The 1,058,476-nt window shown below is 40.7% G+C and overlaps 4 protein-coding genes, 4 non-coding genes and 1 pseudogene across 11 annotated transcripts; 6 read left to right on the forward strand and 3 right to left on the reverse strand.

Moving 5' to 3' along the window:
- The first annotated feature begins 54,064 nt into the window (after positions 1 to 54,064).
- Positions 54,065 to 55,652, forward strand: LOC128582047 (suppressor of cytokine signaling 5-like; annotated as a pseudogene).
- A 140,525-nt stretch (positions 55,653 to 196,177) lies between these two features.
- On the forward strand, positions 196,178 to 228,589 carry TSPAN8 (tetraspanin 8). The gene is made up of 8 exons (XM_053585550.1): positions 196,178 to 196,492; positions 209,560 to 209,622; positions 215,037 to 215,174; positions 216,557 to 216,631; positions 216,732 to 216,839; positions 220,929 to 221,063; positions 224,129 to 224,212; positions 228,298 to 228,589. Exons 1-8 carry the CDS (start codon positions 196,433 to 196,435, stop codon positions 228,349 to 228,351), a joined length of 717 nt encoding a protein of 238 aa, XP_053441525.1. The 5' UTR covers positions 196,178 to 196,432; the 3' UTR covers positions 228,352 to 228,589.
- Positions 228,590 to 471,056: 242,467 nt separating this feature from the next.
- Positions 471,057 to 806,365, forward strand: PTPRR (protein tyrosine phosphatase receptor type R). Of its 3 annotated transcripts, none has more exons than XM_053583630.1 (14): positions 471,057 to 471,360; positions 511,326 to 511,621; positions 642,028 to 642,141; positions 645,037 to 645,192; positions 652,896 to 653,006; positions 675,463 to 675,731; positions 737,965 to 738,151; positions 741,767 to 741,851; positions 757,954 to 758,033; positions 758,480 to 758,617; positions 777,996 to 778,106; positions 780,000 to 780,157; positions 787,735 to 787,848; positions 805,213 to 806,365. In XM_053583630.1, exons 1-14 carry the CDS (start codon positions 471,303 to 471,305, stop codon positions 805,307 to 805,309), a joined length of 1,974 nt encoding a protein of 657 aa, XP_053439605.1. In that variant the 5' UTR covers positions 471,057 to 471,302; the 3' UTR covers positions 805,310 to 806,365. The 3 variants fall into 3 exon arrangements, with proteins under 3 accessions (XP_053439605.1, XP_053439604.1, XP_053439606.1); XM_053583629.1 differs by lacking the exon at positions 805,213 to 806,365 and adding an exon at positions 799,855 to 800,060; XM_053583631.1 differs by lacking the exons at positions 471,057 to 471,360; positions 511,326 to 511,621; positions 805,213 to 806,365 and adding exons at positions 625,239 to 625,275; positions 799,855 to 800,060.
- A 529-nt stretch (positions 806,366 to 806,894) lies between these two features.
- PTPRB (protein tyrosine phosphatase receptor type B) lies at positions 806,895 to 940,467 on the forward strand. 2 transcript variants are annotated; one of them, XM_053583627.1, is made up of 34 exons: positions 806,895 to 807,088; positions 808,307 to 808,702; positions 827,929 to 828,185; positions 851,130 to 851,403; positions 865,465 to 865,743; positions 866,998 to 867,255; positions 869,486 to 869,749; positions 872,262 to 872,528; positions 874,855 to 875,115; positions 881,451 to 881,717; positions 884,726 to 884,989; positions 890,109 to 890,372; positions 890,916 to 891,179; positions 891,942 to 892,205; positions 894,339 to 894,608; positions 897,298 to 897,561; positions 899,397 to 899,660; positions 901,386 to 901,667; positions 902,376 to 902,654; positions 903,370 to 903,519; positions 906,183 to 906,426; positions 914,637 to 914,743; positions 918,099 to 918,198; positions 919,291 to 919,374; positions 919,470 to 919,487; positions 919,593 to 919,674; positions 920,456 to 920,546; positions 921,708 to 921,784; positions 923,951 to 924,085; positions 925,343 to 925,465; positions 925,646 to 925,809; positions 927,709 to 927,844; positions 937,265 to 937,385; positions 940,140 to 940,467. In XM_053583627.1, exons 1-34 carry the CDS (start codon positions 807,034 to 807,036, stop codon positions 940,160 to 940,162), a joined length of 6,648 nt encoding a protein of 2,215 aa, XP_053439602.1. In that variant the 5' UTR covers positions 806,895 to 807,033; the 3' UTR covers positions 940,163 to 940,467. The 2 variants fall into 2 exon arrangements, with proteins under 2 accessions (XP_053439602.1, XP_053439603.1); XM_053583628.1 differs by lacking the exons at positions 806,895 to 807,088; positions 808,307 to 808,702; positions 827,929 to 828,185 and adding an exon at positions 850,224 to 850,725.
- Positions 856,567 to 856,701, reverse strand: LOC128582842 (small nucleolar RNA SNORA70). Its single transcript, XR_008379270.1, has one exon. It is a non-coding gene; the product is annotated as a small nucleolar RNA SNORA70 (small nucleolar RNA).
- On the forward strand, positions 926,992 to 927,053 carry LOC128582821 (U7 small nuclear RNA). Its single transcript, XR_008379251.1, has one exon. It is a non-coding gene; the product is annotated as a U7 small nuclear RNA (small nuclear RNA).
- Positions 940,468 to 947,166: 6,699 nt separating the features above from the next.
- On the reverse strand, positions 947,167 to 947,299 carry LOC128582933 (small nucleolar RNA SNORA11). The gene has a single exon (XR_008379343.1). It is a non-coding gene; the product is annotated as a small nucleolar RNA SNORA11 (small nucleolar RNA).
- A 15,673-nt stretch (positions 947,300 to 962,972) lies between these two features.
- Positions 962,973 to 963,110, forward strand: LOC128582652 (U4 spliceosomal RNA). Its single transcript, XR_008379099.1, has one exon. It is a non-coding gene; the product is annotated as a U4 spliceosomal RNA (small nuclear RNA).
- A 10,544-nt stretch (positions 963,111 to 973,654) lies between these two features.
- Positions 973,655 to 1,046,230, reverse strand: KCNMB4 (potassium calcium-activated channel subfamily M regulatory beta subunit 4). The gene is made up of 3 exons (XM_053584497.1): positions 1,045,656 to 1,046,230; positions 1,018,657 to 1,018,784; positions 973,655 to 974,185 (listed from the first exon to the last, which is right to left on the reverse strand). Exons 1-3 carry the CDS (start codon positions 1,045,989 to 1,045,991, stop codon positions 974,017 to 974,019), a joined length of 633 nt encoding a protein of 210 aa, XP_053440472.1. The 5' UTR covers positions 1,045,992 to 1,046,230; the 3' UTR covers positions 973,655 to 974,016.
- Positions 1,046,231 to 1,058,476: the final 12,246 nt, after the last annotated feature.

Genomic DNA, 1,058,476 nt, shown 5'->3' on the forward strand with positions numbered 1-1,058,476 from the left:
TCAAGCCAGAAGAGGGTGGTCATCAACTTTTAATCTCCTAAAGCAAAAAAACTTTCAACCCAGGATCTTGTATCCAGCCAAACTGAGTTTCATCTATGATGGAGAAATTAAATACTCAATGATATTCATATGTTGAAAAAATTTGCCATAAGTAAACCAGCTCTTCAGGATGGTCTCAGACCTATCCTCCACAATGACCAACCCAATCCTAAACCACAAAAGTAAACTCATTCAGAAACTTCGGATAAAACTCCAACTTCCACACTGGTGAAAGGATTAAAAATGTCCACTAGACCTTTGAAAAACTTGATACCCAAAATTCCACCAGACGTATCAATACTCTCCATCAATGTGAATGGCTTAAACTGTCCTCTAAAGAGGCATAGGTTAGCTGACTGGATACAAAAACTCAAGCCAGATATTTGTTGCATACAAGAGTCACATCTCAACTTTAAAGACAAATACAGACTCAGGGTGAAAGGATGGTCATCCATATTTCAGGCAAATGGTAATCAGAAAAAAGCAGGTGTTGCAATTTTATTTGCAGATACAGTAGGCTTTAAACCATCAAAAGTAAGGAAGGACAAGAATGGTCACTTCATATTTGTTAAGGGTAATACTCAATATGATCAGATCTCAATTATTAATATCTATGTGCCCAATCAGAATGCACTTCAATTTGTTAGAAACTCTAACAGACATGAGTAACTTGATTTCCTCCAGCTCCATAATTGTCGGAGATTTCAACACTCCTTTGGCAGTGTTGGATCGATCCTCCAGCAAGAAGCTGAGCAAAGAAATCTTAGATTTAAACCTAACCAACCAATATTTAGATTTAGCAGACATCTACAGAACATTTCATCCCAACAAAACTGAATACACATACTTCTCACCAGCCCATGGAACTTACTCCAAAATTGACCACATTTTAGGTCACAAGTCTAACCTCAGTAAATTTAAAGGAATAGAAATTATTCCATGCATCTTCTCGGACCATCATGGAATAAAACTTGAATTGAGTAACAACAGGAATCTGCATGCTCATACAAAAACATGGAAGTTAAATAACCTTATGCTGAATGATAGCTGGGTCAGAGAAGAGATTAAGAAAGAAATCGCCAATTTTTTGGAACAAAACGACAATGAAGACACAAACTATCAGAACCTCTGGGACACCGCAAAGGCAGTTCTAAGAGGGAAATTTATAGCACTGCAAGCCTTCCTCAAGAGAACGGAAAGAGAGGAAGTTAACAACTTAATGGGACATCTCAAGCAACTGGAAAAGGAAGAACATTCCACCCCAAAACCCAGTAGAAGAAAAGAAATAACCAAAATTAGAGCAGAATTAAATGAAATTGAAAACAAAAGAATAATACAACAGATCAATAAATCAAAAAGTTGGTTTTTTGAAAAGGTCAATAAAATAGATAAACCTCTGGCCAACCTAATCAGGAAAAAAAGAGTAAAATCTCTAATCTCATCAATCTGAAACAACAAAGATGAAATAACAACAGACTCATCAGAAATCCAAAAAATCCTTAATGAATATTACAAGAAACTTTATTCTCAGAAATATGAAAATCTGAAGGAAATAGAATGATACTTGGAAGCACACCACCTTCCAAGACTTAACCAGAATCAAGTGGAAATGTTGAACAGACCCATATCAAGTTCAGAAATAGCATCAACTATACAAATCCTCCCTAAAAAGAAAAGCCTGGGACCAGATGGTTTCACGTCAGAATTCTACCAAACCTTTAAAGAGGAATTAGTACCTATATTACTCAACCTGTTCCAAAATGTAGAAAAAGATGGAAGACTACCCAACACGTTCTATGAAGCAAACATCACCCTGATGCCCAAACCAGGAAAAGACCCAACAAGAAAAGAAAATTATAGACCAATATCACTAATGAATATAGATGCAAAAATTATCAACAAGATCCTAACAAAAAGAGTCCAGCAACACATCAAACAAATTATACATCACGACCAAGTTGGTTTTATCCCAGGGCGTCAAGGCTGGTTAAATATACGTAAATCTATAAATGTAATTCAGCACATAAACAAATTAAAAAACAAAGACCATATGATTCTCTCAATTGATGAAGAAAAAGCTTTTGATAATATCCAGCATCCCTTCATGATCAGAACACTCAAGAAAATTGGTCTAGAAGGGACTTTCCTTAAACTGATAGAGGCCATCTACAGCTAACCCACAGCCAATATCATATTGAATGGAGTTAAATTGGAATCATTTCCACTCAGATCAGGAACCAGACAAGGATGCCCATTGTCTCCATTGCTTTTCAACATTGTAATGGAAGTTTTAGCCACCGCAATTAGGGAAGAAAAGGCAATCAAGGGTATCCATATAGGGTCAGAAGAGATCAAACTTTCACTCTTTGCAGATGATATGATTGTGTAACTGGATAACACTAGGGACTCTACTACAAAACTCCTAGAAGTGATCAAGGAATACAGCAGCGTCTCAGGTTACAAAATCAACATTCATAAATCGGTAGCCTTTATATACACCAACAACAGTCAAGTTGAAAAAGCAGTTAAGGACTCTATCCCATTCACAGTAGTGCCAAAGAAGATGAAATATTTGGGAATTTACCTAACAAAAGACGTGAAAGATCTCTATAAAGAGAACTATGAAACTCTAAGAAAAGAAATAGCTGAAAATGTTAACAAATGGAAAAACATACCATGCTCATGGCTGGGAAGAATCAACATTATCAAAATGTCCATACTACCCAAAGCAATATATAATTTTAACGCACTCCCTATTAAAGCTCCACTGTCATATTTTAAAGATCTTGAAAAAACATTACTTCGTTTTCTATGGAATCAGAAAAAACCTCGAATAGCTAAGACATTACTCAGAAATAAAAACAAAGCAGGAGGAATCACACTACCAGACCTCAGACTTTACTACAAATCGATAGTGATCAAAACAGCATGGTATTGGCACAAAAACAGAGAAGTAGATATCTGGAACAGAATAGAGAACCAAGAGATGAATCCAGCTACTTACTGCTATTTGATTTTTGACAAGCCAATTAAAAACATTCAGTGGGGAAAAGATTCCCTATTTAACAAATGGTGCTGGGTGAACTGGCTGGCAACCTGCAGAAGACGGAAATTGGACCCACACCTTTCACCATTAACTAAGATAGACTCTCATTGGATTAAAGATTTAAACTTAAAACATGAAACTATAAAAATACTAGAGGAGAATGCAGGGAAAACCCTTGAAGAAATTGGTCTGGGTGAGTATTTCATGAGGAGAACCCCCCGGGCAATTGAAGCAGCTTCAAAAATACACTACTGGGACTTGATCAAACTAAAAAGCTTCTGCACAGCTAAGAACACAGTAAGCAGAGCAAGCAGACAGCCCTCAGAATGGGAGAAGATATTTGCGGGGTATATCTCTGACAAAGGTTTAATAACCAGAATCCACAGAGAACTCAAACGCATCAGCAAGAAAAAAACAAGGGATCCCATCGCAGGCTGGGCAAGGGATTTGAAGAGAAACTTCTCTGAAGAAGACAGGCGCACGGCCTTCAGACATATGAAAAAATGCTCATCATCTTTAATCATCAGAGAAATGCAAATCAAAACTACTTTGAGATATCATCTAACTCCAATGAGACTAGCCTATATCACAAAATCTCAAGACCAGAGATGTTGGCGTGGATGCGGAGAAAAGGGAACACTTCTGCACTGCTGGTGGGAATGCAAATTAATACATTCCTTTTGGAAAGATATATGGAGAACACTCAGAGATCTAAAAATAGATCTGCCATTCAATCCTGTAATTCCTCTGCTGGGCATATACCCAGAAGACCAAAAATCACAACATAACAAAGATATTTGTACCAGAATGTTTATTGCAGCCCAATTCATAATTGCTAAGTCATGGAAAAAGCCCAAGTGCCCATCGATCCACGAATGGATTAATAAATTGTGGTATATGTATACCATGGAATACTATGCAGCCTTAAAGAAAGATGGAGACTTTACCTCTTTCATGTTTACATGGATGGAGCTGGAACATATTCTTCTTAGTAAAGTATCTCAAGAATGGAAGAAAATGTACCCAATGTACTCAGCCCTACTATGAAGCTAATTTGGGGCTCTCACATGAAAGCTATAACCCAGTTACAACTGAACAATAGGGGGAAGTGGGAAAGGGTGGGATGGGTAGAGGGAGGGGGATCGGTGGGATCACACCTGTGGTGCATCTTACAGGGGTATTTGCGAAACTTGGTAGATGTAGAATGTAAATGTTTTGGCACAGTAACTGAGATAACGCCGAAAAGGCTATGTTAACCACTGTGATAAAAATGTGTCAAATGGTCTATGAAGCGAGTGTATGATGCCCCATGATCATATCAATGTATACAGTTATCATTTAATAATAATAAAAAAAAAACATTGAACCCCACACAAAGACATGGAAATTAAACAATCTTCTGTTGAATAACAGATGGGTGCAGGAAGGAATAAAACAGGAAATTATTATCTTCCTTGAGCATAACAACAATGAAGAAACAAGCTACTAAAACCAATGGGATACTGCAAAAGCAGTTTTGAAAGGAAAATTTATCACTTTAGATGCCTACATTCGAAGAACAGAAAGAGAGCACATCAACAAACTCACAAGCCATCTTATGGAGCTGCAAAAAGAAGAACAATCTAAGCCTAATGTCAGCAGAAGAAAAGAAATCTCCAAAATCAAATCAGAGATCAACGAAATTGAAAACAAAAGAATCATTCAGAAAATTAATGAAACAAGGAGTTGGTTTTTTGAAAAAAATTAATAAAATAGATAAACCATTGGCCACACTAATGAGAAATAGAAAAGTAAAATCTCTAGTAACCTCAATCAGAAATGATAAAGGGAAATAACAACTGATCCCACAGAGATACAAGAGATCATCTCTGAATACTTCCAGAAACTCTATGCCCAGAAATTTGACAATATGAAGGAAATGGATCAATATTTGGAATCACACCCTCTTCCTAGACTCAGCCAGGAAGAAATAGAGCTCCTGAACAGACCAATTTCAAGCACTGAGTTCAAAGAAACAATAAAAAATCTTCCAAACAAAAAATGCCCTGGTCCAGATGGCTTCACACCAGAATTCTATCAAATCTTCAAGGAAGAGCTTATTCCTGTACTGCAGAAATCATTCCAAAAAAATCGAGGAAGAAGGAATCTTCCCCAACGCATTTTATGAAGCAAACATCACCCTGATACCAAAACCAGGAAAAGACCCAACCAAAAAGGAGAATTTCAGACCAATCTCACTCATGAATATAGATGCAAAAATTCTCAATAAAATCCTAGCCAATAGATTACAGCTTATCATCAAAAAAGTCATACACCATGATCAAATAGGTTTCATCCAAGGGATGCAAGGCTGGTTTAACATACGCAAGTCCATAAACATTATCCACCATATTAACAGAGGCAAAAATAAAGATCATATGATCCTCTCAATAGATGCAGAAAAAGCATTTGATAAAATCCAGCATCCTTTTCTAATTAGAACACTGAAGAGTATAGGCATAGGTGGCACATTTCTAAAACTGATTGAAGCTATCTATGACAAACCCACAGCTAATATTACTGAATGGAGAAAAACTGAAAGCTTTTCCTCTTAGAACTGGAACCAGACAAGTTTGTCCTCTTTCACCTTTACTATTAAACATAGTGCTGGAAGTTCTAGCAAATACAATTAGGAAAGTATTAGATTTTCAAAGATTTTCTGTCGGTCTAATATTTCCCTATTCAGTCTGAGGGTTGTGGATGGGTTGGCCCAGTTCTACGTGAATATAGTGATCCAGCCTCTTTCCCTCATGTCGCACTGCCATCCTCAGCTCATGCTTCCCCAGTGCACCTTGGGACAGTCTCCAGTTTCATAGATCATGGGTGGCCTCCCCTCCCCCACTACAACTGACGCTCTACCCTGGTTGCTGGGCACTTGTTTGTGTTAGCAACAGAAGAATCCACAGGGAATTCTGAAGTCAGTTGTGGCCCTCAAGGGAAGACAGAGCTGTGGAGTCCTTCAGAGCCTTGGAGGGCCTGCTGCCCTCACCTGAAATGTCTCCACAGCTGTTTCCGGGCCAGCTGTGGGTGTTCTGATGATGTTTTTCAAACACCTGGGGCAAATGCTGGGAGCCTTCAGGATCTCTTGGCAGGTCCTTGTGTACACTGTTCTGGTGGCCTTTATAATGAGGAGAGGCAGATCAGGAAGAAGAGGGGAAGAGCCAGCCAAAAGGGCCTCAACCAGGACTGTGGGGGAACCAAAATCCCAAGTTAATTCTGGGCCAATGCCAAGGGCTAATGCTGGCCCTACATGGCCTCCAGTGGAGGCCACTCCTCTAAGGCTCCAAACCCTCTGCTTGGCAGTTCTCAATGGAACGAAGACATATTCCTTACAGGACATGGTTGACTTGCTTAAAGAAAGAGAGAAAAGCCAGCCTCCTGAAATTCCCCAGGTGCTGGAAACCCAACAGGTCTCACTCACCTCAAAACAGGATGGAGATCTTCAGAGGAAGACCATAGCAGCTTTGGGTGACATCAGTGACCTTCAGCATTTTGAGAAAAGATTTCAACAAGTTCTTGCCAGTTGGAAGCAAAGATTTCAGGATGAAAACGAGAAGGGGAGGCTGAAGAGGGTGAAGACAGGAATGAACCAGGATGAGAGAGGTCCAGTGAAGCAATTGTCATCCCTATCCCATAACCTACTCCGCCCCCAGCAGCTTCCGAGCCTCATTATGGAGGATGAGAACGTGGTGGAGGAAAAGAAGGAAGCAAGACAGGATAATCACACAGTGTCCATGCCTGACATCCCTCTGAATAGTGTCAATGACAATGATGACCTAACTGTATCCATGGAAAGATCTGAGGAAGAAATGGGAGAAGTAGCTGGGCAAGTGTTCAAAGAAATCCAAAGAAGGGAATTGCTACAAGAGCAAATCGAAGCCCTGCAATGCCAGGTGTCATCTCTGCAGGAAGACAAAGCACAGCTTGACAGGGAGATCCAGGAGTTGGAGCTGAGACTGCAGATGCCTCTGGGTTTGGAGCAACATAATGTGATGGGAGCTGAGAGGAAAGTCATGGAGGAGGAAGCCCACTGCTTGGATACAGAGAAGAGATTCGCCACCGTGTCAGAGATGGTAAAGCGCGCTTGGCAGACAAGAGACATCTACAAGGAGATGGCTGAGGACCTGGCCCAGGAATTGGAGCGAACCACTAGCTTTTATCAGGAGGGAATCCTCTTCCATAAGGGGCAAGCTGAAGACAGATGGAGGGCTGCCATGTCCACTGAGTTTGATACCATGTTGCTCAGGAGAGAAAACTACTACAACAGGCAGAAGCTGGCAGCCCTTGGCAATGCCTTCCAGCCTTTCCTGAGTGGCCCTTTTGCTCCTGGGGCTCCGTCCATAGCCTACAGGGGCCTGGAGGTGGCAGGCGGACCTTGGGCCGTCAGATCCCCAAGAACGGAGGAAGGTTACTTCTGTGAGGACTCAGAGGTCCAGGGCGACCTGCTTGTTTAATTGTGCAGCCCCCGCAGTGGAGTCTTGAAGGCTACAGCCTCGGTGAGCATCAACTGCTGCTTCTCCCTCTGAGGAAGACTTTGATTGAATTCTTTTTAGTTAAGCTCTCTCATTCATATTAAAATTACTCTTAATAAAGTTTGATAGACAGCAAAAAATGAATTTCTAAGAATATTTCTTGCAAGTCAAATGTATTGGTGACAAATTCTCTCAATTTTTGTTTGTCAAAGTAAATCTCTGTTTCTTCTGTCCTTCTGAGGAAAGTTGTGCAAGGTATAAAATTTTGTGCTGGTGGTTTATTCCTTACAAAACTGTTCCACTCAGCTGTCCTTGCTTGCATGGCTTCTGAGGTGACGTTAGATGTAATTTTTATCATCCACCTTGTAAAAGTGAGATGGTTTCTTTCCTTGGCTTCTTTCAGGATATTTTTTTTTTTACATTTCTATTGTTTTTCCTATTTAATCTCTGTTTTCATTCAATGTTTTGATGTATACATGGATACTAACATGCAGTTATCTGAAAAGAAGAAAAATTCTGAAATGAATCTTAATACAGTGAAAAGTATTTATATAGATGAGTTTTTGCTGTTGTTTTAAATCAAGTTTATGGATATATAATTTATGTACAATTGTACATAGTGTGAGTGTACCTTCTATGAATCACACCAGTGTATACTACTATGTAACCATCATCCCCAATAAGATATACAACATGTTTTATCACCACATAAAGTTCCTTCATGGTTACTGTTGGTCAATTCAACTCTTCCTTCAGCATGAAAATATCGTATCATTTATGGTATTTATCCTGGTTGGCATTCTCTCTGCTTTCAGGATCTGAGGTTCAACAAAAAAATTCAATAAAATGTAAAGTTGATTTTTTGAAAAGACCAACAAAATTGATAAAAAACAAACATTGATTAGACTATATAAAGTAAAAAAGAGATAAGATTCATACAAAATCATAAATTAAAGAAGCGATATTACAAATGATGTCACAGAAATAAATCAAATTATAGGAAACTATTATGAACAACAAATTGGATAACCTAGAAGAAATACACAAATTCCCAGAAATTTATAACCTACCAAGTATAAATCCTGAAGAAATAGAAAATTGAAATAGATGAATAATTAATAAGGAGATTGAATCAGTAATCAAATACTTACCCAGAAATGAATGCCCAGAACCAGGTGACTTCACAAGTGACTTTTGCCAAACTTTTAAAGAAGAAATAAAATCAATTATTCCTAAACTCTTTCAAAAAGACTTTTCATTTTATAAAGTCAGTATTACCTTGACACCAAAGCCAGAAAAAGATACTATGAGAAAAGAAAACTATAAGGCTGATACCCTTGATGAATATAGATGTAAAAACACTCAAAAAAGTCTTAGCAAACGAAATTCAGCAGCACATCATACACCATCACAGGTGGGATTTATCCCTGGTATGTAAGAATAGTATAACATAGCCTAATCAATTAATGTGATACACCACGTTAACAGATAAGGTTTAAAAAATCACAAAAATCTCAATAGTTGTAAGACACTCATTTGAAAAAACTTTCAACACCCTTGTATGACTAAAACTTCTGACTGACTAAGTGTAGAAGGAATGTACCTAATATAATACAAGCAATATATAACAAGCTCATCATTAATATTATACATAGTACAGAAAACTGAAAGCTTTACTTCTAAGATCAGCATCCAGGCAAGGATATCCACTCTTGCCAATTTTATTTAACACACTGGTAGACATTAAGGGAAGCAGCAAGACGGGTGGCTAGAGACAGATCTTGCAAGAAGTTCCTGTCCAGAAGGAGAAAAGTTAGACTGAAATGAACTTAGACAAGTCAGAATTGGGGAGCTGAGCACAAGGAAAAGAAATCAAGGTGCACATCATCCCCACTGAGACAAGCTGTGAGGGCGAGAAAGAGAAAGATAACAGAGATCAGGTATGGAGTGAATAAACTGAAGGTACCTGGTGCCAAGGAGATGCGAGACCCTCACCCCAACCAGGACGCTTTCCCCAAGTGGACAGAAAACAAAGGAACTCTCTCCTCACCCCATGGGAGGGAGCCTGGAGGTCCCGGTTCTCCTGCACCTGGGAATTTCTACTTCTAAGTCCCCATCCTACCCAGCACAAAAGCGAACAAATTTTCACCCTGCAGTCCTGAGTCCACAGCCCACCTTTCACACTTGCATGAGGAACTGTCTGCAGAGAGGCTGGTGTGCTTGGCCAGTTCTCTGAGAGGTCTGTGCATTGTGTGGGATACTGAACAGAGTAGCGCCCTGCCCCTGTCAGAGAGGAAACAGGGGCTCTGCAGTTCTAACTTTGGAGTGGGGAGGTGCAGTCTCTCCTGGCTCTCACTCTTGCTAGGGGAGACGTTTCCCCTGCCCTCTGGAGAACCTCTGCTTGGTGTCTGTGCCTGGTGACCACCCAGAATACCCTTGCCTCCCTCTTGCATCTTGGAGAGAGAAAGGCCTAGCCTGGCAACAGCACAGGGAAGGTCCAGGAACTAGATGACCTCCAGAGCCATGGGTGATGGCTGAATTTTAGCCAAGACTCTGGGGTGGTGGTGGGGAGGACCATGGCTTCTCTGAACTTGTGTGCAAAGCAACATTCATTGGAACTCTCAGCCAGAGTGTCCTACCACAGATTTGTATTTTCCAGCCGCTACTGGCTGGGGCTGCAGGTGAGCCCCTCACTTGAATTTGTTTGCACAAGGTGGGGGTTGGTGCCCTGAGTGGCAGGAACAGTGGGTACATCTGAGAATGCCCCTCCTTCAGGTGTCACTGGCAGTGGCAGGGCTTCAGCTGTTCAAATCTTTATATACCAGAAACTCCAGTGAAATACTGCATCTCCTTCAAACTGGGTGGTGTCCAGGCCAACACCAGGGCAGGTCTAAGCAAGGCCAGCCCACAGAGACTCTCTCTGCAACCCTAAAAGGGAGCTTTGGGGGCTGTGTGAGGGCAGGGCCACAGGCACAAGCTCCAGATCATTGGTAAAGGTATAGTTAACTCCACTTCCTGGGGCTTCAGATTGTTCTCACCCCACCAGATTTAGTTGCCAAATAGGGCTGTACAGTGCTCCCTAAGGGTCCCCAGTTAGATTATTTCCCAATAACTATTCAGGGATAATCTAACATTCCAAGTAAAGAAGTATAATTAACATAAAAGAAGAAAAGCTGAAAATATTCATTGGAGGAGCCAGCAGCAGAATTCTGGCAACATGAAAAATCGGAGTAGATCACCTCTCCCAAGAGATTACAAAGGAGGTATAGCCAAAAATATCATCCCTAGAGAATTGTGGAAATGTCAGAAATAGAACTGAGAATACGGATGTCAAATAAGCTGAATGGATTTGTGGAGAAGTTGGAAATATAAAACCAAAAGCTAGTCCGAAAGTTGTCTCAGTTTCTACCTCCCACAACTCTTTGTATTAGTTACCCACTGCTGTGTAGAGAATTACCTGCAGACTTTGCAGCTTGAAACACCACTACTGGTTGTACCATAGCTTTGCTATCAGGACTTCAGGAGCAGCTCAGCTAGATCTCCTGGGCTCCAGTTCTCTGAAAAGCCAGCCATTGCAAGACTCATGGAGGGCAGGATCAACCTCCAGGCTCGCTGTCTTGGTGGCTGTAGGACAGTGGCCTCTTTCCACATCGTGGGAGACTCTCCCTGAGCTGATATTCACACCATGACAGATTGTATCATAAGAGCAAGTAAGTAAAAGGCACGGACCAGTGTGAGCAGGATGAAAGGCACCATCTTCAGCCTGAACTTGGAAGGGACATGCCACCATTCATTGTTTGTGCCAAATTCTATTCAGTAGAAGCACTTGCTGGTAGGTGCCCACCCTGGGAAAGTTTTTTTTTTTTTTTTTAAGCAGCCCTGCTGTGAATGAGCCCCTTGAGGTTGGCCCGGTAAGACATGCACTACCTGCATAACTAGTGGAGTTAACGGACAGACTCCTCCGCCTTTGCTAAGTCTTTGCAGAGAGTGTCACAGTTTCTTCCTGTGAGTAAGGGTGGGCCCATTGGCCTCTGGAGTCATGTTGGCAGATTATGCTTGGGATCCACATGAGCTTAAAGCGACCTCTAAGTCAAGCTCACATAAAAGAAAAAGGGATTCTACAATAGTGTGAATACCAGTAAGAGGGATGATGGGAGCCACTCTGAGCAGCTGCTTTGCCTCAGTAGTCAGCCAGAGGTGAGCAGGGAGAAGCTCACTCAGCCTTGCTCACCATTTTCTGCCATGCTTAGAGAACAAACAAGCTTGGTTTTCATTGAACATGAAGCCAATAAGTGTGGGGTAACAGCAGATACAAACAGAGAAAATAGAATTAAATGTTTAAGAAGATGGTCTTGGGAGATTTTTGGAAGATGGTTGACTAGAGGCTGTTTTTGCCAGAGGATACTGTCTACAGGGACAGAAGTTGGACTAAAGTGGACTCAAGCAAGCTGAAGGTGGAGCTGAGTGCAAGAAGAAAGTGAGGTGCCTATCATCCCCATTGAGACAGTCTGTGAGGCAAGAAAGAAGAAGAAAGACAAGAGTGATCAGGTACAGTCACTAGTCCAGAGGTGCTACCAGGACAGGTGACACTTCCCACAACAGGGAGGCTTCAGGGTGGGTTTTCTGCTTGCAAGTAGGGAACAAAAGACCTCTCACCTCAACTCATGGGAGAGATGCATGAGGTCCCAGTTTTCCTGTACCTGAGAATGTCCAGGTTGAGTACAGTCCCCATCCTGCCTAGTACAAAAGTGAATAAATATTCTTTCAGTGGTTCTGAATCCACAGCTCACCCTTCCCCAAATCTGGTTGCCCGACAGACTGCTACCTCTAGGGGCCAGAGCATTTGGAAAATTCTCTGAGAGGCTCATGAATTATACAGGTGGCTAGGTGGTGGGAGCTGAGGGGTAGGAGCAACAGCATAGAATCAATGGCACTGAAGCTCTGACTTTGGTATAGGGAGGTGTGATTACTCCTGACTTACTTTCTTTCCCCATAGAAGAGACCATTCCCAAGTTACCTGGGAATTCTCAGACAGATCTGCCTATAGATAATTCTTCGGCACCTGGAAACCCTCTGAACTTTCTTGCATGGGTTTGCTGGTGCTGCTGGAGTGAATTTAACAGGAACTCTCAGCCAGAGGTATCCTCAGATTTTGATTTTCCAGCTTCCACTTTTAGGGACAGCAGATTGAACACTTATTTGACTTTTTTGAGTGGCAGTGAGGGGGAGAAATGGAGCAGTGAGGGGTGAATTCAGTGGGTCTGCCTGTATATCTTCCTCCTCCGGCTACTGCTAGTGGTGGCTGGGACCTCAGGTGTTCATATCTTGTCCAGGAGAGAGTCCAGTGAAATACTGTGACTCCTTAGGATTATGTAGAGGGCAAGCTGACACTAGGACAGAGACAGGTTGCACTGTCTCACCCTTCTGTCCCTCAGATACTCTGGCTGTAGCCCTGAGGAAGAGCTTTGTGAGGCTGTAGATCAAAGGCCATAAGCACAAGCTTCAGCTCATTGGGGAAGTGGTGGTTAGCCCCAGTTCTGGGAGCCTTCTGATCCAATCTCACCCTGTCAGTTTTAGTTGCCAGATAGGTTGATATAGCATTTCCTAAGGGTCCCCAATATGATTATCTCTCAATAACTATTCAGGACAACCTGTCATTTCAATGAAAAAAGTATTATTAGTATATTAAAAAGAAAAGGTGATTATACTCAGGAGGAGGAGCCAGCAGAAGAATTCATTCAACATAAAAAACCAATTTCCCCAAGAGAGTGTAAGGGAAATACTGCAGAAAATACTGTCTATAGTCAAATTACTGAAATGTCAGAAATAGAGTTCAGAATATGGATGGCAAATAAGATGATTGGAATTGAGGAGAACATAGAAATAGAAAACCATAAATGGTGTACAAGTTGTTTGAAGAAATTAATGAATTTATTGATAAAGTCACCGAAAATATGGACCTAATGATCAAAGCTATGGCAGAGATTAAGGAATTGAGTAGCTTTGAAACATAGCAGAGATCCTCAGTAATATAGTTGAATAGGGAGAAGAATTTCAGAAAATGAAGACAAGACGTTTGTACTCTCCCAAGTATTTAAAGTGACAAAACAAAGGAGAAAAAAGACAGAGTATTCCCTGAGAGAGTTATGGAATCATTCCAAAAGATTAAATATCTCAATTATAGGGATTCCTGAAGGAGAAGAGGATGGTCTTAAAGGCCCTGATGCTTGGGAATATCCCAAGCATTCCAAGACATAAAGAAATTCAGATAGTAGGCAGTTATAGAAACCTAACATGACTCAATCCAAACCCTAGACACATTGTAATTAACTTTGCCAATGTTGATATGAAGGAAAAAATCCTCTAAGTGGTCAGGAGTACAAGAAGTCTTACCTACAAAGGGAAAAATATCTGAATGACCTGAGAACTTTTAACTGAAACTTTTCAAGCCAGAAGAAGATGGTCATTGTTCTTTAACCTTCTTAAACAAAACAATTTTCAGCCCAGGATCCTGTATCCTGCTAAACTGAGTTTCATTTGTGATAGAGAAATTAAATATTTTACTGTCAGGCATATGTTGAAGAAATTTGCCTTAAAATTAGACCAGCTCTACATGAAGTACTCAGACCCATTCTTTATAATGACCAGCATGAAGGTTCCACAACAGAGTAAACACACATAGAAATTAAAGAAGAAAGCCTAGTTTCCACAATGACAATGGATTAAAAATAAGCTCTGGACCTCTGAAAAACAAGTTGACAAAAACTCCACCATACCTATCAATTCTCTCAGTAAATGTGGAAGGCTTGAATTCCCTTTGAAGGAGGTACCAACTGGCTGATTAGATACAGAAGCTCAGGGCCCATATTTATTGTATACAAGAAACACACCTAACCTCTAAGGATAAAAGTAGATTCGGGGTGAAGGGATGGAAAACAATAATTGAGGAAAATGGAAATCAGAAAAATACAAGGGTTGCAATCTTATTTGCAGATATAATTGGATTACACCAACAAAAATAAGGAAAGACAAGGATGGACACTACATACATGCCATGGGGAGAACACAACATGAAGAGATTTCAGTGATTAACATTTACGCATCCTGCCTGAACACTCCTCATTTATAAAACAAACCCTAAATGATGTAAAGTATATGATATCTTCCTGCACTTTAACTGCTAGAGCTTTTAATATCCTTTTTACAGTTCTGGACAGATCCTTCAAGCAGGAACTAAACAAAGAAGTAATGGACTTAATCAGAACCCTAGAACACATCGACTTAACAGACATCTACAAAATATTTCATCATAACACAACTGAGTATACATTCTTCTTATCAGCACATGGATTATCCTCTAAAATTGATCATATCTTAGGACACAAATCTAACTTCAACAAATTCTAAAGAATAGAAATTTGTCCTTGTATCTTCTAGGACCATCATGGAATGAAAGTTAGACTCAACTAAAACAGAAATCTTCATACCCAAATAAAATCATGGAAACTAAATAACATTATCCCGAGTCAAAGACAAGATCAAGAATGAAATCATTGTTTTTTTGAACAAAATGATAATGAAGCCACGAACTATAAAAATCTGTGGGATACTGCAAAGGCAGTCCTAAGAGGAAAATTTATGGCATTAGATGCCTTCATTAAGAAAACAGAAAGAGAGCATGTCAGCAACGTAATGGGCCATCTCAAGCAACTGGAAAACGATGAACAATCCAACCCCAAATCCAGCAGAAGAAAAGAAATAACCAAAATTAGAGCAGAGTTAAACAAAAGTGAAAATATAAGAGTCACTCTGAAGATTTGCGAAACAAAACATTGAGTCTTTGAAAAGAAAATTGATAAACCCTTGACCGGACTAACCAGAAACAGAAAAGTAAGATCACTAATAACTTCAATCAGAAACAATAAAGGGGGAATAACAACAGATACCAGAGAAATACAAAATATTCTCAGAAATTACTATAAAAAACTCTGTTCTCAGAAATTTGAAAATGTGGAGGAAATGGGTCAATGTCAGGAAGCATGCCACCTTCCTAAACTCAGCCAGAAAAGAATTAGAAATTTCGAATAGCCCTATATCAATCATTGAAATAACATCAGCTACACAAAATCTCCCCCAAAAGAGAAGCTCTGGGTCAGATGGTTTCACATCAGAATTCTAACAAACCTTCAAAGAGGAACTAGTACCTATATTACATTATCAATAACAAAATATAGAGAGGAAAGAAATCCTCCCCAACATGTTACATGACGCAAATAGCACCCTGATTCCAAAACCAGGAAAGGACTCAACAAAAAAAGAAAACTATAGGCCATGATTATTAATGAATGTCAATGCAAATACATTTTATAAGGTCTAAGCAAGCAGAATACAGTGACACATTAAAAAAGTTGTATATCATGGTTAAGTAGGTTATATCACAAATGCAAAGTTGGTTCAACATACATTAATCTATAAGAGTAATTTACCACATAAATAAAATCAAGAAACAAAGACCATATCATTCTCTCAATTGATGCAGAAAAGGCTTTTGATAATATCCAGCATCCCTTTTTGACCAGAAAACTTTAAAAAATAGGCTTAGTTAGGATATTTCTTGAACTGATAGAGGCCATCTATAACAAACCCATGGCCAACATCATATTGCATAGGGTAAAACTGAAAGCATTTCCAGTCAGAACTGGAACTAGACAAGAATATCCATTATTGCTAATGCTAATGCTATTCAACATAGGGCAGTAAGTTCTAGCCAGTGCAAGTAATCAATAGAAGGAGAACAAGGGTATCCAAATGGGGAGAGAGGAGGTGAAATTCTTGCTCTTTGTGGATGACAAGATCTTATACCTGGAAAATTCCAGGGACTCAACTACAAAGCTCTTAGAAGTGATCAAGGAATATAGTAACATCTCAGGATACAAAATCAATCAGTCCATAAATCACTAGCCTTAATTTATGCCAATAATAGTCAAGCTGAGACTAAAATCAAAGACAATACTTTTTACAGTAGCTCCAGAGGAGATGAAATACCTGGGAATATATATAACAAAGGATGTGAAGGACCTTTATAAAGAGAACTACGAAGGTCTGAGAACAGAAAGATCAGAAGATGTTAAGAAGTGAAAGAACATACCATGCTCATGCCTCGGAAGAATCAACATCATAAAATGCCCATAATACCCATGTGATCTATAGATTTAATGCAATCCCCAGCAGAGCACCAGCATCATACTTTGAAGAACTTGAAAAAATAGTACCTTGTTTCATGTGGAATCAGAAAAAAGCCCTGAATAGCTAATACAATTTTTAGAAATAAAAACAAATCTGGAAGCATCATGTTATCAGACTTCAGATTACACTACAAATGTATAGTGATCAAAATAGCATGGTACTGGCACAAAAATAGACATAAAGGCCTATGAAATAGAATAGAGAATCTAAAGATAAACCCAGCCACATATTGCCATTTGATTTTTGATAATACAAACAAAAGAAAGCACTAGGGAAAAGAATCCCTATTTAATAAATGGTGCTGAGATAACTGGTTAGACACATGTAGAAGACTGAACTGGACCCGCAACTCTCACCATTGAAAAAATTGACTCTCACTAGATAAAAGATTTAAATTTTAGACATGAAACAATAAAAATGCTAGAAGAGACCATGGGGAACATGCTTGAAAAAACTTGCCTTAAAAAAGATTTTATGAAGAAGACTCTCTTGGCAACACCAAAAATAAGGAAATGGGATGACCAAACTAAAAACTTCTGCATAGCTAAAGGCACTGCAACTAAAGCAAACAGATAGCCTTTGAAATGGGAGAAGATATTTGAATGTTATGAATCTGAGAAAGGAGAGATAATTAGAATCTACAGAGATCTCAAATTAATCAACAGGAAAAGAGCAAACAACCCCATTTATAAGTAGGAAAGAGACTTGAATCAAAAGTTCTCTAAAGAGGACAGATGCAAACACATGAAAAAATGCCCATTTCCCTAATCATGAGGGAAATGTAAACCAAAACCACTCTGAGATATCACCTAACTCCAGTGAGGTTAGCCCACATCACATATTCTCAAAACTACAGATGCTAGCATGGATGTGGATAGAAGGGAACACTTTTGCTCTGCTGGTGGGATTGCAAGCTAATGCAACCTTTATGGAGAGAAGTAGGGAAAATTCTCAAAGAACTAAAAGTCAATTATCCATTTGATCCTGCAATCCCATTACTAGGTATCTAGCCAGAAGAACAAAAATCATTTTACTACAAGGACATTTGCACCATAATGTTTACTGCAGCTCAATTCACAATTGCCAAGATGTGGAAGCAACCCAAGTGCACATTTACCCATGAATGGATCAACAAACTGTGGCATATGTGTATCATGGAGTATTATTCAGCCATGAGAAAACATGGAGACTATGCCATCAGACGGAGGCTGGTGTTACTTACCATTCTCTGATAGGTTCTGGTATGGGTCTGGAAGCAGTTGGTTTATTATGGTCTCTGTGCAGTCAGCCCTCTCTGCTGCTGATGATCTGTATTTGCAGCTGCTCCCTAGTGCTAGCATCACTGCCTCAGCAACCCCTCAGATCATCATGCATTAGTCTCATAACAGCACACAATCTAGGTCCCTTACATGCACAGTGTACAGTAGGGTTTGTGCTCCTATGAGAATCTAATGCTGCTGCTGATCTGACAGGAAGTGGAGCTCAGATGGTGATTCCAGTGATTGGGAGTGCCTATAATTGCAGATGAAACTTTGCTCAATCACCCACCACTCACATTCTGCTCTGCACCCCAGTTTTAACAGGCCATGACCTGGTATCACTCTGTGGCCCAAGTGCTGGGGACAGCAGTTCTATAGTGTTTTAGTATTTAATGATACAAACCCCATTATTGTTTTCAACATTGAAATACTATAATTTCAAAAATTAAGATCTTTATTGTATCCATGCTTTTCTTCATACTACTATATTTCCTTGTCAAGTTACATTTTGCAGTAGTGGAAACTAGCAAATCACAGTCAATTTCTTTTTAAAGCTAATCTCTGAATAGAAGAAGCCCTGGATATGTTTTATTTTCTACTATTCTTATCTTCACTTATGACCTCAAATGTGTTAATCTACTCAAAGTGCTTACAAGGGCACCTGGCATACAGGTGCTAACAGGTGTTACCCAGCAGCAGGAGGGTGCTGGGCACAGGAGCACAGACTATGGAGCTTGACCTTCTGGGTTGGAATCTCAACTCTGCTACTTACTACCTGTGTGACTTTGGGCAAGCTATTCAGCCTTTCTTTGCTCCAATTCCCTTATCTGTAAAATAGAATATAATAATAATCCTTACCTCACAGAGTTGGGAGGATTAAATGAACAAATGAATATATTATATGCAAAGAACATAAAACATAGAACATACCCAGTCAGTGGTAGTGATTGCTATTTCCAGTTTCTTGTGCCCATTACTCTAGGCCTTGTGCTTTCTGAACACTTTCCTCTCTGCTGTCTTGGAACTTGGACACGTCACTTCCTTTTAAGGTCCTAGCGAGTTGCAAGTCACTCCTCTGAAGGTGAGCTTAAGTAGCACTGTCCTTCTATTTGCAATCTTGGCCAGAAAAGATTTGCATCCCTTCATCTCCCCCCACAAGTGTTAAGACATGGAGTTTTTCAATACATGTTGTTTTCCTTTTTACATGAGTCTACATTGTTATTTAAAAGGCTGCTAGAAGTTGAATTGGTGACTAGAATTTGTGTTACCTTTATCAGATACTTATCTTGAAAATATTCTCTCCCATTCTGTAGATTGTCTATTTACTTTTTGATTTTTTTTTGTTTTTTTTAAGTCTTTTGTACATAGATCATAAACACATTTATGCCATTTTCAATGTGTTGATTATTTGTACTAGTTGGAGTGCTTACATCATACTAATCAACATAGTTTTCACCTCATTTACCCAATTATAGCATTAGGACATTTGTGTTCTGCATGAGATAGATTCAACTTGTACTTGCAATGCACTTCATACGTGTGGTCCCCCTGCTATTCCCTACTATCCATCCCACTCCCACCCCTCCCCTCTCCTTCCCCTTGCCTCCTTCATCCTAGGATAAAGTTGTGTTTCATTTTTCATATGCAAGTGTGAGTGAAGCAAATTGGTTTCACAGTAGCACTGAGTACATTGGACACTTTTTTTCCCATTCCTGAGATACTTTACTAAGAAGAATATTTTCCATCTCCATCCATGCAAACATAAAAGAGGTAAAGTCTCCATTTTTTTTACTGCTGCATAGTATTCCAAAAATTGATAGTGATCAAACAGCATGGTACTGACACAAAAATAGAGAGGTAGATGTACAGAACAGAATTGAAGACCAAGAGGTGAACCCAGACACTTATGGTCATTTTATTTCTGTTGATTATTTTCTTTGCTGTGCAGAAGCATTGTCATTTAATCAATTCCCATTTATTTATTTTTGCTGTTGCTGTAATTGACTTTGGGGTCTTAGTCACAAATTATTTGCCTGAAAAACTTTTAGAAAACTTTTTCCTACATTTTCTTCTAGAATTTTTATGGTTTTATGCTTTACACTTAAGTCTTTTAACCATCTTGAAATAATTTTTGTATATGGTGAGTAATAAGGGCCCTGTTTCATTCTTCCACATGTGGCTATCCGGTTTTTTAGCACCATGTATTGAATAGGGTGTCCGTCCTATTGAACATCCTCAGAGTGTGTTGTTGTCTGCTTTGTTGGAGATCAGTTGGTTGTAAGTAGGTGGTTTTAAATCTGGGTTTTCTATCTTGTTCTATTGGTCTATGTCTCTACTAGCACCATGCTGTTTTGGTTCTTACAGCCTTGTGGTATAGTTTGAAATCTGGTGATGTAATGCCTTCAGATTTGTTCTTTTTGCTTAAGATTTCCTTGGCTCTTCATGTTCTTTTTGGTTCCAAATGAGGTGTAAAATTAGTTTTCCAAGTCTGTGAAATATGACATTGGTATTTTGTTGGGGATTGTGTTGAATCTGTAAATCACTTTGGGTAGTAAGGACATGTAAACAATGTTTATTCTACCAATCATGAGCATGAAATATTTTTTTCCTGTGTTAATATCCAATATCCAGAATCTAGAAAGAACTCAAACAAATCAGGAAGAAGAAAACAAACAGCCCCACTAAAAAGTGGGCAAATGACATGAGCAGAAGTTTTTCAAAAGAAGGTTGATGAATGGCCAACAAACATATGAAGATATACTCATCATCACTAATTATCAGGGAAATGTAAATTAAAACCGCAATGAGATACTACCTTATCTCTGTAAGAATAGATGTTATTAAAAAGTCAAAAAATGGGGAAGTGCCTATGGCTCAAGGAGTAGGGAACCAGCTCCATATACAGAAGGTGGTGGGTTCAAACCCAGCCCTGGTCAAAAAACTGCAAAAAAACCCCAAAACAAACAAACAAACAACAACAACAACAACAACAAAATAAACAATAGATGCTGGCAAGGATGCAAAGAGAAAGGAATCCGGGCAGCGCCTGTGGCTCAGTGAGTAGGGCGCCGGCCCCATATACCGAGGGTGGCGGGTTCAAACCCAGCCCCAGCCAAACTGTAACAACAACAAAAAAATAGCCAGGCATTGTGGTGGGCGCCTGTAGTCCCAGCTGCTCAGGAGGCTGAGGCAAGAGAATCACGGAAGCCCAAGAGTTAGAGGTTGCTGTGAGCCATGTGACACCACAGCACTCTACAGGAGGGCGGTACAGTGAGACTCTGTCTCTACAAAAAAAAAAAAAAAGAAAGAAAGGAATCCTTATACACTGTTGATGGGACTGCAAATTAGAACATCCTGTATGGAAAACTGTCTGGAGATTCCTCAAAGAAATAAATATAAACTTACCGTTTCAACCTAGCAATCCCACTACTGGTATCTACTCAAGAAAAAAAGTTGTTTTATCCAAAAGGCATTTGCACTTGAATGATTATTGTTGCGTGATTGGAGATGTGAGAGAGTCAGCAGCTTTAGCACAGGTGTGAGCTCACTCCTGCAACGTTGATGGGCCCAGGAAAAAATGACTACACACACAAAAGATGGCATGTAGCAAAGAAACTTTATTTTGTGCCACCTTATATACATTGCGAGGCTGAGACAAGAGAATTGCCTAAGAGCTGGAGGTGTGAGCTATGACGCCACAGCATTCTACCGAGGGTGACAGAGTGAGACGTTGTCTCAAAAAAAAAAAAGAAAGAAAGAAATAATGTCTTTTGCAGCAACTTGGGTGGTATTGGAGAACATTATTGTAAGTGAAATAACTCAGGAATAGAAAAAAAAACCACATAAACTAATAATTGGGAGTTTATCAGTGAGCACACATGGGCACAAAAATGTAAAGGTCATTGGAAACCAAGTAGCCAGGAGACGAGCAGAGGGGTGAAAACCTACCATTTGGGCACAATGAACACTATTTAGGTGATAGACACACTAAAATCTCCAACTTAAGCATCATAAAAGGTATCCATGTAGCAAAAACATTTGTACCCCTTTAATATTTTAAAATTGTGTTCCTTTCCTTTCCACTTAATGCTACTACTTACTCATACAACTTTTATTTCCTCTAGCTGGAGGTGGATTGGAGGTGGGAACCAGGGCTCTTTTCACGGTCTCATTGGAAATTCAGTCTTTCTCCTTACATTAAGTTTCCACCAGGTAGAAGCCCATGCATAATTAGAGTAACTCTGCTCCTCTAACTGCTGGTCCGTGAATTGTTTTTCCCTTGGGGAGTACCAATAACTGCTACCATCCTCACTGCCTGATCACTGTTGGTCCTCAGGACCTCTGTTCCCCTTTTCCCAACCTTAGCCCCAGGGTCTGACTCAGTCCTGGTAGGCGACTTCTCATGCTGCCCAAGTGGCCAGACTGGCTTCCCCTTGGTCAATGTCCTACTGTCTCTTCCTCTAATCTGGTCTTTTCAAGGAATCCTAGTTCCATAGAATTGGCACAGATCCAAATATCAGTTGTTGACAAGGGTTAAATTCTTTTCTGCAGAGCTCTTGAGCGCTGCATAAATCAGGGTTTGTAGACGTCCATTGTTAAGAAACAGCATGGGGCGGCGCCTGTGGCTCAGTCGGTAAGGCGCCAGCCCCATATACTGAGGGTGGCAGGTTCAAACCCTGCCCTGGCTGAACTGCAACAAAAAAATAGCCGGGTGCTGTGGTGGGTGCCTGTACTCCCAGCTACTTGGGAGGCTGAGGCAAGAGAATTGCTTAAGCCCAGGAGTTGGAGATTGCTGTGAGCTGTGTGATGCCATGGCACTCTACTGAGGGCCATAAGTGAAACTCTGTCTCTACCAAAAAAAAAAAAGAAAAGAAACAGCATGGACTGCTCAGAGCACTCAGGAAACCTCGAAGCCATGGTGTGGCCCGACTCTTCAAGTCATCCTAAGGGATGTGTAGCATGATGCCAGCCCAGAATAATCTGTTATACCCCTGTTAGCAGCAGCTGCTCAGCTTTCCAACTGGGAATAGCAATAACATTGGAAGCAGAAAGCTCAGAACCTGTAAACCTTTAAAGAATGATGACTATTTGCATATTCAAATATGAATGTTTCCTGTAAAACAGTGGTTCTCGGGCGGCGCCTGTGGCTCAGTGAGTAGGGCGCCGGCCCCATATGCTGACGGTGGCGGGTTCAAACCCAGCCCTGGCCAAACTGCAACAAAACAAACAAATAAACAAACAAACAAAAAAAACAGTGGTTCTCAACCAGTGGGTCGTGACCCACAGGAACTGTATTAAAGGGCTGTGGCTTTAGGAAGGTTGAGAACCACTGCTATAAAACCACCATGAACGAAAAATTTAAAAAATCACTACCATATAAAAATCTTAGACTGGTTTGTCTCTAAGACTGGAAAGGAATGTTGTAGCCTTTACAAATATCTAAAAAGTCCACATAACATTGTTCCTGTCACAATGTCACATATTAACAAAGTAGGGTCATCCTTCAGTATCCATGGGGGATTGGCTCCAGGACCATCCTCACATACCAAAATCTGTGGATGCTCAAGTTCATGACACAAAATGGCCTACTATTTCCTATCACCTATGCGCATCCTTTTGTATACTTTACCTCTAGGTTATTTATAGTACCTAGTACAATGTAAATGCTAAGTTTATTTACAACATAATTTCTTATACTGTATTGTTTAGGGTAGCAATCCCTAACCTTTTTGCACCAGGGAACAGTTTCATGGAAGATAGTTTTTCCACAGGCTGGGGGAGAGGAGGTAGTTTTGAGATAATTCAAGCACATTACATTTATTGTACACTTTATTTCTGTTCTTAATACATTGTAATACATAATGAAATGATTATATAACTCACCACAGTGCAGAATCAGTGAGAGCCCTCCACTTGTTTTCCTGCAAGTAGGCAGTCCCAGCACCAGCATTACCACCTCAGCTCCACCTCAGATCATCAGTCATTAGATTCTCTTAAGGAGGGTGCAACCCAGATCCCTCGCATGAGAAGTTCACAGTAGGGTGCGCTCTGCTATGAGAATGTAATGCAGCCACTGATCTGACAGGAAGTGGTAGGAAGCTCAGACCAGGATCCAAGCAATGAGACCAGCTGTAAACACCAAAGAGGTGAACTGTGGTTCACTTCCTATGGTCCTCGGTGGTAGGAGGGGGAGGGACTGGTTCCTCACAGGCTAGGGACAAATACCAGTTAAGACCTGGGGTTGGGGGCCATTGGTTGAGGAAATAATCATAAAAAATCTGTACATGGGAGGCTGAGCAAGATGGCGGCCGAGTAACAGCTTCCTTGCATCTGGGCACCGTGAGTCTGGGGAGATAGGACTCCAGGCATCTCTGGCTGGTGGATCTGCCTATCATCACTCCTATGAGGATACAGGGAGTCAGCGAGAGACTTCTGGACCCCAAGAGGAGAACTAAAACAGTGGAAAACTGGCAAGTGGTCGCGTGTGTTCAATCCGTCTAAACCCGCCCACAACTGTAAGTTCAGTAGCAGCGAGACTGCAAACCGGAAAGGCCTTACCTGTGAACTGTTTTGGTGTCCTTGGACTTGGCACTGAGTTGAACTGCCCTGGGGAAGGCCTGAGCGGGAGTGCGGAGAACTTTGGCCGTTGTCTAGGGCCCCAGTCTGAGCCACTGAGCCAGAGGGAGCTAATAGTGTTTGGCGGTGGGTCACACAGAACCATTGTCAGTGATCTGCCCCGGCAAGCTCCGCCCTCAGGGTCACAGAACTAGAAACGCGTGGGAGCTGGTAACCCAGCGACCAAGTAGCCTAAGGGTGGGGTCTGAGCCGCCTTGCAGCCCTAACCCTCAGGGGCAGAGTGAGACCGGTTTTGGCACACTGGGGAAGTAGATAGCCACTTCAGCAGTGATTCCAGCGAGAAAGCTGGGAAAGCTTCTGTTCAGAAAGTTTACAAGTTCAAAGTGACTTTTAAGTGGGCTGAAGAGAGATTTAGGGTGTCTACCTGCTGGGGTTTGAGAAATCAGCAGCCTCCAGTTGTATCAGAACTGTGATTAACATCGCATACCCCAGAAGACCACATGTTGCCCAGACAACATTCAAAAACATATACAAACTGCTTTGTTTTTGGTTGTGTATTTTTTTCTTTTTATTTGTTTGGTTGTTTTATTTTTTTGTTTATTTTGACGTTGTTGATGTTCTTTTGTTTTTTAATTTCAATCTTTTCCATACAGATCCCTTTTTCTTTCTCAATTTTTCTAGTTTAATTATAATTTCCCATTGCTGGCTTTTTTGATAACTAGAATTTCATTTTTGCTAGTGTTTCTACTGCTATCATTTGGTTTTTCACCCAATTTTATCCCCTTAAAGTTTTCTGTTTGCTTGTTTTGGTTTGATTATAGCATTTTTGTCTTTCCTCTCTACTTGGTGGAGGTGGGGTACTGTGTCTGATCAGGTTAGCAAAGAGCTGCTGACCTCAAGGGAACCACCCAACTAGGCACCCCCAGAAGGTGGGGTTTTTAAGGTTGTATCAAAGTACCCTACTGTACACCTATATTGCCCTGTCTCCCTCTTTCTGTGCCTCTCTTCTTTTTGTCAATATTCCTTATACCCACCGCCTCTCCTTCCTCTATCCTTCTTTTTTTTCTTATCACTCGGTCCTCCTTTCTTTCATCCCTTTTATGATCTTCAACCTTCTCACCCTTCTGGTCCTGTAACCCATTGTCCACAGGCACGAGAACTTAAAGAGCAAGAGGAAGTGAAAGGAAAATTAGGGCAAGGAAACAGATAAAAGAAATCACCCATGAGGAAGAATCAGCAGAAAACTCCAGGCAACATGAAGAACCAGTCCAGAGCAACCCTGCCAAGGGACCATGAGGTAGCTACTGCAGAGGATTCCACCTATACAGAAATGTCAGGAATGACAGAAAGGGAATTTAGAATACACATGTTGAAAACAATGAAAGAAATGATGGAAACAATGAAGGAAACTGCTAATAAAGTGGAAAATAACCAAATGGAAATCCAAAAACAGAATCAAATAAGAGATGAACGATATGAAGAATATAAAAAGGATATAGCAGAGCTGAAGGAACTGAAACAGTCAATTAGGGAACTTAAAGATGCAATGGAAAGTATCAGCAACAGGTTAGACCATGCAGAAGAAAGAATTTCAGAGGTGGAAGACAAATTTCTTGAGATAACTCAGACAGTAAAAGAGGCAGAAAAGAAGACAGAGAAAGCAGAACGTTCACTGTCAGAATTATGGGACTTTATGAAGCGTTCCAACATACGAGTTATAGGAATTCCAGAAGGGGAAGAAGAATGCCCCAGAGGAATCGAAGCTATACTAGAGGATATGGTAAAAGAAAATTTCCCAAACATCACCAAAGATTCTGACACACTGCTTTCAGAGGGATATTGGACCCCAGGTCGCCTCAACTCTAACCGAGCTTCTCCAAGACACATTGTGATGAACCTGTCCAAAGTCAAGACAAAAGAAAAGATCCTGCAAGCTGCCAGGAGTAAGCGCCAGTTGACCTACAGGGGCAAATCCATCAGAGTGACCGCAGACTTCTCTAATGAAACTTTCCAAGCAAGAAGACAATGGTCATCTACCTTTAATTTACTTAAACAGAACAATTTCCAGCCCAGAATTCTGTACCCTGCTAAGCTAAGCTTAAAAATTGACGGAGAAATCAAATCATTTACGGATATACAAACATTGAGGAAATTCGCCACAACAAGACCAGCTCTACAGGAAATACTTCAACCTGTTCTGCACATTGACCACCACAATGGATCAGCAGCAAAGTAAGAACTCAGAAATCAAAGGACAGAACCTAACCTCCACACTGATGCAAAAGATAAAACTAAGCAATGGACTCTCACCAAATAAGATGAATAGAATACTACCACACTTATCAATTATCTCAATAAATGTGAATGGCTTGAATTCCCCACTGAAGAGACATAGATTAGCTGACTGGATTAAAAAACACAAGCCATCCATTTGCTGTCTGCAAGAAACACACCTGGCTTCAAAAGACAAATTAAAGCTCCAAGTCAAGGGTTGGAAGACAATTTTTCAGGCAAATGGAATTCAGAAGAAAAGAGGAGTTGCAATCTTCTTTTCAGATACATGTGGATTTAAAGCAACTAAAGTCAAAAAAGACAAAGATGGTCACTTTATATTGGTCAAGGGAAAAATACAACAAGAAGACATTTCAATTCTAAATATTTATGCACCCAATTTAAATGCTCCCAGATTCTTGAAGCAGACCTTACTCAGTCTGAGGAATATGATATCTGATAATACCATAATAACAGGGGACTTTAACACTCCTCTTACAGAGTGGACTGATCCTCTAAACAGAAATTAAACAAAGATATAAGAGATTTAAATGAGACCCTAGAACAACAATGCTTGATAGACGCATATAGAACACTCCACCCCAAAGATAAAGAATATACATTTTTCTCATCACCCAATGGAACATTCTCCAAAATTGATCATATCCTGGGACATAAAACAAATATCAACAGAATCAAAAATATTGAAATTTTACCTTGTATCTTTTCAGACCATAAGGCACTAAAGGTGGAACTCAACTCTAACAAAAATGCTCAACCCCACCCAAAGGCATGGAAATTAAACAATCTTCTGTTGAATAACAAATGGGTGCAGGAAGAAATAAAACAGGAAATCATTAACTTCCTTGAGCATAACAACAATGAAGACACAAGCTACCAAAACCTGTGGGATACTGCAAAAGCAGTTTTGAGAGGAAAATGCATCGCTTTAGATGCCTACATTCGAAAAACAGAAAGAGAGCACATCAACAATCTCACAAGAGATTTTATGGAATTGGAAAAAGAAGAACAATCTAAGCCTAAACTCAGTAGAAGAAAAGAAATCTCCAAAATCAAATCAGAGATCAATGAAATTGAAAACAAAAGAATCATTCAGAAAATTAATGAAACAAGGCGTTGGTTTTTTGAAAAAATAAATAAAATGGATAAACCATTGGCCAGACTAACTAGAAATAGAATAGTAAAATGTCTAGTAACCTCAATCAGAAACGATAAAGGGGAAATAACAACTGATCCCACAGAGATACAAGAGATCATCTCTTAAAACTACCAGAAACTCTATGCCCAGAAATTTGACAATGTGAAAGAAATGGATCAATATTTGGAATCACACCCTCTCCCTAGACTTAGCCAGGAAGAAATAGACCTCCTGAACAGACCAATTTCAAGCATTGAGATCAAAGAAACAATAAAAAAGCTTCCAACTGAAAAATGCCCTGGTCCAGATGGCTTCACTCCAGAATTCTATCAAACCTTCAAGGAAGAGCTTATTCCTGTACTGCAGAAATTATTCCAAAAAATTGAGGAAGAAGGAATCTTCCCCAACACGTTCTATGAAGCAAACATCACCCTGATACCAGAACCAGGAGAAGACCCAAACAAAAAGGAGAATTTCAGACCAATCTCACTCATGAATATAGATGGAAAAATTCTCAACAAAATCCTAGCCAATAGATTACAGCTTATCATCAAAAAAGTCATTCATCATGATCAACTAGGCTTCATCCCAGGGATGCTAGGCTGGTTTAACATACACAAGTCTATAAATGTTATCCACCATATTAACAGAGGCAAAAATAAAGATCACATGATCCTCTCAATAGATGCAGAAAAAGCATTTGATAAAATCCAGCATCCTTTTCTAATTAGAACACTGAAGAGTATAGGCATAGGTGGCACATTTCTAAAACTGATTGAAGCTATCTATGACAAACCCACAGCCAATATTTTACTGAATGGAGTAAAACTCAAAGCTTTTCCTCTTAGAACTGGAACCAGATAAGGTTGTCCTCTGTCACCTTTACTATTCAACATAGTTCTGGAAGTTCTAGCCAATACAATTAGGCAAGACAAGGAAATAAAGGGAATCCAAATGGGAGCAGAGGAGGTCAAACTCTCCTTCTTTGCTGATAACATGATCTTATACTTAGAGAACCCCAAAGACTCAACCACAAGACTCCTAGAAGTCATCAAAAAATACAGTAATGTTTCAGGATATAAAATCAATGTCCACAAGTCAGTAGCCTTTGTGTACACCAATAACAGTCAAGATGAGAAGCTAATTAAGGACACAACTCCCTTCACCATAGTTTCCAAAAAATGAAATACCTAGGAATATACCTAACGAAGGAGGTGAAGGACCTCTATAAAGAAAACTATGAAATCTCAGAAAGGAAATAGCAGAGGATATTAACAAATGGAAGAACATACCATGCTCATGGATGGGAAGAATCAACATTGTTAAATTGTCTATACTTCCCAAAGCAATCTACCTATTCAATGCCATTCGTATCAAAGTACCTACATCGTAATTTCAAGATTTGGAAAAAAATGATTCTGCTTTTTGTATGGAACCGGAATAAAACCCCATGTAGCTAAGGCAGTTCTTAGTAATAAAAATAAAGCTGGGGGCATCAGCATACCAGATTTTCGTCTGTACTACAAAGCCATAGTGGTCAAGACAGCATGGTACTGGCACAAAAACAGAGACATAGACACTTGGAATCAAATTGAAAACCAAGAAATGAAACTAACATCTTACAACCACCTAATCTTCGATAAACCAAACAAGAACTTACCTTGGGGGAAAGACTCCCTATTAATAAATGGTGTTGGGAGAACTGGATGTCTACATGTAAAAGACTGAAACTGGACCCACACATTTCCCCATTCACAAAAATTGATTCAAGATGGATAAAGGACTTAAATTTAAGGCATGAAACAATAAAAATCCTCAAAGAAAGCATAGGAAAAACACTGGAAGATATTGGCCTGGGGGAAGACTTCATGAAGAAGACTGCCATGGAATTGCAACAGCAACAAAAATAAACAAATTGGACTTCATTAACCTGAAAAGCTTCTGTACAGCTAAGGAGACAATAACCAAAGCAAAGAGACAACCTACACAATGGGAAAGGATATTTGCATATTTTGAATCAGACAAAAGCTTGATAACTAGGATCTATAGAGAACTCAAATTAATCCACATGAAAACAGCCAACAATTCCATGTATCAATGGGCAAGAGACATGAATAGAACTTTCTCTAAAGATGACAGACGAATGGCTAACAAACACATGAAAAAATGTTCATCATCTCTATATATTAGAGAAATGTAAATCAAAACCACCCTGAGGTATCATCTAACCCCAGTGAGAATGGCCCACATCACAAAATCTCAAAACTGCAGATGCTGGCGTGGATGTGGAGAGAAGGGAACACTTTTACACTGCTGGTGGGACTGCAAACTAGTACAACCTTTCTGGAAGGAAGTATGGAGAAACCTCAAAGCACTCAAGCTAGACCTCCCATTTGATCCTGTAATCCCATTACTGGGCATCTACCCAGAAGGAAAAAAATCCTTTTATCATAAGGACACTTGTACTAGACTGTTTATTGCAGCTCAATTTACAATCGCCAAAATGTGGAAACAGCCTAAATGCCCACCAACCCAGGAATGGATTAACAAGTTGTGGTATATGTATACCATGGAATACTATTCAGCCATTAAAAAAAATGGAGACTTTACATCCTTCATATTAAACTGGATGGAAGTGGAAGACATTATTCTTAGTAAAGCATCACAAGAATGGAGAAGCATCAATCCTATGTACTCAATCTTGATATGAGGACAATTAATGATAATTAAGTTTATGGGGGGCGAAGCAGAAAGAGCGATGGAGGGAGCGGGGTGGGGCCTTAGTGTGTGTCACACTTTATGGGGGCAAGACATGATTGCAAGAGGGACTTTACCTAACAATTGCAATCAGTGTAACTGGCTTATTGTACCCTCAATGAATCCCCAACAATAAAAAAAAAAAAGGAAAAAAAAAATCTGTACATGTTCAGTACAGACACAATTACTTTTGATCTGTGATTGGTTGAATCTGTAGGTGTAGAACTCATGGACATGAAGGGCCAACTGTACTTTTTTGTGCCACGAGCATTATTGAGACTAGTGCTGACTCTTGACAGGTTCTAGATGAACTGGGATGTGATGATGACCAAATAAAGAAGCTCCTTACTCTCAGAGAGCTGATTTTATAGTAGTTTGAGGTCTGATTAGAATACATTTTATGGGATTTGGGAATCTAGTCATTTCACATTCATCACAGGTGAATCTTCTTTGTGTGAAAGCGTATTTTAGGAGACACAACTGTCTGTTTAGGATAAAGGACAAGTCTTGTTTTTTTTATTGGATAAAGGACAAAAAGAATGATCAGTATCAGGACAAACGTGATGGTTCATGCTTGTAATCCTAGCACTGTAGGAGGCCAAAGTGGATGGATTGCTGGGGTTCAGGAGTTCGAGACCAGTCTGAGCAAGAGAGACCCCCATCTCTATTAAAAATAGAAAAAAACTAGCTGGGCATCGTGGTCGGCACCTGTTGTTGTAGCTATTCAGGAGGCTGAGGCAAGAGGATCTGTCACTGGGTTATAGCTTTCATGTGAAGGTCCTAGATTAGTTTCATAATAAGGGTGAGTACATTGGGTACTTTTTCTTCCATTCTTGAGACACTTTACTGAGAAGAATATGTTCCAGCTCCATCCATGTAAACATGAAAGAGGCAAAGTCTCCATCTTTCTTTAAGGCTGCATAGTATTCCATGGTGTACATATACCAAAATTTATTGATCTATTCGTGGATCGATGGGCATTTGGGCTTATTCCATGACTTAGCAATTATGAATAGAGCTGCAATAAACATTCTGGTACAAATATCTTTATTATGATTTGATTTTTGGTCTTCTGGGGAGAAGGGTGAAAGGGAGGGGAGGGAGGGGGGAGGTAGGTGGAGGGAGAGGGATTAATGGGATTACATCTGTGGTGCATCTTACAAGGGTATATGTGAATCTTAGTAAATGTGGAATGTAAATGTCTTAGCAAAATAACCAAGAAAATGCCAGGAAGGCTATGTTAACTAGTGTGATGAAAATGTGTCAAATGGTCTATGAACCAAGTGTATGGTGCCCCATGATCATACTAATGTACACAGCTATGATTTAATAAAATAAATAAATAAATAAATAAAAGAGGATCTGTCAATCCCAAGAGACTGAAGTTGCTCTGAGCAATAAGGAAGCCATGGCATACTACCCAGAATGACAGAGTGAGACTCTGTCTCAAAAAAAAAAAAAAAAAAAAATCATTAAAAAAAAGAATGTTCAGAATGTAATGGACAAGTAAGATGCAGGTATAGCTAAAATATAATATTGAAAATGCTATGATAACTTATAAGCAAAGTACAGCTTAGAACAATGGGCATTAATCAGATTTCACGAGAAGCTTCAATGACAAGCTTATGAGATTCAGAAGACAGTACAAGGCCCAAACAAAGTAGAAGCTTTCAGGGCTGAGAACCAAGGAGGTATCTAGGAGGTAACTATAGAATAGTTCAGGACCTGGGACGTGCAAGAGAGGAATCTCAGACACCAATTATGATACAACTTTCCTTCCTGTGGATCAGAGGTGAGGGCAGGCCATCTGGGGGTCATAATATTGAAAGAAACATATTAAATGAGGAGCCCTCTTGTAATTTGAGATTTCTGCTTTCTGGTTGAGCTTTGCTTCATCAAAGATGCAAAATAGAAAGAACAAATGGCGAAAATAATTCAAATTCTTACTAAAAGTTAACATTATCAATGATGGAAATATCTTACAATTCAAAGTTTGTTATATAAAAATTATTCAATGGGATAATAGGATTTTGAGGGATAATTTGTGTTTCCTTTCCTAATTGGCACTTAAGAAAATCTTTATAGTCAGTTCGGGTGGGATCAGAATAGAGTAGGCAAACTCTATTCCATGCCAGAGTAAGTTCGATTTAGTTGTAATGGTGACATAGTCAACATGAAGATAAAAAAATTGAATGATCATTAGGAGGAATTTCTGAGAATTCCCCTAACTATCCACTCACAGGTGGACACCCTGCTGTCATCTGGTCACTGGATACAAATATAAAACAGTGTGCAAGGTATTGGGAATAGAGTCATAAGATGTGGTGTGTGGTCACAACCGTTATAGAACTTTAAATCTTGAAAGGAGGATATTAGTCAGAAGGAGCAATACTAGTTAGGATAGGTAAGTTACAGACTAAGGGCAGGGATCAGCTATGGTGCCCGTACACAAACCCAGAACCCTGATAGAAGAAATTTGTGTAAACAGCTAGGCCAGATGCTTCTCCAAATTGGTAACAGAACAAATCACTGAAAATCAATGTTTTTTTAAAGTCATTTTGCCAGCATTGGTGAGCGATGGAAGACTTTTCAGAAGTTTCAATTTCCACATAGCCTTTTTACCTCAGCCATTTTGCTAGCAATTTATTTGTTCAATTTATCTGGATGCTAATATCATCCACACTTTATAGTTTGAACACCTCCTATTCCTCAAATGCTTAAGGCTTTATTAGTGAACAGTTGGTATTTTTCTTAAATGCAGTTTATAGCCTTCTCTATTTTGGTGGGCCTGTATTCCATCCTTGACTCTACCCTCAAATTATTGAAAAAAAGGTTCCTATAGCTGTAGGATGTTCTTTGAGTGGATTTGGTGTGTGGTGAAACAGTGTGATTAAGTGATTTTCAGCAAATTAACCCAAAGCACATACCATTAATTTAGACCACTCCAAAGTAATTCTTAACTTCCTATCCCTTTTATCAAAGCCATCATATCTCTTAATTATAAAATTAGAAAGCCATTAGATTATTTTTACTAACATTTATCAGCTTTTCAATTATTTATCCTCCCAAAGGTGATGATTGGTAGCAATAAAATAATCCTTAACATTTTTTTTAAAGCTTACCTTTTAATATCCTCAAGGAAAAGAATCTTAGGTCTAGTATAGTCCAAGCAAACATGGAGTTGGTATCAATAGCTTAGATTCCCGTGTCAAATCACTTATGCAATTTTTTAAATTTCCTATTACTCATTTTTTAAAATGAAATAGAGATAAGACGTCAGCCTCTAACTTCTTTGTAAATAACAAAATAAATTTGAGAGGAATAAAGTAATGACAATGATAATTTAGGAAGGAAAGAGCAGATTAACTGAGCTTCATTAGTGAAAGTTGTCAATTTAGGATGTCCCAGTTTAACGTTAAGCTCGCACGGCAGACCAGGAAACGGATGCTGTGCATTATGCGAAATAAAAAAGGGGGCTGAGATGCAGCTCTGACCATCAAAGAACAATCACTTTTGTCAGATGACTAAAATAAATACATAAAACTGCAGAACAGAGTACAATAAATGCTGAAAGATAATAGATAAAATACAGGGCTGATTCTAAGAAGATGAACTAACATTGGCGGCATGTCTTCAAGAATCAAAAGGCTTGAGCACATGGAAAGTAGAAGGCCGTGAGAGGAACTGCTGGAGGCTGGGCCCGGAGTCCGGAAACCCAACCACCCATCTTTAGACAATGTGCTCAGGGGACCAGTGGGGACTGACGATGGGGATCCATATGGGGCAACATCATGCAGGCCTCCTGCTATATTTGGTAGGTGACCAAACACTGAAGATCTTAAAGCAGAGATCATCTCAGAAAGAAGGTACAAGAGTACAGATAGTCTGGCAGTGGTATTTGCGATAATCCTGACAGGCAGTGTGTGAGATTGAAGATATATCCTAGAATCTGAGGAGTTCCAAGTATTGGAAAGCAGGAGTCTGAGAAGCACACAAACCCTGGAACTACTTTCCAGGGCCTACAGTCATAGACAAGCACTGGCCTGGACAAAGGGCAAAACATTGGACTCGCCACACAAGGTCCCTGATCTGGTTCTTGCTGTCTTCCTAGCCGGGCCTCCCACCATTCCTCCAACTTCTTTTTCTGCAGCTGCGTGGAGGCACATGCTTGGCCCCAGCCAGTCCAGTATCCCCTTCTTTGTTTTGCCTGGAGTACTTGGTTCCTCTTCTCTTCTGCTGATTTCAGTTCTACTGGTCTTTCTTTTTCCTTTTCCACTCTTTTCACATTGATTTAGGAGTTCTTCTTTTATAATTCCATGTCTTCTTGAAGATGTTGCATTCTATGTTGTAACTATCTACTTTCTTGTTTTTCTTTTCTCTTCAGACTATGAGTGATTGGGAGTTGATGGATGACTTGGATCAATCAAGTTAGGGCCACTTGATGGATCCATGTATACCAGCAGCCAGTGCAGTGAGCGACCCTGAATAGATGCTCAACAAATGTTTGATGAGTGGATAAGCAACTGATGCATATTTAAATATTTATTCAGTAATAGGTGTATTGTCAGCATTTGTATAGGTAGTAAGCAAGATGTAAAAGAAGAACCAGTCCGTCAGCTGATAAGCCGGAATGATCATCGTTGCACACACAGATCTAGCAATATTGTTACGGGAAATACACAGCAGCGTGGTCCATACTGTAAGTGGAAATGCTATTCTTTTCTTTGTTCTCTTTTTAAGCATTAATTGTTCCTCTCCTGGATTGTTCTAGCTGATGTGTAATATCAAAGCAGAGGCCTGGCTTATGGTAGCATTAGTCAGGAAAGAATTCACATTAGCTAGAACAATGCAGGAGAGGAACAATTAATGCTCAAAAAAGAGAACAAAGGAAAGAATAAAGTCAAAGGAAAGATGGGCAAAGAGAACTAGTTAAGGTTGATTTGTGAGTGGGGCATGAGGGCTTATTTTCCTTCAGACCCCTTCTCATATGTTCTGAGACCTAAGTAAAGAAAGGGAAGACCAATGTGGGAGAGAGCAAACCCGTTCAAAGCTGTGAAACCCAGACATCAGAGTTTCTTCTGCGATGTTTTACTGTCAGAAAAAGATTCAAAAGATAAATTAGCCTGGGCTGCCCGAGGATGTGCTATGGGGATTTTAATTATCAAATAACTAAGAATTACACTAGTCAGGTATTTCTAAATATTCTTTCTAGGGATGTGAGAGGATGGTTTAAACTTCAATAGTAAAGAAATGTGGATATATTTAGGAAGAAATAACTGGAAATAAAAATAGCAAGAACTTCTGGACTGATGTTCCAGGAATACAGTTGAGCAGGCCAAGATTTTATGAAAAGAGAAAAAGGTGCATATTACAGAAATGAGGAGCTATGTTGCCTGGGTAAAGAGGTGCTGTGATGTTTCAAGCCAGCTGTATTAAAATAGAGTACGGCAATGGGAATGTGAGTAAGAGGCACAGAAAAGGGAGCTAGAGAAAAGCAGATGCGCATACAAGTTAATGGTGATAAATGCAGGCACTGTGAATGTGCCCTTGTAAGTGAAATCATGAATATTGACCAGTTGGTTGGCTTGTGCTCACATGGTTAGAACGTTGGGAAAATTGTTTCTAATGCAGAAATAAAAATCTTAATCTTGAATAAGAACATGTTTGCTGTAGGCTTTTACCATATTGAAATGGAAAATAAAAGATAAACAAAGATGGAAAAATCAGAGATAATCAAATTTGATCCTACACATATTTTACAGAGCAGATAAAGGGCTTCTTAACTGAAAAAATTAAATATTTTTATTAATTAAAGAGGCAACAATTATTCAGAGGTTTTGATAAATATAAGGTATGAAACACATTTCAATCTGATTCTCATTTTGTAACCACTAACCTGCTAGAAGGTAATGTTTTAATACACTCTTAAATTCTTATTTTGTTTTTAGCAATTAGGAGAACTAAAAGGACATTGCTGTAACTCAATTCTGCTGGCAGTGTTATGTTGGGACATAGATTCCAAGAATTGTATTATATCTAACAAAGGTAAGATACCATGAGATTTGAAAAGAAGAAAGAAATAACTAATGAAAATGGACAACATAACTACACACAGAAAAGAGCAGGGAAAGGCAAGTGGAAAACACTTTGGCTGGGGCCTGACCTATCACAGAAGAGGCTTTAGAAAACTGGAAATAATAGGTCAAGTCCTGTCTGATATTCTGACATATCATATTCAGTGGATAGTAGAGTTTAAACTCTACTAAAGTTTAAACAACTTTATATTTAGAATTTTCTCTTATTAGCAGTAGGAAACCGTTTCTTGGGGCTGAATTGGCATGAGTTAACTAAGTACAATAGGCAAATTTTCTACTCTTTTAAGTGTTTGGCGTATTTTATGTCCCATGGTTAATATTGACTTCCATGTAATATAAAAGTAAAATACGCTTGTTTGATTTGCTTATATTTGCATATTCATCGTATCTGTATTAAGAGCTAAAGTATATAAGTGTGTCTTCTATGTCAGCCACCATGGGAAATACTTTCTATATAACAAGTGATTTAATCCTCATGACAACTCTGTGTGGGTGGATCCAATAACATTCATCATTTTACAGAAGAGAAAAGAAGCAGAGAAAAAAAGCAACTTGCTGAAGTTGCCCATATGGTTAGTAATGAAGGCAGTTTCATTTACAGCTTAAGCTGTATAAGAAAGGTATATTATCTTTGCTTTTTGAATTGTCAATCTTTGATGTATTAATGTTCTGAGAAATTCTATTCTGATAACCAAGAAATATTGCTCTACTAGACCCCATGATCATGTGCCCATTGCCTCACTTCCTTTGTTTGTAAGTGGGTCCTTTTGTCCTCTGTAATCCTATGTTGGATCCCAAGTCCAAAAACCAAACATTCTATAAGCAATTGGAAATAGTCCTGGCTAAGATCCTGTAAGCAAGAAAGGGAATCTCAATGAGAATGTGTATTGATTCTAATTAAGGTAAGTTATTAAACTTTCCTGGATGAAAGGACTAGAGTATAATCAACTTTCCACAAGGTTGGTCTCCCTAAGAGGTGGTGCTGTATTGGGGTCTCAGTGTTTGATCTCTGTGTTTGGAAGGTTTGATTGCTAGGCAGAAACAGTATCTAGATTAGTTAAGTTTCTGTAGTTGGGTCTCTGTTTTTAGCAGCTGAATACAATTTCTAAGTGACGCAAAAACTTGACATCTAACAACATAGTACTCAAACTGTGCTGTGTAAACCATTGTTAGTTTGCAAACTTTGTTACTGGTTGCAATTAAATCAGGAACTAGCACCAATATGTAGATCAATTTCTTCATTAAATACACCATTTAATGCAATGGGCTTCAAAAAAATTGGTAGCAAGGTGTTATCAGTAAAGGAAGCAATATGTAGGCTTGCATTGTCTGAAGTTCATTATCTTTTTACTGATGAGCAGCACACAGTTTTCACACTGACACCTTGAATAACTCTGATTTAAGGTACATAACCCCCAAAGCGCAATTTTTGAGAGAGATAGTGTTGAGGAATATGCAAAAATTCCTTTAATTGCTAATTCCATTTTGAAACTTAAACTGATTGACTGATGCTGTCAAGAAGTCTCCTTTTAAGAAATTCCTCACCATATTCTTAGGTTATAACTGGGTATAGCTTTCATATTAAAGCCATAAATTAGTTTCACAGTAGGGCTGAGTACATTGGATACTTTTTCTTCCATTCTTGAGATACTTTACTAAGAAGAATATGTTCCAGCTCCATCCATGTAAACATGAAAGAGGTAAAGTCTCCATCTTTCTTTAAGGTTGCATAATATTCCATGGTGTACATATTGATTAATGGGATTACACCTATGGTGCATCTTACAAGGGTACACGTGAAACTTAGTAAATGTAGAATATAAATGTCTTAACACAATGACTAAGAAAATGCCAGGAAGGCTATGTTAACCAGTGTGATGAAAATATGTCAAATGGTCTATAAAACCAGTGTATGGTGCCCCATGATCACATTAATGTACACAACTATGATTTAATAATAAAATAAAATAAAAAAAATCAATTCCTCACCTAACTCAATATCTTAGTCTTGGAAGTATAATATCTTGAGGCACAAACTAAGACCATTCATGAGAAAAGATATCACATGTGATTTGGTTTTGCAGGTTTTATAATCCTAACAGTGATTGATGTTTTGTTTACTTCAAATTTTTGTACTCAAAAATTTTTCAAAATATGCTTCTTCTTATGTCAATAGTCTGACATTAAATTTTCCTAAACCACAAACCAATTGTGCACATAGGTTCTGCTTAAGTTTCAGAGGGAATATTCGATTAAATGGTTGACCAATATATGTAGTAAGTGTTGAATATGGTAACTATTATTATTATTTATTCTTGAGTTTGTTGATGAATATTCAACTCTTTCCAGATTTCATTGTGTTTTTCAAAAGATTTTTTCCATGGGTGCCAATAAATAGACAAAAGATGAGCAAACCTTCAAAGACAGTATTTATTAAGGTAAAAATTACGCTGTGAAGCCCCAATCTGAACTATTCTAACTCTGTATTTATCTGAAGGAAATAGTAGATGAAACGCTGATAAGGACTCACTAATCCCTGGCTCCAGATTTGAGATTCTAATTCTGTAACTTTCCTGGAGAAGGACAAAAACAAACAAACAAGCAAACCACAAAAAATTCTCCTTGGCAGGCACTTTATCCTTAATGTATGCACAGATTTTCTTACCATGAAAATTCAGTTGGCATTAATTCTATTAAATATTCTTTGGCAGAACTCTGCTCTCTTCACCAAATAAGTGTATGATACAATTTTCATTATCCTTTAGGTCTAAGAAGAATAGTCATATGGATATGGCCAGGATAATTCTTTTTTTTTTTTATTTTTATTAAACCATAGCTGTGTACATTAGTATGATCGTGGGGCACCATACACTTAGTTCATAGATTGTTTGACAAATTTTCATCACATTAGTTAATATAGCTTTTGTAGCATTTTCTTAGTTATTTTGCTAAGACCTTTACATTCTGCATTTACTAGGATTCACATATACCCTTGTAAGATGCACCGAAGGTGTAATCCCATTAATCCCCCTCCTTCCCCCTCCCTCCCTAACCCAGTTATAACCTAAGAATAGGATAATTCTTAACTACAGAACTTGATTTTCTTGGCTTGTCTTTTGAGGAAATGTATTCTTTGAGGGAAGTCTATGCCTGCTTAGGTAGGAGACATTTCTTTCTAAATCATCTGCAAATCAGTGGAGGATGCTCTTGTAAAGAGAGGACAACAGCTAGAGTTTCTATCTTTGAACAGAAAATGTGTGTGGCAATTTCACCTGACTAGGTTAGTACCTTAAGTTCCTGTGGGGTTAGAAAGGGAAGAAGAGTAAGGAAAAAAATTCTCTATAGTGACTTAATCTGAAAAAAAAAAAAAGGAGAAAGAAACAGTACAGACGGGAGAAAGGGATATTGAGGAAAGATCACCAGTGAGTGTTAGAATGGCCCAGATCTTTCTCCTCTTTCCAGGTCATTCCCCAGAGGGAGATGTAGGCTCTGTTTTATCTTTTTTTATTTTATTTATTATTTTTTTTATTAAGTCATATACACATAGATCATGAATACATTTATGCATATGTGGTGTACAATGTGTTGATTTTTTTTATACAATCTACGTGCTTTGGCTTGCAACTTGTAGAAGATTGAAACTGGACCCACACACTTTTCACCTCTAACAAAAATTAACTCTCAGTGGATAAAAGACTTAACCAAAGACATGAAACCATAAAGATTCTTGGAAAGAGTGCAGGGAAACACTTGAAGAAATTGGCCTGGGAGAAAACTTTATGAGGAGGACCCCCAGGGCAATTGAAGCAATACTAAAAATACATTACTGGGATCTGATCAAACTAAAAAGCTTCTGCACTGCCAAGAACACAGTAAGTAAAGCAAATAGACTGCCCTCAGAATAGGAGAGGATATTTTAAGGTTATGTTTCTGAGAAAGGTCTGATAACCAGAATCCACACGGAACTCAAACTTATTAATAAGAAAAAAACAAGTGATTCTGTTTCATTATGGGAAAGAGATCTGAACAGAAGCTTCTCTGAAGAAGACAGGCACATTGTCTAAAGGCTCTGTTTTATCTTGTCCTGCTCACTTTTCTTATTCTAAGAACTTAACGTATTTAAATTTAATTCAGTTTATAGGAAAAGAAATAATGCCACCTTTCTAAGCCTCAATTACCTCAAAGGCATATATAATGTTAAAAATATTTAACAATTGGTATTGCATGGGTACTGACCAAGAAGAAAAATAATACTATGGCCAATCAGAATAAACATATGCCACAAATAGAGTGGTCATATCATTAATTGTTCATACCAGGACATGTTTGACAGGAAAAGAGGCTACCATTACTATGTAAGCAGAATGCCACAAGGAAAGGCATAAACTGAGACCATCTCAAGCAAACCAGAATGTATCATTACTCCAGCCATAGATAAATAGTAAGAAAGTACTGATGTGTATTAGTTGAATAAAAGAAAAAGTTAAAACATTTAGCTTGAGGACATATTTTGGTCTATGACTTTTTTTTTTTTTAAATCAATCTCACTCTAGAGTGCTATAGTGTCATAGTTCACAGCAACCACAAACTACTGAGCTCAAATTTTCCTCTTGCCTCAGACTCCTGAGTAGCTTGGACTACAGGCATCTGCCATAATGCCTGGCCCATTTTTGTATTTTCAGTAGGAGATGGAGTCTTGCTCTTGTTCTGATTGGTCTCGAACTCCTGAGTTCAAGCAATTCACCTGTCTCACCTCCCAGAGTGTTAGGATTACATATGTGAGCCACCACACCCAGAAGTCTGTGATGTTTTATACACTTTTTTTTTTTTTTGGTAGGAGGGTGCTGAAATTCAGTGCCTGTCTTATCATAAAGACAAATTCATACAATCAGATTTTTAGAGCTTGAGTATTTTAGAAAAAGATTTTCTACTCTGATCTTTTCACTTTACAGACAAAATAGCTGAAAAAAGAAAATGTAATTGAAATAGTATAAACCTAAAAAAAATCCTCTCAAATGTATTATTAAGTATGAAATTTTTACCAAAACTACATTTTCATGTCCTGGATGTTAAGGTTGATGCATTAGAAAGTAGCTCTCAATTAAAAATATGTGTAAATTCTAGATACAAGAACATATCCTCAGCAAAAAGCAATAGTTTGACTTACTCTTTCCCTATTTGAATACCCTTAATTTTTTTCTCTTTCCTGATTGCTCCAGCTAAGACTTCCAGTACTATGTTGAACAGAAGTGATGACAGTAGACTCATTTGTCTTGTTCCAGTTCCTAGGGGGAAATGCTTTCAGCTTTTTTCCATTCAGTATGATGTTGGCTGTGGGGTTCTAGAAAATCCTAACAACTCCAAGAGATTCCTTGAATTGATAAATAAATTCAGCAAAGTCTCAGGTTACAAAATCAATATTCATGAATTGGTAACATTTCAATATGGTAATAACAGTCAAGCTAAGAGTCAAATCAAAGACTGAATACCATTCACAATAGCTTCAAAGAAAATAAAATACTTAGGAATATACTTAACCAAGGAAGTGAAAGATCTCTACAAGGAGAGCTACAAAACACTGAAGGAAGAAATTGCAAATGATAGAAACAAATGGAGAAACACCACTTGCTCTTGGGTTGGTAGAATCAGCATTAGCAAAATATTCATATTGCCCAAAATGACTTACAGATTCAATACAATTCCCATGAAAATACCAACATCTTATTTGACAGATCTAGAAAAAATAATTTCATACCTCATTTGGAGCCAAAAGAGCCCAAATAGCCAAAGCTATCTGAAGCAAAAAGAATAAATTGGGAGGTATCACATTACCGGACTTCAAATTATACTACAAGGGTGTTGTAACCAAAACATCATGGTGCTGGTATAAAAGTAGAGACAAAGACCAATAGAATAAAATAGAAAACCCAGACTTGAAACAATCTCCTTATAGCCAACTGGTCTTCAAGAAAGCAGACAACAATATGCACTGGGGATATTAAATAGAACAGATACCCTATCCAATATATAGTGCTGAAAAAGCTGCCAGCCACCTGCCAAAGAATGAAACAGGGACCCTTTCCTTTTACCATATACTAAAATTAATTCAAGATGGATAAAGGAGTTAACTGTAAGGTATGAAATCACAAAATTCTAGAAGGAAATATAGGAATACCTCACATAGACATTGGCATAGGCAAAGAATTTGTGACTGAGATCACAATAGCAATTATAGCAACAACAAAAATCAATAAATGGAACTTGATTAAATTAAAAAAATTCTTCACAACAAAGGAAATAATCAACAGAGTAAATAGACAAATCACAGATTGAGAAAAAATATTCACAAAGCATACATCCAAAAAAGGGCTAATATTCAGAACATATAAAGAACTCAAACAAATTAGCAAGAAGAAAAAACTAACCCCATTAAAAACTGGGCAAAAGACATGAACAGAAGTTTTTCTTTTTTGTGTGTGTGCGCTTTTTTTTTTTTTTTTTATTGTTGGGGATTCATTGAGGGTTCAATAAGCCAGGTTACACTGATTGCAATTGTTAGGTAACGTCCCTCTAGCAATCATGTCTTGCCCCCATAAACTGTGACGCACACCAAGGCCCCACCCCCCTCCCTCCGTCCCTCTTTCTGCTTTTCCTCCCCCCCATAACCTTAATTGTCATTAATTGTCCTATATCAAAATTGAGTACATAGGATTCATGCTTCTCCATTCTTGTGATGCTTTACTAAGAATAATGTCTTCCACTTCCATCCAGGTTAATACAAAGGATGTAAAGTCTACATTTTTTTTAATAGCTGAATAGTATTCCATGGTACACATATACCACAACTTGTTAATCCATTCCTGGGTTGGTGGGCATTTAGGCTGTTTCCACATTTTGGCAACTATAAATTGAGCTGCAATAAACAGTCTAGTACAAGTGTCCTTATGATAAAAAAAATTTTTTTCCTTCTGGGTAGATGCCCAGTAGTGGGATTGCAGGATCAAATGCGGGGTCTAGCTTGAGTGCTTTGAGGTTTCTCCATACTTCCTTCCAGAAAGGTTGTGCTAGTTTGCAGGCCCACCAGCAGTGTAAAAGTGTTCCCTTCTCTCCACATCCATGCCAGCATCTGCAGTTTTGAGATTTTGTGATGTGGGCCATTCTCAATGGGGTTAGATGAAATCTCAGCGTTGTTTTGATTTGCGTTTCTCTAATATATAGAGATGATGAACATTTTTTCATGTGTTTGTTAGCCATTCGTCTGTCATCTTTAGAGAAGGTTCTATTCATGTCTCTTGCCCATTGATATATGGGATTGTTGGCTTTTTTCATGTGGATTAATTTGAGTTCTCTATAGATCTTAGTTATCAGGCTTTTGTCTGATTGAAAATATGCAAATATCCTTTCCCATTGTGTAGGTTGTCTCTTTGCTTTGGTTATTGTCTCCTTAGCTGTACAGAAGCTTTTCAGTTTAATGAAGTCCCATTTGTTTATTTTTGTTGTTGTTGCAATTGCCATGGCAGTCTTCTTCATGAAGTCTTTCCCCAGGCCAATATCTTCCAGTGTTTTTCCTATGCTTTCTTTGAGGATTTTTATTGTTTCATGCCTTAAATTTAAGTCCTTTACCTATTTTGAATCATTTTTTGTGAGTGGGGAAAGGTGTGGGTCCAGTTTCAGTCTTTTACATGTGGATATCCAGTTCTCCCAACACCATTTATTGAATAGGGAGTCTTTCCCCCAAGGTATGTTCTTGTTTGGTTTATCAAAGATTAGGTGGTTGTAAGATGTTAGTTTCATTTCTTGGTTTTCAATTCGATTCCAAGTGTCTATGTCTCTGTTTTTGTGCCAGTACCATGCTGTCTTGACCACTATGGCTTTGTAGTACAGACAAAAATCTGGTATGCTGATGCCCCCAGCTTTATTTTTATTACTAAGAACTGCCTTAGCTATATGGGTTTTTTTCCGGTTCCATACAAAATGCAGAATCATTTTTTCCAAATCTTGAAAGTACGATGTTGGTATTTTGATAGGAATGGCATTGAATAGGTAGATTGCTTTGGGAAGTACAGACATTTTAACAATGTTGATTCTTCCCATCCATGATCATGGTATGTTCTTCCATTTGTTAATATCCTCTGCTATTTCCTTTCTGAGAATTTCATAGTTTTCTTTATAGAGGTCCTTCACCTCCTTTGTTAGGTATATTCCTAGGTATTTCATTTTCTTTGAGACTATGGTGAAGGGAGTTGTGTCCTTAATTTGCTTCTCATCTTGACTGTTATTGGTGTATACAAAGGCTACTGACTTGAGGACATTGATTTTATATCCTGAAACATTACTGTATTTTTTTGATGACTTCTAGGAGTCTTGTGGTTGAGTCTTTGTTGTTCTCTAAGTATAAGATCATGTCGTCAGCCAAGAGGGAGAGTTTGACCTCCTCTGCTCCCATTTGGATTCCCTTTATTTCCTTGTCTTGCCTAATTGTATTGGCTAGAACTTCCAGCACTATTTTGAATAGTAAAGGTGACAGAGGACAACCTTGTCTGGTTCCAGTTCTAAGAGAAAAGCTTTGAGTTTTACTCCCTTCAGTAAAATATTGGCTGTGGGTTTGTCATAGATAGCTTCAATCAGTTTTAGAAATGTGCCACCTATGCCTATAATCTTCAGTGTTCTGATTAGAAAAGGATGCTGGATTTTATCAAATGCTTTTTCTGCATCTATTGAGAGGATCATGTGATTTTTATTTTTGCCTCTGTTAATATGGTGGGTAACGTTTATGGACTTGTGTATGTTAAATCAGCCTTGCATCCCTTGGATGAAACCTACTTGATCATGGTGTATGACTTTTTTGATGATAAGCTGTAATCTATTGGCTAGGATTTTGTTGAGAATTTTTGCATCTATATTCATCAGTGAGATTGGTCTGAAATTCTCCTTTTTGGTTGGGTCTTTTCCTGGTTTTGGTATCAGGGTGATGTTTGCCTCATAGAATGTGTTGGGGAAGATTCCTTCTTCCTCAATTTTTTGGAATAATTTCTGCAGTACAGGAATAAGCTCTTCCTTGACGGTTTGATAGAATTCTGGTGTGAAGCCATCTGGACTAGGGCATTTTTTGTTTGGAAGATTTTTTATTGTTTCTTTGATCTCAGTGCTTGAAATTGGTCTGTTCAGGAGCTCTATTTCTTCCCGGCTAAGTCTATGGAGAGGGTGTGATTCCAAATATTGATCCATCTCCTTCATATAGTCAAATTTCTGGGCATAGGGTTTCTGGTAGTATCGGAGATGATCTCTTGTATCTCTGTGGGATCAGTTGTTATTTCCCCTTTATCATTTCTGATTGAGGTTACTAGAGATTTTACTTTTCTATTTCTCGTTAGTCTAGCCAATGGTTTATCTATTTTATTTATTTTTTGAAAAAACCAACTCCTTGTTTCATTAATTTTCTGAATGATTCTTTTGTTTTCAATTTCATTGATCTCTGATTTGATTTTGGATATTTCTTTTCCTCTACTGAGTTTATGCTTAGATTGTTCTTCTTTTTCGAATTTCATAAGATGTCTTGTGAGATTGTTGATGTGCTCTCTTTCTGTTTTCCTAATGTAGGCATCTAAAGCGATGAATTTTCCTCTCAAAACTACTTTTGCAGTATCCCACAGGTTTTGGTAGCTTGTGTCTTCATTGTTGATATGCTCAAGGAAGTTAATGATTTCCTGTTTTATTTCTTCCTGCACCCATCTGTTATTCAATAGAAGATTGTTTAATTTCCATGCCTTTGGGTGGGGTCGAGCGTTTTTGTTAGAGTTGAGTTCCACCTTTAGTGCCTTATGGTCTGAAAAGATATAAGGTAAAATTTCAATTCTTTTTTATTCTGGTGATATTTGTTTTGTGTCCCAGGATATGATCAATTTTGGAGAATGTTCTATGGGGTGATGAGAAGAATGTATATTCTTTATGTTTGGGATGGAGTGTTCTATATGCATCTATCAAGCACAGTTGTTCTAGGGTCTCATTTAAATCTCTTATAGCTTTGTTTAATTGCTGTTTAGAGGATCTGTCCAGGTCTGTAAGGGGAGTGTTAAAGTCCCCTGTTATTATGGTATTATCAGATATCATATTGCTCAGACTGAGTAAGGTCTGTTTCAACAATCTGGGAGCATTTAAATTGGGTGTATAAATATTTAGAATTGAAACATCTTCTTGTTGTATTTTTCCCTTGACCAAAATAAAGTGACCATCTTTGTCTTTTTTGACTTTAGTTACTTTAAATCCACATGTATCTGAAAATAAGATTGCAACTCCTCTTTTTTTTTAATTCCATTTGCCTGAAAAATTGTTTTCCAAACCTTGACTCGGAGCTTTAATTTGTGTTTTGAAGCAAGGTGTGTTTCTTGCAGACAGGAAATGGATGGCTTTTGTTTTTTAATCCAGTCAGCCAATCTATGTCTCTTCAGTGGGGAATTCAAGCCATTAACATTTCTTGAGATAATTGATAAGTGTGGTAGTATTCTATTCATCTTATTTTGTGAGAGTCCATTGCTTAGTTTTATCTTTTGCATCCGTGTGGAGGTTAGGTTCTGTCCTTTAATTTCTGAGTTCTTACGTTGCTGCTGATCCATTGTGGTGGTCAGTGAGTAGAACAGGTTGAAGTATTTCCTGCAGAGCTGGTGTTGTTGTGGCGAATTTCCTCAATGTTTGTATATCCGTAAATGATTTGATTTCTCCGTCAATTTTGAAGCTTAGCTTAGCAGGGTACAGAATTCTGGGCTGGAAATTGTTCTGTTTAAGTAGATTAAAGGTAGATGACCATTGTCTTCTTGCTTGGAAAGTTTCATTAGAGAAGTCCGCGGTCACTCTGATGGATTTGCCCCTGTAGGTCAACTGGCGCTTACTCCTGGCAGCTTGCAGAATCTTTTCTTTGGTCTTGACTTTGGACAGGTTCATCACAATGTGTCTTGGAGAAGCTCAGTTAGAGCTGAGGCGACCTGGGGTCCGATAGCCCTCTGAAAGCAGTGTGTCAGAATCTTTGGTGATATTTTGGGAAATTTTCTTTTATAATATTGTCTAGTATGGCTTCCATTCCTCTGGGGCATTCTTCTTCCCCTTCTGGGAATCCTATAACTGGTATGTTGGAACGCTTCATAAAGTCCCATAATTGTGACAGTGAACGTTCTGCTTTCTCTCTCTTCTTTTCTGCCTCTTTTACTATCTGAGTTATCTCAAGAACTTTGTCTTCTACCTCTGAAATTCTTTCTTCTGTATGGTCTAACCTGTTGCTGATACTTTCCATTGCATCTTTAAGTTCCCTAATTGACTGTTTCAGTTCCTTCAGCTCTGCTATATTCTTTTTATAGTCTTCATGTCGTTCATCTCTTATTTGATTCTGTTTTTGGATTTCCTTTTGGTTATTTTCCACTTTATTAGCAGTTTCCTTCATTGTTTCCATCATTTCTTTCATTGTTTTCATCACGTGTATTCTAAATTCCCTTTCTGTCGTTCCTAACATTTCTTTATAGGTAGAATCCTCTGCAGTAGCTACCTCATGGTCCCTTGACGGGGTTGTTCAGGAGTGGTTCTTTATGTTGCCTGGAGTTTTCTGCTGATTTCTCCTTATGAGTGATTTCTTTTATCTGTTTCCTTGACCTAATTTTCCTTTCACTTCCTCTTGCTCTTTAAGTTCTCGAGCCTGTGGACTAAGGGTTAGATTTGTCCTTTAGATACAGGACCAGAATGGTGGGAAGGTTGAGGAGCAAGAAAGGGATGAAAGAAAGGAGGATCGAGTGAAAAGAAAAAAAAATAGAGAAAGGAGAGGGGGTGGGTAAAAGGAATATTGACAAAAAAGAAGAGAGGCACAGAAAGAGGGAGACAGAGCAATATAGGTGTACAGTAGGGTACTTTGACACAACCTTAAAAGAAACCAACCTTCTGGGGGTGCCTAGTTGGGTGGTTCCCTTGAGGTCAGCAGCTCTTTGCTAACCTGATCAGACACAGTACCCCACCTCCACCAAGCAGAGAGGAAAGACAAAAATGCTATAAATCAAACCAAAACAAGCAAACAGAAAACTGTACAGGATAAAATTGTGTGAAAAACCAAATAATAGTGGTAGAAACATAGCAAAAATGAAGTTCTAGTTATTGAAAAAGGCAGCAATGGGAAATTATAATTAAACTAGAAAAAATGAGAAAGAAAAAAGATCTGTATGGAAAAGGTTGAAATTCAAAAACAAAACAACATCAACAACATCAAAATAAACAAAGAAACAACCATACAAACAAAAACAAAAACAAAAACACAACCAAAAACAAAGCAGTATGTATATGTTGTTGAATACTGTCTGGGCAATATTCAACCTGGTCTTCTGGGGCATGAGATTTTAATCACAGTTCTGATACGACTGGAGGCTGCTGATTTCTCAAACCCCAGCAGGTAGACACCCTAAATCTCTCTTCAGCCCACTTAAAAGGCATTTTGAACTTGTGAACTTGCTGAACAGAAGCTTTCCCAGGAAAGTGCTTGTCACTGGAATCACTGCTGAAGTGGCTCTCCACTTACCCAGTGTGCCAAAACTGGTCTCACTCTGCCCCTGATGGTTAGGTCTGCAAGGTAGCTCAGACTCCACCCTTAGGCTACTCAGTCGCCAGGTTACTAGCTCCCACCCGATTCTATCTCTGCTACCCTGATGGCGGAGCTTGCTGGGGCAGATCGCTCACAATGGCTCCCTGTGGCCCACAGCCAAACACTATTAGCTCTGTCTGGCTCAGGGGCTCAGACTGGGGCCCTAGACAATGGCCAAAGTTCTCTGCACTCCCCCTCAGGCTCTCCCCAAGGCAGTTCAACTGAGTGCCAAGTCCAAAGACACCAGAACAGTTCATAGGTAAGGCCTTTCCAGTTTGCAGTCTCGCTGCTACTGAACATACTGTTGTGGGTGGTTTAGACTGATGGAATACACGTGACCACTTGCCAGTTTTCCACTGTTTTAGTCCTCCTCTTGGGGTCCAGAAGTCTCTCGCTGACTCCCTGTATCCTCACAGGGGTGATGATAGGCAGATCCCACCAGCCGGAGATGCCTGGAGTCCTGTCTCCCAAGACTCACAGTGCCCAGATGCAAGGAAGCTGTTACTCGGCCACCATCTTTGGTATTAAGCCATATTTCTGAACAGAAGTTTTTCAGAAGAAGATAGATGATTGGCCAGCAAACATGTGAAGAAATGCTCATCACTAATCATCCGGGAAATGCAAATTGAAACTACAATGAAACATTACTTTACCTTGTTGGGATGGCCTTTACTGAAATGTCAGAAAACAATAGATGCCAGTATGGATGGAGAGGAAAGGGACACTTATACACTGTTGTTGGGACTGTAAATTAGTAGGACTTCTGTGGAAAAGAACAAGGAGATTTCTCAAAGAAATAACTGTAGACTTACCATTCAGTCTGGGAATCCATCAACTGGGTGTCTAAAGGAGAAAAAAAATTACTGAAAAGACACTTGCAAATGTTTATCACAGCACAATTAACAATTGCAAAGGTGTGGAATCAATGTAGGTGTCCACAAGTGGATCACAGTGGATGTCAAAAATGTGGTGTGTGTGTGTGTGTGTATATATATCAACAGACATAAAAAAGAATGAGATAATGTTTTTTGCAGGAACTTGAATGGAAAAGAGACCATTATTCTAAGTGAAGTATCTTAGGAATGTAAAAACAAACACCACATGTATTCCCTAATAATTGGGAACTAACTGATGGGCACTCACTGGCACAAAGAAATGTAAAGTTCATTAGAAATGAATAACGGGGCAGAAAAGAGGGGGAATGGGCAAAACTTAACCTATCTGGTACAATGTACTCTATTCTGGATTGGCACACTAAATTCCCTGAAGCATTATAAAAGGCATCCATGTAACAAAATGTTTGTAGACTATAATATGTTGAAATAAAAAAGTGTAACTTGCAAAGGTTTGTTGTTGTCTTCGACACAATTTTTCAATTGTATTTCAATGGTATTTATGAGTCTGGCAATTAAGTTAGTGAACTCATCATCCTAGAAAAAGTGCTAACTTCATTGCTGAATATCACTATGGTCACCTTCAAAGTACTCCTCTTGGGAATCTGTGCACTGACACCAGTGCCTTGTTCACCCTTTAAAACAATTTTGGAACTCTTTTTCTGGAATAACCATCAAGCTGTCATAATATGGCACACAAAAAAACACAAAACAATAGTAATGAATGCCACTCAGCAAGAGACTGCCACACATTGACACAAACACAGCTATGAGACACTGATATATCAAGGTTATGAAACCTTACCCAGTTGTTTGTATGGTGCTGCCAATGTAAGAGGACAGTGGCAAGTTCATGTACTTGTGAATCCTCTGATGGACAGTCCAAAAAAAGAATTCCACATTGCTTTGAAGTGTGGACTAGGCACTGGCATTGGTGCATACCTTCCCAAAGCATGTACTTAGAAGGTGACTAGGGATATTCAGCAATGAAGTATGTAGCACTTTTTCTAGGATGACTTCACAAACTTAATAGTCAGATTTTTGTGTGTCAAAACTATTTTCTGTAGGGACACATTTGTATAAATATTGGGTAAATCTGTAAGAAAACAGAATTTATAAATAATTTACACTGTCCTTTTTAGGAATACTCTGACAGTAATAAAGCAGAACTAGAGAGGATGTTGAGGGGAAATTAAAAAATGAAAACATGAACTATGATGGAAATAAACAAAAGAGAGAAAGGGAATGAACAATAAAGAAAGAAGAGGGGGAAATAGTAAGACTTCAGAAAGTTATCAGGAAACAGCAGCTTTAAGTGTGCATTTGTATCTTTGTTTTTCTAATGGTGAGATTAGAACCATTCCATGTGGTCTAATTTATTCTACGAATAATGTATGATGACATAAGACATTAGAAATAAGGAGTAGAAAAATTTTTATTTGCTCAGCCAAATCAAACCCACCTCCTTACTCTTATTTTCTGAGCTGGGTGCCCTAATTTACACTACTTTTGCCACCTGCCAGTGTCATAGAAACCACCAAAACCTCAGGTGAGAGGGAGACCTAAATATTTTAAATTAAGGCAACTTCAAATTTGAAAGCTTATATCTTTTAAACTTATTATATGGGTACAGAATACTTATATTTCCAGCCTTTCCTCTTAACTATATTTAGGATAACATTTATGGGACCAAAACAAAATCTATTTGTGTTGGAAAGATTGATCAAGGCAAAGATTCTTAAAAAAAAAAAAATCAGAAAATAAGCATAGCTCTTCATCTAATTTTTGAACCTAAAATATTCCAACATAAGGTATGAGATATTTGTTTATGCCTGACTCAAAAATTTTTTTCTGCAACAATCTGCTAAGGAATAGAAATATTCATGAAACAGCTCATGCAAGGACCATATGACTAACCGATGAACAATTCGGTTCCATTTAGGCATTTAGATGGTAAATATTATTTGCTTTTATATATTTAAAGTTCTCAGCCAAAAAAATTTAATCATCTAACTTTACAGCATTCAGAGAAAAATACACATAAAAGTGAAAAATGTGTTTTGCAGGGAGTCTGTCACCAATAGGATATGAGTGTGCAATGAAATGGGCCATGCTGGAAAAGGGAAGATTGGCTACTGGGTGATTGCCAGTGATAATCCTTTGACGGTTTCTGACCTCATGTGTTACTGATCAGGCAGCCAGAGCTCTGGCAAACCCAAGTTGGGAGGGGAAAAAATGTAAGAGATCTTGCTCCAGTTACAGGATTTGGAGGGAGTTGGACACAGAGCACATACTTGACCTGCTGTCCAATATTTCACCTCAAAGCCGAACACTAAATCATAGCATAGAATTGGGTTACTTTTAAAGAATTTTTTTCATATTTGCTTATTGTAAACTTCACAGTGACATTTTATGATCCTGTAATGTAAGAAGTATTGAATTTAAAGACAAAAAATATCTGAACAAGTGTCACTATCTATGTGACCATAGTCACTCAACCTCTCTAGGTTCTGTTTCTTTATCCAGAAAATAAAATGGCCTAGAAGATTGTAGATTGTACTGAGTGATCCTTGAGTAAATCTAGATTATAGATGTATTTTTGACCTTTATAATATCACAAGATGTTTTAATTAGTAACCAATTCAAAAAATCAGGTGATTTCACTGTAATATAGATTTCTGGCTTCTCTTGGAAAACTGGAATGTTTGGTGAGTCTGGGCCTAGAGTTGTGCAAAGCACCAATAGACTGGCACCAAATCCAGCAGACCACAGTAGATCCAACTGGGAACATTGTCATCAGGTGGTCTCCTGCCAGCCACATGTCCCACCCAACTTGCCTCATTTATTTACTTTATCTCTTAGACATTTCAGTTTTCCACCCATGTGGTTTCTAATTTTTATTGCTAGAGTGTTAGTCATTAGAGGAACCTCATGGATAATGAAGGAAGAATCATTAAGAATCAGAAAGACTGGATGGCAGTCCAGTCTTTTACCATAACCCCTCTTCAATCAAAGAGTTTGATTTTTATTATTTTATGTATCATTAAAAATTTTTTTTTAGATTTTCCATTCTGGTGGGGGTGAAGAGGGGGAGGCGGCCGGGGAAGGGTGGGGGCCTGACAGGGGCATCCTGAGGAGCTGGGGTCCCCGGGCTCGGTCCAGAGGAAGAGAGGCTGCGCTCGCTGGCAGTCGGAGGGGACGGGTCGCACCAGAAGGAGGGAGGACTCGCCCTGTCCGTAACTGCGCCGTCCTGGCTGTCCCAACTGGCCGCAGGTGCCTTGGATGAGGCCGCCCTGTGCGCTGGAACAAGGCCCACTATGTCACCCTTGGTAGAGTGCGGTGGCATCACAGCTCACGGCAACCTCAAACTCTTGGGCTTAAGCGATTCTCTTGTCTCAGCCTCCCAAGAAGCTGGAACTACAGGCACCTGCCACAGCGCCCAGGAATGGAGTCTCCCTGTGTTGTCTCAATCTCGTAGGCTTAAGTGATTCCCACCTCAACCTCCCAAAGTGCTGTGATTATAGAGTGAGCCATGATGCCAGCCAGGACTTGGAATCTTTTAAGTATTCAGTAATTAACTTGATTAGTAGATCTTATAATCAATGGAGAAAGTGAGAAAAATGTGGAATAACTTCAAATGCAGATGTCAGAATCTCTTCCTCATGAGGGAGGAAGCCGTAGTGAAAATGTGGACATGAACTCCAAAAGATGTTTGTCTGTCAAAGAGAAAAACATCAGAATAGGAGACTCGGCTCCTCAGCAGCAAAGCAGTCCCTTAAGAGAAAATGTTGTCTTGCAATTAGGATTAAGCTCTTCGAAGAATTCTTCAAGGAGAAACCAAAATTGTGCCACTGAAATCCCTCAAATTGTTGAAATAAGCATGGAAAAGGATAATGTTCTTGTGTTACCCCAGGAACAAGACTCGCAGGAAGAGATTCCTACTCTGGACATGCTGCATGGGGTGGAAAGAAAAAACATTCCTCTTCTACAAAGACCCAAAGTTCATTGGATACTGATAAAAAGTTTGGTAGAACACGAAGTGGACTTCAAAGGAGAGAGAGGTGCTATGGTATAAGCTCTGTACACGAGATGGACAATGTTAGAGCAGAACCGTAGGAAGTCGCTGAGACAGAGGTTGCAGGATACTGTGGGTTTGTGTTTTCCCATGAGAACTTAGAACAAGCAGTCAAAGCCTCTCTTTTCCAATAGAAGAAAAATACATCTTTCTGAATTAATGCTTGAGAAATGCCCTTTTCCTGCTGGCTCAGATTTAGCCCCAAAATGGCATTTGATTAAACGCATACAGCTCCTGTGAGCCCACCTTCAACATTTTTTGATACTTTTGATCCATCTTTGGTATCTACAGAAGATGAGGAAGATAGGCTTAGAGAGAGAAGACGGCTTAGTATTGAAGGAAGGGGTTGATCCCCCTCCCAATGCACAAATACATACATTCGAAACTACTGCACAGGTTAATCCATTATACAAACTGGGACCAAAGTTAGCTCCTGGAATGACTGAAATAAGTGGGGACAGTTCTGCACTTCCACAAGCTAACTGTGACTGGGAAAAGGATACAATCACGCTGTGTTTGCAGTCACGGAGGCAGAAGCAGCGTCAGGTATCCGCAGACAGCCATGACCATATTAGCAGACAGGGAGCTTGGAAAGTCCACACCCAGATTGATTACATACACTGCCTTGTGCCAGATTTGCTTCAGATTACAGGGAATCCCTGTTACTGGGGAGTGATGGACCCTTCTCGAAGGGAAGCCTGAAGGCACATTTTTGCTCAGGGACTCTTCGCAGGAGGACTACCTCTTCTCTGTGAGCTTCCGCCGCTCAACAGACCCCTGCATGCCCGCATCCAACGGTGGAACCACCACTTCAGTTTTGATGCACATGATCCATGTGTATTTCTCTCCTCCACTGTAACAGGACTTTTAGAACATTATAAAGATCCCAGTTCTTGCATGTTTTTTGAACTGTTGCTTACTATATCACTCAATAGGACTTTTCCATTTAGCCTGCAGTGTATCTGTCGTGCAGTAATCTGCAGGTGCAGTATGTATGATGGCATTGATGGGCTTCCTTTACCATCAATGTTACAGGATTTTTTTTAAAAGAGTATCATTATAAGCAAAAAGTTAGTGTTCGCTGGTTAGGAAGAGAACCAGTCAAGGCAAAGTAAATAATGCTCCTGTCCCCAGTGGGTATTAACGGAGTCTGCTTTCATGTGCATCAGACAGCACACACCTATAGAAGCAGCGTGCAGTGCTAGGTTTTCATACAGTGTGTAAGCTTAGTGTTAGTATCTGTCAGATGCAGCCTGCTGTCACTATTCAGATAAACATGGTGCCTATGGGACAACTAGAGGTTAGAGATACAGGTGTTCAGCAAGACTACAAAAACATTTTGCCAATTTAGCTAACAGTTTGGTTTTTAATGGCTGTAGTAACTGAATGAGGGAACTCTGGGGCATTTGCTACGAAGAATTGTATTTCTTACTGAAGAACAAATTATTAATATTGGATGAGTATTTCTTTTTTTTATTGTTGGGGATTCATTGAGGGTACAATAAGCCAGGTTACACTGATTGCAATTGTTAGGTAAAGTCCGTCTTGCAATCATGTCTTGCCCCCATAAAGTGTGACACACACCAAGGCCCCACCCCCTCCCTCCGTCCCTCTTTCTGCTCCCCCCCCATAACCTTAATTGTCATTAATTGTCCTCATATCAAAATTGAGTACATAGGATTCATGCTTCTCCATTCTTGTGATGCTTTACTAAGAATAATGTCTTCCACTTCCATCCAGGTTAATACGAAGGATGTAAAGTCTCCATTTTTTTTAATGGCTGAATAGTATTCCATGGTATACATATACCACAGCTTGTTAATCCATTCCTGGGTTGGTGGGCATTTAGGCTGTTTCCACATTTTGGCGATTGTAAATTGAGCTGCAATAAACAGTCTAGTACAAGTGTCCTTATGAAAAAAGGATTTTTTTTCTTCTGGGTAGATTCCCAGTAATGGGATTGCAGGATCAAATGGGAGGTCTAGCTTGAGTGCTTTGAGGTTTCTCCATACTTCCTTCCAGAAGGGTTATACTAGTTTGCAGGCCCACCAGCAGTGTAAAAGTGATCCCTTCTTTCCACATCCACGCCACCATCTGCAGTTTTGAGATTTTGTGATGTGGGCCATTCTCACTGGGGTTAGATGATATCTCAGGGTTGTTTTGATTTGCATTTCTCTAATATATAGAGATGATGAACATTTTTTCATGTGTTTGTTAGCCATTCATCTGTCATCTTTAGAGAAAGTTCTATTCATGTCTCTTGCCCATTGATATATGGGATTGTTGGCTTTTTTCATGTGGATTAATTTGAGTTCTCTATAGATCTTAGTTATCAAGCTTTTGTCTGATTGAAAATATGCAAATATCCTTTCCCATTGTGTAGGTTGTCTCTTTGCTTTGGTTATTGTCTCCTTAGCTGTACAGAAGCTTTTCAGTTTAATGAAGTCCCATTTGTTTATTTTTGTTGCTGTTGCAATTGCCATGGCAGTCTTCTTCATGAAGTCTTTCCCCAGGCCAATATCTTCCAGTGTTTTTCCTATGGTTTCTTTGAGGATTTTTATTGTTTCATGCCTTAAATTTAAGTCCTTTATCCATTTTGAATCATTTTTTGCGAGTGGGGAAAGGTGTGGGTCCAGTTTCAGTCTTTTACATGTAGACATCCAGTTCTCCCAACACCATTTATAGAATAGGGAGACTTTCGCCCATGTGTGTTCTTGTTTGGTTTATTGAAGATTAGGTAGTTGTAAGATGTTAGTTTCATTTCTTGGTTTTCAATTCGATTCCAAGTGTCTATGTCTCTGTTTTTGTGCCAGTACCATGCTGTCTTGACCACTATGGCTTTGTAGTACAGACTAAAATCTGGTATGCTGATGCCCCCAGCTTTATTTTTATTACTAAGAACTGCCTTAGCTATATGGGTTTTATTCCGGTTCCATACAAAACGCAGAATCATTTTTTCCAAATGTTGGTATTTTGATAGGAATGGCATTGAAGAGGTAGATTGCTTTGGATAGTATAGACATTTTAACAATGTTGATTCTTCCCATCCATGAGCATGGTATGTTCTTCCATTTGTTAATATCCTCTGCTATTTCCTTTCTGAGGATTTCATAGTTTTCTTTATAGAGGTCCTTCACCTCCTTCGTTAGGTATATTCCTAGGTATTTCATTTTCTTTGAAACTATGGTGAAGGGAGTTGTGTCCTTAATTAGCTTCTCATCTTGACTGTTATTGGTGTATGCAAAGGCTACTGACTTGTGGACATTGATTTTATATCCTGAAACATTACTGTATTTTTTGATGACTTCTCGGAGTATTGTGGTTGAGTCCTTGGAGTTCTCTAAGTATAAGATCATGTCGTCAGCCAAGAGGGAGAGTTTGACCTCCTCTGCTCCCATGTGGATTCCCTTTATTTCCTTGTCCTGCCTAATTGTATTGGCTAGAACTTCCAGCACTATGTTGAATAGTAAAGGTGACAGAGGACAACCTTGTCTGGTTCCAGTTCTAAGAGAAAAGCTTTGAGTTTTACTCCCTTCAGTAAAATATTGGCTGTGGGTTTGTCATAGATAGCTTCAATCAGTTTTAGAAATGTGCCACCTATGCCTATACTCTTCAGTGTTCTAATTAGAAAAGGATGCTGGATATTATCAAATGCTTTTTCTGCATCTATTGAGAGGATCATGTGATCTTTATTTTTGCCTCTGTTAATATGGTGGATAACGTTTATGGACTTGTGTATGTTAAACCAGCCTTGCATCCCTGGAATGAAGCCTACTTGATCATGATGAATGACTTTTTTGATGATAAGCTGTAATCTATTGGCTAGGATTTTGTTGAGAATTTTTCCATCTATATTCATGAGTGAGATTTGTCTGAAATTCTCCTTTTTGTTTAGGTCTTTTCCTGGTTTTGGTATCAGGGTGATGTTTGCTTCATAGAATGTGTTGGGGAAGATTCTTTCTTCCTCAATTTTTTGGAATAATTTCTGCAGTACAGGAATAAGCTCTTCCTTGAAGGTTTGATAGAATTGTGGTGTGAAGCCATCTGGACCAGGGCATTTCTTGGTTGGAAGATTTTTTATTCTTTCTTTGATCTCAGTGCTTGAAATTGGTCTGTTCAGGAGCTCTATTTTGTCCTGGCTGAGTCTAGGGAGAGGGTGTGATTCCAAATATTCATCCATTTCCTTCACATTGTCAAATTTCTGGGCATAGAGTTTCTGGTAGTATTTAGAGATGATCTCTTGGATCTCTGTAGGATCAGTTGTTATTTCCCCTTTATCATTTCTGATTGAGGTTACTAGAGATTTTACTTTTCTATTTCTCGTTAGTCTAGCCAATGGTTTATCTATTTTATTTATTTTTTGAAAAAACCAACTCCTTGTTTCATTAATTTTCTGAATGATTCTTTTGTTTTCAATTTCATTGATCTCTGATTTGATTTTGGATATTTCTTTTCCTCTACTGTTTATGCTTAGATTGTTCTTCTTTTTCCAATTTCATAAGATATCTTGTGAGATTGTTGAGGTGCTCTCTTTCTGTTTTCCAAATGTAGGCATCTAAAGCGATGAATTTTCCTCTCAAAACTGCTTTTGCAGTATCCCACAGGTTTTGGTAGCTTGTGTCTTCATTGTTGTTATGCTCAAGGAAGTTAATGATTTCCTGTTTTATTTCTTCCTGCACCCATCTGTTATTCAAGAGAAGATTGTTTTATTTCTATGCCTTTGGGTGGGGTCAAGCATTTTTGTTAGAGTTGAGTTCCACCTCTAGTGCTTTATGGTCTGAGAAGATACAAGGTAAAATTTCATTCTTTTGATTCTATTGATATTTGTTTTGTGTCCCAGGATATGATTAATTTTGGAGAATGTTCTATGGGGTGATGAAAAGAATGTATATTCTTTATGTTTGGGATGGAGTGTTCTATATGCGTCTATCAAGCACAGTTGTTCTAGGGTCTCGTTGAAAACTCTTATATCCCTGTTTAATTTCTGTTTAGAGGATTTGTCCAGCTCTGGAAGAGGAGTGTTAAGGTCCCCTGTTATTATGGTATTATCAGATATCATATTGCTCAGACTGAGTAAGGTCTGTTTCAAGAATCTGGGAGCATTTAAATTGGGTGCATAAATATTTAGAATTGAAATGTCTTCTTGTTGTATTTTTCCCTTGACCAATATAAAGTGACCATCTTTGTCTTTTTTGACTTTAGTTACTTTAAATCCACATGTATCTGAAAATAAGATTGGAACTCCTCTTTTCTTCTGAATTCCTTTTGCCTGAAAAATTGTCTTCCAACCCTTGACTCGGAGCTTTAATTTGTCTTTTGAAGCCAGGTGTGTTTCTTGCAGACAGGAAATGGATGGCTTTTGTTTTTTAATCCAGTCAGCCAATCTATGTCTCTTCAGTGGGGAATTCAAGCCATTAACATTTCTTGAGATAATTGATAAGTGTGGTAGTATTCTATTCATCTTATTTTGTGAGAGTCCATTGCTTAGTTTTATCTTTTGCATCCGTGTGGAGGTTAGGTTCTGTCCTTTAATTTCTGAGTTCTTACGTTGCTGCTGATCCATTGTGGTGGTCAGTGTGTAGAACAGGTTGAAGTATTTCCTGTAGAGCTGCTGTTGTTGTGGCGAATTTCCTCAATGTTTGTATATCCGTGAATGATTTGATTTCTCCGACAATTTTGAAGCTTAGCTTAGCAGGGTACAGAATTCTGGGCTGGAAATTGTTCTGTTTAAGCAGATTAAAGGTAGATGACCATTGTCTTCTTGCTTGGAAAGTTTCATTAGAGAAGTCTGCGGTCACTCTGATGGATTTGCCCCTGTAGGTCAACTGGCACTTACTCCTGGCAGCTTGCAGAATCTTTTCTTTTGTCTTGACTTTGGACAGGTTCATCACAATGTGTCTTGGAGAAGCTCGGTTAGAGTTGGGGTGACCTGGTGTCCGATATCCCTCTGAAAGCAGTGTGTCAGAATCTTTGGTGATATTTGGGAAATTTTCTTTTATAATACTCTCTAGTATGGCTTCCATTCCTCTGGGGCATTCTTCTTCCCCTTCTGGAATATCTATAACTCGTATGTTGGAACGCTTCATAAAGTCCCATAATTCTGACAGTGAACGTTCTGCTTTCTCTCTCTTCTTTTCTGCCTCTTTTACTGTCTGAGTTATCTCAAGAAATTTGTCTTCTACTTCTGAAATTCTTTCTTCTGCATGGTCTAACGTGTTGCTGATACTTTCCATTGCATCTTTAAGTTCCCTAATTGACTGTTTCAGTTCCTTCAGCTCTGCTATATCCTTTTTATATTCTTCATATCGTTCATCTCTTATTTGATTCTGTTTTTGGATTTCCTTTTGGTTATTTTCCACTTCATTAGGAGTTTCCTTCATTGTTTCCATCATTTCTTTCATTGTTTTCAACATGTGTATTCTAAATTCCCTTTCTGTCGTTCCTAACATTTCTTTATAGGTAGAATCCTCTGCAGTATCTACCTCATGGTCCCTTGGCGGGGTTGTTCTGGACTGGTTCTTCATGTTACCTGGAGTTTTCTGCTGATTCTTCCTCATGAGTGATTTCTTTTATCTGTTTCCTTGCCCTAATTTTCCTTTCACTTCCTCTTGCTCTTTAAGTTCTCATGCCTGTGGACTAAGGGTTACAGGACCAGACGGGTGAGAAGGTTGAAGAGCAAAAAAGGGATGAAAGAAAGAAGGACCGAGTGATAAGAAAAAAATAGAAAAATAGAGAAAGGAGAGGGGGTGGGTAAAAGGAATATTGACAAAAAGAAGAGAGGCACGGAAGTAGGGAGACAGAGCAATATAGGTGTACAGTAGGGTACTTTGACACAACCTTAAAAAAAACCCACCTTCTGGGGGTGCCCAGTTGGGTGGTTCCCTTGAGGTCAGCAGCTCTTTGCTAACCTGATCAGACACAGTACCCCACCTCCACCAAGCAGAGAGGAAAGACAAAAATGCTATAAATCAAACAAAAACAAGCAAACAGAAAACTTTACGGGATAAAATTGGGTGAAAAACCAAATAATTGCAGTAGAAACACTAGCAAAAACGAAGTTCTAGTTATTGAAAATGGCAGCAATGGGAAATTATAATTAAACTAGAAAATTGAGAAAGAAAAAGGATCTGTATGGAAAAAGTTGAAATTAAAAAACAAAACAATATCAACAACATCAAAATAAACAAAAAAACCAACGAAACCAAAAGAAAAAAGAAAAAAACAACACAACCAAAAACAGCAGTATGTATATGTTGTTGAATATTGTCTGGGCAACACGTGGTCTTCTGGGGTATGAGATGTTAATCAGAGTTCTGATATGACTGGAGGCTGCTGATTTCTCAAACCCCAGCAGGTAGACACCCTAAATCTCTCTTCAGCTCACTTAAAAGGCACTTTGAACTTGTTCACTTGCTGAGCAGAAGCTTTCCCAGGAAGGTGCTTGTCGCTGGAATCACTGCTGAAGTGGCTCTCCACTTACCCAGTGTGCCAAAACTGGTCTCACTCTGCCCCTGATGGTTAGGTCTGCAAGGTAGCTCAGACTCCACCCTTAGTCTACTTGGTTGCTGGGTTACCAGCTCCCACTGAATTCTAGCTCTGCGACCCAGAGGGCGGAGCTTGCTGGGCAGATCGCTCACAATGGCTGCCTGTGACCCAGAGCCAAACACTATTAGCTCCGTCTGGCTCAGCGGCTCAGACTGGGGCCCTAGACAATGGCCAAAGTTCTCCGCACTCCCGCTCAGGCTCTCCCCAAGGCAGTTCAACTGAGTGCCAAGTCCAAAGACACCAAAACAGTTCACAGGTAAGGCCTTTCTGGTTTGCAGTCTCTCTGCTACTGAACTTACAGTTTGGGTGGATTTAGACGGATTGTACACACACGACCACTTGCCGTTTTTCCACTGTTTTAGTCCTCCTCTTGGGGTCCAGAAGTCTCTCGCTGACTCCCTGTATCCTCACAGGGGTGATGATAGGCAGATCCCACCAGCCAGAGGTGCCTGGAGTCCTATCTCCCCAGACTCATGGTGCCCAGATGCAAGGAAGCTGTTACTCGGCCGCCATCTTGCTCCGCCTCACCCATTTCTTTCTTCTTCTATAAATGCTTCTAATACTTGAAAAATTGCTGACACTTTATGATGACAGTGGCGGAAGCAGTGTATCCAGGCGGCAGTGCCAGGGCTGGCCTTAGGAACTAGGGAATTTACTTCTTAGCAACAAAGTCCTTTTAAATTTCATCAAGTTTTTTAGCCAGATACAGATACAGGTTTGGCATTTCAGCCACTTTGCCCAAAGTAAATCTACCCAAGAGCTGCGGCTGGATGTTGGCGGGAAGGGCCAGGAGTCTGTGGACCGAATCCTTGGATGAGTATTTCAACAGTGTAACTAATGTTTGAAATTATTTTTTTCTAAGAGTTTTTCTATAACCTTCCAAAGGTAGAGATGCTTGTAGTTACTGTAAATCAAGCTTTAGAAGTCCAAAAAAATTATTAAAGACTGCCTTCCTTTTAGGAAAAAAATGCCATTTTTCCAGCCATAAGGGCATAGTGCAGTTCACGTAAGTGTCGATGTAGTTTATAGCCAGACTCCTTTTCTCTTCTACCCAAAAGGTACTGTTAAGTAAAACAGGTTTTCTAAATAGTTGTTCTTAAAAATCTCGGACTTACACAGTTAGTAGTAGAATTTTATTTAAAGGCCCTAGGTATTCATTTTTTAATAAGTGCTTTAACTTAAAACAGATATGTGAATAGCTGCTGCACCATTGTGTCTTGTGTGTGATTTTTTCAGTTGACGTGTGCAGTCTGATCATTTCATAAAAGCTGGATCTTTTTCTGTGCCCATCATGAGTTTGTGAACCATGAAGAAAATGAGACTAGAAGATGCCCAAACAAGTCAGATAGTAGTAACTACCATGGTTGCTAATGTTGAGACTGTTGTTAAACTGTAATTAATAATTTGGATGGCAGTATTTATCTCTCTGTTGTAAACTCTTTGTAGCTGAATTGCTTGAGTATAATTTATAGAATTTCAGTGCAGTTAATTCTTAATGGAAAATCTGAAACCTAAATTGCAGATTTAAAAGGTACTGTACAACCATTGTATCTGTAAATAACTTTAATTAGCACCTTTTTGTCACTTGGAATAATATGTAATACTCCTTGAGTGAGTTCTTTTGGAAGTTATATCAAGTTCTAGTGTTTGCTTCTTAGTATTTGAACTGAATCTCCAGTTCTGTCTTAGACATTTTGCACTAAAGTAGCCAAATCCATTCTCGTGTCTTTTTGTTAATGTGCTCTGTACCACTGGTGAGTGCTCCATAGTTTCCTTACCTGCTGCTACAGAATGTTATTTTACATCCCTATTGCTATTGCCAAGACTACAAAAAAGGAAAACTATATTTGCATGCAACACTAACCCTTTGACTGCTAGTGTATGTTTCTGCTTGCTGTGCCTTGTTATAGCTGATTTTTTTTGTGCTAATAAAGTATGTTTGGTGTTCTCCTGGTACAAAAAAAATTTTTTTTCTAGTCTAAAATGACATCTAGGGTACAGACTCTTAGATATCCTTTAAAATCCTTTGTGCCCTTCTTCCATAGTAATTATATAATTTTGACTAGGTACATGAGTATTTAGAATAAATACTGTGACTCCTATCCTTTGTTGCATGTAAGTATGACCATGGGTTATGCGCAGAAGTGAATATGCAGTACGTACAATATGCATAATACAGGGGTGAAAAGAGCAATTTCAGATCTTATGGACAGAGGCATTACTAGTGATGGGAGAACAACATGATAGGATCCTGGGGCCCTGGACAACCTTGTGGATGATCTTGTGGGCCTTTTTACCAGTAATGCTTACCAACTTAAGTGTTTGCATGAGAAAAAAAACTAATTTCCATTTTGCTTAGGACAATGTTAATTTGGGTCTTTATTACACACATCTGAAATATATCTGAATTAAGACAGCCTCGTAGGTTCTCTGATTGTTTTATCCCTGTTTGACTTTGAATTTGAATATGTTTGTATAACTTTGATTGAAAAAGGAAGAAATCACTGTTTTAAACTTTTTGAATTGCTTCCTTGAGTGCTTTTTTACAGAGTGAAACTTAAATAAATTTTCAGTCATGCACATGGCTATATTTTTATGAAAGCATTACACAAAAATGCCAGTGACCTAATGTATATTGAACATGGAGTGTATGTTTTGTTTCCTTTTAAATGATCAAGTGTCTGAGACACCCACTGAAGTTCCATTTCATTCAGAGAATAAATTTGCCCCAAGGGAGTGGAGTCAAAAGAAATGATGTGCGTTTGTTCTGCTTTACTATGTAGATGGCCTGTGAAGAAAAAAAAATAAATTTACTAAGCCATTCAAGAGAAGTCTTTGAGGCAAGCTGCTTCAGGTTCAATTTAAAGTATGGCTATGATGGTCCCTAAAGTTTGAGCTGCTATAAATGTTGCTATACATAAAGGATTTAATTTTCCTAAGTCTGTGAAAATAACAACTTTCTATGGTGACAAATTTTATTTCATGTAAAGAAAACAATTTGCCTGCATGAACAGTGCTACTGTAGCTCATCATTTGGAAAACATGTAGCTGGATAACAAAATTCATGGACTGTTCAAAATAATAATAATAATAATAAATCCAAGGCAAGCTAAACTTGGACATCATTCAAGGGATGCCTTGGGAACTTTTTGGGAAGTTTAATATCCACTCACTTTTTCCCCAAGGTGCATTCACAAGATCCTAGGAGATTTTCAAATCCTGACGTCACCACTGGTAGAAATGACATGGTTCAAGTTGGTTCTAATGGGTCTTATATTGGGACAGACATGTGCTCTATCTTTGTCAAATAAAATTCTTTCTTCATATTCCACATGGGATATATTTAAAATGATAAAAGAGCACAACTGCAGCCCAAGATGAAGGAGGGAAGAGGAAGGAGAGGGAAGGGGGGAGGATGGTGGAGGGAGGGTAATTGGTGGTATCACACCCATGGTGCATTTTGCAATAGTATATGGCAAATCTATTATATAGAGAGTATAAATGTCTTAACACAATAATTAAGAAAGTGAGGTGAAGGCTATGTTAACCAGTTTGATGTAAGCATTCCAAATTGTATATAAAACCAGCACATTGTACCCCATAAATGCATTCATGTATACAGCTATGATTTAATAAAAAAAAAAAAGACAAGCATCTCACAACCATAATCTACTTCTTGAGTAGAAACAAATTATTTTAGACCAATAGACCTTTATAAAGTTACAGCTATTTGCATAAATAACAATTCAGCTTTCAAATGTCAAAAATTTGCTTCCTTCAAAATTTGGCTTAATTAAGTACATGGCAGTATTCTCACAATCATTGGGCAGACCAAAGCATTCATTTTTAAGGTATAAATTAACTGTGCAGTCTTCTCTTATAAAATGTAAATGTGATCTAGATCATCATTTGGTCATGGATATTTGCATTATATCTATGTTCATGTCCTGAAATTTAAATTATGTTTTATGTTTATGAATATAAAAGAGAAGGATTTTTTTGATGATGAAACAGCAGTGATTTGGGTTCTGGCCTCAGGCACTTATTGATAACTTTGGCAATTCCTTTAGCTTCTCTATTGAGAAGGAGCAGCAAACTCCTCTTAGGGAACTTCTGGACTCTGTGACAAGCATGAAAATAAAGGAAAATTTGTTTATTTAAGGGAAATTGCAGGTACCTAGCTAGCCCTGCTGCCGGCAATTAGGGGAGTCATTGCTGCTCCCTTTCCTTGTTACTCTGCAGTAAACACCTTCCTTCCTTACACTACAAGTCCCATTGTCTGTGCTTGGCTTTGCTGCCTCACTGGTGAGTAGGCTCAGGCTCAGCTTGGTCACACTAGGCCTCAGTTTCCCCCCAAAACAATGGAAATGTAAATTTCCTAGTTAATGCCTGGGGATGTTGTCCTGAGATTTTATCTCACATCCTGGTCTACATTAGTGAGGAGTGACAAATACCTCTTCAAGTTTGAAAAAACAAAATTCCATCAAATAACAGTGACTACTTGGAGCAACTATCGATACAGTTTTTGTATTGTAATATAAGATGCTTTAATCTGAAGGGAGTTAACCTTTGATGCTGGTGACAACAATGAGAAAGCCTCATAGGGCTCCTATTGCAACTGACAGTCTCAGCTGCCAAACTCCGAGTGAGCGTGGCCTTCATGCTGACCATGAACCATTGCAGGTCTGTGACCGAACATGGTAGGAAGACCAAGCCAGCACCATTCTGGGAAAGATAGAATTCCTTGGGTTGGTGATCTTGCTTGGCTCAAGAACTCAGCAATCTCACTGAACTTCCTTGGAATTGTGCTACAGTCTAAGAGGCTTATTACCTACTATCCATTCTTCTTTCCCTTCATATGGGTCAGACCTACTTTTCCAAGACTCTGTCTTTATTTCCTCTCCCAGGTGCTTCCCTTATTAAATCTCTTGCACGATTAATCCTCTCTTCTATGGTCAGTGAAAAGTGTAAACCATGGGGGCCCAGAGATGAGGCCACAGAGGAGATGTTCAGGCCAGGATTACTTGAAAGGGGAGGGTGACCTGCCTGGGCAGTGTAAAAATGGTGTCTGTTCCTGGGGACAGTTAGAGACCCTTTTGATATGGGGCCTTAGTGGGTGAGCAAATGCCACAGCTTGTCCTGAAGGTTAGGGTCCTTTGGCTGAACTTCTAGGCATGAGGCTAAGCAGATCCTTTGTGTCTTTGATTTAGGAGGGGAGGAGGAGAGGAAAGAGTTCATGTGTGGCTACATTAGGCCCCCCAACAGTCAATTCCTTTGAAATTGACTTGTGAGATTTTTCTATGATTTCATAATTTGGCAGCTAAGTTTCTTACTAATCTGTAGTATCCATTTACTTGGGGATAAGCAATAACCTCTTGGATACTCTGTAACAACACAGATATTTCCAACTATTAAACTTTTTCTTTATGAATTATAGAGATGTAGAAATGGTTTATATGACTTCATGCTTTTTATGATACTGACTATTCCAAAAAAATGTTGAGTTAGTATCCTTTTAAGAATAGTAAGGTTAAGATGCAAACAAAGGAAACATTCTTGCGTGGCACAGATTTGAGGCATTGTGACTATTCCTTGCTCTAATTCCTCCCCAAACACCTATCAAAATAGCAAAAGAAAAGTTAGTGGCAAGTATTTTTATTTCTTTATAATGAAGTATAATGATTAGGCCAATTCAAATATCATAAAGTAGAAAGTTAAAGATAATTTAGGCACAAGTTCTGTTTTCACTGAATTAAGGTGAATAATGTGACTGCTGAGCAAAAATATTTTCAGCCCTTCTCTCAATTCATACCTTTTTTTTTTTAGACAGAGTCTCATTTTATCATCCTTGGTAGAGTGCCTTGGCATCATAGCTCACAGCAACCTCAAACTCTTGGGCTCAAGCGATTCTCTTGGGTAAGCCTCCCAAGTAACTGGGGTTATAGGTGCCTGACACAATGCTGGCTTTTTTCTTTTTCTTTTCTTTTTTTTTAGAGACAAGGTCTCACTCTGACTCAGGCTGGTCTTGAACTCCTGAGCTCAGGCAATTCACCTGCCTCAGCCTCCCAGAGTGCTAGGATTACATGTGTGAGCCACCACACCCGGCCAATTCATAGCTTTTTATATACTTAATCATACTATCCTTAACATTTTATTTCTTATTTTTCACTTTTATTATAAGCAAACGTTTCTTTGCTTCTTAATCATCTTCATAAAAATTATATTATTACGTAACTTGTCCTTTGTTCATTTTTAAATAGTTTTTCAATTAGTACTGAGTGGTAAAACTTCTCTCTATATATATGTGTGTGGAAGTTAATATATATATGATATGTAGGATAATATTTAGAAATAAACTTGTCCTACATCAAGCACACAAAGTAAATTCAGTGTGAGTTTAAAATGACATGCTTTTCTTCCAGAGGCTTAAGACGCTTGGACCCCCCTGGGTTACTCACAGAGTTAGGCTTTTTTGGAATTGTAAAAATTCCTTAGGCCTTTTCTCTGAAGCAGTACACCCCGTGAAGCCTGAGATCCAAGGGCATGCCACCCTTCCTCAGAGATATGGGCCAGAGGGTTGACATATGTTAACAACATATTGTCAGAGGTCTATAGGTGCTCTGCCTTGAAGGAAGGTCACAGTCGTTACTTCATACTGAGTAAACTGAGTGAATGCTTGAAGATATTCTTCTATTAACTCTGTTCCCCTATAGCTGCTTTTGTCTTTGTGTCCTGCTCGGAAACTAGTCACTGTTTAGAGGAAGGGATTTACTACACAAGTGGTTACATTGATATGATAAATATTTCCTTTCAAGTTAAAATTCAGCTAATAGATAATGGATTAGGTGTGTACGTGACTGGAAGAGTATAAAACTTAAACTTGGAATAAAGAACTTTGCTATATGCCATCCCACGGTGTATAGTCTGTTTCTTGACTTAATAATTACAGGAGCGAGTTTACACCTACAGCAAAGCTGCTGCTCGTTCGCATCTCGGTACACGCAACAATGATATTAACCTCTTATCATATATAAAGTTTCCAAATATTTATCCCATGCCATAAGTTGCCTTTCATTCTCTTGATTGCTAGTTTTTCTATGCAGAAGCTTTACAGTTTGATGTAATTCCACTTTATTTATGCTTTTGTTGCCCATGCTTTAACATCCATGAATTATTTCTAACACCAGTGCCATGAATATCTTCCTCTAGTTTTCTTCTAGGAGTTTTACAGGTCTTACATTTAAGTATTTAGTAGTTTTGAGTTGGTGTTGTGTATGTTATAAAATAAAAGTCCAATTCATTTTATTCTTTTGCATGTGGATCCAGTTTTCTCAGCATCAGTTGTTAAGAGACTATCCTTCCCATTATGTATTCCTGGTACTTCTTTTTTTTTTTAAATTAAATCATAGCTGTGCACATTGATATGATCATGGGGCATCATACACTAGGTTCATAGACCGTTTGACACATTTTCATCACACTGGTCAACACAGCCTTCCTGGCATTCTCCCAGTTACTGTGCCAAGACATCTACATTCCACATCTACTAAGTTTCACATATACCCTGAAAACTATGACTCAGTTACAACCTAAGAATAAGGGGAAGGGAGCATACACCTGGTACTCATTTTGAAGATCAGTTACCCCACTGAAATGTGGATTTATTTCTGGGCTTTCTGTTCATTCCATTGGTTTATATGACTGTTGTTTGTTCTAGTACAAACATAAAACAGTAAAACACTGTTTTATTTACTATGGCTTTGTGGTACCTTTTGAAATTAGGAAGTGTGAAACCTCCAGCTTTGTTCTTCTAAGGATTGAATTGACTATTGATGGTCTTGTTTCCATATAAATTTTAAAATCTTTTTTTTTTATTTCTCTAAAAAATGTCACTGGCATTTTGATAGGAATTCTCTTGATCCGTGGGTTATTGCAGATAGCATGGACACTTTAACAATATTAAATCTTGCAGTCCATGAACACTACATGTCTTTCTATTTGCTTGTGTCTTAATTTTCTTCCAACAATGTTTTTATACTTTTCGGTATATGTCTTTCAGTTCCTTGTTTAAGTTTATTCCCAAGTATTTTTTTGTGTGTGTGCCATCCTAGAAGGGATTGTTTTCCTAATTTTATTTTCAGATAGTTTGTTATTGATGTATAGAAACACAACTGATTTTTGCATGTTAATATTGTATCCTGAAACTTTACCAAATTCATTTATTAGTTCTAACAAAAGACTACTATGATCTGAATGCTTGTGGCTCCCCCAAATTTGTACGTTGAAATCCTAACTCCTAAGGTGAGGGCCTTTTAGAGGAGATTAGATCACAAAAGTAGAGCCCTTAACTATGAGGTTAGTACCCTCATAGAAAAGACCAGAGAAAACTTATTTGCCCTTCCACTTTGTAAGGACAAAGAGAGAAGGTGTTGTCTATGAAAAAGCAGGATTTTACCAGACACTGATTTTCCTGGTACCTTGATCTTGGATTCCCAGTCTTCAGAGCTTTGAGAAATAAACTTCTGCCGTGTATAAGCCACTCAGCTTCTGGTATTTTGTTACAGTAGCCTGACCAGACTAAGACAAAAATTATGTCATCTGTAAACAAGGACATTTTACTTCTTCCATTCTGGTCTTGATGCCTTTTATTTCTTCTTCTGGACTAATTGCTCTGGCAAGGACTCCAGTACTACAGTGAATGGAGGTAGTGAGAGTGGACAGCCTTGCCTTGTTTCTAGTCTTAAATGAAAGACTAAGCTTCTTTAACATTGAACATAATGTTTTCTGTGGCCTTTTCATATATAGCCTTTATTACGTTTAGATGATTTCCTTTTATTCTTGTTTTGATGAGAGTTTTTATCATTAAAGTTTTTTGAATGTTGTCAAATGCTTTTTCTGCATCTGTTGAGACAATTGCAATTTTTAAAATTCTTTTTTCAGTTAACACGGGATGTCTTATTAATTGACCTTCATGTTGACACATCTTTGAACTCCAGGGATAAATTCCACTTAGTTATGATTTATGGTCCTATTAATGTGCTGCTGAATTTCATTTGCAAGTATTTTGTGGGGTATTTTTGCATCCATATTCATTAGGGATACTGTCCTGTAATTTTCTGTGCCTGTAGTGTCTTTGGCCTCATAAAATGAGTTTGGAAGTGCTTGCTCTCTTTCAATTTTTTGGAAGAATTTGAAAAGAACTGGCATTAATTCTGCCTTGAATGTTTGCTAGAATTCATCAGTAAAGCCATCTGGTCCAGGAATTTATTTGTTGGAAGATTTTTGATTACTTGGTTCAGCCTCTGTGCTAGTTACAGCTCTCTTCAGACTTTCTATTTCTTCTTGATTTAATGTTAGTTTGTTATGTGTTTTTTTAACAATTTATCAATTTCTTCTAGGTAATCCATTTTATTCTCAAATAATTGTTCATAGTAGTTTCTTTTTATTCTTTTTATCTTTGTGACATCATTTGTAATATATTTCATTTTATCTGATTTTATTTATTTAAGTGTTCTATTTTCCTTAGTATAGCTAAGGGTTTGTCAATTTTGTTTGTTTTTTCAAAAATCAAATTTTCTATTGTGTTTGTGCTCTAATATTTGTTATTTCCTTTCTTCTGCTAATTTTGGGCTACCTTTTTTCTTCTTTTTCTAGTTCATTGAGCTATAAAATTAGGTCAGTTATTTGAGTTTTTTTTAATTTTAGGCATTTATTTCTATTAATTTCCTCTCACTAGCACATTTGCTATATAGGGTTTGGTATGCTGTGCTTTCATTTTTATTTGTCTTGAGATATATTCTACCTTAATTTTTTTTTCTTTTACCAAATGTTTGCTCAAGAGCATATTATTTAAATATCACACATTTGAGATTTTTCCTGTTTTCCTTTTGCTATTGATTTCTAATTTCATTTGATTGGGGTCAGACAAGAGACATGATATGATTTTAATCTTCTTAAATTTATTGAGATTTGTTCTATGACCCAACATGTGCTCTGTCTTGCAGAAAGAAGCGTGTGTGCTTGAAAACAATACGTATTCTCCTCTTGTTGGGTGGAAGATTCTGTATATATCTATTTGTTAGATTCACCCAGGGGTGTCCAACCTGTGGCTCACAGACCACATGTAGATTATGTGAGAACTTTTTTGCTTATGGTCGCAGATATCATAAAAATGATGCACAGACCTCCTTTTTTCTTATTAGCTGTCTTTAGTGTTTGTGTATGTAATGTGTGGCCCAAGACAACTCTTCTTCCAACTTGGTGCAGGAAAGCCAAAAGTTTGGACACCCTTAGTTGTTGCCATATTGATCTTCTGTCTAGATGTTCTGTTCATTATTAAATATGTGGGGTATTAAAATCTCCTATTGTTATTATTATATTGCTTGTATTTCTCTTTTAGTTATTTCAATATTTGCTTTATATATTTAGGTGCTCCGATATAATATGCATATATAATTGTTATAGCTTTCTGGAAAATTGACCATTTTATCATTATATGATGACCTTGTTTGTCACTTATGACCATTTTTTATTAAAGTTTATTTTCTTTGACATATGTAAAGTCACCTGTGCTCTCGTTTGATTACCATTTGCATGGAATATCTTTTTCTATTCCTTCATTTTTAGCATGAAACTCACTAAAGTGAGTTTCTTAAAGACTGCATATAGTTGGATTTATTTTTACTTGTTCAACCACTCTATGATTTTTTTTTCTTTTTAATTATTACCAGTATGGAATACTTGTATATCTTTATAGGGTTCATGTGATGTTTGGATAAAAGCATGTCATGTGCACATTGTCACTCCTATGTGGGAACTAGGTATTAAAAACATTTGATTTCATGGAGACAGAGAGTAGAATGATGGTTACGGGTGGCTGAGAAGTATAGTGTGGAGGGGGATAAAGTAGGGATGGTTAATGTGTGCAAAAATGTAGTTAGATAGAATGTTATCAATATCTGATAACACTACTCTGTGTCTTTAGGTTGGGGTATTTAATCCATTTACATATAAATTACAATAGAAGCTCCATAGTTGACCACCTGTCTACATTGACCACCTTCTTAAGTTAACCTGAGTTTCATATACTGGACATGCACCACATGTACTTAATGGAAAGAAGACTGACCTCTATACATTGACCACCTCTGTAAGTTATATCTTGACCACTTGGACTGTGACACATGATATTAATTTACCCTCTATGACTTGACCACTTGAGTCCACTCTACACCAATAGGTAGAAGGTATGGGCTTTGCCTGTTAGTTGTATTATTTTATCTTTAGTATAAGTTCTTTTATCATATTTTATTATTATTATGTGTTAGATTAGGCCTAATGTCCTATTGTTTATCATGTGCTCCAGAAAATATTTTCTACATGAAGGGTCGGTCTGAATTGTAAGTACATCCTACAATTACTAAAAAATTTTACAGTTAACCAAGATACAATGGCCCAAAGGGAAGAACTTAAAGAGTTGACACTGAAGGAAAAGACTGGTCTACATTTTCTGGAAAGCAGCAGCCATAGAAAGAGGGCAGAACATTTTGTTGTGAGCAGGACCACAGTTAGCAACATCCAAAAATGTAAACATGAGCACTTGGAGAAATATGGTAAGTGAAGTACAGACCGACAGTGGAAAAGGAAGAAAACTTCCCTTAATAAAATGAATAAATCTTGTTTAACTGGTTTTAACAAGTTAGCAAAGTTAATGCCTGAATTTCAGGGTGAATGATTCAGGAAGTCACTAAAAGATTTGCACAAGAAGTCAGGGTGGCAGATGTCCAAGCATTGGGTGATTGGCTTGAGAAGTTTAAATTGCAATCCGAGATCTGCCAGGAAGTGTCGTTTGGTGAATCCAATGAAGTTCCAGTAGAAACTGAGAAAAAGTTCACCAAAAAGCTCCCAGACTTCTCTGGAGGCTTCAATGATGATGACATCTTTTATGCTGAAAAATGCAGACTCTTTTACAAGGTGATGCCAACAGGAGCTTTGTCATGAAGAGTGACAAATGTAAGAACAGAAAACTTTCCAAAAAATGTTTCACAGATGCATTTTGTGCAAGTTCAACTCTAGAGAAAACAGAAAAATCTATCATACAAAAATCAATACATTTACCGTTTTATCATGGTTTAATCATTCTTTCTGAAAAAGTCAATCTTGGTCTGTTTCTTATTCTTATTACAAATATAAATGGAGAAACACTCTCAATGCTGACTACCACTCAGCATCCTTGCGCATTTTTCCACAGCAAATGATTTCAACTGTGTTATCAGATGCCTGACATCCTTTTCTTATGGAGTCCCTACAGTGTATGATTTCATGAGATTCTCCAATAAAAGCTGAACAAGAAAGTAAAGTATATGTATGTATCTGTACCATAGGCTTAGTTCCTTATGTTGACCAGTTTATTACAGTCCCTTGGGTGGTCAAGTTACAGAGGTTGCACTATAATTATTGATAGGGAAAGACTATGTCCATTTTGCTAAGTGTTTTGTTGGTTCTTTTCTTTGTTTTTTTCCTCTGTTTTTCTTTGTGGTTTATTTTACTGAGTGATTTGATTTATTTCTTGTTTTCTTTGTGAAACTTATAGATTTTTATCTGGTTACCATGAGGCTTACATAAATTATCTCATATTCATAATAATCTATTTTAAACTGATAAGTTCAATAGCACATAAAAATTCCATACTTCAACTTCTCCCCCTCCAATATATGTTGCGGTTGTCAATTTTACATCTGTTTATATTGTGTATTTAAAAAATATTTTTTTAGTAATAGTTATAGTGATAATGTGATATAATATCAAATTTATAGTTTGGTCTTTGTCCATAGTCTCTGGGTCATAGGTTTTAGAACTTTTATAGTTTCCTAAGTGAGTAGAGCAATGGGATTATCTTTTATCTGGGCTATGACCTTGGTTCTAGAAATAGCTTCAGAGTGAGAAAGATTTAGGAAGTACTTTTTAAAATTCAAAACATGGCCTTTCAGGCACACTTAAATTTATATTAATCAGATGCATTTTGACAAGTCTTTATATGGCTACAACATGGGTGTTGGTTACCAGAGGAACCAACCATGTGAATAGAGGGCAGGAGCTTTCATCTCCACCCCAGTCTCTGAAAGGAGAGGAAGGACTACAGATTGACTTGATCATTAGTGACCAATAGTTTCATTAGTCATACCTACAAATTGTAGCCTCCAATAATAACCCAAATGGATGGGGTTCAGAGAGCTTCCAGGCTGGTGAGAAGGAACACATTCACGTATCAGAGGGTGGCAGGCCTGAAACCTCCACAGAAATAGAAGAGCATGTGCTTGGGACCCTTTCAGGCATCACCCTATGTATCTCTGCATCTGGCTGATGATTTGTATACTTTCATAATAAGCCAGTAATTTAGTAAGTAAATTATTTTTCTGGGTTCTGTGAGCTGTTTTAGCAAATGATAAAACTTTTGGAGGGAGTTATGGGAACCTTCAATTTGTAGAGAGAAGTGATGGGTTATCAGGGTGGGTGACAGGCAGTCTTTGTGTAGGGTCTGTGCTAATCAGAATTATTTGGTGTGGGAAACCCACATCTGTTGTCAAAAGTATCCTATGTAAAAGTAGAGAGAAACAAGAGTTTTCCCTTCAACCAACCACTCCCCCCACCTTGGGCGAAGCTGAGAGGTAAAAGTTCTCCTTCTAATCACATGACCTTGTGGGATCAGTGGGCAGGGACTGTGGTGAGAGGGTGTCCCAAATCTCTCTGCTGGCTTCAGTAAGTCTGTTTTTGCATTTTCTAAGGTGCAAGAGCCTTTTAATTCTTGTCTGGATTTCTCATAAAGAGAATTTATTCTTGAATTGTTATTGAATTAGTGTATTTGTGGGGGATGAAGGGGAGAAGGATCCCAGGCTTTATCCTCTGCCTTCTCACTGACATCCAACTGTTAGTGCTTTTTATAGGCCATCCAGCCTAACTTGGAGGGATCAAGGAAATGCAGTTGGATAAAGAGGTGGAAATGAGAGGACTGAGTGAAGGGATAAGGCTGGAGTGGGTGGAAGGAGGCGGGATGAGAGAGACTTGAGCCAGTTACTGGATTCGGCATTTATCAAGAGGAAAACAGGAAGCCTTTCAATGGTTATTTAGCAAGAAGAGATGTGATGAGACTTATTTTAGAAAGATTCTTTGTAGCTAATATGTAGAGAATGACTGAAAGGAGACAAAAAACCTAGAGACAGAGCAAGCCAGAGGATTAGCCCTGGTGAGCGTCAGTGATGGCCTGGATGGCGTGGTGTCAGTAGTACTGAGGGGATAGAATACTTCACATGTATTTAGGAGATAGAAAGCATAGGATCTGGGTGTGGGATGTGGGCGGTGGAGCGAAGGCAGATTCCCAGGTTCTGAATTGAGTAACAGGCATTGGGGGGTGGCATTTGCTGAAACAGAAAATATAGAACATGCAAGTTGTCAGTAAGATGTTAGCTTTAGATTTGTAAAAACCATTTTGCATATACTAACATATTTTGCCATTTGCTATAATTTGTAAGATTGTAAGTGAATAATTTTTGGCTTTACTTAAAAACTTGTGATTTGCTCCAGGAATTTTTAGTCATTCTAAATGATAAAAAGTAGCTTATTCATTGGGATTCCCCAGATGGTCAAATTTGGGTTAAATTATGAAATTCGAAAAGCTCCAAAGTTCTGTTCAAGGTTTAGTTGATTATACAGACAAAGAATATTCCATTTCTATTTACCTCCAAGGAATCCCCATAAATAAATGATGCAGAGACGATTTAAAATGTTGCTTCTTTGAAATGTCTTTAATATCTTTTACACATAGTGATCCCAATGGTAAGTAAATTTTTGCTTTATTTCTACTTTATGGTTTATTCTTATAAATAAGTAAATCCTGATGAAAGGAATATATGGATGCATAAGATGTTTCCTCCTTCCTGGAGAGAAGCAAATAAATCCACAAAGCAAAATCTGAATAATCCTCAAAAGTGTGGTTAAAAAGATATAAATGAGGTGGAGCCTGTGGCTCAAAGGAGTAGGGCACTGGCCCTATATGCCGGAGATGGCAGATTCAAACCCAGCCCCGGCCAGAAACTGAAAAAAAGAAAAAAAAAAGATATAAATGACCTTAGCCAACAGTCTTGGGACACAAAACTTTTATTGCAATTATATGCTAGTATCTTTTAGGCTCACCTACAAGTACCAAAATATTTGTTTGCTAAATAGTAATTGGGAACATTTCTAGTACTTTATTACTTTCTTAATGGATCATTTGGAATAAATAAATTTCTGTTTGGAGTATCATGTTCTCAGGTATACTAGACTCTTAAGCATAATGTGTACTTCTGAAACTGACTGTGATAATCCCAAATCTCAACCTTATTAAAATATGCACCCATTTGTGGAGGGTATGTAATAATGTGTTACTATAGCATACTGATGAGATTTAATTATATGCCCTGCAAATAATATTAGATAATACTAGAATAATGATATTCTAGTGTTACTTGGGTTTAATATTCAGTCTGTGCTTTCATAAAAGCAAGCAAATGGCTTTGAAAAGGCCACAGGGCATGCCTGTGAATGCAGGTGAGCGCCAGGGTCCCACTGCCTAACTAGCTCCCACAATAAAACATTTCTCAGAAAAAATTATTTGGTCTATCTTGTCAAAACTAAAGAAGACTCACATACAAAGCATTTGTTTTCCATCACTAGGACAGTCCAAATGGCCGGCTGGCTAAGAGAATTATGTGACTTGCACATCCAGTTTGAAGGCTGCTCGGTCAAACCAGAAATGATCTCTACGATAGGGAATTCAGAGTTGTATTTGCTAATCTGATTGCATAATTTAAAAATGTATATCTACAGTCCTGTGCTACATAAAGTTTTGGTCAATGATGGACCACATATACGGTTGTGGTCCTATAAGATTATAATATCATATTTTTACTTTTTCTATATTTACATATGTTTAGACACACAAATACTTACCATTGTGTTACATTCGCCTATGGTATTCAGTACAGTAACATGTTGTACAGGTTTGTAGCCAAGCAGCAATGTAACTACGTGTGTAGGAGGCTGTGCCATCTAGCTTTGTTTAAGTACACTCTATGATGTTCGCACAACCATGAAATCACCTAACAACACATTACTCAGAACATATCCCTGTCAGTAAGCAGCAAATGACTGTATTTATTATATTTCATACTTTATATATACACTATATATATACACATACAAAAATCTATACACATTTTTGTATGTGTATATATTATACAATATGTTAATGGGGAAAATAGGGTCAGCTGCCCTAAGCTAGTTTTATTTTCCAATGTTTTTTCTCCACCTTTGCCCTATAAGGTATTTAAGAGCTCTAATTTTTTTCTCACAATGGCTCCCAAACAATAGGAGTAGGGGATTCTGGTTCAGAAGATACAGTGGGATAGTCATTTGGGTGCACAGGGTAGGTTACATGGTCAGTGTTTTTTAAGTATGAAAGCTGTTTAAGGGTGGTGCCTGTGGCTCAAGGAGTAGGGCGCCCGTCCTATATGCCGGAGGTGGCGGGTTCAAACCTAGCCCCGGCCAAAAACAAAAAAAAAAAAGAAAGCTATTTAATTAAAATTGAGTAAAGAAAGAAGCTGTTTACCCAGTCAGAAATCTCCACAAAGAGATTGAGGGTTAATTTAATTTTTACACAGTTTGTTTGTATACTACAACATGCTGATAAAATAGTAAAGTGTGATCTCTAGGTGTGGAGCACGGACATGACAGCCACCTCCGTACAATGCTGCGTGTGACTCCCACGACGTGCAGTGGAGCAGGAGCTGCTGACTCTCTACCCTCTGCTCCCTTGTCTGCTCTTTTCTAAGCAGGATCACATTTGGTCATTGTTTAGTTACTTTGAGAGACCCAGACAGAATGTCTTGCCACATCACGAGATTTTCACATTAGTAAATATTACCTTAAGATGAAAAGATCAGTTTAATAAGAATGGAGCAAACTGACCTGATACCAACTTCAGTTTATTGGATAATTCCCGCTGGGCCTGGTAGTGGCCAAGTGAACCCAAAACCCAACATCATGCACATAAACGGTGTGCTAGGAGAAAGACTGGAAACAAAAAACGGTGACAGCGGGTTATAGAAGAATTGACTAGATACCACATTTCTCTCCATAAAACCTCCCACTATAAACAGCTTTTCCCTGGCTTAGAGGAGACTCTGCATGCAGGACATCTAGTGCATTTTGATAGTGATCATGGGAAAATCATGAGGTCAGTTCTACTTTATTTTTAAAGGGTTCTGGAGGTGGTTAAGGTTGCTAACAGTTTTTGCTCTGAAAACACATGAAAAACATAAAAAACCCTAAATGAATGTGTATAGCGTTCCCTCTGAACTAGCTTCATTCATAGGCAATGCAGTAAGTTAAATGTCTTTCACCAAGAATATTTTTTTTTCTGACTTCTTTGGGTCCTAAAAGTCCACTATTAAAGACTTGTAGTTTGGGGTTAATCTTTTTGGTTGTGCTTTGTTGTCTTCTTTCAAAGGCTAAATGCATTTAAGAGGGAAAACTTATGAAGAGTCAAGGCTTCAAGGATCACATCTGACGTTTATTCATTAAGTCAGCAGAAAGCTATTGCGTACCTGCTGTGTCAGGCATTTCACTAGCAGTGAGGGTGAAAAGTGAGCATGTAAGGTTCCTGCCCTCAAGATGCTCTCAGTCTTTTAATTCTGAGCTTTACCTACTCTAGGAACATGCATTTCCAGCTATCAGTGGTATGGACTTTGAGGGCCTATAAAACGTATCCTCTTTTCTTACAAATTTGCCATACCTTACCCCTTTCTCAGGTCCATCCGTGGCACCACCACAAGGCAATGGAACTTCTCCTGACAACTTGACTCCACATCCATCTTTCTCTTCTCAAAAGGGAAAGTCGAGGTCACACAGAGTATACGCAATTATTCTCTAGTCATGTGTGATAATTTGCTTCCCATTATACTATCCAATACTTAAGGACCAAGATCACTTTTGGCTTTTTTATATCCTTCTAGACCAGAGGTTCTTCAACTGCAGACTCCTAACAACTCCCCCAAGGTGAATGAATCTGATTAAGTTCAAGTTTGAGAACCACTGCTCTAGACCACTGTGTCTCAAATTTTAATGTGTTTACAAGCTACACAGGAATTATGTTCATGTGAGAACTCCAGTGCAGTTGGTCTGAGACTCTGCACTTTGAACAAGTTTGCCAGTATTTTGGGTGACAGTCTGAAGGCCAACAAAAGCAATCCTGTAGTCCCCGTTACAGGGCCATAGACATACAATGAATATTTAGTAATTTCAATAAAAGCACCCTAATGTGAATTAGTTTATACAAGTATGCCCACAACTGAGAGAAAATGATATTAGAAAAGATGAGGAGAGCAAAGAATTTACCTATGTAACAGTTTTAAACAAGGCCTATCTAAATCCCCAATTTGAAACATTTTAAAAGTCTTATATTCCAATTTCTTTTATATATCTTTTCCTAAATATCCTTGTAAGCATAAACTAATAGGCTAATCTTATCTTTGGAAAAAGTACATCCGTGGGATTTATCATAATGCTAGTTACTTATTTAACATATGCTCGTTAAATTGAGTTCCCTTAAGCAGACCCTTTCTTTTGTTCTTAGGTACAGAAAAAAAAGTTACTTGTCACTTAAGACTTTTAAAGTATGGTACTAAAAATTATAGAAAAGTTTACATTTTTAAAACAATTTTAAAATGTCTTTGTAAATAATGTCTTCAGTAAAATGTAATTGAGTGGCGAATGAAAGAGAAGAAAAATATATATTCTAAAAACCCCAACTGGTACATAGAAGTTCATGATTAATCAGAAACCTTTTCAGGGATACATGAATGAGATCATGAATATCAGCGTCCTTGTCCTGACAAGTTCTATATTAAACTGACAATAGTTTCTCTATTGTTTCAGAACTACACTTCCCACGAAACACTGTCACATCCAGTACTTGGTGTACCAACCAAGAAGTCAAAAGCAATTAAATGAGTGGTTTGGACAAAGTCAGTTTTTATACACACAATACACATTGGAAAACCAGTTCAAATAAACCTCAAATAAGACTTAAATTTAATAGTGAAGGGGTTTTGTATTTCATGAGACTCTTAAGTACATAGACAAGTAACGCCTACAGCATGGTACTCTACAGCTGTCTCAAAATTGGAATAAATAGTTACTTTCATGATGCACTTTTGCCAAGATCTATAAATTATACAAATTGCTTGAATTTATGATAAAAACAATGCTTTTATTACAACTTTTTTAAATCATGAAGAGGTGGAAAGGACAAAAGTGACATGATTTCCCTGCAGTGACTCAGATGTGTGGAAACCTCTCCAGTAACTTTGCCTCTAACTACAGGGGAACTTGTTCACAAGGGCATGGTTGGACATTCAGTTCAGGAACCAGCCTTATAATTCAGAGAATAAAGTAAGTGGATGAATTTATACCCTAGGTTTCAAAAGAATGTAACGCATCCTAGGATTTTAAAGCATCTGAAAAACCTCTTTAATACAAATATTGTTCCCTCTTTTGGTACCAATTTTTTTTCACTCATTTCTACCAAAGATGGGAGTGGGGGAAAGGGCTGAAATGTCATGAGAAAGTTAAATGCAGCTGTAGTTTATGTACGAACCATTGCTTTTCCTACTCAACTGCCATGCCAATGTCGCACACTCAATGGCTAGTCTCCTAAGGGTGCCAGCATTCCCCATACCAAAATAAGCAAACATCCATGGACTCTGAATTCTCTTCCTTAAAATTATGATTCACTGCCCTGTGATCTTGACAAAATAAAGAACCCTGCTAAAATTCTAAAAGGTTTTCACATTTATCTGGATATGCAATATCAGTGGAGAAATGTATCCATTGAATTAACCTTTCTATGTGAATCCCACCCTGCAGAATTCCCCCCAAAATCTGAATTTTTCTACATATAAAGAGGAGAAGGCAATCAAAGCTTTCTTCTATCCTCCCAGAGAACCCCAATCCACAGCCTAGGCTAGTAGCTTAATAAAGGAAGTCAAGGAAGTTCTAATCAAGCTTAGTCAAGGAAGTTCTGCTACAAGACATTGTCCCCACTGACAACATCACTGTGATGGGAATGGCTTTGCATGAAGCCAACAAAGCCTCGTATGGGACACGTTTCCTGCTATTGTATGTGAGATAACCAAATGACTCGGGACCTGAGAGTTTCCCATTGTGGCTTTTGCAAGTGCTTCTACCACCATCCTCATCCCACAGCTGTTCTTCCTCATCCCCTCTTGCATATGACTGTACCTCCTAATTCTTCCTATTCACACCTTTCAATAAAATCCAGACTGCTAAAGCAATGGCTCTTACTGCACAAGAACAATCCCTCTATTTCCATTTCTGGAACCAGCTGGCCCTCAGCCAATCCCACTTTTTCTGAGTCCCGCTGGACTTTGGCCACCGGTCTGCCCTCCACTGACAATGCTATGCAGAGCTTCCCACCACCTTTTTCCAAGTTAGCATTCTCCTTTGGAGCCTTCCACTGGAGCCTTGTGCTGATATACCTCATGGTGGTTTTCTCCCACACTCGTGGTGCTAAAACTCAGCAGGATCAGCCCCTCTGCCATGCAGCCTGGGCCACTTCAAAAAGGAGCAGGCCCTTCTATGGCCAGATCAGTGCCTGGCTCTCCTAGCCATGAAACACCTCCTGAACCTTTATTCTTCCTCTTCATTGTTCTTGGTTGGATTTGTTCTATTCATTAAAATGCTCGTAGTGAAGCTGGGGCCACAGTGTCCAGGAGAGTGTGTTGGTTTGTCAGGTCACTTGAATATAGGTTAAATGTTACAGAGACAATAGCACTAATTATTGAAAGCTCTGGCAGGATTTTTACCAAGAATGGTTTTGAACTTTAGTGGCTACTTTGAAGAAATTGAGACATCAAAAAAGATAATTTATTTACATGTCGCCACAGAATCAAAAGATTCAAAGATCCTAAATGTTCAATGGTCAACATGATAAAGTGGTATGAAGAGATCTCCTAAAGACAAAAACCTTTAAAAGACAGCAAAATTATAAAATTATTTCTCTTAAGGGCTTCTTAGGAAAAGCTTAGAGAAATGGGGAGAAGCTAAACTCCAAACATAAACTTTTATTTTTTATTTTCTGATCCTCGTTTGAATTGGCTTTCCTCCTGGCCCCTTGTTATATCCCCTTTCTCATTCCCCTGTACCTTCTTTCAACCCCTTCCCTACCCTCCACTGCTCCTTCTTAAACATAGCCCTTTCACCAGAGGATGTCCCTTGTAAAATATTTTAATGTAAATGTAAATGGGCTTTCAGCTTTAAACTTTGGTCGATATTTCCGTAATGGAAGGACTTTCTAATCTCTCCCAAGGAAAGACAGAACTTGAGTATTGGTTTAGGGGTTTATAGTCTGGGACTTCCTGATCTCTATCAATTAGTTCATATCTTCTGTGAGAACCAGAGATACTCGACCCTTTTTACAAAGTACGTAGAATTGGTTGATTATCTGTCGTTAAACTTTGTTCCATTTTTATATCAGTTTAATAATGCTTCTCTCCTTGTAAAAATAAGACAAGATATTTAGCAGCAATTTCTGAGGCTTTTCCTATCAAAATTGAATAGTCAAAAATCCATTTATGTAAGGAGAACAAAAATGGATTCATTCCTGATTTCAGAGACAGCTTAACTACCACTTTCCAGAATACTATATTCTCAAGAGTAGTGGAGATGTCACAACTGCTCTAACCACCTTCATTGCTGATGGTCTGAAATATGAGGGGGGAGATTTAGTTAGAAAACAGAAAGTATGATGGCAGACGCAGACTGCCACCACTCTAAATTACCAGAGCTTGATGAGCACTTTGAAAATACTTTGACTCAGAGAAAAAAATACGGACTAAATTAATAGCTCTTCAGATTAAGCTATTAGAGAAACCCAAGAACAAGAACATTTCTGTGTTTAGTCTAGACAAAGATACTATGTATGTTATAAAGAAAAGAGCATTGGGGAAACATTTGCTTCACCTTAATTTGAAAGACAGAATCTAAAAAGATGAAGAATTGCCAGTGTAGTGGCTCATGTCTATAATCCTAGCTCTGTGGGAGGCTGAGGCAGGAGGATTCCCCTGAACTCAAGAGTTTAGAACCAGCTTGAGCAAGAACAAGAGACAATATCTGATAAATATAGAAAAATTAGCTGGGCATGGTGGCACACACCTGTAGTCCCAGCTACTTAGGAGGATAAGGCAGGAGGATCTCTTGAGTCAGGAGTTTGAGGTTGCTGTGAGCTAGGTTGACTCCATTGCAACCTGGGCAACAAAGTGAGACTTCATCTCAAACAAACAAACAGATAAAAGAAAAATATAACAAAAAGATAAAGAATAAATTCTATGTGACAGAAAGAATTCCTTTTGAGTAAGTAGATTCTTAGGTTTATCCATAATTGCCTTTAAAACAAAAGGAAGAAAGGGGGAAGGAGGGAGGGGGGTAGGGCCTTGGTGTGTGTCACACTTTACGGGGGCAAGACATGATTGCAAGAGGGACTTTACCTAACAATTGCAATCAGTGTAACCTGGCTTATTGTACCCTCAATGAATCCCCAACAATAAAAAAAAAAAGGAAGAAATTGAAAAATCCCTACTATCGGGCGGCGCCTGTGGCTCAAGGAGTAGGGCGCCGGTCCCATATGCTGGAGGTGGTGGGTTCAAACCTAGCTCCAGCCAAAAACCACAAAAAAAAAAAAAAAAAAAAGAAAAGAAAAATCCCTACTATCTACCTTTTTTTGATACCAGGACTACACAGTCTACCATGACACCTTTTTATCATTCCTTCCTTAGAGTAACCAACTCTAAGGAAATAACCAATTCTTACCAATTTTGGTAAGAATCTCAAATATTTCTTTCACTACTCAACATACTTCTCTGTGTAATGATTCTACTCTGGTGACTCTATTGGAGATCTATTTTATAAATAGGGTGCCACTCTTTTTCTTTTTTAGACAGAGTCTCACTTTGTCACCCTCAGAGAGAATGCCATGGCATCATAGTTTACAGCAACCTCAAACTCTTGGGCTCAAGCGATCCTCTTGCCTCAGCCTCCCAAGTAGCTGGGACTACAGGTGCCCATCTCAACACCTGGCTATTTTTAGAGATGGGGTTTCACTCTTGCTCAGGCTTGTCTTCGCTCTTGCTCATTGCCTGGCCTGAGCTCAAGAAATCCATTCGCCTCAGCTTCCCAGATTGTTTGGATTCAATCATGAGCCACGGCACCCAACCACCAAGGTATCACTCTTAAAGGTGGGTTGGAAAGCCTTTTTCTGGAGCTTTATGGAAGTGAAGAATTATTTGATGTTGGTATAGATTGATTTCTCAGTACTTGAGCCCTTGCCTGGGACAGACTCTCCAGAGCCTTCCAAAATGTAAAAAATGTCCTTCAAAATAAATAAATGGGCCTTCATTAAGCCAAAAAGCTTCTGCACTGCTAAAGACACAACAAGGAAAGCAAACAGACGACCTTCAGAAGGGGAAAAGATATTTGCATGTTACAAATCTGACAAAGGGCTGATAACTAGAATTTGTAGAGAATTCAAATTAATCAACAGAAAAGAATAAACAATTCCATCTATCACTGGGCAAGAGATATGAACAGAACCTTAAGAAGACAGATGAATGCCCAACTAACACATGAAAAAATGCTCATTGGCCCTACTCACTGGAGAAATGCAAATCAAAACCAGCCTGAGATATCAGTGAGAACAGCTCATATCACAAAGTCCCAAAGCTGCAAATGGAAAGAAGAGAACACTTACACTGTTGGTGGGATTGCAAACTCATACAGCCTCTTTGGAAAGATGTATGGAGAATCCTCAAAGAACTCAAATAGGCCTTTAATTTGAACCTGCAATCCCATTATTAGGTATCTACCCTGAAGAAAAAAATCATTTTATTATAAGGACGTATGCACTAGAATGTTTATTAGTGCTCAATTCACAACTGGCAAGATGTGGAATCAACCCAAGTGCCCACCAACCCACGAATGGATCAACAAGCTGTGGTATGTGTATACCTTGGAATACTATTCAGTCATAAAAAGATGGAGACTTTACATTTTTTGAATGAATGTTGCTGAAATTGAAACATTCTTCTTAGTAAAGTATCATAAGAATGAAAAATCAAGTATCCCATGCACTCAACACTAATAGTAGATGAACAGATACACCCACACACAAGAAAAACACAAACTCAGGTGGGAGGAAGAAGGGAGAGACAAGAGGGGAAGATGGAGGGGATTGCTGTGCTCTCACCTAACAGGCACAAGGTAGGGGTATCAGCACACCTCCTGGGTGAGGGATACAACTACAATTTAGACTCTGCCTAACAAATGCAAACAATGTAACATAATCATCTGTATCCTCACATTAATCTGAAATTTAAAAAAAATATGTCGGGGTTAGGTGATATCTCGGAGTAGTTTTGATTTGCATTTCTCTGATGATTAAGGATGATGAGCTTTTTTTCATGTGTTTGTAGATCTTGCATCAGTCTTCTTTATTTTTTCTTTTTTATTAAACCATAACTGTATACATTGATATGATCATGGGGCATCATACACTCGCTTCATAAACCATTTGACACATTTTTATCACAGTGGTTAACATAGCCTTTCTGGCGTTATCTCAGTTACTGTGCCAAAACATTTACATTCTACATTTACCAAGTTTCGCAAATACCCCTGTAAGATGCACCACAGGTGTGATCCCACTGATCCCCCTCCCTCTACCCCCCCCTTTCCCACTTCCCCCTATTGTTAAGTTGTAGCTGGGTTATAGCTTTCATGTGAGAGTCCCAAATTAGTTTCATAGTAGGGCTGTGTACATTGGGTACTTTTTCTTCCATTCTTGGGATACTTTACTAAGAAGAATATGTTCCAGCTCCATCCATGTAAACATGAAAGAGGTAAAGTCTCCATCTTTCTTTAAGGCTGCATAGTATTCCATGGTATACATATACCACAATTTATTAATCCATTCGTGGATCGATGGGCACTTGGCCTTTTTCCATGACTTAGCTATTATGAATTGGGCTGCAATAAACATTCTGGTACAAATATCTTTGTTATGTTGTGATTTTTGGTCTTCTGGGTATATGCCCAGCAGAGGAATTACAGGATTGAATGGCAGATCTATTTTTAGACCTCTGAGTGTTCTCCATATATCTTTCCAAAAGGAATGTATTAATTTGCATTCCCACCAGCAGTGCAGAAGTGTTCCCTTTTCTCCGCATCCACGCCAACATCTCTGGTCTTGAGATTTTGTGATATAGGCTAGTCTCATTGGAGTTAGATGATATCTCAAAGTAGTTTTGATTTGCATTTCTCTGATGATTAAAGATGATGAGCATTTTTTCATATGTCTGAAGGCCGTGCGCCTGTCTTCTTCAGAGAAGTTTCTCTTCAAATCTCTTGCCCAGCCTGCGATGGGATCCCTTGTTTTTTTCTTGCTGATGCGTTTGAGTTCTCTGTGGATTCTGGTTATTAAACCTTTGTCAGAGATATACCCCGCAAATATCTTCTCCCATTCTGAGGGCTGTCTGCTTGCTCTGCTTACTGTGTTCTTAGCTGTGCAGAAGTTTTTAGTTTGATCAAGTTCCAGTAGTGTATTTTTGAAGCTGCTTCAATTGCCCGGGGGGTTCTCCTCATGAAATACTCACCCAGACCAATTTCTTCAAGGGTTTTCCCTGCATTCTCCTTTAGTATTTTTATAGCTTCATGTTTTAAGTTTAAATCTTTAATCCAACGAGAGTCTATCTTAGTTAATGGTGAAAGGTGTGGGTCCAATTTCAGTCTTCTGCAGGTTGCCAGCCAGTTCACCCAGCACCATTTGTTAAATAGGGAATCTTTTCCCCACTGAATGTTTTTAATTGGCTTGTCAAAAATCAAATAGCGGTAAGTAGCTGGATTCATCTCTTGGTTCTCTATTCTGTTCCAGATATCTACTTCTCTGTTTTTGTGCCAATACCATGCTGTTTTGATCACTATCGATTTGTAGTAAAGTCTGATGTCTTGTAGTGTGATTCCTCCTGTTTTGTTTTTATTTCTGAGTAATGTCTTGGCTATTCGAGGTTTTTTCTGATTCCATAGAAAACGAAGTATTGTTTTTTCAAGATCTTTAAAATATGACAGTGGAGCTTTAATAGGGAGTGCGTTGAAATATATATTGCTTTGGGTAGTATGGACATTTTGATAATGTTGATTCTTCCTAGCCATGAGCATGGTATGTTTTTCCCATTTGTTAACATTTTCAGCTATTTCTTTTCTTAGAGTTTCATAGTTCTCTTTATAGAGATCTTTCACGTCTTTTGTTAGGTAAATTCCCACATATTTCATCTTCCTTGGCACTACTGTGAATGGGAGAGAGTCCTTAACTGCTTTTTCAATTTGACTGTTGTTGGTGTATATAAAGGCTACCGATTTATGAATGTTGATTTTGTAACCTGAGACGCTGCTGTATTCCTTGATCACTTCTAGGAGTTTTGTAGTAGAGTCCCTAGTGTTTTCCAGATACACAATCATATCATCTGCGAAGAGCGAGAGTTTGATCTCTTCTGACCCTATATGGATACCCTTGATCGCCTTTTCTTCCCTAATTGCGGTGGCTAAAACTTTCATTACAATGTTGAAAAGCAATGGAGACAATGGGCAGCCTTGTCTGGTTCCTGATCTGAGTGGAAATGATTCCAATTTAACTCCATTCAATATGATATTGGCTGTGGGTTTGCTGTAGATGGTTTCTATCAGTTTAAGAAAAGTCCCTTCTAGACCAATTTTCTTGAGTGTTCTGATCATGAAGGGATGCTGGATATTATCAAAAGCTTTTTCTGCATCAATTGAGAGAATCATATGGTCTTTGTTTTTTAATTTGTTTATGTGCTGAATTACATTTATAGATTTACGTATATTGAACCAGCCTTGAGACCCTGGGATAAAACCAACTTGGTCATGATCTATAATTTGTTTGATGTGTTGCTGGATTCTGTTTGTTAGGATCTTGTTGAATATTTTTGCATCTATATTCATTAGTGATATTGTTCTATAATTTTCTTTTCTTGTTGGGTCTTTTCCTGGTTTAGGGATCAGGGTGATGTTTGCTTCATAGAATGTGTTGCGTAGTCTTCCTTCTTTTTCTACATTTTGGAACAGGTTGAGTAATATAGGTACTAATTCCTCTTTAAAGGTTTGGTAGAATTCTGATGTGAAACCATCTGGTCCCGGGCTTTTCTTTTTAGGGAGGTTTTGTATAGTTGATGCTATTTCTGAACTTGATATGGGTCTGTTCAACATTTCCACTTGATTCTGGTTAGGTCGTGGAAGGTGGCGTGCTTCCAAGTTTCGGTCTATTTCCTTCAGATTTTTATATTTCTGAGAATAAAGTTTCTTGTAATATTCATTAAGGATTTTTTGGATTTCTGATGAGTCTGTTGTTATTTCGTCTTTGTTATTTCTGATTGATGATATTAGAGATTTTACTCTTTTTTTCCTGATTAGGTTGGCCAGAGGTTCATCTATTTTATTGACCTTTTCAAAAAAACAGCTTTTTGATTTATTGATCTGTTGTATTATTCTTTTGTTTTCAATTTCATTTAATTCTGCTCTAATTTTGGTTATTTCTTTTCTTCTACTGGGTTTGGGGTTGGAATGTTCTTCCTTTTCCAGTTGCGTGAGATGTCCCATTAAGTTGTTAACTTCCTCTCTTTCCGTTCTCTTGAGGAAGGCTTGCAGTGCTATAAATTTCCCTCTTAGAACTGCCTTTGCAGTGTCCCAGAGGTTCTCATAGTTTGTGTCTTTGTTGTCATTTTGTTCCAAAAAATTGGTGATTTCTTTCTTAATCTCATCTCTGACCCAGCTATCATTCAGCATAAGGTTATTTAACTTCCATGTTTTTGTATGGGTATGCAGATTCCTGTTGTTACTGAATTCAAGTTTTATTCCATGATGGTCCGAGAAGATGCATGGAATAATTTCTATTCCTTTAAATTTACTGAGGTTAGACTTGTGACCTAAAATGTGGTCAATTTTGGAGTAAGTTCCGTGGGCTGATGAGAAGTATGTGTACTCAGTTTGTTGGGATGAAATGTTCTGTAGATGTCTGCTAAATCTAAATATTGGATGGTTAGGTTTAAATCTAAGATTTCTTTGCTCAGCTTCTTTCTGGAGGATCAATCCAACACTGCCAAGGGAGTGTTGAAATCTCCGACAATTATGGAGCTGGAGGAAATCAAGTTACTTATGTCTGTTAGAGTTTCTCTTATAAATTGAGGTGCATTCTGGTTGGGTGCATAGATATTAATAATTGAGATCTCGTCATATTGAGTATTACCCTTAACAAATATGAAGTGACCATTCTTGTCCTTCCTTACTTTTGATGGTTTAAAGCCTATTGTATCTGCAAATAAAATTGCAACACCTGCTTTTTTTCTGATTACCATTTGCCTGAAATATGGATGACCATCCTTTCACCCTGAGTCTGTATTTGTCTTTTAAGTTGAGATGTGACTCTTGTATGCAACAAATATCTGGCTTGAGTTTTTGTATCCAGTCAGCTAACCTATGCCTCTTTAGAGGACAGTTTAAGCCATTCACATTGATGGAGAGTATTGATAAGTCTGGTGGAATTTTGGGTATCGAGTTTTTCAAAGGTCCAGTGGACATTTTTAATCCTTTCGCCAGTGTGGAAGTTGGAGTTTGATCCGAAGTTTCTGAGTCAGTATACTTTTGTGGTGTAGGATTGGGTTGGTCATTGTGGAGGATAGGTCTGAGAACATCCTGAAGAGCTGGTTTACTTATGGCAATTTTTTTCAACATATGAATGTCATTGAAGTATTTAATTTCTCCATCATAGATGAAACTCAGTTTAGCTGGATACAAGATCCTGGGTTGAAAGTTTTTTTGCTTTAGGAGATTAAAAGTTGATGACCAGCCTCTTCTGGCTTGAAAAGTTTCAGCAGAGAGATCTGCAGTTATTCTAATATTCTTACCTTTGTACGTTATAGTTTTCTTTCGCCGGGCTGCTTTGAGAATCTTCTCTTTCATGTTAACTTTAGTGAAGCTAATTATGATATGTCTGGGGGATGACTTATTGGGGTTGAATCGTGCTGGGGTTCTGAAGCTGTCTGCTATCTGAATTTCAGATTCTCTAGGCATGTCTGGAAAATTTTCTTTCATAATTTCATGCAGAAGGGCCTCTGTGCCCTCAGAGGCCACTTCATCGTTCTCAGAAATTCCTATAATCCTTATGTTGCTTTTTTTCAAATTATCTGAGAGTTCTCTGAGTGAGTGATCCATTTTTGCTCTCCATTTCTCTTCCTCTTTGAGAGATTGGGAGCGTTCGAAGACTTTATCTTCAATGTCAGAAATCCTTTCTTCTGCTTGCTCCATTCTGTTACTGAGGGATTCTACTGTATTTTTCATATCTTTGAGGGCTGTAAGTTCTTGCTTCAGTGTGTCTAAGTCTTTGGTGGTTTTGTCTTTAAATTCGTTAAATTCTTGAGACAATTTTTGAATTTCTCCTCGAATTCCTAATTCCATTTTATTAATCTTGTCTGCAATCCAAATTCTGAATTCGATTTCTGACATCTCAGCCAGTTGTTTATGAATGGGATCTTCAATCACATCTGCCGTATCTTTTCTTGGGGGGGTTGATCTATTCTGGTTAGTCATGTTACCAGAGTTTTTCCGCTGATTCCACCCCATGGTTATTTTACTCCCTTTGGTTTTTCCCCTGGGGTTTTATGGAGGGCCCGTACAGTGTTGTGGCCTGAGAAACTGGGGCCCTGTCTGGTGTGGTGGAGCAAAGTGGTTCTATCTTGCTTTCAGCTGGTTTCTGTTCGATTCTATTGCAACTTCTACTCGGGCTTGAAGTCTCAGCTTTGTGGAAAAATCAGCAATTAAGTCACCCCGCCTGCCCACCTCTGGCCCCAGTTGGAAAAGGAGAATCAAACCTTCCTACAATCGCACACCCAGGGCACCGCCTGAAAAGTCCTCAGTCTATTAGCCCAGTTCAAGAGGTCCAAATCAACTGTCTCAATCGGCACTTGTCTCGGGTGGGAGAGTTCAAGAGGTCTCTGGGAACTGGATCACAGGGGCCTGGTGACTTCTCTGACACAGCTCAGCCCAATGCAGCGTGGAGTCAGGAGGAGCCATCCAGCAAACAGAGCAGTCTAGGAAGGTTGACGTCTCCTTCCCCACTTTGCCCCTCCGTCGGACCCAGTCACTGGTATCTCTGCAGATGGCTAACCCAGTTGCCTGCAGTGAACAGACACTCCAGGGGTTTGCACCTGCCTGAATCACAAGGAAGTCTGCCAGGCCCCCGCAGACTGCCGCTATCTAGCAGGAGGAGATGGGGCCTGACATCTTTGAGTGTTTGATGCAGGTGATGGGAAGGAGGTGTTCACTCAGGCTTAGCCCGGTTTTTGATGGATGCTGCTAACAGAACAGAACAGAACAGAACAGACAACTTTGCGGGGTTCTGTCTCTGTTCCTGTCGAAATCGCCTACAGAAGACGGGCTGTTTTGAGTTCAAACGTCTTTGCTGCTGGAGATTTGTGTCCGAACACCTCTGTGGGTCGGCCCCGCCCTGGAAGCTTCCCGGGTTTGTGAGCCGTGTCAGGAAATCCCCCGCTCACCGGTGGCCTCCTCTGGTTGCCCAGGGAGACAGGGGGTGTGGCCTCAGAATATCCAGAAGTGAGCGTTCTGCCGTTAAAGAAAAAACGGCTGTTGATCTACCTCCAGGGAACTGCTGCTCTGGTGTGGGCACTCAGCCGACCCTTTTCTCCTCTGTCCTGCGCCCCAGAGTCAGCACTGAGCGGCCGCAGTTTGTGCTGGGTCCACACCCCTCAAGAGATCCTCCAAGAATCAGAACTGTTGGGGGATGGGCCCCCAGACCCCGATTGGTAGTGGGGGGGGGGAAGCTAGAGTTTCATTCAGTTTTACACAACACTACGGCCCGGGGAGGGCTCCTGCACTGCACCGCAGGGAAGTGCCGCCAAGGCTTGATTTCCCCTCAGCAGAGTGCCCTCTCCTCGCTCAAGTGTCCCAGAGTCAGCGCTGACCTGACGCAGCTCAGGCACTGTGCACTCCCCTTGAGAAATCACCCAAGGATCCGAACTCCTGGGGGATAGGCCCTCAGACCCCGAGTGAGAGTAGGGGCTCTCAGTTCTCAGCGGAGAAGCTAGAGTCTTATTCATTCTTGTGCCCCGTAATGTTGTCCGGGGAGGGTTGCTGCACTGCACCACAGGGAAGTGCCGCCAAGGCGTGACTCCCCTTCAGCCCGGTGCCCTCTCCTCACTCGCATGCCTCAGAGTCAATGCTGACCAGTCGCAACTCGGGGACTGTCCACTCCCCTTGAGAAATCACCTAAGGATCCGAACTCCTGGGGGACAGGCCTCCAGACCTCAGTGGGCGGGAGGGGAGCGCCGGGGATTCAGGGTTGCCGGCAAAGGATTCCCAAAGTTTTATTCAGTTTTATGCCCGGCAGGAGAACGCCACGGCACCCCAGTAGGGGAGGTAGGTCCAGTTTTTAGAAGGTCTCTCCCTGGAGTGTAGTGGGAGGGCCTTTAATTTCTGCCCGCTTGTTCAATTGTGGGGCTCTTGAGCCGGTCTCATGGGGGAGGGGGACTCCCGTCCGCTTGGTGGTGGATTTTGTACCTTTTGTTTGCGTCCTTGTGATCACAGCTTGCCTCAGCGGTGTTGATGTGCGTTCTTCAACCTTCTCTCTTGGTGAGGCTCAAGTCCACCAGGATACTTACTAAATTCCTGTCCCTTAACTCTCCTTCTGGACGGGAGCCTCTGTTGAAAGCTGGCTTCAGTCCACCATCTTGTCTCCTTCGTCATCAGTCTTCTTTAGAGAAGTTTCTCTTCAAGTCCCTTGCCCACTCTGAGACAGGATCACGTGTTCTTTTCTTGTTAATACGTTTGAGTTCTCTGTGGATTCTGGTTATTAGACCTTTATCGGAGGTATAACCTGCAAATATTTTCTCCCATTCTGAGGGCTGTCTGCTTGCTTTACTCACTATGTTCTTGGCTGTGCAGAAGCTTTTTAGTTTGATCAGGTCCCAGTAGTGTATTTTTGATACTGCTTCAATTGCCTGGAGAGTCCTCCTCATAAAATATTCACCCAGGCCGATTCCTTCAAGAGTTTTCCCTGCACTTTCTTCAAGTATTTTTATAGTTTCATGTCTTAAGTTTAAATCTTTATCACCTAACCCCAGTAAGAGTAGCCCACATAACAAAATCCCAAAACCAGAAATGTTGGCGTGGATGTGGAGGAAAGGGCACACTTCTACACTGCTGGTGGGAATGCCCACTAATACATTCCTTCTGTAAGGATGTTTGGAGAATCATCCTTTTTAGAGACCTAAAAATAGACCTGCCATTCGATCCTATAATTCCTTTACTAGGTTTATACCCAGAAGACCAAAAGTCACAATATAACAAAGACATCTGTACCAGAATGTTTATTGCAGCCCAATTCATAATTGCTAAGTCATGGAAGAAGCCCAAGTGCCCATCAACCCACGAATGGACTAGCAAATTGTGGTACATGTATACCATGGAATACTATGCAGCCTTAAAGAAAGATGGAGACTTTACCTCTTTTATGTTTACATGGATGGAGCTGGAACATATTCTTCTTAGCAAAGTATCTCAGGAACGGAAGAAAAAGTATCCAATATACTCAGCCCTACTATGAAGCTAAATTATAGCTTTCACATGAAGACTATAACCCAACTATAGCACAAGACAATGGGGAAAGGGCCAAGGAAGGGGAAGGGAGGGGGGAGGTTTTGGTGGAGGGAGGGTAATGGGTGGGGCCACATCTATGGTGCATCTTAGAATGGGTACAGGTGATTGCACTAATGTACATAGCTATGATTTAACAATAAAAAAACAGAAAAAAAATAGGCCTTCATAAGTACCTGTGCCTAGACTCCCCAGTTACCATAGACCTTTCTTTCTATTTGCATATGAGAGACTCAGAAAGCTTTAAGGGGGTTCTAATTTAAGAGCACAGTGAATATTAGACACTCACTCAACACTTACAACAACCTCTCCTTTTACCCCATAGCAAAGGCCTACCCTCTTTGTGTGCAGTGGCAATAATAGCGAGGTTAATTGAGGCATCTGTGGACATAGTTTTAAGATTTCCATTTAATCTTTTCGTATCTCATGTCATTCAGAGCTTTATTCATACTCTTTACTGAAAATAACCAGTGACTTTCTGCTTCCAGGCAAACTATGAAATCCTTCTCTTCTCTTTCATATGATTTCTAGCCATCTCTGGAACCTCTGAAATCCCCCAACTTTCTTCCTCTACCAAAGGAGAGAAAAACTCATGACTGTTATGTCCTTTAAGAATATTTTCTGATCTTACTTTTATCACCTTGCAACTCCTCGGACAATCCAGATTTAGAGCTGGTTAGGGACCAGTCCTATTTGAGAACTGAGCAAGAACCCTCTCAAGCTTGTGATTAGCACCCACTCAGACTTACTTATTTTTTCCCAGAAGCCAAATCTGTACAAGTTGCTGAAACTGCAGCACATACTACAGCCTGCCTGTTAGGTAGAAATAAGAAAGCAATACCTTTACAGATAGCAAATATGCTTTTGGGGTGATTCATGAATTTTTGGTGTGCTTTGGGATCAAAGTAGTTTCTTAACTGCATGTGGTGTTTCAAATAAACATAGCAGTCGCATAAAAGTCCTATTAGATGTCTCATTTCTTCCAAAAGAATTGGCTATATTAAGACTGAGCCTGAAAGTAAAAAGCAAACTTTTGAAACAAAGGGCCATGCTTTAGCAGATTACTGCATGGCACTAAATAAGCTTCTTTAACACCTGCAGGCTGTCCAGCAAGTCCAAGAGTCAGAGCCAAAACCAACTCCTGACTATTGGCATCTGGTCTTGAATTAACTCCAGTATCAAACACTTGATTCTGAAGAAGTATATTAAAAAAGACCAAATTGTTTTCTTGTCCCAGTTTAACTAACTATAGGGGCATAAGATGGTCTCTTGGCCTGCTCCAGATGCTGAAATGGGCTGTTCAAAAGCATTACAGGCTGTGACCCATCATGAAAAGGAAAATTTAAAAACCATAATGGAGACACTTCAGAGGATTGCTCTGGTGCATTTTCCATCTGTTAAACTCACTATTTGGGAAAATTGTAAAGTAGAACATGGATCCAAGCCAAAACCTTGAGGCCCCTTTGAACAAGCATATGCAAGTGGATGTCATTAAGTTATCACCTTATGGGGTTTGAATCTGTCCTTACTCTCCTGTTTCTGCTTTTGGTTGGTCAGAAGCCTTTATAAAGGAACTGCTGTGATAGCAGCAAAGAAAGTTTTCGACTTTGTATCTTCCACTTGGCAATACCCAGTAGTGATATGGGTACCGACTCCAACTTGTAAACCTAACTGAGGAATGTTAGCTGCCATTGCCAAAGGCTTTATCCTTAGCCTTCTTGGCCATTAGGTCCACTCTCAAAGGAGCTGGAGCTCATAGCCTGTCTGCATATGAACGGGTCATACGATGCCCAGTGCATCTAACAATCTCACTGCTTATCTGCGCACTTTTACAGTCCAATATGGCAACCTATTGTGGGAGGTTAATATAATATGCGAACTGCATTATTATTTATATGTAAGGTATAATAATATCATTTATAATAGTAAAAATTACTTACAATTAACAGGTCCAGACAGCTTTTCCCAATGATAACTCACAAGAAGTCCTGCATGACTTTCAGCTAAAGTCTTGGTTTACAGTAAATGACACCAACATAAAATTATTTCCAAACTTCGTTGGAAAGAATGATAATGTGTTATTATTGTTACATGAACACTGCAGTAGAAACTCCAGGGAATCAACCTTTAGAGCTCTGTGTCCCATTTGAAAAGACCGCATACATTCTATATCAACAGATCCAAAACTGAGAATCCCCTGGAATCCTCCAGAAGATGCCATCATGCCATCATGATGCCATTATCATCATGAGAAAAGTTGCCATCATGGCAACTTTCCCCAGATTTTTGGATGAAGCAGCAGGCTACTAGCTGTGGATAACCTCTGTGCTTCAGCTTAAGACACCCGACTCCTAAGAGCTGCTGACCACCATAGCTTTCCTCGTCTCTTTCCTTTTGTCTTTTATAGCCTAAATTAAAATTTAGTTTCTTTTTTATAGTTTTGTTCCTCTGTGTACATCAAGAGGATAAACAATACTGCACAAGCTCACTGATGTCAAATCTCCCTTCCCTACAGACGAGAGAGATGAGATTTGTTTTGTGGGATAGATTCAGATGGCACAGGGTCTGGGCCAAGAGGCACTTTCTAGGGCATTTCAATTATTCTCACATTAATTCTTGTCTCCCCAGTCATTTGTTGTATTGTTAAAGGCTTCTTCATAGTTTCTCACTTGATAAATAATTAAAATTCAATTACAAATGTAAAATTCATCAGGAATATGGGAAATAGAGGTATATATGTATACATTTTTAAAAACCCTATGGCTGTCATCACCAAAGAGTCCAAGACTATATTGTGTGAGTGGTGCCAATCTGGAGAACTGAACAAACCGAGATTTGGTTAAATGACGATACTTGGTCTTCCCATTGACCTAGAGGAGGGATAGTGAAAATTTTCCACTATGACCTTCAGATGTCCTGGGCTCCTTCAGAGATTTCCTGTCTCCCTCTTGCACATGACTTTAGTTCCTAATTGTTTACCTTCATCCTTCTGATAAAACCCGGCCTGCCCAAGTAATGGTGCTAATCCACAATAATAGTCTCTCTATTTCTATCTGAGCTTTATGGAGTAGGGTAGGAGGGATAGAACCAATGCTAAGAGAGGAGAGTAAAGTTCTGGGAAAATGGGTAATAATCAAGCATACATGAGAGGCAAGAATTTAACCACTGACTTTGTGGCACCTGGTTCAGTATCATGATTCCACCCAGACACAGCTCTGCAAGGGCAGGTAGCATCCTGGAGAGTCATACACGGCACAGAAACTGTATTAGGAAAGACAAAGGATGGATTGAAGAGACGCTAAACAGTGGTAAGAGGAAGTTCTCCTCTCTTTCCCATAACAGTATTGGGTTTAGCAGTTCAGGTTTGGGGAGGTCTTTAACCCATAAGGACATCTAGAGATATGCTGTCTTGTTGGTTCGTTATTCCTTAGTGCATAGAGGAGCTGTTGCAGAAATCGGCTTTTAGACTATAAAAAAGGAGGAAGACATCCAAAACACACGTTCATGTCCAGTGTGTAAAACCCTAGGCCCAAGGGGAACAACACATCGCATCACTTACATCTGTTGGTGAGAAGATGATCAAATAGTTACAAAGAGCTGGAAGAAAGTCTGAGATATGTGGACTAGCTGCACAGTGGTGTGGTCAACTCTGTGTCTGTGTTCTATGTACCTAGAGATACTGTAAGTCTTTTTCTGGATTTGATTTCCAAAAACCTAAGTTATGGGAAAAGAAAGGATTTCTGGTATAGGTAAAACAGTTAGGTATGCAGGTCTTGATAGATGCCTACCTAATATCTCTCTGTCTTCCAGCCTTTTGAAGAAAATTCCAGTTCACCCAGGTAAAGATACTTGTAGGACACATTAGCTCCTGTTCCTGGGTTGTTGTGTGACACGATCTTGTGTTTAAGTCAATACATGGTGGATACTCTAGTATCTGCACTTGAATGGTTCTTTCAAATGGATGAGAGAGATAGACAGAGAATTTCCTCCTTGACCCTACCATCAGCTTCTTGTCCAAGTGTGCGTGTGTGCATGTGTATGTGTGTGCACATTTTCTTAGGCTGAGGAGAGAAAAGAAGAGAAGAAAGGGAGAAGGATGAATGCAGGGGTGTCCCACCTGTGGCCGTGGGCCACATGTGGATGATTTGAGGACTGTTTTGTTTATTGTGGTGTTGGATATGATGAAACATGTGCCTGGTCCAATTTTTATGCACATCAGCTTTCGTTAATGTATTTATTTAATGTGCAGCCCAAGACAACTCTTCTCCCACTGTACAGCAGAGAAGAGAAAAGGTTGGACACCAACTTAGAAAGATAGATATTGCAAGCCTGGGGTGGACATTATCCATTTCACCCCTTCTCAAAATCACTACCCATCCTTCATTTTACTTGGGACCCCAGGGGCTGACTGACATGTGCTGTGTTAACAACGCCCTGCCCTCCCTCCTTCCACTGGGTTTAGTCAGTAGAAGGCATTTATCAAGGAATCTGGAGAGCAGAGAAAAGTAAAGTCAGGATATTTCTTCCCAGCCCTGCACTCTCTACACGTGGTCCCTGGAAACACATCCTGTCTTCAGCTACCCAAGCTGGGTTGGCATGCAGCATGGTGATGGGGTTCCCCATCTCATCCTTCGTTGCTTTTCCTAAACTCTTTCCATATTTTTATAAACAGTTTCTTTATGAAATCTCCTTAAGTTACTCAATTCAAGAGTGCCACGTGATTTGTGGCAGAATCCTGGCTGATCTTTTCAGGAGAGTAGGCCCCTGAGCCCTGCTTTCAGAATTAGAGTCCCATGGGAGTAGGAAGCCCCAGAGGCAGAGACAGGCTTGGAGGATACCCATGCACTGACAATTACATTATATAGTGACAGGGTGTGAAGGGCCAGGAGGGAACTAAAGAGTGGTATGATGCAGTCGTTGGGGTGGAGGGTATTGAACTGGACCACCTGAGTTGGAATCTTGGCCCTACCTCTCACTGGCTGGGAGCAGAGCTTTTACTTCTATGCCACACTTTCCTTTTCTATAAAGTGGGATAATAATATTACATGTCTTATAAAATTGCACTCAAGATTAAATGAAATATACACATAAAGCACAATAGTTCTTGGGACTTCATAATTATTCCACAAATACAACCGTAATAATAGTTACTATTAACTATCAAGGATCAGACAGGTTGCTGCCTTCTTCAGAGGATTTCTGTCGGACAAATGTAATGAAGAGTATGACTGCACATTTTGGAATCCAGCTGCTCACAGCTTTAAAGACTTACATCGCCCTCTTTTCCTTTCTTCTCCTGTGGTTTTGGTGCTGGCCAAACCACACTTTCCTGCCCCATAGACTCTCCCCCCAGCCCCACTCACTAACCACCATGAAAATCCAAGCTTCTGCTGTTTCCTTTCAGACTTGCTTGAGAGGCCTGCCCTGTTCTCCTCAAACATCTTAATTATGTAAGTAATAAATATTTTCATTCCCTTTTGATGTCAACATCCAAACCAAACTCTGGATGGGTTATGCCACCCGCTTCTGTAGTTGACATAACAGCCCTCCCCTCGAAATGCCTTGACACTAAAGCTGCTTTTCTGGTACCCTGCTTCAGACCCATGCTGGGGCAAAGGAAGGAAGCTCAAACTGAATGGACTTACTCTATTGTGGGCAAGGATCTCAAAAATAGAAAATAAGTTGAATCATAGAAAGTAAAGTTCTGAGGGAGACAAGATGGCGGACTGAAGCCAGCTTTCAACAAAGGCTCCCGTCCAGAAGGAGAGTTAAGGGACAGGAATTTAGTAAGTATCCTGGTGGACTTGAGCCTCACCAAGAGAGAAGGCTGAAGAACGCACATCAACACCGCTGAGGCAAGTTGTGATCACAAGGACGCAAACAAAAGGTACAAAATCCACCACCAAGCGGACGGGAGTCCCCCTCCCCCATGAGACCGGCTCTGGAGCCCCACAATTTAACAAGCGGGCAGAAATTAAAGGCCCTCCCACTACACTCCACGGGAAAGACCTTCTAAAAACTGGACCTACCTCCCCTACTGGGGTGCCGTGGCGTTCTCCTGCCGGACATAGGGCTGAATAAAACTTTGGGAATCCTTTGCCGGCAACCCTGAATCCCCGGCGCTCCCCCTCCCCCCCACTGAGGTCTGGAGGCCTGTCCCCCAGGACTTCGGATCCTTGGGTGATTTCTCAAGGGGAGTGGACAGTCCCCGAGTTGCGACTGGTAGCATTGACTCTGAGGCCCGCGAGTAAGGAGAGGGCACCGGGCTGAGGGGGAGTCACGCCTCGCGGCACTTCCCTGCGGTGCAGTGCACCAACTCTCCCCGGGCATACGGGGCCCAAGACTGAATAAGACTCTGGCCTCCCCGCTGAGAGCTGAGAACCCCTACTCTCACTCGGGGTCTGAGGGCCTATCCCCCAGGAGTTCGGCTCCTTGGGTGATTTCTCGAGGGGAGTGCACAGTGCCTGAGCTGCGTCAGGTCAGCGCTGACTCTGGGATACGTGAGCGAGGAGAGGGCACTCCGCTGAGGGGAAATCAAGCCTGGCGGCACTTCCCTGCGGTGCAGTGCAGGAGCCCTCCCCGGGCACAAGACTGAATAAGACTCTGGCCTCCCCGCTGAGAGCTGAGAGCCCCTACTCTCACTCGGGGTCTGAGGGCCTATCCCTCCGGAGTTCGGCTCCTTGGGTGATTTCTCGAGGGGAGTGCACAGTGCCTGAGCTGCGTCAGGTCAGCGCTGACTCTGGGACACGTGAGCAAGGAGAGGGCACTCCGCTGAGGGGAAATCAAGCCTTGGCGGCACTTCCCTGCGGTGCAGTGCAGGAGCCCTCCCCGGACCGTAGTATTGCGTGAAACTGAATGAAACTCTAGCTTCCCCCCGCCCCACTCCCAATCCGGGTCTGGGGGCCCATCCCCCAAGAGTTCTGATTCTTGGGGGATCTCTTAAGGGGTGTGGACCCAGCACAAACTGCAGCCGCTCAGTGCTGACTCTGGTGCGCGGGACAGAGGAGAAAAGGGTCGCCTGAGTGCCCACACCAGAGCAGCAGTTCCCTGGAGGTAGATCAACAGCCGTTTTTTCTTTAACGGCAGAACGCTCACTTCTGGATATTCTGAGGCCACACCCCCTGTCTCCCTGGGCAACCAGAGGAGGCCACCGGTGTCACGGCTCACAAACCCAGAAGCCTCCAGGGCGGGGCCGACCCAGAGAGGTGTTCAGACGCAATTCTCCAGCAGCAAAGACGTTTGAACTCAAAACAGCCCGTCTCCTGTAGGCGATGACAGGAACAGAGACAGAACCTCACAAAGTTGTCTGTTCTGTTCTGTTCTGTTAGCAGCATCCATCAGGGACGGGGCTAAGCCTGAGTGAACACCTCCTTCCCAACACCTGCATCAAACACTCAAAGATGTCAGGCCCCATCTCCTCCTGCTAGATAGCGGCAGTCTGCGGGGGCCTGGCAGACTTCCTCGCGATTCAGGCAGGTGCAAACCCCTGGAGTGTCTGTTCACTGCAGGCAACTGGGTTAGCCATCTGCAGAGATACCAGTGACTGGGTCCGACGGAGGGGCAAAGTGGGGAAGGAGACGTCAACCTTCCCAGACTGCTCTGTTTGCGGGGTGGCTCCTCCTGACTCCACGCTGCACTGGGGTGAGCTGTCTCAGAGGAGTCACCAGGCCCCTGTGATCCAGTTCCCAGAGACCTCTTGAACCCTTCCACCCGAGACAAGTGCCGATTGAGACAGTTGATTCGGACCTTTTGAACTGGGCTAATAGACTGAGGACTTTTCAGGTGGTGCCCTGGGTGTGCGATTGTAGGAAGGTTTGATTCTCCTTTTCCAACTGGGGCCAGAGGTGGGCAGGCGGGGTGACTTAATTGCTGATTTTTTCACACAGCTGAGACTTCAAGCCAGAGTAGAAGTTGCAATAGGATCGAACAGAAACCAGCTGAAAACAAGACAGAACCACTTTGCTCCACCACACCAGACAGGGCCCCAGTTTCTCAGGCCACAACACTGTACGGGCCCTCGATAAAACCCCAGGGGAAAAACCAAAGGGAGTAAACCATGGGGCGGAATCAGCGGAAAAACTCTGGTAACATGAATAACCAGAATAGATCAACCCCCCCAAGAAAAGATACGGCAGATGTGATTGAAGATCCCATTCATAAACAACTGGCTGAGATGTCAGAAGTCGAATTCAGAATTTGGTTTGCAGACAAGATTAATAAAATGGAATTAGGAATTCGAGGAGAAATTCAAAAGTTGTCTCAAGAATTTAACGAATTTAAAGACAAAACCACCAAAGACTTAGACACACTGAAACAAGAACTTACAGCCCTCAAAGATATGAAAAATACAGTAGAATCCCTCAGTAACAGAATGGAGCAAGCAGAAGAAAGGATTTCTGACATTGAAGATAAAGTCTTCGAACGCTCCCAATCTCTCAAAGAGGAAGAGAAATGGAGAGCAAAAACGGATCACTCACTCAGAGAGCTCTCAGATAATTCGAAAAAACATAACATAAGGGTTATAGGAATTTCGGAGGCTGATGATGTGGCAGCCAAGGGCACAGAGGCCCTTCTACATGAAATTATGAAAGAAAATTTTCCAGACATGCCTAGAGAATCTGAAATTCAGATAGCAGACAGCTTCAGAACCCCAGCACGATTCAACCCCAAAAAGCCATCTCCCAGACATATCATAATTAGCTTCACTAAAGTTAACATGAAAGAGAAGATTCTCAAAGCAGCCCGGCGAAAGAAAACTATAACGTACAAAGGTAAGAATATTAGAATAACTGCAGATCTCTCTGCTGAAACTTTTCAAGCAAGAAGAGGCTGGTCATCAACTTTTAATCTCCTAAAGCAAAAAAACTTTCAACCCAGGATCTTGTATCCAGCTAAACTGAGTTTCATCTATGATGGAGAAATTAAATACTTCAATGACATTCATATGTTGAAAAAATTTGCCATAAGTAAACCAGCTCTTCAGGATGTTCTCAGACCTATCCTCCACAATGACCAACCCAATCCTATACCACAAAAGTAAACTCACTCAGAAACTTCGGATCAAACTCCAACTTCCACACTGGCGAAAGGATTAAAAATGTCCACTGGACCTTTGAAAAACTCGATACCCAAAATTCCACCAGACTTATCCTTACTCTCCATCAATGTGAATGGCTTAAACTGTCCTCTAAAGAGGCATAGGTTAGCTGACTGGATACAAAAACTTAAGCCAGATATTTGTTGCATACAAGAGTCACATCTCAACTTAAAAGACAAATACAGACTCAGGGTGAAAGGATGGTCATCCATATTTCAGGCAAATGGTAATCAGAAAAAAGCAGGTGTTGCAATTTTATTTGCAGATACAGTAGGCTTTAAACCATCAAAAGTAAGGAAGGACAAGAATGGTCACTTCATATTTGTTAAGGGTAATACTCAATATGACGAGATCTCAATTATTAATATCTATGCACCCAACCAGAATGCACCTCAATTTATAAGAGAAACTCTAACAGACATGAGTAACTTGATTTCCTCCAGCTCCATAATCGTTGGAGATTTCAACACTCCCTTGGCAGTGTTGGATCGATCCTCCAGAAAGAAGCTGAGCAAAGAAATCTTAGATTTAAACCTAACCATCCAGTATTTAGATTTAGCAGACATCTACAGAACATTTCATCCCAACAAAACTGAATACACATACTTCTCATCAGCCCACGGAACTTACTCCAAAATTGATCACATTTTAGGTCACAAGTCTAACCTCAGTAAATTTAAAGGAATAGAAATTATTCCATGCATCTTCTCGGACCATCATGGAATAAAACTTGAATTGAGTAACAACAGGAATCTGCATACCCATACAAAAACATGGAAGTTAAATAACCTTATGCTGAATGATAGCTGGGTCAGAGATGAGATTAAGAAAGAAATCACCAATTTTTTGGAACAAAATGACAATGAAGACACAAGCTATCAGAACCTCTGGGACACTGCAAAGGCAGTTCTAAGAGGGAAATTTATAGCACTGCAAGCCTTCCTCAAGAGAACGGAAAGAGAGGAAGTTAACAACTTAATGGGACATCTCACGCAACTGGAAAAGGAAGAACATTCCAACCCCAAACCCAGTAGAAGAAAAGAAATAACCAAAATTAGAGCAGAATTAAATGAAATTGAAAACAAAAGAATAATACAACAGATCAATAAATCAAAAAGCTGGTTTTTTGAAAAGGTCAATAAAATAGATAAACCTCTGGCCAACCTAATCAGGAAAAAAAGAGTAAAATCTCTAATATCATCAATCAGAAACAACAAAGACAAAATAACCACAGACTCATCAGAAATCCAAAAAATCCTTAATGAATATTACAAGAAACTTTATTCTCAGAAATATGAAAATCTGAAGGAAATAGACCGATACTTGGAAGCACGCCACCTTCCAAGACTTAACCAGAATCAAGTGGAAATGTTGAACAGACCCATAACAAGTTCAGAAATAGCATCAACTATACAAAACCTCCCTAAAAAGAAAAGCCCGGGACCAGATGGTTTCACGTCAGAATTCTACCAAACCTTTAAAGAGGAATTAGTACCTATATTACTCAACCTGTTCCAAAATGTAGAAAAAGAAGGAAGACTACCCAACACGTTCTATGAAGCAAATATCACCCTGATCCCCAAACCAGGAAAAGACCCAACAAGAAAAGAAAATTATAGACCAATATCACTAATGAATATAGATGCAAAAATATTCAACAAGATCCTAACAAACAGAATCCAGCAACACATCAAACAAATTATACATCATGACCAAGTTGGTTTTATCCCAGGGTCTCAAGGCTGGTTCAATATACGTAAATCTATAAATGTAATTCAGCACATAAACAAATTAAAAAACAAAGACCATATGATTCTCTCAATTGATGCAGAAAAAGCTTTTGATAATATCCAGCATCCCTTCATGATCAGAACACTCAAGAAAATTGGTCTAGAAGGGACTTTTCTTAAACTGATAGAGGCTATCTACAGCAAACCCACAGCCAATATCATATTGAATGGAGTTAAATTGGAATCATTTCCACTCAGATCAGGAACCAGACAAGGCTGCCCATTGTCTCCATTGCTTTTCAACATTGTAATGGAAGTTTTAGCCACCGCAATTAGGGAAGAAAAGGCGATCAAGGGTATCCATATAGGGTCAGAAGAGATCAAACTCTCGCTCTTCGCAGATGATATGATTGTGTATCTGGAAAACACTAGGGACTCTACTACAAAACTCCTAGAAGTGATCAAGGAATACAGCAGCGTCTCAGGTTACAAAATCAACATTCATAAATCGGTAGCCTTTATATACACCAACAACAGTCAAATTGAAAAAGCAGTTAAGGACTCTATCCCATTCACAGTAGTGCCAAAGAAGATGAAATATTTGGGAATTTACCTAACAAAAGACGTGAAAGATCTCTATAAAGAGAACTATGAAACTCTAAGAAAAGAAATAGCTGAAAATGTTAACAAATGGAAAAACATACCATGCTCATGGCTAGGAAGAATCAACATTATCAAAATGTCCATACTACCCAAAGCAATATATACTTTCAATGCACTCCCTATTAAAGCTCCACTGTCATATTTTAAAGATCTTGAAAAAACATTACTTCGTTTTATATGGAATCAGAAAAAACCTCGAATAGCCAAGACATTACTCAGAAATAAAAACAAAACAGGAGGAATCACACTACCAGACCTCAGACTTTACTACAAATCGATAGTGATCAAAACAGCATGGTATTGGCACAAAAACAGAGAAGTAGATATCTGGAATAGAATAGAGAACCAAGAGATGAATCCAGCTACTTACCGCTATTTGATTTTTGACAAGCCAATTAAAAACATTCAGTGGGGAAAAGATTCCCTATTTAACAAATGGTGCTGGGTGAACTGGCTGGCAACCTGCAGAAGACTGAAATTGGACCCACACCTTTCACCATTAACTAAGATAGACTCTCATTGGATTAAAGATTTAAACTTAAGACATGAAACTATAAAAATACTAGAGGAGAATGCAGGGAAAACCCTTGAAGAAATTGGTCTGGGTGAGTATTTCATGAGGAGAACCCCCCGGGCAATTGAAGCAGCTTCAAAAATACACTACTGGGACTTGATCAAACTAAAAAGCTTCTGCACAGCTAAGAACACAGTAAGCAGAGCAAGCAGACAGCCCTCAGAATGGGAGAAAATATTTGCAGGGTATAACTCTGACAAAGGTTTAATAACCAGAATCCACAGAGAACTCAAACGCATCAGCAAGAAAAAAACAAGGGATCCCATCGCAGGCTGGGCAAGGGATTTGAAGAGAAACTTCTCTGAAGAAGACAGGCGCACGGCCTTCAGACATATGAAAAAATGCTCATCATCTTTAATCATCAGAGAAATGCAAATCAAAACTACTTTGAGATATCATCTAACTCCAATGAGACTAGCCTATATCACAAAATCTCAAGACCAGAGATGTTGGCGTGGATGCGGAGAAAAGGGAACACTTCTGCACTGCTGGTGGGAATGCAAATTAATACATTCCTTTTGGAGGGATATATGGAGAACACTCAGAGATCTAAAAATAGATCTGCCATTCAATCCTGTAATTCCTCTGCTGGGCATATACCCAGAAGACCAAAAATCACAACATAACAAAGATATTTGTACCAGAATGTTTATTGCAGCCCAATTCATAATTGCTAAGTCATGGAAAAAGCCGAAGTGCCCATCGATCCACGAATGGATTAATAAATTGTGGTATATGTATACCATGGAATACTATGCAGCCTTAAAGAAAGATGGAGACTTTACCTCTTTCATGTTTACATGGATGGAGCTGGAACATATTCTTCTTAGTAAAGTATCCCAAGAATGGAAGAAAAAATATCCAATGTACACAGCCCTACTATGAAACTAATTTGGGACTCTCACATGAAAGCTATAACCCAACTACAACTTAACAATAGGGGGAAGTGGGAAAGGGGGGGTGGGTAGAGGGAGGGGAATCGGTGGGATCACACCTGTGGTGCATATTACAGGGGTATTTGCGAAACTTGGTAAATGTAGAATATAAATGTTTTGGCACAGTAACTGAGACAACGCCGGAAAGGCTATGTTAACCACTGTGATAAAAATGTGTCAAATGGTTTATGAAGTGAGTGTATGATGCCCCATAATCATATCATTGTATACACTTATGATTTAATAAAAAAATTAAAAAAAAAAAAAAAAAAAAAAAAAAAAAAAAGAAAGTAAAGTTCTATGTCTTTCTCATCTTGAAGTATAGACTGAAATTTATTCCTGCTTCATCAGTTTGTAAGATTTTGCAGTCATCATGCATGACCTATGTGAACAGCCCCCTGCTGGAATGCCTTAACCATGGAGGATCCCTAACCTTTTTTTTCTTCTTTTAACTTTATTCAAATTAATACGAGGGTATAATATTTGGATTACATTGTTCTCACTTCCAGGTTAAAGTTCCATTTGTAGAAGAGCCCCTCACCCATGGGGCGTGTTATATACCCTCACGATGTGCACATTGCATGACATCCCTCATCATGCCCTCCCTCCTGCCACATGTCTTCCCCTCTTCCACCTCCTGCTTCCCTCTATCCCTGAACTGGACTATATCAGTGTTTTATTGTTCTTATGAGCATGTAATTGTTTATATATTTATTTCATATTAGTATGGAGTATATTGGGCATTTGTTTTTCCATTCTTGAGATACTTTACTAAGAAGAATATATTCAACTTCATCCAGGAAAATGTAAAAGATGTAAAGTTTCCATCTTTTTTAGTGGCTTAATAGTATTCCCTGGTATACATATACTACAGTTTGTTGATCCATTCACAAGTTGATGGGCACTTAGGTTGCTTCCACAACTTGGCAATTATTAATTGAGCTGCAATAAACAATCTAGTGCAAATGTCTTTGTGGGAAAATGTTTTTTGTTCTTCTGGGTAGATACCTAGTAATAGGATTGCAGGGTCAAATGGAAGGTCTACATTTAGCACTTCAAGGATTCTTCAGATTTCTCTCCAAAAGGGCTGTATCAGTTTGCAATCCTACCAGCAGTGTAAAAGTGTTCTCTTCTTTCCACATCCATGTTGGAATTTGGTGTTTTGGGGACTTTGTAATATAGGCTAATCTTGCTGGGATTAGGTGATATCTTAGAGTGGTTCTGTCTTGCATTTCTCTGATGATTAAAGATGATGGAGGCTCTGATGTCTTTGGGACATCAGAATCATTGGAAAACTTAAAAAAAAAAATGCAGTTCCTGGGAACCTATCCCAGACCTATGAAGTTGTAGTTTGCTGGCCAGGAACAGACGGATATGTGGGAAGGGGAAGGTTAGGAATTTGTGTGTTTAAAAGAAGTTCCTCAGCTGATTCCAATGGATATTAGCTAGGTATGGAACATATTGACCATGTTATTTTGGTAATACTGTATTATTTTATATTATTTGGGAATACTGTATTATTTTAATGCCTAGAGTATCTTGACCCAAGAACATTTGACCCCAAGTATAGTCTTTATATTTTATGGTCAAATTCTAAAATTTATTAGAATTAGATCTTCAACTTTCCATTTTTTATGACAAAATGTTAAAATTTATTAGAAGTAGGTTCTTAACTTCCCATTTTTTAATGGCCAAATGCTGAAATTTATGAGAATTGGGTTCTCAACTTTCTATTTAAAAATTTTTTTAGATCCCATCATTTTCTCTTTGCTCTGATGTCAGCAGGGGAGAGGGGGTGTTAGTACCAAATAAATAAGTCTAATGGAAATATGTTGAAGACTTAGGTCATTAATACAGAGAAATTCTGGACAGAAGAATAATCTTGACATAGCTGAGGGAAACTGCTCAGTTTTCTCATAAATTAGCTAAAAAAAAAAAAAATCAGTGATTAGTTCTTTATTCTAGTTCCTACCATGTATATTTGGAAGGAATGGTTAGCACAAAAGAAAATTACAATAGTTAAAAGAGCACATGTTAAATTTTCTAAATGTGAAAAAAATCTGACTAAAAAAATTATGTCTTGACGCTGACATTGAAACATGCAAATATTGAGTTGGGAAAAATTGGACTTGGCAGAGGCAATCAACACTACATAAAACTGCCAACAGCTAAATTGGTACTTGTTAAATTTTACTATTGCCTAAAAATTGGCAGAAGAGTCCAATGTTTTTTACTAAGTATAGTATGCATAATTTGACCCAAGACAATTGAATTTGGTAATAAAAATGTGCAATTATAGAAACTATCATCAGTAAAAATTTTATACAAATATCACCAAAACAAATCCCCAGATGGAATAACATTTTCATTTAAATCTTATATGTAAAATAGATAATTCCAATGAAAAGAATTTCAGTAAATTAAAAATCAGAATATAAAATAGAAATATCTTAACGTCCTGGAATAAAGTTTTTATAAAAGAATTCAAGTAGTTTAAATGAAATTATCTTTAAAAATACTTGCAAAATGAGTATTTATCTATGGAAGTATAATTTTGATGTAATAGTTTCTACTAAACAGAGGAGTCAAAAGATTATCAAATCATAAACTACCCAGGATCAAAATGACTGGGTCAAAACAAAGGGTGCAAAGCTTCTTGCACCCAAATATTTATAGCAGAGTATCAAGGAAAGAATTATCAGGAAAAATCTGGGACACAGGTAACATAAAGTATGATAAGCATTTATGGGCCCCTGTGACTTCAAGAGCCTTGGCAACCAGGAGACAGATTAGAGCAGTGTGTTTGTATCTGGGAGAAAGTACACAAGAGACAAATTTCATCCTTTACATTTTTCTCAGGCATTTTCTAGTTTCTTACTGAGGGAACTGAACCATAATTCTGAGACTTGAGTTTTCCAGAGACATAGTCATCTTTCAAAAAATGCAAATTCCTCTATAATAAAAGGAGCAGATAATAACAAATATGGGAGAGGATGTGGAGAAATGGGAACCCTCTATCCACTGTTGGTGGAATTGTAAAATGGTGCAGTCACTTTTTCACAAATGTCCCTAGAAGCATTCATTACAATGGCCCCAAATGGAAACGATCCATCTGATGAAATTTTAGTGGGAAATAGGAAGAAACTAAAGGCTGATACCTGCTGCATCAAATTAACTACACATGGAAAATTGTACAGAGGCCTGAGACTAGAGAAAGAGCACAGTGGAGGATGCAGGAGCTAAGATCAAAAAGAATTGCTGCTGCTATTGGATGCCAGCAGAATGCCTATGGATGGATGCACATACGGGTACTTAAGGGAAGGGTCATATCTTGATGTGCTTGCATTGCTAGAAATAATGATTTAATAACCTTACAACCAATATTCAATTGTTTGTTGTAAGTAGGTTAGGAATTGAATTAAGAAAATGATTGCAGATGATGGGCAAAAGGGAACAGAGACAGTTGAGCAGTGGATCAGAGAAACCCAAAATCTGGTGCAAAATGCACTGCCTAGAAGTCAGGCCCCTTAAGACCAGGAGGCTATCTTCCTGAGACTTCACTCTCCCCCAGCATGGCTGGGCTTCAAGGTCACTGAGCAGGCAAGGCTCACCCCAAATGGGGAGTTAGAGAATGCAGAACATCTAAACTTCATTAAAAAGATAGTCTCTCAGGACAAGATAAGGAGAAAAATATCTCCTTTCTTCTGCCACCTCAGTATGGTCAGAAGCATCAGTCCATCTGAGCCCAAGGCTTCTTGAGTGTTAATTGCCACCCCTGTGATTTGTGTGTGTGGCCTAATTGGGATCTGCTTTGACATCCTGCTCCTGGACTGTGTTCCCTGTCCCATGCTCTGCATTAAGATCATAAATAACTTAGAGCAATAACAGGAAAAAGTAAATCAGTGTAATTAACGTATTTAAAGAAATAGTTCGGTTAGAAAATGCAAGTCCAGCAAGAACCATGACATAACGGTTAGCCTTCCTCCATAAGATTGATGATTAAAATAATGGTGTGTGTAATAAAAATGGAGCTAGCTCAGAGCTAGGGCTGTTCCACTGGTCTTCGTGCTGTGAAGGTGGTCAGCCACCATGATCAGCTGCTCTTTAAAACACTTTCTTCCTGTGTCTTGACTCTGCATTTTCCCTCATCCTCTCATCTCCACCAGGCACTGGGAAAGAACTCACTGTGTAGTTTGGGGCTGGTCCCCAACAAAAGCCCCAAAGACAGACAGGTCCAGTTTTACCTTAGCAGATATCATTTTAGGAACTAGATAGTAAGTCCAAATCAGGAACCAGCCAGAACTCAGATGATGTGTGGCATACATCATTCATTTTCTTTCCATCAAATTAAGATGATATTATTCTGGGAATGTGTCTATCTAAAACTGTACAAGTTACTCAGATTAAAATTTGCATCTTGTGTATTTCATGGCATCTACTTTATTTTAGATATGAACTGAAAATCTTATTTATTAACTTTAAAGGAAAACTTCTCAACATTTGAGTTAATTTTAAACACTTGGCATAAAATTTCAGCCTTTCAATACTGTATAATAAATCTATGCCAAAATTTTCTTACAGTAAATCAAAGAATAGTAAATAATGGTCATATTGTAGTTTTAAGGATAGCTTGGTGACTTTACATTATGACAGCAAATGCTTCAAAAGACACATGTTCTTTAAGGGCATATTTACATGTTTTTGTACATGAGTAGAATACACCAATTTTAAAATTCTGTTTTTTTTTAATAAACCGCTAAACATTATACACTGAAATTCACACTCTTGGCTTATTTTTCAGACATTTGTAATTTCCAATTATGTGAGCTTAATAGAAAACAATCATTGATAGTCATCAGACCATGTTTCCAGCTAGTATTTAAATTTCCATTAACAGGAGTTGATGACTGCTTCTATAATAAAACAGTTTGAATTTTCTTGCTCTGTTCTTGAAATCCCTGGTGGAAATGGTACAGGTAGCCGGATTGTTAAAGATAGAGATCAGTGAGAAGAGAAGCTAGCGAAAACTAAAAGTTAGGCCCTGAATAATTGTGAACTAGAATTCCCAGGTGACTGGTCAAAGTAGAAAGTTTTATAAAACATTGTTTACTAACTTTTAGTGAGGAAAGGGAAAAAAATGGAAATAGGACTTCACTTTGAATTATCTATGGCATTCAAAGCCCATATAGATGTTCAACTCATTTCTTGAGCTCTCTTACATGTTTTTTATTTATTTAGCATCTCAGTATTCTATAAGAAGAGACAAACTTTTACTGGGAACTTTGCTTTTTTTATTGTTTGGGATTCATTGAGGGTACAAAGAATTAGGCTGCACTGGTTGCATTTGTTAGATAAAGTCCCTCTTATAATTGTGTCCCTCCCCCAAGAGGTGTGCCATACACCATAACCCCCCATTCCCATCCTCCTCCCCTCTACCTGCTCCCTCATTCGCCCACCCCCACCTTGTATTAGCTCATCTACTGCCTTCATATTCGAATTGAGTACATTGGATTCCTGCTTCTCCATTCTTGTGGAGCAGATGCCTTACTAAGAAGAATGTTTTCCACCTCCATCCAGGTTAATACAAAAGATGTAAAGTCTCCACCTTTTTAATGGCTGAATGGTATTCCGGGGTATACATGTACCATAGCTTGTTAATCTATTCCTGGGTTGATGGGCATTTAGTCTGTTTTCACATTTCGGCAATTGTAAATTGAGGTGCAATAAACAGTCTAGTGCAAGTGTCCTTATGATAAAAGGATTTTTTTTTTCTTCTGGGTAGATGCCCAGTAATTGTATTGTAGAAGCAAATGGGAGATCTAGTTTGAGTTCTTTGAGGATTTTCCATACTTCCTTCCAAAAAGGTTGTGTTAGTTTGCAAGGGAACTTTGCTTTGTGATTGGGTTGTTAAAGTGAAAAAGCCTCCAGCTCTGTCCATGTGGGAGAGAGAAGGAGAAGTAGACCCACAATCACACTTAGCACTGTGAGGTCTGTAGTGAAATCACAACTGCTGTCCCCACTGGCATAGGTTGAGTGTATGGGTACCAAGTCTCAAGGTGCACAGAAAGGAGGGAGTCTGTGAAGATGGGTGAGCAAATGACATTCATGTGGATCTCCATGGATGAAGAAGAGTCCATAGACTAAGTGGAATGGCTGAGGCTGTAGTATTACCCACATTTGACAGAAAATAGGATCTATGGGAGGGAGGTGGAGTGGGAAGCCCATGAATGAGATAAATTGGGAAGGGCTCTGCTTATGATGTTACACAGTTAGGATTTTGCGAGAAGTGAAGCACAGAGGGTTTAAGAAGAGGAAAGCTGGGCTAAAGTTGGTGCTTTAGACAAATAATTTTTGCATGGAAGATGGGGTGCTAGTGGGACTGGTGGTGAGGAGTGAGTTAGCGCTGACTTCAGCAGTGATGGAGCCTGGCTGCCACTAAGTTCCTGCGGTCTTTCCCTGGCTGCAATTCTCAGCAGCTTTTGGTATTAGTGACCACTCTCTCCATGAAATGCTCACGTGTTTTGGCCTCTGTGTGGCCTCAAACTCACACTTGTTGGGTTTTCTTTTTCTCTGGATGCTCCTTTAGGAGTTGCCTTCAGTGTTAATTCTAACACAGGCCCCTTTGTCTTCTTGCTCTGCGTTTGCCTTCAGTTAGACGCCAGTGATGCCCAACTCCACACCGCTAGTCCAGACTGTCCTCCTAAGCCTCAGACATGTGTATGCTCGAATATCTAACTGAAGCCTAAAATGTCAAAACATCCAAAATGAATTCAAGATTTTGCAATATGCCTTTGGAAGGCGTGGTGCTGAGCTATTTTAACAGATACAGTTGTCATTAATTCTGTGGTGGGAATAAAAGAGTGATGGCTATAACTTTATTGACTTTATTTGTTTCTTTGCTTGACACATATTTATAAAGGGTACATGGCAATATAAAGATGCCTGAAACAGGTTTGCTGAGTATACACACGTACACACACAGGTGGATTCTATTGGCTCTGTTAACTTTGGAACAAAAGGAAATTAGGCTATGTTTATCAAGGATTTGTGGTATGCCAGGAACTATCGCATAGTGCATCATTTAATCCTCACAATTCTTTAGTTGGGCATTTTTGGTGTCAATGTTCAAATGAGGACATGAGGTCAGAGGTACTTCCCATAGCATACAGTGAGCAATGTCAGAATACAATTCACCTGCAGTTTAGGCTCTCACTAAAATCCATGGTCTTTCTTCCACAACACATGACTCTGAATTTAGGGATAACTAAGGATACTCATAGAGGGCATTCCAATCCTTTTCAATCTCTAATTTCCAACTATAAGGATTCTACACTTAGACTACTTTGCAAGTGTCTTTAAGTATCCATTATCACTTCAAAGAAAGTAAAGTTGAAAATTGTATATTTTATGGGGAAAATGAGAAAATTAAAAAAAAGAAAAAAGGGAAAAAACATCTAAAGCAGGGTATTCATTTTGCCCCCACCAGACACTTTTTAATTCCTCCCTCCTCCATGACCTACTACCCAGAATCTGGAGCCAATTTCCACCTCTTTCCTCCCTCTACTGGAAGGAGCCATAAAATGATTTATTTTGTCTTTCAAAGATCAAAAAAAAGTTAAACTGACATGCAAGATTGCATGTATTTATCATTTACAACATAATGTTCAGGAGTATGTATACATAGTAGAATGGGTTTATTTGGTGATTTCAGTGGGTTGAAGCTTATTTGTTGAATTATTTATTGTAATAATCCAGGTTCTCCAGAGAAAGAGAACCAATAGGATGCATATGTGTGTGTATATATTTCAATGTATGCATACATAAGTTTATATGCACGTATTTCCTATATAGAAAGAAACTATAAGAAATTGGGTTACATGATTATGGAGACTGGCAAGTCCAGGGTCTGCAGAATTCATCAGCAGGCTGGATATCCATAAGAGCTGACATATTGTTTCCAGTCCAAGTTTGAAGGCCTGAGAACCAGGAGAGCAGATGGTTCCAACTCAAAGACTGGCAGGCTCGAGACCCAGGAAGACCCAATGCTTCAGCTTGAGTCCAAAGACAGGAATAAAAGCCATTGCCCCAGATCAAAGGCCAGCAAGCAAAAGGATTTCTCCCTTGGTTGGGGGAGGTCCAGCCTTTTTGTTCTATACAGGCCTTCAACCGATGGGATGAAGCCCACTTACATTAATTTCATCCAAAAATGCCTCACAGAAACACCTAGAATAATATTAGACCAAATATCCAAGTATCCCACGGCCTAGTCAAGTTGGGGTATAAAATTAACCATCACATTTGTATCTGGAGGTAACTAGGTGCCATAATCCCTTTAGAGAAGGTTAATAAAACCCTAGTGACTGCATCTTTTCAATGTGTTCCTTAAGTATCTGTTGAATATGCTGAGTACATTATGATCCCAGCCCTGGACAGAAAGAGTACTTTATGATTTTGGTGATGATGATGATGAAGTGCAAGTCATTTAAATACTCTGCAGTTTTATTTATGGAGCGAGACATTTCCTTTAATGCTATTTTATAGTCAAGAGGGGAAAATCTGCAAACACATTTTGGATAATATACAAGTCTGTCAGGGTCTTGAGTTACCCCATGCTCAGAACACAAGACAACCTTATGCTAACATGGAACATTTACATTATATGCAAGCAGGGCTGGGGCAAGTTGCAGAATATCTGGAAAGCAGACTTTGAATGAAGATGTTCACATCACAGTAGCGAGTATATCACAATTTCCCCCACAAACTGTTTAGTATATAAGGATGATTCAGAGGCAGCCTATGACCTAGTGAAAATATTTCAAGTTGGAGTCTACTGTGGTAGGAGTGTGGGGCAGTAAGATCAAGGGTGGACAACATCTGTGTTCTTATCAAAATCACTCCTTCCAGGGCCAGACCAGGGAACAAAGCCTGGACCTGAGAAGGGAACTGTGAACAGAAATGCTAATCAACTTTGCTTTGAGGAAAGTTACTCATCCTGGAGCAGCACAGAGCACCTGGAAACTTTGTCCTGGACCATTGTGGTTGGCAAATTTAGGGTCAAGTGGTGTGACCTTAGTTCTTTGCCAGTTAATCTCTCACCCTCTTCTAATCCACATCATAGAATCATATTTTACAATTAAAGCACAGTTAGAGATTGGTTAGTTTCTCTGTCCTTCGCAATTCAGAATTTGGGAGCTCATTAGATCTGGCTGGACCACAGATCTTCCCATGTAGAGCCAACTTCAAGAGTGTATCCTCAGGAATGTTTCTTACTGATCTTTCTAGTAGTGCAAGTCTATTTTCAGTTACACATATGCTGTTGGTACAAATGGTTTGATTCTTTCTTCTACAACAGTGATTTAAAGATGTAGATGATTCACTCATTTCATTTACTTTTTCATTTAACAAATGTCTGTTGCTATCTAGGCAGGATACAGGCATTGGGGATAGAAGGTGTTCAAACATGAACAAAGCCCAAGTCCAAATGGAGCTCACACAGTAGGTTTTATCAGTAATTTCTATAACAATTTAATCATTACTTAGAACTTTTATGTTATATGATTTATCAATTAAAGAGAAAACTACAAATTGATTTATAAATTTCCCTTCTGCTATATTGTTTTGACTTTTTTTTATTAAAAATAATTCTTTCAAATGAACTAAATTCCCCACTGAAGAGGTACAGGTTGGCTGATTGTATAGAAAAACACAAGCCATCCATTTGCTGTCTCCAGGAGACACACCTTGCCTTGAAATACAAATCAAGACTCAGGGTGAAGGGATGGAAAACAGTGTTTCAAGCAAATGGAAATCAGAAGAAAGGAGGGGTTGTAATCTTATTCTCAGACACAAGTAGATTCAAAGCAACATTAGTTAAGAAAGACAAAGATGGACACTTCATACTGATCAAAGGAACAATACAACAAGAAGACATCTCAATTTTAAACATTTATGCACCTAACTTAAATGCTCCCAGACTTATGAAACAGACCTTGAGGGGTCTGAGCAATACGATATCCCATAACACCTTAATAGTCAGCAACTTCAATACCCCTCTGACAGAACTGAACAGATCCTCTAAACAGATCCTCTAAACAAGGATACAAAGGACTTAAATGTGACCCTAGAACAAATGGGATTAATAGACATATATAGAACACACCAGCCACAACCAAAGAATATCAGCTCATGGCACACACTCCAAAATAGATCACATCCTAGGATACAAATCAAACATCAGCAAAATTAAAGGAATAGAAATTATTCCATGTCTCTTCTGAGACCACAAGACTATATTGGTGAAGCTCAACTCCAACAATAATGTTCATCCCCACACAAAGTCTTAGAAACTAAACATTATGCTGAATGATAGTTGGGTTCAGGAAGAGATAAAAGAGGAGTTTGTTATTTTCCTCAAACATAACAACAATGAAGACACAATTTACCAAAACCTCTGGGATACAGCAAAAGCAGTCCTGAGAGGAAAATTTATAGCACTAGATGCCTACCTTCAAAAAACAGAAAGAAAGCACATCAGCACACTTACAAACCATCTTAAGGATTTGGAAGAAGAAGGTCAACCTAACTCTAAGCCCAGCAGAAGAAAGGAAATAGCCAAAATTAAATCAGAGATTAATGAAATTGAAAACAAAAAAAAAAATCATTCAAAAAATTAATGAAACAAAAAGTTGGTTTTTTGAAAACAGGGAGATGAAGCTAACATCTTACAGCCACTAATCTTCGATAAACCAATCAAGGACATACACTGGAGGAAAGAACCCCTATTCAATAAATGGTGCTGGGAGAACCAGTTATCCACATGTAAGAGACTGAAATTGGACCTGCACCTTTCCCCACTCACAAAAATTGATTCAAGATGGATAAAAGACCTAAATCTAAGGCACAAAACAATAAAAATCCTCAAAGAAAGTGTAGGGAAAAACTTGAAGCTATTGGCTGGGGAAAGATTTTATGAGGAAGTCTCCCATGGCAATTGCAGCAACAACAAAAATAAACAAATGGGACTTAATGAAACTGAAAAGCTTCTGTACAGCTAAGGAGACAACAACCAAAGGAAATAGACAACTACACAATGGGGAAATATTTTGAATCAGACAAAAGCTTAATAACTAGGATCTACAGAGAACTCAAATTAATAGACTTAGAAAGAGTCAACAATCCTTTATACCACTAGGTAAGAGAGATGAATAGAACCATCTCTAAAGAAGACAGATGAATGGCTAACATACAAAAAAATCCTCATCATCCCTAATTATTAGAGAAATGCAAATCAAAACCACCCTGAGATAGCATCTAACCCCAGTGAGAAGGGCTCACATCACAAAGTCTCAAAGCTGCCAATGCTGGTGTGGATGTGGAGAGAAGGGAACACTTTTACACTGCTGATGGGACTGCAAACTAATACAACCTTTTTTGGAAGGGTATATGGAGAACCCTCAAAGAACTCAATCTAGACCTCTCATTTGATTCTGCAATCCCATTACTGGGCATCTACCCAGAAGGAAAAAAATCCTTTTACTATAAGGACACTTGCACTAGACTGTAAATCACAGCTCAATTTACAATTGCCAAAATGTGGAAACATCCTAAATGCCCACCAACCCAGGAATGAATTAACAAGCTGTGATATATGTATACCATGGAATACTATTCAGCCACTAAAAAAGACAGAGACTTTACATCTTTTGTATTAACCTGGATGGAAGTGGAACACATTATTCTTAGCAAAGCATCACAAGAATGAAGAAACAAGAATCCTATGTACTCGATTCTAATAATATGAGAACAATTAATGACTTAGCACATGGTGGAGAGTGGAGCATGGCGTGAGCAGAGAAAGGAAAGGAGGGAGAGGTGGTACACCTTTTGGGGGCAGAACACTATTATGAGAGGGTCTTTATCTGACACAAGCAAGCAATGTAACCTGGTTCTTTTTACCCTCAATGAATCCCCAACGATAAAACAAATAAAAAAATAATAATTCTTTCATACCATTGTAGCATGCCTGTCTTCTTACCTTAGTGTTAATTGTGGTGTACACCTGAGTTCAGCTTTTCGTCATCTTTGCAAACTCTTCTCCATGAATGTCACATTTTCCCTATTGCTATCTACAAAATCATCACTTTTATTAATATAAGTACAGGTGGCTTGTCACATAATTTGATTATATTTAGTCAGGAGCGCTTAATAGTATATAGTTCATCAATAATAACATTGGAGTTAGTTTCTTCTTTTCTTCCTCTGTGTCTTTCAGAGACTAAATAATTGGAATTATATAAGTGGGAGTGCTTTCCTTCTGTTTTGAACAAGATGAGAGATTTGAATAACATATTTTTTGGTCACTCAGACCCAAATTCTGGCTTACTAGAAGAATCAGTATGAAGCACAAAAGTAAACCGAGCACATTCTGTAACTGAATGCATAATGTAAAGATATCTTTCTCTTCTTTTGATTGAAAATAAAAGAGAAAATAGAAGTATCTATATACAAGATGGCCATAAAGTTCATTACTATTGAAACTGCACGCGAACTTTATGGCCCCCTGCAAATACACATAGAATTACATATATACGAAAAATAAAATCATTGAGTTTTTAAAATGTATTTTTCCAAGTTTAAATTATATGTAAGTTATCTTTTCTTTTTTATTTATTTTTTTATTTTTGAGACAAGATCTCACTCCGTGGCCTGGGCTGGAGTGCAGTGATGTCATCAGAGCCCTCTGCAGCCTCAAACTGAGATCAAGCAACCTTCCTGCCTCAGCCTCCAGAGCAGCTAAAGCTCCAGGTGTATGCCACCATACCTGGCTAGTTTTTAAAATTTCTTATAAAGATGGGTCTCTCTCAGTTGCCCAGGCTGTTGTTAAATTCCTAGACTCAAGCAATTCTTTGGCCTCAGCCTCCCAGAGTTTTGGGATAATTACAGGTGTGAGCTGCCGGGCCCTGCCAAGTAGTCACATTTTTATGTTGGTCTACTGGAATTCTAAAATGTAAGTTCATCATTAAAATGATCATAATCTCTTGTAATATAGAGAGAAGAAGTATTTTTGGCCAATTATGTGATAGTTCCAAGCGGGTTAATATTCCTTCTCTTGCTAACCATAGGCAGAATTCTGCCCTTGTGTAAAAATAGGTACAGACTTACTGGAAGAGTCTGTGCTATTTTACCTCTCTTGGGTTGCTTCTTTAAAGCATTAGGCATGGGGTGATGGGGGTGGATATGGTGGTCATCGTGTGGCTGAAGGACCAGAGCATCTAATGAAGAGCAGGTGACAGTAACACAGTTTGGTGCAGCCCTGCCTGCTTCTTCCAGATTTCAGTTACTCCGCACCGCCTACAGAGTCTGAATTATCAGCAGCTGCTCACTTGTTCGCTCTCTTGTCTGCCACAGCTGCCGGCAGCTGTTCTCTTTCTTACCCCCAACCAGATGCAGCTGTTCTCTCTTCCTTTACAATTGTCAGCAGAGGTTCATTTTTTGCCACAAACACATGGACACCTGCAGCACTAGGCATTTCCTTTTTTAGTTATTGAGGACAGCTTCAGGAAGTTTGAATGGCATGAGGGGAGAAGGAATGAGAGGTGATTAGATGTAGAAGGACCCTGTGTGGTGGTTTGGAAGGAGGCTGGGATGCTGCTAGTTGTTTTACAAGGGCTGCCTCAGTCTGTGATAACAGAGATTCAAACTTCTTTCTTACTGTAACCTTCACCTTGAAAAGCAAGGAGTCATCACTAACAAATAAACCTCAGGAAACTGAGTGTTTAGGAAAAAATTATGATGGTTCTCTAAAGACTTGGTTTTCATTTATTTATATAAATAATATTTATGGATATTATTATACATCAGGCACTATTTTAGACACGTAATAGGCACCAAATAAATGAGGACGCATTATGTCTTTGTTACGGACATCACAAACTAACAAAAAATGAATTTTCTGTATTGAATTCAGCCTTTTTACCTGTTACCTTTAGGATAGGGAACTTTTGAACTATGTCCTTGACCAGGAAATGTTCCTGGTTCTCATGTCTATCTCTTTTTCCAGGGACGAGGGAGAGGAAAGTGGAAGCATGTAGGGAGGGAACTTAAATTCGTCAACAACTTACTGTATCTCAGGCACTACACATTCTCTCTTCTCATAGATGGTCTCGTTTCATTTCATCAGAAACCGGAGGTCAGTGTAACTACTGCCATGTAGCTGGTGAGGAAACCGGAGTTGAAACTGCCTCCCTGAGGTCATATGGCCAGGGAATGAGGGAGTCAGGATTAGACACGGACTCGCTCAAAGCACGAGTTCTTGTCAGTAAACCCAGCCTCCTTACCTGCTTTCCCTCCTGTGATTCTGGCAGCAGAGAATGCTGCCGAGGGATAATTGGGTTTAATCCCTTGATTGTGGAAGCAGATGTATAACTGCTCCAGGCTTCATCATCAACTGGAAATTGGTCCAAGCTTTAGTTCATCATTTTAAGCTGCAGGACACTATCCTAAAAGGCGAAATAAAGAGAGATGCTGGGGGCCTATAGCTAACGTTGTTATCACAAAATCTCCACACCCCTAACTCTTCTCTGTTCATGGAGGATTTTGTAGGAGTATTTGACCAAAGCATGGGAAGACATGACACCCTCATTTCACACCCTAACTCCATCCATTAGCATTCAAACAATGTTAGGGGGTTACCCTTTGGGACACTAGTCGGAAAGAACTGGCTGAAGCTGTAAGGAAACTTCCTGTGGTTCAGGGAGCCATCAGGAAAAACCTCCTTATTCTTGTAAAAATTTCCCAAACATTCGGGGCCAGGTTTCTATGGCTGGCTGAGAGTCAACCTCAGTTAGAATCTTGCCAAATTGAGCATCAACAGCTCATTTGGCTTGGAAGAAAAAGAAATGAGAAACAACTGACGTTTGTATACTCGAAATTATAAGCTGTTTCTCTAACAAAGAGACCAAACACTTTCGGCTTGTTTTACAGTAAACATACACATTGAACAGTCTGGCTGGCTAGCATCTGGCTGTGCATGTGTAGGGCATCTGTGAACACATATGGATGCATAAAACTCACATATGCTCACTTAAAAGGACACTGTCAAGTCATTTTATGGCTTTTTTTGTTCTCTGGGCTCTATTGTTTATAAAATCTTCTTAGAAGCTTAAAAATACAATTTCTTTCCCTACTGATTTTTGTTATTTTTTTTTTCTTTTTTAAAGGAAATATTTTGAGTGGCACTCAAATGAATGGGACTGGTTTTATTCAATACCTAATCCTACTTAAACATATACAGCAAAGCACCCTGCCCAATCAGGAGGAAAGCCCCAAGAGAGAGATAGTTCCTCCCGAAGAGAAAAACAGCCATATCCTGCCTGTGAAGTGGACGTGTCAGAATTGAACGGTACTGATCTGGCATCCTAGGACTTTTAGTTTATGTCAGATAGCACATTTTAGACATTGGTGACTATGGTAAATCCTGTTTGCTACTCTCTAAAATATAATTTAGCAATATTCTTCTAGCTTCTTTACTAAGTAGAAATCCTCTTACAAACTTTGTTTTGAGCAAAGGCTGTGAAGACTCAAATCAAAATGGCCAAAAAACCTAAGATGATGCTCAAAAATCACAACGAGTCAGGAAAACAAAGACAGAAATGATGACAAGGTATCACTTTAGACTCACAGGGCTGCAACAACAAAAAGTAAAACCACACGTAATTCCTGAATATGCGAAGAAAGGGTTCTTTCATACATTCCTGGTAAAAACAAGAATTTGAAACAGAGTTGTGGAAATGAATCTGGCAGCATTTCTTAAAATTAAAAGTACATATTCACCCTTCATTCCAGCATCTCCCACGTGGGTATCTGACACATAGAAACCACAGCCGTCAGTATGTGGGGACTGGAGACGCAGTGATTCCACAGCAGTCTTGAGTTGATTCCACACAATACCTGAGCTATTGTGCCAAAAAGAAAAGAAAACCAGTACACGTCCTTCAGCAGGGACTGTTGTTGAATAAATTAAGGTAGTACACCGCGGAATATTATGTGACCCCTGAAAAGATTTAAGTGGAGCAATACCAGTTGACCTAAGAGGATTATTACCTGGCGGTGTTCAGAGAGAAAGTAAGATGTATAGAAAAGCTTATAATGTGAGCCCACTTTCTAAATCAGCTACTAGAAAAATTTTATATGTATTCATTTGCCTTTCTATAATTTATCTATTTCTGTACTCATTTGTCTAAGGTTATATGATTGAAAAATATGGATGAATATATACTAGATGGTTAAGATGGGTCTTCTGGAAGGGTGGGGGAACTGTGGTGGCAGGTCTAACATAGGAAAAAATGCATGATGAAATAGTCATATTTATGCTAAATTATATATGCCTATATATGCAGAGGAATTTTTGAAATAAGAGATCATTAAAATAAAACCTTCTCATCTTCTGCCAGAATCCCCATGGGTGGACATATGGGAGGGTGTGCCAGTCATGGAGGAAGTCAGATAACTGTGGGAACCTGAGTATGAGGTTGGCTGGAGATCTGTGTGAGTTTCCCGTGTATGTGTAAGATTGGGAAGTGCAGAGTGCATTCAACCATTTCAGGGTACTGGTGCCACCAAGTGGTGTCTGGAGCAATTGTTGGTGGCATTTTATTACCCCACCAGTGACAGAACTTGGTGGCTTACCTGTGCCTTCCATAACATCAAGCAGAACTCAGATGGCTCTGGTTCTCCCTGGATGCAGCATAGTCCTGAGATCCTGGCACTCACGTGAGCAAGAAGCATGAAAACGGGTAGGGAGCAAACAGCTTTTGCCTGGAATCTGAGCGCACCTTGGTCTCAGGCCCTCTGCCAGGCCTGACCTTTACCTGGCAAGTCCCTTGAGGTGTGTGCAGTAATTGCTAACTACTGAGAGTCGTTTTACAACTTGTATGATTTCTTTAATCTCTTTTATGGCCACCATCCTCACTTGCTCTCTCATTCTTTCTTTCCTGGTGTGATAAGAATGTTCTTGGGCTTTGCCGGCCTTAGTCCCTCTCTGCTGTAATCCTGCCATAACCCCCATCCACGCTAAGTTTCCTGCAGTCCCGGGCATTTCACGACTCAGCTCAGAAGCCTTCACTGTTTCTCCCTGCCCTCTAGTGAGGTCCGAACACAGAGCACAGGCTTTTTAAAGAGGGCCCACCATGTTTCAGTTTCCTTCGCTTGTCTCAGTGTATTGCAGTGCCTTTCTTTACTCACTCTCAAAAGTGCTCTGGTTTATGGAATGCACTATTTGGGGTACCTGAGCTCTTGGTCCTCCTTCCAATAATAATACATCTACAGAGGAAGCTCTCAGAAGAGTGTATAAAGTTTGTGGTGGATAGAGAAATGAGACCCAGGTTGGGACCTTTCTCCACACCGGGGGAGGTGTGTGTGTTCAATCATTTTCTCTGAATAGTCAAAAGCTAAATATAAATTATTTGGGATTTATCCCTCTATTTGAAATTTATTTTCTTCTGTCTTTTAAATTGTAAGTGGAATTTTAAAATTCTAGTAGGAAAATTTCCCTTTGTGTTTTTCTAAATTGTTTTCATTTTTATAGATAACAATAGATAATTTTTTTTTCTTTTTAGTTTTAAGAGCAGCAGAGATTTGGGAGGTGGTACACCCTTCATCATGAGGCTTCCAGTATGCCGCCTCAACTATCAGGCTAGCTCTGTACTTATTTCATACATCAGTGTTACAATTATAAATCTCATGAAGGCAAGGCAAAGAATCCCATCATGGTTCTTGCTGTGCTTGCATTTCTATTAACTAGACTAAGTCTACAACTGATTACATTAATTGTATGGTTTTACTTACTACTTTTTTTTTTTATTGTTGGGGATTCATTGAGGGTACAATAAGCCAGGTTACACTGATTGCAATTGTTAGGTAAAGTCCCTCTTGCAATCATGTCTTGCATGTGTGACACACACCAAGGCCCCACCCCCTCCCTCCATCCCTCTTTCTGCTTTCCCTCCCTCCATAACCATAATTGTCATTAATTGTCCTCATATCAAAATTGAGTACATAGGATTCATGCTTCTCCATTCTTGTGATGCTTTACTAAGAATAATGTCTTGCACGTCCATCCAGGTTAATACGAAGAATGTAAAGTCTCCATTTTTTTTAATGGCTGAATAGTATTCCATGGTATACATATACCACAGCTTGTTAATCCATTCCTGGGTCGGTGGGCATTTAGGCTGTTTCCACATTTTGGCGATTGTAAATTGAGCTTCAATAAACAGTCTAGTACAAGTGTCCTTATGATAAAAGGATTTTTTTCCTTCTGGGTAGATGCCCAGTAATGGGATTGCAGGATCAAATGGGAGGTCTAGCTTGAGTGCTTTGAGGTTTCTCCATACTTCCTTCCAGAAAGGTTGTACTAGTTTGCAGTCCCACCAGCAGTGTAAAAGTGTTCCCTTCTCTCCACATCCACACCAGCATCTGCAGTTTTGAGATTTTGTGATGTGGGCCATTCTCACTGGGGTTAGATGATTTCTCAGGGTTGTTTTGATTTGCATTTCTCTAATATATAGATATGATGAACATTTTTTCATGTTTTTGTTAGCCATTCGTCTGTCATGTTTAGAGAAAGTTCTATTCATGTCTCTTGCCCATTGATATATGGGATTGTTGGCTTTTTTCATGTGGATTAATTTGACTTCCCTATAGATCCTAGTTATCAAGCTTTTGTCTGATTGAAAATATGCAAATATCCTTTCCCATTGTGTAGGTTGTCTCTTTGCTTTGGTTATTGTCTCCTTAGCTGTACAGAAGCTTTTCAGTTTAATGAAGTCCCATTTGTTTATTTTTGTTGTTGTTGCAATGGCCATGGCAGTCTTCTTCATGAAGTCTTTCCCCAGGCCAGTATCTTCCCGTGTTTTTCCTATGCTTTCTTGGAGGATTTTTATTGTTTCATGCCTTAAATTTAAGTCCTTTATCCATCTTGAATCAATTTTTTTGAGTGGGGAAAGGTGTGGGTCCAGTTTCAGTCTTTTACATGTAGACATCCAGTTCTCCCAATACCATTTGTTGAATAGGGAGTCTTTCCCCCAACATATGTTCTTGTTTGGTTTATCGAAGATTAGGTGGTTGTAAAGTGTTAGTTTCATTTCTTGGTTTTCAATTCAATTCCAAGTGTCTATGTCTGTTTTTGTGCCAGTACCATGCTGTCTTGAGCACTATGGCTTTGTAGTACAGATTAAAATCTGGTATGCTGATGCCCCCAGCTTTATTTTTGTTACAGAGAACTGCCTTAGCTATACGGGTTTTTTTCTGGTTCCATACAAAACGCAGAATCATTTTTTCCAAATATTGAAAGTACGATGTTGGTATTTTGATAGGAATGGCATTGAATAGGTAGATTGCTTTGGGAAGTATAGACATTTTAACAATGTTGATTCTTCCCATCCATGAGCATGGTATGTTCTTCCATTTGTTAATATCCTCTGCTATTTCCTTTCTGAGGATTTCATAGTTTTCTTTATAGAGGTCCTTCACCTCCTTCGTTAGGTATTTCATTTTCTTTGAGACTACGGTGAAGGGAGTTGTGTCCTTAATTAGCTTCTCATATTGACTGTTAATGGTGTACACAAAGGCTACTGACTTGTGGACATTGATTTTGTATCCTGAAACATTACTGTATTTTTTGATGACTTCTAGGAGTCTTGTGATTGAGTCTTTGGGGTTCTCTAAGTATAAGATCATGTCGTCAGCCAAGAGGGAGAGTTTGACCTCCTCTGCTCCTATTGGGATTCCCTTTATTTCCTTGTCTTGCCTAATTGTATTGGCTACAACTTCCAGCACTACGTTGAATAGTAAAGGTGACAGAGGACAACCTTGTCTGGTTCCAGTTCTAAGAGGAAAAGCTTTCAGTTTTACTCTATTCAGTAAAATATTAGCTGTGGGTTTGTCATAGATAGCTTCAATCAGTTTTAGAAATGTGCCACCTATGCCTATACTCTTCAGTGTTCTAATTAGAAAAGGATGCTGGATTTTATCAAATGCTTTTTCTGCATCTATTGAGAGGATCATGTGATCTTTATTTTTGCCTCTGTTAATATGGTGGATAACGTTTATAGACTTGCGTATGTTAAACCAGCCTTGCATCCCTGGGATGAAGCCTACTTGATCATGATGAATGACTTTTTTGATGATAAGCTGTAATCTATTGGCTAGGATTTTGTTGAGAATTTTTGCATCTATGTTTATGAGTGAGATTGGTCTGAAATTCTCCTTTTTGTTTGGGTCTTTTCCTGGTTTTGGTATCAGGGTAATGTTTGCTTCATAGAATGTGTTGGGGAAGATTCCTTCTTCCTCAATTTTTTGGAATAATTTCTGCAGTACAGGAATAAGCTCTTCCTTGAAGGTTTGATAGAATTCTGGAGTGAAGCCATCTGGACCAGGACATTTTTTGGTTGGAAGCTTGTTTATTGTTTCTTTGATGTCAGTGCTTGAAATTGGTCTGTTCAGGAGCTCTATTTCTTCCTGGCTGAGTCTAGGGAGAGGGTGTGATTCTAAATATCGATCCATTTCTTTCACATTGTCAAATTTCTGGGCAAAGAGTTTCTGGTAGTATTCAGAGTTGATCTCTTGTATCTCTGTGGGATCAGTTGTTATTTCCCCTTTATCGTTTCTGATTGAGGTTACTAGAGATTTTACTTTTCTATTCCTTGTTAGTCTGGCCAATGGTTTATCTATTTTATTTATTTTTTCAAAAAACCAACTCCTTGTTTCATTAATTTTCTGAATGATTCTTTTGTTTTCAATTTCATTGATCTCCGATTGGATTTTGGATATTTCTTTTCTTCTACTGAGTTTAGGCTTAGATTGTTCTCCTTTTTCCAATTCCATAAGATCTCTTGTGAGATTGTTGATGTGCTCTCTTTCTGTTTTTGGAATGTAGCATCTAAAGTGATGAATTTTCCTCTCAAAACTGCTTTTGCAGTATCCCACAGGTTTTGGTAGCTTGAGTCTTCATTGTTCTTATGCTCAAGGAAGTTAATGATTTCCTGTTTTATTTCTTCCTGCACCCATCTGTTATTCAACAGAAGATTGTTTAATTTCCATGCCTTTGGGTGGGGTCGAGCATTTTTGTTAGAGTTGAGTTCCACCTTTAGTGCCTTATGGTCTGAGAAGATACAAGGTAAAATTTCAATTCTTTTGATTCTGTTGATATTTGTTTTGTGTCCCAGGATATGATCAATTTTGGAGAATGTCCCCTGGGGTGATAATAAGAATGTATATTCTTTATCTTTGGGATGGAGTGTTCTATATGCGTCCATCAAGCACAGTTGTTCTAGGGTCTCATTTAAATCTCTTATATCCTTGTTTAATTTCTGTTTAGAGGATCTGTCCAGCTCTGTAAGAGGAGTGTTAAGGTCCCCTGTTATTATGGTATTATCAGATATCATATTGCTCAGACTGAGTAAGGTCTGTTTCAAGAATCTGGGAGCATTTAAATTGGGTGCATAAATATTTAGAATTGAAATGTCTTCTTGTTGTATTTTTCCCTTGACCAATATAAAGTGACAATCTTTGTCTTTTTTGACTTTAGTTACTTTAAATCGACATGTATCTGAAAATAAGATTGCAACTCCTCTTTTCTTCTGAATTCCATTTGCCTGAAAAATTGTCTTCCAAGCCTTGACTCGGAGCTTTAATTTGTCTTTTGAAGCCAGGTGTGTTTCTTGCAGACAGCAAATGGAAGGCTTGTGTTTTTAAATCCAGTCAACCAATCTATGTCTCTTCAGTGGGGAATTCAAGCCATTAACATTTATTGAGGTAATTGATAAGTGTGGTAGTATTCTATTCGTCTTATTTTGTGAGAGTCCATTGCTTAGTTTTATCTTTTGCATCAGTGTGGAGGTTAGGTTCTGTCCTTTAATTTCTGAGTTCTTACTTTGCTGCTTATCCATTGTCGTGGTCATTGTGTAGAACAGGTCGAAGTATTTCCTGTAGAGCTGGTGTTGTTGTGGCGAATATCCTCAATGTTTTTATATCCGTAAATGATTTGATTTCTCTGTCAATTTTGAAGCTTAGCTTAGCAGGGTACAGAATTCTGGGCTGGAAATTGTTCTGTTTAAGTAGATTAAAGGTAGATGACCATTGTCTTCTTGCTTGGAAAGTTTCATTAGAGAAGTCTGCGGTCACTCTGATGGATTTGCCCCTGTAGGTCAACTGGAGCTTACTCCTGGCAGCTTGCAGAATCTTTTCTTTTGTCTTGACTTTGGACAGGTTCATCACAATGTGTCTTGGAAAAGCTCGGTTAGAGTTGAGGCGACCTGCGGTCTGATAACCCTCTGAAAGCAGTGTGTCAGAATCTTTGGTGATATTTGGGAAATTTTCTTTTATAATATTCTCTAGTATGGCTTCCATTCCTCTGGGGCATTCTTCTTCCCCTTCTGGAATTCCTATAACTCGTATGTTGGAACGCTTCATAAAGTCCCATAATTCTGACAGTGAACATTCTGCTTTCTCTCTCTTCTTTTCTGCCTCTTTTACTATCTGAGTTATCTCAAATACTTTGTCTTCTACCTCTGAAATTCTTTCTTCTGCATGGTCTAACCTGTTGCTGATACTTTCCATTGCATCTTTAAGTTCCCTAATTGACTGTTTCAGTTCCTTCAGCTCTGCTATATCCTTTTTATATTCTTCATATCGTTCATCTCTTATTTGATTCTGTTTTTGAATTTCCTTTTGGTTATTTTCCACTTTATTAGCAGTTTCCTTCATTGTTTCCATCATTTCTTTCATTGTTTTCAACATGTGTATTCTAAATTCCCTTTCTGTCATTCCTAACATTTCTTTATAGGTGGAATCCTCTGCAGTAGCTACCTCATGGTCCCTTGGCGGGGTTGTTCTGGACTGGTTCTTCATGTTGCCTGGAGTTTTCTGCTGATTCTTCCTCATGAGTGATTTCTTTTATCTGTTTCCTTGCTCTAATTTTCCTTTCACTTCCTCTTGCTCTTTAAGTTCTCGTGCCTGTGGACTAAGGGTTACAGGACCAGAAGGGTGAGAAGGTTGAAGAGCAAAAAAGGGATGAAAGAAAGGAGGACCGAGTGATATGAAAAACAAAGAAAAATAGAGAAAGGAGAGGGGGTGGGTAAAATGAATATTGACAAAAAGAAGAGAGGCACAGAAAGAGGGAGACAGAGCAATATAGGTTTACAGTAGGGTACTTTGATACAACCTTAAAAAAACCCCACCTCCTGGGGGTGCCCAGTTGGGTGGTTCCCTTGAGGTCAGCAGCTCTTTGCTAACCTGATCAGACACAGTACCCCACCTCCACCAATTTGACCGGAAAGACAAAAATGCTATAAATCAAACCAAAACAAACAAACAGAAAACTTTACGGGATAAAATTGGGTGGAAAACCAAATAATAGCGGTAGAAACACGAACAAAAATGAAGTTCTAATTATTGAAATAGGCAGCAATGGGAAATTATAATTAAACTAGAAAAATTGAGAAAGAAAAAGAATCTGTATGGAAAAGGTTGAACTTAAAAAACAAAACAACAATCAACAACATCAAAATAAACAAAAAAACAACCAAACCAAAAAAAAAAAAAAAAACACAACCAAAAACAAAGCAGTATGTATATGTTATTGAATATTGTCTGGGCAACACGTGGTCTTCTGGGGTATGAGATGTTAATCACAGTTCTGATACGACTGGAGGCTGCTAGTTTCTCAAACCCCAGCAGATAGACACCCTAAATCTCTCTTCAGCCCACTTAAAAGGCACTTTGAACTTGTTCACTTGCTGAGCAGAAGCTTTCCCAGGGAAGTGCTTGTCGCTGGAATCACTGCTATCCACTTACCCTGTTTGCCAAAACTGGTCTCCCTCTGCCCCCGAGGGTTAGGGCTGCAAGGCGGCTCAGACCCCGCCCTTAGGCTACTTGGTCGCTGGGTTACCAGCTCCCACCCAATTCTAGCTCTGCGACCCTGAGGGCAGAGCTTGCTGGGGCAGATCGCTCACAATGGCTGCCTGTGACCAGAGCCAAACACTATTAGCTCCGTCTGTCTGGCTCAGCGGCTCAGACTGGGGTCCTAGACAAAGGCTAAAGTTCTCCGCACTCCTGCTCAGGCTCTCCCCAAGGCAGTTCAGCTGAGTGCCAAGTCCAAAGACACCAAAACAGTTCACAGGTAAGGCCTTTCTGGTTTGCAGTCTCGCTGCTACTGAACTTACAGTTGTGGGCGGGTTTAGACGGATTGAACACACACGACCACTTGTCGGTTTTCCACTGTTTTAGTCCTCCTCTTGGGGTCCAGAAGTCTCTCGCTGACTCCCCGTATCCTCTCAGGGGTGATGATAGGCAGATCCCACCAGCCAGAGATGCCTGGAGTCCTATCTCCCCAGACTCATGGTGCCCAGATGCAGGAAGCTGTTACTCGGCTGCCATCTTGCTCCGCCCCCAACAATAGATAATTTTTATAGATAAAAGTATACATAAAGGTTGTATAGATTTTTGGAGTACATGTGATATTTTGATACAGGCATACAGTGTGTTATGATTAAATCTAGGTAATTGGGATCTCCATTGCCTAAAACATTTATCATTGCTGTCTGCTGGGAACATTCTAAATCTACTATTTTAGTATTTTGAAATGTAAAAGAAGCTATATTTGCTGTGTTTTGCTACTGAACACGAGCTAAATCTTATTCCTTCTATCTAACTGTATTTTTGTGCCCATTAACCAACTGTCTTTACCCCTCCTCCCCACTGCCTTCCCTGGCCTGTAGTAACTGCCACTGTATTCACTGCCTCCCAAGATCAGAATCTTTAGTTCCCACATATGTGTGAGAACATGCCACATTTGTTTTACTGAGCTTGGCTTACTTCTGATAACACAATTTCCTCCTGTTCCATCCATGTTGTTGTTGCAAATGACAGGGCATCATTCTTTTTTAAGGAAGAATAATATTCCTCTGTGCCTCACTTTCTTATCCATTCATCTGTCGCTGGATCTGGAGGTTGATTCCACATCTTGCTGCTACCTTTACATATTTTTATGTAGTTCTTTTAGTTCGTCACAAACGATATGAGCCCTGTTTGGGACTTAGCAAATACCACACTCATAAGTCATTACCAAGTGAGAAGAATATTCAACTAGATAGTAGTATAGAAATGCTAAAAGTCTTGTGGAGGGAGAAGCTCTCAAATTCCGAGGCCCTTCAGCACCAAAGGTCCTGTTTTACTTATCCAGCAGTGCTTGGTGCATCAGTGCTGCTGAGCAGAACTTGGAGCAGACTTTGCCAGTTTGAAGGACTAAAATGTGGGTACTATATTCCAGTGAAAGTCATTTGTCATTTCTACGTGGTACATTTTCGTGTTAACAACCTATCGATGGTTGAGTACGCATTTTTAAGGAAATTCTTTGCCTTTAGCTCACCATCAGTAGGAGTGCATGTGAGGTTTTTCCCTAGAGTGGACAGGAATGTGAACTCAGCCCTCATTTTCTCTTACTTAGTTAATTTCATCACCATGTAAGTACATTTTCAAGGTAACTCTAGTCTGTGTTCTCAAAAAGGGTTTTATGTAAGAGCAGGTGACCTCTACAGATAGGCTTGGAGCTGTGGCCTCATTAATAAGTGCTCGCCAAATGACCAGATCATCATAGGGCAGCTCTTTATCTCTCTTTTATGGTCCGGTCTTGGGCCAATCTAAAGTGCAGAAAGGTGGAATTCAGCTACTTTTGGGCTTGTAGAGAGCCACTCACTCAGAGCCCTCTGTTATCTCCAGTGGTTCCTCCAGGCGCTGGACAGGACCATCCCTCTGACTACACATATCTGTACACTCAGGCACACACAGGGCCAGCTTTGCCTTGTCATGTCAGTGGCTGAGTAAATCACTCTCTCTACCTTCTTGTCCAAGACAACTCATGAAGTATTTTCCTGATCACACCAACATCATCGGGGCAGCATCGGGCCTTGGACATAACGGCGCCTGTACACATAGTTGGTACTTTGCTCTCCATTGTCTTCCCTTTATGTTCTTCTCCTTTGCCTTCAACTGTGTGTTTAACAAATCTTCATACTTTAAACATGGGGAAATGTTTGTTCATATTTGTAAGGATGCCCCAAATTTTGAGTTCTTTCAGGCCAGGCCTGTGTAAAATTTGAGTCTGACTGCCTGGACTGGAATCCCAGCTCTGTCACTCACTAGCTTTGTTAATTTGATCAAAAATGATGTAAACTCTGTGGTTTTCTCTGCATTGTGGGGATAATAATTTATCTCGTGGGTTTAAATATTATTTTTAAACAGCTTTTAAACATAATTCACGTAGCACAAAATTCATCCATTGTAAGTGTTCGAGTCAGTGTTCCTAGTCTGTTTCCAGGTTTTGTGCCTCCAACCCCACAATATAATTTTAGAACATGTCACCATTCCCCAAAGAAGAAAACCCATCAGCCATCATTCCCTATCCCTGCTCACAGCTTTTACATGAGGATTAAAGGAATTAATTTATGAAAAGCATTTAAAATACTGTCTGGCACCTAGGAAGTGATATAAGTGTTTTTCTATTATTGTTGTTGATAATATTATTATCAATATTATTACTATTATCTTTGTACCGTTGGTCAATGTAGTTCCTGATATGAAGTTCTTGCTGAATAAATGAAACGATAAAAGAGAGTGAAAAACAACGTATTTCTTCAGCATTCCAAGTAATAGTGAAGAGAAGTGCCCAACATGAGGCATCCTGCAGACACAACCAAGTCACGATCATATCTCTGTTTTAGAGCACAGTGTTTTACTGAAGAAAGACACTTACAGGGGCTTTTACTGCAATGGCTTGATCTGATGGTGCTGTACAAGAAGAGAGGAAAATTAGCCCCAAGTCCTGAGTGCCATTAAGTCGACTTGTGACTTAGGAAAAACCACAGATGCTGAACCTCTGTTCAGTTACCTACAAAATGACATTGGATTCACTACATGATTTATGAAGTTCTTCCTCTTTCTCATATCCAGGATATTGCCCACCAATAAATGTCATGAGAATTTTATTTATTATTTATATTTTAATGTTTTATAATAGATTTGTGTTTATTTTATGGTAGGAAACGACAAAATAAACTAGTATGTACATACATCTTATGCATTCACGACATACCTTTTTGTTAATTTTAAAAATATTTCAAGCTACCTAGTTTGTCTTTTTTTAAATTGTCACAAATCTCCAAAGCATTTCCTATATACTGTATTTATTTTTTTAATATGGAAATAAGTGGACCTGGGCAGTTTAAACCTGGCAGTTCAGGACTCACCTTGTACTTTATTTTCTCACTCTAAGATACACATTCAAAAAAATTTTTCGGAAATTGGGAAATACCTTACAAATGATACATAAATTGAATGGGGTGGCTCCCTCCTCCTCTCCCCTTCTCCTGAAAAGGGGATAATTAAAGTGGTGCAACCCATAATCGATGGCAAAGTAGAATCAAAAAAGTACGAGGATTGTTTTATTTACACTTGTTGCCAAAAAGTGGCAATTTAGAGCTCCTTGTTGGTGTCTTTCTTCTGAAACATCATCTGATCCATCCAAAGCTCACTCTTACTGATGACATGTTGCTCCCATTTCTGTAAGTGGGCCTGGTGTCTTTCTCCTACCCCAAAGCAGGGCTGTGACCACGGATGGATAGCTGTTTGTGACCCTGTTAAATTAATATGCCCTTGAAAGAGATCATGACAGTTTCAGATACTGTAACAGTGAGTTAGGGACAGTGCTGAGTTGGGGTGAGGACTAGGCATTGGTTGGTGAGGGGCCAGGCTTTGACGTCCCCTCCACCTGCCTCAAAGGTGACCGCAGAATGTGTCAGTCACGTTACTTTCTATCCTCTCTGTTCATTGCAATTTACCCTCCCTCGACAACAAGCCATTTGGGGAGAACAGACATAGGAAGGCCAATCATTCTTCTCCCTCCCAGGTCTAGGACTGAGTGATAGGATCAGTGAGGTTTTCATCACCTGCCACTCCCTTTCCTGTCCACCTGACCTCCATTAGAATTACAACCGCACACTGTAGGATTTGTTCTTAAATGTCTCTTGCATCTGTTTTGATTTTTTTTCTATTCTGGAAAAATTGCTGTCCTTGCTCTCTGCCACCTGCTACTTTTTTTAGCCCATTCTCTCCACCAGATCTGACTATTGGCCATGGCGAAACCAGCCCCACCTCCTTGCCCGCTTTCCCATTTAATAAGATGCGTGTGCTGCCTCTCACTACCTTCCAGGTGACTCCTCCGTCCCTCACACACAGGCAGATACTCCAGATCTGGTTTCTGTTTGGACTTAAGGGAAAGACGCTATACTGAATTTCCTCAGTGTTAGGACATCACGGATATTGTTACCTTATTGACATGACACAAATTCTTTAAGGAAAAACAAAAAAGGAAAAGCCTGGCTTGAAACAGCAGTGGTCAAGGGCACTATGAGCCCTTTGCAGTCAGATCTTGTCAGAGTTTCCCCAAGGCGGCTTCTTCCTGATTAGCTGGAGCAGAGGCCCCCTGTAGTTGTCAGGAACAAAGGTCTAACCAGAACGGGCTTCTCCAGAGATGACTTTTTTCTTTTTCTCAGAGATGAACATTTAATTGGTTTATCGTACATAAGTGTGGAAAAAGTAGGATTGTTTTCCTCATGGAAGGGTGTAATTAGCTCCTTGATGTGTTGACAGCTCCAAACCATAATCCAAGAGGCTTCTACTAACCTGCGGGCTGGGGGAGTGGTGCAGGCAGGGTCTTGGCTGTCTGATGTGTTGAAGGACAGGGCCGGTCCTCTCCAATGTGGTCGTGCAGGTCACCATAAAGTGAGCACCTGTGATCTAGGAGAGCCGGACACTCTCCTACAGCCACCACCACAGGACCAGTGAGGATGCAGGGTCTTTCAGCAGTGGAAGTTTAGGGCAGGTGACTCTCAAAGTTCCTGGAGCCTCACATTGACAGAAGTGCAATCCAGAGAGTTCTATCAGTAGGAAATCAAGAGGCATCTCAGCCCTCAATGTCAGTTTTTCTATTTCCCTTTCTGTTAGACATCTTTGGTAAAAAGAGATATTTTAAATCCTAAGTGCTGATTTTAATCAAATATTATAAGTCCCCCTCACCTTTCCCAACCATGAAACCAATAACAGTAACAGCTTCTTTAAAGAGTTTAGCTGCTGTCCAGTATGCAGTGGGGCTTGCCCTCTTAGTGTTCTGAGTCTGCCATGGTAAGTTAGGTTTGGGGTTTCTAAGAGTTATTTCAGTTTCCCTTGTCCCACAGCTACAGCTTGCCTTGAAGAGAACTTTAGGATCCTTCACGGAAGATGCCTTAAGTGCAGTTTCCGAGTGCAGCGACTCCTTTAACAGGCTGCATCCTACACAACACAGTGACCTCCATCCAGAATCCAAGATGGGACTTGAAAGGTGAAAGGACATCACAGAACCAACCCAACCAACACATCTGTGATGGGACCACACCTGGGAAAAAATCCCAGAGGACCAAATTGTTTTTCTCTGCCTTTGGATTGTAGAGGCAAATGAATAAAGTATACCTTTACAGCAGAGTTACAAACATCCAACTTACATACAATGTACAATTCACACTTATGAACAGAAGCTGTTATAGTAAGTTCCCGAGTTGTGAGCATCTGACGACTTTCTGACTTGTACTTATGAACAGAGGCTATTACAGATAATAGGTAAATGTAGCCATTCCAACTTACAAATTCAGCTTAGAACAAATCTACGGAGCCTATTTTGTTCATAACCTGGGACCACCTGTAAATAGTTTTAAAGCTTTATGTTATGTGTGTCCGCCCTCGCCTAGAATGGGAGACATATCTAATAACTATAAGAAGAACAGTGCCTGGAACATTATCAAATTTAATGATGATTTCTTAAGTGAATAAATATTGCTCCCTTTAGAACACCAAAGAAATACAGGGTGTCCATATTTTAAATTGCACATGAACTATATGGGCACCCTGTGTGTGTATTATATGTATTTCTCTCTATATAGATAGATAGATATAGACTATGCCTAAAATATATACACATTTTACAAAAGGAAAAATAACTGTATTAAAATGGTAATACTCAATATATACTGACAATAAAAGATGAACATGAGTCACGTTTAACTTCTTCAATTACAAGAGGTTCTCAAAGTGGTCACCAACAGCTTCCACACACCATTACAGTGAACCCGTGCTTGAGTGCTGCTGACCAAAGTGTCCACTCATATCACTGCATACGTATTTTCAATCTTCCCCCAAAGGACCACCCATGTAGCTGGTTTTCTACAGTACACCACATCCTCTGAGGTCCCCCCTTAGGTAGGCATCAAGGCAGGGGGATTTCAAGTACCACTTCAAAATGGTCTGTGCTCTTCTGTGACACCTGTGCTTCTGCCATTTTCTTTGAATGTCCTGCCTGTCGCAGGGTGACACTAGCACTCATTTGATAAACACCATCTTTTCAGTGGATGTAACACTACACTTTGCTATGGAAATTCAATTCAATTTTGAAAGGTAATGCACAGATAACATCTCTTAAAATATGCACACATTTTTGGCACTCCAGTAGATAGATGCATAGATAAATATAGATATATAGTGTAAATATTTCCACATAATAACTTTAAGAATCTGAGTTAGGTGCTATTATCATCCTGGTTTTAAAGACAGGACTGAAAGGGTTAAAAAAAACTTGCAAGTTCATGTAGCTAGTAAGTGACAGCATTCAAATATGGACAGTTGCTAGGAAGTCTTCAGTTACTAAGGAAAATCTCCTACATTTGGTTCCCTAGGGTTGCTAACCTGAAGCAGAAAAAACAGGATAGTTGTATAACCTTAGCCAATGATGAGGAGTTCTGTTCCTACTTCACTTGGGTTTTGCATAAAAAAAAAAAAAATGTTATATTCCCTTAAGAGGGATTGGCAGTGATTGGCAGCCTGCTCTGGGCCAGACACTGTCTGGAGTTCACTTCTAAACAGCAAGTCATGAAGAATTCCTAGCCTCGATTTACAGATGAATGAATTGAGGCTTGGAGAGTGGGCATGACTTGCCTGAGGTCACACTTTTGGTCCTTGGCTGAGGTGGGACTCAGATCTGGGCCCATTTGACTCAGAAGTTTATTTCATCCTTGGTGAAACCTCACATTTTTTCAGGCATTTCTGGTTGATCTGTCTTTTCAGCATTGTTGGGAGGCAACATGGTCAGGAATATGTATTTAAAGAGGTGAATGTTCCAAAAAGAATTTCTTAAGCTTTGTTCTTGCCACAAAATATTAGTGAAGCAAATAGAAGTTCTTGCCAAACTCAAGTAGGGATTTTTCCTCTTCTGTATTTTCCTTGCACACATTGATTTCCCATTACAATCACATTTTAATGTTAAATAACCATGGTATTCTGGTTACAAATGTAAAAGGAAATATATGCAAAAGAATCTGCTAGGCATCCAGTTCAGTATATCATTATACTACAGATTTCACTGTGGATTATTTTGAGTGAAAATACTTTTACAATTCTCAATTAATCTTGACCTTTCTTACTAGAATAGAGTTGACCTTCTTATTTAATGTTAGTGATTATTAACACAGAAAGGAAGTATTAATGATGTTTCTGTGTTTCTAAGCATCATGAAGGTAAAAGCTGTGGTTGCAAACACTTTGAATTGAGCAGTTATGTAATGAATGCTGTGGAATGAACAGCAGGGATTGACTTAGCTTGAACTATGGAACGGGCAGGGTTTGGGTGCTTCCTTGCTGTTCTTGACCTTCTTTCTCCTCCTTAAGTTCTTGATCCTCTTCTTCTCCCACCTGCTGTTCCAGTTTGCTATGAGCACTAAGTAAGATAATCTGGGTCAAAACCAATGTTTGTGACTTACCAAGTTATTTCTTGGGGAAATATTCATGATTTCCAAATGGAACTAGATATGTCTGTTAAGTCCATTTGTTCTAGGGTCATGTTTAAGTCCATTACTTCTTTGTTTAGTTTCTGTTTGGAGGATCTGTCCAGTACTGTCAAAAGGTGTTAAAATCTCCAACAATTATGGTGCTGGGAAGATGTCATATTGCTCATATTATTTAGGGTTTGTTTTATGTATTGAGGAGTGTTTAGGTTGGGTGCATAAATGTTAATTAATGAAATCTCTTCATGTTGTATGCTTTCCTTGACCACTATGTAGTGTCCATTCTTGCCTTTCCTTATTTTTTGTTGGTTTAAATCCAATTGTATCTGAAAATAAGATTGCAACTCCTGCTTTTTTCTGATTTCCATTTTCCTGGATTATGGTTTTCCATCCCTTCACCCTGAGTCTCATTTAATCCTTAGAGGTTAGACCTATTTCTTGGAGACAGCAGATATTAGGCTTGAGTTTTTGTATTCAGTTAGCCAGTTTGTGCCTCTTTAGTGAGGAATTTAAGCCATTTACTTTTATTGAGAGAATCGATAGGCATGGTGGAGTTTTGATCATCTTCTTTTCCACAGGTCTAGAGCTTATTTTTTCCCTTGTGCCATTGCAGAAGCTAGGCTTTTTTCCTTAATTTCTGGGTGTGTTTACTTTGGTGATGGACCATGATGCTGGTCATTATGAAGAATGGGTCTGAGTACTTCCTGTAGAGATGGTCTAGTTATGGCAAATTTTCTCAACATTTGCATGTCAGTAAAATACTTGATTTCTCCATCAGAAATGAAACTCAGTTTGGCTATAAACAGGATCCTGAAGTGGGGCTAGAGATAAGAATGAATGTCCATGTTAGAATTTTACCATCCACAATAGGCCTGTCAGCCAGTTTGGGCAGAGCTGACTGTTGATGCTTTACATACACTCTGTAAAACAGGAGAATGTTTCACTTCATTTGCAGACAGTGTGGCATTATCTTTACTGTGTCTGTGCTCCTGCCTTCATCTTTCCTCTAAATTCATGGTGCCAAGTGTTGGGCCAGTGGTCAGAGCACCTGCCATCTGGTTTAGTATTCAATGCACTCACTGCTCGTCTCTGTCAGTGCCACGTGGGAATTTTCCTTTCCTCTGTGTGTATCTACTTTGTGTGGTGTCTCTGATCCATAGATTCTGTTGCCATACAGTACAAAGGGTAAACAGTGCTAAGCACACCAATAATTACACAATATAACTCAAGCAGTAATCTTGACAGAACCCTCAGGAGTAATTTCTGTAATTTCCTAATATTCATCTAAGGGATCGACAAACTAAGGTCCTCAAGCTAACCCCTAGCCAATGTTGTGTGCCCAACAGTTTTTACGTATTTTAAAGTTAAAAAAAGAAAAAAAAGGTGAATATTTTGTTGCATTTGGGAAGTATATGAAATTCAAACGTCAGTGACCATAAATGAAGTTTGATGAGAACACAGCCTTGCTTATTGATTTGCACATTTTCTCTGGCTGCTGTTGTACTACAATGGCAGAGTGAATAAAGTAGCTGCAACAAAGACCTGCAGAGATTAAAATATATGTTATCTGGTCTTTCACAGAAAAGTTTGCTGAACTCTGAATTAGTCACTCATCTGGAATGAAGTAAGAGAGCTTCCTGGAAATCACTGTCAAGCAGATCCACTTTCCCCTCGTCTGTGTTTGTTTTCCCAGGAAGCTCTGCAAGCTTGATTAATTGTATCAGGGGTATTCATACTGGACAAACTCCTATTTGCCTTTGTTCCTGCCAAGCTATGTTGCCTAGTAATGATTGTGTGTCACCAGTGACCCTAAGGAAATAACAAAATAGAAACAGAAAGATGTGGAACTGGAAGTTGATAACATTACTAGTTTTATAATATAATTTTTCTGCCCTTTGTGCATTTCAGTAACTGAGTTTAAAAACCATTATGAGTAAAGCAAGACAATAAAGTATAACAAACAGACACAGTTCCCATCCATTAGCAAAATGGGAACAAATGAAGGTCCAGAGAAATTAAACAACCTTCCTAACATCATGTAGCTACTGAAAGGAAAACCCGTGACTAGAAACTATGTATTTCAACACCTCATTTCATTATTCTGCTTCTTGGTGATGAAACAGCCATGTGTATGACATTCTGAAGAATGAATACACTAATAGATTTTATGGTGGGGCTCTTTTGTAAAAAATCATTTCTACGTAAAAGCTATGTAAAGGCATTTAGCTAATTAAATTCAGTCTAATCTATTCACTTAGTTCATCAGCAGATAATGAAATTAACAGGATCTTAAGGAAACTTTTCCTTCTTTTTCACTCAAAAGAATAGGGTTGTTATTAGAAGAAGTTTGGGATTAATATTGACTGTCTCTATTGCCCCTAGATTCTCATCCACAATTAGTGGATCACAGATGCATACACTTGTCTTTTATGCAGACTTTTATTCCCCAGAGACAAGACTCTTTGCATGGATGTGCTTAGGTGGTAACACACCTCTGATGGAGAGTGCCATGCATGTAGACTTTGCTACCAGTGATTTGGCAGTATGAGTTAATGGTTTTGGACACTAATGTTTCTGCGCTGTTAAGTTTTTATAACCAGATCTCCTGGGGGTGATGAGTTTCTAGGCTTCTGAACATGTTGCCCCAACACAGAGGCAAGTGTTTTGCAAAGATGCATCCTAGGAGCTCCAAAGGGGCCACATTGCTTTAGAGAACAAGGCAAAGCTTATGCCGTTAGTATTTATTTATACATGAAAATCCACAGTGGGGGAAAGCACCAGATGTGTAGAATCAAAGAGAATTAAAGGATTAATGCTATACATCAAAATGTGTGTGAATTTAGTGTCAGCATCTCCTTTAATTGATTTCCAGGATTCAGTCCTGGCAGTTTGCTTTATTGATGGTGATTCTGTCTGCAATATAGGGATAAGCATCTGATTAGTTATTAATACAGAGTATATTTATATTCACCTTAATAGCTTAAATCTGTTATTTAATTGTTCTTTGAATTTTGTCAACACATCTTTGTTTCTTGCAAAAAAGAGTTTGTTGGATTGTAACCAGTTTAAAACAAAGTATAGTGTAGTCAGATTATTAAAATAATGGCAGTTGGTGTGTGTGGGGGAGTGGGGTTGTGTGTGTGTGGGGGGGTTGGTTTACCTCCTCCAGCTTGGGGAGTGTGTACTCATTGGTCAAATGATCGAATGATCTCAGGATAGATAACATGTGTCCCATTTACCACTGTATTTCATATACTGAAGCCAGGAAAATGAATGGATATTTACTGCCTGCCTTGACTCCTGCCCCAGGGTAACTGATTTATGCTAATGACAATATAACTCTTATGTTTATTATTATGTTGATGAGTTGAGGAAAAAACCCAACAAAGCCTCATAAATTTTTTTCCCTCTCTTCTGCCTTCTTTTCTTCCTTCTTTCCTTCCTTCCTTCCCTCCCTCTTTCTTTCCTTCCCTCCTTCTTTCCTATAGTTTGTTTTTTCTTCCTATAAAAAGTACACAATGGTTGTTAATCTACTCTTCTACTCACCTGGGATAAGCAACATTAGCTGGAGACATGGAGACAGGTGGCTGAGCAGACTCTTTGCATATGTGGTTAATCAAGTCTAGGGTGGAAACAGAAAAAGAAAAAACAGTAGTATCAATGTGAGGGGAGAGACTTTCATTGCAGGGATTCTCACTAAGCTTACTGAAGAGATTTCAGATGAAACAAACTGTTTGCCTTGCTGCAACAGTAATACATGATGTAACGTGAAAGAAGAGTGTGTGTCTCACAAAGTCACACAAGTGATAACATTTTTTCTATTTTGTGTATTTCCCTTGTATGTAACAGCACCTTGTTTGTGATGTTTTGCAATTGCAAATGTGGGACACTTTTGTATTTAAATTCTGCTGTGGATTTAGCTGGCATCTGTCTGCAAATACATTATTCTCTAACACAATAAGCTTAGTTTCTAGAATATTCCTTGTAGAAAGAAAAAAATCCATTAAAGTAGGCGGAGCTCTGGGAAGATGGTGCAGATAGTGAACACCTACCCACTGGAGTTGTGGGGTCCCTCAATGACATACATGTGGGTTCCTTATAAGGAATATACAACTTCATATGTTTTTAAAAAGAAATAAATAAGAATGAGCAGGTAGAGCAGAGAGGACTTTTTTGGGCACCAAAATGACTCTGTATGATACTAGAATGGTGGATACATGTTATTCTTCATTTGTCCAAATCCATACAACGCACAATGCCAAGAGTCACCCCCAAGGTAAACTATGGTCTTGGGGTGAAAATGATGTGTCAGTGGAGGTTCTTCAGTTGTCACAAATGTGCCTCTCTGGTGGGGATGTTGACAATGAAGGTTACACACACATGAGGGAGGGGGATGTGGGAAATCTTAGTACCTTCCTATAAAATTTTGCTTTGAAACTAAAACTTTTTTTTTCTTTTGCAGTTTTTGGGCCAGGGCCAGGTTTGAACCCACCACCTCTGGTATATGGGGCCAGTGCCCTACTATTTTGAGCCACAGGTGCTGCCCTGAAACTAAAACTTAAAAAAAAAAAGTCTTAAGGTGGTGCCTGTGGCTCAAAGGAGTAGGGCGCTGGCCCTATATGCCAGAGGTGGTGGGTTTAAACCCAGCCCTGGCCAAAAACTGCAAAAAAAAAAAAAATAATAATCATAATCATAATAATAAATAAATAATTTTTAAAAGTCTTAAAAAAATAAGAAATGAATTATCCTTTCTCACTCCTGTGTACGTGGTTTATTACTAAAATGGCCCTGTGCTGTGTCAATCTTCCTGTTTGCTCCAGCTGAAACAAATGGACAAAAACCTTTTCCTTAGCCAAAGAATAAGCTGAGAGGAAAGGAAAAGTCATGATTAAACCACTCAGGTAGTGGAAATTTCTCAGGAAACTTTTTGGTGGGGGTACAGTTTTCTCTCTGATTCTACTTTAAAAACATCTCAAGGTCAGGATAATTTTCTGAGGTGAATTTTCCATGAAAAATAGAATATTGTTTCCGGATTCATTGTGATAAAAGACTGTCTTTTGGATATTGCAAGGTAGAGGAACTCATGATTAGCATGGTTGCTTGGCAGGAAAGAAATGAAGTCGTTCAGGGAAATGCCTTTGTCTTTTGAAAAGACCAGGCACAGCTCTCTGTAGCATCCATATAGGATTGTTAAACCTTGAGTTGTACAACATTAAGCCTCTGAAGGAATAATTATTGCATGATATTTTATTTGTATGCAATAACATTCTTGGTCTTTTCCCGAATCACAAAAACTAGCTTTCTGGGTTTAAATCTATCAGTTGCTACATTTAAGCCACATGAAAACTATGATGCACATGACCTAGCTCCAGTCCCACTCAGCCACGTTTCTGGAAGCAGTCACATTGATGTGGAGACCAGGCAGGAGAAACAGCACTTGCCAAAACAGTCTTTAAAGACAAGAAGACATATTTGCTTCTTAAAAATGCAGAAATATCAATGCAAAGTCACATGGATCCCCAAAATCAGGCAAACAGGATGCCACCAAAGGAATCTTTGGAGTTAAAAGTTGATTAAGGTTAGGATTACTGCCACAGTGTTCCATTAATGTAGGGAGGTAGGCCTGGAGTGAGTCATATGCTGCCAGATACACAGTGGAGTCCACTTTTGCCAGGTCTGTTACTGGGGGCCTAGGCAGGCAAGGCCCCCGTCAGGTGCCAGGTGGATGGAATGACACCCAGCACCATGGAAGAGCAGGACTAGAGCACGTCAAATAAACTTGGATGGTGTCATGTTAGCCTGCTGTGGGGGATCTGTGTAGCTTTGGATTTACCTGAGTACCTCAAGAAATGGAAATCTGTGAATTACCAAAGAGTTCAAAAGTACAAGTGACCCTTGACAACATGGGGGTTAGGGGCTCTGATCCTCCACACAGTCAAAAATTCACATGTAACTTTGATTACCCTGAACTTAACTACTAATTACCTACTGTTGACTGTAAGCCTTACCAATAACATAAACAGTAAATTAACACATATTTTGTATGTTATATAGATTGTATAGAATATTCTCACAATAAAATAAACTAGAGAGAGAGTACAGCTATACATTAAAAAAATTATACATCATGATCAAGCCTTCATCCCAGGGATGCAAGGCTGGTTTAACATACACAAATCCACAAATGCAATTCACCATATCAATAAAAGCAAAAATAAAAACCATACGACCATCTCAATATATGCAGAAAAAGCATTTGATAAAATTCAGTATCCTTTCCTAATAAGAACACTTAAGAATACAGGCAGAGGTGGCACTTTTCTAAATCTGATTGAAGCCATTTATGACAAAACCATAGCTAATACCCTACTAACTGGAGTAAAACTGAAAACTTTTCCACGTAGAACTGGAATCAGACCAGGATGTCCTCTACTGCTATTCAACATAGTTCTGTAAGTTCTAGCCAATGTAATCAGGCAAGAGAAGGATATAACGGGCATCTAGATGGGGGCAGAGGAGGTCAAACTCTCTCTTTGCCAATGATATGATCTTATGTTTAGAGAATCTCAGAGATTCAACCACAAAACTCCTGGAAGTGATCAAGAAATACAGTCATGTTTAAGTTTCAGATGTCCCCAAATCAGTAACCTTTATATACACCAGTAACAAGCAAGTTGAGAGGCTAATCAAAGATGGAATTCCCTTCACAGTAGCTTCAAAGAAAATGAAATACTTAGGAATATACCTTAAAAAAGAGGTGAAGGACCTTGACAAAGAGAATTATGAAACCCTAAGAAAAGAAATAGTAGAAAACATAAACAAATGGAAGAACATACCATGCTCTTGACTGGAAAGGATCAACACTGTGAAAAAGTCTATTCCACCCAAAGTAATCTACAGATTCAATGCAATCTCCATTAAAATATCAATATCATACTTTGAAGAACTGGAAAAAACAGTTCTTTGTTTCATATGGAACCATAAAAATACCTGTATAGCCAAGTCAATTTTTAGTAATAAAACAAAAAGCCAGAGGAATCATTCTACTGAACTTCAGGCTATCTTACAAGTCACCATGATCAAAACAGCATGGTATTGGCACAAAAATAGAGACAGAGATATGTGGAACTGAATAGAAAACCAAGAGATGAAACCAATCTCTTTTAGCCATCTGATCTTTGATAAACCAAACAAAAGCATACTGTGGGAGAAAGAATCCCTGTTTAATAAATGGTGCTGGAAGAACTGGACAACCATATGTAAAAGACAGAAACAGGACTCACACCTTTTCCCGCTTACAAAAATTGACTCAAGATGGATAAAAGATTTAAATCCAAGACATGAAAGTATAAAAATCCTAAAAGAAAGTGTGGGGAAAATACTTGACGATATCAGCTTGGGGAAAGATTTTATGAAGAAGACTTCAGCAGCAATTGCAACAACAAAAATAAACAAATGGGACTTAATTAAACTGAAAAGCTTCTGCACAGCTAAGAACACAACACTTAAAGCAAATAGACAATCTTCAGAATGGGAGAAGAATTTTCATTTTACAAATCTGACAAAGGCTTGATAACTAGGATCTACAGAGAACTCATATTAATCAACAACAACAAAAAATAACTAACAATTCCATCTATTACTGGGGAAGAGACATGAGCAGAACCTTCTCTGAGGAAGACAGACAAATAGATAACAAACATGAAAAATGATCATCATCCTTAATTATCAGAGAAATTAGAATCAAAGCCAACCTGGGATATCACCTAACCTCAGTAGGACTAGACCACATCACAAAGTCCCAAAGTTGCAGACGCTGGTGTGAATGTGGAGAGAGGGGATCACTTTTTCACTGTTGGTGGGACTGCAAACTCATATAGCCTCTTGGGAAAGAAGTATGGAGAATCCTCAAAGAACTCAAATGAGACTTACCAATTGACCCAGCCATCCCACTACTAGGCATCTACTCAGAAGAAAAAAAATCATTTTATCATAAAGGCATTTGCACTAGATTGTTTATCACTGCTCAATTTACAATCACCAAGATGTGGAAACAACCTAAATGCCCATCAACCCAGGAATGGATTAACAAACTGTAGAATATATATACCATGAAATACTACTCAGCTATAAAAAGATGGAGATTTTACATCTTTTGTATTAACCTAGATGGAGTTGATGCACATTCTTCTTAGTAAAATATCACAAGAAGGGAAAAGCAAATATCCAATGTACTCAATGCTAATATGAAGCCAGTAAATGATCTAATACACACTCACATAGTAGTAAAACTCAATTCAATTCAAGTTGAGGGGAGGGGGAACAGGGAAGGAGAAATAAGGGAGGAGGGGAATGGATTGGTGTGGACACGATATAGGGGTACATGTCACATCTTTTTATATGGGACACAAATACAAGATGGACTCTATCTAACTAATTTAAATACTGTGATTTGGTTGGTTGTATCTTCACATTAAACTGAAATAAAAAGAAATAAACTAGAGAAAGGAAATATTAAGAATGTCACAAGGAAGAACAGCATTAATCTTTATCCTTGTCATCTTCATGTTGAGTAGCTGAAGAGGAGAGGAGAAGGAGGGGTGAGTCCTTCCTCGTCATTGGTGCATGGGCAGAAGACAATTCACATGTAAGGGGCCCACAGAGTTCAGACCTGTGTGTAGAATAATATTTAGGAATAAAGATATCCTACATCAAGCACACAAAGTGAAATCAGTGTGAGTTTAAGATGACTTTCTATTCTTTCAGAGGCTTAAGGGACCTGGGCCCCCCTGGAACACATGTAGAGTTAGCTTGCTTGGAGGTAAAATTCCGCAAGCCAATTCTCTGAAGCTGTGCGCCCGTGAAGCCTGAGGCCAAAGGGCATGCCACCCCTCCTCAGAGATACGGGCCAGAGGGATGACATATGTTAACAACATATTGTCATAGGTCTATAGGTGCTCTACCCTGAGGAAAAACACAGTCGTTACTTCATACTGAGTAAACTGAGTGAATGCTTGAAGATACTCTTCCATTAACTCTGTTCCCGTGCGGCTACTTTCTTCTTTGTGGTCTTTATTTAGATACCTGCCCAGAGATTAGTCAGTGTCTAGAAGAAGATGTTTACTGCAGAAGTGATTGTGTTGATATGGTAACAGGATATTTCCTTACAAGTTAATTTCAGATAGATAAAATGAGGTAATACTGAAACTAACAGATAATAGATTAAGTGTGTATGTGACTAGAAAGGTATAAAATCAAAACCCTGAATAAAGAACTTTTCTACACGCCATCCCATACTATGTAGTCTGTTTCTTGACTTAATAATTACAGGAGCGAGTTTATACCCACGGCAAAGGGGCTGTTCTTTCATGTCTCTGGTCACGCAACACCTGTGCAACAGCTGTGCGAGGTTCAGCTGTACTGGTTTTAAGGAAGCTCAGTATTCTTCAAGACAGCATAGATAGATGACCCAACCGAAAAACAAACAAACAAACAAACAAACACAACTAACACATAGCAAAAACAACATGGATATAAAAAGCATAGAAAAGAAACAAATAGAGATCCTGGAGCTGAAGAATACATTGAAGAAAATAAAAAATGAAACAGATCTTTAACCACAGACTCAAGCAGAAGTCTGTGGACTCAATAATGGGTCATATGAAAAAAAAACTAGATAACTGTATTCAATAGTACTATAAAAGTAACATACAACATGACCAAGTGTTTGCCTCTGAGAAGCAAGGTTGGTTTAACATATCCAGATCAATCACTGCAATACACCTTATTAACAAAATACAAGGAAAAATTTATATAATAATCTCAACAGATAAGAAATGACATTTCACAAAACTCAACATCCATTCATGATTAAAGCTCTTGACAAAACGAGTATAGAAGGAAATTGTATAAATATAATGAAGCATATATATGAAAAGCCCATTGATAACCTCATAATCAATGGGGAAAAACTGAAAGCTTTCCCTTTATGTTCTGATATGAGGCAGGAAGGCCTACTCTTGTGACTTCTATTTAAGTAGCAGTCAGAACAAGTAGGCAACAAAAAGAAAAACAACCTGTCCAAACAGAAAAAGAAGAAGTAAAATTATCTTTGTTGGTGACATGCTCATACTAAATGTAGAATACCCTAAAAGGTTGGAAAAAAACAAAAACTTGAACTGAAAATACTAATTCAGTGAAGTTTCAGGATACAAAATCAGCATATAAAAATCAATTGTGTTTCTATGTACAAATTATAAACTATCTGAAAAGGAAATTAAGAAATCAATTCCCTTCATAATAGCAACAAAAAGAATAAAATACTCAAGAATAAACAACCAAGGAGGTGAAACACTTGTATCGTGAAGATTATAAATGGTGGTAAAAGAAATTAAAGGAGACAAATAAATGGGAAAACATCCTGTGTTCATAAATTGGAAGAATTAGTATTGGTAAAATGTCCACACTTCCCAAAGTGATCTATAGATCTAGAGCGATCCTTATCAACATCTCGATGGCGTTCTTTCCAGAAATAGAAAGAACAATCCTAAAATTGACATGGAATCACAAAAGACCACAAATAGCTAAATTGATCTTGAGAAAGAACAAAGCTGGAGGCGCCACACTCCCGATTTCCAAACAGACTTAAAGGTTACAGTAATTAAAACAGTATGCTACTGGCATAAAAGCAGACCAGCAGACCAATGGAGCAGGATAGAGAGCTCAGAAATAAGTCTGCACATCCATGGGCAACTGGCCCTTGACAAGGTGCTAAAGAACACACAATGGGGAAAGGACAATTTCTTCAATAAATAGTGTTGGGAAAACTGGATATCCATATACAGACAAATAAAATTGGAACCTTATCTTCAATTTTGAAAAATCAACTCAAAATGGATTAAATATTTAAATGTAAGACATGAACGTGTAACTAGAAGAAACATAAGGACAAAGTTTCATGTCGTTTTGAATAATGGATTTTTGATTTTTGTGTATGACACCAAAAGCACAAGCATAAAGGGCAAAAATACACAAAGGAAATTGTATTTCTGTATAGTAAATGTTTCTGTACATGGAAGGGAGTAACAGATCAAAAAACTCAACCCATAGAATGGGAGAAAATATTTGCAAACTGTATACTGAATAAGGCATTAATACACAAAATATATAAGAAACTCAACAGCAAGAAAAAAATGACTCAATTAAAAAGTGGGCAAAGGATCTCAAAAGACATTTCACCAAAGAATACACATAAATGGACAACAGGTGTATGAAAAGATGCTCACTGTGATAATGGAAATACAAATCAAAACCGTGATGAAACACCATCTCACTCCTCTTAGAATGGCTACTATAACAAAGACAAAAGTCTTTATGAGGACATGGAGAAAAGGGACCCCTGTAAACTGTTGGTAAGAATGTAAATTGGTACAGCCAGTATGAAAAACCGTATAGAAGTTCCTTAAAAAGTTGAAAACAAGACCACCATGTGATCTAACAGTGCTACTTAGGATATGTATCCAAAGGATAAGAAATCAATGTATCAAAGAGATATCTACACTCTCACATTAATTGCGGCATTTTATTTATTTACTTTTATTTTTATTTTTTTGCAGTTTTTGGCTGGGGCTGGGTTTGAAGCCACCACCTCCGGTATATGGGGCCATGGCCCTACTCCTTTCAGCCACAGGTGCCGCCCAATTGTGGCATTTTATTATACACAATAGTGAAGATATGGCAGTGCCTGTTGATGGATAGATGTATGAAGAACAGAAAATGTGGTGTGTTTATACATATTGGAATGTAATATTGGAGTGGGATGTTATTCAGCCTCAGAAAAGAAGAAAGCCCTGTCATTTGAGACTGCATGGATGTACCCAGAGAACATTATGATAAGTGAAATAAGACAGACGCAGCAAGAAAAATACTGCACGATCTTATTTATATGTGGAATCTTTTTAAAAATTTATTTATTTTATTTCAGATTAGTATAAGATTCATACTACTACTGGGTTACATTGTTTGCTTTTGTAGGTAGAATCCAAGTTATAGTTAAGTCCTTCACCCAGCAGGTGTGCAATATATTCCTACATTCCTACATCACATTCCTCAGGTGGAAGCTGATGGAGCTCCCTCCCCCTACTTGAAATGAGCTGTCTTTTTCCTTCCTGTGGGCCTGTAGTGGTTTATTTCCCAGTTTAAAATTAGTGCTGATTCCATAGGGTGTTTGTGTTTCCATTCTTGAGACACTTTACTAAGGGGAACGTTCTTTAACTCTACTCAGGTAAACTCAAAAGATGTAAAGTTTTCATTCTTTTTATGGATGAATAGTATTCCTTGATATATATTCATATATGTATACACATATCTCACAATTACTAATCCATCCATGGGCTGATGGACACTTGGGTTGCTTCCACATCTTTGTGATTGTATACTGAGCTGCTGTAGACATTTGAGTGCAAATGTCCTTATGAGAAAATGATTTCTTTTCTTCTGGGTAGAGACCTAGTAATGAGATTGTGGGATCAATACAGAAGGTCTACCTTTAGCACTCTGAGGATTCTCCGTACTTCTTTCCTAGGCAGTGTGTAAGTGTTCCCTTATCCCCACACCCATGTCAGCACTTGCTGTTTTGGAACTTTTTGATAACAGCCATTCTCACTGGAGTGAGGTAACATCTTATTGTGGTTTTGATTTGCATTTCCCTGATGATTAGAGATGTTGAACATGTTTTCATGTGTTTGTTGGCCATTAGACTATCTTCACTTGAAAAGTTTCTGCATATGTCTTTTTCTCACTTTTGGATGGGTTGTTTGATCTTTTTCTTGCTGATTGCTTGGCTTCTTTGTTCGTTCCTTTTGTCAACCCTTTAATGGATGCATAGCACACAAATATTTTCTCCCATTCTGTAGGCTATTTGCTATATTACTCAGTTTACTGTTACTCTATTTACTATGCTAGTCTGTTTACTATGTTACTCTATTTACTATGTTATTCTTTTTACTGTGTTACTCTATTTACTATGTTACTCCATTTACTATATTACTCTATTTACTATGTTATTGTTTACCATTACTCTATTTACTAAGTTACTCTGTTTACTATGTTACTCTATTTACCATGTTATTCTTTTTACTGTGTTACTCTGTTTACTATGTTACTCCGTTTAGTATATTACTCTATTTACTATGTTATTGTTTACTGTTACTCTGTTTACTATGTTACTCTGTTTATGATATTCCTCTATTTACTATGTTACTGTATTTAGTATATTACTTTATTTACTCTATTGTTCAATGTCTTTATCTGTGCAGAAACTTTTCAATTTGATCAGGTCCCATTTATTTATTTTTGTTTCTGTGATTGCTTGGGGGTTTTCTTCATAAATTCTTTCCCTGGGCTGATATTTCTAAGAGTTTTTACAATATTTTCTTATAGAATTCCTAGTTTCATGCTTTAGTTGTAAGTCTTTCATCCATCGTTAATTAATTTTTGTGAGGGGTGAGACACGTGAATCCTGTTTTAGTCTTTTATATATAATTAACCAGTTTTCCCAGCACCATTTATTGACTAGGACTTCTTTTCCCAGTGTATGTTTTTTTAAGATGGGACTATGAAGATGTTTTCAATACTGGGTTCTCTGTTGTGATCCATAGGTCCATGTCTCTGTTTTTGTGCCAGTACCACTCTGTTTTGATTTGTACAGCCTTGTAGTACTACAGCTTGAAGTCTGATAAAGTGATGCCTCCCAATTTTTTTTGGTAGAGACAGTCTCACTTTATCACCCTTGGTAGAGTGTCGTGGTGTCACAGCTCACACAACCTCCAACTCCTGGGTATAGGTGATTCTCTTGCCTCAGCCTGAGGGAGTAGCTGGGACTACAGATGCCCTCCACAATGCCTGGTTATTTTTTTGTTGCAGTTTGGCCAGGGCCAGGTTGGAACCGCCACCCTCTGTATATGGGACTGGTTCCCAACCCACTGAGCCACAGGCGCCGCCCCCTATTTGTTCTTATTGCGTAAGGTTGCATTGGCTATTTTGGGTCATTTCTGGTTCCATATGAATTATAGAACTATTTTTTTTTCTAGATCTGCAAAAAAATGACATTGTTATTTTAATGAGACTTACACTGACTCTGTAAATCACTTGGATCACATAGTCATTTTTGAGTCTGCTGATCCCTAAGCATAATACATTTTCCCATCTTTATGTCCTCTGCAGTTTCTCTCCTCAATATTTCATAAAGCCCTTTCACCTCCTTAGCTAAATATATTCCTAGGTATTTTATTTTCTTTGTTGCCAACTCATTTTATGAAGCCAATATCACCTTGATATCAAAGCCAGGAAAGGAAACAATTAAAAAAGAAAACTACAGGCCAAGTTTTCTTGTAAATATAGATGCAAAAATTCTTCATAAAATCCTAGCAAACCAAATTCAGCTGCACATCAAAAAAAAAAAAAAAATTCATCATTACTAAGTGGGCTTCATCCAGGAGATGCAAGGATAGTTCAACATGCACAAATCTATCATTGCAATTTACTGCATAAATAGATGCAAAACCAAAGACCATATGATCCTTTAAATAGATACAGAAGAAGCATTTGACAAATTCAGGACCATTTTTTGATAAAGACACTTAGCAAAATTGGAATAGATAGGACGTACCTCAAAATTATAAAGGCCATACATGATAAACACACAGCCAACATCATATGGAATGGGGAAAAATTGAAAGCATTTTCACTTAGAACTAGAATACCAAGCAAGGTTGCTCACTTTAACCACTTCTATTCAACGTTGTGCTGAAAGTCCTACCTAGGACAATCAGGCAAGAGAAGTCAATCAAATCTTCTATCCAAAGGGGGAAAGAAAAGATCAAACTATTACTCTTTGCTGATGATATGATCTTATATCTAGAAAACCCCAAATATTCAACCAAGACACTCCTGGAATTGATAGATAAATTCAGCGAAGTCTCAGGTTACAAAACCAATGTACACAAAGCAGGGCTTTTATATATGCCAACAGAAGTCAAGCTGAGCATCAAATCAGAGACGCAAGACCTTTCACAGTGGGTCATTTTTCTTGGTCTACACTTTTATTCTTGGTGTGTCCCAATGTTTTTCTCTCTTTCTTTTCTCTTTTGAATTTTCTGTCTACCTGGGGTAATTTAATTTCTTTTCATGGTTTCAATTAGTACATTGCTATACAAAATTCCTAAGTCTTCATCATAGTTTAGACTTTTCCCCTGTGCTCCCGTCCTTGGAATCCAATTTTCTTCTGGATATTTTCACCTCAAACTCACCATTGTCCATACCAAGATCTTCTTTTCAAACATTCTGTTCCTTTTCACTTTTGCCCTGTCCTGGTGAATGACATCACAGCTCTCCAATAACTTGTAATAGAAACTTTATTATATGTCATCTTAAAATCACTGTCCTCTGATAGCCCTGTCGCTGAGTTCTATCACAGACACTCCTTTCATGTGGTCTGTGTTATATCTGTATTTTTCCATTGCTTCTTTAAGATTACTGCTTGGTTTAGGTCTTTATTATCTCTTGCCTGTGCTACTCCCATAGTTTCTTTCTTTCTTTCTTTTTTTTTTTTTTGCAGTTATGGCCGGGACTGGGTTTGAACCCACCACCTCTGGCATATGGGGCCAGCATCCTACTCATTTGAGCCACAGGTGCCACCCAAGTTTCTTAATATCTATCCTAGTCTCTAATCTGTCTTCCATAATGCCATCAAAAGGGTAAAGGCCATAGTTCTTTTAAAAAAGCAAAATGGATCGTAGTTTTCTCCAGTTTTAAATTCTTTGTCAGTTCTTACATTCACCATAAACATTTGTAGTTTGACCTAAACCACAGGAGTATCCAACCTTTTTTTTTTTTCTCAGCTGTACATTGGATGAAGAAGAGTTGCCTTGGGCTACCCATTAAATAAACAAGGACGTGTGAAAGCTTATTACCAAAGAAATGGTCCATGCACACTTTTCATGACATCTGACTCCGCAGATAAGCAAAAAATGTCCTTGTGAAATCAGCATGCAGCCCATGGGCAATAAGGTGGATGCCCCTAAGAGATGCTACTGACCTGGCCTCTTCCTCCCAACACAAGTCTTGGTGCCCTGGCTCACGTGGACCCCGTTCTTACTGGAAAGTGCCTGCTCCCACTGGCAGAGGCACCAAGTCATCTTTTAAACTTCAGTGCAGCCATCTCCCCCAGTTACCCAGCCCCATCCCTGGCCCCACATAGAATTCAATCCTCTCCCTTTTGTGCAGTAATACAGGATACTACTGTCTTTTGTACAGAGGATAGTACAGTATAGGGGGTGGAATCACACTTAGATCTAAATTCTGGGTCTACTTTATGACCAGTGGAATCTTGCATATACAGGGTGGCCATAAAGTTCATGTGCACACTGTTTTAAATTTCACATGAGCTTTATAGCCCCCTATATTTTTTAATTCCTTTCTGCCTTCATTTTCTCATCTCTAAAACAGGGTTAGTAGTTGAACTCACCAAATAGAGCTGTAAGACTTAAAGGAAACGACTTTGTGAAAAGCATTTGAAACAGTCACAGGCACAAAAGCCCTCACTGAAGCTTACTTATTATTTCTGTCCCCACCGTGCTCTGTACAAGCCTTGATCATACCACTTGGACACTTTCTGCCCTCATTTGTTTGCACACATGGCTCTCACTGTGAAATTTTAGGCTTTGTGAGGACAAGGCCTACGTAATTTGGTGCACTTCTGGGCCCCCAACGTCGAGCTTTCTGTCTGGCCTGCAGGAATATTTCAATAAACACATGTGGATGAATGAAGTGAGGAATAACGGTGACACACATAAAATTTGTGCTTCGGTGAAAAACTCCGGCATTTTTTAAAAAACTCCAACATTTCGGGTTACAGCAATCCCTTCTGGGTTGTCTGATTCTAATTTTACTGAGGCGCTGGGCTTTTGTTGACTTTGAGCTATTTTACAACTCTGTAAGTTGTAGATAATTGATAGCAATCTATAACAATGACTGTTTTGGAAACACAAATAGATTCATCTCCGTGGATTTCTCTCCCATGGACAAGTAACAGAGTTTTGCTTCTATTCCTACCTTCATTTCAGTGTCCTCGACCTGCAAATTGTCTTTGAATTTTCTTCTAAACTGCAGAACGTAACCTCTTATGGACCCCTTCATTACCAACAAGTTAAATGAAATCTTAATACATGCTCACTTGATAGCTGTATGAGAGTCTTGATGCTATTTTTTTTTTAAAAAAGGTATCTCCTTACTCCCTGAAACTTGCCTAATGATGATCTTGATCATTTTTAAATATTTTATGAGATGGTCTGAAAGGCATACACTCTAGAAATGACCTGAGACTGTCCTCCCTAGGACATCAAGATTGTTATTCAACATTTAATAAAATATGTTTAAAGCCTGGTTGGGGACCGTTAGTCCAATGGGAGGCCTGAATTCTGGGACTCTGCTAAACCTTGCACAACTCTTGTAACAACTCATCTCCTCCCATGAGGCAGAGAACAAAGACCAGATTTTGTTTTAAGTACGTACAGAATCATATGGGGCCCGTATGGGGCTCTCCAGGCATATGGAATCAGAGATGTGGGAATAGTCTTGAGGATTATGGAAAGGAAGATCTGGCAGAATAATAAAGGAAGGAAAATTACATCTTGAACACCCTTTCAATCTTTATCAAATTATAACTATTACAGAGATCATTTAACCATAAAAGTGTCCACCTTAATTGTATCCACTTCCTTCTGGAAAATGAGAAAGCGTAAATTGTAAAAAAAAAAAAACATCCACTAAAGCAGTTCAGCTTAGGGACTGGCCACACGGAAAACTCTAATTTGGACTAACTGAAGAAAAGAGTCAGTCTCAGTCAGCGGCATAACTTAATTATTGCAAACTTTGTCAAGAAATACAAGTTTGCAAAGGTCAAGAGTTACAGAGCAAAATCTTTCTTGCCTTGCTTTAATGAGAAAATTCAAGTCATTTGTAATCAACACATTAATTGTATGCAAATGCATGTGGTTAAAGTTGCTCAGAAACAAAGAGTTTACTTAATTAAATTAAGCATCAGGACTGCTTATGTTTTGATTATATTTTTCGCTTGCTTCACAGAACAAATGTAAAATTCCTAATTTCCAGCATATGAATTAGGGAGGATGTTGAGAGGCATGTGAGACTTTCTCTATGTCACATATAATGTTCTATGTGCTTACCTCTTCTTTAAAGATGCTCTGTTGATGCTCAATACATAATTGCCTGTTAGGGTTTAAAGGAGTTTTCAGTGATTAGTTGGCTTTTATAGAGTGGTTGCAAAGTAAAAAGGTCAACAGCCATAGAATTAACAGGACCCATTACATGCTGAGCATTTATGATGCGTTGGTCCCGTGTCAAACAATTTACAGGTGAACTTTCATTAAGAACATTTCTTTTGCAGATGAAGTAGAATGCCTTTCCTTTCCCTGATTAATTGTTCCACCCACAATCATTTTCTGGCTGGCACCTTATTTTTCCTAGCAGGTAAAACATTATCTCCCGACACAAGGCCTTCTAGAATCTAGCCAGCGGTCCTCAAACTGCGGCCCACAGGCCACATGAGGCGGTGTGATTGTATTTGTTCCTGTTTTGTTTTTTTACTTCAAAATAAGACATGTGCAGTGTGCATAGGAATTTATTCATAGTTTTTTTTTTTTTTTACTATAGTCCGGCCCTCCAATGGTCTGAGGGACAGTGAACTGGCCCCCTGTTTAAAAAGTTTGAGGACACCTGACCAAACAGGCAATCAAACTAGGTTCCTATAATCATTGACTGTTTCCAACACCTTGTATTTTTCCTTCATGGCACTAATCATAACTTGTAAGCATAAATTGATTTGTTGGTTTATTTGCTTTTTTTCTAGGCCCTGCTAGACTTCAAAATCTACTGGAGCTGAGATTACATTTGGCCTATTGACTATTACACACCGAGCACTTACTAGGCACTTAAAACAGATACTTGTTACAGAGACAAAAAAACAAAGTTCTCCAGGGCAGCATCTGTGGCTCAAAGGAGTAGGGTGCCGGCCCCATATGCTGGAGGTGGCGGGTTCAAACCTAGTCCTGGCCAAAAACTGCAAAAGAAACCCAAAGTTCTCTGAGCTGGTAAGAAGCAGTTTCTCACTTTCAAATCCACAGTCTTTGTGGAGACAAAGCCCATGCTTTTGCCAGTGCCTCTCGCTGGCCCTGTCTTTGGAGAGCTGCTGTCTTTCACTTTGCCCTCTACCTGACCAGCTCTTGGATGGAGACCTCTTGTCTCAATTGCAAACTGAGCTGCCTCGCCTGTTAGTTTCTGGGGAAAAGTTGTGAACCTTTCATTCTTGAAAATATTATGTTATTTTGATCTCAGTGGACACTTTTTTCATCCTGCTGTCTGTCAGCTTAATCGGAACCTGCTTTCCTCTTGGGAGGCCCGAATTGGGCCAGGTGACTCCAAGAGGAGCAAGGCTAACAGGAAAGTTCTCAAAGGATGTCAAACAGTTAGGCAAGTTGGAGAAGGATCTTAGTCGAGATAAAAGGGATGAACAGAGAGTTGCTGACAAGCCACAATGCACTTTTTGTTTTGATTTGCTATTTTCACATTAGGTTGAAACATTACAGCAGGTTTAATAAAAGGAAGCATTGGGGGTTTTGTCAAAATGCTAAGGAGATCTAAAAACTATCTCTAAATTTGGTAATGGTGAAAAAAAATTTGTAAGGTGAGGAACAATTGTTTTACTGATAAAAGATGGTTGTTTTCAAAATTTTACCCTCTTCCTTATCTCAAAAATTTTTCAGAAAATACAAAAATCACAATATTTATTTATTCTTAATATGTATTTATTCATAAATATTATTAATGTGAGAATATTTTCTGCACATAGTTCTTGGTATGAGAAACACACAGGATAGACCCTAGTTCAGTGGTTCTCAACCTTCCTAATGCCACAACCCTTTAAAACAGTTCCTGTAGGTCATGACCCACAGGGTGAGAACTGCTGCCCTAGTTGTTGGCTAGTAGAGAGAAAATGCAAATAGACAACTAAATATACATATAATCGAGAGTGCTTAAACTGAGTTATGTGGAAAGTGCTAGGAGAGTTCAGGAGAAAGAAGAGACTCATTTTAAAAATGTCTTACACTCACACATATTACCATTTTACTTAATGCTTGAAGAAAATGATCTGACTATATCAATGAAATTCTTGAATAGCTTTAAAGGCAAGGAGAATGAATGAATGAAAGAATTGTGCTGTTTTGAAAAAAGGCAACATTTTGTAATGGCTGCATGTGCCATACATACTGGGAAGTTTCAAAAATTAAGATTAGAAAGGGTAATTAGAAAACTTTTATTAAGTGGCATTGATGCTTTGCTAAGGAGATTATGCTTTGTTTAGGCAATAAAGAACTATTATTGGTATTTTTACTAAACATAAGGAACATTTTAAAATGGAATACTTCATTTGGCAATTTGCCATGACCTGGAGAGATGAAATACTATGCTGGGAGAAACCTCTCCCTGGGTATCTGACATTTCTGCAGGCTTATGAGCAGAGGAATTGACAGATTTTGTTCCAGACTGTCTTTCCAAGAATGTCTATATAGCAAATAGTCCTGGAATGTAGAGATAATGTCTGCCTTATGAGAGAGGGGAGGATACCCCTGTGAAAGCTTACTGAGCTCAGAGTCCCTCAGCGTGCTGCACACTTCCTATATATTCACTGTCCACTTGGGCTGCTGAGCGTCTGCCCCACGGGACTCGGGGAACAACGAGGACCCTTCAGACCTGGAGTTTGTAGAACTTGCTGACTGTGAGTCACAAAGTCATTGAGTTTAATCCAGAAGCCTCATGTTTTCTGAGGGCAGCTATCAAACTGTGGCAGGATAACTTGTTTGTCTGGAAACAGGGTAAAATCTCAGAGCCTTCATGGTTCTTATAGACTATCCCCAAGTCCAAGTGCGTAGTTTTTATAGTAATTCAATGAGGCACAGTAAGGCATTGGCAGTGGATATGAGGCTAGCATTTTTCCAGAGGTAGCAAAGTATGTCAGTAAATGGAGAAAATAATCAGTCAAGAATAACGGTTTTGAGCCTCAGTTTCACATGGGATTATGTTTGTCTTGTTAAAAATAATTAGGATTTAGGGAATGAAAAGACAAGTCACAGAATGGGAGAAAACATATATCTGGTAAAGGACTGATCTGTAAAATATACAAAAAAACTCTTGAAACTCAACAGTGAATAAAAAAAAAAAAATCAAAAACCAGGCAAGCAATCTGAAAAACACTTCAAAAAAGAAGACATAAATAAATAGATTAAAAGGTGTTCAATGTTACATATTATTGTAAATTAAAACAGCAATGATATTCCCCTACATATTAGAATAGCTAAAATCCAAAACACAACCCCAAATGTTGACAAGGATATGGATCAATAAGAAATCTTATTCATTGGATGTAAAATGGTACATACAGTTGCTTTAGTAGACAGTTTCTTACAAAACCAAACATACTCTTAACATACAATACAGAAATTGTATTCTTTGGTATTCACCTAAATTAATGGAAAACTATGTCCACACAAAAATTTCTTTAATTCGCCAAAACTTGGAAACAACCAAGATGGCCTTCAATAGGTAAATATACAAACAAACTGTGGTATGTCTATGTCTAATGAGCTATTATTCAAGCATTAAAATAAAATATCTGATGAGAGATGTTATTCCACATTAAAAGGAAATAAGGGATTCGATACATGTATGATTCCAACTTTAAGACATTCTGGAAAAGGCAAAACTGTGAAAATGTAATGAGATCAGTGGTTCAAAGATAGGAGACTAGAAGCAGCCTGCACACACTGTCACAGAGAAAATTGCAGGTAGCAAGTAGGTATTCACGCTGGGATTGAGAAAGAGCTTTGGAAATCAATAGAGAGGTAATAGGAAGCTCCCAAAGTGAAGGAGAGGAAAGCAAGGTGACCCTATTTACAGGATTGGAAGTACACAGGGAAGGCACATGTGTGTGAGGACGGGGCTGAGGAGGAAAACTTGGAGCCCCATGCTTTCCCTGTGAACAGTGCAATCAGAGCTGTGGTAGGGTCCCAGCACAGCACCAGGACGCTGGACTGCCATGGGGGGTGGCCCAGATGCTGCATAGTGGATTACTTCAGAGAGAAGGCACAGCAGGAGCCCGCTGGCTTACAAACCCTGGGAGCTGTAGTGGTGCCTTTTTGAGGTCTCAGCTTCAGAGACAGGGAAGAGTGAAAAAAATACAAAGATCGGGGACTGCGTTTGCGCTTTCCCCTAAAAAAAAAAAAAGAAAAAAAAAATACAAAGATCAGTAACTGCTGGGGGTGGCGAGTGGGAGAGAGAAGAGGAGTTGATGGAGCCCAGGGATTTTTAGGGCAGCGGACTTGCTCTGTGTGACACTGACTTGGGGTCAGATCCATTGCTGCTACCTCCTCACCACCTGTGCTGGGCCAGGGAGGGAGCAGAGAAGCCAGGCCCTCTTGTGTGTCTCTGGGGTGGGTGCTGTGTGCCCTCACTGACCCCAAGGGAGCTGGGAAAAGCAGGCATCCATGGATCCAGCACCCTTTGCCACCACCTGTGAAGCCCATTTGGCCACAGCTGCCATGGGATCCAGACAGAGGGAGCATCTGGGGCCCCAGGCGCAAACTGCTGCCACCTAAGTGCGCAGAAGCCACAACTGTCACCTTGATAATGCCACCACTGACAGTCCTGAGTGTGGCCGGTACTCATGCCACACAGGCCAGCCACCCAGGACAACAGCAGGGGACAGGGAGACGCAGAAGAATTGTTAAAGGCCCAAAATGCACCTGCCCCCTGCCCGGCCAGTCTTCCAGAGGAGGATTCGACTGCACCAGCCGGAGACCTCTCTCTCTCTGTACTGAGCAGTAGAGTTCCCAGAGGAGCAAACAAGTGTAGCACAGAGGAAACCAGCTGTCCCACAAAACTGTCTTGAGCTGAGCAAATACACCTCAATGAAAAGGAAGCACATAAGTATTCTGGCAATAAAAAAAAAAAAAAAAACCCACAGGCTGTTTTAACACCCACAAAGGATAACAATTGTTCTCCAGCAGTGAATTTTAATCGTAAGGAAATTGTTGAATTATCAGATATGGAATTTGGAATAAGATCAGTGGGATTGGTAAGAAAGTTGAAAAGAAACCAAAACAAATTTCAGTACTGAATGAAAAAATTCACTAAAGAGACAGATAATAGAAGGAAAAATATAACAGAATTTCTAGAAATGAAATAGTCATTTAGAGATTTTCAAAATCCAGCAGAACATTTTAATGACAGACTACATCAAGCAGAAGAAAGAATTCCAGAGCTTGAAGACAAGCCTTTCACATTAACCTAGTTAGTAATAAATATAGAAAAAAGAATCAAGAAGAATGAACAATCTCTTTGTGAAATATGGGACCATGTCAAGTGAATGAGTATAAGAATCATACATATCCTTAAGGGAGGAGAAGAAAAAGCAAAAAACATGAAAAATCTATTTGAGGGAAGAATTGAGGAAATTTCCCTGTTATCGCTAGAGGTTTAGCCATCTAGATAACAGGAAAGTCATCAAATGCCTGGAAGATTCATGCCAAATAGAACATCATCAAAGCACACCTTGGTCGTCAGCCAAGGTCAAAGTGAGGGAGAAAATCCTCATCTGTGAGATGAAAGCATCACATAATTAACAACAAGAATTCATCAGACTAATGGCAGATTTTTCAGCAGAAACCTTATAAGCCAGAAGAGTTTGGGGGGTCTCGTTTTTATTTTTCGTAAACAGGATAACTTTTAGCTAAGAATTTTATATTCTTCCTGCAAAAATAAGTTCATAAATAAAGGAGAAATAAATTCTTTCCCAGACAAGCAAAACTAAGAGAATTTGTCACCACTATACCTGCCCTACCAAAAAAAAAAAAAGCTTAAAAATGCTTGATGCATGGAATGGAATAACCAAAACCCACCAAGTAAAAATACCCCAAAGTAAAAACTCACCAGTCTTGTAAAACAGTAGCATAAGAGAGAAAACAAAGCAACTAAGTAACAACCAAACAGAACAGCATCTCACATATTAACTCTAATTTAAAAAAAAAAAAATAGTCTTAATGCTCTACTTAAAAGGTATAGATTGGGGCGGCACCTGTGGCTCAGTGAGCAGGGCGCCGGCTCCATATGCCAAGGGTGGCAGGTTCAAACCCAGCCCCTGCCAAACTGCAACAACAAAAAAAATAGCCGGGCGCTGTGGTGGGCGCCTGTAGTCCCAGCTACTCGGGAGGCTGAGGCAGGAGAATCGCCTAGGCCCAGGAGTTGGAGGTTGCTGTGAGCTGTGTGAAGCCACGGCACTCTACCGAGGGTGATAAAGTGAAACTCTGTCTCTACAAAAAAAAAAAAAAAAGGTATAGATTGGCTGAATGGATACATATATATATATATATATATATGTGTGTATATATATATACACATATATATATATATATATATATATATATATATAATCTTGTGTCCAAAAAACTCTCAAAAGATTCTCATAGACTCAAGGTACAAAAGTGGAAAGAAAAAATTCCATGAAAATGGAAACCAAAACAGAGCAGGAAGGTCTATGTTATTTCAAATAAAATAGAGTTTAAATCAAAAGGCAAAGATGATTATTATATAATGATCAAGGGAGAAATTCAACAAGAAGATATAATGATTGTAAATATATGTGCACCTAATACAGGCGCTCTCAGATTCATAAAACAAATTCTACTAGATTCAAGCAAATAGCCAGGGTCTTCAACACTCCACTGTCAGAACTGGACAGGTCAAACAACAACAAAAAAAACCCCACTGGAATTAAATGAGATTCTAGAACAAATGGACATAACAAACATTTACAGAACAGTTTTACCCCAAAGTACAGAATATACCATCTCCTCATCAGCACATGGGACATTCTCCAAGATGGATCACATGTTAAGCCACAAAACAAGTCTCAGCAAATTCAGAAAATTTGAAACCTTACTATATATCTTCTCAGACCACAGTGGAATAAAAGTAGAAATCAGTTTCAAGAGAAACTTTCAAATGCGCACACAGTCATGAAAAGTAAACAACCTGCTGGTGAATTATTATTGGGTCAATGATACAATTAAGAAGGAAATAAAAAGATTCCTGAACTGAACAATGAAAGGGTCACAAGCTCCCCAAATCTATGAGAGGACAGCATGTTGTTGTGGGCACTTGTAGTCCCAGCTACTCGGGAGGCTGAGGGCAGGGCTAAGGGGGACGTCCAGTCTTCAATGCTTCAAATTGAACAACTAATGTCATATCTCAAGGAATGACAAAATTAACAACTAATGTCATATCTCAAGGAATGACAAAAAGAAGGACAAACCAGAGCCAAAGCCAGCAGAAGAAAAGCTCAGAGCAGAACTAAGCAAAATGGAAACAAAAATAACACGCAAGATCAATGAAGCAAGAAGTCGATTCTTGGAAAAGATAAAATTGATGGACCAGTAGCTGGATTAACCAGACATGGAAGGGAAAGATGTCAAATAAGCTCAACTAGAAATGGAAAAGGTGACACTACAACCATTTCAAAATATCATCTGTGGCTGCTTATGAAAGCCTCTATGCACAGAAACTAGAAAATCTAGAGGAAATGGATGAAGTTTGGGAAACACCATGTGCAGAGTCACTAAACCCACTAACTAGCTTGCTTACATTTCTACTTGTTAGAGCAGATCAGAGGTCCATTACGCCAAAACAACTGAACATGTGAAGCCCCTTGCCAGTGGGCCTGCATCACCTTGGGCAGGCCTCTGGGGGGTGGACCCCCAATCACGCTGGTCACTGTCATTCATTTGCAATTATTTAACATCTGCTTTATGCCAGGTTCTCTAACACAGCTTGAAGACCCGGAGGAGATGTCTGGAGCCTCAACAATGTGGGAGAGAGAGAAGCATGGAAGAGGACTACAATCAACATAGGGAGAGACGGAGAAGAGTGAAAAAAATACATAGATCAGTAACTACTGGGTGTGGGGAGTGGGAGAGAGAGAGGAAGAGTGGGTGGAGCCCAGGGATTTTTAGGGCAGTGGACCTGCTCTGTGTGACACTGATGGGGAAGGCACATGTTCAATGCATAGATTAAACAACACAAAGGGTGAATTCTGAGATAAATATAGACTTAAAAAATAATAATAATGTATCAGTACTGACTCATTAATTGTAATAAATGTACCACAGTCATGCATGCTGCTAATAATTCGGGAAACTGTGGTGGTTGTGGGAGAGGGAGTCTAGGGGGAACGCTGTACTTTTCACTCAATTTCTTAATTTCTTCCTTTCTTCCTTTCCTTCTTTCCTTCCTCTCCTTCCTTTCCTTCTTTCCTTCCTTCCTTCCTTTCCTCCTTTCTTTCTGTCCTTCCTTCCTTTCTTCCTTCTTTTCCTTCTTTCCTTCCTTCCTTTCCTTCTTTTCTTTTTCTTTCTTTCTTTCTTTCCTTCCTTCCTTTCCTTCCTTCTTTTCTTTCTTTCTTCCTTTCCTTCTTTCTTTCTTTCTTTCCTTCCTTCTTCTTCTTTTTTTTTTTTTTTGAGACAGAATCTCCCTCTGTCACACAGGCTAGTGTACCATGCCGTGGTGTCACAGCTCACAGCAACCCCGAACTCCTGGTCCTAAGAGATCCTCCTGCCTCAGCCTCCCGAGTAGCTGGGACTATAGGCACTCACAACAACATGTTATTTTTAGTAGAGATGGGGTCTCACTCTTGCTCAGGCTGGTCTTGAACTCCTAAGCTCAGGCAATCCACTCACCTGGGCCTCCACCTGCTGTAAAAACTGAAGTCCGGTAATAATAATAATAATAATAAAAAAAGGTAAAGAGAGGAGATGATGATTGCTTATTTGGAGGAACAAATCAGTTTAATGTGATAGTGTCAGGTTTGAGATTTTGAGAGATATGGAAGTTCTAGAGCAGGTGTCCTCAAACTTTTTAAACAGAAGGCCAGTTCACTGTCCCTCAGACCGTTGGAGGGCTGGACTATAGTTTAAAAAAACAAAACAAAACAAAAACTATGAACAAATTCCAATGCACACTGCACATATCTTATTTTGAAGTAAAAAAAAAAAAAAATGGGAACAAATACAATCATACCACTTCATGTGGCCCAGGGGCCACAGTTTGAGGACCCCTGTTCTAGAGTGTCAGATAAAGAAATTAAACTGCTGGGGGAAAAGTGGCTCTTTAGGAAGATCAACAAAACACTGTGCAAAATAGCCTCAAATTGAGAACAGTTAAGTAACTCAATGCCCTGTTGGGAATCAAGGGACCACCCCATTCAAAATACAGCTTATGTCAAGAAAGATGGAAACTGGGCTCTGGAACCTGAGTATCCTTAAGAGGAGTGGCCTTCTCTCCTTGTTGTCCTCACTAGCTTCCAGATTCACTAGAACTTGCTTTTTTCCCCTTCCTTCTGGGGAATGGTCTAACACATACCAAACTGGTCTTTTTACTCTGAGTAAAAATTTAAAATCAAAGCATGGAGCAAAAACCAAAACAAATCTAAACAAAGATGCTGATAGCACACTGCTCTTGAATACGAGTCTGCCTGTTTCTATCACATCCGTGACAACTGTGCTCAATTCTCCATCCTGAATTTTTTTTACATATTTGACTCAGTCCTGGTCCCTGGCTTCCCCTACAGATACAGGCTCTGCCTCCAGCCAGCCAGTGTAGAGCTCATACCTTGTGGTTTCTCCTCAAATATGAGGAGATTTCTCTCTCAAAGCAGATCTAAAGCACCATCCCAGCCAGACTCCTAGACCTAGTCAGTTCAGTCATTTGTTTCCTCAGCATTGGCTTGAACCTCTGGATCATTAAAACAATTTTCAGTATAGCTAATACATTTGCATAGTTCAAAAATCAAATACCCTGTAGAGTCTTTCCTCTGCCCAGTCTGATTTGTTTCTTCACCTTACATTTCCTTGTTTATTTATGTATTTTGTAACTATGCGTATATTTGTGTAATCTGTGTAAGATTCTTTCTGGAATGTGACATAATTAGATAATTCTCATCATAGGTTTCCCTGATTGTCCCTTTAATATTTTTAATGTTTAAATAAATGTATTAATTCGTTTAAACGTACCATGCTCATGGCTGGGAAGAATCACCATTGTTAAAATGTCTATACTTCCCAGAGCAATCTACTGATTCAACACCATTCCTATTATAATACCAACATCCTATTTTCAAGACTTGGAAAAAATGATTCTGCATTTCGTATGGAACCAGAAAAAAACCGTATAGCTAAGGCAGTTCTTAGTAATAAAAACAAAGCTTGGGGCATCACCATACCATATTTTAGGCTATACTACAAGGCCATAGTGGTCAAGACAGCATGGTACTGGCACAAAAATAGAGACATAGACATTTGGAATCAAATAGAAAATGAGGAAATGAAACTAACAACTTTCAACCACCCAATCCTTGATAAACCAAATAAGAACATTCACTGGGGGAAAGACTCCCTATTCAATAAATGGTGCTGGGAGAATTGGATATCCACGTGTAAAAGACTGAAACTGGACCTGCACCTTTCTCCACTCACAAAACTTGATTCAAGATGGATAAGGACTTAAATTTAAGGCATGAAACAATAAAAATCCTCAAAGAAAGCATAGGAAAAACAGTGGAAGATATTGGCCTGGGGAAAGACTTTATGAAGAAGACTTCAGTGGCAATTACAACAACAACAAAAATAAACAAATGGGATTTAATTAAACTGAAAAGCTTGGCTGGAGGAGACAAGATGGCTGACTGAAGCTAGTTTTCCACAGAGGCTCCTGTCCAGTAGGAGAGTTGGAGGACAAAAATTCAGCAAGTAACCTGGTGGATTTGAGCTGCACAAAGAGAAAAGGTTGAAGAACGCACATCAACCCCGCTGAGGTGAGCTGCGACCACAAGGATACAAACAAAAGGTACAAAATCCATCACCAAGCGGACGGGAGTCCCCTCCCCCATGACAATGGCTCAGAGTGCCCCACAAACAATCGGGCAGAGTACAAAGGTCCTCCCACTACACTCCACGGGAGAGACCCTCTAAAAACTGGACCTACCTCCCCTACTAGGGTGCCACGGTGTCCTCCTGCCAGGCATAAAACTGTATAAACTGTATATAGTCTCTACCCGGAATTCTGAGCTCCCAGTGCTCCCCTTTACTCACACTGAAGTCTGGAGGCCAGTCCTGGTTGGCGGAGAGGGGACCGCACTGGAGTGGCAGTTCCCTGAGGCACAGTGTGACAGCCATCTTTTGGTGACAATACGGCCAGGCATGAAACTGTGTAAAGCTGTGTGTGTTTTCTGCCCGCAACCCCAGGCTCCCAGTGCTCCCCGCACTCCCCTCCGCTCTCACTCCAAGGTCTGGAGGACTGTCCCCCAGAGGTCCAGACTCTTGGGCGATTGCTCCAGGGGTATAGACAGTGCTGTGCTGCAGCCAGTCGGTGCAGACTCTGGGGTATGGGAGCGGAAAGAGGACGGTTGGCCGGAAGGGAGCTACATGGGAGCAGCGGTTGCCTGAGCCATAAAACAGCAGCCCTCTTTTGCTAGCAATACGGCTTACTACGGAATATTCTGAAGCCACACCCCCTGTCTCCCTGGGCAACCAGAGACTCTGAGTATAGGATTTGCCTGAGGCTACGCCAACTTGCAAACCAAGGAAACTCCCAGGGCGGGGCTGACCCAGAGGTCCGCATTACTAAACCTAAGACGCACCTGGCCCTCAGGGGATTGTCAGCCTATAGACAATACAAGAGCAAAGACAAGCTGATTTGGAACTCAATTCAGCTTCTCTTCTGCAGGGGAACCGCAGAGGTGTTCTGTTCTGTTCTGTCAGTAATATTAATCAGGGGCAAGACTGGACCTGAGTGAAAACCTCCCAACCTTCATCAAGCACCCGAGGTTGTCAGGCCTCACCTCCTCCTGCTAGAGAGAGGCAGAGCGCAGTGGCCTGGCAGACTTCCCTGTGATTCAAGCAGGTGCAAACACCTGGAGTACTGATTCACTACAGGCATCTGGGTCAGCCAACTGCAGGGCTATCAGTGACTGGGTGTGACAGTGGTGTAAAGGTGGGGAAGGAGGCATCAACCTTCCCAGACAGATCTACTGGCTGGGTGGCCCCTCCTGACTCCATACAGCACTGGAGCAAGCCACACCAGAGCAATCACCAGACCCCTGTGATCCAGTTCCCAGAGACCTCTTAAACTCTCTCACCTGAGACAGGTACAGACAGACAATTGATTTGGACTTTTTGAACGAACCAATTGCCTGAGGACAAATCAGGTGGTGTCCTGGGTGCATGGTGGTAGGAATGTATGATTTTTCTTTTCTAATTGTTTCCCGGTGGGGGGTGGGGTGACTTAATTGCTGATATTTCTCCACAGCTGAGAATTCCATCCAGAGTATCTGTTTCACTAGGGTGGAACAGAAACCAGCTGAAAACAAGACAGAACCACTTAGCCCCACCGCACCAGACAGGGCCCCAGTTTCTAAGGCCACAACACTGTACAGGCCCTCGACAAAGCCCCAGGGGAAAAAAATCAGAGGGAGTAAAACAACCATGGGGCGGAATCAGTGGAAAAACTCTGGTAACATGCATAACAAGAATAGATCAACCCCCCCGAAGGAAAGATATGGCAGATGCAATTGAAGATCCCATGCATAAACAACTGGCTGAAATCGAATTCAGAATTGGATGCAGACAAGATTAATAAAGTGGAATGAGAAATTCAAGGAGAACTTCAAAACTGGTCTCAAGAATTAAACGAATTTAAAGACAAAACCACCAAAGACTTAGACACACTGAAGCAAGAATTTGCAGCCCTCAAAGATATGAAAAATACAGTAGAACCCCTCAGCAACAGAATGGAGCAAGCAGAAGAAAGGATTTCTGACATCGAAGATAAAGCCTTTGAACGCTCCCAAACTCTCAAAGAGGAAGAGAAATGGAGAGCAAAAATGGATCATTCTCTCCGGGAGCTCTGGGATAATTCGAAGAAAGTCAATATCTGAATCACTGGAGTTCCAGAAACAGATGAAGTGGCCTAGCTGGGCACAGAGGCCCTTCTGCCTGAAATTATGAAAGAGAATTTTCCAGACATGCCTAGAGATTCTGAAATTCAGATAGCGGACAGCTTCAGAACCCCAGCATGACTCAACCCCAATAAGACATCCCCCAGGCATATCATAATTAACTTCACTAAAGTTAATATGAAGGAGAAAATCCTCAAAGCTGCCAGGAGAAAGAAAACCATGACCTTCAAAGGCAAGAATATTAGAATGACTGCAGATCTCTCTGCTGAAACTTTTCAAGCCAGAAGAGGGTGGTCACCGACTTTTAATCTCCTCAAGCAAAATAACTTTCAACCCCGGATCTTGTATCCAGCTAAACTGAGTTTCATTTATGATGGAGAAATTAAATACTTTAATGACATTCATATGTTGAAGAAATTTGCCATAACCAAACCAGCTCTTCAGGATATTCTCAGACCTATCCTCCATAATGACCAACCCAATCCTATACCACAAAAGTAAACTCACTCAGAAACTTCGGATCAAACTCCAATTTCCACACTGGCAAAAGGATTAAAAATGGCCACTGGACTTTTGAAAAACTCGATACCCAAAACTTCACCAAACTTATCAATATTCTCCATTAATGTGAATGGCTTAAATTGTCCTCTAAACAGGCATAGGTTAGCTGACTGGATACAAAAACTCAGGCCAGATATCTATTGCATACAAGAGTCACATCTTAACTTAAAAGACAAATACAGACTCAGGGTAAAAGGATGGTCATCCATATTTCAGGCAAATGGTAATCACAAAAAAGCAGGTGTTGCAATTTTATTTGCAGATACAATAGGCTTTAAACCAACAAAAGTAAGGAAGGACAAGAATGGTCACTTCATATTTGTTAAGTGTAATACTCAATATGATGAGATCTCAATTATTAATATCTATGTACCCAACCAGAATGCACCTCAATTTATAAGAGAAACTCTAACAGACATGAGCAACTTGATTTCCTCCAGCTCCATAATAGTTGGAGATTTCAACACTCCTTTGGTAGTGTTGGATCGATCCTCCAACAAGAAGCTGAACAAATAAATCTTAGATTTAAACCTAACCATCCAACATTACGATTTAGCAAACATGTACAGAACATTTCATCCCAAAAAAGCTGAACACACATACTTCTCATCAGCCCATGGAACTTACTCCAAAATCGATCACATCTTAGGTTACAAGTCTAACCTCAGTCAATTTAAAGGAATAGAAATTATTCCATGTATCTTCTCGGACCACCATGGAATAAAACTTGAGCTGGGTAACAACAGGAATCTGCATAATCATACAAAAACATGGAAGTTAAATAACCTTATGCTGAATGACAGCTGGGTAAGAGATGAGATTAACAAAGAAATTGCCAAATTTTTGGAACAAAACAACAATGAAGACACGAACTATCAGAACCTCTGGGACACCGCAAAGGCAATTCTAAGAGGGAAATTTATAGCACTGCAAGCCTTCCTCAAGAGAATGGAAAGAGAGGAAGTTAACAACTTAATGGGACACCTCAAGCAACTGGAAAAGGAAGAACATTCCAACCCCAAACCCAGTAGAAGAAAAGAAATAACCAAAATTAGAGCAGAATTAAATGAAATTGAAAACAAAGGAATATTACAACAGATCAATAAATCTAAAAGCTGGTTTTTCAAAAAGGTCAATAAAATAGATAAACCTTTGGCCAACTTAATCAGAAAAAAAAGAGTAAAATCTCTAATCTCATCAATCAGAAACAACAAAGATGAAATAACAACAGACTCCTCAGAAATCCAAAAAATCCTTAATGAATATTACAAGAAACTGTATTCTCAGAAATATGAAAATCTGAAGGAAATTGACCAATACTTGGAAGCACGTCACCTTCGAAGACTTAACCAGAATCAAGTGAAAATGTTGAACAGGCCCATATCAAGTTCGGAAATACAATCAACCATACAAAACCTCCCTAAAAAGAAAAGCCCGGAACCAGATGGTTTCACATCAGAATTCTCCTAAACTTTTAAAGAGGAATTAGTACCTATATTACTCAGCCTGTTCCAAAAGGTAGAAAATGAAGGAAGACTATCTAACACGTTCTATGAAGCAAACATCACCCTGATCCCCAAAGCAGGAAAAGACCCAACAAGAAAAGAAAATTATAGACCGATATCACTAATGAATATAGATGCAAAAATATTCAACAAGATCCTAACAAACAGAATCCAGCAACACATCAAACAAATTATACATCACAACCAAGTTGGTTTTATCCCAGGATCTCAAGGCTGGTTCAATATACATAAATCTATAAATGTAATCCAGCACATAAACAAATGAAAAAACAAAGACCATATGATTCTCTCAATTGATGCAGAAAAAGCTTTTGATAATATCCAGCATCCCTTCATGATCAGAACACTTAAGAAAATCGGTAGAGAAGGGACATTTCTTAAACTGATAGAGAACATCTACAGCAAACCCACAGCCAATATCCCACATTGTATGGAGTTAAATTGGAATCATTTCCACTCAGATCAGGAACCAGACAAGGCTGTCCATTGTCTCCATTGCTTTTTAACATTGTAATGGAAGTTTTAGCCATTGCAATTAGGGAAGAAAAGGTGATCGAGGGTATCCATATAGGGTCAGAAGAGATCAAACTTTCGCTCTTCACAGATGATATGATTGTATATCTGGAAAACACTAGCGACTCTACTACAAAACTCTTAGAACTGACCAAGGAATACAGCAGCGTCTCAGATTACAAAATCAACATTCATAAATCGGTAGCCTTTATATATACCACCAATAGTCAAGTTGAAAAAACAGTTAAGGACTCTATCCCATTCACAGTAGTGCCAAAAAAGATGAAATATTTGGGAGTTTATCTAACAAAGGACGTGAAAGATCTCTATAAAGAGAACTATGAAACTCTATGAAAAGAAATAGCTGAAAATACTAACAAATGGAAAAACATACCATGCTCATGGCTGGGAAGAATCAACATTGTTAAAATGTCTATACTACCCAAAGCAATATATAATTTCAATGCAATCCCTATTAAAGCTCCACTGTCATACTTTAAAGATCTTGAAAAAATAATACTTCATTTTATATGGAATCAGAAAAAACCTCAAATAGCCAAGACATTACTCAGAAATAAAAACAAAGCAGGAGGAATTACACTATCAGACCTCACAGTATACTACAAATCGATAGTCATCAAAACAGCATGGTATTGGCACAAAAACAGAGAGGTAGATGTCTGGAACAGAATAGAGAACCAAGAGATGAACCCAGCTACTTACCATTATTTAATCTTTGACAAGCCAATTAAAAACATTCAGTGGGGAAAAGATTCCCTATTTAACAAATGGTGCTGGGTGAACTGGCTGGCAACCTGTAGAAGACTGAAACTGGATCCGCACCTTTCACCATTAACTAAAATAGACTCTCACTGGATCAAAGATTTAAACTTAAGACATGAAACTATAAAGATACTAGAGGAGAGTGCAGGGAAAACCCTTACAGAAATGCGTCTGGGCGAGTATTTTATGAGGAGGACCCCCTGGGCAATTGAAGCAGCTTCAAAAATATACTACTGGGACTTGATCAAACTAAAAAGCTTCTGCACAGCCAAGAACACAGTAAGTAAAGCAAGCAAACAGCCCTCAGAATGGGAGAAGATATTTGCAGGTTATGTCTCCGACAAAGGTTTAATAACCAGAATCCACAGAGAACTCAAACGCATTAGCAAGAATAGAACAAGGGATCCCATCGCAAGCTGGGCAAGCGATTTGAAGAGAAACTTCTCTGAAGAAGACAGGCACACGGCCTTCAGACATATGAAAAAATGCTCATCGTCTTTAATCATCAGAGAAATGCAAATCAAAACTACTTTGAGATACCATCTAACTCCAGTGAGACTAGCCTATATCACAAAATCCCAAGACCAGAGATGTTGGCGCGGATGTGGAGAAAAGGGAACACTTTTGCACTGCTGGTGGGAATGCAAATTAATACATTCCTTTTGGAAAGAGATATGGAGAACACGTAGAGATCTAAAAATAGATCTGCCGTTCAATCCTGTAATCCCTCTACTGGGCATATACACAGAAGACCAAAAATCACATCATAACAAAGATATCTGTACCAGAATGTTTATTGCAGCCCAATTCATAATTGCTAAGTCATGGAAGAAGCCCAGGTGCCCATCAATCCACGAATGGATTAATAAATTGTGGTATATGTACACCATGGAATATTATGTAGCCTTAAAGAAAGATGGAGACTTGACCTCTTTCATGTTTACATGGATGAAGCTGGAACATATTCTTCTTAGTAAAGTATCTCAAGAATGGAAGAAAAAGTACCCAATGTACTCAGCCCTACTATGAAACTAATTTAGGGTTTTCACATGAAAGCTATAACCCAGTTACAGCCTAAGAATAGGGGGAAGGGGGAAAGGGAGGGGAGGGAAGGGGGGATTGGTGGGATTACACCAGTGATGCATCTTACAAGGGTATATGTGAAACTTGGTAAATGGTCTGTGAAGCTAGTGAATGAATCCCCATGAATATATCAATGTACACAGCTATGATTTAATAAAAATAAATAAATAAATAAAAATAAAGTGAAAAGCTTCTGTACAGCTAAGGAGACAACAATCAAAGGAAACAGACAACCATCAGAATGGGAAAGGATATTTGCATATTTTGAATCAGACAAAAGCTTAATAACTAGGTTCTATACAAAACTTAAATTAACCCACATGAAAAAAGCCAACAATCCCATATAGCAATGGGGAAGAGAGATGAACAGAACCTTCTCTAAAGAAGATAGATGAATGGCTAGCAAACATATGAAAAAATGCTCATCATCCCCAATTATTAGAGAAATGCAAATCAAAACCACCCTGAGATATCATCTAATCCCAGTAAGAATGGCCCATGTCACAAAATGTCAAAACTGCAGATGCTGGCATGGATGTGGAGAGAAGAACACTTTTACACTGCTGGTGGGACTGCAAACTAATACAACCTTTTCGGAAGGATGTATGGAGAAACCTCAAAGAACTCAAGCTACACCTCCCATTTCATCCTGCAATCCCACTACTGGGCATCTACCCATAAGGGAAAAAAACCTTTTTTTTTTTTTTTTATTAAATCATAGCTGTGTACATTGATATGATCATGGGGCATCATTCACTAGCTTCACAGACCATTTACCAAGTTTCACATATACCCTTGTAAGATGCACCGCTGGTGTAATCCCACCAATCCCTTTCTCTCCACCCCCCTCCTCCCTCCCTTCCCTCCCTTTCCCCCTTCCTCCTATTCTTAGGTTGTAACTGGGTTATAGCATTCATGTAAAAACCCTAAATTAGTTTCATAGTAGGGCTGAGTACATTGGGTACTTTCTCTTCCATTCTTGAGATACTTTACTAAGAAGAATATGTTCCAGCCCCATCCATGTAAACATGAAAGAGGTAAATTCTTCATCTTTCTTTAAGGCTACATAATATTCCATGGTGTACATATACCACAATTTATTAATCCATTCGTGGATTGATGGGCACCTGGGCTTCTTCCATGACTTAGCAATTATGAATTGGTCTGCAATAAACATTCTGGTACAATATCTTTGTTATGATTTGATTTTTGGTCTTCTGTGTATATGCCCAGTAGAGGGATTACAGGATTGAATGGCAGATTTATTTTTAGATCTCTACGTGTTCTCCATATCTCTTTCCAAAAGGAATGTATTAATTTGCATTCCCACCAGCAGTGCAAAAGTGTTCCCTTTTCTCCACATCCGCACCAACATCACTGGTCTTGGGATTTTGTGATATAGGCTAGTCTCACTGGAATTAGATGGTATCTCAAAGTAGTTTTGATTTGCATTTCTCTGATGATTGAAGATGATAAGCATTTTTTCATATGTCTGAAGGCCACATGCCTGTCTTCTTCAGAGAAGTTTCTCTTCAAATGCCTTGCCCAGCCTGTGATAGGATCCCTTGTTCTATTCCTGCTAATGCATTTGAGTTCTCTGTGGATTCTGGTTATTAAACCTTTGTCGGAGACATAACCTGCAAATATCTTCTCCCATTCTGAGGGCTGTCTGCTTGCTTTACTTACTGTGTTCTTGGCTGTGCAGAAGCTTTTTAGTTTGATCAAGTCCCAGTAGTGTAGTTTTGAAGCTGCTTCAATTGCCCGGGGGGTCCTCCTCATAAAATACTCGCCCATCCCGATTTCTTCAAGGGTTTTCCCTGCACTCTCCTATAGTATTTTTATAATTTCATGTCTTAAGTTTAAATCTTTGATCCAGTGAGATTCTATCTTAGTTAATGGTGAAAGGTGTGGGTCCACTTTCACTCTTCTACAGGTTACCAGCCAGTTCACCCAGCACCATTTGTTAAATAGGGAATCTTTTCCCCCACTGAATGTTTTTAATTGGCTTGTCAAAGATCAAATAACGGTAAGTCGCTGGATTCATCTCTTGATTCTCTATTCTATTCCAGACATCTACCTCTCTGTTTTTGTGCCAATACCATGCTGTTTTGATCACTATCGATTTGTAGTATAGTCTGAGTTCTGGTAGCGTAATTCCTCCTGCTTTGTTTTTATTTCTGCGTAATGTCTTGGCTATTCGAGGTTTTTTCTGATTCCATATAAAACGAAGTATTGTTTTTTCCTGATCTTTAAAGTATGACAGTGGAGCTTTAATAGGGATTGCATTGAAATTATGTATTGCTTTGGGTAGTATAGACATTTTAACAATGTTGATTCTTCCCAGCCATGAGCATGGTATGTTTTTCCATTTGTTAATATTTTCAGCCATTTCTTTTCATAGAGTTTCATAGTTCTCTTTATAGAGATCTTTCACGTCCTTTTTTAGATAAATTCCCAAATATTTCATCTTTTTTGGCACTACTGTGAATGGGATAGAGTCCTTGACTGTTTTTTCAACTTGACTGTTATTGGTATATATAAAGGCACCGATTTATGAATGTTGATTTGTAACCTGAGATGCTGCTGTATTCCTTGATCACTTCTAAGAGTTTTGTAGTAGAGTCCCTAGTGTTTTCCAGATATACTATCATATCATTCGCAAAGAGTGAAAGTTTGATCTCTTCTGACCCTATATGGATACCCTTGATCGCCTTTTCTTCCCTAATTGCAGTGGCTAAAACTTCCATTACAATGTTAAAAAGCAATGGAGACAATGGACAGCCTTGTCTGGTTCCTGATCTGAGTGGAAATGATTCCAATTTAACTCCATAAAATGTGGGATATTGGCTGTGGGTTTGCTGTAGATGGTCTCTATCAGTTTAAGAAATGTCCCTTCTCTACCGATTTTCTTAAGTGTTCTGATCATGAAGGGATGCTGGATATTATCAAAAGCTTTTTCTGCATCAATTGAGAGAATCATATGGTCTTTGTTTTTTCATTTGTTTATATGCTGGATTACATTTATAGATTTACATATATTGAACGAGCCTTGAGACCCTGGGATAAAACCGACTTGGTCATGATGTATAATTTGTTTGATGTGTTGCTGGATTCTGTTTGTTAGGATCTTGTTCAATATTTTTGCATCTATATTCATTAGTGATATCGGTCTATAATTTTCTTTTCTTGTTGGGTCTTTTCCTGCTTTGGGGATCAGGGTGATGTTTGCTTCATAGAAGGTGTTGGGTAGTCTTCCTTCTTTTTCTACCTTTTGGAACAGGTTAAGTAATATAGGTACTAATTCCTCTTTAAAGGTTTTGTAGAATTCAGACGTGAAACCATCTGGTCCCGGGCTTTTCTTTTTAGGGAGGTTTTGCATGGTTGATTCTATTTCCGAACTTGATATGGGTCTGTTCAACATTTCCACTTGATTCTGTCTAAGTCTTGGAAGGTGACGTGCTTCCAAGTATTGGTCAATTTCCTTCAGATTTTCATATTTCTGAGAATACAGTTTCTTGTAATATTCATTAAGGATTTTTTGGATTTCTGAGGAGTCTGTTGTTATTTCGTCTTTGTTGTTTCTGATTGATGAGATCAGAGATTTTACTCTTTTTTTTCTAATTAAGTTGGCCAAAGGTTTATCTATTTTATTGACCTTTTCAAAAAACCAGCTTTTTGATTTATTGATCTGTTGTAATATTCTTTTGTTTTCAAATTCATTTAATTCTGCTCTAATTTTCGTTATTTCTTTTCTTCTACTGGGTTTGGGGTTGGAATATTTTTCCATTTCCAGTTGCTTGAGATGTCCCATTAAGTTGTTAACTTCTTCTCTTTCTTTTCTCTTGAGGAAGGCTTGCAGTGCTATAAATTTCCCTCTTAGAACTGCCTTTGCGGTGTCCCAGAGGTTCTGATAGTTCGTGTCTTCATTGTTGTTTTGCTCCAAAAAATTGGCAATTTCTTTGTTAATCTCATCTCTGACCCAGCTATCATTTAGCATAAGGTTATTTAACTTCCATGTTTTTGTATGAGTATGCAGATTCCAGTTGTTACTCAGCTCAAGTTTTATTCCATGGTGGTCCGAGAAGACATGGAATAATTTCTATTCCTTTAAATTGTCTGTGGTTAGACTTGTGACCTAAGATGTGATCGATTTTGGAGTAAGTTCCATGGGCTGATGAGAAGTACGCATATTCAGTTTTGTTGGGATGAAATGTTCTGTAGATGTCTGCTAAATCCAAATGTTGGATGGTTAGGTTTAAATCTAAGATTTCTTTGCTCAGCTTCTTGTTGGAGGATCGATCCAACACTGCCAAAGGAGTGTTGAAATCTCCGACGATTATGGAGCTGGAGGAAATCAAGTTTCTCATGTCTGTTAGAGTTTCTCTTATAAACTGAGGTGCATTCTGGTTGGGTGCATAGATATTAATAATTGAGATCTCAGCATAGTGAGTATTACCCTTAACTAATATGAAGTGACCATTCTTGTCCTTCCTTACTTTTGTTGATTTAAAGCCTATCATATCTGCAATTGAAACTGCAACACCTGCTTTTTTCTGATTACCATTTGCCTGAAATATGGATGACCATCCTTTCACCCTGAGTCTGTATTTGTCTTTTAGGTTAAGATGTGACTCTTGTAGGCAACATATATCTGGCCTGAGTTTTTGTATCCAGTCAGCTAACCTATGCCTGTTTAGAGGACAATTTAAGCCATTCACATTAATGGAGAATATTGATAAGTTTGGTGAAGTTTTGGGTATCGAGTTTTTCAAAAGTCCAGTGGCCATTTTTAATCCTTTTGCCAGTGTGGAAATTGGAGTTTGATCCGAAGTTTCTGAGTGAGTTTACTTTTGTGGTATAGGATTGGGTTGGTCATTATGGAGGATAGGTCTGAGAATATCCTGAAGAGCTGGTTTGGTTATGGCAAATTTCTTCAACATATGAATGTCATTAAAGTATTTAATTTCTCCATCATAAATGAAACTCAGTTTAGCTGGATACAAGATCCGGGGTTGAAAGTTATTTTGCTTGAGGAGATTAAAAGTCGGTGACCACCCTCTTCTGGCTTGAAAAGTTTCAGCAGAGAGATCTGCAGTCATTCTAATATTCTTGCCTTTGAAGGTCATGGTTTTCTTTCTCCTGGCAGCTTTGAGGATTTTCTCCTTCATATTAACTTTAGTGAAGTTAATTATGATATGCCTGGGGGATGTCTTATTGGGGTTGAGTCATGCTGGGGTTCTGAAGCTGTCCGCTATCTGAATTTCAGAATCTCTAGGCATGTCTGGAAAATTCTCTTTCATAATTTCAGGCATAAGGGTTCTGTGCCCAGCTAGGCCACTTCATCTGTTTCTGGAACTCCTATGATTCGGATATTCGCCTTCTTCGAATTATCCCAGAGCTCTCTGAGTGAGTGATCCGTTTTTGCTCTCCATTTCTCTTCCTCTTTGAGAGTTTGTGAGCGTTCAAAGGCTTTATCTTTGATGTCAGAAATCCTTTCTTCTGCTTGCTCCATTCTGTTACTGAGGGATTCTACTGTATTTTTCATATCTTTGAGGGCTGCAAATTCTTGCTTCAGTGTGTCTGTCTTTGGTGGTTTTGTCTTTAAATTTGTTAAATTCTTGAGACAACTTTTGAATTTCTCCTCGAATTCCTAATTCCACTTTGTTAATCTTGTCTGCAATCCAAATTCTGAATTCGATTTCTGACATCTCAGCCAGTTGTTTATGAATGGGATCTTCAATTGCATGTGCCATATCTTTCCTTGGGGGGGTAGATCTATTCTGGTTATTCATGTTACCAGAGTTTTTCCGCTGATTCCGCCCCATGGTTGTTTTACTCCCTCTGATTTTTTCCCCTGGGGCTTTCTCGAGGGCCCATACATTGTTGTGGCCTGAGAAACTGGGGCCCTGTCTGGTGTGGTGGGGCTAAATTGTTCTGCCTTGTTTTCAGCTGGTTTCTGTTCCACCCTAGTGAAACCGATACTTTGGATTGAAGTCTCAGCTGTGGAGAAATATCAGCAATTAAATCACCCCGCCCCCCAACGGCAAACAATTGGAAAAAAAAAATCAAATCTTCCTACCACCGTGCACCTAGGGCACCACCCAATTTGTCCTCAGGTGATTGGTTCAGTTCAAAAATGCCCAAATCAATTGTGTCAGTCTGTACCTGTCTCAGGTGAGAGAGTTTAAGAGGTCTCTGGGAACTGGATCACAGGGGTCTCGTGACTACTCTGGTGTGGCTTGCTCCAGTGCTGTGTGGAGTCAGGAGAAGCCACCCAGCCTATAAATCAGTCTGGGAAGGTTGCTTCCTCCTTCCCCACCTTGCACCACTTCACACCCAGTCACTGATAGCCCTGCAGTTGGCTGACCCAGTTGCCTGTAGTGAATCGGTACTCCAGGAGTTTGTACCTGCCTGAATCACAAGGAAGTCTGCCAGGCCGCTGCGGTCTGCCTCTCTCCAGCAGGAGGAGGTGAGGCCTGACAACCTCGGGCACTAGATGAAGGTTGAGGGGTTTTCACTCAGGTCCAGTCTCACCCCTGTTTAATGTTACTGACAGAACAGAACAGAACAACTCTGCATTTCCCCTGAAGAAGAGAAGCTGAATTGAGTTCCAAATCAGCTTGTCTTTGCTCTTGTATTGTCTATAGGCTGACGATCCCCTGAGGGCCAGGTGCATCTTAGGTTTAGTAAAGCGGACCTCTGGGTCAGCCCCGCCCTGGGAGTTTCCCTGGTTTGCAAGTTTATGTTGCCTCAGGCAAACTCAGAGTCTCTGGTTGCCCAGGGAGACAGGGGGTGTGGCTTCAGAATATTCTGTAGTGAGTCGTATTGCTAGCAAAAGAGGACTGCTGCTTTATGGCTCAGGCAACCGCCAATCGTCCTCTCTCTGCTCCACACCCCAGAGTCTGCACCGACAGGCTGCAGCCCAGCACTGTCTACACCCCTCGAGCAATCGCCCAAGAGTCTGGACCCCTGGGGGACAGGCCTCCAGACCTTGGAGTGAGAGCAGAGGGGAGCACGGGGAGCGCTGGATGCCTGGGGCTGTGGGCAGAGAACACACACAGCTTTACACAGTTTCATGCCTGGCCGTATTATCACCAAAAGACGGCTGTCGCACTGTGCCTCAGGGAACCCCCACTCTGGTGCAGTCCCCTCTCCACTGACCAACCGGGACTGGCCTCCAGACCCCAGCGTGAGCGAAGGAGAGTGCTGGGAGCTCAGAACTCCATGTAGAGACCATATACAGTCTACACAGTTTTATGCCTGGCAGGAGGACGCCGTGGCACCCCAGTAGTGGAGGTAGGTCCAGTTTTTAGAGGGTCTCTCCCGTGGAGTGTAGTGGGAGGACCTTTGAACTCTGCCTGGTTATTTGTGGGGCACTCTGAGCCGTTCTCATGGGGGAGGGGACTCCCGTCTGCTTGGTGATGGATTTTGTACCTTTTGTTTGTATCCTTGTGGTCGCAGCTCTCCTCAGCGGGGTTGACGTGCGTTCTACAACCTTCTCTCTTAGTGCAGCTCAAATCCACCAGGTTACTTGCTGAATTTTTGTCCTTTAACTCTCCTTCTGAACAGGAGCCTCTGTGGAAAGCTGGCTTCAGTCAGCCATCTTGTCTCCTCCCCCTAGAACTCCAGAAAAAACCCTTTTATTATGAAGACACTTGTACTAGACTGTTTATTGCAGTTTAATTTACAATTGCCAAAATGTGGAAACAGCCTAAATGCCCCTCAACCCAGGAATGGATTGGCAAGCTGTGGTATATGTATACCATGGAATACTATGCAGCTATTAAAAAATGGAGGTTGTGCAGCATTTTTATTAACCTGGATGGAAGCAGAACACATTATTCTTAGTGAAGCATCATTGGAATGGAGAAGCATGAATCCTATGTATTCACCTTTGATATGAGGACAATTCATGACAATTAATGACATGGTGGGAGGAGGAGATACCAGACAGAGAGAGAAGGAGGAAGGGGGTGGGAGAAAGGAAGAGAGAGAGAAAAAAAAAAAAGAAAATAGTGATTAATTCTCATATAAATTGGATTTAATTTTGACCAAAGTACATTACCTGAACATTAATTTTTAATTCAACTTGTTAATATGTTGTTTAGCATATTGCATCTTCATTTATATGTGAAATTTGTTTGTAATTTCCCTTTATTATAATATATTTTTTCCAATTTTAGTATCACCTATATCCACATGAAGTAGAATGAATTTGAAGTACATCTTCTTTTTCTATGGTCTATAAGATTTGGTATGATCTGTTTTTTGAAGTTATCTTCTATTTTTATTAATGAATATTAGTTGTCTATTTTTTGAGACTTTGGGAAAAAAAGAAAAAAGAAAAGAAAAGAAGCACCATCAGATTTCGGAGGAACCACTGATTATTAGAACATGGGACTAAGCTCTGTGTCTTAGTTTCACCTTAGTAAGAAAGAGATGGGAATTGAGTTGAGACTTGAGGGGTTAGAAAAATTAGATGAATGGTAATAAATCAGAATGCATATGGCGGCCCCAAGAGGAGAGATACTGTAGAGCTTTGCCCACATGCCTGCTGGGAGGAGCACTCAGGGCAGGTGGACCCCCACCAACCCTGATTTAAATCTCAGTTCAATCACTTGTGTGGATGTATAATTTTGGGTTAATTCATTAAATTCTCTGATCTCCAGTTTCCTAATCTATAAAATGAGGATATCAAGACCTACATCGTGGGTTTTCATGAAGATTACAAGAGTACAAAGTCTATAAATGTAGATGGAGCACAACTAAGATTGCCTGGAATATAATTCGTGCTCAAAAACTGATCAATATTGCCAGTTGGAGTAGGTGACACATGCAGGGTGAAGGAAGGATTCATTTTGTATTGTTTTTTTTTTTTTTTTTTTTTTTTTTTCGGAGTTTACCTATTGCTGTTGAGTGGGTGAAAATGACTGGGGAATACTCTGTGCTTTGTTTCCTACAAGGGGCAAGAAAAACATCAGGCAGAGCAAAGGGAAAAAAAGATATATAATGTTTCTTATTAACATCCATTAGGTAAGGTACAATTCCTAGGTGCTATAGCATTTGAGAGATTTTCAACTGAAAAGCTGTAGGAAGTTATTATCCAAGAAACTTTATATTTCTATATATTACAATTTACTTAGCTGTGACCTGAATGTATCATTTTTCTATAGGCTTTCATTGAATCAATGGAGAGTTTAATTCCACATCATACCTCATAACCCTCATTTTCAACGCAGTAAGAAACTTGTAAATTCATTCTATATTAGAATGAACTTCCATGCCCCTGAAAGTCCCACTGAGCAGGGGAGCTATATAAACCCATGTTATCCCTTCCATCTATTGAGTACATTCTTTTATAGCAAAACTTGAAATAATTGTCTAAAATAAATCATTTCACTGTCATACTTCTCATTCCTTCAACTCTTTCCATCTGGGCTCTGTCCCCAGTGTGTGACTAACACAGGCCTCTCTCCAAGGCAGCAGCCATCCCAAGCTGCCAACACCAGCGGGACTGGGAGTTTCATCTTACCAGGCTTCTCCGCAGCACTTGGCAGGGCTTCTGTCCCCCTGAGACACTTTCTTTTTCTGGCTTTCTGGATACCACCCTGCTAGTTTTTCTCTTAACTCGCTGTTAGCTGCTTCTCAGCACTGTGTATTTACTCTTCTTTTTTCCAGCTTTAAATTCTGGTGTGCTCTGGGCACGGGGTCAGCATTCTTAGGTTACCCATCCACGCCTTGTCCTTAGGTGATTTTATCCAGTACCTTGCTTTTAAATATCCTTCGTATCGCAAGAATGCCCAAATCTCTATCTTTAGCCCTGCTATTTTTCTTGAATTCCATTTTCATGTATTGAACTTACCACCTGACATCTGCACAGGGGTATCTAATAGGCATCCCAGATCTAGGATGCTCGAAACAGAACCTTTCTTCCCTCCTAGTTATCTTCTGTCTTGGTGATATCACACCCAAGCCAAGTTAAAATCCGTGTCTCCTTCCCTTCCCCTCAGTGCTGATTTCACCTCTATGGCAAGACCTGCGTCTAGTCGCTTCTCCTTTTCCATACCACCAGCACCCTAGAGTAGCTACCATCATCCCTGCCTGCAACACTGGTCCTGCTGCTCCATCGCTTTAAACCTGCACCTGTTTTTAAACACCATTTGTGTGAACCTCTTTCTCTTCTCCCACCCTTACAGCTCCTCATGAGACCTGGCCTGAAGAGCCTCCTCTCTGAACTCGAACCATGTGACGCTCTCCTGATTCTTAATGCTCCCTTCTCTCCCCAGCATGCGGAGTAGCTGCTGCCCTGAGAGCCTTTGTGTGCTCCATTGCCTCTGTCTGTCTGGACACCCTTATCCCAGCTCTCAGCATGACTATGCCTTATCAGTCAGGACTCAGCTAGAATGTCACCTGGTCAGAGTTTTGTCTAATGTGGAGCATCATACTCCCCTCACTTACTTTTTGACACAGGATTTTGCTATTTTCCTCTTCTTAGTGTTTCCTTGTGTATTGATTTGTGTATTTGCTATCTCAAGTCCATAAAATATTAAGTCCTATATGCGCACTGTGGACTTTTAATAATCCTTTGCAATGCCATATCCCAGCACACAATATGGCTATAATCTACTAATCTGTTACTTTGCTAGGGAATAGGAATGCAAAAATAAATCATTCTATTAGGATAACTTGCTATCCATGTAGTCAAGCGACTTTTTCTGAGCACCTACTATATTCCAGGCAGTGGGGATACAGCACAGAACTCAGAAACTGCCCCTGATCTCCTGAACCTGACATTCCAGAAAGGAAGTAGAAAAGCCAACAACATATAAACAGACATGAAATGCAATGAGTGGAGAGGCTGAGTCATCCTGCTCTGCAGATGAAGAGCATCTGGAGGGGGAAGAAGACCGGGAAGGCCCCGCGTGAGGAACACACTCAGCAAGTCCAATGAGCGGGAAGCATCCGCTGTGGCTGGCATGGCCTGAGTGAGGGAGAAGGGGCTGGGGCGGTGTGGAGGGCAATCAGGCAGCTGAGGGCCCATCTTGTGTGGTTTTGGGCTCTTTCCTGAATGTGATGGAAATCCATTAGAGGGTTTGAAGCCTGGGAGTGACATAATCTTTTATTGTGCTGGGAATTCTTTATGGAGTGCTTCCTTCTCAGAAATCTCCTGAGGGGGTTGGCTGAGAATACAGCGTTTCTCCAGAAGCTTGAAATGTCTGGCTGATACTTATACATCAGGTTCTGTGCTGGTAGCTAGAAATCCTGGAATGTGTTCCTGGAGCTGCACATTCCTTTCTGAAGGGCCTTGGCTGGGCCACCCTCTCTGGCTTGATGCTGCCTCTTCACGCTCACGTACCCGGGAAAGCAGGGAGAGCAGAGAGGAGGGAGGCCAGAGCCTTGTCGGGAATCCCCTGGCTCCCTGACGCCTCAAGTGGGAATATGGTGGAAACAGATTAGTATGGACAAAGAGCTGGAGTTCTTTCCATGATATGAAAAACAACTCCAACCCGTAAGATGGCCTTTGGAATATTTTCTGAAGGTTTAATGATTAGTGTAGGCAAAATTAAAGGTCAACATGCCTCAGTTGACCCTCAGGCTTTTTATAACCAATAGGCACTTGAGTGACCCCTAACGGTAGAATATTTTTAAAAATTCTGACTTCCTCACAGGGTCAGCCTGTGAATGAAGAAAATCAATCTGGGTGTTAGTAACTAAGAGAATTACTAGAGCAGTCAGGGAAGAACTCTTTAAATGCAGGATCACCCAATCTGCGGCCTACTGGGGCCAGAGTGCTGATTTTGTGAGGCCTTCATTTGCTTATCTGTGGTGTCAGAGATCAGGAAAAGTATGCCCTGACATTTTTCTTTTTCTCTAATCAGCTTTCCTTAGCATTTGTGTATTAAGCATGGCTATCTTATTCTTCCAATGTGCAGCAGAGAAGAAAAGGTTGGACTCCCCTGATTAATACCTGACCATAAATTGAAAAAGGAATTAAAAGAATTCTAGGAGATATACTGTATGTAGTCCATGTCTGGTTTCCAGAAGGACTGCATTTGAATACTGTGTTCTTAAAGACTTACACTTTTATTTGGTAATTGTCGAAATTGGGGTGGTCTGTTTACGGTGAGAGCAATGTAGTCCGACCACTGTGCTCTCGTTTGGGGAACGATGGTTAGGCGCTGAGCCACGGATTTCCTGTGATATCTGTTTCTTTCGTTTTTCTTCTCACATGAAGGGCAAACCAGGTCTTCCAAGTACTCAAGGAAAACCTAAATGAGATTGCTCTGTGGTTAAAGAAAAGGTTCATTCAAACCAGAGTGTGAGTTATTTTCTACCTGAGTATATTTGAGACATGTTTTGTTACTTCTTACAAAGGTGTGAATGGGAGCTTTGGGAAATCCTCATAAATGACCTTTTCCAAAGACTTGCTATTACTTTATTTTTCTCTGAGAACCAGAATAGCCATTCAATACATTCCCACTGTGTGAGGTTGAATAAATCGTTTTAATTAGGAATTAGTCACTTGTGAGATTCTAATTAGCATTATGAATGAAATGTCTGTTTACTTCTGACCAGTCTTGGGACAAGCCTGTGTTAAATCCATGTTCAGTGTAACATTTTTTTGGCTCCTGCCATCGGAGAAGCTGGTGTCTGATACAGACGTTAAACATCTCTACTCTATTCTATTTTTTTAATATTTTACTTTTTTTTCTTCTGTACCAGTGGCCTCCACTCACTTCCCTACCTCTTACTCATTGTTAGCCTGGAGCCTAATCATGTCAAGCAGTTAATATGTACCCTGGAAGGTGACAAAACAAAGGGCTGATTCAGGGGACTGACAGGAAAACAGGTTTATGTTTAAACTTTAAACTTGAAAAGCAAACCACCAGGGAAGTACTAGGCACAAAAGTCTTGGGCTGGTGATTACAAAGCCCTTTTGTAGTCTTCATTTGTCTTGTGAAGTAGTCTGTATTTGGGCACAAGGCTTGATTTAGAGAGAAGTAAAATAAGATTAACCTCTGAGAAGTCAACTGATAAAATCTACAGGAATGGACCAGGAGATCAAGTACGGGAGAGGATTTTCTGATCAGCTACTACTACCTTATGCTGGATGATTTGACAGGTGCATTTCTTGTGGTAAACTAAGAAATTGACATTGTTTCCTATGAGAGCATTTAAAGTGAATCCTTCCTAAGAAAATGACCCCAGGAAAGCCTGGCAAAGCTGAGCTTCAGGAGTTCCCAAAAGGACCTGATTCTGAAGCCTGCCCAGCTGCTGCCTCTTTCTCAATCTGCAGTAAGGACAAAAGGAATATAAACACCGTAATGAGGTACAATAAAAATATATAGGCATCTCCAATCTGCCATGAGCATAAATTCCGTTGTTAATCACGGAACCATTTTGCCTCCATCTTTACCTGCACACATAAAATAGATGATGATGATCTTTCTAAAGTCTGATTTTTCTCATGCACATTTTTTATACTTTTCTTTATGTGACCAATGTGACTAGTATCTTTATGTCCAGGTGCAAATCATGAATAGTTTGGAATAAAAGTATTTATAGAAGAAGAAGAATGAACAGCATATTGCTACTTCACGGGGACACTTCTAAGAAAGTCACACTTTATTTCTGAATTGATACTACAAGTAGAGATTGTTGTTTTTCTTTGTCTTGCAAAGAAAGGAGAGAGGCCACCCTCAGACGAGATGCTTCCCATCTCCAGTGGGAATACACAAAAGGTTTTGAGAGGTCAAAGACTGAAATAAAAATCATTCCCAGACTCAAAATGAAAGGAAAATGGAATACAGGTTCTGTGTGGGCAATATCAGCTTTTATTTCCACTCTAGTAAGGGTGAGCTGAGTTCGAGAAGGAAACCAGCATGTGGGTAATGGTGAATGGGGGTTTTAAAGGTCAGAAGGGTGGGGTTGGTACATTCCTTTTCCTGGGTGGGACATCTGATTTGAGGGGGTCTGCTCTATTTGACTCTGTCATCTCCATCTTTTTAATCTACTATAAAAAGGTGGACTGATGGGCATGGTATCTCTTTGACTGCTTCCTGCAGGAAGAGAGACGGCATGGGCTCCCTGTAAGGGAAAGGAAAATGAGGAGGAGGAAAGGAGTAATGTTTACAGGAGCACTCTCGGGCCCTCAGCCTGAGCTGGTTGATATCCATGTAGGGCATGGATATGAGCAGTTGTTTTCCAGGTGACTGCCTGCTCAATAAATCAGGAGATGAGATGGAGAACTACTGATTCAAAACTGAGAATGAGAAAAATCATTAGTGGCCTTAACAGGAAATAGCCAAGGAGGCCATGATTCCAGCACCACAAGTGTGGAGTACCCTGAGGGTGCAGTAAATTACCATTAATTCCCACCACTGAGATCTCTGTTTGTTTTAGAGGACCTTCATAAGATGGCAGTGTGGAAAAAGTTGGTCCCATGTTTAGTAGAAAAGAGATTGGCTTACCTTCCACTAGGAAAAATACTCAGTTTAGTTTTCCAGGACAGCATCCAGGGGGAATCCTGATTTTCTGGGGATCATTGGTTTTTCTCAGCTAGGCTCAGGAGGTTGGGAAGGTCTTGCGAGTGACTGCACAACCAGATCTTCAGAAAGACCTGGGCAGCCAGACTTCCTGTGAGGACTTCCACAGGCTGAACATGGCTTGTGGGGAAGATTTGAATTTGAGCACTGCTTTGCTCAGTGTCTCAGCCTACTGCATTTAAACACGGCCCTGGGGGAGATTTCTTTTTTTGGACTGTCTAGAGGAGTTTCAAGAAGTAGCCATGTTTTATCTAATGGCAGAAGCCAATATCTGGATCTCTGTGAGGTGCTGCTGCACCTTGAAGGCCAGATCAATAAGATCTCGCTGGGGGGTGTCTGAGGGCCCTGAGGGAAGTTTTGGAGTTCTACCATGTTTCTTTTCTCTCCTGGTTTTGCTATTGTTTTTCTCTACCACATGTGGTGGAGAGCGGATGGGGGGTGGTGGAGAGAGGGGATGGGGTGGAATTCTGCAGGTAGGAAAGCTGCCGGTAGGAATGAGGCTGGGGGAGGAGGAGAAAGGCCTGGATGTAGGAATCTCTGATTATTTTCCTGATATCTGACAGTAATTATTGAGATCAGTGAGGCCTGAGATGTCAAATGTGCCATTTTCAGGCCATGGAGAACCATTGTCTAGTCCATACATAGGCCAGGCAGGATTACAGAAGAAGACGAGGCATTTAGGTTTAAAGGTCAGGATGGAGCTTTAAAGGTTTGAGGTGTGTTAAAAGGCAGCATAAAGGTGAAGAAGGGGGAATCCGTGACTGTGTGGTTCTTCCAGAAACTGGAAGTAAAAAAATAAATGACGTTAAAGCGGGAATGTAAAGAGAACCCATAGGTGGTCAGGGCTGGGATCTGGGAGGTAGTAGGCCTTCCCCGCGTGAAACAGCCCAAAAAAGTGAGACTGGGGTTAACCTGCTGGAGGAGTGGCCCAGGTCCACAGAATGGCATCCCCAAACACGAGCCACTGGATAGGTGAGTCTGGCTCTCAGCGGTTAGGCACAGACCACCAGAATTAAAAAGAAAAAAATGAGAGAGGGGCTATATATGACTGCTTAAGAGCCCCAGAGATGGAGGGAGAGGGGAAGAGGAGTTGGAATGGGAAAATGTAAAGAGAAGTAAAATGGTTCAGAAAAGGGTTCTAGACAAACGCTCATCTCACCAATGAATGGATGAATTTGGGGTGGGGGTTGGAGGGGTTCTTCTGTTATCCTTAGTCTTGTTAGAATAAGAGTCCATCTAGTTGGATCCAAAGGGTTATATTTTGGCTCCCCAAGGGGGCTTCTTCCAGATCCGAGACACGGCGCCAAAATGAGAGGTCAAAGACAGAAATAAAAATCATTCTGAGACGCATAACAAGAGGAAAATGGAATCTAAGTTCTGTGTGGGCAACATCAGCTTTTATTTCCACCCTGGTGAGGGCCAACTGAGTTCCATAAGGAAATCAGCACATGGGTAATAGTGAATGAGGGTTTTAAAGGTGGAAAGGGTAGGGGTTGATACATTCCTTTTCCTGGGTGGGGCATGTGTGGGAAGGGTGGGGTTTGGCCCCGTTCATCTTTCCTAGGTGGGATGTCCGATTTGGGCAGGTCGACTCTTTTTGACTCTCTCAGGTTTCTGTGAACCAGGGTCCATATGTGCACAGGGCAAGAGGCATGGAGCCCTGGGCTTACACAAAAGCAGGAGAAGGAAGTGGTTTGGGGAAGGTGAGAGTTGGGCTAGAGCACAGCATGAGCCAAGGCTCTGCTCCTGTGAAAGAGACCATGAGACCTACAAGTGAGCAAGTGCAGCTTTCCAAAAATAAGAAAAAAGAGTTTTTCAAAATAGGATGTGCTAATAAAGAATACCAGAACATTCTCTTTAATTGCTTAGAGTGCATTTTCTCACGCCCTTATATACCCAACCTTATGTAGAGCCATAAGGAAGATCAATCCTAGCAATGTTTTTTATTGCTGCTACTAGCCTTTGAGAAAATGAATTGAATTTTCACAATGTCGTTAAAATAAAGCATATTTATAGAGTGGCAGCAGTAATGGGATAAAAGAAGAGAGAAAATAACCTTTGCTCTAAATCACATGGTTTCCTTTTTTCACCACCTGCCCTACTGACAAGTATATTGGGTTACTCGATTTTGGAAACAAGAACGCAAAGCAGGGGTGATCTGTTTATTAATTACACTGTCAGCTCCTGAAGGCAGAGATTGGATTTTGTTTTGTAAACTTCAGAGTCTCCAGCATCTAGAGCAGGCCTGGAATATAGTAGGCATCTAATATATTTGTTAAATACGTTTTGAGTAACTTATGAAAGGAAAGATGTTACTGTGATGGAAATATGAACAATTTAGGCCTGTCTTCTGGTTCAAGTCCCAAATGTAGTCCTGATTTCCTCAATGACCTAGAGAAAATGCCATTATTTTATTTAGGGCACCTGAGGGTTCTATTCATGCGCTTTCCTCTACCCTGAGCATCAAGAATCTCTTTTTCTCTCATTTCCCTGTCAGTGTTCCCATACTCTGATCAAAATCAAGTTTCAATGATGACTAGCTCATGGCGGGTTTTCATGATTAGTCAGATTTATCCTGACTAATCTTATCCTGCTTTACCTTGGGCATTGCTGTGAGTAATAGTAATCAGCTTGATGGCCTCATTAGGGAGACTAAGTAAATTCATTAAGACTCTCTTCTCTTTCCCTCAGGTGTCATTCCTTATAATGATATCCCACTCTCCACTGTCTCCTCTTCCTGGCTTGGCCTTTCACGGGTCTAAGATTTATTACTGACCTTCTCCAACCCTTCTCCCCCACTGTTAAAATATCTATTCTACAACATCTCAGGGTCTAAGATGGTAAAGGGCTCGTGCTCATGCTGCATAACTCAAGAGATTATTGATGCCAGTAGACAGAATACTGATCTGATAAATGTGACCTCATTTCTAGAAGGAGATGGGCCACCAGCCAGTTTTGTGGACCTGGGCTGCTCAAGCTCCCTGGGCTGTACTTTTTTCATGTATAAAATGTGGATTTTTGTGTAGATCAGTGATTTCTGTAAGCAGCCAGGTATCCCTGGTTCTGAATATGTTCTGGGATCATACGCATTTAGGAATTGCTGTCTATCACCTTTTTCAATATCATAAAGTTAAAGGCTATGACAAGTCTTTGAAATACAGAAACTTAAAAAATTTTTAATAATTGACCCCTTGGTGGGGAGGGTAGCAGGTTGGTAGTTTCTTAGAGAACTCTATGGAAATCACTAGTCAAACTTTCTGGAAAGCTCGGCTATAATTGTACATAATTTATCTCCAATGGCAGCTGCTGTGGGTTCAGGGAAGAATAGGCCAGGATCTCTGCCTTTCAGGCATAAAGGATCCAATAGAGGAGAAATAGAAATACACGTGGAATGGGATGATAACTGCAGACTGAAAGTGTGTTCACATGGTGATGGGCAGGAGGACTGAGAAGGAAGTGATTCACCCAATGAGGAGAGGAAGGCTTCATTGGAGTGTTTGCAATAATTTACCAGGTGGAGAAGGTGGGCAAGGACAGTCTAGGTGGAAGGAACAACATAGCCCAGAGATATAAAATCCCAAGGTACATTCTATACCTATGAAATAATTCTGTGATTATAGAGCTTAGGAGTGAAGGCTGCCTCGGGAAAGAGGGGAGGAGCAAAGTTCTGGAAGACGAGTAAAGGCTGCCTCCAAATGCTTAAAGTGCCATTCTAAGAAGCCTGAAATTTATCCTGTAATTAAGGCAACAGGAAACCATCCTTAGCTTGGTTTTTAATCAGGAGAATTACCTGATCAATAAGAATTTGGAAAGAGAACTCTGGAGTGTTAAGGCAGAGAGAAGGAGGAAGAGACTGGCAGGAACTAATTATGATTCCGTTGAAATGGCTCAAGTGAGAAATGACAAAAGGCTGAATAATGACAGTGGCAAAAGGATGAGATGGAGGAAACAGCTTTGGTGGAAATGTAGGAGCTCCACAGACCATGGTAAACGAGCGATTAGAGGCAAGAAAGAAAGAGGAATACAAAATAACCCTACCATATGAGGTGGGCCAGGGTTACGTACATGGTACAGCTTACAGCATTCACTGGGATGAGAACACAAAAGGTTGAACTGACTCACAGGCTTTGGACTGGACTGGGAGGTTCTTTTATACACAGATGTTTTCCTGTAAAAATATATTCCATTGATTTTTGTGTTTCAGAGCTCAAGAATGATTTAACTAACGACTATAAAGTATTCTTTTTTTTTTTTTTTAGACAGAGTCTCACTATGTTGCCCAGGCTAGAGTGCTGTGGCATCTTCATAGCTCACAGCAACCTCAAACTCCTGAGCTCAAGGGATCCTTCTGCCACAGCTGTGCGAGTACCTGGGACTACTGGCACTACCACAGTGCCCAGCTAGTTTTCCTATTTTTAGTAGAGATGGGGTCTCGCTCTCATTCAGGCTGGTCTTGAACTCCTGAGCTCAAGCGATTCTCCAGCCTCAGCCTCCCAGAGTGTTGGGATTATAGGCGTGAGCATTCTTTTTAGGGAATTTTGGCATCCACCAAAATATCTACTTCAAAGTGAACTTTTTTATTTATTTATTTTTTTTTTTGTAGAGACAGAGGGTCACTTTATCGCTTGGTAGAGAGCCATGGCGTCACAGCTCACAGCAACCTCCAGTTCCTGAGCTTAGGTGAGTCTCTTACCTCAGCCTCCCAAGTAGCTGGGACTACAGGTGCCCGCTGCAATGCCCAGCTATTTTTTTCTTGTAGTTCAGCCAGGGCCTGGTTTGAACCCGCCACCCTCAGTATATGGGGCTGGCACCCTATTCACTGAGCCACAGTGTCAATAAAGCAGCATTTAAATCTGCAGATTTCTTCTGATTTTACCACTAAATGATAAATAATCATTTATGGGAGTATAAACCCATTTGGTTTTTCATTCAGTCTAAAACTCTTCTTTTAGCCGTGCATTATTTTATATACACTAATATTTCAGTAAACATTTGTGAAATTATTTTCATTTTCTAGGAGGAAACAGCATAGGACAGTGACGATTTTAGTGATGATTTACATATCAAACCATTATTTTTGAAACTAATCCTAAATTTGGGGCCGTCCTGATAATGCATTAAAAATATACTGTGTCTATAGTCAGGTAATGAGGTTTTTTCCAAAATCATCTTTGTAAAAATCAGGAAAATATTTTTCTTTTGGAAGAAGTCCACGTTTATGTATTGTATAGAGGAGGACAAAGATTTTAAAGATGTATTTTCCCAACAACCTTTTGAAGTAAAAGCTTCTTTTATTTATGGGGAGAACTCCCTTTGAGAGTCAGGGTGTGGAAACTGTAACAGCATGGCACAGGCTATTTACACAAAACAGTCCATGCTTCCCTGAGTCCGTCAGAGAGCTTTGCCCTTACCTGGACAGTCGGTTTCTATTAGCACTAGAAACAAAGTGTGCAGCCCCTGGTCACTGATCCAGGCCCACCGTTCCATTTTGAATTTTTTGTCCAAGAGGACCCAGAATCCAGAAACTCAGTGGTGGAAAGGAGCTGTTCCTAGATATAATTTATCAGAGGAAGGAAAGCAGTGTCCACCTTAAAAGCAAACCAAGCTATCAAAATGACTGCACATTATAAAAAGAGCACAATAGGGGCAGTCAGAGATCGACTTCTGAGAATTTTTTCCTTCTACGTCATAAAGAAAGAAAGATAAAAAATGAATGGTCTGGTCTTATCACGGTAAGCAAGGCTGCCGCTCCTTCTGCTCCTTTCTGCAATTGTGGAGCATTTGAGGCAGCTCCGGAATTGTTATGAAATACACTTAGAAGTTTGAAAAGGCAGGCACATGGAAAGGTTGTCTCACTCTTCTGAGGTTAATGATAATGGATGCTAATGTCTAAGCCTTGAGATTTCTAAGTGCATTTTATTGCATTTGGAAGAAATTTTGTATTGAGAAAATGCAACACAAACCTGAGTTGAGACACGGTGCCCCTTTACCTTAGAGCACAACAGCCTTATTTCTGTGTAGTCGAAGTGGAGGGCAGGGAAGTCAGGCTGTGCTTCCTGAAATTCACCAACGTAGTATCTCTGCCATTCTCTCCTGTGATCCAGAGCCACTCCCTACACTTGATATCTGTTTACTTTAGAGGAGGCAGTTTTAGAGAAGGATCATAAATATCCTGGCCCAGAGCCCCAGGAGCCATGACAAGCAAAAGAACATGCTCATTTGGAGATAGCCTTTGTGATATTTAAATGTGTGGGTTAATTTTTATCCACTTTAATAACTGGGATTTTTTTTCGCCCTCTCTACTTCTTTGCTCTCTGTTGCTGCTCTGAAGCTGTGGGCACAGAAATCCCAGCAGGCAAATTACTCCCAAACATATTGCAGGACAAGCCTATAAGAACAGTTGAATTCACGGCATCTGGACCCCTAATCCTTTTTGGAGATGGCAGGTGTGAGTGGCTGTATAAAATATTCTATGTTTATCTTCAACTTCTTGTTCTGGGTAAGTGTTTTTCTTTAAATTATCAATTTTATGCGAGAAAGGGGATCTTGATATAAATATCATAAACAAGAGCAGACTCTGCTCTAGAGGAGGGAGGAGAGAAAACGTATTTTCCATTTACTTGTTTGGATTTGTCTGTTCTTTCTGTGCTTATTTCAGGGATTGAAAATGAGCCAATGCCTCAGAAAAGTACACTTTAGAATCTGTGAAGATAAACATTTCATAAATGTTTTGATATTGCTGCAAGAACAATCACAGAGGAAAACATATCCCTTAATTAGAGAACAATTATTCTTAGTTGTATATCAAGCAGGTTTTCCCAGCCCAAGGACCCTGTGGGAGAAACCTAGGCTGATCCCTCCCACCCCCAACCCAGAGCCCGGGCCCTTCCCAGTTCCCACCCTTCATATCTGGGATGGAAACAGGTGAATGGAGGGGTGTGGGATGACAGAGACCTGAGGATCGTTTTCAAAGCCTAACTAAAAAACAATGAGTCATGAAAAACTTGAGGAGCAAACAATAAAATTACTTGATCATACAAAGAAGATTAAACTAGGTCCAGGGATTTGTAGCAATTTAAAGTCAGTATTTTGAGGTGTCATCACCACACCTTTTAACCTTCAGGGTTTCTATTTTAGCAAGTTATGTTTCTCTTGTAAGTCCCCTGACACAGACATAACCAACAAATTGATTGTAACAATTAGCATTGGGAAATAGGAAGAGGAGGTGTGAGAGGGCAGGCTGGAATGTTGGGAAATGACCTTATCATTTTTCATGCATATGGTGCAATTAAAGACTGCTTGTAAGTAAATCCAAGAAATAACTCCAAGTGCTTAGGTGAAAAGAAAGACATTATGTATACTGGATTTTAAAAAATACCTTATTCAGGATAAGGAGGAAAGAATTCTGGTTTAGTTTTTGTACCTGGTTGCCTTTAGTAAACAGAAAGCTGATATCCAATCCATGTTTTAGTAAATTTCTGTTTTATGAAAATAATAATGGACTTAAACTTAATTACCTGAATACAGTTTTATTATATAGAATGACTTTCCATTCAATGGTCAGCATCTCTAATGAATGCAGATAATATGTGGGTGAATAAATAAGTGCGTATATAAATAAATAAAATAAAGAGTTGTTCTTTGCACTTTTCCTTAGAAAAATGGTCTGCTTTTGCAAATATTAAATAAAGCTCATGCAGATAAGCCAGTGTTTCAAGTTAGTCTTGATAAATGTCTTCTCCTGAATTATTTGGATTTGATTAAACATTATGAGGAGACTATAAAGAAAGAAAAGCCTCTGTTCTTTGGTTTTGTTTTGGTTTTAGCGTTTCATTGGGGCGTGAATCAAACATCCACCAAAGAACACAGAATGGGTAACTGACCTAGTCGTCCAGCCCCAGCAGCCACGAAAACACGGTCGATGTTCTTCAGCTGGACCCTTGTTCACTTCTTCTGCCCCACGTCACTTTGAAGCATATCCCAGATCTATCATTTCATCTGTTGATATTTTAGTATATACTTCTGAAAGATAATTATTCTTCGACAATATGTAATCACTGTATCATTATCACACTTAAGAACGTAAGAATTTCTTCATCAATTATCAAAGATCCAACCTGGGTTCAAAATTCCAATATTACCTTAAAAAGGTCCCTGTTTGAATCAAGATCCAAATAAGGTCCACATTCAGTGATGGATTAATATATCTTTTATGTCAGTTTTAATCTGTGGTTTTTCCCTCCATCTTCGTTTCTTTTTCTCCATTAAATTTTTATGTAGTGGTGTTTATTGTTTTATCACAATTCTCAGGGTATGGCTTTTGCAATTTGCATACCCAGGGTAAAGTTTAACGTGTTTCCCCAATGCCTTTATTATCTGTAAGTTAGTAGTTGTACCTGGCAGCTTGATAAGTTTCAGGTTTTTTTTTTTTTTTGACACAGCTACTTCTTAAATGGAATTGTATTCTTTCATAAGGAAGCACATGAAGTCTGATGGTGTAACTACCTGGGATGTTAGTAGCCATTGATGCTTAAGCACCTGTATTTATTATTCATTATTATTAGCTCATTAAGAAGTTCGAAGTGAAATTCTAGTTCTCTCAACTTTTTCATTTATTAGCTGGAATACTTTCAGTAAGAAAAAGGTGCTCATTTAGTGTTTGGTTACCATGCTCCTTTGCTTTTGTTGTTATTTTTTCTAAAGTAGCATAGATATTTCTTTTTCATGGTTTGCTTACCAGATTTCAAAATAATGAGCTAACTTTCTAGTGTTATCCAACAGTGATAGACTAGTCTGTAAGTATCATTATAAAATGCTAGATACGCTCCACCGCAGTTTTTGCCCTTATTGATTTGCAATTTATTTCATCTTAGGCTAGTAGGAGATTCAAACTGGTACCTGATTCCTTTGGACATGATCCTACTGCCTCTGAGAAACTCTTCACTATTTGCTAAGAAAAGGCGTTCCAGGCTCACTTGTCCAAGAAGTCCTATCAACCTGCCTTTAAAGAACTGCACCCATTGCCTTTACAGACGTAGAATATATGTGTGTGTACATACGGCCCATCTACACAAACCAAAATGTCAACGTGCTAATAGTTGCTATGTCTTTTTATAGTATAAAAACACCGTAATAAGTGCTAATAACTTCGTGAGTACATCAGAGATCTGTGTTTCATTAACTAGCTAATCAGGAATCTGTAATACTTCTGAATTTTAAACCAAAATGATAAAGATAGTCTCAGAAAGAGGTTATAGATTCAGAATTACACTCTATATTTAAGATATAAATATCGAGGTGGGTGGTAGCACTCTGTACTGGCCTATACCCAGACGTTATCACTGCTGTCCTGGGAGGCTCTGTTTCATGGTTACTGTTCTCTGTTTTCCTGATAACCTAGATTTCTAACTTCCCTCAGAGATATCTCCCATTGGCACATGTGTTGAGACCTGCAGTCTCTATATAAGAGATCTGAAATGGACTTTCAGTGAGAGCAATAGTTGTAAAGACCACCGATCACTTAGCCAACAGGTGACATTAATATTTTAAATCAAAATCCAGGTGACACCGTCTCTGGGGTTAGGGAATATAGCTATTTCTTACTCTCCCATTTACCTTAACCCAGAGCTCTCATTTGGAATTTTACAATCCTTCATAGGAAATTTGCAATTTGTCACATTTCAAATGTTTACGTAAGCAAAGATTTTAACAGCCCCACTGATGTGGTTTTCTTGTAGATGTCCAAGGCCTTATGTTTCCAAATGTATTCTTTTTGGTGTAACTTGTGGAACTAAGCCTTTGCAAAGTAGGGCCAGATGTCGGAATATATCTGAGGTATGCATATAGTCATTTAATCTAAACATACCGGTTTCTTCTGTGGGAGAACTTGAGATATGCCACATAAATATGAAGTAATTTCCATTTGTTTGAAATATCACTTTAAGAAAAACACGTGAAAGTGGAAATGATTCCTAATCACTCCTGCTAGAGTTTAATATAAGTTAGAAAATGATAATAGATACATTGTAGGTTCAAAGCCTATTCCCCCTGGGTGAAAAGCAGATGAATTTCCCTGATTTTCTTATGCTAAGTTACGTCAAGACTGGGAGGATTACAGATGCTTTGGGTGTCTTAGGGGTCTGAGAAAGCAGAGAACAGGGCCTTTGGCCAGTGACGTAGAAAATAATCCCTAGAGGCAGACAGCTGTGGAGTGGGAGGCCAAAGGTGAGATGTAAGAGCCATATTGCACGTCCAAATCCGAATATATCAGTAACTAGAGAAAGGCAATCTTTTGAGGAGATTTGAGGAGAGCAGAAGGAAGTCAGAACTTGGAAGGTGTCCAGGACACAGTCTCGGCATCTGCCGTCATGTTTTACTTGGTGCCCAGGCCTCTAGACTGGATGTGCTGAGAGCAATTAAAAGATTGGAGACAAAGCAAATGTGACACTGAGATAGGAGTCCATTAAAAAGACTAGGCAGTTACGTCTTACTTTGTCAGTTGATGAAATTCCCCAAGCTGGAGTTAACAATGGCTGAAATGTTTGAACTCTGTAAATATGGTGGTTGCCTGAAACTATTCAATCAATACAGAATTGTCACAGTGACAACAGGCACCAGTGCTCAGGCTGGACACGAGTTTCTTCTTCATGGTCTGTGCTTGCCGGGGAAGTTAGTTAATCTCCCTGTGCTTGATTAGCCTTCACTGCAGCAATACCTACCTCGTGGGCTTGTTGTGATGACTAAGTGAGCCGGTCCTGTAAAGAACTGAGAAGGACACAAAATAGATGCTCAGGAAAGAAAGGTTTCAACTAACATCATAGAGGCATTTTTATGAGATAGAAATGTGAAACTATTCTGCATAGAGGTGACTAAATTTCAGTGTTGGATTTTAAAACAGAGGGGGAAATAAGACGGCAAGAATTATTATGATAAGGCAAAAATTCTGCTTTCATCAAGTAAAGGAATGGAGGGAAAAGGAGGTTTTTGTAAACAGACACTGAGATTCAAATCCTGAATTTTATTCCTTATTTCTTTGTGACCTGGAGCTTGTTCTTGGCTTTTCTGCACTCCGGTCTCTGCACTTGTACAGTGAAGATGATAATTTTTCTGGCAGGGTTAATTGTAAAGATTAGCTCAGACACTTGTTGAAGCTCGTGACCAAGCACTGGCACACGACAACATTGAAGGATCCTGATTCCAGTCATCACGATGCTTTTTCATTTTAAAGATTAGAATCTTCTGTGACAGTACTTTATACTTAACAGACTTTTAAAAATTGAATGTGATTTTAGCCCTACTGTGACCCTCCTTTCCCACCCACAAGAAATCTACAGGGTTAATTGATACGCCAACCCTGAGTCTGGCCTCCACTTTGTATATATGGGACCCAAATTTCTCTGTCCAAATGTCCTGAGAATTCTAAATCAAACCATTTTTTTTTTTTCAGATAATTAGGTGGGCCATTTGTTCAGATAGGAAGATAGGACCCTTTTTCTGTGCATCTTAACTTGAGTTATAACTGCTGGTACAGATACCTGCAGTCTGTGGGCTGTGGGCTGTATTCCTGCCCTGGGCTCTTCCCGTGTGTGAACAGGTCTACTGGTGTTATGTTACTGATATGGAAGTTGTATTCTTGTAAACTGTGATAAAATCATTCCTGAATTTGCAACAGGTTATGATCCAGAAATATCAGGATACAGATCAAATGCTGAACATGGATCTCTTTTTACATGTTTTAAAGTTGTATGAATTTTAGTGTTTTAGTGGTTATTCAGGCCCTATTTGGGTGAGAAAAAAATATAATTTATTTCTTTTCCCCAAATGTAGAGTTATTAAAAATCAGAATTTGCTGCAGTAGTGACGAGTGCTTGGTTTACTTAATAGATTTAGAAGATATGCAGGGCTGTAACCATGGAGACACATGCAGTGCAGGGCTGTAACCATGGAGATTTAGAAGATGTGCAGGGCTGCAACCATGGAGACACACTCAGTGCAGGGCTATAACCATGGAGACACCCTCAGTGCAGGGCTGTAACCATGGGGACACATGCAGTGCAGGGCTGTAACCATGGAGATTTAGAAGATGTGCAGGGCTATAACCATGGAGACACACGGTGCAGGGCTGTAACCATGGAGACACATGCAGTGCAGGGCTGTAACCATGGAGACACATGCAGTACAGGGCTGTAACCATGGAGACACATGCAGTGCAGGGCTGTAACCATGGAGATTTAGAAGATGTGCAGGGCTGTAACCATGGAGATTTAGAAGATGTGCAGGGCTGTAACCATGGAGACACACTCAGTGCAGGGCTGTAACCATGGAGACACATGCAGTGAGCACCTTGTGCTCCTCGATAAAGTCGACATCACTCATTTGGGGCTGGAGATGAAAAAGAAATCATGACAGCAGAGTCCACTAAAAAGTAAAGATTTTAATTTACTCTACTGGTTTAGAGCATGAGAAAATCTGATATTTCTGAAGGGTGGGAGGCCAGCTGGATAGGCAAGAGCTGTGTTAAGCCACGCCTTAGAAGGAATTCCAGCAACTGATGCACTGGCTGGAGCTCTGACAACCACCATGGCCCATGACATTAGAGAGTGGCCAAAATACCCATGCTACATTTTTTTTTGCTTTATTGGTATCATAGATATTTTATTTTGATATTTAATGTCACCATCTTGCCAAAGAAGAGTATTAAAAGTACATTAAATATAATGAAAGCACATTTACATTTACTATAACATGCAAAGTAGACATAGTTTAAGGTTTGTTTGGGGGTTTGCTATTAGAAGGGAGAGGACCATATTTAATTTTGTGGAATCATTGATTAAAAGTATGCAGCAAATAAAGAATTGTTTTTGACAAGAAAATAGGTAATTGAATAACTCCTCACAGGATATTTTTCTTGTCATGGAAGACTTTTTTCCCCCAGAACTTTAAAGAACATTAATCTCTTTTTATGTGTTTTAAAGTTACATGAATTTTAGTGTTTTAGTGGTTATTCAGGCCCTATTTGGGTGAGGAAAAAATGTGATTGATTTCTTTTCCCTAAATGTAGAGTTATTTAAAATCAGAATTTTCTGCAGTAGTGATGAGTGCTTACTTAATAGATTTAGAAGATGTGCAGGGCTGTAACCATGGAGACACACTCAGTGCAGGGCTGTAATCATGGAGACACACGCAGTGCAGGGCTGTAATCATGGAGACACACTCAGTGCAGGGCTGTAACCATGGAGACACATGCAGAGACTGGAGCACAGAAAAGCCAAAGAACATGCTCCAGGTCACAAAGAAATAAGGGATAAAATACAAGATTTGAATCTCAGTGTCTGTTTATAAAAATCTTTTGTAAGATTAACAAAATTTGTGAGTTTTTAAAATTTCAGGTTAACATGAAGGTACAAATGATTAGGTTACATTGTTTGCATTTGTTAGGCAAAGTTCAAGTTGTAGTTGAGTCCTTTACCCAGGGGATGTCTGTGTACTCTTACATTATGCACCTTAGATGACAGTACACTAATCTCCCTCACTCCTCCTTATCCCCCTCTCACTTCTCTCTCCTCCTTCACATTTGAAATTAATTATATTTTTATTTCATGTTGGCATATAGTTGTTTATTTGTTGGTTTCATATTAGTACTGATTAAATGATAAATCAGAATAAGTCTCATCTTATTCAAGGGTAAGTAAAGGAAAATAGAGCATAAGGCTTAAAAAAAATACTGCTGAGCAAGTGAAAGATATTTTCATCCTGACCACTTGGAGCATAAGCACACATCCCTGAAAGAAATACTCCAAATCCTAAAAAATGTATCTGGAAATTGGTATTCACAATGTGGTACCAGAAAATAACTTGCCATGAAACAGTGGCTGGAGGCCATAAGAAAAGACAATTGGTTGGATTATTGTAGGATGAAGTGAAAATGGAAATGGATAAAATAAATAAGGACTTCAGTAAATTATAAACATAATAGCAAAGTTAAAATTCACTGTAGATATCACTGTAGATATCACACTAAAGATATCACACTGTAGATATCACACAATGACATAGAATCTCAAACTGAGAAGTTCTGCAGGAGAAAAAATTTTGAAAAGTAACAATGATGTGAAAGAAGATGATAGATCCAGACACAAAGAACAAAACCCAAAATAAGTTGTATTCCTAAATGAGAGGAAAAGATAAATGAGCCCTGATAAAATTAACATATGGAAAATTTTTTAGAGTTAAAAATAGAGATGGAAAGTGCCTGTTTCACCTCAATGAAAGAAGACATCTATGCTTAGATAAGTATTAAGAAAACTGCTAAATTCGTTAAAAGATAGATAAAATTTTACAAATGTCTGGATACAACAACAACAGAAAACCAAGCAAACAATGCATAAATGAAAATGAGGCCGACCACAGACTTCTCCTATGGTAACACTGAATGTCAGAAGACGATGGAATGATGTCTGTTGAGCGTGATGTTCACATGTGAACAAGAGAGAAAGATGCCTTCAGATACTTACATTGTAAAATTTACTTGAACATATTCCAAAGACTAAGGTCTGAAGTAAGAATGGATAGTCTCAGCATGGGAAAATCATGGTAACAATGATCTGGATGTAAAGAAGTCATGTGTCTAAATAGTTGTTAATCATCAGAGAAATGCAAATCAAAACTACTTTGAGATATCATCTAACTCCAGTAAGACTAGCCTACATCACAAAATCCCAAAACCAGAGATGTTGGCGTGGATGTGGAGAAAAGGGAACACTTTTGCACTGCTGGTGGGAATGCAAATTAATACATTCCTTTTGGAAAGAGATATGGAGAACACTTAAAGATCTAAAAATAGATCTGCCATTTAATCCTGTAATCCCTCTACTGGGCATATACCCAGAAGACCAAAAATCACATCATAACAAAGATATTTCTATCAGAATATTTATTGCAGCCCAATTCATAATTGCTAAGTCATGGAAAAAGCCCAAGTGCCCATCAATCCACGAATGGATTAATAAATTGTGGTATATGTACACCATGGAATATTATGCAGCCTTAAAAAAAGATGGAGACTTTACCTCTTTCATGTTTACATGGATGAAGCTGGAACATATTCTTCTTAGTAAAGTGTCTCAAGAATGGAAGAAAAAGTACCCAATGTACTCACCCTTATTATGAAACTAATGTAGGACCTCCACATGAAAGCTATAACCCAGTTACAACCTAAGAATAGGGAGAAGGGGGAAAGGGAGGGGAGGGAGGGGGGAGGTAGGTGGAGGGAGGGGGATTAATGGGATTACACCTGCGGTGCATCTTACAAGGGTATATGTGAATCCTAGTAAATGTAGAATGTAAAGGTCTTAGCAAAATAACTAAGAAAATGCCACGAAAGCTATGTTAACTAGTGTGATGAAAATGTGTCAAACGGTCTATGAACCAAGTGTATGGTGCTCCATGATCATACTAATGTACACAACTATGATTTAATTAAAAAATAAATAAATAAAAATAATAAAAATAAACATATTTGAGTTATTAAAAATATATAAAAAATAAATATAAGCCTAAGATGTCAAGCAAAAAATATTTTTTAATATAAAGTAGATGCAAATCTAGAAAATATTTTTGAAAGAGAACAAACATACAGAAAATAATAATTTACTCTGAGCTAAAACCCAGAATACACCACTAAATGGCATATGTTGGATTATATGGAGTAAACACTATATATGTGTGTGTGTGTGTATATATATATATATATATTTTTTTTTTTTTTTTTTGCAGTTTTTGGCTGGGTTGGGTTTGAACCCACCACCTCCGGTATATGGGGCCAGCACCCTACTCCTTTGAGCCACAGGTGCTGCCCCGGAATAAACACTATTAGAAATGCAGATTAGTAAATGCAATGAGCATTGATTCAATTTAACACATCTCTTAGTTTTTGTTAACTCAATAAGGAAAATAAAAACAGATACAGAAGATAAAATGATTATATTACAAACTAAGTGTATTTGATAGATTTCTAATAAACTTTGTGCTATCTTTAGACTTTGTTGTGTTTTCCACTATCTCTGAATCTTTAGAGGTGAAGGAAATCTTTAAGTGAAGGGAATGCAGAAAGTTCTTACATGCAGCAATTGTACCACCTGTGTTCTCCTACCTCAATGCAGTTGAATTAAACTTTTTTTTTTTTATTGTTGGGGATTCATTGAGGGTACAATAAGCTGGGTTACACTGATTGCATTTGTTAGGTAAAGTCCCTCTTGCAATCATGTCTTGCCCCCAGAATGTGTCCATTTTGGACCAATAATGGTATAGGTCACAATGAACTCTTCCTCTTAGCATAGCAAAAAGCACTCTCCAAACATGCTTCAAAAAAGACTCAAAGCAAAGGACAGAATTGAGAGGGAGGAAGCAGGGATGACAGGAGGAGGTATTACCAGAGAGGAGGACAAATCCACACTACACCCTTTGTCTTTGTCTACATCCTCCCAGATGAGGGTTTTCCATTTTCTTTCTGGCATATCATGGCTTTTAGCTTCTGTCCAGTCTTAGTCTGTTCAGGCTAAGTCTGTTCACCATAACAAAATACCATCAACTTAAGTGGGCTTACACAACAGAAATTTATTTTTTTACATTTTCGAAGGATAGAAAGTCCAAGATCCCGATGCAAACCAGGTCGGTTTCTGGGAAAGGCCTGGTCCTGCCACCTGCTCACTGTGTTCTCATTGTGGCCTTTCCCTGGATGAGGCAGTGGAGAAAGTTCTTTCTTAAAGTATCACCTGTTCTGTCAGATCAGGACTTCATTTTCATGACCTTATTTAACTTTAATTATCTCCCAGAAGCCTTATCCTGAAATACCATTACAGTGGAGATTAGGGCTTCCATACATGGATTTGGTAGGGACACGATTCAATTTATCACATATCCAAAAGCAAATATTAAAGTTGTCTAATGTCTTAGAATGCTAGCTGCATCTTCTTTTTTAATTAAACCGTAACTGTGTATATTTATGGGGTATGATGTGCTGATTTGATATACAATGTGGATTGCTTAAATCAAACCAACTGCATCTTAATTGTATGAAAAGAAAGGTGTCCTGTGAGAGCTGAGTGAAAACCACAGTGATTCCTTCCAGGAGAAACCAGAGTGGGGGAAAGTGAGCCTACTCTGCTCTGCAGAATCCACTGAAGGCAGGCCTGGGGGGCAGCACATCAACCCATTTCCTTTTAAAACCTTGCCAATAGAAAGGCCAGGGCTAAGGCCAGGGCCACCTTTAATTGTTTAAAAGAGCATGGAGTGTATATTTTCTTAAAGCCAAACTTGAAATAGTTTACCATTAATCATGACTCGAGAATGATCATTATGAATAGAAAATAAATTTACTTTTAAAGTAATTCAGCAGATTTATGAATAATTTCATGATATTCAGACTCTGATCTTTGCATGAGAATTTCTCCAGGCAGATAAGAAGGAGAACTCTTAACATTTGTTTTATTTTTTAAATAAATTTAGAAGAAAAGACAAGGATGGAAAGATAGTTTCATCAGCTTTAAAGTTCCAAAGCAATTCTATCTAATCATGAAGATTAAAGTAGGGCAAAATATTCTTGAATTGTGAAATAATTGGGTATTTTAAATGTTAGTTGAAGAAAACTTTCAGTGGCTGAGATTAATAGTTGTTGTTGACGATTGAAAGTTGCCCTTGATTCCATGATTTCATAAGATTATAAATGACCTGATATCTACATGCATTGAAAAAGTGAAGAAAACAGTAACACATGAACAAGAAGTTCAAGTGTTAAAAAAAAAACATATTCTTATTATGACTTCTTACTAACTTCTCCCTAAGAATTCTTAAATATTTCTCATTTATAATAGTTTAACAAATATCGAGAGAGTGATAATCATAATAGTTCCTAGAATCGTTACTATTATTCTTCGTTAAAGATAAAGGCCAAAGTGATAGCTTAAGAAAATAATTATAAACCTTCTTGTGAAAGGAGAAGAAAAAGAAATAAAATACTAGAGAAAAAAATCAAATAAAAAACAAAATACTCAATTGATATGAAATTATTGAAAATCCCAAAGGGTCTTTATCATTTGATGCATAATTCTTGCTCACAGACTTAACAAAGAACTGCTGAATTGAACATTTATCTCCATTTGCAGAGGAAATTAGGGTTTAGTGGAAGGAAGCTATAAAAACATAGGGTTGAAGAAGTAAGCAGAGTTTTCAAGCTGTAAACTTTTTTTTAATGGTTTGTATTTTACGGGATGGGTGTGTGTGCCTGTATGAGATAATTAAAATCCATGGAATATTTGATGGTTTCATAAAGAGATTTGGATTTTCATTGCATCAGTTATTTTGTGGTTGAGTTGACGTACATAGCAGAGGCAAATTGTTAGGAGTGGCCCTAGATTTCCATCAAGTGACTATTTTCTCTCGAGATTTTGATTTCTTCATCTGAAATGAAGGATTTGGACCTAGAAGATTTCCAGGGGTTCCAGGGAGCACAAATTACATGGTGATTAGCTGCTCACTGTACTTCCTGACAAAGCCCTGGACCCTCCGGCCTCTGCAGAATCAGTGAGACACCCTTCACAGTGCTGTCTGGGGTTCCAGGCATCTGGCTCCACCGGGGAAAGCAAGGAGAGTCCAAGGATGCTGTTTTTGGAGGACTCAGACATTCTTTGTCAGAGCACAGAAAGCCCAGAATTGTCTAGAAAGTCCTGTAGAGCCTGCTGTGTCTGGTATGTGACCAGGCCTGCTCTTTACATCTCTATCTAAGAATAGATCTTTGATTTTTTTTTTTTTTTGAGGCCACAATATATATATTCTTTTTTTAAAAAACCTGAAAGACAAGAGTTTTCCTTACACCAAAGTAAAATGTGTTTTAAATTTTATGTGATGGCATTGTTCCAAATTAAATAATCTGGTAAAATCATTAAAGGGATTGAAGACTTTAAGTTCTGTTCTTCATTGTCCCGTCTTTCTGGGTAAACTTCCCCGCCTAAGAGAGCTTGTATATAAAAGAGTTTATTTGAGTTCAGAAAGTACCAATTAATATATATGTTTGTTGCTTAATGGCAAATTTTGTCAAATGTCCTGCTATTCCCTGTCTATCCCAACGTCTCCCTCCACCTTCTTGAATGAATGTTTGGTGATTACTTAATTCTTCTCTTTTTTCCTTGGTCAAACGTGGCTTCTAAGCGACAAACCCAGGTCTTAATAAGGGATGTCTTTTGAATGTTACAATCTAGGAAAAAACAGAGTTGGAGTCACAACATGGAAAATAATCTTTCCCAGTCTAATGGGTGGATGACCTCTTGTCTATAGATCTGTGAATGGATTATGGATGAGAAATAGAATTATTCTCATCAAACTTATAAATTATAGTAGAACATTTTAGGATTTTCTGCCCCTGAATATGCTTTATTTATGTCTCGCAGGTTCTGTGGGTTAGTCCTAGTGATAAATTATTATAACCAGATGAATGGGGATGTGTGGAATTAAGTTTCATTTGATCTTAATTGTACTCTAACATCCTTTTTTTTTTTTTTTCTCTCTCTGCAGGTATGTGGTATCTTGATCCTGGCAATAGGGATATGGGTACGAGTAAGCAAAGATGGCCAAGAGGTAAATACATAAATACAACCTGCCCTGTTCCAAGAGTAGTAATAATAATAATGAAAATAATGAATGAAATTTTTGACAGTAATGACAATAATAACAATAATTCTTTTTGACATAGAGTCTCACTTTGTCACCCTGGGTAGAGTGCCGTGGGGACCATCATTATAGGTCCCAGAAACCTCAAAATCTTGGGCCTGCTCTGCCTCCTGAGTGGCTGGGACTATAGGTGCCTGTGGTAACACCTGACTAGTTTTTCTATTTTTTAGAGACAGGGGTCTCACTCTGAATCAGGCTGGTCTTCAACTCCTGGGCTCAAGCAATCCACCTGCTTCCACCTCCCAGATTACTGGGATTACAGGCATGAGCCAACATGTCCAGCCATAATCATAAAATTTCTAAAACATTTTTCATGTAGTAATTTGTGCTGACATGTGATTTTATAATTCAGTTCAGTCAATAAGAATAACTTATTATCGGTCTGGCACTGTGCCAGTCACAGGACAACCCTGGTAAAGAATGGAAGAGGTATATTCCAAAATTTAGAAAGATTTCAATGACAGTGGAGGTGGGAAGGGGCCAAAGTGGAAATTGACCTCCTTTACTGTTTGTTCAAGGTCAGCCTGTAGTTGAGCTTGAGGATACATAGGCCACCCCTCCTTCCAGCCAAGAAGAACAATCTTTGTAGTAGAAGGTATTGACAGTAATTTAGAGGATTTCAAGGCAGTTGTCCAAAAGGAAAGAAGGTGAGAAAACACAAGAAATTGAATCTGTGTTTTAAAGGCGATAAGGTCAAGGGACGTTTGTAATTACCTACGACAACCGGCAATGAAGATGGGCTCTTGCAACCAGGGGCTGGTCATTCTGGTGTCCCTCAGTGGCTGGCTGGGGATGCTGTGTCTCTGGAAGATGGACAGTAACACCTGCCTAGTTTCTGTGTTTTAGAGACAGGGGTCTCACTCTGAATCAGGACCCGTTTCCCTGCACCACACACCGTTCTGTGCTCAGTGTCAAGATACACAGGCCTGCGGGAAATTTATTTCATATGGTTAATTCTGGCTCCAGCCTTTGGACTCCCAGGTGTTGTTTCCCTTCTTGACCACAATATCACAAATGTGTAACGAGTGAAGGGGGTTGAGGGGCAGAGGGGAATACGAGAGTGTAGGGAGGGTTATCCTGCCAGTTCTGCACAACCTGATGCTACCTGGTGCCATTTCCTGGCTCCCCTGGCTCCACTATTCTCTCCCCTCTCTTCTTCTCAGGGGTACCCCATCCTCAGCCAGAGCAGGTTCCTTGTTCTTTGCTGTCTGGACTCTTGCCTCTTACTCTGAGTCACATCTTATACTGCCAGAGCCTTTTCAGGGTATTTGCCCACATAAAGAGTTTCCTTTGCTAGAAGAATTCTGATGCCTAGTTGATAATTATTAAGAGATTATTAAGCCAGCAATCAAGACAATGCATTTTCTGTGAAAACTTATTACACTATGATGCACATAAATGCCTTTGGGCATAGCCTGGTGGAAAGAAAGATTAGTACATTAACGGGTGGTGCCTGTGGCTCAAAGGAGTAGGGTGCCGGCCCCATATGCCGGAGGTGGTGGGTTCAAACCCAGCCCCAGCCAAAAACTGCAAAAAAAAAAAAAAAAAGGACATTAACATCTGTTCCCTTTTCTACAGTGAGTGACTATTTTTTCTGGAAACTTCTTTCCTTCTATCTCTCTCTGTGTCTTTCTCTCTCTTCTTTTTCTTTTTCTTCTTCTTCTATGAATCACTTTCTACTGTAGAGACCCAGAGAGTCATGGTGACAATGAGCTGTATCCTCATTCTGAGGCTCAGAAACTGGTGGGAGGCAGGTGCGGCAGCTGGACAGTAACATCTAAGTGCATCAGGATTTAGTCTGTTGTTTTAAACTAATAAATGTAGCGTGGACTTCTTGATGTCCTGGGGCTCTGGTGTTTGAGCCCAAGAAGGATTTTAAGGTGTGCAGACTTTCTGTTGTGTACAATCTGATGCCCAGCTTTGGGACTCATAATGAAGCCCAGAGATGACAACCACCTAATTACAATGTAAGTGGCCTTTTTGAGATATATGTGAGGCCTGCACTGTAATTTATTTTATTATTTTATTTCCTGTTGATAATTTCTTTTCTTCCAAGTGCTTCTGGTAAACAAATTTAGTGTTTAGTCTGTTAAGAAGTTACACATGTTGAATGTATTAGAGGAAAACTGTCATCCTTCAGAGGGTGTCTTCCTCATCTGGGGTTGAGAGTGAATTGAGCCAGCTAGACAGCAGTGTTAGCTGCATTTGGACTCTTGCCCTGTCAGCCTCTTACCCTGCACAAAAGCTGGTATCTGCCAGGACAGCACAAAGCAGCTTGCCCTACACTATAATACTGATCAGGGCAGCATCAACCAGCTTGTCTTATGTAATACTGACCAGGCAGCATTGACCAGCTTGCCTTATATAATATTGACCAGGGCAGCATTGACCAGCTTGCCTTATATGATACTGACCAGGACAGCATTGACCAGCTTGCCTTATATGATACTGACCAGGAAAGCATCAACCAGCTTGCCTTCTATAATACTGACCAGGACAGCATCAATCAGCTTGCCTTATATAATACTGACCAGAACCGCATAGACCAGCTTGCCTTATATAATACTGAGCAGGACAGCAGCTTGCCTTATACTATAATATTGACCACATAACGCCAGCTAGCTTGCCTTATATAATATTGACCTGGACAGCATCAACCAGCTTGCCTTATATAATATTGACCAGGACAGCAGCTTGCCGTATACTATAATATTGACCACACAACACCAGCCAGCTTGCCTTATATAATATTTGCCAGGGCAGCATCAACCAGCTTGCCTTATATAATATTGACCAGGACAGCAGCTTGCCATATACGATAATATTGACCACACAACACCAGCCAGCTTGCCTTATATAATATTTGCCAGGGCAGCGTCGACCAGCTTGCCTTATATGATATTGGCTTCATTTGCATTTATCTGAAGTCAGTAACAAAGAACAACACAGAGCAAAGAGCTTAATTTTATCAGTGTAAAAAGAAAGCGGTTTTAGAAGGGAAAACATAAGCAGAAACACAGAAGAGAAGTATGTCTGTGAGGTGCCATGTCTTTCTGCTAAAGTATCTCCTAGGAACGTAGGAACGCTTTACTCCTGGCTCAGAATAAACTCAGCACCATGCGCAAAGCATATGTGCTGCTGTCCTCATCCCAGGAGGTCTCTTTTAATCCAAAGGAGGAGAAATTCTCTCTTAGTCCTAATACATACCTAGACAGTGTTTATTCAGGACAGCGTTTTCAATCCCTGCTGTATCTCTCCTGGAGCAAACATCTGAACTCAGATTTCCACTTAAATCTTGAATAAGAACCGCCACTTGTTGGGTTGGATTTGGAACAGTGACCACCAGACAGTCAGCTCACTGCTTTCTGGCCGGTCCCTGGCAGTGGTCACCTGGTCGGGTTGGCCTCATGGAAGTGCCTCCCTCCCTGCTGGCCCACACTATCCAGGCCACATGTGGAGATGTCTGATCCATCATTTCTATGTCTGGCCTAGGAATCCTGAGTTCTCATAAACCCAGCTAGGAAGACTTCAGCCCTTGCAGTTGTCTAGGGTGTGCAGGATTTAGTGGTGAGTGAGTGGATAGTGGTGAGTGGTGAGTGCATAGAACAGGTTTCCTAATGCTGCTTTTTTGGTCATGTTTATCTTGACTGAGAAGTCATGATGCCATACTTGTTTATTAATAAAACTGACTTCCTAGCTCCAATCTTAACAAGAAGACGAGCATACACAAGCAAAAAACTCTAACACAAACAAAAATCTTTAGGCTATAACCAAGCTTTCAAAGTACGTGAATTGAAACATTATCTGTGAGCACATTCTTTTGGACACAAAAAAGGCCTTAGATCTTAGATACTACAGAAGCAGACACAATTCCCTTTTAAAAATCGGAAACTGGAACCAATGGGTTTGAGTGACTATTGCAGGATTAAAAAGTTAGTTACTTATTGGGACCCTAACTGGAATATAGATCGTCATTTTAAGACTTTTATAACTGTTGCACATTCCTTCCCACTGATTGTTAAATAAATGTTTCCTCTGGGCTATGATTGTATTTAAAAAGCCTTTAAAAACAAAAATACTATCATTAACAGGAGCAGTCTTTTTGTATTGATTGCTAAAGGAGTGGTATAAAGGATTCCAGCAGGCCAAGTCTTTTAGTTTAGGAACTGACACTCCACCTAGCTGAGTAGGTCGTTGCTACACAAGATGGATGGGCTGCACTCATGTGCCACACAGGCACAGGGGTCACTTTTTAATATTATGATTTAATTCTGCACATTTATGGAGGACAAATGCTTGGTGAAGTGCAATGTTATGAGGGTGCGGGAAAAGAACTGAATTATGCTGATGGTCAGCCCACCCACCAGAAAGGGCTTGGGGATTTTTTTCTCAATATCCTATTCCTTTGTGGTCAGACAAAATAAAGAATTTCTAGAAGATTAACTTTCCAGGAATGAGGAGACAGAATTGACATACAATGTCAGGAACTAGACTTATTTTTCATCAAGATGTAAAGCATTTTTGATAAAACACTAGTATAGTCTAGCAAGTGGGAGAAGAGAGGAGAGATGGGTTCTGGAGGGAAAGGAGGGAGGGTCATGGCAGGATCTTACCTAATGTGCACAATGTCAGAGCATGACCCCTGGGTGATGGGCTCAGCAACAACTTGAACTTCACCTTAGGATCGAAAACAATGTAACCTAAAAATCTGTCTTCTTTGGCTCAACATAAAAGTTTTAAGATTTAGTCATATTATTTCATTTATCAATAGGTTGAAGAACTTGGGCTTTCCCATTTAAAGACTTAGATTACCATAAAAATGCATAGTTTATAATTCTACTTTATGTACAAATCATACAATATGTGGATCAAAAATCACATCAAAAAGTTTTGAAGTTGGGCAGTACCTGTAGCTCAAGGAGTAGGGTGCTGGCCTCATATACCAGAGGTGGTGGGTTCAAACCTGGCCTGGCCAAAAACTGGGAAAAAAAAAAAAGTGTTGAAGTACTTGTCCTTCTAAGATTTTTTAAATATTGTTTCAGAAAAACCTATTACTTGTCCTCTGTCCAGCTTCCAACATAACATTTTAGGAAAGTGTGAGGCTGGAAACGTTATTCAGGCCAGGGCCATCCCAGCTGAACACAAGCTCCGGGAGGGCAGGAGTTTCCTTCTTGCCAGGATCACTGAAGTCTGTCGGGCTTCTAGAATAAGGCCTGGTATATGTTACAGTAGATACTCAGTGGTCATTTGCTGAATGAGCAAAATAAAATTTGAGGAAAGGAATTTTCTGCCATTAATGTCTTTTTACTTTTTACTTCCAGATTCTCAATTCTGCAGACTCTAGCTTTAACCCCTATGTTGCTGTGAACATCTTGATTGCTGTGGGCTCCATCATCATGGTCCTGGGCTTCCTGGGCTGCTGTGGGGCTGTCAAGGAAAGTCGCTGCATGCTTCTGCTGGTGCGTTACCTGGACGAACGCCAGTGTCCGGCCTTCACACTCCTGCAGATTATGTCCTGTCCCCATGGTCTGTCCAAAATCATGCCAAGACAGATGAAACTCTAGCCACTGTTTGGAAGGTTTGATTAGGGAAGTTAATATGGTTTAGAGTTGGTGTAGTTTGACTTAGATTGGAGGATACTCTGAAGGGGACAGGTTCCAATCATTTATTCATCCATCCCTTCATTTATACGCTCATTCATTTATTCAGCTTGACTGTGTATCCCTGTATGCCAGATACTGTTCTAAATGACACAGATGACCTTCAAACAATTGGATCCCATTAGGAAAAATTAGTAAGTAAACAAATAGCTAAGGTGAGAGTGGCCTCAGAAAAAAAGGCAAGGATGGAGGAGGAACTTTGAAGTCAAGGGCAGGAGTGAATAAGGTGCTGCACAGGGGAGGTTATGGAGAGCAAGAGAGCCTGGCACCACAGCGCCAGCGTGTTTGCAGAACTGAGTAGCCTTGGCTACCAGCCAAGACTGTCAGAGGCTATTTTCTGTAAATGATAGGCCATGAGTCTGTAAGTCACAAGGTGACGTGTTCTGTAGCCCTCCCTAAGAAGGTTGCCAGGGAGTGATATCATCAGATTTGCCAGGAGGAGGGTGGATGGGGTGGGGCTGACCCATAGGCATTGGGTATCCACTTTTAGTAAATAGGTATAGTAAAAATATTAGAAAGAAATCAAGTGTTGATCAGATATAAATGACATAAGAGTTTATGAGAATGAATCTAAACTTATTTCCCTAGTAAAAAAAAGTATCACATCAGTCTCTGAAAACGATTGTTTTGTTTATTTTTTACAAAGGAAGATATAGTCAATTTTAATGGGACTCCAATAGTTGTTTTTTGATTAGTAAGGCCTCATTTGCAATTGGGAAATTTAATTATTTGAGGAAGTTGTTTAAAAAAGTAAGCTGTGGGCTACATCCTCCAGGATAATAATTCAGGGGATCTGAGGCAGACTTTAGAAATCTGTGAACAGAACAAGATGCCAGGTGGTGCTGAGAGTGGTGGAAACGTGGCTTTCCAGCCAATTCTGAATTTCTGTGGTTGGTGTTTGATGAAAGCAAGGGAAGGAGCAAGAGAAATTCATCTGGATTTTCAGGGTTTTCTTCATTCAATATCACACAGATACCAATAGTCCTATTAAAAATATTTCATCTGAACTCCTTCTCTTGCTCAGTCTTTGAACTAAATGTTTGCTGGTGATGGGCCCAATATTCGCAGTTTGAAGGGAAAGGTGGAGTCAGGAAGAGTGCAATTGCCACTCCCACTGTGACAGATCCCGCTGTGGACGGAAGGACAGGATGACAGACGCATGTCCCCCCCGCTCTTTTCAGTTCTTCATCGGCTTGCTCCTGATCCTGCTCCTGCAGGTGGTGGCCGGCATCCTGGGAGCCACTTTCAAAACTGAGGTGTGTACACACAGGGATGTCTGGCAATTTTGGAAAAGTCTAAAAAATAGAAATACTACCTCCTGGCACAAATAACATGGCAATACTTTTCACTTTTCAGTCTGACCACCTTCTCAACGAAACTCTCTATGAAAATGTGAAGCTTCTGAGTGCAACGGATGAGAACGCAAAGGCCTTCCAGCAAGCCCTGGCTGAATTCCAAGAGGAGGTGATTAGAAATTGCAGATCATTTCGGGAGGCAGACATTGTTTTTCACTGTTTACTTAATTTTTAACTGATGTAGTCCTTAAAGATAGGAAACAGTCTTCATCTTGCCGACACTGACTGCCATCACTGTACAATAAGAAAAATCCAAGAGTATTTGTAAGGTATTCTAGCTTTGTACAAAGTTCTCAAGCAGTTTGGAAGGACAGACATTAAGAAGATATGTTTATGACAGGTTAGGGCTCAATTGTCTCAGATCAATAGTTTAATGTTCACTTTTTAAAAAGGAAATGAAATGTGTTTGGGGATCTCTCTCTCTCTTCCTTTCTCTTTCTGACTCTCTCTGCTTCCTCCGCCTCACTCTCGTAATCATACCTGACTTCTCTTTGTACTTTACTATCTAACTACCCGGCTTTACAGTCAGTACCTCACTTGACACTCACAGAACCCCCTGAGGTGGGTAATTCTGTGCACCACTCCTCTCAATGACCCTACTCCACAGATAAGGAGGCTGGGATTTAGACAGCTCCTACCCTAACCCCTCCTCTTTTTTTCTTTTTTCTTTAGGGTAAAGTCAAAACATGGGTAGGCATTGAAGGTATTCGACTATCTGATTTCTCCCCTTACTCAACACTGTTTCATAAATAAAACGCTCTAGTCCACCCAGATCTGTCTGCTCAGGGCCGCTGGAACAAGTCTGCCTTCCAGCTTTTGCATCATTCTCCATCCTTGCTAAGCTCTTGCTGCTTTTCATTTTCTTTCCAAATACATATACTTTAAAAACATGACTAAAATATTACTTTGTGAAGCTCCTCCTCACACTCCTTCTTTATTCAGAATTCCCGTTACGTGGACTACATGTAACATTAATTTCAGGCATGTCATGGAAATTCTCAGAATCTTAGGGGAGGGCTATGTTTTATAGGTCATTTAATCCCACTTCTTGTTGATTAAAGTATTTTATATTTATTGATAACCCACCCTCAAATTAAATATAAAAGATCCAAAAGTTTGCCAATTTTTACCCATCCTATGTATATACAAGTCCATAGTGTGTTCTTACTTAATTTGAAACAAAATTTTCCTCCCTAGAATTTAGTCCTAGTTTTTTTAGAGTTTCAGAGGAAAAATAAAAAATCTGTTGATGCTTCTTTTCTATGAAATGGCTGTTGTTTGACTCCTAAAAGCTTTGCTTTTCAAGTTGAAACATGCCTTGGTTTCTTCAGTGATTTATCGGATGACATTTTTTTCCAGAGCATTCACCAGTTTCTATTTGGATAGACTCCAGCTTGTAAAAATTCTGCTTGAAGCATTGTTTCAAGAGCGGAAACCTGATATGTCTGGGTCTGTCCCTGCTTAGCTTTGTCCATGATGTGCTTTTCCTAGTTCCCCGCTCCCAACGCTGCAGCCTTTGATTATCTCCTCTCCTGGATCAGCCTGTCCAGGAGCCCAGATAAAACAGGCTTAAAGCAGGCCGAATCCGGGCAGCCCCAGCTCCTCCCCTTGGTGCGGCTGGGTATCCTTGACCCTCCTTAGTGTACTGACGTAGGACAGAATAACTAGAGGAAACCACAGGGCATGCGGCTTGGGTCACACCTGCTACCCACCCTCCCCTCCGGGGATCCTCGGTTGGTGCTGTTGTGGGTGTCTGTGTGCTGGGCTGGCCGAGGTGCTCTGCCTAGGCGCTCCCCATCTTGTGCAGAAATCCTGTTCCTGAATGTCCTTGTGTTCCTAGGACTGTTTTTCTTTTTATTGTCCTTTTCCCCCTGTCTTCTTCTATGTCTGCACACCATTGCTTTCTTTTTTAAGTTAAACTTCTTTGAGGAAAGAGTCCTAACCCCGGCTGGTTAATCTGGGGCCCTGCTGCCCAGGGACAGAATGTGTAGACTCCAAGAGGCTTTCTCTTTGGATTTTGGGGAATTCCCACACAAATTCCCGATTAACACACTAATGGGAGAGGCCCCCTGGGGTTCTTGGTGACGACTGTGTGTCTAGAGGGGCCGTATCAGTCGCTGCCCAGTGTCTGTTTCATCCAGCTGCTGTACTACTTTCAACAAGTCCTGACCAACTTTCTCCCTAACTTGCTCCCACCTGCAATCTAGTGACCAGTTATCATGACAAGTTGACCTCGTTTTCAGTGAGTACACTGTCTCTATGTCTTCCTAAGGAATCCTGAAGTATCGTGTGTTCCAAATATAGACTAATCTGTGAACGTGAAGAGCGGGATTTTATTCTACTTTGTATGGAGAGTTTATACCCATTAATACTATTCAAGAGTATCAGGAACAGTGAGTAATTATTCAGGCTCCCATTTGAAGCTAATTTGTTTCAAAATTGTCCTTCTTACTAACACTGATCTTGGAACTAACTAAAATTTATAGCTCTTGGCCAACATCTGTTGAGCGAAATAGCTGTATAATTGTATAATTCAGTTTTGGGCCAAAGTGCAAGACCTTTTATCTGCCTCAGTTGAACTAGTTAGTTCAGTTAAATCTCCATGGGTCGAACTATCTATGAAACTTGATTCTGTTCTCTAGCAAATTAATTATCGTTCCCAGCTCTACATCAGCAACAGAAAAGAGAAGACACTTTCTATTTATCCAAGAAACAATGCTGAACCGATAATGTTCATGTGAGAGCACAAGAGAAACCACCAGAACAAACAACAAAAACAGTGATAACAGCTAATGTGTTACTGAGTGCTCGCTACGCCCTGGGATGCGGCTGAGGGCTTCATGGCTTCAAATGGATTTTCTCAATTTTATCTTTACAACAAGTCTGCGAATTATCTGCTGTTATTAGCAACTGTTATCATCTGTATTCACACATAGGAAACTGTGTGTGGCACAGAGAGGTTAAAGTGACATGAAGGACATGGTCACCCAGCCAGAGAGTGAAAATCCTTTTAATAGCCTGGCATTGCCATGCCTGGGAACCCGGAAAATCACCCATTCTTGGTTCTGTTTTCTTCAGCAATTTTTTTTCCTGCCATTTCTGCCTGAAGAGTCTTCCCAGTAATAGAGCAGAAAGGAGGAAGATGGAGAATTAATTATCTCTCTTCCATCTAATGATGTTATGTGTTGTATCTCCTGAGTCACTGGGCTTATCACTCCCTTGTTTTTCTTCCCAAACCATGGCAGCAGATCCTTTTACCCCTGTCTTTGGTGTTTCCCCATATTTCTGTTTACTTTGGGCCTTAACTTTCTTGACATTGCTATTGGAGCTTTATCCTTCATTTCTGCCCCTTCTCGTATTTTAAAGATGTCCATAAAATTCAATCAGTAGGAGGTTCCTTGAATATCTGTTGGGCTTTACAATATTCTCATTCTTTTCCTCCATTCCTTCAAAGGGATCAGAGATCAAGGGATGGGAATTTCCTTTCTGAAACTTTCCATCTCTTTGGACCAACAGTTCTTTTCTGAGATCTTGTCTCTCTTTAGAAACTTTAGAAACTCTTTAGAAACTTCTTTGCTAAAATCTGGGATATGTACATCTGACTCTGCCCCTTTGTTTTGTCATTGGAAACTGGAAGGTGAGTTTTTCATCTTCTTTCCAAGTTCCTCAGAGCCTTACATGCACAATGTCATTTTTCTATCATTAATATTAAGGCCAAAATGAAAAAAATCCTTCCTTCATTTTTGCTTTTATGTTCAGAGTGGTGGGTGAGGTAACTTACACAATATTTTAGCATAATAAATATTTTAATAATAGGCCAGGCATGGTGGCTCATGCCTATATTCCCAGCACTGTGAGGCTGAGGTGAGTGGATCGCTTGAGCTCAGGAGTTCAAGACCAGCCTGAGCAAGAGCGAGACCCCATCTCTACTAAATCTAGAAAAATTAGCCAGGCATCATGGAGGGTACCTGTACTTCTAGCTACTTGGGAGGCTGAGGCAGGAGGATTACTTAAGCCTAAGAGTTTGAGATTGCTGTGAGCTGTGATGCCATGGCACTCTTCAGAGTAAGACTCTGTCTCAAAAAAAAAAAAAAGAAAGAAAGAAATTTTAATAATGATTTCAGAAGAATATAGTTTAATGTGTTGACAAAGCACTTTTCTTCTTAGTGACTGTTTTTTTATTCTATCTCTCCTCTAGTTTAAATGCTGTGGTTTGGTCAGTGGAGCTGCTGATTGGGGAAATAATTTTGAACAAAATTCCAAGACATGTGAATGTTCAGAAACGACAGATTCATCTTGTGTAACTTATCTAAGAAAACTTGTTTATAAACAGGTAAGAATTATATCATAGTGGTTCTGTTATTTTCTTTTCCCAATAAAAGTCTCCACAAAAATTAAAATGCAGTGAGTATAATGAGAATCATGATACAGAAATCTAAGGAATTTTCCCAAATAAAACAGAAATTCTTATTTAAAGATAAAAGCAGATATTTAAGAAAATGTCCTCTGTGAGTCTGGTATCATTTAAATCCAACTTTCATAGATGAGTCAAAGAAAAAGTCTACTGCAAGGGGAAGCAAAGTACAAACTAACATAAAAGTCTATTTAGTACTTCCTTTGGCGATCTTAATCATTCTCCTCTGTTTTTTTTTTTTTTCTATTTAATATACGTTATAGAAATCAACATTTTCACCTTAATTTTCAAAGTCAAGTTTTTTGGTTGTTATTGTTGTTTCTAATCAGTATTAACATTGCTCAAGAATTCAGGCTCCTTCTTTCTTAAGGTGTAAGGAAAGGACCCCAAATCCTTTCCAATGCCCATGGAGGTTTTATGTTCTGGATGTTCAGCGCAGCTCCCCGTTCACCTTGTTAGTGCTGCCATTCAGAAGGTGCCTCAGATGTTTAAAGTCAACTGAGGAGGACGAGTGGGTCTTTTATGTGTTACAGATGTCATATTTACATGACTGGCGAATGTCGTATTTCTTTGCATCGCGTATTCCTTGACCATCTTTTATGGGCCAGGCCTGCTGCCGTCAGTGGAGGGGCCGTTCCTGACCGGGGCGCAAGGCCTGTGCCATGAAGCTGATGCTCAAATAAGGGAGAGAGAAAGACAATTATATTCAATCCAATGAGCAACTGGCTTTTCCTGAATGGGGGTAGACACAGGTGTTAAGGGACCCCATCCATCTCAGTTTCGGAGCTTACACTGTAGCATCACTGAGGACGTGACATCTGTCTCCTGTCACGGGGCTTGATGTAAGCCGTTCCTTCTGTCTTGAAGGAATGTGTGCAAAAGAAGAGTTTAGTGCTTCTTTTATTTGCTGTAATTCTTCAGTATGTACAGCGTGTCAGACAAACCCTCGCCAGAACCATACTCACTTCTGGATCCTCTAGGAGATTATAATCTAGTTGACAGAGATATATATAAAAGCTAAGAAAAGTCACAATGCATTAATTTCTGTAACACCTAAAGATATTTTCAATCTAGCATTGCTTTGGTTTAGTAATTGCTATGGAAGTTTATATATATATATCAGCGGAAACTGCTCTCTGCCCAACTACTAATCTTTTCTACTGATATTGCCAACATTAAAGAGACTTTGTTCTGAAGGGGAATTGTTCTCATTAATACTTAAAGTTACTCAGGTCACCAATATTTAAAATAACTCAAGAAATTTTCTACCAGACCAGTGTGTCCTTATATCTTTCATTGTCCATGTAATATCCCTAAAAGAATTTTTTTATTCTTACTTTTCCTTATTTCTCCCTGCTCTCCAATTCCCTCCCTAATTTTAGTGACATAATATTTACAAGGAAGAAGGGAAATAAATATGGTACAAATGAATTTAGTTTCCACTTAGGATAATGAGGAAATTAGTAAATTCAATTGTAGATTGCTATCTATTTCCTGTTGAAGATCCAACTTAAAGATGTTTTTCCTCAAGATAGATCCTGAAAAGCTCCTAGCATTGTCCTTAAAAAATATATATATAGATACTCCCTGCAAGTTCACACATAATTCAGCTGAATATAGGCTGATGGCTGCACCAGTTTCCCAAAAGGAAGGCCATAAATTCATAAAATACTTCCATCTGCTGTATGTCAATTGCAAGAAGTCTGGAAAAATAAGAAATCTGGAATGACTGTAATTCACATTTTTCCCCTTACTTTCCTCAAGATAACCTTGTTATCTTAGGAAAGGAGGGAAAGAAAATCTCGCAAATGTAATGAATGCAACTCAGTAAATATAATCATTAATCTCAGAGTTAACCCTAAGTGATATAATAATTTCCCTGAATGTTTACCACTTTGGATCAGATGTGAATCGAGACGCTCATTATATTCAGGAACAAGCTCATTATGTTCAGGAACGAAAGGGAAAGACTACTTAGCCTTATGGAAAACTTCTGTTTTATTTAACAAGTAGCAATATTTTGTTAGTCCTCTGTACATAGAGCATGCATTTTATGGCAAAAGAGAAACACTGTTACTTTGTGCAGTATTGTTCCATTTAAAAATTTATCCTTGTAATTTACAATTATTGGAATTTTTAGGTCTGATCTGAAATGTTTGAAGCTTGAAATTGCATGCTGGTTTGCAGAAGTTTCAAAAAATGGAGCAGAGAGGCAACTTTCAAAATTCTCTTTTTTAATGTAAAGTAAAAGCATAAGGGCAGACATAGTGATTTTTTTTCTTTTTTAGGGTAAAAGTAACACATTTTACTTGAATTTTGATGTTAAGTTAGGGATTTTTGAAAATACGTAGTTTTAAAAATGAACATTTGCAATATAATTAGATACCTCAACCAGGGACCCCCTCTGCTCTAGACTAAAAACCTAAAAATAGCCATAGTTAAGGTGATATCTGCTCTAAAATGAATAATCTAAAATTAGGATAAAGTTATTACTTGTAAGTTTATAAATTATAAAATTTGTAACTTTATAAACTATAAAGTTTGAAATTATATAAACTATAAGATTTATAATGTGGGAATATGTTGAGGCATTTTTTTAGTTAATTAAATTTAAAACAATTTTTTAAAATTATTTATAATTATCTATCCCTTGATTTACGAATTAGGTGCCTGAGTAAAATTTTGCTCCCAAATGTTTTTTAATGTATGAACCAACCACAACAGTTGGAGTGAGGGTGAAGCAAAGAAAGGAAGGTTCTTGGTAGCAATGTAAAAAGTCAACACAATGTATAATTTATAATTAAAACTAGTGTGATGAAAATGTGTCAAACGGTCTGTGAACCAAGTGTATGGTGCCCCATGATCATACTAATATACACAGCTATGATTTAATAAAAAATAAAATAAAATATATGAACATCTCAAAAAAAATTATAGGGATAAAACTTTATTAAAAGTAACTTTTTATGTTTTATTTTTAACAGCCATGTATTTCTCTGATAAAAGAGTTAATGGCAAAACACATCATCGTGGTTATTGGAATAGCCTTTGGATTGGCAGTGGTTGAGGTACGGTGTAATCTCACGTTGACTCTCATTCATTCACTTGCTTGTGTATTAATGCTTCTAACAAATACAGCAGAAGCTCCATGGTCGCTGACTCCCTACATTGCCCACCTCTGAGCATACTGGGCATGTGCCCCATGTCTCTATCAGTCCAGTTCGCCCATTCCTTATGTTGACCACCTCCGTATGTTGATCAGTTTGTCACAGGCCGGTGGCTGCTCAACTTTGAGAGATTCCACTGTATGTATGGTGAGCCAAATAAAAAGAGGGCTCTTTAGAAAAAGCCCTAAATGCCACATGCCTAATACCAAGCATGTCCCCCGGTCAGCTGAATCTGGAGGGGATCATAGTCCAGGGCTGATGCTGGTATAATATTTCTCAATGATCTCTCTCCTGAGAGAGAAATAGAATTAATCCCCACACAGTTCTTTCATTTTTTCCACTAAAACCAGCACAAGGGTTAAAATGTTCTAAAGGGGGAAGAAAAAAAAGCACCAAACAAAAGCAAAACACAACTTCTTATTTCTCATCCTGATTTTGAAACAGAAAATAGAAACTTTCCTAGTATTTTGTTCTAGGTAAATCTAACGAGTTCTAAAAACTAGAGACCGTTGGCTCTGATTTTCTCAATTTAGGTACTGGGTATTCACAGGCGTTTTCAAGGAAGCACTGCTTAAGGTTCATCAATTATTCTCATCAACTTAATTATTGATGCTGAAAAAATATCCTGCATAGGATTTTTATCTTGATGGACTTTCTTGCCTGGTTTTATTAGAACCTGCAGGATACTTTCCACACGGTTTAAAAATATTTGCTAAGAAGATGAATTTAAAACTGTTTCAGGGAAGGATTTTTGAAATCATCCCAGATCTTGGGTAATTTAGATGTCATGGGGGTCACATTCACGTCCAGTCTTGTTTCAGGGGCTTAGTGAGACTTCTCCTTGGTCACGCGTCTGAGGGCCAGCTGAGGGTCAGCTGAGTGGCGTCGGCTTCACTCTCCTGGAATGGGAGCGCAGTGTCCCCAGGGGCCTTCCGGTAGCCTTGGCCTCTCACTTGTGCCACATCACTGGCAGAAAGGAATTTTAGCTGGGATTGAAGCAATTTAGTGTTCTCAGTGGTCATTTAGGTTATTGGTGGAATTTCCCAGACAGCCCTTTGGGAAAGGTTACAGCCTAGTAGCAGCGAATTGGATTGTTGAGTATTACTTACTTGTAGCCCATATGAATGTGTCTAAACATGGAGCACTCTTTGTGGGTGGGTACAGCAGTCTCTCCTTATGTATGACACTACGTATATGGTCTAAGTCAAGTGGTACAGGGCATTAGGCCTGTTTCTCTTGAATCTACCTTTTATAAAATGTCTTCTGTAACTTTGCATTTTGAGTTTTTGCTAATTTAGAAATTAAAGCCAATAGCCATAGAGGTGAGTAAAGAATCGTATACATATATGTCCATCTATGCATAAACATAACCACATATGCAAATATCCAGTAGAGTTGACTTTAAATTAATCTTTGAGAGAACAGGCTGTAATGGAGGTATTCAGTGCAAAGTGTCAAATTTCATGTGAGATCCAAATTCAGACAACTGACTCTGACTGGCTACAATTCACAGATGCTTTTAAGAAGCTTAAGATGCTTTTAAGAAGCTTAGGATGCTTCTAAAAAGCAAGTCTAGAAAAAAGTAAGGCCATAACCGATTGGGGAGACTGACATCTCTCATGTCATAGCCAAAGGCATCACCAGGAACCTGAACAGATGTGGTGGGAAGAATGATTACAAGAGGAATAATGCATTCCAGTATTTTGTAAAATCAGTATACTACATGCATTTGTTGCTTATTTAGATGTTTTATTGGTTATTCTAAGAATATATAGCAGGAAATACTTTAATAAACCCTTCACTACAATAATTTACAGATATGGAGTTTATGTGGGACTATCATAACATAGAAACATTTTCTGAGTTAGAACAGTTAAGTATGATTTCTAGGCTATCTGTAGACATGGTAGATTATTAGTTCAAAGAACTGCTGGAATTGGGGTTTTGTTTTGTTTTATTGTTCTGTCCCTTTGTCCCTCAATCTAAGACCTGCCCTTCTTCAGGTTTGGAAAGACAATCATTTTATATTCATCTTTCTTTATTCAAAAAGGAGCTTTGAAAATAGTCTTCTGATAACCATTCTATAAAAATGAATCCCTGAATGTATGTTAGTCTGTTACAGTTGTTAGTTCAAGTTGGCTAATGCTTTTGATCAACCCCCATTCTTTGTTTCCCAAGTTCAAATTCAAGAAAACACAAAGATATCGAGGTAGAAAAACTCTACTAAATACTTTTAAAGAAATTGAAGCAAATGACTTCCTACAGAAAATATATTCAGACTATCTCCACAGAAAGGCATCGTATGAAATCCCCTCCTACGGTTAGGTCTCTGATGGCCATGTGTCCAGGCAGAGGCTCTGCGCAGGCCAGGACTTACAGTCACAGCCATCTGAAGACTAATCCTGGAGGGACTCTCTCACATCAGATGCTAGGAATTTATGCAAAATGCTTTATTTTGTAAGAAGAATTTATCTATAGACATTTAAAAATTTTTCATTATTTTCACCTTTAAAAATCAGATCATCATATCTCTCCTTATTTGCAACTTACATGTGCAAAAACTGGTCAATCCTTTCCTCACTTAAATTTTTTAAAAAGTGTTACCTCCTGATAGTCACCACTTTATAGGATATAAGTTATCCTGAGAAAGGTCCTAGGAATAGAGCAGTTAAGAAAAACTATAATTTTACATTTTCCACACTACTTTCCCAGTATGGGAACCCACACATACTGTTTAGCAAGTTTGTCACGACTCTTAAAAGATTTGTCATTTTGTAACATGAGGTGAAAGTATTTGCTATTTTTCTGAGCAATGATAAATGTTTTTTTCAGAGACAACAGAATGCAACAAAAAATGTGATGTAAGCGGTTTGGTCTGTTTCAAGGATGTGGCAGTGAAAGGCAGTAATTGTCTTATCCCATTATTTTGCTCATTTTCTTTATTCTTTGCTGATTCTTGTCCCCCAGATTTAAGGCTTAGGATCAAGGCAAAAAGATTGTATTTCAGCTGTGAATTGTAGAAGATTTTGAATGAAATCATTACTTTTTCGGGGAATCAGTGTCAGTTTCTTTAAGGAGGAGGAAATATTGGGTAGCAGTTCTCATTTGAATGACATTTCCAGAAAAGCATTAGTAAGCGGAAGTCTCAACACAGTAGGGCTGTTTGAGATGACTCAGCCTAGATGGTGCTTTGCCCTCTCCTGCCTCCTTTCAGGAGGTGCTGGTGGGAGGGAGACTTTCCATGGGTAATGCAAACAGGTCCTGCCTATCACCCACATCAAAGACGCAGCGGGCAAGTCACCAAGTACAGAGCCAATTAGAGCATGTTTGGGGTCCGGAGTCTTGAGAGAGCTACTTAATGAGATGGAAATTTTGCCCCAGATTTTCAGCTGTGCTTTTCTCACTTCAAAGAAAATTCCTGAACTAAGCTTTTCCCCATAGTTTAGAAGTGTTTTTAAAGGCAAAAAAAAACAAAACAACAACAAAAAAAACTACTTCATCTTTTCATTCCTCTTGGCAATGCCTAAAACTGTGGCAAGAGAAATTCTAGACTCCTTGATTTTTAGGCAGATGATTTAAACCAGATGATCATAATCTTTTTATGTAAGCAATAGGTATATTTAGTCCCCAGAGGCCTGGGCTTTCTAGAGCTTCAGGGGAGAAGCCCCACTGAAGGATGTGTGTGTTTGAGATAAGGAAGAGGATCTCTGGGTGGCAGCCCCCGGGCACAGGGAGAGAGGACTGCTTAGAGACCTACTGGCCAGCTGAAAAGCCTGATTAAAACACAGAGAAACTCAGAGACCTTTCTCAGCTTGCTTTTGCCACATCAGAACCTCTGATTTCTCAAGGGAGGTGACTTAGATAAATAAGATTAGAACTGTCAGTAGGCATAACCTTTTCATATGTGATGTTCTTTCTGATTATTTTTTAATGTGTCCGGTGTTTCCCCTTAAATTCCCTGTTAATCCTGTTATTTTGTTCTCTAGATACTTGGCTTGGTGTTCTCCATGGTCCTATATTGCCAGATCGGGAACAAATGAGTCTGTGGATGTGTCAAGCTATATCATCAGTCAAACCCCTTTCAAATTTTGCTTTGGCTTTGTAACATTAAATATGTAAGTGCTACAGATGTCAGGAGTAGCTGGCCTATAAAAATGTCTCATTTAGCTAGACCACAGACATATTCTAGACATACTAAACATATTTAAGATTTGAGGGATGTAAAAACAATGATATGAATGTGTATATTTTTACTCAAAATAAAAGAAATACGGTCTACTTTGGTGCTTTTCCATGTCTGATCATTGTATTCAAGTGGTACTGTGCTTACAACGTTCATCTGGAGCCACCCATGGAGTAATCTTCATCACCAAGTGACAGGCCTAGACAGCTAAGGCATTGAGTCTGGGAGTTTTCAGAAACAACAGTATCTTTTGTGCAGTCTGTCAACCACTGGGGATACAATTGCATTAAGTCTGAAGCTGCAATATTCGGGAGTTGCCATCTCTTTTCCATTTATGCCAGTGACTACCAACGATGTCTCTCCTTCCCTGCATATATATTGTGGAAACAAGAAGATCTGAGCACACTTCCCAGCCATTATGCCGTTGGCAGCTCTGTCTTCCCCTGGGACTCAGCAGTTGCAACTTCTCTTTTTGTCTAGTTCTCAGAAACGTTTTAAAATTTGCTTTCCATAGAAATGTAATATACCTACAGTGAAGTGAATAAATCTTAAGTGTGTAGCTCTGTGAATATGTATACGCCTGTGTAAGCACCATTCAGATCAAGACGCAGACCATTTCTAGATACCAGCAGGCTCCTTCGTGCCCTGCCCAGCAATGTGCTGTGTCCGGCTCACACACACTGACTGGCCTTGCTGCATGTATCTCTTCCCAAATATGTGTTCAATGACAAGCTATCCTGGTAGCTTGAAGTCTACCAGGGTGGTGCGAGGATTTATACCAGGGAAATTTGCAAATGCTGTTAATTCAGGGTTTTTCTGCTTTCCTTTCTTTCCTTTTTTCTTTTCCTCTCCCTCCGTCTCTTTTTCTTATTCTATTCTTTTCTCCCCTTCTTTCCTTCTTTTTTTCAGAGCTGAGTGGTCAACATTTACTGATACACTGCCCCTCTCTGTAAGTACTTCCCTAAAGATAACCACTCTTCTGACTTCTGTGACTATAAACTTGTTACCCCAGTTTTGAACGTTCTCTAAGTGGAATAATAAAGCATGCATTCTGGCTTCGTTGGCTTTGCCCGTTGCCCATGAGATTCATCTAATTACTGCGTGAGAGTCATCTATATTCCTGCATGCAGCTGCAGTTTGCCCCAGTTGGTGTGCAGTCTTCCATCCCGTACAGATAGATCACGGTGTAGCTGTCTATTCTTCTTTTGAAGAGCATTTGGTTTCCTCTGTCCCAGTTATAAATAAAGCTTCTATCAACATTCTTTTGCCTGTCCTCTGTTCCATGAATTGTCCTCATTTCTGTGTATACACACAGAAGTAGAACTGCTTTGTAAACATGTTTAGTTTTAATAGATCCAAAGAAATTTTCTAAAGTGGTTGTGTTAATATTCATACTAGAAATATATGATACATTCAATTTTCTCTTTCTTTTTTTGCAGTTTTTGGCCAGGGCTGGGTTTGAACCTGCCACTTCTGGTATATGGGGCCAGTGCCCTACTCCTTTGAGCCACAGGTGCTGCCTTCAATTTCCTCTTTCTTCTTCTTCTTCTTCTTCATTTTTTTTTGAAGTTTTTGGCTGGGGCTGGGTTTGAACCCGCCACCTATGGTATATATGGGGCCAGAGCCCTACTCCTTTGAGCCACAGGCACTGCCCCCTCAATTTCCTCTTTCAAGGAGGCATTATTGTCAAGTAGATAAAGTGACTTCCAAGGAGGCAGAAGCCTGGAGGTGCCCTGAGCTGGGCTGGCCACCCTTATCTTCTGCTCCCCTGTGAATGGAAAAAAATAGCTATTCTTCTCAGAGCACATAGCATCTTCCAGGAACTATATGAGGTAGCTACCATGTTATTCCCATTTTGCAGGTGAGAACACTTTTAATGTGTAGAAACATCAGTTAGGTAACTTGCCCAGAGTCAAACAGTAATTGGTGCAACTAGGATTCAAACCTTGACAGATTCCTCCGGAACTTTGACTGTCGATCCCCTCTAACAGATCTATTGATAAACTTGCCATATTTTATTATAGTTACCTATTCACGTGTTTGCCTCTGTTAGTATACTGGAACTGGTAGAAGGCATTGACCGTGTTTTGTCTTTGTACCTATTGTAGTGCTCAGCATATATTTGGCACTCGGTAAGTTACAGCTAAATATAATAGTTAGATTTACTGAGAACTTACTATATGCCAAAACACATTCCAAACACTTGATGTAAAGTAACTATTTAATTCAGAACAACCCTCTTTGTTTAGTACTGTTGTACCCGCCCCGCTGTGAGTGGAATTATATTGAAACGCCAGCACACTGAGTTCAGATTGAGCCAGGGGCCTTTATTAGGCCGGCCAGTCAAGTGCAGGCTCATGCCACAAAGTCTCTTGATCACCTTGAAGTGGGGGTGCAAAATGTTTATATGCCACTTCAAGGGGGGAATGGGAAACCCTAGTGTAAGCAGACTTTTACAGAAGCCAATATCTCCAAGGTTAGAACTATGGGGAGGAGGTCTGGGGTCTTACAGATCTAAAAACTGCTCACAGCCAGACAGACTTGTAACAGGATGGTGATTTCCACAAGATTTTTTTCAGTTGTCACAGGATTCTGCAGCTCTCAGCTAAATTTCCTTCCTGTTTTTGCAGGGTCGCTGCTTGCTCAAGGGGCTAGTTTGGTTACAAAAGGGGGGCTGAGCAAGCCCTTAACAAAATGAAGTACATCTGGTTCACTTGCTCAAAATAGATGGAGTTAGGACATCATAGTACCATGATTAGACCAATTTTCAGATAGGGAAACTAGGGCCCAGACAGATCAACTAGCATTTCTTAGGTCACGCAACTACTAAGAGCAGGTGTTTATGATTCAAGTCTAAGAGACTCAAACCTATCACTATGTCATTTTGTCATATCTTACAGTGTTATTGGCTGAAATTGATAAGGACATGAATATTAAAGTGTCTTTTGCATAATGTCAGGTACATGATGGGGGCTCAATAAATATATGGTATTAATTATATAAAGAACCTGTGTTAGTCAGCATTAGCTGAAAAACAGAAACCCTTCAGCTATTTCAAACAACGGGACTGTAATACCGGGAACTGCTCTATTCAAGTCAGCCCCAGGTGCCATAACAAAATGCAGCCAAGTGAGAGACTTAAGCAGCAGAAACATCTTTTCTCAGAGTTCTGGAGGCCAAGAAATCCAAGATCAAGTTGCTGGCAGATTCAGTTCCTGGTGCGGCCTCTCCTCATGGCTTACAGACAAACTCCTTGCTGTGACTTTACATGATAAGGAGAGAGAGTGAGCAAAAGAGAAAGAGAGAGAGAGAGACAGCGCTCTGATAAGAACAATATCAGCTAAGGGCTTCACCTTTATGCTCTTATTTAACATTAATTACTTCCTTACTACAAATATAGCCACACTGGGAGTTACGGTTTCTTTTCAGCATTTGAATCTTAGAGGGGCACAGTCTAGAGCAGGGTTCCTCAAACTACGGCCCATGGGCTACATGCGGCCCGCCAAGGACATTTATCTAGCCCAATGGGTGTTTTTGCTGCTGCTGCCTGTCCTGCTTAACAGCTGACTTGTCCCGGCCCACAGTGAGCATGTGTGGAATGTGCGCTGCACTCTCCGACTCTCCTCCTCTCTGTCTCTCGACTCCTCCTCTGTCTCAGGACTAACTGATGCACACTTGCATCACTTGTTATGAGTAGCAGTAACAAATATGGAACCAGACACTGACCATCTCATTAGCCAAAATCAGGCCCACAGTTCCATTGAAATACTGGTAAGTTTGTTGATTTAACTTTACTTGTTCTTCAAGTAAAGAAGAACAAATACAAATATTGTATTTGTTCCCATTTTTTTTTAATTCAAAATAAGATATGTTCAATGTGCATAGGAATTTGTTCATAGTTTTGTTTTTTTTTTAAACTATAGTCCGGCCCTCCAAAAGTCTGAGGGACAGTGAACTGGCCCCCTGTTTAAAAAGTTTGAAGACCCCTGATCTAGAGTCTATAACAACCACGTGCACAGGTGACAGAAAAAGCAAGATGCTAAATGGGGTCATCAGGGTAAGCCAGGGGATAATAACAGTGGGGAGTTGCTGCCACTCTTACACATGGAGGGACAGAGATAATTTTACCAGACTGCAGAATCCAGTGCCACCTTGAGGAAGAAGGAACTCATGGCACAAGCCACAGGGGAAGGGTGGCCTAGCAGAAGTGGGGGCCATGGAGGTGACTTTGCAGCTCAATTAGAAGAGAGAACAGAACGAGAAATGTCCTGCCTTCTTCCCGTGCCCACTCCAATCACTGTCAGACCCTCCATTGGCTGAGCCCCTTAGAAGCCAGAAAACCAGGGGGCTTGGGAAATGTAGTTTCCTCTGATACAAGCAGAGCTGGGAATTGCAATGATCATACTGAGAGAAAACAGGGAAAAGACTGTTAAAGCAGGTGTGGAGAGACCTGTAAGACGACAACGGCCGCTAGCCTAAAATGGCGGAGGGATGGGAAAAACCTAACCTGTAGAGATAGCTGCTCCCCAGAAACAGATGACGCGCTAACTGCTTGTACTACATTAGGAGCCCCTTCCCTAAGCCCGGGGGGCCCCCTTCTCAGCCGGTGAGACTCAGTACAGAGGCGTCCCTCCAGGAGGGTTTTAGACTCTATAGGGAAGATGAGACAATTAGGCTTTCTCGCCTGAGGGCCACGAGGAGCCAGATTATTTTGAGTAAGGATGATTAGTCAGGCAGGTGTCCGTGCTTTCTTAAGTAATGGTCATTAGGCGTGATTCAGAGCCACTGTTGTTCTGGCCACTACTTAAGGCTTTCCACCTGGGGGGACGCGTCTGCGCTTGCTCACCTGTCCTCCGCAATCTGCCTGCAGGGCGCCCCACGGGTCTGTCCGAATCCTGTGTGAACCTTCCTGCCTCAAACCCTGGCAGTACAGATTCCATTTCAGGAGAAAGAAGAGGAAGGAAGAGGAGAGCTTGCTTTTTTCCGAGCTGTATCATTTCTACAATAAAGTGCCCTTGATCCTTCCGTTGGTGTCCTCGTCCCTGCTGGTCAGCGGCCCTGCGACACCGACAAGCAGGCACAGAGGCAGCAAACTTTCTGGGGAAAGGGATGAAAATTGTGGAAAGTACAACATAGAATCTTTGTGAAAAGCATCTTAGATTCTTTCTCTTTTGTCTAAAGTTTACAGCGCTTTAGGGATAGAGAGGACTTACTGAGACTGCTCTTCACTGGGGCCATCTGGCAATACCTGGAGACATCTTTGGTTGATACAACTGGCATAGGAGGGAGGTGTCACTGGCAGCTAACCGCAGAAGCCAGACAGAAGCGCTTCTAAATACTTTACAATGCACAGTAAAGTGCCCACAGCAAAGAATTAATCTGCCAAAATGTTACTAGGGTTGAAAGACCCTGTTTTAGAGAACTATATATAAACAACAAGATATTCTCCCTAGAAGACAGTAAGGTTCACGCTACTGTGGAAAGGAACTGGAGTCAGAAGTCATCCTAGACTAGGTGCTGACAGCTTGTTTGTTCTGTAATTTTGCAAGTCACTTGAGTTTCCTCATCTTAAAATTAATTTTGTCAAAAAGATATTTATGTTCTCTAGTGTTACTAAAATTTCTGAATGTACTCACTTCTTTATTGTGCTTTGTTTTCTCCTGTAGGCATTTTTGTGTATCAATATTTACTGATAGTTCATCTAAGTTTTAATTTTATTCTTTGGTACTAGAAGTGATTGATTACAAAGGAAGATTTTACTCTCACGAAAGATACTATATTAGGATTTAAAAATAAGCTTATTCTTTACCTAGATGCTTCCAAGATCAAACCATAATATTCAAAATATATTAGATTTAATTCTTTCAGAACTGTAGAAACAATGAAATAAAAGGAAACTTTCATCAAATTGTTGACTCAGTGTAGATGGAAATGTTTCTTCCAGTTCAGGGAGATGTAAGAATTATCTTCATTATGCTGAAGAGGATCCAATTACACTAATTTACAGACATGAAATTTATGTAAGAGTTTGGCAAATGCTTCTTCGATCTGCCCACTTCCCTATCTGTCTTAGCTCTCACAGTCTCTCCTGAGGAAAGGTCACTGCAGTAATCTCATGATGGTTTTTTCTGCACTTGTTTCTTCCCTCTTCATATTTCCCCGTGGTTCTGCAGGAATAATCTCAAATGCAGATATTATCAGGTGGTATTACTTTCTCCCAAGAGTAGAGAATCTTTACTGGTCCTGCACTGACTATAGGCCCTTCATAAGTACTGGAGTCCACCTTTCCTGCCCATCTGCAGATATTCTTCCACGTCCAGGCCATATACCTTCAAATTTCGGCTCTTCTGTCACACCTTTATCTCTTTGCCATGCTGCTCCCTAGTCCCAGAATAATCTGCATATTCATGTTGTTGGATTCTACAAGGTCATCTACCTCAAATATCACCTCTTCTATGAAGCTTTTCTGGATCCAAACAGGATCAAATTTATTTTATACTCATTCACATTTTTCCATCGTATGTTATACTAAAGTATCATTTATCCTAATATATTTTAGCTACTTTTCATTTCTGAATTTTATTGTTAAGTTCCCTGAATTGAATTTATATCCTAGGCCCTAGCATGTTACCTAGAATATATTAACAGATCAATGAGCATGTGTTGTCATTAATATCATCTGGTCCATTTGAAAGAAGGTATCCATTCCTACTTATAAAGATATTCTATTGAATATCAATATATTTACTTATAAATAATGACTATAGCTAATGTATAAGTATAGTTCTTATTAGATGTTAGTCATTATTCTCAAGAATTCATATATATTAACTCATTCAATTCTCACAACAATTCTATTACTGACATTATCTTCTTTTCACCGATTAGGAAACTGAAGTGCAGAGAATTAAGTTGTCTCAAATTAGTAGACCCAGGATTCAAGCTCAGCTTTTGCAGGTCCACAGGTTACACTTAAAGTGCATTACCATAATACATATTTTTGGAAGAATTTGATTTGGTTAAGAAACAGAGTTTTATATTCTTTCCAGAATAGTTGAATTGCTGAGGATAATACTTGAACATTAGAGTATGTTGACACATTGCCACAAATCCAGGCAGAGTGGTCACCTTGTCCCTGTCCTTAAACTTTGTGTGCATCCTCATCATAACACTCATCACATTATATTTCAGATTTATTTCATGTATTCCTCTGTTATATGATTGGGGACAATCTTGAGGCGAAAGACGTGTATTTATTTATTTTTTACTTTGTGTTCTGCCCATACACAGCATGGTCATTGGACAACATTTGCCCAATCAATGTTTATTAGATGAAATAATAAGAAATAGTTCTTACATTTTTGGATGTATTAACATTGCCGCATCCATAAATCAAACTTGATGATGCCTTTCACTTATAACTGCTGACTTTGACTCCAAGAGATGAGGCTACACTATATTGACTTTTTCTTTCTTTCTTTTTTTTTTTACTTTATTTATTTATTTTTAAGACAGAGTCTCACTTTGTCACCCTCAGTAGAGTGCTGTGGTGTCATAGCTCACAGCAACCTCAAACTCTTGAGCTTAAGTGATTCTCTTGTCTCAGCCTCCCAAGTAGCTGGGACTACACGCACCCACCACAACACCTGGCTATTTTTTAGAGACAGGGTCTCACTCTTGCACAGGCTGGTCTTGAATGCATGAGCTCAGGCAATCCACTCACCTCAGCCTCCCAAGTGCTGAGATTACAGGTGTGAGCAATTGTGCCCAGCCTTTTTTACTCTAAAAAGCAGTGTATTTTTCTACATGGAAGTACGAACATATTATCATGTGAAATAAAATACAATGACTGAATTCTTACAAAATATTTTAATTATTTTATAATTATGCTAACTTATAATTAAATAAGACAAATATCATTTATCATTCTAAGAAAATTAAAGTGTCATAACAAGTTTTTCTCTGTGAGGAAGAGAGGAAAACAGATGATCTCTTAATCTGTCTGAAATACTGATGACAGGAAAATGGTTCATGAGAGGAGTTTGCTTAGTTGCTACTTCCATTACCTTTTTCTTTTTTTTTTTTTTATTGTTGGGGATTCATTGAGGGTACAATAAGCCAGGTCACACTGATTGCAATTGTTAGGAAAAGTCCCTCTTGCAATCATGTCTTGCCCCCATAAAGTGTGACACACACCAAGGCCCCACCCACCTCCCTCCTTCCCTCTTTCTGTTTCCCCCCCCCATAACCATAATTGTCATTAATTGTCCTCATATCAAAATTGAGTACATAGGATTCATGCTTCTCCATTCTTGTGATGTTTTACTAAGCATAATGTCTTCCACTTCCATCCAGGTTAATACGAAGGATGTAAAGTCTCCATTTTTTTTAATAGCTGAATAGTATTCCATGGTATACATATACCACAGCTTGTTAATCCATTCCTGGGTCGGTGGGCATTTAGGCTGTTTCCACATTTTGGCGATTGTAAATTGAGCTGCAATGAACAGTCTAGTACAAGTGTCCTTATGATAAAAGGATTTCTTTCCTTCTGGGTAGATGCCCAGTAATGGGATTGCAGGATCAAATGGGAGGTCTAGGTTGAGTGCTTTGAGGTTTCTCCATACTTCCTTCCAGAAAGGTTGTACTAGTTTGCAGTCCCACCAGCAGTGTAAAAGTGTTCCCTTCTCTCCACATCCACGCCAGCATCTGCAGTTTTGAGATTTTGTGATGTGGGCCATTCTCACTGGGGTTAGATGATATCTCAGGGTTGTTTTGATTCGCATTTCTCTAATATATAGAGATGATGAACATTTTTTCATGTGTTTGTTAGCCATTCGTCTGTCGTCTTTAGAGAAAGTTCTATTCATGTCTCTTGCCCATTGATATATGGGATTGTTGGCTTTTTTCATGTGGATTAATTTGAGTTCTCTATAGATCCTAGTTATCAAGCTTTTGTCTGATTGAAAATATGCAAATATCCTTTCCCATTGTGCAGGTTGTCTCTTTGCTTTGGTTATTGTCTCCTTAGCTGTACAGAAGCTTTTCAGTTTAATGAAGTCCCATTTGTTTATTTTTGTTGTTGTTGAAATTGCCATGGCAGTCTTCTTCATGAAGTCTTTCCCCAGGCCAATAGCTTCCCGTGTTTTTCCTATGCTTTCTTTGAGGATTTTTATTGTTTCATGCCTTAAGTTTAAGTCCTTTATCCATCTTGAATCAATTTTTGTGAGTGGGAAAAGGTGTGGGTCCAGTTTCAGTCTTTTACATGTAGACATCCAGTTCTCCCAACACCATTTATTGAATAGGGAGTCTTTCCCCCAAGGTATGTTCTTCTTTGGTTTATCAAAGATTAGGTGGTTGTAAAATGTTAGTTTCATTTCTTGGTTTTCAATTCGATTCCAAGTGTCTATGTCTCTGTTTTTGTGCCAGTATCATGCTGTCTTGAGCACTATGGCTTTGTAGTACAGACTAAAATCTGGTAGGCTGATGCCCCCAGCTTTATTTTTGTTACAGAGAACTGCCTTAGCTATACGGGGTTTTTTCCACTTCCATACAAAATGCAGAATCATTTTTTCCAAATCTTGAAAGTACGATGTTGGTATTTTGATAGGAATGGCCTTGAATAGGTAGATTGCTTTGGGAAGTATAGACATTTTAACAATGTTGATTCTTCCCATCCATGAGCATGGTATGTTCTTCCATTTGTTAATATCCTCTGCTTTTTCCTTTCTGAGGATTTCATAGTTTTCTTTATAGAGGTCCTTCACCTCCTTCGTTAGGTATATTCCTAGGAATTTCATTTTCTTTGAGACTATGGTGAAGGGAGTTGTGTCCTTAATTAGCTTCTCATCTTTTTTTTTTTTTTTTTGATTTTTGAAACATGTATTTATTTATTTATTTTTTTTTCTTTTTTCTTTTTTTTATTCTTGGGGATTCATTGAGGGTACAATAAGCCAGTTACACTGATTACAATTGTTGTTAAAGTCCCTCTTGCAAACGTGTCTTGCACCCATAAAGTGTGACACACACTAAGGCCCTGACCCCCTCCCTCCAGCCCTCTTTCTGCTTCCCCCCCCATAACCTTAATTGTCATTAATTGTCCTCATAGCAAGATTGAGTACATAGGATTCATGCTTCTCCATTCTTGTGATGCTTTACTAAGAATAATGTCTTCCACTTCCATCCAGGTTAATACGAAGGATGTAAAGTCTCCATTTTTTTTAATGGCTGAATAGTATTCCATGGTATACATATACCACAGCTTGTTAATCCATTCCTGGGTTGGTGGGCATTTAGGCTTCCACATTTTGGCGATTGTAAATTGAGCTGCAATAAACAGTCTAGTACAAGTGTCCTTACGATCAAAGGATTTTTTTCCTTCTGGGTAGATGCCCAGTAATGGGATTGCAGGATCAAATGGGAGGTCTAGCTTGAGTGCTTTGAGGTTTCTCCATACTTCCTTCCAGAAAGGTTGTACTAGTTTGCAGTCCCACCAGCAGTGTAAAAGTGTTCCCTTCTCTCCACATCCACGCCAGCATCTGCAGTTTTGAGATTTTGTGATGTGGGCCATTCTCACTGGGGTTAGATGATATTTCAGGGATGTTTTGATTTGCATTTCTCTAATATATAGAGATGACGAACATTTTTTCATGTGTTTGTTAGCCATTCGTCTGTCGTCTTTAGAGAAAGTTCTATTCATGTCTTTTGCCCATTGATATATGGGATTGTTGGCTTTTTTCATGTGGATTAATTTGAGTTCTCTATAGATCCTAGTTATCAAGCTTTTGTCTGATTGAAAATATGCAAATATCCTTTCCCATTGTGTGGGTTGTCTCTTTGCTTTGGTTATTGTCTCCTTAGCTGTACAGAAGCTTTTCAGTTTAATGAAGTCCCATTTGTTTATTTTTGTTGTTGTTGCCATTGCCATGGCAGTCTTCTTCATGAAGTCTTCCCCCAGGCCAATATTTTCCAGTGTTTTTCCTATGCTTTCTTTGAGGATTTTTATTGTTTCATGCCTTAAATTTAAGTCCTTTATCCACCTTGAGTCAATTTTTGTGAGTGGGGAAAGGTGTGGGTCCAGTTTCAGTCTTTTACATGTAGACATCCAGTTCTCCCAACACCATTTATTGAATAGGGAGTCTTTCCCCCAAGGTAAGTTCTTGTTTGGTTTATCGAAGATTAGGTGGTTGTAAGAAGTTAGTTTCATTTCTTGGTGTTCAATTCGATTCCAAGTGTCTATGTCTCTGTTTTTGTGCCAGTACCATGCTGTCTTGAGCAGTATGGCTTTGTAGTACAGACTAAAATCTGGTATGCTGATGCCCCCAGCTTTATTTTTGTTACTAAGAACTGCCTTAGCTATACGGGGTTTTTTCCGGTTCCATACAAAACGCAGAATCATTTTTTCCAAATCTTGAAAGTACGATGTAGATACTTTGATAGGAATGGCATTGAATAGGTAGATTGCTTTGGGAAGTATAGACATTTTAACAATGTTGATTCTTCCCATCCATGAGCATGGTATGTTCTTCCATTTGTTAATATCCTCTGCTATTTCCTTTCTGAGGAATTCATAGTTTTCTTTATAGAGGTCCTTCACCTCCTTCGTTAGGTATATTCCTAGGTATTTCATTTTCTTTGAAACTATGGTGAAAGGAGTTGTGTCATTAATTAGCTTCTCATCTTGACTGTTATTGGTGTATACAAAGGCTACTGACTTGTGGACATTGATTTTATATCCTGAAACATTACTGTATTTTTTGATGACTTCTAGGAGTCTTGTGGTTGAGTCTTTGGGGTTCTCTAAGTATAAGATCATGTCGTCAGCAAAGAGGGAGAGTTTGACCTCCTCTGCTCCCATGTGGATTCCCTTTATTTCCTTGTCTTGCCTAATTGTATTGGCTAGAACTTCCAGCACTATGTTGAATAGTAAAGGTGACAGAGGACAACCTTGTCTGGTTCCAGTTCTAAGAGGAAAAGCTTTCAGTTTTACTCCATTCAGTAAAATATTGGCTGTGGGTTTGTCATAGATAGCTTCAATCAGTTTTAGAAATGTGCCACCTATGCCTATACTCTTCAGTGTTCTAATTAGAAAAGGATGCTGGATTTTATCAAATGCTTTTTCTGCATCTATTGAGAGGATCATGTGATCTTTATTTTTGCCTCTGTTAATATGGTGGATAACGTTTATGGACTTGCGTATGTTAAACCAGCCTTGCATCCCTGGGATGAAACTACTTGATCATGATGAATGACTTTTTTGATGATAAGCTGTAATCTATTGGCTAGGATTTTGTTGAGAATTTTTCCATCTATATTCATGAGTGAGATTGGTCTGAAATTCTCCTTTTTGTTTGGGTCTTTTCCTGGCTTTGGTATCATGGTGATGTTTGCTTCATAGAATGTGTTGGGAAAGATTCCTTCTTCCTCAGTTTTTTGGAATAATTTCTGCAGTACAGGAATAAGCTCTTCCTTGAAGGTTTGATAGAATTCTGGAGTGAAGCCACCTGGACCACGGCATTTTTTAGTTGGAAGCTTTTTTATTGTTTCTTTGATCTCAGGGCTTGAAATTGGTCTGTTCAGGAGCTCTATTTCTTCCTGGCTAAGTCTAGGGAGAGGGTGTGATTCCAAATATTGATCCATTTCCTTCACATTGTCAAATTTCTGGGCATAGAGTTTCCGGTAGTATTCAGAGATGATCTCTTGTATCTCTGTGGGATCAGATGTTATTTCCCCTTTATCGTTTCTGATTGAGGTTACTAGAGATTTTACTTTTCTATTCCTCGTTAGTCTGGCCAATGGTTTATCTATTTTATTTATTTTTTCAAAAAACCAAGTCCTTGCTTCATTAATTTTCTGAATGATTCTTTTGTTTTCAATTTCATTGATCTCTGATTTGATTTTGGATATTTCTTTTCTTCTACTGAGTTTAGGCTTAGTTTGTTCTTCTTTTTCCAATTCCATAAGATCTCTTGTCAGATTGTTGATGTGCTCTCTTTCTGTTTTTCGAATGTAGGCATCTAAAGCGATGAATTTTCCTCTCAAAACTGCTTTTGCAGTATCCCACAGGTTTTGGTAGCTTGTGTCTTCATTTTTGTTATGCTCCAGGAAGTTAATGATTTCCTGTTTTATTTCTTCCTGCACCCATCTGTTATTCAACAGAAGATTGTTTAATTTCCATGCCTTTGGGTGGGGTCGAGCATTTTTGTTAGAGTTGAGTTCCACCTTTAGTGCCTTATGGTCTGAAAAGATACAAGGTAAAATTTCAATTCTTTTGATTCTTTTGATATTTGTTTTGTGTCCCAGGATATGATCAATTTTGGAGAATGTTCCATGGGGTGATGAGAAGAATGTGTATATTCTTTGTCTTTGGGGTGGAGTGTTCTATATGCATCTATCAAGCATAGTTGTTCTAGGGTCTCATTTAAATCTCTTATATCTTTGTTTAATTTCTGATTAGAGGATCTGTCCAGCTCTGTAAGAGGTGTGTTAAAGTCCCCTGTTATGATGGTATTATCAGATATCATATTGCTCAGACTGAGTAAGGTCTGCTTCAAGAATCTGGGAGCATTTAAATTGGGTGCATAAATATTTAGAATTGAAATATCTTCTTGTTGTAGTTTTCCCTTGACCAATATAAAGTGACCATCTTTGCTTGTTGCTTTAAATCCACATGTATCTAAAAATAAGATTGCAACTACTCTTTTCTTCTGAATTCCATTTGCCTGAAAAATTGTCTTCCAACCCTTGACTCGGAGCTTTAATTTGTCTTTTGAAGCCAGGTGTGTTTCTTGCAGACAGCAAATGGATGGCTTGTGTTTTTTAATCCAGTCAGCCAATCTATGTCTCTTCAGTGGGGAATTCAAGCCATTAACATTTATGGAGATAATTGATAAGTGTGGTAGTATTCTATTTGTCTTATTTGGTGAGAGTCCATTGCTTAGTTTTATCTTTTGCATCAGTGTGGAGGTTAGGTTCTGTCCTTTGATTTCTAAGTTCTTACTTTGCTGCTGATCCATTGTGGTGGTCAGTGTGCAGAACAGGTTGAAGTATTTCCTGTAGAGCCGGTCTTGTTGTGGCGAATTTCCTCAATGTTTGTATATCTGTAAATGATTTGATTTCTCCGTCAATTTTGAAGCTTAGCTTAGCAGGGTACAGAATTCTGGGCTGGAAATTGTTCTGTTTAAGTAGATTAAAGGTAGATGACCATTGTCTTCTTGCTTGGAAAGTTTCATTAGAGAAGTCTGCGGTCACTCTGTGGATTTGCCCCTGTAGGTCAACTGGCGCTTACTCCCGGCAGCTTGCAGAATCTTTTCTTTTGTCTTGACTTTGGACAGGTTCATCACAATGTGTCTTGGAGAAGCTCGGTTAGAGTTGAGGCGACCTGGGGCCCGATATCCATCTGAAAGCAGTGCGTCAGAATCTTTGGTGATGTTTGGGAAATTTTCTTTCATAATATTCTCTAGCATGGCTTCCATTCCTCTGGGGCATTCTTCTTCCCCTTCTGGAATTCCTATAACTCGTATACTGGAACGCTTCATAAAGTCCCATAATTCTGACAGTGAACGTTCTGCTTTCTCTCTCTTCTTTTCTGCCTCTTTTACTGTCTGAGTTATCTCAAGAAATTTGTCTTCCACCTCTGAAATTCTTTCTTCTGCATGGTCTAACCTGTTGCTGATACTTTCCATTGCATCTTTAAGTTCCCTGATTGACTGTTTCATTTCCTTCAGCTCTGGTATATCCTTTTTATATTCTTCATATCGTACATCTCTGATTTGATTCTGTTTTTGGATTTCCTTTTGGTTATTTTCCACTTTATTAACAGTTTCCTTCATTGTTTCCATCATTTCTTTCATTGTTTTCAACATGTGTATTCTAAATTCCCTTTCTGTCATTCCTAACATTTCTTTATGGGTGGAATCCTCTGCAGTAGCTACCTCATGGTCCCTTGGCGGGGTTGTTCTGGACTGGTTCTTCCTGTTGCCTGGAGTTTTCTGCTGATTCTTCCTCATGAGTGATTTCTTTTATCTGTTTCGTTGCCCTAATTTTCCTTTCACTTCCTCTTCCTCTTTAAGTTCTTGTGCCTGTGAACTAAGGGTTACAGGACCAGAAGGGTGAGAAGGTTGAGGAGCAGAAAAGGGATGAAAGAAAGGAGGACCAAGTGATAAGAAAAAAAAAGAAAGATAGAGAAAGGAGAGGGGGTGGGGATAAGGAATATTGACAAAAAGAAGAGAGGTACAGAAAGGGGAGACAGGGCAATATAGGTGTACAGTAGGGTACTTTGACACAACCTTAAAAAACCCCACCTTCTGGGGGTGCCCAGTTGGGTGGTTCCCTTGAGGTCAGCAGCTCTTTGCTAACCTGATCAGACACAGTACCCCACCTCCACCAAGTAGAGAGGAAAGACAAAAATGCTATAAATCAAACCAAAACAAGCAAACAGAAAACTTTACGGGGATACAATTGGGTGAAAAACCAAATGATAGGGGTAGAAACACTAGCAAAAATGAAGTTGTAGTTATTAAAAAAGGCAGCAATGGGAAATTATAATTAAACTAGAAAAATTGAGAAAAAGGGATCTGTATGGAAAAGATTGAAATTAAAAAACAAAAGAACATCAACAACGTCACAATAAACAAAAACAAAACAAAACAAAAAAAAAAACAAACAAAAAAAAAAAAAGAAAAAAATACACAACCAAAAACAAAGCAGTTTGTATATGTTATTGAATATTGTCTGGGCAACACGTGGTCTTCTGGGGTATGAGATGTTAGTCACAGTTCTGATACGACTGGAGGCTGCTGATTTCTCAAACCCCAGCAGGTAGACACCCTAAATCTCTCTTCAGCACACTTAAAATGCACTTTGAACTTGTAAACTTGCTGAGCAGAAGCTTTCCCAGCTTTCTCGCTGGAATCACTGCTGAAATGGCTATCCACTTACCCAGTGTGCCAAAACTGGTCTCACTCTGCCCCTGAGGGTTAGGGCTGCAAGGCGGCTCAGACCCCACCCTTAGGCTACTTGGTTGCTGGGTTACCAGCTCCCACCCGTTTCTAGCTCTGCGACCCTGAGGGCAGAGCTTGCCGGGGCAGATCACAGGCAATGGTTCTGTGTGACCCACCGCCAAACACTATTAGCTCCATCTGGCTCAGCGGCTCAGACTGGGGCCCTAGACAACGGCCAAAGTTCTCCGCACTCCCGCTCAGGCCTTCCCCAGGGCAGTTCAACTCAGTGCCAAGTCCAAGGACATCAAAACAGTTCACAGGTAAGGCCTTTCTGGTTTGCAGTCTTGCTGCTACTGAACTTACAGTTGTGGGCGGGTTTAGACGGATTGAACACATGCGATCACTTGCCGGTTTTCCACTGTTTTAGTCCTCCTCTTGGGGTCCAGAAGTCTCGCGCTGACTCCCTGTATCCTCATAGGAGTGATGCTACGCAATTCCCACCCGCCAGAGATGCCTGGAGTCCTATCTCCCCAGACTCACGGTGCCCAGATACAAGGAAGCTGTTACTCGGCTGCCATCTTGCTCCACCTTCTTAGCTTCTCATCTTGACTGTTATTGGTGTACACAAAGGCTACTGACTTGTGGACATTGATTTTATATCCTGAAACATTACTGTATTTTTTGATGACTTCTAGGAGGCTTGTGATTGAGTCTTTGTGGTTCTCTAAGTATAAGATCATGTCGTCAGCAAAGAGGGAGAGTTTGACCTCCTCTGCTCCCATTTGGATTCCCTTTATTTCCTTGTCTTGCCTAATTGTATTGGCTACAACTTCCAGCACTACGTTGAATAGTAAAGGTGACTGAGGTCAACCTTGTCTGGTTCCAGTTCTAAGAGGAAAAGCTTTCAGTTTTACTCCATTCAGTAAAATATTGGCTGTGGGTTTGTCATAGATAGCTTCAATCAGTTTTAGAAATGTGCCACCTATGCCTATACTCTTCAGTGTTCTAATTAGAAAAGGATGCTGGATTTTATCAAATGCTTTTTCTGCATCTATTGAGAGGATCATGTGATCTTTATTTTTGCCTCTGTTAATATGGTGGATAACGTTTATGGACTTGCGTATGTTAAACCAGCTTTGCATCCTTGGGATGAAGCCTACTTGATCATGATGAATGACTTTTTTGATGATATGCTGTAATCTATTGGCTAGGATTTTGTTGGGATATTTTCCATCTATATTCATGAGTGAGATTGGTCTGAAATTCTCCTTTTTGTTTGGGTCTTTTCCTGGTTTTGGTATCAGGGTGATGTTTGCTTCATAGAATGTGTTGGGGAAGATTCCTTCTTCCTCAATTTTTTGGAATAATTTCTGCAGTACAGGAATAAGCTCTTCCTTGAAAGTTTGATAGAATTCTGGAGTGAAGCCATCTGGACCAGGGCATTTTTTGGTTGGAAGATTTTTTATTGTTTCTTTGATGTCAGTGCTTGAAATTGGTCTGTTCAGGAGCTCTATTTCTTCCTGGTTGAGTCTAGGGAGAGGGTGTGATTCCAAATATTGATCCATTTCTTTCACATTGTCAAATTTCTGGGCATAAAGTTTCTGGCAGTATTCAGAGATGATCTCTTGTATCTCTGTGGGATCAGTTGTTATTTCCCCTTTATCATTTCTGATTGAGGTTACTAGAGATTTTACTTTTCTATTCCTCGTTAGTCTGGCCAATGGTTTATCTATTTTATTTATTTTTTCAAAAAACCAACTCCTTGTTTCATTAATTTTCTGAATGATTCTTTAGTTTTCAATTTCATTGATCTCTGATTTGATTTTGGATATTTCTTTTCTTCTACTGAGTTTAGGCTTAGATTGTTCTTCTTTTTCCAATTCCATAAGATCTCTTGTCAGATTGTTGATGTGCTCTCTTTCTGTTTTTCGAATGTAGGCATCTAAAGCGATGAATTTTCCTCTCAAAACTTCTTTTGCAGTATCCCACAGGTTTTGGTAGCTCGTGTCTTCATTGTTGTTAGCTGAAGGAAGTTAATGATTTCCTGTTTTATTTCTTCCTGCACCCATCTGTTATTCAACAGAAGATTGTTTAATTTCCATGCCTTTGGGTGGGGTCGAGCATTTTTGTTAGAGTTGAGTTCCACCTTTGGTGCCTTATGGTCTGAGAAGATACATGGTAAAATTTCCATTCTTTTGATTCTGTGGATATTTGTTTTGTGTCCCAGGATATGATCAATTTTGGAGAATGTTCCATGGGGTGATGAGAAGAATGTATATTCTTTATCTTTGGGATGGAGTGTTCTACATGCGTCTATCAAGCACAGTTGTTCTAGGGTCTCATTTAAATCTCTTATATTCTTGTTTAATTTCTGTGTAGAGGATCTGTCCAGCTCTGTAAGAGGAGTGTTACGTTCCCGTGTTATGATGGTATTATCAGATATCATATTGCTCAGACTGAGTAAGGTCTGTTTCAAGAATCTGGGAGCATTTACATTGGGTGCATAAATATTTAGAATTGAAATGTCTTGTTGTATTTTTCCCTTGACCAATATAAAGTGACCATCTTTGTCTTTTTTGACTTTAGTTGCTTTAAATCCACATGAATCTGAAAATAAGATTGCAACTCCTCTTTTCTTCTGAATTCCATTTGCCTGAAAAATTGTCTTCCAATCCTTGACTCAGAGCTTTAATTTGTCTTTTGAAGCCAGGTGTGTTTTTTGAAGACAGCAAATGGATGGCTTGTGTTTTTTAATCCAGTCAACCAATCTATGTCTCTTCAGTGGGGAATTCAAGCCATTAACATTTATTGAGATAATTGATAAGTGTGGTAATATTCTTTTCGTCTTATTTTGTGAGAGTCCATTGCTTAGTTTCATCTTTTGCATCAGTGTGGAGGTTAGGTTCTGTCCTTTAATTTCTGAGTTCTTACTTTGCTGCTGATCCATTGTGGTGGTCAGTGTGCAGAACAGGTTGAAGTATTTCCTCTAGAGCTGGTCTTGTTGTGGCGAATTTCCTCAATGTTTGTATATCCGTAAATGATTTGATTTCTCCGTCAATTTTGAAGCTTAGCTTAGCAGGGTACAGAATTCTGGGCTGGAAATTGTTCTGTTTAAGTAGATTAAAGGTAGATGACCATTGTCTTCTTGCTTGGAAAGTTTCATTAGAGAAGTCTGCGGTCACTCTGATGGATTTGCCCCTTTAGGTCAACTGGCGCTTACTCCTGGCAGCTTGCAGAATCTTTTCTTTTGTCTTGACTTTGGACAGGTTCATCACAATGTGTCTTGGAGAAGCTCCGTTAGAATTGAGGCGACCTGCGGTCCGATAGCCCTCTGAAAGCAGTGTGTCAGAATCTTTGGTGATGTTTGGGAAATTTTCTTTCATAATATTCTCTAGCATGGCTTCCATTCCTCTGGGGCATTCTTCTTCCCCTTCTGGAATTCCTATAACTCGTATACTGGAACGCTTCATAAAGTCCCATAATTCTGACAGTGAACGTTCTGCTTTCTCTCTCTTCTTTTCTGCCTCTTTTACTATCTGAGTTATCTCAAAAACTTTGTCTTCTACCTCTGAAATTCTTTCTTCTGCATGGTCTAACCTGTTGCTGATACTTTCCATTGCATCTTTAAGTTCCCTAATTGACTGTTTCAGTTCCTTCAGCTCTGCTATATCCTTTTTATATTCTTCATATCATTCATCTCTGATTTGATTCTGTTTTTGGATTTCCTTTTGGTTATTTTCCACTTTATTAGCAGTTTCCTTCATTGTTTCCATCATTTCTTTCATTGTTTTTAACATCTGTATTCTAAATTCCCTTTCTGTCATTCCTAACATTTCTTTATAGGTGGAATCCTCTGCAGTAGCTACCTCATGGTCCCTTGGAGGGGTTGTTCTGGACTGGTTCTTCATGTTGCCTGGAGTTTTCTGCTGATTCTTCCTCATGAGTGATTTCTTTTATCTGTTTCCTTGCCCTAATTTTCCTTTCACTTCCTCTTGCTCTTTAAGTTCTCGTGCCTGTGGAGTAAGGGTTACAGGACCAGAAGGGTGAGAAGGTTGAGGAGCAAAAAAGGGATGAAAGAAAGGAGGACCGAATGATAAGGAAAACAAAGAAAAATAGAGAAAGGAGAGGGGGTGGGTAAAATGAATATTGACAAAAAGAAGAGAGGCACAGAAAGAGGGAGACAGAGCATTATAGGTGTACAGTAGGGTACTTTGATACAACCTTAAGAAAAAACCCACCTTCTTGGGGGGCCCAGTTGGGTGGTTCCCTTGAGGTCAGCAGCTCTTTGCTAACCTGATCAGACACAGTACCCCACCTCCACCAAGTAGAGAGGAAAGACAAAAATGCTATAAATCAAACCAAAACAAGCAAACAGAAAACTTTACGGGATAAAATTGGGTGGAAAACCAAATAATAGCGGTAGAAACCCTAACAAAAATGAAGTTCTGATTTTGATATAGGCAGCAATGGGAAATTATATTTAAACTAGAAAAATTGAGAAAGAAGAAGGATCTGTATGGAAAAGGTTGAACTTAAAAAACAAAACAACAATCAACAACATCAAAATAAACAGGGGAGCCAGTCAGCCGGCTCCGGACCCCCGGGGTTCCCCCAGTCTTCCTCAAATCCACCCTACCAGCTGCCGCCGTTGCAGCCGCTCCTGCCTCAGAGTCCTTGGAGCTGCAGCACAAGGACTAGCAAGTAAAGGTGATAAAACTAAGGGTGTGTGTGTTACATTATCTTTTTTTGTGTGAATTAACCTGCAAGCTCACCCCTACCTCTAGGAGATACTGAAAAAACTAAATATTTTGAATAAAATTGGCCTACAAGAAAGGACACGCTTTAAACAGAACAACAGGACAGTAATCAAACAGGAGGCAGTAAGAACTATGCTTGACATTAGGCCGAAGTCCCTTCACAAAGGAAGAATTGACTCCAGGACTGAGAAGTATCAAGCTCTTTGGAAAGTGATGTTTTCTTTTTCTATCATTTGATACTTTTTCTTTAAATACCATCTTCTGAATGAGGTGGGAGACAAGATGGCGGACTGAAGCCAGCTTTCAACAAAGGCTCCCATCCAGAAGGAGAGTTAAGGGACAGGAATTTAGTAAGTATCCTGGTGGACTTGAGCCTCACCAAGAGAGAAGGCTGAAGAACGGACATCAACACCGCTGAGGCAAGTTGTGATCACAAGGACGCAAACAAAAGGTACAAAATCCACCACCAAGCGGACGGGAGTCCTCCTCCCCCATGAGACCGGCTCTAGAGCCCCACAATTGAACAAGCGGGCAGAAATTAAAGGCCCTCCCACTACACTCCACGGGAGAGACCTTCTAAAAACTGGACCTACCTCCCCTACTGGGGTGCCGTGGCGTTCTCCTGCCGGACACAGGGCTGAATAAAACTTTGGGAATCCTTTGCCGGCAACCCTGAATCCCCGGCACTCCCCTCCCGCCCACTGAGGCCTGGAGGCCTGTCCCCCAGGACTTCGGATCCTTGGGTGATTTCTCAAGGGAGTGGACAGTCCCTGAGTTGCGACTGGTCAGCATTGACTCTGAGGCGCGCCGAGTGAGGAGAGGGCACCGGGCTGAGGGGGAGTCACGCCTCGCGGCACTTCCCTGCGGTGCAGTGCAGCAACCCTCCCCGGGCATACGGGGCCCAAGACTGAATCAGACTCTGGCCTCCCCGCTGAGAGCTGAGAACCCCTACTCTCACTCGGGTCTGAGGGCCTATCCCCCAGGAGTTCGGCTCCTTGGGTGATTTCTCGAGGGGAGTGCACAGTGCCTGAGCTGCGTCAGGTCAGCGCTGACTCTGGGACACGTGAGCGAGGAGAGGGCACTCTGCTGAGAGGAAATCAAGCCTTGGCGGCACTTCCCTGCGGTGCAGTGCAGGAGCCCTCCCCGGACCGTAGTATTGCGTGAAACTGAATGAAACTCTAGCTTCCCCCAGCCCCACTCCCAATCGGGGTCTGGGGGCCCATCCCCCAAGAGTTCTGATTCTTGGGGGATCTCTTAAGGGGTGTGGACCCAGCACAAACTGCGGCCGCTCAGTGCTGACTCTGGGGCGCGGGACAGAGGAGAAAAGGGTCGCCTGAGTGCCCACACCAGAGCAGCAGTTCCCTGGAGGTAGATCAACAGCCGTTTTTTCTTTAACGGCAGAACGCTCACTTCTGGATATTCTGAGGCCACACCCCCTGTCTCCCTGGGCAACCAGAGGAGGCCACCGGTGACACGGCTCACAAACCCGGAAGCCTCCAGGGCGGGGCCGACACAGAGAGGTGTTCAGACGCAATTCTCCAGCAGCAAAGACGTTTGAACTCAAAACAGCCCGTCTCCTGTACGCGACGACAGGAACAGAGACAGAACCTCACAAAGTTGTCTGTTCTGTTCTGTTAGCAGCATGCATCAGGGACGGGGCTAAGCCTGAGTGAACACCTCCTTCCCATCACCTATATCAAACACTCAAAGATGTCAGGCCCCATCTCCTCCTGCTAGATAGCGGCAGTCTGCGGGGGCCTGGCAGACTTCTTTGCGATTCAGGCAGGTGCAAACCCCTGGAGTGTCTGTTCACTGCAGGCAACTGGGTTAGCCATCTGCAGAGATACCAGTGACTGGGTCCGACGGAGGGGCAAAGTGGGGAAGGAGACGTCAACCTTCCCAGACTGCTCTGTTTGCTGGGTGGCTCCTCCTGACTCCACGCTGCACTGGGGTGAGCTGTGTCAGAGGAGTCACCAGGCCCCTGTGATGCAGTTCCCAGAGACCTCTTGAACCCTTCCACCCGAGACAAGTGCCGATTGAGACAGTTGATTCGGACCTTTTGAACTGGGCTAATAGACTGAGGACTCTTCAGGCGGTGCCCTAGGTGTGCGATTGTAGGAAGGTTTGATTCTCCTTTTCCAACTGGGGCCAGAGGTGGGCAGCCGGGGTGACTTAATTGCTGATTTTTCCACACAGCTGAGACTTCAAGCCAGAGTAGAAGTTGCAATAGGATCGAACAGAAACCAGCTGAAAACAAGACAGAACCACTTTGCTCCACCACACCAGACAGGGCAACAGTTTCTCAGGCCACAACACTGTACAGGCCCTCGATAAAACCCCAGGGGAAAAACCAAAGGGAGTAAACCATGGGGCGGAATCAGCAGAAAAACTCTGGTAACATGAATAACCAGAATAGATCAACCCCCCCAAGAAAAGATACGGCAGATGTGATTGAAGATCCCATTCATAAACAACTGGCTGAGATGTCAGAAGTCGAATTCAGAATTTGGTTTGCAGACAAGATTAATAAAATGGAATTAGGAATTCGAGGAGAAATTCAAAAATTGTCTCAAGAATTTAACGAATTTAAAGACAAAACCACCAAAGACTTAGACACACTGAAACAAGAACTTACAGCACTGAAAGATATGAAAAATACAGTAGAATCCCTCAGTAACAAAATGGAGCAAGCAGAAGAAAGGATTTCTGACATTGAAGATAAAGTCTTGTAACGCTCCCAATCTCTCAAAGAGGAAGAGAAATGGAGAGCAAAAACGGATCACTCACTCAGAGAGCTCTCAGATAATTCGAAAAAAAACAACATAAGGGTTATAGGAATTTTGGAGAATGATGAAGTGGCTGCCAAGGACACAGAGGCCCTTCTACATGAAATTATGAAAGAAAATTTTCCAGACATGCCTAGAGAAACTGAAATTCAGATAGCAGACAGCTTCAGAACCCCAGCACGATTCAACTCCAATAAGCCATCTCCCAGACATATCATAATTAGCTTCACTAAAGTTAACATGAAAGAGAAGATTCTCAAAGCAGCCCAGCGAAAGAAAACTATAACGTACAAAGGTAAGAATATTAGAATAACTGCAGATCTCTCTGCTGAAACTTTTCAAGCAAGAAGAGGCTGGTCATCAACTTTTAATCTCCTAAAGCAAAAAAACTTTCAACCCAGGATCTTGTATCCAGCTAAACTGAGTTTCATCTATGATGGAGAAATTAAATACTTTAATGACATTCATATGTTGAAAAAATTTGCCATAAGTAAACCAGCTCTTCAGGATGTTCTCAGACCTATCCTCCACAATGACCAACCCAATCCTTCACCACAAAAGTAAACTGACTCAGAAACTTCGGATCAAACTCCAACTTCCACACTGGGGAAAGGATTAAAAATGTCCACTGGACCTTTGAAAAACTCGATACCCAAAATTCCACCAGACTTATCAATACTCTCCATCAATGTGAATGGCTTAAACTGTCCTCTAAAGAGGCATAGGTTAGCTGACTGGATACAAAAACTCAAGCCAGATATTTGTTGCATACAAGAGTCACATCTCAACTTAAAAGACAAATACAGACTCAGGGTGAAAGGATGGTCATCCATATTTCAGGCAAATGGTAATCAGAAAAAAGCAGGTGTTGCAATTTGATTTGCAGATACAGTAGGCTTTAAACCATCAAAAGTAAGGAAGGACAAGAATGGTCACTTCATATTTGTTAAGGGTAATACTCAATATGACGAGATCTCAATTATTAATATCTATGTACCCAACCAGAATGCACCTCAATTTATAAGAGAAACTCTAACAGACATGAGTAACTTGATTTCCTCCAGCTCCATAATCGTTGGAGATTTCAACACTCCCTTGGCAGTGTTGGATCGATCCTCCAGAAAGAAGCTGAGCAAAGAAATCTTAGATTTAAACCTAACCATCCAGTATTTAGATTTAGCAGACATCTACAGAACATTTCATCCCAACAAAACTGAATACACATACTTCTCATCAGCCCACGGAACTTACTCCAAAATTGATCACATTTTAGGTCACAAGTCTAACCTCAGTAAATTTAAAGGAATAGAAATTATTCCATGCATCTTCTCGGACCATCATGGAATAAAACTTGAATTGAGTAACAACAGGAATCTGCATACCCATACAAAAACATGGAAGTTAAATAACCTTATGCTGAATGATAGCTGGGTCAGAGATGAGATTAAGAAAGAAATCACCAATTTTTTGGAACAAAATGACAATGAAGACACAAGCTATCAGAACCTCTGGGACACTGCAAAGGCATTCCTAAGAGGGAAATTTATAGCACTGCAAGCCTTCCTCAAGAGAACGGAAAGAGAGGAAGTTAACAACTTAATGGGACATCTCACGCAACTGGAAAAGGAAGAACATTCCAACCCCAAACCCAGTAGAAGAAAAGAAATAACCAAAATTAGAGCAGAATTAAATGAAATTGAAAACAAAAGAATAATACAACAGATCAATAAATCAAAAAGCTGGTTTTTTGAAAAGGTCAATAAAATAGATAAACCTCTGGCCAACCTAATCAGGAAAAAAAGAGTAAAATCTCTAATATCATCAATCAGAAACAACAAAGAAGAAATAACCACAGACTCATCAGAAATCCAAAAAATCCTTAATGAATATTACAAGAAACTTTATTCTCAGAAATATGAAAATCTGAAGGAAATAGACCAATACTTGGCAGCACGCCACCTTCCAAGACTTAACCAGAATCAAGTGGAAATGTTGAACAGACCCATATCAAGTTCAGAAATAGCATCAACTATACAAAACCTCCCTAAAACGAAAAGCCCGGGACCAGATGGTTTCACGTCAGAATTCTACCAAACCTTTAAAGAGGAATTAGTACCTATATTACTCAACCTGTTCCAAAATGTAGAAAACAAAGGAAGACTACCCAACACATTCTATGAAGCAAATATCACCCTGATCCCCAAACCAGGAAAAGACCCAACAAGAAAAGAAAATTATAGACCAATATCACTAATGAATATAGATGCAAAAATACTCAACAAGATCCTAACAAACAGAATCCAACAACACATCAAACAAATTATACATCATGACCAAGTTGGTTTTATCCCAGGGTCTCAAGGCTGGTTCAATATACGTAAATCTATAAATGTAATTCAGCACATAAACAAATTAAAAAACAAAGACCATATGATTCTCTCAATTGATGCAGAAAAAGCTTTTGATAATATCCAGCATCCCTTCATGATCAGAACACTCAAGAAAATTGGTCTAGAAGGGACTTTTCTTAAACTGATAGAGGCTATCTACAGCAAACCCACAGCCAATATCATATTGAATGGAGTTAAATTGGAATCATTTCCACTCAGATCAGGAACCAGACAAGGCTGCCCATTGTCTCCATTGCTTTTCAACATTGTAATGGAAGTTTTAGCCACCGCAATTAGGGAAGAAAAGGCGATCAAGGGTATCCATATAGGGTCAGAAGAGATCAAACTCTTGCTCTTCGCAGATGATATGATTGTGTATCTGGAAAACACTAGGGACTCTACTACAAAACTCCTAGAAGTGATCAAGGAATACAGCAGCGTCTCAGGTTACAAAATCAACATTCATAAATCGGTAGCCTTTATATACACCAACAACAGTCAAATTGAAAAAGCAGTTAAGGACTCTATCCCATTCACAGTAGTGCCAAAGAAGATGAAATATTTGGGAATTTACCTAACAAAAGACGTGAAAGATCTCTATAAATAGAACTATGAAACTCTAAGAAAAGAAATAGCTGAAAATGTTAACAAATGGAAAAACATACCATGCTCATGGCTAGGAAGAATCAACATTATCAAAATGTCCATACTACCCAAAGCAATATATAATTTCAACGCACTCCCTATTAAAGCTCCACTGTCATATTTTAAAGATCTTGATAAAACATTACTTCGTTTTATATGGAATCAGAAAAAATCTCGAATAGCCAAGACATTACTCAGAAATAAAAACAAAACAGGAGGAATCACACTACCAGACCTCAGACTTCACTACAAATCGATAGTGATCAAAACAGCATGGTATTGGCACAAAAACAGAGAAGTAGATATCTGGAATAGAATAGAGAACCAAGAGATGAATCCAGCTACTTACCGCTATTTGATTTTTGACAAGCCAATTAAAAACATTCAGTGGGGAAAAGATTCCCTATTTAACAAATGGTGCTGGGTGAACTGGCTGGCAACCTGCAGAAGACTGAAATTGGACCCACACCTTTCACCATTAACTAAGATAGACTCTCATTGGATTAAAGATTTAAACTTAAGACATGAAACTATAAAAATACTAGAGGAGAATGCAGGGAAAACCCTTGAAGAAATTGGTCTGGGCGAGTATTTTATGAGGAGGACCCCCCAGGCAATTGAAGCAGCTTCAAAAATACACTACCGGGACTTGATCAAACTAAAAAGCTTCTGCACAGCTAAGAACACAGTAAGCAGAGCAAGCAGACAGCCCTCAGAATGGGAGAAGATATTTGCAGGGTATAACTCTGACAAAGGTTTAATAACCAGAATCCACAGAGAACTCAAACGCATCAGCAAGAAAAAAACAAGGGATCCCATCGCAGGCTGGGCAAGGGATTTGAAGAGAAACTTCTCTGAAGAAGACAGGCGCACGGCCTTCAGACATATGAAAAAATGCTCATCATCTTTAATCATCAGAGAAATGCAAATCAAAACTACTTTGAGATATCATCTAACTCCAATGAGACTAGCCTATATCACAAAATCTCAAGACCAGAGATGTTGGCGTGGATGCGGAGAAAAGGGAACACTTCTGCACTGCTGGTGGGAATGCAAATTAATACATTCCTTTTGGAAAGATATATGGAGAACACTCAGAGATCTAAAAATAGATCTGCCATTCAATCCTGTAATTCCTCTGCTGGGCATATACCCAGAAGACCAAAAATCACAACATAACAAAGATATTTGTACCAGAATGTTTATTGCAGCCCAATTCATAATAGCTAAGTCATGGAAAAAGGCCAAGTGCCCATCGATCCACGAATGGATTAATAAATTGTGGTATATGTATACCATGGAATACTATGCAGCCTTAAAGAAAGATGGAGACTTTACCTCTTTCATGTTTACATGGATGGAGCTGGAACATATTCTTCTTAGTAAAGTATCCCAAGAATGGAAGAAAAAATACCCAATGTACACAGCCCTACTATGAAACTAATTTGGGACTCTCACATGAAAGCTATAACCCAGCTACAACTTAACAATAGGGGGAAGTGGGAAAGGGGGCGGGGGTGAGTAGAGGGAGGGGAATCGGTGGGATCACACCTGTGGTGCATATTACGGGGTATTTGCGAAACTTGGTAAATGTAGAATGTAAATGTTTTGGCACAGTAACTGAGATAACGCCGGAAAGGCTATGTTAACCACTGTGATAAAAATGTGTCAAATGGTTTATGAAGTGAGTTTATGATGCCCCATAATCATATCATTGTATACAGTTATGATTTAATAAAAAAATTAAAAAATTAAAAAAACAAACAAAAAAAAAAACATCAAAATAAAAAAAAAACAACCAAACCAAAAAAAAAAAAAAAAACACAACCAAAAACCAAGCAGTATGTATATGTTATTGAACATTGTCTGGGTAACACGTGGTCTTCTGGGGTATGAGATGTTAATCACAGTTCTGATACGACTGGAGGCTGCTAGTTTCTCAAACCCCAGTAGGTAGACACCCTAAATCTCTCTTCAGCCCACTTAAAAGGCACTTTGAACTTGTTCACTTGCTGAGCAGAAGCTTTCCCCGGGAGGTGCTTGTCGCTGGAATCACTGCTGAAGTGGCTATCCACTTACCCTGTGTGCCAAAACTGGTCTCCCTCTGCCCCGGAGGGTTAGGGCTGCAAAGTGGCTCAGACCCCGCCCTTAGGCTACTTGGTCGCTGGGTTACCAGCTTCCACCCAATTCTAGCTCTGCGACCCTGAGAGCGGAGCTTGCCAGGGCAGATCGCTCACAATGGCTGCCTGTGACCCAGAGCCAAACACTATGAGCTCCTTCTGGCTCAGCGGCTGAGACTGGGGCCCTAGACAAAGGCCAAAGTTCTGCGCACTCCCGCTCAGGCTCTCCCCAAGGCAGTTCAGCTGAGTGCCAAGTCCAAAGACACCAAAACAGTTCACAGGTAAGGCCTTTCCGGTTTGCAGTCTCGCTGCTACTGAACTTACAGTTGCGGGCGGGTTTAGACGGATTGAACACACGCGACCACTTGCCGGTTTTCCACTGTTTTAGTCCTCCTCTTGGGGTCCAGAAGTCTCTCGCTGACTCCCTGTATCCTCTCAGGGGTGATGATAGGCAGATCCCACCAGCCAGAGATGCCTGGAGTCCTATTTCCCCAGACTTATGGTGCCCAGTTGCAAGGAAGCTGTTACTCGGCTGCCATCTTGCTCCGCCTCCCCATTGCCTTTTTTTTACAATGAGTGGTGATCAGAAGCCATAGAATCTGGAGTCAGAATTGCTGGGGCTCAAATAATGGCTTCACCACCTACTAGCTGAGTGATCTTGGGCATGTGACTTTATTTCTCTGTATTTCACCTGAAAACTAAGGATAAAAAGAAATCTCTATAGGGCTGTTGCAAGATTAAATGAGACAATACTTGAAATTTTTTAGAGCATACAGTGCAGTTATACTTAGTATGTGTTAGTAGCCATAATGTCATTATTGTAAGAATAACACAGAGCATTAGCATTTAAAGATTCGCTTATCCAGTTTTGGGTTTGGTGATGAAGTTTCTTTACAGTTCAAAGAAAGTTTAGGGCCATCAACAACTTCATCTTCAAAGTCCTGAGTGTTTGAAATGGATGTTGACAATAACTCCACCACAGAATAATAAATCTTCTGCTCAGAGTCTTTTCTCAAGGCTGACATCCAGCTATCATATTGAGTAGTAAAACCAAAAAGCCAGAGAAGGGACAGCGGGCCAGGAACTGAGCTGCACAGAATGACAGACAGAAAATGAAAAGGAATGTAATCTGGAATCATCATGTTGAACAATGCACATGAAGACAAATGGAGAGACAACTCTGTCAGCCTTGCTGGCAAGGTGAGACCCAAATAAGTCAAGTCTATTTAATATAATCTGAGCATCAGTTGTGGCAGAGCCAAGAGCAACAACTAACAGAAGCAAACAGGACATTGCACCTGGCTCATAACATCTCCCAGAGTAATTTGTAACACTATTTCAAATGATTCCAATGGAACATGTTGTTCTCTGCAGAAATTGTGATTTTGGAAAACAGGTTAGGGTTCATAGCAACACTGGAGATGAAAATTATCAGGAATGTTATAAACAAGTAAGAAATCATTAATAAGCTCATAACTGAAAGACATAATACATAGTGGAAGCAGGTTTCTTTTTTTTTTAATAATGAAGAAATGCCTACTATAGAGACAAGCAGGTAAGGCTAACGAAGCCCCATTAAGTATTCAGAAATAAAACACATATCAAATGCATATAGGAAGCAGCAGGGTGTGGCCAGTGCTTGTTGCATAGAGAATGGGAGAGTCTCATGGGCCTGGAAGCTGGAACCGTGGCTTGAAAGTGAAGCTGTGGGCCTGGCTCTAAGTGGGCTGGCTGACTTTTTAATACTTTTCTGTTCTCATAATTATCCCTTAGTGACTCAAAATTCCCAACATTGGAAAAAACTTTCAAAAGATCTAAAGATCTAAAAATCCTTAGATAAAATTAGTGAGTTTCTAGTGGAAGAGTAAACTTTCTTTCCTGGAAAGCATCCAGCTATGAAAAATCTAGAAATGGAAACACCACAGCTTTGAAAAACATAAAGCAGAAATTTTATTTTCCCCATTACCTAGCTTATGTAATTATCCTATATTTTTATGGTCAAATGGTAGTAATGTGGGTCCTAGTTGAAGACCTGGGAAACTTATAATATTCAGTCAGGGGAGAAGAAAAGAAAGAAAAGGTGGTTGAAATTATGTAAGACTGCTAAATCTCCAAAGGGAAATGGCCATTCAAGGAAGACTCTGCTCTGGCTGATGGATTAAATTGCAATGGTGGATTACTTGTGGGAAAATTCCTTATGTAATTTATCCAATCATTAAAGGAAAATAAAAGGCCACGCTATGTAAAAGAGGAAATTGGGCCAGGAATCAACATTCATTTGGTAGGTATCAGCTATTCATCAGGCTAAAGACTAAGCACTTCACATGCTTCATCTGAAGGAGTATCTCAATACCTCTCTACCCATGCATAGAAATTTTGAATTCATTCGTGATTACACCATGCAGCTGAGGTTGAGGTTGAGAATTTCCTGAGGGGAATTCATGAGAACTACTTCCTGCTTGGCAGCACCTTTGTTTTCTTCTGTTGAATTCCATAAATGTTCTTAGGTACCTGCATGCCACTTACAATAACAGAGTCATCTTGAAACACCCAATAATTCTTCAATATTTTTCACTCTTAAACTTGTATACAAATCTCACAAGTTCAAGTTCAAAGTTAGGCATTGCTATGATTTGAATGTGTCCCCCAAATTTCATGTGCTGGAAACTTAATCCCCAATGCAACAGTGTGGAGAGGTAGGACTTGTGATTAGCTTCACAGGACGGAGTGCAGAAAAACTAACTCACACTCAAAGTGCTTTTTCTAATTTCTAATTCTACGGCAAGGATCAACACACAAGACTTCTCTGACCAAATGTGTAGGGGCTTTTCCTCACCAACACAAAAATAATCGGTTGTACAGCAGACACTAGCAGGGTGTGCTCTTAATTATTCTGACACTATCCACCTGGCCATAGCATCAGACCCCACAGGCTGATGGCTCAGTCCCTAAAACTCGGTGTGCCAGTCCCACGCCCTACGTTATTTTGCCTGTACTTCTGATCGATTTGCTATAAATGGAAGTTCCCACAACCCCTTCTTTGGGTTTGCAACAGTGGTTCATAGAACTCAGAGAAATATAGTTACCAGTTTATTCCAAATGAAATTTAAAAAAATGCAGATAAACAGTTGGTTGAAGAGAGATGTGTGGAGCAAGTTCTGGAAGGGTCTCAAACATATGAGCTTGTGTCCTCATAGACACGGGGCACATTACCGACTGGCACATGAATGGTTCTCATTCACCCTTCTGTTGGCCTCCGCGCGTCTGCCGGGTCGCTGTCCCTCTGGAGGTCCCTGTCTCTCTGGAGGTGGATGTTTCCTGGCTCTTGGGTCCCAGGGCCAAGAATGAGCACTGGTGCCCAGCCGAAGACAGAGTGATGGCAAATACAAAGCAATCAAAATCACATACAGTTAATGCAGAACAAAGGCAAACAAGCTACCAGGAGAACAGAGTAGCCTTGAAGAGCCCGACAGGTCCCTTCCCTGTCAGAGGAGCCCCGTCTGAGCACGGCCGACTTTCACAGGCTGACAACGCTGTCTAGTTTGTCCCGCTTTGGGTAACTGACAAGGCGAGGTCACATCACAAAACTTCGTAATATGCTTGTATCTGCTCCCAATCTTCCTGTTGAAATTTGCAGTTTTATTTATACCACAGCGGGTCCCACAGGCCAGGGCCCAGCGAAGGCCCTATTCGGAAGGCCTCCGGGCGGTCCTGGCGAAGACCTCAAGCGGAAGGCCTCCGGGTGCTCCCGGCTGTCTCTTCCGGCCGGGAACAGGCCCTCGCATACTTGGTTCCGACTCACCTCTCTGACCACTCCCCATAGCTGCTCCCCTTTGTCTCCAGTCCTGCCGTGTTCTGCCCTATCTGTCAAGGAGAGAAGCTGGGGGCCCAAAAGGGCAAGTCTCATCCACCAGGCAGAAAGAGCAAAGCTGGGGGCTAAGAGAGCGCGTCTCCTTCTCAGGGACAGTGGCCGGAGGGCTGTGGCCGTGGCGCCGCTGGACAGGACCTGCTTGGCGTGTTCAGGCATCTGGAAACTACCTGAACCCAGGCTTTTTGGGTTTTCCTGGAAGCTTCTTTACACAGGCATGATTGATTCAATCACCACCTTTGGGAATCAGCCTGACCTTAAGCTCCTCTTATCCCCCAGATGTTGGGGGTGGGCTGAGAGTCCCAACCTTCTTCCCCATTCCAGTGACCAGCCCTGGTCCTAAAGCTACAGGCCATCAGTCAACTCATTTGCATACAGAGAGACATCATTTTGGAATTTCTATGGATTTTAGAAGTCATGCACCAGGAATTGGGTTGAAGACCAAATACGTGTTTCACACTATCACGGGGCTCTTCCCTTGTGAGTATGTTGGTGTTACCACAGGAGTGAGCTTGTTGTGAAAGCAAGTTCGGCCCCTCTTGCTCCCTCCCTCTTACCCAAGCTTGTTTTCTTGCCCTTTCATCCTCTGTCAGGAGATGACACAGCCAGAAAGCCCTCAATCTTGGGCTTTCCGGCCTCCAGACCTATAAGAAATTATTTTTTCTTTATCAATTACCCAGTCGGTTATATTCTGTTATAACAACAGAAAATGGACAAACACAGTCCTTGCCTGGGTTTTTCCTTTTCCCTGAATTGGAGTGGAATTTGGGCCAGCGGGGCGAGTGCTGCTTTCCTAGAGACTGGCTCTAATAATTTATAGCTACGATTTCCCCAGGACTTGTCTGTTGAGGACTCAGCAGTCTTGCATTTAAAGCAGCAAACATTGCTCTGTCTTCCGTTGTCTAATGTGGATGATTGCCTTTTTCTTAGACTTGAATCTTTGCTTCAGGTATGCCTGTGAAGTTGCCTGCATACTAAAGCCTGCACCATTTGGCTAAGAATGGTCCAGTAGCACCTGCTTCTCCTGAGATCTGAACTGTGCCTCTATGCACACCCTCCACTCCTTCTACCCCAGGCCTTGCAGAGGCCTATCTGCCCAAAGATTATGAGAATGATCTCATGTGCAGATTATTAATCCCCATTTGACCAGACAGATACTGTACCTGCCCTTGGAAGCAGCGCCATGAGTTGGAGTGGCACTGGGGTGGGTATGTGACAGGACGCTTACAGGTTACACTAAAGGAGCTCCAAGGACATGAAGAAATGTCAGAAATGGAGGAGAAGCACTTCTTCTTAACAATGTCCATGTGAGAGGTTATCTTAAAGTTGTATTACTTTAACTTCTAATTGAAGTATGACATGAATTCAGAAAAATTACCTGAAAGGACTATGGTTTTAAAATGTGCCCACAAATTCTATCCTACTCCAGCCCCCAAAGGCAAAACCTAATTATTTTCCCCTTGACTGTAGGTCAGACTTAGTGACTTTTAATGAGTAGAAAGTGATGGATGTGACAATAGGTGAGTTCCAAACTAGGTTGCTGCTTCTTTACCCTTGCTCTGAAGGAAGCGGGTTACCTTGCTGTGGGGACTCAGCCCTATAGAGAGATCGACATGGTGAGGAATTAAGGCATCCTGCCAAAGCTAGTGAGGAACTGAGCATGGAACCTCCAGCAGAACCTCCAGCCCCAGTCAAGCCTTTGCACCTGCAGCCACCGCCGATGGCACAGCTGCCACCTTATGAGAGATCTTGAACCAGAACTATGCAGCTCAGCCTCTCTCCCATTCTTGGCCCAAAGAAATTAATAAAATTATCAAGTTTTGTTTTCTTAAGCCTCTAAGTTTTGAATAATTTGATGAGAAAAAAATCAGGAATGAATACATGTAAAGATCAAGGAATTTTGAGAAATGGAACCCCCTAGTACCCAAATCAAAGAACAGAACAGGAAGGTGAGGCAGGAGGATTAGTTGAGCTCAGAAGTTTGAGACCAGCTTGAGAAAGACTTGTCTCTACTAAAAATAGAAACACTAGTCAGCCATCATGGTGGGCACCTATGGTCCCAGTTATTTGGGAGGCTGGGACAGGAGGATCACCTGAACCAAGGAGCTTGACATTGCTATGAACTAGACTGATACCATGGCACTCTAGCCAGGGGACAGCACAAAACTGTCTCAAAACAAAAACAAAAAAGCAACATTACTACTTTTTGTCTGGCTTTTTTTACTCAACATTATCCTTATAAAATTTCTTTAAATTATCAAAGGTAGTTGCATATGATTAATTTCATTGATGTTTTCCAATGGGTACTTATATGAAGTTTGTCAAAAAGCATACAGACAGTATTTATTAATTTCATTTAATATTGTTTACAGTTACATTTTAAAATAAAGTTTTAACATTTGGCAATGTAGCTGCCTATACCTACCACTTTCTTTTCCATCTGGAAAGGGAGATGTTTGCTGTGAGCTTTAAATTCAGACTGACCTGACTTTGCTATTAATTTTGGTCAGTTTTGTGTGTGTGCTTGTGATCAAGTTAATTAAAGTTACACACATATTTACACACACATAACATGCACATACACACACTTTAGGTCACATACATATTTTTACATACATAAATATATATAAATATTTGCATTTATATGTAGTCAATATGTATCTAATCTACAAAGGGGAGAATGAGAAAAATCATATAATTATTTTCATAGATACCAAAACGCCTTGAATTAAATTAATACTCATTCTCAAAAAAGCAGAAAACATTTAAGAAAATGAAATTATGTGGCTACTCCCTTAGAACATGTTTCAGTCTCCAATTTGATATTTTACTTAATGGGGAAATGTAAGGAAACCAATTTAAAACTAATATAATCAGTAACAATATATTAGTCAGGGTTTCCTAGAGAAATAGAACCCATAGGATCTATGTAGATATGAACGAGGAATTGGGTTGCACAGCTGTGGAGACCAAGAAGTCCCTCCTGATGGCATCTACAAACTGAGCAATAAGGAAGGCTGGTGGTGTGATTCAGAAATCCAAGTAGGAAAGCTGGTGGTGTGATTCAGATATCCAAATAGAAAAGCTGGTGGTGTGATTCAAACAAATCCAAATAGGAAAGCTGGTGGTGTGATTCAGACAAATCCAAAGGCCTGAGCACACAAGTTGTCAATAGTGTAACTACAAGCCCAAGGCAAGTAGGAGATGAACTTCATCAGATATTAAAATGTATGTTATAAAGTCTACGATTAAAACAATCTGGCTTTGGGGAATAGACCCAGAATGAAAATTTCTTAAATAGACCCAACTCCATTTGGCAATTTAATTTATGGTAAAAATGTTATCTTAAATCACTGCTTGGAGGGGAGGGAATAAATGAGTTTTAATAAATAATGTTGTAGAAACTGGTTAGTGTTTGGAAAAAAGATAATATTATATCCATAGTTCACATTATAGATTAACAAAATCATAGAACATAATTCATATAACTGACAAAAAGAAAAATTGAATTATTTTATAATCTAGAAGTAAAGAAAAGCTTTTAAAGTATTTTATAAAATAAGGAAGCAATATGAAATTAATACACTGAATTCCACAAATAACAAAATTTTGCATGAGATATATTATTGTATATATAAATAAGTAGTATAAAAATCAAACAATTATAAGGAAAGGAAAAAGATGAAGTACAAGTTGGGAGAAGATATTTTCAACTCTATGTGTTAATTTCTCTCATACATAAAAAGCTACTTATAAACAAGAGGAAAAAACTAAAAACCCAATATAAAAGTGGATAAAGAAACTTGAAGACAGTTTGTGTAAAAAGAAATGCAAATAGGGCAGTGCCTGTGGCTCAAGGAATAGGGTGCCAGCCCCATATACTGGAGGTGGCAGGTTCAAACCCAGGCCCGGACAAAAACTGCCCAAAAAAGTAAATAACCTTTAAAATGATATAACTGTAAATTAAAATTGCATTGAGAGACCATTCCTCACTCCTCAGATTGGCAAACATTCACAAGTGTGAAAATATGTTTTGTTGGCAAGACTGTAAACAATAGGCCTTTTCCTATTACACTGATGGGGTTGCAGAAGGGTTTAATCTCTGTGGGAGAGGGTCAGGAAACATTTGAAGAAACTGATGTTCTGTGCCCCTGATGTGATGTCAGCATAGATCACCTATAAAGCTATGTTTGCCAAATTTTTTAAAAACTGAATCTAATCAGGCCCTTACACATAACTTTATAATTTCCAAAATATTCAGTACCAGGTATAGGTTAGATTAGCAATCCCCAATCTTTTTGGCACCAGGGACCAGTTTCATGGCCCAGGGGTGGGGATGATTTGAGCATATGACATTTACTTCAGAACATGAGGCATTGGATTCTCATAAGGAGAGCACCCTGGATCCTTCCCATGCCCAGTTTACAGCAGGGTTCCCGCTCCTATGAGAATCTAATGCCCCGCTGCTCTGACAGGATGAGCTCAGGCAGTGATCCAAGCCACGGGAGCAGCTGTCAACGCAGATGAAGCTCGGCTCACTTATCTGCCACTCACCTCCTGTGTGCAGCCAGGTTCCTAACAGGCCACGACTGGTACCAGTCCACCACCATGGGGGTGCGACCATAGGGTTAAGTGACACAGAGGTGCAAAGGCGGTTAGAGAAAAACAAAGTGTGGTCCTGCACTGACCATTTTACACTCCTGCCTCTGAGGTGACAGTCAGAGTCACGTACTCAATAGGTTTTATCCAGTCCCAAATTTACTCAGCTCTAATAAAAGATTCAGGAAAGAAAAGCACACAGCACATCCACAACATAGTGAAGGTCTTGTTATTTCCAAGGGGCAGCTCTGCATTGGGACATGTGTGGGCATCAGAGACAGGCTGAGCTGGCCGGGCTGGCTGGTGGGAGGCTCGGCTCCAGGGAACCCTCAGCTCTAGCTTTCCCAGAGAGCTGGTGCTTCCTGCCTCGGGAGCTCGTGAGCAGCTGTGTCTGATACACCCTCCACTGTGTCTATCTCTCCTCAATGTCACTTTCTCCTCACTTGGTAATCTTGACAAGTAAGTGCAGTCCTTGATTCAGGCATAGTGTCCTCCAGGTCTCTCATTGAGCTGAATCTGGTAAAGGTAAACTCCTAACAATTCTTTGAGTTAACAAACATTAAAAGGAAGATTCCATCACAAGTCAAATCATCATGTGTCCTTGAGGCTGAAGTGAAGACAGAGCCAGCTGTTAAACTTTTCTGTGCAGGGAGCTGCTCTTGAACAATTGGTCTGGACTTCTTAGAAGGTTCTGGAGAAAAAAAAATGATGAGAGCTGTTTAGGATTTTAGAAGACTACAAAATATCCGAAATATAATCCAGTATACTCCATGGACTCTGTATATATTCTCATCAAAGAAAGTAATTATAAAACTTTTGTGGATTCAATTAGGGAAATACGGATATTGATATTTTAATATTAATGTATTGGATGCATTAGTATTAGGTAAATATTTTGGAGCTATGCTTACTGTTCATTTATGAGGAAGGCACGAGAATATATATTATACTATTTCAAGTCTTCTGTGAGTTCTTGGACATTATCATAATGAAAACCTGGGGAAATTAATATTAAAGGATAATAACACCAGCTTAATGATTAATACAAAATAAAATGAAATATGGTAGTGAATGAGATGTATATTAGATAGTTAATTTCAGGTTTCTTCTACAAATCATATCCAATTAGGATTTTTTTTATTGTGCCAATTATACAAAAAGGATTCTTTTACATTAATTATATGCTATTGAGTAAAATCAAGCAAGGCAAACTAATCATGGGTATCTTTGACTAACATGAGTTTGGCTCTGTTTCTCTATCTTTCTTGTTGTGTTTCAAATTGTATAATTTTAAAAGTTTCTAACATACAGGCAAGAAAAGAAGGAAACGGTTTCCCATGTCTAAAATCCAATATTAAATTCATATCTGTCTCATAGTAAAAAAAGAAATAAATATCTGTCTCATAGTAAAAAAAGAAAGAAATAAGACATAACCAAAGTCTTATTTTCCTCCTGTCTTGCAAACCTCTCTCCTCGTTCCCTCCCTAGAAGTAGTCATCATCCAGAGGGCAATCTTTACAATCCTCATGCATGTTTTTATGCTTAATTAACCACATAATTTGTGTTTTACAAATTTAGACCCACGGTATCCAACTCACACGTGCTTTTGCAGTTGACTTTAGAAAAAAATCGACAGTGTGATTTTGAGATTTATTCAAGGAGAGATCGTTTATTTCATTATAAGACACTGCATTCAGTGACACACTTTACTCACCTACCAAGGGACAGCTCATTTCTTCTAGATACTCACAGGCTGTACTCGACCCCATGTACACATTCATATCTCCCGTAGTCACATCCAGAATTTCCTTTGGACAATACACTCACCGAAGGAACTGCTGGGCCCCTAAGAATGCCCATTTCCAAACTGACAAATTGCTTTCAAAAATTATTATGCTAATTATCACACCACGAGTATCCATTCTGTGTCTTGACTACTTGTGTGATTCTTCTCCTTAGAATCTTATTATCCTATTTGTTTAGGTCAGTTTGAGGCTTGAAATGAAGCTGAACTGTAAGACGATTTGTGTTTACTTCTACTTACTGTGTGGGGCTACCACCGACCTGTGACTGCCTGAAATGAAATTCGCTGTGTGAAGCTTTTCAGACCATAAACATAACGTGAATGTAGATCAGAAACTACTGCGAGTGATGCCTTGTGGTTCTAAATCCTCAGGAGAGAGTTTTGGTTTTTTACATTTATGCAATAGAAAGTTTCAGATCTGCCTAAATGTGCCGTAGAGCAGGGTGATTTCTTTTTCACTTTGACACAAAGGATAGAGCCTTCGACATGAGCTTTCTGTGGAGGTTTTGTGTTAGAGTCCCCATTTAGGTAGACCCAAGGCCTCTCCTCTGTCCTTCTTGCCCCATGCAGTCATAAAACTGAAGTCTCCCGGTCTCTACGATTCTGTCAGACTCCCCAGGAAGAGAGCTTGCTTTGGTGCACATATATCAAAAGACTCTAAAATTCCATCATTTTTGGTCTCTGCACATTCCTTTTTGGTCAGTTTAGCAAAGCATTCAGAAAGGCTTTTAACACACACACATATCTATGGATGTATCTGTAGATAAGTGAGTGTGTGTATACATATGTACGTATGTATATAGAGTCTCAGAAATTTATTTTATTTTATTTTGAGACAGAGTCTCACAGTGTCCATGGGCATCATAGCTCACAGCAACCTCAAACTCGGGCTCAAGAGATCCTCTTGCCTCAGCCTCATGAGTAGCTGAGATTATAGGCACCCACCACAATGCTTGGATAGTTTTTCTATTTTTAGTAGAGATGGAGCCTCATTCTTGCTCAGGCTGGTCTCCAACTCCTGAGCTCAAGCAATCCACCTGCTTCAGCCTCCCTGAGTGCTAGGATTATAGGTGCAGGACACTGGGCCCAGTCTCTATTCTCAGAAATTTAATTCAAAATAGTCTGTAATTTTCCAAAACTAAAAATCAGTTAGGTTTTTTTTTGCATTTTTTGGCCAGGGCCTGGTTTGAACCTGCCACCCCCGGTATATGGGGCCAGTGCCCTACTCCTTGAGTCACAGGCGCCACCCAAAATCAGTTAGGTCTTTAATCTAACTGTAGTCATGTGAGAATATATAAGGTAAACATAACCTTTTCCCAAATGAACAGCCAATTGTATCAGCACAATTTGTGAATTAATCTATTCTTTTCCAATGTATAATAATCCTCCCCTTGTCACATGCCAAATTCCTAGATATAGATAGATGTGTTTCCAACTTTTTCATGCATTTGATTTTTTAAATCTACTCATTTTAATACCCATTACTTATTTAATTTCCATGTTTTTTAATTGTAATGATAATAAAATGTAAATTATCCCTTTTATATTCAAATTCTATTTATCAAATTTTTGGTCTGTTTTTGGCTTCTTCTGTATCAATTATGGAATAAACTTGACAATTCCAAGAAAGAAAATTGTTGAAATTTTTATTGATTTTGGATTTAATTTGCAGATTAATTTGGAAAACTTACCCATTTATGATATTGAATCCTTCCATCTCTCTTTATTAATTTTTTTGGCCAGGGCTGGGTTTGAACCCGCCGCCTCCGGCATATGGGACCGGCGCCCTACTCACTGAGCCACAGGCCCCTTTAAAATAAAATTCATTAAGACATATGGTTCAAATTGTGGTTGTACCTAATAACATAATAAGCAGCAGAACATGAAAGAAATGCAGACAAAGCCACAGAGTTGAATATTTCTAACAAATATTTTTCAGTAATTAACAGCAACAAAATACAAGTTTATGTAAATCTTGAATCACGTTATTACTCGTGTTTCTTTAATTGACACTTTAGAACATCGTGTCAGACCACTCAGGAGGACCAACTCTTTCCAAGCACACATGAAGCTTTTGCTGAAGAGTCTATGTTTTGGGATACACAGTAAATATTAATAAATTAAAAAAATTGAAATTATACTGGTTAAGTTCTCTCAGCAAAATGAAATTCAACAGAAAGTCAATAACAGCAGCAAAAGTCCTAGAAAATTCCCAACATTTAGAAATTGACATGTTAGAAATGACCTATCATTCCAAAAATTAATGTAAATTTCGAACCTATTTTTACCAAAATGAAAATAAAAACATGATACATCAAAGTTGATGGGATATAGCCAAAACAAGGATTCGAGGGATCTTCCAGTTTCAGAAAACTATAACATGAGAGAAAATTAAATCCTGAAAGAGTAGGAAGAAAAATGATAAAATACTCAACAAAATATGAAAAAGAAGTTTAATAGAAAAAAAATCAATAAAATCAGAAGCTGATACTTTGAACAGTTAATGCAAGTAATAAACCCTTAGCAATACTTATAAAGATAAAAATGAAGAATAAAAATTCTAATATAAGGAATAAAAAAAAGACACCATTACTAATCCTTTGTCTATTAAAAGGATAATAAGAGAATATTATGCACAACATCAGAAAACCTTGTACTGATTGATAAAGAGCTTGGAGGATGAGGCCTGTGGGCTGGGTTCCAGATCTCACAGGATGTAACATGGTCTGGGGGCCCTTCACAGAAACCATCCGCCACAGATGCCCTGAGGAACAAACAAACAAACAAGCAGGAAGAGCCTCATCTTTCCTTCCCCAGCTTTGAAGCCTCCTTCTAGCAACTCAGTTGGTACAGTGAGCAAGCAGAGCAGAAATGGAGTTGGCAGAGTCCACCCAGTGTCCCAAAGCAGCCTCTGGGCAGGAGGACTGGGAGCTGAAAGGCAGTAACCTAATAACTGATGTATTCAGTCTTTGCAATAAATGCTGTCGAAGCAACTCTATTTCCATGTCATTAAAAAACGAACTTTACTAGTACAAACCACAGATAAAAATTAATTCAAGATGTTCCAAGGACCTAAATGTGAAAGAAATTAAACTTTCTGGAGATAAAAGTTTATCTTTATGACCTCGAGATAGGTAAATATTTCTTGTCACAAAAGCCATTAACCTTGAAAGAAGTGACTGAGAAAATACACTGCCATAGAATTACAAACTTTGCTTATGAAAAGCCACCATTTAAAAAAGGTGAAGAGAGCAGTGCCTGTGGCTGAGTGAGTAGGTAAGGCACTGGTCCCATATACCGAGGGTGGCGGGTTCAAACCCAGCCCCAGCCATCTAAAACAGCTGTGGCAACTGCAGCAACAACAACAACAACAAAATAAATAAATAAATAAGGGTGAAGAAGTAAGACACAGACTGGAAAAATACTTGAAATACATAAAAATCATGGGGCAAAGCAATCTAGTTATAAAAAGAAGAGAATGAAAGATACAAAACAGTCGCCGGTCTAGAGAAATTACACTAGACAGACACTGCCCCGGTCTCCAGCTAGGAGGGAATGGGTACTTTTTGATTATACCTCAATTCAAAGGCCTTCTATCTGATACATGTAAAAAGACCCTCAAATCATTCGGAGAGTTAGAGGTAGTTTAATTTAAAATTAGGCAAAGACTTGAAGACCAAGCCACAAGTGATGCTATCAAATGGCCTATGAACTTATGCATCAAAGAAATTCAAATTAAACTTGAGATAAAATAGCATTATTTATCCACCAGAATGGCTGAAAGACTTCCATTAATACGCATTGGTGAGGATGTCAAGCAACTGTTATACTGATAAAGAACATAAATTACAATAATCATTTTTGAAATGATTATTGACAGTCATTAAAAGCTGACAGTCTAAAAAAGCTAAACACAAAAATACCTAAGCTGGGAGCAATGCCTCACACCTGTCATTCCAGCCATGGAGTAAGCTGAGGGAGGGTGGAGGGATCCCTTGAGCCTAGTTCAAGTCCAAGAGTTCAAGTCCAGCCTGGGCAAGATAGCAAGACCCCACGTCTAAGACACAAAACAAAGCAAAAGCCCTATGACAGAGCAATCCCAGTCCTGAGTGTATAGCTAACAGAAATAAGTGCCTGTCTGAGCCAAAAGACAATGCAAGAGTATTTATAATAACTTTATCCGTAATAGTAAAAAACTGGAAATGACACAAATGTTTATCAAGAATAGAATGGATGGATCAATTGTGTTATAATATATTCATACAGTGAAGGGCTGCACTTCAATAATAGAACAGACTACTGATACACAGAACAAAGGAATTAATCTTACAAACATAATATTAAATGAAGGAATTCAAATGTAAACAGAACATGTCATGTTTTCTATCTATATGCAATTAACTAACAGTAAAATTAATCAATAGTAATAGAGTTCAGAATACATACTGATCCTTGAAATGGAGGTAAGAACTGGGAAGGGAACTTCCTGGGGTGCTGAAGATGGTCTATATCCGTTCTTTCTCAAATATCAATAATGCTTTCATCAACTATATTTGTATTAATTTTACAAATCTATTTAACAAGGAATTAATAATTATTTGGGAAATTAATCTTTGCCAGAATCTATGTGTTTGTGTTATATGTATCAATTTATTCAACTTTTATGCTAATAACCATCTCTATTTCATAAGCCATATTCCCAGCTACTAAGAAGAGAAGGCAAAGGGATTCGTGATTGTAGAGAAGCAGTATTTTGAGCTCTTTAATATAGTAATATAGAAACAATATTCTGTATTTGTTCTATTATAAAATTATCCACAGAACAAATAGAAATGAGCTTCAAAATTGTATTTGCCCCAAATCCTGCATTCAATTGTTTATTAATTCTCTCAATTAATCAATAAATTTTCAATGTCTGTTTTAGAAAATGGAAAAAGAGTCAATATCCAAAATATTCATAGAGCGCTTGCAAGCACAAATTTTGTGTACCTATTCCATTCTGACAAAGATTGGAGGGAGAGATGGCAGGAAAAAAATTCCTAGAGTAGATGACGCCTAAGCTGAATTTGAAAAGAAAATGTTGAGAGGTGTGAGCAGACGAATGGTGGTGTTGACTGCTTAGATGTTGTCCTGTAGCAAACAGTGAGCAGACCCTGGGACAATCCTAAAAGAATTTCATGAGTAAAAACACACGTTGTATCCATAGGGTGTTGCGAAATGAGGCTACAATATAGCTGAAAGGCAATAATTGAATTAGAAACTACTATGTTTCTTCAATAAAATTACAAAGAAATGGAATATATATGTGATGTTAATAATTATGATTTTTATTTGTGAAGTTTTGACCATTATTTCTTTGTATTTTTTTCCTTCTCCTTTTTCTCTGCTTCTTGATATGCTAGAAGTCATACCATAGGTCTCTGTGGCTCTGTTCAGCCTTTTCAATCATTTTGTCTCTCTGTTCTTTAGATTTTAAATCATTTCTATTAATCTTTCTTCAAACCTTTGATTCTTTTTCTGCTGTCTTGAATTTATTCAAGGCCCACTAGTAATTTTAAAAATTTAAATTCTTATTCTCTTTAATTACAGAATTTTATTTTATTTTTTAAAAATAATTGTTTCTTTAGAATCCTTGCTTTTTAAAAAAATTGTGGCCATGTTTTTCTTTAATTCCTTAAGCATTGTTTTCTTTACATCTATGAACATATTTTTTAACAGCTGCTTTGAAGTATTTGTGAAAACCTAGGGACACTTAGAAAACAGATGCTATCAACTACTTCTTTTCCTAGATGTAGGTTACACTTCGTCTTACAGGTTTTTGTAGAAAACCTGACATTTTATATAATGCATCATATCAGTGCTAGATTCTGACTTTCCCCCCTGAAGATTGTTGTTGTTAATGGTGCTATTTTTTCTTTGCGACAAAAGTCACTGAAAGACTCACTGAAGCCAAATTAGTAAAATCTTTCTCTTCTGTCTGCTACGGCCACTGATGTCTCTGCCCCGGGTTTTTTCCCCCTTATGGTGTGTTTTGTTTTCAAACCTGGTCTTTCAGAGATTGATTTTATGTTTGCATTTCTTGTCATCAGCCAGCGATTGGATGATCACATGTTGAGGAGGAAAGTTTCCATTCTTTGCTGATAAGCCTATGCATCCATGTTATCAGTATCTGGATGTGCAAAATGGTTACCAGCGTACGTACATGTGTAAATATATCAAACTCTGATCTCAAGATTTGTACACGCTACTGTAGGTAAGTTATACTTCCAAATATTGAAATGAGAGGACAGCACCTGTGGCTCAGTGAGTAGGGCACTAGCTCCATATACCAAGGGTGGCGGGTTCGAACTCGGCCCGGCCAAACTACAACAACAACAACAACAACAAAAATAGCCGGGCATTGTTGTGGTGGATGCCTGGAGTCCCAACTATTTGGGAGGCTGAGGAAAGAGAATCGCCTAAGCCCAAGAGCTGGAGGTTGCTGTGAGCTGTGATGCCACTGCACTCTACTGAGGGCAACAAGGTGAGAATCTGTCTCTAAAAAAAAAATATGTATATATTGAAAAAAATATTGAAATGAGAAAGATTGTATTGTTTAAGCCAGGAGTTAGCTAACTACAGCCTAAGAGCTGAATCTGGTCCACTGCCTGTGTTTATAAAATTGTTACTGCTGAGCATTCATGCCCATTAGCTTACAGTGTTAAGTAGTCACAGCAAAGGCCTTTACAGTAAGTAGTCTGCAAAGGCACAAAGAACAGCTCTGGCAATTTATAGAGGAAGTTTGCTGACTCCTACTTTAAATCACTGAGATTAGAGAAACATAACCCAGCATATCCCACATGATTCAGATACTGGATGGAGGAGTAGAGTGGCATAAGAGTGAAAAAATAAAATAAAATAGAATAAAATGAAAGTGCTGGCCTGGGGGTCAATGGTTAGTGACTAGGAAACTTTTATTGGAGAACTTACATGTGGTGATCTATTGGATTAAGTGATCAAATATTTGCTTTCCATAGTAATGTGTATATATTTTTTGCTTTTTCAATTTTGTCCCTAGGTATTTTATTCTTATGTTTTCTCACTACCATGAAGTGTGAAATTTATCTTCCAGTTCACTAATTCTCTATGGCTATTTCTTTTTTTTTTTCCATAGAGACAGAGTCTCACTTTACCGCCCTCAGTAGAGTGCCATGACGTCACACAGCTCACAGCAACCTCCAGCTCTTGGGCTTACGCCATTCTCTTATCTCAGCCTCCCAAGCAGCTGGGACTACAGGCGCCCGCCACAACGCTCGGCTATTTTTTGGTTGCAGTTTAACTGAGGCCAGGTTTGAACCCGCTACCCTCGGTATATGGGGCCGGCATCCAACTCACTGAGCCACAGGCACCTCTATGGCTATTTCTAATATGCTGGTTATACATTCATTTTGTTTTTCATATCAATATTTTTCATTCTAGAAATTCTGTTTGTTTCTTTATCCAATCTACTTTTCTTTGATGCCAGGCAGCGTCTTTTCTTCAGTTAAATATTTATACTGGTAATTTAGACATAAAAAGGACAGAAAGATCATTTTTGTACATATGCACATATTTTACCCTGCTGTCTGTCTCTTCTGTGTCACTGGCATCTTTTTTTAGGAATGCATTTCAAAATATTTATTAAATTTATTAAATAACAATTTGTTAAATATTGTACCAGATGTTTTAAATACTGGGATGAATATGATACAAGCCTTGACTTAGACATGTAAATGAGTAATTTTTTACATTATACATCAGAATGAGGTAAATACTCATATATATCCTCATAGTACACTTTAGGTATTATCCAAAAATTGAGCAAGAAATGAAGGAAGAGCCTGTGAAGGATTTTTGATTGCATTTTTAAATATTGTATGTCTTAAGCCTAACCATTTTAAACATGTTTTTATTGTCTTTCATATCATTCTCTCAATTTCTTGGGCCCCTATTTGTCTATTGATCCTTTTTCAACTCTTTATTATTTTATACTTTTCCCCCCGCTATGAGCTGATTTTCAGAGGGTTTTAGTATTCTTTTCCTGTGAGTATCTCGTGGTTCGGATTGTGAGAGTTTTCCAGGGATAATGTTAACCTGAGACAATTGGTCATAGTAATATTTGGGCTGGGGGGGTTTCAGATAATTTGGAGAGTAGACATTTCAAATTTTAACATCTCTTTGTGGATTCAGGCCCCAATTATCAGAGGAGACTTTGCCTCCCAGACCCACAATGGAGACTTCAAGGCCCCCCACCTCCCTGCTGTGTGTGGGATTGTAGCTGGGCTATTTTTCTGTCCTGCATTCCTGTTGAGAGTCAGTGCACTGAGAACTGTAGCTCCGTGTGGGAGCTTTGGTTCCAGCCTCCCACTTGGTAGCTGTTGCCCCTTCTTCTGTCATATGCCCCGGGGACCCAAGGCTACCCACACTTTCAGAGTGTTAGGAGAATAAGCACAAACACTTACTCTCTGGTTTCTGGACAAAATTCAATTCCAAGGAATCTTCCATTATGAATCTTTCATAGGCTCTTCCTTCATTTCTTGCTCAATTTTTGGATAATACCTACAGTGTACTATGCGGACATATATGAGTATTTACCTCATTCTGATGTACAATGTAAAAAATTAGTCCTTTACATCTATATGTCCCTCACTAATGAGATTTTCAGGTCTGTGGAGTTAGGGATTATATCTTATTCACCCCAATATTTAAAACATCTGGTATAATATTTAACAAATTCTTATTCAATAAATTTAATAAATATTTTGAAATGCATGAATGCAAGACAGATAACAAAAAGACTATCCCATTAGGAAATGAGAAAAATAAAGCCCTTTGTTATTACAATGAATTGTGTCTTTTTTTTTTTTTTTTTGCAGTTTTTGGCCAGGGCTGGGCTTGAACCTACCACCTCCGACATATGGGGCCAGCACCCTACTCCTTTCAGCTACAGGCACCAGCCATGAATTATATCTTCAATTCCCTCCTTTTATTACCAAACATCAAAGCATTGCCACTTTGGGGTGGCAACACTTGTGTCTTTCTCTCACAATTTATTTTCCTGATTTACATTAATTGTAACATTCCTAACCCTATCTCCTCCCTCTGCTCTCCCCATGTCCTCTCACAAAAAATACAATGAAAAGAATCCTGGGATACTAAAATATATAAAATATACATTTTTCTAAAATACAAAGTTATATAATACATGAAATAATAATATATGAAGTTCTATATTTAGATGACAGCTAAAAATCATAATTTTAAAAGAAAGTCTTTCGTGCATAGAATTTTCTTATGAAATTGCATAAACCATTTATTTGGCACCTCCATGACCAATTACCTCTCAAGCTTTGTCATCTTGTGACTGTTTAGAAATATTTATGAAGACAAGTCCCAGGTGTAGTACAAGCTCCCACAAACTGCCCTAGCGCGGTTCATTCATTGCCATTGTCTAGGAATTTGACTCTTTGAAAGGGGATAAAAGGCTCAGGAAATAAGAATAAATTCACTTCCTTCTTTAGCAATCTTATCAGTGAGTGGCGTCAGATAAAAAAGACTAATATTTTTAAGAAGTGAAACATTATGTTGAGTCATATTGGAAAGCCAGGACTGTGAGGATGGTCTTATCCATGGCCGTGAGGTCAGAACGCTCCTCCCTGTGCCCTCCTCGCCCTGCCTCTCCCTCCCCTTCCCTGTGCCCTCCTAGCCCTGCCTCTCCCTCCCCTTCCCTGTGCCCTCCTCACCCTGCCTCTCCCTCTTCCTCCCTGCACCCTCATGCCCTGCCTCTCCCTCCCCCTCCCTGTGCCCTCCTAGCCCTGCCTCTCCCTCCCCTTCCCTGTGCCCTCCTCACCCTGCCTCTCCCTCTTCCTCCCTGCACCCTCCTGCCCTGCCTCTCCGTCCCCCTCCCTGTGCCCTCCTAGCCCTACCTCTCCCTCCCTGTGCCCTTCTCACCCTGCCTCTCCCTCCCCCTCCCTGTGCCCTCCTAGCCCTACCTCTCCCTCCCTGTGCCCTTCTCACCCTGCCTCTCCCTCCTCCTCCCTGCACCCTCCTGCCCTGCCTCTCCCTCCCCCTCCCTGTGCCCTCCAAGCCCTGCCTCTCCCTCCTCCTCCCTGTACCATCCTCATCCTGCCTCTCCCTCCTCCTCCCTGCACCCTCCTCACCCTGCCTCTCCCTCCCCCTCCCTGTTCCCTCCTTGCTCTGCCTCTCCCTCCTCCTCCCTGCACCCTCCTCGCCCTGCCTCTCCCTCCCCCTCCCTGTTCCCTCCTCATCCTGCCTCTCCCTCCCTGTGCCCTTCTCGCCCTGCCTCTCCCTCCTCCTCCCTGTGCCCTCCTCTCCCTGTCTCTCCCTCCCTGCACCCTCCTCGCCCTGCCTCTCCCTCCTCCTGCCGCCCAGCCTCACGCTCCAAACCTGTGCACCGGTGTCTGGGCTCTCTGCAGATCTTTTGCTTTCACTTCACCGCTATTCTGTATCTTTTAAGATGTTGGGAAACAAAGCCAAGAGCTCTACACATAATTAATATTTTTATGACTGTTTTTTCTGAAGCAGAGAATTTGCGTGAATGTATTGTCCTCTATACAAAGGATCGAGTAGGGTGTGAATAGTTGAAATTCAAGTGCATGAATGTCTGGTGTCTCGGCACCATGCCAGGGCAAAGGGGGAGGACTTCTTACCTGTTGGTGTCATACCTACTAACTCATAAGGTAAATAAGATTATGACCAGTAAACAGAGTAAAATAATGTAAGTATGTACATATTAGTTGAACAGCCCAGTATATTCAATTTTTATGGGCATCTTGCTTATCCTTCTAAAGCATATTTAGGATAACATAGAATCAAGATAGGCTGGAGTCTTGTTCTTACAATAACAAGAAAAAGTGTTTTCATTTTATTTATTTCAAGTAAATAAAATTCAAAGTGCTTTAAAGGACATAATGGAGTACATTAAGAGATAGAAAGATGATGGTATAGTGGTATCATTTAGTAAATATAGGACCTGAATAAAATTGGACAAAGGAAAGATGTTATGCTATGAGACACAAGTAGGCACACAGCGTGCATATCATTTAGTAAATACAGAACTGAATAACATGCTAGTGGTGTCCATGTGGGCAGACTCAGTTTCTCCTATCTGGTAGAGCAGGAGCCTGGAAACTACAGCCTGTGGAACAGACTCCAACTGCTGCCACCTCATTTCCGTATGGCCTGTTAGCTAAGAATCATTTTTATACTTGAAATTGTTGTTAGAAGAAAAAAAAAAACGGTATTATGTGACATGTTAAATGGTATAAAATTTAAATTCCAGTTCCCACTAATAAAATGTTATTGGACCACACCCACACGAACTTGTTTATGAATTGTCTGTGGCTGTTTTGTGCCACAGTGGCAGGCTGGAGGATTGCCACAGAGACTACAAGGACTAAAGTGATTATCCTCTGGTCCTTTACGGGAAATGTTTCCCAAATTCTGGGATAGGACATGATTTGAAGAAAGTAAACTCTGGGGGAATGTGCAACACTTCCTACAGCAAAAACAACACTGCAGTGGTGCAACAATTCTGCTTGTAAAGCTCAGGTTCAGTACATTTTAATGTCTTGAAACTAATCCGAGATTAATATTTTTATGACTATTTTCTCAGAAGCAGAGAATTTGCGGTAATGTCTTCTCCTTTCCATGTTGATTTATACAAAGAACTTCTGGGCATTTTATTGAAAAGTAATTTTCCATTTATTGTATTGAATTTCTTTTTTTAAATTTTTTTTTATTAAATCATAGCTGTGTACATTAATGTGATCATGGGGCACCATACACTGGTTTTATGGACCATTTGACACATTTTCATCACACTGGTTAACATAGCCTTCCTGGCATTTTCTTAATTATTGTGTTAACATTTACATTCTACATTTACTAAGTTTCACATATACCCTTGTAAGATGCACCACAGGTGTAATCCCACCAATCACCCTCCCTCCGACCACCTCCCCCCTCCATTCAATCCTATAATTCCTCTACTAGGCATATACCCAGAAGACCAAAAATCACATCATAACAAAGATATTTGTACCAGAATGTTTATTGCAGTCCAATTCATAATTGCTAAGTCATGGAAAAAGTCCAAGTGCCCATCAATCCACGAATGGATTAATAAATTGTGTTATATGTGCACCATGGAATATTATGCAGCCTTAAAGAAAGATGGAGACTTTACCTCTTTCATGTTTACATGGATGGAGCTGGAACATATTCTTCTTAGTAATGTATCTCAAGAATGGAAGAAAAAGTACCCAATGTACTCAGCCCTACTATGAAACTAATTTATGGCTTTCACATGAAAACTATAACCCAGTTATTGTATTGAATTTCATTAAGAATGTAAGTGACAGAGTAGGGCTATAAAGATGAACTTTAAAAAATTTGTCCTGCCCTTAAGGAGCTGACACTCAAATGGAGAAAGCAGGCGTGTGGGTGACGGCTGACACTTTAGTAGGTGACTGTCCCAGTACAGATTAGAGCCGTGCATGGCACAGACTTTCCTTCTTCTTCTAATCCATCTTCCAATTGGCTTCTAGAATTATCTAACTAATGATGCAAATATGAGCATACCACTCCCTTACTTTTTTTTTTTTTTTTGCAGTTTTTGGCTGGGGCTCGGTTTGAACCCACTACCTCTGGCATGTGGAGCCTGTGCCCTACTCCTTTGAGCCACAGGCGCTGCCCTACTCCCTTACTTTTAATCTTCAATGCTGCCCTCCTGATTTCAGGACAGCCTCAGTAATGGGCCAGTGATGGGCCTAATAATCAAGTCAGTGAAAGTAAATCCAAAATTCCTGATAGAATTGTTAAGAAAAGAGTATTTTTTTTCTTGAGTGGTTTTAAGTTTGGCTTCTTTCACATAAAATCAAAGTAATTCAAATATAGTAGACCTCATGAAAAGTTGACTTTTTTTTTTTTTTTTGAGACAGTGTCTCACTGGCCCTGCGTAGAGTGCCGTGGCCTCGCTACACACAGCACTATCAAACTCCTGGGCTCAAGCGATTCTCTTGTCTCAGCTTCTAGAGTAGCTGAAACTACAGGCAGCAGCCACAACCCCAGCTAGTTTGGGGTTTTTTTTTTTTTGGTAGAGATGGGGTCTCACTTTGCTCAGGCTGCTCTCAAACTCCTGAACTCAGGCAATCCACAGGTCTTGGCTTCCCAGAGTGCTGGGATTACAAGCGTGAGCCACTGGGCCCGTCCTAGTAAGTTGATATTTAAATTAGATAGGGAAGAAAAAGTGTAAGTTTTCACGGTTTGTTGAAGCCAAAGACCTGTGATGGAGGAGGACGTCCCAAAGGAGCGTTCCAGCTTCCTGGGGTCACTCACACTTGCCCAGTCTCGGCGTTCAACAGCACATGCCCGGCTGTACCAACACCCTCAGGGCTCCCTGTTATTAATACTCCAAGATGAAGTCTGAACTCAGTCAGGGTGAAGGGTTTCCTATAATTTGGCTCCCAAACTGCCTGTGGATGGTGTCCCACCCCCACCTCCTCACTCAGCGCCTCAGGCAGGGCCAGTGGAATTGATTTTCTGGAGATTCCTTCCTCTGTGTCTTTGCTACTGAAACTCTCCCTATATAGTAAGCCATTTTGTCCCTCTTCTATTCCACCAAAAATTCTACCCAGGCATTAAAAAAAATTATAGTTAAATAGTGGTTACATGTCCTTAATAGAATATGAGAAAGTAGAAAAATATAAACAGATGAAAGCAACAGTTACCACAATCCCATCGTCCAGAGCCAGCTGCTCTGAGCATTTTCATCACCTCTCGCTTTTTTTTTGGTAGAGATGGGGTCTCACTTTGCTCAGGCTGCTCTCAAACTCCTGAGCTCAGACAATCCACAGGTCTTGGCTTCCCAGAGTGCTGGGATTACAGGCGTGAGCCACTGGGCCTGTCCTAATAAGTTGATATTTAAATTAGATAGGGAAGAAAAAGTGTAAGTTTTTATCATCCTTTAGTAATTTTTCTCATGTTGTTATACAATGTGGTGTGCTGGGTTTTTTCCTATTGTTATACAACGTGGTGTGCTGTTTTTTTTCCTATTTAAATTACATCGTCAGCAATTTTCAGCATCACTAATGGTGATTTGACAACTTGATTTTATTGCTGTGTCACTCTGTTCAATGGATATCCCTATTGTAGAATAAACACGCGCACACAGGCCAGTCCCAATCTGAGAGTATTATGATGAAAGGAGCCAAGAGCATTATGGGAAAATAAAGGTGAAGAGTGTGAGCTCTGCAGTTAGATGAATCTGGTCTCAAGTTTGAGTTCTGTCATTTACAAGTTATTTAATCTTGAGTTTATTCATTCACTCGTTTATTCAGCAGATACATACGGGAAGCCAATTATGAGCCAGGCACTGAATGGGACCTGGTGAAAGAGCTTTAAAGAAGTCAGTTCCTCCCGAGGCTAGTAGAGGAAAATAACAATGAGCAAATAAAGGCATAATATTGAGTTAGTGGCAAGTGTCAGAAAGCAGAGAGAGGTGACAGAAAGTGAAGCCGGCACCCAGCGGGAGGCACCCAGTGCCGCAAGCTTTAGATAGGCGGGAGCACACTCTGTCTGATATACTGGGCGTCGCAGTGCCCAGAACAGACACCCGGTGAATCTTTGTGGAATAACTGTTGGATTTATATTATCAACTGAGATTAGTGTTCTAAGCGCGAGTCAATTACTAACCAAAGTCATTATGACCCGTCAGCAGATGGCAAAAGATTAATTTTCTAGAATAAATGTGCTTAAATGTAATAGAACTTTGCAGTAGAGTTTCCCTCATCTTAACTGATTATTTCACCTCCCTTTTATTCTGCTTTAAGAGCAGGTTAGTTGCCTCCCAAGAAAATTTGTGCCACCAAAAATCAATATAGAAAATCAATGAGAAAATATTGGTTTCCATGAGAAAACTTAGCAGCTATTGTGTCTCAGATTCAAAGTGATAAGATTCATTTTGTGCTTATATTCTTCAATGACATCATCTTATAAAAATCTCCCTGCTTAAAATTTGCCATCTAAAATAAATGAGTTGGTTGATTAAAATGGAGAAAACCCAACCTGAATGCTACGGTACTTGCCTTTCTGCCCATTCACATAGGAGCCTCTTAGAGACTTCCACCATTCTAGACTTTCCTTAGTTTTAGCACATTTCAGAACAGTCTGTACTGGTAAAAAAAAAAAAAAAAAAAAAAAAAAAAAGATATATATAGTGCAACAGGAAATAAACAATGCTAACAGAGCAGGTTGCGGGTTTTCCGGGCTTGTGATTCCTGTTTTCCCTGCTCCCTAGCTACTGCTACTGACTCTCTGTTGTGGTCTGGTTACCAGCATAACACATACTGAGCTCCTTAGTTCATCTATCTTAGCTTATTTTGTTTGTTATGACTCACACATGAACCCACAGTGCAGGGAAAACACTTGTTTCACAGCTCATAATAAAGGCATGGCATCTTATTTTAGTTACCACCCAAACAGGACCTTCGTTAGAGACCACCGGCTTCTTCCTGGTCACGAACAGCTTGTGTCTGACAGCCCACAGCAGAGTCTGTTTTTCTGCCGTGTGTCCCAGCTGCAGACACTTACTGCATAGATGCTGTTTATCTTCTGACTACTAAGTGAAGGCCTAGTCTGGGAAGCGGTCAGTCATGCATCAATGAGCTGAGAAAGTGTGTTGAGCTCCAAAAGTGAGTTCTCTCTAGTAGCAGAAGATGTCATAGATGGTCTCCTTCAAGCACTGGGAAGTCACAGAGTGGGCTGCTGCCAGAGTAATCCATCCAAACACAGCCTAGATGTGTACAACAACATACACACCACAGCACTCCACAGGTGTAAGACAAAGGCAGTGACAAAAGTGCCTTGCCAGTTTAGAGAACACTTAGAAATCTAAAAATAGATCTGCCATTCAATCCTATAATTCCTCTACTAGATATATACCCAAAAGACCAAAAATCACATTATAACAAAGATATTTGTACCAGAATGTTTGTTGCAGCCCAATTCATAATTGCTAAGTCATGGAAAAAGCCCAAATGCCCATTGACCCATGAATGAATTAATAAATTGTGGTATATGTACACCATGGATTATGCAGCCTTAAAGAAAGATGGAGACTTTACCTCTTTCATGTTTACATGGATGGAGCTGGAACATATTCTTCCTAGTAATGTATCTCAAGAATGGAAGAAAAAGTATCCAATGTACGCAGCCCTACTATGAAACTAATTATGGCTTTCATATGAAAGTTACAACCTAAGAATATGGGGAAGGCGCCCGCAACTGTAAGTTCAGTAGCAGCAAGACAGCAAACCAGAAAGGCCTTACCTGTGAACTGTTTTGGTGTCTTTGGACTTGGCACTCAGCTGAACTGCCTTGGGGAGAGGCTGAGCGGGAGTGTGGAGAAATTTGGCCTTTGTCTATGGCCCCAGTCTGAGCCGCTGAGCCAGACGGAGCTAATAGTGTTTGGCCCTGGGTCACAGGCAGCCATTGTGAGCGATCTGCCCCGGCAAGGTCCACCCTCAGGGTCCCAGAGCTAGAATTGGTGGGAGCTGATAACCCAGAGACCAAGTAGCCTAAGGGCGGGGTCTGAGCCGCCTTGCAGCCCTAACCCTCGGGGGCAGAGGGAGACCAGTTTTGGCACACAGGGTAAGTGAATAGCCACTGCAGCACTGATTCTAGCGATAAGCACTTCCCTGGGAAAGCTTCTGCTCAGCAAGTGAACAAGTTCAAAGAGCCTTTTAAGTGGGCTGAAGAGAGATTTAGGGTGTCTACCTGCTGGGGTTTGAGAAACTAGCAGCCTCCAGTCATATCAGAACTGTGATTAACATCTCATACCCCAGAAGACCACGTGTTGCCCAGACAATATTCAATAACATATACATACTGCTTTGTTTTTGGTTGTGGTTTTTTTTTTTTTTTTTGGTTTGGTTCTTTTTTTTGTTTATTGTGATGTTGTAGATTGTTGTTTTGTTTTTTAAGTTCAACCTTCTCCATACAGATCCTTCTTCTTTCTCAATTTTTCCAGTTTAATTATAATTTCCCATTGCTGCCTATTTCAATAATTAGAACTTCATTTTTGTTAGGGTTTCTACTGCTATTATTTGGTTTTCCACCCAATTTTATCCCGTAAAGTTTTCTGTTTGCTTGTTTTGGTTTGATTTATAGCATTTTTGTCTTTCCTCTCTACTTGGTGGAGGTGGGGTACTGTGTCTGATCAGGTTAGCAAAGAGCTGCTGACCTCAAGGGAACCACCCAACTGGGCACCCCCAGAGGGTGGTTTTTTTTTTTTTTTAAGGTTGTATCAAAGTATCCTACTGTACACCTATATTGCTCCATCTCCCTCTTTCTGTGCCTCTCTTCTTTTTGTCAATATTTCTTTTACCCACCCCCTCTCCTTTCTCTATTTTTCTTTTCTTTCTTATCACTCGGTCCTCCTTTCTTTCATCCCTTTTTTGCTCTTCAACCCTCTCACCCTTCTGGTCCTGTAACCCTTAGTCCACAGGCACGAGAACTTAAAGAGCAAGAGGAAGTGAAAGGAAAATTAGGGCAAGGAAACAGATAAAAGAAATCACTCATGAGGAAGAATCAGCAGAAAACTCCAGGCAACATGAAGAACCAGTCCAGAACAACCCCTCCAAGGGACCATGAGGTAGCTACTGCAGAGGATTCCACCCATAAAGAAATGTTAGGAATGACAGAAAGGGAATTTAGAATACACATGTTGAAAACAATGAAAGAAATGATGGAAACAATGAAGGAAACTGCTAATAAAGTGGAAAATAACCAAAAAGAAATTCAAAAACAGAATCAAATAAGAGATGAACGATATGAAGAATATAAAAAGGACATAGCAGAGCTGAAGCAACTGAAACAGTCAATTAGGAAACTTAAAGATGCAATGGAAAGTATCAGCAACAGGTTAGACCATGCAGAAGAAAGAATTTCAGAGGTAGAAGACAAAGTTTTTGAGGTAACTCAGATAGTAAAAGAGGCAGAAAAGAAGAGAGAGAAAGCAGAACATTCCCTGTCACAATTATGGGAATTTATGAAGCGTTCCAACATACGAGTTATAGGAATTCCAGAAGGGGAAGAAGAATGCCTCAGAGGAATGGAAGCCATACTAGAGAATATTGTAAAAGAAAATTTCCCAAATATCACCAAAGAGTCTGACACAATGCTTTCAGAGGGCTATCGGACCCCAGGTCACCTCAACTCTAACCGAGCTTCTCCAAGACACATTGTGATGAACCTGTCCAAAGTCAAGACAAAAGAAAAGATTCTGCAAGCTGCCAGGAGTAAGCGCCAGTTGACCTACAGGGGCAAATCCATCAGAGTGACCGCAGACTTCTCTAATGAAACTTTCCAAGCAAGAAGACAATGGTCATCTACCTTTAATCTACTTAAACAGAACAATTTCCAGCCCAGAATTCTGTACCCTGCTAAGCTAAGCTTCAAAATTGATGGAGAAATCAAATTGTTTACGGATATACAAACATTGACGAAATTTGCCACAACAAGACCAGCCCTACAGGAAATACTTCAACCTGTTCCGCACACTGACCACCACAATGGATCAGCAGCAAAGTAAGAACTCAGAAATTAAAGGACAGAACCTAACCTCCACACTGATGCAAAAGATAAAACTAAGCAATGGACTCTCACAAAATAAGACGAATAGAATACTACCACACTTATCAATTATCTCAATAACTGTTAATGGCTTGAAATCCCCACTGAAGAGACATAGATTGGTTGACTGGATTAAAAAACACAAGCCATCCATTTGCTGTCTGCAAGAAACACACCTGGCTTCAAAAGACAAATTAAAGCTCCGAGTCAAGGGTTGGAAGACAATTTTTCAGGCAAATGGAATTCAGAAGAAAAGAGGAGTTGCAATCTTCTTTTCAGATACATGTGGATTTAAAGCAACTAACGTCAAAAAAGACAAAAATGGTCACTTTATATTGGTCAAGGGAAAAATACAACAAGAAGACACTTCAATTCTAAATATTTATGCACTCAACTTAAATACTCCCAGATTCTTGAAACAGACCTTACTCAGTCTGAGCAATATGATATCTGAATATACCATAATAACAGGGGACCTTAACACTCCTCTTACAGAGCTGGACAGATCCTCTAAACAGAAATTAAACAAGGATATAAGAGATTTAAATGAGACCCTAGAACAACTGTGCTTGATAGATGCATATAGAACACTCCATCCCAAAGATAAAGAGTATACATTCTTCTCATCACCCCATGGAACATTCTCCAAAATTGATCATATCCTTGGACACAAAACAAAAATCAACAGAATCAAAAGAATTGAAATTTTACCTTGTATCTTCTCAGACCATAAGGCACTAAAGGTGGAACTCAACTCTAACAAAAATGCTCAACCCCACCCAAAGGCATGGAAATTAAACAATCTTCTGTTGAATAACAGATGGGTGCAGGAAGAAATAAAACAGGAAATCATTAACTTCCTTGAGCATAACAACAATGAAGACACAAGCTACCAAAACCTGAGAGATACTGCAAAAGCAGTTTTGAGAGGAAAAGTCATTGCTTTAGATGCCTACATTCGAAAAACAGAAAGAGAGCACATCAACAATCTGACAAGAGATCTTATGGAATTGGAAAAAGGAGAACAATCTAAGCTTAAACTCATTAGAAGAAAAGAAATATCCAAAATCAAATCAGAGATCAATGAAATTGAAAACTAAAGAATCATTCAGAAAATTGATGAAACAAGGAGTTGGTTTTTTGAAAAAATAAATAAAATAGATAAACCATTGGCCAGACTAAAGAGAAACAGAAAAGTAAAATCTCTAGTAACCTCAATCAGAAATGATAAAGGGGAAATAACAACTGATCCCACAGAGATACAAGAGATCATCTCTAAATACTACCAGAAACTCTATGCCCAGAAATTTGACAATGTGAAGGAAATGGATCAATATTTGGAATCACACCGTCTCCCTAGACTCATCCAGGAAGAAATAGAGCTCCTGAACAGACCAATTTCAAGCACTGACATCAAAGAAACAATAAAAAAGCTTCCAACCAAAAAATGCCCTGGTCCAGATGGCTTCACTCCAGAATTCTATCAAACCTTCAAGGAAGAGCTTATTCCTGTACTGCAGAAATTATTCCAAAAAATTGAGGAAGAAGGAATCTTCCCCAACACATTCTATGACGCAAACATCACCCTGATACCAAAACCAGGAAAAGACCCAAACAAAAAGGAGAATTTCAGACCAATCTCACTCATGAACATAGATGCAAAAATTCTCAACAAAATCCTAGCCAATAGATTACAGCTTATCATCAAAAAAGTCATTCATCATGATCAAGTAGGCTTCATCCCAGGGATGCAAGGCTGGTTTAACATACGCAAGTCCATAAACGTTATCCACCATATTAACAGAGGCAAAAATAAAGATCACATGATCCTCTCAATAGATGCAGAAAAAGCATTTGATAAAATCCAGCATCCTTTTCTAATTAGAACACTGAAGAGTATAGGCATAGGTGGCACATTTCTTAAACTGATTGAAGCTATCTATGACAACCCACAGCCAATATTTTACTGAATGGAGTAAAACTGAAAGCTTTTCCTCTTAGAACTGGAACCAGAAAAAGTTGTCCTCTGTCACCTTTACTATTGAACGTAGTGCTGGAAGTTGTAGCCAATACCATTAGGCAAGGCAAGGAAATAATGGGAATCCAAATGGGAGCAGAGGAGGTCAAACTCTCCCTCTTTGCTGATGACATGATCTTATACTTAGAGAACCCCAAAGACTCAACCACAAGACTCCTAGAAGTCATCAAAAAATACAGTAATGTTTCAGGATATAAAATCAATGTCCACAAGTCAGTAGCCTTTGTGTACACCAGTAACAGTCAAGATGAGAAGCTAATTAAGGACACAACTCCCTTCACCATAGTTTCAAAGAAAATGAAATACCTAGGAATATACCTAACGAAGGAGGTGAAGGACCTTTATAAAGAAAACTATGAAATCCTCAGAAAGGAAATAGCAGAGGATATTAACAAATGGAAGAACATACCATGCTCATGGATGGGAAGAATCAACATTGTTAAAATGTCTATACTTCCCAAAGCAATCTACCTATTCAATCGTACTTTCAAGATTTGGAAAAAATGATTGTGCGTTTTGTATGGAACCGGAAAAAACCCCGTATAGCTAAGGCAGTTCTCTGTAACAAAAATAAAGCTGGGGGCATCAGCATACCAGATTTTAGTCTGTACTACAAAGCCATAGTGGTTAAGACAGCATGGTACCGGCACAAAAACAGAGACATAGACACTTGGAATCGAATTGAAAACCAAGAAATGAAACTAACATCTTATAACCACCTAATCTTCGATAAACCAAGCAAGAACATACCTTGGGGGAAAGACTCCCTATTCAATAAATGGTGTTGGGAGAACTGGATGTCTGCATGTAAAAGACTGAAACTGGACCCACACCTTTCCCCACTCACAAAGATTGATTCAAGATGGATAAAGGACTTAAATTTAAGGCATGAAACAATAAAAATCCTCGAAGAAAGCATAGGAAAAACACTGGAAGATATTGGCCTGGGAAAAGACTTCATGAAGAAGACTGCCATGGCAATTGCAACAACAACAAAAATAAACAAATGGGACTTCATTAAACTGAAAAGCTTCTGTACAGCTAAGGAGACAATAACCAAAGCAAAGAGACAACCTACACAATGGGAAAGGATATTTGCATATTTTCAATCAGACAAAAGCTTGATGACTAGGATCTATAGAGAACTCAAATTAATCCACATGAAAAAAGCCAACAATCCCATATATCAATGGGCAAGAGACATGAATAGAACTTTCTCTAAAGACGATAGATGAATGGCTAACAAACACATGAAAAAATGTTCATCATCTCTATATATTAGAGAAATGCAAATCAAAACAACCCTGAGATATCATCTAACCCCAGTGAGAATGGCCCACATCACAAAATCTCAAAACTGCAGATGCTGGCATCGATGTGGAGAGAAGGGAACACTTTTACACTGCTGGTGGGACTGGAAACTAGTACAACCTTTCTGGAAGGAAGTATGGAGAAACCTCAAAGCACTCAAGCTAGACCTCCCATTTGATCCTGCAATCCCATTACTGGGCATCTACCCAGAAGGAAAGAAATCCTTTTATCATAAGGACACTTGTACTAGACTGTTTATTGCAGCTGAATTTACAATCACCAAACTGTGGAAACAGCCAAAATGCCCACCAACCCAGGAACGGATTAAGAAGCAGTGGTATATGTATACCATGGAATACTATTCAGCCATTAAAAAAAATGGAGACTTTACATCCTTCGTATTAACCTGGATGAACATGGAAGACATTATTCTTAGTAAAGCATCACAAGAATGGAGAAGCATCAATCCTATGTACTCAATTTTGATATGAGGACAATTAATGACAATTATGGTTATGGGGGGGAAAACAGAAAGAGGGAAGGAGGGAGGGGGGTGGGGCCTTGGTGTGTTTCACACTTTATGGGGGCAAGACATGATTGCAAGAGGGACTTTACCTAACAATTGCAATCAGTGTAACCTGGCTTATTGTACCCTCAATGAATCCCCAACAATAAAGAAAAAAGTATAAAAAAAATAAAAAAGAGTATGGGGAAGAGGGAGAGGGAGGGGAGAAAGGGCGGAGTATGGGTGGAGGGAGGGTGATTGGTGGGATCACACCTATGGTGCATCTTATAAGGGTACATGTGAAACTTAGTAAATGTAGAATATAAATGTCTTAACACAATAACTAAGAACATGCCAGGAAGGCTATGTTAACCAGTGTGATGAAAATGTGTCAAACAGTCTATAAAACCAGTGTATGGTGCCCCATGATAGCATTAATGTACACAGCTATGATTTAATAATAAAATAAATTTAAAAAGTGCATTCCCAGTAGTTACCATTGTTTTGCTCTCTGAACTGTGGTTGTTCTGTCCTTGGACTTGACTTAATTCTCCAAAGAATAGCCAAAATGTTATTGTAAAAATATAAATCAGACCATGTCACTCCTCTGCTTAATCCTATTCCCCTTGACGGCTTTTCATTTCACTTAGGATAAAATATGAAGTTCTTCAAAGTTCTACATGTACGATCTGGCACCTATAATCTGTCCAACATCTCCTGTGACCTCTGCTGACTATCCTTAGACACTCTGGATGTTTTTTTTTCTGAATTCCTGATACCTGGAAAAGTTCCAGAACATGGTACTCAATACATATTTGTTGTATGATTGAATAAATGAGCAGATGCCTCAGAACAGCTGTTGTCAAGCCCAGCTGCACATTTGAATCACCCAGAGAGTTTTTAAAATAAAGATATCTGCTGCCTTGGGTAGAGTGCTATGTCATCACAACTCACAGCAACCTCAAACTCTTGGGCTCTAGACATCCTCTTGCCTCAAGCTCCCTAGTAGCTGAGACTACAGGCACCTGCCACAGTGTCCAGCTAGTTTTTCCATCTTTTGTAGAGTTTCTAACTTAATTTCTGCTATGCATTGGCATTTTAAAAAGGTTCTCATGTGATTCTAATGTGCAGGTGGAGTTGAGAAACACTGAGCTGGAGGAAAGGATATTTGTTAATAAACGGTCTGAGCTGCTGGCTTAGACTCCTGAGCTCCACTGTTAGAATTATACATAGGATTATATGTCACTGCCATATAATTCTATGTATCCTCAAAAAGCAAATTTTCCACTATTTATTATTACAAAATCCCATTAGATTTGAAATTCCTGGTAGACCATGGCTGTTATGACACAATGAAGCCTGATTTAATTTTGTTCACTCTGTGCTAAAATCACCAAAGGTAGGTTACCAGAAATTTCTGACACAGAAAAGAAAGTACTATTTGTTTTTGTTGCATCCACTCCAGCTTTGCTGGTTAAAAATACCTGGGCTCAGCCAAAGGTGGCGTCATGTTGGCTACATGGCTGTTTGCAAACAAACCCTAGGACCCAGGCTGATCTGAAGTTCAAAGCTTATTTAGACCGGGAAATCTTCTTGAAGAAAATGTCATTTGTGCTCAGAATAATGGCTTTTAACTCTTCCAGCATTATTTTTCATTTAATGGGATTTGTCCTCTACAGGAGGAAATCTGGAAATTTTGGCCTGGTGTATGCAGAGACCAGATGGTCAACAGGTACGGCCCTGGCTTTTGTAGTAGCATACACAGAATGGAAAAGACAAGTCTCTTTAAGACGACAATAAATTTCCCAAATAGGCCTGTGTGAAATGTTTAAAAGTTGAAGATAAAGGTCTTGGGTTATGTTGTCCTTAATATTAAAGGGGGATAAATGGAGCCAGGTGGACTGCTATTTCAGACGTGAGCAAGACTGTCTTCTGAATCTGTGAACATTAAAAAATAAACTGGATTGAATTTGGAAGCATTAAATTACTATAGCGTGTCTGCTGAACACCCACACACGTGCTGATCTACTATACGGATCCTTTTGAAGGCGAGATTCTGAGATCTCAATCAGAGAGGCTCAGCCCTCAAAAGATTCTTTTAACTAGTATTTGAAGTGGAAAAACGGTTTGTTTTCTAAACAGGAGGACATAAAAATAAGATGAATTTTCTTTCCCTGTTTGCTTCTCACAGTCAAACATTAGTTCTACTATAGGGCCACAAGCCATTAGCCCAAACTCCCAGCCCCAAGGAGCTCTGCAGGTGATTATTTTTATAATTTTATTTGAGAGGAAAACTTGTACTGAACTTATGGGGGGTAGAAATAATCTTTATTCCACTAAATGTGAATATTCATGCTTTAATAAAGGCATAATCATATATCTGATTAGGTACTTCTCCTAAATCTGAAAAACTTGAATTTGAAAATACATTTGGAAAAAAAAAAAGAAAATACATTTGGCATAGATTAGGAATATGTCCTCCCAAATGTTTTCACTTGCATGAATTAAAACACTCCTTACAGTGGTTGGATTGGTGATGCTATATCAAGTACTTTGAATTATATCATGCTAAAATGTGACAGTAGTTATGGCTGTTTTTAGGGAAATGTATGTCTGAACGGGAAGTGAGAGTGGAAATGATTTTCATTCACAAATACAAAGTAACATCTAGTAATATATCCGTTTTAGCACACTATGACTGACAAATGTGGGGTTAACGTAGAGTTTATACCTTAAAAAATTGTTATCATTCAAGCCAGGTGCTATGGTGTATGCCTGTAATCCCAGCAATTTAGGAGGCAAAGGGAGGCCCAGGAGTTTGAGTCCAGCCTGGGCAACATAGCAAAACCCCATATCTTAAAATAAAATGAAATGAAATAAAATAAAAATAATAATTATTATTACTCTGGCAGCCATTAAGCCAAACCCAGAGTGATGATTATGATAAGTTTTCTGTAAACATCACAGAGATAAAAGAATTGGACAAAGATGTTCAATTGAACTGTTTGAGCAGGGCGTGGGTGATTATTTTGGATTGATATGTAACAGATTTATTTGGACTGGATTTATAAGTTCCTTTCTTATGAAGCGATCAGAGCTGGAAAAAAAATGACTCAGTTACTTTGATTTGAAGTTAGTCAGGCAAATTTATATTCTTGAAAACACTTAATGAGATTTATTTTCACCTTAAATCAGAGGCCTTAATCTAAAGAAAACATAAGTGCACACACCTATGTTATTCACATACAATTATATGAAAGGAGTTTTTGTTCAGTAATGTCTGTGACAGGAACAAATGTAATGGCATTTTTTTTTTATTATGACTCATTGGTTGGTTGGACTACTGATGGTTGGTGATAGAACAGTGTGGATGGTGGCCCCCAAAGAATCTAAGAAGTGAGATACAATTAGAAGATTAACTGGGCTCTGCGTCTCCACAGGGTGTTTGTATGGTGTTTATAATGTGCATTATAAAGGCTGTATTCTTTTTTCCTGTGATGTGCTGAAACAGCCATTAAAAAAAAGATGAATTGATAGTTTTTGCAACAATCTGGACAGAACTGGAGACCATTCTTCTAAGTGAAATGTCTCAAGAATGGAAAAACAAACACCACATGTCCTCACTATTAAACTGGAACTAAGTGATGAGCACACTCTGCACAGAGGGGAGGAAAGCTCAGTGGAAATCCAAGGCATGGTGGGAGGGGTCTGGAGGGGAGTGACAAAAACCTAGGGAGCGGGTGCTATGAATGCCATTTAGGTGACAGGCACACCGTTAGCCAGGACTCAGGCATTACAGAAGTGTAATGTAACCTAAAGCATTTGTACACACAATATTTTGAAATAAAAGAAGAAAACTATGGGAAGCTTACAGATGGCTGTGTGTGTTTCTTTCCATATCCCCTAACTGTAACTTTGCAAAGAATCACCTAATTCAAGGCAATCAATTTCAATTTTTGAAAGATGTCATAAAAAATTTTGAACTGGAAAGGCTTTTGGAGATTATTTACCAATTTCTTCATTTTGCAGGTGAGGGAGTGAAGAGTGTTTTTGTCAGTTCTGTATTGAGACGATAATATTCTGGGAAATCAGTGGATCTGTTTGTGATGCTGTATCTTCCAGGGTCCTTGATGTCTACTGCAGAGAGCTTTCTGCTTCCAGGGATCCTAAGGAGGAAGAATTTCTAGATAACAAATATTATGGGAAAGTTCCCCATAATCCTGTTGTATGCCAGTCACTAGAATACATGCATATTAATTTTCCAAAGTATGCAGTTTATAATTTAGAGAATGCAGATGGCCTTGTGGGACCCCCTTTGGCATGTTTTGTCAAATTCCTTTTATTTACATCATTTCTTTTAAGCTTTCCTAAATCTTTAGGAGGTGATCAGACAGATATTATTATTGTTACCTATATTATGCTGATGAGGAAACTGTGGTTCACTAAGCCCAATTGACACAAGCAGTTAGCTGAAAGCTAGGATTTAAACCCAATATTTGTATTTCTAAATCATGTGGTTTTTTACTTTTCCATTCTTTTCAGCTACAAATACTGAACTTGAGCTGGGTAACAGAAAATTCTAGTCTTAGATGAAGTGGATACTGACTCCTCTCAATGACGTCTGCATATAAGGGTGCAGTTGGCTGACCAATGGCTCCCTAACCCGTCCCTGTCTTTGGTGAAGACAATAGTCCACAGATAAACACAAGAAGCCAAAGGCCTAAAATCTATCTGAATTTTCACAACTTCAGTCTACTAGACCTGAGTCTGTTTAAATTATTTTTCATAAATTGCTTTTATTTTTTATCCTGGAAATTATTTTAATCCCTTTTACATATATAAAAATACATATTTATATATATAATAGCTTCAAAAATATATATAATATATTCTTACATATAATGATTTTTGTATATAACATAATCCTAAAATTTTATAACATTTTTATATAAATATATATGTAATTTTATATAGAGATATATAAAATTTTGGAGTAATTTTAGATTTATAGAAAAGTTTCAGGTCGTGGAGAGAGTTCCCATACACCCTTCACATGGCTTCTTGTAAAATTAACCTCTTACATGATTGTGATATAATTATAAAAACTAAAAGGGTAACGTTGGTGTAATTCTACCAACTATTCTCAGGCTTCATTGGGATGTCACCTGTTTGCCCACTAATGTCCTTTTTCTGTTTAGGACCCAATCCTGGAACCCCACTGCATTTAGGACTCACGTTTCTTCTTACTTGCAACGTTCCTCAATCTTTCCTTGCTTTTTATGACCTTGAAACATTGAAGAATACTCTGTGAAATGTTCTTTACTTTGAGTTTGTCTGATATTTGCTGATTACTGGGCTAGGGTAGTGTGTTTTTTGGAAGAAGACCATCAGAGGTCCTCTCTTCACATCAAGGACTACCTGATGGCAACATGGCTTATAAGTGGTGATGGTGACCTTGATATCATTCTGTTAAATGGTATTTTACAGATCTTTTCACTGTCAAATTCCTATTTTTTCCCTTTTTGAAACTCCTTAGGAAGCAAGTCACTAAGTTCACTCCACATTTAAGGGAGAGAAGTCCAGTACCACCTCCTGGATTGTCGAAGAGTGTGTACACTTGTGTTAAAACTACTCCATGCATTAAGTAATATGGATTTGGACACACCAAGATGTGGAATCAACCCAGGAATGGATTAATAAACTGTGGTATATGTATATCATGGATACTATTCACCCTTTAAAAAAAATGGAGACTTTACATCTTTTGTATTAACCTGGATGGACTTGAAAAACATTGTACTTAGTAAAGAGTCACAAGAATGGAAAAGCAAGAATCCAATGTACTCAATACTAATATGAGACCCATAGATGAACAGCTATACGCCCACACAAGAGAAAAACACAGTTAAACTCAAGTCAGGAAGGAGGGAGGTGAAGGGAGGGGAAAGATGGGGGAGATAGAGGGATTGGCAAAGTCTCACGTAACAGGTGCAATGCGGGGGTACTTGGCCACCTCCTCGGTGAAGAGCACAACCACAGCTTGGGCTTTACCTAACAAATGCAAGCAATGTAACCTAATCATCTGTGTCCTCATGTTAATCTGAAAGTTTAAAAAAGAAAAAAGAAAAATATTACAAATCTAGGAGGATATACATTGAAGCTCTTCAAACATCCTGTTTGTCTCAGAAGTTCACCATTTTAGCATCACCAATGGATCTTGTCTGCAGCAGTTATTACTGTGGTGTTCTAAGGGGGTTTTCCATTTCCCTCATCCCTTCAACATTTATTATTTGGAATTCTTCAGTAGGTAAGATTTTTTATCTTTTAATTACTTAAGCAGTAATTTATATCAGTATGGGTTTATGGATATTGTTCAATTATATCACTGTTTATTTCATGGATCAAATTGCTCCAGCTTTGAAAAATATTGTCAGAAAAGGGGAATGCTCAGGACAAAAGCAACTGCACACCAGCACTGAATCTCAGGGGCTAAAGCTGGAGCAATGTGACCAACGAAGTGAACAATGATATGAAATCTAGCCTCATTTTTTTTTAATGCTGCATAGTATTCCATGGTATACATATACTACAATTTATTAATCCATTCATGGGTCGATGGGCACTTGTTTATATGGATGGAGGTGGAAAATAAGTAAAGTATCTCAGGAATAAAAAAAAATATCCAATGCACTCAGTACTACTGTGAAACTAATTTACAATCACTCACACAAGCATATGATAAATGAAACACAACTATAGCCTAGGATGAAGGAGGGAAGGGAAGGGAGAAGGGAAGAAAGGGGGGGTGGCTCGATAGAGGGTGGGTTAGTAGGGGGACCACACTTATGAAGCATATTGCAAGTACAAGTTGGATCTATCCGGTGTAGAACACAAATGTCTTAATCCTGTAATTGGGTAAATGAAGTGAAGGCTATGTTGTTTTGTAGGATGTAAACACTCCAATATGTACAAATAATCAACACATTGAATATCATAATGGCATAAATGTATTTATGATCTATGTACAAATGATTTAATAAAAAAAAAGAAATCTAGCCTCCGTATCTTTGTATTTTAATAACTGATGAGGATAGCCCTGGGATTTAACATGAATTTCCCAAATCAAATTGAACATAATAAATCTTTTTCTAAAGCGTCTTAAGATAGCATCAGAAACGTTTTGTTTAAAATTGCATTTTGTGAAGTAATGGCCTGAGACACTTTTAGTATACATGAGGATGTTTGCACCAGTGTCCTGACTATCCCTTGGATGCCACTAGTTAGTGGATCTTACATAAAGTCACTCTAACCATTTGCTTCCACATTAGCTGAATCCATGGCCCCCACTTGCCAAGTGATAGAACCTCAGCTCTTTCCCTAAGGGAGGACTGTCCTGGACATCATCCGACCCTCCCACACCTGTCTTCCCTTTGCTCACTCCCTGCCCCTTATGCTGTTGTCTGCTGGGGATCCCCCCATTGCAAGTGCTTCCTCCACAGATCTGCTGATTCATTCATCATCAAAATCATCAATATTTATTGAATACCTGCTCTTTGCCAGACATTCTTCTATGGCATTAGGCTGCAGAAATAAACAAAATAGACAAAATCCCCAGCTCTCCTGGAGCACTGGAAGGAAGCAGACGCTAATGTAACTGTCACAGTAATGGGAAACCTAATGGATAAACATATTGTGTATTAGAAAGTGAGTACAATAGGAAAATACAGCAGAGATGGACCAGTATCAGGGCTGTGGCAGGAGGCATTTGCAATCTGAAACAGGGTGGTTATAGTGACTCTCACTGACAAGATGGGACTTCCAGAATGCGAGAGGTTATCTACATGGATGTCTGGTGGGAGTCATTCCAGGTGGGAGTCTACGCTGCTTATTCAAGGAATAACAACGAATCAAGGAGGAGGAGACGAGGTCAGAGAGGTGACAGAGGATCACTTCCTCTGTGGAAGTCCCTAGCGACTGCCATGCGGTGAAACTCATGCATCCGTGACCCCAAGCTCCTTACAAGGCTCTTTTGGCTACAACTGCCTTAAATTCCTTGTAGGCACACAGGACTCCGGATCTCAGGGCCTTAACTCCATCTCTTTGTCTCGCATCCATCTTTTTTTGGATCGAGTGGGGCTTCCTCAGAGCAGAATTGCTGGGACTTCTCAGTTTCTAACATTTCAGTGACAGAATGGGTAGAATAAAGTCCAGCTCTCATTGTCTGTCCCAGAACAACTTCTGCCAACACATAATGTCCTATTTCTGAATCTACTTCTATAATGGAGGTAATTTTTCATTCAAGGTTTCCACACAACTTGAAAGCTACAGCCACGCCACAATCTCCAGTTATGCACAGAGACGTTGTTCTCCCCATGACGTATTGCCATATCGTCATGCAGTGACACTCTTGAGATTCTTCTAAGTCCCAAATCCCGTGGTAGCATCACTAACTCATGCAAGGCACATATGACCTCCACTTTACTCCAGACTTAAAGGGTGTGCAGCCAACAACAGGTGTCTTTTATACACGGTTTTTTCTAATGTTTTGTAAAAATATGAGTTGGCAACCCATGTTACTAGTGCTACTAGTTTCTATATAAAGTAACAACAAATCGTCTCAGGAAAGGCTTCAGGGGTTCTCCTTTGAGAAAAGTGCACAAAATCAAGAGTCCTTGTTTTAGCTCGTTCAGACACTGTCTTTTGTTTCTCCTTTCCTTTCATTCCTTCCTTCTGGTGCTAATTCTGTTCTGAATATGCAGGGCTCTCAGCAAGTCCAGTGTTATGGAGTGAAGGTTTCACACGGCACATTTTAGGACCCTGGCATCAGGAATTGAGTGAGGCCACAGGATTCGAACTCCAGAAGTTTTGTGGCTTTCGTCTATGTCTTCTAGTGGCTATGATTCTGGAGGAAGCCCTTGAACCTCTCTCTTTCCTTTTCTCTGTATATTTAGACTTGGCATGACAACATTCTACAGAACCTTCAGGTATAATCATTTCTGTTTTCTCCTTTTAACTTCAAAGAAGTGGATTCTTTCAAATGCACTAAAGAGAACACTCTATGAGACTAAGTAGTAAAGCAGGGATCTCAGGAATGCACAGTGGTTTTCAGATTTTTGTCCTTTGCTTTACCTTTTACAGGGACAAACATATGCATTATGAAAGTATTGAAAAACAATTTTTGAAGAATTTGGAAGGAAGCTACCACTGGATCTAAGACAGCGGTGTTACAGTCCCTTGTGACTCACAGAGCATTCTCTCCAGACACCGGAGTGTTCTGTGGCAGGCAGGTGTGACGAGGAACAGGGTGAACATGGTTGTGTAGTAAAAGCAACTGAACAAAAATGGAATCCTACGTTAGCTTCCAAACGGAACCGTATCTATAAACTTTACAGTGTTTGGTTTTGTATCTGTGTAATCCTTGACTTTTACACTCTGGATTTTATACAATGGAGCAAAGAGAAGGAAGGAAAAAACAAGAGAGAAAGAGAGAGAGAGAATTTTGTGAGGAAAAAGGTTCAAAAAAAATTTTTTTAGTTCAATTGTGTAGGCCCAGGAGGTTTCTATCATTTTGACATGCTTTGAATAAGTATCTAAATAGAAACAGTTGATGTTTCAATTTACTTATTCAAAGCATGTCAAAATGATAGAAACCTCCTGGGCCTACATAATTGAACGATTCAATAAAATAGGTTGATGTTCATCCATCACAAATATAACCTTTTTTGTTGTTGTTGCATCATACGTGTAGCCATGTTGCTTTACCAGCACTTTGCATCCCTGGAGACGGTTTTTCATTTTTAGAATTTCTTCTCCCGTGGTTAGGAAAACACGTCGTTCTGCTTGTATGAAGAGTTCTGTGGAGTTTTAGGCCTGTGAACGTGACAGATCAGGGCCTAGGTCCCACTGGGAGAGAATCTCTTCTCATCTTCTCTACATAAACATTTCATTTCATTCTTTAACTTCATATAAAATGACCTTAAAAATCATTTTTCCAAAATATAACAAATTAGATGGTATTCAGCATGGTGGAAAAAAAGAAGGTAAACAGTGGAAATGTGTATTTATGGGAAAAAAATGGAAGAATTATAAACTGGCTTCTATTAAATTGGTTCAGACTGCATTGAACCAATTTCCCTGATTCCCAGGATCAGGGAAATACATTTCTATAACCGTCTGAAATCTGACCTCTGGCAGAAGATACTCCATTCTGTCCTCTGGAATTATTTGCTCTCTGCGGTTTACCTAGAACCTTAACCTTCAGGCAACACTGTGAAATGTTTCTCATCTGACCTGTTCTCCCTGTACAGGGGTAATGATGAGGGGGGAGAATTTTTAAAATAAATCAGTGGTGTTTTAATCTGATTAAATTCTTTTTGGTTCTTTACTATTTTCATCTAACGCATTTTCATTAACACGCTAGTGTGACCCGAGGCTGCTCAAAGTCCAGGAGACGCTTTCATAAACTCACATGCTGTCTCTTCCAGTTCTCCATCTGTACTCACTAACTAGATCTCTGAGGGTCACTAGCAGTTCTGCAAGGAATAGAGATTGTAAGAACAGCTGGCTTTATTTTTGGTGGAATAGGAGCTTTAATCAATGAAACATCCAGAGAAGAAAAAAATAACCCACATGAACTTTTTTTCTTATTTATCAGCTTGTTCAGTGATGAAACAGGTGCAAAATCTATTGAAATTAATTTGCTCTTTCTTTTTTTGACATAGGAAGGAGCAAGGATAATGACCCTTAGCCGTGGAAATTAGAAAACCCTCCTCCCTGTTGTTTCAGATTTCCCACAAGGGTTGGGTTCCCAGGACACATGTGAATTGAGGGTTCTTGACTGTAGGGAAATGTTGGGAGCTTGAAAAAAAGAGCAGGTGATCGGGGCCAGCCTGGGTCTGCAGGAGCAGTCTCCGCAGATGTCAGCCTATGGGACCCAGGACCCTCCTATCCCAGCAGGTGATCCGGGGCCAGCCTGAGTCTGGAGCAGCAGTCTCCACAGACGCTGGCATCTGGGACCCGGGACCCTCCTATCCCAGCAGGTGATCCAGGGCCAGCCTGGGTCGCGAGCAGTTGGCTCCACAGATGCCGGCCTATGGGACCAAGGACCCTCCTATCCTAGCAGGTGATCCGGGGCCAGCCTGGGTCTGAAGCAGCAGGCTCCACAAACCTATGGGACCCGGGACCCTCCTAGCGGAGGCTTTGGCCTCGCGCTGTGCGCTCCCAGACGCCTCACCCGTCTGTCCTTCCGCTCCGTCCCTGCTTCTCCAGCCCAATTTGATTTCAGCGCCTGAACTTGATGGGGTGCCTCCCCCATGCCTGTAATTGTTCTGACCGGTGAACCTCTGGTCTTGTGCGCTTTCCTGGAACTCCTCTCCAGAAATTTACTTGCCAGGGAGACTCTGCCCTGAGTTCCGGTCCTGTTTCCTGCTTTCGAATCTCCAACCATCCCGCGCAGAGTTTGCAAAGTAGTAACTACAGCTAGACTTTAATTCCTGAATACATACTTTACTTGATAATTTAGTTTTCATCTTCTTTAGGCCTGCTCCACAGTGATGAGCCGGGGTCCTCAAACTATGGCCCACGGGCCATATGAGGCGGTGTGATTGTATTTGTTCCCGTTTTGTTTTTTTACTTCAAAATAGGATATGTGCAATGTGCATAGGAATTTGTTCATAGTTTTTTTTTAAACTATAGTCTGGCCCTCCAACGGTCTGAGGGACAGTGAACTGGCCCCCTGTTTAAAACGTTTGAGGACCTCTGGTAGAGTATCACAAAAAGAAGAACTACAATCCATCTGCCTCGGATGAATATACCCCGGGGAAGCCACCCCCTTCATCTGGGCACCGGAGACCTTGGTGGGGCTTGTGGGCGCAGGACGCAGCCCAGAGCTTCCGGGAGCCTCTCCAGCCTCCCCAAGGCACATCACCCTCCTTGCTGAGGGCTAAGAACTACAGTCTCTGAAATGGTTTAATTAAAATGGAGAAACTCTGGTCATCGTCCTCCTGGATTTGAGCCTTCACTCTTCTGGAAGTTGTGGGCGCTAATCCTGAGTATCTCTTTGTGTCCCTTCTTTGCTAAACGCATTTCCAGCTCTCCTCCTTAGCCTGCATTACTAGAAGGCTTCGCTGTGATTCACAAACAACCACATATTTATCGAACACTAATAAACATTTTATTTGCAATAGAAGGCGATATGCCAGGTGCACTGAGGTGGGAGGGTTTACTCGGAAGGACAAAAGTAACTTGGATCTTTTTGCTCTCAAAAAGTTTCCATCTAGTCGGGAAGACAGCGTAGTTGGAATTTGCTAAGAACTCAACAAGTAGTACCAATTAAAAATGAGACTGGATTTTTTGGGGGAGGGGTGCAGCTCATTTGGCTGGCCTGGTTCAGAAGTTGTTCATAAAGGACTTTGGAACTTGAACCAGACATTGAAGAATGTGGAGCGCTCCAAGTGGAGAAAAAAGTATTTTAAATTATTTGTTACAAGTGGTTTCTGTGTTCAAAGTCTACTTTCCTGTGTTTCTATTTCATATCCGTCCATCCATCGCATTGTCGTAGGTTAACTTTGATCGTGGGTTGCAGGAGGTAAAAAAATAAATTTTCTCTTATGCTTTTTGACAAGCTCCAAGCTCAGCTGTATGAATGGAATTAACAATAATGAAATTGTAACTCACAGCTTTCTTGTATAATAACTAAAATAAGTGTGATGGGATTTGTACTATTTTAACTTTTTTATTTAAAAAAAAGCCACACGTTTTTGTTATAAATATTTTGGCAAGTGCAAAAAAAAAAAATTGCAAAGAGGAAAATAAAAACGCCTATAATCTCAATATTTAGAGATAAACAAGAACATTTTGGCAGGTGCCTGAAGGGATGGTCAGGCACAATGAGGCAAGTTGGGTATTTTTATAGCCCCAGGTGTTGTCTTACTTTACGCATAGGATAGAAACCTGAACAATTCTACTGGAATAAGCAAGATAACAGCCTTGCACTCATGACTGGAATATTATACATTTCAGACACGCTCTTTCATAAATGATTTTTTAATTTAATATTTCAAAACATCTCATATATATAATAAGCATTTGAACATATAACTAAACAGATTCCATTATTGCAAGTATCACAATTTCAAATAAATTCCCCACTATTTGACTTTTTCTGTCCCATTTTTAAACTAAAATTGATGTCATAATGAATGTTCTTGCAGGTATATATTTGAACTTCATTGTAATTTGGGATTATTGCAGGGTGGAGTTAGACTTGTATAATGAGACTTAATGGGAAAAATAGTCTGAGAACTTAAAAATTTTATTGGAGAATAACATACTCATAAAATATGCACAAATCCTAGGTATCCAGGTCATTGAACCAGTACCCAAAACAAGACACAGCACAATGCTGGAAGCCCACAAGCTTTCCCATGTCCCGCTTCAGTCATGATTCTCCATCTGTATCCACTGCACTGACTCCCGGTATTATTGGAGTCAGTGTGTTCTGCCAAATTTTGTACTTTGTATACGTGGACTCTCCAGTGTTCAATGTGAGGTTCATCCATATGGCAGCACGTAGTTGAAGACTGTTCTTTCCATAACTGGGGACATTCCACCACACCCATACTTGTTTACTCATTCTACTGTTGAAGACTATTTGGATAGTTTTCAGTTTTTGACTACCACAAAGAGTACTTTTAAGAACACGTTAGCACCCATCTTTGGGTGAACATATGTCCGCATTTTTTTGTTAGACGTGTATGCCCAGGTAGAAAGGGTTTGGGTTACAGGAAATGCATATCGCCAGCTTTAAAACCCCCACAGCAGCTTTAAAGAATGGCTCCACATATGTACTTTCCTGCCAGGAATGTGAAGGGCTGGTTGCTCCACAAAATTCCAATACTTGTCTCGTCTGTTTTGGCCCTTACGGCTGGTGCGTGTACACTGCTTTTGCATTATAGTTCAAATTCACATTTTTTTCCTGAGAGCTAATGTAAGCACCTTTTAATGGGTCCATGTATTAGCCACTTAGAAATCTGCTTTTGTGAAATGTTATTTCAAATACTTTACCCACTTTTCTAATGAGTCTTTTTCCTACTGATTTTGGGGGTCCATTCAAACATTTTGAGGTGCAATCACCTATTTAATCTGTTGAGCAGTAGGGAGAAGAGACAGTCCCTGGAATTCGCACAGCACAAAAAAAATCTGTCATGTGAAGAAAACCAAAACAATTTACTTTGCACTTCAGAGGATATTTTCTTTCCGATAAAGTGTTTTAAAAATAACACTTTCCACAAAGTTCCTAATGTTTCATAGGACATAAAACAAAGCACAAAAATATAGATGTTTATCACGAAATTTTATTTATGAATATTAAAAGAAAAAAGATTGTATAAATATTCCAGTCTGGCAATCTGTAAATAAAATAAAATAAAAAAGAACAAATGAAAAAAATTATTCCAAAATATTCAAGTTTCAAAATGTATCTCTATTTCGGTGGTGCTGACACCAACAGGGATACAGAGCAGATGTTCTGGCTTATTTCCAACCCTGCTTAGAGGTTCTGAATTAAGGGGAGGCTTAATGTTATATTATGTTATGTGCAAAATGGCGCTACAGTTCAGAATCTGCCAGTAAATTGGTGATACAAACTTCATAATCTCTTCAGGCTGATTAGTGGAAAAAGCATTCCCAGGTGCCAATATCTGCAAGTTTAAATTATCTTTAAGAAAGAAAAAAAAAGCAAGAAGCTTCATATGACCCATCTCTGGACTCCTGTAGACACTCTGTAGGGTGAATGATTTTATATTTCTGAAATTGGGTGGGTTTAAGGGTCGTAGTGTTTCTCTTCCTCAAAAAAAAAAAAAATTATTTTCCATTTTTTTTTTTTTTTTTTTTTTTTTTGTGGTTTTTTTTTTTTTTTGGCCGGGGCTGGGTTTGAACCGGCCACCTCCGGCATATGGGACCGGCGCCCTACTCCTTGAGCCACAGGGGCCGCCCTTTCCATTTTTTTTTAACTGACACTACATTAAACGCTGCAGGGAAAAAAGAGTTGATGTTAAGTATTAAATGCAGTGAAGTCTCACAAGTCTACTTGGGTATTCTTCCAAAATATCTTTCAAAATTGAATGATTTATACCAATTTTGGACTGGACAAACTACTGTTAAAGGTTCTGTCCCACTCTCCCAGCTTTGAAAAGGAACAGCAGCCTCAAACCGTGAGCTTCGGTGTGTGGCATCAGGCTGCCTTTGAAACATGTACAAGAGCGTATTGTGTAGTGATAAGACCAAAGAGGGTTGCACAAGTGCACCCGGTGCCTGTGCATCCGGCTGTGCTCTGGGTCTCTGTCCCTCCCTTGTGCAGCAGAGCAGTTTTAACTGGTTTGTGGGAAGGTCAAAAAAACAGAAGATATTTTAACCTGATAATAAAAGACAAATAACATGAAAACAAGTAGTGGAGGAACAAAGGTTTTCCTTTCAGTCAAGAATTTCCTGATGAAATCATGCAGATTTCATCCCCGTAATCAATACCTTATTAAGTTAGTTTCTTCAAAATCTTACTTAAGTTCATATATGAAACTTTATAAACACACACTAAAGCACAAAACTTGGGCCACCATCAATACCATAGGATAAAAACTTAGGGGTCACTGTTAAGGAAATTTTGGTCGACTTGACTAGAAGCACAGCTGCTCTTTACGGATTTCATGGACTCATGTGACTTCATCCACAAACACTGCTTTTCTTTCTTCTATGGACTTTTGACCTATGATGATCATCAATTTAACATCAAGGAACATGACCCAGCATCATTGTTCTGGGACTTATTATAGAAAGAAAATAAATCAAGAAAGGAGGAGTGAGGTCCAAATTAACAGAGAGCATCATATGGGGAAGATCAGTGGGGCCTGCATCTGAGTTCACTAGGGCTCAAACGATTTGGAAGCGATACTAGTAAATCAGCTGTCACGTATTTTAGGCACATCTGTCAGAATCGAATCATCCTCATGTTTAAATTTTATGAACAAAGAGGAAAAACATTATAGTATTATATATACATATATATTCCTTTGCATGCTCAATACTCATGAATATTTTTCCTTAGACATTTTACATAGCATTTTATAGAGAGATATGCTGAGTTACGAGATTGGTATTCATGAGTGGTTGGTAGAAACAATATCACTGCTTCTAATCAGGCCTCCTGGTTTTCTCAGGCGTGCATTTTAATCTCTGGACATAATGGCTATCTCCGTGAGATGGGTTAAAAAGACAGTTGCTTCCTATATTTGATAAAGACATCTTGACATTAGAAAAAAAAATAAAAGTAAGGATAAGAAATGTAAAATTATGAGAAGATAGTCTATTTGAAACATTTTTTTCTGTTTGAAATTTATTTTTTTATTAAGTCATATATACATAGATCACGAACACATTTATGCCTTTGCGGGATTCAATGTGTTGATTATTTGTACAAATTGGAGTGTTTACATCCTACTAATTAACATAGCTTTCACCTCATTTACTTAATCAGTGTTAAGATATTTGTATTCAATACTTGATAGATTTGACTTGTGCCCTTACAATATGCTCCATAGGTGTGGTCCCACCATTAACCCTCCTTCTATGGAACCACCCCCCTCCCTTTCCATCCCCTTCCCCTTCCCTCCTTCATGCTGGGCTATAGTTGTGATTCATTTCTCATATGAAAGTGTGAGTGATTATAAATTGGTTTTATAGTAGTTCTGAATACATTGGATATTTTTTTTCCATTCCTGAGATACTTTACTAAGAAGAATGTTTTCCAGTCCATCCATGTAAACATAAAAGAGGTAAAGTCTCCATCTTTTTTAATGCTGCATAGTATTCCATGGTGTACATACACCACAATTTATTTGAAACATTTTAATCATTTCTCTTGCTTCTAGTGTTCACAGCAAGGAGATTTATGTAGATAATTTTTAATTAGTTTTAGATATGTGGGACTTCATGAAGTTAGCCTTATTGAGTTAACCAGAGAATTAGAAAATATTAATCTTAAAAAAGAGAAAATATGTAGTTGATTGCACTTAATCTTTGGAATTAAGTCCAAACTATATTTCTCTTCTTATTTCCTGTTACTATTATTTCTTAAAGTACTGTCCTTAGATCACATGCACCAAAATAAAACTGGGTACTTATTAAAAATAAAACTCGGTTTCTCCAAATACTTTTTATGCACATTAAATGCTGATTTTTTGTCATCTGAATGAGCTCTGTGTCCAGCAAAGATGGTCTAATGGCCCCAGCTTCTATCTTTGGCTCTGCCCCATAATGTGCACTCCTGGAAAGTCTTTTGTCTTTATTCTGTCCATCAGATAGAGACCCAACTCACTTTTTTTACCTCCTCTATAAAACTATCATGGTGTGGTTTCTTTGGAGCTTTATTCTTTCTATCCATGAAAGGGTAAAATAAAATAAAAATTAAAGGATTATCATGAAATAATGCTATGCCTACAACTGAAACCTAAGTATCGTACCTCAGAGATGATACTTACGGTGTGATGTGGGGTTGGGATCCAGCCCGTGGGATTTCAGAGACATCCCTTCTCCAACTTGCTGCCTCCCCTGGAGAGAATCGGGCTGAGTGGATGAGTTGATGAATGGTGATCCTGCCGGAGAAGCTGCCAACGCTGGGACTTAAAGACAATCAATGCAATCCTCATTTTTGCAATACACACTCAAATGGGGACTTTTAGAATAAAAATTTCCCACAAGACTAGTGTATTAAAACATACACTATTAGTCTTCCAGAACTTTCAGGGTATGGCCCCTTGGCTACATCTTCTAGCTCTGGGCCCCTGGAATGTGTTTACATCTTTGGAGTTTATGTGGATCCTGGGTTTATAGAGACCTAGGCCAGATCTGGTGCAGGGGAGGGAGGGGATAGGTAGAATTCAGACTCTTCTCAAATGCTTCCACAAATACTCAAAGCAGAAGGAGGAAGGGGTAAAAGTTCTAAATAAAACTTGCCCTAGAGGGGGTTTACAATAAATCAGGGTTGCTTACCAGAAAGCAACTAACAACAATTAACAAGCACACTTACACCCACTCAGGTGAGTCTGGGAGCACAAAGACACAGCTGGCAATGGGCTGGTGCAGGCTCGGGGAGAGTCCCTCAGCCCATGCTTCTGCAACATTATATTCACTCCCACAAGGGCTCTCTTGTTATTGAATGTTCGTTTCTGCACTTCTATCCCTGCCTCATCCCTTAATTTTCTCCCTTCTTAGACAAAAGGACATTTCTGAAGAGCTTTTGAATCTCTCTCCTCTGGTTCTTTGAGCATAATTCTATAGGAGCTTCACTTTTTTTTTTTAGAAAAAATTCAGTATATTAAGGGATACTCATGTTTTGTTTATATATTTTGGTTTTTTGCACAAATTGAGTCAAGGTTATGAGCATGCCCCCACCCCCATATGGTGTGCCCTGTACCCAACAAGTGTGAATTTATCCATCCCCTTCTCTTCCCACTCTGAGCTTGATTTTCATTGAGATTTCATTCCATAAGTGTTGAGCGATCAGTTCCAGTCGGTACTGAGCACATGTGCTTGTTTCTCCATTTCTGTGATATTTCACTTAGAAGAATGGTCTCCAGTTCCATCTGGTTATCACAAAAGGGGCCAGATTGCCATTTTTCTTTACGGCCGAGGACTACTCCATAGTATGCATATACTACACGTTATTAATCCGTTTGTGTATTGGTGGGCACTTGGGTTGTTTCCAGATATTTGCAAGTGTGAATCGTGCTGCTATAAATGTTTAAATGCAAATCTATTTTTGTAATATGTTCTTTTTTCCTTTGGGTTTATACCTATAAGTGTTTTTTTCTTTTTTAAGAGACAGATTTTCACTTTATTGCCTTTGATATAGTGCCGTGGAATAATAGCTCACAGCAACCTCCAGCTCTTGGGCTTAGGCGATTCTCTTGCTTCAGCCTCCCAAGTAGCTGGGACTACAGATGCCTGCCACAATGCCTGGTTATTTTTTTTTTTTGTGGTTGCAACTTGGCTGGGGCCGGGTTCAAACCAGCCACCCTCAGTATATGGAGCCAGCACCCTACCCACTGAGCCACAGGCACCACCCTCTATAAGTGGGATTGCTGGATCAAAACGTAGGTCTACTTTAAGTTCTTGTAGGTGTCTCCATGCAATTTTCCATGGATGTTGTGCTAGTCTGCAGCCCACTAACAATGTATTAAGAGTTCATTTTTCTCCACATCTACCCCAGTAGCTATTGTTTTGGGACTTTTTAATTAGAAGCCATTCTCAGTTGAGTTACATGATCGCTCATTGTAGTTCTGATTTGCAATTCCCTAATGATGAGAGGCGTTGAACGTTTTCTCACAAGTATGTTGTCCATTAGTATATCTTCATTTGAAAAATTTTGCCCACTTTTCAATGGGGTTGTTCCATTGTTTCTCAAAGATTTTCTTGAGTTTTTTTACACGTTCTGGGTCTAAGTCCTTTATCAACTGTATAGCATACAAATATTTTCTCCCATTCTGTGGGTTGTCTATTTGCTTTTTTGATTGCATCCTTGGGTGTGAAGAAGCTTTTTAATTTAATCAGGTCCCATTGATTTTTGTTGTTACTGTGATTGCTTTTGGGGTCTTCATGAATTCTTTGCCTAAGCTGACATCCATAAAAGTTTTTCCAACATTTTCTTTTAGGATTCTTATAGTTTCATGTCTTAGATACACTATAGTTAAATTGTGTGAGTGCTGGAAGGGGCAGATCCTGTTTCTGTCTTTTATATGTAGCTATCCAATTTTCCTAGCATCAGTTATTGAACCAATTAGGTTTCACGTAGGCACCAAAACATCAGTTACACTGGTGAAGGTGGTGTGAAGTAGAACCTATGTGAATTTCCAGTACTCCACTGGATCACGAGTGCAATCAGAGCCCTTTCCCCACAGTGGGCAGAGGCTGCTCCAGAAACAGCAGAGGAAGCTGCACTATGGGGATGCTCTGATAAAAGAGAGGTCAGAGCACAGTGAGCCTGGTTCTTGCTCACAGATTTGGTAGTTGGAGAAATCATTTCTTCTCTCTAAGTGAGGAGGGAAGGAGGGTTAGAAGTGTTACCCCAGTACCATTCTTCCTTGCAAGTGGAGGTTCCCAAATGGAAACATTAGGAGAAGGGAAGAGGACTCCTCTGACCATAACTTCAGTTGCCAAACAAAATATGACGTCCATGTTAGGGAAATTGTGAAGGCCCAACATGTGTTGATATGTGATTATCGAGCCTCAAGAGCAGAATAGTGAGACTGAATCTCTGAAGGGCAGAGAACTTACCAGGAACAACCTTGTGGCCTATCCAGAGATAGTTACAAACCTGCAGTAGGTGTTAAATAAAATAGGCTGACAAAAGAACTGATTTATATTTGTGCCGTTATGAATTATTTTCTCTTTGTGATGCTACTTGTTATTTCTCGTTATTTCCAGCGTGCTTGACAATAATCCTTCCTGTTTTGCATCATTTCACTTCGCCACATTTCTGGATTCGGTTGTACATCACAGAACGGCCTCTAGATCCACAAGGCCGGGCTCCAATCACCGCCCTGCCATCCATGTGCTGTGAAACACTGGAAAAAGTATTTGCCCTATGCTTTGGTTTTTCCATCTGTAGAATGAAGATAAAACAAAGGCTAATTTCTAGGGCTGTTGTAAGGACTAAATTAGATAAATCTTTGGCCAGTTGTGCCTGGCACGTGGTGACTCTGCACTAAAATATGCTCTGCTGCTGCTTTCACATCCGTTCTCAGATTTGATTTTCACCCAACCTTGTCAATGAGGAAAAGAGGTTATTTTCATCTTATACAAAAGAAACAGATCTTAAAAAGTCAGGAGCTCTCCCCAGGTTCATGGTCCTGCCTGGTGAATATCTTGAGCTTCAAGAGTAGACTAGCAGAAGACCCATATCTCCTGAGAGAGTATCCCCAAATCTTCTAGCTCTTAAGTATGGAAAACATGGTCTCTCTGGATTGCACACTCCCCGCTGGGAAAATAATGTCTCTAAGGTTCTTGGCAGCTGTCTAATGGTGTTCACCATTCAGTTCCTTGGACCCCGAAGGTCCACGTGCTGCTTCTGACTGTCAGGAAGCCGCTGATGTACAGTGTGCGAGACGCCCTCAGACCCAAGCCCTCGGTGGCCAGACAAATCCAGTCCCTGGACCAACACTCCTCCACTCCTGGTGAACTAGTTCCAGAGTCCATGCTCATGGTACTGTTGTCATCACCGTTTATTATTTATTGAGTGCTGTCTCCTTATATGGGGCTGTGTGGAACACGTTCCAGACAGGACTTTTTCTCCAAGGAGATGGAAATGGAATTCATATGGTCGTGATTCACGAGATAACAGGAGAGCTAGTCAGGCTGTGCAAACATGGTTTCAATGAGATCAGCCTTGGAAGGCACAGCTAAAGGAGGAGTTTGATGGGACGGGAGTGGGGGAAAGTCACTTGGCACTAAGGGAGCAAGAGAGGTCCAGGTACGAAATGCACCTTGAAGGAATGAAAAGGGAAGAGGCGGTGGCGGAGAGAAAGCCAGGAGGACATCCATCACCAGCCAGGGGCAGGGCCGGGAGGAGCACCTCACTTGTGCCTGGTGCATCTGGTGCCCGGCGCTGCTGTGTGTCCAGGGACGGACTGAATGAGCTTGTCCTGCCTTGTGAAGGGCGGTGGTTTCACACAGCCGCCTGGTCCGGACTGGGGAGGAAAGTTGTATCACATCTGTACTGGTTTTTAATCTCTATTTGGTTTTGTTTGTTAGAGTTAATGAAAATGATGTGCTATTGTTATGTAGTGATGCCAGAAAAAGTTTCACCAGAGACTTCAAAAATGCTTTGGGGACGGTGCCCATTTCCTGTGGTTTCACTTTCCTCTGTCTTCCCTCCCCCCTGCCCTCCCCGAGCCCCTCTCTGATACTGATGGATTCATGTTATGTGACTGGAAGGATATCTGGAGAGAGTTCACCTGAGCAGGAAAGCCAGCCCCCCAGAGATAAAGTGATGGGAAAACATCTAACCATCAATGGCGTTAGCATCATTTAGGGAAGACCTGTTTGTAGGACTATCCAATAGAAACACAAAATTTATAGCTCCTCAAACTCATAGCTGGAGCTGGAGAATTAGGATAAATACACCTCCATGTGGGAATAATTAACAGTAATTTATAAACTCCTTAAGGACAAAAAAATAAGCCAACTATGTCTTCACCTTCCTCAGTCAGTCCCCTGGGTGCCATAGAATCTGTTTTGTCCATATAGTCTTTCAAAATTTATTAAGTACTAGGCACTGTGCTAAGGCTTTGGGAGCCAACAAGGAAAAATTAGGTATCTTTATCCTCATGGGACTTAAAACTTTGGGGAAGAGGATAAAACAAGATAGCATGTGATATCTGCACTCAATAAGGTAAAAATAGACACGAGGGGTTATTGGTTGGGGTATACATTGCTCAGGATTCCCTGGGCCAAATGACAGAAGCTCTATTTAACTGACTTAAAACTCAAACAGGGATTTATATACTCAGGAAACTGCAAAGTAAAAGGCATTACTTGATTTTGATCTTCCAGGAGTCTGTCCTGCCCTCCTTCTGGGCTCTGCCTTCCTCTGAGTTGGGCTAATCTTAAGTCAGGTTCTTTCCATGTTGCAGCAAAAACAACCATCAGCAGCTCCATGTTTATGCCATATCTGAGTAGCATTTGCAGCAAAGGAAGTCTTCTTCCTCAAAATTTCCAGGAAGACATACGGAGCTTCCTCTTGTTAGAGCAACTTTGGTGAAAAGCCTGTCCATGAACTAACTGTTGTCAGGCAGATGGAGTTGCCTGCCTATGAGGCTCAGGTGCTGTATCACGTCCCTGGAGCCCAACAGGTGGAGTTGGGTCCACCCAAATCAAGGAACTCACAGTGAGGACCAGGCATTTTTCCGAATGAAAGTCAGGGTTATTGGAACAAGCAGTCATGAAACTAGGCCCATAAAAGCAACAGTGCTTCAGAGACATCCCGAACGGTTGGTGGAGACCTAGGAGGGGATAATTGTGACAGCAAGGTTAGAAAGGTGGGGATCCAGCCTGGGAGGACATTCACTCCACAGTTTGCTGGCACCTGGCAGAGCTTACTCACATGGGCAGGGCACCCCTAACTGCAACCCAGCGCGGGGGACAATGCGGTTCCCAGCCACGCATTCCCAAGCTCCCCCCATACCCCCCGAAGATGAGAGTGGATTGTGATGAACTGTCAGTTCCCGGCACAAGGGGGATTTACCCAGGGAGTTCTCACAGAAATTCACAGAGGAATTGATGCTTGGGGTGACGTCGGAAGAAAGTGCATGAATTAAGCAGGAGGAAAAGGGGGAAAGGGTGGCAAGGAGTATGTGTGTTACACATTTCGGATGGAGAGGCAGCAAACCAGACAGAAATACGTACATGTGGAAATACTGGCGGCTGTGGAAGGATTCTCACCAATGCGTTAACACTGTCACTTCCGCGGTGAGGACAGGAAGAAGGTAGAGGAAGGTAATAATTGTTCTTAATGTAACAATATCATATAACACAATGAACTTGCATTTGGGGGCGGGTGTGATAATTTAGTAAAATGCAATAAGAGACTTTCAGAAGATAGTATCTAATACAATAAAGTTTTAGATATGAAAGAGAACTTGAGTATCATTCCTAGAAGCTGAGAGAGCTAAAGTAACTTTCTTAAATCTCATCTAAAATAAACAGATACTGGAATTAGAATCTAAGTTAATTGGCTAATTAAACATGCATGAATTTTTTAAAAATTATTTATTTCATTTCATTGTTTTTCCTTTTAAGGCAAGATCTCTCTCTGTCACTCAGGCTGGAGCATAGTGGGGTGATCATAGTTCACTGCAGCCTTGAAACCCTGGGCTCACGGGATCTTCCTGCCTCAGCCTCCCAAGTAGCTGGGACTACAGGCACATGCCTCATCAATTTTTAAAAATTTTTGTAGAGATGAGGTCTTGCCCTGTTGCCCAGCCTGGTCTCAAACTCCTGGCCTCAACTGATCCTCACACTTTGGCCTCCCAAAGGGGTAGGATTATAGGTGTGAGCTAACATACAGCAAACACGAGGTTTTCTAACTGCCAGCAAGCATCATTTCGACTTTCCCCGGCTTTTCTTCCTGTGAGTAATTGCTATTCATTGAGAATGCACTGAACCCTGGTGCTGTGCCAGGCCTCAGAGATGGAGCAGTGGAGATGGCATTTGTGGAACCCATGTTCATAGGGCTTTAGTCCAAATTTATTCATTAATGTTGGCCAGCTAATGAAGGCAATTTAAACCGTATAAAACCATCAGTGTCTTCAGATCACTAGAAAAAGTTAAATCTGGAACCATTATGGTTCCCGTCTTTCCAGTATCTGGGTAGTGACCTCACTGATGCTGTTTCATTCCTTGGACGCAATGTGAGATTATTTCTATTTGCAACAGTCTCATTTGGCAGCAACTACCTTTCCTTAAATTATCCATCTTTCAGTAATTTTAAGGGTATGACCTATTGGATCTGAGGACAGTATTAGTCCCAAATTAGAATTTTAAAAAAGAGAGTAAAAGGATCAGGATTCTCAAATAAAGTCCTTGTGGTCACATCTCCCCCCAGTATCTGTAGTGATCTTCTCGTGGGATACTTTACTACAGTACTTATTATTTATGAAGCAAAAACTGCAGGAGAAATATACAAACTTTATTATCACCCATGATTTTATAAGCCACTTTCAGATTTCTCCAGAGCTTTATTTGAAATTCTAGGGAAATAAAAGGCTTCTTCAGGTAAAAGAGGAAGGCATTGAAGGGGCATAACAGGGGATTTCATTGAAACACTCTTACCTGAGATAGGCTTATACTGAGTTGGATACATGAGGTTGGTTTTTTTCTGGGCCCATTCCTAATCCAAGGCTAGGAAAAGATAAATTTGAGAACAGATTTTTAAAGAGCCGATTTCACTTTAAAATGCCTTAGTTCTCCAGTTGAACACTTCTCCCTCAGCATGAGCTAAGGCAAGGTAGTAAATTACACACCACTTGATAGGTCTTTGAACTTTTTAGCTATAATTTACTGTGATAAATCAGAAAACACAGATCTATACTTTGTTGTTGGAATGCCTTTGTATGGTTGTTTCATAACTTACTTTTATCGTAAAAAAGACAAGGTCTGAGAATCTGTCTCTCTGATTATTTTTTGGCATGATTGGAGACTTTTTTTTTTTTTTTCCAAAAACAATTCTATCAGTCATTAAAAAAAAAAAAAAATCAGACCCTAAATGCAATTCTGGACCTAAAAGCAATTCTGCACATCTGGCTTTTCTACTCCTGGGTGGTTAAATCTTTACAGGATTTAAGAATACATATTTTGGGGTGACACCTGTGGCTCAAAGGAATAAGGTGCTGACCCCATATATCGAACTTGGCAGGTTCAAACCCAGCCCTGGCCAAAAACTGCAAAAAAAGAAAAAGAATACATAGTTGGGGTGACCTGTAGGTGTTCTGGCAGGAAGCACACATCTTCATATGTAAGAAAATCAAGAGAGGATGGGTGGCAAGGCAGTGGTAATGAAGAATTAGGCTACCTGGGACCACCTATTCCCTCTCTTACTCATTCCTTCCACAGTTTATTGAGTGTTTACAACACCGAGATGCTGCACTAGGTGCTGGTAATTAAGAGTAAATAAGATATATATTCTTGCTCTGTAGAGCTGACAATTAGGCTAGGCAGATATTAATCTAACATACAGCTTATTTGACAACAACTATGATCTGTACTATGACGAAAAAGGTATTAGGTGTTCAGAGATCATATAACAAAGAGGCCTAATCTGGTCCAGGGAATCTAGGAAGATTTCCAGGAGAAAGTGGACATTTAATAAAAAATTATGAAAGATTAATGGAAGCGAATGAACAGAGGGGCCTGGAGAAGAGGGCCAGATGAAGGGAACAGCATGTGCAAAGGACTAGAGCCCCAGCTTGGTGCCTCTGAGGGGCACGAGGGCAGCAGACGACTCTCAGATTTGAGGCCAGTTCCCACCTCCACATGAAGCCCATCCTTGCCCATCTAGCTGTCCATCTGATGTCCCCCTCTGCCCCACAGATGGCTCAGGTTAACCAAGTACGAAACAGAGCTCTTCATTTTTCTCCTCACACCTGCTCCTCCCTGGGCATCTGCAGCATCGCCGTGTTCTTGGCTCACACCTTGGAGCCTTGGCCACTCTTTTGTTCTCACATCCTGCAAATCCCATTGGATGTGCATTTAAAATATCCCTCAATACAGCTGGTCTTCAACAGCTCCATCACTGTCACCTGGGTCTATATCCACCGTGGGGTGTCGCCTGTGGCAATGGTTTCTGGCTTCTCACACTCGCACCTCCTCACTCCATTCTGCAAACAGGAGCCAGAAAGCAGCTTTCCAGCATCAGTCAGGTGCTGGGCCTCCCTACCCACCACCTGCAGGGCTCCCTCGCCTGCCCCACCTTCTCCAGACCTGGCTACCTGTCTGTCACCGGCTGGAGCCACCTGTCCCACTCCTTGTTCCTGGCAAGTGCGGTTCATGCCCCAAGATCTTCCCTTAAGGCTCATCCCTCGGGCGCTGTCATCCCATGGGCACCGTGAGGGTCAACCAGGGTAGCTGAGGCGTTCCCTGGGTCCCCATTGGTGGCGTTTACACACATGCAGCAGCAGGGGAGCCCGCCCTTGGCCCCAGCCTAGAGGAGGACCTGGCCTGCGGACAGCTGCAGGACTGAGCAGGAGGTGCTCCTCAGGCGGCCCTGTTTCTGCAGCATCTTTGAGGCCTGAGCACAGGGCAGAGACACACTTCGTTGGTAAATTGTTATAAAATAAAAATGTTCACATGGATAGTCCAATAAAACGTACCAGGTAATTTCCAGAATTTTCAAAGATTTAAAAATCTCTGATTTAGAAAAGTGCTATACCATCAAAAAGCAAATACTGTATCCATAGACTTAGAAATTGAATTTAAAGATTGTCATAATTGTTGGAAAATAGCACTATTTTTACACAAAGTTTCAGATAAACCAGTTAAGAGGAAGGCAATTTTTAAAACTCCTTATAATTAAAGATGCTGGGATAGGGTACACGAGAGGCGTGTATATACAAATCATGAAGACACTTCCCATTTCTTGCACAAACTCCACAAGTGATGAGAAATGTCAGAGGAAACATTAAGACGCCGTTTTACACACTTACATTACAACTAAATTCAGACTTAACACAAAACTGACTCATATGAAGAATGAAATTATTCTGGAAAATTGTTTTACAGAATCATTAGCTATAGATGTACTAAAATTCATATTTTTAAATAATCTGAAATTTATCCCAATGTTATCACAATCTATAAAAAATATCCTTAACAGCTCTAACGGCAATTACATCAGCCAAAAATTTCTCAAAAATTATCAAATTATTTGTAATACATTGCATTTGCCAAGAGTGACAAAAATCACTTTTTAAAAATTTAATTTATTTTTTTATTAAATCATAGCTGTATACATTAATTCAATCATGGGGTATAATGTGCTGGTTTTATATACAATTTGAAATATTTTCATCAAACTGGTTAACATAGCCTTCCTGGCATTTTCTTAGTTATTGTGTTAAGACATTTATATTCTACATTTAGTAAGTTTCACATGTATCCTTGTAAGATGCACCATAGGTGTGGTCCCACCAGTTACCTTCCCTCCATCCATCCTCTCCCCTCCCCTCCCCTCCTCTCCTTCTCCCCTTTCCCCATATTCTTAGGCCATAGTTGGGTTATACCTTTCATATTAAAGCCATAAATTAGTTTCATAGTAGGGCTGAGTACATTGGGTACTTTCTCTTCCATTCTTGAGATACTTTGCTAAGAAGAATATGTTCCAGTTCCATCCATGTAAACAGGAAAGAGGTAAAGTCTCCATCTTTCTTTAAGGCTGCATAATATTCCATGGTGTACATATACCACAATTAATTAATCCATTCATGGGTCAATGGGCACTTGGGCTTCTTCCATGATTTAGCAATTATGAATTGGGCTGCAATAAATGTTCTGGTATAAATATCTTTGTTATAATGTGATTTCTGGTCTTCTGGATATATACCTAGTAGAGGAATTGTAGGATTGAATGGGAGGTCCAGTTTGCATTCCCACCAGCCGTGTAGAAGTGTTCCCTTTTCTCTACATCCACGCCAACATCTCTGGTTTTGGGATTTTGTGATGTGGGCTAATCTTACTGGAATTAGGTGAATATCTCAAAGTGGTTTTGATTTGCATTTCTCTGATGATTAAGGACGATGAGCATTTTTTCATATGTCTGTAGGCCGTGTGCCTGTCTTCTTCAGAGAAGTTTCTCTTCAAGCCCCTTGCCCAGCCTGAGATGGGATCACTTGTTCTTTTCTTGCCAATACATCTAAAAATTACTTTTTATTATATCGATTGAAAGTGAAATTGCCAAAAATAAAATTTTACTGACCAAATAATTTTTTCGCAAACCAAGTGGAAAACTTCATAATTAATCAATATAGCTTACAAATAAAATACCAATTTTCATTATGTTATGTTAGTACTAACATATTTTTAAAGGTAAAACTTTATATTTTTTTGCTGTTAACTGTACTTTTTCCTGCTCTTTGAACAAGAGTCTCACTTTTTCATTTTAGACTAAGTGATCCAAACTACTGTTAACCTGAGGACTGTTGGGGATATTTCACAGGCTGCGTCAGGTTGGAAAACAACTGCAAAATTTGTTTTAAGTTTGGATTCTATAACAAAAGATACACTTTCCACCAAATGCACTTTAAAATCCTTCCTGCTTTCATAGCAAGTCAAGAATTTACCCAAATTACCCCCATTCCCTAGGAGGCAATGTTGTCTGTTTGCAGAGACCACAACAGGTATAAGGAAGAGTTTAGATGGGCAGCATTGTCCACAGAATTACTGCCACATTGTAATTCCTTTAAGAATTATAAAAGTCAGTCCATTCCTGACAGCAGAGAGCCTCCAATACTTCCAAAGAATTTCTGTACATGGAAAGAAGTAGTTTTAGAACTGAGGTTCTTCCAAAATGTTAAAAGCTTAACTTTTACCTAAAGCCTGAGAACAGGTGAGATGGTTGTTTGTGTGTGTGTTCCCGGTGGTGTGTTTTGTAAAAGGTGTGTGCACACCGAAGGACGGGTGTTGCACGTGTGATCATGGCCATGGCCGTGGTGGTCGTGCTGATACGAGCACACCAGGGCAAGAAGGGCCTGACTGGCCATTGCATGGGCTTGGGGATGTATGCTGGGGAATTAGATAATCCTGTAAATTCTGGAAGCACACTTTTTTCAATCGTTTTTCTGCTGATAATGTAACATAGACTAAACAGTTTCTCACAGTATATTTCAACCGCAGTTTAGTAAGGAGAACTATTGATTAATGATGTGATGTTTGTGAATTTGGAGGTTTGAGGAAAATTATAGCTTCCTTACTTTGTGAAGGATTTTCACAGGTCATTTCCCTTTGGAAAAAAAATGTCCATTTCTTTGTTCTAAGAAAGCTCCATGGATGCTTTATGGCCTATTTCACTCCCTTTGATGAACTGATAAAGTGCTTTGTGCAGGAGACCAGAGCAGGAACTCCATGTAATGACAAGCCCGAGCAGTTAAGAGGAATGATTTTAATATCATGATTAGATGTTGATGAATGTTTTTCTGGACACTACCTCCATAACTACTGATAAACTTTTTTTTTAATGTGATCAAATATTGAATTAAAAAAATCTAGGTTAAAGAAATAAGACCTGTAACCCAAGACACTTAAAAAATAATTAGAGGCATGTCCTGAGAACTTAAAGAATACTCACATTTATAAAACTGACTAGATTATTTTTTCTTCTATTTGCAAAATGCAATACAGTCTGATTTAAAACTACAAAGTGACCCCTTTAAAGCTTAAATATTCCACTCTAAACTTCCATTTAATTTTTGGACAAGAACCATTATTTTATTTTTGTTTCTTTTTTAAAATAATTTTGCTTGTATCTTTTTTTAAAATGGCAGAATATTACAGGGGTACAAATTTTTTGATTACAAAGATTGCTTTTGTACTTCTTAAGACAAAGTTATACACGTAAGTGTGCCCATCATCTGGATAATATATGTTGCACCTGCTGGGTATAATTTCACCCTTTTATTCCTTCTTCCTCTCTCCAACCTACCTAATTTCCATTGAGTTTTACTTCTATCTATAGTTAGTTTCAATTTAATACTGAGTACATGTGATGTTTGCTCATTTTTGTGATACTTCTCTGAAGAGAATGGTCTCCAGTTCCATCCAGATTGATACAAAAAGAATTAATTCATTTTTGAATGTCCAAGCAGAACCCCAGTGCAGACACAACACTGCATTTTATTGATCCACTCATGAGCTGATGGGCCCTTGGGTTGGTTCCACATCTTTGTGATTATGAATTGTGCTGCGACAAACATTTGAGTGCAGGTGTCTTTTTGATAAAATAACTTTTTCCCTTTGGGTAAAAACAGGGAAGGACTGGGTCAAAGTATTTCTCTTTGCTGATGTGATGATCTTATACCTAGAAAACTCCAAGACTCTGCCAAGACACTGCTGGAATTGATAAATTCAACAAAGTCTCAGGTTATTAAGTTAATGTAACCAATTGGCAGCATACCTATACACCAACAGTAAACAAAAGGAAAAACATCTTAGGCTCATGGATAGGCATAATCGACATTGTTAAAATGTCCATGCTGCCCAAAGTGATTTGCAGATTCAATGCAATCCCCAACAAAATACAAACATCATTTTTTACAGGTCTAGAAAAAAATAAGTGTATGCTTTGTTTGGAACCTAAAAAAAAGCCTGAATGGCCAAAGAAACCTTAAGCAAAATGAACAAGTCTGGAGGCATCTCTTTACCAGACTTTAAGTTATACTATAGTAACCAAAACAGCTTGGTACTGAAAAAGATGGAGACACAGACCGATGGAACAGAACAGAGAACGCAGATCTAAAACCATCCACACACAGCCATCTGATTTTGGCAAAGCAGATGGGGCTATACATTAGGGAAAAGAATCCCATTTCAATAAATGGTGCTGGGAACGTCAGCCAGCCTTGTGTAGGAGTATGAGAAGGCTGAACAGGTTCCACAACTCTCGCACTCATTTTATTTTTCTTTACTTTTTCCTCATGACTATAATCATTTCTAGCAAGTGGCTTTCTTTTTAGAGCTGAATTCCACCAAGAAATAATTCTACTATTCTCAAGAATGGCCAACATAAATAATAATAATTAGAACAGACTGAAACGCTTATAACACTCAGGCCTTTGACATAAATGGAAAAGGGGAACTACATTGAAAAAAATTGTGGGTACAGATAATTATTCTTTACTATGAGAAACACAATGTTTCACATGTAATTATAAATGGCAGCTAATTCTGGCCTCATCTGGGAAACAGTAGGGAGTGGCAAGGAGGGTGGTAAATTGAAAAGGACATATCTGGCTAATTCTTGTCACATGGGAACTGAAAACTTTTAAGAGAAGACAGAAATGTTATTTTCTTTATTTCTTTTTAAAACTACATAACTGCATATATGTAAGTATTTATATACAGAATTTTATCTCTTTTAAAAACTATATATATGTGCAACTTCTCTCAGCATTTGGACTTTGGCTAGATTTTTAAATGTTAGGTATACCAAACAAAATATCTCTATGCCAGCAGGCTGATTAACCTGAGAGGCAGGTAATTTGTAAACTTAGGTACAAAATAATCAAACCAACTGAGACGCTTTGCCAGGCTGTTTGCTACACCAGTATTCTTCAAAGAAGGGGCATCTGGGAGGCAGGGGGAACAGTTGTGGGAGGCTCAAGACGTGTGTTAGCGGGGGAGAGTAAGCAAAGAGGTTTCGAGCCCTGGCTGTGCTGACTCTCCAGCTTTGGCAGGACAGCCAGGCAGCCTTTCTGCTCCTGGGATTCACATCGGTTTCTCAGCAAGATTGAAAATCACAGCAGACCTTCAGGATAGCTTAAGACCAGCTGAAACTGAATCCATAAAATGCAAGGTGTATATTGCAGCTCCATTTTACCCATCACCTATCTTACAAAAAGCAAGAACAAGATCAAAGGCTGCTGCTTAATTTAAGGATAGGGAGATTTAACTCAAACTTCCAAAAGAACATTTCCTTAATGGAATGATATTTGTTTGAATTTTTACAGAAATTATTGGGACAATAGAGTACAGAACAAATGAATTGTTCTAGCGACCTTTGAGAATGTGATGAAAAACTCATGCCTGGTGAGTCTCGATTGGAGCGTTTTCCTTATTAACTGCCCTAGAGAAATATTTAGCCTGTGGCTGCTCTTTTGTGCTCTTGCTTTATGGGGGAGTCTCCAAGGGGACATAGCACCCAGAGGCTTTTCCATATTTCATTCCCCTTTTCTCCCAGGGAAGGAGCAAATCTCACTGTGATCTCTCTAATGGAACAGTTTTTGGTCTGGTCACTTTTGGCAAGTTCCCTTCCGTTCTGACAATCTCATGATGTCTTGTTTCACTTTACTAATACATGTAAGAGTCTTTGAATGGTTACCATGTATTCAGCCCTTTTATATCTCTACCGTAGATAGATACATATATGTTGAATCTGCATAAAAACACCAAATTGTTGGTACAATCCCCATTTTCTCCTAGCAGAAAATGAGACTCAGAGTGGAAAATTTACAAAAGCCACAATTAGTGCCCAGTTACTGGCTGAGCCGTGACCTGACCCCAGGCTTTCACAACACCCAAATCTGGGTTCTTTCTCAGACTTCTGGATTCTTTCCTACATTTCATTCCTTCTTTTTCTTTTACACAACGTTGCTTTTGGTTTACTCAACTCTCTTGCTGAGCTCAGTAATCTACACAGTTTGCAATGAGACATACTCACAGTGTGCTTTTTTGCTTTGTTTGTTTTAAAACTTGGACTTGTAGAACATTGGCTTCTTTTACTTTTTTTCTTTTTCTGTTTTTTTTACTTAGAATCTGAGGCCCAGAAAAATTATGTCAATGGGCCAGTATCCCTGGAAAAAAGTTGCTTCCCAAGCAGAGTGTGCACCTGAAGGAGTTTCTGTCCTTTAGATGAATGTTTCTGGGAAGTCTGGCAGCTTTAACTGCCACCTGTGTGCTGGAGGCACCTGATCTTATTTCCAGCTGTTGCCGTCTCCACTGAGCCGGTTTTTTTTTTTTTTTAATTAAATCACAGCTGTGTACATTAATGCAATCATGGGGTACAATGTGCTTGTTTTATATACAATTTGAAATATTTTTATCAAACTGGTTAACATAGCCTTAATGGCATTTTCTTAGCTATTGTGTTCAGACATTTATATTCTGCATTTAGTAAGTTTCACCTATACCCTTCTAAGATGCACCAAGCCCAAGTGTCTGTCGACCTATGAGTGGATTAATAAATTAAGCTGAGTTTTAAAGCCAGTTGCCTGTTTGATTCATTCACTTGGATGCCTGAAAAAACATTTCAAAAACTAAAACTCCCAAGCAGGTTTTCTTCCCTCCAAAAGGTGCTCCTCAATTATTCTTCCTACTCCTAGTATAGGACACAACCTTTTCCCTCACCTGCCAGCTCCACTACATTAAAGTCCTGTAACTTGACCTCCAAAATACATCCTGAATCTGTCTGCTCTCTCCACCTCCAGTTGAGCTTGGCCTCTTAACGCTGTGTCCTGGCCCACGGTCTCCACCATGGCCATGGTCTGTACAGACGTCAGTGCTGGGAGGGACAAAGGCTGAGGGGGCTTCTTCTCCCGTGATTTTCACTTGATCTGTAATTCACGTAGATTAGATGCTATTTTTTGTGACTGGTCACTTGGAATTTTAATATCTTTAAAACTGAAAACCTCCCTTTGAGAAATAAGTAACTCTATTTCCAATTTTCTTTCATCAAGTGTAAAGCTCTGTCCCCTTCCGGCCTGGATATCTGAGTTCTTTGCTTATATACGAAACAAAATTTGAAGAGTGAGCATGAGAGACCTAGTGTGTCAAACCTTTGATAGAGTCCCCATGTTAGCACTTTATCTAAAGGATGTTATTTGTGTCAACTGAGGTTAATTTAGCAAATGCAGCTTAAAAATTGCTTTGAAACTTCCAGTGACTCTTAACTGCACATAGAACAAAAATGCCACTCTTTGACCTTTCATCCCAAGGCACCCCTGGCCCTCCTCGCCCGCCCCTGGCTTCATGGCCCTGCGTCTCCTCGGCCACCTGCCCTCCAGGTCGCACCCTTGGACTTCTCTCTTTTGCATCACTCCACACTGTCTCATCTCTGCCTTTGCTCAACTCCGTGGGAAACTTTGTAATATTTTACTTGTTTTTAGTTTCTTGTGACCAGGAAAGTGGCCCTAGAAAGGAACAGCAAATTCCACAAAACTGTCAACTGTCATGTGACACTTTACCTTGAAGAGTGAGAAAATTAAATTATAAGGCAAGAAGTTCTCCTTAACTTGTTCTTTTTGATAACTGTAACTTTTGGATCTGGGCTTCTTGCAGTCATAATGACTTCACTCCCAGGTGCCCTGGAGAGTTCTGGCCTCCTGCTCCTCACCCCTTCCATGTCCACCAGAATTTTCGACGTCAAACCTTGCCCAGTAATTCCTCCCACCTCATGTCAATAACGTGTCTGCTAGAGGGGGTTCCAAGTGTCAGAATTTTAACTATATTCTGCATCGCCTTAGCATTCAAGAGTCACACTGCCAGGCTTTCAAGGGTTACATCTCTTGACGTTGCAGTTAAGATACTGGTCAGGGCTGAGGTCCTCTGACAGTTTGACTAGTGCTAGATGATCCACTTCCAAGTTGGTTCACTCATGTGGCTGGAGGCTGCTGCTGGCTGGTGGCAGGAGGCTTATGGCCTCACTATATAGAGCTGACCCAAGGACATCTGACTGTCCTCAATATATGGCAACTGGCTTCCCCCTGAGGTCAGAGCGAGTGATTCAAGAAACTAAGGTAGAAGTGACAGTATTTTTTATGACCTGGCTGCAAAAGTCATGTACCATCATTTCCACAATATTTTACTGGTTGCTCAAGTCAGCCCTATTTATTGTGGGAGAGGACGTCACAAGGATGGGCAATGGGGCCATCTTCTTTTTCTTTCAGATTAATATGAGGGTACAAACGATTAGGTTATGTTGTTTGCATTTGCTAGTAAAGTCCAAGCTAGAGTGGAGCCCTTCACTAGGAAGTGTGCCATGTACCCTTACATTGTGCCCGTTAGGTGAGAGCTGGGCAATCCCCCTTCTCCTCTCTCTCCTCTCCTTCCTCCCCATCTCCCTAGTTGAATTTAATTGTGCTTTTCTTTCTTGTGGGCCTGTAGTTGTTTTTCTATTGGTTATATCAGAATTGAGTGCACTGGATGGTTGCTTTTCCATTCTTCTGATATATTGCTAAGGAGAAGGAATGTTCTTCAACTCCACCCAGGTTAATATAAAAGATGTAAAGTCCTCATGGGAGGTCATCTTGAAAACTGTCTACGACAATCATTCATTTAATTCATCAACAAAGAGTTGGGCTAGTCTCTGGCAGCAGTGACAAAACTTCATTTATTTATCTAACAAGTATATTTTGTGCATCTGCCATGTACTGGGCATTCTCGTATGCACAGGTGATTTTGCAGAAAAGAAAACAGATCAATTTCTCTGTTCTTGCAGCTTGCATTCAGTTGGGGTGGGGTAGAACAGACAATAAACAAACGAATGTACAATACGTGAGGTGCTAAGTCTGCAAACAAAAAGCAGACTAAGAGAGACAGAGATGAACCAGAGGGCAGGGCCTACTTAATGGGGTGGTCAAGAAAGGATTTGGGGGTAAGGTAACATTTGTGCAAGGACCTGGCTAAGGTTAGAGGTGGGAAGAAGTGGCCTGGGCAGTGGGGTGGAACCAGAACACTTGAGGCAGAGGAAATGGTCAATGCCAACACCGGTGGAAAGATGCCTGGGAAACAGCCTGCAGGAGCAGTTTGTAAACATCTCCTGTCCTGTAAGTTAGGGCTATTCCTAGACTTTAATTTATCTTTGATTCCTTTCTGTTTTACTCTTTTAAAATCTAAGTTCACCATTTAAAACTTACCTAATACACAAGAATTTACTCACCATGAAACTCAAACACAGTTTGTAAATATTAGTTTTCACTTACATTGGCTCAAGAGGCTCCTTAGAACATTCCCGGGGCCATCTCAAACTCCAGACACCAACTAAACCAGGATTTTTCTTGATAGATTATCACTTCCTCTCTTTATAAGATCAAGGCCATCCACCAGGCATTTTTTCTTTGCCTCCAAAATATGATGGCCTTATTTCCCCCAGGTTCTTTATTTTATGTCTTCAAAGGAATAAACATCCACTGTCCTTTCCACATGTTAACTCTTAACTCCCTCTCAGTATTTTCTGGAGCTGTGGCTCTTGCCCACCATCTCCCACCTATTTCTTTAAGTTCGATTTTCTTTCTCACTACTCCCTGCTTCTCTCCCCATTTTGAAAGCATGCTCCTATCAATTGTATCCCTCGCTATTAATTCGTGCTTCATTTTGTTACACTGAGGTTATAGATTTTAAAGAGACCAATGGAATCAGCTGAAATTTGGGGTAAAAATGCAGACTCACACTTTCTTCCCCAGATGTACTCAAGCAGATTTTCCAGGGGTGGGTCCAGGAGTTTATGTTTGAAGAAGTTCTCCACGTCATTCTGATGTACCGCAGTGTTGGAGAACTACAGGTATATACTCTTTGGTTTCTTGTCTTTCCCCTATTTAAAAAAAAAAAAAAAAACAGATATTAATTTATTTTCCTGCCAAATTTTAGTGTCAATCTCTTTTCTTTATTGAAATGAATTTCTCAGGCCATTCCAGTGGTATCTCAATATTGAAAGCTAGTGGCCTTTTCTCAGCATTTACTGTGTTTGAATTTACTTCCCGACTGCCATCTTCTTGAAACTCTCCTTCCTCTCTATTCTCATTAGAAATATTTACTGTAAGTAGTGATCACTATTACATTACCATTTTACATTTATAAAACTGAAGGATGAGAAATTAAAAGTAATTATTGCCAGAGCCAAAGCTAAACATTCTGAAGTCCTATTGTTCTAAGTGACCTCAAAGACATTGAGGACACTACAATTACCTTCACTTTTATTTCATAACATTAGGTCCCCTGGCTTTCTAGAATCTACCTGAAAAAGTTTATATGTATAGCTTCTACATTGAGAGGAGTAGCCTTTCTTTACCTTTTATATTAGGCAAATACTTGAGTAAATATCAGAGACACTTCATTCCATAACATGTGCTAGGTCCTAAAATTGTTAACTGATTATTTGTATGAATCCGTAAGTGACGGAGTTAGATGTCTAAGGAATAGGCATTTATTAGATGATTTGCTTTATGAGGTCCCCCACTTTCTACTCAAAGTGAGGTTTATTAATTGTGGCAGAACTGGCTAGTTTTCTGCCAAAAACGCCTGCTCCCCTTTCCATACTGTGGCATTGTCACTGGAGGGGCTACCCTGCCATTTATATCTGGGTGTGGCCCTGGGACTAGTTCTCACCAACAGCCTGTGAGCAGGAGGCAGGGAACTTATGGGGGGTGGAGGTTTTAGAAAGCAGAGAGCCTGGGACAACTGAGCCACAGTATGCGAGGCTGAGACCCTGAATGTCCCCCCCAGCCAGGGCACCCTCTGGGCTGCAGCAGGAGCAGCAAATGAACTTTTTCGGGATGAAGACCTTGAAATCTGATTATTGGTTTGTTTTGCAGTCAACACTGCTTTTCAGTTCTGAGTTACGACCTGCACGAGTCTCTTAGCCACTTGCTGCTGATTTTTTTTTTTGCAATTTTTCAAATGTCTGAACAGAATTAGTGATCTCCCTTCCCCTTGCCTTGCTAAGCTCAATCTTAGGAGGTACAGATAAGAAGGGAAAATGGTAAGAAGGCAAAAACCCAAGGTCCTGTGCCTGCTCACCAGGCTATCAGGGCATCCACTGACCCCCAACTTCCCTAATCCCTCACTTTTCTTCCCTCTAAAGCTAAGTCTTATCCTACAATGAAAGCTGTGACTGACTAAGGCTAGCAGGGCACATGGGATTCTGGAACTGAACCAGTTCTACCATGAACTGTGCTGTGAACTCATGCAGGTTTCCTGACCGCTCTGGGCCTCAATTGCCACCATGTGAGATAAGGAAGTTAGCTTGACAACCTCTAACTTCCTCTGCAAATAATGACTAACGCGAAAATAATTGCAATGCTTTTAAAAGAAGACCAGGCAAATGTATTGCATATTATTCCCTCCTTTCTGGGAAATTTAGCTAACCCTCTATAATGGCACATTTTATGAAAGACAGTGCATTTGAGACTGTAAAGAAAATAATAAACAATACTTGACTATGGAAAAATGTATATGAAAAATGGAAATGAAACAATAACATCACTTTTTAACCTCTTAGTTGGTTAATAAGTGGAAAATATCCTGGCAAGAGGTATAGATTGCATCTTGAGAAGTCAGGTTGGTTCTGACCCAGAACTCGATGCATCTGAGTCAAGTGTTTACTTCTGATGCAATGCAGGGGACGGGGCTGAGATTGGAGCATTACCGGCCATGGAGTGTCACTTGACCCAGGAGTATCCTTGGGAGTTAGAGGCGTCGTAGTTCAAGTTGAGATGAAATCAAATACGTAGTGTGGCTTAACACCACATAGGCTTTTGAGTGAATTATCCAGAATTACATCATTATTAGTGCCTGTCATTTCTGTACTGGGTGCAAAGGATGAAGGTATGAATATGGTGCTAGGATTTTATTCTAGGTCCACCCAGTTTTGCCCTTAGACTTAGGCAGAGGAGAAAAAGGACAAAAGAAGAGAACCGCACACCTTAGAGGGCCCCCCGGCTGTGTTCCTGCCCTCAAAGCAGTCCAGAGAATGCATCCTGCTGAGTTATTTGTCTCTGTTCTTTCCTCTGTAGTTTTATTTATTTATTTTTACTTTTTTTTTTTTGTAGAGACAGAGTTTCACTTTATTGCCCTCAGTAGAGTGCTGTGGCATCACACAGCTCACAGCAACCTCCAACTCCTGGGCTTAGGCGATTCTCTTGTCTCAGCCTTCTGAGTAGCTGGGACTACAGGCACCCGCCACAACGCCCGGCTATTTTTTGTTGTTGTTGCAGTTTGGCCGGAGGTTTGAACACTCCACTGTCAATATATGGGGCAGCACCCTGCCCACTGAGCCACAGGTGCCGCCTTTGTCCCTGGTCTTTCTAATCTGTGCCCTAGATAAAGCAGACCCCAGAATTCCCTTCCCAAAATGGTCCTGTGTCCGCATCCAGGCCTGTGCTGACCTCTCACATGGTCTGTGCTCCCGAGCTTGGACTGTGCTGCCAGCAGGTGCTCCGTGGCCTGAGATTCGGTGGAAGGGCAGCTGTTTTCAAGACTATCTATAATGGAGCTCACCTATATTTATTGGGGTATCCAGATGCGTGCAGGTGTAGTCCCCACAGCCACAATGTAAGACACTGCCGAAGTGAGGCACTCCAGGCTGGAGGGCAGGGTGTGGCATAGAACTTTGAGAGACCTGAGAATTCTAAATTCAAATCCTACTTGCCAGTTAATTTTGACGGTTTATTTGTCAAAGTAGCAAAATAGAACCTATCTTATCCAATAGATCATTCGCTTAGTTTCTGACTATTAACATATTTGGCATATAATATCTAGACCTAAACTTGTGTTCTTGTTCTGAGCTCTACGAATGTTGTGGGTGGGCCTGAGTGACTAAATTTTCATGCTAGCACCAGGGAAAGATGGATGGTTCATTTGTCTCAAAGCATTTACCTTGACTTCTCACCCTTCACTAATGCCCTGTAACTTCTCTTGGACAAACTCAGACCAACACAAAATATGTGAACATGTCTCACTTGATCTTAGAGTCAAATGCTTTGCTAATGGAGCTCAGTAAATAACCCTGGTCACGTGTATGACAGTTGATGCCTGTGGGGTCAATTTCCCTGTGGTAGTTTACACACATTATCTCTCAAAATTGTAATCCTATCTAGTGTTCCAGAGATTCCCTGGGCTTGAGAAATGTTCACATCCTATTCTTAATCCTCAAATGCTTGCCCATCAATTGAGTCTTACACTTGTCAATTTGGTGGCAGCTGTTTAAGCAAATGTGACTCTGGAGATGCATTCAGGGGATTATTTTTACACAGCTATTCACACACCAAGGTAGCTTTTAATGGAGATGAAAGTCATCTGGATTATCTCATGAGTGTAAATCTGTTACCTTTGTTTTCACTGATTGTAAATCTCTGGTAACAGTTCTTTAGCTATAGCCTAGTTAAATATTGTTACCCTATAAATCAGTGCTATACAACATGCCTAAGTACTTAGGGAGTTTTGGGTGGGCTAAAACTGACTGGAGGTTAAAATCCAAAAGGGTTTGTTATTTTTCTCTTTGACAGTAAATCTAAAGTCTTTTCTCTTTAAGTATAGAACTAATGGAATAGAAACAGCAGGTGATATTCAATCCTTTGAGGCTCATGTGAGCAACTTAAACTTTCCCCAAAGCTCCAGAAAGGTGCTAATCTACAGGGGTGGCAAACTCACCTGCTTATGACAGGGGCGAGCAAATGGGAAGTTACTGGGAGGAGATCTGAGCTGGTATTTCACCTCTGGCCATTTGGAGTTATTTTTTTAAGCACAACGTGGGAAACAATAATGGTTGGGCAAGTTTGTAATCTCTGTCTTGGGGGTGACCTACATGGTATGATTTGTGGTTCCTCTTGGCTTTTAATAGCTCACCTTCTTGACTAAAACAGCACTTGAAATACCACTAGCAAAGAGGAATTTTTTTTTAGATTAACCAAGCTCTCTCGATACAAATCAGAAAGGAATAAAAGAATATATCAGCACAAACCTAACATTTTCATCAAGAATTTATTTCTCCATGAGAGTTTTGGATCCTAATGTGGAAGGAGATAGAGTTGTTACAAGGAAGGGCAAAAGATTAGGAAACAGAAATAGTGTTCCCTGAAAAACATCTCTCCTGTTGACTTATTATTTATTCAGCTATGATATGTCGAACTTTTTTTTTTTTTTTTGAGACAAAGTCTCACTCTGTTGCTCAGGCTCATCAGGCATTTTTTAAAAGAGAAAAATGTCATTTTTTCTCAAGCAATAATGACTTACGCATAAATCTTCTTGTCTAAAGCAGGAAGATCATAGAAAGTAAATTCTTTTCAAGCTTTATGTTCTTTCTACCACAAGAGCATTTCCTTGTCTAAATCACATTGTATGTCAGTAAATTTTTATTTTCTCCACTGTGGATAAGAATACCTTTAATTAACTGGCACTTGATAGCATGATAAGCATATGGGCACGATAGCCAAGTGGTTGGGATTCAAGTCCAAGTTCTAGCAATTATAGGTTGTATAATTTTAGAAAAATTACTCTTTCCCCCTTGGACTTGATCTATAAATTGGGACAAAAATCTTACTTACCTCGTCAGGTCATTGTGAGGATGAATCAAGGACTACTTATAAAGTGCATACAATGACTGCTTAATAATTCCTAGCTATTATACTTATCATACTTATTATTATATTAAATCCTTTCAAAAGCACTCTTAAGCAAATATTATCCTTATTTATATATAGTTCCTTATTTATATATAGTTCCTTAACTATATATATCCTTATTTATATATAGTTAAGTAAACTGGATTCAGTAAGTTATATGACTGGCTCAAGATCACCCAGATAGTAAATTCAAAGCAAGAAGCCTACTTTATTTTATATGTAAGTCATTATGAAAGTTTTGAGATACATAAAAAATCAAGAAACATAAAACCCACAAAGAGGGAAACAAGTAAAGCCATCTCAGCAACACCAATAAGCTGAGAAAGTTGAAACTTGTATGGATGAATCACAAAGGATGTTGTCGACTGTGTTTCTTGGAAGTGAAATAAATAATGGACCATAACACAATCTGTCTCAAAACTTTCGTAGTGACCCATGTATCAAGGTTCGTGCTACACTCTGCTGCAAGGTTGAGATGGCACCTGAAAATCTGATGGAACCAAAGTTCGATATCTAGAACTAGCCTGCATGTAGGTAAAGAGCTGGCATAAGTCCCTATGCATGCAAAATGATTTCAAGGTTTTGAATGCCGCTACCAGTCCCAAAAGAGATTCCGTGCATCATGGCTGTGGCTCCAAAAATCCACCTTGTAAGTCTGCCTCCAAAAGACAGCACAATTTAACACAAAGTCTCCACTTAGAGGAGTGAGTGGGTGAAGTCCAGGGGGGCACAGATGGGTGTTAAGAAACGATTGCAGAGGAAGCAGGACTCAGGCAAGAGCACAGCGCTTCACCTGCTGTAGAATGTTTGTCTGGGGCTCAGCACTTCGTCAATTCAAAAACACCCAAATTTACCACTGTAAGAGATGTGTTTACAACATACTTCTGCACAGATCACAATCTTCACTGCCTTATGTCGAGCAGATTTTTGCGTTTTTCATAGCCTTCTCCTCATTTCCCAGATGATAAAACTGAAATTTAGGAAGATTGAATTAACAATGCAAGGCCATGACTAGCAAGTTGCTGACAAAGTGTTTGTACTGAAAGTCTTTTGATAGCAAAGCTGTTGTTTCTTTTCATTACTCTAGGCTGCCTCTCAAAAGGCTGATTGCTGAGTACTTGGTACTGGGAAACAGAAATATGGGGCTGGATATTTACATGGGTGGCAAATTCCATATGATTGCTCCCTTGACCTTGCTAGTTTATAAAGCTATTATGGAAGTGGCCTCTGATGCCCTCCAATATTAGCTTGGTCTGTAAATAAATACTAAATCTCAAAAACAAGCTCCAAGTAGTTAGTTCATACTAATTTAATATAATGCTGAATTGCTCATAGATGTCAGATACATCTTGAGAGCCTGCAATTTAACCCAAGTTTCCTAGGGTTTTTATTGCGTGTTTGTAAAATTTTACAAGCCCTGCAATTTGTGGCTTTTGACAACTGTCTCTCTGCAAAAGACAATGAATTAATTAGAGACATTGAAAAGTTTATTGCTCACAAATCTTTGTAATTCTTTGTTGTCATTCAAAGTAATTGCAAGCCCTGAAAAGCTCAAACTCAAACGAGCCCAGGACAAGCAACATATTCCACCGAAGCACTTGTAAGAGTAATGGCAAGTCCAGAGCAAGAATGAAGTATTTCAGTCTGTATGGAAACAGTCAGATTCCTTTCTTCCCTAGAGAGTGGACGTGTAATTAAAAATAGGACATAATTACTATTCTTTTGTATTTGAAAGAAAATTCAGCAGGCAAATGGCAGCTGGAAGAATTACACTGAAGGTGAAGTTGACTGGCAACTTGGGAGGTAACTGCCGTGAGATTTGTGCTACACTGAGTGGAGCACCAGATGACAGCCATGTTGATACATGTAATATGTAGCAGCTCATTTGTATAATAAGCAGCAGAAGGATGTTTGAATATCCCAGATCATCATTAAGTTAGTGAAAGGCAAGGATGATTTCAGCAAAAACATTAACGGCATTGTGAGGCCCACACTGAAATGAAGCTTACTAATTTGCTGATCCTCCCAATGGAAAACAATTTTTATTTAAGTATATGTGTAATTTCTTTTTATAACTTAAACAATCTACCTACTTCCAAAAAGGATTTAATGAAACTTAACTCTATTCCAAAGACAAAACTGGGACACAGGCAAACTAAGGTTTGGGGATAAGGTGTGTCTAAACCAAACACTCGGGTGTGGAGACAAGATGGCTGACTGAAGCCAGCTTTCCACAGAAGCTCTTGTCCAGAAGGAGACTTAAAGGACAGAAATTTAGCAAGTAACCTGGTGGATTAGAGGTGCACCAAGAGACAAGGTTGAAGAACACACATCAACCCTGCTGAGGTGAACTGCAACCCCAAGGATATAAACAAAAGGTACAAAATTCATCACCAAACAGCTGGAAGTCCCCTTCCCCATTAGAATGGCTTGGAGTGCCCCACAAACACATGAGCAGAGTTCAAAGGTCCTCCCACTACACTCCACAGCAGAGATCCTCTAAAAACTGGACCTACCTTCCCTACTAAGATGCCACGGCGTTCTCCTGCCAGGCATAAAACTGTATAGAACTGTATCTATTCTCTACCTGCAATTCTGAGCTCCCAGCACTCCCCTCCACTCTCACCCTGAGGTCTGGAGACCTGTCCTGCAGGAGTCCAGATTCTTGGGTGATTACTCGAGGGGTGTGCACAGGGCCTAGACTACAGCTGGTCAGTGCTGATTCTGTGGCACAGGAGTAAGGAGAGGACAGTCGGCTGAGAGGGAACCACACCGGAGCGGTGGTGCCCCAAGGCGCACAGCAGCAGCCATTTTTGGCAACAATAGGGCTTACTCCCGGATATTCCAAAGCCACACCCCCTGTCTCCGTGGGCAACCAGAGGAGGCCGGGCATCTTCTCAGGTGGCAACCACCACAGAACAGATCTGGGACGGAAACGCAGGCCCCGTGAGTAAAGGGTTTGCCTGAGGTGGTACTGGCCTGGGTGTAGTGCGGGGACTAGAAAACACATGCACAGAGCTGGGAAATTCCCAGGGTGGGGCTGACTCAGAGGACTGCTTTACTGAGCCTAAGATGCACCCGGCCCTCAGGGGATCATCAGCCTATAGGCGAAGGAAGGCAGGAGGCTAGAACTGACTTGCAGGAGCAAACTACGGAATACAAACCTGTAGGAGCAAAGACAGGGCCTGAGGAGCAGGCTCTGGGAACTCAAAACAGCTTCTCTTCTGCAGGGGAATTTAGCGGGGACAGAAACAAATTCCTGCAAAGTTGTTCTGTTCTGTTCTGTTCTGTCAGTAACATCAATCAGGGGCAAGGCTAGAACTGAGTAAACACCCCCTAGGCTCCATCAAGTGCCTGAGGTTGTCAGGCCTCACCTCCACCTGCTGGATAGAGGCAGAGCACAGTGGCTTGGCTGAGCACATATAGATTTCCTTGTGATTCAGGAAGGTGAAACCCCTGGAGTATCTGTTCACTAGAAGCAACTGGATCACAGCCCTATGGGGCTATAAGTGACTGGGTGTGACAGAGGTGCAAGGTGGGGAAGGAGGCATCAGCCTTCCCAGACTAATCTATTTGCTGGGTGGGTCCTCCTGAATTCACAGAGCAATGGAGCAAGCCATATTTGACTTGTCACCAGACCCCTGTGACCCAATTGCCAGAGACCTTTTAAACTCTCCCACCTGAGACGGGTGCTGGCTGAGACAACTGATTTGGACCTTTTGAACTGAGCCAATCACCTGAGGATTATTCAAGTGGTGCCCTGGGTGTGTGGTTGTAGGAAGGTTTGATTTTCCTTTTCAAATTGTTGCCTGTGGGGGGTGGGGTGACTTAATTCCTGGTATTTCTCCAAAGCTGAGACTTCAACCCAGAGTAACTGTTTCACAAGGGTCAAACAGAGACCAGCTGAAAACAAGACAGAACCACTTAGCCCCACCACACCAAACAGGTCCCCAGGTTCTCAGGCCTTAGCACTGCACGGGTCCTCGACAAAGCTCCAGGAGAAAACTCAAACGGTATAAAATAATCATGGGGCGGAATCAGTGGAAAAACTCTGGTAACATGAATAACCAGAATAGATCAACCCCCCCAAGGAAAGATAAGGCAGATGTAACTGAAGATCCCATTCATAAACAACTGGCCAAGATGTCAGAATTCGAATTCAGAATTTGGATTGCAAACAAGATTAATAGAATGGAGGAAAATTTGGAATAAGAAATTCGAGGAACAATTCAAAAGTCGGAATTAGAAATTTGAGGAGAAATTCAAAAGTTGTCTCAAGAATTTAATGAATTTAAATATAAAACCACCAAAGATTTTGATGCACTGAAGCAAGAATTTACAGCCCTCAAAGATCTGAAAAATACAGTAGAATCCCTCAGTAACAGAGTGTAGCAAGCAGAAGAAAGGATTTCTGACATTGAAGACAAAGCTTTTGAATGCTCCCAAACTCTCAAAGAGGAAGAGAAATGTAGAGCAAAAACAGATCATTCTCACAGAGAGCTCTGGGATAATTCGAAGAAAGCTAATATCCACCTCATTAGAATCCCTGAAAGTGATGAAGTGGCCTCACAAGGCACAGAGGCCCTTCTCCATGAAATTATGAAAGAGAATTTTCCACACATGCCAAGAGATTCTGAAATTCAGATAGCAGACAGTTTCAGAACCCCAGTACAACTCAATCCAAATAAGACATCCCCCAGGCATATCATAATTAACTACATGAAAGTTAATATCAAGGAGAAAATTCTGAAAGCAGCCAGACGTAAGAAATCCATTACCTACAAAGGGAAGACTATTAGAATGACTGCAGATCTCTTGGCTGAAACTTTTCAAGCCAGAAGAGGGTGGTCATTGACTTTTAATCTCCTAAAGCAAAATAACTATCAACCCCAGATCCTGTATCCAGCTAAACTGAGTTTCATTTATGATGAGAAATTAAATACTTTAATGACATTCGTATGTTGAAGAAATTTCCCATAACCAAACCAGCTCTTCAGGGTATTCTCAGACCTATCCTCCGTAATGACCAGCCCAATCCTTACCACAAAAGTAAACTCACTCAGAAACTTTTGATCAAACTCCAACTTCCCCAGGGGCGAAAGGATTAAAAATGTCCAACGGACTTTCGAAAAACTCGATACCCAAAATTTTACCAGACTTATCAATTTCTCCATCAATGTGAATGGCTTAAACTGTCCTCTAAAGAGGCATGGATTAGCTGACTGGATACAAAAACTCAAGCCAGATATTTGCTGCATACAAGAGTCACATCTTACCTTAAAAGATAAATATAGACTCAGGGTAAAAAGATGGTCATCCATATTTCAGGCAAATGGTAATCAGAAAAAAAGCAGGTGTTGCAATATTGTGCAGACACAATAGGCTTTAAACCAACAAAAGTAAGGAAGGATAAGAATGGTCGCTTCATATTTGTTAAGGGTAATACTCAATATGATGAGAGTTCAATTATTAATATCTATGCACCCAACCAGAATGCACCTCAATTTATAAGAGAAACTCTAACAGACATGAGAAACTTGATTTCCACCAGCTCCATAATAGTCAGAGATTTCAACACTCCTTTGGCAGTGTTGGATAGATCCTCCAATAAGAAGCTGAGCAAAGAAATTTTAGATTTAAACCTAACCCTTCAACATTTGGATTTAGCAGACATATACAGAACATTTTATCCCAACAAAACTGAATACACATACTTCTCATCAGCCCACGGAACATACTCCAAAATCAATCACATCTTAGGTCACAAGTCTTACCTCAGTAATTTAAAGGAATAGAAATTATTCCTTGCATCTTCTCTGACCACCATGGAATAAAAGTTGAAGTCAATAACAACAGGAATCTGCATACTCATACAAAAACATGGAAGTTAAATACCCTTATGCTGAATTATAGCTGGGTCAGAGATGAGAGTAAGAAGGAAATTGCCAAAGTTTTGGAACAAAACGACAATGAAGACACAAATTATCAGAACCTCTGGGATACTGCAAAGGCAGTCCTAAGAGGGAAATTTATAGCACTGCAAGCCTTCCTCAAGAGAACGAAAAGAGAAGAAGTTAACAACTTAATGGGACATCTCAAGCAACTGGAAAAGGAAGAACATTCCAACCCCAAAGCCAGTAGAAGAAAAGAAATAACCAAAATTAGAGCAGAGTTAAATGAAATTGAAAACAAAAGAATTATACAACAGATCAATAAATCAAAAAGTTGGTTTTTTGAAAAGGTCAATAAAATAGATAAACCTTTGGCTAACCTAACCAGGAAAATAAGAGTAAAATCTCTAATCTCAGCAATCAGAAACAACAAAGACAAAAATAACAACAGACTCCTCAGAAATTCAAAAAATCCTTAATGAATATTACAAAAAGCTTTATTCTCAGAAATATGAAAATCTGAAGGAAATTGACCAACACTTGGAGCACACCACCTTCAAGACTTAGCCAGAATCAAATGGAAATGCTGAACAGGCCAATATCAAGTTCTGAAATAGCGTCAACCACACCAAATCTCCCTAAAAGAAAAGTCCGGGACCAGATGGCTTCACGTCAGAATTCTACCAAATCTTTAAAGAGGAACTAGTACCTATATTACTCAACCTGTTCCAAAATGTACAAAAAGAAGGAAGACTACCCAACACGTTCTATGAAGCAAATATCACCCTGATCCCCAAACCAGGAAAAGACCCAACAAGAAAAGAAAATTACAGACCAACATCACTAAAGAATATAGATGCAAAAATATTCAACAAGATCCTAACAAACAGAATCCAGCAACACATCAAACAAATTATACATCATGACCAAATCGGTTTTATCCCAGGGTCTCAAGGCTGGTTCAATATCCATAAATCTATCAGTATAATTCAGCACATAAACAAATTAAAAAACGAATACCATATGATTCTCTCGATGCAGAAAAAGCTTTTGATAATATCCAGCACCTCTTCATGATTAGAACACTTAAGAAAATTGGTACAGAAGGGACATTTCTTAAACTGTTAGAGGCCATCTACAGCAAACCCACAGCAATATTGTATTGAATGGAGTTAAATTGAAATAATTTCCACTCAGATCAGGAACCAGACAAGGCTGCCCATTGTCTCCACTGCACTTTAACATTGTAATGGAAGTTTTAGCCATTGCAATTAGGGAAGAAAAGGCGATCAAGCGTATCCAAAAAGGATCAGAAGAGATCAAAACTTCACTCTTCACAGATGATATGATTGTACAAGGGATTCTACTACAAAACTCTTAGAAGTGATCAAGGAATACAGCAGCGTCTCAGGTTACAAAATCAACATTCATAAATCGGTAGCCTTTACATATACCAACAATAGTTAAGCTGAAAAAACAGTTAAGGACTCTATTCCATTCACAGTAGTGCCAAAGAAGATAAAATATTTGTGAGTTTATCTAACAAAGGATGTGAAAGATCTCTATGAAGAAAACTATGACACGCTAAGAAAAGAAATAGCTGAAAATGTTAACAAATGGAAAAAACATACTATGCTCATGGCTGGGAAGAATCAACATTGTTAAAATGTCCATACTACCGAAAGCAATATACAATTTTAATGCAATCCCTATTAAAGCTCCACTGTCATACTTTTAAAATCTTGAAAAAATAATACTTCATTTTATATGGAATCAGGAAAAAACCTCAAATAGTCAAGACATTACTCAGAAATAAAAACAAAGCAGGAGGAATTACGCTACCGGAACTCTGACTATACTATAAATTGATAGTGATCAAAACAACATGGTGCTGGCGCAAAAACAGAGAAGTAGATGTCTAGAACAGAATAGCGAACCAAGAGATGAATCCAGTTACTTACCGTTATTTGATCTTTGACAAGCCAATTAAAAACATTCAGTGGGGAAAAGATTCCCTATTTAACAAATGGTGCTGGGTGAACTGGCTGGTGACCTGTAGAAGACTGAAACTGGACCCACACTTTTCACCATTAACTAAGATTCTCACTGGATTAAAGATTTAAACTTAAGACATGAAACTATAAAAATACTAAAAGAGAGTGCAGGGAAAACCCTTGAAGAAATAGGTTTGGGTGAGTATTTTATGAGGAGGACCCTCCAGGCAATTGAAGCAGCTTCAAAAATACACTACTGGAACCTGGTCAAACTAAAAAGCTTCTGCACAGCCAAGAACACAGTAAGTAAAGCAAGCAAACAGCCCTTAGAATGGGAGAAGATATTTCCAGGTTATGTCTCTGACAAAGATTTAATAACCAGAATCCACAGAGAACTCAAATGTATAAGCAAGTAAAGAACAAGTGATCCCTTTACAGGATGGGCAAGGGACTTGAAGAGAAACTTCTCTGAAGAAGACAGGCACATGGCCTACAGACATATGAAAAAGTGCTCATCATTTTTTTTTTTTTTTTTTTTATTGTTGGGGATTCATTGAGGGTACAATAAGCCAGGTTACACTGATTGCAATTGTTAGGTAAAGGCCCTCTTGCAATCATGTCTTGCCCCCATAAAGTGTGACACACACCGAGGCCCCACCCACCTCCCTCCTTCCCTCTTTCTGTTTCCCCCCCATAACCATAATTGTCATTAATTGTCCTCATATCAAAATTGAGTACATAGGATTCATGCTTCTCCATTCTTGTGATGCTTTACTAAGAATAATGTCTTCCACGTCCATCCAGGTTAATACGAAGGATGGTGCTCATCATTTTTAATCATCAGAGAAATGCAAATCAAAACTACTTTGAGATATCATCTAACTCCAGTAAGATTAGCCCATATCACAAAATCCCAAGACCAGAGATGTTGGCGTGGATGTGGAGAAAAGGGAACACTTCTACACTGCTGGTGGGAATGCAAATTAATGCATTCCTTTTGGAAAGATGTTTAGAGAACACTTAGAGATCTAAAAATAGATCTGCCATTCAATCCTATAATTCTTCTAGTAGGTATATACCCAGAAGACCAAAAATCACATCATAACAAAGGTATTTGTACCAGAATGTTTATTGCAGCCCAATTCATAATTGCTAAGTCATGGAAAAAGCCCAAGTGCCCATCAATCCATGAATGGATTAATAAATTGTGGTATATGTACACCATGGAATATTATGCAGCCTTAAAGAAAGACGGAGACTTTACGTCTTTCATGTTTACATGGATGGAGCTGGAACATATTCTTCTTAGTAATGTATCTCAAGAATGGAAGAAAAAGTATTCAATGTACTCAGCCCTACTATGAAACTAATTTATGGCTTTCACATGAAAGCTATAACGCAGTTATAACCTAAGAATAGGGGGAAGGGGCAGAGGGAGGGAAGGGAGGGGAGGATGGTGGAGGGAGGGTGATTGGTTGGATTACACCTGCGGTGCATCTTACAAGGGTACATGTGAAACTTAGTAAATGTAGAATATAAATGTCTTAACACATTAACTAAGAAAATGCCAGGAAGGCTATGTTAACCAGTGTGATGCAAAAGTGTCAAACGATCTATTAAACCAGTGTATGGTGCCCCATGATCGCATTAATGTACACAGCTATGATTTAATAATGAAAAAAATAAATAAAATAAATAAACCAATCACTCAATAAATCCAGAAAAATTCTAAATAGTGTATTTTCTTCAGTGAAAAAACAAGGTAGCTGAGTAACAATATCGAAATATGTTTTGAATTTAACTGTACAAAACAATATTTTTTCAACCTCCTTGTAGTTTGGTGTTGAAATTATTTTTGCTTGTAGGAGGGATTTTAATGTTTTATTTTAAGCTTTTATTATCATTGTATTCTATAACATTAACTGTCGCGCACACAAACAAAAGTCATGTGTTTTTTTCCTTTCTTTGATACATTGCTAGACCACGTTTCCCAGAGGTCTTTTGTCTAGGTGGGGCTGAATGACTAGTTCTAATATATTATGAACCTGATGAGCAGGAACGATGTCCATCACCTGTAAGCTAAGACACTTCAGAGCAAGCATGCCTTCTCTAAACACTGTCTTCTCCCATCCACCAGTTGAATGCTGAATAGGTAATCCCTAGAAGCTTTAGAGCAGTGGTTCCCCAAATGTGTCCTCTAAACCAGCAACATCGGCAGTACCTGGGACTTATTAAAAAATGTAGATTTGGGGGGCCTACTCCAGACCCACAAAATCAGAAACTCTGGAGGTGGATCCCAGCAATTTATGTATTAACAAGCCCTCCAGGTGATCTTGATGCAAAAGAGTTTGGGAACCACTATTCTAGACAATGACAAGGCTTTGGGGGATCCGAAAGATCCTGGGTCCCTGCATGACTGCATGGAGTAGCCTTCTTTCTTTGCCCCTCTTCCTACCTCACTGGACTGTGACATGAGATAATTTTTTGTACTGCATTAGGCTCCAGAGATCTCCAGGTTGCTTTCTGTGCCAATTAGCCTGTCTTGCCTAGCACAGCTCCCTGATCCTTCTTCTATTACTGCTCTTGATGACTGTAATAACATTCTGCTTTTGTCTTTGCTACCTCAAGCCTGGGGAATGACAAAGAAGGAATAAGCCAACAGTTAAGTATTGTTTTTTCTCAAGATTTGCTATTTTACCTTTCCTTGAATTTTCGTAAACTATTCCTCCACCTATATTGTTACTTACTTCTTACCTAGGAAAATATTACTCATCTTTCAATCATCTCTACATCTATAATATCTTAAGATCCTGTTACATCAGGGGGTTTCCACCACTGTGCCATGAGAGGACCTTAGTTGTGCTGTGAAAAATTTTAAAGAGCACTAAATTATTTTAAAAACAAGTTCAAAGCACAGTAAGTATATTCTTTTTTTTTTTTACTCCTTTTTTTTTGTTTTTGAGAAACATAATTAAGTGTGCTGCAGAAGTTAACTATAGGTTCAAATGTGCCTTGAGATAACAAAAAAAAAAAAGTTGAAAATAATACTTTAGATGATAAAGAAAGCACCTTTCTACAAAGCCTTACAAACCAGATGCTTCCAAATGTGAGACAAGCATCTCAAACACCCAAAATTGGTCATAATATTATATGAATTTTTATATAGTTGATATTTTTAAGTATTCCCCAATATGGTAAGTTTTACTTTGTGGGGGAAAGTGCTTTTTTCCTAGTCCAAACATACATTTCTGTGAGTATGTGACTTAGTTCTGCCCAATATCGGTCCTCTAGAATTTTTCTAAGTGGGGTTATTGAAAAATTTTTAATTGATACAAGTCAACCTTACGGATGCTGCTTGACAAATCAATATGCTAACATATTCTATAAAACTCTAAACAGGGTATTTTTTTTTAAGCAGATAAAAAGCTAATTTTTACCATCAATTTTTTTAAAAAATACACACTGAGGAACTTCACCTCCATCCTGATATAAAAATCACTGGCCCTTTAAACTGGGCTGGATGATGAGAAACCACAAAAGCGCCTTTTTTGTTTGTTTGTTTCAAAGTATTGAGTCTTAAGTAGCCTCGATGCAAAACAGAAAAGTCGTTTCCTTGGCCTCTTCCTCCCAGATTCATTACGCTGATGGTGAGAAGAGGCAAGAAAAATGCAATCCCAGTTTTAAAAAATCCAAAGCAAAATGACCTTTATCCCTTAAGTGCAGAGTAGCTCACCAGGACCTTCACCCTCGTGCCCCCTGATTCTCCCCTGGAGCTGGCGTTCCTTCCCATGCCAGAGTTTCCTCCTCCAGTAGAGCCAACCCCAGCCTCAATTTACCCATCAGCTAATTTTAGTTTTAATAGACATTTCAGAGAAAGTTAAAACAGTCACATTACATAGACATAAGAAATTTGACCCTGTTGCTCATCACTCCAAAAGCTACATCTAACTAATGTTGGACCCCCGACCCGGGTCCAACAGATTGTTCCCTGCACACCTGAGTCGGGAGTAAAGCTAACAGCTCAAGTGTGCCCTGAAGTCTAGTGCAGGACCTGGCAGTTAACAGCCAGTATATCCTTACTGAATATTTTTTTAATTCTTTCTGAATTAATGCAAGAACTAAAGATGAATAATTAGGTAGGATATGGGAGTAAATGCCACATTTTTGGTAATATTCAGAATATAGTTGATATTCCACAAATATTACCAATATTAAAATTATAAATTTAAAGCTACTTAATCAAATATGATAATTTTTGGCTTCAGCTTGCGGAGGAATTTTAATCATTTCCACCCCTCTCCCCTCTTTCAACAATCTTTAGTGGCTTCTTAGGCAAGTTTGACTTTTCCATTTTGTATGTGTTCTGATTTGGTTCTGAGATTTAACTGTGCTAAATTTTAGCATCGTCTTTTCCCTTCCATAAATTCATACCCCATTTTTCACATTTGCTTATCCCTTAAGTTAATTTTACTAATAATTATTTCTTATTTTCATTCATGAACTTTTGGGGGTTAGGGGGCCTGAGAGTTCTATGTGCCCTCATATTAACTCAATAAAAAACACCCTTGAATTAAAAAAAATCATTTTAGTAGATTTTAGTTGTTATACTACTATTGATATTAATTAGGAAATAGCCTTTTAAATATTCAATTTCAGGTTTTGGTTTTAATTCTGTAAAATTTTTTAAAAATACACCATTGGTCATCTGTCCTAGCACACCTGCCTCATAGTCTCCCTCAGGAATAGATATTAATGTTTAGTTAGATTCATACCCCGCTGTCCACCCCGTCATCGTCCCTAGCATTACTGTCATGGTATGCACCCTGCCTTATGCTCCTGGAATCCGTCTACAGGTTCATATTCAGGAGAATGTGATTCTCCACGAGAATTCTTGTACTTTTGCTGCCACTAGTTCCAGAATCCAACCTAGTCTATACTTACTACTCCTCTCTTGAACTAGATGAGGATGGTTCATTCTTACTCAAGCATTTTTTAGGGCTCACTTTCTGCGTCTTTTTCTTTTGTTCAGGGTATCCTGTCAGCAAGTTTGCACCACTCATAATTTCATGTGTCCGGAATGCTGGGCTTGGCTGAGGTTCCAGAAACAAGACAGAGGTGCCTCGAGGCTGACTTGATTGACCTGTGGGTTAAAGAGTGGAGAGAAAAGCAAAATCTGAAAATCAGCATGGACCAATGAAACCGGTGTCAAGATCCAAGGACAAAATACAAACGAAGCTTCACTCTCTGCAAAGACAGAGTTAGAGACCTCTGCCTGGTAAAACGCTGCCCGGAAGGCAGAGCAAGTAAGTGGACCGAGGTAGGAAAGTTGGGTCCTGAGTCTCTGAGATACTTTAGGAAGTGACTAACTGTACTAAGCAGTTTAGACAAAAGGGGAAGCTGAGTCAAGCAAGAAATCCTATCTCACACCTGTTGTTAAAGCTTATGCTGGAGGGCCTGGGATGGGGCCATGTGGCTCCTGGCAGAAGGCCTTTCTGAGACAATGTCCGCAGCTCAGGTTGGCTGGAAGCCGTGCCCGGATCTCACTGATCACAGATAGGAAGGAAGGTGCTCCCTTCCATTTGTTTTGGCAATTGCTGAGGTTGTTTATCTCTTCTGGATGATTCCACAGGTAGGTATTTTAATTTAAAAAGGGGAAGAGTTCTCAGGAGTTTCAATTCACTCTACCATTTTCTGTCAATTCCCACATTTTTCTCAAAGGTGCATATCTTTGTAAGTCACAGAAGAACTATGAAAAGAAGACAGAAGTTCCAATTACTGTGTGTAATATTTTACCCATATACTTCCCTCCACCCACTGCCAGAACAGACTATAATTAATTTTATAAATCTAGCATTCACGGATTGAAACTGTTTGTGTAAGATGGCTAACAGAAGTGTCCTTTGCCCGAGTTTATGTGATATGGAAACATGCCCAAGAGGAAGTAAAATGAAATTATTAGATCACTTTGGACTTTTCAAAACCTTGAGATAATAATCTCTTCGATACACAACTGAAAAGTTTTGGTATCAAATTTATGGCTTTGGTGCCATGTGAAGATTGGCTATTTAAATGAAATGTATATTTTCAAGGAAGACATGTTCAGGGTTAAGGAAGCTTTCAGCAGAATGTGCTTTGCTGGCCCCTCAAAATTGCTGTCTCACTCCACCCTCAATCAGAGAAGGGGCCCAGCTCAGCCACTTGTCAAAAATGCAAGCAGGAAGTTTGCCCACAGCACCTCCTGGGAGACAGGGCTTCCAAAGTAAGTGTATGTTTATATTCCAGAGTTCCCCACCTCAGCTCTATTTTACACTGAATTTTTAAAACATGTCAACAGAGTTGATACATGGCTTGTAACAGAGAGCCACTGAATACACACAACAGGCAGTCATAGGCCAATGAGAAATTGGATCAGGAATTCTTTCATTAGTACACGTACACATCAACCGATTTTTCAAGGGTGGAGGAAAGCTTCCTTCATTTCTTTCATAAATCTTGGCTTCAGAACTCCCTCTCACTTAAGGACTATTTCCCTAGCACTCATTTATTGATCCAGCTATCCATCTAGCCACCATCCAATATCCTCCAAGTATTTAGTACATGTTGACATGTTTTTAAAATTCAGTGCAAAATAGAACTGAAGTGGAGAACTCTGGAATAGAAACATGTACTTATTTTGGAAGAACTTCTACATGAAGTAGCAACAAAAATAATTTTATGGTTGGGGATCACCACACCATGAGGAACTGTATCAGAGAGTTGCGGCCTTAAGAAGGTTAAGAACCACTGCTCTAGAGGGTGAGAATCAGACCAACTCCTTTCTCAGCCTCATCTGGTGAAATCACCTGCCTTTGCCTCTCCAGACTGGGCTGTTTTGCCTCAACGCAGGGAGTTGGCCGTGTTCTGTTCGGGTTCCTGCTCCCTCTACCAGTCTCGGTGAACTCTCCAAGGCAGTAGGCTGGTAAGCACAAGGCTCAGGGCCAACTTGTTTGTTTCCCCCCTCTCAAGTGAGGATTACTGTCCTTATTATCTGGATCTGGTATCTCAGAAACCATTGTTTCATATATTCTGGTTGTTTAGGCAGGAAGGTAAATCCAGACCCCCGTCTCTTCATCTAGGACGGAGGCTGACGTCTATCGCTGTGTTGAGAGCTCTTCAAGTATTCTGTCCAGGAGTCCTTTGTCGTGTGGGAGATTTACAAATATTTTCTCCCAGTATATAGTTTATCTTTTCATTCTCTTAATTCTGTATTTTGTTGAGAACAAGTTTTAATCGTGATGTTCAATTTGGCGCAACCCTAACTTTTTTCCTAGCTCCGGGTCAGATAAGTTTTCTCCTATGCATTTGCTACTTTTAAACTATTATTCATTTCATTTTATTTCTGTTGTGTGCATGGGGAAAATTCATCTCTTGTTACCGAACTGTGTAGGATCTGTCCCACACCACGCTGGGCTATATTCTCCAGGGAGCTTGACACACCTGTAATTATCTGAGTCTCCACTGGATGTCAATGCCGCTCAAGGAAAAGCAGTTCAGGCATCATATTGGGTGTACAAAACAATCTGTGCTTTAAGGAAGTGTTAAGGTGGAACAATTAGAAAGGAGGCTAGAAAAAGTGACACTCCTTTGGTCCCATAATAAAAGTCAGGCAGAGTGGTGGCAATTGCAGTGGTGGCGTTGCAGTGTTGAAATTCATAGCAATGCTGAACCCCAAAGCTGAAAGACTGAATTCTATTTTCCACTCTGGCTCTTTAGTAATGACATACGCAAAAATGAGATCACATTTTTGGTTGAATTATTTAGCTAATTCTCACAAAGTATTTTATTGAACTAGAAAGTTCAATAATTATTTCATTTCTTCTACTCACTTTCAAGACATGTACAGATTTCAGCAGTGATCAGGTGGGAAAGAATGACTTTAATGAGAAAAATACCTGGACCATTTTGGTTTATTTCCAAGGATATCACCAACCTCAGCAACATAAAACAGGACTCAAAGAGCAGTATCCTTTGATCAAATTTCTGAGCAGGTTTTATTTCTAAGAGAGGCCATAGAAAATTTAAATTTGAGGCTTAAGATGTTTAAGAACCAGATTCTAGATATATTTTATAGGTTTAGCATTCTGAATTAGGTAATTAGACATGCTGTCATTGGCATATTGTATAAAATCTTGTCTTTCTGTAAGATCACTAATTTTGAGAGTTGGAAAGAATAAAATGTATGATATTTTGGCTTTATATTCTTCAGGTGGGAATATGGGATTCTTAGGAATTCTACAGGAATATGGGGTTGACATAGGCAGGTTCACATGGGACTCACTCACTCAGGTCCTTTTCAGGGTGGGGAAGTGTCTCCGGGTGCATTGTGTGAAATATCTCTAATGTGTGAATATAGTCAAAAGACTTCCAGTTAATAGAGTATAAAAGTGAGTTTATGCCTTTATTACCTAACTAGCATTGTGCTAGTATGACTACCAATATAAAAAGTATTGAATAATCATATTTAAATCAGATGAAAATTTTAAATACACAGTTTAAAAGTGTTCTTGCATTTAGAAAAAGGCACCCAAAATTCAGTTTAACATAATGGGGATACTTTATTCAAGCAGAATTATATCTTAAAAGTAAGATGCTGTTTTTTAAAAATTTCAGATTAATATGAGGGGACAAATGATTAGGTTATTTGTTTGCATTAGTTAGGTAAAGTTCAAGTTGTAGGTGAGCCCTTCACCCGGGGGTGTGCTGTGTACCCTTACATAGTGCACATGAAGTGAGACCACACCAATCCCCCTCCAACCTCCCTTCTCCCCCTTTCGCCTTCCCCCACCTCCAAATTCAATTATGTTTTTCACTCGTGTGTAGTTGTTTATCTATTGGTTTCTTAGTACTATTGCATACATCAAATACATTTTTTTCCCATTCTTGTGATACTTTGCTAAGAAGAATGTTCTTCATGTTCTTCAACTCCATCCAAGTGAAGACAAAAGACAAAAGACAAAACTTCTTTTCATGGCTGAATAGAAGTTCTCCATGGCATCCATACACCACAGTTTATTATTCCATTCGTGTGTTGATGGGCACTTGGGTTGATTCCACTTCTTAGAAATTGTGAATTGAGCTGCCATGAATATTCTAGTGCGGAATGTCCATATAGTAACATGATTTTATTTCTTTTGGGTAGATTTCTTTTGGAATTGGGATTATACGATCAAAGGAAGGTCCACTTTTACCCCTGTGAGGATTCTTCATTCTTCTTTCCATACAGGCTGTATTAATTTGCAGTCTTACCAATAGAGTAAAAGTGTTCCCTTCTCTCCACATCCATGCCAGCATCTGCGGCTTTGGGACTTTGCGATGTGGGCTAATCTCACTGGGGTTAGGTGGTATCTCAGGGTGGTTTTGATGTGCATTTCTCCGATGATTAGGGACAAGGAGCATTTTTTCATGTGTTTGTGGACCATTTGTCTGTCTTCTTCAGAGAAGTTTCTGTTCATGTCTCTTGTCCACTGATAAATGGGGTTGTTTGCTCTTGTTGATAATTTGAGTTCTCTGTAGATTCTTATCATTGGCCTTTTGACAGATTCATAGCATGCAAATATCCTCTCCCCTTCAGAAGCTGTCTGTTTGCTTTAGTTGTGGTGCCCTGAGCTGTGCAGATTAGCTTGATCTTGTCCCACTTAGTTATTTTTGGTGTTGCTGCAATTTCCAAGGGGGTCTTCTTCAAAAAAATTTTTCCCAGGCCGATATCCTCAGAATTTTTCCCCATGCTTTCATCTATAACTGTTATTGCTTCTTGGTAAGATGCTGTTTTAATAAAAGTTTTGCATTCAGGTATTGGAGATAGAACAAATATAACGATGTTAGCTCTTTCTAAGGATTGTGAGTATTTAATTATGACCTGTATTCTATGGGAGCTTAAAATCCTGTGTAGCTAAATATCCAACAAGCCTAATCTTAAAATTATAGTAAATGGGCTTCTCTACAAATGAGAGCTGCTATCACTCCACAATTATGGCATCCAGCTACAAATGGCTTAAATGCATTAATTTTTAATATTTTAGAGTTTAACTGCATTTAGTTCTAAATTTTATATAGTGACAAGATTTTGTTCTAGCATGCATACTTTTTGACAGACTTTTCCACAACGTGTGTGCTATGTTGTTGTAATCACATGTGTGCTTTGGCAACTGCCTGAGAACTCTCCATTTTCTTCATTCCCTATGTCAACAGGTTTTATGAAAAATGTAAAAATTAATATTTTATCTATCAGATATTTTCATGTCAAATCTAGATTGTCTGCTTGTAACTAATGAGTTGGATTTTCCTACAGGCTGCTAGCTAAGACGTAGAAACTTATGAAAGTGTAAATCATACTCCATCGTGGCTGAAATTTTTATTCCAGACACAGTTTTGGCACAAAACTAAAAATATTGGATTGAAATTCCATAATTTCAGAGACGTGATTTTCATATTCTTTTCTTTAATGATAAATATTATATTTATCTGTTTTGATGTGATATTGTGTTACAATCCCATCTTCTAAATTTCTGACTAAGCTATTCTCTTACTTATCTTTTTCAAACCGTAAGAATTTAAAATCTGGAAGACTACTTAAAATCCCTTGGATGATCATCTGGCAAGATGGCGGCCGAGTAACAGCTTCCCTGCAACTGAGCATGGTGAGTCTGGGGAGATAAGACTCCAGGCATCTCTGGCTGGTGGGATCTACCTATAATCATCCCTTTGAGGACACAGGAAGCCAGCAAGGGACTTCTGGAACCAAACAGGAGGACAAAAACAGTGGAAAACTGGCAAGTGGTTGCGTGTGTTCGATCAACCTACTCCTGCCGGCAGCCATAAGTACAAGCAGCAGTGACTGCAAACCAGAAAGTCCTTACCTGTGAACTGTTTTGGTGTTTTTGGACTTGGCACTCAGTTTAAATGCCTTGGGGAGAGCTTGAGCAGGAGTGCGGAGAACTTTGGGCATTGTCTAGGGCCCCAGACTGAGCCACTGAGCCAGATGGAGCTAATAGTGTTTGGCTGTGGGCCGCAGAGAGCCATTGTGAAAGAACTGCCCTGGCAAGCTCTGCCTTCAGGGTCTCAGAGCAAGGATCAGGCAGGAGCTAGTAACCTACTGACTGAGCAGCCCAACGGTGGGAACTGAGCTGCCTTACAGCCTTAACCCTCAGGGGCAGAGTGATACCAGTTTTGGCACACTAGAGCCTTGGGCTGTTGCCCTGGGTAGAGTACCATGGCATCACAGCTCATAGCAACCTCAAACTCCTGGGGTGGCACTGCCTGGACCTCCATAAAAGCTGCACCATGACCCACAACCTGTGACCCGCACCCGCCAGGCCTCCGCATGCCCTGACCAGGAACTGCAGGAGCCGTGCAACCCTGTGTCCTCCCTCCTGTACCCTCCCTGCATCCACACCAGTCCGCTTGTCTGGCCAGGGAGTCTGGTAGCCGTGTGCCTCCGGAGCCCTCCCTGCCTCTGCGCAGAGCCCTTTTCCTGGCCAGAGATGGCTAGAGCATTGGGGTGTCGGTGCCAAAGTCACTGGATGCCAGGGACTCCCAGAACTGTGCACACCACCTCCCGCCCTGTTGCTGGATCCGGGTGTGTCACACTCCGGAGTTGCTTCCACAACCAGAACTCCCTTGCTGGGGCAGCCCCAGAGGAAATACACAGGGTCACTCCCTACAAAGATCCAGCAACAATAGAGTGATCCTGCTGGGGTCTAATCTTGGAGAGACACCTCCTCAACTCTGAGGACGGCCAGAGGCAATGGTGAAAAACAATCATGAGGCAAAATCAACAGAAAAACTCTGGCAATATGAATAGTCAGAGTAGATCAACTCCCCCAGGGGTCAATGGGGCAGACACAGCACAAGATTTCATGCACAAACAAATAGTTGAGATTTCAGAAATTGAATTCAGAATCTGGATAGCAAATAAGATCAAATTAGAATTCCAAGCAGTAACCCAAAAGATATATCAAGAATTCAATGAATTCAAAGACCAAATGACCAAAGATTTGGACACATTGAGACAAGAAGTTGCAGCCCTCAAAGATCTGAGAAACACAGTAGAATACCTCAGTAACAGAATGGAGCAAGCCGAAGAAAGGATTTCTGACATTGAAGTCAAAGATTTTGAATGCTCCCAAACTCTCAGAGAGGAATAGAAATGGAGGGGAAAAACAGATCACTCTCTCAGAGAGCTCTGGGATAATTTGAAGAAAACCAATATTCATCTTATAGGGATCCCCAAAAGCGACGAAGTGGCTTCACAAGGCACAGAGTCTCTTCTCCATGAGATTATGAAGGAGAACTTTCCAGACATGCCAAGAGATTCTGAAATTCAGATACCAGACAGTTTCAGAACTCCAGCACAACTCAACCCAAATAAGACATCTCCCAGACACATCACAATCAATATTTATGCACCCAACCAGAATGCCCCTCAATTTATAAGAGAAAGTCTAACAGACATGAGCAACTTGATTTCCTCCAGTTCCATAGTAGTTGGAGATTTTAACACCCCTTTAGCAGTTTGGTAGGAGTATACCCTCCAAAAAGAAACAAAGCAAAGGAATTTTAGATTTAAACTTAACCATTCAACATCTGGACTTAACAGACATCTACAGAACATTTTATCCCAACGAAACTGAATACACATTCTTCTCATCAGCCCACAGAATGTACTCCAAAATCGACCACATCCTAGGCCACAAATCTAACCTCAGCAGATTTAAAAAAAAAAAAATAGAAATTATTCCTTGCATCTTCTCAGACCATCATGGAATAAAAGTTGAACTCAATGACAACAGGAACGTGCATACCCATACAAAAACATGGAAGCTAAACAACCTTATGCTGAAGGCTAGATGGGTTATAGATGAGATTAAGAAGAAAATCACCAAATTTTTGGAACAAAACAACAATCGAGACATGAATTACCAGAACCTCTGGGATACTGCATAGGTAGTCCTAAGAGGGAAATTTATAGCACTTCAGGCCTTCCTCAAGCAAACAGAAAGAGAAGAAGTTAATAACTTAATGGGACATCTCAAGCAACTAGAGAAGGAAGAACACTCCAACCCCAAACCCAGCAGAAGAAAAGAAATAACCAAAATCAGAGCAGAACTAAATGAAATTGAAAACAAAAGATTATACAACAGATCAATAAATTTGAAAGTTGATTTTTTGAAAAGATCGATAAAATAGATAAACCTTTGGCCAACCTAACCAGGAAAAAAAAAAAAAAGAGTAAAATCTCTAATTTCATCAATCAGAAATGGTAAGGATGAAATAACAACAGACCCCTCAGAAATTCAAAAAATCCTTAATGAATACTGAAAGAAATTCTACTCTAAGAAATATGAATATCTGAAAGAAATCGACCAATGCCTGGAAGTACACCACCTACCAAGACTTACCCAGAATGAAGTGGAAATGTCGAACAGGCCTATATCAAGTTCTGAAATAGCATTAACTATACAAAATCTCCCTAAAAAGAAAAGCCCAGGACCAGATGGCTTTACATCAGAATTCTACCAAACCTTTAAAGAATAACTAGTACCTATATTACTAAACCTCTTCCAAAATATAGAAAAAGAAGGAATATTACCCAACACATTCTACGAAGCAAACATCACCTTGATCCCCAAACCAGGGAAAGACCCAACAAGAAAAGAAAATTATAGACCAATATCACTAATGAATATTGATGCCAAAATACTCAATAAGATCCTAACAAAAAGAATCCAACAACACATCAAAAAAAATTATACACCACAACCAAGTGAGATTTATCCCAGGGTCTCAAGGCTAGTTCAATATATGTAAATCTATAAATGTAATTCAACACATAAACAAACTAAAAAATAAGGACCATATGATTCTTTCAATTGATGCAGAAAAAGCTTTTGATAATATCCAGCATCACTTCATGATCAGAACACTTAAGAAAATTGGTATAGAAGGGACATTTCTTAAACTAATAGAGCCATCTATACCAAACCCACAGCCAATATCATATTGAATAGAGTTAAATTGAAATCATTTCCACTTAGATCAGGAACCAGGCAAGGTCGTCCATTGTCTCCATTGCTCTTTAACATTGTAATGGAAGTTTTAGCCATTGGAATTAGAGAAGAAAAGGTGATCAAGGGTATCCACATAGGGTCAGAAGAGATCAAACTTTCACTCTTCTCAGACGATATAATCATATATCTGGAAAACACTAGGGACTCTACTACAAAACTTTTAGAAGAAGAATACAGCAATGTCTCAGGCTACAAAATCAACACCCATAAATCTGTATAGCCTTTATATATACCAACAATAACCAAGCCGAAAAAACAGTCAAGAACTCTATTCCTTTCACAGTAGTGCCAAAGAAGATGAAATATTTAGGAGTATAGCTAACAAAGGACGTGAAAGATCACTAGAAAGAGAACTATGAAACTTTAAGAAAAGAAATAGCTGAAGATGTTAACAAATGGAAAAACATACCATTCTCATGGATGGGAAAAATCAACATTGTTAAAATGTCTATACTACCCAAAGCAATATATAATTTTAATGCAATTCCTATTAAAGCTCCATTGTCATATTTTCAAGATCTTTAAAAAATAATACTTCATTTTATGGAATCAGAAAAAAACCTCGAATAGCCAAAACATTACTCAGCAATAAAAACACAGCAGGAGGAATCACGCTACCAGACCTGAGACTGTACTATAAATCGACAGTGATCAAAACAGCATGGCGTTGGCACAAAAACAGAGAAGTAGATGTCTGGAACAGAATAGAGAACCAAGAAATGAATCCAGCTACTTACCGTTATTTGATCTTTGACAAGCCAATTCAAAACATTCAGTGGGGAAAAGATTCCCTATTTAACAAATGGTGCTGGGTGAACTGGCTGGCAACCTGTAGAAGATTGAAACTGAACCCACACCTTTCACCATCAACTGAAATAGACTCTCACTGGATAAAAGTTTAAACTTAAGAAATGAAACTATAGGCGGCACCTGTGGCTCAGTGAGTAGGGCGCCGGCCCCATATGCCGAGGGTGGCGGGTTCAAACCCAGCCCCGGCCAAACTGCAACAAAAAATAGCCGGGCGTTGTGGCGGGCGCCTGTAGTCCCAGCTGCTCGGGAGGCTGAGGCAAGAGAATCGCGTAAGCCCAAGAGTTAGAGGTTGCTGTGAGCTGTGTGACGCCACGGCACTCTACCCGAGGGCGGTACAGTGAGACTCTGTCTCTACAAAAAAAAAAATGGAACTATAAAAATACTTGAAGAAGGTGCAGGGAAAACTCTTGAAGGAATCAGCCTGGGTGAATATTTTATGAAGAGGACTCCCCAGGCAATTGAAGCAGTATCAAAAATACACTACTGGGACCTAATCAAACTAAAAAACTTCTGCACAGCCAAGAATATAGAAAGCGAAGCAAGCAGACAGCCCTCAGAATGGGAGAAAATATTTGCAGGTTATACCTCCAAAAAAGGTCTAATAACCAGAATCCACAGAGAACTCAAATATATTAGCAAGAAAAGAACTGTGATCCCATCTCAGGGTGGGCAAGGGACTTGAAGAGAAACTTCTCTAAAGAAGACAGATGCATGATCTACAGACACATGAAAAAAAGCTCATCATCCTTAATCATCAGAGAAATGCAAATCAAAACTGAGATATCACCTAACCCCGGTAAGAGTAGCCCACATAACAAAATCCCAAAACCAGAGATGTTGGCGTGGATGTGGAGAAAAGGGCACACTTCTACACTGCTGGTGAGAATGCACACTAATACGTTCCTTCTCGAAGGATGTTTGGAGAATACTTAGAGACATAAAAATAGACCTGCCTTTTAATCCTATAATTCCTTTACTAGGTTTATACCCAGAAGACTAAAAATCACAATGTAACAAAGACATCTGTACCAGAATGTTTATTGCAGCCCAATGCATAATTGCTAAGTCATGGAAGAAGCCCAAGTGTCCATCAACTAGCAAATTGTGGTACATGTATACCATGGAATGTTATGCAGCCTTAAAGAAACATGGAGACTTTACCTCTTTCATGTTTACATGGATGGAGCTGGAACGTATTCTTCTTAGCAAAGTATCTCAGGAATGGAAGAAAAAGTATCCAATGTACTCAGCCCTACTATGAAGCTAAATGATAGCTTTCACATGAAGGCTATAACCCAACTACAGCACAAGACTATGAGGAAAAGGCCAAGGAAGGGGAAGGGAGGAGGGAGGTTAAGGTTAGAGTGGAGGGAGGGTAATGGGTGGGGCCACACCTATGGTGTATTGGTGTATCTTAGAATGGGTACAGTTGAAACTTACTAAAGGCAGAATACAAATGTCTACGTACAATAACTAAGAAAATGCCACGAAGGCTACGTTGAACAGTTTGATGAGAATATTTCAGATTGTATATGAAACCAGCACATTGTACCCCTTGATTGCACTAATGTACACAGCTATGATTTAACAATAAAAATAAAATAAAATAAAATCCCTTGGATGATTATTTTATTACTTAAAGGTGAAATATGATTGTTCTACAAAAATGGAATATTGAATGTATTGCATTAGAATAAAAATATAACAACTAAAACAGATCCTTAAAACTGGAGTCATTGGTTCCAGTGTTTCAGGAATCTGTGCCTCCTAAGATAGTAATTTTTCCATTTTCAAATTAATTAAAACAAGTCTCAACTTCTGTGGCATCATACTAAATCTTTTCTATATTTTTCCTTTGTTGACTCTGAACAACTTTTAGATTATTTGGATTAATGCTTTGGGGTTTTATAGTAAAAACTTGTTTCTAGAGAAGAAATGAAGTTGGGAGACAACCTATCTCTGAATAACATAATTGAATGAGCAAAGAAAATAAAAAACACAATTGGAAAACAGATGTTTTCTCAAGTGTTGCTTTCTGCTCAAGATTAATTTCATGTAAATTTGTACATTGGTGGTGTTTTGTTAGATGACTCAAAAATATTGAGAAATAGTTTTTGCCATCAAAATCCTTTGAGGAGAAGGTGTAAAGACAAACATTTCTCTGTTTTAGTTTCAATAGCCTTAATAAACTATGAAGTCCAGAATTTGGGATTTGCAGACCTCAAGTCTCCAGAGGGTCACTTAATAGAGTAGCTGAGTCTCTAAACTGTTCCAACTATGGCGTCAGCCCGCAGCAGGTGTTCAGTAAGTGGGTCGTGTTTACCAAACGAATGAATTAGTGGTTGTGGGGCATCAGTATGGAGCACATCTGGGGCTCTTCCAGGGTGGCAAAGTAGCAGATTTGATAGCAAATCATGAACATGAAGAAACAATAAAAAAGCCAGAGAGAGAGAGTTTTCAGCACCTTCTCTTCATGGGGTATTTTATGCCAAAGGAAAGAATATACGCCCATAATTTTTTATGCTCAGTTTTCCAAAATCCCCAAAGCCCCCAAGTCTGAAAGCCTTTTCTCTAACTCATTTGAAGGTAAAAGCAGACCTAATCTCACAGAGGCCATTTATATTGTTTATTTATCCCACTTAGTGTAAATATTCACACATTTTGCTGCAGAAACACTGGTATGATTATTCTTCATGAAATCCTGGTTCAGACCCTAGTGGGGGATTAGAGAATAAACAACATATGCACTTTAATACTGTCTTAAAAATACTATTTCGTGTTCAAAATCACTTGTGGCCCCACATCTTGGGATAGGGCTCTTGACCATGTATATAGTTTGTGAATTATGGGATCTTTTCTGCTCACTTGCCTGTTTATCAAGCATTCTCTTTTTTCTGAGGTTCAACTTCCACACACAGGAGCAAAATGGTGCAAGAGGGTTCTCTTCTGAGGGGTGAATGCTACCTTGTCTGCTCCTTGCCCACAAGGCTAGTGCTGATCAACATCAGCCATCAACCCTCACCATGGCTTATGCCTTTGGGAGTTGAAGCTCAGCTAATATGGGAAAGCCTTAGTGCCACGCCTGGCCACAGGGACCACTCACCAGGTCACATCACATGAGGGATCAGTGTGTGGACTGAGCACAGCTTACTTCATGGAGATGTTAAGGAGAATCAGTTGGGCTTTATTAGTTTTAAGCATTAACCATCTGGAGATCCAAGGAGGAAAATACAGCTATTTACTTACTCTTTATTAAAAATAGTCTCCCTATATCCATGAAGAATGGTTATCTGGGTAAATTCAACTTTTCTGTGAAAATCATATGTATTACTCACTCTGAAGGACAAATCTCAAGCTTGAATGCCTTCACATATGGTTTTAAGTAATTGATCTAATTGGCTCAAATTGAAATTTAATCAGGACAGGATAGAAATAAAACTAAAATTAGTTCATTCTGTTTCTCATTAATAGTTCTGGCTACAAAATGTATAGAGAGAATTAGGGAGTATTTAATGTCTTAAATGATTTAAGGGTAATCACTTTGGCTTATTAATAGAGTGGAACTGATGCTTGGCAAACTGGAAAACAAGTACTCAAAACGTGCTGTGATAACCAGGGCATAGGAAGAAGGGAATCTGTTGACTTGTATTTCTTATTTCTCCATGATTCTGGATTTTCTGGAGAAAACGTTAGTCCTATCCAGTGTCTCCGATGACATCCTTACCCCCAAATCTCTCCCTTTCTCCCCATTTTTTCTCCACATATGTCTCTATTTATCTGTCTAGTCATCTATCATCACTTTCTCTGTCTGACTGCATACCTCTCAGTTTATCTGTCTACTTTATTTTCCAGACTAGAAAAAACACGATAAAAAATGGGAAAGGTGAGAAATGGACATTTGCCATCTGCTAGTCAAAATATCCTTTAATTTAAAATATTCTTCAAATCATTACTTACACAATTTTAGCTTTATCAGAGTAAAGACTTCATAGAGCAGTGATGACAATTCTTAAATTTCACTCTAATAACTACTAAAACCAGAGACCATTTAGCTTGGATGTTTTAGGAAAGAGATGTAGTCCAAAAAGGACGTTGAATTCCTGGGGAGATTTCAAGTGAATTAAAGAATGCTAATCATTCATAGTAAAATAAACTATTCTTCTATATTGGCCCTAGAATTCATTTTCTCAAATTTCCCAGTGTTTAATTTATTTAGATGTCTTGTCGGGAAAGACACAGAAAGTTTGATTCTCATGGAAAATTTTTCTCATCAAAATTCTTTTTTGATTTTAGCATATTTTATGTATTCATAAACCAAACAAAACTGAGTGTCTATAGAAAGTAGTAAATCCTTCCTTTTTAATGTTTCTGAATTGTATTGTAAAGTGTTAAGGAAATCGTTTCACCTTTATGAGCATATTGTTGGCAAGAAGCTAGATGCTGAATTGACAAACAGTTGCAGCCAGTTGGCTGCTGGTGACTTGGTGTCTTCAGGGCTCTCTAGGGGATGTAGATTCCAGCTTCTCATTTTTTTTTTTATTACTAAATCATAGCTGTGTACATTAATGCATTTATGGGGTACAATGTGCTGGTTTTATATACAATTTGAAATACTTTCATCAAACTGGTAAACATAGCCTTCACCACACTTCCTTAATTATTGTGTTTAAGACATTTATACTCTACACTTAGTAGATTTGACATGGACCCTTGTAAGATGCACCATAGGTGTGGAATAACCAATTACCCTTCCTCCACCCATCCTCCCCTTTCTCTCCCCTCCCCCTCCTCTTTCCCCTTGGGTTGTAGTTGGGTTATAGCTTTCATACGGAAGTGTGGGTGCTTATATATTGGTTTCATAGTAGAGCTGAGCACATTGGATATTTTTTCTTCCATTCTTAAGATACTTTGCTAAGAAGAATATATTCCAGCTCCATCCCTGTAAACATAAAAGAGGTAAACTCTCCATCTTTTTTCAAGGCTGCATAATATTCCAGGGTCTACATATACTACAATTTATTAATCTGTTCATGGGTAGATGGTCACTTGGGCTTCTTCCATGACTTAGCAATTATGAATTGCAATAAACATTCTGGTGCAAATGTCTTTGTTGTAAAGTGATTTTTGGTCTTCTGGATATATACCTAGTAGAGGAATTGCAGGATCTAATGGCAGGTCTATTTTTAGATCCCTAAGTGATCTCCAAACATCTTTCCAAAGGGAACATATTAGTTTGCATTCCCACAAGCAGTGCAGAACTGTTCTCTTTTCTCCACATCCATGCCAACATCTATAGTTTGGGGATTTTGTGATATGGGCTAATCTTACTGGAGTTAGATGATATTTCAGAGTGCTTTTGATTTGCATTTCTCTGATGATTAAGGATGATGAGCATTTTTTCATGTGTCTATAGGCCGTGCACCTGTTTTCTTCAGAGAAGTTTCTCTTCAAATCCCTTGCCGATAATGAGATGGGATCACTTGTTCCTTTTTTGCTAGTACATTTGAGTTCTCTGTGGATTCTGGTTATCAAACCTTTGTCAGAGACATAACTTGCAAATATCTTCTCCCATTCTGGGGGCTGTCTGATTGCTTTACTTACTGTGTTTTTAAAATAACCAGAGTCCAGGAGCCACTCGGTCTATTCTCTGTGCCAAGTCTAAAACCCTGATGCCACGTGTGGTGGCTCAGGCTGTTTGCAGCTCCCTTCACCCATAACGCTGGGGTGCCCTACATTATGTTCCAAGTTTCAGTAGCCCCTGATGGTGCAGTGATCCTACCCGAGGATTAGAAACACCAAGACACACTGGTCCCGAGCCACAAGAGCAGCGGTCCAAGTGGCCTGTGCAGCGACCCTGCAGCATGAAGGGGGCCGTTTCTGCCCAACTCCTAGCCAGGATGCGCGGAGACCCAAGTCCGTAGGGGTTCCATTGTTACTTTCGAAAGAAACACTAGATCCAGGAGATATTTTCAAAGATAATTTATATTTTTAAATATTCTATTGTCAATATTCAAGTTTTGGGGGCAGAACAAAAATAAAACAGCTGATTAGAACTGGACAATGAACTACTTACCAGGACTTCTGCCCTACATGAAACCTTTAAACCCAGGAAAAGACATCCCCCAAATTCACATCTGTATTCAGGAATTCATTATCCTGGTTTAAGGCTTTGCTCCTCTTTCTGGCTTATTAGGAATCACAGCGAAAACCCCCAGTCCATTCCCGGGCCGTGCAGAATGTACGCAGGAGCCGGGGCAGCGGGCCTGGACACGGTCAGCCGAGCTCAGGAAAGATGGTTACGCAGTGGCCGTGGTCTCCAGTGAGATCCGGCTATGGATTCTGGTAACGGTGACCCTGCCGCTTCCTTTACTCTAATGAGGAGGTCGCACCCGCAGGATGAACAGCCCTGAGGAACTTGTGGTAGGAGAGACCCCACAAAGGGAAGCTGCAGTCTGCACAACACAAACCATCGCTTGTGGGAAACGAGAAGTAACTGAGCGGGTCCAACGTGTACAGTGTCAGACACACGTGGCCTCCCTGTCCTTCCCCAAAATAAAGTTGTCTCCTTGCAGGTTGTTCTCTGTAGCGTGTGCCTGTGACAGTTACGTGCATTCGTTTGAGCGCTGGACGCAGTCATTTCAGTATATAACTACTGCCGACCCATAACTTACTGTATCCCTGGATTGTGTGTGTGCCTCTCACTTACCTAGATGTTATGAACATAAACCAGACCGTCATGATTCCGCATGAGGGTTCTTTTAAGATGTACGTATTTCAACAAATGCTTACTGAGCTTTGTGCTCTGCGTTAGAAATTATAAGATGATCCTGACAATCAAAACCTCAAGGTCTATTAGATGAGATAGAAACTTGGCCAATGAACTAACCAGAACGTAATGCTGTGACAGGGGTAGGCATGGTCCATGGAGTGCTGAGGCTGTGACAGGGGTAGGCGTGGTCCACGGAGCGCTGAGGCTGTGACATGGGTAGGCGTGGTCCATGGAGCGCTGAGGCTGTGACAGGGGTAGGCGTGGTCCACGGAGTGCTGAGGCTGTGACAGGGGTAGGCGTGGTCCATGGAGCGCTGAGGCTGTGACATGGGTAGGCGTGGTCCACGGAGCGCTGAGGCTGTGACAGGGGTAGGCGTGGTCCACGGAGCGCTGAGGCTGTGACAGGGGTAGGCGTGGTCCACGGAGCGCTGAGGCTGTGACAGGGGTAGGCGTGGTCCACGGAGCGCTGAGGCTGTGACAGGGGTAGGCGTGGTCCACGGTGCGCTGAGGCTGTGACAGGGGTAGGCGTGGTCCACGAGCGCTGAGGCTGTGACAGGGGTAGGCGTGGTCCATGGAGTGCTGAGGCTGTGACAGGGGTAGGCGTGGTCCACTGAGCGCTGAGGCTGTGACAGGGGTAGGCGTGGTCCACGGAGCGCTGAGGCTGTGACGGGGTAGGCATGGTCCACGGAGCACTGAGGCTGTGACAGGGGTAGGCGTGGTCCAGCGACTCCTGCTGAGGCTACTCCAAGTATATATAGAATCTGTCCAGATCCCTCCACGGCTATTGCTATAACCCTGTCCAAGAAATTAATATCTCTCCTAAACTACCACGCAACCTTCTATTTATTCTCCATACATGCCCTCCTGACACTGCCATCCCCATTCAATTCATAAAATACTAGAGAAATTAAAAGAACAGTAATAAATCACTGTGAGTCCTGGCCAGTCTCATTTCATAGCACTCACCCTCCAATCTGGACTTCTGTCAGTTCCTATAAAAGCTAAAGACTTCCTTGCTCAGAACCCTGGTATTTGGTGTTTTCCCTGAGGGACAACTCTCCTCTGGTTTAAATGTCACCTCCTCAGAAAGGTGTGAGCCACTCTAAGTTCTCCATTTTAAATGCCATCTCTCTTTTGCTTATAACCTTTATTAAAACGTGGCCCTTACTTTTGTTTCTTTCCTTGTTTTTCATCTACCTCTCCACTGGATTTTATGACATAAGTATCTTTGTCTTGGTCTGTTATACTCTCAATATGTAGAAGGGTATTTGGTACAAACAGTAGACCCTCAAGAAGCTTTTGTCCTGACATTGAAGGAATCATAAGACTCTATGGGGAGAAATTGATTCTCATAAAATATGTTCTTCAAAAAAATAGAGCAATTTTATGAGACTAGTATCACCTTGATACCTTTGTCAGACAAAGACATCATAAGAAAGAAAATGCTTTCAATTTTTCTGATAAACATTGATGAAAAATTCTCAATAAAATATTAGCAAACTAAATCCATAAACACATCAAAAATATTATATATTATGACTAAGTAGGATTTATCCATAGTGTGCAAGACATAATATGATATATCACGTTAATAGAATGAAAGGTAAAAAGCACGTGATTACCCATCATCTCAGTTGATGCAGAAAAAGCATTCAATAAAGCCCAAAATCATTCCTTCATAAAAGCTTTTAACCATTTACATATAAAAGAAAGATTCTCAATAAAATAAAAGCCACTTATGAGAAAAACCACAGCTAACATTATAATCAATGGAGGAAAAGTAAAAGCTATCCCACTAAGATCTGGCATAAGGCAAGGATGCCCACTTTGCTGCTTCTGTTCAACATACTCCTGGAAGTAATAGCCAGATTAATTAAACAAGAAAAACAAAGAAAAGGCATCTAAATCTGATATGAAGAAGTAAAATTACCTCCATTTGCAGATATTATAATCCCATATGTAAAAATCCCAAAAGATTCCACAAAACTGCTCAAAATAGTACACAAATAAATTTAGAAAAGTTGCACTATACAAAAATCAACATACAACAATCGGTAGCATTTTTACACACAAATAACAGCCTAACTGAAAAAGAAATTAGACAAAAACAATTTCATTTATGATAGCATCGAAAACTACCTTGGGATACATTTAAGCAAAGAAGTGAAAGATTTACACACTGAAAACAATAAAAAATTGATGAAAAAAATTGAAGAATATGCAAATAAATGGGAAGACATCTTATATTCATGGAATGAATAAATGAATGAAGATTGTTAAAATATCTGTACTACCCAAAGCAATGTACAAATTCAATGCAATTCCTATCAAAATTCAAAAGGCATTCTTCACAGAAATTTAAAAAAATCCTAAAATTTTTATGGAGCAATAAGAGACCCCAAGTAGCCAAAACAATGCTGAGAAAGAAAAACGAAACTGAGACAACACACATCCTGATTTAAAAATTATATTACAAAGCTATAGGAATCAAAACAGTATGGTACTGACATAAAAACAGACATTTAGAACCATGTAACAGAATATAGAAACCAGAAATGAATCTAAAGTCTACAGTCAACTAATTTTTTACCAGGACACAGTCAGGAAAGAATAGTCTTTTCAATAAATGGTGCTGAGAAAACTGTATTTCCACATGCCCAATTATAAAATGAAATCCTTTTCTTACATGATAAACAAAAATCAACTCATAAAAGAGTTGATTTAAATATAAGACCAGAAACTATAAAACTCTGAAAGAGAATACATGGGAACAGCTCCTAGACATTGGCTTTGGCAATGACTTTTGGATATCATACCAAAATCTCAGATAGTCCACAAGAGCAAAAACAAATAAATGGAACTAAACAAACTAAAATGCTTTTTCACAGCAAAGTAAATGATCAGCAAAATGAAACAGGAGCCTATGGGTTAAGAAAACAATATTCGCAAACCACACACTTGATGAAGAGCTAATATCCATAATTTATACACAACACAAACAACTAAATAGTGGACAAACAATGCAACTCAAAATGGGCAAAAGACCTGAACAGACATTTCTCCAACGAAGACATAAAAGCAAGAATCCAATGTACTCATTGGATTCATTGCCTCATGAGGATAATTGAGGACCTAGAACATAGTGGGGGGTGGGGGAGTGGAGAGAAGGAGGAGTGAGGGGGTGGATGGTCACAATGTGTGACACACCTCTTGGACAGGACACAATTATAAGAGGGACTTTACCTAACAAATACAACCAGTGTAACCTGGTTCTCTGTACCCTCAATCAATCCTCAATAATAATAACAAAAAGAAGACATAAAAGTGGCCAATAGGTATATAAAAATGTGCTCAACATGGAATCATCAGAGAAAAGCAAATCAAAACCACTGTGAGATACCATGTCACACCTGTCTAGATGACTATTATCAGAAAGTTAAGAAATAACAAATGTTATTTGTATTGTTGATCACTATTGATGAGAATGTAAATTGGTATAGTCATGATGGAAAATAGTAAGGAAGATCCTAAAGAAACTGAAATAGAACTACTATATGACCAAGCAGTTCCACTGCTGGGCAAATACCCAAAGGAAACAAAATTATCACCTAATACAGATAGCTGTGCCCCCATGTTGATTGAGGCATTATTCATAATAGTCAGGATATAAAAACAGCATAAGTGTTCATGGGTGGATGAATGGATAAAGAAACTGTGATACATACATATAATAGAAAATTATATAATCCTAAAAAGAATGAGATCTTGCCATTTACCATTATATAAATGAGCCTTGAAGACATTATGCTAGGCAAAATAAGCCATACATAAAAATAAAAATGTAAAATATCTAATTGTTATGTGTATAATCTGAAAAGAAAATCACATGTGCAGATATAGAGAACAAAACAGTGGCTACCGGGGGTGTAGGTGAGGGTGGGGAGAAGATGGGAGATGTGGCTCAGAGGGTGCAAAGTAGCAGACATGTAGGATGAACAAGTGTAGAGAGAGGATGTGTGGATGAAGAATGGATAACAAAACTCCAGTGTATCTAAGATTCAGGCTAAATGAATAGGTTTTAGCTACTTTTTCAGCAAAAAAAAAAAAAAAAATTGGCAACAAGATGACAGATATGTTAATCTACTTCACTGTAGTACCTTTTAACTCTATATATGCATTCCATAAAATTTATTTTAAAAAACACAAACTTCCTTCTTCTTATGAGACACTAATTGCTGAATTGGGACTTACCCTAATCCATTGTGACCTCATTTTAACTTAATTACCTCTGCAAAGGCTCTGCTTCCAAATAAGATCATGTTCATAAGCACCAGACTATTAAGACTTGAACATACCATTTGGGAGAACACGATTCAAACCATCCGAGTTGCCTACCTCTTAGAGAATGTGATGTTAGAGTGGTGTCTTGAAAGATGAATAAAACTTGTAGTGATCAGAGAGTTGGGGAGGTGAATGTTTAGGGGAATAATCAGGACAGTAAATCTAGCACGAAAAAGTCATTAAAGTTGGGTACCAACTGGCTGGGGGCAAACTTGGGCACTGAATAAAGGAGTCTTGATTTTAACCATTGTCTTAGTCAGTTCAAGCTGCTGGAACAAATTACCATGGACTGGGTGGTTTTAACACAGAAACTTATTTCCTCAAGTTCAAGGTCAAGGTGCCAGCGGAGTCAGCACCTGATGAGAGTGCACTTTGTGGATTGCAAAGAGCTGCTTCCTTCCATGGTGAAGAAAGAGAGCTCTGGTACCTCTCTATTTCCTTGGAAGGTCACAGCCCTATCAGATTAGAGCCCCATGCTTAGGACCTCATGTAACCACCATCACCTCCTCATAGGCCGTCTCCAACCGAGGCATACATGTTTATGAATTTCATAATTTCTCTATTTTCCACCTTATAAAGCTAAGACTATATCCCAGTTTCTCTGATTCTTTTTTTATTCTTGACTTGAATTTTCTAAATATAGAAAATAATAATAATAATCAGAGTTCTTTCCAAACTCTGGCCTGTTTGGCCGGTTCCCAAAACCCCAACAGGTCCTTCCCAGTCACTTCTCCTAGAAGGTTGGGTTCTGTCCTTCGAACTGCCAGGACCAATTCAGAATTAAAAGGATTCAATCATACCCTGACTAATTTTATTTTTAAAATGCTGTCATACCCATGTCATTCTTTTCTCTGGGTCCTAGCATTCGCATGTACTGCTTTTGGGCTCGCTGAACCAGCTGGACTCTGGACTCTCCCCCGTGTGGCTGCTCCCACAAGAACAAGTCTACCGGAGAACTGGTTTCCTCTTACGCTTCCTACCAATTCACAGCTTTCTCACAGCTGGCCTTTGTTTCTGGAATTTTGGCTGGTCTTTCCTCCTCAATTTTTCTTTGTGTTGGAACTTTCTAACTCAGGCAGCTGGATAAAGCAAAATCAGTTTAGAAAACCAACCCTGCCCGCTCTTTTGCCCGGTATAGTCTGTACCTCAGCATTCTTTGTTCAGTACTTCACGTTATAGTAAATATTTGTTCTTTCAAAAACAATATATTTTATGTAACCTTCAAGTTCACATTGGCATACTGATATAAAAGTTCCTTCTAAATATGAAAAGCCTAAATTCAACACATGGCCATATAAGTTTCTCTCCCTGACTGGTCCTCATTGGCCCAAGCTGAACCAATTGACCCTTACCTATCCTAGGGCAGCAATCTTTCCACCCTAGTGAGCATTTCCGGCCTAGAAGAGCATAACGACAGGTCCATCTCCCTCCACACCGCTCACCCAGCCCTTTAACCCCTTCCTGTGTACTCAGTATCTTTCCTGAAAGTACTTTTTGTTTCCAAGTATCATTTTAAGGCCTTAGAGAAGGAAGAGTTTTATCCACAGCAAGTGCACAGAGGCTTTCTTTAGAGTTTTGACCAATTATACTCCCATGAGATAGCCAATTTGTCAAGTGATGACTTCACCTATGAAAATATGTAAGCATAGTTAACTTCTTATACTTTATACAAATAGTTTTGGTTTTAGAAATTCAATCAAAGTTTATAGTTAGTTTGTGGATAAGCACATGTGTGTGTATCAACGAATATTTATGTGAAAGACAATTTGGATTTTAACACATATATTAAACCATTTGAACATAAATTTTGTGAAACAATTTTAATAGAAGAAAGTTAAACTTATTCTGGAAATGTAAGACTCAGAGAGGGGGCAGAGAATAATACTTTAGAGAAGGATAGATTTAATGGTGTGCCAAAATACTCTGGAAAATCAAATTCAGTTTTTTCAAAAATATCAAATATTAAAACCTAATTTTCAAATTTAAAAGTACCATTAACATTAGCTTTCCGATTTTTATGTGGCTTGTTAATTCTATTGAGCAGTGATAAATGGTTCCTAAAACCAACTTTTCCTCTTCCTTTTGTGCTTTCCAAACTCTGTAACACTCCAGTGTTCTTTGATACATCTCTGTGTGAAAGAAGTACAAAGTCAACAGTTTTGAGAATATGATATTGAATATCAGATTGAAAGTGGTATTTCATTCCTGGAAAAAAATCCACAGATATTTTACAGTATGAAGTATTCATTTTATAAATATAATTAGGAAAAAACTTTTAGTTTTGTTTTTTTTTTCTTTTTAGAGACAGAGTCTCACTTTATCAGGAGAGTGCTGTGGCATCACAGCTCACAGCAACCTGTAACTCCTGGGTTTAGACGATTCTCTTGCCTCAGCCTCCCGAGTAGCTGGGCCTACAGGCACTTGCCACAATGCCCCGCTATTTTTTGTTGCAGTTTGGCCAGCGCTGGGTTCAAACCTGCCACCCTTGGTATATGGGGCCAGCGCTGTATACACTGAGCTACAGGTACTGCCCAAACACTTTAGTTTTTTTATCTTACAAACTTTATGGAAAAAAGAAAAACATAATCCCATAATGGAAATCTTGAGTACTGGATGCCCCTGCCTGTGAGCTGCGTCTAGTGAGCTGGAGTTTCCAAAATGGTATTTCTTGTGTGCTGTTCATAAAGTGCATTGGGGCCTATAAGACATTAGTGTGGGGGTTGACAGGTAGTCTTTTCCTCTTAGACTCTACTAGATCCAGTTTTATGCTTTTATTATTAGGCCTTAGAAGCTTAATATGATACATAGCCCCTGGAAAGTAAAAAATATTACAAAGTAATTCCCCACAGAGTTCCTTTTAAATGGCAAACGTCCTCTGTGTTCACATCTCCACTCGCTGGGGACTGGGTCTGCCTTTGAATGGACTATATCTGTGATTGCTCCTTTTTCACCCATCTCACAAATGTGATGGTCACAATAGGATCAGAGAAGCCCCGACTTTCCTCTAAGGTTCCTTATGTACACAGGGCAGCTTTGTTCAAAGAACTGGGAGTCCCCACAGACGTGCCCTTACACACGAGGCTGACCCCACAGGCCCCTGGAATGTGGGACTAAGGGGAATCTGTCCCTATCCACTAAAATGTGCTGGAACCTCAGTCCCTTGCCCAACTCCAATGCTAAGAGTTTCCTGAATCTTGCATCCAACCATTGCATAAATTCTCTTAATTTTACTTCTTTATCTCAGGCTCCGTCTACTTTTCTCTGTTCCATTAGCTCAGGCTCCTGTTATCTCTTATCCACGTCTTTCCAGAGCTCCCCGCTGTTGCCCTGGCCATCAGTCTCACCTCCCAGAAATCTACTGTCTGTATTTCAGTGTTGCTCAAAACACTTTAGATGCTTCCTTTTGCCACCAGAATAAAGTCCAACTCTGCACATGGTATAATTTTGCATGTTTTCAACTTCTTTGTATTTCTGTGTATCCTTCCTTAGTCGTAAGCCTTGGGAGAGCTGCCCGTGGCTTAGGAACCCACTCACCTCAGCAATCCCTCTGCCTCCTCCATCACTTTCTCCCTTTCCTTGACTAACCGGCTTGGCTACTGATGAAAATCACCCTTAGACCAGGGGTGTCCTCATGTGGCCCAGAGAGGCGATGAATGTGGCCCAAGACAAAATTGTAAACATACTTAAAACAGCATGAGATTTTTTTTTTTTTTTTTTTGTGGTTTTTGGCCGGGGCTGGGTTTGAACCCGCCACCTCTGGCATATGGGACCAGCGCCCTACTCCTTGAGCCACAGGCGCTGCCCCAGCATGAGATTTTTTTGTGCGATTTTTTTGGTGGAATTCAACCAGTATGACTGGTTGTGGTTCTCGAGTGTAAACTTTGTAGATGACATAGTGTCCCAATGTCACATAAAGTAAACATGTGCTCTCATTATGTCTATGCATGAATGGCTTCTGTTTTATGATGGTGTGTGGATACCTTCCAAGTGCAGATGGTCGAACTGACACTCAGACATTATACATGCTTGTGGAGACTTGGCAAGGCAGCGATTATCAATAATATTTCAATGTGCCATCAGAATGCTAGGCATTTCATGTTATTTAGGAGTGAGGTGAGCATTTTTACTTGATTATCAGGGGCACTTGCACATCTCAGTGGTGCCTCACACATCCCTCACTGGGCTATACACTTGGCTCCTGCCCGGCCCTGCATCAGATGTGGAGGGGCCCAAACCTCACTTTCTATTTTCCTGTCAATTTTCATAACAAAAGTAAATATAGTTCCTTATCTATTATTATTTTTTAAATCTCCCATGGCTTTTACAGCATCTCAAAACAGAACCCCCAAAAGAAAAATTACAGATGAAGGAAGATTATTTAATGAAAATTGAATAGACAACCTCTTTTTTGTTGGGACAAATGGGAAGACAGTCTGCTTAATTTGTAGGAGTTTGTGCTAATTATTATAGACTATCTTATAGACTATAATTTGAGAAGGCATTATATGCAAAAATAGTCTGCCAAATTTGATGCACATGAAGGATAATGTCATAAGGACAAAGAGCAGAATTGAAAAAAAGTCAGTCTCTCAACAAATTTCTCTTTTAAAAGTTACAGCTCAATAAAGAAATGTTAGGAATGACAGAGAGGGAATTTAGAATACACACGATGAAAACAATGATGGAAGCAATGAAGGAAACTGCTAATAAAATGGAAAATAACCAAAAGGAAATCCAAAAACAGAATCAAATAGAGATGAACGATATGAAGAATATAGAAAGGATATAGCAGAGCTGAAGGAACTGAAGCAATCAATTAGGGAACTTAAAGATGCAATGGAAAGTATCAGCAACAGGTTAGACCATGCAGAAGAAAGAATTTTGGAGGTAGAAGACAAAGTTCTTGAGATAACTAAGATAGTTAAAGAGGCAGAAAAGAAGAGAGAGAAAGCAGAATGTTCACTGTCAGAATTATAGAACTTTTTTTTTATTGAATCATAACTGTATACATTGATATGATCATGGGGCATCATACACTAGCTTCATAGACCATTTGACACATTTTTATCACAATGGTTAACATAGCCTTTCTGGCGTTATCTCAGTTACTGTGGCAAAACATTTACATTCTACATTTACCAAGTTTGGCAAATAACCCTGTAAGATACACCACAGGTATGATCCCACCGATCCCCCTCCTCTACCCACCACCCCCCCCTTTCCCACTTCCCCCTATTGTTAGGGTGGAACTGGGTTATAGCTTTCATGTGAGAGCCCCAAATTAGTTTCATAGTAGGGCTGAGTACATTGGGTACTTTTTCTTCCATTCTTGAGATACTTTACTAAGAAGAATATGTTCCAGCTCCATCCATGTAAACATGAAAGAGGTAAAGTCTCCATCTCTTTTTAAGGCTGCATAGTATTCCATGGTGTACATATACCACAATTTATTAATCCATTCGTGGATTGATGGGCACTTGGGCTTTTTCCATGACTTAGCAATTATGAATTGGGCTGCAATAAACATTCTGGTACAAATATCTTTGCTATGTTGTGATTTTTGGTCTTCTGGGTATATGCCCAGCAAAGGAATTACAGGATTGAATGGCAGATCAATTTTTAGATCTCTGAGTGTTCTCCATATCTCTTTCCAAAAGGAATGTAGTAATTTGCGTTCCCACCAGCAGTGCAGAAGTGTTCCCTTTTCTCCACATCCACGCCAACATCTCTGGTCTTGAGATTTTGTGATATAGGCTAGTCTCACTGGAGTTAGATGATATCTCAAAGTAGTTTTGATTTGCATTTCTCTGATGATTAAAGATGATGAGCATTTTTCATATGTCTGAAGGCCACACATCTTGTCTTCTTCAGAGAAGTTTCTCTTCAAATCCCTTGCCCAAATCCCTTGTTTTTTTCTTGCTGATGCATTTGAGTTCTCTGTGGATTCTGGTTATTAAACCTTTGTCAGAGATATACCCTGCAAATATCTTCTCCCATTCTGAGGGCTATTTGTTTGCTTTACTTACAGTGTTCTTAGCTGTGCAGAAGCTTTTTAGTTTGATCAAGTCCCAGTAGTGTATTTTTTAATTGCCCGGGGGGTTCTCCTCATGAAATACTCACCCAGACCAATTTCTTCAAGGGTTTTCCCTGCATTCTCCTCTAGTATTTTTATAGTTTCATGTTTTAAGTTTAAATCTTTAATCCAATGAGAGTCTATCTAATTAATGGTGAAAGGTGTGTGTCCAATTTCAGTCTTCTGCATGTTGCCAGCCAGTTCACCCAGCACCATTTGTTAAATAGGGAATCTTTTCCCCACTGAATGTTTTTAATTGGCTTGTCAAAAATCAAATAGTGGTAAGTAGCTGGATTCATCTCTTGGTTCTCTATTCTGTTCCAGATATCTACTTCTCTGTTTCTGTGCCAATACCATGCTGTTTTGATCACTATCGATTTGTAGTAAAGTCTGAGGTCTGGTAGTGTGATTCCTCCTGTTTTGTTTTTATTTCTGAGTAATGTCTTGGCTATTCGAGGTTTTTTCTGATTCCATATAAAACGAAGTATTGTTTTTTCAAGATCTTGAAAACATGACAGTGGAGCTTTAATAGGGAGTGCGTTGAAATTATATACTGTTTTGGGTAGTATGGACATTTTGATAATGTTGATTCTTCCCAGCCATGAGCATGGTATGTTTTTCCATTAGTTAACATTTTCAGCTATTTCTTTTCTTAGAGTTTCATAGTTCTCTTTATAGAGATCTTTCACGTCTTTTATTAGGTAAATTCCCAAATATTTCATCTTCTTTGGCACTACTGTGAATGGGATAGAGTCCTTAACTGCTTTTTCAACTTGACTGTTGTTGGTGTATATAAAGGCTACCGATTTATGGATGTTGATTTTGTAACCTGAGACGCTGCTGTATTCCTTGATCACTTCTAGGAGTTTTGTAGTAGAGTCCCTAGTGTCTTCCAGATACACAATCATATCATCTGCGAAGAGCGAAAGTTTGATCACTTCTGACCCTATATGGATACCCGTGATCGCCTTTTCTTCCCTAATTGCGGTGGCTAAAACTTCCATTACAATGTTGAAAAGCAATGGAGACAATGGGCAGCCTTGTCTGGTTCCTGATCTGAGTGGAAATGATTCCAATTTAACTCCATTCAATATGATATTGGCTGTGGGTTTCCTGTAGATAGCCTCTATCAGTTTAAGAAAAGTCCCTTCTAGACCAATTTTCTTGAGTGTTCTGATCATGAAGGGATGCTAGATATTATCAAAAGCTTTTTCTGCATCAATTGAGAGAATCATATGGTCTTTGTTTTTTAATTTGTTTATGTGCTGAATTACATTTATAGATTTACGTATATTGAACCAGCCTTGTGACCCTGGGATAAAACCAACTTGGTCATGATGTATAATTTGTTTGATGTGTTGCTGGATTCTGTTTGTTAGGATCTTGTTGAATATTTTTGCATCTATATTCATTAGTGATATTGGTCTATAATTTTCTTTTCTTGTTGGGTCTTTTCCTGGTTTGGGGATCAGGGTGATGTTTGCTTCATAGAACGTGTTGGGTAGTCTTCCTTCTTTTTCTACCTTTTGGAACAGGTTGAGTAATATAGGTACTAATTCCTCTTTAAAGGTTTGGTAGAATTCTGACGTGAAACCATCTGGTCCCGGGCTTTTCTTTTTAGGGAGGTTTTGTATAGTTGATGCTATTTCTGAACTTGATATGGGTCTGTTCAACATTTCCACTTGATTCTGTTTACTCTCGGAAGGTGGCGTGCTTCCAAGTATCGGTCAATTTCCTTCAGATTTTCATATTTCTGAGAATAAAGTTTCTTGTAATATTCATTAAGGATTTTTTGGATTTCTGATGAGTCTGTTGTTATTTGGTCTTTGTTGTTTCTGATTGATGATATTAGAGATTTTACTCTTTTTTTCCTGATTAGGTTGGCCAGAGGTTTATCTATTGACCTTTGCAAAAAACCAACTTTTTGATTTATTGATCTGTTGTATAATTCTTTTGTTTTCAATTTCATTTAATTCTGCTCTGATTTTGGTTATTTCTTTCTTCTACTCGGTTTGGGGTTGGAATGTTCTTCCTTTTCCAGTTGCTTGAGATGTCCCATTAAGTTGTTAACTTCCTCTCTTTCCGTTCTCTTGAGGAAGGCTTGCAGTGCTATAAATTTCCCTCTTAGAACTGCCTTTGTGGTGTCCCAGAGGTTCTGATAGTTTGTGTCTTCATTGTCGTTTTGTTCCAAAAAATTAGCGATTTCTTTCTTAATCTCATCTCTGACCCAGCTATCATTCAGCATAAGGTTATTTAACTTCCATATTTTTGTATGAGTATGCAGATTCCTGTTGTTACTGAATTCAAATTTTATTCCATGATGGTCTGAGAAGATGCAAGGAATAATTTCTATTCCTTTAAATTTACTAAGGTTAGACTTGTGACCTAAAATGTGGTCAATTTTGGAGTAAGTTCCGTGGGCTGATGAGAAGTATGTATATTCAGTTTTGTTGGGATGAAATGTTCTGTACATGTCTGGTAAATCTAAATATTGGATGGTTAGGTTTAAATCTAAGATTTCTTTGCTCAGCTTCCTGCTGGAGGACCGATCCAACACTGCCAAAGGGGTGTTGAAATCTCTGACGATTATGGAGCTGGAGGAAATCAAGTTACTCATGTCTGTTAGAGTTTCTCTTATAAAATGAGGTGCATTCTGGTTGGGTGCATAGATATTAATAATTGAGATCTCATCATATTGAGTATTACCCTTAACAAATATGAAGTGACCATTCTTGTCCTTCCTTACATTTGATGGTTTAAAGCCTACTGTATCTGCAAATAAAATTGCAAAACCTGCTTTTTTCTGATTACCCATTTGCCTGAAATATGGATGACCATCCTTTCACCCTGAGTCTGTATTTGTCTTTTAAGTTAAGATGTGACTCTTGTATGCAACAAATATGTGGCTTGAGTTTTTGTATCCAGTCAGCTAACCTATGCCTCTTTAGAGGACAGTTTAAGCCATTCACATTGATGGAGAGTATTGATAAGTCTGGTGGAATTTTGGGTATCGAGTTTTTCAAAGGTCCAGTGGACATTTTTAATCCTTTCGCCAGTGTGGAAGTTGGACTTTGATCCGAAGTTTCTGAGTGAGTTTACTTTTGTGGTATAGGATTGGGTTGGTCATTGTGGAGGATAAGTCTGAGAATAACCTGAAGAGCTGGTTTACTTATGGCAAATTTTTTCAACATATGAATGTCATTGAAGTATTTAATTTCTCCATCATAGATGAAACTCAGTTTAGCTGGATACAAGATGCTGGGTTGAAAGTTATTTGGCTTTAGGAGATTAAAAGTTGATGACCACCCTCTTCTGGCTTGAAAAGTTTCAGCAGAGAGATCTGCAGTTATTCTAATATTCTTTCCTTTGTACATAATAGTTTTCTTTTGCTGGGCTTCTTTGAGATTCTTCTCTTTCATGTTAACTTTAGTGAAGCTAATTATGATATGTCTGGGGGATGACTTATTGGGGTTGAATCGTGCTGGGGTTCTGAAGCTATCTGCTATCTGAATTTCAGATTCTCTTGGCATGTCTGGAAAATTTTCTTTCATAATTTCATGCAGAAGGGCCTCTGTGCCCTTCGAGGCCACTTCATCATTCTCAGAAATCCCAATAATACTTATATTGCTTTTTTTCGAATTATCTGAGAGTTCTCTGAGTGAGAGGTCCATTTTTGCTCTCCATTTCTCTTCCTCTTTGAGAGATTGGGAGTGTTCGAAGACTTTATCTTCAATGTCAGAAATCCTTTCTTCTGCTTGCTCCATTCTGTTGCTGAGGGATTCTACTGTATTTTTCATATCTGTGAGGGCTGTAAATTCTTGCTTCAGTGTGTCTAAGTCTTTGGTGGTTTTGTCTTTAAATTCGTTAAATTCTTGAGACAACTTTTGAATTTCTCCTCGAATTCCTAATTCCATTTTATTAATCTTGTCTGCAATCCAAATTCTGAATTCGATTTCTGACATCTCAGCCAGTTGTTTATGAATGGGATCTTTAAGCACATCTGCCTTATCTTTTCTTGGGGGGGGCGTTGATCTATTCTGGTTATTCATGTTACCAGAGTTTTTCCACTGATTCCGCCCCATGGTTATTTTACTCCCTTTGCTTTTTCCCCTGGGGCTTTATCAAGGGCCCATACAGTGTTGTGGCCTGAGGAACTGGGGCCCTGTCTTGTGTGGTGGGGCTAAGTGGTTCTGTCTTGTTTTTAGCTGGTTTCTGTTTGATCCTATTGCAACGTCTACTCTGGCTTGAAGTCTCGGCTGTGTGGAAAAATCAGCCATTAAGTCACCCCGCCCGCCCACCTCTGGCCCCAGTTGGAAAAGGAGAATCAAACCTTCCTACAACCGCACACCCAGGGCACCGCCTGAAAAGTCCTCAGTCTTTTAGCCCAGTTCAAATGGTCCAAATCAACTGTCTCAATCGGCACCTGTCTCGGGTGGGAGATTTCAAGAGGTCTCTGGGAACTGGATCACAGGGGCCTGGTGACTCCTCTGACACGGCTCACCCCAGTGCAGCGTGGTTTCAGGAGAACCACCCAGCAAACAGAGCAGTCTGGGAAGGTTGACATCTCCTTCCCCACTTTGCCCCTCCGTCGCAAAGAGTTAAGAGGTTGGGGGTGGGGGTGGGGGGAGGGGAAAGCAGAGGGAGAAAGAAGGAGGGAGGGATGGGGAAAAGAAGAGCAGAGAGAGGGAAGGAGGGAGGGGGTGGGGCCTTGGTGTGTGCCACACCTTCTGGGGGCAAGACACAATTGCAAGAGGGACTTTACCTAACAAATGCAATCAGTGTAACCTGGCTTATTGTACCCTCAATGAATCCTCAACAATAAATAAATAAATAAATAAATAAAAAGTTACAGCTCAAAATGATTCAATTCTAAAATGAAGTTACGTTGTAGCTTGTTTAATAGCAGAAAATGAAAACCATGTACTGATGGTGAGTTTATGAAGCAATGTGTGGAAAGCACGGCAGACAGAATTTTGCAAAATTATGTCTAATTTTGTAAAAAGGGAGATACTTCTAAAATAGATAGATGGTAATTTGAAGAAATTGGAAAATCTATCAAAAGAAATTTGGAGAATAGAGCTAATTTTAAATACTGTGCTTTGGCAACGGATGATGATGCTGATGTGACAAATACAGCTCCTCTTGCCATTTTTTTTTTTTGCAGTTTTTTTGGCTGGGGCTGGGCTTGAACCCACCACCTCCAGCAGCTGGGGCCCAGTGCCCTAATCCTTTGAGCCACGGGCACCACCCATCTTCAGGCATTCTTTTTTTTTTTTGTAGAGACAAGAGTCTCACTTTATCGCCCTTGGTAGAGTGCCGTGGCGTCACACAGCTCACGGCAACCTCCAACTCCTCCAACATGGCGATTCTCTTGCCTCAGCCTCCCGAGTAGCTGGGACTACAGGTGCCCACCACAACACCAGGCTCCTCTTGCCATTTTTATTGGAGGTTGACAACAAATACAGTGTCACTGCAGAATGGCTTCTTCAGGGCCATTAAAAGACACAACTAAATCAAGAGATTTATAGGAAGCAGTAAGACATAAGTTCTTTGTTCATTGTCAACATATCTGGTATAGTTACTGGCGGTGCCCCAGCAATGGTAAGTAAGAGAGAGGGACTTGTAAAGCTAATGGAAGAACATCCAATTGCCTCCAGAACTTACGTTTTATGAACCATCATTACATGGTACATTGAGAAAATTTACCTGCAAAAGCTTTAAAAATGGATAACATCATGCAGATCCGTCATCAAGACTGTGAATTTCATAAGGGCCAAGGGACTGAACCATCAACAATTCCAGGAATTCCTGGAAGTGTTGATGCTGACTGGTCACATCATTTACTTTTCAGAACTAGATGGTTGAGTTGAGGCCAAATGTTGAAGCATTTTATGATTTGCCACGTTATCAAGTCATTGAGAGTATCAAAAACCAAATTTGTGACAGAACTTGATGATGGAAACTGGCTTACAGATTTAGCATTTTTAGTGCATTGAGCCACTCATTTCAATGACTTAAATAAGCATGAAGTTGAAAACCAATTTATCAATACAATGTTTCAAAGCATAACAGCTCTCCAAATGAAAGTGAAATTATGGCAAGCTCAAATTAAGGCTAACAATTGTATGCATTTTGACATATTGGCTAAATACAGTGCTGTAAATAGCAGAAAATACGTAGCCTTGCTTTTTTATTTGATACAAGAATTTGAACGGATTTAAATACAATAAATATTTTGGTGAATTTGCGACTCCATTTTCAGTCAACATAAACATGTTACCTGCCTATTTTCAAACGGAATGCAAAGAGCTTCAATCTGACATTCAAGTTAAAGAAAAATTTGGTCATGTCCCTTTCCTGGACTTTTATTAGTCCTGTCGTCCCAGGGACAAATACCCCTCACTTGACCATCACATCTTATTCCCGTCACCGCTTTTAGCAGCACCTGCACTTGCCAGCAACTACTTTCCTTGAACCAGATATTGATACATTAGTTTCTCAAATACAATGTCAAATATCCCACTAGTTTTATATTGCCCACTTTTCATTTACGTTTATAATTACAAATATCAAAACAACCAAAGACATTTTATTACTTAGATATGTTCATTTTCTATATTAGTGATTGAAAACTTGGGACCTGAGGGACAATTGTAAAAGACTCTCTGAACAGGCTGCTGCATAATTAGGAATATTACATGAGGACTTTTTTGCTTATTGATGGTGGTGGAGATCAGGAAAATCATACACAGACTGTTTTTTGCTCATCAGATTTCATTAGTGTTTGTGTTTTAATGCGTGGCTCAAGACAACTCTTCTTCCAATGTGCCAGAAAAGCCAAAAGATTGGATACACCTGCTTTAGACTTACGTGTTGATGTTGTACTCCCTCAACATCTTTTCTGACTCCCCAAACTGGGCTGTGTACCCCGCTTGTGTGACCCCATAGGATGTAGCACTTTGTGTGCAATGAACTGTTTACCACCTTCCTAACTCGACCACACAAGACCCTCGCAGGCATCACTGGGTGCTGTTCATTACTGCGTCCTTGGCACCCGTGGTTTGTCCAGCCCCTACAGATACTCACTTTGTATTTGTTAAATGAACATCGCTTTGTGCCCATGTGCTCTTTGCTCCTGATTTCACTTCCATATTTCCCTGAGTCCCAGACGTTGTGATCGCCCACATTGCACATCCAGGTCGACTTTTCTTATTTGACCTTGACAGCTGCTCCTTCTTGAATGTGGTCTGAGCAGTTCTTGTCTGTTTGACTCTCAGGAAACCTCCCCCACCCTGGCCCTGCCTGCCCAGTTGACGTTGCTTCTGCCCCTGTGTGCACACGGGGGATGGAGAGGGCCGGAGTGGGGGACTTTGTCCCTAATTATCTGTTTATTATAGCATCGTCGTACACAGGTAAACACCTTGACTTTCCTTTTGACACTTAGAGACCTAGCCTGGACCCCGTAACTGGCATTTGAATTCATCACACCATAGCCACATTCTCCTCACTGTGAGTGGTATTTCTGCTTGCAGCAAGCAAGACATCCTTGCTCCTGCCATTTCAGTCCAGTCACTACGAGTGCAATGTCTCTATGCATCCGCTTTCTCTAAAACCTTGGCTAGCGCTCGTCATTATTGGGCAAGTCTTCGCAAGACGCTGGAGAAACACCTTGATTGTTGCCTCCCCAACAGCCTTTGTCTTTTCTCCAAGTTCTAACCCAAAGATCAAAGACAAAAATGTTTCCCCCAATTCTTTCCAAACCTCCAAGATTGTCCTCTCAAGAAACAAGAATGACTAAGTTACTCTCTGGGTTCTATTCTCTCATCCTCTCCACTTCCTGCTCTGCGGGGTATTTTGCCTTTCTCAGGAGTGACAGTGAAGTCTGACTCTGGCTCCCTGCTGAGACAAGTCCTGCCAGCAATTTGAAGCATTTTTTTAAACTTCTACACACACCCCTGCTTAAGGACTTTGGATGATTTTTCTTTTTGAAAACTAAATGGCTGAATTAGCAACAAATTCTGTAACAGCATCACCTCTGCACACACCCACAGATACTTCTCCCCGTTTTTTTTATTAATCCATGAAAAGTCTTTGTTCATTTGTGACCCCTGATGGCAAATGAACAGTTTCTCCTGATCGTCAGGAACAGAGCATGGTTTTTTCGTTCTAAATATCCAATGAACCAGTTCATGAGCCAGGAAGAAAACTTCCTAGATGATCCTCAAATGAGAAGGGTAATTTTAATTTTTAGAGGAAACAAAATCAATTTGTTTCTGCCAATAGGATTTTTGTATCTGAGAATTCGTAAGCAACAAGTGTTTTTCAACCAGAGTAAATTCATTAATTTTTAATGACAATTTTTTCATGACAATAGTTCCACCAGACTGCAAAGTAATAAGTGTGACACCAAAAGAAGACATGGCTTGAGCTAATCAGCCAATTATTTTCTCTCACGGGAAACAAGGTCATCCAACGGAAAGAATGCAGGCCGTGTGTGTGATGTCAAAGTTCATAGAAACTGTGTTAAAAAGTAAAAATAAATACATGAGATTAATTTAATAACATATTTTACTTATTTAAACATACCCCAAACATTTCAACATGTAATCAGTTAAATATTATAATGAGGGGCTCTTTGACATTAAATCTTTAAAATTCAAGCATGTGTTTTGTACTCACAGTCCATTTCGATTCTGAGTAGCCACAGTCGGTACTAACCGGTCACATCCACCTATCAGCCTCCCCCTTGATCACACAGATCTAGAGCCTGGAGAAAGTGGCTGTCTCAGGTAGTATCAGCCAGAGGCTATGAGATAAAACTGATGATTTCATGTCCTCACTATGTCCTTTACAATGGCAGTTATAATGTCCTCTTGGGCCTAGCTGTCAACTCTTGGAAAAACTAGCATTGGCATCCTTAATACAAGTGCAATTAAGCAGCCTTCACTTCACAGAATAAGGACTTAAAGTAGAAATTAAGTTTAGTTATGAACAAATGAGAAATTTACATTTCTTTCTCTCAAGTTTGTGTACTGAGTTTTCGACCCACTGTGTTTACCTTACAGAGTGGCTGAGATTGTTAAACAGATAGACTTAAAAAATATAATATAATTATGACCCGTAGAAAGAGCCCAGCCCTTCCCTAAATGGGTTCAAATCCAGGGAGGTGAAAGCTGTAGGTTTGTCTCTTTTAGGACGAATACCTTTCAGAGACTGATACCTCAAAATTTCAGGACACAGTCATGGTGGGAGCAAACACAATGACAAAGTAAGGACGACGTTTTTTAGTAAATGGTGACTAAATTCAGTCACGACATTCTGAGCAGCTAAAATACCCACTTTGTGAAGACCAACGTTTGAAATTGGAAACACATGGATACTAAGGGGTGCATTAAGTGAGGTATATACACTGGTATGTTCATTCATAAATAGACTAAACAAAAATGCGAAGTTTAAATTGTTTTAAAAGTGAGAAAAGCATCCTGATCACAGGAAACAGCCAGGATTATGGTTGTTTTACTCCAGTTAGAGGCACATGTGGATTCTGTTGTTGCTGTTTAGATCAAGCTTGGATGGAATCTGGCCATTTATTTCATTAGCAATGTTTAAGCTCAACCAGAAGGAAAAGGACGCGGGAGCAGAAGCTAAAAAGAAATGCATGAGGTGACACTAACTACGTATGTGAGAGACTGGCTGGAAGATGTAACTATTCCTGATGACAGCAGAAATATACGACAGAGACATCTTAAAGAAGAGGATGAGGGGCGGTGCCTGTGGCTCAAGGAGGAGGGCGCCAGCCCCATATGCCGGCGGTGGCGGGTTCAAACCTGGCCCTGGCCAAAAAAAAAAGAAAGAGGATGAGGCTTTCGAGAGAAGACTGGGATTCTTCTTTGTATAATATTGTATCACGATGAAATCCAGGTAAGTGTTGCCTGAAGACAGCATTTTATTTAGGACATAGGTATAATTACTACAACAAAGACTCAAAATGGCAGTGACATGAACAATGTAGAAGTTATTTCTTGCTCATGGAATTATTATTTTATTTTTTTTGGCCAGAGCTGGGTTTGAACCCACCACCTCTGGCATATGGGGCCAGTGCCCTACTCCTTTGAGACACAGGTGCCACCCTGCACATGGAATTATTTAAGAGTCAGCATCCCAGGGATCCTCAGTGACAGGAGGATGTTTTTTGCCTCGTGGTTAGTGTTATCCTTAGACCAGAACAGGAACAGCCCCTGCCCCTGCCTGTGACCCTGCTCCAGATGTGTGCACTCTCCACGGAGCAAGAAGCCTTCAGGACCAAGGACGTGTGCCTCCCTGGAAACTGTGTCCCCTCCTCCCTACTCCAGATCATGTGCTGGGTACTTAAGATTTAGAATGCCCAGTTCAAATGGCTGTCAGCCTGCTTTCAGGGCCTAAGTGTACCTCCCCCCAAGAGTGGTCTGTGTTGCTGGTTTGTACTCTCCCAGGCTCAAGGCAAGGGCTAGTTAAGTGACAGCTGTTTGCGGGGAGCTTAGGCACATGAGTGGGGGTGGATAGACATACCGTGAGGTCCTGTGCAGTGCAGCAGGAGCCACAGATCGATGGAAACAGTCATGTGACAGGAGCCAGGACTGGGTGGTCATCTATCCCTGGCCTCATATTCTGGCACATTACTCAAAGGTGGTCAAGGATTTTACACTTGAACTTGGCATACAAGGTTACTTTTGATGGAATGTTTGTCAAGCTAAGAGGTTAGAACATATTTCATTTAATAAAGGGTTTTGGGGAGTGGATATATAACTTTTAAATATTTTTTTCCCTACGGTAGTTGGTCTTCTATTTGAACTCTAATTCAAAGCTCTACAATGTTTGGTCAGCTTGCTTGGGACACTATGGTTTCCAACGTAGGACTGACTCACAATTCATGGAGCAAAACAGCTCCTTCAGCTCCACCCATCACATCTGTATTTCAGCCAGCAAAAAGGGGGGAAAAAAAGAAAAGGAAAGATACAAAAGTACAATCTAGTAAAAAAAAAAAAAAAAAAAAACCTGACTTTGAATCTGTATACATCCCGTGGGGCCAAAACTTTTGGATGTGTAAATTTTTTCAGGGCATCCCATATTCTTAGCTAAAAACTCAGTTACTGAGGGGAAAAAAAGGAATGCCAATTGAAGAGAGAAGAAGCAATAGAGCCCACTCTGTCTCTCTCCAAATGAGGTCGGGCAAAGTTCCATAAGGTACAGAGTCACCTCAAAGCTTGGAGTCCCGGATGGCACCTTGTTCTCTCCATTAGATGGATGTAGCTTGTGAAGGTCCAAAAATAAGACAAGTTAAAATAAATCAGTTTGTTCCCTCTACCCCACCCCCACACACAAAAAAAACTTAATAATCATAGTAGAGAAGAATAGGACAGCTGCAGTAAAAATGCTCAGACGAAATAAGGGGTAACAGGTAACCCAAGAACAGTCGCTGGTTTTAGCCGTCACTGTAGCTTGCTGAGAAGGATGTTGCAAAACCTCCCTTCTGGCAGCCTAGTTAGTGTTTGGTCAGAGCCAGTGGGAACTGCTGTTTCTGCTCTCTGAGAAAAGTCGTCTCTATCGCTCTCTGTGGTCCCTGGTTTTGCCCTCCAGGACATTCTTCCCTGTCCATTACCCTCCACAGTGACCGTGAGGGCTGGAGAGCATGTTGATGTGTTGATCTTGGGAGATGTATGGCTCCCAGGGCTGGGTGCTGCTGGACGGGTCACAGTGATGTGGGCATCTTCATGCCACACGTGCGCTTTCCTAGGCGATGTACCCGCCTTAGTGGGCAGACACCCTGCTGGCTTCCAGCTGCTTTCATGAGTAAGTTGCCAAAGAGACTTTCTAGTTAGACTCTTTACATCTGAAAACCTTTTCTTTTTTCAGAGGACTTGTGTCTTTGCCCATCTCATGTCATCGGTGGCTTACCTGAGGCTGTCCACAGCAACAGCGCCGGCTGGAAAGAAGGTGACACTCATCTGGCCAGCGCTTCAGGATTGGACTTGCTAACTAGCAGAAGGTGCTTTCAGGATAGGCCTGGGAGAAGCCTGGAGACATTTTGAGTCCTGTGAAGGCTTCGTCTTACAGCTGTTTCTTAGCCCTACAAATTAACTCTTCCATTACTGTACATTTCTTCATCCATTCATATGCAGGCGCATGCAGACAAAATGCCCTCAAAGACGTTATTCCCTTCAATCTATGTTCACAAATATTTTAGTTCCAACTTGAAATTTTCATTCTAGGATTTTTCTGAAAGCCTCAAAAAGCAGCCAATACACACCAGCATTTTGGTGTTTTTTTCTCTCAGTACATTCCTGGAGTCACATGTTCCTGTGTGTTCTGCCTCCCAAGGTGTTAGAGAAACAATTTTCATAATCTAACCTCAAAGAAAAGACAGGGCCACTGGCTTTTCCAGCATCTAATATCTGTGTCACTTCCACCACTGCCCAGCCTTGAAGCCAGCACCACAGATGTTAGCTTCTGTTGTGGCAACCCTCATTCCAGGATCAAATTCAATATCAATTAAGCTATAGAGACAGTCATTGTGAGTTCCAAAATAACAGTAGCTTATAGAAGATGGTTCATTTCTCTCTCACAAAGCAGTCCAGCTGGAAGTGTCCAGAGCAGGAAGGGCAGCTCTGAGGATGATTTAGACTTTGTGGTTCTAAGTGATTCCTTCAGCTCCAGTGATCAGACTGTACTGATCACTGGAGAGGAAGTATGAAGGGGAAGGCACATTCCTTCCTCTTAAAAGCATGACTTACTTTCACACACAAACAGTCACAGGTTTTTAGCAACCATCATGTCACTTGTGCTCATGTTGCATTAGCCATAACTTACTCACATGAGCACAGCTCGTTGCCAGGAAGGATGCAAAGTGAAGTCTTTAGCTAGGCAGCTGTGATGCACTGCAGGTGCGGATGGGACAGTGTCGCCACTCACCTTTACAAACACTGAGTCACCTTCATACTCGCTTCAGAACCATCCCCTACTTTCCATGGGAGCTGAGTAGCCAAGCCTGAACTTAAATGGTGCTCATGGATTCCAACATGGCAGAGCATTTGTGAAGAAGTTTTGTTAGTTTGGCAAAGGTAATTGACCTATTGGGAAGATCAGCGTGCATTTCTTGTTCTGGAAGGTTTTATAACATCTCCTTAGACCACAAGACCTAATTGGACAACTACAAACAGGATGTGTAGATTTTTTGGATACTAGAAATGACAGAAGCCAAAAACATGTCTCCCAGGTTAGCATTTATTTTTTAATCTTCCTTTCTAGCTTTACTTTCTAGAAACGTCCACCTTCCCCTTTGTGCTTTCTCTGATGGTCTTTCACAGACAGAAGGACCAGAGCATCTAAATTCGGAACCAAATCTCCTTCAACTGCAGTCCGAGAGACAGTGTAGTTTCCACCTGGCCGTGTGCTGCTGGACTCGACCAGGGTGCTTCTGGGATCCCAGCTACTCAGCAGATATTATCAGCTTCCTTACAGTTGGAATTAAATAGTAGCTTTTAAACACTGGGGCTTATTCATTCACTGTGAATAAACTAGGCCTGACTACCATCTTGATTTTAAATACAAAAAGTAGTTGTAAGTACACAATGTCTGGGTCAGACAATGTTCAAACTGGACTCTGACGTTTCTCAGCCATTCAGTTACATGTAGGGGAGGAAGTGTGCTTTTTCTATGTCTCGAAATTTTGTATTCATGCTCTTCTCTTCAACTATAAGTTTTTAGCATGTTACCTCTGATTTTTCTCATAAGACTTCTCCTGTTTCATTCTCGATCACTTGGAGAGTTAGGGATGATAACTGAACTTGGGCTATTGGATAGTTACATGAGATGACATGAAAAATAGCCTCACAGTCAAAAAGCAACTATTTTGGGTTTTTTGCAGTTTTTGGATGGGGGTGTGTCACATCTCATTCTTGACACCACTTGTCAGGGTCCAGGACTGGCCAGGTCTCGGGCCCACCTTAACTAGGTTCCGGACGTGGACCGCTAAGTTACCTTGCTCAGTTCTCTTAGGTGCCTGAGGGCTATCTACCTTAGCTGGAGAGAGAGGGAGTGTCTTAGGGAGAGAAAAGCAATCTTAGAATAGATAGATCTTAGTCTTTAGCAGTGCTTAGTGATCTTCAGCAGAGAGACTTGCTGGTGTTCTGCAGGCAGAAGAGTAAGCGAGTCCGTGACAGAATGCACATGCTCCCAACTGCCTTCTCCTCCAACCTAATATAAGGCTGATATCGTGCCTCTCCACACCACAGGTGTAGAGACTGTGAATTCACCACTGCTCTCATCTCACGAGCTCTCATGCTTGTTAGGAGAGCTAAATCCCTCTCCATGCCCTTTCCACCAAGGTGTTCCATTATTAAGCTATACAGGTATTTCTCATAACTCTCGCATCTCCTAGCCATAGGCTATACAGGCTTCTACATTTCCCAAACAAACAAAATAATTTTTATATACAAACAAAATAATTTTTAATGTGGTAAGGGCAGTTCTTCCTGTTATCTAGCCCTTTTCTTTCTAGGCAAAAGAATATGACAATTGTCAAAGTTCAGAATTCCAGGTATGGGCTCTTTAAATGAGGAAGCCCAATACAGATGTAAACTATTAGCCAGCTTCTGCTAGGGAAAACCGATGATTGTAATGTTAATTCCCTTAAAGGTCTTTTTATTTTTTATTTATTTTTTATTTTTTTATTAAATCATAGCTGCGTACATTAATGCGATCATGGGCACCATACACTGGTTTTATAGACCGTTTGACACATTTTCATCACACTGGTTAACATAGCCTTCCTGGCATTTTCTTAGTTATTGTGTTAAGACATTTATATTCTACATTTACTAAGTTTCACATATACCCTTGTAAGATGCACCGCAGGTGTAATCCCACCAATCACCCTCCCTCCACCCAACTCCCACCTCCCTCCCCTCGCTTTCTCCCTTCCCCCTATTCTTAAGTTATAACTGGGTTATAGCTTTCATGTGAAAGCCATAAATTAGTTTCATAGTAAGGCTGAGTACATTGGATACTTTTTATTCCATTCTTGGGATACTTTACTAAGAAGAATATGTTCCAGCTCCATCCATGTAAACATGAAAGAGGTAAAGTCTCCATCTTTCTTTAAGGCTGCATAATATTCCATGGTATACATGTACCAAATTTATTAATCCATTCGTGGATCGATGGGCACTTGGGCTTTTTCCATGACTTACCAATTATGAATTGGGCTGCAATAAACATTCTGGTACAAATATCTTTGTTATGATGTGATTTTTGGTCTTCCGGGTATATGCCTAGTAGAGGAATTATAGGATTGAATGGCAGATCTAGTTTTAGAACTCTAAGTGTTCTCTAAACATCTTTCAAAAAGGAATGTATTAATTTGCATTCCCACCGGTAGTGTAGAAGTGTTCCCTTTCTCCACATCCATGCCAACATCTCTGGTCTTGGGATTTTGTGATATGGGCTAATCTTACTGGAGTTAGATGATATCTCAAAGTAGTTTTGATTTGCATTTTTCTGATGATTAAGCATGATGAGCATTTTTTCATATGTCTGTAGGCCATGCGCCTGTCTTCTTCAAAGAAGTTTCTCTTCAAGTCCCTTGCCCAGCCTGCAATGGGATCACTTGTTCTTTACTTGCTTATACATTTGAGTTCTCTGTGAATTCTGGTTATTAAACCTTTGTCGGAAACATAACCTGCAAATATCTTCTCCTATTCTGAGGGCTGTTTACTTGCTTTACTTACTATGTTCTTGGCTATGAGTCCATACTACCCAAAGCAATATACAATTTTAATGCAATTCCTATTAAAGCTCCACTGTCATACTTTAAAGATCTTGAAAAAAATACTTCATTTTATATGGAATCAGAAAAAACCTCGAATAGCCAAAACATTACTCAGAAATAAAAACAAAGCAGGAGGAATCACGCTACCAGACCTCAGACTATACTATAAATTGATAGTGATCAAACAGCATAGTACTGGCACAAAAACAGAGAAGTAGATGTCTGGAACAGAATAGAGATGAATCCAGCTACTTACCGTCATCTGATCTTTGACAAGCCAATTAAAAACATTCAGTGGGGGAAAGATTCCCTATTTAACAAATGGTGCTGGGTGAACTGGCTGGCGACCTGTAGAAGACTGAAACTGGACCCACACCTCTCACCATTAACTAAGATAGACTCTCACTGGATTAAAGATTTAAACTTAATACATGAAACTATAAAAATACTAGAAGAGAGTGCAGGGAAAACCCTTGAAGAAATTGGTCTGGGTAAGTATTTTATGAGGAGGACCCCCTGGGGCAATTGAAGCAGCTTCAAAAATACACTACTAGGACCTGATCGAATTAAAGATCTTTTTAAACTGAGAAAATCTTTGCTGAGAGAATTTACCATTTCTTTAACTGTATGAACTTCCTTTGATATTTACTTAATGGACAAACAAAAGATAACACTTTCCTTGCAATCTTTGCAAGCAAGGATTTTTCTCTCGCTATTCCCAAGGCTTTGCTAGTTGTGGTCCTAACAAATCCAGCCTTCACAGAACTCAGCAGACTGTTACTCGGGGACTAACAGTCCCACACTTCACAGTTCCTCTCAAAGGCTCTGTTACTCGTGGTCTTTCAGTGGTCCCACATTTCACAGTTCCTCAGTAGCAGAGTTTCTCCTGCTTTCAAGCTGCTTTTCCAGCGGAATTTTTGCCAGTTGATTCCAGACTCCTTTTTCTAATGGATCTCCTAGCACAAAGGTGGTTTAACTCTCAGTCACTCTTCCCTCCCTTTGTCCTCCCTCTCATAATCTCCCAAAGGAGTCACCTGCTTTAGAGTGTATTTCCCCTTTGGGCCATGTCCAGGCTCTTTAGTTGGACCCAGTTATAGTACACAGATGCTGATGAGAGGTGGGTTACCCCTACACCACACAGGATAACCAAATATTCCACAAACACATGTAATCTAATTCTTCTCCATCATCATCCATTGGTCTGGTTTAATTTCCTCAGTTTTATGCTGAGGCACCACAGGTCTAACCAAGCTGGCAGAGTGCTCCCATGGCATAGAATTGAATTATACTGTTTTTTTCTGAGAATAGTTTGAAATGAAAATATTAAAGAAACTATGTTTTAAGTTTTTTCATTTACCAGTGGGTAAATGAAATGGGTAAATTACCATAAACCAGTGGGTAAATGAACTGATTCTGCCCCAACTGATAATTTCCTTACAACAAAGTTGTTCCATCTTTATGGATTGAGAACGGCATTCGTTTGCCCAATGAAAGCCTTTTTTACACTTGGGACATAAACCTGGATGTTTACATGCTCTTTGTTCCTTTTCTTTAGCATTCAACCTTCTTTTCCCTTTTAAACACTCTTTTCTCTTATGGCCTAGCTTCCCACATTTATGGCATTTGATGTTAACTGGGGGATTTACCCGCTGATCTTCCAGCTGCCCAATTTGAGTTTTCATGTCAATATAGCATTTACCTGCTTCAACTATAAGATTCATCTGATCTCTCAACTGTTTTATATCAGCTGCCATGATCTTAATCTCTTCTTTAAGCTGTTCCATCTGATATTTCAACTGCTGTACCTCATTTGCCATGATTTTTCTCTACTGACTTTCTTTCAGCCTTACTTTTTACAGTCTTTCCTTTTCAACTCTTAGAATCTTTGGCTGCCTTATAGGGACAGGAGCTCTTTAGCTGTTTTCTTTTTACTGTGGAGTCTTGGCTGTATTAAAAACTTCACTTCCTCTATTTCTTCACCAGCCCCCTTAATCTACCTCAATTCTTTTCTTTTAATCAGAACTCTTAACTGCCAAAAAGGGATTCGAGCATCGGTCTCTCAAAAGCTACTTCCTGCTGGCAATGGGCGAAGATACAGGGGAAGGCAGTTAGAAGTTCTCTTCCCTACCTTAATAGACTCTTGCAACCTATTCCCAAACTTTTCTCTTTGCTGTTTTGCCGAAGGTTTTTCACACTCCTGAGGCTAAAGGCTTATTTGCTGAAGGTTCTTATCTCCTGGTTCTATCTTTTCCCTTTCCCTCTTGTCTAAAGCTTTTTACTGCTTTTTTCCAGCTGCTTCCCAGAAGAGGCTAAAGGCTTTTCTTGGCTTTTTTCCCACAGAAGTAGTTAGGATTTGGAAAGAAAATGTAGGAAAGATGAGGAAAAACCAAATGAGAAAATCCTGTCGTTGGCTGTCTTAGATATTTCTTTTCCCTCTAAGTATTTCTATTTCTCTTTTCTCTCTTATTTGCTAAAGTTTATTTCCCTCTTGGTCCGCATTCACCGGACCCTGCCGACTACGCCATTTGTCACACCTCATTCCTGACACACTTGTCAGGGTCCAGGACTGGCCAGGTCTCGGGCCCACCTTAACTAGGTTCCAGATGCGGACCGCTAAGTTACCTTGCTCAGGTCTGTTAGGTGCCTGAGGGCTATCTACTTCCACAGGAGAGAGAGTCTTAGAGAGAGTAAAGCAGTCTTAGAATAGATAGATCTTAGTCTTTAGCAGAGCTCGGTAATCTTCAGCAGAGAGACGCTGTGCTGGCGTTCTGCAGGTAGGAGAGGAGACAGAGTCAGAGTAAACGAGTCCGTGATAGAATGCTTATGCTCCCCACTGCCTGCTCCTCTAGCCTAATATAAGGCTGATCTCATGCCTCTCAACCCCACAGGTGTAGAGACTGCCAATTCACCCCTGCTCTCATCTCCCGAGCTCTCATGCTTGTAAGGAAAGCTAAATCCTTCTCCATGCCCTTTCCACCGAGGTGTTCCATTATTGAGCTTTACAGGTATTTCTTAGAACTCTCTCTCCTCCTAGCCATAGGCTATATAGGCTGCTACAGGAGTGAATTTGAAGCTGCTGCCTCTGGCATATGGGGTTGGCGCCCTACTCCTTTGAGCCACAGGCACCACCCCCCAAAAAAGCAACTGTTTATTGTGCCCATGTGTGATGAGCAAATCAATAAATCTCTCACCTGTCATATACCTCATGAGTTAGAGTACAAGGTTGTATGTATGTGTGTGCATGAGATGATAATAAACACTGATCACATTAACACAGGGGCACACCAGGATATTTTTCTTTATAAAGAATACTCTGTCTAACCTAGAATTTTGCCTGTCTCTTGTATAATACTTTGCATGTAATAAGTACGTGGTTAATGAAAGTCTGACATTATGTATTTGTTTAAATGAATTTATTAATGTGAAGATTTTTAAGTAAGTTCACCATAACACTTGCTACTCTTAATAAGTTAGCATATTAACACATTAACATTAATAACATTAATGGCCATGTGTCAGTCACCATGAAATATGTATTATCTCATTTAATCTTCACAATTATACTCAGTGGTAGCTCTTATCTCTATTTTACTGATAAATACACTGGTGCTTATTTTACTGATAAATATACTTGCTGTGTGCTTCTGTGTAAGTCAACAACACAGCAAGTAACTAAGAGAGGCAGAAGCACTCAAGTAGTTGATTCCAAAATTAATTATTTTAAGCAGAATATTGCACACAAAAATATAGAAGATATGTGTGAAAATAGTAAAATGGCTGTGTAACAGCAATATATATGTTAGGTAGGTAGTTAGGAACAGCTATCTTAGGTGAGGAGGAAGAGCTGAGTCCTCAAGTTGCCATTTTGGTGCTGCCTACCTTAATTTGTTCCCAGTGATTGGTCAGCCCTGGGAGGAAGGAACACCCAACCAATCAAAATTTGTTCCCAGTGATTGGTCAGCCCTGGGAGGAGGGAACACCCAACAAATCACCCAATCAGAACTTGGTGCGCCATCTACAGAAGGTAGTAGAAGATGCTCTATTCTAGCAACAGGTGCAATAGAGCTGGAAGGTGGCCTGAGACTGCCTTAGCACTAATTACCCTGCAGTCCACTCCCCCTCTATGGGTTCTCAGAGGGACCTATCGGAGGTCCATATGCACAGTCAGACTCTGGTTCCAAAGTGACCTCTGAACCATGAGGTAGGCCCGACCCAAGTGATATAAAGAGAATTGCCAGGCATGACCTTTGTCTCTTTGCCTACTTGCCCTGACAATGGAGGCCCATTCGCTCACTGTGTATGCTTTATAAACTTTCTTACTCTGTAAACCCATCTTTCTCTTCCTCAGTAAACTTTGTTTCATGCTTGCCTGCCTTATTTTGTAGTGTCTGGTCATTTTTAGACCAAGAACACTCTAAGAACGGAGCATCCAGGCAGCTTTCTGACACTGACATTTTAGGAGACAGACAGCTGCCTTGAAACCCAACACATAAATTGATAACACAGTTCTAGAACATTAAGAATATTATTCTCCAAGGCAGCCCAAGAAAGCATACATGAAGAAATACAGAATCTACCTGCAGTGGGAATTGTCAATCAAAACTGTCAATTGTGTTTTACTGAGGTTTTTTTGCCTTTCCTTGTATTTTCAATTTCATTTGGCTCCGAGAGGGAGAGAACAAAAGAGGAAAAGGAAATTCAAATAAAGAGAGAGTTCTAAGACCCTTCATTCCTTTATTCTCAGTGCCAGCCTTCAAAAGAAAATGCTCTCCAGTTCATCCTTCCTTTGCTAACATATGCAGAGAAGCGATACAGCCTCAGAATGATCAAATGCACTGCGGAGATCCTGGGAACAGGAAAAAGGCAGCTCCAGCATCTCGGCAGACCAATGTCATCATAAAGGAGACTTTCAATCAACATTTCTAGCTCTAGTTTAGGAAGGTGGTCATAAAAATGGTAGTAGACCTTTTGGAGGAAAACTTGTCATCAAAATGTAATGGGATGGTTTAAAATATTCAGAAATGGTAGATTGGATAGAATCACTGTTTTGGCAATGTATTATATTACCAGAAATTGAGCAGCCTAAAACAACATGCTTCGTACTGCAAAGCTTCTGCAGGTCAAACATCTGAGCACAGCGTGGCTGGACCCTCTGCTCCGTGTCTCATAAGCCGTAGTCAAGGTGTTGGCCAGAGATGCAATCGCATTTGAGGCTCAGGATCCTCTTCCAAGCTCTGGTAATTGCAGGTAGGATTCCGTTCCTACAATTCCTGTTGTAGGACTGAGACCTGCAGCTTCTAGAGGTCATTGTATAGAAGCCTAAAAGGTATAAACTACTTTATAGTGATGGAAAGCATATCTGTGATCACCCAGAGAAGGAGGCAAAATAGGAAGGGATGGATTACCACAAGGCAAGAGAACGTTTTCAGGATAATAGACAGGATAATAGATTCTTTAATTATTTTGAGTGTGCTGGGAGTTTCACATGTGTATACATGCATGTGTATGTATACATATTGTGTATACATACATTTTGTTAAAATTTAACAAAATGTACAGTTTTAAATGTGTTGTTTAATTTACATCAATTATACCTCCATCACTTTTTAAAAACAAATACAGTAAAACCTCCATAGTTGACCACCTCCCTACATTGACCACCTCCTTAAATTGACCTAATTTTCATAGATCAGACATGTACCACATGTACCCAATGGAAGATTGACTTCTATATATGGGCCACGTCTGTAAGTTGTATCTTGACCACTTGGACTGTGACAAACAATGTTAATTGTTGACCTGTTGAGTTCACTCTATAACAGGGGGTTGAAGATCTGGGCTTTGATGCTCAGTTGTATTATTGTTATTATTATTTTAGTATAAGTTCTGTTTTTGTGTTTTATTGTTACCAGTTGGATTAGGCCTAATGTCCTATTGTCTATCACGTGTTGCAGAATATTTTTTCAACATAAGGGACTGGTTTGAATTGTGGGTAAATCCTACAATTACTAAAACTCATATAGTTAATCAAGACATTATGGCCCAAAGGAAAGAACTCAAAGAGCTGACATTGAAGGAAAAGGTTGATCTTCTACATTTTGTGGAAAGTGGCAGCCAAAGAAAGATGGCAGAACATTTTGGTGTTAGCAAAACCATAGTTCACAACATTCCAAATTATAAACATGAGCATTTAGAGAGATATGGTAAGGAAAATGGAGAACTAGAATGGAAAAGGAGGAAAACTTCCCCTGAAGTCAATGAAGCCACATAAAACTGGTTCAAACTAACGAGGGCAATTAAAGCCCAAAGCTCCAGGACAATAATCCAAGAAGTTGTTAAAAAATTCATATAGGAATTCAGGGTAGTGGATTTCCGAGCATCAAGTGGTTGACATGAGAAATTTGAACTTTGCCATGAGATCTCCCAAAAAGTTTTGTGTGGTGAATCCAATGAAGTTTCAGTCAAAGTTGTGGAAGAGTTCATTAAAAAGTTCCCAAACTTGACCAGAGACTTCAAAGATAATGACATCTTTAATGCCACTGAGCGAGGATTCTTTCTCAAGGTAATGCCTGATGGGAGCCTCATTATGAAAGGTGACAGATGTAAGAATAGAAAACTATTCGAAGAATGTTTGCTTTTCACTAGCTCAAACAGAGAGAAATCAAAGCCCTTGGTTATTGGTAAATTTCCAAAGCCATGTGCATTCATGAACCTGAAACCAGAAGCCCTCCCCTTCACTTGGAGATCCAAAAAATGTGCGTGGATGACTGATACCCTGTCTAAAGAGTGGGTAAGGAGTATCAACCATAAAACAAAGAAGAAGAAATGGCCTAGTCCGCTGACAGTAGACAACTGTCCTGGCCACCCCCAAGTGAATCATTTCATAAGTGTGACACTGAAAAATACAACCTCTTGACCAAGGCATCATCAAAACAATTAAAACGCACTAGTGAGATCACTTCTTACAGTCATCACTAAAACACAAACCTGTCATCAGCCTGTGAAGCAACTTCATCCACTGTATTAGATAATGCTCTGGATGCTGTCTTCTGGTTAGTTCTGCTGTGAACAAAGTTCAGCCAGAAATGATACAGAAGTGTTTTTAGAAAGCTGGATTTGGGCTTGCCGCCCGTAGCTCAATGGTTAGGACACCAGTCACATACACCGAGGCTGGCAGGTTCAAACCTGGCCTGGGCCTGCTAAACAACAATGAAAACAATAACAACAACAACAAAATAGCCAGGTGTTGTGGTAGGTGCCTGTAGTTCCAGCTACTTGGGAGGCTGAGGCAAGAGAATTGCTTAAGCCCAAGAGTTTGAGGTTGCTGTGAGCTGTGACACCAAGGCACTCTACTGATGGTGACATAGTGAGACTCTGACTCTTTGTTTCTTTCTTTTTTTTTGAAAGAAAGAAGGAAGGAAGGAAGGAAGGAAGGAAGGAAGGAAGGAAGGAAGGAAGGAAGGAAGGAAGGAAGGAAGGAAGGAAGGAAGGAAGGAAGGAAGGAAGGAAGGAAGGAAGGAAGGAAGGAAGGAAGGAAAGAAAAAAAGAAAGAAAAGAAAGAAAGAGAAAGCTGGATTTGTCACAACCCAAGAGCACAGTGTTTTGTCCCCATCAGACAGTCCGTCTCCCTCCCATGGCAGAATTCAAAGCAGTATATTTTGAAAGTTTTGTTGCAATGGATGAGGACGTAGCAACCTGCAATAAACTTTACCCAGAAGCAATTTTCCAAGTGATATTGACTGGAGTGGAGACCAGTGTGAAAGTGCATGAAGCGGCTGATGAAGTGGAAGAACCAAGTGAGGATGACACAGAAATTGCAAAGACTCCAAAGGAAGAGGATGTCAGGCATCTGATAAAGCAGTTGATGTCATTTACTGTGAAAAGATGCCCAGGATGCTGAGTGGTGTAGCCAGGGTTGAGAGTGCTTTCTCCACTGACCTTCGTAATAACAAGAAACAGACTAAGATTGACTCTTTTTTTGAGAAAGAATGATTAAACCATGAGAAAACGGTCAATGTATGATATTATACCTATGGGTTTTTTTGTTTTTTTCTTGCAGTTTTTGGCCGGGGCCAGGTTTGAACCCACCACCTCCGGTGTATGGGGCCGGAACCATACTCCTTTGAGCCACAGGTGCCACCCCACTAGACCTATGTTTTTGTTTTTGTTTTGTTTTTTTTGTTAACTTCTAATAAAAGCTACACAAGAAAGTAAGTACATGTCCATGTCAGTACAGTAGGCCTAGTTCTTCGTGTTGACCACCTCTGTGTGTTGACCAGTTTGTTATGGTCTCTTGGTGGTCAATTTACAGAGGTTCTACTGTATAATGGAAGGGTGACCAGTGTGCAGCATAGACTCAAGTCTCTCTGTGATACAGAAGTAAAGATTTCTGCTTGTCACAGCAGAGACAGACTTTAGCCAATTATTCACCATCTGCTTTTTGATCACCTGTTATGTGCCTTGTACTGCGTCACCACTTTGTGTATATTATTACCTTATACCAATAAGACTGTCAGGATAACTCTGTGATGCATTAATTTTGGGTGGCATAGATCACTCTCTCCATAAAAAAAAAGTGCTTTGAGACACTACATGCAAAAACATTATCAACCTTTGCTTCAAATAGAAACCAGCAGTGTTCTAAGCAAAGTCACACACAGCAGGGCCCTCTTCTTTACGGAACACACCAAATATAACTAGCCAGCTCTGTGATTCAAATCTTCCTTCATAGCTATATATAGGAATTCTCCTGGTTCCAAAAGTTCAAAATTTAGGGAAAAGAAAGTAAGAAATTTCTATGTCCCCTCATATTTAAGTCCATGAATAACGAAATCTCTAGATAGTAGAAGATGCTTTGTGAAATGTATGTTAGCCCAACGCTGTGCTGTCTACACCACGGAGCCCACCGAGGAAAAGGCTGGCATTCTCAACTGGAAAGAAAAACCATCCTGAAACTGAGATGTGGAAAGAGATTGCAATGTGAGACAGCATTGACCCTGGAACAGGGAATTCACATGTTTATTTATCATGAAGTAAATATTTAAATGAGGAGCGACATCAGACTCAGAGGTGCACTTTCAAACTACTTCTTGAATGGAATGGTTGAAAGAAAAGGGTGGTGTCATAATTAAGTCTTAATCAGGGCTGGAAACTTGACAGAATAAAATCAGACCAGTGAGGTGAACCACAACTCTGAAAATTATGTTTATGTGTCTATTGGGCCCCTGGTGGGACTGCAAACTAATACAACCTTTTTGGAAGGAAGTATGGAGAATTCTCAAAGAACTCAAATTAGACCTCCCATTTCATCCTGCAATCCCATTACTGGGCATATACCCAGAAGAAAACAAATCATTTTATCATAAGAACATTTGCACTAGACTGTTTATTGCAGGTCAATTTACAAGTGCCAAATTGTGGAAACAACCTAAATGCCCACCAATCCAGGAAAGGATTAATAAGCTATGGTATATGTATACCACGGAATATTATTCAGCCACTAAAAAAGATGGAGACTTTACATCTTTTGTGTTTACCTGGATGAAGTTGAAACACATTCTTCTTAGCAAAGCATCATAAGAATGGAGAAGCAAGAATCCAATGTACTCAGTTCTGATATGAGGACAATTGATGCTAGAACTTGGTGTGGCCTGGTGGAAGGGGAGAGCAGAGAGAGGGAAGGAGGGGGAGGGTCCTAGTGTGTAAGACACCTCTTGGGGGTGGGACACGATTATAAGGGGGACTTTACCTAAGAAATGCAAGCAGTGTAACCTGGTTCTTTGTACTAGGTTACTCAATGATTCCCCAACAATTTAAAAAAAAAAGGAAAGAAAGTGGTCTTTTTACTTGTGTGATACTGTTCATCCTAATTTAGAAAACCTTGCTTCTTTTGCTTGGCTCCTATCTCAAGATTTTTTTTACATGTATTTATGATCTCAAAAACCAGTAATAGTAAAAAGATGCCAGAATGTCCTTCACATACCCTGTGAGGTAACCACATCGATTCACTTACTGGATGAGACAGTATATTGTGTCACCCCTTTTCCTTAGCATGTCTTACTACCTCCACTTAGGGTACCCTTTGTCCCTTGTTAACCTGGACATGAAAATTAGAAAATATGAGAAAGTTATGGACCCTTTTCTCATAAGTAACATACATACACAGAGTTGCATATACCTGGAACAGTCCTCTACAGTACAGCCCAGACATGACCAGCATTGATAGCGTGCTCATGCTTGTCATCATATTTCAAATACTTGTTTGTACATTCAACCATCTCCGGTAGGTTGAACTCCTAGAAGACAAAGGCTACCCTGTATTTAGGTTTCATTTCCAGGACACTCAACAAATGTTGGTTGAAGGAATTGATTCCTTGAGGTTCAGCAACTTGAGCCTCAATTATAAATACTTCAGAGCAAATGCAAAGACTTGACTTCTCAACAAATGTTGGACAAAGCCATAAGATTTTAGTTTCCTGAATGTATGGTACTTTCTAATGTAAAAAAAAAATGTTTTCATGTGTTAGTTTTATAAGTGAGCCATGTTTACACACACACACACACACACACACACACACTCTCTCTCTCTCTCTAACTAGAACAGGACAATAGAAGAACACCATTAAAATATCCAGTAGCACATACAGAACAAGATGCTGGAGTTGAGATTGTCGTCAAGCTCCTGACCTGAGGACAAAGATGCATTAACCAACCCTTTCCCCAGTTCTACCTCATTCTGAAGAGTGTCACCAAGAAGTTCAGCCAGCTATGTCTAGGCTTGCTATAGGATTGTTGAATTGGCCCTGCTGACACACGGATACCATGCCAACACCAACCCTCACCACCTCAAGATGATAGAGAAAGAACAGAAATGGGAGAGAGCATTACTAGCTTTCTCTTTCTGCATACCAAATGGCTTAATGGCCAAATTAAATGGCTTAAAACAACATAAACTGACTGCCTCACAGTTTCCCTGAAGCACAGTTCAGCTGTGCTTTCTGCTTACAGTCCTAAAATGCTGAAAGCAAGGTGCCTGCCACCCTGGGTTCTGATCTGGAGGCTCAGGTAGGGAAAGACGCTTTGTACTTTGTCGGGAAGTTAGCCACATTCATTTCCTTGTATTGGTAATGCGGAGGTCCCTGTGGTCTTACTAGATGTTGGGTGTGGAATTGATTTCAGCTTCTAAAGGTCATTCTCAGGTCTTTGCTATGTGGCTTCTGCCACAGGCCGGTTCACACTTCTAATATCTTTGCCTTCAAGAAGGGAGGGCCTTTGAAGCGCTAATCTAATTAGATCAGGGTCATTGGATATCTCACTTACGACTCAAAGTCCAATAATTAATAACCTATTGAAGAAGTAATTTACCTTTAGATTCACAGATTCTGCCCACTCTGGGAGGCCATCTGAGGATTCTGCTTACCACAAAGGATATCATGGGAAGTGCGTGGGAATCTCTGTGAGTCCAGTGATTGGTTGTCTGAGTTGGGAAGGCAAGAGTCTCCTTCTTTATTTCAGTCCTACCCCAGTGGCCCCATTGGACAACATCACAGCATGGTGGCAGGGAAGCTCTGGGGAAGGTTTGATGTATGGTCCCTGAAGTTTCTTGCTGGATGTAAAACCTGTTACTGATGCCAGCACGTTTTCTGCAAAAGAACTGGAGAGAGCGTCTGGCAATAGACAGGTGATAACACTGTGGCTTGGTGTGCATTAGGAAGGATAGAGGGTCCCTCCATCCCAGCTCTCCAAGGCTCTCATGGAGGGTGGGGAGATGTCCCAGTTGGAGGGAGGCTGAGACAGGGCCTACTTGAGTAAGCTAAAGGGAGACAAGGCTGCCCCCCCCTTCAGAGGTGCTAGTGACCGAGAAGGCTGACACCACGATCAACATGGAGACCATTATGTCCTAAGAGCAGACAGAATCTGCCCGAGCCTGCTGGAAGCTAGATTACCCTCCCCCCCACAGCATGTGATGGAATGGAACAAGTGAGATTTCAGCCAATACGAGGTCAGAGTCCTAACTACACCTGAAATAAGAGTGAAAGATATGGCATATTTCCAAGCTGTCTTTAAAGATAGGGATGTGACATTTGACAGAACAAGAGCAGAAACAGAGACTGGATAAAAATAAAAATATTTCATGTTTACAACCCACGTTGAGCTTCTCAGTAAGCCAAATATGGGCAGAATTCAGTTTTTCGCCAGCTTTCAATTTTTTGATGTTCAACGTAAAACTTTTTTTCCCTGTGACTTCGAAATTTCCAAAAAAGAAATGATGTTACTAAGTCACATATTTGAATAAGTTAGATTCAGAGACATTTCCTGACAGTGAGTTTTGAAAGGGAAGCTGAAAATGAGGCAGTGCACAGAATGCGTCAGCAGAGCACACAGCACTCAGGGTGACGGGCGCAATGAGTGCTCAGGGTGACAGGCACAGTGAGCACTCGGGGTGATGGGCACAGTGAGCTCTCTGGGTGATGGGCACAGTGATCACTCTCAGTTATGGGCACAGAGAACACTCTGGGTGATGGACACAGTGAGCACTCGGGGTGATGGGCACAGTGATCACTCTCAGTTATGGGCACAGAGAACACTCTGGGTGATGGGCACAGTGAGCACTCAGGGTGATGGGCACAGTGATCACTCTCAGTTACGGGCACAGAGAACACTCTGGGTGATGGACACAGTGAGCACTCGGGGTGATGGGCACAGTGATCACTCTCAGTTATGGGCACATAGAACACTCTGGGTGATGGGCACAGTGAGCACTCGGGGTGATGGGCACAGAGAACACTCTGGGTGATGGGCACAGTGAGCACTTGGGGTGATGGGCACAGAGAACACTCTGGGTGATGGGCACAGTGAGCACTTTAGGTGATGGGCAAAGTGAGCACTCTCTAGGTGATGGGCACAGTGATCACTCTCAGTGATGGGCAAAGTGAGCACTCTGGGTGATAGGTACAGTGAGCACACGGGGTGATAGGCACAGTGATCACTTTCAGTGATGGGCACAGTGAGCGCTTTGGATGATGGACACAGTGAGCACTCTGGGTGATGGGCAAAGTGAGCACTCTCTGGGTGATGGGCACAGTGAGTGCTATGTGTGATGGGCACAGTGGGTGCTCTCTTGATGGGCATAGTGAGCAGAGTGATAGGCACAGTGAGCTCTCTGGGTGATGGCATAGTGAGGGCTCTAGTTGATTGGCACAGTAATCGCTCTCTGGGGGATGGGCATAGTGACCACTCTGGTGATGGGTACAGTGGGTGCTCTCAGGGTATGGGCACCAGTGAGTGCTCTGGGTGATGGACACAGTCAGCTCTCCAGGTGATGGGCATGGTGAGCTCTCTGGGTGATGGGCATGGTGAGCACTCTCTGGGTGATGGACACAGTCAGCTCTCTGGGTAATGGGCACAGTGAGCTCTCTGGGTGATGGGCACGGTGAGCTCTCTGGGTGATGGGCATGGTGAGTGCTCTGGGTGATGGGCACAGTGAGCTCTCTGAGTGATGGACACAGTGAGCTCTCTGGGTGATGGGCACGGTGAACTCTCTGGGTGATAGGCACAGTGAGCACTCTCTGGGTGATGGGCACAGTGAGTGCTCTGGGTGATGGACATAGTGAGCTCTCTGGGTGATGGGCAAAGTGAACACTCTGGGTGATGGACACAGTGAGCTCTCTGGGTGATGGACACAGTCAGCTCTCTGGGTAATGGACACAGTCAGCTCTCTGGGTGATGAGCACAGTGAGCTCTCTGGGTGATGGACACAGTGAGCACTCTCTGGGTGATGGGCACAGTGAGTGCTCTGGGTGATGGGCACAGTGAGCGCTGTGAGTAATGGGCACAGTGAGCACTCTGGGTGATGGGCACAGTAAGTGCTGTGGGTAATGAACACAGTGAGTTCTCTGGGTGATGGGCATGTGAGCACTCTCTCGGTGATGGGCACAGCGAGTGCTCTGGGTGATGGACACAGTGAGCACTCTGGGTGATGGGCACAGTGAGCTCTCTGGTGAGGGGCGTGGTGAGCACTCTCGGGCTGTTGGGCACAGTGAGTTAGTTGGGTGATGGGCACAGTGAGGGCTCTGGGTGGCAGGCACAATCATCGCTCTGAATCAAGCATTACAAAAGTGATCCAGGTCATCTAACCACATGTACTCCTGTAATATTTGGAAATAAAAATAAAAAAAGGAATATATTAGTGGGAGGTGAAGAAGTGCCACTAAAATTGCTAACTAGGAAAACAAGCTGAAAAGCATTTCTGGGTGGAATACATACACATTTTGAACTGTTTGCCTGCTGTAACCAAGAGATTGTAGCAGGGCTTTGGTATTTGTTTCAGATTGCACCTACTTCACGTTCTGCTCAGCATTTTAAAATAATGAGAAGACACATCATGTGAAAATACAAAGGCATTTCACAAGAACTTGAAGAAGCCAAGAAAACATGACAACCTGACTGATTCCATACATCCCTATAAAATCAGTCCACTCATTACGAGGTGACAAAGCAGCTCCTCAGATGACCAGCTGAAAATAACTGTGTTGAATGTAAGCAGTTTGTAAATGTAAAGATAAAAGATGAATTCACTCATTATTTTTGGATTCTGCTTCAAATGATATCTATTCTTTTTTGAGTCTCCATGGTATACACAAGGCAGTGTGCATGTGTGTGTGTGTACGTGAGTATGTGTAAATCATCACAGCCTATTAATCATAGTGTAAAACTTAAGAAAGATTATGTTCAACTCTAGGCAAACAGTAAGATCAAATAGTTTTGCAAGAAACCAATCTCTTCAAATTTAACAAGACATATTTCTTTTTCTTTTTTTGTGAGACAGAGTCTTACTATGTCACCCTGGGTAGAGTGCCATGGTGTCACAGCTCACAGCGACCTCCAACTCTTGGGCTTAAGCAATTCTTCTTGCCTCAGCCTCCCAAGTAGCTGGGACCACAGGCACCCGCCACAACGCCCGGCTATTTTTGTTGTGGTGGTGGTGGTTGTTTTGCAGGCCCAGGCTGGGTTCAAACCTGCCAGCCCCCGTGTATGTGGCCAGCACCCTAACTGCTGTGCTACAGGCATAGTTAATATCACAGCCACGTGTTGGGAAAAAGTGCATGTTCCACAGGAGAGCAGTAAGCTTCAAGGAACTAACTTTTAATGTGACCAGCTTGGCACAAGGACAGCCAGCACTACACTCCTTAGTTGTACCACAATTTTTTTTTTTTCTTTGCAGTTTTTGGCCCAGGCTGGGTTTTTTGAACCTGACACCTCTGGCATATGGGGCCGGCACCCTACTCCTTTGAGCTTAAAGGTCATCAATTAAACTAATTTCAAAGAAGTTCAGAGTAAAATAAGTATCTTCTTTTTTTACTCTTTTTTAAAAATTAACATAATTTCATTGTACTACAGAAGTTTAACTATAGGTTCAAGTGTGTCATGAGATAAAAAAAAAAAAGGTTGAAAAATACTGTCTCAGACTATTGTCTAAGATCTGGAATTTTTTCCCATCTATTTTGGATGGCTGAGAAATTGTTGCAAGTTTGTGTTAGATATATATAAACATATCTATATATACATACACATATGTACTACGGCCATCCGCATATATGTAAATGCTTTCCTATGCAGAGAATATTTTTGGAATTTAAGCAACTGGTAGAAGTGAGATTAGAATAGTGTGCCTAGGAACAGAAGTAGGAGGGTTTCTTAGTTTGTTTTTTTTTTTTCAAAAATAGAGCCAGTGTGAAGAAGGTGGGTGCAGGTATTTTAGGAAAGGTGAGGACAATAAGCAGGATCGTGGGGATGGGAAGGAAGCCACAGCATGTGTCACCACCGGGGGCAAGTCGGCCTCCATGCCCCTAGTTTCAGAAACAGTGTGAAACATTCTTCAACATTCTCTTGCGAGAGGAGAGCAAAGGAAGATTGGGGCATTTCTCCACCTACTTCTACCCCAGCCCACTCCTACATGGGTTAAAGTCGCCCAGGATCTTGACTTCTCCACACTTGCTGTGCAGAGCAAGGAGTCTGAGATGCTGGCAGTGGCGGGCTGCCCTCCCGGCGTCCCTGGGTGGGGCGAGGCTGGGGAGGGTGATTTACATTCCCGGGCTCTGAGTGTTTCTCCCAGGCCCTGCACTGCCTCTCTCCGTATTGGGCCCTTCTTCCCATCCCAGGCCATTTGTTCCCCACCGATTTCCTATACAAGGAAATGTATTTAGCAGGTTATATGACAGGTTCAGCATGACGGAGCCTGGAGGACCTTAAACCACTTAAAATTGATGATTCATGTCTCTGTCCTCAAAAGGCACTTGGCAATTTCCCCCCCAGCAGGGACGCTCACAGGGCACTCTTGACTATGCAGTCTTCTCTTTTCCCTAAATTCCTTTTCTTTACCAATTCATGATTACCAATTCATGATTGTCAGAATCAAACATTCCTTAGATTTCTTGTGCACAGTAATTTGACATCATAGTTTGCTGTCCCTGTCCAGTTGTTAGCAAGGCTTTACTTCCACACTCAACGTGAAAGCTGTGTTATTTCCTTCCTTCCTTCCATCCCTCCCTCCCTCCCTTTCTTCTCTCACTTCTTTGCCCCAGGCTAGAGTGCTATAGAGTCATCATAGCTCACAGGAACCTCAAACTTTTGAGCTCAAGCAACTTCCTACCTCAGACTCCTGGGTAGCTGGTACTATAGGTGCCCACCACAATGCCCAGCTAGTCTTTCTAATTTTTTTTTTTTTTTTTAGTGGAGACAGGGTCTCACACTTGCTCAGGCTGGTCTCCAACCCCTGAGCTCAAGCAATCCACCCGCCTCAGTCTCCCAGTGTGCTAGGATTAGAGGCGTGAGCCACCGTGCCCCAGCTTCATGTAATTTTCATAACAAAAGCATTCTCATCTTGAGTAACGTTAGTTCTTACTATTAAGGTAAAATTGTTTAGAATCATTTTTACCCCACTACATATTTAAGTTTGTACATAATAAATTATCTTGCTAATACAGTGGGTTCTGACAGCATTATTTATGATTTACATCAGTTCAGTCTGGGTCCCCTCCACGAGTCCCCTTCTGTTCCTGTCTTCCTGTACGCCATGTGCTGGGATGTCTACCTCTTACTTCAGAGCCCCGATCACTGATGTTTCTCCAACTTCTTTTGCTTATCTGAGGAATCGTCATGGAAAGCTCTGTGCTACAGACCCACAGCCCACAGTATAATGCATTGTTAACTTCTCTCCCCTTCCAGGCCTTTGTGAAGGATTGAAGCTCTTACAGCAGAAAGATATTTCTCTGGCTTGAAGTTCAAACTGAAAATAACCCTCTCTCTCTCCTGCTCAAAAATTTAATCTTCCTTCCTCCTTTTGGGTAATACTATGACACTTGCTGTTTGATGCCATTAAAAACTCTCCAGGCCACATTACTGTTTAATCATTTTACAACTGACGTCATTTGTGTTCCAGAGGCACCAGAAAGGTGTCACGAGAAATGCTCAAGCTGTGCCTGAGAAAGATTTGTATTTCAAGCTGCAAAACGTCTACCCCAAGCTGAGATGAGCAGTTAATTTTGAGAAGCCTTTAGGAAAATTAGTATGCTATTTACTTGCTCTGGAGGTTTTAATATTGGCAATATCCTTCCTTTACCATGAGGGAGATTAGCCCAAGGCTAGAAATTAGAAGAGAAAAAAGTAGAGGCAAGAGACTCTCCAGTCCCCACCTCCATCCCCAATTATCAGGTCAAGATACATTGTTCACCCAATTATTCTTTAATAAGGAAGATTCTTTAATAATGAAAATACAGCTTTAAGCAAGTGCTAGGCCCAGCTTTTCTTCTTTCTCTCTTTCTTTCCTTTATTATTTTTTTGTTTGTTAGCTTTTGAGACAGAATCTCACTCTGTTGCCCTAGGTAGAGTGCCATGGTGTCATAGCTCACAGCAACCTCAAACTCTTGGTCTCAGCAATCCTCTTGCCTCAGCCTCCCAAGTAGCTAGGACTACAGGCACCACCACAACACCAGGCTAGTTTTTTCTAATTTTAGTAGAAATGGGCTCTTGCTCTTGGTCAGGCTAGTCTTGAACTCCTGAGCTCCAGGGATCCACCCACCTCAGCCTCCCAAAGTGCTAGGATTATAGGTAGGAGCCACCATAGCTGGCTTCTAGTTTTTCTTCATAATTGATCATAATGATTTCCCAAAATATTCTTGCAAGTTAACATTCAATTTAGACAAGCAACTTCTAATAAGCTCTTAAGAGAAATCCCGTGATTTCCAGAAAGCACAGCCCCATCTGCTCAGGCTTCGTAGGTCTCTGTGTAGCAACATCTGTCTGTTTTCAGGCATCTTCAAAATTACAATCCTATGCTCACTTTTTTCCAGAGATCTGGTGTTCTGCACACAACCTGGAAGGTCTAGTGTCTTGCTCTACCTTTCTTTCAATCCCTCAGTTTCTCCCACTGTTAAATGCAGATAATACTCCCAGGCAGTGACTCATAACTAGCAATTCTTATTTTAAAACACTTACCAATTAGAAGGACTTTATACAAATTACAGCTTATTTTAGAAAAGAAGAAAAATAAACTAGCATATGGGAAATATTGGACACAATGGTAAAATAGTACCATACCACCTGCTTTGTCTAAAAATGTCTTAAATGAAGAAACGAAAATTTAAAGTGACTTTTCCCTAAACCTAAATCCTCAAAAAGACTTGACTAACTACTTATCTATCCACCTATCTATTAGAAAATAACCTCCTCTGGATGCTTGAGAAAACAAACAAGAGAAATCTTCTCAGGGTATGTCACAGACATACTGGTTCAGGGAATAAGGGAAAACTAGAACACAGGAGAAGCAAATCAACCTCCCCTTTCCACTTCCTTCCTCCCACCTCACCCACCCAGCTGTGACTGGGAAGTTGGTCACAGCTGAAATCTATAGCCTACTTACCAAGTCCATGGGCTCAAGTAAAGAATATGATATTAATAATACTTTACATTTGTATAGCATCTCATAGTTTCTAAAATGCTTTCACATAGATTGTTTCATTTTAGGGACAAATATTGCGCAGATGTTTTATGTATTTGCAACCATGAAAACAGCTAATTCTGATTAAAGTAGTCTAGTATTTCAGGTTCTGTTTGTCTCACTTATTTTATCTTACCTCTGGTTCACAAGAGATTGTATTACACTGATGCAATGCTTCCATCATTTTCCCTTTATTGAAGCTCTTCCTCAAATGCAATTATTGAAAGCTTAAGTTAAAAAGAACTTTAGAGAAATTGTATTCTAACCTCTTTACTTTGTAGATGAACTACTAAAGTGCAGGGGTCCTCAAACTACTGCCCGCGGGCCACATGAGGCGGTGTGATTGTATTTGTTCCCGTTTTGTTTTTTTACTTCAAAATAAGATATGTGCAGTGTGCATAGGAATTTGTTCATAGTTTTTTATGTTTGTTTTTTCTTTTAAGTATAGTCCGGCCCTCCAACGGTCTGAGGGACAGTGAACTGGCCCCCTGTTTAAAAAGTTTGAGGACCTCTGAAACTTTGTGAATTGCCCAAGCCGGGTGTTTGCTCTGAAATCTGGAAGGTTTACTGTTATCCCCTCCAGCGTGCTCTCCTGATGACTCGTATGTGTGTGAGAGAGAATAAAAATTTCAGGGATGAAATTGTGACTACAAACCAAACTCCAAGCAGCTTGGTACATTTTGAAACAATTACTTTTTTATTCTACTTATGTCTTACAAAAGATTTTTTTCTGAAGGAGATTCATTCAATATTTCAAGAGGGCACACTATTTTTCCCTCTTCTACACTATTACCAAATATCTTTTATTATTTTTTTGTTAAGTCAGAGACCTTTAGATTCCTAATCAAAGGCTGTATTCATTTCTTTCTCATTTGATTCTTATAAGAATCTTGTTAAAAATAACAAAGCAAGGCAGGTTTTTTTTTTTTTTTGGCAGTTTTTGGCTGGGGCTGCATTTGAGCCCATCACCTCCAGCATATGGGGCCGGCACCCTACTCCTCTGAGCCACAGGCACCACCCAGCAAGGCAAGTATTTTTAGCCTGATATTAGAGTTAAAAAATCTTATACTCCAAGAAGATATGTAAGCTGTACAAGGTCACAAAGCTGGTGAGTAGAATTTGTAAGATGAGAAGTCACTTTGTCTGATTTTTAGTACAGTTTTTTCTGCTTTATTTTAATTTTGATTTTTTTAATACATGTTACTGTTGGTTCGAGAATAGCATTGAGGATCATCAAGTGTTACCCAAGATTTATTTTTGCCTTTTTCCCAAACAGCTTGAGAAAGTACAAGGTAATCCACATATGCGGTTAAATTGGATTCAAACTGAGGTTTGTCATATGCAGATTTATTTGTAAAAAAAAAAGCCTGACTGTGGCATAATGAATTTCTTTTTAATATGTTATTCCCTATTCTGCATTTCCAAAATCAGGTTGGCACAAGATTTTTTACATAATATGAATGTATTAAATTCCAAATAGAAGATTTTACATTTAAATTGGATACAGTGTCGCAGGGTTAGAAACAACCCTAACTGTAAAGTGAATAACTAGCATTTATTATGCATCCACTGAATACCATATATTGTTTTCTCAGTGTAAATAAGCACAGCAAACCTGCGAGGTTACTATTATCTTCCTTTTTACAGGCAAGGAAAATGAGGCTCAGAAAAATAAAGTAATTTTCCCAGAGTCACAGCTCTACATTATTCTAAAGTTTATGCTATCTCTGCAATACTTTGCATCGTTCTCCAAAAGCACAGCTGAACTACAAAGAAACACATCTCAGTACACAGAGATAACTAATTATTTCAATCATTTCTGAGAAAAAAAAATACTTGCTTTTGGCCAAATAAAGACCTTCTTTATTTAGATTCATACTCATTTTATGTCAACAAAAGCAAAGTATTCTGGAAGATAAGGCTGATGTTCCAGAGTACCTCTCGCAGGATCACAGGTTTAATCCATCTCATTTTGTTTACTGACTTTTAAAAAGCATCCTTTCCTAATAGTTAATTTGTCCTTTTTAATTTATACTTATAAAACAGTAATTGGTAGATTTCTATCATAATAAATGAGCAAAATCAATTGTAATTGAGACTTTTAAATTTAAATTGTAAAATATGACAAACTATTATTCATACATTCGAAGTTTCACCCAATCTACTGGCTTTAACTTTTAAAAATGCAAACCTTTTAAAGAAATCTATATTGAGTGGTGTCTGTGGCTCAAAGGAGTAGGGCACTGGCCTCATATGCTGGAGGTGGTAGGTTCAAACCCAGCCCCAGCCAAAAACTGCAAAAGAAAAGAAAAAGTAATCTATATTGTATTTTTCACTTAGTCCATTGTCACTTATATCATGACATAGGAGCTCACTGTTCAAAAAATCATTGAATATTATTACAAATACCTGAAGACCTAGATTCTGAAACACAATTATGTTTATTACAAAATCTTGAAGTTTAATAATCATTATTGCTGGTATGTGCTTTCATAAAAATACACACACACACCTATATATATGCACACATATATATACACATATGAAGTGTTTTCTTTTAGAAATATTTCTAAATATTTTAAATGTGTGTGTAATATAGATTCATACTCATTTTATGTCAACAAAAATGAATGAATGAATGTACAGAGAATGCATTTAAATATATAGCATAATAGATAATTATGAAGTTAACATATGTATAATGGTCAAATGGGTTTGGAAGTAAACACAGACGGTGTCCCTGAAGCCCCACCCCATGTGCCTCTTGCCTAGTCTTTTGACAATTTCTCCTTTCGTTTAACACCATATTGGTTAATTCCATTCCCATTATTGTGTATTGCTCTAGTTTATTTTTATTGCTTTATAATATTCATTTGTTTGAAATTTTACCACTGGATCATTTATTCATTCCACCGTTGGGTATTTGGGCTATTTCAAGTTTGTTGCTGTTACAAGTCAATGATGATACAAATATTCTTGCACATTCTTCTGACACTCCTATAATCACATGTATCAATGGTATTTAGCCAGAAGTAGAACGTTTGAGCTCTGAGATATGTGCATGTTTAAATTTAATAGACGATGTTGCCAGCTTTTTCAAAATATTGTACACTCACCAACAGTGAATAAAAATTTCTGTTGCTCCATATTTTTGGAAATACTTGGTATTTTCAGAGTTTCAATTTTTTTTTCCAATCTGGGGAATATGTGCAGTAGCTGGGATCTCATTTTAGTATCAACTTACCGGTTTCCAGGAAGTTAATCGGTTAAACATTTTGTTGTGTGTTGATTGATCAGTTGGATTTTCTGTTTTGTGTTATATCTGCTCATGAATTTTCATGATTTTTCTGAAGTAATTTTACTTTTCTTATTTGCACTGGTTCTCTATTTAGGATATAAGTCCCTTATCAGGAATATATATTAAACATTTTCTCTCTGATTTTGTGGCTTCTTTTCATTCTTGTTTTGATGTCTTTTGAAAAATATTAGTTCTTAATTTTAATGTAGCTGAACTCTTTTAGTAAGACCAGCATAATTTATATACCAAACTGACAAGCACATTACAAAAACAAAGTTATGAATTTCTTTCTTTTTTTCCCCTTTCTTTGAGACAGAGACACTCTGTCACCCTGGGTAGAGTGCTGGGGTGTCATAGCTCACAGCAACCTCAAAGTCTTAGACTTGAGTAATCCTCTGGTCTCAGCCTCCTGAATAACTACAGGTGCCTGCCACAATGCCTGGCTTGTTTTTCCTATTTTTAAGAGAGATGGGTCTCACTCTTGCTCAAGCTAATCTCATACTCCTGGGTACAAGCAATCCACCCACCTCAGCCTCCTAAAGTGCTAGGATTGCAGGCATGAGCCCCTGCACCCAGCCATTGCATTTCACCCAAGAATGAGGATGCAAAAATTCTGAACAAAATGGTAGCAAACCAAATTCTGTGATATATCTTTTTACAAATGCATATTTGTGTATGTGTGCATACACATATATACACATATACAGGGTGTCAAAAATGTATGCACATTTTTAAGACAGGAAAAATCTGTATTAAAATTGTAATACTTGATATGTAATATCAATAACAAAAGATGAATTCAAATCACGTTTGAGCACCTCTTATACTTACAGAAGTCAAACGCAAGTTTAGTGTTTTAAGTTTAATAATTTTTTCCTTTGCTAAAATGTGTATACTTTTCTTGTCACCATTTATATTATATATACAGATATAAGGATATTCTCCAGAGGGATAATGGTGGTTTACTGTTTTTTAAATATCAATTAGTATTTACCATATTAACAGAGAAAAGGAGAAAAATCACACAATCATCTTGCAGAAAAAAATACTTCAACACTCTTTGAAGATAAAACTGTTAGCAAACACAAAATAGAAGGTAATTTTATTAATTCCATGATGGAAATCTACAAAGTAACATGAGCAAACTACTCATGCAGTTTACTCATGTAGTATAATTACTACTAATTATAATTAGTAGTAAAGTGCTGATAATTTTTCTCTTGAAATTAGAAATAAAATGCCTGCTAATCAACAGTATAATGAAGGTCCTTCTTGATACAATAAAGACAGTAAAAATAGGTAAAATATATAAAGAATAGAAAGAAAGAAATATCATTTTTATTATTCATAAATAGAATGTTGGTGTAGAAATAAAATTTTAAAAATATCTGAAGAAAACTATCAAAAGTAATAGATAAGTACCAGGTCAATATAAAAAAATCAATTATGTTTCTACATTATCAACAAAAAATGGAAAATAAAATTTTTAAAGATGAAATCATTACAATGGCATTACAAAACACCAAATACCAAGAACTAAATCTGATGTGTCTAGATTGTAAACTGAAACCTGTAAAACATCATTGACGTAAACTAAGGAAGACTTCTGGGGATGAATGGTGTGGTGGTGTGGAGAGTGTCCCCCTAGGAAGACTTCTGGGGGTGGATGGTGTGGTGGTGTGGAGAGTGACCCTCTAGGAAGGCTTCTGGGGGTGGATGGTGTGGTGGTGTGGAGAGTGTCCCCCTAGGAAGGCTTCTGGGGATGGATGGTGTGGTGGTGTGGAGAGTGTCCCCCTGAATTCGTGTCCACAGGACACGTGTCCTTATTTGAAAATAGGGTCTTTGAAGACAAACTTAGTTAAAGACCTTATGTGAAATCATTCTGGATTTAGGGTGGACCCTAACTCTCATGACCCATGTCGTTATAAGAGGAAGGTTTGGACAGTGAGCTGTACCAGAAAAACCTGATACTAGAAAAAAAAAAGGAAGAATCCTCCCTGAGAGCCGCTGAGCACCACCTCACCGACTTTTCTTTTCCAAAATTGTGAAAGAATGTCACCAAGTTTGTGGTAGTTTGTTATGACAGCCCCAGGAATACAAATGGTAACAGCATGTGCATGGATTGGAAGATTTAAAACAGTCAGAAAGCCCATTCTTCCAAAACGAATCTATCGAATCAACACAATCCTCATCAAAATCATTTCAAATTGCATTCACAGACAAGGGAAAGGTGGACAGACTGATTCAAAAATTCATATGTGGATAAAAGGACCAAGACTAGCCAATGTAAACCTGTAGAAGAAGAAAAACAAGATTGAAGGACTTCCCATCAGATGTCCAGACTCATTATGGAGCCCTGGGAAATGGTGGCATAGACTGAAAAAATAGACCAAATAGCACAAAACAGAGACTCCAGAGTAGATCCCCACATAGTCACCTGACGATGATTAGGGAAATGCCATAGTGCAAAGGGGAAACAGTGGCTTCTCAGCCAGTGATTACATAAGCTGATGGGAGGAGCATTTTCTTGATCTCCCTCCCCCATCTATCCCTGCAGGGCCTAACCAAGTTGATAAGGCAAGAAAAATAATAAAATGTGTGCAGATTGCATTCAAAAATAAAAAACTGACTCTTTTTCCACATTACATAATTATTTATTGGTATATTTAAATAACATAAGGAATCTACAAAAAAAGCGAAGGGAATTAATAAGGGAGTTCAGCAAATTCCTGGGACACGTAAAGATCAATTGACTTCTGCATTCTCCAAAACTGAATTGTTAAAAATAATACCACTTAAAACAGCATAAAAAATAAAATAATTTGGAATAAATTTAAGAAAGGTGTGCAATACCTGTATAGTGAAAACTACAAAACATTGCTGAGAGAAATTGAAGAGCTAAATAAATGGAGGTGTACCATCTTGGTACAACAGAAGACTCAGCACTGTCGAGATGTGGTCCTCTCCTATGTACTCCAGACCATCTCACAGACGGTCCCAGCAGGGTCACTTGTCAAATTAAAAGCTAGTTCTAAAATGCACATGAGAGGGCAAAATACCTAAAATAATGAAATAAAAAAAGACAAAGTTGGAAAACTTACACCTGTTACCAAGACTTACTTAGATGATAGTTATCAGAACAGCACAGTATGGGCTTCAAGCATAAGCATAGATATTGGTTATGGTGAGCTGCGACACCACAGGCACTTCATAGCATTGGCTAGATGTCAGTTATCTAGATAGCAGCTATCAGAACAGCACAGTATGGGCTTCAAGCATAAGCACATAGATCAATGGAACAGCACGGAGAATCTGGTAATGGACTCAAATTAACCATCAATTGATTCCCTACAAAGATGCCTGGGTAATTCACTGTGGGCTGTGGTAGCTTTTTTTTTTTTCTTTTTTTTATTGTTGGGGATTCATTGAGAATACAATAAGCCAGGTTACACTGATTGCATTTGTTAGATAAAGTCCCTCTTGCAATCATGTTTTGCCCCCAGAAGGTGTGGCACACACCAAGGCCCCTTCCTCCTTCCCTCTCTCTGCTTTTCCTTCCCCCCCCATGAACTTAATTGTCATTAATTGTCCTCATATCAAAATTGAGTACATAGGATTCATGCTTCTCCATTCTTGTGATGCTTTACTAAGAATAATGTCTTCCGCTTCCATACAGGTTATTACGAAGGATGTACAGTCTCCATTTTTTTTAATAGCTGAATAGTATGCCATGGTATACATATACCACATTTTGCTAATCCATTCCTGGGTTGGTGGGCATTTAGGCTGTTTCCACATTTTGGCGATTGTAAATTGAGCTACAATAAACAGTCTAGTATAAGTGTCCTTATGATAAAAGGATTTTTTTCCTTCTGGGTAGATGCCCAGTAATGGGATTGCAGGATCAAATGGGAGGTCTAGCTTGAGTGCTTTGAGATTTCTCCATACTTCCTTCCAGAAAGGTTGTACTAGCTTGCAGTCCCACCAGCAGTGTAAACGTGTTCCCTTCTCTCCACAACCACACCAGCATCTGCAGTTTTGAGATTATAGGCATAGGTGGTACATTTCTAAAACTGATTGAAGCTATCTATGACAAACCCACAGCTAATATTTTACTAAATGGAGTAAAACTGAAAGCTTTTCCTCTTAGAACTGGAACCAGACAAGGTTGTCTTCTGTCACCTTTACTATTCAACATAGTGCTGGAAGTTCTAGCCAATACCATTAGGCAAGACAAGGAAATAAAGGGAATGCAAATGGGAGCAGAGGAGGTCAAACTCTCCCTCTTGGCTGACGACATGGTCTTATACTTAGAGAATCCCAAAGACTCAACCACAAGACTCCTAGAAGTCATCAAAAAATACAGTAATGTTTCAGGATATAAAATCAATGTCCATAAGTCAGTAGCCTTTGTATACACCAATAACAGTCAAGATGAGAAGCCAATTAAGGACACAACTCCCTTCACCATAGTTTCAAAGAAAATGAAATACCTAGGAATATACCTAACGAAGGAGGTGAAGGACCTCTATAAAGAAAATTATGAAATCCTCAGAAAGGAAATAGCAGAGGATTTTAACAAATGGAAGAACACACCATGCTCATGGACGGGAAAAATCAACATTGTTACAATGTCTATACTTCCCAAAGCAATCTACCTATTCAATGCCATTCCTATCAAAATACCGACATCATACTTTCAAGATTTGGAAAAAATGATTCTGCGTTTTGTATGGAACCAGAAAAAAACCCGTATAGCTAAGGCAGTTCTTAGTAATAAAAATAAAGCTGGGGGCATCAGCATACCAGATTTTAGTCTGTACTACAAAGCCATAGTGCTCAAGACAGCATGGTCCTGGCACAAAAATAGAGACATAGACACTTGGAATCAAATAGAAAACCAAGAAATGAAACTAACATCTTACAACCACCTAATCTTCAATAAACCAAACAAGAACATACCTTGGGGGAAAGACTCCCTATTCAATAAATGGTGTCGGGAGAACTGGATAGCCACATGTAAAAGACTGAAACTGGACCCACACCTTTCCCACTCACAAAAATTGATTCAAGATGGATAAAAGACTTAAATTTAAGGCATGAAACAATAAAAATCCTCAAAGAAAGCATAGGAAAAACACTGGAAGATATTGGCCTGAAGAAAGAAAGACTTCATGAAGAAGACTGCCATGGCAATTATAACAACAACAACAAAAATAAACAAATGGGACTTCATTAAACTGAAAAGCTTCTGTACAGCCAAGGAAACAACAACCAAAGCAAAGAGACAACCTACACAATGGGAAAGGATATTTGCATATTTTCAATCAGACAAAAGCTTGATAACTAGGATCTATAGAGAACTCAAATTAATCCACGTGAAAAAAGCCAACAATCCCATGTATCAACGGGCAAGAGACATGAATAGAACCTTCTCTAAAGAAGACAGAAGAATGACTAACAAACATATGAAAAAATGTTGATCATCCCTATCTAGTAGAGAAATGCAAATCAAAACCACCCTGAGATACCATCTAACCCCAGTGAGAATGGCCCACATTACAAAATCTCAAAGCTGTGGTAGCTTTTTAAAAAATAAATTTTCATTGGAATCTGGAAATAATTACACTAAGTGAAAGGAAACAGACACATAGACAACAGACTAATTGATTTGATTTATATAAAATTCCAGAGAAAAAGAAATTGTACTTATAAAAGCGGGTTGCTACTAGCTGAAAGAAGATTTACCAAAGGCGAACGAGACAATTTTGGGGGTCTAGGGAAATCTTTGTCTTGATTGTGATAGTCGTTAACTATGTACACTTGTGAAAACACACAGATTTGTATATTTAAAATTGGTGAATCTTCATTTTACCTCAATCAAGTAGATTAAAATTAATTGTTTAATTATTGTGGCAATGGATAGTGACATTTAAACAACATATTCAGGCTACATAGGCGTCCCCGGTATGACGTTGGAATTGCCAGGTTTCTGATCTCTAACTCAGTGCTGTTTCATGCCATCAGGTTTAGCTTGCCTGTGTAAAAGGATCTTAAATTAATTTTGGTCATTTCAGACAAACAATATAATTCTAACCGGAGGAGAATATAATTCTATACATTTGTTAACTTAATTATAGATGGTCAAGACAAAGATTATGGTCTATTGTAAATAGACCACATTCCTTGGTACTGATAACAGAGGGCAATAAATCTTCAAATGTATTTATTTATTCATTTTTATTTATTTATTTTTTGAGACAGTGTCTCACTTTGTTGTCCTTGGTAGAGTGCCATGGTGTCAACCTCAAACTGTTGGGCTTAAGCGATTCTCTTGCCTCAGTCTCCCAAGTAGCTGGGACTACAGGCACCTGCCACAACACCCAGCTATTTTCAGTTGTCATTGTTGCTTAGCTGGCCTGGGCTGAGTTCAAACCCACCAGCCTCAGTGTATGTGGCCGGCGCTGTAACCACTGTGCTATGGTGTAGCTCAGCAGCTAGGGCACCAACCACGTACACCGGAGCTGGCAGGTTCTAACCCAGCCGGGGCCTGCCGAACAACAATAGCAATTACAACAACAACAACAACAAGAAAAGAAAAGAAAGAAATCTTCAAATGTAATAGTGTGTTTGAGTTCAGGGCCAGAGACAGGGCTGCTGGGAACAGGTGCTGTGTCTGGATCCGGCAGTAGGAAGTGCCTTCAGCCTGTCTTGAGTATAGTATAGATCCCACGGAAAGATTGTTAGTCAGTCAGCCCTTGTTGCAAAACCTCAACCTCTTTTCTTTTAAGCTGGAGTTCATACTCATTTTCAATGGTGCTATTTGCAGTATAAAAAAATCTAACATATCTGAAACCGCATGACAGGGTTTCACACTCCCAGGAATTATGTGTGTATGGTTTGAGAAGATTATCACCAGGTTGCACTTTTGCACACATGATAGTGCAAGATGTCTCATAAATTTCTAGCCAGTGTCATAAATCGAGACTCAAGTTTTCATAAATAAGCTTGTTATTGGCAAAATACAATCATAACTTGTTCTTTTGGTATCAGAAATGATGTATTATTTGAACGTGTAAGTTCACGCCCAAAAGCAGCATTTAATTTTTTGTGTCATTTAAGTGAGTCCTGCCTATGTGGGAGATGTTATAGGTGAACTTACTGTTTCACTCCTAAAGGAGCTAAAACTACAAGTAAATGCTAATGTAGAAACTATTGTAATTATACTTGCACAAATAAATTGCTATAAAATATTCAGCAGATAATCTTAAGTCTTGCTGGTAAAATCAAGAAAGGTTTTGCTGGTGAAATGTCAAATTCCCTGATTTTTTAAATCTTGGACTTAAATTTTTAATCTCTTCCTGTTAGAAGCCCTCTGCTTCTTCTCTTGAATGAATCGATGAATGTTCAGCAACTATCTCAGGGCCTGACACAACACAGGTACTTAAAAAATGTCCATCTCTTCTTTTCTGATCACTACAGCCAAAGTTGGTTCTGGCAGTACTGCTAAAAACTTCCATAATGAAATAGAAATCCATCTGTTTTTGAAGCCAATTTCATATCTTCTTTGTCTGGACCACCCCTTCCTCTTCACGCCCCTCTCATTCTCTATGCATGCTGTGTATAATAAGAATCATCATCCTCCAGATAAAAAATCGTATTTATTGAAAGCCTCTACATCCCAAGGCCAGTTCTGAGTGTTTAGTATGCATTATGTAAGGATTTATTAAGTGTGATAAAATTAAATTTTCTCACACACACTCCCCAACAATGAGCGTGTATGAGAGTAACATGGCACAGAAAAAAGGTTGAACATGTAGGCCCTGGAATCAGACCACCTGGGTTCACATCTCAGCTCCAGGCAGTGTGTCTGGGAACAAGCAGCTTTGCTGCCTCACATTCTCATTGTGAGATGGATATACTAGCTGTGTCGTGGACTGTGGCTGATTATATTTTCCCAAGTCCCCTAGGATAGCATCTGCCATCCATCATGCTCCTCTGACAGCGTGATTTTGCCACTCCTTCTCCAAGAGTTGGGACCCCTTGACCATGGGAAGAACACTGTGACTGTCTCACCTACTAAGTATGACAGGAGTGGAATTATGTGACTTCCACGGCTAGATCATAAATGCTGCATGTTATGTCTGTAAGTTATGCTGACTTCCTTCGGGCTGCTCACTCTTGGAATCAAGCCACCATAAGGGATTCTGCCATGTAGGTGGTCAGAGCCAGCTCCAGATGAGATCCCAGACAATACTCACCAGCAAGCGCCCCATACGTGAGGCCGCCTTCGAGATGACTTCAGTCCAGGCACTGTTTACTCCAGTTGCATGAGCGGCCCTGAGTAAGAACTGCCTTGCAGAGGCCAATCAATCCACCAAATCATGAGAGATAATAATAAAATAGTTGTTATTCTAAATCATGGAATAATTTATTACAAAGCAATAGGTAATTGGTACAGATTGCTATTGTGATGATAAAATAATTGTTACTCTAACCCACTAAATCATGAAATAATTTATTACAAAGCAATAGGTAATTGGTACAGATTGCTATTGTGATGTAGCAGCAGCCTCTTTACACAGCCTGGGCTTCCTCACAGCATGGTGGCCGGATTTCCAGAGTGTCAGGTAAAACTTGTATCATCTTTTATGATCTAGTCTTGGAAGTTGCATTGTGTCGCTCCACTGTAGAAATAGATCCACTCAGATTTAAGAGAACTCTGCTCTCTCAGTGGGGTAGAGATAAGCTGGAGGTAGATGACATTGTAAGAAGGGTATGTGGAGTGAGAAACTTTTTGGAGCCATCTTCAAAAATCTCCATATGAAACATACACAAATTGATCTAGAGTAGTTTTTAGAATAATGCCTGACACAATTTAATAAATGTTAGTTATGCCAGGGTGTATAGCATAACTAACATAAAAGAGCCCCTGGATGAGGGGGCTCTTTTACATCTGGAACTTTACCTTGGAAGTGAGAACAAGGTGATCTAAAAATGTGTACCCTCATACTAATTTGAAATAAAAAAATAAATAATGTTAGTTATTACTATTGCTGTTACAAAAGTATAATCTAGGACTGATAATGTAAAAGGAAAGTATAGGTAAATCGAGTGATTAAAAGAAAAATAAATGTGGGCTATCCCAGACATCCCAGGGTATAATCCCCATGTGTTTGGCCTATGCCAGGGCATGATCTGCTTAGCTCCCCATGGGAGTACCATTGTTATGAAGTTCATTGTTATGAAGTTCATGTGTTTACAACTTTTCCCCTGCATTTACATTTGCAAAATAATACAGTTTTGTTTTTCATCACATTTTTCCTAAAATATTATATTGTAATGTATTCACTTGGAATTTGCATTTTTGCTTTAATTTTTATCCTTTTTGTTTTTACCTAACCATGACTTCAGAGACTGGTCATGCTCATATGCAAAACCCTACTCCATTCCACAGCTGCCATCCCTGCGGGAATGTCCATAGGATCTGATTCCAATTTTTGTTCCACAAACAAATCTAAGGTTTGCACATTTCCGATCTTAACAGAGCCAGCCAAGGCACCCACTAAAATGGCTGTGCAGATCTGCACTCTCATTTGCTGTCAAAGAGCCCATATTGCTGGACACCTATGTTGACAGTTGATATTTTTAACATTTCCTTTGTTGACAGTTCAAATTTTTAACATACAGCCTCTCTGTGAGGTTGAAAAATGGTAAATCATTGTATTTTAATTTCCACTTTCCTGACCGTTAGTAAAGCAGGATATAGTTTATGTTTATTGTTCAGTCTTAACCTTGTGTATATGCCTTGCCCATTTTTCTGCTGGGTTATAGTTTGTTGATTTTGAAGGGTATGTATACATAAAATACATAATAACCTCGTGTTTTACTGAACAACAATTATCTGTGTACATGTTGCAAATATTAACTCACAAGGTAATATTTTTTTTTATTTTACTTTTAAATTCAATTTAGGCAAATCTATCAATCTTATTCCTTATGGCATTCCCCTCTCCAAAAACACAAATGCATTGCATCATATTCATTACTAATTCTTATTTTTACTCAGGTTTTCAATTCAGCTAAAATACATTTGAGTTAAGGACTTGAAATAAAACTCCACTTCTTGGTAGGGCACTGGCCCCATATGCCGGAGGTGGGGCCAAAACCCAGCCCTGGCCAAAAACTGCAACAAACAAACAAACAAACAAACAAAAAACTCCATTTCTCTATCCATTTATTTTCCCAGAAACATTGATTCAGTTCATCTTTTCCCACTGGTTTGAAATGCTGGCCTTGTCACACATTAAATTACCATGCATACCTGAAGAACTTTTTTCGCCACAATTTATGGACTGGAAAGTACAGAATTCCACTCGGCATATGGATTTACCCATTTTGCCTTTACTCTGCTCCTTTGTCACCAGTGTCATTACATCTCTGTACTGCGTTTTGACGTGTAGTTGAAAGGATCACTCAGTCACTTTCTTTCAAGATTTTCCTGATTCCTATTCACTCCCCATATGAATTTTTTTTTCTTTTTTTTTTTTTTTTATTGTTGGGGATTCATTGAGGGTACAATAAGCCAGTTACACTGATTGCAATTGTTAGGTAAAGTCCCTCTTGCAATCATGTCTTGCCCCCATAAAGTGTGACATATGAATTTTAAAATCATGTTATGAAGTTCATGAAATATCTTGTAAGGATTTTGATTGACGTTTCATTTAATATATAAACTATGATAATTTGAGTCATTGAATTACAATATTGACCATTCCTATGCATAAATATATTTTTCACATATCAAGTTTTTCTTTGAGGTCCTTCATTAAAGTTATATAAATTATTTCATAACTTTTTGCGTATTTATTTACAAATTGAAAAAATTTTATTGCTCCCATAAATGAGATTTTTCAAAAATACTTATCTAATTTGTTTTGTGTATGTAATGAACAGCTGTTAATTTTTGCATGCTAATTTTCTACCTAGCCACTTTGCTGAGCACCTATACTAGTTCACATAGTTCTAGAAAAATGTCTCCATCTCTTCCTCTTCAATCTATATACTTTTATTTTAATTTCTATCCAAACACAACTTGCTTCTTTCCTTGGATATGTCTACCTATCAAGGGTTAATTTAAGGTTTTACGTCTTCATATCCATTCAAATTTTCTGCAATAAACAATTTTTGCTCTTATAGTCAGAAGAAAAATCAATAAGTATTATTTTTAAAGAAATACTCTTCAGTGGCTTTTCATTTCTTGAAGTATCTTTAATCTTTAAAGAGTATATGTTGAAGAAGGTAATTCAATATTTAACTTAAAAATTAGGGCGGCGCCTGTGGCTCAGCGGTTAGGGCGCCGGTCCCATATGCTGGAGGTGGCGGGTTCGAACCCAGCCCCGGCCAAATTAAAAAAAAAAAAAAAAAAAAAATTAATTCACTTTTTTCTACTACATTATTATATATAATCATTGTGATATTTTACTTTCATCAATTAATTTTTCTGGAAACACATTAAATCCTAGTATTTGTTCTAAAGTCTATTTAAAGCTACTTTTCAAAGTTGATGTTCACCACATTTACTTTTGTTTTTGAACACTATTTGATTTAACTCCATCTGGATTCTGAAGAGGGTCGTAATACTGCTCCTTCCTGAGATTTAACTAGTCAAGCTGACTTTTCTTGAAACTTATCAGCAGCATTGAGGAACCATTATATTTGCTTGAAGTCTGGTCTTATTTATTTGCCTTTGTGTTACTCTACCTAATTGCTCCCTGGTGTGTTTCATTTCAACCATTAAGTTCAGTGATTTATTTTAGCAAATTGTTTATGGAGACTTATCAATTTCTTTCCCCAAATTTCCACATTTACTCTGGTTTATTTTCTTGTCATTGTGTATGAGTGTGGGTGGGTGTGCGTCCGTATCTGATACACTTAAGTGTATGTATACACGTAGATTTAACTTGTATACATATGGCCATGCTGTACATCAGTAATGTATCAAATGAGCTTTAAGGACTTCTCGGAGAACATCTGGAATCATTTTCTCTAAAAATGTCTCTAAATAGGTTGTGATATATATTTTTAAGTGGAGAACCAATACTTCACCTTTAATTAAAAAGAATATTCTCAAAAAGTTACAGTAACCCAACGATACCTGTGGATATTTCAGTAGGTATAAGCCATTTCTGGAAAGCCATGTCTTTTTAATTACCAGTAATGTTATTCCATAAAACGAGACCATTTCGTGGTTGTTTCTGTGAGAATGGGGTCCACTGATGTATTTTATTTGTAGTGAATATTATATCTGTTGTATGATTAGGGGCATTGATAACAGGAAAGGAAATACCTGTGACTAGATCATTAACCTGTAAGAATTCTTTGTCCTCTTTTTGTGTGTTGCCTGGACCAACCTTAGTTTATAAATCCATGCAGTGGTGGGATACTTGATGTCCCTAAAGTATTGAATCTGCAAAGGCCTGCCTCTGTTTAATAATTATTTCCTTCTGGTAATTATGACTGTGATTTTGAGAGATGCCTTGTGATAAAATTTCTTCTTTGGTTTTCAAGGCTAAGCTGGAAGAAATGACATCTTTTTAGATACTATCATTGAAACAAAAATCGGAAAAATAGCTAGAAGCAAAGAATTATAATCTTCCCAACACAAATAAAAAATAAAAGTTGGAGGTGATGGATGTCCCAGTTACATGACTGTTACACAAGTATCAAAATATGTTGAAGCACATTCTTCTTAGTAAAGTATCACAGAATGGAAAAGCAAGTATCTGATGTACTCAGTACTAACATGAAACCAACAGAAAAACAACATGCCCACAAGAGAAAGAAACACAAGTATATTTATGTGGGAGGGGAGGCAAAGGGAGGAGGGTGGAGGTTTGGTAAGATCTCACCTAATGTGACAATGTGGGAGTGTTCAGTACATCCCCTGGGTGAAGGGCTCAGCTAACACCTGAACTTTACCTTCAAAATGCAAATAATGTAACCTAATCATTTGTGCCGTCATATTAATCAGAAATTTAAAAAAAAATCACATGTAGCCTAAAAACACTTGCAACTATGATAATAAAAAGCAAAAAATCATACTGAGTATCAACTAAAGAAAAGAACATCAAAATCTGTGAAGTCCCTAATAAACTAAGACTATTAGTAAACTAAAAAATTAAGAGCCATTGTAATTGTTTTCCCTGAATAAGAACTATTTAACCTTGATACATTTTAAATTAAATTAACTTCTTTTTTTCAAAACATTAATTCAGCTAACTAATTCACCAGACAGTCATCTTTCCCTAAGTGGATCATTACCTCTGGGGAAAAGTGTATTTCAAATATCTGAGGATCATTTCAAACTACTTCATCATGCTTTTGTACTCCTGATGATTATAAATAGGAGCACATTTCTGTAACTTTTTAAAAAGTGTATATTAATTCTCTAAAATGAGAATTTTTTTAAATTCTCCACACTTGAACTGGATTTCTCTTTTCAGTCTCAGCAGAGAAATTAATAAATTTGGCTCAATGGAGGGAGTTGGATATTTTGATTCTCAACACAGCCCATCGAGAAAGTAAACAATCCAGGTTATTCCAGGTTGAACAGAAGATTACAATTTTTAGCCAAGGTTATGTGCTATTTTGACCTATAGAATTGTAGGCATTGATTGTTATTTACATGGTTAACATACAGACTGAGGACTAAAAGTGATGTTTGTGTCACTTCCTTTTGAAATAATGAAAGAGTAGTAACTTTTTCTGAAATCCTCTAATCTAGACACAAGTTGTCAGTAAGGCAGCACCCTTAGGACCTGACAAATCTTCACGGGTTAAAAGGGGCTTGAAAAATCTCTGCTTTGGGGTGGTGCCTGTGGCTCAAAGGAGTAGGGTGCTCGCCCCATATCCTGGAGATAGTGGGTTCAAACCTAGCCATGGCCAAAAAACTGCAAAAAAAACCCTTCTCTTTTGTTTCGCCCTCCTTGGTTTCCTCTCGTCTCTTTTCCCTCACCCTATGCTCTGTCACCTCTTCTCGGACTGTCTTCAGCAGCTATGGTTAGCCTGTAACTGGTCCTTCCGGCACGGCTGAGGATGTGACCTCAGGAAGGTGCCTGTTCCAGAAGTTGACCAAAATATAACAGTACAGTAAGACCTGAACATTACGTGGGTCACACATGAGACACGTTCGTCAGGGTTCCACCCATTATCTGTTGTACTATTTATTTGTTTGTTTATTTGTTTATATTTCAAAATATAAGGAGTGCAAATGTTTTTGTCACATGGATACCTCATGTAATGCGTAAATCAGAGCTGTTAGCATGCCCATCACTGGTGTTCATTGTACCCACTTGGAAAATTTTCAACCCTCAGCACCTGCCCCCCTCCCTCCGGCCTTCTTGGTTCCCACGTCCTTGGCATCTCTCGTGACCATGTGTACGAATTGTTTAGTTCCCAGTTACTAGTGAGAGACCAGCAGTGGCGACTCACTCTGGGAGGCCTAGGAGGGTGGATTGCTTGGGCTCAGCAGTTCCAGACCAGCTGGAGCAAGAGCAAGACCCGTTCTCTACTAAAAAAAATAGAAAAACTAGCAGGTGGTAGCAGGTGCTTATAGTCACAGCCACTTAGGAGGCTGAGGCATGAGGATCACTTGAGCCCAAGAGTTGGAAGTTGCTGTGAGCTATGATGATGCCAGGGCCCTCTACCCAGGATGACAGAGAGAGACTCTGTTTCCAAAAAATAAAAACGAAACAAAACAAATCAAATGAAATGAAATAAAAACTTCAGTTATTAGTGACAACATGTGATGTTTGTTTTTCCTCTTCCATATCTCAAAATCAAGGATATTTTCCTATGTTAAATCCTGTACTTTTCTTTTCCTATTTAGATCAATAATCTAAGTGAATTTTTTGTTCAGTATTAAGTAGAAACCCAACTTCATTCCTCTCGATACAAATCGCCAGTTGCCCCAGTACTATTTATTGATCATCTTCATTGAATCGGCGGTCACATTCCTGGTGTAAGTCACGCCCATCTACAGACTCCCTGTTCTGTTACACTGGTTTATCTGCCTACCCAGGCATCGCCTCACACTGCCTTCCTTAATGTAACTTCATAACACATTTTGATATCAGAAGAGAAAAGAGTCAGGACCTTCTGCTCTTTCCAGGCCAGCTTAGTCATCATGCAGCACTTTCCTGTGAATTTTAAAGTTATCTCATCATTTTTATAGAACAATATATAAAGAGATTTTGATTGAAATTGCATAAAATGTGTGGGTTAATTTGAAGATAACGGAAATATTCTTTTAATTGAGTCTCTCAACATGAGATATTTCTCTATTTGTCTTCTTTAATTTCTTTCAATAAGGTTTTAAAATTATCTTCAGAAATATTTTCTGTATCTATATTTGTAGCCATTTTATATTCCCGTAAGTAAATGACATTTTAAAAATTTCATATGTAATTCTTTAATTTTTGCTCATACGTAAATAAGATTAATTTTCTAAATTTTTAAATCCAGAAACTACATGAACTATTCTATTAATTCTAATTATCTTTTAGATATTCTGTGTAAACAATCTTATTGAAAACTGGTAATGATTTTCTTTCTTCTTTTCTAAACCTCATTCATTTTCTTTTGTGCTATTTTACTATGAATACTACATTTTATTTATTTAGTTGTGCTTTACAATGTCGAGTAAAACACCCATTATAATCTTGAATAAAAGTAGTTTTATTTGGGATATTTTTTCTTCTATGATATTAAAAATAATGCTTGCAATATTTACCTCTGAGTATGCTTGTTGTAGGTTAAAGTTAAGAAAGCCTCCGTCTGGCGGTGCCCATAGCTCAGTCGGCAGGGCGTCAGCCACATATATCTAGGGTGGCAGGTTCGAACCTGTCCCAGGTCTGCTGAGCAATAATGACAACTGCAACCAAAAACTAGCTGGGCATTGTAGCAGGAGCCTATAGTCCCAGCTATTTGGGAGGCTGAGGCAAGAGAATCACTTAAGCCCAGGAGTTTGAGGTTGCTGTGAGCTGTGATGCTACAACACTCTACCCAGGCTGACATAGTGAGACTGTCTCAAAAAAAGAAAAAAAGGAAAGAAAGAAAGTCTCCATCTATGCTTAGTTACAAAGGCTTTTTATCATGAATGAATATTGAAATTCACTAGAGATGTTTTTGCATTTATATGAATGATCACAATTTTCTTCCTAATCCATTAATATGGTGAAATAATGAATTTATTTTCTCAAATATTTTAATCAAATTAATGTTCCTGGAATACACCCCACTTGGATAGAATATATTCTTTTTTACATACACTTGTCACATGATTTTGCTTATAGTTTAAGACTTTTGCTGCAATGTTTCTAAGCAGATTTGGGCTGTAATTTTTCTTTCTTATTCTGTCCTTGTCAGGTTTCAGTATCACTATTAGGCTGGCCCCATTAAATTAGTTGAAAGCTATTTCCTCCTTAAAGTATTCTGAAAGAGCTTGGGTAAGATCGAATTAAATTGTAGATAGTACATCCCTGTGTATTTGTGGTAAGATGTTTTCAGAATCTTTAGGGGCCAGAGAATAGACTGTGATAGGCAAAATTTCAGAGTTCTCCCCCCCACCAAGTATTTCCCAATCCTAATCACAGGACTGTTCACTGTATAAATATCACATTCCTCAGAGCAAAAGGGATTTTACTAATCAGTTGACTTTGAGTTAATCAAAAGCAAGATTATCAAGGAGGCCCCAATCTGATCATAGGAGTCCTGTTAAAGTAGATTTTCCTCAGGCTGGCACAGTAGAAGTAGCTAGAGAAATCTGAAGTATGACAAGGGCTTATTGCACCCTTGCTGCCTGAAGATGGAGGGGGCACATGAGAAGGGAAGTTAGTGGCCTTCAGAAGTAGAGAGTGGTCCCCAGGTGACAGCAGGCAAGGACTTGGGGACCTCAGAAATGTAGTCACAGGGGAAATGATTTTTGTCAACCACCTCAATGAGCTAGAAAACAGATTTTTCCAAAGAGCCTCCAGATAGGAGCCCAGCTCAGTCCACATCTTGACGGTACCCTTATGAGATCCCAGGAAAAAACCAGAGAGGACTGCACAGACTCCTGATGCACAGAACTGTGATGTAATATACACCAATTGTTTTAAGCTGCTAAATTCTTGGTAATTTGTTGCCCAGAAATAGAAAATGAATGCACTTACTTATTCTTGCTAATATCTGACTAAATCACATCTTGGTTAGATATGATGACGGATGTAAACTTTTGGACATGTGTTGAGATATGATTTATGGCCCTATGTGTTGCCAACTTTGTAAATGCGCTGTATGTTCTTGACACAAAAAATATGTGCTCTGCATCTGTTGTATGTAATCTCTTACACACACATGCTCACATACTCATTACATAAGACTTATTTATGGTGTTTATGTTTTTTCTTCTGTATGTTAAAACCTTGATTGTTTTATTCTTCGCCTGCCTCATCAACTTTAAAATGTGATTGCAATCTCTCTCTCATCATGCTGGTACATTTTTATATTCTCACAACAATTATCAATTTGGGGTATGTAGATGGACCCCAGAGTGTCTGTGAACCTGCTAAATTATATGTGCTGCATTTGCACACGTGTGCATACCTTCTTTGTAGGAGAGGGTTCAGTCCTCATGAGACTAAGCGAAAGAAAAGACACAGACCCAAAACTAAAGAAGCCCCAAAAATATGGGTAAAGGGAAAAGGGAGGGGAGCGAAGAGGGGAGGATGGGTGGAGGGAGGGTAGTTGGTGGGAACACACCTACGGTGCATCTTACAAGGGTTCATGTGAAACTTACGAAATGTAGAATATAAATGTCTTAACACAATAACTAAGAAAATGCCATGAAGGCTATGTTAACCAGTTTGATGCAAATATTTCAAATTGTATATAAAACCAGCACATTGTACCCCATGATTGCATTAATGTACACATCTATGATTTAATTTAAAAAAAAGATATTCCATATTAAAGTAAACAAATGGAAAAAATCAACCCATAAATGGGTCAGTCGTGTCTTACTCCGTTTGGCAATCTGAATGACTAACCATATGTATGCCTCATAGTAAACACAATGAAAGAATGAACAGGAAAAAATGGCTGCCATCAAAAATGGACAAACAAAGCATTGAAAAGTTGAAGTTGCTTAACCAGGAAGCAGAATGTGGCATGGTCAATCATTTTCAAACTTCAGGGCATGTAAGTGTGCCTTCCTTCATATTCTGATTTAATAAATCTGGGGTTAATCCAAAGGATATACGTGTTTAATAAGCATCACCAATGTAGCTGGTTCATGAACAACCGTTTGAAGAGTTTTTCCCTAAAACCTCTCCCTGTGTGTAAAGATGATGGTAGTACCTTAAGCCCTACCAAAGCAAAGGAATGTGTTCACTACTTTTAATCTTTTCAGTTTGAATATGTTCTTTTCTATTCTTTCTCTAAAAAGTAGGGAAGGTGTGTGTCTTCTCCATACTTTCTCAGCTTCTGCAAGAACATGGCTGTGCGTGACCTTGCAGTACAAGGTCCCACAATAAAGGGTGTCCTTATAGGGGAGGGCTGAAAGTTAAGGGACTTCTCATCAGTGGGGACAAAATATGGTTTTGGTTGTAAAGAAAGAAGTCCTGGCACACAAATGATCCTAAAACTTCACTTCAAAGGCAATTCAAACATCAATATCCACTCCCAGATTTACTCAGTCAAATCTGACAGCAACCTATGTTTAGGGTGGTTTGCTGGATTTCTTGTAAATGGAACATTATGGCTAATGAGTACATGAAAGCTCACAGTACTTCCCCAAGTTCACTGATTCTAACATCAACCATAAGCTGCACATCTCCCCAAATCCAATTATTAGGGGATGTAATATTAACTGTATTTCAAAATTAGTTTGTCTTATAAGTAATCTCACTTTATGTTCATGAGGGAGTTTAAAAATAGCAATTGGATTATTTATTAATATATTGATAACTTTATTTATAGATAACTAAAGATTCATTGCTCTGAATATACACAATCACCTCAGAGAATGTCACTAGTATTAAGGAGGAGGCCATGCGGTGGTGTTTGGCTTTAGACTTAGAAGACTTGGGTTTAAGTTCCTGCTTTATTTGTTTTCTGGCAAATGTTCCTAAATTGGTTTACTAGCCTTTCTGAGCCTTGGTGTCTTCTCCTGTGTAATATGAATAATGACATCTGTCTTGCAGAGTAATTGTAAAGATTAACAATTTACATATTGCCTAACACATGGTAGTATTTCAAATAATCATTTTTATTGAGTATTTATAACTCCATCCCAGAAATAGTAAAGACAATTTGTATGTACAGTGCTTTATAATTTTATAACAAGTTTTCACATATGATGATAATTTAATTATCATCCAACCTTGTGAGGCAGATAATGTTTTCCATTTGCCATATATAGAAGCTGATATTCAGACAGATTAATGATTTTTCCAAGACCAAGGTCAAGCAGCCAGGAGGCATTGAAGCTGATAGCAACCCCAAATATTTTGACCCTATATTCGGAGTTCTTTTTGTTAGACCAGACTAATTTTATTTGAAATAAATAAATACTCGTTAATTCATTATTTTTAAACAAATGGAGCTGCTGTTTAGAGCTTTTCATGAGTATAACATGTACAACATCAAGGCAATGTTGTCGGTAGATGAAATATGATTCCTATTTGTCCTGTGAATCTGTCCTGTGAATAAGTATACTATATATTGTTTCTGTTCATTATATTTGCCAAAGTAACGTGTTATGGTTTATAACACAAAATACACTTTTACAATCACATCACGTGACTGTCCACTCACTATTCTCCATGGATATGTATCTGTTCATCTCTGTATAACAGTGAGGTAGGATTTTCTCTTTGTACCTTGGCAACACTTAAGTCTATCTGGGTCTCATTTGTCTGGACCCCATGTTTATCACCATTTTTATATTGGTTTTACCTGCACTGTTTCTCAGTGACTGCTCAAAGCCAAATTGCTTCTCACAAATTAGTGTGCACTTACAAGGGCTGTCCAGAAAGTATCAGCACATAATAGGAAAAATAGAGACACATGTGGCTGGATATTTTCAGGACAGTCCTCTTACATAGACCAAAAGCTTTCGTTTTATATATTCTTGCAATTTCCAGGATTAATGTAAGCAGAAAGTTGTTAGCAGTGATCAAATGCCATGTAAGTGTCATTGAAAGAATAAGCTCATGCTAAGATTGTGACCAATTAAACAGCCCAATGCAGCAAACTGAAGGTAAACAGGTTCAGTCAGTTGAAGGACGTGGGTTCACTGCCTGCTGAACCGACCACTTGGTTGGTGTCATAGAAACACAGTCTGAGTTTATTCCTTTGTGCTGATGGGGCTGACATCAGTAAAACTTAATTTAAAAACTTACGAAAGACGAGAAGTTTCTTTGACAGGTTTTGGAAGTTTTTCAACTCTCCATCTCTTGCTGGACTGTTGCACCAGGGACACTTCGTGGTTTTGAATCACTGACAGTTGGAGGAAATTTGAGGAGAAATCCTGCAGGCTGCCATTGCTTCTCCCTTATTGCTAATCTTTGCTGGGCTGTTGGCAGTGTCATTTGGCTTAAGACTACAGAGAGGCTGACAATGAGTATCATGTGTTCCCAGACTGCCTAATACGATTGCTTTGATATGGTTGTTGGGAAAAGTATGCAGGTTCCAACAGAATTACAGTTAAAGTTAGAGTTGTTCCTCTTCAATAGAAATGTTTTCTGATTCTTTTTTTTTTAAAGATAAGAACGCATTAGAGTCTTCATAAGGAACTGAATTTTAATCAAAGAATCTGACTTAAATATTTTGCTATTGTTTATAAAAAAAAGATTTTTTGTCGGGGCAGCACCTGTGGCTCAAAGGAGTGGGGTGCCGGCCCCATATGCTAGAGTTGGTGGGTTCAAACCCGACCCCGGCCAAAAACTGCAAAAAAAAAAAAAAATTTCTGTCATTCAAGAATATACTTTCTTATGTGTTCTGTACTCTGCTTTATTGCCAAAAATTTTTCAGATCTGATCTTTCCAAATATAAGGCAATGAATGCATCCCACACATGGGCCCAACCAATGTCTCGAATGTAATTTTTGTTTTTTGTTAAGCTAGAAAGTTAAAATAACTTATAAAATGTGGCAGTTGAATGGTTGTTGTTATTAGGATATCCAAGGCTGACTAATGGGCTCGTGAGCACAATATGCCATGATAATTTTCTGGAAGGTGCCTTTGTGAAACAGAACTGGTCAGCGAGTTCTTAGAGGTCAACCAAGTGTACATTTAACTCTTGGTCCTGGCTGACCCCCCTCAGGCTGGGTCTTCTAGTTAACACCAGTCCAACTCTTACTATGAGTCAGCACCTCACAAATGCACCGTGAAAACGAAATGACTGTTTTACCTCTGCATTGAAGGATTCTTTGTTTTGTGTAGAGTTCTAGACATTTTAAACGGAAAGAGTCATAAAAATTTAACTTGCTCATGTGGTGCTGTTGAATAAGCAAACATGGGGGCTGTGACTCGCTCAAGGTCACACAAGTACAGTCAGAGCCAGGGCTAAACCCAAATGTGCACACGTGATCTTTTTTTCAAACCAATAGCGAGGACTTTTCATCCTCAGAAAGAGAGGCGGTAACATGAGGTCTCTTTCCAAAGGGAAACCTTTTCCCTTTTCCCACTATGGTCTAAATTTCAGGAATTGGGTGCGTTGGGTTTTCAACCCCTAATCATATCCGTATGCATTTGGTTTAAAAACGGTACCTCTCATTGTGTAAGGGTTGGCAGGCCCATGTGATCACACCATAATTCACTGGGAATTTAGAATAGATATGATATTTACTGGAAAAGAAATCTATCCTCTGCTCAGCTCTTAAATAAATCCATTTATCCGTAGCACTGATTTTCATATCTGTCCATATCATCTCTTTACGCCAGCTAAACAAGTTTGGAAAGCTTTAATGTCAGCTAAATTGATGAGACTAATGACTGACCTACATAGCTGAACGGCAGGGCTAAGTGGTCATGATATAAACCATGCATAGCACCTTGCCAGGCACCATAATTTTTTTTTTTTTTTTTGAGACAGAGTCTCACTATGTCACCCTCAGTAGAGTGCTATGGCATCATAGCTCACAGCAACCTCAAACTCTGGGGCTTAAGCGATCCTCTTGCCTCAGCCTCCTAAGCAGCTGAGACTATAGGCACCCACCACAATGCCTGGCTATCTTTTTGTTGCAGTTGTCATTGTTGTTTAGCTAGCCCGGGCCAGATTCAAACCCGCCAGCGCCCTACTCACTGGTGTATATGGCCAGGTGTATGTGGCCAGCGCCCTACCCATGGAGGTACGGGCGCAGCCTGATACCATAATTTTTTGAAGTGGTCCATCTCCAAAAAGGTAATCCAAAAAAGAATATAGGACTGAAAAGAAAGTGTTTAAATAAAAGATGTTTAGCTTCTACTCTGGAAAGCAACCAGAGAAGGGCAAGAGCAGGTAACTTCAGATGCAGCTTGAAGAGTGAACGTCAGGAGACCCTATCTACTGAGCTGAGGCCTTTCCTGGTCCCGTCTGGGGAGGTTGCCTCACCCTCTGTGTGAATCCCCATAGACAGACAGTGCTAAGGCCCGAATGAAGATAGCTTCATTCCAACAGCAGCAAGAAGAGCCAAAAGAAAACATTTGCTACTGAAAACAATTTTAAGAACCGAGAGAGAGAGACAGAGGAGAGAGGGATATGGAGAAGGGGGGAGGAGGGAGAGTGAGCGAGATATCAATATATCAATCTGTGAAATTTGTCAGCATCAAAAATTAAAGCCTCAAACTGGAGGACCTTGTCTCTTGAAACTCTACCCATAACCTCTCCTTGAAACTAATTTATAAAAATAGTACGTGTTGTTCAAAAAAGAAAGAAGAGGTATTACATATCTAGAAAACCCTCTGACCAGGAATATTCCAGAATCTTAGGCATTCTGGACTGAAGCAAGCAACAGAGTTCTTGCCTGAGCATTTAATAACATAGTGCCTGTATCAAAACAAAGTCAGGAGCTATCAACCAAACGCAGCTTTTGGATGTTATGACAAGGTAGAAGAAAGTTCTTTGTAAAAGCTGCTGCATTAAATTTGCAGAATTGTTCCGGCATGTAGTCAATAACAAGCAAGCAGAAGAAAAGACATTCTTTATAAGACTCTGTTAGTTCTTCCTGGATGTAAGAAAACGGGTTTGACTAACGAATTCCAGCTTGCCATGTTCTTTATTTAAAAGGCTACCACGTAACAGAAAACTGACTTGGCAAACTGATTGGGCCAGTGATCTGGGTTCAATCATTCTTTGGGTCAGCTAGCTTTCTTGTACTCTAAATTTTGGCTAAGCATTTTCCCCAAGGATACTTTGGCTGGCGATAGAAAGTAGATAATATGTAAAAAAATCAAGTCCTTCCCTACTACTGGAAAAGCAGTAGATGGCCTAGAAATTGATATTCTATGTTGTTTGATAGTTGGCAGTATTATCTTCCTGTAGAAAGGCTAGCAAAAATAAAATAACCTATCAAGAAAAAAAAAAAAAAAACAAGAAACTAAAATCAAAATGTACGTACATTATTGTTGTCTTAACTAGAACATACACCCATATTATATGTATCACAGCTTGCAGAACTCACAGGAAGATAGATTCAGTTCCAGCACATTTTTTAATGTTGCCACATGAGCAACAGGAGATAATATTTATAGCTTCTCTATTGCTAGTGGAGCCATCTAAGTTGGCTCAAGAAATGCCTCCCCCAATTCTTTTCTCGTAACCTAGGATTTCTTAAATGCATGCATAAATAGTTGTAATTTAAATTCAAAATAGATTCTTGGATGAAAAATTTTATACATTTTTGTGTAATTGTATAAAGAAGCATTTAGCTAAAAATGGAATGTAAAACTTCTTACAAGTGGAACAACAGATACAATTTTACTTGTAGAGCTGTGGTTAACTACCACATTTGCTTCCTTAGGAGTCACTAAGCATATTAGATTACACATCTATGAAGCATTTGCCCGAAATGGGCAGAGTATATGGAACCTCTTAGGTCTATGTTGAAATATGTATGAAATTACAGCACTTTGACAATCTTGTGATTGATCCACAGCTCAATGGGCCATGAGGGGGAGTCACATTCAGAATGATTAATGTAGGACAGGGCAGAAATCAGGACGTGCCTGAGGGAGAAACTGCTTGTCCTCCAGGGCAGCCATTTCCTCTGGCTCTCCTATAAAATCCCCTCAGCTTTCCCAAGTTCAGATCCACAGCGGCTGTGCCTCCGTGCACATCCTTGTATGATTTCTGACTTAAACTGACACAAATGTCCACAGGAAGCACTGGGTCACTTTCCGGTGATGGGCAGGAAGAGGAGGGGAGAAAATTTCAACTTGGAAGACGAAACCGTGAATGTTTTTCAGATGGACGTTGGCATCAGGTTTGTGGAGAAGGGAAGGGCAGCCTCCAGCATCAGCAGGATGTAGTTTCGGCCAAGGGCTGACTGAGCGACTGAACCACTGAATGCTCAATCAGGTCTTGTTACTATAACAACCCAACGAACTGTCCCATAAAATGTTGATCCTGGTCAGCCATCCCATCTGCTCTTCAGATGTGACTGTTTGGAATGTCCCAGCAACTAAGGCCAGCAGATGACTGTCCCATGCTCAGCAAGGCCCTCAGTCTCCTTCCTGAGTGTGAGATGACAACAGAAACAAAACAATCGATAGATTTCTTTTCTATTTCTGATCTCCAATCACAGCATTTGGCATTTGAGGGGCAATTTATAAAAGTACAATAAATATTTTTTCTTAGATCTAAAACAAGTGAAGGAAAGACAATGATAAACAGACTTTCTTTGCTTCACTCACACTTGAAAAGGTTACATTTATTTACAAATAATCAGTGCTGTAAGAGGAAATGGGAAAAGTGGACCTGTTAGGGAAAAGGTGTACACCTGCTGGTGTTCAGGGACATGAGAATGAAAATGACAACAGGGATCCTGTGAAATTGGACCAGAGGAACAAGAAAAATGCCAAGGTGGCCTAACGACATTTTAAATCTACAGAGCCATTTTGAAAGACAAGTCGGAATTTTAATAATTAGAAAACATGATCCCCTATCTCTGAAAAAAAAAAAAAAAGGTTATCCTAAGGAAATAGTTTACTAGAAAAAAATGGTCAAACATATTTGCAACAAGCTCATGTCCCTAGGGTTAGTCCACGCTGGTAAAAATGTGGAAGAGTCTGAAATGTTCAAACTTAGGGAAATGAATAAATAAGATAATAAATAAATAAGCTTAATAGAACTGTACTGAACAACCACGTAAAATCATAAATGTGGGGACCACAGAGCAATGTACCAAGAAAAGCATACAAAATCTCTGTATACTCTGTGGTTGCAATATGTGCTGTGTGTTTACACATGGATGAGAAATGGAGTGGAACAGGAAAAATAAAGCCAGTTGTGTTTGAATGGAAAAAATTTAGGGTAATACAGATTGAGCCATAAATGTACATGTGAACAAGTGTGTCTTACGATTGCTGCGTGTGGTTTTGTACTTAAAACACGAGGTGAGGGCAATGCCTGTGGCTCAAAGGGGTAGGGTGCTGGCCCCATATGCTGGAGGTGGCGGGTTCAAACCCAGCCCCAGCCAAAAAAAAAAAAAATCTAGGTGAACCAAAAGTGCTGTTAGGAACTCTGGAGCATTTTGAATTTGAGATGGGAGGAATAATGAGAAACCTAAATCTAAAAACACTGTTTAGAGACTCCCTTCTGCTTTCTCAGTAAAATTCTTCTAACTAAATTCTGTGATTTTTCTTAATTACAAAAGCAATAAATATTAACTACATACACAGAAAACACACCCAAAACCCCAAAAGAACAATAATTAATTCACCACCTCCCACGTTGTTTCTCCCTTTCTTCCAATATTCCTTTATTTTTTTCTTTTACAAAAGCTAGATCCTTAAAATAGCAAAAAGAGGGCAGCGCCTGTGGCTCAGTGAGTAGGGCGTCGGCCCCATATGCCGAGGGTGGCGGGTTCAAACCCAGCCCCGGCCAAACTGCAACAAAAAAAAATAGCCGGGTGCTATGGCGGGCACCTGTAGTCCCAGCTACTCGGGAGGCTGAGGTAAGAGAATCGCTTAAGCCCAGGAGCTGGAGGTTGCTGTGAGCTGTGTGATGCCACGGCACTCTACCAAGGGCCATAAAGTGAGACTCTGTCTCTAAAAAAAAAAAAAAAAAATAGCAAAAAGAAAACAAAAACGAAAGCGAGATTCTACCATGAATACTATTTAGCAACTTTATATAACGTAATCTGAATTTTTCAAGCCAGCTTCTCTCATTACATTTTTCCCTTTCCCCACAACAGCCTGTCAGCTAGTAGACGCTACCATTTCCTGATTTGGACAGTGTGCCAGTTAACTGCGCTGTTAGTTGTGGAACAACTACCAAGCAGCTGATGAGAGAAATATCTTAGTCCCAGTTTTATAGAAATAAAATTGCTGAAATTCAGGGAAGCAGTTTGTTCCAAAGTACTTAGCTAGTAAGTGACAGGGCTGGGAATCCAAAGTGGTTCTCTCTGACGGCAGAAAATGTGCTCATCAACACGGGAGTGTCCATCAGAGGCAGTGCCAGACGCACAGCCCAGCCACCGCAGGAGCCAAGAAGGGGATCAGCCGCCCCTCTTCTTTTAAGCCCCAATCTTATATGTTTAAAATCTCTCCCTAGTTGCTGGGGTTGGCCAAGCTTCGTCCCCAGAACCCTTCAGCCACGTGGCTTCCTTTCGCCCGGCTTTGGTCACTCTCTTCCCCTCCTGAGGAATTTGAACAGACGCTCCAAGGTGCTCCTGCACTCCCACCTGGTCTCTTTCGTAGGGACCCCAGTTGTGTAAAGTCACCAGCTCCAGACTCCTCCTACTGGCCAGGGTATTATTTCCTTCACAGGATCCTGGGGGATGCTCACAATTGCACCAGAAGGTTAGCTCGTGTTCCTTGATATTATGTGAATTGTGGAGAATCCCATGATCGTCTCAAACAGGAAATGAATAGTCACCAAAACAAAAGCTGCCCTCCCTGTGGCCTCCACTGTATTATCCTCTTTCTCAGACTAACAGCCACCTGGCACTCCCTGAGAGAGTGCCAAAAGAGACTTGTTTGTCATCTTCACCCTGGTCTTCAAAAGGAATCAACCAACCACTGTCTTCTGTGTCAACCAGCCCGAGTCAGAACCCAAACCCTGTCTCCCACCAGCCATTCTAGTTCCGTTCCCCTCTCCATTTCCTTGTCTGTGAGATGATTACACCAGCATCTAATTCATGTAACTTGTGAAAATAGTGCATTGCCAGGTGGCGTCTGTGGCTCAAAGGAGTAGGGCAGCGGCCCCATATGCCGGAGGTGATGGGTTAAAACCCAGCCCCCGCCAAAAACTGCAAAAAACAAACAAACAAACAAGAAAAAAAAAAAAAAAACAGTGCACTGCCTTGCACAGGTGGGTGCTGAGAAAATGGTAGGTATACATGGGACACACACTGCATTACATTCTTACCTGAACAGAAGCTAATGCCCAGCCCTTCTCGATTCCGGCCTCCCTCTCTGCGAGAATTTCTGAGCCTTCCTTATTCTCTGCCCTACTTGCCAGGCACACTCCTAGCTTAAGTGGCTGCCACCACCTGCTTTCCATGTGTCAACTCCAATACTGCTGATTAAGGTAGTAATTCATGCTTTGTAATCTGTGCCCTGTGATCTCATCGCAATGTTTTATTTCTCTCCTACAAGATTGAAATCCCCATAGTAACTTCCCGAATTGCCCGTACTTTTAAAGATCCCAATGGCACGCCCACGTTCCTTACTCCAAACAGGCAATCTGGCCTCCTATTACAAAGAATATTACTCCTGTATATAAAAAATAAAAGAGAACGTGGCAATATAATGATTATTATAGTAATCTCTCGAAAGTGCTCCTCTTGAAACTTTGTTTCCTTCCTGAAAACCAGTTCCTGCTTATCCTCGCATCACAGCAAGGTCACAATTTGTGTTCGTCTTGTTTCCTTTCATAAATCCTACATTTCAACGTATCTTAATAAGAACCCCAAATCCCTTCCTCGTCCACCTTTCCATGTACACTGTAACCATTTCTTTTTTTTTTTTTTTTTGTAGAGAAAGTCTCACTGTACAGCCCTCAGGTAGAGTGCCATGACTTCACACGGCTCACAGTAACCTCCAGCTTTGGGGCTTAGCCGATTCTCTTGCCTCAGCCTCCCGAGCAGCCGGGACTACAGGCGCCCGCCACAACGCCCGGCTATTTTTTGGTTGCAGTTTGGCCGGGGCTGGGTTTGAACCTGCCACCCTTGGCATATGGGGCCGGTGCCCTCCTCACTGAGCCAGCTGAGCTACAGGCGCCGCCCCCATTTCTTTTTTTTTTTAAGAATGTCATTCCTTGCCTTTTCTATGTATCAAGACTCTGCCTCTCCTCAGCATCCTAATTAAAATTCCACATGTTCTAAAAAGCTTTCCATGATTATTCCAGCTTACTTTCCTATTTTAAAACATATGGCTCTTTGTTCTACATTTAGGGTGCATTCCTCCTTTTATTAGGTCATTTGTCTACATTTTCGGTCCCTCTTCAGAGAGGATAAGCTCCTTGAGAGAAGGCACGCAGGAGCCGCACACGTTTATGGATTCCCAGGACGGCATCATGGCAGTGGTTCATAGCCAGGGAAGGGCGGTTTAAAGGCCCCATCTGCGCTTTTCCCTCTCTCTGTCTTTGAAGTGAAAGCAACCTCTGCCTAGAGAGAGGCTCCCCAGGGAGACAGGTCAAATGAGGATCAGGCCCTGTGGACTCAGGAGGGAGTCTTTGGAACTGAGGAGACAGAGCAGGAGGCGCACTCCCTTTGAATGTAGGCCGCAGGGCTTTGCTGTCTCCTGTTACTAAACCATGGCAGTGACCCTGCAACTTGCTTTGGAGCTGAGGAGTCATTTCATTCCCAACCTTCAGGTTTAGCGGATTTTAACTTTGGCAAGAAAAGCTCCCTTTGCCTGGAACTTGATATGTGGTGATCTCAGATTGTCTTTACAAAATGAGAAGATTATATACTAGCCACTATGCATCCTGACGGGCCCTTTCCATACAGAGCTTGAGTTAAGCACAAGAGGACAAAATAAGCATTGGGCCACAGGCCTGGGTGTGGCTGTATGCGTTTCACCTTCACTACCAGCAGCAGCCGGGAGCCTGAGAGTCTGCCTTTCATTAGAGCTCAGCTTCTTCGGTGTGGCGGCTTCTGAAACTAATGTGATCTTCTACTACGAGGTTGGGTTAGCCATTCCAGTAAAAATAAGCACTGTGAGGGTTTTTTTTTTTTGTTTTTTTTTAAGTAGTATAGACTGTTGGGTCCCTCAGCAACCCTAAATGTTTTTAGAAAATTCTTTCTGTATAAGATGGAGGGAGATCTGAATACATCTCTTAAAAGCATCTTGTTTGCAACCAGAAAGGGGCCCCTTTTCTCCTCTTTCTATGAAACAGTGACATCTACTGCTGGGTAAAGCTCATTCTGGGGGTGGTTCTCAGCCAGCCAGTTCCTCCTGCTGCTTGGTCTCCAGAGAAGAGGCCAACGGGGTCACCACCTCAGCCCCTTCTCCACCCTGTTGGCCCCACCACTGTCAGGGTCAGCTTTCTCCACACATTGCTTTCTCTTCTTTCTGAATTAGTTTCTTCTACGATCATTCTGGGAGAAAATCCTCCCTCATACTGAGCCAAATTGTGTCTCTTTTTAACGTAGGACCTTCTCTTAGTTTTACCCTTGGACTCACAGATAAGTAAAATTAGGACACAAGGAGTTCTATCCCCGTACGGGTTCCTTTTTCCATGCAAACACCATCACTCTTTTTTAGCCTCCCTGGGTATTATCTCAAGCCCCCTCCACCCTCTGCCATTCTAGACACATGTTCCTAGTGAATCATATACATCAGGGGTTAATAAAAGTGGCCATGGCACAGAAGTCCAGCAGTTACACAAATCATTTACTTTGTCTTTGATAAGTGGGAGCAACACTCCAGTGGGTCAGTGAGTGGAATTAGAAGAGAGGAAATCTGGGTCCAATCCTGGCTCCTCCCTATGATCTGTGGGTCCCGTGCAAATCACCCTACCCCTCTACACCTTGACCTGCTCAGCTGTCAAGAGCTGTGGCAGTAATAATGACCTAGGAGCTTTCTGCAAAGCTTAACTGAAGCCAAACAAGGCATTGTGTGAAGAGCCCAGGACCCCTCTCCTCACAGCTAGCCACTCGGAGAATACCCAATAATGGAAGACTTCTCTTTATTAACCGGTTGCTACTGCACTAAATAAACAAATATGAGAAAGGTTGAGGAAAAATGGTAAAAAGTGATAGAAATAGAGTGATGAATGCTAATGTTTTAAATTATTGAATGGAAGGTTTCTTAAAGTCTGCACCAATGTCATGGATACACGTGTCTCTATGTGCTGAGCTTGTACCCAGTTCTGTCACAGGAAAGGTCAGCCAGCGTTTGCTGGATGAATGAACTTCACCTAGATGAACGGGTATGAGACAACAGTGGAGGAGAACGCCGTCAAGTTACCTTCACAGTGGTATTTCCTGTATGAAACGCGATGTGATATAGAAGCCTGAGTGTAGCAGATGGTGAGCCACGCTCAGGCTGTGTGGTACCTTTATAACCTGAAAGAACCTAAGCTTTCAGGAATTTTTATTCATTCAGAAACTAATGATATCCATGTATTAAATTCTTTTTTACATGAACATTGTCATACATTCTACATAAACAATGATATCCATGTATTAAATTCTTTTCTACATAAACATGGTCAACATTTATTTTTAGTGACCACTTACCTTTAAGCACAGGTGTTAAGAATACAAAGTATAAATTATCATTTCTAGTTTAGAAGAGTTTACAATGTAGTTGAAAAAATAATAAAATGATCACTAAAAATACAAAGGATAAAAGAATGATGTGGCAGGTAGCAGCCACATTCCAGCTAATGCCTCACATTAGACCTAATAATCAATGTAACCATTTCCTGTTTTACATGATTCAGGCCAGCCAATTCTGAAGTATCTTATTCCCACTCTCAGTCAAGGGAAATGCCTAAAGAAGGAACAAAAACAGTAAACCCGGAGTATATGTCACTGAGCTTGGAGACAGTGCATTGTGTGGGGTCTTAGCTAACGGCCTTGCTTTTCCTGTCCACTGTGCTCCCAGGATAACTGCTCTTTCTTTGGTTTCAACATTGGCATAATGAAGAGAGGAATAACTGTGTTGTTTAAATAATAGAACGGAGAGACCTCTGTTCTATTAATAAGATCCCTATGCAAATGCAAGTTGATATTATCACGGTTGTTTAGACATTTTTCTGCCTAATGAGGTCATTTGTGAACAGGTTTAGTCTCCTGCCTCCTCTGTGAGTCATCTTTACCAAAAGAAAAAAAAAATCCTTAGTCCATTTTTTTTTAATGAACCAAAATGAAGAGTTATTGGATGGGTCCATCCACCAAAATAAACATTCAGTATAGCAAACTGATCAGTCAGCCTTACATGTATTTGATATGGATTCTCATACAATCAAATCAGTTGCAGTAATAATATTGATCATGAAAGTTCCTACAGTGAGTGATTTGGACAGGGATATGGCAAATTAATCATCCAGTATTATTTATGGCAATTTTTAAAAGATTATTACACTTAAACACTCAGAAAAACTTGGTACAAAGCACAACAAAGTTTTAGCATTCCATGTCCAATATCCACTTATCTCTACTAAAAATGCACCTTTTCGTTTTTTTGAGACAGAGTCTCACTCAGTTGCCCTTGGTAGAGTGATGTGGCATCACAGCTCACAGCAACCTTAAACTCTTGGACTCAAGTGATCCTCCTGTCTCAGCCTCATAAGTAACTGGGACTATAGGCAAAAAAAACCTTTGGACCTTTTTTAAAGGGGAAAGATTCTGGCTTTCTAACCCCACCAGCCTGTGGAAACACATTATGAATAAGAAAGTTCTGTTGGCTTGTTACTCTCACCTGTTGACAGATGTTCTTCCACGCTGACATATTCATGGTTTTTACCTACCTGAGGGAGGCCTGAGTCTGGCTCTGCCTCCGTGACGTCCTTCAGGGACCAGCCATGCTCTGTGGCTGGTGGTGAGGAAGAGAATGGCTCCGCCTTTACAGAAGAGCCAGAGCAATGCCACTTACAGAAAAGAGGCCAGCTTCTGTTTCCAACCCTATACTAAAGCAAACACACCATGCCTTAAGAAACTCTAGGATAGAACCCCTTCTATCCACTATTACTCTGGTCTCTCGTCTTTATCCAGTGAAGAACACAAAACTCCATTTTTCTTCAGCCTAAAAGAAAACCTTCTATACCTGCCAGCATGTGCAACTAGATGTCAGAAAGGTCACTGTTTCAGAAAAAAAGCAAACTTCAAATCCCAGTTTGAGATCAAGAATATCCTGTTAAAAGCAATGCTTACAAAATAGGCAGAATCTTGACAAGATTACTGAAAGTGTGTCTCTATAAAAATGCATTTTATTTTCCAGGTGCTTTTAATACAAAATCTGAATTGTCTTAACTATTTGGGAAAATAGAAAATGTTTGTTTTGTTTCAGTTCTTTGGTAAGAAGAACATGGCTATTAAGGCCAAATCCATGCTCATTTGTCACTCTATTATATTAGCATTTTGTCTGTGGACGCTGGTGTGGTCCTCACTCACGAGTTAGTTTTTCTTTAGAGCATACAGTTTTAGTAGCACTTTGGGATTCCCACCAACTATTCCATCCTTGCTCCTAAAGTTTTTGGAGAGTCCACACTCTCCAAAAGGAGAATTAGCATGCTCTGTTCTTTTTTTGTTGTTGTCTACGTATTTTCAATAACTAAAAAAATCTGGGCATTAACATGGCTATTTTCTCTAAACAGGTGCTATTATTAAATAATAGAATACATTTCCATTTTAAAATGTCATAAATTCAAAGCATGTTTTATATGACAAATTAACTACTAATATTATCAATTTGTTTTTGTTTTGTTTTTGAGACAGAATCTCACTATGATACCCTGGGTAGAGTGCCATGGTGTCTCTTTTTGTTGCAGTTGTCATTGTTGTTTAGCAGGACGGTGCATGCCAGGCTCGAATCTGCCAGCCTCAGTGTACATGGCTGGCACCATAACCACTGGCTGCAGGGGCTGCCACAATATCAATTTGTTAATTGAAAATCTGTACAGTGGATTTCCTTCTCCTTTTTTGGCTTTTCTTTTCACTGCTCTCATTCTTCTGCAGAATTTCGTCTATAAGTTTTTCAACTGACACATAAAAATTGTACATATTTGTAGGGCACAGTGCAGCATTTTAATATACTTACACAGTGTGTAATGATCCAATCGGGGTAATCAGAATATCTATCACACAAGGAATTTGTCATTTCTTTGTGTTAGAAAACATTGAAAATTCACTCTTCTAGCTATTTGAAAATATACAGTAAGTTGTTGATTGTAGTCACTCTATGTTTCTACTGAACAATAAAACTATACCCTTCTCTCAAGGTGAAATTTGTATCCATTAAGCAGCCTTTGACTATCCTCCTCCCTCTGACCCTCCACTGCCTCTGGTAACCACATTTTACTCCCTACTAATATGAGATCAACTTTTTTAGTTTTCACATGGAGTGGTAATATGCAGTACGTATCTTTCTGTGCTTAGCTTATTTCACTTAACTTAAGGTTCTCCTGGCTTATCCATGTTGCCATGAATGACAAACTTTGTTCTTTCACATGGCTAAATAGTATTCCATTGTCTATATAGAGTGCATTTTTTCTATCCATTCACCCATTGGTGCAAACTTAGGCTGATTTCTTATCTTGCTGTTGTGATAGTGCTGTAATAAATATGGGAATGTAGTTGTTTTTTTCAACATGCCAATTTCATTTCCTTGGAATATATACTCTAGTAGAATTTCTAGATCATATGGTAGTTCTATTTTTAGTTTTTTGAGGAACCTCCATCCTGTTTCCATAACAGCTATCCTAATTTGCATTCCCACCAACAGCATGTAAGAGTTCCCCCTTCTCCACATCCTCATCAAATTTGTTATTTTTGGTCTTTTTTTCTAATAACTATTACATCTAGGGTAAGATGATATTTCATTGCTGTTTTGATTGGCATTTCCCTGATGATTACTGATGTTGAGTATTTTTCATAGACTTATTAGCCAGCCATTTGTATGTCTTCTTTTGAGAAATATCTTCAATTCATTTGCTTATTTCTTGATGATTTTTAAAAATTTTTGCTGTTGAGTTCCTCATACACATATATCGAATATTAACTCCTTGTCAGATGAGTAGTTTACAAATATTCTTTCTCATTCTGCAAGCTGTCTCTTCACTTTGTTGATTGTTTCCTTTGTTATGTGTAAGATTTATAGGTAGATGTGTAGTTCTTAGTTCAATCTCGGTAGGTTGTGTGTCCAGGAAGAAGTAAAGAAGTATCCACGTCCACCAGGTTTTGTAATTTGTTGATGTATACTTGTCCTTCAGGAACATATTGTTTAATTTCCATGTGTTTGTACAATTTCAGTAATTGTTCTTATTCTTACATTCTGGTTTTATTGTACTATCATTAGAAAATACACTTGATATGACTTTAATTCTTTTAAATTTGTTGAGAATTGTTTTATAACATAACACATTGGTCTATCCTAGAGAATGTTCATATGCCGATGAAAGAATGTAAATTCTGCAGCTGTTTGATAAAAATGATCTGTAAATGATTGTTAGGTTCATGTGGTCTAAAGTGTAATTTAAACCCAGTGTGTTTTTGTTGGTTTGCTGTCTAGGTGATCTGTTTGATCTTGAGAGTAAGACATTGAAGTCCCCCACTATTATTGCATTAGTGTCTATGTCTCCCTTTAGATCTGATAGTTGTTGCTTAATATATCTGGGTACTCTGGTGTTGGGCACATATATATTTACATTTGTTATCTCCACTTACTGAACTCCCATTTATCAATATATAATCTCTTTTTATGGTTTTTTTCCTTGAAGTCTGCTTTATCTGATGTAAGTATAGCTATCCCTACTTACTTTTAGTTTCTTTTTTGTATAGAATATCTCTTTACAACCCTTCACTTTTATTCTATTTGGGTCTTAGCTGCTGAAGTGCTTATTGTAGACAGCATAGACAGATGGGTCATTTTTTTTAACCATTCAGCTAATCTATACCTTTTATAAGTGTAAAATTTAGTCCATTTACACACAAGGTTATTATTGACAAGTGACAGCCATTTTTTAATTATTTTGTGGTTTTGTTGATCTTTTGCTTCTTTCTTCCACTCTTTATCATTGCAGTTTCACAAGGTTTTATTCTTTTCTCTTTTTCCTTCATGTAACTTCTCTAACAGTGAGTTTTATACTTTTGTGTGTTTTGTTTTGTTAAATCATAGCTGTGTACATTACTGCACTTTCATGTGTTTTCATGATAGTGATTATCATTTTTTCACTTCCAGATACAGGAATCCCTTGAGCATTTTTGTACAGCTTGTCTAGTGGTGGCAAATTCTCTCTGTTTTCACTAGTCTGCAATATACAATGGATTTTCTTTAAAAAAAAAAAAAGTTATATCTTTATTTCAAAAGATAATTGGTAAAGGTGAAATAAATCTTTTTTCCTCTGTTCAAATCTTTTGTATGTTAGGCAATGTCTTATTCAAAAGAAGCTTAGCATATTTGTAAATTTATAACCATATACTATACACATTTCTACATAAATATTCAAAAGAAGCAAATCATTATAATAGCCTGAGGTGTCTTTTCTGTGTGTACTCTTAGCACAGAAGTTTTTATTTATTCCTAAGCATATAACACGCTTGTTTCACCTATCATCCAATTTTCCACCACTAGAGCTTATTTAAACTCTTTGAATTCAATGACTATTTAACTTGTTCTTGTGTTACTATAACTAGGGAAATAGTAGTCTAAGATTTAATTTATCTAAAATTATATGCTAGTGCTACTTGCCCAATAAATTATCTTGTTCTTGTTCTTCCAATTCCCAATTATCATGGTATAAAAGCAGTCCCCAGTAAAATGTTTAAATTAAAGATATGCACAAATTAATGAAGTCTGATTTTATAGTTAAGCAAAAGTTGTGACAAGATGGAGCTTTATGTTCAATGTGACTTGTAATGTCACTTTCAACAACTTAGGCCTATATTTTCATAAAATCCTGGTGCACAGTTTGAGTTGGTATTTTTTTAAATGATGTGATATTTACTGCATGTTGTAATAGACATTTTCAAAGTCAATCAAAAAAATTGATATTTTCAGAGTTCCTCAGCTGATGATGTACATATAAAACTGTAGACCACTCACTCAGATAAGTAAAACAGTCTTTTCAATTCAAACACACAGAATTAGACAGAAAATCTTATTTTCTAATAAAAAGTAAGTTACCCCACCACTTTTTCTTTTTCCTCATCTAATTTTTCAAAATTTTTCACATGACAAACTTTATACATACCAGTCAAATTCAAATTGTGTGATTTTAAAATGCCTATTACAAATTATTTCAGGGTTTCTTTGCTTTAAAGACAATTATTCAAATGGGGAACAAAAGATAAAGTGAAATACAGATTAACAGTCAAAACCCTAAAGGTTCATTTTGATCAAATTGGGCAAATAGCACTAGCATTATAATTTTAGATAAATTAAATCTTAAGGTACCATTTCCCTAGTTATAGTAACAATTAGACTTTTTATCTATAAACATTGGATTGTCGGGGGTAAAGTGAACTTTGCATTAGTTGAAAGTCTCTCATTACATATCTGCGAGGTTCTTTGATCAAGACAACCATGAACATTTTTCAAATTGTTCTAAGATTCTTCTAATTCTTTGTGCAATTCCAAGTCTTATAAAATTTAATATCAGGTATTGTTCCAAAAAAATGATCTAATGCTCAGGAGACTTAGAAAGCCTTTTCTAAGTGCATTTAAGTAAACTTAATAACTAAAACAAAAATAAATGTATTAGCAAAAGGAAAGAAAGAATAAATCATGAACATTTTGGAAGAAAGAATAGATAGGGCTCAAAAGGGGAACATGCTAGATTTCCAGGGAGTAACACTTTGTCATTGTAGCTATTACTACAAAACAACTAAGGGAATACTTGGGGTAAATTGAAACCATGCATATCAACAATTCCAGATTGTGGAGACTAACTATCGGCTAAGGAAAGGAAGCTGGTGGGACAAACAGCAAGCTGAACGAGTGACTGACAGCTGCTGCGGAAGTCAAACAGAAATCAAAGGAAATGGAGGAAATGCATTCACAGAAAGAATAAATGTCTCAAATGGAAAGTGTGTGCTGTAGGAATGACCATTAAACAGAAAATGGTGATCCTCCTCTGAATATTATGGAAAAGAAGAAATAAAGACCCAAGGGTCTTCCTTACATTAAGTAACTTGTAAATAAAAAATCTCGATTTTACAGTGAATGCTACCCACATATTAAAGCACATAACAATAATATTGACAGCATTATTGGCCTATTAAGATATAAAAAGATTGAGTATTAGATGTTAGCCACATTGAAGGCCCATGAAGAAAACCAAAAAGAGATTTTTTGGGGGGGGCGGGGCGGATATTTGTAAGTTTATAACCTCTGTATCCTTCATGGGAGATAAGTAAGGTGCTTATTGAAAGAATATCACTACAAATGACTACAAATGCCTTTCTCTGAAAAATGGCTTAAACATAGTACAAAGGGTGATGATAAAAGTTTCCTTACTCTTGTGTAGTCTATTCTACTAGAAATTGCCCAGGCTACAGAATTAGGCAGCTATAGTTACTCACTGCTCATTATTATACAAATTATACAAATAGCTTAACTTGTATGAACTTCAGTTTCTTCATCCGTTAAATGGGAACACAAGAATTTATGGTGTTGTCAGAGACTAATATGAACTCTCGTATGTAGAGAGACTAGTTCATGTCTAGTTAGCAAGGAGCATTTATGGAAGATAAACTTCATAGCATTTGACATCATAGTTTTAAAACAATACTTTGAAGTCTTGCACACTGACATGAGACTATCCTAACAACAATAGGAATCATGAAAGTTACAGAATCTGGCCAAGGTGTTAAGAAAAGATCATTTACCCAATGGGAATGTGGGAGTCAATGTAGAATAGTTAGGGACGATTACTAGATCTATTTCATTATAACATTCCGATAAATTTAAATTCTTCAAACAAGTGGTTACAAATATATATTTATTCAATATATACTCTAAGTAATAACAACTTCTCAAGCTATTTAATATTCCAAAGAAAAGACTTTTGAAACATGGATCCGATCTCCTAGGAGAATAAAACAAGGTCCTAAGGAAAAACCAACCATTCCTAGAGGGTACTCTCTTAACACTTCAATATTATTTCAAGAGTTTCGACTATTAGAAGAGAGATGCTTGGTTTTTTAACTGAAACACTGTATTAATGACAGATGGACATTTTTCTATAACCACTCTGATACAATATGAATAATCAACTGGTACAGAAATTAGTTTCACTGAAAGACAAAGAATCAAATTGTGCAGACAATGGTACAATTGTAATCATTTTCTAAAGACTATAAGAACAAAATGATAGTATCAAAAAGTTGTCATTGTAGCTTACTGCTACAGAGAGAATTCCTTAGAAACTCTGTATTTGTTCAAAAGCATTGCCAGAGCTGGGCAGCACCGGTGGCTCAGTGGGTAGGGCACTGGCCCCACATACTGAGGGTGGCGGGTTACAACCCAGTCCCAGCCAGCTAAAACAGCAGTGACAACTGCAACAAAAAATAGCCAGGCATTCTGGTGAGCACCTGTAGTCCCAGCTACTTGGGAGGCTGAGGCAAGAGAATCACCTAAGCCCAAGAGTTGGAGGTGGCTGTGAGCTGTGATGCCACAGCACTCTACCAAGGTGACAAAGTGAGACTCTGTCTCAAAAAAAAAAAACCATCGCCAGAGCATTACACAGAGAGTTCTATGGAGCACAAAAGCATGTGAATGGCAATAACTGGTTGTTCCATTACTGAAGACTCTCACTGCTCCTTCTTTTGTTATAGGCAGAAGAAAATATCTGCAGCAGTGATCTCACCAAAGATTACAATCCTAGTATCCTAGTAATACCCGGCCCACACAACCCTATTTATATGTTAGCTTGGAGTAATAAATAAGCTATTGAATTCACACATCAGTGATCGCCTGCAAGAAAATCTAATGAAAAAGAAAGTGCTAGTTACCCTTTAAGAATTAAGCCAATATCTTCAGCCATCTGCTTACAAAGAGCACCAGCTGATGGGCTGTGTTTTTAGGCAAAGATTTATGATCTGAATGAGAGTGTCAGATAGTATCATTTCTTATGGTTTAGTGATTCAACCTGGCCTTGTCTGTTGGACTTACATCAAAGAAAATATTAGTAATACTGTAGTGTATGCTTGAAATTTGCTAAGAGAATTAATCCTAAGTGTTTTGACCACACATACCCCCCAAAATCATAACTATGTGAAGTGAGGGATATGTTAATTAGTTTGATTGTAGTAATCATTTCACATTATATACACATATCAAAACATCACATTGTACACTTTTTATTTGTTAAGTCTACTAAAGTAAAATTGGAAAACTAAATCAGTAAATTGTTCTACCATGTTGGCTAAAAAACAAAAAAAGAATGAAAACAAATGTTAATTCAGGTTATCATCTTAGTCAATTTTGCAACCACTGGAAGCAGGCTTTAATTAATTTAGTACTTAGAGAATGCCTCATCTTAAAGTAATTTCATGGATTCAAACCAAGTCCTTAACATTTTCCAGAAAAATATGAAAAGATCAGGCATAGAATAATTTGCCTCCCTGAAAATCCTAAAACTGGGATCAATTTATAATCACAGATGATGTGGAAAGGGTAAGATCCCCATGGATAGATAATTGTGTTAAGCATCTAGGCACAAATGATTAGGGAAAACTTTGGCATTGCATATGAACTCAAAAAGTCTTAAGAAATCCAGATTCATTAATATGGAAAAAATCAGGCACCTGGTGTTTTAGAGTGAATTTTAGTACAGACAATGAAAATAATAGATGTACATGAGGGAAGAAGGTATCACTCCTGTGTGAAATTCTATGTTTCCCACATGAACAGACTTTTATTCATTCATTCTTTCTTTTTTCATCCAACAAATATTCATTGACTTTTATCGTATGCCCAGCTCTATGCTGCATTACGGAAATGCAGAAGCATTCGTTTTTGCCTCGAGCCTATACTTAAGAGCTTAAAGTAGGGGCAATAAAGACCCCGTCGTACATGATTATGGTGTAACATCCCAGGGACAGGCTGATATAAACGACCTTTGAAGTAAGTCTTTTTGTGAGCTTCAACTTACCCAGGATGAGTGATTGCATCAGACAAGCTCTATCTTTTCTCTAAAATCTCAAAATTTTATGGTTTTGTTACACATCTACAAACACCCTTTAAAACTTCCGAAAGGGCCATTTTAAACTGTAAAAGTGATTTTCTCTGGTGTTTTAATGACAAAATTACCCCTCTCTTCTTCAATGTCAGAAAGGTAACACAGTATTTCTCTGTATCTTCTTATAAAGTCTGATACCTGTATCAGCCTTTTTAATTTTGGTTTAGTATTTTATATGGAATTATTTAACTTATTTAAAATGTTTAAATCTGTTACAAAGCTGATGTTTGTATCATTTAAAAAGCGATGTCTCAGTTTAAAAATTAAATATGAGGAAGGTGTAGAAATGGTTGTTTTGCCACGAGTAGCCTGGCCTCCAAGGAGGACGGCATCAGAGCGTCCTTTCATCTCTCTCCGGTGCAGACCACATCTACCCCGGGCACTACGATAAGCTTTGTTGTATAGCAAAGAGCAACAAGATTATTATTCTTTGAAGATAATGGTTCTGCTATATCTACATGGATATTAAAGCATCCTAAAAGATTTTCTGCATTGAAGAAATTCTTGAGTTTCAGGTGAATGACCGTATATAGGCAAAGATGTAACTAGACAAAGGGTATAATGCGAGCACACATGCTGCTGAAAGCCTCTGTGAGCCAGGTGACTGCCCTGCTGTGGACCCTCAGGCCACCACGTCCATGAGCAAACTGCCAAGAGTCTGGAATGACCCTCCTGGGTTTCTCCGCAGCCCCGGAACTTACCTGGATTGACACCAGCTGGCCTCTTCCGCCTCACTGCCCTCTGCACTCCTCTGCCCTGGTTTTCAGAATGCCATTTGGCACCTGTTCTTGGCTCCTTCTAATGCTTGGCTCAAGATCCCTCACTGCATGTAGACAAAATTTCCTTGCTCAAAATTCCCAGGTCATTTCCCCTCAGAGATGATTCTGACATTTGCTCTGTGACCTAAGTATTATAAGCCATGGATGAAAGACACTACTGACCCCCGCTGTTGTCCCAGAACACACAGATCGCCACAGCTAGTCCTGTGAAGGGAGCTGGACACCAGGCATACTCACTCCAGACACACAGAGCTTTGCGTCTGGGTCCCTGTCGTCTTCCTGCCAGCCAGGGTCCTGCTCAGCACACTGTGATATTCCGCAGAAGACTCCTTGTCATCCCCTAAACACCTCCTGTTTCTTATACTGCTGATCCTTTGTATATTGGAATGTTTTCTACACCTTCTTATGATTCTAAAGATTCCTTCAAATTAGCAAAATCAGGCCAGCTGTCATTTCCCCTCTCCTGACACCCCACAGTGAGTGTGAAGACTCGGCTATGAATGCACAGCAGCTAATTCACTCTTCAGGTATTGCTTTACTTTCTCATCTGTTTTCCAAATACACTCAGAGTTCTTATAGAGTCTTGGGCAGCATCTTACTCATCTCTGAATCTTTGGTTCCCAGGACCAAAGGTGAAGGTGAAGGTGTAGGGTGAAGGATGTCATTAAGCATGAACCAGTGTGTCCATACATTTGTAGCAATGGCTACTTGACTGTTAAATGCCACCACCTACACTCCAGAGTCAGGTTTGGAAATAATTTTATGTTTTTAACTTATAATTATATTGTATTATTCTGCTACTGTTTTTTTTTTCAGGTTTTTATGAAGAATAAAAATTTATTTGCATTTTTTTCCCCGTAGTGCTTGGAATGTTCCTTTGTTATAAATACTTGCCTTGGCATCTGTCCCTTCTGGTGGGACACCAGCATTCTTTCAGTCAACACTTTTTATGTGTTGGAAGTACTATACAAATAGTGTTGTACAAATCAACCCAAATACTACGTCTTAATTTTAACTTACCATTTATTATGAGAATACCTTCTTTCACCACCTCACTTTTCACATCTTCCACTGGACTCCTTCAAATTTAGCATACTTGTTTATTCTTGAAGATTTATAACATACTTCTGAAATTAACAATATTTGTGTTAATGTGTGTTTCTAAGTTTGTTCAGGAAGCAAAACTCTTGGAAGAATGGTGTATGCTGATGTATTAAACTCTCCCTTAAAGGAGAAGCAATGTTACTAATAGAAAATATGGCTATATTGTGTGAATTCAATATAAAAACCACATACTAAATGCCTGTATCCTTGGAAAAGAAGAAAAATGGTGAAGTAAACACAAATACTAAATTTATTCATGACTTATCTCTATTCGTTGTGAAAAATGAAATAAAAATATTTCACCCACACACAAAAAAAAATCCTACCTGAAGACCCAGTTCTTCTGGTAATCCAGAATTTCTCTCAGGATGAAACATAGCTTTTTATTTCAAAGTCTGTAATTATATCTTGTGAAGTAGTTTTCAAACTATTTTTTTTTGTAAAATACATGTATTTCTCTACTAAGTTGAATAGCAGCAATATTTTAACCTAATTTACAGATGAAGTTGATAAATATCATTTAGTCCATTTTGTGTTTTTCTTTCAGCAGTTTTATTCACTCTAATTCTTTCTATGTCACCTTCTGGCAGATGACAAAATTAATTCATAAGTAGTAAATAGATGTTAATGCAAACCCCAAGAATGGTGGTGATAATAATAAGTCTTAGTCATCACTTCACCATGTACCAAGCACCAGGTTAAGAGTTTTATTGCAGTGTAGAATTTGGTTCTCCCAGTAGCACTAGAGAATATTGTTTCTACTCTACAGGTGATGAAACTGAGGTTACAGAGGATAAACAACTTATCTACTGCCTCTTAAAGTTTCTTCTTTTCCTGTATTATTTTCTTGCCTAAATTTTCAGGACTCCTCTAAAAACAGTAATAAAGTAGATGGAGGATGATATTCTTATTAAAACCCTTTGTGATGTTGGTGTGATGGAAAAGACAGTCTCATTCCATGAAGCTTTCACTGTGTTTCCAGTTTGGTGGTGAGAGGGTCGTCGTTTTCGTTTGTTTGGTTTTTGCAGTATGTAAATCGAATTTGAGTGCCTTTTACAATGGTCTGTTGCAACAGGGTTCTGCAGTGTTGGCAAGGTTTTCCCAGCTAATTCTCAGTTGAGCTGCCTTCTTTCAAGTTCTGTATCCATTACTGGAGGGATGCTCGCTGGAGTGGTTTTGTTCTATCATGTGAGACTTAAGGGAACAGCAGGTGCAGTTGGGAATGGATTAACTGGGACCTGGTGCAAGGGATATTATCTTTTTCCTCTTAGAGAGAGAAATAGAATTCTCTGAATGTATAGCCACAGTGAGTTTTATTGAAACATAAAACTTTCAACATCATTTAGATAAATCATTGAGGTTTTTGTGCAGATTCATCATGTGATTTGAGATGCTTTCCAGCATATCTGGGTCCAGAAATCAATGAATGGCTTGTGCTTAATAACATAGGCTGTTCTTCATCTGTGCCAGACAGAGGATGGGAAATAGATGTGGGTTAATTTTTAATTAGATTCACAAATAACATCCCTTTGGGGCACAAAAAAGGATAAAGCTGTGCAGGGAGTTTGTTCTGAGATACATTAAAAACCCACATCAAATATACATCAGAACACATATCAAAGTACCCACTGGTATAGTCCAAATGGCTGTATACAAAAGCATCAGTTTATATAAACTGTGAGCCAGGGCAGCTGCGCCCCACACCAGAGCTCGCCATCCGTGGCTTTCCTTTGGCACTTGGCTAGTGAATGCACCCGACAGGCCTGCTCTCTGCTTTCTCAGCATGGCCAGGAGGGTCACAGCTGTGAACAAATTCTCCCACCTTCCTCCATTCTATGATGCATTATAATTTAGGACATCCTCAGTGGCTTAAGGATAGGTTCACATCCTATTCAAAGAAGTATTTATGAAAAATAGGTGTTGTGTGATAGGAAGGTGTAACAGAAGAACATTACTAAAACAACAGAATTGAGGAACTTGCCTCACGGTGCTGGATATTATTGACCTCTCATGCCTTTTAATACAACTAGATTTTTAAATTCCTCCCGCCCTCTTACCTTCATGACAGTGAGAGTCTCCTAATCTGCTGCCCCCTCTTTAATTTCTCAATGTCAGCATCTCGCCTATTGCTCTTTTCTCTTCACACACCACTGCTGGGTTATCTGATTCAACCTGCTGTCTCTAGCTTCCACCTGTGTACTTTTTGACTTCAGGTCTAACCTCTACACAATGATCCAGACATACATCTAAATATAGGCTGGACATGTGCACTTGACAGTATCTCAAAATTAGTATTTTAAAAAAGGACCCATTATCTCCACTCTATCAGACTAATTTTTCTAGTTGATATTCTACTCTTATCCAGGAAAACAGAAATCGTTCTCAACCCTCTCCCACATATCTCTCATTCAATCCTTCACCAGGTCATGCCGGTTTAACTTCTATGTATTTCTAGAATGTACCCCTTCCTCTCCTCCTCCATACTTAGTTTTACTGACTAGGTGGAGGCTTTCACCATTTGATGGTACTACATACAATTTCAGTAGCTTCCTGTTTCTTTTACTCCAGTATTGCTCCAACCTCTTACTCAATTATCTGCACAGCAAAGTGGTCTCTCTGCAGTGTATATCTGATAATCATATCACTGCAGTTCTTAAACCACATTGAGACTTCTGATTAACTACGAGTTGAAATTTAAGTTCCTTTGAGTGGCATATGTATACCTACTTGTCCTAATGCAGTTTGCCTGGTAACCACACTTTCAACCTCACGTTTTATATGCTAATAAATAAACAGCCTATTCATTTAGCATTTAGCATTTTGTACCTCAATTAACTTTGACTGAAGATGGACACCCATCTTTTATTTTCTTGGCTAACTTATCCCTCAAGGTGTGACTTTCTTTGGGAAGTCATACATTAACTCATAATTGGGCTAAGTGCTCCTAAGTACTCATAAATACCCAATGTGTATCCACATCATTCTTGTTACATTATTACATTATTACATTACATTACATTATTACATTACATACAATATTACATTATTATATGCCATCTTATCCACTAATATAAGCTCTCGCGCACCTGCTCCCCTATTTTACTCTTTAAACTCATTTCTCTAGTGTCTGGCATAGTGCCTGACATGTGGGAAGTGCTCAGTAAATATTCTCTGATCTTAACTGAGAGGTGTTTTGGACACATGGGGCATGACTTAAATTTTGAAGTTTCTAATAATTATATCTTATTATTCAATTTAAAACAGAGAATTTAGACCAGGGAAAGAAATAAAGGACATCAAAATTGGAAAGGAGGAAAACAAATTGTTCCTGTTTGCTGATGGCATGTTCTCAAAAATCTCTTAGAACTGATAACAAAATTCAGTAAAGTTGCATCACAAATTAATATACAAAATAAGTAGCATTTCTATAGAAGTAAAACAAACTAGCTAAAAAGAAATCAAGAATGCAATTCTATTTACAAAAGCTATCAAAAAATCTGGGAATAAATTCAATGTAGGAGGTAAAGACCTCTGCAAGGAAGACTAAAAAATGCTGATGAAATTGAAGAGGACATAAACAGGTGGAAAGATATCTGGTGCTAATGGATTGAAAGAATTAATATTGTTAAAATGACAAACTACCTGTGAAGTCTACAGATTCAATGCAATCCTTATCATAATAGCATGACATTCTTCACATAAAGAGAAAAAAGTCCTAAAATGTGTATGTAACCACAAAAAATATGCCAAATAGCCAAAACATTCCTGAGCCAAAAGGACAAAGCTGGAGATATCTCACTATCAGATCTCAAAATACACTACAAAGCTAAAGTAACCAAAACAGCATGGTACTGGCAGAAAAAAATAAACTCATACACTAATGGAACTAATTCATATATCTACAACCTACTGATTTTTGATAAATATGCCAAGAATACTTACTGGAGAAAAGACAATCTCTGCAATAAATAGTGTTGGGGAACTTGGATGTTCATATGTAATATCCAATGAAACTAGTACCTTATCTCTCTCCATACATAAAAACAAACACAAAGTGGATCAAAGACCTAAAGAGAAAACCCTAAACAATGAAACTACTGGAATACAACACAAGGAAAATGCTTCAGGACATTGGAAAAAGTTTTATGAATGTGGCCTCAAATGCCACAGGGAACAGGGAACAAAAGAAAAACCAAACAAAGGAAATTATCTCAAACTAAAAATATTCTGCACAACAAAGGAAGCAATTAATAGAGTGAAAAGACAGACTATAGAATGGGAGAAAGTATTTGCAAACTATTCATCTGAAAGGAGACTAATATTTAGACTATGTAAGGAACTGAAACATCTGAAGAGCAATTAAAAACAAACAAAATAAGATTAAAAAATGGTGAAATGTTTGAAACAGACATTTCTCAAAAGAAGACATACAAATGGCCAAAAGAAAGAAAAATATTCCACATACTAATCATCAAGGAAATACAAATAAAAACCACAACGAAGTATCATCTTACCCCAGTTAGAATGGCTGTTAGCAAAGAGACCAAAAAAAAAAAAAAAAAAAAAAGCTGATGAGAATGATAAAAAAAAAAAGAGAGAGAGAGAGAACTTTTATATTCTGTTGATTGGAATACAAAGTAGTACAGACACTGTGGAGAACAGTATAGAGGTCCCTCAAAAAACCAGAGATGATAATGTGATGCATCAATCCCACTACTAGGAATTTATCAAAAGGAAATTGTGCACCCTCATGTTTATTGTAGCACTATTCTCAGTAGCCAAAAAATGGAATCAACCTAGGTATTCAACAACTGATGGATGATATAGAAACTGTGGTATATATTCAGCCATAGGAAATAATAAAATCATGTTATTCATGGCAACATGGATGGGACTGGAGGATATGTTCTCATTCATAGTGGAAGCTAGAATAGTTAATCGCATAAAAGTAAAAGTTAAAGGATGCCAGAGGCTGGCAACAGTAGGGCAAAAATAGGAATAGGGAGATATTTATTAAAAGATTTGAATTACAGCTACATAGGAGAAATAAGTTCCAGGGTTCTATACCTTTATAGGATGACTATAGTTAACAATAATACTTGAGATAGTTTCAAATCATGAGAAGGAGGATATTGAACTTTCCCAACACAAATAAATGATACATATTTGAGATGATGGATATGCTAATTATCATAATCAATCACTATACTTTATATGTATTTTTGTCGGTGTCGCTCGGCCGCCGACCAGCAGGGAGGAACACACCAACACAAACAGCTTTCAGCAAGTTTATTATCGGGGGCAAGCAGCTTTGTCTGGGGAGAGCAGGATGGAAAAGCTCTCACCTTGTTTACAGCACTCTGTATATATACTCTAGGACACATCCTGTTATTGCAGTTTCTTGACCTAGATATCTCCCCAATGAGCGCAAAGGGCAGGGCGCAGCCTGCCGAGCAGGTTTCCTAAAGTACGCCTCCGCCATCCTGTTTTTGTGCCTGATCGACACATTGTATAAGGGCCCTCCACATATTTTTTTGTGTGTGTGTGTGTGTGTGTGTGGTTTTTGGCCAGGGCTGGGTTTGAACCCGCCACCTCCGGCATATGTGACCGGCGCCCTACTCCTTGAGCCACAGGCGCCACCCTATACTTTATATGTATTGAGGAATCATTATGTTCTGAGGTTGAACAATTAAGTTCATGAACTTATTCTGGGAAAAGTGATACATACCTCATTGCTGAGTATCACTATGATCACGTTGGAAGTGCTCCCCTTGAGAAGCTAAGCACTGATGCCAGCACCTCGTCCACCCTTCAAAGCAATTTTGGAACTCTTTTTCTGGAAGGACCATCAGAGCTGTCATTATATGAGGTCTGACAATTAAGTTTATGAACTCATCCTAAAAACGGGCTGTCACTACAGTCACTACAGTACTACTTTGGCCATCTGGTGAAAATAGTGATATTCAGCAATGATGCATGTAGCACTTTCCGTAGGATGAGTTCACCAACTCAATTGTCAGGGCTTATTATTTTTCAATTTAAATATTTTAATAAAATTAAAAAATGTGTATTAATTTCTGGTGCTTTTAGGGAAAGAACACAAGAGGAGGATGAGATATGGCTCTTAATCTCAGGGAATTTATTAGTGTAATCAGGGATAAGATTTTAATATTCATTAATTATATATGTTTCTAAAATAACATACCTTTTATAAACTTCTATGCATTCGTATTACATATAACATACATTCACAAGATACTTGTGATTACCTATGATGTACCAGGCATTCTGACAGGTATTGAGGATATGACAGCTAATAAAACACGGAATTTAGGTGTGGTACGGGGTAAGTGGGAGTAAACCGAAGGAATCAGGAATTTGCAATGCAGTGTGATGAGTGCGGTTCGTGCCAAGCTTTGCGCTGGACACCAGGACAGACATGAATGAGAGAGCCCACAAAGTCACTGTCAGATGGACGGCATGTGTTGTTTAGGTCAAAAGAATCAGGGAAGTGAGAGAAGAGCATGAATTGAGAAGGGAAAAAAGATTTCATGCAGGGTATGGGAACTGAGTCTGACAGTGAGGAACAGATTAAATTAGCAATGGTTTGACTCATCAGATAAAATAAATAGTTGTTCAGAATAGAGAGACTACATGATAAAATTACAATATTGTAGCAGCCCATGTAGCCTGTGGCTAGGAGGAGAGAGAGTTCTAAGCAATACCTGTAAAGCTCAATAATGGAACACCTTGGTGAAAAGGGCAGAGAGAGGGATTTAGCGCTCCTAACAAGCATGAGAGCTCGCGAGATGAGAGCAGTGGTGAATTGGCAGTCTCTACACCTGTGGGGTTGAGCGGCACAAGATCAGCCTTATTAGGCTGGAGGAGCAGGCAGTCGGGAGCATGCGCATTCTGTCACCGACTGGCTTACTCTGACTCTGTCTCCTCTCCTGCCTGCAGAACGCCAGCACGGCATCTCTCTGCTGAAGATTACCGAGTTCTGCTAAAGACTAAGATCTATCTATTCTAAGAAGACTGCTTTTCTCTCTCTAAGACACTCTCTCTCCAGCTAAAGTAGATAGCCAGCTAGTAGTAGATAGTAGATTTAACTGCAATGACAGTTAAATTTAAAGTATAGACAAATTCAAAATAAAGAATATCCCCATTGACATCATCAGAGACTACAAAAAACACAAAATTACAAAGAGGCAGGTGAAATAGGAGTAGAACAGTGATAAACGTGGTTGTATGGAATGGGAGAAAACTTGGAAGGTTACCTTACTTTGAGCTAGGACTCTGGGTTTTAATTTTCAGTATAGAAAGATTATAAACATTAAATAAAACAGGAGTAAGCATGAGATATCTCTACATGTACTTGGAACCATCAACCATCCAAGTCCAACCATTCTGTTGGAACAGGAACTATACCAATAACTATAAGATCTTTTTCAACATTTTCTTTCAGAATTCTTATAGTTTCATGTCTTAGGTTTAAGACCATTATCCATTGTGAATTCATTTTTGTGAGTAGTGAGAAGTACAGATCCTGCTTCAGTCTTTTACATGTGGATATCCACTTTTCCCAACACCATTTATTGAATAGAGACCTTTTTGCTGGTGCATGCTTTTGTCTGCGTTGTCAAAGATCAGATGGTGAGGCCGGGCCCTGTGGCTCACACCTATAATCCCAGCACTCTGGGAGGCCAAGGTGGGTGGATTGCCTGAGCTCACAGGTTCCAGACCATCCTGAGCCAGAGCGAGACCTGTCACTAAGATATAGCCAAGCATTGTGGTGGGCACCTGTAGTCCCAGCTACTCGGGAGGCTGAGGCAAGAGAATCACTTGAGCCCAAGAGTTTGAGGTTGCTGTGAGCTGTGACGTCACAGCATTCCACCCAGGGTGACAAAGTGAAACTCTGTCTCAAAAAAAAAAAAAAAAATCAGATGGCAATATGAGGATGCTTTTGTACCTGAGTTCTCTGTTCTGATCCACAGGTCTATGTCTCAATTTTTATGCCAGAACCACACTGTCTTTTTTTACTAGGGCTTTGTAATATAGCCTAAAGTCTGGTAAAGTGATTGATTCTTATGCTGTAAGATTCCATTGGCTATTTAGGGTCTTTTCTGATTTCATATGAAGCAAAGAACTATTTTTATAAGATCAGCAAAGTGTGATGTTGATATTTTAATGGCAATTGCATTGAATCTGTAAATCACTTACAGTAGCATAGACATTTTAACAATGCTGATTCTACCAATCCATGATCATGGTATATTTTTCCATCTGTTTGCATCCTTTGCAATTTATTTTCTCAATGTTTCATAGTTCTTCTTGTAGAGGTACTTCACTTCCTTTGTTAAATGTATTTCTTGGTATTTTGTTTTCTTTGATGCTACTGTGAAGTGTATTGTGCCTTCGATTTGATTCTCGACTGTTGTTGGCATATGTGGAAGCTACTGATTTGTGTACGCTGTTTTTGTAGCCTGAAACTCTGATACATTTATCAATTTCAGTCACTAGGTAGAATTCGGGGTTTTTCTAGATATAAGACCATATCATCAGCAAAGATGTCCCCATTTGAATACCCTTGATTTCGTCTCTAGTCTAATTGCTCTAGCTATGAATTCCAGCGCTATATTGCATAGAAATGGTGACAGTAGGCAACTTTGTACAGCTCAGATCTAAGCAAGAATGCTTTTAATCCTTGCGCATTCAGTATGACCCTGGCTGTGAGTTTGTTGTATTATAATATTACCATCATGTAACGATTATCTTTGTCTTACCCTACTTTTTTTCCTTTGAATGTAATCTGATATGATGAGAATGGCTGTGCCAGCTTTCTTTTGGTTTGTGTTTGTATGGAATATCGTTTTCTGTCCTTTCACCATGAGCTTTGTGAATTTATTGCATTAATAATTTTGAGGTATGTTCTATCTATGCTTATTCTCTTAAGCGTTCTTATCATAAAAGGGTGCTGAATTTTGTCATATGCTTTTTTTGTATCTATTGAGATGATCAGATGGTGTGTGTTTTTACTTCTGTTTATGTGATAAACCACATTTATAGATTTCCATATGGTGAACCATCCTTGCAACCCTGAGACGAAGCCCACTTGACCACAATGGATCATTTTTTGATGTGCTGCTATATTTGGGTTGCTAGAAATTTATTGATAATTTTTGCATCTGTATTAATTAGGGATATCAGTCTGCAGTTTTCTTTTTTATCGAGTTCTTTCCTGGCTTTGGTATCAAGGTGATAGTGGCTTCATAAGATGAGTTGGAGAGGATTCTTTCTGTCTCCATGTTATGAAATAATTTATACAACATAGCTACTGGTTCCTCTTTTGTAGATCTGATAAAATTTGTCTGTGAAATAATGTAATATGGAATTCTTTTTTCATTGGAAGGGTTTTTTTTTTTAATTGGGGATTCATTAAGGGTACAAAGAACTAGGTCACATTTATTGCATTTGTTAGGTAAAGTTCCTCTTATAGTTGTGTTCCACCCCCCTAAAGGTTTATCACACACTGTGACCTCCCACTCCCTTCCCTCTTTTTATTCTCCCCTCCCCCAACCCCCACCACATACTAAGTCATTAATTGTCCTCATATCAGAATTGAATACATAGGATTCTTGCTTTTCCATTCTTGTGATACTTACTCAGAAGAATGTGTTCCACTTTCATCCAGGTTAATACAAAAGATGTAAATTCTCCATCTTTTTAATGGCCAAGTAGTATTCCATGGTACACATACACCACAGCTTATTAATCCATTCCTGAGTTGGTGGGCATTTAGGCTGTTTCCACAATTTGGCAACTGTAAATTGAGCTGTGATAAACAGTCTAGTGCAAGTGTCCTTATGGTAAAATGATTTTTTTTCTTCTGGGTAAATGCCTGGTAATAGGATTGCAGGATTAAATGGGAGATCTGGTTTGAATTCGTGGAGAGTTCTCCATACTTCCTCTTTGGAAGGTTTTTTTTAAATTGCTACTTCAACTTTTTACTTGATATTGGTCTGTTTAGGAGTTCTATTTCTTCCTAATTGAGCCAAACGAAGCTGTGTGTTTTCAAGAATATGTCCATTTTCTGGGCAGTTTATGTGCACAAATGTGCATATTCATTAATGTGTGTATTCATTTCAGAAATGAAATTTTATATTTCTGTGGTATCAGTTGTCATATCTCTTTTTTCATTTCTGATTGAGCTTATTATGGTATTTTCTTTTCTATTTTTGGTTAATGTAGTGAGAGTTCTGTTGATTTTGTTTATCTTTTCAAAGAACCAACTTTTTACTTTATTAATCTTCTGTATAATTCTTTTGTTATCAATTTCATTCAGTACTACTATAACCTTAGTTATTACCCTGGTTCTGTTGGGATTGGGTTGGTTTGCTCTTCCTTTTCTTTTTTTTTTTTTTTTTATTGTTGGGGATTCATTGAGGGTATGATAAGCCAGGTTACACTGATTGCAATTGTTAGGTAAAGTCCCTCTTGCAATAGACATGATTGCTCTTCCTTTTCTAATTCCTTGTCATGATTCATTAGATTGCTGATTTGCAATCTTCACATATTTTTGATAAAGGCATTGAAAGCTATGAATTTTCCTCTTAGGACTGCTTTTGCTGAATCCCACAGATTTTGATAATTTGTGTTCACTTTGTCATTAAATTTGAAGAATCTTACAATTCCATCTTAATTTCCTCCTTGACCCAATAATTGTTCATCAGTTATTTCCATGACTTTGTTCACTGTGGTCTGAGAAGATACGTGAAAATTTTCAATTTTTATCAAATTTGTTGAGTTATGTCTTGTGGCCTAAGATGTGATCAATCTTAGAGAATGTTCCATGTGCTGATGAGAAGAATACATATTCAGCATTTTGGAGGGGAGGAGTGTTCTGTAAATGTCTGTTAGGCCCATTTACTCTGAAGTCTCATTTAAGTCAAATGTTTATTTTTCTGCTTGGAGAATCTGTCCAATTCTGTCAATGGGGTGTTGAAGTCCCAAGATATTATGATGTTGCTAGTTATCAATTAGTTTAGATTTAATAGGGTTTCTTTATAAATCTGAGTTCACCTGTAATAGGTGCATAAATATTTCCGATTATTGTGTCACCTTGTTGAATTGTTCCCTTTACCATCATGTAATGATTATCTTTGTCTTACCCTACTTTTTTTCCTTTGAATGTAATCTGATATGATGAGAATGGCTGTGCCAGCTTTCTTTTGGTTTGTGTTTGCATGGAATATTGTTTTCTGTCCTTTCACCATGAGCTTTGTGGATTAGATACATTTCCTGGAAACAGCAGATACTTGGCTTGATTTTTTTATACTTTAGGCAACCTATGTCTCTTGAGAGGGTATTTCAAGCCATTCACATTTATTGAAATAATTGATAAGTCAGGTGAATTTCTGTTCATCCTGCTAGGTAAGACTTACTGCTTCATTTTACTTCTTGGGCTATTTCTGGTATCTGAGCTTGCTAGGTATTTTGCTCTTCAGTATTGTGCTGATGCAAATTTGAGTACTTCCTACAAGGCAGCTTTGGTTTTGACAGATTCCCTCAGCATTTGCTTGTCCGAATGGCTTTTATCAAAAAATCCCATAACAACAGACGCTGATGTAGATGAAGAGAGAAAGGAACTCTTGTACACTATTGGTGAGACTGCAAACAATACATCATCTATAAAAATGTGTATAGAGATTCTTCAAAGAACTAAAGGTAGACCTCCATTTGATCTGGTAATCCCACTATTGAATATTTACCCAAAGGAAAAAAAGTCATTCTTTCAAAAAGGCATGTGCACATGAATATTTACTGCAGCACAATTCACAATTGCAAAGATGTGGAGTCAATCCAAGTGCCCATGAATGCATGAGTGGATTAATAAAATGTGGTAAATGTATAACAGGGAGTACCACTCACCAACAAAGAAAAAAAAAGTAATGAACTAATACCAAGTGCAACAACTTGGATGGAACTGGAGACAATTCTTCTAAGTTAGTTACCACAGGAATGGAAAGACAAACACCACATGTACTCACTATTAAATCGGGACTAATCAATCAACACCCCTGTGCACATATGGTAGTAAAACTCAACAGAAAGCAAGAAGGGGAGGGGACAGGAAGAAAGGGGTAAATTCACACCTAACTGGTACGATGCACACTATCTGGGTGTTGGGCACAGTTATAATGTTCACTCAAACTATACAAAAGAAATTTATGTCACCAAAACATTTACCCCCATAGTACTCTGAAACTAACAAAAGAAAATCAAACATAACTCATGAAAAGAAAAATAAACCACTGAATGTCCCCCCCCCACAAAAAAAAGTTAGGTTCAATTTTATTTCCAAATTTGCAACTTAATTTGGTTTTGAAAGGAGTACATTTTCCCTTCTCTGTGATCATCACTTTTAGGAGACCTAATATAAAATATAATATAAATTTAAAATCTTGAGTCCAATTCTAGGCTAGACTGCTTACTTTCTTTTCTAGTGAAAGGCACTTCTAAGATCAGAAGTTCCAGACGACTACTTCATGAAAGAGTTGATTTATGTTTTCTCACCATTTGTATTCACAGCAAAGTAATATTTTGGTGGCCACTTAGCACATGGAACTGAATAAAAAGGAGATTTATGAAAAAATAAAATTAGGCTACCTCCTCATCCATTTCAAAATAATGAAATATCAAAATTATTTGCTTTAACTAGTCTAAGAAACAGAGAATTTGTGAAACCATTGTTCTCCAGCATTTGGATAATACCTAACCCCAATATTCTGATTCCAGTTCTAAGCAGGAGGCTGAGAACACAAAAACTCTTCCTAGAGTATCTTCTCATCTTTTTCTTGCTTATCTTTCTCATCCATAATGTAGTGAATTAACTGTAGCTGGTAGTTTAGTATAAAGACATATTGTAAAGTTTTTCTCTGATTTTCTCTAGATAAATAAGGTATACAAATATGCACCCATACTTTTTAATTAATAAGATGTTTATTTTATCGCTCTCCTAAGAACATGGAATAAAGAGTGGAATTCTGAGTTGATATATCAAGTTGGTCTTCAGTAGCAATTGTTGAGCTAGTCTTGTGAATAACTTTGTTATTCTTATAGCTACATTTGCAATCAGTGACACCTGAATTAATGAAAATCTCTGCTGAAAAGATGTTCATTTAGTCCAATTTGGCATTTTTTTCAACTGGATTTCTCTTTACATCATTTATACATGTATAGGTATACTGGAAATCGTTACTGATAGAATATAATTTCTTTCAGTTTTGTTACGATATCTATGGATCTTTGCTATAATTGTTCACTCTGCTCAGAAGATCCTTTAAAAATGTATCTTGATAACTTTTTCATCAACTTCAACACTTTTTCTTGTCCTCTTACTCTCTTCTCTCACATTAGCCCCAGTCTTCTAATTTGTTTTACTTTTATCTACTTTTTCCTTTTCTCATAGCAGTTATCAACTTCCAACACACTCTATAATTTACTTATTTCTTATATATACTGTTAAACATATATCTATTTCACTTGGAATGTAAGCTCCATAGGGGCAGGAATCTTTGTCTATTTTATTCAATAATATGTCTCTAATATTTAAAACACCTCCTGGTTCATCATAGATTATATATAAATATATACATACATGTATTTGAAATTCGATGACATGTCAATGAAATATTAGTAGATCATTTCACTGTTTTTAGAATGTATGTGATGTAACATATCTTACTGTAACTTGACTTCAATTCATATTTTCTAGTACATTCACTAAAAATAGACACAAGTGTTGCCACAGCACATGTGGTTTCTGATGAATCAAAATTACGGCCATAGACAACCGCTTGGATGTTTGGGTATATTAGTGTTCATATCATAGTCACTTGACATTTTGCATAAGATTTCCTCTAATTCTCCTTTAGATGTTGTAGAGTCACAGTTGTTTAGCAAAGAATTATTTTGTTCTGAAAATGATTCTCAGCCAAAACCCAGAGACTAATCAACCACCCTTTTCTGTAATAGACATACAGCTGCAAGAATGAGGGGAGCGAGAAAGAATGAGAACGAGAGAAGCATTCAACTGTGAGTTTTAGTTTCAAAGAATTAACAGTCAGTGAGAGAGGCAGGAGGGCCTGTATTTAAATCATCTTATAGTCATGTGATGTGAGAAAATAATATAAAAGAAATGGAGCCGTATTAAATGATCTAATCAACCCAGAGCTACATTCCCAGGATTTTCTTAGCATCCCAGGTTATTGAATGACTAAGTTGTTCCAAAGTGGCCTCATGCAAGTAAATCCAAAAGAATGACCAAGAATTACAGAAGGTATATTTACGTGGCCCCAAGTAGCTCGTGGAAGCCATAATAAGGAGCTGCCCCATCTGTGCGCTGCTCAGAATGATGGATGGGGTAAGTGCAGTCTGATTAGTGTCTCGGGATAAGCAGAGAGCTAATGCAGGAGAGTCAGCGGTTTATAAATAAATCTACTACTGACATCTTGGATAAATCCGACCTTTGCAGTCCCAGAGTAGATGGCAGTACAATACACTGGTACTAAAGACTAAATCTAAGGAAAATTTGACTTCATTTTGAATAAAATTTTAATGATGAACCAATAACAGAACCTATAGGTACTTGCAGCTCTTCTGCCTTTGATATTGTGCATTTTACCAGAATTGTATAATTCATGTTTATAGAAAAGTACATTTTCCTTGTTTAGGGTACCTAATTTTACCTTCTTAGGACACATAACTACTTGTGTGTATGTGTAACAAATTTATCTAAGAGATAAATTTTAACAAAACTACAGCTATATTAAATTATAAAGTATAATTGTTGCTATATCTTGAAACCTGTGTCTTGAGATAAAACACTATATTTTCCATTTAGGATTTAAGTTAAGTGTTATCATTAGGCAGGGAAGTAACAGTAAAATTAATAACAGCATAGCACTACTACTAGAGAACACCAGACCCAAGTTCTACTCCCAGCCTCACCATTTATAGGCTGAGTGAAACCAGACCTGAGTTCTAATCCCACATCCACCACTTACAGCTGAGTGAGACCAGACCCGAGTTCTAATCCCACATCCACCATTTACAGCTGAGTGAGACCAGAACCAAGTTCTAATCCCACATCCACCATTTACAGCTGAGTGAGACCAGACCCGAGTTCTAATCCCACATTCACCACTTACAGCTGAGTAAGACCAGACCCGAGCTCTAATCCCAGTCTCACCACCTATAGGCTGAGCGAGCCCAGACCCGAGTTCTAATCCCACACTCACCACTTAAGCTGAGTGAAACCAGACCCGAGTTCTAATCCCACATTCACCACCTACTGCTGAGTGACACCAGTGTCCCCTTCTCTCAGAGACAATTTCATCTGGGTGTTTCTTACCACAGAGCTGTACCACAGGTCTACAGTCGGTATCTTCTCCCCTGGCCCTTATCTAATGCCAGTGAGCCACCCACAACTGAATGTGTGTGTTACATGAAAGTTAATACATCATTGTGGTTTGGTATCAAATTATCTGTATGTGTATCCTAATTCTATCAATTTACTTTCTGGCTGATTATTTACTACTTCATTTTGGTCACGCTACTTCCTTGTGTCTCAATTATCTCGACTCTAAAAGGAGATCGTGATGGTGCCTTCTTGAACGACTATTGTAAAGTTCGAGTGGGACATCCACAGGCTTGAAACAGAGCCCAGCACGCAGGAAGCACTCAGTCCGTGTTATACTTAGATAATAAGATAAATAACTTAAGCAGGAATCCCAACAGTCAATAGACTTGATTTCTCAATGTTAAGTGTTTAAGGATTTCATCCATTTATAGGGAGATAAGTGTGGAAGCTCATAATGGTGCAATTTATTTGGAGGGCAACTTTAAAAGGCTTCTCTTCTATATAAATTCTTCCTGAACTTCTTCTCATAAGAAACAGACATTATGCATCTTCTATGGAGAGAAAGTCCATGTAATATTTACTTTCTATCTTTTGAAGTGTAAATGACTTCTGTTGGACACAGTTCTGTGGGCCAATGCTAATTTGCATAGTTCTCTCAGAGTAATGACCACACTTCTGGGAATTAGAACTAACTTTTTAAAACCTGATGAGGTATTTTAACCAAAATTCTTTTCTAAAACACCAAATCACCTTCCCTAGCATTAGATCAGAGTCTAGGAAAAGCAGCACCTACTTTTCCTAGGTGACTCAGAGAACCTTTTCCTAGGTGACTCAGAGAACCTTTCTGAAAGAGTTAAGGGCTGGTTTCTTTTACTAATTGACTAATTCACTTATTGCTGTTCAACTTCACATGTCATGGGTTCAAATGGATTGCAAGTTTGATATTAGACTGACTCTTCCAGGAATACACATTTTTCTTGCTCCTTTATCTTTTTCAAGTAAATTAATAATAAATTCCCAGTCACCAGCTCGGTCAAGATTATTTTTGCTACCCTGAACTATTCTAGTAGTAGCTCCAAATTGCAAATTGGAAAATTTTGCTGCTAACGGGATTTTCATGCACAGTTTAATAATTCAGCTACCTGCAGCCCTGGGCGAAATATATAGCTTGTAAGCTGCTTGTTGGCAAAGTCACAGATAATTGTATTAATTTAAATTATGACTGCTCACCCCCATAAATGTTGAAATTATCTGTGAAAAAGCAAGGAGTTGAGGGCATTACTGCAACATTGTTTCATTTACCACAGATGTATTTTCACCTTGGATAGCTATGTCAGGTTGGCAATCATTTATTTTAGGCAGGGGGAAAAAACAAGAAAAGCACACTCATTGTAAGTAGGCTACAAATATTTTTATCTAACCCCAGTCCTGCAGCAGCTCTACAACCAGATGTTAAATGAGAAAGGTTACTTTTCTAAGCATTGCTAAATAAATTATCTCAAAGGTCTATTTAGTAAGAATTTCAAGGAGTCAAGTATTGTCAGTATTGAACTTTATCAACAAATTGCTTTTCATTTATATCATTCTTGAGCATCTATTTTGTGTAAGGCATTATACTAGGCAGTTGGGATATAACAATAAATAAAATTGTCAAAGGTTTCTAGCATTGTGGAGCTCAGATCTCATTGTGAGCTAGGGTAGGGAAACTTAATAAACACAGATGTGATAAGTAATATTTTGGTATATTAGAAAGTGATATGGTAAAAGTAAACTGGAGAAAGGTGAATTTGGAATAGGGGAAGAGGTTGCAGTTTAGAGTAGTTTGGGGTAAAACGGGTGTTGCCACAGAACTGGAGCTTTCCCACCCAGTTGGGAAAGTGGAGAAGTGGCAACAAAGGGTAAATATGTCTCTATTTCAGCAGAGAACCTGTCAATGTATTAGAAGGCTCTCCCTAGCCGGGCGTTGTGGCGGGGGCCTGAGGCAAGAGAATCGCTTAAGCCCAGGAGTTGGAGGTTGCTGTGAGCTGTGTGAGGCCACAGCACTCTACCGAGGGCCATAAAGTGAGACTCTGTCTCTACGAAAAAAAAAAAAAAAAAAAGAAGAAGGCTCTCCCCTTCTCCCTTGTGGAATGCAATTCCTGGCCTTGTCTCTCAGATCTAGAGATTAAATAAATGATAGTGACTGAGCTCTCAGATCCTGTGAGATCAGCCTAATTTAAGCCCTGGTAGGTAGCCTATTTCCCATTAGTAGTCCCAGTTCACAAGGGTGGAGAAAGAGAGCATTGAATGAGATATACAGTTCAATTTACTGAGCACTTATTAGTACAATTTTATCCAATTTAATTCAATACAAAATACGGAAGTTCTTATGGACCCTTAACTGTATTGTAAGACAAACCGCAGATAAATGAACTGTCTGAAAGAAAAATATGAGGCAATACTAAAATGTGTGAAAGAGAAAATTTGCTATAATCTGTGGTTAGTCCACAGCTTTCTGGAAAAGTGAGACCAAAGTTAAACCTTTGAAAGCTCTAGTATAGTTTTGAAGCAAATAAAGGCGATTAGGGAAGAGGTAACAGCATTCAGGGAAGTCAGCAGTCCCGGGATAAAGGGTGGAGTCTAGCTGAGAAACTTCTTGACTTTAACTTGGCCACTAGACTAATAAGGATCTCCGCGGTCCAAAGACTAAAACTCTCTGATTCTAGGCCGAATGTAGCGGCCTCTGTAGAGACAGAGCTAGATTTGAGGAAGTGATTCTACTATCTTCCACCTTATTTAAAAAGGGAGGCTGAAGATAATTATCTCTGTAAAACAAAAAAGTGTCTTCTTTCGCTTCAATTACCTGGGTATATTCTCCTAGTCTAAAAGCATGGCCTCATGCCTGTCTTAGACTTTGGACTTGAGTCCGGAGGAAGTTTAAATACAGGGACTGAGCAGGAGAGAAGCGAGAGAGACGCCAAGAGGGGAGGCTGTTGCGGAGGAAGAGGGCGCCCCGGGCAGGTGGTTACCGCTTACACCGAGCAAGCGGCCGGGGGACGCTTCTGGGGCAAATCAGAGTAGCCAGCAGTGGAAACACCTGTATTTCTGCGGGCGAGGCGAAGGAAGCTGGGCAATCTGCAAAGGTCAGTTCCCAGCAGTTCCCAGCAGTGAGTGCAAACCAAGATTTGGGGAAGGAGCAGGGTGAAGCCATGGCCCCCATCCAGTCCCACTCCACTCCGCCTCGCCCCCGGATTTTTGTTGGACTCTCTGTCCTTAATAACCGCCCTCAGCTGTCCCCGGCGGCGGAGCTGCTCCCCTGGCAGTCGCCGGGAAGACCCGGAGAAGTGGAATCTCGCTTTGCCTGTCGGAGTGCGGGGGCCGGCGCTGGGCATGCTCAGTCGCGGCGCGCGTCCGGCTGCTGCGCGCCGCGCTGGCTGCGCGCGCTGGGCTTGGGCTGGCGCCGAGTCCGCCCCGCGGTCCCCGCGCGGCTGCTGGGCATCAGGAGGCCGAGCCTTCGCCGCCTCCTCGGAGCGCCTCGGCCCCGCCCGGCGTCTGTCCCCGCACCCGCATCCTCCTGGCCGCGTCTTAGGGAGGTGGAGCTGGTGCCGTTTTCTGCCAGGCGCCACAGACCGCTCTGCAACCCCCCGCCGAGGACCTGCGAACGGATCTAGAGACCAGAAACCCCTTGGCGGTGGCTCTTTCTGGTAGCACTTTGCCCGAAGTGGGGTTGCCGCGGAGTTTCTCCTGGCCTCTCCATGCAGACACCATGCGGAGAGCAGTGTGCTTCCCTGCTCTGTGCCTGCTCCTGCATCTGCACGCCGCAGGTAAGGGGCTGCCGGCGCCCAGCTGGAGCTGTGGGTGAAACAGGCAGCGGCACGCGCTGAAGGACTCGAGGAAAAGCTTGCCTGGGAAGGAATCTCTAGAAAGGCCAGCGGAGCAGCACCTGCCAGGGAGGGGTGAGGGACTCTGCACCTGTTGGGAGACTGAGGCTGAAAACTTACGCTAAAATTAGCTCTTGATTTTTCTTTACCTTGTGCAAATAACAGTGCACATTTTCAATACGAAAACAGGTTTGCTTCCCTCTTTCCCTCCCCTGCAGCAGGACTCTCTAGGCTGTGCCCCTAACTGCCCGTTTTTCAGAAGCGGGCCGAGACCTCCTATTGGATGTCACCTTTCCCACTGCGGCGGCGGGGAGGCAGTCGCCGTAACCTAATCGGGCACTTCTCCTCCCCAAAGATCGGACTGCAGGGCTTACATTCAGGATGCTGCTCCAGGCTCCTTTGGCCCCCCGCTCTTGTCACTCGGATTTTCTAAACCAATAAGAGAAAGGAAAGGGTTCAAATAGAATCTTCTTTCCTTTTCAGCACCATGGCCAGCGTCCGCAGGGGCAGAATAAAAACCCAATTACCATTTCAAAGCCGACAACCCTGGAGTAGGCACCGACCCTGGGATATATTTGATCAAGTCTGACCAAAAGTAGTAGGGAGGCTACTCCGAAATATAAATAGATCTGTTACCAGAACCAATATCGAGTCTCATATGGAAGGAAACCTCAGGAAATACCTGGGGAGTGTTGTATGTGATATTGCTGCTACTGGGGTGCACAATACCTTTGTGTAACGCAGAGATTTGCTGGATTAAATCCGTTACCATTTAATACTACCATGATCCAAAATAAAATATGGCAGAGAGATTTTAGAAAACCTACTACGACAGCCTTGTCCACGCCATGGTCCTGTAGCAATCAAAAACTAGGCATTTTCCTTGAGTTCGCTTCTCATCCAATCACACTTACTCATTCCTTCAGCTACCATTTACTGAGTGTCTACTATGTTCCAAGGGTAATGAGTAAGAATAATTGTTGTGAAATCACAGTCTTTACAAAAAAGAGTGGGTGATTTATTTTTATATGTGCAATAATGGGCTGCAATATGTTGCTTTTTTATTCTAGCTCATGCTATTTAAATGTATTGTGAATATTTTGAGTAAATAACGTAAATAGTCTTAAAGTTCTAATTAAGTTCGTATGTTAATTGTTATAATTATGGTGTTATAGTATAGTATAGTTGTCCATAGTTCTTTGGTATCTTTGAAATCAGAAAATAGCTGAGACTTAGTCATTAATTTTTTTTGGCAAACAGCTGTAGTGAATTCTTTCGTTACTACACACAATTCTCTAATGTTGAAATACAGGATGAAAACACATGCATTGGGTTGAGTTTCATATTCATTACTCTTTAATGAAAGCACTAATACAAATATCCATTGCTCCCCCTCCACCCCGAATCTCAATTCTCATCAACTTTAGTAATGGGTTGGCTGGTCTACCAAGAACATCAGTGTAGGATAGTTTTAAAAACTAATATGCAAAAAATTGTAAAGATTACATTTTGAGTAATTATGGCTTAACAGTTATAAATAAACTTAAGCATACAGAAAGCATTCTGAAAATTATTGTAGATACACATTTAAGATGAGGAAAATAGAGGATTTTTGTTCACCAAAGAGGGAAACCTAGAAGTCTACAGACATAGATTATACCTGGAACTCTGCCAAAGGGTGTATTAGCAAAGCCCACCTAGTCCATCTCTACTTTGACTTGTTAATTTTCAAAAATAAAGACACAGCTTGGCTCCTATAGCACAGCAGTTATAGCGCTGGCCACATACACTGAGGCTGGCAGGTTCAAACCTGGCCTGAGCCAGCTAAACAACAATGACAACTGCAACAACAACAAGAAAAAATAGCCAGGTGTTGTGGTGGGCACCTGTAGTCTCAGCTACTTGTGAGGCTGAGGCAAGAGAATCGCTTAAGCCCTAGAGTTTGAGGTTGCTGTGAGCTGTGACACAACGGCACTCTACTGAGCATGACATAGTGAGACTCTGTCTCAAAAAATAATAATAATAAATAAATAGAAGATTTATTTCAAATAAATCTTTATATCTTTATATAAATAAAATCTTTGTATATTTATTTAAATCTTTATTTATATAAATAAAAATCTTTATATCTCAAAAAAGATTATTCAACCAATTTTAATTTAATAAAGCAATGCATTGAAGATATTTATTATATCTTAGTTGCGAGATGCTATATAGAAATTAATCGTGTCCATATTTAATATAGTGCTTTCCATAGGTGTTTTATCACAGCAAATTGTAGCTGTCTTGCCAGTTTCATTTTAAATGGATTTTAATTTTAAACAGTAATTTGTGGGTCACAAGCTGTCATCAGATTAAAATTCATCACAGTTATCTAACGACATCATTAGGGCTTTCCATCAGAACTGAAACAAATACAGATTTCTTGGTGTAAGCTCTTAAGAGACTTTGGCAATAAGAAAATGAGTGTGTGGGAGGACAGAGATCACCAAGTCACTTCTCATGGTTGAATGTCTTAGTTTGTTACTTTTACAGAAATCTCTTCTTTCGGGACAGAGGCAGACTTCATAAAGATGGAAAATGAATTCTATACATTCAGACCTCTTTGACTGAAAAGCTCATTGATCCATTTCAGTTATGCCCAGGGTACCAGCAACTACTTTATGCTGATCAACAGATGACATGCTAGAAAGCTTTAGAGATGGGAGAAATTGGCTGACAGGATATAAGTGCTCTTCTTGGCTCTACTAGGAACTATTACTTTTGGTATAGCCATTCCCCTAACAATAAGGTAGTGAATTGTTTTCAACTTAAGTGCCATCTCTAATCATTTGGTTACGATTGCCTAAGACGCTGTAGGGAAAAATAAATGACTCTGACCCTAAGTTCTGACCCAATAGGGTAAGTACTGTGATCCATTTATAATGGCCATGGGACACAACAGTGGAGGAGTGGGGGTGTAATTGACATCTCTGGGTAAGGTAACCCTGAGGGATTTCTGAGCAGGGATCTTGTTAGAAGCTGAACTCCATTCTATCCATGGCAGCTGATTTTCATAGATCTGCTTACAAAGATAGTTATAGCTATTGTCTATTCCACTGCTTATTTTATAGGTGGTAAGACTAAGATCCAGAATAGTGAAGTGGTAATTAACAGCTTAGTAAGAATAAACACCAAGGTTTCCAGGCCTGTGACTTCATACTACACAAAATCATATACGTGTTCTTATAGGTGAGGCTACCATTGAGTTAGTGGTTTCAGAACCTTTTTACCTAACTACCCATTTTCTTTACTCCTTCTGTGAACAAATTTATAAACTCCAGTTGAAAAGACTACTTCAGTAATAGTAAGGAAGGTAACTAAAAGCTACCCCAATAATATGGATAGTAAAAAGATAATTATGATCAATAAATAATTTATTTTCTTCTCCCTCCCTCCTCTTCCCTCTCCCTCCTCCCCCTCTCTCTCTTTTCCCCTCTCTTCTCACAACTTGAATTGAACTAGGATTCATTATATTTTAAGATTGTTTAATGTTCCCCAGAACTGCAGAATCCATTTATCCTATTAGAAATTGCTCAACACAGTTCTTACAATGGCCCAGATCCCACTGGACCCTCTCTTCCCTATACCTCATGGCGTGACCTTTCACTGCTTTCTGCTTTTAAAAATTTTTTAACCCACGTTGGTTTCCTTTCTGTTCCTAGAAAATGCCAGGCACTCACACACCTCATAATGGTTTGCTGTTTTCGTTCTCCTGTTATCTCCATAGCTTAATTCCTCAGACATTCTAAGTCTTTACTCAAATGTTATCATCTTAGTGAGGCCCTCATTGTCTATCCTGTTCCGTATGTCATCCTCATCCTCCCCTAAAAGCAAAACAAAACAAAACAAAAAATATCTGGTGCCCCTTCCCTGCTCAACTGTTTCCCGGAGGTCTTTACCACCAACATATATTTTACTTATTTGTTTTGTTTATTGCAGTTTCCCCTCTATGCACTAAAATATAAGTATCCTGAGGTCACATATGTTTTATCTATTTTGTTTGTTGCTTGATCTGCTTTTAGCTCTTCGAGGAATTTCCGTACTGTTTTCCACTGGGGTTACACTAATGTACATTCCCACTAACAATGCATAAGCATTCCTTGTTTACCACATCTCTGCCAAAATCTGTTGTTCTTTGACTTTTTAATAAAGCCATTCTGAAAGAAGTAAGGTGGTATCCCATTGTGCTTTTATTTATATTTCCCTGATGATTAATGACATGCTTTCTTCCATGTTTGTCAGCCATTTGTATGTCTTCTTGTTAAAAATGTCTGTTCATTTTTTGCCCACTTTTTAATGGGATTATTGCTTTTTCTTGCTACTTTGTTTGAGTTCCTTGTAGATTCTGGGTATTAGCCCTTTGTCAGAAGTACAGTTTGTGAATATTTTCTTCCATTCTGTGGGTTGTCTATTTATTCTGCCGATTACTTATTTTCCTGGGCAGAAGTTTTTAATTTAAGTCTTATTTATTTATTTTTATTATTGTTGTATTTAACTCGGGGTCTTAGTCTTTGTCTAGCCCAATATCCAGAAGAGTTTTTCCTATGTTTTCTTCTAGAACTTTGACAATGTCAGGTCTTAATTTAAGTCTTTAATCCACCTTGAGTTAATTTTTGTATGTGGGGAGACAGAGGGATCCAGTTTCATTCTTCTTCAGGTGGCTCTCCAATTTTCCCAGTACCATTTAATGAATAAGGCAGCCTTTCCCTAGTGTGTGTTTGTGTATGCTTTGCTGAAGATCAGTTGGTTATAGGTAAATAGTTTTTTTCTGGGTTCTGTATTCTGTTCCATTGATTTACGTTTCTATTTATATACCAGCACCATGCTTTTTTGGTACTGGTATAGACTTGTAGTACAATTTTAAGTTAAATAATATGATGCCTTTAGATTTATTCTGTTTGTTTAGTAGAATGATTTGATTATTCAGATACTTTTATGATTTCATATAAAATTTAGGATTGTTTTTTTCTTTTCTTTTTTTTTTTTTATTGTTGGGGATTCATGGAGGGTACAATAAGCCAGGTTACACTGATTGCATTTGTTAGGTAAAGTCCCTCTTGCAATCATGTCTTGCCCCCAGAAGGTGTGGCACACACCAAGGCCCCACCCCTAGGATTGTTTTTTTCTAATTCCATAAAAAATTTGATATATTGATGGGAATTGCATTTAATTTGTAAATCATTTTGAGCAGTATGGGCATTTTAATAATATTGATTCTTCCCATCCATGAGCACGGGCTGTTTTTCTATTTGTGCCGTCAACAATATCTTTCATGGGTGTTTTGCTTTTCTCCTTGTAGAGATCTTTCACCTCCCTGCATGAGTATATTCCTAGGTATTTTATTATTTTTGCATCTACCATAAGTGATACTGAGTTCCTGATTTGATTCTCAACTTGGCTGTTATTAGTATGTAGAAATGTTACTAATTTGTGTACATTAACTTTTTAACCTGAGACTTTACTTTCATTTATCAATTTTGGTAGTTGTTTAGAGGAGGGAGACTACATATCGATTGGAAATCATACCCCACCTTGCACTTGTAAAACTTCCAGGACGCATTATCCATTTTCAGCCTTCTCTATTTTGCTCTTTATCTACTTCTCCACCAACTCCAACCTTTATCCTATCATACTACTGTTGAACATACTTAAAGAGGTTATAACAAGATGTTACCTCTTTGGCAATGTCTTTCTAGAGCAGGGGTCCTCAAACTGCGGCCCGTGGGCCACATGAGGCGGTGTGATTGTATTTGTTTCCATTTTGCTTTTTTACTTCAAAATAAGATATGTGCAGTGTGCATAGGAATTTGTTCATAGTATTTTTTTTTTTTAAACCATAGTCCGGCCCTCCAACAGTCTAAGGGACAGTGAATTGGCCTCCTGTTGAAAAAGTTTGAGGACGCCTGATGTAGAGTGTTTACCTAATTTGATTACTTCTTGAATTTTGAAAATTTTCCTCAGTTGGTTCCCATGGACAGACATGACTCCCCAGCTTCCCTCTTTCCACTCCAGCCATTTCTCAGTTTATACATTTAGGTTGTCCTCTGAAGACAGCTAAATGGTTGGTGCTCTCTAGAGCTTATCTTTCCATATTCTTTTTTTGTTCCTTTCTCTCTATACAATCTCCCTGGATAATTATATTCAGATCTACATATGTCAGAGATTTTAAAATGCATATTTCTAGCTCAGATAACTCTACTTAACTCCAGTCCTATATTTAAAATTAGAAGTCATTAGATAGTTCACAAGAATCATATATTTACGTGTTTATACTCAGCATTTCACATCACAATTGCTCTTATAAATATTCTCTGTAATTATGAATAATATCAGGATCCCCCACAATCACCCAAACCTGTAACTAAAATAATCCATCCTTTCCTTTACTGCTTTCATCCAAAGGCCATGAACTCTTCTTATCAAGTCTTTTCCACTTTAATGTCCATGTCACTGCCTTGGGACAAGTCTTTATTTTTGGTATAGTATCTTATAATAACCAATCCATTCATCATGATAATTTCAGAAGCAAAACTAAAAAACATACCTTATCACGTTCTTCACTCACAAGGTATGTCCTTTTTCCTTAGAGTAAAATCCAAACTCATTAACGTGGCAAAGTCTTTGCTGATCATATCTTCCCTAAGTCTGTCCTTACCATCTATTATGATGACCTCCTTTGCATACTATTATCCTACTAAGATCAAATTTTTGTTGGTTTGTCATGCCTTGCATCTTTTCACATATTGTTCCGATTCTCTAAAATACACATACTCTGACTGAGTCTTGGTCAGATGTATCCTACTTGGAGAATTCTTGTTTTTTGATGCCCTACTTCATTTAAGTAGCTTTCCTACTTTCACTTCAGGCTTTGTATATTCCTCTGTCAATGCACCTAACCTGTACATTAAAGCTTTTTGGTTAAAAAAAAATGAAAAACACTTTTTGAGAGCAAAAACAGAATAGTAGGTTTTATGTCTGTATACCTACTCCCTAGAACTGTGATTGTTACCTAGTATACCATCAATAAATGTTCAATGAATGAATATATTCAGAAAGTATTTGGCAAAATAATTTATGATAAATTGAGTTGCATTAACAATCTCCACTTCTTTGTAACATAAATACAAAGTTAATTGAGGGTAAATATAACTTAGATTGTAGGAAGAGTAGTAATAATTGAGTAATTATTAGTTATTAGTATGTAGAAATGTTAATTACTACTCTTCCTACAATCTAAGTTATATTTACCCTCAATTAACTTTATATTTATAATAGTAAAGTAAAAATATAAACTTTATATTTTAAGTAGTAAAGTATTTACTACTCTTCCTACAATCTAAGTTATATTTACCCTCAATTAACTTTATATTTATGTTACAAAGAAGTGGAGATGGGAGAGAAAAACCTTTATTTATACATAGTCTGCAAATTTGTGTTCCATGGGCTGGATGCTATTGTAATGTAGTGGCATGTTGAACTATTCCTAGTTAAATAGATACTCCAGTGTCTATTATGGCATTCCAGTGCTTTTTTTTTAGACAGAGCCTCAAGCTGTTGCCCTGGGTAGAGTGCAGCTCTGGTGTATGTGGCTGGGGCCCTAGCCTCTGAGCTTTAGCCGCCAAGCCTGTTCCAGTGCTTTTTAAGAGTAGCAATGAAATGGTGCATATACAATGGTACATTTCAAAAGTATTAAGAATAGAGTATAAAAATACCAAAAAATACCACAAAAATAAGCAAGCGAGGTGATGGTTACATTAATCAGTTCGATGTAAGCTTCCCATACTGTTTATCAATTCAGCACATGATACCCTATAAATGCATTAATGGACACAGTTGTGATTTAATAAAGAAAAAATAAGTTAAAAAAAAAGAGTAGCAATGAAATGAATGTCTTTAGTTTAAAGAGATAAGAAAGTTAGATAAGCCACATAGCATGAGAGTTTTGCACTAAGGAATAGACCCAGAAATTCTAACTCTGATTACTGACAGGCGGTATCTTGTATTAGCAAATACAAGCCACTTAGGCATTCAAAATCAGGTGGAAGTATGAGGTAGTGGCTTCAATAAATTAAGAACAAAAATGACCTAACCCTCTCTTGTTCCCTCAAATGAAACACAAACCATCCTAGAAAATATCTGAGTATACATTTTATATGTAGATAGTCTTTATAGAACAATAAAGTCTTTAGATCATACACATTTTTAATTATGAGGAACATCCTGACACATAAGGAGTAAATACTATTATATGAATTATAAAAAGTCACTTTTTATGAAATGAAGGGATCACAATTCAAAAGCCTATTCATTGCGATTAGTATTAGTGATAACATGGATGTTATGTTTTATGGTAAGTTTATTGTTCAATCTTTTAAAAGCTGCTCTGTGAAGTCCAATTCAAAAGATAGAGAAAGCCATTTTTCCCATTAGTAGGGGATTTGAAAGATTCTACTTGGCCAATGAATGTATTTTTCATCTTCAAAGCACTTACGAGGGCTGATACATTTAGAGTAGCATTGATGTTTCCCCACATTATTTTAAGATCAAATTTCCTAATGCTTATGGACCATATAATATAACTATAAGTGCCTATTATTGTAATGATACTTGCCACAGAAAGACAATTAGTAAATTTATATTGTGAACATTAGCACAGTCCATTTAAATCCTTTTTGCTTATAATAATGATCTAGACCAGCGGTTCTCAGCTTGTGGGTCACGACCCCTTCGGGGGTTGAACAACCCTTTCATAGGGGTCGCCTGAATGCATCCTGCATATCATATATTTACATTATGATTCATAACAGTAGCAAAATTACAGTTATGAAGTAGCAACAAAAATAATTTTATGATTGGGGGTCACCACAACATGAGGAATTGTCTTAAAGGATTGCAGCATTAGGAAGGTTGAGAACCACTGATCTAGACGTTCTTCATAATCAAATCTCATTTAATTTCAATGTATTAAGATCTTGATGTCCATTAAAATTGGAGCCATATGGACCAACAATAGAGCAAAGCTGATTGTTTATCTTATACAGCAGTCTAGATCAATATGTCTGCTGGCACTGAAGCAAATGCCAAGTTCAGTAGGTACATAAATTATTTTTTTTCCTAGTTCAGATCTAAAGCAATGTCCCTTTCCTAACTTAAATGAGAAGAGTGGCCTAAGGTAATCCTGAACTACTGGTTCCTTGGAGAGGAGCACTATATGACTGCAGAACATCTCATGGTGATACGCCAGCCTACACAGTTGTATATACAGAGCTCTACAGCTATTCCACTATAATAGTGATTCAGCTCCTGGTGTAGACTGGGAGAAAAATGAAGCAAGATGCACAAAATCCAGCATCAGCGCCCATGAGGGGTGATGCCCCTTACTCGGGAAGGCTGCTCGAGCATAACACCATGTGAATTGGGTTGAAAGACACATAAAGGTGTGGCTTTTAGTTATAAACAATTGATTTTCTTTGCCTTCTTGCTTAAAGATAATTTTTCAATAAATTCTCCCTGAGGAAAAGGAAATAGCTTATGCAGAAGCAAAGAGAAAATTTAAATAAGGGGGAAAGTGCCATATTCTGGAATAACTTTTAGCAGAGCACCATAGTGGTTAAGAGTTAGGTGGGACCTCTGCAGAGCTACACTGTCACACAGTTAGGGGATGCAGACTTCAGCTGATAAATGATTGTTATCTTGGAGCAATTTTGTATTCTTTTGGGGAAGAATTCTAGAAGGAAGCATGCATGCCTAAACAGTTCTGGATCCCAACTGTTTTTGTTTGTTTTTTTCCACTTAATGCTGAGCTGCATAGTTTCATGTTCTATAGGCATGAACCTGACCTCGTGTGCAGGTTGGTAGTAGACTGTGGAGCTCCCAGACACTTTCCTCTGTCTCTCTCAGTGCTTTACCTAAAAGTTCCATGTCATCATGTGTTCTAGCAGCATGTCTTCAGCAAGTCCTGTTGAAATGAATATGAAATACAAATTTCTCTTGGGTTTGCCTACTGGTTAGTGAAAATGTGTAACATTTAAATAAACACCATAAATCTAAATGTCTCATTGTTACTGCACTGCCTTGCTTAACAGGCTTATCATAGGAGCCACCTCCCTAACAGGTCCTTCTAAAGACTCACAAGGGATGGGAAGTTCAGGGATAGAGCAGGGCTCCTACCCATTGTTCTAAGGCCTCCCCTCTGTGCTCTGCAGCTCTGGCCACCCTCTTCTCTACTGACCAATTGACACTGTCCTACTTACCATTTGTAGCTCATGGAGCTTCTAAACCATTGGGCTCCAGGTACTTGCAGAATGCTGCCCATGGTTCTACACACTGGTAAAGACAGGGCTTTTTGAATGGAAAGGGATAGGGAGAATGGAGTGGATATGGAAAAGAGCATAAGAGGGGTGATCAGATCAAATATACCTCAACCTGTACTCAGGACTCCCCCCCCAGTACCTAGGCTACTGAGCAGTAACTCATCTGCCAAGATTCTTCTCTTTGCTGAGGTTTTTCTCAAGTGAATTATTATCAACAGCTCCAATCTAGCTCCCTTGGAGGCCTGCAGACCACTAGAAAACTCAGAATTCAATTGTGGAAACTTTTCCATGATACTTTCCTCTTCTGCAAATCTAAAGACACAGGTGGCTGTTTCAGTCCCTCTGAACATTCCCTGACAAGTTAAACTCTCTAGGGTGATTTTCATGGTGCTTACATATATAAAAGCCTGGTCCAGTTGGGCAGGATGCTGGCATTGTTGGGTGCCTCTGTATCTCCAGAGCATCACAGTTTCCCACCAGGGGTCCCTGGGTTACTTCTGGGTTGTTTTGCTGCCTCATACTGGGCAGGAAGGCCTGCTATTTACAGTGTTTGAATTGCAAATTTTATCTTGCTGTTTATAACTCCTAAATCTGAACATCAACTGAAATGATAAAAATACGTATCATAAAAGGGTCTCCTCTCAAGATAAGCACTGAATTTATTTTATAAATAAAATAAATTTATTTATAATAAAGGAAGAGATTAACAAATAAATATTTCCTAAATCTCTGTGATAGCTCTATTCCAGATACTTTTATAAGACAAGCATCTCAACCTTTAGGCTAGAAAGTATGTTTGGAATGGCATGCTTGTACTTCAGAAACAACAAAAGCATGCTCCAATTCATTCAGCACAAATAGAAAAACTTCAGGCACAACCCTGGGGCGGAGCTGACACTGGGGGCGGGATTAACGCTGGTGGGGGGAGCTGGCCGTGGGGGCGTGGCTAACAGTGGGGCAGGGCCAGAGCTGGGGCTTCTGGGTGGCGGTTTCTGTACCTGACAGAACCGAATTCCAACGCTAACTCAACTGCTGGAAACGCTTCTCAGATGTGGGTCGGTGGGATTTCTGGATGCCCTGTGGACCTTTCAGCCTGTGGATGGCAGCATGAGAGGCTCTCCCCAGCTGTCCTTCATTCCTGGGGGGCTCCCCCCGCAAGGTCCAGCAGCTGCCCCCAGCCCTCATGGGTCCTTCCACCACCTCAGAGAGTGCTCGGGGGCCTGCACGGGCACGGAGACCCCAGGGTGCCGGACTCCTTCCTGCATCTGCAGACTCAGTGATAACAAGATAGACCCGTATCTAGGACGTGGCGGAGCCCCACAGTCCCGCTGGGACTTGCTTCCAGAAGAGTTGAACCCAGACGTGAAGCCGCCTGTTGTCTTCCGTGAGGCAAGAGGGGAAGGCATGTGGGAACCGAGTTGAAGACGACCGCCGAGGTCGCTTGCCATGTCCTGTAGACCCCACAAACTGCATCCAGGCTACGGTGACACTTCCGGCAGACAGGGCTGGAGGGCAGGCTGTGTACTAGGGAAGAAAATCAGAGGTCACTGCCTTGAAAAACTCAGAGTTGCGGATGCCTTACCAGGCTCTGCAACAGCAGCGCTGATGCCTATCAACATCAGCAAGCTTTGATGGAGCTAATAAAGGATTAGGAAGCTGTCACAACCTCTCCAGTGAGTCCTGCCAATAACGATGATAGTGCAATAGAACAAGTCCCCAGTCTGGAGGATATTGATGAGGATGTGGAATATCTAGCTTCACGTGACATCATGAATTTGAATGGAAATCAGACTCGAGTAGAGTCTCCCTTGCAAGCCTGTCAGAATCACTGGCCAGACTTGAGCATGCTAATGAAGACGTAGCTGTGACACACCAAGTGATAGGAAGATGAAGACGAGGGTGCGTTTGTATCCTCTGCATTGGGAATATTCGGAGTGTTGTTAGTCTTCCTGGGTGTGTCTCTCGTCGTTACAGACCTCATTTTCACTGATAAAATTTCTGTTCCTTTGAATATTATTCAGTTCCTATAGTTATTGCTGTATTCTTTTTTTCGTGGATTTTCTTCGAGTATTTGTAGAAGGGAAAGAGCATTATTTTTCTGATTTAATGTCTTAGACGCTTCATTATTGTGATGATTCTGCTGGTTGACATCATTTACATTTTTCATGACATTAAGTCTCTCAGATATATTCCCAGATAGCCAGTTGTATTTTGACCTTTACAACGTATTGTTCTGATAAGAGCTTTTCATCTAGCTCAACAAAAAAGACATCATGAAAAGCTGGCCAGAAGGATGGTTTCAGAAAACAAAGGATGATTCACAAAGGGTGAATTTTGCCTGGACCTCACTTAACATACTGGGTTTATCTACCAAGAAGTTAATCAGATAATCCCCCCAAGTCAAAAACATGGAAAATTTACTGACTGGACTTTGTAATTGAGGTATATTTTGATGAGACATGACCAAAAGTTATGTTCCACAGGGTATCTGCTTATGTGCAGACCCCTTCTCAGAGGGAGACATGGTCTTCCTATGACTTGGATTTGATGGTATAGTTTTATAAATTTTTCCCCATTCCTGCTATTATTTGTTTCATACATCTATTTTCTTGCTGAAATACCTATATGCATATATGTGAACATAGTCTTAAGAAATGTATTAAATATATGCAAATAAAAAAAAAAAAACAAATTCAGGACCTAGAACCTGACGACCTAGTTTTGAACCCCATCTCCTGTCATTTGTTGTTTATATTCTCTGCACCTTCTTTTCCTTATCTGTGAAATAGATAAGTAATTACCTACTGTGGGGGGGTGGGGGGCAGGTCTGAGGATTTAAAGACATAATGCATGAAGGCCCTGCAGCATGCAGACTGGAGTATGGAACATAGTCAAACTTAGTAAATGTAAGATTTTTCATGTTAGCATGTGAAAACTTTCGTTGGTCCTATATTTTAGTTCCTATGTATGAAAAGAAAAAATACCCACCTCAACTATTGACCTATTTTCTTAAAACTTATTCTAAGGCTTTCCTTAGTGAGGTGCACATGACATGAATATCAAATTGCCACATCCTCGTTTTCATACAAGTATAGTAGTAAAACTTCATCTTATACATTTAAAAATGCTCATCGTTAGCAAGTTTATGTTGAAGGAACTAAACGTTTCCTTCAAAACAGAAGCACATAAGAAAAGGGAAAAAGACCCTGTAACTATCAGAGGCACCAGGTCCCTGGGTAACCCTTCTGGTGAAGTGTCTGTCAGTCTTAGGGCTGGAGTAGGATGTGCTGTGTCACCACTCCTGCCACCCACTCTACACCTCTGAATTCACAACAGCCAATAGGGGCCCAAATGCCTCACTTCTGTGCTGCCCTTCACTCTCAGAGAAATGGATATCAGACGGGGGCAGGTGAAGATCCTACAAGGATTTAGGTAGAAGGAGTCCTGATTAAAAGCCGCTTTGCTTACACTAGTACTTTGTTTTTTCCGTTTGATTGGAGACTTGGAGTTTTGACACCCTAATGGAGTTCTGTTCAGATTGAGTGAGAGGAGCAGCTTTATTTTTTAAGAAGCTGTGTCCAGGGGAGGAGAACCAGCACGACGCCCTGGCTCTTTTTTTTTTTTTTTTTTTTTTTGCAGTGTTGGCCGGGGCTGGGCTTGAACCCGCCACCTCCGGCATATGGGGCTGGCGCCCTACTCCTTTGAGCCACAGGCACCACACGATGCCCTGGCTCTTAAGTCCGTTCTTAAGAGGATGGATTTTGGAGAAAAGCCCATGTGAAAGTGGAGGCTGTGGGAAGCGCTTCTCTCGGCACGAGTGTGCCCGGTCCGCACACTCCCAGCTGCAGATCCTGCTCGTGGGTCTCTGGCGGGTGTGTGGTGGAGGAGGCACGCACTGAACAGTCCCACACACGCAGTCCGGGAATCGGCCATCCTCACTGCCCCAGGGCTACGCTCTGCCAAGGCCACAGTGAATTCCCCGTGGGTGTGAGGTCACTGCCTGCCAGTGCAGGCCTGTCCTGTGCCTAGCTCCGCATACCTGAGCCTGCAGCTTTGAGGTCTTGAGGTTTGCCCTCCAGGGCTGTGTTCCCAGGCTGAAACTCAGTCTCCAACTTCCTCTTTCCTCTTATCCCCAACTAAAGTTCACAGCTCCTGCTTCCTGCGCTAAGACGGTTCTTGACCAGCTGTATTTTAGAAAGGCTGGGACACTGATCTACTTCAGGTAAGAATAGTTAATTATATGGCCATTCCCTAGGGAATTTTCATTTTTCGAAGAATTATTAAAAAGCAGGATCTTAGTCCAGTGGCATTAATTCCAAATGGTGGATGAGGAACTAACACGGGATGGAATAGAAGCATTGCCCTGAGGGCTGAGGGTGCCTCTCCCATCCTGAAACACAGGCAGAGAGACCAGGACTCCTCCTGTGGCTCACTGTGGGCCCCTTTCCTCACCCTCTTTCCCCCCCTGGACATTTATATCTCTGTAGTACCTCTACTATGACAAGACTTTGATTTTTATATGTTCAAATGTTTATTTTTTTACTAATATAGTTCCTAATCTGCTGAAAAACTATTCTTAACACTGGTACTTTCTCTTTGTTGTCTTGAAATGAGAGCCCAGCTTTCAACAGAACTCTGCTATAAAAAGAATGGAGACGGTTTCTAATCCCCATAACTATTTGAAAATAATTATATTTTAGTTTTTTTGCATAAAATGATGTATAAAAATCCGTAGCCAAATGTGCTGCTTCATTGGTCTGTAAGTGCACAGGGAAATCGATCCTTGCACTCTCCCAGGGTTGGTGCTTCTCAGCTTTCCAGTCGGGAGCAGTTTTCTGCCTTCCAAGGTTCCCCAGAGGGCACATCTTGATGAAAGTCTCCTCTTAATGGCTGTCTAGAATGTAACTCACAGTGGCATTCACCCCTGTCAATCTCTCCTCCAAGCATCCTTTGACTCAATTTTTCCTGAATTGAGGGGGGCATCTGACGCTTCCGTCTATTCTTCCCTCAGAGTCTGAGGCCAGTGGCCTTAGCCCTCATTTGTTCTTCATGACTTGTGTCTGTCACAGTGTCCTAAGGAACCATTCTAATTGTATTGTATTCCACTCTGCAAAATATATTTATAAAATGAAAAATAATTTTAGCCGGGCACAAATCAGGAAACATGAAACCCTGTTCATGTTCATTGCAATTTTACTGCCAGCACATAGCGCACAATGGATTTTTCCTGAAATGGATGTCAATTTGCGAGTCCCAAATAGAGTTTTACACTGTGCAGCTCCACTTTGGGGGGATGAAGAGGAAGAAGTAAAGGGCATCCCAAGTATTTGTATGTTGGGCCGTGAATGGGAGTAATAACTACTTCTCTTAATGGAATATTTGAGGAAATATGAAGAAACATGTACTTTTCTATTGGTTTCTTTATTTTTATTATAGATGAATTAGGCACATCACTGGTTAAATGTGAAGAATGTTTGAATAATATTAAGGAATGTCACAGTCCCTCTTCATGGGAGGATGTTTCCAGTGGCCAAAGCACAAACGGGATTTTAGGAAAACCAGCCCTGGGAAGAAGTGTTCTTTCAATGACAAGTTTATCTAAGTCTTTATGGGGGGGGTGTTATAATTTTGTTAAATTTATTCTTTGTCAACTTATACAAACCCTGACATTATTTTTCTACTTTTTATGACAAAATAGCTGGTTTAAGCATAAATTGTTTTTCAAATTGGTTATCTGGTGTCCGTATACAAACAAATGTGTTCTCATATGAATGCGTATGTCATGTACATGTGTTGTTAGAACATAACTAAGACATACAAACTGAATTCCATAAACTGGTTTCAGCTGGGCATGGTGACTCACGCCTGTCATCCCAGCACTCTGGGAGGCTCAGGTGGGTGAATTGCTTGAGCTCAGGAGTTGGAGACCAGCCTGGCCAAGAGCAAGACCCATCTCTACTAAAAATAGAAAAATTAGCTGGACATTGTGGTGGGTGCCTGTAGTCCCAGATACTCAGGGGACTGAGGCAAGAGGATCCCTTAAGCCCAAGAGTTTGAGGTTGTCATGAGCTATGACGACACCACGGCACTCGATGACACAGAGTGACAGAGTGAGACTCTGTATAAAAAAAAAACAAAATGAAACCAGTGTTCATGTAGCCATAAATGGACTCTTCCAAAGACTATAGTTATTTCCTATTAAGATTGGCATACTGGGAAGGTTATCCTAACCAACCACTGTTGCCATTTTGGAAAGACCACAATATTTATCAGAAAGGTTCAGTGTTACTACTGTTGGCACTGTTTTGTATAAGTTGATGTAGTATAAGTGTAATTTCTTACACAGAGATTGCATAGTGGGGAAGTCAGGCCTTTTCGGGTATCCATGACCTGACTCATGTATATTGTACCCATTAAGTAATTCCTCATCGTCCACTTCTCTCCCCATCATTGTGAGTCTCCATGGTCTCTGGTCCCCACTCTGCCCATGTGTGCTGATTATGCAGCTCCTAATTATAAGCGAGAACATGTGGTATTTTCCCTTGTGTTTTACTTGTTCCACTGGAGATAAGGCCTCCAGTTCTGTCCTCACATGTGACTGCCAGTGCTTTTAACTGGGGAATAGCATTGTGGTGACTTCTCAGGACACACTTAGCAAACACTATAGGAAAACTGGAGAGCAGTTTTGACATCAGCTTCCTACACTCCAGGATGTCACTCTGGAAGTCCTTGCCCCTGTAAGTTCCCAAGAGTCTGTTATTGTATTTATGGAAACTTGTTTCTTCAGGAAAACACCCCAGCCATTGAAATATGACTAACTGAACCTGCCTTCTCTTCACTGAAGTACATTCCTAATTTAGTTGTAGATCTACAAGAACCACCTTCACTTTCTCGCAAGAAAACTATGGCTTGTGGGGGATAAGGAAACTTGCTTAAGTTAACACAGATGGGGTTAGATTCAGCGGTTCCTGCTTATAAACTCAGCTGCTCAGGAGGCTAGAGTGGGAGGATCAATGGAGGCCAGGAGTTTGAGACCAGTTTGGGCAAAATAGTGAGAGCCCATCACTACAAAAAACATAATAACAAACATTAGCCAGGCCTGACAGCACAGACCTCTGGTTCTAGTTACTCAGAGGCTGAGTTGAGAGGATTGCTTGAGCCTAACCATTCAAGGGACAGTGAGCTATGATTGTGCCACTGTACCTTAGCCTGGTAGACAGAGTAAGACCCCATATCCTAAACGAAAAACAGATGAGAGCCAGAGGAGTTGTGGGGGAAGATCATTGAAACCAAAATCCAGGGCCCTTATTTTGAAATTCTTTGCTTTAAAAAAAAGTATGTTTCTTTTCTCAATATTAATAAACATTTTTCTTTTTATCTTTTTTAAAGATTTTTTTTTTAATTTCAGATTAATATGAGGGTACAAACAATTAGGTTTGTTAGGGAAAGTCCCTATTGTAGTTGTAACACACCCCCATATACCCATATACACACCAATGCCCCTTCCCCCCCTCTTCTTTTCTCCCCTTTCCCGCCATCCCCAACTTGAACTGAATTGAGTTTTTCTCTTGTGTGTCTGTGTATTAGTTCATCTACTGGCTTCATATGGCATTTTTCTTATATAAGACTTGCACTGATACACCTGTGAAGTTTTAATTTTCCTGACTGTCTTTCACAAATCAAATGGTAGCCTCATCACTTCTTATGTAGAAATTCCCTAGGAAAACCCCTGGTGTTATCCACATATCTTTCCTTTCTAGAGAAGAAAGTGTCCACAATGCTTAAAGAAACTATGATTATCCTTTCACAAAATGGTCAGACAACAAAGTTACCTTTTCTTGACTGCTCACTTTTTCAGGTCCCCTAAGAGACCACTGTTTCATCCTTTCCTTTCACATGTTATTGACAAGGATTTAAACGCTGGAAATTCAAGGATTTATTCTGAGAGGCTGCATCTGAGACCACTTGAGCAATCCTCCCACCTCAGCCTCTGAGTAGGTGGGACTAGGAAAGAGACTGTGTCCAGCAATCATCAACTTTGAATCTGGAAGAATGAACCATAACTTACTCTAACTTAACGTTGTAACTTCACACATTTCTCTTTCCTTTGTTAAAGATCGCTGCAGAGATTAGGTCATATTTAACATAAAATTTCAACTGTGTAATTTTATGATCATCTAAACTCTCTGGTTATTGTCATGTACATTTTTCTATGATGAAGTACTTTAAATGCAGATGAGTCTCTGTGACAAGCAACTCACTAAACGTTCTGTGAGAGACACTCTACCCTTCAGAGGAGGAAAAATTGTCACCAACCTCTCAGTGAAGATGAGAAATCCCACCACATATACCCACTTTCTCTCTCATTCTTTGCAAGAACTGTTTCAATCTTCATTCTCCTAAAACTTCTGATCTTCCCCCCTTGTTCTCTCTCTTTCTGTTAGGAGATAACTTCATATCCTTCTATTCAGGAAACTAGACGTCATCATCACTTCCTCAACTTACAACAAAAAGTTAACATCCCTGAGTGCCCCTTTCTTCCACATTATAATGCAGGAAATACTTTCCTCTACATCAAGGCTCATCCCTCTGCCTGTACTCTGGACCCTCCCTCCTCCTACCTGCTGGGGGAGCTCAGTCTATTCATTATTCCAGCTGCTTTCTCCTTTATCTTCAACCACTCCTCAACTGTCTCCTTCCTTTTAGCTGAAATTCCTACCTCCCTCCTCCCCCTCAGCTGTGGACTGGTACCGATCCCTGGCCTATTAGGAGCTGGGCTGTGCAGAAGAAGGTGAGCCCCTGACAAGCAAGTGAAACTTCATCTATTTCTACAGCCGCTCCCCATCACGAGTGTCACCGCCTGAGCTCTGCCCCCGTGGCATCAGCGGTGGCATTAGATTCCCATACTGTAAACTGTGCATAGGAGGGATCTGGGTGTGCTCCTGTGGGGATCTAATGCTTCCCCCCCACCCCCCATTCATGGAAAAATTGTCTTCCATGAAACCAGTCCCTGGTGCCAAAAAAGGTTCAGGACTGCTGCCTTTAGGGATTAAATATGCTAAAATCTCTACTGTCTTTTTGCTTTTGGCTGGGTCTGGGTTTGAACCCACCACCTCCGGTATATGGGGCTGGCGCCCTACTCCTTTGAACCACAGGCGCCGCCTAATCTCTACTGTCTTAAAACAAATCTCTAAACCCTTCCTTCCCTTCCTGATGACACACTGTCCTCATACTGCACCCAAACTTGAAAGGTCTGTCCACTCACATTGTTTCTCCTTTATTCCCACTGACTCTTCAATCCCATTAAATCTAGCTTCCCCTCTTCTACCCCCACAACTGCAACTACTTTCTGTAAGTTCATCAATGATTGTAAAATGAAAATGATTTACACTTGGTGATGAGAATAGACACTATTGATATAGTTGAGTGAAAAAGGTAGCTTACACACCGTAGTGTAACCTGTTGACTTTTCTCATGTACAATTCTTTGAATTTAACTCATGTAACCACACGATGATCTAGGTATAGATTAGTTCAGTCACCACACACACAAAAATCTTCATGCCACCTCCTTTCTTTCCCAAACCCTAAATCCTAATAACTATTGATCTGTTTTCTATCATTCTAGATTTTTGCCTTTTTGAGAATATCATGGAAATGGTCGCCTTCAGGGTCTTTCTGAGTCTGCCTTCTTTCACTCAGCTCAATACCTTTTATGTTCATCCAAGTTGTATAGATCAACAGTTCAATCCTTTTTATTGATGAGTAATATTCCATTATATAGATGTGGCACAGTTTGTTTATCCATCTACCCAGTGAAGGATATTTGAGTTTTATCTATTTTGGAGCAATTATGTATAGAGTTGCTACAAAAATTTGTTTACGTGTTTGTGGGAATGCACATTTGTGTTTCTCTGAAGTATACAGAAGTGGGGTTCCTGTAGCATATGACAAGTATAGGTTTAACTTTACAAGAGACTGTGAAACTGGATGGCGCCTGTGGCTCAAGGAGTAGGGTGCCCGTCCCATATGCCGGAGGTGGCGGGTTCAAACCCAGCCCCTGCCAAAAACCACAAAAAAAGAAAAAAAAAAAAAAAGAGAGACTGTGAAACTACTCTGAGAGTGCCTTTGCCATTTTGCACCCTCATCAACAAGGTAGGAGACGTCACGCTGCCCAAGACCCTTCTCTAGGGTGGGGTAGTTTTCATTTTAACAATTGTAGTATACGTCATTCCCTTTGGGTAGGGTTGTTTATGTTTTTATTTGCTTATTTGGAATCCATGTATTCTTTGATAAGGTGTCTATTCAAGTTTTAACCCATTTTTTTTTTTTTTTTTTTGTAGAGACAGAGTCTCACTTTATGGCCCTCGGTAGAGTGCTGTGGCCTCACCCAGCTCACAGCAACCTCCAACTCCTGGGCTTAAGCGATTCTCTTGCCTCAGCCTCCCAAGTAGCTGGGACTACAGGCGCCCACCACAACGCCCAGCTATTTTTTGGTTACAGTTCAGCCGGGGCCGGGTTTGAACCGGCCACCCTCGGTATATGGGGCCAGTGCCTTACCAACTGAGCTACAGGCGCCGCCCTTAACCCATTTTTAAATTGGTTTGTTTTCTAACTGCTCAGTTTTGAGAGTTCTTTATATATTCCAATTATAAGTCCTTTTTGGATTTCTGATTTGCAATTATTTTCTCCTACTCTTTAGCCTTTCATCTTCATATCTTTTACAACCCAGGTTTTTATTTTGATGCAGTCCTGTTTGTCAATTTTTTTCTCTTGTGGATTATGATGTTTTTCTCTTGTCTAAGAACTCTGTTTAGCCTGAGGTAATAAAGATTTTCTACATGTCTGCTATGTTCCCTTCTAAAACTTTCACAGTTTACACATTATGCATTTAGATCCATAATAGTTATTGAGCTGATTTGTGTCTAAGGTGTGAAATTTAGGCAAAGGCTCATTTTGTCACGTATGAATCCCCAAAATGTAATTTTGAAAAGACTATGCTTTCTCTGTTGTTTTTGCATCTTTGCCAAAAATCAAATGGTGATATTTTGCCTGGATTTACTTTTTTTTTAATTTTAGACAGAAGTTTTAAATTTTATTAATATTGTTATTTGAAAGTTATGCTGTTAGTTCTTTTGAAATACGCAGTATATATTTTTTTGACTATAATCTTCCTGCTGGGCAATACATCTCAAAACTTTTTCCTCCTGTCTACCTGAAATGTTGTACCCTTTGACCAGCAACTCTTGCCCTTCTCCTATCCCTGCTCTGCCACTGGGGATCATCATTTTACTCTGTACTTCCGTGAGTTCATCCTTTTATGATTCTATATGTAAGTTAGATCATTCAGTATTTGTCTTTCACTGAGCATAATGTCTTTTCAGTTTATTAGGGTTGTCAGAAACAACAGGATTTTCTTCTTTTATAAGGCTGAATAGCATAATGGAATGCTATATATATAACATTTTCTGTATCCATTCATCTGTTGATGAGCACTTAAGCTGATTTCATATCTTGGATATTGTTTGTAACACTTCAACGAACATGGGAGTGCAGATATCCCTTTGATGTGTTTATTTCCATTTTTAAAAATATACCCAGAAGCTGGATCACTGGATGACATGACAGTTCTACTTTTAGTTTTTTGAGAAACCTGTATATCATTTTCCAGAATGGCTACACAGGTTGAGCACCACTACTCCCCAAAGTCCAAAATCCTAAATTGTTCCCAAACTGGAAACTTTGAACATCAACATGATGCTCAAAGGAAGTGCTTTTTGGAGCATTTAGAATTTTTCAAACTTTTAAATTAGGGATGCTCAGCTGGAATGATGAACATCCCTAATGATGGAAGGATGTAAACATTCCAAAATCCAACAAAAATTCAAAATCTGAATCTAGCATTTTGGGTAAGAGATACTCAACCTTTACTAACTTAAATTCCCATCAGCAATGTGCAGGAGTTCCCTTTCACGTCCTGGTCTACATTCATTATCTTTTATCTTTTTGATGACAGCCATTATAATGGGTGTAAGGGGATATCTTATTGTGGTTTTAATCTGCATTTTTCATCCAGACCAATATTGTGGAGCTTTTCTGCTATGTTTTTTTTCTATTAGTTTTATAATTCTATATTTAAGTCTTTAAACATTTTGAGTTGATTTTACATGGTATGGTACCACGTATAAGAATCCAATTTAATTCTTCTGTATCAAAAAAATTCTTCTCCATTTTTGTTTGTTTCATTGATAATGAAACAAAAATGGAGAAGAATTTTGCTCTGATATATATCAGTTTCTTTGCTAATACCACAGCAACATTATTACTTCAGCTTTATGGTAAATCTTAGAATTGGGCATTTATTACCTTAGTCTTAGATTTGAGAATTTATTACTCTCCTAAATTTATTATTCTTTTTCAAAATTATTTTACCCTTTCTATTTCTTTGGTCTTTCTATGTAAATTTATAATTAGCATATTTAAAACTATAAAAAAACTCTCCTCAGATTTTGATTGTAATTGAGGATAATTGACATATTCGTTGTGTAGAGTTTTCCAATCAATGAACATTTGTTTAGCTCTTCTTTGGTTTCTTTGCCAGAATTTTTGTAGTTTTCACTATATGTATCTTGTATATGTTTTGTTAGCTTCATATCTAAGTACTGTATTTTTTGCAGCTGTTATTGTTTTTAATCTTAGCTTTCAACTGTGCATTGCTAGCTTATACAAATACCATTGGTACATTGATTTTTGAAGGTCAACCATGTATTCTGTGAGTTTGATAAGCTCACATCATAGTTCTAAAAAGATTTTGGTAGCTTTGGGATCTTCCACATGGACCATTATGTCATCTACAGATAGAATGGTTTCATTTTTTCTTTTCCGGCCTGTATGCCTTTGACTTCTGTTTTCTTTGTCTTCTTGTACTGATTGAGTCTTTTAATGCAGTGTCACACAGCACTGGGAGTCTGCAGTTGCCTGTCCTCTCTCTTAGTAGGGGAGTGTTCAGATATCTTAGCTGAGGATTTGGAGCCGCTGTCTTTTATCAGGTTAAGAAAATATCCTTCAATTTCTAGTTTGCTTAACTTATTTTTACTACAAATGCATGTGAACAATTTCAAATATTTTATCAGTAAATATGGCTGAGAGTAGTGGCTCACGCCTGTAATCCCAGCACTCTGGGAGGCCGAGGCAGGTGGATTGCTTGAGCTTATGAGTTGAAGACCAGCCTGAGCAAAAGCAAGAATCCATCTCTACTAAGAAATAGAAAACCTGGGGCAAGAGGATCACTTGAGCCTGAGTTGGAGGTTGCTGTGAGCTATGAGTGCCTTAACAAAATATGTGATACTGTAGACAACGGAGTATGACTTAGCCATGAAAAGAAATAAATCAATGCCTTTTGGAGCAATTTGAATGGAACTGAGCACCATTACCTTAAGTGAAGTATCTTAAGAATAGAAAAACAAACATCATTCTTGATGGTCACAGATGGGCACAGGGAGAAATAGGTCACCGGAAAACAATAAGTTCAGAGGAAGGGCAACGGGAGGGTATAACCCACCTGACAGGTACCATACATCCTATTTGTGATGGGCACTCTTATAGCCCTGAATTAAGGATTATAAAAGTTACCCACGTGATAGAAATATTTTTGCACTGTACCTGGGTGACAGCTTGAGACTCTGTCTCACAAATAAATAAATAAATAAATTAATTAATTAATTAAAGCTATTTTTCTTCTTTAGACTGTCAGTATGGGAGTTCATATTTGTTGCTTTTCCAATATTGAAACAGTCTCAATCCCCATGACAAGCTCTACTTGGTAGTGGTATATTTTTTAAAAAAATATATTTCTACATTCAATTTGCTAATATTTTATTGAAAATTTTTGCATTTGTGTCCATGTGCAACATCAATCCATAGATTTTATTTTTGCAATCTTTTTTAAATTTGAAATATTAAGGAAATACAAATATTTTTGTTACATGGATAGTTTTTATAATTCTTAACTCGGGGCTATAAGGGCTATAAGTGTGCCCATCACAAGTAGAGTGTATTGTATCTGTCAGGTGGGTTATACCCTCCCATTTCCCCTCTGAACTTTTTGTTTTCCAGTGACCTATTTCTCCCTGTGCCCATCTGTGACCATCAAGAATGATGTTTGGGGTGGCACCTGTGGCTCAGTGGGTAAGGTGCCAGCCCCATATACCAAGGGTGGCTGGTTCAAACCCAGTCCTACCCAAACTACAACAAAAAATAGCCGGCGTTTTGGTGGGCACCTGTAGTCCCAGCTACTCGGGAAACTGAGGCAAGAGAATCGCCTAAGCCCAAAAGTTGGAGGTTGCTGTGAGGTGTGATGCCCACGGCACTCCACTGAAGGCGATAGAATGAGACTGTCTCTAAAAAAAAAAGAAAAAGAATGATGTTTGTTTTTTTATTCTTAAGATACTTCACTTAAGGTAATGGTGCTCAGTTCCATTCAAATTGCTCCAAAAGGCATTGATTTATTTCTTTTCATGGCTAAGTCACACTCCATTGTCTATAGTATCACACATTTTGTTAGCCACTCATAAATTGATGGCCACTTAGGTTGATTCCACATCTTTGTGCTTGTGAATTGTGCTGCTGTCAACACTGAGTACAGTTAGTTTTTTTTTTTTTAATAAAATGGCATTTTTTCCTAGTGGGATTGTTGGATCTAGGTTTGTTTCTTTGAGGAATTTCCATACTGTTTCCCACAAAGGTGGTACTAATTTGCAGTCCCACCAGTGGTTTGTAAGCATTGTTTGTTTCTTGCTGCATCCACACCAGCATCTATTATTTATTGATTTTTTCATAGCCATTCTGACAGGGGTAAGATGATATCTCATTGTGGTTTTAATTTGCATTTCTCCTATTAGTAATGTTGGACATTTTTTCATGTTATTTGTCCTTTGTCTATCTTCTTTTGAAAAGCTTCTGCTCATGTCATTTGCCCACTTTTTAATGGAGTTGTTTGCTTATTTCTTACTGATTTGTTTGAGTTCTTTGCAGATTCTGGATTTTAGCCCATTATCAGATGTATAGTTTTCAATTATCTTCTCCAGTTCTGTAGGTTATATGTTTGCTCTGTTGATTATTTCCTTTTCTGTACAGAATTTGTCCATTTCCTCTACATTTTCTAGTTTATACATATATTTTGTAGTATTCACAAATTATATTTTGTATTTATTTTGTATCACTTGTATCTCTTTGTTCATTTCTGATTAATCTTATTTGGGCCCTTTGTATTTTTATTCTTGGTTAATTTAGCAAGAGGTCTGTGGATTTAGTTCATCTTTTCTTTTTTTTATTTTTTTTATTGTTGGGGATTCATTGAGGGTACAATAAGCCAGGTTAAACTGATTGCAATTGTTAGGTAAAGTCCCTCTTGCAATCATGTCTTGCCCCCATAAAGTGTGACACACACCAAGGAGCCACCCCCCTCCCTCCGTCCCTCTTTCTGCTTTTCCTCCCCTCCCAACCTTAATTGTCATTAATTGTTTTCATATCAAAATTGAGTACATAGGATTCATGCTTCTCCATTCTTGTGATGCTTTACTAAGAATAATGTCTTCCACTTCCATCCAGGTTAATACGAAGGATGCAAAGTCTCCACTTTTTATGGCTGAATAGTATTCCATGGTATACATATACCACAGCTTGTTAATCCATTCCTGGGTTGGTGGGCATTTAGGCTGTGTCCACATTTTGGCGATTGTAAATTGAGCTACAAACAACAGTCTAGTACAAGTGTCCTTATGATAAAAGGATTTTTTTCCTTCTGGATAGATGCCCAGTAATGGGATTGCAGGATCAAATGGGAGGTCTAGCTTGAGTGCTTTGAGGTTTCTCCATACTTCCTTCCAGAAAGGTTGTACTAGTTTGCAGTCCCACCAGCAGTGTAAAAGTGTTCCCTTCTCTCCACATCCACGCCAGCATCTGCAGTTTTGAGATTTTGTGATGTGGGCCATTCTCACTGGGGTTAGATGATATCTCAGGGTTGTTTTGATTTGCATTTCTCTAATATATAGAGATGATGAACATTTTTTCATGTGTTTGTTAGCCATTCGTCTGTCATCTTTAGAGAAAGTTCTATTCATGTCTCTTGCCCATTGATATATGGGATTGTTGGCTTTTTTCATGTGGATTCATTTGAGTTCCCTATAGATGCTAGTTATCAAGCTTTTGTCTGATTAAAAATATGCAAATATCCTTTCCCATTGTGTAGGTTGTCTCTTTGCTTTGGTTATTGTCTCCTTAGCTGTACAGAAGCTTTTCAGTTTAATGAAGTCCCATTTGTTTATTTTTGTTGTTGTTGCAATTGCCATGGCAGTCTTCTTCATGAAGTCTTTCCCCAGGCCAATATCTTCCAGTGTTTTTCCTATGCTTTCTTGGAGGGTTTTTATTGTTTCATGCCTTAAATTTAAGTCCTTTATCCATCTTGAATCAATTTTTGTGAGTAGGGAAAGGTGTGGGTCCAGTTTCAGTCTTTTACATGTAGACACCCAGTTCTCCCAACACCATTTATTGAATAGGGAGTCTTTCCCCCAAGGTATGTTCTTGTTTGGTTTATCGAAGATTAGGTAGTTGTAAGATGTTAGTTTCATTTCTTGGTTTTCTATTCAATTCCAAGTGTCTATGTCTCTCTTTTTGTGCCAGTACCATGCTGTCTTGACCACTATGGCTTTGTAGTACAGACTAAAATCTGGTATGTTGATGCCCCCAGCTTTATTTTTATTACTAAGAACTGCCTTAGCTATATGGGTTTTTTCCTGGTTCCATACAAAACGCAGAATCATTTTTTCCAAATCTTGAAAGTAGGATGTTGGTATTTTGATAGGAATGGCATTGAATAGGTAGATTGCTTTGGGAAGTATAGACATTTTAACAATGTTGATTCTTCCCGTCCATGAGCATGGTATGTTCTTCCATTTGTTAATATCCTTTGCTATTTCCTTTCTGAGGATTTCATAGTTTTCGTTATAGAGGTCTTTCACCTCCTTCATTAGGTATATTCCTAGGTATTTCATTTTCTTTGAGACTATGGTGAAGGGAGTTGTGTCCTTAATTAGCTTCTCATCTTGACTGTTATTGGTGTATACAAAGGCTACTGACTTGTGGACATTGATTTTATATCCTGAAACATTACTATATTTTTGACTTCTAGGAGTCTTGTGGTTGAGTCTTTGGGGTTCTCTAAGTATAAGATCATGTCATCAGCAAAGAGGGAGAGTTTGACCTCCTCTGCTCCCATTTGCATTCCCTTTATTTCCTTGTCTTGCCTAATGGTATTGGCTAGAACTTCCAGCACTATGTTGAATAGTAAAGGTGACAGAGGACAACCTTGTCTGGTTCCAGTTCTAAGAGGAAAAGCTTTGAGTTTTACTCCATTCAGTAAAATATTGGCTGTGGGTTTGTCATAGATAGCTTCAATCAGTTTTAGAAATGTGCCATCTATAAAGGATGCTGAATTTTATCAAATGCTTTTTCTGCATCTATTGAGAGGATCATGTGATCTTTACTTTTGCATCTGTTAATATGGTGGATAACGTTTATGGACTTGCGTATGTTAAACCAGCTTTGCATCCCTGGGATGAAACCTACTTGATCATGATGTATGACTTTTTTGATGATAAGCTATAATCTACTGGCTAGGATTTTGTTGAGAATTTTTGCATCTATATTCATGAGTGAGATTGGTCTGAAATTCTCCTTTTTGTTTGGGTCTTTTCCTGGTTTGGGTATCAGGGTGATGTTTGCTTCATAGAATGTATTGGGGAAGATTCCTTGTTCCTCAATTTTTTGGAATAATTTCTGCAGTACAGGAATAAGCTCTTCCTTGAAGGTTTGATAGAATTCTGGTGGAAGCCATCTGGACTAGGGCATTTTTTGTTTGGAAGATTTTTTATTGTTTCTTTGATCTTAGTGCTTGAAATTGGTTTGTTCAGGAGCTCTATTACTTCCTGGCTATGTCTAGGAAGAGGGTGTGATTCCAAATATTGATCCATTTACTTCCCACTGTCAAATTTCTGGGCATAGAGTTTCTGGTAGTATTCAGAGATGATCTCTTGTATCTCTGTGGGATCAGTTGTTATTTCCCCTTTATCATTTCTGATTGAGGTTACTAGAGATTTTACTTTTCTATTTCTCGTTAGTCTGGCTAATGGTTTATCTATTTTATTTATTTTTTCAAAAAACCAACTCCTTGTTTCATTAATTTTCTGAATGATTGTTTTGTTTTCAATTTCATTGATCTCTGATTTGATTTTGGAGATTTCTTTTCTTCTACTGAGTTTAGGCTTAGATTGTTCTTCTTTTTCCAAATCCATAAGATGGCTTGTGAGATTGTTGATGCGCTCTCTTTCTGTTTTTCGAATGTAGGCATCTAAAGCGATGAATTTTCCTCTCAAAACTGCTTTTGCAGTATCCCACAGGTTTTGGTAGCTTGTGTCTTCATTGTTGTTATGCTCAAGGAACTTAATGATTTCCTGTTTTATTTCTTCCTGCACCCATCTGTTATTCAACAGAAGATTGTTTAATTTCCATGCCTTTGTGTGGGGTCGAGCGTTTTTTTAGAGTTGAGTTCCACCTTTAGTGCCTTATGGTCTGAGAAGATACAAGGTAAAACTTCAATTCTTTTGATTCTGTTGATATTTATTTTGTGTCCCAGGATATGATCAATTTTGGAGAATGTTCCATGGGGTGATGAGAAGAATGTATATTCTTTATCTTTGGGATGGAGTGTTCTATATGCGTCTATCAAGGATAGTTGTTCTAGGGTCTCATTTAAGTCTCTTATATCTTTGTTTAATTTCTGTTTAGAGGTTCTGTCCAGCTCTGTAAGAGAAGTGTTAAAGTCCCCTCTTATTATGGTATTATCAGATATCCTATGGCTCAGTCTGAGTAAGGTCTGTTTCAAGAATCTGGGAGCATTTAAATTGGGTGCATAGATATTTAGAATTGAAACATCTTCTTGTTGTATTTTTCCCTTGACCAATATAAAGTGACCATCTTTGTCTTTTTTGACTGTAGTTGCTTTAAATCCACATGAATCTGAAAATAAGATTGCAACTCCTCTTTTCTTCTGAATGCCATTTGCCTGAAAAATTATCTTCCAACCCTTGACTCGGAGCTGTAATTTGTCTTTTGAAGCCAGGTGTGTTTCTTGTAGACAGCAAATGGATGGCTCGTGTTTTTTAATCCAGTCATCTAATCTATGTCTCTTCAGTGGGGAATTCAAGCCATTAACATTTATTGAGATAATTGATAAGTATGGTAGTATTCTATTCGTCTTATTTTGTGAGAGTCCATTGCTTAGTTTTATCTTTTGCATCAGTGTGGAGGTTAGGTTCTGTCCTTTAATTTCTGAGTTCTTACTTTGCTGCTGATTATTGTGGTGGTCAGTGTGCAGAACAGGTTGAAGTATTTCCTGTAGAGCTGGTGTTGTTGTGGCGAATTTCCTCAATGTTTGTATATCCATAAATGATTTGATTTCTCCGTCAATTATTAAGCTTAGCTTAGCAGGGTACAGAATTCTGGGCTGGAAATTGTTCTGTTTAAGTAGATTAAAGGTAGATGACCATTGTCTTCTTGCTTGGAAAGTTTCATTAGAGAAGTCTGTGGTCACTCTGATGGGTTTGCCCCTGTAGTTCAACTGGCGCTTACTCCTGGCAGCTTGTAGAATCTTTTCTTTTGTCTTGACTTTGGACAGGTTCATCACAATGTGTCTTGGAGAAGTTCGGTTAGAGTTGAGGCAACCTGGGGTCTCATATCCCTCTGAAAGCAGTGTGTCAGAATCTTTGGTGATATTTGGGAAATTTTCTTTTATAACATTTTCTAGTATGGCTTCCATTCCTCTGGGGCATTCTTCTTCCCCTTCTGGGATTCCTATAACTGGTATGTTGGAACGCTTCATAAAGTCCCATAATTCTGACAGTGAACGTTCTGCTTTCTCTCTCTTCTTTTCTGCCTCTTTTACTATCTGAGTTATCTCAAGAACTTTGTCTTCTACCTCTGAAATTCTTTCTTCTGCATGATCTAACCTGCTGCTGATACTTTCCATCGCATCTTTAAGTTCCCTAATTGACTGTTTCAGTTCCTTCAGCTCTGCTATGTCCTTTTTACATTCTTCATATTGTTCATCTCTTATTTGATTCTGTTTTTGGATTTCCTTTTGGTATTTTCCACTTTATTATCAGTTTCCTTCATTGTTTCCATCATTTCTTTCATTGTTTTCAACATGTGTATTCTAAATTCCCTTTCTGTCATTCCTAACATTTCTTTATAGGTGGAATCCTCTGCAGTAGCTACCTCATGGTCCCTTGGCGGGGTTGTTCTGGACTGGGTCTTTATGTTGCCTGGAGTTTTCTGCTGATTCTTCCTCATGAGTGATTTCTTTTATCTGTTTCCTTGCCCTAATTTTCCTTTCCTTGCTCTTTATGTTCTCGTGCCTGTGGACTAAGGGTTAGACGTGTCCTTTTGGTACAGGACCAGAAGGGTGAGAAGGTTGAAGAGCAAGGAAGGGATGAAAGAAAGGAGGACCAAGTGAAAAGAAAAAAAAAATAGAGAAAGGAGAGGGGGTGAGTAAAAGGAATATTGACAAAAAGAAGAGAGGCACAGAAAGAGGGAGACAGAGCAATATATGTGTACAGTAGGGTACTTGGACACGACCTTTAAAAAAACCCACCTTCTGGGGGTGCCCCGTTGGGTGGTTCCCTTGAGGTCAGCAGCTCTTTGCTAACCTGATCAGACACAGTACCCCACCTCCACCTAGTAGAGAGGAAAGACAAAAATGCTATAAAGCAAACCAAAACAAGCAAACAGAAAACTTTACGGGATAATATTGGGTGAAAAACCAAATAATAGCTGTAGAAACACTAGCAAAAATGAAGTTCTAGTTATTGAAAAAGGCAGCAATGGGTCCCTGTGGCCCACAGCCAAACACTATTAGCTCCGTCTGGCTCAGCGGCTCAGACTGGGGCCCTAGACAACAGCCAAAGTTCTCCGCATTCCCTCTCAGGCTCTGCCGAAGGCAGTTCAACTGAGTGCCAAGTCCAAAAACACCCAAACAGTTCACAGGTAAGGCCTTTCCAGTTTGCAGTCTTGCTGCTACTGAACTTACAGTTGCGGGCGGGTTTTGACCAATTGAACACATGCGACCACTTGCCGTTTTTCCACTGTTTTAGACCTCCTCTTGGGGTCCAGAAGTCTCTCGCTGACTGTCTGTATCCTCACAGGGGTGATGATAGGCAGATCCCACCAGCCAGAGATGCCTGGAGTCCTATCTCCCCAGACTCACGGTGCCCAGATACAAGGAAGCTGTTACTCGGCCGCCATCTTTCTCTCCACTAGTTCATCTTTTCAAATGAACAACTTGTTTACTTGATCGCTTATGTTATTTTTCATGTTTTCCATTTTGTTTAGTTCTGTTCTAACCTTTGTTATTTCTTTTGTTCTTCTGTCATTGGGATTGGATTTTCCTTCTTTATATTGTTTCTTGAGATGTGACATTAAGTTGTTAATTTGTGATCTTTCTGTCTTTTTGAGGTAGACCTTTACAGGCTAAGAATTTCCCCTGAAAACTGCTTTTGCTAAATGCCACAGATTCTAATAGCATATGTCCTATTTGTCATTCAGTTCAAGGATCTCCTGATTTCAATCTTAATTCATTATTGACACAATAATCATTCAATTCAGCAGCAGGTTGTTTGATTTTCATGACTGTGTATAAATTTGAGTGTTTCTCTTGGAATTAACTTTTAGTTTTATTTCACTGTGTTCTAAGAAGATACAAGGTAGGATTTTTTGTTTTGTTTCGTTTTTTTAATTTTTTGAGACATTTTGTGACCTGAAATGTGATCAATCTTGGAGAAAAGTCCCATGTGTGGATGAAAGAATGTGTATTCAGTAATTTGGGGGTGAAATTTTCTGTAGTGTCTATTAGTTACATTTGTTCTGGAGTCCCGTTGAAATCCACTGTTTCTTTACTTGTTTTGTGCTTTGATGTTCTTTACAGCTCTGTCAGTAGGATGGTGACGTGCCCAACAAGTACATACTACTATTTACCACTTTGCTTGTATATATTAGAATTTGCCTTGTGAATCTGGGAGCTCCTGTGTTAGGTGCATATCTATATAAAATTACGTCTCTTATTGAATTGCTCCTTTAACCTTAAATACTGACCACTTTTGTCTTTTGTTACCATCGTTGATTTAAAGTACATATTATCTGACATTAGAATGGTGAGCCTGCTCTCTTTAGCCTTCCATTTGCGTGGAATATTCTTCCCTTCCTTCATCTTCATCCGTGTAAGTGCTCACAGGCAGATGTGTTTCCTGGAAACAGTGGATCTTTGGTTGTGTGCTTTTTTTTTTTTTTTCCAGTCCATTCAGCCCGCCTTCTTGCACCAATTCCTTTCTCATCTGGAGCAGCTGTTGCTCTTTGGTTTTGCTTAAGGGTGTGTCTATAGCATATGTTGGATAAAGAACGTTGGCTTCACTTGTCCTTGATGGGGGTCTATGTTCTGGATGGACACCTTGGTTATAGATATCCTTCATTTGGTGGTTTTCTCAGTAGATAGTTATTTGTAGGCTGTAGTGGTGGTGTTCTACATTGGAGGGCAGATTCCCTGTCTCATGTCTCTTTTTGGTGAAGGAAGATGTAAGTCTTTGAAATCCTTTCTATTTCCCCAGCCCTGTGGTCTTCTTAACAGCATGAATTATACTGAGATGCCCAGTTTAGTCTCTGAGACTGCTGGAGGTGGTGCTTGTGGGTAAGAATCAGCCACTCCCTGTAGGATTAAATCAGTAAATGTTGTAATGGGCTTTATAAATTGTTCTCCCTGCCAACAGGTAGTGTTTTCAGGTAACAGTCAGCTGCAGTGTTGTTTTCTGAGATTGACTGGCTCTAATCAATCAGGAGAAGCACTCAGATGTCCTATGCCATGGGTGGGGGCATTGAGCTCCCTGGGGCCTCCTTATTCTTTACCACAGCAGAGGTGGGCAGAGAGATGAATTAGGTAGGGCTAGGTTGGGTTAGCATGCCTTCAGGATTCACAGAGGTGGACACAGAGCTGTCTTGGCAGGGGATGGGGGTCAGATCCCAGGCTGCTGAGGAAAGAGGCCATGGAGGCGCTGAGTCAGCCCCACCAAGAGAGAAAGTCTGCTTGTGGAGGAAAGGCCATCAGGGATTCACAGACGGGCTGTCAGAGTGGGGTTTGCTCTACCCTATCCCAAGGTCTCTACAAGCAGAAGCTCAAGGTAACTGAGCTGAATGTCAATAGCTTGGAGCTTTTCACCAAGATTGCTTCCCCAAGAGCAGAGTTTTCCTGTGTGGAGAGAGTTTTTCTGTTAGTGCACTATATAGACCACACCGTACTCTCCTCTCACTTCTGGCCACCTGGGTTCCCTTGCCTCCTGAGATTAACTAACAAATCTCCCCTCTGTGCCCCTGAGGAACACCACTGAGTCCTGGGGGCCTGGGATCTAGCCTGTAGGTCTGTCTCCTTGTCTCCCAAAGTTGAATCCCTGTCTATGCCCAAGAGAAGACCAGTCCCAAGTGGCCTATGTGATGCTCAAGCAGGTGTAATGTACCTCCACTTTGGGGTATGCCCTGTCTTCCTGGAGCAGCCAGGTGAGTAGCACCAGAGAGGGCTGCTGGGCTGGAAGCTCACAGTCCAATCCCGCCTCCATCCACTTCAGATCTTTAAGAGAAGAGGTGTCTGTGGGAGCCTTGATGCAGGGGACACATGAGCAGAAGGGAAGCAACTACTCCTGAGAGTCCTGGCTCAGTCATCCCCTGGGCACCCAATTCACTCAGCTGCAGTGGAGGAAAGCATCTGAATGGAGAAGAGCTGGCACTTTGGTCCTCTCTGTCCCTCTCCCTGGCAAGCAGCCCACCCAGAATGTCCAAGCTCTGGGATCACACAGATCTCCCAGGACCCACCAGGCCCTGTGGCCACCACAGCCTGGGCTGGAGTTTGGAAATGTTTGTGTGGGACAAGTGACACAAAGATTGAAGGGCTGATGCTCCCTGGGTAGGACAAAGGCACACAATGGGTGGGGAACCCACATGATCTGAAGTGACTCCAGTGACCTTGCAGCCTTGTTCTTTGTTTTTAAGAAGTTCATAGTTCACTGGTGGTAGCAGCTTTTGAGCTTGTGAGGGTGGAAAAGTTCTTCAGAAGCATGGGAGCCTGCTGACTACCAGAAGTGTGAGGGAAGGAGAAACAAAACTCCTACCTACCCTTCCCATGGGACTCCAACTTTCTCAGGGGTTGATCCTGCCAGTATCCTGCCTCTTCTTGTTCTGCTGCCCAGCTTCTTGCTGTAGAATCTCAGGTAGGTTCCGGCACTCTTACCTCAAGATTACACCTGGGCTATATGTTTGTTAATTTAAGACTTTTCCTTCTTTCTGAGATGATCTAGTGACTGATGTCTCTAGTCAGCCATCTTTGCACCCATTTTTCCCCTATAATTTTATTTTTTATTACTTTCTCTGTATTTGTTGAGGAGGTAATGTTGGTGTCATCACTTGATTTTGGCAAGTGTTCACTCCTCTTCTATTTTTGGGGAGAAGTTTTATAGTTTTCCTACTATCTTTTCTTTAAATGGTTGGTAGAATTTGCAACTGAAGCCATTCAACCCTAAAGATTTCTTATTCAGAAAAAATTTTAACAAGAATTTAATTCTTTTTATAATTTTAGCATAATTTAGATTATTTCTTTCATCTTGAGTAAGTTTCATTAGCTTGTAGTTTTTGAGGAATTAGTCATTTCATCTAAGTTGGTGAATTTACATGCAAAAAATCATTATTATCCTCTTCATGTCTTTTATGATATTCTTCCTTTCATTTCTGATATTGGATTCTGTGTCTTCTCTCTTTTTTCAATCTTCCTAGTTTAATCAATTTTACTGATCTTTTCAAAGAACCAGCTTATGTTTTATTGATTTTCTCTATTGTTTTTCTATTTTCAATGTAATTATTTCTACTTTTAATAGTTTTCCTTCTGTGGCTCAATCGGTAGGGCACCGGCCCCATATACGGAGGGTGGCGGGTTCAAACCCGGCCCCGGTCAAACTGCAACCAAAAAATAGCCAGGTGTTGTGGCAGGCACCTGTAGTCCCAGCTACTCAGGAGGCTGAGGCAGGAAAATCACTTAAGCCCGGGAGTTGGAGGTTGCTGTGAGCTGTGTGAGGCCACGGCACTCTACCGAGGGCCATAAAGTGAGACTCTGTCTCTACAAAAAAAAAAAAAAAAATAGTTTTCCTTCTGCATGCATATTTATTTTGCTACTTTTTCTAGTTTCTTTCTAATGAAAGGTTAGGTTATTGATTAGAGAGTTTTCTTCTTTTCTACTATAAGCATTTAATACTGTGAATTTTCTTCTAAGCACTAATTCGATTACATCCCACAAATTATGATATATTTTTATTTTAGTTTTGTTCAAAATTATTCTAATTTATCATATGATTTTCTCTTTGGCCAATGGATATTTAGATGTGTGATGTTTAATGTCCAAATGTTTTCATTCTGTTACTCCTACTTCTTTTATTCCTTTATGGCCAGAGAGTTTACTTTGTATAATTTCATATTTTAATGTTTTAACATTTGTTTTATGACCCTGGACATGTTCTATGTTGGTGACTATCCCATGTGAACTTGAAAAGAATGTATATCTCCTGATGTTCTTGGTTGTAGTATCTATAAATATCTACTAAATTCAGTTGGTTGATGATGGTGTTCATTTATGACCTCACCCTTGCCGATTTTTGTCTACTAGTATTATCTGTTATTCAGAGAGGGGTGTTAAAAATCTCCCACTACAATTATAGACTTGCCTATTTCTCCTTTCCTTGTGGTCAGTGTTGATTCAGGTATTTTAAAACTCATTTTTAGGTGCATGCAAGTTTGGAATCATTATATTGTATCCCTACATATGCCCATCATTATGCAACATTCCTCCTCATCTTTGGTAATTTCTTTGCTCCGAAGTCACAGTTGTCTGATATTGATATAGTCACTCCAGCTTTCTTTGGTTTGGTGTTTGCATGAAATATATTTTTTCGTCTTTTCACTTTAAATGTATCTGTACCTATCTTAAGTGAGTTTCTTGAACGTCTACAACTACATCTGTGTCCAGGGTCAGATGCTGAGAGGACAGAGAGAGTAAAAATCCAGCCAAAAACGACTGGCTGCTTTAGAATTACAACTCCACCAGTAGAGAACTTGGTATCTTGATCTTCACATTTCCAAAATTTTATGTGAACATATTTCCATAGTGGAAATAAAAGAGGCGAGAAATAACATTTGAAGATAGAGAATGCAAAACTATTCAAAACACTAGCTAATTGGTGCTCAAACTTCAGAGTCTAAATATGAAAAGATTCTATTATAAATCCAGACTCCTAGGTCACATCCACAGATATGCTGCTGTGGTAGTTTTAGGTTAGAGTCCAGGAATCAACATCATCATGCCCTAGGTCAGCGGTTCTCAACCTGTGGGTCATGACCCACAGGAACTATATTAAAGGGCCGCAGCATTAGGAAGGTTGAGAACCACTGCCCTAGGTGATTCTGATGCAATGAATCTAAAAACTTTTTCCTAAGTAATGGTGGGAGTTGGGCACCTAATATTATTCTTCCAGCCTGGAACTCATTACTCAAGGGCAAGGCAAGCCCAGGTCCTTTCACGTACACAATTGGATAAGGCTAGGAAATTTTAAATGTGTTTAATGGCACTTCCACTTAGATTTTTTTTCTCTTTTCTAACAGATCAGTTTTATGAAAAAAGGAATTTGTTAACTGGACTAATCTATTCTATTTAAGTAGAATGGTTTTGAAAAGGCTCATTGTGATTGATTCCATGCAAAAAGGAAGATAATTATGTATTTACTCAGTTCTTCGTTTATTCCTCCCCCTCTCAGATATCTATGTTCTCTGATCTGCTAAGTTATTTTTTCTTAATTTAACATTTATGGAGCATCTAGGGTAGAGGAATTTCTAGATTTTACAACCTTTGCCCTCGACAAAGTTTGTATGACCTGCATATATATTTTGCATCATCGGCAATTCTATCTCACCAATATGTCTTCGACTTTCTCTTTGGGATGTAAAGACAAGCTATTTTCTTAGTATGTGTGCTTTCTTCTATGATATAATAGATAATTTAGGAGTTACCTACTTGTACTAATAGCTTTATCTTTTTTAGATCATTCAGATTACAGCTACATTTCATGTGGATTCTGAAATAGTAACAGAAACTTAATGACTGTGTCTTTGATTCTTAGCATGCTAAATAGACAATAACCTTTTTTAAACAATCAAGCTATGATGGTGATTAGTCAGTGATGACCTTGAAATAACTGTAAATTTTGTTTCTCTGAATGAAATAGGTGCTCCTTGAATTTGGGAATGAAACCATAATTAGAACACATAATCTTGTGGAATTCAGAACAGGGTACTTCAAGGTTGTTACACAAAGAGTTGTCACTACTTTATTAATGGAGAATAGTGATAAAATGCTCTAGATGTGTATTACCTTTTTGACCCCAGATGGTTATCTAGTATTGTACTAAGAAAAACTCACTAAGTGATATTATAGTGTCCTAGAAAAGTTTCTATACTTCTGAAAGGTGAGCAATTTCTTCCTTCCCCTTTGAGAAACTGAGTCTGATGTTGTTTTAGACAGTTAAAGCGAGTGGTTGGCTTGGAGTTAAGAAACAAAATGGACATACTATTTTTTTTATCTGAGTTTACTTTTCTAATTTTAAATGATCCTTTATTCAGAGAAAGGCATATCCTTCTCTTAAATACACTTGAGTTTCTCACTTTAGAAACAGACTCTCCTACCAAATAAAGGGGTGTACAATGCTATAAACTATACATTGAGAAGCATGAGAACTAAATCTTGTCACAATAGTGTGGCTGAAATCTTCAAAGTAAGATACATAGGTCTGTGCAAGATTTGGAAAGAAAAGATAAAATAGTAGGAGATTGAGAAAGAATTCTTCTGAGAATAATATGTGTATAGGTTATTGTTGCCACAGGCATGCCCAGGGAAAATCTGGAAAATCTGCTAGGTACTATTTAGGTGGCTTTTCTAGGTTGTGATCTGTTTATTCTGCTTACCATGTTGTATAGATGATCTTACGTTTGCTTTTCTGATTGATGTTTGACCTGAGATATTCTTTTTGATTCACATGTTTATTTATTTCCTCCTGTGGCCAGTAACTAATAGGAGAAAGAGTTATTCAATTCCATGGATATTTACTAACCAAAGAAATAAAAATTAATATATATTTTTTTTAGTGTATAGGTTTAATTGCTGAAACTAAGACAGTTAAAATAATGCTTGACATCAGCTAACACAAGATAGGAAATTGCTTCTGTCCCATATAAAGTCTGAGTGGGAACTCCAGGGTTGGTATAGTTTAATTTTCATCAGAGACTGGGATACTGTTGTTGTATCCCTCTACACCACTCTCCTACCCTGACCATGTTTCTACCTCATGCTCCCACCAGACCATCTACCTTTCAGCAAGTACAAAGGAAGAAAGGTGGAAAGACAGGTAGGAAGAAAGGCCACAGCACATCTCTGCTCATGTCATGACTACTCACGTCCAGTAGCTAGAACTTGATCAAATGGTGATCCTTGGTTGAGGGGAGGTTGAGAATGTGATCTTTATCTGGACGGCCGTATTATTACTACTAAGGAGAGAATCAGTATTATTACCTGGATGTTGCTACAATGAGTATACTCACATCTCTTCCCTCTGTGAGCTTAAAATACTCTACAAACATTTAGAAAACCATACATGGTTTATAATATAAGCAAGATAAAATAAATATAAGAATTTTAGGAAATGCTATAGGTTGAGGGAAAGCTTGACTGTTCAGAAACAGAACATCCAGGAGGAGAAGCCCAATGTGGTATTGAAATGGTGGATTTAGACAAAGGAGGAAATTTCTTAGTATAAGAGGTACTAGAGGCTGGCGCGGTGCCTCACACCTGTAATCCCAGCACTCGGGGAGGCTGAAGTGGGTGGATCCCTTAAGCTCACAAGTTAGAGCCCAGCCTGAACAAGAGTGAAACCCCATTGTTACTAAAAATAGGAAAACTAGCTGAGCGTTGTGGCAGGTGCCTGTAGTCACAGCTACTCAGGAGGCTGAGGCAAGAGGATCACTTAAGCTTAGGAGTTTCAAGTTGCTGTGAGCTATGACACCACACACTCTACCCAGGTGACAGAAATAATGTTAATATTATGATTAATAATATTAATAACAGATATTAGGATATCTGATAGATAGGGTTTTTTTCAAACCACTCTCACTCCCACCCACCTAAAAGCCCTGAGATGCCTCCATACCATAGAGGGTGTTCTACCTGGTGGGGTGGGAAGTAGAGAAAAACAGGTGGAGACTTACTCCTATGTATTAAAACCTCATAAAAAAAAGATAATTCTCTTTATCAGATATTTCTAGCTATCTGCTGAATAGGGTCTCTGATTTTCTTTCTGTTTCTTTCCCCTTTCAGGGTGTTTTTCAGGACATAATGACCACCTTCTGGCGATTAATCAGAAGAGTGGGAAGCCAACATTCGTTTATCACCATTCACGAGGCATTAAGAAGAGCCTGGCCATAGCTCCACAGAAGATATACAGACATGGCCACCCTTCCTCCTCTGAGACTCAGGCAAGCACACGCCACCACATTGTTAACTCAGCATTTCCTAGACCTGAGTATGAGCCATCTCTCGATCTGCTGGCCATGGCTGGGCAAGACCTTGAGGTGGAAAACCTCCCGATCCCAGCAACGAACGTAATTGTGGTGGTAAGTACTCCATTCACCTGCCCTGAGCTGGTCTGGTGCTATTTTCTGTCACTGATACTTGATAAAAAAGACTATTGCAAATGGTAGTTACTGAACCTCAGCAGTTACTTATCACAGCCCTTCTCATTCTCTGATGTTTCTCTTTTGTTACTTGCTATTGCCTGTTTTCTTCCTCCAATGCCATGATTCTCAACCTTCCTAATGCCGTGGCCCTTTAATACAGTTCTTGTGGGTCGCAACCCACAGGCTGAGAACAACTGCTCTCTGCTCACAGCACAATGCATTGTACATGGCAGACGCTTAATAAATATCTGAATATAAAACTTCTTTAGGAATGGGCGGCGCCTGTGGCTCAAGGAGTAGGGCGCCGGTCCCATATGCCGGAGGTGGTGGGTTCAAACCTAGCCCCGGCCAAAAAAAAAAAAAACTTCTTTAGGAAGGCCTTCTAGTTATAGCTGATCGTATCCTGTCCTGAGCCTCCTGCCTTCCATGATAATCAATTTTAAGGAGATAAGCCACAGGCTTGGCCTGTTTAAATAAATAATCTTATTGGAGATCCTCTGGTCTCGCTTGACTCAAATTATAATAAATGAAGAAACATCTGAAAGGAAAAGATTGTTGTAGGGGAGGGTAGTTTTCTGTCACTGGAGCAAGTAAAATGGATTGAGAGCAATTCATGAATATTATTCTTTATCTCACTGAACAAACATCATCCTTTATTTATCAAAGTGATGTAATGATCCAAGTGATTACCTCACGTAACCCAGGTGAGAGGTTCCCAATTTGTGGAGGTATCATAATTTAAACACATGTTGAGGTTAACGCCCTGTTTGGACTATAGGCCCCCTCAAGGAATGGGGGATCCACCACATTGTTAATTCAGTATTTCCTAGGAGGATCTGCGTTAAAGTTATAAATCTGAGGCTAAGTGGATGTGATTGCATTTGTGCTCCCAAATATAATCAAACAAGTTGACTTTGAAGCCAATGTAATTCAATGAAACCACGTCTGCATTTTGGCGACTTCTTTGTGCACCAAATGTTATTAAATTTAACAAGATTCTTTCTTTTATTTTTTAATCTACTACTTAGGTATATTTTACTCTTTACTTTGTATTGAGAATCAAAGATCTGTTCATTGATGCTTTTAACTAGCATACATTGAGTATTGATTAGGATCCAGTTTTCACTTGGGATACCTGGAAATAGAAACAAGTGACATAGAGTTCCTTACTTCGCTGGAGAGAAATGTAAATAATTTAAGAAAATTTGTAAATTGAGAGCTCAAGAAGAACACTTGTTAGGAAGTAAAGATGTGGGTTGTTTGGCCCGCTGAAATGCTTGAACAAGTTTTCTGGATTTACATGAGTAGCAGATTTTCTGAAAGTGAGAGTCAGGTGCTCTCTCTGTTCAGTGGCGATAAATGGTGTTAACGACATTTCTGTGTCTGGGTATCCTATATTAATGTGAGAGCTCATGGGGGATCTTTCCTCTGGTGACCACCACATACTCATAGTCCTCAACTCTAAGTCACTGGGAATTACAGTGGAAGAGGTTTGTTCTATCTTGGAATGGCGCATACACTCTAGTTAATTTAATATTTTGGATAATAAAAGGCACCAATGAGGAATTCTGGCAGGCCACGTCACTTCCAGCCCATTTGTGGTTTGGAGAGTCAGGACGAGGCTGTGCTTTTTCTCCTGGGTGATGGTTCCATAGAGGCCGTGGTGACTTTGCTGTATTTGCCTTCCTGACCACTTTTGGTCTAGCCTCTAACCATGCTGTGGATTTGGTAGCTGGCAACAATTGCCAGTGCTAATACTTCCTGGCATTCACTGGCATTGCTTATCATGCACATGATGATAGTAGGAAAATATGGGAGCTGAAGTTATTTTTTACATAAATCAATAATCTTCAGAAAGCAGAGGGAGGGGAGGCAAGCAATTAAATGTGAGCCGGAAGGCCATTCTGTGCAGAAAGCGATTGTAAAGCGGACACAGCAAGGCATGTGTATATTCTGGGACAATGTAATAATGTTGATGGAATAATTGATGTCTGTTTGTGAATGCAGGATATACATGTAGTAAAAGCATCTATATTAGTGCAGCTATTACTGCTTGAGCAATATTACAGAGAATTCTTTTGTGGCTTAATTATACCAAATGGGTAGTGTTAATTAGTATCAGTTTCTTCAACTGGGGAAATTATTAAAATGTTGTTTCCAGCCGGGGTAAAAAGCTATCCTCAATTTCCAAAATTTATGTGTAACTTCTAAGACTTCCTATCTCAGAAGGAGACATCACTTTTCCAATATTTCTCTCTCTCTCTCTCATCTCTGCTGTCATAGATAATGGGTTTTAGAATGAGAAATTTAACAGGGACATGAAAGACGCACGTATTCCTCCTCCCTTCCTGATTCCTAATTTCTTCCACAAAGCATTTCATAAGAGCATTTGTCCACACATGATTTTTATCTTTTTCTTCTTTCTTTTGTAATCAGGAAAATCTTTAGTTTATTTGTTACAAGGACAGGACAGCACAACTAGAATGTTTATCCAAAAAAATGTGAACCATGTTCCAGAAACTCAATTAAGAAGCTGTTGTTAGGATGTCTGTGCAAATCCACAGCAGAGGAGATGTGAATGGCCTCAAGGCCAGTGTTGTGGTAAGAAGGAAAACAGCATGGCTTCGGCTAAATATGTGAGGGAGACTCCACAGCTCTCCTCCCAGGAGGCCTGGGACATCTGTCAAGCCACAAGCCACAGCATCAGGAAGAAGGGACCTGGAGGTGCAAGTGACGGTGGAGGATGGGAGCAGCTACAGGCCCCGGTTCAGCACAGCTCTGTATGAAGAATGCTCTCGCTTAGCCAAAACCCAAAAAACTAGGGACCAGACAGGTTTTGGACTCCAAGGGGTGATTTTTAGGGTCAGTGAAAAGAGCATGAAGGTGAGGAGATTCGTCCCCACAGGGTGGACTTGAGGGAAGGAGAGAATAAGCCTATGGGAAAGGAGGGGAGGAAGGATGGAGTGGAGTTTTTAGAGCAATGGGCAGGCATCTGTGAGCACGCAGGAAGATGGTAGTGAGTTACCAGAGCCAGAGATAGCCTCCGTGAGCGTGCTGGACCCCCGCTCCCTGCCCGCTCACTCCTAGCCCAGACCAGCACCCACAGATATTCCATTACTGCTTTTGTGACACAAAACATTCATTGCAAATACTTCTGTGTGATATCTGACTTGGAAAACTGCTAAAGCCAAAAACTCTACATAACTGTGGTTTCAGTTGCATCCCAAACTCTGGTTTATGCCGAGTCTCAGCTTCACTCTGCTGTGACTAGTTTTCAAGTTTGCATTACAGGTAAAGAGATAACCCCTCATGGTGATTTGAACCCTTCCGCTTTCTTATTGCCTTGACACAGTAAAGACATTTCATAGCGTTTACTGTGTTGTGTGATGAGGATAAATACTTGCTGGATATTTTCTCAGTGGATAAACTGATTTAGTTACAATCACATTTGCATAGGGAATGTCCTGCAGGTGGTTTAATCTGTGTACACGCCGATCTGACTCCACCAGGGAAGATGTCCTGGTGAGGAATATTTTATTGCAAGTGATAAGAAATCCAATCTAAACCAGAGAAAATTCAGTTGTTGAGTACCCACACTTCTGTAGTACATCTGGATTTAGGTGTGGTTTAGTCAAGGGCTCAAATGACAGCACCAAGGTCAGTCCCCAACTCTGCCCACTTGCAATGACTCTATTCTCTGAACAATTCTTTTCTTTTATCCTGGAGTTTTGAAACTCCAGGAGTTTCCTTTTTGCAGTTTTACATTCACCAGGAAAGACCGTCTCTTTCACAGCTGTCAATAATATCCTGGGCTTCCCTATGGCCAGAACAATTTACGTGCTCACGAACAATTTACGTGGCCCAGTGATGGACGAGGCTAATTACATCAAACCTGAGCCACCTGCCTCAGTCCTGCAGCTTCCTTAAAATCCTCTGAGCCACAGGTGGGAGAGGAGGTGCCTGGTTGCAAATCAAGATGCTATTAAGAAAAAAAAGGTTAAAATAGACACTAGATAGCAATTTAGTGTGTGCTCAAACAGGATACATGGGCTTCAGTTTTTGTTAAGACACAATAACCCCTTCAAGAAACCATAGCATACGAGGACTTACAACTTAGCCTCAAGAAATGACTCCTGTAAAAACAGACGGCAAAGGTCATGCTCTAAACTTTCCAGCAGTTCTTCCGTGAGGCAGAAAATTCTCTCTGACATTGGAGAAAGTTGAGATGCCTGTCATATGCCCTAAAACTGCCAAGGAGAGGCTCTGTGCATTGTGTAACCAGTATATTACCTCTCCTCACAGTCACAAGTCTGTAAAAACCATTATGGCCTCTGCTTCTTGCTGGTGACGGTGGAGATGATGAGGCTGTGTCGAGCCGTGGGAACAACGTGACCAGGCTCATTCCTGGGCTCAGTGAGGTGCTCTCAGAAAGCATGACTGAAATGCGGGTTACGGAAAATTTTTAATTACTATGTGTTAAGAGTATCCAGGGTCAAAATAGTAAAAACAAAGTCCAAAGTACTAAATGATGAAAGACACAAATCTAATATACTATGAGATGTGAGCTATCTTCATTCAAAACAGTCTCAGAACAATTGTCCCAAGTTCCTAGACACAGTGAGCATACGAGGCTGAGAGAACAAATCTGATTTTAAAAAGTAACAAAGCAAGGAGGTTCATTAAACAACAGCAACAACCGAAAACAGACACATACAAACTGAAATGGAAAAGGAGAGATCTCAGAGAGAGCTGAGCCCCTGTGAGGACTTAAAGAATGAGAAGGGAGGCATCCCGGGTGGATGGGGGGAGGGTAACTGAGCGCAGGGGACAGGCACAATCAGAGAGTATTGGCAAAAATGACACAATCAAATTGCTATTTGGCAAAAAAATCATGACAGTCGTAAGTAACAGTTATTTTGTGCTAAGCACAAAACATTTACAGTGTGCTAAGCGCTGTGCTGAGAATTAGGGAAGTGTTATCTCATTTAACTGTTACAGCAAGCCTATCGCAAGAACAAAACTGTTATCTCCGTTTATCCATTTTATCCTTTTGCTTTACTTTCCCTTATAAACCACTGCAACATCCTGCTAACTAGTCACTTTACATCCCCTCTCTCCCATTGTGACCTACAGAAAGTTTAAATCAGATGCACACACACACCCCACTGCCTTCCCATTGCCACAGAAGGAAAATCCAAACGTCTTACCATAGCCAACATCGTACATCACCTGGGATCCGAGACTCCCACTACTTGCCTGGGGATTCTGATCGCATAGTTCTGGGAGGGGTCCCAAGAGTCTGCTTTCCGCAAGTATTTGGGAGGATTCCTGAGTCGTGAGGACTTTGGAAAGCTCCTCACACAGTCTGGCCCGTCCCCGTGTCTCTGTGCACATCTCCCCCCCATCCCCGACTCCTCATGGCCGGCTCTGGGCCCTCTCTCTGCCTCTGGACAACAGACCTGTTGGTGAATCAGCAACTTCACCCTTGATAGTCTCCTGCCTAAAATGATGCCCTTCCTGCAAATCTCATGTCCAGCACACAATGGAGACTCAATAAACATTTTAAAATTAATAAATAAATGTCAAATAACAAGATGCAGTTGTTTTTGAACACAGTATGAATGTTTTTTTATTGGATTTTTTTAACCTCAATCTACAGTGATTTTTCTATTTCTTTCTTCACTTGCTTACTTACATTTTCAATAGACAGCTTGGGCAAATTTCAGAAACAAATTGCAAAAGTAGAAATGTAAAAATGAAACATAAACCTTGGGAACATATTGCATCTCTGAAAGAAGGAGGGCACTGTCTTCCACCTTAGCCAAGTGACCCTCTACTTAGAACCTCACTTTCTGAAGACAGTTATGTCCCACTTCCTACTTCATTTTTCTTCATAGAGCTATGCCCTTCTAACTACTGCCTTTTCTGAATTTTCCACAATTCTGAGATTTTTCTGTTTTGTCCCTACTTTATCTGCAGTGCCTAGAACAATACCTGACCCACTGTAAGGGCTCGATAACTATTGATTGAATGAAAATGAATCAATGCCAACATAAACATAATTCAAAAGCTTGTAATGTAAAAACTCATGTATCTTGTTATCAAGAAAATATGATTATGTGTACAATTCAAGCACGTAATTGCCTTTTATCACGTGGTCTTGTTTTACATTTTTCTCTCCCACACAGAATAGAAATTCCATAAGAAAATTAACTTTTTGGTATTGATAATGTTTGACTATTAAATACACAATAGCTAGTCAGTGAATATTTGATGATTGCTAAATTCATTCCCAAGATTCGAAATCAGATGATTTCACTTAAAAGATCTACAGTGGTGATTCCAAAGATAATAATAAAAATGAACTATAGTGTCAAATCAGATATTATTGTTAAGAAAATCTAGAAAAAGAAAGCCTTTAATCTACTCCAGAAGTTTGGTTAAACTTTTGTTCCTCTCTTAAGCTACTGTAAATGCTTCCTCTAGATTGTAAGGCCCTCTTATATAATCGCCTTCTTATGTAATCCCCCAAATTTTGCATTTTGGAAATCTTCCTGCTTAGATTTCCTCAGATATTACTGTCTCTTTGCAAAATAGCTTGAAGTAGAAATTCCGTTCTCGAGCTTGGCATCCTGACAGTCATAACTGTCACCATCTGTCGCTTTTCTCCTCTTTTCCCCATTAAAGCAGCAAAGAGGATGCTGGAACGCGCTCTGGAAACACCAGAGGCTGAGCTGTGGCAATCCGGTGTGACGTGGCCGCGCCGGGCCACTCTGCACATCTGCTGTTTGGGATTAGACAGACTCAATAATAGGATGGCTCAGGTCTGAAGGGAGCGAGTTCAATTGATTCCCCCAGTAAAGAGAAGCCTAGTTTTCCAGGTTCAATGAATCGCCTCAAGAACAGAGAATAATTTGGTAATATTTTTATTCTGACTCCAAAAATTATGTATTTTCACAGAGCTGTGGGATATTTACAAAATACAAAGAAGGAAAAGAGGGAATACAAATTATCCTTAACTGTGAGATAAGCAATGTCGTCTTGAGATGCACACACTCACAAACCCCTTTCTATATATGAATGCACACATATGTTTTACAAAAGTACGTGATCTGCAAACAAAGTATCTTTTTTTTCTATGTCACCCTCTGTAGAGTGCTTTAGTGTCACAGCTCACAGCAACCTCCACCTCTTGGGCTTAAGGGATTCTCTTGCCTCAGCCTCCCAAGTAGCTGGGACTATGGGCGCCCACCACAATGCCCGGCTATTTTTTTGTTGCAGTTGTGATTGTTGTTTAGCTGGCCCGGGCTGGGTTCAAACCCACCACCCTCCGTGTATGTGGCTGGCGCCATAACCACTGTGCTATGGGTGCCGAGCCAAACATAAAGCATTATTAATATAATTTTTACTTACTTCACAAGGATGGGCATCTTTCCAAGTCATTAAATATCTTTGAACAGCATTGTTTTTAATACCAGTGAAAAATTCCACTGTATGGTAGATTTTACGTATTAGCTTGTATTCTCAACACATTCATTGATTTCAGGCAGCTCAGCCTGTGAAGGAGAGATAGTGTTGAATGTATCAGATACAGTATTCTTTCCATAGCAACTGCCTAAGTAATATTATTGAGAAAATTTGGTGAGCATCTCTCAGGAAAAGAGACTTTCTTTGTGAATTCTACATATAATTATAATATGGGATCATACTTTTATTTCACTTGAGAGTATTATATATGTCTTATAGATTTTGAAAATTTAAAATATCCAAAGAAGTAAGCAGAGGATGTTTTGTTTAGAAAATATAAGATGTTTCATTATGAGGACTGTGTTTTAAGGAAGATGGAAAAGCACTGTTTCTCTTTATGTTGGAACCTGAAAAATTTTTTTTAATCCCAAGTTTCCATAATAATGTCAAAAACAGTGAGATCTCCAGAGAAGCAAAGAGGGTGTCTTCTTTTTGGAGCAAATATTTACTTGGAGCTAAAATTATCTCTTGCTTTTCCAATTGTTAAGAACTGTTCTCTTGTTCCTCTGTGAGCAATTTTGTTCCTTTTTCTTTCCTATCTTAGTAACGTATCTATTTCTCTCCAATTATAAATACCTAGAAATCATCTTTATTATGTTATTACTATGTAATATTTCCCTTCAAACTCTAACTGCTCCTGGATAATTACGTTGGGCTTTCTGGGCACTTGGCCCTGCCAGGAATGATGGGGTTGGCACCACTTAGCAAATGCTTTAGTTCACTCAGCAAGATGCCTGTGACACAGGTGGCAGAAACAATTTGTTCTTTTGTTTTAAGAAAATATAGACCCTAAAAGTCCCTAGAAGGTTTCTCTTCCTGGACAGTTATGAAACTTACCCCCAGTGCCAGGCAGCAATCAGAATGCGAGTCCAAGGCTCAGACAGATCCAAACCAAAGCTGCAGGTCTGGGAAATACACAGACATCGGTGTGGCAGGTGACACTGTGAGAGGGGACGAGAGAATGGGGACAGAGAAAAAGAGGAGGGTAGCGGGCAGGTGGTCCCTGCTGGACAGAGAAGAAACAGATGGAAATGCAGGGGGTTCACTGCATAAACTCTGCTGGTAATCTTGACCACTGAAAAGAACTCGGCCACATAGAGGATGGTCATCCCATCAGTCTGCTTCCTAACCTTTCCTTCGCTTCCTGAGAGAATATAAGACCTCAGATCTGGCCATGCCCTTTGGAGGGAAGGTGCTGGGCTTTCCACTGAACTTAACAGAGTCCCTGGCACACAACAGTTCAGAAATACTTAACCAGCGGTTCTCAACCTTCCTATTGCCGCGTTGTTACAAATGGCAAAAAGGGGTCGCGACCCATAGGTTGAGAACCACTGAGGTCTCAAAACCAAAAAGGATGGGGGAAAATGCAGACTGAGGAGAAAATCAAAGGGGAATGTTGAGAAATTGGCAACATGGGCCAAGGCCTTAGCGTTAACTCTATGATGCACTATTATTGTGAAGATGCTGTCTACACTCGGGTAATCATCAAACTTACCAGAAAAGTGATGAATGCAAAAAACATTAGAAGTAGCGAAAAGTAGCTACAGCACAGTGAAGCGATAGGGCTCGGATACTTGCTGTGTCCCTTCTACTTTCTGCCTGATTTTTGTGACTGACTTTGTCTGTGTTCTGTTACCTTTAAAACTGGAGGAATAAAAGTGCCCTCCTTATAGACACATGGGGATCAGATGAGGAAATACGTGCAATGTACTAACAGGATGCCTAGCACCTAGTGAGTGCTCGGTAACGACATAGAGACAAATGCTCTTGCTATTTGATAAGCAAAGTACAGAGCAAGGTAATTTGATAATATAACTCAAACCAGTAGCAGATTAGATTAGGATCTGGAGCCCAAGTTAAAGGAAACGATACACTTCTGGTGAGCAATTCCTGTAAGGAACTAGGAATAAGCAGGGGTCCTGGGCTTCTCCAATGTGTAAATGTTTTGAATGCACACCCAATCTTTTCTCCTTGAAACGTTCATTCATTCCAAAAAATTACCCAGTGTCTCCTATATCGCAGGTGGTAAAACAGACTACAGTGATACAATAGGGAACAAGATGGAAAGATCATTATGGCTGTGCGGTTTCTGTTCTTACGAGAGAAATACAAAAAATAAAACAAGGAAACAAATGGACATGACAATTTTGGATAGTGCTGGGGAAAGAAAACAAACTTATGTGGCAGGGAGAAAGTAGTGGGGACTACGTTATATTGGTTATTGAGGAATTCTATTGGATATTCAGAGAGATTTAGGGAGTGAATCAAGATACAGCTCCCAAGTAAAAACTATGTGGTAGAATACTGACCTTGGAGTCAGCAGAACTGGGCTAGAATCCCAAATCCCAATCAGGCATTTACTAATTGTGTTCCCTTCAGTGATTTACTTATACCCTTGAATTTCAATTTCTTCTTTTGTAAAAAAAAGTGATACTTATAATTCTCATCCTACAGGATTGTTTGGGGAATTGAATGAGATGAGGCAGTGGAAGCATCATGCCTGGCACATAGTAAGATGTTTATAAAAATTAACTGCTATTATTGGCAATTTATGGAGCAATGAAAAATATGTCTTTCTGACCTCAGTAATAAGAATACTTGCATTTCTCCTAAGCTATTCATTGGCTTATAATTATCTTTTCCAAATGCTGAGAATCATGCTTCCTTCTTTCTCCTGACTGCTAAAAAGCCAAAAGCCAAATCTGAGGTTTATCTCTGGCAATTATGGAGAATTTAACCAAGTGCCTTATTTATTTTGTGAACTAACCCCTTCTTGGCTGCCTGCTTCCTTTTTTTCACTTGTTTTCCTTCTAATTCAATTTCCTTACTTCCTTACTTTTTATTCAATTATATTTTGTATTATATGTGTTTTTGTTAGCTGCCATAAATCATTTCTGTAACATGTTCTGTCTAAACAAATAGTCACTACAACAAAATAGTTATCGGTAGGGACAGTGGGGCCTGACTCTCACACAGCAAGAAGTCCTTCTACAGGGAGAGATTTTGTATCCACTAGGCACAAAAAAAAAAAAAGAAAATATAATACTTAAGAAAGAATTACAATATACATAATGATCTGTTTGGCATATTGCTAAGCAAGCCTCGGCCTCAACTTTATCCCAATGTCAAGGACCAAATCTTATTCCCAATGTGAGAAGCTTGGGGCAGTGGGAACAGGATGGTTTTAGAAGGAGACACCCAGGTTCACGCACCTGCTTGGTCACTGGCTGTCTTTGAGACTGTGGGTAAATCCAGGAATGTTTCTGAGTTGTCTCTTCATTTTAATGGTAATTGTTATATCTAACTGGGCCACCTCATTGACTCTTTCTGACATCCATGAATGTGTTCTGTAAAGCACAGAGCTCTGTGATGACATCAGCTGTCAAAGTCGTGGTGGTGCTGGTGGTGACAACCATAAGCAGCAATTCTGTCAATTCCAACCCTGATGCACCCTGATATTAGGGTAAGTCTCAGTGCTTTAATGGGCTTCTTGCCTTAGGTAAATTTAGGAGGTACCCTTTATTGGATGAATGGCATCCCTAAAGCTGTGTGTCCAAGGCCAGCATGGTCACTGTGCTGGCCTGACAGAGCCCTGCTTATGTTCTCTTTCTAGTTACTTGTCTTCTCTGCTTTGTTGAGACATCTGGCACTTCAGTTCCTTGAGACTGGAGACCTGCCTTCTTACTAGTTTTGACTTTGAACTCAGATCTAGTAGCTGGTTCACACCTCTACCTGCTGGTGGCCTTGCTTGTCACCATGGGCCACTTGTGAGACACCCATCCGCCACTCCTCTCTGCTGAGAGTCAACAGGTCTTCTCCAACGTCTGGGATGTGTCTGGTGATATCTGCCATATGTCCACCTTTTGTTCCCTACTTCTTTTCACCTACAATTTTCCTGAAGTAAACAATACAGTGATTGTCTTGAAATCCTAATATTAGCTGTATTAGTAGTAGTTTCTGTTACAAAAAAGACTTTTTAAAAAAGATGTTATTAATCCAAATGAAGGATGGCTTCCAGTTTTTAAGGGACGTCAGGTAATGATGATTCCGTACACAGAAACACATGCTTTAGCTAACTGAAGCTTATGGTTGTCATTATGAAGGAATGTAAAATCTTTTAAATTTATATTATACATTTCTCTTTCAAGCACGTTTTTGTTATTATTTTATAATTATTTTATTATTATTTAGTTTTTTATTGTTTCAAAAATCGGGTCATACCCTGCAAGTTGTTTTTCTTAAAAATAGGTTATAGATATAATATCTCGGGGTCTTTAGATCTAAACTGGACTTGTTTCTTCTAAACAGCTGTGTGATTTTCGTGTCGGTATATACTTCACTTTTCTTCAGAATCAATTTACATCCAGCCATTTATAGGTCCTTTCTCTATGTGTTTTTGTTTGCCACACAAAATTGCTGTGATAATCATCTTTTGTACACACCTTGGGAAAAGGAAGAATATATGCATGTGTGCATGTGTGTTAACATGTGTGTGTATATAATATATACATAAATATGTATTGTTTATGTATTTATATGTATTATACATATGAATAAGGTAAAATTTTAAAGAAACATAATTTAGCCCAAGTATTTTATTATTATTATTATTATTGCAGTTTTTGGCCAGGGCCGGGTTTGAACCCACCATCTCTGGTATATGGGGACAGTGCCCCACTCCTTTGAGCCACAGGCACTGCCCAGCTCAAGTATTTTAATTAGTATGTTACCAAATTATTATTTTCTGAGAAATTGTAACAGTTCAGCCTCCCCCCAGTAATTGTATAAAGGTGCCTGATTCATTCAAAACTCTCTCCAGGAGCAGTTTGTTGTTCTTTTTCATTTTTGTTGATTGGGGAGCTGGAAACTGTACCTCATTATTGTTGACACTTGCATCTCCCTGACTATGAAAGAGACTGCCTCTCTCATGCATTTGGATTACTTGTGCTGTCTCTGGTACAGACTGCTTAGTCCTATCTCATGTATTGGGTTATCTTTTCCTTCACAATTTGTAGCAGCTCTTTGTTCATTGGGGCACATGGGTTTTGCCTGCCACACGGGCTACAGGTATTTCTTCCTGCTCTCCTATTTCCCTTTTCATAGTGCCTTTTGCCATACAAAATTTTAATTGTTTGTGTCCAGATGTGTTTATTTGCCTCCTTTAAAAAACTTCCTTTTGTGACTATTTCTACTTTTTTTCTAATTAATAGATCCCAGTCATTCTTCTAAGGCAGATTTTACTTTCTCGTTCCTCTTCCTGTAGTTTCTTTCTAGGTGTATACACTTACACATGTGTAATTTTACATAAGTGAGAAATGATCAATTGTAGTTTTTATTGTGATCATTGCTGTGAAAAACTTTATTTGGCTTTCCTCCCCTGTGCTCCTCCCCTTCACCCACATCATCTCACGCTGAGGACCTAATATGGATTTTTATATTTATTTTCTTTGTTCTAAAATAATCACACACACACAATCACACATAAACATGTACATCTAAACATGCATATATCCACATAAGTGTTTTACTGTTATATAATTTGGGATTCCACAAAAAATGGTATAATCTTGTAGATACGTCTCTGCTTTTTTGCCTTTTATTTTCTTTCTGTCTGAGTAATATCCATGGAAAGCTATCCTGATCAACAGCACTATCGTGATTATTTTTAGTGGCACATCCTACCCCACGGGATCGCTACACCACAATGTACCAAGCCGTTCCTTTATTACTGGTGATTCACATCGTCTCCACCTTTATTTTCAGCCCTATGAACAGTGTCATAAAAACTTCTCTGGACCTTTGCTGCTACATGCTGGTGCTTTTATTTCTACAGATGAGATTCCCTAAAGTGAGCTTACTTGGCTGAAGTAATGCCTAACTGGATTTGGTTCCCAAAAGATAATGGTGATTTGCATGTCTACCAATATGCAGAGCAGTTTATGAGTATTTCTGGTTTCCTAGAGAAGTTACCAAGGTTCTGAATGACTGCAGACCGTTTGTCCCTTTTTATCACGTATACAGCCTGTGAGTTTCCTGACAGCTCTCTGACTATCTCAGTGTCACTCACCCAGAACGCCTTTATGTTTACGACCAGAGGACTGTTTTTGTTGAAAACATTTAAACATCAGTCAATAGGACTCTTATTGAAGGGCCAAAAAAGTACTGTTTATGATTTTAGCTTGATAGTTTAGTAATCATTCAGTTCTTAAGCAAAATTTGCTTTCCAAACAGCTGTCTTAGTTAATAAAAGGCAGTTAAAAGACTTGGATTCCATTATTTAAAGCTGTTGTACACCATTTTCAGTCTACTTAGGCTATTAATAACCTCAGAACCCTCTTATCACATAACCGAGAAACTTTTTAAACTAAAAGCACCAGCTTACAAAAGGGCAGTTACATCCATAATGATTTATTGACAAATTCTATAATGTTATATACGTAGCTCATTCTCCCTACGTCCCCACCATCTTGTCACAAAAATGTGTCAACACTCTTGTCCTTAGAGTGCCCCAAACACCGGTGTCTGAGAACGTTTATCCTTTTCTCCTGTCTCCCCTGACCATTCTGGTATATTCTCATGATAAAATTGTAGCCTGAACAAATGGCCTTGATAGCAGATAGTGGCCACAGCTCACAGAAGGAGAGGGAACTCGTGAAGAAGGTGGGCCTGTACTTCCAACGCTCTCCCAGAGAAGCCAGTCTTGGCCAAAGGATTACAAATATTTTAGTTCCATAGATTCATCCATAGTGACAAAATCCCTCAGCTCTCCTAAAGATTTTTTTTCATTGATCATTTCAATTTCTTTTACTTTTATTTTAGACTGAACAACGCTGACTTCTGTTTAGGGATGGGCATCCCATCCAGCTTGACTATGGAGTGAAAAGACATCAATAAAAAGGATTTTAACAATTCTGGTTTCTTTGCAATTGATTCTCATTGCAAACGAGAATTATGAGGCACCTCCCTTTCCCAGCCATTTGACTGGTGTGAGTTGTTCTCTCGGGATCCCATCAGCCCTGGTACTGACAGGAGGGACTGTGTCCACAGCCTCATTCCAAATCAAGGGAAGTTGGCAGCCCCATGGTGAAGTTGGGCTCATTCTAACCACTTGATCTCCTCATAAAGGAAGGGGTCTGACCCACCACCTGTTCACCTCACTCATTTTGTGGACAGGCCTAGAAATATGAGATGATTTCTTTAAAACTGAAAGCTTATATGGGACCAAAGAACCTTGAATCAGATACTCTGAATCTAATTTTATCTCATGAAAATTATGACATTAACATCTGTCTTGTTCCCTCACAAGGATTTTAGTGAGGATCGATGATGAATGTTCGTGAAAACACGCACAAATGCCAGGTATCATGAAAATGTGAGAAAGTTCATTGTTACATATCTTCCAGCAGGAACATCTTCATGGGGCGGATTATAGTAGCCACCATTTATTGAGTGGCTCTATATAAAAAGTCCCTCCACCAAATTCATCTCATTTAGAGATGTTCATTGTTTTAACTCTGCTGTTTCTTTAAAAGGAGTAGAATGGTTAACCTGTTAGATTCCATTAAACAAGCACGAAGATGTTCCTGCCACTCTTCCCTTGAAAGACATTTAAGATGGGCAACATTCCAAAGGCTGGGCCTCAAACTAAGGTAAACCATTTCCAGGGTCCACGTGCTGAACAGCCCTGTAGCATGAAGCCTATTTCACAATCTTATCTAGAAATAAGGGTAACTAATTTTACATGCATGAGATAAAAGTTGTAATTGAGCATCAGTTCTATTTACATCCATATTTTAGATGATTTTTTTAAATGATAAAATGTATTTTTCAAAAAAATTAAATATCACCCCAATTAATTCTGCACATCATCTTTATGGAAAATCCATGTCTATTTTACAAGAAAAATAATGAGTGCAGAGTTAAAAAAGATAAGATTACTAAGTTTATTTCCATTGTTTTTGTTCAGATAGTCTCAATTTTTAAAAAAAAATATATTTGAAAGCCAGTGTTAGCACCTCTCCAAACTCTTGTAGCTGTCCCACTGATCCTTCTTATGTTCTCCTTAGTAGAATGAAGCCAAGGGGTGATCTGAGGAGGTATGAGGCCCTCTGCTAAAAACTGTATACTCAAGCCGCTTGCCATAGCTTAAAATCCCATCCTTAGAAAATGATTTACTCTACTTAGGGCACTTAGTAAATTTCCAGGATACCTGGTATGAGAAAAGTATTTTTTAATTTTATTTTTAATTGACAAATAATAATTGTGTGTATCTGTGAGGTACAATGTGATATCATGTCTATGAATACTTTCTGAACTTGGAATTTAGCATATTCAAGTACAGGGAGATTCCCCAGATAATTTTTCCAAATATTCCCAACAAGGGATTTATTAGGACAGTATACTTTATTCATTCTGGTATTATAACATGTATTTGCTACACCAGAGAATCTACAGATTCCTGGCATTGGGGAAAACTGAGCCTTCAGATACATAATTTTGCCCACAAAGAGAAAGAGTGGTCTAGCCTGGAATATTCTCTAAGCAGAGCCAAGTCAGAGTAGGTGCTGGGGGCCTGAGCAGTCAGAGCTCAAAGATCAGGGCACCAACACCAAAGATGTGGGAGTGGACATGAAGGCCATTTGTTGAACAAGCATTTCTGAAGACAAACCTCTCCTATATCCTACGTTTCCCTCAGTCTAAATTCACTACCATTGAAATTTTCTGACAGAGTAGCCATTAGCTGTAGGCGTCACACATTCCTCCAGGGGGCTGGCGTCAGCCCTAGATGAGTGTGCTGGCCTGCGGTGTGTGACTGGAATTGAAGGCCATGTCCTCAGGCAGAGCCTACAACCCAGTGGGCGGCAGACCCTCCCAACTGCGGCTCCTTCCCTTTACTCACTGGGTTTCCTGCCTGACTCCCAAAGTCATTTGAGTCTGTGACATCAGTATCAGATTTTAGAGTTCACTGAACCTCTATATCTCACATATAGAGGTTACATTTTTAGTCTATTTAAAAATGTGTTCATAGCCATTGACAATTTTTACAGAATCAAGTCTGTGAATTCAGGCCATCTATTTACATATTCTCTGCTCAAAGAATGCAAAGAGTACTGTGAAAACCTTGGCGAAAATGCTACTGTGCGTCTTGGCAAAGCCTGAAGGCTGCTAAGGCCACAAACACACAGTGCGAAGCTGCGAAGGTCAAGCTCTCCTTCAAAGAGCATCAGTGACACAGCGCGTGTGGAAAGACGATGGTCTCAGGACCGCCTGCAGAGGCAGGCATTTCTCAGAAGCCTCTCGTTCTTCTGACATTCCAGAGACAGGAGGTTGGGTTATAAATCTACCATTTTAACATACTGGAAGCATCTATTCCTCTACCGTCTCTGAGGGAATAAGACAAGTGATTGTCTTAACAAGTGATTGTCATTGCTCCCATTGAGCTGCTAATTTGCTGAGGATAGCAAGGAAACTAAACCTTGCAATGACCATGAATCTAGAGAATACAAAGTAACAATAAAGGAATAATAAAAACAATGTCTTTCATTTACTGGGTTCCTATATTCATAAAGCATTATGGTGGGCAGCGCCTGTGGCTCAAGGAGTAGGGCACGGGTCCCATATGCTGGAGGTGGCGGGTTCAAACCCAGCCCTGGCCAAAAACCAAAAAAAAAAAAAAAAAAGCATTATGGTGTACAAGTTTTTTATCTTCCTATCTCATAACTCTGTATAATATTATAAGTCTCTTTTTACAGATAATGACTCCAAGACACTGGTTGGTTGTCACAGAGAAAGTATCTGACTCAGTCTTAAAGATGGTATGGTTCCCCCATAGTGCTCTTTATTCCTTACCATGTGTGGGCTTTGGGAAAGGTCTGATCAGGGCTGGACATGATGGGCAGCTGCCCTCCTTGACTCTCAGCAGGAGAATTATCCATGTAGATGGTAGAGCCTGCTAATGTACAGTAGATTCCCTTGGGGCCAAGAAGGTCTTAAATTCATGGCCTGGGTGTGGAGAAGTTTCCTTTCTGACTGTCCCACTTCCTTCTTTCTGGACCAGAAGAGGGTGCTTAACTTTTGGGGAGCTTTTGTGTTTCTGTATTAGCTTTCTATGGCCACTGTGACAAATGACCACAAACGTAGTTTCGAACAATGCAAATTTTTCACCTTATAGATCTGGAGATTAGAGGTTCACAGCCAGTGTCCCAGGGCTAACGTTAGGGCTCGTCTTCCTGGAGGTTCTGGGTTCTTTGCTTCCTCCAGCTTCTGGGCCACCTGTGCTAGTTGACTCATGGTCTCCTTATAGAAACAGCATCCTTCCAGCCTCTGCACAGGTCCTCATACCTCCTCTTCTTCTCTCACTCTAACCTACCCTCCTATAAAAGCTCTCGTCATTAAATTGGGCCCATCTAGATAATTCAGAATAATCCCCCATTTCAAGATACTTAATCACAGCTACAAAGTACCTTGTGCCATATAGAGTAACATTCACAGGTTCCAAAAATTAAAATGTGGATACATTGGGGGCTCGTTATTCAGCCTACCACAACTGCTCATCCTGACGATTTCTCCACGGATAATGATACCCCACCCTGGGCAACTTGGGACACCCCCTTCAACTCTTGGGACGTAGCATCCCAAGTTCCCTGACGTGAGTCTCCTCAAGGCAAGGCTGTGAGCATCAGGCCATCTTTAGTTCTTTACTGTAGAACTGGGCTTGCAATATGGTGGACCTTAAGATAGGTCAGATATATTTGGAATGACCTTCAGTGAGTCTTGTTTTTTAATTTGGAATTTTCTTTTTAAAAAAATTACATTTCAAGTATTTCTTTAAAAATTGAGAGATCTGGAATCACTGTACCTTGTTTTTGGATGGCCACATAGTGGCTTCTCTCTTTAGAATGAATTGTGCTCACCTGATGATATACCTGGAATGTTTCACTCACTTTTTATTTTTTAATTTTTTTATTGAGTCTTTTGTACATAGATCATACATACATTTATGCCATTTCCAGTGTGTTGATTTTTTGTACAAATTGGAGTGCTTACATCATACTAATCACCATAGCTTTCACCTCATTTACCCAATTATAGCATTAGGACATTTGTGTTCTACACATGATAGATCCAACTTGTACTTGCAACGTGCTCCATAGGTGTGGTCCCCCTACTATCCCTCCAACCCCGTCCTCTCTCCTGTTTCTCCCCTTCCCTCTTTCATCCTAGGCTAAAGTTGTTTCATTTTTCATATGCAAGTGTGAGTTATTATAAATTGGTTTCACAGTAGTACTGAGTACATTGGATACTTTTTTTTCCATTCCTGAGATACTTTGCTAAGAAGAATATTTTCCAGCTCCATCCATGTAAACATAAAAGAGGTAAAGTCTCCATTTTTTTTTTACTGCTGCGTAGTATTCCATGGTATACATATACCACAATTTATTAATCCATTCATGGGTCGATGGGTACTTAGGCTTCTTCCATGACTTGGCAATTATGAATTGAGCTGCAATGAACAATCTGGTGCAAATATCTTTATTGCCAAATGATTTTTGGTCCTTTGGATATACACCTAGAAGAGGAATTGCTGGATCAAACAACAGGTCTACATTTAGATCCCTGAGTGTTCTCCAAACTTCTTTCCAAAAGGGACATACTAGCTTGCATTCCTACCAGTAGTGCAGAAGTGTTCCCTTTTCTCCACATCCCTGCCAACATCTATTGTTTTGGGATTTTGTGATGTGGGCTACTCTTACTTGTTTTAAGTGCTTCAACCCTGTGGTCTAAGTATCTGAGTTTACAATAATGATTCTAAAACCACAGTGTTAGTACACATCTTAGAAAACAGTTGTTCAGGTAATTTTGTTAGAGACAGTAACTTTATGTATATTAGAAAACTCTATGTTAATCCCTGATATCCAGATGAAGCAGAGAATGAGCCTTATCATTCACTATCATCCTAAGATTGGTAGGCTGGTTGGATCATCCTTTTGGGTTATTTGTTTGCTTGTTTGTTTTGTTTTGTTTTGTCAGCCTGACCCTCAACTTTTGATCCACCATCACCTGGGCCAGACATCGCTAATCATCAGTTTACAATAGTATCCCTTTCATTTCACTGAACGCAAAATTTTTCCACCTGTCACTGAAAAAGTGATCCCTTTTCCTCCTTCTAGAGCTATCTCGTAAATGTACCAGTTCCTTAAAATTAAAGATTGGCTTTATTACAAATAAAAACTTTCTTTATCTTTGTGTTCACGGTCTCGCAGAGTGGCTGGCACATAGGGGACATTAATAAATGTTCTTGAATGATGAATAAACTATGATAATGACAGTGGTATTTGTTGTGATAGCTGACATGAGAACTTAGTTGTGAATGAGTGCTGCGTCTCTGATTGAGGGAGTGATAGCTGTCCTGATAAGGAGATGTTAATCATGACTATCTGCACTCCCACAAGTCCTGGAAAACACTATCGATCATGTTGCCCACCTCTGCTTCTGGCCACAGTGATGGAACCACAGACTTTGTAAGCCCTGGACTCCCTACCCTTGGCCGAACAGGGGCCTCTGACATGGCGTGGGGCAAGCCCTCCCAACAAATAAGCTCACCCTTTAGGCGGGTTTTTTTTTTTGGGGGGGGGAGGGATTGTTTTGCTTTGTTTTGTTTTTCCTTTTGAGAACCCAAACCAAAAGACGCAATACATCTGAAGTTGGCAATAAATGCTTGAGAAAATGGGTCCTGCAAGAGATTAGGGACTGGCTGCCGGTCTGGCCATGTACAGAAGGAGGACACAGAACTAACTAAAGCCTAGTGAGACATAAAGGAGAATTCCAGTTTTTGATTTCCCAGATTCCAATTACAATTTACATGGGGCTTAGCTATTTTGGGATGTCTATGAAATTACCTTTTCATATCCTTGCAACCACTTTTCTTGTCTTCCTTTAACTCAGAGAGGCTATCTGTTCTTCATAATTAAAATACTTGCCTGGAACATCGCCTTCACCCAGGTCCTAGCATGACAGTGGAATTTAATGAAGGAGGATTGTGGAGTAGCAGAGCTGCCAAAGTGAAGATCAAAGGAAACCCCGAGTTTGGCTCTGGGCACTACAAACTCCCAGTGAGTTGTTCTCACCAGAATGGAGACTCAATATTTTTAAGTACTGGACATTTTCCAATATGTGAACGTCCCCGAATGCTTAAATTCTGATTATAAAAACAGTAATGAAAATACCCGAGAAATATTTCACCCTGTTAAGAGGCGAGATGAAATGTTAGATACTGACCCATTAGAATCATTTTTGTCAATTAAACAAAAAGAAACAATTAAAATTTAATTGAGCGTTTTAGGAATCAGCTTGCTAAGTTTGAACAGATGGCATACTTAGTTTTAGAACATGCTTCCTGGAATAGTTACCTTCAAAGTGGTTATAATCTTTATAAAATAGCCTCCACATTAATTATTCATGAATTAAAAGCATGCTAGAGGATTAAAGCAGAATAATAGACGCAACATTACATAAAAGTAGGGCAGCATACATCATTTATGACTCTTACTCATCAGGATCTGGCTTTTTGAATCTTAATTGAAAACTGGTGTGGCTACATTGCTGAAAACAGTAAACTGGTTATTCTGATAGCAGACAACTTTCATTAGACAGTGAATTAATTCTGGGAGTCTGATAGCCTGATGTATTAAACCTACACAGTCATATTCAGTAACAGACTTTGTTTAATTATAGTCTTCTGGTCAGTGCACATGGTTTATATTTTGACTTCATCTTGATCAATGCTAGTTGGATACAATGTGAGTTATTGTGGACTATGGACTATAATTGTAGTAGGGAACAGGATAATCGTTGACAAAAAAAGATGAGTCCTCCATCCTGTTTCTTTCTTCCTTTTATGTTTACACACCCATCGTTTTACTATGGTTAAACTGGTCTTGTTTTTAAATCTCAAATAAGAAGCTCTTCTAAAACCTACATTAATTAATCTTCTCTTTCTTTTTTGAGGAATTAAGCAACAGATGGAATGGCTGGTGTACTGTCCTTGTCCTGGTGTTATTTTCTTAATTTTTTAAAATTTTACCTTTGAATTTTTTAACCACCTTAGTTCTCTTTTTAATGAAAATAATTTAAGACTACTAATTTTTGACTGCTGAATCACGCTAGTTATAATACAACTCTGTAGAAAGAAAGGCATCATTCTCTTTGTTTTACATGTGAGGAAACTGAGTCTCAAGTATGTTTCTCACAGGTAACTTGTCCAGGGCTGGAGAATTAGTCAGTACTGAAGTTGGGATCTAAACCCACGGAGACATGGCTTTCCTTTAAGCCCTGGAGAATTTATGCAGATTCTTGTAGCGTTTACAGACTGCTTCTCTTTTCCCTGAGAACTGTGGATAACTACCTTATTTTCTCTGCTACTAGTCACAGACTTTGTCAAGCTGACTGTGGTTTGTTGTAGGAAAGAAAGTTCTGGTCACGAATATTTGTGATATATTTACCTTGTGTCCTTACCCTCTGACCCGATGTCATTCTGTTTAAAATTCCTCCTTAAAAAAGCATGACAGTCTGAGATTTGCTCCATTCTGAACTCAAGTTTGCAGTCTGGTTTTGAAATCCAAATCTGATTCTCTTAAGAGCTAGATTAGGAAGGCAGTGACCAATTAAGGCCACCTGCTAGTGTCCACCATGCTGTGTTAGATGAATCCTCATACAACAAAAGAGATTGATGGCCCTTTATGACATGATTGTGACTCCTGTAGGCAGATAACTGCAATTTGTTACAGGGAGAGTGGAAACATCTGCTTACACAATGTTAGGACTACACAAAGGTCTCTGTGGGAGCTGATGGTGTTCAATGCAACCTACAACCCCACCCTCCCTGTGATCATTCCCAATCATTCCACAGGGCTTTGGGAAATTTGCATGGATGCCACTGGAATGAAATCTCCCTAAGGATATTTAGAACAGAAAACCCTTCTTGTGGCTTTATAAATTTCACCATCATTCTGTTGACATTTATAAAAGTTTATCCTGTTTTCCACACACCAGGCAGTTCCTCAACCTCCACTTTATAATCACCGTACCAAAAACATTTGGGAATTGGAAAATGAAATACTTATCAATTCCAAGAATGGGAAAGATCACATGTGAAACTTATTTTACAGAAACCCAGGGCAAGGAAATGGTTTGACCATAACACTGACAGGTGCCCTCAGAGACTGTGTCTCCCTCTTCCTCCTTCACTGGAATTTTTTCCCCTCCCAGCCAACGGAGCTTCCTCCGTGGGCCTTCTTGATCACATTAGTACAGGTCAGTTCTGCCCTACTCTCATTCTAGAGTGCAGGAGTCCCTTCCTTTATCCAACAAATATTTAGTGAGATTTTTATGTGCCAAGCACTGCTGTCAATTCTAGGGATACAAAAGAAAAAGGGGAGGGAGTCCCTGTTCTCTTTATTCTAGGAGAGGATGGTAACCGCGAACAAACACATGCACTCTATTTCAGGCACTAAGTCCTAGCAAACAATTAAAAATGACAAAAATAAAAATATCCCAGGATGAGGGAATAGTTGTGTATACACCAAACAAAGGTCTCCATTTTCCCAGCTGGGTTGACCCCACTGCCTCACACACATGGCAGGTAGTGGGAGCTCAGAAAACACCCATTGCATTAATTACTCTGTCAGTGCTTTTGACCAGATGTTTTGTGTCTCATGTACAATAATTTCACTGACTAGTCTATGTTGTACATTTCTTAAGAAAAATGCTGCATCTTATGTTTATTTTTAAAGTCCTGGAAACACTACGTAGAGTGAGTCTCAGAATGTTGTTAGCTGATAAGTTTAAATCTGGTTGTGGGGTTTTCATATGTCATAAATAAGGTAGTTATATACACACAGTGAAGGTTACAGGGCACCTAATAAAAGTGTGTTTCATACTAATGCAGAAGATCCTCCAGCTTGTAACTAAGTACCTATACCTTAAAGTGAACTTTCTATTTACCTGTATAATTTCTAAAATGTCTATCAACCTTTCGATTTATCCTTCACTGAAGGGAACTCAAACTCTTTAGGTGTCAGTTGAACTGACTTGGTCTATGTCAAATAATTAAAGTCTACAGAATTTTATTTAAGGAAGCATTTCTTTTCTTTCTTTCTTTTTTTTTTTATTGTAGAAACAGAGTCTCACTTTACTGCCCTCGGTAGTGTGCCGTGGCGTCACACGGCTCATAGCAACTTCCAACTCTTGGGCTTATGTGATTCTCCTGCCTCAGGTTCCTGAGCAGCTGGGACTACAGGCGCCCGCCACAACACCCGGCTGTTTTTTTTGTTGCAGTTTGGCCGGGTTTGAATCCACCACCCTCGGTATACGGGCCGGCACCCTACTCACTGAGCCACAGGCGCCGCCCTAAGGAAGCATTTCTTAAAGGAGTCCGTTCATGTGTACTTGTCATTATGTCAAAAAACTGAAAAAAGTTCCGCATAGAAAATACAAACTTACGTATCCATTTCCTGAGTTTGACTCCATTAAATGTGGTGTTTGCAGACAAAATGGTATGCTGCCTTGTGAAATTAAAAAGGCATGCATTCACAGCCCTGAAAACGTTCACTGTGTCCTTTTGCCAAAAAGTGCTCCAGTGCGGGTTTTATGAAAGGAAAGATTTATGAAAACTTTGTGAAAGGGGAAGAGTTTAACCATGAAGTAAAAAAACATCAATGACTCAGAGTGGGCAAATAACAGGCAAAGGATTTAGGATTCAGAAGAAAAAGTAAAAGAGAATGATTATTTAAACAGCAGAAAAGTCAAAAAGAGAAGAAAAAAGAAATAAAAGAAGTTATGAGTTGAGATTAACCAAAATGTTTCTTGATCCCTGGACTTGTGTGGTTATCTTTGTAACAGGTGACTAAGGAAGGACAAAGACATAAGAGTTTCTTTGCCATTAAGATGATAAATCATTTGGAAGAAAAGACTCACTCCCAAGTCCATGCTCACACTCTTCACATAACAGGTTTTCAGCCTCCTTTGCAGCTGATAAAGTTGTTCCCTGTTTCTTAGAGAAGAGTAGATGCCTTCACAAGGAAACTCACTCCACTTCTGCCTTGCTCCTCCTATCAATAAAAAATAGATAACTTCCTTTCTTTTCCCCCAAGTGCCAGAAAAATGACTATTCTACCCACTATAAATCCTGTGCCCTCACTTGCTCCACCAATTACTACCCTTGTCCCAGAATTTTCAACTCCATCTTCACTAATATTTTTCTCTTAGTACATAAACATACGTTCACATCATAAAACAATGATAACATTAGCAACAAAGAAACCTTTTTTAACCTTATGGATACATATTAGAATCACGGAGGGATTGCAAAAAGAATATTGATACCTAAGGCCCAATTCAGATAGAGGAGATCAAATTTTTTGAGAGGTACAGCTCAAATAGTGGCATATTTTAAAGTTGTTGTACTGATTCTAACCCATAGCTGGAGTTGACAAACATTGACCTACATGATCCTATATCTCATTCTTCTCTATCTCTCTTTTTTTTTTACCTGCAAGTCTACTATAGATTTTTATTTCCATTACATTTTAAGGAATTAAATCACAACGTCCCAAAGCTGCAGATGCCAGCATGAATGTGGAGAAAAGGGACCACTTTTGCACTGTTGGTGGAACTGCAAATTAATACAGCCTCTTTGGAAAGAAGTATGGAAAATCCTCAAAGAACTCAAAATAGGCCTTCCAATTGATCCTGCAATCCCATTACTAGACATCTACCCAGAAGAAAAAAAATCATTTTATCATAAGGACATTTGCCCTGGATTGTTTATAGAAGCTCAATTTCTCCAAGATGTGGAAACAACTTCAGTGCCTATCAACCCATGAATGGATTAATGCACTGTGGTACATGTATACCATGGAACACTATTCAGATGGAGACTTTACACATTTTGTATTAACCCAGATAGAGCTGAGACACAGTCTTCTTAGTAAAGTATCACAAGAACAGAAAAACAAGTATCCAATGTACTGAATTCTAATATGAAGCCAGTAGACAAACTAATACACACCCACACAAGAGAAAAACTCAATTCAATTCAAGCTGAGAGGGGAGAGGAGGCAGGAGAGGGATTGCTATGCTCCCACTTAATGGACGCAGTGTAAGAGTATATGGCATACCTGTGGGGGGCGGGACTCAACTACAACAGGACTTTTCCTAAAAATTTCAAACATTGTAACTTAATTGTTTGTATCCTCATGTTAATCTGAAATTTAAAAATGGACAAAAAATTTTTTAGGGGATTCACAATTTCTAATGGAGAGAGAGTTGTATTTAGGGGATGAAATTGGCAGAAGATGGAAAAATATTGGATGTCCTGCTATAAACCACCAGTATTTAATCAACTAGTGCTTAAGCCATTGTACCATTTATTAAAATGAGAAATACTAGAAGAAAATCAGTGTTTTAGGTGAAAAAGATCAAGGGTGAAATTTAGATGTAGTGAGTTCAAAATGCCTATGAAACACATATCTAAACATATAGGCAAGTGGACTGGTACTCAACTGGATATATAGGCAATCGACAGCTAAAACTGACCATGAACTTAGAACAAGACCGATGTAAATATTCTCTCCAGCAACACTGAGTAGCCGATGTAAAGGTGAGAAGGTGGACAGCTGGACACTTGGCTTCATCCAGGTAGAAGTAATGGAGATTATGGGGCAAGGTCCTGAAGATATTGAAAAGAGGGTGATTGAAATAGCAGAAAACAGAATATAGGTGGGGCAGTGGGAGGGAGTTACTTGAAATGCAAAGAAGTAGAAAATAAAAGGAAATATCAAATAGGATGACGTGCCAAGAGTCTAATAGGAAATTACATGGTTTTCTATCTGCAAGAGGCATTATCTTGCATAGATCAGAATAAATGGAGATAGGATTTTTGAGAGACGCATTCCACTGAGGCTGTAATGAAATGTGTTAAATGATCCCTGACCCGCCCAAAGAACACTTCTTTGATAACCGGAAAATGTATGCCTTAAAAATGTAATGGCTGTACATCTATCCTATGTCAATTTGCATCCTATCAGAGGCAGAAGCAGACTCTCGGATGGAAATAGATGTGCAAAAGATTTACTGCGGGAAACTCTGGAGAAGAAAAAGAGTGTCAGGGAAAAGGAGCTGATGAGAAGAGTCAGTGGACTTGGTGCTTGATCTGACACTTGCGAAAGAAGAGAGAGAAAGAAAGAAGGATTTTTAGGAAGAGCCTTAGACTGCAGGGCAGCCAGACTGACCTGGAACCAGCGAGCAAAGACTGCAGAGCACTGGAGCCCCACACTGGGCAGGAAGGGCCCGGCTCTGGACAGCGGTGCTCAGCATTGGCTGGCGCCGTGAGAGAGCGTATGACATCAGCGCACAGCCCTGGGCGGTCCTGAGCACGCAGCCGCAGCAGACCCTCAGCAACAAGTTCTTCCCTGAAGCAGCTTCAATTGCTCCGGGGGTCCTTCTCATAAAAAACTCGCCCAACCCAATTTCTTCAAGGGTTTTCCCTACACTCTCTTCTAGTATTTTTATAGTTTCATGTCTTAGGTTTAATCCAGTGAGAGTCTATCTTGGTTAATGGTGAGAGGTGTGGGTCCAGTTTCAGTCTTCTACAGGTTGCCAGCCAGTTCACCCAGCACCATTTGTTAAATAGGGAATCTTTTCCCCACTGAATGTTTTTAATTGGCTTATCAAAGATTAAATAATGGTAAGTAGCTGGATTCATCTCTTGGTTCTCTATTCTGTTCCAGACATCTACTTCTCTGTTTTTGTGCCAGTACCATGCTGTTTTGATCACTATCGATTTGTAGTATAGTCTGAGGTCTGGTAGCCTGATTCCTCCTGCTTTGTTTTTATTTTTGAGTAATGTCTTGGCTATTCGAGGTTTTTTCTGATTCCATATAAATGGAATATTATGCAGCCTTAAAGAAAGATGGAGACTTTACTTCTTTCATGTTTACATGGATGGAGCTGGAACATATTCTTCTTAGTAAAGTGTCTCAAGAATGGAAGAAAAAGTACCCAATGTACTCACCCTTATTATGAAACTAATGTAGGACCTTCACATGAAAGCTATAACCCAGTTACAACCTAAGAATAGGGAGAAAGAGGAAAGGGAGGGGAGGGAGGGGGAAGGAGGGGGATTAATGGGATTACACCTGCGGTGCATCTTACAAGGGTATATGTGAATCCTAGTAAATGTGGAATGTAAAGGTCTTAGCAAAATAACTAAGAAAATGCTACAAAAGCTATGTTAACTAATGTGATGAAAATGTGTCAGACGATCTATGAACCAAGTGTATGGTGCCCCACGATCATACTAATGTACACAGCTATGGTTTAATAAAAAGAAATAAATATGAAAAAAAAAAAAAAAAGTTCTTCCCTGAAGGGAGATCTGAGCAGCCCAACCCCGTGGCTGCCACAGCCCTGGAGAAACGCCTTCAACTTCTGGCCTTATAGTTCCTCTTCTTACCCCAGACTGATTTTTGCCTTGCAGTCTATTGTCAAGAAAGAATATAATTGAGTTACACTCTCACCCCTTAAGTTATGCATATATTCCGCCCCTGTCTTCCTGAAATAAACCTTGTCACCTCTATTAGGCTTCTGTGTTCCCAACCCCCTGTCACGAGTTTGTAACAAATCCCGTGAGCAGCCAATCCTATGCATTGTGTATGAATGTCTAAGCAGTCTATTTACCAGTTTTAAGGAGTTCTTTATTATTTTTCAACTATTGTCAATATCCACCCCTCCCAACAAGAGCATGTTAGTATATTCCATGCTTTGTCTAATTTCTTGCAAGTTAATCACTGAACACGATGTATGCTGTTGTGTCACCTCCAATTCAAGCATCCTGAGCAAATGCTCTTTCTTCACTCTCCCTGCCATCCCAGTTTTCATGACCCTCCTCCATCACGCCAAGGCAGCAGCGTCTACTGGTTCCAAGGACCCCACAGTCCAGGGAGCGTTCCCTGCTGTGTGACTGGACGGCAGTGTTTTCTCCTGACTTTTCTGCTACTTCTCTGACCCCTCCTTCTCAGCGTCCTGGTCATCTTTAAGAGGCTGTGTCCCTGTGGGATCTATCTCAACTCCTTTCTTTTCACTCTGTGTATTCTCTCTAGGCAATATTATTCTCACTCAAGCCATCAAATACTTACCTGCAGTGACTCCCTAAATCTGTGTCTGCAGAACAGGCTCCTCTCTAGAGCTCCAGAACCAAGCACCATCAACAACTGTTTGGTAAATGACCATTTCATAAGTATCTCCTTTTAGATGTTACACAGGTAACTCAAATTCAATCATTTTAAAAATCAAATCCCATGAAGTTCTCCCCATTGTCACTTCTGTTATTCTCCGTGTTGGTAAATATACCCATCCAGTTGCTCAAATCATGTAAGGTGACACTGGATTCTCTCCCCCCCCCCCTTTCTTCATTCCCTCCCTCTTCACTCTCACTGGTTAAGTCAAATAATTCTAATTGTATGCTCTTCGCCATCCTAACTGCTACCTCAATAATTAAGGACTAACTTTCCCCCCCTCATTTAGAGCTGTAGCCTCCAAACTGGCATCCAAGCTCTAAATGTGCTTTGTTACCTCGAAAGTGGTTATTTTCACAGGCAAATACCTTCAGATTACTCAAGTTCTTTAATAGTTCACCATCAAAAATTGTTTACCATGCCACACATGGCCCTTTATCTTCTTGTCCTTCAAAGTATGTCCCGTCTTGCCCCGTCCAGTCTCACCTTGTTGTCTGGGTTCCATTTGACCTCAACTACTTTGGTGAGAGAGTCCACCATGGTCATTCCTACCTGCCCTGGCATGTGCCTTATATGTCACTGTGTCCCAGCTTGGAAGATGCCCATTCATTCTGCACATCCCAGGGAGATGGCATGCTGTTGTGTCCCCCAATTCCCCCATTATTTCTCCCACACACGGTTGCTCTGGCCATCACCATTGTTCTGTAAATGTCTTCCCACCACAGATGACACTAATTAGACAGGGGGGTTTATATCTTTTAATCATTGTATTTCCAGAGCCTGGTAAGTGCCTGGTAACATTTGTCTTTTAATGAACACACAAGTAAGAGTGAGTTCAAAAAGTTGAGTCTTGAAAATATTTTTGGAAAAGCTGGTATGTCCTCTCCTAAATTGTTCTAAAACACTGCCTGAAAAGATACAGGAAAAAAATATTAGGAAATAAAAAGGGCTGCAGGCTGTGTGTGAAAATTTTCTTCCATTTACTAAAGTGCACAGATTTTGTCCTATTAAAGCAACTTCAGAAAATCATCTCCAACTACCTGTAATAGCTTCAATTATACAAAAAAAATCCTACTATAAGTAGGGCACAGGAAGTCATAAGACATCATTGTTATAAGGAAGTTTTCATGTAGCTTTGTTGATTAAATGAAATTTGGCCTGAAAGTCTTTAAAAATAATACCTTACCTTGGCACAGCACTATAAAGTTCCCAAACAGCTTTTACACTGTGTTTTTATTCTATATTCAAAGCATCTTGATGAGGTAGTCAACACAGAAAGGTCTTTTCTGTGTACAGCATCATTTCTGGGGTTTGCTGGAGGCTGGCAGCTGTAGCGCTATGGTGCCGGAGCCGGAATGTGGGACTCAGCTGCTAAGCTCATGACCTTCTCTCTCCCTTTGCTGCCTCTTTGGTCTTTCTATCTCCAGGGCAAGTAGAACCACGGGCTGTTTATCACCCCCCAGCTCAGTGCGCGTTCCTGCAGTGCTGCTCCTGGCCACGAGTCACCTGTCAGTGTCAAGCCAGGGATGTGGTAGCATTTCCTTCATTTCCCAAGTGCTTCCCCATAACGCCTCTCCCAGTCACCCCCTCTGAGGCCACAGCCACCAGGCCTAGGTGTTGACGGCAACAAACCCTTCACCTACCTTTATGATGATGACTGCTGTTGGATTTGCCATGTCTGAGCTTCCATCCTGCCTGGTTCCATCTTATCTTCTTGATGTAAAACAACCATCATGACTATTAAGAACAAAACAAAAGGATAAACCAAAATTCTTTAATTCTGCAAAGAGAGCCAGAATACTGACTGTCCCATTCGTGGAAGGGCTCTCTCAGCCCAGCTTTCTCTGCACCAGCCTGAAATTGTCCCATTCATGGAAGGGCTCTCTCAGCCCAACTTTCTCTGCACCAGCCTGAAATTGTCCCATTCATGGAAGGGCTCTCTCAGCCCAATTTTCTCTGCACCAGCCTGAAATTGTCCCATTCATGGAAGGGTTCTCTCAGCCCAACTTTCTCTGCACCAGCCTGAAATTCAGCAGCAGTGTGTTTGGTTTGGATTTCACAGTGCTTAAAAAAAGCACTTAGAATGTGGAAGACTGGAGGCAGAGTACACCTGCTTCAGTTTGCCATGGGCTCCATCCTTTTGGCCTCAGTAGACATCTGAGTTTATGAGAATTGCCTATATGAATGTACTTCACTAGGTAAAAATAATAGCAGCTAAGGTTTACGAAGCACCTTCTTTGTACCAAGCGGAGTTTTCAAAATTTTACAAATGTAAACTGTTAGCTGTTCAGCCTTCACAGCAGACTCAGCAGGTGTCACCTCCTCCTGCTGGTGTTATTATCTCATCATCCATCAAAGGAGGAGTGAGGCTGTAGGTTAGTAACTCACCAAGGTGCACAGTAGGTAGGTGGCAGTGCAGGAATTCAGACCCAGTCAGTTTGGACCCAGAGCCAACATCTATACCTTGCTACCTGGATACAGTATGTGGGTCATTACCAAAGCGTTGAGATAGGCAAAGATTAAGAAACATAACATCTGCATGGACAGAAACAAATGAAGCCCTCCCAGCAACCCAGAGGAGCCAAGCAGGGTGAAACTCGCATGGGTGAATCAGAACGGATGCCGTCCATTGGCTGCTTAGCAGTGAGATAATGGGCCAGACAGTCTTGTCTCAAATCATGTGTGTATATACAGGGTGGCCATTAAGTTCATGTGCAATTTTAAATTGCACACAAACTTTATCTCCACCATGTATGTATGTGTGTATGTGTGTGTGTAAAATCTTCCGCTTTTTGGCACACAGAAAGTGAAAAGTCACTCAGCATTCTTGGCATTTTATATCCCTCATACATTAAATGTTTTCACAAACATATGTGGCCACTGTTTTTAATCGTTGTTGGAGCATTGCTGGATGACTTGGGTTCTGCAACAAGCCTGGAGTCCTCGGGCTGCCAATGCCAACTAGAAGTAGTGAAGTCACAGACAGGATGGAGCCATCAAGTGCTGGGGTGAGCACAGCAGGACTCCAGAGCCCAGGACAAGAAGCAGAAGCCTATCTGGGAGCAGGCCGATATTACACATCGGTTCAGAGACTAAAGACCGAGGCTGAGCCAAGATGAGTGGGCAGGCCAGAACCCTCAGACAGGGACGCAGGTGGTCTGGCTAGTAGCTAGAAGTCTGTGCTCCAGAGTCATATCTGGATACCCATCTCCTTATTATTTCTGTGTGTGTGACCTTGTGCATATCTTTAAGCAGAAGGTGCAGGATGCCATGGCCTTAAAGCTGGTTAATTACAGCAGAAGCTTCCTTATAGGTCAGCGGGTGATGAGGATTGAGCACATTAACATATGAAAAGCCCTTAGCACAGTAATTGCAGATTGTAAGAACAAATGATTGTTACTGTCATCATTAACAATTTCTTTTGTGTTCTGTTCCCTCTTCTGTAAAGTAGAAGTCATAACACTAACCTCAGAGGACTGTAGTAAGAAATAAATGAGATAAAGTGTGGAGGCCCCAGCACTTGAATGGTAGAGGCATAATCATTAGAAGGCCCGTAGGTGGAAATTTACTGTGGTAATCTCCCATGAGGACAGAGCGTCTTTTGAAAATCCCAAGATCTTGCCCATAAATCATAAGGCAAACACACCAAACCCAGCACCTGACAGCTGCTCCGGGCTCTCCTTTCTCATCATGGAAACACAGTATCAGAAAATTAAAGATGTGACATGAAGAAAATGTAAAGTCCTAAATTCAGTCTGTGCTTTGTAAGAACAAGAACACAAAAACCCAGGAAGAGAAGGTAATTTGCACAGTGTCACAGTTAGTTTGTTACCAAGCTGATCCTTCACAATCGCCTGCCCTCCTAGGCTTCACCTGCTGCCCTACACCAGGCTGATGCTGCTGCTCTTCTGAATTCTCACAGTCCCTCCAGCACTTCCTCTGGGGCTGATTTCAGCTCCATGAAACGGCTTAGCTAAACTTCAGTGTACCGCAGCCTCTCCTGAGAAGGGGTCCAACTGCTGTTTGCTACGTGTTGAGTATTCTGATAGTTATTTGAGTATGAAAAGAAATCATACAATATTAATCAGGGAAATACTATGCTACCAATAGAGAAACGAGGTCAGAGTTGCAATTAACTAGGCCACTGAACATAAACACCAGTTTTCTATCATGCAGTTTTGTGTTTTTTTTGTAGAGACAGAGTCTCACTTTATGGCCTTCGGTAGAGTGCCGTGGTCTCACACAGCTCACAGCAACCTCCAACTCCTGGGCTTAAGCGATTCTCTTGCCTCAGCCTCCCAATTTAGCTGGGACTACAGGCGCCTGCCACAACGCCCAGCTATTTTTTGGTTCAGTTTGGCCGGGGCCAGGTTTGAACCCGCCCTCGGTATATGGGGCCGGCGCCTTACTGACTGAGCCACAGGCGCCGCCCATCTATCATGCATTTTTGCTTCTTAAATCTTTTGTAATTCTCTCTTATGTATTATCTCCTTAACAGATCATGTACAGCACACTGCGTTCACAGTGTGTTTAATTATTAGTCAAATAGATAATTTAAATAATTGCTTTGTCACTGATTCATTTTTAAAAAACCCTTCCATTTTCCTGTTCTCATATTTGCCAAGTGGCTTTGTATTTTGGCTTGAAAAATGTTTAAAGCTTCGAGTCAGAGCAGGTAAATTTAATTGCTCTGACTACTTTCAGCTTCTTCCCCTCACCCACCTGGGCTCTTAACATGGCTATGTTAACCATTGTGATGAAAATGTGTCAAATGGTCTATGAAGCGAATGTATGATGCCCCATGATCATATCAATGTATACAGTTATGATTTAATAAAAAAAAAAAAAACATGGTCTTCTCCCTCCAGGGCAATCCTGCCTTTTATTGAAGTATTTAGTAACCTCAGTTAACTTTTGAGTCTGAATAGTATTCCCATAAAATGAATGTATTTTATGAATATATAATATGAATAGTATTCCCTTATATAAAAATGGTACTGAAAGTACAAAATATTTGAAAAAATAATAAAGAGGGCATGAAAGTAGAATTTAAACGATGGAAATGTTAATGTACTCAAATATCTAATTCTCCCAACTGGATTTTTCTTTCTTCTGTATTCTATACCTAATAATAAAATGGTATTTTATCAGTTATAAGGCATACTTTTTTTCTGCATTTCAACATCTCTGACATCAGTATGCATTTAAAAATTAATAACATTTTGAATTTCTAATAGGAATATTTTTGTATCAGAGCAACATAGAAAATAGATCATTTTGTAATGGCATGTGTCTGCAATATGGTGAAATAGCAACAGGAATCTTAGCAAGTATTGTGTGCCGGTCACTTTCCTAAGCACTTTATATATATTCACTTCTTTCATCTTCATAAAACACCTACATTATGAGCTCTCTTATTCCTCCCTTTTTTCAGATTACAGAAATAAAGGGAGCTCAGTTAAATAGGCTGCTTAAACTCCCACATCTAGTAAGTAATGGGGCTGGGCTGTGACCCAGACTCCTTCCCAAGCTGTGCTCTGTACTTCTACCTAATCCATTTTTCTGGTTTTGCCCTCTGGGACTTAGGATGCCATTCTTGTTTTCATCTCCTGATGTGTCTTTTAGACTATCCCCCATCTTCTGTGAAATCACTGGAGTATTTATTTTCATTCCTGCAGTTAATTGTGTTTATATGTCTGGATATTTTATCAGAGGTCATCATCCGCATCAAGACTAATGCAACATTTGAAAGAACTTTCTCTGGAACCAGATTAACACAATTCAAATCCCTTAAGAAATGTTAAGTTACATTGTTTTCATTTCTGAGGTAGATTTCAAGTTGTAGTGGAGCCCTTCACCCAGGAGGTGCGCTTAACACCCCCATGTTGTGCACATTAGGTGAGATCCCGCTAACCACCCTCCCTCCTGCCCTCCCTTCTCTATGTCTCCCTCCCCCTCGCTAGATTATACTTGTGTTTTTCAGGTGGACATGTAGTTGTTTGTGTATTGTTTCCATATTAGTATTGAATACACTGGATATTTGTTTTTCCATTCTTGTGATACTTTACTGAGAAGAATGTGTTTCAACTCCATTCAGATGAACACGAAAGGTGTAAAGTCTCCATCTTTCCTTATGGCTGAATAGTACTCCATGGTACGCATGCACCGCAGTTCGTTAACCATTCCATGGGTTGATGGGCACTTGTGTTTCTTCCACATCTTGGAAATTGGGAATTGAGCTGCAATAAACATTCTGGTGCAAATGTCCTTGCGGTAAAATGTTTTTAGTTTTCCTTCTGGGTAAATGCCTACTAATGAGATTGTGGGATAAAATGGAAGGTCAACTTTTAGTTCTTTGAGAATTCTCTATACTTCAAGTCTTACCCCCCAAAAGAATAGAGAGACACTTCTAGGGTCAAATAAGGACAAAATTGCTCCTAGCTAAGGCAGATTTGAAGAGGTGCGCTCACCAGCTATCGAGGTGCCTACAATACCCTGGATTCAGGATACAGAGAAAATAAATAACAGTCCTGCTCTCAAGAATTGTGCTCTTTTGGGGGGGGGGGGGCGGCGCCTGTGGCTCAAGGAGTAGGGCGCTGGTCCCATAAGCCGGAGGTGGTAGGTTCAAACCCAGCCCCGGACGAAAAAAAAAAGAATTGTGCTTTTTTTGTGTGTGTGTGCTTTTTGGCTGGGGTTAGATTTGAACCCACCACCTCCGGCATATGGGACCGGCGCCCTACTCCTTGAGCCACAGGCGCCGCCCTGTGCTTTTAATACTTAATTTTGATCTAGATATAGAAATAGATGATGGGCACACATCACTAATGAGTTAAGTGGCCATCTGAGTCCGTGGAATTAGATTCGGCTTATTGTTCCGGCAGGCTGGCTCTACACTGCTGCCCTGTTGCTTTTTCTGGAAATTGATACAAAATTACTTTTTTTCACACAAAGAAATGTGTTACCGCATTTAAATTTGAATTTGAATTTTTTTCAGATTTATGAGAATAGAAAAATTCAAATAGTTTAGTGAAGACTCAAATAAAACAATGGTATTTATAGTTTAAGAAGTTGGATGTTTTCTGTTTTTCTTTTTTCTTTTTTGTTTACCATTCCTACTGCTGAATTATTTGGCTAAAAAGAAAAGATCTTAGCTGTTGGCCAACAAAGTCACATGCTTATGCTTTATGAGGAAAAGCAAATTCATCCTCAGAAATCCTAATTTGAATTAACTAAAGAACCATAACTAAAAAGGCATTCACTACGTTTATATTAAAGGGCCAGATAAAACAATCATCTTACTCAAATCACTTGATCCTGAGTAATTTTCGCCCATTGTCAACATTTCCATTTCATGGAAATGTCAAAACTTATTTAAAATTAGAATTTGCCAACAAAACCCCCTTTCCTTTTGCTTATTCCATCCACCAGATGTCCCTATTCTCAAAGTTGGTGATGTGTTACTATAAGAGTTAAGTGCCCTGCCATGTTAATGAAAGAAACCCGTAGCTGTGTTGAAAAACAAAAAATCCACTGTCAATCCCAACTCTTATTTTTAGCAACTGCAAAATGACAAAACCTTAGCAGCTAAGTCTAAATATTCTTTTCAGACTCAGAGTTCCTCCAGACCTCCCTGAATGACTATGTGGTCTGTTCTTAAGCATGCCCTTCAGTGGGAAAGCTACACCCTTCCCAAGCAGCAGGTCTATTTCAGCTCAGCTCTGCCTGTTGAAAAATTCTTTCTTAAGCAGAAATGTATCTCTTATACCTGTCCCCAACTCTTTAAATTTCTGACGTGGAAATTATCTAAGTCATACCTAATACATTTGTTCTGAATAATTCAACAATTAACAAATTCCACCTACGTCTTCTCTACTCCAGGCTAAATATGTCCCCAAACTTTGTTGATTAGATGATTATTTGGAATAAATGGCATATTTTCATAGGAAGACAAAATTATAAATGATGATTAGGGGTGTGAACTAGATTAAAAAAGGCTTATTTAATTTATATCTAGAGGAAGTAGTCAGAAAGTATCTACATTAAATAAGCATTTATGAGATACCTAGTTAATTCGTGATACAGGTTATTGAATTTGTTGTGTTTGATTGGGGGCACTAAATGGACATTTACCAGAAGTTTTTTTCCTGGTGTCAAGTCGTAATTCTAAGTATCTATCACACATTCTGCCCCATTGCTTTCATGTAGCTATAAGTAATCTGAATTGTAAATGATTATTTTACACTGTTCAGAATCCTTTGAATAACTAAATGGCATTGAAAGTATATTTCCATTCTTAAATTATCAGATGATTCTCTAATCTGATTGCTACAATTAAATATTCATTAATCTGCGGGAGCACGGAGGAGTGTGTAAATATCCAGCAGGAATGATCCTAAGAGAATCAAGTTTGGTCACAGAACCGGTGGTTACTGCAAATGGAGATTCCTCAGCGCCAGTAGAGATGTTACACACCGAGTCATTATTTTGTATTCTTAGAGTTGCTTGACGGTTGGTTTAGGCCTATAAGAGTCAATATCTGAACTCTAATTTTAAAAGACACTCCTCCCATTTTACGTAATGTGAGTGTCTGGGGATTTCGTGTAACTCATTGTAACACTTAGTGGCAGGTTGTGATGGATTACGAGCATGCCCTATAAGAATCTCAGGAAAAAGATGAAGCCACTCCAAAATCAACTGAGTGCAAATTATTTTCGTTGAAAATCATTATGTTTATGCAAATCAAGCAAGACAAATTATATGTTATTTCTAAACTGTTCTTTACAAAAAATAGAATAAATACTTCTTAAAATGAAATTTCAGTCAAGGTTCCCAGTTCTGCTGAGTCTTTCTGGAACCTTCTTGTGCCCATCTCATACTTGGGGCCACAAGAGTTAGAAATTCAGAAATTCTTTGTTCCTGAGCATTAGGGTAGTAGGAGAATTTCGCTCAAAGCCCATTACCGACAAATTCCATGAATTGTCATTTCTTCTTTCATTGAGGCAGGAACTGGAAAGATTCTTTAAACTTGGCTAAACAGATAGTGGAAGGGAAGAGGGCAGCTCACACAGTCATTACAGAATTTAACTTCACCACACAAACCAAAGGAGGTCAAGTCCTGAGACCTCATATTTTAGGATGTAAATTTTTCAGCCTTCTGAAATACCAGCACCAATCAGACTATCATATTATAATCTGTTAGTTTTTTTTTTGCAGTTTTGGCCAGGACTGGGTTTGAATCCACCACCTCTGGCATATGGGGCCAGCACCCTACTCCTTTGAGCCACAGGCACTGCCCAATCTATGTTAGCTTTTGAAGAGGACATGGTACACCACGTGTTTTGGTTATGTTGGTGACTTGAACATGGCTCTAAGGCATTGATAATAACGGGCTAACAATTAATGAGCAGCTACTCCCAGACAGGCAGAGTGCCAGTCCTCACAACATACCTGTGATACACGTGCCCTTGTTTCTCGCTTCCATAGCTGCATGAACTGCATGAACTTGGCCAGAGCAAGGTCTCCTGCCTGAACTTTTGCACTTAACCTCCAAGTCTCATGTCAGGGGTTTATTTTCCTTATCCCTCAAAAGCAGAAAAGTTAGTCTTACATCACCGGGTTTTATAATCTGCCAGGGACTGGGTGTGAGGCGCCTGAACACATCGGTAAAGATCTTCATGCCAGGACTTTACAAAGTGGGGTGAGGAGAAAAGAAGGCTGCTCTAACAAAGTGCATTAAACTAGGTGGCTTTTAAACAATGAAATATTTATTTCTTACCTTTGTAGAAACTGGGAAGTCTGTGGTCAGGGCTCCAAGACATTTGGTGTCTGGTGAGGCCATCAGTGGTGCTTTCTCTCTGTGTCCTCCCAGGTGGAATGAGGCAAATAAGCCCCTCAGGCCTCCTTTGTAAGGGGACTAATCCCTTACTCACCTCCTAAGGTCCCCACCCCGACACTGCCTCTTGGGGGTGAGGATTTTACAGTTTTTGGCCAGGGCTGGGTTTGAACTTGCCACGTCCGGTTAGGGGGCCAGCACCCTACTCCTTTGAGCCACAGGTGCCACCCGAGGTGGGGGGTGAGGATTTTAACACATGGAGTTTGAGAGGACACAAACGTTCAGATGATGGCAGTCCCCACAAATGTTTTCTCCTTCACAGCCAAAGTAACCATTTCTAAGCAAGTGGGCCTGAAGCGCCTGCCTGTGCCTGGTGCCGTCCACGGCCCCAGACTTCCTCTGGGCCATGTCTGGTGAGAGGCCAGTTCACCCTCAAGGTGTCATAAGCCACCATTTTACTGCTCTTTCTAAAAGGCTTCTTGTTCGTCTTCTTACGTGCAATTTCATCATCTAGTCCTTAAATGCACCTAAAGCCTTTTTCTGTCTCTAGCAGGTGAAAAGCAATGTTTCCTTGCTCACTTCTTTCCATTCATTTAACCATGGCAATGTCCTTCACACTAATCAGTTTCTTACTTTGTCACATAGATTCTTTAAATATTTGGGGATTGTTAGCCTGCATCCTTTAGTTGTTGCTTAGTCAGGGTAATAGACTGAATTTCACTATCCATTTCTTTCCCATCCTTCATGTGTATTTTATTTCATTCTGTTGTTTGTAAGTATTGAAATTGCTTTTATTCTTCCATCCCATTGAATCACTCACTTTAACTCTCTAAAACAACTGGTCGTAAACCAAACTCAGGGAACTTGGGAGCAGGGAAGGCAGGTTCATGTCCTTATTCCAGAAAAATCACAAACTAGACCACCAATCATCAGTGATAGTAACGCCACAGAGTAAGGTGCAGTGATCACGTGATCTTCCACCTCAGCCTCCAGAGCAGCTGGGAATACAGATGTGTGCCACCATGCCTGGCTAATTTGTTTATTTTTTGTAGAGATGGGATCTTGCTATGTTGCCCAGGCTGATCTTGAACTCTGGAGGGCCTCAAGTGACTCTCCTGGCTTGGCTTTCAAAATGTTGGTATTACAGGCATGAGCCACTATACCCAGCAAGCTAGTTCTTAAAGAAAATAATATACTTTTCAGGTTAATGGAAAAATGTGAGGGGGGAGGGAGAGGAAAGGAGAAAGAGAGATGATTAATTCAGGAAGAATACAGGAGTCATCCTAAAGGGATTTTAAAAAAGGCATTCTAAATGTCACTGCTGTAAGCTGGCAGAGAAATCCTTTCCAAATGTGTCCTACTGTGACTTTTCAGTCTTTTCTCTTAGATGATACAAATTAGTAAGGCTCCATCTAACGCAATCCCTGGTATGGTTCAACATTATTACTTTCCTTTATTTTGGTTTGTTTTTTCAAACAAAGTAAGTACCTTCAAATATTTTCTCTTACTGATACATGTGAACTTTGGATTTTAGGAGGAGTTTCTCGTGTGCACCTATAAGCTTCGTTCGCTCTCTACTTTTACGTTCCTTCGCCTCTCACCCAGCACAGATCATGCTTCCTAGAAGGAAGTGAACCTCTGGAATCCCCCAGGATCAGCTTCCATGGTCTGCAGAGTTGGCCTTAGCAAGAGCCCAAACCAGCCATGTTCACCTCAGCAGTCCCCTGCTGCCCTTCCAAATTCCATCCTCACTTTACCTCTGTGCCTTTGCTTATCCAATCTCCCTCCACACTCCTGGTCTTTGCCTCCAAGTCCTTCTTCTTCTGGTTCCAGGTCAAATCCAGTCTCCTTTTGGAAACTTTGATTCCAACAGCCCACACAAATTCCCCTGTATGCTTTCCTTTTATTGTACTTACAAAATAGACTTCAGAATTTTGTCCTCTCTGCATTGGCTGCTGTTCTTTTTGATAGAGTTTTGGTCTTATCCTTGACCAAATTCCAATTCCTTGAGAGTATAAAGCATGACTTATACTTCTCTGGCATCTTGTCACTGTAGCTAGAACAATGCTAGGCATACATTATATATACAAATAAATATATTTAAATTATATTGACTTTTTTACTTTCTATAAATATTTGCTTACTTGTAATTCTTTCCACAGAACCCAATTGAAATCTTTTGGAATTTATTAGGTGATGAAGATTAAACTAAAACTATCATATAATCAGCTCCAAACATAGTATAAACTTAATGTGATGTGATCAAAATCGGTAATTGCTTATCTACTTTAAGTCAATGCAATCACAGTAGGGAGTAATAAAAATGATACACTTTTTAGTCTTATTTTATTTTACTTAGTTTTACACATGTAACCTTGACCCATGTTTTGCATTTGTATGCCCTAATTTGAATGTCATGTGATCTTTCTTATATAAACAAGGCTCAAAATTACCATTTAAGATTTACATTGTGGGTTTCTATAAAATAGAGTGAGAATTTAAATATGCAATGTAAGTACCTAATCCTTCAGAAATATTATAATTTTTTTAGTCTATTAATATTGTCTTACCTACACCTAATTAAAAATCATTTTTAGCGACTTACATGTCTCAAATGTTTCAAAGTTTTTAGCTTGGTTTTCATAGAAATAACAACAATCCAGTTTTGGTACTCACATTAGCCATCCTACATAACAGTTCTTAAACTACAATAATAAAAATAGCAAAAGTAGGTTTGCAAACATCAAGTGACTTTTAGTGATCAGATAAGTCGGTGCAGAATGACAGACTTACTAGATGCTAACTCAGCAGGTTCTGAGCTTCACTCCGGATACTTTACGGAGCGATCGGGGAGATCATTGAGGAACGCTTTACTGTGGAGAGAGATTGAGGAGTGTCTATGATTGTGTAATATTCATATTGTCAGTTTAGACATTTATATTCAATTCCAGAGATTCACAATAAATGCTTAATAAATATTAGCCAATCATGTTTCATGAGAAAGTTAAATATTTTTCGATGTTCTAAGTTCATGAAGACTTTTTAACTTCTGATCCACATTTCTGTGATAAGAGGGTTGATAAGTAGAGAGAGCATGCAGACTAATAGTGGTAAGACTGCAGAAGAGATAAAAATCCAGTTTGTTCCTCCTATTTGTTAATTTAACCAGCCAACACACATTTTTCTAGTGACTACTGTTTTCCAGCCTCCTGTTCTCATGTAAGAAAATCAATTATAGAGAAAGACAGAACATAAACAATAGAACCTAATCATTTGTACACTCTTATTAATCTGAATTTTTTTTTAAAAAGACAGAAAACTATCACTTGTCCCTTTTTATGCAAGTGTTTCTTTGTTTTTCATTTTGTGTATGATTTCTTTCAACTCCTGGAGTAATCACTCTTCCAAACTCGACCAGAACAAGTTTAAGATATTTAAGTCAGGTACATATGCCCCAAAATGTTCTAGGGTTATTTCTAGCTCTTCAGATCAAATATGCTGTGGGGACAATGAGGCTAAAGTACTAAAGATTTCAAGTTAAACATTCTGAAAGGCATGCAGTGGCGGGCCATGAAAACGGTCCCCAAAAGATATCTGTGCCGACTCTCAAAAATCTGACTATTATCACTTCTGAAAAAAGGGTCTTTGCAGATGTGATTAAGAATCTTGACATGCAGAGATAATTCTGGAAAATCCTGGTGGGCCCTGCATCCAATGACAAGTGTACTGTTAAGAGAACGGTGGGGATAGATTTGAAACAGAAACAAGACACAGAGAGGAGCAGGGCAGTTTTACCACAGGGACAAAGATGACAGTGGTGTGGCCACAATCAACTCCAGCCACCAGAGGTTGGAAGCAGCAGAGAACGGCTCCTCCCATAGATTCTTTGGAGAGAGTACAAGGCCTGCCAACGCCTTGGCTTCAGACTCTGAACTCCAAAACCATGAGAGAATTAATTTCGTTTTAAGCCAACAATTTTGTGGCTTAAAGAAAGAAACTAATACGCATGTCATAAAGAAATTTTCTAGGCATCTGCCAGCTGATCCCTGTACTAGGAACAGCCTGAGATTAAGTCCAGAGTGAGGAATTAGGTTCTTCAGAGACAAAGAGCTCCAAAAGAACTCAATTCAATAATTATAGAGGTCTGATTGTGCCCATTATAATCTGCTGTGCTGCTTATAGAGACTTATAAGGAAAAGGTAACATGCAATCATATACCAAAATTCACAAGGCTCATGTAAAAAGAGATAGCAATTGGTTACAAATGCATTTTTATTGCCCTAGGAAATGCTTTATTGTGCTTCTAAAGAAGAAAGATGGCTACAAATACCTACAGGGAAAATATTAACATTGTTATTTGAAAAAAAAAAAAAACCTCTTATAAAATTAAATTTGAAGATGTAGGACCTGAAGGCTGATACTATCCAAGGGAAATGGGTGATGTTAACAGAGCACGGGAAAGATCAATAGGAAGGTTTATCCACAAACTGTTAGTAAGTTGTCTTCTAAGCACCCTGTGCCCTTGTACACGGGATCATTAACAAAATATTAATCAGGTTTTGAACTTACAGTGAAAACTAATGGTATGCACAATTAAATGAACAAATAAAAGCTATTTTATCCCTATTAAATTTAGGAAAAAGTTGTCTTTACCTTTACTCAGCTTAAATAAAATATTTGTAACATACTGAATACTTAAAAATATTATTTTCTTGTAGAAAATCAGATTCAATGAACACTTTCATTCCTTAAGTTATTTCCAATAGGCCTTACATTCCAGTGACAAACGCCCTCTTGCTTTACACTGTTAAACAATACATTGTGGCATTAGCCAGTTCTCAGCTCTTTGCTATAGACTGTGGTACTCTGCCTCAGGGGTTCCATGTGAAGAAACGCTAAGTTCTAGAAATACTAATCATTTCTGGAAGATCACCTGTCAGAGTTGAGAGAACAAGCTGAAGAGGACAAGACATCCAGTCTGCAATGCAAACTGAGACCATAAACGTGGAAAACTACCCAACATCAGTAGGAAATTGAATTCCCCACGCTGCACTGACAAATTCAAAATCAAATCTCTTCATTCAGCTACCGAGAGCTGTATTTCACTCTCCCACCAATTCGCAGGTCGTCAGAAGAAGCTGCCTGCTGTTACCTAAGTCATCTCTGTTTTGGGTAAAGTCAAGTCTGATTCCAATGACAGTGTGAGCTGGAATGGAATTTCTTCTTCTGGGGCAGGAAAAAGGCTACGTGCAACAATTTCTCCAGCACCAACCAGGGAAGGCTGAGATTGTCTCTGAGATTGTTCCAGTGTATGAACGCAAAGCTATAAGAACTCAAGACAGAGAGGAAGACAGTCTGACCCCACTGCCGTGTTGGTCATGACGGTGGTGACTTCACGGTATCCAGTGAACTTGGCCCCAGTTCTAATGATTTCCAGGGAAGAGATTATTTTGGAATTCCTTTAATCTTAAACTTCCACTATTCAGTAAGAGGTATGAGTGTGCTGAGATGGAGACAGAAAGGCAGCTCCAGCCTCTGTTCGCAGGCCCAGCTCCTCTCAGAGGGAGGAATTTGCAGCGAGCGCGTTCTGTGGCCTGCAGAGGTAACGCCCTGTGAGCCCTCCTGCCTCTTCCCTCCTCAGTCACCAAACCTCTGTCCTGTGCAGGGAAGAGCTGAGTTAAGAAGCAGTCTAGCTAGAATCAGAAACCGAAAAATTAATCTAATTTTAGGGGCAGTGCCTGTGGCTCAAGGAATAGGGTGCCAGCCCCATATACTGGAAGTGGTGGGTTCAAACCCGGCCCCGGCCAAAAACTGAGAAAAAAAAAATAATAATAAATACACATACTTATTTCAGAAGTAGCCGTGGTAGCCGAAATGATGACCCCCCCCCAGATGTGCACACCCTAACTCCCAGAATTAACTCCATGTCACTTTCCATGACAAAGGGCTGCAGCCAGAATTAAAGCAGCTGATCAGCTGACCCAGACACAGGGAAATTACCCTGGATCGCTGGGCCAATATGATCAGAAGGGACCTGAAGAGTGGAGGGAGGCAGGCGAGGAAGTCGGATGATGCCGCATGAGGAGGACTCCCCACGCAGTGTTGCAGCCGGGACCCTGCGGCTGCCTGCCAGGTCTAGGCCTCGGTGGGACTCCTGTGACCAAGAGACTGGAAGCACAAATGCTGCGAGCCAATTAAGTATTTTAGGCTAGATGGAAATGGAGGTGGGCAGGCACTCATCAACCTCTTAAAACCTTTTTGGCAACATAAGAGCAAAACTGGAAGCCAAACGCCAGGATGTGAAATGAACTTATCTGTAAGTGTTGAGCTATTATAAGCTTGGCTTTAGTTTCAGACTTAACAGCAATTTGCTATATAAAACATAAGCTTTGTTAACCATTTCAGTGAAGAAATTTAGAGACTTTTGTTGTACAGCAATATTTTTCATGGTCGCTTTTGTAACTTTTCCTAATATGGCTAATAAATTTCTTATTGTACTTGTATTTGCATAAACCCCATAATGGGAACAACTCTAGCCAGGAAGCTCTGTCACTAGGTATCTTGATACCTTCCCAGTGATTTTCTTTTAAGTCTATGGGAAGCAGGAAATTCTTTGTGTTTCTTTTTTTAATTTCAAAATACTATGGAGTACAAATGTTTTCAGTTACATGAACTGACTTCACTATGCTCGAGTCAGGGTTATAGTGTGTCGGCCCCCCACTCAGTGGTGTCCACTGTGCCCACCAGGCAGGTTTTCACCCACCCCCTCCAACCTCCCCCTCTTGATTTCTGCTGAGTTCACTTCCCTCTGGGCCTGTGTCTCCTCACTGGTTAACTCTAGTGTGATAGCAAGCGCCTGTGGTGTTTGTTTTTCTGTCTTTAGAAACTTCATTTAGGATAATGGTATCCAGTTCTATCCAAATTGTTGCCAAAGGCCTTAATTCATCCTTCCTCGTAACTGCTGAGTATTCCACAGTATACGTATGCCACATTTGGTTACTCCACTCATGCATTAACAGCACTTGGGTTGATTCTACATCTTTGCCGTTGTGAATTATGCTATGATAAGCATTCACATGCAGGTGTCTTTTGATAAAATGACATCTTTTTCTTTGGGTAAATACCCAGTGTTGGCACTGCTGGATCCAATGGGAGGTCTACTTTTAGTTCATTGAGGAATTCCCACAGAGGTTGTACTAATTTGCAGTCCCACCAACAGTGGACAAGCATTCCTTTCTCTCTGCATCCACACCAACATCTGTTACTTCTGGACTTTTTAAAAAAAGCTGCTCTAACTGGAGTGAAGTGATGTGTCATTGTGGTTTTGCATTTCCCTGATAATTAGTGATGTTGAGCATTTCTTCTTATGTTTATTGGCCATTTTTCTATCTTCTTTTGAAGAACTTCTGTTCGTGTATTTTGCTCACTTTTTAATGGGGTTGTTTGGTTTTTTTTCCTTGCTGATTTGCTCAAGTTCTTTGTAAATTCCGGTTACTAGCCTTTTATCAGATGTATATCTTGGGAATATTTTTTCCCATTCTGTGAGAAACTCTTTATGGTTGGGATGTGGGCCTGAACCACCTGGCAGAAAGCAAGGCCCTCACTTTTCTGGCTCGTTGGGCATCTGTGTGTCTGCCCTTGATCTGGAGTGTCTGAATTAATTTCATCCCTTGAAATTGGCTCTTAAAATTTCACATGCCCCCTCTTCTGTGATTCTCCCTGGGCCAAGAGGGAGGGCATTGTAGTTTTAGCAGCAGAGCTTTGGCAAGGGAGAACAGGTTGGAGCCAGTGAGATGGAAAAGTTTTTAAATTCTGAAGATACCAGGTAAACTTTTCTATCTATTGAATACATATCTTAACTCTGTAAAGCAAAATAAAAAGAATCAGTAATGTTTTAAATAAAAGGTCATAAAAATATTTTAGTCCTTTTCATGACTTTTTTTAAAGAAAGAAATCTAGGAACATAGCTGGTTAGAAACTGTGATTTAAGAAGAGTAAAGGTAAAATGATAATTGTCTGTGGATGATGGAAGTCTTAGGATAACCATGGTTAAAGATGCAAAAGAAGCTCACGAAGTAGGGTGCCAGCCCCATATACCAGAGGTGGTGGGTTCAAACCCAGCCCCAGCCAAAAACTGCAAAAGAAAAAAAAAAAGATGTAAAAGAGATTTGTTATTTCTGTTTATAATTATTGTAATAATTATTATTGATAACATATACCAAGATAAGTTTGGAATCTCATACAATTTTGGAAAGATATTCATGATAAATTTATACAAATGAAACCTAAGGAAAGATAAACACCATTTCATAGTTGATAATGATTTCTGTATGGTTTAAACATAACAAATTAGCGAACTATGTCTGTCTTGGACTTTTACTGACTCTGTTATTAAAAAGTTAGTTTGAGTTTAATAGGACTGAATTTAGAATTTCATTTTTAGGAAATCTGTCAAATGTTCGAGATTTAAAACATTTGTTCAAAGTGATAGTCATCAAAAGGATATAAAGGCAATATAGGAAGTTATATGGTGTAAACCTTAACCCTTCAAAGTTTAGTTTTTCTAGTTAGTCAATAACCTAATAAAAGCAACATAGGGTTACCTTGATAAAGCATAAAATCTTTGTTTCTTTTAGGTCAGTTACCCAAAAGGTAAAGAAAAATCTTATGTCGTGTGATTGCTTTTTTGTTTGTTTTTTTATGGAAAGCCCATTTAGATAACTTGACATTTAAACCCGATGAAAGAGGTACTTAGAATTAATCAGACGCAGGAAGAGCGTGTCCAGCGTCCTGAGTGTACAGTGTACCCTAGAGGAACGTGAATGAGAAAAACGGGAACTTTGAGTCAGAGAACAAAGCAACAGCATGAGAAGTTTCCTGACTATATTAAATAATTTATCCAGAAAAAGCCAAGAGAATGGTATTAAGTTATATTGGAGGAAAATATTGTTTTCTAAAGCTTAAAGATAAAACATTCTAGCATTAGGCCATAACAACAAAAGGAAAATAATTATGGGAACTGACAAAAAATTGAAGGCGAGAATTACCTCTCAGAATTTTTGAGGGTAGAAAAAGTTAAAATCAGTAAGATATAGACAAAGTTGAACTTTTAAGGTATATGTCTGAGAATTTTTTTTAAATAAAAAAGGAAACAGGTTATAGAATTAAAATTAATACATACATCACATAATTTTGTTAAAAGCAAATTAATTTCATTTTTTAGGAGATTTGTCTAATGTTCGAGATTTAAAACATTTGTTCAAAATAGAATCATAGGTTTTAAAACTTTATTGTTTTAATTAAACATTTTTCTTTCTAATTAGAGCCAATTTGATTACATATAAAATTCCTTCATAAATTCCCATCTTATGAAGTTTATCCCAACTTGCACAAACCATCCACAACATGCTTAAGCTTTTTGCTTTATCCTAAATTTCTCTCTTCTTAAATAACCAGTTATTTTATTTTAGGATAAAAATTTATCATTTGTACAAGATTCTTTCTCATACAATATTATTTCCTTTCTGTTTAACCTATCTTGCCAAAAATGTATTTTTATATCCACAGCTTTCTGTACATCTCTCTCTTTCCTATTTTTGGTTCCACTTTCGTCTCTTCTCCATTTTGGTAAGAGAAGGTAAGGAGGGGGAGGGTCACAGAGACCTGGAGGCTTCTTTCATCAGTTCAACATGTCAAAAGGCCATGTTAGGGGGTAAGATATTTCAAATAGTCTTCACTGTTACTTATCAGCATCTTATAGATGAGAACTATTTTATAATTGTTAGATACATGCTTTCCTGTAATTTAAGTGTTAATTAGAAATGACCCAGTCATTTAACAAATGTCTTTTATTTAATTTAACAAAACTTCAAAGTTCTAAATTACGTAAAAATTTTATTTTTAAGTATTTACTCCATTTACGCTTACCTACACTATATATTTATCTTAGCAGTTCACTTAAATCTCAGTTGTTATTTGGATTTATTTTCTGATAACCATTTTTACATTCTGTGAATGGTATGTACAGCACAGGCCATGAATCAGAACATATTTTTAATTCATACTTTTAAACTCAAAACATCCTACCAAGAAAACAAATTCAAGTATTCTAGTAAGACATGCTATTTTCAACAGCAGGACATCTTTTCTAAGTTTTATGAAAATAATAGAAGTTTTAAACACATTTTGTGTAAAGGTGTTAACGAATTAGATCCTTCTAAAACACCAATGTATGAAACAAAATCTATTGACATTTTAGGGATCCAAGGTCTTTGGTTCCGCAAAGCCTAGCCAAACTGTAGGGTACAGAGGCCTTTGTCCCCATAAAAATTCACTGAAAAATCACTGACACACGGCAGATTGATTAAGAGGAGGAAAAATTATAAACTTACTTTAATGCATGTCCATGGGAGTATATGGAATGAAAATTAAAAGATGTAGGAGAAATTGTCCATCTTTATTTTTTTTTGCTTAAGTTCAACAAAGTGTAGACAGTCATGTAGAAATATTATTGGACAAAAAGGGTGTGAAGTTATGCTAACTGGCTGAGTGGGGGCCCAGCAAGGCCTCTTTTCGTCTAGATTCTGTTTGGCCACGCTGAGCTTCTGACTGTGGAGTGGGGCCCTTTCTGTCATGGGATCTTACAGTCAAATGAGGTAGTCAGATATGAAGGCCACTTCTTACACAGGATAGTTTTAGATCTTATGTCTGGCTTTGTGGGCAAAGGGGTTTTGGCTTTTATGACCTGCCTTGGAATGGAGGGGTTCAACTAGCCTCAGGGATGAAGAATGGAGGGGAGCGGCAGGGGGACCAGGAAAGGTCAGAGAACTTTTCTGAGGCCTTCATTTTAGGGTACTGCTTTCTGAGCCCCATCAACATGATATTACCTGACTATGCTCTGAACAAACCTTCAACCCCAATCCTTAGCAACTCAGACAATGACCCCAAATTGTAACATGAATGTTGTTTGTTCTACATGAGGACCAAGATTAAGGTATTTTTAAAACAATGTAAATAGACTTAGATAGTTCTCAATTTGAGTGTAAACATAAATACGTGTAATAACTGCCTAAGACTAAGACTGTTTTAAGATTTTCCTTGGATTCTAAGCACAACTGCTTAGTTCAGCTTAAAACAAATTACTATACAAAAATGAACAGTTTAGGGTTCACATTTTCCCATGTGGAGGTCTTTGCGGTGGCGACGCGGTCTGCACATAACTAGCTAGCAGGCCAAGAGCAGAACAAGTCCAGGGCGGGGGAAAGTGGAGTCAATTTTAAGTTTTTGTAACTCCAACTCCAAAGGCAATTTTAACTCCCTAATAGTTATAATAACATCAGACAATAGAAAGTGAGTCAGAAACAGATTTTGCATGTACCTTCCTACAAACATTGAAATCAGCGGGGAAAAAAACTGCATCTACAACTAAGATTAAAAGACCAAACCCCAAATGTGTTTTTAAACCTTTGATAGAAATGTTACCAGATGAAGAGGGTCCAGCCGCCTGTCACTGTCCAGCCCATATGCACTGAGGGGCATGAGGTCCAAACAAGCTTTGTTTTCAGAAGGGCAGTGATTCTGGAGGGCAGTGAGAGTAGCCTCGCAATTCTGTTCTGCCTCAGTTACAATTCTAATAACTTTTATGACAAAACACAAGGAAAGCAACCTAGAAAATTTTAACTTTATCTGATGGGAAGTAACATCAAAGTAGTCTTTTAACAGTGAAAATGTTTAAATAATAGAAAGGTGATTTTCACTTTACTAAAATATCTAACAGAATCATCAAAGAAAACACCTGATCATCAGAACAACTGTTACTCGACCAATATCACAGCACCTACTGTTTACGCGTGACTACTTCACAGAGTCTCCTGAGACAAACACCCTCACAATCGCAGTGAAACCTTAACTAGAGAGTCACCACGTGTGGGGGGTGGGGGGGTGGGGAGAATGTGAACTCAGGGTGTGGGGGAGGCGAGCTCCGCAGTCCCCGCTATCCTGCCTCAGCTCACGTCTCAGGCTCCATCGCGCAGGCCGCTTTTCTGGCTTCATTAAGTCTCTGTTTTTTCCTATTTACTTCATATCTTACTGATTTTAACTTCCTGATGCATATTTTTTAGGCATGTCTACATTTTTACTTAAGTAGGAAACGTAAACACATGGGTCTTTTTGTTGATTACTCAGGTGATTTCGCTGTTATCCCTGGACCAACAATATTAAATTAGCCCCACTTATCAAAAAATCGTATGAATACAGATGATTTGGGGTTTCACTGGATTTATAGTTTTATAATCTTTGTGTCCAAACTTGACACATAAAAGCCTAAACATTAGCAGCAAATCCAGGCAAAACAATATACTGACAATTTGGCATTTTTACTTTTACATTACCAATGATAACTTTTTAATAACCCAGCTTACTTACTAAAGGTTACTAAGTTCACATGAACTTGAAAAGCATTTGGGTTTAATTAACTTATGGCTGATACCTATAGACATAACATATAATATATGTACATGCAAAAAAAATTTATCTAAATATACACACATAATTCCAGTAGCTTTTACTTCAGAACTCTAGCTGTGAGATAGTGATACAAACTTGCCAATTTGCAGGACTACTGGATCCAGATAAATTCTGACAAAATTAGAGCTTGTTCACAAGGCTGAATTTTAGTTGCCTGATAGGTGACCTCCCAAAGCCTATGAATCAGAGTTTTGGGTAAAACAGTTTGCATGGCAATTTGATTTTAAAAACTTCGTGTACTTATTTTATTTTCAGTTTAAAATAAGTTTTCTCATGTTTACATTTTAGCTAAACTGGCTACAAGGTCACCAAGTAGCCTATTATTAGTAATACTGTAAATATTGAGTTTATCTCAACAGCAGGAAAAAAAACGAGAGCAGGTTCAGATAGTCAGAAAAGAAAATAGAGGCAGAAACTCAACATTTTAACTCTGTAGTGGCAGGTCCACCATTTGGGGTGTGAATTTTTCCTTGATGTGATTTGCCCATCAGTTAAAACATGTGCACAACAATTGACCATAACCAGCTGGAGTCCAGAAAAACCTGACCTGCCTTCAAGCCTTCCCATCCCACAAACGTGCGGAAAGAGAGGTGTGGTAAACCAGCTGGAGTGCCCCAAAAGGGCTGTTCTTCTTGTCGTTCCTCACTTTTAGAAGATTTGTTTCTCATTTTTCTTTTAAAGAAGGATCCAAACTATAGTCTAGGTGTATTGTAGTGGACCAGGGAGTGCTACTGGTGGGCAGGACTCCGGAGAGTGTCACCACTGAGTCGGTCTCATCCTTTTGCATGTCACAATTTCTCTCTTTGGGGGTCTGCTACCTCCAAAAGGGCTCAGAATGCCAAATGATCAGCTCTTACATGTACTTCCTAGATAAGCCTTTTTAAATTAACTTTTTGGGGGCTGTTCGTTACTATAGGGCCACCTCACATGGTGGAGAGTCACCCAGGAGTGACTACACTGGAGTAAAATATACTTTTTCTTCAAAGCTGAGGAACTCAGTCTCTCATTTACCTACAAACAGGACAGTTCAGTTTCTTCTTTCACAAATGTGATTTGTGTCTCAATTGGCTTTTCTGCCAAAAATTTTGGGAGGAAGGGATAATGGAGAAGTCTCTTCAAATTTACTCCCAAGTCAAAATTAGGATCCCAAACAACAGCCTCATAAAGAAAGACCTGACAGCTGAGAACAACCCAAGAACATGAGGCCCAGCGCTCAGGAGGACCTACAAGTTCTACCCAAGGAGAAGCTCAGAGTTGGGGCCCAGAGGGCCATGACAGCACTTAGCACCAACTTTGGGAGACTCTATTGGGGGTTCTGAGCCCCACATTGAGTGCCATCTCATCAATACAAAAGAACCCAAATTCTGCAAAATGATTTAAAGAGATTATTCTGAGCTAAACATGAGCTGGAGAGGCTGGAGAGTCTCACCCAGGGAGCCTCAAGCAAGTGGTCTCTCTATAGTTGGGTTACATTTATACGTTTTAGGGAGACAAGAAAAACATCAGAAATCAATGCATGGAAGGCATATGTATTTCTAAATACCATGTGCATGGTGGAAACCACAAGAATGATTCCCCATGTCTTAAAGACGGTCAGACGTTTTTATAGATGCCTTTTTGAAGGGAGGGGAGAAGGTGGAGTCCAGGTGTGGCAAGTGGTGGGGAAACGGATTGACTTGTAAATTAACCTGAGAGACAGGTGCTATGTGTTACCTGATTTGGATCAGGTCGGCTGGCATTCAGGGGGAGGAAAGAAAGTCAGTTTCCCCCTTTCTTTGATCTTTGATCTCCTGATTAGATCGGTCTGGTTTCTTTTCTTTCTTTCTTTTTTTTTGTTTGTTTTTTGAGACAGTGCTCACTATGTCACCCTGGGTAGAGTGCTGTGAAATCACAGCTCACAGCAACCTCCAACTCTTGGGCTTAAGTGATTCTCTTGCCTCAGCCTCCCTCATAGCTTGGACTACAGGTGCCCACCAGAACACCCAGCTATTTTTTAGTGACGGGGTCTCGCACTTGCTCAGGCTGGTCTTGAACCTGTGAGCTCAGGCAATCCACCTGCCTCGGCTTCCTAGAATGCCAGGATTACAGGCGTGAGCCAGTGCACCCAGCCAGCTTTTTTTTTTTTTTTTAAACGAAGTCTCACTCTGTTGCCCAGGCTGCAGTGTTGCGGCATCAGCCTAGCTCACAGCAACATCAAACTCCTGGTTCAAGCAATCCTCCTGCATCAGCTTCCTGAGTAGCTACAATTAAAGGCAACTGCCCTAATCCTCGGCTGATTTTTTCTATTTTTAGCAGAGATAGGGTCTGGATCTTGCTTGAGGTCTTGGTCTTGAACTCCTGAGCTCAAGGGGTCTTCCTGCCTTGTTCTCCCAGAGTGCTAGGATTACAGATGTGAGCCACCATGCCTGGCCAGTAAATTACTTTCAATCTTTAAGTTTATAGTCCATTAAAAGATACACAGACAGATGACAATTATGACAACAAAATTGTAATAATGGTAAGGATACAAATACTGGTACTACTGCTACCAATAGCAGCTAGTACTTATTTAGAACTTACTAGCATTAAAGCACTATTGTAAGCACCGGCCACATTCGGCTCCTTAATCCTTATACGAAGCTGAAGTAGGTAACTAGGACCAGGACAGTGCTATACAAGTATGTGAGAGTGACCTTCTAAACCCCATTCTTCAGTAGCTGGCATATAACTTGCTAGGGATTAATACATAGTATTGTTAAACAGGTAAAATAATACAAGGATATGGGATTGGGGTTATGAAAGATGCCCTGAGTGAACAGAATTATAGGTATGAATGCCCGGGAGCAACGTACACAGGGATATCAAAGACATGAAACCAGTTCCATTAAGGCAACGAATAAGGTCAGGTACATAAGCAGTCTATAAGTTCATATATTGGCCAAGAATGGTGGTATGAGCCTATGGTCTCAGCTACTCGGGAGGTGGAGGTGGGAGCATCACTTGGCTACTAGGAGTTTAAGTCTGCAGTTATGATCATGCCACTGCAGTCCAGCCTGGGCAACAGAGAGAAAAAAAGAAAAGCTGATCAATGCCGTGGTGCTTATAACTAATGGACCGCAAACCAGCTATAGATTTGGTTGTTCCTTTTCCACTCCTACTATTTCACTTGTCTAGCCTTAAGAAAGAAAAAGATTCACATATTAGGCAAAGTAGTTTCTAGAGTGATACAGAAAGAGAGACATTCTTTTTCTTTTCTTCTTTTTTTCTTTTTCTTTTTGCTGTTGAGTCTTACTCTGTCACTGAAGCTGGAGTGCAGAGGCATCATCATAACTCACTGCAACCTCCAACTCTTGGGCTCAAGCAGTCCTCCTGCCTCAGCCTCCCAAGTAGCTGGAACTACAGGCGCCTGCCACAACGCCCAGCTATTTTTTGTTGCAGTTGTCATGGTTGTTTAGTAGGCCCGGACTGGGTTCGAACCTACCAGCCTCAGTGCATGTGGCCGGCACCCTACCTACTGAGTTTTGGGCGCCACGCCAGGTCAGTCTGGTTTTATGCAGATGCTTCCTGACTAGGAATGGCCTTCAATTCAAAACATTCTTTATGATAAATAGTTTTGAGATAAAATTTCCTTAGCTCCTTTAATAGCATCTTGGATTCTAATGAGCTTGTATTTATACCCACGTGTTCTATTTCTTCCTGCCTTTTAAAGCCTTTTGCTCCTCTTCTGGCCCCAGTGCCCCCATTGCACTTGGTAGTGATAGTAGTATTCTTTATATGTTTATTTACCTTAAATATCTCAAAATAAAATATTTTTAAGTTAGCTCTTTTTTTCTTTAGAAAACTTACAACCTGGTGACTGATACATATATATACACAGCCTGATGGCAATATATATTTTTATAATCAGCAAGAGAAATGTTAAAATAGAGGTTCATTATTCAATTAAATATTTATTAAGATGAACAGAATGGCAAATAAGATGAACATGTTCACTGACCCTGTGTGCACGGTGAGCAGGAAGCTGGGCAATGTAGACTGGTCAGAGGTTAAGGAAAGCTTCCCTGGTGAAGTAACAGCTAATCCAGAATCTAAAGGGTGTATGAGAGTCAACTAGGCAATGAATGGGATTGGGAATGCAGGTGGAGAGAGGTCTCAGGCTGCAGGGAGAGCATGCACAGAGGCCGAGGTCCAAGGGGGCATGCACTTGCACGGTCAGTGTGGACCAGGCATAGTGATCACGGTGGGGGAAAGGCAGAGTGAGGGCACCGTAGTGAAAATGAGATGAGCCATTCAGGCTGGGGCTGGGATGACGCAGGGGGTCTGCCTGTTTAGGTCCCTGTGGCCACCACCACACATCTTCCATCCTTGTTTTGTAAATTCAGCTTTAACCCAAGAGTGTATATCTTAAGTAGTTTAGGGCAATTGATTAGGATATTAGCTTTTGAATTAGAAATGTGGTTTTGGGTCATGGGTTTAAGATAAGGGTTAATTATGGTTGTTTAAGGTAAGGGTTAACATAGTTTTGATTTGAACTTTTATGTGTAAAACGGTTTTAGAAATGGAAAAACAGAACAGTCTCAGAGAGGCTCCTCTCACTGTTCTCCAGAATTGCTGGCCTTCTGGTAATAAAGATCAGTGAACCCATTGTCTCTGCAGGTTGGCTGACCGTGACAGGCATCCAGACCCTGTCTGGTAACAGGGAAGGAGGCTGGAGTGACAGAGGGTGGGGAGCTAGATCCCCAGGGGCCTTGTTGATCTTGTTAAGGTTTTATTTATTCTAAGAGAATGTTGTGGTAATTTGGGGCGATCGATCCTGTCAGGCTGTGTGTACCACCCAGAGCAGAGGGGGCTCCTTCAGAGAAGGTGCAGCATGTGAGCTGAGGTTTGAAAGTGTAGGGGTCAGGGAAAACTTGCCCTTTTGTCCCCGAAGGTTCACTGAAATATCAACTCACAATTAAGGCAGATTAATAAGAGAAGTGTTTATTTACAAATATCTCAATGTTGGTCAGATATTTTTATATGTGCCTTTTAAAACAGAGGGGCTAATCTTGCAATTCCTCTACTAGGTATATACCCAGATGATCAAAAATTATCTCACAACAAAGACATTTGCACCAGAATGTTTATTGCAGCCCAATTCATAATTGCCAAGACATGGAAACAGCCCAAGTGCCCATCAACCCAAGAATGGATTAACAAATTTTGGTATATGTACACCATGGAATACTATGCAGCCATAAAAAGATGGAGCCTTCACATCTTTTATGTTTACCTGGATGGAGCTGGAACACATTCTTCTTAGTAAAGTATCTCAAGAATGGGAAAAAAAGTATCCAATGTACTTAATATTACTATGAAATCAATATACAAGCACCTACACACTCATACGAATGGCAAAACATAACTATAGTCCAGAAAGTAGAAGGGAAGAGAAGAGAGAGGGGAGGAGGGAGGGTATTTGGGGGAACCTCACCTAATGTTCATGATGCAATGGTACATTTCAAAACTATTAAGAAATGAGTATAATTGTGATGGATGTGTTACTTAGTTCAATGTCAGCATTTCACATTGTATGTGGAAGCAGTACCCTGAACCCCATAAATGCATCAATGTACAAAGTTATGATTTAATAAAAAACAATTAAATAAAAAATAATAATAATAAAAGAGATACAGGTAAAAAAAAATAAATAAATAAAACAGAGGGGCTAAAATCTGGAGTGCAGGTGCAACAAGTGGTGGCCAGGGAGGATGAATAGAGGAAAGCAGACTGAGAGACAGGAATTGTGTTTAAAATGATTGGGGCCAGGTCTGCCTGCCTCCTTGATCTCCCTTCCTGCAATAGGGGGAGGAAAGGTGGTCAGTCGGCCACTTTGATCTTTTGATCAGGTCACTCCGGTTTATGTAGATAGAGGGAAAAGGCCCTCCCCAGGCTTACAGAGCGTCATATTTTGGAGTGAAATTTCCTTAGCTCCTTCAAAAGGCAAATAGGATGTTTCCAAGTGGGCAGATCAAGCAAGGACACACCAGTCAGAGAAAAACATGTGTCCCTAATCGTGTGATTAGGGTGACTAATCGTGTGACTCACGAGCAGGGAGGGACAAGCAACGGGACTGCCCCAGCAGGCGGGGACCGCCCAGTCTCATGTGTCATTCCTGGTGTCCACACTGAATCCTGTCGATGAGCAACCACTGAGGTCATCCGAGCAAGTGAGGGTCATGACCAGGTTCAAGTATCAGCAGAGTTCTCCCACAGCAGTGGGGAAGATGGAAGACGGGGGACAGGAAGCCCCGTACGCGGGGCCAGGACTATGGGGGACTTGGAAGAAAGAAGAAAAAGGGGGCAGGTGTGAGGGAGAGCCAGGTTAACAGAAGCACGACTCTGAGAATGATCCCTCTGCAACGATGCAACCTAAGTAGATGTGTATTGGCCTATTTTAATGCAACAAGTGTACCGGAGAGAAAAAAATAAAAATATTTGGGCCCACTTTTTGATTCCCACTAATCCACTTACATTTGTGATGAAAAGTGGACATTCATTATGACACTTCTGAAAGGAAGTTTGAAGGAAAATCAAAAGAGGGAGTCTCTGTAGTCAGTCCTTCACAGACCATGAAAGTGTTGAGACACGCGTCCTCTGCCCATTGTCTCTATCACACGCAGTACGTTACAGCCAGCTGTCACTCCGTGTGTACTGGACAAAGCAGTCGTGCGACTGGCAGGGTGACCACAGCTCACGGTGACACTGAACACCCACCTGCTGCTTTCTCTGCCCTGGGCAGGTGTCCAGCAGTCTCTCTCTGCTTCACCACCATAGGTTATTGGATGGAAGGCGGGGCACACAGGGGCTGTGTCTGAAACACCCAAAACCAACCCTGTTAGAACCCTAATCAGGACCCACTGCAAATAATGGTGATATTATGCTATAGAAGAACATAATCAGTGAGCACTAGTTACAAATTACTAAACACTAGTTACATGTAGATAATTTCCTGACCTCTCAAATTGCAATTTACAGTCCACAGAGGGCATTTGTGCGTGCCATCTCTTTTAATCATGAAAATAAACTTGAAAGGTAGATAGAAACCTAGGATACTTCACAACTCTCCTTAATTATTTTCCTCTTATTTTGCTCCTGGGTCAAAACAAAATGCTTAACTCATTTATCTCCCAAACGTGAAGGAGCTATTACCCCATTCCCAGATAAGCATGTCCACTTTGAAGAAGTTAAATGTCTTAGGAACACATGCTGGGGTAGGAAGGGGAAATATCAAGTCCAAGTGTTTGATTCTTGAGCACAAGTCAGCGCTCTTCTCGTCAGGTCATTCCCATGACTCCCCAGAGACATGTTCTGAGGCTGTAAAGTAACTTTGAGCATCAGCTTCTTCCAATAAGAGATGGTGAAAAAATACATTTCTAGCCAAGAAAGCAAATGATCAGGAAGCCTTATATGTAAATCGGCCAACAGTGCCTCCTAGAATAACAATGTGGTTTTCGTCCTTAAAGAAGTTCTTTTAAAGAGAATTACCCTTAAGGACTATATGGAAAAAACTTCATCCTGTTTTTCCACAATCACATATTAAGTGCCGGGTGTATCCTAGGCGTGATTGCTTTACCAGACGAGGAGGGTCCTGTCCCTGTCACGGCCGGCCAGATGAAGAGGTAGGGATTAGGTCTACAAACTTTGTCAGGAGGCCAGCGATTCTGGAGAACAGCAGAGGACTGTTCTGCCTCAGTTACAATTCTAATCATTTTTGCAATGGGAATACCAGGAAGCAAACCTAGAAAATGTTAACTTTATCTGATAGGAAATAACATCAAAGTAGCCTCCATTCTCACAATGCAAAATGTTTAACCCATAGAAAGGTGATCTCCATTTGGACAAAATATCTAAAAGAATCATCAGAGAAAACATCGTATCATCAAAGTAACTTTTACTCCACCAATATCACAGCACCTGCTGTCTACCTGTGACCAGTCCTCAGAGTCTCCTGAGACAAATGCCCTCGCAATAATGGCGACAGCTTAACTAGCTAATCACGGCCTTGGGGAGGTGGGCGCAGCTGGGAAGAGTGTGAGCTGAGCGGCTGGGCCAGCTGCACTGCTTCAGCTCAGCTGCTCAGACTCCATCTCACGGCTACTTTTCTGGCCTCCATTCTAACCACGGAAAAAGAGCAGATGATAAAAGAAAGAAAAACCCCCTGGTTGACCTTACTTTCTCATCACTTGAACTCCAGTGGCTTGAATAATGCAAGCTGTTTCTTTACTAGATGCCAACACCAAATTAGTTTGAAACAATGGACCAGTTTTGAATTTTCCACAAGCTATGTGATTTGATCAACCTGGAAAGATTGAACAAGAAAGATCTCAAATATAGAAGCAGCCCTATAAAAAATAAAATAAATAAAAGACTTTTAGAGGTTACATAAGGAAAATGTAAATAGATGTATCTCTAGAACTAAGTTTCAACAATTCTGTCTAGTGACCATATTCTAAAGACCATGGAGGTCCTAGGGAATCCCACAGCCCCACAGTAACAGTGAGGTGTCTCTGGTGCCCCCATGCGAAGTGATATTTTGCAGTCAACTGTTGCCCACGCCCTGGGAAGCTGTTCTCTGTGGCGAAAGGGAAGGCTTCTGCTCCCCGAAATGTGCCAGTGTAGATTCAGAAGCCGGTAACTACTGGAGTATCTAGGAACCCTGCTGATAGGTTCAAAGCTAAAATCACTGTGTGCCCTTTTTAGAGCGCCTTCCTAGCTAGCAGCAGGGGCTTTCTGAAAAAGAATTGCATGGGAGGGAAGGGGCAACGCCAGGAAAATGGCACCAGGGGCCTTTTCAGGGATAATTACAGATGTTACACTTGATTCCGTTAGGGGCCTTTCATCAGGTTGCCATGCATGATGTGAGCCTGCCACGTGCGATGTGAGCCTGTCACACATGATGTGAGCCTGTCACTGGTCAGTTTGATCCAAACTACTGCAACATGTGGGCAGGGGGAAGCATTGGTTTTATCAACCCACTGAGACTCATGGTGGCATTTAAGGCTCTGAGTGTGCAAAGTGATGGAAATGAGACTAAATGACTTCATTAATCCCCCACGTCGTCACCTGTTCTCACTCACACTGTTGCTCTCCAGTTCCTATTCCCAGGCTGTCTCTTGACTCCCATCCACTCCCATGAGTTGAAGCACCACCTGTCTGCAGCCTACCGGGATGTCTCACAAGCACAGATCTAATCAAAACCTGGATTTGTCTCCTCCACTGGCACCCCCTGACCAGTGGCCCAGCCTGCTTGCACCTGCCCCATTTCCTTTCTCAGAGAATGGCAGGAGTCACCCAACACCCACTTTTCCACCTCAACACTTCCTTCCCCACACCGACACGTGGACGCCATCATCACGTCCTCCTACTTAGCTCTGAAGACTGTCTCTCTACATCCCTACCCATGCCAGGTCCTCAACCTGTCCCCCAGGATGGTTGCAGCATCCTCCTGACTCCTGTCCCAAGACCCATTCTCTTAACTACTCTCCCAAGCCACCTGCAAGTCAAAAGCAAATGAAGACCCAGCCCCACTCCCAGATCCTCCCCACTAGGTGCTGCTCTCCACCATGTATGTGCTCCTCCCCACCATGTGCTTCTCCCCACTCCCAGCTGTTCCCCACCATGTGCTCCTCCCCACTCCTAACTCCTCCCCATTCCCAGCTGCTCCCCACTACATTCATTAAATGACTTTAATTTCTCCAAACGTATCATGGTCTCTCAAGTCCTCTCTGCCTGGAATGTTTTCTCTAGAATATGTTTAAATTGAGGTAACAATTAAAAACCAGAATGTTGCACATTTTAGCAAATCTGAGTGTTGAACTTCTCTTGAAAACCCAGATCTGGCAGCTCTGAGCCTCCTTTCCCAGTCAGCAAACATGGCCAGCACTTTGGGCTGCGGCCCTGTAGACAGAGCTTCACCTTCCGTTTCACGCCACTCTCAAACCTGGCTTGTTCTTATTCATTTACATTATGTCCTTGTCTGGCCGCTATTGGCATTTGAATTTGCAACCCCTGACCTACAGAAATGGAAGGGCTCAGAAAATCATTTGTCAAGTAATCACAGAGCTTGCAGCAATTGGAATAGTGAAAATACTGTGGCGTAAATGAACAGGGCTACTTTAGCGAACAAGACATTCTGCCCTTTTATTCTGCCAGTTCCACACAGTAAGACTAGCACATTGGGTAGGGTAAGGTTATGTCTATTTAGGTCTTGGAGGAGAATACTAACCTGGGGAAGGGAAATTTTGTCTCAGAATGTGAACATTTAGACGAAGCACGTTGGTGACTAAGAATAGGCAGCCCCAGGCTTTAACATAATTAGGGTGCTTCAAGAAGAACCCTGCGCATAAGCAGCAAGCTCTATGTTGGCAGACTTTCTGACCTTAAGAAAGACTTTAAAACATCTAGGAGGAGCAATGAGGGTGAGTCAGAAACTATAAGTAAGAGTTGAGACAGCAAAGGCTTTCTTAGGAAATAAAGCGTCACGTGGCTCCAGATAGGTGAGCCAAAAGGCAGGCCTGAAGTGAGAGCTTGCCATCTGTCCCTCTGAGCCTGCTCTTCAGAATACCAGCCAAAATGAAAATGGTAACACTTGTGCGGACTGCTCTACTTTGTAACATTTGTAACAACAGGACACTGCACGCAGAGTGGAGCCAGGGTGCTGATTAGACTGTGCAGCCCTGTTTTCCTGATAAAGACTTTTCCTCCTGGCGGCCCAGGCAATCACCATGCAATTTTCTCAACAGCCTGGCTCCTTGTTTACAGAAAATGCCAGAATGATTTCGAAGATCTTAACTAAGCCTTTACCTAGGCTATTGATTAAGGATTATGACTACTAGAATATTGAGACTATTGGGTTCAAAACAGTAAAATGCTATGTAGTATCATCCCATGGATTACCAATGACATGCCTTAACTTCACTTCTACCACCAAATTCACTAGTAAAAACAAAAATTAATATATTCAATGTTCACTGTTTAGAGTATAACATGCTAGGTACAAAAAAAGGAGTCTTTGTTGGTCCACTTCCTACTCACTGACATTCTAAAGGAACTCAAGCAGGTTACCCAGCCTCTCTGTGCCCCAGTCTCCTCATCTGCGCAATGGGCATCATAGCTGCCTATGAGGATTTAAAGAGCTAATAAAAGTCAAGTCTTTTAAAAGCAGCTTGCAGGTATATTAGCTATTATCTACACGATGTTCGCCAGGCCTGTACTAGGTACTGACTGTTCATGGGTGAACAGAATAGACAAAGGCCCTGCCTTCACGAGCCCCAGACTAGGGGCTAGCTATGCAAAGCGTGAAATATTTCATAGTCACGTTAGTTAAGTCAGCTATTTCAGGCAGGTCATTTGAATGCACAGAGAGAACTCTAAGCTCCTCTTGGCAGTCTCCCATTTCTTCTCTGGCCAAGCGATCACATCCCTACACAAAGACATCCTCTGGCAGAAGCCCCGCGTGTGACAACCCGCTCAGGCAAGACGTCCGTGACTGTCTTTTCTGTGCTGGTTTGGCAGCTGGTGCTGCCCGGAGCTTTCATAGCTTAAAAGATAAGGAAGGGCGTGAGCAGTTTGGTAGACTGCACAGACATCTCCCTCCCTTGAGAGAACCGATGATGGATTTTGCCACGTGACTCGCTTTGGTCACAAAACAGTAGGGCAATGACATGTGTCATTTCCAGGACAAGCTTCACCAGTGTGCGGCTAGTCATGCTCCTTTCCTCGCCTCTGAGATTGTGGAAGCACATCGAGGAGAAGCCTGTCTCAGACCACGTCAAGGAGCAGCGCTCTCTACAGATATGGAGTGCATGAGTGAGAAGAATGTTTTTTTTTTTTTGAGACTGGGTCTCACTCTACCGTCCAGGCTGGAGTGCAGCAGGATTGCTCACGTCCAGGAGTTTGAGGCTACAGTGAGCTATGATCCAGGCCAGTGTCCTCCAGCCTATCTCTAAAACAACACAACACAACAAAAAAAGCCATTCAAAGGGAAGAGACTTGAAGACAGCTTCCCTTAGTTTTCCAAGGAACACACTGTCTTATGCTGAATAATATTACAACAATCTTTGACATGCAGGGTCTCAGGAAGACCCAACCATTAATACACATAGAATTCTAATTTAAAGAGTATATCAATCCATCCCAAGTTGTGTCTTTAATAAACAAACATAAATAAGTCCCAAATATGTATCCCAAATTGTACTCACAGATGTTTCATCACCACACACCATGGCTTGTGATGAGCACTTACCCAGCCCTGAAAATCTCAGTGCAGAGTACAGAGTGCATCAGGGAGAATGTCTTTTCCTGCTGTTTGGACACGGTCTCAATCTTCCTTGTAAGAAGTCTTATTGAACAACATAATCTTATTTAGATTTATTCATTGATCAAGTCTTTATGGAGAGCCTGTTAAAGACTCTGAGACATGGAACAGACAAGTTACCACCCACAGAGCTCGCATGTCTCAGGGGAGCTGATGTTCTGTGTCTCGGCAGCTCTCTGCACACATGTGAGCACTCCGGGAGAAGGCAGTCAGTCACTGGTGCACCAGGGGGGCCCTTTCCACTCCCTGAGTCTGCCAGCACTGCCATCTAGGCCTTGCAGCCTCCAGAGCTGTGCGCAGTGCATTTCCACCCAGTATGTGGCAGTTTGTAACAGCAAGCTGAAGTGATGACATCAGATGCCTACTCTTTATTCATTGGGCGCCTACTTGGTGCCAGACACAATCCTGGGAGTTGGACGGACATGGACTCTGTGCTCCCATAACTTACATTCTGCTGGGGAGAACAGACACTCAACAAGTAAATGTATAAATGAGATGATTCTATGAGGTCTGACGATTAAGTTTGCCAACTCTTCCTAGAAAGTGCTACGTTCCTTAGTGCTGATCAGTTCAAGGTGCTCCACTGGGGAGGCTCCACGCTGATGGGGGCAGCACCTAGCCCACTCTTCAGAGCAGTATTGGCATCTTTTTCTGGAATGGCTATCAGAGCTGTCATCATACAAGACCATGATAAATGCCATAAAAGTGACAGGAGAGGGGCGCATGCCCAAGAAGCATCTGGGGAGGGGACAGGTTAGGCAGGGCTGTGAGGAGGCATCCTGAGGAGCTGACATCTGGATCTGTGTCTGGACCATGACAAGAAGCCCACCGTGACAAGCTCTGAGCAGAGGGACATTCTAGGAGGCGGGGAGAGAAGGAGCAAGCTGGCACGCTCACAGAACAGAAGGCAGGCGGGATCCCTGGAGGGTGGGGATTAAGCAGAGGAGGGAGAGGGCTCAGACCCCACAGAGCTCTGGGGTGGATGACGGGGACTGCGAGGTTTCCTTCTGGACCTGACACTATCTGCAGATAGGGACTAATGACCTCAGTGACTATGGTGCCATCAGTCATATCACTGAGCGTCAAAGGCATCAGAGTCTGTTGACTGTATTTCAGACTGAAATTACAGCACATGGATTGACAAGTTCAGATGTGTTTATAGGGAGAGCAGGACCCAAAAGTCTAAATCCCATCTCTCCAAGGAAAACCGAGGATGACGGGCACGCCCTGTCTCTAATTGTGCCCGGCTGTATGCATCTTGTCATGGGGAATGAAAAGATTGAATTCTCAGCTCTATATGACTTTTAGAAAGTGTTTCCTGAGAACTATTAAATAGAAATTTCAAGGACTTTGCAAAGCAGGCGCTGGGAGCAGACATGTGAAGCAGGGCTCATCAGCGTAACTGGTTCTCAGGGTCACTCCATCCAGTCACTGAGGTGTGATGACAGGGGGGTGTCACTCAGCCCTTCCCACCCTCTTCTCACCTTTCCCATTATCACCGGTCCATTTGCACTTTCCGCTTCTCTCCCACACTCCATTAGCACTACTCCATTTCCAGATTAATTGGATGAAAGGTGTTACCAGAATTTCAGCTTTCCTGGGTAACAACTTCTCCCTCCGTGCTCCTTCCTCTCTCTCTTCCTCTTCCTCTTCCTCCTCTCCCCTTAAAGCCTCCTTTCCAGTAGCACTTTGCTTGGGATTTCAGAAAGTCCTGTAATAAAAATGTTTAAAATCTACTATGATAAAAACATGGCTTTAGAAAAAGATGCATAATAAATATATTCAGTAGAACCTCCATAGCTGACCACCTCCCTGTACTGACCACATCCCTCAGTTGGTCTAATTTTCATAGACCCAACCTGCACCCCATGACGTATTGGTGCAGTGGACTTAGTGCCTTATGTCGACCGCCTCCAAACGTTGACCAGTTTTTTACAGTCCCTTGGGTGGTCAACGTACAGAGATTCTATTTAAATCTGGGGATACATACTTTTAAAAGCTTAAAAATATTTAATAGAAAGGGAGTTGTGATATGTTTCTATCCTGAGAACCTTGAGATTGCTACAATTCCAGCCAAAACATGGCAGCTGTATTGCCTTTTATGGTTGTTTTACAGCCATTGTTTCTTCTCTCATTTATTGAGGACGTCTTGTGTGTCGGGCACAGGGCCAGATGCCGATGATGGTACAGGGAGGACAAGATGCTCATCCTCCGCTCTAGAAGTAAGCAGAAGAAACTGTGACGAGGACTATTACAGGGGAAGAACTGAGGGATGAACAGAAGGATTATTCCAACCCGGACCTCACGTAGGTCTAGTAGAGAAGGGATTTCAGCAAAAACCTGATGATACCATCTCTTGCTGCTTTACAGCAGGCTCAGTTCTGTAAATGCATGTTTGGGGTGGTTGATTCCAGCTCTGTGAGATCGCCAAGTGCTCCTTTGGAATTGGGTGCAATCTGCATGAGTAGCGGGATAGCGCGGTGACTGAGTGGGCCTTTCTGAGCCAGGCCAGGGGGAATGAATTCAGCCTCTGCAGCTTACTCTCTAGGTGAATTTTGGCAACTAAATAGAATTAGTTTTCATAACTGTGAAGTGAAACAATAGTATTACCTGACTAGTAAGGTTATTGGGAAGAGTCTGCAAGTACTTGGAATCATCCATGAACATTTGCCAAGCACCAAAGGATGTTAGCGATGGCTGACTGGTCACCCACTGTCAGTGTGTAAGAGTTATCTTCATTCGGTATTGATGGAACGGTGATTTTCATCTTTACTCTTACAAAGATGCCCCCTGTCCCCCCAGCCCCCTGCAGACATAGCCGAAACCTGCAGCCCAGTCCCTGCTCTCTAGCCCTGATGGGGTGAGGAAAGCAGCCGGAGCCAGCAGCTGACACCATCAGCCCCAACAGCCAGGCCAGGCCACTCCCCAAATCAGGAACACCCAAGGGAATGCTGATCATTTGGGGAACCAAGCATTATATATAATCCATGCTCAAACGCAAATGGGATGGTATTTTCATGTGTGTGTTAATGCTCTTTTGAGACAATCAGATACAATTTTATTTAATACCCTTCATAGTAGCCTTTAGCTACCATGGTTTCTTGAGGGAGATACAAACATTTATTGTATGATTATATTTACATTTTTTCAAACATTTAAAGGGGTTATTATGCTCAAAATTCTGTACTTTTTCCACTGAAGAGGCATTTGTTGAGTGGCTACTACAGGGCCAGACACTGTGGTAGGCCTTGGGGACACAAGTGAACATAGGACAGCCACCTCGGGGGCCATAATCAAACAATTACAGCACAGGGCTTGAACTCAGTGCCGGAAGAGCACCGAGCCCAGAGCTGCTTCTGGAGAAAGTCTGTATAAGGTTGGAAGCACTGGGCCCGAGCAGTGCAGCCAAGCTGAGGGCTCCGAGAACACCTGCTGGGGAAAGAGGGGGTGCTCCTCCCAGGTCTACAGGAGCCCTATCTGATGCCCTTCTCTTGTCCTCCCCTCACGGCCACATTGCTATTGAGATCTGCCTCTCCACAGAGCCCTGCCCCCACCAGCATGGCCCCTAAGACAGCTGAGCTGTGCCTATGGGCTGAAAACCTCACCCAGCTCACCAGACAGCAGGAGCAGCCATGCCCACCTAGTCCTGCCTGCACTGGCCCTCTCAACTGCCACCACACCCAGTGTGGTTCCACCTCTCCTGGATAAGGACGTGGCCCCTGGCAGGCAGCCACCCCTCACCCCAAGTTACCATTAGCCCTCTGTTCTGTCCTGAAGAACTGGCCTTCACCCTTGCTGCCCACACTCTGAGAACTGAAGGAAGGGCTATGAAGCTCTAAGCTATGCAAAGAGCATTAGGAAAGTGATGGAATATGTGCAGAACGTGAGAAAAATGACAATAACATAAAATAAAAATAGGTGCTGTCAAATCAAAACCACCCTGAGATATCACCCAACCCCAGTGAGAATGGCCTACCTCACAAAGTCCCAAAGCTGCAGATGCTGGTGCCGATGTGGAGAGAGGGGAACAAACACGTTTACACTGCTGGTGGGACTGCAAACTAATACAGTCTCTTTGGAAAGAAGTATGGAGAATCCTTAAAGAACTGAAAATAGACCTTCCATTTGATCCCACAGTCCCCTTACTAGGCATCTACCCAGAAGAAAAGAAATCATTTTATCATAAAGACGTATGCACTCAACTATTTACCATAGCTCGCTTTACAATCGCCAAGATGAGGAATCAAACCAAGTACCCTCCACCCATGAATGGATTAATAAACTGTCATATGCGTATACCAGGGAATACTGTTCAGCCATAAGGAAAGATGGAGACTTTACACCTTTCTTATTTACCTGGATGGCATCGAAGAACATTCTACTTAGTAAAGTATCATAAGAAAGAAAAGCAAGTATCCAATGCACTCAATTCTAATATGAAACCAGTAGGTGAACAAATACACACCCACACAGGAGAAAAACACGGTTAAACTCCAGTGGGGGAAGGGCAGAGGAGGGAGTAAAGGAGGAGGAGGGGAGGAGGTGAGCCCCCACGTGCCGGGCTTGGTGTAAGGGCACATGGCGCACCTCCTGGGGAGGGGCAGAACTGCAGCAGGGATCTTACTCAACAAATGCAAACATGGTAACCTAATTGTTTGCACCCTCGTACTAACCTGAATGTTTTTTAAAAAAGAAAAAAAAGTAGGCACTGTGGAAATATCGAGGAAGGAGCCGATAATTCTGCCATGGCTCAGAATTAGTTCCAGGGCAGTTTGTCTGCTAACCCCTTTCTCTCCTTTCTGTGAGATGCAGGGGTCACCTAGGCTGAACGTGTCGATGTAACTGGAGAGCAGAGTCCAGATTTCCAGAGAGTGGATATTTCTGTAACATTCGGCCCTGCTGGTGGTCGATTTTAGAATGTGCTTCTGTGACTTATAATCATCCGTTTGGTCAACATCTTCTGTTCCCTTCCTTTTCAGCTTAACTAAAAGATGGTCTTAAACCTACACATAATCCTATACACCAGCCATGTTATTTCAAAAAGAAATTAAAAAAAAAGAACTTGTGTGTGTGTGTGTGTGTGTGTGTACAGCATATGTACACATACATATGGGCTTTGGGGCTGTCAGAAAAAAGGCAAAGGGAGAGAAAATTAGGAGAAAAGGAAGTAAGCCAAAAAATGTTAGGTTTCGCTTGATTTTTTAAAAATTAGGCCTTAGAAGAAGGAATTCTACCCAAGAATAATAATAATAAAAAAAATACACCACAAAATTGGCTTAAGGAAGGGTCAAGCCCTGTGACCTTAATTTTATTAACATTATGTTCTAATCAAACAATAAATTAAGAGATGAAAAGACATTTCAACCAAGTATGATCATACGAAGTCAGTATCTTTTTCCATAATGGCAATTTTCTAAAGGCCAGAAGTGCATTTTAAAATGCTTTCTTTTAGATGCATTTATTGGCAACACTGCCTTGGTATTGATGGATGGAGTGATTTACTTTCCTTCCTCTGCACTCATTCAGATCCTGTCTGGAAGGTGGGAGGAGTTATTTATATAAACGTGGGTAGGAGGGAAGCGGCACAGCCCCCATCTCATCACAGGCAGGATTCTCTCACCTTGCCCGGCTGCCTCCCCACCATGTGTCTCAGAGCAGAGATGTGAAACAGTGAGTAAATGAGTAACTGGCCCAGCCTTGATAGGCTGTGACACATGTTTTTCATGAACATTAAGATTCCGTTTTGTTTTGTTTTGTTTTTAATTTGAGGGAAAATTAAACCTGGATTCTGGTATTAATTTCTGCTCTTCTTCCTCCTGGCTATACAAATTGTTTCTTTCTGTGATGAAAAAAATATAACTCTTTCCTTTGTATGTTTTGCAAACCTAATCCATATTCTAGGGAAAGCCTTATTGTCATTACCACTCACTCACTCGTGTGGGTTTTAGTTCATAGTTCAAGAGGGTTCAAGTTTCGTGTCACTTTCTGTGTCCCCTGTTCTTTAGGATTGGTGAACGTGTCACCTGTTCAATAATCTGTCCTTCAGTTTCCTGCAGTGCCCAGCCCTGTCTCGTCTACACTGCTGCTCATTTAAGGCTTATCAAATATGTGAGAACTGCCTGGAATGTTAGGATGGATTTCTCCATCACTATCTGAAATTCTGCATGTTAACCACATGCAGAAATCAGACCTGTCAACTAGTAATTCCCTCACATGGTAAATAGAAATATTTCTCCCTTAATACACTCCCATTCATAGAGTAACCTCCAACTTTACAGCAGTTCTCAAATGCATCAAATTTATTCCCTCATGAGGCCAAGAAAGTAAAAGGAGTGATCGCTTTCAATATATTTTGCATTTACGTAAACCATGCTGACAGATGCCTCTCTTAAAAGATGTACATCTTCTTCCTTGGAGGATATAGTCCTGTAAGTCTCATATTTTTCTTAGCCTTTTTGAACTAGAATTTACTCTGGAGTGTTAGAGAAAAAAAAATTTCTGACACTTGTTAAAACAGTAAGGAAGATTTTATTCAGGACAAACACAATAGGTATCCAGACTACCGTGAAAGGGGAGAGAGACTGTGCTCAATTGTGAAAACAGGGAAGACAGCTGAAAATTTACAGCCAATGAGAAGGGGGTAGGAGGCAGTGGACAGAGAATTGCTAACAGGAGCCATCAGTTGTGGGGAAGGGGGCGATTCTTGCCCGAACAACAGGATTCTTGCTGAAAGCGGCGGAAGGACTCACTGGTCAGTGGTGAAGAACGAGGAACCTGATTAGATATGGAGGCTGTCTGAACACCAAGGTTGGGATTCTCACTAGCCTGATTTCCCAGGGTTCTTGCTAAACTGCATCTTGGTAGAACAAAGACTGGGCCAGAGGACAAAGCCTCATTGAAGCGGCAGCTCAGAGGAGCCTTTCTGGAGCTTGGTGGAGAAGACAGCCATTGCTAGGAGTCGCCCTCAGCATACTGTGCTGCCCTGTGTCCCCACACAACAGAACGGAGTGGTGTCCAACAGTTATTTTTAAGCAAATCATCATTATGGTCCAAATGGCCAATGTCGGACATGGTTGCTGATATACGCACAGATGCAGGCACCTTCTATAATGATCTAGATCAGTGTTTTCAACCTTTTCCATCTCATGTCACACTGGAACCTATAGTTACACTTCCACACACACTTAAAAGAGTAAAAATAAGAATATACTTACTGTGCTTTGAACTGCTTTTGAAGATAATTGAATTAATTACGGACCTTTAAACATGTCTGAGATACACCTAAGATACTCCCAACGTGGGTCCTTTCACAGCACACCTGGTGAAAACCGCTGTTCTAGACGCTGCCCATTTGCGACCAAAGAAGATGCTCACGTTATTTCAAGCTATTTTTAAATGTTCATCACCTTAAATCTAATGCACCTTTTTATTCTTTAGGATAAGATTTCAAAAAGTAGTTGATCTTTGTTTGCATTCCACAGAAGTAGACTGTCATAGTGGAGGGACTCTCTTCACAGCTGTGGTTGGTGGTGAACACAGAAATCACCTTGACCTTGCCCCACAATGTAGAAAGAGTTTGCATGTGTATTATTGAACAATTTAACTCTAATGCCACTGTACAAATAATTCTAACCAAAAACAGCACAAGTGGCAATTCTCAGCCACTCTCCCTCCACTATGGGCGCCCAGGCTCCACCCCATTCTTCCAGTCTGTGCCCTCACTGTCCTGGGCCTGCTCAAACTCTGCTCTCTCTTTAAAACCTTCTTCCAGGTGTCATAAAGACTAAAAGACCTGAATCGAGAGGTTCCCACGGAGAATAATGGCTTAGGAGCCTCCCTCTTCCAAGACACTTGCATTCTCTAGAAGCACCTTATGCCCTGTGAAGTAAGCTGGAGGGAAAATTTTGTGCAACTAGAGTGTCCCATCAACCCTCAGATCACAGCCCACTGGAAATGGCTACTCTAATTTTGACTCTACTTGTGACCCTACCCATAAACACTTTTTAAGAAACACAAGGTTCATAAAGGTTCAATTTGACCATACCTCTGTGGGCTGGTGCTTTCAAATTTTTGTTGTTGTTGTTGTTGCTTTTATTCTTTGTCCTATTTTATTCTTCTTTTCCTGGGACACTGTGACATTCCTAAGTCCGGATTCATTTGTGCTTCAAAGGCACCTTGCTGAGCACAGGCTTGTAGGATTTAATCATGTTACCAGCTGACCATTGCCAAGGGATAGCTATTGATCAGATAATTGTCACAGTTAAAGTTGCAAATAAGGTTCTTATCCTCTCTTTCATTCTAAGGCAGAGAATAGCCAATCTAAAACTGTTGTTTGGCTGGCCAACCTTAAAAGGAGGGAAAAATAAAATAAAATAGTTCTTTGGTTTATCATGATTTATTTTGGAATACCAACCTGTGGGTAGGTTTTAAAATTATTTCTTTCTTTTATTTTTTTTCTAAAAATATATTTAATGCAAATATTTTAAAATTGACTCAAGAGCTGTTAATTTTGAAATGACTTCATAGAGATTCTTGATAGAATATTCCATAAGGAATGAAACAGGCCTCCAAGGCAACAGGAGGTCTGTGAACCAACTGTAACCCAATCCCTGTGTGATACAGAAGATCTTCTGTCTCCAAAATTTTCAGTCTTATTGAGAGGTCAAAGACCAAATAATAAAAGATTATTTTGAGACGCAAGATGAAAGGAAAACAGGACCCAGGCTCTGGGTGGGCAATCACGGCCTTTATTCCACCCTGGTGAGGGTGAGCTGAGCTGGAGAAGGAAGTCGGCACAGGGGTCAAAATGGAGGAGATTTTAGAGGTCAGGAAGGTAGGGGTCAGGATAGTCCCTTTCCTGGGTTGGACATCTGGTGGAAGGGTCAGCAGTGTTGGCCCATTTACCTTTCCCAGGTGGGACATCCAGTGGGGGAGGGAAGGGACTTGCTTCTTTTTTTGCTTTGTTTTGTTTTGTTTTTTGCAGTTTTTGGCCAGGGCTGGGTTTGAACCCACCACCTCCGGCATATGGGGCCCACGCCCTACTTACTGAGCCACAGGCACCGCCCTCGGGGCTTGCTTCTTTTAGGTGGGTCCACCCCATCTGGACAGTGTTTGATTCTATCACTTATCAGCTTCATTTCATATAAATCCCTTCTAGGTTATCAGTTTCAATTTTTTTCCTGCAACTATCAATTTCCAAATAATTCCATACTCTCTTCAAAGTGTGAGAATGGTGCTTTTAAGTACCTTCCCCTTAGTTTCCACACCACTGTTAACATCTGACACTGGTGTTATCAGGTGCCCTCCCTCTCGCTCCTCCCTCCTTCTCAATAATAGATCACAGAGGGATAAGTAGATAAGACAGGTAGATAAACGGAAAACAGAGACACGTATCTGCACCTGTGTCTGCAGGTGTCCATACTGTCTCACAAATTCACATCCTTCAGGGAAGAGAAAGGTAATGAAGATATAAACTGCAAAAGATAATTTCAGAGAGCTATAAATGGTTTGGATCAAACAAAATGAGTGGTACATTGAAGTAAGCATGTGTGTGTGTATCTCTTATTGATAAATGTATCTCTTGAAATAGGCGCATCTTCTTTCTTAGGGGCTACAGCCTTGTCTGGACAACACCCTGGTGTCCTTGGCACAGTCACTTTCAACTGGTTTTTCCTTTGGAATCATTCTCAGCCTCTTCTCAGCCCATTCAGCATCACTGCATACCAAAGTAATGGAGTGGCGCTTACTAGTTAGCTATCGAGCAGACACTTATCACAGCTTAAGTTACAGAAATTGTTTTTAAATACATTTAACATTTCTTGAGTCATTTGAACATACATTGAAAACATTCTGACTCTTTACCTCTAAATAGTACGGTATACGATTCCTAAGGATAAGAACGTTCTCTTTTATAATCACAGAATTTTTAAAATCAGGAAAATAACATTGATACAACCTAATATTTAGACCTTATCTATTGCCAATTGTCCTTATACTGTCTCTTATAGCAAAAAAGAGAAGGAAAAAGGGAAGGAAGTAAAGAAGGAAGGAAGGAAGGAAGGAAGGAAGGAAGGAAGGAAGGAAGGAAGGAAGGAAGGAAGGAAAACTATCTGTGGAATAGCAGTTTTCCTTAGATAGCTAGAACAGAGAGTTTTCAAATATTTAATATTTACTTCACTTTTTATATATTTTAAATTCATCAAATAAATTTTAAACTATGTTTAAAAACAAGTACTAAGCTAAATTTTGATATATTGTGGCTCACAAACACACACGTGCTGCCTGCTGGATGCATTTTTTTTTTCCTTTTGTTCTTTTCAGTTTTTGGCCGGGGCTGGGTTTGAACCTGCCACCTCTGGCATATGGGGCTGGCGCTCTACTCCTTTGAGCCACAGGTGCCGCCCATCTGCTGGATGAATTTTTGTGCAAACTTTAAAGTGTCTCTTGCTATCTGTATTGAATTTAAAAAGTCACAGCGTTTGTTCATTGGTTCACCCACCATTTAGCGGTGCCAATAGAATTGAGGATTTACTGTCGCACTCTTCTGGATGAGACAGCCTGTTAGTAAACTGTGATTATTTGTAGCTTCTTACCTATAAATATTGCAGAATTCAAAGAAATAAATCCAGAAGCTGAGGCTGATAAAATATTACAACTATCCATAATCCTTTATGTAAACTCAAATCATCTTCATCAATTTCTTAACTGATTTTGTTAAAATCAATTATAATTTGGAAGTTGGAAAAGAAATGGTTTTTATTTTAAAATATTTTTAAAATAATTATTGCTCTTTATATTAAAATTATTGCTCTTTAAAAATAATTATATTTTGGGGGAGTCTTACATAAGGTTTTATGTAAAAAGGGGGGCTCTGTTTCTAATAATGTTTTAAAATAGCTCCTCTAGATTTTATCTGTGGTTTCTAGATGTTTTGGTCATATACCCCATAAGTTTAAAAAATCCCTGCATCTCTAATGCGTTTATGTTGTTTTGTTTATGTAAATATATACTAGTGCACTAAGATTTTATGTTCACTATAAAACTTACCAAAAAGAAAATTCTGAAGACCTAAATAAAAACAAATATAAATAAAATTTCTGAAGATGTTTTTTACTTTAATGAATCATCTTGCACATTCCTCAGGGTTCCTATCTGGTACTTGTATGGGGCAGTGCTTGTCTTTATGACTGAGCTATTTTCCACTTTATTATCTATTCTGGGCTATTGTTTTACAGTGCTAACTACTATAGTACAGACCTGTCTAAAGGTCTTTGTTCTTAAGAAATGTGCTCTCATTTGTACTGCACACATTCTCAGGTAGAGGTCATTTTTTTTGGGACGTGCTCATTCGTTTCATATTTTCAGTGACTATTTGTGCCACTGCATGACTACTACATTTTGTTACTTGTCATGAAGTTTTAGATAAAACTTCAGGAAACATTTGTGCTAAAGATAAAGAAGGATGAATTAAAGAAGTGACTAAACGGAAAACTATTCTTACTGTAAGCAATACCACCCACCCATGCCTCCCGGAGAACAGTTTCACACATTAAGAAGATATAAATAACTCAGGAAAGAGCATTTAAGTTACTTGTAATTTTGTGTTCAGTACAATATGTGATAAGAAAATGAGGAAAGAAACAGCTAAAATCTACATGTGTGTCTGTCAGACAACAGTCAACTATTGCAATGATTTCCTGCAAGCAGTTGGAGGAATGATGAGGGCACCTGAGATTAGGCAGCAGAGACGGTCGGTAGAAACAGGCCATTCCTCTCACAAGACAAGGCTCTGCCACATGTCACACAGACAATGCTGCTCAAACGACAGAGGCTGAACTGGGACACTCTCCCTTAGCCACCAGAGTCACCAGGCCTTGCACCAACTAACACTCCTTCCTGACTTTGCACCACTTCTTGCAAGGAAAAAATACTCGATTCTCAACAAGCTGTGGAAAACGCCTTTTTTGGTTTCACTGCTGCTGGCTCTCCAGGCTTCTTCACCACTGGCATATACATCAGCACATGAATGGATTAGCAAGCTGTGCTATATGTACACAGTGGGATACGACTCAGCCGTAAGAAAGATGGAGACTTTACATCTTTTGTATTAACCTGGGTGGAATTGGAGAATATTCTTCTTACTAAAGTATCACAAGAATGGAAAAGCAAGTATCCAGTGTACTCACTACGAATCATATGAAGCCAGTAGATGAACAAATACACACCCACACAAGAGAAAAACACAATTCAAGTAAAGAGAGTAGAGAGGAATGGGGGGAGAGAGATGGGATTGGTGAGCTCCACCTAATGGACATGATATAAGGGTATTGGCACACCTCCTGGGTGAGGGGCACAACTACAACTTGGGCTCTACCCAACACATGCAAATAATGTAAACTAATTGTACCTCATATTAATCTGAAATATTAAATAAGCAAATAAACAGGTTGGGTGCGATGGCTCAAGAGTTTGAGGTTGCTGTAGCTGTGATGCCACGACACTCTAAGCAGGGTGGCAGAGTGAAACTCTGTCTCAAAAAGAAATTAAAGTAAATTTAAATAAATAAAAATGTTTTTTAAAAGATGGCAAAATAGTGTTGAGAGGCTAGGTGAATATTAGATAAAATTGTTAGGGTTAGGGTGACTAAAATATTAGATGTTTGAGGTCAGGGCCAGTGTCCCTCATTTTTATATGTCTTGATGTACTTTTGCAGAAATGAGAGTTCAAATGTTTGTTGAGTGACTATTCATGGATTAATGAATGAATGAGACTTTACATCATTTTTCCAAGTGCAATAAAGATAATTTTAGTCAGAAGTAACAACCTGAACTGCTTAGGACATACAAACTATTTGAAGTTCTGTACTGTCTTTAAAGTCTCCATTTACATGATGTTAAATCCGCCCCCACCCCAAGGACTTTCATACATCTGTACTTCCCCCAACCTCCTTATGTTAGTGATAAACTCAATTATGACGGTCTGACTTCTGATATTTCAAAATCTTTTTTTACATTAGGTGTTGTATTACAGCTTTCTTCACATCTTTCCACATTAAGCTTATTAAACTTATATATGTAGTTGTAAGACTTTTCTGGAATTTGGAAATTTTTCATCCACTATTTCTTCAAATACTTTTATGACCCCTGCCCCCTGCTTCAGGGACGGACTATGCACTTGAAGTCGTCCTGCAGCTGAGGCTCTTTTCTTTGTCTTTCTCCACCTTTTTTTCTGCATGTTTCATTTTGGATACCTTCCATGGCTGTCTTCCAGCTCACGGATCCCGTCTTCCACAGTGCCTGACCTGCTCTTAATCCCATCCACTGTATTTTTGATCTTACAAATTGTAGTTTTTATCTCTAGAAATAACAGTAGGGTCTTTTTTATATTTTTCTTATCTCTCTGTAAAATACTCACACTTTCTTCTACCTTCCTGAGCATAAGGAGCACAGTTGTAGTAACTGTTTCAATGCCCTTGTCTGCTAATTCTGTCTTATGTATCAGAATACTTCTGGATAAACTTTATTTTTATTTCAAAAAATTTTCTCTGTATCATCAATTGTATTTTCCTAATTCTTTGCATGCATGGCAATTTTTGTTAGATTCCAGACATTAGGAATTTTACTGTGTTGCTTTTAAATATTTTTATCCTTGTTAAATTACTTTGTTAAGTTTCCAAGCAGTTAAATGACTTAAAACCAATTTCGTTCTTTCAAGACTTGCATTAAACTTTGTTCAGTGGAACCAGAACAATGTTTCATCTATAGCAAGGGTTGTCAAAGTATGGCTTGAGGGTTAAATCTGGCCCCTTGTTTGTTTCCACTTCTGGAGGGCACCACTCAAGCCCTGTGAGCCCCAGAGAAAGGGCCAGGCCAGCTCCCTCCACTCCAATGTCCTGCCACCTGCCAACAGTCACACTTCTTCAGTAGAAAACTCAGTGGGGAGGCAGCAACTCAGCAAGTCAACTCCGCTCTAGTGAGCTGCCCGGACAGCCAGACTCTGGGAGGAGAGGATCTGGGTGCCACTGGGCAGAGAGCAAAACTGACCAAGGGGGCTTCTTCCTCCTCTCCTACACCTGAGGCGTGCCCTCCCCACTCAGGCTGGCTGCTTTCACCCCAGGAATATCTCCAGCAGATGACAATAAAGCACAAGGGACGGCCCACCATCCCAGGGTCAAACAGGCAGGAATGAGAGTTTTCTCTCTTGTAATGTAAGCATCTACAAAATCTATCTGTATTTTTTTGGCCTGGAGCAGTGGCTCACACCTGTAATCCCAGTGCTCTGGGAGGCTAAGTCAGGTCCGATCGCTTGAGCTCAGGAGTTTAGACCAACCTGAGGAAGAGTGAGACCCCATTTCTTCTAAAATAGGGGGAAAAAATAGCCGGGCATTGTGGCGTGCACCTGTAGTCCCAGGTACTTGGGAGGCTGAGGCAAGAGTATCACTTGAGCCCAAGAGTTTGAGGGTGCTGTGAGCTATGATGCCACATCGCACTCTACTGAGGGTGACAGAGTAACACCCTGTCTCAAAAAAAAAAAAAAAATCATCTCTATCTCTGTCTATCTATCTTTCCATCTATCTGCATAGTATTTTTGCCTCTTGGCCCAGAAAACCTAAAATAACTGCAGATGAGCCTTTATAGGAAAAATTGACGGATACCAATCTATTCCACCTAGTGCCCTGTGTATTGTAAGATTTTGACACTGACTGGTGGAAACAGGAACTGGTCAGTACCTGGCTGAGCTCTGAGGACTGTTCCACCTGTTCCTTTCTGGCTGAATTTTGCCCCTGCTTCAGGAAGTCTCCCCTGTCCTTAATCCTTACACTGCCCAATGGTCAGCTGAAGACTCCAGGGAAAGCTTCCAGAGCCATCTCTCTCCATGCAGCTCTCTCCATCCCACACAGCACCCCTCTCTGGTACTCAGCCCTGAGAATTCCAGCCTCCTTGACTTCTGAACCTCAGGGATGTCCTGGCTGGGGGTAGGTCCTCCCTCTCTGCAGGCAGCTGGGGGCCTGGGGAGGCTCGCCCCACTTCGTTTCTCCTCTCAAGAATCAGTGTCCTGCAGATTCTGTTGTCCAATGTCTGAAAACCATCATTTCACATATTTGGTCTGGTTTTATATTTGCTTAAGGTAGGAGAGTCCATCAGTTCCTGTTACACTATGATGCCTAAACGCGGAATTCCTGACTAACCACATTTCAAGAAACACAACATCCGTGGCATTTAACAAAGGAGATGTATTTTAATTAGGGAAATTTCTAACAGGTTTAAATTTTATTTTGTCAAAAAGTAAGATAAAAAAAAAGTAAGATACCTTGAGATAAGCAGAGTTTTTGGAAGATTTCCCAAGGGACCTGAGTCAATACCAAAATTACCCCTCATCTTCCAAAAGGATTTACAGAGAGGGTACATATCTCATCTAATTCTAAGATTTTTTTAATACATTGAACATCAACATTTTAAAGAAAATTAGGTCAAAGATGTAGCATCTTATTAGGCAACATCCATGAACAGGCTGATGAATTTGCAAGCTTAGTTCCTGCTGCATTCATTAAAAAAATGAAGCTTTCACATATTATAGCGAACCTGATCTTGGAGAAAGCAATGGTTTGCAACCCTGATTTTCAGACAACCTAAAACACAATAAATGTCAAAGAACATACTAAAATTAATGAATATGACACCCAAACATTGACTTTCTGAAGAGAAATATTTAAATAATCAAGCAATTAAAACTGGGGGGTGATTTGATAACTCCAGAAAGCAGAAGGTACAATTTTCCTATTGCTACCTCTATTCGGTGAAATTTTTAATCTGTCCATGCTTTATGAAAGCGGAAATGCATCTGCAGTAATCATGTGGAAATTGTTTAGCTCCAGCTTTATTCACAAGGAGGAAACTTGTCTGAAAAGTGGGCTTTTCTTACCTCTAAGATGACATCCTTTTGACAGAAAAACACATCACACTGCTTCTCAAGCTTCCAAATGAGCTCCGGTGACAGATTGCCAAGGGAAAAGGAAGCTCATTTTCTTCTTGTCATTAATAGTTAATTGTTATTGCAGTTTCTCAGAGGGAAAATGTGGTTGGGGAAATCATATCCATTCCCTCTACAAGTGCTGCAGCATTATTGGAGGTGCTCTCGGGGCAGGAGACAAGCCTGTTTCCAGAGGGATTCAGTGGAGTGGGCGTATGGCTTTATCGCTCTCCTGTCTCTAAAGCACTTTCACAGTAGTCTACACAGGACAGTAAGCCAGTGGGAATGTTTCTTGAACGCTCCCATGTTCTGGAACAACTTGCACTTGTGTGTTTCTGACGTGCGCTCCCTGCGGGTCGGGGGGGTGCTGTGGTGATGCTTCATGCCCCCCTGGGCGCCACCTCACCCCCTCTGCTGCGTGTCTCCTGTGTAATTACGCCGGGATCTGGAGCAGCTACTCACAGAGTGTGGTCTAACTCTCCCCATCCAACACCTCCAGGATGTTGTGTCTTCTCTAACTGGGGGAAAGAACAGAAGAAAAGTGACCAAGGGAGGGTCACCTGATGGGGAAAAAAGCAGAATTTTGAATTGCCCTTAAAACACAGCAGAAAGAGATCACTTAGACAATAGCAACTGAGCAAAGTTTCTTGTAAGGAGTTGTTGCATGAAGTAAAGTAAGATGAAAAGTTACAATAGGTAATGTCATGAATGCACAAAAATCTCAGTACAAATGTCAGTTAATGGAAACGCAATCATTAGAAATTTGCTTCATTGGCTGTTTTCACAGAGGATGTACTGGGTAGGGGTCTAGCAGTGTAGTTGGGCACACGGGGCACAGTTATTTGACCTTGCTCAAGCTCTGACCTCTCTGCGGCATCTGTAGCTCCTCACGGGCAGAGTGGGCAGGGCAGTGGAGCCTGCTGCATGGGGCTGCAGGGAGAATTCAGGGAACTCATACATGCAAAGGGTCCAATAAATGCTGGTATTGATATTAATAACCATAAATATCCAGCACAACCTGCATTCACCTCAAGTGTCTGGAAATATACAGTGAAAGTGGCCTGGGTCAGCATTTTAAGATTTTGCATGGAGGCCAGCCTCTACCTGACAGTTTTGTTCAATTAGAAGCACTTATTTCAACAACTATAACATTTGCTTTTGAACCTTTTGTAGGCAGTTTTTTTTTCTCAAAAAACCACAGAAGTATATTCTAAAATTCATGAATCAGCCAGACTATGAATATCATGTCTGTCTCAGTTTTGCTTCTTAAAAGCTGCCTGAAGACTTTCATATTTGGGAGCATGTTGACTGAACTTGTGACATAAAACCCACACAAAATGCAGATGAGAATGTCCTATTGCGTAGGCAGCTGTCAGTTCATCATAATGTCCCATGAAATTATTATTTCAGAACAGGGCCTCTCCTTGTCAGTTCCCATCAGTTGGGAAACTGTAGTTGTGTCCATCAAATGTAAGCATCTAATGTTTAGGCAAAAAATACTCTTTTCACTTTATTATAGTGAATGTACATCATCACTGTCCTCAGTGTCACAGAGAAACCACAGGGATACCTGAGGGCACACTGACTTTCGTTAGTTGATTCACCGCACATTAACTAATATTCATTACCCTTTAGCAGAATAATCAGTTACATCAAATCCTAGTTAATGCTGACAGAATGTGCAATCATGGAATTGCCATAGTGCAGCTCTATTAGGTTTGCTTTTCTTACATAAAAGGTCTTAAAGCTAATTGGATCAGAGAGCTTTTGTCTTTTTGAGAAAGACAGACACATAATTATGCTATTTTGTTAAGGAAAAAGAAATATGCAACCACTGAGAATTCAATGGGCAAGAGACATGAATAGAACTTTCTCTAAAGATGACAGACGAATGGCTAACAAACACATGAAAAAATGTTCATCATCTCTATATATTAGAGAAATGCAAATCTAAACAACCCCGGTGCGAGAATGGCCCACATCACAAAATCTCAAAACTGCAGATGCTGGCATGGATGTGGAGAGAAGGGAACACTTTTACACTGCTGGTGGGACTGCAAACTAGTACAACCCTTCTGGAAGGAAGTATGGAGAAACCTCAAAGCAAGACATGATTGCAAGAGGGACTTTACCTAACAATTGCAATCAGTGTAACTGGCTTACTGTACCCTCAATGAATCCCCAACAATAAAAAAAATAAATAAATAAATAAAAACAAAAAAGATTCTATTTTGAGGCCATTAAACTAACTAAAATCTTAAAAAAAAAGACATTTATGTTCTACACTTGACAGTTTTGACTTGCACCCTTGCAATATGCTCCATAAGTGTGGTCCTGCCTTTTACCCTCCCTCTGTCAAATCTCACCCCGCCATCCCTTCCCACTCTATTTCTCTCCTTCATCCTGGGCTATAGTTGTGTTCTATCTTTCATAACAAAGTGTGAGTAAATGTAAGTTGGTTTCATAGAAGTACTGAGTACATTGGATACTTTTTCATCCATTCTTGAGATACTTTACTCAGGAGAATATGTTCCAGGTCCTTACATGTACACATAAAAGAGGTAAAGTCCCCATCCTTTTTTAAGGCTGCATCCTATTCCATTTTATTGTTTTCAAATTAATATGAGGGGACGCATTTTTATTTTATTTATTTTTTTATTGTTGGGGATTCATTGAGGGTACAATAAGCCAGGTTACACTGATTGCAATTGTTAGGTAAAGTCCCTCTTGCAATCATGTCTTGCCCCCATAAAGTGTGACACACACCAAGGCCCCACCCACCTCCCTCCTTCCCTCTTTCTGTTCCCCCCCCCATAACCATAATTGTCATTAATTGTCCTCATATCAAAATTGAGTACATAGGATTCATGCTTCTCCATTCTTGTGATGCTTTACTAAGAATAATGTCTTCCACGTCCATCCAGGTTAATACGAAGGATGTAAAGTCTCCATTTTTTTAATGGCTGAATAGTATTCCATGGTATACATATACCACAGCTTGTTAATCCATTCCTGGGTTGGTGGGCATTTAGGCTGTTTCCACATTTTGGCTATTGTAAATTGAGCTGCAATAAACAGTCCAGTACAAGTGTCCTTATGATAAAAGGATTTCTTTCCTCTGGGTAGATGCCCAGTAATGGGATTGCAGGATCAAATGGGAGGTCTAGCTTGAGTGCTTTGAGGTTTCTCCATACTTCCTTCCAGAAAGGTTGTACTAGTTTGCAGTCCCACCAGCAGTGTAAAAGTGTTCCCTTCTCTCCACATCCATGCCAGCATCTGCAGTTTTGAGATTTTGTGATGTGGGCCATTCTCACTGGGGTTAGATGATATCTCAGGGTTGTTTTGATTTGCATTTCTCTAATATATAGAGATGATGAACATTTTTTCATGTGTTTGTTAGCCATTCGTCTGTTGTCTTTAGAGAAAGTTCTATTCATGTCTCTTGCCCATTGATATAAGGGACTGTTGGCTTTTTTCATGTGGATTAATTTGAGTTCTCTATAGATCTTAGTTATCAAGCTTTCGTCTGATTCAAAATATGCAAATTCCCTTTCCCATTATGTAGGTTGTCTCTTTGCTTTGGTTATTGTCTCCTTAGCTGTACAGAAGCTTTTCAGTTTAATGAAGTCCCATTTGTTTATTTTTGTTGTTGTTGCAATTGCCATGGCAGTCTTCTTCATGAAGTCTTTCCCCAGGCCAATATCTTCCAGGGTTTTTCCTATGCTTTCTTGGAGGATTTTTATTGTTTCATGCCTTAAGTTTAAGTCCTTTATCCATCTTGAATCAATTTTGGTGTGTGGGGAAAGGTGTGGGTCCAGGTTCAGTCTTTTACATGTAGACATCCAGTTCTCCCAACACCATTTATTGAATAGGGAGTCTTTCCCCCAAGGTATGTTCTTGTTTGGTTTATCAAAGATTAGGTGGTTGTAAAATGTTAGTTTCATTTCTTGGTTTTCAATTCGATTCCAGTGTCTATGTCCCTGTTTTTGTGCCAGTACCATCCTGTCTTGAGCACTGTGGCTTTGTAGTACAGACTAAAATCTGGTAGGCTGATGCCCCCAGCTTTATTTTTGTTACAGAGAACTGCCTTAGCTATACGGGGTTTTTTCCGGTTCCATACAAAACGCAGAATCATTTTTTCCAAATCTTGAAAGTACGATATTGGTATTTTGATAGGAATGGCATTGAATAGGTAGATTGCTTTGGGAAGTATAGACATTTTAACAATGTTGATTCTTCCCATCCATGAGCATGGTATGTTCTTCCATTTGTTAATATCCTCCACTATTTCCTTTCTGAGGATTTCATAGTTTTCTTTATAGAGGTCCTTCACCTCCTTCGTTAGGTATATTCCTAGGTATTTCATTTTCTTTGAGACTATGGTGAAGGTCTCTTAATTTATTTCTTAATTAGCTTCTCATCCTGACTGTTATTGGTGTACACAAAGGCTACTGACTTGTGGACATTGATTTTATATCCTGAAACATTACTGTATTTTTTGATGACTTCCAGGAGTCTTGTGGTTGAGTCTTTGGGGTTCTCTAAGTGTAAGATCATGTCGTCAGCAAAGAGGGAGAGTTTGACCTCCTCTGCTCCCATTTGGATTCCCTTGATTTCCTTGTCTTGCCTAATTGTATTGGCTAGAACTTCCAGCACTACGTTGAATAGTAAAGGTGACTGAGGACAACCTTGTCTGGTTCCAGTTCTAAGAGGAAAAGCTTTCAGTTTTACTCCATTCAGTAAAATATTGGCTGTGGGTTTGTCATAGATAGCTTCAATCAGTTTTAGAAATGTGCCACCTATGCCTGTACTCTTCAGTGTTCTAATTAGAAAAGGATGCTGGATTTTATCAAATGCTTTTTCTGTATCTATTGAGAGGATCATGTGATCTTTATTTTTGCCTCTGTTAATATGGTGGATAATGTTTATAGACTTGCGTATGTTAAACCAGCCTTGCATCCCTGGGATGAAGCCTACTTGATCATGATGAATGACTTTTTTGATGATAAGCTGTAATCTACTGGCTAGGATTTTGTTGAGAATTTTTGCGTCTATGTTCATGAGTGAGATTGGTCTGAAATTCTCCTTTTTGTTTGGGTCTTTTCCTGGTTTTGGTATCAGGGTGATGTTTGCTTCATAGAATGTGTTGGGGAAGATTCCTTCTTCCTCAATTTTTTGGAATAATTTCTGTAGTACAGAAATAAGCTCTTCCTTGAAGGTTTGATAGAATTCTGGAGTGAAGCCATCTGGACCAGGGCATTTTTTGGTTGGAAGATTTTTTATTGTTTCTTTGATCTCAGTGCTTAAATTGGTCTGTTCAGGAGCTCTATTTCTTCCTGGCTGAGTCTAGGGAGTGGGTGTGATTCCAAATATTGATCCATTTCTTTCACATTGTCAAATTTCTGGACATAGAGTTTCTGGTAGTATTCAGAGATGATCTCTTGTATCTCTGTGGGATCAGTTGTTATTTCCCCTTTATCATTTCTGATTGAGGTTACTAGAGATTTTACTTTCCTATTTCTCGTTAGTCTGGCCAATGGTTTATCTATTTTATTTATTTTTTCAAAAAACCAACTCCTTGTTTCATTAATTTTCTGAATGATTCTTTTTTTTCAATTTCATTGATCTCTGATTTGATTTTGGATATTTCTTTTCTTCCACTGAGTTTAGGCTTAGATTGTTCTTCTTTTTCCAATTCCATAAGATCTCTTGTGAGATGGTTGATGTGCTCTCTTTCTGTTTTTCGAATGTAGGCATCTAAAGCGATGACTTTTCCTCTCAAAACTGCTTTTGCAGTATTCCACAGGTTTTGGTAGCTTGTGTCTTCATTGTTGTTATGCTCAAGGAAGTTAATGATTTCCTGTTTTATTTCTTCCTTCACCCATCTGTTATTCAACAGAAGATTGTTTAGTTTCCATGCCTTTGGGTGGGGTCGAGCATTTTTGTTAGAGTTGAGTTCCACCTTTAGTGCCTTATGGTCTGAGAAGATACAAGGTAAAATTTCAATTCTTTTGATTCTGTTGATATTTGTTTTGTGTCCCAGGATATGATCAATTTTGGAGAATGTTCCATGGGGTGATGAGAAGAATGTATATTCTTTATCTTTGGGATGGAGTGTTCTATATGCGTCTATCAAGCACAGTTGTACTAGGGTCTCATTTAAGTCTCTTATATCCTTGTTCAATTTCTGTTTAGAGGTTCTGTCCAGCTCTGTAAGAGGAGTGTTAAGGTCCCCTGTTATGATGGTATTATCAGATATCATATTGCTCAGACTGAGTAAGGTTTGTTTCAAGAATCTAGGAGCATTTAAATTGGGTGCATAGATATTTAGATTTGAAATGTCTTCTTGTTGTATTTTTCCCTTGACCAATATAAAGTGACCATCTTTGTCTTTTTTGACTTTAGTTGCTTTAAATCCACATGTATCTGAAAAGAAGATTGCAACTCCTCTTTTCTTCTGAATTCCATTTGCCTGAAAAATTGTCTTCCAACCCTTGACTCGGAGCTTTAATTTGTCTTTTGAAGCCAGGTGTGTTTCTTGCAGACAGCAAATGGATGGCTTGTGTTTTTTAATCCAGTCAGCCAATCTATGTCTCTTCAGTGGGGAATTCAAGCCATTAACATTTATTGAGATAATTGATAAGTGTGGTAGTATTCTATTCGTCTTATTTTGTGAGAGTCCATTGCTTAGTTTTATCTTTTGCATCAGTGTGGAGGTTAGGTTCTGTCCTGTAATTTCTGAGTTCTTACTTTGCTGCTGATCCATTGTGGTGGTCAGTGTGCAGAACAGGTTGAAGTATTTCCTGTAGAGCTGGTCTTGTTGTGGCGAATTTCCTCAATGTTTGTATATCCGTAAATGATTTGATTTCTCTGTCAATTTTGAAGCTTAGCTTAGCAGGGTACAGAATTCTGGGCTGGAAATTGTTCTGTTTAAGTAGATTAAAGGTAGATGACCATTGTCTTCTTGCTTGGAAAGTTTCATTAGAGAAGTCTGCAGTCACTCTGATGGATTTGCCCCTGTAGGTCAACTGGCGCTTACTCCCGGCAGCTTGCAGAATCTTTTCTTTTGTCTTGACTTTGGACAGGTTCATCACAATGTGTCTTGGAGAAGCTCGGTTAGAGTTGAGGCAACCTGGGGTCCGATATCCCTCTTAAAGCAGTGTGTCAGAATCTTTGGTGATATTTGGGAAATTTTCTTTTATAATATTCTCTAGTATGGCTTCCATTCCTCTGGGGCATTCTTCTTCCCCTTCTGGAATTCCTATAACTTGTATGTTGGAACGCTTCATAAAGTCCCATAATTCTGACAGTGAACGTTCTGCTTTCTCTCTCTTCTTTTCTGCCTCTTTTACTATCTGAGTTATCTCAAAAACTTTGTCTTCTACCTCTGAAATTCTTTCTTCTGCATGGTCTAACCTGTTGCTGATACTTTCCATTGCATCTTTAAGTTCCCTGATTGACTGTTTCGTTTCCTTCAGCTCTGCTATATCCTTTTTATATTCTTCATATCGTTCATCTCTTATTTGATTCTGTTTTTGAATTTCCTTTTGGTTATTTTCCACTTTATTAGCAGTTTCCTTCATTGTTTCCATCATTTCTTTCATTGTTTTCAACATGCGTATTCTAAATTCCCTTTCTGTCATTCCTAACATTTCTTTATAGGTGGAATCCTCTGCAGTAGCTAACTCATGGTCCCTTGGAGGGGTTGTTCTGGACTGGTTCTTCATGTTGCTTGGAGTTTTCTGCTGATTCTTCCTCATGGGTGATTTCTTTTATCTGTTTCCTTGCCCTAATTTTCCTTTCACTTCCTCTCGCTCTTTAAGTTCTCGTGCCTGTGGACTAAGGGTTACAGGACCAGAAGGGTGATAAGGTTTAGGAGCAAAAAAGGGATGAAAGAAAGGAGGACCGAGTGATAAGGAAAAAAAAAGAAAAATAGAGAAAGGAGAGGGGGTGGGTAAAAGGAATATTGACAAAAAGAAGAGAGGCACAGAAAGAGGGAGACAGAGCAATATAGGTGTACAGTAGGGTACTTTGATACAACCTTAAAAAAAAAACCACCTTCTGGTGGTGCCCAGTGGTGTGGTTCCCTTGAGGTCAGCAGCTCTTTGCTAACCTGATCAGACACAGTACCCCACCTCCACCAAGTAGAGAGGAAAGACAAAAATGCTATAAATCAAACCAAAACAAGCAAACAGAAAATTTTACGGGATAAAATTGGCTGGAAAAACCAAATAATAGCGGTAGAAACACTAACAAAAATGAATTTGTAATTATTGAAATAGACAGCAATGGGAAATTATAATTAAACTAGAAAAATTGAGAAAGAAAAAGGATCTGTATGGAAAAGGTTGAACTTCAAAAACAAAACAACAATCCACAACATCAAAATAAACAAAAAAAAAAACAACCAAACCAAAAAAACAACCACAACCAAAAACAAAGCAGTATGTATATATTATTGAATATTGTCTGGGCAACACGTGGTCTTCTGGGGTATGAGATGTTAATCACAGTTCTGATACGACTGGAGGCTGCTAGTTTCTCAAACCCCAGCAGGTAGACACCCTAAATCTCTCTTCAGCCCACTTAAAAGGCACTTTGAACTTGTTCACTTACTGAGCAGAAGCTTTCTCAGGGAAGTGCTTGTCGCTGGAATCACTGCTGAAGTGGCTATCCACTTACCCTGTGTGTCAAAACTGGTCTCCCTCTGCCCCCGAGGGTTAGGGCTGCAAGGCGGCTCAGACCCCGCCCTTAGGCTACTTGGTCGCTGGGTTACCAGCTCCCACCCAATTCCAGCTCTGTGACCCTGAGGGCGGAGCTTGCCGGGGCAGATCGCTCACAATGTGACCCAGAGCCAAACACTATTAGCTCCGTCTGGCTCAGCGGCTCAGACTGGGGCCCTAGACAAAGGCCAAAGTTCTCCGCACTCCCGCTCAGGCTCTCCCCAAGGCAGTTCAGCTGAGTGCCAAGTCCAAAGACACCAAAACAGTTCACAGATAAGGCCTTTCTGGTTTGCAGTCTCGCTGCTACTGAACTTACAGTTGTGGGCGGGTTTAGACGGATTGAACACATGCGACCACTTGCCGGTTTTCCACTGTTTTAGTCCTCCTCTTGGGGTCCAGAAGTCTCTCGCTGATTCCCTGTATCCTCTCAGGGGTGATGATAGGCAGATCCCACCAGCCAGAGATGCCTGGAGTCCTATATCCCCAGACTCACAGTGCCCAGATGCAAGGAAGCTGTTACTCAGCTGCCATCTTGCTCTGCCTCCTCTCGAGGGGACGCATTTTTAGATGACATTGTTCTCACTTCCAGGGTAAAGTTCCAGTTGTAAAAGAGCCCCTCGCAGGCGACGCCTGTGGCTCAGCCGGTGGGGCGCCGGCCCCACATGCCGAGGGTGGTGGGTTCAAACCCGGCCCCGGCCAAACTGCAACAAAAAAAAAATAGCCGGGTGTTGTGGCGGGCGCCTATAATCCCAGCTACTTGGGAGGCTGAGGCAAGAGAATCGCCTAAGCCTAGGAGGTGGAGGTTGCTGTGAGCTGTGTGATGCCACGGCACTCTACCAAGGGTGATAAAGTGAGACTCTGTCTCTACAAAAAAAAAAAGAGCCCCTCGCCTGGGGGCATGTTATACTCACTCACAATGTCTACATTAGGTGACATCCTCCTCAGGCCCTTTCTCCTTCCCTTCCTCCCTCTTTTTCCCCCTTCCTCTCTCCCCTTTCCCCCCATTCTGGACTGAATCTGTGTTTTATTGTTTGTGTGAGCGTGTAATTGTTTATATATTTGTTTCATATTAGTATGGAGTACACTGGATATTTATTTTTCCATCTTGCAATACTTTACTAAGAGGAATGTGTTTCAACTCAATTCAAGGAAACCTAAAAGACAAAGTCTCCATCTTTTTTTTTTATTGTTAAATCATAGCTGTGTACATTAGTGCAATCTCCTGTACCCATTCTAAGATGCACCATAGATGTGTCCCTACCCATTACCCTCCCTCCACCAAAACCTCCCCCCTCCCTTCCCCTTCCTTGGCCCTTTCCCCATAGTCTTGTACTATAGTTGGGTTATAGTCTTCATGTGAAAGCTATAATTTAGCTTCATAGTAGGACTGAGTACATTGGATACTTTTTCTTCCATTCCTGAGATACTTTGCTAAGAAGAATATGTTCCAGCTCCATCCATATAAACATGAAAGAGGTAAAGTCTCCATCTTTCTTTAAGGCTGCATAGTATTCCATGGTATACATGTATCACAATTTGCTAGTCCATTCGTGGGTCGATGGGCACTTGGGCTTCTTCCATGATATAGCAATTATCAATTGGGCTCCAATAAACATTCTGGTACAGATGTCTTTGTTATATTGTGATAAAGTCTCCATCTTTTTTAATGGCTGAATAGTATTATATACATAGTATTATATGGAATACATATACATAATAGTATATGTATTCCACAGTATACATATACCACATTTTGTTGACCCATTCATGGGTTGATGGGCATTGCAGTTGCTTCTACGACTTGGCAATTATGAATTGAGCTGCAGTAAACATAAGACTATGTGTTTCAGTATTACTGCTCAATGTTAGAAAATAAATGCACTGGGCAGTTCCACCCTTGACATTTGATAACTAACTTCTGCGTAGCAAATTCTAGGGACTGTATGCATTTTGAGTCATCTCATTCAACCTTGGCAATCAGTTTTATTGGGACAGAACTGCCAAATATAACTTCAGGGTGGATCTTTAGGTTGAAAAAACCTAGCAGGTGCTTACCTGGATATATTTATAGGGGAATAATATACAGGAGGAATGATAAACAGTGACTCACAGTGACATCACTGGGAGAGTCCAGCTGTATTTCTACAACTGCTGGTGGTTGTTTATCCTTTCCTCCTGTGATACCTTACACAAACATATTACTAATATTCTTTTAATTTCAAAGTTCATCTAAATAAGGTGGAAATTGGCTCAATAACATTCTGAGTTCAGCTTTGTTCAATAATATGTTAACAAGGGAAATCTTAAAATCTATAAGTAGTATTTATTGAGCTGTAATGTCTGTATTCTCCCTCTCACTCTAACTTGAACTGATTATATTAATAGGTGACACTATAATCAATCAACACAGCATTTATTGGGGCTCTTTACTAAAAGTTGGGTAATAAAAAATAAATACAAAGATGAAGATATGTGAAAGTTTCCATTAAGGAATTTAAAATATATTGAGCCAAAATTTATAATCTAGTGGTAAAAAATGGACAATGCATGGAGATGTTTGCCAAAGGATATAGAATTTCAATCAGGAAGAATAAGCCCAAGAGATCTACTATACAAGATGATGACCATCACCCAGGCAAGGAAAAAACAAGCAAATGGGCCACACTCATTAGGAACTATTCAGCATCAAGAAATAGACAATGCAACTGGGAAGATTACATAATGAATAATTTTAATTTCTCACATGTAATCGGTCTGCAGAAGAGCAATCCTGATTAGATGCACTAGTTGGTTCAACAGTGCCCCTTCCCTTCACTTCTCCATCTTTCTCATTTTCTTTATGTCCTGGCACTTTACACGTCATGGTGGTGAAACAGCTGCCACATCCCTGAGTGTTCAGGGAAGGAGGCAGAGAGCGCCCCCTCCTGCCGCCTTGTTTATGAGGAAGCATGAGCTTCCCTGTAAATGCCCTGCAGACAAGTCAGAACTGGGCCTTGGGATCGTAACTGTCTGCCAGGAAAGCTGCAGAAATGAAAATTTAGCTTTTCAACCCTCTAGTGAGAGGTTACAAGGAGGGAAAAGAGAGAAAAAATCAACTGTAGGAGAAGAGTAGTGAAATTTCTGAAGTAAAACTTAGGGTAGGGCTTTTAGTGAGATTTGATAAAGGAATTGGGAGCTACATTTCTGAAGAGAATGAGCAACAGAAAGGCCTGGGGGTATGACATGACACAGCATGTTGTAGAATTACATTAGATATCCCAGTAAATTCTTCAATATTTAAGGGATGAGCAAATGGCAGCGTGGAACGCCTGGGTCTAAGAGAAGGTACTAAGGAGCTGGTGAGGACGTTGTGTGCTGAGGATTTGCAAAAGGATACAAGATTCCTTTAAAAGCAGATCTTTGCTGTTTTGTCAGATAGTCTAAGTGGTTTCCCACAACTTACAATATCAAAATCTAATTACACAGCCTGGCAATTAAGGATCTTGACAATTAAGGATCCTACCCTGCAACACTTGTTCATTTTTTCTACCATCACATCCCAAGCATATGCCAATGTCTCTGCTCAGTGTGGATTTCTTCCCACCGACTCTGTCCCCCAAACAACTCTCCTTTGTACAATCACATGATGTCTCCTGCTACAATTCTACTAAATGTTCTCCCCATCTCTGTCTAAACTGAAGTTTTGCTCACCATTTGGTGCTCATCCCAAATGCCACCAAATGTAGGGAGTCATCTCTGGTCCCTTACCTGCGTTTAGTCACTCTCTTTTGAGCTGCCATAGCATTTTAACTATTATGTCCATTGTTGGAAAGAATGAGCTGGGACAGAGCCAAACTCCTAGTCTGGGTTCAAATCTGGCAAGAATGATGGCTCAGACCCAGTGCAAGGTGCTTGCATTCCAGATAACTCTCCAGCAGGCAGGGTCTGCTGCCCAGATCAGGATGTAAGTGAGTGATGTAGCTCCACAGTGTCCCCTGCTGCTCCACGAAGACACTCGCAGCTGGTTGGCCAACTCAGACTGGAAAGGTAAGAAATCTGCCCATTCTGAGCAGGCCAGAGCGGCAGGTACAGTGCCAGCCGGGGGCTGTGTCAGGACTCCAGGGTCTATATGTTAACATATAAAGACCTTTTTGCTATGGCACAATTATATGACATATTCTGTTTCTGGCCAGGGCCCACATACTATCTTCATGGATACTTTTAATAGCACAACTATTTATTTATATATTTTAGAAAGTGTAGCCTCATGGTGAAGAGCAGAGGCTCTAGAGTCAAACTGCCACAGTTCAAATCTCAGCTGTGCCACTTACAAGCTGTGTGATATTGAACAAGACACCTCAGTCTCCCCATCTGTGTGATGGGAACAGTAATGCTCTCCATCCATCGTATTTGGATATTGTGAGGATTACATTAGATAACCCAACAAATTCTTTAAATGTCTCAGATTAGTTGTTGTTCATAACATTTAGATAATTTATTTGAGAAAGAAGATTCTACCTTATTTGTATTTGCGTCTTACCTACCATGGTTAACACTTAATATTTGAAGAACAAACACACAAATGAACAAACTGATTGATTTCAGTATTCTGTGGCTCTAGAAAGAAGAGTAACCATTGACACAAGATTATCTCAAATGCAGGAAATTGCTACCCCATTAAAGGCAGCCAGCTGCAGGTGGAAATTCATATTTCACAGCTTTTCTTTAGTTCTATAAATTACAAGAAATAATACAAAAAGTGAAAAAAGTGCAAAAGCAGCACAGTATAAAATGGAAACAGGATAAATGCCCATCAAATGAAGATTAAGTCAATTTCAAAATAGTTATACAATAAGATAAACCCATATTTTTGTCTTAAAAAATGACATCATGTATTAAGTGAAAATAACAGGATAATGTCATAAGAGTAATAGCCTATGTCTATAAAAAAAAGGATAAAAAATAAAGATATAATTTTTTGTGACCAAATAAGATTGGGGAGGGATATGTAAAATACTACTTGCTATCTTTTAGGGAATATATGGATATAATGGTTATTTTATTCTTGATTCTATTGTTTTTTTAATTTTTGCAATGAACACTCTAAAAAAAAAAAATGCTTTCTTTTTGTAACCATGATCATCTTGAAACTTAAGATTTTATAAACTCTAGTGCAGTGGTCCGTGGTCTACCACATGCTTACACGCACATCGAGGCTCCCAGCAGACTGTCTCGTGAAAACAGCCTGTGCTGTGTTGGGAGCCGGAACCAGGAAGCAGACTGATTCTAATCCCATTTCTGTCTGTAATTTCTTGCATGGCCTTGGGCAAAGTTTCTTAAATTGTATGGAGCCACATGGATATTGGTATAGCATTGCTATGGAGATATGGGTGAGTTTACAGAATTAGCTAGCATCAGGGATCTTCAAATGCTAAAAGAAATAGCTAGCTACCAACCTAACTATGAAGAGCATATAAGAATGAAAGACCCAAATTTGGAGTTAAAACACACACTCACAAACACACACACACACACACACACACACACACAGAGCCAGGACCCGGCAAGACAAGAGACGCTCACTCTCAGGGCCATACAGACTGACTGAGTCTAACCCCATCTCCGAAACCAGAAACTGCCAAGTGCTCGCACACCCATGAGCGTGAAGGCCTCCTTAAGGTTGTGCCTTCCCTGCCTCTCACCATAGTCTGTACCATGCATGTGAACACATAGCCAGTGCGTGCACAGACACAGACACACACACACGGACACACGCACAGAAGCACCAGGAACGCACACACACGCAGCAGTCAAGGAGACAGATGATAAATAGTTCTTAAGAATGATTGTCAACCCTGTTTCTGGATCAGATATGTAGAAATCACCTATTTACATTTAGTAAAAAAGAAACTGAGAGCCAGGAGTGGTGGCTCATGTCTGTAGTCCCAGCACTTTGGGAGGCCAAGGTGGGTGGATTGCTCGAGCTCAGAAGTTTGATACAAACCTGGGCAAGAGTGAGACACCATCTCTAAAAAAAGAGTAGAAAAAGCTAGCTGACATTGTGGCCGGCGCCTATAATCCCAGCTATTTGGGAGACTGAGGCAAAAGGACTGCTTGAGCCCAAGAGTTTGAGGTTGTTGTGAGCTGTGATGATGCCACAGCACTCTATCCCAGGACTACAGATTGAGACTCAATCTTGAAAAGAAAAATGAAAAAGAAACTAAACTGTCTCCTGATTGGTGATAAGGAGTAGACAGCGCATCAGGCAGGCATTATGTTCCCCTTATTTCACTTCTGTGGGATTCTGTTGTATTTCTCTACGGACACGATCGACTTCTTGGTGTGAGCCCAGAATTCCCATGTAGAATCCCGTAGGAACTACACAGAAAGCCACCGTGATGGGCACATACCCAGGGGTCCAGTGAACTCTTCTGCTCATCTTCTTACCACAAATTTCAAGCCTTCACCTGCTCATGAAGTTTTCACAGGCCTCTTTCTGCTTGAATTTGCATAATATTGCTTCTCAGAGTTGCCTTTTGATTTTAGCATCCAACCCTGGACTTCTGAACTTGTTCTTGACAACCGCCAGAGAACGCCTCTTTCAGTTACTGCCCCACAGTTCTTGTCTTTGTGATCTGCAGGTGTTACCCTGGGCTCCAGGCGCCTACTGGAGTCATGAAATTAGCAGGAGTGCTGCAGAAATTGTGGGCACAAGAGAGAAATTGAACGTGGCCTTCTCCTTGGCACATGAGCTGACAGCAACTGCTTCAGTGACAAAATTTTAACACGACCCCAAATTAAAAGTTTACTTGCATAAGTTAGATAAAAATTCTTTTTACATTTTAGTTTTGAAGGTAAAATTAATAGTTTGGTCTCATCAAAGTAGGCTTTTATTTGGTGTACGCATGTAATATAAACCAATTCTATGTGATGATAATTTACCCAAACACTTATTCATTCTCAAGAGTTAAAGTAGATGATTTTGACATATAGACCAAAAGTTCCATTCGCATTGACAATTTAGGCCTAACTTGTATTAAATAAGCAATTTCCAGGGCACTATATTGGAAGAAATTGTATTCAATACTGAAAGGAATTACTTCTCTATATTCTCATAGAATCATATATTGAAAAGCTATATCTCAAAATATGGACACCAATTATATAAATTTTGCAGCAAAGAGAAAGGATCTCTGGCATAGAAACCTGGGTTCTAAGCCCAGGTCTTCCAATAGTTGCATGATGTCAGATGAGAAACTAGCTTTCTCTGGGTTTGGTAAAATGCATTTCTGAAGTAAATTTCAGAGATAAAACAACATAATCTATAAGATCCCAGCACTTTAACGTGATCTGTTTTTCAGTTATTATGTAACAAGTGTTTCCAAGAAGTTCAATAGTACATTGGGAACTAAATAACAAATCTGTCAGCTCCTCACGGTTAATATCCATGGCCGTTTTAACTTTTGCATCTTGTACCTAATTCTCATAACTATATATTGATTAAAATCTGACAAAATATGACTCTTCCCCAAATAATTTGCTCATCATTGCTTAATACAGTAAATGAGACAATATTCTCGGTCATGAAAAGATATCTGTGAAAATATCACTCTTTATAATGTTTTATATAACTTTTTATACTTGAACCAATCATGTTTGCAAGACAGCTGTTTTAAGCTGGTGCTGCCTATATTTTGTAAATAATTTGATTTTTTTTGTAGTGTTATCATTTGTTTCATTTCAGTGAGAACTCTATGTAATCTAACTATTTTTTTTTTTTTTTTGCTGTCAGACAAGGGAGCTAATGTAGAAGGTGATAATTATTTAGGGTGTACAAACATTCTGTTCAGCAACATGGGCTAAAGACAAACTGACTCTTACAGGTTTCCAATAAATATTCTTTCCATTCCGTAGCCATAATCTACTCTGCTACACCCCCACACCGTCTGTTTCTACCCTCATACCTACAAGATGAAAGCCAAAACTTCCTCCCAGGAAGAGGTGAGAGAAAGAAGAGTACAAATATAATATCCTTAGAAAATCTGTGTGTTATGTGTTGTCAGTAGTATTAGATGGATGCCTTGAGAAACAGAACCAATAGGATAAATGGAGACAGACAGATAGATGGATAGATGGACAGACAGAGAAAGAGATTTATTATAAGGAGTTGGCTCATGTGGTTAGGACCATGGAGAAGCCCTCAGATTTGCAGCTGGAGACCCAGGACACCCAACGGTGTAGTTCCAGGCCAAGGACAGAGGCCAGAAAATTAGCAAAGCCAATGGCATGAGCTTCAGTTGGAGACTGAAGACCTGAGAACCAAGGCGGGTGAATGTATAAGTTCCAGTCTGAGCCTGAGTCCAAAGGCAGGAAAGGAAACCCACAGTCCAGTTTTGTTCCAATAAAGCTGTTAACAGATTGGAAGAGGCCCATTCACATTGGGAAGGGCAATCTTTGCTCAGTCTTGCAATTCAAATGTCTCATCCAGAAACACTCTCACAGATACACCCAAAATATTGCTTAACAAAATATCTGGGTGCACTATGGCCCAACCAAGTTGATGCAATATCAACCATAGTAAGGGACTTTAAGAATATAGAACACAGGCTGTGGCTCACCCCTGTAATCCTCGCACCCTGGGAGGCCAAACAGGGAGGATTGTTTGAGGCCAGGAGTTCAAGGAGACCAGCCTGAGCAAGAGTGAGATCCCAGCTCTACAAAAAATAGAAAAAATAGCCAAGCGTGGTGGTGCACACCTATGTTCTCAGCTACTCAGGAAGCTGAGGCAGGAGAATCGCTTAAGCACAGGAGTTCTTGGTTGCAGTCAGCTATTATGACTTTACGGCACTCCGGCCCAGGCAACAGAGTGGGACTTTGTCTTAAAAAAACAAAACAAAACAAAACAAAACAGTAGAACACAGCTCCATCTATGTCAACTAAGAAAGCTGAACTTCAGAGATATAAAGTAACTGCCTACTTCATGCAAGTAGTGGGAAGATCCAGGATCATGACCTGAACTTCATATTTCATTATATACACTTTTATTATATTTTTATTCAACTCTCATTCTACTATGCTACAAAAACTGCTATCAAAACTAATATAAATATGATCTCCGTGTTAATCTCATCTCTGTGTGTGTGCGTGTGTAGCAGGGGAGAATATGTGTGAATAGACGTATGTCCTTGAGAAGTCATTAATATCCTTTAGCCTCAGTTTCCTTGTCAGTAAATGAGGATAATAATATATCTGTCTTGTGAGTGTGTTCAAGAGTGTTCAAGTGTGTTTGTTAGGTAAACAAACATGTTAGGTGTGAGCACTCACCATGACTGCAATATGCCCAGTGCCTCCTAAGTGTTAGCTCTTTTTATTACTTTTGACATAAAGCTTCATATATTGAAGGTTTACCTGAAATTTTTCCCTTAGCCCCGTCCCTCTTAGCCCAGTCAGTGGCCTAGTGTGTCTGCTGGTTCTGATCTCCCTTTGCCCAGGGGATTCCCTAGGAAGCTCTACAGCCACAACACAGAAAAGAGAACAGTGTCTGGACCACAGCAGGCTGGGAGGAAGGTGGTTAGACAAATGGAGAGGTGGGCAGTGACGGACTGTGAGGCCCAGGAATTTTATCATAACTAGTCATCATTTTGTGATGTTTTGTTTTAGCCAAACTAATGTGTGTCCACATTCACTACGGTCCCACGCTGCACAGTCACACACAGGTGTCCTGTTTCCAGATGTCTTCTGTATCTCCAGGTAGACAGGGACCTGACCATCAGAGGCAGTAGAGATCATCACAGCTTGGTGGCCCCGGCTTCTGAGGGTATTTACGATGAGCTGCCAATCGAAAGGGCGGCTGAGCAGCCTGAAGCTGCTGATCTCTGAGACCGCCCCATGCCGCCCTGCCATGTGACACAGTGCTTGTGGCAGGGATTAACTTGGGTACCATAAACTCACATAACCTGGCTTGGATTAGGCTTATTTTATAAAAACCGCTTTTTCCTCAGAATGATTTCCACATCAGACTTAAGAGTGCTCTTCTTTTTCAATCACCAAGAATATTTTCTAGTATTTATTTCCTAGAGTTGACTTTTTCTTAATGAAACTTGGTAAGCAAACATCTCCCTGTGAACATACACGTGCACAGGGTGGAAACAGCAGTGCCCTGAGATGTTTAATGGAAAAGAAATACGAATATCACCCCCGGACAATGTTTTTTAGAAGCAATATCAGCTTCTCTCACGACCCTCAAGTTCTTTTAGACATCATCTTGCCAAATCCCAATACATTAAAAAGCTAAAGTCTTCCTTAGAGGAAGTAGACAGGTGGGATGCCCGGACCTCAGATGGAATTTTTAACACTTGATCATCAAGAACAATTTACCCAAGTAATTATAAACTAATTACAGTGGTGGTGTGTCTAGATTTGGGAGCTCTTTATTTAACGTAAGGACACGTAACATGCATGTGGTAAGTGTACTATATAGTTTAACACTGAGACTCACCTTACACACCTGCACAGTGTGCCTTCATCTATAAGACATTACACTGTTCTTTGAAGATAAAGTTTAATGTGCACAGGTGTGATCGGGGAGGTCAGTGGGCCTCAGCCTTCTTTCTCCCTGATTGGGAGATTCGGTGCCCTTAGACATGGCTCAGGGGGTCCTGTTATTTCCTCTACTATGGTCTCAAGGCCACATTGTGACTGTTCCCTTCCACTCTTTCTAATTTTCTGTTTTCCTGTATTTGTTTGTTCAAGAAAAATTTATTGAGTACCTAGTATGTGGGCACTGGGGGTAAACAAGGCAATGTGGCCGCTCCTCAGAGAACTAGCACTCACACACACACACTTACACGTACACATGCAGACGTGCACACACAGACACACAAACACACGTTCACACGTACACATGCAGACGTGTACACACAATACACACACACGCGCGGGGTTATCATAAGATCTGTGAGAGATACTGAGAGAGAGTGCGGTGAGGGAAGGTGGGAGCTTCCTTAGACAAAAGGAATGGAGGGTCTCCCTCAGGATGGACTTCTGACCAATGCCTGAAGAATCGGGTCAAGCGCAATTCCAAGGTGTGGCAGTACACGCAGAAGGAAGAGCCAAGGCAAAGATTTGCAAAGCAGAAAGGAGGCCCGTGTGGTGGAGCACTGGAAAGAGAGGCTAAAAAGCCCAGTGACATGAGGGGACACACAGAGGGCATGGACGTCCAGTGGGCAGCTGGGGCTTTATCTAAAAGCAGGGGGAAAGACGCCGTGGAGAATTTCTGTACGGAATAGATGTGATCTTGTTTACATTTTTAAAAGATCTCTGGACATTGTGTGAAGAATTAATTGGAAAGGAACAAGAATGGAACCAGGGATGCTCCAGTAGCATCCGATGACGTAAGTGATGGCAGCTTGACAAGGAAGATGGAGGAAGGTGGGAAGGCTCGTTGCATAGCAGGGGACACAGCTGGCAGGTCTGAGGATGAAGGGTTGTGGGGGGCAAGGGAAGAAAAGGATACTCAGGCTCTTCCCAAGTTTTTATCTTATATAATCAAATGTTTCTTTTCTATAAACTTTGTAGAGAAGTACAATCAAATGTTTAGTAGTTCCATTTGCTAAAATTGGAAAGTTAGAAAAGAAAAACAGTTTTAAGAATAATCAGTGATTGAACATAAAGAATCTGAGATGACTTTTAGTTGCCCCAGTTGAGATGTCAGGCAGCAGTTAGAGACCCAAGGGTGTGGGACTCAGAGGAAAGATCTAGGTAGAGACAGACATCAGCACATGAGGAGAGTATAAGACCGGGGACTGGAGACGATCTCCTAAGGAAAGAGCACAGGGAGAGAAGAATGTGGACAGGAGGCACGTTTCAGCAGCATCTAGAAGTGGGGTAGAAGAGGAGCCAGTGAAGGAAAGGAGAAGAGACGCTGCTGACGGACAAAAGCCAGGAACATGTGTTAGGCCAGAAAAGCGCAGAGAAGAAACAGCAGAGCTTCTGAGAACTAGAGGCGGCTACGCAGGTGTCTCCTGATGCAGCACTGTGGAAGCCGTGGGTGATATGGACAAGATCACTGTCCTTCAACTGTTAGGACAACATCAGATGACAGAGGGTGAAGAGCAAAATGGAGATGAGGAAGAGGCAGAAACCATCAATGATTTGCTTGAAAATACTTCATGTGGTGGGGAACAAAGAGATGAGACCACAGAGAGACATGAACCCTGTGGAGATTAAATTCACAAGATGGATTATAAATATTTGTTTCATTTTTATGTTTATTTGTTTATTTATTTTAGAGATGGGGTCTTGTTCTATCACCCAGGCTAGAGTGCGGTGGCACAATCATTGCTCACAGCAACCTCAGACTCCAGGGCTCCAGTGATCCTCCCCCCTCAGCCTTCCAAGGTGCTGGGGTTACAGGTGTGAGCCACTGTGCATGGTCAAGGTGGCTTATGTCTATTTGGTGCTTGTAAGAATAATCCAGTAGTGAAGGAAAAACTGATGATGCAGAAAAGAAAAGAGGAAGGAAACTCTTGAGAACACAATGTGAGTAGGAGCATATTGGAGGGCTCTGCCTTAATAAGAGCAGGAAGGTCAGATCTCACAGGGCTGTGAGGGCTCTGCCCACTGTGCACAGTGCTCAGCCCTGATGAGAAACTCAATAAATATTTGTTGAGCGAATCAAGTAAACATATATTACAAGCCAGGTGAGGTGGCTCACACCCATAATCCTAGCACTCTGGGAGGCTTAGGCAGGAGAATCCCTTGAGCTCAGGAGTTCAAGACCAGCCTGAGCGAGAGTGAGATCCCATCTCTACCAAAAAAAAAAAAAAAAATGGTAAAACTAACCGGGCATTGTGGCAGGTGCCTGTCGTCCCAGCTACTCAGGAGGCTGAGGCAAGACAATCACTTGAGCCCAAGAGTTTGAGGTTGCTGTGATGCCATGGCACTCTACCCAGACCAACAGAGTGAGACTCTGTCTCAAAAAAGAAAAAAGAAAAATCCATGCCAAGCCAGAAAAAGGAAACCAGGAGTAGATGTGAAGAGAGAGTGTGAGAGAGGAAAGCCAGGGCCGGGACTGGCGTGTGCTCCTCAAGTAGTCACTGTTTACTGTACGTGCTCCTTATTAGGCCAATCAGACAACTTAGCTAATTTTTTTAAAGTCATAGTGAGTATTTTTTTTCACGTGGCAGCACAGACTATGCAGCACTGAGTTAATTTAGTTTTTGGTTTACTTTATGTCTGTTGTGAGTCCCCCACACAAAGTAAATTCTCAATGGAAGAGATGTGTTTTCTGCCATGGTAATTCATTTCAGACTTACTGCAGAGGTCTAATAAATTTGTTGAGAAAGATGTCATTTTCCTGTTTGCATGATTATTGTTGGCTGTGATAAGGTTACTGATTGTGATAAACCAAAACACATATTTATAAATCACAAATCTATTTTGTCTTAAAGGTACCAATTGGCACTTGGGAAGATGGAATACACAGTCGTAGAGTCAATGTTTGTTTACAAGGCTGAGAAAACGGTAACATTAAAGAAAATTGTAAACGGAGAAGGGTCACACAAACTCACTTTCAGTGTGCCTATGTGAGGGCAGTCAAATAAAATAGGAGACAGATTATCTGTAATTAAAAATCAGCTAAATAGGCCAAGCACAGTAGTTCACACCTAAAATCCCAGCATTGAAGTCCAGGAGTTTGAAACCAGCTTGGGCAACATAATGAGACCCTAAATCTACATAAAATCATAAAATAAAAATAAAAAATATCCAGGCATTATGGCGGCACCACACCTGTAGTCCTAGCTATTCAGGAGGCTAAGGCAAAAGGAATGCTTGAACCCAAAAGTTCAAGGTTGAGGTGAGCTATGATTGTGCCACTGCATTCCAGCCTGGGCTACAGAGAAAGACCCTGTCTCTCTAAAAAAAAAAAAAGAAAAAAAGAAAATACATATATATATATATATACACAGATTATGAACATACAAGATTCAATCAAATGTTTTTGAAAATGTGTTGCTTAGTAATTGCCTTTGTCAAAATACATGATTGCCATGTTCAAAAATCAAGCACAGAGGGGCGGTGCCTGTGGCTCAAAGGAGTAAGGTGCCGGCCCCATATGCCGGAGGTGGCAGGTTCAAACTCAGCCCCAGCCAAAAAAAATAAATAAATAAAGCGCAGTAAAATGTTCATGTCACATAAGGTGCACGTGATAACCAGACATAATTAAGATTTTTGTTTACTTATGTCAAGGATGATTCTACCAATGGTAATAAATCATGAAATTTTGTGATTTTGTTGAAGTAAAGGCTATAGTGTATTTTGAGGAAATTGTGTATTTCTCTACTTTAAATGTGATACAAACAGAACTGTTACTTACACACGGCCTGACGGAGTGTGTGAATAACAAGTGATACAGCTATACTTTACCATATGGTAATTTACAAGGTTGAAAATGAATGAATAACAAACATCTGAGTCTATTCTCACACATCCAATGGATGAGAATTTATTTTATCTTATTTCAGAGTTACTGTGAAATTTTCATTTGTGGCTTGTTAGAAAATCATCTGAGATTAATCTTACCTCTTATTATTTTGTTCTGGAGCAATTCCAACATCCTAACTATTAATATTTACTTGGACTTTCTTGAGACTTCAAATTGTTATCATACTGACAAAGAGTTTCATCTTAGGGAACAGGAGATTTAATTCACTTGAAATTGAGGTGGTAACAAAATAGCCCCTGAGAAAAGGTCATTTAAACTGAGAACTGAATGATGAGCAATAGTGAGCCAGATGAAGAAAAAAAAAAAAAAAAAAGGAACAGACAGAGCTTGTTAGAGTATCCAGCATCGCAAAGGTCAAAAGAAGCTCGGACCTGCCGAGCCTGCGCAGAATAAGACCTGCATTATAACAGAGATTGGCAGGTCCTGCCATCTGCCTCTCCCTTCCCCTATATATCAACTGTCTCCAGATCTCAAATCTCCCACCCTGCTATTTGATAGGAATTCCTGGAAGTTGTTGACTTTATAGGTGTGGTTCTTTCACTTTGCATGACATATGCAGGAGTAAAGTTCCTGCCCTTACTCTGGGTCACCTGCTGTGAGGTCTCCTGTGCCTAGGAAATAGCAGTAGCTGTTGCCAGTGATTATGTGCCTGTAGCTGTGTCCAGGTGTCCAGGAATGATGTTGATGTCATGGAAATCTGCACTCAGGGCACTATTCTCTAATTGCCGTTGAACCTCAGCGGCCCTGTGTCTCATGTTTAAGGGCCCGTGTGTGCTGATTAGCTACCTGAGTGCCCCGAGCTGAGCTCTGTACTGTCCAGTGCCAAGGGAAAGGGGCTCCTCTCCTGCTTTGCTTCCTCCATGTGTGTGCTCCTGGGTTACATACACACCCAAAACGACGCAGGTTTTTTTTTGTTTATTATTTATTTGTTTTTATTTCAGGCTTCATTTCCCCACAGTTCTGGCACAAGTCTTGTCCTAATCCTCCTCCCTCTTCTTCCACTGTCCTTAAATCCCTCTTTTGAAACCAGCCCTCACTCATCTTAGGATAGGTTTCCTCCCAAGAAATTCCTTAGTCACTCATATAAATAGATGTGTGGTTGTTTTAACTCAGAAATCTTCTGGCCATTCCAGCTTTTTCTAAATCCTCAAGTGGACACACCATTATTTCAAGCAATGGTCATTCTCCTATTAGGTATTTTTGGCAACTCAGCTTCTCAACAAATATCTTTTACAGAAGACTTTTCAATAATGTGATTACAAGTGGGCTTAAAAACTTTATGTATAATATGATTCCAGGCCCTCCGTCTCGTGCCTACGAGGGGTTCTGCAGACAACATGACTGGCTGACCTCACTCTGCCCCCTCCTTTCTTCCAACATTGTCAGACAGATCTTTAATAAGGAAGTATTATTAGCTTGTGAGATAGGAGGGAACTTCAAAACCTCATGCAAAAATAGAATTAAAAGATAAAATTATAAATTTTATTTCTCAACTTAAGCATATGTTCAAGACACTTTTGTAAGTGATACTTTTGTAAGCATTTAGCCCATCTGTAAAACTGAGCATCCTAGAAATCTAACCATGTCAATTCAGTATTTTTTTACACTATCAGCTGATGAAAAATGGGTGCCCTTTAAAGATATTTTAAGATTTAAAAAAAAAAAAGAAGTCATAAGGAAACAAATCATTCCTGTAAGGAGGACGCCTAAAATTCCCCTTGTACAATCATCCTTATTTGATGAGATGGACAAGCAGAATCCCTGTCATGGTGGGAACGGATCTTCCAGTGAAACTCTCCCAAGTGTTTCTCCACTAACGCTTAGTTTAACGTTCTCAAAAGACCCCCCCTCTTTTGTAGATGGGTTTGTTCTTTGGCCCTCTAGAAATACAATAAGCAAAGTGGCTTGAGCATCCCAAAAGACTGAGGTCATGACCTTTGCCCTGGACCAGTCAGCTGCTTCCTGACGGGGCCACTTCTGCCTCTCCATGGCCGTAGCTCGGCCTTCAGGATTGCGCTGGTGACGTTTCATAGGCTGCTGCAGTTCTTCAAAGACTTGTTTCAGGATCTTCATCCCACTTGCTGAACATTTCCGTGAAAAGCTCTGCTTTTGTTTGTAGCTGATCTGGGTGTAACAATTTTAGCTCCCATCTAGTGGAAAGTTTGCTCAACTTTAATTTTTTAGTCGGAATTGCATATGCTTTGCCCGTTGAGATGCCCATGCTCCTGTTCCTGCTATTCCTGATTAGCCATCTTCAGTGACAGCACAAAGAAGATGACTTTTTTCCTTGCAAATTGACATGGATGGCTTCCTGCAAGGGACTTCATCTTCAACACCACCTTGTCCCTTCTGGAAATGAGTTATCTGTTTCCAAGCTGCTAGTTTCCTTGGAGCATTGTCTACACAAACTTTTCATAAATCACCAGGAATTCCACCATCCTTCCACCCAAGCCTCACCAAACATTTGGTGCCTGCTCTTGCTTCAGTTTCACCAGAGTTCACACTGGTCTGACAGAAGCCCTTTTCAAACCGATGTCTTACCCTTCTCAGAGCCTCAAACTAGATCCTGTGCAGACATGTTACAACAAGTTAGTATGAGTTTATTTTGGTGTCTAAAAAATAAAATCTATGCATAGTTTTTGCATAATATGCCTTTTACACAAATGTTTTAAAGACCCCTACTATAATAGACACATCAGTAAATACATAAAATTCAGTGTTTTTCTTAATACCTGTGCCTGATATAAGAATTTTGGGGGGTGGGGCCTTGGTGTGTGTCACACTTTATGGGGGCAAGACATGATTGCAAGAGGGACTTTACCTAACAATTGCAATCAGTGTAACCTGGCTTATTGTACCCTCAATGAATCCCCAACAATAAAAAAAAAAAGAATTTTAAGATTAGTTAAAACCTAAAAGTTTGAATTTTCTTAAAAACAGTTACATTTTATTGTCTATATTTTTTAAATGGGAAAATTGCAAGCTACAAGTTTGAAATTTACATCACTTATGAGATACCTTTGTTGGCAATAAATTATGATCTAGGTAAGAGAGATGGCAGAAAAGATCACCAAAAAACAAAGCCTCTTTCCCATGCTAAGCAGAATGGGTCTGAGTTTTGTCTCCTGAAGAATGGCCACGTGACCTGGTAAAAGAATTGAATTTGAGTTGGGGGTAAGAAGGCCTAATTCTGCCACTTTTGGGTTGTCATATAACTGTTTTGAATTTTAGTTTCCGTATCTGTAAAATAGGGACAAAAACATCTTCCCAGCTTAATAATAATAAAAATATTGAATGATAACATTTACTGAGAACCTATTAGGGGCCAGGCAACATCCTCCATGCCTTAGGAGGTTTACCTCAATTAACCCCTTTCACAACTGATGTAAGCGGATTACTATTTCCTCTTTTAAAGAAACCGCCCTGTGAGTGGTTGAGTAACTAGCTTAAGTTCATTCAGCCGTGAAGTGGAGAAGTTTCAGCCCCAGACAGACGGTGCGACTCTGCATCATTGCACTTACTGATGTCTATTCCAGATGAAATGGGAGATGAGGTTCAAATGTAGGGGAGCGGTGTTAGCTCTGAAATCACCTTGATTGTCTGATATACGCCTGAAGCCAGTCATTCCTCAGAAGCAGCCATTGCTTCTCCATGCTTGTCGACAGCAAGCGTTTTTCCAGATACAGAGGTAATTTTATATTTTAAAAATCTTGGGGAGGGGAAGGAGGGGGGAGGTGGGTAGAGGGAAGGGGATTGGTGGGATTACACCAGCGATGCATCTTACAAGGGTATATGTGAAACTTGGTAAACAGTCTGTGAAGCTAGTGAATAATGCCCCATGATCATATCAATGTACACAGCTATGATTTAATAAAAAAAAAAATAAAAATCTTGGAAATTAGCTCAACAAAATACAATTTTATTCAACTCCCATCATCCACAACTATTTTAATGCTTTTGTATCTTACAAAATTGTATACAGGATGTCCCCCAAAGTCTCCATACATGGGGGGAAATGGGAAATTGTAGCTAAATGTACCTTTATTTACAAAATATTCTGTACATGTTTTCCACCAAGTCTTCTCTCCCAGGCATGGTGAACATGCTCCAAGATATGTGTTATGCAATTTTTCCTATATATGAAGACTTTCACAACACTGTGTATTGCAAACTGAGACATATTTATGTAGTTATAATTAAAGTATACAGATAATTTTGCCTTATGCTTATTTCACCTAATATTAAATTTTGGACTTGCTTCATTCATTTATTCGAAAGATATTCATTGATCTTCTTCCATAAAGTGAGCATTGTGTAGGCTGGGGGTGGGGAAGCTTTTCATGTTGGAAGACCACATTAATTTAGCTGTAATCAAATATGGCTGCATTCAAGAAACTTCAATTAGGTATATTTAAAATGTACATTATTTTATAAAAACTACTATGCACTTAATAATTTCAAAAAATGAAAACTATTTGAATTCTAAAATTAACCTTTTAACGACTTTGTTGTGACTGTTCATCATGCTTTTCATGCTTCTTGATGAAAAGCATTTGAATATTTGGTTGCAGCACAGAGGTCCAGAGTTTCTGTTGATCCTCTACATGGGGATCAGTCATTTGTGATCCTACAGGTGTCTTGATTTGGGTTAAGCAGGAGAATGTGGATTCACAGCCATAAGTGGTGGAAAGGAAGAAAGCATCTTTGGGGCATGTTGCCAAAGGCGTGGGTAGTCTCACTGTAGCTTTCCACACTTCAGTTGGATCTCTCTTCCCATCACATAATGACTTCGACATGTCACCCCCCAGATCTTGGTCAATTCCATCTTGATTCCTTTCAGTGCCATGATGACATCAATTAGGGGAGGCTGAAATGCTAATTTGAGTGTGATGTCATCAATCTCAAAGTCAGTGAACCTTGCATTGTATTCTCCAATTAATAGGTCTGTAACAGCTATGTATTCTCCAAATGATTCACACGTTATCTTCTGCTCATCAATGACCTTTGCTAACTGGGGAAAATGTTCATCGGAGATTTTCTTTTGAAGAAGTGTTTTGAAAAAATAAGCTATTTTTGAAATGCTTGGACTACTTGCTGTTAGAGCAATGTGGTGGCTTGAGGTAGTCACTGAAATAATTGAAGTTTTAGCAAGAAAAGAAAGTTTATTAACGACCTGCACAGCCAGCCAGGCCCTGTCCTAATGATTGTAGGCCCCATAAAAAGTGCAGTTTGGGGTTTTATGCACAAATTAAAGGAGTATCAGCTGCTTCTTAGAAGTCTCCCAGGGTCTTAATTAACTCTGTTCTCAAAACAATACACCTGCAGGGTCTGTATAACAACCCACTTACAAGGTCTTAATTACCCTCCATTTCCATCAGAATGGTCAGCCCAGATGAGCCTGACCCAGACCACTCTGAGGTAACCTAACCCGATCCGTCCTCTGCCCTGCTCACATCTAGCTAAGTGCCTAACATTGCCACGTATCATGTATAGACTTAGTTTTACCTTGCAAAGAAATATGTAACTTATTTTGATTTGATGTGATATCATACAAAAATTTACATTGCTGATTCTGTTTTTCACCCAATGTAACTATCTGTTCTTGCAGAAATAAAATTTTGACTAACACCTGCCCCCTGCAACAGCCAAGAAGCTTTAGAATGATACTGTGAGTCCACACTAAATACCTCCTTGTTCAAATTTAGCATGTTACAAAACTGATGATGCTGTGTTGTATTTGCATGGAAAAGTTAACAATATTTACAACTTATTGCAAAATGTCACTTCCAACAGTATCGTTAGTACAGATACTTTGCTAATGCAAGATCAATGAAAAGAAATGAGTCTCTGGGTCTGTTAGTATTTTACTTCTCTGTGAAATAAACACTTTGTGTTTTCCTGTCATGGAAGGTACACCGTGTGTATGTACACTCACTAAAATTTACCAAATTCAGTCCCACTTCCTTCCATTTATCTCAAAATTTGTTGAAGATATCTATTTCCCCGTGCTCTGTTTGCAAGAGTGCCTGAGCAATTTAACTCTTCATAGCAAAGAAAATCTTCTGTTATGACCTGAATGAAGTATAAAACGTGCACCAAATCAGTAGTATCAGTTGATTCATTCAAAGCAATTGAATGTAATATATATTTTCCTTTGGAAGTATTACATGAAATTGTTCTTAAATTAAAGGTTAATTCATGCTGCTGATCAGTTATGGTTCTCCTTTAAAGAGGTAGTTGTTTGTAATTTGAAACATTATCAGTTTCTGAGTGTCCTTCAGCTTCAACAATGCATTCTTTCACAATTGCTACATCACTGAACAAGTATATGAGCTACTTTATAATGCCTCATTGGCATTATTTCCAGGTCTTATTGCTGCTTCAAAGAATTATCTTTATTTTTGCTTTTCATCTTTTAATTTCTGCCATATCACTTTTCATGTTTTGCCCTCTAATTGAAAATAGCTATAGTCCTTATGAGTGTTACAATGCTGATGAGTGCTGAATTTCTTTAATGTTGATATTATAATATCACAAAGCAAGCAAATTATCTTACCTTAAGCAGAAACAAGATAATATTGCAATCCCCATCCTCATTAAAAAATCTCTCTTCAGCATTCTCTTGATCTTCTTTGACATCAGGGGCTGTTAAGCAGACAGAATAAAAAATACTGTTGACTTGTGCAACTATTTACAAACTCCACTTCATACAGAAACACAGTGCGTCATTCTCAAATGCTGGCTTCCTCGACCCCCCAAACTCTCACCAATTAGCCTTGTGTGGCGGTGGTGCCAGTTAGGGAAAGTCATAGCTAAATTATGAACACAGAAGCCATCAATTTAGCCCTTGTGGCTTACTAATGTTCTAATCAGGTCATCTGGGAGGATTACTTCCTGAGATTTATTTTGTTCCTTGGTATTTAACTACTGCATGTTAATTTTAAAACTAAAACATAAAAAATGAACAAAATGTATTAATAATCAAAGGATTCATTCTGTAAAATTTGGATCCAGTCAAAAGGCCACAATTAAGGACCAAAACGACTACATGTGGCCTACAGTTCCCAGATTCCGCAGCCCTGATCTAGTCTCTGTGCATCATCAGTAAATAAAACAACAAAAATCCTTCATCTTTTGAAGTAGTGCATCACACATCAGCAGTGAAAAGTGCTAAGAAAATATAAGGAAGCAGGCTGAGGAGGCAGAGCGTGACAGGTGGCACTCTGGACTAGTCTGATTAGGGAAGGCAGCTCTGAAAAGGTAGAGACCTAGCTGAAGTGAGCCCTGCGGATATTCAGGGGGAGGGTTTCTAACAATGAAACGGCCAGAGGGAGCTGGGGGTGTCTGAGGAGCAGCAAGGAGAGCAGAGAGAATGGAGGGTGGAGTACTTGGGGGTGCAGTCAGGGAGAACAGTGGGAATGGAGGGTGGAGGACTTGGGGGTGCAGTCAGGGAGAACAGTGGGAATGGAGGGTGGAGGACTTGGGGGTGCAGTCAGGGAGAACAGTGGGAATGGAGGGTGGAGGACTTGGGAGTGCAGTCAGGGAGAACAGTGGGAATGGAGGGTGGAGGACTTGGGGGTGCATTCAGGGAGAACAGTGGGAATGGAGGGTGGAGGACTTGGGGGTGCAGTCAGGGAGAACAGTGGAAATGGAGGGTGGAGGACTTGGGGGTGCAGTCAGGGAGAACAGTGGGAATGGAGGGTGGAGGACTTGGGGGTGCAGTCAGGGAGAACAGTGGGAATGGAGGGTGGAGGACTTGGGGGTGCAGTCAGGGAGAACAGTGGGAATGGAGGGTGGAGGACTTGGGGGTGCAGTCAGGGAGAACAGTGGGAATGGAGGGTGGAGGACTTGGGGGTGCAGTCAGGGAGAACAGTGGGAATGGAGGGTGGAGGACTTGGGGGTGCAGTCAGGGAGAGCAGAGGGAATGGAGGGTGGAGGACTTGGGGTGCAGTCAGGGAGAGCAGAGGCAATGGAGGGTGGAGGACTTGGGGGTGCAGTCAGGGAGAACAGTGGGAATGGAGGGTGGAGGACTTGGGGTGCAGTCAGGGAGAGCAGAGGCAATGGAGGGTGGAGGACTTGGGGGTACAGTCAGGGAGACCAGAGAGAATGAAGGGGTAGAGGTCTTGGGGTGCAGTCAGGGAGAGCAGAGGGAATGGAGGGGTGGAGGTCTTGGGGTGCAGTCAGGGAGAGCAGAGGGAATGGAGGGGTGGAGGTCTTGGGGTGCAGTCAGGGAGAGCAGAGAGAATGGAGGGTGGAGGACTTGGGATGCAGTCAGGGAGAACAGAGGCAATGGAGGGTGGAGGATTTGGGGTGCAGTCAGGGAGAGCAGAGGGAATGGAGGGGTGGAGGTCTTGGGGTGCAGTCAGGGAGAGCAGAGAGAATGGAGGGTGGAGGACTTGGGGGTATAGTCAGGGGGAGCAGAGAGAATGGAGGGGTGGAGGTCTTGGGGTGCTGTCAGGGAGACCACGCATGGCCAAGTCTGATTCTAATTTTATTGCGAATGAGTTAGGAGCCTTCAGAGAGTTTTTAGGAATGTACCAACATGATTCAATTTATGGTTTAAAGAAAAACACTTCAAGGTTGTGCAGAAAATAAACTAGAGGGGGCAGAATGGAAGGAAGGAGACCCTCGGGGATTCTGTCACCAGGGCCCACAGTGGAGCAGGAGGGCAGCTGCGGGGAGGTGGGGAGAAGTGGTCTTGTTCTCATCATTGTTTCTAGGTACAGCTGACTAGATTTACCTGCTGTGGACATGAGAGAAAGAAGGTAGGCAGGAAGGAGGGCTGGTTGTTTGAGCCTGGAAGGTTTAAACTGCCAGTTTTGGAGAGGAAGCGAAGTGGGGAGGAACAGATTTAGGGCGGCTGTGGGCAGGGTAGGAATCAGTTCAGTGTGGAGGAGACCAAGGCGGTCACCTCAGGGGCAGGTCAAGTGTACAACTCACATCTTGAGTCCTGAGGGAGAGTTGTGGTTGAGACTGTAGTTTAGAGGAAAGGACTGAGAATGGAACGGAGCATTCCAGCAGACCTAGGTCAGGAAGGGAAGGATGAAAGAACAAAGGAAACTTGGAAAGAAAGAATCGCCAAGGAGAAGCAAAACTAAAAACAGGTGGCCTCTGGGGACCCTGGTGAGGAAAGAGGGTCAGTCAGGGTGAAGGGGGGGGGCGTTGTCTGTGCTAACGGCGGCTGGTAGGTGGACAAAATGGGGATTGAGGGCTGACCAGTAGAGCCATCCAGGTTTAACTTGACACCACAGGGAGGGGAGAGGGAGGAAAGAAGAATTGGAAGCAAGGAATACAGACAACTCTTTTGAGACCTTTGGTTTGGAAGGAGAGTAACACAAGAGGGGTAGCTGAGTAAGGAGGTCTTTTTGTTTGGGTTTTCTTTCCACAGGAGAAGGCGGATTAGAAAGATTGAAGAGTTAGTTCCTGGGGCAGGAAAGGGAGGGTTAGAAGGACCGTTCCCTGGGGCTGACACCCCAAGTTCACTTATCCTTTCTATTTTCTGTTTCATTTAAGGTGCTTCTGAGTTTTTACTATAATGTGGCAAAGAAAAAAACTTTTTTACTTATTTATTTTTTACCCACTGAAATAATTTCCTTAAGATAAATTTACAGGAGAGGAATCACTGGATCAAAGATCATGAACATTTTTAAGATTCTTGGTAATGCCCTATTGTTTAAAATCAATGTGCCCAGTAATGTATGCATGATTACATTTTTACTGCAACCTTGCCAAAGCCCTGCCACAGAATCGCTGTAGGGCGGCTCGCCATAGGGTTGCTAGCATGTTCCAGCTGCTCCTTTCCTGACAGACTGTTAGCACCTTAAAGACAGAGATAGGTCTGACTCATTGGTGTCGCTTCCTATTTATTTATTTTTTATTTTTTGGAGACAGAGTGTCACTCTGTCGCCCTGGGTAGAGTGCCATGGCATCACAGCTTACATCAACCTCACACCCTTGGGCCCAAGTAATTCTCCTGCCTCGGCCTCCCAGTAGCTGGGACAATAGGCACCTGCCACAACACTTGACTAGTTTTTCTATTTTTAGTAGATATTGGGGTCTTGGGGCTCTTGCTATTGCTTAGGCTGGTCTCAAACTCTTGAGCTCAAGTGACCCATTCTCCTCAGCCTCTCTGAGTGCTAGGATTACAGTCATGAGCCACCACACTCAGTTACCTCCTAATTTTTAGACCAAATATTTCTCTCATAATAATAATTACAATATTTATCTGAAATCCTTCTGTGTCAAATCATAATGGCATGTCTACAATGTAGAAAAAAAAATCATTCGTTTTGGAATCAGACCAACCCATATTTGAATCCCAGGTTCAGTTTTTGAGCTTTGCTTGAATCACTTTAATTTTCTTCTCCAAAAACAGATTAACAACAAGCCCTGCTTTCTAAGTCACACTGAGTGTTAACATGAGAAATCTGTAAAGCCCCTAGTACCAAGTAGGAAAATCTTAGTGAAAATTCTAGAAGAATTTTATATTTATTGTAAAAATAGCTTGTGTATGTTTGATTATTATTATTATTATTATTGTCAGGAAGAAAAAAATCCCTCATGCAACACTCCTTGTCCACAGCTCAAGGTTCTCATCTTACAGTTTTCCTAATTACTGTGAAAAAATATCCCCATGAATTTCAATTCTAGTAAACTGTCGAAACAGCCAGCACCTGGGTTATCTCTGGGGAAAGCACAGGCTGCTACAGCAGACCTGGGATCAGCGGCATCTCTAGAAATAGTACCAGGAGGTCCAGGTGACTAGCGGAGGCTTCACCTCGCAGGCAGAAGCAGCTCCGAGAGCTTTATGATAAGCCCGGCTGGCGGGGGGAGGAAGTCACACACAGAAGGGTACAGATGGCAGTCAAATTCATCATAACATCCAGTCGGTTTCCAAACAGGTAAGAGAATCTTCCATGATGGGTAAAGCCCTCTTGTGTAATATGATGAAGTTAGGATGGTAAAGATTGAGATTTATGTCTGGATTTGTTTATATGCATGTATATAACTGACTCAGTGGAAAACTCTGTGAAATGTAGGGAAATTTCTGTAGCCTCAAAGTCTGAAATTCAAAGAAAAACAAGATGCAATTATTCAACATATCTTGACAATAAAGACCCTACCATCATCATAAGGAGTGTCTTATAAGCTTCATAACCATCCTGAAGAGAATGGAATAACATGCATTTGAAGAGAACTCTGAAGCTGCATAAAAGATGCCGAATGAAACAGATATTTTCTCTGTTTTGTTCAGGACAGTTCTCACAGTTATGATGAAACAGTGATCACTTGCATTTATAACTAGAAAGGAAAATTGAGAGAGGGTTACAGTGAGCTAATTCACTAAGTCTAGATGTTTTTATGATAGCAGCGTCTTGGGGACCCTGCATTTGCATACAGACTCCACAAAACACTAGTCAATATCTTCCATTACAATCAGATGTGAGGGACCAGTGAATGAAGGGTTATCATATAAGGCATCCCTCACCTAATTCCCAGCTGGGGAACTCAGATTTGTTATTTTTCTTCTGTAAACCAAGAAGCTTATTGTTTAACTGTGACTGCCTTCATAAAAATTATGGCTTTCATCAAGAAATTATATATAAATTAATTAGTTAATCTATACATAAGGTGCTAACCTTGGGTGAAAAACCTCACAAACTGTTCAATTCACTTAAGTTTATTTTTTAAAAAACTATGTATTTAGTTTCCACTGTGTTCTAGGCATTGCACAAAGTTTAGACATAAAAAAGATTAAAAATAATTTAGTTTGAATGTTTACAAATAATATCATGGTTCTAGTATTGGCACATACTTATAGATAATTTTTATTTTATCTATGGTCTTTGATGATGAATAGCAGTGTCAAAGAATAACACATCTGGTGTTTACGTCTATCTTAATAATAAAATTAGAATAACTTCCTGTCTGATTCAATACTGCAGAAAACAGTCATCAAGATGGCCCAAATAAATCATTTGATTTAAGAAGTCAAGCTCTATTTTCCACAAAACACAGGGCTGCCAGATTTTTTTTAAATACATCTCTGGCATGAGACATGAGCAGATAATAAAGCCAAATTATGGCTTGGCAAGAATTTCAAAGCAGGATTTAAAGTTTAGCCATAAGATTTTAGACTAAAGAGCAAGGAAAGTACTTGGTGGTTTTCTTTTAATATCTAGTGCATATATACTTTTTATACAGGGCTAACCTGTTTAAATCTTTGATTTAATAGAAAAGAAAGCTTTAAAGAAGATGTGGCTTATTCATCCTGTACAGCAAAATATCTTCCCCTGCAGCTTCCACAGTTTTTAATTTATTTTTTTTAATTGCTATTGTGAGTTACTTAGTTGACAATTGATGCTGGATTGTGTTGTATGAAATTGGCCATTTCTATATTTAGCTGTAGCAGGAGGAATAAACTATATATAGTCTCCTTGTTTTTCCTGATCAATACATGCACTTCCATCCAACAATTTAACCAATTAGATCAGAGATAGAGCAATCCTTGTAAAATTGTGACCCCAATCACTCTGAGAGAAAAAAAAAAAGAATCTTACTCTGGGAATTGGGAAGTAATGACAGGATGCAATTTGGAGCAGTCATGCTGTGCATTATAGGGACACTGCAGACAGTGTCGCTCAGAACCTTTCTTTTTTTCTAGAAATGAGATGGTTCTTGAGGTGCTAATCACAAAAATAACACATTGTGGAAAATTACGTGCTGCTTATTATTTTGCCATATATTTCTACAGATGAAAAGACCGCAAGAACACTAACCAAAATTTATTCTGTACACTGTCTTTATTTACTTTTAGTTATGCAGAAAATTGTTCATTTACTGTGATAGAAAAATCAAAACTACTAAGAATGAAAGTTGAAAGAACATTAAATCATAGTTTATATTTACATCTCAAAAGCATATGTCAATAAATCTTATTTCATTTTACCGTGTTTCTGGGAGAATTCTGTAGTTCATCAGAAGGGTGAAAAACAGAATTGGGTTATAGTCCTTAAAGTGAAACATAAACTACTTTATGGTGGGAATCAAAATGAAAGTAAATTGACAATGTTCTTCCCTGGAGCATTAGACTCCAAACCACCCTTGTGACCTGATGGACTATTTCAGAGCTTCTGTGATTTCCTTGCCCTTTCCTGGCTCAAGCTTTTGCATGTGTCTAGTTGAAAATCCCAAAAGAATATATTCCTGTTTATTGAATGTGAGCACAGAATGATGAAAGGCAGCCACCTCCCCATTTTACCACATCTGGAATAAAGCACCAATGACGTGTAAGAATTGTTCATTTCTTTATTTTAAAAAATGGTATTCCTATGTTTGATGGCTTGGGGCAATGTCACTTTATGACTAGAAAGCAAAGTAGTTTTAGGGCATTGAAAAATCATAATTTTTGCTTGGACATCTATTTCTAAGCATCCTATATGCCATTTGAAGTTAGTTTGGTCTCAATTTTCATTGAATACTATAATGAGAAATCTCCTCCATCTTCTCAGAAAAGCTTCATGAAAGGGAGCAGTCATGGCTGTGATGATTAGAGTTCTGTCATTTTGATAAGACTGGATATAGAAACCTGAATTTATTTGACCTCTTTTGTTGTTTGTTTGTTTGCTTTTTTTTTTTTTTGCCGGGCAACATTTGCTTGAGCTTTGAGCTTTGATCCATGCAGAGTTTCAGCCTGTCCCCAATTCTAGCCATTTTCACCTCAAGCTGTTAGGTTCTGTCTTCAGCATGAGAAATTCTGAAGAGAAGGATGGGGGAGTAAAAACTCAGGGGAGGTTGAAAAAGAACAGCAGAGTTGAGACTAACAGAGGAAAAATAACGTTCTGTGACAGACAGAAATCATGATAGGGAAGGTAAAGATGGAATCTTTGTTGACTCAAATGTATAATAATAAGACTTGAAAGTTCTGTTAATAACAAGGAACTTGCTATTATATTTGTTTACTGTACCCAGGATAATATCTGTTTGTGGTAAAATCGTGATTTTTCTCCTGTCTCTAAAGAACTTTGTGTTAAACCTCTGCTTGGTTCTTTTTCTTCTATAGATATGTCTGTAACTTTTATAAAAATATTTGTGCAAGTATAAATAGATGCAAAATCACAAAGTGTAGGAATTATAGTACCATAAAAGTATATGGAGTATTATTTTAGATTGTTAATGGAAACTCTATTTCCCCTAGTGAATGTGTACTTGGAAAAATCAAGACCCTTACTATTTCATGATTTTTTAAAAAACCTTATTATGAGGAAGGGGGCTTACTCTATATTATACAGAATTTAAAGTTTTCAGAACAATGTACAAAAGTTCTTAATTGAAGTGCTAAATTTTAGAAGCCCTTGCAGGTGAAAGAAAAGGTCCTTTCACAAGAATGTTATTAGGGGATGTGAAAGGGGACACTAATTAAGAGATAATATTAAAATAGAGGACAGAGATTAATGAAATAGCAAAAAACTAGGTTATAAAAAGCCTTTCAAATGAGTAGGATAAGAAATTCTAATCTAAAGCACTAAATGTGGCTCTGTTTCAATGTTAATATTTAATATTTAGTGATAGAAGAGGAGAAAAAGAGAATGAATGTGGATTGAATTAAATGTCTGTAGTCTTCTGTATAATTTAGGATTTCGGCCACATGTTCACAGCAACCATGGTTTAAAGAGGAAGGATGGAGGGTGAACCCTTCTTAAAATGTGCTGTTCTGACTTTCAACTCAAATATATATTCTCCCCCAAAACATAGTCTCTTAGCAAAACTAAATTGCTTTGATCGTTACTCTTTCCTGAGGCCTAGATTTCCTGATCGACTCTGACTGAAGTCCCCAGGCAAGTTTAACCATCAGCACCGAAAATCCAATCAGGCCATTTCTTGGGGTCTTGATATTATTACTTTTCCAGTAAATAAGTTCAAGACCTTCATTTCAGCAACAAAGTGGCTACTCCCAGAGAAGCAGGTCATTAAATTGTTTTCAACATCAATGTGTAGTAAACACATGTCTTTAAACAAATTTACTGAGTACTTTTGATCTGCCATGTCTAGCTGTTTTACATGGACTGGTTCATGTGGTTCTCACACAGACTATAAAGGCAGGAAATTATCACTTCCATCTGACAAGTAAAGAAACTGAAGCTCAGAGGGAGTTAACAATCTAACAAAGGCCACTCATCCCAGGTTTGAATCCAAGTCCGTCTTACTAACCCGTGCTGTTAACTATAATGTGGCAACGTTTCTTATTTGGTATTTGCTCACCCACCTGCAATTTCTGAAAATGCAAACATAATTATTTTGTAAAGTTGTTCTCAGTCTCCCTAGCAATTTAGAAAGCAAAAGAGGCAAAAACTTTTGAATGTATGAGTACAAAATTCAAGTAGCTCCTGAATAGCATCCTTGTCCACAAGGTCTTACATTTCTAAAGGAAGAATTTATGTATCTTTTCTCACTTATTACCAATACACGTGTGTTATACATTTTGCTCCTTCATGAGTTGTTTTGATTAATGGGCTGATCATTGGGCTAGCAGCCCATAGTGCCAACAGAGTAAGATTATGAGAAACTCAATATTTGATATTGCAATTGTTTTCAAAATGTCTCAAAATATTACTGTCACGACAACTCTAGTATTGTCATTTCAAGTGTTGACAGGGTAGCTCTGCACTATGTAGGCATCTTAAGGAGAGGGGTGGAGTCGCCTGTGATTCTGCTGCTGTGGTATAAAGTTTAATGATCTGGGGAAAAGCTTTTCTGTCTAACATCTTGCCTTCATCCTTTTGTTCTGAGCAAAACTTGGTCTTGGCCTTCTGTCTATTGCTTTATTGTGCCTCATTCCTTCACCCTTTAAAAGTGTCCGTACATACTAATAACATGCTAATTTTAGTCTATGAATACCAAAATGTACCAACTCTTAAAAATGCATACAATGACCCTTTGGCATTAAAAAAAAAAAAAGAAAGAAAGCCAGCAGTTGTTCATAATTCACTTGTGTAGCCACACAATGAATGTGAACTTACATATGAGTTCTGTGAAAATTCACCTGGTCTTCCAATGGACTCTGAACACCATTTTCAAAATCACTACTTGAAGGCCTCCAATGACTTCCTCATCAAAAAGTCCAACACTCTTTTCTTGCTTCACATTTTTCTTAACCTCCAATAGTGTCAAGTTGTGTTGATAAATCTCTTTTGGAAACTCTCGACTTCTGTAACATTATGTGTCTTGATTTTTCTTAGACCTTTCTACTTCTGTAGACAACTGTGCGGAAATCAAGGCCAACTAACAAGCAAAGTTGTAAACCCTCATTGTTTCTATTTGTTTGTATTGGTATTTGAGTGGACCAAGAAATAACACCTCTCTCCTCCTTGCCTGAGAAAGACAGAGATAACAGGCCTCTGGAGATCAAAATTTCATTGGTATTGCTGATAGGGCGGCTGGAAATGTGACTTCTGAGCATGACAATAATGTTCTTCCGTGATTGCTTCTCCTTCTTGGGCATAGTTCCTCACGACCCTGGCAAGCAATAGTCAACACAACCCTTCCCTATGAAGACAGAGCCTTTTTGATAAACTTTCCCACTAACAAAGAGCAGACTAGATTGTATGGTCTTTACAGGCAGTCAGACCCCAAAACGAAGGTAGAGAGCAGAAAGCTACATATATCTCATTCCAAGTGTACTAATCGTACCAGTTACTTCCACGCCCTCTTCCAGAAAAGGGGAAGAATCCAGGAATATTGCTGCATCCTAGCTGCCCTCAGGACTGGGGAATCAGCGTTTCCTCCCAAAATCATCGACAGAGGAGAGTCATAGAAACATGATAGTTATAGTATCACATGCAAATGGATAAATATTACATGACATATGGGTTTATGTAATATATTCATATATACTTATGTGTATTATATGATATGGCATAATCTATGTACCAGGAAAAAAGCTAACACTAAAAACACTACAACCTTATCTCAGGGTGACGGTATGAATAATATTTGAATTATTAGTATGAATTAGTATGAATAATATGTTTCTTTTTTCTAATTCAATGTATTTTCTAAATCTTTTATCATAAGCATTATCTAATTTTTATAATTAAAAGGGTACATTTTAAAACTCTTAAGTTAAAGAGAAATGTGTACTACTACTGGGTAAGTTTGAGTTTAATTTACACCCAGTACAGCACACAGCTCAGAAAACTTACATAGGGTTTGCCTATTAGAAGGGCGCTTCAACAAGTTCATAAGACTAGCATCTGATTTTTTTCCCTCTTAAAGGTACAATAGTCAAAGTATCTTTTAAGGTACTTTGTTACCAACTGTCAGATATTGATTTGTTACAAATCAAATACCAATTGTGCTAAATCAATTCTGGGTGCTTCTTTTTTTTTTTTTTTATAGAGACAAAGTCTCACTGTACCGCCCTCGGGTAGAGTGCCGTGGCGTCACACGGCTCACAGCAACCTCCAGCTCTTGGGCTTACGCGATTCTCTTGCCTCAGCCTCCGGAGCAGCTGGGACTACAGGCGCCCGCCACAATGCCTGGCTATTTTTTTGTTGCAGTTTGGCCAGGGCTGGGTTTGAACCCACCACCCTCAGCATATGGGGCCAGGGCCCTACTCACTGAGCCACAGGTGCCGCCTCAATTCTGGGTACTTCTTAAATGATTAGGTATTGCAGGTAAACTACCTAACTGGATGTAACCTCCTCAGGGCAGAGCCCGGGTCTGTAACCCTTTCTCAGCCGTCCGGGTATCTCAGATTCTTTCACTTCATAACTACACAGTGTTGAGCATCATCATTCACATGTCCCTTCATTTCCCAAAGATTTTTTAAATATCTATGATGTGCCAGGCACTGCTGTAGGTCCCAAAGAGACAGCAGGGAACCAGACAGAGTCCTACACCACTAGTGCCCAGATTTTAGCAAGGACAGATTTTACAGTTAACAAGTATATCAGGAACTGTCAGATAGTGACTCATGCTATAGGGAAAAAAGCAGGTGATGTGATAAGGAGTGGCCAGGCTGGGAAGGGTTCTCTGAGGCCTATAAACAGGGCACCATCATACCACAATGATGGACAGCTCTCTAAGCAACACGCAGGTGAGTATCAAGGTTACAGGCAAAAAGCGAGCAGTTTGGAACTGGGCTGTAGTTCCAAAGGCTAGCAGCCATAACGAGCCAAGAAAGCAGGGCCTGGTAGGCCCACACAGTGGAATTGAAATCTAAACAGAATAGATAGTTGCTAAAGGATTCTAAGAGAAAAAAAGAGAAGCTAAACTCCTGGTGGGGTAAAGAGGAAGATAAAAATATTGATGCGACAGACCAGGAAACTATAAGCAAAAGTTTTATGTCACTGCCTGTCTGAAACAATTAAAGGAGTCCATATCTTGTCTTTGGCAATCACGAAGAGTAAGCTGGCAGAATTTAGAAGACAAATGAGGTAATAATAAGAAGAAATTGGAGAAATCAAAACCACATTAAAAATATAAGAAGTAGGCAGGGTGTGGGGCTAAGGCGGTGGGGGGAGGGAGAGGATTGCTTTAGTTCAGGAGTTTGAGACCAGCCTAAGCAAGAGTTAGACCCTGTCTCTAAAACTAGCTGGGCATTGTGGCAGGTTCCTGTAGACCCAGCTACTCGGGAGGCTGAGGCAGGAGAATAGCTTGAGCCCAAGAGTTTGAGGTTAGTATTGAGCTATGATCACACCACAGCTGTACCCAGTGTGATAGAGTGAGACTCTGTCTCAAAAAAAATAAATAAAAATTAAAAAACAAACAAACAACAAAAGAAGTAGAATAGATTCTGCTGAAAACATACAAGGATATAGAGTGCTGACCCAAGAAAATGTATGTATTCAGCTGAATAAAGACATACATGTGGTTAGGGAAAATAAGTACATAAAATAATATAGTGAGAGAGAAATACAAAGGATATATAATTGCATAATTACACATATTGTCTTTGACATGAGACCAAAACATTTAGAAGAAAAATTATTCAAACACTTAGTAGAAGAGAAATTTCTGAAACAGAGTCTGTAGGCTTCTAGGGCATACCATGTTACAGGAACTATCAACCCAAGGAAATAGCCTGAAGTTTTTTAACTTTAAAGACTCTGTGAGAGGGCAGGCAGAAAGAGCAAGTTAGCTGCAAGGCAGGCTAGCCTCAGGCCAGGATATTTTTCACAGCAACTTTCGCTGCCAGGAGGCACTGGAAAAGAGCAGCAAAGTTCAAAGAGAAAAAATAAAAATAAAGATTGAATCAGAGTTTAGTATCTAGCCAAACTGTTATTTATTGTTTAAAGCACCATAAATACATTCACTAACGTACAATGCCTCAGGAAATACAGCAGTCACAGGCCTACTTGGGAGAGGCTATTTGATTATGCAATCCAGCCAGATAATAGATACAGCAAAGTAGAGAATCCAGGGGAATGAGCAGTAAATCCACTCACACGTGTGACTAACCCTATAGAACTGTGCAGAGTGTAGTTATGGAATAGTCATTGGTGCAAATAAAGCTTACACAATCCCACACTTCAATGGCTCACTACAATAAAAGCTTATTTTTAACTCTCATCAGTTTCATGAGGGTGGTTGGGTGGGGCCCTCTGCATCATGCAGTGATTTGGGGGCTCAGGTGGGCTCCTTTGTGTAGTTCTACCATGTTCAATGCAGTGTAGAGTCACCTTGAACTTGTAGACATGGGGAAGAAAGAAAGAATGGAAACGGCACCTTCATTCTAAACAGAGAATGAAAAAGTCACTTTACTTTCACATGTATTAATTGTTGAGAGTTGTATTCTCTGTTACACAGAATATGTCACTATCATCAAATATAATACTATAAAAATAATTGCAAAAACTACAAGGTGATCATGAGAATTGGTGGGAAGGGGTGTTTGTTTTTTATTTCTTATTATTCATTTCATATTATTTTTATATAATATATGCATTGTAAATATCTGGAAGGATACTTAATGGTTAAAAATGTTACTTCTGGGGATTAGGATTGAAAAGTTAAAAAAGACAAGATATAGAAAAAGTTAGTAAATCCTTTCTAAATTTTATAAATCAAGAAACAAAGGCATAAATATATTGTCATATATTATTTAACATGTGATATAAATACAGACATTGGGGGAAAATGTGTAACAATAGCAGGAAAAAGGAGGACCATATAGTAAAAGATAGAAAATAAAGGAAGCATAAAAACAAACAAAAAGACATAAAGTAACAAAACACAGCTAGGTCTGTTGAAATAACAAAGTGAAAGAGATAAGCTAACCTGTTAAAAATAAGAAATTATTAGGTGGAAATTAAAATATGACATTTGGTAATGGTATAATATAAACATATATACCAGATATATCAATAAATGAAAGAAACACGTTGAGAACAACACATGTAGTTTAACACTATTTGTATGCAATAGTAATTGAGGGTGCAAAAACATGTATACAGATTTCAAAGAAGGAAAAAACTGTATTAAAATTGTAATAGTCAATATATACTGATAACAAAAGATGAATACAAGTCATCCTGAGTGCCTCTTATAATTACAGACGTCAACAATGACTTATTAGAAATTTAATATGATTTTTTCTTTCTTAAAATGTATATACATTTTTAGCACCCTCTATAGGCCTTTTATAACATCTGCATTGGAAATACCTGGAAAGATACGTAAGAAATGGTTATCCGTGTTGTGTTACTTCTGCAGGTTGGGATGAAGGATTAGGAAAAACAAGATATTTATACTTTTTACCCTATATTTCTCCATACCTTAAATTTTTTTGTAATGAGCGTATCATTTTTTATTATAAAAAGTTAAACAGAAAATGCTGAAGTTCAACACATTATTATTAGATCACTGAAAGTTAGAAGCAGAGGAAGGGGGAGAAGTCAAAGAGGGTTGGCAGAATGGTCTTTGGCCAAGTCTCCCAGGAGCAGGAACAGGAGCAGGCCCTGGAAGTGACGCGCACGTTCCCCGGCTCAGCGTAGGAAAGACGCACACGTTTCCCCCCAGGGCAGCGTGGGAAGGACACACCTGTTCCCTGCTCAGAGTGGCAAAGACGCACACGTTCCCCGGTGCAGCCTGGGAAGGACGCGCACGTTCCCCAGTGCAGCCTGGGAAGGATGCACACGTTCACCAGCTCAGCGAGGGAAGGACCTGTTGCAGGTCCCCCTGCGCAGCGTGGGAAGGATGCGCACGGCTGGCTGAAGTACAACGTGCATGTCAGAGAGACGTGAGAGGTCAGGATGGAAGGACAGGGCAATTTCTGTGAACCAAGGAGTTTAAGATCACGGATTAGAAAATAAGATTTCTTCAAAGTATGTATTTAGTGCAGAATAGTGACTCGATTGAGTTAACGTTTGGCACAGATTAACTATGGTGTCCACCAAGGGAATGAACTAGAGACAGTGGGAAATTGGCAACTCTTTAGGGTTCTATTCCAGTAGTCTAGATGGAGGCTGAAGTAAAACAGCGGGAATGCAGATGAAGAGCAGATGGGTTCACCCTGCAGAGACGTGGAGTGAAGTATGAAGAAAGAAGAGCCAAGATGATCCCCAAATATAACACTTCATCCCGTTATATGAAATACAGGAAGAGAAGCAAGTTTGGTTGTGGGTGGAGAGGGGGAGAAAGGTAAGTTCAATGTGGGAAATACTAAGTTTGAAATGTAAGTGAAACATTCAGATAGAGGAAAGTGAGTGTAAGATTCTGAGAAGGGTGGGAACATGAAATACAGAAATAAAAATCATAGCCTGTAAGTAACAACAGAAGACAAATGCAGAGTAATGTTAAGGGATAAAATCTGACAGGTCAGGGTTTTCTACTCAATTCAAAGATACATAAACAGAAAACCTTTGGCTTTTATTCCTAAATATTACTTGCAAATCCAACTGTAGCCTAAAAGATTTTGCCTAAAATAAAATTTTCATTTTGTCTAAAATCGTTTTCCCCCCAAATTGTACTCATATGTAATGTCTGGCACATACCAGGCCCTCCAATCTCTGTGGTGTATTTTAGCAACACTGTTTGGTGGGAAGAGTCAGAAATCCATGTATGCACTATGGAATCAACCTTGCTTTTCACAGGCAAGCAGAGAACTGAGGAAAATTGCTCAAATGTTTTGATGCAGTGAACCAGATGATTTCAATTTCAACTAATTACTTCAACTCACTTTTTCACAGAATTGAGTAGTCTAAATTTCTGTTTCAAATGCACAGCTTTTACATTCTTGCAAAATTGCCTTTTTGGGTGATTTTTAAATCTCGAGTTCTCATTTCAGTTCCTATTTACCATTTCAATCTGAGACTTTAATACTGTTTCCACAGTTACAGCCTCAAGTGAATCATGGCCCTGGGAATTGAATTCTCCAGGGCAAGCTTAACCCCTTGACTCTTAGTTCCCAGCATAGACCACAGGTTCCAAATTCTGCCCCAAGGGGTCAGAGGCAGGGCCTGCCCACTCACCCTGCCTGACAAACACTGGGAAGCCAGAAGCCAGCAGTGTTCAAGGGACTGAGGAACATATCTGTGGTCTTGCAAAAGGGAGTAAGCAGAGTCCCTGATACATAGATCTCTTAACGGCAGAGGGGACAGCAGGCCCTTGGATGAGAGGGATTTCCGTTTCTCAGTTTTCCAAATGGATGCATAAATCTTCCTTAAAAGTATAATGCTGTTCTCCTCAACACTGCATTTCCAAGGCTTACTCATGCTTCAAAGTAGAGCTCAAGTCTCACTTTCTGCATTAGGATACGTTTTACATATTTGGGGAGAGCTATAGAAAGGTACAAAGAATAATACAGCAAACACTTAAATATCGTTAGTTTTTTTTTTGTTTGTTTTTTGAGACAGAGTCTGACTCTGTTGCCCTAGGCTAGAGTGCAGTAGTATCATAGCTCACAGCAAGCTCAAACTCTGGGTTCAAGCGGTCCTCCTGCCTCAGTTTCCCAAGTAACTGAAACTACAAGTATGTACCATGACACCTTACTAGTTTCTCTGTTTTTAGTAGAGAAGGGCTCTCACCTTGTTCAGAGTGGCCTTGAACTGCTGAGCTCAAGGGATTCTCCCACCGTGGCCTCCCAGCATGCTGGGATTATAGGCATGTAGATAATTTTTATTTAATAAGAAAGTGTTACCCTCAGGAAAGAGAAGGTCACACTCGATTAAGAGAAGTCGCTTTGTCCAGGTCCAGTAGGAATTGTTTTCTGTTATTGCTTGGAAGTGAATCTGGAGCAGAAAGGTCCTTTCTGACTTGTATCTGGATTCATCTCCCACTTCTGTTGGCTCTCCCACACCTGACCGCTGCCTTCATCCAGAAGCCCCACTCACCACGCCACCTCTGGAACAGGATGCACATCTGATGGACCGATGCACATCCATCCCTGGATGGAGAGCTGTTTGGACCAGCCTCCCTAACAGCTCTCCACCCAGGGATGAATAACCCAGGGGCCCAGTTGAACTTCTAATTTTTGTTGACTTAGAGCCTGAAAGGGAACAGAAATGAACATGCAAAATTATCAATGTTTTTGTTCTCTAGCTATGAGTTAGCAGTTTCTTTCCTCAGAATTTTGACTTTCTTCTTGGTCTGGGTTGAACTTTGTTCCCTCACCAGTAAATTCCTAAGTTGACGTTCTAATCTCCTAGTACCTACCAAATGTGACTTCACTTGGAAGTAGGGTTGTTGCTGGTACCATTAGTTGAGATGAGGTCACAGTGAAGGAAGTTGGGCTGTGATCCAATGGGACTGGTGCCCTTATAGAACGGGAAAATTTGAGCACAGAGTTTCACAGGAGAAGGATGGTATAAAGACACAGAGAAAAGACAGCTGTGTGATGACAGGTGCAAAGACTGGAGTGGTACATCTGCAGACCAAGGAATAGCAGGAAATCCTGGAAAACCTCAAAAGCTGAAAGGCACAAAGAGGAACTCTCCCCAGCAGAGTTAAGAGGGAACATGTCCCTCCTGATGCTTTGGTTCAGACTCTAGAAGCATAAGACAATACATTTCTATTGTTTTAACTGAAAAAAAAAAAAGGTGAAATAAAAAAAAATTTGAAGTGTTACTGGTGGTGTTGACATAGCTTTTCTATCTACCCCCTGCATAATTCTCTTCCCCTCCGGAAGCAAATTGTTGCCTATCATTGGCCTGTTAGAGTTTTTCAATTGTTCTGCCCTTTTCTGGATCTTAATTGTTTTGTAGGGAGCCCACTTCAGCTCCCTAATATGACCAAACCCAAGGGCCTCCCCCAGATCGATGCAGTCCTTAAAAGACTCTATGGCAGAACTGCTGCCAAGGACCATTCCCCCTCTTTTAACCTTCCCATTTCCGTCTAACTCTTGTAGCATTAGGCGTTCGATGTAGTTTCTAGTTACTTATTTTGTACAACTTAAAGGACAAAATAAGGGCCGTACATGTATTTTTTCCGATCATTCTCCTTTGAAAGCAAACTGAGAGAAGTTGCTCTAAGAGTTCCTGCTCTGTAATAAATTGCACTTGTGAGCCAATCTCTGTATCAGGGAAGTGTGTACCTAGATGTGTGCCTCGCATGTGGAGAAGGGGAGCCCTTATACCCTGTTGGTGGGAATGTTAATTAGTGCAACCACTGTGGAGAGCAGTGTGGGGGTTCCTCAGAAAACTATAGATAGCACTGCCACATGACCCAGCACTCCCACTGCTGGGTGTTCACCCAAAGGAGGTAATTCTGTTAAGGAAAAGGTATCTATGCTCCCACGTTCATTGAAGTGCTGTTTACAATAGCCAAGATTTGGGATCAACTTAAGGTTCCATCACTTCATGAATGGATGAGAAATTGCAGTACACCTACAAAATGGAATATTACATAGCCACCAAAAGAATGAAATCCTGCCATTTTCAACATGAGTTGAACTGGAAAACATTATGATAAGTGAAATAAGCCAAGCAACAGAAGGACAAATCTCACCTGTCCTCACTCATATGTAGGAGATAAATATTAAAAATGACACTGGAAGATATTGGCCTGGGGAAAGACTTCATGAAGACTGCCATGGCAATTGCAACAACAATAAATAAATGGGACTTCATTAAACTGAAAAGCTTCTGTACAGCTAAGGAGACAATAACCAAAGCAAAGAGACAACCTACACAATGGGAAAGGATATTTGCATATTTTCAATCAGACAAAAGCTTGATAACTAGGATCTATAGGGAACTCAAATTAATCCACATGAAAAAAGCCAACAATCCCATATATCAATGGGCAAGAGACATGAATAGAACTTTCTCTAAAGATGACAGACGAATGGCTAACAAACACATGAAAAAATATTCATCATCTCTATATATTAGAGAAATGCAAATCAAAACAACCCTGAGATACCATCTAACCCCAGTGAGAATGGCCCACATCACAAAATCTCAAAACTGCAGATGCTGGCATGGATGTGGAGAGAAGGGAACACTTTTACACTGCTGGTGGGACTGCAAACTAGTACAACCTTTCTGGAAGGAAGTATGGAGAAACCTCAAAGCACTCAAGCTAGACCTCCCATTTGATCCTGCAATCCCATTACTGGGCATCTACCCAGAAGGAAAGAAACCCTTTTATCATAAGGACACTTGTACTAGACTGTTTATTGCAGCTCAATTTACAATCGCCAAAATGTGGAAACAGCCTAAATGCCCACCAACCCAGGAATGGATTAACAAGCTGTGGTATATATATACCATGGAATACTATTCAGCCATTAAAAAAAAATGGAGACTTTACATCCTCCTTCGTATTAACCTAGATGGACATGGAAGACATTATTCTTAGTAAAGCATCACAAGAATGGAGAAGCATGAATCCTATGTACTCAATTTTGATATAAGGACAATTAATGACAATTATGGTTATGGGGGGGGAACAGAAAGAGGGAAGGAGGGAGGGGGTGGGGCCTTGGTGTGTGTCACACTTCATGGGGGCAAGACATGATTGCAAGAGGGACTTTGCCTAACATTTGCGATCAGTGTAACCTGGCTTATTGTACCCTCAATGAATCCCCAACAATAAAAAAAAAAAAAAGTTCACATCCAAAAAAAAAAAAAAAACCGATCTCACGGAGAGAGAGAGTAGAATAACAGTCACCAGTGGTTGGGAACAGTAGCAGAGATGGGGGGATAAAGTGGAAATAAAAAGTTCATGGGTACAAAATATAGTTAGAATGAGCAATATTTGATAGTGTAACAAAGTGAAATCAACAGTAAGTTAGGGTATACTTTAAAATAGCTAAAAAAGAGTAGAATTGGAATGTTCCCAACACAAAGAAATTATAAGTGCCATTACCCTGATTTGATTAATTCACATTATATGCCAGTATCAAAACATAACACTTAATCTATAAAGATATACTACTATTATGTACCTATAATAATTAAAAATTTTTAGTAGGAAAAAGTGTGCCTTGCTTTGTAGAATAGGTGATATTACAGCTATCTAATAGTTTGTGATGGCCTAGACTAGTCAAATTAGTGAGTTAAGCATTAAGAATAAAATAAATGCATAAAGATTTGGCTTACCTTACAAGGAACTATCTCAAATGATTATGATGAATTTTTGAAAATATATGATAATTTGCTTCATGTTTTAAGTGTAGTAATAGTACTCGTGGCTTAAATTAAGACTCCATTACATTTACAGTATTTGTATGCTACAATTTGATTTGTACATTTGGAAGTTGTTAGTATTTAGCTTTCTTTCCAAAGCAAACCTGAAAGTTAGGAGTGTTTTCCCAAACAACTGAGTAAGGATCATTTACCTTTGACCAAATCATCAGCACATTGGCTTCGTCACCAAAGACTGAAAATGAGTCATTGCTCCGTATTCTCATGCCTTGCGCTGGAAGCAGATTACTAAATGAAGGAACCTCCAAGACAGGCCTTATGGAACTTATTCAGCATCTTTTTCTCTGGGGCTGTGTGTGAACACATGTTTAAGATGGGTAGCTGAAATACACTTGGCCACAGATTCCTTTCTGTTGTCTACACCTAAACTAAAGCAAAATACATCACGGCACATCTCAATGAAATTCTTTATGAATTTATCATGCATTTGTGTTTTTTATTATAACTAGACAAATTGTTTTATCATATAATACACCATTTTTTTAACTAATGCCATTTAAAATTTCACATAAGGCCAATTACAGTGGCTCATGCCCATAATCCCAGCACTCTGAGAGGGCATGATAGGAGGATTGCTTGAGGCCAGGAGTTCAAGACCCGCCTGAGCTACGTAGCAAGATGCTATCTCTACAAAATGTAAAAACATATAGCAAAACATGGAAGCATGTGCCTGTAGTCCCTGCCACTCAGGAGGCTGAAGCAGGAGAATCACTTGAGTCCTGGAATTTGAAGTTACAGTGAGCTGTGTGATCTCACCACTGCTCTCCAGCCTGGGTGACAGAATGAGACCCTGTCTTTAAAAGATAAAAAATTTAAAAAACTAAAATGGAATTTTACATAATATGTCACTATAATTTATTTCTATCAAAAATATAATAATGCATGAGTATAAATTCACCTGAGTTGCAGAAATTGTTGTGGTCAATCATAAGTCAAGAACTGAATGATTTGACTAAACCAAATACTTACTCTAACTTGGATTTATTTTTTGTCTTTGTTTTCCAGACACTGCAAATGGATGTCAATAAGCTAAACATTACCTTGCTTCGGATATTCCGCCAAGGAGTGGCAGCAGCATTAGGACTCCTGCCCCAGCAAGTCCACATCAACCGCCTCATTGTAAGATGCCTGCATTCCTAGTCCCCTAATCTAAGCTGATCTTTTGACTCTGAAGGGCTCATGCTATAATTCTATGCTTGTGAGCCAAATCTGGTGGACTACCTGTTTTGGTAAATGAACTTAATTTATGAACCAAGCCACATCCATTCATTCACATATTGCCTGTGGCTGCTTTAATGCTACAGTGGCAGAGTTGAGTAGCCCCAATTAGTTTGGCCTGTAAAGCCTCACCAAACTAGTCACTCCCTGGCCCCTTCTAGAAAAAGCATGTAAACTTGGGCATAGTTCCAGGCTAGCTACTCTGACAGGGATGAAGGGGCCCAAAATCCTTGCCTTGCCAACTTTATACTACTCTGAAAACATTCTCTGATAGAGTGAAACCTTCTGTATCAGGCAGGGTGCTCTTTCCAGACAGGAAACAGCAGTTGTAGTAACAACCCCTTCAAGTATATCAATAGAATGATGGAAATTGGTTCCACAAGGCAGAGGATTTTTTTAAATTTCAAATTAGTATGAGGGTACAAATTTTTAGGTTACATTGTTTTCAATTATTAGATAAGGTTCAAGTTGTAGTAGAACCTATCACCCAGGAGACATGCTGAACACCCTCACATTGTGCAGAGGATTTTTATTAAAGAATAAATGAAGCTGGCTCAGTGGCTCATGCCTATAATCCTAGCACTCTGGGAGGCTAAGGAAGATGGGTTACAAGAGCTCAGGAATTTAGACCAGCCTGAGCCAGGAGCAAGACCCAGTCTGTACTGAAAATAGAAAACCTAGCGGGGCATTGTGGGCAACAGTAATCCCAGCTACTGGGGAAGCTGACGCAGGAGGATGGCTTGAGACCAAGAGTTTGAGAGTTTGATGTGAGCTATGATGCCACAGCACTCTACCCAAGGTGACAGAGTAAGACTCTGCCTCCAAAAAGAATAAAGGGGGTGGGGATAAAGAAGTGATCCTTGAAGTCTGTTGCCCAGAGAGAATGCAGGAATTGAGAGTCAAGTGAAAATGTGGATGGGCATCTGAGTGGTGCTGACGAGGCAAACCCAAAGAATCTGCGCGTGGGTACACTCTAGACCTGTCAGTCACCCATGCGCGTTCTTGCCCCATGTCTGCAGCATTCAGAAACCTGGTTGTTATCCAGACACATGTTCCCATATGCACGTGGAGGAGGGTGTGAGCAAAAGAAAAAACAAATCAAATTATTTCCTCTTTCTAAAAATCTGGTCATCTAAGTTTCATGTGTAAAGGAACTTCAGAATCACTACACAGTTTTAAATTGTTCTTAATTTCCGGAGCATTCCCAGCTGGAGGGGCCTGGGTTTTGTTTTGGTTTCAGGTTTACATTTCTTTTTGTTTTTCCCTTTTGGTATCCCCATGAAAACCATTATTCTGTGAGACAACAGTGTTCTAGAATAAAATGAGTATTACAAAGTTTTCACTCAGTACCATAGAAGAGGAAATATAGCTTCCCTAGTGCCCCTAAAGAGCAAAGTAGGTCACTTATTTCCAGGGCATACCTTGCTCAAGTTAAGAGGATTTCAGCATCGTAAATGTCTTGGATCTAGATGCAAATTTTTTATGTAAACTTGTTTATGCATGTATCTGAGATATGCTTTTGTGCACATAGATTTAATGAGTGTAATAGCTGTTTGCAGGATGAGTGAAGGCTTTGCCAGACCCAGGGAGGGCCATGCATGTCCGTGGAGAATGTGAGTAGCAGCGATAAGAGCAGTTAGGTGGTGATACACCCGAGGTGGCAGTCCAGTGACCAAGAGCGTGTTTGGGACACAGAACGGTTCTCCATTCCCATTGTGGCCACATCTTAGCTGAGTGACTGTGGGCAAGCACTCTGAGTTTCATTTGTACAATACAGATAACCGTGGTAGGTATCTCATAGAGGAGTTTTGAGCATAAATGAGATAACAGAGGTAAGGCACACAGCAGCGTGACAGGCACAAAACAAGTGCTCGGCTCCTACCATTGCTACGAGGTCATAAACCATTTAAATCCTTGCAAACACGTTCCGCCTTGGAGTTTAGTCATTGTCCATTGTCCACTGTAGACATAGAAACATTTTTTCTAGCAGTATATTGATGCTCTATTTTACACCTGGCTGAAAGTCTGATAAATTGCACTGAAAGAAAATTTTCCAGCAGGAGGGAACTCTCTGTGCGTCGAAAGACTGACATTAATTTCCTCCTATAAGTGCACTGTATACATTGTAAAAGGGAATATTATCAAGGCAACGTCATTTTTATCTGGTGTTTTGTGTGTGTGTGTATGGAGCCTAAGCCATTTTTTTCTCAGAGGTAAGAAATCCTTTGTCTCCAGGGAAAGTATCATGACATCACTACTCAACATGCGCAAATCTACCGCAGGATGGATTTTTAAAATGTGCCTTATTTGAGGTGAAGAACAGAATTAGGAAAGGGATTTCAAAGCTCACCACTGGGCACCACCGTCCTCAGCTAGCCCAGTCTTCACAGTAATACAAGTTATTAAAAAAACAGAGTATCTGTTGGTATCTGATATGTAACCTTCTATTATAGCCAGTTTTATTTAATTCATTTGATTCTAAAATGCTTTCTTCAACCTAAGTTATTCAGGGAATATGTAAACAATATATATTTCAAAAAATTATAATATCAGATGGAAAATAAAGCAACATCCAATGAAATATAAAATTATAAATCTTGGAGTGCTACCTAATTGAAAGAAGACCATTTAAAAATTTTAGATGTTGGACTGGAAATATTAAGTCTACTGGAGAATAACTAATAAATATGATCTCCAGGATGCCCTTTAGATTTCTAGGATTATCATTCTCTTTGATGTTTCTAAAGCAGGTCATTCAAAAGGTCTATAATGCGTCCAAATAATCTGCTTTTATAGGGGAAGAAGAACAATGTTGAACTATTTGTGTCTCCCATAAACCGAAAAACAGGAATTTCAGATGCTCTGCCCTCTGAAGAAGTCCTGCGTTCACTTAACATCAATGTTTTGCATCAGAGTTTATCCCAGTTTGGAATCACAGAAGTCTCCCCCGAGGTATGTTGCTGCCTGAAATGTCTCATTTAAAGATTTGCACAGTTAGCGTGAGACAGTGGTCCGACCCTCAGAGGCTTTCAGAGGGAAGCTAGTTACTATGCACCACGCGACAATGAAAACCTAAGGGTCCGAATTCTCTGGTCTTTACATTACATATTTTCTCAGAAAAATTCATTTTCACATTAAAGATTCACTTTTTAGTACTTCTCCAACTTTCTTCTCCAACTCTTTCTGGTCTTGTAACTTATTTTGACTTATCTAGTAAATTTTCTAGAAGAAAGACCATTTAGATGGATTTTTCAATTAATTACCTGAAACTCAAAAGTCAAAAAAGAAAAATGAAACAAAACCACCTTCAAATCTTTCATCCTCAACAGGGGCACCTCCCTTCGTGGCTCTGATGAAAGGGTCACTAAACACTCACCTCTTCCCACAGCTGTAGGATTAATTTGGAATGTGATTCTTCTTTTGCTGCAGAAAAAAGCCTTAACAACAATGGACGTTTTCTTCATACTATTTTCCAATTTGGGCACTTTTTTGTTGTTGTTCTTGTTGCAGTTTTTGGCCAGGGCCGGGTTTGAACCCACCACTTCCGGTATATGGGGCCGGTGCCCTTGAGCCATAGGCGCCGCCCCCCAATTTGGGCACTTTTTAAAAATTTCCTCTGCCACCTCCCGCCCCTCACTTCTGAGTGAATTTAGTTCCCTTTCCACTTCTCCTACTCCATCCCACTCTAACAGACTCTCTGGAAGGAGAATCATCCTGGGTGTATGTGTTAATAATTCAGTTCACAGAGTCATGGAATTAGACCTGAGGCAACATATTTGAATATTTTATGGATACGGAAAGTCAGACCCATGGAAATTAAGTGATGTTCTCAAAATGATAAAACAAGAGGTAGACAGCAACGCTGGAAACTTAGACATCTCCATTCCTCGCCTATTGCAGTAAACTTGTCTGTCTCTCACGGCAGCAAATGACACGAGCCTGGCACAAAAAGCTTTGGCCTAAGACTGAGTTTGAGTCCCAAAGCCAACACGTAGGATGTGTGTGACCCTGGGCAGCCCGTTTCATCTCCAGGAGACCGTCTGCCTTTGTGTGGTATCAGCATTTCTGAGCCTCGCTTTCATCATATGCAAAATGGGTATAGTCCTCATCTTCTAGACTTGAAATATGATTTAAATTTTTAAAACATATATGGAAATCCTCACATAGAGCAGGTGCCAAAAAAATATAATTTAAATGCAGGATGCTGTGGCAGAATGTGCGTGTATTTTTGTCCTTGAACTGTGACAGTTGCCACTGTGTCTGCTCCTCGCCCCGTTGCCCACTACTCTCCCCAAACCCAGTGTGTTTTATTTCTTGCCACCAGAGTAATCTTTCTCAACCTGAATCTGGTCATGCCTTCCTAATTTCATGATTCTTTGGCTTTCAAAATGCTGTACAGAATGAAATCTAAATCTCTTAGTACAGAACATGGACATTTGTATGCTGGACTTTATTTTATTTATTTAATTTTTTTTTGAGACAGAATTTCACCTCGTCACCCTTGGTAGAGTGTCATGGCAGTACAGCTCTCAGCAAGCTCACTTAGACTCAAGTGAATTTCTTGCCTCAGCTTCCCAAGTAGGTGGATCTACAGGTGCCCGCCACAATGCCCAGCTATTTTTAGAGACAGGGTCTCCCTCTGGCCCAGACAGTCTCCCGCCTCAGCCTCCCAAAGTGCTAGGATTACAGGTATGAGCCACTGCACTCTGCTGTATGCTGGACTTTGTAACTGTTGGACAACACTTTCCTAATTTATGTTTCAGCAAATTCAAACTTAATAGATACTCCGACCCCTCCACGCTCTCTTCTCCCTCCCGTCTCCGCCACACTGTCCACACCTTTCACGTTTCACGATCACGGCACGGTGTGGCAGTGCCTTCCCTGTTGCTCTGTGTTCCCACTGAGCTTAGAACAAAACTCCTTTAACCCCTGTCGGTCTGTAAGCTTGTCTCTACACTGTGGGTTCCTCAAAAGCAGGTGACACGTCATTTTATCTGTGTCTTCTTTGCCTTTATTTTAGGCTTGGCATAGAATGGGCATACAATTAAAAAATAAAAACAATTGAGATAATAAATAGCCAAGCACTATTGGACTAGATGGCATCCAAAGCCAGAAAAAAATAAACAAAGAAATAAATAAGATCATTCTTGTTCTCAATGAATCTATGTTCTAATAGAGCAAATAAGGTACAAATAACAAGACTATAGGACTATGATAAAATTCCACATTGCCGAGGGGACCTTGAAGAAGAGACCCCTTGTGCTTCAGAGAGGCCACGGGACAGGCTCAGGGAGAGTTTAACCAGCCATCCAGACCCAGCCTGGCCCTGCCTACGTCTGACTCTGCAGCGCCTCCAGCTTTACACCAAACCAAGCCCCTCCCCACTGTCTGGGCCCTTCACAGATTGACTAGCACACATCTTGCCTAAGATAATTCCCCTTTAAATTTTAAACAGATCACTAAATTAATGTCTTCTGCTTGCCATAAACTTTTAGAGGATAATATAAGCATTCTCCCCCATTACTTTATTCTAAGTTGAAAGGCCATTCTGAGCACTGTAACAATGTGATAACCCAAGAGAAGCTAGCTACAAAAAAAACTAACTACTTAAAATGAAGCACTGGGGTCCTCCAACACACCCCAGCCAGGTGCAGATGAGGCACTTTTCCTTAATGAGGCACTTTCCTTAACTGCCTCTCACAGCATGTAGCCCACAGTAGACCAAGTATTCCACTTGAATAATGGAAGCCTAGGCTAGGGAAGTGGCTCACACCTGTAATCCCAGCACTCTGGGAGGCCTAGGCAGGAGGATTGCTTCAGCTTAGGAGTTTGAGATCAGCCTGAGCAAGAGTGAGACCCCATGTCTAAAAATAGCCCGGCCTGTGGCAGGTACCTATAGTCCCAGCTACTCAGGAGGTGGGGGCAAGAGAATCGCTTGAACTCAAAGGTCTGAGGTTGCTGTGTGCTGTGATCCCATGGCAATCTGCCATTCAAAGGGAGACTCTGTCTCCAAAAAAAGAAAAAAGAAAGCATATTTACTGTTCAGAATGTGGTATTTTCTCATGAAATTGCTGTTATCTAGAAATCTAGAATTTAGAAAATAGACTTCACAGGAGAGTAGGAAGTATCTGAATAGAATACAGAGAGGAGCATTTCATGGAGGACAAATGAATTCTTTCAACTTTTTTTTTTTTTTTCTTTTGCAGTTTTTGGCTGGGGCTGGGTTTGAACCCACCACCTCCAGTATATGGGGCCCGTGCCTTACTCCTTTCAGCCACAGGTGCCACCCCTCTTCCAACCTTTTTATCAGGCATTCCCAGAGGGGCCAAACAGCACATGTACCCTTTGATTTTTGACTGGAAGCTCCAGAGGCAGAAACAGGGAAAAGCTGTCTGGTGGAGCAGGTAGCCACTGGGAGCGACATGGCAGCACAGGCACAGTTGGAGGGACAAAGGAAACGGTGGATTTTATAAAGACCCTGCCATATAAATACAGGGTATCCATAAGGTCCGTGCACAGTTTAAAATAGTTTTATATTGTACTTGCACATGAAGCTGCCCAGTAGTTTTCTGTGAGTGTCCTCACTCTTTATTCATCTTTTTTTGTGGCTAATATTTTATAACAACTTATATCTTAACTCGTTCTTTCACATTTTAATCTTAAAATTATAAGACACTATGATAACATGTTCATTAACAGAAGAAAGGGATATTGGTATTTTGGCTCTTCAGCCTCCCCTGGGTCACAGAGCATTGAACATGATGCCTCAAAGCATCTGTTCCTGAACTTACATCAGTTCCTTTCATGGAAGGCTGGGTCATTTGTTTTTGGTGTTTCTTTATGTGCTTGTTTTTTTGTTTTGTTTTGTTTTTTAATTGAAAATGACTTTGGGAAACAAAAATATCAACTAGAAAATGACTTTTGTTTAGCCATCTATTTTTGTTTCTAATCTAAGTTTCTTGAGAGAAAAGCTATTATTTCTTTCCTATCTCTTTATATGTTCCCTAGAGCAGGTAGATGCTCGAGTATTATGTAAGACGTTTATAGAGGTAAAACTAGAGCGCCTCTTGCCTAATAAGTAAACGCCCAGGCAAATAAAATTAAATGTATTATTTTAATTTGTATTTATAAATGTTTTTACAAAATGCATTAAATACCTATTGAAACAATAAGTTTTGCATTCATATTGGAGAGAATAATTTAGGGATTTTTTTATCATTGTTCACTTGTAAATCACTCCTCCCATGTGTCTTCTATTTCAAAGAAGGAAGTTACCTTTTAAAACAGTAGACCCGTGTGCTGACTGGTGTATTCACCGATTATTTACAATGAAAAAACCCCAACATATAAATACAGGGTGTCCCTAAAGTCCTCACACAATTTAAAATAGTTTTACATAGTAAATTGCACATGAACTTTCTGGACTCTCTGTATATACCAGACTGATGCATTTGGGGCTTGTTCCTTCACAGTTGGAGCACCAGCCAGAGTCTAGTTTGGAGACTCCCAGCCCCAGCCATGCCGCACAACACCAAGGAGATAAACAATCTGAGTAACGTTTGATTACTCAGGCCAATCGTTCAACTGGTGCATAATACAGTGGAAGTTTGGCATTTGTCCAACAAAGCCATATTATTGTAGGAGACATCTTATTTATTTGTCAACCAAATTAATCATGTAATTTATAACATTTCCACCTCTTCCTTATTTCATGTCTTCTAGAGAGACCTATCTCCTGAAGTCTCTGGGTCTGCATTTAGGGCCTCCCAGCATTGGGAGGAACTGGTTAAAAAGGAAGGAACAGAGGGAGGGAGAGAAGGAGAGAGAGAGGAAAAAAAAAAAAAAAGAAAGAAAGAGCAAGGAAGGAAGGAGAGAGAGAAAGGAAAGAGAAGGGAAAGAGGGAAGAGTGAACTATAAAGCATCAAATTCTTAAACAAGATACAAAGAAGCTATTGTTATCTATATAGGAAACTGCCCATATTTTAAATAATCATACAAAATGAAACTCATCAGTTTCTCTGCAACTAAGTTAAAGGGCAAAGCAATCTAGCTATGAAATAAGACACAAAGACAATACGATGGCATTAGCTTGACCCCACACAGAGCCTCTGAATTATTGAACACTCAGCCCCCTGACAAAATATAAAAAGCGCGGGGTTAACCCTCTGCAAAGGTTAGATTGACAATTCTTATGAATTATAGTCTTTTGATTTGTGGGATCTTAACCACAAACTTTTCCATTTACTACTCTGCCGTTATCAAGTTCTTTAAATCTCTGTACAAATATAGTAGTGCTCAGCGGGAGCGGCATGACTCAGAAAGAAATCTGTTTACCACCTAAGTGCAGTGACTAAGTTCTAGGAGTTCAAAACATGTCTTTCTAACTGGCAGTGGGGGCTGGGAGGGTAGGAAGTTAATCCTTTCATCATTACTGCTTCAGTTAAAAAAGAAAACAGAACAGGTTTGTCTTGAGCAAAAGGAACATGTTGATATTATAGGAGTTGTAGAACTATAGCAAGAAAAAAAAATGAACCAAGTCAGATCGAGAACACAAAATTTCTTTCCACCCACCTAACCACCCCTTTTATCCAAATTTCACATGAGCTCAAGCTCAGATCCTTATACTTAAATTTAACAAATTTATGCTGCCTACTTGAAGGCTTAACTAGTTTGCTTTTATAGCAAACAATGGATGCTATTTAGTTGAGTTGCCTGCAAAAAAAATTCATTCCCATATTTATAGCTGATTTGTACAAGAGTTTTCTATTAGTTTTCAGTTATGTTTATGGAGATATTGCAGTTTAAAAAATGATCTGGCTCCATAGGTGTGGTCCCCCTACTAACCCTTGATTAGTAGGATGTAGCTGGGGGTCCTCAAACTGCAGCCCGCAGGCCACATGAGGCAGTGTGATTGCATTTGTTCCAGTTTTGGTTTTTTACTTCAAAATAAGATGTGCGCAGTGTGCATAGGAATTTGTTCATAGTTTTTTGTTTTTTTTTAACTATAGTCCAGCCCTCTAACGGTCTGAGGGACAGTGAACTGGCCCCCTGTTTAAAAAGTTTGAGGACCCCTGATAGGCACTCCAATTTGTACAAATAATCAACACATTGAATCCCATAATGGCATAAATGTATTCATGATCTATGTGCAAATGACTTAATAAAAAGTTAAAAAAGAAAAAAAATCATCTGACGGAGGTCAAAGAGATAAAAGAACATTTTTCACTCCAACCCCAAATTTCCTTTCCAGCAAAATACTTGGTTTATAAACATTTTGTCAATCAAGTGTGTTCATATTCTCCAATTTACTAATTGCGTATTTTAAAAGCATGTTTCTAAATCATTTCTTATATCTATGCATCTGTCACTGTCTATCAGCTGGATGTTATAGGGAGCACATCCATGTTTTATAAGTAAAGGAAATAGAAACTCGACCGCTTCAAGAAATTAGTAACCGTCTTTCTCCAAATAACTTCTGTAATCACAATTAAACTCAGTCTTTCTCTGTCCTGCCTTGCTCATCTCCCCACCAAACTGTCTTGAGTTCTAGGATAAAAGTTTTCATAAAATATTTTTCAAGGAAACTATTTCATTTTGTCTGATGTATAAACATTGAATGTGTTTAATTTTTCTCTGAGGCTTAAAAAATAAGTTAGCCTTATTATCACTCGAGGATTTCTTGACCATTGGAGGTGAAATCCAAGGATAGACGTGTGTCCTCACCGAGGGGAATCAAAGGGCAGCCTTCAGCAACTGGATCTAGATTAGAAGGCATTTCATGACTTAGCCTTTATGTTTTTCCTAATTGTGGATCATTTGGTTTCAAGTTAAAGTTTCATTAAGTATAAATCTATACCATCACTATATTGTAAATTTAATTTTATTCTAAGACTTGATTTTAATCAATGTGTTTTTTTAAAAAAAGAACAGATGAAATAAGACCAAGATTCTCATCCACATTTTAGTCGTGTTTTTTCTTTACTCTTTTTGCCCTCAAACTAGTGAACAAAAGCAACAAAAAAATCTATTCATTTTACCTTTTATTACCAAGTAATTCTGAACTTTGGGTGTTTTTTGTGCTTTAAAAAAATATAAGATTCTAACAATCTTTATGGTTAAGATGGTACTTTAGTCAGATTTTGACAAAGCAGACTCCATTTAAAGAATGTGATAAATGGGGAGGGAGAGAGGGAAATGATCCCGACATTGTTGCTGTTTATTAATGCATCACGAGCTGTGTGTGCACCTGTTCCACTTTTGTTTAAAAGTGAAGAGCAGTATTCCAACACGTAATCCAGGGTGTTGATGTTGTGGGAGGGATTTACCACAGTAAGGAAAGCTTCAGAAATAGTTTCCTCTGCACAAAAAAGCACAGAAGCCTCTCACCTGTGCACCAGGTGATTTCCCAGAGAGACAGGAGGGACCTGTAGGAGCCTGGGCCCTGCTCCTGCACAGAGGCTGCACCGCCCCCCTGCTGTCTCAGGATGGCAGCCTGTTGTCTCAGAGCAGTTTGAGAAGCAGTTCTGGCAGCGGGGGTCGAGGTGTGCTCCACTCCACTGAATGGAATAAAGCTAAAAATACGTTTCGTGTCTGATAAGAACGCCAGTTTCCTCAAGCTCTTGTTTAACATCGGACTTTCTGTTTTCCTTTTAAAGAAAAATGTTTTACAAGGGCAACATGAAGCAGACAGAATCTGGAGCAAAGAAGGATTTTATGCCGTTGTCATTTTTCTCAGCATCTTTGTTATTATAGTAACGTGTTTGATGGTAAGTTTGCTTCTTTGTATATTTTGATCCTTTGCTGAAGCCGCTGTTTAATAACTGTTATTGGATGCTGTGCCATTCAAATGAATGCTAAAAAGACTGGGAGCAGAAGCAAAACCGTGACCCTGTTAGGCTGGGAAATCTCCTGTCTGCCGACAGTGAAGGAAAATCTCTGGACTCAGGCTGCTGACCTGCATGATAAGACTGTAATCGCAGTGAAGGTTTCAGTAACTTGATCAACCATGAGAATTACTGAGGTCACAGAAGCCCTCAAAGTTATTACAGTCTCATGGGCACACTTTGGGCTTACTTGATTTCTTCTTTTATATCATCTTTATGGAACTCAGGAAAAATTTTAAAAAGTATGTCTTTGGGACAAGCTCATTCTCTAAGGAATGGTTGATTTCCTTACTTTTAAAAGCCTTTGAAAACATTTATGAAAAGGAGGTGATTATAATCTCAAAGGCTAAATTCGTTAGATAACCAACTAATTTTTTAGGTGAAGAGCATAAAAGTGTAACTGCATTGTACACCGCAGTTGCTCTCCAAGTGACATTAGCCCTTTTAAAAGCATATCTCAAGTTGAAAAAAAAAAAATCGAACCCAAAATAAACCTATCCTCCTAAATTAGTGAGTGCCATTTGGTATTTCATGAATTAACAGTTATCTTTCAAATAGAATGATAAGATTTTTCTATGCTTTTGAAAATTTTATGATGTAACACAATATTGGAAATTCGCAAATAGATTTTAATGTCTCTTTTTTCCTGTATGTATATTCCTTTTGATTTTGTACATTTTTTTAAATGCTTCTTTCTTAGTGTTTAAATGCCCCTAAAAGGACATCATGCTACTTATTCCGTTCACAGTCCACACCAGTGCTAAGAGCTGTCCTGGATTTATTCATTGTGCTCCCCCTGCTGGGAAGGGGTTTCTGGTAGAAAGATTAGTGCTTAGGCTGAACAAACAGAGGCTGTATGGGTCTAAACTTAAAGGATGTAAAACCTAAGACAGACAATGCTTCTTAGAGTCCAAAATGTAGGAAGCAGCACAAACATCCCAGAGCTGCCGTCGTAATGAATTCAGAGATACCTCCTTTGGGTCAGGTATTGAGAAAGAAAATTTCTAAAAACTGTGACTCAATAAACAAAAGAAACCTTTCAGAATTGAGTAAGCAAATTAATGTTTATGATTTCGATGGTAGAGATTAAAGAAAAAGAATTTTTTTTTCTCTTTTATTATTGGGGATTCATTGAGGGTACAATAAGCCAGGTTACACTGATTGCAATTGTTAGGTAAAGTCCCTCTTGCAATCATGTCTTGCCCCCATAAAGTGTGACACACACCAAGGCCCCACCCCACTCCCTCCGTCCCTCTTTCTGCTTTCCCCCCCCATAACCTTAATTGTCATTAATTGTCCTCATATCAAAATTGAGTACATAGGATTCATGCTTCTCCATTCTTGTGATGCTTTACTAAGAATAATGTCTTCCACTTCCATCCAGGTTAACACGAAGGATGTAAAGTCTCCATTTTTTTTAATGGCTGAATAGTATTCCATGGTATACATACACCACAGCTTGTTAATCCATTCCTGGGTTGGTGGGCATTTAGGCTGTTTCCACATTTTGGTGATTGTAAATTGAGCTTCAATAAACAGTCTAGTACAAGTGTCCTTATGATAAAAGGATTTTTTTCCTTCTGGGTAGATGCCCAGTAATGGGATTGCAGGATCAAATGGGAGGTCTAGCTTGAGTGCTTTGAGGTTTCTCCATACTTCCTTCCAGAAAGGTTGTACTAGTTTCCAGTCCCACCAGCAGGGTAAAAGTGTTCCCTTCTCTCCACATGCACGCCAGCATCAACAATTTTGAGATTTTGTGATATGGGCCATTCTCACTAGGGTTAAATGATATCTCAGGGTTGTTTTGATTTGCATTTCTCTAATATATAGAGATGATGAACATTTTTCCATGTGTGTTAGCCATTCGTCTGTCATCTTTAGAGAAAGTTTTATATGGGATTGTTGGCTTTTTTCATGTGGATTAATTTGAGTTCTCTATAGATCCTAGTTATCAAGCTTTTGTCTGATTGAAAATATGCAAATATCCTTTCCCATTGTGTAAGTTGTCTCTTTGCTTTGGTTATTGTCTCCTTAGCCGTACAGAAGCTTTTCAGTTTAATGAAGTCCCATTTGTTTATTTTTGCTGTTGTTGGAATTGCCATGGCAGTCTTCTTCATGAAGTCTTTCCCCAGGCCAATATCTTCCAGTGTTTTTCCTATGCTTTCTTTGAGGATTTTTATTGTTTCATGCCTTAAATTTAAGTCCTTTATCCATCTTGAATCCATTTTTGTGAGTGGGGAAAGGTGTGGGTCCAGTTTCAGTCTTTTACATGTAGACATCCAGTTCTCCCAACAAAATTTATTGAATAGGGAGTCTTTCCCCCAAGGTATGTTCTTGTTTGGTTTATCGAAAAATAGGTGGTTGTAAGATGTTAGTTTCATTTCTTGGTTTTAAATTTGATTCCAAGTGTCTATGTCTGTTTTTGTGCCAGTACCATGCTGTCTTGACCACTATGGCTTTGTAGTACAGACTAAAATCTGGTATGCTGATGCCCCCAGCTTTATTTTTATTACTAAGAACTGCCTTAGCTATACGGGGTTTTTTCCGGTTCCTTACAAAACGCAGAATCATTTTTTCCAAATCTTGAAAGTACGATGTTGGTATTTTGATAGGAATGGCATTGAATAGGTAGATTGCTTTGGGAAGTATAGACATTTTCACAATGTTGATTCTTCCCATCCATGAGCATGGTATGTTCTTCCATTTGTTAATATCCTCTGCTATTTCCTTTCTGAGGAGTTCATAGTTTTCTTTATAGAGGTCCTTCACCTCCTTCGTTAGGTATATTCCTAGGTATTTCATTTTCTTTGAAACTATGGTGAAGGGAGTTGTGTCCTTAATTAGCTTCTCATCTTGACTGTTATTGGTGTATACAAAGGCTACTGACTTGTGGACATTGATTTTATATCCTGAAACATTACTGTATTTTTTGATGACTTCTAGGAGTCTTGTGGTTGAGTCTTTGGGGTTCTCTAAGTATAAGATCATGTCATCAGCAAAGAGGGAGAGTTTGACCTCCTCTGCTCCCATTTGGATTCCCTTGATTTCTTTGTCTTGCCTAATTGTATTGGCTAGAACTTCCAGCACTACGTTGAATAGTAAAGGTGACAGAGGACAACCTTGTCTGGTTCCAGTTCTAAGAGAAAAAGCTTTCAGTTTTAATCCCTTCAGTAAAATATTAGCTGTGGGTTTGTCATAGATAGCTTCAATCAGTTTTAGAAATGTACCAGCTATGCCTATACTCTTCAGTGTTCTAATTAGAAAAGGATGCTGGATTTTATCAAATGCTTTTTCTGCATCTATTGAGAGGATCATGTGATCTTTATTTTTGCCTCTGTTAATATGGTGGATAACGTTTATGGACTTGTGTATGTTAAACCAGCCTTGCATCCTTGGGATGAAGCCTACTTGATCATGATCAATGACTTTTTTGATGATATGCTGTAATCTATTGGCTAGGATTTTGTTGGGATATTTTGCATCTATATTCATAAGTGAGATTGGTCTGAAATTCTCATTTTTGTTTGGGTCTTTTCCTGGTTTTGGTATCAGGGTGATGTTTGCTTCATAGAATGTGTTGGGGAAGATTCCTTCTTCCTCAATTTTTTGGAATAATTTCTGCAGTACAGGAATAAGCTCTTCCTTGAAGCTTTGATAGAATTCTGGAGTGAAGCCATCTGGACCAGGGCATTTTTTGGTTGGAAGATTTTTTATTGTTTCTTTGATCTCAGTGCTTAAAATTGGTCTGTTCAGGATCTCTATTTCTTCCTGGCTGAGTCTAGGGAGAGGGTGTGATTCCAAATATTGATCCATTTCCCTCACATTGTCAAATTTCTGGGCATAGAGTTTCTAGTAGTATTCAGAGATGATCTCTTGTATCTCTGTGGGATCAGTTGTTATTTCCCCTTTATCATTTCTGATTGAGGTTGCTAGAGATTTTACTTTTCTGTTCCTCATTAGTCTGGCCAATGGTTTATCTATTTCATTTATTTTTTTCAAAAAACCAACTCCCAGGTGGTGCCTGTGGCTCAGTGAGTAGGGCGCTGGCCCCATATGCCGAGGGTGGTGGGTTCAAACCCAGCCCCTGCCAAATTGCAACAAAAAAAAATAGCCGGGCGTTGTGGCGGGCACCTGTAGTCCCAGCTGCTTGGGAGGCTGGGGCAAGAGAATTGCGTAAGCCCAAGAGTTAGAGGTTGCTGAGAGCCATGTGACGCCACGGCACTCTACCGAGAGCGGTACACTGAGACTCTGTCTCTACAAAAAAAAAAACAAACAAACAAAAAAAAAAAACTCCTTGTTTCATTAATTTTCTGAATGATTCTTTTGTTTTCAATTTCATTGATCTCTGATTTGATTTTAGAGATTTCTTTTCTTCTACTGAGTTAAGGCTTCAATTGTTCTTCTTTTTCCAATTCCATAAGATCACTTGTGATATTGTTGATGCGCTCACTTTCTGTTTTTCAAATGTAGGCATCTAAAGCGATGAATTTTCCTCTCCAAACTGCTTTTGCAGTATCCCAAAGGTTTTGGTAGCTTGTGTCTTCATTGTTGTTATGCTCAAGGAAGTTAATGATTTCCTGTTTTATTTCTTCCTGCACCCATCTGTTATTCAACAGAAGATTGTTTAATTTCCATGCCTTTGGGTGGGGTCGAGCATTTTTGTTAGAGTTGAGTTCCACCTTTAGTGCCTTATGGTCTGAGAAGATACAAGGTAAAATTTCAATTCTTTTGATTCTGTTGATATTTGTTTTGTGTCCCAGGATATGATCAATTTTGGAGAATGTTCCATGGGGTGATGAGAAGAATGTATATTCTTTATCTTTGGGGTGGAGTGTTTTATATGCGTCTATCAAGCACAGTTGTTCTAGGGTCTCATTTAAATCTCTTATATCTTTGTTTAATTTCTGTTTAGAGGATCTGTCCAGCTCTGTAACAGGAGTGTTAAAGTCCCCTGTTATTATGGTATTATCAGATATCATATTGCTCAGACTGAGTAAGGTCTGTTTCAAGAATCTGGGAGCATTTAAATTGGGTGCATAAATATTTAGAATTGAAATGTCTTCTTGTATTTTTCCCTTGACCAATATAAAGTGACCATCTTTGTCTTTTTTGACTTTAGTTGCTTTAAATCCACATGTATCTGAAAATAAGATCGCAGCTCCTCTTTTCTTCTGAATTCCATTTGCCTGAAAAATTGTCTTCCAACCCTTGACTTGGAGCTTTAATTTGTCTTTTGAAGCCAGGTGTGTTTCTTGCAGACAGCAAATAGATGGCTTGTGTTTTTTAATCCAGTCAGCCACTCCATGTCTCTTCAGTGGGGAATTCAAGCCAATGACATTTATTGAGATAATTGATAAGTGTGGTAGTATTCTATTCGTCTTATTTTGTGAGAGTCCATTGCTTAGTTTTATCTTTTACATCAGTGTGGAGGTTAGGTTCTGTCCTTTAATTTCTGAGTTCTTACTTTGCTGCTGATCCATTGCAGTGGTCAGTGTGCAGAACAGGTTGAAGTATTTCCTGTAGAGCTGGTCTTGTTGTGGCGAATTTCCTCAATGTTTGTATATCCGTGAATGATTTGATTTCTCCGTCAATTTTGAAGCTTAGCTTAGCAGGGTACAGAATTCTGGGCTGGAAATTATTCTGTTTAAGTAGATTAAAGGTAGATGACCCTTGTCTTCTTGCTTGGAAAGTTTCATTAGAGAAGTCTGCGGTCACTCTGATGGATTTGCCCCTGTAGGTCAACTGGCGCTTACTCCTGGCAGCTTGCAGAATCTTTTCTTTGGTCTTGACTTTGGACAGGTTCATCACAATGTGTCTTGGAGAAGCTCAGTTAGAGCTGAGGCGACCTGGGGTCCGATAGCCCTCTGAAAGCAGTGTGTCAGAATCTTTGGTGATATTTTGGGAAATTTTCTTTTATAATATTGTCTAGTATGGCTTCCATTCCTCTGGGGCATTCTTCTTCCCCTTCTGGGAATCCTATAACTGGTATGTTGGAACGCTTCATAAAGTCCCATAATTGTGACAGTGAACGTTCTGCTTTCTCTCTCTTCTTTTCTGCCTCTTTTACTATCTGAGTTATCTCAAGAACTTTGTCTTCTACCTCTGAAATTCTTTCTTCTGCATGGTCTAACCTGTTGCTGATACTTTCCATTGCATCTTTAAGTTCCCTAATTGACTGTTTCAGTTCCTTCAGCTCTGCTATATTCTTTTTATATTCTTCATGTCGTTCATCTCTTATTTGATTCTGTTTTTGGATTTCCTTTTGGTTATTTTCCACTTTATTAGCAGTTTCCTTCATTGTTTCCATCATTTCTTTCATTGTTTTCAACATGCGTATTCTAAATTCCCTTTCTGTCATTCCTAACATTTCTTTATAGGTGGAATCCTCTGCAGTAGCTACCTCATGGTCCCTTGGCGGGGTTGTTCTGGACTGGTTCTTCATGTTGCCTGGAGTTTTCTGCTGATTCTTCCTCATGAGTGATTCTTTTATCTGTTTCCTTGCCCTAATTTTCCTTTCACTTCCTCTTGCTCTTTAAGTTCTTGTGCCTGTGGACTAAGGGTTACAGGACCAGAAGGGTGAGAAGGTTGAAGAGCAAAAAAGGGATGAAAGAAAGGAGGACCGAGTGATAAGAAAAAAAAAAAAAGAGAGAGAGAAAGGAGAGGGGGTGGGTAAAAGGAATATTGACAAAAAGAAGAGAGGCACAGAAAGAGGGAGACAGAGCAATATAGGTGTACAGTAGGGTACTTTGACACAACCTTAAAAAAACCCACCTTCAGGGGGTGCCCAGTTGGGTGGTTCCCTTGAGGTCAGCAGCTCTTTGCTAACCTGATCAGACACAGTACCCCACCTCCACCAAGTAGAGAGGAAAGACAAAAATGCTATAAATCAAACCAAAACAAGCAAACAGAAAACTTTTCGGGATAAAATTGGGTGAAAAACCAAATAATAGTGGTAGAAACACTAGCAAAAATGAAGTTCTAGTTATTGAAAAAGGCAGCAATGGGAAATTATAATTAAACTAGAAAAATTGAGAAAGAAAAAGGATCTGTATGGAAAAGGTTGAAATTAAAAAACAAAACAACATCAACAACATCAAAATGAACAAAAGAAAACAACCAGACCAAAAAAAAAACACAACCAAAAACAAAGCAGTATGTATATGTTATTGAATATTGTCTGGGCAACACATGGTCTTCTGGGGTATGAGATGTTAATCAGAGTTCTGATATGACTGGAGGCTGCTGATTTCTCAAACCCCAGCAGGTAGACACCCTAAATCTCTCTTCAGCCCACTTAAAAGGCACTTTGAACTTGTTCACTTACTGAGTAGAAGTTTTCCCAGGAAAGTGCTTGTCGCTGGAATCACTGCTGAAGTGGCTATCCACTTACCCAGTGTGCCAAAACTGGTCTCACTCTGCCCCTGAGGGTTAGGGCTGCAAGGCGGTTCAGACCCCGCCCTTAGGCTACTTGGTCGCTGGGTTACCAGCTCCCACCCGATTCTAGCTCTGTGACCGTGAGGGCGGAGGTTGCTGGGGGCAGATTGCTCACAATGGTTCCCTGTGACCCACAGCCAAACACTATTAGCTCCGTCTGGCTCAGCGGCTCAGACTGGGGCCCTAGACAACAGCCAAAGTTCTCCGCACTCCCGCTCAGGCTCTCCCCAAGGCAGTTCAACTGAGTGCCAAGTCCAAAGACACCAAAACAGATCACAGGTAAGGCCTTTCTGGTTTGCAGTCTTGCTGCTACTGAACTTACAGTTGCGGGCGGGTTTAGACGGATTGAACACACGCAACCACTTGCCATTTTTCCACTGTTTTAGTCCTCCTCTTGGGGTCCAGAAGTCTCTCGCTGACTCCCTGTATCCTCACAGGAGTGATGATGGGCAGATCCCACCAGCCAGAGATGTCTGGAGTCCTATCTCCCCAGACTGGAGTCCTATCTTCCCAGACTCACGGTGCCCATGTAAGGAAGCTGTTACTCGGCCGCCATCTTGCTCTACCTCCAAGGAAAAAGAATTTTAATGAGAAAAGGTTGGCGGTGTTATGGAAACTGAGACAGAAACTTCTGGGCCTTTCTTACTGCCTTCAGGAGCTGTGGTTCCTTGTCAGGGTGAATTTCACTTTAAAACATGTGGCTCTTCTTCACTTTCATACAAGAAATCCCAAGTGCCATTCTCTCTCTTGTCATTCACAATTAGGATGTTTTTCTGCTTCACAGATGAGAAAGGATAGAAGGAGAGGGAGAAGAGAAAGGGGTAGAGAGTGATGCAAATGGAGGTTGTAGAGGGAGAAAGTGTCTGGGATCCAGAAGGGCAAAGGCAGAGATAAAAGCAGAACAGCAGCAAGCAGCTTCACGGGCAAGCTGTGAGCGCTAAAAGGCAGCAGAAACCAGAGAAAGCAGAGTGTGCTGTGAACACGTCATCCTGTACCTCTAACCCAGGCATGCTGCATACCCAATGTCACGAGATAAAGCCCTGCATTGGTGTCCTGTGGTCTCATGTGTCAAAAGACCCGGAGTAGCCACATCGTCAACCACTTGGGAAACAGGGACAACTCCTCCTTCCTCAAAATTTGCAAAACACTAACATAAAAGTCAGAAACCTAGGTAATTCCACTCCAACATAATTAGAACAAATCAAGACAGGAGCATTTTCAAAGTGTAGGTAATGGTGTCTATTGGGTTAGTCTGGAGAGTGGTTCCATCAGCACATTGCGTGGAATGTCCACTGTGGCACTGTGGGAATGGATATAAAGCCCTCGTTCTCTTGAAGTCTTTGCTGTAGGCAGAGGCACAGATGATAATTAATTTTTAAAAACTGAAATAGTGAATAAGCTGTGTGATGCCAACTACATGACATTCTGTAAAAAGCAAGACTATGGAGACAGGAAAAAGATTAGTGGCCACCAGAGGTTGGGATGGAGGGGGTTGGGGGAGGGCAGCAAACTTCAGGGCAGTGGGACTGCTCTGTAAGGCCCTGACAGCACAGATTTCTCCCCAGGAAGAGTGAGCCCCAGCCACGCTTTAGTTAACAGCAGCACGTCAGCACTGGCCCCCAGTTGAAACAGAGGCCCACACTAATACATGTAATAGGGAAAAGGCGAGGTGGGGAGAGTGTGTGGGGACTCCTAAAACTTCTCTAAAAAATAATAATGTATTTTTAAATCAAATAGTAATAAGCGCCATGAAGAAGATAACATTATAGTGAGTGAGTGGAGCTGGGTGACCGGAACCTTTGAGTCCTGTGAATGAAAATATGTAGGAAAAGGGCTCCAGGCAGGGGTGCGATGGGTGAAACAGGCACACTTGCGTGTTCAGGTTCAAGGGGGAGAGTGGAAACCGAGTGTTTTAGGCAGAACCTTGGCGTGACCTGATGCAGGGTCACATGGCTGGGAATAGAGAACAGAGTGGACTGTGGGAGAAGCAGAGTGGACTGTGGGAGAAGCAGAGTGGACTGTGGGAGAAGCAGAGTGGACTGAGGGAGAAGCAGGGCCTTGCTAGAGGCTTCTGCAGTAGCCTGATGAGGAAGATCCTGGTGCTGGTGGGGATGGAAGGAGTGCAGGATCGGGATCTACCTGCAGGTAGGACGGGCAGGCCAGGCGGAGTCCTTATTCTCAAGGACAGGAGCAAAACCTGCAGAGGACTCTGAAGTTACCCGGCTGGACTCCCTGGATGGCAGGCTCTCGTTTTCCAGGAGAGAAACATGTTGGCGCGGAGACTTGTGTATTCAGGTAGTTCCTGAACAAATGAAAGAAAAAAATGGAATGAGATATTTTAAACACAACCTTAATGTCTTTTTTTGAGACAGAGTCTCACTTTGTCCCCCTGAACTCTATTTTGAATTTTATTATGAAAGAATCTATTTAAAAAGTAGCAGAGGGAACCAGCATTAGGTAGAGGGTATTGATGCTCATTGGAAAACAAATACCACCTGGCAGGCAGGGTTGCGCTGGAGCTAAGTTTATCTGACAGAACTTACTTAGAGGACTCAGTAGTGCACAATTAGGGACATGTCAAACGTGGTTCTCTAAAATAAGCCCATTTTTGTAAGTGTTCAGATGTTTCTGATAATTACCTTCATTTAAAGCAATTTTTTATTTGGATTTCTCAGTGGTAGTTATCACTTTTGTAACTCTCAATAGAGTCTAATTCTATGTCCCATAGTTTTACTTTTCCATGACCAAAAAAAAAAAAAAAAAGAAGCAGGGAGAGGTAACTGAGAATTTCTCCTCTGGCATTAATGACAGATCAAGCGCTGCTGTTTGCACCTGTCCTTCCTATATGCCACAGGAATGAAAAGTATGTGGTTTTATTGTGAAATTACATAGGTAAGTTGCTGTAATGGAAGGTTGTGGGTTGTGTTCTGTATAACAATAACTTAAGACTTGGCAACATTTTTGAAATGTGGCATATTGTTTACTTTCCTTAAAATACAAAAAAAAAATATGTGTTGCCAGGCATAAAATTAGACAGGCATGACATTTTCAAATATGTGACTTATTTAGCACCTCACAAATGTGAATGTAGAGTGGGTGGAGCGACAAATACAATTTTCCAAGAAAAAGCGTGTGGGCAACTTCCAACCCATTCAGTCTGTTTTAGATACAGGAAACTTATTACTAAGAAGAAATAGTTCTCAAACTTGAACAAATAATAGAAAGAACACCATTTATCATCTAAATTAGATCTTCAAGTGAAGGTTTGTTAACAAGTGCAAAGATATTTATGAAATGTAGGTAGAGATGTCTAGAGGCCAGCTTGCTTCCAGAAAAGAGTTTTAGGAGTCACATAAAATCATGTGAACACAGCTGTATGGGTCAGTGAAAGTGCTGGTGTATGTCCAGACCCTTAGAAGAGTCATCCATACATTATGCTGAAAATCTCTCTAGTCATGGTCTGGTAGCTGAATCAGGTAATCCTGTATCCAACCACCTGCCCTAGGTTGAGCATGAAACAATACTCACACATCAAAGGCAAACAAAAATAGCCACAATTTTTTACCCTGGTAAATATTATATGATCTCTAAGGGCTTAAGGTAAATGGGACTAGAATCTTAGCTGGAAAGGTTGTTACAGAACCATTTCTTTCTCTCTCTCTCTCCCCTAGAGAAGGGTCTTGCTGTGTTGCCCAGGCTGGAGTGCAGAGGCACAATCAGCTCACTGTAGCCTCAGTCTCCTGGGCTCAAGGGATTTTCCTGCCTCAGCCTCCCAAATAGCTAGAACTACAGAGATATGCCATCACATCTAGCTAGTATTTTCATATTTTTGTAGAGATGGGGATCTTGCTATGTTGCCCAAGCTAGTCTTGAACTCCTGGCCACAAGTGATCCTCCTGCCTCAGCCTCCCAAAGTGCTGGGATTATAGGTGTGAGTCACCACACCTGGCCAAGAACCATTTCTAAAATTAGTGTATATCTCAAACTAATATTCAATATTTTTCATACAAAGCCTCTTAAGAATAATAGTAGTAGCAACAATAGTAATAATTAGTTTCTTCCATTTATTGCACACTTGCTGGTACTAAACTGGTACTAAATCTACTGTTGGTAGTTAACAATTAATAGATTTTAGTTTCTCGATTTTACTGATGAGAAAACCAAGATTCAGAAAAGATAAATGGCTTGACAATGCTGGTGGGAAGGTAGTGGGAGGGGTAAGAATTCAAACCCAAATTTGTCTGAATTGAAAGTCTGGGCTCTTTATGTGTTCCCACTTAAAGTTGGCAGTAGAGTTAAAGGAGCCAAACTGTGGTGCCCTTTGGTCCTATCACTCTATCTTGTGAACGTCTGTATCTGGCCACAGATGGGTCCAGTAACTGACGAGCAGGGCTGTGTTCATCAGAGCCGGACCATCCACACAGACTGACAGGTGGGTGCCACACCATGCTGTGTGCTGTGCCCACACCTTTATTTTTGCACTCTGTGCTGGGTGTAATTTTTTACACATCCATCCATTCTGGAAGTATGTGAGTTCCTAGAGGACAGAGGAGAGGACAGTTCTATCTTTGCATCCACAATGTCTTTTTATTCTTTTTCTTAGAGATGGGTCTTGCTCAATCGCCCAATTTGGGGCACAGCAGCTCGACCATCGCTCGCTGCATAGTTTCCAGCTCCTGGGCTCAGGGACCCTCCTACTCCTCCCTCCTCAGCAGCTGGGACTACAGGGGTATGCCACAGGGATCAGCTACTTTTTTTCTATTTTTTGTAGAGATGGGGACTTGCTTTGTTGCCAAGCTGGTCTCAAATTCCTGACCCTCCTGCCTCAGCCTCCCAAAGTGCTAGGATCATAGGTGTGAGCCACCACACCCAGTCACACAACGTCTTATTTAGAGAATGCAGTCAGGATTAATTCATGTTTGTCAATTTAAAAGAAAATGAAAGAAAAATAGTACAGACTGTTGATTGGTGGCACCATTTGAAATTTGAAAACATTATAATCCAAATACAACATTATGGGTCACTTATGAGACTTTTAAAACAAAAATTACAAGCTACAAGAAAGCTTCAAAGGATTTTTTTTTTTTTTTTAGCTTTCTCTCATTTCCGTTCCTCTGGTCCTCTTATTCCCACCCTTATTTTCCTCTCGTGCTATCATTTGACTTTTACAGCTCCTCTCATTCAGTAATCCTTTCTCTTTTCCTTTTTCAAATGATTGAATGACTTTATGGCATTCCAAGATTTAAACAATCTCTTAAAGGATAAGATGTTGACTTGTCATTGCTGTGGTGAGCTTTTAGGTTGAGTTTTAAAACAAAGTGAATTCACGTAGAGAAATATGCATATGCTGTATTCCAGGCTCAATCTGTGCAGAGAAAAATCTCTAACACACTTTTCCAGAGGGTTTGGGAAAGAGGTTCTGAAGAAGAAATGTGGGAATTTGGAAGGAGCAGTAAAGTTAAATGATTATATGTCTGGAAGTTGGCAAACCTGGATTCTAGATTATATGTATGTCCAACATTCCATAAACCATTTCACTGCTCTGGGCTTAAACGTGAAATAAGGAGATTCTAACAAAAGGTTCTTAAAATCCTGTACACCAGGGTTTCTCAAAAGCAGCACTAATGACATTTGGGACTATATATCTGGGAGGGAGGGGGTCCTTCCTGTGCCCTGCAGGGCAGCTCCCCTGACTCTGCCCACCAGATGCCAGCGGCCCCCCTCCCTCTCTTCCTCAGCGCCTCTAACTGTAACAACCAAAAACATCTCCAGGAATGGCCAATGTCCCCTGGAGGGCAGAACCCCTGCCACTTGAGGCCACTGCCTTTCAGCTTAATTCCATGACTACTGCCCGACTGCCAAAAATCAGTCTCTTCCATACTCCTCCATTTTTTCAGACAGTCCAATCTCTTGAGTATTTTTAAACAGAGTCTTATACACATTATACATTCTGCAGGTTCTGCTTTCCCCTAAGTAAAGATGTAGAATCTGTAGACGTACTGCCCAGGGATGGCTGGTAAAGTTGACCTCTGACTGAGATGAAGTAAACAGATGACTGACCATAAAATGTATTACAAAGGTTTCTCATCAGAAACATAGGCTCTACCTATGAATAGTAAAAATGGACTCATTAGGCCTGGTTTTGTGCTAATATGATCATAAAATGGACTTGGCAAAAACAATTGAGAAGGTAAATATTTCCGTGGTTTTCTTGTTTTCATCGTTTCTCCAAAATCCAAAATGTAAACAAAATCCAAATGTAAACAAGTAGGCAAATATTCTTATATGCATGTTATATTTAGATGTGAGGAACTTAGAAAGTACAATATATTATCCTCCACTATATTTTTGTAAAGGGGCAGATATATTTGTTCATTTCTTCATTCAGGAAAATAATGTCTTTATGAATAAAAAAAAAAATCACATCGTCTGGAGTGGCTGCAAACATAGCACTCCTGGAGGCCAAGACCAGAGGATCCCTTGGCCTCAGCAGTTTGAGGCCAGACCTCCAACTCTACTAAAAATAGACAAATTAGCCGGGTGTTGGGGCAGGTATCTGTAGTCCTAGCTACTCTGGAGGCTAAGGCAGGAGGATTGTTCAAACCCAGGAGTTTGAGGTTCCTGTGAGCTAGGCTGAGGACATGGCACTCTACCCAGAGTGACAAAGTGAAACTCTGTCTCAAAACAAAAACAAAAACAAAAAACTTAAATTCTATTGCATTGCCATATAGTGGTTATGTGTTTACCTTAACATAAGTGTAAGACATATATGTACCATCTGACTGGTACGGTTCTAGTATAGGTCAGGTTTTTACAGAGTGGTAGTGACACAGTTCACTATGAGTCTGATGAGAAAAGAGAATAAGCACAGAAGTGAAAGTGCAGGTCCTGGGTGCGGAATGGAGGTGTCCAGCTTTGCTGCTTTCTATCTGTAGGTCCTGGGTGTGGGATAGAGTTGTCCAGCTTTGCTGCTTTCTATCTGTAGGTCCTGGGTGTTGCATAGAGGTGTCCAGCTTTGCTATTTTCTATCTGTAGGTCCTGGGTGCGGAATGGAGGTGTCCAGCTTTGCTGCTTTCTATCTGTAGGTCCTGGGTGCGAGATAGAGGTGTCCACCTTTGCTGCCTTCTACCCATAGGTCCTGGGTGCGGGATAGAGGTGTCCATCTTTGCTACTTTCTATCTGTAGGTCCTGGGTGCGGAATGGAGGTGTCCAGCTTTGCTGCTTTCTATCTGTAGGTCCTGGGTGTGGGATAGAGTTGTCCAGCTTTGCTGCTTTCTATCTGTAGGTCCTGGGTGTGGGATAGAGTTGTCCAGCTTTGCTGCTTTCTATCTGTAGGTCCTGGGTGTGGGATAGAGTTGTCCAGCTTTGCTGCTTTCTATCTGTAGGTCCTGGGTGTGGGATAGAGTTGTCCAGCTTTGCTGCTTTCTATCTGTAGGTCCTGGGTGCGGGATAGAGGTGTCCAGCTTTGCTGCCTTCTACCCATAGGTCCTGGGTGCAGGATCGAGGTGTCCATCTTTGCTACTTTCTATCTGTAGGTCCTGGGTGCAGGATAGAGGTGTCCAGCTTTGCTGCTTTCTACCCATAGGTCCTGGGTGCTGGATAGAGGTGTCCAGCTTTGCTGCTTTCTATCTGTAGGTCCTGGGTGTGGGATAGAGGTGTCCAGCTTTGCTGCCTTCTACCCATAGGTCCTGGGTGCAGGATCAAGGTGTCCATCTTTGCTACTTCCTATCTGTAGGTCCTGGGTGCAGGATAGAGGTGTCCAGCTTTGCTGCTTTCTACCCATAGGTCCTGGGTGCTGGATAGAGGTGTCCAGCTTTGCAGCTTTCTATCTGTAGGTCCTGGGTGTGGGATAGAGGTGTCCAGCTTTGCTACTTTCTATCTGTAGGTCCTGGGTGCGGGATAGAGGTGTCCAGCTTTGCTGCTTTCTATCTGTAGGTCCTGGGTGTTGGATAGAGGTGTCCAGCTATGCTGCTTTCTATCTGTAGGTCCTGGGTGCGGGATAGAGGTGTCCAGCTTTGCTGCTTTCTATCTGTAGGTCCTGGGTGTGGGATAGAGGTGTCCAGCTTTGCTGTTTTCTATCTGTAGGTCCTGGGTGTGGGATAGAGGTGTCCAGCTTTGCTCTTTTCTATCTGTAGGTCCTGGGTGTGTGATAGAGGTGTCCAGCTTTGCTGCCTTCTACCCGTAGGTCCTGGGTGTGGGATAGAGGTGTCCAGCTTTGCTGCCTTGTACCCGTAGGTCCTGGGTGTGGGATAGAGGTGTCCAGCTTTGCTGCCTTCTACCCATAGGTCCTGGGTGCAGGATCGAAGTGTCCATCTTTGCTGCTTTCTATCTGTAGGTCCTGGGTGCCGGATAGAGGTGTCCAACTTTGCTGCTTTCTATCTGTAGGTCATGGGTGTGGGATAAAGGTGTCCAGCTTTGCTGCTTTCTATCTGTAGGTCCTGGGTGGGGGATAGAGGTGTCCAGCTTTGCTGCCTTCTTCCCGTAGGTCCTGGGTGTGGGATAGAGGTGTCCAGCTTTGCTGCCTTGTACCCGTAGGTCCTGGGTGTGGGATAGAGGTGTCCAGCTTTGCTGCCTTCTACCTGTAGGTCCTGGGTGTGGGATAGAGGTATCCAGCTTTGCTGCCTTCTACCCGTAGGTCCTGGGTGTGGGATAGTGGTGTCCAGCTTTGCTGCTTTCTATCTGTAGGTCCTGGGTGTGGGATAGAGGCGTCCAGCTTTGCTGCCTTGTACCCGTTGGTCCTGGGTGTGGGATAGAGGTGTCCAGCTTTGCTGCCTTCTACCCATAGGTCCTGGGTGCAGGATCGAGGTGTCCATCTTTGCTGCTTTCTATCTGTAGGTCCTGGGTGCTGGATAGAGGTGTCCAGCTTTACTGCTTTCTGTCTGTAGGTCCTGGGTGTGGGATAGAGGCGTCCAGCTTTGCTGCTTTCTACCCATAGGTCCTGGGTGCAGGATAGAGGTGTCCAGCTTTGCTGCTTTCTATCTGTAGGTCCTGGGTGTTGGATAGAGGTGTCCAGCTTTGCTGCTTTCTACCCATATGTCCTGGGTGCAGGATAGAGGTGTCCAGCTTTGCTGCTTTCTATCTGTAGGTCCTGCGTGTGGGATAGAGGTGTCCAGCTTTCCTGCTTTCTATCTGTAGGTCCTGGGTGTGGGATAGAGGTGTCCAGCTTTGCTGCTTTCTACCCATAGGTCCGGGGTGCAGGATAGAGGTGTCCAGCTTTGCTGCTTTCTATCTGTAGGTCCTGGGTGTTGGATAGAGGTGTCCAGCTTTGCTGCTTTCTACCCATAGGTCCTGGGTGCAGGATAGAAGTGTCCAGCTTTGCTGCTTTCTATCTGTAGGTCCTGGGTGTGGGATAGAGGTGTCCAGCTTTGCTGCTTTCTATATGTAGGTCCTGGGTGTGGGATAGAGGTGTCCAGCTTTGCTGTTTTCTACCCATAGGTCCTGGGTGTGGGATAGAGGTGTCCAGCTTTGCTGCCTTCTACCCGTAGGTCCTGGGTGTGGGATAGAGGTGTCCATCTTTGCTGTTTTCTACCTGTAGGTCCTGGGTGTGGGATAGAGGTGTCCAGCTTTGCTGCTTTCTACCCGTAGGTCCTGGGTGTGGGATAGAGGTGTCCAGATTTGCTGCTTTCTACCCGTAGGTCCTGGGTGTGGGATAGAGGTGTCCAGCTTTGCTGCTTTCTATCTGTAGGTCCTGGGTGTGGGATAGAGGTGTCCAGCTTTGCTGCTTTCTACCCGTAGGTCCTGGGTGTGGGATAGAGGTGTCCAGCTTTGCTGCCTTCCACCCATAGATCCTGGGTGTGGGATAGAGGTGTCCATCTTTGCTGCTTTCTATCTGTAGGTCCTGGGTGTGGGATAGAGGTGTCCAGCTTTGCTGCCTTCTACCCATAGGTCCTGGGTGCAGGATCGAGGTGTCCATCTTTGCTGCTTTCTATCTGTAGGTCCTGAGTGCCGGATAGAGGTGTCCATCTTTGCTCCTTTCTATCTGTAGGTCCTGGGTGTGGGATAGAGGTGTCCAAGTTTCCTGCTTTCTATCTGTAGGTTCTGGGTGTGTGATGGAGGTGTCCAGCTTTTCTGCTTTCTATCTGTAGGTTCTGGGTGTGGGATAGAGGTGTACAGCTTTGCTGCTTTCTATCTGTAGGTCCTGGGTGGGTGATAGAGGTGTCCAGCTTTGCTGCTTTCTATATGTAGGTCCTGGGTGTGGGATAGAGGTGTCCAGCTTTGCTGCCTTCTACCCATAGGTCCTGGGTGTGGGATAGAGGTGTCCATCTTTGCTGCTTTCTATCTGTAGGTCCTGTGTGCGGGATAGAGGTGTCCAGCTTTGCTGCTTTCTATCTGTAGGTCCTGCGTGCGGGATAGTGGTGTCCAGCTTTGCTGCTTTCTATCTGTAGTTCCTGGGTGTGGGATAGAGGTGTCCAGCTTTGCTGCTTTCTATCTGTAGGTCCTGGGTGCAGGATAGCGGTGTCCAGCTTTGCTGCTTTGTACCCTGTTTTCCCCCAAATGGGACTTTCTCTTTGTCACTATTAAGTCTAAGTTTTAAATCGATTCTTGGACTGATGGTTCTTATCCATCAGCTCATTCAGTTTGGCACCTCTCATGCCCTTAGCTTCTCCAGAACTGCTGCCTTCCTTCACCACAAAGCTTCGAGAGTGTTCCCGATTCAAATTTGGGTCCTCCAGTATTTGTATCTTCCTGATAGAAACACCATGGAGAGGATAGATAGGTTGGCAAGGTTTTTCTGTCTTCTCCTGTGCTGTCCAGAATCAACTTACCGCTTCTTTCAAGTCATTCATGCTCACTGTATCTGATTGTTGCATTTGCTAAACTATATTCTGAGAATATATTTTCTGTATATTCTATTCTCTTCACATCTAAATATTGTTCCATGTTTTAGTAAAACCAGCACAGAACCAATGAAGCAAATAACTGTTGGTAATCTTGACATCAATGCAAGCTTCAGTCATGGGCTGGCCGTTTTCTGAGCATGGAATAAACGAAACACACCCTGTCAGGGGCAAGGTCCATGCCATGGAGACTGGTTGGGCAATTTTTGCCCAGAACATCCTCAGTTAATACAAATTCATCATCTTGCAGTCCAGCAACTCTCGCTTTACACACAGAATCCTGAGGGAGTTAGATGCAAGTTTGGGCAATTAGTCCCACTGACAAGTATTTCTTAATTCAGCCAGGTAAGTGCTTTCACGTGACAGCAATATTTCATAGCAATATCTTAGAAAAAGGGTCAGCCACTTTCTTCTTCTTCTTGGCTCCCTCTTGCTGCCTTTTCTGAGGTGTTTGTTCTTGCAACTGCTATGGTGCTGCTCCAAGAGCCAAAAGGCCAGGAGATTCTGGTATAGAGCTTAAGGAAACCGCAGTATACTTTGTTTGAAAGTAGCTGTATTAATGGTAGGAAGACTTGCCACTTTGTATTAGACAGCTTTTTCTTATTCAGTAATATTTGTCAAGGGAATGTTATGACTCCATTATTTTTCAAAATGTGAAATTCCATTTTACCCTACAAGAGTCAATGGATACCACCATCATAGAAGTTTCCAGGTTATGAGAAAGTGAATTTACATAAAAGACAGTAAGAATTCTCTTTCATCTCCCAAAGCACAATGTATTAAATGCATTTCTAGTTTTACCTCATAGATGCATAGTCTTTCCTTAAGGAGAGCTTCTTTCAATCTGCAAACATCGTGTTCTTAGAGTTGGTGGGTTTGTGTCGAGTGTGGGAGAGGGTAGAAAGTGCGGAGGCTGCAAGTCAGGGCTGGGCTTTGCCAGAGCTAATTGTGCACTTCTGAGAAGCAGGTTCCTTGCCCAGACCTCAGTTTCCTTAATTTGTAATGAGGCTGGAAAGACCTAACTGATTCCCTCAGTATCTCTAATTAAAAAATAGTTTAGAACAGGCATAGTGGCTCATACCTGTAATCCTAACACTGTGGGAGGCTATGGGAGGAGGATTGCTTGAGCTCAGGAGTTTGTGAACAGCCTAAGCAAGAGTGAGACCCCATCTCTACTAAAAAACAGAATGAGCCAAGTGTTGTGGTGGGCACATATAGTCCCAGCTACTTGGGAGGCTGAGGCAGGAGGATCATTTGAACCCAGGAGTTTAAGGTTGCTATGAGGTACTCCAATGCCATACCACTTGGCCTTGGCAACAGAGTGAGACTCTGTCTCTAATAAATAAATAAATAAAATTTAAAAAATAATAAAAAGTAGCTTAGCATATGTTCACCCCTATTTTTTTACCTCTCTGCCCTTCCCCAGCCTTCTTTTTTGTTACTGTAATTTGGGATGTTGGTCCTGAGACATAATTAAACTCAGTTTTCACTCTGTATTTCAATGAAAAACAAAAGCTGCTTTTTATATCACAATTTCTAGTTCTTGAGCTTTTAATTTTGAGTCATCTTTTCATACCTGGGAGTATACCTTCAGGTAAATACTTTTTAGGAAGAGACCTGGGTAGTGTATTTTCCGAGACCTTGTACATTAGAGAAGTTCTTTCTGTTGGCTTCATATACATAAATGTCAGTTTATCTGGGTATAAAATTCATGCATCTTTTGAAATAGACTTTTTTCCTCAAAGCTATGAACAAATTGTTATGTTTTCCATTTTCTTCTCACAGTTACTCTGCTTATTTCAATTGACATACATTGTTGGGATTTCTTTTTTTGTTGTTTTAACTTAAGAACGTCTCTCATTCCATACCCCTAAATTCCATAAAAACAGGAGGCAGTCTGTTCTGTTCATAGTGAAACACGCTGTACTTTTCACAACACATGACACAAAGTTAGCACTGAAAAATCATTTTGAATGATTGCTTCCCTTTCATTCATTCTAGTTTATCATTTACAGTGACTCTTCTCTGACATCCTATATTTTCTCTTGTTTTTATATTCTTCTTTTTATTCTTTTGTTCCACATTCCAGGTAGTCTCATGTTTACCTTATATACCACTGATTATATTTTCTTCATTGACAATTCTGTTCTTTATTGCTTGCAAAAAAAAGATTTACATCTTGCTACTGAGTTTTCAGTTCTTTAGATTTTTTTACATCTGTCTGATAGCTTTGTATCTTTAGAGTGTTGTGTTTTTATTTTATTCCGGTTATTTTTTATAATTTTACTTGGATAAATAGACTTTTTTCCAAATATTATTTTGAGAATACTGGACAAATATTTTTAAAATTGGCCTGAAAAAAAGTCAAAGGTTTTTATTTCCTTTACAATTTCAGACAAATTCTTCCCTAATTTTTTTTCTGTTTATCATACTTTAACAAGAGAACTATGTATATTTAGACTTTGTATCTTTTCAGGAGATTTAAAATATAAAGATTACTAGGATTTAAAGGAACTCTGAAGACAGAATTCACCTTCTAACTCAGCAGTTCTCAACCTATGGGTCGCGACCCACAAGAATTAAAGGGTTGCAGCATTAGGAAGGTTGAGAACCACTGTCCTAACTAGACTAAACATTATTGCAAAGCACCCTGTCCTCCTAAAATAACATTACCAGTGGAGTTCAATTGGCTTAAAACTTTAAGATACAAATATCATCAGGGCTGTATACCAGAAGATAATGGCAGGTAATGGATTAAGTCGCCTGTTCATGTGAATTAACTTACCAAGTCACTTCCTGAGACCAGACCTGAAGAAACACCAGGACATCTAGCATCTTCGGGAGTTGGAGGAGAGAAGTTAACATCAAAAGAAGGATGAAAACGGTTCTAGAAAGGAACCCCAAATACCTTGTTTACCTCATAATTTGGTCTGTGAAGTGTGCCAGCAAAGTCACCTCACTTCTTTTAAAAGTTTAAAAGAGATGGTCCTATCATTTATCAATTAAGTTAGTCATAGAAAAAGCTCTGAGAATGAAAGAAAATGATGCTTTTCCTTTTTCTACACTCATTAAAATTTAAGGGGAAAAAGGAATAAGAAAGAAAATTCTGGTTGTCCAAATTATTCTTTGATAGGTGCTCTAAATTTAGTTTTGTGAAGTATTTACCAGATAATTCAAGTTGATATATGACTATCAACTAGTGCAGATATTTACCAACATAAGAAATTATGGCTTTATGGCATAACTGTTCTTTCACTGATGTCTGCAAGACTTCTTTCTTTCATGCCATATCAGATGCAGATCTGCATTTCCATGGAGTCACAGGCCCTTGTTCCATGGCCATTCCTTCCGTGAGCCTACCATTCCAGTCATTTTAAGTACGAGTCCCCATGTGATCAAACTGACATCTGGAATTTTCATAAAATTGGCTAAGTTTGCTTTTGAATATATCTTTGAGGAACAGATTCATGTATACACATATCTGTGTGTATATGCAGTGTTATTAGAAATACCAAGTATAACTCCTCTTAGTAAAATATCATAAGAATAGAAAAAAGTATTCAATGTACTCAATACTAAAATGAAACCAATGTGAAACTACTACACATCCACAGGAAAGAAAAACATACTTATATTCTGGTGAGTGGGAGGGGAGAGCAGTGAGAGAGGAGGGTGATGGGCAGGTGCTCACCTGATGTGCACAGTGTGGGGGTGTTCAATAGCCCCCGGCTGAGGACTCAACTACAACTTGGACTTTACCTTAGAAATGAAAACAGTGTAACCTGAACATCTGTACCCTCATATCAATCTGAAATTTAAAAAAAATGCAGAGTGCAATGAATGTTGTAGTAGAGTTATAAGCCAAAAAAATGAATAAATATAAAATAAAAATAAAAATAAATGAATACCAAGTATATCATCTTGAGAGAAATCTCAATACCACAAAACCTAGAAGCTTTGGCTTACTTTATCATTAAAACTTTGCTTTATCTCCTAGATTAGGAGAACAGACTCTGTTGTTTAGTGCGAGGAAATGTGACGGGAATCTTTTATATCTCCTTCTGTAGATTCTTTACAGATTAAAAGAAAGATTTCAGCTTTCCCTGAGACAAGATAAAGAGAAAAACCAGGAAATCCACCTGTCGCCCATCACATTACAGCCAGCACAGTCTGAGGCAAAGACAGGCCACAGCATGGTCCAGCCTGAGCAGGCCCCCAGGGTGCTGAACGTTGTCGTGGACCCCCAAGGCCGATGCACCCCTGAGACCAAAGCTACCACCTCTACCTCGGTCTGCCCTTCTCCTTTCAAAATGAAGCCTATAGGACTGCAGGAGAGGTAAGAACTTGTTCTGTAGCCGTCTACATGTGGCTTTTTTAAAAGAGTAGTTATCAAGTAAAAAAGAGAGAAATATAAGTGATTGGCAGAATTAGGTGGAATTGTTCACCTCTAAATGGGCACCAGGATGAAATAATGGTTTTGTCCCCCCAAAGAATCCAGCTAGATAGAATCTTTATGTGCACCTGATTCTGTACATATTCCACATATTCCATTCCAACTGTCAACCACAAGACAGTTGCTGTCACTGTCTATTGAGTTTCTTTTGAGATTTACTAACCTCACATGGTGGACCTTATTTAATGGTTATAAAATTCTGGAGGACAAGACGCTGGGATTGAAGTTGCTGCAAAAGCCCCCCTTGTTTGGAGTCAAGGTAGGAGTCCATAATACCACAAAGTAATTTTTTTTAAAGTTTCACGTCTGCTTTCTTTAATCATGACAAATATTTGCTATCAAGAGTCTTGACATTATTTTTGTTGTCTGTCCTGCCTTTGTGACATGTTTATACCCGTGATGTACTTTATGCTGATACATTTCAATTTAAAGCAAATACAATGGAAGGAAAAGACTAGGAGCAAAAGACATAAACGAGCGGCTCATTTCTTGCTTTCCCAAAAATACTAAGTAAAACTTTCCCATGGTTTTTCTTAAAATAAGAAGTCTCATTTGTATTTAAGATACAATTTGTATCATATCCAGCAGTGAACACCAGGACAGTCGGGAAAGCAAGGAGTTCTCAGGGTGTGATGGCAGGTCCATTCTCCTCCTGTTTTTATGTCTCCTTTTTCTATCGCCGTCCTTTCTGTTGCCTTAGGTTTCTAGATCACAGATATAAGTATTGAATATATTTTCCATAATGAATCATAATGGCCTGTGCAAATAGCCATGATTTACACACACACATACACACACTTCAGAAAATGTAGTTTGGGCTTAAAAGCTACAGAAGACAAAATTGGTCATTCAATATTCTTTGAAAGCATCAGCAAAGAACAGATGACCTGAAAAGAGGGTGATTCATTGAGTCCTAAAGGCCAATGAAGGAAGATCACTTCACCTCCGCAGTGGGAGGACAGAAGGATCCAGCCAGTCTTTCTCCTCCTCCCCAAACACTGTTGAGTTCCTGATGGAGCCACCTAGGTCTGCGTGTGATGTTCCCTTACTTGGACACCCTCTAAATGGCTCTTTGGGATTCAGAACGGACAGGCTGATGAGAGGGAACATTCTCCCTGAGGCTGACTAAGGGTCAGGAGAGCTGCATCCCAGCCCAGCTCTGCTGTTCCTGGACTGGGTGGCCATCCCTGAGTCATTTAATTGAAGTGAGTGGGAAGGGTGAGGACAGGGATGGTTTGGGGCATCCTAGCAGAGCAAGTAATAAAATCAGCGTTAAATAGATTCCCTGTCCCCGATCTACAAAGGTCCCTTCCTTGCTGCCCTCCTCCTCCTCCCTTCCACCTCAGAGCAGGGGAGCACGTTCTCCCCGTAAGGCTCCAGGCCACCCCACCCCCACCAGTAACTGCATCAGTTTTCCTCCTTTATTTTCACCTGCACCTTTCTTGTTACTGCTACTTCCCCAGCATAGAAATAGGTTCTCTTCTCTTCTGTGTCAAAGAAACTCTCTCAACCCAGTGCTTCTTGTGGTTCTTGTCTTTTCTTCCCTTCTCAGTAAGTGTCATAGGAGAGCAGAGTGTGACTGATGCGTCCCTGGGCATCTGAGGCCCTCCAGTCTTTCTCTCTCTTTCACATACTTAATGGCCATATTGATGACCACACTTCATTTCTTTCCCCATCTAGCATTTAGGATGACCTCACTTTTAAACTTCTCTCCTCCTTTGGGCTCAAAAACATCATTTTTCTTGCTCTCGAGTGGTTATCTTTAGCCTCCCACATGGACTCCATCCTTCTTTGAACCTTAACCATGGCCACTTCTTCTGTTATTATTTTTAGTGGTTATAATTCATAAGAAAAGTTACCTGCAGCTCAAATCTACCTTTTTTGTTCAGATCCAGACCTGTATTCCGGCACTGAACTGGACATCCTGATCTTACCTAATCACTGCAAATTTAAAACAGTCAGAAATAGAACTTGAGGTTTTCCTCGTCAGATTATTTCTCATCTTCTTTTACTCAGAATCCCAGAATGTGCTAATACTCTGAGCTCCAACTCTTTCTCCTTTCTCCCTCCATGATATCCAACATTACAAAGACCTCACACCTTTCTCCAACGTTCCCTTCTTTGTCCAACTCCAGTGCCACGGAGAGCTCCTGACCAGCCTCCTACTGGTCCTCCTGTTTCAAACCCTCTCCTCCTCCAGTCCACTCCCTAGACATCTTAAGCAGTGGTTTTCTGAGTGGTCTTTGAATGTTCCTCTCTATATGAGATCCCTCCAGTTTTTTTTTTTTTTCCATTACCTTCTGGAAGAAACTGATGATTCCTACATAGGGAATAGGAGACCCTTTCTGATCTGACCTTTGCCAAACTTTTTTCACTCCTGCTTGCTGCTAACCACCCCCTTATACTCATTCTGCTACTTGGACATTTTTCCAGTCACTATGCCATACTCTTTAAGCCTAATATTAGTGCTTGCCTAGGACCTGTCGTTTTTCCTAAGCCCACAGGCCCTACCTAAATGCCATCAATATAGTGACCATGAATCTGGATCTACAAATCATGGAGACAAAGATGTAATTTCATTTTTCTGAAACTCAAGTTATTTTTTCTAGATGCCATTCACTTAGATGCAGAAACTTAATTGCAGCCCTTTTCTGGTTCGCCTGCCCCTGCCTCTGGTTTCCTAGGGTTGCATCTGTGTTTTAAGGGAATTTTTTTCAACATGAAGAGTCGGGCTGCATAATGTCTTGGCACAGTAACTGAGATAATGCCAGGAAGGCTATGTTAACCATTGTGATGAAAATGTGTCAAATGGTCTATGAATCGAGTGTATGATGCTCCATGATCATATCTATGTACACAGCTATGATTTAATAAAAAAAAAAAAAAGAAAGAAAAAAAAAGAGTCGGGCCCCTTCAGCTTTGGTGTCATCCCTGCAAACTGTCATGTGTTAAGATGCCTGTTACGTCTCAGTCCTCAGTTACACCCAGGAAGTCAGCACCACATTATTCCCTGTCACTGTTCCTGTGGCATCTTCATTTCTAGAAGCTGTTTCTTTCTTTTCTCTCTCTTGCCCTCTCTTGGCTTTGTCCAGGCCACTTCTAGTTCCTCGAGAATCATCTACCCCAAATGGAGGCACCTGAACTCCAGGCAGGTGTAAGATCCCCGTCACCAGCTACCTTATAAACACCTCAAGCCACTTCTTTTCGTGGCTCTGCCAAGGGCCAGGGTCCTCCTGCTGATAGTCCCCCATTTCTCAGGGCTCAGCCGTGACGGATACAGGGCCTCACTGTTACCCACAGAGCAGCCCTTTGAATGCTTCTTCTTCCCCTAAGCCATGACCTTTTTCTCAGACTTCAGGAACAGAGCCTTGTGCTCTTATGTACTTCCCATTCTGTCTCATCTGACGTGCAGGCAGATCCCTCCACTGAGGGTCTGGCTTTGAGGACTCAAAGTCCATGAAAGGATTCCAATTTCTCTTCTTTCTGCTCTCAGATTCCTTCCCAAAGGTATTAAAAAAAATAAAATAAAAAAAAAAAAAGTTTTGCAGCCTGAATGCAGAGAAGGTCCAGAGGTGAGGGGTGGGAGGACAAGTATCAGGAGGACTTCCTCCCGGGAGCCATCACAGGCTCCTCTGCCTCCTTCCCCTTCCCACCCACTCCCTTTGGCTTCAGCCCCACAACCCTGTGGGCAGACAGTATTTATAGCACTTCGTCGTCGTCTTTTTTTTTTTAGAGACAGAGTCTCACTTTATCACCCTCGGTAGAGTGCTGTGGCATCACAGCTCACAGCAACCTCCAACTCCTGGGCTTAGGCAACTCTCTTGCCTCAGCCTCCTAAGTAACTGGGACTACAGGTATCTGCCACAACACCCGGCTTTTTTTTTTGTTGCAGCTTGGCTGGGGCTGGGTTCAAACCCACCACCCTCAGTATATGGGGCCAGCGCCCTACCCACTGAGCCACAGGTGCCGCCCAAACACTTCTTGGATGTCGTTTAAATTTTGGTTTACTAACCTGTCTTAGCCAATAGACCCTAAGATTCCTCAGGGCACTTGTATGATTTAATTTTCCCTTTATCTCTTACTGACAGAACATAATTCCTGAAGATCAGGAAATAAGTGCTTGAGTGAATGAATGGCTAATTGGCCACTCCCAGTGGTTAGAGGGAAACACTTTGCTCCACTCTTCCTTCCTCTTCCACTCTCACTCCTGTTTTTCTGCCATAATTCCCTGTCAAGATGGCATAGCAAAAAGTTTTTAAGAGTGATAAAATATGAAGAATATATAGTGTTCCATGCAGTCAGAATACTTCTTCTCCGGCAGTTTTAAGCCTCAAAGCTTAATTTATGCTTATGTGTTCTAATGGTGCTTCTAAAATAACCTCATACTTTATAGCCCTTCAACTCTTGATCTTAAAGTGAAGTAATAATCTTCTGTTTATTGGAGAAGAGTCTGACGACATTAAAATCACCATGAGACCATAGAGACTGCATTTATGAGTCATTTGTCTTCAAAAATCTTTTGAATTGTATTGTGTAAATCTCTCGTCCCTGATGGAAGGGAAGTCTATTACTTTGACATTATTAATAATAATATATAATTTTAAATTAGATCATAAATAAAAGAAAATATACAGACTAAATGCATATCCTTAACTGAGGACAAAGCATAGACTCTGGAAATTATGAAGAGTAAAGAATCTTGTACGAGGAGGGATACCGCAGCTGGCTCTTCTCTGCTCCCTTGTTTCAAATGCTCACTAAATCGTATTGATTCGCAGTCCTCCAACTTGCTCCTTATTGATTCTCTCTGTCATCATCACCCTGGAGCCAGCGCTCCTTACTTCACGATTAAATTACTGTGTCCTAGGATTACAGAAATGATATTAGGACTAATATACGCTATACATGTGATATATATTATTTTATTTCATCTTACCCTGCTGCATCTACTTCCCTCTCCTCCTTCACCACTTTTCACATTGTTGTGGTACTTGCATTATCTTACATCACTGTGTAAAATTCCTCTTTAGCGCCCCTTTACCTACAGGAAAAGGCACACGGACCATCTTGCTGGGCCTTAAAGGTCCTGTGCTTTCTGGCCTTGACCGTTTGCTCCAGCTCTGTTTCCATCACACCCCAGCAGGAGCCTTTACTCAGCTGCTTGCGCCCCGGGTGCCTTGTCCCTCTCCTTCTCTCTCTACCTCTCTGGTCTCCAGAGTCCGTCGCTGGCCGTGGGACCTGTTCTTGCCCACAGTGGTTTATAATAGCTATGAACTCTCATCTATACCTGATGAGTCATTCAGAAAGGGTCTGAGACTGGCTTCTACGTGATTTTGTCCTATTCCTTAACCAGATGTCAAGAATCTCAAGAGCAGGTGCTGTGGCCGAAGGTAACTCCTTTGACCTCCGTGGTCCTGTAACCCCGGCACACGGCAAATTCTCACAAGTACATGGAGTTATTTAATTTTCCTTTGCATCTAGAGATCTCATATATTTTTAAAGAACCTTCCACAAGAGCAAATACCCTAATGATAAACTGTAGAGCTGAGTCTCTGTGCTGATATTATTCCTGACATTTGTTAAATACGTCACTCAACAGATTAAGGCCTCTAGGGTATAGTTTTCCCAATAATATTTGAACAAAATAATATCTGTTCCACCTTGTTTCAAAGAATATTACAAAATTAACAATCAGTATAAAATGGCGTGATGTTTTTAAGAGGAAATCCAGTATTCTTTTTGTTTATCTTCTTTGATTCCATTTCTTAAGTCTGTACTAGCAAGTTGCATTTTTAAATTTTTTTAAGTTGCATTTTTCTAAATCAGGAAAGTTGAAACTTTTTTCTACTGAATTGATACAGTTGGACCTGCCGTATGACATCATGTTTTTGACAGTAGATTGACATACAGTTTCCTGCATTCTATTTATAAATATATATTTATATATATAACTTATTATGTACTTACAATTGACCTTTAAATGTTATCTAACAAATAACAGCACCAAATTCATCTATTCTAGACTAAGAAATGAATTCATTTCCCACAGTGAGTCTGGGGATTAGAGAGATAACCTCAATTGCCTCCTCCGTAACTACGAGTATAACTCCGAACCTGTTGGTTCACCTGTAATGAGGAAAGTAACATGTGCCTAGCATAGCTCCTCAGACAGTGGGTAGATGGCAAAGGTCACATGGCTGGACCCACAGCACGAGGCCTAGTGCGTGTTCCCTCTCTTGTCCCATTTCTCTCCTCCCCAAATCCACTGGTCACTCTCAAGGAAACGTAGATAGGCTGGGTTCCGAATACCCAGTAAGTAAATGAGGATTCATACTCAGACTCAGGACAGTACATTTCCTTCAGTGGCAAAACAGAGAACTTACAAATCTGAAAGTTTCTGCAGATTCACCCTGCAGGCTGCTGTGTGACTAACGGTCAATTTGATGGAAAGGAACTCAGCAGGCCAATTAGGTACGTTCACATCATTCCTTCATTTTTCATACTTGATTTTCTGTTAGAGCTAAAATTGAACAAGGTCAGAGAGCTTTCCAGGAAGGAAGAGTGGACTCACTGTATCCATCTGGACTTAATCCCTCAGTGAGCTGCCTTGGACCAGTGGGAATGTGTGTGTTAATGAGGCTTTTATTCCACCACACCCGAGGCCTCTGCAGGCCCCAAGGGTTGTTGATACCTCGTGAATAAACGTTCTCTAACTTTTCTTAAGCTGTACTATGAAACAGTTTATTTTGGTAAGAAATACCGTACGAATGATAAAATGCCCAGGTATGTAAGTTCAAAGGTTTTCTTAGAGGTGACAACCTGACTGAGCCAGGGAGATTGCTAACAGAGCTGGAAGTCCGTCTGCCCCGGTGGAAGCAATGAAAAGACAGGCCTTGCCAGGCAGATCCCGTGTGTTCTCCCACCCAACTCAAAGCCTGTGTTTACTACCGTTTCCTCCTGGCAAGGTGGAAAGCTGCCCCAGCTCCCACCAGTGCAGGGTCATTTTAATGTTTATATGTTTTCACTTGAAAAATCCTTCATTGTTCCTCCACTGATCTCCCTTTGGGAGGTCTAAGTAAAGGGAAGGGCGGAGAATGGACACAACTTACAACGGCATGTAAAATAAATACTGGGTGAATAAAAATCAGGATTCATTAAATAGATCCACCAATAAAAATAGATCCAACTCCCTTATTTTCTGTCAACTGAAACTAAGGCCCAGAATCTTCTCTCCTAGGTCTGAGGTGAGGCTCTATAAGAGCAGAGCCTGAGATAAGGATTCTTGTCCATGTGACTTACAGAGATGTTCTCAGGAGATACCTGTTAGAAAAGCTGAGGCGGCAGAGCAGTGCAGAGGGCAAGCAAGGTGTGGTCTCAGCCTCAGGGACAGGGCACACTAAGCCTGAGTGCCCATCGTGGACAGTGGTCTCACCTGAGCAAAGAAAGGCTGGGCCTCTGCCCTCTTGTGTGAGCCAGCCACTGACTCCAGGCCACCAGGCATGGTGGAAGCAGAATTCCCAGGCACATCTGGACTTGACACCACCCATCAGCTGGAGGTGGTGCTGAAGAAGGGGAAGCTGGGTGCTGTTAACAGCCAACACTCCCAGCAGCGGGAGAGGAGAGGATGGGTGCCTACTTGGCACAGGTGATCAGGTGGGGCACTGATGCATCCCTCTGCTTGCTGAAGGTTACAGCAGATCAGGGTGGGACACTGATCATCCCTCTGCTTGCTGAAGGTTGCAGCACCAGATGCAGCAGTGCTGGGTTTACACACTGGGTTTCCTTGATCTTTCCAGGCCGCTGGGCTCAGACCACACCGTGCCTTCCACTGGCACCTGGGACTTAGCACCATGAGCACTGTGGAGCTGCCATGACTCAGTGGCTCAGCCTGACACTATGAGCGTCATAAACATAACACGTGACAAACATGAATATAACTCCAAGTAACATCAATAGAAATAACAACCCAATAATGGCCTTGACCCGTCACGTGCTCTGTCTCATTTCACCCTCATGAAGAAGCTGTTCTCCCTTCCTGACAGTGAGGGAACTCAGAAAGTTTAAGTTATTGCCCAAATAACTTAATAAATTACTGGGAGCATGACAGTGACAAATTTGAACCCAAGCAGTGTGGCTCCAGAAGCTGTACCCCTCACAAACACTTAGTTGCCACTGTTTGGGGGCAGAGAGGAGGATATTCCTATATCTCAGGGAAAACACATTTCGAAATAAATTACAAATTGATACATTTAGCAAGTGGGTGGGTTATCAAAGAAATTGCATGCTTGGCTTTCAGGATATGTTTCAGATTTTCTATCAAGAAAATGCCATTTCAAGGGGTAGATTTAAAACCCTCGGGGCGGACAGCCTTTCCGTTGCCCTGAGGAAGCGCTGTTGGTCTTGGGCTATCTAAGCTTTTCAGTTTTCCCTTCTCTCTGGTTGCTCCCATTCTAGAGGCTCAGTGGTAGGAGGCATAAGGGACCAAAGTGATTCTACCAATGGAGAAAATAAGCTGAAGAGAGGGAAACGGGCAAAAACGTAGCAAACTCAAGTAAGAAACTATTCTCAAAAGATGGGGGTAGTCTCTATACTGTTCAAGCTGTCTGGATAATAACTCACCCATTTGGAATGTGTGTGGTGGACAGTGGTGGTGGCGGGGACAGCAGGGAAGCACACGTCCATGCCCCTCCACCATGCTGCTGCGCAGAGGCTTTAGGAGCAGAAGGACAAGTGGTGATGGCTGGTCTACTGGACACCACCCCACCAGCTACCCAGCACTTCCCTCACGTACACATGTTAACTCATACAACCCTCACGGTGTCCTCTGAGGCCGACGTGGTTTCAATGCCTCCTTGTGTGTAAACTAACAGAGACCTAGAGAATCTGAGTAGCAAGTAAAAAAGTAGTTGGAGATTCAGATCTAGAATTTTGTCTGGGTACAAAACGTGCAGGAAACCACTATGGTGTACCTCTTTCTAGATGATACGGATGATAAGACTTTAACCTTCTGTTACTTCTACAATTGTATTCTTATAAATTACTTTTATGGGGCTACCAGAGACAGGGGAGGGACTGGGAACATGCCCACACCCTTCATTCTCAGGGACCATCAGGCCGTTTACCCCATAATTGTGGGGTGGACACAACTGCATCTTCACATAGGTTGGCTGGGTTCTGAGGGGTTAGGAAAAAAAATCTTGAAAGAGTGTTTATTGTTAAATAAATAAATCTGCACAGGAAGGAAGAAAATGGAAGCAAAAGTTTTGAAATTTGTTTGAAACAAACTTTAAATGAAAGAAATGACAGTGGATAAAGCCCAAGAAGAGATCAGAGCCATATACTGTACCTTTGGAAAGGATTAAAAGTAAGCGAGCTTTGCCTAAAAAGATAAAATTTAGCCATTACTTACTGGCAAGTGCCACCCTGACCGCTCTCCAGGCAGACCCTGAAAAATTTGAGCCTTTGTGGCCAAGTAAGTCCCAAGAACGTAGACCTGGACGTGGCTCTAATAAAGGTCATTTTACTTGGTCCCTTCTTCTCCCCTTGGTCCCTTTCCCCACTTGTGGACCCTGGCAGAGCAGCAGGGGTGAGACCCATGGAGTCCTGTAACTGCCATGCCTGCCCCAGACCACCCCTCTCACAGGCTGTTCGGGCACAGGCAGAGGGGCTTTTCAGCACTTCCAACCCCCAGCCTTCTGTAGGATAGTATTTAGAAATAAACATATCCTACATCAAACACACAAAGTGAACTCAGTGTGAGTTTAAAACGGAGTGAGCTTACCCCTGAAGGCTGCAGGGCTATCCTTCTGCAGCATTGGTATTCACACCAACACCTTCCACATCCACTAACTTGCAGGCTGGCCTAGGAGGCTGAGTCCAGCTTTCCAGGGTGGTTTCCATTTGCACTCACTCCTTGGGGGGCAAAACTCAATTACCTTGGGAATGCTTGTGGCCATTCTGTAGACTGTGACCTATTTTTAGAGAGAATTATGCTCACTTCCACTAGCATTCCTGCTAACCTTTTTATAAAGTTCTTATTGTCCTGACCCTAAAGAAGAGGTAGTCCTGGTATAAGTTTTTGAGATTCTTGTTCCCTGATTCCTCTACATGTGATCAAATCAGAGTTTCACTTTGGAGAGTATTAAATGCAGTGCTTTTTAAAATGAGATTTCCAGGCTTTTCTTTGATAGGGGACCATGCTCCAGATCTTGATGTACAAGTTGACAGAATTAGGTGAAATGGCTTGTTTCATAGAAGCGTTTTAATCAGGGCAGGCACAGAAAATTCCCTAAACTTTGCTTCCTATTTTGAGAGAGACTAGCTCTGAATCCTAGATACTGTGTCAGGAGGTTTTCGCTTGCAGGCAGAGCCACGAGCCTTAGGAATTATTTGAAACGTGTCGTAAAGCCGCAGTTCTGTGTCTATTTGCATTTCATGGACTGCCAACCATTGTTTTCCTATAAAGTGGGGCACCGCTCCGCTCTCATTAGAGTGGCCCAGATATTACTACATGACTTTTATTGCAGAATAGTGAAAAATCACACATCACACTCGGCAGGTGATTTGAGCAAAATTATTTTTCAACTGATGAAGGTTATTATTCTGTAATATAAAAAACATATATTTGTATTTAATGACATAAATATAAAATTATATTTTTCTGTAAATATTATAAAAATGGCTTTTAAGTGTCATTCCCTGTTAGCTATGCACCACGATTAATCTGAGTGTAATTTAACTCTGGATAGAGGGCTGTCTTCTCAAAGAAGCCACTGACTGCAATATGTGGAAATAGTGCCCTCTAGTGGATAATAGCATGTTGCTGCAGCTATTGGCTAGTTCTGCCTTAGGGAAACGAAAGCCAAAGCTTGTTTTTGCAAAAAATAAATAAATAAATGAAGAAGAGAGAAAAAGAAGTCCATAATAACTTGAATGTTCTCTCTAGCAGATGAGGCATTATCTCTCTCAGCAGATACCTTGTAAAAAAAAGTCTCAGTGTGGTGACGAAAGAGCTGCAACTTGAGAAATGACAACTTGTTTTGAGCGCTTTTGAATATGATATGCTTTCTAACAAGGCTTGGCATCCAGCCATTTGCATTTCTCATTTAATCCACAAATAATTTAAGGGAAATGTGTCAAATGAAATTATTATTGCCCAATAATAAGTGTTTAGACCATTTATTTGGGAGCTAATGTTTCCTAAATCAAAGATTGAGGTTTGGTGGCTCACGCCTGTAATTCCAGCACTCTGGGAGGTCAAGGAGAGTGGATCCCTGAAGCTCAGGAGTTTGAGACCAGCCTGAGCAAGAACAAGACCCCATCTCTACTGAAAATAGAAAAATCAGTCAGCCCTATAGTGGGTGCTATAGTCTCGGTTACTCGGGAGACTGAGGCAGGAGGATCACTTGAACCCAAGAGTTTGAAGTTGCTGTGAGCTATGATGATGCCATGGCACTCTATCTAGGGCAACTGAGAGCCTCTATCAGAATAGAATAGAAATAGATTGAAATACAAATCTCAAGGATTCTTTCCTTTTCCAAGCCCACCTGGTTTTCTCTCGTTTCACTCCCTTCCCCTCTTGACTCTGATTTCCCCACATGGTGGTGCATGGAGCACGAATGCCAGACACATCTGTATGTTCCGTAAATATTTGTTAAACCTCAATATGTTGTTCTTAAACAACAGGTTAATTTTATAGAAAGAAATACCTGTTTGAAAAATAAAAATAGATGATTCCACCATCATCTCCCTTTTGCCTCCCAGTCAGAAGTCTCTGGTGTTTCAGGTTGCCCAGCCTCCTTAGCCACGGAGAGGGAGCATCATAGCTCCACACTCCCTGAGTGTCCTCGGCAAGGTCACGCTGTATCCCGGGTCCCTCAGGGGGAGTTTATAAAGCCCTTATTTCCCCTGCTCTGAATAGGATCTCCTGAAAAATACTCGTACTATGTTTTATTGCTGTTGGATTTTGGCCTTGTTACTAAATCCCTCTGCAGAGGAAAGTTCTTTGCCCTGATAAACTCTTTAGTCTACCTAAGGATTCTAAGAAACGAGTTGGAATTTTAAACCCACTTTGGTCAATAATGAGAGTAAAAATGATTAAGTGCTAAAGGACATATGAGAGTGAACACACTGAAAGTAGAGAACAATCCTAGTGTGCCTGAAGGAGTGCACCTCATGCGGGACCCTTGGCAGTCCCATCTCCAATGGACATGTGCCTCAAGGATCTGCCAGTTTTTCCAGCCAGCTCTTTTTCTCATTGTCTGAGACAGCTTTTCCAAATCAGTATTGCTCTTCCTAAATTCCCTTGCCCCAGACCTCTAGGAATTAGCTGTCTCTACACTACCTCTCCTCCCATTTGTTCCCTCATTTCTCACAGATAGTAGAGGCTCCTTAAATATTGCCTGAGTGATGCAGAGTTAGCCGTACTCATCAGAGTCAGCCTTCTGCATTTCAGCACTGAACTCTCCAGTCCTTTCTAGAAGGCCTGGGACAGGGAAAATTTATTGCCATCTCATTCACAGGTGCTTAATTCTTCAACCATTTTATGTGACCAATGAGTTTCTCTGCTCCTGTTTAAGTCTTGTAGAATTAAAGGGACTCTAGGCTGGGTGCTGTGCTTCAGCCCATAATCCCAGCACCCACCAAAGGTGGGTGAATTGCTTCAGCTCAGTAGTTTAAGACCAGCCCGAGCAAGAGCAAAACCCCATCTCTCCTAAAAACAAAAAAATAGAAAAATTAGCTGGGCATTGTGGCAAATGCCTGTAGTCCCAAGTCCCAGCTACTTGGGAGGCTGAGGAAAGAGGATCACTTAAGCCCAAGAGCTTGAGGTTTCTGTGAGCTGTGATGCCATAACACTCTACCAGGGGGGCAGAGTAAGACTCTGTCTCAAAAAAATAAATGAAGGGACTCTATCCTAAATGTGTCTTTGCAATACAAATATACATCAATCAAGACATTTAAGCAAGAAAAAAAATGATTGAATGATCATTTTTGAATCCATATTTGGTTGAATAATTCCATATTTGCAAAAGAATGATCTAGAGATCCAGACAAGGGTCTCAATGAGAAGACTGCAGGTTTCTCTAAGCAAAACAGCACATCCCCAGGTCTGAACATTCTGCATAGTTTGGCACGGGGACTCTCCTTGTCTTTACTTCCTCATCTCTGCACTTTAAGATTCCAGCATTCATCTGTTTTTCTTCAAGCAACCATGGAATGCTTATCGAGGACACTTTCTTCCATCCAACTTCTTGATCCAACTTCCTGATCCAAGTGATCTTCATAATCTTGACCATGGTAATAATGGCTTGATTTGCCCTCACTGTTCTATAGTTGCACTTTAAATATACATTTAAAGTGTGTCTAACTCTTAAAGTGTATAATTTCCCATCCTATCCTCATAATTCATGGTGTGTTAAATGTTTGGGAGAACAGAAATAATTGAAAAACAAAATTAATAATAATAGCTTCTATTCTAGCCAGAAACTGTATAAGAAAAGAGAAGGAAGCCAATCCTTCGACGCTTGAGCAACTCAAAGTAGAGCTGATGTGCTTCCAGCTGACTGGGTGAGAATCAATAAGGCATTGTGCACGGTTTGAGGGGAAGGTCTCATATATTTTATTTGATCTAAGAGCTTCATAGACTGATATTTTGGAAGCATGTGCACAGAGATTTTACTGAAATAATTACTTCCCTTGTTAAATGTAAAATCCCTGAGAGCAGTCAAGAATGTATTCTATAAATGCTATTTAAGAAGGGATGATCCAAAGAATTTTCTATAATATTTGTAATTTATAAATGTGTTATTCTATATCTAACCTGTAGGTGGCGTGCTGAAATAACAATATGCCTTAATGGGTAAAAATCTCGGCCTCTTGTGTTGATGGAAATTCTTAGGTTAGGTCATCTAAAGGGATACCAGCAAAGTCTGCTGTGGGAGGATGTCCCAGGAAAATTTTAACACAGTATCAATAATAGTTTCTCTGAACTTATTTTTTAAATTATGTCACCCACTAGTTTTATTCCTCCAAAGGTGGGGGGTGGTGGTGAAAAAAAATCAAACATTAGAATTTCAAGATTACTTATTAATAATAAGTAAAATAATTAAAACATGACTTAAACATAATTATTGTACCATAGCCTTTTTTTCTAAATTATTGTTATTCCTCATAGAAAACTAAACTGTGTAATTCAGTAAACTAAATTGCAAGCTTTGGAAGTAGGGACCATGTCTTTTTTAAATTGCCATGTGATGTATTTTTATTGTCTATCAAGGTACTGGGTGAGCATTACACTTTAATAAATGCTTAGTTCCTTCCCTCACTCCCGCCCACTGTGGGGCATAGTGATGGTCTGGAAGTAGCTGGCAATATTTTAGAATCAGGGGCTTCTTGAAAAGCCAAACAACAGCACCTTTGAGTTGAGAGAAACCTTAAAGTAGTGGTTTCCAAAGCTAGTTTAGTCCCCTAGGGAAACTTTGTGAAATTTCTACTCTAGGTAGAAAATTTTTAGACAGAATTTTTTTTTCTCTCTAAATAGAATTTGTAAATAAAAAATATTCTAGAGTATAGCCGGGCGTTGTGGCGGGCGCCTGTAGTCCCAGCTACTCGGGAGGCTGAGGCAAGAGAATCGCTGAAGCCCAGGAGTTGGAGGTTGCTGTGAGCTGTGTGAGGCCACGGCACTCTACCAAGGGCCATAAAGTGAGACTCTGTCTCTACAAAAAATAAATAAATAAATAAATAAATAAAATATTCTAGAGTACAACCCAGAAATCCAGCCTCAACCCCTCTGGGCTAGGGTTGTAAAGACATAAACAGAGAGACAGATACAGGCCGAGATACAGATATACACAGATAGATTATCCATATATGTAATATGTATAGAGATATCCATACCAATATGTAGACCCGCACATTTAATATATTTAAATATATACACTAAGTGCATATGTTAAAATGCATTTAAATTCCTTGTATGTTTAAGTATATTTAAGTAGCTAAATATTTCTATATCTATATTTAAATTATTTCTACTTGGGAACCATGGTCTTGGTGACCCTGATCCGATCGTCAGGGATGTCTCCGTAACTACACAGCTAATGGCAGAGCCCTCAATGTGACAGCCATTGTCATACTCCTTATTGGAAGCAAAGTTCTGGAACTGAACAACTCAGGAATTGCAAAACTGGAAACTTCAAATGATTGTTTCATTTTGGGCTCCACAGCACTCCAGTGGCTCTTTCCTACACAAGTACACTGGGTTCCTATATCTGGATTTATTCCTAAAATTATTAGGATCACAAGATGTTAGTGCTAGAAGGTGCTCTCTTTAGTGCTTAACAAGAAACAGAGGCAAAGAAGTTGACTTGAGTGTTTACAAGGAGCTCAAAGATTCCTATGAGAACCACCTGTCAGTACAGGTGGAACATCCCTAATCCAAAGATCTGAAATCCAAAATGCTCCAAAACCCAAAGCTGTCTGATCACTGACATGACTCGAAGGGTTAGGGACACACAGCAGGTAAGCATAGAAATAATGCAAATATTTCAAAATAAAAAACAATTCAAAATTTGAAACACTTAAGAAACTCTGTATTTTAGAAAAGGGATACTCAACCTGCACTGAGTCGAGGATTTATAGCTAACTGGATAATATCCAACATTTCCATCTAAATTGTGCTTTTCAACCATGTCTCTGTGGGGCCTTTGGGAGAAGGTGTACTGGTGGGGCCTGGGTCCGTCTCTGATGCCACAAAAGCCCAGCTCTGCACATATGTGTCCTGTTGGTTAGCCTTACGTGTCAGGTTTTCTATTTTTTTTTTTTTTTTTTTTGGTAGAGACAGGGTCTCACTTTATGTCCCTCAGTAGAGTGCCGTGGCCTCACCCAGCTCACAGCAACCTCCAACTCCTGGGCTTAAGCGATTCTCTTGCCTCAGTCTCCCAAGTAGCTGGGACTACAGGCGCCCGCCACAACGCCCAGCTATTTTTTGGTTGCAGTTCAGCCAGGGCCAGGTTTGAACCCACCACCCTCGGTATATGGGGCTGGCGCCTTACCGACTGAGCCACAGGCGCCGCCCAGGTATTCTTTTTTTTTTTTTTTTTTTTTTTTAACAAAGAGCTCCCAGCTTTTAAAGAAAAGTCTGAGGGTCACCAATGGAATTGTTTTCTCAGGTAGCCTCCTCAGGGTGAATGCATTCAGGTGGAATTGTGGGCTAGAGGTTGAATTCATCACATGATATTCTGAGCCACACCTCTCTCTCGCTCTTGACTGTTTTGTGTCCACTTTGGAAGCATTTTCTATGAGAACCTTTTAGTTCATTTTTCTGTATTGGTCCCACGATGTAGCTGAACAGTATCCTATTCCCCTATCATTCCTCTCAGTATATCTGAGACATCTTTAGAGTTCCCTAGGGCTGTTTGTCACTTATAGAAATTTCAAAATAATTTCCAGAAAAGTTGTTACACACTCTGAGACCCATTTTCCACTGGCCACTTTGAAAATCTCATCACAATATAAAAGTGTCTGATAGCTTCTTTAATAAATTCTTTTATAGATTTTTCTTTGAAAATTCTTTGTAAAATAACTCTCCTATGTTATATACATTTGTGCTTAGTTAATTAATTCTGATTTTTTTTTAATCTTTATAACCCCTTCTAAAGTTTGTATTTTACCTTAGCTTTGTAATTAAAGTCTTCAATCACATTTTCTGCAAAGTACTACTGTTTTTTGATGTTCCCAGAGAAAGTAACAGTTGTTTGGCAAAAACCTTTGGCAAAAAGGAGAACATTTGAAGCAGTAACAGTTTGAGCATTTCAATCATCTGGGAGAGGAAAAATCAGGACTAGAAACCAAAACTCAATTCCATCCAGTTAGGACTTTTCCATGACAGCATGGAGCCCTTTAAAGTTTGTGAGATGGGAGGGGAGACAAGATGGTGGACTGAAGCCAGCTTTCAACAGAGGCTCCCGTCCAGAAGGAGAGTTAAGGGACAGGAATTTAGTAAGTATCCTGGTGGACTTGAGCCTCACCAAGAGAGAAGGTTGAAGAACGCACATCAACACCGCTGAGGCAAGCTGTGATCACAAGGACGCAAACAAAAGGTACAAAATCCACCACCAAGTGGACGGGAGTCCCCCTCCCCCATGAGACCGGTTCAAGAGCCCCACAATTGAACAAGCGGGCAGATATTAAAGGCCCTCCCACTGCACTGCAGGGAGAGACCTTCTAAAAACTGGACCTACCTCCCCTACTGGGGTGCCGTGGCGTTCTCCTGCCGGGCATAAAACTGAATAAAACTTTGGGAATCCTTTGCCGGCAACCCTGAATCCCCGGCGCTCCCCTCCCGCCCACTGAGGTCTGGAGGCCTGTCCCCCAGGAATTCGGATCCTTGGGTGATTTCTCAAGGGGAGTGGACAGTCCCCGAGTTGCGACTGGTCAGCATTGACTCTGAGGTGCGCGAGTGAGGAGAGGGCACCGGGCTAAAGGGGAGTCACGCCTTGGCGGCACTTCCCTGCGGTGCAGTGCAGCAACCCCCCTCTCCCCCGGGCAACATTACGGGGCAGGCACAAGACTGAATAAGACTCTAGCTTCCCCGCTGAGAGCTGAGAGCCCCTACTCTCACTCGGGGTCTGAGGGCCTATCCCCCAGGAGTTCGGATCCTTGGGTGATTTCTCAAGGGGAGTGCACAGTGCCTGAGCTGCATCAGGTCAGCGCTGACTCTGGGACACATGAGCGAAGAGAGGGCACTCTGCTGAGGGGAAATCAAGCCTTGGCGGCACTTCCCTGCGGTGCAGTGCAGGAGCCCTCCCTGGGCCGTAGTGTTGCGTAAAACTGAATGAAACTATAGCTTCCCCCCCCACACTCCCAATCGGGGTCTGGGGGCCCATCCCCCAAGAGTTCTGATTCTTGGGGGATCTCTTGAGGGGTGTGGACCCAGCACAAACTGCGGCCGCTCAGTGCTGACTCTGGGGCGCGGGACAGAGGAGAAAAGGGTCAGCTGAGTGCCCACACCAGAGCAGCAGTTCCCTGGAGGTAGATCAACAGCCGTTTTTTCTTTAACGGCAGAACGCCCACTTCTGGATATTCTGAGGCCACACCCCCTGTCTCCCTGGGCAACCAGAGGAGGCCACCGGTGAGCGGGGGATTTCCTGACACGGCTCACAAACCCGGGAAGCTTCCAGGGCGGCCGACCCAGAGAGGTGTTCGAACGCAAATCTCCTCCAGCAGCAAAGACGTTTGAACTCAAAACAGCCCGTCTTCTGTAGGCGATTTCGACAGGAACAGAGACAGAACCCCGCAAAGTTGTCTGTTCTATTCTGTTCTGTTCTGTTAGCAGCATCCATCAGGGATGGGGCTAAGCCTGAGTGAACACCTCCTTCCGATCACCTGCATCAAACACTCAAAGATGTCAGGCCCCATCTCCTCCTGCTAGATAGCGGCAGTCTGCGGGGGCCTGGCAGACTTCCTTGTGATTCAGGTAGGTGCAAACCCCTGGAGTGTCTGTTCACTGCAGGCAACTGGGTTAGCCATCTGCAGAGATACCAGTGACTGGGTCCGACGGAGGGGCAAAGTGGGGAAGGAGACATCAACCTTCCTAGACTGCTCTGTTTGCTGGGTGGCTCCTCCTGACTCCACGCTGCACTGGGGTGAGCCGTGTCAGAGGAGTCACCAGGCCCCTGTGATCCAATTCCCAGAGACCTCTTGAACTCTCCCACCCGAAACAAGTGCAGATTGAGACAGCTGATTTGGACCTTTTGAACTGGGCTAATAGACTGAGGACTTTTCAGGCGGTGCCCTGGGTGTGCGATTGTAGGAAGGTTTGATTCTCCTTTTCCAACTGGGGCCAGAGGTGGGCAGGCGGGGTGACTTAATTGCTGATTTTTCCACACAGCTGAGACTTCAAGCCAGAGTAGAAGTTGCAATAGGATCGAACAGAAACCAGCTGAAAGCAAGACAGAACCACTTTGCTCCACCACACCAGACAGGGCCCCAGTTTCTCAGGCCACAACACTGTACGGGCCCTCCATAAAACCCCAGGGGAAAAACCAAAGGGAGTAAAATAACCATGGGGCAGAATCAGCCGAAAAACTCTGGTAACATGAATAACCAGAATAGATCAACCCCCCCCATGAAAAGATACGGCAGATGTGATTGAAGATCCCATTCATAAACAACTGGATGAGATGTCAGAAATCGAATTCAGAATTTGGATTGCAGACAAGATTAATAAAATGGAATTAGGAATTCGAGGAGAAATTCAAAAATTGTCTCAAGAATTTAACGAATTTAAAGACAAAACCACCAAAGACTCAGACACACTGAAGCAAGAACTTACAGCCCTCAAAGATATGAAAAATACAGTAGAATCCCTCAGTAACAGAATGGAGCAAGCAGAAGAAAGGATTTCTGACATTGAAGATAAGGTCTTCGAACACTCCCAATCTCTCAAAGAGGAAGAGAAATGGAGAGCAAAAACGGATCACTCACTCAGAGAACTCTCAGATAATTTGAAAAAAAGCAACATAAGGATTATAGGAATTTCTGAGAACGATGAAGTCGCCTCCAAGGGCACAGAGGCCCTTCTGCATAAAATTATGAAAGAAAATTTTCCAGACATGCCTAGAGAATCTGAAATTCAGATAGCAGACAGCTTCAGAACCCCAGCACAATTCAACCCCAATAAGTCATCCCCCAGACATATCATAATTAGCTTCACTAAAGTTAACATGAAAGAGAAGATTCTCAAAGCAGCCCGGCGAAAGAAAACTATAACGTACAAAGGTAAGAATATTAGAATAACTGCAGATCTCTCTGCTGAAACTTTTCAAGCCAGAAGAGGCTGGTCATCAACTTTTAATCTCCTAAAGCAAAAAAACTTTCAACCCAGGATCTTGTATCCAGCTAAACTGAGTTTCATCTATGATGGAGAAATTAAATACTTCAATGACATTCATATGTTGAAAAAATTTGCCATAAGTAAACCAGCTCTTCAGGATGTTCTCAGACCTATCCTCCACAATGACCAACCCAATCCTATACCACAAAAGTAAACTGACTCAGAAACTTCGGATCAAACTCCAACTTCCACACTGGCGAAAGGATTAAAAATGTCCACTGGACCTTTGAAAAACTCGATACCCAAAATTCCACCAGACTTATCAATACTCTCCATCAATGTGAATGGCTTAAACTGTCCTCTAAAGAGACATAGGTTAGCTGACTGGATACAAAAACTCAAGCCAGATATTTGTTGCATACAAGAGTCACATCTCAACTTAAATACAGACTCAGGGTGAAAGGATGGTCATCCATATTTCAGGCAAATGGTAATCAGAAAAAAGCAGGTGTTGCAATTTTATTTGCAGATACAGTAGGCTTTAAACCATCAAAAGTAAGGAAGGACAAGAATGGTCACTTCATATTTGTTAAGGGTAATACTCAATATGATGAGATCTTAATTATTAATATCTATGCACCCAACCAGAATGCACCTCAATTTATAAGAGAAACTCTAACAGACATGAGTAACTTGATTTCCTCCAGCTCCATAATTGTCGGAGATTTCAACACTCCCTTGGCAGTGTTGGATTGATCCTCCAGAAAGAAGCTGAGCAAAGAAATCTTATATTTAAACCTAACCATCCAATATTTAGATTTAGCAGACATCTACAGAACATTTCATCCCAACAAAACTGAATACACACACTTCTCATCAGCCCACAGAACTTACTCCAAAATTGACCACATTTTAGGTCACAAGTCTAACCTCAGTAAATTTAAAGGAATAGAAATTATTCCATGCATCTTCTCGGACCATCATGGAATAAAACTTGAATTGAGTAACAACAGGAATCTGCATACCCATACAAAAACATGGAAGTTAAATAACCATATGCTGAATGATAGCTGGGTCAGAGATGAGATTAAGAAAGAAATCGCCAATTTTTTCGGAACAAAACGACAATGAAGACACAAACTATCAGAACCTCTGGGACACTGCAAAGGCAGTTCTAAGAGGGAAATTGATAGCACTGCAAGCCTTCCTCAAGAGAAAGGAAAGAGAGGAAGTTAACAACTTAATGGGACATCTCACGCAACTGGAAAAGGAAGAACATTCCAACCCCAAACCCAGTAGAAGAAAAGAAATAACCAAAATTAGAGCAGAATTAAATGAAATTGAAAACAAAAGAATAATACAACAGATCAATAAATCAAAAAGCTGGTTTTTTGAAAAGGTCAATCAAATAGATAAACCTCTGGCCAACCTAATCAGGAAAAAAAGAGTAAAATCTCTAATATCATCAATGAGAAACAACAAAGACGAAATAACCACAGACTCATCAGAAATCCAAAAAATCCTTAATGAATATTACAAGAAACTTTATTCTCAGAAATATGAAAATCTAAAGGAAATAGACCGATACTTGGAAGCACGCCACCTTCCAAGACTTAACCAGAATCAAGTGGAAATTTTGAATAGACCCATATCAAGTTCAGAAATAGCATCAACTATACAAAACCTCCCTAAAAAGAAAAGCCCGGGACCAGATGGTTTCACGTCAGAATTCTACCAAACCTTTAAAGAGGAATTAGTACCTATATTACTCAACCTGTTCCAAAAGGTAGAAAAAGAAGGAAGACTACCCAACACGTTCTATGAAGCAAACATCACCCTGATCCCAAAACCAGGAAAAGACCCAACAAGAAAAGAAAATTATAGACCAATATCACTAATGAATATAGATGCAAAAATATTCAACAAGATCCTAACAAACAGAATCCAGCAACACATCAAAAAATTATACATCATGACCAAGTTGGTTTTATCCCAGGGTCTCAAGGCTAGTTCAATATACGTAAATCTATAAATGTAATTCAGCACATAAACAAATTAAAAAACAAAGACCATATGATTCTCTCAATTGATGCAGAAAAAGCTTTTGATAATATCCAGCATCCCTTCATGATCAGAACACTCAAGAAAACTGGTCTAGAAGGGACTTTTCTTAAACTGATAGAGGCTATCTACAGCAAACCCACAGCCAATATCATATTGAATGGAGTTAAATTGGAATCATTTCCACTCAGATCAGGAACCAGAAAAGGCTGCCCATTGTCTCCATTGCTTTTCAACATTGTAATGGAAGTTTTAGCCACCGCAATTAGGGAAGAAAAGGCGATCACGGGTATCCATATAGGGTCAGAAGAAATCAAACTCTCGCTCTTCGCAGATGATATGATTGTGTATCTGGAAAACACTAGGGACTCTACTACAAAACTCCTAGAAGTGATCAAGGAATACAGCAGCGTCTCAGGTTACAAAATCAACATTCATAAATCGGTAGCCTTTATATACACCAACAACAGTCAAATTGAAAAAGCAGTTAAGGACTCTATCCCTTCACAGTAGTGCCAAAGAAGATGAAATTTTTGGGAATTTACCTAACAAAAGACGTGAAAGATCTCTATAAAGAGAACTATGAAACTCTAAGAAAAGAAATAGCTGAAAATGTTAACAAATGGAAAAACATACCATGCTCATGGCTGGGAAGAATCAACATTATCAAAATGTCCATACTACCCAAAGCAATATATAATTTCAACGCACTCCCTATTAAAGCTCCACTGTCATATTTTAAAGATTTTGAAAAAACATTACTTCGTTTTATATGGAATCAGAAAAAACCTCGAATAGCCAAGACATTACTCAGAAATAAAAACAAAACAGGAGGAATCACACTACCAGACCTCAGACTTTACTACAAATCGATAGTGATCAAAACAGCATGGTATTGGCACAAAAACAGAGAAGTAGATATCTGGAACAGAATAGAGAACCAAGAGATGAATCCAGGTACTTACCGCTATTTGATTTTTGACAAGCCAATTAAAAACATTCAGTGGGGAAAAGATTCCCTATTTAACAAATGGTGCTGGGTGAACTGGCTGGCAACCTGCAGAAGACTGAAATTGGACCCACACCTTTCACCATTAACTAAGATAGACTCTCATTGGATTAAAGATTTAAACTTAAAACATGAAACTATAAAAATACTAGAGGAGAATGCAGGGAAAACCCTTGAAGAAATTGGTCTGGGTGAGTATTTCATGAGGAGAACCCCCAGGGCAATTGAAGCAGCTTCAAAAATACACTACTGGGACCTGATCAAACTAAAAAGCTTCTGCACAGCTAAGAACACAGTAAGCAGAGCAAGCAGACAGCCCTCAGAATGGGAGAAGATATTTGCAGGGTATATCTCTGACAAAGGTTTAATAACCAGAATCCACAGAGAACTCAAACGCATCAGCAAGAAAAAAACAAGGGATCCCATCGCAGGCTGGGCAAGGGATTTGAAGAGAAACTGCTCTGAAGAAGACAGGCGCAAGGCCTTCAGACATATGAAAAAATGCTCATCATCTTTAATCATCAGAGAAATGCAAATCAAAACTACTTTGAGATATCATCTAACTCCAATGAGACTAGCCTATATCACAAAATCTCAAGACCAGAGATGTTGGCGTGGATGCGGAGAAAAGGGAACACTTCTGCACTGCTGGTGGGAATGCTAATTAATACATTCCTTTTGGAAAGATATATGGAGAACACTCAGAGATCTAAAAATAGATCTGCCATTCAATCCTGTAATTCCTTTGCTGGGCATATACCCAGAAGACCAAAAATCACAACATAACAAAGATATTTGTACCAGAATGTTTATTGCAGCCCAATTCATAATAGCTAAGTCATGGAAAAAGCCCAAGTGCCCATCGATCCACGAATGGATTAATAAATTGTGGTATATGTATACCATGGAATACTATGCAGCCTTAAAGAAAGATGGAGACTTTACCTCTTTCATGTTTACATGGATGGAGCTGGAACATATTCTTCTTAGTAAAGTATCCCAAGAATGGAAGAAAAAGTACCCAATGTACACAGCCCTACTATGAAACTAATTTGGGACTCTCACATGAAAGCTATAACCCAGCTACAACTTAACAATAGGGGTAAGTGGGAAGGGGGTGGGTGGGTAGAGGGAGGGGGATCGGTGGGATCACATCTGTGGTGCATCTTACAGGGGTATTTGTGAAACTTGGTAAATGTAGAATGTAAATGTTTTGGCACAGTAACTGAGATAACGCCGGAAAGGCTATGTTAACCACTGTGATAAAAATGTGTCAAATGGTTTATGAAGCGAGTGTATGATGCCCCATGATCATATCAATGTATACAGTTATGATTTAATAAAAAAAAATAAATAAAGTTTGTGAGATGATTTCAAGACTGCTTCCACCATATTGCAGTCTGACAATATATGTTATAGATTAAAGATAAAGCATTAATATGTGATTTCTCTTTAATACTAGGTAGGAATTTCATCATATGTATTTTTTCTTCCAAATACCAAAAGCTGATTCTGCCTCCTCTGACATATATAAAAATCTATATGCCCTATGTGAGTAACGCATAATACTCAAAATAACCCTGCCATTATTATGACAGTTTTACACAAGAGAAAACCATGGCTCCAAAAGGTTATATCACTTGCTCAAGGTCACCCAAACAGCCAGGGGGACAAGGAAAAGTTATAAATTACAGGTGGCTGAGCCAACCACTGTACATATATTTTCCTAGAAATTAACCTTAAATTTCTACCCAAATATTTCCTTGATTTTTGCCCTAAAATGACATGCTTACAGTAGAAATACAATAGAAATTTGTTGCATTGAATTAGATTTTTTATGAAATTTTCTTGAATTAAATTGACTATGCACAAAAACAAACTTTAAAAAAAAGAGCATCCTTCTTTATGAGGTCTCAGCTTGGGCCTCCTCGACACTCTCACAAAGTGATGCTGAAAAACATAACTGTCGTCATGATCTGGCTGTGACACGAGTCTGTGACGAGAACACCGTGTGGCCGTGATTTTCCTGTTCAGATTTCTCAGGTTCTAGGAAGGTCCTTACTTAGCAAAGAGCGATAAACTCATCAAGGTTGCCTTCAACCAGCAATAGACTAGACCTCTGAAGGGTAAGACCATTCATCCTAGAACTTGAAAATAGTCTATAAATAAAGTCATCATTGGCTTGTCTGTCTCAGAGATTCAGATATTTAACTCTTTGACATTTAAAATTTTGAAACAGTTGATAAAGGGAAAAGATGAATACATTAAGGATTGTTTTACCATTGTTCTAAAAAAAATCACCAAATTCTAAATGTTTTTTCATTCTCTTCCTGTTTTCTGTGTTCCATTAAAAACTTCAACACAAGCATAATTATTAATGTATATAAACTCACTTAAATTGATTCTTAATAATTTCCTTCCCCCAATATTCTGGGGGGAGGACAGAATCTGAATTCTGGGAAATCTGAATTTTTTCCATGTTCTAAATTCTTTGGTGACAAAAGCCTAAGAAATTAATATATTAGAAAAACAAAAGCAAAACTTAGATTTCCTGACTAAAATTTAGCTGCTTTTCCTAGATTTAGTGGATAATTTTACTCCATTGTGCTTTATTTATTCTTAGTAGAACTTGCAGGGATTGTTTTCAGGATAATGTCACAGTAATTGTTCAAAATTGAGCTATGGGCCAACCCAAGGACATTCTCTTGGGACTAGTTTGGCTAAAATATACAGAAGCTCTCTCCTCTTATCAGAAATATTCCTTCTTAAAGATAAATGAGGAAAAGTCTAACAAATAAAAATAACAACAAAATTAGTGACTAAAACGTCTTATAAGTTCTTGATGCGTAGTTAGATGGCAAATAAATCAGGCTTCCCAGCCCTGTCCCTCCCGTTTATTTTAAATAGGATGATAAATAGTAATAAGATGCCTCCTCACAGTGGGAGGGGGGACTCTGCACTTTCCTTCCTCAAAAAGATGGTATTGGCCACGAGGCAGAACAAAACATTGGTAAATATGAGATGTCGATGTTTCCTCAGCCCTTACTAATTTTAAAAAGTTTTAATAAACTATACAAACAATGCATTTTTATTACAAAAATTTTGAAAGCATTCAAAAGCAAAAAAAAGGTTATTTCACAACCACTCCCATGGCCAAGGTCACCATCACTGACATTTTGAGTGCCTCCCTCGGATGTACACACACACACACACACCCCTAGTCATTGCTGAGAATGCCCACAGTGCCGGGAGCAATAGCAGTGGGAACAAGCACCCAAAACTTGTGATGGTGGCAATGACTGTGGCAGCCACCCAGAGGGGTCAGCGGCAGCAACAACAGGAGAATGCGTGAGCACACAGCTGGAGCTGGGGAGAGGGTCCTGCAAGGGCAGCAGCAGCACCGGCCCAGGGGCAGAGACAGTCGCTATAGCACTGTAGCAACAACAGTAGTAATAATGCTGCTTACCTTTATTATACAGCAAGTACTCTTCTCCGTGTTTTGTACATATTATCTCAGTTAACCTCACACGATCTAATGAAGTCCGTGTTCATGTTGTTCAAGTCGCATTCCCTCTCCCAGATGAGAGAGCTGATGTACACGCAGAGTAAGGGTGTTGCCTAACATCACCCAGTTTAGGGGAAGAAGCTGGATTTGAACTCTGGGCAGTCTGGTTCCATAAGCCACCCTTCACCACCATACTGGTCATAGCAGCAGAAACAAAATGAATTCTAAAATGCAGTATGAGGAGTATTTTGAATATACCAGACTGGACGATTAAGTTCACAAACACATCCTAGAAACAGAACCACACACTGCATTGCTGAGTATCACTTCGGTCACCTCTAGGGTGCTCCCCTCGGGAAGCTGTGCTTGATGGCAGTGCCTAGTCCACCCTTCAGAGCGATTTTGGAACTCTTTGGATGGCCATTAGAGCTGCCATTGTATGGGTATATATGTATTTGTTTTATGAATGAATACTTTTGGGGAGTGATTGAGAAATTGAAAAAAAATAGAATAAGAAGATACGAAGTAACTTTCAGAAAAATCTCTCACAACTAAAATGGTCATTTTTTACAACTCCCAACTGAAGGACGAAAGTATGTTTTGCAGACATTTTTGCTCTCCCATTTCTTTATTCCTTAACAATTCCTGTCTCTCGATGTGTGTGTCTAACTTTTGAGGCCTCTCACTGTGAATGCTTAAAAATGAAGGACGAAGTAGCCATCCTGCTTAACTGGTCCTGTCTATTCATAGATATGCCTCCACATTTTAGCTGCTCAGTATTTGTAAATGATGAATACGGCAATATGAAATACAATCTCAGAATCCACACTGAAAGTCAGAATCGCATTAGACCAAACACACATTGCTTTAGTAAGAATACTATTTAATGCTAATGGCAGTAGCAGCCAAGCAGGTAAGAAAAGTCTTACAAAAACAAACAGGTAAATGTTGCGGCTTTGGTTCTACTTAGTTTTATAATCCCCTATTTTGAAAGTTTAGTTTATAGCATGTATTTGTACTATTTGATCTGTGTGTGCACTTGAGACTGTCCTTATTAAAAAGATCCCTTCCATCTCTAGACAGGTGTAATTCAAGACAGGGTATAAACCAAGACCAAAAAATCACTCCAATGCATAAATAAAATTTTACCTTTTGAAAGATGAGAAAATATTTCATCATGAGCAAAAACATGCAACCCCTCCCCAACATGAATCTGAATTCTTGCATCTTCCTTAATGCATTTCTGGAAGTCTAATGCTTTCAGACTGCCAGAAATGACAAAATTAGAAGAAATAAGTCTACTTTACATACAAAATAACTTTTAAAAAAAGGCCCTCTGAAGTTGTTTTATGACTTCTGTGTAGGGTTTCTGGTTGAAGTTTTAGTGATACGACTTGCTTTAATTTCCAAGTCTCCTATGTGTGTTACTGCAGTTGCTACTGGCTTTTAACATGTACACAGGAAACCCGTGCCAATCCATTTTGTTCCCAAGGTGACAGGAAGCCCTGGTTGGTCAGATGTTGATTGTGCTTACTGTTCATGCTCCACCCATCATATTTTCTTCCCTTTTGGCTGAACTTAAGACAGATTAATCAGTGGTTGACATCTGGCAGACAGTTTCGGTGTCTTCTCAGTGAATTGTTGACCTTCACAGTCATAAAGTAAAAATGCAGCACATGAAACTTGTAGACACTGAACATCAATGCTGTCAAGAAATCCCTTCTAAGGATTTGCCTGGAAGGCTCATCTTTTGGCTTTTATTGAAAATATGAATTTTCTTGAGTAATGAAACATCTGTGGAATAAATATTTCACCTTCTTTATAACCGTGAGTGGCTTACTTCGCTTTATTGTAAATTCCAGATACGAACTGTGAGACCAGGGGCAAGGAAGGGCTCAGAGAAGGTTAAGCTTTTTAACAGGTCTCTGCTGTTTGTAATTAATCTTTAGCCACCTGCATATTTTCTTCATAATGAGTCCTAGTTCACATAAACATATCCTTTATCTCTGTACACTCAGAGAGAAAATGTTGGGACCCAGAGCATGGCAAAAAAGATAACTCAAACATAAAAGCTAAGTGTGAAATTAACCCAGGCGACCTCTTCGTTCCTGGAAGCCGAGATTTTTTGGAGTCTCCTCTTTGAAACGCATAGTTTATGACTCTAGGAAAAGAAAAATTAACAAGCTGTTCACTACCCTTGAGAACTGTTTGCAGAAATCATCCATTTTAGAGATAATGGTACTAAAACGTATTTCTAATTTTGTCAGGTCTAGTGACAGCAGAGAGCATGAGAAATGTACAAGAAACGTCATCTCTGTGTAGGGAGATGAAGGGAGGCAGTGGTGCAGGAACTTAAGAGCAACCTAAAGGGGGCAGGTTCGCTGGACCGGATAGGCTTTTCCTGTCCCTAAAATGTCTTGTGCTCTTACACAGGAAACACATTCTTATTCACCCAAGGCATTTGCAAGTCCTAGGCACAAGACCCAAAAGTACCCTGGGTTCTGGTAGCAAGAAGGCAGGAAAGGAGTGGGTGGGAGAGGAAGAGTCCTGGGGGGGGTGGGAGTGGGGGGTCCATAACCAGGACAAGCTTCCCAGAGGGTAAAAAAGCATTAAGCCATTTGTTCATCTATGCTTCCCTTATTTTGAGAACAAACTCTGCTAGTTTGCTCTTATTTCTAAATGCAATGCTTTTTGAGACAAAATTCGGATACTTTTAAAATCAGGGTCAACGTGGGCCATAAAGTCAGCAAAGACTGATCAGCGTGCATGATTCATCAGGAAATCCACAACCCTGGCTGGTCCTGCCAGTTCTAGTAACTATCCACCTGCCTTCACAAAAACCCCTTTCCTAAACAGATCATCAGGGGGGATTTTGATCCATTTTATTTACTCATCCAGTAAAATATCTTCTATAGAGAGGCTATGAAGGGGGCTAGAAAAGGTTTGCAGTGTTTTGAATCCTACCACTTTGCAAAGCCGTACTTCCAGCTTCATCCACAGTCAAGTAGAGGAGCAGCACAAGACCCTAAGTCTTGTGCTAAGCTAAGCAGTCAAGGAGAATTGGCATTTCCCAAGGCCCTGTAAGAAAACTCACAGATAGCCGAATAGAATCTTGCAGAAAACCCAAATGTATTTGGGAGGCATTCATAATCTGCCCCACCCACCTCAGTTTGTCACCCTTTTGATTAGCATGGCGATCCAGTTGGGCAGTACAATCCTCTATGGACTCTTCCACCTGCTGTTCCATCGCCATGAAAAGGAGTGGTCCAAGGAGGTGGTTAATTGTTAGCCACAGTACTGGGCCCTCAGGAGATGCTGTGCTGGGTAGATACGCTCTCCATTCCTGGACAGCAGTGTTGGTGTGTGCAGTGTTCACTGGCGCTGACTCTGATCAGAGCTGTTTGCCTGGTCTCCTTAGCGTGGTTTCTAACAGACGAATCTGAGAACTTCAGGATGTTCAGCAGTACTGTGTGTAAGAGCTTTTGTAGGACATCCAAACAACAGAGTACAGATGTGGGACACAGAAAATATGTTTTTCTGGCTGATCTAGTTATATATAACACAGGCGTTCTAATATAATTAAACCTCTCTTAGCATATTTGCACTAGGAAGCATAATTGTTACAGAGCACCTCTGGACAGACAGACGCAGTCAGTGAAACACTGGATTTCAAGAGACAGAATCTCAATCTGAGGCCCAGGATGGAGTGTGGTGGGGTCAGGTTAGCTCACAGCAACCTCAGACTCCTGGGCTCAAGTGATCCTCCTGCCTCAGTCTCCCAAGTAGCTGAGACTACATGTGCCCCCCACCACAATGTCCAGCTTATTTTTCTATTTTTAGTAGAGATGGGGTCTTGCTCTTGCTCAGGCTGGTCTTGAACTAAACTCAACCTACCTGAACCCCCACAGTGGGCCACTAAATGTCAATTTTAACCAGAACCCAGATTTAGAAAAAACACAAACTTTTGGGGATCAAAGATAAGAAAATGAAAGAAATAAGATAACTTATGGGGCCTACTCAAATATGTTCATATTCAAAGGCCTATTGTTAGTACTGATAAGAAAAATGTCCCACAATGATGGACAGAGAATGCCCTGCCTGGACAGCAGGGACCGAGCAGAGGAGGATGGCCACAGCTCCGCCTAGAAACGACGGGGCAGCTGCTCGGGGCCAGGACGAGACGGGTCACAGACACGCAGTGTCCGGCCCCTCTTCTCCTTTCAGGAGGGCAGATTTTCTCGTCTGACTCTGATCTGGAGGAAAGGGAGGCGCGGGCGCAGGAGGAACGTCCGCGGAGCTGTCGCTGGGGACTGGTCTGGGCGCGCCCGAGCTTCCTGCCCCCTCGATGCCCAGGGCGACCTGTCTGCTTCCTCTATGTTCATAATTGAACTATATTCAATTTTTTCGGTGGAGAACTAGAAGCCCTCTGAGATAGAACAGCGGGTCCCCCGAACTCTCCCCAATGACGCCCCACGGGGACCAGCGGGGGTTCCGCCCTCCCACCCGCAGGGGGCGCCCGTGCTCAGGAGGTGGCGGGGCGGCGGGGCGGCCTTCGCTTCTGTCCCAAGGACCTGAAGGCAGCTCATTTCCTTGTCCTCAAAAGTCCTACTTGAGACTTTTGTTGCCGTCTCTAGATTTAAAGCCAGATCAAACAAAGAAAGGGCATTGTACTGATCCTAAAGCTGGCGGGGAGCAGCCGGCCCTCCCTCCCGGTCCCGGTCCCCCTTTCCCTCCCCGTCCCCGCCCCCGTCCTGGCTCACCCAGCCGCCCAGCGCGATGTCCTGCCGCGGCTGCCCCGCTGCCCTTCCGAAGACGCCGGTGCAGAAAGGATAATTCGAAAACACAAGACCAACTCCGGGTCTATAAAGCATCTTAAAGAAAAATAAATTCCTTGTAAGATATAAACTACCAAAGCTCACTGAAGAAATAAATGACCTGTATTTATAGAGGAAATTGGAATATAAGTTACAAATCTCCCAGAAAGGGCTCAGGTAACTTCGGTGGTGAATTTTACCAAACACTTAATAGAGAAATAATGGCAGTTCTACACAATCTCTTCCAGAAAATAGAAGAGGAGGGAAAACTTGCTAACTCATTTTATTTGACCAATTTTACCCTAATAAAGACATCATAAGAAAAACACTTGAAAACAGTGTCTCCATGTGCTAATATCTCTAGTTAGCTATTCTTTTTACATAAAACTGGGATTTGCTATATCTCTTCCATTCCATTTTTCTAGTGTTTCTTTGCTAATATACTACTTATAACAGAAAAAAAAGGGGGTTCTTAGCTGATACCCACCAGAAGGCTTCCATCTCTTCTTTGCTAACAAAAATACAGATTTGTATTCAATGGAAGCAATAGACTTGGGTGCTTAAGCCTTTGCAATTTTTATTCCAGAAAATAAAAAGGACTTTTTACCCTCTTGCTCCCCTCCTAACAAAACACTAATCAGTTTAATCAGGAAGTTGTATAAGTTCCATTAGGATTTGTACTGGAAAAGGGTTACTATGATAAAGCACAATTTTACCATAGAAATAATCTTCAGGAAAGGACAGGGATGGGCAGCCTCGTACCCTGCGCAGTTGTGACCCTGCGTTCCCGTAAAGCCCAGGCTTATCGAGGGCAGGCCGGAGCGCGTTGGCTGGACATTAGAAAGCCTGATTACAGGGGAGGCCAAAACGGCTTCACGTCAGCTGTGTTCCTGCACAGGATACTGGGTGATTCCTGTCCTAGCCAGATACTGATTACTTAAAGCTTAGCCCAAGAGTTCTTGTCAAAAATGATTTCCGTAGTGTATTTTGACTTGCTGAGCTCTAAAGAACTTTGGGAATGTGTTAGGTGTGGACCTGAACTCTAGGAGCTGCTGGCGTCTGGTTAGTGAGCACTACCCTTGGGACAGATTGTCTAAGCTCCTCCAGGTGATCTATTCAGGCGTCTCTGAATGTCCTCATCTCACATGGAAAATTATCAGTGGTAAATGTGTGCATTGGTAATTCAGACAAATGAAAGCAAAACACTTCAAAAAACGTATCTTCAAACTGTTTTGGAAAAATATTTCAAATAGATGAAAACCAGTATACATATGTTTCATCTGCAAATTCATACCTTCTTATATGTCCCTTTTACATTTTTTCTTAAGTTTTATATTTCATGACCCCTACATCATAAACAAATACAAAATATTTAAATTGTTGAAGACTATTTTAGAGTGAACACATTTTATTCACATAAAATACAAAGGATTAATAATATTCAAATCAAAGTAGCACATTTTCTAAAATTCCTTTTATCCTGACTCAGACAGTGAGATCTTTCAAATACTGCAGTTGTCCAGGATTTTTTACAAGAAGATTTTAGTTTTCTTAGCATTTCTTGGCATGGATTCCTATTCATACCACAGAAATCAGTAAGTATTATTACAGGAAAATCACTAACCATCAGGTATTATATTATAATTGTTTAATACATAATAAAATCAAATACTATTTTTTTTCTTTTGAAATCAGGTCAAAACATCATGGTAAACAGAAGAAGCAATTCATTTCAAGTTAGTTTTGAAAACCTCTGCACGTTCCATTCTTCTTTCCTTTCCATACCTACAGATCCCTGCCGTGCGAGGGAGAGACACGGGGATGCATCAGAGGAATTCAAATTAGGTCAATCATTTTCCACCTTGTTAGGGCTGCCAGGCTGTCTGTGAATATGGAATATGTCCTGCATTTAATGACTTTGTCCTGTGTCCTGCATCGATTTTGTCAGGATGCCCTAAATGTCGTGGACTAAGCTTTTTTTTTCTTTTTTTTACATTAAATTACAAAAACGTTGAAGTTAGAGCTATTTTCTAAAATCAAACTGGGCATCTTGTGTTTTTTTTATTTTTATTATTTTTTTATTTTTTATTAAATCATAGCTGTGTACATTGATATGATCATGGGGCATCACACACTAGCTTCATAGACCGTTTGACACACTTTCATCACACTGGTTAACATAGCCTTCCTGGTATTATCTCAGTTACTGTGCCAAGACATTTACATTCCACATTTACCAAGTTTTGCATATACCTGTAAGATGCACTGCTGGTGTAATCCCACCAATCTCCCTCCCTCTACCCACCACCCCACTCCCTTCTCTCCCTTTCCCCCTTGCCCTTATTCTTTGGTTATAACTGGGTTATAGCTTTCATGTGAAAGCCCCAAATTAGTTTCATAGTAGGGCTGAGTACATTGGTTACTTTTTCTTCCATTCTTGAGATAATTTATTAAGAAGAATATGTTCCAGCTCCATCCATGTAAACATGAAAGAGGTAAAGTCTCCATCTTTCTTTAAGGCTGCATAATATTCCATGGTGTACATATACCACAATTTATTAATCCATTCGTGGATTGATGGGCACTTGGGCTTTTTCCATGACTTAGCAATTATGAATTGGGCTGCAATAAACATTCTGGTACAAATATCTTTGTTATGATGCGATTTTTGGTCTTCTGGGTATATGCCCAGTAGAGGAATTACAGGATTGAATGGCAGATCTATTTTTAGATCTCTAAGTGTTCTCCATATCTCTTTCCAAAAGGAATGTAATAATTTGCATTCCCACCAGCAGTGCAAAAGTGTTCCCTTTTCTCCACATCCACGCCAACATCTCTGGTCTTGAGATTTTGTGATATAGGCTAGTCTCACTGGAGTTAGATGATATCTCAAAGTAGTTTTGATTCACATTTCTCTGATGATTAAAGATGATGAGCATTTTTTCATATGTCTGAAGGCCAGGCACCTATCTTCTTCAGAGAAGTTTCTCTTCAAATCCCTTGCCCAGCCTGCGATGGGATCCCTTCTTCTTTTCTTGCTCATGTGTTTGAGTTCTCTGTGGTTTCTGGTTATTAAACCTGTGTCAGAGACATAACCTGAAAATACCTTCTCCCATTCTGAGGGCTGTTTGCTTGCTTTACTTACTCTGTTCTTGGCTGTGCAGAAGCTTTTTAGTTTGATCAAGTCCCAGTAGTGTATTTTTGAAGCTGCTTCAATTGCCTGGGGGGTCCTCCTCATAAAATACTCGCCCAGATGGATTTCTTCAAGAGTTTTGCCTACACTCTCCTCTAGTATTTTTATAGTTTCAGGTCTTAAGTTTAAATCTTTAATCCAATGAGAGTCTATCTTAGTTAATGGTGAAAGGTGTGGGTCTTCTGCAGATTGCCAGCCAGTTCACCCAGCAGCATTTGTTAAATAGGGAATCTTTTCCCCACTGAATGTTTTTAATTGGCTTGTCAAAGATCAAATAACGGTAAGTAGCTGGATTCATCTCTTGGTTCTCTATTCTGTTCCAGACATCTACTTCTCTGTTTTTGTGCCAATACCATGCTGTTTTGATCACTATCGATTTGTAGTATAGTCTGAGGTCTGGTAGCGTGATTCCTCCTGTTTTGTTTTTATTTCTGAGAATGTCTTGGCTATTCGAGGTTTTTTCTGATTACTAAAACGAAGTATTGTTTTTTTAAGATCTTTAAAGTATGACAGCAGAGCTTTAATAGGGATTGCATTGAAATTATATTGCTTTGGGTAGTATAGACATTTTAACAATGCTGATTCTTCCCAGCCATGAACATGGTATGTTTTTCCATTTGTTAACATTTTCAGCTATTTCTTTTCTTAGAGTTTCATAGTTCTCTTTATAGAGATCTTTCACGTCTTTTGTTAGGTAAATTCCCAAATATTTCATCTTCTTTGGCAATACTGTGAATGGGATAGAGTCCTTAACTGCTTTTTCAATTTGACTGTTGTTGGTGTATATAAAGGCTACCGATTTATGAATGTTGATTTTGTAACCTGAGACGCTGCTGTACTCCTTGATCACTTCTAGGAGTTTTGTAGTAGAGTCCCTAGTGTTTTCCAGATACACAATCATATCATCTGCGAAGAGCGAGAGTTTGATCTCTTCTGACCCTATATGGATGCCCTTGATCGCCTTTTCTTCCCTAATTGCGGTGGCTAAAACTTCCATTACAATATTAAAAAGCAATGGAGACAATGGGCAGCCTTGTCTGGTTCCTGATCTGAGTGGAAATGATTCCAATTTAACTCCATTCAATATGATATTGGCCGTGGGTTTGCTGTAGATGGCCTCTATCAGTTTAAGAAATGTCTCCTCTATACCAATTTTCTTAAGTGTTCTGATCATAAAGGGATGCTGGATATTATCAAAAGCTTTTTCTGCATCAATTGAGAGAATCATATGGTCTTTGTTTTTTAATTTGTTTATGTGCTGAATTACATTTATAGATTTACGTATATCGAACCAGCCTTGAGACCCTGGGATAAAACCAACTTGGTCATGATGTATAATTTGTTTGATGTGTTGCTGGATTCTGTTTGTTAGGATCTTGTTGAATATTTTTGCATCTATATTCATTAGTGATATTGGTCTATAATTTTCTTTTCTTGTTGGGTCTTTTCCTGGTTTGGGGATCAGGGTGATGTTTGCTTCATAGAACGTGTTGGGTAGTCTTCCTTCTTTTTCTACCTTTTGGAACAGGTTGAGTAATATAGGTACTAATTCCTCTTTAAAGGTTTGGTAGAATTCTGACGTGAAACCATCTGGTCCCGGGCTTTTCTTTTTAGGGAGGTTTTGTATAGTTGATGCTATTTCCGAACCTGATATGGGCTTGTTCAGTATTTCCACCTGATTCTGGCTAAGACTTGGAAGGTGACGTGCTTCCAAGTATCGGTCAATTTCCTTCAGATTTTCATATTTCTAAGAATAAAGTTTCTTGTAATATTCATTAAGGATTTTTTGGATTTCTGATGAGTCTGTGGTTATTTCGTCTTTGTTGTTTCTCATTGATGATATTAGAGATTTTACTCTCTTTTTCCTGATTAGGTTGGCCAGAGGTTTATCTATTTGATTGACCTTTTCAAAAAACCAGCTTTTTCATTTATTGATCTGTTGTATTATTCTTTTGTTTTCAATTTCATTTAATTCTGCTCTAATTTTGGTTATTTCTTTTCTTCTACTGGGTTTGGGGTTGGAATGTTCTTCCTTTTCCAGTTGCTTGAAGTGTCCCATTAAGTTGTTAACTTCCTCTCTTTCTGTTCTCTTGAGGAAGGCTTGCAGTGCTATCAATTTCCCTCTTAGAACTGCCTTTGCGGTTTCCCAGAGGTTCTGATAGTTCATGTCTTCATTGTCGTTTTGTTCCAAAAAATTGGCGATTTCTTTCTTAATCTCATCTCTGATCCAGCTATCATTCAGCATAAGGTTATTTAACTTCCATGTTTTTGTATGAGTATGCAGATTCCTGTTGTTACTCATCTCAAGTTTTATTCCATGGTGGTCTGAGAAGATGCAAGGAATAATTTCTATTCCTTTAAATTTACTGAGGTTAGACTTGTAACCTAAGATGTGATTGATTTTGGAGTAAGTTCCATGGGCTGATGAGAAGTATGTGTATTCAGTTTTGTTGGGATGAAATGTTCTGTAGATGTCTGCTAAATCTAAATATTGGATGGTTAGGTTTAAATCTAAAATTTCTTTGCTCAGCTTCTTGCTGGAGGATCGATCCAACACTGCCAAAGGAGTGTTGATATCTCCAACTATTATGGAGCTGGTAGAAATCAAGTTGTTCATGTCAGTTAGAGTTTCTCTTATAAATTGAGGTGCATTCTGGTTGGGTACATAGATATTAATAATTGAAATCTCATCATATTGAGTATTACCCTTAACAAATATGAAGTGACCATTCTTGTCCTTCCTTACTTTTGTTGGTTTAAAGCCTATTATATCTGCAAATAAAATTGCAACACCTGCTTTTTTCTGATTACCATTTGCCTGAAATATGGATGACCATCCTTTCACCCTGAGTCTGTATTTGTCTTTTAAGTTAAGATGTGACTCTTATATACAACAAATATCTGCCTTAGTTTTTGTATCCAGTCAGCTAACCTATGCCTCTTTAGAGGACAGTTTAAGCCATTCACATGAATGCAGAATATTGATAAGTCTGGTGGAATTTTGGGTATCAAGTTTTTCAAAGGTCCAGTGAACATTTTTAATCCTTTCACCAGTGTGGAAGTTGGAGTTTGATCCGAAATTTCTGAGTGAGTTTACTTTTGTGGTATAGGATTGGGTTGGTCATTGTGGAGGATAGGTCTGAGAATATCCTGAAGAGCTGGTTTAGTTATGGCAAATTTCTTCAACATATGAATGTCATTAAAGTATTTAATTTCTCCATCATAAATGAAACTCAGTTTAGCTGGATACAAGATCCTGGGCTGAAAGTTATTTTGCTTTAGGAGATTAAAAGTCAATGACCACCCTCTTCTGGCTTGAAAAGTTTCAGCAGAGAGATCTGCAGTCATTCTAATATTCTTCCCTTTGTACGTAATGGTTTTCTTTTGCTGGGCTGCTTTGAGAATCTTCTCCTTCATATTAACTTTAGTGAAGCTAATTATGATATGCCTGGGGGATGACTTATTGGGGTTGAATCATCCTGGAGTTCTGAAGCTGTCTGCTATCCAAATTTCAGAATCTCTAGGCATGTCTGGAAATTTTTCTTTCATAATTTCATGCAGAACGGCCTCTGTGCCCAGCGAGGCCACTTCATTTTTTTCTGGAACTCCAATGATTCGGATATTTGCCCTCTCCGAACTATTCCCAGAGTTCTCTGAGAGAATGATCTGTTTTTGCTCTCCATTTCTCTTCCTCTTTGAGAGTTTGGGAGCGTTCAAAGGCTTTATCTTCCATGTCAGAAATCCTTTCTTCTGCTTGCTCCATTCTGTTGCTGAGGGATTCTACTGTATTTTTCATATCTTTGAGGGCTGCAGATTCTTGCTTCAGTGTGTCTAAGTCTTCGGTGGTTTTGTCTTTAAATTCATTAAATTCTTGAGACAACTTTTGAATTTCTCCTCGAATTACTAATTCCATTTTATTAATCATGTCTGCAATCCAAATTCTGAATTCAATTTCTAACATCTCAGCCAGTTGTTTATGAATGGGATCTTCAATTACATCTGCATATCTTTTCTTGGGGGGGGGTTGGTCTATTCTGGTTATTCATGTTACCAGAGTTCTTCTGCTGATTCCGCCCCATGGTTATTTTACTCCTTTGGTTTTTTCCCCTAGGGCTTTTTCGAGGGCCCATACAGTGTTGTGGCTTGAGAAACTGGGGCCCTGTCTTGTGTGGTGGGGCTAAGTGGTTCTGTCTTGTTTTCAGCTGGTTTCTGTTCGACCCTAGTGTAACATTTACTCTGGGTTGAAGTCTCAGCTGTGTGGAAAAAACAGCAATTAAGTCACTCCCCCCGCCCACCTCTGGCACCAATTGGAAAAGGAAAATCAAACCTTCCTACAACCGCACACCCAGGCACCGCCTGAAAAGTCCTCAGTCTATTGGTTCAGTTCAAAAGGTCCAAATCAATTGTCTCAATTGGCTCCTATCTCCGGTGGGAGAGTTCAAGAAGTCTCTAGGAACTGGATCACAGGGGTCTGGTGGATACTCTGATATGGCTTACTCCAGTGCTGCGTGGAGTCAGGAGGAGCCACCTAGCAAATAGATCAGTCTGGAAAGGTTGATGTCTCCTTCTCCACTTTGCCCCTCCGTGGGACCCAGTCACTGGTATCTCTGCAGATGGCTGACCCAGCTGCCTGTAGTGAACAGATACTCCAGTGGTTTGCACCTGCCTGAATCGCAAGGAAATCTGCCAGGCCTCTGCCGTCTGCCACTGTCTAGCAGGAGGAGGTGAGGCCTGACATCCTTGGGTGCTTGATGCAGGTGGGGGGGGAGGTGTTCACTCAGGCTTAGCCCCTCCCCTGATTGATGTTGCTAACAGAACAGAACAGAACAGACAACTTTGCGTGATTCTGTCTCTGTTTCTGCTAAAATCGCCTGCAGAAGACAGGCTGTTCTGATTTCAAACGTCTTTGCTGCTGGAGGTTTGTGTCTGATTACCTCTCTGAGTCGGCCCTGCCCTGGAAGCTTCCCGGGTCTGTGAGCAGCATCAGGCAAATCCTTTACTCACTGCTGGCCTCCTCTGGTTGCCCAGGGCGACAGGGGGTGTGGCTTCAGAATATCCAGAAGTGAGCCCTTTTGCTGTTAAAAAAAAAATGGCTGTTGATCTGCCTCCGGGAACTGCTGCCCTGGTGTGGGCACCCAGCCAACCCTTTTCTCCTCAATCTCGCACCCCAGAGTCAGCACTGACCAGCCGCAGTTATGCTCTGTCCACACCCCTCAAGAGATCACCCAAAAATCCGGACTCTTTGGGGTCAGGCCTCCAGGTCTGAGAGTGGGGATGAAGGAGAGTGCTGAGACCCCGAGCTGTAGGTATTGAGAACACAGAGTTCCACACAGTTTTATGCCTGGCCGCACCACTGCCAGAAGACAGCCGCAGCTCCGCGGTCTAGGGAACTGCCGGTCTGGAGCGGTTCCCTTCTAGCTGACCGTCCTCTCCTCACTTCCGCGCCCCAGAGACAGCGCAGCTCAGGGACTGTCCACACCCCATGAGAAATCACCCAAGAAACTGGACTCCTGGGGGGCAGGCCCCCAGACCCCCGAGTGAGAGTGTGGGGGAGTGCTGGGAGCTCAGCGCTAGAAACAGGGAAGCTACAATTTTACTCAGTTTTATGCCTGGCCGTATTGTTGCCCAAGGAGGGCTGCTGCACCGCACCGCAGGGAAGTGCCACCGAGGTGTGACTTCCCCTCAGCTGAGTGCCCTCTCCTCGCTCACGTGCCTCAGAGTCAGCGCTGACCAGTTGCAGCTCGGGCACTGTCCACCCCCCTTGAGAAGTCACCCAAGAATCCGAACTCCTGGGGGACAGACCCCCAGACCCCCAAGTGAGAGTGGGGGAGGGGGAGTGCTGGGAGCTCAGCGCTAGAAACGGGGAAGCTACAGTTTCAGTCACTTTTATGTCTGGCCATATTGTTGCCCAAGGAGGGCTGCTGCACCGCGCGGCAGGGAAGTGCTGCCAGGCTTGACTCCCCCTCAGCTGGCTGACCAGTCACAGCTCGGGCACTGTCCACTCCCCTTGAGAAATCACCCAAGAATCCTAACTCCTAGGGGACAGGCCTCCAGACCTCAGTGTGAGTGGGGGTGAGTGTTGGGAGTTCAGGGTTGCCGGCAAAGGATATTTAAAGTTTTATACAGTTTTATGCCTGGCAGGAGAACGCCATGGCACCCTAGTAGGGGAGGTAGGTCCAGTTTTTAGAAGGTCTCTCCCGTGGAGTGTAGTGGGAGGGCCTTTAATTTCTGCCCATTTGTTTGTTTGTGGGGCTCTTGAGCCGGTCTCATGGGGGAGGGTTGACTCTGTCCACTTGGTGATGGATTTTGTACCTTTTGTTTGTGTCCTTGTGGTCACAGCTTGCCTCAGCAGTGTTGATGTGCATTCTTCAACCTTCTCTCTTGGTGCAGCTCAAATCCACCAGGTTACTTACTAAATTTTTGTCCCTTAACTCCCCTTCTGGACGGGAGCCTCTGTGGAAAGCTGGCTTCAGTCCGCCATCTTGTCTCATTGTTTAGGGCATCTTGTGTTTTTACTTGTCAAACCTGGTGGCCCCTACCCCTTGCCATCCTTTGTTAGAGTCTTTCAGTTGTTAGACTCATTGGCTTATTTCTTTCGTCCATTCTTACCAGAAATGGCCATTTTCAGAATTAAGTGTCATTAGATGGTTTAAGGCTGCTTAACACGCTCAGATGGTAGAGCTGGTTGGTATTAGAAGTTATCCTAACCTGACATTTGAAAGGTGGTAAATTGTTTTAAGATATTTTCTTTGTTCATTATTACATCATTCACAAAAACATGCCCTGGAGATGTAATAAAAATATCATTATTCAGTATCTCAGAAATTTAGAGTTGTCCAGATACATACTAGAATTTCTTGTTAAAATTCTAAAACCAGAACAGTGGTGAGCTGGGAGAAAGAACTAAGAGGAAGGCTCCTTTCTTTTCTACTTACCTCTTCTATGGTATTTGAAAACTTTAAGTATGTATTAATTTTATGATTATGTTCACATTTTAAAAATTAAAAAAGGGATTATTTTCTTTGAACAAGTACATTTATCATAGATATGTCTACTCAACATAAAAGAAAGTGAGTCTGGAACAGTAACCACTTTATTTGAATAATAATATAGATAAAAGTAGTCATTAAGACCAAGAAGATACCTTTGGATATCTTCATCTAAACAACTGAGCAGGGCCAGAACTGTGCTATGGTCTATACTACAGAGATACACCTGCGAGGTGAACAGCCTCCACGTGATTCTTAATACTGCACTGACTCTTTTCTTTTTCTTTTTCTTTTCTTTTTTTTTTTTTTTTTGAGACAGTCTCACTCTGTCACCCTGGGTAGAGTGCTATAGTGTCATAGCTCACAGCAACCTCAAATTCTTGGGCTTAAGAATGCTTAAGTGATGCTTCTGCTTCAGCAGTGGGGATGTAAAATGGCACAGTCACTTTGAAAAAATATTTGGTAGCTTCTCAAAAAGTTAAACTCGGTGTTACCATATGACCCAGCAATTCCATTCCTAGGTAAATACCCAATAGAAATAAAAACGTATGTCACCCAGCAACATATGCACAAATGTTGATAGCAGAATAACTTGCAATAGTCAGACCTGGAAACAACTCAAATGTCCATCAACTGAAGAATGGACAGACAAATGTGGTGCATCCATACGATGGAATAGATTATACTATAAAATGTTAACGCAGGATTTCCTTTTGGTTATTTTCCACTAGGAAAAGCACAGAGAGGGAAGGAGGGAGAGGAGTGGTGCCTTGGTGTGAGCCACACCTTCTGGGGGCAAGACATGATTGCAAGAGGGACTTTACCTAACAATTGCAATCAGTGTAACCTGGCTTATTGTACCCTCAATGAATCCCCAACAATAAAAAAAAAAAAATGTTAATGCAGGAGCCAGCATGGCGGCTCACACCCATGATCTCAGCACTTTAGCACTTTGGGAAGCTGAGGTGGAAGAATAGCTTGAGCCCAGAAGTTCAAGACTAGCCTGCAATGTAGCAAGACTCCATCTTTAAAAAATCCTTTAAAAGGTAGCTGGACATGGTGGCACTTACCTTCGTCCCAGCTACTCAGGAGGCTGAGGAGGGAGCATCACTTGAGTCCAGGAGTTCAAGGTCACAGGGAGCTATGATTGTGCCACTGTACTGCAGCCTGGGCAACAGAGCAAAAAAAAAAAAAAAAAAAGAGTAGATAGATGAATCTTGAAAACATGCTAAGTAAAAGAAGTCAGACAGAATACACCATATGTTGCCTGATTCCATTTATATTCAATGTCTAAAACAGGTAAATCTACAGACACAAAAAGTAGAGTAGTGGTTTCCAGGGCCTGGGGCAGTGTGGGGTATGGAGTAATTCCTAATGGAGAGACAGTTTCTCTTCCGGTGAGGAAAATGTTTTTTGTGTGTTTTCCGAGACAGAGTCTGGGCAGAGTGTGTCGTCATAGTTCACAGCAACCTCAAACTCTTGGCGTCAGGAGATCCTCTTGCCTCAGCTTCCCGAGTAGCTGGGACTACAGGTGCCCACCATGATGCCTGACTAGTTTTTTAGAGATGGGGTCTTGGTCTAACTTAAGCTGGTCTTGCACTCCTGATCTCAAACAATTCACCAGCCTCAGCTTCCCAAAATGCTAGGATTACAGGTGTGAGCCACCAGGCTCTGCTGAGGAAAATGTTTCAAATTGACTGTGGTGATGCTTACACAACTATGTGACTAAACTAAAAACCATTTAATTGTATACTTTAGAAAGTTGAATTTTAACATATAAAAATTATACCTCAATAAAAGGGGGGAAGTATATATAACTTGAATTTTATATCAAAATGTTACCTGTTTCTCAAAAATTAATTCATCATTTCTTTTGGGCATTTTTTGTTTCTTTTGATCTGGTTGAAACATGCTAATTTAGAATGTTTTTATTTCTGGAAAAGCAAAGATATATTTCCTGCAGCAAGCATAAAAGTGTCATTTATATGATAAATTTCAGTGCACTCTTTAAAATGTGTATATTTTGTATTCCAGAAATATTTACTTTTTACCAGTCCATCTGATCCTTGGACATAGTATAGATAACATAACACAGCATCAAAAGGAAGAAGGCTTTACGTTGTCTTATATACAAGATATCTGACTTTGGATGAATAGCTGTTTGATCTTTAAGGTTATCTTACAATTACTCTATCTGACAGTGGATGAGAAAAGACCCAGAAATAAAAGTGAATTATTATAAATGGCACCAAGCCAACAAATTCCAGTTATTTGGAAGGAGAAGGTCATTTTAATGATTGGCAGCTGTATTCAATACTTTCTATTAAGCATCTGTCTCTGTACTAGGTGTAACTGATAACATGACTGTGTATTTACCTCGGTGTGAAGATGACCGTAAAAATCAAACCAAGAATCCTCCCTTCTTTTATCACTAACACAGTTCGCCCAGGTGACTGGCGCCTTCCTTCCTTCCACCTGAGGAATGATGCTTCCTTAAATGGCATCTGATGCCATAGAATAACCCAGCCAAGTCAGTGACTCTTCACTGGCCAAAAGGAAGCAATTCCCTACTCTGAAATTGCCAGGGGGAAAGGCCAGTGACTTGTAGACAGCAACAGTCATCCTGGTTTATTGACAAAGCATCTAACTGACCAAAGCCCATGATTGCACTGCTGGGTAGCACACTTTTTTGTTTGTTTGTTTGTTTGTTTGTTTTGAGACAGAGTCTCACTCTGTCACCCTGGGTAGAGTGCCTGGTGTCACAGCTCACTGCAACTTCAAACCATTGGGCTTGAACAATCCTCTTGCCTTAGCCTCCTGGGTACCTGGGACCATAGGGGCCCACCACAACATCTGGCTAATTTTTGTATTTTTAGTAGAGACTGTGTCTCGCTTTTGCTCAGGATGGTCTTGAACTCCTGAGCTCAAGCAATTCACCCATGTTGGCCTCCCAGAGTTCTAGGATTACAGGTATGAGCCACTGTTCCTGGCCTGGGTGGCACAGTTTTAAATGGAACAGACACAGGAATGCATATTTTAAATAAACCACTGTTCTTCGCTAAGCATTTGTAGAACCCTGGAGACAACAGATTTTCATTATTTTGACTGAGAGCTCATATTTTGACTGAGAGCTCATTTTCAGTAAAGGTCAATGTTAGTGAGCTCTGGTTAATGACTTAAGATATCTGCCTTCTAGAGGACTTCTAGAGGCTTTCAGATAGATGACAAATATAATTACTTTTAAAAATATCTAATTGTCTTCATAAATGCAAAAATTTCCTTTGTGAGAATTTAACTTTATTAATTTTTTTCTCCAATGACTAAAAATAAGTTTAAGGGTTTGGTATAAAGAAATGTGCTTTGAAAATAAATAAATAGCCTCTAAAATTCCCTAAGCATGTCTCTAGTCCATAACAGGCTACTAATATTGGAATTATTTATTTAGGGTTCTCTGCTCAGTCTGTAAATTCCTCAAGAACAGAGATCATCTCTTATTATCCATGGCAACCACTAGAGCTGGAATATCGTAGGTACTAATAGGTGTTTGTAGTTGAAATAATTCAGCATATGTCTGTGGTTAAGAATAAAGTGTTGAGAATCACACTACCTGTGTTCACATCCCTTCCTGAATGACTTTTGATACGTCACTTAACATCTGCAGTTTCCCCATATTTAAGGTGGAATAATCATAACATCTCTCTCAAAAATTGTTGTAACAATTAAATGAGATCATACAAGTGAACCAGCTCTTACAAACTTAGCTTTATTAATATTAACTGCCATCCTGTTGTCATCAACATGTATGATTATAAGAATCCATGGCGTTCAGCTAAAATGTGAGTCGTCAAAAACTATACAATATCATATATGTCATTTCTGGTATTGTCAGTAAATGAATATATTTAATTTACTTGGAAGGGTTTTTTGGCAATTGATAGGGTGAAGAAATAGGAAATTATTAATTTATTCAGCTACTTAGAAAATATAATGTGTGTGTGTGTATAAATCATCTGAAATTCAAAGATTTCTCATTTGAAAAATAGTTTATTCATTAAGATTTATTAATGTTTCTTCAGTGTCATTTTTTCTTAACTAATTATATGAACTAGGAACAACTAAACTTGGGAACTAAAATTAAAGCTACCATCATTTTGGTTTTTTGTTAAAAGGATGATGTCAAAACAATACCCAATGCCAAAAAAAATAGGTCATTAAGACGTTAATGCTCAGCCTTCATTGATACTCAAATAAGACTCAACTGTAACTTTCACTGTACCTGTGCAAGCTAGATCTCTGAGCTCAGATTTTCAAACCCTGTCTAACAGGATGCCCTAATGCCCCTATTTTCAGAAGGGATAGAAAAGCCATCAGAGCACAGTAATTCCACACAGCATCACCCTCACCACCTTATCCGCTGCCATTTACCCATGTACGACATCAGAGAACAGTAATCCCACACGGCATCACCCTCACCAGTTTATCTGCTGCCATTCACCCATGCACGACACCAGAGCATGGTAATCCCACACGGCATCACCCTCACCAGTTTATCTGCTGCCATTCACCCATGCACGACGTCAGAGCATGGTAATCCCACACGGCATCACTCTCACCAGTTTATCAGCTGCTGTTCACCCATGCACGACATCCAGAGCACAGTAATTCCACACGGCATTACCCTCACCAGTTTATCTGCTGCCGTTCACCCATGCACGACACCAGAGCACGGTAATCCCACACGGCATCACCCTCACCAGTTTATCTGCTGCTGTTCACCCATGCACGACACCAGAGCACAGTAATTCCACACGGCATCACCCTCACCAGTTTATCTGCTGCCATTCACCCATGCACAACACGAGTGCTGTTTTCCATGTTCTCAGGATGGGTACAGAGAAGAATTAAAGGCAAAGTCACCCTCGAGGTATCCAACCTTTAGGGCAAATCATTTCTAGTGACTGTGATATGTATTGGAGACCCACTGGAAAAATTGACCTTTCCTGATACCAGCCCCTACCATTTGGAGGACTGGACCTTTAAGAGTTGGGGCAAGCACGTTTGAGGTGTGAACAGCAGAGCCATCAGCCTGATCGAGGCAAGGTCTGGGTAAGAATGGCGCAAGAGGTGACAGAACAGATTAGAAAGCATTTTATGTCCAAGGGCAGCTATTTGGGTGTTTTATCAAGAAACTTTCAGTGCTCAGACATTATTCTGGAAGATACCACAGTGAATCAGGAGATTTTAGAGTTAGGAAGATTTTAGAGTTAGGAAGATTTTAGAGTTAGGAGATTTTAGAGTTAGAGGGCTTCCTAAACAGCTACTGCAAAGACCCACCCAAAGATGAAGAGGGTCTATGCTGAATCCATATCATTGAGCCCCTGGGTGAGTCCCTGCTCCCTCCACACCCGCTGTGTCCAGCAACTTCTCCAAATTCAGAGATTTTGAGTCAGTTTTTAAAACTTCTTGACTGAAAAATGATTATGGAAACACACATTTAGGTACAAGGATGTTCACCTCAGTTCTGTTTATAATGGTGAAAAATTGAAAACAACTTAAGTGTCCAAAAGTAAGATATTGGTTAAATAGACTGTGATACCTCCTGACAATGGAACACTAGGGTGTTTGAAAGTCATGTTTGAATAACCTGGAAGACATGAAAAGAAATTCTTGATAAGGGAGGAGAGCAAGATGGCAGCCAAGTAACAGTTTCCTTGCATCTGGGCACCGTGAGTCTGGGGAGATAAGACTCCAGGCATCTCTGGCTGGTGGGATCTGCCTATAATCATCCCTTTGAGGATACAGGGAGTCAGCGAGAGATTTCTGGACCCCAAGAGGAGGACAAAAACAGGGGAAAACTGGCAAGTAATCGCATGTGTTTGATCGGTCTAATCCCGCTGACAGCTGTAAGTGCAGTAGAAGCGAGACTGCAAACCAGAAAGGCCTTACCTGTGAACTCTTTTCGTGTTTTTGGACTTAGCCTCAGTTGAACTGCCTTGGGGAGAGCTTGAGTGGGAGTGCGGAGAACTTTGGGCATTTTCTGGGGCCCCAGACTGAGCCGCTGAGCTGGACTGACGGAGCTAATTGTGTTTGGCTGTGGGCCGCGGGGAGCCATTGTGAGACAACTGCCCCAACAAGGTCCGCCCTCAGGGTTGCAGAGCAAGGATCAGGTGGGAGCTAGTGACTGAGCAGCCTAAAGGTGGGGACTGAGCCGCCTTACAACCCTAACCCTCAGGGGCAGACTGAGACTTGTTTTGGCACACTGGGTAAGTGGATAGCCACTTCAGCAGTGATTCCAGTGACAAGCACTTTCCTGGGAAAGCTTCTGCTTAGCAAGTTTAGAAGCTTAAAGTGCCTTTTAAAAGGGCTGAAGAGAGACTTATGGTGTCTGTGGGGTTTGAGAAATCAGCAGAGGCCTCCAGTTGTATCAGCACTATGATTAACAGAAGACCACCTGTTGCCCAGACAATATTCAACAAGATATATATACTGCTTTGTTTTTGGTTGTTTTTTTTCTGTTTGTTTGTTTGTTTGTTTTTTGTTTATTCTGATGTTGTTTTGTTTTTTAATTCCAACCATTTCTTTACAGATTTTTCCTTTTCTTTCTCCATTTTTCTAGTTTAAATACAATTTCCCATTGCTGCCTTTTTCAATAACTAGAAATTCATATTTGCTAGTGTTTCTACCCCTATTATATGGTTTTTCACCCAATTTTATCCCGTAAAGTTTTCTGTTAGCTTGTTTTGGTTTGATTTATAGCATTTTTGTCTTTCCCCTCTACTTGGTGGACGTGGGGTACTGTGTTTGATCAGGTTATCAAAAAGCTGCTACCCTCAAGGGAACCACCCATCCGGGCACCCCTAGGGTTTTTTTAAGGTTGTGTCAAAGTACCCTACTGTACACCTATATTGCTCTGTATCCCTCTTTCTGTGCCTCTCTTCTTTTTGTCAATATTCCTTTTACCCACCCCCTCTCCTTTCTCTATTTTCTTTTCGTTCTTTCCTTCTTTCTTTCATCCCTTCTTGCTTTTCAACGTTCTCATCATTCTGGTCCTATACCAAAAGGACTCATCGAAACCTTGGTCCACAGGCACGAGAACTTAAAGAGCAAGAGGAAGTGAAAGGAAAATTAGGGCAAGGAAACAGATAAAAGAAAATCACTCATGAAGAAGAATCAGCAGAAAACTCCAGGCAACATGAAGAACCAGTCCAGAACAACCCCTCCAAGGGACCATGAGGTAGCTACTGCAGAGGATTCCACCTATAAAGAAATGTTAGGAATGACAGAAAGGGAATTTAGAATACACATGATGAAAACAATGAAGGAAATGATGGAAACAATGAAGGAAACAGCTAATAAAGTGGAAAATAACAAAAAGGAAATCCAAAAACAGAATCAAATAAGAGATGAACGATATGAAGAATATAGAAAGGATATAGCAGAGCTGAAGGAACTGAAACAGTCAATTAGGGCACTTAAAGATGCAATGGAAAGTATCAGCAACAGGTTAGACCATGCAGAAGAAAGAATTTCAGAGGTAGAAGACAAAGTTCTTGAGATAATTCAGATAGTAAAAGAGGCAGAAAAGAAGAGAGAGAAAGCAGAACGTTCACTGTCAGAATTATGGCCCTTATGAAGTGTTCCAACATACGAGTTATTGGAATCCCAGAGGGGAAGAAGAATGCCCCAGAGGAATGGAAGTCATACTAGAGAATATTATGAAAGAAAATTTCCCAAATATCACCAAAGATTCTGACACACTGCTTTCAGAGGGATATAGGACCCCAGGTTGCCTCAACCCTAACCAAGCTTCTCCAAGATACATTGTGATGAACCTGTCCAAAGTCAAGACAAAAGAAAAAATTCTGCAAGCTGCCAGGAGTAAGCACCAGTGGACCTACAGGGGCAAATCCATCAGAGTGACCGCAGACTTCTCTAATGAAACTTTCCGAGCAAGAAGACAATGGTCATCTACCTTTAATCTACTTAAACAGAACAATTTCCAGCCCAGAATTCTGTACCATGCTAAACTAAGCTTTAAAATTGACGGAGAAATCAAATCATTTATGAATATACAAACATTGAGGAAATTTGCCACAACAAGACCAGCTCGACAGGAAATACTTCAACCTGTTCTACACACTGACAATCACAATGGATCAGCACCAAAGTAAAAACTCAGAAATTAAAAGACAGAACTTAACCTCCACACTGATGCAAAAGATAAAAGTAAGCAATGGACTCTCACAAAATAAGATGAATAGAATACTACCACACTTATCAATTATCTCAATAAATGTCAATGGCTTGAATTCCCCACTGAAGAGACATAGATCGGCTGACTGGATTAAAAAACACAAGCCATCCATTTGCTGTCTGCAAGAAACACACCTGGCTTCAAAAGACAAATTAAAGCTCCGAGTCAAGGGTTGGAAGACAATTTTTCAGGCAAATGGAATTCAGAAGAAAAGAGGAGTTGCAATCTTCTTTTCAGATACATGTGGATTTAAAGCAACTAAAGTCAAAAAAGACAAAGATGGTCACTTTATATTGGTCAAGGGAAAAATACAACAAGAAGACATTTCAATTCTAAATATTTATGCACCCAATTTAAATGCTCCCAGATTCTTGAAACAGACCTTACTCAGTCTGAGCAATATGATATCTGATAATACCATAATAACAGGGGACCTTAACACTCCTCTTACAGAGCTGGACAGATCCTCTAAACAGAAATTAAACAAAGATATAAGAGATTTAAATGAGACCCTAGAACAACTGTGCTTGATAGATGCATATAGAACACTCCATCCCAAAGATAAAGAATACACATTCTTCTCATCACCTTATGGAACATTCTCCAAAATTGATCATATCCTGGGACACAAAACAAATATCAACAGAATCAAAAGAATTGAAATTTTACCTTGTATCTTCTCAGACCGTAAGGCACTAAGGGTGGAACTCAACTCTAACAAAAATGTTCAACCCCACACAAAGGCATGGAAATTAAACAATCTTCTGTTGCATAACAGATGGGTGCAGGAAGAAATAAAACAGGAAATCATTAACTTCCTTGAGCATAACAACAATGGAGACACAAACTACCAAAACCTGTGGGATACTTCAAAAGCAGTTTTGAGAGGAAAATTCATCGCTTTAGATGCCTACATTAGAAAAACAGAAAGAGAGTGTGTCAACAAATTCACAAGCCATCTTATGGAACTGGAAAAAGAAGAACAATCTAAGCCTAATGTCAGCAGAAGAAAAAATATCCAAAATCAAATCAGAGATCAGTGAAATTGAAAACAAAAGAATCATTCAGAAAGCTGATGAAACAGGGAGTTGGTTTTTTGAAAAAATAAATAAAATAGATAAACCATTGGCCAGACTAATGAGAAATAGAAAAGTAAAATCTCTAGTAACCTCAATCAGAAATGATAAAGGGGAAATAACAACTGATCCCACAGAGATACAAGAGATCATCTCTGAATACTACCAGAAACTCTATGCCCAGAAATTTGACAATGGGAAGGAAATAGATCAATATTTGGAATCACACCCTCTCCCTAGACTTAGCCAGGAAGAAATAGAGCTCCTGAACAGACCAATTTCAAGAACTGAGATTAAAGAACCAATAAAAAATTTTCCAACAAAAAAATGCCCTGGTCCAGATGACTTCACACCAGAATTCTATCAAACCTTCAAGGAAGAGCTTATTCCTGTACTGCAGAAATTATTCCAAAATATTGAAGAAGAAGGATCTTCCCCCAACACATTCTATGAAGCGAACATCACCATGATTCCAAAACCAGGTAAGACCCAACCAAAAAGGAGAATTTCAGACCAATCTCACTCATGAATATAGACGCAAAGATTTTCAACAAAATCCTAGCCAATAGATTACAGTTTATCATCAAAAAAGTCATACATCATGATCAAGTAGGCTTCATCCCAGGGATACAAGGGTGGTTTAACATACGCAAGTCCACCATATTAAGAGAGGCAAAAATAAAGATCACATGATCCTCTCAATAGATGCAGAAAAAGCATTTGATAAAATCCAGCATCCTTTTCTAATTAGAACACTGAAGAGTATAGGCATAGGTGGCACATTTCTAAAACTGATTGAAGCTATCTATGACGAACCCACAGTTAATATTTTACTGAATGGAGTAAAACTGAAAGCTTTTCCTCTTAGAACTGGGACCAGACAAGGTTGTCCTCTGTCACCTTTACTATTCAACATAGTTCTGGAAGTTCTAGCCAATACAATTAGGCAAGACAAGGAAATAAAGGGAATCCAAATGGGAGCAGAGGAGGTCAAACTCTCCCTCTTTGCTGACGACATGATCTTATACTTAGAGAATCCCAAAGACTCAACCACAAGACTCCTAGAAGTCATCAAAAAATACAGTAATGTTTCAGGATATAAAATCAATGTCCACAAGTCAGTAGCCTTTGTATACACCAATAACAGTCAAGATGAGAAGCTAATTAAGGACACAACTCCCTTCACCATAGTTTCAAAGAAAATGAAATACCTAGGAATATACCTAACGAAGGAGGTGAAGGACCTCTATAGAGAAAATTATGAAATCCTCAGAAAAGAAATAGCGGAGGATTTTAACAAATGGAAGAACACACCATGCTCATAGATGGGCAGAATCAACATTGTTAAAATGTCTATACTTCCCAAAGCAATCTACCTATGCAATGCCATTCCTATCAAAATACCAATATCATACTTTCAAGATTTGGAAAAAATGATTCCGTGTTTTGTATGGAACCAGAAAAAAACCCGTATAGCTAAGGCAGTTCTTAGTAATAAAAATAAAGCTGGGGGCATCAGCATACCAGATTTTAGTCTGTACTACAAAGCCATAGTGTTCAAGACAGCATGGTACTGACACAAAAACAGAGACATAGACACTTGGAATCAAATAGAAAACCAAGAAATGAAACTAACGTCTTACAACCACCTAATCTTCGATAAACCAAACAAGAACATACCTTGGGGTAAAGACTCCCTAAATTGTGTTGGGAGAACTGGATATCCACGTGTAAAAGACTGAAACTGGACCCACACCTTTCCCCACTCACAAAAATTGATTCAAGATGGATAAAGGACTTAAATTTAAGGCATGAAACAATAAAAATCCTCAAAGCATAGGAAAAACACTGGAAGCTATTGGCCTGGGGAAAGACTTCATGAAGAAGACTGCCATGGCAATTGCAACAACGACAAAAATAAACAAATGGGACTTCATTAAACTGAAAAGCTTCTGTACAGCTAAGGAGACAATAACCAAAGCAAAGAGACAACCTACACAATGGGAAAGGTTATTTGCATATTTTCAATCAGACAAAAGCTTGATAAGTAGGATCTATAGAGAACTCAAATTAATCCCCATGAAAAAAGCCAACAATCCCATATATCAATGAGCAAGAGACATGAATAGAACCTTTTCTAAAGAAGACAGACGAATGGCTAACAAACATGGAAAAATGTTCATCATCCCTATATATTAGGAAATGCAAATCAAAACCACCCTGAGATACCCTCTAACCCCAGTGAGAATGACCCACATCACAAAATCTCAAAACTGCAGATCCTGGCGTGGATGTGGAGAGAAGGGAACACTTTTACACTGCTGGTGGGACTGCAAACTAGTACAACCTTTCTGGAAGGAAGTATGGAGAAACCTCAAAGAACTCAAGCTAAACCTCCCATTTGATCCTGCAATCCCATTACTGGGCATCTACCCAGAAGGAAAAAAATCCTTTTATCATAAGGACACTTGTACTGGACTGTTTATTGCAGCTCAATTTACAATCGCCAAAATGTGGAAACAGCCTAAATGCCCACCAACCCAGGAATGGATTAACAAGCTGTGGTATATGTATACCATGGAATACTATTCGGCTATTATAAAAAATGGAGATTTTACATCCTTCGTATTAACCTGGATGGAAGTGGAAGACATTATTCTTAGTAAAGCATCACAAGAATGGAGAAGCATGAATCCTATGTACTCAGTTTTGATATGAGGACAATTAATGACAATTAAGGTCATGGAGGGCAGGAAGGAAAAGCAGAGAGAGGGAAGGAGGGAGGGGTGTGTGCCACACCTTTTGGGGGGAAGACATGATTGCAAGAGGGACTTTGCCTAACAATTGCAATCAGTGTAACCTGGCTTATTGTACCCTCAATGAATCCCCAACAATAAAAAAAAAAAAAAATTCTTCCAAAAAAAAAAAAGAAATTCATGATATAGTTAGTGTTTAAAAAAGGAAAATTATAAAAGAAAACATTGAGTAAAAATCAAGTTTTGGTATCATACATACAAAGACTTGAAGGATATACACACACAGTTTTTGTTTTTTGAGACAGCGTCTCACTGTCTCACCAGGCTGGAATGCTGCCGTGTCAGCCTAGCTCACAGCCACCTGGAACTCCTGAGTTCAAACAATCTTCCCAGCCTCAGTGTGCTCAGTAGCTGGGACTACAGTCACCCACCACAACTATTGGCTATTTTTTTCTCTTTTTAGTCGATACGGGGACCTAATCTTTCTCAGCCTGCCTGGAACTCCTGAGCTCAAGTGATCCTCCCACCTTGGCCTCCCAGAGTGCTAGGATCGTAGGCATGAGCCACTGCGACTGGCCAAAAATGTTATTTACAGTTTACTTTAAGTACTGGTATTATGGAACATTTTTCTTTTTTAGTTATATCTTTAGTTTTTCTCCATTAAACATGCATTATTTTTCAATCAGAACAAAAGATGTAAATTTTAAGAATATTATGTATTTTTTTCTATAAACATATGCACCCCTGTAATATTCTGAAATTTAAAAAAAAATAATAAAAGTTGTGTAATCATGGGGGGGAAAGAATATTAGGTATGAATTTTAAGGACTCAAAGTATAAAAAATGGCCCAAACTTAGGTGACTACTGACTTTTCATAAGTAACACTGTTGCTGACTCTTTGTCGCTAACCAGTTTTCTGAATCATACCATCCTCAAATATTTGATGTGCATGTTATTCTCACATAGCTGCCACATAGCCATATATGCAGAGTGAAGTAAGAAAAGTATATGATTATAATTAATTATTATAATCATTTATAATCTCTTATGTGACGGATAATATGCTGGAAACACTCACATAATTTTGCTTTACTTTTTATAGTGTGACTCAACCTTATGGATTTAGTTATTGTCATTTGCAAATTAAGGAGTTTACGGCCCAAGGAGCTTCAGTCAAGTTCAGAGCAATGATTTAAACTCAGGTTCCAAGGTCAATAGATAAACAACAATGTAACACATTCAATTTATGGGTTTTTTTTAATAATTATTTTTATTTTTTTATAATAATAAAACAAGGGTATTGTGAATTTTGCCTATTGTATACACATATAAAGGGAGAGATATCATTGCATGGATTCAAAAGATTTTATGTAATTATTACATTTAAACCAAGTTCATGGTCTGCTGCTCCAGAGGAAGCCAGTCCATTCGGACAGCAGAGGTTACAGCAAAGAAAGTGAGCAGGCACCACGTCGAGACACTAGAGAAATTTCTCAAATCCTCCCCGAGAATTAGGGAGAAAAGGTTTTTAAAGGTAGTTTGTCAGTAAAGGTCTAGAGAATTGGGTCTGTTGATTGGCTGGGGATGAACTCATAGGGTTGGGAGGCAGAAATTGTCTTCTTGTGCTGAGGTAGTTCCCAAGTCCCAAGACCTGCTTAGTTGATTCCTTGGTATGGGCCACTAGTCTGATTGGAGCAGTTGGTGCACTGGAATGCAGGGTCTGAAAGATATCAGGACTTCACAAGGGTGATGTTGTCTATGGGAGCAGAGAAGAAAGCTCAGAATCTTCATGACCATCAGCCTTGTGACCCCTGGGTAGTAAGCAAGCTAGGGAAGGATGGCTGGAGCGTGTATGTATATGTAGAAATGATGTGTATATGTTTGTGTGTGTGTATATATAGGTATATATACGTACATACATATACATACAGAGGGTGCCAAAAATGCACATTTTAAGAAAGGAAAAAACTGTTAAAATTGTAATACTTAATATGTACCAATAACAAAAAATGAATATAAGAGCTGTCAAGAACCTCCTATACTTACAGAAGTCAGGCGTGACTTGAGTTTTACAAACTTAGTACAGTTTTCCCCTTTCTTAAAATGTGTATATATCTTTAGCACCCTCTGGTATGTGCACGTGTGTGTGTATGTGGGTGTGTTTATGTGTGTACACACACACACACATATATTCTAACTATGCCTATACCTTTGCAGAACTCAGGTCTCCACCACTGTTCCCACCTGATGGCCTGTTATTAATTTTATGAAGGGCAGTTTTATAATCACTTAGGAAGGACAGCAACATTCTCCCTAGTACATAGGCGCTTTTGGGTAGGAAAACTAATCATTTTGCACATCAGAAATATTCTCTCTGTTATATTTCATTTTCACTTGAGAGTGAAATTCATTCATCATCTTCCTGGTCCAGGAAGCATCTTGTAAACTTACCAGTCCTTTCACACAAGATTTCCCTCAGGAAATTTTACTCCAGTTGGTCACACTACCTATTCGTTTGTTTTAGCTTCGAGAAATTAGTAACAATGTGTTTATGGCACAATTTAACTTTTCTGGTGCTCTGTATTGTTTATTTTACCCATTCATCTGTCCAGTAATCCAGAAAGAGGGTTGGTACTATGTACATTAATAATTTATTGGATGTAAAGAGATGGAAACCACATATTGTTAGTTAAATGCCGTTACCTGTGGCACTTAGAAGGATTCGGGATTGCAAATGACCTTGGAGGTCAGTCCACTGGAGCACAGGAAAGGAATCCCATCTCTCCATTTCACTCTGTTCCTCCTTTGTTTTTCCAGTAGCAAAAACGTTTTCAAATTGTTTTTCTTTTTAATTATAATTCTAGAAAATTAAATATGTGGAAAAAGTGAATGAGCAAAATTAACTAAGAAAGCTTAAGTTGGGGCAGAAGGGTTTAAGCTCACCATTTATAATCGAGCCAAGATTCCCAGCTTTGTGCCATGACAGGGCACAAGGGCAATTTCAGATCCCAGAGGACATGACCAGTAATGTTCTTAACTTTTCACCAGGTAGCATTAGATGTGTGTTCTAATGAACACAGCTCTGATAAATTATATCTTTTATTAAACAAAACAAGCTCTCAAAGGTCAAATCCGTTTGCCTCCATTCTGTACTAAATTCTTTTCATAATCTTTAAGATGCATATTTTTCCGTTCCCATTTCAAGTGCTTCAAGATAAGCAGCTGCCACCATTTCCCCCTGAAACTTAATTTCATAATCCAATAGCTTCAGAAGTACATCTTCCTGGACCACAGGCACTTTGTCCTTCTACTTCCTTTTCCATTCCTCACTGGGCATTAAATGAGGTGCAGCGTGTGAAGTCTCAGGATTCCCCAGGGCTGGACTGTTGTGAAAAGGCAGCATGGCTGAGACTCTGAGCCCTGCTGACAGGGTGGATGGCGTAGCCTCTGCTGTCTATACTCAGCTTCTGAAATGCAGCATCACGGCCACTCCCAGAGGCTCACACCTGTAATCCCAGCACCCTGAGAAGCCGAGGGGGGTGGATTGCTTGTGCTCAGGAGTTCAAGAACCAGTCTGAGCAAGAGCAAGACCCCATCTCTACTAAAACTAGAAAAACTGGCTGGGCATGGTGGTGCATGCCTGTAGTACCAGCTATTGCTCAAGCCCAAGAGTTGGAGGTTTCTGTGAGCTATGATGCCACCACACTCTACCCAGGGTGACAGAGTGTGACTCTGTCTCAAAAAAAAATTAATAATAATAATAATAATAAAATAAAATCCAATGTCATAGCCGTTAACTACCAAGAAAATAAATGCCTGATTTGTGAGTTGTTCTAACCCAGGGATGTAGTGTTCTTGTATTTTTAGCTGTGTTTTCTTCCTAGCTCTTGTCCATTAGGAACAGTGGATGCAGAATCAAACAGTTCAACCGAGAGTTGTTTATTTCACTTGCTGAAATGAATGTGTGGCCCTGGCCCATAATATTTATACATATTTTCCTTTTTACTTAATTGTAATTAACATGCTGTTTATTGCATTCCTTTTACCTTTCCTTAAGAATTTGCTTTTTCCTTCAATTGTTCACATTGCTATCTTTTGAATTTCCTCCCTCCCATTTATTTGTTGGCATAAATAATAATTGGTGTTACAGCAGGAGCTTGATAAAGCTTTTTATTATATTCCTTTTTGTGCAACAGTGATCATGAGGCATAAAGAAGGCCACACAGTGTTGCACAGTTAACGGCAGAACACACAATGTGTGCACAGTTACACGGCAGAACACACAGTATGTGCACAGTTACATGGCAGAACACACAGTGTGTGCACAGTTACATGGCAGAACACGCAGTGTGTGCACGGTTAAGGGCAGAACACACAGTGTGTGCACAGTTAATGGCAGAACACACTGTGTGTACACAGTTACATGGCAGAACACACTGTGTGCACAGTTACACGGCAGAACACACAGTGTGTGCACAGTTACACGGCAGAACACGCAGTGTGTGCACAGTTAATGGCAGAACACACTGTGTGTGCACAGTTACATGGCAGAACACACTGTGTGCACAGTTACACGGCAGAACACACAGTGTCTGCACAGTTACACAGCAGAACACGCAGTGTGTGCATAGTTAATGGCAGAACACACAGTGTGTGCACGGTTAATGGCAGAACACACAGTGTGTGCACGGTTAACAGCAGAACACACAGTGTGTGCACGGTTAATGGCAGAACACACAGTGTGTGCACAGTTACATGGCACAACACACAGTGTGTGCACAGTTACACAGCAAAACACACAGTGTGTGCACAGTTAACCGCAGAACACACAGTGTGTGCACAGTTACACAGCAGAGCAAAGGCAAAGCTTTCATCAGAGATTGTGTTCTTACTTTTCCACATTCTGTTTTTATTAAAAGTCTAGGTCCTATTGATTTTTTTTCTCTAAATCCTTTAGATTTTTTTCCCTGTGTCTCAATTTCAATTTTCTTTTAACTTCTTAGGTTCATCTTGTTTTTAAAATGTCTTTCTGATTTCGTGCTCCCTTCTTACCATTTTTATGTATGGTTATAATGGAATAAATTCACAATCTCTTAGTTCAGTAAAATACTATATGTAGTATTTTCTCCTCCAAACTATTAGTCAGGATAGCTGGTTAAAAATCTAACATTCCCTTATTTACAAAACACATATATTCTCTAGGTTGTTCAGCAAATTGTGTTAGAAATATTGATAAACTACGTGCAGGGGAAAATTTAGATGACTATCTTTTTACCACACCCCAAAATAAATTACAAGTACATTAAAAGATTGACTTTAAAATATTTAAACTTCTGGGAGAAGAATTCCTGTGTATTAAAGAAAGTACAAAGGAAAAGACAAGTATGTTTGACTGAATATAAATGTAATTTTAAAGAAAAATTTTTAGTGTTTTAAGGCAAACTGTATATTTGCAATAGGTTCATCTGAGACATAGTCACTATCATTTATAGATCATAGTAATCAATAATAAATATATTAACGCCACAGGATGAAATTTAGGAAAGAGGATGAACACTCTCGAAGGACCTATAAACAAGAGTCATCCAAGAATGTAATTATCCTCATCTCTAACCAAAGACATAGAAATTTAGATAATAAGCCACACCATTACTACCTGTAAAATAGCCGAATTTTAAAGTCAATTTAAAAGCTAGTGAAAAATATGTAAGAGTGATTTTAATTCCTTTTTTAAAACTGCTAAATTTTGTAAATTTTCTACAAATTTAGAAAAACAAACACTATAAAATATATATAGGACTTTAATTAGACTTTTCTCTCCAAGCACAAGAGATGGCTAAGACGTGTGTGAATATTTTAATTTTTTTTTTTTTTCAACAGAGTCTCTCTCTGTCACCCAGGCTAGAATGTGTGGCTCACTATGATATCCAACTCCTGGGCTCAGTCAGTCCTCTGCCTTAGTCCTCTGCCTCTTGAATAGCTGGGACTACAAGCACAGGCCACCACTCCAGCTAAGTTTTTCTATTTTTAGTAGAGATGGGTCTCCCACTTGTTTAGGCTAATCTCCAACTCCTGACCTCTCTCCAGTGGGAGAGTCCCATCTCCGCTGGCCTCCCAGAGTGCTAGGAGTACAAGCTGTGAGCCAGCATTCCCGGCCCAAATATTTTAGTATTTTTAAGTTGAATCTGCTAATTAGATTTCCTATTTCCACCATATTTCGATTAGTCTAAATATTATTTGTTCCTTGAAAACAGAGATATAGAAAGGCAGAGGTTTTTTTCCCACTAATGACATCCTACCACAATATTTCACAGCCACCATGGTTGAGCACTTACCCCGATAAGGGTGTTTTATGGAAAATGCTCTCTGAAGGTCAACAGCTTGTGCAAGTTCAACTCCACCCTGAACTTGGGGGCATTGTCTGAGGTGTAGAGGTGAAGTGCCCTGGCCCTGTTTAGGATTTAGGGGAAAGGAATTTTCCATAATAAAGGGAAACTTTAAGATAAATAGGTTATCAAGAAGGATGTACTTTTTTTTTAGTGAGGATTGTGTAGATTCTACCCATTTGATTTCAAACCTTTCCAGTTTATCTCCATATAAACGATGCAGATGTTTTGGGGAAGATCTCCTAAAATAGAGTCCATAGAGAAGCCCAAGGTGACAGGTAGAACTATGTCTATTATTACTCAAATTTAGTAAAGTCAAACATTGCTTTTTACATGCAGTGTACTTATCTTATCTGGTTAACCCTCATATTAACCCTCCAGAGGCAGGTGTATTTAATTATTCATTTTATTAAAGAGAGGAACGCTGAGACACGGCAATACTGAACAGCCTGACCAGAGGTCCTCCGAGAGGACACGGAAGGGCAGGACTGGAGCCCAGAGGAGCGCGGGGCTGCGGAGACCAGACCTGCCCCCGGGGCGCCCCATTCCCCAGCAGGTGACTCCAAGTCCACCGGGCCAGCTACGCCTTGGCTTTGGGAGGCAAAGCAGAAGCCGGTTGGGATTAAAATTAGAACGTGGATGGAATCTGTGCTCCACCCCTGTGTTTTCGGTTAGTTTTTTCTTCACCTGTTTAGTGGGTTAAAAGTAATACTTGGGAATAGTGCCGGGAATAGGAGACACCCCACAGGAAAGTGCATGGAACAGGGCGTGGCACATAGTAGGATGCTAACAGATATCAGTTTCCTTTCTCCTTCCCTTGCAAGACAAAGTTCTTCCCTAAGTCAGTTTACGTGAAAAGGCTTCCACAGCTCTCAACTTAACACGGACCCCACGGGAAGTTTATTCACTAAACAGAAAGGCCATGGCCCCCGGGCGTGTGGACCCCCCCAGGGCACGTGGACCCCCCACCCCGGGGCACATGGAATCCCCCAGGGTGCGTGCACACCGAGCACGTGGAGCAGAACCGAGGCGCCGCTCTTCTCCTGACCCGGCAGGCGGTCAGCACCTGCGGCTGCCAGCCCTGCTGCCCTCCCTTCATTACTTCATGCAGCCCCCGAAATCTAACAGTGCCTGTGGACATGATCTCTGACTTTGACCTTCAGTTTCAGATGTTTATAAATCTCTCTCATATTTTCTAATTACTCCTTGGCTCCGCACAGCCAATATTACTGGTACAAGGCACTCGCCTTCTACACAGAACACGAGGGGTCTCAGAAGTTTGAAGAACTCCATCCTGCCTCCCAACAAGCCCAGAGAAATTACAAAAAGCAGATAATTCTAATAGGTTTTAAGAGTCTGTGATTCCGGGCGGCGCCTGTGGCTCAGTGAGTAGGGCGCCGGCCCCATATACGGAGGGTGGTGGGTTCAAACCTGGCCACGGCCAAACTGCAACCAAAAAATAGCTGGGCGTCGTGGCGGGCGCCTGTAGTCCCAGCTGCTCGGGAGACTGAGGCAAGAGAATCGCGTAAGCCCAAAAGTTAGAGGTTGCTGTGAGCTGTGTGACGCCACGGCACTCTACCCGAGGGCGGTACAGTGAGACTCTGTCATTCCTGTGGCCCCTTCTAAGTTTAACACACACTTAAGTACAGGGTGCAGAAGCGGTCTTTTAGGGATTCACTCAGAAGTTAGTTTTTAAACTTTTAATTTAAAAGGCAATAACTTGAACTAAATAATGACATTTCTTTCTCTGAGTTCCCTATACCCATAAAATCCTGAGTATGGTACATTGAATATGAAAATAATAGGCAGCTGTATTATTTATATGGATTCATACATAGGCAGGACTCTCAGACATAAGTATAAATAGAAGTAGGTTTGTCTTACATCTGACTTTTTCAGTTCAAATGTGTTTACTTTGTCTAAATATTTCGCCTCATCTTATTAGCCATCCTATGATTACTGTAATTATACCCATTAATAAATTACAGTGTATTTTCTCAATTAGAGTTCTTTGTGACAACAAAAGTGTCACTATGAGTAGTTTCTATGGCTGATCACGGTACTAAAAGAGAAAATATATTTGGTTGGTATTTCTGTAAGTGTTGTCAGTGAATTGTGTACATGCACAAAAAAAAGCAAATTTCTGCAGTCAAAACGATTCACACTACCCACACCCACATCGTGTACCCCTCAGAATTCATGTGAATCTTAACATAATGACATTCCTCTCCCATGTAGACGAGGGTCCAACGTATCTCTCACCCTGGACATGAGTAGCTTGGGGAACGTTGAACCCTTTGTGGCTGTTCCAACCCCTCGGGAGAAGGTGGCAATGGAGTACCTGCAGTCTGCCAGCCGAATTCTCACCAGGTCACAGCTGAGAGACGTCGTGGCAAGTTCACGTTTACTCCAAAGTGAATTCATGGTGAGCCGACTGTTTCTTTGTGACTCTTCAGTAGGGATTTTGATATTCCTGGCACTGCAGACACAGGGAAATGACACTGCGGTGCTTAAGTAGCTTACATGAAAGAAGCAGTTACAGTTGAAAAGGTGAAGTGATTTTAGACCTCCCTTCCTCACCGACCACTGGTAAATGCTCACACTAGAATGTGAGAGCTAACCTGGGGCAGAGCGTCGAGGAGTGGGCCAAGCAAGGAAATAACAGAAGGACCTGGGCAGGGAACTGACATTTCAGGTCGAAGGAACAGCCAGCATTGTTGTCATTGGTTGGGGAACGTAACTGTTGAGTTTAACTGAAGCATTGGGAACAAGAAGAGAAGTGACAAAGGTTGAGCCTCCAAAGCAGGGGAGAAGCCCTAGTTTCAATATATATTTAGGAGTTTGGACTTTATTTTGTGATTTCGAAAGATCATTCTATCTGCATTTAAACAGGCTCTAAAGATAATCCTGTGCACTGTGAGGGTATCCTAAATTAAGGAGGTAGCAGAGAAAACGTACAAAACTTGTAAGACTGTAAGAATCTGGCCGGCACAACGACTCATCCCAGTAATCCCAGCACTCTGGGAGGCCAATGAGGGAGGGTTCCTTAAACTCAGGAGTGCAAGACCAGCCTGAGCAAAAGTGATGCCCCAATTCTACTAAAAATAGAAAAATTATAATGGCATGGTGACAAGGGCCTATAGTCCAGCTACTCAGGAGGCTGAGACAAGAGGATCACTTGAATCCAGGAGTTGGAGGTTGCCGTGAGCTGGACTGACACCCACGGCTCTCTAGTCTGGGCAACAGAGCAAGACTCTGTCTCAAGAAAAACAAATGAACAAAAGGAGCTTAATCGGAGGAGGCAGCCAAAAATCGTGAAAACCCAGTCATGATACCTAGATTTTTGGCTTGAGCAACAGGGAGGATATGGGGCCCTTTGGTGAAAGAGAGAATTGATGAAGAAGACCAAGTGTGAGCTAAAGAGGAGGGTGAGCTCAGTCTACACCTGTCCATGCTGCTGGCCACAACTGGACCGGCAACAACTGACACACACCTGCCCAGGTAACCTGGAGTTGGAATGGACCTCCTGAGGGCTAACTATTAGGAACACTCATTTTATAGATTACTTTGCATCTCAGATCAGTTGTACATCTTAAGCCATATCGGTTCGGCATAATAAATTGATTATTCTAGGGTCAGTTCAGATATTTGCAGCCACCATAGTGGTAAAAAATTCAGTAATGGTTAGATCTATTATTAGCCCCATTAACTATTATTAAGTGTCCAAAGCAAAATACAAACATGGAGTTTTTAAAATCAGATTTTGTGGTGTGTCATCTTTTTATATGTGAAAAAAATGAAATGACTGTAATCCCAGCACTTTGGGAGGCCAAGGCAAGAGGATAGTTTGAGGGCAGGAGTTCAAGACCAGCCTAAGCAACAATGTAAAGACCCTGTCTCCACAAAAGTTTTTTGTTTTGTTTTGTTTAATTACCAGAATGTGGTCCCAAGTGCCTGTAGTCCCAACTACTTGGGAGATGAGGCAGAATGATCAGTTGAGCCCAGGAATTCAAGTCTGTAGTGAGCTGTGACTGGGCTACTGCACTCCAGGCAACAGAAAGAGACTTCATCTCAAAAAAAGAGAGAGAGAGAAAAGAGGAGAGGAGAAGAGAATGGAGGGGAGGGAAGGGGAGTGGAGGAAAACTGCCCTGAACAGCCTACTTCCCTGGAAGGAAACAGGAGGCCAACAGGGAGTAGGCAGGAGAGAAATAGTGCTGGAAGATGACAGATGGTCAGTGTGTGTCACAAAAAAAAAAGGCAGAGAGAAGGAGAAAGAAAGGGAAGAATGAAGGTATGACCCACTTTGTGCCTTTGCCAAAAGAATGACCTGTTTGAAATTACCAAGCATGAACATGTGTTTTCTATTGAATACTCAACGATTTTGCTTATTTGGGGTGAATATCAAATACATCCAACATAATGCAAGTTTAGGAAAAGACGTTTAAAAAGTAAGCTGCTCCTCTGTAGACTGAGTCTCAAATTCATAATACAACCTAGCTTTTCTCAAATTTTCAGACTGACTCAAAAACAGAGTAATTTAAATTAATGTATAGATGATTTTCTTTCATTTCAATGAATATTAGTCTGTTGAGTTATATTGTCCATTGGAGAAAGTTTAAGTAATAGAAATATTAGTTTATGAGATTTAAGGATTTAATTGTCATTAAATAACATGAAAATTATTTTATTTCACATTCACCTTACTGCATTAATTCTTTGCAGAATTTTAAGGTAGAGAACGTACTATGTTGTGTAAGCAGATCTTTAAATACTTTGGACCCTTTTGAAGACTTTGGCTCTGCTTCCTTTGTCCCAGTGTTCACCTTTTTAGATCCAACTCGTTTGCATAGAGCCACTTCTGTTCCTACTATTCCATCTCCAGTCACTGAGGCACATAACATATCTTCTGACAGAATACCTATAATCTTGTTAAATAGGAGAAAGAGTGTCTGGATATCTTTCATTAAAAATATTGCACTTCGGTGGCGCCTGTGGCTCAAGGAGGAGGGCACCGGTCCCATATGCCGGAGGTGGCGGGTTCAAACCCAGCCCTGGCCAAAAACCACATAAAAAATATATATATATATATTGCACTTATAACTACATATGGAACAGTCCAATTATAAATCGTTCCTTTTTACAAAATAAATCATAGTATCATCACTAGAATCAACAGCAAAAAACAATAACAAAAGCCCTATATACTTACCATTTGGGGGAGGAGGTTTTTCTTTTCTTTTTTTTTTTTTTTTCTTTTTTTGAGACAGGGTCTAACTTTGTCACCCTAGGTAGAATGCTGTGACATCATCACAGCTCACAGCAACCTCAAGCTCCTGGCCTCAAGTGATCCTCCTGCCTCAGCATCCCAAGTAACTGGGACTACAGGCACCGGCCACAGTGCCCTGTTTTAGTAGAGACAGTCTCTTGCTTTGCTCAGGCTGGTCTCAAACTCCTGAGCTCAAGGGATCCTCCCACCTCAGTATCCCAGAATGCTGGGATTATAGGCATGCACCACCATGCCCAGCTGGGAATGAGGTTTGAATAGCCTAAAAGCTCATCATAGCAAAAATTTTGGTACTGAACTTACATAGAGATTTGAATACTTTTTTTAAAAAAAATCCATATTTTAGCGCCTGTCTAATAACTCCAGCAATTATGTCCACAGCAGGAGCAGGATTCCTGAACTCTAACGCCAGTGTTATGCCACTTTAATGACACATAGAGAGTAATGCTTTCCTGAACTCTAACCACAGTGTTAGAGTTCTCTAACCATGGCCACTTTAATGACACATAGAGAACAATGCTTTCTAACACACTCAACTGTTTCTTAGAAGTTAGCTTGTTAGGGTGCAACTGCCATGTTGCTGAAAGGAAGGGTGTCAGTCACCAGAGGTGGCAGTGTGTTGTTTTGTAGATGACTTTGAAGTGAAGTGAGGCTTTGGATCAGAAACCCCCCCTCTCCTACCCCTCCACCCCCACCGCGAATATTTTCTTTGTGGCAGCATTAGATATACTGATTTGATATCGTTTATTTTTGCAGGAAATACCCATGAATTTTGTGGATCCCAAAGAAATTGACATTCCACGTCATGGAACTAAAAATCGCTATAAGACCATCTTGCCAAGTAAGTTTCTTGATTTAATAATTGCATTGAAAAACACAAGAGGGGCCTTCTCTACCCTCCCACCTCACACTTTTCAGTCCTTACAGTGCCCACATATACACCATACTCAGAATTACAAACACACGTTAAGACCAATAAGCATTAACGTGGTCTGAAGTTTATAACTTTATCTTTATTGCTTTTCTTATAAATGCCCAGCTCACAATTCCAATAGAATACCTGTTCTAAAACTTTATTGTGGCACACATTATGGTCAACTGATTTTTGTCAAGGGTGTGAAACAGTTCAATGGAAAAAGGAGAATCTTTTCAACAAATGGTCCTGAGACAACTGGATTTCCACATGCAAAAACAGTGAAGTTGGAGACCCTATCTCACTCCCTATTTAAAAAAATGACTCAAATGGATCAGGGACCTACATGTAAGAGCTGGAACTATAAAACTCTTAGAAAAAAAGGTGTAAATCTTCATGATCTTTAATTAGTCAATAATTTCCTAGATGTGACAACAAACGAATAAATTGAGTTTCATTAAAATTAAAAAGTTTTGTGCTGCAAAGGATAGCTTCAATAAAGTGAAAAAATAACTCAGAAAGGAGGAAAACATTTGCAAATCATGTAATAAGGGACTTGTATCTACAGAACTCTTAACAGCTCAATAATAAAAACACAAAGAACCCAAGGTAAAAATGAACAAAGATTTCAATACACATTTCTTCATGGAAAAATATACAAATGGTTAATAAAGACAGAAGATACGTTCAGCAGCATCAGTGACAGGGAAGTCAGAGCCACCGCAGGCTGGTGGCTCCCAACTCTGGGAGACCAAGTGGGAGGACCACCTGAGGCCAAGAGTTCAAGGTCAGCTTGGGCAAAATAGCAAAAAAATTAAAAGATAAATTTAAAAAATTAGGCTTGTGTGGTCCAGCTACTTGGGAAGCTAAGCAGGAAGATCACTTGAGCCCGGGAGTTTAAGGCTGTAGTGAGCTATGACTGTGCCACTGCACTCCAGCCTGAATGACAGAGAGACCCTGTCGCTTAAAACACGCACACACAAACACACAAGATACCACTTTATATCCATTAGGATCATTATTATAAAAAATATGGACAATTTTTAAAATATAGAGAAAAAAGAATGTAGAGAAATTGGAAACCTCATACATCACCTGCAGAGATGTGAAACGGTGCAGTTATGTAAGAAAACCACTTTGGCAGTTGCTGAAAAAGAAAAACCTAGAGTTACTCTATTACTTGAACATTTCCCTTCTAGGTATAATATTCAAGGCAAATGAAACCTGTGTTCACACAACAATGCTACAAAATATTTGTGACAGTATTATTTGTAGTAGTAAGTAGTGGAATCAACACAGATTGCCCATCCACTGGTGACTGGACAGATAAAATGTCCATCCACACAACAGAATCAGTAAAGAACCAGGTGCTGAGGCCTCCTGGGACCTGGGTGGACCTGGAAAGTATTGTGCCAAGTGGAAGGAGCCAGTCACAGAACCTCTCAGGTCTCATGAGCCGTTTATCTGAAACGTCCAGATACACAAATCTGTAGAGACAGGAAGTACCTTAGCAGTTGCTGGTGTTGTGGGATCTGGTGTATATTTGGGGGCCAATGAAAATGGTTTAAAATCTATTGTGGTGATAAGCACACAGCTCCATGAGTACAAACAAAAGACTCTGTGATGGACATAGACAGGTGACTCATGTGGTCCCTGAGTTCTTTCTGAATGAAACTATCACCAAACACCTCCCTGTGCCTAACAGACACCTAGAGTCTTTGTAGAAATCCTGGACTCAACCCCGGGGATTTTGTTTAAATCAATCTGCTGCTGAGCCCACAAAACTACTGGAAAGCATTGTCAACATCATCCCATTAGAACAGATTTTTAACTGGGCCATAAAGTTAAATCTATTTACCTAAGGCAGGTGTCCTCAAACTTTTTAAACAGGGGGCCAATTCACTGTCCCTCTGACCATTGGAGGGCTGGACTATAGTTAAAAAAAAAACTATGAACAAATTCCTATGCACACTGCACATATCTTATTTTGAAGTAAAAAAAAAAAAAAATGGGAACAAATACAATTCACACCGGTTCATGTGGCCTGCGGGCTGCAGTTTGAGGACACCTGACCTAAGGTATAGCCAGTGTGGAAAGATAGTCTATGACTACACCAGGGCAGGGAGGGTGAAAGTGCTCTGGGTTAGTTCTGGGTTGTTGCTCTCTCTCTCTGATAAGACTTTCATCTAAAGTATCCCAAATTTAAATAATTGGGGCATATACATACCTCACAATTACTATATATACCCAAACTGTCATCTAGTTTCAGAAGGATTTGGAGATTATCAGGACTATTTCAAAGTCCAGCCTCATCCATTTCCTGCCCAGATGCTATCAGACCACTGCTCCAAAGCCCTGCGTCAGCTTTTCCATTCCCAGAACTGGGTGGACCACCGAACCAGGGCACCTGTGCTGACAACTAAGATTGCAAATGACAGATTTTCTGCTGAAAATATCTGCAGCCTGAGTGCTCCACCCGCTCCCAGTTGCACACAAAAAAAAAAACAATGTAGGAAATACAGCTTGGACAACCCAATTATTGGTTGGAAAGTGTCCAAAAAGACTGGAAGACTGGGCAAAGCTCTTCTTTATGGTTTATTTTAGACTATAATGTGAGAGAAACTTGAAACATGACAAAATAATGACTAGCAAATGAGCAAGATTTTACATATTATGATTGTTTTTCTTGTTTTAAACTACACTAAATTCCTCTTAGGTTTAAAAGTGTACTGGCTTGCACATAATATCAACATTATATAATTCGAGGATGCTTTGCAGCAAATATATGACTAGGCAAGAATCAATTAAATTACAAATTAAATTAGGGACATTTCTCTGAGGACAATGGTAGCCAGGCTCAAAATACTCTAAATGGTAGATTTAAATGCTAATGTCAAGTTCATATCAAATTATTTTGCAATATAAACAATATTATATCAGCAATAAAAAACATCTATATCCTAAATCACAAAGCAATGGGAAAGAAATTAATCATGCATCAATATAAAATTATTAGCACATACGAGGTATAATATTGTAATAAATTTTAGATGTATTTCTTCTATGCAGTCAACTTATACAAATATAAGACAATACATACAAAACTAGAGAACTCTACTTATTCAGACCATTATTTCATAGTTAGAAATGTAATGCCTAGTAATGTTTCCTACTTAAATTATATTTCCTCTTTTATTACATTAAGTGCCTAGCACAGAGTAGGTTTGCAAACAGGTAAATCACTCATTAAAATAGCAAGTTGTGTAGCTAAAGCAAGATATTGGAATTAGATGTGATTTCCTACCCCAGCAAAACCTCTGGCAGACTGCTTAATCTTCCTGTGACATCCTCCCTTCATCCTTACAAATACTGACAATAATACTGTCCTACAAGGCTACTGAGAGGATTAAAGGGTTGCACATGTGACATGCCTACCAAAGTCTAACTTAGCTAAGCCCTTAGCTGAGGTCAGTGTCTCTTTTCCCCCCACACCTAACTGAAGATGAATCTGCCATCAACCCCAGAACCAATCGCAGAAAATAGGGCAGCATCCATCTAGAGACCAGCTAACAGTTTCAAGAGCAAAGTACTCAAGTGCCCTATTTTCTCTTATAATTTTCACATGGCTCTTAAAAAGTAAATATTTATGTACTACTATCTTGTACTGCCAAGGTCAACTCTCTATAGAGATGGAAACATATTTTCTATGTTTAATAGCTAGGCCAGAGCCGTGTGTGGCAGTAAAGCACTGGAGCAGCAGCTACTGAGGAACTGATCTTTAAATTTCACTTAATTTTAATTAACTTGAATTTAATTAGCTCCACATCACTAGTGGCTGACACATCAGGCACTGCAAGCCTGGGGTCGATTCTCTCCCAGAAGAGGACTTACCATCACCTCCGAGGTAGAGGTGTGACTGCCCTGCTCTTGCTCCCGTTTCCCACTTACTTGAATTCATCCAGGAATACCGTCCGGTCCTTCCCCTCTTGCCTTTCCTGCCTCTAGCAGTGATACCACCCCTCCCCACCCGTCTAATTACTTCTTCTCTGGACTTCAAACCTTAAACGCATTTCTCCCTAGAGGGGAAATCTTAAGTGCAACAACAGCCTTTGACAAAATCTGATGTGGTACCAATCAAAATGTCAGGATTCAGGGACTGTTCTGTCTGTTAAATAAAAGTCATTCGTCGGCCAGAAGGTATGCTAGGGAAACTAAGACAGTGAGATCACCTGTGTTCTGCATGCGAAATGTATGTGTTCAGTGATGCTGAAAAGAAAAAGGAAGCAGGAAAGAGGGAAGAAAGAATAGAAAGGGGGGAGAAAAGAGAAAGAAGGAAGAAAGGGAGTAAAAAAAAGAATCAGGAGAAAGAGAAAGGAAGGAGAAAAATAATTCTTGGCTTTTTTTTATTAGTCCAAGCTAATGTATTCAAAGAACTTTGGTTAAAAACCTAAATTTACCCCTAGTCAGAGTTATATGTTGTATTCTTGCTTAAAAAAAAAGTATTTGGAGCCAGTCCCAACTACTCCAGAGGCTAAGGCAGGAGGATCCCTGGAGGCAGGAGTTCAAGGCTGTCATGTGCAATGACTGAGCCTGGGAATAGGCTGTGAACTATAAGCCCGGGCAATATAGTGAGACCCTCTCACAAAAAGCAGGGGAGGTATGTGAAGACAACGAAATACTGGGAAAATATTATAGATGACTAATTTGTAACATAATTTAGTTTGACAGGGAATATGTTTCTAAGCAGTTTATAATCATACATCTTACAGGCCTTATGTGGTATAGACTGGAGGAAGAAGGCCTCTTTTCATGTCTGAGTGGTTTAGGGTGTTTGTGGAAACTTATAATAATCAGTGGATACTAAAAGAAATAGAAGATTTCTTGTCCCCTTTTCTAAGAAAGAAAAGAAAACTCTAGAAAATTAAAAGCGGGGTTTTAACTCTTTCTAATGAAATTAATGCTGACATCAAACTCTTTATTACAAACCAAATAGATATCACTTAGGATATAAAAATTAATTAAGTGCACTCTTACCCTTAAGGGGGTCACCACAGTCCATTGAGGGCAGGCAGAAATTTAAGCACTTAAAATACAAGATACTAAAATAAAATTCAGGGAGCCCGAGTTAAGTGGTTAATTCTGCCTGGGCTGGAGAAAAACAGCATTTATTGAACTAAGCCCAGAAGGACAAGGAAGTCTTTACCATGAAGTGAAAGCAAAGGAAGCAGGGAGTAAAAAGCAGAGTCCAGAAGATTGTGTAGTGCAGGGAGGGCAGGTCGGGCGGCACATGGGGAGGTGGGAAGATGGTGTAGTGCAGGGGAGGGCAGGTCGGGCAGCACATGGGAAAGTGGCTGTTGAGACAGGTCTCACTCTGTCATTCAGACTGGAGTGCAATGGCCTGCTCAGAGCTCACTGTAACTCTGAACTCCTAGACTGAAGCAGTCTCCCACCTCAGCCTCCTGAGTAGCTAGTACTATGTATGCCGCCATGTCCAGATAATTATTTAAAAAAATTTTTTTTGCAGGTAGCAGAGATGAGGTCTCACTATGCTGGCCAGGCCATTCTTGAACTCCTGGCCTCAATTGTTCTTCCAGTTTCAGCCTCCCAAAGTGCTAGAATTCCAGACAGGAGATACTGCACCCAGCCAGGAAAAGATAATTAAAGATCTAGTATACCTTTCTGAATCAGGGGCTTGGATTTCATCTTCTAGGCCCACATTGTTGAGCAGAGCAACACTAGCCACAGATAGCTGTGCAAATTTACATTAAAATGAAAATTTTAAATTTAATAAAAATTAAATTTATTAAATTTTAAATTTAATAAAAAATTAAATTCACACTTTAGTTCCTCAGTTCAGACGAGCCGCATTTTAAGTGCTCCATAGGCATACACGGCTAGTGGATACAGTTTTGGGCAGAGAATATTTTCATCGCCACAGAAAGTTTTATTGGGCAATGAGGCTCTAAGCTGTCTGAATTGTCAGTAAGTATGATAAATACAATAAGCAGGATAAAAGGAGTTCAATGGCTAGACAAGTTTGTATATAGTAATATCTTCTTGGGCATTCGCAAAGAACATTAGTATAATAGAGACACTGAGAAGTCCTGCAGTGAAAAAGATGAAGCTCAGTTTTGTTTAATTCAATGTTTCCTTTACTTATCTGGTTACTGAACCCTAAAAATTAATAATCTAATTCATAATTTATATAATTCTATATGCTGTAGAAGTTATGATTTACACGTAATAAATACTTTGGGAAACACTGCTGCGGGCAGTTGGGAACCATGGATGGCATTTAGGCAAGGGAATGATGTGAGCAGATTTTGTTTTAAAAAGAGCACCTTGGCAGCTGTGAGAAGGATGGGTTGGAAGAGCGAGACTGAAGGTAGGAAGACCAAAGGAGATGTTGAGGCCTCAACTGAGGAAGACACCGTGACAGTGGGGAGGCGGGACGGACCCCAGCACATCTTAGGAGCTGGTGCAGACAGACATGGTAATTTGTAGATGCTGGCTCTACTGCTGTGACAGTGCAACAAACCTAGAGAATGAAAGAAAGCTCCCAGGAGCACAGGAGGGGCACGAGGCCCTGACCAACATGTGGTACATTCGGAGGAAAATAACAAATAGAAAAGGTGGGGCTGTAAATTAGGAGACTTGTCTGGTCTGAGACGTATGTTTGGGAGTCCTCAGGATGTATTAAAGTTAAAGTGCGGGGAAAGAGCAAATCACCCAACAGAGGAGTGTCAAGTGAGGACAGGGGGGCCAAGTTGAATCCTGGAATTAGCAACATGAAAAGGGGCAGAGTAAAGAAGCAGGAGGTTGGCAAGTGGCCAGGGAAGGGGCTGGACATGGTGTCTCTCACCTGTAATCCCAGCACTCTGGGAGGCTGAGGCAGGGAGATCCTTTGAGCTCAGGAGTTCCAAACCAGCCTAAGCAAGAGTGAGACCCTGTCTCCACTAAAAATAGAAAAATGAGCTGGGCATTGGGGTGGGTGCCTGTAGTCCCAGCTACTTGGGAGGTTGAGGCAAGATCATCACTTGAGCCCAAGAATTTGAGGTTGCTGTGAGTTAGGCTGATACCACGACAGTCAACCCAGGGTGACTCTGTCACACACACAAAAAAAAAATTCTAAAAGGAGGCCATTGAAGAGGTAGCAGGAAAACAGAATGTTGTGTTCCAAAATCTAAGGTAAGGGAAAACTCCAAAAAGATATCACATACTTGTTTTTGAATGCTACAAAGGAAATATAAGGAAAACACACACACACACACACACACACACACAATGAGCCCATTGGGTTTAGCAATAAAAGATTCACTGGTGACCTTAACAAGGGCCGTCTCCGAGCAGTCTAGGGTCAGGATAGATGGAGGTGCACGTGAGGAGGGCTGAACTGTAGATTGACAGGTAGAACCCGTGGGTATAATGAACTCTTCCAGTTTACCTGTCTAGAAAAGAAGAGCAATAGAATAATTGCTAAAGAAGAATGCTAGGACTGGCTTGTTTAAAAAATGAAATGGATTTTAAATCGATGCGGTGGCATTTCCTGAGGGTGTGCGGTGCTAGACACTAAGTTTTACAAAAAAGGGTGAGAAATCTCCATTTCTGCTTTCAAAAAGTTCAGAGTGTACCAGGTTAAAAAACTCATGAAGAGAAGATTTCATCTGATCTTGCCTCGTTTATGTAAATGTTGGTAAAAAAAAAAAAAAATGCCATATTTTCCATCCCCCTATTGTCCACAAAGAGCCTCTTAACTTCTAATGGAAGGAGATTTTAGAATTTAAAACAATGTTGCTAGCACTAAATGGATCCACCCCAAATCAAGTATTTGCCACATGGTAAATACTTGGTAAATGTGGCAAATACTTGCCAAAAACTATCTCATCCTAAAGATAGTTTCTTCCAAATAGTGAAAGGGGATATAGGCCAGGTCATGTGTGTGTTGGAGGGCAGGAGAAAAGAAATCAATGCCAAAGAGATAAAAAAAAGAACAGAAAGAAAGAGAATGAGATAAAGAAATCAGTGCAACAAACAGTTTAGGGCTGTGCAGGTGGATCCCAGCCTAATCCCTGCAGGTTTAGGGCTGTGCAGATGGATCTCAGCCTAATGCCCGCAGGTTTAGGACTGTGCAGACAGATCTCACCCTAATCACTGCAGGTTTCGGGCTGTGCAGATGGATCTCAGCCTATCCCTGCAGGTTTAGGACTGTGCAGACAGATCTCACCCTAATCACTGCAGGTTTAGGGCTGTGTGGAAGGATCTCAGCCTAATCCCTGCAGGTTTAGGGCTGTGCAGATGGATCTCAGCCTAATCCCTGCAGGTTTAGGGCTGTGCAGATGGATCTCAGCCTAATCACTGCAGGTTTAGGACTGTCCAAACGGATCTCTCACCCTAATCACTGCAGGTTTAGGGCTGTGCGGGGGGATCTCACCCTAATCACTGCAGGTTTAGGACTTTGCAGATGGATCTCACCCTAATCACTGCACGTTTAGGGCTGTGCAGATGGATCTCACCCTAATCACTGCAGGTTTAGGGCTGTGCAGGCGGATCTCATACTAATCACTGCAGGTTTAGGGCTGTGCGGATGGATCTCATCCTAGTCACTGCAGGTTTAGGGCTGTGCGGGGAGGATCTCATCCTAATCACTGCAGGTTTTGGGCTGTGCGGTCACATCTCATCCTAATCACTGCAAGGCTTAGGGCCGTACGGGAGGGAATCTCATCCTAATCACTGTAGGTTTAGAGCTGTGCAGGGGGAATCTCATCCTAATCACTGCAGGTTTAGGGCTGTGCAGGAGGATCTCATCTTAATCACTGCAGGTTTAGGGCTGTGGAGGTGGATCTCATCCTAATCACTGCAGGTTTAGGGCTGTGCAGGTGGATCTCATCCTAATCACTGCAGGATTAGGGCTGTGGAGGCGGAGCTCATCCTAATCACTGCACGTTTAGGGCTGTGCAGGTGGATCTCATCCTAATCACTGCAGGTTTAGGGCTCTGCAGGCGGATCTCATCGTAATCACTGCAGGTTTAGGGCTGTGCAGGCGGATCTCATCCTAATCACTGCAGGTTTAGGGCTGTGCAGGTTGATCTCATCCTAATCTCTGCAGGTTTAGGGCTGTGCAGGCGGATCTCATCCTAATCACTGCAGGTTTAGGGCTGTGCAGGTGGATCTCATCCTAATCAGTGTAGGTTTAGGGCTGTGCAGGCGGATCTCATCCTAATCACTGCAAGTTTAGGGCTGTGCAGGTGGATCTCATCCTAATCACTGCAGGTTTAGGGCTGTGCAGGTGGATCTCATCCTAATCAGTACAGGTTTAGGGCTGTGCAGGTGGATCTCATCCTAATCACTGCAGGTGTTGTAACATAATGTCATGAGCCTGGGAGCATCATTTTAGACTAAGGTGATGAATACCTTTTGCTATATTTCTAAAAAGTTATGGATCTTGATCCTTATTGGACATGTGAATTCTCACTCCACAAAACCCTAAATTTGACTTCTGAATATTCACAAAGCCTAGATGTGCAGGATATACCTACTCTGTTTAATGCTTTCCTAGACAAAATGTTTTTGTGACATTACTCCACTCTGAAATACTTTTTCCAAAAATGTTCAATATGTACAGTATTCAATACAACCAAACTAGCAGTGGTTTGAGTAAGATGGAATGCGTTTACCTCTGCAGTGTACCCTGCAAGGGTTGATATGCAGCCTTCCCTCCCATACTGTGCGTGGAGACTCTGCTCTCTGATGGCTTCACCATCCCCAAGGTGGTGCCTGGGCCGAGATGCTGATCTCTGAATCCACATCCGAGCCAGCTAGATGAGGTAGGGAGTGGTGGCCATCCCTTAGTCTCATGATCTGAAAGTGAAACATGTCACTGCCTTTCACATGCTGCAAGTGAGAAGTTAGTTACGTGGCTACGACTAATGCAAGGGACAGTAACGGTGGGAATCTTAATCTGTGCACCCTACGAAGTTCCCAGCCAGACCTAGGATCTTGTTACTAAGGAGGTGGGGGATGGTGAATATTAGGAACAGCTAACTCTTCACACACACATTTGGGGGGTGTGTGTGTGTGTGTGTCTGGGAGCCTTGCCTGCTAATGTGAGTTCCAGCTGATGACAGGAAAATGCCGGACTGAGCTGCACATGTGCAGTGAGCGGGTCACGAAGGGCAAGGACCAACCCAGGCTCCCAGCCCGGCACCTCCTCCCACTGTCCTTGCTGTTTACTCCGCTGTGGCTTCTCCTTCTGTTTGTTCATTATTTTGTATTCTGTCAAGAGTTTTGAACCATATGGTTGATGGAAGATGTGTCTAGAAACAATTAAATAACTTCACTCTGAATGTTAAATAAAGTGCAGCTACAGGCTCGGTGCCCGTAGCTCAGTGGTTAGGGCACCGGCCACATACACCAAGGGTGATGGGTTCGAATCCAGCCCCAACAGCTAAACAACAATGACAAGTGCAACAAAAAAGAGCTGGGCGTTGTGGCGGGTGCCTGTAGTCCCAGGTACTTGGGAAGCCGAGGCAGGAGAATCGCTTAAGCCCAAGAGTTTGAGGTTGCTGTGAGCTGTGACTATACCACACTGTACCAAGAGTGACAAAGTAAGACTGTCTCAAAATAAGTAAGTAAATAAATAAAGTGAAATGCAGCTCCACAGGGTTTCAAGGCCCCTTGAAGGGCAAAGGTGAGGTAACGAAAAAGCTGTCTGTCGGAAGTCCTGAGCATTGCAGAGGGCATGGTGAATTCTCTGCAGACTGGGGATTTTGCCAACAAGGTAGATTAATTTTTTGAAAAGAGGGAGGCCTAATGATTATATTATTTGGAGGTCCCTCTTTAAGTTTTAATTGATAGATAATAATTATATATATTTATGGGGTGCAGTATGAGTTTCGATACATGTATACATTGTAGAAAGCTCCAGTCATGCTAATGAACACATCACCTCAAATATCTCGTGTCCAGTCTGCCCCCCAAGCTGTGCTCACCCCTGTTCTCTCCTCTCCTTCTGTGAGTTCAGCAGTGTGAGACTCCACATATAAGCAAGATCAAGTAGTGATTGTTTCTGTAAGCCTGACTTACTTCATTTAGCATAAGGTCCTCCAGGTCCATCCACGTTGATGCAAATGACAGAATTTTCCACTTTTTAGAGGCTGAATAGAATTCCACTGTGTCTAGATGCCACGTTTTCAAAGCCCAGTCAACTTCTGATGGACGCTCTGGTTGTTTCCATACATTGGCTACTGTGGGTGTTGCTGCAATGACCACAGGGGTGCACACATCTCCTGACACGCAGATTTAAGTTCCTTTGGCTATGCCCTCAGAAGTGGGATTGCTGGATCATTTGGTGATTCCATTTTTAGTTTTTTGACTGTTTTCCAAAATGGCTATAGTAATTTACAAAGCAGCCAACAGTGTTCATATCCACACCAACAATTGTTCTTCCTCACCTATTTGATAATAGCTAATCTAACAGGCATACTATAATATTGTAGCTGTAATTTGCATTTATTTGATGATTCAAGATGTTGAGCATTTTTTCATGTATCTGTTGGCCATTTTTATGTCTTCTTTTGAAAAATGCCTATTTGGGTCTTTGTCTATTTTTAATATAGTTATTTTCTTTCTTGCTATTGAGTAGTTCAGTTTTCTTTGGATATTAGCCCCTGATCTGATGTATGATTTTAAAATATTTATTCCCAGTCTGTAGGTTGTCTCTTTATTGTTTCCTTTAATGGGAAGAAGCTTTTGTTTGTTTGTTTGTTTGTTTGTTTATTAGGAAAGGGTCTCACTCTGTTGCCTGGGCTAGAGTGCAGTGGCCTTACTGCAACTTCAAACTCCTGAGCTCAAGTGATCCTCCTGCCTCAGCGTCCTAAGTAGGTAGGACTATAGGCATGTGGCAATTAATATAGCCTATTAGCCATACCTGGCTAATTTTTTTTTCTCACTGTTGCCCAGGCCAGTCTTGAACTCCTGGCTTCAACTGATTCTCTCATGTCATTGTCCCAAAGTGCTAAGATTACAGGCATGAACCACCATGCTCAGCCCCTTGAATAAGCTTTTTAATTTGATGCAATCGTATTTGCCTGTTTTGTTTCATTGCCTGGGTTTTCAGGGTCATATCAAAGAATGCTGTGGTCATACTAATGTCACAAAGTTTGTCCTTGGAGGGCATTCTTTAAAAAACTGCATACAACATGATGAATATAAAATTAGGCACAAAGTCCTTATTCAAAATGGCCTGTGCAAGTAAGCATCATTGTGCCCCTGAGCAACAGTTGGAAATGCAGGGACTTTTCACCGCTCCAGGAGATTTGAGAGGAACTGAAGTGCTTTCTGAATGTGTGGGGCCAGCGCCCATCTCTACAGGGTCCACAGTCTGAGGGTTCCAAGTGATTAACCTTGACATTGGACATAACCCCAGGACACCATCCTCTGTTCTAAGGAGGGTAGTTGGCTTCACTTGTCCCAACGTCGCTCTTCAGGAGGAATTCTTGTAACAGCTCAAGTCTCCAGACCCAGGAGTGAGTGCCACGCCTCTGAGCCCAGTGCCGTAACCCTTCACTGGCAGTCCGAGTCTGTGCTGACTCACACAGTCGCCACCTGCTCTGCTCTGAGTCAATCTCTCCAGTTCTCCTACCTCTTCTGGGTCACCCATGAAGACATGACAGGAATTTTTGCAAAGTCTTTTGGATCAAACTGAATGAAGACTTGCCTCTGTGAACAGAATTCTTGGCTTCAGCCTGGGGGTCTTCCCACTGATTTATAGGTTTTATCAGTATCTCCTGAATTACCATTGCTTACGTTTGGTGCAACCAAGAGCTATGTCACCTCCGGCTTATAAGGTCATGTCAATCTAAAGCTCTACACACAATGGGGCTTGCTCTTGCCAAAACCAGATCCCTTATAGATCAAATCAACTTTATCCATCCCCAAATGGAAGCTGCCATTACTACTGAAATATGTACGCTATCTTCATTACAAATACCCTAGTAACAAATGAACAAAATTCTACTACATATTTTCAACATCACCTTTGATAATGGCCTTGTTAAGCTCTAAGTGGTGACAGATTCCTTCACAGTTTGCTTGTCTGGGAGTTTATTTCTCCTTTATTTATGAAACTTACTTTTGCAGAATACAGAATTCTTGGTTGATAATCATTCCATTTAAGAACACTAAAGATAAGACCCCAGGCCCCTTTGGTTTGTAAGGCTTCTGCTGAGAAGTCTGCTATTCATCTGATGGGTTTTTCTTTGTAAGTTACTTGATGCTTTTGTTACTTAATGCTCAGTGTGTCGGGTTTTCTCGCATATTTTGACTTTTGCCAGACTGATGATGACTGTGTACCTTGGTGATGCTCTATTTGCAGTCCATCTTCCAGGAGTTCATTGATCTTCTTGTATCTAGATATCTAAATCTATAGCAAGATTTCTGCCCCTGTTCCCTTAAAGAGATTTTCCATGCTTTGGGATTATTTGCTTTTTCTGCTCCCTATGGAATATCTATGATTCCTATGTCTGGGAATTTACAGTCTTGTATTTCCTGGATACTTTTTTCATTCCTCTTGATTGTTTTCCCTTCATTTTTGACTACCTGGGTTAATTTGAAAGCTTTGTCTTCAAGCTCTAATATTTTTCCTTCTTCTTGGTGTAGACTGTTATTAAAACTATATTTTGAAATTCCCTAAATGACTCTTTCATTTCCAGGAGCTCTGTTATATTTTTTTAACTACCCATCTTTTAAGTTTTTATTCACAACCCTGAATTTTTTTGTTGTTTCTTTGTGTTGATTTTTTACTTTCTCATCAATGCCATTGAGCTTACTTATGATCCATACTTTGAATTCCAAATCTGACATTTCAGAAGTCTCCTTTTGGCCATGGTCCGTTACTGGAGACCTAGTATGATCCTGTGGGGGTGTTGAAGAAGCCTGTTACTTTTTGTTGTTGTTGTTTGTTTTTCTTTCGTATTTCACACATGCTGGTTTCTTATCTGGAACCTCTTCCCTCTCCCCAAACAGGTAACTCTGCAGCACACCTGTTCTTCCTTGGTGGCATTCTGCTTTTTGGTTTGTACTAGTAGGTACCCTCTGGTATTGCCAGCAATTTGAGTTGATTGGAACTCAGACACCTGGGACGGTGACCAGGTGCCAGTGGGGCACTAGGTTAGGCAATCCCCATTCCCTGAATGACGTGCTTGAGTCCTGCGCTGGTGGAGTGTTCAGGCAAGAGAGGGGGGACACACTGCGAGCCTGTAGCACTGCTGTCCTCCTGCCTTTCCCTGCCCCTGTGATTGCCACTGTCCAAGTAGGCACTGGGGCAAGTTCATGTGGAGGAGCCGGCTGGTCTCCAGACTGCTGCCAGAAGTCTGTGCAGTGGCATAACAGTTCTCTCTCTGAGGTGGCAGCAAAGGCAGGCAGCAGTAGCTGCCATGGAAGTTGGCTCCTGGATTCCTCAGCAGCAATAGCAGCAGAGGCGTCAGAGGTGATGGGTTGGGACTCCCCAGGTGGTGGCAGAGGGTACAGGCAGCCATGAGGGTCTGCTCCTGCCTTCCTACCTTCATTCGCTAGTGGTAGCAGCAGCCATTGGGTGGCACTTGTTCCCAGCTTGCCCAACAGTGTTCAGCCTCCCTCTCCTTCCCTGGCCAGGCAGCAGTTCTTAAAAGGTGGCAGCAGAGCTGGTCCCCGGGGCAGACACAATATCCTGGGCTGGGAGAATGGCAATGGCTGTAGCACAGAGGGCTGAAGAGCCCATGCTCTCTCCAGGTCAGTGCCACGGCCCAGTCTCTGAGCAGTTCCCTGTGTTAGTCTGGAGGCCTGGAGTTGATGGATCCTATTACCGCTCAGATTACAAAGTCCCTGGGGGAAGTGTGGGGCCCCTGGGGCCTCTTCCCTGTCCCTTGCCCATGTGCAGGCAGCCACTTCAGTATGACCAAGTGGGTCACCCTCCTTCTCTCTCCTTTGCTTTCTTTTTGATACCTCTCATTGCTTCCCTGTTGAATCTCAATATTCCCTCATAAACGATCCATCTACAGGTAAATACCTGCCCATACTTTCTATCCTCTCCAAGGGAGAAACATGTTCTGGCTGCTTCCAGTCCACTGTCTTAGCCCCTCCCCCCATATTCCATCTGTTAGAGGTGAGTCATTGATTCCTGCCCATGCTCAGGAGGAGAGGATGAGTCCTCATTGTCTTCTTTTACAAGGCATTTCAGGCTGGGTGCTGTGGCTCATGCCTACAATCCTAGCACTCTGGGAAACTGAGGTGGGTGGATTGCTTGAGCTCAGGAGTTCAAGACCAGCCTGAGCAAGGCTGGTCTCTACTTAAAAAGAAGAAATAGAAAAACTAGCTGGGTTCAGTACCTGTAGCTCAGCAGTTAGGGAGCCAGCCACATATCCCGAAGCTAGCAGGTTCGAATGCAGGCTGGGCCTACCAAACAACAATGACAGCAACAACCAAAAAAATAGCTGGGCATTGTGGTGGATGCCTGTAGTTCCAGTTACTCAGGAGGCTGAGGCAAGAGGATTGCTTAAGCCCAAGAGTTTGAGGTTGCTGTGAGCTGTGATGCCACAGCACTCTACCGAGGGCAATGTAGTGAGACTCTGTCTCAAAAAAAGAAATAAAGAAAAGTTGCGCATTGTGGCACATACCTGTAGTCCCAGCTACTGGGGATGTTGAGGCAAGAGGATTGCTTGAGCCCAAGAGTTTGATGTTGCTCTGAGCTATGATGGTGCCACACCACTCCCAAGGCAGAGTGAGACTCTGTCTCAAACAAACAAAAGAAGAATCGGAACCCATGAAAAATGATGTGAAATATAAACTTATCATCTCAGGCCTGTGGGTGAGATTTATGTCATGAACAGGAGTCAAGATGCGTCCAAATCCCACCAGTAAACACTGGTGGATGAAGAGACAGATGCATGCTGATCAATCGATAGGTAACAAATGCTCTGTGTACTGGGTGTTGGTATTCCAAGGAACCTTAAGAAGAATAAATCTACTCAATATGTTTTCTTGTTTGCTTCATTAGATCCCCTCAGCAGAGTCTGTTTAAGACCAAAAAATGTAACTGATTCATTGAGCACCTACATTAATGCTAATTATATTAGGGTAAGTAATACAAATTTATTTCTGGTGACTTACTATTTGGAGTTATTGGTTTATTTTTTTTTTTCCCATGAGTAGACTAAGTTTTGTTTAACTTGATTACGAGCAAGGTTTTGTTTATTCTTGTCTCGGGCACAGACAAGTGTGGTAGTGGGGTCTTTATAGCGAGTCTTCCTTCCCTGTGAGGCCCTGGCTAGCGCGCCCTCTACGAGCTGTTGCGCTATGGCGCTCTGCCGGGAACTGGGCATGACAACCCTTCACCATGGGCACCAAGCTTAACTGGCTAGAAAGTCAGCGTGTGAGTTGTGGCACTAGAATCAAGGAAGCTACCATAGTCCATGTGGCTTTTGGACCAGCACAGCTATTTTATTCTGAAGCTCTTTTACCTAAACTTCCACTGCAAGGTATCATCTTAAAAGCCACTATTTTTGTCTCTTTACTTCAACTAGGGCTACAGTGGCAAGGAGAAAGAATTCATTGCCACACAGGGCCCTATGATCCACACCGTGAATGATTTCTGGCAGATGGTTTGGCAGGAAGACAGCCCCGTGATTGTTATGATCACAAAACTCAAAGAAAAAAATGAGGTATGATTTTTAGCCAAGTTCTAAATATTATATGTGTTCTATTGCTGTAGAAGGGATATTGTGTAAGTAAAATTGTCATGGACTTACAACAAATTTGTTTATAATGGAAACTTTGAGACACTTAAATGCTTGACCACTTTGTACATCCAAAAATTGGTAATTGTTATCATTTTGTGAATGGCAACTTTCTTTTAGACAAGTCAATATACTCGGCATGCACATATTTAATTTGTACCCATGTATCTCAGTAAGGAAATAGGGGGCCACGAATTTTGCCCAATTTATAGCCAGAAAAGTAAAAAATGATTTATTCATATCCAAGTAATTTTTGAGCACTCACTATGTTACAGGTACTCTATTCTAGTTGTTGGGGATATAACAGTGGAAAAAAAAATACCAAGATCCCTGCCCTTGGTAGATTTTAATTTTCCAGTGAGGTATGACAAAGAAAAATAAATGAACATAATAAATTTATAAATAATATAGAACGTAAGAAGAGATTAAATTCTATTTTTAAAAAGTAGTACAGGATAAGGGATTTAGGTTTGCTGCATGGTCAAGGGTGGGGGCAAAGGGGATGCCAGAGGCTACTGTATTAAATAGGATAGGCAAATGAGCCTCATGGGAGGCTGAGACAAGAGAATCACCTAAGCCCAAGAGCTGGAGGTTGCTGTAAGCTGTGATGCCACAGCACTCTACTGAGGATGACAAAGTGAGACTGTGTCTCTAAAGGAAAGAAAAAAAGAAAGTAAAATTTGAAGGAAGATTTGAAGGGATTTACAAAAACAAATAACTATCTCAATATCTTCATAATCAGGAATCAAAAAACAACAAAAATTAGATTTCATTTCCATACTAGTATTCTTTCCTAAGGATTTAATTTGCAGAATACCCATTCTGTATTTGAATTATAAAAATAAAATTGTACAGTTTCTCAAGGGTAATGTCATAGGTACTTCTTACATTTTAGGACATCTTATTGGGATAATTTACAATCCGATTTTAGTCAGCATTTTTGGTCATTTTCTTGTTGAAAATATTATACCAGGGCTTCACCATGAGACTAGGAATTTAAAAACTGAGGTTTCCTTCATACATTCTTAGTGAGTTATTACCCTTGAGATAGTGTAATCCTGCTACTAACTGAGAGAATCCAGGCTCACAAAATAGCAATTTTTAAGTTTTTAAAAGTTTACTTTTTTTTTCATGTTGATGAAACACTTTTTTTCTCAAGTTTATTCTGGAAAAAATAGTACCCTTTTAACCAGTAGATGAAGTTTTATACTTAATTTAACTATAAGGCTTATCAAACAAACATATTTTATAAATCAGATGTGAAAGCCTGCAGTAGCATAATAAAAATAATCCCTAATCTTCTCAGCTATTTTACACACAGTAGCAATTTGTTAACATACTAAGCTCCTAACAGTTCCTACACAGTTGTATCATGTACGTAACATTTTACCTTTATAATAGAAAAAGTCCTTCCAATTTAAAAGGTGTATTCTCTGCATGTATACATTCATGTAGTCATACATATAACTTATGTAATACGGCAGACTAGAAATTTGAAAGGCCTCCCCCTACAAAACAAGTCACACTGGATAAAATATGAAATAGAATGTATGGCAGAGCTTGAAGAAAAAAGTAAAGGAAATTCCAAACAGTGAAGAAAGGGGACAAAATCAGAGAATTAAGGGTTACTTGAATTTCAAAGGCAATACAAAACTTAGAGACAAAACCTGGGCTTGCGGGAGCCAGGAGTTGGAACAGAGATCTTACATAAAGTAAGCACCTGCTGAGGCTGTATCTTCAGTAAAAAAAGTAAACCAAAATAGTAGACCTGTCTGCCAAATGGGATTATAACAAGAAATGCATCTGTTTTAAGCCCAGCCTTCTTATGGGATATGGAAAAAAAAATGTTCTCTTGAGTATTTGAAGCAAGAAACCTCAGAATTCAAAAACTAGGAAATACCAAGTGGAGTAATTAACACAAAAAAATAATTCTAGATTAATAATACCCTGTGATACTTTACAAAAACAAGGGGAAAAACTTTTTAGATTATTATGTTCTCAGCATATACCTCACAGAACTTCCATAGGATGGAATAAGAGGAGTTTCAGACTTGTACTCCCACAGAAAAGGACGAAAACAAACAATAAGCAATTACATTTAGATTGGAGTGTTGAGGAAGATGATCAGAATACATCAGGGAAGACATGGAAATCCTGTGTAGCCAGGAGGCCTTTGGGAAGGTTGCACAGGGAAGACAATGAAACACCTGCCTCAGCCACACTGTCCTCCCAGACAGGATTAGCTCAGAACAAGGATGTGCTTGATTCCTGGGAGAATCAGTAAGCAGGTCCCCAGCAGTCCCTGTTAATATTGTGCACTTTTGCACATTTGCAATCTTTGCTGCTTAAGAATGCCATACTCACACAAACCTTGAGCTCAGTGTGGGGAGCTGCCTGGCACTCACATGGCCACACTGCCCCAGAGAAGAGGCTTATGTGTGTGCACTCCCATCCCTGTGGCCCAAGCTGCAGCTGCCTGGTGCCAACTTGAAACGAGAGCCATAGCTAGAGTGCATCCTGCTGCAAGCCAGTAGCCATGGCATGCTTTTATCCCTGAGGCTATGCTGTTATTACACTACCTTCACATCATAGTGCACTATTCCCTGCTGAGCTTCTACAGCTCCCTATGCTCTGGGAACAGGCTGCCTAGGAGAGTCTCTGCTTTCCACATCCTGGTAGCTATAGTGCCCAAATGCTAGGTCCAGCACCCTAGCACCAGAACCCATGTAGTGTCCTGCCTCCAAAGGAACAGGTGATCCTGCCCAGTGGAGAAGCCAAGTCTGAACTAGCCTGGTAGACAATGTGCTCCCCAGCCAGGAGGACCACTTCCAAGAGAGCTCCACTTCAAAATGGGAGACCTGCCCCCACACACCCCAGTGCACTCAGCAGCAGGGTCCCTCACTTTTAAGGAGGCCCCACCCTATGCCAATAGACTTGTCTACATATGCCAGAAGAATCTCACCAGCCAACTATGCCATTTCCAGCAATGTCTTCACCCCAAGGTGGCTGACAAGCTCTCATGCTTACCAGCCAGAGACATGCCCCACAGAGGATCCCCTCCTTGAGCTCCTAGACAGGCTCCCATGTGCTCATCAGCCAAGCCTGTCACTCCCAGCAAGTCCCCTCCCAAAGCCAGTATACCAGCCACAGTAACTTCTGAGGCCTAGGCAACAAGGCACTCACAGACATTACTGAAGTTGTGACTACAGCTGAAAAACTGCACAGATTCTACACTACTGCACCTCCCTAGAACCAAAGCCAGCACATCCTACCCAACCAACACCTTCAGGCATAGATGCAGATGAAAATATCTTCAAAAACCACTTTGTAAAACTGCAAGAAGTGACCATTTCACCAGATGCACAGACATCGACACAGAGACACAAGAAACATGAAAAACCAAGGAAACATGATTCCACCAAAATGTAACAATTCTCCAGCAAATTACCCCCAAGAAATGGAAATATATAGATTGCCTGAAGATGAATTCAAAATCATGATTTTTTTTAAGTTTTTAATTTTTTAATTTAATTTATTCATTTATTTTTATGGTTGGGGATTTGTTGAGGGTACACGAAACCAGGTTATACTGATTGTATTTGTTAGGTAAAGTCCCTCTTACAATCATGTCTTGGCCCCAAAAGGTGTGGCACACACCAAGGCCCCACCCCTCAAAATCATGATCTTAAAAAAACTCAGTGATATACAAGAGACTACAGATAGCCAATTCAACAATAGGAACAAAAAAATCAATGACCTGAATGAAAAATTCAACAAACAAATAATTATTTTGAAAAAATCAAATGTAAATCTTGGAACTGAAAAACTAAATGAATAAAATTGAAAATACAATGGAGAGTTTCAACAGCAGACTAGAATAAACAAAAGAATGCATTTTTGCATTTGAAGACAGGTCTTTCAAAATAACACAGAGGAAAAGAAAAAGAAAAGAATTTTTTAAAGAAGCCTACAAAATTTGTGGAATACCAGTTAGCCAGGAAATATTTACATTATGGGATTTTCAGAGGGAGAAGAGGCAGATAAAGGGACAAAGAGCTTACTTCACAGAATAATAGATGAAAATTTTCTAAGTCTTAGAAGGGATATGGATATCCAGATTTATGAAGCTTAAAGAATCCCATGTAGATTCAACCCAAAAATGTCTTCCTCAAGTTACATCACAATTAAAATGTCAAAAGTCAAAGAAAGAGAGATTTCTAAAAGCAGTAAGAGAAAATCATTAAGTTGCATATAAAGTTATCCCCTTTAGACCGTCAGTAGATTTCTCAGCAGAAATCTTTTAAGATGGGAAAAAATGGGATGATATACTCAAAGTATTAAGCGGAAAAAAAGCAACCAAGAATATGTGTACTATGTTTCAGAAATAAAGATGAAATAAGTCTTCCCCAGGTAAGAAAAAGCCAAAGGAATTCATCACCACAATACTGGCCTTTCAAGAAATGTTCAAGGGAATGCTTCAAACATAAGTCAAAGGATGACAACTGTTAACATAAAAACATATGAAAATATAAACTTCATGGGTAGGGGTAAATTTATAATTAAATTCAGAATACTATATTACCACAATGTTATGCAATTTTTCAAATCTCCAAAATAAGGTTAAAAATAAAAACCATCAATGATAACTGTATCTACAATAAGTTTTTAGGAACTCACAATATAAAATGATCTAAATTAAGGCAAGAAAATTATAAATTGTGGTAAGAGGAGAGAAAAAGCCTAGAGAATGCGAATGTGACCAGAGTTAAGTTGTTATCAGCTTACAACAGTTTATTACAGCCATAATATTTTCATGTAAGCCCCAGAGTAACCACAAAGATAAAAAATTTCAGATTCACAAATGATAAAAATAAATTAATTAAAGCTTATCACATATAGAAAACTAATAAGCCACAAAGGAAAACAATAAGAGAGGAAACAAGAAACAAAGCATCTAAAAATCAACCAGACAACAACAAAATGGCAGGAGTAAGTTCTTGCCTTTCTATAATAATACTGAATGTAAAAGGATTATATTCTTCAGTGAAAATATAGTGACTGCATGGGTTAAAAAAAAAAAAAAAAGACCCACCTATATGCTGCCTGCAAGAAACTCACTTCCCTTGTAAAGACATGGACTGAAAGTGCAGGGACTGAAGTTAATATTCTGTGTAAATGGAAAGAGAGCAGGAGAAGCAACATTCACAAGATGAAAGAGGCAAAGAAGGTCATTATCTAATGATAAAGAAGCCAATTCGGCAAGAGAACATAACAATTGTAAATATATGTGCACCTGACCCCAGAGCATCCAAATCTATAAAGCAGTTATTATCAGATACAAAGGAAGAGATAACTGCAATACAATAATAATAAGGGAGTTCACATCTAACCCTCAGAAATGACAGCAATGTTCAGATTAGATCATCCAGACAAAAAATAAACAAAGAAACACTGGAATTAAACTATACATTGGACCAAAGGGACCTAACAGACATTTAAAGACCATTCCACTGAATAGCTGCAGAATACACCTTTTTCTTTATATCACATGGAACATTTTTCAGGATAGACTAGACATCAGGTCACAAAACAACCCTTAACAAACTTAAGAAGATCAAAATCATCTCAAGGGTGTTTTATGACCACAATGTTATAAACTAGAAATCAGTAACAATAGAAAATTAGGAAATGTTACAACATGGAAATTAAACCATGAATCACCAATGAAACAATGAAGAAATTAAAAAAGTGAAATTAACAAACTGTTTAAGACAAATGAAAATAGAAACACAACATACCAAAACCTTCTGGATACAGCAAAAGCAGTTCTAAGGGGGGAGTTTGCCTCAGTAATGCCTACATCAAAAAAGAAGATCCCAAACCACTGAATAATGCATCTCAGTGAGCTAGAAAAAGCAAGAACAAGCTAGAAAATAACAATTATCTGAGCAGAAATGAGTGGAAAAGAGACTAAAAAAGTACAAAACATCGATAAAATGAAGAGTTGTTTTTTGTTTGTTTTTTATTAAGTCATAGTTGTGTACATTAATGCAATCATGGGGTACAATGTGCTGGTTTTATATACAATTTGAATATTTTCATCAAACTAGCTAACATAGCCTTCATAGTATTTTCTTAGTTATTGTGTTAAGACATTTATATTCTACATTTAGTGAATTTCACATGTACCCTTGTAAGATGCACCATAGGTGTGGTCCCACCAATTAAATAAAAATGATAAACCTTTAAGCTAGACTAAGAAGAAAAGAGAGAAGCCTCAAATTAAAACATATTAAAAAGGAGACATTACTAGAAGAATTAATATTGTAAAAATGGTCATACTACCAAAAGAAATCTACAGATTCAATGCAATCCTTACTGAAATACCAATGACATTCTTCACAGAATTTTTTTTTTTTTTTGCAGATTGTGGCCGGGGCTGGGTTTGAACCCACCACCTCTGGCATATGGGGCTGGCACCCTACCCCTTTAAGCCACAGGTGCCGCCCTTCACAGATTTTTTTTAAAATCCTAAAATTTGTATAAAGCCACAAAATACCCCATTATGGCCAAATCAATCTAGAGCCAGAAAGAAAAAAGAAAACGAAGCTGGAGTCATCATACTACCTAACTTCAAAATATAGAAGTAAAAGAGCATTGTAAAAACCAGACACATAGACGAACAGAACATAACAGAAAGCCAAGAAATAAATCTCCCTGTATTTACACCTGACTGATTTTTGAAAAAAGTTCCAAGAACACACATTAAGGAAAGGAAAGTCTCTGAAAAATGGTGTGCAGGGGCCCAAGTGGTCGCTTACACCTGTAATCCCAGCACTCTGAGAGGCCAAGGTGGGAGGATCCCTTGAGCTCAGGTGTTCAATCAAGACAATCCTGAGCAAGAGCAAGACCTCATCTCTACTAAAAACATAAAAAATTAGCCAGGTGTCCTGGGAGGTACCTGTAGTCCCAGGTAGTTAGGAAGCTGAGGCAGAAGCATAACGTGAACCCAGGAGTTTGAGCTTGTTGTGAATTAGGCTAGTGCCATGGCACCATAACCTGGGCAACAGAGTGAAAAAAAAAAAAGAAAGAAAGAAAAAAGGAAAAGAGAGGAAAATGTTGTGGGGAAAATTGAATATGTACGTAAAGAAGATTAAAGCTGGATTCCTATCTTTTGGCATATATAAAAATTAACTCTAAATGAACTAAAAACATAATTATAAAACCTAAAACTCCTAGAAGAAAATAGGGAAATGCTTCATGTGTATAATGTAAATTAGGTGCAATTAATTTTCAGTCATAGCGATCTTTACTGGAGTGTTTACTGGAGATAAGGAATTCTGGTATCAACACCAAAAGGTACAACGCACAAGTAAGACACAATTCTAAACCTACAACTACATCACAGAACCTCAAAATATCTGACATGGAATGAGCAGGACTAAATAGGGAATTGATGAATCACCATCAAACAGAGAAAATCCAACAAAAAGAAGACATTAAGCCAGATGCAGTGGCTCACACCTGTCATTCTAGGCCTTCGGGAAGCTGAGATGGAGGATCACTTGAAGCCAGGAGTTCAAGACCAACCTGAGCCACACAGTGAGACCCCAAGTCTACTAAAAAAAAAAAAAAAAAAGAAAGAAAAAAACGTAGCCAGACATGGTGACACACACTTGCAGTTCCAGCTGCTCAGAAGGCTGAAGCAGGAAGATTGTCAGAGCCCAGGAATTGGAGGTTAGAGTGAGCTATGATGATACCAGTGCACTCTGTCCTGGGCAGCAGAGCAAAAAGAGAGAACAAATAAAGGAAGATGTTAGTATTAAGCAGATAAAAAGTATTAATAAGAGTATAGAAAAAGTTTAAATATGGCATTTCTACAAATCAACAAGCTTGATTTAATGGACATATATAGAACCTTCCAACCAACATTCTCATACAAATTTCTCCAAAGCATGAGACTTATAAGAAATGATAATACTAAGTCCTTATAAAAAGCCTTGGCAAACTTCAAAGAAAAACTATAAATTTGTGCTTTGATTATAGTGCAAGTTATTTAAAAATAAAAAACAGAAAAATAATTGAAAATTATACCTTAATGTTTTAAAAACTCACAATTCATAGATCCAAATGAGTTTATAACAAAAATGTAAATTACATAGTGCTTCACGACAGTCTTAGAATAAATACAATGTCAATTACCTACAACTCAGTGATGGTTAAAATACTACATATCAAATCTTGCAAAATGCTACTGAAAGTGTTCATAGAGAGACGTCAGTAGTCATGAATACTGACATTATAAAAGAATTAATGTAAGCAACTGACGTCCGTTAATAAAGAACTATAGAATAAGCACAGAGCAAGGAGAAAGAAAGGATTAATAAAAAATAAAGTAGTAGTTAATGAAATATAAAATGAAGATAAAGGATTGATTAAAAGCAAGAGAGTTTTTTTTAAAAGTCTAACAAAATAAGCTAAACTAGCAGAATTAAAGAAAGGTCAAACAAAAGTAAGAAAACAGACTATAAAACAGAGAATTTTTTTTTTAAGTCAGGGGACACGATGGATAACCTCAGGCAGGATTTATGTTATTTCATAGACCTGAGCATTTATTTTTGCCTACTTTAGTTTGAAATAGTATACAATTTTCTGAATAGACTATCACAATGGAAATGTTTTTTCAAAGTGTGTGCATGCCTTTACAAGTTCTGTTTCTTCTTCTATTACAAATAAAATCATATGAGATCAACCTAGAAAAACACCATGATTTATGTAATTATTTGTAAAGATAAGTCTATAAATGCTTTGAAACAACCAATCACAGTGTATTTTCCACAGAAAACGTCTGTCAGTGTTGTGTATGTTTTAAGAATTAACACTTGGCAAAGCACGTGAGAAACAGTATCTTCCAAGGGTCACACAATAGTCTAGTCACTGGGTAAGATAAATTAGTTTGCGCGGGCTTAAGCATCTGTCTTTGAATCTTGTGATACATTCTGATGTTTGTTTACTTACAGGAAAAAATCAGATATGTGCCTGTAGGGCTTTAGCTTGGTCCTGAATTGGGGTTTATCAGAAGCTAAGACTGTTGGTTAGTCAGAAAGTATTCTAGAGCAATGGTTCTCAACCTTCCTAATGCCACGGCCCTTTAATCCAGGTCGCAGATTGAGACCCGCTGCCTTAGAGGGCTTGTCCGTGGTGTGTGACAGTGGGATGCTGTCCGCAGGTGTGACGCTGCCGCAGCCCCCTCACAGGCGAGGTTGTCTCCAGAGTCAGTGCACTGGTGATGCTCAAAGCTCTTCATTCTGTATCTGCAAAGAAATACAGCCCATATTGTTCCCTCTTTTTCTTCTTTTTTTAAATTTTTAGACATCTGAACTTTAATACCAGGTTTAAAACTAATTTTATTTATCAAAGAATACCAAAGTGACCTGAACAAAAAGACAGTTGCGTTCTTTTCTGTTTTTCTGATAAAATATCTGATGTAAGCACTTACTTTTTATTTTTCTTAAGCCGATTAATTAGAGCTTTTTTACATATTTTGATTTTGAAATATCACAGACACATGACCTTTACAGGCACACAGACAGACAGAGGGATACAGAATTTATATTTGCCAGCTTTTAAACACATATTTTTATTCATACTATTAATCTTTTAATTATCTCAAGCAATTTACCTAAGTTTTAGTCATTTTTCAGTTAACCATTTTTACACCCTATAAATTATATATATAGTTTCAAATACAGCTTTTAAACTCATAAATCCTACCAAGAAAAGATCAAACATAAGTATTTTAATCAGATTAATACATTTGTTATTTTAAACAATGTAACATCATTATAATAATTCAAGGATGCAATCAAAGGCCACTTTTCTCCAGAGTGAAGATGATACCTCAGCCAAGCTGTGTTACAGTAAAGTTTCGTTGCTTTTTAGTTACAAGTGGGCCCCCACAGTCAGGTGGAATACACCCCACTGGGCTGTCATGCGGCATTGAGGCCTGAGCTCCCATAATACACTCCCCAGCTACAGAAACACCAGATTCCATAAGAACAAAAATCGAAACTGTCGAGTTTCTCAGTGTACAACCAGAATAAAGTAAGGGACTTTGGTGAGTGATAATGATGCGGGTGCATGAGAGCAGAGCCCCAAGACTCCCAGGAGAAATCTCCCAGCAGGCGCCGCTGCTAGGAGCTGTGGAGCACTGCCCGTCCCCCCCCACCCTCGTCCCCACCACTCCCTGGGCCAACTGTCCAGGAGCCAGCTAGGCTCCCAGGCAGCACTTATATAGCACTCACCAGAGCAGTTCAGGATGCCCTTCGTGGTCGCCAGAAATGTTTTCAGAGGAAGAGGGCCCGGCCGTCTGTCCCTAGCAGCCAGTGTGCAGAGACCGGAATAGGTCCCTCAAACTTTGTTTGTCAGGAGGCCGGGATTCTGGAGAACAGTGGGAGTAGCCGCCCCAAGACTGCTCTCCATGTCGTCCCTTCTTTTTCCAGTGGAGCAGTCATCCTCACAGCTCACCTGGCGCTGTCATTCTGAGATTTCCCAGCACAGCGTCCACAGGAGAGCAAGAGGATTCGTTGAAAGCTACAATTCTCCTTTTAAAAACCCTCCACTAACAGGTGGCTGAGGTTTTGATTTTTCTCTCTGGATGCACAATTCAAAAACTGGAGAAATGGTTTATTTGTTATTGTCATTTTTAGCCCCTTGTCTTTTTAAATGTCTGTGATATTAAAGTCAAACATTTACGCTGTGTGTCCTCTCTGTGTGATATGCTTTGTGGGGGGGTTTCCCTGTAACCACCAGTCATAATCCCAAATATTGCAATAAAAATTTTGACATTTTTTATTGTTCATTACTTTTTAAAATAAAAATTCCTTTCTATCCAGGCTCTCCAAAAATGTAAATATAATACTATAAAGAAAACTTTGATGTTTTACAGACCAAAATGGTACTGAGACATCTGACTCAAAAGAAATACACAGTAGACATCACACTGCCAGGAAAACGCTGTTTACCAAAACTGTGCCAACTTTAATTGTGTTAAGCGTCATTGTTGGAATAGACAAAAAATCATTTCCTTCAAAAAATGTGGAGGTGGAGATATCTTTAGAAATTCCCAGGCTTTAGATTTTCATGAACCTTTCTACTTTCTAATAAGTAAATAAATTCCATCTCTTATTTAATAATCCAAATCTCAGTTGCTCAAATTTTATAAAATAAGAATAAAAAAAGATTAAAAAATAGAACTGAAAAATCAGTTATCTTATGTTGTAATAAAAGAGAAGAGATTTTATTGTTGGCAAATTTGAATCCCTTCATTTAGATGAATCTCAAGAAAAAGGGAGTCCCTCTTGAAAGAAACATTGAAAATACAGCACTTAAAATATTTTAACATGAATTATCTATTCCTAGGGAAGACATAGTCACACAGACTATGAAATCAGGACATCAGTCCAAAATGGTATGGAGAGTTTGCCCACTTTCAGGGAGTCAGAGTCCTCAGAAGCCCTGGAAGTTATTCATTCACCTCTTTCCCCTTCTAAAAGAACATAAAAGAAGATAAGTAATGACCTCATTAAATAAAATACAACAGTAGCTATAACTGTTGATCATATTACAGATATTGTGAAAGATTTTTCTAGCCACTTCCATTTATTGAATATATGTACTAAGCATGGTTCATACATAAGTTCAGTGAATTTTCATTCTAACTCTGTAGGTTTTATTATCCCCATATTAGAAATGAGAAAATTGAGGCTCAGAGATGTTAAGTCATTTACTTAAAATATTGAAGTTAGTGAGTGATGGAACCCCAATTTTAATCCAAGTTTGTCTGATTCCAAAGCCCATTCATTTAATCATTGCCCCAACATAATAATGGGCCAAACTAGGAAGCAAGACATTACCAGGCAAAAGATCCACTTCTGACCCCAGAGAGCACCAAGATACTGAATTTGTCCTTCATGAAGTGAGAAAATTACTGGGTAATTCACCCAACATAAAACTTCTCTCTAGTATTAACACAGCCACCTAGGTGTATGTTTATACCTATCTTTTATCCAAGTTAAACTATGTGTCTTAGATACTACAAGCACCATTTTGCCTATTGACTTAATTCAGCACTTTGCAAACGGCTTAACCTCAAAATATATAAAAGAATATAAAAGAATCATATGTTACACCTGACATGATGGCTCATGCCTGTAATCCTCTGGGAGGATTAGCACTCTGGGAGGCTGAGGTGAGAGGATGACTTGAGTTCAAGAATTCAAGACCAGTTTGAGCAAGAGTGAGACCCCATCTCTGTTAAAAATAGAAAAACTAGCCAGGCATTTTGGCAGGTACCTGTAGTCCCAGCTACTCAGGAAGCTGAGGCAAGAGGATTGCTTGAGCCCAGGCGTTTGAGGTTGCAGGGAGCTAGGCTGATGCCACAGCACTCTACCCAGGGCAACAGAGTAAGACTCTGTCTCAAAAAATATATATATTACACATATTTTAGCTTTTCCTTCTTTTCTTCCCTCCCTGGTCTGCCTGACAAAATTATAGAAAATATTTATTTTAATTACATTTAATCACATCCAAAGAAGGGTGTGAAGAAGGTTCAGGAGGTGCGCAAGGTGGGTTGCCCTCCAGGTGAAACCGCAGCATCCTGGGCATCCAAGAAGCACAGCTGCCTGAGTGAGCGGTTTGCTGTGACGTGAGCATGTGGGACCTGCCAATGAGGGGAGGGGAGTGAGACTACAGTTACACTGGCAAAAATTATAGCACTATGCTGGAAAAAAACCTTTGGGCTTCATTATTCAGGCCTCAGAAAGCTCCTAAAGATGTTTTTAAAGTAGAGCGACATAATGCGATTCGTGTGTCAAGAATATAATTGGCGGCAGGATAGAGTTTGGATTGGAAAAAAGCAGAGGGAAGCAGAGAGATGGGTCAGGAAGTTGTAGCAACTGTCCAGGTAAAAATTAATGAGGTCCACTAAGTAGGGGACAAAGAGAAAAGGGAAGACATAAAGGGCATCTCGATGTAGGCGCCCCTGTCTTTAGCTTCTGACTGAATGGGGTGGTAAGGGAGAGTTTGAGCATGAGGTTTCTGGTGTAGGAGGCTGGGTGTTGCGTGGTGCTATCAGGAACCTAACTGGGCAGCACGGGAAGATCTCTGAGAGAAGGAAATGAGCCCCACGTTTAACGTGGTATAAGTGTGAGGAATCCTGCAGACCTCGGGATGATCAATTCTAGCAGGGAGTTAGAAACAAGAGTGGAGAGCTCTGGAGAAATATACCCGTGAGACACAGAGATCAGGGAAGGTGGAGAATTTATATAAAGACAATACAAATATGGTTTTGCATTCTGTCGCATACCCTGCTTTTAACATTCTATTATGACCATCTCATTAATGACTCATCAAAACATTATTTTAGATAACTGCTAGAATTTTACTGTGTGAATGTGCTCCAATGTATATAATCATTCCCTTATGAACATGAGGTCAAAAATGTCACTGTGGCTTAGAAATAATCTCTGGAGATGGCTACTACAGTGCACACACATCAGATTTAATGTCATAATTTATCCAAGTTCTGGCTTCACCTTCTGTAAAATAGGAAAAATATACCTTCTTACCTTCCAAAGATTTTAAAAGGGATTTTACATAGTTTCCATATAGCTAACTGTTTTATATATATAGGAAAGTGCTACACTGATATCGGTTACTTTTGCTATTAACCTAACATAACTATTTTAAAATTTATAGACAACAGACTAAAAGAACATAAAGGAAGATAAGTAATGACCTCATTAAATCAAATTACAGCTAAGAGAAGTCTTTGCCTAAGTAAACCCGTGCTAAGAAAGCCTTTTTTGTGATATTGACCTAATATATCCCATGAAATATACACAGAAAGTCCAACTAAGGTTTTTTGAGCATTCACGGTGTACTTGGAAATTAATCTTTACTCTGAACGTATTTTTAAAGCCCACTCCAAAGGACATGCTGAGACCCAGGGGGCTGGCTCCCTCCTCCTCCGCACCACGGCACCATGGGCCTCCTTAAATCGGCCACGTGTGACAGGGAGGAATGGGCCACAGGACCAGAACTGACTGTGGCCAGGGAGTGGTGTGTGTGCTTGCTTATATTCAAGGATAAAATCTCTTAAGCATTCTTTTTAGGAAAGAAAAAGGAGATGGACAAGACATTTTGATCCAATTTAAAGAAAAAAGCATGTTGATTCATTTCACTGTTGACTCAAGGCAGTGGACAAATTGAAGAGTGAATTAGGACTGTGATGAGGAAGTCACCCTCAGTGTGGAGGCCAGTGCAGGGTAGACAAGAGGATTCATGAATAAAAAGAAAGGAGCAAACCAAGTCCCGTGACCACAGTGTCCAGGCAAGGTTAGGGAAGGGAAGGTTGGAGCCAGCCCGGCTTGCAGATGGTGGAAACCCATTGGCTGGTCCGACTTCCCTGGAGGACCAGAATCAGATATTGTGGATACTGTCACTGGTGCCTGGAGTCAGGGACATAAACTGGAGTCACCAGAGAAACTGGGCACACCCTTTTATAGCTGTCTCCCCTCGTACCTGACTTGACTGCAGATTTTTTTACTGGTTCACTTTTTATTCCAATGAAACACTTATTCAATTTATGCAATTATCTCATAAAATAACTTTCTTTTCACTCTCATGTTTTGTTGATTTATATAATATTTAATGAAAGTACTAGATTTCAATAATGAGTACAACCGCCATAAAGGGGGTTTGGTGAACATGCAGCTCAATAGTGGTAACAAAGGCACCAGACTCAGTGAGCGTATGGACCAAGAACACGGAGGGGTCCAAGTGCAGCGACACATTTTGCAAAGGGAAGAAAGATCATTGGTCAATGCTATGGATAAGCATGGTTAGTTAAGAGTCAGTTGGGGCGGCGCCCATAGCTCAGTGGGTAGGGCACTAATCACATACACCAAGGCTAGTGAGTTCAAACCTGGCCAGGGCCAGTTAAAACAATGCCAACTACAAAAAAAAAAAAAAAAAAAAAATAGCTGGGTGTTGTGGTGGACGCCTGTAGTCCCAGTTACTTGGAAGGCTGAGGCAAGAGAATCGCTTGAGCCCAAGAGTTTACTGTGAGCTGTGATGTGACAGCACTCTACAGAGGGTGACATACTGAGACTCTGTCTCAAAAAAAAAGTCAGTATGGAAATCAAAGATGGAAAGTTGAATTCATAAAGTGGTATTTTCTTGGAGGATCCTCGCCCCCAAGGAAATGTTCCCAAAACACCCAAGCTTCAGTTTCCTCAGCTATAAAATGATTTTAAAAAATAATAATAACTACTACCTACTCTACCTGCCTCTGAGTACTGTGGAAGAGACCAAATGATACAATGTTGATGAAGGTAGTTTTAATATTAAATTGCGATGACTCTGCTACTAACACTCAGTTACTGAATATTAATATTCAGTACAAACAATATTAACAGTTTTAGACAACCTGGCCTGTTCTACCCCTCTCTTACATGTTAATGTGACCCAAGTGAGGCTGAGCAACTTCATTTTCCTTATTTAGAGCCACTTTCTATGTGGTGGAACAAATCTTTAGCTCATAGAGCAATATCTCTGATTTTAAATGTATAGAATCTAAAAAAAAAAAACACAAAAACCTTAAAACTAGGTTTTTCTTTTCCAGGTAACTGAACTGCTAGCTAGGCCTCCTCATCTTTAAACAAATAGTTTTTATTGAATGGGGCCAGAGGAGAGGCAGAGAAGAGAGACCATGAAAACATTTGCACTGCTCTGTGCTTGGCGTCACCTTCTGCTTCTGCTATAAACCATTGATTATAAAGAATTGGTCAATGTCCAGAATCTTTTCAGTCAGGTTTCAATAATTACTTATTTGCACAAGAGACACAATCCTCTGGAAACCTCCTTTTTCTCCAAATTATGGATTCTTGGAATTAACAGATAATTTTACTGAAAGGATCAGTCCAGTTAGCCAAAGAATAGTGATGATTTAGGATTCTATTCTTCTAGAAAGAATGCTACTTTGAATTACCTTCAATTAGTGTAATTTCACAACATTATCTGTAAGACAGCATTTTCCTTTCTGTGTTTTCAGCTTCTTTCATATCATTGTTATCACCACAATAAAGAAACCCAAAAAAGCTGTTCAGGAAAATAATTTGAACAGCAACTTGGGCTCTTCGATACAATGACATCTGCAGCTCTCCCCCACCTCATATTCAAAAGCACCCACACTTATCTGGTCTCTTTTTCTACTCTCTTTTTAAAGGGGGAGAAACGTATTCAGTATGTAAAAATAAGCTATTGTAGCTCAGAAAGGGGATGGGATGCTAATTAAGGGTTGTTTGAATGAACAAGTCACACTGTGTTGTCTGCTGGGCTCTGGCTGCCAGTTGCTTTTTTGGTAAAGAGTAAAGAAAAACATTCAAGAGGGCCCCAGCAAGCTTGGGTGAGAAACCTTCCGTTTATCAAGTAGGTGCAGCCTGACTCAAGTAGGAAGAGTCAGTGCAGGCAGTGAGCTCCTGCTTGGCCATTTTTCCTACTGGTTTCAAGAGCCACCTTCCTAAAGAGGGGCCCGCTGCCTGCTGCCCAGGTCTCACAGTGGGCAATGGGGCACGCTTGGCAGTCTGTGGGCCACTGAATGCTTCTTTCTTTGTTCAATACCTTTTTTCAAGATTTTTTGTCACTGTCCTGGGAGGTATGTGTTTTAAGATACACAATAGTTTGGATCTTGCAGAGAAAAAAACTGATGCTCCATTGAAAGAAACCAGGAAAAGTGGTCCGTATGCTTACTTTTAACAAATCAGGAAAACTTCAGACATTTGGTAACTGGTAGCTTCACAGGGAAAGAAGTTTCTTCATTCTTAAAATTTTCTTTTCTTAATGTTAACATGAAGTCAGCCAGAGTAAGACTTTAGTCCTATTACCTGAATTGGGTGGCAGGTAAATACAGATGAAATAATCTACTTCCTTTGAAAAAGGATCAAAACATGAAGGATGTAAATGTATTTTTATTGTAATGGATGAAAGAAACTGATTGAAGTAGGTGAAGTGATTCCTTCACTGCTCTGGTGTGTGGCAGTTGGCAGTGTAGACAGAGCCTGGGGGCCTCTCAGATGCTTCCCAGGCCCCTTCCTTCTGGTCTGGGATTCTTTTTCTGCTCTTTTAAAAGCATAAATACTTAGTTTTTTTTCTGAATGCCTCTGATGTAAATGTGAAGCAGCACGTGTCCTGGGTATTCAGAGGTCCTGGCTGATGCAGCAAGTGAAAGGAATTCTGTATAAATTCATGAGTGCTGTTTAAATGTTTCCAAAATTGGTGTTGCTTCCAGTGTCACTTGAAATAAAACATCAACTTTCGTTCCTTATCATTAAAATACGTGATAAAAAAAATAGTTACTTTATGGTTGCTTAAAAGGCAAAATAATATGAGCTCATATGTGTGCTTGGACGCCATTTTGTAGTTTTCTTTTTTTTTTTGTAGAGACAGAGTTTCACTTTATTGCCCTCGGTAGAGTGCCGTGGCGTCACCTGGCTCACAGCAACCTCCAAGTGCTGGGCTTAGGCGATTCTCCTGCCTCAGCCTCCCGAGTAGCTGGGACTACAGGCGCCCACCACAACGCCCGGCTATTTTTTTGTTGCAGTTTGGCCGGGGCTGGGTTTGAACCCGCCACCCTCAGTATATGGGGCCAGCGCCCTGCTCACTGAGCCACAGGCGCCGCCCTTGTAGTTTTCTTTTAACAGTGGTGCCTGAGAGCCGAGCTTGGTGGCTCACTCGGGGCAGCTGAGGTGGGAGGTTCCCTTGAGCTTGGGAGTTAGAGATCAGCCTGAGCAAGATCAAGACCCCATCTCTACTAAAAATAGAAAAATTAGCCAGGGGTGCTGTTAGGCACCTGTAGTCCCAACTACCTGGGAGGCTGAGGCAAGAAGAGTGGTTGAACTCAGGAGTTTGAGGTTGTTGTGAGCTAGGCTGAGGCCATAGCTCTGTCACTCTGCCCAGGGTGACAGAATGAGACTCTGTCTCAAAAAAAAAGTGCCTAGGTATAATAATAATAAAATAATGTGTGACATGTGAAAACCTAAGCACTCTGGAGCAAAAATTTATCACCCAGTAGTTTTAAAATAGCAATAATAATACAAGTTTTAGGTATTTTCTGTAAACCTGGCTTTATCCCAAGTACTTTCCATGTATCAAAAAACAAAGAAACGGAGGTTTAAGTATCTTGCTTGTGGATTCAGAACTAATAAGTGGTAACCAAAATTTGGACCCAGGTTTTCTGAATCAAAGCTTATTCCTTAACTGATACTATTTACCTTGCTTGCAATATAACAATTACCATTCTCACTAAGCTCTTCAAAGCTTATATTGAAATGTATAAACATAATTTTATTGTCCATTTATTTAACGAATTCCATAAGTGAAGAAAAATGATCCTTGAAAATAAAATCCCATAAATGTATTAATAGTCATTCCATCCACCTAACACAGAGGGAAACTGCCCGTGACCTCTGACACATTATAGATGCACTTATTAGACACACGGGTTTGATGAAGCAGGAAAATGTGACTGTATTCAATTATCCTGAGAGAAATTTTTTTTTATTTCTATTCAACACATGGTAAACTCCAATATTCAGATGTTAAATTCTTAATCCTTAATTTATCTCTCTAATTTTCTATAGAGTTTTGGGAATTCTGCCTTTCTTCTTATTATTTTTATTATTCACATGAGTTAAAGAATGACAGTTTTTGATGAGCACATATAAAAATGGAGTTTTTTTATAATAGTGTATTAAAAGTATAATTTGTATGCCATAAAATTCATCTGTTTAAAATATACAATTCAGGAGTGCAGTGGCTCATGCCTGTAACCCTAACATTCTGGGAGGCTGAGGTCAGAGGATTGCTTGAGCTTGGGAGTTTGAGACCAGCCTGAGCAAGAAGGAAACCCCTGTCTCTACTAAAAACAGGAAAGTCTGCTGGGCATCGTGGTGAGCGCCTGTAGTCCCAGCTAGTTGGTAGGCTGAGGTAAAATGATTGCTTAAACCTAAGAGTTTGAGGTTGCTGTGAGCTATGATGACACCATGGCACTCTACCTAGGGTGACAGAGTAAGACCCTGTCTCAAAAAAAAAAGTACAATTCAATAGTTTTAATAAATTCATGGAATTATAAAAATCAATATTTGATTTTTTTAAATAATGATATAAAGAGTCATGAGACAAAGTACTCCGAAGCTAAGAAAAGCCATTAATAGATGCTGTATTTTTCTTTCCCTTCCCCCAGAAATGTGTGTTGTATTGGCCAGAAAAAAGAGGAATATATGGGAAGGTTGAAGTTCTGGTTGTCAGTATAAACGAATGTGATAACTACACCATTCGAAACCTCGTCTTAAAGGTAAGATTGTATTACAAATCAGATAATGTCAGAGGATTACATTTCTGCTTTGCAATTATTTATGCTAATAAGTACTACTAATTCAATTTAAGCAAATTAAAGAATGTTAAGATCTAAAAAAAAACTAGAGCCATTCTCTCTTGTATTTCTTTGTTGTCAGCTGTTATGAGTGTAAGGAGTAATTCATTAACATAAGTAGATATTAAGGAAATTCATTATGTCAGATGTTGTGATCCTCTTAGCTATATTAATAAAGCAGCTCTGGTTTAACTTTGGAAAGCCTTTTAGCTCGAGGCTGGAGACTTTGCATGATTTTTTGTTAACATCATTTTGGTCTAAGCACCTTTAAGGGAGGCCGAGAAGCTGTGAAAGAGAGAATCTGCACGTGTAGGTGGCTGTGGGAGGTGAGATGAGCTGGAGTATTAGTGAGATCTTCAGAAACGTGGAGTCATAGTGATTTATAGGGACTTTCCCTGGACCAGATTATGTCATAGAGAAATTATCTTATTTAACTCCCGGGCAACAGATGCTGAGGAATGTTGCCATGGTATTACTTTTGCTTTGGGGGAATAATCACCCAATTTGCAGTCTGATCTGCGGCCCCTCTTCTGGGACAGAACCACCACAAGAGAAAGAGAACAGAGGAGGAGGTCTCAGTGGGAAGTTTGGGACAGGGAGACCCTCACCAAAACCTCTTCTGTCAACACATGTCCTTGCGTGCTTAGCCATGGCAGCCCCACATGGGCGGTGATGTGCACGGACCTCACTCAAGTTGTCTCCAATCCGGGGCCCTGCATCATTCCTTCACTGTGGTGCTTCCGCACTGCTGTTGATTATTAAAATCTCAGATGAGTATAGAAGCATTAGCATGACTGATCTGAAATTGATTGTTCTGCTTTTGGTTAATATATTTATAAAAACCTGTCAGGAATGTTCATAGAGCAGGAAACCTATCCCATTCTGTCTTGGCTACATTTTTGCCTACCATTTGCTTATTGTAACATATTTAGCATATGATACAGACATTGTCTATATTACAAATACATAGATACAGTGAAGTTTTCTCAAGGTGAAAGGTTATTCTTCAGATCTGGGCAGCTGAGCACAGTGGCTCATACCTATAATTCCAGGTATTCAGGAGGCTGAGGCCAGGAGTTCAAGAGCAGCCCAGTTAATAGAGCAAGACCCCATTTCTAAAAATAAATCAAAAAGAAAATTATCCTGGCATGGTGGTGCAGGCCTATAGGACTATATGGTCAGAGGCTGAGGCAGAAGATCATTTGAGCTCGAGTTTAATAAGGCTGCAGGGAGCAATGATCATGCCACTGCACTCTAGCCTGGGTGACAGAACAAGGACACCATCTCTTGGAAAAGAAAGAAAGAAGAATGGAAAGAAAGGAGGGAGGGAGGGAGAGAAGTGGGGAGGATCGCAGAGAGGAAGGAAAGGTATTATTAAAAAGTATTATTAAGAAAAATCTTCTAGATTTTTTTCCACCTAGAAATAAGTTGCCAAGGCTGGGTGTGATGCCTCACATCTGTAATCCTAGCACTCTGGGAGGCCAAGGTGGGTTGTTTGCCTGAGCTCAGGAGTTCAAGACCAGCCTGGCCCCATCTCTAAAAATAAGCTGGGCATTGTGGCAGCCACCTGTAGTCTCAGCTACTTGGGAGGATGAGGCAAGAGGATCGCTTGAGCCCAAGAGTGTGAGGTCACTGTGAGCTATGACACTACAGCACTCTACCAAGGGTGACAAAGTGACTCTGTCTCAAAGGAAAAAAAAGAAAGAAGTTGCCAGCAGGACAGACAGGAGTGATAGAAGGCATTCAGTATTGTGGTTTGGATTACTTTTAGTTCCACAAGGGAATGAGGCATTTGGTGACTATTGCTATTTTCAGCAAGGAAGTCACACCCAGCATGTGAAGCATTACTGGTACACCTCATGGCCCGATCACAAGACTCCAGACAGCGCTCAGCCCCTCCTACAGCTCATGCTGGATGTAGAAGAAGACAGACTTACTTCTAAGGGCCGAGGGCCTGTGGTTGTCCACTGCAGGTAAGAAAAAATGTTTTTTTCTGACTGAGCAACAGTCCATTCTTTATAAAGTCACAGGGAAGGTAGAAGTAAGGTTTTGCCTCCCGAATGTAACTTTGTTAGTAAATTAAATATTTATTGGAATTGGTTAACTTTCTAATATTTGAGTCTTAATCAAGATGACACACCTGTAGCCCCAACTATTTGGGAAGCTGAGGCAGAAGGATCACTTGAACCTGGGAGTTTCAGGCTTCAGTGCTCTCAGATCAGACACTGCACTCCAGCCTGGGAGACAGAGCCAGAACCCATCTCTTAACCATAAAAACAAAAAGATGATGCTTATAGAAACGAAGGGACACTTTTAGGTCATCTTTGGGAAACAAAAATTACACTGTGCACAAAATACAAGTTCTAAATAAGTGGCTCATCAAACAGGAGACCTTATTTTAAGTTACCTTCTTGAAACTCCTACTGATTGATTTAATCTCATTTGTCTCATTGCTGGGAATTACAAATGTGCTTTTGAAATTATTGGAGGCTTTTTTGTTGTTTCTTGATGGCCCCTAAGCTCTAGTTGGACTGTATCCTATCTTGATCACATTTGTTATTATTGTAATTTGGTAAGAACTAGTGAACTATTTTAAGAATTATCTCATGAAAAACAAATTAAAACATATTTATGAACTGAGAAGTAGGCAGGTAATACTTCACCAAAGGAAGATGAAGTGCTGTCACCAGAATGTGGGTGCTCGGGGCCAGGCCAACAACCGCAGCAGGTGTCCCGGGGCACTCATTTTCCTAAAGTCCAGCTCAAATCTCTCTCCTATAATCAATATCTCCTTCCCCTTGTTTTCCTTTTTGTGTGACCAAACTAATGCAAATATCTTTAAAGTTATTTCTATGAATAACCATTTATTCTTCATACTTTATCAGAATAATTTTTCCTGTTTTGTTTAACATCATAAGTGTCTTAAGATAACTTTTTATAATAGCTTTAATACATAACAGACAATTTTAGAGTCTAATATTAACCTCCTTTTTCAAACTTTATGGTTTAATCAAGGGTCAAATTTGCTAGCATTAGTCTTGTCCTAAACTTAACTTGTATCCAAAGAAAAACAACCTAATTGGCTATACTTCAGGGCTGGAAGTGGTGTCCCCCACCCAAAATCATTAAACACTCAGGATATCCAAATGAACTAGCCACTTACCCCATGAAACCATCTCCCCTTCTGATTACTGTTTTCTAAAATGCGGCCATCTTTTCTCCAGTCACTGAGCATCTAATGCTGACAGTTATCTTCGGCCTTTCTTTCAATTCCAGCCTCAGTATCTAATCGGTCACCAGATTGGCTTTCCCTTCAAAGCGTCTCCCATAATGACCACTTCCTGTCCAGCCACCATAGTTCAGGCCCTTATGACCTCATTCATGTATTTTTAGAAGTAGGTGGCTAATCGCACACACACGCCCTGCCCCTTGCCCTCGCCACTGCTGTGGCCTCCCTTTCACACTTCTGTTTGATGAGTCTCCTAAAACTGCCCTTCATCATATGGAATTTCTTCTTCAAACATGTCAACAGCCTGGTATTGCTACAGCACAAGTCCTTAACCCTGAATCTATTGATAACTACAGAGGTCAGTGGACTCCTTGAAATTATTTGAACAAATTTAAGTGCATATTTGAATTTTTCTGGGGAATGAAAGTTTATAGTTCTCATCAAATTCTTAACAGCAACAGAATAGACCAGAGCAGTGGTTCTCAACTTTTCCAATGCCTCCTAATGCTGTGACCCTTTAATATAGTTCCTCATGTTGTGGTGACCCCCAACCATAAAATTATTTTCATTGCTACATCATAACTGTAATTTTGCTACTGTTATTAAGAGTAATGTAAATATCTGATATGCAGGAGGTATTTTCATTGTTATAAAGGGGTCACAACCCACAGGTTGAGAACCACTGGACTAGAGAATGAAGTCTAAACCTCTGAGCCTTCTCTATCAGATCCCAGGGCACCTTTCCATCCTTATATCCCATGTCCCACTAAAATAACATTCTCTTATCATCAAGGCAAGCTAGTGTACTTATTGTGCAAATTATGTATGACATTCTTCATCAATTCTTCCCTTACTCCATACCTGGAATATCACTTCTCACTTAGGATGACCAAAACGCCTGCCATTACAGTCCATAATCTATTTCTTCAGTGAAACCAATTCTCTATATACATTTAAACCAACAGGGACTCATTACCCCTCCAAATCCCTCTGCACTCACAGGAAACAAGTACCAATTATGAAAAATTAATGATGTTTGAGTGTCAAGAGGGGATTAATTAATTCCAACCATGAAGACTGAAGAAAACCGCCAAAAATTAGAATAATCTTGAACTGGATCATAAAAAAATGGTCAATGTTTATAGTTTCAAAAGGTGAGAGGGAGGGCATTTCTGACTGAGACAATGTCATTAATACAGAAAGGAAAATAGGAAAATAAGAGACAATTTTGCAATGATTCATGTAAACAAAAACAATGGGGCATGAGACATAAGGAAAATAGCAAGAAAGAGGCCCTGCGCCCATACTTAATGGCGTCAACCACGTACCCTGAGGTTGGCAGGTTTGAACCCAGCCCGGCCTGCTAAACAACAATGACAACTGACAACTGCAACAAAAAAAATAGCTGGGCATTGTGGCGGGTACCTGTAGTCCCAGCTACTCAGTAGGTTGAGGCAAGAGAATCCCTTGAGCCCAAGAGTTTGAGGTTGCTGTGAGCTGTGACACCACAGAACTCTATCAAGGGCGACACAGTGAGACTGTCTCAAAGAAAAAAAAAAGAAAATAGCAAGAAGACATAAAGCTGGAAAGTTAGTCATATTCAGATTTTGCAAGGTCATGAATAACACCATGGTAGGAAGGGCAGACATGATGCTGTAACTAATGGGAACCATCTACAGGTTCTGAGTAGGGAGTGATATGATTAAATCCTCATTTCATAAAGATGAAGCTAACAGCTGTGTGTATTATGAATTAGTCCAGGAAAAGACTGGAGATGTAGAAACCATAATGAGATCACTGCTAATTATGAAATAAGGAGATGTTAAAAACGTGAGTACATTCTACAGAAAGGAAAGCGCCCAGCTCAAAGGATCAGCAGAGATACAAAATAGAAGAAGCGGGAACAGATTGGATGTAGGAGGTGAGAGGGAGAGATGTTAAAGATGGCTTCAAGACTTCTAGGCTAGAAAACTTGTGGCTGTCTGGTAATACCATTGAGGAAAAAGATAATTCTGTTTTAGAGACATTGAATTTAGATACAGTGCTCTGCAGCAAGACATGAAGGAGGAGGTGGGACAGAGTCTACAGAGTTCAGGGGACAGGAAGCATTCCAGAAGAAGATGGACATACTCTACAGAGTTCAGGGGACATGAAGCTTTTAAGCAGGAGGTGAACACAGTCTACAGAGTTCAGGGGACATGAAGCTTTCCAGCAGGGGGTGGACACAATCTAAAAAGTTTGGGGAACATGACGTGCTCCAGCAGGAGGTGGAACAAAAGTCTACAGAGATCGGGGACATGAAGCATTCCAGCAGGATGCAGGACACAGTCTCATGCGTTCAGAGAACATGAAGTGTTCCAGCAGAACATGGACTCAGTCTACAGAGGTCCAGGGACATGAAGCATTACAGCAGGAGGTGGGACAACAGTGTTCAGGGGACATGAAGCATTCCAGCAGGAGGTGGACAGTCTACAGAGTTCAAGGACATGAAACGTTCCAGCAGGAAATGGGCACAGTCTACAGATACGCAATGTTCTAGCAGGAGATTGACACAGTCTACAGACTTCAAGGGACATGAAGCGTTCCAGCAGGAGGTGAGGCTCAGTCTAAAGAGCTCAGGGGACATGAAGTATTCCAGCAGGAGACTGACAGAGTGTATAGATTTGGAGGACATGGAGCATTACAGCAGAAGATAAACACAATCTACAGAGTTCAGGGAGCATGAAGCATTCCAACAGGAGGTAGTTTGAGGGACATGCAGCATTCCAGTGGGATGTAGGACACAGTCTGTAGACTTCAGGGAACATGAAATGTTCCAGCAGGAGATTGACAAGTCTATAGAGTTCAGGGGACATGAAGTGTTCCAGCAGGAGATTGACACAGTCTATGGAATTCAGTGAACATGAAGCATTCCAGCATGAGATGGACACAGTCTACAGAGTTCAAGGGACATGAAGACTTCCAGCAGGAGACAGACACAATGTACAGATTTCAGGGGACATGAAGCTTTCCAGCAGAACATGGACACAGTCTACAGAGATCGGGGACATGGAATGTTACAGCAGGAGGTGGGACACAGTCTACAGAGTACAGGTGACATGAAGCATTCCAGCAGGAGATAGACACTGTCTATGGTGTTCAGGGGACATGAAGCATTCCAGCAGGAGATTGACAAGTCTATAGAGTTCAGGGGGACACGAAGCATTCCAGCATGAGATGGACACTGTCTACAGAGTTCAAGGGGCATGAAGACTTCCCGCAGGAGATGAACACAATGTACAGAGTTCAGGGGAAAAGAAGCGTTCCAGCAGGAGGTGGGATGTCATCTACACAGTTCAGAGGATATGAAGTGTTCCAGCAGAACATGGACACAGTCTACAGAGATCAGAGGACATGGAATGTTACAGCAGGAGGTGGGACACAGTCTACAGAGTACAAGCGACGTGAAGCATTCCAGCAGGAGGTGGGACACTGTCTATAGTATACAGGGGACATGAAACATTGTAGTAGGGGATTGACACAGTCTACAGAGTTCAGGAGACACATGAAGCGTTCCAGCAGGAGATGGAATGTCTACAGAGTTCAGGGGATATGAAGCGTTCCAGCAGAAGATGGAGTGTCTACAGAGTTCAGGGGACATGAATAATTCCAGCAGGAGATAGACAGTCTACAGAGTTCAGGGGACATGAAGCATTCCAGCAGGAACTGGGACATAGTCTACAGACTTCAGGGGACTTGAAACACGTTCCAGCAGGAGATGGACACAGTCCACAGAGTTCAGGGGACATGAAGGGTTCCAGAAAGAGGTAGGACACAGTCTCAAGAGTTCAGGGGATATGAAGCACATTCCAGCAGGAACTGGGACACAGTGTACAGAGTTAATGGGACATGAAGCATTACAGCAGGAGATTAACACAATGTATAGATTTGGGGGACATAAACGGTTCCAGCAGAAGGTAGAACACAGTCTACAGAGTTCAGGGGACGTGAAGCATTCCAGCAGGATGTAGGACACATTCTATAGAGTTCAGGGGACATAAAGCATTCCATCAGAACAGGGACACAGTCTACAGAGGTCAGGGAACATGAAGCGTTATAGCAGGAGGTGGGACACAGTCTAAAGAGCTCAGAGGACATGAAGCATTCCAGCAGAATATGGACAGTCTACAGAGCTCAGGGACATGAAACGTTCCAGCAGGAGATGGACAGTCGACAGAGTTCAGGGGATACGAAACATTCCAGCAGGAGATAGACACTGTCTACAGAGTTCAGGGAACTTGAAGCATTCCAGAAGGAGATTGACACAGCCTACAGAGTTCAGGGGACATGAAGCATTCCAGCAGGAGATCGACACAGTCTACTGAATTCAGGGAACATGAATCATTCCAAAGGAGATGTACACAGTGTATAGAGTTCAGGAGACATGAAGCATTGTAGCAAGAGATGGACACAGTCTATAGAGTTCAGGAGACATGAAGCAGTGTAGAAGGACATGGAACACAGTCTACAGAGTTCAGGAGACATAAAGCATTGTAGCAGGAGATGGACACAGTCTATAGAGTTCAGGGGACATGAAGCATTGTAGAAGGAGATGGACACAGTCTATAGAGTTCAGGAGACATGAAGCATTGTAGCAAGAGATGGACACAGTCTACAGAGTTCAGGGAACATGAAGCATTCCAGCAGGAGATGGACACAGTCTATAGAGTTCAGGAGACATGAAGCATTGTAGCAGGAGATGGACACAGTCTACAGAGTTCAGGGGACATGAAGCAGTGTAGAAGGACATGGAACACAGTGTACAGAGATCAGGGAACATCAAGCATTCCAACAGGAGATGGACACAGTCTACATACAGAGTTCAGGGGACATGAAGCATTCCAGCAGGATGTAGGACACATTATATAGAGTTCAGGGGACATGAAGCATTTCAGCAGAACATGGACACAGTCTACAGAGGTCAGGGTACATGAAGCGTTACAGCAGGAGGTGGGACACAGTCTATAGAGTTCTGGGGACATGAAGCATTGTAGCAGGAGATGGACACAGTCTATAGAGTTCAGGAGACATGAAGCATTGTAGCAGGAGATGGACACAATCTATAGAGTTCAGGAGACAAGAAGCATTGTAGCAGGAGATGGACACAGTCTATAGAGTTCAGGGGACATGAAGCATTTTAGCAGGAGATGGACATAGTCTGTAGAGTTCAGGAGACATGAAGCATTGTAGCAGGAGATGGACACAGTCTGTAGAGTTCAGGAGACATGAAGCATTGTAGCAGGAGATGGACACAGTCTATAGAGTTCAGGAGACATGAAGCATTGTAGCAGGAGATGGACACAGTCTATAGAGTTCAGGAGACATGAAACATTGTAGCAGGAGATGGACACAGTCTATAGAATTCAGGGGACATGAAGCAGTGTAGAAGGACATGGGACACAGTGTACAGAGATCAGGGAACATCAAGCGTTCCAACAGGAGATGGACACAGTCTACATGCAGAGTTCAGGGGACATGAAGCATTCCAGCAGGATGTAGGACACATTATATAGAGTTCAGGGGACATGAAGCATTTCAGCAGAACATGGACACAGTCTACAGAGGTCAGGGTACATGAAGCGTTACAGCAGGAGGTGGGATACAGTCTATAGTGTTCAGGGGACATGAAGCATTCCAGCAGGTGATGGACACAGTCTACAGCACATGAAGCGTTCCAGCAGGAGGTGGGACGTCATCTACACAGTTCAGAGGATATGAAGCGTTCCATCAGAACATGGACACAGTCTACAGTGATCAGGGGACATGGAATGTTACGGCAGGAGGTGGGACACAGTCTACAGAGTTCAGGCGACATGAAGTGTTCTAGCAGGAAGTGGGACACTGTCCATAGTATTCAGGGGACATGAAGCATGCTGGAATGCCTCATGTTCTGTAGACTGTGTCCATCTTTTCGTTCTTCAGATTGACATTTGTTGTGTCGCCGTCTTCCATCCTTTCTCCTGCCCATGCCTTACCTTAAGTCAGACCCCAGTGATTTTTTTTCTAGAACAATTATAATGCCTTTTTACTATTCTCCCCACCCACCACCTCCCTCCACCTCCTCATCCTACTACTTATAACCAAATGAAAGAATGTACTTTAAGGACTTAGCACAGGGCCAGGTTTGTAATACTCAAACTCTAAAAATTAGAATAATGAGAGTTGTTAGTATTAACTGTTGCTTCTGATTTTAAAATACCCCCTTTAAAAAAATGTATTTTATCATTGTCGTTTTTCCCCACCTTTTTGCTCCTTTGTTTTTTTTTTTTTTTTTCTTTTTAGTGCGGGGATAGGAAGAACAGGCTGTTTTATTGCTACATCCATTGGCTGCCAACAGTTGAAAGAAGAAGGCGTTGTCGACGTGCTAAGGATCGTCTGCCAGCTCCGTGTGGACAGGTGGGTGTCACCAAGCTTCCCCTGGGAGCTGCATGACCTAACCGGGGAAACTCTACAGAGAGTTTTCTATCAACAAATTGCCTGAGTTTGCATCCTGGTTCCTACTGTTTTTTGGTCGTGTGGCCTTGGAAAATTTTCTGGGCTTCTCTAGGCCTCGGTTTTGGAAAATGGGGGTGGTAGTAGTGTATATTTCCTATTCTTGTTGTAAGGATTTAAAGATTTGACCAGGCCAGGGGTGGTGGCTCACATGTGTAATCCCAGCACTCTGGGAGGCTGAGGTGGGAGGATCCCTTAAATTTAGGTGTTTGGGACCAGCCTAAGTAAGAGCAAGACCTGTCTACTAAAAATAGAAAAATTAGCAGAATGTTGCAGCAGCTGCCTGTTGTGCAGCTACTTCAGAGGCTGAGGCAGGAGGCTCACTTGAGCCCAGAAGTTTGAGGTTGCTGTGAGTTAGGCTGAGTCCATGGCACTCTAGCCTGGGCAGCAGAGTGAGATTCTGTCACAAAAAATAAATAATAATAATAAATAAAAAACATATGACCTATGTGACATGCCTGACATATAATAAGCATTTGATCAAGAGTAGCCACAAACATTATCAATATATGTAGCAAATAACTTAAATGTGCATTTGTAAGCGGGAAATACCAGTCCACACATATGCCTCAGCCAGGTTAACCTGGCTGCGGTCGGGTTAAGGGAGATTAATGCTGGATGCACTTAGTGGGACCCTCAGTCTACTCCTCAGCACCCTTTCCACACCCCACATGTACCTGCTTCCAGAAATATTTTCTTTTAGGCCAGGAAAGAAATCAGTCCTGATGATCCCTCCTCCTTCATTCATAATTGCTATGTCAGTCTCCTGAAATCTCTCTGCCTTCCAACACATACAGGCCACCATAGCTGGACTAGGGTCCAGTTCCTTCACTTCACATGTTGGGATCTCCCACACAAAAGAGGGGCCCTAACCTGGAGGGTCAAGTTCATGTGCTCCTGGATCAAACTGACTCCAAACCAAGGCGCCCTCCAACAACACCTGCACTGGTCTTAATTTGAAACAACACGCTGAAAAAAACAGTCTAGGTTTGTTCTCATTTGGGGCTCTTATTACAATTAATTCTCACCTACTCCCCCTCCCGGCTCCCACCTCCCCAACCTGCTTTAGCCTGACCTCCACCTTGGTCTCCACTTCCTGGTCACATTCCCTGCTGAGCCTACCAAATTGTCCTCACAAATACATTCTTTAAAAACCATATCGCAATGCTCTCTCCATTTGCTCCTTCCTTCCCACAGCAGTGGTCAGAACCTTGAGCCGGGGCCTCCCCTCACCACCAAGGCCTTCTCTCCAGGCCTTCCCTTCCCTTCCCTCCCTGACAAGATCTTCAAACACAGCCGATCTCTGTGCCGATCAGAGGCCTATGGACAGGCGCCCTGCCCCCTGGAGTTGAATTACTGCCAATATGTGTCTCAAAAATCATTCTGATTTATTCATCAAAGCCTTTCTGCATAAATTCTCTTTGGGCAGCTGCTTTTGTTGTTTGTCAAACAGCTTCTCTCCTTAAAACTTTCTTTTTGGGGCTCAACATAAAATCCCCACTTCTTGTCGCTTCCTCCGCTGTGTTACAAAGGCAAAGTGGGAGCCTTCCTCCTCTTTCTCACCTCTTCTCACTTCTCTTGCTCTTCCATCCTGCTTGCCTCTTGTTCCAGTTTTTCAGCTGTTTTCTATCATACCTTGTTTAAAAAATTCTAATTTGTGGCCAGGTGCAGTGGCTAACACCTGTAATCCCAGCACTCTGGGAGGCTGAGGCGGGAGGATCCCTTAAGCTCAGGAGTTCAAGACCAGCCTGAGCAAAATCGATACCCCATCTCTACTAAAAATGGAAAAACTCATTGGGCATAGTGGGGCACGCCTGTAGTACCAGCGACTCACACAGCAGCCTCAACTTCAAAATTTTGTTTGTTTGTTTTCTAGACAGTTTCACTTTGTTGCCCACGGTAGAGTGCTGTGGCATCACAGCTCACAGCAACCTCCAGCTCTTGGGCTTAGGCAATTCTCTTGCCTCAGACTCCCGAATAGCTGGGACTACAGGCACCCACCACAACGTCCAGCTATTTTTTGTTGCAGTTTGGCCGGGGCTGGGTTTGAACCCGCCACCCTCAGCATGTGGGGTTGGCGCCCTACCCACTGAGCCACAGGTGCCACCTGAGACTGTTCCTAAAAAGAAAGCATTGACAACAACAGGGCACCATAATTTTTAAACAGTTTTAAGCATGGAGGAGAGCTGTTTTATGAATAGGTAGAGTAACAGCATCAGCAATCTCCTTAAGAGTATAATTTGAGAGTCAAAAAAAATTGCCTGACCTTAAAATATCTATCTATGCAGGGTGCTAAAATATATAGCAAATGTCTAAAATACTGCTATTAGCCAGTCTTTAGCTAAAAGAATCGTCCTTTTTTAAACTTTATTGAACCTGGGGATAGGAGGTGAAGGTAACATTTTATGTCTTCTCTGCCTTAATACTTTCATCTATGATCTATTTTTTCAGTCTGATACCTAAAGAGAGTATAATTCCCCACATTAGGAATGTATTCAGAACTTAGGTTTTCTCTTCTTTCTTTCTTTCTTTTTTTTTTTTATGTTGTTGAGACAGAGTCTCACTTTGAGTGCCGTGGCATCATAACTCACAGAAACTTCCAACTCTTGGGCTCAAGCAATCTTCTTGTCTCCACCTCCCCAATAGCTGAACTACAGGCACCAAACACCATGCCTGGCTAGTTTTTCTATTTTTAGTAGAGACGGGGTCTTGCTCTTGCTCAGGCTGGTCTTGAACTCCTGAGCTCAAGCAATTCTCTCTCCTCAGCCTCCCAGAGTGCTATGATTACAGGTATGAACCACTGACCCAGCCTCAGAGCTTAGGATTTGATGAAGGGAAATTGATGAAGGCTCCAGATGTTCGACACTCACTCATGATACCTGCCATCCAGGAGGCTGGCCTGCCCCCTCTGCAGGCGAGGGGTATTTGGAGACAACTTGAGAGCTCTAGCCAGGGGCCCTTCAGGCAGGATCAGCTACATAATTTGGGGAGCCCAGTGTAAAATAAAAATGTGGGGCCCCTTGTTCAAAAATTATTTAGTATTTCAAGACAGTGGCAGCAAAGCCTTAACCCAATTGCCGGGTCCTTTCAGCGCAGGGCAGGGCTGTGTAGCTGCATAGGTTACAGACCCTGGGAGCGTGGGGCCCTACTTTAGGGTGCTTTCAGGATGGATATTTGTGGATGAGCCTCGGTCCTGTGTCCTGTGGGGTGGGACCTGAGATCTGTGCTCCAGGTGGGGCTCCTGAGACATGCACGCATTCATTCACTCAGCAGACCTCGGCAAGTACCTAGGACTGAGCACCGTCAGGCACCTGGGTGTGGAAGAGTGGGTTCCCTAATGAGCTTTTCCAGACTCTGCTCCACAGGACACAATGTAATTAACAATTATTTATTGAGAGCTTTCTAAGTGCCAAACCAAGTTTGAGGAAAAGCTTTACACTGTATTTCTTAGAACATCTCCCCATGTGGAGATTCTGTAATAAAGGACCTGAGAAGTCTCTCAGTGTAGAAAACCACTGAACTTCATTTCTTTCATATTTATTTGAACACAGATGACTTTCCTCAAACCATCTAAAAGGGAAGGAAAGAAAATGATAAATATAAACTGTTCTGAGTGGTTAGAACTCTAGTGGTGGGATAGTAATGTGAGCCTGAGCAGGGACCATTAAAAAGAGGAAACGGAAGGGTGGAGCGCTGCCTGAATGCTGCAGGCTAAGTAGGACAGGGATAGAAAAGACGGAGAGCCTGTCTCAGGAGGCTGAGATTTGTATTCCTCAGAGCACAGGCTCCTGTCTTTCTCTACTCTTCAGAACAGCACCCTTTGCTCACTATTGATCCAGGGCCGTACGCTGCATCTTCTTTTTATTTTTTTGTATGTGTGTATGTTGTTTTTTGAGACAAGGTCTCTCTCTGTCACCTCGGCTGGTATCATCATAGCTCACAGCAGCCTCACACTCCTGGGTCCAAGCGATCCTCCTGCCTCAGCCTCCCCAGTGCTGAGACGACAGGCACTAGCCACCACACCCTGCTAATTTTTCTATTTTTAGTAGAAAGGGGGTCAAGCTGGTCTGTCACTCCTGGCCTCAAACAATCCTCCTGGTTCAGGCCCCCAAAATGCTAAGATCACAGGCCTCAGCCACTGCAACAGGCCAGTATATCACATCCTTAAAGCCATTCTCATGCTCAGGCTGTCCTCAGACTTCGAGCCTCAAGCAATCCTCCTGCCTCACCCCCAAGCCTGTTAGTTACAAGCATGAGCCGCCACTGCTGGCACCTGCATCTTATTTTTATTGTCTACGCCTCACCACTTGTTGCTGTGTCCTCTGAGAAGCCCAAGCAGGCCTGGCTAGTAGCAGAGAAAAAAGATAAGGCAGTGATTTCTATACTTGAAGCAGGGTTTGTTTCATGACTGATAAGGCAAGAGTTTGAACAGTGTGCAGCATCAAAAATGCTGATCACACCCCCAAAAAAGAAAAATCACAAGGCATCATCTCTGTTATTTCTACATGACAAAAATAAGCCATTTATAATCAAACTGCAAATCTGCATTTTAGTATGGAATTCAAATGGTCTGGTTCAGAGATGGGCATGTTATGCTGAATGGATGTTTCCAGTATAACAACAATGACAAAGCCATTTGGTGGATTCCTCATTCTCTGGCAAGACATTATTTTTATTGGCTTTAGGACAACTGCTATTAATAGTTGTTCAGTTCTCACTGCAAATTCATGAGTCCGTGATTTTCCTTTCACTAATACTTTTGAGCATATTTTGAACTAAAATGGGATTTCTTTTTTTCCAAGTAGGAGTTCAAATTTGGTCCAAGGCACCCACAGATATTTTTCTTCAAAGAGCATTAATGGATCTTCCCTTCATTCTTGGTGCATTTGTTTTTAAGGAAAAGATGAAGTAGGCAGTGTGGCAGCTGAGGCCGAGGACTCTCTGGTGGCACTGGTGAGAGGATGGGGTGCCAGACGTCTCTGGACCAGATGCCAGGGGGCTCAGGGGTGACCCCAGCTCTGTACTGTGACTTTGTGTCCCTGCCCTAGGCCTGTCTAGGTACATACTTAAAAAGAGATGTGGGATATAGGGGTGGTCCTCAACCTCTTCTGGTGTGAGGACCGCTTTTTTAAGAGTAAAAGACTTTGTGGACCTCTGCTTGATTGTTGGGGTTTTCAGCCCATAATGCTTATAAATTAATTTTCATTCAATGTCTCACAACAGTACCCACATACATTTGAAAATTTGTGAAACATCAAGTTGAATTTTCAGAGAAAACCAAACAAAAACTAAAACTCTGAACATTAAGAGTTATAGTAAGGATATATTTATATGTGGATACAGTTGGGAACTGGAGTAGATTTATGGACCCCATCAATAAGCTGCCTTTTCCATCGTGGGATTCAGTGATCGCAACGTAATCAACTGTCTTTCTAAGATCCTTTCCAGCTGTTGCTTTCTTTGAGGCTTTGAATTTTGCTTTCTGTGAAGAATAGTGGGATGGCACGAACAGTCATAACATTTTCCAAACACCTGCTAGGAAAGGGGTGGTGTAAAGAAATGTGACCTCAGTAATACTGCCCAAAGCTTTTATTCTTAAGGGAGACTCCAAGACGAAAGGAGGTAAATATCCAAGGTCACAGAACAATTGAACTTCCAATTGTGCTCCAATAGCTTGGCTACATTCTGGATTTGTTTGGTTCCCAAAAAGCTTTCGTTTGCTGAGTGGGAGACCTAAGAGGGTTAAAGGTAAGATTAAGAGAGATGAAGTTCACATTCTAACCCTGCCTTCTGTAATGAACCTGACCTAGTTGCTATATAAACCGTAAAAAATTATTAATCTTTGATGATTTTAGTTTAGATTATTTTTATTAATACCTGAAAATGAGAAATGCAATGGACTTTCTGTTGATCAGCATTGTTGTAGAAAAAAAAAAAAACATAGTAATAAACTGACCCAAGAAAGTCAGAAAAAGCCTCCATGGCTCGGTGTCTGTGGCTCAAGTGGCAAAGGCACCAGCCACATACACCTGAGCTGGCAGTTCAAATCCAGCCTAGACCCGCCAAACAACAATGATGGCTGTTACCAAAAAAATAGCCAGTTTGAGTCAAAATTACAAACGTGCCCCTCACCTGGATAGTGTGAATTGTACAGAGAGATAAGAATTTACCCCTTTATTCCCGCCCCTCCCAACAGCTTGCTTTCCATGGGGTTTTACTGCATGTTGGTGTTGGTTAATCAGTTAGTTCCAGTGTAACAGTGAGTACATGTGGTGTTGCTTTTCCATTCTTACAAAAACTTCACATAGAAGAACAGCCTCCTGGCTGTTACAAAATGGATTACTTCACCATTTTGTTAGTGACTGGATGCATTTCATGGTGTGTATAAACCACATTTTATTGATCCACTCATGTCAATGGATATTTGGGTTGGTTCCACATCTTTGTGATTGTGAATTGTGCTGCAATAAGCATTCAAGTGTAGGTGTCTTTTTTTTTTTCTTTAATTGAGACAGAGTCTCACTATGTCGCCCTCGGTAGAGCGTTGTGGCATCACAGCTCACAGCAACCTCAAACTCCTGGGCTGAAGCAAGTGATTCTCTTGCCTCAGCCTCCCAAGTAGCTGGGACTACAGGCGCCCACCACGGTGCCCAGCTATGTTTTTTTGTTGTTGTTGCAGTTATCATTGTTGTTTAGCAGGCAGGGCCGGGTTCGAACCTGACAGCCTCAGAGTACATGGCCAGCGCCTTACCCACTGAGCTACAGGTAATAAAATGACTTTTATGAAAATGACTTTTTTCTTTTGGGTAAATGCCCAATAGTGGGATTGCTGGATCAAATGGTAGATCTGCTTTTAGTTCTTTGCGGTATCTCCATACAATTGTACAAGGATGAGGTCCTAACAACAGTAATGAGTAAGAGTTCCCTTCTCCCTGTATCCACACCAGCATCTGTAGTTTGGGGATTTTTTGGTGAAAAGCCATTCTTACTGGAGTCCAGGGCTAACTCATTGTGGTTTTCATTTGCATTTCCCTGATGATTAGAAACATTGGCCATTTTTTCATATGTTTATTGGCAATTTGTCTGTCTTCTTTTGAAAAGAAGACACTTTCTTTGAAAAGAAGTTCATGTATTTTGGCCACTTTTTAATGGGGTTGATTTTTTTCTTGCTGATTTTCCTGAGTTCTTAATGGATTCTGGTCAGCAGCCCTTTAGCAGATGTACAGAATGCAAGTATTCTCCCTCGTTCTGTAGGTTGTCTATTCCCTCTATAGATTTTTTTGGCTGTGCAGAAGCTTTTTAATTTAATCAGGTCCCATTTGTGAATTTTTGTTGTTGCTGTGATTGTCTTTGGGGTATTCTTCATAAATTCTTTGCCTAGGCCAATGTCTATAAAAGTGTTTCCAACATTTTCTTCTAGAATTCTTATAGTTTCATGCCTCAGGTTTAAGTCTGTTATCCATTGTGAATTAATTTTTGTGAGTTTTGAGAGGTGAAGATCCTGTTTCCATCTTCTACACATACCTATCCAATTTTGCCAGCACCATTTATTAAATAGGGATTTTTTTGACCTCAGGCAATGTTTTTTCTATCGTTTTTCTTTTAATCTCATTGACATCTTTGGACACCAGAAGAATTCAAAAACAGACTTTGGAAAGTATAACATAAAAAAGAGTGCAGCGCCTGTGGCTCAGTGGGTAGGGCACCGGCCCCATATACCGAGGGTAGTGGGTTTAAACCCAGCCCAGGGCCAAACTGCAACAAAAAAAAAGCCAGACGTTGTGGCGGGCACCTGTAGTACCAACTACTCAGGAGCCTAGGCAAGAGAATTGCCTGAGCCCAGGAGTTGGAGGTTGCTGTGAGCTGTGACGCCATGGCACTCTACTGAGGATGACAAAGTGAGACTCTATCTCTAAAAAAAAAAGAATATCTGTTCCAAGTCCTCTTCTTTTCATTTCTGCTCCCCCTCCCCCAGTAACAGGAAGCAATCTGTCTAATCCTCCTCTATGAGAGTCAGTGGGGGATTTGTAGCCGTCTTTGTATATCCTTACCGTGGAGGCCTCACTTGTGGCTTCCCAGACAGGACAGAGAAATGCTTCCAGTGTGCGTCACATCATTGTTTAAATGTTTTGATTAGTCACTTCGGTTTGATGATTTTCTTTTATTTTTTTTAAACTATAGCCATCTAAGAAGAGGAATATATATGCCATCTATTTCCTAGTCTAATATGTGTCCCTCAAATTTTCATTGCTTCTGAAATTTGGCTAAAATAATTTCAAAGCTAACATTTTCCATTGCTGGTATAATATTTATCAACTGTACCCTTATACCTATTCACATCTTTCTGCATTGCCAACCAATCACAAAGATCCCCTTAATTTGTGAAAGTCAAATGTCTCATTTGAAGATCAGGCTTACTTATTTTAAGGACACTTGGAGATCAACCCCTAGGAATTAGTACAGATTTACTTGACATGATAGTTCCTGAGCTCATAACAAGAAGTACTCTCTGTAAAACAGATTCTGCCAGCTGAATCTTCCAAGTGGTTACCAGGACAACCTTTTCCTTCTTCCAAGCGTGGAGTTAATTGAGTGTTAATCTGAGTGTTCAGAAAAAAATGGCTAATTACAGGAATAGAAAAGAGACTCAAAGTATGCTGAAGTTGTCATTGAATTATAATTTGATCTGTGCTGAACTTTATGACTCACTGATACTTGATTACACACCTATTTTGAAGTGGATGTCCGATGTTCAAAATCCCTGGTTGGAATCAGTTAGATTTAGGTTTAAATTCTCCCTCCTGGATGTGACATCTGTCCAACAACATGGCAGAGCCTCTGTTGGGGGAGCCGGGCCCAGTTCCCAGCTGAACCCAAGTTAGAGAAGCAGCTGTTCACCCCACTTGACTCATGCCCAAGCTAGTGGAGATTTACCCAGGAGGCACATTAACATCCACACCTTTTGTTCTAAATTTACTGTACCAAACTTGACCAAAAGAATTCCAGATTTGAAAATAATAAAAAGCTAAAGGAGCATAAGTTCCATTGTTGGCCCAGAAGTGAGTCACCACTGCAGAATTCCTTCTGTCTACTGATTAGAGCGGATGTGGGCTGGGCGGCGCGGCAGGAAAGGCTGTTGCTCTCTGTATGTGTGAGTGAATAGTCACAAAAGGTCACAATTTTAACATGTTAAAAACCAAATTTCTCTCTTGGGCATCTGGAGTGTTTTTTTGTTTTTTGTTTTTTTTTTTTTTTTTCAACACACCCTTCTCGTAGCAAGGGGAAAAAGCTACATTTTTTTTTCCCCTTCTAACCTGAGTTTCCCCCCAGCTGACCCAGCTACGTGCTTCACTGCATGGAGACGGAGACAAGTATTTTAATGTTTGCTGTGGCTAATGTGACATGAAGCACCTGATATTTCTAGAAGGGTGATAAGTGTGGGTCCTCTTTGGCTTGGCCAAGCTCACAGTTTATATAGGCTGTGTCCACAAAGAAATCAGAACCACATGGCCAATACCACATTTACAATGAGGGAATGACTTTCTTTCATATCACGAGACGGGCATAATTAGGGTGAACAAATAATTTATCAACAAAAGGTGGCTCTATTAATAATCATACCAGGTGGGCCTGGTGCGGTGGCTCACGCCTGTAACCCCAGCACTCTGGGAGGCCAAGGAGGGAGTTGGAGACCAGCCTGAGAAAGAGTGAGGCCCCATCTCTATTAAGCATAGAAAAACTAGCCAGCATTTTGATGCCTGCCTATAGTCTCAGCAACTCAGGAGGTGAGGCGGGAGAATTGCTTGAGCCCAGGAATTTGAGGTTGCTCTGAGCTATAATGATGCCAGGGCATTCTATCCAGGGTGACAGAGTAAAACTCTGTCTCACAATAAAAAAACAAAGAAAGAGAAAAATCACACCAGGACAACAGGAATGAGCCACACTTCCCCCAGGGAAACCAGAGGTCTGGTCACGCTAGGCGTACATGAACTGAGAGTAAGAAAAAGAGCAAACAGCGCTTACCTGGGACTCGCAAAGGGCAGCGCTGTGCTGAGCACCTTGTGACATGTCTCATCTACATCTTGCAAAACTGGAAACTTGGTTAGGTAAATACTGTTTTCCAAGCCAGTGGTCTTCCAATATTTTTTTGAACAATGGAAAACTTTTGGCAGACAAAGTCTTTCACAGATCACCAACATGGGAAACCAATAAAAAGCAGAACTGCCCTGGTCACGGCTGGGAGCAGGAGCTCGTCCTGAAGGCCCTGCCTCGTCTTCAGGCCCCTGTGTAGGACCCCGGGCTCCTGGGAGTTGTGCAAACAGCCTTCAGCCAGACACTGACGTGCTCTGACTCACTTAATCCTCACAACCTGCTGACGTTTGTCATTAATGTCATTTCACAAGTGAGGAAAGCCAGGCTGGGAAGGATTAAGTGACTTGCCTAAAATCATACAGCCAGTAGGTTCAAAAGCCAGGATGCAAACCCAGATCTGTCAGGTACCGAGCCGTGTCTCCCCACTACGCCGTCTGTCTCTGCCGTGGCTGACTTCTTGGTCGATATTTAGAAACCTGCATGGGTCTCTCCACGTGGGCTTGCCTGACCTGGGCAATCTGTGTCCTCTGCCAGGTCTACTCCTAGTCCTCCACAGCCTTCGGAAGCCTCACCCCAGAGCCTCCTAACGGGTCCTGTTTGACTAGAGAGTACCAAAGAATAACAGTAATAGTAATAATAGTTAGCAGGTGCCGTACAGTATTCACATGTACTTGGCCGTGTGTTAAGCACTTCACGGGAATGGTCCGTTTCTCTCTCACAGCAATGCCATCGGGTAGGGACTATTACTTTTATTGCCTCATCATTTTGCAGATAAGAAAACTAAACACTGCAAAGATTACGTAGTAAGGTAAAGCAGGTAATAAGTGGCAGAGACAGAATTTGTCTTGACAACGATATATGGTGTCTTTTTCCCTCTTAAGACACTTTGGTTCCTGCTAGTAATGAACCTGAGCCCTCAACATTCCAAGCTTTTTCAAAGCCATGACCCTCTTACAGCTAACTGGGGTTTCCTTGACATTCTTATCAGACTTTACTCTTTTTTTTTTTTTGGATAAACTAACTTCTGCTCAGTGGTAGAGATTGTCCCTTCATGTGATGGACCTCCTGCGAAAACAAATGTGTTCTGTAAAAGAAAAAGCTGAGGCACAATACAATTTTTAGAGTTTATTTAGGTGCAAAGCAATTCGTGGATCAGGGGACACCAGGACAAAAGAGGTTTAGTGTTCCAAAGACAAAATGCCGGGGGCAAGTATTTACTAGGAAAATGCAGAAGCGAAATAAAGAAATTATTTGATTGGCTCGCCATTACAAAATGGTCTTTGTTAGGTACCTCCTTGAAAAGTCCCTCTTCAATCATATGTAACTGGCTGTCTATGAATGGCTGGGTTTACATTTTGGTTCTCTCTAACATAAGCATTTATCAGATATGAACACAAGTTAAGTTGAGCTTATGTAATAAATAGCCTTGCAAGTAAGGCTATTTTTAAGATCTTTGGTTTGGTTTGTTCAGGAATTTTTCAGACCTGGTCTCCATCTTAATTTAGCTTAAGTAGTACCTTCAAGAGGACTCTCCAATAGGGACAATACTTTAATACAATGTGCTGAGTAACGGCAGTGAGTTCAGGAATTCTGCCTACTGGGGAGGGTCCAGCTATGTGGATCCCCAAAGGCCTCCATCAAAACATCATCTTGATGACCATGGTCATCTCTTAAAATCTTAATTTTGGTTGAGTTTAACCTGAAATCTATTGAAGGTCAAGGGTTATTTTTGTGCCAGCTCTTTGAATGTGAGTTGGGTGGTGCCTTTAAAAGTAAGAAAAAGAGCGAAAAAGAGTTCCCCCGTTTCTCATTTTCCAGAACCAGCTTACAATTGGAGCTTCACAGCAGGAATGTAAAGTGGTATTTCATCAAAACCATGAAGCTCTCTCTGACCCAAGAGGTGCCTGGAGACCAGTTGGAGCTCACCTGGATGAATTACTACAGAGTTCTCTTGAGGGATCCGTAATTAATCTAGCTCACAGAAAAAAAGAATAAATACATTTAATCCATAAATACATTTTCTATTCAGGCACTATACTAGCTTCTTAGGTTTTTTTTTTTATTATAACCAGCTTATAAAACGACTGTATTTGCTTCATACCAGTAAAATCTAAAGGGTAACCCTAGATTTTTAAGTTCTTACAAAGTCAACAGAGTATTCTGTATACCAATATATGCAATAGGACATTTATTAACTATTTTCAAAGATGTTTGTGATGAGTTCAGATGTTGAACCAGCCTCCACTGAATGCATCCTGGGATACCCTTCCCCCATCCCAGAGTTGCACCTGTTTTCCCATGACATGAAAATATAGCATGGCCTGGGAACTCACTTGCCAGGTGTTTACTTAGGATTATTAAGTGCTTTTCTTTTCTTTTCCTCCTTTTTTTTTTTTTTTTTTTAGACAGAGCCTCACTCTGTTACCCAGGGGAGAGTGCTGTAACATCATAGTTCACAGCAAACTCAAACTCCTGGGCTCAGCCTCCAAAGTAGCTGGACCTATAGGGGCCCACCACAATGCCTGGCTACTTTTTATATTTTTAGTAGAGACACGGTCTTACTTTGCTCAGGCTGGTCTCCAACTCCTGAGCTCACGCAATCCCCCCAGCTCAGCCTCCCGAGTACTGGGATTACAGATGTGAGCCCCGCTAGTAAGTGCTTCTCACTCTTGCAGATGTGAGAAGACGAGGACATTGTGCTTGCCCTTGATAAAGGACCTACCACCTAGATGGAAACGATGGTAGAGTGGGATTAAACAGGACACTTAGTGTAACATGGTATCAAATTCTTTATAATAAATGTCCTACCCTGGCTCTTTTCCTATTTTTTTCTCTTTTTTTTGAGGCAGAGTCTCATTCTGCTGTCCACGGTGTCAGTCAGCCTAGCTCACAGCAACCTCAAACTCCTGTGCTCAAGCAATCCTCCTGCCTCAGCCTCCCAAGTAGTCACATGCCACAACATTCAACTAGTTTTCCTATTTTTAATAGAGACAGTGTCTCTACTAAAAAGAGAGGAAGGAAGGAAGAAAAAGAAAAAGAGAGAGAAAGGAAAGGAGGGAGGGAGGGAAAGAGAGAAAGAAAGAGAAAGAAAAAGAAAAAGAAGAAAATCCTGCTGACTTTATAATTAACTGAAATCTTTACTCACTGTCCTGGACTTCTTGCTGAGCACAGGCCCTGCCGGCCCTGGGGGACTCAGCACTAAAGCAGCTGCACATGCAAACTCATTGGTCCACAACGTGCAGCTCCAGGGGGAAATACACCCACTGACCAGATCTCACTGGAGTAGACACAACACTCTAACTAGGTCACATTTGATAAAATAGCAGGGGGTAGGGAGGTCTAGACTGGTAAGTGACTGAGAAACCAGGCTACACAGAAGTATTGAGTGACCACAGGATGTTTAGTCTAGAGAAGAAAAGATTACGGGACATGTTTTCCAGTATCTGGAGAGCTATTGTGTGACTACAGGGGAGCCTTTAGACTTTTTCAGACTATTTGACCAATAAGATGAAAGTTAGAGAGGGGCAAATTCATTCCGACGTCTTCAAAAGTTTTCCTGCCAAGCTCGAGGAAAGCTCCTTCTAAAGGTACCACAGCCGGTGGGCGCGCCAGCAGAAGCCAGCTGGCCACCTGTCACAGGCTGCTTCCTTCCAGAAAAGCTATTTTCTGTCATCATTGGAATGGATGGTCTCCCAGGATCACTCTGATGCCAATTTTTTTTAATTTTTATTTTCTAAATTAAGTGGGAAGTAACAGAGCGCTTCATGTACCCTCCTGAAGACTTCAAACCTGTGAGAATTTTGCTAGCCTTGTCTACTTCCTCCCTTCCCCACCTTACCGGCTGAAGCCGCTTTGACTTGGTCAACAGAGCAGCATAGGAAATACACTCCCACCATTAAAGTGCTCTGCTGAGCCACTGAGGATAAAGTGGTTATTAAGACCGACCTCAACTGTGCCTCCATTCAGTCACCAGTTGAATGTGGAGTGCTGACCAGGACACCAGAAGGAGAAAATCTTGCCTCAGAGAGAGTGTAAGTGGTGAGAAGAAGTTGACAGACCAGAGCCTGAGAGCACAAAGATCCCTACAGAGCCTGCAGTCAGGAAAACACCAGAGGAAGAGAGGCTCCTCGCAGCTCCCTGGAGCTGCCCTAGTATTTAACAAGCTTCACAGGCCAAGCCAGCATCTTCCAGGCATCTGCTATGGTTTTAGGTGTGCCCAGATGTCATCATACAGCTAAGAAAAGGAAGAGTCACCACATCCTCAGCTACCACTTCTGCTGTGCACTTCTGAAAAAGAAATACCTTAGCCGAAGGTCACCTTCACACAACAGAATGTAGGTTCCAGGGGAAAAAGCCGATGTACTCTTTCTGCTAACAAGTTGCTGTCACTGAAAGCTGTGAATTTACCTCTTTATTTCTTGCCAAATATATCATTTCAGCATCCTGTCGACCTGCCCTAGGAATTACTGTTACTTTTTTTTTTTTCTGAATTACTGTTACTTTGAAGGAGGAAGTCTCACTGCTTTAACGTTATGTAGGTTGAGGAGTAACACAGATGCAAGCCCAATTTAGTTATTAATGAGAACTCATGTTACAGTGAGAAAATGTATCTTGCTTTTGAGTTGAACTGCTTGCAATAATCTGAAAATTATTTTAAATGGTACCAATAGCCACCAGGAAAAACTGGCTAAAATACAGAACTAAACTAAAACATAAAGTGAGTTGTGTGATTGCAGAGTTACAAATACTTCACAGGACTTTATTTTTTTTTTTTATTAAATCATAGCTGTGTACATTGTTATGATCATGGGGCATCATTCACTAGCTTCACAGACCGTTTACCAAGTTTCACATATACCCTTGTAAGATGCACCACTGGTGTAATCCCACCAATCCCCTTCCCTCTACCTACCTCCCCCCTCCCTCCCCTCCCTTTCCCCCTTACCCCTATTCTTAGGTTGTAACTGGGTTATAGCTTTCATGTGAAAACCCTAAATTAGTCTCATAGTAGGGCTGAGTACATTGGGTACTTTCTCTTCCATTCTTCAGATACTTTACTAAGAAGAATATGTTCCAGCTCCATCCATGTAAACATGAAAGAGGTAAAGTCTCCATCTTTCTTTAAGGCTGCATAATATTCCATGGTGTACATATACCACAATTTATTAATCCATTCGTGGATCGATGGGCACCTGGGCTTCTTCCATGACTTAGCAATTATGAATAGGGCTGCAATAAACATTCTGGTACAAATATCTTTGTTATGACATGATTTTTGGTCTTCTGGGTATATGCCTAGTAGAGGAATTACAGGATTGAATGGCAGATCTATTTTTAGATCTCTAAGTGTTCTCCATATCTCTTTCCAAAAGGAATGTATTAATTTGCATTCCCACCAGCAGTGCAAAAGTGTTCCCTTTTCTCCACATCCGCGCCAACATCTCTGGTCTTGGGATTTTGTGATATAGGCTAGTCTCACTGGAGTTAGATGGTATCTCAACGTAGTTTTGATTTGCATTTCTCTGATGATTAAAGATGATGAGCATTTTGGGCAGCGCCTGTGGTTCAAGGAGTAGGGCGCCAGTCCCATATGCCGGAGGTGGTGGGTTCAAACCCAGCCCCGGCCAAAAAAAAAAAGATGATGAGCATTTTTTCATATGTCTGAAGGCCACACGCCTGTCTTCTTCAGAGAAGTTTCTCTTCAAATCCCTTGCCCAGCCTGTGATGGGATCCCTTGTTCTATTCTTGCTAATGCGTTTGAGTTCTCTGTGGATTCTGGTTATTAAACCTTTGCTTCACAGAACTTTAAATAAAGTGATGCATGGGCGGCGCCTGTGGCTCAGCGGGTAGGGCGCCGGTCCCATATGCCGGAGGTGGCGGGTTCAAACCCAGCCCCGGCCAAATTAAAAAAAAAAAAAATAAATAAATAAATAAATAAAGTGATGCTGTTACTCAGTGAGCAGGAAAAATAAATAACATTTATATTAATGTCTGGGAACTTTGTCAAGCCAAAGAACCATAATTATTATAAAGGAGCAAAAGATAATGTAGATACTGTATTTATAAAAGTAAATGGCAGAGCATGGTAGCTCACATCTGTAATCCCAGCACTATGTGAGGCCGAAGGGAGAGGACCACTTGAGGTCAGAAGTTAATGAACAACATAGCAAGATCTTGTCTCTACAAAAAAATAAGAAAACTTGGCAGGGCACGGCGGTGCTTGCCTGTGGTCCCAGCTATTTAGGAGGCAAAGATGGGAGGATCACTGGAACCCAGGAGTTCAAGGCTACAGTGAACTATGGTAGCCCTACTGAAGTCCAGTCTGGGCAACAGAACCAGACCCTGTCACCAAAGCGGGGACATAAAATGAGAAGCATTATTATTCCTCCTAAAGGAAACTACCTTCGACTAACCCAGTGACAAGGGGGATGCTGAGCAGCTAGTGATGAAAATAGTGATAACCAAGGGGAAAAATACCAGCGCCAATTCCATTTTTCCAGTTCATTTAAGGACCTGCCCTCTATTGTCTAGACACCTGGTATACCCAAAAGCTGATGTTGTTTCCACACAGCCTACTCAGATAAACCAGGGTCGACTTTCTTTTTCTTGTAGAAAGAGCAACATTTTACAAATGAGTTTTGGTTGGGGAGCCCATTTCAATCAGTTTTAATCTAAGTGCATAAAGCGTGTTAATGCAAGAAAAAGCATCAGGCTCCCGAGAAGTAAGGCTAACTCTCCAGCTACACTGAATCCATTCAGCCTTCACAGCAGCCTTCCCAACTTGGTACTGTTAACAGGAGGAAACAAAGGTGCAGAGAGCTTTACGGACTATGTAGCAGATCACACGGCTAATAATTGACAGAGGACGGACTTGCACTCAGCCTGGCTGGTTCCAAAGTCCGAGTATTTAACCGCTAAGCTGTGGCGCCTCCCCGGTAATGGTACATGGGTAAAATTAATGAAGCACCTCGTGTGTACCAGGCACTGTGTTACTTCTTTAATATACATTAACATCCTGACTTTACCAGGGTTGGGACATTTGGACCCAGGTAAAAGGGGGAACAAAAGAATCATTAGGCCCCCTGTTCCGTGTGTCCAGCCGGGTTTGATTTAGTTGCTGCTTGAGATTACAAAGTGTTAGCAGAAAGCAGTTACCCTGTGATTTCTCCCTTGCAGAGGGGGAATGGTCCAAACCAGCGAGCAGTACGAGTTCGTGCATCATGCTCTGTGCCTGTACGAGAGCAGACTCGCAGCGGAAACGGTCCCATGCTGACCATCAATCTCGGGGTGATTAGTCACAGCACACACCCCAGGCTTCTGGAAGGAGTTTCCTGCAATGGAAGAAAAGAGAAGCTCTGAAGCCAAGCTGTGCCATGGGTTGTGGAAGACTGGGCAGCGTGGTTAAGCTTGCCTGCCCCTTGTGTATGTGAATGCCTTTCTGAGCATCCCTAAGCTACTGATATTTTGAAGGTCCTAGGCTGACAGATTTCTCATGTAGCCTAGGGTGGATTTCATTTGTCTTTGCTGACTCTCTGCCACATGGAATGTATGTATGGAATATTCAGTGACGAATGTCCTCAGAGGATGACTGGAAGGGCTGCTGAAGACATTCTGATTGTTGTTTAGATGCTTTAATGTTTTCAAAATATGTCTCGTGATGGACTGTCAGCTGTTTAACTGTTCCTGTTTTAAGTGCTATTACCTTTCTCAGTTACCAGAATCTTGCTGCTAAGTGATTGATAATGGATTTTTAACAAATAAGTCTTTGTTTAAAAAAAAAATCAAAAGCAGTGACTATTTTATATGGAGATGTGTCTTGAGAATATTACCTATTAAGTATGTATTTATAGCACTTCCTCTCCATCAACTCCAGAGCACAATTACTGTCATTGGATAGATGTATATTTACTCTATTATTAGGCATAAAGGTGACTTCTGCTCCAGAATTCCATCTACTATATTTCTACATTGTGGGTTGTTTTACTTTAAAAAGGAAAAACAAATTTGTAGTAACTCAAAGTATCAAGAATTTTAACTAATGGTCTCTCTTTTACTAAGAAGGGATTTCTGAATATGTTGTCTTCCTGGAATCTCTCTCCCAGTAAAAGGCAGATGCCTTCGGGAACACTGTAACCCATCCCATTTCCAGAAGTTCTTATAAAGATGCTGCTGTGTCTGTCCTTCCGTTTCTGAAAGGTTTGAATCCTCCAGAGATAAAGTAACTACCCTCAGAAAACATGAGATGTTCTGCTCAAATATGAATTTTTAATGCAGCAAAGCCAACGTCGTTTCATACTGCCAATAAACTGCTCTTAATATGAAATACTGAGTGAAGCATATTCTTTTTTCTCCTATTTGGACAGAAGCCCTTATCTGTTTGGGGATGCCTGAAGTATAACACGGCAGGTTTAATTTGAGTCTCTGCATCTCCACAGTGGAGATGATGATCTCAGAATGTAACCTTGCCATCAAGTTGAGAGGTGACGCAGACGTGCCACCCTTACGTGGTTTTCCCAGTAGACTCTCTGCCCGTCATTATACAAGCAGCACGTGGTTATGTCTCCATACCTCTCGTCACAGACCCTCATGCATTACGTGGTTCATGTTTATTTAGCAGAATCGCATCACCTGAACAGGTGTAATGTTTTTGGAACTTTCCGTCATCTAAGATTAACAATTCCTTTCTCCCCTCTTGAGGTTAAGAAGTAGTCACGTGCCAAAGGGACCATACGTGATGATTTAAGGGGATTTATTTTACTCTGGAGGCTGGAATTTTTTCTACATAAAAACAGGGAGGTAATCATTATCCCTTCTTTCTAAGGAAACAGACAAAAGGACACTGGTGTAAAACTTCCCCAAACAATTCAATAGGAGGAAGTGCTCGTCACCGACTTTTCCCCCACCATGAAGGCACATTTCCTTCCGAGTCTTTGCTTCTCTTATCTGGAAGATTTTTTTTTCCCCCCAAGCGAAGCATGAGCAGCTGTTAAGTGGAAAATGGAGGCTAGATTTTACTTGGTGATTCTTGCCTGCGTGATCTTCGGGACCCCAGGTGAGTGGGTCTGCCTGAGGCACTGCTCCCCTGGCTAGCCAGGAGCCTCTGGCCCTGGGAAAGGGTCTGAACTGAGGTGGAAATGAAGCCAGGTCTCCATGACAGTTTAGCCAAAGACGATGAGGAGGGGGAATAAAAGGAGACAGCTGCACCCACACTGGGGAGATTTCTCTCCAAAAGAAAATAAATGCTCTCCTGTGCTCTGAGCGCCTGGGGCGGCTTCTGAAACAGCGTATTTATAGCAGAGAGTAAAGAACTCTGGAGAGGAATTTTTATTACTATATAATAATAAGTACCATTTCTAATGCCTTTCCCAAACAGGTTATAGTTTTATTTTCTGTTCTGCTAAAGAAAGTATAAGAAATACAATTTTAAAAGGTAAGGAAACGAGGTGTGTTTCATTTGGAGAACTGAATCTAGTGTTCTCATGGAGAGTTGAACAATTTTGGTAAAAGCTCATTGAAAATGGTTTCTGAGCCTACATACCTTGCTCTCTAATAGAGATGTTTAACAGTGGAAGGTTAATTTTCTCAAACTGAGAAATGCTGATTATTTTCAATCTATTAGTATTTGAAGGGAAACTCAAATACTGTCACAAAGAAGAGAAATGCTTGTCTCCAAAACTAGAAGAAATTTGGTTTGTGATAATCAATACTTTTCTAGATTACTGTTATCTAGGGGGTCATGTTTGGAAGGCTGGGAAAATATGTTTCAGTTTTTAATAAATACGTGTAATTTGAAAAAAATTGTTCAGAATATTCAATGTGTATATAAATATTTACTGTAGTATGAATTTAAGGGTGGAACAGGTGTGATTTTGTAGCACGAAGGAGGAAGGTGATAAGGAAAGAGTCAAATGGTTACAAAGGGACCCTCAATAAACTTAACTAATTTGGCTAAAATATCATAATGTTTGAACAGTTTTGTTTCTTTTCCAAGCTTCCTTTCATTTTCCAATGAGGGGTGTGTTTTCTTCCCTGAACCGTGTACAAGTGAAAAAGAAAAGAACTGTGTGACACTTTGACATTTTACATTGTTAGCCTTGGGATTTTAAATCACTTGTGTTAAATCTAAGAATATTCATGTAAAATGACAGCAAAAGCTGTCATATAAGTAAAACTAGTGACTTGACGTAGCTGGTGGGTGGTGGTGGGTTTGCTCCCTGGTGATCCTCACAATCTGCTGCATATAGTACTTCACGCACTTCTCATCTTCCAGAGGGGTTTCAGATCGTCCATGTCCAGAAACAACAGTGTCTTTTCATCAATGAGAAAGTGGTCGTGGGCTCCTGCAACAGGACCATCCAGAACCAGCAGTGGAGGTGGACTGCGGATGGAAAGCTCCTGCACATTAGGTCTGCACTCTGCCTGGCCGTCTCCAATTCCTCCCAGGGCCCTTCCCGTTCAGCCATCTTGGCCCACTGCTCCCAGGCACCCCCGTGGACCTGCTATGACCAGGAAGGGTTCCTGGAGGTGGAAAATACCTCTCTCTTTCTCAAGAAACAAGGCCCCAGAGTGGTGGTCAAGAAGGGCAGAAAATACCTTCATAGCTGGATGAAAATTTATGTCAACAAAGAAGGAAATCTGGCCAATGAAAGCCTCTGCTTAAAAAAAGGTGAGCTATTTGTTTAGAGTCAATTCTGAAAGTCCTTCTGCTAAATGTCTTATTTTTTTATATTCAAAGGAAGTCCACAAACCCCAACATTCTTCCTATGGGAGATTCATAAGCTGATAGAAGAGGATTGTGTGGTGCCCAGTGATGGGAAGCTTCATTATTTGCATTACAATAAGCCTGGCATTCTCTTCTGTGTATTGCTTGTTCAACTCCTTCTTCCTTTTTTTTTTTTTTTGCTTCTTTTGTTAATTCAACATATATTTCTTGAGCTTCTCTTTTGTCCCAGACACCATGGTTAAGTACCATTAGATGGAGGCATATAGATCTAAGCATATGTAATGACTAAACTCAATGATCAGGAAATGATTAGATTCTGTTGACATAGACACTTCTCTTCTCTGGTTATGAGGAACTATTACAATATCAACATGGTGCTTGATAAGACAGGGAAGATATTAAGTTGTACTTTTACAGATTTCTTGTATTCATATTTAAGGGTGGATATCTTTTGGAGGTAACTTGCTTTTGGAATGGTAATGACCAATGTGCAGCCATGGAGTTGTCTGCTTTGTTGACTGTTCATGGGTATAGATGCATAAAAACTTGTATACACAGGCACACAGCTCTTGGTGTAGTGCATAGTTTAGTCCTGATGTAGGAATTTTTGCTTGAGGAATATACTATATGGAGGTGAATCTTCTCTTTAAGATAATTTTATTGTATATTTACTATTGTATATTTGAACTCAAGGCCCACCTTGGCCTCCCACTGTGCTGGTATTACAGGAGTGAGCCACAGGGACCCCCCCCCCAGCCTAAATAAGCACTTGATTAGATGCCAACTGACTGCAGTAGACTCTTCTATAACTGAAGTCAAGAGTTATAGTCCTTGTTCTTATTTATATCATTTCTGGCTATGAATATATTTTATAAAAAATATAAAAGTGAATTAAGAAATTCGACTTTATCAAAAAAACATACAGCATAAGGCACCAAGTTGTACAATTCTTTTCCTATGCTTCATCTCTCAAGGCCTTTCCTACATAACACAGAAACGTTGTAAATATTACATTACAGCTTTATTATTATATACAGGAAGTGAGATTCATTTCCAATTCCCAATCAAATTTTATGTAATGTAAGATTCTTTGATTGGAACTTTTTTGAAAAGTAGATATCGGCTCGGCCCTCATAGCTCAGTGAGTAGGGCGCCAGCCATAGGCCACATAACTGAAGCTGGCGGCTTTGAGCCTGGCCACGGGCCTGCTGAACAACAATGACAACTGCAACCAAAAAATAGCTGGGCATTGTGGGGAGCACCTTGTAGTCCCCGCTACTTGGGAGGCTGAGGCAAAAGAATTACTTAAACCCAAGCGTTTGAGGTTGCTGTAAGCTGTGACACCACGGCATACTGAGGGCAGCATAGTGAGACTCTGTCTCAAAGAAAAAAGAAAAAAGTAGATATGGATACAATGGAGAGTTATTCAACACAACAAATAATTTATGACAAAACTCTCTTTTTTGACCCCTGTAATGAATTGTGTCCAGCAATGGACTCCACTTCAAGAATACGGTGTATAGAATAGGCCATTTGTAATTAATCACCAAACACCATAACTAAAACATGCTTGATAATGTGTTTTGAAAAAAAAGATATTTCTAGAAAAAGAAAAACAGAAGCAGGTACAAAAATAATCCCTATATTTGAATACACATAAATAAATACATATTTTGACTTTAACACAATTATAGGCTATAGCCCCATTTTTCTGCTCCACTGTAAACTTAACTGTTGATGAAAGATTAAGATGGATATTTGTGGACCCATCACATGAAGCATCCTGATTCGCGAGAGAAACCACTGTAAAAAACTAACCAAATGCAGCACAAAAGTGCCAGTCGTATGTCCAGAGGATGGGAGTTTTCTTTGCACTTCCTCCAGTAAAAGGACACACACCTGTGAAGGTAAAAATCTGAACCGTAGTTTTCATATTTTATAAATGAAACACTAATGATGTCATTCAAGTATCCTCGTGATATTTAGCTGAGGTTGTGGTTGGGTTGCAGTACCTACACCATGGTTCTCAGCCCAAGCCACACGCTAGACTCACACAGTAGCACTTAAATAATATTAGATGAGGATGGAGCCTGGGCTTCATCCTCCAGGCCAATTAAATCAGGCCTTGCATTTTTACAGTACTTCCTAGGTAATTCTCATGTGCAGCTAAGTTTGGAAATCACTAAATATATTTTCTTCCTTGGGTAGTGGGGAAGCCAGATAAGTACATAGTTGATTATAACAGAGTGTAATAGGAGAAAGCACTCCTCCCTCCAACACGTCCTTGCTAGCGCGTCACATGGAGCACCTGTTCTTTAAACAAGTGTTCAAGGATCATTTTTAAGTTGCATGTTTTGTAAATAGTCTTTTGAGTGACCACTAGGTTTTGTCATAATTTAGCTATCTCCATTCTCATTCAACTACCTTGTTTCTTCCTGATTAAATTAACTTGTGTCAATTTCCAGAAAATGTTGAATATTAGAATTATAGGGGGCAGACGTGGTAGCTCACGCCTGTAATCCCAGCACTCTGGAAGGCTGAGATGGGAGAATTGCTTGAGCTCAGGAGTTTGATAGCAGCCTGAGCAAGAGTGAGACTCTGTCTCTAATAAAAATTTAAAAACTAGCCAGACATTATGGCAGCTGCCTGTCATCCCAGCTACTCAGGAGGCTGAGGCAAGAGGATTACTCAAACCTAAGAGTTTGAGGTTGTGAGCTATGACACCATCGCACTCTACCCAGGTGACAGAGTGAGACTCTGTCTCAAGAAAAAAAAAAAAGGAATTATAGGGAAAAATAAAGGGGGAAAAATGAACAATAATGCTTTAAGGTCTACTTTGAGGAATGCCGTCTTTAAAATCGTGACTATTGCCTATTCTATCCAAGCTAAGTTTTAGACTCACCATCAAAAATTACAATCACATCTACTCCAACGAGGGATATCTTGGCCTCAAGCCCACAACACGGGGCACAGTGGCCCAAGTACTGAAGTTTTATGGATCTAACTGATTGGAAAAATAACTCATTCCTTGGCTTCCATGTCTATATGGAAAAAAGGGAAATTTACTGAAAGTAAATTACAAATGTGCTAGTAGATCTTCACCAATAATCTTTGACAGGGGAACACTGAGGCATCGAAACTTGACCTGGGCTTCACAATCACCAGCACAAATCCAGTGTCTACGTCGTTGTAAGACTTCCAGGTGAAGGGTGAAAATTTACGTCCATGGTGTGGATACGTTTTCCAAGGGATGCCGAGTATCCCGACATTTATAAAAAGCTGAATGATTGTCTAAAGATTACTTTCATTCAGACGTTTCATATTATAAAGAGAGTAAGTTGAATTATAGATGCCAGCCAGTCACACCACAGTTACTCAGCACCTACTTCAGATTCATTCATTCAAATTCCATATTTATCTGAAGGCAGGTAAATTTTTGCAGGAAAATTTTCAAGTCTCCCTGATATGGCTGAGCAGCTGAAATCACTAAAAGCTATTTTGCTGATGAAATAAACCATATTGTTGGCAGGCTTGATATAATTACTGGTTAAAGTAATTGTTTAATTGTAGTAATTTGGGAAAGGGGAAATGCACAAGCATTGTAAAAGATAAGCAATCATATTCACTCTTGGGAGAAAAAGGATATTTTTTGGTTTTAAGTTTAGTTGTTTTGTTTGTTTGTTTGTTTTGAAGCAGAGTCTTACTCTGTTGTCCCAGACTAGAGTGCCCTGGCGTCATAGTGCACAGCAACTTCAAAGTCCTGGGCTCAGCCTCCTGAGTAGCTGGGACTACAGGCATGTGCCATGACGCCTGGCTAGTTTTTCTATTTGTTCTTCTTTTTCTTTTTTTTTGGTTTTGTTTGTTTGTTTTTCTTTTTAATAGAGAAAAATTGAAAAATTTTGCTCAGGCTGGTGTCAAAACCCCTGAACTCAAGCAATACCTCCTCAGCCTCCCAGAGTGCTGGGATTACAGGCGTGAGCCGCCGTGCCCATGCAGGAGAAAAGGTTTTTATTACAAGTTTTTCTTTTTGTGGCGAGCAGAAGTACTTGTAAATACAAAGCATTTATGAGGGAAAACAACACAACAGCAAGTGTGTTCTGTGCGTACAGACCCCCCTTTGGTCAGAGTGTCTGTCACAGTCATTTTGGATTTGTTTTCTCATTGCCCATCATTATAACAACATGGGCCTTGCAGTGGAGCATTTTCTGAAATATGTTATTTTAAAATAATACCAGCCTGTGGCATGTCGATGAACACCTCAGGCAACACCCGGGGCTGCACGTGAGCCCCACGCGACTCCCCTGGGCTCTTCTGCCTCTGTGGTTCCCTTTCTCCATTGGGAAAAAACAAAGTAAAATAACATAATAGATTTTCATGTGGCCTTAAAATTCTAATTTTTACTCATATGTGAAAAAATTAAAACGCTTACTTTGACCCTAAAGATTCATTTCTTTTTTATTTTCAAAGATAATAAGTTCAGTCATTCTGTCACCCTAAAGCCATCATGGCCCCTTGGCACAGTGCCCGTCATGCCTACCGGACTGGTCAGTTCTGGGCATGTCGAGTTATGCACCCCCTTTCCTATCCCCTTTCTCCAACTTTGTTCAGCCTCTGGTTCAGCATCTTTCTCCCACCTCCTTATAGCCCTGAACTTATAAGCCATTCTTCCTCTGACATCAGACATGATGTCCTTCTCTGCTCTCTCATCCTTTCCCCAAAAGAAAATATGGAGCATTGGAATAAAATGGGTATTAAGTCATTAAATAGGAAATGTCCGACATCAAATCAAAAGTTTAGTTGTATCTCAAATAGGCAGCAGCACAGTTCACCGGAGTGTGCGTCTAACCTGTTGACACGTGTTACCAGTGGTGGCTGCGCCCACCAGCACTGAAGAAGCCTGGGGAGAAAGTGGCAGTGAAATCACAAAAGGCATTCATGGCTTATTGAGTTTTGAATATTTTTCCTTGCCAGAAGTGGTTCAAAGCCTGGAAGAAGATTAAAATCACCAGAACTGAACTTCTCAAACCCTCAACGTACTGTGCATTCATTAGCCATATCCTTCCAGTCAGTTCGTTAGTATTTCAAGCTGTCTGCCCTGCATTGGTTCCACAACAGAAGCCATATTCAAAAATAACGTGAATTCTTGACTTATCTATGGCTTCACAAGAATTGCTCTAAAGAAAATTTGGAAGATAATCATAAGCCAAGACGTGTGTTGGAAAGACTGAGATTGTGTTTTCACGATAAAAATACAGTGTCAATAGCCGGGTGCTGTGGCGGGCGCCTGTAATCCCAGCTACTCGGGAGGCTGAGGCAAAAGAATCGCTTAAGCTCAGGAGCTGGAGGTTGCTGTGAGCTGTGTGATGCCATGGCACTCTACCGAGGGCCATAAAGTGAGACTCTGTCTCTACAAAAAAAAAAATAGAGTGTCAAAGTGAAACGCCAAAGGTATCAACTGTCAGATTTAGTATGTAAGTCAGGCATTTGATACTTAATAACCTCATACATCTTCATAGGGCACCCACAGTGCAGATTGAGTAATAATTAGCTATTGCAAAGTATTTATTTAACTTAATCTTTAAATTATTTTTTCAATATAAACCTTTTGCTTATAATATGCTTTGGTGCTTTATTATGCTATGTCTTGGCATCAATTTCTATTTATTAATTTTACTTTATTTCTAATCCTGAATCCTTTTTTTTTTTTTTTTGAGACAGAGTCTCATTCTGTCACTCTGGGTATAAGGCTGTGGCATCATAGCTTACAGAAACCTCAGACTCTTAGTCTCAAGCCATCCTCTGGGATGGCATTGGCCCTACTAATTTTTCTATTTTTAGTAGAGACAAGGTCTTGCCCTTGCTCAGAATGGTCTTGAACTCCTGAGCTCAGGTGATCCACCTGCCTCAGTCTTCCAGAGTGCTAGCATTACAGACATGAGCCACCTCACCCGGCCTAATCCTGAATTCTTTTTAAATAACTTACATATGCTTTTTTTTCCCCAAAAAAAGTCTCACTCTGACACCCAGGCTAGAGTTTTCATGCTATCATCATAGTTCATGGCAACCTCAAACTCTTGGGCTGAATAATCCTCCTGCCTCAGCCTACTGAGTAGCTGGGACTACAGGTACCTGCCACAATGCCTAGGTAGTCTTTCTGTTTTTATTAGAGATGGAGATCTCACTCTTGCTCAGGTTGGTCTCAAACCCCTGAGCTCCAGAGATCCACCTGTCTGGGCTTCCCAGAGTGCTAAGATTACAGTAGCAAGCCACCATGCCCGGCCTAGATATGTATTTTTTAAATGTATCCTTTTTTCACCAATATCATTTTCTCATTTTCTGAAATGTTAACTATTCTTTTAACCATTTCCCACAATTACTTAGACTACTGTAATTCTTGTTCTTTCACTTTACCCTTCTTCTGTTCTAATCGTGTGTGTGTGTGTGTGTGTGTGTGCGTGTGTGTGTGTTGATGTGTTGTGGTCGTCCCTTATTGTCCGTTGGGGATTGGTTCTTGGCTCCTGGACTCCCTGCAAATACCAAAATCCAGGGATGCTCAAGTCCCTTACATAAAATGGTGTAGTGTTTGCCTATAACCTATGCCCATCCTCTCATATACTTTAAATCATCTCTAGATTACTTACGATACCTAATACAATGTAAAAAGTTGTTCTGTATTGTTCAGAGAATAATGACAAGGAAATGAAGTCTTTTCATGTTCAATATAAGTTCATCATCCTTTATTGTGTTTTTGTTCTTGATTACTGATTGGTTGAATCCACTGATGTATCTCTGAACCCAGATATACAAAGGGCGAACCAGATAGATAGATGGGTAGACAGATAGTAGGCTGATGGATAGATCTATGTATATCATCATTTTCTAAAGTATCTTCTGTCTAATTTATCTCTTTTCCAGATGATTTATTCACTTTTAAAAGGAATATTATAGTTTGCATCTTCCTACAGAATAGAAAGTACCAATATGGTTAAAATTTGTTTACCCAAAATGAGTCCATTCAAGTTATTTTTTCAACATGCTTAAAAGTTATTTATATCATTTAAAGAAAATAAACTAACAAATTGCTTATTATCTTTATATTATCAGTGTACAAAAATTCCATTTCTATTATTATTTCAGGGCCAATTATAGATTCATTAATAACCTAAAATACTCTTTTAAAAATGCGGTCAAAAAATGGTCTTGACTGGGGTCATTGCAAATCACTTTGCACCTATAAAAGGTGGTGTGTGTAACTTAAGGGCTAAAACTTATTATATTGTACCCAGTACAGTCCACCTTACCTTGAACTGTATTCTGGGAGGAATTGTGTTATGATGTGGAAACAATGTTTAGCAATGGTAAATAGCTTTTAAAAATAGCTTTAACATATTGTTCCATTGTGTAAAAACTTTTCCTTGCATTTGTCAAAACATCTTGCTCTTTTATGAAGTGGGAAATGCATATACAATTTTAAAGGACATTAGAAGAATTCTTAGACACCAAAATATCCAAAGATCTACTACTTTTGGTATAATTTAATAGCACCTATTTCAACAAAGAATTCAGGAGATAGAAAAATAAACTTATTTTGATCATCTTATGTATTTTTTTTCTTTTTTGTTTTTTATTAAATCATAGCTGTGTACATTGATACGATCATGGGGCATCATTCACTAGCTTCACAGACTGTTTACCAAGTTTCACATATACCCTTGTAAGATGCACCACTGGTATAATCCCACCAATCTCCTTCACTCTAACTACATCCCCCCTCCCTGCCCTCCCTTTCCCCATTCCCCTTATTCTTAGGTTGTAACTGGGTTATAGCTTTCATGTGAAAACCCTAAATTAGTTTCATAGTAGGGCTGAGTACATTGGGTACTTTCTCTTCCATTCTTGAGATAATTTATTAAGAAGAATATGTTCCAGCTCCATCCATGTAAACATGAAAGAGGTAAAGTCTCCATCTTTCTTTAAGGCTGCATAATATTCCATGGTGTACATATACCACAATTTATTAATCCATTCATGGATCGATGGGCACTTGGGCTTCTTCCATGACTTAGCAATTATGAATAGGGCTGCAATAAACATTCTGGAACAAATATCATTGTTATGATGTGATTTTTGGTCTTCTGGGTATATGCCAAGTAGAGAGATTACAGGATTGAATGGCAGATCTATTTTTAGATCTCTAAGTGTTCTCCATATCTCTTTCCAAAAGGAATGTATTAATTTGCATTCCCACCAGCAGTACAAAAGTGTTCCCTTTTCTCCACATCCATGCCAACATCTCTGGTCTTGGGATTTTGTGATATAGGCTAGTCTCACTGGAGTTAGATGGTATCTCAAAGTAGTTTTGATTTGCATTTCTCTGATGATTAAAGATGATGAGCATTTTTTCATATATCTGAAGGCGGCATGCCTGTCTTCTTCAGAGAAGTTTCTCTTCAAATCCCTTGCCCAGCCTGCGATGGGATCCCTTGTTCTTTTCTTCCTAATGCCTTTGAGTTCTCTGTGGATTCTGGTTATTAAACCTTTGTCAGAGACATAACCTGCAAATACCTTCTCCCATTCTGAGGGCTGTTTGCTTGCTTTACTTACTATGTTCTTGTCTGTGCAGAAGCTTTTTGGTTTGATCAAGTCCCAGTAGTGTATTTTTGAAGCTGCTTCCATTGCCCAGGGGGTCCTCCTCATAAAATACTCGCCCAGACCGATATCTTCAAGGGTTTTCCCTGAACTCTCCTCTAGTATTTTTATAGTTTCATGTCTTAAGTTTAAATCTTTAATCCAGTGAGAGTCTATCTTAGTTAATGGTGAAAGGTGTGGGTCCAGTTTCAGTCTTCTGCAGGTTGCCAGCCACTTCACCCAGCACCATTTTTTAAATAGGGAATCTTTTCCCCACTGCATGTTTTTAATTGGCTTGTCAAAGATCAAATAACGGTAAGTAGCTGGAGTCATCTCTTGGTTCTCTATTCTGTTCCAGACATCTACTTCTCTGTTTTTGTGCCAATACCATGCTGTTTTGATCACTATCGATTTGTAGTATAGTCTGAGGTCTGGTAGCGTAATTCTTCCTGCTTTGTTTTTATTTCTGAGTAATGTCTTGGCTATTCGAGGTTTTTTCTGATTCCATATAAAATGAAGTATTGTTTTTTCAAGATCTTTAAAGTATGACAGTGGAGCTTTAATAGGGATTACTTTAAAATTATATATTGCCTTGGGTAGTATAGACATTTTAACAATGTTGATTCTTCCCAGCCATGAGCATGGTATGTTTTTCCATTTGTTAACATTTTCAGCTATTTCTTTCCTTAGAGTTTAATAGTCCTCTTTATAGAGATCTTTCACGTCCTTTGTTAGATAAATTCCCAATATTTCATCTTCTTTGGCACTACTGCGAATGGGATAGAGTCCTTAACTGTTTTTTCAACTTGACTATTGTTGGTGTATATAAAGGCTACCGATTTATGAATGTTGATTTTGTAACCTGAGATGCTGCTGTATTCCTTGATCACTTCTAGGAGTTTTGTAGTAGAGTCCCTGGTGTTTTCCAGATATACTATCATATCATCCACGAAGAGCGAAAGTTTGATCTCTTCTGACCCTATATAGATACCCTTGATCGCCTTTTCTTCCTTAATTGCAGTGGCTAAAACTTCCATTACAATGTTAAAAAGCAATGGAGACAATGGGCAGCCTTGTCTGGTTCCTGATCTGAGTGGAAATGATTCCAATTTAACTCCATTCAATATGATATTGGCTGTGGGTTTGCTGTAGATGGTCTCTATCAGTTTAAGAAATGTCCCTCTATACCGATTTTCTTAAGTGTTCTGATCATGAAGGGATGCTGGATATTATCAAAAGCTTTTTCTGCATCGATTGAGAGAATCATATGGTCTTTATTTTTTAATTTGTTTATGTGCTGGATTACATTTATAGATTTACGTATATTGAACCAGCCTTGAGATCCTGGGATATAACCGACTTGGTCACGATGTATAATTTGTTTGATGTGTTGCTGGATTCTGTTTGTTAGGATCTTTTTGAATATTTTTGCATCTATATTCATTAGTGATATTGGTCTATAATTTTCTTTTCTTGTTGGGTCTTTTCCTGGTTTGGGGATCAGGGTGATGTTTGCTTCATAGAACGTGTTGGGTAGTCTTCCTTCTTTTTCTAACTTTTGGAACAGGTTGAGTAGTATAGGTACTAATTCCTCTTTAAAGATTTGGTAGAATTCTGACGTGAAACCATCTGGTCCCGGGCTTTTCTTTTTAGGGAGGTTTTGTATGGTTGATGCTATTTCCGAACTTGATGTGGGCCTGTTCAACATTTCCACTTGATTTTGGCTAAGTCTTGGAAGGTGACGTGCTTCCAAATATCAGTCAATTTCCTTCAGATTTTCATATTTCTGAGAATACAGTTTCTTGTAATATCATTAAGGATTTTTTGGATTTCTGAGGAGTCTGTTGTTATTTCATCTTTGTTGTTTCTGATTGATGAGATTAGAGATTTTACTCTTTTTTTTCTGATTAAGTTGGCCAAAGGTTTATCTATTTTATTGACCTTTTCAAAAAACCAGCCTTTTGATTTATTGATCTGTTGTATTATTCTTTTGTTGTCAATGTCATTTAATTCTGCTCTAATTTTGGTTATTTCTTTTCTTCTACTGGGTTTGGGGTTGGAATGTTCTTCCTTTTCCAGTTGCTTGAGATATCCCATTAAGTTTTTAACTTCCTCTCTTTCCGTTCTCTTGAGGAAAGCTTGCAGTGCTATAAATTTCCCCCTTAAAACTGCCTTTGCCGTGTCCCAGAGGTTCTGATAGTTCGTGTCTTCATTGTTGTTTTGTTCCAAAAAATTGGCGATTTCTTTCTTAATCTCATCTCTGACCCAGCTATTATTCAGCATAAGGTTATTTAACTTCCATGCTTTTGTATGAGTATGCAGATTCCTGTTGTTACTCAGCTCAAGTTTTATTCCATGGTGGTCCAAGAAGATGCATGGGATAATTTCTATTCCATTAAATTTACTGAGGTTAGACTTGTGACCTAAGATGTGATCGATTTTGGAGTAAGTTCCATGGGCTGATGAGAAGAATTTGTATTCAGTTTTGTTGGGATGAAATGTTCTGTAGATGTCTGCTAAATCCAAATGTTGGATAGTTAGGTTTAAATCTAAGATTTCTTTGCTCAGCTTCTTGTTGGAGGATTGATCCAACACTGCCAAAGGAGTGTTGAAATCTCCAACTATTATGGAGCTGGAGGAAATCAAGTTGCTCTGTGTTAGAGTTTCTCTTATAAATTGAGGTGCATTCTGGTTGGGTGCATAGATATTAATAATTGAGATCTCATCATATTGAGATTAACAAATATGAAGTGACCATTCTTGTCCTTCCTTACTTTTGTTGGTTTAAAGCCTATTGTATCTGCAAATAAAATTGCAACACCTGCTTTTTTCTGATTACCATTAGCCTGAAATATGGATGACCATCCTTTCACCCTGAGTCTGTATTTGTCTTTTAAGTTAAGATGTGACTCTTGTATGCAACAAATATCTGGCCTGAGTTTTTGTACCCAGTCAGCTAACCTATGCCTCTTTAGAGGACAGTTTAAGCCATTCACATTAATGGAGAACATTGATAAGTCTGGTGAAGTTTTGGGTATCGAGTTTTTCAAAAGTCCAGTGGGCATTTTTAATCCTTTCGCAAGTGTGGAAATTGGAGTTTGATCCAAAGTTTCTGAGTGAGTTTACTTTTGTGGTATAGGATTGGGTTGGTCATTATGGAGGATAGGTCTGAGAATATCCTGAAGAGCTGGTTTGGTTATGGCAAATTTCTTCAACATATGAATGTCATTAGAGTATTTAATTTCTGCATCATAAATGAAACTCAGTTTAGCTGGATACAAGATCTGGGGTTGAAAGTTATTTTGCTTGAGGAGATTAAAAGTCGGTGACCACCCTCTTCTGGCTTGAAAAGTTTCAGCAGAGAGATCTGCAGTCATTCTAATATTCTTCCCTTTGAAGGTAATGGTTTTCTTTCTCCTGGCAGCTTTGAGAATTTTCTCCTTCATATTAACTTTAGTGAAGTTAATTGTGATATGCCTGGGGATGTCTTATTGGGGTTGAGTCGTGCTGGGGTTCTGAAGCTGTCCACTATCTGAATTTCAGAATCTCTAGGCATGTCTGGAAAATTCTCTTTCATAATTTCATGCAGAAGGGCCTCTGTGCCCAGCGAGGCCACTTCATCTGTTTCTGGAACTCCAGTGATTCAGATATTGACTTTTTTCAAATTATCCCAGAGCTCCCGGAGAGAATGATCTGTTTTTGCTCTCCATTTCTCTTCCTCTTTGAGAGTTTGGGAGCGTTCAAAGGCTTTATCTTCAATGTCAGAAATCCTTTCTTCTGCTTGCTCCATTCTGTTGCTAAGGGATTCCACTGTATTTTTCCTATCTTTGAGGGCTGCGAATTCTTGCTTCAGTGTATCTAAGTCTTTGGTGGTTTTGTCTTTAAATTCGTTAAATTCTTGAGACAACTTTTGAATTTCTCTTCGAATTCCTAATTCCACTTTGTTAATCTTGTCTGCAATCCAAATTCTGAATTCGATTTCTGACATCTCAGCCAGTTGTTTATGAATGGGATCTTCAATTACATCTGCCATATCTTTCCTTGTGGGGGTTGGTCTATTCTGGTTATTCATGTTACCAGAGTTTTTCCACTGATTCCGCCCCATGGTTGTTTTACTCCCTTTGATTTTTTCCCGTGGGGCTTTGTTGAAGGCCTGTACAGTGTTGTGGCCTGAGAAACTGGGGCCCTGTCTGGTGTGGTGGGGCTAAGTGGTTCTGTCTTGTTTTCAGCTGGTTTCTGTTCCACCCTAGTGAAACAGATACTCTGGATTGAAGTCTCAGCTGTGGAGAAATATCAGCTATTAAGTCACCCCGCCCCCCACCAGCAAACAATTGGAAAAGAAAAATCAAACCTTCCTACCACCGTGTACCCAGGGTACCACCTGATTTGTCCTCAGGCGATTGGTTCAGTTCAAAAAGTCCAAATCAATTGTCTCAGTTTTCACCTGTCTCGGGTGAGAGCATTTAAGAAGTCTCTGGGAACTGGATCACAGGGGTCTGGTGACTACTCTGGTGTGGCTTGCTCCAGTGCTGCATGGAGTCAGGAGGAGCCACCCAGCCAATAGATCAGTCTGGGAAGGTTGCCGCCTCCTTCCCCACCTTGCACCGCTGTCACACCCAGTCACTGATAGCCCTGCAGTTGGCTGACCCAGTTGCCTCTAGTGAATCGGTACTCCAGGAGTTTGCACCTGCCTGAATAACAAGGAAGTCTGCCAGGCCGCTGCACTCTGCCTCTCTCTAGCAGGAGGAGGTGAGTCCTGACAACTTCGGGCGCTTGATGAAGGTTGGGAGGTTTTCACTGAGGTCCAGTCTCGCCCCTGATTAATGTTACTGACAGAACAGAACAGAACAGAACAACTCTGTGGTTCCCCTGCAGAAGAGAAGCTGAATTGAGTTCCAAATCAGCTTGTCTTTGCTTTTGTACTGTCTATAGGCTGACGATCCCCTGAGGTCCAGGTGCATCTTAGGTTCAGTAAAGTGGACCTCTGGGTCAGCCCCACCCTGGGAGTTTCCCTGGTTTGCAAGTTGGAGTTGCCTTAGGCAAATCCTATACTCATAGTCTCTTGTTGCCCAGGGAGACAGGGGGTGTGGCTTCAGAATATTCGGTAGTGAGCCGTATTGCTAGCAAAAGAGGGCTGCTCTTTTATGCCCCAGACAACCGCTGCTCCGGTGCAGCTCCCTTCCGGCCAACCGTCCTCTCTCCGCTCCTGTACCCCAGAGTTTGCACCAACCGACCGGCTGCAGCCCAGCACTTTCTACACCCCTTGAGCAATCACCAAAGAGTCTGGACTCCTGGGGGACAGGCCTCCAGACCTTGGAGCGAGAGCAGAGGGGAGCGCGGGGAGCACTGGGAGCCTGGAGTTGCAGGCAGAGAACACACACAGTTTTACACAGTTTTGTGCCTGGCCGTATTGTCACCAAAAGATGGCTGTCGCAGTGTGCCTCAGGGAACTGCCACTCTGGTGTGGTCCCCTCTCTGCCGACTGTCCTCTCCTCACTCCCATGCCCCAGAGCCGGCACCAACCAGCTGCAGTTGAGGCCCCATCCATACCCCTCAAGAAATCACCCAAGACTCTGAACCCCTGGGGGACTGGCCTCCAGACCTCAGTGTGAGTGAAGGGGAGTGCTGGGAGCTCAGAATTCCAGGTAGAGACTATATACAGTTTATACAGTTTTATGCCTGGCAGGAGGATGTCATGGCACCCTAGTAGAGGAGGTAGGTCCAGTTTTTAGAGGGTCTCTCCCGTGGAGTGTAGTGGAAGGACCTTTGAACTCTGCCCGATTGTTTGTGGGGCACTCTGAGCCGTTCTCATGGGGGAGGGGACTCCTGTCCACTTGGTGATGGATTTTGTACCTTTTGTTTGTATCCTTGTGGTCGCAGCTTGCCTCAGCAGGGTTGACGTGCGTTCTTCAACCTTCTTTCTTAGAGCAGCTCAGATCCACCAGGTTACTTGCTAAATTTTTGTCCTTTAACTCTCCTTCTGGATGGGAGCCTCTGTGGAAAGCTGGCTTCAGTCAGCCATCTTGTCTCCTCCCTTCCTTATATATTTTTATAATGAATTTTCTTTCCTCCTATTTTATACTCTTCAATACCTACATAAGAAATGATTAGGCTGGGCAGTGACTCACACCTGCAATCCTAGCACTTGGGAGGCTGAGGCAGGTGGATTGCCTGAGCTCATGGGTTCGAGACCAGCCTGAGCAAGAATGAGACCCCATCTTTAAAAATAGCTGTGCATAACCTGCAAATATCCTCTCCCATTCTGAGGGCTGCAGACACATGAAAAAAATGCTCATCATCTTTAATAATCAGAGAAATACAAATCAAAACCACTTTGAGATATCGTCTAACTCCAGTAAGAGTGTCTCACATAACAAAATTCCAAAACTACAGACGTTGATGTGGATGTGGAGAAAAGGGAACACTTCTGCACTGCTGGTGAGAGTGCAAGCTAATACATCCCTTTTGGAAAGAAGTATGGAGAATATTGAGGGATCTAAAAGTAGACCTGCCATTTGATCCTGCAATTCCTCTACTAGGTGTATATCCAAAAGACAAAAAAAATCACTTTATAACAAAGATATTTGCACCAGATTGTTCATTGCAGCTCAATTCGTAATAGCCAAGTCATGGAAGAAACCCAAGTGCCCATCGACCCATGAATGGATTAATAAATTGTGGTATATGTACACCATGGAATACTATGCAGCCATAAAAAGATGGAGACTTTACCTCTTTTACATTTACATGGATGGAGCTGAAACATATCCTACTTAGTAAAGTATCTCAAGAATGGAAGAAAAAATATCCAATGTACTCAGTACTATTATGAAACCAATTTACAATCACTCACCCTTTTATATGAAGAATAAGATCACAACTATGGCCCAGAATGAAGGAGGGAGGGGGGAAGGGAGGGTGGAGGGGAGGTCAGATCAAGGGAGGGTGAATGGTGGGATCACACCTATGGCGCATATTGCAAGGGTACATGTCGGATCTATTATGTATAGAATATAAATGTCATAACACAATAATTAAGTAAATGAGATGAGGTATATATTAACCAGTGTGACGTAAGCGTTCCTAATTCTATATGAAATCAGCAAATTGTACCCCATAAATGCATTAATGTGTACATGATCTATGTGTTTATGATTTAATTAAAAAAAATAGCTAGGCATGGTGGCAGGCACCTATAGTCCCAGCTACTTTAGAGGCTGAGACAAGAGAATTGCTTGCAGTGGTTCTCAATGTTCCTAATTGCCGCATTGTCAGCGCCTTTGCCTCAGTGAGTAGGGCACCGGCCCCATATGCCGAGGGTGGCAGGTTCAAACCCAGCCCCAGCCAAACTGCAACAAAAAAATAGCCAGGTGTTGTGGCGGGCGCCTGTAGTCCCAGCTGCTTGGGAGGCTGAGGCAAGAGAATCACCTAAGCCCAAGAGTTAGAGGTTGCTATGAGCCATGTGACCTCATGGCACTCTACCCGAGGGAAGTACAGTGAGACTCTGTCTCTACAAAATAAATAAATAAATAAACAAATAAATTGAAAAAAGGAGTCATGACCCACAGGTTGAGAACCACTGGTTAAGCCCAAGAATTTGAGGTTGCTGTGAGCTATGAGGCCACAGTACTCTACCAAGGGCAAAAAAAGTGAGACTCTGCCTCAAAAAAAAAAAAAAAATGATTAGAATTCCTTTGGGACCCATATTGTGTATGTGAATAAAATGATACACTTGCCTGTACAGCATATTAGAATCACACTAAAACTTATCAGAAAAGCAGGTCCTGAGTCACACACCAAATCTACCAAATCACGGTTTCTAACAGGGAGGACTATGGCTTCAATATTCTTTTTTTTTTTTTGTAGAGACAGAGTTTCACTTTATTGCCCTCGGTAGAGTGCCGTGGCATCACACAGCCCACAGCAACCTCCAACTCCTGGGCTTAGGCGATTCTCCTGCCTCAGCCTCCCGAGTAGCTGGGACTACGGGCACCCACCACAATGCCCGGCTATTTTTTGTTGTTGTTGCAGTTTGGCCGGGGCTGGGTTTGAACCCGCCACCCTCTGCATATGGGGCTGGCGCCCTGCTCACTGAGCCACAGGCGCCACCCAGGCTTCAATATTCTAAAAAACTCCAAAGGTGACTCTGATTCCTACTAATGTTCCCAAACCACTGCTTTACATTTCATGAAACTTGGAAGTTGAATGTCAAGGCTTTCTTACTTCTTAAATAGCCCAAGTTAAAACACAGACACAATGAAAGGGTACTGGACCTGAATATTCTGTAGTTTCTTTCTTTGGAAAAAAGGTGGTAGCCTGAAACGGAAAATGAACTTGTTTGGTTTGGGGATTTCAAAAATATATTTAGAAGATTAATTAAAGGCAATCACAGGAGACTGAACCTTTTCCTATAAGATAGTCCAAAGCTACATGCAATGGTAGTAAGTTCTGTTACTTGCAGAAGAAATTTCAAGAGTGTTTTGACCATTTATCTATAACTTAGGGAGAATTCCGTTTCATCCACTAAATTAATGATGTAAGCTGACTAATAAAAAGTTCTTGGGATAAAAACTTACTAACTGCTACTTAGTGAAGAAGAATAAGCAGGTTGACATGCTAAGACATGCCATTACATGCTAGGTATTTGGAGGTTTGTTTTTGTCCTAACCCTGTGGTTAAAAAAAATTTGGGGGGGGGGCTCTAAGAGCTAAAATTGTAGAGCTTTGAGGATCAGCATAGGCCAAAGCTCAAAATGACCACAATAGGCATAGAACTTTTCACATTTCTATAGTAAACAAATTTCTACTTAAGATATTCAAGCAAGTTACTCAATTAAGACTACAGAATTAAGACTGCTTATTGGAGTTCGTTGAAAGGGAATCTCACTAGCAGTATGATTAAGTTTGTCATGTAGAAAGCACTCCAAGGATAAAAAAAAAATCTCCTTATCTACATCCAGAATGAGTAACCCTGGCACAAAGGCAGGGATAGTGCACAAGGTTTGGAAAAATTAAAACGAACAGAACTAAGGGGAATGTCCAAAAATCCATCAAAGCTGAGATCTAGCAGATAATACAAGTACATCGTACATCTGAATTTCAGACAAACAAATTTTAGTGTAAGTATATTCCTAATATATAAGATATATACCAATAATATAATCTTTTATTATTATATATTTGGAATATACTGAATAATTATACTAAAAAATGTATTGTTTATCTGAAATTCTAATTTAACTGAACATATTTTTGTTTGCTAAATCTGTCAATTCTGTATATAAAGAATTGCACAACTCTCCACAACTCAAGGAAGGAATGCTTTACAGTCAAGATTATTTTATTAGATTTACAGAAGAATTGATGATATTTATATCTTGCTAAATGGTAAAAATACCTTTTCCACCTTGATCCTCCTTGTATGCCTCATTCCCCTCTTTATATACGTTATATGAAATATATTAATCAGCTGACATTGGAAAGGAACGAGGCTCAAAAGAGAGGCCAGTGAGGTAGACCAGAGCAGGGAAAATGTGAGGGTTAATAGCTTCTCTGGGACACCTCTACCTAACACTTAATAGTTTCTTAATAAATAGCTGCTTGAATGAATGAATCAGTAAAAGAGTGATAAAAGAAATAATGTTTCCCAAGGCTTCCTGTTATGCAACCGTGTTGTAGAATTTTGCTACACAAATTGTGTTCCAAAGACCAGCACCATCAGCATCTGATGGAAATGTTGACTCTGACAATCTCTACTGCATCAGAATTTGCATACAAGAAAGATCCCCAAGAGAGGTGGAATACATTTTTAAGTTATGGCTTGATGAACTTCATTCCTAAATCAATATTTTTTAACATATGGGTGGTTCAGCCTTGCAAAACAAAGCTTTAAATGAATCCCACCAGCTCCTAAACTTTAAATCAGTGCACTATTCTTCCAGAAGATAGTAGCTTAGGAAACACAACAGTCTCATGATTTGAGACTCACACAATTAGGATTAGAAAAAGTTTTCACTGTGGTTAAAGAAGAGTGATTACTTTCCAAGAACCCTCAATCTTCATGGTGAGGTTAGGCAAGTCACAAGCAGTGATTTTCCTCCACTTGGTATTTTGTGTAACCCTTGAGAAGTTGATAAATTATGAGAGCACCCCACACAAGAAAAGCACACATACAGATGCACAGAATTGTGCATGAAGTGGCTGGAGATCTAACAACCCCCTGAAGCCAACTCACGGGCCCTGTAAACGTTCACAGAATGAATTTAATTCTGTCTTGTACACAGAGCAGCTTTTTTTTTGCCCTGAGAGCACGGTTTCTACAACTCCTTCTCTACCATGCAAAATTGATAGATGGAAAAAGGATGGATGAACATGACAAGCAACATTGTCACACACTCAACCTATATTCGCTTTTTCATATAACTGAAACTTATCCATATGTCCATTATTGAAGGGGTTTTACTTTTCTAAGTAAAATTGCTTTTATGTAAAGAATCCATAAATATGAGAATAATCTTCACAACTGTTGTTTCTTTACTTCAGCTGCCCTGGGAGCAGAAGTTTCAGTAAGGAGCACCAGAAACACATCTCCTGCTCAGACGCCGACTGCTTTTAACGCAGCTCTGCATAGTACAGAACACCTCATCGGGAACACCACGGAGGCCCTCGTCAGGAATACCACGGAAAATTCCACCCAAAGCAGCAGTGAGAGGCAGCGCCTCAGTCTGCACACGGTGGGAATCACAGATACATCATGGGTTCTGCTGACCACTCAGCCCTTCTCCAGCACTACTGAAGAGGTAAAAGGGGGAGTGGGGGAGGTTGTGAATAGTCTCAGACAGCCCATGGCTTGAAAAGACCTGCTAGCTGAGAACGCCACCATTGCAGTGGGGTCAGGGCTCTGTGTCCTGGCTGCTAATTGCACTGAAGTCGTTTTACATAGTGAGAAAATGTTTGAAATTGTACTACAATTTCTTTATAAAATGAAGATAATTAGGCTGCCAAGATGTAACTGCACTCCTATAGGCTGGCCACATTTTCAGAATCAAAGACAGGGCTTACCCATGGCCCCAAAGCAGGAGATGGAAATGGAAATCAGTATCTTAGAAGTGACCCTGGATATAAATCATGATATAATGATTTCTACTCTAAGAGAGGGGCAGAGGGACAAAGCCGTGGCAGGTTCAGGAATCACTATAAATGGCTTGGGAGCCTAGTCAAAAATAAGCAAGAGCCACACTCCACGTCAACATCCTCCCACCCACCACAGGTGACAAGGTGACAAGAAGGAGCAACATCACAGTCAAAGGAGTCTTTCCAAAAGCGTTTCTGTTCCAGTATTCATTTCTTTGGTTATAGTCTCCATTCAGAGGTGCAGGCCACCACGCAGGCAGTAACATGGTAACTGCAGCAAATCAAAAGAGCTGAAGTTCCACTTGGGGGTGTCTGGCTATTTCCTAATAAGCAACCCAAATCATTTAAGAAGGTAAAAGCCCAAAACTATTAATCAGCATTAATATCCATTTAGTGCCGTTTTCTTTTTCATTGTGCGGCTTTTAACATGGCCTATGGTCCAGCGAGCAAGCACGTGCTTCCTTATCGATCACAAAACGAATACAGCCAGTACACTGAATAACTCGCGGAACTTTATTTTTAGCTTCACATTTTCTTAACTATTAATCTCCCCTGTCCTAGTTCTTCCCTTGCCTCAGAATAGGTGTTAGGAAGGCCCCGTTACTTTTCTAGTCACTTTTTATATCACTTTAAAACTCAATACTCACTCAATCCATTTATAAAAATATCCACTCCAGGAAATAGCTCAAACTCTAAATTTGACTTAAATGTTAGCTTTTTCTCTCCCATCACCCCACCCAGCTGGAGCTTACAGTAGGGAAAGAAAAACATGGTCAAATTCTCTCACCCCTTACTAACTTTTTACCCACATCTCTTAGCTTGGTAATTATGGTTTCGGATCTGTCTGGGCTTGGAAAGTGGGAAAGAAACACAGAAAACTGAAGCAAAAAAAAATCTATGATTTAAGGATGAGCTGAACAAAGGCCATCTCTCCGATTCCACCCAGGCCTGGCCCAGCATCTGCCCTGTGCCTCCTCAATGGAGGGGGAAGAGCGACCAGTCCACAGGCACAAGAACTTAAAGAGCAAGAGGAAGTAAAAGGAAAATTAGGGCAAGGAAACAGATAAAAGAAATCACTCATGAGGAAGAATCAGCAGAAAACTCCAGGCAACATGAAGAACCAGTCCAGAACAACCCCGCCAAGGGACCATGAGGTAGCTACTGCAGAGGATTCCACCTATACAGAAATGTTAGGAATGACAGAAAGGGAATTTAGAATACACATGTTGAAAACAATGAAAGAAATGATGGAAACAATGAAGGAAACTGCTAATAAAGTGGAAAATAACCAAAAGGAAATCCAAAAACAGAATCAAATCAGAGATGAACGATATGAAGAATATAAAAAGGATATACCAGAGCTGAAGGAAATGAAACAGTCAATCAGGGAACTTAAAGATGCAATGGAAAGTATCAGCAACAGGTTAGACCATGCAGAAGAAAGAATTTCAGAGGTAGAAGACAAAGTTTTTGAGATAACTCAGATAGTAAAAGAGGCAGAAAAGAAGAGAGAGAAAGCAGAACGTTCACTGTCAGAATTATGGGACTTTATGAAACGTTCCAACATACGAGTTATAGGAATTCCAGAAGGGGAAGAAGAATGCCCCAGAGGAATGGAAGCCATACTAGAGAATATTATAAAAGAAAATTTCCCAAACATCACCAAAGATTCTGACACACTGCTTTCAGAGGGCTATCGGACCCCAGGTCGCCTCAACTCTAACCGAGCTTCTCCAAGACACATTGTGATGAACCTGTCCAAAGTCAAGACAAAAGAAAAGATTCTGCAAGCTGCCAGGAGTAAGCGCCAGTTGACCTACAGGGGCAAATCCATCAGAGTGACCTCAGACTTCTCTAATGAAACTTTCCAAGCAAGAAGACAATGGTCATCTACCTTTAATCTACTTAAACAGAACAATTTTCAGCCCAGAATTCTGTACCCTGCTAAGCTAAGCTTCAAAATTGATGGAGAAATCAAATCATTTACGGATATACAAACATTGAGGAAATTCACCACAACAAGACCAGCTCTACAGGGAATACTTCAACCTGTTCTGCACACTGACCACCACAATGGATCAGCAGCAAAGTAAGAACTCAGAAATCAAAGGACAGAACCTAACCTCCACACTGATGCAAAAGATAAAACTAAGCAATGGACTCTCACCAAATAAGACGAATAGAATACTACCACACTTATCAATTATCTCCATAAATGTTAATGGCTTGAATTCCCCACTGAAGAGACATAGATTGGCTGACTGGATTAAAAAACACAAGCCATCCATTTGCTGTCTGCAAGAAACACACCTGGCTTCAAAAGACAAATTAAAGCTCCGAGTCAAGGGTTGGAAGACAATTTTTCAGGCAAATGGAATTCAGAAGAAAAGAGGAGTTGCAATCTTATTTTCAGATACATGTGGATTTAAAGCAACTAAAGTCAAAAAAGACAAAGATGGTCACTTTATATTGGTCAAGGGAAAACTACAACAAGAAGACATTTCAATTCTAAATATCTATGCACCAAATTTAAATGCTCCCAGATTCTTGAAACAGACCTTACTCAGTCTGAGCAATATGATATCTGATAATACCATCATAACAGGGGACTTTAACACACCTCTTACAGAGCTGGACAGATCCTCTAAACAGAAATTAAACAAAGATATAAGAGATTTAAATGAGACCCTAGAACAATTATGCTTGATAGACGCATATAGAACACTCCACCCCAAAGATGGAGAATATACATTCTTCTCATCACCCCATGGAACATTCTCCAAAATTGATCATATCCTGGGACACAAAACAAATATCAACAGAATCAAAAGAATTGAAATTTTACCTTGTATCTTTTCAGACCATAAGGCACTAAAGGTGGAACTCAACTCTAACAAAAATGCTCGACCCCATCCAAAGGCATGGAAATTAAACAATCTTCTGTTGAATAACAGATGGGTGCAGGAAGAAATCAAACAGGAAATCACTAACTTCCTTAAGCATAACAACAATGAAGACACAAGCTACCAAAACCTGTGGGATACTGCAAAAGCAGTTTTGAGAGGAAAATTCATCGCTTTAGATGCCTACATTCGAAAAACAGACAGAGAGCACATCAACGATCTCACAAGAGACCTTATGGAATTGGAAAAAGAAGAACAATCTAAGCCTAAACTCAGTAGAAGAAAAGAAATCTCCAAAATCAAATCAGAGATCAATGAAATTGAAAACAAAAGAATCATTCAGAAAATTAATGAAACAAGGAGTTGGTTTTTTGAAAAAATAAATAAAATAGATAAACCATTGGCCAGACTAACTAGAAATAGAAAAGTAAAATCTCTAGTAACCTCAATCAGAAATGATAAAGGGGAAATAACAACTGATCCCACAGAGATACAAGAGATCATCTCTGAATACTACCAGAAACTGTATGCCCAGAAATTTGACAATGTGAAGGAAATGGATCAATATTTGGAATCACACCCTCTCCCTAGACTTGGCCAGGAAGAAATAGACCTCCTGAACAGACCAATTTCAAGCACTGAGATCAAAGAAACAATAAAAAAGCTTCCAACTAAAAAATGCCCTGGTCCAGATGGCTTCACTCCAGAATTCTATCAAACCTTCAAGGAAGAGCTTATTCCTGTACTGCAGAAATTATTCCAAAAAATTGAGGAAGAAGGAATCTTCCCCAACACATTCTATGAAGCAAACATCACCCTGATACCAAAACCAGGAAAAGACCCAAACAAAAAGGAGAATTTCAGACCAATCTCACTCATGAATATAGATGGAAAAATTCTCAACAAAATCCTAGCCAATAGATTACAGCTTATCATCAAAAAAGTCATTCATCATGATCAAGTAGGCTTCATCCCAGGGATGCAAGGCTGGTTCAACATACGCAAGTCCATAAACGTTATCCACCATATTAACAGAGGCAAAAATAAAGATCACATGATCCTCTCAATAGATGCAGAAAAAGCATTTGATAAAATCCAGCATCCTTTTCTAATTAGAACACTGAAGAGTATAGGCATAGGTGGCACATTTCTAAAACTGATTGAAGCTATCTATGACAAACCCACAGCCAATATTTTACTGAATGGAGTAAAACTGAAAGCTTTTCCTCTTAGAACTGGAACCAGACAAGGTTGTCCTCTGTCACCTTTACTATTCAACATAGTGCTGGAAGTTCTAGCCAATACAATTAGGCAAGACAAGGAAATAAAGGGAATCCAAATGGGAGCAGAGGAGGTCAAACTCTCCCTCTTTGCTGACGACATGATCTTATACTTAGAGAACCCCAAAGACTCAACCACAAGACTACTAGAAGTCATCAAAAAATACAGTAATGTTTCAGGATATAAAATCAATGTCCACAAGTCAGTAGCCTTTGTGTACACCAATAACAGTCAAGATGAGAAGCTAATTAAGGACACAACTCCCTTCACCATAGTTTCAAAGAAAATGAAATACCTAGGAATATACCTAACGAAGGAGGTGAAGGACCTCTATAAAGAAAACTATGAACTCCTCAGAAAGGAAATAGCAGAGGATATTAACAAATGGAAGAACATACCATGCTCATGGATGGGAAGAATCAACATTGTTAAAATGTCTATACTTCCCAAAGCAATCTACCTATTCAATGCCATTCCTATCAAAGTACCTACATCGTACTTTCAAGATTTGGAAAAAATGATTCTGCGTTTTGTATGGAACCGGAAAAAACCCTGTATAGCTAAGGCAGTTCTTAGTAACAAAAATAAAGCTGGGGGCATCAGCATACCAGATTTTAGTCTGTACTACAAAGCCATAGTGCTCAAGACAGCATGGTACTGGCACAAAAACAGAGACATAGACACTTGGAATCGAATTGAACACCAAGAAATGAAACTAACATCTTACAACCACCTAATCTTCGATAAACCAAACAAGAACTTACCTTGGGGGAAAGACTCCCTATTCAATAAATGGTGTTGGGAGAATTGGATGTCTGCGTGTAAAAGACTGAAACTGGACCCACACCTTTCCCCACTCACAAAAATTGATTCAAGATGGATAAAGGACTTAAATTTAAGGCACGAAACAATAAAAATCCTCAAAGAAAGCATAGGAAAAACACTGGAAGATATTGGCCTGGGGGAAGACTTCATGAAGAAGACTGCCATGGCAATTGCAACAACAACAAAAATAAACAAATGGGACTTCATTAAACTGAAAAGCTTCTGTACAGCTAAGGTGACGATAACCAAAGCAAAGAGACAACCCACACAATGGGAAAGGATATTTGCATATTTTCAATCAGACAAAAGCTTGATAACCAGGATCTATAGAGAACTCAAATTAATCCACATGAAAAAAGCCAACAATCCCTTATATCAATGGGCAAGAGACATGAATAGAACTTTCTCTAAAGACGACAGACGAATGGCTAACAAACACATGAAAAAATGTTCATCATCTCTATATATTAGAGAAATGCAAATCAAAACATCCCTGAGATATCATCTAACCCCAGAGAGAATGGCCCACATCACAAAATCTCAAAACTGCAGATGCTGGCGTGGATGTGGAGAGAAGGGAACACTTTTACACTGCTGGTGGGACTGCAAACTAGTACAACCTTTCTGGAAGGAAGTATGGAGAAACCTCAAAGCACTCAACCTAGACCTCCCATTCGATCCTGCAATCCCATTACTGGGCATCTACCCAGAAGGAAAAAAATCCTTTTATCATAAGGACACTTGTACTAGACTGTTTATTGCAGCTCAATTTACAATCGCCAAAATGTGGAAACAGCCTAAATGCCCACCAACCCAGGAATGGATTAACAAGCTGTGGTATATGTATACCATGGAATACTATTCAGCCATTAAAAAAAATGGAGACTTTACATCCTTCGTATTAACCTGGATGGAAGTGGAAGACATTATTCTTAGTAAAGCATCACAAGAATGGAGAAGCATGAATCCTATGTACTCAATCTTGATATGAGGACAATTAATGACAATTAAGGTTATGGGGGGGGGGAAGCAGAAAGAGAGAGGGAGGGAGTGGGGTGGGGCCTTAGTGTGTGTCACACTTTATGGGGGCAAGACATGATTGCAAGAGGGACTTTACCTAACAATTGCAATCAGTGTAACTGGCTTATTGTACCCTCAATGAATCCCCAACAATAAAAAAAAAAGAAAAAAAAAAAAAAAAGGATGAGCTGGCACTGCCTGCTCCCCAGATCCCCATTTTTCCAACTCTTACGACCACGGACATGAGTGAGAGATTCGCCACTTACTCGTGACAATGGCTGCTCTGGGTCCGAAAGGCTCTCATCTTGGCCGAGTGTGCCTCACCTGAAATTTCCATTCTCACATCAGTTTAAAAGAGTATTTGTTTACATCTGAGCTCAAATATATCTAATACACAGAAAAAACATGCATCATGTAAGAAACTAGAGTGAAATCCACAACGGTATTTATTTGAGCTCCCAGATAGGGCACCAGAATAACTATGCAGCCAGCTATCCTGCGTTCCAGGGTTTTTCCCTTAAAGCTTAGGTGTAATCACAACTATGTCCTGGGAAGCTAGTGTGTAAAAACTATCCTCTTTCCAAAACCAGTTTCTACGGCTGCAGCTCCCCAGGATTCCAAAGCCTTCATCTAGGCAGCTCTGCTAGATCATTATCTGGTTTAACTAGAGCTTTAATCACAACAGTCAAATATAAACAACTGTGGTTAGATACTTGGACAGGTGACAATAAGTCACTTGGGATATAAAATGCCTGTCCTTTTATGACCATAGAAATCTAGAAGAATATTAAAGGAGGAGTAAAATCATTCAACTTCATTGCTTGGAACTGTTTAAAAAGACAATCCCTGTGTGCCTTTTGCTTATTTTATCAGACAGCACCTGGTTTATGAGAATTTTGGAATGACTTCATCTAATTGGGCTGTGGGTTGGGTTGATAAATGAACACATCCAAATATGAGTTTTTTTTAGTGTAGGCTCTGTATTTATCTGGTTTTGTATCAGGACCTGAACAAAGTGCTTAATACTTAATAAGGTTTGGTGGAAAAGAAAAGAAAAAAGGAAAGATATGTAATGGAATGAAATTAAGTAAAATGTATTGGTAGTGGGCAGCACTCATAGCTCAGTGGATAGGGTGCCAGGCACATACACTGAGGCTGGTGGGTTCAAACCCAGCCTGGGCCTGCTAAAACAACAACTGCAACAAAAATACAGCCGGACATTGTGGCGGGATCCTGTAGTCCCAGGTACTTGGGAGGCTGAGGCAAGACAATCACTTGAGCCCAAGAGTTTGAGGTTTCTGTGAGCTGTGATGCCACAGCACTCTACCCAGGGTGACAGCTTCAGACTCTGTCTCAAAAAAAACCTAAAATGGATTGGCAGTGAAGGGAATGGGATTTAGTGGAGTGGAATAGAATGGAGTAGAGTGGAGTGGAATGGAGTGGAGTAGAATAGAATGGAGTGGAGTGGAAAATAATGGAGTGGAGTGGAGTGGAATGGGGTGGAATGTAATGTAATGGAGTGAAATAGAATGGAGCAGAATGGAATGGAGTGGAGTTGAATAGAATGGAGTGGAGTGGAGTGGAATAGAATGAAGTGGAGTGGAGTGAGAGAATAGAGTGGAGTGGAATAGAGTACAGTGGAATGGAGTTGAGTGGAGTGGAATAGAATGGGGTGGAGTATAGTGGAATGGAGTGGAGTGGAATGGAGTGGATGGGAGTGGATAGAATGGAGTGGAATAGAGTGGAGTGGAATGGAGTGGATAGAATGGAGTGGAATAGAGTGGAGTGGAATGGAGTGGATAGAATGGAGTGGAATAGAGTGGAGTGGAATGGAGTGGATAGAATGGAGTGGAATAGAGTGGAGTGGAATGGAGTGGATAGAATGGAGTGGAGTGGAGTGGAATGGAGTTGATTGAAGTGGATTGGAGTGGATAGAATGGAGTGGAGTGGACTGGAATGGAATAGAGCAGAATGGAGTAGAGTACAGTGACATGGAGTTGAGTGGAGTGGAATAGAATGGAGTGGAGTATAGTGGAATGGAGTGGAGTAGAATGGAGTGGAGTGGGGTGGAATGGATAGAATGGAGTGGAGTGGAGTGAAACAGAGTAGAGTGGAATGGAATAGAGCAGAGTGGAATAGAGTAAAGTGCAATGGAGTTGAGTGGAGTGGATAGAATGGAGTGGAGTGGAATGGATTGGAGTAGATAGAATGGAGTGGAGTGGAATAAATAGAATGGAATGGAGTGGCAAGAAAAGGAATGGAGTAAGGGGGCCAAGAGGGTAGAATAAGTGAGTTGAAGCAGAGCAGAGTGGAGTGAAATTGGAATGGGAAAGTGCAAAGCACTGCCAGTTGAGTAGGTTGCAGTGGTGGAAGTGGGTGGAATCAGCCACTTGGGTGGCAGATCAGTTGTTTACTGCTAATGTCCAGGTCGGGATGGTCATGTAGATTAGCTATGCTTTTTATCGTCCAAATGTTTTGAAGTCTGTGTGTATCTAGTTCTTAACATGTTTATATTATCTAATACAGCTGGCACTTCACTGAAAAACTAATTATTCAGTTCCTGTTGTCCCCTTCTATTTCACCCATTTCATGTCTTAATCATCCTTTCTCTTGTCCCCATATACTCACACACTCTCTCTCTCACACACACAAAATATATTTTAAAAAGAAAGAAAGAAAAGGAGACAATGATGGCTGTTAACCTAGTACCTTTCGAAAATGTCCACCTACTCAACAAACATTTCTCAAGGGCTAAACCAGTGTTAGAACAGAGTCCAAGAAAACTCAGGCTCTGAGGCCAAAGCCCTGGCTCTGACTCTTCCTAGCAAGGTGACCAGGACAAGTTACTGAAACTCTCCAAGCCTCAGTTTCCTCATCTGTAGAGTGGAACCTCATCTTTGAGGGCTATTGCAAGATTGAGAGGGATGACTTGTTCCTTAATAAGCATTTGTGAAATGATAGTAGTTACTGCTGTTCTTTACTAGGACACAAAATTGTTGCCCTGAAGGAACTAACCAAGGCTTTGAGAGAAATCGAGATATACAGGGGATTTTAGAGAATACCAAAGAGGATGCTGACTGGCGTAAAGGCTCCTGGTACTGTCTTCTGGAGGAGGAAAAGCTGGACTCAGCTTAAAGAAATATGGAATTAACCTAATGAGAGGTGGGGAAAGAGGGAAGAGTGAAAGTTAGAAAGTGATTCTGTTCTTTACCTAAAAGTAGCATTTTACGGAAACTTGGAGATTTAATCACTTTTATCCGATCCTGCAAGTCTATACTCATTTATTGAGCACCTACTACTTGGCATGGAGGATGTGAAAATAAATGGAAAGATGATCAAAGTCATTGAGTGTGGGATCAGCACTCTGCTACGGATACAGAAAATACTGAGGTGGTAGAGTAGCCCTATGGGAATTCTCCCAGGTTCAGGATGTATCCCAAATATATCCAAATACATGTTTTCAAATGCCTAATTCCTCCAGACACAGTCCTTAATTCCTACTCACTATTTTAATTCATGACACCATTAAATTATCTGTCATTCCTTTTGTCCCAATAAATATACAGCATCAAGATTTTAGAAGACTTAACATGAGATAGAAATCTATAGAAGAAAGAATAACAGATTTTATGTTTGGAAATATTACATCATTACCACTAATTAACATATATGGAGTAACCACAGTGTTCTAGACCCACGATCAAAGGATGGGGGGGAGTTAGAACATGAACTGAGAGTAGGGGTGATGTCACAAAATACTTCAAGAGAGAGGTGTTGAGTGTCTGTGTCCCTCCTTCCACTAGGAGTCCCTTTGAATGACGAGGAAGTAAAACATAAATAGAGGTTATACAGCATCCACAGGAAGAGAATGTGGGGATAACAATATACTAGCTGCAGTTTGTGTATCAGGAATGATGCTAAACACTTTCATACACTCTCAGTGTCTTGGCCCTCTACCCATTTTCCATCACTGTGTGACAAACTTCCTCAAAACTTAATTGTTTAAAACGATGGCAGTTTATATTGCTCTTGATTTTGCTGGATGACTGGGTGGTTCCTCTGCTGGTTTCTCTCTGGATTACCCTTGCAGCTGCATTCAGATTGAAGGGTCAGCACAGTAGTCGATGTTGGCTGCAGGCTGGGCATCCAGCAGTCCTGCACGTGGCCGCTCACCTTCCAGTGGGCTACCCCAGCTTCCTCTCCAGATGGCATGTGCAGCTTCACCACAGGGCCAGGGTAGAAGCTACCAGAGCCTGGAGGCCTCAGCTCTGGAATTACACATGCTATTGGTCAACACAAGTCTCAAGCCAGGCCACATCCAGGGAGCCAGGAAATAGACTCCACCTTCTGATGGGGAAAGCTGAAAAGTCAGGTTGCAGAGGGGCATACCTACCAGGTGGGAGGAGACTGTGGCCACTGAACAGGCTACCACAGTATCAGCAGCAGCCGCAACAGCATCGCTGGCTCTATTTTTTGGTTAACTAAACTTAAACAGGTTGAAGATTTATCCAATGTCAAATGACTAGGGATCGACATAGCAAAAAAGAGCAAACACGCACACTAACGCACAGACATACAAGTGCATGCACGCAATGCACACACACATACATGCGCACACATGCGTACAAACACACACACATGCACACACATGCTCACACTCACACACATGCACACACGTGTGCACGTGCGCACACGCACGCACTGCACATGCACGCACAGACATGCACACGCATCCCCGAACATCCAGCCGCCTATCTGTTACACAGATGCCTGGGAATGAAGGTAGATGCCAAGGAAGTGATGATTTCAAACCTAGGAATCACTCGTCATTAGTGCTATTGCAAAATTGTCCAAACTTGACTCTTTGGGATCAAAATTTCCCCTGCTTTTCTCTTTTTTCTTCCCTTTTCTCGCATCCTTACCTGCCACTCTGGGGGCTCTGGCTTTGGAAAGCCACATTCATGGCCAGAACTTGGTCAAAACTCTGTGTTGCACGTGCTCTCTCTATCCTCCCCCCACTCCAACCCAGAATAATAAATGAATTAACACACATCATTTGCCTGAGTAGTGAGTGCCTTGAAAATAGTACAATAGTTTGTTATTTATTGTCTTTTTTAGCCACTTCAGGTCTAGCTAGATCTGAGGACTCATATGAAATACTTTAATTAATGTTAACTGCTGCTATTACTGTTACTACCTTTATAAATAGTATTATGTGGCTATGTGGGTCTTCACAAGGCAAAGTTGGTGGGACAGGAAGCTTGTCTGTGAGTCAGGAAATATCTGCATCAGTTGTTCTGCAAGTACAAACCCAAGACCCCAAACTTAGTAGAAATGTAAGCCTGGGGACCTGCCTTCGATCTACTAAGAAAGAAATTCTGTATGTAGGGCCCCCCAACAATTTGTGTTTTAACAAGCCCTCAAGTCACACTGATACTTCTTTTGTTTGTTTTGAGACAGGATCTCACTCTGTCACCAGAATGCAGTGGCATCATCATAGCTGACAGTAACCTCAAACTCTTGGGCTCAAGTGATCCTCCAGCCTCAGCTTCCTGAGTGACTGGGTCTACAGATGTGTACCACCACTCCTGTCTAAATTTTGTATTTTTGTACAGATGGGGTCTTTCTTGTTGCCCAGGCTGGTCTCTAACTCCTGGCCTCAAGAAGTCCTCCTGCTTCAGCCTCCCAAAGTGCTAAGGTCACAGGTGTGAGCCACCATGCCCAGACTCTGAGCAGTGGGGTATAGGAGGAACAGTTAAATTGGTGAGGTGGACTCCATAGGGAGGAAGGGTGGCCCTTGGATTTCACTTGGCTTCAAACCTGACCAACCTCTGTCTACTGTTGAGTAATATATTCTCAGGAGAGGCCCAATCCAGAGCCCCTCTTGGCCCCATGACCTTCATGCAGGTGGTTTGACACACCAAGGTAAAGAGCTTCGGCTCTGGTGATGGAGAGACCAGGCTCAAACCCCAGTGGTGAAATCTACTCTTTACTCAACTCAAGTCATACTCATTTCTCTCTAAAATAAAATACTTGTGAATACTCTATCTGCCTCCCAAGACAAGATTAAAATCTGATTAAGCAAAGTGCTTAAAACACTGGCTATTTCGGGTAAATATGCAATAGTGTTAGCAAATGACCCTGGCTTCTTGTTTTTGTTTCGCTGTTCCCACCCTGTCTACTTCACAAGGTCATCACACCCAGATGCACCAATGTATTTTGGGAAAATGCTTTGAAAAGGACAAAATGCTGAGTATGCAGTAGAAATGTTCCTGGCAGTCCTGACACTGCCACATCTCTATAAATCTCGTCTGGAGGAGCACCGCCTTCCTCCTCTCCCCACGCCCCTGCACTGGCCTGGGAGGGGGTGCATTTCCTCAGCTCATGAATAGCCCTCGTGGTACTGGTCTGGGCTTTCACAGATCTATGCTTCCGCGCTTTGGCCTTCAAAGAGATCAGGATGAGTCTCCAAATAAATGAAGAGACGTTTCCCCTCTCCTTCCCGGCCTTCCCCTCCCCTGAAAGCCTGGGGTAACCTCCTTTATTGGATCAAAGTATGCAGGGGAGACACCCCATTGTCACCACTCTTCTGTGGCCAGAACTGAAAATGGGACAATACTCCCCTTTACCGAGGCAAAGGCCTGGAGGGATCAAACCATTCCCCATCTCCTCATGACTCTTCGATTGCCTGCTGTGAATGGGATAAAATATGAACTGGTTCTGAGACTCTGGGCTACAAATAAGCAAAGAGGGGAGTAACAAAATGGGGGAGGGATACATGTCTGAAAACCCTATTTTACAGTGAGCTTGATTCAAGTCTCATTCTGAAAAGGAATGCAGTTTTCTTAATTTGCCAATGGCATAAATGTGGTTTACAGTTCACTCCACCTAGCCCCTGCCAGTGTTAAAGTCCCCAGGGCTTGTCTTTCCTTCCATTCAGTTTTAGTCATCTGTGACTTGCATCACTTTCCATTCTTAGACACGAAGACCATGTTGGTATTTTGTCAACATGTACAGTGGACCCTCAAACAACATGGGTTTGAACAGTGCAGGTCCACTTACTAGCAGCTTTTTTCATCCAAATACAGATGGAAAATATGGAATTCCATATTTTGTGGAATTCAAAGCCCAGGTATTTGGAAGACCAACTTTTTCCTATATACGAGTTTCAAAGCACCCACTACAGTGGGACTTGATGATTTGGTTATGGGTCTGGAGCTGGAACCAATTCCCCAGCATATACTGATGGACAAATATGTAATTATATGCAAATAAAATGCAACCACAAGACCGAGTGGTCCTTTGAAATGGACTCTTTAATATGCCAGTCTTTCTCCAGCACACTGTTGTCCATGGACAGATAAGGTCTACCTCAGACAAGGGCTGAGGCAGCAGGAGAGAGGATGAGATTGCAGGAGAGGCCAAGATGTGCCATTGAGAGAGAACGCCTCTCACACATCGGAATCCAGCAAATGGGGAGGCTGGGCAGGAGGATCTCATGAGGCCAGGAGTTGAAGACCAGCCTGGGCAACATAAGGGGACCTTGTATCTTAAAAAAGAAAACAGAATTAGCTGGATGTGGTGACACTGGCCTGTAGCCCCAGCTACTCGAGTGGCTAAGGATCCCTTGAGCCAGGAGTTGGAGGCAGCAGAGAACTATGATTGTGCCACTGCACTCCAGCCTGGACAAAAAGCAAAACACCTTTCTGTTTAAAAAAATAAAATTACCGGGGCGGCGCCTGTGGCTCAGTGAGTAGGGCGCCGGCCCCATATGCCGAGGGTGGCGGGTTCAAACCCAGCCCCGGCCAAACCGCAACCAAAAAATAGCCGGGCATTGTGGCGGGCGCCTGTAGTCCCAGCTGCTCGGGAGGCTGAGGCAAGAGAATCGCGGAAGCCCAAGAGTTAGAGGTTGCTGTGAGCCATGTGACACCACGGCACTCTACCCGAGGGCGGTACAGTGAGACTCTGTCTCTACAAAAAAAAAAAATAATAAAAAATAAAATTACCTGGGAAGATTTTTAAAAAATGTTTTAAGATTCTAAAATTCCACCTCACACCCACTGAATCAGAATTTGCTGAGGTCTCTTACCTCAGTACCAGTAGTGTGAAAATCTCCCAATGTGCAACCAACTTTGCAATCCATTGGAGAATAACTGAATAATCAGCCCGTGGAGAAAACCACTGGAAGCAGGAAGAGAGAGGAAGTGCTGCTGGGGAGGTGTAGTTTGAATCTTATAAGAGAATATCAGAAAGTTCATATGGAGGGCAATGCTCTGCAAATAACCCCCAGCATCGCTCAGAAGACCAATCTCAGAAAGGTAATTTTAAAAGACTGAGGAATTGTTCCAAATGAGAAGATTAAGAAATGCCATTAAATTTTGGGCTGGATCTTATACTAGAAAAAAACACAGAAAATACTAAAAAGGACATTATTGTGGGCCAGGGGGGTGGCTCACGCCTGTAATTCTAGCACTCTGAGAGGCCAAGGTGGGTGGATCCCTTGAGTTCAGGAGTTTGAGACCAGCCTGAGCAAGAGCGAGTCCCCATCTCTACTAAAAATAGAAAAACTAGCTGGGCGTTGTGGCGGGCACCTGTAGTCCCAGCTACTAGAGAGGGTGAGGCAAGAGGATTGCTTGAGCCCATGAGTTTGAGTTTGCTGTGAGGTATGATGCCACTGCACTATACCCAGGGCAACAGGGTGAGATTTCCCAAAGAGGAGAAAAAAAAAAAAAAAAAAAAAAGGACATTATTGTGATCATTGACAAAATTGAAATAGGGACTGTGGGCTTAGAATTTCCTGATTTTCATAACTTTACTGACATCGTACATTTAACTCAGGATATATGCAACCTATTTCAAAATGGTTCAGGCAGGGGTGGTGCCTGTGTCTCAAAGGAGTAGGGCGCTGGCCCCATATGCTGGAGATGGCGGGTTCAAACTCAGCCCTGGCCAAAAACTACAAAAAAAAGGGTACAGGTAAAAATATTATATATGGAGAGAGAAAGAGAAAGAATGATAAAGCAACTATGACAGAAAGCTAAAGAACGAAGTGGTGAATCTGGGCAAGGCTGTGTGGAAGCCCTTACAACTCTCTCGACTTCTCTGGAAATTTGAAATTATTTCAAAATAAAAGTTTTAAAAATAATTAGAAAAAGAGTTTACTTAAAAGCTTTCAGAGGGTAGAATCCAAGAAATGCTACTGAGTTAGGAATATGCCAGCGGCCCAAGGTCTGTCTTCCTTGAGGACTGGGGGGCGGGGAGGGAGCAAGGGGAGAGGGAGGGAAGGAGGAAGGAGAGCAAATACCAGGAGAGGAATGGTGGTGAGAGGCGGGCTGGGCCTGGGATGCCTCACTGGCAAGTGTGCTGATGAGATAAACCCTGGAGGAAACCGCCCCCTCTTTACATCTCATTCACCCAGCTGATGTTGGTTGTTCTCCCAAGTTCCACTCACAGAACAACAGCTTTGAAGCCCAGTTATTATGAAGTACTGTGAAAGTGACTGAGTGGGAAAAGCTATGGTTGCCAGGAGCTGTCTTTGGAGTGAAATTCCTTTTCCCTTCTTCCCACACCTTGCTGGGCTGGCAGCAGAATTCTGCCATTGCTAGACCCAGATAGGCCCCTCACTGGGGAACCTTCCATTTGGGAGTGGGAGCCACCTATGTTTCTATCAGGGCTCTTAATATTTTGGATCCCTAATTGATTTAGGCCAGCAAGTACACCTCCTGTGTGTAGCTTTGATATGTAAGTGCCTGCTGCTCACGGGGGCTCTGTGAACACGCCCCCATGTGCAGCAAGGCCGCTGCCAGCCCAGGACAGGCAGTGGAGAGGGCATAGCCAATGTGAGGTTTCTTATGAATTTTGGCCTCATGGCATCCGGAATGACCTCCTGATTGTTGAGGACGCCCTCTTCTCTGGAAATAGGGTTTGTTCATCTGAAACATGGGCTTCGTGGACACTAGCTTTTCCTAAGGCATGAGTGCTAGATACTAACAGTTGATTAGTGAAGACTGTGAAGCTCAGAGCTCTAGGTCTGCCCTAGAGCAGCTGAAGACTGCTATGCATTTTTTTTAACATTTACAGATACTGGGCCAGCCCTGTGTCCTGCTGGGGTGTGAGTGTTTACAATGTCAATGTATAAGTGGACATTGGGTCTCCCTGACCTGAGAGTGAAAGGAGATTAATAAAGAGACAAGACCCTTCCTTCAAGAGGTCTATAATGTAGCTGATGGTTTTAGCAGCACATTTTTTAAAAACATGACAAAATCCTGTGATCCTCTACTTTGATCGGGGTCAACCCCAACATGCAGGGATCTCTGAGATGCCACTTGTCTGCCTCACCCCGCAGAGAAGGGCAGGGTGAGGAAACTGAGTGTGATTAGACCTGACTGAAGAGGCCGGCAGAGTGTGGGTCCCAGTTCATTCTTAAGATTTTTTAAAGCAAAGTCAAAATCCAGGGTTTCTTCTTACATATAAAATCTCCTCAGTTTCTCAACATTACCTACTTATTCCAAGGCTTAAAGCAATGTTCAGCTCTCACTATCAAAGCAAAAGAAGTTGCCCGTGCTATTTGTTCATGGGAAGTAACCGTTTAGCAATTACAATGTTCAGAATAAAAAGAAGGCAGAGCTTTAACCCTCTACTCATGGTTTTCTAGGGGAGATAAAATGGGTGATTTTTTTTTATCTTTTCCTTTAAAGCTGATGTTATCTTAAACCCTGTTTCATTTATCTACTGGGGCGGGGGGGCCCCCTGGTGAATCAATGTTTATGACAATCCTGACCTAGTTCCTGAAAGCAAAATATAAAGCAGCCTCGCCCATGCAGGGTGACCCCCCACCCCTTCAGCATGAATGCTGAGACTCCTGTGAGGTAGACTCACCTCTGAGGGCTAGGTGGTGGGAATTGGAGCCAGTGAAGGCGAGGTGTTGGGAATTGGTGCCAGTGAAGGTGAGGTGTTGGGAATTGGTGCCAGTGAAGGCGAGGTGGTGGGAATTGGTGCCAGTGAAGGCGAGGTGGTGGGAATTGGAGCCAGTGAAGGCGAGGTGATGGGAATTGGTGCCAGTGAAGGCGAGGTGGTGGGAATTGGAGCCAGTGAAGGCGAGGTGGTGGGAATTGGAGCCAGTGAAGGTATAGCAAAAAGACTTAAGGTTGAGAAGTGATTTGTTCACTGTTACATCTGGTTGTAGGTCATTTGACTCTGTTGTGGTTACAAAGTTAGGACAAAACCCATACAAGGCCCATTTCTTCCAAATTAAAAAAAAAATAGTGGGGGAAGGGAATAGGAGAGAATTTGTGTAGAAAAAAAATGCTAGGAAATCTTAGAGATGTGTTGGAGAGGGACAGTGGAACCTGACATTAGAGATACATCTGACACTCCCACCCCTCCCTTCCAGTATTTAAAAAAAATGTGGCCTGTCCAACAAAATGGGCAGCCATTAAATGTCTTTGGTTCTGATATACGAAAGAGTTTGTCTTGGGTAAGAGAGGGAGAGCAATGATAATTTATCATCATTTGGATGTTCACACAAAGATATTTGCATCCATAGACTGTTGTTCCCCAGTGTCCCTGAGTGCTCAGTATCTGTGATTCACTTTAACGTTATTCATAGAGTATCATTACTGGTAATCATAGAACGTAACATCCATTGAGCCCTTTGGCCAGAAACTGTACTATGCATATGAAACATGCCTTTTCATTTAATCCTTACAACTGCCCTCCTAATGCTTTCATTATTTCCATTTTCCTAGACACCTATGCTATAGAACGTTTATCTAGAAAGACTCCTTGAAATATAAATATTCTAAGCTGTATTTCTAAATATAAAATAGGATGGTCTTTTTTTTTTTGAGACAGAGTCTCACTATGTCGCCCTCTGTAGAGTATGGTGGCATCACAGCTCACAGCAACCTCAAGGCTGAAGAGATTCTCTTGCTTCAGCCTCCCAAGCAGCTGGGACTACAGACGCCCTCCCCAATGCACAGCTATTTTTTGGTTGGAGTTGTCATTGTTGTTTAGCAGGCTCAGGCCGGGCTCAAACCCACCAGCCTGGGTATATGTGGCCGGTGCCCTACTCACTGAACTAGGGGCGCCGAGCCAAATAGGATGGTCATTAAAAAAAAAAAAAAAACCTATCAAAATAATGTTTCCTTACATTTTAATCTATCTCTTTGTAAATGTGTACACCATCTACCAGTTAAAATTATCTTTGCTTTTGCCATAATGTACTATTGAGCCAGTTTAAATTAAAACTTAGAATTTAATTATATTAAATTATTATAATTTGCTATCTTATAATTGTTTTGAATTGACACATTCATCTGATTAGTATGCTTTTATTTTTTTAAAAATATCTGGAGAAAAGCCAAGGGTGGGATTTGCTTAACAAAAGTACTTCCTAAGAGGACAAGTATCAAACTGGCCATATGTCTCATGCCTATTAAGTTTGCTGCATATCGATCCTCTTTCCTTTAGCAGAGACACTTTTTTTTCTGAGACTAAGTCTCACTTTGTCACCCAGGCTGGGGTGCTTTGGTGCAAACCTACTTCACTACAGCCTCAAACTCCTGGGCTCAAGTGATGATCCTGCCTAAGTCTCCTGAGTAGCTGGGCCCAGAGACACCTGCTATCATGCCCACAAATTCTCCAACAAAAATGTTTGTAGAGACAGAGTCTCACTGTGCTGCCCAGGCTCTTCTCAGACTCCTGACCTCAAGCCATGCTCCTCCTGTAGGCCTCCCAGAGTGCTAGAATAACAAGTGTGAGCCACTGCTCCCAACCCACACTTTGTTTTTAATGAGAAGCCAAAAATATCAAACCCTGTATATCACATATTATCGAGGTCACCAATTTACTTAAATGACACATTCTAACATTGTTGAAGACCTTTTAAATTATCTATGCAGCTTCTTATAACTGGACAGCTCAGTAAAATGTAAGAGAAAAAAGAACAACATGGTATCTTTAACTTTCCTGAATATAAAATCTCATTCAGGATAAGGGCACAATCTCAGACTTTTGTCTGGAATTTAAGTGGCTCTTTCTCACCAACTAGAACAGGAGGGCTTGTTAAGACACAGATTATTGGGTTCTACCCCCAGCAATTCTGATTCCTTAAGTCTGTTGAAAAGCTATTAGAATTTGCATTTCTAGGAAATTCTCAGGGAGTACTAATGCTGTGCTCTGATAACCACTTTCCTAAGGGACACTCCCTCCCTCTTCTTCCCCCCCCATTCCGCCTTTTGGCTTCCCTCCTACTCTTATCTTTTCCACCTTTTTCTCTTTCCCTTCAGAAAGTCCATGTTTTCAGCTGTGCTTCATAATTACTGATCATGTTAATTATCACATAATTGTGAATTAATTACCATGACAATTTTTTTAAAACAGCTGTTTTTTCACTTATGTCAAATCAAAAGCAGCCTCGCCCTTCCCATGAAGTCTGAGAAAAACTTCCTAGTGGCAAGAAGAGGTTGTCCCCTGAAATCATGCAGAGTGGCTGATCCCAGTCCCTGGAAGGCAGTAACTTCTAAAGCAAATGCAATGCCTTTATGCAAGATAAACAGACTCAGAAGAAGTTGAGGAATTCCAAACAAAGATGAGAACAAAGAACAAAACGAATCAATGTATTCAGACTTTGTACAATAGTTTCATACTTCTCATATAGAACATGACATCTGTGGCAGCTTCCCCAAGTTCTATATTTCCTTGACTCTATTACAATCCTCTCTAATTTCTCATAGTAATACATTTGTTTTTAAAGGGAAAAATGTAATCAGTGAAAGCTTGAGTTTAAAAGACTCAAATAAAAGGACTCCCTTTTGTTTCTTAGTTTGCTAATTTTCATGGGTTTTTAAGATCAGTAATTATTTGAGAGCTTTGTTGTCAGCCTTAAGATTCTCCAAAAAAGAGCTAATAGTCACAGATCTCAGGAAAAGAGATGTCTGTGGCTAATGGTGCAATCACACCATTGTTGCTATGATTCTTGACATACATTGAAGATAATAAATGAGATAAAGGACATAGGATTCTAAATATGTACATTCCTCTTTGGTAGATCAAAAAATATATAGTAGAACCTCTGTAAGTTGGCCACCCAAGGGACTGCAACCAACTGGTCAACATAGAGAACTAGATCCACTGTACTGATATGGTGCATGTCCAGTCTATGAAAATAAGGTCAACTGAAGGAGATGGTCATTGTAGAGAGGTGGTTGTCTATGGAGGTTCTTTTTACTGTATGTAATCTTATGATTCACAATAGCCCTGTGAAATATTGAAAGTAAGTACTATTCCAGTTTTGCTGTGGACAAAATTGTAAAAGAAACTTATTTTCTTAATATAGCAAGGCAAGAAAAAGGTAATGTTGCAAAGGAAGTAATAAAGCTGCAAAAAGGCTCCCATAAAGGCTGGTGGCAGCCAGAGCTTGAAATAGGCTTGGTGTCAGGTGGAAGGCAGGAGGGGAACGAGGCCAACTCTGAGGAGGCTGGAAAATACACCAGGCTGTACAGAGCCCTTGAACTTGGGAGCAGCACAAAGTCCAGGCTCCTCAGTAAGACAAGTGACCTGGGCAAGGAAATAAGAAAGACACAGATATTTTACATTTAACCTTTTCTAATTGTTTGCTAACTTGCAAAGGAGATCTGAAATCTCTGATCTGGCTGCAGAGATTTGAGATCTCCGGTCTAGCAGCAGTTTAAAAGTTCAGGGAATCCTTGAAAGAAAAGAAACCTAATTTTTCATTAACAGATTTTTAAAATAGATGTTTTCTAAAAGGATTTGAAATGATTTTTTGCTTTTTACCTTCTTTCTACTTTTCCATAAAGGAGATACATGAGATAAAATAGCCAAAAAGACAGCTTTGTGCATAATTTGTTTACTTGAAAAGGAGGCAGTCTGTTCTTCCCACTGATTTGAAAGTTAGAATGTGGAATCTCATGTCTTTTGGTCACTGTTGGAGATGGCAGCCCCCCAAAGCAATCAAAAATTATAAAAGTTGTTGCAATAATTTGCTGTTATCACCTGTGTACAATTAAATAGTTTTGCTGTTCCCTAATTGGGAGCTTTTCCAGCGCCCACCTTCAGACACAGAACCGTCTGGGTCCTGAGGCGTTTTCCAAAGGGCGCTCAGTTGGTGCTGAAAGCTGGGTAAAGTCCATTTCTTTGTAAATTTGTGGGGAGCTGAGCCAAGACTAGTATTCTCCTCAGACAAGAGTTTAGGCGGCTTCCCCGCTGTTGGGTAATTATGGATGTAAAGGCTTTGACTGTGGGATGAAGCGGTTACGGAACTGCTCTGCTGCGTGGAACCACTGATGTTGATTGTACTTGCTTCGGGTCTGCGCAGTTCGTAACGGGTTTAGGGAGGACACCGATCTCTACAGGAGAAAAGAGAAAGTGAGTGGGGTGGGAGGGAAGAACCAAGGTCAGGTGGTTCTTTTTCTGGAGCACATGGCTGCTCTGAGGTGAGAAGGGCAAAGGCGCTCTAATGAAAGCCTTCGGGAGAGAGTGCAGGCGATCCAGGGAAAGGTGCTGCGGTCAAGTTTAATCCTAGAAAAAGAGGCCCTGGAGAAAGCAGATGAGGAAGATAGGAAGGAAGATAGGGCGGGGGAGACGCTGGGTGTGGAGGGAGGAAGGGCGGGGTGGGATCCTGGAGAGAGAGGGGCCAGCCCCAACTGTGACCGGGACGCCTGGGTCGGTGAGGGCAGAGCGGGGGAAAGTGAGAGTCGGCCGAGGCCGCAGAGCCCCGCGCCGTCGGACGGGACCGCAGCGGCGAGGCGGGCGCGGGGCGCCCGGCGCACGGCTCCTGGGCAGCCCCCCGGGCCCCGGCCCCCTCCCTCGCCGGCGCATTGTTCCTTTGCCGGGAGACGAGGAAATTGCCTTTTGATTGCGGAAGTCCGTGGCCGGGTCGGGATGGCAGCGTGGGAAGGGCGGTGCGCCGCCCGCCCCCGCCGCCTCCCGGGTCCGCAGCCCGCCCGGGGCGGCAGCAGCAGCAGCAGCGGCGGTGGCCGCGGTGGCCCCTGCGCGTCGCCAGCCCCGAGGGGAGAGCGCTGAGCGCGCGCAACAGGTGAACCCCCGCGCCGCCCCGCGTCCAGCCCCCGCTGCTTAGTCAGGGTCATAACCACTGAGCGCAATGCTGAGCCATGGAGCCCACGTGGCCTTGTGGGTCGTGCTGAGCCTGCTGCAGGTGAGTGGCCTGAGAGGGGCCGAGGGCCGGTGCGCTGCCTTCTCCCTGAGACCACATTCCCACTCCACTCTCCGGCCTCCCCGTTTGTGCCTTGGACAGGGAGGTGGCAAAATTTCTTACTGTCCCTTGGAAAGAATGGTCCTCTTTTGAGCTCCCCCCATCCCTTACCCCAGACTCTGACAAGTCACCCTACTGTCAGAGGAGCAGCTGGGGAGAACGATGCCATCTGCCTCCCTATGCGTCTTCAGTTAAAGGGCAAAGTGAGTGGCTGAGGAGGGCAAAATGAGTGGCTGAGGCTGGGGCAAGGGATGAGCCCAGACAGAGGGCTTGGGGAGCTGGCTGTGGACGTGCACCCGGGCAGTCCAGGCTGCAGCCGTCACCTGTTGTCTCTGCTTCTTTTGCAGATAGGCCTGGCTGAGCCGGCGAAGTGTAACTTCACCGTGACAGCGTCCAGCGTCTCCAGCCGCTCTGCGTCTATCCAGTGGACAATTCTGAGGTCACCCTGTAAATTTAGTCCTATCAACAGCAGTGACACCTCGGAGGCTGCATGGTGCCACCCCATCCAGATAGACAACACCACCTATGGATGTAACCTTCAAGATTTGCAAGCGGGAACCGTCTATAACTTCAGGATTGTGTCTCTGGATGGAGAAGAGAGAACTGTGGTCTTGCAAACAGGTAAACGGTGACAGGTGCAGTTGGGTGGCCAAGCCACTCCTGGCTACGCCCTGCCTTTTCAAGCTGGTGTTTCATTTGAGTTCCAGGAATACAGAAACTAAAATGTGAAGTCAAAGATTTCTGGTCTCCTCAGATCTGGTGAGAGGCACCTTGGTTGACTTTCAGAGACATCCTTAGTTCTGAAAACAGCTGACTGGATCCGGTTGGGAGATGCAGAAAAGAGAAACCTTAGGCTATGGAGGAAATCTGTTAAAATGACGTGGTTTCAGCTTCTGTTGTGTTAGATTGTCAAACCCTGGAATAATTTTAAGTCAGTGTTTTTAGAATAAGTAAGGGAAGTAAAATGATTAGAAATATGCTTTTCTCTCAACTTAATTTTTAGAACCAAGACATAAAATCTCCAGGAATAAAATAGAGCCATTCATAGGGGAATGTTAGAAAAGTCCCTTAAAGTGATGGCACCAAACTTATTTAGTATCTCTTGAGTAACTGGAACGCCTTATCAGAGAACGTCAATTCAATTACTGTAACTCAGGTCAGTTATTTTCCTTGCCCTTTTGGTGAATCCTTCCGTGTGTGAATAGTGAGAGTTCCTTGCCCATAAAATGAGTGTTAAGCTCGGTCATTCAGGTTCAAGTTCTTACCAAGTGCCAACCACTAGGGTCTGGCATGTACATTGCTTCATTTAATCCCCAGAGCCACCCTCAGGTGCCCAAATTCTCTAATGAGATTCTGATGTTTTATGACTTCATTAGTCTTTAATCTCTATTTGTAGTAAAAGTGATGCCTTTCAGGCAGAAATTCAAATTTAAGTAAAAAATTCTACAAGTCAAATTTGGAAATGTGTTGTCCTTACCATTGTTTCCCATTTCAGCCAGGACAGAGATCAGATCACTTGCTGTACTTCTTTAAAGAGGTGTGAGAATGATCAGTTTGACAGGCAGTTAACAGCACGGTTTAATTGGGCTCATGTAACAAGTCAACTAGATATTTATTCTATTTTTTTTTTCAAAGAAAAAAATCAGAATGCCCTATTATACTTCAGTTAGCTTACTTCAGATGAAAATGTTTCAGATAACATTTTAGAAACTTTTACATCTGACATTCCAGGAACTTAAATTGAAAAGAGAAAGCACTTGTTAAGAATCTGCTTTTTTACTTGTATATTTACCTTTGTATCTATTTATTTATTTATTTATTTTGACACAGTCTCACTCTGTCACCCTGGATAGAGTGCCATGGCATCATACCTCCCAGAAAACTCCAACTCTGGCTTAAGTGATCCTCTTGCCTCAGCCTCCCAAGTAGCTGGGGCTACAGGCGTGCGCCACCACACCCAGCTCATTTTTTCTAGTTTAAGTAGAGACAGGGTCTCACTCTTAGTCAGGGTGGTCTTCAACTCCTGAGCTCAAGGGATCCACCTGCTTCAGCCTACCAGAGTGCCAGGATTACAAGTGTGAGCCACTGTGCCCCACTAGAATGTGTTGTTGTTGTTGTTTTTTTTAATGGAATCAAAGAGAGACTGAAATTAACCACAAAAATTAAAACATTTTACAGAAGTTTAAGAGGCTGGGTTTTTATTCATGATGTTGTTGATTTCTTGGTATTTAAAGACAGATACCTTACAGGTATCTGGTCAACTGGTGTGTGTGTGTCAAAGGGGCAGAGCAATTTGTTAAAATAGGTTGAGCTTTCAAAGCTGGTTGGAGAAAAAAATGAAAATACATAAGAAGCCGAATACAGTCATTCAATTCAGAGAATTTATTTTTTGGAAAAATGATAATGATAAAGGCCCCATCGTAGGTGTTACTAGTTAGAATAGGCTTTGAGTTAAATTATGCAGATAGGTATGTCAGTCCAGAAGCATTTATAAAAGGGAGAAATATTTGCATTATATTAACCATGTTGTATAAAACAAGGCTTCATCAGCACCCCACTGTGCTAGCATTTGGGGTCCCCACCTTTTTCCTTATGGAGGTACTTGTACAGAGAACTTTTCACCACAGATTTTATGAGCTTCATAATAAACATGAAGAATGAAAATTGCAGGATGTGTTTGCACAATGATAAGTTTCCCACACTTGTATGATGGCTATTTAAATTAAAAATTTTTAATTAAGATATTTTAAAAATGTTGCAGGGAAGAGTTTTTTACTTGATTGTTGATATTTGTCTCTAGTACCCTCTGTATTTTGAGGACATAAGTGAATTGTTCAAGTCATTAAGAAAAGCGCTAGTATTCCCCTGTACTGTTTACTGAGCTGCAGAGGTGAGCGTGCTGCTGCGGTGAGCGTGCTGCTGCTGGCGCACTGCCAGACGGGGCACCCGAGGCCTGAAAACCACCGTGGCCTTCTAGGTTTTTAAGTACGGCCTTTTGACTGAAACCAAATTTTATAAAACAAATCCTTTAATTAAAAGGGGTGCAGAAGAGAAAGATGAAGCTTTTCTCACCTCCTTTGGGGCTTCGAGAAGATTAATCTTGAAATCAGAAGGACACAGTTTCCCCACCCCGATAGCTGATGTCTGTGTCATTCAAATGTGATTTGTCTCATCATTTTTCCTGATAAATTTTCTTTTCTTTTTTTTTTTTGTTTAGAGACAGAGTCTCACTATGTCACCCTGGGTAGAGTGCTGTGGCATCACAACTCACAGCAACCTCAAACTCTTGGGCTTATGCGATTCTCTTGCCTCAGCCTCCCGAGTAGCTGGGACTATAGGCCCTGATAAATTTTCTAAAACAGCTAGTTATTTTGGTATCATATATATGGCCTTAGGTATAAAACATTTTCATTAAGTAGGTAATATTTCAACAACAGTCAATTTCCACTCCAGATTTAAAATCAGAACTGAAAAGCCTGTGGATGGATGCTAATTCAGTTCAGCAAACTTTTGTCAAGCATAACCCTGTTGGGAACCATGCTGGGTAGTGATTGGTGTCCTGACAAAGGTGACAAACAAAAAGTGGTCCCTGCCCTTGTAGTTGGTGCAGCAGTGAGAGGGGGTTGTGATGGAGATGGTGACAGAGCTTTGTCACAGCTCATCCAGACTCTTGCTTTCATAACCACAGAGGAGATGGTATTTGGCCATTGTCAGGTTTATTTGGTCATTAAATGGCCAATGCAGCAAGAATATCCTTTGAAAGCCGTATTATTTATCTGTGAATTCACCAGAAATCAGATAGCGAACATATCAAATGTTGAATAACTTGGCACTTTTGAAACTATATCCTCATAGTCTAGAGCAGAGGTCACAAACCAGTAGCCTCTGGGGATGTCTAGGTGTCCAGATGCCAGCTATGTTTTATTTGGCTCCCATAGTATTTGTGAAAAGATTTCAGATTATTTCACCAGCCTAAAAATGAAAAAAAATCACTAAAAATCACAAATGCCTGAATTATCTTACAATATTGGAAGATTTAGAAAAACTGTCTACCTGGAACTCTCCAGAGCTGAGTTGTAGCTTTCCTTTTAGGTAACGATTTACCAGAATTCCACTTCGTTTATTTCCTTCTCTGAATGCGTCCTAATGACTTCTACTTCACAGTTTTCTTTTAGAACCCTTATGGGGCATCACTTGTCCAACAATAAGAAGTATGTTTTTAGGCTGCGTGCCGTGGTTCATGCCTGTAATCCCAGCACTTTGGGAGGCCGAGGTGGGAGGATCCCTTAAGCTCAGGAGTTTGAGACCAGCCTAAGGAAGAGCAAGATCCTGTCTCTAATAAAAGCTGAAAAATTAGCCAGGTGTCATGGCAGGTTCCTATAGTCCCCCCTACTCGGGAGACTGGGACAGGAAGATTCCTTGAACCCAGGAGTTTAAGGTTGAGCTGGTCTATGCCACAGCACTTTAGCCTGGGTGACAGAGTGGGACAGTCTTTAAACAAACAAAAAAAAAGTAGGTTTTTAGTACTTAAAATGGCATCTGGCACATGATAGGCATTCTATAAATATTGGTTAGATGAATGGACTGTTGAATGCCTGGATCTATGGATGGATGAATGTATGGATAGATAGATAAACAGATACGGATAGGTGGGTAGGTAGATGTGAATGACAGAAATTAATATTTTAGTGAGAGAATGTAGGTACATATTCCAAAAGTGTCGTCAATCTCATTGGATTATGTGTGAGTTATAGAGCCCAGGTATGGGATATAATATTGAGGGAGGGAACTTGACGTGTAAAAAGAATATTTTAGTGGCCTTTTCCCTCATGCTAGTCAGTTCCAGCTACTTGCTAATTTGCATAGAAAAAAGGCAATTATGGCTAATTCCTTTGGTCTTTAATAAGAAATATTTTAGGGACTTTAATTAGCAAGTCACCATATCAGCTATTGTCTCTACTTCAAAATGTAGTTTTGTCAGGATGCCATACAAAATACCACAGCCGGGGGTGGATTAAATAATAGTATTTTATTTTCTCACAATCCCTGGGGCTAGAATTTCAAGGTTATGGTGTCTGTAAGCTTGGTTCCTTCTGAAGCCTCGCTCCCTGGGTTGCAGATGTCACCTTCTTGCTGTGCTCTCACATGGTCATCCCTGTGTTTCTGTTATCCGGGCACCAATCTTCTCTCTGAGCGCCCACTCTAAATAGACTCCATTTTAACTTAATCATCTCTTTAAAGGGCCTCCTATCTCCAAATTCAATCACATTCTGAGGTACTGGGGTTTAGGGCTTCAACATACAAATTTGGTGGGAGCATCATTCAGTCTGTAACACCTATGTAGCTTTAAACACAAGCCTTTATTGTAGACAGGAAGTAGGATTTATTGGTGGGCATGAATAGTAGAGGGTGGCACAGCAGAAGCCCCCCCCTCCAAGTGCAGGGCCCACCTCTCGTCCAGAGCGCGGTGACTGGGAATATATCCAACCCCACGTCCATCTGGGCTGAGCCATTTCTCAGCCACCGTGTCTTCATTCATCTGAAGAAGGTAGGGCCCGGCTACTTTGAAATGGGGACCTTCTGTTGGCTGGGAAACCTGACGGCGGCCTTAAGGCCTCAGTCACAAGGTCCTTGTTCGTGACTTGGGGTGGATGGACATGAGGATCCAGCCAATGTGAACCCTGGCCACTGTGCCCTGGGGACTTTCAAAGGCCCTTTGCACTCCTGTCTGGAGCTTAAATTTGAGACAACACAAGATCTGACACACACACATCCATCAGAAAGGGCTGTCTCCAAGGCCCCTTAGAGCAACCCTTGCAAGCAACCGGCTGTGTACCCTACCAAGGAGGCTGTTGTTTACGAGGATTACACATTGGGCCCCCAAGAGGAAAGGAATGCAGTCAGTTTAATTGGTGACAGGATCTTTTTTTAATTAATTTTTTTGAGACAGGATCTCATTCTGTGGCTCTAGCTGAAGTGCAATGGTGCAACCTCAAACTTCTGTTTCCAGTAATCCTCCCACTCCAGCTTTCCAAGTAGCTAAGACTGCAGGCATGCACCACCATGCCTAATTTTGCTTATTTTTTGTAGAGATGGGGTCTTACAGTATTGCCCAGGCTGATCTCAAACTCCTGGCCTTGAATGATCCTCTCTTCTTGGCTTCCTAAAGTGCTGGAATTACAGGCTTGAGCTATCACACTCATCCTTATTTTTTAATATCTCTGTGTTGCTTGCCTCATATTCTTGGTTTCTGCCCTACATGGAATGAATTAGAATTTAGAAGGAATGGAGCTGTGGGAATCTGCATTTTAAATATCAGGGTGAATCAGTGCATACTGAGGTTCAGGAGCTATGGATATAATTTTTGTATTATTCATTCACTTTAAGATTTTAGTACCATTCCTCTTTAAGTTTGAGTAAATCTGTAATGCCTGGAAATATTTATTGTCTTCTTCAGGAAGAGCAAAATACTTTTAATACTTGTATAGTGCTTTTATAGCATATAAAACACTTTCGCCTGCCATTCGTGATAGGTAAGAGTATGAAATAGATATCACACTAACCGTTTACTGTTTAATTTTATCCTCATGGGAACCTTGGGAAGAGGGTACTGTAAGGAGCAGGTTGTACCGGGGCTGAGAGTTGAGTCACAAAGGCCACTGCCTCTGTCACGTGCTGGCCACGTGTTCTCCATGTGTCCTAATCTGCAGGGTGGGGATGGTAATAATGATGATGCCCACCTCATGGAGTTGTCATGAGGTTTTAATTGGTTTATTCATAAAAATTCTGGAACAGTTTTCATCACATACTAAGTGATGTGTACTAAGCATACTAGTAAGCTTATTTTTTTTTCTTTTTTTTTTTTTTTTTATTGTTGGGGATTCATTGAGGGTACAATAAGCCAGGTTACACTGATTGCAATTGTTAGGTAAAGTCCCTCTTGCAATCATGTCTTGCCCCCATAAAGTGTGACACACACCAAGTAAGCTTATTATTATTACTGTGAGATTAGAGATGAGATTGATCCTCAAAGAACTAACTGGTAATTTTTTTTTCTTTTCTATTTTTTTTTTTTTTTTTGAGACAGAGTCTCACTTTGGCATCATCATAGCTCACAGCAACCTCAAACTCTTGGGCTTGAGCAAATCCTCTTGCCTCAGCTTCCCGAGTAGCTGGGACTACAGGCGTCCACCACAACATCTGGCTAATTTTTCTGTTTTTAGTAGAGATGGCCTCACTTTTGCTGAGGCTAGTCTTGAACTCCTGAGCTCAGGAAATCCACCTGCCTCGGTCACCCAGATTGCTGGGATTACAAGTGTGAGCCACTGCACCCAGCCCTAACTGGTAATGTTTACAAATCACCGTAGCTAATATATGGGAAAGTCAGAACTTAAACTCTGGTTTACTGACTCCAGCAAAAATATTCTTTCTACTACTCTACCGAAAATATTCTTTCTCTACTCTATTTTATTCTTAAACTGAGAGTCGTTCTTTTAAATTACCACCTGATTTTTTTTGCTACTTTTCAAGTCAACTTTTAAAGAGGGCAAAATATATTACAAAATGTTTTAAATCTATATGTATTTAGGTGACAGAGGAGCAGAATAATGATTAAATGTATTTTTATTTAAAGAAATTGGGAGCCACCGTTGATTTTCAGTTGTGTTGAACTTTAGGTGGTGACCTCAGTATTTACCAATCGGCCATTTACAGTCCATTTATTTCAGGGATTTTAAGGTCAAGCACAGCAACCTGTGTGGAGTGAATCAGCCTGTCTCTCTAAGACCGATCCCCTTCCAGCTGCTTAGAAGTGCTCTTCTGTTAGTTTGAGTCCCACTAGTAGGCATAGCTTTCTACACATTAGCTAGAAAAATACACTATCTAATTTGTCCAGACAGAATGAGAGAACAAAGACAAATTGTTTTATATTCCAGACACCAATTCTGTGGACTCCTCTGGGGAATAAAGGAGAGGGTTTATACCTTTTGACCTTGGGCCCATTCTGTATGAATGAATGAATGTGTATAAATTAAGATGCGTCTGTGCCCCAAACATATAATCTGCAACTGAAAAGAACATGGTCGATATAGATTTCCAGGGATTTTTGTTTTTAGTTTTGTTGTTTCTTCCTTCATTGATTACTAATTTATGAATCTTTTTTATCTGTGTCCCCACCGAGTCCCCCACAGCACGTCATTTTGCTGCAGTTCAAGTCGCCATCACCCTCACTTCATTTATAAATATTTCCATCTGCATCTCTGAAAGATAAGGATTTTTTTTTGACAAAACCACAATGTAATTATCACATTTACCCTTAGCAATAATTGCTTAATATCTGGATGTGCAGGGTGGGATGTATTCATCAAGTGACAGCTCATGAGTTTCTGCATAAGAGTGCTTAGGGCAGTGGTTCTCAACCTTCCTAATGCCACGATGTATTTTCATTGTTACAAAGGGGTCGCAACCCACAGGTTGAGAATCCCTGGCTTAGGGACAGCATTGATATGATCAGAAAAACGGCCAGGGGACTTCTCTATGTTGTATTTATATAGCACTTTAGATAATATTCAGAAAGACTCAGTTGTTGCTAATCAAAGAACTGAGGTTGGACCAGGGAACGATACTCTGGTGATGAGGGCACAGCAGTGTCTGTGAGCATCTGGATTCCCGATACTCACTAGACGTGAGCTTCTCCCTGCTTTAGTTGCACTGGCTCTCTCAGTCTGACTATGGACTTCATCTGAATGCTCCTTCATCTCTCTGACTTTTCAGTCCTACTTGACCTTCCAAAATTGTTCAAGTCCACCTTCTTCATGAAGTCCACCACTGAGACCTCTGCCCTTGAATATCATTCCCAATTTGCATATTTAGCATTGATGTTGGCCTGTATTTCTGTAATATTAATAGCAAGAGAAGCTGCCGTCCTCGTACCAACTTCCATTTACTGAGTGCACACCAGGTGCTGGGGGCTGCAGGTAACCCTTTACCTACATTGCCTCTTAACACTTAGAGTGCTGTGAGGAAGTATTGTTAGACCCCTTTTACAGATGAGGAGACTGAGGGTCAAGCAGGTTAAACCACATGCCTAAAGCTACCCCTGTGATAAGTGACAGTGTTAGAAATTGATCCCAGGTTCAATTCTGACTTCAAAAGTCAGCCTCCCTTTAATCCATCTTTCGGTCCTTACTCCCCAGAGTGCTTGTCGCTACCTGTTTACATACCTGGTGCTTGACGTGATGAGCTAGAAAATAATTCGGTGTCCGGTGCTGTTGGTAGCAGTGACACAAATGATCATCAAACTGCCTTAACTTCCCTTTTGAAATTGTTAAAATTTTTAAAACTCCTCAGTGGCTGAATTTTGTGTTTGGGGTATCAGGATGTTACATCTGATGCACAGTGACGTGCTACGGTAGCACAGTTATAGTCCGTCCTCTTCAACATGAGCCAGAAAATCAACCAAGTCAAGGAAATCACCTCTCTAGAAGTGCACTTAGTTAGCTAGAGGTTGTGAGCAATTCCTTTCCATTTTGTTTTTCTTCTCATTTTCAAACACCTGTACCAAGGGATAGTTGGGGGCTTTGCCCCACCTCCACCCTGATTTTCATGAGAAAACGTCTAATTCTTACATGAATAGTGAATTTTTACTCTATTTTAATGCAAGTATTACATAAATGTGGCTTCCTATAGAACTCCCTAACCACTCCACTTTTACCTAGAATGTAAAAATACAGAAATTGGCTCTGTAATTACTAAAAAGTCACATAGACTGGAGATCATGGTGGAAGGTGAAGTTGGGAAACTATCCAGTTTGAGAAGACCTCCAGTGCCTTGGAAGAAGTGTAGGCTTTGTCCTAAATGTAAAGTTGTGGAAAGTTCTTGAATGCTTCAAGGGGGATAAGGACGACAGAAGGAAGAGAGGGACAAAGAACTTTTATTTGGCAATAGTGGAGGGAAAACACAAAATAAGGACGACACGTAGGGAACGCTTGAAGTACTCCAGCATAAAACGATGGGACTCCAGGTTAAGGCAATAAAATCAGGTGGAAAGGGAACAGGCAAGAAAAACATTATTTTGAAAAAAGGCATGTTCATGGCCGCAGAATTAGACTTAGTTGTCATCACTGCTGTTATTCATTTTAACTGACTACAATATCCAAACCACCAATCGAAAAATTCTACAACTTTACCTATAATTTTTCCATACACATCTATTCTGTTTGATATTCTACTGAATATGCAATTTGGGACATTATTTCCTACACCGGGACAGCTGAAGTGTGATAGGAAGAACACATGATTTGGAGTCAAATGTTAGAAGTTCAGCTGTGCCCCCTGTTACCTGTACAACATGAGCAAATCATTTAACATCTCCAAGTTCCTACTCCAACTGAGAAAGCGCCCTGTAAACTATCAGATCCTGCACAGATATACAGTGGTGCTGTTATACCTTCAGGAAAAGCTTTCAGTCCAAGCCATAGTTTGGCTGCCCTTTTGTTATCAAGTTGAATTTATTTCTAAAATAAATACAATTGATACAAATTTTAAGCAGTCTACAAATTCCTATATCAATAAATACTAATGCTTTCACGACTACCTCTAACAAAAAAAAATTAAGCAGCAAATATTACTTTCATTATAACTTTCTCCCTCTTTCTAAGTCACTTTTTTTTAAAGATGGGGTCTTGCTATGTTGCCCAGGCTAGATGCTCAGCTATCCACAGGCAAGATCATCACACACTACCGCCTCAAACTCCTGGGTTCATGTGATCCTCCTTCCTCAGCCTCCTGAGTATCTGGGACTACAGGCATCTGCCACCACACCCAGTGTGTCCTGTCACATTTTTTATGAAAAGGAAACATAATTCATTTTGGCTCAGGAATTTTGCCAAATTTTGCCTTTTCCTTTGGGAACAGAAAAAATAGGTTGACATCAAGCCTGCTTATTATGGAATTCTGGGGAGTATGTCAGATGAACACCAACAGAACTTTGTATTTAGCATTCCATGTTTCAAGTCTGTCTGGAACTAAGAAATATGAAGATATCTTAAATTTATAGCTAATGGTAAATTTAGGTATATCGATCAAGGTCAAAGCCTTGATTTATGGTTTTTGACAGTTTTCATGTTTTTTAATATTTCACTGGTTACTATGTATAAGAGTAGTGGAAAAACCAGGGAAGCCGTGTATGCACAAATGTGTACACTGCCACCTCTATCCCTCAGAACAAATCACACAAGTCAAGTTGCATTTCATAGTTCCATATGATCTGTCATATGATACAAGATTACAGGTATGTGACCAAATTTTCAAGCAGCATTTAAAAATCTGTCTGTCTCTGGACCCAGCACAATGGTCCATGCCTGTAATCCTAGCACTCTGGGAAGCCGAGGCAGGAGGCTCTCTTGAGCTCAGAAGTTCAAGACCAGCCTGAGCAAGAATGAGACCCTGTTCTACTAAACACAGAAAAACAAGCCAGGCACTGTGGTGGGCGCCTATAGTTCCAGCTACTCAGGAGGCAGAGTCAAGAGGATCACTTGAGCCCAGGAGTTTAAGGTTTCTGTGAGCTGTGACTCCATGACACTCTACCCAGGGCAAGAAAGTGAGACCCTGTCTCTACTAAAAATAGAAAAACTAGCCAGGCATTGTGGCAAGTGGCACTTGTCCCAGCTACTCTGGAGGCTGAGGAAAGAGGATGTCTTGAGCCCAGGAGTTTGAGATTGCTGTGAGCTATGATGATGACACCACAGCACTCTACCCAGGGTGAAAGAGTGAGACTCTGTCTCAAAAGCAAAATAAAATAAAATAATATAGATAGATAGATAGAAGGTAGGCTGAGGTGACTGTAGAAAGAATGGCTGCTCATGTATTTATCTATCAATCTATCGAGAGAGGTATCTGTATGTATATATATGAAATTAGCAACCCTGATAGAGTATATCTAATAAAATATTGAAAAAAAAATTTTTAATACAGCAGAGTTTTCATTTGGCTTAGATTAAAAAGAAGTCTGGAGCTATTTGATTTCTGCAGCCCGCAGAGCAGGCGTGGACAGCTGCCAGCAAAGGCTTTATCGCAGTGTCGATGGGGTTTCAAGTGTTTGTTTCCAGAACAGGTTCTTGCAGCCCCGGCACTTCCCAGCCTCATTGTTCCTTTGTTGTAGCGGATGTACAAAGGGTTGACTGTTTTGTTTTCTGGCTCAGAGAGATTAGATAAAGTCTACATTTCTGAACTTCGCCCTTGAAGCACGCAACCTTAAAATTCATTTTCTATAGCTCATATTTTGCAAATTATGTATGTTCAAATCAGAATGATGATAACATCATGTTCTTCCATTTTTATCTGGCTTGGTAATAGATGTAGATGACTGAATTGATCCCTTTTTCACTATCACTGGAAGCCGCTGTCCCTCTCGTCCTTGTCCTCAAAATGCCACTTCAGCACACATGCGTCATCTCAGTTGTGTAGGACAGGGTTGTTCTCGAGTTCCATGGGCGGTTGGAATCCCATGGTCCCCTCTGTATCTTGCTACTTCTCAAAACTTGCCTCGGCATATAGGAAGTATTATTATTATACTCCCCAGACAGATGAGAGACGGCAGCTTCAACAGGCCAAGTAACTTACCCAAAATCTCGTGGCTGATAAGAGACAGAGCTGAGATTTTAATTTTCACCTGACTCCAAAGCCCCTGCTCTCTACTATGCATTCTGACATTTCACTGCTTCTGTGGCAATTATCTTGTCCTGGTTACAGGGACAATGATGAGGATGACAAGAGGTAACTCTGAGCACTGACTGTATGCCAGACACTGTTCTAAGTGTTTTTTACATAATATTCAATTTAATCTTCATAACAATCCTACTAAAAAGATATTATCATTATGAGCATTTTATACATGAGGAAACTGAGGCATAGGGAGGCTGAGGAATTGCCCAAGGTGCACACCTACAAAGCAGGACACTGTGATTCAAGCCGAGGCCTTCAGATTCTAGAACCTACTGTGTCCCGTGAACTATCGGGCTATGCCGGAGTGCAGACCACCCAACTTTGTGTTCTAATCTCCCCTGTGCTTTGGGCTGTTTGTGAATTACCTTAGTTACTGCTGCTTCAGCTTACTTGTCAGCTAATATTTATATTATTATTAATTATTGATATTATAAAATGTTACGTAACATCCAAATTTTATAATATGATGTACTCATATAAATCACAGCATAAAACATAGACAGAGACGTTAGATGTCACAGATCGTATTAAGCCCCTGGCGTCCATGGTCAGCCATAGTCTTCTTAAGGGCTGCCTGTCCATATATGTCTTTTGAATATTGAATAAGGTTATCTTATTTCTTTTTGTATATAAATGTGTATGCTAATGACAAGTGAACATCTTAAGTATATACTGTTCTGTAAGGTCTAGAATTCCTGGCATTATACTGTGCACAAAATATGGTCTAGCAGGAGGTGAGTAAGAATCGGAGTCTCTGTGGGCCTGCCACAAAAACATCTAACCGACCCTTAGGAATGGGTCTCCAAGATCTTTATTCCACTTTCTAGACTGAGAGCCATGTAGGACTTCTGAAAATTCCTCACATGTGGCTCTCTCTCTAGAGTTCTGCTTTCAGGGTGAGGGCAGCCTTACTTCTCAGATTCCGCGTCCCACTGTAGAAAGAATAGCTGCTCATTAAATACCACTGACCTAGTCCCTAACCCAAAGATATGTTCCTTATCCTATTTCAAGTTCAATGGTGGAAATTCAACACAGACAAAGTAGAATCCCTCAAACTGACCCACAGGTTTGAGCGTTGAAATCGAGTTAAGAGCTGGGTGCAAGACTTCCCCATTCCCACCTGTTCTGGGGGCATAGGCAGCTCCAAAGTACCCCAAAATGAATATTTTAAAATTTTAGGCATGTAGGGAATCTCAGTTGTTGGGAGAATCCATTTTGGTGAGCACACCTCCCTTAGGCTTATCAAATCCATATCTTTTCTGGATATTTAATATCTAAAAACCACCCAAAGTTGGCTCAGTGGCTGTAGCACAGTGGTTACGGCACCAGCCACAAACACTGAGGGTGACAGGTTGGAGCCCTGCCTGGGCCAGCCAAAACAACCATGACAATTGCAACAGAAAATGGCCGGGCATTGTGGCGGGTGCCTGTAATCCCAGCTACTCGGGAGGCTGAGGCAAGAGAATCGCTTAACCCCAAGAGTTGGAGGTTGCTGTGAGCTGTGACGCCACAGCACTCTACCAAGGGTGACATAATGAGACTCTGTCTCAAAAAAAAAAAAAAAAAAATCACCCCAAGTTAAAAGATACCTATATTTTCTACTGAGGTTTTCAGTATTTATCCAGGGATAGCTTGGATGTTTGTCAATGTCTGAAAAGTTTGCTAAACTTGCAGGCCAAAGAAAATATGACCTTGCTTGGACTTTCAAAGTCAAAGCAACTGTAACAAAAAAGTTTTATTAGAAAAAAAGATTTCATGTGACTACTAACTAAGTGGGGGTTTTCCTTTTAAAAGTGAAATAGTAAGTTTGGAAGTGAAGTGGAATACTAATTTGTTTCCAAGGTAGAAGATTAAGTTTTTAAGAAAAAATGAATCTGGATTGTAGCAAAATAAGCTTGTTTACAAGTTATGTACAAAGGTCTTCAAGCCATTCCCTTTTTCTTGGTATTTGTCTTGTAGACCCTCTACCTCCTGCTAGGTTTGAAGTCAGTGAAGGGCAGACCACGTCAGCCAGCCTGCACATCTGGTGGACGCCTTCCCCCGGGAAAGCCAATTGGTATCAGGTGCAGTTGTTTGATGGTAACAGCCAAAAGATAAAGGAGGTCCGAATTCAAGGAAGCACTTCAAGGAATGAATACACGTTTTTAAACCTGACTGCTGGTAACAAATACAACATTGCCATCACAGCTGTTTCTGGAGATAAACGTTCTGCTTCGGTTTATACCAATGGATCAACAGGTAAGATTCATTTATAAATAGTTGAGTTTTCAATAGTCTGTGACACTTTGGGGTTATAGTCCCAAGAATTGGGAGTGGGAATGTACCCCAGACCAACCATTAATAATTTAATGAACTAGTAATTAATTTCTGTCATGTGTCGTGTGACACATTAAAAGGTTGAATCACAAATAGGGTGTGTGGCTGTGCCACTGATTTGCTGAGTGATTTTGAATGAGCCACACCTGGGACTGCTTTGAACTCTAATGTTCTCCAGCTAGAAATAAATACTCTCTTTTTTTTTTTTGCAGTTTTGTCTGGGGCTAGGTTTGAGCCCACCACCTCCAGCCTATGGGGCCAGCACCCTACTCCTTTGAGCCACAGGCACTGCCCAGAAATAAATACTCTCAAAGGCCCCTTCTAACTCAATTCCTAGGCAACAGGATTTTCTGCCTCATTTTCTAAGTTAGTGCCATAAAATATATTTATTTTATTTTATTTTGTTTTGTTTTATTTATTTTGAGACAGCGTTTCACATTGTCACCCTCAGTAGAGTGCTGTGGCCTCATAGCTAACAGCAACATCAAACCCCTGGGCTCAAGAGATTCTCTTGCCTCATCCTCCCAGGTAGCTGGGACTACGGCGCCCTCCACAACGCCCAGCTACTTTTAGAGACGGGGGTCTCACTGTAGCTCAGGCTGGTCTTGAACTCCTGAGCTCAGGCAATCCACCCACCTCTGCCTCCCAGAGTGCTGCATAAAATGTATTTGTAAAATGTTTTCCTTCTTTGTGTGTATGTTCTTCTCATAACATCAAGGCATGATGTTTCCTAAATCACCCTGTGTTTGGCACAAGTCTTTGCTTCCTTGATGTGGTGAGAAGAGCGGCTGGGAGTCAGGATGTCTGCAGCACACGGCTACTTCCTTCCCTGAGTATGTCTTTCATAACTTTCACTCTCCCTTGTTTTGTCTCTTTTTAAATTTCTGTATGTTTCATCTTCTATAGTTCTTTCCTTCCTCCAAAAACTACCTTAATGCCTATTAAGTGGGGGTGGTAGACAAGCCAACTACTCTGCAGCCTTAGCCTGTGGATGTAGAACAGAGCATTAAGGAAGGTTCCAGGGACATTTCCAGAGTCCAGTTACTCATAAAGATATTGCTCAAGTCGACATGTAAAGATGGGCATAAATCAAGGTGTGGTTTCTAATTAAACTCGTCTGTGTCTTCCATAAGGAAATTATGAGTGATATTTTGGACATGCATTTTATCTCCCTAGTACCATCTCCTGTGAAAGACATTGGTGTTTCCACAAAAGCTAATTCTCTCCTGATTTCATGGTCCCATGGTTCTGGGAATGTGGAACGGTACAAGCTGATGCTAATGGATAAAGGGACCCTAGTTCATGGCAGCACTGTGGACAAACATGCTACTTCCTATGCTTTTTACGGGCTGACACCGGGCCACCTGTACAACCTCACTATTGTGACAGAGGCTGCCGGATTACAGAACTACAGGCGGAAACTAGTCAGGACAGGTAAGTGGCCCTTAGCATCTAGAACCAGAATAAAGCTCAGAAAAGGAAGTGTTTAATAAATCAGGTATATTAAGTTATTTGAATAATGGTACCGTAGGGCAAATTGAAATTCACATAAGTTATAGAAGACTCTTGTTACATTTCTGTTTTTCTACTCAGAAAAGAGAGATTCCCTTTTATTCTAAAGTTCAGACTAGCTCTTGGCAACATTTTGAAGTGGGCAAAGTTAATTGCTGATACGGTCCCAGCTTCTTGTTTTAGTACTAGCATCTCCTGGCATTTTGCTTCTCTGCAGCATTTCCCTGGTGACATCACCCACAGAGAGCCAGGATTAGTGTGTTAGGATGATACACAGACCTAACCCCATGTGACAGTCATTTCCAAAACCATCTGTCTAACAAAATATGTCCTGGGGCCAAATACCGTAAGTGCTGTTCTCACAGTTTAACCTAGACTGGTTAATCTATGGTGTTAGTGAATAATTCTTACAGACATTCCTTAATTCAGCCAAAATGTACTGCATGTGAGCGACGTGCCGGGCTCTGCAGGTTTGTGTATAACAATATCCAAAAGAGGTGAGTGTCTGTTCTCAAGGAGCTTACATTCCAGTAGATGCCAATATTTCCGGTAGGACTAAAGTGTTATTAGAGCTCCTCTCTTGGTAAGTTACCTAATTTTAAGAGAAAATCTAAAATATTCAGCACCTTAGAAATTGCTCTAGTGGGGAGAATTTCTGAAACTATAAGAGGCTGGCGAGAGGCATATTTAAAGACATCTGTACATTTATATAACTTACTTCAAAGATGTGTAGACATTCCCGGAGAACATATATCATTCATCATAAGAGTTATTTATGTCTATCAAGAAATACATTATACTCCTAACTGCAAGATCAATGAGCTGCATTCATTCTTTTCATGAAACCTCATTAATTTATATTACACCTTTTTGGGGGCCTAACATAGCCATACACAAACCCTTTCCTTACTTCCTCCTCTCCTCCTAAGACAAAGATGCAAAGGATCTGGCTAGCCCACCCCCTGTGAATTTCCCAAATGAAATACCCTAACTTTCCAAGCAAGCATGTGCCTGCCCACTATGGTCCATATAAAAGGGGCCTCTAACTGCCCGTGGGTGCAGATGCCATCCTTGCACAGCCAGGACCAGGTGGATTGCTGCCCCTTTAATAAAGCTGACACCCCTGGGCATCATCCTTTATAGCTTTTCTTTTCTTTCTTTTCTTTTTTTCTTTTTTTTTTTTTTTTTGAGACAGTCTCACTTTGTTGCCCTTGGTAGAGTGCTGTGGCATCATAGCTCACAGAAACCTCTAACTCTTGGGCTGAAGCCATCCTCTTGTCTCAGTTTTTCATTTTTAGTAGAGATGAGGTCTCACTCTCACTCAGGCTGGTCTTGAACTCCTGAGCTCAAGAAATCCACCTGCCTCTGCCTCCCAGAGTGCCAGGATTATAGGCGCCATTACAGGCTAGGATTACATTATGGCCTCATTATACTTTTCAATACCCTTTGTGAAGCCCATGGACAAGAGGCAGAAAAAATATTCACCAAAGGATAATAATCATCTCTATAACCTCTATAATCATTTTCCTTTGATGAAATAGTAACATAGCTCTTTAACTTTATCATAAGTTAGTATGCAAGACAAAGTATTTTTAGCACACAAAATTTTGTAATCACCAATCTATCGAACAGTCATTATATACTTGATATTGTTAAATATACAAAGACGAGAAAGAATTAGACAAAGGACAGGACTTTTTTTTTTTTTTTTTTGGTTTTTGGCCAGGGCTGGGTTTGAACTCGCCACCTCCGGCATATGGGACCGGCGCCCTACTCCTTGAGCCACAGGTGCCGCCTAGGACAGGACCTTTTATACATTCCACTTAAAGAATTTCATATCTGGAAAGGACCAAGCTTCATTTGCCGATAAGGAACTCCAGGCTCAGTGATCCAGAGACAGCTGCCCAGGGTTTCCCAGCTGACCGACGGCCAAGTCTGAACCCCAGTCCTGCTCCTGATGCCAGGATTATGCCCTGGCCACTAAACATACAGCCTTCATTTGGTTTTATAGTATTATTTTTGCCTCTCAAAGTGGTTGTTTTCTTCTGAGCAAGGAGTGTGGCTTGCAGAAGTTAAAATACAATCAAAATTTTGCCACAGGTCTGGTAAAATGTCCTGAATAAAAGTCTCTTTTCCATTCTTTTCTAATTAGCCCCCATGGAAGTCTCAAATCTGAAGGTGACAAATGAGGGCAGTCTGACCGCTCTACGAGTCAAGTGGCAAAGACCTCCTGGACATGTGGACTCCTACAACATCACCCTGTCTCACCAAGGGGCCGTCCAGGAATCCCGAGTGCTGGCACCCGAGCTCACTGACACTCACTTCAGAGATTTAGCCCCTGGACGGCTGTATCAAGTGACCATCAGCTGTGTCTCTGGCGAACTGTCTGCTCAGAAGATGGCAGTGGGAAGAACACGTGAGTCTTGGGCTCCAGTATACGCCTGGGTTACCCAAACAACTCTCAGATCCATCTTAGAATACAACAAAACTAAGTGGGAAGGAAAATGTCTTTTCTTGCCTAGGAAGTAGTGTTCATGTGACTGAGGATGTCTGTGGGCCAATTTGCAGAGTAAGGCAGAGGGTTTGTCGTATTCATCTGAGTGAGTCAAGCAAACACCTGGATTCCTGAAGGATCTTTGGATTATTTCTGCCTTGGGCTTTTTCACGTCACGTCACTTAAGCAGCTTATATGCTAGCATTGATACCAATGGATAAGTCGTTTCTGATCCAGTCTTACAATGAGGACCAGTTAGCACTTAATCATGTTTTCCATACATAACTTTATTAATTTGTATTGCCAAATGATGATCTTTTCTTTTTGTGGGGAGGGGTAGAGTCTTACTTTGTCACCCTCGGTAGAGTGCTGTGATATCACAGCTCACAGCAACCTCAAACTCTTGGGCTTAAGAGATTCTCTTGCTTCAGTCTCCCAAGTAGCTGGGACTACAGGCGCCACCACAACACCCCGCTATTTTTTGTTGCACTTGTCATTGTTGTTTAGCAGGCCCAGGCTTGGTTCGAACCCATCAGCCTTGGTGTATGTGGCTGGTGCCCTAACCACTGAGCTATGGGCGCCCCGCCAGCCAAATGATGATCTTATATGTGTAAATTACCATGCTGGGAGCTTTGGGTATAGTTAAAATGAAAAAGACAAGCTACTTGCCTTTAGGGCAGGATGTAGGAAGCTGTACCCTGTGATACCAAATCTGCTCTGTGGCCTTTTTTTGGTTAGCACCCCCAAGCTAAGTGTTGCTTTTACATCTTTAAAGGCAAAAACAAAAAGATATCAACAGAACTATGAGACAGAGACTGTATGTGGCCTGCAAAGCCCGAAATATTCACTGCCTGGCCCTTACAGAAAAGGTTTGTTGACCTTGCTTTAGGGAGGTTGCATCTCAATCTCAATCACATAAAGAATTATATACACAACAAAAACAAAAACAGCACATTTTAATAATTACAATGGTATTGATATTTCCATGTATCAAGCACTGATGAGAACTTTATGTCCATTATTTCATTCAAAAGAAAACCCTGACATATGTCCTGTTCTTATCCCCATTTTACAGGTAACTCAGACGAGTCAAATAACTTGCCCAGAGTCACCAGCCAGTAGGTGGGGGAGCGAGAATTTAAACCAGGCCTTTTGGTTCCACAGTCCACATTCTCTGTGCTACTAAAAATCTCAAGAAAGGACTTATATGATCAGACAGGAAAGAGAACAAAATTCTCTCTCAGAAAAGTGGTAAAAATTTGGAGGAAATGGCTGTTCAGTGGGACCTTAAAAATGTGCAGTTCTTGGCAAATGAATAGGGAAAAGAGGGCAGGGCATCTGAAGTGGGAGGAACAGTACAAGCAAAGGCACCAAGTCTGCAGAACAGCTGGAGGCCCGCGTTCCCAGGGGTAGGGCCAGAGGGAGTGAAGACTGGAAGGATGGGGGTCTGAACGTGAAGAGTCACACGTGCCAGTAAAGGACCTGACATTTTACTGTAGTTTATGGACAGATTTTGAATGATTTTAAGACAAAAAAAAAAGGTTAAAAGATCAGAGATACAACTGCAAGAAGATGAATCTTTTCAGGTGGAAAAGAAAGAGGAATGCTTCATGACCACAACATCCAGTATTGCTTCCAAAAGATGCCACCATCATTATAATGTCAGTATTGTCTCCAGGACTAGAGTACAATCAATAAAAAACAGCTTTCCCAAAAATAGCCAGGCATTGTGGCAGGTGCCTGTAGTCCCAGCTACTCGGGAGGCTGAGGCAAGAGAATCACCTAAGCCCAGGAGTTGGAAGTTGCTGTGAGCTGTGATGGCACAGCACTCTACCGAGGGCAATAAAAAAAAAAAGAAAAAAACACGTTCCCATGGCTAGATTATTAACAGTGCTACAGAAGATCACATTACTAAGATATATTACTAACATGATTTTAGCATACATTTCTTTTTTTTTTTTTTTTTTTTTTTTTGTAGAGACAGAGTTTCACTTTATGGCCCTTGGTAGAGTGGCCATGGCATCACACAGCTCACAGCAACCTCCAACTCCTGGGCTTAAGCGATTCTCTTGCCTCAGCCTCCGGAGCAGCTGGGAACACAGGCGCCCGCCACGACGCCTGGCTATTTTTTGTTGTTGTTGTTGCAGTTCGGCCGGGGGCCAGGTTCGAACCCGCCACCCTCAGTATATGGGGCCGGTGCCCCACCCACTGAGCCACAGGCGCCGCCCAGCATACATTTCTTGAGTGTCAAATGTCTCCAAACTGAAGAAAGAACATTCATTTGCAAACCACAGACATGGGAAGGGGATATAAACGTTTTGAATTGCAAAGATTGTGCCCCACTGCCCACCAGTCCTGTTGCCCATGAAAAGTAAATGACTATCCTTACTTTTGGTTTGTAGCATCTCCCGGTTGACGTCCTTCCACCTTTTAGTTCCAGATAAAGTTGGGAACCTGGAGGCCAACGACAGTGGGGCGAGGTCTCTCAAGGTGACCTGGTCGCCCCCTGCTGGAGACTGGGAGCAGTACCGCATCCTGCTCTTCAATGAATCAGTGGCTCTGCTCAACACCACGGTAGCCAAGAAGGAGACACACTATATCACGGGCGACCTGGGGCTGGTACCGGGAAGACAGTACCAGGTAGAAGTCACAGTGGAGAGTGGAAATCTGAAGAATTCTGAGCATTGCCAGGGCAGAACAGGTGAGCAAACAATGAAGGTGGTAGCGACCGACGGAATCTGAATTGGTTCCCTCTCCCGAGTAACCCACGCAGCTGCCAATGTCGTAGGCTGGTGTCCCTGAATCTGAGATAATACAGACTTGCAGACCAACATAGGGTAGCTAACATTTAATATATCAAATTAGAAGATTAAAAATCCACTTCCACTGGCAATTCCATTATTTTATAAAAGAAGGACATTTTAAATGCCATTAAGCATAGGTATTCTGAGGAGAACCCTTTGCTGGTGATAAGTATTAGGGGACCATTGCCCTGACCTGATGTTGACTTGTGGGGATTTCAGGGGCCAAGGAAGAGGGATTCAAATGGTAAAAGATATGTTTGGGTTTTAGAGAAGGGGAAGATGAGGATACTGAACATGGGCCTTGGTATTCTTGCTTATACTGCAATTCCTAAGTCACACCTTCTCAGAGACTGTTTTCACAACTTTCTATTAGGAGAGTTTCCCTTCCAAGTTTAACACTTCTGTGATAATCCCTGTGATGTGAAACACTCCATACTTGGAGTGAAATTCAAATACCTTCTCTCTTAGTCTTGCCTCACAGTAGAGAAGAACTGCGTTGATTCAATGTTCTTACAAGAATGTCAAAAAAAAAAAAAGAGTTGAGATACCCCCATAGCTTGCCAGCCCTGTCTTCCAAATATCCACTGGCTGGTGATCAAAGACCACGATCAGCTTAAACCAAGCCAGTTTTAGTATTTCACTGGACGAGCATCTATGTCTTCTGCAATAGTTTGTCACTCACCTCAAATTACTTGGAGATGTAAGATCAAGGGAACAGAATGAGCTCACAGCAACTTCAGACTCCCGGGTTCACTTTTTATGCATGTTGGCATAATCCTCAGGAGAATTTTTCTCCATTTGCATCCCCAGTTTATCTTATTCAGGTCGTTTGAAGTAGGCTTTGAAGTAAATAACCAGAATACTTCTATGTAGCAATGAGGGAAGTTGCAGAGTCAGGGACTCAATTAGAGACAATGTCTCTGATACAAAAATCATAATGAAATTTTACACACTTGATTTTTTTCATAATTGGTATTTTTGTGGGACCAACACTTTGCTCTCAACGTCTCCTGACAATTGTAATGAAGAAGTCTTTTAAAGAAGTGGGAGCAATTTTGATTCTTTAGGTGAGGAGGTCCTTCATCAGATCCTTTGACTCCTCACCTGCCCCCTCCCCACTCACACCAGTGTCTCCACCTCAGAAACTCAGCAGGAATGCTCTCGGTCTTTCCGAGTCACGGGGGTCACACATTCTCCTAACTCCACCCAAATACTCAAACATAGACTTTGCTTTGTGGTTTTTGTGGATGACAAGATTAGATCAAATAATGTTTATATTACAGAACTTGTATGAAGAGATGAACTATTAATAGGGTGGTGAAAAATGAAGGACACCTTCCAGTGAGGTGTTTTCCAGTAGTATCCTTTTGAGTCCTTATTCCTGGTTATGTTACATGAACAAAGATTTTAGTGATAAGCCATTTATTTATTTGTTTGTTTATTTTAATTTAATTTTTTTTAGACAGAGTCTCACTCTATTGCCCTGGGTAGAGTACTGTAGTGTCATCACAGCTCACAGCAACCTCCAACTCTTGGGCTCAAGCGATTCTCTTGCCTCAGCCTCCCGAGTAGCTGGGACTATAGGTGCCCACCACAACGCCCGGCTAGTTTAGAGATGAGGTCTCACTCTGGTTCAAGCTGGTCTCAAACTCCTGAGCTCAGACAATCCACCTGCCTCATCCTCCCAGAGGATTACAGGCGTGAAACCACTGTGCCTGGTCCAGCTATTTTTTATTTTTAATCCTTGTAAGCATTCATTTAAAAAAATGTTTGTTCGTTTTTTATTATTAAATCATAGCTGTGTACAATAATACGATCATGGAGTACACGTGCTGGTTTTATATACAATTTGAAATATTTTCATCACACTGGTTAACATAGCCTTCACGGCATTTTCTTAGTTATTGTGTTGAGACATTTATATTCTACATTGAGTAAATTTCACATGTACCCTTGTAAGATGCACCAGCATTAATGTACACAGCTGTGATTTAATAAAAAAAAAATTTTAAATGAACAAAATGAAGAAGAGCAGGCAGTAGGTTATTTCCCTTCTTCATTTATATGACCTTGAATTGCCTCAATAAAATATTAGTATTCACATTTTAAAAAAAATGTTGAACTGGAGCACTCTTTAGGATAGAAGAGTCTGGCTCTCAAAAGGGTGCTCGGTGCGTGTGTCTGGGACGAGCGGTGACCTGGGTCTCCGTGGTCTTTCCTCAGCCCCCCTGGCTATCCTGCAACTTCGTGTCAAGCATGCCAACGAAACCTCGCTGGGCATCATGTGGCAGACCCCTGCAGCAGAGTGGGAGAAGTACACCGTTTCCCTCGCCGACAGAGATCTGCTGCTCATCCACAAGCCGCTCTCCAGAGATGCCAAAGAATTCACTTTTACTGACCTGGTGCCTGGACGGGAATACAGGGCCACAGTCACCAGCATTAGTGGAGACTTACAAAATTCCTCTTCAATAAAAGGAAGAACGGGTAAATTATGTATACACATTTTAGATTTTAAAGTGTTCTTTCTGCTAAATTATTTGATATTTGACATGCAATTTATAAATACTCATTGAGTGTCTGTTACGTCCTGGGCCTTGTTTATGGATCCTTTCCATTGTATTTGTTTTATGTTTGACTCATTTTCACATCTTTATGGGTTCCTTCTTTTTACTTTGCTTGGGTTTATTTTGCTAAACTTGAAACAGAGTAAAGAACAGCCCTTCCAAGGTTGCCAAGGAAAGCAGAGAAATAGGACAGCATCTAAAAAGGGAGTATCATTGAAAGGAGGATCACGTCTTCAGGGTAGAAGAAGTAACAGCATAATTTATGCTGACGGGAATGATCTAGAAGAGAGAGGGTGATGATGGTGTAAGAGAGGGAAGAATTGCTGCAGTTATTCTTTGAGCAAGTGAAAGGTGTTTGGACCTGGAGCCCAAGTGAGGGAACTGGTTTTAGAAAAAGGATCTCAGCTAAATTTAGGGTCAGTTAGGAAAGAGTCTACGTGTGAGATGCCAGTAGGTGACTGGATGGAGTGGTGGGCAGCTGTCTTCTTTTCTTTCTTTCTTTCTGTCTGTCTCTCTCTCTCTTTTCTTTTCTTTTCTTTCCTTTTCTTTCCTTTCTTTTCTTTCTTTCTTTTTTCTCTTTATTGAGACAGAATTTCACTCTGTTGCCCAGGCTAGAGCACCATGGTGTCAGCCCAGCTCACAGCAACCTCAAACTCCTGGGCTCAAGGGATCCTCCTGCCTCAGCCTCTGAAGTACCTGGGTCTACAGGCATGCACCACAGTGCCTGGCTAATTTTTCTATTTTTTAGAAGAGACGGGGACTTGCTCTTGTTCAATCTGGCCTCCAACTCCTAAGCTCCAGGGATCCTCCTGCCTCAGTCTCCCAGGGTGCTGGGATCACAGCCTGAGCCTGAGCCAGTTGCCCTCGTTTCCCCGGTGGAATGGGGAGCAAAGTCATTACCAAGATTCCCTGTTCACCTTATAGACTACTTTTGTCCTGTACTTCGTTTCTCTCTCTTTTTTTGCCCCCCCCCCGCCCAATGGAATTAATGTTTTATACAGTCAAATCTGTTTAGATTTACCTATCGATTTATCATCTTTTCCCTCATCTTTTATTCCTATATCTCAGAAATTCCATCTGAGATTATTTTCCTTCACCCTGGAGAATATTCTTCAGATTTCTTTACTAAAAATTTCTAGGGACAAACTCTCTCCATTTTTACATTTCTGCTGGGCGTATTTTTATTTATTCAGGGTGTCCATAAAGTTCATGTTATGGACATCCTATATATTTACTTTTAGGCACAGAGTCTCACTGTGTTGCCCAGGGTGGCCTGAAACTTCTGGGCTTGAGTGATCCTCCTGTCTAACCTCCTGAGCAGCAGGGACTACGTGTGCCCCCAGCGTGCCCAGCAGGGCATGTCTTTATATAGCTCTCAGTCTTGAAAGACAGTTCCCATAGATTTCAGTTCTATGTTGAAAGTTATTTTCTCTTAGCACATTTAAGATGTTATTGAACCCTTTCTGTCATTGACTGTTGCTGTTCAAATGTCAGCTGTCAGTCTAGTTTTTGTTTCTCTATGAGGAATTCATCTGTTTACCTGCTTTTAAGAGCCACTCTTTGTGTTCAAGTTTTTTTCACAGTGATGGTCTAGACGTGGATGTGTTTTTTGTTTACCTTGCTTGAGATTTTCCTACTTTCAGATTATTATCTTTCAACAATCCTGGAAATTCTCAGCTATTAACTCTGAAATATTGCCTCTTGCCTTTTCTGTACTCCCCCCACTCCCCTGTCTCCTTCTGGCATTCTAGAACACACACACAAACTTATTTTTATATTTCATATTTTCTATGTATTTGCTCTCTGGACTACAGTCTTGATAATTTCTTCATTTCTTTGTTTTAGTATTTTTTTTTTTTGAGACAGTCTATGTCGCTTTGGTTAGAGTGCGGTGGCATCACAGCTCACAGCAATCTCAAATTCTTGGGCTTAAGCGATTCTCTTGCCTCAGCCTCTTAAGTAGCTAGGACTACAGGCGCCCACCACACACCTGGCTATTTTTGTTGTTGTAGCCAGCCCAGGCTGAGTTTGAACCCGCCAGCTTCAGTATATGTGGCCGGCGCCCCAACCACTGTGCTATGGGCACCGAGCCTAGTATTTTTTGTTTGTTTGTTTGTTTGTTTGAGACATAGTGTCATTCTGTTGCCCTGGGTAGCATGCCATGGTGTCATCATAGCCCACAGCAACCTCAAACTTCTAGGCTCCTCCTGTCTCAGTTTTTCTATTTTTAGTAGAGACAGGGTCTCGCTCTTGCTTCAGCTGGTCTTAAACTCCTGAGCTCAAGCAATCCTCCTGCCTCAGCCTCCCAGAGTGCCAGGATTACAGGCGTGAGCCACCATATCTGGCCTCTCTGTGTTTAGTTCATGAATCCTTTTTTTTTTAGCTCTGTCTAATCTATTTTTAAGTCCACCCTTTGAGTGTTGAATTTTACTTCTTGTATACTTCCCTTTAACATTGTCTTTGTCTCTCTTTCAAATCTATGTTATGGGCTGATGCTGTTTAGTTATATTTTCATTCTCCTCTTTTGTTGCTATATGCAAATTAACAATGTTTCTTTTCCATTCTGTGCCTGGTAATTTAGGAAATAGATCCCCTTGTCTATTGCTTTTCCTACCTTTTGCTCACGATGCTTTCTTTCCTTAAATGTTTGTGATTTCTTATACTGTAATGTCTATTCCCTAGAATTTTATCCTGTGGGAATTCTTTGAGGCTTTGTTTGAATGTGAATTTCAGAAAGAATTTTCTTTCATTTGGTTCTTTTAGGTGGGCAGGACTACTATCAAATCAGATGTACTTTAATCTAAATTATCAAACTGGGGTTTTCTTGGTCATTCAGCTTTTATGAGTTCTGATTGCAAACACATTGAAATTTTCTTAAGATTATCAATGCCCAGAGAAAAGTTTTCCCCCACCCACGACTAACAAGGCCAGGTGGTTTGGAAAGTAGGGAGGAAATATTTATTTACCTTACACTTAGGATGTAGCCTGGAAGGACCCAAGGTCATGCCTAGAACTTCTTCAGCCTAGAAAAGTCCTACAATTTACCTCCTATCTCCAAGATCCTGCAATTAAGACCACAAATAGAAGCTTAAAATTACGTTTGGAAAGATGTTCTTAAGACAACAGTTTACTTCAGTGATCTAGTTACCTCTCCATCACCTTACTTTTCAGCCTCTGGGAATTCTTTACATTCCTAATAACTCACTAATTTATTAACATGTTTACATTTTATTCACCATGTATAGTTGTGTTTATAGAAGGGATTTTCTTGGTATCCAGCCCATCACACAATGAGAATTGGAAGTCCAAGGCATTGTTTTAGACTTAAGATCCTTTTCATCATCCCTACCTCCCATATTGCTGGGTCATATGGTAAGGGTGTGTTGAACTTGGTGAGAAACTGCCAAACTGTTTTCCAAAGTGGTTGTAAAATTGTTATGTTACTGCCAACGATGTATGAGATTTCCACTCTCCACATCCTCAACAGCATGGTGTTGTCAGCTCTTTGTTTTAAAATTCAGCCATTCTAATAGGCGTATAGTGGATCTCATGTGGTTTTATTTTGTTGGCTTTTTTCATGTGGATTAATATGAGTTTTCTGTAGATATCAAGCTTTTGTCTGATTGAAAATACGCAAATATCCTTTCCCATTGTGTAGGTTGTCTCTTTGCTTTGGTTGTTGTCTCCTTAGCTATACAGAAGCTTTTCAGTTTAATGAAGTCCCATTTGTTTATTTTTGTTGTTGTTGCAATTGCCATGGCAGTCTTCTTCATGAAGTCTTTCCCCAGGCCAATATCTTCCAGTGTTTTTCCTATGCTTTCTTGGAGGATTTTTATTGTTTCATGCCTTAAATTTAAGTCCTTTATCCATCTCGAATCAATTTTTATGAGTGGAGAAAGGTGTGAGTCCAGTTTCAGTCTTTTGCATGTGGATATCCAGTTCTCCCACCACCATTTATTGAATAGGGAGTCTTTCCCCCAAGGTATGATCTTGTTTAGTTTATCGAAGATCAGGTGGTTGTAAGATGTTAGTTTTCATTTCCTGCTTTTCTATTTGATTCCAAGTGTCTATGTCTCTATTTTTGTGCCAGTACCATGCTGTCTTGACCACTATGGCTTTGTACTACAGCCTAAAATCTGGTATGGTGATGCCTCCAGCTTTGTTTTTATTACTAAGAACTGCCTTAGCTATACAGGATTTTTTCTAGTTCCATACAAAACACATAATCATTTTTTCCAAATCTTGAAAGTACGATGTTGGTATTTTTTTTTGTTTGTTTATTTTGTTTGTTTTGGCCAGGGCTGGGTTTGAACCCGCCACTTCTGGCATATGGGACCGGCACCCTACTCCTTGAGCCACAGGCGCCGCCCCGATGTTGGTATTTTAATAGGGATAGCATTGAATCGGTAGATTGCTTTGGGAAGTATAGACATTTTAACAATGTTGATTCTTCTCAGCTATGAACATACTATGTTCTTCCATTTGTTAATATCCTCTGCTATTTCCTTCCTGAGGATTTCATAATTTTCTTTATAGAAGTCCTTCACCTCCTTTGTTAGGTATGTTCCTAGGTATTTCATTTTCTTTGAAGTTATGGTGAAGGGAGTTGTGTCCGTAATTAGCCTCTGATCTTGGCTGTTATTGGCGTATACAAAGGCAACTGACTTGTGGACATTGATTTTATATCCTGAGACATTACTGTATTTTTTGATGACTTCCAGGAGTCTTGTGGCTGAGTCTTTGGGGTTCTGTAAGTATAAGATCATATTGTCCTGATCACAACTTTTTAATTCTGATGTCTAGTTTATCAATTTTTTTTATAGATTATGCTTTGTGTGTTGTATCTAAAAAAATCTTTGCCTAACCTAAGGTCACAAATATTTTCTCCTAGAAGTTTTATAGTTTTAGGTTTCAAATGTTGGTCTATAATCTGCTTTCAGTTAATTTTTATGTAGGGTATGAGATATGGGTGAAGGTTTATTTATTTGCATATAGCTATCTAATAACTCTAGCCTATTTGTTAAAAAGACTATCCTTTCACCTAAATTGCCTTTGCATCTCTAAAAACTCAACTGACTACATATTTGTTGGTCTATTTCTGGGCTCTCAATTCTTTCTCATCAATCTACGTATCTCTCTATCCTTTGCCGGGGTCACACTGGCTTGATATTGTTGCTTTTTAGTAAAATCCAATGATGCTACTCCTCAACCTTATTTTTTTTTTTTTCAAAATTGTTTTCACCATTGTAGTTAGAATGGAATCTTCTAATGCACGTGTAGCAGCATTTTTTAATAAGTATGCCTGTATCATATTTTAATCCAAAGTCAGTGAACTTTACAAAGAGGAGTGCTAAGTTTCCAGTCCCTTTGGTTATCATCATTGAGGACAGAGACACCAAGAAGAATGTGTGTCGATCAAGCACCAACTTCAAGATCTGTGTGTAAGATTTGTTAAAGATAGGTTGGATGTTGCAATCGTTGCTAATCAGGAAAAGGGTTAGGAGTTAGACAGACCTAGGTTTGGATCTCAGGTTGACTATGTGTCTGCCCTGTGATATAGGATAAATTACTTACATTTTATAATTTTTTCATTTCCTCCTTAATAAAGGGAAATAATAAAATCAACTTTACCATTTTGAATGAGTATCACATAATGTAATTTTTATAAAGGATATCACCTTTTTTATAGAGCATAACTGGCACTTAACTGGTAGGCATTCAGTAGTAACTATAATTATTATTATTTTTACACATTATAATACAATTTATATTATTGTAGCATTTTCACATATGTAGTATAATAATAATGGCCTCTTTGAGAATGTGCCTGTAGAGAACTAACCGGTTTGCCAGACCAGGACTTAATGATCAGGTTGAAGGAACTTCCCGATACCACCCCAGAACAACCATTAGCTCAGGTTGATCTAATGGCTTTGCATCCTGATGGGGCTTCAAAAAAAGTAGCTATCAATGTTTGAAATTTAAAATCAAACCTACTTACTAAGCATGCATCATCTCGTCCTTGGATCCACAAGAATTTTGATTTCCCATCTAAGCAGCTTTTTCAAAGCAGCAGAGCCTCTGTGGTGGGTAGTTCGCCTTATGCCGCAGGAAATAGGACTGAGAGTCTATAGCAACAACAAAAAGATTATTTCTGGCACATTCAAGTCTGTCTCCCTTTTTGACTCGTTTTTCTTGCACTTCCTTGGGGTGACTAAGTGTCATTGTTTTGTCTTCTGTCTGCTTGTGTTTTAGTACCTGCCCAAGTTACTGGCTTGCACGTGGCCAACCAAGGGATGACCAGTAGTCTGTTTACTAACTGGACTCAGGCGCTGGGCGACGTAGACTCTTACCAAGTCTTACTGATCCATGAAAATGTGGTCATCAAAAATGAAAGTGTTTCCAGTGAGACCAGCTGGTACAGCTTCCACTCGCTCAAATCCGGCGGCCTCTACTCCGTGGTGGTCACAACAGTGAGCGGAGGGATCGCCTCTCGGCAAGTGGTGGTGGAGGGACGAACAGGTGAGAAGTGGAGATGAGTGTGACTGCGACTTACAGAAATCTGAGCACCTGGGACCCCCACACAGAACATTCGAGAATCTTTTAAAACATCCTAGAAACAGACTCATCTTGGCCTTCCTAAAAGCCAGGTTTAAATACCATCCAGAAAGTACATGGAATGGAAATCAGTGATGAATGAGGGGGAAAGAACGAATCCTGAATTTTCTGTGATTCCCCAATAAACATGTCAGAACTCCTGAAAGCCTCTGCAAAGGCCTGATAGTCACTTGAGACCCAAGCTTGATTTCCTTTGAAATGTTTATCTCCCAGTTAAGGTAAACAAGTACTGAGATTTTAAAAACAAAACAAAACTCTCAAAGTATCTTTCACTCTCTTTTGCATTCGTGACCTTGCCTCCTTAATTTTATACACTCATTATAAGCTGAATTTCAGGCTCTTTCTTCTATATCTCCAATCCTCAAATTCTGAGCATCAGCGACAGGCATCATAAATGCATCTCTTCCTAAAACGATGAATCTCACCTACTATTTAATGAACCTCATTAACTGTCCCAGAAAAACAACTGAGTCACAGAAAAATGTTTCATATTCCTCATAGAAATTCACTGGTGTTTGGCCATTTTCCTCATTCTATGGCAGCTGATCCTGTCACCTGCGACTTTCTTCTGGTCCCTTCTTTCCTCTCTTTCAGTGGTTCTTGGCACCGTCCATCAGTGAAGCATCATTGGGAATGGGTGTGCTGAAAATCTTAGCTTGGAAACCAGGAAGCCTAGATTCTGATCCTAGATCTGCCATTCACTTATTTCTCTAAACCTACAGTTTTGAATCCATACAGAATAATTCACCCCGACTCTGGGTGTCAGAATAGAGAAGGAGAAATAAAAACAATGTTGAGGAGCAGTGTGGAGGAGGACCTTGCATTCATTTCCCAGTGAGCTGCAGTTGCATCAGTTAAGCTAGACACACTTATTTCTTGAGTACACAACTCTATGATGTGGGTGTTCCTGAGCGGATGCCTCTATTGGTCGGTTCTCTAAGCAGCAATTCAGGGGTCCAGCCTCCTATCATCTGTGGCTCTTCCTTCCAAGGTGTCCAACTCATGGCCCATGGGCCACACGTGGATTATGTGAGGACTTTCTTTGCTTATAGGTGGTGGTGGATATCACAAACATTATGCATGGACTATTTTTGTTTTCGTTTTTGACTCATCATCTGTTTGTGTTTGTGTACTTAACATGTGGCCCAAGACAACTCTTCTGCTTCCAATGTGGTGCACTGAAGCCAAAACGTTGGACATCCCTGCTGCTAGGTCCTCAGAATTCTTCTCATTTCTCCAGAGAATGGAGGGCAGGTGGTACAGATTGCCAAACTAGATGTAGAATCATCACTTCCACCAACATTCCTCTGACTGGAATGACTCAGTAACATGGATGCAAGGGAGCCTGGGAAATACAGTCTAGCTGTGTGTTAGGAAAAAGGAAATAGTGAACAATGAGTCATGCTTAAAAAATAAGTGGAAGAGGCTGGGCACGGTGGCTCATGCCTTTAATTCTAACACTCTAAGAGACCGAGGCAGGTGCATTGTTTGAGCTCAAGAGTTTGAGACCAGCCTGACGAAAGTGAAAAACTAGCCCAACATTGTGGCAGATGCCTGTAGTTCCAGCTACTTGGAAGGCTGAGGCAAGAGGATTATGATTGCTTAAACCCAGGAGTTTGAGGTTTCTGTGAGCTATGATGACACAGCACTCTACCCAGGGTGACAGAGTGAGACTGTGTCTCAAAAAATAAATAAGCAGAAGTTGCTTTTGAGAGTGACCAATGAGTATGTTGGATGGTTAGATGGAGTATGGAAGGGAAGAAAGAAGGAAGAAGGGGGGAGGTGAGGGAATATGTTCATATATAAATCTAGGGTCACTGCTCCCCTTAACTAGTCTAAAAAAACCTTATGGTTAAAAGTACAACTTTATATTTAAAAATATCCATATATGTGGATCAACAGAGCGATGTTCATAATTTTTGGTGATGGATAAGTGCTTTTAAGTATAAGAGAAACTTTGGGGTTAACTCATGATGTCAGAGCACATTAGATCCTATCAACAATCATATGAAAATATTTAGCTAAGTAGATCAACTAGGGATAAAAATCATCTGCGGTTCATATCCACTTAGGACTTCATTCCACTGTTCACTAAGGCAGTACTATTTCCTAGGAGCTTATTTCTGAAATATGGTACAAACTTTGACTTAATACAACAATTCTAATTTGCTAACTATTATTCTAGCCAGAGAACTCCTTAAAGACATCCATGCCTTTTCCATTTTTATATACCTGGCAAAGAGTAGGTTCTTAGTAAATATTTGTGGCACTAAACTCCAACTGATGTGCAAATGGTTCTGACTAACATCAGAAAGGCCATTGTCGCGGTAACAGCTCTCTGCCCACAGTTGGTCCCGTTTTGGGTGTCTTGCTCCCAGGATAGCTTTTCAGGCTTATTTCTTGCCACTAGAGGGCAGGAAATGCTTTGCAAAGGGAGAACAGTGGCTCTGGGTGTACACGTGTCAGCTATTGAAGATGGAAGCTGTGCTGGAGTCTGTGAGAACTTTAGGAAAGCTTCTACACTCCTCCCTTTCCCCTCAACCATCTTTGCTTTGTGGTGTGTTTGGTGCGAGTGGATTCACTGGCCCTGTTACATGTGCTCCCCTTCCTGCAGAGAACCCCCCTTCATGTGCTCATGAAGGTGCCTCCCCTTAAAATACTTCACAGACCATGCAGTCATGGGTCCTCGTGTCCAGGCGGCACCCCGGGACCCCTCTCACTGACCTTGATCCGCCTTCTGATGGAAGAACCCTCGGCTGCCGGACGCTAAAGCCAAAGCCTCACGCTTCCGTGACCTCTTTTGTGACCAGATTAGATCTCCCTGAGCCCCATGGTTTTGTTGACCGCAATATATGACTCGAACTTTTGATTATGTTTTTCTTTTTAAAAATTCTCGCCTTTTAAAATCGCAGTCCCTTCCAGCGTGAGTGGAGTGACGGTGAACAACTCCGGCCGGAATGACTACCTCAGCGTGTCCTGGCTGCCGGCTCCCGGCGATGTAGACAGCTACATGGTGACACTGTCTCACCACGGCAAGGTGGTCCAGTCCCTGGTCATCGCCAAATCTGTCAGCGAATGTTCCTTCAGCTCGCTCACCCCGGGACGCCTCTACAATGTGTCCGTGACCACAAGGAGTGGCAAGTTCGAGAACCGATCCTGCAGCCAAGAGCAGACAGGTGAGGAGGGCGGAGGCTCCGTGACACAGGCTGAAAGGCGACTAAGATCACAGAAGTCTCAGGGAGTTTCCAAATTTTGACCCAAGAAACTTCTGATGGGAGCAGGTACTACCTTTAGAGTAAGATAAAGCAGCGTTTGTGGCTAGAGTTTATATCATAGAAACAGTATTTCTGTTCAGGGAGTACTGTGGGGTTACCCAGCTTTACACATAGAAAATAATTCCTATAAACTCTTCAGTGAGGTGGTCATTATTATTCCCACTTTACAGATTAGGAAGCTAAAGTTCAGAAAGGTCGAGTAACTCGCCCAACTGTTTACCTTGTTAAACGGTCAATCAGTTTCAGATCCTGGATTTAAATCCAGTTCTAAATGACTCCAGAGCCGTGACACTGTCTGTCCTGAAACCCTTCCTGAAACATCTGTCGGTCAAGGTCACTATTCATCCTCACGCCAGGTGAAAATGTGGACTTTTCATAGTTCTGCAATTAGGGAGCAAAAGTTTCAGCAAAAGAAACGTATCTTTGTCTTCAAGGTGCTGGAAAGAACTAAGTTTAGAGAGCTGCCATATTCCCGATGAATTTATGCATTCTGAGGTTTACATCTGAGATTTCTGACTAAGATTGTCATTAATATGTTGTCAAAACGTTCCTACTAAGCTATGGATTGATTTTTGCATTTAAAAATGTCACTTTTTCCATGAAGAGCTGCAACAATTGACATCATTCTAATACCTAGAACAGGGCCTGCGGCCTAGTAGGGACTCACATTTTTCATAAACAAATAATCAGCAATCACTTAGATAAGGGGCGGACTTTAGGAATGTAGTAACCCTGGAAATTATCCACAATGTTTTTGAGAATAGGAAAGGTATGTGCATTTCTTTGGAAAGAGAAACTTCAAGACTTTTATCAGATTATCACTGTTTCTGTGGCCCCCAAATGGTTAACAACCACTTACAATGGTTTTTACTGCTCCACAAGGCTAGAATTGAAAGGATCCTTAGAATTTGGAGACAAAGAGAGTCCCTGAGAGAGTTCATGGCTTCTCCAAGTTTTGCAGGGCTGACCAGTAGCAGAACTCAGCCTCACTCCACGGCTATGTCCCTTATATCACACTGTGTCTGAGAGCGCTAGTCATGGACAGAATGGGATCATCCTACCCTCAGAAAATTTAAAGTCTAGCTGTACTGATAATCACAGTACTGATTATCAGTACTGATAATGTACTGATAATGATTGAGCTCTGAAAAGCAGATTTCCATTTCAAAGCAGACTAATGTCAATGGTCTCATAATGATGATGAACCTTGAGGCCCCAAATCACCAGAAATTCAGCAACATGTCACCCCACTACTAACCTCTTATTTCCCATCAGTGTCACTTAATGAACATTTCCTATTCATATGACTTTAATACTGCAAGGCCTTTTGCTGAGATTATTTTTAAATGCAAGATAAGTGATCCTTTACTTAACACATCCTCTGAACTCTCACCAGCATCAACTTGAGATTTGGTGCATGACCAATCAAGGCAAATCAGATGCATGAAACTGGACAGTGGTATCTGAGTTGTTGTCTGGCTGATTTTGACAGATTATCTTAATGCCTTTTTCCTTTTCTAATGTTCTTCTTCTTCATTTGGGGTGAAAATGATGATATTTCTAATTCTGTATAACATCAACTCATCGTGTAGCAAGGCAGGCCTCACAAATTACCCCCGTCCACCTGGAGAGCCTCTTAGTGACTTAGCTTGGTGTTCAGCCTGGCTTTTCCTCCTGTAATCGTTGCTTTGCCTTCAGTAAATGGCCCAGATGATTGACCTTTCTTAGCCCATACATACACTGTCAGTTCATAATTTCCTCTCCTTAACTCTGCATTAGCTAAATCCCAGCAACACTGCAACTGGTTTCAGGTAAATATCCTAAAGAAAGCATACCTGTCTTTGCCTGTGGGGAACTATGTTCCAAAAACTAACCAGAAAATGTAGTCCAACAGAGGATGCTGATGGACCTCATTGGTGTGAGAGGTATTGTAAAACGATATAGCTTACATGCCAAAACACTAACATTTCTGGGTCACTTTATGATTTGGGGGCAAAGTAGAAGAGAATACTAGAGCAGAAGAGTAAAAATCCCTTCACATACCTGCTGTACAGGCCGAGCGGACACAAGAGTGTCAGGACGGAAATTCAACAGCCTACATGAAGTTCCTGCCCCTTTTCAATGCTCCTCCTCGTCAGTATTTATAATGTCCAATTATAGTCAAATAGTAATGAATCTATGGCCTATTGTTGAATTAAAATTCAGCCCTAAGCAAAAAACTAGAATCTCCTAAGAATCATGTTCTATATACAGAACTGCCTTATTTTACTGTGTTCCTGGTGACATGCATTTATTTATTAGTTGGTTGAGGAGGAAGCTATGAATACACTGAATTGTTGTTTGTTTACATATTTATTGGGGAAAAACTCAGGTACACAAAATTCTTGGTTTAGGAAACCACATGCGTCAATCGCCACTCTTATGTTTTAGGCATCTTGGTAGTAATTTTTTTTTTTTTTGCATTTTTTTTTTGGCCAGGGCCGGGTTTGAATCCACCACCTCCGGTATGTGGGGCCAGCACCCTACTCCTTTGAGCCACAGGCACCACCCTCTTGCTAGTAATTTTTAATAATTTAACATGTCCTTGGGAAGCCACTATCTACAATAAAAGCTAAGACCTTAATAATAACCTATATTAAATCATGTGGTTCCCACCCTCCTAATCTATCCCAAGGTAAACAACAGCTTGATTCCTATGTTTATCTCTCCCAGGCTTTCCATCTTGCATGGTTTATTGCATGTATATTCAGACCTATCAATACAATTATGGGTCTTTAAAATTTTAGTTGCTTTAACATTCTTTTAAAAAGTTGGAGGTGTGGTGGCTCATGCCTTCAATCTTAGCACTCTGGGAGGCTGAGGTGGGTAAATTGTTTGAGCTCAGGAGTTCAAGACCAGCCTGAAGGAGTCAGACCCTGTCTCCACTAAAAATAGAAAAAATCGCTGGGCATTGTGGTGGTACCTGGAATCCCAGCTACTTGGGAGGCTGAGGCAAAAGGATCGCTTGAACCCAGGAGTTTGAGGCTGCTGTGAGCTAGGTTGACACCGTGGCACTCTGACTGAGGTGAGTGAGACTCTTGACTCAAAAAAGGAGGGGGGTATTTTTAATGCAGTATGCAATCTTTGGGGGACTCAAAGTTTTTACTTTTTACATTTATCAGTTTAATCTATATTTTGTGTTTTGATGTCAAGGGTAAAAATATCTGTATTTTTGTGTTTTGAAGAACTTGTAGTATTGCCCTGTCTTTTTTTTTTTTTTTAATATTACAAGAAACTTTATTCTCAGAAATATGAAAATCCGAAGGAAATCGACCAATACTTGGAAGCACGTCACCTTCCAAGACTCAGCCAGAATCAGATGGAAATTTTTTTAATTAAATCATAACTGTGTACAATAATGCAATCATGAGGTGCAATGTGCTGGTTCCATGTACAGTCTGAAATATTTTCACCAAACTTCATTATCCATTCACCTGCAGAAAGATGTCCTTTCCAAAACTTAGTTTGATCAGGTCTTTCCACCTGACCATTAAAATGGATTCAAAATGGCCTTCCACTGTGGTCTCGACCTGCACTTCCTTGATCCCAGTGACGTGGACCATCTCTTAGTGCTTCGTGCAAGTTCCTCGTGCACTTGTGTTCCCTTTTCGAGTGTTTGTACTCTTTCTGGTAACATCTGTGGCATCTTGAGTCACCAAGCATGCTGGAATTGTTAGGAGCATCACCAGTCGTCCGTGTTAATCATCAGTTGCCACATTTGGTGTTCTGGGTCATACATGACATTTTGTGTGGGCAAACTACAGGATTAGGACGGCTTTCTCAGGTTCTATGAGAAGACCTATTGAATCACCCCAAGTAGTGTGACAATCTTCCCCCTCCATAAATTTGTGATCTAGAAATCTAAGATTTTTTTTGCTAATGCATGAGTAAAACCTGCTGGCTGTGTTTTGCCGCCCCAGGTTGTCATCTTACTCGGCTGCTCTCTCGGGATCATCACTCTGGTAGATATTCTCTCTCGAGATCATCCGTCCAGTAGATATTCTCTCTCAGGATCGTCACTCAGGTAGATATTCTCTCTCGGGATCATCACTCTGGTAGATATTGTCTCTCAGGATCATCACTAGGGTAGATATTCTCTCTCAAGATCATCACTCTGGTAGATATTGTCTCTCGGGATCATCACTCAGGTAGATATTCTCTCTTGGGATCGTCACTCGGGTAGATATTCTCTCTTGGGATCATCACTCTAGTAGATATTCTCTCTCAGGATCGTCACTCCAGTAGATATTCTCTCTTAGGATCGTCACTAGGGTAGATATTCTCTCTCAGAATCATCACTCCGGTAGATTTTCTCTCTCGGGATCATCACTCTGGTAGATATTGTCTCTCGGGATCATCACTCAGGTAGATATTCTCTCTCGGGATCATCACTCAGGTAGATATTCTCTCTCAGGATCATCACTCAGGTAGATATTCTCTCTCAGGATCGTCACTCAGGTAGATATTCTCTCTCAGGATCGTCACTCAGGTAGATATTCTCTCTCAGGATCGTCACTCAGGTAGATATTCTCTCTCAGGATCGTCACTCAGGTAGATATTCTCTCTCGAGATCATCACTCCAGTAGATATTCTCTCTCAGGATCATCACTCCAGTAGATATTCTCTCTCAGGATCATCACTCTGGTAGATATTGTCTCTCAGGATCATCACTCCGGTAGATATTCTCTCTCGGGATCATTACTCTGGTAGATATTGTCTCTCGGGATCATCACTCAGGTAGATATTCTCTCTCGGGATTGTCACTCGGGTAGATATTCTCTCTCGGGATCATCACTCTGGTAGATACTGTCTCTCAGGATCAGCACTCAGGTAGATATTCTCTCTTGGGATCGTCCCTCGGGTAGATATTCTCTCTCGAGATCATCACTCCAGTAGATATTCTCTCTCGAGATCATCACTCCAGTAGATATTCTCTCTCAGGATCGTCACTCAGGTAGATATTCTCTGTTTTCTTTTCCAGTGCCTGACAAGGTGCAGGGAATCAGTGTCAGCAACTCAGCTAGGAGCGACTATTTGAAGGTGTCATGGGTGCACGCCTCTGGAGACTTTGATCACTACGAAGTCATCATTAAAAACAAGAACAACTTCATTCAAAAGAAGAGTGTTCCCAAGTCAGAAAATGAATGTATATTTGTTAAGCTCGTCCCTGGACGGTTGTACAGTGTCACTGTCAGCACAAAAAGTGGACGGTATGAAGCCAGTGAACAAGGGAATGGGAGAACAAGTAAGTGGAACCATCGTAAAATCTGACCTTGGTAGGACTTGAAGGTGACTGAGTAAATAATTTATCTGAACCTTGAATTTTTTCTCCTTACTGATTAGAACATCACATTCCCAGTTCCTCTCACTTGAGGCTAACATCATTTCAGCCAAGCCATCGCCTATAATTGTAGCATATTTATTGGTAGATAAAAGCATAGTGGGGAGCAAGAAGGCCAAATGTCCTGTTTTTCTTTCCTATCTTCCTGCACTGTGGCATCAAAATTCTAGACTTCCTGTTTTATTTTATGATTAAGATCAAAACTCATTTTATAATTATATTCTACCAACATTTAGCATTATAAGATTTCTGTCAGGGGAAAAAATCGCATTTTTTTAAATCATTGCTTCCAATTTTTCTTGTTGAATTATGCATGAAGTAGTTCAAGTGGTCTATTTGTGGAAGGAAGATGTGTTTGCCAGTTCCTTGAATATGGTGCATGAATTATTGTGAAGGTAAACTCTGATCAGTCCCTTTCCTAAAGTGTCTTCTCATTTTTCTCCCTAGTTCCAGAGCCCGTTAAGGATCTAACGCTGCGGAATAGGAGCACGGAGGCCTTGCAGGTGACGTGGTCACCAGCCAGTGGGGACGTGGACCAGTACGAGGTCCAGCTGCTCTTCAATGACATGAAAGTCTTTCCTCCTTTTCACCTCATCAATACCGCCACCGAGTACTGGTTCACTTCCCTAACACCAGGGCGCCAGTACAAAATTCTTGTCTTGACCATCAGTGGCGATGTACAGCAGTCAGCCTTCATCGAAGGCTTAACAGGTAGCTTGAAATACTGTTCTCGAACCCGAGTCGATGCAGTAGGTACTTAATATTCGGATAGCCCGAGCATTTTCAAACAAGGGTTTGGAGGGATAAAAGCGAGATGGATAGAAGAGGGAAATCTTGATAGTAACAAGAATATTGTCCAAGCTCTGTTAACAAAGGGTTATATTGGTCAGGGTGGGGTCTGGGGGGGGAAGCTTTCAGAGAATAACGTTGAAATGGTGTGACTAGCTGTGTTTGTGGGGCCTACAAATGAAGTATAAATGACTCTGTTGCTTGGTAATCACCTCTTTGGAACTCTGTTGCAAGCGTTGCTGTAATAGTCAATGTGTATTGACAGTTCACCACGAGCCAGATCTCAGGGAGCACTTCACATCTTACTCAGTTCTCACAACTCTACAGGCTGATTACTATTTTCATCATTGCCACTTTTCTGATAGAGAAACGGAAACTTTCAGAGGTTAGGTAATTCGTCTATATTTCCACAGCTAGTAAATGAGAATACCTGACTTGGACAAAGGCCATCTAACTGGCCTCTGGTCATGTCATCAGCCTTCTTCATTTCCACCCAGTGGCCTTGATCTCCCTCTCACCTTTCCCTCATCGACTTCAGAAAAGTCAGAGAAAAATGGCAAAATGATACTTTTCTTCATGGATGTTCTTTCAGTAGATGCTGAAACATAATCATGAGAACTTTGGCTGAAAACATCCACAGTCCATTTCCTAAGGGATGGCTTCTCCATGTATTTTCTTTTTTAGTTCCTAGTGCTGTCAAAAATATTCATGTTTCTTCTAATGGAGCAACAGACAGCCTGACCGTGAACTGGTCTCCTGGTGGTGGTGATGTTGATTCCTACATGGTGTCGGCATTCCGGCAGAATCAAAAGGTTGAGTCTCAGACGCTCCCCAAGCACGTCTCTGAGCACACCTTCCGCAGGCTGGAGGCCGGGGAACAGTACCACATCGTGATTGCCTCGGTCAGCGGGTCCCTGCGGAATCAGATAGACGCACTCGGGCGGACAGGTGAGTGTCCACCTGGTGCAGGACCAGATGGTCAAATGTCTCTGGTTCTCCACAGTGGAGCAGGCACCCACCAATCAAAAATCCCACATTTAAAACCACCTAAGTTTGTACAATTCAATACCATTTGAAGAGTCTTTCTCGTGTTTTCATTTTTCTTTCTTTTTAAAATTTGGTATCAAACTTCTTTTGATTTTTTTCAGTTTCATTTTTCTTTCTTAATAAAGATTTTCAAAACAAATAAAAAATAATTAGAAACCCAATGTTTGAATAAATTTTTATGTTTGCTAAAGGCTATAAAATTTTTAATTTTAACAGGAAGACTTCTGCTTTCCAAAATGTCTCCCTTTTCTCAAAAAAATGTTGTAAGAAAGAATATATACCCAGGTCATCTACTTTACCTGGGATAGCTAAAGAATAAGTATCAAATGAATGAGTAATGCACTCATTTATTTATATTAGTATCTCTATTTATATATTGTTTTTAAAATAAAAACAAACTGTAAGTGCCTTTGGTACAGTAGGCATTTAAAATGATCTCTAGTCACCCTACAAGGTAGACATCATTAACTTCATCTTACACATGAGTAAAGTCAGACTTGGAAAGTTTATGAAACATTGTCAAGGATACTTCTAATCAGAGCTAGAACTGTAATTCAAATCTAGGGCCATCTGGCTCCAAATCTCACGCTCTCTTTACACGCAGCTTCTTAGATGTCTCACATTCTGTGAACATTTACTTCGTTGTAGGGCCTGGGACTTCTAGGCCGTGCCCTGCGATGCCCCTATTTCAAACATGTACCCATGTTTACAGCTGTATATATGTATCTCCAGCCTCAGCTCAACCACTATGCTAGAAAGTGGGACTTGAGTAGCAGCCAGAGCCCCTGACCTCAAGAATGTGGTGATCTAGTGAAGGAGACAGAAAAGTAAAAATGGCAAGTGGAAAAATAAGAGCAATTGTGGAACGTCAGGGAAAGCTTCCAGAAGGAGGTGATACTTAAATGCAGAGAAAGAGTCATCCAGGTAAAGTGTGAATTCGGTCTAACAGAAAAAGCAAAAGCCTGCAAGAGAAGAGAGCGTGGCGCTCTTGAGGACCCAGGCGCTATCTAGCACTTCAGAAGAAAGAATGTGAGCCTGGTGGCCAGGCAAGTAGGTAGACCAAATGGCAACGGCCTTGTATGCCTGTTAATGTTTGTAGAATTAATCCAGAGCCACGAGCATGGGAGTTCTGTGAAGATGGGCTAGATACAGTGTGGAGGTAGGGAAGAAAGGGACTGGTCAAGGGCCCGGCAACCATCTATGCGCAGGTGCTGTGGTCCTCAGAGGCCATAGTCGAGAAGGAAAGCATGGAGAGGTTCACGAAACATTATGAAACTTGTGTTTGATCCTGTGTACAAGAGTGAGGGTGACAGCCTACATTTCTAACTTGGACCAAGAGACAGGAACAAAGGGTGGGCAGGGAGATGAGAAGTCCAGTTTGGACATCTTGAATGTTGGGTATCTCTGGACCATCCAGGGAGAGACATAATTTACCAAAACAGGACAGAGCTCTAAGCTGAAAGTTTAAATTTGGGAGTTGCCACTTTATAGGTGACAATTCATACCATGGAAGTAGATGAAATTTCCTAAGAAGGTTATGCAGAATGAGAAAAGAAATGAACCAAGGACAGAAAATATTATTAGTAAATAACACTATTTTGCCTTTCATATCAGGAGTAACAGCATAAATACTATTATGTAACTACAGCTTGAGTCAAGGCCTGAAGTTTTGACTTAAGTTAATATTGGGAATTAAAGTCCACACAGGTATAATTCACCCATCCAAAGTACACTTACTGAATAAAATTTGTTCTGCATTCTTCCACTTTCTAAATATGTAGGCATGTGCCACCCACATATTTATCAGTGCCACTGTCACTAACTTTTCTACCTGTTTGACTTTAAGATCTTGTCTAAATTCAAGGGGGAAAAATGGAAAATCAAAGTAATTACACAGATAAGTCAGGCCAAGAGATACTTTCCCCTGGAAGTGTCAGCACAGTGCAGATGAGGCAGAGGCCCCATCTTCTACCTCCGACAGCTGCTTCACCCATCGCAGAACCTGACTCTCCTGATTCTCGCGCTCCTTTGCAGTTCCAGCGTCTGTCCAGGGGATCACTGCGGACAACGCCTACAGCAGTCACTCCTTAATAGTGAGCTGGCACAAAGCTGCGGGTGTGGCAGAAAGGTATGATATCCTGCTCCTAAACGAAGACGGGGACCTTCTGAGCAACACATCGCGGCCAGCCAACACCAAGCAACACAAATTTGAAGATCTAACACCAGGCAAGAAATATAAGATTCAGATCCTGACTGTCAGTGGAGGTCTCTTTAGCAAGGAAACTCGGACTGAAGGCCGAACAGGTAACCAGCACCCCTCAGTGTTTAGTACCAGGCATCCCCAATGCCTGCTATGGTGTGAGAATCACAGGGCGGGGGATGGAGCACCTCCAGGAGGTGAGACTATTTCTTGACACAGTGGGAGCATTCACCCTGCTTCACCACCTGCACACCAGTCAGGTCAGCCCATGTCCCAGGCTTGAGCCTGTCCCCCTTGTTCCAAGTTTTCATTACGTGTAAGGCTGGCACTACTAGTTCCTATTGCTGCTGTGATAAATCACCACAAACTCAGTGCCTTAAAACACACAAATGTATCAGGGTAGTATCTGAAAATGGATCTTGTAGGACTAAAATGGAGATGTCTGGTGTCATCAGGACTCTGTTCGTTCTAGAGACTGTAGGGGGAGAATCCATCCCTTGATGTTTTCATCTTCCAGAGGCTGCCCACATTCCTTGCCTCACGTCCCCCTTCCAGCAACGACATTGCTCCAACCTCTGAATCTCTCCAACCCTTCACGTCTCTTTTTCATGCCGCCTCCTTCCACCTTTTAAGGACTCTTGTGATTACCTTGGTCACCACCTGGTGTAGGATAGCCTCTTTTTCTCAAAATGCTTAACTTAGGCTTGGTGCCCATAGCTCAGTGGTTAAAGTGCTGGCCACATACACCAAGGCAGGCAAGTTCAGACCCCGCCCAGGCCTGCTAAACAACAGTGACAACTGCAACAAAAATATAGCTGGGCGTTGTGGCAGGCGTCTATCGTCCCAGCTGCTTGGGAGGCTGAGGCAGGAGAATCGCTTAAGCCCAAGAGTTTGAGGTTACTGTGAGCTGTGATGCCACAGCACTCTACTAAGGGCAACATAGTGAGACTCTGTCTCAAAAAAAAAGAAATTATTAACTTAATCACAACTACAGAGTCTCTTTTGTCACATATGGTGACACATTCACAGGTTGTGGACATGTCTGGGGCCATTATTCAGACAATCATTGGCCTAATTGATTAACTACTTATTTATTAAGTGCCTGGATCAGAAAGGGTTTGGGGTAGGTTGATAGGGACCTAGCAATGAATCAGGCATACTTCTTGTCCTTGGAGAGCTGGCTGACTAGCTGCAGAGACGGATAGATGGTGATAAAGATGACATGCGGATAGGAGAGCAACATCCAACAGTCAGGGATGCATGGTGGGCAGGTGGGACTGGGCAGTGAGCTGGGATCACATCACTGCACTCCCACCTGGAGGACAGAGCAAGACTCTATCTCTCAAAAAAAAGAGAAAACAAGAAGTTAAGTCAGATAGCAATGGGGAGTGGATCAGAAGGAGAAACCACAGGTGAGGGGACTCGTTCATGAATTTGTTCATTACTGAGTATGTCCTACATGCTAGGTACTGTTTTAAATACTAGACACACGGAAGTGAATACAGAAAGTTCTTATGATCATGAACCTCACATTGTAGTAGAGAGGAAAGGTAAGGAACAAAATAAATACAGGTATAAAAGATACAGCAGGTTGGATGGTAATAAATACCAAGAAAAAAGATTAAAATAAAAAAGTGGAATAGCAAGGGTTGGAGACTGGCAATTTTAGATAATACCATCCTAAAAGACTTCATTGAGAAGGGGTCATTTGAGTAAAAATCTGAAAGGAGTGAGAAAGGCAGTTATTTGGGTAAGAGTATTCCCAAGCAGAGCCAACAGCCGGCAAAGCCCCTGTGTCTGACGTGTTGGAAACAGTAAAGAGGCTGGAACAGAGTGAGGAAGAAGGAGAGTAGGAGATGGGGTTGGAGAGGTTACAGGGACAGGAGGCCACTGCAGGTGTCAAAGGGTCAAAAGCTAAATTAACACCGGGCACGGCGGTGCATGCTTACGATCCCAGCAACTCAGGAGGTTGAAGCAGGAAGATTACTTAAGATCAGCTGGGCAACAGTGAGACCCCAACTCTGAAATAAAATAAATAATAAGTAAAATAAAATAATGCAGGCGCCCTGATGAAGAAAAGTGGATATAGTCAAATATTTCTGCATTAGATAAGGTGGCGCTTGGTGGCTGAGTGCTTTATAGAAAGAGGGAGAGGAAGCTCCAGGATTTCTACCTGGGCCACTTGGTAAAGGTGACACTTTTCAGAGAGACAGGAGAAGCCGGAGGACGGAGGGTCTTGGGGCACCTAGACTACTGTGTTGGCTCTGAGATGCCTGAGTGACTCACAGAGAAAGGGAGCACAGGCATGGGGAGCATAAGCCTGAGCTCTGAGGAGAGCTGAGCTGGACATAAAAAGGTTTGGCCCAAAATGCCGGGTGGATCCACAAGGCAAATGTAGGCCCAGGGATGGAACCGTGGGAAACACCCACATGTAAGGCTCTGGCGTAAGGAGAGGAGAAAGCAGAAGGAGCCTGAGAAAGAGGGTTCAGGGGATCCCGACACTCGCCCTTCTGGCTCCACCAGCATCTCAAGCCTTCCAAAGATCCAGGCAGCCCCAGCTGGGCCAACGGTTTGGCCACAGGCTGTTTCTGGCAGCACTCGTCCCTCTTGCCAAGGGGTAGCACAAAAGCCCAAAGGGGGTGCAAAATCCTGACATGAAATTTTTCAAATGGTTTGGGCTTTTCCTATTGTTTCTTTCCCGTATCCCTGAATCTGACTTCCTTCCTGTTGGCTTTCCCTTCCTTTCCCACCCACTGCCTCCCTCCCTCACCCTCTCACTCCTGGACTCCGCAGTCCCAGCAGCTGTCACTGACCTGAAGGTCACAGATAACTCCACTGGACACCTGGCCTTCAGCTGGACGCCGTCGGTGGGGGAGCTCAGCGGGTACAACATCTTCCTGTACAACCCGGACCGCACCCTGCAGGAGAGGGCACAGGTTGACCCGCAAGTCCAGAGCTTCTCTTTCCAGAAGTTGCTGCAAGGCAGGATGTACAAGATGGTGATCGTGACTCACAGTGGGGAGCTGTCCAATGAGTCTTTCATATTTGGCCGGACAGGTGAGACTGGGCAGGAAGGTAACTGTCACAGTGTTCCTAGGATTCTCCTTGATTTGACCTTAACTTCCTGTTCTATCTAGGATATAGCGTAATGTGAAACTTGAGACTTTCAGGCTTTTAGACCCTAAATCACACCCTTGATTATACATAAATAATTTGTGGCTCATTTTGGCACTGGCTTCACGTTTTCACTTGTTGGGGTTTGGTGAAGAGTGAATCTGGCTCCCACACTTGCTGACAGGCTGTGCGGGAAGGTTGTACGTAACCCAGCACAGCTCAGTGCAGGCCTGGCCCTTCAGCTTCCCACTGGAAAGAAACAAGTGAAGAACAGGACCAGAGACGGTCACCACAAACTGGACAAGCAAGCAGTGACAGCTGTGCCCTGGGAACACAGCACTGGATGAAATGGGAAGTTTCAGGACCATGAGAGACAGAGACATCTCTCTGGGCTGTAAATAGAAAATAGAATCTACTTTTTTCCTTGTAATTTGAGTATTTTATCGCCTATTCATTTTTTTTCTCATCTGACTGTACTTTGGGGTGCTGTTGGTGCCAGGCACATGGCTGACTGCAGGAATAGGACAGTAAACAGACAGACAAGGCCCTTGACCTCAAAGGGCTCTGCATTAGGGAGAGGGGACTAGGACAGATTTTAAATGGAGATGATTTTGAAACACCTTAAATTCTGAGAAAGAAATGAACAATGTGTTGTAGCAGTGATTTGTCAGGAACAGCGTTAGATAGGGAAGGCATTTTAGCTGAGACTGAAGATGAATGAGGGGAACCACTTGAAGACAAATGCCAAGGACAGCAGCGGAATTCTCAGTATGTTCTTGAAGGGAATGGAACAGAGCAGCGACACCCATCAACCATAACAGGATCACCAGCACTGCCATCCCCAGGGCCCCCTGCCCTCCACACCCCTTCCTGCACCCCTTCCCTTACCCGCCCATCAGCATTTAAAGATTCCCTAACAGGCAGGGTGTGGTGGCTCACACCTGTGATTCTAGCACTCTGAAGACTGGGACAGGTGCATTGTTTGAGCTCATGAGTTTGAGACCACTCTCAAGAGTGAGAGAGAGATCCTATCTCTACCAAAAGACAGAAAAACTAGCCAGGCATGGTAGTAGGCACCTAGAGTCTCCAGCTACTCTGGAGGCTGAGGCAAAAGGATCGCTTGAGCCCTAGAGTTTGAGGTGATGCCACGGCACTCCACCCAGTAAGACTCTGTATCAAATAAATAAATAAAGTTCCTCCAATAGGTGGCAACTATCTTCATCCTCCAAAGAATAACAAAGCTTAATGTTCATGGGACAGGTGGCAGTGTGACTAATGTTTACAAGAGTAGCAGTGGCTGTTAACATTTCCTTTCCTTAGCGAGCTTGTGCCAATACAGATTGTATAGGAAAGAGCGTAAGAAAACCAGGAACCTGAAGGGGGGTGGCGAGGAAACCAGGAGACCCAGAGAGGACTGTTATGGGATGGTGGCTGCTGGTGAGATGGGCCAGACTGGGAGGAACTAGAACCTTTTATGAACATTTTTTGTGCCTTTCATGAGCTAAGTTACAAACCCTATGCCAAGTATTAATTAAGCATTTAGGAAGATCTTATTTTGCATGTTTATCAGGGTGTGCATGGCAAGAGGTCACCACCTGTATACCTGTGTGGCTGTTTGAATCTGCACCATTTCTGTGGACCATACGCCCCTAAACCTCCGTGACCTGCAGGGCAGGTGGGATCTGACTCTGCAAGTGCCCAGCACAAGGCATGTTCTTGTCTGAGGGCCTGAAGGCCTTCGTTTCTGCTTTGTCCTAAGAGTTTTTCTTCTGTTTAAGTCCCAGCCTCTGTGGGTCATCTTCAGGGCTCCAACCGGAACACAACAGACAGCCTTTGGTTCAGCTGGAGCCCAGCCTCTGGGGACTTCGACTTTTACGAGTTGATTCTTTACCATCCCAATGGCACAAAGAAAGAAAACTGGAAAGACAAGGACTTGACAGAGTGGCGTTTTCACAGCCTCATTCCCGGCAGGAAGTACACACTGCATGTGGTGACTCACAGTGGGGACCTCAGCAATCAGGCCACCGGAGAAAGCAGGACGGGTAAGGAGCCTGGGCGCTGACGAGCACGCGTGGGAGCGGCTTCCAAACATGCATTGTCATTATGGCTGTATTTAACTATGTTTGGGGAAAGTCTCACTCTGTTGCCCTGGGTAGAATGCTGTGGCATCATAGCTCACAGCAACCTCAAATTCTTCGCTCAAGTGATCCTCCTGCCTCAGACTGCCCAGTAGTCTGGGACTACAGGTGTGCACCACAATCCCAGCTAGTTTTTCTATTTTTAGTAGAGACTGGGGTCTTGCTTGTGCTCAGGCTGGTCTGGAACTCCTGAGCTCAAGCAATCCACCTGCTTTGGCCTCCCAGAGTGTATCATGATTTCAATGATAAGAAATAAAGTTGTGGCTGCATAGTACTCCATGGTATACATATACCACAATTTGTTAATCCATTAATGGGTTGATGGGCATTTGGGTTGCTTCCACAACTTGGCGATTATGACTTGGGCTGCAATAAACATTCTGGTGCAAATGTCTTTGTTGTAAAATGATTTTTTTTTTTTTTATTGTTGGGGATTCATTGAGGGTACAATAAACCAGGTTACACTGATTGCAATTGTTAGGTAAAGTCCCTCTTGCAATCTTATCTTGCCCCCATAAAGTGTGACACACACCAAGGCCCCACTGAGTAGATACCTAGTAATGGAATTGCAGGATCAAATGGTAGATCAACTTTTAGTTCCTTGAGAATTCTCCATACTGCTTTCCAAAAAGGCTGTATTAGTTAGCAATCCCACCAGCATTGTAGAAGTGCTCCCTTCTCTCCACATGCACGCCAGCATCTGCAGTTTTGGGAAATATAGTCCAGAAAGAAGGAGGGGAAAGAAGGGGGAAGGGAGGGGAGGAGGGAGAGCAAGGGTATTTGGCAGGATCTCACCTAACATGCACAATGCAAGGGTACGTTTCAAAACAACTAAGAGTATATTATAACTATCTTACCACAAAAATAAGTAAGTGAGGTGGTGGTTATGTTAATCAGTTTGTTTTAAGCATTCCACATTGTATATCACATCATCACATTGTACCCCATAAATGTATATGGTTACGATTTAATAAAAAAATAAAAGAAAAAAGAGAAATGAAGTTGATAATGATGTGCCATGTGCTAGCCCTGAGCATGGGAAGGCACTATGGGACAGTGGATAAAGGACACAGACCTTGTTCAGAAAGGTGTCCGTCCCGAGCGCAGACCTGCCTCTCACCTCAGTGAAGGTGAATGTGTCATGGAGCTTCTCTAAGCCTCGGCTTTCTTACCTGCAAAATGGAGATAATTATTGTGTCGATATGACCAGGGCTTCCTAACTGTTTTTGTGTCAGGGACACACGTGGAAAATGTTAATATCTGTATGCCAAGCTGTCTGCAGCTGGACGCAATAGTCTGTGGACCCCAGCTCATCACTCCAAACCAGATGGAATCTTTACCCTCGCACACTTGTGACCCATTCAGGACACACATGCTCCATAGTGTGGGCACCCTAGGAAGGAAGCTCTGGGTGTAAATATTTAAGAAAAGAGCCATCAAATAATTTAGGACAGTACTTTACACATGGTCAATATTATAAATGGAAGCGCCTGCTGCTATGTTATTGGCACATTATTTCTTCCTACAAAGTGCATTGGAATGCGCTGGTGTCCCCTGGTCATCTTATCTGTTTGTGTTATAGTGGTTGAGGGCGCGATCACATGATTTTTCTCTTTCTCCTACATGCAGCCCCAAGTCCTCCCAGTCTAATATCATTCGCTGATGTTGCCAACACGTCCTTAGCCATCACCTGGAAGGGTCCACCAGATTGGACAGACTATGACGACTTTGAACTGCAGTGGGTGCCTCGAGACGCCCTCACTATCTTCAACCCCTACAGCAACAGGAAGTCAGAAGGACGCATCGTGCACGGGCTCCGTCCAGGGAGGTCCTATGAATTCAGTGTCAAGACTGTCAGCGGTGATTCCTGGAAAACCTACAGCAAGCCTGTTGTTGGATATGTGAGGACAAGTATGACTTTTTTTTTTTTTTGAGACAGAGTCTCACTACGTCTCCCTCAGTAGAGTGCTGAGACGTCACAGCTCACAGCAACCTCAAACTTTTGGGCTAAAGCAATTCTCTTGCTTCAGCCTCCCAAGTAGCTAGGACTATAGGTGCTGACTACAAATGCCTGGCTATTTTTTTGTCGTAGTTGTCATTGTTGTTCAGCAGGCCAGGGCCAGGTTCGAATCCACCAGCCCCAGTGCACGTGGCCAGTGCCCTAACCACGAAGATACAAGTGGTGAGCAGTGACTTGTTTGTTTGTTTATTTTTGTTTGTTTGTTTTTTGAGACAGAGTCTCACTCTTTTGCCCTGAGTAGAGTGCTGTGGCATCATAGCTCACAGCAACCTCAAATGCCTGGGCTCAAGCAATCCTCCTGTTTCAGCCTCCTAAGTAGCTGGTACTGCAGGTGCCCATGACAATGCCCAGCTAGTTTTTCTACATTTTTAGTAGAGATTGGGTCTTGTTCTTGCTCAGGCTGGTCTCATACTCCTGAGCTCAAGCAATACACCCACCTTGGCCTTCCAAAAAGCTAGAATTACAGGTGTGAGCCACCTTGCCCAACTAGTCCAAATAAATTTTGAGAACTATTTAATTAGATCTCAGAGCCTAGCTGGAGCCAAAAGAGCTGGGGGTGGGGGCTGTCACTGAGAATTCTTCCTCTCTCTCTCCTTTAGAGCCAGACAAGATACAGAACCTGCACTGCCGGCCACAGAACTCGACGGCCATTGCCTGTTCTTGGATCCCTCCTGATTCTGACTTTGACGGGTACAGCATTGAATGCCGAAAGATGGACACCCAAGAAGTTGAGTTTTCCAGGAAGCTGGAGAAGGACAAGTCTCTGCTCAGCATCATGATGCTGGTGCCCCACAAGCGGTACCTGGTGTCGGTCCAGGTGCAGTCCGCCGGCGTGAGCAGCGAGGTGGTGGAAGACAGCACCATCACCATGATTGACCGTGAGTGCCCTGGGCACCGCCCTTCACAAGGGGAGGGTATAGGGGCAGGGGCTTTCTTTGCCATCAGCACCATCGTTCACGGGCACACACTTGACGTCTGCATAAGCCCCTCTGGTTGTCACTGGGAAAGGAGAGCCTAGAAGCCTCCAAGAAATGAAAACATTTCTCTGGGTAAAGCGCCCTGCTGGCAAACCAGTGAAGTGTTCTTCAAGTGACTTAAGTGAGTCGGTATTTAAATATATCCCTGCCTGGTATAGTTGGAGCTGATATAATTGGAGCTTTTAAGCAATTGGATGCTACAACTTCAGGAAATCCTGCTGGAGAGCCTCCTTCATTTTGTTTAACGTGCTGCCAGCACAGCACTTCCTCTGCCTGCTTCCCCAGGAGAGGGCCGAGCATCTTGGTCTCAAGTGTTGCACGCACACGCGCACACACACATGTACACACATATGCACACACATGCATATGCACACACCTACGAATGCACACACATACACACACATGCACACACCTACATGCATGCACACGTCTGCACACACACACATGCACACACGTGCACACATGTACACACACATACATACATATGTACACACACACACACACACACACACACACACACACACGGCTGGACGGAGGAGTGGCGTCCTGCGTCTCACTAACTCTTGTTTATGATGAGCTGTGACCCCTCCCGGTTCCTTCCCGCCTCTCTCTCCAGGCCCCCCTCCTCCACCTCCACACATTCGTGTGAACGAGAAGGACGTGCTAATTAGCAAATCTTCCATCAACTTTACTGTCAACTGCAGCTGGTTCAGTGACACCAATGGAGCCGTGAAGTACTTCACAGTGGTGGTTAGAGAGGCTGAGGGTAAGTTGTCAGGAGCTGGCCCTGCTGTGTCTCACAGTTCACCTGGGGACTCTTTCTGTGACCACCCTTTAATATCATCTGGCTCCCTCTCTGCTGGATACATGCAGACGGAACAAAAAACTGCTCAAAGACTCTTTTGGCAATAAAGCCTAATATCCTAGGAGTTTAATTATTAAATGGGAGAATAATAATGACAGCAACTGCAACAATGATAGCAATTGCCACCATTATTTCCTGCGCCCTCCCTACGCGCTGGGCATCACTGGAAGTGCATTGTGTGACTTGACTCCTTCAGTCCTCTTATGTCGGTTCCATCTTGTTTATTACTCTCTCCGTCTGCTGTCAAACAGCAATACACTTCAATTTTCTTTGCCCACCCCATCTCAAATACCTCAGATGACCACAACACTTGCAAACCATCCAACAGTTTACAAAAATAACCAAAAGCTTGGAAGAAGGAAAAGACGATCATGAGAACTCTCCTCCTTCTTCTAATGAATTTTGAAGAGTATGTTTCATTCTCTAGTTTCCTAAATTATTTAATATCTACCTAATTTCTACAGACAGGGCAAATACTAGATAGTAGTTATCCCAAGATTATATCGACCACTGAGGATGAACTTACTACACCAGCATTCGTCAAGTCCCCAGTGTGTGGGGCCACACCTGTCCGTGCATGTATTTGCCAGGGAGGTCTTGTGTGTTATTTCTCCAAAAGAGATGCTTGTGCCCGGCATGTCATTAAAATATTTTACCTTCCAAATTGTTAAAGGTGCTGCCCATGAGTTTCTTAAGCATCCCTGAGAATTTTGACTCATTGGTGGTTAAAAGGGAGAAACTTAAACCTGACCAACACTAAAGCAATTTCCAGGCTAACTGGTATTTTAATGTTGTGGAATATCTTAGAGTCTGTGCTTTTTTATTCTATTTAATTGCACTAAAGCTAGTTGTTCATAATTAGTTAAATAATTTCGAGGGTCAGTGGTGCCTCTCAGATTTCTCCACACCTCATAATTGAAGTTAAATCAGCAAGCTGTGGAAAGACTTTAGATTTAATCAGGCTGCAGTGAAGACAGTGTCTTACTCCATGAGTGTAAGGAGGTTGCACTCCAGAAAACAGCCGTGTGAGTTCCCGTTATTTGAAATGAGTTGTGGTTCCCTGGTAGGCTAAGATAACAATCCATCTCATATAAATGTAATTTAGAGCACACAAACTTATTCTAAAAGCAGCATTCCTTTTTAACTATTACCAACAAAACAGTATTTCCAGGAGCCACTGGTTGTGAGAAAATTTTATTGAACAAGAGTCCGGAGGCCAGGCACAGTGGCTCACGCCTGTAATCCCAGCCCTCTGGGAGGCTGAGGCAGGTGGATTACTTGAGCTGAGGAGTTGGAGACCAGCCTGAGCAAGAGCGAGACTCCCATCTCTGCTAAAAATAGGAAGACTGGCTGGGTGTTGTGCCCGGTCTGGGGGTCATGCCGGGTGCCTGTAGTACCAGCCACCCTGGAGACTGAGACAGGAGGATTGCTTGAGCCCTGAAGTTTGAGGTTGCTATGAGCTATGACACCATGGGACTCTACCCAGGACAACAGAGAGAGACTCTGTCTCAAAAATAAAATAAATAAACAGGAGTCCAGGATGCTGTGATGAACCCCCACAGTACCACTCCTTGAAATGCATTGTAAATGCTATCTGATCACTATAATGTTTACCTTCCTACTTTTGCTATTCTCCAGCATCAAAACTAGCTTGCAGTGCCAAAACACACAGCAGGGAAAGGGTTCCGGGAAGTGCTATGAGTGAGGGGCCGAATGTGAGCCAGGACTAAACTGTGCCTGAGATAACGGCTCCACACTCTGAGCAGTCATCAGGCTGGGCATGTCCCGTGGAGCATGACTGATGGGGCGACTGCTTGGCCTGGGACCTGATTTCTCTTATCTCTTCCCTATTTCCCAGGTCATAGGGGTTTCCTTATTCGCTCAGCTACAGTGGTTATTGGCAAGGCAGAGAGCTCACTGATTAAGTTGACTCTCACAGCAGGGAGTTGTCCAACGCTCTGGAGTTACAGGACATGTTATCCTTTGATGCAATGAGTTATCCTTTTTTTATTTTATCTCCTAGGAAAATGATGATATAGTGTGTATGTGTGTGTTATATACTTTATTTTTATTTTAGAAAAAGTGAGTTAAAATTAATTCCATTAGGAGGATCTCACATCGTCCATTTGAGATCACAGAATCTGTATTCTGGGGATGGTCAGAGATAGTGAGTGGGCAGCCTTAGAAACCTAATGAGAGGTCTTGCACAGTGACTCACACCTGTAATCCCAGCACTCTGGGAGGCTGAGGCAGGTGTATCCCTGGAGCTCAAGCGTTGGAGACCAGCCTAAGCAAGAGCAAGACCCCATCTCTGCTAAAAATAGAAAGACTGGCCGGGCTTCATGCTGGGTGCCTGTAGTCCCAGCTACTTGGGATGCTGAGGCAGGAGGATTGCTTCAGCCCAAAAGTTGGAGGTTGCTGTGAGCTATGACACCATAGCACTCTAGCTAGGGTGACAAAGTGAGACTATGTCTCAAAAAAAAAAAAAAAAACCCAGTTAGAAATCACTGAAGTCACTCGGGTCACCAGAAGGGCTGTCCTTAAGTGCTGGTTTTCTCCTCCAGGCAGTGATGAGCTAAAGCCGGAGCCGCAGCACCCTCTCCCCTCCTACCTGGAGTACAGGAACAACGCCTCCATCCGAGTGTATCAGACCAATTACTTTGCCAGCAAATGTGCTGAAAGTCCTGACAGCAGCTCCAAGAGTTTCAATCTTAAGCTTGGCACGGAGATGGAGAGCCTCGGCGGGAAATGCGATCCCCATCAGCAGAAATTCTGTGACGGGCCTCTGAAGCCACACACTGCCTACAGGTGAGATGCATTGCCCTCGTTTTGCTGCCAGGGATGTGCCACCTTACCAGGCGCCAGCTGTCTGAGCATCTGACACATGTGGGCCTCTGTAGATTAATAACCTGCGTTACAAGAGCACTCTGCATTTTGCTGTAATTTATAAACGTTGGGTTCCTGCCTCCATTGCAGGTAATGTGTAAAGAGGGCCTTCAGCATTGTGCACAGCTCCAGTCCATTATTCGAACAATTGAAGAGACTAATAGATTATTCTTTCTCCTGCAGCGTCTCTAGCATGAGGCAGATAATTTACAGTGCTTACTTTTATGAAAATGTCCAAATAGAAAGACTGAGTTTAAGGAGACCCAAATAGTATGAGGTTATGTCCACCACTTTCAATGAGGATTGGAATTATAAGGCACGTAAAGATGGTCCAGAGAGGACTCTTGAAGGAAAGGGGCCCCTGAGTGAATGTGGGATCCTTTCCCCCCACCAAGATGGCAGAGGAAAGGAGGAGCCATTGGGCTTTGGCCCCAGAAGCACAGCTGTGTCCAGCAGGCCCTCACAGCCGCAGGGACTAGGGATGCCTTGTTGTGTACCACACCCCAATCAGTGTCATCCAGAGACAGGGAACCTAGGCTACAGACGTGTGAGAGAATCAGTTCTTGGTTGGGTGTTAGATGAGCTGATATTTGACCTCCGGGGGCTGGAGTCCACCATTCTGGTTGGTCACTGCTGAGATCTCACTGATTATCACGTATTCGTAGTGAAAGTTGTAAGCAGTGGCTCCCAGAGATGAGGTGGCAGCTCAGATAATGACGCCGCAGCAGAGATGTTCAGGCCAGTTGATTGAAAGGGGAGGGCGACCACCTGGGCAGTGCAAAGGTGGTATCTGCGCTTGGAGGCAGTTAGAGACCCCTTTTATATGGGGCCACAGAGGGTGGGCAAATTTCACAGCTTGGCCAGAGGTTAGGGTCCTTTGGCAGCAACTTCTGGGGGTGGGGCTAACCAGATCCATCATGCCTTTATCTTAGGAGGATGAGGAGGAGGGAAAAGGGTTCACATGTGGCCGCATTACACCTCCCAACATGCACTCTTGAGTCTCAGGAGACAAAATTCTTTCACCAGCTCCAAAATAGCATCAGCCCCTCCCTTGCATCAACAAAAGCAGGCAGAAGTTTCTCCTAAAACAAAAGGCTCTTTTTATTTAAATGTCACATTAATATGACCGTACGTATGATTAGGTTACATTGTTTGCATTTGTTGGGTAAAGTCCCAGTTGTAATTGTGCCCTTCCCTCAGGAAGGGTGCCATCTACCCATGCATTGTACCCACTGGGTGGGGACTTACCAAGTCCCCTCCCCCACGTCTTGAATTTAATTGAGCTTTTGTCTTATATGAACACGTGGTTATTAATCTACTAATTTCAATTTAGTTCTGCGTACATGTGATGCTTGTTTTTCCATTCTTGGAATTCTTTGCTTAGGGGAGTGTTCTCCAAATCTTTGCAGGTTGTTACAAAAGATACAAAATCTCTATCTTTTTATGGCTGAGTTTCTCTTTTCTTGTTGACTTGCTTGAGTTCTTTGTAGATTCTGGTTATCAGCCCTTTGTCTGACTAAAAGACTCAGCTTTTGGCAGGACTCTGCATAGCTACCTCTGCTGAGGGCCCGGCAGGGGCTTGCTGTTGCCGCCCAGCAGAGTTGGCGTCTCCAGAATAAACACATTCAAATGTACTAGTGATATTTACTTCGTGAAGAAAGAAATATCATGTGAGCCTAAGTAAGGAGATGAGATCTCAGAAGAGCAAGGGAGAAGCGTGAGAGAGATCCAAAAGGTGGGATCCTTCATTTCCTATAAGAATCAAGAGATGCTTCAGCTCCTTGCTTTGGGCTCAAGAAAACTTCAGCGAAAGTCTCCTAAAGGGTTTCTCTTTCTGAGATGGAAAAGTAGAGGCTTATTTTGTTTATTTGCTTATGGAGAGAGAAGGAGTGAATATGAGTCACTAAATTTCAGAGCAAGAGAAAGAAGCTATAGACAGTTTGCAGGTGTCTGGACCTGCACCCAGAGTAGCAGCAGGGGTCTTTGGAACAGCCCCTGCATTTGAGGCCCAGATCTGCTACTTCTTAGCTGTGTAACCTTGCAGGCAGCATTTCAGTTCTGGAAGCCTCAATTCCTTTGTCTGCAAAGCATTGCTGGGCTGCCTTGAGGAGCAGTCTGAGGATGTGATACATCATATCTAGCTGTGTCCCTTCTAGAATAAGGTCTTCCCACAGTTCCCACTCACTGACAAGAGCAGGGCTCACAAAGCCTTTGCCTCCTCTCTCCTGCCCACCTCACCAGCCTTGTCTCCTCACCCTTTCCCCAGTATATCCTGTCCACTTGCGACTGCCTTCCTTAGAGTTCCCTGATTGTGACATTGCTCTCTTGTATCTTTGAGCTTTGGCATATTCTTTTTAGTCTCTTTGAAATGCTTTCCACTCTTGCCTGGCTGGGGAATGCCTTCACACGTTTCAACTCCCTACCAGAGCCACACCCCTGGCCACCCACAGCTGCACAGTTGGGTGCCCCTCAGCTATATTTCCACAGCACCCCATCCCTGCATCTCTCCAATGCTGCAGTTATGAGTGGCTTTTAAACCTTTATCAAATTACCTGTCCCCTCCACTAGGCTGCAAGAGCTCACCGTCTAATAGGGGACACAGACGTGTCATTGATTATGTAACCACAAGGCACGGACCTGACGCACAAGAGCTGCTCACGAAATGCTTGTGAACAAATAAGGGAATAAGCCAGGGTGCTCTGTGGACGTCACACGTGCTCGTTAACAGCTTAATCAACTCAGGGCACACACATTTATTTTCTAGAATACGGACAGCTTCCCCCTGTTTCTCCAGTGTGTTGGGTTCAACCTGTCGAAAGCCGTCCAGGCAGACAAGCCGGGTGAGAGGAGGCATGGCCCCTCGCAGCACACGGGGCAACCACACGCTAAGGCTACTTTTTTCCAAAGGCACTACAGAAACAGGAAAGAACATAGAAAAAGAAAAGTTACAATTGAAAAGAACTGGGAAATGCTGGGTTTAACTGATACGCAAGTTTATTATGTCAAGGAATGTCCCGTGTTCCTGTTCATTGCTGGGCTCCATCTATGTTATTAGCATTGTTATATATGGGAAGAGAAAGGGCAGGTTATTGTGGTGAGAGGCAGTTTGGAAGTTAGGAAAGTAATCATTTGGCTTTGGTTTAATTCTAAATAGAATAGCAATGTGACCACAGTCAGGGAGTCAGCTTCTCCTGACCTCATTTTCCTCAAATTAAGGAAATTAAACCACATGAGCTCTCTAACTCTCTGATATAGAATTCTGGTTCTGGACATATTGAAAGTGGAAATAATTCTATTCAATATCTGTTCATTTAAATAACATTCGTATTAAGGTCATACCAACAATAACATGTTGAACATTCCATATATGTTTATTGTGGTCTCTGTGTAAGGTCCTGGGCCAAGTCTTATGGGTGACAGAAAGATAAATAAGGGGCTTATGATGCAGAACAAGAAAGAAGACGTGTCTACAAACATTTGGGCAGAAATGTTGAAGGCCACAGAGCTACTGGGAAATAAATGCTTTGGAGGTTCGGAAGGCTTCTTGAAAGGAGCATCATCTTGGCTGGGTATTAAAACTCAGGAAGGGATTTGTGAGCATGGAGCTAGGGACAGAAGGAGATTCAACATGGAGGGGTTGGGGAATAGTGGGAGTCAAAGTATGAAGAGAGACTGTTTAGGGAAGAGCAAGAAGTCCAGTCGCAAACAAAATATGTGTGAAAAAGAGCAATGGGATGATGGGATGGGGCAGTGCTGTGGGTGGGTGCTGAGTGCTGGGCTCGAGAATGTTGGTGGGTGCTTATTTTTTGGAATGAGGTGTATGGACCAAGTTCCAGATGTCTGATTGATTTTAAGCCAAGCCAATGCTGGGTGATTATCTCCTTCCAGTGTTCCTACAGGTTCTTTTTCATCTGCATACATTTTGTACTGTGTGTTTACACCCATGATTCCTAGAATTTCAGAGCACAGAACCATGTCAAGGTTGTTATAGCTGATGTTTTTGTTATATAGATGAGGAAACTGAGGCATGAAGAAGCTAAGGGACCATTTAACTAACGCACAACAGAATGAGAGCTGGACCTCAGACCCTTTGATTCCTAGGCAGTCCCCTTTTGCCATCCCTCCAAAGTTAAAAGTCACTGCTTTTAACCACAAATTAAGCCAACAGGAATTAAAAGAAAGAGATCTGCACTAGGAGTCAGAAAATCTGGAGTTTAGTTTTCTTTCACCCGCTTACTCTGTGACATTGGCAAGATCTGGAATCTCTCCAGGATTCAGGTTCCAAACCTCTAAAGTTATATAATAAGTTCCCATATTGTGCTGGAGAGGTTGAAGATGATTAAATAGAACCATGTTGGAAAAAGTCCTTCCACATTCATAAATCACTATACAAATATACGAAACTCTTATCATTGGAGATGCTCGCTCCAATTTCCAAATGTGCAGTCAGTCAGCAGCACACCAAGAGCAGGGCTGCTTGTTACTCCTGTGGACACTTCACAATGCACATCCATCAACAGGCTGTTACGCTTGCAAGTGCAATTTTTGTCTTGGAAAGGATCTTTTAAAGATGGGAATTATAGATGTGTTTGATCAATATCAACATCTTTTTTTTTGCTTTGTACATTTTCTGCTTTATTATTTTTATTATTCTTCTTACCTCTGAAATTGGTGGTTACTCGGTTCCCATTATTTCTTTATTCATTGCTTTATAAAAGCTATCTTGTGGGGTGGCGCCTGTGGCTCAAAGAAGTAAGGAGCTGGCCCCATACGCCGGAGGTGGTGGGTTGAAACCCAGCCCCGGCCAAAAAAAAAAAAAGCTTTCTTGTGATTTATCCTCCCTCCTGCACTTGCTTTTCCCCAAATATCGTGACTAACAAAGCTGGTGGTGCCATGAGCAGCGTCGGGTGGCTGTCCCCTGACTAACGCAGCTGGTGGCGCTGTGAGCAACATCACATGGCTGCCCCCTGACTAAGTAATGCAGCTGGTGGCCTTGTGAGCAGCGTCAGGTGGCTGTCCCCTGACTGACTAACGCAGCTGGTGGCCCTGTGAGCAACATCAGGTGGCTGTCTCCTGACTGACTAACGCAGCTGGTGGCCCTGTGAGCAGCGTTAGGTGGCTGTCCCCTGACTGACTAACGCAGCTGGTGGCCCTGTGAGCAGCGTCAGGTGGCTGTCTCCTGACTGACTAACACAGCTGGTGGCCCTGTGAGCAGCGTTAGGTGGCTGTCCCCTGACTAACGCAGCTGGTGGCACTGTGAGCAACGTCGCATGGCTGCCCCCGACTAAGTAACGCAGCTGGTGGCCCTGTGAGCAGTGTCAGGTGGCTGTCCCCTGACTGACTAACGCAGCTAGTGGCGCCACAAACAGCGTCGGGTGGCTGCCCCTTGTCTTTAGGATAGATCACTCCAATTTCTATTTTTTTTTTTTTTTTTTTTTGCAATTTTGGCCAGGGCTGGGTTTGAACCTGCCACCTCTGGCATATGGGGCTGGCGCCTTACTCCTTTGAGCCACAGGTGCCACCCCAATTTCTAATTTTTTTAAATTAGATAAATCAATATCATCCTTATGTTCACTTTTTAAGATTACATTTGGACATGGACATGAGTAGCCGGAAACTGTTTGCACAGGCCTAGTGCTGCCTCAGCACTGTCACAGGACATGCCCGGGTATCTCTGAATTAAGGAAATATAGATTTTTTTTTTTTAAAGGAAAGAGGAGCCTTCCTTTATTTTCATCAAATTTAAATTAATGCCAGCAAAAGGTTTCCTGTATAGGTGAAACCAACTCTCTCAGCAAACCTCCAGTCACAGGCTCTTGGAAATACAAGGAACTCAAGAAGTCTCCCAAGCAGCCCGACAGCTGCCCTGGGAACCAGTTCCCCGGCCTGTGCTTAGATCCCACCGCCACCTCCCCAGCTGGAGACGCAGCTCACAGCCTGTGAGGCAGCTGACTCTCTAGATGGGTGCTTATCAACCTTTTTTATCTCTCAGCACGCTCGAACCTATACTTAAACTCCTGTGGCACACTTAAATTATGTTGAGCAAAAAAAAAAAAGATATACTTACTGTGCTTTAAACTTCTTCCCAAAGTAATTTAATTAATGATCTTTAAAAATTGTCATGGCACACCGGTTGAAAATCACAGCTGTAGATGCTGGAAACAACTTTATGTTTCTAAACTCCTTCCTGTAACTTCAGTCTACGGAGTCTCATTCTGCCTTCGAGAGGGAAAATAATCATGTCTGTTTACTGTCCCTTAAATCTGAAGTCAAATCTCACATCCCTTTAAATCTTCTCAGTCATGGTCCTGGTCAGTCACCTCAAATGATCTCTAATCCTCCCTACAATATGCCCCCCAAAATTGAGTGCAGCCTCCAGACTGGGCCGGACTCACGCAGAGAGCAGGAGGCTCCGGGGCTGTCATGTGATCACAGCTTTGCACACAGGCCATAGCTGCGTCGTGTCACCTGTTGAATTTAGACCAGCTGATCTTCAGGCACCACCCGATGTGCACACACCACTGCCACATCGGCTGCTCTCCCATCCAGGTGACTGGAGTCACCCCAAGTGTCGGCTGGGAGCTCTAAATCAATGTCTTTCTGTTATTCTAAATCCAGTATACCCCAAGCCCAAGTAATCCCTCTCTCTGCTTCTATCATCAATGCCATTGTTCCCCTCAATGACTTGAGTTCAATCTTAGGGCCTTGACCCCTCCCTACCCCTCTGCAGTGCAGGCCCCGCCCCATTCTTTCTAGACGCCCTGTCCTCCGCAGCAGTCCCTTACCTGAGCGCTATGCTCCTCCACCCCATCTCTTTAAACATTGCTTCCACTAAATTCCAGCATTCCTCATTTGCCATTATATAAATGATTTTTTTTACTTTTTTTGCCTTTTGTTAAATATTTTGCTTTCCAAAGTTGTCAGGAGCAGCGACCACACATCTCTGTAACGTCAGCAATTAGCTGTAAAAAATTAGTACACATTTCTTACAGAGAAAAATAGTATGATACTTAAACATTTTTGGATAAAAGGATGCTTAGAAAATAATACCAAAATATATAAGTTAAAATAGCGACAATGTTGATATTTGAGCCACTTGACTGCCCTACTGGGCATCTCAGAATTACTGTTCCCATGATTCACCTATGGATCCTCCCAAACCCCTCAGTCTTTTCCTGATGTTAGTAAACAGCATCTTTATTCTTCCAGTTGTTCCCTCACCAGAACATGCATAATAAACGTTGATTCTACTCCTCCTTTCCTATTCAGCATCCATCAGCGAGTCTTGCAGCTCTTCCTTTGAAATATCCAACACTTCTCACTACCGCCACCACCAGCCCACCTGGATTATTGCAGTACCCTTGCAACCTGGTCTCTCCTCCCTTTGCCACCTCTGTCTATTCCCTGTGCAGCAGCAACCAGGGGGATCCTGATGAACGCCGCCCAGTGGCTTCCCCTGTCACTCAGTTACCACCACGACCTCCTGGGTCTGTCATGGTCTGGCCCTGTCTACCTCTCTGATCTCATTACCAGCCACTCCCTCACTGTGCTGCCACCGTGCTGGTCTTGCTGCTCCCCAGACACTCCAGGCACACCTCAGAGCAGAGCCCTGCACCTGCCTTCCCTCTCCCTGCAGTGCAGGCCTGGCTCCCTCCCTCCTGTGCCTCAGCCTTCTGTGCAAACATCCTCTTTTCAAGGAGCCCTTCTGCTGAATAAAGCAGAGGTTCTATCCCCATTGCTTTCATCGTTCTTGCCTGCTCTTTCCTTTTTCATAGCACACAGCTCCTCTGACACACTGTACCTGTGTGTTCACTGCTTGACTTCCTCCAGGAAGATGTGACCTCTGGGAGAGCAGGGACTTTGCTGGTGTGACCTCTGGGACCGTAGGGACTTTGTTTGGCTCTTCACAGTGTCCCCAGCTCCTAGAACAGAGACTGATACACAGCAGGGACTCCTGAAATATTTGATGAATAAATCAATAAATGAATGCAGGAACCCATGTTCACAGTTCATGTCCTACCCTGCGAGGCGTGGACCAGGTGACTACCCTGTTTCTCTTTGAACATGTTTTTCAGCCAATCTTACTGTGCTCAGCAAATAATTTGGATTTAAATAAATTGGTTTCTTTTCAGAATCAGCATTCGTGCTTTTACGCAGCTGTTTGATGAGGACCTGAGGGAATTCACAAAGCCACTGTATTCAGACACATTTTTCTCTTTGCCCATCACCACCGAGTCAGGTAAGACTCACCTTTACATCCACCCACCTCTTCTGCCAACTACCATGTTACCTACAGGGGCCTCCACTGGGGAGGAAGTCTGGAGATTTGGCTAAGTGGGGGGGGGGGGCGCATTTATTTTCCCTTGGAACTTAATCTTTATGTGATCATGGATTGGTGTGTATTAGAGGGATTGCACTATTTCTGTAAAGAAAGGATTGAAAAGGGATTATTGTAGAAAAGAAGATAGATACAGTGGAATGTGGTATGAAGGGAAAAAGAATCGAAAAAAGAAAAGAGTCTAAAGGAAGAAAAGGTGGAAATACAAGATTTTTTTTCTATTGAAAATAAATTCCTTTTTAAGCAGTTGAGTGAAAAATGTTAAAATCAAGAGCTTGCACAGGCCAAAATGTAAGTCAGTACAAAAGGCTTTCTGTTATAAGTGAGAGTGTGTATGTGTGTATGTATAGTAATGCATGGGGAAAAAGAAGATTAGGAAGATTAAATTACCAAAGTAGTGGAATTACAGGTGATTTTTCTTCCTTCAGCTCAGCATATATTGCCTTTACATGATTTAAAGATGTTAATTTAAAAGGCTGTCCATAAAAATTTATGAAAACTATTTCTCTGGTGTGTCCGAGGAAAGTCTAAGTAATAATAGTAGCTAATATTTACTGGTCATCTTCTCAATGGAGGTACAGATTTAAGCATTTCGCGCAGAAAACTATTTCTCTGGTGCCGAGGAAAGTCTAAGTAATAATAGTAGCTAATATTTACTGGTCATCTTCTCAATGGAGGAACAGATTTAAGCATTTTGCGCAGAACAACTCACCCAGTCCTCACCACAACCTTTTGAGGTAGGTGCTATTATCATCCCCATTTTAGATGTGTTTATTTTTACAGTTTTTGGCCAGAGCTGGGTTTGAACCCTCCACCTCTGGTATATGGGGCTGGCACCCTACTCCTCTGAGCCACGGGTGCCACCCATCATCCCCATTTTAAAGGTGAAGACTTGAGGCGCCAAGGGGTTATTTAACTTGTTCACAAGGGTCAGCTGGGATTCTGGTGTTCTCCGCCTGCGCGCACAGCTTCCACACTGCACTGTCTCCGGGTATTCCATTGTGCTGAGGATAGCATCATCAGCGTCACCTCCTGTCTTGACACCACTGTCTGCCCAGCCTTTCCCTGCAGCCAGTGCTTGGCAATGTTTGACCTCTGCATCTGGGGAAGTTCTCCTCAGCTAATGCGGCTTCCGTGCTGCAGGACTGATGACTCGGCCTCACAAGCATTCCAATCTATTTATGCTAAATACATGGGATAATCTTCCACTTTCCAAACCAAGGAGGGATCAGAACACAGTTAAGAGGATTTAGATGTCTTTACTTATAATTTAATGGTTAGAAGGGACTTTGTAACCATGGTTTTTTCCTATTTGAACATTGTTATACAACAAAAATTGTATGTATTCTGTTAAAGGAATACAGCAAATATATATTTTTAAACATTAATCACATTTTTAAAAAGATGATATGTGTTGATTTGATGAGTCTTGAAAAGCAACATAGAATAAACAAATCCAAGTTCTTAAAATGTAACTTCAAAATGGGCTACTCCATAGATGTAAATATAAGAAGTAAAACAGGAACACTTTTAAAAGAAAATATAGGAGTAGGTGGCGCCTATGGCTCAACGGAGTAGGGTGCTGGCCCCATATGCCAGAGGTGGCGGGTTCAAACCCAGCCCTGGCCAAAACCTGCAAAAAAAAAAAAAATATATATATATATATATATATGAGAAAATTTTTGTGGCCTTGAGTTCAGAAATAGCTTTTTGGATATGGCACCAAAAGCATAAGCAATAAAAGGAAAAAACAGACACATTGGACTTACTCAAAAGTAAAAATGGTTGTGCTTCAAAGGATAGAATCAAAGTGTAAGGACAACCTACAGAATGGGAGAAAATATTTGCAATTGTGTGTCTGAGAAGGGTTTTTAACTATTCAGAAGATAGAAAGAATTCCTACATCACAATTCAATAACAAAAAGACAAAAATAACACAATCTTAAAATAGGCAAAAGATCTAAATAGACATTTCTCCAAAGAAGATATCCCAATAGCACATGAAAAAAAGCTCAGCGTCATTTGTCATTAGAGAAACACACATCGAAACCACAGTCAGACACCACCACCTCACATCCACTGGAAGAGCTATGATTAAAAATAACAGGTGTTATCAAGGACGTGGGGAATTGGAACCCTCATATATTGCTTGTGGGGATATAAATGGTGTAGCTGCTTTGGAGAACAGTTGTGCAATCCCTGAAAATGTTAAACCTAGACGTACCTTGTGACCCAGCAATGCCGCTTATCTGAGTGTGTACCTGAGAGAAGTGAAAACATATGTCCACACAACAACGTGTACGTGAACATTCATAGCAGCATTGTTCATAATAGCTAAAAAGTAGAAACAAAAAATGCGTAAGCAAAATGTGATATATCCTTACCACGGACTATTACTCAGCTACAAAGAGCAATGACGTATTGATATGCTGTAACACAAATGAAAGGTGAAAACATTATGCTAAGTGAAAGGGGCCAGTCACCGAAAACTGCATATGTATGACTTAATTTACATGAAATGTCCAGAAGAGGGGAATCTATAGACACAGAACGTGGATTTAGTGATTGCCAGGGGCTGAGGAGAGGGAGGGATGGGGAGTGAGTGCTAACAGGTGTGGGGTTTCTTCCTGGGGTAATGAAAATGCTATAAAATTGATTGTGGCAATAATTGCAAAATCTGTGACTATACTAAAAACCATTGAATTGAACAAATTAAATGGGTGAACTGTACGGTATGTGAATTATATTTCAATAAAACTGTTTAAAAAAACGAGGCTTCTCTCACCTGTTCATGAACTCCCAGAGGCTTTATCATACCATGTAATAAAGGAGCAATTTTGCTAAAATAACTCAGCATTCAGTGGATTTTTCTGAAGCCCCAGATAATACATAATGTGTTTTATATCAATGAAATAGCATTTTATATTGTTAGCAAACGTAGAAGATAAAGGCAAACACCTTTATCTCAGGTGCTCCAGGCTTTACAAGCAAAGTCCAAAATTCCTTTATGAGTTATACACTATTAACTTCAAAATTATGCAGCACTGCCTGGCCTCACTGTTACAGGGCAACAGCCAGTGTTTGGTCTGCTCAGCCGCATGCTTATAGCCTTTGGAAAGCAAATTCCTCACCGTGGGCACCGTGTGAATTCTGTCTGTAATAACATCCCTTGGGAGATAGCTCCGGTAGCCCCTTTACTGGTTCCCGTGCACTAATTTCCCCACTTGGTTTGTTGTTTCTTTGTGGATTGTTGTAGAGCCCTTGTTTGGAGTTATTGAAGGTGTGAGTGCCGGTCTGTTTCTAATTGGCATGCTGGTGGCTGTTGCTGCCTTATTCATCTGCAGACAGAAAACGAGGTAAGTGCAAAGATGCCTTTGGCGATTGAGCACACAGCTTTAAATATGTAACTGAAAATGCCCTTTAGTCTGAAAAGAGGGGAAAATAATTCAGTTTCTCCAGGTTAAATCATCAATATTTTCTCAATAAAAATAAAAGCCCAATCTGTAGTCCCAACTACTGAGGTGGCCGAGGCAAGAGGATCACTTGAACCCAAATGTTTGGGGTTGCCTAAGCCGTGATTTCCACGGCACTCTACCTAGGGTAACAGAGTGAGACTCTGTCTCAAAATAAGTAAATAAAAATAAAAAATAAAGGCCAAACTCTAAAACTGTGAGACACTTATTTCCAGCCCCTCTCTATACCATTGATGAATTCGGCCCTTACAGAATAACCGAGTGGCCATGTGTAGCTGTGCTGAAAGGTGAAGCCAGACCCGGCACGGGCCTACAGTCCCAGCCACCCAGGAGACAGAGGTGGGGGGATCACGTAAGCCCAGGAGTTCAAGACCAGCCTAGGAAACATAGCCAAGCCCTGTCTCAAAACAGAAAGGAAAAAAAAAAAAGATGAAACTTTCCTTTTGCACAGAAATAAAAAAAACAATTTTGGTGGTTCATATCCTCATTAAGTTAGAGATATCAGGTGACGTCCCCATTTTGTGGCTGTCATATCTGCCATCCTAATTTAAGAAGGGACGTAAGAAAACCCAGTGCTGACTGCACCTTCTTCTCTTCATCATTTTTTTTTTTTAATTTGGCACATTCTCTTCTCTCTTGCAATCATGTCTGGTTCATGGGTGTGTGTTTTTTTTTTTTTTAATAAGGGAAAGTTTTATTGAGAATGTGGGAAGTGATTCTAACCTGTAGCCAAAATCCAGAAGACAGATCTTTAGTTACGGCAGAGCCGCGTCTGAGTGGGAAAGATCTCTGCGATCTTTGCTGCTTTCTCTTCCTTCCTTTCCCTTCCCCACAGAGATGCTGGCCGAGTGCAAATCTGCATGAATACTGAAAAACCCGATTTGCACAAACATGCACAGCCTTACCACAAACGGAAAAAGCTGTTCAAGTATCATAATCAAAAAATTCCTGATTTTCCTCCCCCTTTCTTTGCAGCCACGGTCGGGAAAGGTCCTCTGCGCGCCTGAGCATAGGGAGAGACCGACCATTATCTGTCCACTTAAACCTGGGCCAGAAAGGGTAAGCCCCGCAGTTGCCCCCGTGTAACTTACTAAAAACAGCACACGGCAAGATGCTAACAAGGTCTTTCCTCTTCTTTTGGTTTTCCTTCACAGTAACCGGAAAACTTCTTGGTAAGAGAGAAAGTTTATGAATTACTGGGTTATCTGCCTTTGACTGGTCAGGACCTTTTCCCCTTTTCTGGAGTAATTTTTGGTCTGTTTCATTTTTAATTATAGCCCCATCAAAGTAAATCAGTTCGAAGGGCATTTCATGAAGCTGCAGGCTGACTCCAACTACCTTCTCTCCAAGGAATACGAGGTACAGCTCAGACAGAATGAAGCCTCAGCACCCCAAGTCCTCAGCAGAATTTCCCTCCTAACCTTTGCTTTGGAGATGTAGGCTGATGGGGCTCAGGAGTTTAGGACACCACTTAGGGTCTCAGCTGAGCCTTCTTTTATGCCTGAGCCATTCCCTGCACAAGGTACCTCCTAATCCCAGAGGGCAGTTTACCTGGATGGGGGGTGAGGAAGGACCCACAAATCTCAGATGCAGACCCCACCTTGTCAGAGCCTGGCCATCTGCTCAGCAGAGTAACAGTGCAGCTTGTTGAAAAGTGCCCCAGCTTCAGATTTGAGTTCCAGCTTTGCCATCTTGTCACCTGGGGCAAGTTAGCCATCCTGTCTGAGCGTCATGTGTAAAATGGTGATAAGGGGTGGCCCCTGTGGCTCAGTGAGTAGGGCGCCAGCCCCATATACCGAGGGTGGCGGGTTCAAACCCGGCCCCGGCCAAACTGCAACAAAAAAATAGCCAAGCGTTGTGGTGGGCACCTGTAGTCCCAGCTGCTCAGGAGGCTGAGGCAAGAGAATCACCTAGGCCCAGGAGTTGGAGGTTGCTGTGAGCTGTGTGACACCACGGCACTCTACCGAGGACGATAAAGTGAAACTCTGTCTCTACAAAAAAAAAAAAAAATGGTGATAAGAACACTTCCCCTGTGGGGCTAGCGTACATAGTTTTACATTATTATCTATCTAAAGGACTGTATGATTCACCTTATTCTAATTCGTATTCTCCACTTGCAAACTAATTTTTGACCTAATAGGACTTAAAAGACGTGGGTCGAAACCAGTCATGTGACATCGCACTCTTGCCAGAGAATAGAGGGAAAAATCGATACAACAATATATTGCCTTGTAAGTTTCGTGTCGGAATTTGTAATACTGTCTTCCTCTAGCCGTTTCTGCACTTTCCAGGATTGAAATGGGGCTAAAGAAATATGATATACCTGGATATGGACAGGCTGGGAAATGACTTGTATGTTTCTGCAATCCCTCCAGAGAGACAAGGACCAGTTATTTTTTTAATTTTTTTATTTCAGTTTAATACGAGGATACAAACAATTACAATGTTTACATTTGTGAGGTAAAGTCCTTGTTGTAGTTGTGTCCTGCACCCAGGAGGTGTGTCATGTACCCTCATATTATGCCCATTATGAGGCAACTCACCAATCCATCTCCTCCTCCCCTCCCCTTCCCTTTTCTTCCCTTCCCCCAAATTGAATTAAAGTGAGTTTTCCTCCTATGTGGGTATTAGTTCGTCTACTGGCTTCGTATTAGTATTGAGTACATTGGATACTTGCTTTTCCACTCTTGCAATACTTTACTAAGAAGAATGTGTTCCACCTCCATCTAGGTTAATACAAAAGATCTAAAGTCCCCATCTTTTTTATTGCTGAATACTATTTCATGGTATATGTATACCGTAGCTTGTTAATCCATTCCTGGCTTGATGGGCATTTAAGTTGTTTCCACATCTTGGTGATGGTGAATTGAATGGTGATAAACAATATAGTGCAATTCCTTATGATAAAATGATTTTTTTTTTCTTCTGGGTAGACCCCTAGTAATGGGATTGCAGGATCAAATGGGAGGAGCAGAGATGGGGCTGGCAGCAAGGGCTCTGACATCAAGCTGACTGGTTTTGCTCACCTAAGTCTTCAGTTAGTAATTTTTATTTAAGTTATCCTCACCCCACTAGGCAGGACAGCAGAAGGTAGTCTTTCTGGACGGCAACCGTTCCAACAGGGAAAGGGAGCCACTCGCCTGGCAAATGTCCCAGTGTTGCAAAGGGAAGTCCAAGTGGGACTGCGAGTTGTCTCCTGTCTCTGATCATCTACAGGCTACCTGTGCAACCTGGGGCAAGTTAGTCACCCTGTGTGAGCCCCAGCTCTAGAACAGACGAGAAGGCCTCCCGTGTGGGGCCGTCTGTGGGCATCAGAGCCAGTGCCCATCACACAAACTGCAGGAGAGCCACTGTGAGACCAAGGAACAAATCTCTTAATCACTCCCTTGCAGATGATGCCTCTCGAGTGAAGCTGTCCAACGTAGATGATGATCCTTGCTCTGACTACATCAACGCCAGCTACATCCCTGTGAGTGAGCCCTGGGCCGGAGTGCCTGGGTGAGGCTTTGGTCAGGGGCACACTGGAGCTGTCGCCCCTCCTTGTGTTCCCGCTGTCCTGAGGCTGGGAGACTGTCGATTTCAGAAGACTGTGTCGCCATTAAATATGCACGTAAAGTTAGGACTGCCCTCATGCACCGTCATAGCCATTGACGTTCTGCAGCCCTTAACCAAAGTGAGAGTTCCCCTAAGGAAGATGGGCCCACGGCCAAGACTGCCACATCACTTGGATTTTTGAAAACCACAGACACACTTCAAACTTTGGGCTCTGATTTTGGCTAGCATCCTGCCACCTTCCTCCTACAATTATAATGGGAAAGCTTCAAGTTCAAACAAATCTAGGTTTGAACCCACATACATCCCTTGTTGATTCTGTGATCTTGGGCAAGTTATGCTACCTTTTTTGAGCCTCCCTTTCCCTTTCCAAAAACTTAGGATAATAACATTTACCTCAGACCAGACATGATTGGCTCATGCCTGTAATCTTAGCACTCTGGGAAGCCAAGACAGGAAGATTGCTTGAGCTCAGGAGTCCAAGACCAGCCTGAACAAGAGTGAGACCCCGTCTCTACCAAAAACAGAAAACTTAGCTGGGCATGGTGGCAGACACCTGTAGTCCCAACTACTTGTGAGGCTGAGGCAGGAGGATTGCCTGTGGGTTTGAGGTTGCTGTAAACTAGGCTGATACCATGTCACTCTAGCCTGGGTGACAGAGACAGACTCTGTCTAAAAAATAATAATCATATTTACCTTAAATAATCATCTATCCACTCAATACACACTTGTTAACTAAGTGCTAACTGTACATTAAACACCAGACTATGTACAGTGATAGAATAAGACGCCATCTGACCTTACGGGAGCTCTCAGAAGAGTTGGGACATCAGGAAATTAGAAGGCAAAGCCAGGAAACAACTGCCCAGGCAGTGCTTCTCCAACAGTGACCGAAATCTGCACCACCTGGGCACCGCGTTAACATGCAGGTTCTAACATTCATGTTAACATGATCGTTCTAAATGCACGATCATTTAAGGTAAATATTATTATTATTTTTTTAGACAGAGTCTGTGGTGTCAGATCAGGTGACAGAGTCTGACAAAGTCAGGTGTGCTGTCACCCAGGCTAGAATGACATGGTATCAGCCTAGTTCACAGCAACCTCAAACTCATAGGCTCAAGCAATCCTCCTGCCTCAGCCTCCCAAGTAGTTGGGACTACAGGTGCCTGCCACCATGCCCAGCAGGGCCGAGAGGGGCCTGGGAGGCTGTGATCCCAGGGGTGGTGATCTGGGGACCACACTCTGAGTAGTGAGAGGTGCAGGTTGCCACAGAGCATCTAGGACAGTGGTTCTCAAACTTCCTAATGCCGCGGCCCTTTAATACAGTTCCTGTGGGTCGCGATCCGCAGGTTGAAAACCGCTGATCTAGAAGGAAAAGATCATCTAGCAGAGAGAAAGAGAAAGGCAGGCTCGGCCAGGCAGCCCACATGCAAAGACTAGTAGGATTAGTTACACTAGGCAGCATCATGGGGGGCAGAGACCCCGAGGAGACACAAGGAGGGAAAGAGCTTTGACCAGGGTTTACAAGCAGTTCTGTGTTACTGGAGAGGGGACGGGGCAAAATGTTCTAGCTCACAGAATTGCAGTTTGGATTTTAAAAGATCTGTGCAAGTCGACTTCCTGCATGTCAGATGGAGGGTGCTCAATGAACAGCGGGTTCTTTTCCTATAGGGTTCCCCAGTGTGGCATCTCCTACTAAACTATTCTGATGTCGATTATCCAAAATGATTAAAATTCTTGTACACTAAATAGAGAAAGAGCCTGATCAAAGCCACTTCCTCAGTCTCTCTCTCTCTTACACGTAATCGAGGGTGAAGTGTTTTCTAGATTTCCTGAGCCCTCCATCTGCCTGGTAGAATAGACTCAGCCTAATCAAAGGGAACACAGCTCTTAACAATAGCCCCATGTTCTGGCCTTATCCTTCCTGCCCACCCCCGAGCCTTGACACTTATGTTAGTATCTTTTTCTCAAGTCAGGGCCCTGGCAGAGACCTTGATATCATCGAATCTGCAGAGCTAACTATTTATTGTTCTGAAGAGGCTCATTGTTTCCAGCCATCCATGTTGTAAATTCATTACAGGGCAACAACTTCAGAAGAGAGTACGTTGCCACTCAGGGACCACTTCCTGGAACCAAGGATGACTTCTGGAAAATGGCGTGGGAACAAAATGTTCATAACATCGTCATGGTGACCCAGTGTGTTGAGAAGGGCCGAGTGAGTAAACAGCCTCCTTGACTCCCAAGCTGTGCCTGCCTCAGCACAGACAGAATTCTGCCCACCTCCCCCCACCAGCCATAGCTAAACTGAGCCACACAAAACCAGGCAGAGATAATGTGAGAGCAGTGTTAGTGATGTCAGCTGCTCCGTTCAAAAGTTCTAGTAAATCCATCTGAGTGATTCCTAATTCTGATTCTGGGTCTGACATTTCAGTCAAAGCTGTTTCTATTTGAGGACTGGGATTTGCAGCAGTGCCTTTTTAGACAGAAAGATTACCAGGCCACTGAGAGACCCTGCCAGGGGCACTGGACTTGCCTCTACTCTCAAGGAAGAAATGAGTTCTGGGCCATGTGGGCAGATGCAAAGTAAAATGATTATCTAGACAAATTAAGCAAACTCCTTGGAATGCAGTTATTTTTTTTTTTTTTTCGTAGAGACAGAGTCTCACTTTATGGCCCTTGGTAGAGTGCCGTAGCCTCACACAGCTCACAGCAACCTCCAACTCCTGGGCTTAAGCGATTCTCTTGCCTTAGCCTCCCGAGTAGCTGGGACTACAGGCGCCCACCACAAGCCCGGCTATTTTTTGGTTGCAGTTTGGCCAGGGCCAGGTTTGAACCCTCCACCCTCGGTATATGGGGCCAGCGCCCTACCGACTGAGCCACAGGCGCCGCCCTGGAATGCAGTTATAATCTTCTACTTTATATGGTTACTTTGATGGATTAAAAGAAAGCACTTGCATGTCCTTGCTCATTAAATATCTGCTCCCAGCTTCTCTTCCTGTCTTGGTACGTGGGAAGGTCAGCTTAGCTAAACACTCTGACTTCGCAAAGATCTCTTGGTACATCACCCAAGCTAGGACCATGACATAAAACTGTGGACAGCACGGGGTCAGGAAGACAATGCCTTTCTCTGCCCAACTAGATCTTTCTTCAGGAAAAAAAAAAAAAAAGATAAATTATACACCATGGTTTATTTGCTAATGGAAATGAAAAAGTCAGCTTTTAAAAATGCAAGCCAAGTGTCACTGTGCCTAAAAAGCAAATGAACCCAGAGGTCAGGGGGTGGTTGGGAGTGCCCCTTGCACACCGTCTCCCCTTTCTGAGCAGCACCTCAGCTTCGGCACCAGCCACAGGCAGGTGATCAAATTGCTGTAGCAGCTGATCCTGCTAACTCAGGAAGGCCTGTCGAGGAGGCAGAGTCCAGGGTCACAGAGGAGTCATGTTTCTGAACTCGCCTTTTCCTGCCTTCGTCTAGGTAAAGTGTGACCATTACTGGCCAGCAGACCAGGACCCCCTCTACTACGGGGACCTCATCCTGCAGATGCTGTCGGAGTCCGTGCTGCCCGAGTGGACCATCCGGGATTTTAAGATATGCAGCGTACGTCGGCTTGCTCAGCTTCATTTAACAGCCTAGCAGGAGAGATGGAGACGTGCAATTCCGTGTCTGCTGGCCCCTCTCCTGCAGTTTCAGCCCGTAGGATTCCCGTACGGCACAGTTGTCTAACTTGAGGGTTTGCCCGGTGTGGTTCCATCATTTTCCTGTTTCCTGCTCTTGCAGGAGGAGCAGCTCAATGCACACAGACTCATCCGCCACTTTCACTACACGGTGTGGCCAGACCACGGCGTCCCAGAGACCACGCAGTCCCTGATCCAGTTTGTGAGAACCGTCAGGGACTACATCAACAGAAGCCCAGGCGCCGGGCCCACTGTGGTGCACTGCAGGTACTTGGTGGCCTCGAACCCAATGGAATGGCAGCCATACAGGGTTGTGCCTAGGAGCCTGGAAAAAGGCATAAATAAGCACCGACTCTGGCAGGTGAAGGGTGTGTCTGGGCTAACCCTGCCTCCTCCCCTTTCCTGCCACCTCTTCCTCTTTACTGACTTGCTTTCCACTTTCTCCCCTTCCCAATTCTCACTCTCAGCCTCTAGCCTCCAGCCTGTCTAAAATGCAAAGTTCTGCTGTGACATTCAGGGCCTCCATCGTAGGCCCAGGCTCACCATCCACCCAAGTTCCCAACACTGCCCTGCTGCTCCCCCCCACCCCCAGGAATGACTTTGTTTCTCTCCTCCACCTGCACAAGCCCCGCCTCTCCTTAAGGCTCCTGCCCTGACTTCCCTCCAGATATGGCAACATGTCTTCAGCCTTTGGCGCCATACCATAGATGACATCACTTACACACAATAGGAATTTATTTCTCACGGTTCTGGGGGCTGGGAAGTCCAGATCAAGGCACTGGCAGGTTCAGTGTCTTTTGAAGTCCTGGTGTCTGCCTGTAAGGTGGTACCATAGGGTTGAGTTGTGCAGAGGGGGGCGAAGGCTATGTCCTCACATGGAGTAAGGAACAGAAAGGCAAAAGGGCCTAGTTCCTGCGTAAGGCACTAATCCTATCCAAGAGGGCTCAGCCAAATCACATCCTAAAGGCCTGTCTCTTAATACTGTTGCATTGGAGATTCAGTTCCTTTGAACATGCATTTTGTAGAGGACATAGACATTCAAACACTACCCACCTGCAGCACCCAATTTTTTCTTTAAATTTCTGTTCTTTCCTGATTTATCTTTGCTTCAGACAATCTGTCCATAAAATCAACCTAACAAGCAATTCTCTCTGTGGGTCGCCTGGTATTTAGCTAATTAGTGTTTGCAGCCAGACTTTGATGGTCCGAATTGCATGGCACCAATAACTAAGGAGCAAGAAGGAAATGTCAAGTGTATTCATGTCCCCAATCAGCCCAGCACCCTGCGAGTCCTGCTTTCCTGTGTCATAGGAACCCTGACACTTTCAACAGGAAAGTGAGGCACTCAGGAGCTTCCTTCTTTCTAGAAATAGTAGTAGCATTTTGGCCCAGGACTGCTGGAGAACTGGTTCTTCATCTTCCAAATGTGTGCATCCAAAATCCCCAGACAAGAATCACAGCTCTTTTAGAATTTGTCTAGCAGGTTTTCCTGTCTCCACTGGAAGATCCACCCCCCCCCACCCACCCAAAAAAAATCCTCAGACAATAGAATCACTTTGGGGAACAATTTGCAATCCCTAGTGAAGCTGAAGGTGCTCATGGGTGATGATTAACCCAGAAGTTCTGCCTCCACCTGTTACCCCTGAGGTGTCTCCACACATGTGCACGATGATGTTCATTGCACACAAGTTTTAATAGAGAAAAACTAAAAATGACCTCCTCGTCTACCAGTAGAGACTAGATGGTTTATGAAAGCTGTAGAATAGTTAAAAGAAGCTAGATCTGCCTGTAACAACACGGATAAATCTCAAAATACCATATTGAGTAGAAGAGTTGGCAAAGAGATACATAAAACATGTTACCATTTCAGTAAATGTTGGAATCATAAAATAAATATATTTTAATGTGTTTACATGTATGTAGGAAAAACATGTATGGAAATTATACATACCAAGTGCATCTGAAGGAAAGAAAGGAAGAGGAAAGTAATAGAACACAGGGCTCTGGGTTCTTTAGGAGAGAAAGCACATTCAGAGAAAGAGATACCCCTATCTTCTCCCATAACTTGGGAGAGAAAAGAAGGATTGTGCCAACCTCCAGGTGCAGTCTTAAAAGGCAAAATTGACATGTGTGAAAGCCTCCATCTGCCTTTGTCCTCTCTTCCAGCGCTGGTGTGGGCAGGACCGGGACCTTCATTGCACTGGACCGCATCCTGCAGCAGTTAGACTCCACGGACTCTGTGGACATTTACGGGGCAGTGCACGACCTCCGGCTCCACAGGGTCCACATGGTCCAGACTGAGGTAAGTGTTGCGTTCCGAAAGACACAGACCACCATCCTCTTCCCCCCAGACTCCAACAATAAAAAAGGATCCTGGACTTTAATCTGACAAGGAGAAGTGACCATGACACATTAGAAAGTGAGAGAGGGAAGGTCAATCATTTTTAGGACTTGTAACTTTAAAACAAATCTCAGTGCCCTTTCAGATGGTGTGTGCCCTTATCTTTACTAATGTGGTTGCTCTGCTCTGGAAGAATTGATTTAGGTGGGTAGTGTTGGGAGTCGGGGGTCCCGGTTCTCTGAACACTGGTTTGATTACTTACTAGGCTGAACTGAAAAGTTCAACTGAGACATGGTGGGAATTGAAAGCAAAAGTGAATAGAAACTGAAAATAAGACTGGAGCCACACAGGCAGTGTGGACAGAAAACAAAAGAACCTACACAAGCTTCTGTGTAAATTTTATTTAAGAACAAAGAGAAAGCTAAGAGTGCTTCCAAGGAGAGTCAGACGTGGGTCCCTCTCAGGAAGGAGAAGAGCTGAGAGAGCTGGAGATGCATAGGCCGTGCGGGGCGTCGATGCCTCTTTCTCTCTGAAATTGGTTGCAACTCTTTCTTTGGCCTCTTGTTGCCTCCAGGAATTACTGGCCTTTTCTATTGGTCATTGGTTGCCTCAGTTATCTCATAACCATGTTCTTTTCCCATTTTTTGGTGAGAGTTGCTGAGTGGGGATGACAGTGCTCTCACATTTCCATGGGCCCCTCCAACTTCCCTGTTGAGCAGGCCAGGCCTTCCTCCCATCCCTCTGGAAGCCCATTTCTTTCTGTCCCTTCTCAGGGAGGAAGAAAGATGAATTATTTGAGCACTGCGTTTCACATGGAGGAATGGTCAGGTCAGTCCATCTTGAAGATCACTTTAAGATAGGCTGCATGAGCACATGCATTTCTATTAGACAGAAAGAAGAAGATTCCAATGTCCTGTCTCCCCGAGCCCTTCCACACTTGCACCCTCATTTCAGGAAACACCAGGGGAGCCGTATGTTGACTGTGAATACTAAGTGTTTCCGTTGTACATCTTCAAGGCATCTTTGAACATCTCATTATATTTTCACAATAACCAAATAAGATTATATTCCATTTCCGGATCAGTAACCTGAAGTCCAGAGGCTAAAGGGCTTTGCCTAAAGCCCACAGCCATGGTGTGGGACGCTGGCTGGGACGCTATTCCAGAGCATCCGATGCCCCTGGTGCCAACACCCACTGCCCCACAGTCCAAGTGTCAGACCTGCTTCCCCCACTCCCCTGCCTACATGGCGGCCAAGCTCAAGTTCTTTTACCCTTGTGTTCCCCACGTTATTCCCCAGGTAACTCTGCAAAATCCTCTGTATTAAAAAAAGAAAAGAAAAAAGATTACCATATAAACTTCACTTTTTGCAAGTGAAAAGTTCCACATGCTGCTGTGCCCCCTCTTAGAGTCATAGCGTACATGGAGATTGCACACACACATCGGTCCATGGAAGTGGGTCTCCTGCAACAAAGCGCCCCCTGGGTTTTGCTGAACCCACCCTGACCCCTAAATCTGTCCTCGTGCAGCACATGTTGACACCCTGCACACTTCCCCCTGCGTATCTGGTGAAACAATGGACTCCTGCAGGAGCACCCACCCCCAGGTCCTCTCCCCTCACCGTTGCCCTGGGCTGGGAGTATTTTCACTGTAACAATTATTCCACTAGACTCTAAATGTTTTATTATAAATTTTTTAAATACACAAAACTACGGAAAACAGTGCGATGGGTTTCTGTGTGCAAAGACTCCAGCTTCTCTAAGTACCAGTGATTTGCGTTCGTTCCCATCCATGTGTGTATCCTACACACACTGTTCTCCTTCATCATTCCCACTGGAATATTTTAAAGCAGATACTACTTACACATGTTATTTTATCTTTAAATGTATATGTTTGTTTTTAGAAATAAGAACTCTTTAAAATTACGACCACAATATCGTTAGCATACCTAATAATTTTAACCATAATTCCCAAGTATCATCTCATATCCAGCCACTATTTAAATATCCTGGATTATCTCCAAAAATTACTTTTCATAAAAAAACTATAGTTGGTTTTTACTAGAACCCAAATGGACACATTTCATTGGTTGAAATACCTCTTAAGTACATTTTACTCTGCAATCACCTTCCCTCCCATTTGTTTTCCATGCCATTTATTTGTTAAAGGAAGCAGCTCATTTGTTCCATAGATTTCCCCACATTCTGGAAGGGACTGATTGCATCTTCCTGGTGGTTATGTGTTCCTCTCCTGCCTGTGGTTTCTGTCAGCTGGTCGTTAGATGCAGAGGGTCGATTAAACTCAGCCTCTTCTACCACCAGTGACGCTGAGTACCTCCTGCCCCATCACTTCAGGAGGCAGACTGTGGTGTCCGTGTCCCTCGGTGCTGATGGGTTGAAAGTGCAGTGGCGCAGATCATGGTGTCTGTGTCCCTCGGTGCTGATGGGTTGACCGTGGGTGTAGACTGTGGTGTGTAATGGGTTGACGGTGGCTGTAGACCATGGTGTCTGATGGGTTGACGGTGGCTGTAGACTGTGGTGTCTGATGGGTTGATGGTGGACGCAGACTGTGGTATCTGTGTCTCTTGGCACAGACTGTGGTGTCTGTCTGTGTCTCCTGGTGCTGACAGGTTGACCGTGGACGCAGACCGTGGTGTCTGTGTCTCCTGGTGTTGATGGGCTGACAGTGGGTGCAGGAGGCATCAGCCTGAGCCACCCATTATCCTCAACCTTTCTACCTGCTGGGTTTCAGCAGCCCTGATGACTGCCATATGGCTTTGCCCACTGATCCAAGGCTGTAGAATCATACCCCCTGTATCATAATTGTTATCCTCTAGCTTTCTCCACATGACTCTGTGTTCCTGGGGAACTTATTTTCCTTTTCTATGTCCTCAGTATTTTTTAATCTGTCAAATAAATAAACAAATACCCTATAATTATGTTGCTAAAAAGTCAGCATTAATATTTCACTATTAGTTTATTGTCACTTCTACAAACTCAAGCCACACTTAATTTGTAATTTGGGGAACAGGAGGTTATAACATTGTAAATAATACCGAGGTGTGTATGTGTGTGTGTGTGTGTGATCAGACTCTCTAGTAATTGTCAGAGGTTTCTTTGGCTATACATCTGCCCAAAATTCTGGAGATACTTTTTTGGCAGGAGCAGAAACTGTAATGTAAAAATCATTGGTTGACTTTCAGCACAGAGGTAACACAATGTGCCAGAACGGTTCTTCCTTCTTAGAATTGACTCCTAGGACCAGCAGTGGTGGCTCACACCTATAATCCCAGCACTCTGATCACCTGAGCTCAGGAGTTTAAGGCCAGACTGAGCAAGATCGAAACTCCATCTCTACTAAAAATAGAGCTGGGTGCTGGGCACAATGGCTAATGCCTATAATCCCAGCACTCTGGGAGGCTGAGGCGGGCGAGGCCGAGGCCTGAGCTCACAACTTTGAGACCAGCTTGAGCAAAAGTGAGATCCTGTCTCTACTAAAAATGGAAAAACTGAGGCAAGAGGCTCACTTGAGCCTGAGTTGGAGTTTGCTGTGAGCTATGACACCATGGCACTCTATCCAGGGTGACAGCTTGAGACTCTTGTCTCAAAAAAAATAAAATACAGTAGAGCTGGGCATTGTGGTGGGCACCTGTAGGCCCAGCTACTCAGTACGCTGAGGCAGGAGGATCAATCACCTGAGCCTAGTTAGAGGCTGCTGTGAGAGAGCTATGACACCACGGCACTTTACCCACATGGATGTGGTGACATTCTGCCTCAAAAGAAAAAAAAAAGAAAGAAAGAAAAAGCTCCTTCTTTTTCCTAATCTCCCCTTCCCTCTCACCCACCTCCCCGAGGATCCTGTGTGAATTCCTCCACTGGCCTCCTCAGGTTCTGAGTTCCCTCCTGAGGATTCTGTCCTGGCTCCTACACAGGCCTGCTCAGGGTCTGAGTTCCCTCCCTGAGGATCTTGTTATGGTTCCTCCGCTGGCCTCCTCAGGGTCTGAGTTCCCTCCCTGAGGATTCTGCGCTGGCTCCTCTGCTGGCCTCCTCAGGGTCTGAGTTCCCTCCCTGAGGATCCTGCGCTGGCTCCTCCACTGGCCTCCTCAGGGTCTGAGTTCCTTCCTGAGGATCCTGCGCTGGCTCCTCCACTGGCCTCCTCAGGGACTGAGTTCCCTCCAGAGGATCCTGTGCTGGCTCCTCCACTGGCCTCCTCAGGGACTGAGTTCCCTCCAGAGGATCCTGTGCTGGATCCTCCACTGGCCTCCTCAGGGACTGAGTTCCCTCCAGAGGATCCTGTGCTGGATCCTCCACTGGCCTCCTCAGGGACCGAGTTCCCTCCAGAGGATCCTGTGCTGGCTCCTCCACTGGCCTCCTCAGGGTCTGAGTTCCTTCCTGAGGATCCTGCACTGGCTCCTCCACTGGCCTCCTCAGGGACTGAGTTCCCTCCAGAGGATCCTGTGCTGGCTCCTCCACTGGCCTCCTCAGGGTCTGAGTTCCCTCCAGAGGATCCTGTGCTGGCTCCTCCACTGGCCTCCTCAGGGTCTGAGTTCCTTCCTGAGGATCCTGCACTGGCTCCTCCACTGGCCTCCTCAGGGTCTGAGTTCCTTCCTGAGGATCCTGCACTGGCTCCTCCACTGGCCTCCTCAGGGACTGAGTTCCCTCCAGAGGATCCTGTGCTGGCTCCTCCACTGGCCTCCTCAGGGTCTGAGTTCCCTCCAGAGGATCCTGTGCTGGCTCCTCCACTGGCCTCCTCAGGGTCTGAGTTCCTTCCTGAGGATCCTGCACTGGCTCCTCCACTGGCCTCCTCAGGGACTGAGTTCCCTCCAGAGGATCCTGTGCTGGCTCCTCCACTGGCCTCCTCAGGGTCTGAGTTCCTTCCTGAGGATCCTGCGCTGGCTCCTCCACTGGCCTCCTCAGGGACTGAGTTCCCTCCAGAGGATCCTGTGCTGGCTCCTCCACTGGCCTCCTCAGGGACTGAGTTCCCTCCTGAGGATCCTATGGTGACTCCTCCACTGGCCTCCTTAGGGTCTCAGTTCCCTCCTGAGGATCCTGTGCTGGCTCCTCCACTGGCCTCCTTAGGGTCTCAGTTCCCTCCTGAGGATCCTGTGCTGGCTCCTCCACTGGCCTCCTCGCAGTCTGAGTTTCCCCTTTGGATTCTGTGCTGGCTCCTCAGTGTCTGAGTTCCCAGCAGTTCTGTCCTCTCACCAGCTCCATGCTCTGTGATGTGCTCTACTCCCATGGTTCCAAGTAACACCCATCCTGGTATGTTTCCCAAATCTAATTCCCCTTCCCCATCATTCACCTAAGTATTTGCTGACCAGACTATTCCACCTGGAAGCCTCGCAGTCATTTCAAACTCAAAAAGCTCAAAGTGGAGCTTGTTAACTAACCTTAAAAAACAAACAAACAAAACCAACAGCAACAACACTCATCGTGCCCTCATACCTCCCAGCTTCCGTGAGCAGTAGTGCCATCCATGTGTGCCCACCAGGGACTCTGCCTTCTTTCCCTGTAAATCCCATAGCCAAGCACTCATGAAGTCCTGTCCATCCTGCCCACACCTTTCCCTTTGTCTAGTCCCCCCCCCACCCCCCATTGAGCCCTTTACCAACTCCCATTGGCCTCCCAGTGGGTCTCTGATGAGTTTTCACCACCACTGGCACCATCAAAGTTCCCTGGCTGGCATCACTCCCCTGCATAAATATCTTGGAAAGCTAGCCACTGCTTATAAAGTGAAGTTCAAACTCTCTTCCTTGTGCACAAACCTCTTTATAACCTGGCTCAACACTTGTCCGGCTTCGTGCCATAATACTACTCAGCATCACTGTTTTAGAGTCATCCAGAATAAGGAAGGTTTCCTTCCCAGGGCCAGAATCAACTTGTATTTCAATCATAATGAAACGAACACTGCAGTAAGACAGAAATGTTCTCTTTCCATTTTTTCTCCATTAAAGAAGATCGCACACAGTATCTAGGTACCATCTGTCTTGCATTAGCCTCTGACGAGGTTGGGCTGCTCCTGCAGGCTCAGAGTCCCTGGCCTGGAAGTGGGTGCAGACAGGTATATCCACAGTGTCCCCTGCGGGTGACTTCTAGCAAAACAGGAAGGGCATTGTAACCCCTTGAATTATTTTTCTGAGTCTGTGGTGACAGTTGATCTCATCTTTCTTCTATATTTGGGGGTACAAAAGGATGCAGGTCTTTATAATTTTTGATAAATACATTAAAAAGCAAGAATTTCTAAACAATGGTCATAGTCTGTCAGTGTCACCTGCCTCTCGTGAGTGGGCGCATGGGGACGCTATAGGGCTCAGGGTTGCAGGTTCCATTTGGGTGGCTATCCCAGAGGTGTCCTGTCACCTGTACAACCTACATCGTTACCTACACTAGACTTTTCACAGCTTCCAGGATGTTAATTTGCTGTACTCTTGCTTAAATTTTTATAAATGTCATCCTTTCCCTAGCTCAATATTTTCGTCTCCCAGAAGTGAATCTAACGGCTTGCTGTTCCCTGGGAAGCTTTTTTTTTTTTTTTTTTCAGAGACTGTCTCACTTTATCGCCCTCGGTAGAGTGCTGTGGAATCACAGCTCACAGCAACCTCCAACTCCTGGGCTTAGGTGATTCTCTTGCCTCAGTCTCCAGAGTAGCTGGGACTACAGGCACCTGCCACACCACCAGACTATATATTTTGTTGCAGTTTGGCCAGGGCCGAGTTTGAACCTGCCACCCTCGGTATATGGTGCCACCCCCTAGGAAGCTTTGTACACAATTCTGCCTTCATCACCTGGCAGGCATTTGGTCTCCTTTGCCCATCTGCTAAACTGTGCACTTGGGGATCTTGAAAAGATACCAGACTATAAACACCTTCCAATACTGAAAATAATGGTGAAACTGGATGGAACTAAATGTGCTAACACCAAGGTTGCAACAATTAGCAAAAAGTTTTTTAAAGACATTTTAGGACCTGAGGTTCATACATTAAACTTTTTCTACTTTTCATTAAGAATGAAAGAGAGAAGCACATTAACAATCTCATAATTTTAGTTAGTAGTCATTTTCAGAGGGATATTCTATGGGGAAAAGAAAAATTTATATTTAAGGCAAGGCAAATTAATGAACATTAACTAGTTTCAAAGCCCACAGTGGATCGTTGTTGAATTCATTAATAGGCCATAGCACAGATGTACAAGGGCTCATTCACAGCTTACCTGTAAGATTCCAAGGCAATTTAATATCCCAGTAGAACTGAAAATACGAATTGTGTTTTGGGTGGGAGGCAACAGGGAAATGTCATTCTATAATTTGGTAGATCATTTTTAAGGTGGCAAAAAGAGACTGCTGTGTACTAACAACCATTCTCAAGACAGTGCCCTCCTCACATTTTCGAGGCTGAGGTACAACACTCCAGCAAGAAGGGGCTATGAGCAGAAAAGCAAAGCATAGTTATTAGTATTATGGCAGGCCTCATGTATGACTGATACAGTTGTTTCAAATGTCCTAATCATACCAGACCTACCCTATAACGTCCCCTGGGTAGGTGACCAGGCAAGCCTCCAGTCAGGGGCAATGCCTGGTGCCAACCCAGGAAAATAAGTATTTGTCCATTTTGAGAGATTGTTAGTGGGGGACGATCTTATAGTTCTACTTTGTATTTCCAACTCAAAATACTTATTCTGAAGCTGATCACACTGATGAGCTTGAGCATGAGGCTCAGAAATATAATATTTGTCTAAGTGACATCAACACGAAGTCTTATGCCCTTTACTAGACAAAGGATGTTCACCCTGGAAGAGACCTCAGCCTCCTTGTGTAATAGATGGGGAAACTGAGGTCCTGGGAAGCCTCCTAATCTAGCTGAGGCCAGCTGGAGGCTGCGTCCTGCTCCCCGCCCAGACTGCTCACTCCCTCCCTGGCTCGGAGCAGTTGCTGTATAATTAAAGGTTAGCACTGAGGCTCCACAGACATCCATTTTCCTGAGAGAAGTTCAGATAGTAGGGAGGAAGGGTGCTCAGTGCACAAGGTTGACTGCCTCAGGCTGAGACGCCCTTGTCACTGGAGATCTTTGATGGTCACCAAAGCACTGACTCTTGTATATGGGTTTATCTTTCAAAGGCAGTTACTTCCCAAGAGGCGGACTGGTGAGTCTGCCTCACTGTGCGACCCAGCATGTCTCTGAAGTCAGCTGGCACCTCTGGGATTCTCCTAAACTGGGATGCTGAGAGAACAGAGCTAGATAAAACCCTGACCATGCATTCAAAGAACTCACAGTCCAGTGTGGGCTGCTGTGCACACCTCCTTTTTCTCACTACGTTCCCAAAATAAAGGGGAACCGCAGAGAATACGCAGTGAAAAGATTTTCTCATTCAGTAATGGAAGGATATCATTGGGATTTGTCTAAGAGAACTGATGTAGTAAAAACGACGTGAATTCTGAGATGCCAACCCCAGGGGAAATGTCTGAGCTATGTGACCTTGGAGAAGTTACTTAACTTCTGAGTTTTTGTTTATATTGATAATTATATCAACTTCAGAAGGTTATTGAAATCATTGAATGAGGTAATTTATGGAAAGCATATAATAAGCACAGTTTTGGCATTTATTCATCTTTTTAATTTGTGAAGGACCTACTAAGTGCTAGATGTAGTTCTAGGCCCTGACAGAAAATCCTGTATGCCTGTGCACACTTGTTAAAAGAGCAAATAAAGGCCACCTCTCTACCAATTAGCATTAGTCCTTTTTCAGTAGTAATAAAGAGCAGTCATTTTTTAAGTACCAGAGCTGAATAATGAAATGATAGACAAGAAATTTGCTTACTGACATTGACCCTCGAACAATGAAGGGGTCCATGGCAACCTCCATGCCTACAACTGCATATAACTTCTGACTCCCCCAGAACTTAACTCCTAATAGCCACTGTTGACAGGAAGCCTTCCTGGAAACACCCAGTTGATTAACACATATTTTTATGTGAATATGGGTTTATACTGTGTTCTTACAATAGAGTAAACTAGAGAAAAGAAAAATGTTATTAAGAAAATCATAAGGAAGAAAAGATGTTTACTGTTCATTCAGTGAAGTGGGTCATCACAGGCCCTCATCATCGTCATCTCCACACTGAGCAGCTGAGGAGGAGGAGGAGGCAGGGTTGGTCCTGCCATCTCGGGGGGACATGGGAGGGAGAAGGGGGGAGGAAAGGCAGGCACACTTGTGTCACTTTTACTAAGTAAGCAACTACATGCACATGGGCCTGTGCGGTTTGAACGTGGTGTTCAAGGCCACCTGTGCATGGCTTCCCGTCACTGCTCGTGTTTGGCACGTTTCTTATCACCCTTATGCTTGGGAACAGCCCTCCTCTGACCCGTTTTCTGCTTTCTTTTCCTCAGTGTCAGTACATGTACTTGCATCAGTGTGTAAGAGACGTCCTCAGAGCAAGGAAGCTACGGAGCGAACAAGAAAATCCCTTGTTTCCAATCTACGAAAATGTGAATCCAGAGTATCACAGGGGTAAGAGCTTACTTCGCTAGCTTTCAAGTTCATCAAGATTATAGTCAGTCTGGAAACCATTAATAGCCAAAGCTCTTCCTATATGTACCAATCATTTCTTCTACCAGAAGTTCCCTATAAACAGTGGCAACAGATGGGAGAGGCAGGGTGGGGAGGGGCACCCCACAGTCCAGGAGCCATTTCACGGGGTTGCCTCTTCCTGCCTGGCCTAGGACGCCCTCTCTTGAGGACTCTGCTTTACGTTTCTTTTCCAAGCAATAAGCCTCATTACTGAAGAAAATGCTTGGAAATCACAACTGGGGTCCAGGTTGTGAAGTCCCAGTGGAGAAGGATTTGGTAATTGGGGTATCAGGCTCCTTAACATGCTCTTATCTTGTGACCCAGTAACTCCTACCATCCTAAGTACAGAAAAAGCATCACACATGAAGCTTCTCATGGCCAAACGTTTGAGTAAAAGCCCTAGCTGTTGGACAATAGAAGATTAAATGCACCGTGGTGCATTCACTTAATAGAATATGACGCAGTCTTTAAGAATAACTTTTTTTTTTTTTGAGACAGATTCTCACTACGTCACCCTCAGTAGAGTGCTGTGGCGTCACAGCTCACAGCAACCTCGAACTCTTGGGCTTAAGTGATTCTCTTGCCTCAGCCTCCCAAGTAGCTGGGACTACAGGCGCCCGCCACAACGCCCAGCTATTTTGTTGTTGCTGTTGTTGTAGCTGTCATTGTTGTTTGGCAGGCCTGGGCTGCATTCAAACCCGCCAGCCTCAGTGTATGTGGCCAGCACCCTAACCACTGAGCCTAAGAATGATATATTTGAGGATGTTATTATAACACAGGCATTCCTCTAAGTAAAAAAGCAGAATGTGAAACAAGCAAAAATAATACGTATGGACAAAAGCCTAGGAGGAAATTTGAAACAATAACGAAATAAATTCCTCTGAACCATAGAAAAAATATAATTTTTGTTCTATTTTATATATTTTCTAAATTTTCTAAAATAAGCATGTAACATTTTTCGAATTAAAAATTCAGCAGAAAAGAATTATGTGCCTTATAAGGCACTGCCTTGATCAAGCAATAATTAAATGTCAAGAGAAGGGGGCCCATGCCTCTTCCTCCTCTGGGCCTAAGTTGTCTCACAGGCTAATTCCAAATGTAGAGATTGACTGTATTAGTTAGCTAGCACTGCCTCACAAATTACCCTCCAATTTAGCTGCTAAAATCAGCATTTTTTTTTTTATTAAATCATAGCTGTGTACATCAATGCAATCATGAAGTACAATGTGCTGGTTTTATATACAATTTGAAATATTTTAATCTCACAGTTTCTGTAGGTCAGGAATTCAGGAGGGGCTCAGCTGGAGGTTCTGGCCCAGATCCTGCAGCCAAAACATCGGCCAGGGCTGCCATTATCAGAAGGCCTGACTGAGCTGGATGACTCTTCTTATGGCTCACCTGGCTGAGGGTAGCAGCCTCAGTTCCTTACCTCACAGACTGAAGTCTGTCCATAAATCAGAAAATTTTACTTTGATAAGCATTGTTTCAGATCTATCTTATCTCCATTTCTAAATAATCTTTGGTAGGCAGTGTCACCTAACATTTTATTTCATTCTCTGTACCATCCGGGTCTAACCCACCCACCCAGCCAGTGTGTTAAATAATCTGTAAAGCACAGTGATGAGCTACTATTTAGATGAACCTTTTGTAAATCAGATCATTGTTTTGTATTATAAATAATTACCCCCTAATTTATCTGTACACTTAATTAAGGTTTTTGCATGTCAGATTCCTTAAGAAACCCCAGGATAGAGGGAAGTCTAAGGGCAATTAGAGATTCCTTTGCCTTGTTTTAACTTGTTTGAGAGTCTCTTTTTAGAGCAGTGGTTCTCAACCTTCCTAATGCCGCAACCCTTTTTTTTTTTTTTTTTTGTAGAGACAGAGTCTCACTTTATGGCCCTCGGTAGAGTGCCATGGCCTCACACAGCTCACAGCAACCTCCAACTCCTGGGCTTAAGCTATTCTCTTGCCTCAGCCTCCCGAGTAGCTGGGACTACAGGCGCCCGCCACAACACCCGGCTATTTTTTGGTTGCAGTTTGGCTGGGGCCGGGTCTGAACCCGCCACCCTCAGTATATGGGGCCGGCGCCTTACCGACTGAGCCACAGGCGCCGCCCTGCCGCGACCCTTTAATATAGTTTCTCATGTCGTGGTGACCCCCAACCATAAAATTATTTTCATTGCTACTTCATAACTGTAATTTTAACTTTGTAATTGTAATGTAAATATCTGATATGCAGGATGTATTTAGGCGACCCCCTGTGAAAGGGTCATTCGACCCCCCAAAGGGGTCGCACCCCACAGGTTGAGAACCCCTGTTTCAGAGTGATCTTTGGTGCTCCTGTAAGAAGCTAACTGGTCTAGACAAGGATGACCACTGGGCACCTGGGGTCCAGGATTCAGGGCCCAGTCTGGAAGTAACTGGCATTAACAAGCTGTGTGACCCTGAGTGAGTCTTTCTGCCTCTCTGGGTCTGCAGCATTATCTAAAGAAATACAGAGGACAAACAAGAATCCCGGGTTCCCTCCAAGTCCAATAACCTATGTTTCTAACAGGGACGGCCCAGCACCCATAACAAGGGCCTCATCTTAAACCATGCTGATGGTTAGTCATTCCTGCTGTCTTTCCCATTTGTAATTTTCATAAACAGAGCAAACATCTTTACGGTCTCTAATTACAATATTTTTTCTTTCAGATGCAGTCTATTCAAGGCATTAAGAATGGTGCCCGAAGAGCTCCTGGATAAGTTATTCACTCTGTGATTTTTTTAACTTGCTTCATGCCCTACAGAGGTGCCAGCTATTTCTGTGGATACTATGTATAATTTATTAATCTGAAGAATTTTTTAAAATTTATATAATTTAAAGGTAACAGATATTATTGTACATAATTGTATTTTGTAGTTTCTTCTGTAAATATGTACTTTTCATAATGTTTAATATTATATTAAGCTTTATATAATACTATTTTTCCACACTCAAGTGTTCATGACTTGTTCTATGTAAACTGATTCCACCTATGTGGCAGGACTACTGGTAAAATGGTTCAGAAACAATCTCTTGGGCTGTGTTTTCTTCCTGTGTGTATTCACTGGTCTGGATGAAGGGCAGGGCTGGAGGGGGAGGAGAGCATGGTGGCTTTGCTGTGACGCTGTGACGTGAATCGAAGGTCCAAAGATGACTCAGATGCTATTAGGACAAAATCTAACATCCATAAGAAGATCGAGGGAGGAGAAAAAATAAGCAGCACGAAAGCAGAGCTAAGTGGTGGTGTCCAAACTCGTTGCTGTCTCTCCTTTCTCCTGCCAGGAAGTCCAGCCAAAGTGGTCAGCTCAGAAGTCACTTGCAGTGACAGGTCTAGGGTTCTGATGGCGAATGATCCAAACGGAAGTGATAAATTTCTCGGGTTAAGAAGATACTAGCTCTTTCATCTTTGTTACCTGCAAAAAAAGAAATTGAAAAAAGAAGATACCAGCTGTGCCACTGATGGAAAACAGCATGCAAAGCCCCATCGTAGGAATCAAAGGTTACTCCACCGCACTTAGAGTGTGCAGCATGAACACGCCCTGTGCTGTAAGGTGTTTATGCCCACAAGTCTCTGTCTCATTTCCAGTGGTCACATTCCCAGAAAGTCACAGTTATTTAGTTCATACTTGGTTTTCCCATTCAGAGAAGATGATGGTGTCAGATTATGCTCCTGATCAAAAGATCTAGTGCCAACATTTTTATAGAAATGCCTACAAAAATCATATGTCATTAATTAAAAAAAAGAACAAGCAGCAGCACAAACAAAAAAGTAGTGGTCCTTACGATAAAATTCTCCAAAAGACATTTTTATTTTTTATTAAATCATAGCTGTGTACAATAATGCAATCATGAGGTATAATGTGCTGGTTTTATATACAGTTTGAAATATTTTCGTTGAACTGGTTAACATAGCCTTCATGGCATTTTCTTAGCTATTGTGTTCAATAGCTTTTTATATTCTACATTTAGTAAATTTCACCTTTACTTTTCTAAGATGCACCATAGGTGTGGACCCACTAATTACCCTCCCTCCACCCTTCCTCCTCTCTCTCCTCCCCTCCCTTGCCCCTTTCCCCATATTCTTGTGCTGAGCAAGGTATCTCAAGAATGGAAGAAAAAGTACCCAGTATACTCAGCCATAATATGAAACTAATTTATAGCTTTCATATGAAAGGACCCTCAGCAAAAGACATTTTTAATAAACCAATGAGGTGAAATGCCAAGTAGTCACCCAATGTTGCGTTTCATATAAAAGGCACAACAGACACTACCAAGTTTCTCTTCACAATGGGTGCCTTATTTTGACTTTAACAAATGCCAGTGGGTTGGTGAGCAGGCATTGCCCCTCATCAAGGTCTGGTTCAGAGGGTCCTTTGGGGAAAACTCTGAAAGGCATCTGCATGGAATATTCGTGGCTCCCTGAGAAAAGGAGCCACAGATGCTTGCCTTTTCCTCTGCTGCAAGTTTTTTTGTAATACACTTATGAATGTGAGGTCAAGTTCATTGGTCTCACAGCTTCATTTGCTGTGAGAATGTATTCTTTGAGAAGAATGTATTTCTTCTCAAAGTACATATTTTTACTACCTACCATAAAATCTCATAAGTAAGATAATGAGTGTAATTGGCATAATAATTGAAAACCATTAACTATATCTAAAATAGCTATTTATAATTATATGACTCTATGCCTAGTCTGGAAAATTTTCCAGGGTTAATTGAAGTTTGTGAAAACAGGGGAACACTTCCTAACAACAAATGCGAAGAGTTGTAAGAGGATTCAATGTTTTCACAGTTTGCACTCAATACGTGGTGAAGGGATGGTGTGAGGCTCTGAGTCTGAATGAGGGAACTCAGCAGCTCTCCCAGAAATGAAAAGGAACAGCAGGTACATAGGTGAGCAGATACACTTCCAGCAAGGAAGTGGGGGTCAGAGAGTCACGAGGTGTGGGGTCTATTAGAAATCACTTTCTCGGGCAGCACTGTTGCTCAGTGGGTAGGGTGCTGGCCCCATATACCAAGTGTGGCGGGTTCAATCCCAGCCCCAGCCAAACTGCAACAAAAAAAACCTGGGCATTGTGGTGGGCACCTGTGGTCCCAGCTACTCAGGAGGCTGAGGCAAGAGAATCGCCTAAGCCCAGGAGTTAGAGGTTGCTGTGAGCTATGACGCCGCAACACTCTACCGAGTGTTACAAAGTGAGACTCTGTCTCTAAAAAAAAAAAAAAAAAAAATCACTTTCTCTATTTTTTTTTTTTTAGGAAAGATAATATTAGACAAAATACAGTTTAATGTGAAATTATTAAGAATAACAAAAGAGACAATTTCAGAATGATAAAAATAACAACCTATCATCAAAATCATTACCTTTGCTGTGTGGCAGAAATAAATCATTTCAAAGCATAGATGAAGATTTAACATCACTTTTTCTACTTTAAACAGAAAAACAGGTTTTTAAACTAGTGTTGCTCCATAGAAAGCACATGAATGTCTGGAGAGGTAAATTCATTTCTGACTCTTCATTTGCTCAGAGAACTTTTAGTAAGTGCCTGCAACATGCTAGGCACTGTTTCAGAATCTACAGACTTATGCTCACATAAAGAGAACTCATCATCATAATAAAGTTATAATTATTGCCACTATTTTCAACTGCACTTAAAAGAGGGCCTCATGGAGGGAACAAGAGAACGGAGCCAGGCTAAGACAGTGGTCACCTCCCACGGGTCACACACAGGGAAGTGCTGATGCCACTTCTACAGTAAACTGCTGTATCTAGAAGAGAGAATAGCTAATGCATAAACAAGGAATTAAAACCACAGAAAATGACATATCTGTGGCTGTAAATATCACCAACATACCCTGGAAAAATCTAGGGAAGAATCAGAATTATGGTCCAAGGGAAAATTGTACATTCGTTTAGTCTAATTCAAGAAATGTTTATTCTTACCCTACACCTAATTTTAAGTCTCCCTAGCAACAAATATTTCACTATTCCCTACTGCTCCCAGGCAGACGAAATGTACAGTTGATCTATTTATTAATTTTAAAAGAAAAAAAAAGGTTTCCTTGACATTCGGCTCAGTTGGATGTATTTTGATGTGATTGCCCCATGTGCCGTGTAAACACTCCATCTCCCATCTTGACAGCATCCTGTCTGCGCACCTGTGCGGCCCACTTCAATCATGGAGCCTCCAAAGTGCTTTGAGCTATCAAATCTCGGGAGACTGTCTTGGAGCATAATAATTATTTATCCAAGTTCTTTATAATCAACTCCTTTAATCTCTTTTCATTAAATCACTTTTGTATTATCGTTCTGTTGTTCTCTGGAAGGCAGCCAATTTTTCGGCTCTTAAATCAAAATCTTCAGAGACTCGCCTCCGTAGCTGGGCTTTCTGTGGTTGTGCTGAGTAATTCCCCGTCCCTCGACTCCCCTGAGTGCCTCTGTCTCCCAGCTTGCCCCTCTTCTCCCAATCTATATTTCTGCTTTCCAGGTGGAATGCAATTTTATCTTCTGTTCCTCTTATCTCCTTATGCCCACTGGTATAATTTTATAGACTTTATAGTTCCACGTTATCAATGTGATAACCGTAATTTCACTGTTGAATACTGAAAATGGCCACAGCACACAGAAGTAAGTTTTATTGGGGAGTGTCCTTAATTTTGTTAATACCTCTTGGAAGAAAGCGCAAAATGACATATGAAAATAATATGAAAACATTTAGCAGATGTCCAGCAACGCAAAAATAGACCTCATGTGTTACACTTCACGTTCTGATTCTCTTGCCTTTAGAGAAGAGGATATTTCTCCTTCTCTAAAGATCCAGGATGTCTAAAGATCCAGTTTCTTATATTAAACACTCTCCTTAACCTTTTGTGATAAATTCTAGCCATACACACAATTCTCATTCACTTAGCTTTGTGGGAATTCTTTGAGGTCAGAATCCTGAAGTCATAAAGTTACCAGATCTGCACGACAGCAGCGCTGGCATGGGAGCCCCCAGCTCTGGAATGCTCTCGAGTTTTCCCTCCCACAGGTGGGTTGGAGCAAACCTGACCTGGTAAAAATCAACAGGCAATCAGCTGCTTGTTTGTGGTAGTAGTTCAAAGGCTTTCCAGATTTTTTTTTCTTTTTTTTTTTTTATTGTTAAATCATAGCTGTATACATTTGTTTCACTGAGGAAATGAAAGTAACAGATCCACCAAGACAGAGTGGTAAGAAGGAAAGAAAGCCTCACCCTCCTGCACTCCTGAAGAGTCCGGTAAGAAAATGCTATCTCTGCCCAAACACCCTGTGAATTTTCAGAGTATTTTCAACCTGAGACTTAGAATCATATCAAATATTCAAAATGTTTCATATCAAAGAAAAATCTGTAAACTATGACTCCAGAAAGCAGGGGAAATGATGTAAAGGAAAATATCTGAAAAAAGGAATTTAACCAGATGTCATTGGGAGGATAAAATGGCATCTCTTGTGAGTGGCTAGACTATTCTTTAAAACTCTCGTTGCCCTTTGAGGATTCACTTTGTCGCTGACCAGGTAATCTAGGTGGTGGAACAAGGGAAGAGATTCACTTCATTTGTGAATCGACCAACCGGGCATGTGACAAAGTTGACTGGGCATGGTCTCCAGACACTGCGAGTTGGGCCTTTGTACTGCATGATGACTTTGAAAATGTTTGGCCATTTTAGTTAAAATTCAGGATAACATTTGATGCAGCCATGATAACAGGAAAAATCTGTTCTGTTCTAAAAATATTTCTAGCAATGGAAATATTTCTGGCTAAAAGAATACTGTTGAGTTGTAGGGAGGCTCCCTCAGAATAAATGCATGCAACATAAATAAGGCATTTTATTTTTTAAGGTTGTGTATATAGATACATTTTATTAAATAAGGAAATTTTTGGTGAATGCTCCTAAAATAGAAGTTTATGTAATGGAAATAAAAGATTAGCAGGTTTACCAAAGATTATTTTTATAACCTATACGCCATTCATTGTACATGATCTTATATAAGACACCAAAATAAGTTATTCGAAACCATGAATAATGTCAGACAAACGCAATATGCCCCTTTTGGAATAGTTGCAAGAAGGGTTAGTTGCAACAGTTTTAAGAAATGCCCTCACCCTAACAACAGGCTTTCAGTCATGCATGAGGCGTTGTGTTTTAATAGCTGCGTGCATGGGTTAGTGTCGGTCAAGAAAGAGAAAGGAATCATGGCTAGGAGCTCGTAGCCCCGCTGGACAGCGCTCCCCCTGCAGGTCAGTGGGAGGGTCTGCATCAGGCTGCCTGGAATTCCCTGGTGTCAGCGGCACTGGTGAGAGGGCATCCGTGCTCTTACTTAAGGAGTATCTGGTCATCCATGTGGGACCATTGGGCTTAGAAATTCTTTAAGTCTTTCAACTCTTCCCTGGTCCTACCTTGTAGAAATTGGTGCGCAGCTCATCAACGTTTGATATACACTTTTTGAAATTGCTCGTGGCCTGATTCCGTTGGACATTAGGCACCTGCTGACCAGTCTGACTACTGTCTGAGGAGGTTCATCTGGCTGTACTTTGACTTGTGAGAACCACGAATAAATAACGTACATAAATCCAGCACCGGCCTTACTGTGTTCTATAATAGAGCACTTTTATATTTTTAATACTATGTCTCTGCAAATCTAATTAAAATGGCAATAGATGATTCCATTGTTTTCATTCTACAGCATTTACCCACAATAGTGTGTTCTACCAACTCTGTTTCAACAAAGAACTTCATTAGCCTTTGAATTTAAATAATGTATATTCTTATATATTTTCATATTTGTAACTATGGTTAAAAAAAATCTATATGGCATCGTGCACCCATTCTCACTAGTGTAGGAATAAAACTGCCACTTGCTGAGGGACAGTGTCCTGTCTTCTACACACCTGCTCCTCATTTATCAATTTTTGTCATCATTCTGCTTAGGATAAAAGTCAAAAGTGACTGCTTTTAAATGAGAAATATCTTCCAGGCCATTGTCATAAAGGACATGGCCACCTTCACCTTTATTCCTGTAAGAGCTGAACTGGCCACCCCGGGCACTGTGTACATACAATGGAATTGACTGTCCCCAACAAAATTCTTGTGTTCAGGCCTCCAGTTCATTACTAACCAAATATCATCTATTGCCAACAGAGCTGTGTGCTCTCAGAGCCGCCACCCGCTGCCTTGCTGTGTGCCCTTCCCTGACACCTCACACATTAGCAGGTACAGTGACATTTGGTAAAAAGCTGCGGCTCCTATTTCCAGAATTATGATTTTGCCCTTTTGCCTTTTCATATTTCTGTAGAAAGATCCATGTCTTTCTTTACAACTTCAGTATTTCATTTTTCTATAACTTACAGAAACCTTTACTTGTGAAAAATGTACAATAGATTTATGTGTAAAACCATTAAATCAAAGCAATCCTTTTTAAAACAATTTCTAGATTCAAATCAGTAGGTTAACAAAACAGTTTGACCCATGGAGGCTGGGCTTTCTCCCCCCACCCCCCATCCCAATTGCTGTTTGTTTCATGGAATTTATTCTTTTTTTTCAAGCTTTATAAAAAATTATTTTATTTCTTAATTTTCTGAAAATTTTATTAAACAATTTTTCAAACTTGCAATACAGTTGGAAGAATGCGCAATCACCCACACACCCACCACATACATTTTAGTATTTTCTTCTTCTTTACATCAGGGAATTTGTTCACGGGGGGGGGGGTCACAAATTTTGTGTCCCTCTCATCACAATGACCCCGGATCCTGTTGGGTGAGTTATAAACAGAGGAGCTGTTCTTCACGTCCCTTGCTCAGAGCCCACCCCTGGAATTTATTCTTAAAGAAAAAGCTGGAGTGTTACTATTTGAGCTCATGGCTTAATAATTTGGTGATCTGCCACAGTCATGTAATGTTAGAGCTGGGAAGGCCAACTCTGGATCAGAATGCAGGAAACCAAGGCCCGCGTCATATCAAAAATGATACAGTCAATTGACAGAGGAAAAGAAGAAAAATAAATAAATAAATAATATCAAAAAATTAAAATAAATAAATTAAAATGATACCACTGACATTGAACCTGGTCTTCCTGTTGCCCACAGGCGAGGATGTGCCTGTAACTACAGACAACTAGAAAGCAGCTCAGAGTCCAGTGCCGCACAGCCGTTTCCAGCACCGAGACAGCGCCCTTGGGAGAACCTTCAACACTTTGCATGATTCAATTGCCATCTCTTCCCATGTATCAGGACACATCCATTGTTAAATCTCAGACTGTGTTTTTGAGTCATACCCAACTTAGCAAGAGTCATCACAATCTGAAATCTGAAATAATATTAAATATGAAAGGGGAAAAACCACACGATTTTCTAACATAATACTATATTATAAAACTTTATTGAAGCTAACGAAATCAACCCCCCAACCCCCCGCATCCAATCCAGAAGAGTTTCTACAGCTAAATTTTGAGAGAATTGGCAAGACTCTTGATGGTGCCTATAAAAGGAGCATTCATAATAGCAGGGTAAAAATTAACTGGTGGAATTCAAGCCTGAGGAATAGAGAAAAACATACAGGGACGTGTGGGAGGAGACAGAACATTTATCTCCTTCCCAAAGGAGGCAACAAATCCCAAAGGCCATGTTCACAAAAATACCTCCCAATCCAGCCCAAGGACATTTTTACTATTACAATATAAAAATGCTGATCTAAGTTTGCTTTTTTCCCAGGGTGTCTTGTGATGAAGCCGCTGTCCTTGGATCAAACTCTTGTCAGGTTCCTCCGAGTCTCCTGCTCAACTGGGCCCAAGCTTCAGCTCCCGTCCCTGTCCTGGTAAAATCTTGTTGAAAGTGAATTTCGTGAAAATCCCCCAACCTTGGTGTCTGACCACTCTTGATATGTTATCACTCTGGCTTATCTTCAGCAGGAATTCCCTTTACTCTTGATGTTTCTTCTTAGTGAGTTTCCCTCCACTCCCCCTTCCCTGTTTTGTGTCTGTAAATCCCCACTTGTCCTTATTAAAGGTGAAGTTGGGTCCAAGCTGTCTGCTCCTTGCAGAACCCCAGTGCAGCGGTTCTCTTATCTCCATGGCCCCTTACCATCTTTCACAGTTGCCATGAATAATTTGCTCTTTAATTAACAATTGTAATGATGCAAGAACCTTTGTGTAATTCATCTTGATACAAAATTACATTTTTCTTTGCTCTTGCAGCTCTTGGCCTCAGGAAGAAACCTGGCATCTATCTTAGTCTTTAAGTAAGAGCTGGCAGTGACATATGTTTTCCATCTCCATTATCCTGTGGCAAGCAGCTGGTAGCCAAGAAGTTTCTGTCTTAGGGCTCGGCAAACAACATCAGCAAAAATTAACAATCTGACAACTACAGAAACAACATGCATTAAGAGTGGAGAAGCTCAGAAACCAAGGGGCACTCCTTAGTCTAAACTCTCATCAGATTATACCATTGATCAACTGAATAAATTGAATTTTATTCAGACATATTTAATTCCTAAAGAACTTTCCAAGGACTATTGACCCCCTGTACACCCAAGTTATGTTACTTCCCTACTCAGGAAAAATACCCGGGGACAGAAGCACGATCTACATGTAAAGAATAACAGGTCAGCTAATAAATAAAGGCAAACCAGAACTGAAGGCGAAGGAAAATGAATGATTCTACCTTGTTGTTCAGGCTTTGGTGGGAAACTGTGAGAAGACAACAGGGGAGTAAAATCAAAGATGAGAGCCAGGACCTGAAGATGCCATTAGAAGTCTTAGACCTCTAGTAAAAACAGAGGATTCTCAAATTCAACCCAAGAGAAAGCCTTTCCAAGACCTGTGCAAAATGCTACCGGAGGGAACCAGAAGTTTAACCTCCGGGATGGTCATTAAAAGTTGTCACATTCGTCTATGGCTTTTTACTTTTAGAGTGCCTTCAACTGCCTTACAGATTAGTAAATAGCCTCCCTTTACGTACAAGGAGGTAGAGGTACAGAAAAGACCAAAGAGGGGTCCAAACCTTGGCAGAATAGAAATGATGGCTACTGCACATTATATACTGTGACCTAAGTGTTCGGTGTGGATCCTCTACTTTAAATCTTCATACAAACCTTTTTATTAGACCTATTTTGGAAATAAGGAAATTGAAGCTTAAAGACACAAAGTAATTTGCACAAGGCAAATTCCTGTCGTTTTATTAAATAATCTCCGCTTGTTTTGTAAATCCTTTTCTTTCTCTCTTGCTGTTTATCATTGTGCATTGGTTGTTTTCTGCACTGGGCCACTTGAGTCTTTTCTCTTTCTTCTTTATATGTTTGCTCTACCCATAGTTTTTGTATTTTCATGTGTTTCCATGACGGTATATAATGATCTTTGGCTCCCAGAGATAAGACTCTCTTTAGTTTTCCTGTAGGGCCAGGCTAGAAGTGATAAATTTTCTTATCTTTTACTTGTCTGAGAAACAGTTTATTTCTTCTTTGTTTTTTAAGGATAATTTTGCTTGGGAGAGTATTCTTGGCTACCTGTTTTTTTCTTTTAGCACATTGAATATATCAACCCATTCTCTCCTATCCTGTAAGGGTTTTGCTGAGAAGTTCTTCGTTGTTCTGATCGAAGTTCCTTTGCAGGTGTCTTGATGCTTTTCTCTTGCTGTTGTAAGAATTTTCTCTTTGTCTTTGACTTTTAACAGTTTAATGTGCCACAGAGAAGACCTGTCAGGGTGGGGACTGAAGGCCTGGTCTTCACCATGATTCAATATATTAATGTAGCAAATTGCACTTGTACCCCGTGAATATATACAAATAAAAAAATAAATGGAAAAAAAAAAAGAAAAAGGAAAGAACTTTTTTGCGTTGCATCTGTCTGGAAATCTCTGAACCTCACTAGCTCCGAATGTCTAAATCTCCTGCTAGCCAGGGGAAATTTTTATCTGCCATACGTTTCTGACCTTTGTTTTCTCTTCACCTTCTGGGACTCCAAAATTCAAATATCCAGCTGCATCATGGTGTTATATGTCACACAGGCTTTGCTCATTCTTTCTTCTTCTTTTTTAATTACTATTATTTGCCTGACTGGGTTATTTCAAAAGACATGTCTTCAAATTCTGGAGTTCTTCTGCTTGATCTTATGTACAGTTGAAGATTTCAAATGTATTTTGTATTTTACTCAATAGATTCTGCAGTGATGAAACTTCCATTTGGCTTCTTTCTTAATATCTAGTTCTTTGATAAATTTCTCATTCTGAATGTTATTTTTATTTCTTTGTGTTGTTTTTTCGGGTTCTCTTATGCCTATTTAATCTTAGTTTCATAACTTCTTTTTATTGCTGTCTGCTGCCGCCGAATCATAGCTTCCTTTGGAGGCGCCACATTTCCTTGCTTATTTACAGTTCCAGAGTTTTTATGGGGATATCTGTGCACCTGGTGTAAGCATTATGTCTTACAGTTTCTTGAATTTGCTTTTGTGGGAGAGGACTTTCTGAAAATAATCTGTGGTGCTGGTTGGGTAGAGTACCGTGGTTTGATTTGGGTGTGTTCATGGTATCTGTCGTTTCCAGTGGTCTAAGATGCATCTGTTAGTGGAGGCTGCAGTGAAGTTTTGCTGAGAACTGGATGCCAGGTAGGACAGTCTTTGGGCCCCAGTGGTGGCAGCAGTGGGCTGAGTGAGCCTGTTCTCGGGTCCCAGGGCAGCATATGCTGGCACTGGTGTCAGTGGGTTCAGGAGGGCCAGTCTGGGGGCCTCCAGGCGGCTTACTTGGACTCTAGTACTAGCAGCAGTGGGTCAGGGAGGGAAAAGCATTCTCGGGCCCCTGAGCAGCCAGCATGACACAGGCAGTGGCAGTAACGACAGCAGGATGCTACTCTGGATTCTCAGTGGTGCACCTGGGTGTTGGCCATTGCTACAATGAGCCGGGCAGGTCAGTCTCCAGGCCTGCAGATGGCTCATACAGGTAGGTGCCAACTATGGTGGCAGTGACAGGGTGGGTTGGCCTAACCTCGTGCCCCTGTAGAGGGCTCAGGTACCAGTGCTACGGGACTGGGCTTGGCTGGATAGTCCCCGGGTCCCAGACTTCATGCACTGGTGTAAGTTGGATGAAGCCAGGCATGGCAGTCTTGTCCTCAGACTCCTCAATGAGGTTTGTGGGTGCCTGCATAGTAGGCAGGAGCAAGGTGACCCCAGGCCCCTGGCAGAATGCTTGGCTGGCGGGTAGCAGCAGCTGTACTGAGGCTCTACTAGCTGCGAGGGTGGAGCTGCCTTTAGTGATGGGAGCCCAGGCCAGCAGGTGGGCACGCACACCTTGCTCATGCCTCAGCCCCGGCAATGGCACCTGAGCTCCTCACTGTGGGATCCGGGATAGTGCACAGTCTGCAGTGGGCTGGGCTCTCACAACCTGCTGTACCTGCTTACGACTCAGACGTGTATGGGATGCAGCACAATCTCCCTCCCTCTCGCAGACATCATGCTGTCTCCAGGCAGCTCGTTATGTCAGTTTCAGGGTCCGGGAGGGTCTAGAGCAGCGGTTCTCAACCTCCCTGATGTTGTGACCCTTTAATACAGTTCCTCATGTTGTGGTGACCCCCAGCCATAAAACCATTTTCGTTGCTACTTCATAACTGTCATTTTGCTACTGTTATGAATCATAATGTAAATATCTGATATGCAGGATGTATTTAGGCGACCCCTGTGAAAGGGTCTTTCAACCTCCAAAGGGGTTGTGACCCACAGGTTGAGAACCTCTGGTCTAGAGGCTTTGCTGTGGCTAGGACTGCAGGATCCATGATGGGAACATGGTCTGCCGGCAGGGCAATTGTGCCTCCCTCACTTCCACTCACCCCACATCATAAAGTCTTTCTCAGATCCAAGCTGCTATTTTGGTTCTTTTTAGTGAACGAGGAGAGTACCGGAGGCCTCTAGTCAGACATCTTGAAGCCTTTCCCTGACAATCCTGGTCTTTGGGGGAAGAGACTTTCTTGGTCAGATAAGGAAATTCCAGAGCATCTCTCTCCATGCTTTGGGGTTGGAGTACAAGGCAAGGTTAGACTTTGGTTCTGAGGCAGCTTCTGAGGCATGTCAAAATACCAGTTTGGGGGGTATCACTATCAGTATTTTTTTTTTATTGTTGGAGATTCACTGAGGGTACAAGAAACCAGATTACACTGAATGCATTTGTTAGGTAAAGTCCTCTTACAATCGTGTCTTGCCCCCAAAAGGTGTGGCACACACCAAGACCCCACCCCCTCCCCCCTTCCCTCTCTCTGCTCTTCCTTTCCCCTCCCCTCCCTCCTTCTTTCTCTCTCTGCTCTCCCCTTCCTCCACCCCCAATGTGTCCTTAAATGTCATTATTGTCCTCATATCAAAATTGAGTACATAGGATTCATGCTTCTCCATTCTTGTGAAGCTTTACACTATCAGTATATTTTTACAGATGAATAAATTGAGGCACACAGAAAGGAAATAATTTTTGCCATAATTGACCTAAAAGATAAAGCTGAGGCAAAAGTAATGTAAGCAGAGAGTTTATTTGGGACAAGTTTGAGGCTGGAACTTGGGAGCATAGATTCAAATAGCCCTGAATACGAGGTTTGACAATGAAATTCATGAACTCATCCTAGAAAAAGTGCTACATAGCTCATTACTGAATATCACCACAGTCACCTTCAAAGTAGCCCCCAGACTTCAAAGAACCCCCATTGGGAGGCTGTGCAGTGACACCAACACCTAGACCACCCTTAAAAGCCATTTCAGAATTCTTCTGGAATGGCCAACAGAGTTGTCATCGTACAAGGTCCTGCCATTACATTCACGAACTCATCCTGGACAAAGTACTTTGAGGGTGGACTAGGTGCTGGTATTGGTTCCAGGGGAGCACTTTGAAGGTGACGGAGGTGATACTTAGCAGTGACATATGGGGCGCTGCTTCGTATATGCTCTGATGAGCAGCAGTTACAAGTGGTAGGATTTAAAAAAAGAAGAGGCAGTTCCTCAGTTGCTTACCAAAACCTTCCATTAAAATAACGTAAGATATTGATTCGCTGCATGTGGTTCTTCGCATCACAAACTTCAAGAACATGGGGCATGAAGATAATGCTCCAGATAACTAGTCAGGAAACCACAGGGAAGTAAAGAAATAACAAAACGGCTTTGGACGATTGGCCCAGCACGGGTTCTCATGGGGATGGGGGCCGATCAGTTTTACATATTCCCTTAGCTACTTTCTGAGCTATTTCCTGAGATATCTTCGTTTCTCAGTCACATAGCTACCAAATGTCACAGTTTTGCTTTGAACGTGGATGGTGTAATTCTAGAGCCTATGTTCTTAACTCCTTCCTCATGTTTCATGAGATAGAGAAAATGTAGATTCAGCTTCTCAAGGCAAATTGAGTTCAATTTTGGGGCTTCCAATTTTTGATTCTATTTTGCAAATTCATGTATGGGCTCATATTACCTCCTCCCATCCTATCCCACCTCCGCAGAAAAGCCCCGTGTCCATCAGCCCTGATGCTGGTCTCCCTCCAGGCATCTCAGACTACAGATGACAGCATCGTCGCCTGTCCTAAATTCATTCCTATCTGTTCCCTCTGCGTTTCACGGATGTGCCACCACACAATTTTCATAGGAATAATAAATTCTGGAGTCAAAGGGACAGAACCAGAATGTCAACTCAGAATGAGAAACATAAAGGGGAAAAAGGAGCCAAGAATCCACAAATAAAGTCAGAAAATGAACCCTGAAACTCAGCTCTCAACTCAGAGAGTCCAATAACTAGAGGCTATAAAAACCAGGCCCAGATGACTGCGGAGCCGTTTAAGAAAAGGCGAGGAAATAGGAACCGGCCTCTCCAATGCTGCTTAGAGCAGGCAAGATGCAGAAAGTGAGCATCACCTGGTGAAGACGGGGAGGGAGAGCGGGGAGGCCATGGCGTGATGGCCTCGACACAGCTGTGAGCAGGAAGGGGATGAAGTGCTCACGCCCCACTTCCATGCCAATCAGATAGCATCCATACATCGGCCAGGCTCCAGCAGGAAGCACGTGGCACACCCAGATGGGGCAATGAGGAGAACTCAAGAAAGGTGGGAAGCCCCTTGGCTGCATCAGGATTTCCCTGGACCAGTCCTCTGAGCACCTTCCCCACCTTGGTCCTCAGGGCCATGCAAGTGCTCTGCCAGCCTGTGCGGCACAAGGAGAAAAGGGGAGTGCACAGAACTTAGTAGAGTCTAGACCCATTCAAAAGCTATGTGACTTCAGGATCCAATTCAGTGCCCCGAGAGGCAGCTGCAGACCAGCAGCAGGGGGCACTTACCACCCTGGGCCTGAGTCAAGGGGAAAGACAGGTCACTGGAGTCCACTGAGAGCAGAGCCTTGGAGAAGGGGCTGCCGTGAAAGACCAGACACGGCTGAGAAGCTGGAAGAAGGAACAATTCTCCACCCCAAACTGTATCCCCCTGGCCAAACCCCGTCCAATTGCAGCCAGCCAAGTTAAGCGGTCTGGGTGACACAATCCAACACAAGCTGGGCAGAGAGGCAGAGAGCAGACTGGGGAATGGGAGGCCAGAAACACAGCATGGGCCTCTAGCTCCTCCACCCTGCCTTGGAGCCCCCTCCAGCTCCTGCAGTGATTACATCTCCACTACCTTTGGGGGCGTTAATGACAGGTCACGTGAGGGTGGAAAGGTCAGCTGGTGCTCAGTACAGGACAAGAAAAGAGTTTCTCTGGACCAAAATTAGGATAAAAAGCTATAAAGTTTCTTTTATCTTCTTAGAAGAGTCAGAGAGGGAAAGAGAGCAGAGAAAGAGCAAGAGAGAAGAGGAAGATGCATGGCACCCCCAACAAAGAAAGGAAGAAGCCAGGCCTGCTGGAGACCAGGCCAGCTGAATTTAAGGGGCAGAGAAAAATTTCAAATTCCCGGGGTGTTGTGCAGACTTGTCCATCTGCCCCTCCTCCTCTGGCGGGGTGGTAAGCAGCTGCCCTCCGGAAGGCAGACTCTTCACAGGTGATTCTGACCCTATTGCTGATTCCCCCTTGAGATACTATTTGGGGCAGCTTCGAGGCCACTCGGCTCACATCCTGTGGTTTCAGGGATGACTCCGGAACTCTTGAGGCTGTAGGAACAAACTCTGGAAGACAGATCTGATGACATGTAAAAGAGAAGGGATGTTCGTTTCTTTTCTATCTGTCCTTTTCAGTCCTTTGTGAAAGGGAAATCTAGGTGGGGCAGGCGCTACTAGTAAGTCTGCAGGCAGAGAAGGAGAGATGGACTTTAGTCCTTGCTGAAAAAGACCAACTATCTGTACAGTCACCTTCTGTTTATTTTTATGCTTCTCATACAATAATGTGACCTTTCTGTAAATTCATAAGCTATTTGGGAGGAAGATTTGTTTTTGAGAGGCTCCATGATACCTGTCATGATGCTGGAATCAAAATGAATCCTGAAGAATACATACTGAACATTCCTGAATGTCTCCCAAATTGGGGAAGGCGTAGAACATTTCCACCTCATCCCCAACCTTGTTCTGAACCTCCTGGATGGTGTCGACCTTGTCTGAGTTCTGTGATGCTGGAAAACAATGACGGCTAAAGACAATCCTCATACCCTCTATACTCTGGAAGGGATTGACTTTTTCATCCTTCCTCACATGACTTAAGGGTGCCGTCCTTTGACCACACAGCAAGGTCAAAGACAGACCCTCCAAACCAATTCTTTGCACTATGCATGTAAATGATTAGCTGAACTCTTTGCATACACTGACCAATCTGGTTAAAATGTCTCCTAACGGGCCAGGCACAGTGGCTCATGCCTGTAATCCTAGCACTCTGGGAGGCTGAGGCAGGAGGATTGTCTGAATCAGGAGTTCAAGACCAGGTGAGCAAGAGCGAGACCCCCTCTCTAAAAATAGCCGGGCATTGTGGTGGGGGCCTATAGTCCCAGCTACTGGAGAGGCTGAGGCAAGAGGATCACTTGAGCTCACAGGTTGCTGTGAGCTATGACACCACAGCTCTCAACCAAGGGTGACAAAGTGAGATTCTGTCACAAGAAGAAAAAAAAAAGCCTCCCACCTTGGCTTAACCAAACTTCAGTTAAGCTTCCCTCCTTTGCGCAGAGCCTTGAATTTTGGTCCTTTCTCAGTCTGGGCCCGCACGTTGGCCCTCCCTGCTGGCCCCTCTTGAGAATCGATCCAGTCGCACCATCACCAGCTCACCCCACTTCCCCGCACCCCGTTCTTCCCAGCCTTGTTAATTCCTCTCTGAAAAAGCCCTTTTTTTCCTGTCTGATCTTGAGATACTTGTAGATCTATTGGATGGAATATTCTCCCTCTTGCAACAGTTCCTCTGCTCCATAACAACCCTCCTTTTCCTTCCTTTTTGCAATAATCCTTTCAAAAGAAGTCTCTTGTAGCCTAAGTTCAGATTTATTTTGCATTTGATACTAGTTTGCATTTGCCTGAAAGAGCATGTGCTGTCTCCCCCACCTGGGATCCTAGATGTACACTGAGGCATCATCCAAAGCCAGTGTCTTTGACCTCCTGCCTTATAATTAACAGGAACTTTGGGGTAATGATACTTAACTTCACAACTTCTGACTTTCTGAAGCATATCTGCATCATGATCTGAAATGAAAATCAGGGTAAGTTTTCCCCAGAATTGTCCTGTACAGAACATGTCCTCAGGGTATGCACATTAGTTCAGAGACAAACAGAGCTCTCCTAGTCTCTGGGAAGTGATACAGCTTTCTGGAGTTGATGTTGCAAGAAATCTATCCACTCCAGGCTAACAGGGCATTTAAAAGCTTGTCTTTTCCAGGAAATTTTGGGATTCTTGACTTTGCTTTGTAATATCCTACTTCTCACTAAATGGTTAATGAACATCAGAAAAGTGAGCACCCCACCCACCGCTCAGACATCTCACACGTCCATGGTCAGGGTGCTCTGCCGACACCTACCATCCATTCGTCCCATCCTGTCCCGGATTGTGTCAGGGACCCACCTCAGAATGTGACTTTACTTGGGAAGAGGATTGCTGCAGGTGGAATTAGTTAGGCCATTCTGGAGCACAGTGGGCCCCAAACCCGTGTGCCTGGTATTCTTATCACAGGGGAAGATCAGGCACAGATGTGCATCAGCCGGTCTGTAACCAGGAAGGTGCAGGTCAGGTGAGGCATCTACAAGACAGGGAATGCGAAGATCACCAAAAAACCTCCCAAAGCTGGGGTGAGGCGTGGGACAGAACCCCCCTCCTATAGGCCCCCTCCCGTAGCTGGAGAGAGGCACGGGACAGAATCTCCCTCACAGTCCTCATGAGGAACCAGCCCTGATGACAGCATTCCAGGCTCCAGGACCGCAAGACAATAAATTTCTGTTGTCTGAGCTTATGTTTTAGGGCACTATGTTAAGGCAGCCCTGGCAAAGTAAAACAGATTATTATTAAAAATAACAATGATGGGTGCTCATCTTTATCGAGCTCCTACTCCGGGCCTAGAGCTCTATAACACACTTTTCCTCAGTAAATGTGATGAGTGAGTACCATTTTTATCCTCTTTCTATGATTATCCTCATACGGTAGACAGAATAATGGGCCCCCAAAGATGTCCACATCCTAATCTTTGGAACCTGTGAATATGTTAGGTTACATGGCAAAGGGGGATGAAGGCTGCTCCTCAGCTGACCCTGGGATGGAGAGACTATCCTGGGTTATCTGCTGTACCCAAGGGAATCACAAGAGTCCTTATAAATTGCAGAGGGAGGCAGAGAAAGAGCAGTGTGAGTGAGAAGGCCGTGGCTTGCTGGCTTTGAAGAGTGAGATGGGGCTGGGTAGGGTGGCTCTTGCCTATAATTTGAGTGCTTTGGCACACCAAGGCAGGAGGATCACTTGAGGCCGGGAGTTTGAGACTAGCCTGAGCAACATAGTGAGACCCCATCTCTTACAAAAAAAAAAAAAAAAGTAGGAAGATACTGTTCAGCCATAAAAAAGATGGAGACTTTATATCTTTTATATCACAAGAATGGAAAAGCAAGTATCCAATGTACTCAATACTAATATGAAGCCAGTAGACGAGCTATACACGCCTGAACAAGAGGACAACTCAATTTAATTCAAGTTATGGGGGAAGGCAGGTGGAGGCAGAGGGGAGGAGGGCGGGGATTGGCACAATGTACACACGGCATCTCCTGGTGAGGGACACAGCTACAACAGGGACTTTACCTAACAAATGCCACACTGTTACCCAAGGTTTATTCCTCATATTAATCTGAAATAAATAAGTAATATAAATAAAATTAAATGGGCAAAAACAAAACAAAACAAAAGTTAGCCAGGACCGATGGTGCACATCTCAGCTACTCAGGAGGCTGACACAGGAGAATCACTCAAGTCCAGGAAGCTGTAATTGTACCACTGCACTCCAGCCTGGGCAACAGAGTGAGACTCTGTCTCTTAAAAAAAGAGAGATAGAAAGAAGGAGAAATAGGGGAGTGACCCAAGAAATGCAGACAGCCTCTATGGAACAGGCAAAGAGACTAATCCTCCCTTAGAGCCTCCAGAAAGAACAGAGCCCTGCTGTTCCCTTGATTTTAGCCCAGCGAGACCCATTTTGAAGTCTGACCCCCAGAATTGTAAGATGGTAAGTTTATGAGGAATCAATACGCCCCATTTTGCAGATAAGGAATCTGTTTAGAGTTTCGTAACTGGTCGAACGTTATAAACTGGAGCTCAGGCCCCACGACTGAGCCCTGTTTCTACTCCCCGCATCCTAGTCCCTCACGGGGCAGCCTTTTACATCTTTGTAGTTGTCATCTGCCATTGTTCTTCTCTAAGAAAGGCAGAAACTCTCTAAACAGTCCTCAGTTGAGAGTTTCTAGTCCCTACCAACCCAGAAAACAGGACACCCCAGCTGAAAACAGTGCCCTTATGACCCCAATGTCACTTGTGTGGCCCCAGTGTCACCTGTGTGCATTTCAATCGTCTTTGGCCATAATGAAAATTATAACTCATAAAATTGAAGCAATACTTTCTGAGTTAAAAAAAAATGAGGTGGCAGTTTTTCTTATATTGACAAATTGGCCGTGAACTTAACATTCCTACAACATGAGTCATTTGGGTTTGGAACATTAATTTATTTGAGCAGCTGTGTCCACATCACTCTGAAACAAGTGTCATTGCTCTGTCCCTGCAGAGGTCATTTCAAAAACGTATCCCAGTGTTTGGCTGTGACACTGACAGCTCGGGCTCCCTTCTCCCTGCTCCACCCTAATGCTCAGGGTCTGGGGTGTGCAATGCTCCTTTGGAACAGCATGTGAGAGCCCACCAGTCCACCCTTGCCCCACCTGAAGAGATAAATTGTTGCTTGAGACTGAGTGTCAATGGAACCGCATGCTTCATCTTAAAGGCAGGGTCTTTGTAAGAAAAAGTGGGTAGGAGACTAGGTCTTCAGGTTCAAAATATCCCACCTGGTTAGCAGGAACCATGAGTTCATCAGGATAGGTAGGCAGAGGCTCAGGGACAGTCTCTGCTCTCACAGTGGTGTCTTGGTATTGGCTCATGAGAGTTCAATGTTAAATTTTCCACACCAGTTGTTGAACACAGCCATTATTAATAATTAAATCATATAAATGTACAACTTCATTAACAACAAATGTAATGAATACTCAAAACTGCTCATTTCCTGAGCATTTCCTGCTCATTTTCTATATTTACTGAAATCTCCTGAGGTTATGTTTGTTGATTGTATCTGTATACTTGAAATACTATATAACGGTATGACAACTGCACGTTGCTTCCCAACTCCAAGTTCAGTGATGCCATGTTGATAGCTTGCAATCAGCCACAGTGGGAGTATTTACACCACAGAAACCAGTAAATGTTGTAAATGAGGGTGTTCCTCTCCCCCCTGGCTGGTTGTCAAACATGCACACTCCCGCCCCAAACACACACAAACACTGCACCCCGCTCATCCCAGGCAAGGGGCGGAGTCCTCAGTCTCATTATTCTATCCAAAATTATAAAGGGCAAAGCAAACATTTCTGTAGGGTTTTTTCCTTCTTCTTTTAAACATTTGGTGGGGCGGGGGTGCTTGGAAGATTTCATTCACACATTTAAAGTTCATCTGTTTTCTCTTTAAATTGTAGAGTTGATTAGAATTTTATAACCCAGAGTTGGCATTTAGAATATGCTGTCTCAGAAAGTGGAATTTTAGGAACTAACGGGGACACGGTAGTGATTTTGTGTCCCTTGGTCTCTGACAGGGATGATGTAAGAAACCTCCCAGGACATCCTTCTTCCTAAATTTCCTTTCATATTCACGGTACTGGAGTCCAGAATTAAACGTATCCTGAGGTTTCTCCTGGACTTCCAATTTCATTGATCTTATAACTTAATCAAGGTTCTCCTTCTTATCCCATCCTAATTGCTTTTGGGAAGTTGTAGGTTTACTTGGGGAAAGTGGTAGAAAAGGAAGGCTGTTCAATTATCAGAATCAAAGTATTTCTCACTTTTCATTGTTAAAATGTCACCACACAGAGGCTTGCTACCCAAGAAACAGTCTCCTGACATGGCTAAGGGGGTGAACATAAAGAATTGAATTCCTCCTGCAGCTTGCTGGTGCGAATGAAGGAGAACAGTTCCAAAGGCCAGGAGGGGGGTTGGGGGTACCCACGGCTCCTGCCAGTCCCAGAGATGAGAAACCAGTGGTTCTGAATTGAGAAACAACTAACCTTGAGTCTGTGGGCTGTTTGTAGGTTCAGGTAAGGAAGAGCTGGGACATTAGGGGACTTTAATATAGCTAACACTCATTGAACACCTATACTGTGCCAGAAACTCAACATTTTGGATATATTATCTCACCACCTACCTTACTCAATGGCCCAGAAGAGTATAAAACCTCTTCTCAAAGCGGATATATTTATTTACATACATTCTTCTAAGAAAGCGATTGAGACAATCTGGTAAGTAACTTTTAAAGAAATCAGATGCTGCTTCATGGCTCCAACCAAGATGAATTTTGTTGGAGATCCCAGGGGGAAAAAGCTATTGATGAAACAAAGCTGAGTTTATTAAATTTACTGTAGCAAAGGAGACTACCTTGGCAAAGTCTTGGTAGTGACTCAAGAAGAGCAGTGAAGGAAGTATACTGATAGGAGTTTGGAGTCTAGATTCAAGTAGTTTAAGACAGGTGTTTCAAAGCAAAGAACTTACTGGGACCAAGTCAAGTTCATGAGATAATAGTTGGTGAAGCTAGGAGGTAAATCTTGATTCATGGTTATCCTAATAAATGAGATTCGCCCCACCCCTCTTGATTTTTGTAGCTTATCTCTGGTATTTTGTAAAGGCTTCTTAGAACCTCTTCAATAATTTGGGCTTCTGGGGATTTATGGAAACAGGATGCTTAGTAGGAGTTGCTGGATTGTAATAATGACCAGGGGGGGCATCTCCTTCAGTCTTCATGTCTGCCTTTTTCTTCAGCATCCTGCCTCCTTAAGAAACATTAGGACACTTAATCTTTGACCATTTTTCTTTACTTCTTTCTCCTGCAGAGATCAGTATCTTCAGTTATTTCCAAAATCTTCCCCAAACTGTTGCCATTGATATTAATTCTCTTATCTGAGGTTAGTTGACAAGCCCTAGTGAATACAATAAATTCTGCCTCTGGGTTGACTTTGGCTCTGGTAAAAGATCATTATTCTAGGGTGAATTGAGATCTGTGAGGACATATCTGATAATTTTTTGTTTTGTCTTAATGTTGATAGAATTTCTTTCTGCAGTGGTTCCTTGGTCTCAGAGATTGAAAGAAGGAACCCATAGACCACACGGATCAGTGATAAGATAGGGTTTATTAGATAGAAAGGAATCCAGAAAGAATAAAAAGCACCAGAGCCTCTGACAGAGAGGGGAGACCCAAGTGGGAAGTCCCCCTGGGTCTTTTGTCTCTGGGTATATACTGTTTTGTAAATAGGGAGGTCTTGAGAATTACATTTGGTCAGGATTTGGCAGATGGGAAGACACCTTTTCAATGCTGATTAGAGAAAAAGTGTATTAACAAATGAATGTAGTCCTTCCAGCTCTGGGCAAAAGAGGCAGGGAGTCCACTCTAGAAGAGCCCAGGCTTACAAGAAATACTGGGAAAATGGCTTTTCTCTTGTCCTGCCTGTAGTCAGAGAGTACAGTTTAGAGAGGGAAAAAAAAGAGTCCATTTGCCCAGGCCTAGAAAATAGGTGCCTTGTCTAGAACTGAATGGGGAACCCTGCAGCATTAAAGTATGACCCATCAGCAAACAAGGCTAACTCTATATTTTCTGGGAGAGTTTTTCACATATTTGTTCAGGGCATGGACTGTTCTTGTTCTATAATTAGGCATTTATAATTTAGCTTTTCTTCTATAAAGGAAGGAAAGTAGCAGGATTGAACATATTATTGTGCTACTGGAGATGAAAAGGCTTAAGAGAAAAAGTAATGGAGTTCATGAGAGGCAAATCTACCTGTTAAGAAGCAGTGTGTATTCTCAGTGTGTATTCTCAGCTCTACCACTCTGTGGTAGTATTATGGTCAAGGAGGTGTATCTGAGGCATGACTATTGCTATTTAAAAACTTTTCCCAGTACCCTGTGGTGACACTTTGCAATATAGCCAGCACTGGCAATTTTTGACAGTCTTTACAGAGACTAAGTAAAGCAAAAAACAGTGTATTTTCAATAAGCAACAAAGATTGTATGTATATCATGCTCCTGAAAGTCTCAGAGACACGATCCATGCAGGCTGGCAGTGGCCTTCCCCAGGGCTGCCCTGGACAAGGAAGGTGAGCTTTTGCCGCTAGGTCACTAGAAAAACTATAGTGACTTTCTGCTGAAGACCATGAAGCTGAGTCGGAACACTAATGGCCTGTCTGGATTGCTTATGCATGCATGGACAGGTAAAAAAGGTTAAAATACTTAAGTTGACTCAAGAGTATGAAGATGTTAAAATTCTAAATCACAAAATGTTTACTCCTATTTAGGTTTCTAAGAAAGAGTCTGGATTACTGAAAACTTGTTTAAATCACATAGAAGCAGGGTGATTTTAGAACAGTTGGAATCCTTCTTGGTCAACTCTGAATAAGAAGCCTGGGGAAGTTTTGTTTTTGCTTTTAGAGACGGAGTCTCACTGTGTTGCCCAGTCTGGAGTGCAGTGGCTATCCACAGACACCATCACAGCACATTATAGCCTCAAACTCCCAGCCTCCAGTGATCCCCCTGCCTCAGCCTGCCGACCTACACAGCACTACAGGTTTGGCCTGGGAAAGCTTTAAATGGCTCTTCCTCTGTCATAGGTGAGGGTTTTACTCTTTAGGATAAATCTTGACCTAAATGATATAATTTGTTTTGACTTTAAGTCCTGATTTAAAACTATAAGAAGATATATGACAGGGATTGAGAGAGCTCAACTCATTTTTAAATACTGTAGCAGCCCATATAGCCTATGGCTAGGAGGATTGAGAGTTATAAGAAATACCTGTATAGCTCAATAATGGAACACCTTGGTGAAAAGAGCATGGAGAGGGATTTAGCTCTCCTAACAAGCATGAGAGTTTGCGAGATGAGAGCAATGGTGAATTGGCAGTCTCTACTCCTGTGGTGTTGAGAGGCATGAGATCAGCCTTATATTAGGCTGGAGGAGAAGGCAGTCAGGAGCATGCACATCCTATCATGGACCCACTTACTTTGACTCTGTCTCCTCTCCTGCCTACAGAATGCCAGCATGGCATCTCTCTGCTGATTACCAAGCTCTGCTAAAGAATAAGATCTATCTATTCTAAGACCGCTTTACTCTAAGACTCTCTCTCTCCTGTGGAAGTAGATAGCCCTCAGGTACCTAAGAGAAATTGTTCCTGAGCAAGGTAGCTTAGCAGTCTGTGTCCAGAACCTAGTTAAGCCAGCCTGAGACCTAGCCAGTGCCAGGCCCTGACAAGCGGTGTCAGAAGTGGGATAGTGACCACTACTGACAGAATACAACAAGAGGTCATCTACATATTGAATACAAGTCAAATTACAGGGAAATTTAAGGTTCACAAAGTTCTAGCCAGGGACTTTTGGAAAAAAAGTAAATCACTTAAGCATAACTGTTAAGGCTTATCGTTGACTTTCCAGGAAAAAGTAAGAAGGTTTAACTCTCTCAGGATACCCTAAGCAACCACTAAAAAGATTTGGCACAGATTTACAAGTCTAGAATATGTAACCCCCCCCCCCAAGGATGCAGGACTAGGGCTCAGTGTCACAGAGAGTTAGGGAACGGCTGTTTGATCAGTAGCCCTGAGGTCCTGAAACAAATGTGCATTCTTCTTGCCTTTTGAGTCTTCAGACTAGGAATATTGTAAGTACTGGTACAGTTATGACAATTTTTTATCAGGCTTTCAAGGACTGATTTTAGTTTTTTACCTTCTGTTTTTTAGAAGCTATTGTGCAAGATTGAATGGGCTTTTGAATGTGTCAACATGAACCTTGAGGTATTTAGCCCTAAAAACTTCACTGAATCAAAATTCTGCTAAATTCTACTGATTGGGGTATGCCACCCCAAAATATACCACTTTGACGTAAGAATTATTTTAAGCTAAAGGCAATTGAGAAACAGCCGACATAGAAAATCTCTCTACATTACACCTAAGTAAAAGCAGGATGTAACTTTTTTTTCTGAGTATGTGTCTTCCCCCCCTACTTTCACTCCAGGAAAGTCCACACGTTGCCCCTTCCCCCCACCCCCCAAAAGCCTAAGACCTCTTTCCTTTGTCTCATCAATTCTCCCTAATGCTGTTTGTTAAAATGGTGTGTGAGCCTCCAGGTGCAGCTGCTTCTGTGGCACCCCACTTTTCCCATTGGAGCTTCTGTGTGTGTCCATCCACACTGGCCACTCCTCCCATCAGCTGCACGGCCCAAGCTCCTGAACCAAGGACAGCAGAGGCAAGATCCCTTGACCTCTGTGCTGTCTAAATCAGTAGAAATCTTAGTCCAAAAGGAGTCCAGTACAGGACCTCATGGAGATCTTAATTTAGATACAAGAATATCTGTACATCATTTTTCAAATTAGCATTAGCCTGAGCCTGAATGGGGGACTTTGGGGATCTCAAGTAAGATGTCTTCAGAGTAACATTGAACTGGCAGATTTATTTACAGGTAGATACCTCCCAATTTAGTTAATGGGGGTGTTGTTAGGTAGATAGTTAGAAACCCAGCTCTGCAAGGGGAAAGGATATGGTGGGGGGAGCATCTCATCTTAGTCTTATTTGTGATTGTTTACACCTGGGAGGAGGGAAATCCCCCCACCCCATTAACTAACCAGAACTTAGTGTGTCAACTATAAAAAGAGGCAGAAGACTCCAGCCCATGGGCCCAGCACCAAGTACAGTAGAGTCTTAAGACTAACTAACACGTCAGTAGTTTCCATCTGCACTGCGGTCCCCACCTCCCCAGGGGCTCTCAGAGAGGCTTGTGGGATGGCCACCTGCACAGTGAGACCCTGGTTCCAAGGTGATCTCTCAATCATGAGATAGGCCCAACACAGACAGTATGGAACAGAACCGGCCATAACCCAACCTCTTTGCCCTTTTGTCACGACAATGGAGGCTACTGGCCTTGGAGAGCAGCGAATGCATCTTGCTCTGTCATCTTCCTCAACACACTTTGTTTCATGCTTACCTTATTTGGGGGTGTCTGTCATTTTTTGACTAAGAGCACTCCAAGGACCAAGGACACAGACAGCTGCCTGAAACCCCATTTTAGGACATAAGCAGCTGCCGTAAAGCTTGACAGTGTCACAAAGGATGAGAAATATTCCTCAGTTAAAGGCCAAGGGAAAAAGTTAGGGGCTGAGACATAGAGAGGACCCAGGATTATGAGAGACTCCCATCGACCCCGGGAAATATGGTACAAGAATGTCAGGTCAAAGGTTGGCATTGTGACACTCACATTCAGAAAAACATCTGCACGCTACTCTGTAATATTTAAAGAAACTATTTCTTGTGAATTTTAGAACAAAATGGGTAATTAGGTACTTGCCTCACCTTTGCTATTAATTCACATTTTTTATTCCTTCAGTTTGTTAATTAGCACAGTTGTCTTTCCAGTATCTTCTCTGCTTATAATATTTATAGGCTTCTTTATCAAGCATCTTCCTCCCTGGATGCTTCCAGCGGTTTTAGCAACGACAATGGGGTCTTCTAAGTCTGAGGACTCTGGGCTTCCTTCAAAAATTTCAGTGAGGTGTTAAAGATACAGCCCTAGGGCTACTTCTGGTTTCAGTGTCTGCACATTGAATTCCCTATTTCTGGCTTACGGCTGTTCACAAAAAAATGAAGAAAAAGCAAAGGTCACGTATGTCTCAGTATCTACTCTTGAAAGCTACCCAAGGTCAGTAAAAGTCTATCCTTGAAGACTTAAGTTACTTCTTTTGGAAGCTTCTTCATGCCAATCAAAAAATGTAGACAAGTAGATTTTGCTCAGTTTTTGTTCTAGGATGTCCATCAGATGTGCTGTGTCAACTCCCTGCAGTAAGGGAGGGAGGGGAGAGGGGAATGGGAAAGGGAGGGGAGACAGGGAATTGGGGGACAGACAAACCCCACTATTCTAATCAAAAGTTCTCCACTAGGGCAGCACCTGTGGCTCAAAGGAGTAGGGTGCTGGCCCCATATACTGGAGGTGGTGGGTTCAAACCTGACCCCGGCCAAAAACAGCAAAAAAACAAAACAAAACTTCACTATAATTCTGTTGGACTTTTGTATATTTATTTCATTATAATCCTAATCCATGGATTTATATTTTTAAATGGTAAAATTTCACCAAAAATAACTTAGAATTATAGCTAAGTTATCTCCAGATTACTGGATTCTTAATTTGGAAACTATGTGAGATAATAAATGTTTACTGTTTCAAATTGCTAAGTTTTGGGGTAATTTGATAATGGACAGAGTAACTTTACTATTGTTCATCTGTTTAAAGAGTAGCATACGATACTTAAATACAAAAACGTTAGCTGACCTTCATTATAGCTTTCATTTTAAGGGTATGATTACAATATAGTAGAACCTCTGTAACTGCCCAGCTCTCCACAGTGACCACCTCCTTAAGTTGACCTGATTTTCACAGACTGGACATGCACCACGTGTACATATCAGTACAACAGGCCTACCTCCTGTTGACCACCTCTGTATGCGGACCAGTTTGTTAAGTCCAGAGACAGGTAGTCAACTATAGAGGTTCTACTGCATATTGATTTACTTATCCATTCATTTGCATTTTCCAGGTTTAACTATGTCCCAGGCACTATGCTAAGTGTCTCCCATTATTTGGTCTTTGAGTTGTCTGTTCATCAGGAAGCTCAAGACAGAGATGTGAGAATGAATCAGAGCTTTTGCAGTATCTCTCCAGAACTTAGAAAAGAGGATGAGATAATAGATCTGGGAGTCACTGCTGAGATCCTGGGAAAGCCATGGGATAGATGAGACCATTCCAAGAAGAAATACATCTAATATTTACTGGGCGATGTTCTACCTAGAACAGGGTCAGTAACTGTTCCGTTGGGCATATCCTCCAGCCCTCAGAGGTAAGTGCAGACAGCTAAGTATTTGCAGATAGATCCTCAAGAACATGCCAACATCCTCCCAGGAAGGGACTCCTTCTGTACTTTCCTCTGGTCTCTTCTAGGTTCCCTCCTATCCTGCTGCCAAGGCTGATCGGTTTGATTTCAGCCACCAGGCGAAAAGGTAAAAGCGTCTTTGTTGCTCATGGAGGCAGAAGTAGTTCGGTGAGTCAAGTCACGACATCCTAACCAAGCACCACCCACTCCTCAGGCTCAGAAAGCACTGCCATGCTTCCAGCAGGAATCGCCCTCACATTACTTTTCAAATGGGGTACATACTACCTCCAACAGTGGCTGCTTCCACCCAGCCATCCTAAGCTTAAAGCAGAGATGAAGTTTAAGACTGCTGTCTGATAAATGGGGCAAATGCCCAAAGACAGAGGTTGCCTGTTCTGTGAATTAGAGACACTTGCAGAATTGGGCAAAGAGAAAATGATTGACAGGCTCGTGGTGCAGAACGGCATGCACAGTCCTGTGGCAGTGACTCTCAAAGACTGGACACGTTTACCGGCTATGAACGAGAGCTGGTATTTAGCCAGGTGCATTCCCTGACCTCTACATATATGTTTTTATTTTCTTGATTTTTATCTCGTTAAATCTCACGACCTGAATGTTAGGAATCTTGGAGGTGGTTATACTTCTGACCTTAAACATGGCTGGCTTTTGGTGGCACCTGTAGCTCAGTGGGTAGGGTGCCAGCCACATACACCGAGGCTGGAGAGTTCGAACCCGGCCTGGACCAGCTAAAATCAACAATGACAACTTCATCAACAACAACAAAAAAATAGCTAGGTGTTATGTTGGGTGCCCGTAATCCCAGCTACTTGGGAGGCTGAGGCAAGAGAATCGCTTAAGCCCAAGAGTTTGAGGTTGCTGTGAGCTGTGATGCCACAGCACTCTACCCAGGGCGACAAAAAACAGAACAACAAAAACAAAACAAAACAAAACAAAATGGCTGGTTTTCACCAAAATAAACGCATTCTCTCCACTATCGATCCTCCATAGACTCAGGTGGGTCTTGTTTGAATTTCTCATCACTTCCAGATGTGGTTTGAAAGTGCTGCCCAGATGTGTGCAGCTTTGGTGAGAAGATCCATCCATCTCATCAGCTGTGCTTTTGGAAGCGCAAGGGAGATACTTTTGTAAAAATTTCTATGTGTCAGGGACCTGCCGATGAGACACAAAGAAACTTTTATATACTCCGAACCTTTTGAATAGAGAAATGATGCATCTTTTTAGATCCAAAAAGCAGCCCAGTAATTTTCAATGTTGTACAGAAAAATGGACCATGTTCTTTGGATTTCGTCTCAGAGATAAGAGAGCATCCAGTAATTGCTTTGGATCAAAGAGAAGGTACATCTTTTAATAATACTGAACATTGCTAAGTCTGATGAAGTGAAATCTTTCAAAACAGCAGTTTGTTAATACAGAATAGAGAATTTAGAAGAATCTGAGTTTACTTAAATAGACCATGACTTCAAAGATGATCTCTTCTAGGTTGGAGTCTGGAAATAGAAACAACCAGCCAATGGTAGAATTTCACAAATGGAAGACCCCCATATCAGTGTGGTCTTAGAGTGGTAGGGACTAAAGAAGTATCTGAGACATAAAAACACAGATTTTTAGGAAAAATTAGTTTCTTTCTTTTTTTGGAGACAGAGTCTCATTTTGTTGCCCTCAGTAGAGTGCTGTGGTGCCACAGCTACCTCAAATTCTTGGGCTCAAGCGATTCTCTTGCCTCAGCCTCCCAAGCAGCTGGGACTACAGGCATCCGCCACAACGCCCGGCTATTTTTTAGAGACAGGGCATCACTCTGGCTCTGGCTCAGGCTGGTCTTGAACCTGTGAGCTCAGGCAATCCACCCGCTCAGCCTCCCAAGTGCTAGGATTACAGGCATGAGCCACCATGCCCAGCCTGGAAAAACTAGTTTTGAGACATTTTTCTTTTCACTGAACTAATGCTATGCCATCATCATTGTCATCTCAGAGTCACCATCACTGCCGTCATCACCATCATCTTCCTTAGTGTTTGTGGACCAGGTGACTCTAACACGCCTGTTCTATCCTCTTTCCCCAGATCACCACACATAGGAAGCAGGTGACTCTAAGAAGCTTGTTCCATCCTCTTCCCCCCAGATCACCGTGCATAGGAGGCAGGTGACTCTAAGAAGCCTGTTCTATCCTCTTCCCCAGATCACCATGCATAGGAGGCAGGTGACTCTAAGAAGCCTGTTCCATCCTCTTCCCCCCAGATCACCGTGCATAGGAGGCAGGTGACTCTAAGAAGCCTGTTCCATCCTCTTCCCCCCAGATCACCGTGCATAGGAGGCAGGTGACTCTAAGAAGCCTGTTCCATCCTCTTCCCTCCAGATCACCGTGCATAGGAGGCAGGTGACTCCAAGAAGCCTGTTTTATCCTCTTCCCCAGATCACCGTGCATAGGAGGCAGGTGACTCCAAGAAGCCTGTTCTATCCTCTTCCCCAGATCACCGTGCATAGGAGGCAGGTGACTCTAAGAAGCCTGTTCTATCCTCTTCCCCAGATCACCGTGCATGGGAGGCAGGTGACTCTAAGAAGCCTGTTCCATCCTCTTTCCCCCAGATCACTGTGCACAGGAGGCAGGTGACTCTAAGAAGCTTGTTCCATCCTCTTCCCCCCAGACCACCGTGCATAGGAGGCAGGTGACTCTAAGAAGCCTGTTCCATCCTCTTCCCCCCAGATCACCGTGCATAGAAGGCAGGTGACTCTAAGAAGCCTGTCCTATCCTCTTCCCCAGATCACCGTGCATAGGAGACAGGTGACTCTAAGAAGCCTGTTCTATCCTCTTCCCCAGATCACCGTGCATAGGAGGCAGGTGACTCTAACAAGCCGGTTCTATCCCAGTTTTCTTTTTGGACATCCTGGGTGTCCTTATGAATATTTTCTTATTTCCTGCAATTTTTAAATATTCTAGAAAACAATATTTTTCTTACAGGTAGAGTATGTTCAGAGAGATGGAAATTCTTGTCTTTAAAAAAACCCCTACAGATTCTATTCTATATAACCTTTTTATTTATTTTTCGAGACAGGAGTCTCACTCTGTCACCCGGGTAGAGTGCCGTGGAGCCACAGAAACCTCCCTCCTGGGCTCAAGTGATCCTCTCGCCTCAGTCTCCCCAGCCATGGGGACTACTGGTGCCTACCACAATATCCAGCTAGTTTTTCTATTTTTAGTAGAGACGTGGTCTGGCTCTTGCTCAGGCTGGTCCCCTACTCCCCAGTTCAGGTAATCCACCCACCTTGACCTCCCCCTGTGCAAGGATTACAGGTGTGGGCCACTGCGCCTGGCTTATTCTATATCTCCTGTAAGTGTTGCAGACTGCACTGGCTTTGGATCAAAGGAGGTGAGAATGAATCAGAGCTATTGTAGTATTGTGCCAGTGGTGAGACAAAAAGAGAAAACTCTCCATAATCAATCAATCACAGACAAATCGGTTAAGATAAAAGGAATGAAGTAGACTTCATCTCCCACAGTGCGATGCAGACAGTTATTTTCTGAGTCTCAGTTCGGTGTTACTCTTCTTATACTTCAGAACAGTTCACTGTGTTGCTAAGACAACCAGGATGCTGCGGCAAGAAGCTGGGATTGAAGTCAAGGCCCCGTAGCTGCCTCGGAGGATGTCATAAATTGAGTGTTCAAGGCCCCTTTTCACAGTGAACCCTGTAACATTTGAATTACGAAAAAAAATGGAGATTGGCAGGGTGGCACACACCTGTGGTCTCAGCTGCTTGGGAGGATGAGGAAGGAGGATCACTTGAGCCCAGGAGTCTGAGGCTGCAGTGAGCTACGGTTGTGCCTGTAAATAGCCACTACACTCCAGTCTGGATGACATAGTGAGACTTCATCCCTACAAATAAAAACACTAAAGAAGAGACTGTTAGATCATCTGACACCCTTCCACGGATGAGGACTCTTCTCAGTTACCTTCATCCTAAAATTAAGAAAACATTGGTGTGCAGACTCACAGTCAGGAGATATCATTCCACTAATACACACTTTTTATGAAACCCTGCAGAAATAACTGTGGGGAACATGTCTTTAAATTCCAATTTGCCTTCATTCTAATCGAGCAGGTCTGAAGAATATCAAACAAAAACAGAAAGAATTTATGTTGCCCCTTGTTCCTCTACTAAAGATGTACATCTCATCTAGACAAAGGCTTGATTCTGCATGGTAAATAGGGTAGCTTTGATAAACGGAGACCTGGGACTGATATCTGGAATTGAGTTTATGAACAGACATAAAGAAGTGTGGTCTCCCTGGGGAGTCCTAGTGGAGGCGTAGGACACCCCTCTGCACCACAGTGTGAGTGGGGCTTCCCCTCCAGGTTTGACTAGGTGCACTGAGCACCTGCAGCCATCTTCCACTTGTAATAATACACACAATATAGAGGCAAGGACAAAGAAAAGAAAAATGAAATGCTTAAACTGACTCTGATTTATTTGGTTTTTTTTGGGGGGGGGACATGGTCTCACCCTTTTGCTGGGCTAGAGTGCAATGACATTGTCATAGCTCACAGCATGAGCTACAAAAAAATGAAAACAGCATTTAACTCAGCTAAAGAGCATCCTTCACATTATGCTTACTATGGAGAGATAAAAATCCATCAAAAATAGCACGAACAAATAAGGGAGCCCAGCACTTTTACAGCTGGTTGAGTTCTTAAGCCTCATTTCCTCAAGAGTAATTGGGCTGGGCGTGGTGGCTCATGCCAGTAATCCCAGCACTTTGGGAAGCCAAGGTGGGAACAAGAGTTGAGACCGGACTTAGATGCCCATCTCTACAAAAAGACCGAAAGATCAGCTGGCTATAGTGGCACACACCTGTAGTCCCAGAGGCTGAGGCAGGAGAATCGAAAGAACCCAGGAGTTTGAGGTTGCTGAACTATGATTGTGCCACTTCATTCCAGTAGGGTGACAGCAAAACCCTGTCAAAAATTATAAAGTCAAGAGTGGTGACTCACGCCTATAATCCTAGCACTCTCAGGAGGCCAAAGCAGGAGGATCCCTTGAGCTCAGGAGTTTGAGACCAGCCTGAGCAAGAGCGAGACACCGTCTCTACTTAAAAAAGGAAAATTAGCCAGGCGTAGTGGTGAGTGCCTATAATCTCAGCTACTTGGGAGGCTGAGGCAGGAGGATCTCTTGAGCCCAGGCAGGTGAGTTTGCTGTGTGCTAGACTGATGCCCTGGCACTCTAGCTGGGCAAAAGTGAGACTGTCTCAAAAGAAAAAAATATTATAATGTAGTAAAAATTGTGGATAGACAAAGGCAGGTCTTAGAGGATGTGCTTTACTTTCCTGATTTGCGGGGGTCCCTTACATCAAAGACACAAAAGTGGCGGAGGCTGAGTTGCCAGTGTGTGGTAAGGTACTCCTTCACCAAGCAGGAAGAGGAAGATGCTCTCCACCAGTGGGAATCGGGATTACACAGTAAGGTCAAGACTTCGGCAGGAATCCTTGTTGTCAAGTCAAAGTTTAATCTAGCAGGATCAGATGAAACCCAGAAGACCCTCCCCCACACCCGGTTTTCACCCTGGTGTTCTAAGCATAAAAAAGAAGATAGAAAGAACACAGACCACTTCTATTTTAATATTTTTAAGCAGCATAAATCATAATGGTTTGTATACTACACTGTACAAATAATATACTGTTACTTTCCAATGAAAATGAACTTCTTATAGGGTTTTCTGAAATGGTCACTGCACAGCTAAGAGCTTGACCCTTTAGCCATCGCTGCAGCGTGTGGAACAAGTCACGAGGCTCCACGTCTTCCAGTTGTGCCTGTTTCTGCTGCCACCAAGGGATGACCCTCTCGGAGACTGTCGTGGCCCCCTCCATCTCCTGCACCAGGAAACACGGGCTCTCTGCAGCTGGACATGTGCTGATGAGTGCAGCTTCTGAGCTCTGCTCGCCACAAGCCTTCGCTCCTTTAGGAAAACTTGCGCTTCTTCATGGCTTCTGCCTTGACTGCCAGGCTCTTGGCACAGATGGTCAGGACCACAATGAGGACGCCCACCACAAACGTCACCAGGGGCCAGAGGAAGCAGTGCAGGAGCACAATCTCATCATGTGCGCGGTGCAGGAGCACGTCGTCCGGTCTGCAAGACAGTGGAGGGTAAGAAAGGGAGAGGTCAAATGCCTGGGCCTGGCACTGAAAACTCCAGAAACACGGGCATCAAACTTGCTTCCCAGCACTAACGGAATAGTCATGATCAAAAGCAAAGAGCTCGTGCTGACCATAAATACTATACTTTGTGGTTCAAACCCAATGCACAAAATTTTGAGTTCTTGAGTCAAGTAATTGGGCAAATTTGCACATTTGACTTACTACATGCTACAAAGTGCCAGAGGTACAGCAATCTCTTAAGCTATTTTTTTCCATTCTATGTTGCTGAGTATCCCATTTTCTCATTCATTTTATTCCTTCTCTAACGTCTGCTGTTCAAGGGGCTTCAATCAGTCTAAAGTTACCGATGGGTAAGCATTCTCCAACAAACCCAAACTAGACCTTAGCATGTAGGTGGGGCCCAAATGATCTTAGTTCAGAAAAGTCAGCTAAGGCCACTGTTTGAATTTAGTTGGAAAGACAGATGGTGTAGCCCTCAGGTCAATTCAGCTTCACCATGTGAACTGGAGGTTTTTATTAATAAGAAGACAATGGGTGAATTAAATTGTGGTTTCCCCATTTCTGAGTGGGATTCGGCACGATTTTAAACCACTGACCACTTTCTTGGTAAATCTGAAAAGTCTTAGCAACAGACTTGTATCTTATCAATATGGGGCTCTACTTTTCAGTTCTAGCATTGGTCTTGTTCACAGGATGTGATGGTGAGATGTGCTCCCAAGCCCTGGTCTCTCATCTTCACCCATAAGACAGAGATCTTGAGAATTTAGCTTTCATACAGGAGGTTTGCATTTTGCAAGATATTTCCAATTCATCCACAGGAAGCTTTGTTCTGTTATACCAGAGCTGTTGTGCTTCCTCCAGAAAAAAGAAGAAAACAACACAGAAAAATGAGTCTGCTTGCTCTGAAGAACAACAAAAGCTTCAGTTACAAGGGCAGTGTGTTCAACAAAGAACCACATTCCTGGAAGCACTCACTAGTTACAAGTCTCAGAATTCAGAACCGATTTCCCAGAAGACTGACAAAGCATGTTGTGTATTTCTTTATTATAACTGCAGTGGAGATACGTGGCATTAACAGAATAGTTTTATAGAATGGCTTTAAAATTACATAATCCTTGCAATTTTCTCCAACTGGTTCACAATATGATTTCAAATTTTGCATATAAAGTAATTTTTTTTCTTTAAGAGATGAGGTTGCCCAGGCTGGACTCAGACGTTTGGGCTCAAACAACCTTCCCACCTTTGCCTCTCCAGTAGCTAGGACTGCAAGGTGTGCGCCACCATGCCCATGGGCCTTTTTTTTTTATCTATATTTCATAGTATTTCAATTAAAATTTATGTTAAGTGAATGCAGAGTCATTGTAACAATTATAAAAATTATCCCAGCTTGCAGAATTACTTTTTTCCGAACTCTTGTAGTAACACGTGGTCTTCAAGACTCATGCTACCATCAGTTTATGCATAAATGCACATTAATTAGTTAATGTGTAATACATATTAGCTTATGTGTATGGGCATATTAATGTATATACTGTTTCCCTAAGGCCCACCATGGCTGTGACTTTGTCACCACCTGTTTTTCTACAAATAGCTGTTGCTAAATATCTGCTCACCACCAAGGAAGAGGAGCCTGCCCTTGCTGCAAATTTTCAAGAAACTTCATGCCTGGAGTCTAAAAAAGTCAAGCACAAGGGAAGCACTACCACATCTTAGAGGCTCTGAAATCCCATCCCAGCACTGCTGTGATTCTTCTTTTCCCAGCTACGGTACTCACAGCTGTCAAGACGCTGCGACTTAGGTGTGCAAAGGAAGGTAAAAGCTATCTCTTTGTCCATCTGCGAAGGACAATTATAGTCTTCCAGAGTGTATTGGTACAAAGAAGACTCCTAGATTCTACATCAAAAGGGGTAAAGGTGTAACCATAATGTGAATGCACTTCATGCCAAAGAAGTGTACACTTAAAAGTGGCTAAATGTTTTTTAAAAAAAGAAGAAAAAAAGGGAAGGGGATGGGTGGGAAACTTGGATTCTTAATACTGTTTGAACAAATGTACATGCAATTTCTGTATTTTTGTGCTGACTTTCTAGTGAAAAGCTCAGTGTGGCTCTTACCCTGTGTTCCTCCTCCAGTCACTACTGCTGATGTGAAATCTTTTACCACCATATTGTGCAACTGAACCAGAAAAATACCCAGCTAATGCAACAGCAAACAGTTTGAAGAGCACATACTGAAGAAGAATGTGAATTAAAAAAGGAAAGGAGGCTGCCAGGTGCCCTGGCTCACACCTATAATCTCAGCTGTCTGGGAGGCTGAGGCAAGTGGATCACTTGAGCGCAGGAGTGCAAGACCAGCCTGAGCAAGAGTGAGACCCCAACTCTACTAAAAACAGAAAAATTAGATGGGCATCATGGTGGGCACCTGTAGTCCCAGCTACTCAGGAGGCTGAGGCACAAGGATCAGTGGAGTTTGAGGCTGCTGCGAGCTCTGATACCACGGCACTCTACCAAGGGCACAGAGTGAGAGAGACTCTGCCTCAAAAACAAACAAAAAAAAAAGAAAGAAAGAAAATAACTGGAAAATGCTGGACCCAGATATTTGTTTTAATTCAGAAACTTCTTGGCATTCTATCTCCTGCCAGTGCACTTGGGGCAAAACTTCAATATTTCAAATGACAAAACAATATCATTCACTAGGAATTAGCCACAGTGAACTTGTAATCATTTCAAAAGCCTTTAAGGTAGAAATATTATGCAGAAGTACATACATTTCTTTGAAAATAATTTATGTCTATTTCTATTTCATATAGCTCCTTCAACAGTAAACCTTCTATCTCTGCCCAGTAATGCTAAAGCTCATTGCTTAGTTATGTGATATACTGAGATTGTCTCTAAATTTTTCCCTGTGTCCTAATTAAAATCTGGCTCAATCAAACTGGCTTGTGGTGAAGCCACCCCCCTGCCTCAGTTTCCTCTAATTTTATCAGATAGGCAGTTTTCAGGTAGTTTAGCCAAAAATTATTGGCAAAGGGGTTTGGGCTTAGAATTCCATAATTATGTGGCGTGAACTAAAGAGGAACTTTAAGAAAAAAGAAATCAGTGTTTTCCACATTTGGCAAACTGGACAAATTAAACAAGGAGATCTGAATATGATACACTAAAATCAGAACGGTGACAAGAATGGACACAGCTAGCAAAAAAGGATAATTACGCTCCAAGGACTTCAGAAAAGTAAGTAAGAGATTTCTCTCCAAGTGTGGGGAAGGGGGGTTACAGACACAGTAAGTGCTGCAGATACCCAGAGAAAAACTTCCCTAAGGGTTGGCACTAACTATTCTGAGTCAAGCTTTGAAAATATAGGAGGTGCCCCCCAAATGTATACGCATTTGAAGAAAGGGAGAAACTGTATTAAAATTGTAATACTCAATATATACCGATAAGAAAAGATGACTACAAGTCACACTGAGAACCTACTGCAATGGCTGAAGACGAACGTGACTTGGGTATTACAATTTCAATCTAGTTTTTTCCTTTCTTCATGTTTATACTTTTTTTTTTTTTTTTTTGCAGTTTCTGGCTGGGGCTGGGTTTGAATCCGCCACCTCCAGCATATTGGGCCAGCGCCCTACCCCTTTGAGCCACAGGCGCCACCCTACGTTTATACATTTTGTGGCACCTTCTGTATACTGTGATAGTAACACTCAGCTTTCCACCCAGCCAAGACCGTTGTGGCTGAATATTTAATTTCATTTGATTGTTAAAATAACCCCGTGCTCAAGAACTTTTTTTTTTAATTTTTAATTTCAGCTTGCTTGTTTATTCTTCTTCATTTGAAGTACTCTTTTTTGTTGTTCATTTTCTTCTTCCTCTGGCGATGTTTTTGATGTTAGTAGAGATGGGGTCTTACTCTGGCTCACTGCTGCTCATACTGGTCTCGAACCTCTAAGCTCAGGCAATCCACCCGCCTCAGCCTCCCACAGCACTGAGACTACAGGCGTGAGCCACCACGCCCGGCCTCAGGAACTTTTTAATTTTCAGTTTATGACCAAAGAAAGAGGCAAAGATAAGATGACACAATTTAAAATAATCACAGGATTTGAAACCATGCTTGTATGATTTTTAAACCATAAAAGAAGGTGTAATTTACCCTATACCAGCTTTTCTCAAATTAGAATCACCTATGATGCCTGCTGAACTGCAATTTCCTGGGTTTCAACTCTTGATTAGTAGATTGGAATCTGAGCTTGTAGGGTCCAGACATTTGCATTTTACAGAGGCTCTGGGATGGTGCTAATGTACACGTAAACTTAAGGAGCACTGTGTGAAGTTCTGATAGTTAGAAACGTGTAGTATGAAACGCAACACTACTTTAGCTGGCTATTTCCAAAATGTTCTAATTGACACTTACGTCCAGATTATTTTCAGAGCCTCTGCATATTTTTTATGCAGAATGTGTGCTGCATAAGAATAAGAGAGAACTTATTTAAGAAGGTTTCTTAAATGTCTGCCAGAGAATAAGATGGGGGAAAATCTGGGGGAGAGAGGGAAGCAAATATTAAGGGGTGGGGAGTGGGTTCCGGGGTAGAAACGCAGACTATGAAGAGAGATTTTCCCAGAGAGGCCATTTGTTCTCACTGGCAGAAGAGCCCCCCACAGGCCAGCGAAAGCCGAGATAAAGGGACAGAGATTGGTCTGTGTCATCCTCAACACAGAATATACCTGCCCTTTGACTCTGTCCCACCAAATGAAGAGTTGTTCTGTTCCAGTTGTGTTGGCTAATATGGAGAGAAAATGGGGACCCTTTTTTTTTTTAAATGGGATGGAAAATTTCTTAAACCTAACAGTTCAGGTAAAAACGGTACTGCCATTCTGGTGGCAGCAGTACCAAGATGATCCATTTCAAAGTGTTTCAAAAGTATTTCTCGCTTCCTTTTCAGGTAGGCAGGTTCTAAATCTTGTTTATTATTTAGAACACGACCTACTTTAAAAAGAATCTAAAATAGATAACAGTAAAGAACAAAACACCTGAGTACAATAAAATCTTTAATCTGACAGTAAAGAGAAACTGCAATGTAATTAGGATGGGGAAAAACATTAAAATCCCAGGCTAAGAAAAGCTATTGCCTTAAGCCCAAGCGAGACTCATCTCTCTGAGCGTCCTTACACTCAAGGGAAGAGAACCATGATGAGTTACAGAGCTGCCACACGAGGAAAGGAAGTGCGATGATTCATCAGGATAAGCTTTCTGCCAGGACTAAGTCAAAAAGAAGTTACTTGGTGCATTTTTACATAAAGTGATCTTTACAACACATTTAAAAGGCCCTTCATGGCAGTGTAACAAAGCTGGCTAAGGATGAAATCACATGAGGAGTTTTTATAATGCTGATTCCAAGGCCTCAGATCTGCAGACTCAAAACTCTAGTTTTAAACAGCTTGTCAGGCTGTGCTGATAGTTACCCCCATCTAGGAGCAATCGCCTTAAACGATGCTTTTCAAGTATCAGATGTATCAGCCCAGTTTCCGACAATAGCCCAAGAGGAAACTGTTCAAGACTGAAACCACAGAGGGACCTGAATTGCAGGCATTCTGGGTCTTCCATCAGGTGACAAAATGGTATTTTATTACTAAAAGCCAAAGGACTCGTCACATCTTCCTCCCTGGTAAGCTGGTCTGTGTGGGGCTGGTCAGCAGACAACCTTACGGAGTTTTTTATAGAAATCTCCAATAAACACTAATTTAAATGAAATGCCACAGGTGAAAGAGCTGACTGTCATAGGTTTTCAAGTAGAAATTACTGATCATTGATGTCTAATGTGGAAAACCTCAATGTGGGTATTATTAAATGTTTGGGTTTTATTTTGTAAGGATCCATGCTATCGGCTTTCTAGGAGAAAATACCCAACTTGATCTATTAATTCATGATTTTTTAAAGATTTAAAATGACTTTTTTCTACTAAAACATGTTAAAAACTGGCTGATGAAAACAATATATTTGGTTTCCTTCTGTCCTTCTGAGCTATGTCCTTCTGTCCTATGAGCTGTCCTTCTGAGAGCAGTTAGCTAGGCGTCCAGCTGGTGTTTGGAGTTACCATAAGGCTTTGCCAAAGGACAGAAGAGCAGGCTTGACCACAGGAAGGCAGCTGGACAGCTCATCTAGAAGCTATCCCAAAGTATAACCACAGTGGGAGTACAGCACCAGACACAGAGAGCCTTCACAGTATTTTCTTTCTTTTTCTGGGGTGGGGGGGGACAGAGTCTCACTATGTCACCCTCGGTAGAGTGCGGTGGCGTCACACCTCACAGCAACTTCAAACTCTTGGGCTTAAGCGATTCTCTTGCCTCAGCCTCCCAAGTAGCTGGGACCACAGGCACCTGCCATGACGCCCGGCTATTTTTTGTTGCCTTGGTGTCATTGTTGCTTAGCTGGCCCAGGCCAGGCTCAAACCTGCCACCTTTGGTGTACGTGGCTGGTGCCGTAACCACTGTACTACGGGCACCGAGCCCTTTGCAATATTCTTTACATTGAACTGGTCTATTTTGGGAACCTACTCAGGACCCCAGATTTGGCATAGAAACCTGTATTATGAAATGCAACACTACCTTAGCTTAGTTGCATAGAAACATGAATTATGATTGTAATAAGCCAAAGATGTTTTAGATTCAACAGATGCTGAATGAAAGATTTTTGGAGCTTCCCTTATCTGATAAAAAGCAGCAACTTCTGAGATATGAAACTACCATAAATTCCCTCTCAGGGAAGTTTTATGGCCCTGAAGAAGACAGAAATTCCCCTAATACTGGTAAACATAAACATCATCACTAACTTAACATTCCAACAACACATTTGTCTTTCCTAAAGAAACCCCACTTGTCTTGCGGATGGGAGCCTTTTCTCCCCCTCCCTTTCCCTACTCTGTGAGGTGTACAAGCCCTGAGTCCAAACACTTGTCATGCACTTCTTTTCTGTGGAGTCCCATACACGTAAAAATATTAGCAACCGTAACATTTGGAGGCCTTTTAATCTGTTACCTTTTGTTGGTTTAATTCACAGGCACCAGTCACTACACCTGAAAGGGTAGAACAGGTTTCAGCCCATTTTTGCCCACTCAGGTCTAGCAATGATATTCTGGTAAGGGCTTTTAAAAGCTTAGGAGGTATTATTATATCAAGATCATGGCTTTGCCCCACAGATAGCTCCTATCTATGAATGAAAGGCTGGTTATAGAACTATAAATGTTTTACACACCCTTACATTTTCCTTAATGGTTTTCTCCAAGGAGGTTAGAGTAGTATGTTTAATTGCACCAGGATTGCTCCTCAAGCTCACCTTTTTTTTTTTTCTGAGACAGAGTCTCAGTATGTTACCCTTGGTAGAGTGCTGTGGCGTCACAGCTCACAGCAACCTCAAACTCTTGGGTTTGAGGGATTCTCTTGCCTCAGCTCCTGAGTAGCTGGGACTACAGGTGCTCATCACAATTCCCTGCTATTTTTTTTTTGTTGCAATTGTCATTGTTGTTTAGCTGGCTCAGGCTAGATTCAAACCCACCAGCCTTGGTGCATGTGATGGGTGCTGTAACCACTGTGCTACAGGTGCTGAGCCAAGCTCACCTATTCTTCATGGAGGAAATTAAATCAAGCCTTAAACTTGTAGTTTCTGGAGAGAAAAATCTGCATTCAGCTTTGGCAGGATATCCAGAAAACTAGTAGTTGTTTCATTTTGGAATAAAGGGTCAAATTAATTATAAAAGGAGAGATTATACTTAAGTCCACCCCTATAAAGACCTAAAAAGCCTTGTATGTACAGAACAGTGTTTCAGAACATGAACTTCAGTTAGATAAACCTGGGTTTGAATATAGGCTTTATATCCTGCAAGCTATATGATCTTGAGAAATATGCTTAATCCCTCTGTGCCTTAATTTTCTTGTCTGTAAAGTGGGGATAATACCTACCATGCTACCGAGAAGTAAATGCGATAGTCTGTCTGAGGTATAGGGCCAGATGGCTGCCCAGTGGTGAGCAGTCCACACAGGTGGTAGGGTGACGCTTACTATTACAAAGGTGGGGCTCACACTTAGAAATCATCTCAAAATGTTGGCAGTGACCTGTCTCTTCTAGACACCTTCTTTAACTTAACAGTCTCAGGATGAAGCCAGGGCCAGGCAAGTTCTTTCACTGTCTTCCTTTTCCCTTCAGCCTTTTTTTTTTTTTTTTTTTTTAGACAGAGTCTCACTCTGTTACCCTGGGTAGAGTGCCGTGGCGTTATAGCTCACAGCAGCCTCAAGCTCTTGGGCTCACCTGATCCTCAGGCCTCAGCCTCCCGAGTAGCTGGGACTATAGGTGCCTGTCACAATGTCCAGCTAGTTTTTCTATTTTTAGTAGAGATGAGGTCTTCCTTGCTCTTGCTTAGGCTGGTCTCACACTCTTGAGCTCAAGCCATCCACCCACCTCAGCCTCCCAAAGTGTCCCTCAGTCACCCTTGACCCCAGCAGTCAGCATTTCAGTCCTATACAAGTGGGCTTTAAAGTAGCGAAGTTAAGAAACAGAACAGGTTTAAGAAGCAAATGATGAAGTCCCATTTGTTTATTTTTGTTGTTGTTGCAATTGCCATGGCAGTCTTCTTCATGAAGTCTTTCCCTAGGCCAATATCTTCCAGTGTTTTTCCTATGCTTACTTGGAGGATTTTTATTGTTTCATGCCTTAAATTTAAGTCCTTTATCCATCTTGAATCAATTTTTGTGAGTGGGGAAAGGTGTGGGTCCAGTTTCAGTCTTTTACATGTAGACATCCAGTTCTCCGAACACCATTTATTGAATAGAGAGTCTTTCCCCCAAGGTATGTTCTTGTTTGGTTTATCAAAGATTAGGTGGTTGTAAGATGTTAGTTTCATTTCTTGGTTTTCAATTCGATTCCAAGTGTCTATGTCTCTGTTTTTGTGCCAGTACCATGCTGTCTTGAGCACTATGGCTTTGTAGTACAGACTAAAATCTGGTATGCTGATGCCCCCAGCTTTATTTTTGTTACAAAGAACTGCCTTAGCTATATGGACTTTTTTCTGGTTCCATACAAAACGCAGAATCATTTTTTCCAAATCTTGAAAGTACGATGTTGGTATTTTGATAAGAATGGCATTGAATAGGTAGATTGCTTTGGGAAGTATAGACATTTTAACAATGTTGATTCTTCCCGTCCATGAGCATGGTATGTTCTTCCATTTGTTAATATCCTCTGCTATTTCCTTTCTGAGAATTTCATAGTTTTCTTTATAGAGGTCCTTCACCTCCTTTGTTAGGTATATTCCTAGGCATTTCATTTTCTTTGAAACTATGGTGAAGGGAGTTGTGTCCTTAATTAGCTTCTCATCTTGACTGTTATTGGTGTATACAAAGGCTACTGACTTGTGGACATTGATTTTATATCCTGAAACATTACTGTATTTTTTGATGACTTCTAGGAGTCTTGTGGTTGAGTCTTTGGGGTTCTCTAAGTGTAAGATCATGTCGTCAGCAAAGAGGGAGAGTTTGACCTCCTCTGCTCCCATTTGGATTCCCTTGATTTCCTTGTCTTGCCTAATTGTATTGGCTAGAACTTCCAGCACTACGTTGAATAGTAAAGGTGACAGAGGACAACCTTGTCTGGTTCCAGTTCTAAGAGGAAAAGCTTTCAGTTTTACTCCATTCAGTAAAATATTGGCTGTGGGTTTGTCATAGATAGCTTCAATCAGTTTTAGAAATGTGCCACCTATGCCTATACTCTTCAGTGTTCTAATTAGAAAAAAGAACTCAAATTAATCCACATGAAAAAAGCCAACAATCCCATATATCAATGGGCAAGAGACATGAATAGAACTTTCTCTAAAGATGACAGACAAATGGCTAACAAACACATGAAAAAATGTTCTTCATCTCTATATATTAGAGAAATGCAAATCAAAACAACTCAGAGATATCATCTAACCCCAGTGAGAATGGCCCACATCACAAAATCTCAAAACTGCAGATGCTGGCGTGGATGTGGGGAGAAGGGAACACTTTTACACTGCTGGTGGGACTGCAAACTAGTACAACCTTTCTGGAAGGAAGTATGGAGAAACCTCAAAGCACTCAAGCTAGACCTCCCATTTGATCCTGCAATCCCATTACTGGGCATCTACCCAGAAGGAAAAAAATCCTTTCATCATAAGGACACTTGTACTAGACTGTTTATTGCAGATCAATTTACAATCGCCAAAATGTGGAAACAGCCTAAATGCCCACCAACCCAGGAATGGATTAACAAGCTGTGGTATATGTATACCATGGAATACTATTCAGCCATTAAAAAAAATGGAGACTTTACATCCTTCGTATTAACCTGGATGGAAGTGGAAGACATTATTCTTAGTAAAGCATCACAAGAATGGAGAAGCATGAATCCTATGTACTCAGTTTTGATATGAGGACAATTAATGACAATTAAGGTTATGGGGGGAGCAGAAAGAGGGATGGAGGGAGGGGGGTGGGGCCTTGGTGTGTGTCACACTTTATGGGGCAAGACATGATTGCAAGAGGGACTTTACCTAACAATTGCAATCAGTGTAACCTGGCTTATTGTACCCTCAATGAATCCCCAACAATAAAAAAAAAAAAAAAAAAGAAGCAAATGATGCCTTTCAATGTTAATATCTCTATCTTAGGTACACATAAACGAGAACCAAATATCCGATAACACTAGGATTACAGGGTAATCAGTAACATGATTAGGAACACATAAACGTAAGGTATACCCTAAACTTTTCCCACAAACTCTCATTTACCAGCATTCAATTGTACGGTATTATAGGTGAGCCTGGAAAATGTCTTACTGATCCAGACTCCTGTCCCTTCATGTGCAGCGCGGGCAAGTCACTGCCTTGGCCAGGACTTCCACGGCAGAGGCCTGGGGGAGCCGTCTCAGGTCTGCGCCTACCGCACACAGTGTGTAAAGGGTGTGTTCACTCTGCCTGGTAATTGTTTTTTTATACATCTGTTTTCCCGTGATTCTTACAACTCTGAAATCAGAGAACAATTAGGGATAATCGCTGTCTGAGATGTTTCCTGGGTTTTCAAAAAAAAAAAAAAGAGAGAGCTAATTTTTAAGACCTGTGAACCAGAAAGATGCTTATCACATTCTGTCTTAAAAATTAAAAAAAAGGCTCGGCGCCTGTGCTCAAGTGGCTAAGGCGCCAGCCACATACACCTGAGATGGCGGGTTCGAATCCAGCCCGGGCCTGCCAAACAACAATGACGGCTGCAACCAAAAAATAGCCAGGCATTATGGCAGGTCCTGTAGTCTCAGCTACTTGGAAGGCGGAGGCAGGAGAATCGCTTGAGCCCAGGAGTTGGAGGTTGCTGTGAGCTGTGATGCCAGGGCCTTCTACCCAGGAAGACAGCTTGAGGCTCTGTCTCAAAATAAATTTAAAAAAATTAAAAATAATGTAAACCAATCAATCCATTTTATTCTAAAGACAGCTTGGCATAAAAAGGCTTTATCAATGATAAATCCTTTGTTATTCTTTCCTTGAAAAAACAATGAACAGAGAATTTTCAGACTAGTTAGATATTCTCTAAGATCAGCTCTTACAAAGTGCCTTAAATTGACATTAAATCCTTTCCTTCCATCCACATCCCTGGGCTGCTCCAAAACCTGTATCAGGTTATCACCCATCGGACTTTCAGCTGGTTGTTTTCACCAGTGGTGGAGGATTTTATAAGCTAAATGATAGAAATTCCCATGAGCTTTTAAGAATTACTGCTCTTCAGGGTGGTTCCTGGCTCCCTGGGTAAAAAAAAAAAAAAAAAAAAAGAATTACTACTCTTCAGGGTAATTTGGTCTGTGGTTTCTCTGAGTTACCAACTAAGGTATTTATTTCATGGAGAAACTGTGTTTTTTGGACAAAATGTTTAAACTTCAGATTTAAGAAGAAATAAACTGGAGAAAAGAGATTTACATTCTTTTATGTGAGACATCTATTCTTCTCCTAACAGTTCCCACCCTGTGTACCTACTTTGTAGTTCCAAATTTGAATTAGAAGTTCAATACCACTTTAATTCATCTTACCACAATGTGGGAAAGATGAATTATTCCATAAATTGTGCTTGGAAAATATTGGTCTTTTTGAAGAAAAAAAAAAAACAACAATGTCTCCACGTCTTATTCTTCACAGCCCCCTCCCCAATGGATCAGAACCTTAACTGAATAAAACAAAGTATGAGCGCACAGGAACACTTACATTTTAAAAAGTAACCTTTGAGTTTCCCCATTTGTAAAATGGGTAGTAAAGCCTGTATTAAACACCCATCAACCCATGAGTGGATTAATAAACTGTGCGATATATACATACACACACCATGGAATACTATTCAGCCATAAAAAGATGGAGATTTTACAACTCTATTAACCTGGATAGAGTTGAAACACATCCTTCTTAGTAAAGTATCACAAGAATGGAAAAACAAGTATCCAATGGACTCAATACTGATACGAAAATTAGTAGATGAACAACTACACGCCCACCCAAGAGAAAAACTGAATTAAACTTAAGGGGGGGGGAGAAGGGAGGGAGGAGAGGAGATGCGGGGATTTATAAACTCGCCTAACAGAGAGAACACACCTCCCAGATGAGGCTCACAACTACAGCTTCGACTCTACCTAACAAAAAGACATCAAACAAGGATATTTATGTAGAAAGCATTTTTCTATAACCCCACACAGCTCCGATGACCTCAGCCTAGCCCATACCCAAGTTTCCCAACTTTGGACACACGAATTTAACAACCACAGAACATGACACAGAACTGGAACCTTCCAACATGAATGGCACTATTGAAGTTCAGAGTTGAATCAAAGCTCACAGATACTCACTGTAAAAGTCAACTGCACTTAGAACAATCTGCAGATTACTACCTGCACTTATTTTCTATTGTTGCTATAACAAATTTGGTGGCTTAAAACAACAAATTTGTTCTCTTATATTTCTGGAGGCCAGAAGTCTGAAATCTGTTTCTGTGGGACTAAAACAAGAGTTTGCAGGCCTCACTCCTTTTGCAGGTTTAGGAAAGAACCTGTGCTCTGGCCTTTCTCAGTTTCCTGCATGCCCTAGCTGGTGGCCCCTTCCTGGCCTCATTCCAACCCTGCTTCCATCATCACACACCCCCACTACTCTCTCTGATCTTGTCTCCCTCTTACAAGGACCCCGTGGTTATGTTTGAGGCACGTCCAGATCATCCGGTCAGACAAGTCTCACTTTGTCACCTCAGGTACAGTGCTGTGACATCATAACCCACAGCAACCTCAAACTCTTGGGCTCAAGGGATTCTCTTGCCTCAGCCTCCTGAGTAGCTGGGATTACAAGCTACTGCCATAATGCCTGGCTACTTTTAGAGACAGGGTCTTGCTTTTGCTCAGGCTGGTCTTGAACTCCCGAGCTCAAGCAATCCACCCACCTCACCCTCCCAGAGTGCCAGAATTAGAGGGGTGAGCAACTGCGTCCGGCCAAGCTTTTAGATTTTGATGTGGTCATTTCCCTACGTTAAATATGTAGCCTGTGCTTTGGGTGCTATAGGCAAAAAATCAACGCCAAATCCACTGTCCTGAAGCTTTCCTCCTACGGTTCCTTCCAGGAGTTTCAGAGTTGTATCTCTTAACACTTAAGTCCTCAATTCACTGTGAGTTAATTTTTGTGTATGGTGTCATGTCAGGATCCAACTTCATTCTCTTGCACGTGGATGTCTGGTCAACCCAGTACCATTCGCTGAAGAAACTGTCCTTTCCCCACTGGGCGCTCACGGCACCCTTGTAAAATCATTTCACCATCCAGGAGCAGGTTTATTTCTGGGCTCTGTGTTCTCTTCCATTGCTCTTTAAGTCTGCCCGTGCCAGTACCACCTTGTTTTGAACTCGGGAGCTTGTAATGAGTTTTGAAAACAGGAAGTATAAGACATCCAAGTTTGTACTTTTTCAAGATTGTTTTGTTTATTTGGTGTCCCATGAGAATCCATATACCTGAACCTTTGCTAAATTTGCTTTGGTTGTTACACTTCTTTTGTGAAATCTTAAGTGTTTTCTACATATGAGATCATGTCATCTGCTAACCGATGACTGTACACCTTCCTTTTCAATTTGACTGCCTTTTATTTCATTCTCTTACCTAGTTGCTCTTTCAGTTATTGGTGTCTCCAGATTACGTGTCCAAAACATCCACTTACAATAGCCTTTTTTGATACATTTGTCTCTTAAATCAAGTGCAAGACAAAAATAGTACGAGGCTTTATAACTTTACAGGTTACTAGACCTTTGTTTTCCTCATCAAGCTGAGTTCCTGTCTAACGTCCTTTCTTTTTGACCAGAAGGATCCCTTCCATTCTAGGGCAGGGATGCTGGTAGTTGCCTTTTGGATATCTGACGTTTTAATTTCTTCCTCATTTTTGAAGCACAGTTTCTTAGATGTGGGACTCTTGGTAGACAGACCTTTTTATTTTTCCATGACTTTGAATATTTCAGCCCATTGATGTCCGGACTCCAAGGTTTTTGATGATGAATGTGATGTCAATCACGTGGAAAATGATGATGAGAGTCATCTTCCTAGCAGCTCACTGGATGTTAATAAGGGAACTTATAGTGTGTCACACACCCCTGAACACTTCTTTTTTTTTTTTTTTTTTTGTAGAGACAGAGTCTCACTTTATGGCCCTCGGTAGAGTGCCGTGGCCTCACACAGCTCACAGCAACCTCCAACTCCTGGGCTTAAGCGATTCTCTTGCCTCAGCCTCCCGAGTAGCTGGGACCACAGGCGCCCGCCACGACGCCCGGCTATTTTTTGGTTGCAGTTTGGCCGGGGCTGGGTTTGAACCCACCACCCTCGGTATATGGGGCCGGCGCCCTACCGACTGAGCCACAGGCGCCGCCCTTCCCTGAACACTTCTGTATAGATCATCACGGCAGCTATTTGTAGCATCCTTCTAACACCAATCCAAATTTAAAGAAAAAGAAATTGATTATTTCCCATATAGATATGATGAGGCTTCTGAAAACCTAAAGTTACTACAGATTTTCAAACTGTAAGTGAAAAGGCCACTGAAATGTCCAAGTTTTAATTTCTAATAAACCAAATATCAATCTCTGTAACCCATTTAATAGGAAGCACTTGTTTCTCTTTTAAGAGGAAAATGTTTTTGCACCCATAAAAGGAAAAAAAAAAAACCATGGTGTCTTATGCCCAGTCCTAATTGGTCCATTTATTGCTCTGACCTCACAAAGAGCCATTGAGCCTAAAACCTATATAAGCCCCTGTCTGGGCCTGGGTCTTTGGTCTTTATAGCCCAGGAAGTTTCTTTTGGTGACCTGTGGACTTGACCTCAGCTAGTGTGTTTCCTTGATCGTAGTTCTTGCAGTTATCCCAGTGAGTAGTTTAGCATAGTGTAGACAGTATTTTCTTTTTTTTTGGTAGAGACAGAGTCTCACTGTACCGCCCTTGGGTAGAGTGCCGTGGCATCACACGGCTCACAGCAACCTCTAACTCTTGGGCTTACGCAATTCTCTTGCCTCAGCCTCCCGAGCAGCTGGGACTACAGGCGCCCGCCACAACGCCCGGCTATTTTTTGTTGCAGTTTGGCCGGGGCTGGGTTTGAACCCGCCACCCTCGGCATATGGGGCCAGAGCCCTACTCACTGAGCCACAGGCGCCACCAACAGTATTCTTAGCATCATGATATTTGTTTTGTTAGCATAGTTCACAAAGTATTTTTATCCTAGTTAGCTTTTAGTAGTAGTGTTAGCCTCGTTAGTACCCCAGTTTGTATAGTTTGTTAGTATTCTTAGCATAGTGAGTATAGTTGTTGTCGATTAGTTATTTAGTGTAGCTTTTCTAGCATAGTGGTAGAGCAGTTAGGCTCCCCATGGCGCCTGGAGTGTCCTCCATGTCTCTGGACAAGGAGGTCCTCCAGGACTATGAGCTATTAGGAACCACTGGCCAGGGTGGCTTCGCTGAGGTGAGGCTGGCCCGGCACCTTCCAACTGTGACTGAGGTGGTGGTCAAGATCATCAACAAACACCATGCTTCTGGGTTCATGTCTGTCTCTTCAGAGATCGAGATCATGAAGAGCCTGGACCATCCCAACATCATCAAGCTGCTGGAGGTCACCGAGGGTAAGGACAGCATGTTCCTTATTATAGAACATGCAGGTGGCGGAGGCCTTGCTCAGAGACCAGAGACATTTGGCCAGATGGAGGAGGAGAGGCCGAGTCATACTCTTGGAGATATTGAAAGCCGTGGAGCGCCTTCACCAAGAGGGCATCGTACATAGAGACCTGAAGTCCAACAAGGTGTTAACGTGTTATTCGATTCACAAAATAATGTGAAAGTAGCCGACTTTGGCATTTCCACATCCTTCAGTGAAGGTAAGACTTTCAAAAAGTCTTGTGGGACCCTCTGTTCTGTGGCTCCAGAAGTCTTCCAAAAGCAGAAGTATGCGGGAACACAGGAAGACATCTGAAGCCTTGGGGTCATCCTCTATACAATGGCAGCCGGGACCCTCCCATTTTTTGCATGGAACTTTAATATTAGACGAGGAAGTTCGTTCATATATGCCATCTATACGATACCTGCTTTCACTACCAAGAAATTAAAAACCTTTCTCAGAAAGATCCTAACCCCTGACCCCAGGAAGAGGTTCACCCTCCTCCAGATGATGGAAGACCCTTGGATCCAGTCTGGGCAAGACAGCACAAAGTCACAGATGCCAGTGACTGTCACCCCACCAGACCTTCCCAATCTCAGTTCTACCCACTAGCCTGGCCCTGTGTCCTCTCCATCCCTGAGCACCAGCAGCCTTAGGGGATGCCCACAAGGTGACACTGGAGCTCAGGGAAGACCCAGACAAGACCGGTCCATCCTGGCTGGGCAGGTAGTAGAGGACCACACCACTGAAGAGGGGCAGGGCTGGTGGGGGGATGGGGGTGGGGGCGCTAGGAGGATTTTGAATTTCATTTGCAAAATATGCTGCCTCCCACTGGCCCAAAATGTCCACTGGAACAAGGTGATGCCTGTTACCAGCCAGGAGACCTGAGGCCCAGACAAGCAGGTGAGTGTGGGGTGGTCGAGCCATGCTTCCTCCATTTTGTTTATGGTTTTCTTGGATTTTCAATAAAGAAGTTGTATCTTTTTCTGAGTGTACATGTATGGGATACAGTGTGAAGTTCAGGTGTGTGGGCAATGCACACACAAAGCTAACAGGCAGGCGCAGCACACTGTCACTTGGGTGTTGCCTCTGAAAAGCTGACCTAATAGAAGTAATTTGATTGTGTGGGTGGCACAGGGAGGGAATGGGGGGGTGTTGGTCACAGGGAACCAAGTTTCAGTCAGGAAGAAGCCCTGACCTCCGTTGCACAGCAGGGTGACCAGGTTAAGGACAATGTAGGGCACACTTCAAATACCTGAGAGTCTACTTCAAATGTCTCCTTGGCGAGCAAGAAGGCCCTGAGCTCCTGGGATCCTGAAACACAGTGTGGGTTGGGCAGGCGTGGACTCCAGCTGGGCGGGGACCCCAATAAGCAGCCTGCGGCCTGCAGAGGCCTCCCAGCCACAGTGGATCAAGCTGAAGCACAGCCTGGACTCCTCCCCACTTCCCCCAACCACCTGGGACAACCACTGAGTCTTGACTGTGACTCCTGGGCACATGCCCCCTCCCGGCCCTTCTCTGCCTTTTCTTCCATGGTTGTGGGGGGCAGGGCACAATGGTTTTTAGTCATCTCACCTCTGTTTCTTCCAAATCACTGCTTACTCCAGAAAGCTGAGTCCTGGTATTTAGCCTTATGAAAACCACACATCTGTTTCATTGGTCACCCCAACAGCCACACAGGAGCCTCTGGGCCATGTGCAGGGCAGAGATGTACACACCCAGGCATGGCCTCCCCACACTGATGTCACCTGGTTAACGGGGACTTCAGGTCCTGCTGGCCTGTGTTGATTATCTTGAGCAGGATAACAAAGTCCTGTGAACCAAACTATTTGGGGACCCGGCTGTGGTCCCCAAAGTGTCATAGGCACCACTTGTCCCGCTGTGTTTTCTGACTGAATAGTGTATCACTTGAACTTTCCTCTGTGATCTTCTCCCCTTTTCATAACAGTAGCACAGGTGGGTTCTAAGACGCCTGAGCCAGGTGTGGGCCTTTGGTCCCCACACAAAACCATTCCTCTGTGTTCAGTCCTTTCTTTGCAAGGACACATTACCTTTCTTTTTATCTTTTTTTTCAAATCCATACATTGAATCAACTTTGAAACAACCTCTAACTTAGATGGCATTGCGCATATATTTCCTCACTAGGGGCACGTTTCATGCCTTTTTCACAACACATCCTCCTCCCTGGTTCACCCCATATGCAGAACCATGTGCATCCAGACTTCCAGACTTTCCATCACCAGTAACTTTAAAGTGTGGTGAAAACCCTAAGAAAGGAAATTCTGAATTGTCCTTTACAAAAACAGCTATGTGAATTAGCATGGATTTGTAACAAAATAGCTTAAAATGTTAGCCTATGCCCAAGGAGATATTAGCCTCCATAAAAATACATTTGTTAATAGAAATCAAGGATGCTGTTGGAAGCTTATGTATGACTCTTTGCTTTCTTTAAAAATGAAGATAATGCTAATCACTTCTGTCTTCCATTAACTGAGTTGTTTGAACCTAATATGCTGACTTAGCACAAAAAGGCTAATGAGCTGAAGGCAAGATTTTGATATTACTCACAGAGGAGCTACGTATCCAACCACCCGGGGTTAATGCATAAACTTGAAATTATTTGGGGTTATCTGTAGACTCAAGCTATAGGTATATTCCTATAACCTGTGGTTGATAAAACATTTGTTCAACAAATATTTCTTGAGGAGCCATTATATGCTTGGACTCAGGTATGTGAAATCCTAGAACATAGTGAATGAAACAGATATGGTCTTCCTAAGGCTTTCTGTTTACTTTTGAAGATAGGCATTCAATAAATAATTACACAAACATTTTGTTACAAGTTTGTTAAGTGATATAAAAGATGAAAAGAGAGTGTTTCAAGAATTTAGTGTTTTCATGAAATAGAAGATAATTCAGAGTGGCTAAAGAGATAGAAGGGCCACCTCTGTATTTTCCTAGGATAGCGTACCATATGCCCCTCACTAGTAGGGTATAGAAAAATCTGCAGACATTGTATCTGTTTTGTTTACATTTATCCAATTATTCTGTGACCTAAGAAATCAGGCATTCATTTGCACTAGGAAGACCTAAAAAATTAAACACATGAGCATCTTTGTCAATACATACAACTCAGGTGACCTGGGTGCTCTCACCCAACCAATGATACCAGAAATAGTCCTACTTACCACAGATCACACCAAGACAAATCCAGTGTTTTACCCCAACTTCCAGTCAGGAGACAAAAATGAGCCATTTTTTCCCCAACCCTCTAACTTAGCCATGCCAGTTGCTGAGGAGGCAGTCCAGTGGGGAGTCCCCTGGGGATGCTCCCCTACCCCATCCTGAACTGACATTTTGTCAGACGTTGGGGTAGGGAAGCCCCTAAACCTAGCTGAGAACTACTAAGGACAACGTTTCCACCTTCTCCTCCGCCCTCCAAGTTAGCAAAGCAATAAGGGCCAAACCCAGCCAGGTCAGAATTAGTGCCGCTGGAAAAGAAACACAGAGGTTTGCCCAGGAAAGATCCAACACAGTGATACAAATGTCCCAATGTCCAGAGGACAGCTTTTGCAGTTAGGGGATAGGGCAGCTGGGAAGCATCAGAAAAAGAGTGAGCCGAACTCAACCACAGAAGCTGTGAAATGCACAGAGGCTTATAATTTACCTTCCACTTCGCAGTGGTGGGGGAGGGAGCAGAGAGACAGAGGTTCTGCCAGTTCAGGGATCAGAGACAGGAAAATGGGAATCAGGTCGCCATAAAGACAAGGCTGCTCAGCCTCCTTCAACAAACAGAAAAAGGTGGCCTCCTACACGTCCCCCAGTCACTGGAGCTAGACGTGGTCCCTAAAATGAGCGGGAAATCCCAGGTTTCAGCACCACGATGGAAAGTCCCTCTGAAGCTGGATGTTCCCTGGTTCTTGCCTCCCAGTCCAAGAATGAGCCCAGCGTAGCTGACGATGGAGTGATCCCAATATGAAGTCATCACAATAGCTTCATTTATTACAGAGCACAAGCGCACAAGCACACAAGCATTCAGAGACCGACCCCAAAGGGACCTAAAACAGTTCCAGACTTTATATGATTTTACAAGGTTATAATTCCCAAAACAGCATGATACTGGTGTAAAATTAGAAACCCAGACCAGTGGAACAGAATAGGGAACCCACATATAAAACCATCTGCCTACAACCAACTGATCTTCAAAAAGCACAGAACCTACCTGGGGAAGGGAAGCCCTGTCCTGAGTTCTTATCTGATGAGACTCCAGCTGAATTTGGATTGTCTCCATTACTGGGCAAATGCCTTCAGAGTCAGGGTGGGACATCACACCTTACTGAAGTGTTCCCTGCAGCATCCTAGCAGGATTTTATATTGGTGGGACCTGGGGTGATGGAGAGTGTTTACTAAGAGAAGAATCAAAATGAGGTACTGAGGTTAAAGTTACTTTGGAATTTCTTTGCATGGCTGTAGCAAATGCCTGTGCTGACCCCTCCTCTCGATACCTTTTTTTTTTTTGCAGTTTTTGGCTGGGGCTGGGTCTGAACCCACCACCTCTGGCATATGGGGCTGGCACCCTACTCCTTTGAGCCACAGGTGCTGCCCCTCTCGCTTCTTTTTTTAAAAATTATTTTTTATTGTTTGGGAGTCATTGAGGGTACAAAGAATTAGGTTACACTGATTGCATTTGTTAAATAAAGTCTTATAATAAAATATAAAGTCCTGTCCCCAAGCAGGGTGCCATACATTGTGATCCTCCCTCCCCCTCCCTCTGCCCCTCTCTCTGCTCCCTCATTTCCTTGCCGCCCCTCCCACTGTATTAGCCCATCTACTGCCTTCATGTAAGAATTGAGTACAATGGATTCTTCTCTATTTTTTTTTTTTTATTGTTGGGGATTCATTGAGGGTACAATAAGCCAGTATGATTGCAATTGTTAGGCAAAGTTTAACTTTTTTTTTTTTCAAGTCAGTATGAGGGTACAATTTTTAGGTTACATTGTTCTCACTTCCAGGTAAAGTTCCATTTGTACAAGAGCCCCTCACCCAGAGGGCATGTTATACACCCCTCACAATGTGCACATTAGGTGAGATCTTGCCTCCTGCCCTCCCTCCTTCTGCCAACCCCCCAAAACTAGACTATATTAGTGTGTTATTGTTCTTATAAGCATATTATTGTTTATATATTGGTTTCATATTAGTATGGAGTGCACTGAATATTTATTTTTCTTGCAATACTTACTAAGAATAATGTATTTCAACTCCATCTAGGTAATTTAAAAGATGTAAAGTCTCCATCTTTTTAATGGCTGCATAATATTCCATGTACATAGACCACAGTTTGTTGATCCATTCATGGGCTGATGGGCACTTAGGTTGCTCCCACTAGTTGGCAATTATGAATTGAGCCACAATAAACATTCTGGTGCCAACGTCTTTGTGGTAAAATTATTTTTGTCCTTCTGGGTAGACACCTAGCAATGGGATTGCAGGGTCAAATGGAAGATCAACTTTTAGATCTTTGAGAATTCTCCATACTTCTCTCCAAAAGGGCTATATTAGTTCGCAATCCCACCAGCAGTATAGAAGTGTTTCCTTCTCTCCACATCCACGTCAGCATCTGGTGTTTGGGGACTTTGTGATGAGGGCTAATTTTACTGGGGTTAGATGATATCTCAGAGTGGTTTTGATTTGCATTGCTCTGATGATTAAAGATGATGAGCATTTTTCATGTGTTTTTTGGCCATTCATCTGTCACCCTCAGAGAATTTTCTGCTCAAATCTCTTGCCCACTTATAGAGGGGATTGTTTGCACTTTTCTTATTGTTTGAGTTCTCAGTACATTCTAGTTATTAGGCCTTTGTCAGATTCAGAAAATGCAAAAATCTTCTCCCATTCTGACAGCTGTTTGCTCTATTTGTGGTACTGTTAACTTGATCAAGTCCCAGTTATTTATTTTTGGTGTTGCTGCAATTGCTAGGGGGGATCTCCCTCATAAAGTTTTTATCCCTGGCAAATATCTTCAAGTATTTTCCCCACACTCCCTTCTAGAGAGAGTGCCTTAAATTTCAATATTTTATCCAATGAGAATCAATTTTTGTCAATGGTGAGAGGTGCAGGTCCAGTTTCAGTCTTCTGCATATGGATAACCAGTTCTCCCAGCACCATCTGTTCGATAAGGATTCTTTTCCCCACTGCATATTTTTGTTAGGCTTATCAAAGATTAAATAATGATATGTGGCTGGGTTCATCTCTAGATTCTCTATGCTATACCACAGATCTGTGTCTCTATTTTTGTGCCAGTACCATGCTGTTTTGATCACTATAGCCTTGTAATATAACCTGCAGTCTGGCAATGTGATGCCTCCAGATTTGCTTTTATTTCTAAGGACTGTATTTGCCATTTGGGTTTTTTTTCTGGTTCCATATGAATCAAAGTACTATTTTTCCAAGTTCTTTAAAGTATGACATTAGTGCTTTATTGGGGATTGCATTAAATCTATGGACTGCTTTGGGTAGTATGGACATTTTAACGAGGTTGATTCTTCCCAGCCATTTCCTTTTGAATCTTATTCTTCATCAAATATGTTCATATTTGAATCAAATGATTCTTCATTACTCAGATCGTCCATGACTGGAATGTCACCAGTAATTCCAAACTCCATTATTAATTTTAGCCACAATCTGTGCCACACCATATGTTTGATCCTCCTGAACTTTTTCTTCATTAACCATCCTTCAAATCTTTTTTTTAATTCTGGATTTTGACCAGGCATGATTGCTCATGCCTGTAATTCCAGCCCTTTGGAGGCTGAGGCAGGAAGATCATTTGAGGGCAGGAGTTCAAGACCAGCATGAGCAACATAACAAGAGTCGATCTCTACAAAAAATAGAATAATTAGCTGAGTGTGGTGTGCTGCTATAATCCCAGCTGTTCAGGAAGCTGAGGCAAGAGGATCACTTAAGCCCAAGAGTTTGAGGTTGTAGTGAGCTATGATGATGCCATAGAACTCTAGCCAAGGAAAAACAGTGAAATTATGTCTCCAATCAATCAATGAATAAATACATTCTGAATTTTAAAACTGTAGTAGAACTTCAACACAGGGAAATTCAGAGATAACAAGTATATAGTTTGATCAGTTCTTTATATTTCTGAGTCTTCCACTTCTATTTTATAAAAACAGTTTTACAATTTCTCTGTGCAACCCATTCTCTTCTTTGATAACCCACATTTTTCCATATAATGATGCTCCTCATATTTGAAGAGCAATCCTGTATTATGAAATCAAATTTTAGCCAGAAATGGAAAATTCAAGGGTGAGCCACTGTTTCCAAAAAAAGGCTCTTAGAACCCATTTCCTAACTCAACAATACCTATTCCCAGAAATGGAAATGTTGATTTAGGATGTTTAATGCTGGAAATATCCTTCTGTTTGTCTATTCTTTAGTTAGAGGAATTAGTTCCTAAACATCAAAAGTCTTGTTGTGATCTAGCACATCTGAAAATACAGGGCTATAGAACGGACTCCCTAAAACAAGCCCAGGTCTGGAAAGGACTGAGACCAGCCGTGCTAGTTAAGCGGCACATCCCAGGCTCTCCCACTGATTAAGACAACATAGCCAGGCCCCTTATTGACTTTGTGAAGCCTAACACCAACATGGACAAAGAAGCTCTCCTTTCAGGAAAGGCTGCACATACCGCTGGGATCCATCAGCAAGCAGAGCTAGGATGTGCCTTTCTTCAATATCTTCAAGAAAGGGTAGAAGCTCCTTGTTGGAATTCAATGATATCCAAAGGCCTAAAAGCAGGTATCTGCTAGGTCTGTCCAATGCCATGACCCTAACTAATATCCTAGGGTGACATCTACCCCCTTGTTTCAAGTGAAGGAAATCGCAGGTCACGCCCAGCATAGTGACTGCACACGTATAAAAAGACACTTTTAGAAAATGACTCTAACATTCACATTTTATATCATTTCCCTAAGCTGAATCATGTTCTCAGCCCTCGCTCCAGGCAAAGAGGATGCAGAAAACGAGCAGGAGAGACAATCACAGATCACATACTTGCAATGTGGGTGTGAGAAACTGTTTCCACGGAGAAAATGACAAACACACTGAGGCACCCAAAATATGCAGATGAGCAGGGATTCCATTGGGTGTGTGTAAGGCTGGCAAGAGCTTCAGACTGTGGTTCTCAAGGAAATGAGGTAGGTAAGGAATCCCCCCCTCCCCCATATCAACGGTATCTTCTCACCATCTGAACAATACTGGGGATACTGTGTGCAGATGAAATACGGCATTTAAGAAGAAGGTCAAGAAACATTTTCCCCATGATTTTTTAATATAAAATCGAGATGGCAAGGGCTTCTTAAATAGAAAAACTGAAGTGGGGGCAGGGAAACAGGGCTCACTGACTAACCCATGGCTCAAATGCAAAGAACAGTGGTCTCAGCAGGCCTGCCTGACTCTGAAGATTCTGGGGTTTTCCCAGAGGTCCCTACACCTGAAAAGCATCATGCCCTTTGGAACTCAAAGTGAGAGCTTAGTAAATATTAGTGGAACAAGAAAAGCCTTCAAAGAAGGGATCCAGTGCCACAGAGTTTCACCTAAATAAATTAAGATTGGGGGTCGGAAGAAGCAAGACCTAAGACTTCACTGGGAGTTTTTCAAAGGCCACATATATTTGTTTGAAACTGCAAGTACGGGCGGCGCCTGTGGCTCAAGGAGTAGGGCGCTGGTCCCATATGCCAGAGGTGGCGGGTTCAAACCTAGCCCTGGCCAAAAGCCACAAAAAAAAAAAAAAAAAAAAGAAACTGCAAGCACCATCGATGTATTTGCACTAACAGTCATGTGTATTTACTTGTGTTTTTCCTTTCAGGTAATAGTAATCATATTTACTATTCTAGCCATCATTATTGCTTGCTTTTCTTCCGGGTGGGCTGTTCAATCTATCTCTAGCCCACCCAACCCAACTGTGCCTGTGACAACTGCCACCAGGAGTTCCTGTTCCTTCACCTCACCTGCTCACCTCCCTGCTTAGGAGCTCTGCTCCCCTTGAGGGGCCTTCCAACCCCGGACTCCCCTTGAGGGGCCTTCCAACCCCGGACACGCCTACACAAGTCACAGCTGTAGACCCGGAATGCGAGGTAAGACCTGCTGCCAGCATCTGGGTAAGCCACATCAACTGGAAGCAGATGAAAAGGTGTCCTAGTTTTCCAAACCTCTGAAAAAGATACTGCGATTCATTCCACAGTAATTTATTCTATAATTTACTCTCAGGAAATCATTGTTCATGTCTGATTAAGTTCAATTCCCTGCAATTAGATTCTCGATAAGAAAACTCAGCCTGTTGCCATAATTATTTTCTTTTATGTACCTCACGTGTCAGCATTGCCCCATTATTTAGGTGGCTCTGGAGAAACAATCTGAAAAACGTATCCTGGGTGGGGGAGAAGTCAATTGTGCGTCTTTTTGCAGGAGGGAGGTTACCTCCCATTATAATAATACTGTGTGATATAGAAAGTTTTCAATTATTAAAAGTCCGTTTCATTAAAATGTATTATGCAACATTTTTTAAAATTAAATAATTAGCAGAGTACATATTCTTTGCTACTGCATGTAGGAAGACAGAAATAAGCTGGCATCCTATCAAGGCTAGCAATGAATCATCCATCTTAACCCCTAAATTATACAGTAAAGAGTACGTGAATAATGGGTTACGTTCAGTTTTGTTGTAGTCTGCCAAACAGTTATCTCTCTCTCAGTAAAAATGCAATAAACAGATATTGAAATACTTCTGCTCAGTAAAATTAGCTAAATTAATTTTGAGGCTCTTTTCCTAAATGATAAATTACTTTTAAATACATGTTTGGAGAATAAAAGTACTACAGAGGAATATGCGTAACAAAGTGGTGTTAGAAATTATTAGAAATTATTTCTAATAGAAATAATTAATAGAAATTTCTAATAGAAATAATTTCTATTATTACGGTTCAATAATAGAAATTTAAAACTTGAGTAACTAAAAAGACACCATCAGTTAATCTTAAAGTTTCTCTTCGCCAAGCCAACAGCTTCACTTTATGCTGACGGCATGTGAAATTCAAAATCCAAGAAAATATATGTAAATAACCATCAGATTGGTAGAATAACCATGGTAAAGAGATTGACAATAACTAAGATTTATAGCCACAGGTATTCCTAGGAAATGTGCTTTCTTTTCCTTTGCCTTGAGACTAGCATCAATGTCCCAGGTAGGGGCCCGTGGGGTCCTGCAGTGAGTGACATGGAGCAAGGCTGCACATCGAAGACAGATCTGGACAGGAAATAAAATTCCACTGTTATAAGCTCTGGAGATTTTCAGGTTATTACCACAGCATAGTTTAGCACAAGTTCGCAGAAACCCACAAGTTGAGGCTGGAGATCCTACCATTTCAACAAGTAAACAGCCATGCTGGTCAAAATTAGTCCTCTCAATTGAAAGCACAAAACCAGCTAAGAGATGCAGACTTGGTCATTTTAAGACTTTCTTAGTGCTCAGTTCCTTTCCATTCAGCCATCCAAGAGCCTTTGCAGAACGCGCCCACGATGTGGCAGGCACGGGGCTGCACTTGTGAGCTGGCGCTTGCCTGTGAGCTGCGCACCGGGGCAGAGCCTGGCCTTCTCCTGTCTGCGTTCCCGCTGTCAGCAGAAGGCCTGGCTGCCATCCCGGTGCTCTGCAAAGGCCTGCTGTGGGCATACTGTTGAAATCCACTTCATAGGGCAATGGACATCTGTACCAAGTGCAGAGGGAAGAAAGGAAAACTTCAGTCTGCCCATGCCAATAAACAGGAAATATCTTTTGGGCATATGCGAAAAAAGAATAGGAGTTCAAACAGGCGAAGAACATTCTGGTAAAAAGATACAGCACATTTAAAGGCACAAATGCTTTGGTCCGGCCTCTCGGATGATTTTGCTGCCAAAACTATGTACATCCAAAAATAGGTTACCGCACTCTCATTAATTAGATTTAATAGAGTTCCTTATGTTATCCTATTCCAATATGGACTAGAACCCTGCTTGATGTTATGCACATGACAGCAGAATGGCTAAGAGCTCAGATTCTGGAGGCTCAGAAGCTCAGTAGAGGGTTTTGAATCCTGCCTCTGTTGATTGCCAGCTGTGTGATTTGGTCAAGTTGCTTAACCTCTCTGTGCTTCAGTTCCCTCATGTATAAAGTGAGGATCGTAATAATAATGCCTTGTACAATGCTGTGCAGATCCAGCCAGCCAGTATGTAGAAAGCTCTTAAATGGTACAGAGGCAGCATGATAAATTGGTGTGAGCCGTTACTGACTAAGGCCTGAGGAAAACCACCAGTGAAATAAGTCTCTCAGTCTCAGTCCTCTCTAGCACGTTTATCAATAACTCGGTTAAGGAAATCCAAGCCATTCTGACGTCCAGTGAAGAAAGCATGACCAGAGAAGAAGTAACAAATGTGACAGGTCCCAGAAATCAAGATTCAAAACAATCGTAAGACACTGGAACGATCAGTCAGAAGCACAGGGATACATTTTAAATTCTTGCTTTTCAATCTAGAACTCTTAATCTCACAAGTTCAGGAGTAAAGGAAACCTACTTTAAGAACAGCAAGTATAAATCAGGTGTGGGGGGAGGAAGTTTAATTAATTATAAGCCCTGTGTGAATCAACAGTGTGTTACAGCTGCCAAAAAAGCAGACGCCATGTCAGGCCTCATTAAAGTTCAAGTGTGGTCTCTGGAGTGACTGACAGTGGTAGGAATGTTCTGCCTTCTACTGCGAGGCCAGCTCAGGACATAGGGAGACAAGTACCACAAACACCGAGGACAAGTGACAGTGGTGTGGGTGTGGGGACACCCACAGTCTGATGGGCAAGGACTCAGGTTCAGACCCTGCCCTACTCATCCCTGGCCAAGGGATTCTTTTTTTTTGAGACAGAGTCTCACTCTGTTGCCCTCGGTAGAGTGCTGTGACATCACAGCTCACAGTAACCTCAAGGTCTTGGGCTCCAGTGATCCTCTTGCCTCAGCCTTTCAAGTAGCTGAGACTATAGGCGCTGCTACAGCACCCGGCTATGTTTAGAGATGAGGCCTTACTCTTGCTCAGGCTGGTCTTGAACTCGTGAGCTCAGACAATCCACCTGCCTCGGCCTCCCACACTTTTGGGATTATTCCTGTGAGCCACAGCACCCAGCCGCTTCTCTTGCCTCTTGTGTAAAACTCCAATAGTAGAATCGATCTTCGTGTTGAGATTATAGAACTAACTGAGAGGCATTTTTTAAAACTGTGGTAAAGTATACATACCATAAAATTGGCCATTTTAAGCGGACAATTAAATGGCATTTCAGCCATTTACCTTCACCATGTGTTACCTTCACCATGACTGATTTCCAAAACCACTTTTTTTTTTCACTCTGTTGCCCTGGGAAGAGAGTGCCATGACATCATCACAGCTCACATCAACCTCAACCTCTTGGACTCAAGATATCCTCCTGCCTCAGCTTCCAGAGTAGCTGAGACTACAGTAACCCATCACAACACCAGGCTAGTTTTTCCATTCTAGTAGAGATAGTATCTCGCTCTGGCTCAGGCTGGTCTTGAACTCCTAAGCTCCTCCCAGAGTGCTGGGATTCCAAGGTGTGAATATTTCCAAACCTTTTTGGTCACACCAGACAAAAACTCTCAGACACTAAGCAGTGGCTCCCCACTTCCCTCTGCCCCTGGTGCTTGGCAACCTCTCATCTACTGTTCACTTCTATGAATTTGCCTGCTCTAGATATTTCCCAAGATAAATTTTTTGATAATTAAAAACGTTTGAAAATGGAGGGGGCTTCTTCAGGAGGAGGTGACGTCCATTGTCACTAGAGCTGTTCAAGTAGAGAGTGGGAAATACTTTAAAAATAGAAACCAAACAGCAATATGGTGGGGATTCATTCTGGGCTGCAGTAATGACTGAAAGGCGTCCTCCAGATGTGACAGCCTGTGATAAGAGGAACTGCACAGAACGCTCGGAGTGTGTCGGAGGCCACTTCTGCCCCATTTTATCTAAGATGACGCTGAGGCCAGAGCTGTAGAGTAAGTAGCCCAAGGTTCCTCAGCGGGAGAGTGAGCTATGGATAGCAGGGAAGTCTCCTGACGATGGCCCTGCCCTGCATTCCGCCCTCCAAAGATGCCGCACTCTGTGAAGTATTTGTCCTCTGCTTCTTGTATTTTTCCGCCCAAATTCCTCAGAGCTTTGTTTGCAGACTGCATAAAATATCCTACATGAAAAGTGATTCAGTAACACCAATTTCTTAACTTTATTGCCATGATGAGAAAAGCCGTCAGAAGATGAATGTGCAGGCATCAAAAACACTTTGATTAACCATCAGGAAATGGACTATCAAATTCACGTGTTAAGTGACATATGGCCATGTGGACGTGAGACTGAGAAAGAACACTGAAACGACTCCATACGAATTTCATAGCGTACTTGGAGAAGCCACAGCCATAGCTGCTTTTTCTAAAAAGTACAGATTTGGGGACCAACGAGAGCTTTCAATTCTGATGCCATCTCTTTTAATATGGAATCAGACACAAATGTATATGGAAAAGCCTCAATTTGGGTAAGATTCCAGATTTATTGTTCTGTTCTTTTAAGACTCAGGATACATCATCGAACTCAATGTCTAACGAGAAAGCCAGTATGTTCCTTTAAAAGTTAACTATGGAACCAGTCCCTTCTCTAACAATAGAGTGTAAGAAGTATTTTTCAGAGTAAACAGAAAACACATATATGTAAATAAGTAAATAATTTTTACAAATATCAAATATAGTATTTAGTAACTGATTCAAAGGGTAACAAAATTTTTCAATGAAATTTATTCAAAATCTCAGGTCCCAGCCAGGCTCCGTCTGTAGAAGCTCAGACCTATGATCTTAGCACTATGGGAGGCAGGGCAGGCGCACTGCTTGAGCTCCAGAGTTCAAGACTAGCCTGAGTGGGCTGGATGTGGTGGCTCACACCTGTAATCCCAGCACTCTGGGAGACAGAGGCGGGTGGATTGCTTGAGCTCACCTGAGACCAGCCTGAGCAAGAGTGAGACTCCGTCTCTAAAAATAGCCAGGCATTGTACCAGGTGCCTATAGTCCCAGTTACTTGGGAGGCTGAGGCAAGAGAATTGCTTGAGCCCCAGAGTTTGAGGTTGCAGTGCGCTATGATGCCACAGCTCTCTACCGAGGGTGACAAACTGAGAGTCTGTCTCAAAAAAAAAAAGAACAGCCTGAGCAAGAGCGAGACTTTATCTCTATTAAAAATAGAAAGCAAAAATACCCCTCAGGTCCCATCTTTATATGTATATAATCAGTATATTTTTTCTAAGTATTCTACGATGTCTGCTAGTAAAAATGAATTTTTCTTTAGTAATTTGTTCTATAAAAAACCAAAAGGAAAACCCAAAAGCCGATGATACAATTAAGTTCAACATATAAATATATTGAAAGAAATCTGTTTTAGAAATTCACCAGTTTTTAAAGCTAAATCTATTTCAGAATGCAAAGACATTGGAAAAATAAATCACAACTGGCCAATGGCTTCTCAGGATACTTGCTATAATGTATTCAGACAGCTATTTTGAAGCATGTGACTGTCACTTGTCTCTCACATTGTAAGAAATCTGGAGGTAGGCTGGCCAGGACAGGAGGCCCAGAGGGTGCCAGGACTCTCTTTCCTTTTTTTCCACTCAACCTACGGACCTCCACCCCCCTGCTTATCACCCCAGAGGTGTACGCTGGCTTTTGCTCATCAAGTGATATCTACCCACTGTTCTTCCAGGACAAAGGCAGTGGCAGCAGGAGGCAGCAGTTCTACCAGGTAGGAAAGGCTTTCCCATACCCCCCATCGATGTGGCCCTCAATACAGTGACCCAGGACCTAAGCCAGAAGTCACCCAATTCCACCCTCACCTCAACCCCAACGCCCACCTCATGCACCATGTACGCGTCTAGACCTGTGGAGCCACCCCTCAAGTCTTGGGTCCGGCCCCTCCACTAATTCTAGTGCAATAGTCTCCAAATTGCTCCCTGTTCTTCCAACTTGGTTCACATCTATGTGTCTTTCAACTGCCAAAAGAAGTGTCCTTCTGCAACATGAATATGACTGTCACTCCTCCAAGGCATGAAGTCTAAGCCCCTTAGCGTGGCACAAAGGTGCAGCCTCATCAGCCTCCTCAGGTTCAACCTCCAGTTTTCTTTTGTTTTGGCTTTTTAAGATAGGCACTCAAAACGTTGCCCAGGATGGGCTTGAGCTTCTGCAGACTCAAGTGATCCTCCCACTCAGAGTCCATCGTAGCTGGGACTCACAGGGGCACACCACCATGCCTGGCTTGGAAGGGTGGTGTTTTTATGGGTCAAGTCTAGTTTACTGACAAGTGTAACACCACCACAGAAGAGTGATTAGCTACTTGCTGGCAGGAAGTTCTTTGTAGCCCCTAAAATATTACCGCTTATTTCATGGACAGGAAGTAGCAATTCACCTAAGTCAATTTTACAAATAATTGAAACTTAATTTTTTAAGTTGAATAAAAACTATTACAAACACTAAAATGTTACTGGCAAAAATCTGTCTAAAAACACATTACACATTTCCATGCCTTTTAAGGAGAGGATGCTGAACCAAATTTAACCTTTTTTGATGACTCAGTGTCATCATTATGAAATCCAATTACTGCTGAGGTATCAGGGCTGTCTGTGTCTCTATTAAATGGCTCCAGACTGTTAACCGTTTAGATCTTTGCTAATTTTCTCTCTCTTCCACCATAAGGATTTTATCGAGCATCTCAAGTTGTTGTAATTATACAAGCTGTCAGAAGCAGAAAATCCTAAAACCACAGAATTTGAGAGCTTAACAAAATCTTAGAGATAATTTAATCCATCAATCTATCAAATTTTATAGCTAAATAACTAAGCACTAAGTAAGTGTGCAGGCCTTTTCTAGTCTGCTGCTCTTAATCTTCTACCCTAATAGTCTTCAAACTGTGTTCAGAGCTCGCTATGTAATTTGAGCACGGGCCATTATGTTTGTCTTTAACATGCTAAGGGCAAAGTGGATTTAAAAACAAGTATTACAGGATAAGAAACACACTTTGAATGAAGATATGAAATCCGAATATATCTGGGGCTGGGCACAGTGGCTCATGCCTGAAATCCTAACATTCTGGGAGGCTCAGGCAGGTGGATCACTTGAGCTTGGGGTCTGAGACCACCCTGAGTAACACTGAGACATGATCTCTACTAAAAATATAAAAAAAAAACTATCCTGGGGCGGCGCCTGTGGCTCAGTCGGTAAGGCGCCGGCCCCATATACCGAGGGTGGCAGGTTCAAACCCGGCCCCGGCCAAACTGCAACCAAAAAAAAAAAAAATAGCTGGGCATTGTGGTGGGCGCCTGTAGTCCCAGCTACTCGGGAGGCTGAGGCAAGAGAATCGCCTAAGCCCAGGAGTTGGAGGTTGCTGTGAGCTGTGTGAGGCCATGGCACTCTACCGAGGGCCATAAAGTAAGACTCTGTCTCTACAAAAAAAAAACCTATCCTGGTGTCGTGGTGGGCGCCTGTAGTCCTAGCTACTCGGGAGGCTGAGGCAAGAGGATCACTTGAACCCAAGATTTTGAGGTTGCTGTGAGCTGTGACACCACAGCACTCTACCCAAGGTGACAAAGTGAGAATGGTCAAAAAAAAAAGACTGTATCTGTTAGTATAAGAAATACACATTTATTTTATTTAACAGTAGAATCTCTTCTTTTTAGCTTTTTTTTTTTTAAGAGTGCCATGGTGTCATAGCTCACAGCAACCTCAAACTCTTGAGCTTAATCTATCCTCTTTGCCTCAGCCTCCTGAGTAGCTGGGACTACAGGCGCCTGCCACAATGCTTGGCTATTTTTAGGGATGGGGTATTGCTCTAGTTCAGGCTAGTCTCCCTCTCCTGACCTCGCTATCCACCTGCCTCAGCCTCCCAGAGTGCTAGGATTACAGGCGTGAGCCACGGCACCCAGCCTTTCTTTTTTGCTTTTATTGGTATTACATTGTTCTACTGATTCCTAAGATCCATGTTATTTACTCTTTCAACACTGAAGACTCCAACTGGTGAATAACCGGGCTAACTTTGTTAATTTATTTATTTGCAGTTTTTGGCCGGGGCTGGGTTTGAACCTGCCACCTCTGGCATATGGGGCTGGTGCCCTACTCCGTTGAGCCACAGGTATCGACCCCTGGCTAACTTGATTTTTCACTAAGTTGTTAATAAATTTTAACTTAGTCGCTAAGAAATTTAACTTAGTTGTTAAGGGAAGAAAAGTGCATCATTACTAAGAACTCACTGTTGACCTTACAGTGATCCTTACAAAACAAAACCCAAGCCCCTTAAGATGGGGTAAGGTTAACCTCATTCTATTGGTGAGGAAACCAAGGAAGAAAAGTTTAGTAATTTATCCAAGGTCATACAATTAATAGGTGCTAGGAAGAAATATAAACCCAGATGCTTCACATCACGTGCTTGCTGCTTTTAAGAAATCCATCATTTGTAAAAGGAGAAAAGTAACATTTGATGAACTCTATGATAGTGATAAAAGCCTCCAGGAAAGTGTAGGGACAGACGAGGAAGTAATTACACCCAAAAGGATAACAGAAGGATCCACAGTCGCACTTAAAGGGAATCTTAGCAATCATGAATAATAATAATAGAAGCAAACCCATAACAGGAATTGCTACGGGTTAGGCACTCACCATCTCACCTACATCCTGTGCCCCCTTTACAAAAGGAACTGAGGCACAGTAAGTAACACACCCACCTACGTGGGATGACTGTGATACGGGTAATTTGCAGAAATCAAAAAAGTGACAGTGTCACCAGAGATGGCAGAGGGACAAGGCTAAAGGCATCAAGGTGCCCTGAGAAGAGTGACCTGAAGTGACGATGGCAGCTGGAGTAGAAGCCACTTACATGAGACCACGTTACCACCACCCCTGCTTAAAACCAGCCCCTGGCTGCTCACTGCATTTTCAGGTGAAGCTGAACCTGCACGCTTCTCACCCCTGTGTCCAGGCCGCTCTCCCTCACGGCTCCCCCATGGAAACCTTTCAGTTCCTAAAACTCACCTGTTCTTTCTTGCCTTAGAACTTTTATCCTGGATGGCATCTTGTTCTCGAATGTTCTTCCTTTCTACCCAACTAACTCTCGAACATCCCCTGGTCTTGACCTAACTATGATTTACTCAGACAGGTCTTGGAGATGCCCCACCAAGTGTTGTTACTCACAGAGCACCATTAACACTGACGTCATGACCACCGACGCTATGCTCCATGGAGGGAGGAGCTGTGTCTGTTGTTTTGTGTGTTTCGTTTTTTTTTATATCTATTATTTTGTTTCCCCATGGCTGGTACACAATTCAAGAGCAGAAGGTGAAGCTGCTGTTGGAAGAATTGGCCCTTATCTTATGGACTATAAGAAGGCAGGGAGATACAATCAAGGATTGTGGCAAGATCAAATTGGAGGCTGAATACATTAATGTGCATTAATGTACACAACTATGATTAATAATAAAAAAATAAAACATGAAGAAGGCAAAACAACAACAACAAATAGAGGCTGAAGTAAAACCTAGTGCGGGTTGGATGGTGGGCAAGAGAAGACCAAGGCTGACAGACTGAAGGTCACTCAGCAAGTTAGGGAGGGGACAGACTGAACCGAGGCAGTGGTGGAGGGAGTGAGGTGGGTCTGTAGGTGGGTGGCTGGGTCTGTACACGGGGGTGTGTGTGGCCTGGGCGCACACGACTGCTCTGTGCACTCCACGACCTCCTATCCACTCAGATGCACAAAACAAAGTATTAAAAAGGAAATCTGCATAGAAAAGCACTCTGCTCTCCATAAGAGGAAAAGTTCACGAAAACCGATCATTCCCTCTGGTTCCCGGATCCATAGGGAATGGGGGGAATGAATAACTTTGCCAGGGATGTGCTCTCTTCAAGGAGAAGCCAGTTAAGGCAAAGATGAGGAAAGAATTACATGAAAAGACTGAGACAACAGAGAAATTTCTGGCAATGGAATGGGGGTTTCAAAGCATCCTTGCCAAGTGAGCTTAAGTTGGGTTTTGCTGAGAAAGGATAAGCCAGGAAAAGGCTAAAAAAAAAAAAGAAAAAATGGTATCGACAGCATAAGTGTGACCTTACCTGTATAAAAAAAGTATAAAAAGGAAATCTACACACATCGGAAGGCAACTGTTAGCCCCAAGGTTGAGGGAGGTGAAGAGCTGAAATGTTATAGGAGACCTCAAATGGCTGGGCCCTGGGGGTGAGGTCACCCCACTGGACCCTCGGCAGAGTCCTTCCTGGGTGCAGAGAGGGTTAAGCATGGGGTGGGGACCCCACAGCACATGTGGCTGCTCTACTCAGGAATGAGGGGGGACCCACAGCAGGTACGGCTGTTCTACCCCCAAATGTGCAGGAGGGGAACCCACTCTACTTCTGAATGTGCAAATGTTTGGGAGTGGGGAAGGGGGGAATGACCCCACGGCAGGTGTGGCTGCTGCTCTACTCCAGAATGTGGCTTGCTTCAGCAGGCTGGACACTAGAAAGCTAACAACCCTTTCTTGAAAATGGAAACTTCTTGGTAACTATTCTCCCTAATTTCCTGCATTTGAGTGAAATCTAAAGGTTACTTTAAATATAAAGTTCATCTCATCAAGAGCATCTGGGAGTCCATACAGTAAGCCTATTTTTATTTCATATTTAGCAGTAGTAAAAAGTGTACCAAGAGTAGATGGCACTAAGGAGTTGCCACTTTTCACACCTCCAAACAGCACTCCTGTTTCCTCTCACATATGTCAGGGTAAAAGAGCCAAACTCTAAACTCTTGCTTTCCCAGAGTCGCTTTAAAAATCTTGTCTTGAGAGCGGCTGGGCTGTGACAGACCACCCCCGCTTCTCCCACACCCGCAGTCTGGGCATAAGACTGTGAGATGATGGAATGGGGCGTGGAGCCTTCCCAGGGAAGAATGATGGGCTCAAATTTACTGTACTGAAGTTAACACAATGGGTAGAGGTGACATAATAAGAAATTTGGGTTTGGTCTGTGGCCCAGTTTTTAAAACCCTGTGCTTTCCTGAGTATCTTCTGTTACTCACAGAGAGCCCCTCTGACCACACTGGGATTTAAGATACTGAGGTGACTCTTGCCGACAGGGAGCTGCCAGAGAAACCAACCAGGGACTGGGGAATTAGAACTCCCAATACCACCCTCAACTCCAGGGAGGGAAGGGGGCTGGAGGCACCACAGCCCATGATTTAATCCATGAAAATGTGTGCCATGAAAATTTTTAAAAGATCATTGATTAAATCATTTTTGGAAGAAGTTTAAAGCACATTTTTGGAAGAATTAAAGCACATTAAGTATACTCTTTACTCTTTTTTTTTTTTTTTTTTGATCGACATAATTTAAGTGTGCCGCAGAAGTTTAACTATAGGTTCAACTGTGCATTAAAAAGGTTGAAATACACTGTTCTGTACAAATTATAACCCCTTCAGAGCTTCTGGGCTGATGCATATATCGGGGCCCTGGGGAAGGGTGCTGTGCCTGGAGGGCGCCTTGTTCCACCACATCGTCCATCTTTTCTTGCGTTGTGCCCTTTGTAATAAACTGGGAACAGTAAGTGAAGCCCTTCTCTGGGTTCTGTGGGTGGGTTCTTCTAGCAAATTATCGGACCCAAGCAAGGGGGCTATGGGACTCCGACTCACATCTGGTTGTTCAGAGCTCAGGTGGGAACCAGGGACATGTAACTGGTACCTCCAGAGGGGTTCCTGTGGGACTGAGCCCTTCACCATGTGGGATCTGAAGTGAATGGACTACAGGACACCAGCGGCTGTCCCCAGAGCTGAACTGCTGGGTGCAGAAAAACCCCGCACTTTTGGTGTCTGAAGTGCTGTGAAAGTATACAAAGTTTTTGGGTTTTAGTACCTAATACAGGTTTAGCTCCTTTTGGACAGGCCTCACTATTTCAGGGGAATTGTCCTTCTTGATGGGGCACTGGGGACATTCAGAACTGATGCCCTACAGAAAGCCACCCTGTCTAAGGGAGGAGGCAGCTGTTACTATGGGGAGAGAGGGGATGTTTTATTAGGACGATCAGCAGCTCTTCAGGTGGGAGGTGTGGAGTTCAAGGTCACACACAAGCTGAGTGACTGCTAGTCTGAAGCAGAAAGCTTCCAGCATGCACGTGATTCAGATGGCAGCGGCTAGCTCCAACAATCCTCATTGCTGGTGCCTACTCCCTGTAACTGGGCTCCCACCTCATAGAGAGAAACCACCTCCTGGCTTCCTAACCTTTTTCTTCCGTCCTATCTCGTCTTCTCAGGGCGTGGACTGTGCACTCCGACCTGCCTTCCTCCCGGGCAGTGCCAGCCTGCAGAAGGCTCCAGCCTCTGCCTCCCTCCCAACCTCCTCCTCAAACCTTTTTCCAGTCATGGAAAACTGACTTTATTTAATTGTGATAGGAATACTTAGGTATTCCAGTTTGTAAGTGTACAATACATCGCTGCTGACTCAAACTACAACGTTGTGCAGCTCATCTCCTGAGCCCACCTCCATCAGCTGACTCACCTTTACCCCCCCAGACGAGTAACCCCCATTTCCTCCTCTCCAGCCCCTGCAGCCACCACCGTCCCACTCGTGGAGTCTATGAACTTGACTGTTTCAGACACCTCATGTAAGTGCAATCACACAGTATGTGCCTTGCCGTGACTGGCTGATTTCACCTAGTAAAATATCCTCCAGATGTTTCACATCGCACAATTTTCTTCTTTCTAAAGGCTGAATGGCCCCCACTGCAGGTACGAACCACACTTCCTCTAACAATTCCCCTGTCAGCGGACATGTAGGTCGTTCCCCCATCGTGGCTGCAGTGAATGCAGGACCACTAATATCTCTTTGAAACCCTGATTTCAAGTCTTTTGGGTAAAATACCCAGAAATGGGATTGCTGGATTTTATGGTAGTTCTGCCTACTTTTAATTATTTAGAAGAACTTCCATGCCGTCCTCCATAGCGACTGCACCACTTTGCCCTCCCACCATCAATGTGCAAGGGTTCCAATTTCTCCCCATCTTTGCCAATCCTTGCTGTCTTTGGTTTTTTAAATTAACAGCCATCCTGACAGGTGAGAGGTGATCTCATTATGGTTTTGACGTGCATTTCTCTGATTATTAATGACGTTGAGTAATGTTTCATATACCTGTTGACCACTGACATGTCTATTTTAGAGAAATATCTATTCAAGTCCTTAGCCCATTTTTAAATCAGGTATTTATTTATTTATTTATTTTTACTATTGAGTTGTAGCATTCTCTTATACTTTCCAGAGATTAACTCCTGATCAGATATATGGCTTGTAAACATTTTCTCCCATAATGTAGGCTGTCTTTTTCACTCTGATGAACATTTTTGTTGCTGTAGATAGTTGTTTAGTTTGATGCAGAACATGGCAAATTTCTCCAATGGGTATCTGCACCTTCAATGCCCTTCACATTCTCACCTCAGCCTAATATAAAATGCTTTCTAACCCTGTACTCTAAGGCTGCACCTAAATTATTTCACAGTGATCACGACAGACCACTAATAATCAAAGTCAGTGACTTCTGTCTCTTTCAAACACTCTTGTTTTCCTTTTTTTTTTTTTTTTACTTTGGATCCTTTACACCAAAAATAAGCTCAACGCTCTCCTTTTCGGATGCTGCAATTTTCCTCCTTCCCTCACACTCTGTCTCCTTCTGTCTGTAACGTAAATGCAAACGCCACCAAGGTCCCACCAGCGTCTGCCTCTCGCCCTGTGTGTCCCAGCATGAACACCTGCTCTCTGCATCAGCTTGTGTGTGAACAATTCCCCCGTCTGGGTAACACCGCTTCCGACCTCTTGCTTCTGCACTAAAAGTCTGTTTTTGCTCTTCTGGACATTGGGTGAGCTCCTCACACTCCCCATCCTCAGAGGCAGAGTGCCCCCACCCAACACTGAGTCAAACGTGACGTCTTCCTTTTTCTTCTCACCCACTGCCACTGAGTCTAACTGTTGAGTCAAACTCCGAAATGTCTTTCTGATATGATCTCTGTCGCCTGCCACTGCTCTGAAGTAAGCCTTCCAAGTCCTTGCCAGGACTAGCAGGCGGCTAATAGAAGGAGCTTTGGGAATCAAACAAACTAGATTCCAATTTTTTCATTTTCCAGCTGTGCGCCTTGGCAAGCCAATGAGCTTCTTCCAAACTCGGTTTCCTCATCTGTTAAAAGTCACTCGTACTGGGGCGGCGCCTGTGGCTCAACGGGTAGGGCGCCAGTCCCATATGCCGGAGGTGGCGGGTTCAAGCCCAGCCCCGGCCAAAAAAAAAAAAAAAAAGTCACTCGTACTTAGTGATATTATAAGAAATCTGATGATCTAAAGAAAATGCTATTTACAATGGCTGTCACAAGGTAGCTGCTCGAAAGTGTATTTTTTCACTTAGGACTCTCTTTCTCTCCTGCCTTTGATGCATTTTCCCATCCCATACACATTCAACAATCATTCATTTACTTTCTAAATCAAAAGAAATGCCAATCTTTGGTTAAAAAAACAAAAAACTTCTGATACATTTTTATGGCCTGTATGCCAAAGGCATCTCCTCAGTATGGCATTAATGACTCTTTAAAAATCTAACCCCAATTACAAGGGTACATGTGAAATTTACTAAATGTAGAATGTAAATGTCTCAACACAATAACTAAGAAAATGCCAGGAAGGCTATGTTAACAAGTTTGATGAAAATATTTCAAATTGTATATAAAACCAGCACATGGTACCCCATGATTGCATTAAAATGTATACAGCTATGATTTAATAATTAAAAAAAAAATCTAACCCCAAGCTACTGTGCTAGCGAGCAAACTCCCCCTTTCTTGTTATCAGACCTGTACATCTAAGGTACTGCACATCATCAATCAAGCCTTGGTTTCTTTGCTGTGGACACCCCATTTTCAAGGCCTTCCCTCTTCTATTTCCAGCCGAGGAAATCATATTTACAGTTGCCTATGCATCTGTTTTCACCAATTAATCCCAGTTCCTTAGAAACAAAGATGATTAACTGAGAGCCAGACGCTGTGCTGGGTGCTAGGAGTACAAAGACAAAGAAGGCTGGGCCACACGTTGACAAATGTGCCATCTGTGATCCAGCACTCTGGGAGGCCAAGGAGGGAGGATCTCTGGAAGTGAGGAGTTCCAGACCAGCCCTAGAAAAACCAAGCCCCCTATCACTACTAAAAATAGAAAAAATTAGCCAGGCATGTGGTGTACACCTGTGGTGCCAGCTACTGGGGAAACTGAGGCAGGAGGATCACTTGGGTTCAGGAGTTTGAGGTTGCTGTGAACTAGACTGATGCCACAGCGTTGTACCAAGGGTGGCACAGTGCTCTGTCTTAAAAAAAAAAAAAAAACAATAAAACAACCAAATGTACAGTCTGGTTAGCAAAACGGCATACTAACAATTTCAGTGAAGTGTGACAGGTGAGACGGTAGAGCAGTGGCTCTAGATTCTGGTTGTACACTAGAATCCCTAGGACTGATTTTTTAAAATGCTAATTAAAGCCTGGGTTCAACCACCAGAGATTCAAATTTAATTGGTCTCTGGCATCCTTTTTTTGAAGCTTCCCTGGCACAGGGAAGTGAAGCCACTGTAGATGCCTCTGGGACAGAGGCACAGACGGACGACTTTGGAACAAGGGGACACACCTTGTTGTCAGGACTTCTGGTTATTCCGTGACATCCTGTCCCTTTCTGCTTTCTTCTCAAACCTACTCAAGGTATACGTCCCTCCCCCACATGACACAGGAGACACTGCCCTACCCCCAACTCAGGGGTAGGCTCTGATGGTTCTTTGTTACGATTGGTAAATTTAGGTGAAGGCAAAGAAACTTATTTTCTTTTTGAGACAGAGTCTCACTCTGTCACCTTGGGTAGATGACCATGAAGTCACAGCTCATAGCAACCTCAAACTCTTGGGCTTGAGCAATTCTGTTGCCTCAGCCTCTCAAGAAGCTGGGACTACAGGTGGCCGTCACACCACCTGGCTAGTTTTTAGTAGAGAAGGGGTCTTGCTCTTGCTCAGACTGGTCAAATTCCTGAGCTCAAATGATCCTTCCTCTACAGCCTCCCAGAGTGCTGGGATTATAGGTGTGAGCCATCATGTCCGGCCCAGTAACTCATTCTGAACAAGAATATTTGAGGGAAGGTTAACTGTGGGAGGTTAGGAAAAGGTTTTGTAATCTCAAGAAAAATATACCAGGAAAACTAGGCTCTTTCTGCCTTTGGACACCGCTGTGTCTGGTTATGGCATCTGGAGCTGCATGGACCATATCACAGCAGAACTGGGCTTGGGAAAGGAGCCGGGTTCTCTAGACACCATGACGTCACCGCACCAAACCACCCCAACGTCAGCCCACCTGTGCATCTCCTGATGTATGAGTCAGAATTCTGTCCACAGGCGGCAGCTGGTATCCCAACTGTAACTCACACTCAAGGATCAAGAGAAATAGCCTAGAGAAGGTGACATCTGTGGAGCATCTTCATGAGCCAGTCAAGAAGCAGAAGTAAATACAAAGATGTGGCTATAAAAATGTAAGCTATTCTGAGAACTGCGCACAGTTCAGAATGGCCACAGCAGAGTGAGTGGGGGACCTGTCTGGGCATCCAGACAGGCTGCAGCCACAGATCCTTTGTAGCTGCTTCTATCTAAAGGCAAAGACTATTTAGACTATTTCTGACGTGTTCTATTGGTCAAAGCAAGTCACAAAGCCAGCCAAAACACGGACAGCTTTGTGACTTGCTTTGACCAATAGAACACGTCAGAAATGGCTCAGTGCCCGTAGCACAGTAGTTACGGCCCCAGCCACATACACGGAGGCTGGCGGTTTCGAACCCAGCCTGGGCCAACTAAACAACAATGACAACTGCAAAAAAAAAAAAAAAAAAATAGCTGGGTGTTGTGGCGGGTGCCTGTAGTCCCAGCTACTTGGGAGGCTGAGATAAGAGAATCATTTAAGCCCAAGAGTTGGAGGTTGCTGTGAGCTGGTATGCCGCGGCACTCTACCAAGGGTGACATAGTGAGACTCTGTCTCAAAAGAAATAAAAAAAAAGAGAGAACATGTCAGAAATGATATTATTTGAATTCCAGAGCTGAGGCCTGCCTCCCCTGAAATGCTGCTCTGAGGCTGCCACGCTGTTAGCAAGGTGATCCAGCTCTGAGGCTGCCACGCTGTTAGCGAGGTGATCCTGCCTGCTGGAGGGAGAGAAATCAGGTGGATGGCCAGCACCAACCACTGGGCATGTGACGGGGAGGCCGCCGGGGACCACCCAGCTATTTCGGCCACGATCTGGCTGCAAAGGAGCCCAGCCTACCCTCAGGATCCTAAGAAACAACACATCACTTCTGTAGTTAGGTGGGTAGTTTGTTACGCAGCAGTAAGGTACCAACACATTGGCTGTGCTGAGATGCTGAGACTGCAAGGTGGATAAACTCACGTCTCAGAAGATCCCTGGCAGCACCACGAAGAATGGCCTGTAGTGGGCCAGGGTGCAATGACTCGCAGGGGACAACTGCACTGACCAAAATGAGAAATCTGGATGTGAACTGCGAGGGGGGCAAGAGAAGACACAGAAGGTTCATGGTAGAGGCACAGTCACCATGACGGTGAATACAAGTGAAAATATTTTGTAAATGGGAAAAATGAGAATTACTCAAAGGACGTGGATTGGGTAAACGAGTGAGTGACAGTGCCATTCACTAAGAGAGATTATGGGAGGAAGACAAGGTCTGACGTAACGGTGGAACACCCAAGTAAAAATATACAGCAAGGGCGGCACCTGTGGCTCAATGAGTAGGGCGCCAGCCCCATATGCCAAGGGTGGCGGGTTCAAGCCCAGCCCCGGCCAAACTGCAACAAAAAAATAGCCAGGCGTTGTGGCGGGCACCTGTAGTCCCAGCTACTCGGGAGGCTGAGGCAAGAGAATCGCGTAAGCCCAGGAGTTGGAGGTTGCTGTGAGCCGTGTGAGGCCACGGCACTCTACCGAGGGTGGTACAGTGAGACTCTGTCTCTACAAAAAAAAAAAAAAATATACAGCAAGTTTTGGATACTCAATAAATGTGTGATAAATAAATCAGTGATTGCAGTGTGTGGTAGCTCACGCCTGTAATCTCAGCACTGTGGGAGGCCGAGGCGCTTGAATCACCTGAGCTCACAGCAAGACCCTCTCTCTAAAAATAGCCAGGCGTTGTGGCAGGTGCCTGTAGTCCCCAGCTACTTGGGGTGACAAAGTGATGTTCGGTCTAAAAAAAAAAAAATCGGTGATTAATCTGGGCAGATATTGAACTGTTCTAGACAAAAGAACTATCTTTATGTGGTTTATACGGTATAACAAGTGCTAAAATATTTGTTTGTTTTTTAAGACAGACTCTCATTTTGTCACCTTGGGTAGAGTACTGTGGTGTCAGCTCACAGCAACCTCAAACTCCTGGGTTCAAGAGCCCCTCTTGCCTCAGCCTCCCAAGTAGCTGGGACTATAGGCACTCCCCAGGCACCTGCCACAACACCCAGCTAGTTTTTCTGTTTTTAATAGAGACAGGGTCTTGCTCTTGCTCAGGCTCGTCCTGAATTTCTACGCTCAGGTGATCCACCCACCTTGGAATCCCAGAATGCTGAGATTACAGGTGTTTGAGCCACAGCACCTGGCTTCTAAGTCAAGTTTTAATGGTGTGAACTTATTATTTATTGACAAGTCATCAGAACAGAAAGGAAAAGGAAAGATAAGATTTAATGCAGGTTTGTTATATGGGTATACTATGAAAAGAAAATCTGATACAGCCCAAATGCTGGCCAATCTGTACCCTGTTCAGCTGTGTGCGTGAAGACCTGAAGCTCGGGAAATACTCTCCGTCTGCAAGGGCTCACCTAAAGGCACTATCACTTCTCAGCGTATCCAGAGGGTAACCTCTATACCCTAAGTTCTTTCTTCTTCCCCTACAGATTCTTTCTGTGCTTCCCATCCAGCACAGCAAGAAGGGGCTTCCCTGACAGCACCCTTGACAGAGCCAACGTCGTCTCCATGCTGTATATTTTGTCAAATCAGCATGGTCTTTGATTTAACAGTGTAATAAATTACAGAGGCTACAGTCAATTTTAATATGTACATGTAAATATTGACTCACCTTTGATATTGATTAAAGTAGCATGTAAATGGCTGGGAACCAATTTCATCTTTCCAATATTGCTGCCAATTCATGACACTTTCCAAGTTCTTCTGATTTTCTCTCTTACAGGGAGGGATATACGAGCACTAACAAAACAGAACACAGAAAGTCAACGTGTTATTCTTTAGAATATTGAAATGTAGTACAATTTTTATGGAGAAATGGCATTATGCAGACAGTACATCTAATTTAGACCTACCCAATTTTCAAATATAATCAAACAGAAATTACTAAACTTTATTTCAAATTTCCAATTTGGCACAATGACAGAAAATATTCCAATGACAAAAATGGAGCAAAAAAAGAATCTTCGGTCATTAAAGCACAAGGATATTTTATAAACAATTAGTTACAATCTTATAGCAAATTAAAAGCATAAAATACTCTTGCTTTGGGGGGGCTGCCAGTCAACTGGAGGAGGCACAAAGAAGTTAATTCTTACCCCCACTTCCTGTCTATGACCTTGATATTCTCTTACCCCCACTTCCTGTCTATGACCTTGATGTTCTCTTACCCTCACTTCCTGTCTATGATCTTGATGTTCTCTTACCCCCACTTCCTGTCTATGACCTTGATATCCTTTTACCCCCATTTCCTGTCCATGACCTTGATATTCTCTTATCCCCACTTCCTGTCTATGACCTTGATTTTCTCCCCTTCCACTTTTAACTAACAAATCTAACACATAGTTCTCCTCAGGGTGCAGCTCTCAACCACTGACTCCAATTTTCTTTCCTTACATTCTCTTGGACAATAAAATTGGTGGGAAATTTTCTTTTGAGTACACAATCAATTTATTTTGCTATTTGGTGTTTTTTCCTAGCCATGCCTCTGACAAAGTAATTCTCTTAAAGAGACTCCATTACTGTAAGCAATACAGATTCAGCAGAATCAGGAAATGCTCTTAACTCCAGATGTTAAAATCAACCCTTAGCATTTTAACTCATTTCTTCCAATTCAGTCTTTTCTGATCATGATGATGATGATTCCGGCTTAAATTTATTGAGTGTTTGCAATATGGCAGACACTGTAATAAACGCTTCACAGGACTCATTCTGTGTACTTCTTACAACAATCCTAAAACGATCTCCATTTTACAGAAGAGGAAATTGAGATTCTCATCAGCTCTTCAAGTAGCAATAGAATCTGATGATTTTTATCACAGATGTTTTACCAAGGTATCTGATATGAAAGAGCAGGAAGACAAGTATTAACCTTACAGTTTAATTTGAGTTACACGTATAATTGACAATGAGTAAATTGCAACACCTTCCTATTATTTTCCAGTAAAATTCAAACGTTTTAGCACAATGTTTGCAGCTCTGTGTGATACGGTCCCTGCTGCTCTTGCCTTCCCTTACACCTGGGGTGCAGACATATAAAAGCACCTCACCCCTACCCTGCCCAGCGTTGTCACACCTGCCTGTTTGGCACAGACTGTCCTCTTCCCTTTTAATGCCTTTTGCTCCTAAATCTCCTTTCAAGATTCAAGTCTGGTGTTACCTAAGTGGGGGGAGGCTTCTCTTTCTTCCTCCACAATTCAGCACCCCTCAGCAGTGCTGTCACAGAGCCGGAACCACACAGTGCCACACTTGTGTCTGTTTTCTGTCACCCTCCCCCGCTGGCTAGTGAGCTGAGAAAAGGGACCACTAGTCCCTTCCCTGGCTTCAGACTCAAAACCGTGTCTGCTAATAATGAAGCTTCAGAACTATTGGTTGAATTACTTCATAACCACATGTAGATACATTTTTATTCAAAAGAATGAAGTTATTTTCAGTGTTTAAACATTAAAAAAATACATAAACACATTTTAAATTTTAGTAAATTTGGTCATTTTCTATTACATATAACAAATGCACGTCATACAAATATTATTTTAATGACTGAATCACTCAATGTTTATCCTGTGCACACAGAGCTCCATTTCTACTAACACCAGTAATATAAAGCTAGATAAAAATTTCTGTGACATTAGGTATTCAGAGTTTATTCAAAGCAGCAGTTAGACTTAGAAGCACCGTCAGACAGGGCTCTGGTGCTGTTATTCACTGGGTGTTTGGACCTGGGCAAATTACTTCCCTTTTCTGGATTTCATTTTTTTTTTTTTTTTAATTCCGCAAAATCTCCAAAATAATTTCTAGGTGTACATTACTATGATTCCAGTTCTTCCAGACAGAACCCAGCAGAAGGCAAGCCTACAAACATTGTTGTGGTTATCTTCCCAGAAGAGATCCTTCCTGCTGGGGAGATGACCCGAGCCCTGATCGAGCCCCGTTCCTGCAGCCCTGTTCCCGCCAGCCCCATTCCCGCCAGCACCAGAGGGCCGTGGGAGGACCTTCCTCACCGGCCTGCATTTTGCACTAGAGAAATGTTCACTGGAGACCATGATTTTCCTCCTGCCTTCTCCCTATGGTGTGTTTTCTTTCTTTCTATTACAATCTATTTTCTACCTCACGGTCAATTAGTTTATAAAGCGAGACAAGGTAACAATTTATTGTGCTCTTTCTAGGAGGAAGAAATTTCCAGATGTAGAGGTTGGAGGTAGAAGCTGTGGAGTGTAAAAGCCTAAAAATGCATTAGCGTCCTTTTTGCAATGGGTGTGCTTGACAGAAGAGGCCATACTATACAGCAGGAAATAATAATTCACAACCAAATGTAGTTACAACAGACCTTAAATTTCTGCAAATTAACTCACTTTGAATTCTTTATTATTCATTTCTTTTGGGGGGGAGACATAGGGTGTAAAAGAAATGTCTCCACCAAATGACCACAGTGAGACGTCCAGGAGACTTCCTACGTGCTTCTCAAAAAGCCAGACCAATTTCACAGAGTAAAGATTTCATTAAACATGTTGAGGTTTCAGGTGGGATTAAAAAAATATTTCTGGCCTTTTAGAAACTGAGGTTTGTATGGACAGATTTTGGAAGCAAAGTACTTACACTCAGGAAAATAACTTGAGATCAAAATATAAGTACTCTTTTCGTGGACTGCACTCTTTCTAACAAGTATGATGGACTAAATCATCTATGCTTATGACACTCTAATAACTTATAAAAACTAACATCATCTTGAAAGAAAAATTTTTAAAAGACTAAACTCTGTGTTAATAAAAGTCATTACTTTTATTAACAGGTGGCTCCTGTGGCTCAGTGGGTAGGACACCAGCCACATACAGCCAGGCTGGCAGGTTCGAGCCCGGCCTGGGCCTGCTGAACAACAATGACAACGACAACAAAAAAATAGCTGGGCGTTGTGGCGGGTACCTGTAGTCCCAACTACTTGGGAGGCTGAGGCAAGAGAATAGCTTGAGCCCAGGAGTTTGAGGTTGCTGTGAGCTGTGACGCCACAGCAATCTACTGAGTCATAAAAAGTCATTATGGCTCATTTTCTTAAATCTTGGCTCTCCAGTTAATTTTTAAAAAATTTCTGTGAAGCCTCAAGAGCCCCTCTAGATACCTTTTTAATTCTACTTAGCAGATCATTGTAGAATGTGAGAATTTTTTTTTTTTTTTTGTAGAGACAGAGTCTCACTTTATGGCCCTCGGTAGAGTGCCGTGGCATCACACAGCTCACAGCAACCTCCAACTCCCAGGCTTAAGCGATTCTCTTGCCTCAGCCTCCCGAGTAGCTGGGACCACAGGTGCCTGCCACAATGCCCGGCTATGTTTTTTTTTTTTTTTTTTTGGTTGCAGTTCAGCCGGGGCTGGGTTTGAACCCGCCACCCTCAGTATATGGGGCCGGCGCCCCACCGACTGAGCCACAGGCACCGCCCCAGAATGTGAGAATTTTAAACCAGAAGCAGAAAAGGACTCTAATTATTTCAATCAGGAATGAAAAGAGAGAAATCAAGACTGATACCATAGAAATACAAAATATTATCTGTTAATACTATGAAAATACTTACGCATATAAACTAGAAAATGTGGAAGAAATGTACAAATTCTCAGAAAAGCACAACCTCCCTCGGCCCAATCAGAAAGACCAACATCAGGTACCAAAATTAAAGCAGCAACAAAATATCTTTCAGCAAAAAAAAAAAAATCCTGGACCTGACAGGTTCACACCTGAATTTTATCAAACTGGTAGCTAACCTGCAGAAATTATTCCACAATGTCAAGAATGAAGGAATCCTCCCTAACATGTTTTATGAAGCCAAAATATCTTCAAAATACTAGAAGCCAGTATCACCTTTCTGCCAAAGCCAGGGAAGGACTCAACTAAAAAAGAAAACTATAGACCAACATCCCTTATGAATATGGATGCAAAAATTCTCAATAAAATCATAGCGAACTGAATCCAGCTGCACATCAAAAAAAATAATTCACCACAACCAAGTGGGCTTCCTTCCAGAGATGCAAGGATGGTTCTACATATGCAAATCTATAAATGGAATTCACCACATAAATGGAAGTAAAAACAAAGACCTTATAAAGTTTCAGTAGACAAAGAGAAAGCATTTGACAAAATTTAGCAGTCTTTTATAAGAATCCTTAACAAAACAGGCATAGACAGGACTTATCTCAAAATTATAAAACCACATACTAAAAGCTAATGTTATAATGAACAGGGAAAACTGAAAGCATTCTCACTGGAACTGGACACAGGTGAGACCGCCCACTATCACCACCTCTACTCAACACAGTTCCCGGCCAGAGCAGCCAGATGAGGAAAGGAAATCAAAGGCATTCAAACGGGAAAGAAGAGGTCAAATTACCACTTTTTACTGAGGACACGATTTTTTTTTTTTTTGGCCACTTTTGTATTTTATTGTGGAACTGAGTTTTTTGTTTTTAATATTTATAAAACTCCAAAGATTCGGCGAAAAGGCTCCTGGAATAGATATTGATAAATTCAGCAGAGTCTCGAATTACAAAATCAATGGACACAAATCAGTAGCTTTCATATGTGCCGACGACAGCCAAGCTTAGAGCAAATTAAAGACTAATACCCTTCACAATAGCAATAAAGAAAAATAAAAGGAACGTTTAACTAAGGAGGTGAGAGACCTCTATAGAGAGAACGTCCAAACACCGAAGAAGGCGAAGCAGAGGGTATAAACAGATGAAAAACATGCTCAGGAATCTGCAGAATCAACACTGTTGAACTGTCCAGTACAGATTCAAAGCAATCTTCAAGATCATTTTTCACAGATGTAGAAAAAAACAATTCTATGCTTTGTATGGAATCTGAAAAGAGCCAGAACAGCCAAGACAACCTTAAGCAACACAAACAAATCAGGATGCATCGATTTCCCAGATTTCGAGCTACACTACAGGCTACAGCACCTGAACCATAGTAACTAAAACTGTAGTACCTAAAACTACCGTACCTAAACTACAGTAACTAAAACTATAGTACCTAAACTATACTATCTAAAACTACAGTACCTAAAACTATAGTAACTAAAACTACAGCAACTAAAACTACAGTACTTAAAACTACAGTACCTAAAACTACAGCAACTAAAACTATAGTACCTAAAACTACAGTACCTAATCTACAGTAACTAAAACTACAGCAACTAAAACTATAGTACCTAAAACTACAGTACCTAAACTACAGTACCTAAAACTACGGCAACTAAAACTACAGTACCTAAACTATAGTACCTAAAACTACAGTACCTAAACTACAGTAACTAAAACTACAGCAACTAAAACTATAGTACCTAAACTACAGTACCTAAAACTACGGCAACTAAAACTACAGTACCTAAACTATACTACCTAAAACTACAGTACCTAAACTATAGTAACTAAAACTACAGTACCTAAAACTACAGTACCTAAACCATAGTAACTAAAACTACAGTAACCAAAACTATAGTACCTAAAACTACAGTACCTAAAGCCACAGCAACCAAAACTATAGTACCTAAAACTACAGTAACTAAAACAGCACGATGTTGGCACAAGAACAGAGACATGGATAAACAGATCAGAATAGAGAACCCAGATACAAAACCATCTTCATATTGCCATCTGATATCTCATAAAGCAGACAAAAATACACACTGGGGAAAAGATTCCCTACTCAACATGTAGAAAACTAAAACAGGATCTGTACCCCTCACAAAAATTAACTCACAATATATAACAAACCTAAACTTAAGACACAAAACTATAAGAATTCTAGAAGAAAAAAATTGGAAACATTTATGGACACCATGCAAAGAATTTACCATGAAGACCCCAAAAGCAATCACAATAATAAAAATAAATAAATGGGATCTGATCAAATTAAAAAGCTTCAGCACAGCCAACGAAACAATCATTAGAGTGAGTATTTAACCTACAGAATAGGAGAAAATACTTGCATCTTACACATCTGATAAAGAGCTGATAACCACAATCTACAAGGAATTCAAGCAAATAAGCAAACAAACAAACAAAAAAAACCACCCCATTACAAATTGGGCAAAAGACATGAACAGAAACTTTTTCAAAAGAAGATAAGATTAATGGCTCAACATCTCTAATCAGGGAAATGCAAATCAAAACCACAATGAGGTATCGCTTAACTCCACTAAGAAGTCCTCAAACAACAAATGCTGGTGTGGATGTGGAGAGACAGTTACAGACTGTCCGTGGGACTGCAAACTAGTACAGCCTCTATGGAGAGTAGTATGGAGATTCCTCAAAGAACTCAATGGAGACCTATCATCTGATACAGCAATCCCACTGCTGGGTATTTACCCAAAGGAAAAAAGGAAAATAAGACATTTTATAAAAAAGACAGCTGTACTCAAATGTTTATCGCAGCACAATTCACACTTATAAAGATGCAGAAACAACCCCAGTGCCCATCAATACGTGAGTGGATTAATACAATGTGTTACATGTGTACCATGGAGTACGATGCAGCCATTTAAAAAATGGCGAACTTACACCTTTTGTTACCAACCTGATCGAACTGGAGACCATTCTTCTAAGTGAAGTATCGCAAGAACAGGAAAACAATGCCATATGTACTCACCACTGACTTGAAACTCATCAATTAACACGTATGTGTACTATGGAAATAATATCCTTTAAATTCAAATAGGTGGGAAGGGGGGACTAAAATGTTTATTCCCCCATAATATTCTGAATTAAAAATAATTTTAAAGTTAGAAATGAAAATTCATGCCAGTGTTTGAGAAAAAGAACCAGGAAATTTATACAAACGTCTTTCTTTTTCAGATCTTCAAGCCCAGTGGTTTCTGAGGCTCCCTAATTTTCCACCGTGAGTATCTCTCTGCTTCGGGGACCACGAATAATAACACGCATCACGTCTCTGTCGTCATCGTGGCGAACATTCATTGACTATGTCAAGCAGCTCATTAATCCAAATGAGCGAGCATCATAATCATCATTTTTTGATGAGCAAAATGAAGGACAGAAGGGTTTAAGAAAAGTTTCCCATGTCACAATGGCAAATGGGAAAACTGGGATTCGAACTGCAGGGTTTGCGGCTCTGCACTGCCCTCCATGTCTCTGTCTATAGAGCTTCCTAAAGAGGAGATTTTACTCATTCCCGTCTCACTCTTTGGAGCTTTCTGATGTGAGGCAAAGAGATGCCCTTCTCTCTGAGGATCCTTCTCTGGGAGAGGTTTTTACTGGAATTGGTGTCGTCCTCCTGAGAAATGATGGACTGTGCGGTCTGTTTCAGGCCTTTTGGTTCTCCTGGTACCTGATCAGAGAAATACATTTAAGTCTTTCCTTGTACACTCCTGTCTCAGTTCGGCTTCAGGGTCGGTTTCTGGTGCCACAGATGTAATTTCACTTAGGTGAATTTATATACACGATGCCTTTGGTCACGGAGGACAATAAGCATTTCCCTCAGGGAAATGTCTTCTTACAGTTTGACCTATTTTGTTTCTCATTTACAAAGGAAGCATTTCCCAGCTTCAAAAGTCATGATCACCCAAATAACCTTCTGTGGAGTCTCACATTATTTGCTGCTTGAACTTGAATAAAATCACTTTAAAAGTCGAGAGGAAAAGAATGCAATAAAATTTAATAACTACCTTTTAGAAAAATATTTTTGACTTTGCATTCATGAACAAAGTTAGTGAAATTGAGTGAGCTATTCTGAGCATAACATAAAGCCTTCCAGTGAGTTTATTAAGATATTATCCCTTGACGTGAAATGTTTGATTACGTACATATTATTAGTTTTCCATAATCTTATTTTAGGGTTTATCAAGATTTATAATAGCATTCTTTTCCAGCCTACCACAATGGATTTATATTTAAATAGACTTCTGCTTGAGTAGATTCTTTGTGGTAAGTGTCTTAAGAGGATGGCATTTCAATCATTTGGGCCAAGTAGGCAGAATTAACTTAGTTTCTTTTCTGAGTCACTTAAAAATTACTGCAAAAAAAATATAGTCTATTCAACTAAATACTGGAGGCCAGGTTCTATGTTAGAAGTTATCGAAGATGCAGAAATGAACAATTTTTTTTCTTCTGTTTCTTTCTTGACATCATTAGGTTTAGGGAGGGTCGTACTGAAAGGCATACTATTAGAATGGGTTTAGGTGATTTAATAATTTTCAAATAAATCTGGTAACAAATGAATTCTTAAAACATTGTCTCACGGGACACAGGTTTAGTTATATTTTATATCATAATCCCAAATTTTCTGAATGCTTTTAAGAAGTCTCTGTGTCCACCATGATTTATAATTTTAATGATTTTTTTTTTTTTTTTTTGTAGAGACAGAGTCTCACTTTACTGCCCTCAGTAGAGTGCCATGGCATCACACGGCTCACAGCAACCTCCAGCTCCTGGGCTTAAGCGATTCTCTTGCCTCAGCCTCCCGAGCAGCTGGGACTACAGGCACCCGCCACAACGCCCAGCTATTTTTTTGTTGTTGCAGTTTGGCCGGGGCTGGGTTTGAACCCACCACGCTCGGTATATGGGGCCGGCGCCCTACTCACTGAGCCATAGGCGCCGCCCAATTTTAATGATATTTTTGACAAAATAAACATACAATCAGAAAAGCACTGTGAAGTAAAAAGTATAACTAAGCCGTTTATAAAATCTGTGTCATTCCAAATGCTGTGTGTGTGTACAGGCGACACACTGAGCCTTCTGAATGTGGGCTGAATATTCACACGTGAAATTAGGCATCAGCTAAAAAATGAGACTCTATGGCAGGTGGTCTAGAATGTTTACCATACCTCAAAGTGAAGTAAAAATAACGTTGGGGAAGGATGTGAAGGTCAGATAAATGTCCTAGATGTGAAAAGTGAGGCTAACTCCGTCAGAGTGGACTGTTTGTCCAGAGATTCTCCCTCCTTCATTAAGGCTGGGAATCTGCAGTTTCAGTAGCTCTTCTCCTGCCTTGGAATGACAGATTTTCAGAACTGATAATTTACACAACAAACCAGTCTTGATTGCTGAGTGCTGGATAGAATACAAAGATTAGAAATTACTCACTGCCTTCTCCCTCCCCACCACCTCCCCAGAAGCATGCAGTGCGGTAACAGTAGCATATTCACAAAATACTTTGTGAATCCAAAAGAGGACACGCATATTTGGGCCTCCAGCGTACAGGAGGAGACTTCACGGAAGAGATGACGCTTGGTTTGTGTCTTTAAGGTTGAACGGGAATTTGCTTGTCCTAGAACGGGTTGGGAAGATGACATTCCAAGAAGTGGGATGTGTGAACACTTTGTGTGGATGTTCCAGAATGACTGAGTCATCTAATGTGCTTGGAGCATAAGGGGCATGGGAGAGGTTATTGGAAAATGCCCAAAATACCTGACCTACTACTTACTAAAGAATTATTCCTCTCTCTTTAAGTGTTTCCCTGAGAAGCTGCTCACCACCTCCTGGAGAGTACACCCACCCACCAAAGCACAGCTCTTTTAGTTGGAATTTACTATCGTATGTTGATACTACATCTGCGTTTTTATAATTTAATATTCATTTAGCTTCTGTGCTCAGGCAGACTTCTAAGATTGCTGACATTATTTAAAACTGAGCGAAGTTCAGAATGACATTCCAGCTTTAAGAGAAAATAGTTCCATTAGCTCCATTAGCTTTAGAGTTAAAAAAAACTCTATTTTTGTTTTTGCCAAAAATAGAGGCTGAGTCTAAACAGAAGTAATCAGACCAAAACAAGAAATTTTAATCTGGAAGAAGTTCAACAGTCATTATTTATAACAAGCACAACAGGACATATAAAAATTTATCAGTGACTTATGATAATTTAAAATCCTTGAGGAACTGACAATACTTTTATGACCAAGTAAAACACTGAAACAAAATAAAACTTTCTTAAGTGCTCCGGTACACATTCAGATGTGCCTCATTCATTTTATTAATGGTGTACTCAATTAAATGTTATAAACATATTGTCTGTATGAAGGGGACCAACAAGCCCAATCTATGTCAAGTTCCCTAAAACCAGGATGGATAGGTGGTGGTGATTAAAAATTAAAAGAAAAACTGGTGTTTCCTATTTGTGGCAAAACGGATTTTCTAGAGATGGCTGCAACAACATATATCCCATTTCACATTCTCTTACAATACGCTGTTGGCACGCTTCTGTGAGACACGGGGGTCTTTCTTCTCTTCCCTAGAGCATGACTGAGCCTGTGATTCCAGCAGGAACATCCAGAGTGACTTCCAGGCTAGATCAGAAAAGGTGGTAACTTAGGACCCTGACACTAATCTGTGAGGAAGCTCAAATTAGCCCATGCAGAGAAATCACAGGGCCTGTGTGTGGAGGAACTACGGTCCCCAGGTAACACCGAGAACGGACTGGCATGTGAATAAATGATCCTTCAGATGATTCAGCCTCCAGCCTTTAGGTCTTCCAAAGGGGACCAGATCATGGGCCAGAGAAGAACTATACCCTTAGCTGTGTCCCATCTGAAGTTCTGACTACAGAACGTGTGAATAAAAATGATTTGATCTACAGAGATCTTTGACAGTGGTCTATGGATCACAGGACCGCTATGACTAAAATAGGGTTAATAGCCTTCCAAGGTTCACCTTGATTTACACACCTGAAAACACTTGAGATTTGATGAAATAAAGTCTGAAAGTCTGTGATGTAAGACTGGGATGTAAGGATGGCTCCTCAGCCACTCCCACGGCACACCTGTCAAGTTCTGAACTTTTTGTAGAGATGGGGGTCTCGCTATGTTGCCCAAGAAGTCTCAAGCAATCCTCCCAATCCTCCCAAGTGCTGGGATTACAAGAGTGAGCCATCATACCCAGCCCCTAGGACATTTTTTAAAAGAGAGAAAAATGTGGAACTAAATTATTACCTATTGAGACTAACTATACGAAAAATAGTATACAAACTGGTTTTATAATTCTATGGGAGCATTTTCAACAGACAGAGAAAGGTACGCAGGAAAGTAAGAAAATTTTACAAAGTGGATGATGATGAGCTCAAGGAAAATAAAAAAGCTACAGGCTTGAACAGTACTTTACATGGTTAAGGTAAGATAAGCACTTAATACTAACGTAGCCAAACATTACAGTAGAACCATATTTATTTAATGAACACAGGGAGGGAAGTGGGATGCAATGGGTGTTCTAAGAATCTAGCTAAGTCCTTACATCCCATCAGAGGCAGTCAGTGGGATCTCAGCTGTACACCTCAGAGAACCTACTGCTTAGAGATACGGAGGCAAATACTAGGGAAAAATCTAAAACTAGTTAGAGGCAGTTGTCTCTGAGTGGCAAAAGGGGTTTGGTCAGAAGAGTCCTGCTCCTGGCCCCCAAATAAAGCTACTGTACTATCTGATTTCTGAAACTATGTCCACAGAAACAACAGCAAACATTCACTGACCGCTCACCGTGTCCAAGCACCACAGCAGGTGCTCGGCATGTTAACTCCTGTGATCTCCACAACCCAGGGAGACAGGTATTAACTACGATCTTCCATCTACAGGCCAGGAAACCCAGGCACAGGGCGGCTGAGTAGTATCAGAAGTCCCACTGCTATTTTGATTAAAAATTAATAAACTAAAGCATAATAAATACCCACGATAAAATGCTGACAGTGGAAATGGTTACAGATGAAGCGTCTCTCCCTGATGGGGCCTCGTCCCCCCGCAGTCGTGTGCAGCACTTCCTGGGCATTGTCCCAGACATTCTCTACAACTCCACCCTAACAGCACGAGCACCCTCCTTAACCAACACACCTCGGGGCTCTCCTAGCTGCGTGCAGAGATACGCTCTGTATCTTGAATTCCACTGCATAGTTGCACCAAATTTATTAATCAGTCATCTAATGAAAAACATCAGAGCGGCTTCCAGTCTTTTGCAATTACAAAACAAAATAACAACAAATCCAAACTTTGTTTCACAAGTATCTATGCACATGCGTGAGAAAAGAAAGAATAAAAGGGTGTATACTTTCAAAAATTGTAATTATGGTCTTCCAAAGAGACTGCATGAACTGCCGTTTGGTCAGTAGTTGAGAGCATCTTTCTCCATCTCCTTAAAATAAAAACCTGACTATAATTAGACTTTCTGATGGTGACATATGGGGCTTCTTGTTTTAATTTACATTTTCTAAGTCAGCATCTCGTTTCTGCAAACTGCCCATCCATGATCTTTGCCCAGCTTGGTCATATTCTCAATGATGTTTAAGAGTTCTTGCATAGTAAAAAAATCAAATCTTTGTCATACAACGCTAATTTTCCCCCTCATTTTATCTGTCTTGACTCAATTTGTGATACATTTGCTAAATAGCAATGTGTAATTTTTATGAAATCTGTGAAAATTTAAAACAATTAGATCCCCTTCCTTAAGATGAAGGGAAGCTCAGCAGATCCTGGTGATAAATAGTAACTGTACCTGCCACACCCCTGTGTGACATCCCCCCAGGACCACAGCAGAGTGAGCTCCAACTCAGCAGGGCTTTGCTGACTGCTGACCGCACCCTGCAGTCAGAACAGAGCCGCCACAAGGCAGGTGCTCCAAAAACAGCCCGTGAGCTAGTGACTCCACAGTTTGTGACCAAGTCCCTATAATCTTTCCTCAACTGTGCAATCCTCCCTGCTTGACACTTCAGGAACTACAAATGCAAATACCAAGATTTATTTATTCCATGAATACTGACTTGGAACATTGTAATATCATCTATAACCCTCAGCCTGAGAGGAAACCAAGCATCAGGAGGGTGCGATTGGCCTACAAGTGCACACCTAGAAGGAGGCACCCAGATCTGGCCACCCCCGAGGCAGTTTCTCAAATCCCTGCGATGTAACCAGATCTGTCCTGGACTCTGTTAAGTGGAACCTGAAATGTTTCCCGAAATGGGACTGTGGGACAGGCCTCTCTGGTTGTCATTATCGTGGTGCCTTCTGTTAGAGCAGGTGAGATGGGTGTACAAGCCCAACACCTCGGCTTTCTAAGGAGGCAGGTTCACCCCAATACACCGAGTTGTATTATTTAGTCTTTTTCTGTGTGTTTCTCAGAGCATTTAAAGTGACATTTCTGGGACTTCTCTCATTACGAAATTAAGCTGTGCCTATTGGAGAAAACTGAGAAGCTAAAACCAGTGAAAAACAAAATTAGTGGCATTTTTCCATCTTGTCACTGATCTTGTATCTTTGTATTCACTCTCAAATAAAAATTTTTAATTTGTACGGACACTGAAAGTCAAATTTCACATCTAGCATTTTTCCACTGACTGTGTATTAACATTATTTACCAAAGAATAATGTATATCTGTCGCTAAAGAAGACAAAATTAAAACCACATTTAAGAAAAGGGGTTATAAAAAAAAAAGGAAGTATGGTCAGAAATAATACTACTGGGTCAGAGAGTCTGTACACGGGGGTGTCAAAAAATGAACGTACTTTTTAAGAGATGTTATCTATGTATTACTTTTCCAAGGTGAACTGAATTACGATAGCACTGTGTAGTATGACATTCGCTCAGAAGATGGCATTAATCAAACGAATGCTAGTGTCAGACAGCAAGACAGTTAAATAGCAGAAGCCCGTCATCCTTTCAGGACAGCAAGACCAGTCTGAAATAGTGTTTGAAACTCAAAAACTTTGTGATGTACAAGGACAACGGAGGCATGAGTGTGCAACAGAACCCATTCGTGCTAAGTGTGAGAAGCACAGACTGTGCGTGACATGCACCAGGGAAGATCTGGGAGTTGGTCCCTCGCACAGCAACAAGTCCTTTCTTGAATGTTGCTCAAGCAACAGATCCCCGTAATCAGAAGTGTCTGGACCCTGATGGTGACCACGCTTTGAGCAACTCTTGTAATTATAGAAGTCAAATGTAACTTGTATTCATCTTTTGTTATTGGTATATATTTAAATGTGACTTATAGTCATCTTTTGTTATTGGTATATATTGAGTATTACAACTTCAACTGTTTTTCCCTTTCTTAAAATGTGTATACATTTTGTTGGCACCCTCTGCACTGTCCTGATCAAATTCATGTCTACCTAGCCCCTCAAAATTTGATCTTCATTGAAACCAGGATTTTTGCACATGTAATTAGTTAAGACGAGGGCACAGGAAATTAAGAGTGGGTCCTACAACATCACAACACATTTCTCAGAATGTATATCATCATTAAATCATGAATGACTATATTTCTTTGAACTTTAGAGATTAGGTATTTTTTTTATGTGTTTGGCAATTTATAATTCTTCCCTGAATGGCCTGCATGTGTTCTTGCCTATTTTTTTTTTTTTTACCGAGAAGATGGTCTTTTATTCCTAAGAGTTTTTCATAAATTGTACGTAACATGTTAACTTTTGAATCCTTTCCCTACCATGGTGCAAATATTTGCCCAAATGTGTCATTTTTCTTTTAATTTTAGTGTTTTGAACACATATGTGCTAAGTTTTAGCACATCTTATTATATAATTAGTGTATTCCTTTATAATTTCTGTCCTTAGTGTCATGTTTAGAAAAGCTGTATCCACCTCAGAAACTTACATAAATATTCACATCCATATTTTATTTAGTATTTTCATAACTTATTTCATACCTTTAAAATGTTATTTCATCAAAACTATTACTTTAGGACTGGGTACAGTCTAGGAGGCCAAGGTGGGTGGATTGCTTGAGCTCATGTGTTTAAGACCAGCCTGAGCAAAATAGAGACCCTGTCTCTACTAGAAATTGAAAAACTGAGGCAAGAGGATCACTTAAGCCCAAGAGTTGGAGGTTGCTATTCTACTGAGGGTGACAGCTTGAGACTTCAGTCTTAAAAAAACAAAACTATAGGGCGGCGCCTGTGGCTCAAATGAGTAGGGCGCTGGCCCCATATGCCAGAGGTGGCGGGTTCAAACCCAGCCCCGGGCAAAAACTGCAAAAAAAAAAAAAAAAAAAAAAACAACTATTATTTTAATTGCATTTGTACTTTTAACTGTTTCCAAATAAGTTTTTTAAATATTCCTAATATGTCCCAAATAAATTTTATTTAGAAAGTTAATATTTTTAAATGTATATATACATATTTTTTATTAAATCATAGCTGTGTACATTAATGCAATCATGGGGTACAATGTGCTGGTTTTATATACAATTTGAAATATTTTCATCAAACTGGTTAACATAGCCTTCACAGCATTTTCTTAGTTACTATGTTAAGATACTTAAATGTATATTTTTCTAAATAATAGGCCAGTTTTAATATTTACTGAATAGACATCTCTTTGTAAGTTATTTGAAATGCCAAAATTTGCAAAGCAAATCTCCCACTATTTTTGGGGGGTGAGTGGGTAACAGCTCTATTGAAATCTAATTCACACACCATTCAAATGTACCCATTTAATGTGCACAATTCAATGGTTTTTAGTAGATTTACAAGAGGTATGAAAACACTGCTACTATAAATAGAATTGTAGTCTTCCTTTTTTTTTTTTTTTTGTAGAGACAAAGTCTCACTTTGTTGCCCTTGGTAGAGTGCCGGGGCATCACACAGCTCACATCAACCTCCAGCTCTTGGGCTTAGGCGATTCTCTTGCCTCAGCCTCCAGAGTAGCTGGGACTACAGGTACCAGCCAGAATGCCTGGCTATTTTTTGTTGCAGTTTGGCCAGGGCCAGGTTTGAACCCGCTACCCTTGGTATATGGGCTGGCACCCTACCCATTGAGCCACAGGCGCCGCCCAGAATTGTGTTCTTACTTTTATTTTTGGATTGAACAATTTCTATATTGTTCTTATATCCTACACTTTGCTGAATCTATTTATTACTCAAACAACTTGCAGGGGTCCTCAAACTGCAGCCCGTGGGCCATGAGGCAGTGTGATTGTATTTGTTCCCGTTTTGTTTTTTTACTTCAAAATAAGACATGTGCAGTGTGCATAGGAATTTGTTCATAGTTTTTTTTTTAACTATAGTCCGGTCCTCCAATGGTCTGAGGGACAGTGAACTGGCTCCCTGTTTAAAAAGTCTGAGGACCCCATGAGGGAGTGTGGATTCTTTAGGAGTTACTATATACCAGCTCATATGACTTATAAATAGAGATAGCTTTATTTCTTCATTTAAAATCTGGTTGCTGGCTAGGTGCCACGGCTCATGCCTATAATCCTAGCCCACTGGGAGGCTGAGGTGGGAAGATGCCTTGAGCTCAGGAATTCCAGACCAGCCTGAGCAAGAGCAAGGAAAAAATAGAGAAATTAGCCAGGGGTTGTGAGAAGCACCCTGTAGTTCCAGGTACTTGGGAAGTTGAGGCAGGAAGATTGTTTGAGCCCAGGAGTTTGAGGTTACTGTGCACTTGGCTGACCCCACAGCACTCTAGCCTGGGCAACCAAGTGAGACTCTGTCTCAAAATAATAAATAAATAAACAAAAGCTGGTTGCTGTTAATTTCTTTTCCTTAGCTGCCATGGTTACAATCTCCACCATACTGAGCAGGAGTGGAAAGAGCGGAGATCCTTGTCTTACTAGAGCGAAAGCTTTCACTGTTTCACCACTCTGATAGTAGCTGTGGGTTTTTCATAAGTGCTCCCTTGTCAGGTTGACCCCACCCAATATCCAATTACTGCATTTTGCTGTATTTAATGTGCTCCTGCATATAGTGCACACCCATGTTCTGGCCCAAATGTTCAGGAATGTGTCCCTCAAGAAAGCAGCTGGCTGTTGGCCAGGAGACACACATCTGGGAAGGGCTAGTGTTCCTCCAATATACATGCAGGTCACAACACCTTCCTGCAGCCGCCTGCTCTGTGAAGGCTGCCCCGTTCCTTTCTCCTGGGAGCCCTTCTCTCCCTGCCACATTGGGTTCTGAGATGGCCATGGGGTGGGAGCATCTGAGGCCACTTGGCCCGTGGGCAGCTAGGCAGATCCCTGGGGCCTCTGTGGGGCCTCGGTCTTCACCCTGTATGGCTGCGGCCTGCCTTGCCAGCCCCACCACCACCGTCTTCCCGGGTTGTCAGAAGTCGCTCCAGCATGTTCCCGCCAGATCCTGGATTCTTCCAGACTGGAGCCCTGTGCACCAGTGGCCACAGATGGGAAGATATGGCAGTATGAGAGGCCCACTGGGCTCCTCCACTTCCAAGATGTACTACTCATATATAACACAATCCTTATTTTTCCCTAAAATATTTGGGCAAAAGAGTATGCATAATACATGGCAAAGTATGGTAACTCAACAAGATTGTATCTAATTTTTCACCAGTACAAACAGTTCTGCAACGAAAATTTGTTACTTGGACACTGAGTTCTCCTAGGATGAAGTTCCTGTGTTAGCAGGTATTTACAGTATCAGTTATACTTGGTATGTCTCATTATTTTCCTAAGTTACTGAACTGGTTTTCCAGCAATGAATAAGACTATTTTCTCCAATTCTCATCAACCCTTGATCTTATGAAATATGTTAAAATTTGCTAATCTGATGAGTATGAAATGGTATTCCATTACTTCTGTCATTTGAATTCCTTGAGATTGGAATTGAACTTGTTACATTTATTGGACAGTCGAGATTTTCATGATTTGCATTTCTTATAAATTGCAGCTGCCTATTTTTCCATTACATCATATATGTTATTTTCCAGTTTGTACAAGATATACAGATATTTCACATATACAGATAATCTTTTATTATTTATTTTGCCAATATCGTTCACTAGTCAGTGGCTTATATTTTCACTTTAGTCATCTAGAAATTATTTTAATGTGGTCAAATGTGTCAATAATTTCTTTTATGATTTGTTCTTAGAGCTCCATTTAAAATATCATTTTTAGGCCTATATTATAAAGTTATTTTCCTGTGTTAGCTTTTAAAAGTCTTATGGGTTTCTTTTTATGTTTAGATTTTAATCTGCTTAGAATTTGTTTATCTGAAGTATGTATCAAATTTTACTTATTGTATGTGGAGAGCTAATTGTTCAACAATCATCATTCGTAAGTTTATTCTTTCCTTGAAGAATTTCCCATATTTTTCACATCTTTCAGTACAGTTGAACAATTTTTTCCCCAAAAAGTTTCACATAGTTTGTTATATTATTTCTGTTAGCTTATAGTTTTAGTTGTAAACATAAATACTATTTTTAAAAACTTTTAGGCTGGGCACAGTGGCTCACGCCTATAATCCCAGCACTCTGGGAGGCCAAGGCAAGAGGATCCCTTGAGCTTAGGAGTTGGGAGACCAGTAAGCAAGAGCAAGATCCATCTCTACTAAAAACAGAAAAACTAGCCAGGTGTTGTGGTTGGGCGCCTGTAGTCCCAACTACTCAGGAGGCTGAGGAAAGAGGATGGCTTTTGAGCCCATGAGTTTGAGGTTGCTGTGAGCTATGGTGCCACATCACTCTAGACTGGGTGACACTCACTTTTTTGGGTACGTATATTTTAATTTTTTAAACTTTTAAAATTTAAATTTAAAAGTTTAAAAAATTAAAATATACACAACACAAAATATAGAAGAATGCACAAATCATAAATTTGTTCACTTAATTATCATAAACTAAAGACAACTGAGTAATTACCACCCAGGCCAAGAAAAAAATGTTAAAATCACTCTAAAGTCTACCTTCTTTTTTCACAAGTACAAATACTATGATTTTAACACTACAGATTAATTTCTCTTGACTATGAACTTTACACACATAAAATAGGATCATACAGAATGTATTCTCTCTAATCACAAATTTAGTTGTGATTCCAAACATTTCAATATGTAAAACTTTTATCATTTAGTTCAAAAGATGTTTTCAGATTCCTATTGTGATTTCCTATTCTTTGTCCATGGGTTATTTAGAATTTTATTATATACTACTCAATATACAAGCATGTAGAGAGGTCCACTTCTCCCTTTTGTTGTTAATTTCTAGTTTAATTTCACTGATCCAGAACATGGTCAGTTTTTAAAATGTTACACTAGTGCTTGGCGCCCTTACCTCAGTGAGTAGGGCACCAGCCACATACACCAAGGCTGACAGGTTTAAGCTCAGTCCAGGCCTGCTAAACAACAATGACAACTGCAACCAAAAAATAGCCAGGCATAGTAGTGGGCACCTATAGTCCCAGCTACTCGGGAGGCTAAAGCAAGAGAATCACTTAAGCCCAAGAGTTTGAGGTTGCTGTGAGCTGTGATGCCACAGCACTTTACTGAGGGTAACATAGTGAGACTCTGTCTCAAAAAAACAAATAAATAAAACGTTTACACTAGCACTTAAAATGATGTACCCTGCTGCGTCTGAACATACAGTTTTATTTATGTCAATTGGTTCAGCTGTTCAAGATGTTATTCAAACCTGCTAGATGCTTACCGATATTATTTATGTCAAAGTCTCTCATTTTCATGACAGACTCATATATTTCTCCCTTGAGTTATCCTTTCTTTCCACTATGTATTCTGAGGTTATATTTTTAGGTACTTTCCAATATAGAATTGTAATAGGCTACTGACTTGACCATTTATAATGATAAAATATTCTTTTTATTATCTCTAGTAACAGATTTTTCTTTCGCTTCTAAGTCTACTATATTTCATATAATATAGGCACTTCAGCTTTTTTCCTATGATGTTTATACATGTATAGTATATATTTTCTCATATTTTTATTTTCAACCTTTCTGTGCCCTTATATTTTATGTGGTACTCTTGAAAACAGCATATATTTGGGTTTGGTTTGTTAAGTCTGACAATCTCTGCCTTTTTATTGGAAGAATTGGTATGTTTACATTTAATGTAATTACTTATATATTCAGGTTTAAATCTATCATCTTATTTTTCTGTATTATTCCATCTGTTTTTGTTGCCTTCTTTTGGACTGTTTGCTTTATATTACTTCATTTTCCCCACCTTGAGTAGTTAGCCATAACACCATTTTTACTGTACAAATTCTTGAACTCTAATACCATACTACTAAATCAGAGACTTTGGTGGTGCATCTGGTCAGTGGGTTTAGGATGAGACCTGAGAATGTGCATGTTAATGGTATCACTGACAGGAAAAAATGATTCCAGAATAGGAGATTTGAGGGAAATAATAATAAATTTTGTTGCCATTTTTATCCTTGAAATAGAGAAAATAAAAGATAATTATAATCAGAATTGAGAATATAGCTTTAAAAGTTTTATATGGTTTTCAGTTTCTTAGATCCCTTTAAAAATAAACTTCTGATAATTTCATAAATATATTTATTAATCAAGCAAGAATGAATTAAGCTTTCACTCTCTAGGATTTAACTTTCTTCCATGAAATACAATGTTAATATATGCTCCTGCCAAATAGTTACACCGGAATTAGTAAACTGGGCACTGAACAAGGTTTCAAAGTCCACTTGGGCTCCTGCATCAATGTGATGAATGATATAGAAGAAGCGGGGGGGTGTGAGGGGGATCTTCAAATATAATTGAGATCTTCATAAATGACACCCACAAATGGAAGTTAGAGATGCATCATGATAATCACACAGATAGATCTTAGCATCCTCCAGATTAGGCTGTTTCTAAAGAAGTGTAATACTGATCAACTATTAACATATTCTGACCAAGTCTTTAAATATCTAACCATATTAATTACTTACTCAATAACCTTCCTTAGCTTCTGTATTGTTAATATAACACAAACTTGGTGTCTTCAAGCAACACAAATTTATCATCTTAACAATTCTGGAGGTCAGAAGTCTAGAATGGGTCTCACTGAGCTAAATCCACATGCCAGCTGGACTGCATTCCTTTCTGGAGACCCGTTTTCTTGCCTTTCCCCCCATCCTTGTAAAAAGACCTAATTTTCTCGGCTGTTGGTCTCTTCTGTAATCAACGATAGCAATGGCTGGCTGAATCCTCAAAGTGCGTGACTCTGAACTCCTCTTCTGCCTCCGTCTTCCACATTCAAGTACCCTTGTGATTATACTGGGTTTATCTGGATAATGCAAAACAGTCTCCCTATTTTAACATTAATTGATTAGCAATTTTAACTCCATCTACAACCTTAACCCTCTGACTACAGAGCACACAGAAAAAAAAAAGTGCCTACAGGTATCACTGGCACCAAAGAACATCTTGTTTGGGCGCTTATAGGCTCTGTTCTCAAAAGGTTAATTCCCCTTTGCTATGTAAAGTAAGGTATTTGTAGATTTTGGACCTTATGATGTGGACATCTTAGGAGAGCAGGGGCATTAGTCTTTCTACCATGGCTTCCCAATGCCCACCAAACCCATCCTGGTTGTTAAGGACCTCTACACTATTGGACTGAAAATACCCTTGTGCCTACCCCAAGACCTCACTCTATGTGTCCCCTGTTCCAGACACACCAGTCTATCTGCTATTTACCCAACACATCCCACATTTACACAGCTCATAACTTTGACTCTTGCATTTTCTCTTCCTGGATGCTCTGTTTCTTCCTCCCCACCAAGTTGAAATTCTGTTCATTCTCAGACTCACAGCAAATGCTTCTTTCTCCATGAAGCTTTTCCCCTAACCTTTTCCTGCTGGATGTTCATATCATAATGTTGGAGCTCCCTGTAGAACGTGGAATTTTTCCTTGTTTAACAGCTATTTGTGTTCCTATCTCCTCTGCTAGGTAATAAAATTTCCTTGAGGCAGAAACTCATGGATTCACCTTCATTAACAGGTGTTTATTAGGCATCCACAAAACTGAACCCATTCATCAACACTCCTGCAGACCTCCTCTTCCTCTAGTTTTCCCCATCTAGTAAAAAAAAAAAATCCTCTGTTCACTTAGCTGTGCTTGACACAAACCACATCTCTCATATCCAATTCATCAGTGAATTTTGCATGCTACCCACTGATCTAAGCCCCCACCATCTGTTTTCTGTCCTACTGACTCCCCGTTTCTAATCTCGCCTCTACACCTCTCCCAAGTGAACATGCGTGCATCTGGGTGCATGCACACACATACGTACATGGACAAATTCTATTTTCAACTCAGCAGCCAGAGGGATCATTTACATTTTTTAAAAGTCTAAGTCTGATTATATATCTCAACCCTGCTCTGTGTCAGCTTACCATCATGCTTGGAATACAACCCAAAGTCCATCTCATGCTTTTTGGACCCTACCCTCATCTTCTACAGTCTTCTGCTGCGCTCACTGTGGTCCTCACAGCTCCTCACACAAACCTGGCAGCAAGCCACACTGTCTACAGAGGTGCTAGGGCTGAGTGCACTAGTGGATGTGAAGGGGACCAAAGGAATCGCAAGTCAGTATACCCTGCAGTTAGCATCCAGCTTCGGGGGGAAATATGTAAAGCCTAAAGCCTTCACTAAGTTTTACTTTTCCTCAGGGCATTTCCCTTACATTTAGCGTACTGGTTTCTTAGAAAACAGACTTCTAGCCTTTGTTTTTAGAGCTGCCTTTTTCCCTTTTTGAGACAGAGTGTCACTCTGTTGCCCAGGCAAGGATGCCCTAGAGTCACCCTAGCTCACAGTGACCTACAACTCCTGGGTTCAATTGATTCTCCTGCCTCAGCCTCCTGAGTAGCTGGGTCTACAAGTGCTCACAGCAATGCCCAGCTAATTTTTTGTTTTTAGTAGAGACAGGGTCTCACTCTTGCTCAGGCTGGTCTCAAACTGCTGACCTCAAGCAATCTAGCCACCTTGGCTTCCCAGAGTGCTAGAATTGCAAGGTATAAGCCACTGCTGGGCCTGTTTCAAGGTTTTTATTAACAGAAGAAGAAAAAAAAAGTCAAAACAAAAATAAAATGTATAACCTCTAATTACCCATTTTTTCCTGTCCCACAAATAAGTGAGTGATGATTAAAATTCATCTTTTCTTTGCCATCTAATTTAAATACTGATGCAAAACCAAATGTCTAGAATCAAATTCATTTCACTTAAACTAACCAATTTTAAACTATCACGTATGCTGAATTTCCTTGAGTCCTCCTTTTTATATCAACTCCCTAAATGCAGCATCTTTTAACCTGAAAATGTAAGGTTTTTGTTAAATCTAAAAAAATTGTTTTTAGAGATAGGGTCTCCCTTTGTTGCCCACTCTGGATGGGAACTCCTACCACCTCAGCCTCCGAAGTAGGCATGCGCCACCACACCAGGCTCTAAAAATATAAGTATTAATTACAGTGAATCTTTTTGGGTTCTCAAGTTGCTTTTCTTGAATAGTAGATAAGCACATTTTCTAGACAGTGGTTTACTCTTTTCTATACAGTAGAATCACTTGAACAACTTTTAAAAAATGCCAAAGCCCAGGCCCTACCCAAGACCAAGTAAGAGTCTCTGAAGGTTGCACCCAGGCATAAAAATGGCCTTTATAGGTTCCCAGGTTATTCTAATGTGTAGCCAGCCACACATAGTTGAGAACCAAAACTTTTGCCACATACAACCCTGAGTCACAAAGAGACAATACGGTGATGGAACCAGTAGCAATAGGAAATCGACACAAAATTTAGATTTTGCCAAAGTTAATCTATAGAGCAGATCATTTCCCTGTGGGTAATTAGTTGACTTGAGTACTCTATTACATGTCTGGACATAGTGATTGCTTAGTACAACAAGGATATGAATTAAAATAAAAATAAATAAATTGAATAGGAATTAAAGATATTTTAAAGAAAGCATCTGCCAAAAGATCAAATTTATTCCCCTTTACTTCTACTCAGTAGTCTATGGCTTAAGAGTTACGTATTAGTAATATTCTTTTCCCTTCTCTGACTCTTACTGAAATTACTACAGCAAACTCAAGGAAGAAGAAAAAGTCCTTATTCTATTTTTCCAAGAAGTGATACCCTAAATGATTTCTTAAATCATCATTTCTTAAATGATGGTAGGTGATAAAGAGGAGGAGGCTGAAGGGGGTTAGAATCCAAGATGTCGTAGGGAAGCTAGATATTCTAGGAAGGAGGGGGTGTAGAACCTGTGCCTTCAATAAAGAGGGAAGGGAAGGCAAAGAAAAGATCTAGGCATAGCCGGGCATTGTGGCGGGTGCCTGTAGTCCCAGCTACTCGGGAGTCTGAGGCAAGAGAATCGCTTAAGCCCAGGAGTTGGAGGTTGCTGTGAGCTGTGTGAGGCCAGGGCACTCTACCAAGGGCCATAAAGTGAGACTCTGTCTCTACAAAAAAAAAAAAAAAGAAAGAAAAGATCTAGGCAGCTGAGATGCAACAGAAATGGGCAATAGATATTGCCCAATAGCAAGGACAACATGAAAATATTCTGCTTATGAATTTGACTCTGGCACACAAGAATTCCCAGACTGAGCATTTAATTTGTCAAAAATTAAAAGGTGATGCTACGGAACAACCTTGTATTCTATAAATGCTACAACACAATCATACTGTGGATAAAGAGTGGTTTGGCTGAGGAAATCTTGTCTAAATTGACTTTCTGTAACATAAACATATTTTTCTCTAGTTCTGCTACTTTTCTGAATACTTTACTTCATAAAATGTTATTTTGTTCAGGTACTTCTTCAAAACAATTGTTGCCAAGATCTGAATTGGCACTGGGGGAAAAAAACAGGTTATTTGCAGCAGAGAGAAGCTTAGCATTACATAAAGCATTCCAATTGCTTCCAAGTGATTTAAAAATCAGTGTCCTAATATTCCAATTTACTTTTTCTTTCAGATCCTTCAAAACTGCCTGGAAACTGTGAAGCAGTCTTTTGTAATAAATTCTAATTTGTCAAGGTCTTGGTGAGATACTAGTCATTTACTGGTACAGATATATGCAATTTATCAATGCTCGAACCACTATCTTAAAATAATTAGCAATGCTTCACCAACTATAACAACTCCTGAATGAGGAACTACCATAGAATTTCCAAATCATTACTACTGTTTGGCATCTTTCTTTGATATTATTTGTTTAATTTGGGGAAAAAAGTTTCTGAACCCATGATAGTTCTTTCTAAATTCCTGGTTAATAAGCAAATTAACTTACATTGGTCTTTGAGACATCATCATTTCTTCAAGACCTGAGCACCGTACTCTACACTCTACATTCTAAATTCTTATCCCTACATAGACTGCTTATGGATCTTCAATTTTTAAGGTAGATAAACATTGATTTGTCAGCAGAAGCATTCTTCTGAACAGTCATATTTTTAAAAAAGCATTCTCTTAATTTCCCCCAATTCAATTATTTATTGCTTAGACAACAAGACCACAAATGTTACTGCAAAGCAACAGCAAATTTGTTTTAAATACTTTTAAAATATACAGTTTTTTCCTCCTTTTGGATTCATATATCTTGTCACATTTAATAGAAAGTTTTCCCATGTACATAGATTTATTCCTTTATGGACTATGTTCCTGCTCGATTTTTTTTTCTTCTAGAGACAGAGTCTCACTTTACCGCCCTCGGTAGAGTGCCATGACGTCATAGAACTCACAGCAACCTCCAGCTCCTGGGCCTACGCGATCCTCCTGCCTCAGCCTCCCGAGCATCTGGGACTACAGGTGCCCGCCACAACGCCCGGCTATTTTTTGGTTGCAGTTCGGCCGGGGCTGGGTTTGAACCCGCCACCCTCGGTATATGGGGCCGGTGCCCTACTCATTGAGCCACAGGCGCCGCCCTCCTGCTCGATTTTTAAGCACGGCTCTCACAAACAGGAAAAATGACAGTAACTTTCAAACAGATACACACCTTTACTTTTGATAGCTGAGCAACAAGGGGAGGAGAAGAGACCAAGAGAAGAAAAAAAGAAAACCTGTCTTGTAAAACCAGGAGCACTACAAAGCTCAATTAGTTCACGGACCGAGTACACTGCTTTTTATAACTTTTTTTTTCCTCCCCTGGGAACAGTTTTCTGAGTCTCCCTCTCTTTGTCCTAACCAGGTTTCATCTTTTTTTTTTTTTTTTTTTCCTTTCTGCTAGTGAGGCCAGAAGAAGTTGCAGGGAAGGAATCCTCAGTACCTGTCCCTGAAGGCTTTCTATTTTCAGTAAGTTTGACTGTTCTCCAGACTGTTCCTGAGGTCTTCTAGACCCTTCGGAGAATCTATTTCGTGAGAACTGGGAGCCCTCTGCGTTCCCCCACAATGGAGCCACACAGATTTTCCCATTTGATTCCAGGCCGTTCGTCAACCCCCAAAGGCTCATCTTTGAACCACAAGTTAAAATGTCTGTGTGGAGACAAAACGCAAGGAAGTCTAGCAACTTTCCACAGGCTAAAAGACCCTCTTGACTCTTCACACAAGGTCATTCCATCCGAGCTGTTGACGCGGCAGTCGAAGCTCAAACCTCGACGGTGCACGGGAGCAGGTGGCTGCCCGCTAACCACTGGCTTTTGCCGAGGAAAAGTTAACTTCTTGGCTCCCCCTATTTCTCCAAATCCCGTGTGGGAGGCACAGGACCCGGGCTGGCCGAGGCCTCAAAATCTAAGACAGGTGTAAAGGGAGCCTCTGGGTACCCCAGGTCGCCGTCTAAGACCCCCTCTGAAGGACCCTCGCCCTACGGCTCCCCTAGGTCCTCTTTCCTGGTTTGAGCACAGCCGGGCCCCAGCCGCGCGAGCACGCTCCGAGGCCACACCGTGCAGTCTCACACCCGCGATGCCCCCGGGACCCCCGAGCTCCCGCAGGGACCCCAGGCGCACGGCGCGCCCTCACCTTGGGGTTGGTCAGGAGCTGGTGCTCGTCGCTGTGCAGCAGCGCCCTGGAGTTGGACTCGGAGTTGTTCACGTAGACCTGGACGCAGGGGTACTGCGAGGTGCCCCTGCAGTCGGCGCCACAGGTGAAGGTGCACTCGAACACCTCGCCGATCTGCTGCACCGACAGCACCGTGCAGTTGGCCGCCGTGGCTTGCAGATCCTGCAGCGCGGGACTGAGCCAGCAGAAGCCAAAGATGAAGAGCGACACGACGCCGGAGATGATGAGGAACAAGCCGAGCCGGATGCTCTTGTCCTCGGCTTCCGTGTACTCGTAAGACACCCGGAGCTTCGCCATCGCCCCCGACTCGCGGCGGCCGGCGCGCTCCTCCGCCCCCTCCCGCCCCCGGCGCCGAGCCTGCCTGCCTCGGGCGGGAGGAGCAGCCGCCGCCGCCGCCGCGCGACAGCAGGGGAGTGGGCGGCGCGGGGGGGCGCGCGAGAACAAAGGGGCCGAGGCCGGCGACGCCTCGGCGGCGGCAGCGCCCCCCACCCCGCGGCCGCCGCTTCAGAGCCGCCTGCACCCTCTGGCGGCCCCCGCCGGCCGCCGCCCCCGCACGCTCCCCACCGCCCCCACCCCGCCTCCTCTGGCCGGGCGTCTCCCAGTCCCCATCGCCCGCCGGCCGCCGCCTCTCCGCGGACTCGCCGGGCGGCCGCCCCGAGGGGAGGAGCGGCGGGGCCCGGGCGAGCCCGGGGCGCCCCGCGCGGGAGGCGGCTCCGCCCCGAGCTCCCCGCCCCGCCCCGCCCCGCCCGGGGCAGCTCCTGGGGGCGAGGAGCCGGCGAGCTCGGGGCCCGCGGCTGCGCTCGGCTCCGAGTCCTCGCTGAGTCCCGGTGGAGCGGCGTCCGGCACGGAAGCTGAGTCTCGATAGCGCCCAGCCGGAGGGAAAGTTATAAAAGGAAAGGGACGGAGGGGAGGGCGCAGTGGCGGGGCCGCGGCGGGAAGCTTGAACTCCAGGCGGGGATTGGTTAGCCGGCGGGAGCGTGCGCCCGCCACCCACAGCCTGCGCTCCGGGAAGCGCGCTCGGTGACACAGAGGACGCTGGGCTGCGGGGGCTGAGCGGACCGAGGAGGGGAGCGCCGGGGCGGCCCCGGGCCGGGCTGCAGGCGAGACCCGTCCGCCCCCACGACGCGCCGGCCGACCCAGAGAGCTGCGGGATTGGAGCGCACAGGCTTGAGGCAGTTTGCTGTGGAGGCTCCAGGCTGCGACTGGCAAGACCCAGGAACACTGCCTGGGTCCTCCTCGGTGAACCTGGTGACGACTTAGGTCTCTAGCAGCCGGGTCGACCCCACCTCGATTTGCCCCCCGTGGCTGAGGCTGAGTAGCAAGCACCGGAGACGGGTGGAGAGGCTTGCAGCCTGAAAAGAAACGCCACTTTCCTCATGGGGACCTACCCTCGCTTGGAGGTTGGCGACAGCAGAATTATTCTGTTCTGTTCCACTCCTTAGGTGTCCTGCCACCCCGGCCCGCCCCCGGGATTTTAGATGCGCTTTCCAGGAGCGCTGTGGAAGGCGACAGAGGTGCGCAGACTCTCTGTGGGACAGGTACCGTTCCTAGAGCTGCGTTCTGCTCTCTTAATGCTTCTCGTTGCTCCCCCCACCGCTGCCCCGCCCGTGCACACTTTCAACTTAAGTCTTTCTGTGACTTTTTTTTAAAGTTAAAATCACCTTTTTCCAAACCATATTTTTATCATAAAATCAAACTGGAGGACTATTTCGACCTATATTGTGAAAAATAAAGTCAGAATGTTCACTTCCTTGCGAAATACACATTAAGGTCTTTATCTTGGTTTCTAAGTCCTAAATAAATAAAATTCTAAATTATGGTTTTGATGAATATGGAAGCACAGAATCCTGGAATTCTTTACTTGTCTCTCCTGCACTTCAATTATTTAATTGATATTGAGTATCTTTCAACCTCAGTTCTGATCAGGTGGTTATTTTGAAGTACTACCTTGCTTTGCTAGATTAACAAGCATTTGCAAGCAATGGACAAATCCAGTTTAATTATACGAAGACGCTAAGTAGATGCAGGGTTTTGGAAAACTTCTTGTACTTTAATAACTTTCAAGCTTTGAGGGAATAGATTTTTAAGACAATTGGTAGTGATTACATTACTTCAAGGAAAATGAGTTTAATAATTGACATAGCTTAATAGAGATCACAAATCTTTACTCTGATTTTTTTTTCTGTTGCAGGTTATAATAATACTTTTTATTTATTTATTTTTTTTTTTTTTTTGGCCAGGGCTGGGTTTGAACCCGCCACCTCCGGCATATGGGACCGGCGCCCTACCCCTTGAGCCACAGGTGCCACCCTATAATAATACTTTTTAAACAAAGCTAAAGTCGTGACTAAAATCTGAGGCGGTGATGAGCAAATTAGAAGATCTATTGATGCTATCTTGTATGCTGAGGGACCTTAAGGCAGGATTAACTCCTGTTAATGCTCATAAAGCACGAAGATGGGGGGCTGTGACTAATTTAATGAATATGATTCATTTTTCACTGATTCCAGAACTCAAAAGTGTTTTGTGAATGAGACCTCTGCCTCCAAACTGAAGTAAGATGTTCTTCTAAGTCTACAGAGCAATATCAGAAAATTCTGTCTTAATTTAAGTTCTTAAACGCTTTTAAATCCATTTTTTTTCTAGGTCCTTGTCTATTTTTTCCCCTTGCAGTTAGGGTATTTGAAGAAACTGTTGCCATCCAGTCTTCTGTTCTTTAAATATTTCTCTCTTGTTTCCTTTTTTTTAAAAATTAGCTTGTTTGTTTTCTCTGAACTCATTATTTTCATCTTTCTTACTGAAAATCAAAAATATTAAAAAAACTTCAAAATAAATCAATTTATATTTTTTCCTTAATGAAACACTGGAAATGTTTGTTATTAGTTTCATTTACTTGAAGGGGGACTACCTTATCACATTCCCAAGAAAAAATTTAACGTGTCAGCCCCTCAATTGCAGAAAATGGGTCAGTATTTACTACAGAAAGGTAGTAAGAATGGCTGGGCACCTCAGAAATGCTGAACTCTGAGGTCACCCTTGTGGAGGGGGAGGCAGCACAAGAAAAGCAGCTAGTCCTTTCTCTGAACAATGTTGCACCAATTTAGATTAACAAATAAAATACTCTGAACCAGACTGACTAATTTGATGAATGTCATTGCTGCACCAGTTTTTCTAGGACAGTCAATGGCTGAGTCTTGATGAAGTTCCGTTTAAAGAAAAAATAAAACCTATCTAAACAAGAACATTAAAACTATAGTTACTTATGATTTGTTCACATGACCAATATTCTTCACAAGGTCTTGTGACTGATTTGTTAAAGTATGCAATATACAATTTCATATGTATATTCCCTTTTATTAAAAGATTCTAGGAGCAGTGCCTGTGGCTCAGTGGGTAGAGCTCCGGCCCCATATACCGAGGGTGGCGGGTTCAAACGTGGCTCCGGCCAAACTGCAACAACAACAACAAAAAAATAGCCGGGGTGTTGTGGCGAGTGCCTGTAGTCCCAGCTACTCAGGAGGCTGAGTCAAGAGAATTACCTCAGCCCAGGATTTGGAAGTTGCTGTGAGCTGTGACTGTACAGCACTCTACAGAGAGTGACAAAGTGAGACTCTGTCTCTACAAAAAAAAAAAAAAAAAAGATTCTAAAAGGAATTATAAGGAAGGCTTTTATATCCCAGGAATAATTGAAGAGCATTTAGAACACGCTGAGAAAATGTTTATATGATATTTCAAAAATTGGCACATTACGCAGTTTTTCTATAACTACCAGTAAACACTTCTAAAATACATAGGTGAGGAAATTAATATTGTATCATTACCTTTCATTAAAATTCACATTTGATAGGTTTTAGACCTTTTCAACAAAGATAATTGGATGAGAATAAACATGAAAATATGGGTGAGTCACCAAAGAAAATCATATAGGAACAGTTTATATTTTCTTTTTGATTTGGTAGCTATAATTGTAGATTTTGTTAATATAGAAAATTGAATTTCCTTTCTTTAGCTGGCTTTAACTTCAAAGTTTACTGTTCTACTAAAAGATTTCTAGCTTGCTGATACCAAGAAATTAACTTTCTTGCAGTGCTCCACTATGAATGTTAATGTTTTTAGTCTCAAAATTTTAAACTCAAATTTCCTGCATGGCCACTGTATTTTCTAATAATTTTTTCCTAGCTAAAAACTTACTATATTGACTATATAATTATTACTGAAAACACTACTATATTTATTTATAATCATAGTATATTAGAACAGAGGGATCTTAAATATCAAAAAACTTCCTAAAAGTTTGCATTTTGTTTGAACTAGTGATTATTTAAAATTTATTTTGTATGTTTGCATATAGCCCTTATGTTTGCAATTGAGAAAAGCAAAAAGAAAAATAACCACAGATAATCAATTTATATTAGTAACTTCTTTAAAAATTTTGCTTTTTGGAGATAGGTTCTCAATTTATGCAGTGCGTGGTGGCTGGAGTGCAGTGGTGGGATCACACCCCACTGTAACCTGGGTGTAAGCAATCTTCCCACCTTGGCCTGGAGAGTACCTGTAACTCCAGATGCCTGCCACAGCTGGCTAAGTAAAAGTAATCTTTTTTGCAATGGCTGTGTCTTACTATGTTGCTCAGGCTAGTCTTGAACTCTTGGCCAAAAGGGATCCTCCTGTCTTGGCCTTCTGAAGCGCTAAGATTACAGACATGAACATCATACTGGCTGATAACAGTAAATTCTTAATACCATGGCAGAAGTGCTGGCTAGAGTTCCTAAATTCTCACTATCTACTAGTCTTTTATGATAATTGATGTGAATTTTTATGTGAGATGTTTATACACGTATAGTATTGTAGTAAAATGGAAATAAGCTTTCAAATTACAATGCTAGAAGCCAAGGCATTTTGGTTCCAGCTTTTATAATAAATAATTTGAAATAAGGTAAATACTTTTCTTCATCTGTTTTCTGTTAATAGTATACCTCAGGCTGAGCAATTTAGAAAGAAATTTATTTCTTACAGATCTAGTGACTGAAAGTCCAAGAACGTGACAGTGGCGTCTGCGCAGGGTTTCACAGCAGAAGGTGTCACGTGGTGAGCAGAGCATCCTTATTAGCTCAGGTCACTCTTCTTACAAAGCCACCGGATTTATTCCTAATTACCTCCCAGAGGCCCCGCCTCCAAATACCATCAGCATAGGAATTTGGGAATTAAGTTTCCAACACATGAAATTTGGGGACACATTTAGATTGCTTCCTCCTCTTCACAGGAAAGGGTTGGACAAGATGATAGTTTTACATTCTAGTCTATAATTCCAAGTTTTGGTTAATTGCCATGTTCTTAAAAATTTCAGTATTGCCATGTAACAGCACCAAGTCTAATTAAAAGGTCCTGACATATGGAGAGTGTCTCCTAGTGTGATACAGGAGTGTTTGTATTTGAAGAAATGGACTGTTATCTATAGAACACTTAATATAAACGGGGTTATCTAAAAATGCACTAATGAGAAGAAGAGAGAACAAAAGTCAGAGATTAATCTTTGAAAGGCTACACACACACATATTAAGTGAAAAGGACAGGAAATTACAATTTACATTGTTTTTCTCCTATACCATGTCACCTTTAAGAAATTGACTTTTCAAAAACTCTTACAAAAAGCATTTATGTATGTATTTAATTGTGTTTATATATTTACATTCAAGTATAGTTAGGCTTCATTGAAATCCCTATGTGAAGCCTGATTATGAAGGGGACAATGGGAAGGATGAAGGAGCTAATGACATAATTTGGTACCATTGTTTAATTTTACTTTGAATCACATTGTGTTGAGTATAGCTCTTTTTCAGATGCTTAGCAAATGTAAGTAGTACTGTTTCATGTGGGGCAAGGATAGTATAAGTGTAGTATTTAAGTTTCTAGTGGCTTGGTAGAAATTCAAGCTAGATTCAAAGTAGAAGTAAATACAGAGAATAACCAGATGTTAATAAACAAGTCACTGAATCTAGAGAGAAAGGAAATACTATCCTCTTCATGCACAAGATCACCTTATACTTCTAACAATAGTTTTTGTTGTCTTTGCCTTGGATACTTATAGCGCTGGAAAAATCAACTCCCAATACTATCCACTTGATTTTTGAATCCTTAAGAAAATTATTTAGTGGTATTTTCTTATTGCAGATTGGAATTTGCCAGCTGGCCGTGGTGGCTCACGCCTGTAATCCTAGCACTCTGGGAGGCTGAAGCAGGTAGATTGCTTGAGCTCAGGAGTTCAAGACCAGCTTGAGCTACAGCGAAACTTGTCTACTAAAAATAGAAAAAACTGGCGGCGCCTGTGGCTCAGTGGGTATGGCGCCAGCCACATACACCCAAGTTGGCGGTTCGAACCTGGCCTGGGCCAGTTAAAACAATGACAAATTGCAACAGAAAAATAGCCAGGCCACTGTAATGGGCACCTATAGTCCCATCCCCTTGAGGGGCTGAGGCAAGAGGATTGTTCAAGCCCAAGAGTTTGAGGTTGCTGTGAGCTGCAACTCCACAGCACTCTACCCAGGGCAACAGAGTGATACTGTCTCAAAAAAAAAAAAAAAATTTTGCCTTGTCAGGACATCTGTATAATGGTCTTTATTCTTTCCTCTGGTTTATGAAGGATAAAGATACTTCTAAAACATAAAACCTTACCAATGACTCCACTTCAGACATGGGAAGACAGCTATCATGTCCCACCAGGGCCTTTTCCAATGCTCATCTTCCATTTTCTCCAGTATTTTCTTTTGATATGGTTTAGTAAACTAAGGCCTTACCCTAACCCAAAATGCCAGGAAAAATAGATAATTCCAATTTGAGAAGGATACCCTACTTTAATACCCTCTAAAACAAAAGCCTGCACCTTTCTTTTGTATGATAACCCAACTTACAAACACTTGTTATGGTATAATGAATTTTGTCATTGATTAACGATGTCATTATAAATGTAAAGAGAATTTGAATTCTAAATAATATACACAAGTCAACTAATATTCATATTTTAGATCTATTTTACATAATTTAGAGTGAACTGAAAAAATGTATACTAAACTTTAGCTGAAACAGAGAAATCTGAAAATAATTTTATGAGCAGAGAGACATGACTTGCATTTTTAAAAACTGAGGTATAACTTTTATGCAATAAAGGGACATAACATGTTTTATATTTCAAGAATATTAACCATATGAGGACAGTAATTTAAGATATTTAAGATAATCAAAAATGTCTTTCTCTAAAGAGGGGAAATATTTTACTCAAAGACAGCCATTTTTCATGCACTGTTACATATGGTAATTAGAACTCAACCTTAAAATAAATGTTCGGTATGTAACAGATTTAAAGGTAGCTTTTAAAACATTCTTACTGCCCCAAATCTTTATTTTTATACGTAAGATGGAACTATTTATGTCATTCCCTCATGAAATGTTGTCTCATTGAGATGTATAATTTTGAATAAATGTTTAATTTGAAAGTTTTTCCTTTATAAAGGAGAGGTCTGATTCCAAAAGAACCAAGCAGACAAATGATTTGTGGACATCGGTATGCACTTGAAATGTGAGGCATTTCTTCTCAACTGTTTTGAAGAACTTGTGTGTTCTTACCGGAATTATCTGCAGTCTGCACTACTGAATAGATTGGCTTGGATGACAAAGGCATTTATTATAAGTTTAAAAAAATTACGTGGTCAAAATGTCCCTTATGGCAAAAAGGGGGAAAAATCACCAAAACATTATTTCAGGAAATGCTTATGCAAATTAAGGATCAGCTCTGATTTATAGTGAAGAATTCTGTTTTCCTCAGTACCTTCAATTATTATTGCTTAAGGGAACCAATACTTTTCATATAAAGCCAGTTTTATTTCAACTTTTCTAAAATACCAAAACTTATAGTAGGTGTCTGTCAAGCCTGAAAATAAAAACTAAAATCTCATGAAGAATGAAAATTTGATTTTGGTATGTGTACGAGTTTATTAGCTAAAGTATTGAATTTGACTATTCAATATTTGAATTTTCTTTTTCTTTTTTTTTTTTTTTTGAGACAAAGTCTCAAGCTGTCACCCTGGGTAGAGTGCCACGGTGTCAAAGCTCACAGCAACCTCAAACTCTTGGGCTTAAGCGATCCTCTTGCCTCAGCCTCCCAAATATCTGTGGGACTACAGGCGCCTGCCACAACACCCAGCTATTTTTGTTGTTGCAGTTGTTGTTTTAGCTGGCCCGGGTTCGAACTTTCAGCCTCTGTATATGTGGTCAGCGATCCACCCACTGAGCTATGGGCGCCGCCCAATATTTGGATTTTCAGAGACAGGGAACTGACATTTACAGCCTTGTGAATTTTATATTTTCAAGAAGCCATTTAAATTACTGAAAGAAAAATGTATGATAAACATATGGAAATGATTACCTTTCTAAAGAAGTCTATCTTATGATAACAGATTTATCATTAAATCTTATCATAGTATTTACAATACCAGATAATTGGGATAAAAAAACTTTGCACATAGAATTGATGATGCATGTAACTACCATTAGCAGTTTTTATGCATACAGATTGGAGATCTAGCAAAAATATTCCCAGGAAGTAAGTAAAAGTGTCTTCACTGTTTTATACTTGAGAATGGATTCAGCTTTCCTCCTGTTATCCTAATAAATAGTATTTTAATAGCATGGTTTCTGTTCTAGAACATTGGATGACCCAATAAAAAGTAAATAAATATTGCCTGATTATGTGCAGATCATCCCAAAATTAATTTAGTGGGATTTCACCAGAATTAAAGATTTTATTCTAGTGAGTACCTGTATGGTAGGGAAAATAGTTTTAAGTGTGACTGGTAGTTCAGTAACTTCAGAGATTACTGTGGTATTTGCTAAAGTACATGTTCCTTTTTTAAAGTACATTAAAAAAAAAAAAATCAGGGCGGCACCTGTGGCTCAGTCGGTAAGGCACCGGCCCCAAATACCGAGGGTGGCAGGTTCAAACCCGGCCCCGGCCAAACTGCAAAAAAAAAAAACAAAAAATAGCCGGGCGTTGTGGTGGGCGCCTGTAGTCCCAGCTACTTGGGAGGCTGAGGCAAGAGAATCGCTTAAGCCCATGAGTTGGAGGTTGCTGTGAGCTGTGTGAGGCCACGGCACTCTACCGAGGGCCATAAAGTGACACTCTGTCTACCAAAAAAAAAAAATCAATGTTTGCAGATGGGGCTTAAAACATTATTAACACACTCCCCAGGTAATTCTTAGGCACATTAGTTTAAGAATTACCTAACTAGGGGCTAACTTTGGTGAGTTCCTACAGCTATCTCAGTCCAAAGTGAGTGTTTTATACACTAAATTTAATGAAAAATTTTCTTTTTATGTAAGAAATAGTAATATTGCCCAGTCTAACTTACATGATCACTGCTATAGCATGAAACAGAAAATTGCAAACTAATGGAATATATAATTTCAGGCTAAACATTTACCTCAAAAAACTTACCCCAAACTGTCTCTTCTCTCCTTTAAGATTAAAATACTTACCTAAATGAATGTGGTGAACGTAGACACACGTGATTTACCATTTATTGTGCTTTAGTAACGTTTTATGTTCCTGCTCTTAAAGTCAAAAGAAAACACAACAGGTAAGTTGAATAAAGTTGCCTTTTATAATTCTTTTTGGTTTAATTCTCTTTCCACAGATACAGACGTTACTTAAGTAAACCTACCCACAGTTCACAGAACAGCTTATCTTTAAGGTCAGTGCTTTAATATGTGCTTTGAAGGCTGATGATTTAAGAGTTCACAACTTCAAAACAAGAGAAGGGTAACATCTTAAAGAGCTGAAAGAGGCCTTAGGATTTATCAAATCCAACTTTTTTTCAGGAAAGTCTTGACAATAGCAATTCTGATGGTCATCCAGTTTCTGCTTGAATATTTTTATTGATAGAACCTTTCATGAAGCAGCTGCTACTGTTATAGCATTGTAGGTTAATATAGAAGCAAAATCTGTCTCATTCAAGTTCTACCTGTGAAGACTTGCCCTTTTCCTCATTTATAGCCTTTCTATTTGAAGACAGTTGTCATGTTTCCCTTTAGTTGTTCTTCAGTTGTCTCTTCTCCGAGATCCTACATCTCATTAATTATAAGATGCATATTCTTTCCTATATAATATCCTTAAAACTGGGATTATTTTGCCATTGGTAGCTTGTTATAGTTTAATTGAGCTACTTTAGTTTGTACATAAAATGGTGTAAGTGCCTTACATTTGTTGACAGATCTGCTGAAATGAAGTAATTATTCTACTTCCTTTTAACGTTTTTCCAATGAGCTGCAGGAACATTAAGACGTTCAGTTTAACTCCTTACCTAAGACAGAACACTATCTAGCCAGTAGCTCTAAGCTTATGTTCTATGAGGTTGAATCTAATGCCTTACAAGGCAACTCATTTCAAAGTCTTAACTACCTCAGTTACTTTTTAATGTTGTACTGAAATCTTTTTTTGGTCATAGTTCTGCTCTTTAGTCAATGAACTTAATTTGCTTTCTACTGACAGCTCCTGAATTTGATACTTGAGGATCAGCTTCCCAATGTTTTATTCCTAGCTCCTTGTTGTTTTGTAAGACACTTAATGTAAGATGGGGACACTATGATGTGTCTTTTGAAGCGATTCTTCAGTTTTAATGTACGGGCTGCCAAAGCAAGCACATCGTGATGCTGTTCTTCATGCAGGATCTGACAGTGTAGGAAAGAACACACAGTATACTGCTGCCTGGCAGCCGGAAGGCATCCGCCTCTCCATCCCTAGACATGGCAGCTCTTTAAATTGGGCATTCGACGGGACCAGACATTTCAGACTTGTGACGAGACTACTTGAAATACTGTGGGCGTCCTGGTTCTGGGCACTGTACTTTTTTCTCAGTGTAGGTTAAGATTATGTTAGTATTTTTGGCAACAGAATCACAACTTATGTTGGCCTAAATATGAACTACTCTTAAGCCATGTAATATCCACCTTTTTAATTCTTTTACCAAAGCGCAAAAGTAAATAAATAATTACCTTGATTCAGTGTACCCTATTTAACTCAACACACTCAACTACTGGGTTAGCTAGAGATCCCAGTTTCTACATTCCATGTGTTTTATTTCCTTCATGTCCCAGATCTGTCTATTCCTGGTACAACCCAAGTTGCTGGTAACGCCAGTGGCAAGGAGGAAGCGCTGTGACCTGCCATTAGGATCCAGCTTTTAGAAAATAAAGACATCTCTGTCTTCTCTCATTCTCCAGAGACTATCTCAGTGAAATCTAGTAGGTATTTCTAGGTTGTCTTTGTTAACACACAAATAAACCATGGCTAAAAACATGTAATATGGACATCCTCCTTGTTTCCACACACATTTGTTTGGGTTTTCAGCAACTATTTTTGCAAACTTGATGCTTTTTAGCAAATCTAAGTTAAATGAGATGAATCCTCCTTTACAGCCATGTTCAGAAGCTGCATTATTTTATAAGCAATGGATGTAACAATGTAGATCCACAGTTTGTGAATGAGGAAAAGGATCAACTAGAAAGGGTACAGTTGAAATATTTGAAATTTGTGAAAGTTAACTGAAGTGCTTAAGAAAGACATTGTGAAAGTAAAATTACCGCAAAAGATAGTAAATTATCTCAAAGCCCAATGCTTTAATTTGTACATTTTATTTTCAAATTGAAATATCAACTTTTACCATCCAAACAAGTATTTATCAAGTACCTGCTATGTCCCAATTTCAGCGGCAAAAAGGAAAAGACCAGTTAAGTTGCTGGCTTTATATATAAGGATTTAAGGTTTCTAAGGAAATTTTTTGTGTAGTGAAAAATCTCTGAAAATAGAGTTTTATCATAGAAATTATAGTACAACCCCAGGAAGCACCAATATATTTGCAATCAAATACATTAAAAGGACTTCCCTTTGTAACTAAATAGCTTTTGTTCCAGAAAGCCAATTATGGTTTAATCTAAATATTTAACATTGTGTCACTGTGTACTTAATCTATTTCACTAGCTATATCAGAGAAAATGAACAGAATTAAACTTAGAAAGAAAATGTGAAATATACTTAGATCAACTTCTGTACATGTGTAACCCCAGCTATAAAATCAAGGAATATAACTTATATTAAAGAAGTTAATGTAGTGTTTGAAAGGTTTCAAAAAGAATTTTTTAATTTGTATTTTGAAGTCAAGGGCATGGTAACTTCTGATACTATCAAGTTATAAAAAGTTGGTTAACATGTTAGAGTTTCCTCATTTTAATGATTAAGGATTTAAAAACTCAGAAAAGTGAAAAAGTATGAACTGGCAAACTCGGTATTTAAAAAAAAATTTAGAGCCAAGACAACAAGCCACTTGATACAAGCTATGCTCTTTCTCTAAGCTATTCATACAGTGCCAATCAAGATCACGCTTCAGCTGAGACTTTATACAGCTATGCAAGTCTTATCTTTTCTACTAAGGAGATGCTTTGGTGTATTTTGAAGGATAAAAAAATCCTGGTTTTTCTATTCAGTTTCTCATATCAAAATATATAGAAAAAGGTAAATTTTAAGCCACTTTGTATTTCTAATACATAAACACAGTAATGTCATAAATATTCCATTTTCAAACATGATTTGGTAAAAGTTAACAAACTTTCATCCTTCATAGAAAAATAGGTTAAAAATAAAAATTTTGAGATTCAGTAGTCATTGCCTTTTTTCTATTCTTTACTTCTGGTTTTGCTTTGGTAGCTTCAGTCTTCAGATATTTTTAAATACAGTA

This window comes from Nycticebus coucang, chromosome 3, assembly GCF_027406575.1.
Source record: "Nycticebus coucang isolate mNycCou1 chromosome 3, mNycCou1.pri, whole genome shotgun sequence".
NCBI lineage: Eukaryota > Metazoa > Chordata > Mammalia > Primates > Lorisidae > Nycticebus > Nycticebus coucang.

Coding starts and splice junctions, on each gene's coding strand:
- TSPAN8 (XM_053585550.1), top strand. CDS start 196,433: ATGGCAGGTGTGAGTGGCTGTATAAAATATTCTATGTTTATCTTCAAC. Junction 209,623..215,036: donor TAAGCAAAGATGGCCAAGAG/GTAAATACATAA, acceptor TTTTACTTCCAG/ATTCTCAATTCTGCAGACTC. Junction 224,213..228,297: donor TTGGATTGGCAGTGGTTGAG/GTACGGTGTAAT, acceptor TTTGTTCTCTAG/ATACTTGGCTTGGTGTTCTC.
- PTPRR (XM_053583629.1), top strand. CDS start 471,303: ATGCGGAGAGCAGTGTGCTTCCCTGCTCTGTGCCTGCTCCTGCATCTG. Junction 471,361..511,325: donor CCTGCATCTGCACGCCGCAG/GTAAGGGGCTGC, acceptor TTCCCCTTTCAG/GGTGTTTTTCAGGACATAAT. Junction 787,849..799,854: donor TGCCAGCTCCGTGTGGACAG/GTGGGTGTCACC, acceptor CTCATTTTCCAG/AACCAGCTTACAATTGGAGC.
- PTPRB (XM_053583627.1), top strand. CDS start 807,034: ATGGAGGCTAGATTTTACTTGGTGATTCTTGCCTGCGTGATCTTCGGG. Junction 902,655..903,369: donor CACCATCACCATGATTGACC/GTGAGTGCCCTG, acceptor CTCTCTCTCCAG/GCCCCCCTCCTCCACCTCCA. Junction 921,785..923,950: donor TCAACGCCAGCTACATCCCT/GTGAGTGAGCCC, acceptor AATTCATTACAG/GGCAACAACTTCAGAAGAGA.
- KCNMB4 (XM_053584497.1), bottom strand. CDS start 1,045,991: ATGGCGAAGCTCCGGGTGTCTTACGAGTACACGGAAGCCGAGGACAAG. Junction 1,018,785..1,045,655: donor AGCTCCTGACCAACCCCAAG/GTGAGGGCGCGC, acceptor CTGTTTTGTTAG/TGCTCGTATATCCCTCCCTG. Junction 974,186..1,018,656: donor TACTTTAATCAATATCAAAG/GTGAGTCAATAT, acceptor ACTGTCTTGCAG/ACCGGACGACGTGCTCCTGC.